Raw genomic sequence first — 972,139 nt, 5'->3', positions numbered from 1 at the left:
TTTGATTATGGTTTCATATCTTTTGTTGGTTTCTCACTGATTTTTGTTTTCAGCCTCTGCCTGAAACTACTATTCTTATGTTTTTCTGAATGGTCTCTTTTTCTCCCACACAATGAAAATGTCATCTGCATGTGTGAACATTTGCTGTATCCTTTATCTGTCAAGGATTTTTGCTATTATGTTTAAAGAAAAGGCTTCCATTTTCCATTTCTGTTTAGAGCCATCTTTTGAAGATGAGCAGAATGTGAAGCCAGCTTGATTTTAAAAGGTCATGCACAAGAGCAGGAAAGCAGATCGGGAGGAGTGTGGAAAGTATGATAATAACTAGAATAAAGAGAACTTGTTTAGAATGTTGGAGTAGGAAGGAAACTAGACAGTCTAACCCCCTCATTCTGGAGATGAGGAAATGAAGTGTTTGCCCTGGGTCAGCCTTTTAGAGGTAGAGGTCAGCCTTTTAGAAAACTGAGAACAAGGGACATAAAATATAAGAAGAGAGATGGAACAAAGTGCTTCCCCTGAAGCACACCCTCCAACAAGAATTTGAAAGCAAACAGTTTATTTGGGAGGAAACTGCAGAGGGCATTAATAGGGGAATCAAAGTGTGGTCCCCAGACGAGCAGCATGGGCACTGCCTGGGAGCTTGTTAGAAATGCAGAATCTCAGGCTTCATCCCAGACCTGCTGAATCAGAATCTGAAATTTATTAAGACTCTCACGTGAGTCATAAGCACATTAAAGTTTGTGAAGAACAGCCTAAGTTACCCCTCCTGGAGAAAGGGGAGCTGGAGGATAAAGACTTCATTGACTAAGGGCTGCCCTGGGGAGCATTAACTCCCCAGCACTTATGCTGACTGCAGGGCAAGGGCGCTCAGAGCATTGCATCAGTAGGCATTAAGACACTGTCAGTGTGTACTGGGCACTGGCATAGTGGGTGCTGAGGGAATTCACGCAAGGCATAGAAAGCCATGATACTTACACTGTGCTGAATATCAGAGGCAGCTGGGAGTCTTTTCATTTTAGGAGACGAATCCCAGGCAGAAAGTTTGGAAACTCAAAGAATTTCATATGGAGATGAACTTTATTAGTTATCAGACTCAATTCTACCTTTGGTATGTTATGCATGGTGTCAGGCCAATGTTTTCAAGTTCAAATTTCAGTTATAAGGATGCAGTTCAAAGTTTAAGTTCCTAAGCAAAAATTCCAGAATGGGCTTTCTTATATTTCAGTTGCCAACTTTTTCCAGGGTCTCTTCCTCTTCTTCACTACTGGACTCTACTCTTGGGATCAGTCTCCCCTTGGGGACATTGGACTGTCCCATTTAGCACCTGGTGCCTCAAGCCAACCTTTCTCCTGTTTGTCCCTGTGCTTCCAGTGGCCCCAGCTCTCAGAGAGACAAGCATTAGGTGTGAAACCTGGGAGTCACCTATGCATGTGGAGTGTAGCACTTTATTTTGTTTGAACACAAGCCGTGTATATACAGACTAATTTTTCACTTCCCCAAAATTGCTGGGCCTCACCTACATCCTAGGCACTGCTTAGTGGAGTCCCCTGGATGCCACCAACACTACTTGTCAATATGGGGGACTGCAGTGATTGTTTTCAAATATTGAACCAGGCTCTCATCCTAGAATAAATCCCTCTTGGTCATGGTGTATAGTTCTTTTTATATACTGCCGAATTCTATTTCCTAACATTTTGTTAAGGGTTTTTGCATCTATATTTTTGATACTGGTCTATAGTTTGTTTACTCTCTCTCGCTTGCTTGCTTGCTACTGTCTTTGTCTGGTTTTGATGTTACATTCATAAAGTGAATCAGGAAGCATTCCCTCTATATTCTGGAAGACATTGTGCAGATTTGGTGTTCTTTATATGTTTTCTAGAATTCTCCAGTGAAACCATCTGAATGCTGGAGATTTTTTTTTGATAGGTTTCTAAACTATAAATTCAAAATTTATAAATAGTTTTAAAGCTACTCGACTTAATGTTATTTGGTATGGGTTGAGTTTTGGTAGTTTGTGGCTTTAGAGGAATTGGCCTGTTTTGTCTCAGAGACAAAGGTAGAGACTGAGCTAACATCTGATGGCAGAGCCCTCCCATCTCTTCTTAGCCCCTGAAGCTGACCTTCCTTTGCCTCTAGGTTCACTCATATCCTTCAATCTCCTGCCCTCAGCATTTCCTTGCTTTCTAAGCTGACTCTCAACTAATTCCCTCCCTGGCAGTTGTTCTCTGGCAAAATTCTCTGGCCCTTCCCAGACATGCTGAATACATACTGAATACAATACTGAATACTGAATTAGAAACTGTGGAGTGGGGCAATAACCTGTGTTTGAACAAAAATTGCATGTGATTCTGTTGCACACTAATGTTTGCTTTTGTCTTTTGTCAAGGAGATAGAACTTTCATCGCAATCTTTTCCCGAGCATGTATTCAGTTTAACAAGAGCCCTTTACAATCACTAAAGGAAGCAGTGATGCAGGAGAAAGAGACACAGTCTTGGTCCAGGGAGATGTGTTTGTGTCTGAGGTGGACTCTCCTCTTACTGGTGTTGACCTTGAATATGTCACTCAGTTGATCTGAGTTAAGAACTCAAGCCCAGATAATTTCATCAATACTCATAACATGCTACACAGCCCTGTGAAGTGTGGGAACTATTATAGTTGCCATTTCATAGATGAGGAAACTGAAGCAACTTGCCCGAGACCATATAAGGTAGTAGTAGATCCCATATTCAAACCCATTAGTCTAGCTGTTGTCTCAGCTACTCCAAAGGTCATGCTTTTTCTAGTCTAAGCTACTTCGTTCATTCATTCATTCATTCATTCACTTATTCATTCATCATTCAACTGGTGCACATTCATGAGTGCCTACTGTGACCCGGAGACTATTCTAGGCATTGGATAAATGAAATGGTATGTGAGACAGATGCAATCTCTGACTTTATAGAATTTATAGTTTATAGAGTTTATAGAGTTTACAGCACATGTGAAAGTGCTATATAAACACAAATCATTCTAATAAAGATGAGACAGAATGATAAATATGGATGGAAGCTGGCTGTGGGCAACTCTTCAGATTGTATCCTTCCACTGACCATTTACTAGACTAAAGATCAATCTTGATTTGTGTCCATGTTTTAAAATTTTTTTAATTTTTATTTATTTTTTACACTTATTTATTTTTTGAGAGACATAGAGAGACAGAGCACAAGTTGGAGAGGGGCAGAGAGAGAAGGAGACACAGAATCCAAATTAGGCTCCAGGCTCTAAGCTGTTAGCACAGAGCCCGACATGGGGCTCGAACTCACAAACCGTGAGATCATGACATGAGATGAAGTCGGACGCTTAACCGACTGAGCCACCCAGGGGCCCCATGCTTCCATGTCTTTTAAATAATCACAAACTTACAGAAAAGTTGAAGTACCCATGCAAATGTTTTCCCTAAAACATATGAGAGTAAGTTGCCAACTTGATGATCTATTACTCCTAAATACTATAGTTTGAATTTCCTATAAGCCAGACATTCTCCTGTTTAACCAGAATACACTGCCAAAGTGAGGAAGTTAACATTTACACTTCATTACCACTGATCCTTGGGCTCCTTTCTGTGTCACCAATGGTCCCAAGGGAGACAGTGCTTTGTGTTACATTCAGTTGTCATTTCTGTTGTCTTCCCTCAGTTCAGGAGTCTTCGATCTTTTTGTGACTTTCATGACCTTGCCACTTTTGAAGGTTCCAGGCCAGAATTTTTGTCAAATGACCCTCAATTTGGGTTTGTCTGATGTCTCCTTGTAACTAGATAGAGTTTATGCATCTTCGGCAGGAATGGCACAAAACGATGCTGCATTCTTTGTGCATTTTATCAGGTAATGCACAATTTCTTTTTTTTTAATGTTTATTATTTATTTTTGAGAGAGAGAGACAGAGTGTGAGCAGGGGAGGGGCAGAGAGAGAGGGAGGCACAGAATCTGAAGCAGCTACAGGCTCCAAGCTGTCAGCACAGAGCCGGACGCGGGGCTCGAACTCACGAACCATGAGATCATGACCCGAGCCGAAGTCGGAAGCTCAGCTGACTGAGCCACCCAGGTGCCCCTGCACAGTTTCAGTCTGTCCCATTTTTGATGATTTTCATTTCTAAAAATTACTTTTTTAAAGTTTATTTATTTATTTTGAGAAAGAGAGAGAAAGGGAGGGGCATCGAGAGGGTGAGAGAGAGAATTCTAAGCAGGTTCGTGCTGTCAGAGCAGAGCCTGACATGGGGCTCGATCCCACAAACTGTGAGATCATGACCTGAGCCGAAATCGAGAGTCGGATGCTCAACTGACTGAGCCAGCCAGGTGCCCCAATGATGTTCATTTTGGTCATTTGATTGAGGTGGTATCTCCAGGCTTTGTAATTTATAAGCGTTTTGTGTGGAGGTACTTTGAAACTATGTAAATATCTCATCCTTCATTAAAATTTCAATTTATACATTATTTATATCTCTGTGGGCTCATGGTTCCTATTTTATTCAGTGGGCTATACTCTCTTATTATCATTATTCATTTTGAAGCTCAAATTGTCCTCAGTTGGGTCAGAGGGAACCCCCCCAAGCTGGCTTCTGTGTTGTTGTTGTTGTTGTTGTTGTTGTTGAAATACCTCTTTCCTCCTTTTGTTATTCTTCATTTCCCAGTACAAACAGATGTTGCAGGCTCATCTTGTATTTTTTGCTTCCCCAGCCCTGAAACTAGGCATTTCTTTAAGGAAGACTGGTTCCTTTTAGTGGGAAACAAAGAGTGTGCAATGACTTCTCACAAAACAGCCTAAAAATGTTCTTTCTGGCAGTTCCACACTTTGTAAAGAGCCCTTATGCTTTCTGCTTAACAATATACTGCCTTAAATTTTAGAATCATTTAATACCGACATGTCTTTTCTCTCCAAATAGATTAATTAATTAAATACATTATTTTATATACCTCATATTGACCACACACTGGGCTAAGCATAAGCCAAGGCCCCTGTTCTCAGGGAGCTGTCAGTCTGGTAGGGAACACAGGTGGATAAGTCAGTAGTGTAATGTGGTAAGGGCATATCAAAGGATAGGATATACAGTGCCATGGGGACACAGAGATGGGAAGCTCTCCTCTGGATGGCCATGTCCAAGAAGTCTTCATTGCTTTGGTAATCAAGCAGCAGGGCCTAAGCATCCTAAGCAAGGAAGATGCTTTTGCTGCTCTCAGAATTGACTAGATTTGGAAAACCAGGCTTGACAGCAGGCAGAAACAAAGGCTGTGCTTCAGGACTGGGAAGCATAGCAAAGTTGCTTATTATACCACAAGATTCTGGTATGGTCTTGCCCGTTTTCCTTCCTGGTAGACCTTGGTCAAGATCTAAAGACCCGAGAGAACATTTGCCTGACCAAGTTTAGGTCATATGCCTATTCATGACCCTAGGGCTTAGGAAGAAAAAAGTATAGGAAGGGGTGAAATCAGTTTCTCTCAGTTTCAGTAGAGATGAGACAAGTAACTAGAATTACCTTTTCACTAAGATTAAACAATTATTTCTTAAAAGGAGATTGAGCTCTGAATGGGAATGGAGAGTGGAAGCAAGACAAATTTTTAAAATTACCAATGAGCCATACAGGGGTATTCAAGCATGTGGAAGACTATAGGGAAAGGCAAGTTCTTGATAATTTTGTTGAACTGCTAGATCAAGTCTCACCTGAAATCACTTTGGAACTTTCCAGTTACATGAACAAATAAATCTTTCCTATGTTCCCTTCTACTCTCTCTCCCCCTCTTAGTCCTTTAAGACCATTTGCCTTTGGTTATCTGTCATGTGTCACCAAAAGATTTCTAGCTGATACACCACCACAATGCTTTTATAATTACTGTTCTTTTATTCCCTATGAAAATATTCATTTCTATTTTTCAATCTCTGAGTGACATCAGGCTGTTCATTGTTAGCTCATATCAGGTGAGTGATCAATCTAGCTTATAATATCATACTTTCATTTTAGGTCAATTGTCTCAGATAGGCGATATACTTGTGTAATGATGTTGGATTGTACCCTATGTAGTATCCTAATAAAACAAAGGAAACATTATATTGGAAATCGTTTTTTCTTACATCAATTTTGAAATCAATTTTTCATCCATCTAGCTAATCGTGCTAGAGATGCAGGAACCTACACAGTCATCTGTGTGTCCTCAAATCAGGCAAATGGTCAGTTTCCACTGGGCTTTACCTCACCAGCTGTACATGGGTGCTACTGGGTATGGAAAGCAGTGTCAAACAGATCCAGATCAGTTCCTGCCCCTATGGGAGACTAAGAAAGTAACCTAAGAAGAATGGGGACTTGATACTTCTCACATTGAAAGATGGGGTCTTTGTCCATTCTCCTTAAATCTGTCAGGACTGTGACAGCTTCCTACAATAGGGTACATACTTTGTGACTACGTGATATTATGTGACTTCCTAGGCTTGGTCATAAAAGACCACGCATTTCTGCCTGGTTCTCTTGGGACTCTTTCTGGAGGCAGCCAGCCTGTAAAATCCAAGTTCCTTTCAATTGCCATGTTGAAGAGGTATGTAATGGCCTCTGGTCAATAGTCCCAGCTTAGCTCCAGGCTGATGGCCAGCTTTAACTGCCAGTCAACTGAGAGCCTTCTTGGATAACCAATCTTGTCAAGCCTTGAGAATGACACTGCTCAGTTGACATCTTCTTACAAATGCATCAGAGACACCAAGCAAAAACTACCCAGCCAAAGAGTTCCTATATTGCTGATACACACAATTATTTTCATAATAAAATGGTTGTTGTAAGCTGCTGAGTTTGGGGGTAATTTGTTAGGCAGTAATAGTAACCAGAACAGGGATCCAGGGCAGAGCATACTCTCTTTATTTGTAGTCCTGTCTCTAAAAATTGTGGGTCTTAGAGCAAAAGTCCAAGTGGAGCCCCATATACCATATGTCTAAATATTTAAGACTATACATCAAGTGAGCGAATTGTTAAATAAAATTTGTGCTGTCATCTCATTTTAAAAATATACATTCATGGGGCGCCTGGGTGGCGCAGTCGGTTAAGCGTCCGACTTCAGCCAGGTCACGATCTCACGGTCCGTGAGTTCGAGCCCCGCGTCAGGCTCTGGGCTGATGGCTCAGAGCCTGGAGCCTGTTTCCGATTCTGTGTCTCCCTCTCTCTCTGTCCCTCCCCCGTTCATGCTCTGTCTCTCTCTGTCCCAAAAATAAATAAACGTTGAAAAAAAAAAATTAAAAATATACATTCATGATGACAAAATAGAAAGTTGGCAAAATGTAAAACACAACTGAATTTAATTAATGATATGCATGTCTGTTCTGTTGATGGGCTGGTGATATTTGGATGAATAACTGTTCCATGTCACAGAAAGTTACACGGCTACTATGTGCCACTGTTATAAGTACTGCCTTAATTCCCAAGGGTCTCCTGAGTCAGGAATTAGAACATGAGGACGGAGGGCAGAGATAGCATTCTTGGGAAATATCTTGGTATGCAACAGAGTCTATTGTATACATAACCATCCCACAGTAAAGTTTTGGCAAGTGAGTTAATTTCTCTTTTCACTTACCTGAGAAATTCTCTCACTCAGATTCTCATACTCTCTAAAGCAGTGTTTATCGCTGACACTGAAAAAAAACAAACCTTTATTAAATTCAAACACAGCCCCCTTTTGATTGAGAACATAAGGCAAACAAGGTGGAGAGGCATTTTCCTAGGGCCTGAAGAGTATTACCATCAGAGTGGATATTTAGGCTTAAGGATAATGCCATGTCCGTGCCGAAGGCCAGATCCCGAGGCAGAGTATCTCATATACTTTAATACTAATTTAGGTGAGTGAACTTATGATATGTGGGGCCCTTTAAAGTGCAGTGGTTCAGTTGGTTAAGTGTCCTACTTGGCTCAGGTCATGATCTCACGGTGCGTGGGTTCGAGCCCCGCACTGGGCTCTCCATTCTCAGCACGGGGCCTGCTTCAGATCCTCTGTCTCCCTCTCTCTCTCTGCCCCTCCGCTGCTCTCTCTCTCAAAAATAAACACTAACACCTTTTTTTTTTTTTTTTTTTTTAAGTGCAGGATTAAGGCAGAGGCCCCTTTTGCTGTAAGGGCATTGTCACTTCATTGTTCTATGACATAGGGACAGGTATCTGGAAAACAATGGTGGGAATCTATGTGGGGTTTTATCCACCTCCAACCCCCAAACCCCAGTAGAGAACAATGATGAGGATGCAAACCTACTGTTTAGTGATTGATAATCAGCCACTGTTTTCATTTATTGAACCCTTACTATGTGCCAGAAGCTTTTCTAGTCACAGTAATGAGCAAGGCAGTCAGAGTTCCTGCTTTCAGAGAGCTCACATGCTAATGAGAAAAGACCAAAGACAAACACACAGATTAACTAATAAGATAATTTAACATCAAAATGAATGCTAAGAAGAAAATAAAGCATGAAATGGGGGTGGGAACAGACAACTTTGGCTGTGTGGTCAGGGAGGAGCTCTCTGGGGGAGGTGACCTTTGGGCTGAGACCCAGAATAAGAACAGAAAGCAATAATGCAAACATTGGGCAGATAAGGTAACTGGATTTCTTGATATTAGAGGGTTAAGAAAAACCACTTTTTAAACTTCAGTACTTGCTGAACTTAAGTACTTTGGCCCACTTTCTTGGTATAGTCTATAGTATCGCAAATATAAAATCTTTTATTCTTATGGATGTTGTGCCACCTTGATTAATGCATAGAATGTAGATGTAGATTATGTTGTGATGAGACCAATCCAGAACATACCCTACAAAATACATAGCTCTAATAGATTTTTTTATATTAGCTTACTTTTCTGCTTCTCTTTCTCAAGCAGCAACTTAATAGCAAATTATGTCTTTGAGACTTCTGTCTATAACTGATTGTCTATAACAACTTAGCTAGGTAAATTTTTAAAAAGCTAAACCTACTTAGAATGTGATTCTTTAGTCCTATACACATGTCATGAGATTTTTAATTAAAGATACTTGAAGTTGTAAGTTCTTAGCCAGTTTATCTTATAGGCTGAAATAAAGCAAAATCTTATTTTTTTTCAAATTAAAAGGAAATTTACCAGTTGATTTTAAGAAAAATATGCATGTATAATTAGTTTTTGATAAATAATAAATATTAATTCATATAATTGAATCAACCTAAGAATTTTCCATGTTCTAATTATAAAGAATCAGTAGACTTTGTTAGTAATCTTAGCAATATTTATAGTTGTGTGTGCCAGACAGTATACAAAGTGATTTATATGCATGATTCCATATAATTGTCATGAGGCCCTGCATGGATTTTTGTAGGTACTGTTAATAATTACTATTTTATATATCGAAAATGAGCACAAATTAATACCTTGTTACATAATGGGAAATGGTAGAGCCAGCAATTGAACTGACTTCAGAGTCAACTTAGTGCTTGAGATTATGACAATAGTTTTCTGGATATTTTGTACTATTTTATTTATTATTCTTTATAATATTGCCATGATTGTATTCTTATTTTAATAATTAATTTGAAACTTATTTCATCCCTAAGAGTTTGGGTTTTTTAAGTTATTATAACTTCAGAAATTCAGCATAATTTATCAATTTTTTTCTGTAAAATGAACTTTATTCTAAAACATATCCAAAATTGCAAGACACAAGTATCACTGAAACAGGTGAATGTATAATAGAGGATGGTTAAACATACAAAATATAACTTTAGCCTTTTAAAGAAGTCTTCATCAATAAAACCCAATTAAAAATTTTTGCTTTAAAACAGTTTAAATTATGTACATTAATTCTTGTGTAATTCCCAAAACATAGTCAAAGTAAAATCCAAAACTATACAAAAACTGTGAATTCAAGTACAAAAAAACCCCGTATATATCTACCTTTAACGAATCTGTGCAGATATAGAGCGCACCAAATTAACTGTAGTCTAATTCAGAACAAATTGCACAACGAAGTAAGGAAAAATGTCCGTAACAAATCATACACAAAAGATCAAAGATTTTATAAAATGACTGTCAACGATTACATGATCTGGTAACTGCCTCCCTCTTCCTCTTTCCCTATGTACAAAATCAAGTTCTGTCAAGTCTGATGTTAACCACTTGCATGCCTTTTAGACACTGGGTTTTTTAAAGACTTTTTCATTAAAATTACTCTCCTGTGACATCTTTTTCTCATCAGTATGTCTTCTTCATATTCTAAACATTTCAGGTATTAAAATCTCATTACTACATCAGTATATTCTTCAGGGAGTTTTCTTCCCTGAAGTGGACATTTAAAGTTCTCTTCACATGAATGAAAAAGAATAGACAATCTCCCCAAGAACAAGATGACATCACAGAAATGTATTTTTATGCTTTAATACCTCAGTTCTTGAAATATTATTAGCAACTTCACCAGGTTAACGTTTTGGAGCTTAGACACAATAAAAGTTCAGAATGTAGTCAAGGGGACAATCCTTGTCCAGACAGAGGCATTTTTTTTTTCATTCTTGTTAAATATGTGACTAGGTTTAATGCAATGGACAGAGGACATATTTAATCATGTCACTTCCGGCTCATCCCTTCTTAAGTGATTCTTTATTTAGAAACCTAGTTATCTGAAAAAACTGGTATTATTAGACTATTTTCTTGGCATTTTCAATGAGAATTGACTGTTATATACAGGAAAATGACCTTAAAAAATTAAGGTGGTAAATTTAAATTTAAAATTAAGTGGTAAATTTTCAATAAACCAGACCCCCAAACTTGCTCTTATTAGCAGATAAAAAAAAAAAGATTAAAACTTTTTTTCTGATTATTTTTCTACATCAATACAATTTTCTAGCTATTTATAAGATCTTATCTTCACATTAATTATGTTTGATACAGCATTATTATAGTATCAAAATGTAATAGCACTAAGAAGTATTTTATCACTTTTAATTCCTTGAGATGGTGCTTAGAGATTTTTCAAACCAGTGTTCTTATTTTAGAGCTGAACAAACTGAGGCTTGGAGGGAACATAAATAACCTGTTCAGAGTATAACCCACATTTTCTCTCTGCTGAGACTGTGGTTTGTCTCTCTGTGACACTACCTACAGTGCTAGAATAGGAGATCTTTCCTTTTTTTTAAATTTTTAGGTAATCAAGATATTCTTAATAAGCAAAAGTAATATAGAAAGTCAGTATCTGAAGGTTTTTTTGTTTTTGTTTTTTTTCCTAGAGGTTACACATATTCCCTCTTCCTGTTTGGGGGGAGTCAAATTTTTATGTTTTGTTTCACCTGAACATAAAACCTGAAATCATAACATTCCTAGAAGGAAACAGAGTAAAAGCTCTTTGACGGTGGTCTTGGCAGTGTTTTTTGGTTAGGACACCAAAAGGACAGGCAGCAAAAGCAAAATAATTAAGAGGGATTATATCAAACTAAAAAACCTCTGCACAGCGAAGGAAACAATCAGCAACATGGCAAAGTAACCTACAGAATGGGAGAAAATAGTTTTAAGCCATATACAGTAAAACCTTGGATTGCAAGTAACTTGTTCTGTGAGTGTTCCACAAGATGAGCAAACATTCCTAACAAATTTTAACTTGATAAACGAGTGATGTCTTGCAATATGAGTAGTACATGAGGCTGAACATCACATTGTCACAACTGAGCCAATGGTTCTTGAAATTCGCTTTGATATACAAGTGCTTTGGATTATAAACACGCTTCTGGAATGAATTATGCTTGCAAACCAAGGTTTTACTGTATCTGATAAGGATTTAATATTCAAAATATAAAATGACTCCTATAATTCAATAGCAAAATAATCTGATAACCTGATTAAAAAATGGGCAGACTTGAAGAAGACATACAAATGGCCAAGAGGTGCTCAACATCACTCATTATCAGGGAAATGCATATCAAAACTACAGTGAAATATCACCTCACACCTGTTAGGATGTAGCTTATTAAAAAAACAACAACAAAAGCTAAAAAGTGTTAACAAGGATGTGGAGAAAAGGGACACTTTGTATACTGTTGGTGAGAACGTAAATTGGTGCAGCCACTGTGGAAAACATTATTTAGGTTTTTCAGAAAATTGAAAATAAAGCTACCATATGATCCAGTTATCCTGTTTCTGTTTATCTGAAGAAATTGACACCAGGATTCCGGAGACATCCATTTGTTCCCATGTTCATTGCAGCATTATGCACAATAGCCAAGATATGAAAACTACCTAAATGCCCATCCATGGATGGCTAGATTTAAAAAATGTTATCTATATATACAATGGAAAATTATTCAGCCTTAACCAAAGAAGGAAATACTGCTATTTGCAACAACACGGATTGATCTGGAGAATTTTATGCTAAGTGAAATAAACAACAACCAATACTGCATGATCTTACTTATGGTGGAAACTAAAATAGTGAAACTGATAGAAACAGAGGATAGAATGGTGATTACCAGGAGTTGGGGTAAGGGGAAAATGGGGAGGTGATGTACAAACGGTAGAAAGCTGTAATTGTACAAGGTAAGTTCTGGAGATCTGATACACAGTATAGTGCCTATAGCTAACAATACTGTATTATAGACTAAAACATTTCTAAGACGGTATATCTTCTGTTAACTGTTGTTACCACCACACACACACACACACACACACACACACACACACACACACACAAATAATAATAATAATCAAGGGGTGGGAGGAGTGTATACTTATCTCCAAATTCACTTAGTTGTATATATTAGATATGTACAGCTTTTTACCTGTCAAGCATACCTCAGTAAAATGGTTTAAAACAAGCAAAACAAAAAGAAAAAAAAACATGTAAGCTTTAAAAGTTTTAAGAACTTTACCGCTTTTTGATGTCAGTCACCCACTGGAAATATACAAATGGTGCTATGTCTCGAGACCTCTGTGCTCTCACATACCTTTTATGTTCAGGGAGAGGAAACTTAACTTTGGCAGTGAGTGTGTGCATACTCATTTGCTGCCCAGCAGCTGTGTCTGCAATACCAGCCAGAGGTGCTGTCTGCGTGCACTCTCTACCTTGCCTACCCCTCACCCTTTAACCTTAGCCTTTGAGTGTACATGTGAGTCATTGGGGACACAATAAGTTAATCCCATTTTAATCAGCATATTCCCTAGTTAATTGTACTTGCCTATCTGTAAAGGAGGAAGTCTTATCTCATGGACATAGGAGTTAGTTATTGTAAACAACCATTAAATAATCAGGTTTCAGGAATATGATTTAATTATTTTCCTTAAGAACATACTATTTTAATTTTTGAAAGCCAAACAATTAATCAGTTGTAACTAGGTATGATTGCTTCACTGCCAACATCTGCCCCTTCCCCTTATGTCAGGTGTTAAAGTAACTGAATGAATGTGTTTGCATGAAAATACTGTAATAGCATGATTTGATGAAATAGATCTACAGAAAAAATGTTCATAGGTGAAATGAGCATGCATCTCAAAAAGATTTAGATTATTTATATGTACAGATTTTTGTGAGTCTTAGAAGCCTAGATACATTTACTGTAAATCATAATTAGGAGCTGTTGATTGAAGAGGCGAGTGTGGCTTTTTATAAAGCAATCAGGTCATACTTCATTCGTGTAAAAGACCAATAATTACAGATGAGTGGGCATGCTCTCTCTCTCCTCTGGTCTCTCCTATTGTTTCAAAACATTGATAAGTGTTACCACACTTTCATAATATTCCATTACAGACAAGATATAAAATATTAATAGGCATTTGTTTCAATGTTGTACTATGCTATTAAAAGGCAGAGAGAACTCTGGACCTTCAGAAAATCATATGCCTCCCTAATATTACATACCTAACATTTATTGTAGAAACCAGAAATCCTGTTTAAGAAAAACAAAATGTAACCAGCTCATTGTTGAGCTCTCATTTTCTACCAATCACAGAACACTTCCCTTGTTTCTTTCCCTAAAAACTACTCAAATCCAGGTGGGCAAATAAAAGTAAAAACAAAACAAAACCCCAAGAAATAAAACCAAGCTTATACAATATAAACTATAAATTCCTAAAAATGTCTTAATAAGGAATTAGAAGTCAAAGGTAAGATTTACAACGGGTTGTGTAGGTTTCTGTGAGAACTAACAGAGGGGCATTGGTGCCAGCGAGGCAGTGATGCTAAGCGAGGCTAAGTAGCTGCTAACTTGTGTCGTATTGACTGAAGGAACAACCTGGTAAATGTTTACTAACATTGTTTCTATATAGGACTCCAGGGACCAATGGGGAGAGACACAAGTAGTAAGAGATTGAGAAAGATTATTGTCAACTGGCTTGGATGTAAACAGTGGGTCTTGTGGTGGAGATGGGGAGTTTGGTTTATGCCAAAGCAAAACATCTTGAAAAATTGCTTAATGGAGAAATGAATTCTTTTATCAAAATGTAATCATAGGAAAAAATGCAGTAATTGTGTGAGAGGCCATTACCACTTACTATGGTAGTTTAAGATCTGATCGACTTGGCTTTTAGTTAACTATGTTTTCCTGCAGTCTTTTTTTTGTCTTATAATATTTAAAAAAAGACTGGACTTTTTTTTCCCCAGTGCCCAAGTTACTTCTTGAGGAATAAAGTAGGTGTTTTCAAGAGCCACATTAATCCATTTAAACTAATAGTTACTTATGAAGGTGCATTAACTTTTCAATAATTCTAAATAATACCTTAACTACAAGGACTAACTGTAGGTACTAGTGATAACTAGAGAGAGAGAAGTAGATACATAGAGAGGATTTAATGCAGTTCTACTCATGAAATTTATGTGAATTTCTTCCTGAGCAAGTTACACTTCAGTTGCAAGATAATGCATGATTGGATAACTTACATTTCTTCATTGACCTGCAAGAGTATTTTCTATGCACTCTACTACTGTGAAAGGAAAATAGATGTCTTTTTTAGTCCTGTTTTAGATGTTTCTATTCCCACTCCCACCCTAATGACACCCTTTGCCTTAGACTTGGCTTGAGAAATAAGTCCTGTGATGCAGGCAGAGGCTGTCCAACTTTTAGCCACAGGAAAAGGAGTGTTGTGCTCAGGCCAGGTAAGCGAATAGAATTCTTTCAAAGGAAGATGGATGGAGGAGCCAACCCTGCAAATAAACGCCTTGGTCCTTTGCAGTTAAGACTCCTCCTCTGGCCTCATTTCTTCTGCAATATCAAGGTCAAAGGAAACTTCACACAGTTGCCTTTACATCTCAGGGTACTGGCTAAATATCTGAGGAGAATAAAGAATTCCTAATGAGAAACTAAACTTATAATTCTTTGTTTGCATTCCAGAATTGTGCAGACTATATTTTCCATTTCAAACAGTTCTACATACAAAGATTCTCAGAAAACAGGTTTTCACATCTCTGATTTGTCTTATATTTGAGTTTGAAAATTTTTTCTATATACTTTTTGTTTTCTTTTTGAGAGAGAGAGAGAGCATGAGCTGGGGAGAGGGGCAGAAGGGGAAGAAGACAGTGGGGGGTGATGGAGAGAGAGAAAGAGAGAGAGAGACAGAGAGAGAGGGAGAATGAGAATCTTAAGCAGGCTCCACGCTCAGCACAGAGCCCAATGTGGGGCTTGATCCCACAAATCTGGGATCATGACCGAGCCAAAACCAAGAGTCAGATGCTCAACCAACTGAACCACCAGGCACCCCTCTATATACTCTTTTAGCATAATCATTGAAAATAAAAATTAGTAGCCAAGTAGCTATGAAAGGAATGTCCTGAACTCTAAGCACATTTTGAATATTTAAGTTCATTTTCATCTTTTAAACAAATGGTAAAATATAAATTCAACTTATAAAGTAAGGAAGCATTTACTCTGAAGAGTTTGAAAGTTGAAATATGTTAATAAGTCACTGCACATATATACTCTCTCCAAAGCCAAAATTACTTAGGTGTTTTTTTTAAAATCTCTTTTGGTCAAGTTCCTAGTTTCTGAATTCTGTATATTTTTTGTGTATAGGTTTTTATGCCAGAAATAGATTTGAAGTGTGTTAATTATTGACATTTATATCTAAAAACAGTTGAAACCATGTAGCTTATTTTTGGCAAGTGGAATCAAGATCACCACAACGGGTTCTATAATATAAAGCCTAGAGTATACACTATCATCTACAGCTGGAAGAAATGCTGCATAATAGGTTAGGAATTGACACTATGCCTTTAACTTCTGAACTGAAGTTTATGTGGCAGTTTATGATTATTCATCTTAGTAAATGCCAATTTTTTACTCATTAGGAGTGTTAACCATAAAAATAAAGCTATCAGTTATTTTACCAGTAAAAATGGTTTATTTGGGAATAGGAGAGAATTGCAGTTTGGGACCTACAAGTCATGGCAAAACCAAAGGCAAGACTGGAGAACAGAGGAGAGGAAAGCTCTTTTTTCTAGAGGAAAGAGGGTGGTTGGGAGGGACTTTATAAACAAAAAATCCATTGGAATAGACTGGGAGTTAGAAGGGTAGTGGCTTTTCACTGGCTGCATTGTGACAGTCTTTCATTGGCTGGGCTGTTGCTAAGTAAGAAGAAAACCTTCCTGCCTTCAGCTGGGGTAGTGAAGTGTAGGCTTCTTTCTGTCAGGAATGCAAGGTATTCTAGACCTAGGAAGGGTCTACAATCGACCACTAGCAGTAAAACACGAGAGCTCCCCCTGTTGGTGTCCCCGCTCCCCCTTCTTAAATGAAGTTTCCTTTCATTAATTTTCACAGGAGTAAGAACATCTATCTGTGAAACGACAGGGAAGACTATCTGACTTAATCATTGTCTGCTACAAAACTCCTCTTCAGTTGGATAAACTCATACATTTCCAGTGCCCCTCTAATGCATAAGTAGGATGAACAGAACCTCCTTTTTGAGGTCCAGGGTAAACTTGATGAGAAGCAGTCCTGCCAAGTAAACCAGAAAGATATTTTAAACAGATTTCAAATGAACATTTATGTTTTCAGAACATATACCTTTCCAATCTGTATTTCATGTTTTCTGAAGTGCCTGTTGCCAGAGCAAAACAACACAATATTTCTGGTTACTTGAAGGAAAAACTGTCGCTATTAGTTATTCATTTTTGCAAATACACAGTTCAGTAACTCTCTCCTACACAGAAACATTATGCAAATCTTTCTAGCATTTGAAAATATGGTAGCAAATACCTTTCCAAACAAGGTTTTAAATCATCTGGGAAGTGAGGCAATCAGACAGCTTGCCAGACCTCTCTTCACCCTGAACCATTTCCCCTCTGAGATGATTTAAGAAGCTCATTTTAGAGATACTCATGGCATACAAGTTCTGTAGACACTTGGGCTTTGCATGCTTTACATTCTAAAGTGAGCTTTACTGGACCATGTAATTTTGCACCCAGAAATCTTTCAGCAAGATTACTATTTTTGAGAAGAGCCCGAGATTATTGTGCTGGCTCTATTTCACATGGTATTTTTGCTAAATGGATTGAATTTTAAACTCTGATGAGTCAATACTGAGAATTTGGTTATGGCCTGATTTTGCGGAGTAATTACCTTAGAAATACCGGCAGTGGATGTACAAATTGGTCTTTGGTGTAAATTAGATTTGGCTTCTATGTTGGTTTTGATTTGGTTATTTATTTGGTCCAACAAATTTCTTATTAGTAACTGTTATACTGAGCATTTCAGGTTTGAATCTGGATATTAGTATGAGAACTTTTATGGTGAGACAGATCTCCTGCAATTGCTAATGCTCCAATTTTCATTTAACACTTTCATATATGCCTTATATTTTTTAAAGTGTTAACTGGATTCTCTTTTTTCAATAGGTATCAATTTAGCTCTCTGGGGGTTTTTCACTGAATGAAAAAGTATGCTTAGGTAAATACTTCTCAAATAAAGATGAAGTAAATGTATAAAATCTTTGACTAGTAACTGCTTGTCATAATAGCATGCTGAGTTTTAATTTCAAAATTAAAATCACTCTCAATGATTAACAATATGTTCTGTTGAACCAATTTTGAGACCATTACGTATGTGTAATATCCCTTTAGTCACAAGTGAATAATAACCAACTTGATGGCAAAACAGCAAGCACCACAAAAGACTATATAGAGAATACATATGATACTTACCATTCTTAAGTCATTTCTTTCTCTGAAACAATATTTACATAAATAAGCAATGTTGAATTCTTTTATGCAACCTATCCTAATTTATATATTATATGTGATAAATGAGATTATATTGTAAGCACATTTAAATGCAAATTTTTTTCATGTGACATGACTAGATGTCAAGAGTTCCCTCTCTCATCTGAGATCAACGTACATTGAGAAGGGCCGCTTAGTGAAGCAGAGCCAATACGCACTGCGAGGGAAGCTTTGCAAACTAAATGAGACAGCTAAACATTTATATGTAGCATGTCTGTTGGTTCTAGGTCTTTCCAAAAAGGGATGCCATGTTTCTTATCAGACAATCTGCGTAGGAAGTAAAACTTCTGGAATTTCCTTATAAATCTTCATGGCTCTGGTCAGAACCGGCAAGGATTGAAATAAGTGAGTTTTAAAGTACAGTGACACAAGATTTAAATAAATAAATAAATAAATAAATAAATAAATAAATAAATAAATAAATCTTTATGCCTCTTTGGACGTATAGGGTTTCTTTACTTTTAAGAATATATTGAGAGTTAGGGGGGAGGGGGAGTTGGGGGAAGGTGGTCAAAAGGTACAAACTTCCAGTTATAAGATCAGTTAAGTACTGGAGATGCGATGTGTAACATGGTGACTGTGTCTAACACTGCTGTATGAAAAGTTATGAACAGAGTAGATCCTAAGTGTTTTCATCACAAGGAAAACATTTTTTCCCCTTTGTTTTCTTTTTATTATATCTATATGTTAGCTGAACCTATTGTGGTAATCATTTCACGATATATGTAAATCAAACTGTCATGCTATATATGCCATAAACTTAGTGATGTATTTTAATTATTTCTCAGCAAAAGTAGGGAAAAACCTGACAGCTGCAACACAGACATTTGGGGACTACTGTAAAAATTTCAACTGGTTGTTAGATAATATTAGGGAATTTTTGTTAACTTTGGTTGTGATAACAGTGTTATTTATATAGAAGTCAGCAACCTATAGTTGACAATTCATTTCATTGTGAATCACATGCCTACCTTTGTAAATAAAGTTTTATTAAAATACATAAAGAACACATTGAGCTATGAGAACAAATATTTGATTACTCATATTATTTGGGGCTGGATATGCAGACATTCTAACCTCTTTTCCTTCATTTTGGACTCTTACACTGTTGTTTCATTCACCAAGAGTTGCTGTGGGGGAACTGAACTAATTCTGCTGGCTTTTATCTCTCTGTGCCAATCTTGCCCCGAATCTACATAATGCAGCTATCACTAAAAACCATTTTTGCACAATTAAAAATAGTAGAAAAGTTCTTAGTTACAGGACTTTTACCTGTCTTAAATTCAGGTACTATTCAGTTGCCTTTCTACCTACCCTCCATCTCCCAGAAATCCAGACACCTTGCTAAAATTGCCTGACAAGTTACTTTAGGTAACCCTTGGCTCAGGAAAGTGTCTGGCCATTAGAATCTATAACATTTTTCTTTCTAATCACTATGTTCAAATGTGCTGCCTTGCTGAACTAGAAAACCTCATTTGGATCAAAACCGTAATACTCAAAACACTTGGTATTTAAATACTCTTAAATACTATGTAACCAGTATTAAAGAATTTATTGAAAACAGATTTCTATATTTAATTTAAATCTAGGATGAATTTTTAATTTCAATTATAGATCTTCCTCCTCCTAAGTTTTAATTTATCTACAGAGGAGTATACAGAACCTACTTCAGCATCTTTATTTGGGCAACGGTGAACTGAGACAACCATCTGTACAATTCATCAGAAAGATAAATGCACTTGAGGAGAAGCATAGTTTTGCATGAATTATCTGCATAATTGCTTCAGATTTCCACATCATGTGTAATACTATTTGGAACAAAATATAAAACTATTATCCATTAACGGATATTTGCTAACAATATTAGTTATTTTTGGTATTTCGTTTAGTTATCTGACCACATAGAACCAGCTACACATAGCCGTTTCTTAAGGCATATAAATTCTTTGATAGTATAGACTCCTGGTTTTTACATGAGGCATAATGTCTGCTTCAGTCATATACACAGATCCACATTAGCTATATTTTGATTTATAGTTCAGAAACACTTAAGGCCAGCTTCATACAAAACAATTTTCTTTACTTTTTCTATGGGTAATAAAGCAGAGTCTAGAAATGAAAGGGTAGAAACTATAAATGAAAAGTTGTGTTTTTAAAATTAAATGTGAAAACAGGTACCAAATCAAGGGCCATTTATGTACATTTTTATGGCAACTTTTCCCATTACATGAATAGCTCAAGTATTTGTACAAAAACGTTAAGTGAGAAGTCCATTTGAGAATAAATGTAATCACAGACACGTGTGCATGCACGCACATGCAAATGCATGTACACCAAATTTACAGAATGGGTCAGGTAGCTGATGACCACGGTTGAATTAAGGATAGTAGATTACTAAGAATCATCCCAGATTCCAATTGTATTTATACATTAATTATGCATTTGTAAAAACCTTACAAATAATTCTATTTTCCCAGGATGACATTATAGGTAACAATTTAATACATGTGGTAAAAAAAAAAAAACATATTAAGTTCTTAAAATCATAATTAGATAAATTAAATACCTCACTAATCTGATAGTTATCATAAATAAAGAATTCTATGAATAAAGTCTTTTCCATTTTCCATGTTGACAACAGCATGTCCTTTATATATCATTCTAATATACAGTTTCTGTGAAGATTTTAGTTGTCCCAATGCATGGAAAGTAAAACGTCTTGAAATATGATCTGACAGAAAGCAATATACACATTTTAATCAGTAGTTTTTATTAAGAAAATTTCTAAGGTATTGCTAAATGTAAAGTTGATTTGTTTTCAAATTATGTAAATTGGACAGATTATTTGAATTGTTTCCTAATAAGTAGATGGTTAATTAAATGTTACTGAGCGATTTTACCAGGACATGATGGAAATTTAGCTGTCAACATATTGTATTGTGTTCTGAGAACATTATGAGGAATCCAAATTTCACTTCCTTGGCAATGTCCTGAGGTCATATGATGCAAAAGACAATGTGGGATAAAGTTTTAATATTAACTAGGAATAAATCCTCGATATCATTTTTTTCTAGGAATATTAATACTTTTCTCATGTTAATTGCACATTTTATTTAAAAAATGAAGTGCTAAATATTTCTAGGAACATAATATTTCAATGACTAGGATAATCAAAACAAGTGCAATTTATCCCGAGGAGAGTAAATTCACAAAGGGGGAAGAGACAAACTGTAATTCTATACATGAAAACACTTAGTCCCACTTCAAAATTTGCAATATCTATGGATAGTACTGCATTTCATTTTTAAGGATGTAGTTAGCAAGACTAGTCACATTAAACTACTTACAGAAATTATTTTTCTTCTTTCAGGAAGACCAATTACATTAACAGGAAACTTAACAGGAAATTCTCCTTAGGAGACTTATTCAACTGAGAATTTCTCTTTAGAATACAGTTTAGAGAAGTAATTAAAGGGTCTAAGGTGTTTTTCATCTGTAGGTCATCTCTTTCAATCTGACTTAGAGTTCAAGGATAAAGTTGATGCTTTTGGTGAAATAAATTAATAATGTTCATTCAATTTCTTATAAACAAATATCTACATAGAAAAACTATAATTATTGTATGATTCCTGGCATTAAGGTAACCAAGGAATAAAAGATCATTTATGCTCTTACCTTTAGATGCAGTGCCTTCCTAAGAAGGTCTGAGGTGGAAAAGCTAACATGGGTATGTTAAAGCTGGGCACGGGAGATTCCATCTGCTTAGGTCTTGTACTACTCTCTTTTCATCCCAAATCACTTTTATCAGCTACTTTACCAATGAAATAAAAAGCAATCAGAGGAAAGAATTATGTTTAATAGTTACCAGTTATGGTATAACATAATGTAAATCATAGTGGGAGTGTTTTGTGAGCAAACTGCATACCAGTCCAATATACACATGTGCGCACACGCGCACACGCACACACCCCCACACCCCCACACAAGTGTTTAGTATGCAAAACAGAAGGGTATCAATGGTAGTTCACCATTTTTTCTTGGACTTTTCCAGTATTTCTCAAGTTATACTTCACAGGCCCAGGGTGCCTCTAACGCACGCTTATGATTGGGCACCACTGTTTTAAGCAAATGCAGACTCCTGCTCCTCATTGTCAACAAGAAACTTATACCACTAGGACAGGGAGTTAAAAAAAAAAAAAAGACTAGTTTACCTTTTGGAATATATGTGGCAATTCTCCCCCCACTCCCATATTCTCACTACCACACTACACACTCATACACTACTTGCATCAATTAGTGTTTTCAAGAAAAGAGTATTATAGTACAAAAAATAAAAATAAATAAAAATGAAGGCAAAACCAGTGTTAAAATACTATAAAGCATTCCAAAATAAAGTAGCTATGATTTGTGGCACTGCTTCTAATTAACAGTGATAATCAAGAAGAGGAAATTGTACTTATTTCCCCTGGAAAAACTATACAATGCACGAAGAAGAAAACTGTAGGGGCTGAAAAGGCAAAAATGTGCAGTCTGTACCTTATTTCTTTTGGAGGATGCAGGGATTGGGAAGGAGGCAATGTAGGAAGACATGGAAGAGGCCAATTAAGACCTCACGGTATTAAGGACTGTGTAACACTCTATGCCAGGGAGCAGTTTTGAATGCTTTGCTGCACATTCCCAGAATACTATAAAGAAAAGGGGTGGGCAGATGTAGAGCTTCCTCATGTCCCAAAGTGAACTCATTTATTTTTATTTATCACCTTTTAAGCTATAGGAAGAAAGTTAACTGAATGATCCTATGAAATGCACCAGAGTTCAGCTGTCCTAGAGAATCATAAGAACGGAAATCAAAGTTTTCTCTATATTCCTAGAAGGAAAAGGGTGTTTTGGGCACTTTTCATGGCACAGGGAGCAGAACTGATTTGTCAATATTGTGGACAGCAGAGAAATATTAACCTCAGATTCCCAGTTGTGCAATTCCTATACATCAGTAATTGAGTCCAAACTAGAACACTTGTAACAGAGTGCTAGGATTCACCCATCAAATGTGTGGGGTGTTACCAGATCAAGGGCACTCCATAGCCTTTGTTCCCACAGGCAATTTTGCTGTAAGACTCTAGATAAAACTTGGCATGTATTTTTAACGTAGTGAGTTTGCCAGAATGCAAGGCAGAGTAATGAAAATTAACGTTTTCACTTATTTATTTTCACATTTCATATGTGTATTTTATGTATTCAGTGTAGGCAAGAATTACTGATGCTATTCCTGTGAGGTGAAATATGTAAAAATAACTGAGGAACAGGTAGTATATATCAAGACCAACAACACATTCATCGATGGAGATGCACCAACGTAAGAGAACAGGGTTAAATGGTATTATTACAAGAGAAAAAGATAAAGTTTAGATAATTCAAAACCTAAACAAAAATTACTGTACAGACTTCCTATCCTCCATTTGGTGCACGAGAAAGTTATTTGATATTAAAATTAAGTATTCTTATTTTATGGTTTTCTTAAATACAATTTTCTCTTCAAAAATAAATTTTCAACTCTTTCAGGAATTAAAAAAAAATTGCAATAGCTATTTGTAATCTGGACTCCAAGAAAGAAAAAGAAATAAATACTTATGATAAATTGCTATATGCTGAAAAATCCAATTTTACTTTTTCTTGACCAAGTGGGCTAGAAGTAATGAAATCCATATTGCCATTTATATTCTAATATTACCCCTGAAATAAGGAGAAGTATAATTGGGTTCATGATTCTTTGTGATAGTAAGAAACAATACCTTCTTAGAAGGCAAATAAAAGAAATTCAAGATCAGTAACAATGGAATGAATAGTCAAAAAAACGTTGAAATGTCTAGCATTGTAAGATTAAGCTTAATAATCACAGGGTTGAAAATGTTCACACAATTATAAAAAGTGAAAGTTAAAATTATTCTTGGTAAATTCACATGTCTATACAAAGTGTCTTCAGACTACCTTGGCTTGAGTTAAAGACTTTCTAATTTGACTTTTTCATGAAAGTTCTCTGCAGCTTGAAAACTTGAAGCTGTTCTCCAGTGTGCAGTCCTAGGCTCCCCACACTGTTGGATTAATGGTGACTCATTTGATTAGAGTTTAAATCTGGGACATAAATTTAATTCAGCATCTTTTTCCCCCTTCAACAGTTCTGCCCAGCATCCCTGTCATGCACAGGCAAAATCTTATTTTCAGAGGGAATAAATCATTATGGATTTGAGAGAAATAAGTCATCTGGGACAAGGAACTAGCAAATATACTGCTAAATTTTCACTTTGGAGACCATAAGCCTAAAGGAAGGAGGATTCTTCTTACCTGCGATTAAACAATACTTTTTCAAATTCTTTGCTCTGGAGTTTGGATATGTAGTTGATGTTTACCAATGGTTATTTGTATCACAATTTTAACAGAAAGGATCGCCAACTTATCTTGTGGAGTCTAAAATTAAAGTCTTCACATTTTTCTATTATGATTTCGGTGTCTGTATGTAAGATTGAACACAAAACCCCCAAAAGATATGCAAAGTGCCACAGAACAATGTGCTTTAGCGTAAGGGAAGTGTTTTGTTTTTTTCTTTAATTTTTAACATTTATGCATTCTTTTCTGAACAGTTACACAATGCAGATTTAGCCTGCTGAAGTCAATGGCCAGATGAATATAGTTACTACAAATGATTTCCCTCTAAACAAAAGTCTTATATCCTGGGAACAGAGCAGGGGCTTTGCTGCTAGTGAGGTATTCACAGATGGGACTGTTACCAGTCAGTTCTGCAGCTAGTAGGCAAGTTACCCAGATAGAAAAGCAGCACTTCAGAGCCCCTTGGGTGCAGTAAAAACTCTTTTCCCCTTCTGCTGAAAGTCTCAGTCATTTGAATGTATATTCTTTGCAGTGTCTATGTGGAAATGTTCACAAGAAGTCTGAGTAAAAATCAGATACCATTTTCCATTAGCATGTTATTAAAAATTTAGCTCTACTATTCCTGGTGAGAAGTGACAATTTCAAGCAAATGGTTTTGTTATCACTTCTGGGCTCCATCATGTTAGAGAGAAAATATATTTCTAAAAATGTGACGACCCCTGTCATTTTATTGCTATGGTCTAAGCAGGTGGGGCTAATTAATGATTTTCTGTATCATCAAAGACAAATCAAGAATTCCATCTAAAGCAATTCTTGCAGAAATATATGGTGTTGGGCCCCAGTTGAAGTATTTTTCCTAAATAAAAACTACAAAATACTTTTCACTAAAGGTAACTGAGAAATTGTTTGATCTGACAGAGGATGAGGACACACCTTCTTCTTCTTCTTTTTTTTTTTTTTGAGACAGTACACTTTGTGATTCACAGGGTAACTTGCATCAGACGCAATTTAATGAAAGCTCTCAAATAAGCAATTTTATTCCTATCCATGATTGCAGACATTTACAAAACCATAACATCTGAGTTCACCTTAAAAAATAACTTATATAAAGCAGTGATATACACAGCACAAAATAGTTCAGGGAGGGGCAGGAGCAACTTTTAATAATTAAAATGTAAACGTGAAAAAAAGGATGGAATAAAAGTCCCTACTTACTTCTACTTAAGATGTCATGTAATAATATTTTACAATGTCCTGTGGGTCAATGTATGTATGTGCATATGTCCGTATAACATACACATATACAATACATTCTCTGACCCACACATATACATACACAGATAATTATTTGCAGTTCAGTTTAGGGCAATTCTAATATGCCGCTCTGTACAGTTGTTTGAATCACGTTTGGACCCGCTTTCTTCAAAAAATAGGGGAGAGAGCAGGAAATAAAAAGGTTGGTTTGGTGTGACTGAGATTCCTTTGTTTAACTGTACACTGTGATGAATAATTTTCTTCCGTAGTAGTTCTGTGAAGGGCTGACTCACTGTGGTTTTCATGAGGAGACTTGGTAATGGATCACACACTCATTGTCATGCTAGGGGAGTACTAGAAAGAAAAAAGAATCCATATTTTAACAACAATTCTTTTACAGACCACTAATGTTCTTCTTGGTAAACAGTAGTAACCATGGATTTTAACATCTTGAAATCTTTTATGCTCAAGCCTTTAACATAAAAATAAGAAGCTATAAAAGAGTAAATTTATATAGAATTGACTAAGTCCTGAAATTTATAATATTTCCTCTGGAAAGCGACCAGTCTCCCTCTCTCTCTGCACTCAGATGGCTGATAATTACCCAGGCCCTCAGTCGTCTCCTTCTAGCCAGATTCATGTTTTGTGGGCATTTGTAACAATCTGGGTAAATCCAATCCATAATGAAATAAGTATGAGGGACAGCCTAACTACCTACTAACTATGTAAACTTAGTAACTATATTACCTGACCTCTTTGTGCTTCAGTTTCTTCATGGGTGAAATGGGTTTAATAATAGCATTTATCTTAAAGGAACTTGGGGAGTATTAAATCTAAAATCTTTAAAACCATGTATTTACTGAATATACAGAAAGTGTTCAGTAAATGTTTAATTAATAGTGTAAGGGAAACAGAATAAAGCAAAACAAAAAACAATTCCCAGCTGGCCCTAGGACGTTCTCATAAAGTGTTTAGAATACTTAAGAGTCTGATTTACATTTAAGGATGTAAGTGTCTTCCTCTAATCTGTGGTTCCAATTTCAGTCCACAATATTTTTAGGGTGGGAGCAGGGGGTACTGTTGTCATACATAACTTTTCAGTTTGATGAGGCTGACAATTGGTAAAAGGTGAGGCTTTCAGAAATTATTGAGAGAGGAACAGATGGCAATTATTGTGAAAATTATGCCTATCCACACTTGTATTCTTGAGGAATGGACTGTGTGTTGACAGAAAAGCTCCAGAGCAATACTGTCTGACAGAACTTTCTTCAACACTTTCTTCTGTGCCGTTCAACACAGAAGACACTAGCCACAGGTGGCCACTGAGCACATGAAATGGGCTAGTTTGGCTGACGAACTGTAATTTTAATATTACTTAATTTATTTAAACTTAAATATTCCCATGTAGCTGGTGGGTCCCATCTTGGACAGCATAGTTCCAGACTGTCTGAGATGTGGGGAGGGCATCCACTCCCAAATGGCAATGATCTCCAGATGAACAGGGTTTCTAGATGAAAATGTAAATGTAAACCCTTAAATATTTTAAATGTTTTGTTAAAAAAATATTTGCTGAGGACCAGGCCAAAGGAGAATTCCTTTCAACATGTTAATAAGGATTGTGCCTCATGGAAAGAGGCAGGTGAAGTTAAGGACATTGGTTCCAGGCAGTAGGGCATTCCAAAGGAAAAGTGATGATCTTGGAAAGGGGAGTGTGAACTTTTAAAAAAGACAGCAGGCCAAACTGAATGAAGTAAATTCTAGATGAGCTGAGGTACTGCAGGAACCAGAAATGAGGTGTAAGGTGTGTACTGAGAGAAGGATGGATTTTACAGGGAAAGCAGGATGCCCTGGGGAATGGCTCAGCTGGTAGAAGTCTGGACAGAAAGTCATTAGGGGTAAATCTAGGCTCAAGCCAAAACCCTCATTGATCCTGAGAAAAGGTGGATGAGTGGGCTTGAAAACGGGTCACTGGATCATAGGGGGATGATTGTTAATCCTTTAAATGCAGGTCAAATCATGGAAAATCTACTTGATAATCACTTAATAGCCTCAAATTTCCTTTTAGGAAAGCTAAATTATATATGTTACTGACTCTAATGTTGGATTGTGAGTAGGGTGATAAAAAGGGGGAGACTTCCAAAGAGAAGGGGATGCAGTTTGACAGAAAAACCTCTTCGTCTTCACCCTTGATAGTGGCAGCAAAAAAGCACATCAGAACAAAGCAATACCTAAATCCCAAAGCAACCAGACAAAACCTGATGAAATGGAGCCCACCTTGCCCCTGTGCCAGAGGGGGATGTGCCTTCATTTCAACAGAAGATACCATGCAAATCTCCCATTATAAATAATGACAGCAAGCTTTAGTGAACTATCCACAGCCTTTCACAAACAGAATTACATTTGTATATATGACCTTTAGGGGGAAGAATTAAAAAAGAAAATACATGGATAGCAAGCTTTTACTAAATAGAAGAAATTAGAGAATATGGCAAAGTGGGCATGGGAAAGTGTAATCTATGCTTTCTATGGCTACTATTACAATAAAAGTGGTGATCCCATCAGTGCTGTTCAAAAGAACTTTCTGTGATGATGGATACATTCTATTCTGTGTTTGTTGTTCAATTTAAGAGTCATTAGCCACATATGGCTACTGAACTCTTAAACTGTAGCTAATGCAATTTAGGAGCTGAAAATTTTAAAATTAAAATTTTATTTTAATTAATTTAAATTTAGAAACCATAGCAAGATCATCAATCACTGTTTTAAGAAAAAGGATTTTATGGGTATATGGTGGCAATCATCTAAAAACAGTAAAAGATACTGAAGCATTTCAGAAAGCACTTCAAAAGAAGTTTCTGAAAAAAAAATTTCTAGATAAGTCATAATTAACTCTAGAAACTATCTCTTTTCATACACATTCTGAATGATCAGGATTAAAAAAAAAATAAGGGCTAGATTCAGTCAGAAAAGATAGAAGCATCTGCTTCACGCAATACAACTCAGAAGTCCCAAGCATTTAATATAATTTTTGAATAGTACCAGTAACTGTAAAGTGATGCTCTAAGTGTATTTGGTTTGGTGGATATGTATAGATGTGTGAGCGTCCATATGGGCAATGTGCTGTTTGCACTGCTGAGGTTGTAAACTGCTCATCTGCTACTGCTTTTATTGAAACTGCTTCATCCAAGTAAAATAAGGGAAATTACAAATTTCTAGGAAGACTCACAGAATGTGCAAGCAAAAAGGAATTCGGGTATTGATTACTATTCTTCAACATGTAAGAGAAGTGGCTTACGGTTTTCCTAAAGTAAAGGAAGAGTAGGTGTTAAATGGCGTCTCGTATCTAGAGACATAAAATATTCATGGTGTACTGTCCTGAGACGACACTACAATGTTTCTATTGTACTGCTGCATCAATATGGGATAATGTATTGTAATGTTTGTGCCAAAATGCTGTGATATGAGGTTGCCCTGCTTCCAAACTATTCTGTGAGTCTGGTTCTCCTTAATCAGATGATATAATGGCTCTTACAAAGTCATTAACTGTTTGGTTTAACAAAAACAAACAAACAAACAAACAAAAAAAACCCTAAAGATATAATTTCAAATGTGTACTAATTGATTTTACTTTTTTATGTAAAATATATTTTGAAATGGCATGCCTTGGTATAAACTAGCGAATTTGTTATTTTCCCCTTACTATACACAGTTCACAAAGCATGGAGCCCACCAAACACCCATTCAGTCTTTGCACAGTGTGCATAAATTCCTGTTTACACACTTCAAGAACACTTCAGATCTTACATCATTTCTATTTTTAAGCATCTAGATATATTTTGTTTTCTTAATGAGAGATAAATAAAGAATAGTGCAGCAACTCTGAACTGAACTAAAGTGAAATAAATTCAGTGTTTATGTGACTGTATAAAAGAAAATTTGGATGTATATGATACCTTTATAACAGAAAATGACTAAGGGGAGTAAGGGTAATAATAGGAGACGACCTATCATCTTGTTTATAATTCCTAGTAGAGACCATGATTTTTAATATCACTTTTACTCAATTGATTACCGTTCATTGCCATGGAGTAAAATACTCTGCTAAATTAATTCAATAAATAAGACTAACTGCTTTCTTTACAGGAGAAGCATGAAAAACTACTTTCTGAAATAAGCCTTTTTGCATTCTAGATTTTCAAAAACAAACATTTTACAGAATTTGAACACTAGGGGGCGTGTTTGTTTCTTGAAATAATGGTCTTGTTTAGGATTCCAAAAAAAGGCTGAGTAGTGAAACATTTGATTCAGATTTTTCTATGAGTTGCATGTTGGCACTGCAAAGTTTCTGACTCTGGGTTGGGTATTTTGTTTCTATAAATATTAATTAAATGAAGTAGCATGTGTGAAGTGACTAGGATAGTGGCTGCTACATAAAAAGCACTCAGTAGATGTTCACTCTTTCCAGGCCTCCTTATGTGGTTTGACTTCAAGATAGGACTGACAAATCCTCAAAAGGCAGACTACTCCAAAGTATGTGCTCTTCAGAGTTATATACATTATAAAAACACTAGAATGTACATGTTCATTCATTCAAAAATGATTTCTTTTTGAATTCTTTATATAGTTCTCTTTTTCCTTGATTATGGGAAAGCTAACTTACTGGATACCTAGCCTATTTTTACTTTAATTTACTTTAATGCCTCAGATTTGTCTTTTGTCTTCCTTTCTCTCTGCTCCTCATTTCTTGAACTTTTAAAAAGGTCTAAACAAAAATGTGTGGTGATGTGATGCAGAAAGCCATGGATAACAACTGCATCATTCATAATACAGCAGAGTCCTCAACGGGCAGACAAAAGAGTGGAGCAGCTAGTGTGGACATGCTTACAAGGCTGCACTGTCTCTAGGTGGTGGTACAGTTCCTCAATCATCATCCAATTGTTTTTCCTTTGGGGACTTTTCAAGTGGGGACAGAACAGAGGGAAGGAAGGGATGGGAGGGAGCTTTTGTTTTCTGCTAACTCTATACAGCAGTCTGGCATTTTACCTTCTTCTTGGCTTCTGGAATAGTGAGGCTGGGCCAGGAGTCAGGGATGGGAGGAGCCCAGCTCCAGATGCTCTCTTTCCTATGCACATACTTAGAAAAAGATTGACTGTTTTGCATGTGCATAGTCCAGTTAAGGTTAAAGGGTGAGGCTCTTATTTATTCCATGCAAAGAAGTTTTTCATGTCCTGTGATATCTGATTCTTTGATCCCCATGGAGAGCTCTCTGATGCCAGCTCTAAAGTGGCACCTCTCTGCTGAATGTATAACAAGGCAGCAGTCACCCAGGACTAATCTAGGAAAGGAGAGGGGAGAGGTCTGTTGTCCCTGTCCCCGAAACAACAGTCATGTGGGACCTTTTAAAAAAGTTTTCTTCTCCAATCCCAAATTAATAATTTCCTTTATACTTAAAAAACAAACTGGCTTATATCTATTATAACACCTATTAATCTGACTTAGGGTTTAATTAGTTTTAACCATGTTCTTCCCATCAAATGGCATTCTTTGAGGTTAGTGACGTGTTATATTTATCTCAGAATACTTTGTCCTTAACCAAGCACGTTACATATTAGAGGCTCAAGAAATGTTGAACTGAACTAAGTATCACATACCTCACTGAATTATACCATTTTATTGCTGAAAGAATTAGCAAGAAAGGAAATAAATGTTTCTAATTAGATAAAGCCAACATTAACTAATTAAAATGGCAGTCCATTTAATTTTTGTCCATAGTCTTGAAGCAAACTAGTGAAAACCAGTATCTAAAAAATGGTTCCTATAATCCTGAGCATTATGACAAGCTAGTCTTCTGATTTTTTATATGAATTTTTATGTGTACATTCTTTGTCCTCACTAATCATGTACAGATAAAGATCAGTATAAGATTTATACAGATAAAGATTAGTATAATTTTATTTCTAGTTTTAGCAGAACTAAAGTCTAAAAACAGGGAAAGTCTTATCCCACGCAGAGGTGTTAGGTCGAAAGGAAGAAGTAAAAGAACCCACAGAACACCCAAGCTTAGGTTCAAAGCAGCCACTCCATGCAAAAGCATATTTGTTACTAGCCACAGTTTCAAATTCTAATAGTATCACCTCTAGTGAAGGTTGTGTTATGGCAAAATGAGGGAAGTTTTCTCCTCTGATTTTAATGATGGAAATCCGTATGTGGGGGCACTGATGCTATGAAGATGAAATTAGTTTGGATTTTGAAATCCTTTATGCTATATTCCAATTCAGAAGTTATTAGCAGAGAATGTGCATTAGCATCACTGACAAAGCTTTTTCATTTTCAAGAATGCCCAGTACCACTCCTAGAAATTCTGATTCACTAGGTCTAGGGAGAGTTCTGGGAAAATGTATTTTTTAAAAATTCTGTAGGTGTTTTTAGTGTGAAATATTAGGTTAAAAAAATCACTGTTTTATGTAATAACTCCTTGAGAAAAGACACCATATTGTCTTTTTGGTCTCTCCAGTGTGTAGCATATTGCTTTGGCCTGTTTTTAAGTGCTCAGTAATTGTTAAATGAGTGAATGAATTTTATTACTTCTCTTTTTGCTCCTGTCTGCTTCTATGGAGATATGGAATACTGCCTTTGCTTAACGCAGTAATCATATTCAAAAAATGACTCTGGTGTCCAGCTCAGGTTACAAGGAAATAACAGGCTAAATGACCACCAATACTGGCCTTCTGTTGAGTGATGTCTAAGTGCATGAAGTAGATATCTTACAGAGGACATTCAGAGTCTAGATCTGAGAACAGACCTGGTTTTGCAGTGACTCAAGCCATTTCAGTAATGTGAAAACTTGTAAAAACTATCTAATATGCAACTTGTTTCCAGCATTGTTCCTTTATAGTGGATGTTCTCTACAAGAAAATTTGTTTTATAGTTTTTGTTTTTGTAACTACGTGCACAGAATAGGACCAAAAAAGAACAAGTTTATTTTTTAATTATTCCAAAGAAATTTCACTTAATTTTCTAACTTTTAAAATATCAACCTGCTGAGCTCTAGATAAATAATCATAATAATGGCTTTATGAATAATTCTAAAAGGAAAGTTTCAGAAATCAATTTTGGACATAATAATGTAGGCAAAGGAATACTTACACTCTCACTCTGAAAAGGATTTAAGAAATTTCCCCCCATTTCGCCATCATCCCTTGGAGTGCCCGGTTGATTACTCAGGCTCATATTATTGGGTGAATTCTGTAAACAAGATTTAGAAAACAAGGCATTGTTAAAGATTTTAATTTCCCTCTTGCATTGTAGTGTTTCAAAAATGAAATCTACAGCAGCATCTCTAAGGACAAAGCAGACTTATAATTCTAATCTTCTACCGTGCATCCTAGTTCATTCTTTACACCTTGACAAGTACTAATGCTTTCCCAAATGGAAATTAAAAAACAAACAAACAAATAACCCACCACAACTTTCTTCTTAGTCTCAGAATCAATGTTTATTCAATTTTCCACCCTCAGCTTATAGAGTTCCTAGAACCATAGAGTTTAAAAAACATTCTCAGCAGGGGCATGATGAAGAGAGCCTACCCACTGATCAGGAACGATGGAACAGTAACTTGCCTTGGTGATTTTACTAATCACACTTCAAAAGGTCACTGTTTGAGAATATTTCCCCTTAATTCTACATGTGGCTTATGTAGTAACACTATTTCAACTATTTTTGTTTATATGAACTGTAGGGAAAAAGGAAGATGGTTGACAAGTATAGTTAGGAACAAGAGAACTACCTGAGGACTTGTGAATCCAATGTGCAGTTGTAGAGGAAAAGAAGGCCCAAAGTAAACTGCTTTAGAATCTTTTCCTATCATTAGTTTGAGTAGATTTACTTTGAAATGCTCTTTTAAGATAAAATGGCTGATAGGAGCAATCTAATCAAACACTAATAAGTTAGCTGCATATTGCTTCATATTCTACTTAAATTTGCTAGTCTTGTTATTACTGTGCAATGTTAGCTGTGGGAGGTCATCTGCTACTTCATACCAACAGGAAATACAGAATGGCACGGCCATATAAAGCATGTTCACACAGCACTGCAACTGTGACTGAGGGACTCTTTCAAGGTCTAATTTATTGACTTGTAGAAATCAACTTCAAGGTTAAAATTTTTTATTTGTTATTTCAAATGGAAGACAGATTTTAGAGTTTCTCTAAGCCATTTCTATTTTATATTCTGTTTTTGAATAAGTTCTACATTTTTAAAAGAAAATTGCTCTGAAGATTTTGACTTAACTAAAACAAAGTTATGTCATAAAAATTAAAATTTCATGAATGAGTTATTCCCAGAAGAATATATGCTGTTTTGGAATATAGTTAAACTGTAAAGCAGAGACAGGTAGATGAACTGGTGGAAATACAGCTTATATCTTGTCCTGCTGTGCACCCTACAGGGAAGATCTGAGAACAAGGATCCTCTGAAGTCCATAGGAGCTCGATTTGCCAATGAACCCCAAGGGCTGGGGAACCACAGTTAATAGCATAAAGAGGATTCTTTTTTTTTTTTTTTTTGGATAAATTTTTCTCTGAATATGTTAGTTCCCCAAGTATACAGAAAAGTAACTACTTTCAAATGAACATAGATAACTTCATTTCCTGAAAAAAAATTTAAGTAAAATTTAAATAAGTGTATTATTATTTCATAGCTCATTAATTATTAAAATTATTAACTGAATAATCAACTGTTCCTTGAAAACAGGAATGTTAATGCTGATTTGGTTCAAAAAGAAAACTAAATTTATACAAATTTTGTAAGGCTTAGCCAAAATCTATTTGGTGAAAGCAGAGGTCTGTTAATTTATATATAATTAAGAAATTGGTAATCCCAGAATAAAAAATAATTCTATATATAAGGGTATTTAAAGGTGCACTTGCAAACTTCTTCATTCCTGTGTAACTAACATGTTCCCTGTGGTACCCGAGGGACCCTGAAATGAGCAGCACATCTCTGATGCAGTTAGGGTGCTCCCTGTTTCTTCCATACTGTCCCATGCATCACTTCTTGATTTACAATTTTGAAAGTTAGCTAACTTCAAGTCTAATTCTTGACTCAAAATGCTGATTTCAAAATATTTAAAATTTGAAAATGACACTGCATTATTATTTAAATATTTACACAACACCTCTCTTATTGTTTCTGTTTTCCATGCAATCTATTCATCGCATGGTGGCTCACCAGTATATGCTTTTTGGGTGTGGGAGGAAGATATATAAGAACATTGAGAGGAAGATTAAAAGGACACATTCAACATACAAAACAGCGAATATCAGATCTCTGAAACTTATTCAGCTCAGTGAGCATATTTGAAAATCTTCAAATGATAGGACAAACCTTTGTTTGTTATTATTATTTTTTTAACCTAAAGTAATCTGCAAAATGTGAAAACAACAAAAATTTCTCAATGCAGAGTCTTATGAAAATTGTACTATCCATGATCAGTGAATAACCTGATAATGATACAGGCTAAAAGACACACTTATTACTGGTGTCTAAGAAACAAGACAGTGGTTCCAAACGCCAGCTCGAAACAGGTTATGAGTGTGGGTCTCCATGAACTGTGTGTGTGTTATATTTAACTATAGCTATGTTTGTTTGCAGTGTTTCCAGTAGATTTCATCAAGGCAAGAACATAATACACACAAAAAGGGCTTAGATCAAAAAGGCACTCTGATAGCTTGAACACATAGGGAGAAGGGAGTACAAGAAAATCCAAGTAAAGATCACTTTTAACTACATTAGGCACTCTGTTTACATTTCTTACTTCAGTTACAATGTACTGTATTTCCTATTTACACTCTAAGAATTTAGCTTATAAAAGTATAATTAGTATTATACTGATCCCATCTTCAAGGGATTTTATTACTTTCTCAATTACCCTTTCTTCAAACTGGAATGTTTTTCTTTTAAGCTATAACTTCATATATGAATGTTATATGAAGGAGGATGCACACACACACACACACACACACACACACACACACACACACATTTCCTCTGGCTAACACATTTAATTCTCTTAGACCCTCTATTCTCTCATTTTATCTTACAAGTATTTTTCCACGTCATCTCTTAATTAGTAAGTTATTGTCCTTTCTTTTACCCGCCCTCAGAAATTGTTCCAGCCTTTTCAAGCTATTAAAAAAAGTGCACATGTACATAAATTTTGACTCTGCCCATAATTGGAATAAAATAATATTGATATTATTTGAAGCCCTCTAGAGGTGGATTTGAATCACTTCCTCAGAGCCTGCCAATAACAAGCTTTATGGAGTGTTGTTTTGACTCTGCCAGCCCCCCAAAGGAACAAAATGTCAGTCATGGTTCTCCCAGGGGATAAAACGGAGCTAGAGCCCAAGCCAAACTGAGAAGATGACAGAGATCTATGGTGTTGAATAGCTCCCCTGTGAAGGGTGTGGGATCTTTAACTGGAAATGAGGTTCTTGACTCAGAAACCTTTAGGTTAAAAAGACCTCTTGGATAATTCATTAAGTGTGATATGATCAGATCTGGCCTTCTCTGATATGTTTTTTTTCAAACTAAATATATAAGTGTTAAGTATGTTAATGTGAACTGCAGAATTTATTTACATTATTTCCTTCTAAGAAAATAAACCATATGCTCGTCTCAATCCCCAACTCTTAAAAGAACTCCAAGGGAAAATATTTTTGTCCTATTGATTAAATGGTTGACTTCTGGACTCCTAAGTTAAAGGTGAATTCTGCATTTTGAGAGAGATGCATGTGAGTTTTACTAGTAATCCTCAACCGAGCAAGAAATAATTTTAAAACTCTCCATTTGGAGTTCTGAGCTCCTTGTGCCACTGAAACAGTGCTATCAAAATGCAGGTGACAGTGTGTCTAGCCTTGCTGACAAAAGACAGCATAACTAGTGAGGAGGAAGATATTTAATATCTGTATATTGCTTTAGAGCCCTAGCATATGTTCACACTTTACTCTGAACAGTTTTATGAAGAAGACAGGGGATGAACTACAAGCTCTATTTTAAAGCTAAGGAAACTAAGCCTAAGAGAAATGAAATAACATGTTGCCCCAATTTTTAGGTAGGAGAACCAAATTTTCTGATTCTCAGAGGTTCAATACTCTTTATTAGCTTACATATAAGAAGGATAATATAGAGTATTTTACAATAAAAAGGTAGAAAAGGGATATAAGTAGTACTAGTAAATAACATTAAAAAAGGAGTAAGAAATTTTTAAAAAATGTAATACTGGCACTTAGCAAAATACAGGTCTAATTGGAGAACAAAAAAGATGTAGCTGGAAACCTAAGAGGGATTTTGAACAAAACTGTTAAGCAGTAATGGCCCAAACTGTCTTATGATTCACAAATAAAAATGGCTAGAAAAAGAATAGGATGAAAAGGAATGAACCCAGGAAACAAGAGAAAAGGGAGGAGAGTTTCTTGAGAGAACTGGTCTTCTGCTGGAAAAGGAAGAAGGTGGGGAAATGAAGTTAGTGCTAATGTGGATAGCATGGAATAAAAATCTGAAATAATTAGGCTGTGAATGGAAAGAGGTAGGGAGAGAAATAATTGGGGGTGATGGAGATATACATGATGCTGCTGATTAAAGAAAAAAGGGTAGTGGACATACAAGAGACACCAGTGGTATCATCATGCAGTTAGAACCCTGAACCCCACGAACCTGGAACAGGGGCAGTGCAGAAATGAGCTGCAGAGGAGCTCATCGGAAGGCAGACACAACTACTCATTTCTAGAATATTGTTAAATGACATGTTTATGACTTGGGGCAAACTCTTATGTTAAGTGAAATGTATTTGAACTTTGCTTTGTGTAAGTTTTTCCTTATTGTCTTTGGTCTGCTCAGTTATACTGAGCTCCTGGAGGGCAGAGATCATACCTTGTTTAACTTCGGGTTTTCAGAGCCTGGCTGACATAATGCCTTGGTACATTAATGTTTACTGAGTGAAGGAACTCCTGCCTAACCACTTGAGGACAGAAATTATGTTTGTATTTGAAGAAGTCTCTTATATCTCCACATAGTGCACAAGGCTACAAAAGTACACACTTGGTAGTCAATTAATGCTTAAAGAATAAGCACTACATCACCAAGCCAGAGAATGTTATCAGCAGTAGGCACAGGATAGTGGAAAAACTTGTCTCCGGAAATAGGAATGGAAAGATTAGCATGGAAGGAATCACAATAGATCTGATGAGGGCAGATTAGAAGATGGTATTTAATTTGTCATTATGAATCTTTAAAATTTCCAAAGTGCTTTATAAATTACAAAGTACTTTTTCAGGAGGTGGACAGGGAGATGGGCTAAATGGGTGATGGATATTAAGGAAGGCACTTGTTGTGATGAGCCCTGGATGTTATATGTAAGTGATGAATCACTAAACTGTACTCCTGAAACTAATATTATACTATGTATTAACTAACTGGAATTTAAATAAAAACTTGAAAAAACAAATTGTATTGGCTGTCTTAGGTATCTAACAATTGGTATTAGCCAAGTGTACCTTCCCATATAGAATTTTGTTTACATCTGTCTGGTGTACAAAAATACTGGTCATTAGTGGGAATTTCAGAAAGATGATGTTAAGCACTCTGGATGATCCATCTTCATGTAATAAAAAAATCATCTTTAGACACTAGAATACACTTCTCAAATACAAAATTAGAAATTTTATTGGTGACCACAAAGCATAATTCAGCTAATACCAATTGTTAGATATCGAAGACAGACAATACAATCATGGTCATGTGACTTGTAAAGGTGTTTCCCAGAGAGATGGTTCTAATGGAATTATACAGTGAATCTTATTTTGAAAACAGGCCTTTTGACAGTTTTACCCATTCATCACATAAGTAAGCTAGTGCTTCTTTATAATGATATTTATGACAACAAATATTTATCTATTTTAAGAAAAGAAAAAGACTTTCCTGATGGTCCCTAAACATAGATATGCAAAGTGCATATACTACTTGTAAGGCCAAGCTGCCAGGCAATGTAGATGTAATGTTGGCATGCCAGTTACACTCTCTTTGTCTCTCTCTTTTTTCTTTTTAGCTTGAAGTCTTCATTTAAAAGGTTTTGTAGCTCAATCAATCTTACTTTATTTTTCTTGGCACCAATTATTATACATGAATATAAATTAGAAGTAGGATTAAAAATGAATTTGCCCTTTAATGAATTTGGTATTTATTGATATAAAGCAGACTTCTAAGAGAATCATTCTAATGGTAGTTAATAATTATTTCTTATCAGCCATTTTAAATATATTTTGACCCAGAGAGAACTATTTTAAATTTATCATGACCTAAAAAGTATTTAGGTATTCTTCATAAAAAAAAGTAAGGCATCTTAGCAAAGGATTAATTTTAAACACTTAAACTATCGGAGGAGGAAAAACACAGACAGAAGCTATTAGAAGGCTCTCTTTCCTACTTGTATTAATATAATTTTCTTCTAATTACTTTCCTATTCTATTCTGGGGAACTAGAATAATAATTGAGGATGTCAGCATTGCCTAATAAAGGTCTGAAAGACAAATGAGATGTATAAATGCAATGCCCTTGTAACATATAACGTATAACAACATCTTTCCAAGTCCCTCTCTCCTTAAGTTGCTCTAGACTTCTTTACATTTTCAAAAGATTATCTACACTATGTCAATTTGCTTTATAAATGAGTGACATAATAAAGGTGGTTAAGTTGGTTATTACTTGGGTATCAATTAATCATGTATACAGTATGTCTTGTAAATGAATCTTACCATGTTAAAAAACTATTTTTACCCTTTCCCGTTATATGCATTGATCATTTTTAACTTCCACTTAATTATATCTGGACCTCTATTTTCAAACAGTTGTTCAGGGGCCAACATGGTGGAGAAGTAGGGGGAATCCATACTTCCAGCATCTCTCAAACAAATAAGTGTAGAAGCCAAAGGACTTTGAACACCAGAGCCTGGGAGGAAAAGAGACCGAATCTACTAGGAAGAAAATGGGAAAGCTGGAAAAAAGGTGCCTAACTGTGAACTGGGGGAGATAAAAAAAAAAAGCCCACGTGGGCACGGAGGGGGGGACCCCCTTCTGCAAAGAGACAAAGGGAAGAGAAAGAGTGGCTAGAGAAGTGCAGGACCATATCTGGACAGGAGAAAGACCTGGGACTGAGACAGAGGGATCCAATCTCTAACTGTGGGGCTTTCTTCGGACTGGGGCTGGCTCCCTCTTCGTGTACCTGGGGAGGAGGGGAGCCAGCCATGGGTGTGGTACTAGGTCAGGGGCTAAGTCTGCAGCTGGAGAAAGTGGTTCCCTCCCTGGAGGGCTGCAATAGTACAGAACCTGCCTGCCTTCACCATCCCCCGGGCGCAGTGGCTGGGCTGAGGGCACAGTCTGCAGGAGGAAAAGGCAGCTGTCTCCCTGGAGTGCTGTGGGAAAAGACAAAGGCTGCCTGCGTCTGCCACCCCTGGGGCTTGAGGCAAGGGCGGCGGCTCAGTCTGCAGTAGGAGAAGGCCATCCTCCCTGAAGTGCTGTGGCACAGACAAAGCCAGGCGGACCACGTATCACCGCACTGAGAGGCGCTTCGCGGCACTGAGAGGCGCTTCCCCAGCACCAGAGGGCAAGGAGCAGAACTTTGAATCCTAGCCAAGTGCAGGGTCAGGGGATTGGTGGAGAGAGAAGGACCGCCCCGTCTGTGCCCGAGGCACAGTGAGGACGACTCAAACTGAGTCCACTGGGTCATCTCCATGGAGAAGAGACTGGGGAACCACCATTTCCATCCACCACCACCACCACCACCACCACCACCAAGGTGGGGCCTCAGGGATCACTCCCCGGGCCCATAGTGGAGGTGGGTCCAGAATATGCCAAACCACGACCCTTTGCACTGGGTAAATGCATATCCACTGGAGCGGCACAGACTCTGCAGACAGCTACTACTACAAGCGATGCAGCATTGCCTAGATTAACTCTAGGTCAATTCTGGATATACAGATATATTCTCCCCCCACACCACCCCTCCATTTCTTCTCCTTATCTCTTCCCTCCAGTAGGCTGGTTACTCTGGTTATTGGTCTGTCTAAACAGACATATTTAATCCATTTTCTCCATACATGTTCTACACCTCCTGCTTTACACTCCTTTCTCTCTCTGTGGAATAATCGAGCCATATAGTTTCTCTGTCTGGGTAACTTTATCTTCATTTCGTTTTCCCCGCCTCCTTCTTTAGTTTCCTCTCTCTCTGGATTAAGCCTTTTAGTCTCTCTGCCTAATCAATGTTTATTTTTTGTCCCCCCCCCCCCACCCCGCTCCTGTCATTTCACTCTTTGTATGTGCTCTTCCATCAGCACTGCCTCCACCCTCTTCTTTATTTGTAGTTGGTGTTTTGGTGTTTTTTGTTTTTACTCTTTAGGTTTTTGTTTTTGTTTATTTGTTTGTTCGTGTTATTTGTTTGTGTGTTTGCTCATTTTTGTCTCCTGTTTGTCTATCTCTTTTCCTTTACAGGGCTACTCCAAGGAACAAATCAAAGCACACCTGGTGGAGGTTCCAAAACATTACTACAAGTAGGATAATAAAGTAACCAAAGTCACAACAATAGAGAGCAAGTAACAACCCCTGAAAAAACACCTCCTGAAGGGCCAAGCCCTGGACAGTGTATGACCCTCCTTGAATATAGCAGTGCTCACAGGTGCAGAGCACACAACAAGCTTTTAAAACGCATAAGGGACAGAAAACTAGCCAAAATGATGAAACAGAAGAATTCTCCTCAAAAGTAATTCCAGAAAGTAGAGACAGCTAACGAATTGATCAAAACCTATTTAAGCAATATAACGGAATAAGAATTTAGAATAATAGTCATAAAATTAATCGCTGGGCTTGAAAAAAGCATAGAAGGCAGCAGAGAATCTATTGCTACAGAGGTCAAGGGACTAAGAAACAGTCATGATGAATTAAAAATGCTATAAATGAGGTACAAAATAAAATGGAGGTGGCCACAGCATGGATTCAAGAGGCAGAGGAGAGAATATGTGAATTAGAAGATAAAATTATGGAAAAAGAGGAAGCTGAGAAAAAGAGATAAAATTCAGGAGTACGAAGGAGGAATTAGAGAATTAAGTGATGCAATCAAATGGAACATTATCTGTATCATAGGAAATCCAGAAGAAGAAGAGAGCGAAAGGGGCTGAAGGTATACTTAAACAAATAATAGCTGAGAACTTCCTTGATCTGGGGAAGGAAACAGGCATTGAAATCCAAAAGGCACAGAGAACTCCCTTCAGATATAACTTGAATTGATCTTCTGCATGACATATCATAGTGAAACTGGCAAAATACAAGGATAAAAAGAGGATTCTGAAAGCAGCTAGGGATAAACTGGCCTTAACATACAAAGGTAGAAACATAAGGGCAGTAGCAGACCTACCTGCTGAAACTTGGCAGGCCAGGATATCTTCAATGTGATGAACAGAAAAATATGCAGCCAAGAATCCTTTAACCAAAAAGTCTGTCATTCAGAATAGAAGGAGAGATAAAGGTCTTCCCAAACAAACAAAAACTGAAGGAATTCATCACCACTAAACCAGCCCTACAAGAGATCCTAAGGGAGATTCTGTGAGTGAAATGTTGCAAGGACCACAAAGTACCAGAGACATCACTACAAGCATGAAACCTACAGACATCACAATGACTCTAAACCCATATCTTTCTATAATAACACTGAATGTAAACGGACTAAATGCTCCAGCCAAAAGACACAGGGTATCAGAATGGATAAAAAACAAGACCCATCTATTTGCTGTCTACAAGAGACTCATTTCAGACCTGAGGACACCTTCAGATTGAAAGTGAGGGGATGGAGAACTATCTATCATGCTACTGGAACTCAAAAGAAAGCTGGAGTAGCCATACTTATATCAGACAAACTAGACTTTAAATTAAAGGCTGTAAGAAGAGATGAAGAAGGGCATTATATAATAATTACAAGGTCTATCCATCAGGAAGAGCTAACAATTGTAAATGTCTACGTACCGAATATAAGAGCCCCCAAATATATAAAACAATTAATCACAAACATAAGCAACCTTATTGATAAGAATGTGGTAATTGCAGGGGACTTTAATACTCCACTTACAACAATGGATAGATCATCTAGACACAGGATCAATAAAGAAACAAGGGCCCTGGGGCGCCTGGGTGGCTCAGTCAGTTAAGCGTCTGACTTCAGCTCAGGTCACGATCTTGCGGTCAGTGAGTTCGAGCCCCACGTCGGGCTCTGGGCTGATGGCTCAGAGCCTGGAGCCTGCTTCCGATTCTGTGTCTCCCTCTCTCTCTGCCCCTCCCCCGTTCATGCTCTGTCTCTCTCTGTCTCAAAAATAAATAAACGTTAAAAAAAAAAAAAAAAAAAAAAGAAACAAGGGCCCTGAATGATACATTGGATCAGATGGACTTGACAGATATATTTAGAACTCTGCATCCCAAAGCAACAGAATATACTTTCTTCTTGAGTGCACATGGAACCTTCTCCAAGATAGATCACATACTGGGTCACAAAACAGCCCTTCATAAAATACAAGAATTGAGATCATACCATGCATACTTTCAGACCACAATGCTATGAAGCTTGAAATCAACCACAGGAAAAAGTCTGAAAAACCTCCAAGAGCATGGAGGTTAAAGAACACCCTACTAAAGAATGAATGGGTCAACCAGGCAATTAGAGAAGAAATTAAAAAACATATGGAAACAAATGAAAATGAACATACAACAATCCAAACGCTTTGTGATGCAGCGAAGGCAGTCCTGAGAGGAAAATACATTGCAATCCAGGCCTATCTCAAGAGACAAGAAAAATCCCGAATACAAAATCTAACAGCACACCTAAAGGAAATAGAAGCAGAACAGCAAAGACACCCCAAACCCAGCAGAAGAAGAGAAATAATAAAGATCAAAGCAGAAATAAACAATATAGAATCTAAAAAAACTGTAGAGCTGATCAATGAAACCAAGAGTTGTTTTTTGAAAAAAATAAACATAATTGATAAACCTCTAGCCAGGTTTTTTTTAACCTTTTCAAAAAGAAAACGGAGATGAGCCAAATAGATAAAATCATGAATGAAAATGGAATTACGACCAATCCATCAGAAATACAATTATCAGGGAATATTATGAAAAATTATATGCCAACAAACTGGACAACCTGGAAGAAATGGACAAATTGCTAAGCACCCAGACATTCTAAAACTCAAACAGGAAGAAAGACAAAATTTGGACAGATCCATAATCAGTGAAGAAATTGAATCAGTTATCAAAAATCTCCCAACAAATAAGAGTCCAGGACCAGATGGCTTCCCTAGGGAATTCTACCAGACATTTAAAGCAGAGATAATACCTATCCTTCTCAAGCTGCTCCAAAAAATAGAAAGGGAAGGAAAACTTCCAGACTCATTCTATGAAGCCAGTATTACTTTGATGCCTAAACCAGACAGAGACCCAGCAAAAAAAGAGAACTACAGGCTAATATCCCTGATGAATATGGATGCAAACATTCTCAACAAGATACTAGCAAATCGAATTCAACAGCATATAAAAAGAATTATACACCATGATCAAGAGGGATTCATTCCTGGGCTGCAGGGCTGGTTCAACATTTGCAAATCAGTCAATGTTGAAACATCACATTAATAAAAGAAAAGATAAGAACCATATGATCCTGTCAATCGATGCAGAAAAAGCATTTGACAAAATTCAGCATCCTTTCTTAATAAATACCCTCGAGAGAGTTGGGATAGAAGGAACATACTTAAACATCATAAAAGCCATTTATGAAAAGCCCACAGCTAATATCATCCTCAATGGGGAAAAACTGAGAGCTTTCCCCCTGAGATCAGGAACATGACAGCGATGTCCACTCTTACCGCTGTTGTTTAACATAGTGTTGGAAGTGTTAGCATCAGCAATCAGACAACAAAAGGAAATCAAAGGCATCAAAATTGGCAAAGATGAAGTCAATCTTTCACTTTTTGAAGATGACATGATATTATACGTGGAAAATCAAATAGACTCCACCAAAAGTCTGCTGGAACTGATACATGAATTCAGCAAAGTCGCAGGATACAAAATCAATGTACAGAAATCAGTTGCATTCTTATACACTAATAATGAAGCAAGTGAAAGACAAATAAAGAAACTGATCCTATTCACAACTGCATCAAGAAGCATAAAATACCTAGGAATAAACCTAACCAAAGATGTAAAAGATCTGTATGCTGAAAACTATAGAAAGCTTATGAAGGAAATTGAAGAAGATATAAAGAAATGGAAAAACATTCTGTGCTCATGGATTGGAAGAATAAATATAGTCAAAATGTCAATACAACCAAAGCAATCTACACATTCGATGCAATGCCAATCAAAATTGCACCAGCATTCTTCTCGAAGCTAGAACAAGCAATCCTAAAATTTGTATGGAACCCCAAAAGACCCCAAATAGCCAAAGTAATTTTGAAGGAGAAAACCAAAGCGGGAGGCATCACAATCCCGGACTTTAGCCTCTACCAAGCTGTAACCATCAAGACAGCATGCTATTGGCACAAAAACAGACACATAGACCAATGGAATAGAATAGAGACTCCAGAATTGGACCCACAATTGTATGGCCAGCTAATCTTTGACAAAGCAGGAAAGAATTTCCAATGGAAAAAAGACAGTCTCTTTAACAAATGGTGCTGGGAGAACTGGACAGCAACATGCAGAAGAATGAAACCAGACAACTTTCTTACACCATTCACAAAAATACACTCAAAATGGATGAAGGACCTGAATGTGAGACAGGAAACCATAAAAACTAGAGGAAAAAGCAAGAAAAAACCTCTGTGACCTCAGCTGTAGCAATTTCTTACTTGACACATCCCCAAAGGCAAGGGAATTAAAAGCAAAAATGAACTACTGGGACCTCATGAAGATAAAAAGCTTCTGCACAGCAAAGGAAACAATCAACAAAACTAAAAGGCAACCAATGGAATGGGAAAAGATATTTGCAAATGACATATCAGACAAAGGGCTAGCATCCAAAATCTATAAACAACTCACCAAACTCCACCCCTGAAAAATAAATAATCCAGTGAAGAAATGGGCAGAAAACATGAATAGACACTTCTCTAAAGAAGACATCCGGATGGCCAACAGGCAAATGAAAAGATGGTCAACGTCGCTCCTCATCAGAGAAATACAAGTCAAAACCACACTGAGATACCATCTCATGCTGGTCAGAGTGGTTAAAATGAATAAATCAGGATACTATAAATGCTGGAGAGGATATGGAGAAATGGGAACCCTCTTGCACTGTTGGTGGGAATGCAAACTGGTGCAGCTGCTCTGGAAAACAGTGTGGAGGTTCCTCAAAAAATTAAAAATAGATGTACCCTATGACCCAGCAATAGCACTGCTAGGAATTTACCCAAGGGATACAGGAGTGCTGATGCATAGGGGCACTTGTACCCCAATGTTTATAGCAGCACTTTCAACAATAGCCAAATTATGGAAAGAGCCTAAATGTCCATCAACGGATGAATGGATAAAGAAGATGTGGTTTATATATACAATGGAATACTACTTGGCAATGAGAACGAATGAATTCTGGCCATTTGTAGCAACATGGATGGAACTGGAGAGTGTTACGCTAAAAGAAATAAGTCAGGCAGAGAAAGGCAGATATCTTATGTTTTCACTCATATGTGGATCCTGAAAAACTCAACAGAAGACCGGGGGGGAGGGGAAGGGGGAAAAAAAATTACAGAGAGGGAAGGAGGCAAACCATAAGAGACTGTTAAATACTGAGAACAAACTGAGGGTTGGGGAGGATGGGAAAGTGGGGTGATGGGCATTGAGGAGGGCACCTATTGGGATGAGCACTTGGTGTTGTATGGAAACCAATTTGACAATAAATTACATATTAAAAAAACACTTTGTTCAAAAACAAAATTTATAAGGTTATTCTAATAATCTTAACAAGAGTTCCATGTGGAATGAAATACAAATAAAAAACAACACAGAGGGTTGCCTGGTTGACTCTTGATTTCGACTCAGGTCATGATCTCATGGTTGTGAGATCAAACCCTGTGTCTGGGCTCTGTGCTCGGTATGGAGTGCCACCCCCCCTTCTTTTTTTTTTTTTTACTTAATTTTATTTTTTAATTTACATCCAAGTTAGTTAGCATATAGTCCAAAAATGATTTCAGGAGTAGATTCCTTAATGCCTCTTACCCATTTAGCCCATCCACCCTCCCGAAACCCCTCTAGTAACCCTCTATTTGTTCTCTCGGTATGGAGCCTTTTTAAGATTCTCTCTCCTTCTCTCTGCCCCTCCCTTGCTCATGTGTGCTTGTTTTCTCTCTCTCAAAAAACAAACATAAACAACCCAAAACACAAAAAACCAAGAGATTATACAATACTCACCTTGGAAATACTGTCCATATCTCCTGACCCTGAAACAAAATATGAAAAGAAAATGTTTATTAGATAATAATTTCATATACAAATTAAGTATTCCTTTAATATAAATAAATGCAGTACACTCTTTGTATTTTCCAGTATGTATCTCCTTAATTTTTTAATCTTAAAAAATTATTTACTCAGAGTGCCTGGGTGACTCAGTTGGTTAAGCATCCTACTCTTGGTTTTGGCTCAGGTCATGATCTTATGGTTTCTGAGTTTGAGCCCTGCATCAGGTTCCATGCTGACAGTGCAGAACTTGCTTAGGATTCTCTCTCTCTCCCTCTCTCTCTGCCCCTCCCCTGCTCATGGTCTCTATCTCAAAATAAATAAATAAACTTAAGAAAATTCGTTTTCTCTTATACTGTCTAGTGAGTAAGTATCATCGATGGCAATGCAAGGATGAGCTGTACCTCTCGCTCTGAACCATCTTTTTTGTTTATTTTTGTAATGGTAGAATTAAGAAAAGTATCATTATCATAAATTCCTGAAAATGAAATGTAAGAGAGATCACTTATAAATCGTATTCAATTCAACTTTTTAAAATGTATGTATGTATGTATATATATATATATATAGACAGCGAGAGATAAATATATTTGAAACGATGCTTCTAAATCTGACAAAATATAAGATGGACATCTGCAATATTTAAAAATATTATGAGCCATATTTTACTATAATAACCAAAGTGAAGAATTTTTAATAACATTAAAAAATTGACAGCAATCAATATTCATGGCAATCCATCAAAAGTAAGAATGTTTTTATAATACTGTAATTTTAAGTAGATTCCTGAGAGAAATGAAAAATCAATACTAATTTCTTACTTAAGAAGTGGAATCATACATTAGGTAACAAGGAACAATAATCAGATCTTTGCCACATGTTAGCTTTATTTTTAACCATTTTAACAATTAATTTTTTGGCATAAACATATTCTACTATTTTAATAGTAAAACATTCAGTTATAGTCACAAATAAAGTTAGTGCTTATAAACATACATAATACATTGATACATATTGAATGCACATATGTAATTATGTAGATATAAATATGTGTAATACTGTTTATTATAAAAAGTAATAAGCCACATGCCAAGCATATGTGAAACTCTTCCTCAAATTCTATTCTAGTGAATAACTGAAAATTTTCTATGACCAAATGTCATATTTTTAAAAATAATTTTACAAATTAAAAGATTGGAAAGTGAGTTATGTTGCAATACATTAAAAAATAAAATTCTAGAACAGTGCTGACAGGTAGAGCTTTGTGTGATGATGGAGATGTTTCTCTACTCTATGTTTCATTATGGTAGCCATTAGCTACACATGGCCATGTACATTTGATAGGAGGCAGTGCAGCTGAGGAAGTAAACTTTACATTTTATTTAATTTTGACTTAAAATTAAATAGTCACACATGGCTAGTCACTACCATAATTGATCAGTGCAAATTAAGGCTTTGATATCTAGGCAACACATGTACGTATATAAAACAAGTATGGACCTTAAAAGCTCAAAAGTCTAGCAACAGGTTGCAAATAGTTTCTTGATTATTGAAGTTACAGAGCTTTTCAAAGTATTAGAGGCTGGTGTTTGGGCCGAGTCGTGGAATCTGTGTACCACCTAAGTTACTCATGGGCATAGTTATTCCAACTTAAGTAAAAGATGGTTCTTTTTCAAAAGAAAAAAAAGATCATAAGCGTCTATCCCCATTGTCAACTTTTAGCTTATATTACTGTTACTTAAAACATATATAAACATAAAATAAGTGTAGTTGTTTTATGGGTTTTGTTTTGGATTTGCATTTGGCCTGCCTATATGTACAGTGCACTGTGTGATCTAATCGGTTTTGTGCCACTCATCTCTATTTCTCACTGTTGTGAAACTCTTTGTTCTCCGTGAAGACACTGGGCTTCATTTGGTAAGAAGGCATCATTTATGAGGTATGTTTTCAACTATTAGTCATAGTACTCGAAATCTGCTTTGCCACAAGTATGTGCCACTGCTCTCTTTTAAGAAAATCATCCAGATAATCCAGAATATGATTAAATTTTATTTTTAAAAGAGACAAACATTAAAATACAGAAACAAAGTTAAGAAATTCTTGCAGAGAACATAAGTTCCTCTGAGACTGCATCTATAGACCTTCGTAGACAAACCAGCTCAGAAGATACTGTAGCTCTCCAGGTGAGGGATATGTAATATGTGCTCAGAGCAGCAATATCTCCTTTTATCATAAAACACTCAGATTTTGATAGGTGAAAGTAAATACCTGTGAATAAGAGCTAGGTTAGAACAATCCTCACATTTCTGATTTTCAAATGATCTGCAGTTATCATAACCAATATTCTGTAAAGTCTCAGTCTGAAGTGAAAGTTGAAGCGTTTTAAAATAAATTCAAAGTAAATAAAGTATACAAAAGCAATTTGCAGACTGTAATATCCACTCTGTAGAATAAAAGTTTTGTTTTGATTTCTAAACATCAAATTGCATATCCTTACCTAAAGAGCCATTCATGTGATGTGACTCCATTCCTCCTAATCCACCCATGGGACCATCTGACCCAGGGCCCATTGGAAACTTTAAAAAATGAAGAGAATTTCTATGATCACACTGAAAACAATTATTTATCTAACGTTACAATATCTATCTTTAACATTGTAAGACACTTCCACAAATTATTTTCATTTCCAAATAATGGAGGTTATTTTCCCAGATTTTTTCAGCCTTACAGATTCTGAAACTGACTGCCCTACTTTCCTCATACCATCTGCTTTATGTTCTGGATCTTCAGGTTAATCCTCATTTACATCCATATTTTCTTCAGATATTCTCAACTACAAAGCACATACATTCCAGTGCAAATTAGAGGATAAACATTCTCTTCTCTGCTATTGACAGATCTTGCTATATAAGCCAGAGATGATTTCTAGGAAGCTGCTAAAAGTATTGACTTATTAATAAGAATAATTCAACATTATTATGCCAACATTAAGATTTTTCTTAGCAGGCAATCTATCTTTGTTCAAATGGACATAATAAATAATTCCATCTTGTAGTTTAAATACATTTAGCTCCTTGGGGACAGCTCAATATAGTTAATTCTTGGCAGTCTCAACTATGTCAGTTCAATGACAATTGGACGTTCTACAGCAGTTATATTTAACATTTTTTAAAGTAGTGGGATTATTTTATTTTAAGTTGGAAGCCCAGTACAAAACAGATGTGAACTGATACACGATGGTGGAGCAGGTGGTGGAGAAGCCATGGCCTGCCCACTCAGTCTTTTCCTATCTCCCTGGAATATTCCTGAGGAAATCTAGAGCCCAGTTTGAAGACAAGTTATCTATAATTATCTTATGTTTACAGTTAAAATAGCCTACTGAAAACCACTTGTTCTTAAAATTTCTGATGCCAAAAGCATTTCTTCCATGTTGTATGGTACAGAATACTGAATGTGGTGTGTGTGTATTTATGTGTGTAGATGGGGTGGTGATGTTTACTAATCAAATAGGCTTTTGGGAGAAAAACAATTGCCCTCAACAGACAACCTGTAACTGTATATAATATATATATGGTTGTTTGGAAATAAGATGGCTTTCTATCACTGGGATCATACAGCCACATGCTTATACATTTTCCCAGGATAATGTCATTTCTGTTGCCTAAAATTTTGTAGCCTTAAAGCATACAGATTGATTTATATATATTCTATTTGGTTTATAAATATTTTATAGATTCTCTCTACATAGATTCTATATATAGATTCTATATATTCTAAGTTGTTTACTTAGAATTAATTTTAGAAATTTAATTTATAAATCAATTAAAGAAATATTAACTTTTTAAGCTATCATTTGAGGTAGCTTAAGAATGATAGCTTAAAGAAATTAACTTTGAACTTACTGTTTTATTCAGCCTTTGTCAAAAGCATAGTATAGATCTGGGCTGAAAAACTAGTGCTGGTAAGGCCAACACCCTCTGAACTTACTTGGTTCGGTCCCTTCATCTGGCCCCCACAGTGTTTTAAAAGACACAAAGACTATTGGTATGTATGCTTGAAGCACAAAAAACTGCAGTCCTAGCCCTCAGCAGGCATTTGCTTTTACTACCTCTGGCTGAGATGAATGGCATTTGAAAAAGTGACACGATCAGCTTCTACTTTTCTTGGATCTCTTATCTTTGTATTGAGTTAGAGAACCAGAATGGAACATACTTGGATGCTATCAGCTTAGCTGCCCACAGAAATGTCTTCAGTGCCATATGCTCTGGGTTTCCTCTCGCACTCCCTCCATTTTAAATATCAAGTTTTAAGATATGAAACTGCACTATGAAGAGCTTTTCTATATTTTTGCTAAATTTCTAAAATGAACATTGTTCATTATCATATTCAATGTTCATTAAGATCACTGTGGAAACACCCTTTAGACATTACTGATAGGAAATTGTTTCTTTTCTCCTGAAAACCAATTTATTTGATTATATAAAGAGGATAGTGATAACTGAAGGCAGTACTGCTTAAGGGAAATAATATACGAGCTACAACACAAACTTACATAAGTAAACTTATATTTACTAGCAGCCATGTTTAAATAGTAAAAAGAAACGGGTCAAGTTAATTTTAATAATATATTTCATTTATCCTACGTACCAAAATTATTTCAGCATATATTCAGTATAAAAATTTTAATAAAATCTTTTACATTATTTTTTTCATATTAACTCCTCAAAGTCTAGTGTGTATTTTATACATCACATTTCAATTTGGACTGGCCATATTTCAAGTATCATATTATACTGGATGGATTTCAAGTTTCCCTTTAAAGTCTTCACTGCTAAGAAGCTCAATTATAATAATTATTTCATTCCTGTTTTTTGGTATACTTATGGAGATTCCTTTATGTCTTCTGATTTTTATTTAAACTAAGCAGCCTTATATTCATATATGTCTGTGTATTAACTATACCTTGTTATAAATATTTTTGTTAATATGTAGGTCTTATAGATAAATAATTTTCTGTAAGCTTTCATGGAAAAATAACAACCAGATGCATTATTAAGAACACCCAAATTCTTTATGTAGAACTGCTGCATTTCCATAATTAAACTCCAGATTTCAAAAATCTAAAGAAAAACAAGCAAATCCAACTTCCTAATTTATTTCAAGTTTATCAGGATAAAAGAAATAAACAATCACAATGAAAAATTTAGTGATGCTAAAAATGAGGCGAATGTCAATGATTACACATTAACTGTCATTTCAAATAGTGTTAATTATTAAGTACTTGAGATTTTAGATGAAACCACACACCAACATTTTATAATTGATTAGGTTCAGTTTTACATTTAAGTTATAATGATGTGCAATCTTTTGTTATACATTTTTGTATTTTATATTTTTTGTCAATCCAGAACATAGAAGGGATTTGATTATTTTTGGATATCTAGTAAGTTTCTGGATAGTAAAAGAGAAAGCTTAAATAGTATCTAGGAATATTCATTACACTTAGAGTTTGAGCCTTGAAATACATTCCAAAATTTAAAAAAAACATTCATATTTACATTGGGCCTGTTAGGTCCAGGAGGTACTGCATTCATTAAAGTATACATGTTGTCTCCAGAGTTGGTTGAATCTGAAACAAAACATTACCTAATTAATATCTTTCTTTATAATTTACACCCAAGTCATCACAAAGTAATAATCAGAGATGATCTGCACACACATACATATTAATAGCTGCAGCACTTAAAATAGTCATTACTAATGTTCAGAAACAAATACTTGTAAGTCATTTTCCAACTCAGAAATTACCATTCTGAGGTTTTAAATGAGAATATTTACCTAATATATAAGGGGTAATCACTTGAATAATTCTGGTCAAAAGGAACATTACTTTAAAAATCTCAAATATTAATACAGTAAAGTTTTTCTTTTCTAAAAAACATGGATACTTTTTGACTTCATTAAGCAATGTGTATAACAAAAATCTCCAAAAATTCAAATTCAGTTTTTCAGTTTTCATTGTTTCCTTAGGCTTCTTATATACTAATTTAAAACAGTTTATTTATCTAATAATTATTAATAGCTGGTGGGATATCCTGGCTTAATTCCAACATAAAGAGAGTATACAATTAGAATGAAAAATTCTCTTGCTTGAAGTAAAAGTCAGCTTCTTCCAGTACAGCTTTTGATGAAATTTTTTTATTCATTTTATTCTTGATTCATTATAGTAAAAATAACTGTAGTGTATATCCATATAAAATAAGTACCATTTTATAATATTAAAAAATTTACATTTCATGTCTATTAGCTAATTCTAATAAAGTCTCTGAGTACATATGTTTTTATAATGTATTATCTAGAGTAAAAGGCCATATATTTTACATTTAGGAAAGATGTTTTTCTATTTTCCCACAATTATACAATTTTCTTAAATATAATGTATCAGGCCTCTCTATTCTGAAAAAAAAAAGTGTTTCAAATCTACATTAATATATCCTACTGCTGAAAAAGCAGAAATGCCCACTTCAGATGGATCTCTATTTGTTTATACTAAGTAAGGTCCCGATCTACTTTTGTGGCCTTAATTATTTATTTTACATCCTTATGTACATTATATTCCTGTCAACTCAGCCTGCTTGTTCTTTCCTGTGTATGATCAACCGTTTAAATCTCCATATTTTTGTTCTTAATTCCTCCAAGTATCTTCTCCCCAGTGTCCATCTACTGAAATTCTGCTCACTACCCCAGGCCCACTGCAAATGTTACCTCTTTCATGAGATTTTGTTTTCTGAAACTTCTGAATTCATGCATGCCCCCCATCATTGAATTCTGCTTTGCATTCTAGTTAACATTTTGTCTTGTTCTTGTCTTTGTTATAGTAAGTTCATTGAGAGAAGGAAAGAGATCATGTCTTATACTATGTGCCACAGACAATAAATATCTGCTGAGATTTAACTAATGGAATACACTTTATCCCATAAAAATGTATCTTTCAGAAAATTAGTCATTACTAATGACTAAACACAGGAGATCTTCAAATGGTTTTTCATCTTTATTAGCCTAATTTTACTTAACTAATTTTAATAATTAACTTGGAAGGAAAATAGGCCGTATATTTTAAATATATAGAAAGAAAAATAAATTTGTTGTTTTTAATACCAATCAAAAAGATACTTTCATCTATAGAAACACCAAGAGAAGTAAGGTTGGTATTTTCTAGACTTCTTTTTATATACAGAAAAACTTTACAATAAAGTAGACCTTATGGAACCTGTTTTTGGTGGGGAGAGCATTGGCTTCAAATTAGGAATGACTATGCAAAAGATGAGCCCACAGGAGTACGCACAAGGCTAGGAAGACATACTGGTGGCAATTTGTTGGCTTGGAAGGATGGAGAGTAATCAGATTACTTATCACCTGAAAAGTTTAGTGGTTTCTCCAAAAAATTTCATTTATATTGTAGTGAAGTGTTTATTAATCACATGCTACCTTCATAAATTAAACATTAACTTCACATATAAGAATGCAAATGTGGGCAAGATGTTCAATTCGCCTAATTCTATCTTGAATGAATTGTTTCACTTCAATGAAGATGCTCTGAGGACAGAGATCCATGAAATATTTATGATATATTCCAAATCAGTAGTGAAGCAAAGCAAAATTTTGTGTTAATTATCAGATTGATGCTTTTTCAAAATTAAGAAGATTCAAAAATTAAAAATTATTTATTGATATGATCAATGATAGTTAAGTTCAAGCTTCCACACATCTTAGATTTCAACAAATCAGCTAAGAACATATGAATTTAATATTGTAACATAATTCAGTATTTTTTTTATTACAAAAATCTCCCATCTCTTTCATTACCCAGAGGTTAACACTGATAAAGCCTTAGAGCCTATTTCTTTGTCTTTCTACATTTTTGTATGAAATATATTTTACAATAAAATTGTAATCATATTATATTGAATCATGAACATTTATTCTCCATGTCATTAACAATTCTTTGATAATAATTTTAATGGCTACATTATATTCCTAAAAATTAATTTATTACTTTTGCTAAAATTGGATTAGGTTTGTGCCTACTATTTCACTATTAACTATAAAAAAATGAGCACCCTCTACATAAATCTCAGGTTGTATCTCTAATTATTCTCATAGCAGGATGATAGAAAAAAGTGAATATGAACTTTTTCATGGCTCTTGATACATGTTGCCAGAGCAGTTTCTAGGAGGGGTGTACCAATGTAAACTTCCACCATTACAGTCCTCAAGAAGCAACACATTTAATAGTCTATATTAAAGTCTTGAAAAGAAAGGATAAAGCTATTTAAAATCATTATATTCAAAGATCACAGAAATACTGAGGCATTTGAGTTTAAAAATATTAAAAGAAAAAAATCTTCCTCCAGTACACAGTGAATTTATTAGCTACTAAGTACATATGGACATGTAAGCATATTGATATCTATTGATATCTTAGTGAGATAATAGATATGGTGGGTCTGATTAAAGCTAATCCATTGGCTTTACACGGATCCATCCATGTATTTCATGTGTTATGCAGAATTTTTCTAAGTTGTGAGATTTGGATTCTTTTTCAGAGTCTCAAGGAATCTTTGTGTCAGATAAATTATTGGGCAATTCATATAGATCAACACCATTTGCAATCTGATTATATCTATTACTCACACGACAGGAATTTTCTACAGACTTAAAGTAACTGGACAACACTTATTTTTAAGAACACTACTTCTTCCTACTTGCTACCTCTAGTCTACTTCCTGTTACCATCAATGAGATAATGAATACTACTGACTCTCTGTCATAACAATTTCTGTATTTTGTGGTTTTATTCTAATAATCAAATGCCCGTGTGGTTGGTGTGATTACAATACCTGCTGGACTAGGCATGATGGGTGTTCCTGGTGGCCCTCCACCTCCTGGAGGACCCTAAATAATTATACAAAATTTCAGTAAAAATAAGGCATTTCATAAACAATGTAAGGAAAAACAGAAGAAAAGTTAGGCTTATCTATAATAATCCAATTTGAAAACAACAGAGGAATTTTCTCCATAATTTATTTTCTTTGAATGCACAATCATTTCACTATTATGCAAGATATGATTTAGCTTAAATATGTTGATTGTTTTAATAAATTTCCAAAAACAATGAGCCTGTAACACTGATGTATTATTCAGGACTTAATCATATCAGGTATAATGAGGTTAAGGAGAAACCATTCATTGGGGCCTTTACAAATCCATAAAACAGAATCATTCATGTGTATCTGTGACTATAATTTTCTTATATTTTGTACCATCATTTTTTATAGGAAACTAAAAACTCAAAGATATTCATATGCTTAAAAAATACATTGATGCTATTTCTTTTTCTATTGGTATCAACTGTAACACTTCTAGAGCATGGAACCTTCTGCTATCATATCAATTAGAAATGAGGGGCAACATTGACTAATGCTGTGGGTTACTAATCAACTGGAAATGGAAATTAGGTGATTCTAAGGTTAGCTCAGTTATTTCAGACAACCAATTCAGGTAAAGGGTTTTAGAATTTTTTAGCTCTAAAGTAATCTGTATAAATTACTAAGTGGATAAATTTGTATTTCATTCTGAAGGTGTAGACATAGCCCACTAATTATTTCAGATTATATATATATATATATATATTTGCTATTTAATAAGCAACTTAAATTTCCTTTCAGATAAAATTCTATAATTTCATAAAACTATGTATTAGGCTTATTCTTAAGTGATTTGAGAAAAAAATAGGTTTTACCCACATCTTACTTTCATTTTTGTTTCATAGAGAATGTGAAAAATGTTAGGCCTCTTAGTTTGTATAGCTTAAGAGAACATTGAGCACTAAGTTCACAGGTCCAAAACAGCATGTGCTTTTTACTATGTTCATAAAACACTATTTCTACGGAGAGTAAAATGCTCATTGATCTTCTTAAGCACTCCTTTTTTCCTACCCCAGTTAGCCACCACCTCTGAAAATTTCTTTAGGAAAGATTTTCCTTTTTACCATTTTATCTTTGCTCTTCTGTTAGGCGTTTACTCCTAAATATTATAACAATTTATCTTCCATGGTGGCCTTGAGATGTAGCAAGGATTATAATGTTATGAGGGTTAAAAGGTCATATGTAAGTTCAAGAGCTCATGTAAAACCTACTAATTTGACTTTAGGTGTAAATGAATTATTGGAAAATTTTAACATGTACTAAGTAATAATAAGAAGAAAAATAAGTGCTTTCAAAATCAAAGTATAAAAAAGCCCCCGGCCCCCAAATGACTAGTCATTATTCTGCGATATGATTCCCTTTGTGATCAGGAAACAGTTTAATGTCTTCCTAAACTTTGTGTGTGGTGAGTGGTATGAGGGAGGGTGTGTACCTCATTCTCCTGGAGAACTGCAAATTCAAGCTTGGCATTGTGTAACTGGGTATGGCTTTCTTCATGATTGGACAGACTGTATTGTATTGGTTTACAGAAACATATGCTAAAGTAAAACACAGTACTCAGGGCAATTTTGGCCAGATTGATAACTGTCTCACTAATGAACATCAACATATGTACTGAGGTTGGCAGACGAAAAACTCAATACATATCAGATGTTCACTTCTTGGCCAATACACAGGGGCTCTTCTTAACATCTGGACAACTATTTCATTGCCCAAATAAAACATAACATCAATTCTTATGAGCAAACAATCCCAAATGTACTTACTACATAATTCCCAGGAGATGCTGAGGAGTATGGTATCTGGAACACGAATAGGACAAAGAAATATATATTTTGATTCATGTGACAATACGGAAACTTACCTACAATGAATCTATATTCTGACTTTTATCAAGTTTTAAAATGTATCACAAAGGATGATAAAGAATAAAGCCGTTTATATCTGTCTGAGTGCTGGAAAATGAATAAATGCAACATTATCTTGAATTTATAAAAAAGAGTGGATTTAGGTCAAGAGAAATTTAGACAGATTTCTAGCTTTAAGTTATACTGGTTTTAGAGCAGTTATACTCACTGCTTGATACTAATGACACTTATTCTGTAATTAGAAAGATATATATTTGTGCAGTGAAAAACCAGAAACCAGAGTTTTTCAAATTAATAGCTTTTACAGATACAACTTCCAATTTATGTGCATTCTGGGATGCATTATTATTATTTTTAAGATGGGTTTCAGGCTACTACATTCATGTGGTACAGGTCAGTACTTGATCTATAGACCTCATGTTTCCCCCCTTTCCTTTCTAATTAGCTACTAGAAACTAATATAACAAATGCAAAAGGTTTTCGTTAATATAAGTCTCCAAAGACTACTAACTTGTGGGGATCAGATATGGATAACAAATTCTCTCCTTCCCTTCAAATCAAGCTCTTAACCAAACTCTTTTCTAGAGATTACATAGTATTAATACAACATTGCTATTATAATTTTAAAAATGAGAAGTAGAAAACAGATATTTAAAAACTAAACACTTGAGTGTTGATATTAATAAAGAAAGCTAAATCCGAATATTTTATTTTTTTCAAAGAAGCTCATTAGCTCACTTGCATGAAGAATCTGCACATCCAGAGGAGATATTTTTGTCTTGTTCTAGAAAAAGCCATAAACTACTATCTTCTTGCAGGTACATAGCCAGATTAGGACCATTACAGTAGTGAAAAGATGATAGTTCCTTTACCCTAAACCCTCCTTCTAGCCCAATGCCTTCCATATAATTAAACATAAAAATAATATGAAACTATACAGTAAGAAGGAAGTATAACAAAGTTATGATTTTCCTCTAAGTTATTTGAAAATTGTCTCCTTGTTGTTTGGTGTCCACGCTTTGCCTTAAGCACAGACCACATGCCTCTGCGGCCACTGCTTGGTCTGCCTATGGCTAATTCATCCCTGCAGAGGGTCCTTACCAGGCTGCCCAGTATCACTAATGATAGGGATTATTTCCACTATGAGCAGTGAGATCTGATGGCCAGTACACACTAAACTCGGTGCTAGAAATCAACTTTGCTCTCTTGGGCCACTGTTAGTGCATGATCTACCATCCATCTTCTGATTCTTATTATTTTAAACATATGCATTTACTCTCTCCAAATCACTACCTTATCTGTTGGCTCCGATTTTCATCTCCTTATAACTTTAGCATCATGCTCATGTTCTTCTGCCTCTCTCTATTGTCTACCATCATTCTTTACCAACTTTAACATATGAGCTAACCACCCTTTAAATCTTTGGAATTTATACTTTATTGCCTTCCTTCATTTCACAATATACTTCCTTCTCCTCCATTTGTGAGTATGACCACATCCTAGAACTCTTTACACAGAGATCTAAACAACTCCTTTGCCTGACATCTTTCTTATTCCTCATGACACTCACAAATATATTCTATATTCCAACAAGAATCTTCTTCCATTACAATTCCTCCATGTTTTCCCTATTATTTCTGTATTTATTTCCTGTAAGTCCATTATTTCCTTATCAGTTTCCTGCTAAATTGTCTCTGCCACTCCCCCATGCCACCGTCGGCATTTTGTTTCTCTTTCCAATATTTTAAATTCATTATCTCAAAGCCTACTTAGTTTCCATCTCTTTGATCATCCCCTAGCCACATTTTCTATTTCACAGTAGAGATTTACCAGAGAGAAACACAAAATAAGGGACAAGGTCCAAAATATAATCATGTTCTCCAATTTCAACTTAGTCTTCACTAATAACTGGAAGCATTTTGGCTCAGCCTTCATGGAAGCCCAGAAGCATTCTGTGGTGTGCCAATAAACCGAATAAATTCAGGGGAGAAAAAGGTCCCAATCTGTAGCATTTATCAATTTATGTGGTATGAATATTCCCACATGAGATATTTCAAGCTACCAATGATTCTTTTTTTAAATTTTTATTTATTAATTTTAAAAATTTATTTATTGTTTAATTTATATCCAAGTTAGTTAGCACATGGTGCAACAATGATTTCAGGAGTAGATTCCTTAATGCCCCTTACCCATTTAGACCAACCCCCCCTCCCACAACCCCTCCAGTAACCCTGTTTGTTCTCTATATTTAAGAGGCTCTTATGTTTTATCCCCCTCCCTGTTTTTATATTATTTTTGCTGCCCTTCTCTTACGTTCATCTGTTTTGTATCTTAAATTCCTCATGTAAGTGAAGTCATATATTTGTCTTTCTCTAATTTTGCTTAGTGTAACTTAGAATAAGTTCCATCCATGTAGTTGCAAATGGCAAGATTTCATTGAATATATATACCACTTCTTCTTTATCCATTCACCCATCGATGGACATTTGGGCTCTTTCCATACTTTGGCTATTGTCGATAGCATTGCTATAAACATTGGGGTGCATGTGCCCCTTCAAAACAGCATACCTGTATCCCTTGGATAAATACCTAGTAGTGCAATTGCTGGGTCATAGAGTAGTTCTATTTTTAATTTTTTGAGGAACCTCTATACTGTTTTCCAGAGTAGCTGCACTGGTTTGCATTCCCACCAGCAGTGCAAAAGAGATCCTCTCTCTGCATCCTCGCCCACATCTCTCGTTGCTTGAGTTGTTAATGACAGCCATTCTGATAGGTGTGAGATGGTTATCTCATTGTGGTTTTGATTTGTATTTCCCTGATAATGAGTGATGTTGAGCATTTTTTCATGTGTCTGTTCGCCATCTGGATGTCTTCTTTGGAGAAGTGTCTATTCATGTCTTTTGCCCATTTCTTCCCTGGATTATTTGTAAGCTACCAATGATTTAACAATTAACTCAAAAAATTCCTGAATACTTAACAAGTGACTTTCATGAGCTCGCTGTCATGGTGATTATAACATGGTGAGTTGGTAGTCTGCCCTTGTGTCATATGTTAAAGCTATCAAATTCTTACTATACCTTCATCTTCAACTCAACACTCCAAACTTATAGATTAAAATTTTCATCCATTCATCCACGTAGAAAAAAAGATAATCTTTCTATTTGCTTCCAAAGCTAGCCCCATCTCATCCTCCTAACACCTTGCTCCTTTTATAGTTTTAAATTTCTCCTTCTTCATGGTTCCTTCAAACACAGTTAAATATAATAAACATTTAAAAATACTTAAAAAAATCGTTACTTCATGTAGTTCAATTTTTTTCCATGTTTGTCCTGACAAAGTCTTTAATTTTGGCTTATAGTCACTATTTCTACTTCATATTTTTTGATGCCCTCATTAAAAGAAAAAGATCATTTGGACTGCTACTCCTGGTAGCACTTTATTGAACATACACTCTTGAAAGTTACTAGTAGCATCTGACAGTCTAGTGTGAGTGACATAAAATATGACAATATAGGTAGAAGAACTATGTGGGTACAGAAGACATATTTGAGCTGGATAGCTGACTTATAGAGAATAGATTATCACCAGAAAGACAAAGAGAAGGATCGAAGGAAGGAAGGAAAGAAGGAAGGAAAGAAAGAAAGAAAGAAAGAAAGAAAGAAAGAAAGAAAGAAAGAAGTAAACACAAAATATAAAAGTACATAGATTATTAGGGAAATGGCATATAATTTTACCCAGCTGCTATAATGTGGTACTTATAGGAAACTGAAATAAATGATAAGCATATATGGTCAGACTGTTGAATTTATACTGTATGAAACAGGAAGTCACAGGTTTTAGAGAGACATATTCCAACTTATATTTTAGTAAGATAACCCTAGAGGTATCACAGAATACAAATACAAGTTAAGAGTCTATTGCAAAAGGTCTAGGCAAGAGATGATAGAGTGTTCTAGGACGCACTGATTAGGATAAGTAGGAGTAAGAAAGTTTGAAAGACTTCACAAATGTACTTGGCAGGGCATAGTGACAAACTAGGTGTGGTGGACAAGGGAAGGCAAAAGTTAAGGTAATACCTAGGTTTCCAACTTGGTGAGTGGGTGAATGATGGTGCCACTAATTCATGTGTAGGGAATTCAGGAAGCGGGGCAAGTTTGGGGAAATATCTGACATGTTGAATTTTAAAGCACTAGTGCACAGTGAAGTAGACCGATCAACAGATTTTTAGAAATACAGATCAAGAATTTACTAGAGATTAGAACTAGAGATAAAGCTTCAATTGAATACATTTCCATTCTGTGCTGGACATAACAGTTGATCTAGGATTCTATTATATTTAGTGATAGATTTAATATTCCAAAAACAAAGCTCACCATCTACCCTCTAAACTTCCTTCTCTTGTATTTCTAGCTGAGTTTGTGTTTTCCCATTCTCCCTGATGCCTGAATTCAAAGACTTGAAATCACCTTCAGCTTTTTCTCTTTATTCCCAAATTCAAGGTCATCAGGTGTTTTTTATTCTATGTGTGAAATGCATCCTCATTATTCCTTTGATCACCACTCTACCTCAGGGTCTGATAACATTTTATAAAGCCCATTACTATTATCTCCTAACTTCATTTCCCTATTTTTCATCCATTTTATAAACTATCTTCCTAAAACATAGCTCCCTCCCATATAGGTGATAAATTTCAGATTTCTCCATTCCAAAGCCCTGTACACACCAGGGCTCCCTTTTTCTCCTTTCAGTTTTGTCACCTTCTATGCCTTCCCAAACAATCTTTCTCCCTGTCAGCTAACAGTCTAATAATTTTTCCTCAAACATTTTTGGTATTTCCTCTTTTAGTTTCCTACAAAATTTTCTCTACCTCTAGTGTCCAAATTCTTCCAATCTAATTAATCACCTCCTTCCCCTCTCTAGACTCAATACAAAATATCCATTAACATGAATTGAAAGATGAAATGCAGATGTAGAAGATAAGATCAGAGAGCTAAAGATCAGAATCACAGAATTAGAAGAATCCTTTAGACAGATAATTCAAGAGATTGATAATTCAAGAGCTGTGACTGATAATTCAGATATTCTGAAATATTCTGACTCCTAATATCCATGACAGTGGTGTGGGAGCAGGGGAAGAGCAAAGTAGCTACAGATTTGGAGTTGTTTGTTTGTTTTTAATTTTGGAGAGAGAGAGAGAGAGAGAGCACAAGCAGGGGAGGGGAACAGGGAGAGAGAGAATCTCACACAGGCTCCACACTGCATGGGGAGCCTGATGCTGGCTCAATCTCACAAGCCATGGGATCATGACTTGTGCTGAAATCAAGAGTTTGATGCTCAATGGACTGAGCCACCCAGGTGTCCCTGAGTTTTTGTTTGTTTGTTTGTTTGTTTTTAATGATTAGCAACATTTTTGTTAAGTAACTTTCTTCAACTGTGAAGTTTAAAACTACCTTAGAAGAACTGGTTTACTAGAAACCAGAGAGGATAACATTAAGACATTATCTGTGCCACTGTAAAGTTGAAAATATTCTATTATTCTTTAGTGCTTTTTAAGAAATTTATTTTAAAGTTTATTTATTTATTTTGAGATGAGAGAGAGAGAGAGAGAGAGAGAGAATGCACATGCATCAAGTGGAGAGGGGCAGAGGGAGAGGGAGAGAGAGAATCCAGAGTGGGCTCCATGCAGTCAGCACAGAGCTCGAGGTAGGTCTCAATCCCAAGAACCATGAGATAATGACCCGAGCTGAAATCAAGAGTCAGACACTTAACCGACTGAGCCACCCAGGTGCCCCTAATTTATTTTAGACAGAGAGAGAGAGAGAGAGAGAGAGAGAGTATGAGCAGGGCAGAGGACCAGAGGGAGAGAGAGAAACTGAAGGCTCCATGCTCAGCACAGAGCCCAATGTGGGTCTTAATCCCATGACCCTGGGATCATGACCTAAGCTGAAATCAAGAGTTGGACACTCAGCCAACTGTGTCACCCAAGAGCCCCTTTAGTGCTTTGAAAAAAAAAAAAAAAAAAGAGCATACATTTGTTTAGAGCAGAGCCTTCTGGAGTAAGATATTTGTATTTCCCTTGGGTTTAATCACTATGATAGATTGTCATTTTTTTCCCTTCAAGGGGTTTCTTCTTTCTTTTTCCTGTCACATTAACACAGTTGATTACTACAATGCTATACTGAACATTTGTTTTGCCTATATCCTCTTTTGCTGACAACTCCTTGAATTTTCTTTGGTGAACCATACCTCTTATTTTTCGATGTGGTTTGGGTGGGGCTCGGGGAGTGGATGTGTCTGACCTTGACCTAGCTGAAAGAGCACTGTACCCTCAGGTTATAATTCATGAATGAGCATATGACCCAAGCTACACAAATCTAGTTTGGCTGGTTATTCCCAATACCTCTATTTACCTGATAAAGAGTTGTGCTTTTTTGTACTCAACTGAGAGCTCTGAGGCTATAAGTCTGGAGCTCCACACAGCCTTCTTGTCACGGCAAGGAAAACAAAGGCAAGTGATAGAGAACAGGTGCTGATGGCATGATCTGGACCCTTGGAATCAAATGTGCCCCAAAATAAATTTATATCTGTACTTTTTAGATACATAATCCAGTGATATGCTCTCAATATGAGCCTACTTTGGTTGTTTTTCTGTACCTTATAACTAAAAGTCTCTCCAGACAAAGATAATTAAGATATTTTCAATAAAAGTGCTTGCTACTTAATGATTAGAATGTGGTACATAGTTAAACTCAAGTGCACAGCTCTTTTGAAAAATATAAAAAAGGAAAATTCATTGGTGGATTTGTAAATAAACTTCCAAATAAGAATCTGAGGCTAATACTGTAATGCTCAGGTCAAAGGAAGTTAAAAGTGAAAATCATACTTCTATTCTGAATTAAAAACATGAATTTTCCTTAAAAATTTTTTTGTACTGTCATGTAAAAGGGTACAAAAAACATTTTTGATTAAAATACTTTTATAACAGAAAACTGTGGATTTATAAAGATTAAGCAAATAAATGAATATACTGTACATAATGGCAGACATATTTCTTACTTTCAAAGAAGTAAAAAAGCAGAAAGTCTACAATATATCCTGTTCTGTTGTATTGAAATTGAAGCAATAGTGTGTACTAATGGTTTTAGTACATATAGATAGATACAGAAAGACATACATGTGTATGGGAATGTGTATGAATATCCATCTGTATCTTAGTTATTTCTGTGGGGAGGCTCTTGAATCTGTATCACTCTGATGGGTTCTAAATACCACTCTCCATTTAAAGGAACCATGGCTTCTTAAAGAAATGGCTGTTTCAGAGCCAACACTGGGAAAATACAAGAGGAGTTTCAAAATGCTCAGATAATGGAAACATGTCAAAAGGATACATGATCCAGCTTGAAGGGGTTCCTATTGGCTAAATCTGGAGTGACTTCAGCATCAAAAACCTACTGAATAAAATGAGTCCACAGACATATTTGATATACAGTGAATGAATAAATGAATGAATGAAGAAAGAAAAACTCTGTAGTAGAGTCAATTAATAAATGAAGAAGGAAAGACAGAAAACAGCCATTTGGCAACCAACATAGCAAAAAAAACACTTGGGGCAAGAATCACCAATGGATGCCGAAAGTAGCAGATGAAAGTATGAGGAAGAAGAGGATATTTATTTACTGTAGTTTCAAAGTATATCTCCACAAATTAATAATTACAAAAGGAAAAACAGTAATTTTATAGTTGAGAAACCTGACAAGCACCACCCTTCACTAAGTGACCAAAGTTAACAGTAAAAGCAATGGGACAAATCTCTATCACATGCTTCCTGAAACGATGCACTGAGAAAATCACAACATTCCTTCTGTGGTATTCCTACCAAATATGTATTACCTGGATCTAATCATGAGGAAACATGAGATAAAACCAAATTATGGCATATTCTACAATATAACTGATTTGCATTAAACACAATTGCAAGGTTAAGAAAAAGATAAGTTGAGGAACTGTCCTAGATTAAAGACAAAAAGTCCTGACAGTTAAATGTAACAAGTGAACTGGGATTTTCTTTTGTTATGAAACACATTATTGGGACAATTGGGGAAATGTGAGTGAGGTTTGCAGATTATAGAACAGCATTACATTAATGTTTACTTTCTAATTTTGATCTTAACTGTAGTTATGAAAGATAATGTATTTGTTTTTAGTAAACATGCACTGACATATTTAGGGATAAAGGGTCATCATGTCAGCAACTCAAATACAGCTCAAATGATTCAGAAAAAAATATGTACATGCAGAGAGAGGAAATCATAGAGCAAAAGTGGTATAACTTGGGAATCTGGATGAAGCCTGTATGGAAGTTCTTTGTATTATTCTTGTAGCTTTTCTATAAATCTAAGGTTACTTTGATATAAACATTTAAAATGGAAAAAAAGCATATAAGATCAAACAAATATAAGACATATTTGAAAACAGCAAAAAACAAAACAATTAACCACTTTAATATGCAACCCTGAAGAGTCAGAGACTTATTGTATTGATAACAAACAAAAAGTATTTGTAATTACACACATGGACAAGAAGTCTAAGGAACTTGAAAATCAAAACAGTATAGGTAAGTTGTCACTAGAATATAATCGATAGCATTTAGGGAGAAAAAATCCCTCTTAAACTGTTTTTGCGTGTTTCATTTAAGCCTTATGTTTTTCCCAGAAAAGTCATCAGTTTTTTACGATTTTTTTTCTTGTTCTCATAATAAATCATTTCTCAGAGGAACACTTTGCCTTTCTGTATTCAGGATGATGACCCCCTTTCCGTTTCTGAAAAGAAAGCTTTGGGCCCTCCCTACTTTTTTTCCCCATTCACTTTTTTAAAAATGTTTACTTATTTTTGAGAGAGAGAGACAGAGAGAGAGAAAGAGAGAGACAGAGCATGAGTGGGGGAGGGGCAGGGAGAGAGTGAGACACAGAATCAGAAGCTGGCTCCAGGTTCTGAGCTCTTAGCACAGAGCCTGACGCAGGGCTCAAACTCATAAACCATGAGATTGTGACCTGAGCTGAAATTGGACACTTAACCGACGGAGCCATCCAAGCGCCCCTCCCTATTCACATTTCTTTCAGTGAGGGGGAGATGTATCCACACGTGATATATATTAACACAAGGGATTATTTTCAACTCTATTTCTCGCATGTATGCTAGTCAAATGCCCATTTCATACTGACTATAGGATGGTAGTTTGATATGCATACCTCCTACCCTAGTGTTTCTCAGGGTCTAAAGTAATGCAGACCTGCTGACCCAATATAGTATGTTCTCCTATCCACAGTGCTTCACTCCATGAAATTCTGAAGAGGTGGAGTGCATCAAAACTAAACATGAGCAGAATGCAGAAGTCTCTCCTCATCTCTGCCTCTATCCAATACTCTTACTTGGATAATATACCTGTTTGGTACAATGCACCATCTTCAATATCAAATCCTGCTCACCTTCCCAAGTAGTTTTTGGAGGACAGAGTCTCCAGATGAGTGTGTAAAAGGAGGTAATACTGGAGGAAGGCTGTGGCGGGTGTGAATTACACGTGGCTGTCTGCAAGGGGCAGTAGAGGGATAACTGATAGAGCTGACAGTGAGGAAGGAGAGAAGAGTCTTCTTGCTTCTAGGTGGGAAGGCTCACATAGTTAAGGTGTGCCATTAATTGTGTTTTTTAATCCAGTTTCGACAGAAATGCAGATTCTGAATAGAAAGTCTTTCCAGATTCTGGCAATAGGAAGAGTCAGTTTTCAGTATTACAAAAAATTGTTTTTTCCCGTACCTTTATGGGTATTTTAATAGGGAGTTGAAAGAACTGTATGTTGAGCTGCTAGCCAGTTGCCATCTTAAAGTGAAATCTTAAATGAATTTGAAAGGCATGTAGCAAGAAGCAAATAGAAATGTAAACTCTCCAAAAGGATATAAGCAAACTAAAAGAATTTTGGAAGAGGAAAGAATTCACATTCACATTATAACATAATCTGGATAAAAAGTATTTTAGAAAGATTTGCTAAACGGCGCCTGGGTGGCTCAGTAGACTGGAAGACCGACTCTTGATTTTGGCCTGGGTCATGATGTCAATCACGGTCATGTGATTGAGTCCCGCGTCACGCTCCGTGTTGAGCATGGAGCCTGCTTGGGATTCTCTCTCTCTTTCTCTCTCGCGCGCTCTCTCTCTCTCTCTCTCCCTCTCTCTGCCTCTCCCCTGCTCACACTCACTTTCTCAAATATTTTTAAAAATTTCAATTAAAAAAAAAAGAAAGATTGGTTAAGATTAAATAGTACACTGAAGATCCAAATGTAAGCAAGATTATCACTCTCTCCACTCCAAATTCTATTTCAATTAGCTATTAAAACTAAGAGACAGGAAGATAACATAAATTATTTTTTTCTCTAAAAATATGATAATTGCTTACTTGAGGAGAAAGTGATTCAGCTTTAGAATAGCTATAAGTTTAGGATAATTATTTCTATACCACTTATACCTCACTTCAAATTTTCTTGAAATTTAAATTAACCTTAAACAGTGGATCAGTTTCATGTTTATTTAGCATTAAGGTCATTGCTAGTCAATGGGCGTACCTCTGTGCATATTAGCAAAAGGCATCCTTGCTGGGTCAGATACTCATAGACTTTACAAGTGGAGCACAATCTGTATTTTAGTACCCTACCAACTTCCTTGAGTCAGGAATCTTTGTGCAGTGCACACACTACACAAAGGTACACTGCAGAACTCTCTCTATACTGAAGAAACTCAAGGGTTCAAAGTCAAGAAGGGAAAACATTACCAGGATCATTAAATTAAATCATATTAATTTTAAGACTGAAAGCTTAATTTTCATATTATGCATATATTCATGTGTTATTATTAAGAGAGAAAAATATTTGTGCAGTTAAACCACTATCACAAAACATGTAAGGAAAATTCACAGCATGTCATATACACAGATAGATGTGTAGGAACACCAATTCAGCCAATAGGGACAGGGCAAATGCGTACTTGCCTCCAGGAATAGTGAGAGAGCAAACCTAGGTGTAACTAGTATAATAAATACAATCATAATAACTCTGATAGAGATTGAGGTTATCTGGCAACTTAGTGATTACCATAATTATTTTAGAAGATCAAATCATTTTATGATAAATATATATTATAATAAATATAGGCTACTGTGGTATACCCAAATCACATTTTCTATTTTAATTTTGAAGTCTGTTTATCCATATAGAATGCATGTTTACATTAGACTGTGAAGTAAAAAACTTCATCATTTCAAAAATTATACATATTTTAAAAATACATATGCAAAATATATTTTTTCAATGATTACTTTTTTAAAAAAAGTTAATATAACCAATTGCAGGTCTTTCAAAGGCAACAGGATTTTTGTTGTTCAATGCTAGAAAGTGCAAAGAAAATTAAAATATATATATACTCACTGAATTGGCATTTGTTGGGTTTGGCCAAGGTCTACCACCACCTGGACCCCTATAAGACAATATGATCAATGAAATTTTAACTTATGTTTTTAATGTTTCACAATAAGCAATAACAAATCATAAAATATAACATTTACAATTTAGTTACCATGCAGTTCTAGGTTGGCACTGAAATTACTCTGTATTTTCACAAATTTTTTATTTCTTAAATCAAAAATTTTGATCATTTCACAATATAGTTTTCTTCCCAAATCAAACTACTTTGTGTCGGTCCAATTTTATTTTAAGTTCAGTTATTGTAATAACCACTAAAAGTGATAATCACTTGTAACAGTAAAAACATGGGTAAAAATTACTAATTATGAAATAAATATAAAGTATAATCCTATGACACAAAGATAACTGCCACCTGTATATCATTAAAAATTAAAGTGAAATTATTTTTAAAATATCAATATCTATAAAATGATTGCTTTTACTAAACTACAAATATATATATGTACATAAAAGATGACTAAATTTGACTTCTTTTAAAACACACATAGACTATCAGATTACTTTATACATGTATTAATCTATCAGTGCCACTGATAATTTACATTTATTTATTTATTTATTTATTTATTTATTTATTTATTTATTTATTTATTTATTTATTTAAAGTAGGCTTCACACTTAGTGCAGAGCCCAATGCAAGGCTTGAACTCATGACCTTGAGATCAAGCCCTGAGCTGAGATCAACAGTCAGACACTTAACTGACTGAGCCACCCAGGTGCCCAGACACTTTTCTTTTTAAAAAAGGGATCACTTTTTTTGTTTTCATAATTGTAGGTCAAGACAGTGGCCTGAGTAAATCTTGAGATAAACAGGAAATAATCTAATCCAATGTACGTCAGTATATTACTTCACTTTAGGGTGGTTGATAAGGTTTTGTATTCTAGAGCTTAAAAGGACATGAATCTTTTAAAACAAAATTAAGTGAAAAAGTCTCTTGTACTCATGCTTCAGTATTAAGTATACCTAAATAAATACTGCTTGATAAAAAGTAGACTACTGTTAGCAGGTCCTCTGTAATTAGGGTCACTCAAGATTCCCTTTTCCTTCTAACTGCAGCAAAAAGGCAGAGGAAATTTTTAATTAAAAAAAAAACAACAACAAAAAAACATGTTCCCTGATTCTTATTGCAGAGACCTTAACCCTGAAATTCTCATATGTTAGAAGCTGTCCAAGTTAGCTATATTACCCATGCTAGCTTGGACTATTTAGAATTGTTTTTCATTTTGTTTGGAATTCCCCAGGGATGTAAACAGCAGGGAAGTACATGAAAATTCTTTCCCTGGGCTCTATTAGGGTACCCAAATACAATTTTCTCCTATTCTGCTTGAGGAGTAAAGGAGAAAATGAGATGCCAGAGAGGAGTTGGTCAAAGTATTGTGCACAGGGAGAAGGTTAGGGGCATGTACTTGTACTGTCTCTGGAACCTGTTGCCTCATTAAGATAGGGTTGATGGTGATGATTTTACACTTAATTATAGGAACACTTTAGAAAGATGATCTTACATACAGGATTCAATGTCCTAATGAACAGAAAGTGAGGTAAAACATATGGTATGTATTTACCAAGTGAAACATTTTATTTGTTTGATGTTAATCCACATAATTTGTGTGATGTTAAATAAAACATAGTAAAGAAATTGGGAAATATTTATCTTAAAACAGCATAAAAAATATGCTATATCCAGGGGTGCCTGGGTGGCTGAGTTGGTTGAGTATCATACTCTTGATTTCGGCTTGGTCATGATCCCAGGGTCATGGAATCGAGCCCCACATCAGGCTCTGTGCTGAGAATGGAGCCTTCTTGGGATTCTCTCTCTCTCTCTCTCTCTCTCTTTTTCTCTCTCTCTCTCTCTCTCTCCCCCTTTCTCCCTCTCCCCCACCTTCATGCTTTCTATCTAAAAAAAATGCTATATACAAATCATGGCAAAAATTTGTATACAATGATGTTAAGTTGATAATGATCTCATAATTTTAAAAATAGGACTGTATAAGATTAAATATCATATTTATTTATCATTTAAAAAATTATTTAATGTTAAATTAACATGCTAAATTAAATGTTAAATAACTAAACATTTTACTTAAATAACAGCATTAAATTAAATGTTAAATATTACATTATCAATAACAATACCTTTTACACATTTCAGTTATTTGACAAATACTAATCTAGTCTCAGCACACTATGTATTTCATATCACATAGGATTTTATTTTTTTTTAAGTGTTTATATATTTATTTTGAGAGACAAAGAGCCCATCTGAGAGAGCATGAGCAGGGGAGAGGCAGATAGAGAGGGAGAGAGAGAATCCCAACCAGGCTCCAAGCTGCCAGAACAGAGCCTGGCATGGGGCTCTATCTCAAGAACCATAAGATCATGACCTAAGCTGAAATCAAGAGTCAGGCACTTAACCGACTGAGTCAGCCAGGTGCCCCCATTGCATTTTAACATGATAGGTTAAGTATTAATAATTCACATGGAGGGGGCCCATGGGTGGTTCTGTTAGTTGAGCAACTGACTTCGGTTCAGGTCATGATCTCACAGTTTGTGAGCTCGAGTCTCACACTGGGGTCTCTGCTGTCAGCACAGAGTCTGCTTCAGATCTTCTGTCCCCCTGTCTTTCTGCCCCTATCCAGCTCATGTTCTCTCTCAGTCTCAAAAATAAATAAACATTAAAAAAAACTAAAAACAAAAATTCACGTGGATAAGCCAAATTTCTCCCAACACTGCCGTTGTGATTGAAAACAAAGTTTCACAAATAGTGCTAAATAAAATGGGGGTTATATTCGCGAGAAGTTCTATTAGAACAACCACATAAGCTCAGTAATACCCACCCCTTTTGAGGACCATCAGTATTATCAAGAAAGTAATTTACACACTATAATACAGGAGTTATTTTGAATGGAGATTTCTATATAGGTATAGTCTGAAGTAGAATCAGGGTAGCCTCATTTAAAAAACAAAGAGAAAAATGTAATTTAAAAGAAGCATGTATTTTTTGGTAAGCGTATACGGAATTGATAAAATAAAAGCAACTATGATTACTGTAGAGAAAAATCCCCTTTTTTGCTGTACAGTCATTTTATTTCAAGACAATAACTATGGAAAATTTATCATTCTATAGGATAACAAGAAGGTCTAGATCCTTTGAAATTCTTTGTCCTCTTAGTTTTACAAAATACCAACGTATACAAAGTTGAATTAGAAATGCTATAATGCTGAATCCTAAACTCCCTGGAAATTTATAAAAATGTGGTTAATTTAGAAATAGTTTCTTCTAAAAAACTTATCCATAATGCACTTGAAAACATTTACATTGTGGCTGTAGTTTGTAAATTCTACTTTAAAGTACTGAAATTGATATTAGGCTTTTATTTGTAAAAATACAATAGTAGTTAGAGAAACATTAAAAGTATACTCTTTAATTTTAGATGATACTATAAATAACTTGAGTTCAGAGCACTGAAATATAAAAATTATGTCAGAATAACTATGTTCTATGGAGACAACCAATAATTGTAAAAATAAAACTACCAAAATTTTGTTCCAAATAGTTTGCCAGTTGGTATACAGTATTTAATTACTTTTGTGAGCACAGTTGGATATTATTTTTCACTGTCATTATATTTTCATGGCAAACAAGAAAAAGTGACAAGCTAAAGAAAACTCATCCAGATATGATTCGCCGGCAGGTCTCACCTGACTCCAACATGCAAATAACTAAGACTGTTAAAAACATAGCTTAAAGTAACACTATTCTAATGCCTTTACCCTTAATTTTTAAATTACCCAACATGTAAAAAAGTGACGTGAAGAAAGCCACAAATGCTAGTTAGAAATACTTATTTGCCAAAACATGAATTTAGTATATGTTTTAAAGATACTAAATTATGAAGTGAATTTCAAAAAAGTTTACTCTATTGAGTATAATGGAGATAATACATTTTATTTTTTTATGTCTCTTTAAATTCACTTTTGCTTTGTTGGGGTCAATATCAACACATGAATTATTCTCTCTGTTTGGATCTTACATACTTCAGAACTTCCTTATTAAAAGGAAATATTTACATTTTCATTGTTCTTTAAGAATATACTAATTTATAGAAAACTGAAAATTATATAAGACCACAAATAAATCAATAGTAAGAAATAATAGAAATCTGAGTCTGTTAAGGCTCAGTTACTTTAAAAAACAGAAATTATACGAATAATACAATATTAGGTAATAAAAATATTTTAAATGATCTGAGTGTATTTAAGTGACGAACCCAAATGCAAATGTCAGCAAAAATAATATTAAAAATTCCAACCATATTTTTAGTGTCCATAGTCTAGGGAATTTAATGTACCCATATGTGTTTATTTAAGTGTATGTGAGAAAAGAACCAGACAGTTTTAAGCAGCTGAGTTTCTTAATGGTCACATAAAAATAACTTTTTTCTTTATATTAACAAAAACAGGTTGATCTAAAGTTGACCACATGGCTAATTATAATGAAGTGTAGTACACAAAATGACATTAGGTACAATCTTACCATTTAATGCTAATTTTTAACTGATCATAATATTCAAAATGTATACTCCTTACATCTATACATAGTATTTAAAATTATATTGCCTAAAAGCTATTGCATTTTAAAGTCAGAATCTCAGGTAGGTAAATTTTATATACATCTAAATCCTATTGGTAAGAGTGGCAGCTTTTGATTTAAGCATAAAATATCACTCCTTTTTGTAACAACCATTAATAAAGGCTAAGCCTTTGAGAGATTTAAGAAAAGTCAGACTTCATGTCTACCCATTTTTACTTTAAAAGTAAAAAGACGTGATAGGAAAATTTGACCTACTTTTTTCCCCTTGTTCTGTTAGTTTTGAGTCTGGCTGGTAGCCACTTATTAACCTATTTTCTATTTTAGGCAAAATTGCTTTCCATGAAAATGGTTTCAGAAACTTAAAAAATCCCTATCTATATCAAAGGAACTTGTCTCATTATATCTTCAATGCCATTAAATGATGGCAGAGCTGTCTAATTTGATATGTAAGTAACCAAAGGACTAATGGGAAAATATATTAGAGGAAACTACCCACAACCCTATATGGAAAGGTTTCATTATTTCTGGTAAGCTTTCTTTAGGCCACATCATAGAATTGACCCTTTAGTGAATTAATGAAAGTCACAAACACCTGGTGTATATGGAACTTTGAGGGCAAGTTAGATATTGAAAAATAAGTTAAAATTCCTTAATAGATGGTGTTATTTGGTGTAACAGAAACAACCATGCTCTTTAGGCTTGAAAGGACTTTTCAGTAAAAAACAAACCAAAATACTGTTAGTTTACTCCTTATCTGCACATCTTAATTTTCAAACAAAAATTCACCCTATCAGGGCTCCTGGGGTAGCTCAGTTGGTTAAGTGTCTGACTCTTGATGTTGGTTCACATCATGGTCTCACGGTTCGTGGGACTGAGCTGTGAGTTGGGCTCTGTGCTGATGGTGCAAAGCCTACTTGGGATTCTCTCTCCTCTCTCTCTGCCCCTTGCCTGCTCTCTCTCTCTCTCTGTATCTCTCTCAAAAATAAATCAACTTAAAAAGAAAATTAAAAAAATGACCCTATAGTATGGAAAGTTTTTTTAATATAGAAGATAATACCAGAAAGAATGTTTCCTGGGTTAAGAGTGATCCCAACAAAGCAAAAGTAAAGACTCATATATAAGAATTAAGATCTTTTGGGAATCATTTAGTATCTGTTAAAATGAAGTTAGTATCAATTGTCTGCTTCTGTGGAGTGAAGTCCTGGTCCTCGTGTCCACATCTCTTTACAGTTTTGTGTAGACTATCTGGAGGCTGTGTTTATACATAAAAGACTCATTTTTAATTAAATAAATGAACCATGAAAACCAGGCTAAAAGTTGGCATTTGGCATTTGAAAATGGAAAAAAAATTAAAGGTTGCAAGGGAAGGAAGAAAAAGGGAGTATGTTGTTGAAAATGAGGCAGACTTTTTACATTTACACCAGTTCCATTTTATACTACACAGAAATTGAGGAGCTGAAAGTGTGTTACAAATTAGTGTGATTTCAGAAGACAGAAAATAGAATACTAAACAGGATAATATGGCATTTTGCTTACATGTTCATTCCGGGCATTCCAGGGCCACCTAAAGCATTCAGTGGGGGTCTCATTGCACCTCCATAGTTCTGTAATGATAACCAAGGGTCAGACTACCACAAAACAAAAAAACAAAACCAAAGAGGAGGGGGGAAAGAAAGGAGAGCAGGTTAATGATTTCCCTACATCACTCCTGATTGGATAAGGCCTGTGCAATTCTTTCTCTGAAGGGTCCACTCTTGTACTATTGCTTCTATTTTAACAATTACTTTGCTCTGTGTCTTTTAAAAACTACATGACTATGTAAGATCATTGGGGCATGTTAAATGATTAAGGTACAACTGCAATTATAACATTCAACATATCTTTATTAAGGTCCTAATATCTGTATAACAGTGAATGTTTACAAATGAAACATTTTATAAATCCAAAACTCTACTTTTGAAGAAAAGACTTAGTTAACATGTTTGAAATTGTCAGACCCAGAACAATTACATAAAATCTGAAGGAAAAAAAACAGACTGGTGAACCCAACAAGAAAGTTGAATGCAAACTATTTCTGCTTACAAAATAATACATCCTATAGAGAAATGCACTAATACAAACATGTACAACAATATATGAAAACTAAAGTATGTATACATGAATCATATCACTCAATAGGCTTCTGTCAATTTCTCTTATGTATATTCAAAGGAGAAAAACATTTTAATGTTTTAACATGCATATCATAGTAGCTTACTTTAGTTTCCATTAGGGCCAAAAGATTTATTTTAACATTCTTACATTAATATATTTTGACACTATCAACTGCTTTCATGCTTGGCTTTCTCACAGCACTTTATCTCCAACCTTTCTCACTACTCTTTTTCAATTTCCTTTTCTGGCTCCTTTTTTTGTGCACTCTTTAAAAGTTGCTTTTCTCCAAGTTCTAGCCGTAGCATTCCTTTAAATAAATACACACTTATAGGTAATTTTATCTGGTACCATTAGTTCAACAATGATTTAGGAATCCCAAATGTGTTAAATTTTGTCATGATATCTCTCCTAAACTCCTGAAAACTCCTATATTGAACTTCATTTGGACTGTTTCTAACTGGATACCACTTCATGTTCAACATATCTAAAAGTAAACTCAATGTTCTCTTCTCACAACTGCATTCTTTCTACTGTTTCTTCAGTCAGTTCTGTGGCATCACCTGCTGTACAACAGTCTAGGCTAAGAACCTCTGGGAGCTCAATTATGTCTCTTCCTTTTATTTCAATTCCCGAATCCAGGCAGTTACCAAAGTGTATTGAATCCACCTGTGAAATAGTTCTTGAAATAGTGCTTTCCTTCATATCACTAATCTTTGTCATTTACTGAGACTAATGTACTGTCTTCATTGGTCTCTCTGACTTAGCCTTTCCCCTCTCCCAATTTATTCTTCATGCTGCCTCCAGAACTATGCTTCTAAGGGTGCCTGGGTGGTTCAGTCAGTTAAGCGGCCAACTTCAGCTCAGGTCATGATCTCGTGGTCTGTGAGTTCAAGCCCCGCGTCAGGCTCTGTACTGACAGCTCAGAGTCTGGAGCCTGCTTCAGATTCTGTGTCTCCCTCTCTCTGCCCAACCCGCCCCCCCCACCTCCCACCTGCTCACATGCATGCGCTCTCTCTTTCTCTCAAAAATAAATAAACATTAAAAAACATTAAAACTCATTCCTATTTATGTCACTTAAGAGCCATGATGACCCACACTGCCTATCAAATGTTTATTCCTTAGCATGGCTCTATCATGGTATTTGCAGATCAGCCCTAGCCTGTATTTCCTGTATTCATTTCCTATTATCTTCACCTTCTTCCCCTACTCCCAACTATACCCTCCAGCCTACTGGATTTCTTGTAGTTCAGAAACACGAAATACACTTTTACACTCATGGTAACTCCTAGCATGGGCTTTTGTGTAGTAGGTACTAAGATGACAAGGAAATACTCAATGAGACTGTTAACTCCAGAGAGTAAACCACAGTGTATAAATGACCTAGTTACATGTTCTTCTCATTGTTTATTACCTTTTAATTTCAAGAAATCTTACTTAAACATCCCAATTGTAAGTGCTATGGGACAGAAAGGTTTCTATCCAGACTTGAGTCATTAGTTAAAATGATAGTCATTTCCCTTAACCTCTGGACCAAGCATGGCAGTGGCACCAGCAATATTAGCAAGAAGTCTGAGAAGAAAGTTAGCCATTGGAAATAAAATCTGGATGGTAAAGTATAATAGAAATGCTTCAAAAGAAAAGTATCCCTTCATTTTTGGTCTTAGAAGATCTATTTCATTTTATCAAGGGAAACATTAGTTTTCTTTATCGCTCTGGATATAGAAAGATACTGGTTTGAATGTCTGTTGCCACTGCCCCATTTCCTCTGCCCCTCTTTCTATATGTGTGATCATGGGCCAATACTTGTCCCAATTGTCCACTCAGCCTTAATTTCCTTATCATGTCTTCTAAAAGCTTGTTGGAAGACAAAACAAAATCATCTAAAACAGCTATCATAGTGCTTGGTACATTAAAAGCATGACACCACATGCTCAAACACTGTAGCTGCTCTTGCTTGTCGCCATTAATAAGGGACCAACTTAAATGAGCCCTCTTCTCATCAGCTTCTCTTGAGCCCTCAACTGTAACAGAATTATATGCTTGTTTGTGTAATGATTCCCTGACAGAGTATGCATATTTCTTTTCTAGATTTTTTTTCTACTATATGATAGTTTTTCTTTATGTATTTGTGTCTCCTAGTAAACAATAAGTACCTTGAAGGTAGAATCTGTTTTATTCATCTTGGTTTATCCAGTGCTCAAGTATCACAGGAAATGAGTAAGAAATTATCCAATACATAATTTGATAGATTTACAAAATATTTTCATTTTATGAATAATCTGAAGCAAAAGAAAACAGAAAGATAAGAAAGAATAACAACTGGCTTTTCAAGTGGTATCAACAAAGGCAGAATGGTAAGAGCTAATTTAGAATCACTGAATTTTAAAGCGGATGGCAGCTATACAATTCCATCTGGTTTAATCTCTTTCCCAATGCAATGTTCCTGACAAAATGGCTGTTCAGATTCTGCTTGGAAAGTTTATAAAGAGTTTCTCCATGATTGGGTAGTTTACTTTCTAGAAAGTTCTTCCCTTTACTGAGCTGAATTCTACCTCCTATCTTAAATTTGAAAATAAAGAAAAAGTTAACTCTCTTTACATGACAACTTACTATGTATTCCCATCGCACTATTTCTCCACTCCAGCCAGGTATTTGATTTGGAAATCATGATATGTTCCTACCTGTATACAACTCATTTATCCTTCAGATTTCTGGAGGAACTAGAACTAACTATATAGTCTTGGCAAATTTTTCTGTTAGTCATATGGAACCTGGTGAGCATAAGAACACAGACAAGCTAAGTATATCTTATTACAAAAGCAAGTAGAAAAATGTCTTCAGATATGGTATTAAGATATTTTTCTTGATTAAATAGATAACTGTATATATTATCCCTGAACTTAAATTTAAAATAGGTAAAGTCAGGGCGGGGGGCGGGGGGGCGCCTGGGTGACTCAGTCGGTTAAGCATCTGACTTCGGCTCAGGTCATGATCTCACGGCTTGTGAGTTCAAGCCCCGCATCGGGCTGTGTGCTGACAGCTCGGAGCCTGGAGCCTGCTTCTGATTCTGTCTCCCTGTCTCTCTGCTCCTCCCCTGTTCATGCTCTGTCTCTCCCTCTATCTCAGAAATAAAAATAAAACACTAAAAAAATAAAAAAAGTAAAAAGTAAAATAGGTAAAGGGGTGGGAAAAATATGTCAAGATTTAGAGCTGATGTTATTTCTTCATTCATGTGATAAACATTAAGCACATGTTTACTATAATGTAGGTGTGATCTGCCTAAATCAGCCTTATCTAAGAATCCTTAGATTATATATATTTCTTTGTTTTAGGAATTCAATTGTTCTAACAGATAACTACTGTCCTTCTCCATTATACTTGTCTTAAGCTCAAAATATTATGGAAATGAGATCTACAATAAAAAAAAAAGAGTTGTATTTTATGTTTGTGTAAAAGACTAGAAACAATATTACAGAGACTATTTTCATAATTCAACTAGAAAAAAGCAGATGCATTCTGTTCTTGGGTAGCATCTGTATGGTTAAATACCTGCTATGAGAATTGTTTTTCTCATTATCTTTCAAGAAACACAGATAACTTTTACAAACCTCATAGTTTATAATGCCTATGTTTCATATGTCAGGTGTTATAGATAAATATCTCAAAAGAATCCTTCATTCCAAATTATGTTACCTCACATTTTACCTATTCTGCCACTCATATTAATAGGATTCCTTTTCATTCAAGTAATGGCATGTATAAATAATTTCCTTTAACCATTGACACTCTGTATACTGTGATTTAAAGACGTTAATGTAGGTAGTTCTTGTTTCTGAAGTAAATTCAAAGCAAAACATTTTATCTACCTCAAACTATGAAGATATAAATAGCAAGGATATTAATCCAAATGGCAGAAATAAACTACTCTGATTTTGAAAATACAAAGAAAGAATTCACACTTACATGATAAACTTGGGTATTAAAACTCATCAATAAGAGATTACATACCAGAAATCTACTCATTTACTTTTTTATTATAATTTACTTATAACACAAAACACATAAACAGCTAGGTATTTATAAAACATAAAGACCAGTATGCTTTCTATTTCTGCATTTCCAAATGAGATCTAAGTGCGCATATAACTTAAGTAACCATTGTTTCATCTTTCAAACACTGCAAAACTGACCCTTAAATCAGACTCTAGTTTTTAAAAGTATTGAAAATATTGGTTTGGGAGGACAAAAGTTTAAAGAGCCGCTAGTTTAAAAATCAGTGAACTGAATGAAGAACGGTAACTAAATTATAGGCACCACATTTTTATGTATATTTAAAATGTATCTAGGGGCGCCTGGGTGGCTCAGTTGGTTTAGTGTCCGACTTCAGCTTAGGTCATGATCTCATGCTTCATGAGTTTGAGCCCCTTGTCAGGTTCTGTGCTGACAGTGCAGAGCCTGGAAACTGCTTCGGATTCTGTGTCTCCTTCTCTCTGTCCCTCCCCTACTTGTTCTCTATCTCTGTCTCTCTCTCAAAAATAAATAGACATTAAAAAAAATGTATCTATTAGGAAATTTTGGGGAGAAAATCCTTCAATTTCTGTATAGTTAAACTGGCTTAGTTCATTAAAAACTAAAATATATATTGAGTCAATGAAATATCCTGTAGATCTTATGAATTCTAATTGATATTAATAGCTTCTGACGGTTGATCACATACATCATCAACCCTAACATGAATAGATATAGGGGAAAATGATTTAAATATCTAAATCAGTTTTATAAGATCTTAAGAAAATACTAGGAAATAAATGAGACTAAATAAATAATTTCTTTCTGAGGGTGTCAAAAATTTACATATTAGGTTTTATTTTTTTAATGAAATATAGTATCTTTGAAAATTTTGGTTATATGGTCTTTGTGTTTCAATACACTTATATATATATACATGTATATATATAACTGTGTGTATATATATATATAATTGTACATATATATGTGTATATATATATACATATGTATTTATACATATATATATAATTGTATGTATATATATACACATATGTGTGTGTGTGTGTATATATATATATATACCTATATAATTATAATGTTGGTTGGAAACTCCTAGGTCTAACTCATATTATCTCAGTGTTAGATTCTTGATTTTCTGACTCCTTTGGGCACACAACAAAATATTAATTTTTAAAAAGTAGATACATAAAACAAGTTCCTAAAACTGTCACTTATAAAGCTATTCTTGGAAAGAATAAAGAAAATAAATTAATTCACTCTTTTAGCCAGTATTATGACATACTAACCTCTGACCCATCAGATAGAAATTTAAAATTCTGGATTTGGGGCTAGCTTCCTTGAAACATAACATTATAACATTAATTTCTACTTCATGCAGTTTTCCCAAGAGAGACAAAAGGATGTTTTACCAAAAATAACTAATATTCTATAACACCATATTTTAAAAAAATATATGTCACCAACAGGTAGGACAGATTCAAACTCATATTGTGTACTTCTGAGAAATTTTGATAGAGAAGAAGGCTAACATCTGATATACACTGATAGGATTATGCTTGTTCACTAACACCCATTTTAATGTTTATTTCTAAATAGCTATTATGTTCATATTCTATGAATATGAATATAATAAATTGCCAATGGCATTCTTTAAGAGACTTCTAGAAATATATTTTATGCTGCTTATTCTATTTAATAGCTTAGCTCAATTGCATTTTATTTAACTTATATGCTTATCTTTTATAATAATTATTACAATATTTTTATATTTCCTCAGCATAGTTAACAAAAATGTAATTAATAGTTATTTTTTATAATAATTACTTTATTGTATTTCTACATATTTTTTCAAATGTACTAAAGGCATATGTGATAGCACTCTTAAAATATGGTTTGTTGTCACATCATTTTGGACATGTCACAGATATTCTGTTCCTCAAGAACCTAATAATTATGTTATATCAAGCCTTTAATGCATATAATAAAAGCCAGCAAATGATATAGTTTGTTTATAGAAGATGAAGGCAAAAAACTCAGCATCTAGCTTTTTGTGCTGATTATTTACCTGTGGTCCTAAGGGCACCATTCCTCTTGGAGGAGTCATTCTCTGCATTGGCCCACCCATATTTGGATGTCCTTTAAAAAAAAAAAAAAAAGGTATGAAGATACTAGCAAAGTAATGAGCATGAGTGCTAAACCAGGAGCCAGTAGCCTCCTCTCTGCTTTACATTAAATCTTACTTAGTAAGGGACTGGGTTATTGACATCATCTCATCTTGGCTTCCATGGCTACTTTTTTGCCTCTTACTGCTGCTTGCCTACACTCCATTCACTGAGATTAAATTCTTCTTCCTAGTCTGTACTGAAATACATCTCTCGTATGATTTGCTGCTTTTACCTTGGAACAGTGTATTAGAGCCATACCTATCTGTGGTACCTAAACATCTCTGTTGGAAGGACCGAATTATTGATTTGTTAAAATAATCAAGCTACTGTTGCTTAGCATTTTCTTTCCTCCTGCTCATCTTTCAGATGGACTAACCTATCTGAAAAAGGCAGAAGATATCATATGTGATGTAATCATTTAAATTTCCATTTGTTAGAAGTTATATAAAAGGTTTTAGAAGTTATTAGTTAAAATATGGATTTTGGATATTTAATTACTATTTCTTTTATTATTACTACCCTCACTATCATGCATAATTGTGAGAGTAAGCTGAAAATACAAGTCATTTGGCCATGTTACCTGCAAAAATGCAACTGGGATAATTATAGAACATATATACAAATAAGACTGTCCTTAAAAAAAAAGGATTTCCTTTGAGATTCTGCATGTCAATTTCACTTTTTTACTTTAAAGTAATCACCTTGTTGTCGAGTTGGGTCCATTCCACTTGGAAGTAATGGCTGACTTCCTGGGACACCACCAAGTGCCTAGCATATTTTGTAAAAGAAAACAAAAAGAAATGTTGTAAATAATTATAAAATACACGCTTTAACAATTCTTTTTTAAAATTCCTATAATTATAGAATCCATTTGAATATTTTGCAAGATTTCTTATATTTCACATTAATTTATAAATTTTATAGCTCTATATCCCTATATAAGTTCTTAGTTCTAAAAAGATTCTACCTTGCCCAATTTTGTGGTAAATAAAGTAAGTACTTCTTGGGAACAAATATCTAGGCAAAAATTGCCCTATTTCTTCCTGAGAAGTATTATGCCTTTCCCCAAAATTAATTTACTAAGGGTACAAAAATAACTGATTTCGCTTCTTGAATGTAATCTCTCTACATTCTACAGATTATTTTACTCATTTGAAATTATAATAGCAGCAGGACTAAAATACCAAGGGGCCAATGAATTTTTGGGGGGGTAAATTTTCCCTAAGAAGCTATTTAGAAAAATAATACTCTATAGTTAAGTTCAAATAATTTGGCCGAATGGAAAAAAGAGAACTAGAACTGAAAAAGGTGGAGAGATTAACAGACAGGGTTTATTTTATGAAAGGTGTGCTACTGGATATATACTGAATCAAAAGTTTCTAACAGTTGTCTGAGCAGCACTTAGAGCTGGGCCAAACTGTACATGATTCAAATTTTCTGATCCTATGAAGTATACGTGTATTCATTCATATGTACACGTAAGCCTGATAATTGGCAAGAATTTCTATAAAGTCCACTAATTTAACCTAGAGCAGAATAAATCTTGTCTAATTAGTTAAAATTTTCAAAAGAAATTCAACATCAAAAAAAATAAATATCTGATCAGAACTGTTTTCTTAATTGTTATCACTTGGGATACAGTAGAGAGCTGCCATTTCTTAAGCCATTTTTGAAATTCTTTCAATTTTATTTTCTTACAAGCGTACCGAATATATATGCTACCATATACCCTGTTCTCTGCTTACCTTACTAGCCTAATTTCTTGCCACTACCACACTTGCTAACTTCCAGCCATAGAAAACTTCCTTCAGTTTTTTTCAATTCATGCATTTAATCAATAATACCTAAATGTCAACCATTAAAAACAAAACAAAAGTAAACTAAAACGAAACAATCTCTCTTCTCAAGAAGCTCAATAAAGGGTGACCCTTGCTGACATATTTCAGATCTCAGTTTAGGGATCACTTCCTAACAAAATTCTTCCATTTAACCCCATTATGGTATAAGTTCTCCATTTGCTTTAAGATAACGTATATGTATTTTTTTAATTTTCAAATTTACAGAAACAGTACAAAGGATTCCCATATATTCTGACACCAACTGCCCAACTGTTAACATTTCCCCACATCTGCCCCATCACCCTTTCTCTTTCTCTCTATACACTTGTTATCCTCACTCTTTTTCAGAACTGTGTTGAGAGTAAGCTACAGACATTATGCCTCATCACCTCTAAGTACTGCTGAATATAGTTCTCTAAACAAGGATATTTCTGTACATAACCATAACACAACTTTCCAAGACAGGAAATCCACATTGATATAACACTACCATCCAAGCCACAGATCTCAATCAAATTTTGCCATTTGTCTCAGCAATGTTCCTTTTTACTTTCTGTGGCCAGGATCTCATGGACCACATGTTGCATTTAACTGTCATATTTCTTCACCCTCTCCCAAGCAAGAATTATTCCTCAGTCTCTGTCATGTTAACAGTTCTAGAGAATGGATCTTAAATTCTATGGGATGATCTTCTGATGCCTCTTCATGCTCCAGACTTTGGTCCTATTTTCTTAAAAGGAATACTGCAGCAATGATGCTGTGCTCTTCTCAGTGAAACTCATCAGAGGCACATCATGCTTACTCATCCCATTACTGGGATGTTAACCTTTCTCATCTAATCTTGTCAGTGTCTCCCAGGTTTGTACACCATAAGGTCATTACTTTTACTCTTTGTAATTGATTAATTTTAGTGTTAGAGCTATTCCAAGATTGTCAGCATCCCATTCATCATCAACAGTTTATCAACCCACCAGCATCCACTGACAACTCCTAAGTACTAGGATAGTTGCCAAATGGAGATATTCCATGTCTATCATTCTTTCTATGCTGTTTAATTGGCATATACTGTAAGGAACAGCTCTTTCTTTTCTTTCTTTCTCTTTCTTTCTTTCTTTCTTTCTTTCTTTCTTTCTTTCTTTCTTTTCTTTTTCTTCCTATTTTACTCAATGGTTGTAATATATTACTATCATCACTTATTTTAATATTCAAGATTTGCCCAGTGTTCAAATATTCAAGATGGCTCTGGTGATCTTTTGACACAACCTCATCATATTTTGAGCATTTTCTTCCTGGCACAAGATGGTTCAAGTTCATCTCATATTTTTTCTAGCATAGCTCTGAAATCAGACCTTACTTCAAAGGGCCCAGGGCCCTGATTCTTTCTAGTGGAGGACAACACGTAAACATCAAGATCTGAGATCTCAGAGTGCTCGTTGTAACTTTGGTACATTGCCTTTTGGCTCTGCCAATAGATGCTGCACTCAAAAATCTATGTGTGTATGTACACACATTTATATGCACACATATATACATCTCTAACTCCATATCTGTGTGTATGTGGTACACACATACCATAAATTCATATTCTCCAACACCAAGTCAACAGCTCCAATTCCAATATAAAACCTCAGGATTATATTTAATCTTCTTCATTTTTATGTTCAAATGTTTTCTCTAACAGTGGGAAACCAGGCTTTCATTGTCTTCAATATCTTTTTTTTTTTTTTTTTTTTTTGCTCAAAGTATTTATTTGCTCAGTATAACAGATCTCCCAACTATAACAACCATTTCTTTTTTTGTCACCTCTGGGCCACTCCTTCCTTCCTCCCTGAATGTCTTAGCATACGGGGGAGGTAAGGGCTTGTTATATGCGTAAAAAAATTTTTTTTTTAATGTTTATTTATTTTTGAGAGAGTGAGAGACAGGGACAGAGACAGGGAGAGAGAGAAAATTCCAAGTAGGCTCCGCTCTGGCAGCTCAAAGCCTGATGTGGGTTTCGAACCCACAAACCATGAGATCATGACCTGAGCTGAAATCAAGAATTGGACATTTAACTGACTGAGCCACCCAGGCGCCCCTTATGTGCCTTTATAGGATTTTATACTTTACTTTCATAGAACTTAAATACAATCATGGCTCATTTTTCTTTCTGTATCTCCAAAAGACTGTAAACTCTGAGGAAGTGTAGAACCTATCTGTGCCTTCTGGTTCAGAGAAGTATTTACTGAAGGACTAAAAGAAATAAAGTTTAGATTGGGCAATTTTAGGAATCATCAGTGATAAAATCCTAAGAATGAAACTGATTTCAAAGAGAAGAAAAAAGATCAACAATATAATTCTTTAAAAATACTAAGGAGAGGGAGGCCTGGATGGCTCAATTGGTTAAGCATCCCACTTCAACTCAGGTCATGATCTCATGGCTGATAAGTTCAAGCCCCGCATTGGGCTCTGTGCTGACAGCTCAGGGCCTGGAACCTGCTTCAGACTCTGTGTCTCCCTCTCTCTCTGCCCCTCCCCCATTCACACTTTGTCTCTCTGTCTCTCCCTCTCAAAAATAAACATTTAAAAAATTAAAAAAAAATACCAAGGAGAGGTAGGAAAGAAAACTGAAACTGAATAGGTATGAAATTAGAAAGTGGACTAAGACCAAAATTCCAGAATGCACAAGGTAAGTTTTAAAAAGGCAGAAGTAGTCAACACTGTCAAAAGTTATGTAAAAAATGAATTTGGAACACTGAAAATATGTGACTAATTAGCATTATCTTCAATTGTGAGTCTGGAATTCTTGCTTTTTTTTAGGTCCCCAAATGGTTATACTCTGGACTTTGATTTCTGAATTTCTAAATCTCATTAAAGGCATCATGTTTTAGCTCTGGAAACCATTTTCTTCAAAATTTTACTTTTTCTTGTTTATCTTAGAATATCAGAATAGTTGACAAGTCTTTTACTTTCTATTCATCACTTAAAAATACAGATAATTTCGAACAATATCAAGTTGTCTTTCAAAATGAGTGTCCTTTTCCTAAATTTAACTCTTTAGTCATCAGTGTTTGTCTTTTGTTAAGTCAGATTTCTAACTTTTAAAAGATTTTTATCAGTCCTGGGATTACCAGATGATGGTTTTGGGTATAAACAAGACCATAATTGTTACATTTCTTAAAACTTTAATATCAGGAAAAATAAATTTATACATTTTGGGGTTGATATTATTTTCATATTTTCTACCATGCTAATTACATTCTATTAGGACTTGTTTAGTCACAAATTTTGGCACACAGTCTTTGTTCTATAAAAGATCTTCACTCTGATAGAGAAAATAACACTAATGATAAGGATGCTTAATAATAACAAACAGTATCAATAATAATATACACTTGTGGTTCTTTATATTTATTATTTAACTCAATGCTTACAACATCTCATGAAGTTATTATTATTAATCCTTCCTGATGAGAAGAAACAGATTTAATACAGGAGTCTTCCCTTATCTATGGTTTCACTTTCTGTAGTTTTAGTTACCATGGTCTACCTTGGTCCTGAAACAGAAGAGCAGCCTAAAAGCTATGCCACAGTGACCACGTCATTCACCTCACATCATCTCATCATGTAGGCATGTGATCATCTCATATCATCATAAAAAAAGTGAGTACAGTACAATAAGATATTTTGAGAGAGTGTACCACATGCATAAAACTTTTACCATTTTTATACTGTTACATTTTATTATTGTTGTTGTTATACAACTCTACTTAATTTATAAATTAAACTTTATCATAGGTATGTTTGCATAGGAAGAAATCATAGTATATAAACAATTAGGTACTATCCATGGTTCTCACGCATCTACTGGGGATCTTGGAAGATATCCTTTATAGATAAGGGAGCACCATTATGCGTAAATAATTTGTTAATTTGTTGATGGTTATACTACTGTTAAGTAGCAGAGCCAAGGCTTCAAATCAGGTCAACATACTCCAAAAGTTCAAAATATAGGCCTTAACTCCTAGGATTTAAAATAAATGAAATAATACGAAATTTCACTTAAATAGAAACAATTAAATGGAAGAATTTCTTGCTTCATAAAAAAATTAGTTTACAAAGGATTCATTACATGATTCCAGTGGTAAACCCCACAAGGAACTTAAGATTCTGGTACATATTTCCTTGAATATCATTACATATACTGTCTACTCATAGAGACTAGATGCTCACTGATGATTTTAAAAACGGTGAATTTATCAAGGCTTTTATAATTTACTTAATAATTTTGAACTACAACATTTTTAATAGGCCCCCTCAATTATATGAAATGAAGTAAAATCATATAATTAAGAAAGTTTAAAAGTAAAAAGGATTTTAAAAATACTTGAGTCTATTCTCATTTTACTGCTAAGAAAATTAAGACCCATAAAGGTTAAATGACTCGCTCAAAGTCATGCGTTTCTGGGCATTGGTGGCATTTGGACCTAAGATGATTGACACAACTGAGGTCCTTTCAACAACACCACGGTCATTTTTTTTTTCCTGGAAAAAGGCACTATCAGTAGAAAAGATATCAAAATACAGAAATGTTACATTCAGTATAGAAAGATATTCGTCTTCAAAGCACAATTCATGGGGCACCTGGGTGCCTCAGTTGGTTAAGCATCTGGCTTCGGCTCAGGTCATGATCTCATGGTTTGTGGCTTTGAGCCCCATCTCACGCTCCACCCTGGCAGTGCAGAGCCTGCTAAGGATTCTGTCTCTCTCTCCCTGGCCCTCCCCTGCTCACTCTGTCTCTCAAAATAAATAAATAAATGAGAAAAAATAGAGTGCATGAAAGTAGGAGAGAGGGGCACAGAGAGAGACAGAGAGAATCTCAAGAGACATAGAGAATCTCCATGCTCAGTGTGGGGCTTGATCCTACAACTTGAGCCAAAATCAGTTGGAGATATGTAGGTGCCCTCTTTTTTCTATGTATTAACCACTGCAAATACACTATCCAATATACAGCCCTTTGCCACATGCAGCCAGTTAAATTAAAATTAATAAAGTTTTAAAAAGTTCCATTGGGCAGCACTGCATTAGGATGCCAACTCCACAATAAGAGGGATTCTCATTAGTTTGTTGATGTTTGCCCACAAGTCAAATGGTGTCTGGCACATACTAAACCTAAACGAGTATCTGTTGAATGACTGAATCTTTTTTAATGTTTATTTCTTTTGAGAGAGAGAGAGAACAGGGGAGGGGCAGAGAGAGAGGGAGAGAGAGAGAAACCCCAGCAGGCTGCAAGCTGTCAGTGCAAAGCCTGACGCCAGGCTCGATCTCACCAATCCTGAGATTGTGACCTGAGCCAAAATCAGGTCAGGCACTTAGGGGCTCCTGGGCAGCTCAGTCAGTTGGGTGTCCAACTTTGGCTCATGTCATGATCTCATGGTTCGTGAGTTCGAGCCCCATGTCGGGCTCTGTGCTGACAGCTCAGAGCCTGGAGCCTGCTTCAGATTCTGTGTCTCCCTCTCTCTGCCCCTCCCCTGTTCATGCTCTCTCTCTCTCTCACCAAACAAATAAACATTAAAAAAAATTAAAAAAAAAAAAAAAGTCGGGTGCTTAAATGACTGAGCCACCCAGGTGCCCCTGAATATTTCTGAGAGATGTCATATAGTCCAAAGAAGTTTCCAATCAAATACATGGCAATGCACTTTTTGTATTGGTTTATGTCTAAAAAGGGAGTATCTGTGATAAAAATGTTATAAGATAATAAGATGTTTTGGCAAAAGAAGTAATTATTATACCAAAAAGCTCTATATACCTGTAACATAAATTGAGTAAGACTGCACAGCATTTGCTATGTAAAGTTTTCTTGGTTTGGGAAGGAGAATGAAGTTTATTTTGTTCCAGACATTTTAAATTTGTTAATTTCCTGTGTCTTACAAAGATAGGAATTGGAAAGGGTATATATCTCAGGATACACTCATAATTCTAAGTTATAAGGAAAATAGGTTTTTAAATGTGTTTCAATGGATTTCAAATAATAATTTAAATACATTAATAGTGTAATTATCATAGCAACAAAGAAATAAGATCTCAATGACAGAAAGGAATATTTTGAACTGGCCAAAAAAAGTATACTTTATTAATCACTGATTTATATTATACAGGTGCAACATTTAATTTTTATAGCTAAAGATTTACTATGGCCATCCTTACAATTGCAGCTAGAAGACTACTATTATTTACTCAAGGTAGAACATACTTTGCCTTATGCAGCTGAGGTCTTTCTTATGTTCTTACACTAATATCATTAAACCAAAGTAGGATTTTGTATATGGAAAATTTTACCAAGACAAAACTATTGGAAAAAGCCATGCTAAATGGCATTTATCCTGAAAATAGAACATAAAGTGCATTTTAAAATATAGGTACCTTGTTATACAGGAAACGTAAAATTTATTTTCAGTATCTGAGAAAACATCCCAACAATTTTTTTCTGTTCAAATGCCTGTTGATAGTTTCTCTATGAAAAGTGATGAAGAAAAGTCTTTTTTTTATAGATTTGCCTATCCTTAGCATATATTATGTTTTTCTTTTCATCATGTAAGAACTATATATTCAATATTAATGGAGAATAATCTTATGTATTGAATAACTAAAAGAATAAAACATCTATACTTTTATCTATGTACAAAATTAACTAGTAATATCTTCTAATCACAAATGAAATACTTTTTCAATGCAAACTTTAAAAATGAAGAAATAGGGGCACCTGGGTGGCTCAATCAGTTAAGCATCTGACTTCAGCTCAGGTCATGATCTTGCAGTCTGTGAGTTCAACTCCCATGTTGGGCTCTGTGTGGACAGCTCAGAGCCTGGAGCCTGCTTTAGTTTCTGTCTGTCTCCCTTTGCCCCTTCCCCGCTCACTCTCTGTCTGTCTCTCTCTCTCTCTCAAAAATAAATAAATATTAAAAAAATTTGTTTAAATAAAAATATGCAGAAATAAACAAAGAAAGCACTCATAATTCTACTATCCAGAAATAAAGGACATATCTTGATAATCTTTGACAAATATGTGTGTGTGTGTGTGTGTGTGTGTGTGTCTGTGTGTGATGAGTGGGGGAAACTGAGTTTGTATAGTGATAAAGAAAAGGTGATATACTACATGACCTTTATGCCTTCTTTACAGTTGGTAATAGATCATTAACATTTTATCATATCAATAAATGTAATTCTATAATATGCTTTTTAATAGCTGCATATTATTTTACCATTTGGATATACCATAATTTAACTATTCATCTGCTAATGGAGAAATATCTTTGAGACTTTCAGTAAAATAAATAGTCAGATGCACTGTGTTTTTAAAATACCAAATCAGCTTTGGAATATAAAATGGTCAACAGCATTAACTATGTCACATACCTGTTTACAGAGTTTCAGGAATGGTCAAAAATAGAGTATAAACTCAAAATTCTATAGGATCAATAAATCAATAGTTTATGCTCGGTATCACTCATAAACAGTCTCTGTATTCTGGCTGCCTTGGTTTCCTCAGCACAGTGTTCAGTAAACATTGTGAATTTTTCTGGTTAAATGTTTTACCTAAGAGAAGGATAAAGACTTGTTCTATTCCAGGTTACAGATGCTTCAACACCAATGATCTCTTCTGATGGTTGAACCAATTCCAATGTAAAACTGTATAGTCAAATATACTTTTGGACTTAATTTCTATGTTTCATATGTTTTAATATGTATTTATTCTTTACAACATTGAATGTGCTTATCATTTTACTTTTCTACCATCATTTTATTATTATTATTTAAAAAATTTTTCTTAAAGTTTATTTGTTTGAGAGAGCCAGAGAGTGAGCAGGGGAGAGGCAGCTAGTGAGGAAAAGAGACAGAACACCAAGCAGGGTCCACACTGCCAGTGCAGAGTCTAATGAGGGGCTCGAACTCATGAACCGCAAGATCATGACATGAGCCAAAACCAAGAGTTAGACACTTAACCAACTGAGCCACCAGGTGCCCCACTTTTCTTCCATCATTTTAGAGACCATTACCCCTTCTTGTATTTTTTTTTCTTTTGGCAGAGTGATGTTATAACAAGTTCCAAATACCCTGTGCTATAAATATATATACAGTATAAACCGTTGTGAAGTTACTTGAGAACCATTAAAACCATCTTAGGAGAATTCAAGTGAAAATCTACAGTCTAGAGGCACCTGGCTGGCTCATTTGGTGGGGTGTGTGACTCTTGATCTTGGGCTTGTGGGTTTGAGGCCCGTGTTAGGTGTAGAGATTGCTTAAAAATAAAATCTTAAAAAAAATCTACAGTCTAATCATTAGAAGTTATAAATTCTGAAGAATCTGTTTATTAAAGGAATATCTTTTACATATTCAAAATGACTAGCCAACACCATTGAAGAGTATTTCACTTTTTATTTTCTTAGATATAATCTATCAATAAAACAAATTTTAATTAGTTTATGATCATTTTAAATGAAGATGAAATAAAAAACATATTTGTGTTGTTTTTATGTGCAACATTCCAATTAATCACCAAATATGGTTTTTCTGATTCTACGTTAATGACTATGTAAAGAAATTGAAGAAACATTCTGTTGCTTGGAAAGGTCATGCTCCTAACTAGGTTCAACATTTTGTAAAACATTATGTTTACACTATTAACACAATTAATTTGCTCAGAAAATTCTTTTTAAAATAGTATAAATGTAAAATTATAAATTTGGAAGATAGATGTTTGAATTAATAAAGTTTAACTATATAAATGTGGGGGGGGGGATGAGTAGACAAAAAAGACCCACTCAGATATGAGTACAATTATTTTAAAAAACACTTAGGTAAAGACTTTAAGATTCTTGAGGAAAAAGAGCCTGTAGGATAATTCTTTATTATCTTTAAATTTTTAAAACATTTTAATAAATCCAAAAGCATTCTATACTTGTTCTTAAAAACAAATTCAGTCTAGGTTTACAATTCCACAACTTATTCCTCTTTCACAAAGTATGTTTTTCATTATATAAGTCTCTGTACATATGGAACCTAGCATTGTATGTTAGACATGGCAGGCATTTCAACAATGTCAAATGGATGCGAAAGCAATAATCCCTTAAGAATTTCATCATTGATACAGAATATATGAAGTCAAAATTTCTGATAACATACTTGGTACAAGAAATTCACGTTTCCCTAATTCACATTTTCAGGAACCTCTTAGATCTATATAACATAAAAAGCTATGGACGGGATGTCTGAAACATTATGAAGACCCCAATGAAAGATACAACTTTCCATCCTTTAGAAGGAAATTTAAAAGATTCGGGCACCTATATAAGGGGATTTGACTGTCAATATACATAGGTTCACCCACAGAGAAAATAAAATCTCCATATGTTAGAACACTTGGCATCTGTGCACTTCCTTTTCCTATTTCATGCCGTGTTTCCCTGGCCCTATGTACTGAATGCAGATTCAGTCTGAAGGAAAAAACTCCTCCAGCTGCTAATGTGAGGCCTCCCAGCACTATAACCATGAGATCATCCAGCACCACTGCCTGCTTCAAGTTCTCCCTCGGGGGTGGATGTGGGTGCTGGCACTCCTTGCTGTGCACTAAAAGCAGAAAAAAAAACAGCAAACTGGGACACTTCAAGGACACAGCATAATTTCAGTAAGAGTTAGTAGAGGAGAAGCAGAACTTTGTTGCTATGAAATATGTTAGTAAGCACAACTTTGTTGTATTTTTGGTCAGAAAGGAAGTGGAGACAGAAAGAGAGTAAGAATGAAAAAGAATTTTCTGGAATAACAGGGTTTACTTTAGATTGTGGAAAATGCTGAGGTATACAATAACAGAATTAAAGTAACAAAACAATTATCTTGACATAACTATTCCATAAAATTAGGCATTTAATTTCTTCTTGTGTTATGTAAATGCACATGTTCTGTATCCTGAAACTAAACTATAAACTCCTTTCAAGTAAAAACTGTGCATTATTCTCTTTAGCAAATAAGTATTTACGGTATTGATAAAAGAACTATGTAAGGATAAAAGCTTATGAAATCGCAGAGCTCTAGTAGGTAAAAAAAGTTGGAAGATCTATTGCTAACAATTTATTTATTAATAGATCTAACCCTTCCAGAAGCAGGTATTTATATACCTGAGATCACTATATTTGGGCAAAACTGATGCATTGCAACCATGATGTTGAGAGCATATTATACAAAAATAAACCAAAGTATGTTCATTCTATAGAAAATTTTATTACCATCTTTAAATAAAGGTATTTAGCATTTACCAAAATTACATACACACAAACACACACACATACATATACAATTAAGTTCAGGGTATAGAGTAGACTCCAAGGTTCAACAAACTTTTTTTCTGTAAAGATCCAGATAGTAAATATCTGACCACTTAAAAATCTGTTACTGCAGTGTAAAGGAAGTCACAGACAATACATGAATGAAAGAGCATGGCTATTTTTCAATAAAACTTTATTTACAAAAACAGTCAGTCAACATATGGACAGTAGTTTGCCAATTTTTGAAATAGATTATATGTTACTAGAAGTAGCATTAAATGGGATAGAGAAAGAATAATTTAATGTTTTTATAGGTAAGAAATATTCACGAAATTTTCAAGATCTTTATTGAATCTTAAAAACAATAACAATAACAACAACAACAAAACTCAGAAACTTAAGTAGCACACGAATCTTACCTGGTTAGGTATCCTCAATGGGGGCCTTGGACCTCCAGGGTACCGAGGTGACATAAAAGGCTATTGAAGTAAAACAAATAAATAAATAAAACAAAACATAAATGACACAATGTAAAATAGAGATCTGAAAATAAACTGTTTTAAAGAATTTGAGAATTATACAAAACATAAGTCAACTTATTTCCCTATGTGGCTGCTTTCAGTAGAATAAACTCTTTTAAGAAAAATTACCGTCCTGTTTTTTTATTTTGTAGAATATCTAGAACATTTCCCAAAGAAAACATAAAAACATCAAAGATGAGGGACGCCTGGGTGGCTCAGTCGGTTGAGCTTCCGACTTCAGCTCAGGTCATGATCTCATGGTCTGTGAGTTCGAGCCCCGCGTCGGGTTCTGTGCTTACAGCTCAGAGCCTGGAGCCTGCTTCAGATTCTGTGTCTCCCTCTCTCTCTGACCCTCCCCCATTCATGCTCTGTCTCTCTCTGTCTCAAAAATAAATAAACTTAAAAAAAAACAAAAACAAAAACAAAAAAACATCAAAGATGAGTAAAGCTGGGGCTCCTGGGTGGCTTGGTCAGTTAGGTGTCCTACTCTTGATTTTGGCTCAGGTCATGACCTCATGATTTATGAGTTCGAGCCCCTATGAGGCCCTCTCTGCTTTCAGCGCAAAGTCTGATTCCAAGCCTCTGTCTCCCTCTCTCTCTGCCTCTGCTCCACTAACACTCTCCCTTTCTCTCAGAAATAAACATTAAAAAAAGATGACTAAAGCAAAAAAAATTTTTTAATGTGAATTTTATTAAGATAATGACATTTAATTGGCAAAAAAAGATTAGGAGATTTAGGCAACTGAATCTTAGCAAAGACTTCAGGAACAGGCTTATTGGCTATATCATTCTGTAAACTGGGTTCTGAACATATAGTTTGGACTGAATTATCCAGTTTGGTTATCAATTTCCTTTAATAATTTTAAAGTTGCCAAATTTTTTACCGTTTTTTTTTTTTTTTGGTGGCTTTTTAAAATGGTAAAGAAATTTCTTTTTCATATGTCCTTTGTGGTTAAAAAGAGCTTTGCCTCTCCTTTCTCAAGTGTTTGTTATAATTCAAAATAGATTATAAATTTTAAAGTTGAAATAATTTATTTGCATATTTTAAGCTTAGCAGATTATGAGCTGTGTATTTAAAAGAAAGAAAAAAATGGTCTTATATTAAAACTCAAGGCAGTTTATCTTGTTAGATAAATCAGATTCTGGTAAGATATGTTGACTCCATCCAGTTCAAAAAATGTCTGAAAAATATCCTAAAAATATCATTCCAACAATGAGTGGATGAATATTTTTGATCACTCAGATATGGGCACCAAATTTTTCAAAGTTTATGTGTATCAAATTTTTCAGTGTATTCCTAAAATTATTCAAAATTTCATTTCTATAGAAAAATTCTATAATTTTGTCTACTTACATCACACTATATAATTTATTTAAATTCAAGATTATTACTTCATGTAACATAAGTAAATTATCCACTCTAAATGGTTGCATATCATGAAGTAATATATTAAGAATGAAGTAATATAAATTAAGGATCAATTTAACAAAAGCTTGGGCAAGCCAAATCTTTAGTATTTTACATAATTAAATTCCACATTTATAATGTATTTTCTATAAACATTTTAGAAACTGAACCTGCAGTTCTTGGCTACATTTTAAAAGCAGGGTTATTTTAAGACCTACCCTATGACCCAGCAATAGCACTGCTAGGAATTTACCCAAGGGATACAGGAGTACTGATGCATAGGGGCACTTGTACCCCAATGTTTATAGCAGCACTCTCAACAATAGCCAAATTATGGAAAGAGCCTAAATGTCCATCAACTGATGAATGGATAAAGAAATTGTGGTTTATATACACAATGGAGTACTACGTGGCAATGAGAAAAAATGAAATATGGCCCTTTGTAGCAACATGGATGGAACTGGAGAGTGTGATGCTAAGTGAAATAAGCTATACAGAGAAAGACAGATACCATATGGTTTCACTCTTATGTGGATCCTGAGAAACTTAACAGAAACCCATGGGGGAGGGGAAGGAAAAAAAAAAAGAGGTTAGAGTGGAAGAGAGCCAAAGCGTAAGAGACTCCTAAAAACTGAGAACAAACTGAGGGTTGATGGGGGGTGGGAGGGAGGAGAGGGTGGGCGATGGGTATTGAGGAGGGCACCTCTTGGGATGAGCACTGGGTGTTGTATGGAAACCAATTTGATAATAAACTTCACATATTGAAAAAAAAATAAAATAAAAGCAGGTTATTTTAAAAAGCAGCATCTGAAAAATAAAATCCTAACAAGTTAATGCTGTATAGACTACTTCTATAATATCTCTTGGAAGATTTTATTTTAGATAATTTTGACAAGAAATAGTAATTGTTGGAAATAATAATTTCCAACAAGAGGAACTTTAGAGTTAAAAAAGCAATTCAGTTTTTTTTTTATTACTGTGTTCTTATATGTTAATCATACAATTATCATATATTCTTACATCTTAATCTTCTATGTTAATCAGGAGATTATTTTAAATGGACAGAAATATTGGTTTATTCAGGTATTATTGTCACCTCTGGTGACAAAGTGGGTATTCCAATTTCAACATTTCAATAATGTTAGTTTTCACATATTTGATCAAAGCTGTTTCTCTTTTTTTTTTTTTAATTTTTTTTTTTTTTTAGCGTTTATTTATTTTTGAGACAGAGAGAGACAAAGCATGAATGGGGGAGGGTCAGAGGGAGACACAGAATCTGAAACAGGCTCCAGGCTCTGAGCTGTTAGCACAGAGACCAACACGGGGCTCGAACTCACGGACCGCGAGATCATGACCTGGGCCGAAGTCGGCCGCTTAACCGACTGAGCCACCCAGGCGCCCCAAGGCTGTTTCTCTTTAATCCTTTCTAAGCTCTACTCTAAATTGAATTAGTTAGTTAACTATACTGCCAACTAGAAGCTTATCCCAATACTCACACACCCTCTACTATATTTCTAATCACCCAATTTCATTTATGGAACTGCCTTTTAAATTCTGGACTAATTTTAAAAACTAGGAAATTAAGTATTGTGTCATTGGTTTTGGAATGTTTGCCTTTCTTTCACAAAGTGATGTTTTATGACATACTCATGAATCCAAAGTTTATCAATTTACTTTTTGAGACATGGAGAAATAAAAATAGGTTACTGATGATTCCTGTCTATTACATTCACTTTGAAATGGAATACGAGGTAGAAATTATGTTAAAAATATTACTAACTATCAAATACTGAGGAAAAAATTGAGATGTACCTTACTTGAAATAGAGCATTTGAGATTTGCATATTGGTCCAAATGTAAAATGATGTTATAGTGTTAATTTAATGGACTATCTGAAAAGAGGAATTTCTCTCATCAATGGTACTATGAAACAGTGTATTTTAATGGGACTGTCAAACACTCCTATCTGACTGTAAGGACCCATCAAGAGACTACTGAGGACAGGGAGTGCATGTGGTACCTAGGAACCTACAAATCTCTACAGAATGAGACTGGGAGAGAAAAAGATTCTCTCTTTAGTTAATTTAGTTCTTATGCATGCCCTCCTCCTCCAAGTTCAAATTTACAGGTGTTTTTGGAAAAAAAGAAAAGAAAACCATTTATAAATTCTAATCAATAACAATCCACTTAAAGCAAAAATGACAAAAAAGCTAGTTGAGATAAAAATCTACTACTTTTACTTAAAATACAAAGACTGCTATGGGTAGAGTACCTTTGATATCAAATTAGTGCTGTTATAACATAAGCTCTTAATATTCAGATTGATCCTTACCTTAAGTTATCTAGTTAAACACACAGGTCCTCACTTGCCTGCTTGTTGAGACAGAGACACAGCAACTGAACCCCAAAGAGTTTGCATATTAGCAACTGAGAATATTGTAATAATATTTGTACTCCAGTATTCAGAAGCCAATTTCCTTGCAAATACAATTCAAGATATGAAAACAAGTTTAAATTATTGATATAAGAGATTGCCTACTGATACTATAGAGTATATCTACTGACAGACATGTTAGTACTCTCTGCATGAATAGTCTGGGAAGAACAGGTTTTTGAAAAGAATTTTTGGCTATGAAATACTCTTTTACTTGGGGGAGAAAGTTGTTTTTTTTTTTTTAATAGTTTGGGCATTAAGATATTTGCTTGAAGATGTCATGATGGTGAATCAATATTTTAAATGGAAAAGGTCTTCACCTTCAAAAGGCTATTTATAAGGTGTGTGAAAAAAAACATTTGGGAGTCAGGGGACTGGGTTCTAGTTTTGTAGTAACACTAATTAGCAGAGGGGCCCTGAGCTAAAAAATCTTCGGCCTTTAATTTTCTCCATCTTAAATGAGAGAGTTGGACTAGATAATCTCTAAAGTCCCATAGAAAATTAAAAAGAAAAACAAAACTCCATTATTCTGTTATTTCCAGCATTACCCTTAAGTATACAGATTTCTATATTGCAAATAGCTACAAATATTTGAAATGTGTAGGGGTGGGATGGGCACAACTCACAAACCATCTTCATCAAGGAGCTGGAGAAACTTATTCCTATGCTTTCCAGAGAAAAGGAAAACATAAAGAAAAAAAATACTCCAAAAGAGAAGGATGCATTTGGTTCCGATCAAAGGCCCATTGGAAGAATAAAAAAAAACTCAACTTATCAATTAAAAAGTATACTAGTGATTCTTTTATTCAACAAATATATATTAAATACCTACAAAGGCAGTAATGGACTAAGTCGTTGGACATATGAGTGAACAAAGCAGATGACGATCACTGCTCTCTGATTAGAATTTTTAAGGTTCTACTATTATAATTAGTAGGAAAACAATTTTCTGGAAAAACTGTTTTCTCTATTAGTCCACTAATTTAAAGAAATAGAATGTTCTCTTCACCAAATGGCAAGTACCAGTGAAAACCCACAAAAAATAGTATTTCAATCTGGTGCCTTCACTCAGAAGTCATATTACATCATCCTTACTTGATAGAACATGTAGTGCTATGAGTGAATCAAAGTCAAGGCTATGTTTTAAAAAGTTTTCCAAATTAGGCAAAACTCACACAGTCAGGTTCTTTATAACACAAGATATAATGAGTACCACTGTTAGTATTCTGACATATGGAAACTACATTTCCATAAAGGCATAAACTCTCCTTTCTACATGTTTCAGCTATCTTCCCAGAAAGAATGCAATAACTCAAAAGGAATAAAAGCATGCATGCACAAATCCAAAAAATCAATAAAATTTGTTGACTAAGAGAAGAGGAAAAAACCAAAACAAAACAAAAACAACCCTCCAATAGAAATACCAACCAAGTCCAGTTCATTTCCCCTAAGTAAAGATCATACCATTGAGAATCAGAATTTATTTCAGAATGAATGTCACTCAATCTTAAAGGATTACTATTATCCATTATATCAAGAATTATTCATGGAATTTTAAACTTCTGCCTCCCTAAAAGAGAGATTTTCCTTTATTCTTTGCCCTTTCTGCTAGTGGAGGGTAGTCTGCCTCTCTTATTTGATCTTTCATAAACCCTAGTGCTCTATCACAATTCCCTAAGAATTAGAAGAAACCAGCTCTTTCTCTTTCCTCGTACTACCTGGAAGTTAGATTGCTCAGTCTGATTCTTTGCTTCTCTGAAGGTGCCAAGTGTCCCCAATGGAATTGTTTTATTTACCTGTCCTGAAATTACAGGTGCTAAGATAAGAACCACTTAAGCCCTAAGTTCTTTTAATATATATACGGTAAGGGGTGTCTGGGTGGCTCAGTTGGTTAAGCGTCCAACTCGTGATTTGGGCTCAGGTCATGATCTCACAGTTTGTGAAACTGAACCTAGCAATAAGCTCTGTGCTGACAGAATGGAGTCTGCCTAGGATTCTCTCTCCCCTATCTTTCTGCCCCTCCTTGCTTGTGCACATGTGCTCTCTTTCTCTCTCTCTCTCAGCACAAACACTTAAAAATATTTGTTTATTTTTTGAGTATAGTTTTAAGCGTATTTGAGCATAGTTGACATACAATGTTACATTAGTTTCAGGTGTACAACATAGTGATTCAACACGTTTATACATTATATTGTGCTCACAAGTGCAACTACCATCTGTTAGTATAATATTTCCTTTAAAAATTTTTTTTAATGTTTATTTTTGAGAGAGACAGAGTGTGAGTGGGGGAGGGGCAGAGAAAGAGAGAGAGACAGAATCTGAGCTGTCAGCACAGAGCCCGACATGGTGCTCGAACTCACAAACTGTGAGATCATGACATGAGCCGAAGTTGGACGTTTAACCGACTGAGCCACCCAGGCACCCCTCACCATAATATTTTCTAATATTTTAATAGTTTTTAGAAAACATACATATGACTTTTCAACACCAGAATATTCTCTCCTTCTTGAAATTACCATGTATTCTTTCTCTGTCAAGTAAATTTCTAGTAATCCCCCAAGGGTCAGTTTAAAAATCAAGACTTTCCTTCTATTTCTTCAGCACTTTGTTCACACCATCATCATAGAGGATTCAGTACACTGTAGTATAATGTGTGCCCTGGTGTGAAGGAAATCCACTTCAGAGGAAAGAACACAAAACCATAGTAGAGCAAGTCATTATCTTAATGCTAGGGAAATTAATCCATAAAATAAAACTGGTATTCACAAGAATCCTTAAAACTGAGGTGTAATTGATACATGAATCACCTTATATCTTATTTTAAATATTTCAGAATGGCTTTAGAAACTCTTTAAATATTAGTCTTTGAGAATAAACTGGTAATAAAGAAAATTTAAAATCATTAAAAATGAGTGTCTTTAAAATCCCACTTAAGCATTCTCTGTGTACCATTTATATACTATATATACTACATACTATTTTCTTTATACAATTTTTCTGTATACTATATTTTATTTTCAAACCATAATTTACAAAAAATCAGTGACAAAGGGAAGATAATACTGATTTCTTTGGAATGGACAAATGTAACATTTAGAACAAGAATTAGAAGAAACCAGCTCTTTCTCTTTCCTCATACTACCTGGAAGTTAGATTGCTCTTCTGAAGATTGTTCTAAAACATACAATTTTACAGGACTTATCTAACATAAAATAACTGAAAATTTTTAGGACAAAATTATTCATGTAAGATTTGCTTATAATTTTGAAAGAAATAGTATCTTTTTAAAATACAAAGAAACAATTACCAAGTTTAAGAAAATATGAACTTAAAAATATTTAAAAAATGAATACTCAAACAGTGACTTCTTCACAAAATTACTCAATGGAAGTTTTATAAGCTTTCTATTGTACAATTATAATAAAATCTGACTTATCAAATTTTATTTGAATGTAACTTTTTGACACATTTTATAGCACAAAGTTGTACTTTTTAGAGTTTACTAGATCAGCCTCCTTACTCTGTAAAGAAAACCAAAGACCTAGTTTTTTACCTGCCATTTTAGTTTTCTTACAGAGAAAACAGTTCCAGTAATACCTTTACAGAATGAAGGCAGGTACACATACAACCGGGTGACCATAAATAAACTGCCTGACTTGGCACTTTCTCCTTGGCCCCCCAGCAACGGTGCTACCATTCACTTAATGCAGAATTCTTTACTCTTGCTAGTTACCACTCAACCAGGAAAAGCTGAAAAGGCAGTGGTATTTCAGGTAAGTAAGTTTATTTGCATACAAAGCACTAATTAGCATGTGCTCTTGATTCACTGAACTAAAAGCAATGCAACAAGTGAAATAAAATAAATTTAGTAACCTCTAGCTCTCTTTTCTTAAATACTTTTGGTAGGGTTTTGATAATATATGTTGTCTTGACTGCACTTATTAATGTTTTTAAGTCACATGCCAAAAGGGAATAGAAGATGAGTGGGGAATGGTGATAAATGGATGTGGAATGATTAGAAGCGTATCACCATTAGAATCAAACTGTTCATTATAATATGATAACTTATAGTGAGGTTCATGAGAAAGGAAAGGAAGCAGTTAGCACATTCTAAGAGAGAACGCACAGAGCTGCATTCAGTAAATATTTGGTTGGTTCCATAGCTGGTTCATTGACTAAAAGAATGAACAACATTGATGGAAGACTAAAAACCAGCACAAAATAAAGTTTCGTTCCCTTGTGTAAAATCTCCCCTGACCAATGTGTATTGTTAAAAATAGATAATATTGGGGCACCTAGGTGGCTCAGTTGGTTAAGCATCCAACTTTGGCTCAGGTCATGATCTCACAGTGCATGAGTTCAAGCCCCACGTTGGTCTCTGTGCTGACAGCTCAGAGCCTGGAGCCTGCTTTGCATTCTGTGTTTCCCTCTCTCTCTGCCCCTCCCCTGCTCTCTCTCTCTCTCTCTTAAAAATAAATAAACGTTAAAAAAATTTTTTTAAATACACAATATCTATTGACAATGTAAACAGTAAGCCACAGTATTAGCACAGTATATCTGCTTTGTCTAGTGAGAACAAAGTTATAAATTAGAGGGGAGAATTCTGCTTGATTAAATAGGATAATTTATATTTTCCAGAGGACAGGTAAGGAGCAAAGTGTTGACCCCAACAAGATACTATATTATAATTACAATATCCCTATCAACATCTAAGAGAATTTATAATTTAGATGACTAATAAGGCCTTTTACTCCCTCCTATCACTTTCAGGTTTCTTTTACTGTTTCTGGGTGTCAGGGTTAAAAATAATGTTTCTTAGTTTTATAGGCTAGCAGTATTTAGTTGCCAGTTTTTGGTATAAAAGGATATCAGGTTAATTTACATATGATTTGGCAAAACAAACAAAACAGAACAAAACTGTGGTGACTTAATTGAACTTTTCCTGAAGCTCAGACCAGCCTTGAGAACTGCTAACAATTCATTTGCAGTTCATTTTTCAGCTGTCTCATACAGTGCTGTGTTTATACAGAGAACCTTACCTCCTCTTTCTAGACTGAAATATATTCAAAGAGTGATAATTCTCAGGTCTCAGAAACAACATGGTTAAGCATACAGATTTTTTTCCCACTAAGGAAAAGCTCAGCATTTGAGTAAGAACATTTAACATTCTACCTTCTTAATATCATATTGTTTTTAGCACATAACCATTAGTCCAAAAATCTGTAAGAAAATGGTTATTTGCCAAGGAGTAATTTGCTTCTATCACTATTTTTAGGCAATAACAAAAGACGCAAAGTTGCATATAGACAGAAAAAATATTATATTAATTACATAAAGACCAAATATGTTGCTCACTTGGTCCTGTGAAGATATGGCTTTAGACAGATTTAATCTTTCTTCTTCTATTTTTAATGCACTGTTTTAAGCAGACAAAGGGAGTAAGACACAATTTTATGACATGAAAATTATTCTAGAATCTTTCAAGGAAAAAACTTCTCGGAAACAAAACTTTTAGAAATGATAAATAAAGTAGGTTATAATTATTTTTTATACTTCTGGAAAGGTAGTAAAAAACATGTTCACTATACTATTTTATCCAAAAAATAAACATTCTTTTAAACACTAAATATTACTTTTTACTCATTCTGTGTCTATTTTTTAATTAATTTAGTTCTCTTTACTGTATACAACTTTCCTACGTAGATTTCTCTACTTTGCTATTCCATATTTTACTTACAAGTAAATCTCTATCTTTTTTTTTAAAGTTTATTTATTTTTGAGAGAGAGAGCGAGAGAGCACGGAAGGGGCAGAAAGAGAAAGAATCCCAAGCAGGATCCTCACCATCTGCACGGGAGCCCAGCGTGGGGCTGGAACTCATGATCTCATGGATCTCAGGAACCATGAGATTATGACCTGAGCCAATATTAAGGGTCTGACACTTAACTGACTCAGAAGTAAATTTTTATCTTAATTCTAACTTTCCTAAAGTCATGAGCTATCAAAAATAAATAATACTGAGATTATTATTTTGAATAACCATTAGGGTTGTGACTTCTGTATTTCACCACAGCCATCTTTCATATAGTAAAAGTGTTCACATATTTCAATTCTTATAATTCCATGAGATGCTTCATGAGTTTTCTGTAGAAAAGTAATGAAGCATAAATTATACATCAAATGAATTTCGTCAAAGTTACTTTACAATTCATATATCTTAATTTGTTTAGTTTCTTTTCTGTTTTCCATAAAAACCTCCATCAGACATTACTGACACCCCAGTGGATAAGATACTCTTGATTAACACATTTTAATTCCAACCAGTATTAAACTAATTTAGCTCACAAAATGACATACTTGTGCTAGCGCATTCTGCTGATAAGCATAAATATGTAGCTTATCTCCCATACATCTTAGATATTCTATCATCATCAACACTTAATTAAAATAACTCATATAAAATAACTGTAAAGTATTACCAGATCCAGTTTTCTAGATGCTATTTTGGCAAGGCTAATCCAATTCAGCACAGAATTATAAGCAGGTTGATTCTTTTAATATGGATTTAGTCTAAGCATAAAAATTGCTCACTTACATTATGGGCCTTTTCAAGAAGATGAGACTATTTTTCAACCCTTCATTACCTATGTTAGAGGTGTGTGGCAATGGACTTCTGGATTCTGAAAGGGGACCATGCTGTCTGCTGGTCTATAAAAGTTTGACAACATTTTTCAAAAAACTTTAATAATTTGTTTTAGATCAGTTTATATTCACAAATACATACAGACACACTTTTATGTGTGTGTGTGTGTGTGTGTCTGTGAGGCAAATAGCTGGAGTCCTACATAAGCTAAATCTGGCTCTGTACTGCCTCCTGCTACAAACTAAAGTCCCTGACAGATCAACCCATATTAGTATATTTAAAAAATGACACTATGGGTATGAAAATACATATTTATATGTATATAAATTTAGGATTTATAATTTAGGATAAAGTATCACACTGACTCCATCAAAAAAAGCTAAAGCAATCATTTTTCAAAACCACTCATAGTTTTTAATTGAAGAATGCCAAAGGATTCCCTTCTTCCTTTCCCCTATTTTATATTCATACTTACAGGTAAATTTGCTTCACATGACAGTATAGGAGAGAGGTACTTTAATATACCTTAATGTACCATTGTGAAAGAAAGAAAGAAAGAAAGAAAGAAAGAAAGAAAGAAAGAAAGAAAGAAAGAAAGAAAAAGAAAGAAAGAGGAAAGAAATTAGCTAGTTCGTTCTTATTCTTCTGATAATATGGTAGGGACATTTCCACTGATCAAGCAGTAGTCTTTTCAAATTCTCAAGTAGCAATAACAGTGTTTGTTAAACAAACTGACCTATAACCTTGGTCTTCTAATACAAGTGGTGAATTATATATATATATATATATATATTTGCTTTCTTTAAAAATGAAATGATACTCTCATATTCACTTGGTTACTTACTTATAAACATAAAATTCATGTCTAAACTATTTAAAATAGTCTTTCTACACAACAGGTTTTTACAGAAATTGTTAATACATCAGAAAGTCTGTTTTGAAACTAGAGCTTACTAATTTGACTAATGCTAAAATCTATAGAAGTAAGCACTATGAGAAAATTCAAACTACACAAAGTTTTTTCTCCATCTCCAATTTAAAATATACATTTTTATGTACAAGCCTTATATAGATATATGTACACAAAACTGATAAGACAAATTCAACTGGAAAATATATTTACTGATGCCAAAGTATCTACAATCTATTATAGAATATTAAAATGACAGATAACAGGTAGCATTCACATTTGCAAGCACTGCAAACAATTAATTCTATTTTACTTTCTCTGAAAAGCATCCTACTGCTCCGATTAGTCTATTCCCTGGCATTCTATCTTCAACTCAAGATTACACCAGCTTGCTGGGGGTAATGGATGATACCTCGCAATAGCCTATATGCTCTTCTCACAGGCACCAGCAGAGCTGTTTTCTTTGTTCCTCGGCAGGGATGAACAGTTTATAATAGCCAACACTTCACTCCCAGCAGCATTTCTTTGGCCTCCCGACTTCTCGCTCTAACTACAGCATCATCTCTTCCTTTCCCTTTAGAGCAAAACTCAATGTTGGGCACACTTGCTGTCTCCCCTTTCTCTCTTCCCACTTTATCCTGAATCTACTTTTATCAGGCTTTCATGCTCATCACTACACTCAAACTGGCCTTATCAAGGCCACAAATTATCTCCTTGTTAAAATTCAATGGTCAATTGTCAGTCTTCAACTAATTTAAACTATCAGTAGCATTTGGCACAGCTGAATATTCCTCCCCTTGAAACATTTTCTCCATGTGGCTTCCAGGATACCACATTACCTGGTTTTCTTATCTCTTGGACTGCTCCTTCTCATTTTTCTTCACTGCTCCCTCCTCATCTCCCCGGCTTCTTGACATTAGAGTGCACTAGTTCCATTGTAGACCTTCTTGTCTCCATCTATACTATCTTGGTGTTCTCTTCCAGGCTCAGAGCTCTAAATATTATCCACATGCTAATAACTCCTAAATGACTCTAGCCCAAGCCTGAACCATAAAACTGCAGACTGATATTCTGTTCCCTACTCAACATCTCCTGAATCTCCTAATAGCCATCTTAGTCTTAACAAGTTCAAAATTAAGTTTCAGTATTCTCCCTCATACCTCCTCTTGAAATTTGATTTACATCAGTAAATGTCAACTCCATTCTTCCATATGAGTAGGTCAAAAGCCTTGTAGTCACCCTTGTAGTCTTTTTCTCTCACAACACATATCCAAACCATCACCAGTATCTGTTGGCTCAAGCTTGAAAATATATCTGGAATCCAACCACTTCTCACCACTCTTACTACCTTAGTCCAGAACATAGCAATCTCCCTGTAGTCTCCCCATTTCCCCCCTTCCCTCCTATAGACTAATCTCAACAGAGCAGCCAGAATAAGACTGTTAAAACCCTCCACTCAGAGTAAAGCCCAAAATTCCTATAATGACCTTATATGTCTGACCACCTTATCCAAAACTTTGGCAATAATGCCCATTTTCCTTTTAGGTTTCATTTTTCTCCCTCATTATCACAATCTAATATATCATATTTAAAAAAAATAATTATTTTGTTACCGTTTCCTTTAATAGACTTTAAGTTCTATGCGGACAGGGATTTCTATTTATCTTTTCTTTTCTTTCTTTCTTTCTTTTTTTTTTTTTTTTTAATTCATAAGGGCGCAGGTGGCCCAAGGCCAGGGCTCTGCAGCTGGCCCTGGTACAGCACTCAGCCTCACAAGCCCCAGTCCTGTCTCTAGGAGCCCACCTCTCACTGAGCTGTGTACCTGCAGCCTCAGTCCCTCATCCTTCACCCCTGCCACCAACTTCCTTGAGTTGTAGTAAATGTTTGCTGCTATATGTCATCAGCCATCTTTGCCAGTAGTTCTCAAATTTTAGTTTGTAAGACTCATCTGTTCAAAACAAACAGCAACAAAACCACAAAAGATTTCCAGCTCCACTTCTCCCCATCCCCAAGGATTCTGACAAACTGGAAGCTGGGGAGGCTCCAGGACTCTCTTGTGAGTACTACAAAGAACACACTTGGAAGAACATTGTTCTTAGTCTTTACCTTTTAGGTTTCTTACAAGCTATCTAGTGGTGACCATTTTCAGATGGAACAGGAGTGGGCAATTTTGGCTTACCCACTAAATGTGGCCCACCACTTGTTTTTGTAGATAAAGTTTCCCTGAACAGTTTCGCTACACAGTGTCCATGGCTGCTTTTTACCTTACAAGGACACTACAACAACAGAGCTAAGTAGTTGTGACTTCGAAGCCTCCAAAGGCTAAAATATTTACTATCTGGCTTTTTACAGAAAAAATCTTTCAACTCCTCATATAGCGATACATTATTTCAGAACACCACCTAGTGAGAAGCTACCTTTTAAAAAGGCTGAAGGCATCCTAATGTATAGTTAAGACAAATCTATCCCACCCATAGAGGGGATTTATATGAATTTTTGAATTATGAATTTTTCATAATTATGAAATTATGAAATTATGAAATTATGAATTTTTCCTAAATATTCATTTTGGTAAATAAACCCAAACAGTAGGGTTTCTAACAGGAAACAGTTTCATTCCTAACTAGAAACCCATGGATTAACTCTGAAGCCCTGATACACTCTTCTTTGCTCTCTGTTCATCTAGTTACTGCTATAGGATCCTTAGTTGTTTCAAACTGTGATTTAAAAAAAAAGTTTACTTGGTTACTCAAGCTGAGCAGTTTTAATTTGTTCTAATAGTTGAGGCCAGAACAAGTTGCCATTACCTGGTCTATTACCACAACTGCAGGAAAGCATTATCAAAGCCAGCAGCTATTAGACACCTTTATTTTTTTGGGCTCCTTTTATCTTTGTATTCGAGAAAGACTTGTTTTAGTTTTGATGTTTAGAATCTCTGTTCTTTAAAGATTCAAAATTGTGTTTTAAAAATAAAATTAAACTTAATTTTTATGTCTTGACTTTTGGTAAGTAAGCAACCTTCCCACTTCCACACTCCAAATCCCAGTGTATTTAGTTATGAAAAATACTATTTTTAATATTTGGATTTTTAAACTATATATACTGGAAATGTTAGGTGTTGCAGTTCAGTAAGTCAAGTCTACCTGAGATTTTCAGTACCCTACTGATTCAAACTAAGAAAAGATATACTAATTTTTTGGCTCATTATCTAAGATTAGAGATGCTATCTGTAACTCGTAGGGAGAGGGAAGGGGAATTTCTCCTGGTTTAGATTATTACCTAAAACTAACTCTGAAACGGCCATGGTCAGGAAGGGTAAGAGGAAAGGAAAATCACTGGGAGTAAAGACAATATGAAGGTTAATGATAAAAGGGAATTGAGAAAGCATGTAGACTATTTAACTTTCTGTATAAATAACAGGGTAAAAAGGGTGCTACTGGTTAGAATAGTTGTATAGAAGTTTGGAACAGCACAGCAGATGAGTGTACTTAGTGTGAAAAAAAGCGTTTTTTAATGTTTATTTATTTTTGAGAGAGAGAGCGCAAGTGCAGGAGGGGCAGAGAGAGAGGGAGACACAAAATCCAAAGCAGGCTCCAGTCTCTGAGCTGTCAGCGCAGCGCCCGACAAGGGGCTTGAACTCACGAGTTGTGAGATCATGACCTGAGCTGAAGTCAGGCGCTCAACCGACTGAGCCACCCAGGTGCCCCAAGAGGTATCTTCAAAATACACGACTTATCTCCAGAAATAAATTAAATATCCACCTCAAGAAACATATAACAAGGGCTTGTAAATGTGTTTTTCTTTTAGTTTCTTTTCTTTTTCTTTTCTTTTCAGTTTCAAGACCATGAGATTGTTAAATAATTATTTTTTTTCTGAGTTTTTTATTCATTTTGAAGCTTTTTCTTTTAAAATATCAAGAATATTGTATTACCCTGAGCTTTGTTTTTGTCTTCATTGCTTTATGAATGTCATTTATATTCAGCTTTTTCAGGTCAATAGCAACACCATGGAGAAAAGGGAAGATTTCTTTCTATTTTTCATTCTTCTCATTGCGTTATTATTATGTCAAAGCATTAGGTCAGCTTGCTACAGTGCAGTCTCGCTAAAAATAGAACCTTTGGAAAATATACCCGGAACCAGAAGAGACATCTGCAAACCACCACTAGATGGCAAAGCAGCTTTCCCATTGCTAACATTATGCAGGCAAACAAAATATGACTTACAAACCTGCTGCAACATGTTTTCTACCATATCAGAGTTGCGATCAATTCAGATTTTAAAATATGGATGACCACCTCAGTCTGCAAATAAATTGCTTGGTATCCTTTATCTTCAACAAATATTTATAATCTTATTGATGTCACAGTCTTAAATTTATAACCCAACATCAATATATTATTCGTTTTCAACTGTTTCAGTTAAGAAAACTAAAGATCTAGTGAGTACAGTACTGCAAATTTATCAAGATAAAATAATCAAAACAAAACATCACACATGGTAAAAATGAACCAAAGGCTACAGAGTTCAAAATTTACAAGCATATCCCACATTAACTGCATACTTAAAGATATCTACATTAGCTCTTATTAAAAGATTATGTTTTTATATAAAAGATAAAGATATGTTTAGTTATAGTGACAAAAAAACAAGATATAGTTTCCTACTTAAAAGTTTTCTTGTGGTAAAGACCAGAAAGGAGGGAAAAATAAAGAATTTTCACCACCCCCCCCCTCAAATTTTCTTGGTTGAAATATAAAATGCCCCTGTCTTCAATGTGGTACACAAGTTATAATAAATTCACAAGAAAGGCTTTCTTGTTACTCAAATCTATAAAATTACAGAACTTCATAAGGTGACAAAGAGTCCAATTTTTTAAACACAAAAGAACAAGAACTTTGTTTTGTTTTATGCATTTTACTAAACCATTTTGATTGTTATATTTAAGCAAGAAGGAAATCTAATTGGTTCAAGGAACAATCCTACCTATTCAATAAATTGCAGGAATCAAACTTTGCCTGTCTTTTCATAAGAATGCTATGAAAATGAATGAATAGCAGATTGATGCTGTCAATACGTAATTAACATTTCTTAGCATACAATGAAAACTTTGAGTAAGATTCTACTACAGGGATAGGAGACTCAAAGTAGAGACTCATTCTGAGTGCCTACTATGTGTACCCATACCATGCCACAATAACACATTTTCTTCCACTAAAACTGCTAAATTCTAGTTAGATCAATGGCCGCTTCTATGGTCTTCCCTCTGACCCAGTAGCAAGACTTGCCAATTTAAGAAAGTTGCTGCAGGGGTGCCTAGGTGGCTCAGTCGGTTAAGCATCTGACTTTGGCTCAGATCATGAGCTCACAGTTTTTGGGTTTGAGCCCTGAGTCAGGCTCTGTGCTGACAGCTCAGAGCCTGGAGCCTGATTTGGATTCTGTGTCTTCCTCTCTGCCCGTCCCCTGCTTGTGCTCTGTCTTCCTCTCTCACAAAAATAAATAAACATGAAAAAAAAATTTTAATAATTAAAAAAAAAATAAAGCTGCTCTAAAGTCACTCACCGGTTCCATGGCAGGTCACTTTGAAAATTTATAGGGGTCTGTATACCAATTACTCCTTAGAGAAAAAACTCTAAATAAATATGTATCTTACTTTAAATGGCTTTATTTTACTAAATTGATACTTCCTTTTGCATGACCTATTATTCCAATTAGATTTTACTTAACTGACCTCCAACAAAATAACAGAAGCTCTCCCATTTCAATAAAAATATCAAAGTTGAAGTATGAACCATGTTAATATCTGTCACAAATAAACACTAATCTAAATTTTACGATATCATCACATAGAGAACAACTCAAAACTACTGATGCAGGTGCTTTATGTGCTAATGACAACCTCTTCTTTCCTTAGTTTCATTTTTTTATTACATTTAATAGGCTCAATCCTTTCCTAACCTAGTCCCATTCCAGGTGACCCCAAATAAGTTTTGCATTTCCTCACTAAGAATGAGGATTCAAAACTATTCTTCTCTTACTCTGGATAATTCTTGGAGTTGAATGTCTCTTCGGAATTGAATTAGAAACTGGTATTTGGGCTTGAATTGTGGTTGTCTGCTGTTATTTCTACTCACATAAGGTAGTACTTTTCATTAACAACAAGCATTATGGCCAGGATCACATTGAAGTACTGACCAGTCACTGTAGGAAACCAAGGCTGATATTTAGGAAACATTTGAGTAGACTAACTCCATCATTATATGTACCAAAAGATGATAACATCCCATTTCTTTTTTAAAAGTTTGATGGTTTGAGTTATTCATTATTTCAAAGAGGTATTCCTAGGGAGACTGGACATTAACCCCATTGAATGGGGTAAAAGAGTATCTGGGATTAGGTAGAATGGTCTCCCTGGATAAAGGGGAATGACATATACCAAACTCAAACGTATCTAGCTTTTTCTACCTTCTGTCTTTCCTAACTCAGATAAAGACATTGAAACTTTCCAGAGGTCCAAAGTAGGAACCTCAGAACGATCCTTGAATCTTCCAACCCTTTTTCCTCTAACCCTAATTTTGTTAATCAACTAAAGCCTATCAAACATAACTATGAATTGCTTCTTCCTTTCCAATCTTATTGCCACTACTCTTTGATGGGTCACAAGATCTCTTCCCTGGGCTACCGTACTAGTCAACCAAGTGATACCTTTGCATCCATTCTTTTTAATGAATTCTGTTGCCTTTGTTTACCTTTTAAGTGTTAGTGTTCTGGGATTTCAGTTGCATACTCTCTTACTCTCTCATTCTATACTTTCTTGCTGGATAATTAATCTACCTCTGTGGACTCAAGTGCCCTTAATATGACTATCTCTAGCCTGGATCACTGCCTTAGGCTTCAAATCTGTATGTTCACTGGTCTAAAAGATATCTCTATCTGGAGGTCCCACAGGAACTTCATCTGTCCCACCTCAAGCCTACTCCTTGTTTTGTGGGCTCTATGTCAGAAAATAAAATCCCCATCTGCCCAGGTTAGAGAAGGAAACCAGGGTATTATTTTTGAATTCTTTTACTCATACCCTTTGCATTTATTTGTCTCTTAAATCTGTTCATCTCTCTCCACACCCATTGCCACTCTCTTAGTCCAGGCCATCATTAAATCCCACCTGGATCACTGTACTAGCCTCCTAAGTAGTCTTCCTACCTTCAGACCTGGCTTCAGAAATCCTGGCCACACTGGAGTGATTTTTCTAAAAGTACAAATATTAACATGCCTCTCTCCTGCTTCAAATCCTCCAACAGTTTATTACTGTCCTTAAAATCAAGTTCAAATTCCTACGTGACCTACAAGCTCCTCTAGGTTCCTCTGGAGCCTCATTACCAGCTACTCTCCCTTTAGCCAATTAAGCTCCATTGTGTTGTTTTTTAATATTTAGTTTCTCTATTTTCCCCTCTGGGCCTTTGGAAACTCTTCTCCCTCTTCCTGGGATATTCCTTCCCTCTCTCCTTGTCTCTTTGCCTAACTCATCCTTAGATGCCACTTTGGATTTCATTTACTAATTTGAGAATACTTCCCTGACAATGACCCTCCCAAGATTGGGTTTGATGGCCTCCTAATTTGCTCTAAGAGTACACTCCACTCATTTATTACAGCCATTTTTTTCTATACTCTAAGTGCCTTGTCTCCCTCTCCTTAACCACAATATATGCTTTTTTGAAGGCCTTTATACTTTTGCTTATATTGTTTCCACTTTCTGGAAAATCATTCCTCTGTTTTTTACCCCTGGAAAATGTTTTCTAAACCACTCCCAGGTTCAATTCAGGCAGACTTAACAGCTCTTCTTCTAGGTTATCACAGAACCTTACACTTGAGTCTGTTACAGCACATACCTTGCTATATTACAGTTATTTATTTTTAATAATGCCTCTGGCTAGACAATGAACTTTGGGAAGGTATATATTACCATACTCATTTTTAGATGCTTACCACAGTGCCTGGCATGTAGTAGTTCTTAAGTATGTATCACACTGGAATAATTAAAACAAAGTTAACTCTGTTTCAACTCCTCTTACCAAGAATCAGGCACAAGACAGGTAAGAGAAGAATGGTTCATTTAACAAAACGTGAAAATTAAAATGTATGGGTTTATACATGTTTGTTTTACCCTAGAAGTATTTGGCTTCCTTCCCAACCCACCCCTCTTTTTAAAAGTGCCATTTACTTGTACCCCAATGTTTATAGCAGCACTCTCAACAATAGCTAAATTATGGAAAGAGCCTAAATGTCCATCAACTGATGAATGGATAAAGAAATTGTGGTTTATATACACAATGGAATACTACGTGGCAATGAGAAAGAATGAAATATGGCCTTTTGTAGCAACGTGGATGGAACTGGAGAGTGTGACGCTAAGTGAAATAAGCCATACAGAGAAAGACAGATACCATATGGTTTCACTCTTACGTGGATCCTGAGAAACTTAACAGAAACCCATGGGGGAGGGGAAGGAAAAAAAAAAAAAAAAGAGGTTAGAGTGGGAGACAGCCAAAGCATAAGAGACTGTTAAAAACTGAGAACAAACTGAGGGTTGATGGGGGGTGGGAGGGAGGGGAGGGTGGGTGATGGGTATTGAGGAGGGCACCTTTTGGGATGAGCACTGAGTGCTGTATGGAAACCAATTTGACAATAAACTTCATATATTGAAAAATAAAATAAAATAAAAGTGCCATTTAGAGAGCTTCTATTAACTCTTATATGTAAATAAACCCTTCTGATTTATTCACTAACTCTAATTCCTCCTTGGCAAAAGAAAGACAGCATGAGGAAAAAAAATTAAATGAGCTAAAAATATTTTATGAATAATGATCAGTTATGAACTTTAAAAGGTAAATTCTGTGGCAGAAGTCCACAAAGCCTTGATTTGAATCTTGACCCTGTCACTTTCTGACTTCGTGCAAGCCACTTATCTACCAAGCCTTGGTTTTTCCATCTGTGCAATAGGAACAGTAATAATACATACTTCATACCTAAGGTTACGGCGAGAATTAAGAGTTTATATATGTAAAACATTTAGAACAAAGCATAACGTATAGTATGTGGTTAATAAGTGTTAGCTAGTATTATCATCTTAAATGGAGATTGTTTAATTACTAATCAAGAGTTATAATATGCTCCTAGATTATAAGAAATGTAATGATGGTATGGATTAAGTAGCAAATGACTATCAAGGACTGTGAAAATATAAAAACACTAAAGTGACAGATTAGTTTGTAAGTACCTAATGTAATTCATTAACAATATAGCACATTACACTAATTCCCATAATGCCTTCCAATTCTGGTTCTTAACTCCTAAGTTCTTGTTAATTTTCTCAAAGGATGTTATAAAATTAACTATGTAGTAAAAAAAATAATAAACTTCAGAATCTATACTTTTTTTGTGTTAGAAAACTGTTAGAATTAAATTGAAATAAAATTTAAACATGGATGTATTATAATTCTAAAATCATTATCATCATTGCTAAAATAAGTGGTCTTGTTGAAATTCTAAAATACTAGCATTTGTATTTTAAAAATCTGATTTTAAAATGTCACATAATAATATTAATAACAATTCTAGCTTAAAAGCCAAAAAGATGATTATCAAAATATCTCGATATAGCCTGTAATTTGATAAATGAAAAGGTTATGATTTAGCCATATTTTGAAATTACAGCCAAATCTTGATTATCTTTGGTCTGTGGAGATCTGGATGGCTGGAGTAATTGAAATCTACATATGATTACAGAACTTTATCTTCAGCCTCTTTTCCCATCACATCTTTACCACAGTTAACTTAAGGGGCCAGTTTGCATTTCCACTCTCTTTCTTTCTTACTTGAACAAGGAAATGTCAAAATAAATAAATGAATAAAAATTTGACAACAAATAAAAACACAGGAAGGAAGGGCTAATCTATACACTAAATAACCGGTCTCTGAATAATCAAGAGTTGGCTGCACACATTACGTTTACCTTAAGAATCAAAATAGCCTCATTCTCCTTCATATCTTTCAATAAAAACAAACAGGAGTTCCTGTGCCTTAACATTCCTCGTCAGAGTTTCTCTGAGTACCTGAAAGAACCCTGGTGGTACAGGACCTACTGGCATGCCATCTCCTGGGGGAATGTTTCCTAGCACTGGGCTGGGAGCTGCTGCAGCACTCTGCAAAGAATAAAGGAGAAACAAACCTATATCATTACAACGAAGGCACAAAACCAGACTAACGATAACAGATTGTAGGAAGGGAAGCTTTCATTCCCAGGAATAAATATTAGTAATTTCCCCCACTCCAGAGGTAAACAAAGATACAACAGTTAGTTTATATATGACTAAGTTATTTGGTTTAAACAAGTGTTTTAAAACTTTCTGAAATCACAGGATTTGAAGAAGATGGTATCTTTCAATGATATATAGAAGGCAAATAATAATATGACAAAAAGATAAAAGTTTAAGTAAATGCTTTATTTAAGGCACAGGCATCTGAAATGACAACATTAATAACAAATATGGAAATATGTCGGTAGTAAGTATGAAAATGGTGGTTACAGAAGTTGGAAAAAAGAACTCTTTTTTAAGATTACGCTTTGCTTTGTCACAGACAAATACAATTAATTTCCTGCTTATAGGTGGTAACATATTATTCAATTTCTGATATGCTATAACTGGCAGCCAAAATAGAATTGTTAGCAAAAACAAAGTGGTGAGGATGAAAAAGTAATTAGGAGACTGAATAAAAGAAAAGAATTCGATTTAGAGAGATTAGTCTCATATAAACAGATTATGAAAAAAAAACGATTGAAAAACTCAGTCTACTTCACTTACAAATTATTTCATGGCACACTAGAGCTTCATGAAATAGGAGAATGAAAAATTTTGAGTTAGACTCTTTGTAATTAAATATAGGTTTTAGATTTAATTCTTACACAGAACAGTAATACATATCACTATTCTATAATCATGGGTTTTCATTCCTCTACCTGGTTAGACAATCCTAAGAACAGTCAAGAGATCAGAAATGTGCTGAAGAAAGATCAGTATGAATCCAACAGTTCTGCTATGAAAGAACTCAAAACAAATAATGGATCTAGTATATCTGTCCCACTGTCCTTGCCTCTACATCAGGGTAGTCATTCATGCATTAATATTCCATTAGAAGATGCAATATCAATATATTTATAGCCTACATTTCCTGGTATATAAATTTGTAAAAATATTAACACGTGTTTATTCTATAATACTAGTAGTTATTAATAATGAAGGCCAATGATTTGAGTGTTTCCTGAGAAAATGTAGATTTAAATGTGGTTATCTAAAACGTTGCTTACCTATGAATGCCAAAATTCTAAGCTTCTGATAAAGCAGATAAGTATAAAAGGAGAAATAATATATCTTAGATATTAAGATGAAACATTTATCTGTTATTCTATTTTAAGCAAAAGCATGCAATTTCACTAATGTACATTAAATACCCACTATTTGACAGATAGTGTTCTATTTTGCTGTATGTATCAACATTCATATTTTTTAAAAATGAAAGGCAAATCTTTTTTTTTTTCATTTAACTAAACTGGTGTAAAATTTTAATATACAATGTTACAGTGACAGTTTAAATATATATGATTACTTGGGGCGCCTGGGTGGCTCAGTTGGTTGAGCGTCCGACTTCGGCTCAGGTCACGATCTCACGGTTCGTGAGTTCGAGCCCCGCGTCGGGCTCTGGGCTGATGGCTCAGAGCCTGGAGCCTGCTTCCAATTCTGTGTCTCCCTCTCTCTCTGCCCCTCCCCCATTCATGCTCTGTCTCTCTCTGTCTCAAAAATAAATAAACATTAAAAAAATTTTTAAAAAAATAAAAAAATAAATAAATATATATGATTACAGCTTGATCTAGGAAGAAAGATTTGATCTAGATCCTTTGACAGTGAATTACTGTCATGGGCAAATTGCTGTCAGTACTAAGAGCTAGAGATAAGATGTCACTATTGTTCTAATTAATTGCAGAAGAGAAATATTTTTGAGACAAGTTTGTAAACTACTCTCACCTATATTTTTATAGAAAAAATATACTACGTTATATAGAAAAAATACTACTGTAGTTGTGTATTACAACTTTGAGCAGGTTTACAAAAAATAAAATAGAATTCAATGGGTTACTGCAACGTCTTAGTGTAATTCAAAGATGCTATTTTCCCCTCAGTTCTAATTGCTTAGAAAGTACATAAAAGAAGCTTTTGCCTCCCCTAAGGAAAAGAAAAAGTTTGCATCTAAATTAAAATTCAACAAGTAAAAATACTGGGTCATTGTTGGCTCCTTTATTTGTTTTCTTTTTGGGGACTATATTGGTTAAGGGCATATAATATGCTAGGTTTTTTTTCCTTCTATGTTCTGCATTATATGTGCTCCCTTTTGTTTTTTTTTTTCAGCTATTATTTAAAAGTGAAACAAAATACATGATTCAGATGAAGATTTAAGCAAATTAAATCTTTAAAATTCCTTTTGAGTTTTCATTTTATGACTTCAAAATTATAGAATAAATTCAGTCAAAATATAAATTGCCAAGAAGTCTTTTAAGTTCTGCAACACAGCAGTTAACGCTATAGGGAAAAAAAATCCTTGCTATTTGGAAGTTAACATTCTAGTGAAAGAAGAAAGATAATGGTGAGTGCTATGTAGAAAAAAAAAGAGCAAGGAATAGGGAATTCCCAATAAAGGGATAGGGATTATAAATTTAAATAGAATAGTTGGGGGGGGGCACCTGGATGATTCCTCAGTTAAGTGTCAGACTTCAGCTCAGGTCATGATCTCACAGTTGGTGGGTTCAAGTGCCTTATCAGGCTCTGCACCGACAGCATGGAGCCTGGAGCCTGGAGCCTTCAAATTCTGTGTCATTTTCTCAATCACTCTCTCTGCATTCCTTCGCTTGTGCTCTCTCACTCTCAAAAATAAATAAGCACTTAAAAAAATAAATAGAATATTTAGGAATGAATGAATAAATCACATAAACGAATGGATCATGTTATGGTGACTTATTTTTTTTTTAATTTTTACTTAAACATTTATTTATTTTTTGAGAGACAGAGACAGACAGAGCTTGGGTGGGAGAGGGGCAGAGAGAGAGGGAGTCACTGATTCCTAAGCATACTCCAGCCTCTGAGTTGTCAGCACAGAGCCCAACACAGGGCTCGCACTCACAAACCACAAGATCATGACCTGAACCAAAGTTGGATGCTTAACCAACTGAGCCACCCAGGTGCCCCATCAACTTATTTAAATATGACTCTTGCTTTGTTGTTGAGGATGCCTTCCCACATTTCAAGATGTGCAAATTCTTCATTTGTACCTATTCCCTTACAGTGGCACAAGAATTTTGTGGAATTTTTTCTTTCTTAATAATCATACTTTGAAAAAAAATAATCATACTTTGGGCATAATAATAGAAGTGTCTTGAAAACAGAAGAGTTTTATAGGTAGATGATTTATAGTATAGAGCATGATTTCATTTTCTGGTGTGATAGTAATTTCTATCCTTGGCTTAAGGATACAAAGTGATGTGAACAGAATCTTAATAATTACCCAGTTTGTTTACCTCATAGAAAGCACTAGTTCAGAGCATTTCAGCCCAAACTTCACTCTGTGGACCACATTTTTGAGCTAAATTATGCATCCAGTCTTCTGGGATTTATTGACAAAGGATAATTCACTGTTTATTGTACTGTGTGGACTCAAGCTTAGAGTACCATTTGGTACACCATGTAAATCATTAACAAATACTAATCTGATAATAAATACTACAGAGGTACACACACTAAGTGGCACTTCAAGCATTGTGAAAGAATATATTTCTCAAATTGCTTAACTTGCTCACTTACAGCAATATAAATAATATATGCTTTTAAACTGTAAGCAAAATGAGAATCAAGTTTTGAGAATTAGTAATTTATGTAGAAGAAAGAAATACAAAATTTCTTCATTTCATTGATGCAATTTCTGAGACTTATTTCAAGTTTACTTCCAACTTGTAAGAAATTTATCTCTCTTGGGGCACCTGGGTGGCTCAGTAGATTAAGCGCCAACTTCTGCTCAGTTTATGATCTCACAGTTCGAGGGTTTGAGCCTCATGTTGGCCCTGTGCTGATAGCTCAGAGCCTGGAGTGTGCTTTGAATTCTGTGTCTCCCTCTCTCTCTCTCTCTGCCCCTCCCCAACTTGCACTCTGTCTTTCAAAAATAAATTTAAAAATTAAAAAAAAAATTATCTCTTGACTTGAGGATCCACAGAAAGTTGTTGGCTCTAACTGATAAAGTATGTATTATTCTTGACAGTTGTGACTAAATCACAGAAAAAGTGCAAGTAGTTTAACTATATTAAGAACTACTAGAAAGTATTAGTTTCACTGGGTTTGTGTGAATTCCCATTAGAATAACATGGAAAATCCTTTATTATATAATATATGCATGATTATTTAGGTTCGACTTTTTATTTTCTCTCTCTCATAAAAAGAAAAACATGAAAATATTATGGTTTTAAAATATTTCTTTTTACTAAACTAAATACATAAGACTTCAGGCAAATGTGAAAAAATCATCATTAAAAGTGTTTTGTCTCTTCACTGGATTATTTATATGCTTTCAGTATATACTTTCAGATATTTTCTAACTGCTCTTAAATCATTTATTTTGTCACAGGACTTAAATTTCAAAGGTTTTTTTGAAAGTGACAACTTTACTTTTCCTTTTATATTTTCCCAAATCACTAATATAATTGTACCTACTTTTTATGTATCCAATGTATTAAATTTGGGGAATTACTTGCTTTCCCAAGGACATACAAAAATGAACTTTAAAGAGTTACCATGAAATCTTTACATGTTGTTATATATTTATCTTTGTTTAAGTCTGTGTGGCCACTTTCCTCTCTTGGACTTCCTATACTTATATCATTCTACCCTTTAAGAAGGCATAAGTCAATTTGTGCCCCTTCCTTCTTCTTTTTGTGGTGTTTATTTTTCCCTTGTATATATGTCCAGCACCATTTCCCATTTTCTGCTTTCTCTTAAATGCTGTTGTATAACTGCACTTAAAAAATATTTTTGTTCTCTCTTTAACTCCCTATTTCTGAATTTAGAGAATAGAGAGATACACTGTTATTTTATATTTTATCTTCTTAAATAAAAATCTGAAATTAAAGCCAAAAGACTTCTTATTTTAATCTTAGTTATTATCATTAGTGGCCTCTGGTAGGAAAAAAAAAAAGTTATATATAGTTTGATATGGAGGTTTCACAACAGGCATATAATGAAATTTTGTTTAAAAATAAAATTAAGATATAATTGATTACTAAATTAGTTAGCATTTATCAAGATTAAATAACTAATAGTTTTATTTAATAAGGATGTTAGAGAATCAGTTGCCTATCAGGGAATCAAAATATGAAGTCTGTATTTGGTACAATAGAAAAAATATTTAAATATATGAAAAATTATTAAGGTAATGACATAAGAACTAAACTAGTGACAAAATTATTAGAAACTGGAAAGATGATTAAAGGAAACAGTGAGTAGTTACGCCCGGGTGGCTCAGTTGGTTAAGCCACCGACTTCAGCTCAGGTCATGATCTCACAGCTGATGGGTTCAAGCCCCACATCAGGCTCTGCGTTGACCACTGAGAGTCTGGAGCCTGCTTCAGATTCTGTATCCCCCTCTCTCTCTGTCCCTCCCCAACTTGTGTTCGTTCTCTCTCTCTCTCTCAAAAATATATAAACTTAAAAAAAAAAAAGAGTCCCTAAAAAGAAAACAATACTTAAAAAAAAAAAAAAGGAGGCGTGAGTAGGAAGAGATTGGTCAGGGAGTTGTTGACTTTTACTATTAAGCTATCCGTACTATTTTTAAGCCATATGCGGGAGTTTTTTTGAGAAACATTTAAAATGGTTATAATTGGTATCTTGTCTTCAGAACTTTAATGCAAAGCATGGTCAAATATTTGACTGTTGATTGAAAACATATTCTTTATTATACTAAGAAATCTTTCTATGCCTAGTATTCTAAAAACAATTTTTAAAGAAGTCAGAAATAAAAAAAAAAGATGCTTTGCCTTTTTATATTTGATATTTTTTTTGTTTTGTTTTTGTGGGAAGCATGATATAAGTAATCATATATTGATAGTTTTCTTAAAGCATCATCATATTTCTGAGATAAGCCATGCATGATCATCATGGGTGATCCTTCTTTTAATAAGGCTAATGAATTATATTTGCCAATATTTTATTCAGGATCTTTATATCTATATTCTAAATGAGACAGGTTGAGAATGTTCCTTGCTGTATTATATTTTTCAAACTTGAACATCCAGATTATTCTACTTTCTCAAAATGAATTGGATGGCAAACTATCTTTTATAATGCTCTGGAGAAGTTTTATAGTATGGTGTTTATCTGCTTTTTGAAAGTTAAAAAAATATTCAGCAGTAAAACTGCCTGAATACAAAGGCAATTTTGGAAATAATTATGGTCATTATTCTTTTTATATTTTCTAAAACTTCTATTTGCTTCAATTCTGTTCATTTACATTTTTCTCAGAACACTTCATTGCATTGAGATTATTAGTTTTATCCACATACACACTACTTTCACATACTTACAAAAAGTCCTCTGTAGCAGCTGTGAGAGAGATTGCTAGCAGACAACAAACATCTGTTTTCTCCGTTTTCCATGGTATTAGAAATGTAGCCAATCATGCAGCAGCCCAACTACATCATACTTCTGTTTCCCTTATTCTCACCAAGAATTAAGGTTCTTACTAATGGAATGTGAGCAGGAGAGGTATGTGCCACATCCAGACCTTGGTCTTAAGTAGTTTGGAACACATTCTACTTCTATTTTTTTAAGATTTTATTTTTAAGTAATCTTTACACCCAATGTGGGATTTGAACTTACAACCCCAGATCGATAGTCACATGCTCTACCAAATGAGTCAGTCAGGCGCCCCATCCTACTTATTTTTAATTAGAGATCTAATTGCTGTCACGCTGACAAAAACAATGCCCTGTACAATGGCAGAGTGCCACTAACCTCAGTGTCTGGATGACTTTGTGGAGTGGATTTCACCTGCCATGGACTGTCTTACTGAACTGTTGGCTCTAAAACAGATGATGAGGATTCATTTTCTCTCTCCTAAACTGAATTAGCATTATCATCATTATTTTTGCCAGAAACTGCTTACTTCTTTTTCTGTTTTATTAATTTGTTAACTTCTTTTGTTCTTTTATTATCTCTATTCTCATGCCTTTTTTTTAGGCTTTATTATTTTCAAACTTCTCAATTAAATTAGTAACTAATTTTTTCTTTTTTTTTTTAAATGCAAAGAATATAAAACTATAAAGTTTGGCTCTGAATTTACCTTTGATTAAATCTGTAAGGTTTGATGTTGATGCTTATGATTTTTTCCCTAAATCATCTAATCAGTATAATTTTGATTTCCTAAACAGTTACTGGATATAACTGGAAATCAAAATTATACTGATTAGATGATTTAGAAAAAAAATGAGAACACCAACATCAAATCTTATAGATGTAAGCAAAGATATATTTTAATTTATAGGCTTTATTTAATTTGAGGCTTTATTTTTGTTTTTAATGTCTAGCTTTCCCAATTATGTCTAGGTAAGATGTACTATACAATTTTTATAATAAATAGGCTTTATTTAATTCGAGGCTTTATTTTTGTTTTTAATGTCTAGCTTTCCCAACTATGTCTAGGTAAGATGTACTATACAATTTTTATATTTAGGATATTGTTGAACAGTTTTTTGTGGTCTAACCAATGATCAATTTTCATAATTTCCCATGGATATTTAATAAAATATCCATAGTCTACATTATTATCCATTTGCGTAATATCCTTATATTGTCTCTATTTTTTGTCCCCTTGCCCGTTCAAATATATATAATACCCTACAATTGTTGTTTGTCCATTTCTCACTTACTTTTCACGTTTAATAATCATTGCCTTGAGTCTACTTTGTCTGAAATTAATGTTGTAAGTTTTTTTTGTATGTGTTTAAATTTCCTATCCATTTATTTTTAAATTTTATGCTATATTTTCTCACTCATGAGCAAGAAAAGCCCTGTAATATGAATCTAATGAGATGTCCTTTAAAATAAAATTTAAAAAAACCCCACAAATTCTCTTTATCCTAAGCTTTCAAGGTATTAAAGTTAAGACAAACAGTATCATTTACCTTTCTCAGTGAAAAATGAAGTTAGCTTATCTTCCTATTCTACATCTCCCTCTTCCACTTTCTAATTCTTGTTATAAACACTTGGAGTCTTAGGCATAAACTTTTTGTTTCCATCACCTCTTTTTTCACTAATAATTTTTGACCTCTACATTCAGTTTTGCAACCATACTTTCAGCATTAAAAATAAAGAACTCCAATTTTATCTATTGTTTTCCCTATCAGTCTCTTAAAAATAACAAAACATTTGCTACTCATGAGTTTTAATTCTTATACATTTCAAGGGTGACTAGAGGATATATAAATATTATTTTCCAAATCCTTATATATGCAAATGTCTTTGCTGACTCTCATCAAAACTACAGATACCACTGTTGTCTGAATAGGGTTGCAAAAGTCTGATACTGTCCAGATTTTTGTTCCTAGGGATGTAATCTATTTTTCTCTTCCAGGTATTTTGAGGATGTTTTCTTGATTTTTATAATTCCCAAATGTTTCAATTCCATATCTAGGTACTCTATTTCTAAGTTACTTGCCTAGAATTATGTGCACTTTTTCAGTGATCATTTACCTGGGTTATTCTTTTCTAATGCTAGAAAGTTGGGAAATCATTTCAGTTAACAGGTGTAAGATCCGACAAACCTCAAAGGGTCATTCTTTGCAAATGTCATTAGTTACTAAGTAAACAGTTAAGGTATTATTAATAACTAAGGAAATGTGTTGAGGAATCTTGCCAGGAAAGGATTTTCACAAGTTATTGGTGGCATGGAAAACTGGTACACTTATAGAAAGCACTTTACGTGTATATATCATGTGCCATAAAAAATTAATAAATTTTGACTAAGTGATCCTTCCTTTCAGATACTATTCAATTTTAAATTCTGAACTATGAGAAAAATAGTATGCATAAAATACATTCATGGTCATATATTTATAGTAAGAAATATTCAAAGTAACCTAAAAATTCAGCAGTAATGTAATGCTTAAATAAATTGTAGTACATCTAAGCGATGAAACATGATTCAATTATTAAAAATAATGGTTACAAGTGGAATGATTTGGGAAACATAGGAATTTGTTTATGATATAATGCTATGTTAAACCTGCCAAATACAGAATTGAGTATAGCATTACTATAATTACGCAAATGATAAAAAATAACCAATGAAATACTGTGGGTGGATGCATAAAGTTAACTGTTAGAATTATATAAGTGATATTTGAATAAAATTCCTACAAACTTTCTGAAATGTCATATTATTTCTATTTATAACATAAAAAATTTTTATATGTTAAATATACACACTGCCAGTTTTGTCAATAGCTATATAATAGGACCAAGTGCTGAGTGCCTGGATGGCTCAGTCAGTTAAGCATCCAACTCTTGATTTCTGCTCAGGTCATGAGCTCATGGTTTGTGAGACTGAGCCCACATGCGGTTCTGTCTCCCCTTAGACAGAGCCTGCTTAGGATTTTCTCCTATGCCCCTCTCCTATCCACACACACACTCTCTCTCTCAAAAGAAAATAAACTTAAAAAAAAAAAAAAAAGGACCAAATGCTAATAACTTTACTTAAAACAAACCTAATCCCTAAAATTTAAGGTTAAATAACAGGTAGATATTTCTAACTTAAACATGAAGTCTTATTTCAGTAAAATAAAATATAAAATATTTTAAATGAGACTACAAAGAAAAAGTTTTTCTGTTTTGTAAAGTTAGATCCTAGCTATAATCTTAAAATCACTTACATTATTACTGGGCATTTGTTTACATTGATTACACAAGTTCATACTTAGCACTATATGTTCTACCCCAGTCTACCTTCCTCAGTCACCCTCGTAGAGTCTGGAGAACCAAGATCACTGACTGTTTTTAAAATATAAAGATATTTTATTTGTTGCTTTTGCAAAACCTTAATTATCCAAAGAATAGTATTATAATTTCTTGGGCTTCCAAAAGAGGGACAGACTCAGAAATAGCATTAAAAGCAAAATCAAGTAACAAAAACCAAACTTCAGTGAGACCCTGACACCTAGAAATATAGAAAGTGATGAAGAGTTGGTGATATAAATATTATAGCTGGTGTTTGCCATACAGAAGAAAAAGAGTGCTCTGACTGCCTGGTAATTTCAACAAAAAGCTAACTTTTTCATATGAAGGCCAAGAAGCATGGATAGGCAACAGAAGAGAATTACCTACTGGTGCTAAAAAATGTTTTTAAGTGCAAGAGAAATGCAGAAGGATCCTGATAAACACAAAAATGATTTTATTCCTAAAGGAAACTTTCAGGAGGCAGCCTTTAATTTAGTTGTTAATTTTCACAAGAGCAACCATGGGTCAGAGATCTTGTTCCTTGAATTCTATATTCAGCTTTATTAGAAAGGGTAGATTATAAGGAAAAAGAGCTCACATAAGAGATCTGTTGTGAGACAATTAAGTTCAAGGTAATATCTTTCCATCTATATATGTAACCCAAATATTAGGTGCTCACTGTGCTTGGAGCTGTTTTAAGACTCACGGATTCTTTGTGACACAAAATTTTTTTTTTTTTTATTTTTTTTTATTTTTTAATATATGAAATTTACTGTCAAATTGGTTTCCATCTATCAACAGCACTTACAGATTTTACAGCTTATTCTTTTTTTTCAATATATGAAATTTATTGTCAAATTGGTTTCCATACAACACCCAGTGCTCATCCCAAAAGGTGCCCTCCTCAATACCCATCACCCACCCTGCCCTCCCTCCCACCCTGCCCTCCCTCCCACCCCCCATCAACCCTCAGTTTGTTCTCAGTTTTTAACAGTCTCTAATGCTTGTGACACAAAATTTTGAACTTGGTGTGACTACTCCTCAAAATGATAACTATGAATTACTAGGAAAACATACAAATAGTATATAAAATTTTTGTTTAAAAATAAAATAAAGGGGCACCTGGGCGTCTCAGTTGGTTAAGCATCTGACTTTGGGTCAGGTCATGATCTCATGGTTTGTGAGTTCACGCCCCACGTCAGGCTCTGTGCTGACAGCTCAGAGCCTGGAGCCCACTTCGGATTCTGTGCCTCCCTCTCTCTCTGCCCCTCTCCCATTCACACTCTGTCTCCCTTTCAAAAATAAGCATTAAACAAATTTTTTTTAAATAAAATGTAATGGGGATATCTATGACAGCATTTTTAGCATTTGTATACATTCAGCCCTCAAGAAGTATTGTCTTCATATGAATGTCAGAAGTTAGGTAACTTATTATTAAAGCAATAAGCCTGCATTATGACTACATGGTCAACCTACAGACCTATCTGAACTTTTTCATTAATACTCCTGCTCCCCACCCACAAACGTTTTAGTCACTTAATAATGTAGCCTTCACCAGTATTTAAAAATACCATACATAGTTTAAAGAAAAACACAAGAAAAAGATGTTAAAAATATTAATGTTGTAACCTCTTTCACAAGTTTTTAACCATTATAGATTCTAGTAGACTGCCCTACTTTTCCTTTTTCACCTTAGAGCCTAGAGACTGCTTCAGAGTCTCTGTTTCCCTCTCTCTCTGCCCCTCCCCCACCCTCTCTCTATCAAAAATAAAAATAAACTTTAAAAAAATACAGATGTAAGCCTTTGTCTTGTTTTTATACTATTGATTCAATATAAAAATCCCTGGGCTTCTACTTGTCTGAGAATCTAGGTATTTTAACTATTCCTATTAGCACCTAGTAAGGGAATTTGAATTATCAGAGTTATCCCTTGGAAAAAAATTCTCTCTGTAGTAGACAGAATGGCCCCACGAAGATATCCATGCTCTAATCCCTAGGGCGTGTAAATGCAGTAGCCTCTATAAGCTGAAAGGAGGCCCTGGGTGACTTCACCAACCTCAAGAAACTGAGTTCTATAAACAGCCTACATAAGCTCGAAAGTGGATGCTTCCCAGAGCCTCCTAAGGAGAGCCCAGCAGGCCCACATCTTGATTTCGGCCTTGTGAGACCTGGAGTAGAGAAACTGGCCCAGTCAACTCCCACCTCTGACCTACAGGACTGTGAGATGATAAACCTATGTTGTTTTAAGATGCTAAATTTGTGGCAATTTGTCACATCAGCAATGGAAAAATAATACAAGTGTCCCCTAAAATGACTACTTCATTTTGAAGAACATTTTTCATGGGGCATCTATAAATTAGGGAACTCTAACAACCCTTAGAGGTTACTATACCTGACATGTTGCATAATATGCACTTGCTAATTCTACCATTTTGATTACATTAACTGTCCTGATGAAAAATAAACAACAGAACAAAACAGGTGGCTGCCAGAGGGAAGGTGTGTGGGAACATGGGAAAAATAGGTTAAGGGGATCATGAGGTACAAACTTCCAGTTATAAAGTAAATAAGTCATAGGGTTGAAAAGTACACACAGGAAATATAGTCAATAATATTGTAATAATTTTTTTGATGACAGATGGTAACTATATTTATCATGGTAAGCACTTAGTAATGCATAGAATTGTCAAATCACTATGCTGTACACCTGAAACTAACAGCACATTGTATATCAACTATACTTCAATAATAAACTTCACACACACACGCACACACACACATACAGCTCCCCTAGGTTAGGTATTGTAGTTTTCCTGGTTCCACAATTTTTTTAGTGGCTTTGAAGCATGACGCATGTGAATCAGTTTTTCCTCTTCCGCAGTGGAGAAGCAAAGAAAGGAGAAGAATGGCAAAGGCAGTATCTCCTCTTCAACTCTAATTGCGTGCCAGTCTCCAACTCTGCCTTTCCTCTTATCCACAAAGAAATGGTTCCTTAAATGTTAACTGCAGGTCCCACTAAAGCCATCTAGACTCTAGCCAAGCTAGCTCTTTGGTGGAGAAAATATAAAAACAACTGAAACCAGAGTTTAGGGCTTGCCATAATGCTGAGTTTGCTAATGGTCCCTGTTCTGACCCTGCACGATGACTCAAAGTAACTAGGATCCAGCCTCAATCCCTGAGGCATAAGGTCCATTTCTTACTTCCATTTGCTGGGCTTCCAGCCTCAGTTGCCAACTAACTAGCAGCTCAATGTCTCAGAGACTAGAGCAAAACATTCTACTGGGTTCTTTCCTTATATTAATTCTGAGGGGGTATGTTCTGTCACTGAACTTCCATTTCCACAGCTGAGTCCTCACCATTTGCAACTGGATTCCTTAGATACCAATAGTTCACCCATCTCGATATCTACTCATTACTTCTTGCCAGGAACCCCTGGTGCCTAGCATTTGCCACCTGAAGAGTATTTCCATTATTCATTGATACCATCCTAATGATAACCACTTGCACATACATCCATCTATTGCCTGCATTAGCCTCCAAGATCTCCAAGGCAGATCTATTAACCTTTCTTGACTTCCTCTCAATGCTCTGTACAAGGACCTTTCTCAGTTGCTAACTCTGTTATCCTAAATGGCCTTGTCTTAGAATCCAAGGCATAATTGTTCTCATCACATAACCAGAGAGCCTCTATTTTTAAGTTATTTTAAAAAATCTTTGTCACAGAACAGATCATAGTCATTGAGGTATAGCTCTTTATTGATAATATGAATCATCTTAATTTTTGGTTGTATGTTTGATTTTTCCAGGAAGAAGGTAATCATTATATACTCATCTTTTAAAAAGTCATAACAATGGGTGCCTGGGTGGCTCAGGCAGTTAAGCATCCAACTCTTGGTTTCAGCTCAAGTCATGGTCTCATGGTTTGTGAGTTCAAGTCCCATGTTGAGCTCTGTACTTAAAGTGCGAAGACTGCTTGGGATTCTGTCTTTCTCTCTCTCAAAATAAATAAGTAAACTTTTTTTTTTTTTTTAAAGTCATATCACTTGTGAGTCAGTTAAAAAGTTTTGCAAAAAGGCATATCTCCTCTGAAATACATTATTTCTTTTGAAATTTACAGCTTTGGTAGGGAGAAGTGCAAAGTCAATAATTCTCAGATTTTTCTTTTAATAGTATTGTTGGCATAGACTTGAAACAATATGCATCTAGTAAAACAAATTTCCAAAAGTTCTTAAGTTTTACCTAGAACAAATAACTAAATATACTTCAGAATTTTAATAGGATCAACAAAATAAATTTCAAGTTATTTCATGACATCACAATATTTTTGAATGATTTCCATACTAAGATTAATTTTTAAAGTTTCAATCTTTAATTGTCTTTAGTTATTTAAAATATCTCATATCCCCCCAAAGTTATTATGAACAAAAAGAACTTGATAGTGATTTGAGCAGAAATTCTATTGTTTGGTTTTAAAACATGTTACTGTTTTCTTAAAAGTGGTATAAAAGACTAATTATAAAAAAGTACAAAATGAAAATAAAAAAGTAAATGAAAATACTTGTTTACAAAGGCTGCAAACTGCAAACAGGGGCTAGCTTGTTTGTTTTTTTTATAACATTTTATTTATTTTTGAGAGACAGAGAGAGACAGAGCATGAGCCGGGGAGAGGCAGAGAGAGGGAGACACAGAATCCAAAGCAGGTGCCAGGCTCTGAGCTGTCAGCACAGAGCCCGATGTGGAGCTTGAACCCATGAACCACAAGATCGTGACCTGAACCGAAGTCGGATGCTTAACCGACTGAGCCGTCCAGGTGCCCCAGAATCTTGTTATTAATATAGAATATAACTATGCTTTATCCTGTTACTGGGTTTGAAATTATTTAATTGCAGCCATAAGGCAAAACAAAACATTACTATATATTGGCGCATACAGATTAAGGAATACCTGCAAAGGATGCTTTTCCATCTGTGTAATGTTTTGGTGGAGAGATCATCTAAAAAATGTCCTAACACAGATCTACAGATAACAACTATAAAAATACAGTTAATTAGACTAAAAAAAATGAGAAATTCAGCAGATAACTCTCTGTTGGAAGAGAGAGGCAAAAGTAAAGACGATCATATTAGAAAGTTACTTTAAAAGAAAAAAATAAATCAATCTTATGAGAGAGTGGTGGAGACCTATTTGACCAAGCTTCACCCATCATTTCTTCTAACCTTCAACTATAATGCTCTATAGTAATCACTGATGTTCATCATTTTGATATCTGTAACATATTCAGTCATCAGAGAAAGATGGTATAGTTTCAACAAAAAGAGTTAGTGTATTTTTTAAAAACAACTATACCAAATCTTATAGTACAAAGGTGTATTGGGTTCTAGAATATGCCAGCAGTTCTCAAAACACCTGGAATTCCTGTTTGCAGCTATGTGGCTGCAGACATTGTACCACCTTCTTTTGGGTGTTCTCAAGATAAGAAGTCTTTATCTTTAAACAGTTAATTTGCTTTGTGGAAGCAGGCAAAATTCATTTGGTTTAGGGTTTTGTAACAGTGAATAGTAAGGAAAGATAAAAAGATTTCAAATTAAAAAATAAAATTAACAGAAGGGCACCTGGGTGGCTCAGTCAGTTAAGCATCTGACTTCTGCTCAGGGGGTGATCTCACAGCTCGTGAGTTTGAGCCCCGCATCAGGCTCTGCACTGATAGTGCGGAGCTTGCTGGGGTTTCTCTCTCTCTCTCTTTGACCCTCCCTCCCCCGCTCTTAAGGGCTATCTCCCTCTCTGAAAATAAATAAACTTTTAAAAAAATTTAACAGGAGAGCCTTTTAATATAAAATGGCTTGAAATTCAAACGTCAAAATCTGAAGTTTAAAAATGACACCATGATTGAAATGTCTTAGATTTTTATATATTTTCATTTTTTTAATTTATTTTATGTTTTTTAAAGATTTCATTTTTATGTAATCTCTGTATCCAATGTGGAGCTCGAATTTACAACTCTGAGACTAAGAGTCATATGCTCCAATGACTGAGTAAGCCAGACACCCCAGGTTTTTATATATTTTTAAATCAGTTTTTTTACTTAATATTTTTCATTCATGAGTACATTTTTTTAAACCAACAAATACTTGTGCCTACTAGATATCTGATACTACACCAAGGAAACCTTATTCTTGTTCTCAAGAGCTTACAATCTTAGAGGAAGAAACATAACTACACACATATTCATTTACCAATGTGACAAATGCTAAGAGAAAAATAAAAAGTGAGAGAAAAATGTACTTTGGAGGGCTACAGAATGTTTCCTAGAAGTAACACTTACACAGAGAAGCTGAAGAAAGAGTTGGTGACAAAGGGGCAAAAAAGAAAAAGTGAGCCATTATAACTTAAATATTATAAACTAAAAGAATTCAAAAGTAAAGACCCTATGGTGAGCAAGAGTGGCAGAATATAAGAAATAATAAGAAAGGTCAATATGGCTAAGTCACAGTGATTTCAAAGTGTGGCATGATTTTAACTTTATCAGAGGATCAATATAAAGTTATCACAGAGTTTTGAGGAAAAAGCACATGATCATCAGATACATTGTTTTAAATGGATAACTATGATAGCTCCCTTGAGAAACTAAAATAAAGGGGGTAAGAAATGATGTCTTCTGAAGTAGCACAATGATAGGCTGAGTTGCTTGGACAGCAATAGAAAATATATGTGGATGGATAAAAAATGTTTCAGGGGCGCTTGGCTGGCTCAGTCAGTAGAGTATGCGACTCTTGATCTCAGGGTTTTGAGTCCAAGTCCTACGAGGGGGTACAGAGATTATATCAAGTGTGGAAGGAGGGAAAAGAGAGAAGCATACGTTCACTTTAGAATGCATGAGACATTAAAAAGGTTTACTAACAAGCCAATCCTTACTATTTTCAGAAAGGAAATTCCACACCCCCTAACTTATTTAACAATCTTATTGAACTTCTGTTTTAAATCCATTTCTTTTCACCTAAGTCCCTTCTATTCTATTTTTCTTATATTACAGAGAAAACAATGACCACACCTTAGGAATGTAATTTTAGCAATATATACCTTCATCAGCAAAAGATGAATAAGAATTTATGGTTTCTGTAATCTTGTACAACTTCTATCGTAGGACCAACCACATTATGTTGAGATTTTCTCTGTTCAGACTGAAAATACTTAGCCTTAAAGGGCCAGGTCTCTTTTCCTCCTTTGTATATACAGCATTTGGCAGTGCCTGGCATGTGGTCAGTAAAAACTGGCTGGACGGAATCACTGCTATTATTACATGTTTTGTTTCTGGCTAAAATAGAATTAGTAAGTATCTTAAATCTATAGTAATCAGTTTTATTTATTTATTTATTTACTTACTTATTTTAATGTTTATTTATTTCTGAGATAGAGCATGAGTGAGGGAGGGGCAGAGAGAGAGGGAGACACAGAATGTGAAGCAGGCTCCAGGTTCTGAGCTGTCAGCACAGAGCCCGACACGGGGCTCGAACTCACAAACCGTGAGATCATGGCCTGAGCCGAAGTCGGTCGCTCAACCGACTGTGCCACCCAGGAGCCCCTCGGTTTTATTTTAGATCAGGTAAGCATATCAATTTCCTGGGTGAAAAACTGACAGAAGTCAAGGTAGCTGATACTTGCTTCACTATTTTTAAATAAGTTTAGATAGTTTTAAAGGACACTAAAATAGAGTAAGTTATACAATCTTCATGTTAGCACTTGCTGTAGGTGAATCAATGGTGCTATTACATAGGAAATGTCAACTTATTTTTAGTATCATTTCATCTGAATAATCATTTGACTACTAAAAGATGACCACATAATTAATTTTCAAGATCAAATTCTAATATATGGTGGCCAATCACATATGCCATTAAGTTAACTTTATTTTAAACACCATTTTTGAAAATGGAGCCATAAAATAACCCTTTCTTTCACTGTGAAATCACTATTACTGATTATTCAACTAGATAAGACTAGATGTTTTGTCTAACAAAGTAAAGTTTAAGGCAAAAAACATTAGGAGATACAAAAATGTTTACTTAATAATAAAAGAGACAATTTACAACAAGCAAGTTATAATGCATCCTTAATGCATTTAACAGTGTAACTTTAAAATATATATACCAAAACTGACAAAATTACAGAGAGAAATGAACAAACCCATAATCACAATGAGAGATCAATAGACTTCTCAAAAACTTGTATATTAAACAGGCTAAAAATTAGATTTGACCACAATTAATAAGCTTGATTTAAAGGCACTTATCATGGTGCCTTATCATTTAAAGGCACATGCTCAAGTTGCGTGGGCATCTGACTTCAGCTCAGGTCATGATCTGGTGGTCTGTGGGTTCAAGCCCCACAACAGGCTCTGTGCTGACAGCTCAGAGCCTGGAGCCTGCTTTGAATTCTGTGCCTCCTTCTTTCTCTCTGCCCCTCCCCTGCTTGCACTCTTTCTCTGTCTCTCTCTTAAAAATAAACATTAAAATATAAAAATTAAAAAAATAAAGGACACTTATAAGACCTAGCATCCATAAATAGAAAATATACATTTTTTAAAAACACTTCTAGAATCTTCATAAAAAATAGATCAAACTAGGCCACAAGAGCACAAAAAATAGCCAAGAATATATATATGGATGATATTCTTTGAGTATAATGCTATAAAATTATGAAACTTAATTAGAAATTAATTAATTTAGAAACTTAATTAGAAGTTAATTAAATTAAAAAAAACTTATTTCAAACCTGTATACTTCTAGAAAGTAAAAATACATTTTTCTAAATATATAAAATCACAATAGACAATTATTTAGATCTCAACTCCAGAAACCCTCTATATCAAAATTTATAATGTATAGCTAAAGTAGTACTTAGAGAAAGTGCATAGCTTAAATGTGTATATTAGGTGATAGAAAGGTTAGAAAATTAGATATTCTACATTTATCCCTGAAGAGTAATAAATATAGGGAGCTTGTTGTTTGTGCTCCATTTCAATTTACAAACATATTTATTATGTTTCTAGCTTGGGTGTGGTACTTTCCAGATACAGTTGAGTGAAGTAGAATGTAAGAATCTATTCTTAAGTTTATTGCAGAACAGAAAAAGAGAGAAATGATTATTACATACTGTAAGGCAATACATATAATCAAGTATAATATAGAATAGTAAAAACACAACTATTGGATAAAGCCAACCATTCTGTGTGTTCTAAGCCCTGAAACTGCATGAGAGGGAATAGTAAAGAGAAATGTTCCAGAAGGAAACAAACACCATTTAGTTTGGGAGAAAATTTATCATAAATTGTAATGCACTGCATTGCTTTGGTAAAAATATTACCTATTTCTTACATGTTTGTGAGTTATTTGGGTATTTTTGCCTAAGCAGAGGCATTGTCACCTATTCTCCAGACACTAACTCCCTGATGCAGTTAATGTAAATTGATCACCAGAGTAGTCTCATTCATCTCTATAATACTCAGGAGACCAGCACCCCACCAAAAGCACAGGTAATTCAGAACACAGCTTATTATAAGTACTATAGGAAATCACATTAACAGGAAACCAACCTAACATTGGGGTTGTCTTCACTTTGATAGTATTGGTTGAACTGAATCTTAAAGAAAAGCTAATAGTATGGAAAGGAACAATAATAATAAAAATAATTTGGATCAGAATAAGAACATGGGAAAACATGCAAAGGAAACAATGAATTGCAAAGAACTACAAAAGATAGGAAACTATTCCCTCCTTGATCAGGGTACAAAAGAACTGCATGTAGAACATAAGAACAGTTGCTGGGAATTCTTAAACACCAAGATATATTTGATTCAACAAGTGATAGAAGTTATTATATGTATCCAAGATATGAAGCAACTTAATAATATGATGATATTGATATTTCTCCCACAGTAAGAAGAAGAAAGAAGCACAAGGAAAAACTGGAAGCAGAGACATCAGCACTTAAAATAATTCGGGCTTTCAGGCTGGAAAAATGGATGGTAGAAATAGCGATACAGAGAAATGAAAGCACATAGAAAAGAACTTAAGAGAGAAATAATTTGGGTTTCAGACAATATAGGACTATGGGTAAAAAACAAAACAAAAAAACCCCAAAAAACAAAAGAAAAGAATATGGATCCCGTGACATTATTCAGTTACTGAAACTCTGTACAATGGTTCCTTCTTCAGAAAATGTATATAATAATACTGCTTACTTTTTAGAGTTGTCAAAGGAATATTGAGTTAACTTTGATAAAGCAATTAGAATAATATCTGGCACAAAGTAAGGAGTCAGTAAATATTAGCTATTATTACTATCATTACTTATTTCTAGTAACATACTAGAAATACTAGTAGATATACTAGTAGAGGTGTCTGAGAGTCCAGCGGGAAAACACACAAATCAAACATGGGTGAAACGACAAAGCTGCACAAATATCTTTGGTATTTTTCCCATTTTCATCCTGTTGCCATTGTCATAATCAAGTCTTTCATCATCTTTTACAAAAGACTTACAACAGGGGCGGCTGGGTGACTCATTCGGTTAAGCATCTGACTTTGGGTCAGGTCATGATCTCAAGGTTTGTGAGTTCGAGCCCCGTGTCGGGCTCTGTGCTGACAGCCTGGACCCTGAAGCCTGCTTCAGATTCTGTATTTCCCTCTCTCTGTCCCTGTCACACTTGTTCTTTGTCTCTCAAAAATGAATACACGTGAAAAAAAAATTAAAAAACAAAACAACAAAACACCCAACAACATTTCCCTCACGTCTCTTTCTATTCAGGTCCACATTTTAGGCAGGCATTAATTAACTTTTTTTTTAAAAGTTTACTTATTTTGAGAAAGATTGAGAGAGTACAGGTAGGGGAAGGGCAGAGAGGGAGTGGGAGAGTGAGAATCCCAAGTAGGCTCCACACTGTCAGCACAGAACCCAATGCAAGCCTTGATCTCATAAACATGAGACCATGGCCTGAGCTGAGATCAACAGTCAGACACTTAACTGAGCCATCCAGGCGTCCCACTAATTAACCTTTTATAAGCACAAATGTGGTCATCACTGCTTCACATGAAAACTTTAAGGAGAAAGCCTAGACTACTCATCATAGTCTAATGCACAGTAAAGCCTTGGATTGCAAGTAACTTGTTCTGTGAGTGTTCCTCAAGACAAGCAAACATTTCCAACAAATTTTAACTTGATAAACGAGTGATGTCTTGCAATATGAGTAGTACGTGACACCAGATGTCACATGATCACAACTGAGCCAATGCCAATGGTTCTTCTCTCTCTCACTGCAGGATTGCCAGTAACATCTTCCATGCTCAGATGCTTGGTCTCAGGCCACAGTGTTTGGCAGAAATCAGTGATTTTTCAGAACATTGGAAGGTGTTCACAATTGGCACTAGTGTATTTTTTGTTACTTCAAAGCACCTACGGACAGTCCCTTGCTTTTCCATGTAAGAGTAAGCTTGGGAATGCTTTGCTTCATTCTAGGTCAGGGTGCCTGCAGATATAGACCCTTTCCTCTGCTGCCTTATTGCCAGTTACATTAAATACAGTATATGACAAGAGCTTATTAATACTGTACTGTAGTCAACATCCATACAAGCATATACAATGGCCCACTGCAGACAAAGGTTGAAAAGAAAGACAGTAAGAAGAAGGAGATGATTATGGTGGAAGTTAAGAAGGAAATCACTGAGAAGTATGAACAAGGTACGCAAGTGGCCGAAATTGCAAGATTTTATAAAGTCTGCATCTGTATCTCGTCTGCAGAGGAGGAGGAGGAGGAAGAGGAGGAGGAAAAGGCGGAGGAACCCCTCACTTCAAATGAGATTAGAGAGATGTGTAAGATGTGGGAAACAGTGCAAAATTTTGTAGAAAAGCACCACCCAAATTATGCTATAGCAGTGTGAGCAATGAATCTAACAATAGTGCAATGTCATATTTCCATGAAATCTTCAAAAGGAGGCAAAAGCAACATCATTGGATAGGTTCCCTGTTAAAGTTGCACGAAAAGAAAAAGATTCAACTGAGCCAATAGATAGCAGTGATTCCACTAGTGATAGTGAAAGTCATCCTACACAATAACCCTCCTCTGTCTTGTCTCCCTCACACCAGCCATGAAGGTTTTCAAAGGTTAGTGTAGGTGAATTTGTTAGTTTTTCTTTATATTTTGTATTTTCTTTATTATTTTGTATTATATTGCAATATTGTAATCATTTTTATATGAATACTTTTGGGTTGTGGAACGTATCATCTGAGTTTCCATTATTTCTTGTGGGAAAATTGGCTTTGATAATACAAGTGCTTTGGATTACAAGGGTGTTTCCCATATGAATTATGCTCACAAACCAAGGTGTTACTGTGTAACTTATTATGATTATTGGAGTGTTTTTCTCTCCTTGAAGTCAACAAAATTCTCAGCTGAAGGAGTTTCCCTTATTAATCACTGAATTTCCTGTGCCTAGGTGCATGAGAGGTACTGAAGTTACATTCACTCAAAGCTACATAAACATATATAATGATAACTTACAGGGCCAAGCAAACATTTGCAAATAGGCTCTCAAAAAAGAATGTTGAGGAAATAAACCAGAAAGGTTTAGAAGCGAGAGAGAAGACAATTTTAAGTAGATCGTTAAAAATCCTGAATGACACACTGATCAAAAAACATTAGGAAAGCAAAAGATACTTTCAATTCAATTAAAAAATTAATTATGAGCTTATATATCAGATACTGCAAATGTGAATGTAAATAAGACATGATTTTAGATCTAAAGGAGTAAACATAATATAAAGTGGGAACTACACACACAGAGTAATAAGAAAAAAAATATTCATAAGGAGTCCATCTTGGCCATTTGGAGAAGGCTTCTTGAATGATTATTCTGCAACTTAGTGTTGAAGTATGCAAGCATTCACCAGGCCAAGAAATATAGTTACAGTGAGGTAGTAGTGTAGAAGCTAGATTACAAGATACGAAGAAGGATGTGAGTTGCTAAGAAATAGAGGGAGTAGCTACAGTTGCTCATTTAGAAGTGTTGGCTAAGAAAGAGCAGAAATCAAAAAGTAGTTAAAAATAACAAGGCAGTCACGTAAAGGTTTTTTTCAGCTGGGGAAGGAGTTCAACATGATGATACATTTTGAGAGTTGGGTCTCTAAGAGACAAAGAAATTAAATTCAGAGCACAATCTAGGAAGGGAAAAAGGCATCACTTCTGAGACTGCAAGTAAAGAAGAGATTATCATCACTTTCTGTTAAAGAAAATAGAAATTAGGGGCACTTGGGTAGCTCAGTCGGTTAAGCATGTGACTTTGGCTCAGGTCATGATCTCAGGGTTTGTGAGTTCGAGCCCCACCTCAGGCTCTGTGCTGACAGCTCAGAGCCTGGCGCCTGCTTCAGACTCTGTGTATCCCTCTCTCTCTCTCTCTGCCCCTCCCATGCTCTCTCTCTGTCTCTCAATAATAAATAAACATTAAAAAAAATTTTTTTTAAAGGAAAAAAAAAAAGAACATAGAAATAGGTTGAGGTGAAAGCAGTCTATCATGCAGCTCATTCCAGATGGCCTCATTCTTCTCTGTCAAAAAGGATATGACCTTATCCACTGTTACTGAGAGGAACTGAAATTGACAGCATTTAGAAATGAGATATTTGAAACAGTTGCTAGGAAAAGTAAAACTATCAACTAATGAGTAAAGAGTAGTATTGCCAAGTGTATACAGAGCCAAGTTTTTTATTGGGAAATTACAACTGAAAAACAAAGTCTCTTTGATAAAAAAGGATATTCCTTAGGGTACCTGGGTGGCTTAGTCAGTTGAGCATCTGACCCTTGATTTTGGCTGAGGTCATGATCCCACAGTTTGGGGGACTGAGCCTACATTGGGCTCCATACTGACAGTACAGAGACTTCTTGGAATTCTCTCTCTCTCTCTCTCTCTCTCTCTCTGCCCCTCCCCTACTTGTGCCCCCCCAAACAAATAAATAAATAAACTTAAATAAAAAAGGATGTTCCTTAATGCAAGGAAACAAGTGGTAATACATATGTGAAAGATTAATAGGGAACTTTATAAAGTAATGCTCATTAATTCATGCTTTAAAACTGCCACCTTCAAACTACAACCTCATTAGTTTAAAATTCTGGTAATTGATTAGTCAATGATGCACACAGACCACATCAGCAATAAAACTTTGAATTTTTTTCCTAAGGAAGAGTATATTGCAGATACTGTAACCTCTATAGCATCAAAAGAAAAGAGAAGAAATGAAACAAAAAAAAAAAGGAAAAAAGAAAAGAAAGGAAAAAAGACAAGAAAAAAGAAAAAAGTACAGCTAATAGTGGAATAGTGGAGATAAAGTGGCATATCAAAATTAAATACTAAAAAAGCAGAAAAAAAAGGTCAAATTAAAAGAAGAAGAGGGACAAAGATTAAATGAGATAAACAGAAAATAAGATATAAGACAACCCCAAAATACAGATTACACTAAATATAAACAGTCTAAACACTGCAATAAAAAGGCATAGATTTCAGATAATAAAAAAAAACAAGATCCAGAACATGCTACTTCAAAAAACATATTTTATATACAAAGATATATATGAGTTAAATTCAAAGGCATAGAAAAGGACATACCTGTAAATATTATCATAAGAAAGCTGGAGTACCTATATAAATATCAGATGAATTAGACTTCAGGACAAGGAATATCAAAGATAAAGAAGGACAGTTTTATAATAATTAAAGGGTTAATGGATCAAAAACACAAAACAATCCTAAATGTATATGCACCTAATGAGCTTCAAAGTACATGAAACAAAGATTGTCAGAACTGAAAAGACAAATAGACAAGTTCACAATTATAGGTAGAGATTTTAACACTTCTCAATTAATTGAAAGAATAAGTATACAGAAAATCAATAGGGATATAAAAGACTATAATAAGTCTATAAATTAACTAGATCTAGTTGAATTTATGAAACACTACACAATAACAGCAAAATATACATTCTTTTCAAAGTGTATTTTTGAAGCATTCACCAAAAGAGACCATGTGCTGTGCTGTAAAATGTCTCAATAAATTTAAAAGATAAAATACAACATATATTACCTGAATAAAATTAAATTAAATTAGTAATTAAAAATATATTTAAAAAATCTCCATGCATATATTTGGAAATTAAGCAATAATCTTCTAAATAATATATGAATAAAAGAAGTGATTGCATGAGAAATTAGGAAGTATAAACTGAATGAAGATAAAAAAAATAATATATCAAAATTTGTGGGATGTAGCTAAAGCAGTGCTATATGGAAAATGTATAGCACTAAATTTTATGTAAGAAAAGATTTAAAATCAACAATCAAATTTTTCCATGTTAAAAAACTAAAAAAAAGAAGAACAAATTAATGGTACAGCAAGGAGACAACAAAACGTAGAAATCAAAATGTAGAAAAAAAGTACAGAAAAAGTATAACCAGAAAACAGGCTCTTTGAAAATTCAACAAAATTGATAAACCAGACTCAAGAAAAGAGAGAGGATATAAATCACCTTTATAAGGTGATGGCAAAAGCTATCCTACTGAAGTGAAAAGGAAGTATCCTGAATAATAGTATGCCAATAACTTTGATAACATAGAAAAAATGAACAAATACTTTGAGAGAAAAAGTAATGACCAGAGCTGGCCTTAAAGGAAATGGAAAATCTAAATACCTCTACACATAATAAATAAATTCAATTGTTAATAAAAATCTTCCCACCAAGAAAATTTTAGGCCTGAATAAAACTCTGTAACTCATTTTATGATGCCAGTATCATTCTAATATCAAAAACAAAGTATCAGAAAACACAAATCAATATCTCCCAAAAATGTACACACTAATATCTCTTATGCAGTGACATATGAAAAGGATATCATGACCAAGTGAGATTTTTCCCATAAATCCAAAGGTGGTTTAATATTTAAAAATTAATATTAAACAGAATAAAGGTATAAAAACACATGATCAATTCAGTGGTATAGAAAAGCATTTGCATTTGACAAAATTCAAGACCTGTTTATGATTAAAAAAAAAAAAACCTCTCAGAAAAAACAAAAACAAAAAACTTAACAGAAAGGAACCTCCTGAATCCAGTAAAGTCCTATATATGAAAACCTATAGGTAAGAGTCATATTTAATGATGATAGACTAAATGCTTTCCCCTTATGGTAAGGAACAAAGCAAAGATGTCCACTGTCACCATTTCTACTCGACATTTTATTGGTGGCCCTAGCCAGTGCAGTGAGGCAAGAAAAAGAAATTAAAGGCATAGAGATTGAAAGGAAGAAATAAAACTGTCTTTATTTACAAACAGCACGATCATGTTTGTAGAAATCTTCAAAAAAGTACCTAGAATAAGTGAATTTAACATGATCAAGGGATACAAGGACAACACACACAAGCTGATTAAATTCAATATGCTGTGAACAAATCATTGCAAAATAAAATTTTAGTAAAATTTCTACTTCCTTCCCCTAGTCATGGAACTCCCTCTTTAATCCTCTGGATGCTGAGTTTGTTTCGCACACCCAGCTGGGGAAGCCAGGCATTCACTCATGGACTCTTCCTTTTCCCTGAAGAAGAAATCAGAGGTTCTCTAGTTTAGCCCTAAACTGTACCATCTTAGGGGAGGGATGATGCCAGCAAGACCGAGCTGCTCCTCTTACCCACTTCACTCTGTCCAAACTTGGTTTTTCCCCCCTCTTCTCTAAAAGAGTGCTGTAACTTCTCTGGAAAATTGTACTTCCACAAAGGCTCTCTCCTCCAAAGGTGACTACCCAAGTCACTGTTCTGCAGGTGCTCCAAGAACACAGCTGAGAGAGCCAGAATCAGTTCACATAAGGTTCTACAGCCAGTGCCTAAGTCCATTTGCCTATTACCTAATAAACTGGTAGTTGAGGCTGCTCTCAGAACCCTTGGCATATAGCACTAGGTTCCACAACAGCCACAAAGACACTTTTATTTGTGGATAGATGTCAAATTTTTGTTGTTGAAGGGGTGAAGGGACAAAAAAAGGGTTGTCTTATGCTGCCATGATGTTAATATCGATGTCCCTGGGCATCCTTCTTCTAACAATCCTACCCGCACTAGATGGTGGAATAAAGAAAGTAAGAAACTTTCTTTGTATTAAGGCACTGAGATTTTAGATTATTTTTCCAACTACTTGCCTACCTTGACTAGTATAAAACATAAAAATATTTTAAGGAATTGTAATAGAAATAATTAGTATCAATAACACTAATTAGTCATATAATTAATTAGATTTGTGAATGAAGTCTGAAAATAACACTACATTGTTTATTGTGGTTAAGCTGCTAAAATAACCAAGTATCCCTAAGTCTCACACAAGTATACAAAATAACCGAGATTCAGGGAATTTATTTATGATACTTGTTGAGTACATATTAGGTGTGATGTACTCAGGGATATATAGTAATAAGACACATTTTTGTGCTTTGAGGAGCATAACAGGGCAGCTTATGCAAGTGTTAAAATAACCCTTGTATAATGCAAAAAGCAATACATGCCACATTAGGAGGGAAAACAGTATTAATGCAAAATCTTTAATTATGACACCATAAAAGGTGTTATCCAAGCGTCAAGAAGAGAAAAATTGATTTGCAAGAAGGCAGAGAGAATATTTTCTTTTTAATTTATCATAAATCTGTGTTCTCAGAATCTAATACCCATTCCATTTTTGGCAAGCTAGCAAATGAAATTCCCTTTCCTTCCTTTTGCCTTTAACGTTTTTAACTTTAAAGGGAAAGTATAAGCCTAGCTGATCTTATTAAAAACAAAACAATGTCTATCATTTTCCGAGCACCTCTACTGGGTGATAGACATCGTAGTACTTTATGTGATCTCATTTAATCATTACAGTAGCCATAAATATCATTATTTATCTTTTCCACTTGTTATGGCACAAATACACTATCTACCTTATCTAGGCCACGTTAGTAGTTGGTAGCAAAACCACAATTTTATTTATTTTTTATTTTTATTTTTTAAATATATGAAATTTATTGTTAAGTTGGTTTCCATACAACATCCAGTGTTCATCCCAAAAGATGCCCTCTTCAATACCCATCACCCACCCACCCCCACCCCCCATCAGCCCTCAGACAAAACCACAATTTTAAATTCAGTTCTGATTTCAAAGCTTGTGTTCTTCATCTCTAAGCTATGCTGCATAATGATCCATTTCAGACCGATTAATCTATTCCTCAACCCAATCAAACCTTTAATTCGTGTTATTTATACAGGTGAAGTTATTATACAGGTACAGAAGTCAATATTTAGGTAAATTTCAAAACTTTTTTTTTTCCATGTAAGAGCATTAACTAGGAAAAGAATGTTGCCACCATAAGATGTATGAATACTTTTTCAGTGTCATAAACCTTAACTTTCAAGACCTTTAGTCCTTTTATGCTTAAATTACATTCATAACAAAAGGCCTTTGAGGTCTAAAGGATAAAATTCTTAACAGAATTCTTCATACAGGTCTAAAGATAAAACTGCTACTCTTTGTTAAAAAGGCCCTGATTTTCTTAGAACAAGTGTCATTTCCTTCTCTCCTTTCCATTAATTTTAGTATATACTACTAATCCATTGTAGCTAACTTCTGGGTAGGCTAGTGGCAAAGAGAAAAATCAGCAGATTTATTGATCAACTATTTTCATAAAAATGACTTTTCAAAAGCAATTTGCCTGCTAACACAATGCCAATTTTATGAACATAAAATATTAAATGTCACAATACATTCAGGAGTCTGAATATACACATTTTCTCAAAAACCACTTACAAATTCTCTTGGAATTTCTTGGGATAACGATTGGCAGGAGATTTCAGCTCACTAACCACCACTCATAGTTTGGGCTTTCAGAGTAAAGGGCAAATCTTGACCAAAAAAGGTACATGGGGTCTGTCACAAAATACATGTTCAGACAACATTACGTGAGGCTTAGAGTTCTGAAGGAGATGTTCTAACTATAGATGTAATGTACAATAATTTGCCCAAATGATACTTCATGACATTTGTATGAATTAAAGGGAAATGAGTAAAAAATAGTCCTTGCAGTTTCTTCCTCCATTAGATTTACTACTGGGGGTCCATGAAATGTTTTTAAAATATATACTATTTGGGGCACCTGGGTGGCTCAGTCGGTTGAGGATCCGGCTTTGCCTCAGGTCATGATCTCATGGTTCATGAGTTCAAACCCCAGGTTGGCACTCTGCTGTCAGTGCAGGGCATGCTTCTTATCCTCTCTCTCTCCCTCTCTCTCTCTGCCCCTGCCCTGCTCACCCTCTCTCTCTCCCTCACTCAAAAATAAACATTGGGGCTCCTGGGTGCTTAGTTGGTTGAGTGTCCAACTCTTGTTTTCAGCTCACTTCGTGGGTTCAAACCCTGCATCAGGCTCTGTGCTGACAGTGAAGAGCCTGCTTGGGATTCTCTCTCTCCCTCTCTCTGTCTGATCCTTCTCTGCTCTCTCTTTCTCAACAAATAAACTTAACAAATTTAAAATAAATAAACATTAAAATATATACTATTAGGCAGTTTAAACTTTTATAAACTGAAATTTCATGCACTTAATTAGCATTATATGAATTTATTTTTATCTACGGAAGAGCAACCTAAATGCTTAATAAGCATTTTTTTTTTTTTTTTTTTTTTTTTTTTAATTATCAAAGTAAGCTTCTAACTCATAAGCTACTACCTGGCTTCAAAGCTTAAAAAAAAATCTAAATTTGCAAATTTTTCACAATCATCTTTCTACTTTTAATCTATAATATTTAAGGCCTAATTCAGCCATTATCATACCTTAACTACATCACTGAAAGAAAATAGCATCTGATCTACCTTGCTGCCTTTATCTGTGTCATCAATCAATGCTTCATTTTGTTCTAACAGTGTCAAGCCACACTGTCAAATATCTCTAATTATGTCATTGATATATTCAAATACCTTCCATGAGTCCCATTTACCTAAACTAATTCTACATTTCTTAACCTTATAATAAAACCTTCCATTCTCTGAAAGTGAACTGGGTTTCCAGGCCTTATTTCCACTACCTTCCTACATGTATCCTACATCCTGTTAGTTTTGTGTACTTAAATGCATTTATTTCATCAACCTAAAACTGTAGGCACCTTGGAAGAAACAACTGTGCCTACCTCAATATTCTCCATATACAATGGGATATGATAGTATCCATTTGAGAGAATGAATGGTTAATACAAAAAATTATTTCAGTTAAAGAGTTATGACAGTAATTTTACTGAATATTGATTGATTCACAGCTAATATGGCAATATAATTATTTAAGTATCATAAGAAGTCATAATCTTAAGGTCAGTTGGGTTTTGGTATATCTACCCTCTCTTTTTGTGCCCTCCTTTCCTAAATACCAATCTTCTCTCCAGAGGATACCATATACCCTTCTTTTTTTATGTGATACTCTCTTTCCCATTCCCCATCTTAAAGACAGATGTCCAGATTCACAGTTCAAACTTTCATATATGTACTCCTGCTTGCTGGTGAGCCGGTTAAACTTCAGTGTAAATGAATTTTAGCCTATGTTGCAGTACTTGTAGTACTTAACCTATATTTTATACTCCAAATCTTCTTTCTGATATTTGGAAAACCCAACTATGCTTTTGATACTATTTTTCTCTCTGATATTACCTAACATTCATTTTTGTGTGTGTGTGTGTATTTAAACTTCCATGTATTTGGGTCTTGACTTTCTATCTAAATTGCAAATTCCGTGGGGCACATGGGTGTCTCAGTAGGTTAAGCTCAGGTCATAATTGAGCTTGATGTCAGCTCAGGTCCTAATTTCACAGTCCATGAGAGCGAGCCCTTCATTGGGATCCACACTGACAGCATGGAGCCTGCTTGGGATTTTCTCATTCCCTCTCTCTCTCTGCCCCTCCCCCACTCCCTATCTCAAAATGAAGAGACTGTAAAAAATTAAATAGCAAATTCCTTGAAGACTACAATAATGTTTTATATTCTCTATCTAATAAAACTCCATTCAGCACCTTACATTTAATAGGTGTTCAGTAAATAGTATTATAAGAACATATTAAATTATCCCAAAATTTTATCAAAATAATTTTATTAATGAATTTAAAGATTTTAAAAAGAGGGGGATGAGGGGTGCCTGGGTGGCTCAGTCAGTTGAGTGTCCCAACACTTTATTTCTGCTCAGGTCATGATCTCCCAGTTGGTGAGAATGAGCCCCTAGTTGGGCTCTGCAGAGAATGGAGAATCCCTACTTGGGATTCTCTCTCTCCCTCTCCTTCTGCCCCTTCCCCCACATGTACACGCTCTGTCTCTGTCTCTCTCTCAGAATAAATAATAAAAGAAAAAAAGAGGGGGATGAAAAAATCACAATGATTCATTATTTAGCCTTCATTTTCAAGTTGCCCAAATGGTCTAAAACTTCACAATAATCTTTAATTGTTTTTAATGGAGCTGAATAAGATAATTTGATTCTCTACATAAATCTAACATGATCTACCAATCTCTACGTGACTTAGCCACATAGACAGAACTTCAGGATTGGCTTCTTGTTTATATGGAATCATAGATAAAAACTTATCAAGCTATGGGGCACCTGGGTGGCTCAGTCGGTTAAGTGGCCGACTTCAGCTCAGGTCATGATCTCGCGGTCCATGAGTTCAAGCCCCGCGTCGGGCTCTGTGCTGACAGCTCATAGCCTGGAGCCTGTTTCGGATTCTGTGTCTCCCTCTCTCTGACCCTCCCCCGTTCATGCTCTGTCTCTCTCTGTCTCAAAAATAAATAAACGTTAAAAAAAAAAAACTTTAAAAAAACAAAAAAAAACAAAAAAAAACTTATCAAGCTAGTTCTGAGCTCCCAAAACACAAGCATCATACTTTACTATAAGAAAAGTATAATAAGGACAGGGGGAAAACCTTAATTATTATTGTAATTAAGAATCTACTTTTTATTGTTAAAACAGCTAACTAATTAACTAGCCTCTACGATTCTTCTTCTTCTGTATTATCTCATTTCATTACAAAATACATTTGGTTTTAGGAATTAGAAAAATGAGATGTTATTTTTCTTAAGTGTACACATTTGCTTCATAACAATAAATTTGACAATTCTGTATTCAGAAGATATTTAACACATGCATAAGCATAGGCTTCCTAATAAATGGTATTTCAAGTGAAGTGAATGGGTACCTGAAGAATCCCATTGTTGCAGTTTTATTATAGTCACAATTTAAAAACTTTTAGAAATACAAATGCTTGCTTGATACAGAGTTAACCTATAAAATTCTGGAAGTCTAGAATCACTCTTTCTCAGTGCGAAAGCTTGAATAACAAATGACCCTCTAAGGGAAATTTTCTACTTATACCTACCTATAAACCTTACACTTACTATATACTTTTACCTATTTGTTTGAAGTATTTTTTACATAAAGGAATGTAATAAATTTCTTTCAGCGAAGCTCTCAACTTGAATCTTACTTAAATTTTGTGATGATTAACAATCAAGGAAATAATCTAATAATTATATTTCACTACTGAAAACAGTATCAAATAGAATTTTCTAGAATTAAAAACTATATATTTTATCAGATTTAGAAACAATTAGAATTTATGCTTATTTTTATGTCATTCTCCTTTTGAAGACAATGTACTTATAAAAATACCTGCAAGATTATTCTTTTAAAATGCTGATACCTATAAAATATTTCTAAAGTAATTATGCTTTTTGTGCTAGTTACACAATTCAGAGAATCTCTAAGAACTTGGAGCAGGCTACTTTACAGAAACAATTAAATATTAAAAGATATAAGTGGTCAACTCACATTTTACTAAGTACATATTAGAAATATTTATGAATACTCTCACATTCCTTTTCCAATTATATTCATTGGGGATTAGGGAAAACTTGGATACAGATTTATTTTGTTTTGTAGCATGAAGCTAATAACATTAGCTGGGTAAGTCCTTGAAGGTGTGAATATTTGTGTTAATTCTGTATTGAGAGATACATAAGCTACTAAGAGTCTATAGAGTATGTTTAGTGCTAGCTGTCACCTCCTTCCTTATGACTCCATTGGTTTCACATAGTTTTGTTTAGGATATCCATATTTAAGAAGCAGGATAAACCACATATTTAATAATAATCAGAGGGGTGCCATGTTGGCTCAGTTGGTTAAATTCGACTCGATTTTAGCCCAGGTCTTGATCTCACAGTGATGAGTTCAAGCCTCATGTTGGGCTCCATGCAAAACAAAACAAAACAAAACAAAGCAAAAAACAAAGGGGGCATCTAGGTGGCTTTGTCAGTTAAGTGTCTGACTCTTTATTTTGGTTCAGGTCATGATCCCAGGGTCATGGGATTGAGCCCGGTGTTGGGCTCCATGGGATCGAGCCCCATGTTTGACTCCACATTGAGTGCTGAGTATGGAGCCTGCTTAAGTTTCTCTCCCTCCACCACCACCACCCCTTTCGCCCCCTGCTCTGGGTCTCATGCTTCCTCTCTCTCAAAATAAACAACTAAACATTTTTTTAAAATAATAATAATAATCAGTAACTATACGAAGAAACCAGAGATTTACACAGTCAAAACAAAGTAAAACAAGACTTAGAGAAAATAATGTAAAGGTGTGCATGTTGAGAGGAGGGGTAGAACACAATACAGTTTGGGGTTTAATTTTTTAGTTAACTTATGACTCAAATGACGATAGACTTTTAGTAATTATAAACAGCATAAAAATGCCAAGTATATTCGGAATTTATAAAATTGACTTCATCCATTTTTCACAACAATGTATAAAACACAGCATGCAATATTGTCTCTTCACTTGAAAAGGCAACTTTAAAAATAGGTCACAGCTTCTGATGGAGGATACAAACTGCCAGGAAAACTAGCACAGTAGGGGTTCAAGAAATGATGATAATAATGAGACTGCATTACTGCTGAGAATCAGAAGAGAAGGCTTAATTCTCACTCCAGCCCCAGTCACCCATTTTCTATGTGGCCTTGGGTGAGTCACTTAAACTCTCAGTGATTTGATTAAAAAATAACATTGAGTTTACTTGCTTTGCAAATTTACTGTAAGTTTACATAAAGCCCTGATGAGATATGAATGTAATACATATTCCTTTACTCATGACCCTAGTCTTTGTAAAGACTTTTTATGTTTTGTTCCCTTTATGACAACTTGTATATTTACATAAGCCACAAAGGCTGAGAGATTAGTTCTAAAATAAAAATAATCTTTCAAGAAAAAGGTTTATTTTAGAAGAAAGAGGAGGAGGAAACCCTCCAAAATACTGGTTTTACTGTTTCTTTACCTCATGTGAAACAAAGCTTGAAAGAGAAAAGGGACTAGCTTGAAAGCTGTGAAAAGGGACTAGACACTGGCTCTTTGACAAACAAACTGAAATGAAAACTCTAAAAATGATTTAGAAAGTGTCCCTTTAATACCTCAGAGTAGGGCTTGTCAGCCTTCTAAAATCTAACTCCTGCAGGACCTTTTCACTCTGTCTTTTGTTTGTCCCTATCAAGATTATTTGTTAAATTTTATCTTCTATAGCTTTTAATATAAAAACAGTCATATCAAACATGTATTTTCAACTGCCTAAACTCTTTCCCCAACCAGATTTTGATACATTCCTCCCTATACTTTTCCACTCAGTCCTATGAACTGTCCTTCAAATCCCAAATTTGGGCAGGATATTTTGCTACTCATAACATTAATAAACATCATTACTGAAATAAACTTAGAGAGCTCTATGTGATGCCTAGCTATTTTCCACTAGTCATATGAAAACTCAGAAAAAAGTATAACCAGAACAACTCTCCTTTATGTTTCAGTTACCTAGAAATTCAGTAACAACATCATCACCAAAAATATACTTGTTGCTTCATTTATTTATGTATGAGTAAAATTATATCGTCAGGGCAGCAGGGAGTAGAGATGAGACAATGACAGGATCTTGCTGTTTTAGCAAAACATTTCACAATTTCTTATTATTTTTATACAAGTGAACTAAGTGTTTATATAGTTAACTTTATTTTCCTTTTTTGTTTTTTCCTTTTTTCCTATTCGTTCCTCCCTTCATCCCTCCCTGTCTCCCATCCTCCTTTCCTTACTCCTTCTATCCATTCAATATTGGTTTTTGGCTGAGCCCACAATCTCAACAATAAAACTGCATTACTCAGGGCAGAAGCTAATAGATTTCTCCTCCCTCAAATGCCACTGGAAACTTCCTGAAGAAATAAGAAACACATTAATTAAAAAAAACAAAAACAAAAAACCAAAGGGTACTTGCATAAGCAATGAAAACAGTTTCTGGTCTACATTATGATTAAATCAATTTGAATAATAAATGTCTGATATGGATAAGATCTATTAGGACATCTTGCATATCTATGGCCAATGACATTTGCTCCCAACAATTGTGTGCATTTTTTTCAGTGCATTGTTAAATAACAAGCAGTGGGACCTCTACCACTTCCCTTTAAGATAATTGCATAACATTATAAATTCTATTAAGAGGAAATTTCTTTTAAATATACTGAATACTGAAATTTTTCATTCAAAATCATTCCATTATTCATTGTCATACTAGTCAGTGTATTGGATGGATATAATTATACACATACACACATATACATACATATGTATACACACACATATGCACATCTGCATATGTGTTTGATTATAAGTATAAACTGAATATATTTAATTTTTTATAATTATTTACATATTTAATTGACACATGGGCTCAAATTTTACATTTTACATTAAAATGCTATATATATTCACATATATTCTTATTCTGAGGTTCATTATCTATTAATTTAATTCTTTTTCTTTTAAACAAGGTTACATAAAAATTATTCTTACAAATTACATTTTATAGGCAATGAAACATCAGCCTATTTAATAAATATTTAAAGGACAAATAGAACAAGGGTTTTAGGCTTATTTTTTGATTTGGTTTTCTGGGTTTTCTACATGGCAATTTATTGGCAAAATAATTTGTACCCTAAGCTTCAATCTTGGGATTTTTAACAACTGATTTGGTCATTATAGAGATAATAAATATCATTCACAGTGACAACTTAAATTTAAAAAAAACATGTCAAGTTGAGAGATGAGATTTGGTAAAAAACTGGTTTCTCTTCTGTTTCAATGACTCCTAATATAATAAAGCCACTGAAATAAACTTAATGCTTGTCAAGATCCATTGACTTTATAGCGAGCATCTGGGTAGTGGCACAATACAGATGTTGGAATAGAATACCACAGTAAAACTACTTCAAGATTCATCTGGTTAATAACACTACTTCATTGAAAACATTACTTTCTGCAATTTCTCACTTATTTTTGCCCAAATAAAGGCTGTTCACCATTTTTTTTTAAGGCACATTTGGGACCTAACAAAACAAAGCTGCAACTTCTATCATATATTAAAGTATTGGCTTTATGGGGCACCTGGGTGGCTCAGTCGGTTAAGCGTCCGACTTCAGCTCATGTCACGATCTCGCGGTCCGTGAGTTCGAGCCCCGCGTCGGGCTCTGGGCTGATGGCTCAGAGCCTGGAGCCTGCTTCCAATTCTGTGTCTCCCTCTCTCTCCGTCCCTCCCCCATTCATGCTCTGTCTCTCTCTGTCTCAAAAATAAATAAACGTTAAAAAAATTAAAAAAAAAATAAAGTATTGGCTTTATAGCTAAATAATGGAATTTAATTTTTTTGGATTAAAAAATAAATGTCCATTATAAAGCACTATCTACAAGTCACAAAAAGTTAAGAAAATCTCCATAAACTTCAAAAATCTGTATATTTGGGAATGAGAAACAAAGTGTACAAGTAAGTTATAACTTCCATAACTCTCTTTTTTGTTTTTCTGTGGCAAACTATGTTTCTAGACAGGGCTCATATTAGATGCTGGTTAAATCGAAGGAACTAAAGGACCTGAAAATGTTCTCACTGGCATCATCAAAAACTTTCTCCAACTTTCTTGGTAACCAGCAAGAAGGATTTTCTTCATTATTCCAAGATGCCTCATCTTTGCCTGACCCTGCCAAATTCTCCATTCTTCATGTTCTAATTTGCTTTGAATTCTATGTTTTCATCCCAGTCTACTACTAGTTGGTTTTATTATTAACCCAGGAACACAGGTGCATTGTAGAAAAAAATCAGGAAACACAGTAAGAACCAACAAGAAAATAAAAATCAAGTGTAATCTCACTATTCAGAAACAACTACTGTTAACATTTTAAGACAAATTTTTAAAATAAAAATGAGATTAAGGTATAATTTCTATGGGTTTGTTAAGTGATATTTTCATTGAGTAATATATCCTGAATATCTTCTACTTGTCTCATTCCCTTCACATTTTTAGTATTTTAATTTTTCTCTATCTCAAAACAATTTTTCCAAGTCTTTACTACTTGATAATTCTAAATGAAAGGTCAGCAAACCTTTTTCCATAATGAGCAAAACAGTAAATATTTTAGGTTTTGCAGGCCATGTGGTCTCTGCTACTATTATTTAATTCCAGTATTGAAGTGTAAAAGGAGCCACAAACATACATCAAGAATCGATGTGGCTATGTCCCAGTAAATTTAAAAATCAAATATTTTTTTTCAAATAAAACTTTAGTTACAAAAACAGGCAGTGGGCTATAGTTTGCTGACCCAATATTCTAGACAATTGTGTATAAAAAATATTGCACATCATGATTACTATCACCTCTGGCTGAGTATTTTACAGATTATCTTTATACTCAACTTTTTCTATTAGTATAGGTTTACCCCAGCACACAATCCCAAAGATATGTTCATTTCCTATGGTAACATGCAAATGTGATTCTTCAAAAGTGGTAGAAAATCCTCCATGCTGGAACGGTACCAGAAAGACTTCCCCAGTCTGTGTCTTAGAAACCTGTATTTCAATAGCAAAGTAGAAGGGTGCTCTTCCCTCTCCCCTTTAGCCAACAGAGGTCCAAGTTAAGTGGGTAGTAACTTGCTGACACAGAGAATTTTCATCCCTGTTTCAAATCTATGAAAGAGAGAGAAATTGATATTGAAGGAGTTGGAATAGCAGGACACCTGTAAGTTTATATGCATCCATATCCATGCTGTCTTCCTTCCCCACTGCGACAACAAAAGAGGTTTTTCTCCTCCTAGGGCTCCAATTTTTTTTTTTTTTTTTGCTATAGAGTCTATTCCTTATTGCCTTTTCACCATGGTTCAGAACCTCTCATTTTAATCCTTCTCTCTCTCATGTCTCTTCAAGCCCCATCCCTCTGTCTTTACTCACTTGCTCTCTCATCACTATTTAAACTTATGTAGGATTTGCCTATCTTAAGAAAGCCCTTCCTAAATTTAAAATAGTACTGTCCCTACTGTTTCTACTCTTCCTTTTCATTCCCAAGTTTCATGAAAGAATTCTACACTTCCCTTTTCTTATTTATTCCTCATTTCACTTCAGTCAGGTTTTGCCCCATTCAACCATTAAAACTGACTAATGTTATCAGTGCAATCTTATTGTTAAATCTACCTTTAAGCTCACCTTTTACCTTGCTGGTCAAGAGTGCAAATTACAGAGTCAAACTGCATGAGTTCAAAGCTTGATTGTGTCACTTACTAGCTATGCATTTTCTTGGGCAAATCACTTAACCTCTCTGTACCCTCACTTTTCTCATCTGCAAAATTGGGATATAGTAATATCTAGATCAAAAGATTACTGTGAAAATTTAATGAGTGCAAAACTGTTTACAACAGTGCTTGGTGCACAGTAAACTCTATATAGATGCTAGTTAGCAGCATTTGATACAATTACCCTCTCTTCCCTTACTGAAAGGATCTCTATTGAAACATTACCTATGTTATTTCATTGCCCTTTGGATTCATTTTTCCTAATCTTCCTTTCATATTACTCTTCCTTTATAAGGCAGTTCTCTTCCAAGCCCACTGTCCTACTCACATTATCCTCTCCTCAGACAATCTCTTCCATTCCCATTGCTTGAGTTTCCACCTGGTGTCTTCTAATCTATTATCTCCTATCAAAATTTCCCTCCTTTTCTAGATACCTGTATAAAGTGGCTCTAGTACATCATTACTTGGCTATCAAAAAGCACTCATGTTACACATATCTAAAACCTACCTCACCTTCTCAGCTCCTACCCCTAACCTTATTCCCTCTCCAGTGTTACCTAGCTCAGTGAATACTACTGCTATCCAACAAGTTCGCCAAGCCTGAAACATGTGAGGTGTCCTAGATTCCTCATCACACACCATCTTCCACATGTAGTAAGGGTCCTATCAATAACATTTTTAAGTGGTTATCAAATCTGTTCACATTTCTCTATCCCTACTGTTACTACCTTAGACTAGGCAACTATTATCTTTCACTCCATTATTTCTATAAACTTCTAACTAAAGTCTTTGCCCAGAGTCTTAAAGTCCTCTTCAACACATGCTCTATAATGCTATCAAAATATACCCTCTAATTACAAGCTGATTAATGCAGAACAAAAGCTTAATGGTTACACACTGTCCTTATAAAACTCTGGCACTCCTAAATGTGGATTTAAAAAGCCCTCATGGCCTGGCCCTTATTTACCTCCAGTCTCGTGTCACATCTCCACCTTCTCCCCACTTCAGGTTTTCTACATAATCATGTCATCTACATTTTTACCTTTTCCTTTCTGTTTGCTTTTACCTTTTTCTTGTCTGAGTGCCCTGGCTAGAAGTGCCAGTATGATAAATAGAAGTAGTAAAAGTTGACACTTTTGCTTTATTGTTTATGGTAGAGGAGAAACATTCAGTATTTTACCATGAAATAATATGTTAGTGGTAGGATTTTATCAAACTGAGGTAGTTCCTTTTATTCCTAGTTTGCTACGAGTTCTAAAGAATGAATGTTAGATTTTATTAAATGTCTTTTCTGTGTTTACTGAAATGACACATTGCATTGATTAATTTTCAAGTGTTAAACTGATCTTTTTTTAATTATTATTAATTTATTGTCAAATTGGTTTCCACACAACACCCAGTGCTCATCCCAACAGGTGCCCTCCTCAATGCCCATCACCCACTTTCCCCTCCCTCCCACCGTCCATCAATGTTAAACTGATCTTAAAATGCCTTGGATAAACCCCACTTGCTCACAGTTTATACATCATCTTTTTCTTTTTCTTTTTTTTTTTTTCTGTTGGATTCTGTTTGTTCAATTTTTGTTAAAAGTTTTTTCCATCTATATTAATGTGAGACACCGGTCCTTAGTTTTTTTTTATTGGAATGCCGTCTCATTTTGGTGGCAGGAAAAAGGGGATAAAGGCCACCCCTTTAATTATCATGAAATAAATTTCTATATCCCAGGTTATTTTTTGGCTCTGAAATCCTTTTCTGACATTAATGTAGCCACTGAAACTTTGTTTTGAATAGTATTCTCCACTCTTTCAAAAATTTTTAAGTTTGTTTATCTATCTATCTATCTATCTATCTATCTATCTATCTAGAAACGTTCACATGTGTGCACGAGGAGAGGGGCAGAGAGAGGAGAGAGAATCCCAAGCAGGCCCCGTGCAGTCAACGCAGAGCCCCATGCGGGTCTGGGGCTCCATCTCAGGAACCAGATCATGAACTGAGCCGAGAAAAAGAGCTGGACGCTTAACCGACTGAGCCACCCAGGTGCCCCCCATTCTTTTTACTTTTAATCTATTTGTTTCTTTATATCTAATGTGGGATTTTGTAGGCAGCATATAGTTGGATCTTGCTTTTTCATCCAATCTGACAAACTCTGCTTTTAAAGTGGGATGTTTAGATTTTTTATATCTAACGTGACCCTTAACGTGATTAGGTTTAATTTTGTCACTTTATGATGTGTCACATCTATTCTTCGCACCTTTTTTCCTCTTTGATGCTCTCTTCTGGATTAACTGAAAGTTTTTAACTGATTCCTTTTTTATCTACTTTGATGAGTTATTAGCTCTAACTCTGTTTCCTTACTTTAGTGGTTGCTCTAGGGTTTATAGTATACATGTTTTACTTTTCACAGCCCATCTTCAAGAATACTTTACCATTTCATGTATGGTATAAAAAAAGATTGTAACAGTCTACTTCCATTTTTCTCCCCCCAGCCTTTGTGCTATACATTTTGTCATACATTGTATATCTGTATATATTATAAACCACAGACAGTACTGTTATCATTTTGTTGAAAGTCATTTATCTTTTAATGATATTTGAATAATAAAAATATCATATATTTATTCACATTGTTACAATTTCTGATTTTCTTCATTTCTTTGTGTAGATCCATACTTCCTTTTGCTTTCATTTTCTTTCTTCCTAAAGTACCTCCTTTAATATTTCTCTTAGATAAGTCTGCTAGTGATGAATTTTTTAGTTTTCATATGTCTCACTGAGTACAGAGTGCTACATTCTCACTTTTAAGATACTTTAAGTGGGAGTAAAGTAGCAAATAGTCTATTCTCTACTACTGTAGCAAGGCTCTTCTGAGTAAGTTACCCCATGGCCTATGAATTATGAGGTTTTACATTCTTTCTGATATGAACTTTTATAGAACCTTGTACTTTTTCTTAAACACCCCTTACATACTTCACTGAAATTACTTATCTGATTGTCCTTTCATTATGTAGCTCTTTCTCTACACTGTAGCTTTTTAAGCTCATACTTAAGCAATGCATATTTTGTGTTCCTAATACATGGCATAATCCTGGCATAGTAGATGTTAGTCAAACATGTAAGAACATTCATATGTGTATATTGACAAAATACAAAATTTTACATGTGTAAACTAAATTTGTACCAGAAATCCATGGTTTAGGGGCACATGGGTGGTTCAGTCAGTTAAGCGCCTCTTGGTTTTGGCTCAGGTCATGATCCCACAGTTTGTGATATCAAGCCCTGGATTGGCTCTGCACTGATAGCATGGAGCCTGCTTGGTATTGTCTCTTCCTCTTTCACTGCTCCTCCCCTGCTCTAGTGCTCACTCTCTCTCTCTCTCAAAATAAACAAATAAACAAAAAAAACAAATCAATGGTTTGTTGATATTGAACTATCCTTTAATATTGAACTATCCTTTCTCTAAGTCATATGACTTTCTAAACATTGTGATATACTTTAATTCCTCAGGAAATCATAACCACCTGCATACTTGAGTGTAAAAGTCTGCCTCAACTTGTATTTTACTTGCTACCTCTTTTACTTCCTGTCTTATCCCTTTGACACAAGGCTTCAGCCCAAAATAATTGTCAAGCAAAAAGATTTATTCTACAAAGTGGTAGTACTATCTACATTTACTGTAGCTTGTCAGAACTGGACTTCTAGTCTCTGAAACAGTGTACTGATGCCTAGAATGATCAGAACAACATCCCAGAAATTCAGTATGCTTAGGAAGATGTTTTTTAAAAATGTATTTATAATGTTCTAAGAAACAATGGAAATGAAGTGCAAACTAGTAATTATTTCTGCCTTAAATAATCAACTTGCCTTCCTATCAAAATTTCACTTAACCACATTTCTAAAATGGATCCTTCATTGTAATACATGTCACTGTAGTAATAATGAAACCTTTTGCATATTTAAGTCTGTACATCTATATTTTTATGTCTTTATGTAAAGCAACTTATCAAAATCTTGAAGTTTCCTCAAATAAAAGATTGTAAAAATACTTGACTTACAAAAAATAATCTATCCTGATAGAGTATTGTGTCAGGTATCCAAAGTGTAGTTTCATTTGTCCACAGATAACCTGAAATTCTTAAATAAGCTTTTAATTTGCTTTTGAAAGAAAGCAAAATTATCTTGATTATACTAATGTTCAACTTCTTTCAATTATTTTGTGATTTCAACACGTAAAATTCCCACAATCAGCAACTGAATAAAAGATGGTTTCCTCTGAAAAATAAAACTTTAATAAAGTTTACTAAATAAAACAATACAATGGAACATCAAGTGCCATGGTTAATTAACACTTCCTGTTTAGTTACAAACAAGAGTCATATTGCTACTAGATTCTTATTTCATTTCCTTTTTTTTTTCAAGGTTGTATTTACATTGCAAGAGCATCAATAATTTTCTTGGGTTATAAAACATCATGCCCCAAGATTAATAGTGAGGAAACCTTTACATTTCACTGCTCTGCTCCCTGTTTAGATAGGGAAAAAGATGAGACCATAAACTCTTCACTGCCAAAAGGTTTGGGGGTGGGGGGAGGGGGACACAGCCAGAGTTTAATCTTTTCCTAACAAAAAAAAAAAAAAAAGGAAAAGCTCTTTGGAAGAACTTCAAAATCCACTTGTAGACAGAGTGGGTGTTATGGTTATGCAGGTAGCCTAAGTATTACTCTTGCTAGATGTGAACGGAAAGCTGCCATGGTACATATTTTTCTACTCCTTAGTCTCATTACACTCCATCTGAAGAGAAGTAGCGTTGGAAAGTCTAAGAATTCTTAGATTTCATGAAGATACATTTTAGCAGACTTGACTATGAAGTTATATTCCATAATTAAGTTATATTTTTATTGGGTATTCCAAAGAGTAACGTGTTCTCTTTGGGTTCTCCAAAGAGAAGAACGTGTTTAAGAAATTTTAAAACTTTTAAGCACCACTACAATTGCTACAGAACACTCTAGAAACAAAAACATAAACAAATCCTCCAGTATCCACTCCTCAGACTTCACACCAGCGTTCTTTGATCAAAATAATTTTTCCTATTCCCAGAAATATTTTTTTACAATTAATGTTTTCAGAAATTAGTTTTCTCTTTTACTTGAATGATAAACACCCAAAAGTGCTAGAGAAAAATATCACACCAAATAATATAAATCCTGTGAAAAATCCTTCCCCAAGAATGTTTCTATTCTGTTTTAGTACAGGACCATCATACAATACCAGACAAAGAAAATAAGATTGAGAACAGAATCAATCAATCAATCAATCAATCAATAAATAAAAGCAGAAATTTTGCTAATAGTCTCTTAAAGCCTAAAAAACAATGAGTATTATCTCTAAAATGTGGCTTCAAAGTATCTTGTCTCTTATTTTGGGAAATAAGAGATAGCAATGTAATTTTCTGAAAAAGACAGTTCATGCTTTTCCATTTATCAATTCTAAAAAAAATAATTCTATTTAATAACTTTTAGTCCAAACCAGTAGGCTTAGGATATATGTCCACAAATAAATAGGCAGGTAAGTGAATGAATGAATGAATGAATGAATGAATGAATAAGCAAGCAAAGTTATTAGATAAAACTCTTCTACTCAATACTAAACATATGGGGCGCCTGGGTGGCTCAGTTGGTTAAGCGGCCGACTCCGGCTCAGGTCATGATCTCGCGGTCCCTGAGTTTGAGCCTCGCGTCGGGCTCTGTGCTGACAGCTCAGAGCCTGGAGCCTGCTTCAGTTCTGTGTCTCCCTCTCTCTCTGACCCTCCCCCATTCATGCTCTGTCTCTCTCTGTCTCAAAAATAAATAAACGTTAAAAAAAATTAAATAAATAAATAAACATAAAAAAATCTTTGGATTGAGGGAGGGAAAAACTAGTTAGAATGAATTGCATTTTGTTTTCAACGACCTTACAGTAGTACTGAGAAGAAATCCTGCGTTGTAGCAATGCAGAAGGAAAGAAATCAATAAAACACTATGGAGCAGAATTTCATCTAGATAGCCACTGTACACTGTAAATATCTCTCGTTCATCATAATCTACCCAAATTAAAGATTCATTTTTAAGGTCTTGAGGACTCACTAAAGCAATTGTCACAACTCTTTTTTAAAATCATGTAAAATATGAAAGTGGTCTTTAACATGATTAAAGTGCTTACACCTTTTTATACTTACAGAACAATAATGACTAAACAGTGCAAAAAGAAGTACCAAGTAGCAAGAAGGTATTTTTCCATTTTTGTTATTTTATCTAAGTTGCCTACAGCAAGTAAGATACACATTCTTTCAAAACCCATTAACAGGAAGACTGTAAGAAACATTCACTTCCCTATGTTACCTTTCATGCAAACACATATGCTAACTATATAAGAATATGGTATTTTATATGAGATAATTGATTAAATTGGTTTCTGATACCAAATTATTGACACTAAAAACATTCAAGCATAAAAAAGCAAAACAAACCATATAAATTACCTAACCATATGGTATATATATCAGAACAAGCTAAGGTTATCATGAATAAAACAAAACAAAATGTACTTTTTTTGGAATCCTAAATAGGTATCATTGCTTATATACAAACTTAAAAAGAAACTACAAAAAAAAGTTACTAAAACTAAAATTTAGTTGCGTAGCAAGCTAGAAAATCACTATTCTGTATATGGCTAATAACAATTAGATATTAGTACTATTTACAATACCACTAAAATTATAAAAATATTTTGCCCTAAATTTAACAAGAATATGTGCACTGGAAACTGATGTGGTGAAAAAAGGGAAAAGAAAAAAATTTTCTTACAACTTACAGCCCATTGATAAGTCCTTGAGACAGGCAGAGTGACCTTCCTCTGAGAACTCAGCTGCCTTGATGTTGACACTTTGCTAAGGGCAGAAGGTAATCTTAGCTTAACATTATCCCAACCTCCAGGATCCTGTACGTCTCCTTTAACATATAAAAATTCCTTTGGAAACTTCCTTTATCTCTCTCCCCCAAGATATATGTTAGCAATCATCCTCCAAGCATATGGCCCACTGATATACATCTGAAGGGTCTCATGACTAAGGTTTATTAGACAGTAATAAATGATCTGAGCTAGCCCCCTCAAGGTCCTGGGAACCTTGCTTCCAAAATTCCTTAGAGACCTACACCATCCCTAACCCCCTCCCAACTTCCAAGTATATAATCAGTCACCAGTCACAACCCCAGGGCACCTCTTTCTGCCCATGGGTCCTGTCCCCATGCTTTAATAAAACTACCTTTTTGCACCAAAGATGTCTCAAGAATTCTTTCTTGATTATTCCCACCAAACTCCAACATTTCCACACCAAAAACTATAAATCAGTAACAAAAGAAATTTAAAAAGACTTAAACAAATGGAAAGATATACAGTGCTCACGAATGGGAAGACTTAATATTGTTACTATTTCAATTCTCTTCAAACTATCTATAAATTCAACACAATTCCAACCAATATCCCAACAGGACTGTTTTACAGAAATCAAAAGCTGACTGTTAAATTTATATAGAAAGTAAAAGAACTAAAATAGGCAAATCAATTTTGAAAATGGAGAGCAAAGATGGGAGTCTACCCTACCTGATTTCAAGACTTAACTATAAAGCACAGCAATGACAACATGGTAATGGAGAAAGGACAGAGGATCCACACATATATGATGATTTTGACAAAGATGCAAATGCAATTCAGTGGAGAAAGGAGAGTTTTTAACAAATGGTGCTGGAATAACTAGATATCAATATAACAAAAAATAAAAATAAGAACCTTAATTCAAACCTTGGAGGCACATATGAAATCAACTCAAAATGGATCATAGAATGAAATGTAAAACCCAGAACTATAAAAACTGCTAGGAGAAAACAGGAAAAAAACATTCCTTACATATATCGCCAAAAGAAAAACCTGATAACTTGGACTTCATCATAAGTAAGAAATTCAGATTTAAAACAATAATAAAAATAAAAATAAATAAAACCACTTAAAAAATTTAAGTCTACTCTTTGGAGGGCACTATTAAGAAAATGAAGAGACAAACCACAGCAGGGAGAAAATATACGAAAATCACATTTCTGATAAAATTCTTATATTCTGACTACATAAAGAACTCTCAAAACGTAAGAAAATGAATAACCCAAATTTAAAAATGAGTAAAAGATCTCAACAGACTCCTTGCCATACATATAGGGATGACAAATAAGCACATGAAAATATGCTCACCATTATTAGTCAATAGGGAAATGCAAACAAAACTGCAATGAAAAAATCACTACATGTCTATTAGAATGGCTAAAAGAAACAAAGAAAAAAACCTGATAATAACAAGTACTGGTGAGGATTCAGAGCAACTAGAACTCTCATACATTTGGGAAGGTAAAATGATACAAACACTTGGGCAAATAGTTTGCTAGTCTCTTGTAAAGTCAAACACAGCACCATTTGAAACAAAAATCCTACTCCTAAGTATTTATCCAAATGAAACAAACACACAAAAACGAAACCCCACCACAACAATCCTATGTTTACATGAAAACTTGTTTGAGGAGGTGCCTGGGTGGCTTAGTCAGTTAAGTGTCCAACTCTTGGTTTCAGTTCAGGTCATGATCTCATGATTTGTGGGTTCAAGCCTCATGTCTGGCTGCCATTGTGGAACTGCTTGGGACTCTCTCTGTCCCTCTCTTGCCACTCCCCTGCTCGCTAGTCCACTCTCTCTCTCAAAAAAAAAAAAAAGAAACTTAAAAAAAAAAGAAAAGAAAACTCTTGAGGATGTTTATATTCATAAACGCTCCAAACTGGAACAACTCAAATGCCTCTCAAAGTAAGGAATGGATAAAGAAATTGTGGCATACTCATACAATGTAATACTGCTCGGCAGTAAAAAGAACAGATTACTAACTGATGCAACACCACGGATTAATCTCAAATACGTTATGCTAAGTGAGTGAAGCTAGACTTAAAAGGCTACATAATGTATGGTCCAATTTATATAATATTCTAGAAAAGCAAAATTATAGGAACAGAAAATGAATCAGTGGTTATCAGTGACTGGAGATGGGGGAGTAGTTAAGTACAAAGGGCTGGGGGAGTGATCACTACAATCACTCATTGTAGGAGTGATTGCGTTACTTCATGTGTTTATCAAAACTCAGAGCAGTACACCAAAAAGGGTGAATTTTACTATATCATGCATTAATATAAAAAGTAGGGGAAAAAACCCCTCTATAATGGGGCAATGAAAAATATTCAATACTAACTTTACACATTGAATGGAGGTTATGAATTATGATTAATAATTATAAGTTAAAAGCATGATCTCAAATATCAACTAGTATTATGTATGTAGGTTTAAATACCTCATCTCACATTTCAACTAGTCTTGGATACTAAGATTTTATTACCATAAGGCATATTATTATTATTATATTACCATAAGGCCATAAGGCAATATTCTATCATTCAGTAGGTAAAATAACATTTAAAATAAAATTAAAAAACTGAGAAACTACTGTATATACAGGTTTTATAAAAGAGTGAATAGAACATGTATGCTCCCTATTCTCAAAACCATCTCATCTCATACGTTAAATACATATCTACTTAAAGTAACAACATAAAGCAAGATATGTCACCAATGTATAGTCAAAGTAATAAGACACTAGAGTGTGTCTGGGGAAAAAATCATGGACTCTGGGGACAGACAGATACACAGGCCTAACTTCAAATCTTATTTATGCTACTCACTTAAATTAGGTAATGTCACTAAATTACCTTAGCTGATTATACAGAAGTAACAAAAAAGCACCTAGATCATCACCTGGCTTCTAAGAATATTCCCTTTCTTCCTTCTTCTCCTTCCTGAAAACCAAAGTTTTTCTAAAAGTACCAGATCTAAGAATATAAGGTAACTGTTTCTCAAAAGAATAGTCTTCTCATTTAGAAAATCTGCATGAATTAGTTTCACCAGCTTCCCCATCTCATTTATATTGCCACAACCCTCAATTGGTGATGCACCATTGATCCATTATTATCAAGGAGTAGTTACTGTCTCAGGGGTAGCCAATCGCTAATCAGTGATCTGTGAAGTAGGCAGGCTTGAAGAGCTCTGCGTAGAAAAAGTGATGGTAATTTGTCTAGCCAGTTAGACTGAATATTCTCAGATATAAACAAGAGAAAACTGGCTAATCAGTGGCAAAAGGAAAAGACAAGTGTAATGTGAATGATGGTAGGCATGCAGGAGAAAGGGGTGAGTGTGTGTGAGGAGAGAACGTATTTGTCATGAGAGTGTCTGCATGAAATGGCTGGGTGATGAGAGAGAGAAAGAGGCTAGCTAGAACCTAGAGCTGCTTGGCACCTAACAGTTTTCTAGTTTCAGTTCTTTATTCAGTTTATGAGTTCTTTAATGCAATTGCTTTTTCTTAAAATGGTGTATTAAACATGTTTCATTGCTTGTTCTAACCTTAACCACTTTCAGAAAAACTCTCTCCTGGGATCATCATCCCTAAAGACTATATGCAGCTGATTGTCTCAGTTTTCTGTATACATATGCCTCTCAATATTCCTTTCCATATGTGATGTTTAATGATACTTTACAGTATTAACAATTTATTAAATTCTTCAGTTTCTTCTAGGAATATATTTCCACATAAAAAAGTTGGAATTTTTTTTTCTGCAAACAGTCCAATTATGGAGCACAATATCTGAAACTGGCCTCTTAATCAGAAGTTAGCATCTGTTGATTATCATCCTCTAATAACTATTTCAAAAGTTTAACAAAGACTGGGGAGTGGGGAGATAACTACTTTTAGTTAAACTCTTAAAAATCACTTATATTGGAGACACGTTTATATCCCAGAAGAAATCCTTCATGTCTCCATGATGTTACACAGAAAAATAAAATACAAAATCAGACTGATGATTTTCTCTAAACATCTGATTGGTCTCCAATACTGAGAGCCCCCGCTGCTGATACTGTCATACCAAATCTACTTTGTTCCACAGAATTAAAGAACTAATATCCTAAAAAAAATTCCACAATTGAAGTCAACCTCTACATATATAAGCAACAACTAGTATAGTAATAATTTAGAAGGCATATCAAACTGCTCTTTTGCTGGCAAGTTTTAAAAAATCCTCTCGAAGGTAGAACAACAGCTGTTAATGAATAGTTCTAGCCACTGGAGACTTTCTTTTAGCACACTTTGACATCATGGCCTAAATTCAAAGTGACACCAAATTAAGGCTTGTTATGGTAATAATCATGACAGTGTAAAGTGGTTTAGAAAAACCCAAAGTCTGAGTTTTCAGATATGATTTCAATTATGTCACTGTCGATTCTGGCTAGTTTCAAATCTTACTTTAAGATAAAACTATAATGACTTAAAAATGTTTAAAATTTTGATTTTTTAAAAAAGAAAGACATTCCATAAACATAATAAATTGACAATAAGTCCTTCCACTAAAATGATACACTACTCATCTCACAACAGAGGAATGGATGGGGTACCTAACTTTATGGTTTTCTGACATTCACAACAATTAAAAAATAATATAAGAGTGACATTAGCAAGATGGAGGAATAGGAAGTTCCAGTCCTCTTCCCCACACAGAAACACTGACTTAGTAACAACCATATACAGACTGGAATACCCTTATGAGAATCCCAGAATCCAGTTAAGAAGATGCAACATCCTACAAGAACAAGTGCACTGAAAATGGGTAAAAAGTGCAGTTTCACTTTACCTGTGTCTTCCCCCAGCCCATGTCAGCATAGGACAATGCCAAAAAAGATCCCTTCAACATGCAATTTCTTCCACTGGGAAAGAGAAAGTCAGGGGTGAATCCAACATCCCCAGCCCTTCAGGCAATGCCCCAGAGAACCGCTCCTATCTAGCCTCATTCAGAGTACTACTGAAAGACCCAGCATAGTTACAGTGCCTCAGGGCAGCTAAGAACAACAAAGAGGGGTAGTTGGCTCGAAATAGACTCTGAGGCCCCCAGGGGATGGCATGGATCACAGCAGGTAGCACAGACCTCAGCAACTGGTGTGGACCACAGCAGCCAGCAGAGATCTCAGCAGCCAGAGGTGGTCTCAGCAGGTGGTAGAAATCCAGAGTAGATCTGACCTGTGAAATTCAGAGGAGGTAGACAATCCTAAGGCTTCTTCAGGGAAAAGGGAGAAGAGAAAGATGTGGAACTTGCACTTAACACCCCAGGATCTCCATGTACTGCCCTAGGAGGAAGGGGCAGGTGGCTCTCTGTACCAATAATGACTCTGTGGGATTGAAAGAAAGTGTACAATACTGAGAATTCCCTCCAGGAGGGAGGAAGAAGACTGGAATATACACATTCATAATAAAGGTTGGAGAAACTCCCAGAATTTCCCAGCCAAAGTCATTCCATAAAGACTGAAAAAGGTGGCTGTTTCTTCAAATGTGCAGATGCCAGTGTAAAGCTTACAAAGAACACAAAGAATAAGGGAAATATAATACTAACAAAGGAACAAAATATATCTCCAATAACAAACTCTATAAAGAAATGGAGATCTAGGAATTGCCTGACCAAAAGATGATCATCTTAAAGAAGCTTAGTGAGCTACAAGAAAACACAGACAATAAAATCAGAAAAAAAAAAAATGATTCATGGAAAAAAATGAGAATATGAGCAAAAACAGAAACCAAAGAAAAGAACCAAACAAATTTTGGAAACGAAGTACAGAATAACTGAACTGAAAAATTCACAAAGAAACCTCTTGCGGACACACAAAAGATACAGAAAAGAATCAAAGCACACTATACCAAAAAATCAAAAAATCACAAAGGAAGACAGCAAGAGAGGAACAAAGGAACAAAAGAATGGCAAAATAGCCAGAAAACGATGAACTAAATGGCAATAGTAAATTTTTATTAATAATTACTTTAAGTGTAAATGGATTAAATTTTCCAAACAAAAACACAGAGTGTGGAATAACAGATAAAACAAGCAGGATCAAACCATTTGCCACCTACAATGGATTTCCTTTGGCTTTAAAAACACAGACAGACAAACAAACAAAACAAACCACACATACAGACTGAAAACAAAGAGATGGTGAAAGATATTTTGCTAAGTGTAGCCAAAATAGAGCAGAGTTGGCAATACCTATATCAGACAAAATAAGCTTTCAGTCAAAATAAGTCACAATAAATAAAGATGGAGCTAAAGTAAACAAATGGGATTACATCAAACTAAAAACTTCTGCACAGAGAAGGAAGCCATCTACAAAACGAAAAGGCAACACACTGAATGAAAGATATTTGCTAATCATGCATCCAAAATATCCAAAGAACTTATACAACTTAACATTAAAAAAAACAAACAAGCCAATTAAAAATGGGAAGAGGACTTGAATAGACATTTTTTACAAAGAAGACATACAGTTGGCCAATGGGCACAGGAAAAGGTGCTCAACATCATTAATCATTAGAGAAATGCAAATCAAAACCACAACAAGCTACCATCTCACACCGATCAGATTGGCTAGAATAAAAAAGACAAGAAATAACAAGTGTTGGCAAGAATGTACAAAAGAGAACTCTCATACACTGTTGGTAGGAATGTAAATTGGTACAGCTACTATGGAAACAGTATGAAGGGTCCTTAAAAAATAAAAAAAAAAAAACTGCTATACAATCCAACAATTCCACTTTTGGGTATTTATCTGAAGAAAATGAAAACACTAATCCAAAAAGATATATGTACCCCTATGTCCATTGCAGCATTATTTACAATAGCCAAGATATGGAAGCAATCTGTATCCATTGATAGATGAATAAATAGAGAAGATGTGCTACACACACATACACACACACACACACACACATACACACACTGAAATATTACTCAGCCATAAGAAAAAAAAAATGAAATCTTACCATTTGTGACAATAGGGGTGGACCTAGAGGGTATTATGTTAAGTGAAATAAGTTAGAAAAAAAAAAGGCAAATACTATATGATTTCACTTATATATGAAATCTAAAAACAAAATAAACAAGCAAACTAAACAAAACAGAAACAGAATCATGGGTACAGGCAACTAACCTGAGAAGGGAGGTATTGGGGAGGATAAATAAAATAAATGAAAAAGATTAAGACATACAAACTTCAGGTACAAAATAAATAAGCAAGGAGGAAGTAATGTACAGCATAGGGAATATAGTCAATAATATTGTAATAACTGGTGACAGATGGTAGCTAGACTTATTGTGGGGATCATTTGTGATATATAAAAATATCGAATCACTATGATGTACAACTAAAACTAACAGGATAGTCTGTGTCAATTATACTTCAATTAAAAAAAAAGAACAAAGAAGGTCACTGTATAATGCAGATGGGTCGATTCATCAATAAAATACAACAATTGCAAATATACATGCACTGAATACTGGAGCAAAAATATATAAAGCAAATATTAATAAAAGTGAAAAGAGAAATAGACAGCAAGACAATAATAGAAAGGAACTCGAATACTCCACTTTCATCAATGGATAGATCATGCAGACAGAGAATCAATATGGAAACAGCAGACATGAATAACACTATAAATCAAACAGACCTAATAAACATATACAGAACAATCTATCCAACAGCATCAGAATACACATTCTTCTCAAATGCACATGGAATATTCTCCAGGAGAGATCATATGCTGGCTAGAAAACAAGTATTAACAAAATTTAAAAGAATGAAATCATAGCAAGTATTATTTCCATCCACAATGGTACGAAACTAGAATCAAAACAGGAGGAAAACTGGAAAATTTACAGATATAAAAAATTCAACAATTCACTCTTAAGCGACCAAAGAATCCAAAGGGAAATCAAGAAATATCTTGGCTGGCTCACTCAGTGGAGTATGCAAATCTTGCTCTTGGGGTTGTCTGTTTGAGCCCCAAATTGGGTGTAGAGATTACTTTAAAATAAAATATTTAAAACTTCAATGGCTGATAAAAAATGCCTTTGAACAAAACACAGATCAGAAGCAATCATAATTGCCTTTCCTGATTTTCTCTCATTACAACCTTACCCAAATTTTTCTAGCATTTGAAATTTTTGCTATTTGCAATACTTTAATTCTGGAGATTGACATGCTCCCACTACAAAAATGGTATACTACCATATGCCACCTTATTTGTTACAGAAGCCTTTGAGTCATATGCCAGAAACTCTGTCAAATATTAGAATATTATTATTCTAGTCAATGCTTACTTTTCTTTTATATGAAGGAATAAAGAGATTAGAAATGTTAAAAAAACAACTAAAATAAATAAATAGAGACAAAAATGAAAATAAAACATATCAAAACTTATGGGATGTGGGACAAGCAGTCCTAAGAGGGAATTCTATAGCAGTAAGTACTTACATTAAGGAAAAAAACAACTCAAACAACTTAACATAACCCTTACAGTAATTAAAAAAGAAGAAAAAACCAAACCAAAAATCAGCAAAAGTAGGAAATAATAATGGTTAGAGGAGAAATAAATGAAATAGTGATTAGAAAGACAATTTAAAAAATCAGCAAAATTAAGACTTGGTTTTTTGAAAAGATAAACAAAATAGACAAACTTATACCTAGACTAAGAAAAAGAGAGAAGATTCATATAAATAAAATTAGAAATGAATGATGAGACATTATAACCAATGTCACAGAAATAAAATGATCGTAAGAGGCTACTATGAACAATTATATGCCAATATATTGGATAATCTAGAAGAAATTCCTGGAAACATACAATCTATCAAAACTGAATCATGAAGAAATAGAAAATCTGAATAGACTAATAGGTCTGTAAGGAGTTTGAATCTAAGTAATTAAAACTCTCTCAACAAAGAAAAACCTAGGACCAGATGGCTTCACTGGTGAATTCTACCAAACATTTAAAGAATTGATGCTAATATCTCATATTTTTCCAAAATATTTAAGAGGAGGGAACACTTCCAAACTCAGTTTACAAAGCCAGCATTAACCTGATACCAATGCCACACAAAGACACCACAAAAAAGAAAACCACAGGCCAATATTCCTGATAAACATAGGTGCAAAAATCCTCAACAAAATAGTAGCAAACCAAATTTAACAGCACACTAAAAAAGTCATACACCATGATCAAGTGGATTATTCCATGGGGTATAAGGATTGTTTCACATATGCAAATCAGTAAGTGTGATATACTATATTGACGTCATGAAGGAGAGAAAATCACATGATCATCTCCATAGATACATAAAAGCAATTAACAAAATTCAGTACTCTTTCATGATAAAAGCAAGCTTAACAAACTAGGTAAAGAAGGAATGGACCTCAACATAATAAATGCCACATATGACAAGCCCACAGCTAACATCATACCCAAAAGTGAAAAAATTGAAGTTTTTTTCTTCAAGGTCAGGAACAAGACAAAGATAGCCCCTCTCACCACTTTTATTCATCATAGTACTGGAAGTCCCAGCTAGAGCAATGAGGCAATAAATAAAAGTCAAACACATAGGGAATGATCAAGTAAAATTATGTTTGTAAATGACATGATCATATATAGCAAACCTTAAAGACTCCACAAAAAAAACTGCTAGAACTAATAAAACAAGTCAGTAAAGTTGCAGGATACAAAACCAACATATAAAATTAAATTGTATTTCTGTATACTAACAATGACTTATTCAGAAAGGAAATTAAGAATTTAATTTATGATGACTTCATAAAGAATAAAAGATATAGAAATAAACTTAACAAGTAGGTGAAAGACTTGTACATTTAAACTACAAATATTGGTGAAAGAAATTAAAGACACAAATAAATTGGAAGATATCCCAAAGAGTTAATGTTACTAAAATGTCCACAAAAGCCCAGTGTTCTACAGATTCAATGCTATTCTCATCAATTTTCAATGGGATTTCTTACACAAATAGAAAAGATAATCTTAAAATGCATATGGAACCACAAAAGACCCCAAATAGACAAAGCAATCTTGAGCAAAAAATAGCAAACCTGAAGGCATCACATACCATGATATCAAAATATATTACAAAACTAGAGTAATTAAAACAGTATAGTACTAACACAAAGACAGATATACAGAGCAATATAACACAACAGAGAGCCCAGAAATAAACTCATCTATATACAGTCAACTGATCTTCAACAAGGGTGCCAAGAATACACCACAGGGAAATACCTGTCTCTTCAACAAACGATGCTGGGAAAACTGGGTATTTATATGCTCAAGAATGAAGTTGGTCCCTATTGACCACCATACACAAAAATCAACTCAAAATGGATTAAAAACATATACAAAAGAAGTCAAACTATAAGACTCCCAGAAGAAAACATAAAGGAAAAGCTTCATGACATTGTTCTTGACAATGATTTCATAGATATGACATCAAAATTTCAGGCAATAAAAGCAAAAATAGACAAATGGGATCACATCAAACTAAAAAGCTTCTTCTCAGCAAAAGAAATAATCAAAAGAGGGGCAAGGCAACCTATGGAACAGGATAAAGTATTTGCAAGCCATAAATCATAAGGGGTTACATTCCAAAATAGGTAACTTCTACAACTCAATAGCCCAAAACCCTGAATAAAACAACGTGTAAAGGACTTGAATAAACATTTCTCCAAAGACATAGTCAGTGGTCAATGGACATATGAAAAGGTGTTCGTAATCAGGGAAATGCAAATCAAAACTAATAAAATATCACCTCACACCTGTCAGGATGGCTATCATCAAAAAACAAAACGAAACAAACAAAACAAAACAAAACATTGCTGACAATGTTGTGGAGAATCAGAAACCATTTTACACTGTTAGTGGGAATGTAAAAGGGTGCAGCTCCTATGGAAAACAATACGGTGGTTTCTAAATATATTAAAACTCATACGACACAGCAATACCACTTCTGGGTACACATCCAAAAGAATTGAAATCAGGATATGAAAAAAATAGGTACTCCCGGGTTCACTGCAGCATTATTCAAAACAGCCAAGATATGGAAATAACCCACATGTCCACGGACAGATGTAAAGATAAAGACAAATGTGGTATATATGTACACTGAAATATCAATCAGCCTTAAAAAAAAAAAAAAGGAAAACCTACTATTTGTGATAAAATTGATAGAGCCAGAGGAAATTATACGAAATGAAATGTCAGTCACAGAATGACATATACTGCACAACTCCACTGTAAGTGGATACTTAATGTAATGAAGTATCTAAACTAGCCAAACTTATAGAAGTACAAAACAGAATGATGGTTGTCAGGTGATGGAGGGAGGAGGAAATGGGGAGATGTTCTATAAAGTTACCATCATGTTGGCCAACAGACACATGAAAAGATGCTCAATGTCGCTCCTCATCAGGGAAATACAAATCAAAACCACACTCAGGTATCACCTCACGCCAGTCAGAGTGGCTAAAATGAACAAAACAGGAGACTATAGATGCTGGAGAGGATGTGGAGAAATGGAAACCCTCTTGCACTGTTGGTGGGAATGCAAACTGGTGCAGCCACTCTGGAAAACAGTGTGGAGGTTCCTCAAAAAATTAAAAATAGACCTACCCTATGACCCAGCAGTAGCACTGCTAGGAATTTACCCAAGGGATACAGGAGTGCTGATGCATAGGGGCACTTGTGCATCAATGTTTATAGCAGCACTCTCAACAACAGCTAAATTATGGAAAAAGCCTAAATGTCCATCAACTGATGAATGGATAAAGAAATTGTGGTTTATATACACAATGGAATACTACGTGGCAATGAGAAAGAATGAAACATGGCCTTTTGTAGCAACATGGATGGAACTGGAGTGTTATGCTAAGTAAAATAAGTCATACAGAGAAAGACAGATTCCATATGTTTTCACTCCTATGTGGATCCTGAGAAAGTTAACAGAAGACCATGGGGGAGGGGAAGAAAAAAAAATGGTTAGAGAGGGAAGGAGACAAAACATAAGAGACTCCTAAAAACTGAGAACAAACTGAGGGTTTATGGGGGGTGGGAGGGAGGGGTGGGTGGGTGACGGGTATTGAGGAGGGCACCTGTTGGGATGAGCACTGGGTGTTGTCTGGAAACCAATTTGACAATAAATTTCATAATGTAAAAAAAAAAGTTACCATCATGCAAGACGAATAAATCTAGAGATCTGCTATATAACATAGCCCCTATAGTTACTGATACAGTATTGTGCATGTAACAATTTGTTGAGAGTAGGCAGATCTCATGTTAAATTTTCTTACTAACAAAGGGACACAAGGAAACTTGTGAAGGTGAGGTATATGTTTATTACCTTAACTGCAGTGATCAAAGGTGTATGCATATGTCCAAATTAATTAAATTTTATATATTAAATATGTTCAGTTTTTTGTATATTCATTTTACCTAAATGAGGTTATAGGCTTATTTATATATTAAATATATATTTTTTTTCATGTACACATACCTGCACTCACATATATGGAAAGGGAAGTCCCTGCAACTACTTCTAATATTAATACTATAATTGGTGTTATAATTATAATCAAACATAGTGGCTCAATTAATATCTTTTTGTTCATTAGTAAAATGAATTAATGCCAGAGTTCTTTAAAATTAAATCTTCCAGTTATCTAAAGTCAGGCCAATTTTGTAACTTTTCATTCAGAGAAAGCAAACCTTTGAGTAATGATACTTAATTATTTTTGTAAATTACTCTAACAATCAGAGACATTAACAAGATCACATTACACCAGCAATCAGTCTACAAAGAAATGACCTAAGTACATTGACCACTCAACAGAGATGCTGTGTATGGATGTACAGGTATGTACATTGTTCCCTGTACAGGGCACCTGGATGAGAAAGCAGAAAAGCCTGGAAACTGTACCCACTTCACTAGTTTTCCCGCAGGGTAACCCACAGAAAATGTGAAGTAAAATATTATTAAAAAATCTTTCAAAAATATTACATTGCCCATCATTAAAGCATCTCAATGTACTACTATTGGAGGAAAGTCTCAGGTAGAATCTTAAAGTCAGAATTAATCTTAGGTCATTGCCTTACCAATTCCCCTTAAAGAAATCTCTCATATTTGGACATATCCATGCCCATAAACAGACCATTAAGTTGTTTCATGTTATAAGCCAAATTATATCACCCTGAAAATTCTGTCCTTTGCAGTTATTGCTCTTACACATGATAATCCTAAAGGACTTGTGAAGACAGCTATTGTATGTTTTTCTCCTCTTCTTCACTGCAAATAAGTTCAGTTCCTTTCATTCATTATTATATGACATATTTCTATGCAGTGGCTACTCCGGAGAGTTCCTACACAGAACAAGCTAGAGGACTTAGGTTTCTTTTGTAGAGCAAACATACCCGTTTCTACTTAGTTTTTATATAACACGATTTTTGTCTTCTTATTAGTTGTCCAATTATACCAAAGATAGATAATGGCATTCACTTGGTTTCTGCCACAAATTAAGCTTTGAGGCATTGGCTTGTGGATTTTAAACAAACTTTGTTGATTTTATTTTTTTCTTTAATTTCTTTTTTTGGTGAGGGATGGCTTTAGTGAGGCTTTGGGGTAGAAGTGCAGGGAGCAAAAATACATTTTGGAGCTGTCTAATAGCATCTGGGCTAGTTTCCTTAAAAGGCCATGTCCAGAAAGAAATCAAAACAAACAAAAACAAATTAGCGTGGAACTAATCCTTCTTACAACACTGACCTACTATGTTGTATTTAACTCACAATGATTGAAAACTCTGTTATATTTTCCCTAACAAGCTGCTGTCTACTTACGTCTCTAGATGTGTGTACCTTTCATTTTTTAACTTAAATATAAACTTGGTTTTATTTATGTAACTAATGTTGAATTACGTATTTTTTAAAAAGTCAAATACAAGTTCAATTAGGTAGATGAAAGACTCAGTTTCTTTTTTAAAGATTCTAAGGGTAAATAAAGTGAACTAAAATATATTTTAAAAAATTTTTAAAGTTTTTATTTTATTTTTGTGAAAGGGAGAGAGAAAGACAGAGCATCAGCGGAGGAGGGGCAGAGAGACAGAGAGGAAAACAGAATCTGAAGCAGGTCCCAGGTTCTGAGCTGTCAGCACAGAGCCCAAGGCCAGGCTCGAACTTGTGAACCATGAGACTATGACCTGACTCAAAGTCCGACACTTAACCGACTGAGTCATTCAGGCGTCCCATAAATTAAAATATTCAATAATAGTATCTGTAAGGAAGTCCTACAAGTAGAATATTCCCTATTTTCCTGGCTGTCTTTTCCTATTGGAGCTCTAACAAACTAAAAGGGACTTAAATTTTAATAACATTACAAATGAAAATTGCCTTCAGAAAAAAAATGTGAACTTAGTTTTTAAATGGTCATGACAATTTTTCTAATTTAAAGTAAACTTTTGCACTTTTCTGTGCTTTCTAACTCCCCCACCTCAATAAAACTGAGTTGCATAATAAAAAATAAATTTTTTCAATTAAAAAAAATAATAGCAAAACATCAATTTGGGAAAATCAACTACAAATCTCTGTACATAATATCACTTGAGACATTTTAAGAAAAATGTATTCAATTTCTCACATCATTTTGATGGCTCAGTACATATGTACTTTCTAAAGGATATTAATTAATGGGTTTTCAGGAAAATACTGAATCACCAATTAACCTGAAAATAAATATGGGTAACTATAGACATGTTTTGAGTTTATAGTAACATTTTAGAGCCTCGAGGACAAGTATTGAGGAGTAAATCTGTTCTGGTTTCTAATGCCAGTGAATTCCTTTGTGGCAACTTTTAAACCACAGGAATTATCCCATTTGGAGACTATAATTCTCTTATAAGATGTGCTTTCCAATTAAAAACCACATCACAGGAAGGCATGTCAGTAAACATTATGGTACCATGGATGAATCTAGGAGGAAGATTTAAATGGTCATTAAGAAGGTAGCTTATTTACATTAGATTTACAAATTTACAAATAAATTCTAGCAGTAAAGGAATAGCCTATTATAGTAAAGAATATAGCAAAAGCTTCAGATGAACTGTAGGCTCAATGTATTTTAGAGCTGAAAAGGAACTTCAGAGTTCATATAAGTGGTACGTAGAAATACCTTCATTTTATAGAAGTAAAGTGACTTGTCCAAGATCATAGCCATAAGTGGAAATTGGACTTCTACACTTTTCCTCTTTTAATTTGCCTCATCTCTAGTAAATATAAAACAACATCCTAACAAGACAATACCACCATCATAGACTGTCACATAGTTGCTTTTCAGTATATGAATGCAACATATACACTATTATCATCCCTGTCACCTCTATGACCTGGTAGCCTGTGTCCCCAAGAATAAGGAACAAGACAAACAGCCATAATGACAGCCTCTTCCTCCCACTCCCCAAGAAATAAAGGTGCCTTCAAAGGTCAATCATTTAATTATTAAAAAAAAATTTTTTAAGTACAGTCTTGTACTTCATGGACATCCACCTGGCATATGTAAAACAGACTGCTCTGAGTAGCCTAAGAAATTCCTTTGCTCATTATTCCCAAACATTATAAACAAATGTATTGGAGGCCATTATTATTCTTTTTTTATTCTTTATTTATTTTTGAGAGAGAGACAGAGTGTGAGCCGGGGAGGAGCAGAGAGAGAGAGGGTGACACAGAATCCGAAGCAGGCTCCAGGCTCCGAGCTGTCAGCACAGAGCCCAATGCAGGGCTTGAATCCATGAACCACGAGATCATGACCTGAGCCGAAGTTGGATGCTCAACCGACTGAGCCACCCAAGTCAACTCTATTGTAGGCCATTAGTAAGATTATCAAAAGATTGTTTCCAAAAGCATTCTTATAAATGTTTTAATATTTTTTTACTGTTTATTTACTTTTGAAAGAGAGAGATACAGAGCACAAATGGGACGGGCAGAGAGAGTGGGAGGGACAGAATCTGAATCAGGCTCCAGGCTCTGAGCTGTCAGCACAGAGCCCAACGTGGGGCTCAAATTCATGAACTGTGAGATCATGACCCAAGCTGAAGACAGACACCTAACTGACTGAGCCAACCAGGAACCCCTTAAATGTTTTAATATGTAATTACCTTTACCAAAAACTAGACTGAATACTTTACTAATACCTGCAATGCTTGGATTCTCATCTAGAAGATAAAGGCATATTCCCTGACTCCAAAATCTGGGGGCTAAGGAGCTTTTTCAGACTTACAACTTCTAAACATAAATGTGTCAATGCCACGTCCCACAAACTTGCAGCATGGAATATCTTACATTTTTGAGGGAAACACAGGAATACTCAATGTATGTTAAATATTATGTGAACTAGTAGCGTAAGCCAGTTCCCATTTCTGACATTAGACTGTATGAAAATCAGTGTGAAACAGGATATGAGGGTGGTGGTATCCAATCCGATGCCAAGATTTGAAAAGTTGTACAGTGCCTAACAGGTGCTCAGATCCTGTAAGTAATTATGATTATTTTAAAAAGAAATTAAAATACCTTTTTTCTTTTAATTTATGTCTATTTTTTAATGGCTATTGAATTATTAGATCATAAACACTTATTTAGTTGTTTGGACCTAACTATATAACAGAACTGTTATGGTTTTGTTTATTTTTGCCAAAGGGCTGCATAAAGAAATAACCAAGATACTTGGATCTGTAAACTGAGCCAGTTTGAGAACCTCTGTGTTAATGTTAAAGGGAGATATATATACACTGAATGGCTTAAAGGTTACATAAAAACTTGGTAATAAAATTTAAAAAGCTAGAATCCCTAATCATATGGGATTAGGGATAATACACAATTACAGATATGCCTGAAATTATAAATCATGGACTCACCATTAGCATGGATTTAGTTAGGTGGCATATGTACTTTGTAATATAAAGCACTGATTCAGACTGTGGTTTCTAGAGTTAAACAGCCTTAGGTTCAAAACCATTTTGCCATATATTAACCGTGCACACTGGCTCTTTAAATCCGTTTCCTCATATGTAATAAGGGGAAGAACAATTAGTTGCTTTATATTAAGTACTATAAAGGTTAAATAAAATAATGCATGAAAACCATACCTGGCACATATGTGCTCAGTAAAGTACTAGCTATCATTATCACACTCATCATCATTATTAAAATATACTCTTTGGAGAGCTGCACTTCCAGATTAACAAACCAGGTACTCTAGACCAATCCTACCAAAAGCATGCCTTAAAAAGTTGGATAGAATATTAAAAAAAAAATCTTTTAAGGCACCAGAGGCTAGTGAGGTAGTAAACAAATCATGATTAGGAAAGGAAGTCAACTCAGAGAGACACTTGAAGGCAATTTTGTGCTCAAGGCTTCTGTCAACATCAAAAACATGGTTGAGAGGCCAAAAAGGAGAGCAGAGTTTTTAATAAATTTATAGTGCTGGGGCATAAAAATTAACATTCAAAGCCTATCAAGGAGAATATAAAACTTGGCATGGGTTAGAAACTCAAAGGATTATGCCCTGCAGTAAGAAGTATAAATCTAGATACAGATCATCACTCACAGGAGATAAACCCATATGAAATCATTTCACTCCATTGGTTGGTTTACAATGATCTGGAATTGGTAGTGACCCTAAACTTGCTGCCTTCCAGAAGGAAAAATAAATCTTCTTTGAAATATCATTCAAGATTCTCAAGTTTTCTATACTATTTTTCATATACAGCATATAGGACACAATAAAAAAAAATAACCAGGTATATAAGAAGACAATAATACTAAGTATCTGGAAGCCAAGAAAAACAAAACAGAAACCAGATCAACTATGGATTCAGAAAATGAGGATTTCAGATGTGAGCTTAAAAACTATTTCGCTCCAGGTGCCTAGGTGGCTCAGTCAGTTAAGCATCTGACTCTGCATTTCAGCTTAGGTCATGATCTCAAGTTTGTGACTTTAAGCCCAGTACTGGGCTCTGTGCTGACACCACAGAGGCTGCTTGGGATTCCCTCTCTTTCCACCCACCCCCCTGCCCCTCCCTGGCTTGCACTGTATCTCAGAATAAATAAACATTAAAAACAACTATTTTGCTTAATGTGACCAATAAATTAAGCAACAATATTGAGGACATCAGCAAAAAGGAGGAATAAAAACATCTAAAAAATACAGGACTAAAAATACAATCACTGGGGCGCCTGGGTGGCTCAGTCGGTTAAGCGTCCAACTTCGGCTCAGGTCATGATCTCACGGTCTGTGGGTTCGAGCCCCGCGTCGGGCTCTGTGCTGACAGCTCAGAGCCTGGAGCCTGTTTCGGATTCTGTGTCTCCCTCTCTCTCTGACCCTCCCCCATTCATGCTTTGTCTCTCTCTGCCTCAAAAATAAATAAAACGTTAAAAAAAATTTTTTTAAATATTAAAAAAAAATAAAAAATAAAAATACAATCACTGAATTTAAGAATTTATGGATGAGGTGCTTGAGTAGCTCAGTCAAGTAAGCATCAGACTTCGGCTCAGGTCATGATCTTGCCGTTTGTGAGTTCAAGCTCTGCATCAGGCTCTGTACTGACAGTGTGGAGCCTGCTTGAAATTCTGTCTCTCCCTCTCCCTCTCTCTCTACCCCTCCTACCCTCAAAATAAATAAATAAACTTTTTTTTTTAAAAGAATTTAGTGGAGGGGCACGCAGGTGGCTCAGTTGGTTGAGCGTCCAACTTTGGCTCAAGTCATGATCTCATGACTCATGAGTTGGAGCCCTGCGTTGAGCTCTGTGGTGCCAGCACAGAGCCTGGAGCCTGCTTTGGATTCTGTGTCTTTTGCCTCTCTCTGCCCCTCCCCCGCTCATCTTCTCTCCCTCTCTCTCTCTCTCTCTCTCAAAAATAAATAAATATTTTTAAAAATTTTTAAAAAATAGTGGATGGGCATAATAGCAAACTATTTTGCTTAATAGTTTGCAACAGCTGAAAAAAATTAGTGAACCATAAACTAGGTGAGAAGAAAATATCCAAACTAAAATATGGAAGAAAGAAAAGAGTAAAAGTGATATTTGGTACAGGGTAAAATATCTAGCATACAGGAATGTGGAGCCCCAGAATGAAAGGATTAAAAAAATAGAGGCAGAAGCAGTATATGGGGATGCAATTGGTGAAAAAGTTCCAAAAGTGATTAAAGACATTAAGCCCCAGATTTAAAAAGCACTACAAACTTCAAACAGGAGAAATACAAAGAAAACAACAGCTAATAATAAACAATAGCTAACAGTAAAAACAGATAAAAACAATTAAACGAATAAAAAACGATGAAAACAAAAGCAAAACACTTTAAAACAGGTGCAAGTATACTGACTGCAGAAATCTAAAGATGAACAATGAAAGCCAGAATATACTACAATGATATCTATAACACACTGAAAGAAAACTGTCAACCTAGAAATCCATACCCAGCAAAAACACTCTTCATAAGAAAAGGTGAAATAGATATTTTTTAATGTTTCATGTATTTTTGAGAGAAAGAGAGACTAAAAGCAAGCAAGGGAGGGACAGAGAGAAAGGGAGACACAGAATCTGAAGCAAGCTCCAGACTCCAAACTGTCAGCATAGAGCCCAAGGTGGCACTCAAAATCATGAACTGCAAAATCATGACCTGAGCCGAAGTCAGACATTTAATCAACTGAGCCAGTCAGGTGTCCCAAAATAGACATTTCTCAAGCAAACAAAAACTAAAAGAATATATCACCAGTATATCCACAGAATGTCTTCTATAAAAACAGTGATAATAGTGATGCCTACTGGAGTCTAAAATATGTATAAAATTAAAATACACAACAACATTTGAATTGGGGGAAGGGATTGTTAAATGTAGTAAAGTGGAAGATTCTTTCACAGCCCAGGAAGTTGTAATAATACTACTTAATATCATACTTTAATAAATCCAAGATAGACAGTGTAGACTTTTGGGTAACCATGAAAAGAAAAAGATAAAGACTTAAATATAACAAGCTAATGATAGGAAAGAGGAGAAGAAATGCCATAAGAAAAACTAATCAAACGGAAATAAAACAAGCAAACAAAGAACAAGTAACAAAATGGCCAGAATGAAAAGAAAATAGTAACATGGTAGATTTAAACTCAAATATTACATTAAATATAAATAAATACTCTGATTAAAATAAAAAATTATAAAAGTAGATCTTTTAATGATCCAACTACAGTTGACCCTTGAATAACACAAGTTTGAACTGCATGGATCCACTTATATGCAGATTTTTACAGTACAGTACTGTAAATGTATTTCTTCTTCCTTATGATTTTTAATATTTTTTCTCTAAGCTTTGTTATAAGAATACAGTAAATAATACATATACAAAATCTGTGTTAATTTATGATTTATGTTATTATAAGGCTACTGGTAAACAGCAGACTATTAGTCCTAACTATTAGTAGTCAAATTTTGGGGGGATCAAAAGTTACATGCAGATTTTCAACTATGGGGGGGAGGGTTACTCAAGGGTCAACTGTAAATGTCAATAGTAAGAAACAAGTCTTAAATATAAGGATACAGAAAATTTGAAAGTAAAAAGAAAAAAGATATATTAAGTAGATGCTAACCAAAAAAAAAAAAAAAAACTGGTGTAATACCAGAGAAAGTAGAGTTTAAGGCAAAATATAAAAGCTGATAGGAGACAAAGCACTGGTAAAAGGAGAATTTGTGCAAGAATTCTACTTCTTTGCATTCTTGTCAATTCAATGCACATACCACATACCTTAACATCAGACCTGAGATGCTAGAGATGCTTCAGTTCAGTTTTCCATATGGAAATAAAAAGAAGACACTGAGATTTTTCTTCAAAAAAGAAAAAAAAAAAGAAAGAAAAAAGAAAAAAAGAGGGAACAGAGGTTTTCTCTTTAAAAACTCTCCAAAGAGATCACAGTATGCCCAGATTCTGGTTACATCACTAATTAGTGGAGAGTTTAGTTCATATTAGCATTCAAACTCCCCAATGCCAAGTTGCATGGTCTTTGTTTCCCTTTCTTCTTTCCTTCCTTCTTTCTTTCTTTCTTTCTTTCTTTCTTTCTTTCTTTCTTTCTTTCTTTCTTTCTTTCTTTCTTTCTTTCTTTCTTTCTTTCTTTTCTTTCTTTCTTTCTTTCTTTCTTTCTTTCTTTCTTTCTTTCTTTCTTCCCTTCCTCCCTTCTTTCTTTCCTTGTCTTCCTTCTCTCTCTTTCTTTCTCAGCCATTTGTTATTAAAGGATAATTATGAGGGGCACCTGGGTGGCTCAGTTGGTTGAGTCTCTGACTTCAGCTCAGGTCATGAATTCTCAGTTTGTGAGTTCAAGCCCCACATCGGGCTCTGCACTGAAAGCTCAGAGCCTGCAGCCTGCTTCAGATTCTGTGTCTCCCTCTCTCTCTGACCCTCCCCCACTCACACTCTGTTTCTGTCTCTTAAAAATAAATAAACATTTTAAAAAAATTAAAAAGGGACGCCTGGGTGGCTTGGTCGGTTAAGCATCTGACTTCGGCTTAGGTCACAATGTCACAGTTTGTGAGTTTGAGCCCCGCGCCGTGCCGGGCTCTGTGCAGACAGCTCAGAGCCTGGAGCCTGCTTCCTATTCTGTGTCTCATTCTCTCTCTGCCCCTCCCCCACTTGTGCTCTGTTTGTCTCTTAAAAATAAAGTTAAAAAAATGTAAAAAATTTAAAAAAGAGATTCTAAAAGAATAATTTTGATTCTCCACTACTCTCAAAAACTTAAAAATTCTCATGCATTTTTTCTGGACTACTTTTATATTCAAGTGAAATATTTAAGATTAATCTGCTAAAATATCAACAAGTACAGCATATAACTCACACATAGCACTTAGGATATGTAAGGCACTATTTTATGTATCTTAAAAATATTAACTCATCAAATGCTCAAAATCAGTATTTTTGATATCCCTATTTTATCAGTGTAGACAATAAAGCACACAGAGGTTAATTAACAAGATCACACAGATAAAGAGAGACTAGGAATGGAACCTAGGCTTCAGAGTCAGTGCTTTTAAGCAACTAGAAGAAGTTCTTGACTGGGATTTAGGTGGGCTTTACCACAAACCAGAATTCTGTCTGACCTTGGCAAGACATTTCCCATTTCTATGTCTACTTCCCAATACACAGAAATGAGGAGTTTTATCAGACCTCTCCATATAGTTAAAAGCAGTTGTTTTAGGCTTCAATATACTTCTAATAGTCATTTCTAGTTTTCTCCCCAAATTCCTTCCCCTCTTATAAAATTATAGAAATTTTCAATTGAACACATGTTCATATAGCTAAAGACTACATTTGCTAGCTTCTCCTGTAGCTAGATATTGCATATGACTAAGTTCTGGCCAAAGAAATCTGAACACTGGTGGTATATACAACATCCAGGTCATTCCTTTCAATGAAAAGGGTATGCCCATTCCTATCCCTTCTTTCTTTCTAGCTGACTGGAATACAAGTAAAACTGGGCCATTAGATAAAGACTGTGTTGATGCTGGCACAGCAACAAGAAAGGAGAAGGCTGGTTCTCTGCATTTGTGGGGCCCTCAAATTACCCCAGACATTTTTATGAGTGAAAAATGAACTTCTATCTTCTTGGGGCAGGTGGGGGCAATAGATCTCTCAAGTTCAGACACTGACCATGAATCCTACCTAACTTAGAACTGGAAAGTAAATTATCATAAAGTGGATTATGTTTTCACACAAAAAGCTATAATTAAAAAACATGTTCCTATCCATTGTCAACTTCAAAGTAAATATAAAAGTACAATGCGATATAAATTAAAAAGCCACAAAATTTAAGAAATACCATTAAGCTCCCTTACAATATAAAGCTATGATACATTTAATATAAAAATACAGGGGCGCCTGGGTGGCTCAGTCAGCTGAGCTTCCAACTTCAGGTCAGGTCATGATCTCACGGTCTGTGAGTTCGAGCCCCGCATCAGGCTCTGTGCTGACAGCTCAGAGCCTGGAGCCTGCTTCAGATTCTGTGTCTCCCTCTCTCTCTGACCCTCCCCCATTCATGCTCTCTCTCTGTCTCAAAAATAAATAAACATTAAAAAATTTTAAAAAATACATATAAATACGTTCTGCACATTGATTATACACGCTTATATGTAAACATAAAAACACATGTATTGCAATTACACATGGCATATCAGAAATGTGACTTAAGATTAACATGTCAGGTTTGATGTGACTAAACATTTAATTAATAAGTTTGCTTGCCCTCTTGGAACTTAATTAATGTGGGTTTTTCTTGTTTCTCTGTTTTTTTAATGTGAGATTCCTTTGTTTTCTTAAAAATCAGTCCAGGGAAGCTTAACCTATAAACCTCTCTCAAATACTTTCCTGAATACAATCATTTTATTGACTAGACAGCTGTACTTTGGAAAGGGATCCCGAACTTCTTCTTTACTACCCTTTAGTATGGCTTTTGATGACAAATTTGATGTGCCATGGGTAATTAATTCAGGATACTAGCCAAAGTTCTAAATGAAATTACATTAAATCTAAGTAGGTGAGTCCACCTGGATTTGTGTGTTTCTAATAAACACCTGAAGAAGGTTTTAAAAAAAATTCTTCTCGAGATTAACTGAGAGGAACCAAAACGATTCTTTAGAATTCCTTGCCAAATCTCCAAGCTGTGATCTAGCAACCAATCACAAAACCTTACACACTAGACTGAAAAAAGGAAAACTTTAAGGCAAAGAGGCAACGTCCTAACCTGGCCTTATATGACTCCCTTTTGAGCCATGCACGGTGGGTTTCACCCTCGTCTAGAAGTCTAGATGGACACTGACTTTAAGAACTCTTCCCCTCAAACTTTTCCGCTTATATGAGTCCACTGTGAAATGTATGAAATTTTTTCTACTTTTAATTCAGTCTGGAAGTTTTCTTATCTTTCATCTATCTCTGACTCTTGGCATTTGTGCAGGAGAAACACCTACCTTTACTGAGCAAGGCAAAACGTCATTCTTCATTTGGAGCTACATTCATCAATAGGGTGTTCAGTTTCCCAGTGTTATACTGTCATGCTAAATTAATCCGAGTTCTTTTCTTGTATTGTTTAACATTGTCACTGACTCACTGGCCTAAGGAGACTCTCTTCTTTCTCTCTTTTTTTCTTTAGTTTTATTTATTTATTTTTGAAAGGGCAGTGGAGGGGTAGAGAGAGAGAGAATCCCAAGCAGACTCCACACCACAAGTGCCGAACCCTATGAGGGGCCTGAACTCATGAAATGTGACATAATGACCTGAGCTGAAATTAAGAGTCAGATGCTTAACAGACTGAGCCACCCAGGAGCCCCTCCCTTCCTTTTTTACCATAAATCTTTTATATTGATAAATATTTATCAAATCAGATGATATATTCATATGCATTTAAGTGAAAAACTTCTCAACATTTAAGGATTATTTAAAAGTTATAGATTATTTATAAAGAAAACACAATATGATTTCTTCAAAATAATATTGTATAGCATAAATGCTATGCTATTTATTTTTACGTGGCTCTCACCCTAACAGTGGCCATCAATGACTAGTTTAGAGTTAAAGTAAGAATTGAGAAGAATAAACTTAAAATATCCAATGTAGTGGCTTGCAAAAAGAAAAGAAAAAAGTATAACAAAATTAGGAGGGCAAAGTCATTTGTCTTGCAGTAAAACTCATTCATATTTTCCCATATAAAAATTACAATTTCCACATAACTTGTTGAGCCAAAAAAAGTTTAACAGCAGCCCCACAGAAATTATTATATCCTTTTCCAACTTTTATGCCTCATGTTGAGAGTAACTTTCAAATGCAATACAAGAACTTAATAGTAGGGTATTAGTTATAATACCAATAGCAGAGGTAGCAGGTAACATTATTAAATGCTTACTACACACCAGATTGTGTTAAAAACGCTATATGAATTATCATATTTTAAAAATATTTACTGAAATATAATTAACATACAGTGTTATTTTAGCTTCAGATGTATAATATAATGATTCAAAAATTCCATACATTACCTCATGCTCATCACAATACGCATAGTCATCATCATATCAATTACCATATTTAATCCTAACACCTCTATTAGATACATATTATTATTAGCCCCATTTAATAGAGAAAAAGCTTTAGAGGAATTAAGAAACATGTCCAAAATGAGACAGCTTGTAAATGATTCAAATGGGATTTAAACCCAGGAAGACAGGCGAAGAGTACACTTATAAACTTTTCAAAAATATAATAAAAGCATGTCGTAATTTTATAATTACTCATTTAAATTAAATTTTCCTTTATTCAGCAATTACATATGTATAGCCTAGATAACAGGTTAAGGATACCACATCAGTAACTACTTCCAAATAACAATCAGATGCTGCCTGAAATACAGAGCCACAGAGACCCACCCACACTGACGCCACCCTGTGAAGTACTCTTGGTATTGTTCTTCCTTGCCACTCCAACATCCTGAAGAATTTCAGTGCTAGGAAAGGATCAGGGTGGCATTATGAAAACCACAATGACCTAGTATGTTACTGAGAAAATAAATTTTACTTATAAAGAGAAGCTGTATGATTGAATTTACATTGTTTCTAGTTTTTTTTTTTTTAATGTGTGCAAATTTAATAAGAACAAAGGAAGGGGCCAAAGATAAAAGTACTAAAAGGTGTGAAAAGTGGGGCACCTGGCTGACTCAGAACAGTGTGGGACTCTTGATCTCAGAATCATGAGTTTGATCCCCACGTTGCGTGCAGAGATTAGTAAAAATAAACAAATAAACAAACTTTTTAAAAAGGTGCAGAAAACAATGTAAAAGAAAGAACATGAAAGGGAACCTGTACAAAAAAGGAAAAGAGAAGAAACTAGATAAAGAGAAAAGTAGAGTATTTAAGAATGAGAAAGATTACAAAAAGTGACAAAAGTAAATTGCAAATGTACAAAAGTAATTTATACAAGTAAAGGTAAATCATAAAACACACTAATAGCAAAAATGAGAAACAAAAAAAAAAGAGAAAAATCTGTGTCTATGACCATTCTTTTTTTGTAAGCATCTACTTACTATAGGTCTTATTACTGTTTTTTTACATTTCTGTTCTTTGGTAGCTATTCAGACAGTGCTCACTATTTTGTAGGTCAGGAAAATACTAATTTGATACCCTATTCATTTACTCACATTACCTTTCTCTGTTAACTTTTTTTTTAACTACACAGACTAAAATTCAAGAGCCTAAATGGTTATGTGAAATATTAAAAGTATTTTATTTTATCCTTAAATGTGTTTTCTTAATATACTATCACTTTATATTACTCTTCCACAATATAACATTAGAAAGCATACCTCCTTTCAAAGTTAAATATATTACTTACAACTGTCAAAGGTAGATGCTCTTTCCAACCTGCCAATGATATCTTTGTTATAATAAAACAACAAAAAAAGAATGATACTGTCTTTATTTTTTTTAATGTTTGTTTCTTTTTGAGGTGGGGGGAGGAGCAGAGAGAGGTGGGCAAAGGATCCAAAGTGGGCTCCGAGCTGACAGCAGAAAGCCGGATGCAGGGCTCAAACTCATGAACTGTGTGTGAGATCATGACCTGAGCTGAGACCCAGAGTCAGATACTTAAGCCCCTGAGCCAACCAGCAGACACCCCAAGAATGATGTTTTCTTATTTGAAAGTTGCTAAGAGTGTAGATATTAAAAGTTTTCATCACAAGGAAAAAAAAATTGTAACTATGTACAAATCATTACACTGCATAACTAAAACTAATATAATGTTACATGTCAATTATACCTCTATTTTAAAAAACGACGTTTTTCTGTGTGGTCTTTTTTGCAGGCTAATATTCCTTTACTTACATAAATATAATTTATATGTAAATATATAAATATAAACATACAAATTTAAATAAATGAATAAATAATTTAAATAAATAAATTTAAATAAAAATAAAAATTTTTTTTAATGTTTATTTATTTTTGAGAGAGAGTGACAGAGTGTGACCAGGGGAGGAGCAGGGAAAGGGACACAGAATCTGAAGCAGGCTCCAGGTTCTGAGCTGTCAACAAAGAGCCCGACGCGGGGCTCAAACCCTTGAACAGTGAGATCATGACCTGAGCTGAAGTCAGACACTTAACCGACTAAGCCACCTAGGCACCCCTAAATAAATAACTTTATATAAATACCTCCATTCACCCTAAAACCTGGAATTTATTACTTATGAACAAAGTTAAGAACAATGCTTTAACCCTAAGTATTTAATACAAACCCAAATTCAACCAAAAGGATACCTTATTTCACAGGATTAAAAGAATGTGTGATACACCACAGCTCACTCAAAAACATCACTGGAATTCCTTCTAACGCAAATGAAAATTTGATTACAAATAAAAACTGCCTTTATTAAACTATTCAAAAACCCACTGATTCACAACTGGGGAAATACATTTATAAATTAACTTCTGAATGGTTGAAAATATATCCAAGGAACCTAAGTGGAAACACATAAAATGCAACTTCTTCTGGAAAAAAAAAATCTTCATTTTATACATGTTCAAGAACAGCCATCCATTCTGTCAAACTAGTTACCAAGAATGCTTGAATACATTCTTGAGTCATCCAGAACTGTTGTAGCACAAAATTAAAATGGTGATAACCTTCCTGTCACTGCAACTGGTTTTAGATATCACTTCAGTTTTTAAAAATTGAGAAGAAATTTTAATATGCCAAAAAAGGTACTGAATAATGAAAATGGAACCTATTTAAATAATCACCTATGTGAGCTGTTGATAAATTGCTGTTAAAAAACAAAACAAAAATAAAAAGAACTCTGGTCATTAAAGGTAGTGATATCTGGGAACACTCTAGGAATAGAGTCTAGAACGTTTCAGGCAAAAATTAATTTCTAATTACTTATTATCATAATACCTTAGAAAAAAACCAACTTATACTTTTCCCATGCATGCTCCACTCAGTCTGGTGAGGAGGAAGAAAATACAAAGAGGCAGTCAAGGAATAACACTGTGACCTGGGATGAATTTCTTACCATCACCTCTTGGCAATGGACAGACTCCAAAGCTATGACTACTTTCTCTGATACTGCCTTCCTCTCCGATCGTACTCTCAGTAGAAAACTGAGATGTATCTCAATAGAAAATGGGCCAATCAATCAACTTCAGTGAAATAAATTTGCTCTCTATCCCAAAATACATAATCTTTTTTTAAAAAAAGCAATTAGAGCAAAGTAACAGGATGAATGAATTAAAAATATTTATACATGTTTACATTGTGTGTGTGTGTGTGTGTGTGCTATACTTTAATAAAAATTCACTTACTTTAAAAATCAGGAAATGAGCCTCAGAAAGTTTCATTAACATAGTGCTTATGTTACATGCTCACATGGCATAGAAAAGGTAGAACCTGGATACAAACTATCTATTCATCTCTCTGACTCCAAAGACACTGGCTGCTTTTGGTGATTATACTATACTGTCTTCCACTCAAATCAAGTGCAACAAAATAATTAATCATTCCATATATATTAAATGCTTATATGAAATGCACTAGGCATTGTGCTGGGTACTAGAAACTTAGAACTATATAGTGGTAACAAATTATGCCAATAATTAAAATTCATTATTGATCTTAGCCATTGCCATATATACATAAATAAAGGTAAGTCCTATACAGAAGTATATCCTTTGAAGGAATCAAGAAAGGCTTTATGAAGAAAATGGTATCTAGGATAGCTCAAAAGATGGATTAAGTTTAACAGGTTTGACCGTTAGAAAACATCAGGGAAACATTTCCAAAGCCATGTGACTGAGAAAGGGCTGGATTTTTTAAAGTACTGGGTTTAAGCATAGTTTTTTTTTAAATTTTTTTTTTTAACGTTTATTTATTTTTGAGACAGAGAGAGACAGAGCATGAACAGGGGAGGGTCAGAGAGAGAGGGAGACACAGAATCCGAAACAGGCTCCAGGCTCTGAGCAGTCAGCACAGAGCCCGACGCGGGGCTTGAACCCACGACAGTGAGATCGTGACCTGAGCCGAAGTCGGACGCTTAACCGACTGAGCCACCCAGGCGCCCCTAAGCATAGCTTTAATGTATATACACAGGAAAACATTCTAGCAAACATGACTGAAGCAGATGGGAGTAGAAACTAATGGAACTAACAGAAGCAGATAATCATGAAACTTAATGCCAGGTAAAGAAATGTGGATTTCTTCCTGAAAGTACTAAGAAATCATTAGACATTTTTGAGCACAGGAATTACATGATTAAAGCAATAATTTTGGAACTATTAGTCTGGTATCAGGGAAGGTAGCAAGAGGCAAAAATCATTTGGAGGATGTTGGCAGAGAGGGGGAGGAGTCAAACATTCATTTCAAATCCTGGGAGGATAGAAGAAAGATTACATCAGAAAAAGAATTGTGAAATCTAGAAGGGACAAACAAGTTTCTTATTGTTTTTTCACATTTTCTTTCTTTAGGTTTGGCTAGGGGTGGGGTGATTTTGCTTTTAAAACCCTGAATTGAAAGTGGCAGACTGATATACAAGTGTAAATGTCCAAGAGACCAAATGGAGAGAGAAGATTAAAGCTTGAGAGGGACTGGAGAGTCATCCTATTGAGGATAACAAAATCAATGATGAGGGCAAAAGAGAAAAATTAGCATGGAAGCAGTTCTGAGTATTAAGGTGCAAGAAGAGGACTGACAAAGGAAAAAGAGATCACATTACATTAATATGCACAGACCTCATTATGGATGATTTAAAGATGAGTAACTTCACTATGTTTTTCATTTTAACCTTAGCTGTTTCTGTCCTCATCTACTGTACAGATAGGAGTGGACATATTCTGGTTACAAAATATATGCGTTCAACCCTATAGTTTCAAGTAACTAACAGCAAAAATAGCACCTGGCCCTTCAGCGCAGGCATGCACACGCACTGACGCACACATGCATGTGCGAGCACACAAACACACACATGCACAATATTAAGTAATTGGATAAAGGCTTTCACAATAAGGAAAGGAAGCTGTCAAAGAGCCCCTAGATACTACCTGGTGAATAGTTTTGCCAGTTCCTGTCATGATTAACTGCCAGCAACAATTTTTTACATTAATTATAATTATATATATATATTATATATATATATAATTATAATTATATATTTTGCACCACGTATTCATAAGAACTTGCCAGTAGGTATGCTTTTTTAATTTAAGAGATGCTTTATTTTAATTTCTGATCTTAATTTGATAGTAATTGAACAATTTAGTTTTCAGTTTATCTACCCTCCAGCCCAGTTAAGGAGTTAATGTTCTAGAAATAACATTTAATGTATTTAAGAAAGCTTACTATTTCAAAGGCCTTGAAGAAATTTTCTGTAAAACAAACAAAAATTACTGCTTCCTGGTTTCCATTTTGAAAATTTGAATTTTGGGGAAGGAGTGGTATGAGGTTGGGCTAAGTGGCTTTTCACAGAATAGAAATGCCTGTATTTCCCTCAAAGTATAGTCTCTATAAATCAAGATACTAAAGCAGAACTAAAGAAATGGTTTACTACTGTTGAATTTTTTTTCAGAAAAATCTAACTGTACAGCAATTAGAAGAAAAAGAAGCTGTGCTGGTAGGAGAAGAAACAGATTCAGAGTGCTATATCCTAAACAGTGGAAAAGTATATTAGGTCATACTCTTGGCTTTGCTCAGGTGGGCAGTAAAACACCATCAGCCATGTTAACTCCAAATTCAACTCAAGCTCATGAATATTTACTGAGCACCTACTGAGCCAGGCGTGTAGGGAAGGATAAATAAGTTGACAATTTGACCAAAAGATATCTAATGCAAAATCAAGACACACACTAGTTTTCTACATTAGTTCTAATTTCAGACTGCAAATTTTAATTTTTGGTTGGGGAAACGGCATCACGGTGTCTAGTGTCCCAATCTGGGATTTTCATATCCCCACAGTTTATTGTTTTTCTGATTTGTATTAAAAATACAAAAACCACAAATTTCTGATTTGTATTAGAAATACTATGTAACCCTGATAAATTGGTTCTGGATGAGAAAGACTGATACCTTATCAGAGATGATGACAGCTACGATAACAACCCAGATATCTTAAGTACATTTTCAGGCAAGCATATTATATCAAGTACAAGTGTGTTCCATGTCAAGGCATTTACGATGCAAAATATTTTAACTGGGATTCTCCTTAAAAAAAGACTTCATGTGTGAGGATAAAAAATGTTTTGTGTCAGAAGGCAAGGACATACGATGACACCATATATTAATATCCAATGGTAATTTTACAGCGCTCAGCTTCTGGGTCTATCAGCTTCTGGGTCTATTTTTTATCCCAGTACCCTATTTTTAAGGCATAAATGATTAAAGGTAATCTTCAATTTAATTATCACTTAATATCTCAGATCTAAAAATGAAGGACAACATATAAACCAAATACAAAATATTCTGCTTTTCTACCTAGAACACCAAGAAATCCAGGTGAAAATTAAATAAAAACACAAATTTTATAGGTCAAATGCACAGTCCACTACTTTGGTTCTCATAGGTACATGAATGGTCTAGTACCTAATGTACTAGTATTAGCACCTAGTACCAACTGATTACAATTCAATCATACCATTTATTGCCAAGGTCTATAACAAACACAGAGAAAATGATTAGTAGATAAAGTGCAAGTAAGATGAAAAGTCCCCTGAGTCCAAATTTGAAGCTGGAAGTAACTACGAGCATATAATCCCTGAGGGCATATATGCAGCAGTACTACAGAGGCCACAGGATTGGTAGAAGGCTACAAGTGACACCTGGGTTAAATGTAAAATGACTGTGTGTTTGACTAAATGATCTGAAAAGTCACCTTCAGCCCCAAACATCAGTTACTTTATACCTTACAATTTTGTGGAGTCTGTACCATGTTAATAGGAACCTTCAGAACCAAGAAGAAAGAATCCACTGAGAGTAAGAGTAACTACTAAGTTGAAAAATTCAATTTTGGCCTTTTAAAAGATAGTAGACAGAAAAATGACTTGGCCCATAGAAGACAGAGAGGAAAATGTTTCTGCTTGGGAAATCTATTACTTATAGCTACTGGTTGCCTAAAATTGAGCATAGTACAATGATTTTTAAGTATATGAGTACAAGGAAATAAAGTGTATTTTATGTTTTGTAGAAAACTATAAAAAGAATAGTCTTATTCTTATAACACAATCTCTTTCTGTGCCTTGTCTCCTCAATATTTCCCATTTGGCTCCTTTCAAGCAAGAATACGTACTGAAAAGCAATCTAAAACATGAGCTTATATAATTGCTTCAAAAACAAATACCTTGATTAATTTAACTTCATTCTAGCTATAAATTCTAACTAATTTTTTTTTATTCAGAAATTTAGATGTAAAGCTCACTAGATCAGAAACAGAAATGTCCTTATCAGTAGCAATCAAGTTCTATCTCAGCTAAGGCTTTGCTTTTTCCCAGTTTTGTGAAGAGCTCTTAAACTGAATCTCAAAGTAAATAGCTTTTCCCTTGAAATATAAGCACAGTTTGTTTAAGTATTAAGTTAAAGCTCTGGTTGTTTTGTCTAAGAAAAGCCATCTTCACAAGACAAAAGTATTTGCCTTAGTTTAGGGGTTAGCTCTATGACGAGTTGCTACTTCTTTCTCTTTACAAACTTTAAAAAATATTAAAAATAAAATAAGCTAATTAACAAAATTAAGTTCTCTTTATTTTAATGAAATTATACTTTAAACAATTTATGGTACAAAAGATGAGACTTCTTCCATTTTAATCATTTAAAAATATTTGGTTCAATAAGTAAATTCACAAAAAGCAAGCATTCTTCTGAAAATAATTTATATTAAACCTAATGTATATGTACTCAAGTTTTGTATTAGACTTCTTTTACACAGTATAATTCTCTAACACATATTTCTCATTTATAGAATATATGCAAGTGACACAAATGTAAAGATAATTTTGTAATGATTATTGAAATCTGATAGTAAACACATGATCAGATGTATTACTATCCTGTTTTAACATATAGATAACATTTCAAAATATAAATAACAAAGGAACTACTCTGAAAACTAGTTAATCAAACACATAAATAGGTGCTATTCTCATGTATGTTTCTACTTCATCCTAAAAAGTAGACACTTGACACATTTTCCATCTGAAATATGGTTTCCTATCATTGCCCAATGAGTTTTAGAATTTATTAGATTAAGGAGAACAGAATTATAAAAACTATTACCAAGTCACAGCTTCTTGGCTTTTAAACAGAATAAATGGGGCGGGGAGGCAGCACCTGGGTGGCTCAGTCGGTTAAGCATCAGACTTCAGCTCAGGTCATGATCTTGCAGTCCGTGAGTTCGAGCCTTACACCTGGCTCTGTGCTGACAGCTCAGAGCCTGAAGCCGGCTTCAGATTCTGTGTCCACCTCTCTGTCTGCCCCTCCCCTGCTCATTAATAGGTATTATTTAATGAACTTTAAGGATATTTCTACATACATCAGAAATCTGGAGAGAAGAGAATAAATCAGCCAATTATTGAGCTATTGTTAACAACCACGTGGGTTTTTTTGGAGTGATCAGTGACATATTCAAATATTTGGCCTAAAATTTTTAATGATTTATCTAGATATTTACCAAGAGTTTTATTGTATTATCAGGCAATGATTATTTAGCTGAATTTCTAATAATTCTTGCAATATATCTTACATTTGAAAGAATTAGATAATATACTCAATTTTTCATAATGAGTCAAATAGTCATACATAATAACAATGTGTGAGACAGCTTTAGGCTAGGCACTAGGCACTCATGAAATATTTTACTTCTCTTATTAGCACAAAGAAAGGACTTTTGTTATATAGCTTTGCTATCCTGGAATTGACAACACTTTTAAATTCTATTTTAACCATAAAAAATATTGCAAGGAAACTAAAGTACCGAATATTGGGTCTTATAAAAGTTGCTCTCCAAATAGTTGAGTGGTGTGCCAGAGGAAAACACAGGAAACAAAGGCCAAATAAGGAAACTATATGATATGAAGAAGCATGAAAACCCAAACCAACACATATATAAATACTAGACACCTATGTGCTACACTATAGAATTAAAGAACTGTAATGTTTAGCAGCAAGAAGACCTTCTGGCATTGATAGGGAAAAAATCTGTTATTAGATGGCCAACAGGACTGATAGGGAAATTCCAGTCTCTGACCAGACTCCCCTTCCGGGTTCTTCTTCCTACCCTACTTGCCCATGCCAAATTACTACTAATGACGAATGCAGAAGTAACAGACTATAAATTGTTCCCTCTGCTTACACACTCAGGGCTCAGACCTCTGGAGAGTGATCTCCTCTGAGCCTGCTGGTGTGAAATAAACTTGCCGCCTCCCAAGATCTCTGAGTGCTGCTTGGTTCTTCTGCTGGATGATCCAGACTAGGTTCTGTAACAGCATGAATATTCAGTCAGGTAGCAGGAGAACAAGTAAGAGCAAGCTGAGGGAGATACGTAAAAGTGCTGTGCCCAGAAATTCCATACATAATAAAATTATATGTGAAGTATATGCCTAATTTAACTCATTAGGATGAGACAGTTAAAATTTTTTTAAATGATGGCCATAAATACTTTCACATATCTTTTTCACACATCTTACTGCATCTTCAAAACAACCCTGTGAGTTAAATAGTTTAAGATTATGAAACATAACAAAAGAAATATATAATATGCTTCATTAAAAAAAATAAGAAAAGTAGATCATCCTATAGTTTTAGAATGAACAAAAACATAAAATACATATATCCTGTGCCTCAGGAGCACAGATGCAAAAAGTAATTGTGAGTTTCTGTTTGCTTCTGAATAGTAATACACGAGTACCTCTCCTCTTCAAGCTACTCATCCTCAATCTTCCCTTAGTCATGCTATTGGGTTTCCCTGGCATATTCTTTGTCCTTTCCCCCCACCCTGCTTCAGTTCAATTTCAATTTCCTTCTTAAAGCCTTCCCCAGTGAATACAATCTACTCAAATTTTTTCCTTCTGTGTAAACTACAATTAAGAAATCCTAAAACTAGGTTTTATTATAAAATTTCATTTGCAAATCAGTTGTTTGAAAATTAGAATTTCTTTTATGTAAGAAAACATGTTATAAAATTTCCAGGCTTTCAATAAAAAAGCCTTTTAAATTTACAATAATAGAAATACTATTTGAGGTGAAAAGTAATAGAAAATTATTTCCTAAGATTATTATAGCTTATAATAAATGCTAGTGTTTATTCAATTAGCAGAACATGAGGAAACATACCAGAGTTCTGTACTGATTCTGAATACAACTTTTGGATGCTTTCTGGACGGACTTTCAAAGTCTAACTGCAGTATACAAAAAAAAAAAAAAAAAAAAAAAAAAAAGAGAGAGAGAGAGAGAAAAGTTAACATCGCAGGCTTTAGGTTGACATCCTTAGAAAGGCCTGGGTGTAAGGACAGCCTTTGGCTGGTTGCTGGGAATTTTGATTTCAGGAGGGTTCACACCATTCACAAAATGGTGGCTCACTATGTCTAAACTGCTTGCACAAACAATATGGTTTATACTAAACATCTGCTTTCCTTCTAGGAGTTTGAATTTTGGTATATACTAGGCAGAGGGTGTCTACATGACTAGCCACCCCCCCCCCCCCCATAAAAACCTTTGACACTGAGCTCAAATGAGCTTCCTGGTAGATGTTTCACATTTGTGACCACAACTAGTTGCTGGAGTAATTCAGTGCAACTTGTGTGACCCTACTAAGAAAGGGCTCTTGGAAGCTTAAATATGAAATCCTCCAGACTTTCTCCTGTGAGCCTTTTGCTTTTTCTTCCATCCTTCCCTTGCCTTTTTTTTTCTTTATAAGTTTTGCTGTAATAATTACATCAGCAAGTGTGGCTATATGCTGAGTTCTGTGAATCTTTCTAGTAACTCACTGTATTTCAGGGGGTTCTTGGGGCCCCCTGCCCCAGGCTATTACTATATTTTGTCTCATTTCCATTAAATGTATGAATATTTCATTCTTAATACAAGTAAAGTAGTAATTGCATTTTGATCCTTCTCATTTGTGATTAAGGTTGTTTGAGGTTCTTCGTAAGAGTATGAGCAAAAGAGAAATATTTTAGTATAATAACTAAACCATATTTAGAAAAGAAGAAAATTTAAATAAGATGTGTGTACATATGAGGGGAAAAATACTGCTTGAAATAGAATAAACTGAAAAGTGAGTTGCAAAAAGGGTTCAAGGTAATGGAAGGAAAGGAAGGAAACCTGAAACAACATTTTCTATGAAGAAGAAAGCAGTGGTAGAGGGAGATGCCGAGTCCAGTGATTCTCTGTGTTTGCCACCATATTGGTGCAGAACATGTTGGTTGTTAAGTCCCTATGAAGGACGATTACTGACATCTGAAGTGCAAGTAGATGAGTACTTAGTAAATACTTGTTAACCAAGGTCAATCTTCTCCTAAAATAGCCATGGAGTCACCAAGTTTTCCAAAAAAATTATGAATAAATGAGATAGTCTTTTCAAAGAAGTTTTTAAAAAACAACTAATGACAAGATGCCTAGAAACTTTACAACAAACTTATTAGAAACAAAAAAGAAATAAGATCACATATCAAAAATTCAGAGCTTCAAAAAAATCAAATGGTAGCAAATGAACTTTTACGTGGACAACTAACAGTTGAAAAAGATCTTTAACGGTAAAAAGTTATAATTTGAGATAAGAAAATTCTGACCACAAAGAAAAACAGGGAAGTCTATGTAATAGAGCATGAGAGGTTCAAATTAGAAGTTAGTTAAAACAAAAAAACAATTCAAGCCCTTACCATGCCTTTAACCAATAATAAAAAGTTCTTTAAATAAATCAAAAACAGGAAGTCAGATAGATTATAGCTGGTCCACTTAATCTTGGTAAAAATAAACGCACTCATGAGTAGAAATTATATAGGAAAAGGCAATAATAAAAATCACAATTTGCATAGACTTTTATATTTCTCAGAGATCATTTACACACCATAGTCATTTGAGTCATAAAACAATCCTGTAAGAGGAGTGAACATTTTAACATCCCCTTCTAAAAGGTAAAAAAAGAGGTTCATCTGGATAAGTGATTGATGTCAGATGAATCAATAAAAGAAGAGCTTATATTAGGGCCCGGATTTCTCTACTTCTTAAAAATGAGATTTTCCTTTCCCCACCAATGTATTTCAAACTGTGTCTCTCAGAAGAGGACTTAGAGATATGTTTGGAATGAGGAGGGAAGTGTTACAAAGAGGAATTATCAGGCTTTTGCCAGAGATTTAAAAGGAATGTATCAGAAGGAAAATCAAAGTGGTAATTAACTGTGGATCTTTCAGGTCATATGTGTAATCCAGTAAGTACTGTAAGTGATGCAGTTTAATAGTGATTATGTATTGAGGGACCTACTCATATGCTTTCCACATAAGATGTAGAAAGCTGGAAACAGTATTGTTTCCAACATCATCACACACAAACAAAAAAGGCAGTTAATCTACAAATTTTCTTGAGCCCCTAAGAGAGCTCATCTAAGTAAGACAGACACCTCCAAGGAGAAACAGGACGTGAGCACTTGGCTACCTGAAGCAGACGACAGATGGCATACAGGCTGATAAGGACTCAGCTAAAATTTCTAACAAACTGCTAAAGGCTGAGTGTGAACCAGCATGAGAATAGAGAATCCCTGGGAGCCAGAAACATCAGGGGAATGAATGCTCATCTACTCAATAAGTCTTCTCACATTCCTCAGAGGGCAAAAAAAGTTGGGGGGGAAGAAGAGATTGGAGAGACCTCCCTCCAATAGAAGGCCTGGAGGACCGGAAAAGCAGCTACTGTGAAAAAAGCACAAAGTTCCACCTAGTCCCTCTCCCCTCAAAAAACAAAAAACCTGAAACTAAGGATGAAAGGTCAAAAACCCCTGTAGCCCTCAGGGCACAGGTGAAGAGTCAAGCTGAAGGAAAAGAACAGAAAAAAAGCCCTCCATCCCTGGAGGGAAAGGAAGAAAAAAACATCTGGAATTTACTACTAGTGGTCCTCCACCACTGGGATAAGACAGGATTGCTCACAATGTGACACCCAAGAGACTCAGGGAAACAACCTTCCAGTAACACTGAGGCTGACTCAGAACAAAGAATGTCACCCCATGTCCTATACTACCAGGCCAGTAATTATCAAGTAACAAATAAAGAGTCTACTTCTAGGGGAGGTTCCAGATAGCAACAAGAGACCCTGTGTAAGACTCAGAAACAAATTAAAGATTTTGGGGTGAAGACAGACCAGATACTGGGTTAAACCCTTGAGCTAACCAGCCTCTATTCTGAACACAAAATAATGCTAGAGAAATCTGAAGCCCACAGTGCACTGATACCAAAGCAACAACAAAACCCGACCCCAGCAAAACCCCTGACTATATTAACTGCTCTCCCCATACATGAAAGGGCTAGGAAAAAAAGAGGCATGTCAATTTTTAAGCAGAATAAAATTTATCTCAGTCTCCACTGTCCTAGACAAGATATTTAGCTTTCAGTCAATAAGTACAAGCCATATGAAAAAAGAAGGAAAAAAAAAAAAAAAAAACAAGCACATAGTCAACCAACAAAGAAATAAATTGATATGAGAAAGTTAGTGGCATTATCAGGCAAGAAATTTAAAGTATCTGTGATTAATATGTTAATATATTCCAGTGTAAAAAGGTTGACCAAAAGCCAGAACAAATGGAAAATTTCAGTAGAGATGGAAACTATAAAAGAAAATCAAATCAAATCAAATCAAATCAAAAGATGGAAATAAAAACACGGTAACAGAGATAAAGGCTGCCTTTGACAAACTCATCAGTAAGCTCAACACAGTGAGGAAATCATCAGTCAACCTGAAAATAAGTAAATAAAAATCACTCACCGTGAAACACAAAGAGTAAACTAAAAAAAAAAAAACAAAAAACAAAAAAAACAACACACAATTAAAAAAAATAAAAAACACAAGTATGAATAAAAAAGAGAGCAGATCATTCAAGTACTATGTGACAATATAAAAGTGTAACACACCTGTAAGGAAAAGAGGTAAAAAAGATTACAGAAAAAAATATTTGAAGATATTTGAATAGCTGACAACTTTTCATAATTAGTAAAATGTAACAAAACACAGATTTGACTTGCTCAGAAAGCATCAAGTAGGATAAGTATCATACATAGATGTATTATATTCAAATCCCATAATAAATATATATATATATATATATATATATATATATATAGATGGCATCTAGAAAAAAAAGGAATTACAACAAACTTCTGATAATAATTTGCCATACAGAAGATAATGGAGTGATATCTTTTATTACAGAGGTATAAAATATCACAGAGTAGAGACGAGCCATCCCCACTACACCCTATCCAAATTCCTCAACCAAGGAATCCAGCAGCATAACAAAAGCTCTACACCATTATGTTCCTGGTATAATTTTGTTACACAGACACAGGAAGTGAAACAACAGTCTGTACATCCCTACCTCTAGTTTTGTTTCCTCCAACCCACCCTGATACCTGAGTGGACTTTTTGTGTGTGTGTTTCAGAATTTAAAAAGAAAAAAAAAAGGTTTTATTTATTTATTTTGAGAAAGAAAGTAAGTGCACATGTGCATGTGCACCCGAGTCACAGGAGAGGCAGAGAGGGTGAGAGAGAATCTAAGCAGGTTTCGTGCAGTCAGCATGGAGTCTGATGGGGGGCTCTATCTCAGGAATCGTGAGAACATGACCTAAGCTGAGATCAAAAGTCAGGTGCTTAGGGCGTCTGGGTGGCTCAGTTGGTTGAGCATCCGACTTCGGCTCAGGTCATGATCTCGCTGTTCGTGAGTTCGAGCCCCATGTCGGGCTCTGTGCTGACAGCTCAGAGCCTGGAGCCTACTTCAGATTCTGTGTGTGTCTCTCTCTCTGCCCCTTCCCCACTCATGCTCTGTCTCTCTCTGTCTCTCAAAAATGAATTTAAAAAATAAAAAAAAAAAAAAGAGTCTGGTCAAACCCTACTTAGATCCTTAATCACAAAAACTGTAACCTCTCCTTCATGAGAAATGCAAAGAAATCTGACTGTCTTTATTCTCTAAACATGTATAGTACCAAGCAGTAACCTGGTATTAACACCGTTGCTCTTACTCTTCTGAGGAGAATAAATCTTAAATCATCTGAAAGATCCAGGACCCCACAGTGGGGTTGCCATTTGGGAATTATGGCAAAGGGAGTGCCTGGTAACCTGACATCTGAAGGTGAGCTTTTGCCAATGGGACCACTGTTAGGAGAAGGGGAAGATGCCTAACCTCTTTTTGCCCAGGCCAAAAATTCCAGGCTAATGATGTTATTAGCCAGTTATATCATTAAAGGTTTTATGATGAGTCCAGTTACATCATTTTTACTTTATTCAAGACTGAAAGGAGTAAGTTTCTATTTCCCCCCTATTCTTCAATAAAAACACTTTTAACAAAAACAAATGAACATAATTTTTAGACCAGAAGGGCCTTTTCACAGGGATGCTGAAAATATTAAATTTTATTGTCTAACTTCTAGGACAAGTCACCAAGACGTCATAGCAATTTGCTTACAAACAATAGACAGTGAATGGTCGAAGCCTGTAGATATCATGGAGGGTGGGGAAGGAAAGAGAAAGGGAAAGGGAAAGAGAGAGAGAGGGAGAGAGAATGAATAGGCCTGCCTCTGGTTCAGGAGAGGATTTTTCCAAGGACAAAAACTTTTCTACAGGCTGGGTCTTTCACTTATTCTCTCAACTCATCCCAAAATGCTCTATCAAAATTCAGGTAGATATCCCTGCTTTTTAATCACCATCAAATATGCACTACATTCTAGGCACTGTAGTAGGCAGTGAGGAGACAGAGGAGAATATGATCTCAATTTTTCTGCACTCATGAAACTTAGCCAGTTCTAATCTCCTCCAAAGCTCCTCCTGAAAGCCTTCTGTCAACTGTGCAGGCTAGGTTTTTAAGCCCATCCCCCAAATGTTTCCATAATATGCTGTTTATTTTTTTTGCCAGAGCACATTTTATTGTCAATCATCTTTTGACTTATGTCCCCTATGAGACAGAAGCTCTTTAAACACTGGGGCTCTGTTTTATTTCCATATCTTCATCACTAAGGATTGTGTCTGGCAAGGTCAATAAATATATTTTTAATTAAAGAAGTAACAAATTTTTTAAAAAGTGTTGAGATGGTCTGCCTTTTTAAAAATAAAAGATATAGATTAGATGCTGGAAATCTAAGATAAACCACATGTAATAATTTTTAGATATTTCTATCATGGATCACAAATAATGCATAACATATACTAAGGAACTACAAAGTTAAAGATCCTACATGTATCTTAGTTAGAAAATAAAATCCACACCAATGTTCTGTAACAATTTAGGCATTGTTATAAATAATTCAGAATCACAGGAAAAGATTGTAAGGAACAGCTGAGTATATGAGACAGGAAAAAGGAAGGGAGAAACCAGATATAATCTAGTAATCACAAATTTAAAAAGGAAAAATACTAAATTCCTTACAAATTATTTTGCCTATTTTTCTTACCATAGCAACAAAATAGTATAGTAGAATAGACATTAGACTAGTACAGAAAGGCAATTCTCTCCTTCAGAAATGCTTTCCTTATAACTTTTCAAACTCTGGCTAAATATGCAAAACAATAGAAAATAAAAAATATCAACATTTAGGGTATACATATTTAAGATATAAAAGCAAAAGGCATTACACTATTATTGAGTCTTTCTACAAACTTGACCGCAACAAATTAAGTATTTATATCAGTGTTTTTTTCTTAAATGGGGTGGGAGGGGCACGAGCAAGGGAGGGGCAGAGAGAGAAGACAGAGAATGAATCCCAAGCAGGCTCTGTGCTGTCAGCATGGAGACCCACGTGGGGCTCAAACTCACAAACTGTGAGATCATGACCTAAGCATAAATCAAGAGCTGGACACTCAACTGAGTCACCCAGGCACCCCAGGCTGGAAGAATTCTTTTAAAAAGCTTTATAGGTTTCTTATGTTTCAAAAAACATATTTTATAAGCCCACTCATTCAGGCAAATGCTATGCCCACAGATGTCACTGAAATAAGTCCTTTTGTACCTTGGGCCCTCTGTGAGGCTGCTGTGGGACAAGGTCCTGAAGATTCTTGGAAGCCCTTTTGTTTACGAGAGAAAAACTGGAAGTTGTGCCATTAAGATTCCTGAAAGGTTTTTTTGTGTGTCTAAGAGAATCTATGAGGGCCGCCTCAAATTTTTCTGAGATCTTAAAAAAGGTTTTATAGTTACACCTTAGTTTCATTTTTACCTTGAGACCACATTTTCCAAACTTTGCTCTGGGTTTGATCTTCATTCTTAGGCCCTTTGAGAACCTTTGCAGGCTGGAAAAACTTTCCTGAGCCCTTTACATTTCCTCCAAATTCTGCTTGAAAACAAGAATTTCTTTTTTAACTCCTCTCTCCCCATCCACATTTCATAAGGTATAGCTAAAAGAAAAAGTTGAAAACACTTTGGACATTCTTTATCATACCCCCCTTTGCCATATGCATCAGTTCACTAAGTACACTTTCTATTTTCCATGTTACCATAGGTGGAGTTTTCCTAAACTTTCTGCCACTAGATAACAAAGATATTCTTATTTCCAGTTTCAAATAATATTGGCATTACTTTCTTTCAAGCCCTCATAGTCTCCATGAAGTTATCTCAAGTTTCATGATTTCTTGTCCACCCACCAGCTGATACTATGTCCTTTTCTTTTTGTTACAGTAGCACCCCACTTTCAGATACTAAGTACTATTCTCATTATCTATTGCTGTATAACAAACCTTCCCAAAGTTAGTAGCAGATAAAATAACAACTTTTTTTATTATGCTCATGGGTCATGTAGTTCAGAACTTTGGACAGTGAACAGTAGAAATGGCCATCTCTACAGACTCTGGGATATCTGTGCCTCAGCTGGGAAAACTCAAACAGCTAAGGACTTCTTCATTAATGGCTTCTTCACTAATGGCTCTTCCTCAGACGACTGGAAGGTGGAGACACTGCTAATCTTGGGACTGCATTTCTTATAGAACGGTGATACAGCTTTAAGAGGGAGCATCCTGAGAAGCAATGGCTGAAAAGCAAGCATTCCAAGATACCAAAGCAAAAGATGCAAGACTTCTTCTGACCGAGCCTCAGAAGTCACATAGCATCACTTCCCTCATATTTTACTGATTACAAGCAAGTCACTAAGGTCAGCTCAGATTCAAGGGAAAGGAAATTGGACTCCACCTCTTGATGGAAGAGTGGCAAGGTCACAAGCAGAAGAATATGGGGGATGGGAGATACTGTCACCATCTTTGAAAAGTGTAAAAAGTCACAATGGATATGAAAAGATTGATCAGGCTCAAGAGGAAAAAAGTTGAGGCTTCAACCAGTAACAGCTCTCCTGAAATGATAACAATATGTATAATAAAAACAAAACTACAATCATTTCTCAAAAAACTTAAAAACTAGAAATTATGACAATTATTTGTTATTGGGTTCACCATTTAACATAAAACTGTGTTTTTATTAGTTAAATTTTATGAAAACACTTCTGTGGCCTCTATACTATCATTTTGAAAAAGTATATACAATGAACATATACAAATAAGGCTCTAAGTGTTCTTCTGAATAGCTTAATGTTATTAAACAATTTACACAAAATTTGAACCTAGTAATGAAAATATGTATATCCCATCATTCAAAATAATTTACCACATTGCACATGAGGAAAAAAACATGTTTGGTTTTTTGTTTGCCTGTTTTTTTTGTTTGTTTTTTTTAAGTAAGCTCTACACCCAATGTGGGGCTTGAACTCACAACCTTGAGATCAAGAGTCACATGCTCTACAGACTGAGCGAGGCAGGCACTCCAAAACATGTACTGTAAAGTATAAAAGATGAGTGGACTATTGAAAAAATATAATTTACTACTATTTTCTCTGTCCAGAAACACTACATATCTACCATAATCACAATTCATCAATAAGGTGGCCATTATCTTAATACTCACAATGATCACAATTATTTTATGTATCATTAGGAAGAGAGAAAAATACTGCCAGATAATTAGATCATGGCATGAAACTCTCTTAGTTGTTCATGAGATGCATATCCATTTCAGAGCTGTTTAAAAACACATGTATTTTTTTTTAAGACATTAATGTTTAAATATGGTGCTCATTGACTTAATAGGAAGGATGCTATTATATAAAATCTTCACAATTCAATTGATCATGAGTATAAATGTTGTGATATCTCTACTTGTTTTTGCATAGTGTGTTGATATAGCAAAAAACAAGATTTTTCTTGGTAAATCACTTGACTTATAACCTGAGAAGAAATTCTTAAATTTTAGATACATTCTTAATACATCATCAAATAAGTTTGATAAAATGTGGTATCGTTTGTACTGATCTTATTAAAGTAATATCAGGAAAATCCACGAGAAAAACAGCTTTAAAATTAAAAGGGGAGAGGAGTTTTCTAAAATTATTGGAAATGACTAGCAGGCAGGAAGTTACAGATTGTCTTTTTCATTCTGAAAATTGTTAGTTGCTCCAAAGACAAAATCTTTTCTATTTTTTTTTTTTTTCTGAGCACAGGGCATAGGTATGGTAAATTAAACTCTATAAACTAAATGTCAAATATAAACATGGTACATTAGTTTGCATAGTCTTGCTTATATTTTTAATAAGCCAAATAAATAAATTTGGCCACAAGGCTACCATAATTTCAAATCTAGGTAAAGTGGTAACAAAGGCCTTAAACACTAAATATTTTAATTCATAATACAAAACAAAATATCTCAACAGCTTTAAAATTTAAATATTTCATACAGATACGCACTGATGATCAGATCTTTTTAATGACATCACTGAATATACAAGATATTATAAAATACATTGTAGGGGTACATGGGTGGCTCAGTCAGTTAAGCATCCAACTCTTGATTTTCAGTTCAGGTCATGATCTCATGGTCCTGAGATCGAGCCTCATGTCAGGCTCCATGCTGGGTGTGGAACCTGCTTGGGATTCTCTCTCCCTCTGCCCCTCCCCTGCTTAAGCATGTGCACACACTCACGCTCTCTCTCTCAAGAATATATGTATATGTATGTATATACATACATATAGTAAATAATATATATATATATATATATATATATATATATTATTTCTCATTGAAAATGAAAATACTAACTGAGAAATCTAACAGTATCTCCTCCAATCTTTCAAAATGATAAAAATGTACTTTTTACTTATCTTTTAATATTCTGGACCAGTTAATTAAAGGGCATTTTTGGGGTACCTGGGTGTTTCAGTCGGTTGAATGTCCAGCTCTTGGTTTCAGCTCAGGTCTGATTTCACGATTCCTGGGCCCCACCTGGGCTCCACACTGCCGGTGAGGAGCCTACTTGGAATAATATCCCTCCTCCTTCTGCCCCTCCCCAACTTGTGCCCATGCTCTCTGTCAAAATAAATAAATAACTAAAAAAATAAATAAATAAAGAGCATTTTTTTCTCCACTTAAAATGAAAAGACACAAAGATCTCATGTGATAAGAATTTTAAGTATTTTAAATGAATCTGATCAATATTTACCTATATATTTGAATTAAAGTGCTGAATTTTTTTTTCTCATTAGAACATTAGTTTAATATATAAATTAACCTTTGACTTTCAGAGCTTTCCTAAATATCAAGGTCTTATCCTTGATTCCTATTCTCTTCCTTTCTCTAAATTTCATTATGTAGAATTAAATCTTCTAAAAAATATTTTATTAAATAGAATTTGTATTTCTTGTTATTTATTTTAAAAGGTGATCCTCCCTCAGAAGATTCTTTAACAACAAAAAAAAAACCCCCAAAAAACACAACTTCCTCTTTTTAAATAAAAAATTACAAAAATAAAAACCTTAAATTGAATTACCTTATGAATTAACTCTGACTCAACTCATTGATTCTCCAAAACAGAAAGACAGCTCTTATATTTTTATTCTTGACAGCACCACTAGAGTAAAGTAAGTATCTATCTACTTATACTTTACTCAAGGGAAAAATATGCACAATTTTTTCTCTACAAATATTTAATAACAAGATCTATTATTCCTTCTTTGGATTTCTAATTAATTTCTATTATTGGGTAAAAATTAATTAACTAACTAATTAAAAGGGCTTTAGCAAAATTGCAGTCTTTAAAAAGTCCTCAATTTTTTTAAAATCCAAATTAAGTAAATCAACTCTATTTCCCTAAACACCTCCCATTATTGCTATTTTAGTCTTTTGATATGAGTAAGGTAAGCAACAGCTGCTTTTGTTCCAGATAGATATTAAAAGCCCATGAGAATGACATACACATTTAAATTACACAAAACTATATATAATTATCACTTCTTAAATTTCGTAAAAGAAGAAAAAAAATCCTACTGGCTCTTTTTTACTTCAAAGAAAATTACTGAGATAAATTTTTTGTTTGTTTTAATTCAGCCTTGCTATGACTTTAACTCTAAAAGTTTTTAAAAAGAATAAGAAAGGGAAAATATTTTAAGCTAATAATCTGATTCAAAAGAAAATCAGAACGCAGACAGCCTATCTCACACTTTAAATATATAATGTGGACAATTTACCTACGTTGGAATAGTTAGGAAAGTCCTCACTGAACAGGCAGAATTTTACTTGTATGATTTGTTATGCAAAGGATTTAAGAGGATAGCCTATCTTTTTCCATGGGTAGAAACTGCTTAAGTTTATCAATGTTTAATAGAATTCAAATTTGGAAAAGAAGCCCAGGAGTTTGATTCAGAGAATGTCTGGGAAACAATCGGAACAGGAAGGTCCCTAAGCAAGAGGAATCATTTTTGTTCTAGAAACAAGCATCTCTCAGATAAGAAAGAGGCCTCAGTATATGATCTAACTGGATGAACCACTTTGACACAGAAAAGTATAGGAGCTGGTCAAGAGCAAGTGAAGATGGTAATAAAAAGCAGAAAGTTTCCCTCAGTAACACTGCCAAGAAACTGAAGAAACTAATACCAAACATTCATTGAAAACACAAAAGCCTAGTTTCTCTCACCAGCAGAATTAGCCTGGAAGTCTCAGCAAGTGAACAAGCTGATGGAAAACTAAATGTTAGGCCCTGAAGGGGCAGGAAAAGAACCTTTGAGGGACGGTCAGCTAGCAAAGTGCCCTCCTTATTCATTGCGCCCTCCAGGAGAGACCATTTAGAAAGTGAGAGGTTTCCAAGCACACCACAAGTTCTAAAGGACCAGGCAGAGGTGCCAGCTCAAACCTACCTTGGTCTGAACTTGAGCTCTCAAGCAATCAAGACAGGAGTTAGGTAAGAATGATTCCCAAATAGGAGACTTAAAATGCCCCACCCACTCCACTCCCCCACCCCACCAGCCCCTCAAGTAAGTAAATGTAAATAAGTAATCTCACTGGGAATGTGGACATGGAGATGAAACCAAGTAACTTCTATTTATATTTCAAACATAAAATCCTGCTGAGATTCCCAATTCTCTGCAAACTTCCCAGTGTTCATATTGTTACTTTATGTATGTCTCTGTAGTGAATAAAATTAAAATCCTAGACATAAAGAAAGGAGTAGGCCCTGTGGAAGGAAAAACTGAGAAAGGAAAATAGTGAATAAAGATCAAAGGTTATGTTTATCGTCTGGAAAAGATAAAAGAGTACATAGGAAGGTGACCTGTGATAGGACAGGTTTACAGATTTAATTTATAGCAAGCTCCCAATGTCCTTTCACAAGAATATCTCAGGTTAGAGAAAAAAGGAAAGAAGATAGTCTAGTGTATGGGGCTATCTATTGATGCGATTTGCACAAGGAAAACATCCCCATAATTTCTAATACACATTAAAGTGTCCTATTGTAAGCAATACAGAAGTCATTTTTGATATCTAAAGATTTTCCATTTCTCTTATGTATTTGGGCTTTTGTCCATAATAAAAATTATAATATGAATTCAGCTCTGAAATATTTTCCTTTATTTTCTCTTTTCATATCTATCTCAGAGCTGACAAACCAAGGATAATGATGATAGGAGGGCTAAGATAAGGTGATACGGAAGATAAGGTAATGATCAAGGAAAAGCAAGAAAAAGGAATACTGAATGGGTCATATATGAGCAGTATAATGTTCCCATGGAAGTAGGGCACTTCGTTTAGAAATACCATGCCTTGGGGCGCCTGGGTGGCTTGGTCGGTTAAGCGTCCTACTTCGGCTCAGGTCATGATCTCGCGGCCCGTGAGTTCAAGCCCCGCGTCGGGCTCTGTGCTGACCGCTCAGAGCCTGGAGCCTGTTTCAGATTCTGTGTCTCCCTCTCTCTCTGCCCCTCCCCTGTTCATGCTCTGTCTCTGTCTCAAAAATAAATAAACGTTAAAAAAAATTATTAAAAAAAAAAAAAATAGAAATACCATGCCTCAAGAATGTAGATTCCTTCATCAAATATTAATTGAGTACCAATTAAGTATAAGACACTAGACTACAAAATTGAACATGATATATTTTTACAGCCTATATGTTTACTTCCCTTAGTTATGAGAACTTTTACATTGCTCTTAATAAGCAATTCAATACATGATCGCTAAAACAAAGTTGTAATGAAGAAAGAGAGCTAACATATAGAGATTTCCCTATTAATCTAAGTTTCAAAAACTTCTGGAAGAAGTCATGGATCATTTAAGTCCATTTAGTTTTCCTCCTAAATCTGAATCTACTTCTCCCCCTATACAATACATGACTGCTTTCTAAAATGAAATTGTGGCCTATAAAGATCATTCAGGCATTGACAATGCTTGAGTCTTAAGTCTTGCTTCAAAAACCATAAACAGCTTTTGAATATCTTAGGAACTCAACATAGTACATTAATACCAAACAAATTTTATTAGTTGCCCTAGAGTTCAAATTAGAAGGACCTGAACTAGTGAACAGATTTGAGAAATTTCCTGGGCTATATAGAACACACCAGGCAAGCTATCTAAGTGAGTCTACCCTTAGTGTGTTAAGTGTTTACCTTTCACTGAGTTGTACTTTCCCCTTGTCTTAATGTTAGCTCCTTCCTTCCTATCACCCCCTAAATGTGAGCTTTTTTTTTTTTAATAAATTTCCATCCCCAGGCCTCAATTCTTTTTCTTTTTTTTAATGTTTATTTATTTTTGAGAGAAAGAGAGAGAACAAGATGGGAAAGGGCAGAGAGAGGGAGGCAGAGGATCCGAAGCAAGAGAGCTCGATGTGGCACTCAAGCTCACAAATTGTGAGCCCAGGCCTCAATTCTTAACTCACCTTTTTTCTCTCATTATTAAACCCATTCTTATAGCTGAATACACTTTCTCTATGTTCTTCCTTCCAAATTTCAGATTTCTGCTAATGGCATCACAAAGTCCATCGGTAGTGTTGACTACAAATTTAAAAAATTTTTATGTCTTCCTTGATTCTTACAACTCTTCTTTATTATCCTTCATTTTCATCTTTCATTTTCAATTTCAATTGCTGCTACCCTCATTCGAAGGCTTTTCAGCTCTTACCAAGACTGTTAGGAAAGCCTCTCCCCAGTTTTCACCTTTAGTCCTTTCCCTTTCTTCAGTTCCTCTCACACAATGCCCTCATATTAATCGTTCTAAAATATAATTTACTATTTTTTGAATATGCTCAAAAAATGATTCTCCATTGCAGGCATAACAAAAGTTTCATCTAGTATAGTTGAAATAGTTATCAGTGAATATTTGGAAAACCTGAGTTTTCCTCACAAAACCTTGCTCAACTTTTAAACAATGGCATATCATTTACTTCTCTGGGTACCAAATTCCCTATCTAGTAAAATAAGTAGGTTGGACCAAATAAGCATTTTGAAACTCTTTTATTTTAAATTGTTGGACTGTTTTGGGTTCTGACACTGGCAATATATAAAAAATAAAGAGACACAGAGATAGAGAGACAGAGATGCTTATTTAAGAGTCTTACCAAGAACCCATAAGGAAGAGTTCTTGAACCCTGCAGGCGGTAAAGGAAGACAGATGCAGAAACAGCTGTGAAAGGCTGTTGTGACATGATAAAGACTTGAACTTAAGCGTCTGCAGTGAGATTAGAGAGGAGAAGACATGCATAAGGAATGTTTAGGCAATAGATTTGACTGGTTTGGATGACTAGTCAAGGACAAAGGAGAACAATCACCGGGATTAAAAAAAGATTCATTTATGGCACGCGTAATGACTTAAATGGAGATTCATTCCATTTAATTAGAAAGAGAAAATTGAAAGAAATGGGAAAGGAGAACTAAACTGCTTCAGTTAAAACAGAAGAGGCCAAGAGCCTCTCCTCTAGGGTGTTCTCTTCCTTCTCACCTCTAGGCCAAGAGTCTGGGAAACTCAACATAAAAGCAATGACAGGATAATTTCATAGTGTTCTCACAGTTTTAAAATTTTACTATCTGTTAGCTAAGCATTAATCCTGTGTTTGATTTTTCTACTCCATAGTCAAACAGCTCTGCTTACTATTCCCTAAATACACCTTATATTTTTCCAATGTCAACCTGTTTCTCTGATATACCCTCACACACATCTCTTCTCATCCAAATCCTAGTTGTCATTCAAAAGTCAGTGCACATTCAGATTATTTAAACTCATACAGTATAACAGGTATTATCTATATTATACTCCTAACAACTAACTCATGATATATAGTTCATATACCTGTCCAAATTATGAATCCCTAGAGAGAGAAATATTTATGTCTCTGCCTCTTACACAGCCTCAAAGTAACTTGTATATAAATGGGTTCTCAAAAAAGAGTAAATAAAGAAATGACAGAATGATTCTAAGTTATATCTACCAAAATCACTCGTCTCAGTGATAATTCTGCATAGAATTACACTGATGAATAGTTGTACACCTTTCTTCTTTAAAAATCTAGATATTTTAATGTATCACTATCTATCTATCTATCTATCTATCTATTTATTTATTATTGAGAGAGAGCGAGCGAGCAGGGGAAAGGGGCAGAGGGAGAGAGACAGAACCCAAAGTATACTTCATGCACAGCACAGAGCCCGATGCAGGGCTCAGTCCCACAACCCTGGGATCATGATCTAAGCTGAAATCAAGAGTCAGATGCTCAACTGACTGAGCCACCCAGGCATTCCAAAATACCACACATTTTAAAGTTAAAGTTTGACTTTCATAAGAAAAATCATAAAAACCACTTAAAAAATATCTGTACCTTCTTTTTGAAGAGATGGTGACAATTTCCTTTTAGAAAGTTCAAAGATTCAGAAGTTAGCACCTAAACTTTGACAACTGACAACATCTATCTACTGTGGCTGGCTGCAAATAACTCCCTGTATTATAATAGTAGTTGTTTGTGGTTTTAAACCCAAGAGACAGAGTAAAGTATCAGGTCATATTTATGTGTGTGTGTGTGTGGGGGGGGGGGGGGTTGGGGAAGCCCTTTATACTCAAAATAAATGGAATCAAATTTATAAATATTTCATGAAGTCTGAAAATAGATAACACATTCTTATTCATACAAAATAGCATGTCACATCATTATAGCCCTGCCCATTAATTCTTGGCTAAGTAACTAATTTTTTTTAATTTCTAGTATATATTCAAAGATACAACACCTAAATTTGTGAGGCACTTATTTTTTTTACAAAAGAGATGTGGACCCCTAACCTCACTACCAATGCCCACAAAATCCAAGAAATACAATAATAATTAAAAACTAGATTGGGGTAAATTACACATGATTTTTTCCAGTATTTTTAATTTTTTGCCCTCTTATCAAAGGGAAAAGGAATAAAAACAAGGTAAGACTTTCATAAAGTTGTATTAAGTTGTCTACAAAATACAGCAATTTTGGGGAGGACTTTTTTTGTTGTTGTGTAAAGATTTAATTTTTAAGTAACTGCTACACCCAACATGAGGCTGGAACTCACAATCCCAAGACCAAGAGTCACACACTCTACCAACTGAGTTGGCCAGATGCCCCCCAAAATATACCAATTTTAAATCAAGTTGTGTAACATATAAACAGAAAACAAAGTGGCTACAGAAATATTACACTACAAATCTAAAGTATTTAGACACATTTTGTTTTTCCTTTTAAAAACCTCTAAAATAACTTATTTCATATGACTTTTAAATTTATGAATTTCATATCTCTAATAGTACATTAGAATTATGTATTATTTTTGAAAGAGTATCCTATTTCTATCAGTTTTGCTTTTATGTTATTACTCTATGGCAACATAATCACAGGTAGTATAATATCAGCATTAAAAATAGTAAAGAAGGGGCACCTGGGTGGCTCAGTCAGTTAAGTGCCTGACTTCAGCTCAGGTCATGATCCCGTGCTTAGTGGATTCAAGCCCCAAATCAGGCTCTGTCCTGACAGCATGAAGCGTACTTGAATTTTCTCTCTCTCTCTCTCTCTCTCTCTCTCTCTCTCTCTCTCTCCCTCTCTGCCCCTTCCCTGCTTATGCTCTCTGTTTCAAAATAAATAAACATCTAAAAAAAAAAAAGATGAAATTCCTTTAAACCATATACTTTGAAAAAATATTTTTCACAATGAAACAAGCTGTCAATAAAGTCATACTTATGTTTATCTCTTTTCCATATTAGTTTCTCCATTTATTTCTTTAAGGATTTTGTAGTATCTATCTAATGCTAGAAATTATGGTGTAAATTTTTTTTAAGTTTATTTATTTATTTTGAGGGGGTGTAGGGGCTGACAGAGAGGGAGAGAGAGAATCCCAAGCAGGTTCCCCATTGTCAGCACTGAGCTCAATGCCAGGCTTGACTCAGGGCTTAATCTCATGAACCATGAGACCATTACCTGAGCCGAAATCAAGAGTCCGACGCTTAACCAACTGAGCCACCCATGTTATAAAATATTTTTAAGTAGAATTCTTCCAAAATGCCTATACTTTTTTTGCTTGTCTCCTATTATTCATGTCTTCTATCAAATGACTGACATAACATATTGCCCTACAGGAAATCCCCAGGATCAAAAGAAATAAGAAACATAGCTGATATAGTTATCTGCAGTACTTTGAAGCCACCCAGAAGCATTCCTAGGCACAGTGACAAGCTGGGATTACAGACACACAGATACCACATGTAAAGTGGTAGACGTGCTTCTTCAAATGGACACAGCTTACACAAAAACACACACAAAAAAATAAACTTACCTTATGCTAGAAAGAATATAAGGTGGTTTATAAAGTTTACACATTGCAAAAGAAATTAAACTAGATCCTATCAGAAATGAAAACAATGGTAGAAACAAGACAGCATATAAGGTGAAAAGTGAACCTGTTGAGGTGAACAAATGCGTATATACTGACTGATAAACATTAATACACACCTACAATAGTTTTTATTATCTTAATGGATTTTAAAGGTAAGTTTATGTGTTCCTATCCTATTGAGAACTCTCGTTTAGGGGTGCCTGGGTGGCTCAGGTGGCTAAGCATCCGACTGTGGCTCAGGTCATGATCTCACATGAGTTTAAGCACCCCATGAGGCTCTGTGCTGACAGCTCAGAGCCTGGAGCCTGCTTCAGGTTCTGTGCCTCCCTCTCTCCCTGCCCCTCCTCCACCCATGTTCTGACACTCTCTCTTTCTCAAAAAAAAAAAAAAAAAAAAAAAGAATAAACATTAAAAAAACAACAACTCTACACTGTGTAGGAGAATTATAGCCTAATGTGATACATTAATTTGAGCAGGTATTAATTACAGCTACTATACACTGAAAACAACCCCCATTCGATGTTATGTGTACTTGCCATCTCTCTCCATAGTCTTAAATATACATTCTGACTGATCTAACAATCTAAGACTATAATATGTTTCTCCATGTAATTTACTACTTGACATTTCAAACTTCTTGAGAAAAGATCTCTTTCACTAGATGGTAGCCCATGAGAATAGGGACTGTATCTATTTTGTTCACAGCTAGATTCCCTAGTGCCGTGCCTCCTGAGATATAAAGGCTTTGCTACCTGCTTTGATTCATTTGTTATGTCTTTACAGATTACTGTCTTATCTAAATTTGTTTTGAAATACAAAATGAATAAAGGTAGTATTAAATGACCTTCCTAAAATTACATATCCAGTTACATTCAACTAAAAAATAACAAAAACTTCTTAGATAATATTTTATTTAATCATTCATTTATATAAACACCACACATTATTTGAACATCTCATGTCAGGCACCATGCCGGGCACAGGGGATGAAAAAGACAAGACAAAGCCTCCTCCCTGAGAAAGCTCACCAATCATTAGAGAAAACATTCCATTATAAAAATCTAATATACAGGAATATCAGGGAGGTACACAGAAGATGTTATCATAGCAAAGGGTGTACTTAACTCTCTGCAATAGTTTTTTTTTCTTTTTAGAAAAATGTATTTTTTAAATTGAAGTATAACTGATATATAATATATTAGTTTCAGGTGTGCAAAATGGTGATTTGACATTTATATACATTACAAAATGGTTACCATAAGTGTAGTTACTATCTATCACCACACAAAGTTATTATAAAATTATTGACTATATTCACTATGTTATACTTTCTACAGAAGTATTTTCCTATATAATATGATTATCTGCAAAAACAATTTTCATAAGGTATTAATAAAAACATTATTCTCCTATTGTTTTATTTACATAATATTACATGTTGTGTATCATTTTTTAAAAGTATCCTATCATGACAAACCTATAACATAATCCTTTCTAGAAGTTATAAACATTCTCTTAGGCAAGAATACAAAAATCAGCATCATGTTATCAACAATCACAACTTAAGCCTACAACTTTATCTGAACATTTGAACAACTTAAAACCTCTCCAGTCTACCAGACTTACAGACTACTATATTCTGTTAACATTTATCGAACTATTATTTGACAGACCCCAGGGAAAAACAAACCGAATACTGTGCTCTCCAAGAGCTCATTGTAATAATGTGATTTCATTACCACCACACTAAAGCAATGATATATTTTGGCTCTATCACTGCTTTAGGACAATTAAGGAATCTTCATTCATACCAGAGAACTAAAATTATAATCACTGTATACATTTCTCATTAAGTTTAATAGCATATATTGATACTTTTCTTAGGAAATGAATGAAATTAGAAACGAATTGTTAAATAAAACAACTCTATGTTAATCTGAAGCACAAAAAAAATCTAGTAAATATTAATTAACTCCACGTAAAAGCATTGCCTGTGATTTCAGAGTAAAACAGAAACATACTAATGGGGAGAAAAGAAAAGCTAGTTCAATAAACATTACAAGTTAGCATGTATTAGTTTTAATCATGTGAGGTGATGGCTTACTTTTAATGATAATATTGTAGCATCTAATAATAATTTTACAGCTCAGATAAACCTAGTTTTCACTCAGGATAAAAATTACAGTTCCAAGTTAGTTATCTCCCAGTCATGTGGCAAAATAATGGCTCCATAGTAAAATCTCTATACCCTCTCATACGATAAATTCCTAATTATTTTTTTTTTCAAAAATTTTTTTAACGTTTTTTAATTTTATTTTTGAGACAGAGAGAGACAGAGCATGAACGGGGGAGGGTCAGAGAGAGGGAGACACAGAATCTGAAACAGGCTCCAGGCTCTGAGCTGTCAGCACAGAACCCGACATGGGGCTCGAACTCATGGACGGCGAGATCATGACCTGAGCCGAAGTCGGATGCTTAACCGACCGAGCCACCCAGGCGCCCCGATAAATTCCTAATTATTAAACTTTCCTCCAGCATTTCTGATCTTATTTTCCACTCCCCTCTAGAAAATCAACAGGTAGACATAACTTCACACTATCTACCATAGCAGAGAAGAAACAGATTTGTTTGGAGATCATCACTGTATTTTCCTGCCATCAGTTCTCAAAGAGGAAGCTTAGCAATACCCGTAAATACATTGGAAAATACTGTGTTTATTCCTTTCTAAAGTTAATTACCTTAACTATATTTTAATATCTTGCTATTTTAACATTTTTCAAAATTACAAATATAGAAAAAATACAAAATAAATGTATGGCATTTTTATGAAATATTATAAAGCAAGCACATGGTTATTATAAATTAATCATCACCATGGTCAGGCAAAATAGAATTTTGCCAAATATCTCAAAAGCCTTTTCCATGAGCCCCATCCCAATTATAACCTCTTCCCATTTCCCATATTCTAACTTGTATAATAATCATTTCCTTGTGTTTTCTCTTTGTCACCCAAAAGTGCATGCCTGCACACTATTTACTGTTGATTTCCAAATGTGTCATTATTTTACAAATAGCACTGCATATAGATGCTAAATATTTAATACGTTTTAAATATAAATCCAAGAAGATCAAGGTTTTACTCATCTTAAATGTTTTATTTTGTTTTCACTTTTTCTCACAGGAAGTATGAACAGGTAATTTTTTGAGGGAAAGGGTATGAACATTGCATCAATGATCACTTGGCAAATAAAATAATAGAGTGACAAAAATCCATATTCTAAAGAGGTCAAAAAACAACCCCCTCCCAAAAAAAAATATTAAAATAAAAGCCAAAAATGTTTCTGGGATAATAATTACCAAAAAAAGAGTTTATTAAAAGTTATACAATGACCTAAAAGTTACATCTATTCAGTTTATAGATCTCTCCCTCAATATGTGCACATACAAAAAGCAAAGTCTTTCATAAATGCTTACAGCATATAAAAACACAGAACCACCTCAAATATGTGATATTTTACTAAATTAGTTATATTCTAATTTCGAAGAGACATTGTAAGGTAGTCACTGAAAGGTAAAAGTTTCTCTGTTTTAAAATAAATTTCCCGAATATAAAATTAACTGTAAGTATTTGGAAAATACAGAAAGTATTTTGCATAATCCCAATATCAAAAGGTAATCATTTTTAACATTTTAGCCTATTTTTTAATTAAAAAGATTATTCATTATTCACCTCATTACGCCTCTATCATTTCTTTTAAAAAAGTAGTCTATTTTTCATTATCCATTATCAATCATATAAACAAAGACTATAAAGTAACAAGACTATTTTTTAAACATATGAGAATTTATGCATGCAAGTACTTTTTTATTCTAAAGATGAAGCTCTTGAACAAAATATTTTCAGAATGGTCCTTTGAGAGCTACCTTGAAAGGCAGTAGGTATACATATTAATTACTATTACAGAAATGGTCCCATCATGAACTCTAATAAAGAAATATAGAATTCTAGAATTTTGCCACAATCTTATTGTTTGTTCCTATTTCCCATTTTCTTCCCTGAGTCTTTCAAATTTCTATATCTGCACATTAAACATGAATTGTGTTGATTATTTTCAGAAACTATCTACTATTAAGAAGTCAGGAAATCCTACTCATGAAAATTACCATAAAATTATGCTACAAAAAAATGTATTTCTAAAATCCAATTATAACATAAAATTATGTAAGTCAACCTCTTCACAAACCTTCATTTAAAAGACCATTTTGGAGACATAGTATCACTGAAACTAAACTGGCTTAAAGGTATAATAAAAATGCTGCCTAAAATAAATCAAATCTCTTACTAATATTTAAGATAAAATTAGAAAACATCTGATAAAGCATGTGCTAACATTCATAATGAATTATAAAATCCAAATACTTAATTTTTTTCTAAACTACATTTTTTAGGACCAAATTACATGCTAAGGGATTATTCTTCCTTGAAAATCTATTCTACTTTCAATTGTACTTCTAGCCAATGCTCATGATCAAAAACTTTGGAATTTTAAGTGGGTTTCTAAAGCTAACAAGTGTGAATATTCTCTGAAATACTGAAAATGCCTCATGAATGCAAAATGAATAGGACAATGATGATGAGGATGATGATGAGGAAGAGGTGGAGGAGGAGGCTATGACGATGATTTATCTAATGCTTCTAAGACATGCTAAATTAGTTCAGTATTCTCTGTAAGATCTCTATGGTAAACAGTAGGGTGCATTTTTCTATACAATGGAATTTTGAAAAATTATTTACATAATTAATTCCTTAAAATGTAGATTCACAAATATTATTGTCCTTTGGAGCACAATACTGGCACTATCGAATGCCATCTAGTTGTCAAAATTATTGGGTATTTCAAAAATGTTTCCCATGAATGGCAGGTCAAAGCTAGACATGTCTTTTTGGTGTAGGAGATAGATGAGATGCAAGTATCCCACTCTAGCCAGATTCCTTATCATCATCATGGTTGGATCTCTGCTCTACTTTCTGCCATAAATACTGTGTCCTAGATTCTGCCTTACCTGGATTTTCTCTACATTTTCTTTCCATGCAAAAGCATCCGTTTCACTCACTCACCCAAGAGCTATTGTTTGGTACGGAGCAAGCTTTATGAATACAATCAATGTCAGATGAGGCAAGCACAAGCAGTCACTTTAATCAGCTTAGTACACAGTTAAAGTATTACACAGTCCCTGCCAGATGCCCAAACTTTCCCTTCTCTTCAGCCTGCACACTGTTCCTAGTGCTACTTTTAGGGCTGTAATTCTCCTGGCTATTTCAACTCTTTAGTCTGAGACTGAAGTATGTCATTTGGAAGAACAAGGTCTTTTTCCCTTTTGAGTCCTGGTTTTGGTTTTTAAGGCTATTCACACAGAATGATGTCCCCCTTCTACCAAGTAAACAAATAACAAATAACCCTCTGGTTAAGTTTTAGGTAGTTACCATCAGATATCTCCTCAGGTTCCAGCCCCATTTCCACCTCCTCCAAGCTAAGGACATTGGGTTTCCTTCCTCCCAAACTCAAGATGTCCTTCCTTTATGGTCAATTCTACAAACAGTATTTTCCCAGACCCGTCACAATACTATCTTATTCTTAAATGCAATTTTTCCCTAAAAAAAAAATTTTGTTTTTTTCCCCTCCTATTTTCTACAATTCTACTTCCTAATACCATCAATTCTCTAAAATCACATTTGCAGTTATTCTAACAAAATTCTCAATATACGTCACTTAGCCAGGGACAATCTACTGTCCTCCACTCAGAATTAAAAAATGAAAAAAAGTTTTAAAAATCACATTTTCATTTTTGCATAGCATCTTTTGCTGTTTCCTTTAATTCACAATAAGTTTTAGTTGTAGAAATTAATTCAGTATAGAGGATAGTTTTGATATGTAACCGAAAGGTATAAAAAAGAAGAAAATAGTATCTTTATGTATTTTTTAAATCTTATGTGCAAAAGAGAAACTTATCATTTGTAGTATTCTCATGACTCCTTTTGTAGAATAAAGAATTACTACTTCATTTTTATAAATCTGAAATTTCACAAATCAGGCATGCTTAAAGGTAAAAAAAATGCGTTTAACAACTTGGAATTAAGACTAACCTTGTATCTTAAGCTTTTCAACAAGACAAACACTCATTTGTATTTCGCTTTAAAGTTATAACTCTAATTTTTAAGAAAAAAATAACACCCAGTTTCTTAAAACCAAAGAAAAAGAATAGATGGTCCAATGAATTTTTCAAGAGTAGTGGTTAAAAAGAAAACTAACAATATAATTTAGTTCAATTAAACATTAACTCACATAATCATGGAAGGCTTTTGCTTCACTTGAATGCTCACATGTTTCCCGTCTTTCTGGAGCTGCACAGTAGAGATCCCAAAATACACTAAAAAAGTAATTATGGTAACATTAAGAAAAGCAGATAACACCAAATGAGAGATCAAAATTCCAAAAATAGAAGACATGTATTACTCTTTATACAAAATGTGTTTTCTTCTTCAGGACAAATGTTTCTATGAAAGATTTAAATCAAGCAGGGTTCTTCCTGCAATAACATCTTTCAGAAATAGCTATGTTTCAGAAATGCTAAGATTTTTTTCTAAAAAAAATTAAAACATCTTTTAAACTGTCATTTTAAATTATCTGTTTATATAGCTTAAACACATGATTGAAATAATTACAATGCCTTTCACAGCTTCCCCATAAAAACAACAGTAAATAATATCCTAATTTAATCATTAAAGAATAAAGTGACACATTATTTTTTTTCAAGGTAATTTTGTTTTCCAATTACCAGGCCAATATCCTGACCATTTAATCACACTGTTCAAACAAATACATTTTCCTAAAATATTCTCTTTTTTGTCCTTGCAATTACCAAAATAGGTTAGTAATTTTGAAAATTCAAAAAATCCATGGTCTCTTTTTTCCCCTCCTATTCAGAAACAATGGGAATAAGTAAGGTGGAACCGGTTGGGAAAAATAATTATACTGCTTACAAAATTATGTCTCTGATCATCCTTCCATCAATGAAATTAACAATGAGCATGAGCAAAGGATTCAAATTCAGGAAAGCAAATATCTAGAAACACTGGCAACAAAGGCAATTATACTGATCAACAGAAATCTTTTTTTATTATACATTTCCCACTCTACAGAAATGGAAAATAGACTAATCAATTGGTTAAGAGCACAGGTTTTGGAACAGGACACTTCTCAGAAGCCAGGTCTGTAAATTAATTACTAGCTCAAATTGCTTAAACAGATCAGAAACACAATTTCCTCCTTTCTATTAAGGGAATTGTTTCTATAAAATGGGATTGTTGAGAAAATTAAATTATATAACATAAATACAGCATCTAACAGAGTAAGCATATTATCAATAATATAATCAACACTATGATTAGCTTGCATTAAAGTTTAAAATGCATACATATTGTTAGGACTATCAACAATAGCCAAAGTATAGAAAGAGCCCAAATGTCCATCGATGGATGAATGGATAAAGAAGATATGGTGTGTGTGTGTGTGTGTGTATGTATATATATATATATAATATATATATATATATATATATATACATACACACAATGGAGTATGACTCGGCAATCAAAAAGAATGAAATCTTGCTATTCGCAACTATGTGGATGGAACTAGAGGGTATTATGTTAAGTGAAATTAGTCAGTCAGAGAAAGACAAATATCATATGACTTCACTCATAAGAGGACTTTAAGATACAAAACAGATGAACATAAGGGAAGGGAAGCAAAAATAATATAAAAACAGGGAGGGGGACAAAAACACAAGAGACTCTTAAATATGGAAAACAAACAGAGGGTTACTGGAGGGGTTGTGGGATGGATTAAATGAGTAAGGGGCATTCAGGAATCTACTCCCTGAAATCATTGTTGCTGCTACATGCTAACTTAGATATAATTTTTAAAAAATAATTAAATAAAAATTAAAAAAAAAAAGAACATAGATGGTTAAGTATTGGCATAAAAAAAAGAAAGATAAATTAAACCTGGCCTCTTTGGTTTGACCCTTGGAGACAGCCTGAATCTCTCTCTCCACGGCTAGGAGAAAACATTCTGTAGGCCTTATAACACAACTAGTTCAGTAAAATAAGATTATCTTCAACAGTAAAAAATATGAATGATTGAGTACTGCCATTTAATTTCCTTTGAAGTTTCCACAATAAGCAAGGAAAATAAGGAAAACAATAACGCAATTAAAAGTTGCACTTGGTCTTCTTAGGTCCCTTTTGGGACAAAAAGTATACAAATTATAGGTATACAAAGATACAGGTAAAAGTTTTCTGCCTATATCAAGTGTGTTATGAGTTATAGTATATTGTAATTATTATTTCTTATGTTCATGTTATTAAGGAACTTCAAAGCTCTTAAAAAACAAAATTATAATGGTCTTTAAATTGTATTTAAACAGAAAATAATATGTCCAATATTATGACAAACATCTTAATATCTCTTCTTATTCACTAATTTCCTAGCAAATGCTGTAAGAACCCTCTTGGAAATTATTACATTTTTACTTTTAAAATGTTGTCTTACAAAATGGACTGGAAAAAAACTAATAATTTCTTATCAGACTATGTCCTAAAAGTTATTAAATAACTATCAATAAATAATTATTTATACACATATTATTAAATTAAATATTTACCTTGGAACAGTAACACTGCTCTATTTCTATTTTTAAGTTTCCCTTTATGGATTTAATGTAAGGTTAAAAGTTTACAAGATCAAGATGAGGGATAATAAAACAACTTACTAAAATGAGATAACTTTTTATATGGTATTTTTCTGACAATAATACATTACCCATACATGATCTCCTTGAATAAAGTTAAAGAAATACACCCTTTGAAGACATTTACCAAAGGGAGAAATACACAGTTATACAATAATAATTACAGATATTAATACTCCACTCTCAATACTGGACAAAACAACCAGACAAAAGATAAACAAGGAAACAGAAATTAAACAACACAGTAAAGTAACTAGATTTAACAGACATATGCAGAACACTCCACCCAGCAACAACAGCATACACCTTCCTCTCAAGTGCACATGGGACATTTTCCAGAATAGGCCATATGTTAAAGCACACATTAAGTCTCAGTAGATTTGAAAAGATAGATATCATACAAAGGATCTTCTCTGACCACAATGGGATGAAGTTAGAGATCAGTAACAGGAGGAAAGGGGTGACTGGGTGGCTCAGTTGGTTAAGCATCCAACTCTTGATTTCGGCTCAGGTTATGATCACATGCTTTCTAAGTTCAAGCCCCATGTCAGGCTCTGTGCTGTCAGTGCAAAGCCTGATTGGGAGTCTCCCTCTCCCTTTCTCTCTGCCCCTGCCCTAATCACACACACACATTTTCTCTCACAACAAATAAACTTTAAAAAAAGGGAGAGAGACATAGAAGAGACAGAAGACTCAAATTACTAAAGACACCATCAACAAAATATCTGCTAAAACTAAATAAATGGATTCAGTAAAGTTGCTGGATATAAAATCAATACATAAAAATCAGCTGTGTTTCTATAAAGTAACAATGAACTATCAGGCAGCAAAATCAAGACAACAATTCCATTCACAATTGTATCAAAAAAAGTAACATACCCAGGAATAAATTCAACCATATGATCTAGCAATTCTACTTCTCGGTTTATACCCACAAGAACTGAAAGCACAGGGTGCTGGGTGGCTCAGCAGGTTAAGCATTGGAATCTCAGGTCTTGATCTCATGGGATTGTGGGATCGAGCCTTCTGCCCTGCTCCCCGTCAGGGTCTGCGCTAATAGCACAGAGCCAGCTTGGGATTCTTGCTCTTCCTCTTCATTTTTTTTTTTTTTTAAGTTTATTTATTTACTTAGAACAATCTGGGGAGGGGCAGAGAGAGAGAGAGAGAGAGAGAGAGAGAGAGAGAGAATACCAAGCAGGATGCACACTGCCAGCATGGAGTGTAATGTGGAGCTCAAACTCACAAACCAGGAGATAAATGACCTGAGCCAAAATCTAGAGTCAGAGGCTTAACTGACTGAGCCACCCTGGTGCCTCTTCTCTCTCTCCCTCTTTCTGCCTCTCCCCTTCTCTCTCTCAAAATAAATAAATAAAAATAAAAACTTAGAAAAAAATTGAAAGCAGGGGTGCCTGAGTGGCTCTGTTGGTTAAGTGGCTGACTTTGGCTCAAGTCATGATCTCACAGTTTGTGGTGGAGCTCAGAGCCTGGAGCCTACTTCGGATTCTGTGTCTTCCTCTCTGTCTCTGCCCCTCCCCAACTTGCGCTCTGTCATTCTCTCTCAAAAATAAATAAAATGTTAAAAAAAATTTTTTTTAATTGAAAGCAGAGTCTCAAAGAGATATTTATACATGTAGGTTCATAGCAGCATTACTCACAATAGCTAAAATATGGAAGCAACCCAGGTGCCCATTGATGGTTAAGTAGACATACTATATAAATACAATGGAAAATTACTCAGCCTTTAAAAGGAAGGAAATTCTAACATATGCTACAATACAGATGAACCACAAGGACACTGTGCTAAGTGAAGCTACTCTCTAAAAGACAAATACTACATGATTTTACTTATATGAGGTACTTACAGTAGCCAAAAATCATAAAGAAAGAAAGCAGAATGGTGGTTGACAGGGGATGGAAGAGTGGGGAATGAATGGAGAGTTATTGTTTAATGGATATAGAGTTTCAATTTCACAAAATAAACGAGTTATGGAGATAGATGGTGGTGAAGACTACACAACATTATGAATATATTTAATACCACTGAACTGTACACTTAAAAATGGTTACGATGATGAATTTTATGTTTTGTGTATTTTGCCACAATTTGAAAAAAATGAGGAAAAAAAAAGTATCCTGGCCAGCCCTGTTTTAGGTACCATTTTACAGTGATTAAAACAAATATTAATTCTTTCTGTGTATTCGCAATCTCTATTCCATCACTTCAAAGACCATACAGCTAAGGAGACCACCAGAAACCTATGAGATACTAATAATAAAGAATACTCATCATAAAAATAAGGTAAATTTTAAATTTATAAACCCTATTCATTAGGAGTTTCATAATTAAAGTAAAATATGTTACAAAATTCTAAGTATAAAATGAATTTAAAAATTAAATACAAATTTATTTTTAGTGTTATGATATTCATGTTAAACACATTTCATCTATTTTATAAGTATGTATATGTTCTTACCTAAGAAGTCATCACAAATGGGAAAGATATTTCAAAAGTTTACCTTTTCTAGAAAATCCAACCCATGTTTTGCACTAGTTTATCTGATTCATAGAGTATATTGTGACTGCTACAATATCATTGCAATATTTGAGAAGAATTAGTTATAATCATAACAACAACAACAAAGCTGCATGATGATCAAAATGTGAGTTCACATTCTGCAATTATTCCATGCTTGGTTTTGTGGGACAGTAGATAAATCACTTACCTAATTTAGAAAATAACAAGCTTAAAATGAGAAGACCTCTATAAACCCTTCATAAATTAACATTTTAAACTACGATTTTCTCCTATTAATATTTCAAGTGTATATTAACTCATAATCTATGCAATATGCTATGTCATATGCTTCACAGAGGAAAAAAGAAGATATAAAATTCATGGCATATATGTGACCGTGGATCCAAAACTAGTGATGAGTTGAATTGAAAATTGAGACTCAATTTCCTAAAGCACCCAAATACAACCCAATGTGGAAGTTACTTCTCATATATTATTAAAATTTTACAATACTCTGGGCAAAGACTTTTGGCTGATATTATAATATGACATTTACCATATGAAAATGTGGACGTATGTCCTAGAGGAAAAATTAGGCTTTTTAAGTAGGTAAGAGTCATAGCAATACTTGATTTGTTCTTAGCTGGAGGAATTTCATTAATTACTTTAGTAAGCTTTTCTGATGACCCACAGAACTGGTTCCTTGTTTCCCATGAGGGCCAAGGGTAGAAAATTCTGGACTTCTATAGACACAGACTTCCCTTAACAACCATAAATGCTAGCGGCTAAGGAGCTTTTCAAATCTTTACAGATCATCTATTAAGCTGGACATGAAAATATTATCCTTGAAATGCGGTGGATTCATCATCATGAGTAATGGTTGAGATTTACACAGTCTCTTTGTTCCTATGCAGAAACAAGTGAAAAATAAGTATTTTACAAATGAAAAGGTTAGAGACCAACTACAGGAATCAAACCCTGCAAAGTATTAAAATCTTTGTTCTTGTACCATTTGTAATTATTAAAATTTTCCCCACATAAATCAAAGGAAAACATAAGATTTCCAAATTGAGGATTCTTCAACACTAATACATTAACTGTTTTTCTTCTATTCTGAGGATGTGAGTGGAGATGACTTCACTAGCTGTCAATATCTCTAAGGAATAAGGAACGCAAAATGGTTGTCAGAAAAGTCTACAAGGGTGAATAATCATGTCAGAAGTGTCCAGAAGATGGGATGCTAACATAATTATATAACCTTAATCCACTGGCCACATTCGGGACTACCTGAAAATAAAAATTAAAAGAAGAAAAGAACACAGGGGAAATTTTTTTTTTCTAAGGAGCATGCCATGTTACTTTAATTTCAAATTGTTAATAGCTAAGGAAGTTATTTCTCTTTGACCCAAAAATGTATTTTAAATGACTCTTAGATCCTCATAATCTATACTGAAGAAAACTATTCATAACACTAAAGAGGGTTTTATGTAAAATATACATGTACCTGCTAATCATCTTCGATGAAGAGCATGAAGACATACATGCAATGTCTTATTCCAAAGCATTATTTAATAGTTTACAAAACGCAAGAATTACATTTTGTCCCACTGCCATCATTCTCACAATACTCTTGGGTTAATTATAAATTAATAGTTTAAAGTATCATTAAAATAGCTTATGTGCTAAATTCAAGCATCATATATTAAGCATCATACATTCAGCATTTAATCCTCCCATTATTATGCCTGTTTTATCAACGAGGGAGCCAAAGCTTAAAAAGGTTAAATAATTTGCCTAGGGGTCACACAGTTGGTTAGTGGCAGAGCTGGGCTTGAACTTTTTCATTCTTACATTATTTTACCTCTAATGTGAGTATGGTATGAAGAGTTTTCATTTCAAGATGGCTCATGCTGATTATGGGCAAGTTTATGCAGCTCTGGCAGGCCAAGCAGCATCAGCTGTTACAAGTGTAGTAGATACCTGTCCTAGATAAGACAGCAAACACTTTGTTATCCTACCTTTGACTCTCATACTCCAACTCATTTCCTGAGTATCCTATGGCAACCACCCCCTCACCCTACATGCAGCTGCCAGTGATGTATAGATGCCTCAATATAGACCAGACTCAGAAGAGACAACTTTTCTGAGTCCCATTATGTACTGTCTAGAATTAGCCACTCAGGATGTTCAAAAGGGAACTGTAATTAATGTCTTATTAATAGTGGGCCACTAAATTCTGCTCTGTGTTTAAGAAATATCATCTGTTACTGAGATGAGCACTGGTTACAATTCAGGAAATTTCAGCTCTAATTCTAAATCTGACCTTGAGAAAAGAGTTTCCTTCCATTAGCTTCTTTATGGAAAAAGAGAGAAAACAGTATCTGTTAATGTATTTTATAGGCTTTTGTACAGATACAAGAGATGGTATATGCAAAAGTACTTTTAAAAGAAGAATAAAGGTACTAAAAAATACATATTCTAGAAAAGTCTCAAAACTAGTATGGCAAGAGAAGAAGTTTTCCTATTAACAGAGTAAAATTTGCCTCAGTTTCCTTTCTAATCCTTTGTTTTTAGCGGAAAATTCCATCATTTATTTATAGTATCTTCTCGCCACCAAATTTTCCTATTTTTTTACATTTTTTTTGCTCCCAGGAACATTTTGCTATTTCTTTTTAGCCTAATCACCTCTGTTTTATTTCTCTCTTGCAATACTTTTTACTCCCTTCTCACAAGATTATACTCCTATTTTAGTTGTCACCTGCACTATCTTATATTGCTGTTTAACTTTTTTTCTTTTTTTAGTTTTTATTTAAATTCCAGCTAGTTACCATACAATGTAATACTAATTTCAGGTGTACAATATAGTGATTCAACACTTCCATACAACACCCAGTGCTCATCACAAGTGCCCTCCTTTATCCCCATCATCTATTTCACCCATTCCCCACCCTATGTTAACTCAATTCAAAAAGTTATGCCATGCCTATTACAGGAGAGACATGTGACATGAGTAAGAATTAGTCTGCCAATGATAATTATTATACCATTCAGGTGACCAGTTGACTAATTCAAGCTACTGTTTTTACATGGGTACTTGGTTATTCTTAGCTATACCTGATATTCATCCATTAGACTCTAAAATCATTAGAGTGTTACCATACTGTTAAGATTTGACTTCTCACTCCCAGGTGAAAGAAACTGAGTTCTCATGATAATCTTAGCTATTCGTTTATTTTCTCTGTGATATCATATATAGTTATTTCAGTATATAAATACATGGAAACAAAGTTATTTCAAAAGGTGTTTTATATATAAAATTAAATAAGAATAAGGCATACTTCCTGCCATTAAAACATTAAATAAAGAAGACTTAAATTTAAATTACACAAACTGAGGAGTTCCTGGGTGGCTCAGTTGGCTGAGCTGGCTGAGCATCCCATTCCTGATTTGGGCTCAGGTCACTGATTCCAGGGCTGTGGGTTGAAGCCCAGAGTCAGGCTCCAAGCTCAGCTCAGGGGAGATATTCATTCATTCATTCTCTCTCTCTCTCTCTCTCTCTCTCTCTCTCTCTCTCTCTCTCTCTCTCTCTCCCCCCTCCCCCTGCCAGCATTCACACTCTCTCTCTAAAATAAAATAAAAAGTCAGTATTTTAAAAAGTAAATAAATAAATTATACACATTGACAAGGCTATTGGGGCACCTGGGTGACTCAGTCAGTTAAGAGACCGACTCTTGGTATCAGCTCAGGTCATGATCTCACGGTTCACAGGTTAGATGCCCACATCTATCTCCACACTGACAGCGTAGAGCCTGCTTGGGATTCTCTCTCTCCCTCTCTCTCTCTGCCCCTCCCCTGCTTGCTCTCCCTGTCTCTCTCTCAAAATAAATAAATAAACTTAAAATAAAAAAATAAATTTAGGTGCACCTGGGTGGCTCAGTTGGTTAAGCGTCCAACTCTTGGTTTCAGCTCAGGTCATGATCTCATGGTTCATGGGTTCAAGCCCCATGTCAGGCTCTGTGCTGACAGCATGGAGCCTGCCTGGGATTCTGTCTCCCTCTCTCTCTGCCCCTCCCCTGCTGTCTCTCTCTCTCTCTCAAAAATAAATAAACATTAAAAAAAAATTTTTTTTTTAAATTTAAAAACTAAAATGTTAGGTCGTGTTCTCTTGTTAATCTGAAAACTACATATGCCACCACACACTTCGGCTACTCTCAGTAACCCTCGAGGTAGAAAAACAAATTACAGAAGCTTTCTGAATTTCTTTCACCACTTTACCAAAACTATTTTCCTCAAGACCACCAAAATTCACCTTACTTCTCAATTCAGGAAAATCTTTATGTCCTCTTACTTACAATTGTTATAAACTTTAATCTCTGCCTTAAATGCCTTTCCTGGTTCCCATGCATTATTCTCTCCTGATTACCCTTCTCCCTTTCCAATTATTTTCCTTTGAGGCTGCTCTTCATCCACCCAGGCTTAAATGTTGACTTTCCTCAGGGTTGTAACCCCAGGTGCTGTCTCACTGGTTACACTGGGCAGTTGAATCTGTAAGCACTTTTCACCTTCAGTATGGTCTGTGCTCATTATTTCCAAACCATTATGGACTTGTCTCTGAGCTATACACCCAGACCTCTGACTTTGTGTTAGGGCATCACTATCTGAGTGTCACAGAGGCATCTCAAAATTTAACCTGTACAACATAAATTATGGCATTTTTTCCCCAAAGCCTGCTGCTCTTTCTATATTTCCTCTTTCAGTCAATGACATCACTATTCATCCCACCATCCAAATCTAAAACCTAGGAAACATCCTTCACATGCCAACTATTCTACTCATTGTTTCCTATCTGGGATCAATCACCTATCACCTTTCAACTGGACAATTAAACTTGCCTTGTAACTAGACTCCATCTCTGTTCTCAACCCTCTTCAATCCATCTCTGTTGATGCCAAGTGAATGTCTAAAAGGACAAATCTAATCATGTCATATAACATGTTTAAAATCTTTGAGTTTTAATCCAAAATCCTTGATGTACTCTAGGACTTTATAATTTGGCCACTGCCTTTGTCTTCATCCATTTATTCTATTGCTTCATAGTACTGCACTTGCAATTCAACTGATCCAAGCTACCAGTCATGTCGTAGATTCACAATCATTCCTTTTGAGGCTTCATTCTAACTATTCCTTGCCCAAAATATCGTTCCTTCACTCAACTTCTAGCTCAGCTCAGATTTTCTTCTATAAAGCCTTTCCTAAATCTCGCAACTAAAGTAAGCATTCCCCCTGAATTGCTATTGTAACTAATATATACCTCAGTTATAATACTATTAATTGTTTATCTCTCCTATACTTATTTCCTTGAGGGCAGCATAGTTTTACACTTTGTAAATATTTGATCAAGAGGCTTAAACAACAGGACAACTCCATTTTCAAATATTCTATAAAAATACAGAAGTGAGAAGAAGTCATAAAATTGCAACTGGTCCATCCAACAGGGACCTTGCATTTGACCAAATTAGCAAGCAGTAAGTTTTAGAAGAATACCTATTATCTTAATCATCTCGAATTCAACAGCAGTAACTGCTTTCCTGGTTTAAAAATATATATATATATATATATATATATTAGTACAGCCCTGAATCCCTAACCTAGAGCACATATAATAAAGCACAGCTCTAAAGAGTTAAGGATAGGGCTCCTGGGTGGCTCAGTCAATTGAGCAGCCAACTTTGGCTCAGGTCGTGATCTCACGGTTCATGAGTTTGGGCCACATGTCGGGCTCTGTGCTGACAGCTCAGAGCTCAGAGCTCAGAGCCTGGAGCCTTCTTCAGATTCTGTGTCCCCCTCTCTCTCTGCCCCTCCCCTGCTTGAACTGTGTCTCTCCCTCTTTCTCAAAAGTAAATAAACATTAAAAAACTTAAAAAAAAAAAACAAAACTAAAAATATTCTTACTGTAAGACCTAGCAATCATGGTTCTTGGTATTTACCCAAAGAAATTTAAAATTTATGTCCACATAAAAACCTATACATGGATGTTCATAACTGCTTTATTCATAATTGCAAAAACTTGGAAGCAACCAAAATGTCCTTCAGTAGGTAAACAAACCATGGTACCACCAGACAATGGAATATAATTCAGTACTAAAAAGAAATGAGCTGTCAAGCCATGAAGAGACACAGAAAAACTTTAAATGCATTTTGCTAAGTGAAAGAAGCCAATATGAAAAGGCTACATACTGTATGACTCCAACTAAAAGAATCCAGAAAATGCAAAACTATGGAGACAGTAAAAGGATCAGTGGTGGTCAGGGGGGCCAGAGTTGGAGAGATGAAAAGGCAAAGCACAGAGGATTTTTAGGGCAGTGAAAATACTCTGTATGATGCTATAATGATGGACCATGTCATTATACATTGTGTTCAAACCCACAGAAAAGGGGTGCCTGGGTGGCTCAGTCGGTTGAGCATCCGACCTCAGCTCAGGTCATGATCTCGCAGTTTGTGAGTTCAAGCCCCGCATTGGGTTCTGTGCTGACAGCTCAGAGCCTGAAGCCTGCTTCGGGTTCTGTGTCTCGCCCTCTCTCTGCCCTTTCCTGCTCATGCTCTGTCTCTGTCTCTCAGTAATAAATAATGTTAAAAAAAATTTTTTTTTTAAACACAGAATGTACAACACCAAGAACTATAATGTAAACTGTGGACTTTGGGTAGTTATAAATGTATCAATGTAGGTTCATCAACTATAACAAATGTACCACTTTGATGGGGGATGTTAATATGGGGGAGGTTATACCTATGTCGGGGTAGAAGGTATATGGGAAATATCTGTACCTTCCTGTCAACTATGTTGTGAACTACTAAAAACTGCTCTTAAAAAAAAAAAAAAAAAAAAGTCCTATCAAAAAAAAAAGGGGGGGGAGGAAAATCAAAAAGACCTCTGAAACAGTTAACAACAACAAAAAAAGATCAAGCATCTGCTGGATTTAAGGCCCACAGTCATGGCTGGTTACACACAAAGATCAAGAAAGCTTAGGATCTGGGCAGCTTTCTGAAGGAGAGGATCCACAGCTTTGTATCAGTTCTCAGAGGATCCCATAATCTCAAAATCATTTAGAACCACTTATTTACGAAGATGAAATAGGGACCTCAAAGGGTACATTAGTAGTTTAAGGGAGGACATTTTTAAAAACTGAAAACACTGTACCTATATATTTTGCATGTGCTAGATTTAAACCAAACAAATATACTCTAAAAAAATGTGTCCATTTATCATTTCTTTGATCTCTCCAACTATGCATAAATTAAAATTAGTTAAATACCAAAACCACAGAAGAAGAGCTTCCCTGAATCTAAAAGCCCAAGAAAAAGGAAGAGCAATGGCAGATTTAAGAGCTGTATCTTCTGACAGTTAAGACCAAAAAAGCTAAAGGTACTATCAACTGTCAACTGTATGAAAACAGGTTACATTCATAAGAAATGGAGCAAATGAGAAACAGGTGCAAGAAATAAAATTAATTCTTTAATGGAAATTTTTCAAAATCCTCACTCAGCCTACTAATCCAATAGACACAGACTCCTAAAATGGTTTCTTAGGCTACCTTGTAGACCTAATTGGAAACATAAAAAATAGAAGGTGTCAACAGGTGAGGGGACTCAATTACATTCAGCAAACAGCTAAATATTTACAATCTAGATCTAGCTATCATAAATGCATACTATGTAAAACGAAAAGTTGACTTTTGTAATATTATACATTATAAGAGCTCAGTCTTAATCTCCAGGAAAACAGCACAATGATAGCACTTAACTGCAACAAACCGTTGTTCCAAATACAGGAACAACTCTGAGCCAAAGGACCGCACCTGTTTCTGCTATACATATGTGAGACAAACAAGGGAAACCCAAAACCACAACTGATCAAGTGCATTTCCATTCACCACAAAACTTCTAGTAAGGCATGCTTTCAGGAGCAACGTTTAAAAGGTGTACCAAGGATACCATGTGCATGACACTAGAAGACAGCTTTTGTTTTTTCTTTTAAATAACTGAACCACTGAACAGGAAATGCTTCTTTTTTTTTTTTTTTTTAAGTTTATTTGTTTATTTTGAGAGAGAGAGCACAAGCAGGCGAGGGGCAGAGAGGAGAGACAGAATCCCAAGCAGGCTCCAAGTGCACCATCAGCACAGAGCCCCATGTGGGGCTCGATCCCACAAACTGAGAGATCATGACCTAAGCCGAAATCAAGAGTTGGAAGCTTAACCAACTGAGTCATCCAGGTGCCCCTCAAGAGGAAATACTTCTAATTGAAGAAGTGCAAACAAACAAACAACCTAACTTGTCCATGCAGACACCTGAACTATCAATGCTGCTGCAGAAAAATCACATATCTGGACATACTGGTAGTACAATGAAATTGATAAGCTCTGGTATCAACTGGGTCTTCAGGGAAGTCTGACAGTCTTTTTTGTGTTCCTACACAGTTCTATCCCTGAGTCTATATTGAACTAATTCAGTTTTTTTTGGACTTTTCCTCACTGTCCTAAAAATTCACCACCACTTCCACCTTCAGTATCCCCAGCTTAGATGTGCTTATGTGGGTGGGACCCTGATGATGACCTTGTGCCCTTATAAGAAGAGACACCAGAGAGCTCTCTCTCTCTTTGCCATGGGAAGACACAGTAAAAAGGCCAGCATCCAAAAGGCAGGAAGAGAGACCTCGCCAGAAAGAAATCATTCTAACAGCTTCATCTTGGATGTCCAACCTCTAGAAATGTGAGAAAATAAATTTCTGTTGTTTAAGCCAAGTAGTCCATGGTAATTTATTATGGCAGCCCAAGCTGACTAATACCAAATCATACTTACAGTTGGAGATTCCATACCAAACCCAACTCCAGTTTGACTTAATAATAGTGTCTTTAAGTTAAAGAACACTAATCTGGTTTTGACTTTGACTTTTTTTTAAGGGCTATCTTTCAGAAAATAATTATAGAAAATGAAAAAAATTAAAAATAAACATGAAATAATAAACAGGTATAGTGCAGGCCTACAAGAATACATCATCAATCTAATAAAAATGGAATAAAAGATACTTACCACCACCAAGAATGTAAGAATCCTGGTGGTTCCCCCAATGTGATGTTTTTTTCCCATCTTATCTAAAATGAATAAAAGAGATATTAAATACTTTCTTAATAATACCTTTTCCCACACATATTACAAAGCAATATTTCCCCATTAAAAATACTAAGTTAATATATGAGATTTTAATCATTTTGATAGTATTCTTTACTCAAGTTTTACAAGAGCTCATTTTACATAGTTATTTGTTGATTTGGTGGTTTATGAGAGAAGATGCCAGCATTATTTTCCTGAATTTGCTTCCCACTGTGCCCGATTTTTAAGAGAGACTTCTGGAATTTGAGGTATCTCAGGATCTTAAGGCACATCAAAACTGCATTTTAATTAATCACCACTAATCCAGAAATTTGCAAATGTCTGGGCTTAATATGTGCAGACTCCAAATGATGCCTTGAGGATTGATATTTTAAACAAATTCCTGATTTGAGGGGATGAGAGTAAGAAGGCATATGTCTTCCATAAAATAACAGTTTAAAAAAAGATGATATTAACTTTCCCAATGTTTATATTTCAGATGGCTTGGCATTCACTACCAAAAATTTAAAACAAGGTCAGTATCCCTTAAAAATTAAAATTTCTCGCTAAATACTGTTTACAAATTAAATTTAGAGATTTGAAAACTGGGTAGGATTTATACAGTGCCTTTTCTAAGCACTGATAGGAGTAAACAAAAGATAAAAATCTTTGCATTCAGGGAGATTATACTTTATAGAGAAGACAGACCATAAACAAAGCAAAAAGAAAAAAAAGATTGTATTTATATTAGAAGTAGCAGGCAACAAATGCTAAGGAGGAAAACAAAGCAGAGAAGGACAAAAAAAAAAAAAAAGAAAAAGGTAAGAAGTGAGCTATAATTTTAACTAAGGTGATCCAGAAAGGTCTCATAAACAATCTTTATGTAGGAGTGCCTGGCTGATTCATTCAGAGAAGGGGCTCTTGATTTCAGGGGTCATGAGTCACAAACCCATGGTTCTATCTTTATGTATAAGTATGATTTAGTTTTTTAGTTTAAATAATTAAAAATTATTTAACAATATCCCAATTAGGAAAATATGCCCATAGGACCTTAATATAAAGAGGAAGTAAAAAACTACATAATTATAGATTTTTAAAAAAACAAGGAATTCTTTCTATCACCTACTATGGAAGAACTTAGAAATTTTTGTTCTAAAGGATTTAAAAAAAAAAAGTTTTAAGATAGGAACTCAGAAAGTGGCCTGAAATTAAAAAAAGAAAAAAGTAACTGCTTAAAGATGAAAAAACATAATTAAAATCACTGAAATCATCATTTTTTTAGAGTTCTTAAATATACAAAATGTAAACCAATGTAAGCTTTGAAGTAATTTGCTCTCAAAAAACAAAGAAATTATCTATATATGAACAATGAACCAGAATATGTTATACAAATAAAAGCCAAATCCGAACTTGAATTCTCACACACACATACACACAGGGGTGGGGCAGGGAGAGAGGGAGAGAGAATCTTAAGTACGTTCCACACCCAGCATGGAGCCTGATATGGGGCTCGATCCCATGACTGTGAGATCATAACCTGAGCCAAAATCAAGAGTCAAACACTTAACTGACTGAGCCACCCAGGCACCCCAACACAAATAATTTTTAAATCAATACTACTTTTTATCTGAATTCCAATTAATCATTTATTGTATCTTCTTAGTTCATGAAAAAAGAAATGGTAGTACATAATGAGTTTTAGGATAACAAAACTCTGATGTCCTGCTAAAGTTATAATTTAGTCAAAAACCTGTGTCTCATATATCTCTCAATCTTTTCTCTTTTTGTTCACTTTTTGATGTCTTCTTGAGAGGGCATAATAATGACCCTCACAGATGTGCCCAGACACACAAATATTCCTAATTCCTGGAATCATCCTAATGAGATGAACAGCGAGCTTTTTAAAGAAGCATCCTTACATTTCATCTCAGGTCATCCTGACTTACAGATATGACTATGAAAAAAAAGCAGACAGCACTATTCTCAACTAAAGGAGAGGGTGTGATGACTTACATTAAAGTGGCATGATTAGGTTCCAATGTCAGACTGTGCTGGCAGCAGGATTAGTCTCACAGTCTAACACGAGTCCCACTGCTCCATATCTGGTGCTCAGCAGTTTCCTTCCTGGACTTCCACAACCAACCATCAGCAATTTCACGAGATAAAGTAGTTGGGGAAAATACCTACATGGTTTACACTCAATAGGCACTTTTGTGAAAGGAATCTAAACTAATGCATTTATATTTTAAACAGTTATTACATCTTACTGTTCCTCAGAGAGCTCAAAATGTTTCACATACATCATCTTTTTTCATCCTTATAAAATTCTTTACTACGTAAAGTTCATCTTTCTCACTTTAAATTTCAAGTATGTGACAGAAGCAGGTGAAACTTTGGTCCATCGTATTGAAATTAACACAAAAGCCATCCTTTGATAACTACTGAATAAACAATCAATGTTTTAGGTATTTCTAAAGAAGAAAGGGTTCTACATAGGAATAGGTTTCCATAGTGAATGCTATTTTTTGCCTCCAAACTAATTACTACTCCAGGTATTATTTGCTTATAGGAAGCATGAGATGATGCTGATCTACAGATCTGAATCTGCTGGGATTCTCTTTCTCCCTCCCTCTCTGCCCCTCCCCCACTCACATACACATGTGTGCTCTCTCTCTCAAAAAAAATAAACATTAAAAAAATGAAACAACCTGAAAACATTCACCAATAGTGAATATAAAAATATATTTTGATACTTGCATACTATAGAAGAGTGTGCAATCATTAAAAAGAATACAACATACCTACATGAAAGAGAGCCATGCTATATTGGTTTTTCAAGTGGGAGATGTGGAAGATTAGAGAATAATATATATAATATAAACCTTTTCTTTTAAAAAAATGTATGCATATGTATATGTGCATTTCGGTGTATACATTTAAAGAAATCATACCAAACTTACAACTATTACCTCTGGAAAAGGGTAAAGGGTGACTTTTATTTTAGTATCATATTCATCTCTGAAATTTAATTTTTTTAGCAAACATGTATTAATGATGGATATGGTTGAGGAATGGCCAGAAAATACTTCTAAATGTCAATAGTCATTTTAGAAACAATTCTGCTTTTTATGAAAAGGCATTTTCTGTTGTATTGAGTTTCACAGGCTTCAGGCTTTTTTTGGCATTTGAATGACATCTATGCAAATAATTTTTCTCTCTTAATTCTATTTTTCCTTCTTCCATTATCCTAGCTCCAATATGTATTCTTTGTCCTAGGGCTTTTGTTGTTGAATCATCCACCTTCCTTCCTTCCATCATTTGCCCAGCTGAAAGCTCTATTCTCTGGTAACTTATGCATAAATCATGATGCCCATTCCCACTGCCATTTTCTACATTTAAAGGCCCTGTCTGTGGTTATGCTGTGTCTCTACTATATGACCTGGAATTTTCAGCATTTCTATATAGGTGAAGCAGCAAATATTGAATGAACAAAAAGTAAATTGGTAGGGGTAAGACATGCCATATGGTTTATAAATGAGAATTATAATTTAAAAGTGCCCATACTATCTGAAAGAGCAATTCTTCTTCTAGGAATGTATCCTATGATCGTGTGTGCAAAATCATAAATATAATAATTTTCAGTGAAGCATTGTTTGTAATTGCAAAACAACCTAAATGTGATGGTAAAATATATCACAGCACATTTCATAGAAAGAAATACCCTAGCATCATAAAAAGAAAGAAGAAGTGGGACGCCTGGGTGGCTCAGTCAGTTAAATGCCCAACTCTTCATTTCAGTTCAAGTCATGACCCCAGGGTTGCGTGATCAAGCCCTGCACTGGGCTCTGTGCTGATAGTGCAAAGCATGCTTGGGATTCTTTCTTTCCCTCTGCCCCTCCCTGCCTCTCTCTCTCTCTCTCTCTCTCTTTCTCAAAATAAATAAACTTAAAAAAAAATTATGAAGTTTCATGAACCAAAGTGAAGTCAAACAAACGAAACAAAAATCAAAGCATGTAACAGTATGTATAATAAATTAGTACTTGTATAAATAAAAACTGACACACACACACACACACACACACACACACACACACACACGCTTAACTTTTCATCATTATTTGCTTCTGGCAAGGGATATTGGTAATTCACCTATTATCTCTAGGCCCCACACTTACCCTTCTATACTCCATTCTACACTAGGTGCTGGGACTCTGAAAATTACAGTTCTTAGGCTCCCTGCCAGCTAGTTTCCTGTTCAGTTCTGCCAGCAGAAGAACAGTAGCTGGAGACCAAAGAGCAGGGGGAAGAAGAGAAGCTTCCTGCCCCTGGCTCCAGAAGTAAAGTAGTTGCTGTTGTAGCAGCAGCAGCAGCAGCAGCAGCAGGGGACAATTCTGGATGTCAGCAGCACCTTTTCAGAGGTTCTAGCCTTGTCAATGTGGGACCTTTTTGAATCATCCAGACCCACTTCGACAGCATCTCCAATAGTACAGCAGTAGTTTTGAAGCTTATGAGTTCCAAACTTCACAGAGTATTCCTAAATCCTTTCATACTTCTTGAGAACCAATATTCAAAATTATTAATACCATAAACAGATAGAGCTAATTTCTATGTTAAGAAAAGAACCTGTAGTGCTTTTTAAATCTTCTTTGAGAAAAAAAATTCAGTTATAAAAGAATGTGTTAGCCATTTTTAACATGTCATATACTTTTCCTAATTCCTTGCCTTTAAAGTCTGAGATAATAGTCACAGGATTTCTCATTAAAAGTAAAAACTACTTGTGGGACACCTGTGTGGCTTAGTCAGCTAAGCATTAAGCATTCAACTTTTGGCCAGAACTCATGTCATGATCTGTGGGTTTCATGAGTTCAAGTCCCACATCAAGCTCTGTGCTGACAGGCATAGAGTGCTTGGGATCCTCTCTCTCCCTCTCTCTGCCCCTCCCCCACTCATGCTGTCTGTGTCTCTCAAAATAAACAAACAAAACAGAAAGGTACAAAAAAAAAAGAAAAAGAAAAAGAAAAAGAAAACCTGTAGGAGTGCCTGGGTGGCTCTGTCAGTTAAGCATCTGACTCTTGATTTTGGCTCAGGTCACGATCTCACGGTTCATGAGTTTTAAGCCCCACGTCAGGTTCTGCACTTAAGAGTGTGGAGCCTGCTTCGGATTCTCTCTCTCCCTGTCTCTCTGACCCTCTCCCACTCACATGCAGGCTCTCTCTCTCTCTCTCAAAATAAATAAACTTTAATAAAAAGAACCTGTACATGTATGTATATGTTTGTTCCTAGACAAAATTCCTGAGTATTTTAATTTTGATATAACCTAGTTTTCACACTAATTTTCTAAAATCTTCCATGTATAGATGCATCGATATACTAAATGTAAAAAAAAAGGAAAAAAAATGACATTTTAATTTTAAAAATTAACCAAATAGACATAAGACAGAAAGAAAAACCTGCCCATATATATATATTTTTTTAATATTTATTTAGTTTTGGGAAAGCACAAGCAGGGAAGGGGCAGAGAGAGGAGGACAGAGGATCCGAAGCAGGCTCTGCACTGACAGGCTGACAGCAGCAAGCCTGATGCGGGGCTCGAATTCACAGACAGCGAGATCATGACCTAAGCCAAAGTCGGATGATCAACCAACTGAGCCACCCAGGCACCCCAAAATCTGTTCATATTTTAAAGCACATAATCCAAAACCATGCTATTCAACATGGTATCCCCTAGCCATATGTGGTTCTTTAAATTGAAAATTATGTTAACTGAATGTTCCTCAATTGTTCTAGCCACTTTTCAAGTGCTCAATAGTTACATGATACTAGTGGAGAAATTATTAGAAGCACAGATTAGAGATCATCTCCTAATCACATAAAGTTTTATCGAATAGTGGTGCTCCATTCTAGAAGGTAGAAGTCGTCTTAAAGGCTACACCCAGGTGAGAGACTGGGCTGCTGAGATACACATCCCATTTTCGAAGATGATGCCTTTTATTGGGAAAACTCCCTGATGGATTTCTTCTAACTTTTGTTTTTATTTTTTGGCCTAGAAAGATAGAGGCCCCTGGGAATGGTTTGAAAGTAGAGAACGAAGACCTAATATACTACATGATAAAGTAACAAGAGTTTAAGAGGCTGCTGACAGTTTCTCAGGAAGAAGATGTCTGAGGAGTCTGGGAGGATTCAGAAAAGGAGAAAACGGGAGAGGTTGTGAGGAATCAACAAGACGTAAGGCAAATGGAGTCCACAGGAAAACAGCGAGTAAGACATTCCCTGTGGCAAGGAGACCAAAAAGCTTAAGAATAGTTGTGTCTGATATTCAAGTCGATGTTGTTGCCTGTACAGTACAAGGCTGAATACCCTTCAGTTTTCCCCTAACTTCAATAAGAATCTTTTATACACAAGAGCAACAAATCAGTGGAGCTCTGAGGCTATGAGAGAAACAGGAAACTTGAGGCAAACAAAAGGTAGCAGTCACAGAAGGAGAAGCAGTGGGGCTGTAATGGTGGGGGCAAGAAATTATAGCAAAGAGAACCTCAAGCCCCCTCTCCCCCTAGGAAGGCCTGGAGATGTCAGAGAAGACTTGTGGGAACCTATAAATTAGGGATGAGAGCTGGAGCTATTTTGATAGGAAAGGTAACCACACAAGGCAGGAGGATTGCAGGCCACTCAAGTGGAGATACCTGGAGCACACAGGTGTACAGAGCCATATGTTTACACTTGTACTGTAGTAGAGAAACTACACAAGATAAAAAAGAATTGGTCAAGAATTTTAAAAGTAACACTTTTGAGTGTGTACTACATGCTAGACCCTTCTAAGTACATATATATATATATATATATATATATATATATATATATATATATATATATATATACTAATTCATTTAAACCTCAGCACAACTCTAAAGTATTATTGCAATTACCTTCTTCTTATAATTAAGAAAATTGAATCAGTAGGGGCACTGGGGGGCTTAGTCAGGTGAGCGTCTGACTCTTAATTTCCACTCAAGTCATGATCCCAGGGTTGTAGGGTCCAGTCCTGCAACAGGAATTGTGCTGAATGTGGAACCTGCTTAAGATTTTCTCTCTCTCTCTCTCTCTCCCTCCCTCCCTCCCTCCCTCTGCCCCTCTCCCCTGCTTACACTTTCTCTCAAGAAGGAAGGAAGGAAGGAGGAAAGAAAAAGAAAAGAAAACCGAGTAAGTAAATAAAATGTAGAACATAATTCAAACTCAGCAGTCTGGCCACCAAGAAATTGCTCTCACCCACAATACTATGTTGCCTCCAAGTTATAGTTCAAGGAACTGTTTAGGAAATTGTTGCTATTTTCTCTTCTCAGTGAAAGGTAAACAGAAAGAAAAGTATTTTAGAATCTATTATGTTCAATAACTGAGAATTCCTAATAAAATCTGAAGAAGCAATCTGTTGGATGTTTTCAAGCTTCTCTTTCTGGCTAACTTACAGGCTAATTTATGGCAAATAAGGGCTAGAAATCTAAACAATGTAAAATTCTTAAGAAGGGGGAAAAATCTTGATCTCTGCAACATTCTAATTCTTAACTTTATTTGGTGAGGTCACCAAGCCTTATGCGGAGGCATGATAAATACCATGCAAAATTTCAGGTATGAGTTGGAATTGTCTTTGCATAATGAAATGAGATAACCAAGAAAGGATAGTTTCCAATGAACTCAAAGTAACAAAAAATTGATACAGAATTGTAAAGATTTCTTTTCTTTCCACTCCCCAAATTGTAAAGATTTCTTAACATTCTGTATGTAATTTTTGAATACTGAAGGATAATAAAAGATAAAGGTGAAGAAGAGCTCTACATTGAAAACATTTCTAAAGAATTTTCAATTTTGTCCTGTTGAAGGTAAAAATAAGGTCGTAGAAACGTTAAGGTCGTAGAAAACAACATTCAGGTAATGATTTAGAATCTATCATGAATCAGATCTAACAATGAACTAGTTAACATAACCTGGGTAGAGAGATGTTTTGATTTCTATCATTAGTTCAATGCTACCTCTTTTAACTAGTAAAAAAAAAAAAAAAAAAAAAAAAATGCTGGGTTAATAGTGCCCTGTTCTTCTGGCTGATAATAAAAACTATCAAGAGCAGTTCAGTTTCTGACAGACCAGGCAAAGGGCATTATCAGAAAGGCCAAATCCCGTGACAGCCTGGGCTGCTGAGATACACAGTTTACTTGTTCAGATGATACAGAGAGTTCAAATTTGACTTTCTCACAACTTCATGCATAAGTGAACCCATACTAAGGAAAGAGATGGCCCAGCACAGCAAATCCTGGTGCCAAAGGGCTCATTAACATCATAGTCATCCATACCCTCATGATTCTAACTTCTTCAATATAGGAACATTGAACATCTGAGTAATTGGTGCTATTTCAATCATTTCCTTTTTATCACAATACCCAAACCAAATAAACAGGTCTCCCTAGTTTTTCTTTAAGTTCCTTGTGTAACTCTTGTGAATTATGTAAAAATACTTGGGGATAGACTCACCAGAATTTAGATAAGATGGTCCTTTATTTCTCAAATTACTTAAGAACTGGTTCTACAACAAGCCGACTTAAATTTTCCATATGATCCAAGTAAAAATAAGAGAGAAAGCAATGCTAACTAGGGTACAAAGCTCTAAAAGATTACATTCTCCTTTCTTTACAAACCATAGTTGGGAGGGGAGGGAAGGGGTACCACCATTCACAAAGATACCAGAGTACAAACCAAACTATGTTTTTCTTTTACTTAAAAACCTTCCAAAGCCTGGGGCACCTGGCTCGCTCAGTCGGTTAAGCGTCCAACTTCAGCTCAGGTCATAATCTCACAGTCCGTGAGCTTGAGCCCCACGTGGGGCTCTGTGCTGACAGCTCGGAGCCTGGAGCCTGCTTCAGATTCTGTGTCTCCCTCTCTCTCTGCCCCTCTCCCACTCACACTCTGTCTCTCACACTCTCAAAAATGAATACATGTTTAAAAAAAATTAAAAACAACAACAACAACATTTCAAAAGCTCCCTTTTCCAAGAAGATCAAGTCCAAGCTTCCTGAAACAGTATCAGAAGTCTTCAGTAGGAGTGCACTATCCACTTAAAGAAGTGAAGCCTAAGAAAGCATTCCTAGGAAAAGCTACTTCTAAGCTAGTCAGGTGAGGAGGGTGAGGATTAGGTAAAGCCCAGAGATAGAAATCTATAGTATGTATAGGCAAATACAAGCAGCTAGGTATTGTGAAAACTTAGTATGGGAGAGATTAGTACCGAAATTAGTACTTAGTATGAGATGGAAAAGTACCGAAATTTAACCAAATGAAATTATTTAGAACTTTAGGGTACACTCAAATGGCCTATCACAAATCAACCTCCAGGCTTCCATTTTAAAATTCAGATAATTTTGTATTTTCTATTATTTTTACTTGTAAATAACTGTACAAACTATATGTGTGTGTGTGTGTGTGTGTGTGTGTGTGTGTGTGTGTGTATGGCATATGTGGCATATATGTATATGCAAGTAAGGATAAAATTCCCCTCTAATCACTTTAAAATTCCTACTTTCAGAAACTAGTCTGGCATGTATATTCTTTCAGACCTCTCAATATACTTCACACTCATAAATATGTACACACAAAAATACACAGTATTGCATCATGTTCCTTGATGCTCAAAGGTTTCCATGTAAATGGCATACTTCAGCTTGCTTCTTTTATTTGAAAATGTTTTGGAAGTCTATCCATATTAAGTCCAAATAGATCTAACTTATTCTTTTACATTTTGGCAAACTTACACCTCAATTAATCTAGCCATTCCCTACAATATGGCAAACACTATATTGGATATTTAGGTAATGAGAATGTATTTTCACAGTGCCACTCAGAGTTTGGCAAGCTAGAAAGTAAAGAACGGTTCTCGGAATCACACACACTCATCTCCAAAATCCAGAAATAATGTATCTTCTTGGTGACAATAGTTTGTTTTCAGCTTAATTGATTCCTCTTGTGAAACTGAACCAGACTGATAATTCAGAGAAACTTCAGTTTTGTATTCCAAATGCAGCCAGAGAAAATAAAATCTTGATAAATACTTGTCAGAAAAGTGTGAATGTCTTCTGAAATTGTAATTTTATTTTTACCAAATAGCCCTAGAAAATTTATATATCCATTTTCCATTGAGCTCAAGGTGTATCAGTACATTATCTAGTTATCTCAACCTAGTTATGCTCAATCCACATGATCCATTTGAGTGAAAACAACTGAACTTCCTTAAATAAATTAACAACATTTTTCTTTTTTGATGAAGTTTAATAATCACTGCATCTGACATATTGTAAAGTTGGTAAGAAAATATAGTCATGGGAACCCCTGAGGATTCAGCAAGATGAGTCAATTCCAAATGTTCCCTGACCTAAGGAAAGAGATCGGTAAATCTCTTCATTAAAGTTTCATCATGTTTTCAACTGCATTAAAATTAAAATTTTATTTAAAAAAATTTTTCTGGGGGCTGCCTGGGTGTCAGGCTCTGTGTTGACAGCCCAGAGCCTACAGCCTGCTTCAGATTCTGTGTCTCCCTTTCTCTTTGCCCCTCTCTCACTCTTTCTTTGTCTCTCTCAAAAATAAACATTAAAAAATTATTTTTTAATAAATAATTTTTTAATGTTTATTTTTGAGGGAAAGAGCACACACATGTGAGTGGGGGAGGGAGAGAAAAAGAGAGGAAGAGAGAGGATCCCAAGCAGGCTCTGTGCTGATAGCAGAGAGCATGAGGCAGGGCTCGAACTCACAAACCTTGAGATCATGACCTGAGCCAAAGTTGGACACTTAACCTACTGAGCCACTCAGGAGCCCCTAAAATAATAATTTTAAATCTGCATGGCTGTCTTTAGTTTCTTTTAAACATACTGGAAGTTGGCAGAGATTAAGCATACAAATATTAGGAGCATCCTTTTTACAATCTCAGTCACTGCCTCTGAAAAAACCAGCAGTCAATGTGGCAAGAAAGGTCATACACAAAGTCTTCTAATTAACGATTTAAGAAGATATAAATACACTAAACTTCTGTTTTGATTTGAATAAACTTTAAAATCCAATTTTATTACACTCTATATATTCATTCTACGTTAAAATAATTGACTTCTTATATGTTCTGGACATACCTCTCAAATTCCTTATTTGCAAATAGGCCCTAATAGTTCACATATACTGATTAATTAGATAAAAGATTGGAGGTTATATGTGTTTACTTGTGTATTTGTTTTAGGAATAAGTGATTCTCAAGAAGGTTGTACTCTAGCAAGGCACTTTGGTCAAGGAATAGCCTGTCGTGTCCCTGATCTGGTGGAGGTCAAACTAACGAGATCACTAGAAATATTATTTTGACTAGGACTTGTCCCATAAAAATACAAACATAGGCCACAGATAAGTGCTGCATATGTACCTTTAAATTCTCTAGTGACCACATTAAAAAAGAAGAAAATGGTAAAATTAATTTTAGTAATTTATTTTACCCAATATATCTACAATACTATCATTTCAATGTGCGATCAAAAACTTTAAATGACTGATATTTTATATTCTTCTGTTCACACTAAATCTTCAAAATCCAGTGTGTACTGGATTAGTTGTATTTCAAGCGTTGAAAAAGCCACATAAAGCTAATGAATAGCAAACTGGACAGAACCAATATGGGGGGAACACCAGAAGCTTTGGAATAAATGAAGATCTAAGTTTGAATTCCAATTCTGCAATTCACTCAGCTACATGACTATGAGCCAGTTATATAAATTCTCTGAGCCCTGCTGTTCTTATCAGTAAACAGGAATAATACCATCTGCCTAACAAATTTCTTAAAAGAATTCAAGATAATATATGTAAAGTACCTTGGCATATTATGTGCCTGACATGGAACAGAAGTCAGTAAAATCCTCCTCATCCTCATCATTATATAAATTGAAGAAGAAAAAGTACCATTGTAAGAAAGCTGAAATTTAAACTGAAAAATGTGAAGAGAAAAATACACAAAGAAACAAAAACCTGAAATAAGATTATCAAAATGTTTTCTAACTAAATTTAGTCATAAATCCACTATTATCCATACAAAATAAAAACAAACAAAACTCATATTTTCCAAAATTATGAATAATGCCAAAATAAGACACTGCTAAAACTAGAGATATGGTGACATTTGTCTTTTTTTTTTTTAAAGCAAATTTGCTTTCTTGATTACTGTTGCCAAGGCTAATATTAGTTTCTATTTCTACAGGGGGATAAATGGCTAAAAAGTTGAGTAGAAGCTTATTGGCATGAAAATGCAATACTAAAAATGCTTACAAATAATCTACAAAGAGTATGAGGCATACTGATAACTGAGCATTCTCTGTATAGTAGGTAATGACAGTTTTTTCCAAATAATTGTTACAGTATATTTGCATCCACTTCTATAAGATATTAAAATAAAATATAAAAAATAAAGAAAACATACCTCTGATAAAAATGTTTGGGCCGATTTCTGAGCTCCTACATGGAGCAGATATTCATATACGTAGAGTGCTAACCTGGAAAATAAATAAAATATGTATTGAGAAGATGTATACTTAAAATTCACTCTTTAATGCACATACCTTTTCATTACAAAAATATCTTACACACTAACAGTGACAAAAAATCAACTCTTCCCATTGCTATTTAATGGGAGTTTATACATGTCTGCTCAGAAAGAACTTAAACTAATTAAAATAGCACACAAAGAAAAAAAGCAAATATAGCTTTTCTTGACAAGAAACATCTAAAAGGGGATTTTGTCTTTGATCATGTCACTTATCATAACCTCGTTCCCTTTGTCATGCCTAATATAATTGATAATTTATAACTCAATATTAATAATCTCCATAACCTATTGTTATAATTATTATCTTCCATTATTAAAATAAATGAATTAAGTAATTGGACCTTTCCAACAACTTTATATCCTTCAATCTTCTTGGTGAATATTAACATAAACTCCAGCTATTTGCACATCTCTATGCTAATATGGGTACTCAAAGTCCATTTTAATATTTGTTCAGGCAACCTGTCCTTAGTCTTTAGGTATGATTTTTTCTTTTTAACATTTTATTTATTTTTGAGACAGAGAGAGACAGAGCATGAACAGGGGAGGGTCAGCGAGAGGGAGACACAGAATCTGAAACAGGCTCCAGGCTCTGAGCTGTCAGCACATAGCCCGACGCGGGGCTCGAACTCACGGACCGCGAGATCATGACCTGAGCCGAAGTCAGCCGCCCAACCGACTGAGCCACCCAGGCGCCCCTAGGTATGATTATTAAACCAATAACATAGTATATTAGTTTGTAAGAATTCAAATTATCAGCAAACCACAGCATTAAGCAAACTTTAAAAACAGCAAATCATATTAAGCATTTGGATGCTTATAGTTTACAGGTTAACACAAAATTACATATAAATTTATCATTTAAATATAGAATATTAAGTATGCACTATACACTTGTACTATTCTCATTATCTTGTGGATTCAGAATTTTAAGCTACACCATGTGGCTCAATTTCAGTTGAGCTGTTAACAAAATATTATTCATAAACTCAAATTAGTCTGAGGCAGTATTTTTAATGATATCTTGGACTGATGCCCAGATAGCTCACAACAGTTCAGTTTCTGCTACACTATATTTACCAATATTAAGCCAGGTTTACAGTAAACAAAACAATGTAATAATAACCACAATTCTGTAGAGCTACACCATTTCTCTTGCCAAGTGAATTTCTGATTGTTAAAGATTGATAGCATTTGCAAAAATGAATATTTTCTTCATTTTCATGAAAAATATCATGCGTGTCATGAAAAGAGAAAGCTAGTAGAAATTCAATTGCTCTGTCCATTCAATTCTTTCCCCATTCCAGAATTGCCAAACACTCAAAATGAGAATTACTCCGTGGTTACCAAGTACCACAAGAGAGTAGACATCTGTTAAAATTACACTTAGATAAAAAGTATGTTATTAGAAACATCTCCTAAACTCTTCAAGTTGAATGACACTTCTTAGATCGTGTTTCTCAACACTTTTTCTACCCTAACACACATGAGGAACATGATATCTTCCTTTTGATTGCCTTATCTCCTGTGGAAACATGGCTCATCCCCAAAGTACATAATGAATATGGGAATAATAATATTCCTATAGTTGCAAACAATCCCTACTAGTGATTCTTTTTTTTTTTAATGTTTATTTATTATTGAGAGACATAGATGGAGCGTGAATAGGGGAGGGGCAGAGACAGAGGGAGACACAGAATCTGAAACAGGCTTCAGGCTCTGAACTGTCAGCACAGAGCCCGACACAGGGCTCGAACCCACAAACCGCGAGATCGTGACCTGAGCCGAAGTCGGACGCTTAACCGACTGAGCCACCCACGCGCCCACCTACTAGTGATTCTTACTACATGTTCTTTAAATACACATATCCCACACAACCTGTCCTTCCACTAACTACTCCCAAACCTGTCACATGATTCTCTGACCACAGTGGCAAATCTCACCTCAAAAAAAGAATTGTGAATTTTTCCTGGAGAGACTATGAAGCCTCAAAATTGCTTGCTAGTGACAGTGTCACCCTACTGCCTGAGAAGAAACCTGGCCCCAAAGCAATTTCTTACAGTTGGTCAAATCTTGGGCCTGGCACCAAACCAGTGTTACCCACTAAACAAGAAAAGGCTGAACAATAAGGATGTTCCACCAAGCTTGGAAAAGTAGGAAGCAAGAGGCAGAGCATGAAGCGGAGACAGCAGGTGGGCCTTGGAGGAAGGGGAATGGACCCCAGAACAGCACAAGAGTTGCTGCGTCCTTGCAATGAACACCATTCATTCCAAATTAAGCAAATCACTTCCTCGTAATCTCTTCTTTGTAATATTAAAGGGGCTAATATATTTCTACTATGTTTTTCTCAATTATGTAATAAAATGGATATCTCTTTACAAGTGGAATTAAAAGCAACAATCTCTACTCTTTCTCTATGGATCTAAGACAGTGATTATAAAAAATGTATTGGCTGGAGAGCCTGGGTAGCTCAGTCGGTTAAGCATCTGATCCTTGATTTCTTGAGATCAAGCTTCTTTTCATGTGGTTCTGCACTGAGCATGGAGCCTGCTTGGGATTCTCTCTCTCTCTCTCTCTCTCTCTCTCCCTCTCTCTCTCTCTCTCTCTCTCTCTCTCTCTCTCTCTGCCCCTCCCACTCCCCCCTCCTCTCTCACTTTCAAAAACAAACAAACAAGCAAAAAAACCAACTATTGGAAGAGTCACAGAATCAATGGAGAAAAGGTGTCTCAAACTACATAACTAAAAATTCCGAAGCATCTTCTAAGTGGTATGCTTGTCCTCCTACCTTTGGAATGTGTGCAGTACAAGCACATCACCACCAACAGAGTGATACAGTGGGATAGGGCAGAAAAAAAACCTATCCATAATGTTAGCTCATATGTCCAAGTTCTATAACCTCCCTTGAACAAAATTAATGCTGCCAGGCAGTCAAGATCTATGCTCCAGAAAGAGTGGTTCTGCTACCATGACCACTCCATAATACATCACCAGCAAATCTCCAATATTTTAACTATCACCTCAGGGCAAAAGACTTCCCAAACCTATCTCTTTAGCCCTATCCTCTCTACTACACTCCAAACCTGCTGCTCTAAATTACTGTTTGAAGTTCCTAACAAGATACTTCTCTTTAAATTGATCACATCCAAAGTTAAATTCATCTTCTCCATCTGTTTATAGTACCCGTGCTGACCTTGAGTGAAATAGAATGTGAGTCTTCAATTCCTCATTTGTAAAATGGGAAGAATATTTTCCCATGACTGTTAAAATTTCACATAATTCTCTCACATCCAGTAATATATTACCAAGTCATGTAATGGACCTTAATGTCACAATCTCTCCCACATTTGCCAGTTCTTTCTATCCCCCTGCCTACCCCTGAGGAACCACTAGGAGCCACAGCAAGAGCAGAATCATTTGCTCTAGCTTCAGATACAGGTACTGTGTATTTCCAATTAGCTCTCATAGTAGAGGCATCAGGGCCACTAGAAACTTCAGAAAGTTCTGGGGGAAAGCCCTGCAGTTAAAGATAACATTTGAACACAGATGATTCCAAGAATGGAGAGTAACACTTACCCATCCATGCAGGTAAATCATGGCACGGTCCCTTGCCTGGTGGCATGAGATTACCAAACATAAGACAACATTTTGATTCAATTTCTACTGAACAGTAAAAATTTAAAAGTAAATATTGAATATGCAAATATTTAAACCATGTATACTCTCAAATTAACTTCATTTTCCTTTTTGGGAATCCTTGAAAAATTTATTATTTTTGATGATTTAGAGTGGTTATTTAACCTAGTGGATTATAGTGTGATCCAAATACATAAAAAAATTAAGAATCATCCAATAATAGTTTATACACACATATACATACATATATGTATACATACTGTGTATAGAAAAAGAATAGAAGGAAACGTGAGTTACAGCTACTGGTAGAAACATTAATAACAATAAGAAGTAACAAATTAAGTCTTATTAGTACAGATGGGGAGAGAAAACCTAAAGAAAGCATTAAGACCTAAGGCCTACTTAGAGTGGGAACAAACACGCCCATACGTCCTTCAGAAGGCCTGAGGGCAACTTTTCTTATAGCATGGTCCTCTAATTAAGAATCATAATGGTAGTTTTAGGTCTCCAACAAAAGTTTAAACTTGGTGCCACTCACACTACACAAAAATCTAAGATATTTGGCTACATAAAAATATTAAACCTCTGATAATACTTTCTGCAAACCATAAGAACCATAAGAATTTTTTTTCTTTTTTTTTTCGGGGCCTAACTGAATGAATTTTAAAATTACAAATGGAAGTCTATTAATATGAAGGCTTTATGTGAATCTTTTTTTCTTTTTTCCTTGCTAAATGTAAGAAGATGGGAAAATGTGAACAGTTTTCATCACTGAAGTTTGGAATGGATGGATGTTTTCTTATATTAAATGGCAGCTTTCAGAGCCTGGAGCCTCTTCAAATTCTGTGTCTTTCTCTCTCTCTCTGTCCCTCCCCACTCATACTCTGTCTCTCTCTGTCTCTCAAAAATAAATAAACATTGGGGCGCCTGGGTGGCACAGTAGGTTAAGCGTCTGACTTCAGTTCAGGTCACGATCTCGCGGTCCGTGAGTTCGAGCCCCGCGTCGGGCTCTGGGCTGATGGCTCAGAGCCTGGAGCCTGCTTCCGATTCTGTGTCTCCTTCTCTCTCTGCCCCTCCCCCCTTCATGCTCTGTCTCTCTCTGTCTCAAAAATAAATAAAAACGTTAAAAAAAATAAATAAAAAATAAATAAATAAACATTAAAAATAAATAAATAATAAAATACTACAGTTTGACAACATAACATTGCCAAAACAATTCCTTCACACTGATTTAATCCCTATATGCAAAAAAAAAAAAAAAAAGAAAAAGAAAGAAAAAGACTTTTTTACAGAAATAAGTTAGTCCATTTAGTTATGGGTGGTAAATTTTTTTTTTTTTTTTAATAAAATTAATCCCCAATGACAAAAACCTCCTTCTCTCTGCTTTACTTCCTTTTAAAAGAAAAGAAGTCAAGGTTAGGAAATAAAAAAACAAAAAGATGGCAGAGGACTACAAGAGGGGTATTTTGTAAAGAATGGTCTAGCTATGGCCATTTAACACCAGTGAATTATAGGTATCCAAAATGCTGCATCCAAAATTTAGTCCCCATCTTTTGTCCTTAAATCCCAATGTCAGTAAGCATAAGACTTAGATATAGAGAACTGAAAGCAGACCAAAAGCAAATTAAGTTCTGTCTTTTCCAGTCATGTTGGATCTACAAAAGAGATCTCTCTTATTCCTGAGCCACTGTATAATTCCAGTATTGACCAAAGACATGTATCAGTGTCCAAATGTGACTCCTAGGTGATAAAATGCCAGTAGTTAGCTGGATCACAGCTACCTAACAAGTAGCAAGGAGCATTTGACAGCTACTGAAAGGCTGCTCATGAGACTGTAAGTAGTTTAGCAGTGACACTAGATCAGCCTGATCAAATTTTCAACAGAGTTTACAACCTAGTGCTAAGGAGGTGTGAAAAATTAGAAATCTCTTTCTAACATTGTCTTTTAAAAGTTCTTCATCATTAACAGCGAAGCTAAAAAACTGATTTAGAGTGTCAAAACTGTCTATGCAATGAGACTTCATTTGACTAACACCCAGTCTTTGTTTTAGCACACTAAAATTCCTATTATTTTTAATATTCTCAATATCAGTCATAAAGAAATAGATACATGATATATATACAGATACTGAAGATACTAAATGTTCTAGGGCAGGGATAAATGAATCAGTTAAGATAGGGACAGGAAGGAAAGATTAAACAATTACATGAATAGCTGGGTACAAAAAATATTTAACTCTGCTGATGTCTCATTGATGAGGCAAGTAATATTTGGGCATATGATTTGAAATTAAGTGATATGGTGTACTTAGAAAAAAAACACACTTGTCTTATATAGACAGGCAAGTTCAGGATTAAAGTGACTACAATCAATTTGGGGGAACTAAAAAGCCTAAGATGTAAAAATGAGAATTAATAAAAAAATAATTAATCAAGTTTGTAGAAGTACAATTACTCATTGAAAATTCACAGTAAAATTTTCCATCCAATCTTCTATCTAATCTATAAACACCGGAAATACAGTACTGACTGTACTTGATAACAGTACTTAATTCCACTGCAATTCAGCTGGAAAATCTTATACTTTATACCCAGGCTCCCACTTGCGTACGGAATCCTGATATATACAATTTAAGTCTTTACTATCTGTTGGTGTTATCCTTACAGAGTAGATTTTCCTTTACATTCACCCAGAATACTAGTAGCTTCTTAATGCTTGCTGATTAACCGTGGAGATCTTCTCGTACTCTATTTCAATGTTTTAACATCAAAATTAACACAGACACCAGACCTCAACTTATGCCATGGAGGAGTAAGTAGAACTGAACTTGTTCTCTTTCTTTAAACAACTAGAAAACTGGATATACTATCTGATCAAATCTGAGAGGGATTTAGGCAGCTGGAATTTATGGGCAGAGTATTAGACAGGAGGGAGCTACACAGGAAAAAGCTCCAACCATCTTGTTGCCCATGCGTGAGGTGAAACTTTACCAGGCCAAGGAAAGAACACTGCTCAAGAACATTCATTAGAGAACCATGGGTCACACATCAGAGGTAGGACTAAACTAGTGTTAGAGTAAAAGGAGACTGAAGCCTCACAATGGTGAGTAATTTTAACCACCTAAACCAAGGTTTTAACAGTATACAAGTCTAGCAAGATTGATATGGCCAGAAAGAAAGTAGCTTTAAGTAAAGATAAGTACGAAAAACAAAAAAAGTGATACTGGTTATCAACTCAGAGATATTAAGATAGCTTTAAGGTTGGTAAATGACTTGGCCAGTGGGTGCAAGGAGTATATGGGAAATCTTTGTACTTCATTCAATTTTGCTGTGAACCTAAAATTGCTCTTTAAAACAAAAAGGTGGATGTGATGGATAATGCAGTTTCTTACTTCATTCTCCTGTACCTTACTCCTCCTGTACTGTTCGGTATTTTGCAAATTTTCTATAATCAAGAAAAAATTATTTTAAAACTTAGTCATGAGCTCATAGCTCCTTCCCCAAGCTTATTATCTACATGTAACACTTCCTCAAGTAAAGATTAACAGTAATAGCTTAATAATGTTATTTCAATATATTATAACAAAGAAAATCTTCCTTCTAAATAATGTAAATTATATATCCAAGAAATTAAGATATCTAGAAAATATTTAAAAGATGTCTAATGTTTTCCTGCTGGTTACTAAGCACCAAAAATAACTTATTCAGAATTTTTTTCTGGGTTTACCACTCTTATTTTTCTTAATTCTTCCTATTAATTCTCTTTTGTTATATTTGCACATGCCATTTTGGCATTGAGACCTATTCTACTTTATATCTGTTTTCTTTTCCCATTCACTTTACATTCCCCACTACTTTTTGCACCTTCTTTTTTAATGTTTCCCCATATTCCAACTACTTTATCCTCAGCCAAACCCTATGATCATCTAGCTATAACACACTTGGTAATGTCTTTACTTGGACCTACTCATTATTGTCATATTTAAAGCATACACATTAATATGCACCCTTAAGTGAGGCTAGTGCTTATGATCCATTTTCCACTTTCCCTAGAATAATTCTGGAAGAGTTTTTCTCATAACAAATTCCAGCAATGTCTCTGATCTGCACTCCTTAAGTTATAGGCAGAACAGGAAAGAAAGGCTTCAGAAGAATACAGCCACAGACATAAGGACCCAGAACTCTTAACACTACAGAAGGAAGTGGGCAGGCGTTCAAAGGAAAAACTCCAACTCAGGAAAGACACAGGATAATTCTTTCCCTATGATTTTCAGTGGATGTAAATGCACGGTAATTATTTTAATTTTTTTGAGTTAATGTTTTTTAAAGATCCATGTAAGATAATCAGAACTTTATGTTTCCCCCTCACCCCCAGGTCTTAATCTATTTCCTAGCATTGGTTTGAAATATTTAGACACTTACAGCATTTGGTCTTTCAGACTGTTTATTAATCTCTTTCTTAGGCAACTCTTACGCACCTATTTTGTGTAAAGTACTGAGAAGCAATGAAATATCATTAAGATCTATTAATGTAGAATCTGTAGCAATAGAGTCAGAGAATGCATCTTTACATCAAGAAAGAGTTTAACTAGTAGCAAAAATAATTCTAAATATCTGATGTTAGAAACAAAAACAATTTTCAAACATCCTGAGAAACTTTACAAATGAACACTTATGCTAATCACCATCAACAGTTAATAAGCTCCTACTATTGTTCTAGGTGTTAGAAAAAAAAAAGAGAGAGAGGGAGAGAGATACAAATTTTGCTCTCAGGTAATTTTCAGACTTGTTAATGGGATGAAACATATAATTAAAAATAAGATTGGTAATATAAAGGAGCATATGATGGGTATGCAAGCAACAAAACATAAAGAAACCAGAATAGGAAGAGACCATTATAAAAGACTCTTGACAAAAGGGCTTCAACTGACAGAGGAAATAGTTAATCTAGGTATTAAGGGAAATGGGATAAGCAGGAAGAAAAGGAGATTTTAAAGAAAAGGGTAATAGTGTGAAAGAATTATCTGTATTATACTCAACACTGGTAGTCAAAATAAAATTCTCTATGTACCTGAAAGTAATAAAATGGTTTTGTAAGATACTCTATTACTGAGACAGATTTCTACATTTCAATATACAATAGAAAGATTTTACTCCAGTATTATGGAATATAATATAGTAACAATACCAACTTATATTTATAGTATTTTATAGCTTATAAAATGCTTTCACATATGAAAGTCATTTATTATTAGCCATTTATAGTAATTTTATTTTATTAAGAATTTTTTTTACATAATTCTCTTTTAATTATTTTTTCAGCTTATATTAAAATGAGCCTTATTATGACATTTGTAATTGAAAAAATGTTTATCTAGAAGAATGTTTACCTATGGAATCTCCCAAATGAAATGTAGGTTATCATGAAAAGCTTTAGAATACAGAAATTTACTTTCTATTCAAAAACATGAGCAAAAACCCACTTTTTATTTTTTTAATATCAGAAAGTAGAATCTATATTTTTCAAATTTAGATAATGTTATTTTTATGCTTCAGCTATATTTGTATCTAAGACAAATATTTAAAAGTATCTCTACATAAGAAGCCAAAAAAGAAAAGCAGGCAGGAGGGAAAAAAAACAAGATAAAACACAATATGAAGCTCTATTAAATTCATCTCCAGATAGCCAATTTCTAATCAATTGCACTAAGAAAACATTTAGCATTCATGAGTGCCTAAATCAAAGAAAAGAGAGTGAGCTAAGAAATCCTGACTTCCTTAAGTCCAGATAGAAATAAGCAAACTAACTCCTTAATTTTAGATAAACAATCATAGCATAATTAGCAAATTTGAAAATAAAATTTAGGAGATAACTAAAATATTTAGATTCCTGAATTCACATCCCTAAAGAAGAGACACTATGAAACACTGCACTAAATCTGATTAAGATTAGTTTAACAAGGAGCACCTGGATGGCTCAGTCAGTTGAGAATCCAACTTCAGCTCAGGTAATAATCTCATAGTTCTTGAGTTCGAGCCCCAATGTGGGCTCTATACTGACAGTTCAGAGCCTGGAGCCTGCTTCGGATTCCATGTCTCCCTCTCTCTCTGCTCCTCCCCTGCTCGCACTCTGTCTCTCTCTCTCTCTCAAAAATAAACATTATAAAAAAAAATTTTTTTAAGATTAGTTCAACAAAAATAAATGTAAAATCCTGTGCTTGAATCAAAAAACTTGTACAGGATTGACAAGTATAACTTAATAATAGCTCATGTAAAAAGACAGATTTTAGTTGACTGTAAGTTTATGAATTAATAGCATATTTAACTGCCCTGCCAAAAGAGCTAATTTTATCTCTAAAGGTTTTAATAAAGTATAGAACTAGACAGGAGAGGTAATATTCCTAGACAGATGAAGAAGAAAAAAAAGAAAGATAATAATAAACAATGACTGAAAGTGTCAGTGATGCCTAGCCTGCAAAAAGAAAAGGCCCAAATACTTAACTTAATATGTTATTAACTATTAGAGAGATTGGTCTAATTTCATATGGCTACAAAGGGTGGAACTAAAACCAATGATTCAAGTGAGAGGAAGGCAAATTCTAACTCAATGTAACAAAGTAAACATTAGAGCTATCCAAAACTGTTATGGTTTAGGAAAGAACCATTTTGGGAATGGGAAATGTAAGTGTCCAATAAGTAAAGGAACAGGTAGAATATTGGGATACTGAAGAGGGTTTATTCACTGAACAGAAGTTTGGACTCAATGACCTTTCAAGTTACTTCCCAAGTGCAAGATTATATAATCCTATTGTTACTAAAATATGGCCCAGAGCAACTGAACAACTTCCAGAACAACAGAACCATTTAGAAGAGTTGAGATTAAGATGTGTCACTCTTAAAGCTTAGACTACTATATCTAGGAAAAATACTGTGTAATATGATTCAACATCATCCTCAAAGAAATTTTATTATCCAGGAAATATCATTCTGTGACCAAGTAAAGGACAAAGTGGCAAGCTCACCTGTCAAAGTTGAACCTAAGGTAACTTCCAGGACAACCACTACTCCCACCACCCGGCTCCTACGTGCAAACATTAAGAAGATAAACTCTGTTTTTCCATAATATACTACTGTGTGGTTCCTACAGATCAGCGTGGACCAATACTCCTGTTTCCAAACCAAAAACGTAAGATAAAAGATATGCCTATGAGAAAAATCTACCCCTACCAATCAAAAATTACTCAACTGACTCCATGTGCATTGGTTCAGTGGGTAAAATCAGAGCAAGCAGAGTTCCAATCAATAAATAGAAAGAGGTGTATCACCAGACAACTCTAAGAGAGTATGTAATTTCTAAACCTATTTACTCTTTCCAAATTCCCCCAGATGTTAGCTTAGAGAATTGTTACAGCCTATATTAGTTTAATCCTTTTAACCTAATCCACCCTATAATGAGAAACCATATTTTTTATTCCAAAACAGTTGAAGGGGATAAATTACACTAATATTGACAATTACAAAGCCTGCTAAATAGAAAATGTGTTATAATAGGTTCATGGTGATAAATCAGATTACTATGCCACTGCAATGTTTTCTTGGCATATCAAAATATAATTTATAAATTGTAAGTAAAATATTTTAGCAAAGGTCTGCCTTCCATAATTGGTTTCCCTAAATGTCTGCAAAACTAAATGTGTTTGAGAGCAGAATGGTCTGCAGATACAAACACTGTCAAATGCATAATCTCTCCTTGTCTTTAAACAGTTCCCTTCTGATTATCAGAGCGTACAAGAGAAATACCATGAAAGTGCCAAAACAGCAAATTAACCAAATTTACAGAGCTTTCAGAAGTTTCTAGTCTCCTTCCCCAAACACACACACATAATTTTAACCTCTTCTATAGCAGAGATTAGTTGCTTCAAGCTCTCTCATCAGAGTAAGAAACCACATTTTTAGTTGGACGTTTTTTCTCCCCTATTTCCCTTGAAGCTGGGTATGTTCACTTGCCTGAAGATTGGCCAAAGAGATATGGACTGAAGTTGGAGGACTTATACAAGGAAGTCCATTCTTCTAGTTCCTTTATCCTGCTCGCAGCTGGTAAGGAGGATACAAGGGTTCTTAGCCTCCATCTTGGATCATGGAAAGGAGACTACTTTAGGAATACCAGATGCAATGCACTAAATGTTTGTGTACCCCACCCCCAAAACACATGTGTTGAAACCCTAATTCCAATGTGATAGTATCTGGAGGTAGGACCTTGGTGAGTTAGTACAGGAGGGTGGAGTCTTCATAAATGGCATTAGTGCTCTGACAGAAGAGACCAGAAAGCTAGCTACTTTCTTTTCATTGTGTGAGGACACAGAGAAGTTGGCAATCTACAGGCATCAAGAGGGTCCTCATCAGAACTAGACCATGCTGGCACTCTGATCTTGGATTTCTAGCCTCCAAAAGTGTATGAAATAAACTTCTGTTCTTCATAAGCTACTCAGTCTATGGTATTTGTCATAGCAGCCTGAGCTGACTAAAACACCAGTCAAGAGGTAGAAGGGGCATAGATCCCTTGACATCTTCATGGAACTGCCATTGCAGCCTTCAATTCTCAATCTTCAGACTTCTTTTCTTTGAGAGGAAATAAATTTTATCTTATTATTATTTAGAGTTTTCAATCATGTACAACCTAACCAATTCCTAAGGAGTAAATGTGCTGACAAGTCAGGCCTCCTGTCTAGCCTTCCCACCATACTGACTTCCTCACAACTCAACCCAAACCACAGGGTCACAAGTGGTCACTGCACAATCTTTATCTTAGTGTACTTCTTTAATGTATGTGATTCTGGTGATAACTCCTCCTTTAGACCTAAACCATCAAATCACTTTCTACTCATTCTCCTCCATATCTTAAATCCTTGATTTGCTTTTTTCCTACAAGCTTTTCTTCCTCCACCTACCCTTCAACTGCTGACATTCCCTAAGTTTACTTCATAGTCCTCTTCTCATTCTACAGGTTTTCCTCAGACTGACTAGGCCAGTCAATAGAAAAGAGTCAATGCTTTACACTACCCAACTTATATCTCCAATTCACAATTTGGGAAAAGCTCCAGATGGATTTATTCAACTGTTTACTGGTAAAACCCACCTGATTCTCCCCCTGGCAACTTAAATGCCATATTCCTCTCTCTTCCACCTCTTCAGTGACACATATACATTGTGTCCAAACCAAAAACATGATGGTCATTCCTCAGTTCCTTACTCTTGCCTGATATGCAGTCACTAAATATTCTAGATGCTATAGGCTGTGACTCATATCTGTCTCCCTCAGCAATCCCCTCACAGCCACTTTCCCACATTACTGTAACTGGTCTTCTTTTCCACCCATCCTCACTCTTCTCCATAGTGAAATGAAAAGATCATTACAAAGTTTTGAACTATTAAAGTTGCTTCCCTGGTCATGAGTGCATTCTCAGGGAATAAGCGCTAGCCAGATACCTGAATATGGCAAAAGTGGCCTGTTCAGATTTGTTAATACCCTCTTCTACAATCTCATCTATGTCAACCCACTTAGCACACCTATATAGAAACCAAATGGAAGAGTTTCCAAATGGGTGGTATTGCTTCACAACTACTTGCCTTTGTACAATTCTACTGTGTGGAATTCTCCCCTCCTATTAAACTAAGAAAATGGCTCCTCCTCCTTGAAAAGTTTAATTCAATATTTCCTAACTGTGAAACCTTTCCTGACCACCATCTTCTCTCTTAATTTTCCTTCCCTCTGTGACACCACTGTATCTTTGTTATAGAAATTATGCAAATAAATAATTAGCACAGAATATTGAATCTAGTTTCTCTTTTAGAATTTGAGACTGGAAAAAAATATTAATCATCTTTGCATTCCTAGTATATCTCTGACACCTGGTAGGTATTAGTAGAAGGAAGAAAGGGAGGAAAGAAGGCAGGGAGGGAGGGATGTGAAAGGAAGAGAAAAAAAGAGAAGGGAAAGAAAGAAAAAGGGGAAAAGTCCATCTGGTTAATCCTCCTAACGACTCAAAAGAGGAAAATTAAGGCCCAGGAAGATTTCAAGATTTATTCATGATAACCCAATAATTAAAATGTAGGATAGCCTGGGTGGGTCAGTCAGTTGAGGGTCTGACTCTTGGTTTCAGCTCAGGTCATGATCTCACAGTTTCGTGAATCTGAGCCATATGCTGGGCTCTGTGCTGACAGTGCAGAGCCTGCTTGGGATTCTCTGTCTCCCTCTGTCTTTGCTCTTCCCCTACTCACACCGTCTCTGTCTCTCTGGGGATAAATAAGTAAACTTTAAAATAAAAATAAAAATTAAAAAATAAAATGTTGGATAAAAAGTATGACATTCCATCTGTCTCTCAAGTATAGTTCAGTCTCAGTACAATACTCTTCCTTTCAAGTCTACTCTTTTTCCCCAATATTTCAATACTTTCCACTTTCTGTAAAAGTGGCAGGGAATTTATTCATAAATTTAATGTGCCCTAAAAGCATAAAAAGTTGCCTATCAAACGTCTGGCTTCTGTTCGGCAAGTAAGAAACTTAGAGGTGTTCTAAGATCAAGATCAAGAGTCACATGCTCCATCTTAACAACAAGTTGAACAAAGAGAAAAATCAACAACTGTGCTGAGATCTCTAAGAGAGAAGAGGTCACAGAGCAAACTACTGCCCCCAAACTGTAGAGATAGACAGGCAGATATACAAAAATACAACTAATCAGAGCAGAAACCCCTGAGTAGGAATCTTTTCAGGAACCAATGTGTGGGTAGGAAACCTGAATTATAACTGACAAATTGCTAGAGGCTCAGCATGGGCAAGTCTGAGAGACAAACACTCCAGAGAATCCAATCACAGGGAGTGTCCATACGATGGTGAGTTTTATTTCCATGAGCCCAACCTGGTCTCAAAGTAAGTATCAGAAAAAAATCCCCTCAAGCTTCAAGCATGAGAAGGGGAAAAGCAATCATTTTGAAATACTCTAGAGCATTCTATTTTTCCTTTACTTTTTTTCTTCTCAGATTTTATTTTTAAGTAATCTCTTCAATACTCAACGTGGGGCTTGAACTCACAACCCCAAGATCAAGAGTCACATGCTTTCCCAACTCAGCCCAGTCAGGTGCCCCTATTTTTCTTTAAAGGCTGCTCTCAGGAGAAACTATTTTGCTACAGCCTAAACTGCTCGAGTTTCATCAGAGCATAACCAACTCGAAGTGACATATCCAGCAACCATCTCTAGCCTTCTAAGTGGGGGAAGGGAAACACAGAACTCCAGTCTCCTCTAGGCATCCTGCACCACCTAAGAGGGGATAATCCTGAGAACCACTTAGGACATTCAGAGTCCAGAGGCACAGGATCACCAAAAGACCAAGACCTAATCCTAGGACTACAGAATGAATATCTCCACCTCCCTGCCCCCTTCATACATCTTTCCACTGTGCTACCAAATGCCTATTTAATATAGTTCCTTACACCCAGCACATCATGTCCACCTTTCAACAGAAAGTTACAGGGTATACCAAAGGCAAAAAAACACAATTTGAAGAAACTGAACAGCATCAGAACCAAAGTCTGATATGGCAAGAATATTGGAATTATCAGGCCATAATTTTTTTAAAAATAGGATTACTATTGCTGAGGGCTTTAATGGAATGGAGACAACATGCAGAAATGGATAATTAATGTAAATTAACCAGATTATTATTGCTAGAAACTTCTCTCTTTGATTAAAAGAGGCTTATTTGGTGTATTTTCTTATTTAATAGTACTTTCTTCTTTTAATGGAATTTATTTTACACTGTTTTTAGTTTATGCTATACAATATAATACTTATCTTTGAAAAGATTCCAAAGGTTATGTAATTTAAAGGAAAATTTAATAAAGAATTTCAAGTGTGTGAAAGTAACATTTTAAAAACAAACCCATGTGTTCTATGGACATTTAAATATTTCCTAATGATATTATAGAAAAAAAAAAGTGTCTATAAAAGGAAATGGTGTAGGGGCACCTGAATGGCTCAACCAGCCAGTCCAATGGCATGGGACTCTCGGTTTGGGCTCAGGTCATGATCTCATGGTTCAAGAGTTTGAGCCCAGCATCAAGCTCTGCCCTGACAGTGCCTGCTGGGGATTATCTGTCACCCTCTCCCTCTACCCCTCCCCCACTCATCCTGTCTCTGCCTCTCACAAGATAAATAAATAAACTAAAAAAAAAAAAAAAAAAAAAAAAAGAAGAAGAAAGAAAGAAACGGTCAGGCAGAACCTGACTTGCAAAGGTTGATCTGGCAAATCTACCACATCTGAGAAATGCAAGCCCCTGGCTAGGCTAACTGCCAAAATTCAAGGTCCTTTTTGTGCAGCTATTGTTAAACATTACCCTGCAGTTCCCTGTTCAACCATCTAGTCTCCAACTTATTCTACCCTGCTCTTGTAAGGCCAATTTGACCCCATCCCAATAATATTCCACCTTCCTTAACTGCCATCCTTCCTTTTCTAGGTGCCAAGATTCTCCACCTCTAGAATGATCTTTCATATATCTGTCTCCAGGTACAATTACTTCACCCATTTCCCTAACTTGCATAAGCCCCTGTCTCCTTCCTGTCACAGCTGCAGAGGTCACTCATTCTCTCATTGCCACTACCAAAGAGTGACAAAATATCCTCTCACTGCCAATGGGGCTTGGAGAAGAAATGGAAACATTCCCTGTTGTATTTAGGGGTATGGAAGTCAGGAAAAAGGCAGGGGTGGGGGGCATTCTTCTGGTTATTAGAAGTGCTTGTATACCTAAATAGACTCTCTAAATTTTAGATTTACAGTTGGAACTCATATCCCCAAGACAATGGGAAACCATAATATTGCTAGTTCTGTAATTCAGCCATATTATGGGAACAACTGGGAATGTAATTACAATTTTCTCTTTAGGGATATTTCTCTGTACCAAACAAGACAATTTACAGACCACATTTTGAAAGACAACCTACTTAAAACACTGGGAGCAGCATGTTGAGTTATTTATTCATATTTTCCTATACTACTAAATAAAAACTATGGAGAGATAAAACTGTAAGCGGCTGAAGAGCAGGAGCTTCGCATATCCTGTTTCAGATTTTTTTTTTAACGTGTATTTATTTTTGAGACAGAGAGAGACAGAGCATGAACGGGGGAGGGTCAGAGAGAGGGAGACACAGAATCTGAAACAGGCTCCAGGCTCTGAGCTGTCAGCACAGAGCCCAATGCGGGGCTCAAACTCGCAGACCGCGAAATCGTGACCTGAGCCGAAGTCAGCCGCTTAACCGACTGAGCCACCCAGGTGCCCCTTGTTTCAGATTTTATACTGCACTCAGCATTGGCCACACTTTAAGCACTCAACAAATATCTGGAGAAAAAAGGTGGGGGTAGGTTGGGGATGAAGAAAAGCCCAACATCCCCAAGAGAACCCATCCATGATGAACTTGTGCCTATGATTAGGTAAGGGAGAATGCAGGATATTTCAGAGATCTAGAAGAAAGGAACCTTCTTCATCCTTCAGGTTACATGACATAAGTAAGGACTCCTTTTTGAATAATCCTAACTTATCCATGGGTTAAAATCCTATCCTCCCAGGACAGACTGTCAAAAATTACATCTGTCCAGTTGAAACTTGAGATGTTAAGTCATCTTTCACTGGGAGCACTACAAAATAATGTGATAAATGCTTTCAATTTTAACCACTCAGAAAAATAAAGTGGAAGGTTGATGACATTTTTCTATATAAAATTTAGGAGCAAGGGAGAAAGAAGACTAGCTACAGTAGAAAACTTTTTCAGATTAAATTATTCAGATTGATTGTTTTTTGGTTCCACTTGTTACTTTATTCACTCAAATAGTTATATTCTTAGGTGTGTTTTTATTATAAGAGACTATGACAGCTTTATTGGAATTTACAACCTAGTGTTTATTTACATAGAATGTTTCATTAACATTGCTTGCCTGATCTTCTATTTTAATTAGATTAACATCATTTGAAATAAAACCAGTTTCAAGAAATAAAGCAAAAAAGGTAAATATGATAGTTAACAATCATGATTACTGGCCCAAATATTTTTAATCTTATTGTTTCTCAATGGACCTAGGAAAAGATTTTGAAGAAGAAAGCGAAGCAAGATCTAAGGTCCCAGGGCTGCTATCTATTTTTTCTGGAGACCATTAAAAACTTTTTATTTTTTAAATTTATTTTGAGAGAGAGTGAGAGCACATGTGAACAGGGGAGGGGCAGAGAGAGAGGTAGAGAGAATCCCAAGCAGGCTCCCACTGTCAGCACACAGCCCAATGCAGGGCTTGAACCCACAAACTGGGAGATCACTACCCAAGCCAAAATCAAGAGTCAGATACTGAACTGACTGAGCCACGCAGGTTCTCTGACCACTAAAAACTTTTTAAGAAGAAATAAAGTTCTCAAAATAGGCAAGATAAAAACTGAGTTATAATATTATATTGTTATAAGTATAAATCCCTTATATCCAGTAATAATTACTCAAATATCCAAATGATATAGTAAGAGGCTAGAATGTATCAAATGAACAAATATTAACATTACAAAAATATAACCATAATTATTTGCCCCACAAGTAAAATTATTTATCTAAAAATATTATCTACACGGGGTGCCTGGGTGGCTCAGTCGGTTGAATGTCCAACTTCAGCTCAGGTCAGGATCTCACAGTTTGTGAGTTCGAGCCCTGTGTCGGGCTCTGTGCTGACAGCTCAGAGCCTGGAGCCTGTTTCGGATTCTGTCTCCCTCTCTCTGCCCCTTCCCCGCTCATGCTCTGTCTCTCTCTGTCTCTCAAAACTAAATAAAGTTAAAAAAAAAATTTTTTAATAACATCTATATATTCTTCTGAAAGAGAAGTTCTTCACACTGTGTTTTATATCCCAACAGATATTTACTTTAAATTTCTTTTTCCAGACACCATTCTCTCCTCAAAAGTTTAAGATGATACCAGGAAATTGATATGTCTATTTAAAATGACTATGACTAGCAATGTATTATGAATGAACTACAAAGATAAATACACATGAAGTAAAAGGTTTTAAATATAAAATACCAACCATGGGATACCTGGGTGGCTCAGTCAGTTAAGCACCCAACTTCAGCTCAGGTCACAATCTCCATCCACATTTCATGAGTTCCAGCCCCTCCAGCAGCCAGGAGCCTACTTCAGATTCTGTGTCTCCCTCTCTCTCTGCCCCCTCCCCTGGTCGTGCTCTGTTTCCTTCTCTTCCTCCCTCTCTCTCTCAAAAATAAATAAACATTAAAAAAAAATTTTTAACTGCGCAGGTTTTTGCCAAGTTCCAGTAAATTAATAAATGCCAAACTCCATAGTGCAACTTGTAAAAAAATGAAATAGCCAATGGTTGACAGGAGGATCTAACAAACCTTTACAACTTTAGTCTGCCAGGAATAAGTTCAATGAATAATATAGCAAAAAGAGCATCAGCACATAATTTAAGCTTCTAGGATTTGGCAAAAGAATTCTGCTTAAATAGGTTTAGGTACTTTGATTGACATTGGCATCCCTTAGTTTAACTAACTAAGCTAACATAACACTTCGTTAGTTACAGAGTCCTTATTCATGACACATTATTAAATTGAGACTAAGATTCAAGATCAAAACAGGAAAAATACCGCAACAGTGCAAATAAATAATGGTTAGTATAATGATGTAAGATGTAATGTTGGTCTTCTTACTTCATGTTCAATGAAACTGCTCTGGACAGTCATTCTTCGACTCCCACATCGTAAAAAAAAAAAAAAAAAAAAAAAAAAATCCAGTGAAAAAAACCACTAAGAACTCCCAGGCAGCTCTCTGGTGCCACTAGTTTTGCCTAAAATGATTATCCTACCATCACAGATTTACACTCCCTCAATAACTTTGGTCTTTGAAACAACCCCCCACAGCCCGTCTATGCCTAACTCCCTCTCCATGAAAGAAGTGACAAGGGAAAAACAGGCCTCAGCAAGCATCTTTCTGTTCCACTGGGTTACCTCTACGCAAGATATGTGCAAAACACGAAGCCAAAAACTGATTAATCCAATGGGTCAGTAAGAAAATGAGAATACGTAAATGAGTAAAAATAAGAGTGAGTTTAAAAAGAAAAGTAGTAAGTAGGTTTTTTTCCCTACTGTTACTTTCCAATCCACTGGATCCTCACTGAAGACTTAAAAACAAGTTTAGAAAAATGAATTACAGACAAATTTATGGAAAGAACTGCAACAAAAACAATATAAATTTCTCAGAGATCGTATCTTGTGTACAAAATTGAACTATCTAGTAACTATCACTTGGGGTCGCTGTGACAATTGCAGATCATCTACATAAAGTGCAAAGCACAGTGCCTGGCACATTATGGTTAAAATATTAACGATTATTATTGTGGGTAAGTACTTTGGATATACTGATAGACAGATAAACGTGACCACATTATGAAAATATAGTTCATTCACCTTCAAGGAAGCCTTAAGGCAGAAATATAACCCACCAAATGTAAAAGCCTTGAAGATTTCTCAAGTTTAGGAATATTATGGGGGTAAATTCAATTGGCCTGCCTACTTCAATCCAGTAGCACCTTCAGCTGTGGAACTATAAGGGCACAAACAAAATACCTCATGCATGAGAAGAAAGGAAAATTCTTCCATAGATGAAGCTCTACTATAGTCCCAGGCAAAGCTGGGTTCAGGATTTCAGAATTCCTCAGCTCCTGGGTCTCCGCGCTGCTAAGTCTCCTACCCTCAGCCTCACAACCTTATACATGAAACCAGACAAAGCCAGAGGGATAGTTTAGAAAAAAAATAATTCCTGGATTAATCAAGAAAGGAGGTATTCTAGAGAAATACTGAACACAGGGCACCTGGGTGGCTCAGTGTGCTAAGCATCCAACTCTTGATTTCAGTTCAGGTCCTCATCACAGGGTCATGGGATCAAGGCTCATGTTAGACTCTGCACTAGGTATGGAACTTGCTTAAGATTCTCCTTCTGCCCCTCTCCCTCACTCGTGCTCTCTCTTTCTCTAAAAACAAAACAAAACAAAACTGAACACTACAAGAACCCAATCTAATTCTAAACTCTTTGTATTTCACTGTCTATCCCAGATCAATCTTGACAAAAATTATTTTCTTTATTAAGCATCTACTACGTGCCGAGCACTATGCTAAATGATTCTACTAGAGATGCCCCAACTGAAAAAGAACTTTTTGACTAGGCTAATCTCATAATCTCTTATATTTTAGTCATATCAAAACAAGCCCTCCAAAATACAATAGTACTAAAGCATTAGACATCTTTGTTACTTAATTCTAAAGATATATAAGACTAACAAGGTATACATTGAAAGAAATCAACATAAATTTTTAATAATAAAAGGTTTCATAAATAATAATAAAAAAATGAAAGATTTTATAATATTTAGAAGAGGAAAAACTATAGATAGATTCTTCCTGCAATGTTACTCATATACAGGGCTTTCATGCAAAGCAATAGAAGCAAAGCAATGAAAGTTCCAAAATAGGAATCTGAAAATACAAAGTATATGAAACACAATGCCAATAAGTTCTGAACAAATGCAGGAAGGCTATTTTTTTTTTAACTGAGCTTATTACTTTATTCTTCTTTTTTTTTTTTTTTTTTATTATTACTTTATTCTTTCATCCAGTCTTTTAAGCATGAGCTCTCAGGTGTTCAGTCCCAGTAGTAACTACCCCTTATGTCACCTGACCCAAATGCCTATTCAAGGTGGGTCACTACATTTTTCTGTCATTTTATTATAGGAGGATAGATCATTATTTTTTGTCTCTTTCAATTACGTCCCCTTAAAGAACTACAACATATCTTCATAGGCTTTAGCCAACTAAGAGCTACCTGTGACCCACTCCAAGCTGTCATTTACATCTCATATTGAACTACTAAGAATGTTGATTTCTTGTGCTATGGCTAAACCTTAATGTACTCAGGCTCCAATAACTGGGAATGAGATATTTATATACAGTCCCTACTATTTACTATAACAGACAAGCTGATCATTTTTTTAAAAGTAATTTTTAAACTTTTTTAAATTTATTTTGAGAGAGAGAGAGCAAACAGGCGAGGGACAGAGGGGGAGACAGAATCCCAAGCAGGCTCAGTGCTGTCAGCACAGAGCCGGATACAGCCCTGGTATCATGACCTGAGCTGAAATCAAGAGTTGGATGCTTAACCAACTGAGCCACCCAGGCACCCCAAGATGGTCATTTTAATAAGAGATTTGGGGGGCTTTCTTCCCCCTTTTATTCCCCAAATTTCTTATTCAGTATTCTTTGTGCGGTGGCTACTTTATTAAAGTGGTTCAATATTTGATTAAGGATTAAATGGTAAAGCAGTATGCCCATTAAATTATAAAAACCTTCACTGTTTACATAGACTTTTAAAATTAATTAAGTAACATAATGCAAGTTTAAAAACTAGATTTCAAAGTTAGCTTTGAGAACATACAAGTTATTCTGATGATATTAAGCCATGACAAAATATATGCACTGGTAATGATAGAATATACGTATAGTGCCAGTAACCAAGGGAGATTCCCAAAGCTCAGGCATCCTGAGCCATAATCTTCAGTGTCCACCAGATGAACACACAAAACTTGGCATTGATATAGTGATTCCCTGTGACAGGAAAGCACATCAGGTTATCTAAGGTCCAGAGGGAATATTTCACCATACATATTTCCAGGAAAAGAAGTCAAGATGATTTATTTTTATTTTTATTATTTTTTAAGTTTTTATTTATTTATTTTGAGAGAGAGAGAGAGAGAGAGAGAGAGAGAGAGAGAGAGAGAGATCAAGGAGGGGCAGAGAGAAAGGGAGAGAGAGAATCCCAAACAGGCTCTACACTGCCAGCATGGAGCCAGACACAGGGCTGGATCCCACAGATGGTGAGATCATGACCTGAGTCAAAATCAAGAGTCGGATGCTTAACTGCCTGAGCCACCCTGGTGCCCCAAGATGATTATTTTTAAATTAAATTGTTTCAATTCAATTCCTCTTTCACTTAATCGTCAAATACTGAGTCTGAACCTTGTGTTTATTTTCCCAGTAATGGAAAACTGGATTTCTCTTAAAGGAAACAACCTAAAAAGGACCCTAATAACGTCATCTCATTTCAGATTATCTTTCAGTTTATTTTATTTTTTTTTTATTTTTTTAAAAAAAAAATTTTTTTTCAACGTTTTTTATTGATTTTTGGGACAGAGAGAGACAGAGCATGAACGGGGGAGGGGCAGAGAGAGAGGGAGACACAGAATCGGAAACAGGCTCCAGGCTCCGAGCCATCAGCCCAGAGCCTGACGCGGGGCTCGAACTCACGGACCGCGAGATCGTGACCTGGCTGAAGTCGGACGCTTAACCGACTGCGCCACCCAGGCGCCCCATCTTTCAGTTTATTTTAAATACGTTTTTATTTAATCCACAGATCCAGAATTTGGTTCAAATTTTTCCAGTACCCATTGACAAATTCTACATTGTGTTTCTTTATTATATTTTATTATATATTACTGTGTAATAAATGTACCGTGGTAGAGCTGAAAATATTTGCTACCTAAAATGAATAAATGCCAGTAGTACTGGCTATGGAGCTTTCCTGTTGCTTTAGTTCCTTCAACATTCACACAGAAAACTGAGAGCTGAGGCAGGAAGTGAACATTCAAGCCAAGCCAAAAGCCAGGCAATCTGAGCCATGTGGAATGGTCACATGACCACTACTGTCACAAAGTAGCGCTGGTATTTGTGTTACCTAAGCAATGAGGTAGAGGGCTGGGGATTCTCCTCCATAGTAATCTGGTGCTCTTAGTTTTCCTTTCTGAATCCTTCCACTGTGGTTTACAATTAATGACGGCATGATTACAATGTGTGAAAAGTATGTTAGGCTTTCACTATCTCTATTTCACTGACTCCTGGGAAAACTGTAATCTTACATATGCTTTCCTAGTTACCTATAGGTCTTATGAAATGCCATCACCAGCTTACCACCATCTATTCAGCTTTACTACTTCCATTACATTAAAAACCCACTGTTCTTCAGATTTTGTAAGTATACACACATATACACACACAATTTAGCATTTTAAATATACTCCATTTTGTTTTAGAAATTTTGGGCTAAATTTGGATGAGTTTCTTTACTGTTGGACCACTCAAAACCTTTAACATGCTCATCTATATTAAAAATTTCTTGACATAAATATAATATGCCACATTTCTAAATCTGTTCAGCTAGAGACCTTTTTAATGGAACACTATCACAGTGTTATCTTATCCACTCTTATCCAAACTATTCAAAACATTGTAATTCTAACTTATAAAACAAATATGCATATCTATATAATATGTATATAAATATGGATAAAAACAAGTCTGATTAATTTATTCACTCACCCATTTATGTGCCCATCCCACCAGCCACCCAAAAGAAATCAGCTATATAGAGTGATTATATTTGTGAACAGTTCTGTATTTGGTGCTAGAGGAGATAAAAAATCTGGAAATATGTTTAAAACATTTCCTATTATTTTCTTACTATTCTCCTTATAAAATACTTGAGTTAAAAACGCCACTAAATTAAAATTCTTAAAGAATCTGTTAGTAGAAAACATATCTGGTCCCCCTTAAGAAATTATAAGTGGTAAACCAAAGAAACATTTATTCTACAAAAGCACTTTAATACTAAATTTCACCAATATATTCAAATTATTTTTATTATATACAATTTTCCAAAAGCAACCGAATTAAAAAATCACAACTGATCCTTTTCAGTCTAAAAATTAAATGGCACTTAAATATATACTTTAGGATTTAAAAAACCATAAACACATTAAGACAATTAAATGTACCCTAATTAGATTCAACTAATCAACAACTCTGCAAAACCAATTATGTAAAACCACTGCCTGTACTTCAGAATTTTTTAAGTCAAGTTCTTCTTTCATTTCCTTCATCTTATTCCTGACTTCTATACTGCAAAACTATAGGGGAAATCTTTAAATTATTTGACCATAAATGCTCCTAGTAAGTAAAACCTTAAAGTAGTAAGACATTCTAAATTGGACATGTTGGGAACCAAACATACCCGTGTTGAGTCTGTGCTGGAATTTAGATACACACTGTCTTGTTTCAAGTCAGTATTATTTACAGTTAGGGCCTCTACACCTTTGACGTAATCCCTTATCTTCTTCCCTTCATGTATGCATGGTCAACACAGCCTCCTGAAATCAGTTCAATCCCCAGTTCTGTGCAATTATTTTCAGATGACTGTACCCTACAGATATATACTCACCCACCTCAGAATGCATAGCTTACAGTCCACATCACTCACAGCATGTATTAATATTATACCTCATATTATTACTTTATACTACTGTTTAACTTTTTACATATCACAGCTTTCCATCTGTCTATACTGTAATCTTTCTGACGGCAAGGAATAATTCTTTCCTTCTTTGAAAGCTGCACTAACTTTCAATAGAGTAAGCACTCAAATTATTTCACAGAATAATCAAGTTTCACAGCTGAATCTGCAAATCTCTCATTGCAAATAAAAGAAAGCCTACAAAGGTGAAAACACTTGCACAAGGTTATTCAGTTGGGAACTGAATCAGGGCAAGAATCCAAGTGCAGGAATCTACCTAGTATTCTTTGTTTTAGCCCATGTTAAAAGAAAGAAATTGTGCTAAAATATATTTGATCACTCTCCAGTTTGGGTAAGTACAAAAAGCTAACCTGTGTGTATAACCAAGAACCTTGCATTGCCTAAAAATTAACATTTACTTCAATATTAATCCTTGACCCATCCTGAAAATGTCAGTAATGATGATTACACATATTATATTACACATAATATATAAGTGATTTGGTTAAATGTCTACTGACCCAAAACAGCCTTTATTTTGTGTAACTTACTTCTTCCTTTTAAAAGCATGATGGGAGGGGGGGCGGGAGGGGTGGTACTCAAACTAAACAGCCAGTTACCCAAGTTCTAGTTAATAAGAATTTATCTAAATAACTGTAAAGAGTTCCTTGACTCCCTCTGAATCTTACTGTTCAAGAAGTCTTCTCACCATTTGTTTATGGAATAATCTTAGGGGTAAAAAAAGGCTAGCTACTTGATAGTTTGATTAACCTAAACTTTCCTTCAGAGACTCTTCTATCACCTGCCTAAGTTCTCCAGGGAAGTGTGGCCATTTATAAGCACAGGAGAACAGCTGTAGCATGAGGTGACAGATAGATTAACTTTAAGAGATTAGTCCCAAGAGAAGTGCTTAGCTCTCAGTTAACTTTGTGTATTCCAACATAAGAAAATTCCAGGGAAATAAAATCATCAATATGGGTATTTCCACAAACCAATCATTAGATAATTCTATGGCTCTAAGAAGCACAACAGGGATGATTCTGTCAAAAATGCCTTCCTGGGTATTAAATTAATTTAATCTGAGAGGTAACAGAACAGTGAGGATCAAATGAGAGTTTCTATTCAGTTACTGGAAACAAAGTCCATATTTCCAGTCATAGTTCTTTTACTAAAAGGTAAATGTTTGGGTTAAATAGTACCCCCCCCCCCAATAAAGATATGTTGAAATCCTAGCCCCAGTATCTCAGAATGTGACTTTATTTGAAAACAAGTTTGTTGCAGATATAATTTGTTACAATGAGGGCCCCCAATCCAATATGACTGGTGTCCTTACAAAAAGAGGAAATCTAGACAGGCACATGTAGAAGGAAGATGATGTGAAGAAATACAGGTAGAAGTCGAAAAGAGAGGCCTGAACAGATCCTTCCCTCACAGCCCTCAGAAGGAACCTACCCTACCAACACTACGGGTTCCAACTCTAGCCTCCAGAATTATGAAAACAAAAAGTTTCTTATAGCCACCCACTTTGTGGTACTTTGTTACAGCAGCCCAAGCAAACTAATACAATAAGCAACAAGAAATAATTTTAGGGGTGCCTGGGTGGCTCATTCAGTTAAGCCTCTGACTTCAACTCAGGTCATGATCTCATGGTTCGTGACTTCAAGCCTCACATTGGGCTCTGTGCTGTCAGGGCAGAGCCCCCTTCAGATCCTCTGTCCCCCTCTCTCCCTGGCCCTCTCCTGCTCATGCACGCAAGAACTCTCTCTCAAAAATAAATAAACTTTTTTTTATTTTAAAAAAAATAAATAATTTTAAAAGTGTCTATAAAGTGGGGCGCCTGGGTGGCTCAGTTGGTTAAGCGTCCGACTCTTGATTTCGGCTCAGGTCATGATCTCATGGTTTGTGACTCTGGGCCCCGCGTCGGGTTCTGCACTGACATCAAGGCACCCGCTTGGGATTCTCTCTCTCCCCCTCTCTTTCTGCCCTTCCCCCACTTGTGCTCTCTCTCTCTCTCAAAATAAATAAACTTTAAAAAAAGCATCTATAGTGTAATTGCAAAATAACACTGAACTAGAAATCCAAAAGTCTCAGATCCTAGGTTTTAAATTTGTAAAATTTGGCATAAATCTCTGCCTCTATTTTCTCATTTCTACCTCTTTCAGGTTGCTGCGAGGATAAGACTTAATAATGTGTGTGAATGTCCTTGGAAAAGTACAAAGTATTAAACAAATAGAGGATGTTATCATCCAACATTTAAAATTTACTTAACACACTAAGCTTTTAGGTGAGAAAAGCAGCAAAATTACAAAGTATGTATGTGATCCCCACATTTTTTCCCTCAGAAATGAGAAAATAATGACTTCAGATGTTTAATCAAAAACTATGTCAAATGCACAGTACAAGTTAAAGCGCATCCTGGTCAACATTTCTTTATTTGTTAATTTTCAAACCTGCAACCCCCCCCCCCCAAAAAAAAAACAGAAACAAACAACACCCAGAAACATTCGCAGCTCACAAAACGATTCGTTCATCTAACACTTGTTTAGTATCTACTATATTCCTGAAACTGGATTAAATCTTCAAGATACAGAACTCAAAGAAACGGGTTCTAATTTCAAGGAGTTCCCTCTATAACAAAGGAAATAGGAAGTGATTACATAAAGATCCATATGAGCTATGACAGGTACATAGTACAACAGAACAGAAACATATTTTAGTGCCTACATTTGAATAGGATGTTTAATTTTCTGAATTTGACAATGCTTTAGACAACATATATAACAACACCTTAATGAATTGAAGTTGTTCAATTTTCCTCCTTAGCTCTTTGCTGATCGTTGCTTCCTGTTAGAGACAGAGAACATCATCTCTCAGATTTTTTTAAAGCAGCCTTATAGGCACCTGGGTGGCTCAGTTGATTAAGCTCGGACTCTTGATATCAGCTCAGGTCATGATCACACACTGAGCATGGAGCCTGCCTGGGATTCTCTTTCTCCCTCTGCCCCTCCCTCACTCACTGGCTCTCACAGTCTCTCTCTCAAAATAAATAAACTTAAAAAATAAATAAATAAAGCAGGCTTAAACAAAAACTGTTTTTCTTTAAATGTGCCTCATTTGTGTTATTATTCTCTTGTGTTGAGGAAGACAATTATAGTTAGACCTCACTAACCGGATATTTATTTTCTTAAGAGAAAACCAAAAAATTAATGTTTCAACTCTTACTGAAAATCCTTCTAAAATCCTTCTCTAGTTCGCATATATGGATAGTGTATCCCAATTAAAGCTGTCTTAGATGGCAAAAGATTTTTCAAGTCTATAGGAGTCAACTGAATATCAGTGATCTGGGCATGGTTCCGCAACACTAAATACGAAAGACCAGTATATTGGGCTGATCTTTAGCCCCAGGTGAAGGATAGCTAGGAAAGGTTAGGGCTAAAAGTCAACTTAAAGTCAATTAAATCTACTAAGAAAAAAAAAAAAAAAACTTTTCTTGTAAATAGTTTTTTTTTTTTTTTTTTTTTTTAAGGAAAAATATGTGAGATAACTGATCCATTGTGAATCTCAGTTAAAGAATGACAATGAATAGTTTGGTCTAAGAGCCAAGCTATACCAGAGTGTAAACAAGCCCAAGCATGAAATAGTGAAAGGACTCAAAAAGTCTTTATCACCCTCTTTGTTTACTTATGTCAGTAAGAACTTCAAAGTTATATTTGCAAAGGCTAAAATACAAAGCAGATAATCTCTCCATGGATAATTGAGTTGACACTATTAGGATCTAGAAGTTGCAAAGGAAACAGAAGTAATGGCCCCTATTTTCTGGAAGTTTAAAATTCAATGAGAAAAGAACAAGTAAAATAGGTAAATTGAAACAGAAGCAATTACATAATCAACTATTGCTATGTGGGTAATTCTCTTCCCATTTTTTCTCTTGATCTCTTTACCTTTCTTTTCCATACACCCCGTTCCCCTTTCCTGCTTTCTCTTTTATAGTGTAGTTAAGGAAATACCTTTTAAACATAGTCTCCTTCATTTTCTTCACCACTGCATGCAGTTACTATCAATTCTTTAATAATATCTTAATCAGAACTCATATCAAATTTTAATCTAGCTCATATGTCATACAAAATACAGACATATGAAAATGTAATAAAGAAGGAAAAGAGAAACCCTAGAAATCTGCCATATTATGCCTAATTTGATCTCCAAAAAATTAAGCAATTCAATGATAAATGTAGAAAGGAAAAAATACATATATACAAAATCACCTGTGATCTCCACGAATTTAACGTAGGTATTTTTTCCTGAAAATTTAAAACCATGGCCATTTTCTCATATTAAACAGTTTCTTTATAAACCTTTCTTTCCAAAAGTAAAAAAAAAAAAAAAATGCAAAAAATAATCAAATGAAAAGAAATATATGAAAGCCATCATAACCAGATGTAAAACACTTAGAGACTTATTCTTTTGTATATGTTAGGAGTCAGTTTGGGTAGTTTTCACTCAATTCAGAATTTTAATTTAAAAAATTAAAAATTCATCAAGACAGGAAAATATGCAGACATAAATTCTTACCAAGACTTTTTGGTTATGCCTTTAATTTTACACTATTAATTCAAATATTCAACTAATAGCTGGTTCTTGCAGTATCCTCAAATTCAGCAAACCTACTCTATTAAATTAGAAGGAGAAAAAATTCAAGAGAATTTAAAAAATCTATTAAAAGAATTCCAACTGAGAATACCCTGTTGATTTAAAAACAATACAAAACAAAACAGGCACCCCAGCTGGCTCAGTCAGAAGAATGGAAGAGCGAAGATCATGCATCTCTTGATCTGTGAGGGAGGGTAGTGAGTTTGAGCCCCACTGAGTTCGAGCCCCACATTACGTGTAGAGATTACTTAAATAAATAAAACTTTAAAAAACAAGACAGACAAAACCCCCTTGATCCTACCTGCCATGAATTGGTAAGATTCTAAGATACAAAGGTAATTATGGCCCAACTATAATGGAATGTAAAAGGTAAATTAAGTAATGGAGGTGGGTAAATGAGGATTGTCTACTAGATAACCTGAGGGGAAAATGTGGCTTTCTCACAAAGGGAGTACTTTTATTTTGTTTTTTGTTTTTGTTTTTGTTTTTGTTTTGTGGTTATTTATTTTTGAGAGAGATAGAGAGACAGAGCGTGAGTAGGGAAGGACAGAGAAAGAGACAGTGACATAGAATCCGAAGCAGGCTCCAGACTCTGAGCTGTGAGCACATAGCCCACTAGGGGGCTCAAACCCACAAACTGTGAAAAGGAAGATCAGGACCTGAGCAGAAGTTGGAGCTTAACCTATTGGGCCACTCAGGTGCCCCAAGGCAGTGCTTTTTTATTTGATATGCCTTTACTACCGTATTCTACTCTAATTTGATATGACTTTTCATCTTTCATCAGTTTTGTCCTAAGTCAATCTCAAACAAGGACCTGTGTAATCAAGACTAGCATTGGCTAATGTTGCTCTTGGTTAGAACCAGACAATGATGATGACACATGATAAAGACCTGTACAATTATGAGATTTAGTCATATTTTTCCAAAATTTCTACATCAACATTTATTGATCATCTTCTAGAAGCCAAACTATAATATGAGGGACTATTGAATGGAAAAAAGAACTGAAAGACCTCAATTAGAAAACAGCCTCTCATTCTTAATTAAAGAATACAAACCTATCAACAGGAAACTAAAAAGCACACTTCCATAAAAACAAAACACTGCCTCAAATATAGTATGAATACATAAACAATGAGGGGATCCCAAGCATCACTCTTACAAGAGGGAATAGGAATGAGTAAAAATTTCTAAGAAGAAATGAGACAGGTATATTTTAATATAGGAAACACGCAAAAATGGGCAAGGAGGAAAGACCATTATAGTCATGAGAACAAGAATAAAAATCTGTAAATCAAGTAAAAAAATTAAATTTGATTCTAGCATTTGTTTTATGTAAATAAATAATTAATTTTAATGTCTTTAACACACCCCAATAAATAAATCCTAAAGAAGGCAAAAGAATATATATTTTTATACGTACATTTGAATATGACTACATCTAATGCTGTCAAAATTCACTGATGTCAAAATTCATTGAATAACAATAAAAATTAATTAACTTGATTCTTCTTTCTTTCAGGCATAAATCAAAATAGTTAAGAGGGTGTGAAAACCTAAACTAGAGCAAGTTTAACTCTATAAAGTGTTCACATCTTGATACAGGAAAAGAATTAAATAATTAGGTGCTTGTCTTTAAGAGCACCTTTCTTATATCTCCTACTAAAACAAAGGAAACAAACAGCCTGATTATGTTTTTAAAGGACTAAACTCAGCTAAATAATTGATTCTGCTCTGTAAGTTCTCAAGAAAATATCTGTTCTAAATACACCAAAATATGAATAATTCCTTCAAGATAATTAATATTTATAATTTAAAAAGGAAACATTTTTCTATAGCTTATCACTTTGCCAGAAATTTACCATATGCTTGGATAACAGTATAATGAAGCAGAAGGTAGTCTTGGAAAAGTTATTATCAATGAAAGTTCAATAAAAAGGATTATCAAAAATATATCCATTGCATAAGGGAGAAAAAGTCAAGCCTTTTAAGACATGCCAGAAAAATCCAAGGTAACAAGTAATTTATCTTCAGATAAATCACCAAAAGGAAAATAGTTTTACGTCTGTAGACTATTTGTGATATATAAAGAAATATATGAACTGTAGGAGACAAATAAACTTGATCATTCTGCCTGATAGGAGAAAATTGAAATCTTATTCTCAAACAAAAGAGATAACTCCAGCAGCATAAAGAAGTAGTACAGCACACTGGTTAAGAGTGTGGGTTCTGGAGCACGACACTACCTAGATTCATATTCTTACTCCTCCGCTTCTTAGTTTAGCTGTGTTGTCTATATAAAAGTTCTATAATCTTTCTATACCTTAATTACCTCATCTATACAAGGGGTGGTAATAATAGGACCAACTGCTAAATTGGCATGAGGCTTAAATGTGTTAATACATAAATGGAGAACTTAGTGCCCGGCATTTGGAATGCAACTGTAAGCTATTTAAACTATTTTTATTATCACTGTTGTTATTATTATAGACTAAATAGCTATCCTGAAGCTTCAGACATTTCTTTGGAGATTGCCTACCGTAGCTATTATTAACCACTAGCTCCTCATGCAAAATACCAAAAGTTATGATCTGATCTTATATTTATAGGTACATTCTCCCACCATATGACAGTAAAAGGATATTTAAGGTGTAAATCCACAAGGACAAAGATGAGACAACACTAACAAAATCATGGTAAATGACTTCTCAGATCCCAGAAATCTGAATACTAGCCAGGCAAAGATTAAGTAAAAGCAACTCAATTTATATGATGGAATCTCCGAAAGACTAAACTGGTAGTACCACGTACTTCCAGAAGTGAGAAAGATGAACAGAAGGACCGATTAAAAATCTGTTTGAAAAGCTGTTAGATTCCCAACTCTACCTCTCTCTCCCTCACTCAAGACGAACGCCCCTCCTCACCCCTGCAGAACACCAGGGGTTTATTCTCATTTTTAAATTTTTTTTAATGTTTATTTTTGAGGGAGAGAGAGAGAGAGAGCGAGGAGGGGAGGGGCAGAGAGTGTCAGAGAGAGAGAGAGAGAGAGAGAGACAGAGACAGAGACAGAGACAGAATCCAAAGCAGGCTCCAGGCTGTGAGCAAAGAGCCCAACATGGGACCTAAACTCACCAACCAAGAGATCATAACCTGAGCTGAGGTCAGACGCTTAACCACTGAGCCCCCCAGGTGCCCGTATTCTCATTTTTCAAATAGTCTTACTATTACTGGATGACATAAGGCAAGTTTAGAGCAGACAACGCACACTAAAAAAAGAGAGGGATAAAAAGAAAGTCTATGTGCTTCTTCCCATATTTGGTTTGCAAAACACTGAAGACAGGCTTACACCCTCCAGGCAGGTAACAAAGATTCTTCTCAGGGGAATCTAAGCACTAAAATAAAACACCTAAAAATATGGATATCAGAAAGTCTTCATTCGGACAGTCCAGTCAGATTATTCAGAAAGTTAGATTAATGAGACTGAAATTTACTTCATAAATCTACAAGCCTCATCCACAAAGAACTAATTTGCAGCTTTGTAACTCTTTTTAGAATGCTTAAGTGAACAGATTAGCCAGAAACCGTCACACATTTAAAGAGAACCTGAAATAGGAAAGATAAAGACCAAATCAAGCAAACAAAAAGAGTAACTTAGAAGAAAGAGACACATAAAGAGAAGAAAATGTTCCAAAACTATCATTAATAACCTTCACAGTGATAAAAGAATATAAGAATGCATGAAACAAAAACAGAATGTCATTAAATAAAAGTAGAAGTCTATTAACAGGAGAATTATTTTGAATCTACAGAAGATTGAAAAATAAAACAGAAAAAAATCTTCCAATAAAGTAAAACAAAACAAAATGTGGAAAATAATGGAAGAAAAAAGATAAGATAATTAGAGGACCAGCCCACAAAGTTCCTACAACATCCAAAGAAAATAGGAATTCTAAAAACAGTGAGTGAGTGAGTGAATGAGTGAGTGGAGACAGAGAATTAAAGGAAAGAAATAAAAGAACTAACTCAAAAAAATGCCCAGAACTGCACATGATTTCCTATGTCAGAAGAAGCTACTTGAGAACGTGCTTCACTGAAATGAGGGCCCAACAAAGAGGAAATCAGGTAATAGGGCATCCAACACAAAAAAAGAAGCAAAATGAATCCCTAGGATGACAGGGATGGTGGCAAAAGTAGTCTAAAATACCTATGCCAAAGACCACAAGAATATCCAGTGTAGATTAGAACAGGTCAGAAGAGTCTGAGAGCTAGATCTTTAAAAAAATGAGATTAATAAAATAATTAAGAAGATATTTAGACAACCAGAGAGAGTTTGGGGGTAAATTCATGACAAGTACATAGAAAATTAAGCTGCCTTTTAACAAATAAATGTATTCGGGGGAAAATAAAACCACACAAGAAAGAAAAAGCAGTCACAGAATACCACTACAGGCAGAGCTATGAAGAGCATTTACAGAGTTATAATAATGTAAACATTAAGTAAATACTACTGTAACCAAAATTAGAATAACAAAATTTTTATCTTCCACTGTGGGAAGTCAATAGACAGTATCTAAAAAAATCAAGTAGCAGCAATATAAGTTTGTTATTTGCAGATATGAAAATAAATAGCAAAAGAATCAACTAAAAGAGTTAACCATAGTTGATCCTAAGAAACAGGAAATGGGGTAAGGGTGAGAGCAGACAATGTAGTTTCTCATTACAAGCCTCACAGAACTATTTGGCACTCTTTCAACAATATATTTGTACACTCTAAGATATTAATAGAATACATATAATGATAAAGTTAATCACGATAAAATATAATTTCCTAATTACAATATTAATAGATGTTCATATAATTTGAAAAATGCACAGGAATTAATAACAAAAGAATTCTGCCATCCAGATAAAACTATTAATATATTGCTGTATTGCCTTTGAATATTTTTACTGCATAAACACACACTCATGTAATTTTTTTAAAAAACAAAGCTTCAGATTCTTGCTGAATATGCAAATTTACATGCTCCTTTTTTAATTAACATTATATCATTAACATTTCTGATGTCCTTAAATATTTTCTAAAAACACATTCCTCCTCATCTTCAGGCATCACGTATTTAACCATTTTCCTACTAACTCCTTAGCATATAGTTAATAAGGTTTTCCTTTCTCAAACTCCCATCCCTTGACTTGTGGTGTCTTCCCAGATTCTCTTTAGCCACTTCTGTTTCTCCTTTGTGGAATCCTTCTCCTCGGCCTACCCCTTAAATGTTGGTGTCCCACACAATTTCATCCTCCATTTTCTCTCTTCACCCTGGATGACTCCAATAACAACACTATATCCTGATAAATGATAATCACCAAGTTTTGTTAATTCTCCCTTTTAAATAACTTGAACCTACCAGCTTCTATCAGTCATTTCCATCTAGTTCAAACCGTCATTATCACCAACCTACATTCCTAACTCATCTCTGGACTCCACTTCTGCCCCCTTCCAAAGCAGTCTCCACATCAGCAATCAGAATGATCTTTTAAAAACAGAAACCTAATCTCATAGCACCCTGCTTAAAACCCTTCAGTAGCTTACTGTTGTTTTAGAACAAATTCCAAAATGTTTTCCTACCTATAAGGTCCTATATAATCTGGCCTGTGCCAACTTCTCCAGCTTTATTCCACACCACTCTCCCTCTGGTTCTCCATGCTCCAGCCACACTAGTCTTTTTGTTCTTCAAACATCTCAAGATTTCTCTTGCCTGGAGGCCTTGGCACATACTGCTCACTTCGCCTGAAACAATTCCCTCTCCACCTCTTGGCAAACTCCTATTCACCCTGAACAAGACCCTCAAGTTGCTCGTTTTATACTATGGAAACACTGCCTCTGGAGCCGGGCAACATTGAAATCTAAGATAGGGAGTACATTAATAAAAGAATTTGCAATATTTCTGTTTAATGTCTGCGTCCCATGAGAATATAAACTGGACAAGAACAAGTCTTGTTCAGTGTTGGCCCCCCTGCACCAAGCAAAGTACCTTTTGGGCAGTAGATTCATTTGTTGAATGGTTCAATGACTCCCAAACCTCTATCTTGGTGTTCAAAACTCTTCTAAATTCTAAATCCATATAATCAACTACCATCTCCACCTGTATCTCCTACAGTTTTCTCAGACTCAACATATCCAGGCCTTAACTAGTTTGTCAAATATTACCTCCTCTATATCTAGTTCCCCTGCTGTCTTCTCATTAGTGGCACCCTGTCAATTCTATTCCTCAAATCTGCTTAGATTAGTCCCCTCTTTTCCACCTATTTTGTCACAGCTGTAAGTTCAGTCCCTTACCAATTCTTATCTGAATTAGTACATAGCTTAATACGGAGTCTCCACACATCCAGCATCAAACTCATCTGTCTTCTAACCTTAGGACCAACATAATGATTTTTTTTTTTTTTAACTAAAACAAATTTGTTTTATCATTCCCACACTTAGAATTCTTCAATGATCTCTTCCCTACATGTGAACTACTGCTGCTGCAATACTACTATACTATGGGCAGGTTGCTGAATACGATAAACTACGTTATGGCTTGTGCCTTTGTCTTTTCTAGTGCCTCTGTCAATATGCCCATCCTCTCTTACTCATTTTGCTAACTTTTTAAGACTCAACTTAAAGGTATGTTGACCTTTTTCCTGACCACATCACCCCAGGCTGACTTGGGTGCCCTTCCTCTGTGTTTCCACAGTATCCTGGGTATCACAGCATTTATTACACAATGACATAACTTACCTGCCTCTCCATTTGATCCTAATTACACAGAAGTTCTACATGTTGTTTTATCTTTGTATTGCCAAAATCTATTAAATAGTAAGCCCCCAAAATAATTTGCAGCATGACTGTCAATGTAATGACATCATTGGTGACATGTTTGGTATAAATTTTGTAATTTTTATACAATTAAGGCAATATATACCTTGAACCTCACTAGAAGACTTTTCCATTTTAAGATCTCCTTTAATTGTTCTTTAAATACTATATTCAAAGTTCCAAAATTGAAGAAAAACAGAAGAATATTTTCTGACTCTTCATAGCACCAGTAGGTAGACCATCTGCTATGGGTCTTTCACACTCCTCTCCATCTTCCTGGGTATGCGACAAATTCAAGATCTTGAGCATGCTCTAGCAGGGCCACTTCTCTGGGTTGTGTGTGCAGTAAGCAACCTTGAGGGATGAAGTAAAGAAAAGTCTTGCTCCTCCGCTGCAATCCACTATATGTACATTTATCTGACCATACTGTATCACTCCCATGGGACATGGAAGCAAGGAGAACTAAAACAAATATGCTAATGATTATGCTGCTTGCTGTGCCAGGAGTAAATAGAGTCCTTTGTCTCTGACCTAGGAGTCTCATGTCTTCTACCAGCACCTATGAAACATTAATAGGCTACTAATAAGTAGAGTGAAAACAAATCCAAAACGTACCAATTTGCCTCTTGGCAATTTACAGACCCCTACAATCAAATATACATTTAAACCTGAATGATACTACCATTTCTTCTTCATGTTACACAAAATAATATATGAAAATCCAGGTTCCCCACAAAATTCAACTTACTGTACATTGCAAGATTTTCTACCAGCTTATTTTTACTGTTTCAATTATTTTTCCCCAAATAAACTTCATAATTCTACTTGTGTTTTCATTTTCCTCTTTTATTCTATATGTTCCCTAAAGCAGAAGAGTTTTCCAGTCTATTGTCTCTCTGAACATAAGTTATAAAACCCACAACCAAACAATTCACAAAGCCTGCTGAAAAGTTACCAGAACCAATTAATGGAACATACATGGTTGTCATCTTTCCACATAAAAGGTTGTCAGTAGATAGCTGAAGCATGTTGGTATCTCTTCTAATTTGAGTTCTAATCTTATAAGCCCCTGAGAATTCTTTGCATCACCCTCCGGATGGAAAGAGGCTTTTTTTCATCATTTATTTATAAGTATTCCTTTTTGATAATAGACCTTCCCACCTTCCCAGACATTAAGCAATTAACTATGAAATTATATTTCTGAAAAAGACAAGGAAAGGCGACAAGGGAAACTCATAGTGACATATTATCAACAAGGAAATTTTTTTTTTAGGAATTTACATAAGAAAGGTTGGATGGAGGAAGAAACTATCAAGGCTTTTCATTGTGGCTATAATATAAATTATGTCCCACACACAGAGATAGAATTCAGAGGACTAACTGGAATGAGTAGATTCAAAGTGGCTGACTAGCAGAGAAAAACCCATACAAAGCTGAGAAATATAAAAGGTAACAGTGATAAGGAAAAAACAACAAACCCAGAGACATTAATTAGCTTTGAAAACAGGCAAAGTAGGCTAGCTAGCTCACAACAGAGGTCATCCAGCAACTACCAATAAGCCTTCTACTGGAAGCAGAGCTCATACTGGTGGCAAACTTAAGTGAAAAAATTCCCCACATGCAAAGGAAGCAACTGAGACTTGAGATCAGGAAACTGGTGGAGGCTGAGGGTTTCACCAGCTTCACCCAGCAAGCTCTCACTGACGTTCACAGTAGTTTTATATGTTAACACAACTATCTCAAGAATATAAATTTTACATTTCAGATATTCCCAGGAGTGCCACACATGAAAAAAGAATATGTCAACTTGTCAATATTCAATCTTCCCTAAATCCTTAGGGGAATCTCTATAGAAGACCTTCACAAGGGTCTTCCTTAATAGGCAGCTACAAGTAATGCCATAGCAAATAGGACTGTAGCTTCCTTAACACATAAAAGCACTTGAGGCCACAGAAACTCTCATGTAAACTTCTAAGGCCATTTCTAATCTAGACATTGCTATAAACCCCTTACTTAAATCTTTCACTTAAAATACAATTGATATATAAAGAACACTAGATCTATGATTTTTCTCCGTTTTCCCTCAACTTTTTTAAAAAACATGAATATATCTTTGACTCAATTATATAATATCATCCTTTATTGAGTAAATGTTTTTCTACTGAAGCATCCTTGTTTATACATTAGGATCCAAATGAGGTCACCACAGGTTTCAAAACAAAGTATGAAAGTAACCTCCTGCCACAGAAATCCATAGGCTGTTTCCAGGTCATAAGCAGCAGCAATATGGGAAGTCTGCTCTGTGTCACCTTTAGCAGTAAGCAGTTGCAGGTCACTCAGCATCCTTTCTCCAGGACTACAGCCACCACTGCTCCTCCTTGCCCCCATAGTAACTCCCTACCTCATCCTCCAAGAGTTAAAACCAATCCCAAGAGAGAAGGGGGCAGATTACTATCTTCATCCAACAAACTCTGTTACTTTTTCTCAAAAGAAATGCCTTTCATAGACTCCTCAGCATCCACAAGGAGGGGAGGTGAAGGAAAAAGGTGTAGAACATGGCTTACCACAAAAACAATGGAACCACCATAGGAGCCCAACTTATTTCTACCCATCTTGATTAGAAGCTAGAATTGAGAGACAGTTAAGGAGACTCCAGAAGAGAGCTGGGCCCATGTTTTAAAACGTACCCAGGATTTGTTTTCATTAGGTATAGTGAGAGAGACTTGGAAAGAAGAGTTTATTATTATTATTATTATTATTATTCATAATTGATAATTCCCAGGAGGAGAGGACAAGCCACTTCATACAAGGCCACATGGGAAAGCACCAGTTTGGTCTGCACACAAGGAATGAGGGGGAAACATGGGCACAGCCTTTAATGTCATTTTCTCAGGAAAGGCAAGGAAGGATAGGGTAACTAGTTCTGGATTGGCTAGTTTGAATAATCTCAGCAGGCTCTGGGGTGTAGGGACTGCCCCTTAGTTGACTGCTAGTTGCCCTGAGGTGGTGCTAGGGCAGGTGGCTCAGCCTGGGAGAAAGCAACAAAGCTGGCGTGTAGTGGCCCAGGACTCCTCGGTTTGCATATGAAAGGCACACACCCGGGGGAGTGCTATCTATAGGAATCCCAACTACCTTTAGCAGTTAGCAAGCCCTGGGAGGGGCAACCCATCGCCAGCCTGCAAGATCCCAAGTTGCTAAAGCATCATAAAATACAGAAAATAAAATATCTATAGATATACATATAGATATGGTTAACAGCCCAGAATGTACTTCTGAGGTCAGAGTTCATCTAGATTGCATTTTTTAAATAAATGCCTGTTCTAAGCTCCAGAATTTCCTTGAACTAATGCACTTCTTCCTCGAAGCACCCCCAACCCATCTCTCCCTTATGTCACCACTAGCATGCACTAATGGAAAATATATCAAAGTAGTTACTCCAAATAGTCTTCCCTTGGTTTCAAACTGATTGTTTACATCACAATCTGAAATGTGTATTACAGTCCATCAAAATGATGGCATGGTCTTTGCTACAACTTCTGAAGAAGTCCTACTATTGCCGTTAGAATCATTCAGAACACTAAAGTTTCATGTACTAAAAAAGCATACATACTAAGCTTTTTGATCTAGACCTTTAGCTACTGTTGAGATGTTTGCATAAAATTTCAACAAAAGGAACACAAAAATAATACCTCAGGATTTCAAAGACACCACTAATGTTTATCATCTTCTAGAAAAAAAGGCAAGAAAGTTGACTAGATAAATATCAAGACATCTCCCTCTCTGCTGCTAAGCTTCTGAACAAGATTTTTGTCTTACTTTAAAAAGCCATCAGTCATGCACTGTAAGAATTCATAATTTGGCTTTAACCATTGTTCAGTACAGATGTTTAACCATAGGAAAACTTCAATCTTTATACTGATTTAACTGGTTAGATGCATTTTGCTATTGAACTGTGATTTCACTGTTGAACACACTGCCTGATTATTCAACATAAAAGTAAAACTAGATCTGCTTACAACACATACACAAGTAACATTAATTACCAGGGATTTGCTTTTTGCTATGTTTTTTTTTCACAATCACAGACATGCTTGCTAGGTAATATAATCGTCATGAAAAAAAAAATATTAGGTAGAATACTAGTTTAGAAATAAAAGTAAGTGGGGAAAAAAAGCAACTAATCCAGTTTGGATGGGTACCATAAGAAAATAATGTGACTCCTACTTGATGGGATGGTTAGTCACAGCAACCAGCAACAGAACACGACAATCCAATCCCTACACTTCATCATAAGTCAGCTATTTAATCCTTCTAACGGCCTTGAGAATCACAGTATCTAAAAAACATTTCCAAATATCTTTCTTAAGTTCTGGAGAACTCAGACAACTCAGACAAGCAAACAATGGAACTCTCTAATAGAGTGCAAGATCACAAATACGACATTTTGGTTTCCTAAACCAGTTCATCAATATCATCATAAGGAATCAAATACCTTAGTAAAACTTAAAATGAAAAATTGCCAAGATTCACTGATGAAAACTGGACAGTTGTTCCAACAAAATTGGACTCCATGCCCACAGATATCACTTCCTTTTTTAGGGTTTTTATATATTCCCTGCTGCTCTACCCCTACATTGATCCATCAGGGCATACTGATCCTTATTTACATTTATGGTCTGGGGCACCTGGGTAGGCCAATCGATTAAGCCTCTGACTCTTGATTTCAGCTTAGGTCATGATCTCACAGTTTGTGAGATCAAGCCCTGCTTTGGATTCTCTCTCCCTCTCTGCTCCTCCCCGCTCCTTCTCTCTTGCTCTCTCAAAATAAATAAATAAACTTTTAATTAATTAATTAACTATGGTCTCAACACACTCACATACACACACACAAATACCTCCCTTTCTTCAGTTATCAGCATAGCTGACACATTCAAGTATTCATCCAACAAATATTTACTGCACAAATACTAAATGCCAAGTACTATATTATTCATTGGAATTTTCAAAAAGACTTTACCAGGTATCAATAGAAAATAAAAGGGAAATAAACAACAAAAAATATATAAAATATCCTTGCTTACATTCTAATTAAGCATTAGGATCTTACTAGAGCTAGCAAATATCCATGACATGAAGGTCTTGTCAGAAATATTGCTAAGATAAATATATTACAGCACACCAAATCTGTAATTTAACTATACAGGTATATTGTGAGAGTTCCATGCTTTCCAGCTGAAGGTCATTTTCTTCCTCTTCTCTGTACAGTTTCATTCTCTTCACATCAAAGCCAAGAGCATAATTCTAATCCTTCCACTTAATTCTCATTTCCAAACTAGAAGACCTACCTTTCTCCTATTTAGTAACTATAACACTCTTTCACAAGAATGCAACACACTGCTGAAGAGAGGCAGTGGAGAAATGAGGAAAAGGGAGGCTGGAGGGTGGAAACAATGGGCTTTTATCAGCCAGTGGTGAACCTTTTAAAACACTAAAACTTGGAACAGCCTTAACAATAACTGCAGTAATGAGGCAGAGTCTGTGTATTATTCTTCAAGTAGTAATCATTTTAACTATACCAGAAACACAGAGATAATAGCTAGCAAATGATATCCTAAGATTTCTGTAACATAGAAACGACTCTAGGCACTAGTTACATGACCTTGAGCAGGTATTTTATTTCTTTAAACCTTTGTTTACTTATCATATGTTACTAAGATGTACCTCACATGGCTGTTCTAAGTGTAAAGTATACCAGTGTAAGTGAAGGACCTGGTATGATGTGTGCTATGTGGTAGAAATACACAGTAGGTCTCTTCCCTTTAAGAAAGCATAAAAGTGCCAAATGGAAGAATGGACAAAAACTGTCACTCACCTACCTTCTCAAGTGCATATACAATTACAGTATCAAAAGTTTATTTACTTTTAAATGTTCAGCTCAAATGAATCCTTCCCCAGCATATCCAGCAAGTGTTTTCTTCCACCTTTGAAATCTCGTAACGCTTTGCTAGTCCCTCTCTAATAGCATTGTGATTATATGGTTTTTTTAATCAAAAATTTTTTTACTGTTCACTTGTTTCTGAGAGACAGACAGAGACAGAACACAAGTGGAGGAGGGACAGAGAGAGAGGGAGACAGAATTTGAAGCAGGCTTCAAGCTCTGAGCTGTGAGCACACAGCCGGACACAGGGCTTGAACTCATGAACCATGAGATCATAACCTGAGCTGAAGTCAGTGCTTAATCGACTGAGCCAACCAGGCACCCCAACATTGTGATTATTTGTACACAAATTTTATGTCCTCTATGTGAAAAATCAACTTAAAAATCAGAAACGCTTTATTACTTTTGCTAAATGAGGAAGTTTTTTAAAAATAAACTAAAACAAATCTCTTTTAACGCTCACTCATTTAGAAAAAAAAGAACTATCCTGAATAACGGAAAGAAGGTTCATATGAGTTACAAATGAATAGTTAGCACCTTGTCTGAGATTACATTACTCCTACCCAAACTGTTACACACTGTTAGTAAGAGTTATATGTAACTCTGTGTGTGTGTGTGTGTGTGTGTGTGTGTGTGTGTGTGTGTACATAAATTTGTCCTTTAAGAAGGTTCTCAGTTTCCTGGAAGAGGAAAGATTCATAATGACCAGTTAATAGAAGGCTATCAATATGGTTGATTATTGTTGGTAATAGAATATAAAGGTTCATTTCCTTCAACCCCATTCTTCTTCAACTTATCGTCTCCATAAAAATATAGAGTGCTTTTATTCTATGTTCAGGCTGTGAGTATATCCAATTGTATGTATACAAAACACAGGTAAGTCAAAGTAAAAGTCTGACTCTGAAAACTGAAGGAATGAATAGCTTTAGATGCCCTTGTTTTCCAAATGGAAACCTGTACCCAAGTACAGGTATTATTTTTACTTTAACTAGTTTTTATTGAAACTAACATCTATTTCCCTGACATGCTAAATAACAACATCAAGAGGGGCGCCTGGATGGCTCACTCAGTATAGCATGTGACTCTTGATCTCGGGGTTGTAAGTTTAGGCCTCACGTTGGCTGTAGATATTACTTAAAAAGAAAATAAAATATTAAAAAAATTATATATATATGTGTGTGTATGTATATTTACATATATATATGTGTATACATATAAATACACTCCCCCCACACACACACACACACGATCACCATGATTTATGAGCATCTATTATAAAGCTACATCTCACAGAAACCTGCTACAGACGCTATACCCCAGAGAGTTAAGTATTCCATACAGACTGTTGAACTGGATGCGGTATATGAGTCATTAGCATGGCATAGATAAGGCACAATATTGAGGAGCATTACAGGCGGCTGTTTGTCCTCTGGTCTTACCACATTCATTTTCCCAGAGCCAAGGAAGGGTTATGTATTTCTCCAACTCACTTTTCTTTCTCTATCTTTTCTGTTTCTCTGCTAAGAGTGCTACTTGCTGCCACTACCACAATTTCTATCACTGCTAATCCAAACACTTATCTCTGCTGCTTTCTTCCCTCCTATGCTGTCTACAATCAACTGCCCATCTGTAAGAATGCAAAAACTAGTCACTAAAAAACATAGTATACAAAGTACTATGAAAGTATACATTTATCTCAAAAAGCAACACTTACTTATAAAACATTCCAAGTAAATTTTAGAATAAATATGCTGAGGTCTTCAAATATATTACTGAAACTTTTATTACAGTTGCATTTGAGTTTATAGATTAATCTGGGGGAAATGACATCTTTGTTACATTAAGTCATCCCATGGTATTTCTCTCCTACTAGTTATGTCTTCTTTTACATCCTTTAATAGAGCTTTAAAATTCGTCTATAATAGTCTCATGCAATTTTTTTCAGTTTAGTTATTTGATTGTATTGGTTGCTATTGTTGTATACATTGCTAGGTCAATTGCTCCACTAGACTTTAGGACATAGTGCAAAGAGCCACTGTCATAAAAACATTGTGATACTAGACAGAAACGGACAAATGATCAATGAAATGTGAGAAAGAACTCATATATGGTAAGGGTGTACTACAAGTAAATAGGAAAAGTACAAAGTGCTTGTATTCTACAGGAAGAAAAATAAAATCAAACACGACACTTTACATGTTTACTTTTACACAAAAGTAAACTCCTTAGGGATTAGAGACTCAAATGTAAAATACAACAAATATAAAATACAAATAATATAAAATATAACTGTAAAGCAAATAGAAGAAAACATAGGGGAATGTGTGATATCAGGATAGAAAAGGATTTCTTCAGACCACAACAACACGAATCACAATGTATTGATTTTCGTGTTGTGATAAGACAATTTAACCACTTGAAAGTTAAGGATTCCTGGGGTGCCTGGGTAGCTCAGTCAGTTAAGTGTCCAACTTTGGCTCAGGTCACGATCTCACACTTCATGGGTTTGAGCCCTGCATTGGGTTCAGCCCTGATAGAATGGACCCTGCTTGGGATTCTCTCTCTGCCCTTCCCCCACTTGCATTTTCTCTCTCTCAAAAATAAATAAATAAACTTCAAAAAAAAAAAAAAAAGAGAGAAAATTAAGGATTCCTTACCAAAGGAGGACACCACAAACAAAATTAACAGACTATATTACAGTGTCTAAAATCAACAAGATTAGTGTCTAGAATATTCAAGGAAATCCTGCTGAGTAGGGAAAATGGTAAAGGATATGAACAGTGAATTCACATTTATTCACCCAGCAAATATTTATTGAGCATCTACATTTTAAGGGCAAGAGTTACAGGTATATAAAACATAGATAAGATCCCATCCTTCAAAGGAAGGCACTTGAGCACTGGAAATACCTATAGAAATATACATAATAAGATTAATATATGATGTTTTTTATGATAAACAGTATAAAGAAAGATAAAGCAAAACAAAGATAGATGATGAAGAGTACTCCTTTAAATAAGATTGTCAAGGATATAGTATTTAAGCAGAAATCCAAATAAAGTAGGTGAACAAAGTGAATAAGAAAAAAGAGTTTGGGGGTACCTGGGTGGCTCAGTCTTATTATGGGTCTGACTCTTGATTTTGGCTCAAATCATGATCTCAGAGTCGTGAGATTGAGCCCCACATCAGCACAACTCGGCTCCTGCTGAGCATGGGGCCTTCTTAAGATTCTCTCTCTCACTTTCCCTCTATCCTTGCCCCGCCTCTTGCTCGCTCTTTCTCTCAAAAAAACAAAAACAAAACAAAAAACAAAAAAAAACAAAAAACAAAAAACCAAAACCCCAAAGAAATGAAAAAGTAAGTAATGACATACCACTTTATAAATATCAGACCAGCAAAAATACAATGTGAGATAATATCAAGTATCAGTGGAAGTAGAGGGAAAGGGGAACTCTCATGAATTGTTAGTGAAAGTGTAAAGTGCTACAGCCATTCTGGAAAGCAAGCTGACAGCACTTAGTGAAATGAAGTATGTTCCACCCTGTGATCCAGAGATCTTTCTCTAGAAAATCAGAGTTCTCCCAGAAGTTCTTGTATGAAAGAAGACTTGTATGAAAATGGAAATCATAGAGTTGTTTGTGGTATCAGGAAATTAAAGGCAATCTAGGTTATCATCACCAGAGGAAGATATATATGGTAGATATATACTCTGAAATAGCTACAGCAGGCACAAGTTATGAAATACATACGGACTTAAACAGATTTTTCTAAAGTATTGAACACTGAAATACGGGAAAAAAAATCTCTGATTTTCTTTGAAATAATATAGTATGTAGAGGTGAAGTTGTGGGGGTTGGGGAGGCAAAGGGAGGAGTAATTTGAAATATTTATTAAGTCAGATTAGCTATGAACTGCTAATTGCTAATGATGGATGATGGATCATGGGAGTTATAGTACTTTCTGCACACTTGTATGAAGTTTTCCATCAAAAAGGCATTTTTAGAGGATTAAGTGAAAATTGAAACAGATCTATACCAGAATATCACTAATATAAATTAAAAACACTTATGTGCACAAAACACCACATTTTTTTTAAAGACACAGACATACCCAAAAACATTAGTATGGATGTCTACGGAGACAAAGAATGAGAATAGAAATTGTGGATATATGAGAATTTTTTTTTCCTAAGGGGAGTGGGGGTAGGGGTATTACATTTTTTAATTTATTTTTTATTTTTTAGATGTTTTATTTTCAAGTAATCTCTGTACCCAACACGGGGCTCGAACTCACAACCCTGAGATCAAGAGTTGCACACTCCACCAATCAAGCCAGCCAGGCAACCCAAAAGCAAACTACTTTAAATAAAATAAAACAAAAGAAAGCCCTGTACTTGCCAAAGCTAATACTGTGCCATTATCTGAGAAATCTGATGAACTGAATTTGTTTCACCTGAGGTTTAAAAAGAAAACACCAGGGGCACCTCAGTGGGTTGGACAACCGACTTTGGCTCTGGTCAGGATCTCATGGTTTGTGAGTTTGAGCTCCTCGATGGGTTCTATGCTGACAGCTCAGAGCCTGGAGCCTGCTTTAATTCTGTCTCAGGCCCTCTTTTGCCCCTCCCCCCTTCGTGCTAGCGCATGTGCCCAATCTCGCTCTCTCTCTCTCTCTCTCAAAAATAAACATTGAAAAAAAAAAGAAAAGAAAACACTAAACAAATACAAATCTGAACTGAGAGAAGGGAGTAATTCTTCCCCATACCTAGGACCCAAAAGGCAAAAGCAAAAGGCAAAAGGTTCAATTCCCATTTCACAGAGGACAAACGGAAGGACAGTGAGTGAAATAACATTGTAAGCTCATAAAATAGCAAGTAGGAAAGGTGCAATTCAAGCCCAGGACCAGAAGTGACACACTTCAGTCACTGTGCATCCAATGCTGCACTATTCTAATTTAAAACCTGCACACTACTAACAGATTGACCCTCCTAAAATATAACGTTATGCCACAACGCCACTGTTACTGGCATCTCCCCCCAAGTTAAATTCTGTATAGATTATACACTATCCCCAATGATCCTCACCCACTTTTTCAATATCCTACTTTTCTCCAATATAAGTCCTCTCTTCTAGCCACACTAGTCCTCCTTACTTCTTTCAAAATACCCACAACACCTCCAAGCCCCTAAGTACTTTCTCCAAACTGAATACCTCTACTCTCCTCTATACGTATTTATATCCCATATATCCTAAAAGCTCTGGCACTGAGAACACTTTCACAACACTAATTGAGTGACTAAAGTCCCACAATTACTCCAAGAAGCTTCCCTGATGACTTCGGCAAACACCTTTCCCTTCTTTAATATCTTTTGCACTTACTCTCTGCGCCATTCAATTAACACCTATTACAGTAACACCTCATTTATCCAGCATCATTGGGAAAAGAAAATGTTCATCAGAAGCAAATTTTCCAGACAACTTAATCATTAATTTAGGAAGAAGCAAAGTTGAGTAGTGTTGACTTTAGTTATAGATAGATGTAGGTTCAAATCTCAATTCTGCCACTTACTAGCTAAGTGGCTTTGGGTAAGTGTCAACACTGTTTCATCACCTGTAAACAGGGGATATACTAACTTCACAAAATTGTTGTGGATTATTAAAGGAATCACATGAAAAAATCTGGTACAACCTTCTTTAAATAATGGCTACAAATTAACTCCAACTGCTATTGTGCACTAAAACAAAATAAATTCATCAAATATGTATACTTTGAGATTTTTATTAGAGGACAGTGAATGTAAATAAACCACCACTTAGAAACTCATTCATTTAACATTCATTCATCCAATATTTATCAATTCAGTAGAGGTACAGGATACAAAATCAATGTATAAAAATAATTTCTATACACTAACGATGAACTGTTAGAGAAACTTTTAAAAGTAATCCCACTTAGGGGTGACTGGCTGGCTCAGGTAGCAGAGAGTGTGACTTTTGATACCAGGGCTGTAAGTTCCAGCCCCACACTGGGTGTAGAAATTACTTAAAATCTTAAAAATAAATAAAAGTAATAATAATAGAATACCATCAAAAAGAATAAAATACATATGACTAAATTTAACCAAGAAAGTGAAAGATCTCTACAATGAAAACTATCACACATCACTCAAAAAACTGGTCACAAATAAATGCAAAGATATTCCATGTCCATGGATTGGATGAATCAATATTGCTAAACTGTCCAAACTACCCAAAGTGATCTAAGATTTTATGCAATCCAGGGGTGCCTGGGTGGCTCAGTCGGTTAAGCATCCAACTTCAGCTGAGGTCATGATCTCACAGTTTGTGAGTTCTAGCCCCAAGTTGGGCTCTGTACTGACAGCTCAGAGCCTGGAGCCTGCTTCGGATTCTGTGTCTCCCTTTCTCTCTGCCCCTACCCTGCTCATGCTCTGTCTCTATCAAAAATGAATCAATGTTAAAAAAATTTAAGATTTTATGCAATCCCTATCAAAATTCAAATGATATTTTTCACAGAAATAGAAAAAAGTAATCCTAAAATTTGTATGGAACCACAAAATACCCTGAATAACCAAGGAATCCTAGGAGAGGAAGCATCATGCTTGCTGATTTCAAATTATATTATAAAACTATAGTAATCAAAACAGTATGGTATGGGAATAAAAACATATATATCAATGGAAGAGACTAGAGACACCAGAAATAAAGTCATGTACATATGGTCAATTAATTTACAACCAAGAAACCAAGATATAGAAGGGAAAAGGATAGTCTCTTCAATAAATGTTGCTGGGAAATCTAGATAGCCACATGTAAAGGAATGAAACTGGACCCTTATCTTACACCATACACAAAAAAATCAACTCAAAATGCATTAAAGACTTGAATTTAAGACCTGAAATCATAAAACTCCTAAAAGAAAACACAGTGGGTAAGCTCCTTGACAGCGATCTTGGAAGTAACTTTTTTGGATATGACACTAAAAGCAAAGGCAACAAAAGCAAAAACAAGCAAGTGGGACTACATCAAGCTAAAAAAAACTTCTGCAGAGTAAAGGAAACAATCAACAGAGTGAAAAGGCAACCTACAAAATGGTAGAAAATATTTGCAAGTCATATCCCTGATAAGGGATTAACTACTAAAATATGTAAGAAAATCCTAAAATTCAATAGCAAAAAAAAAAAAAACCCCAAGTAAACCAATTTAAAAATGGGGAAAGGACTGAAACAGACATTTCTCCCAAGAAGATATACAAATGATCAAGGGATATATGAAAAGGAATCCTAATCCTCAAAGAAATACAAATCAAAACTACAACGAGATATCACCACATACTTGTTAAAATAGTTATCAAAAAGACAAGAGATAAAATGTGTTGGTGAGGATGTACTATTGGTGGAAATATAAATTCACACAGCTACTAAAAAAACAAAAAACAAAAAACCCCAAAAAAACAGAATGGAGGTTTTCAAAAAAATTTAAAAACAGATTGAATTTTGACCCTTTTAATAAATGTATACCCTAAAAAAATTAAAAATAGAACTATCATATGATCCAGCAATCCCACTTCTGAACATATACCCGAAGAAAATAAAAAGAGGATCTTTATTTTTTATTTTTTTAAATCTTTTTAAAAATGTGTGTTTATTTTTGAGAGAGGGAGAAAGCACACATTAGCACGGGGGGGGGGGGGGTGCAGAGATTGAGGGAGACAGAGGATCCTCAGCGGGCTCTGCACTGACTGACAGCAGTGAGCCTGATGCAGGCTCAAATTCATGAATGGCAAGATCTTGACCTGAGCCAAAGTCAGATGCTTAATTGACAGAACCACCCAGGCACCCCCCCCTTTTTTAAGATTTTACTATTAAATATTCTCTACACCCAACATGGAGCTCAAATTTATAATCCCAAAATCAAGAATCACATGCTCTATCAACTGAGCCAGTGAGGTGCCCCCAAAAGGATCTTTAAGAGATCACCTGCACTCCCATATTCATGCAGCACTAACCACAATCGCCAAGATACTGAAACAACATAAGTGTCTGTCAATAGATAAATGGATAAAGATCTATATACAATGGAATATTATTCAGCCATGAGAAAGGACATTCCACAGTTTACAACAACATGAACAGACACTGTAGACATCATGCTAAGTGAAGGAGGACAGAGAAAAACAAATGTTGTGTGATCTCACATGTAGAATCAAAACAAAAATAAAAACAAAAACAAACTCATAGGCACAGATAACAGATTGGCAGTTGCCAAACGTGGAGGTTGGACTAAATGGGTGAAGGTGCTCGAAAGTTACAAATTTCCAATTATAAGATGAAAACGTTAGGAGGGGTTAAAATGGCAGAGAAGTGGGGGACGTGGGGGACTGGGCTTTCCTCATCCCTCAAACACAGCTATATTGAGGTCAGATCACTTGGAATACCCAGGAAATCGATCTGTGGAATGGAGAAAGGATCTCCACTGTTGGAGGGAGACAGCATGGCAGGTGTACAGTGTGTGGATGTGAGTTGGGGGAAAGAAAAACGGTGGTGCCACAGACAGGAGGGAACTCTTTTCATGGAGAAACAAAAGGGAGAGAAAGACAGAGGTTGAGAAAGTGTGGCATCCAGTTCACACAAGAGGAAATCTCTAGTGACCATGGAATTGGGAACAGGAGGTACTGAGTGCCACAGGGGTCTTTGTGTTGCAAAGAGCATTTGGAGCACAAACTCTGAGGTTTTAGAAGTGAGCAACTTTCTCTGGAAGGGAGCTGTGGTGCCTGGTCCCTGGGGTACAATCAGAGAGAGGCTTCCCCTTCCTGGAGTACTTTTAGAAAAGGGTATATTGCCTCCCTAATAAAAGACCCTGCAGGCACCAAAGGCCTTTCATCAATAGGGGACAGAGGCACACCCAGAAGGAATTTAACTTTGCTGCCTTTGGCGGTGCTACACTATTGATTCTGCAAACTATACAGGCATGGGACTGTTTTTCAGGTTCAGGGAGCTTCAGACAGCGTGGAGAGATTCTACTACAGTGGAGGGGGGCAGATCTATGCAGGGGCAGGTCCTTTAAGACATCAGGTTTTGAATCCCAGCCGCGTGCCAAAGAAAAAAGCAGGAGAGTTGTGGCACTGGGCAAGCTGACTGTCTTTGCCATTCTGTGATGGCTGCTAGAACAGTGAGAGCTGCGAGATCACGTGTCCAGGGATGAGAGATTGGGGTGGCACCATTTTCCCCCAAGACAAATACAGTATAACTTCAGAGAGCAACACAATGGCCCCCAATGGAGGTGGGACCTGCATACACCAAACCACACACCCCCCACCTCCCCCATCACCCCACCCTCCCCCACCATGTGCCTGGCAACTGCTTATTTACTGGGACAAGACTTACTCTGAGCCAACACAGCAGATGTCTCCTCTAGAGGACTAGCACAGCCAGCACCCCCCATGCACCAAGTGTACTGAAAATCGAGTGCTTCAAAATGATACCTGTAGTTCTGGTGAAAATAGGACAAGGGTTAATTCTTTTTTTTTTTTTCCTATTTTTTCTTTCTTCTTACTTTTTTCTTTTGGAATCAGGCTCATAGTTTCTTATTTGTTTTTTTCATTTCCTTTTCTCTCTCTCTCTCTCTCTCTCTCTTTGGACCAGGCCTTTTTATTCTTTTCTTTCTCTTTCTTTTTTCCCCTTTTCTTTGGAAAAACCGTAAGTTCTTGATTCTCTGTTTGGTTTTTCTTATTGTTGTTCCCTTTCCTGTTCTCTTTTTTTGGGTTCTTTCCCCCCTTTTTCCAGGCTTACTTCAAAAAAACGAATCAAAGCACACCTAGTTAAAGGTCCAAACAGTCCCCCCTGCAATCAAGGATGAACTCTGCAGTAGACTGACTGGTGGGAAAGAGCAGTGAAAACACAACAGCAGAGTGCACACAGCATATACCAGAAACACTTCCTGAAGGGCCAGGCCCCGGACAGTGTATGACTCTCAGAAGTACACTCAGGTGCAGGGAACATAACGAGCTTTTAAAACATGTAAAAGACAGAAACTTAACCAAAAGGACCAGACAGAGGAATTCAATCCAAAAGAAAGGTCAAGAAGAAATCACAGCCAGGGACCTGCTCAACACAGATATAAGCAAAATATTTGAACAAGAATTTAGAACAACAGTAATATGACTAATAGCTGGGCTTGAAAAAAGCACAGAAGACATCAGACAACCCTTGCTACAGAGACCAAAGACCTAAAAACTAGTCAGGCTGAAATAAAAAAATGCTATAACTGAGAGGCAATACTGACTGGATATAGTCACAACAAGGGTTGAAGAAGCAGAGGAAAGAAAAGTGATACAGAAGATAACATTATGGAAAATAATGAAGCTGAAAAGAAGAGGGGGACGAAATTATTAGATCACAAGGGGGAGACTTAGAGAACTTAGTGATTCCATAAACAAAACAATATCCATATCATAGAAGTCCCAGAAGAGTGGGAAAAAGGGACAGAAAGTTTATTTGAACAAATTATAGCTGACAACTTCCCTAATCTGGGGAAGGAAACAGACATCCAAGTCCCAGAGGCACAGAGAACTCCCCTCAAAATCAACAAAAACAAGTCAGCACCATGACATATCATAACGAAACCTGCAAAATACAAAGAAAGAATTCAGAAAACAGCCAGGGACAAAAGGCCCTTAACCTACAAGAATAGACACATAAGGTTAGCAGTAGACCCATCCACTGAAACTTGGCAGGCCAGAAGGAAGTGGTAGAAAATATTCAATGTGCTGAATGGGAAAAAATATGCAGTCAAGAATTCTTTATCCAACAAGCCTATCATTCAGAATAGATGGAGTTTCCCAGACAAACAAAAGCTAAAGGAGTCCATGACCATTAATCCAGCCCTGCAAGAAATTTTAAGGGGGACTCTGTGAGTGGAGAAAAATAAAAAGAAGAGCAAAGCAACAAAAACTACAAAGAATTAGAGAACATTACCAGAAACAACAGCTCTACAGGTAAGAATGGTAAATTCATCTTTCAACAATATTTCTTTTTTTTTTTAAGCCAAGTATTTTTATTTAATACATTCTAATCAAATAGTAACAGCAGTAAATAAACACTTTGAAACACAGGCAGGTATCCCCCTATCTCTGGAAGAAAATTAAGTCGAAGTATTCTACATGGTCACACAATTCAAGGACAACTTGGAAATTTCTAAAGCCATTTCCCAAAAGTCAATGGCAACAGGTTGGGATACAGCTACTTCAAAGGATAAAATGCCTGTATCTACATGGTTTTATTAACAGGGATTGAGTTGCATCTGTAGAGCACAACCTTCTTGTCTTTAGCCTTAAAGGAAAAAACAAAGTCTTTTCCATTTGCACCAGTTTGAAATATTTCTGAAATAAGGCTCCCTTAAAATGGATTACTATGGTACTCATTCACATGAGAGAGTTCATATATGTAGTAAAAAGTCAAATTCAGGATTTCGTGGTCACTTTTTTGACTGATTTGGTTAATTGCATAAAAAGAAGGATACTCACAAGCAGTATCTGTTTAATGAAACACCTAGGTACATCCAGAACGCAAAAACAGAAAATGTCCTCAAGTAGACTCTGATCACCAGGCATGTGAAATTAAAGCTAAGCCTGCATCAGTTTGTTGCTTCTACTTCTTCAGTGGTCCTGCGTGGAGTTCTCTCTCTACTACCAGGGCCTGGGCCTTCCACCTAACAAACAGAAACCTGGGGAAGGCAAGGCATTCTGATAAAATGTTCCTTCAGCCTCCACTCACGGCATTTTGCTTTCAACTTAAAAGGATCTGCTGGTCTTGGTCAGCCTTAGGAAGGGAAGCATCACTCAGGTGAAAACATTTGGGAAAACTTTAAATACCTAGCTACCTCCTCACACATTTAAATTAGATGGACTTCAGCTGTTTTTAGAATTCCCCATAGTTGTCCAGAGTAGTGACTCAAGTTTTGGTTCTTTTATTTTTTATTTTATTTATTTTTTTAACATAGCTGCATTCGGAGATACTTTATAGGAGGCATGTTTAGAAAAAGAGAAACACTTATACCTGGAATTTATATTCTTCCAAGTAATCTTTTAGTCTTGTTGGTAAAGGCAGTCCCCAGATGATACTGGTGCATCTCCATAACGGAGAGTCTACAGAGATGCTGCAGAGGCAGGGCTGATGTGTAGAGTGGTTTGGTCAGATAACAGTGAACGTGTCGTTCGAGGGCGCTTCTGGGCCTGTCCGCTTATCCTTGCACATCTGAACATAGTAGTCGATCAGATTAACCACAGTGTCAAACTATTTAAACTTGGACTTGAGACATATGATATACAGTCCAACCTGAATTTCCCATCTTGGTATTCAATTCGCAGATTAGTTGGTCCAGCTGATCTTTTAACAGATATTTTTAGTGGGTGGTCTGAATGAGAGCTATCTCTAATCAAGAAAGTTCTTTCTGGTGCCTTTTTAAATTTCTCCTTGGCTTCATTAACAGTCATACTTCCCCAGTACCAACCTGTTTGACTGAGTTCCTATAGAGCCTTCGCCAGACGTGCCGCCTCCGGGGACGGCTCTTCCGTGGACCCTGAGGTCCCACACTGGCTCTGCGTCCCTTCCACTCCATTCCCGGAGGACTCGAGGCACCGTAGGGTCATGGGAAAGGGGTCAGCGCAGCAAAAACAAGTAGCTGCCCATGCCGGGACCAGAGAGGGGCACGCGTCCTTCTTGGAAGTCAGTGAGAACCCCAAAACGAGTCTCTGGAGGGTATCCGAATTGGTGGAGGGGGAGGGGATGCGGAGCTTCTGGTTTTTCCTCCCCAGATCAAAGGTGGACGGATGGCAAAGTCCCCCGAAGGCGCGGTCACGCACAGTTTGCCTGCTCTGACTGCTGAAGTGGTGCCCTTACCTATGTACTCGGGTGGTGCTGGACAGCCAACCTCGGTGCCTGCAGTCCCAAGAGCTCTCCTCTTGGCGATTTCCCCCGCAGGGCTAGCACCACAGGGAGGGAAAAACAGATCCCAAATTTCGATAACCATTTTTCTTTGAAATACTATTCTATTGCATCACTTCTCAAAAGCTTGAAAGGTCAATGGCCACTTTCAGTTGAAGCAGGGGCTCATCTTTCAACAATATTTCTGAATGTAAATGGACCAAATGCTCTAATCAAAAGACACAGGGTATCAGAATGGATTAAAAAACAAAATTCATCATGGATAAAGATGTGGTGTGTACACACACACACACACACACACACAATGGAGTATTACTCGGCAATCAAAAGGAATGACATCTTGCCATTTGCAACTACATGGATGGAACTGGAGGGTATTACGCTATGTGAAATTAGAGAAAGACAAATATCATATGACTTCACTCATATGAGGACTTTAAGACACAGAACAGATGATCATAAGGGAAGGGGAGCAAAAATAACATAAAAACGGAAGGGGACAAAACATAAGAGATTCTTAAATATGGAGAACAAACAGAGGGTTACTGGAGGGGGTATGGGAGGGGGTATGGGCTAAATGGGTAAGGGGCATTAAGAAATCTACTCCTGAAATCATTGTTGCACTATATGCTAATTTGGATGTAAACTAAAAAAATAAAATTTAAAAAGAAAAAAAAACAAAACCCACAAAATTCATCTATATGCTGCCTACAAGAGCCTCATTTTATATCTAAAGACACCTGCAGACTGAAAATGAGGGGAGGGAGAACGATCTATCATGCTAATGGATGTCAAAAGAAAGCTGAAATAGCCATACTCATATCATACAGACTAGATTTTAAAACAGACTCTAATAAGAGAGGAAGAAGGGCATACCTCATAATTAAGGGGTCTATCCATCAAGAAGAGCTAACAATTGTAAATATTTATGCCTCCAAATTGGAAACACCCAAATATGTAAAAGAATTAAAAACAAACATAAAGAAACTCACTGAGGCGCAGCTGGGTAGCTCAGTTGGTTAAGTGTGCAACTTCAGGTTAGGTCATGATCTCATGGTTTGTGAGCTTGAGCCCCATGTTGGGCTCTGTGCAGACAGCTCAGAGCCTGCAGCCTACTTGAGATTCTCTGTCTCCCTATCCCTGCCCTCCCCTGCTCACCCTCTGTCTCTCTCTGTCTCTGTCTCTCTCTCTCTCAAAAATAAACATTAAGAAAGAAAGAAAGAAAGAAAGAAAGAAAGAAAGAAAGAAAGAAAAAGAAAGAAAGAAAGAAAAAGAAACTAACTCACTGATAGTAATGCCATAACAGTAGGGGACATTAATACCCCACTTACAACAACAGATCATCTAAGCAGAATTTCCACAAGGAAACAATGGCTTTGAAAGACACACTGAATCAAGTGGACTTAAAAGATACATTCAGAACATTTCATCCTAAAGCAGAATATACATTCTTTTCAAGTGCACATGGAACAGTCTCCAGAACAGATCACATACTGGGTGACAAATTAGCCTTCAACAAGTACAAAAAGACAGATCCTACCATGCATATTTTCAGATCACAATGCTATGAAACTTAAAATCAATCACAAGAAAAAATTTGGAAAGCCCTCAAATACATGGAGGTTAAAGAACATCCTACTAAAGAATGAATGGGTTAACCAAGAAATTAAAGAAGAAATTAAAACAAAACAAAACAAAACATGGAAGCAAATGAAAATGAAAACACAACAGTCCAAACCCTTTGGGATACAGCAAAGGCAGTCCTAAGAGGAAAATGCATTGCAACTGAGGCCCATCTCAAGAAGCAAGAAAGGTCCCAAATACAAAACCTAACCTTACACCTAAAGGAACTAGAAAAAGAACAGCAAGTAAAGCTAACACCAGCAGAAGAGAATAAAACAAAGATTAGAGCAGAAATAAATGACATGGAAACAACAACAAAAACAGTAGAACAGATCAATGAAACTAAATGCTGGTTCTTCAAAAGAATAATCAAAATTGATAACCCCCTAGCCAGACTTCTCAAAAAGAAAAGAGAAAGGACCCAAATAGATAGTCATGAATGAAGAAGAGAGATAGCACAACCAACACCACAGAAATACAATCATAAAACAATACTATGAAAAATTATATGCCAACAAACTGGGCAATCTGGAATAAATGGACAAATTCCTAGAAACTCACACACTACCAAAACTGAAACAGGAAGAAATAGAAATTTTGAACAGACCTATAACCAGCAAAGAAATTGAATCAGTTATCAAAAGTCTCCAAACAGATAAGAGTCCTGGACCAGATGGCTTCCCAGAGGCATTCTACCATTGATTTAAAGAAGAGTTAATACCTATTCTTCTCAAACTGTTGCAAAATTAGAAATGGAAGGAAAGCTTCTAAGCTCATTCTATGAAGTCTGCATCACCTTGATTCCAAAACCAAAGACCCCACTAAAAAGGAGAATTACAGGCCAATATCACTGATGAAACTGGATGCAAAATTTCTCAACAAGATACTAGCAAATTGAATCCCATAGTACGTTAAAAGAATTATTCACCAGGACCAAGTGGGATTTATTCCTGGGCTGCAGAGTTGGTTCAATATCCAAAAACCAATCAACGTGATACATCACATTAATAAAAGAAAGGATAAGAACCATATAATCCTCTCAACAGATGCAGAAAAAGCATTTGACAAAGTACGGCATCCTTTCTTGATAAAAACCCTCAAGATAGTGGGAACAGAAGGAACATATATCAACATCATAAAGTCCAGGTAGGAAAGACCCATAGCTTATATCATCCTCAATGGGGAAAAATGAGAGCTTTGGCCCTAAGGTCAGGAACACGACAGGGATGTCTACTCTAAACACTGTTGTTCAAAATAGTACTGGAAGTCCTAGCCTCAGCAATCAGATAACAAAAAGAAATAAAAGACATATAATTTGGCAAGGAAGAAGTCAAACTTTCACTCTTTGCAGATGACACAATACTCGATGACGCATAAGTCCCAAAAGACTCCACCAAAAATCTGCTAAAACTAATACATGAATTTAGTAAATTCATAGGATATAAAATCAACATACAGAAATTGGTTGCATTTCTATATACCAATAATTAAGCAGCAGAAAGAGAAATCAAGGAACTGATCCCATTTACAACTGCACCAAAAACCCTAAGATAACTAGTAATAAACCTAACCAAAGAGGTAAAAGATCTGAAAACTGAAAACTATAGAAAGCTTATAAAAGAAATTGAAGAGGGGCACCTGGATGGCTCAATCGGTTAAGCATCTGACTTCGGCTCAAGTCATGATCTCATGGTTCGTGAGTTTGAGCCCCATCTTGGGCTCTGTACTGACAGCTCAGAGCCTGGAGCCTGCTTCAGATTCTGTGTCTCCCTCTCTCTCTCTGCCCCTCCCCACTCGCACTGTCTGTCTGTCTGTCTGTCTGTCTCTCTCTCTCTCAAAAATAAATAAACATTAAAAAAAATTTTAAGAAACTACAGAAAACACAAAGAAAATGGAGAAACATTCCACGCTCATGAACTAGAAAATTAAATATTGTTAAAATGTCTATACTACCCGAAGTAATCTGTACATTCAATGCAATCCCAATCAAAATAGCACCAGCATTCTTCACAGAGCCAGAATAAACCATCTATAACTTATATGGAACCACAAAAGACCTCAAAGTATCCAAAGTAATGTTGAAAAGAAAACCAAGCTGGAGGCATCACAATTCTGGACTTCAAGTTGTATTACAAAGCTATAATCATCAAAACAGCATGGTACTGGTACAAAAACAGACACATAGATCAATGGAACAGAATACAGAACCCAGATATGGACCCAGAACCTATATACCAAACTAATCTTCCACAAAGCAGGAAAGAATATCCAATAGAAAAAAGACGGTCTCTTCAGCAAATGATGCTGGGAGAACTGGACAGCAACATGCAGAAGAATGAAACTGAACACTTTCTTACCACCATACACAGAAATAAATTCAAAACGGATTAAAGACCTAAATGTCAGACAAGAAATCATCTAAATCCCACAGGAGAAAACAGGCAGCAATCTCTTTGACCTCAGCCACAGCAACTTCTTACTAGACATATCTCCAGAGGCAAGGGAAACAAAAGCAAAAATGAACTACTGGGACCTCATCAAAATAAAAAGCTTCTGCACAGTGAAGGAAACAATCAGTAAAACTAAAAGGCAACTGATGGAATGGGAGAAGATATTTGCAAATGGCATATCAGAAAAAGGGTTGGGATCCAAAATCTATGAAGAACTTCTCAAACTCAACACCCAAAATATAAATAATCCAGTGAAGAAATGGGCAGAAGACATGAATAGACACTTTTCCAAAGAAGACATCCAAATGGCTAAGAGACACATGAAAAGATGCTCAACACTCATCATCAGAGAAATACAAATCAAAATCACAATGAGATACCACCTTATACCTGTTAAAAGGGCTAAAATGAACAACTCAGGACACAAGAGATGTTGGTAAGAATGCAGAGAATGGAGAACACTTTTGCACTGTTGGTGGGAATGAAGACTGGTACAGCCACTTTGGAAAACAGTATGCCGGTCCCTCAAAAAATTAAAAATAGAACTACTCCACGATCCAGAAATTGCACTACTAGGTATTTATCCAAAGGATACAAAAATGCTGATTTAAAGCGGCACATGTTATAGCAGTGCTATCAACAATAGCCAAATTATGGAAAGAGCCCAAATGTCCATGAACAGATCAATGGTTAAAGAAAATGTGGTGCGTATATATATATATACATATATATATATATACATATATATATATATATATTCCGTTGTATATATATGTATTATATATGTACATATGTATATATGTACATACGTATATATGTACATACGTGTATATGCATACGTATATATATATATTGCATTGTGTGTGTGTATAGACATATATACATATATGGAATGTTACTTGGCAATGGAATATTACTTGGCAATCAAAAAGAATGAAATCTTGCTATTTGCAACAACATGGATGGAAGTAGAGTGTATTATACTAAGTGAAGTCAAAGAAAGATAAATACATGATTTCACTCATAGGTGGAATTTAAGAAACACAACAGATGAACATAAGTGAAGCGAAGGGAAAAAAAGATAAAAACAAGAGAGGGAGGCAAACCATAAAAGACTATTAAACACAGAATAAACTAAGGGTTGCTGGGAGGGAGGTGGGTGGGGGTATGGGCTAAATGGGTGATGGGCATTAAGGAGTGCACTTGTTGAGATGAGCACTGGGTGTTATATGGAAGTTATGAATCACTGGGTTCTACTGATACCAATACTATACTGTATGTTAACTAACTTCATTTAAATTTAAAAAAATAAGTTATAGAAACTTGATGTACAACACAGTAATTATAGTTAATAATACTGTATTACACACTTGAAAGTTACTAGAGAGATCTTAAATGTTCTCACAAAATGGTAATTATATGAAGTGATACAGGTGTTAGCTAACACTATGGTGGTAATCATTTTGCAATATATGAGTATATAAAATCAGCATGTTGTACACTTTAAACTTTCACAATATTATATGTCAATTATATCTCCATAAAGCTGAGGAGAAAAACTATACTAATTATGCTGGGATAACAAGACATGTAAAAATAAACAGAGGGGCATCTAGGTGGCTCAGTCAGTTAAGCATCCGACTCCTGATTTCTGCTCAGGTCATGGTCCCAAGGTTTCATGAGTTCTAGTCCTATGTCAAGCTCTGTGTGCCAAGTGTGAAGAGCCTGCTTGGGATTCTCTGTCTCCCTCTCTCTCTGGCCCTTCCCCACTCATGCTCTCTCTCAAAATAAATAAACTTTAAAAATAATAAATAAATACATACATACATACTTACCAAGGACCAACTATGTGCAAAGTGACTAAGGACTCAAGGGTAAATGAGATAAACATAGTCTCTGCATTCTTGGAGTTTGAAGTCTACTAATTATTAATTAATTTCACTCTGTCTTATAGGAGAGAGACTTAGGCAAGGATCAGATCATTCATGGTCCTACAGGCCACAATAAAAAGTTTGAGTTTAATCTAAATGTAATGAGGAATGTGACACGACAAGATAGATGATTTAAATGCACCAAGTATATCAGGAATCACAGACTTTTTTTTATTATTTTGTAGAGTTAACATTGATTAATTAGACTTAGAGCTTCCATCCCAAAACAAAAGCAGCAGCAACAATGATACACAGCAATGATTTTCAAAGTTTTGTCAAAAGGAATAGCACTTTTCTTTTTTAATAAAACATTTCTTGGGACACCTGGGTGGCTCAGTCAAACGTCCGACTCTTCATTTCAGGAGTTCATGATCTCACAGTTCATGAGCTTGAGCCCCATGTCAGGCTCTGTGCTGACAGCAGGGACCTGCTTGGGATTCTCTCTCTCCCTTTCTCTGCCCTTCCCCATTTGCACATGTGCCCTCTCTCTCCCTCTCATTCTCTCTCTCAAAATAAATAAACACTAAAAAACCATTTCTTATGCCACATTAAATAGAAACATTAGTAATGGAGCCACTTTAAGATGGCCTGATTTCATACTATGTCACCTCCTTCAGTTCTTTCAGGAAAAGTGTATGGAAACACAGCTACAGAATTAAGAACATTGGCCTAGAAATCAGAAGATTTCAGTCCTAGTCCTGACAATGACTTCACAGCAAAGTAACTTTGTGCATGTCATTTGAAGTCTTCAGTCTCAACTTCTCCTGTATTAAAATAGAGATAAATCTGACATGCTTACCACACACAATAGTAGTGTGGATCAAAAGTGATAGTGTTGGGGGCATCTAGGTGGCTCAGTCAGTTGAGTGTCAGATTTCAGCTCAGGTCATGATCTCATCTCAGGTCATGATCTCACAGTTCGTAAGTTCAAGTCCTAAATTGGGCTTGTTGCTGTCAATGCAGAGCCTGCTTCAGATCCTCTGTTCCCCTCTCTTTCTGCCCCTCCCCTGCTCACATGTACCTGCTCTCTCTCTCCCTCTCTCTTAAAAATAAATAAAAGATTAGAAAAAAAGAAAAAAAGTGATAATGTTGAAAGGGGAGGGTTGTCACCAACCAGACTATCAACTGGAAACTACATATTTTATTGCTTATGAAATAAATTCTTTTTGCTTGATTGATGTCCAAATCATATTGAACAATTAAGGCCCCCAAGCATGAATTAAGTTTTGCAAAAGGTCAAGGCAATTTATAAACTGGTAGATGTGGGGGTACCTGGCTGGCTCAGTTGGCAGAATATGCAACTCTTGATCTTGAGGTTGTGAGTTTGAACCCCACATTGGGTATAGAGATCACTTAATAAAATCTGAAAGGAAGGAAGGAAGGAAGGAAGGAAGGAAGGAAGGAAGGAAGAAAGAAAAGAAAGGAAATTGGTAGGTGTGGCATTAAACAGAAACCATACATTTACTGAATCCTATGAGGTCCCATGCAATGTTATAACCAATTGCAAAGAATAACCAAATTTGGTTTTTAATGGAAAATGTTATTTATCTTTTAATTACTTAGTGAGTTACAAAAAGTCAGTGAGTTAATAAAAGAGTAAATAATATACTCTTAGATTTCTCAATGCTTTCAACACATTAAACTTATTTACTTCCTATAAATCACTGAGTTAGGTTGTATTTTTTTTTTTTTTGGTTGTATTTGTCCTTAAATATTTCATCTGAACTATCCTAGCTTCAGATACATTAGATTCTCTCTTTTTAAGAGGAGAAAGTAGGTGATGGGCATTGAGGAGGGCACCTGTTGGGATGAGCACTGGGTGTTGTATGGAAACCAATCTGACAATAAATAATTCTTTAAAAAAAAAAGGAAAAAAGAAATACCTCAAAGATAGACATTCTCAAGCAGTTAGACAATGCAAAATAACAAATCTCCAATGCAGTAGTTATAGAGACTGTGTGTGTGTGTGTGTGTGTGTGTACATGCATATAAACGTGTGTGTGTGTGTGTGTATATGTATGTATATATATATATATATATGGCAAGTTGGATAGACCTATGGGGCTGGAGTTGTAGAAATGGGGCATGAAAGTAGATAAGAACAAATGAATGAGTGAATGAATGTGAATTAAATAGCAGAAAGGCCTGAGATGGATCAAAGATGATACTGTGCCACGAACTGAGGAATATTATTAACTTGGACCTCTATAATTATGACAAAAATAAATAAATGCACAGTTACAGAGATAAATGCACCAAATGTTATAATTTAAAATATCAAATTCTAAATGAATGATTGGCTCAATATTATCAATCTTTCTTTTTAAAAGATTTTTTTAAAAGGGTAATAGTTTTAGAAAATATAGGTACATAAAATAAATGTTGATAGTCACGAGAGAGACACCAAAAAAAAAAAAGAAAAAAGAAAAAAAGACTGGCTTTTTCTATGGGTTGGTTGTTTTTTAGTTGAGTGAGATGTTGTATTTCTGTTCTGTCACATGAAAAGGCATCAAAATTAACTTGGCATCACCAAACTATACAACTCCTATCAAGTACACACTTTTCAGTGTATTTGAAAACAAATGCCTTACTCTCACTATTGAAAACCAGCCACAGAATAATTGTATATTTTTGAAAGAGAGGGAGAGAGAGCACACCAGTGCATGGGGGAGAAGCAGAGGGGGAGGGAGAGAGAAAATCTCAAACAGGCTCCACACTCAGTGCAGAGCCCAACTCAGGCTGGATCTCACAAAAGTAAGATCATGACCTGAGCTTAAATCAAGAGTTGGTTACTTAAATGACTGAGCCACCCAGGCACCCCCAAATAATTGTATTTTAAGACATTTTACAGAGGTTTCTGGGTGGCTTAGTGGGTTAAGCAACCAACTCTTGGTTTTGGCTCGGGTCTTGATCTCAGGGGTTTGTGGGATCAAGCCTTCCCACCCTGCACTGACAGCTAGGAGCCTTCTGAAGATTCTCTCTCTCCCTCTCTGCCCCTCTCCCATATATGCGTGCATTCTCTCTCTCTCAAAATAAATAAACTTAAAAAGAAAAAAAGACATTTCACATAGTCAAAAACATGTAATTCTAAAAGTGCGCAAGCTTATTTGAATTTTATCTCTATTGAAAAGTGTACTTCTCATTCAGAGTGACAAACTGAAATACACTTATTCCGTGCTACCATAATTCTCATTTATATCTTATCTTTTAACTTTCTATCATTGACTAGATTTTTTAAAGAAAAACAATCTTCTGATAGTAAAGAAAAAAAAAACTAGATTTTTTATAGCTCAGGCCAAAACTAGTAGAAACTCAGGCTACTGTTAAGCAATAATTTCAGTAGTTTCACTTTGGATGACAAACTAAAATAGTGAACATTTTACATCATGTTATTCTTCACTGAAAATGTATTTAATAAACAAAAATGAAATCGCTTCTAAATAGTATTTTTGCATGTGGTAAAAAAAATACATAACATAAAATTTACCATCTTAACCATCTTTAAGTGTACAGTAAGTAGTATTGAGTATATTCACATGGTTGTGAAACATCTCCAGAATTTTTTCATCTAGTAACACTGAAATTCTATATCCATTAAAAAACAAATGTTTGATGGAAAAAGTGTTCACATATATTCTATAAATACTGAAATGTATGACCTTAAGTTTCTAACTACTTAATCCTCAGATTCTTTGTGGATAAAACAGTGTAACATCTACCTTATTCGGACTGCAAGATGATGATGAAGTCGTTACTTTAATATCTTATTTTCCTTAGGTCATTCAAGTATGTTAATAGTTTATCAAGAAATTATACATTAACCCTTTATCTTTTTTAGATGACCAGATTTAAAAAGTAATGATTGATATTTTCATAGAGTAGAATTATTGCCTTAAAGAAGTAATCACAACAGTCCAGGTGATTGCAAAGCCAAATGAATCTTTGGCAATATCCTATGGAAAAGTATCTTTACTTATGCCAAGCAAGGGTGAAAGATTTCCTGGCTGCCTTAATAAGCTTCAGGCAGTAATGCTTATCCATTTCAAGTGTTCCAGTAACCATCCCAGTAAAGAACTTTAAAAAATAGAAAGTCATCTACCTTATCCAAACACAGTTCAGTTAATGTGATTTTTTTCCATTTCCAGGTTTCAACACATCTATAGAAGAAACCATCATCCAAGTTAGAACATATCCTTTCCCCTTCCTTTAGAAACAATGAACCAGTTATTTGTAGATTACTTGGGAGGGATAATATCCACGACTTTGTTTCTCTCCTCCCTGTTGGTTCTATGTAACTTGGGAAGATGATAAGATAAAACCCAAAACAGAATTTTCTTATATTACAACATTAATTTAAATAGAAAAATGAGAAGTTCTATCTTCAAGGATTTAAAACTGGTTCCAAAAGATCATCTTTGAGGGGTGCTGGGTGAGCATCGGATTCTTGATTTCAAGGTCATGATCTCATGCTTCCTGGGTTCGAGCCCTGAGTCAGGCTTGGGCTCTGCACTGATAGTACCAAGCCTGCTTGGGATTCTCTCTCTCTCCCTCTCTCACTGTCTCTCACTGGCTCACATTCAGCCCCCCCAGCTTTCTACCCTCCTCCCCACAAGTAAATAAACTTTAAAAAATGGTCTTTGATTTGATCTTATGTCAAATCAAGATTATCTCTGATATCATTCACTTATGTGAATTAGAAAGTCTTAATAGTAATCCTTACAAAGCTACATCAAAAGTAGAAAAACATAATCAGAACCATAATATAAAACGATTTTAAACAAGAACATCCAAAAATCAATGATATATGATGTTAAACCATTTGGCTCTTCAATTTTTTCTTAATTCTTTTTTCTCAGTTTGTAAATATGAAAACATAATTCTCTTTTTTCAAAATAAAGTGGTAATCCATGACCCATAGTATGGATAAATACTATATAAACATGTATTAAAAATTACTGGCCTTTATGGAACAAAGTTATAATTTATATTCTGGAATTCAACACATGCAATAAATACTGATGCCAATGTACTCTGTAAGTTTACTCTTAGTATCTTGCAAATAATGTGCTTAATTTTTAATTTAATTTTTAAATAAAATACTTTTACATGTTCAACTTCCTATCAAAACTCTACCAAGATTAAATGGAATCTCTCAAACTTAATTTTTTGAACTAATCTCTACATCACAATCTACCAGAAGAAATGACAACTTGCTTGTTTTTCCTGTTTTGTTGCTTTTTATGAGAACTTCCCTTTTTACAGGTACAATAAATTACATATGCAAATAAATAAAGGCAAAACAAGCAATCTGAACACTGTCAAACCACAAAGCTGCTTTTGGCATAAAGCTCTGCAGCCTGGTTACTTTGAAAGATTCATATATAAGAAACCCTGACTACAGGTAAAATTGAGTTTTATGCAGATACACCTATCACTAAAATAGAATATCTTATGCCCTTTGTAGTTTAAAAAAAAAAAAAAAAAAAAAAAAAAAAAAAAGCACTCCCTCCAGTCAGCTATTTTAGCAGCCTAGTACATTGCTATAAGTTATCTCTTGTCATTTTAGACAATTAGGAAACAGCACATTCAAAAAGCATTCAACTTCTGCCTTTAAAAAAGTTAAATGAATAATTCTCTCATCACTGGAAGAAAAGAAGTCTTAGAAAGTAATTCTAAATTACAAGACCCTCCAATTTGGATCAAAATATTTAAATTTCTAAAATATTCTAATAAACTTGTTAAAACTGTAGCCTTCTTTGTCAAGCAAAATAAATACATCTAGAATCTCCCAATAATAGACAAAGGTCTTCCTGAGTTCATTTTAATGTCAAACAACAAGATAAAAATACTATCAATCAGCAAGATAAAATACTATCAGTCACCAACACTACATATATATATATATATATATATATATACACACACACACACACACACATATATATACACACATATATATGTGTATATATGTGTGTGTGTGTGTGTGTGTGTGTATATATATATATATATAAACACCCCAACAATCTCAGTATTCCATTGAATGAAAAATGTAACTTGGAAATTAGCCAGAGGAGAACTAGTCATATAGTAGTAGACACAGAGGGAATAAAGAGGGCTCCCATGACTTTCAGACATCAGAAAAATGAGTCTCCTTTGCTCATAATAAATTATGATTATAGGGATCCCCATCAACACATCAACAGCTGGAAGAGAAGGTCAGAAACCCCCAATTCAGCCACACAAGTAGTAATTCATTAGACTTAAAATTGAAATATTCTCACTGATAAGCTATATATTTCACATAATATCAGTTTATTAGAATTTACCTAAAGTAGACTATTTTATTTAAAATCAAACAAGTTCAAGAATTGTCCTTTATAGTGTCTTCCAACTTTGCTAATGGATCTTATTTGTTAAGAAATCTAAGTAATTATTAACCCTAGATTTTTAATGATTCCTTTCCTCTCTCTATATAACTCATTCTGATCTGCCCAAATGTCACAATTTTAGGCAGCATTTGCCAGAAGCAATATAGCTTAGGAAACTGAAAGATCTCCCAAAGCATGTGACAGTGGCTACATTTTGTCAGAATAGGGCCTGAGCCGAAATCAAGTCAGATGCTCAACTGACTGAGCCACCCAGGGCCCCAAGAATGATATTTTCTGATTAGAATTGATAATTTAGACTATTTTATTTGGGCTAAAGCTACTTAAATGAGTTGGTAGATAACACGGAGAAGCAAAATCCTGTTACTTTGTACCTGTACCTGTTACTTTGCCTTTATAATTTCTTCAACACATAGGTAAAAAGATCATTGTTTAATTTATGTATTACTTCCACAATAACCGTAAGCAAGAAAAAAATGTAATAAAATAGACAACATAGCAAAGTATCTCAAAGCCATCTTTAATAATTTAAAGGCCTGGTAAACCTAAAATAAGATATTTTTCACCTTGGTTTTTGTTTAGTTCAATGCAAGCATCTCCCTCCCTCAACTGTAATTTAAATGACAGCAGGCTACTACTACACAACATAAGTAACTTACATATTTCAAAGTTCCTAGCCTTGGCAAGAGGAGAAGCAAAACAGATAATGAGAAGTATATCCATAGTATAAATTCTTACTATGCACCATATAAGCAACCAACCAGCAAAGGTAAATGGACTTACTACATACAGAGCCTCATGAATTTAAGTAGATTTTTCTGTATTTAATAAGCACTTATAAAGAAAACATTCAAAGATGGTAGGCTATACAATCTTTAAGCCAGGACCATCATTGCCTCTCCAATCAACAATTGGTTACTTTCTAATTCATATCAAGACCACTGCCCTTACTGGAAGATCTTTCAAATAAATGCCACTTTATTCAAGTTCCCACAAGAAAAATCAAATTGACCTGCATATGCTCTTCATTGTTGATTTTACCTGAATGCAAGCATTGCTATATTAATGACCAAGGGAAAGTACTTTGGGATTTTGCTTAGAACAGCAATGGTTGTAAACTTTAATTCATCTCATGCTGGATGTTGTGAATTATATAAAATACATATTGACAAAACTTAATATATCTTTTAACTATATAACAAAAAAATAAATAACAACCCTAATCCTATCAGTTACATTTCAAACCTCTAATAAAACAGTAATGAGATTTATGTAAAAGGCAATTATGCTATTAATGATATGTTACACAGGACTTATTCTAACTTATACTTTAAAAATTAACTGAAGGTGTGCCTGGGTGGCTCCGTCGCTTGAGTGTCTGACTTCAGTTCAGGTCATGATCTCACAGTTTGTGAGTTCAGGCCCCACATGGGGCTCTGACTGGAGCCTGTCAGATTGTGTGTGTGTGTCTCTCTCTCTGCCCCTCCCCTGCTCGCGCTCTGTCTCCCTCTGTATCAAAAATTGAAAAATAAAACAAAATAAAAATAATAAATAAAAATTAACTGAAATATACTTTTAAATAAGTAATAATATGGAATTAGTGTTTTACAAATATTTCACAACATATTTTGTAAACCTGCCTGTTGACAGTGCAAACGTGTTACAAATTTTATTGTGAAATGTTACATAAAAATGGAAGATCAATAATAAACCATACTTCATATCATTTCAATATGTCCATTGCTTTCCTCTGAGCTTACGTTTGTCCTGTTAAAACTAACAAAACATATTTATCAACTCATCTGTGCGTTATTACATCTGGGTAAAATGGAATTGGCATTTTTTAACATCTGGGACGACTTTCCTGTTTTCACAAGGGTAGAGAGTAAACTCTGTTCAAGTTACTTCCCTGCTTAAAAACCTTAGAGTGAGGGGCACCTGAGTGGCTCTGTCTGTTAAGCAGCTGACCTCAGCTCAGGTCATGACTTCACCTCAGGTTATGATCTCACCGTTAGTGAGCTCCAGCCTTGCATTGCTGTCAGGACAGAGCCTGCTTCAGATCCTTTCCCTCTCTCTGCCCCTCTCCCACTCATTTACACTCACGCATGTTGTTCTCTCTCTCTCTCTCTCTCTCTCTCTCTCTCTCTCTCTCTCTCTCTCTCTCCAAAATAAAGTAAGAAACCTTATAGTGGATCCCAAATAGCCTCAAGATGAACACAGAATTGTTAGCCTAGCTTTCAGAAGCTTGCCTTAGCTGATCAATGTAGCTTCCCCCACCTCTCCAAAATCACCCCTCCCCACCCACACAACTAAAGTACTAATGAAACTTTGTTTCTAGAAAACTTCTTTACAAGATGACAGAATCAAATAGCGTCCCCCTACTAACACCTGCACATACAAAATTAGCCAAGTAAAAAATCTCAATCTTTCTGTACTTAGTCTTTTCTCTGCTTCCTTTCTCAAGTGAGGCTGTCCACATTTGATGTCTCCACCTTCCTTCTTTATATTCAATTCCTTAAAACACTGCATGTTAGCTTAGGTCCACTCCAGTGAAACTATTCTCCCTAAATTCGCAGATAATCTCTTATTCTAAAAATTGGACCCTTGTTTAACCTCCTCATTCATTCTACTATATAACTGGCATAACTCAGTAACTCAGGCATCCATTCACCAAAGTCCCCTTCCTTGACCTCTGGGACACCAGTCCTTAGGAGTTTCCCTCTCATCTCCTTGGTATTCCTTTTCAGTCTGCCTCAAATTCCTCTTCCACTTGTCCCTTAAATATTCCCTAAAGTTCCATCTGTGGTCTCTTCACACTTTCTCCCTGGACATTCCCATGAAGGATGATTTCATTCCCATCTCACAGCTTTAACTGATTATACTAGTGAAGAAAATTAGGCCATGTATAAGGAAGAAAACCAATTTCTGCTGCTAAATGTTGAGGGGCTGAGGGTGCACAGTATGTGTGCAGCTTCTGGGGTGCTGGTGAAGTTTTTTCTTGATGTGGGTATTTGGTCATGCTGCTGTGTTCAGTTAGTGAAAATTCATCAACCTATACACATATGATATGGGCACTTTTCTTGCATGAATGTCATACTTCAATAAAGTTTTTTTTTTCGGGGGGGGGGCACAAGTGAATGAGGGACAGAGAGAGAAGAAGAGGAAGAAAGACAGAACTGGGGCTCACCCAAAGCAGAGCTCATGCTTACCCCAAGGGGGGCTTGAACTCATGAACCATGAGATCATGACCTGAGCCAAAGTCAGATGCTTAACCCACTAAGCCACCCAAGCACCCCTAAAGTTTTTTGTTTTTTTTTTTAAGAGACAAAGAATGAGCTATACCTGAGTTCAGATTCCTGGTTTGACATGTGTGACTTGGCTAACTTACTTATCTTATTAAAGCTTTAGTTTCCTCATCAAAATGGAGAGAATACTACCAATTTCACAGCACTGGTTAAAGAATGACATAAAATATAAACAAAGGTGTCTGGCACAATGCTTGAAACACAGGTACCTTATGCTTACAAGTGTTACTTCTCTTTCCCCATCCTTTCTTGATTTTGTACCTCCAGCGTAGAAACCTCCCTACACTCCCAGCCCAGCTCAAGAACGACACATCTGATTTCCTCTGAACATGCTCCATCTCTAGGTATGAATGGCACCTCAAACTGAACTCATCATCTTCTTCCTTACACCTCCTATCTGTTGTTCTTTCTGTAGTCCCTCCAAGGCTATGAATCAAACTTCTATCCATAATTACAGCCATCTTAAAAATTCTAATGTTTTCACATTTAAGTCACCAAGTCCTCTGTATTCTCTATCCTCAGACATCTGCTGGACTGCCACTAGGGTAGAAACATGATATATTATTACCACAGCTTACTTATTACAATAGCTTTCTAACATTTCTGTCTCATCCTTTACCCCACCTTCCATATTACTTCCAGAATGATTCTTCTAAAATGTACATCAGATGATGTCACTTTTCTGCTTAAAATTGCTTCTCTCTCAGGTCAAGCTGTCATTCAAAGTCATTCTTGAAATAGCTCCTGTTTAACTAGCCAGACATATCTGGCAGCCTATCTTACACCTATTCTACAGCATATCCAGTCATACCAAACTTTCTTATAGTTCACCGAATATAGCATACTCCTTAATACTTTCCTGCTTCTGTACATGTTTCTCTCACTTCCTAGAATACTCTTTACTCTGTGCCCCCATCGAACTCAAATGTGGCTAATGCTTATTTCTTGTTTAATAAACATCCTCTTAGGAATATCTCCTGAGAATAGCATAGCCCTATGCTGGATTCATGCCTCTTTTCAGAATTCCCATGCACCTTCTACATATGCATAGTGCTTGTTTCCTAGCAAGGTAACATGAGTTCCCTCATGTGATTGCTTCAGCTGCACATAAACTTAAAAAAAAAAACAACAAAAAAACGGGACCAATAGTTGAGTCCCATCTGGAAAGTAAAGTCCTGGTGGGCAGAGACTGCATTGTTATTCAGATCTGATTCAGGAGGATCAAGGTAAGCTGACAAAGAGAGACAGTTAACATTTCTTTCATTTTTTTTTAAGTTTATTTATTTATTTTGAGAAAGAAGGAGAGCAAGAGCATGTGAGCTTGAGGGGGTTAGGGGCAGAAAGGGAGAGAAAGAATCCCAAGCAGGTTCCACACTGTCAGTGCAGAGCCTAATGCGGGGCTGGATCTTATGAACCATGAGATCAAGACCTGAGATGAAACCAAGAGTCAGACGCTTAACCCACTGAGCCACTCAAGCACCCCAAACAGATCTACTCTCTACCCTTTCTGTCCTGCTGTGACCTAAGAGGCTGATCTCTAAAGAGTATATTATCGGGGCACCTGGGTGGCTCAGTTGGTTAAGCGTCCGACTTTGGCTCAGGTCATGATCTCACAGTCCGTGAGTTCGAGCCCCGTGTCAGGCTCCGTGCTGACAGCTCGGAGCCTGGAGCCTGCTTCAGATTCTGTGTCTCCCTCTCTCTCTGACCCTCCCCCGTTCATGCTCTGTCTCTCTCTGTCTCAAAAATAAATAAACATTTAAAAAAATAAAAAATAAAAAATAAAGAGTATATTATCTCATTTCCCTTGACATCTGGACTCCAGTTGGGTTCTACAGAAAGGAGGCATCAGCTTATCAGATGGCAGGAATAGAGAGAAGATCTCTTCCCTGCTGGGCCTTCAGCCTCTATTTACAGGGGGTTTGACAGTGGCTGTGGCCCTCTTCATAAAATCTCAGGTCCAGGAGGGTGGTCTTTCTGCAATGACCATAGCACTCACCAGATTGTGGTAGATTGCCCCCTTTCCCCTTCAGAACTAAGAGGGGTAGGGGCGCCTGGGTGGCTCAGTCGGTTAAGTGTCCGACTTCAGCTCAGGTCACGATCTCACGGCCCATGAGTTCGAGCCCCGCGTCGGGCTCTGGGCTGATGGCTCAAAGCCTGGAGCCTGCTTCCGGTTCTGTGTCTCCCTCTCTCCCTGCCCCTCCCCCATTCATGCTCTGTCTCTCTCTCTCTCTCAAAAATAAATAAACGTTAAAAAAAATTATTTTTTTTTTAAAAAGAAATAAGAGGGGTAAAGCTTCCCTTGTTGCTAACTCCTGGGTGTCCCTCCATCCCTGGTGGGTTTTAATCTTAAACATACTTGCATTAAACTCTGTCCGGTTTTCCTTTTGAAGGAGCAATCCTGCTGGGGATCAAGCTAATACAAACACAGAAATATTTGGCAACTAACAACATTTTTGCCAATGCTTGCTATGAGTTCTCTGGCTAATGATATACTCATCCTATGGAAAAGCATCAGCACCCTTTAATGTTTAATACAGACTTGCCTACACTCAAATCTTTTTGATCCTGAATTTATAAATCCAACTCACTTACATAATTGACCCAGCACCAATTTGAATTCAAAATGAATTATTAAGTCATTTCCCAAGATGAACTCCTACCTAAAAACTATTCCCACTATATACACATACACACACACATATATTGTGTGCATGTATTCGATGGTAAGAAACTTCACTTAACTTTTTCCATTACAGTATTTCTAAATGAAAGAATAACCATATCAGTCTCTCAGTTTAAATCAAGATTTTAAAAATGCTAATTGAAATACTTTTAATAGCTTCATAATAACTACTACTGCTTAAATGCACTAAATAAAGCATAATCATCACATAATTTTAATCCAGTTATAAATGACAAGCAGCTCATGATGCTGTAAAAATTGAACAAAGGAAATGTTTCTATTTTTCTAATATTTAGTACTATAGAAATGTACTATAGTACTATAGTACTAGACTCAGTATGGTTGTACTGTTGTTCCTAGAGCACATGGAACTTTCCAGATGCCCTAGCCAAAAAAACAAACAAAAAACCAACAAGTCATATGCTGGTTGGAAGACTCATAATTAGAGAAGAAAGTTTTTTTTGAGACATTACATATTCCTCATCTGTTTATTTCTGACTCTAAAATTTACTAAGGACAGCAATTTATGCCAGATTACTTCACCTCTACATACAACAAGAATGGAGAAAATGCTTTACCTGAAATTACAACCTGAGCACCTAATTGGCATCTTCCTCTGACAAGCATTACATTCAAGTTGTTAAATCTCAGATACCACATAAAGAATTTGGATCTATCTGTGGAGTACTTTTGGTAGCTATATAATTCTGCCAACCTTTTTGGCAGATGTAAAACGCTTTCCTTAACGTCTCTTTTCTATTGCATCCCACCCCAACTAAAAATGATGGATATATGAGAAGAGAACTAACCAAACTCCCTCCCACTCCCCACCCTCACAACTCCCATTATTTTTCCCATTATTAAGCAATGAAACACTCAGGCAAAATGGTTAAAATTGGCACTGAAGGAAGAAATCTGAATTTGAATCCAGACGATACAACTTACTAAGGCCTTGGACAAAGTATATAACTTCACTGAGACTCTGTTCATATGTAAAATGAAAATTATACCTACTTTATGAAGGTGCTAAGGATTTAAACAAAAAAAAAAAAAAAAAAAAAAAAAAAAGGCCAGACACAAAAAGACAAATATTGCATGGTTCCACTCATACACGTACCTACAGTAGTCAAATTCATGTGACAAAAAATAGAATGGTGGTTGCCAGAGGCTGGTGGAAGGGGAAGTGGGTAGTTATTTAATAGGTACAGAGTTTCAGTTTGGGGCGATGAAAAAGTTCTAGAGGTGGATGGTGGTGATGGTTGCATAACAATGTGAACGTGCCATTAAAACGTACACCTAAAACTTGTTAAAACGGTAAATTTTATGTTGTACTATTTTATCACGATAAAAAAAAACAAGAGAATAGTCTATCATTAATCCATATCAAGACTTTCCCTTCCTTATTACAGAGGTTCCCTCTCCCTATTGCTATTCCAGCTCTCCAAATCAAAGCTAACTGGTAAAGGAATAGAGAAGAGTTCCTTCATCAAAGAGCCTAAATGTTCATAAATTAGAAATCCAACCTACCCCAAATTCCAAACCAACTTCTGTAACAAAAGCATAAGGATTCAAACCAAAATCAGGTTTTATTTATAATGTAGCATTCTTGGAGTTAAATAATTGTGTAAGATTGTGTTTAACTCATACTATAACAATATTTTTCATTTAACCAAACTACTGATATATACTTTTAACTATTATTTAATCCATGATTCTAGGTTTAATCAAACCCATACATAAGCCTTCTTAAAATACACATTAATCTCTCATTTTAAAAGAGGTAGCCATAGTATAATAAAAGAAACACTGACCCTGGAACCAAAAGAAAATCTAAATATGCCTCACTTCTCCCACATCTCTATTACCCTACCTGAGTAAGAATTTCTACCTATAAATATCAAGAGTCAATGAGAATTATCATCTATTTCACAGAACTATTATGAGACTTCAATAAAACAATGTATATTAAAATACCTTGAAACTATAAAGTATAATTCTGTTTATATTATTAAATTTGTTGAAATAACAAGAAAAGGAGATTATTCTCCTTATTAATTGAAAATTCATATTAAAAATTCATATTAAAAATACACACATTTCTCTGAGTAATAGGTAGTCTCCTATAGTCCTGAAATTCACAAAATAACCACTAAATTCCCACATTATAGAAAACTCTTCTTTAGAAATTACCTCACAACACTGGTACCAAATATTAGAATATTGAAAAGAAAATAAACCAGATATAGTGACATCCTGTTATGATATTTTTATAATTGGTTACATCCTGAATCCATTTATTCCACAAATACCTAATCAGAATTCCAAGCACTATGCTAAGCAGTAGGAATACACCTGAGAAGATGACACTGTGGCTCTTGGCCTCAGAGAGGTTCCAATCTAACCTGGAGAGGAGACATTAAACAAAACATCATACAAATAATTCATTAATTTATGATGGATGTGAAAAGGAAAAGGAGAGGTTGCATAAATAAGAGGGTCTAATCCAACCTGGGAAATTTATGAGAAATAATTACACCAGTTGTACCATCCTTTGCCAAAACAATAGGTTTTAAGTGTTTAATAAATCTTTGCTATTTCTATCAACATTATTATAAAAGCCATATGCTCCACTGTTCTTATTAGAACAAGTACATCCCTGCGTTCAGGAAATGAAAGACAGTCAATCAAAAACTAGACCCACCATCCAATTCCTCAGTAAAAAACAAAGCCAGGCTCTAGGAAGCAGCGGTTCTTTTTCCAAATTTGACTAATATTTTATAAATCTTTGATTAATTATGCTGATGCTAAAAGATTTCCTCAATTAGACCTATCTGAAATGCTCTAACCCTTAAACTTCTGATGACTGATACTTTAAATATTACTCAGGACCCTACTTCAATGTCTCCTTCTCTAAGAACCTTCCCCTGACTACCAAGTCTACCATCACCTCCCACTCACGGTCTATATTACTTTATTACTTTATTACTTTTTTTTTTTTTTTTTAGCTCCTTTGACTATCTGAAGTTGCCTACCACATTTATTTACTTGTTTATTATTATATGTTTTTCCTTCAACCTTGAAAGTAAGACCCATGAAAGGAGGGACCCATTGTATTTTCTCCATATCCTCAAGATACATCTTCCTGGCCAAAGATCTCCAGTTTTGTTTAGGCAGTTCAGGCAAAATGGAGACAAGGTTTCCGATTCAGAGGATGAAGATGACCTATTTAAACCAATTATAATAATCCCATTACCTTTGCCAGTAATTGGTTTAAAGTAGGGGTAGGAAATGTTGCAATTCTCTTCCACATGGCCTAAGAAGATATCTGCTAAGTAACTTCAAGGTTTTCTTCCTTAATTAATTAGACACAAGGAAAAACCTTACCCTTCTTCCTGCCTTTGACTTGGCTGCACGAGGAAGTGATACTGGGAATGGGGTGCAGGGATGTTGTGTTGATTGGAGGGAAATGATGAGGAATGATAAAGAAAATGATCCCTGATATTCTTGAGGCACTGAATCAACTCTGAAACTACCTCTTCCAGACATCCTGTTATGTGAGATTTATTTTTAAACCCTGATCAATTAAACCATTTTCTATCTCCTGTCTTAATACCTGCCGCCAAAAGCATGACAAACTCTTAAGCCTCTGTTTCTTATGTAACATTAACAGAAAATAGCACCTACAATCTAGTGGATTCTTGGAGGGATTAAATGAGACAATGCAAGTAAAGGGCCAAAACAAACAAAATACGCAAATGATAGCACTGCTGTCATTGTTAATATTAAAAAAATAACTTTCTATGGCAAAACTCCACAAGCTCTTCATGAAGTATTTAGGATTTTATTTTACAGAAAACATTTATTTTAATCCTGTTTAAATAAAATCAAGTTTAATAGAATAATGAATTTACCTAGCTTTCTTCTATCAGTGAAGTAGCTTTGGTTCTTTATCAAGCCTGAAGTAGGTAAATAAAAGAAGATTCAAGCCAAATATCAGATCACTAAAGAAAAATAACCATATCAATTTCAGGCAAGAGCCTGTTTTGAGCACCAACTCCTCTCTGAGCTTACATGGACAAAGCCACATATAACTTTTCATCTACTATTCTTACCTTCACAAATATTTCATCAGTATTTTAATATGGTTTAGATTATACTAATTAATAATTAAACGATATTAGTTATTGGGATGTCTAGGTGGGTCAGTAGGTTAAGCATCTGCTAGATTTCAGCTCAGGTCATTATCTCACAATTCATGAGATGGAGCCCCACATCGGGGTCTGTGCCAACAATGTGGAGCTTGCTTGGGATTCTCTCTCTCCCCCTCTCTCTCTGTCCCTCCCCCACTCATTCTCTCTCCCCCCCTAAGTCCCTCTCTGTCTCTCTCAATAAACAAATTTTATTTTAAAACTATAATAGGTATTAAAACTGTCTTATACTTACAATTACAAAAAAATCCTTAAAAATAGGGAAAAAAGGATAAAATATTATACATCAGTCTCTACAATTTTTTCTGTGCCGAACTATTTATATGATATTCCATGAAGCAAAATTAATGCAGATCAAAAACAGGAGATTGCCAGGTCATTGGTTCAAGCTCACTCCAGCTGAATTGTGATGTGAAATGCTATGATGGCTCATTACTGCTGGAAAGCTGTTTAGGTCCTAAATGAAATAGAATCATCAAAATTCTTAAAGTAAAATGTGAGAGTAGTTTCATGACTACTAAAAGTGACACCAACTGAAGTTTCTCTTTTAAAGATGAACAAGAAATGAATATTAATTCTTTCATTGTGTCGGAACTGTCCAGGTGCTTCTGAGTCCAGATAAATTTTTAGTTGTGTCAATATTACAATAACATTATTAGCTCCACTTTTCAAAAATCTTTATTAACTTACTCTGACAAAAATTACCAGTTACCCATTATGACCAACCATAAATTTGGACAGCCTGCAAAGCTATTAAAAGTCACCTGGAAAAACCCTATTATTCCCTGGCTGGACCATTTTTCCACCTGTTTTTCAATGTCCTCACACAGTGAATAAGATAAACAGTTTGGGGGAGGTAAGAATAGCTTCTACTATTACTCTACCATTACTGAAAACAAGACATAAATTTTGATGGACCACTCTTCAGATCATTTTGGTAGTACACATAGGATTTTGGTATAACAGTCAAATAACTTTCACAGTCCTAGTCATATGAAGTTATACACAGATGTTAACAAAACCTTACATGAATAGATGTTAAATATGTAAAATATATACAAAATTGGATAAGCAAATTTTAAAATCTAAATCCAAGCACTTATTTTTTATTCCAAACTCTCTTCAGGTATTAACAAATATATCTTATTCTATGGCTCCAATGCTATTTTAAGTCCTTCCCTAGGGAAACAATAAGTTATTAATAAAATTAACATTTTAGCATGTTTACAGAGGTTCACGTATTACAATTACAAACTAACATCACCAGCATGCAAATGTTTCATCATTCCCATACCAATGTCAAAGCAATAATGTACATTACCCTAGTAGAGAATATCACTACATATTTCAAAAATAAAATTATAATTATCTTCACTACATATTTTTAAGCTATATATTCTGAGAAGTACGATCATGTCTTCTAAATCCAGTACATTAACCCTCAATCCTAAGCCCCAACATTAATGTAACAGTTGTGATCTCTATGGAAAAAAAAGATTCTAAATTCAAAATTATCTTTTCCCAAAGTTTACTTTTAACTCTAACCTATTGGGTTGAAATGTTAATAAACCGCAACCTAGGTATTTCAACCCCTACCCACAGAATGTGTTTTAATTTTAAAACAACATAATTCTCTTTTCTAGTAATAATTGAGAATGTGAGACACATTTGGTCCACTACTGCAGAGCAACTAAAATTTAACGATGTTTTCATCCTGATTTGGTTTCATATGGCGAACTGGTTCTAAAGACTGAGAATAAACTTTTCACGTTGCAGTGAAAACATACATTACAATATTAATACTATTTCTAAGAGCCAAAATAAATTTCTGGATAAACAATATTAAATTTTAACTCTCAACATCTTACATATTTTTTTTCTTTAGGTTTGTTCCTTCAAAAATTGGTTTTTAGATTTTCCTACAATAATGGAAAAGAGATCAATCAAAAGAAAAACTCTCATAGGTATCTGGAAGAAACATCCTGAGGATTGGGAAGGGGGAGTCAATAAAATACAGAAAATTTCATTCCCCAAAAGGCTTGATTGAACTATGTTAACTGCCCATCAATCAAGTTTCTGAAGAGATTTGTATAACTTCACTTGTCTTAACTTTATTTCTGTCAGAAAGGAAGAAAGAAAAAAAAAGTTTATAATTTTTTTAGGGGAGTACCAAAAAAAAAAAAAAAAGAGGGGAATAAAATGATGCTGACAGAGACTAACTCCTATAAACACTTCACTATATGGAGCAGTATTTAAATGTTCATTAGACTTTAACCACTTAAAAATGAGCATATGGTATTTGTTTCTTGGTATATTCAACTAAAAAAAGATTCATAATTGAAAAACCAAAGTTACTTTTCAGACAGAGACTCAGGTTAGATGCATAGTTTGATTTCTGTAGTTTCTCACAAGTTTACTTAATATGATGTCATTGTTTGGTATGTGCATCTTATGTTCAACTTTGCTTTATAGAAGATTCATCTCTCTGTTCTATTATATAATTTTATAAGATAAAATTAGTTTACGAAGAGAGTAGTATCACTACTCATCTATTTACAGGTGCCAGTTATTCTTTTAGTGGCAATGTGGCATACAGTGGGGCTTAAAGCTCAGTAACATTTCATACACCAATTGTTCACAGCTACAATGTCTTATCTCAAAACTTGAATGGTAAAACAAAATTCCTAGATGAAAAAAAAATGAACAAGCATCTTTCATTATTTTAGGCTTCCGACTTTTTACTCTTAAAATTTCTATGCCTTGCCCACAGTCTGTCAAAATGGAAGTTATAAGCATCAAGGTGCACCTAAGGTTGAGAATTCATATGTGATTAAATTTCTAAAGTGTGTTATATATGATTATGTAATACTGTTCTCTAAACCTGTAGCATTCTACCCTAGATCAGGAAGGCAATCTGGTACACTGAAAAATGTATCTTTCAGCTTTAACCACAGGTTCTAAAGTTAGAGAAATCGTTGTTGGAAACCCAACTAGCAATGTGTCCCTGGGTCTTCTTATTTAATTAAAAACAAAACAAAACAAAAAACACTACTATGTTGCAGAATTGTTGGGAGAATTAGAGAAAATATACAAAAAGCGCCAAGCACAGCGACAGGCACATAGAATAAGAAATAAATAATAATTACTGTTTTGTTGCCACTGGCTATGTTTGAAATACAACTAACCTAGAGAATGTGGAACTCAAACTTTCAAAGTCCCTATTTTGGAGGTCACTGAAATAATTTTTTTTTCCACACTGAAAGAAATTCCTTTGAGTCTAACGTCTTCATTTATTCAACAGTATTTATTTGGTGCTTCAGACATATGAAAGCATTATTCTTAATGTCAAGGATACCTTAGAGAAGAAATTAGAAGCATCATCCCTTGCCCTCAAAAAACTTACATTTTAGAGGAAGCCAGACATTAGGCAAGCAATTACATAGTTACTTAATTACAATTGTGATCAGTGTTACAAAGAAAGCCTGCTAAAGTGGGAAATGACCTAACAGGATCAGAATTTAAATTTCTATACAAACATCCCACCTCCCACCAAGGGTTTTCAATCACTCCATCTACAATTAAACCTAAGCAAAATCTTTGTACAGACATGATCTGTCCCATCTTTAAAACAACAAAATAATTAACCTGACTCTGGCCATTTTTATGTTCAGAACTATATACTGAAACTACACCTGCTATATAAAACCTACAAATTAATTTCAAGTATTCCATATAGTGGGTTCTTAATGAAAGAGAAAGCAAAGATATAATAAGCAGTTGTCAGCTATCAGGCCATGAACTCATTAGAAAATACATTTCCTGACACATTACAAACCCAGTATTTTCATATACATCCCATTATTCATTTTAACTCATTTTTTAGAATGTTTTTATTAAAATACTTACATATTTATTACTGAAAAACAAATTATGTCTGTGATTTTTAAGATCAGAACAATTCTAATTTCCTTACTAAAAGAGAACTCTTCTTTGCTCAGCTACCTTTTAAATATGCCACCTTATGTTTTATTTTTAATCTGGTAATATCCACTTTAAAGACAACTTCAAGATTCTTATCTTCAGAAGTTAGCACACTGTTGTAGAACAGTGCCATTAAAGTCCCAAGTGAATAATAATAAAGGGGAAAACTGAGAGATCAAATCAATGCTCTCATCAAAATGAAACTAAGTTTATTGTATGAAATAGAATCTACCTCAATGTTTGTCTTAGATTTAAACAGCGTTCACCCAGAAATTAATGCAATAACAATTAACTCAGAGCAGTCATTGTCAGTTCCCCAAAAGTGGCCTCTTCATCTATATATAGTTCATAAGGCAAGCTAGTCCAGGATTCCTGCTGCCAATTATAATGAATGGAAGAAACATATTTAAATCAAATAGCACCATCTAGCAGAACCCTCACCACTTTGCTTACAAGAGTAGATGTTACTTGGTGTTCAGTTTGGTAGATTGGACAGCATAAGTGGCAATTATTTTTCATGGCAGAATCACAGAATTAGGCTAGAAAGGACCACAGATACGTCACATTCTCATTTTTATCTCAGATAATTTTTTTTTACAAAGTTATCAGGATACAGATTAGATTCAACTATTCCTGGAAATCTAACTAAAATCCAACATTACTTTGACTCTAAAATTCAACCACCCCGAAAGGTCTCAATACAGTTCAATTCCTTCACTCTCAGTAATATGAGATCCCAATACTCTGTAATCATTAAAACATCTTGTTTTTATCTTTTCAGGTCTATTATAACCAAATGATTAATGCACATAAATTGGGCTGTTATTTCAAAACTTAAGTTCTAGTAACTGCTATTTCTTAACAAGGCTATAATACTGTCTTTTGTATTTTTCATGGCACATCAACTAAATTCTAAATCTATCTCCTCAGAAAATACCTCTGGAAAACAAAACAAAACCAGCATCGCTCCGTTAATTTTGTTTGTTTTGCTACATCAAGGCCTGCCACCCCTAAATCCTACGGGAATTGTGTGTGTTGCTGCCAACACGAAGATTAGGAAACGTTCCCATCCCTAGGGCAAAAGAAACTTTCAGAAGCCTACTAACTCCCCAAAGCAAGGAGAGAAACTCGGTCGTCTCAGTTTTGGGTTTTTATTCAGGCAGCTACTTCCGAGCGCAAGGTAATCAAAGTAGCTCTTGAAAGATGCTCTCAGACTTTTCCCCCAGTCTGAACCCCCTCGGAAAGGCAGAGCGCGTTCAATGACAAGGATAAGCCTCAAACCTCAGAGTGGAGGTGGTTACTGGGAGTCACTGATCTGCTGCACAGAAAAGAGGGGTTCTTCCTCAGTGGTCACAGTTACTATTCGCTCTCATTTTTAGTAACAACCAAATCACCGTTACAAGTACGTAAGAATAGCAGCAAACAGCCCTGCTTCGCAGTGTGCCGTGACGGTGGCATCCCAGGACGGGAGGGGCTCTCTTCTCGCAGGCCTCCTCTGGGCTCCCACCGGAGTTAACACCTGTGTCTCCCCACTCAACGCTTCTCCCCTTCCGGCAAATCCCTTTTCGGACCACTGCTCCTAGCGCACCCCCAGACAAACCTCCTCCCGCCGGCCGCTGCAGCTCACACAACTCCCACTCCACGCGCCCCACGACCACCGCCCCTCGGGGGCTGCCCCGCCTGGTGCCGAGGCAGCCGCGGCCCCCAGACGTTTGGGAGGGAGGCGGCAAGTCTCCAAAAAAAGTTCTCCAGCCGCCGCCACGGACTTGGGTCTGCTGCGACAGGCAGAAACACCAGCCTGCTCCAGCAGATCCCGCTCCTCGCCAGCACACTTTTCCTCCCCCAAGAACTCGGTCCTTCTTAGTCTCCCAAACTTCAGCGGCGCCCGACCACCCGGGTTCCGCTAGGCACGGGGCACCACGAACGCCCAGTCCCTCCGCGGGCTGGAAAAAGCCCGGACGCCCACCCAGCCCACGCCCGCACACGCCCTCCGAGCCCAGCGCGCGTCTCCGCGCCCCGCGGGGCCCCGCTCGGTCGCTCCGCGCCCGGCTTCCGCCCGCCGCGCGCCCGGCACCGCCGCCCTCGACTCCTCCGGCGATCCCGGCCCCAAATCCCGGCGCCGGAGCCCCGGCCGCAGCGCCCCTCGCGCTGCCTGCCCCGACCCCAGCCCGCCGCTCCAAACACCCACATTCCCACCGCGAGCCCTCCTCCACGCAGCTGCCCCCTCCCGCCCCCTCCGCGACCCTCGGCAGCGCTCTGGGTCCCCGCAGCCCCGGACCCCAGCTCTAAAGTTACTTTGTGAGGAGGTGAACCCGTAGGTTATTTCCCCCAATCACCCAAACAAGTTTCCGTCCTCGGCACCAGCACCGCCACCGCCCCCCAGCACACTCGTTCCCTCCCGCCGGCAGCCCCCCAAGGCCGCCCGCCCCGCGCGAGCACCTCCTGGGAAACAGCCGCTCCCCGCACCGCACGCCCCCACCTCGCGTACCCCTCCCCCTGCCAGCCCACCCCCGGCTCTCCCCGGGCGGAGAGTGTCTGGGTCTGTGTGTCTCCAAGAGAGTGTGCGAGTGCGTGCGTGTGTGTGCGCGCGTGTGAAGGCGGAGGTGGGTGAGAAGCGGAGACACTTACTTCTCCCGGGCCTGGCTGTCGGACGGGACGGCGCTGCTGTTACTCTTGCCTTTGCCGTACATGCTTGTGCCGAGAGCAGCTCCCACTGTCACGCACCTGTCAACCCATCACAGCCTCCCCGGGAACAGCCCCGTCCCCATGGCGACCCACGCAGCCACCCCCACTATTGGCCGCCCCACGCTAAAGCTCCGCCCCCTTCGCCCAGGCAACGCGCGAGACTGACAGGCCTCCTCCTCCCTCCGGCCTGCCGAAGCGCGCGGTGGCGGCTACAGCCTAAGCGGCAGTCTCCTCCCTCCTTCCCTCCCTCCCGGGTTCCCTCCCTCCTTCCCTCTCCGCTCTCCTCCCTCCTCCCGCTCTCTTTCCCCCCTCCCCCCTCCGAACCCCGGCGCAAGGGGGGAATTAGAAACTGCTCTAGAAGGATTTTAAACAACTGGCTGTTCTCTCTGCCGCCGCCCCTCCCCCCGCGCCGCCCGCGCTCGGCTCCTCACTGGAGAGAAGGCGCCGGGAGGAGGGGAAAGTGCGGCCTGGAATCGCTGGTAGGAGCCGGCGGAGCTGGAGCTGTGGCGGCCCCAGACTTTGGGGCGCCCGCCGAGTACACAGACAGACATACGGCCCCAGCTTTCGTGGGAGCCCCCACCAGCCCCCTCTCCTGCTCCTCTCCTGTCTGTGACCCCGCGCCAGTACCCTGGATTGATCTCTACAGCCCTCAGCCGTTCTCCCTGGGGTGTCGACCCCCCTCCCCCGTCCCCCCACCACGCCCTGCTCCCAGAGGGCCGCAGGCAGGGGACACACGTGCAGTTCCCTGGACCTTCTGTTTGAGCGACCCAGAGCTTCTCGCCTTCCCTCCTGGATAGAGATTGTCCCTCCCGCCCTCGGCGGGCGCCGCTGGGGTGGCGTCGCCTCGCCCCCGGGGCCGCACCCTGCTTCCCTGGGGAACACCCTGCCTCAGGCCTGCCTCCCCTCTTTAGAGGTGAGCCTCCCTCTCCCAAAATGGCCCAGTGATTCCTGGGGACTCACTGGCCCCCTACCCTGGCCCCTGCACGGGACCCTCGAAGCTCTGTGGCACGCCGTGCAACAGCTCCCTTGCCAGAAATGCTGCAGAAAAGGGCCCCAGGCACTCCCACCTGGCCTGGTTTTCCAGCCTTGGTCGGTGATGCCTACTCATCCTAACCTTTGAAGTGGAAAGGGCCCCAGAAGGCCTTTAAAGACAGCTCAGCTGTTGTCCATCAGAGTAGGCCCCAACCCTCCTTCAAGGTGTACAAAATTGTGCCAGAGCTGAAAGGCTGCCTGAGAATATTTCTGGATCAAAGCCCCTAATCCCATTTCAGTAAATGTGCAGAAAGTTTCTGTAGCACAATCTGGTTCCCGATAGAACTCCATCCTTTATCTTGTGGAGATCCTTGGATGCAAAATCAGAGTGCAAATGGGGTTAGAAAGAAGACATGGGCATCAAATAGGGAGTGACAGTGGAAGAGGGGTGCAGGTGGGGGTCAGACTGGGGGAAACATCAGGAAAGGGTGAATAGACATGGAACGGCTATGGGAGGGGAGAGGAAATAGGATTTAAATGGGGAAAGCTACCTTTCTGTTTCTCACATAGAGCTTTAAGCTTTAGTAGTAGGACCCTAAAAATGCTTATGGAGATACAAAGATAAATGGAATGGAAAGAAATGGGCTTTATGACCAACATCAGCAAGTGATAGGAATGAAACATCAACAGAAGGTTAAGGAAGGGCAGTTAGTAATAAAGAAAGAGACCCAGAAAACAGATTGGCAACCAAACAAATCAAAAACTGGGAAAAATGAAGAAGGACCCGCTATTCTAGTGTTAGAGAAGTTTTTTTGTTTTGTTTCTTTAATTGGAAAAGGTAAAGTGTAAAAAGGTAGGAAAGAAGAATAAAAGAAATAGGATTAAATGAAACCATAGAATATGATAGCAAAAGATGGCAAAAACAATAAAGGACCTAAGTTACTATTGAAGGATGCAAGAAAAAAGTGCTGTTATTAAAAGGACAAAAATTCATCCCATAGAAGAATGAAAAAAGTGAGAAATCACATAGGCTTACATTGATTAATTTCCAAGAGAAGTAATTTGCCATTTCTAATTCAAAATCCCCCTTTCTGTTTACAATGAACTATAGTGATTTGGTGGTGGAGACATGACATTGATGGACTCAGAAGAACAGGAAGGAGTGATGCTGAGTAAGTCTCTCTTTTAATGAACTTTTGCTCAAAGTGCTCACATGTGTGTAAGGCTGCCACTCTTTACAGAGTCTACCTTCAGAGTTAGCATATATAATTTGTTGTTCAGTTATCAACTTTCATTGGCTTTAACCCAGAAAATTAGCATCTCAAAGCTCCATGACCCATAGAACACTCTGTATAAGGGACTGCTTTGAGAATGCTGTCAAGGAGGGAGCTATGGCAGCTGCTAATCCATGCCCACACCTGGACTAAGGTAAGGTTTCCATTAAAGATCAAGAGTGGGCTTTGTACTGTTATCTAAAAACAAATTCGTTATTATCCTTGCACTAGAGTTGGAATTCTCTATGGTTCTCAGTCATGGCACATTAGAATTGCCCTAAGAGGATTTATTTTTTGTTGGGTTTTGTTGGTTTGGTTTTAAATACAAGTTTCTGGGACATCCCCCGCCCTGCCCTCAACTAACTCACTCAGAAACTTTGTGGATGGACCATGGCCTCTGTATTTTTTTGTAAGCTCCAAGTGATTCTTATATGTAATTAGGACTGCTTAACTCTGCTCTTCAATGTCCATTTAAAGACAGCCAATAAACACAATCAGATCTCAAAGCAAGATTTTTAGGTTGTGGCTATACACAGCAGATGACCCTCCCTACATAAGGCATTAAGACATCTTTACAATGGACTTTACTTTCTACCCACTGAGCCAACAGATTTGTTAATAGGATGAAAATGTATGACCACATGTGATCTTATAGCACAAGACCACAAATAGCTATGGTTTAATTTACTATTTCCTAAAGAGAAAAGAAAACAAGAGAAGCTGTTTCCTGTCTACTGCTGCAATGTATTCATTTGATTGGTTTTCACCCACATTTATTACATGGAAAAGTCCTTTGAGTAATGGCATATTTTCTGATATTTAAGAAATAAATAAATTGTAAACTGCACAGTAGGGCGTGGAATTCAGAATAATATGGTTGGTCTTAGTATCCAAAAAGAATAAAATGCGAAAAGGTCTTAGTTCAGAACTTGCCAAGTTAATGTCAGAGTTAACTTTACAAGAACGTTATTATCCAACAAACACACTAAGTGAAAACATGACTATCCCTATACGCGGTAACCTTAAAGCTTCAGTAGTAATCAAATCAATTGTCATTAAAACATCTCAGCAGCTATCTGAACCATCTCTATTTTATTTTCTTGTTAATGTTTACACATGTAAATAAAATGCTTCTTTGCCCTTGTTCAAATTATTTTGAGTACAAAGAGTGTTCTTTGCATCAGCAACTGTATCTCGTGGGGCCAATATTGTAATTAATGAGATTTGAAACACATATTCACAGCCAAATTTGAGATCCCAGACACAGAATTGAAGATCCATTGTCTGTTTGTTTTCATTTTTAAGAAAGGGGAAGACAGGAGATTTAAGTCTTCCTGTAAATAACCACAATATATTTTTTAGAAGTTAATCGTTTTTTTTAACCTCACACATAAGGCTGATTAATCTGGGGGGGCTGGAAGAGAGAAAGAGTGCTGACTAGCTGAGCCACCAGAATGAAACACATGTATTTGAGGGGTTTTTTTTTCTTTATTCTTTCAGATATAGAACACCACAATTACTCAATCATTAGGTCTTTCTCCCCTGCCCTGGTTTTGTTTGTGTACAAATGCACAATTTTCTCTTTTTGGAAATTGCATCTTATTCTTGGAAGTCTTTATCATTTTAAAATAGGCAGTTTGTATACCACCCTGCTCTAGATTAACTATGCATTTCTTTGATCCTCATTTTTTCTATAAAACATTAAGGTTAATAATGTCCATATTCTTATAGTGCATGGAACTTTAGAAAAGATTTCCCTTTGCTATATAGAACAAAGAGGCTACCTCTTTAAGTTTAAATAGAAACTAATGGTGAATTTAATTATTTGCATCACAGAGTATACTTAGCATGTTAACTTAAAAAAAAACATTTAGAGTAGAAAATGTTTAGAAAAATTAAAATAAACATTGAAATGTATTAAAATTAATTTTCTTGTTCTGGGGTAATTTTTTCAAAGGCTGAAAATTTTCTATTAATTTGTTTCATAAACTAGTTTATGAAAAATATCTTACATTCATATCACTTTTCATTTCAAATCATTTAACAGATATCTGTTCGTGAATAGTCATTATACCTGTTAATTAGATTTTCCTAACCAGCTTTTTTAACTGGGTAAACTGAGTCCTAGAAAGATTTATTAGCATGATCTGATCCATAAAGAGAACAGAACTCGTTCCAGGATGAGAACTCTGTGTTCCTGGCTGACAGTACTGTTCTCAGACCACGGAGCCGCACCTCTTTCTCTCAGAAGTGACTATTCCACAGAGGAATGTGAGCAAGCTCTGAGATGTTTGTCACTCAAACTACTGTATGAAACTTCACTCCCAGGCAGAACAGACTAGCATGCTTAGATTCACAAACTGCTTACATGCCATGTACCAAAGTAATTGAATGAATAGAGTCATTACAACTGTAATACTATGCAACGTGGTCTCTTATACCAGAATAATAAATGAAATGGGGCCTCAAATTAACATTATTTGACACACTGTTATTGGTTTAACATCAGTTAATCTGAGGCAATGACTGTTTTCTTAACCTATTGCCCTAGATTTTTAAAATCCCAATTTAGCTATACATAAACATTTACCAATGGGTTAGGAGAGACTGTACAGATCTACTGGTTCTAAACTGTTCCATCTCTAGAGTGCCTAGTCTTTTTTAGCACCATCAAGATTTCAAATTTAATAACTTAGAAAAAAATAATCCTGATATGAAAAATTGCACATAAGCTGAAGATGATGAAAAATGAAAAAAGTGGGGCTACCACATATTGCAATTTCACACACTTTAGCACATTTTGCAAAACAAATCCCGAGTGTTGCAGTATTCACTGGCTGGCTTTTTGTCATTAAATGTTGAAAGTTATGTAATAGAAAGTATGCCAAAGAGTGTTCTTTATTCAAAAGTATTACTATTTTTTCAGTGCATTCCTAAATCTTCACAATGGTTTTTCACCTACTAAGATTATGCCAATATGATGTCTTTGCACTCTTGGATTTGACAAAGGCCCCAGTCTCATGAAGGAGGCTGTGAACATTCCAGGCAGTGTCATTTCCTCCTGTTAGAAATGGAAACATAGGGGGAAAAATAACTACTCATTTGTTTTTCATTATTTTCCAACATTATTGGGTCCTCTCAACGAAGTATGTCAAAAAAAGAAGGCAATAAATTATTCCACTATTATATTTTATTTATCTTGAAATAGTTTGACTATAAGGGGTTAAGATACATATTTTAACCTCTTTAGCTGTGTTAAAAATATGTTTAAGATAAGGACTGAATTGGGGTACCTGGTCACTTAAGTGTCTCTTGATTTCAGCTCAGGTAAAGGTCTCACGGTTTGTGAGATTGAGCCCTGTGTTGGGCTGTGTTGGCAGCGAGGAGCCTGCTTAGGATTCTCTCCCTCTCTCTGCTCCTCCCCCACTTGCACACACTCAGGCTCTTTCTTTCTCTCTCTCAAAAATAAACAAACATTAAAAAAAAAAAAGGCGCTGAATATAGCCATTGCCAATAATAAGCAGGGTCATGTATACTTGTCAAAGATACAGAAGGTACTTACATTTTATTTATTTTGGTGTGCTCAAAAAGTCTTTGAAACCAGTTGGGCTCCTTCTATATATTCCAGTATTTGGAGATTTGTAAGTATTCTGTGGTGGCAATTGCTACCTGTTAGCATCATCATCATTAGATTATACATGTATAAACCAGATTCCTCGTCAGACACATAATTCTATAATCTTGTTATCATCAGTTTTTCAAACTCTCCAGGTGTTTTTCCTTGGACCTAAATTCTTGAAGCAGAGGATAGACAGATTCCCTGCCACATGGTGCTGAGCTATTGACTACTGCATGGCAAATCTCCATTAGCCTCACTCAGCTTCTAAGATCCAAGTTGTCTGCGGTATTGGGGGCCAGTGTTAAGAAAGTTAAGAAAGAATACATTTTTGTGATATGGTCTGCTACTACTCTGTGCTTACCTTCTACCCTGTCTTCCCTCTAACACTCATGGGAGTTTTACTTCTTTGAGGATAACCTTGATCACTGTCTATAGTCCTATGAACACTACTTAGGGCTAAAGTTGTTGCTTTGCTAAGTTCGTTGCTCTGAGTTAAGGAGAATTGTGGCCAAGGACGCTGACCCATGGAATATTCTTCTTTGGCACGGTGTTTGAGGCTGAGGTGCCCAGAAATTAGAGGCTTTAGCAATACTGTATATGTTTACTCTGGCTTTTCTGTCTGGTTCTTCTAGGAAGGAGGTAGACAAACAGCTCACTCTGTTAATGAAAGTAGGTAGTCTTCAGGGAAGGGTGGCCAAGGAAGAATCCAGTTCTGGATACCTTCACCCATCCCTCTGGAAGAGTTATCCCCATATCCCAACTTTCTTGCACTGCTTCCATTGTTCTTGCCTTGGCTCTTGTGTCCTTTTAGGAGGTACCAGCTCTGTTGGCTAGTTTGGTTGTTTTCTTCATTTTAAAGGAGCATTTGTCATTTGTGGCACAAGGAGGCATATGTCACATACATGTCTCAGGAACCTTCTAAAGACCTTCACTAAAGGGCTGTGAGAGGAGGCGGAGGAAAGGGGGAAGAGATGGGCAACAGAACTACATCTCTGCAGCTTCTAGCCTGTGTCGGTTGCTCCAAAGGGTTTTACCACATAACCTCCCATCTTTCCATTCCTTCTTTTACCTGTTCTGTCTTCCCTCTTCCCATTCTTTTCCCCCCAATCCCTGACAAAAGGACAAAGGTGAGAGAAATAGGGAAGTTTCACGGAAACATATTAGATTGAAAATATATGAAACTGCTATTTTTGTAAGTCAAAAATGTTTGACTGCTTAACAGTGTTACATGGTTCAACTTCAACTATGCAAGAATTTCAGTTCTTGCAAGCCACATCACAGACTTCTTAGGTATTAACAACACTAATATTTATCAAGCTTTATGATATGCCAGGCGCCAAGTGCTTTACACAGAGTATCTCGCTCAGTGATCTTTGTAATCCTTAGAGGTAGGTTTTATTATTCACATATTTTGCTGGTTCACACAACTAGTGAATGATGGGATTGTAATTCACATCCATGCAGCCTATCTGTTCAGGCCTTCTCAGAATCCAATACAGAGATCCTTCCAACCACTCTTGCCCCTTAATATTTACTCTTTCATGTACTCAATTCTAGAAATGCAAGCTTCTTTGTGAATTCAGGTTGGATTAAATACAGGCAAGACCACTCAAGCAGGGTTTATGGGATCTTACTTCAGCATGGTAAGCAGCAGTGAATTCTGTTCTTACACCTAAACGTCCTGATTAGGCAAAATCAGAAACACCAAGCCACACCCTGCTTTATTTCAGCCTTGGACTTTATCAAGTACATCATTTCCTCCCATTTTGACTATTGTAAAGTAAATACCTTGGCTTATTGTAGGATATTAAAAGAAGAAGTGATTTGGTATGAATCTATTTCTCTTTTGATATTTAAAAGAGATACATTCTCTGTATTCCTACTAGATTGCTCAATTCATGTCTTCTTTCCAACCTTCACCTTGTTCATTTCTCTTTCAGTGAATCACATTTCCCAGATCTAGGTGGCTCTGAGATCTGTAGTGGATAAAACCCGAAAACCAAGATCTGTTTTAATTCACATTCTGCTTAGGTTAAGGGAGACCTGGATCACTGGGTCACATCACCATCCAGTCACTGGATCACTATAAATATGTGCCCTACCTCTGGAAATGATCACAAACTGTTTCCCTGCATCTAAATAAGTAGATTGCGATTCCTTTGGGGGTTGTTTTTTGTTGTTGTTTTGGGATTTTTCCCCCCCCAGTGTGGGTTGTTTCCTGGTAGATTATTGTATTTCATGTTACCTTTCCTTCGCTTCTTTGTTTTGTTTTGTTTTGTTTTGTTTTTTTGGCTTCACTTCCTCCTTCTATTGTTGTAGATGTCTTTTTCCTCTCATCACTTTTCCTGTTGCCTTTCCAATTGGGTGGGGCCCCCATCCAATTCACTCACTGTCTGGCTCTAGAGTATCTTTAGTCCCAGGGGAAAACAATCTTGTGCCAAATAGTTAGAATCCCTGGGGCATCAGAAGAAAGATCCCAGAGACTAAGTATCCCTAAAATTTTCCTTTATTGATTTTATGTTAGAATGAAATCCAAGGATGCCTAATTAGGGGGAAAAAAATTCATCCTTTTGGCCTCCTAATCCCAGACCATTCTGAACTCTGACAGCACCAACATCCATCAAATCAAACAATGAAATCAACTTTGGTTACTTAGCATAATAGAAATAAACTTGTAATATTCTATTAGTGAAGGATCAATGTCTCCTGTCTTGAAAATAAACATCAGAGCTTGGCCTCAACATTTATGTAGCAGCAGGAGACCATTATTTTGTGGCAACATTCGATTACATTGACATCAAGACAGATTTATTAAATTAATAAATAGTACATGATTTTCAGCCTTTCATTTCCAACCGTCACCACCACCCCACTCCTCAAGGTGATCTTCTGAAATCCTTCATCCTTATTATCTATGACCTCTATTTCCTTTTTGTTGTTTGTCATTTTACACTCAAATTAATATTTTTAGTATCTATTTTTTCAGATGGAAATTTTTAATTGGTTATTAAGAAGAAAGCTAATAATGAGAATCATCAAATTATTAATTGTTAAAATATTTTAGTGGTGTAATATTTGAAAAGGAAGTATTTCAGATATGCTTTTCAGAGTTCTGAATGTGGCTAATAACAAAAGGCCACAACTTCTGCTATCTCTTCCTCTAACTTTCAACCTCAGGGCCTTTGCCCTGGCTGTTTCCTCTGCCTGGAACGTTCTTCCTTCTGTTCTTTGCATGGCTGGGTTTTTTTTCTCATACTTAAGTCTGCTGGAATGTCATTTCCACAGAAAGGTTTTCTATAAGAGTCCTTTTTAAAGTGCTTATTCCCCCATCCTCAGTCACTGTTCCTCCTGCTGCTCTGTTTTATTTTCTTTTTAATCACATGTCATATTTGAAGACGTCTATGATTTGAATTACTCTGTTGGCTTGCATAGTCCATGTGGGCAGTGGTCTTATCCTTCTTCTCATACTAGATCTCTATGTCTTAAGACCTGGAACAGTACCAGATACCCAGCAGCGCTCACTAAACAAATGTTCATGGACTGACTGGATGGATGAATGAATGAATGAATGAATGAATCTAATAAAACAGTCATACATGAGTAACCTCAGATCCTAGCTCACTTAGATATTTGCAACATGCAATCTTTCCAGCCCTCTGCCCTACCGCTCCAATGCAGGGGATCCTTATATTTTTAGAAACAATAGTGATTGGACAGAGAGTACCAGCACACCTTCAGATTTTAGGCTTCTGCTCTTACTCCAATTTATTGTTCCAGCATCTAAATCAATTTAGCAGAATCTTGGTGAGCAGGACATGAGAGAGAGAAGTATTTTCTCCTCTTTTGTATCTCCACAGATGTAACTTACTTAGAGTTCCAAGTGGCTTAATGTTGCTGACAATAAGGAAACAAGTAGCACATAGTCAGCAGATTAGTTTTCAGTAATAAGCTTTCATTATGTTACTCTCCTACTCAAAAACCTCAATGCCTCCTCACTGCCTATAGGATAACTTTCTCTCCCCTCAGATTTTAATCTAATCTGATCCATCAGTACCTACAGCCTTCACTATGTTGTAGTTATTTATGCATGTCTGTCTTCCCTACCAGAGTATATATTCCTTGAAAATAGCCTCTTCATTCACAGACGCTTATAGAATACCTACATGTTGAGCCTTATATGAGCCTTATATGAATATATGAATATATTGTTGAAGAAGATGTTTCCCTGCTTTCAAGCCCTACAATTCCTACCCCAGTTTCTACTTTGCCTTTGGGAAATGATTACTAATGTTTCTGGAATTAAATTTTAGTTCCAGTAGCTGCAGTCTAAAAACCTGGATTTGGATTCCCTGCTCCATTATTAGCTGTGTGATCTTAGCCAAGTCGCTTAACTTCTCAGTGTCTCAGTTTTATCAGTTGCAAACTGAGATGTTACTACTGTATGTTAGGGTTATAATGAGGAGTGAATGAGAAAATGCACATACTGGATCTAGCAAAGAGTTTGGCATATCATATGTGCTTAGCGAATGTTTTCTTCCTCAGAGTTGGGGCATGCCCTATGTGGTCTGTTACTTTTCAAATATACCTGGCACATCTGTCAACACTGTATTATTTCATATCATATCATGAGTACTATGATTTCCTCTTGCCTTGCATGACTTTCCCTAGTCCTATCCAATTCTTAACTCCTTTGAAAGACATTCTCTGCTCTTATAATTATATCACACATAATAAGTGGCCTTTTACTAGAACTTAACAGTTTCTGGGTCTCATCTCTGAAATGAGTATAACTGTAAGGATAATAATTGTGATTCTTTAGCAGAGCCCAAGATGGTCCTATATTGATAGCATGCGTCTGCTATCTCTTATCTGAATTTAGTAACTAGAAAACATGATGCCAAATTCAACAGCTTCTGTCTTGGTTGCAGTTGGTCACTGTGATGACGTCATTCCAAATTTCATGGATTCAAGGGTGAAAACAAGAATTTTGATGTCATTTAGTCAAATCTGCAAAGAAGGATGTTCCACAGTGTTCCTTAATCCCAGTGAAGAAACTCTTATCTTTAACTGTTAATACAATGTTAAGTTCTTTTCCTCATTGAATCGGCAATGCAATGGGAAAAAAATTAAGTCATCCTCCTCCTCATAATAAGCCTGCATATACTTCAAGACCGTCATCAAGTAATCCTCTTCTCCCAAATGAACAATCAAAATATTTATTTGCATAGCTAATATCACAGACGGTCTAGGCAAATAGACAAAGTCTCTCTCCTGTGAATACTATTAGCTTGTAGTTCATGGTTTAGACAACTGCTCTAGAGTGAAATAAAATCTTCAGAGACTTCTACTGGTCAATCAACACTTAAAATGTTTTTCTAAGCTACTCCTGGTAATTGGAATCTTTTAAGCATTTGTTAAAGGTAGAATGGTAATACTTAAAACAGTAGCAGTATAGTCATCCACTCAACAAGCATTCATTGAACACCTACCATATGTAGTATAGAGCAACATAGTATTTTGCTAAGCAATAGGTGGGGATGATGGAAGAATCTGTTAGAAGCAGTAGCACCGTAAAGAACTTAAAAGGAAGACACAAAGCTTTGCTAAATACTTACCATGAGCCAGGCACTGCGCTAAGTGCTGAGGATGCACATATAAAGTTTCTTTGAGGAGCTCATAATCTAGAGAGGAGTATACCAGCCTTATATTTCAATATGGCATTTTAAGTGTTATGAAGGATGTTAGTGGCACTGGGTATTCTGGGTCATGGAGGACTACTTCTACCTGGAGTTTGCTTGACAGGTGAGAGGAGCCTGGACTAAGGAATAAAGCTTAGCTAAATTAAAATAATAATAATAATAATAATAATAATAATAATAATAACAACAACCTAAAAAATAACACAGGGAAGGGCATTTCAACAATGGGAGCTACATATACTAAGGCAGAAAGGGAAGAGAGATCATGCACATTCCAGAAGCTACAAGGAATTTGCCTGTAGTGGGAAGACTGGAGATAGTTGTGGAGATAAAGCTGGCGAGTCAGCAAAGACTGATTCATGAAGAGTTTTGTATGAGCACTATGAAAAAGACTGGGCTTTAAATCCTTGAGTAGCCTTGGGAAGCCACTAGAGGATTTTAGGCAGAGGAATTACCTGATCAGATTTGTAATTTAGAAAAATCACTCTGACCTTTGTGTGAAGGAGAGATGGGAGAGTCAATGGAGGCAGGGAAGTGGAGGGGTTGTTACAAGGATCCAGGTGGTAACTGATGCAGAAAGGACCCAAGCTAGGTGCAGTAAGGGATGGAGAAGAGAGAATCACATATGACATAGAGTTGGAGAAAAAGGAGAACTGGGACTACTGTGTATACATTTCATAAGATCGGGCAAAGATTATCTATTTGACCATCTTCACATATCTTTCACATAGACAAGGACAGTTTACTCCATATACTGCATGTACAAGTCCTTTAACTTACTTAAATGTGTCCTATAAAATACTTAATGTGATAAAACCAACTTTATTTTTCAGTGAGAATACATCTTTTCAATAACAATGGAAGTTGTCGGGGAAATCAGCATTTTTATTTCTTTTCTTCAGGTTTTTTTTTTTTAAGTTTATTTATTTTGAGAGAGAGAGAGAGAGAGCATGTGCATGACTCAGGTGCCCCTCTCTTCAGGTTTCTAATGTATAAAGAGCTTCCTAGAATTCCTCCCAACAGACTCCCAAACAGACAAAAATAAACCAAAAATTAGAACCACAACCAAACCAAAGAAAAATTTTTATTTATTTATTTATTTATTCATTTATTTATTTATTTATTTATTTTGAGACAGAGAGAGACAAAGCATGAGCAGGGGAGGGGCAGAGAGAAGAGAGACAGAATCTGAAGCAGGATCCAGGCTCTGAGCTGTCAGCACAGGCCTGATGTGGGGCTCGAACTCACGGACTGTGAGATCATGACCTGAGCCAAAGTTGGATGCCCAACGAACTGAGCCACCCAGGGGCCCCAAAAGAAAAATTATTTTTAAAAAAAGATACACAGGGGGCACCTGGTTAGCTCAGTTGGTTAAGTGTCTGACTCTTGATTTTGCTCAAGTCATGATCTCATAGTCCTTGAGATCAAACCTTACATCAGGCTCTGTGCTGATGGGCGCCTAGCCTGCTTGGGATTCTCTCTCCTTCTCTCTCTGCCCCTCCCCTGCTGGTGCTCTATCTCTCAAAATAAACTAACATTTTTTTTAAAAGTTACATAGATACATTGATAGATTCAGGATAAGGAACATTTCAAAATTCTGGCTTAGATCATTTAGACCTTGACTGGAAAAGCTTCCAGATCCTATAGAACTTGCCTGCTGTTGAAGGTTAGGTTCTCTAAAAACAGAGTCTAAGATGAGTATGAAATACACCATGTTTACTAGGCACCAACTCTATGAAAGGAGAGGGGAAGAAGTAGGATTGTGTAAAGGAAGAAGCCAGCCCCAGTGCAGGCCTTACAAAGCCTCAGCCAATATACTGCAGATCTCTAGAGAGATCTCCTGTGGCCCTGCCAAAATGGCCTGGCTTTTATGCCCTAGTCTCACTCATCTGAGGAGAGCTGCCTTAGGAAGGACATGATCTCTGGAGAGGTGGTTCTTAGCAGCTGAGGAAACCCCTGAAGATGCTGGCACTCCCCCTTGATATCAGGTCCTTCTTTGAAAGGAGACCTCTGTGGATGCCACACCTGCACACCAACGTTTGGATAGAGCTTGAAGACAGACCAGGCCATCTTCCTGGCCTTGGTAGAACTAAGTCTGCATACCTACATCACCTCAACCATGTCTCTAGATCTCCTACCCTTATAAGTGCTATTTTCAGAATTATAGAAAAATGAGAAAATGAGAAAAGAATTGAAAGCTGAGTTTAAAATTATTTATTAATAATAAAATACCAGTGGGAATTAAAAGAAAAAAAATGATGTGAGGATATTGCTATCTTACCTTTCTACATGTACAGTGGAAAATCACAGATTTAATAAAATATACTAAGCAATTACATCACTTCATGAAATCTAGCACATTAGAAACTGGCGTAGAGCTCTCCTGAACTATGCAAGTCAACTGTGGTTTCCTTTCTCCATCCAGTCAGTTACAGCCTACCTGAGGGACCTTTATGAAGGCATTTAAATTCTCTTTGCTTGAGTCACTAATAATTGAACAGTACTCATAACAGGAATACTATCATGTTGAAATTATGCCACAAGGTACAAGATGGAAGGGGAGATAATTTTAAAAGCCAATAGGATGACTAAAGAAAAAAATGGCTCATCAGAGTTTAGAATATCAGTCTTTTTCAACATTATGGCAGAGTGAGGGGCAGAAAATAGGATCTTTCATTGTAATTCCTAAAATTTAGGACTATGCACTGAGTTCATAAATTCCTCATCCCTCAGAATTTATCTCTATGGTTAAAACTTACTGATTTAGATTCCATAAATTTGTCATGTTGCAGTAGTAATACAGTTGTAGTGTGTCATTCTGGCTGAGAAAATATTTTATAATGATTTTTTTTTTCCCTGAAAAGAAGGAGCCTACTAATATTGTCCAAGCATGTCTTCAAACTTTGGGTCTGCCTATTATTTCCATAATGTCAGCTGTGGTCATGACCCATTACCATGGGCCAATAATGACTTACATTTTTAAACCTAATTGACCTATTCTTAACAAATACCACTTTTTCTTACATTATGCAAACTATTTAGAAAATAAATAATAAATAGCCTTTACTTCAAAATATATATATTTCTATTGATTTGGATGGGTTTTTCTGTTCCTCTTCTTTTTTTATTTTTCTAAATTTTTTTAATGTTTCTTTATTTTTGAGAGAGACAGAGCATGAGTTTGGGAGGGGCAGAGAGAGAGGGAGACACAGAATCTGAAGCAAGCTTCAGGCTCCAAGCTGTCAGCAGAGAGCCTGCTGCAAGGCTCGAACCCACGAACTGAGATCATGAACTGAGCCGAAGTCGACGCTCAACTGACTGGGCCACCCAGGCACCCCTTTGTCTTCCTCTTTCATTGTAACCCCTCTATCTACCCCAACTAGTGGGGTTCTGCATTCCTTCTTATATACCAGAGAATGTCTGTCCATCCAACCCTAGATTAGAGCAATAATATAGATGTGAGAAGAAGATAAATAAAACCAGATTAGAGCAATAATATAGATGTGAGAAGAAGGTGGAAGAAGAGGGAGAAGGGAGCTCTGAAATGGGTAAATGACAATATGCAAACTAAATGAATATGCTCCCAAAACATGTGAAGAGTAACTACCCCTCACTAGTTTCTCACAAACACCTTGGTCTTGGAATTTATTCCTCACGAACTATATTACTTGCCTATGGAAAATAATGCACTTCAAAGTTGTCATTCCTAAAAGTTGTCATAGCTTTAAAAAAATCCACTAATCAAATTAACTGCTTTGATTTTCAGAATGTATGTGTCTAATCAGCAATTACATTAGATGTCTTTGAAAATTCTTGGGGCGCCTGGGTGGCTTGGTCGGTTAGGCGTCCAACTTCGGCTCAGGTCATGATCTCACAGTCTGTGAGTTCAAGTCCCACGTTGGGCTCTGTGCTGACAGCTCAGAGCCTGGAGCCTGTTTCAGATTCTGTGTCTCCCTCTCTGTCTGCTCCTCCCCTGTTCATGCTCTGTCTCTCTCTGTCTCAAAAATAAATAAACGTTAAAAAAAATTTTTTTTAATTCTTTTTAATTATTGCAGAGAAGATCTTAACACTGCATCCATCACAATTGCCATAGAAGACCCTTGTGGCCCTACCTCCATCATCTCAGTGTTCACTGTTAGCTCTGGACATTGAATGCCAGAACCTCCATTGCTGTCCTCCCTCCAAAGCCAGAAGCCTCCATTGCCACTTTTGCCAGAAAGTGTATTCTGTAAGACACCTACTTCCTCTCATTGTTCTCTTTCAAAACAATTTCTCCTACACGCAAGGTGGATTGCCTGAGCCTAGGTCATAACTTGTGCGCCGTTGCTATAAAAGAAGCTGGGAAAACGCATTTGGGCCTTATGCGGTAGGAAGGCAGGACTCATGCTATGGGGAATTCCTCAAACATAGAAAAAGTATCCGAAAGGTGATAAGCAGCCAGAAAAACCAGAACATGGAAGGCAACCAAATACAGAGCTCAAAATGTGTGCATCAAATTACTGGTAGTGATGGTTAAATTTCCCCAATCATGGAACTGAGGGAAATACTGCTCATCCCCAGGGAGCTGGAGAGGAGTCATTTGAGCACTTCTTGCTGACATCTTTCGTTGTGCTCCAGACTGTTCCAGATGGCAGGAAGTCCCTGCTCAGGCCTCTGGCTGGGACTTTCTCCAAAAGCTGACCCTCAACACTGCACGGGGGCAAGCTGCCAGAGCAGCAGGGAAAGACGACTCACCTACACAGGCACAACCCGTTCTCCAAACACCCTGGAAATATAACTGACACACAGTGGGGAAAAGAACAGGTTTTCAAGCCTTGTTACTATGCATATGCTAATTATTAGGCAGAGGGGAACATGATAATTGAGTTATGAAACAACTAAATAAAAATAGACTACCTGACAGAGAGCTTCTTTACATGACGTTTTTACACAAGAATAAACAATGTGTTCTTTGTAGAGCTTAAAAAAAAAAAAAAAGAAACAGGGTTAGTTTTATTCTGTAAACTACAGTCTCTTGTTGTAACTAGACTAGTGCTTGTATTTGTTGACATTTTGATTTATAAAAAACCTGAACAAGTTCAATTTCAATAATTCTTTTTGTTCAAGCAATACCAGAGAAATGGGGGAAATAATGATGTCCCCTCCCAGCCCCCCACAAATGGCATATGCAAGAGCTTTCAAATTCTCTTTGTTCAACTCTGGGTCAGATTTCATGAAGAAATAATTGAAATTCCTTTTGCTCCCCATTCTTCCATACATAGAGGTTTGTGTTCCTGATGAGCACCAAGAATCTTCCTTCCACAGAACTTTGTCTTTGAAAGATGAAATAACCTATTTCCCTCACCTCTTCTCAATCTTATTTCTGTGTTTCAATTGCTCTCCATCCTTAACCACAACAAGGAATGTATGCTATTTAATTCACTCTTGAAAAATTCAACCTAATGCCTAGAACTAGTGGCATATGCTAAGAAGTGGCCAAAGTAGGAAGCACCTGGGTGGCTTGATAGGTTAAGTGTCTGACTCTTAGTTTTGGCTCGGGTTGTGATCTCACGGTTCATGGGTTCGAGTCTGCATCAGGCTCTGTGCAGACAGTGGGGAGGCTGCTTGGGATTCTTTCTTTCCCTCTGTCTCTACCCCTTTCCCATTCATGCTCACACATGCATTCTCTCTCAAAATAAATAAATGAACTTAAAAAAAAAGGTGGGGGGCACCTGAGTGGCTCAGTTGGTTAAGCATCCAACTCTTTGTTTCAAGTTTTGTGATTCAAACCACACATTGGGCTCTGTGCTGACAGTGCAGAGCCTGCTTGGGATTCTCTCTTTTTTCTCTCTCCCTCTTCCCCTTCCCTGTTCATGCTGTCTCTGTCTCTCTACAGATTGACAAATAAACTTAAAAAATACAAAATTTTAGCCTGGGTGGCTCAGTTGGTTGAGCATCAGACTTTGGCTCAGGTCATGATCTCATGGCTGGTGAGTTCAAGCCCCACGTTGAGCTGTCAGCACAGAGCCCAGAGCCTGCTTCAGATTCTATGTCTCCTCTCTCTCTGCCCCTTCCCTGCTCACACTTTGTCTTTCTCTCTCAAAAATAAACATTAAAAAAAATTTTTTAAATAAGAAATAGAAATTTTTTTAAATTATTAAAGAAAAGCAGGGGGAGCATAGGTGGCTCAGTCCATCAAGTGTCTGACCTCACCTCAAGTCATAGATCTCATGATTCATGAGTTCAAGTCCAGCATTGGGCTCTGTGCTGACAACTCAGAGTCTGGAGTCGGCTTTGGATTCTGTGTCTCCTTCTCTGTCTGCTCCTTCCCCCCCACTCACATTCTGTCTCCCTTTCTCTCTCTCTCAGAAATAATAAAAACAAAAAAATTAATGTTTAAAAAATTTTTTTAAAAATAAAGAAGTGGCCAAAGTAGAACCTAAAGCAGAGAAGTAAAGGGTACTTAGGTTCTAGTTAGCATTTTTTAACACTGAGTCACTGTGGATAAAACCAAGAGTAAATTATACCTATGAAATGGCAAACAAATAGTTCCCCATTTATTCATATTAATGATGAATTTGCATAATATTCTTGGAGATCCTTTGTTTAAGAAGAAAGACAACAAGTAAAGATAGTAATATATAATAAAACAATTTAGGAGTCCCAGGTAAGCCATGCTTGCTCATAAAATGTTACTTTCTTCACATCAAATGATAAAAGTGAAAAAAAATAAAAGGGAGTATTCAAAGTACAGTTTCTGATAAGAGGAAGCAGCCAGATAATTTAATGAAAATGCCTCTAAATTGGATGCTAATTTGTGTTATCTACAGAGAAATTCCCTTTCCCCAAGTAACCACTAAACATAAATGCATTTGTGACTATGGTAGGAAGCACCCTTCCTTGGATGCATGTTTGCCTTTATAATTCGCCTGCCTAGAATCATCTATGAGTTCTACCATTAGGGTAATAAACAATGGAGATTACTTTAAAAGACATACTTGTCAGCATAGCACATTCACTTTTGCAACCGGTTCCATTTCAAACACATAGAGCAAGGAATTAAACTTAATTGCTAACTCAGGCTTAACATACCAGAATCTTCCAGATAAATTATATTTTAAAAGGTTACTCAGAGCTCCCCTCCTCTAAGTTTCTGAAGCAGGAAGGTTGAATATTGCTCAAGAATACCCAGAATGCAGTGTGATAATTTAATAGATCACTCTATGTCCTAAAGCTGAGAAGACCAAGAAACAGACCCATGTTGTTGTTGCCTGTGACCCAGTGACATATGTTTTGCCCCACCACTAGAGAGAGATAGTGAACAAGTGTGATAACTAATATTTCCTGCTTTTTTGTGAAATGATACGTTCATGGTATATCACAGGTGATATTTTAGGCTTTGTCAGTTGAGGCATGCTGTTTTTGTCAGTGGGAATGTTAAGTGACAACTAATAACTTTGGATCCAAAGTTGCCTGAAAATCTGAGGATGGACTTTGCCCCACTTGCATTGTTTCCAAATCAGTCAGGTCTCACTTGAAGCCCAAATGTGACAATGATCTATCTTATACTGGTTATGTAGTTTATTAAATGGAGGACTTCTACTTCCCTTCCTTGATTTTATTTTTGTCTTGACCACTACACTTCCCTTCACCAGAGAGAAGATCTAGAAAGAAGAAAAAAAATGAAATTCAAATTTATGAATTACTTGTTATTACCAGGGTTGAGGAGAATAATTTGAAGTGTTTGGGGGAAAAAAAGGTTTGAAAGTTATCTATGGGTTTGTATACTTGTTCCTATTGCAAAACCAAGCTACTTAAGCACTAATAAGGTGTTTTAATATGTACTTACTAGGAAAAGTCTACTGTTTTCAGAATGCTTTTATGCTACCATCTCACTAGATCCTCCTAAAATTCCTGTGAGATGTTAAACAGGTATTATTTATCTTAACACCATCATTAATCACTCCATTTTATAGGTGAAAAAACTGAGGGCACAATGTTAAATGTTGCTCAGGAATACCCAGCCAATAGTGGTAAAGTTGAAACTAGATACTGGCTCTTCTAACCTATGATCCCAGATCCCTTCTACTTGGTCATCTGCCTCTGCTTTTGGAACAGTCACAAAAGTTCATAGCTGAAAGGCTCTTACATGCTGTTGTCCACTTCATAACCTGCTGTATTCCAAAAATGCAGTTGTAGAACTTAGAATGCATTGTCCCACTAGAACAGTAATGTCTATTTTCCATAGACCCCTATGTCATTTCATAAGAACCTATGCCTAACCCACAAGAGTTAAATATGTTCCTTTAAGACAAAGTATGTTTCACAGACCAATATTCCCTTAAGAAAGTTTCAAGGAAAAAAAGTTCTAAGGCCAAATAAGTTTGGGAAACACAGCATATCATATATCCCACTCAGAGATTCATAATGTACATTTGCATATTAAAGGCTTTAAGAAGTTCTGCAGGAAAGAAAACTGCTTAAAATTGTTCCATTGAGAATTCATCAACCTTCTTTGACTTTGAAACCCTTTCACTGAGTAACAGATATTAACACCCAAAACTAGAGTTCCCCAAAACACATTTTGGACATTACTGCTGTAGGAAAATATGTTGTCACAATTTAAGATGTTAGGAGCATCTCTGCTGCTCTGAAATTGGGGGTTACCTTGAATATAAGATAGGTTCTGTAGATCATTCCCGTAATATCAGTCTGGAGCTAAAATCAGCCATGGATGTTGAGACATAAAGCAGGGTCAGACACTGAAGGATAAGGAACAGAACAATAAAGGATAGGAATGGTGCCTGGGAACACTGAGATAAAACCAAGATGATGGGGCTGGGGACACATGAATGATGAGAGTGACAAGGGAGCAGCTAACTTGGAAATTTATCCTACCTTCCTCTTTCTTCTTTCTCAAATCCTGCTGCTATAGACACTTTCCTAGACCAAACCAAGGGTAGGAAGCAGGGATGAGGCTGAGAGGAGGGGTGGACCCAAACATTAATGGTTGCCATGGAAGGAAAAAACAGAGAATAGAGACATGCCAAAGAGGTGGAGCAAAGAGGGTACCTAGTAGAAGCAACTACTTTCCAGTTACCATGTTAAGAAAAGGAAGAAAGCCAGAGACTCCGTTTATAGCCTATGTCCTCCAAGAGTCAGATGAGCATCCAATGTATCATCCATACTGGGACACTTTTGGAGTGAAAGTGGCACTGTTAATAACCATGCGAGAACAACATATGTAAACTGGGGCATCCCAGGCACACAAAATTAGTGCCTGCGATAAGTTATATGCTGTTCCTTTCTGAACTATGAACCATGGCATTTAGGAAAAAAGAGAAAAAAAGATATAAAAGATATGTATGTTTGTGGTAATAGTGTGAACTATAATGGGTTCTACTTTAAATAAGTTGTTTAGACCAAAATATTCTCATGACCCCATTCAGCAAACATGTATTGAGCATCTGTGGTGTGGAAAGCCCTGTGCTCAACACTGTGGAGGTTGTAGATAAGCAATACACATCAATGCCCTCAAGGAGCCTCCAGTCAAAACAATGAATTAAGAGATTCAAATGACCAAAGCTGCAAGTAAATTATCACAGATGGTCATCTAGAGAGCTAAGAACATATGCTGGGGAAGTTCTGAAGAGGGCTGACCTGAGAGGCTCTGGAAATTTGGCAATGTGGGAAGGACAAAAAGATTATTATCAGGGAGTGCCCGGGTGGCTCAGTAGGTGGTTGAGTGTCTGACTCGGGTTTGGCTCAGGGCATGATTTTACAGTTCATGAAATCAAGCCCCACATTGGGCTCCATGTTCTTAGTGCATATTCTCTCTCTACTTAGGGTTTCTCTCTCCCTCTCTCTCTGCCCCTGCCCCCTTCTCTCTTTCAAAATAAATAAACATTAAAAAAAGAAGATTAATTATCAGGCCTGGAGTGCAGGAAGAAGAAGATAGAGCTTTCTGGGTGATAAGACAGCACCAAGCAAAAGTAGAGAGAAGCCTGTTTGTGGTAGCATGAGGAGCATGGTCCCATTTGGCAGGAATTTAGGATTTGTGAAGAGAAATTGTGGCAGATAAGTGGGAAAAGCAAGTTGCGGCAAGCCTGTATAGGGACTTGAATGCCAATGTAAATCAAGTGGAAATAATTCAGGAAATAATCAAGAGCTTTGATTGTATAGTAGCAGCCTAAGACAACCACAAGTACAACCACAACCACTTGCCACTTTGGAAATCTTTGGAAAAGTTGGGGCCAGTTTTGCACTATCATAAGGTTGAACCCAGAACGCTAAAGGACTTGGAAACATTTGGGTTAAATATAAGTATGTATTAAGATTCTTATCAAATCCAAAGTAGGCAATTATAATGAGTTTTGCATTGCTGCTATAAAACATTACTACAAATATAGTGGCCTAAAAAAAAATAGAAATTTACTATCTGACAGTTCTGTAGGTTGGAGGTCCAACATAAGTCTCAATGGGCTAAAATCAAGGTGGCAGCAGGGCTACATTCTTCTCTAGAGGGTTGAGGGGAAGGCCCATTTCCTTGTCTTCTCCAGCTTCTAGAGGCTATTCACATTCCTTGGCTCATAGCCCCGTTGCTCTGTCCACAAAAGTAACAATGGTAGATGGAGTCCTTCTAACACTGCATCACTTTACCTCCTCTGCCTCTTTCTTACACTTTTAAAGATACTAGTAATTATATTTGGCTCATCTGAATAATCCAGGAGGATCTCCCTATCTGTTAATTAGCAACTACTTTTTTTTTTCTGAGAGAGAGAGAGAGAGAGAGAGAGACTATCCTAAGCAGGCTCCATGCTCATCCCAGAGCCCAATCCCACCACCCTGGGATCATGACCTGAGCCGAAATCAAGAGTCAGATGCTCAATGAACTGAGCCACCCAGATAGACTAGTTAGCAAGCAGTTTAATTCTCCTTTGCCATGTAAGTAACATACTCACAGGTTCCTGGGATTAGGACATGGACATGTTTGGGGAGTTATTATTGTGCTTAGCACAGTAATGTAACAGGACCTTCCATGATGTTTTTATTCTCCCCAGTCCCCTTTGCCCAGGCATAGGCGAATGGCGTCATCCTTTATTTCTCAAAGCAGCTCTAATACTCATTGTGTACATAACAGACTTTTACTGAAGATCTGTGGATCGCAACAGGTGATCACAGTACAGTATAGAAAAGCACTTAAATTTGAATATAAAATTTCTTTGCTTCTCATGTTTTTGACCATAGAGAGTTTCTTTTTAGCTGTTTTCTCCTTTGGTCTGCCCACTCTCCTCATCTCCAGGGACCCTCTCCCCCCTTATTCTCTCTTCTATGAGTCTCAGGCCTGCCAAAATACCTCCCTCTGAATCCTCACTGGAAATGGAAAATTCCTGTTACTTTTATTATTTAAAGCAATTTGGCTTGTTTGGCTCAGCCTTTCCCCTCCAGGATATGTCCTCGGCCTTCCCTTTCATTACCAAAAAGATCCATCAGCATCTTTTTTGAGACAGATTCTGTGTCTGCAGTCCATTTTAGTTATTTTTAATAGTAATTATTATCTTCCCCTTCATGCTATTAGAGAAAGCTTTAATACCAATTTTAGAAAGAATGTACCCTTTCCATTATTGGTGGGTTACCTTCTGCAGTACAAGGAGTCATTGGACCAGTGGTTTACAAAGAAATGAAACAAAGTGGCGAGCTGTCACCTGGGATGCCACAATCAACCTGACTCTAGGAATCAGGAGACCTGGATGCTCGTTCTAGGTTCTCAAATGACCTGGTGACTTTGAGCAAGTTACAACCTCTCTGAGTCACCATTTTGTTAGTATAAAACAGGAAGGTTGAGTTAGATGTTCTCTCCAAAATTCTGTAAATACCTCATTGAATTAGTGGAGTTTATGTTTGTGGCCTAGGAGCTTATTTGACATAATAAACAGTTAAAAGCAAACCAGTGTCACAGGAGATTTTGGGACTCCCAGAAATTTTACTCCTGTGGTATCTGGGTTAAACATCCGGGATTACATTCAGTTTAGAGACCTTAAGCTTTGTGTTTTTTTTTTTTGTTTTTTGGGTTTTTTTGAAAGGGCTGGTGGGGTGTAGACAACCCATGCCAGCTACAATGATGGACCGAAAAGAAAAACATGACAGGAATCAGTGTGTTTTGAGAAAGATTAATATAGCAGTTAGGTATGGGATGGAATGATATAGCAGGCGATGGGCAGCAGGAAAACCAATTAAGAGATTGTTGTAAAAGTTCAGGCATAATAAAAATGTAACAGGATGCTAGATGGGACTTTTCCTGTTGTCTCAGGGTTTCCGCCAAAGCTCCACAGCTGAGGACAATAGGCAATAAGAGTTCACACGTGCTAAAGAAAGTTGCTAAACACATCCATGCATGATTTGCTGATTCTTTGACTGCCCATTCTATCATGGCCCCATCGTATATAAGAGAGGTTACTGAATCATTAAAGAGAAGAGTCTGCGAAATAAGGGGATTTGCAAAAGTTGGAAGTACATTGGTTTTTCACTCTTCTCAAATACATGTTCTCTAGAGTTTGGGAAACAGAGAGGCTGATAACTGACCCTTACCTGATGGTGGGTAAGGACAGAGAGAATAGCAATGGAGAGTCTGACCTTCTGGAATTTGACCAGAAAAGGGGAATGAATTTCCCCCCAAGCCAAATATATAGCATGGGAGGGAGCTGGGTTCCAGGGTTGCAATCTGGGCCAGAATATCACTTTTTTTTGGAGAGCAGAACAGTGTTTGGCATTCTTGACAGCAGGGAGGTGGAGGGGTGACTGTTGCTAAAGAACACACAAAAATACTCCATGAAAGAAAGGGCCAGTATTGGAGAGCTGCTAGGACTGAGACCATTTGAGAGAGTATACCATGAGAGAACCAGGAAGGAAGTACAAGAAGCGGTAGGTACCATCTCCTCTAGTCCCCTCTATCCCTATCCAGTAGAAGCAGGTGATGGGGAAAGTAGAGTAAGGAGGGCCAAGGAACAGACTCTGTTTTACTCCCACCAGTGATCTGGGGACTCCCTGGCCAGGCCTAAGCTGGAGTGAGGGGAGAAGCTTTAAACTGGATTGGAAATGGAAGTTTTGATTTAGATTGGACTAGGCTTTTTAAATTCTGAAAATGAGACTGTTGTCTAATATGCTAAGTAACAAAAAAGTACACAGTATCTGCTTGAGATATCATCCAGGGGCAGAAAAGGAAGATAAGACAAACATGTTTGAAGGCAATGAAATTTAAAAATAATGCTTTTTCCTGTTTGCAACTCATAGAGCCCAGCTCCTATAATAAATTAGTATGACAGCAATAATAAATAATAATGATGATAATGACAATAATAATAACAACCATTTGTTAATTATTGGCATAGTGTGCCAGACTTATGTTAGATGCTGAAGATACATTATTTCATTTAATCTTTACAACAATCTCATGAGGTAGAAACTCTGAAATTTAACCCCATTTAACAGAGGTTTACTTTCAGATGTTAAATAATTTGCCACAAAATACAGGTAATAAGTAGCTCATTTCAGACCCCACAATCCATTTAGGACTAGAATAAAGTAACAGTTATAAAAGAGGAAAGAAGCAAGGAATTAATGAATGAGATATCTGTGTTTATCATTTTAATCCAAGAGTGGATGAAGTAATTGATAAAAAACAATGACACAATTTATTTACATTGATAGAACTTCAATTATCATGCAACCCACAAATAGCATTTGTTGCTAACTTTAAAACTAGTAAATGCATTTATTAAATAATTTGCTTTCCTTGGGTTGTTTTGGGTTTTTGTTTATTTGTTTTTTAAGAAGTGTTGTCTGGTCACTTTACAATTAGTTCCCTGGAATATAACTAATATGCTAATTTGTGATTTCTACTATATAAATGTTTTATTATGCCTAAAATATTAGATGGAAATAACTGGGTTCACAGGGTACACAGGTTCATTACTTGAGTGGTGAAGTAGATCCTTAACAGACACCTAAATTCAAGAATAACTTCTTCACTGTGAACACCTTGAAGCAGGGATCTTATCTTACTTAAAATTGGGGTCTAACCCCCAAGGTCATGAGACAAGTATTTGACATATTGTAGATGCTTACTAATTTAGAAGTTTTTATTGAGCACCATCTGGGTTCCAGACACTGAATTAAGTGTTATATGTATATGACAAGAGTGAATTTCCTTATAGTGTGTGCTCACAGCCCTTGCCACACCCCTTCTACCTTCTAAATAGAATTCTGGATTTTGTTCTATATAGCTTCTATTATCTGCCCTCTGAGGAGAATCAGACTTTGTTGCCAGATTCCTGGACATGTATGATAAAGAATTGAGAGACTGGGAGTCAGAGAAACAGAACTAATGAGATAGGGGGAAGAGAGAGAGAAAGAAAGGATAGCCCTATGAAGGAAGGACTTTGGGGAGGATAATGGGGGAGAGGTTAATTTAGGGAATACCGTGGTCGATTACAAATGAGACCGCCTTTGTTGTGCTCTGAGAAACCCAAGTAAAGGATATGATTTATTTCTTACTGCTTCTAACCTCTTTTTGGTCCCCAAGATAGGAACATGCGGTCCCAGATTACATATATATTATTTCTAATCCTTGGACCACCCTGCCAATGGAAGCATTACTGTCTTTAATTTCCAGGTAAAGTAAGAGCCATGAAGCAGATAACTAATTCTCTCAGGGCTCCACAACTAAAGCTAGGATTTGAATCCAGTTCTGGTGGGCACCCAGCCTGCTGTCTTTCCATGATGTTGGAACTGAACCATCATGTTGAACTGAACCATAACCATAACCATCTGTTGAACTGAACTCATTCAAAAGGCTTTCCTTGTGAGGGACCTCTATTTATTTTGGTATCATACATAAATGGGAAAGGCTTATTTCTGATATTTGATTCAGAAGAGAAAAGCTTAACTTCTAGCCTGGAAAGCAGGCCTGCTTGCTGTACTAAGCTTGCCTGTGGGCTTGATGGTTCATTTTGAAATCCAATCACTCTGCACCTAGGAAATGGCATTGTTTACTGCAAAAGTTCAGCTAAAACTGTTGCTAAAATTGGTCTGTGGCCATTCATGTTTCTGGAAATCAATTTTCTGACCAGGTAGCTACCTGGTACAAAAAAGTGTGGAATAAAAGGTTTCTTCAACCTGCCAACAAAGTTACCTTAGACCTTTCAATGGCCAGGTAGTAAACTAAATTGTATGCACTTGTTTGGGTGAATTATCATTTTAAATGGTTTGAGGTAAAGTTCTCATCTTCTGTCACCATAGAAACTGTTATAAAATTTCATATGAATACCTCAGAAACAGGGCTACCTACTCCCATGGACATAGATAGTGGGTATAATGGACCCCCAAGGAAATAAATGGCTGCTTGTCAGAAAATAATACAACCCATTAAAAGAAGTCTCTTTATGATCCAAGTCCTTCCAATTGGACAAACTAGGTATATGGACAGGTAGGGAGAAAAAGGGGTCTGAAGTAGTATGAGGTGCTTTTGGAGTAGTTTGCAAATGCCACTTTCCAAAGTTAAATAAACTTCCTCTCTTGTTGAGGGAGCATTCCGTTGAGGTGTTAACACTGGAGTGATTTCATCTATATTCAGGGAGTACATGCTACAGAGCCATTATGGACCAGACGGGGATGTATAAAAATGATTTGACAAAAAGAAATAGCCAGTCTGCTATGCCAAAATCCAGAGTGCTCTTCTTCAAGGTGAATCGTATTCCATTCCAAAATGTCAAGTAGATTTAGTCATTTTAATCTTTTTATTAGATTAAAACTTGATACCTTTATAAAAGCTAAAGGAAATGGCTGGAATATAGGATCCACCACTGATAAATTGTGTGATCTTGGGAAAGTTGCTTGGCCTCTCTCAGCCTTAGTCTCTCCATTTCTAAACTGAAGGTGGTGTTTATTTTTATGTCAAGATAAAATAACCCATGCAAAGCACTTAACTTCAGTACTGAAGTGATTGTAGAAATTATTACTTATCAAAAGGAATAATAAATGTAATAACTAATAATAAGTGTGTTCAAGTCATCAACATATATTGTTATTTTTTTACATTTTTCTCTTTCCCTTGAACCCATAACAATATCTGATCTTAAGTAATTAAAAAGAGTGTGCTGAGGATTAAAGAAAACACAGAGTCGCTGCAATTTCTGACTGTTCTGGTATTGGTGAATCTGGAAGTTTTCAAGTGCCATGGGCATCTTTTTATTTCTTCCTGGTGCTTGAAAAGAAAGTCTGTTTTCATAAGACCTTGGGTCTGATTTCCAGTGGGAAAAAGGCTGAAGAAATTTGGCTTCATTTCCAAGTATCTTTGCACTTTTCCCAATTGCATAGAACCTCCAAGCTTCCCCAGATTACCTCGTTTCAATGACATCGAATCTTTCAAAGGGAATGTAATAATTCCGCAGAGAACTTAGCATTTCTGACAGCCTACCTCCCACTGTCCTCAGTGCTTCATAAATTATGCTGCCTCTGAATGTGAGCTGGGCAGCACCATTTTCCTGGCCCCTCGTGATTCATGGTTTCTCTTAACTATGTCAGTGCCTCGTCAGCAAAGCTGTTCCTTTTGGACAGAGTGTGATGTGATCTGCTTCTTGGAGGGCAGCTTGCTAATTATGTACTGATTTTATATACTGATTTAATTTTTTATATTTCAAGGTAACTAATAACTATTAACTTTAGGAATTACTTCAAAATTCAGAAAACATTACCATTTAATTAAAAATCTGCTCTCTGCAATACACTGTGACCTGAGAAACCACTCTAATGGTAATATGCTGTTATCATTAAAATTAACTAACAAACCAGAAGAATAGTGCTGTTCAGGTCAGATATAGAGAGACCATAATTAAAAGAAAGTGAAACTAAAAACAAGTATCAGACCAAAGATCAACACAGTGTGGATGGCCACTGTGCCAGCTTCCCTGTTTTGCATTGCCAAAGCAGCTCCCTCCTGACCTGTGTCTGCATGACTCCTCAGGAATTCGAAACGGAGGCCCTCCTTGAGAACAAGCCTGAGCCAATGTGTTGGGTGGTTAAACAATAGAGGCTCAAAGGGAATAGGATAAAAAGTTTCTGAAAATGACTTGCTTCTAGAGTACCTTCTTATGTGTCTGTTATCTTTACATGTAAGAATAAAAACCCATCCTTATGAATGTCTTATCTTTTCCCAGCCTCCAGGACTTTCCAGATATCTTCCCAGTGACATGGGCTCTTCCTGACTTAGAAAACTTCTGTTCAGAGAGATGCAATAGAGGATGTAATGTGGAGTCCTTTCCAGCATTTTCCTTAACCCTGTCTATTCAGAAAGTATTCTGCCATTACCAGGATGCTTCTTTGGGCTTAGGGAATACAGACCTGGGAGAAAGAGGATTGGAGAAGAAAAAAGTCTTCTGGGATGTGGCTAGGAAAAAGTTTTACGTAACTGGGAGAAGAGAATTCTGGAAAACCTACAGGATGATGCCAATAGGAATGCAAAAGATTTAAACAAAAATAGTTCTGTAGGCTATGTATTGATAGCACGGTGTTTGAGAGAGGCAGTATTTAAATTATTTTGAGATTACCTTTGTCACTGGGTCAGGTTTCTTGGACAAGATGACACCCTGAGAGTGGACCCCCTGAGTTTCAGCCTCAGTACAATTACTTTGGGGATGATGAATACAGATAAATTTGTCTTACTACACAGTTCTCCTGCTGCCAGAGCCCAACTGACTTCTGAAGCTTATATCCAGGAGCCCCAGAGTCATTGTTGATACAGGACTCCTTGTATGACTCTGATCTCCTGCTCTTGGTAAAACGTCTTCACCCTTGTCTACCAGCTCCATCCTGCATCTCTTTCCTTATAGGGTTTTAGGAGATTCATAAAGCCCTTTTAGGGCTTTTTTAAAGCCCTTTTAGGAGGCTAAAAGCCATTATGGAGTAAGTAGGAGTTTGTTTGCTTTTTTTTTCTTTTTGGCCTGAATTGTTAATCTGTCATTTACACATTGTTTCTATGGGAAAAATGTGTTCTCATTTCCAAACAATGAATGTATATAAAGATTTTTAAAAGACAACCCAATTTAGGTCTATGGCTGCCTTTTAATGCCTCTTGGGTTATACTGGTGTTGGTTTGACTTCATTTTTATTTCTAAAGAACAGACTTACTATTTATAGTTTTTTAAATATGCGTATGTAGATATGCATATAAATAAGACTATTGAATATGCACAAAGATGCTAATAATAATTATCTTTGGGTGGTCATATTATAACTGGTAGTTTCTTCTCTATATCTTTATTTTTTTTCCCTAATGAGAAAACAGTGAGGATTTTTTTCATTTTTTAAGCAAATAGGGTTGGAAAATAAAATTTATAACAGCATCCAAAAACATTGTAAACATTTGGAGATAATTTTTTTTTTTCAACGTTTTTTATTTATTTTTGGGACAGAGAAAGACAGAGCATGAACGGGGGAGGGGCAGAGAGAGAGGGAGACACAGATTCGGAAACAGGCTCCAGGCTCCGAGCCATCAGCCCAGAGCCCGACGCGGGGCTCGAACTCACGGACCGCGAGATCGTGACCTGGCCGAAGTCGGACGCTTAACCGACTGCGCCACCCAGGCGCCCCAACATTTGGAGATAATTTAATAAAAGAAGTACAAAATTTCTGTGCTGAAAAAATATACAATACTGCTGAAAAAATTGAAAAAAAAAGAAAAAAGACCTAACTAGAGATTAACATGTTTAGGGATTACATTCAATATTGTCAAGATGTCAGTTCTCACCAAAGTGATCCATAGACTCAGTGCAACCCCAATCAAAATTCCATGGGGCTTTTTTGTAGAAATTGGCATGCTAATTCTAAAATATATATAGAAAACCAAAGGACCTAGAATAGACAAAGCAATTTTGGGCAGGAAAAATAACAAAGTTGGAAGACTTAATCTACTGGATTTTTATTTCAAAACTTACTTTAAAGTTATAATAATCAAAATGGAGTAGTAATGACAAAAGGTAAAACAGATAAATCTTCAGAAGACAATAGAGAAGTTCAGAAATAGACTCACAATTATAGGGTCAAATGATTTTCAACAAGCGTGCCAAAGAAATACAGTGGTATGGTTAAAAGGATGGTTTTGTTCAGCGAATAATTCTGAGACAATTGGATACCTGTATATGCAAAAAAACAAAAAAACAAAAAAACCTGTACCCCTATCTCACATCATACACAAAAAACTAATTCAAGATGCATCATAGACCGAAACATATAAGGGAAAATCTTTGCAATGATGGGTGGGCAAAGATAGGCCAGGGAAAGCACTAATTGTTAAAGGGAAATATCGATAAGTTTGACTTTATCAAAGTCAAAAACAAACCCCTCTGCTCATCAGAAAACACTGTTAGGAAAACAAATAGTCTACAGAATAAAAGAAAATATTCACAACACATGTATTTGGCTGAAGGCTTACATGCATAATACATAAAGCATATCTACAACTTAATAATAAAAAGACAACACACTTAAAGAATAGGCAAAAGACTTGGACATGTCACAAAGATGACTTATAAATGGCCAATAAGTACATGAAAATATGGTCAACATCATTAATAAAATGCCAAGTAAAATCCACTGATATACTGGTATGGATCCACTAAAATATCTTAAGATTTAAAAGATTGACAACATTCAGTTTCAGCCATGATAGGGAGTAGCAGGAATTGCCATGAGTGCTGGTAAGAGTATAGAGTGGTACAACTACTCTGAAAAATTGTATGGTATCTCTTATGAAGTTAAATATATATCGTCTCTGTGATACAGCAGTTCTACTCCTGAGTGTGTTTATCCAAGAGAATTTTTTTTTAAATATGTTCACAAAAGACTTGTGCTATATTCATAGCAGCTTTATTCATTAAAGCCAAAAAAAGTGGAAACAACTCAAAGGGGAAGCTCTTCCTGATGAGATCTCTCTGTTGTCATGTCATCTTGCATGAATCGCCTTGCCCTTACCATCCTTCAATTTATACTCTCAGAACACACTAGTCTCTGTCACGTTATGCTTCTGAAAGTGCAATTCCATCTGCCCAGAATTCCCCCTCCCTCTACTCTGGTTTTCCTAGTCTATTCCCTCAGGATCAGCTGAGTTGTCTTCTGTCCCTCCTCTTTGCAGTCTTTTTTTTTTTTTTTTAATTTTTTTTAACGTTTATTCATTTTTGAGAGACAGAGACAGAGCGTGAGTGGGGGAGGGGCAGAGAGAGAGAGAGAGAGAGAGAGAGAGAGAGAGAGAGAGAGAGAGAGAGAGAATCTGAAGAAGGCTCCAGGCTCTGAGCTGTCAGCACGACAGCTCAAACCCACAAACTGTGAGATCATGACTTGAGCTAAAGTCAGACACTTAACTGACTGAGCCACCCAGGTGCCCCCTCTTTGCAGTCTTAAGCTTGCTTTCTGTTAGGATCATGGAATGATCATGTTGCATTATAATCTGTTATGTGCATATTCATCTTCTCTACTAGTTCATAAACTTCTATCTTCATATATCCCTAGCACCTAGCATTACATCTAGCACACAATAGTTGTTACAAGAAAATTTGTTACATATATGTCAGAATCTAACTTATTCTGTCTCTAATGCTGAAATATATACTTCTCATCTACCTTTATTGCCAAATGCTGGTAAGTTTCATAATAATGTTGCCAATTGAATACTTTCCTTGGCATGACCTCCTATCCCCTAAGTAGTGCCTGTGGGAAAGTTGAATAAATACTACTGTGATGATATTAGTCAAAATGCTGTGCCAATTATCACAAGTTCTCACTGCATTTTACCAGTTGTTCTTAGTCCTTTCAATTCTTTAATGATTTACATGCTAGTGGAAGATTCTTCTCTGAAAAGTGTGCTTTTTGCTTTTTAGAGTGGCTTTGGCATGTGGGTTCTCAGTTGTTTATATCCTATACATGTCCAAAGGAAGTATCAGCTTTTAAGAGCAGAAACTTTTCAAAAATAGGTGATTTCCTTGTTGTGGGGGCTGTCCTTTGCATTGTATGATGTTCAGCAGGATCCCTAGCTTCTATCCATTAGAAGCTAGAAATACTCTCAAATTGTGACTACCAAAAATGTCTTCAGGCATTGCCAGATATACTGAGACATATACTCACCATCGGGTAAGAACTACTGCCCTGTAGGTTAAAAGAGTGTCCCTCATCTTGGTTCCCATTCATGCTCTATCACTCAGGGATCCAGGTTAGGCTATTGCCTCTCTGTGGTCAGTTACTTAATCTGTAAAATGTGAGTTGAAGGGAAAATTGTCAAAGAATTTTGGTAGGCCCAAAGATTACTGAATGTTTTCAGTTGAAAAAAAGGCATATATGTCTAGCATATTCTTCTACATTATTTGATTTATAATCTCTCACTTTTCATTGTCTTTGAGCTACTTTATAATTCTATAACTTGTAGAAAACTGATAAAAATATAATTCTTGGTGACAAAAGTTCAACTTGTATCTGGTAGAATGAAATCAATTATTTGCTTGTGAACCTTAGTACAGTTTTCTTCTTTTTGCATCTATTTTAAACTTCATTTCACCATACCTTATGTGGCCACATATAAGTGGTATTATGAATTTCCTTTGAATCCATTGTAACATCTTAGCGGTTGCCTTATTTTTAAAAAATTTTTAAATGTTTTTTTATTTTATATTTGAGAGAGAGAATGAAAGCGTGAGCAGGGGAGGGGCAGAGAGACAGAGGCAGAATCTGAGCCAGGCTCCAGGCTCTGAGCTGTCAGCACAGAGCTCATCACAGGGCTCGAACTCACGAGCAGTGAGATCATGACCTGAGCCGAAGTCAGACACTCAACCAACTAAGCCACCCAGGTGCCCTGTGGTTCCCTTATTAATTAACAAATTAAATGAAATCTTTGACATGTGTTAAAAAAAAAAAAGTGGTTGCCTCTACAGTGATCCATTTGTTCTTTTAGGGTTAAAAACATGATACTTGCCTAAAGACCTCCAGAGCAAAAGTTTTTAATATGCAAGCTACTTCAGCCAAACCACTCTTCTGATATCTTACAACTCTTACAGTTTTTGTATGCATTAATAAAATAAATTAGGGGAATAAAGTGACGGTTTTGGAAGCAATGGTACTGTCTATACTGCTGCTCGGATTCTCTGGATTCCTTGTTTCACTTTAGAAATTTACAGGTGCAAATGTCAGTCTGTGCTAATCCAGTTGGTGACAAGAACTAGAAAAGGATCCCTGACACAATTACCTCATCATTTGCAAAACCAAAATGCAGGTCATATCTTAATTGATAGGGGTCATATTTCCTATAGAGGTCATTATTTATAAAAACGAGTTTTATTGTTAACTATCCCAGAGTGTTTCATTTCAGTCTACTTATTGAAATGAAGTGTTCCAACATGAGCCCATAGCTAAAAGGGCTTCAGAAGTGTGGGAGGTTTACTGGAACTCCAAAAGCACTGTCCTAAGCTTTAGGAGAAATTGATTTTGGTTCTTTCTAGCTCACTGCCCCTGATTTGTATGTGACCTTGAGGAAGCTCTTGAATCCTCCTGAATCTCCCTTTCCCTGTCTAGAAAGGCATTTGATCTAGAAAGCCTTAGCTTACTGTCAGGTTCAAGATTCTATGACATTGTGATTCTTTATGAGTGTTCTTGAGAATCGAGTGTAGTCAATAATTTTCAGAGGAGCACAAGTACAGAAAACCTGTGTTGGCATTCTTTCACTTTCCACTGTCCCCAGTTTATGACTCCTACTGCTTTCGACTGGGCCCTACCTTCCCTCTTTGGTTTAGTGACAGGGCTGCCACTTGGGAACTGATAACCAGGAACACCCTTAGCAAGTCACCTTACCCTTTGCTTCTCACTCCACATGGGTGAGAACATCTTAAGGAATTATTTCCTCATCACTATGGACAAAGGGATTTTGCTGTTGGGGTTCCCATTTATTTTCAAGTCCAGAGATTCTTCCTTTATAATTTCCATTTCCTCTGATCCCTTGTCCACCATCTGCTTCTCTTTCATGGCTGCTTGTTTCTTCACTTAGTGTTGAGGGCTAGGTCAGCAGCTGCAGGAGAACTTGATTAGTGCCTTGCCTCTGTGCAGACACATTTCCCTGACAGCATCGATCCTGGGCGGTTTCGCTTTGCAGGCAGCTCCACAGAGGAGGAGCTTATGCTGCAAAGGAGGTGGACTGTTGTCTGGTCAAGGTGAGTTTGGGGCAGGCTCCTAATTCACTCCTCTTTGTTCAGCTGTTAATTTTGCTTAAATAGGAACTGCTTGCAGATTTTTATTTAAAAATCCACTGCCTGACTGAGACCTTGTGATGTCAAGATTCAAAGACAATTTTTTATTGCTAAGTTATTAGTCCTTTGAAAGAAGGAAAATTTGGTGTTTAATATTTAAACAGTTTCTATTTTGCTGAATTCTTTGATATTTGAATGTTAACTGTGTAACCATTTAAGGTCCATTTCTAGAGACTTTTCTAGACATTTAAAGCACTACAGGCATTTATTTGTAATACTCTCGCATGAAAAATTACCATCCATTTCTTGCCATCCTGGTTCATTGCCAGCAGATATGTCTATTAGCAATGAAATAAAGAAATGTTTTATATTTTGATGCATTTCAATATGTCTGTTACACTAGATTTTTTTTTTTTTTTGAGAACAGGAATAAATTCCTTTCATCTTTAAAATGTTATCCCTTCTTCAAATTTTGGAAAAATTAATTGAATTTAGCATAGGGAAATTGCATTATCTCTGTGGCCAAGAGGATAACTCCAAGCATTTTCTTTCATTTTTTTTTTTTTTTCCTGGATTTCTGGTTTGAGCTTCAGGAGTCATTGATAAAAACTACTGCAAGTGTGTCTGGGTGTAGATCTGACTAAGGATTCATTTATCTATGCTCTTTAAAGGCATCCCCACCTTTATGGAGCCTGCACCTCCATAAAATGTTCCAGCTCCACAAAACTGTCACATGACATTTCAAAGACATCTTCTATTACCCGTAAAATATTGAACTACAATTACTCTACAGCCCCAAACTATCTATTCACCTTATTCTTTTCATGGTCTCCATAATTCCTGCAAGTTCATCTATGCCAATATAAGAATATGCATTTATAAGCTTTTGATAGAGTACAGTACCAATCTTAGGTACAACAAAAAATGTAGTACTACAAAGGGAAGCTCAAACCCATTGTAGTTTCAGATTAGCAGATTCATTTATGAATGTTAATTATGAATTAAACAGTAGATTTAAAACCACACCACACCTTTCTTCTGAAAACTGTGTTCATTTTCATGGACAAAGAGGCAGCCGAATTTGGTGGAAAGACACAGGCTTTGGTCTCTAGCCTGGGTACCCCCATTTACTTTGCTAAACGACCTTCAACAGATCAAAAACCATAGTTTTGGTAAGGATCAAATGAGGATAAATAATTTCAGATCAAAGGAGACTATATGAAAACACTCCAAAAACTGTAAAGTCGTAGTGACACTTTTTGTTTACAGGTAGAGATGTATTTGGAGTGCCAGCTTCACTCAGAGTCCCCTTCTCTAGGAAATGCCCATACTTGTAACCCTTACTAAAGAGCAAACATGTTTGCCTTTCCTTCCCTGGTGACACTGTTGGACACCTGACAAAGGACACCCAATGGCAATGACAAATCAGATCTTCTCTTAAAATTAAAGAGACTTAAATGTGTCCTTTAATGGCACATTAATACCAGATGGCAGTCTGGTGATCATGAGAATTTGGGATCTATGGTGGCCATTTTCAACCACAAGCATGCTGAAGTAGGCAGAGAACGCTAGAGAATGGAGTGGATGTACAGAGATAAGCAAAAAGGAAATTATGAGGTAACAGGGGAGGCAGAGGAAAGTACCTTGGATCTAGGTCTATTTCTTAGTCTATCCATGGACTGTGCATTGATTTTATTTTCTAGGATGGCCACCTCACAATAAACTCCCCTGGAGTGGCTTTCTCTTCCTGGCAATGAATAGAACTTTGGCTAAAACATTAATACCACAATTGAAAAGGTCATTACCAAGAACACTGTAGATTTTATTGTATGAAAACCAAAAGTTTCCAACTGTCCTTTGTAGCTACCAACATGAAACTCTTTCCAGATTATGCTTTTCCAATTGTAAAAGGCAAACTGGACCGCAGAAGATTCAATAACAGGCCTAACTTGCAGCATCGACTTACCCACTGGGTTTGAAAATACATTTCACATATTCTGAGAAGTTACCCTCCAAATGAAGTCTCTCCTACTGGTCTTCCTTAAATGAAGTTTCAGAATCCAAAGAAGGCAGCACAGTATAGTGGAAATAACATAAACTTTAGAGTTAGATCCAGATGGCAGTTGTGGCTCCTTTAGAGCTGCATGAGTTTGATCAAATTATTTAATGTCTCGTAGCCTCAGTTTCTTCATCTATACATTGAGAATAATAATATTTTTCTTTCAGTTTGTTGTAAGGAATAAATGAAATAAATTATGGAAAGAGCTTGACATATTTCAGATCCTCAGCAAATGTTCATCTCCTTCCCTTCATTCACAATGTGAGTCTTTTTTTTTTTTTTCACAACCAACCACATAATACTACTGCAAATTAATAAGCAGTGTATGGAAACTAGAAAGGAAAAAAAAAACCTATTTTTGACTTCTTTACTTAGCCAGCAAGTTTCTTACATTTGTGTAAAAAAGGAAATACGTAGGGCTTAAAATCAGATTTTAGGCAGAGTGACTGGAACTGAAGAGAGAACCACAGAGACCTCCTTGAATTCAGAAGTGCGTATTTGGTCAACAAATTACTTTCTCACTGCAATACATCTGATGCTAATACATGTCCAAGCTGGCGTGAGCTTGTGTCTACATGTACTAAGAGGGCACAGCCGACAAAGTGGTTTTTTTTCATCACATAAATTCAAGATTGACTTGTTAAGCATACCTGCTCATTTGCATGAAGAAAGCTAGAATGCTTCACATACTGGGCATACTACTTCATTGTTCAGTAATAAAATCTATTCAGCTCCATAAGTTATTATTTAGCTTAAAACAGGAATGTTCTTTGACAAGGAAGCCCTATGAGAAATGTACTACATGATATCACAGGAAATGATTTCTGGAGGATGGTGATGAGTCTAACCGAATCAGTTCAGACATCTCCAGCCCTGTCAGTCCATGAAACACTATAGAAAAACATGTGTGATCATTAAAATGTCTGATTTCCTATGCGATAGCTATAGCGAATAATCTCCTAGAAGCGAGACTTCAGAAGCTATGACCAATTTGCTGCCTAAGATTCACATTGCATGTTTTCAATGGAAGGACACAAAAAGAAAAGAGGGCAAAAAGATCATGCACTATTAGCTATATACATTAATAATTATTCCTCAAACAACCTGATAGAAAACATGCAAAAATGATGAAATACTTTTCTAAGGGTACCCTCCAGACTCTCTCCATTCATGTGTAGTCCTGATGTCAGGCTCAAATAATCTTAAAGTGGGTGTAAAATATAGAGGGGCACCTGGGTGGCTCAGTCCAGTAAGTGTCCAACTCTTGATTTCGGCTCAGGTCATGATCTCACACTTCATGAGTTCAAGCCCCACATTGGGCTCTGCGCTGACAGCATGGAACCTGCTTGGGAATTTTTTTGTCTCTTTTTCTCTTTCTGTCTCTCATAAAAATAAGTAAACTTAAAGAGTAAAATAAAATATAGACATTTATATCCTAAAAGAAGAACTTTATTAAAAATGAGTCAAAATACTCTAATATATTCTTATGTTAATGTTCTTTTGTGCTTATGGAAAACCATAACTCCATAAATAATAAGAACAATGCCCTTTTATTTATATTATTTTTCCTACACTGTGTACATTACATGCTAATCCAGCATTGTAAGGAAAGGTATCAACAATGACAAATCAAGTTTAAGCAGGTTATTTAAATTGGGAAATTTGATAGCATACCCAAATTAATAAACCATAATCCCCTGGCCCATAGTTTTATACCAGCCTCTGTCTATTTAAGGTCAATTTAGAAAAGTTTTCAAGCAACTACCCTAAACCTAACCCCCCCCCCCCCTTCCATTTTGCTATTTGATCAGTGTTTAACTAAATAAGTTCATGATATAAGCATTATGACTCTCTAAAAAAGCATTCCTTCTCCATCCCCCCCCACCCAAACCCTCACTAATTTAGGTTAAAAACAAAGTAATGGCAGCAAAAGTGTCTTTAAGTTTTGCAATAATCCTTCCAGTACTTTTGCATCCCAAAAGGCTCCAGATGTGACCAGCCACTGCAAAATGGTAAGTTGTTTATCAGCATTCTACACTGGGAACTGGCACCTGTAATTTTACTCTTATTTTGCATCAGCATTATTAAAACATCTAAAAAATGACCAAGTGAAGGTTTTGTGTAATCACACATACACCTTCGGGGTGAAATGCCCTGTTGGCTGTCTGTCGTCCTGAAGGTGCCGGCTGCAGCCAGCAGCTTCCTTCTCTGTTGTCTGTGTAGCTGCTGTGAGCTTCCTTCTATACAGAGTTTATGCTGGTCGCTGGAGCTGGAAAATAATGGTAAAATGTTGTGCTGACAGTCTTTAAAGAATCGCTTGTTGATCACTTTTGATAATGCAAATAATCGCAATCCTTTTCTTCTTTTCATTCATTGTTTTCTTTCTTTCCCCCTTGTTTTTTGTTAATAGTCGTCTGTAGCTAAAAAGTTCTCTTACCCACTTCAGTCTGGGGTGAAAGTTTAAGAAATAAACATACCTGAATCATATAATGACAGTTAACCACTTTGTTAAACCATACATCGCATTTCATCTTTACCTCCTCTTTTTAACCCTGGGGCTCTGTTACATCCTGCCTAGTTTTCCTAGCTGCTTGCTTCAGCCTGCTCCCATCTTGCTGGCTGTTTAGAAACATGACAAGCTACCTTTGCTTGCTGGCACTTTAACAATGCAGATTCTTGGAACTTCACTTTTGCTTGACCACTGATTTCTAACCCCGTATGGCAACAGACTGTAATTTAGTTCTGATGTAAAATCAACCCGGCTGGAAGTTGCTTTAAAAAAAAAAAAAAAGAAAGAAAGAAAAGTTTCTTTTCTTTGTTCCTGTAAAATGATTTCCCACTCACATGCTTGAAAACAGGTCATTTTTAAAATGTCTTCTTCTGCAAGGTCTTTGCATACATGTTAAAGGTTGATGAGTGGGGAGACTGAGGAGCAGAGGGTTTAAGTGATTCACCTGAGATCATCACCAAGCTGAAGCTGGGACTCTGCTCCTGACAGTTGATGGTCAGCACAATACATTTGATTATATTTCCTTTAGAGTTAGAACTCCACAAAATTCTCCTTTCTGGTTTAACTTGGGCTTTGACTAGTTCTGTTTCAACTTCTTATTGATGGTGATTAAACCTGTATGGATACATTAAAACAATCCCAAGACCAAGGGCAGTTTAAGTAAGGTCATACAGGAACTTCTAATTGCTGCTCCTTGTGCATAAGCATTCTGAAGCTTTGAATGCTGAGTACCCAGCAAAACCTAGTGTTACCTTTATTTCCCTGAGTTAGGTGTTAAATTATCTTTCATGACAATGATGGTCAAAACATTTACAGCCACCCAAATAACTTACTTTTTTAAACAATTTTTTTAATGTTTATTTACATTTGAAACAGAGAGTGTGTGTCAGAGGGTAAGCAGGGGAGGGGCAGAAAGAGAGGGAGACACAGAATCTGAAGCAGGTTCCAGGCTCTGAGCTGTCAGCACAGGGCCCGAGGCAGGGCTCGAGGCAGGGCTCGAACTCTTGAACTGTGAGATCATGACATGAGATGAAGTCAGACACTTAACCCACTGAGCCACCCAGGCACCCCATGAATAACTTACTATTAAACAGATTTTATACTCAGCAGTTCAGCCATAGGTCAATGTTAGGAGAGTCTCTTTATCAAAATGCAAGGTTGTGAAATGTGTTAGGTGTATGGGAAGACAAAAAGATGTGGAGTGATTATATCTCTACTCTAAGTAATATGCATGAGAGTGACCATGGTGCCCGAGTGAGGGCCATGTCAGGATCTATTTATGTTTCATAACTTTAGGGTCCATCATGAAGCATGCCTTCCTCAACAGAGTTGGGGGATTTAAACCCAGTCTTCTGCATGTAGCTTCATTTCAAAAGGCTATTATTATTCAACATTGGAGGAAACTTCTGTAACCAGAGGTCTCAAAGATAAGTTTTTAAATGGTTAATAGAATATTTTCTAGTAATATTATTTTAAAGAAATAAGGTGAGACTCTTAAAAGCTCAAGCCAAAGATCCTTCTGATTTGGGTGCAAATGCAAAGATCTTTACATTCTTCATCATAAGCACTCAGTGTAGTAGGGTCCCTTGGGAGCAAAGAGAAGTCTAGAGAGAACCAGGATCTCCCCTGAATCAATCAGAAGCCCTTTGAGGAGTCCTAGAACCACCTGTCTCTAATTAATCTTTTCTACTGTATTCCCTCAGCACTTACACACTCATAATTATATTTATGATTGTAATTGTATTATATTACAGTTCAGATCCCCTTACAATAAATATCATCATAATGAAAACCTCACTATTATAAAAAGATTTCCCAGCCTTAGCCAGTAACTTATTTCAAGCATACACAATACGATACAATTCTAGTGAAATAAATAATTTGGAGGTTCCTTCAATTCTGTAGTAATGGAATTTGACCTTATAACTATAACTGTTGTGTAAAGGTGTATGGACTCTTCCACTGGATGTCAGATCCTTAACAAAATAGTCTACAACACAAAGCTTTATACATAGTAGATGTTTAATAAACACTAGAACAAGTGAATAATTTGCAATAGAATTAGATGTGAAATATAATCTAATTGTCCTAGTATATAGCAATGGCACCATTAGAATTGTTGAACTGCAATTAACATGGCCTTTATCCTTCATCACCATTTTTTATCATCATTTGAAGGAATCAAGTGTGAAACTGAAGCCTATCTTGTGAAATCTTCTAGCCTCTTTTGTTCATCCCTGATGCTTTCTTCAAAAAGCAACCAGCTTAGGGATGCCTAGGTGGCTTAGTCAGTAAAGTGTCCTACTCTTGATTTCGGCTCAGGTCATGATCTCATGGTACATGAAGTTGGAGCACACATTGGACTCCATGCTGAGTGTATGGAGCCTACTTGGGATTCTCTCTCCTCTCTCTGCCCTTCCCCCACTTGAGCTCTCTCTCTCTCTCTCTCTCTCTCTCTCTCTCTCTCAAAATAAGTAAATAAATAAAACTTTTTAAAAAAACAACCAACTTAATATCAACCAATAACGGAAAGGTTATTTGTGCCAACATGATGCTAACTGCAATGGCATAACTGGCTGATACTCTTCTGGCCTGGGATATTTATGTTTCCCTATAAAAGTATCATTGATGTAAATCCATTACAAGTGGAAAACAATTCTACATGGATACCAACGGTCCATAGTATCATTTTTATATGTAAAACATAGCATATATTTGTCTACTCTTTCAAAAATTCACATTTTAGGGGCGCCTGGGTAGCTCAGTCGGTTAAGCATATGACTTTGGCTCAGGTCATGATCTCACGGTTCATGAGTTCGAGCCCTGCCTCGGGCTCTGTGCTGACAGCTCAGAGCCTGGAGCCTGCTTCAGATTCTGTGTCTCCCTCTCTCTCTGCCCCTCCCCAACTTGTGCTCTCTCTCTCTCTCTCTCTCTCTCAAAAATAAACATTAAAAAAATTTTTTTTTTAAATCCACATTTTAGGGGCACTGGGCTGGCTTAGTCAGTAGAGATTAGAACTCTTGATCTTGAGGTTTTAAGTTCGAGCCCAACATTAGGTATAGAGATTACTTTAAAAAATTCTTTAAAAAAATCCACATCTTAAAAAAAGATAGTGTCATTTAATTTTGAAAAAATAAGAGAAGCAAAAAGAAATTATTTTTTTTCTTTTTTTGTTTGTTTTTTACCATATATGAGTGGGATCACTGAAATAAGGAAGCAATATGAGTCTTAATGTGTCTACCTCTACTTGATAAGAAAAGACAATATTAGCAGGTAATGGAAATGGGAGACTAGAGTGTTATCCTATGGAAGGATGTTTTTCTGGGTGTATGTTATACATACTCAGGAAGAAAAGTAATTCAATGTATGAAAAGAGAAGAAATGTGTAGACTCTATACTTCAAAATCATGTCTTTCATCGTTGGAAGTGGAGAAGACATCTAAATAAAAAGGAATATGCCCGTAATTTGTATCAATGAACTTAACTTTAATATACAAACTAAAGTGACCTGAGAGCAAATCCCTGTAGTCAGAAATCTGTATTTTTGGGGGGTTTTTGCACCAGCAACTTATGTAAAGGTACATAGATAGTAAGCAAAAATGTTGTTTTTCCATCAGATCTAGTGGTAATAGTTGCACAACCTTGAGGATATACTAATAACCACTAAATTATATTTTTTAAAATAATTAGTTTTATGGCATGTGAGTTATATGTAAAAGAAGAAGGGAATCACTGAGTCTTTTACACATAGGCCCAACACTGTGCATGGGCAGGAATAGTCACCCGTTCCAGACTGCCACTGAGGGAGCCTGGCTGGTTTTGAGAGAAGCCGTGTGTTCTCAAAATCAATCAGTGGATAAACCAGCAAACAAGGGGATAAACTTGTCATTTGTCTGAGTTCAAGTGTGTATTACACTCGGAGCTTTTGGCACTGTGCCTAAAAACCAACCCATTTCCTGAGCTATAAAGGCAAATATAACCTTTGAGTCTATGGCACAGGTTCAAGCCCACAGTGAGACCTGTGAACAGAAGAGTGAATGGACGGAGTCGAGGGTTCTAGCAAATGATATATTACTAAAAAATCACCTAGTTTTGAGCATGAAACAGAGCTAAGTGGACATTTGATTCTTATAGACACATTTTATAGATGACAGCTTGAGACAGTGAACCTAACCCCTTAATCACCACCACAAGAATCACTGCAACAAACAATAAAAGGTAACCTCTGGAGACAGACTTCATCAAAATCCCAGCTCTTCTAGTTAGTAACTGCATAACTTTAGGCAAGTTATATATCCTTTCTGAGCCAATGTTCCTTGTTAGTAAAACAGGGATGCTGGTACTACTGGTATGTAGCTCATGGGACTGTTCTGAAGATTAAGTGACAAAATACAAACATCATACTTGGCACCAAGTAATGTTCAACATTATTATTCCTTTTAAAAGCTCTTTGTTGACAAATTAAAATTTGACATCCATTTTTTCAAAATTATTTTTTTAGATGCCCAAATCTCTCTTAATAGATTCAATTTTTTATTATATTTCTCTCATTAGAGGGGAGAAGCTACTTTCTCTTTTAAAGAGATAAATTAATGATCATGCAAACTTCATTCTTCAGTGTTTTTGTAGGATTTGGGGATTTTGTAGATCATTCAGGAAATAACACCAAAATTAGATTAAGGCTCCTAACGTTGTTTCTACAGTTGATAATTTTCCTCAGAGTTGAAATTTTTATAATAATTTATTCAAGGAAGTTATCATCTGGGTTCTAAAATTCCTTCAGATTCATACCCCTGACAAGAAAGAAAGCCATCAGGAGCTTCAGATAAATAATAAATGGGACTGTGACTTTAGGAGATGCTTGAGTAATACTGTCTTCAAAGTTCTCAAGAAGAAAGGATGTGCTTTGGAATAAAACCAATACATTTTGGAGGCAGGGCATTTACACTGCTGACATCCCCCCTCACTACCAGACCACCTGCTCCAGAAGGCCTTCCTGAGCCCCCCTCCCCCTGCCCCAGCCACAGGATTTACCTAGCCCCTCACAGCTTTTTCATGGCACATTGTACACAATTCAGAGGTAGCAGCTATCACACGTATACCTTGGTTTGGTTTGGCTTGGCTTCATTTGGCTTGTATTTCATCCACTGAGATTGTTTTCTAAGGGATTGAAATCTAAATATGCTTCCTTGTCTGCTCAGAACCTCTCCCACTAACTTCAGGCAACGAAAAAAGAAAAAGAAAAGCACAAACTCTTTGATGTGGCATCCCAGGCCATTTATGATCAGCCATACTTCCTTTTGCACACTTATCTTTTTGCACTCTTCCTCTGCTAGCCCTTTGAGCTGCAGCCACAGCCTGGGGCAGACTGTGTTCCCTCTCCTCCTGGGTTTTGGGCCTGTTGTTTGATTAATGGAATGCGGCCTTCACCCTCTTCCTTTGCTAAACACTGTTCATTTGGCTGGTTGGTGCTAATGTCACTTTTTCTGGAAAGCCTTCCTAGACTTTCTCCCTCAAAATGGGGTGGTAGGACTCTTGAAAGTGTTCTCTTTTTGTTTGTTTGTTTTTAATGTTTATTTATTTTGAGAGAGAGAGAGAGAGAGGCAGAGGGAGAGGGAGAGAATCCCAAACAGGCCCCACACCAACCAGTGTAAAGCCCAACTGAGCAACCCAGGTGCCCTTTGAAAGTGTTCTCATAACAACCAATATATCCCCCAATATCACACTTACCACTCTGAGTTGAAATATGTATTTTCTTTTCCTTCTTCCATAATAGACAATAATCTCATTGAGGGCAGGTACTGTGACTTGCTCATTGCTAAAGCCCCAGCTTCTAGCCCATTGCTTGGTAGGTAAGAGACCCTTATTAATTGTCTGTTGAAAAGATGAATCTGAATCTACATGCTTAATTTCAATAAACATGATACTACCTTTCAAATAATATAGGATGTGAAACACGGAGAAAACACTATCTTCTTGCCAGCTGGTAAGAGTTCCTTTGTACAAAGAGGTTTGCTTTGCTATACACACTCTTTCAAGCCTGATAAGGGGTAGGTGCAAGGTCCCTGCTGGAGAGTATGCAGGGCTTCCTGAGGAAGGGGTCAAAGAAAAAATTTCAGCTGATGGTCCACTCATAAAGGGACTTTGGGAGAAAATGCATAATGGGGGCTTTATTAAGTTGTTTCGTAGGTGGTGCTTTTGTGTAAAGAGTTTTGTGACTTAGGAAGTTCAAAGAGAACAAAAGGGAAATCAACATATGGTTATTATACATTTTTTTAAAGTATACATCTTCCCGAGTCTCTCTATTGACTTCCAAGCAAGTTAGGCTCCTAAGAGCCTGTAATTTGAAGGTACTAGTAACCCAAAGTTGTCTTTAGATCATGTAGATCTATCCTCCCTGAGGAGACAGGATTCAGCAAGGATCAGCTGGCTCACTTGATTACATCTTGAGAGATAAACCCACCCAGCCTATCATACAACCATACATAGCTCAGCGTTTTTTTGAAGACTTATGTTGTGCTAAGTACTGCATGTGGCTAGGCAAGATTGGAGAAAGTGGAAAAATTTGGTGAAATGGCTATTTCTAAAGCAATTATGAGACTGGGAAAGGAAGGGTGGAGTTTGGAAGCCTGAGCATTATATTACATTGGGACAGTAGGTCAGAAAAGAAAAGGAGGTCTGCTATGGTGTGGGTCTAGTGCATCATGGGTCATGCCACCCAGATGCAGGCAGAGAGGCCCTCTGGGAAAAAGGGTTTATGACAGTGTATAATGTGCAAGGTACAGTGTAAAACCTTCCTTGATCTCCCTTCCAAACTAATAAATTCTATATGACTGATTAATATATTTGTTTTGAGTGGATTTTATCTCACACCATCAATGTTTATAAATGACTTGAAAGTAACTGTAAGGACTATGCAGAAGGCTTTATGCGGGGGCAATTGTAGCAGTATTTATTCCTCAATTCCTTTTGTTCTCAGACTGCATAAAATTACTGTTCAGAATCACACACTTCCGACTTTTTTTGTTGTTGTTTTGCAGGATTTCTGATCTTCAGTACCCCAGACTTTGCACTGGGGCAGTTTTATACTCAGTATTGTTCTTCTTCCCACATCTAGTATAGCACAGTTGGGTGACAGCTAGCAGATATGTATGTTGGGATTCTTCCGCTCTCTGAGGGAAAATGAAGCTAAATACCTTTTGCCTGATGTGGGGTCTATTGGCCATGTTCCTGCCACATATTCCCTAGCTTTCTTATACTCCAAATCCTCTCAAAAGAAGGAACAAAAGAAAACACTAATATGTGTTAAGCATTTTCAAGCCATCTATCATGCTAAATACTTAATATTAGTTAACCTCAGACACATGCATTTCCATAGTTATCTAGCAAAGAGACAATGGACCAAGGAACCTTACCTGGTTATGGGCCATTCAGACTTTTGCTTAAATCTATAGCATCCCAGCCATAAAGATTTACAGGGAGATTATTTGAGGCATGAAATCAATTTTGTTTAGACTGAGTTTGAACTACCATCTTGATTTAGAGATATCCTAGAGAACCTAGTTCAAGTTTGTACCAATCCCAGAGATTCAGAGAAAGGGGGCTATTACTTATTAAGACCTTACTAATTGACGGTTGTAGACTAAATACCTTAAATATCATTATAAAATACACTCCCAGGATTTTAATCAATTTAGCATGGTACCTGGTAAACAGGAGGAGTTTCGTAGAGGAGAGCTCGTACCTTTCCCTGAGTTCTTTGGAACTTCTCATTTTAAGATGGGGGAGGGATAATCTAGAACCCTTTTTTTTTTTTTTTTTTTTTTTTTGGCCCAATGATCTTCTCGAGTCAAAAGAAATCAGTGGTGGTTCCCATCTGCAATGAATTGCCTGGATCCAAAGCCAAATGGGTTTAAATTCAAGGTATCCCAAAGCCATAAAGTTAGTAAATAGGCCACAGGAGGTCAGGACATACTCTGACCCACTGTGTAGGTAATTTTTTTTGGCACTTAGAAATGGACAAATTGATACTCCAGGTTATATAATATATGTATGGCTTCAGCAACTAACAGTATTTGGAAAGTAACAGATTTAGATTCAAGGAGTGTTGAAAAATCTTCTACTTTTCAAGAGAAAAAAAGCCTCTACACGGGTTAAAAGGCTTATAATTGGGGAAATAGCATTAAAACAAGTCAGCGTTAAAACCAGGTGAATATTTACTTATGACAAAATTAAAAGCATGAATAGGTTTGTAGTTCATTACCATTTTGGCTAATAGTATTCAAAATAATTTTAATTAAGAACAAGGAACATCGTAAGTCCAGTATAAAAATAAAATATAATTTACTATAATAGTGACTTAATGAAAGGTTATTTGTTTTTATTTTAAAATCTTAAAGAACATAGTAGCATTACCTTGAATAAACTTGCTGTTAACCTTCAGCTGTAAAATGATTTTCAATAATGAGGCATAATATCAAAGAAAATTTTCAAATACAAATAAGAGTGTTTAGAGAGACTAAATAAAAAGTAAGACTTCTTCATTGAAAGTGACCAAAGGAAGATCCAAATTAAGAATTTACCCAAAATAGAGTAGGAACCCATTTTATTAGAAGTAAAGCAGAATGAAGGCTTCAGCCACCCAAAGTCTCACACCAGTGATTTAATTGGAAAGGTCTTTCCTTATAAACAGGATTAATTCCAATTAGTGGAAAATTCAAATTATGTTTATAAACACTAACAAAATGCTATCATTCCATAGCATATTACTTGCACAGCACCTATCCTATAAGACATTTTATGAAAGACAAAGGTTCATTAATTTTGCTAATTCTCCATTTTATAGATGAAGAAACTGAAGCATAAAGTATTTAAAAGACAAGCCATAGCAAGTTTCCAGAAAAGCTGAAGAATTTCCTTCCTTCTTAGTCCTTTGTTCATGATATTCCCACAAGAAAAATAAATAAAAGCAAGTCCCAAGTAGCACAAAATGAAAAGGGGAAAGTGTTATAATGGTCTATAGTGGCAATCCAGAAGAGACATGGGATGAAAAGTAAGAAATAAATGTTAACTTGCAGAAACTTAAATTCCCCTTTTCTCTGGCCCTTCTAATAAGGCATGAATTAAAGGTGCTGATTTTTTCCAGAGGAAAAGCTTCTTTGTAACAAAGCTCTTAGGTTTGTAACTCCTGGAATTCTCTTCTTTAGCACTTGGTAGACATTTAGTATCCTTGGAGCAAGTGAAGTTCATGCCAGTTTTGACACCACCAGCCACAGAGTGACCTGGCAAAGTGGAATTCCTTTACGGAGATCTGCCCTAGAGTTATAGGGCCAACTCAACCCCTGACCTGCTGCTCTGGGACCGAGATCTCAATTAGAAAAATCTCACAGCCTGGCAGGTAGGAGCAAAAGGCTGTCTGACCCAACAAGCAGAGAAATATACCTGCTGAGATTCTCCATGAGCTACCTAGAACCCATTGTTGTAGGTGATTGTCCCAGGCCTTGTGTGCATGGAGGGGTGAGGGGATGGGTGGCTAGAGAAAGAGCAAGAGAGAAGTAGAAAAAGCAAGCCCAGGGGATCTTTGTTGTTGCTACCTGTTTTCCTTCCAGAGGAGCTCCTGTAGTTAGTTTACCACGAGCCTAGGGCAGGAGACAACACCAAAAGATGTATTTGGGGAGGAGAGAGAGGTCAGGTCACAGAAGACCTGAACTGCTGGATCAGATTTCATCCAGAAGGCGTGTGGAAGCTGATGAAGATTTTTAGCAGAGAAATGCACTTGAAAATGAGCATTGTGGCTAGTGTAGCGTGGAGAAATGAGCAAGAACCGCCGTGTCCATCACTGTCGCAGTGTCTGCAGTAAAGTAAGTAGGAGCTCAGTAAATATCTGTTGACTGGATGAGTGAATGAATGAGTGAATGGATGCGTTTAGTTGGGGAGAAAGAAGAGCCTGGCAAAGAGCTCACTTTGTTGAAGGTTGCCAACACTATCTTCACTGCAAGACAAATGAGATTTCCTAATGTATGTGTGTGGGAGTGGGGCAGGAGGGGATGGGGTCTACTTCATAGAATTGGTTATGTCTTTGGACACTTTTATTATAGTGGAGGAGGAAGACACAAAGACAATTAAGTAAACTATTAACAAATTATGATTGGTATCATGAAACCAAGGGCCAGGATAGGGAAGAACAAAGGAGACCTATTTTATTTTATTTTTTTTCTTTATTTTTTTTAAATCACTTTTTTTTTTAATACATGAAATTTATTGTCAGATTGGTTTCCATACAACACCCAGTGCTCATCCCAAAAGATGCCCTCTTCAATACCCATCACCCACCCTCCCTGCCCTCCCACCCCCCATCAACCCTCAGTTTGTTCTCAGTTTTTAAGAGTCTCTTATGCTTTGGCTCTCTCCCACTCTAACCTCTTTTTTTTTTTTTTTTTTTCCTTTCCCTCCCCCCATGGGTTTCTGTTAAGTTTCTCAGGGTCCACATAAGAGTGAAAACATATGGTATCTGTCTTTCTCTGTATGGCTTATTTCACTTAGCATCACACTCTCCAGTTCCATCCACGTTGCTACAAAGGGCCATATTTCGTTCTTTCTCATTGCCACGTAGTACTCCATTGTGTATATAAACCACAATTTCTTTATCCATTCATCAGTTGATGGACATTTAGGTTCTTTCCACAATTTGGCTATTGTTGAGAGTGTTGCTATAAACATTGGGGTACAAGTGCCCCTATGCATCATTACTCCTGTATCCCTTGGATAAATTCCTAGCAGTGCTATTGCTGGGTCATAGGGTAGGTCTATTTTTAATTTTCTGAGGAACCTCCACACTGTTTTCCAGAGTGGCTGCACCAGTTTGCATTCCCACCAACAGTGCAAGAGGGTTCCCGTTTCTCCACATCCTCTCCAGCATCTATAGTCTCCTGATTTGTTCATTTTAGCCACTCTGACTGGCGTGAGGTGATATCTGAGTGTGGTTTTGATTTGTATTTCCCTGATGAGAAGCGATGTTGAGCATCTTTTCATGTGCCTGTTGGCCATCTGGATGTCTTCTTTAGAGAAGTGAGGAGACCTATTTTAGAGGAGATGATAGAGGAAACTCTGAGAATGTGATATTTAAGCTGAGCCCCAAAGGAGGATAAGGAGCTATCTATGTGAAGAACCAGTGTATGGGCTTTACAAGAAGTGGAACTTACACAAAGCCTCTGAGGCAGAAAAGGGCTCATTTTGTTCCAAACACTACTGGAAGACCAGAGTGACTAGCTCAAAGCCTGAGCAAGAAAGCAACAGGCAGGGCCAGATCACTCAGGGCTTGGCATATTAGGAGCTGACAGCTTTGTCCAGCCAGCCCCAGCCCCTATTCCAGCAGGAGGAATGAAAGGAATCTAAGAGAGGTAGCAGAACAGATGAGAACTGAAAGTATGAGGAGGATTTCAGATCAGGCTTATTCTAGATCTTCCCCAAAAGAATCACCATAGCCTAGAAATACTCTACAGGAAAAAGAATGTATACATTGAGAATAAAGACTTCAACTTGGGCAAAGGAGATGCTTGGGAAGTCACATTCCTGGGCAACCAGGCTTTCTCCCTAAGAAGTATCATTCACCTGCCTCATGGAAAGAGAGGGTTTTTGGTTTTCATTTTTTCCTTCAACATTATAGACTACCCCAAAGTAAAATTTACAAGTTCAAAAATGTGAAAGAAATAAAGAAAGAGGGGGAAAAAGCTGCCAAGAAGGTACAGAGCTTAGAAGGGAAGATTGCCCCTTTTTTGTCAGTGCTTCCCATCATCCATCATCCTTATCCTAATGGAGACTGGACTGGCTGGGTGTGGAATTTGGTGGCTCAGAGGGAAGAGTTTACCTCCTATCCTCCTTCAACTTGGTTAATGTTATATTTTACTCCTCAACAAAGGCACAACTACATGGGAAGTTCCCTTTGCAATGGGGAAAATGTCCTTTTATTTTATTCTGTTTGATAATTCCTGATTAAAGTTCTTCATATTTTGCTTGCAGCTCTGTAGTTCCCTAATTTGTCTAGGAAGAAACATTTTGTAGCTAAAAGCAGATGGGATCCTAGTAGTGAGAGGATAAAGTGTATAACCCCTACGAACTGGGAAAGTCTGTGAGATGAGGAACTGGTTGTGTCTTGGATATCTCTGAATGCCAGGTGGGACTTCTCCCTGAGGCTCATTCACACTCAGCATAATAAACGTGGAGAATATCCCAGATCTACCATTTACACTACATGGCCTTGAGCAAATTGCTTAAGTTGGTCAAAAAATAACTTTTCTATAACTGTGTTTTTCTAAGATTGGTGATCATTAATGGGTCATGAAATCAATTTATAGGCTTGACAATCATTTTTTAAAAAAAGAATTGAATAGAAAATAACAGTTTTTTTGTTTTGTTTTGCATATGGTAAGGGTTAAGTGTTGTTGCATGAGACTTGTTTCAGATAGGTTTACTGTCACAATGTCAAATATATTGCTTATTGTGGGTAGTGTAGTAATCAAAGAAGTTTGAAAAATACTGATGACTTAGTTTCTAGCTCCCATTCCCACTCAAAAGTAGGGAAAAAGTTAAAATAGTACATTAAACCCTACTCAGCATTTTCAGTTTCAAAGTGTCTATTTGGGGGGGTTTATGTCCCCTCTTCCCTCCTCTTTTACCTGCTTCTCCCTTTCTTGTGCTCCTCCTGCCTTCCTTAGGCTGGACATCCTCAGTCTCATCTCTCATCTCTCGATGGCATTAGAGCTTCCAGAAGACAGACCAAGCAACAGTAAACCCCTAACTTACCAAGAAATAGAGACAGCAGGAAATGCTTTTTATTCTTGTATTTATTTTAAACGTTTATTTATTTATTTTGAGAGAGAGAGAGAGAACTGCGGAGGGGCAGAGAGACAGGAGAGAGAGAGAACCCCAGCAGGCTCCAGGCTGTCAGCACAGAGGCCAGCACGGGGCTCTATCTCACAGTGAAACCATACCTCAGCAGAAATCAGGAGTTGGATGTTCAACCAAGTGAGCCACCCACACGCCCCAGGAAATGCTTTTTAAAATAACATTCTACATTAAACATGTAATCTGTCAGAGCCTCAGTTTCCATATCTATTAAACATGCTGAATATGCTTAATATTTAAATTGTCTGCCACATTTTAGGTACTGGATAAATATGAAGTCTTTCCCATTTTGGGTTCTTAATATTGCGCAAAGAATTGCTCTAAGCTAGCCCTTTGTCTCTGGGAACGTAGGCTGGGTTATGGATGTATATGGTACATAGAGACAGCAAAATGAAAACAAATCAATACATCAATGGGGTGGAAGGTATTTATATCATACTCAGGTCAAGTGTGTTTTATGGCTCATGACCAAGAGTCTAAGATATCTCAACTGATGAATCCTCCAGGAAACTAGCTCCAGCATATTCAGATGAAAAACAAAACAAAACACAAGTATACCATACCAAATTAATCTGCATGGGCGCAGGCAGGGCTAACCAACTGTAAGCATGATTGAAAAGGGTAAAAAAAAAAATGTCTGTTCCTAAGCCCCCTGCCTCCCTGCTCTGCTCCCTTGTCAGAACCTGGTAACAGTCCTCTCTTTGAGCATGTGGTTGTCCTTATGTTCCTTTCTCAACCCAACCCCCCAACCCCCCTGACAAGATTCTGATAGCATGTAAAATAAGTGACACCGCACATAAAACCCATTCTCACAGAAGTGTTCCTGTGGGGGATATATATAATATATATATCATATTATATACATTATATATAATATATAAAATTATATATATTATGCAATATATAAAATATATTATACATAATTTAATTTAGTTTATTATATATATTTAATGTATAATATTTTTTAGTGTAATTTTTTTCTTTAAGAAATTTCCAACAGGATCAAGGGACTTCAAGGAACCTTAATTTAATCCCTTAATGTGGCATAGCAATTGGTGGGGGAGTGGTAGGGGTAAAGGACCCTTAGTCTGGCTTGCCTACAGGGCACACCTGACCCTGAAGCAACTGAGATAAAGATGCCTCTATCCTCTCAGCACCGAAGCTTGCCTGCCTAACAGGAACTGACAGGCCTCAACCCACTAGGTCATTATGCTTCAATCTGTCCCCCACTTTACTGTTGTATTGGTCAGAGTTATTAAAAAAAGAAAAATTCAACTGAGTAAATTTTAAGATCTCACTGCCTTTATTAAATGATTTATGAATCTGGCGGCACCCCATCTAGCAAGTAGAAGGGAGCTCTGAGCAGTTGTATAAAATGGAAGGTTTTTATAGAAGGAGGGTGGGCCAAGAAGGATTGTTCCAGGCCAGGTCCCATTCCCTTAGAGGAAAGAGGGGAATCTTATCATGCAGATTTCCTTTGGGGGGTTGACTACACCCTGCTGATCAGAAAATTCTTGACTGACCAGTTAAGAGTACATTTCTAGGGGAGGTTGAAACTGCAATTAGGTTAGGTATGAAGCCCCAGTTTGGGGCCTTGGCCCAAATGAAGCCATTTGCAGCCTGAGGTTTTCTTTTTATCAGGTTCTCCAGAGAAATAGAACTGATAGGAGAGAGAGAGGAAAGAGAGAGAAGAGAAGAGAAGAGAGGAGAAGAGAAGAGAAGAGAAGAGAAGAGAAGAGAAGAGAAGAGAAGAGAGATTGAGATTGAGATTTTAAGGAATTTGTTTACATGATTATGGAGGCGGGCATGTCCAAAATCTGTAAGGTGGACCACTGGGCTGGAGACCTGGGGAACAGCCAATGTTATAGTTGAAGGCTGTGTGCTGGCAGAATTCCTTCTTGCTCTTGGGAGATCAGTCTTTCATTCTGTTCAGGCTTTCAACTGATTGTTGGGTTGTGCGATGCAGATGAGGTCTACCCATATTATGGAGGGCAATTGCTTTACTCAAAGTCCGGCAATCTAAACGTAATTTTCATCCAAAAACACCCTCACAGAATCGTCTTGAATAACGTTTGAGTAAATATCTGGGTACGCTATGGCCCAGCCATGGTTAATTCATCATATCTTCTATACAGCCAGAGGTGGCCTTCCCCAACATACCAACCTTAATCCAACTGTTTCCCAATTCTGGCATTCTTCCAGAATTCCCAGATTCAAAATGTTATATTCTAACACATTTCAAGTTATTCAAGTGTTTAAAGATTGATCATGGTTGTAATTCCCTCCCCTTATTAGACACACAGAAACATTGTAATGTTTTGGGGGGAGAGGGTAGTTTCATATGGTTGTTCTCAATTTGTTTGCATTCAGGACCCGTTTACACTCTTAAAAATTAAGAATGTAAAAAAGCTTGTTTGCAGGGCCATATCTCTTGGTGCTATACCTTACAGAAATATGTGTATCATATTAGAAGTGAAAATGAGATATTAAAAATATATTTTTGAATTTATTTCAAAATAATAATGCTAACAAATGTGTTAGCCATAGATAACATATTATGAAAAACAACTGTTTTCCAAAACAAAAATAATTGGTGAGAAGAGTGGCACTCCTTTACATTTTTGCAAGTCGCTTTAATGCTTGAGTTAATAGAAGATGGTAGGATTATCATATCTGCTTCTGCATTTGACCTGCTGTGCTATGTTTTGATTAAAGTATATAAAGAAAACCTAACCTCACACTAATATGTAGCTGGAAAAGGGAAGACTTGCACAGGACTCTTTGGACCACATTTTGAGAACTACTGGTTTTATAGAAGTACTTCTACCTGTGAGTCAGAGGCCCTAGACCCTCATCTCTGCTTTGTCAGTAACCAGCTGTGCCTCACCTAAACGGTAAAGAAATTAACATATTGTTGAACACCTCCTGTGTGTCAGGCACGGTGTATATAGCATTTAATAGAATCTTCCTAACAACTTATAACGTAAGCAGTTGCACAATGGCAAATGCTTAACAACCAGAGAGGAATTCGTCCAGGCAAGTCACATGGATGTGACTTATATTGTAGAACAGGACATCAAGCCCCAGGATAACTACACCACTTTAATCTACTGCCTGTGCGAACCAGTGTACACCCTAATTACTTCTTTTCTATGAAGAATGGTGATTTGATGATCCAGGTACCTGCTTTTCTCATAAACACCTCTATTGGATTAATAGAGGGTTTTGCTTAATTCACGTTGTAAAATATATTCAATCAAGTGTGGTTGGCATTACATTACAGGTTTCTGTTTCCATTTCTCTTCTTTTCCTACCCCAGGGCATTTGGGAAGGTGAGGGAAAAAAGCAGGTATCTGAGGAGATCAGGGCAGGTGGGGGAGGGGAAGAGATGTAGTGGAAGGGGAAGAACCAAATTTGAATTTGAATAGTAATGTAGTGTTCATCAGAAGTGGAGAGGGAGGGATTAGCGTTAGCCATGCTCAAGAACGTCAGGAGGTTAAGGTTGGCATGTTGGCCTAGGGGAACCCTAATTTGTAGTATTTGCCGATATCCATGGTGTAAATGCTTCAGCCAAGGTCAACTTCAGGCTTCCAACCTGACATGTGAACAAGGAGTTGGGAATAGATGTACACAATTAGCTTTCAAGAGCCGTTGCCAATGTGAGCCTGTCCTTTTTACAGCAGACAGAAGGAAGAAACTGAGGCTTAAGAGATTAAAAGACTTGACTGAGAACATACAAGCATGAATACACTGATACACTAAACAAAGTAAATTTCAGATTATATTTAGTATAAATTCAGTCACATAAAAAGAAATACATCTGTGTATAAATTAACTGCACATAAATGATAGAAAAATGTCCAGACAGACTATATACCAAACTATGCATACTGATTTATTTGGGGGAAAGCAATGAAATAGGAATGAAGATGACAAATAATTTTTATTTTTAATTCTCTATATTTCTGTATTTTAGGTTGTTTTTTTTTTAACAGAGCCTGTATTTATGTATTCCTTGTGTAATTTAAAGTAAAAGTTTTCAAAGAGATATAGGATATGATCAGATTCTAATTATATAGCCTTAACATATATGATTTCAAAAATTTCAAAGGGCTTCAGAGGGGTCTGGCAAGTGTCACAGAAAGGGAGAGAGAGACATGGGAAAAAAAGACCATCTATTGATGCGGTACCTCTTCTGCCAGGTCGCTCAGCAGTTCTCTTTTCAAATAATTTCTCTCTAGTGGCTAAAATTGTAGTATTGAACATAAAATGTCTTATAGTCTCTGGTTAATTGGAAATGCCAGTAGCTTTTTGAGTTAGACTAATATTAAAATGAACCTTGAATTCCATGTATAAGCCAGGGCTCAGATCTTAGTTTGTCAATACATACGGAACTACTTAACTCAATTGGCTAAATCTTGGGTCAACACAAAACAAGCTTCAAATTGTTAACCTCTTGTTCTCCAGGTGTGTGTGTGTGTGTGTGTGTGTGTGTGTGTGTGTGCACACACGCGCGCACGCTGCGCGCGAGCTTGAGCATATGCAAATGTTGGGTGGAGGTGCTTTTGGTGACTTGCGCTGTGTAAAGTAGGACAGAAAGGCACTACACCAAGATAATTTTCTCACATGTTCCACAAATTAATGATTAACTTACCTGACAAATTCTTCTAAGGGTAAGAGTCATCAATACCTTAGCATAAATTAATTTGGATGGGCAGTTGTCTTACTTTCTTCCTTACAATAAAAACTATAAAGAATAGGAAAACTAGGGAGGAGGAAAAAGGTTTTTGTGGTTTGGGGCACCAAATTTGGTTGGAGAGGAGGGGTCTCTAAGTGTTTTGGTAGAAAAGGCAGCCTGGATATGAATCTATTCTTTGCCTTTCTTTTTTTCCCTTCCTAGTGCAAATTTCTTAGCCTCTCAGATACCAAATTTCCTGTACCATAAAATAGGGATTGAATAAATGACAGGATTGTTGTAAAGACATATATGTAAAACATCTGGCATAGAGCCTCTTACATAGTTACTATGCAATAAATAGCAGTTATCATTCGGACAGCAAGAAAAGATAGCTAAAAAGACTTGGGGGAAATTCTGAATTGCAATACATTTAAATAAGCTTCAACTCTGCAAATAACTTTTAAGCACCTACAGTTTAGATTATCAGAGGACAAAAGTTGGAGCCAGCCACCTTCTGAAAAATGGGGTATTTAGTATAGGCATTCCAGGAGCTGAGAGGTACGGAAAGGGGTGTGAAAAGAAGCCGAAGGGAAACTATCCCACAGTGACAGAGGGAACCTACACTCCTGTTTCTTAAATGTGTGCTTATGGGCAAGAGGAGATAGAGCGAGGGTGATGGCTCATCGCCATTTCTCTTTAACTGAGAAAACAACCCCAGTGGGCAGCCAGGGAATCTGGTCCTCAATACCATCTTTCTAGAGCAAAAACATGACATGTTGACGAGTACCGTGCCTCACCCATAAGTAGCAATGATACTACTGATAATGAATTAGATGAGGGAGGCCAGTCCTCCTCTGGAATTCTCAATGCAAATAGCATTTGTGCTGAGAAGAATGGGATGTGTGAAAGGCAAAGCCAACAGACAGAGAGATTAGTTTCTGCCATCAGTCATCGCTGACAGTGGGCATTTTTGAGATTGTTGTGATGGTCAAGGAAAAAGCCTTATAATGGGGAAAATGAATCTTTTGGAAAGATGTGAGGTTGCTTAATCTGGAAGACAGAGGAGGGCTTTGAAAGAGGAGATAAGACTGGAGTGAGGGGAGAGAAAGATTACTCACAGAGGATTTTGAACTGACTGAAGCAAAGAGAGGAAGGAAAATGAGTTGGCAATAGGGAAGGTGCAACTTGACACTGGTGATGATGACAGTGATTTCCAAGATTATAAAGAGTATAACGTTAAACTACCCTCATAACTTATAAATTACTTTCATTTTCGTCCTTTCACTTTTTTTCCCTGTAATACTCTGGGGGTACATAGGGATGGTAAACAAATCATTAGAACTCAACAACCCAATTCATTCAAAAAGCTGTCAGTATTAGAACCAAGGGAGAAGAGAGGATGTCAAATACCAATTTTCCAAACTCTTTCAGATTATCACAACTTTAAATGTACTTAAATATCTGAGGAACAAAGATTTTGCTATTAAAAAGTACAGTTAACTGTATTTTTTTTAAATTTTTTTTCAACGTTTTTTATTTATTTTTGGGACAGATGGCTCTGAGCCATCAGCCCAGAGCCTGACGCGGGGCTTGAACTCACGGACCGCGAGATCGTGACCTGGCTGAAGTCGGACGCTTAACCGACTGCACCACCCAGGCGCCCCAACCGTATTATTTTTGTAAGACTATGAATTATCCATCACAGAAAGTGTCTCTTAATATTAGTCACCTAGAAGCTCCACATTCCAGGTAGCAGTGGTGACAATGCAACCCACTCAACAATGTTCAACCAATGTAGGTAACTGGATTGTCCCTGTACACTGGCTGTTTCCCCCTCTCTACTTAACATTACTGTAAAATACTTGAAAATCTAAATTAAAATAGTTGCTGTAAAAGCACATAAAGGATTAAAATGAAAATGGCAAGGACAACTGCTAGAAAAAGCATTGTAGAGTCGGCAAATATTACATTTAACTTCACATTAATTCTCTGAAGGAATTTAACACAATTTCTCCCATTCTAACTCAAAAATTAATTTCTGTATATTGTCCTTGAGGTTTGGATTGGGAATGAAAAGGAGAAAACTGTTGAAAGTGTGAAGATTTTATATGAATTAATCAACCAAGAGTTCAGACACTGGGGACTGAAGATTAAACTTTATAGTTTAGAAACCCAAGGACAGTACTTTTTCTTATGAGTGTACCTCACATCAAAAAAATCTCTGCTGATATATACGTCTCATTTACCACATTCAAGTAAAGAGGTAATCTTTATGACATTGCAATGAGAAGGTGCAAAGAGGTTAAACAATTCATAAAAAAGTCAAGGAGGAGTCAAAATTAGAAAAAGATGGCCTCAGCCCTGGCATTATCTGTATTCTGGATGCAAAGATAATTTTGTTTCTCTATCCATTCATGTTAAAGCCTATGGTGGATGAGATATTTCAGTCTTAAAGACTCAGAGAAACTAAGTTTAAATTGTCCATGGAGTATTGGTATTAAGAAAGAAACTTTGAAGGCCGTAATCACTGCTGTGTTCCAATAGTAATCGTGATTCCAGAGACCTACGACCATCTCTGTCCACTTCAGACAGCCTGTTGAAGCTGTTAGTCACTGCTTGAAAGAATTCAGTCTTCTAGATAATATACAAGTGCAAAGTTTTCATATAGGTGCATCTGCCCTGGTCTTTCTCAGGGCTAGTCAGAAGTATTCTATGGAACTAACATCTGGATTAGCCTACACATATATCTCACTGTGTGGTAAAGAGCTAACTTTGTAAGGATTGCCTATTCCAGATTTCACAGAGTATCTGAGCCTTTTCCAGAGCAAAAACTAAAAAAGAAATGGGTGAGCAAATGAAACTATAAGATCTACCAGACTTGATCATTTTCAAGCACCAGTCAACTTATAAACAGTCCAGAATAGCACATGGTATGATAGGGGTTGGGTTCCATGTCCTGTACAGTGACCAAACTTTTCATTTCTGTCATACAAAATTAAGTTGGTGGATCTGACATAAAAGATATGCCAGGGGTAATTCATTCTGTGCTAGACTGTAAGGTCCTTGAGTACATGGTGATTTTTTTTTCCTGTACACTTCTCTAAGACTCCCATATTGCTAGTTCTGTGGTAGATACTCTTATTATGTATTCAATCAACAATTATTAGACACCTCCTATGTGGTTAACCAGGTTGAAAAAAAGAAATAGAAGATGTATTCTTTGCCAAAGACTTAACAGTGAAATCAGGCTTACAAGAAATAGCTAAAAATATGTGCAAACATAATGTTATACAAGGAAACTATGCATGAAGTATTAAGAGAGGGTCAGCATGACTATAGAACTGGAAAGCTTAAAAAGAAGTAGCTTTCTCTGCTTTTTGGAGCTTTCCAAATGTTTTATTCCTTCATTCTTTCTATACATGGAAAACCCCAAATAAAATAGAGCTTGTTCACACTCAGAGATACTGAGAATTTAGGGTGCCTTGCTGGCTCAACTGGTTAAGCGTCTGACTCTTGCTTTTGGCTCAGGTCATAATCTCATGACTGTGAGATCAAGCCCTGCGTTGGGCTCTGCACTGGGCATAGAACCTGGTTAAGATTCTCTCTCTCTTTGTCTGCCCCACCCTGCTAGCTCTCTCTTTGTTTCTCTCTCTCTCTCTCTCTAAAAAAAAAAAAAAAAAGATTTAAAAATAAAATCTATTTTTAAAAAAGATACTGAGAATTTTCCACTGCTGGGAAGCTGGAGTAGATGTAGTTTTCCCTATTCCTCCAACTAAATACAGTTGAAAACACCGGATATTATATATAAAAATAAGAAGACTCTAAAAGACAGAGAGAATGTAGACTTGATAGGGACCTCAGGATCTGAGGAACAATGTGGTGAGTGCCTTGGGTTTCTTATGCACATGTATCCTAGGCTTGTAACTGAAGAAGCCAGCAACCCCCAAACACTAATGAGCACAGATGAAGAGAACTCCACAAAAAGCCTACTGTCTGTTGCCAAAGGACAAGGAAAGGGGCAGCCAGGAAAGCAAAACTTTTACACAATAACTGTTCTACTCTAGCCAAACATGGAAGAAAAACTGTAGCCTACCTATACCCACACCAACAACAGCCAAAGCAGTGTTAAAGAAGGCAAAATACAGAGTCAGGATATTCATTAGTGCTGGACTTTACTGTGAAAATAGAATAAGATGTTCCCCTATATGCTGTGTAAGAGATACACAAAATCTCTCTGTATTATTTTGTACTGCTGCATATGAAGCTACAATTATCTCAAAATAAAAAGTTTAAAAAATTAAAGGAGTTGAGGCATTTTTGACACTTGAGTTGTCTATACTGGGAGAAAGAATTTCATTCCTTGGACAATCCAAAATAGTAATTTAAACGTTGGGGGGAGGCACCTGGCTGGCTCAGTCAGCTGAGTGTCTAGCTCTTGATTTTGGCTCAGGTCATGATCCCAGAATCCTAGGATTGAGCCCCATGTCAGGCTCCATGCTCAGCATGGAGCCTCCTTAAGATTCTCTCTCTCTCTCTCTCTCTCTCTCTCTCTCACGCTCCTTCCCCCTTTTGCATGCTCTCTCTTAAAAAAGTAAATTAAATTAAATTAAAATAAAAGTTAAGAGTATGTATTGGTTTTCTGTGGTCACTCTAACAAGTTACCACAAATAGGCTAACTCAAAGCAGCATCGATACATGCTCTCACAATGCTGGAGGCCAGAAAGCCAAAATCAGTATCACTGGGTGGAAATCAGGGTGTCAGCAGTTTCTGGTGGCTGCTGGCATTCCTTGGCTTGTGGCCACACCACTCCAATCTTCAGATCTCTGCTTTGCCTTCATGTTACCTTCTTCTCTGTGTGTATGTTTATTCCCCCTCTGTCTCTCTCCTGTAAAGCCACTATGTGTGATAGCATGTAGGCCCCACTGAGTAATCCTGAATAATCTCTCCTTCTCAAATTCCTTAAGGTTATCACACATTCAAGATCCTCTCCAAATGAGGTTACATTAACAGTCTAGAAATTAGGGCCAGATATCTTATTATCAGGTATCTTATTATCAGAATACAACGTTATTCTGCCTACCACAGTGTGCTAAGCAACCCATTGTGTAAACATTAGTGTAATATACTTAATCTACAATTTACAGAACACTCTCAGGGTGTTCTGTTTTTCTTTAGTATAAATGTTAACAAATATTTTTCAAGCATCTGGTATGTGTGTGTCAACTTCTCTTCTAGGCACTAGGGATAAAGCACTGAACAAAACAGGCAAAAATATTTCCCTCAGGGAGATTATATTCTAGTGGGTAAGGAGGGACATGGGCAATGAATGAATGAGTAAAATGTATAGAATGTTAGTTTATAAGTGCCACGGAGAAAAATAAAGCCAGGAAGGAGGATAGAAAGTACTGAGGAGACACGTGTTGCGATTTTAAATAGGATGTCCGTGTCCAGGGCAGATCGGTGACATCTGAGTAAAGACCTGACTGGGACGGGAGGTCAAGCAAGCCCTATTTATTTATCTAGAATTGCAGTGTGGTCAGAGCAACAGCAGTGCAAAGGCCTGAAGAACAGTGAGCAGTCAGGGTGGCTAGCATGGAGTGAGAGGGAGGATGATAGGGGTTGAGATACAGTTCTTGAAACTCTTCTCTACTTAATGGTAGGTGGGGTTAAAACAAGGATTATCAATTTGTGAATGTTACCATTCTTTACCTCTTTCCTTCCATATCTCCTGGTCCTTTGCCATGGAAGAAGACACATTCTTGGTCTTCTCGGTCCAGAGGAAGAGAGGAGAGTTACTTGGGGTGGAGGCAGGAGGAGTACTTTAGGGCAGAGTATTTGAGGAGTGCAGCTTCAAAGCACAGGGATAGTGATTGGGGAAGAGGACGAAAAGGGATCTACTATATAATTCTGTGAGCCCATCCTTTCCATGGTGTTTGACGCCAATAAGTAAACAACAAGTGTGAGTTATTTTGAAATTACTTTGAACTATGAATTTACTTTGAGTTTATGAACTATATATTAAAAACTTTTTTTAATGTTTATTTTTGAGAGAGAGACAGAAAGAAAGAGAGAGGGACAGAACAAGAGCAGGGGAGGGGCAGAGAGAGAGGGAGACAGAATTCAAAGACTCCAGGCTCTGAGTTGTCAGCAAAGAGCCTGATGCAGGGCTCAAACTCACGAACCTCAAGATCATGACCTGAGCCAAAGTCAGAGGCTTAACCGACTGAGGCACCCAGGCACACCTGAACTATATATTTTAATACACCTGAGATTTAGGACCTGAGATTCATGGGTCAAAGCCCTTTTTTCAGAATAGATTCCTACAAGCAAAATTGCTGGGCCAAAAGGAACCCTTTAAATTTTGATACCTGAGCAGGGGTGGTGGTGAGGGGGTGCTGGGTGGCTCAGTCATTTGGGCTTAGGTTATGATCTCATATTTGTGAGTTCAAGCCCTCAATTGGGTCTTCTGTCTCCCTCTCTCTCTGTCCCTCCGATGTGCACTCTCTCTCTCTGTCAAAAATAAATAAATATTGCATAAGAGACTGTTAAAAACTGAGAACAAACTGAGGGTTGATGGGGGGTGGGAGGGAGGGTAGGGTGGGTGATGGGTATTGAGGAGGGCACCTTTTGGGATGAGCACTGGGTGTTGTATGGAAACCAATTTGACAGTAAATTTCATATATTAAATAAATATTATAAAAATAATAAAATAAATTTTGATACACAATATCAGATGTCTCCCCTCCCCACAGAACAGTTATGTCAGTATATACCCCAAACCACTTGTTACCCACAAGCTCACCATGCTGAGTATTGGCACTCTTAATCTTTGCCAATATGATATGGGAAGAATGATTTCTCAACAGTATTTGGAAAATATTCATCTTGGAAATGGGAGGGTAAATGTCTTTTCCTATGTTTTTTGGCCACTCGTATTTCCTTTCTGGTGAATTCTCTTTGCCCTGTTTTCTATTGGAATACTCATCTTTCCTTAGTGGCTTGATAGAACCATGTGTATTTTCAGGATATTTTGCTCTTGCCCTTCAAACACTACAGGTAGGTTTCCCACTGTATTGTCAGGGGTTCTGGAGGGTGTGCAACAGAAGGTAACTAGCTTATTCTGGCAGAAAATGAATGTTTTGAGAGGATATTTGGTAGATCACAGAATCACTGGAAAACCTAGGAAAGTGGATTCTGAAAATAGAGCAGCACCAAGGGAGGCAGGGTGAACTGTGGCCCAAACCACACTTACGAATTGCCTGGTAAGGACCCTGCTGACACTGACACTAGACACTGAAAGCCACTCTGAGCACTTCTGCCCTCACTGGCCCTGGAGACTTGTAGCTACTACCACCAAAATGGATTGTCCTGTGTCTCTGATTCAGAGTCCTGGGCCAGTGTCTGGTTGCCAAACTTTTGTCACAGCCAGCATCCTAGTTGCCTAGGAGTTGAAAAGTTGACTATAGGGACTTTTTGTCTCCTGCAGTGGTAAGGAGGTCCTGGTTTAATCTAGAGTCATACAGTGGACAGTTCTGCTAACATAGGAAGGGGAAGTCAGAGGCCAGGCAGAGAGAGGGGGCAGGGTAGAGAGGCCCTTATAACTAGCTTGTTGTTTAACTTTTTTTTTTCTCTGTAGTGCTCTTAGCTTTACAGAGAATTTAATTTTTTGGTGAGTATAATTTTCTAAAAATATCTTCTTTTATGATTTCCAATCTTAACAACTCTGCCATGACCTTTACCTTCTCTACCTTCCTGCAACCTCCCTGCTGAATGAACTAGGCCTGCATTTTTTCTTTTTAAGGACTTTCCGTGCCTTTACCAAGGGTTTTACAGACTATCCTTTGAGTTTTTAGGCGGCTTCTGATGTCCCAGATCTTCCTCTCATGTCAGAGATGTGCTTGACCCTGAGACATGTGTGGTTCTGCTCTGGAGGCTAATTATCTTAGGTGGTGACCCTTTCACCTTCTAGGTTGGGAATCTATTACCTCTCAAAATGTTTAACATTCTGCCTTTTAGACAGGAGAATTTTTTGACCTGTTCATCAAATATGTGCTTTCATGACTCAGGAGTCCCCTAACTCTCCTACTGCTTTCGGTATATTTTATTGCTCAGTTAGTTTCAATTGGCCTAGCAAAACGTTGTGGGATACTTGACATTTTGATATCTTAGGTATTAAATTGAAAAGCATCTAGTGGATCATTTTCATATGGTAATCCTAAATTCCCCTTTCCTACTCAGAGGAATATGGTACAGTCTTCAGGTCATCTTGAATTTTTTTTTTTATTGATCTTTGAGGGGCTTAGTCATCTTTGCTCTTCTTGTCTACAAAGTTAGAAACCTGTCCACACCTGTTGGACAGACCAATAACCTTAACATGTGCTAGTACAGAGAAGCTTTTAGGGGATTCTCACCTCATTCCATATATCTTAAGAAAGCTCAAATGCTGGCTCTTTATAAGGCCCTCTCCAGACTCAGCTGTGGAAGGAGGGAGAAGAATTAGCAGGTGTGCAAATGATGTGGCCACTTTCTTTCACAGCACTCCTTGCAAAAACTACCCTAGTGTGGCACATCAGGCACAGAGCTTGGCCCTTTAGATCTATGCCTGGAGGAGCTTCCGCCCCAGATGTGAGACATCCAATGTAGATAAGCAGAGGCTTAGAGACCAAAGTCCCAGTGGATGATGGAGAGAGCCCTCCCAGAAAGGTGGCATCTCAGATGTTTGGAGATAGACTTGAGGTAGAATCCCAAGCAGGGATCTAGGGCAGAGAGGCCTAAAATTGGGTAGAAGGAGCAAAGTTACTGGCTTAGGGCTCAGGGGCAGGGCTTTAGCCCCCAGCGGTTTGTGGTGAGGACCTAAGACCCCAGGTGGCTCATCACCACAGCCCTTAGGCAGATAGAACAAACTGGAGACTTGATCTTTGTAATGGAATAAAAAGGAAGCTTGTTAAGGAGGAAGTGATTGAGTGGTGGGGCTGTACAGCCAGCCTGCCTGGGTTCAAAGTTCCATTCTGTCCCTTACTACCTGTATGACCTTGGTCAAGTTACTTATGCCTACCTCATAGGGTTTTTGTGCGAAGCAAATGAACTGATATATGTGAAGTGCTGAGAACAGGGCTAGCACAGACTAAGTTAAGTGTTAAAAAAAGTTAATTATTGTTATTATTAGAAGTGGCACAAATAAACAAATCAATCACAAATCAACAGGGTGGTCCTGATGTCAAATCATCAAAGTTATCCTTATTCTTCACTTCCCTCTGAGTAAGGACAAGATTGGTCACAGATCTGGGGTAAGGCTAAGGTTCCGGATGGGGGTCTTGGTGTGGAAAAGAGCAGTAGAGGGAAGGAACTAGGCAAATTCTTGCAAGTACAGTTGGGAGAATGACTTTTTTTGGAGGATGGGGTGCGGGGGTGGGGGTGGGGCAAATTCTGACACATGGTCATTGTGTCCTGTAACCAGTCTAGAATCTCTGGGCTCCCTGGGACCCATACTAGAAATGTGAATAGTGAGAGATGAGTCTGAAAGGCTCTCTGGTATAGGCTGATTCCTCTAAACCTCCAGGTTGTACAGTGGCTACAAGAGAGGTCATGCACCTCTGGCCTTTATGCTGGCTCTATTCTGGAACTTAGAACATTAAAATACAGACCCTGTTTCACAAGTCATGTCTTCATGGTTCTGTTCCTCACACATGCAGACAAAACAGGACTTTAAAAAGAGTTTATGGGGTGCCTGGGTGGCTCAGTTGGTTAAGCTGCTGAATTTGGCTCAGGTCGTGATCTCGCAGTTCGTGGATTTGAGCCCTGTGTCATGCTCTGTGCTGACAGCTCAAAGCCTGGAGCCTGCTTCAGATTCTGTGTCTCCCTCTCTCTCTGCCCCTCTTCCCTGCTCATTCTCTCTCTCTCTCTCTCTCTCTCTCTCTCGCTCCCTCTCTCTCTCTTTCTCTCTCCGTCTCTCAAAAATAAACGTTAGAAAAAATTTTAAAGAATTTATTTACAATAATAATAATGACTACCATTGTTGGAGACTTTAATCATGTGCCAAGGCTCTCTGTATATACCTGTGTGCCACATAGTGAGTGCCTCATTCAGTCCTCATAACAACTCTGTGGAGGCACATCTTATTATCGTTTGTATTTTACAGATGAGGAAATAGGCTCCAGAGCATCCAGTAACTTTCTAAGATCAAATAGCCAGCAAATGGTAGAGCCAGAATTCCAGTTCAAGTAGCTCTGTGTTAGAGCCTGAGATTTTAATGTGAAGAGACAAAGAATGCTTTGGAGTTTCTATCTGGAAGGAAATACAGCATTTTTGACAGAAGTGAAATATGTGCTGTTTGCTCCCTTCCTTGGTGAGCTGACACCAACCTGAAACATTTGCTCCCCTCCCTGGGCGGCATCTATTTTGTTTCTCCAAGGACACAGATTCACTCTGTGGAGACTGTGCCAGAGGCCAAAGTTCCTTATAGCTTCTGAGACCACAAAACCCTTTTCAACAAGATCCCTCAGGCCCAGGCCCTAAAAACCGTGTAATAAATTTACCATCAAAATAATCTCACTTGGCCCCTCTGAGACCATTATGCTACAAACAAAGGTAACGTGATATTCCAATAAATATTTCTCCTGTGAAGTCATTAGGGTTTTTATCCCCCCCTACACAAAACTGTATTTTTCAAATTTAATATAATTTCATAGTTCCCCTAAATCATTCATGGGTATATATACAACATTCAACAGTTCCACATCCTGTCATTTGAATAAGAATGATTATTAAAGTTTAGTCTGAGACTAAAATGCAAAAGCATTTTACTGTTTTTATTATTAAAAATGCAATAATGAAATATTTTAAAATGTTATAGCAATTATCTTTTCATTGCACAAACCTGCGTTGTCAACTATGTCACATTAAAATGTTAAATCACTATTTTAATATCAAATTACAAAAAGATAGAAAATGCTAAAATTTGTCTTCTGTGCAGTGTATTTCACTCAGCATTTTAGTACATGTGATCTGTCATGGTTGAGAGGTGCTGCATTATACAGGAAACACCACAGATTTTGAAGGTCCCAGAGTTGAAATAATGACAAGTTCTAGGAAATATGTACGTCTTCATCACTTTAAAAAGTTGGGATAATTAGCTATTTTTCTGGGTTCCTAAACCCACGCCTGCAGGACATCACTGGAAAGTGAGCAAATCCTGAACATCTGGGCTTACAAAAATGAAATGAATCACAGAAGCCATTCTGTACATTGTATGTTGTGGGCGTCAATGTTGTGGTCTCCCCTAGACCTGCTGGGCCACCTGCATTGGGTTCTCACTGGCATAGGTAACAGTAGAACAGTAGGGCAGCTCTTGTTGCCCTGGAATGAGTGTTAATGAGGAAGAAGCATGGGGATGAGGGGTACTGTATTCAGACACTTGCCTTTCAATGAATCCAACTTGGTTCTCACAATATTATCTATAAAACTGAACTACATGTCTTCATCACACTGGATGTAATCATTACACGGAGGACTTCGACCTTGGACTTTGTCCCATTATATTGTTAAAAAACAAAAAATATATATATATTTTAATAGATTTCATGAGGAGCTAATTGTGCATAGCTTTGATTGCTTATGGGGAACTATCAGATGAGGTCCACACTGGGTCAGCAATTTATATTTATGCTCTTTGAATCACAAGGTCTTATAATCTATGCAGTTTTTTTTTTTAATGAGCTTACTTGCTTTCAACAAACAATAGCCAAATTATGGAAAGAGTCCAAATGTCCATTAACTGATGAATAGATAAAGAAGATGTGGTTTATATATACAATGGAATACTACTTGGCAATGAGGAAGAATGAAATCCTGCCATTTGTAGCAATGTGGATGGAACTGGAGGGTATTTTGCTAAGTGAAATAAGTCAGTCAGAGAAAGACAGATATCATATGTTTTCACTCATATGTGGAACTTGAGAAACTTAGCAGAAGACCATGGGGGAAGGGAAAGGGGAAAAAATAAACAGAGTGGGAGGGAGGTAAACCATAAGAGACTCTTAAATATAGAGAACAAACTGAGGGTTGATAGGGGTGGGGGTCAGAGAGAAGGGAAAATGGGTGATGGTGGGCATTGAGGAGGGCACTTGTTGGGATGAGCACTGGATGTTGTATGTAAGCGATGAATCATGGGAATGTACCCCCAAAACCAAGAGCACACTGTATATACTGTTAGCCAACTTGATAATAAATTATATTAAAAAATAATAATAAAATAAAAAATAAAATGAGCTTATAATCAAAACTGAAAAATCATCTGAATAGTACCAATTATATTATATTGTATTATAGGCAAATTACACTGCTATATTACAGTGTTAATGGAGATTGCCAGTCAGAAACTACTTATCTTATGGGTGGTTAGTAAACACTTGACTGATTTACACTGGTGTTATTCACATTAATACATCAAATCAGTCCTAAGGGATGCTACAAATTGAAAGCTTATAACTTAAAAGAACTTTACTTTATTAAAATTGAAGGAGTAACTCCTTATACTTGCCCCCTCCTCCTATATTAACATCTTTGTTTAGTTCTTGGGTATCATAGATTTGATTCCTCTGGAGATACAAATGAAAATAAGTGTGCGAGAATTTTTATCAGTATGTGCTTTGGAAAACAACACTTATAAGTGGGTGAGGGAAGCAGGATGGAGCAGAAGGCAAAGTTGAACTGTGATTCTGTTGCAACAAGCCTGCAGCCAATCCCTGAAGTCTGAATGTGGACTGCCCCTGAGAGAGATCCCCAGATTGAGGCAAGGGAGCCTGGACTTGCTGCCTGTCATTGACCAGTCATGGGATGTGGGCTACCTCTGCAGAAAGAAACATAACATTGGGCAAGACAGTTCTTTTTGGCTGAGGGCCATTTCTAGAGAGGGACTCAGCTCTGAGTCATCAACAGGTAACATCCTAATAGCTGGGAGAATAAGTGCCTAGGTCCTGAAGGTGGAATTTAGGTGGCACACCATAGAGCCCACTACCCTGAATTATACCACAAATTCACCACGTGGGAGTTAAACTCAGTCTCTTCTTAACAAGTTAAATTTTTCTTCTGACTTTCCTCTCTTTGTAATCAGCATCACCATTTTTCCTTACCCAAGGTAGTAGAGTAGAAATCTGAAGATTTCTAAAAATTGCCTTGGGCGATTTTTAACAGTCTGTCACATTTAATTTCCAGCATATTTATCCTTTTAAACAATTTTAAATAATTCACTACAAAATGAAATCTGGCATAAATCCTATCTGTCTTTTACTCCCTGAATTAACTGAAGAAGCCAAGACAACAGATTTCTAGGCAGTTTGGAAACTGGTGATATAACTAAGGAATGAGGAGGTGCTGGGTTGTTTTTTTTTTTTCTCTTTTAGAGAAGAAAGGTTGAGTCAGTGGTCGTCAGGCAAATAAATTCTCAACTATTTTCTGGAAGTCTAACTCTGTTTATAAGAATGAAAATGAATGACCTTGAAAAATAATGTTGTTATTTTATGTTAAAAAAATTAGTTAACATGAGCTAGATGTTTTCAGAGATTGAGATTAAAAAAAAACAAACCTAGCTAGGAATTGTGGGTACAATCTCACCTTCGACTCGTAACTATGCTGTCAGAGACCTAGCTGCCACTCCAAACACTGTCCTCAAAGTACTCACAGGGAAACACGGGGGATATTAAATTATCATGTAATTAAATTAAATTATCACTTTGCAGTCCCACCAATAAGGCTGAAATGGCACTTCGGTTATGAATCCTTGCTTGCAAATCCTTTTACTCTGGGATGAGAACTCCTTCCTGGCAGAAGCAGTTTTGGCTTAAAGGTGAAATTGTGGATTAGGTGTTTGTACAAGAATTCTTGCACCCTAAGGACAAAAATTAAAACTCATTTGTTTTTTGTACTTACGATCGTCGGGTTTTTGAATAATTTTACTGGCTCAAAACATGGGTCTATATTGTACATATTGATAACGTCATGTTCTAAATATAAAACTGTTTTAAATCTTAGCAATATTTTCTAGTTAAGTAGTAAGTAGGGACATTTTAATGTTAGGAACTTTAAAATGTGCAAATAGCTATTTCCAAATGAAGAGGCCAGAAACCAGCAGAATTGGTTTGAAGCAAGAGCAGTGGGGGCCACCAGAGTTTATCTCCTTCACACTCATTGTATGCATAGCACTTACAAGATACTATAATGATGTTCACAGTGCAGAAAAAACATTCTCTCAGGTTTCTAATAATATGAAAAGGAAAATAGGGCAGGAAGACTGTTGGTGTTCAGTTTTCTTCTTTAAGCCTGTGAGGTTTCTTAAGCAAGTCCTATTAGATGCATGAGATGATGATGACGTTTCTCCAAGAAACCACCCTTAAAGTCTCGGGGCCCATAATGAGCCTGTGTAGCTGACACAAAGTAGTGCCCCCAAGTATACTTTAGATGTATGTGTTTGTATCCACACAGGAAAGTGCACATCCTCACTGCAAGTGTACCTTTCCACGAATGAGCCATATGAGAGAACCCTATAGAATGTTATTATATGCCCTCCCTGTATCCTTCAAATTCTCTTTGGGATCTATGTGGATGACCCAGGTGGCAATGAATGGATGAATAGTAGTAGCTTAGTGCCTAGTGGCACCACACAGTGGACACACAGAGATCTGCTGAAATACATGTGGTGATGGATGATAGGCCAACATTTTTGGACCCAACAGTCTTCACTCAGGAATGCTTTGGATAAACCGTCTGAACAAGGGGCTGTTGAAAGGATAGCTTAAAGCAGAAATCCTCAACCTTCAGCCTGTTTCAGGATCACTTAAGGGCTTATTAAAACACAGATTCCTGGACCCCATCCCCAGAGTTTCTGATTTGGCATGCCTGGGGTGAAGTCTGAAAATCTGCATTTCTAACAAATTCCCAGGTACTACTGCTAGTCCAGGGATCACACGCTAAGAGCCTAAAGGAAAGAGACCCTTCACTGTTCTCTTCTGAGGTCCTCAAATTCATTCAAGTTGCTGGGCCCAGTGGTGAGTTTGACTGCAAGGTGGAGATGAGTGAATGCCTTCAAGTAATGAAGATGAGCCAGCGATCTGAGATGGGGCAGGGAGTGTGGAATAGGTCTGCACGAAGACCTTGGGAAATTAGACAAAGAGAGCAGTGTACTCTCCTCCTTCTTTGTAAATGGTACAGTAAAGTTGTATAGCTACCCCTCTTTTCTTTTCATACATCCTGTTTGTTTTGTCCGCACAAGCAGCATTCCTGCTGCCTTGCAGATCCATTCTTCCTCCACTCCAGTCACTCATTTCTGGTGGGCTTAGAATCAGAGCATTAGGCTCTTGGGCCATAAATGTGGGTGCATAACCTTCTTCCCTTAGTAAATATTCCTGTGGGACATGACCAAAGCCTAGCCAATCAGAGTTCTTCCTCAGGAATTTGTACATTTTACTAGTCAGGAAAGTTCTAACTCGATTTCTGCACAGAACTCTGCAAATATGTTCAAATGTGTTAGCCATATGGCCCACCATGGAGAATATTCAAGAGAATGAAAAAGACAAAAGTCAAAAAGAAAGAAGAGAAGTGAACCATGTCAGCATTAAATCTCTGCACCTAGTCAGTCACTAAGGGCTCAGAGCTATTTGGGTTCTGCAACAATTTCTTCATCAGTGTCTCTCTAACTCTCATCTCCTTACTGTCACCCTGGTTTATTGTCTGTTTCTTTCTGAGAGTGATTTTAATTGGTTTTCTGTCACTTGCAAAGGGGAGAATCCTGACTATTATCCCTCTTAATTAAACTCTGAAGGACAGAGGTGTAAGAGGCACAGAAGGGTGTTAGTGATAGGATGCTCACACAGACTGCCAGGCTCTTGCAGCTACAAGGAGCAGAGCCTCACCAAGGTCTCCTTAAGAGAAAGTCCACTGACACATATGCAGAGACTGAAAGAGGAATGCCACCAAAAAGCTGAGACAGGTTTAGGGCCAGCTACTCTCTAGGTCTCTTTCTTCTAGCCTTTCCTGCATGTCATTGCTGCTTCTCAGAGTGTCTGTTCCATTCTCCATTTACTCCTCTTGAGCCGTACTCTGCCAGTTTTCCAGTCCAAATCCCAGGAGGTCGGCTAATGACACTGCTATTCATATTGCGCAGGGCCCCTTGTTCCTGACCACTTGTGGGTGGCCAGCCAACCTCTCTGGGTGAGGCACAGCCTCTAGTCCCATCAGAACCTTCCTCTGAACAATAATAAAAAAGCTGGGGAATTTAGGAGGAGGCAGACACTCCATTTTGTCCATTGTAGGAGATGTGTGTTCCAGAACAGGAGGAATGAAGAATCATGGCATGCAACATCAAGCAAATATTAAATAAACACATTTGCAACAGAACATTGAAAGTGCACCAGAGAGGTGGGTATGGGGAAGATACAGGTCAAGGACTTGCTAAAGTGATCTGGGTCAGAGCCAAAGGCTTCAGGTCCTAGAAAAAGCAAGACCAGGGTGGACACTTCTAAGCGCAGAAGGCTGAGACTGCTCACAGCCACAGCAAAGTCTCTGGCCTCTACTTGGCTTGACTTCTACTCTCTGACTGGTGGAAAATGGGGATAGCCTCCACATGTTCTTCCCTTTCCCCCATCTCTCCAAAAGACTGGCGTTGTGGCGGGGAGGGCGGGGGGAGTCATACCGATCTAGAGTGGGGTTCTAGGAATTGACCGTGGGCAAGTTTCTCAGATTCTGAAACCTTAGTTTCCTCATCTAAAGATGACATTATTGGCTTTCAAAGGGTTTTTATGAAGAACAAATAAGACAATGCCTGTGAAACACTTAGCCTAGTTGCAGGCACAAAGTGTTCATTGGATGCTAGTTATCATTGCTATATCATCATCATCATCATTATCATTTTCATTACAATATTTTCAAGGTGAATGAGTGTAATATGACTCCAGGGATACATTTGTGAACAAAGCTTATCTCTCTACCTGTTTACTGATACTAGTCATTTTCTAACAAACATCTCCCACTTAGAAGTAAAATTAAAATCCTAATATATTTAAACTATACAGTTATATGTGCCAAGTGAATACTACTTTACACAATTTAGAAGATTTTTATTTTAAAAAAGAAAGAGAGGAAGGAGGAAAGGAAGGAAAGCAAAAAGGGGTATGGAGGGAGGGAGGAAGGGAAGAAGGAAGGACTTGTAAAAGTCTTTTCCTTTTAAGATTTTATACTTCGTTATAAAAGAGATTGATTCCTATTGTTAATTGATGTATCAGTGCAATAACAACAACAAAAAGCCAGAAAAAGATACCTAAAAATCTTTTCATTTTGTAATGCAGAATATCTGGGTATATTTATGTAAGATATATACTTTATGCAAGATAGTATAAAATCATACCTTGCAGAGACCTTATGTAAGATAATGTAAAATCATTCATTTGGTCCAGCATGCCTCTAGCATTATCAAAAGTTCACTTGAAAAATATATGAAAAGGTTGGGAGGATGTGGCTTAAATATAATCTTCAAGTTTAAAATTTAATTTTACATACTGCCATGCTGTTTCATTAAATATGCAGGAGAGGGAAGAGTAGTATTTTTCAGACTTGAAAAAATTAATCCATGTTTCTTGGCATGGACAACCAATGTTATATTTAAAATATACATATATAATGTGAGACCCATTATCTAATAAAAGTCATGAAATCTATCTTACTCACTTTGTAACTTACACTGACTGGAAGTTGATCAAAGAAAACTATTTCCCTTTTTACTTTTTATTACATTGTTACTATTTTTATGGACAAAATTTAAAATGTATGATAAAAATCCAATATACAGTAATTGAAACATACAGTCTGACCTCACATTGTTCTGATAAATCTGTTCATTTCTGGCCATTTTCAGTGTTGCTATAGTGAACAGTGTTGACAAGTGGATGAAAAAAGCTTATAAATGGAATTCTGATCATAGATAAGACTGAACATAAACTGTCTCCCCACATTTCTGCATGTTAGGAGGCCCGGCTTGTGCCCCAGATGGCCATCTCCCAATAATACATAAAACATTTCTTGCTAGAGCTCGGCACACGTTGAATGCACAGGTCATTTGAACAGAACAATAATTCAATTCAGTTAATAATGACCTCACTGGGAACAAACACAGACACAGGATGATGCTGTTAGAAGAACAAAATCGTATTAGAGTTTTAAAAATGAAATTCTTAAAAAGCCGCCATGCTCTCTTGTCAAAATAGCACTTAAATGTATTCAGTGTTTAGCGACCAGGCAGGCTCACTGAGTTTATTTTAGTCTCTTGAATTTTACTGCTGTGTTTCTGTGCCATGTTTCTTCAGTTTTCATGCTGGTAGCTTTCCTGGGAAGGTCAGTGTTGCCTACTGAACTCTCTATTGGCTTACTGGCTGAGCTCTTTGATGAAGAAGCCTTGAGTTTTTCACTTTTTCTTTTCTTCTGGCTGAGATGGCAGTCAATGAGGAATGACTGCAGAAAGTTTCAGAAGGATGCATGGGAATCATTTAATCAGACCAATAAAATAAGCTATTTATGTATATAACAGTTATAGTAACCTCAACCACCAAGGCCATATTTCTCTACAATAATTTTTAGGTTTAAGGATAATTTTATTTCTAGCTTATAAGGCTTAAAATTCAGGATTCCCTTCTTTGGCAGAAATGAATGAACTCAGCCAGGAGAAATCAGAATCTAGAATGACCCCTTTCTGGCATCTACATACTTGCTAACAAGATAGCTTCATGTTTTGACACCACTGATGTACATGAGATCAGGCCCCACCTACATGGAATTTTTAGCCATGATGTTCATTTCTGTATTTTAAAACTAAGCTCAAGTGCTATTGAAATTAGGCCCTTTATTGTCATAATTTTAACTGTTAAAACCATGTTATCTAACTTAATAAACAGCAGGAGCTTTTAATATGCTTTAAAAAAAACTTTTTAATGTTTATTATTTTTGACAGAGAGAGAGACAGAGCATGAGCAGCGGAGGGGCAGAGAGAGAGGGAGACCCAGAATCCGAAGCAGGCTCCAGGCTCTGAGCTGTCAGCACAGAGCCTGACACAGGGCTTGAACTCACAAACCGTGACATCATGACCCAAGCCAAAGTCGGATGCTTAAGCAGCTGAGCCCCAAATATGTTTTTTCTTAATACATTTTATTAAAAAGATCTTTAACTTTTGGGATGCAAATTATAAACTTGCAGAAAATATGGGTAAAAAGAAAAAAGATAGAGTCTGTTCAGATCATTGTGACTTTTTTGAAGTTTGCGTGGTTCTCTCTCTCTGTCTCTGTCTCGTCTCTAGTGGGGAAGAAGCAGAGAGAGAGGGGGAGAGAGAGAGAGAGAGAGAGAGAGAGAGAGAGAGAGAGAGAGAATCCCAAGTAGGCTCTGAGCTGTCAGCACAGGGCTTGATCTCATGAACCCTGAGATCATAACCTGAGCTGAAATCAAGAGTCAGCTTCTTACGTGACTGAGCCACCTGGGTGCCCCACATCATTATTATTTTAATGTTGGAAAACAGGGAGAAAACTTTGTAGAAATTTTGTCAGCAATTGTTTTATAGTTTAATTATTTTATTTATTGTATGCCCCCTCCCCATCCCGTCTATCCTAGTAAGCTTAAAAAAGCTAAATCTACAGAGTTGTGCATTTATGCTTGGGAAACACATTTCTTTTTTGTTTTGTTTTGGTTTTTTGTTGTTTTTTTTTACTGAGGTTTTCTTTTTTATTCAAGTATAATTAACACATAGTGTTATATTAGTTCCAAGTGTATAACATCATGATTCAACAATTTTATACATTTCTCAGTGCTTATCAAGATAAGTGTACTCTTAATCTTTATTTCACCCATCCCCTCACCCATCTCCCCTCTGGCAGCCACCAGTTTGTTCTCCGTATTTAAAAGTCTGGGGGGTGGCAGGAAACACATTTCTTTATAGGAACTAACTCATTAACTTATTTCTGTACCTGCATCACCAATATCAACTGGAATACCCTGTAATAGTGGCAGTTTATTAACCTCTGCTGTAAAAGCAGAAGTAACACTCATGCTCTTCTGTCATGAAAATGGTGGTTAGGGTTAGGGGTGTTTTAGGGAGAAAGTAATCTGGGGGAGAGGGGGAGGCAGTTAAAGAAGCAGAGTCATTTTCTACTACACATATATACATTTTTAAGGATTAAAGTGGTATCTATAATCCAAACAAGATATCCCTTATTCCTTCATTTTCCTCTCCTTGCTTTTACTGATACTTCTCCCAGAAGATACAGTCCTTGCCTCTAAAAGAACTTACTATCTGAAGGAGAGGAAACATAGAGGGTAAATAAATAAATATACAAGGCAGCAGGTAATTTAGGGACCATGTTCATAGTATAGGAGTTCGGAGAAATAGATAAGGAAAGGCTTCTTGAAGGAATTGCAACGCGGATGTGCAGATTCTGCTCCTTTGATATATACGAGGTTGTCTCTCATTTCTCTCTGAGGCTGAAGGGGGATTTCCCTTCCTGTCACTACCCCCAGGTGCTATTCTGTCTCACCACCTCTAAAGATGCAGAAGATCCTTCTGCAGCTATACCCATTGTGTCAGTGGCAACAGCTCAGCTTCTCAGTTTATCTGCCTTAAGGCTGGCAAGGCTTGTGGAGACTGAGAAGAGTGTTGAAGAGTACCCTTCTCAAGGGAAAAGGGAGGGAGGTGGAGCACAGGAAGCCACACTCCTATCCTGGCTTAGGCACTTGGAAAGGGGCAGCAGGAGGGAGGAAAAGTCCAGCAGTGCCGCTCATCATCACAACAGTAACATTTAGGCAGCACTTACTGTGCAGAGAACTGTTCAAAGCAGTTTACATGGGCTATTAACTCAGGTGACTCTCCCAACAACCCTATAAGGAAGTACTATTAATACCCCCATTTTACAGATGAAGCACAGAAAAGCTAATTAAGTTGCCTAAGATCACACAGCTACTTAATTGACATAGTTGGGACTTGAGCCCAGGCACGGCTGGACTCCAGCACCTCTGCTCTTATATGGTTCACAACTCAGGCTGCACATTAGAATCATTTGGAGAGCTGTTAAGCAATATTGATACCTGGGCCTCAATCCCAGAAATACTGATTTAATTGATCTGTAGTGGGGCCTGGGGGCAGGAGTACTTTTTAAATTTCCCCAGGTGATTCTAATGTGCAGCCAGGATTGCCAACCCAGCTCTTCTACCTCTCACTATCCTGTTAACTCATTATCTCTGCACCTCTCCCCTCCGCCCTGTTACTGAGACTATTTTGCTCTGATCTTAGACTCTGCCATGCTCATTTTTCTTCCCACACAAAATGGCTCTAGTAGTGGTGTTAAAATATGTCCACAAATCCTGTGACACTCCTCTCTTCAAAAGGTGAAGCCTAACTGCCCCCACCCTTGGGATGTGGGCCAGATGTAGTGACTTGCTCCTATTAAATAGAATTTGGTGGAAGAGATGGTCTGGGACTTCCAAGACTAGGTCCTAAAAGAGGTTGCAGCTTCCTCCCTGTCCTGTCTTGTGAATCATGGACTTGCCTGCTCTGGGGGAAACTAGCTGCTATGCCATAAGAACACTCCAACAGCCCTATGGGGAAGATCTCATGGCAAGGAAATGTGGTTTCCTGCCAACAGCCAGTGAAGAACTAAGGCCTTCCAGCAAGTAATGACCGAGTGAGCCAAACTGGGAGTGAATCTTCCAGCCCCAGTGAATCCTCAAAATGACTACAGTCCCAGCTGATGTCTTGAATGCCACTTCATGAGAGATCCTGACCTCAAGCCATCCTCCTAAGCTGCTCCCAGATTCCTGACCCTCAGAAACCATGTGAGCTAATAAATGTTCATTGTTTTACACCGATAAATTGTGGGGTAGTTTGTCATGTAGCAACAGATAACTAATAAAGCTGCCTTCATCCCCACCCTCCCACATTGGCTTGGAGCTGGGGAAGTTGCCGGGGCTGCAACAGAAAACTGTTCTGACATCCCAAGGTGGAATTTTGAATGTATTTACCATAGAAACATAGTTCCATGCATATTTATGTATGTACATATATGTATGTAAATGCATAGGAAAAGTCTGGAAGGAACAAGCCATACTGTTGATAGTGGTAGAACCAGAAATAGGAGAGGGAGTGGGATTAGGAGTGGGGGAGGAAGCCTAGGGGAATTTTCCTTCCTGCCCTGTAGACTACTGTGTTGTTAGGATATTTCACACTGAGAACGTATCTATGTATCACCTGGGTAATTAAACGTATTTTCCCACGTAAAAGCAAGAGGGGTAAAAAAGAAGCATAATTGTACCTGAGTGTGGGTTCTTTTGAAGCAGAGTATTAGGAATATAGTTCTACAAGTACATTATGGATACAACAGTATTTCATAGTCTGTCCTGACAGCCTTAACATCAGGCCCAGCACTGCATTGAGGGCGCTGTACTGATGAATGAACAAAAACAGGCCTTGGAGCTTGACCCGCACGTGTGTGTGATTTCCATCTCTGACAGTCACTAGCTTGGCAAGTCGTGCACCTGTTCCCAGCCTGTTTTCCTCATCTGTACAGTCAAGATAATGATAGAGAATTAAACAGGGCTTTACACAGTGCATGATCCAGAGGTGGCACTCATTAACTGTCATTGTATGGAAAAATATGTTCCTAGTTCCAAACATATATATTTTGGGATCATTACAATGTAAATAAATTGAGGGCTCCATGAATTCTATGTTTTTGTTGTTTTACCTTTTCTTTGCAAAAGGTCCACGACCCAAAACAGACTTTTAAAACACACTTAGTGCATGAATATTGCAAACATTGCAGTGATCAAATATTTGTTTTTTGTTTAAAGTGATAAAGACCTGAACATATTTCATACTTACAGGGGAGAAACTGGGGACAGTGGAGATGCGCATGTAATCCCAAAGAGTTGAAACAATGCTAAATCTGAATTGTACTGGACGTTAACATCAAAGAAAGCTGGACCATTGCATCCTGCACACAGACATTAGAGGTCACACATAGGGATCCTATAGACCCCAGAATATCAACAAAGGTATTTCCTTTAACCCATACAGTGTTTTTGAAAAACATTTGAATTTGTTGCCCATATTTAAACTTGGAAGATTTTATATAAAAATACAGGTCTCAGACTGCTCTTAGAAAACTGACATATCTGGCTATCTTGTGTCACTTGGCTTGGACAGTGTTATGGACTCCTTTTTCTGTCAGGATAAGGGTTTTCCAAGAGGCCACAATTCCTACTTGGACTTGCTTGTGTTACTCACTAGGGCTACTTCCTTGCCCCTGGGTGCATTCAGTTTGCACCTCTGAAACTCTGGATGTTTATTCCAGTGCAATAAGAGTGTTATTGGTATAGGATGATCATGTGCTTTGACAATTATAAAAAACTGCCTAAGCATGCCTACAATGTAGAGATCCCAGAAATGAAGGCCATCTCTCTCTGTTTACCTTTTAATGAACTGAAGGAAAAAATGTAAAGCTCTCTGAAATGTTTCTATGAGGACATGAAGAGCTGCTATTTATAGTCTACTTCTGCAATGAGGTGATATTTATTAGGAGGATCTCCCGTCTCTCCAGTGCTCTAAAGTTATATGTCATCATAGCCGGTCTATTTGTGTCATTTTTTCATTGGATTGAGTAGGCTGGGACTCTTCCCCTCTACACATGCTCCAATCCTACCAATGGAAGAAAAGGCTGAACCATGACACTGGCCTTTGATATATATAGAGAGATACTTATCAACTTTGGTGATACTGAGTTCATTTTTAATATCATGGAGTCACTTGTAAATTAATACCTATTCGATACTTGTGAAATCAATGTTCTTATCTGGTCATTATTAAAAACAAACAAAAAATCAGTCCTATTTCCTTAACTCTGCTTGAAAATCTCTTCACAGCACAATTATTCCCCATAATTAACAAAAGCTAAAAGATGAATTTGTGGTAAAAAGAGTCTCTCATTTGCTAGTAATATTTTTAGCCTGGGTCATTTCCCCCCAACATTTTATTAAGTAAATTTTCTTTTCTTTTCTTATCTTTTCTTTTTTAAAGATTTTACTTTTAAGTAATCTCTACACCCAACATGGGGAGATCAAGAGTCACATGCTGTACTGACCAAGCCAGCCAGGTGCCCAAGAAAACATACAGAAAAGTTGAAAGAATGACACAATGAATACCCGTACCTTTACCATCCAGATTATATGATTTACATTTGCTATATTTACTTAACACATACACATTTATTCCTCTATCAACCTATCACTTCACATTCATTTTTTGATACATTTCAAAAGAAGCTGCAGACATCAGTGCATCTGACCCCCCAAACACTTCAGCATGCATATCATTAGAGTTCAATATTTGCTTATGGGTTTAAAAATGTTTTTAGTGTGGTACAATATGTGTAACATAAAAAAATTACATTCAAATCATTTGTAAATATGCGGTTCTGTGGCATTAAGTACATTCACATTGTTGTACAACCATCACCACTGTCCATCTCCAGAACTTGCCATTTTCCTTCACTGAAACTCTGTATCTATTAAACAAGAACCCCCCACTCCCCTCTCACCTCAGCCCCTGGCAACCACCATTCTCCTTTCTGTCCCTGTGAATCTGACCACTCAAGGTACCCATATAAATGAGATCATACAATACTTATTCTTTTGTGACTGGCTAATTTCATTTAGCATAATGTCTTCAAGGTTCATCCACGTTGTAGCGTATGTCAAAATTGCCTTCCTTTTTCAGGCCAAATAGTATTCCCTTGTATGTGCAAAGTATATGTTGTTTATCCATTCATCCACTGATGGACACTTGAGTTGCTTCCACCTTTTACCTATTGTGAATAATGCTCTTATGAACATGGGTGTACACATGTCTTTTCAAGTCCCTGCTTTCACTTCTTTTGGGTATATTCCCAGAAGTGGAATTGCTAGATCATATGGTAATTCTATATATAATTTTTTGAGGACTCTATGGTTTCTTTTTTATGTAAAATTTACACACAGTGAAATACACACATCTTAATCTACAGTTTGATGGGTTGTGGCAAATGCATACTCTAGTGGATATTTTTTTGTTTCTTTTTTAGGTCCTTAATATATGTAAGAATTTTTCAGTTAGAATGCTGACATTTTCTGTGACCAGAATCCTGATGGAAAGAGTGTGGTGTTATATGACACCAGGCATTCATTTTCAGGATCTACTGACCTTACTAATTCTCATATTTTGAAATCTGTAAAAGATCTCACAGTCCTGAAATTAGGAATTTGCAAAAACAATGATCTCCATCTTCCACTACCAACTATAAACACTTAAGCTTGTGTAAGCAATGACTATAGTTGTTTCAAAGAGGGATTTTTAAGCAGAAGAATGCATGTTGAGCTAAGTTGCATTCTTACCCTACCCATTACAGGGGATGAGATGATCTCCCCCTGTATCTATCATGCAGATTTTCCAGAGTCTGTAATGAGGCTCTTCCTAAAGATTCTAAGCAGGCAGTGAACAATATTTATCTTGTGTATCAAGAATTTATGTTATTGAAAATGAAAACAACAATGTATACAGCAATCAGATTGGTAAGGTAGTAGTCTCATTGTGAAGGATGTGGGAAAATAGGCATTCTCAGATACTGTAGGTGGCATGATAGGAGGGTTTTACTTACTGCTTGTTAACATTTTTAATATACCTTTTTCCAACCTCAGGAGTTTCACTTCTAGGGATTTTTTTTACAGAGTTGCTTGTACAAGTGCACCAAGATATATATTTGTACACTGTTGTGCACTGCTACATGGCTTATAGTAGCAAAAAACTGGAAACAACCCAAATAACAGTCAGTAGGTAACTGGTAAAAATAATTCCTGATATACCCACGTTTAACTGGTGTAATTTGCTTTAACAGCTTGGACACAAATAAGGTTACATCGTTTCTCTTTTTTTCAAATTTTATTAGGCCTGAACATCTATGTGCCCGATTAGTGCCAGAGGAAGTCCACTGCCTGTCTCCTTTCTTAAGGCCTCTTCCCTCCCCTTAATTATACAGCCACCCTGAGGCTTTACTCTTTGCAAAGTGGCCAGTCCTGCTTCTAAATGCCTCATGGAGAGAGAACTAGGGAATCTGATTAGTTTATTACAAGCCTTATTTTCAGCTTCTGTTGCTTCTGTTTGCCATAATATGACTGTTGAAAGCTGCAAAAGTAATAAATAGGGTCTAGCATTGTAAAATAAAGATTAAAAAAAAAGGTTTGATTGAAACTTGTTTTAAAAAAGTAAAAGTAAAGATTATCTTATCTTTAAATGTGATTTATCTTTGAAGACATACAGATAACAACTCTAATTGCAACAATGCTCTAATTTTTAGAATAAACAAAAAAATGAATCAAGTATTGATTTGGTTAGGGGGATAATTTTTCCAGCAAAATTGTATGATAGCAAATTTTGACACTCTTCACTTCATGCTGACTTTTAGAGCAGAATCATACAAAGGTCATTTTGAAAAAAGATGTGAAGTCTTCATCAGTTTTCCTGAGAGCTTCTCTTAATCCTTTGATATTCAAATAATTCTCCTTTTGAAGAATTTATCCTCTTATCATCCTTGTTGTTTTTCTCATCTTTAATTGTTAACTGGTCTAACACTGCCAGATACTCATTTGCTTATGGAACAGTTCTCCAAAATCACTTTCAATGACTTCATAAAATTCTGCATCTTTTGCAAGATTAGCAATCTTACATGGCCACTGAAATGCATTTTATTTACATTGTATTGTTAGATGTTTATAACATCTACCATCAGTAAAATGACTGACTGGGTGGGGATAGATGCTGGTATTAAGTCAGGAGGACTATTTAAGTAGAGACTAATTTAGTAAGTGGTCAGTTTATTAATGGAAATTTTCTGTTATGACCAATTTTTGCTTTCCTACACAACTTAGCAACTAGTGATTCAGATAATGATAATGAATAGCCGGATAACAAGAAATTACTATGCAGCACTAAAAAGGAATGAGTTGTGTGTTGACATGGAAAAATGTTTCACAATGCATGGTTAAAATTTTTTTTTTTTCAACGTTTTTTATTTATTTTTGGGACAGAGAGAGACAGAGCATGAACGGGGGAGGGGCAGAGAGAGAGGGAGACACAGAATCAGAAACAGGCTCCAGGCTCCGAGCCATCAGCCCAGAGCCTGACGCGGGGCTCGAACTCACAGACCGCGAGATCGTGACCTGGCTGAAGTCGGACGCTTAACCGACTGCGCCACCCAGGCGCCCCTCACAATGCATGGTTAAATGAAAAGAGCAAGTTCCAAGGATACGAATAGCATAACAATGTTTCCATGAAATAGTAATAGTAAAGGTTAGCGTATGCATCAAAAATATAAATAAATAAAACAACTTAGAAAAGTATACTGTATTAGCAGTCATTTCCAAGAGGTGTGGGGCAGGGAGGAAAGCTCATCTTGGTGGCCTTATTTTTAATGAGTAATTTATTACACTTTTAAATCTGTTAAAAGCCAATTAAAAATATTTTTAACTAATACAGCTTAGAAATGTCCAGAGGTTAAAAAAGAAAAAACGAAAAAGAAAAGAAAGATGGGCTGCCACTACATTAATGTCCAAAGAGTATAGTCTTAGAAAGAGCTTTTACGGACCCATTTTGAAGGGGCATAATGGGATCTTCAATATAAACCTGTTTTGTTATAAACACCCCAGAACTCATTCTCACAATAGTCAAGCCACAAACATTTACTGAGAATCTGTTATTTTCATGATACTGCGTTGCACTTAACCGCTCAGAGGAATACAAAGATCTATAAGATTACCAGAGCCTGTCCTCAAAAAGCTAACAGCTTTTTGGTAAGAGGCTCCTGACTGAACAAAGTAGGCAACAGCACCTGATCACCAGGACCCAAGGTCTCAGCAAGATGGTACACCTGTGCCAAGGTGGAGACAGTGATTAGTTGAGTTTTCAGAGCCTTTGCTGCTGCCTAAAATTCTGGGCGCCCAAGCATTGGGTGAGTGTCAGAACTGAGCATAGATATTCATCTTCAGAGAAGAATGCAGTTTCTTCATTCTCCATGGGAAGAGAAATTCATAGATTTGTTAAAGACCAGTTAGAGCTCCATTCAGATCTTGTGAAGGCTTCAGGGGGCTTTTGATGGGGATACTGAAATGAGGTGGTAAACAGGGGCAGGGGATTTATTTTTTTACTCTTCTGCCCTATTTTATGAATGAGAAACCTGAGGCTGACTCAAGGTTACACTGCTGCTAAGGACAGAATCAGGATTTGAGCCTAGCACTTGTGACTCTAGAGCCTGCTGTCTTAATTTTTATAATCCATTCCTTTCTCATTGCAGGTTATAGTCTAACTGTCACCTGCTACTTGTGGAAGGAAGAGATGTTTGGCATGGCACTGATCAATGTGTATATTTACTGGGAAGTTTACCCCAGGAGAAAAGAGAAAACCAGCTGTGTGAATGGAATTTGGAGAAAGGTAAAACCTCCTTGTAAACAACAACAAGATCCATGAAATCTCTATAGTCTTCCTGGATCAGAAGTTGGCAAGATTTCTGTAGACTTGGTCTTCCTTTTCACTCCTGGAAATAATCCATTTAGGGCAGAGTTGAAGCACATAAACAGAGCAATACTTTCTCTTCTGCCTCTCTTCTGCTTAAGCAGTAGACAATCCGCAGTTCTTTGGATTCTCAACTTAGTTGCAACAAAATTCACTTTGAAAAATATGCTGTTGAGACACTTCAATTACAGACTCACTTTGTATGGCATATTCAATATATAGGATAAAAGTGCTTTATATGTGCTATATAACATATAGCGATAATGTAGTGTGCTGTAGTATTTACCACTTAATTGTACCAACTTGTTCTTTACAGCTCTTCAAAATACAGGGAAAGTATGACCTTATTAGAGTGAGAGTTAAAAACTTTAAAAAACCATATATTTTAAAAAAAAATCCTTTGTGGGACGCCTGGGTGTCTCTGTCAGTTAAGTGTCTGACTCTTGATTTCAACTCAGGTCATGATCTCATGGTTTGTGAGATGGACCCCAGCATCAGGCACTCTGATGACAGAGTGGGGACTGCTTTGGATTGTCTCCCTCACTCTCTCTCTGCCTCTCTCTCTCTCTCTCTCTCTCAAAAATAAATAAGTAAATAAATAAATAAACTTTAAAAAAATTTTAAAAATCATTTGATCTTTTAGGAAAAGTTTATTATATGTATTACCTTGCAAAATAGTATCATAGAAGAATTGGATATAGAAAAAAAAGGTTTTAGTTCACTACTGTGATCATTATAAAATAGAAGACAAATTATATAGGTCGCTTCCCTTGTTGCAGAGTGAAAACAAACTAGTATGTGAAATGCAAAAATACCCCCTTCTAATGGAAAATGTCTGGGAGTCACTGCCTTGAAAAATTTCTAAAAAGTACTCAACATCCTAAACAATAGGAAAATAACTTGTGTATAATGAGCTACACATTCTCTTCTTCTTTGCCCTCTTTATCTCTGAGAATGTGAGGAGTTGGCATTGAACATAGCAATGACTTATGGACAACCTCAAAGGTCTATGAAAAAAAAAAAACAATCTGCAGTTTTGCTGAGGCAAGCATCAGAATCCCAAACATTATTGTCTGAGAACAAATCACTTGATTAGTGAGTGGGCTCAGCCATCCACCTGGTATTCACATCTTAAGCAAGATCTTATGGTTCTCTATAATCGCCACATCTGCAATAAATCCTGAGAAGAGATAATAACTTTGTTTCTTTGTAAAAATGTCCCTGAAAAGAAAGTCAACTGCCAGTGCAGTGCTAAAAAATGATGGCATTTATTAATTTTCATTATCATATTTTTTATATTTAAAAATATATTTATATTTAGATTATATTTATATTGTAATTAGATGCATGACATTGGAGGCCTCTTGATATACTTATAAATTTGAAGTCTCCCTGCGTATACAGGCATTTCTCTGCAGACTGGCACATGACTTCTGTAAATAGAGATGGGAAGACACCTTCTGGTTTCACCTGTTGGTTAGAAAAAAAAAGAAAATATTGTATTACTGTGATCTTTTGGGGGATAAGCTCCTTGAGAACCTAAATGTACTATGTAACTGCCAGGGTCTGAGATTGCTGTTTGTCAACAAAAGCTCTCTTAGGTCCATGAAGTAGTTGCTTTCCTCTAAATTTTGCTTTTAAAAAACCCTCTGTAATTGACCTTGTTCACCATTCTGCAGCTGAGAAAGGGCTCATTGTTTTTAACTGAGAGTTCCACATAGCAATCACAATAATCCTAGAATTTTATAAACCACAGAAATTAAGATGGCTCTCCAAGCAGATATCACCAGGCTGTTGATAGGTGAAGAGCTTATATTTTATGCCATCCTTGATATATATACCTAGGCCCCTCTTCCCCAGAATGTTATTAGGTATGTTAGGTTCTAACTGGAGACTGAAGTTGAATCACTTATTATTCTGCACATGCCCCTTACTGGTAGTCGGTGAAACTCAGATGAGAATACCCTGTCCAGGATTTGATTATGATGATACATGGCAAGATGTCAAGCATCTTCAGAGGTCTTAGATTTCTGGCCTAATGCCATTTGAGAGATGACCTCTGATTTTCATTTGGCCTTCATGAGGATGTTGCAAAACATTATTCTCATAACTGGTTTTAGCTGTAATTCCTTTTTTTTTTTTTAAGTTTTTATTTAACTGTAATTCCTAATGGTTGTTGTGGAAAGGTGGTAGCATCATATAGTTGGACTTGTAGATTCTGAAGAATCTTTGTTGTCTCGGAAGAACTCAAGGAAATGTAATTTCCAAACCTGGAAAAGATTCATATCTTTGAATCACTTGTTTAGTCTTATTGCCTTGAGTTAGATAAAGTGAGTTACTCTTTATGAAGCCTGAACAATGCCAGAAACACATCATTAAAATGTTAATTTAATTTGGCATGTTGAGGTAAGAATCCAGACAGTTTGGTTCACCTAAAAGTGAGTGGGATTAATGATACTGTTTTTGATCTAGAATAATTCTGGTCACATGAATGAGAGTTCCAAGGCAAGGAGATGGAGGTTAGTTATGAAGATGCACTCACCACCTTTGCAGTAGGTTCAGGACTAAAGTATAAAGTTTGCTTTCTTCAGAGTTGTTGATTGCATACTTTTGGAAAACATTAAATTCACTTTTAAGAGGAAGGCAAACGTTAAAATTTATTTGGCTAATAAGTTTAATTTTGTGATCATGGGTTTTTCTTTTGTTCTTCACTTCCCTGCCAATTCCTTTGAACTAAAATGGAAGATCCCTTTTTCATATGCTACCACCTTGTTTTGCAAATCACCAGCAGGCCCATAGTAGAAGTTAAAACTTTGCAGGCCCAGATATCACAAGAGTATTCTTTTTCTATTTGCCAAGATAAAATCCCAACTTATGGCTTAGGACCATACTGTAAAATGTAAATAGCATTTTAATGAGCCCTATAGAGGAAGACTGGGCTGGGCCAGTTGCCCGCCACTGAAAGGCTGGATTTAAGGGTACCTTGGGTCATAATGAAACTAGTTTGGTGGTCTTAGCCTCCCTAGTAGACATTTTCCCACATTAGAAACCCAGCACAGGAGATCATGCAATTCCTTACAAAGGACAATTGTAGTTCTGCCCAAAACCAGAACTGGAGTGTGGATGGGATAACTAGAGGAGAAGCTAGATCAGTTAAGCTTTTAATTCTAAATTAAAATACTGCCTAAATTTAGGAGGAAAATGGAAAGGGGAAAATAACTGCATTGTGTATTTTTATTTCTGTCCACATTCTGTAATCTCAGACACTATCTAAGGACATCTCTTTTTTTCCATTTCCTTCACTATCCATGTTTTTGACTCTGTGAGAATATATTTTTCAAAAACATTGACTAAAACCATTGTGTTAAACTCTCAATCCTAATAACTCCAGCTCCTGGGGCTACAGGACTGAACATCTCAACTAGATTCCATATGAACTATACTGGTATTTTTCCAACCTCTCCCTGATTCCAAATTCATCTTCTCTAACTAGCTATATCTTACCTGTCCCTTAATCCAAGCACTGTCCCAGTTCCTACAGGGAACCCTCTGTAATGACAAGTGCACACCTTCATCTCACCTTTTTAGTACTTGTCTATATGGAATAGTTAATGCCTAATCATATGCATTTGATAATCAAGTTGACTGAAAACATAAGTGAACATTTAAAAGGTAGATTTAAAAAAAAAAAAACTCCAAAAATAAGATGCTACATTCCTGACTTTACTTCAACAAAGAGGATTCTTTACTCCTTTTACCTCTTTGGAAAAAGACTGGGGCTCTAAATCCCTTAATAATTCTACTTGATTTAAATCTGACTTTAATCCTGCATGATAAATTAAGATTCTGTATCTTTTCACCCTTGCTTTTTGGAGTAATTTGTCTAACCCAGCACCTGCATAAATAGATCAGATTCTCTAAGCAATCCAAAGGCATTCCATTTAGGCAAGGTAGAGCAAATGGTGCTATCTGCCACCCCACCAGAGGACATCCTGACCTGGATAGTGTGTGGGTCCTTGAGGAGTGGTTGTATTTAGAGACCCACTGACTGAAGGAAAGACATCTGACTTCTCTGATTGCATGTAGAGTTCCCTGGACAGCCACTACAGGTCTCCACTTACAGTACTTCCAATCCCCACCCCCCAGCCCCAACTTAAAAAAAAAAAAAAAAAAAATTGTCCCTGAGAGGCTGCCGGTAGCCATCCAGAAGGAGAAATCTGGCATTTTCCCAGCACAGTGCTGCCCTGTAGCAGGATAATGTGCCTTTCCTGGAGTTGGGCAGACTTTGCCCTAAGGTTACATTTCCACACAAAGAAGTCTTTAAGGGTGCTGTTGCAGGCCTCTACACTGGAGGTTTACGTCTGTCAATCTCAGAAAAAAGGAGGCCGTAATAAAACTGCAGGAGCCAGCAGTGGGGAATTACAACTCCAGGATCAGCGGAGGTCTGCCTCACAGCCTTGCTCTATGCTGAGAGTTGGCCTCTCTGAGGACAGAGAACAATAAAGCAGAAGGAATTTAAGTCAATTGGCTGCTGGATTGCATTAGCAGGACTAGAGAAGGGGGCACTTGCTGAGGGTGGTGCACTGACTCTTGGCTGCTGCCATTGTGCCAACCCAGCTGGGGTATCCAGAGTCTGAGAAAATGAGAAAAGTTCACCCAAGTCAAACAAGCCACAAGAAGGATTGCAGACCCCCAAGTTGGAGGCTGTGTGTGTGTAGCAGCCAGTGCCACTCCATGTGTAATTCAGTTGATCTATAGTAAGAACAGATACAAATTAAGATCTCAGTGAATGACCATGATAGACAGAAAAACAGGAAATGCATCAGAAAGTGGACCTGAATACTTTGTAAAGAGAGAGAGAAGGAAAACAAAGGTGGCGGCATTTGGGACTTAGGCAAAGAGAGGGGTGAGGAAGCCACCAAGTGGATCTGATTGGTTTGGAGGATGGAGGAGCAAGTGGGTAATGGAGCTTAGAATAGAGAGGGCATCACTGCCACCTGTCCGACAGCTCCACAGCCCTGATTTTGGCAGTGTGGCCCTGATGCCTGCATGGAAGGCTTGTTAGACTTAGCTTGAGAGCTTCCTAAAATATCCACGGGCCTGATGCAATATTACTTTGTGATGGCATTGCATTGCGATGTGGTGACAGGATAACCTGATGGTGAGGAAGGAGGGTCTTTTATGTCTTCATAGGATTGTGTCTGAGAGAGGCCAGGTGATCGGAGCATTCCCAAAGGAAGATGGGTCAGCTGGAACAGTGGTTAAGCTTTCTGATGTGGAAGAACAGAGTTCCCATCCACCCACTCCCACTGCAGAGCCTGGATACCTGGGGAGGGCTCAGTCAGGGGCTGAAGTCTCGGGAGGACAGCCCCAAGGGGCCCCTCAGCAGTCCACAGGGCATTCTAAAAAGCAGAGCAAGCAGGGAAAGGGCTGTGCTAACCAATCTTCATGAAGCAAGCAGCAGAAAGAAGGTAGCTTTCCCCAGAGTAAGTCCTCTGGGCAAAGGCACAGCATTTGGGTTGGAGAAGGGGAGAGGAGGCAGGCCAAATCTGGAGAAAGACACCAAGCTAGTAGCACCAGCCAGGTTTGGCCTAGGTCCCCAAATAAAAACAATTTGCCTAGCTCTAGGCAAGCCCTTGTTCTGCATAATGACTTGAATTCTGAAATGTGAATTAAACCCTGCAAAGGAATGCAACTCTTTCTCCCTCCCGCAGGCCATTCTACTATTCTTAGGGGGTGCGAGGTGGGTTTCAGGAAGGTTTAAAATTTTTACCCCTTTATCAAAACATGGCAAGTGTCAGCCCCATCTCCCGCCATCCCTGCCCCCACTGCTCAAAGTGTTCAAAACTACAAGCTGCAACATCTTTTCAGCAAGTAATCAGCACAAGTTGAAAGGCACATGCTGTCGCATTTCTGATCAGATTGTATGTTAAGCAGGAAAATATACCCCCTCAACAACTTCCCCCCACCCTTTTTTGGCTAAATGCATGTCTGTTTAAAGAGCCACCAGGCAGTGCCTCTCACTTTGTCTTGGCAGGGCACAACCATCAGACGAAGTGGGAGGAAGAAACATTAACTTCAACAGCTGTTTCTTGACCCCGGCTGTCAGTCTTCCCAAGAATAAATTTTGGAGAGTCCTATTTGAAACAAAGAGGGAGTTTTTGAGGAGAGAAAAGTTGGTTGGTTCCAGGGAGGCCGCCCAAAGAAGCAGGGAACAAGATGTTTGCAGTTACTACGCAGCCTGCAAGCCTCTGCCGGGTGCAGGGATGGAGCAAAGTAACTTGAAAGCTCCCCTCTCGGCGCCCTGTGCCTGCAGCTTCCCCCCCTAACGCGCGCCCAGATCCAGCGCCGGTGGTAAGAGCCGTAGCTCGACTACAGTAATTCCCCAGCTCGGGCGGCTTGAAACTGCTCGGGCTGAATAGCATTTGCTGTTCCGTCCTGCGGCCGCCTCCCGCCGCCGCTGCCGTGCTCCCTGCAAAGCAGCTCTCATTATCCCGGAAGTTGTGCTGACACAGTCTCGCTGCCACCAGAAGTTTGTCAACATCAAACTTCTCCTGTGTGGGGTACGTTCACCTTCCACGAGTATTTAATCGAGCCAACAGGCAAACAAACAAACCCAAATAAACCTGCCCGTGATGTCATGGTCTTTTTTTTTTTTCCCCCTTCCTGGAAGGCTGGGGCTGTTAGAAATTTGCTGGTGGGTGCTAAGAGCGCTTGCGGATTTCTGGGGGAGATAAGGGGCGGCCCCCAGGGTGGGGAGTGGGGAAGGGGCTGCGGAGGGGCTTGCGGGACGGTTGGAGCTGAGCGCTGTGTAGGTCGGTGGAGGGCTGGGGCTGGGGCTGGGGCTGGGGCTGGAGAACTGGTCCTGCAGTCTCTCGACTGCCGTTGTTTTGGAGATTACTCCGACTGGGGCCAAGGTTGTTGCATTGCGTCCCCAGACCCGGCAACAAAGGTTACCTGGAATCTCTGGACAAGTAAAGACGCTGGGGGAGGGGAGCTTTCTACACTCTCACTGCTCTTTCTACACTCCTGTAGGACATTTTTGTAGACACCTCTTGGGATCTTTCAGAATAAAGGGCATTAGGGTCATAAAATGTATTTTGAGGCTTCAACTGCTACATAAAAGAAATCCTTGAGATTTGAGGGCAGGGGTGTACTACCTTTTCTGTCTTTAATAGGTCTCTTCTGATATCTTGATTAAACCATTCGGTCTAAACTAACTCCTTTCCCTAAGCCAGGTCTCCAGGTTTAGTTCAAGTTGCTGCTACCCAGTTTGGGTGTTTGTGGTTTCCAGTTGCTCCCCGCTGAGGTGTTCCTGGCGCGTGTGTCCCCCACCCCTCCAGCCCAGCTTTGGGGAGGAGGGGAAGAAGGGGATGCTGATTAACCCTTTCCATTCCATACTTTTATCTGGACTGATCAATCCTTCACAGACTGCTGGAGAGGACAAGGCCTGACTTGCAGAGTTGTGACCCTACGCATTCACGAAGCAGTGCCACTTGAGGACCACAGGTTTTCGAGGAGGAGCTGGAACCTCAGGCAGTGATAGTAACTTTGTATCTGGTTTGAAAGATCACATAAGGGGCATTCAGTGCTGAGAGATCAGAAAGAGAATTGCTGTATTCCCGACCTAACCTAAAGTCTGCAATGGGTGGCTGAGAGGGTTCGGTATACCCAAAGTAGGCAACCCCAACCTTCCTCCCTTGAATTGGAAATCTGTCCATTTATGGGTGCAGGACAATTCTTTTCTACTCTTCAAAAATAAGTCAAAGTGAATGCCTCTGAAGAGATTATTACCCATTATCCCACTAGGATATTGTGGGGGAGTGGGGAGGCAAGTTAGATCCATTTAGGAAGCTAAACACTTGATTTACTCTTCTTGTTCGTTGGCTGTTATTAACCATGTTTTTAGAAAAATTATATCTACAGTCATGTATCTATGATAATAAGAAGGAAGGCAGTTTTTCTTTTTTTTCAAAATGTCCTTAACAGGGGGAAAAAAAAAAAAAAAAAAGTGTACCCTTCCCAAGGGACCAGCTTACCTTAAACACAAAACAAAAACAGAAGGCCAAAAACAAAATCTAAAGAAAATGCAATTCAGGTGTTTCTCAGGGACTGGAAGATACTTTTGACAAACACAAATCAAACTGATTCAAATACACTTATGAAGCAGGCAGTTCTTAAAAATAAAATAAAATAAAATGTAATAAAAACCCACACAAAGAAATGTGTTTTCTTGAAAGTTCATTCCCTACAGTGAATTTTCCTGTTGGCCATGCCTCAAAATTTCCCCTGCATTATTTAGACTTCTTTTCTTCCAGTGGCATTTTAATTTTAATTTATTCATTTTTTTGTAATCCACAAAGTGCTCCTCAACATTGTTATACCTCTGTGTGGACATGAATCAACAAGGACACGTGGAGGATTCCATTTCCAACTCCACATGCATGAATTATTTGCCCTGGTTGTTAATCTGTCATAGTGTAAAAAACCTGATTTACAAAGGCTAGAGGACTTTTGCAGAACAAGGTAGTATATGGTTTCTATGGTTGGACTTCTTTACAAATAAAAACTATTTTCCATTTCTGTTCATAATTTCCTGGTTGCACAAAGATAATTTTCAGAGTTTTCAGATTCTAGTTCCCCAATGGGAGCCGTAAGCATGAGGAAACAATTTCTTTTTACAGTGATGTGAGCGCTATGCTCATCTGGATTTAGTTACTTCATAAGGTAAATATCACTAAATGTGCACTGGGATCTTTGGGGATCTAAGGTGCTGGACGGGTGAAAATACTCTACTGTGAAATGCTAAAGAATGTCAAACAACTGATTTTGAATTGGTTTGCAGAGCTAATTGGGTCAACTATGGTATTCTTTAAAGAGGGAATTAATTTGAATAATTTTAAAAAGTATTTCCAGTTTACTTTTGGTTACATTTAGGTTATTTTGTTCACTATGATTTTTAGAATTTACCCCAGGAATTCATTTAAAACATATCCTTCTGAAAAGTATATTCCCTTAAATATATAATATATGCCAATGAAAACATACGTTTCAAATTTCATGCTAATTACATTTTTAAATAATGATGTTCTTGAAATTATTTTTATTTAAAGGCAAACTATCTGCATAGATAATGGCCAAAGCTAACCAAATTGCTTTAAAAATTAATGAATATTAATGAAGTTCATGAATAGCACAATACTGCCCCTGCCTGCCTTAGGAAAAACAAATGTATTGACTCCATTTTCCTAAAATAACAGCCCTTAGTTTCTGATGGTTAAAATAGTTTTGTTGCTAAAAAGCTTGTACATAATGCAATTTTTGCAATTAATAAGACTTGGCCTTGTTTACTAGACTTAGATCTCTTCCCCAAAACTAAACATATTTTATCTTTTTACATGTCTGAATGCTATTTCTTTTTATTAATTTGCCATCTCATGATATTTTGTTATCATTTTTCTAAGTTCCCCTCCTCTGTCATTTTAGTAGTTCACATGAATGACTCAGGATATTCAGGCCTTCATATATATTTGGTATATAGAAAATGGCATCATTAGTCAGCACTTCCATTCATCTAAATTTGTCCAAGCATATTGAAAGCTGCTCACAGCATTTTGCAATGAAAGTGACAAATGGGTGTCAGTCCAGTGGCCCTACCCATTTCAACCTTATTTTGTATGATGTGTAAATGTTTGCGTACATTTCTTCCATAAGATAGGCTATTTTTTGATCTGGACATGTGCCTACTAAGGCAAGTGCCCAGGCAGATTACTGATTGGCATTAGACTAAAATTACAAAATTTAACAAATGAATGACAAAAAGAAAAGAAATAGTATATAAAAATTAAATAATGATGGCATCCATTCAGTAAGATAAATAATTTTTGATGCTCTAAATTTCTAAGATTCAACAGTTTTACTTCAAATGAATTTGTAATGCAAAAGGTAGAATCATTTCAAGCAAGCCAGCAAATTTGGGTCAAAATGAAAGCAGTTCTGAGAGAGAGAGAGAGAGAGAGAGAGAGAGAGAGAGAGAGAGAGATGTTCCTGCTTCCCCATAGGGCTGGTTGGAATTTTCTACTAAAAAAAAAAAAAAAAAAAAAAAATATATATATATATATATATATGCATATATGTGTGTGTATGTATATATATATATATATATACACACACATATATATGTACACACATACATATATATACACATACATATATATACACACACATATATATGAACACACATATACATGTATAAATATACATATATGCATGTTTACATGCACACACACACACTATACTCAAGTGTCCTACTTCTCTTTTCCTTCGTTGTTTTTAATAGCCAGTCCAATCTCTAGTGTTATATGGTAAGTGAATGTGCTTATAAGAACTTAATGCCAGTTTTAATCTAAGATTACTTTGAGTACACTTGAAATCTTTTGCTGTTTTATAACCTGTAACATGTTTTTACATGTTTAGGAGTGTTGTTGTTACTGTTGTAAAAATTCTGTGTTGATATTATGAAGTTATGTGTTTAGCCAAAAAGTTATGCTAAATTAGACAGTAAAGACTCTAAAATTCTAATGGTTTAGTAAACCCCTGATAATAATTGTAGTTTTATGGATAAAAATATTTTTAATATTTTAATACTGCATGTAAGTATAATTTTTTTCTAAAGTTATTATGGAATTTCTTTGTCCATAAGGAATATTAAAGAAAAATTTATCATTTGAAGTTATTTTACCTGGAAATGCTTTGGAGTGAAGCTAATCTTTACACCTAAGACTACAGATTGCAATTTCACTTGCCATTATCCATGGCAGGATGTTTAGTTTTACTCCTGTGAGCCAAAGAATTTTTAGTGACTTTTTAAAAGTGGAATGTAGAAAGTAGGTCCAGCTATTGTGAATGTGGGAATTTGATAAATAGTGCTTGAAATGACCATTTACTCTATGACTTGTTATATAATGGGTAGATATGAAAAAGAAGCGATCAACTAAACTGTGAGCTTAAAGTTTAGAATATCTTTCGATTGTGGGTATAGTCAGGGTCATCATGACAATCACATTTAGCATTCAATATGAATTTTGGTCCACCGGTGCTTTTCTTTCCAAATTTTCTCTATATAAAGGTACAAATGAGATTTTTCCAACTGCCTTTTCTGCAAACTCAACTTGCTTTCTAAAAATCAAGATAGTCATCTTTTTCTGTTTACACGTGGAAACAAAGAATCTTGAATTAGAAAAAAAAAATTGGCTCTCTTCCTTACGATTCTGGAAACCAAGGGTTATTTTTTTTATATATAGATTTATATCAAAGGGCTGCCTTTTGTAGGAGGAAAGAAGAAGCCTTGGTTTTGTTAATAAACAAGACTAACTCAGCTAAACTACTATTGGGAATTAGATATGGAAAGGTTCAAGCTGTTCTGACTTAAATTTTCAGATATGTAACATATGTGATGACCACCCACCTAGTGGTTAAATAATATGTTTACTTTCCTACAATTTCCTGAACCCATTTGACTTTGGAGATTTAAATATGGCATAAATCTCTGTGCTCAGGAACCTGGTGTGGAAACTCTGAAGGCACAAGAGCCTCCAGCCTTGACTCCAGTTCATGTCAGTCTTTGTTCCAAGTCCATGTTTTGTTCTCCATCCCACACACTTGACTCTTCTCTCCCTCTAGGCCATCCCCTCCCAGTGTGCACCCACTGGGCCTGTCTGGGGCACCCAGAAGGCAGCTGTTGAATGGCTGTATAACATCCTAGGGGTATAGCTTGACAGGTTTAACCTCACATACAAGGCTAAAATTAGCCAGGGTCCACTCCCCCTCCCTTCTTCTAAAAGGCTATGTTTAGCCCAAGGATCTGAAGGATGAAGAAGTTCTACAAGAGACCTGTAAGCTGAGGCTGCGTTCAGGTTCTGGTTCCTGAAGAATCCACAGTCCAGGGCCCAAAGGCCCTTTAAAATGTTTTGTGATCCCTGGGGTCTGTGGAGGAATCCCCAAATGCCTTTAAAAATCCAGCACCCTCCCTTCTCATTTAGCCAGTGCTTGCAACCACACTGGGCCCATTCCCTTAACAAGGGCATGAAGTAGCTTTTGGGTAGGCTTGGAAAAATGACAAGAATGGATGTTTCTCATCCCACTGTTCCAAGGAGAAGATTGGAGGACAGGCGACTGAAGGGACAGATAACCGGTGCAGACACTTGACAACTCCTGGGCAGAGGGCCAAGCGCTGGGCCAAGCACTGGGCGAGGCTCCAGAGGCCGGGCCCATGCCCAGGGCACTCAGTGGTTTAAAGCTGGCACAAAAAGAACACTCCTGCCGGCAGGAAACTGAGTTGAACAGATTGGGAAAGAGCAAAAACAGGCTGCCCAGGAGGCTGTCTCCCAGGCCTACAGTTTCTAGTTGTCAGTGGCAACCCAGGATAGAGCAGATTCTGGCTTTCCTCCTGCCTGGGGGGCTGGTGGAGGTGGGACTGAGTCCAGGGAGTATGCAGTGCACAAGGACCCAGCTCAGGAAGGCACAGAGGCGAGGTCTGGCATATCCCCGCTGGAGAGAAACCCTTCATCAACTTAAATTCCCAGGCCAGCTTTGTCTTGGCTGTGAGAGTGAGTCCTAACACTTTATAATTTCTGTAAAATATTAGAACTTCCTTGCCCCGGGATTTATTTCAAGAAGTTTCTTTGAAAGGGTAAGGTGAAGAGCAAAATTTTCTTAGCCTCTTATTTCATTCCTTCTATTTAGTGCTTACCGTGTTTATAAGAAAAATAAACATTGAGGACTGTGATCAATTCCCATCCTGTTACGATAGTAGACTCATATTTTGATGTGTTAAACCACGACAGCTATTTCTTAAGGGCTGAAAGTTGGTAAATTAGTGCCACTTCCATACTCCTAGAGGAAAGCAAAATAGTTCTGAGCTTTATTAAAGAATTCTGGACGCTGGGGAGTCCAGGCATTGTGTTGGGGCCAAAAGAACAAGAAAGAGAATGAAGCCTTGGATTTGCAGAAATCCAAATGGGCTTCAGGTTAATAACAGGGGATTTCAGCTAGTGGCTTATATAATTAACAGAAAGAAAAACACAAAAATACAAAAGCATATTTTTTTTCTCTCCTTAAGTAAGACATGACAGTGAAATGCACTAGTCACTTCAGACCTCCTGAACCAGCATCTTTAGGTGGGGAGGGGAGAGTGTGTTTGGGAATCTGAAGCTTCAGCAAGTTTCACTAGTGATTTTTATACATGCTGAATTTTGAGAGCTACAGTCATATAGCTTAAGAATAATGTCATCCTTCCATTATCCTCAGTCATGAAGGTAAATGAAGACGTTAACTTTTCTAAGTGCTTAGGTAAGTATCCCCATTTTACAGATGAGGAAACTTGGCCATAGAGAGGTCAAGCAACTTTCCCAAGGTCAAGATGAGTGGCAGGGCCAGGTTTAAAACACAAACTTGTGGCATTAGAGTCCCTCCTCCTAATCATTCTGCTCTGAGCAAGCTATATAATCTTTATAAATTTTAGTTTTCTTGTGTCTATCATGGGGACAAAACCTACCTCAAGAAGGTATGTGTGTTACATATTAACATAAATAAAGCTCCTGACACATTAATAGTCACTCAATAAATTATCGCTTTTACTATTACCAAGTAATGGAGTAAATCTAATAATGGATAATCCACACAGAGATAACCAGTAATTGACTGGACTTTCTGAATCAGCTTCATGATTACATTTAATTTCACCTGCATACCTACTGCATCCTTATTTTGTACAAGAAAGTGATTTCCTAGTCTGTCCAGTGCTCTGATTTGGGACTACAGTAAATGGGAGGTGAACAAACCACAGAGAGGCTAGAAATCTATTGCTGGCTTTTCTAATGCCAATCTGGATAGAATCTAAAAATATTTTCTAAACACCCAGGATAACTGGCTGAATTTTTCTTGACTAATGTATACAACATCTAAGGAAAATTTCTTAAAGCAGCTATGATGCCACATGGCATTTCCAGAGCTTTGAAGTCCATTTTAAGAAATTGATTTGGTTACATCATTGCTTTATTAAGGCCATAAAGTCTGTCTACCTCGCCTGGTTCATCTCCCTAGACAGACTTTCCAACACATCCAGTACGCCTTCCCACATGTTCTTTGTGATGGAATATACCTTCTCTCTCTTCCTGGAATGCTCCAATGCATTTTTCAAGGCCACATCTCAAATGTTGCTGTCTGCATGAAGTCCCCCCATCCCACTTCCCCAGAGATAATCATTCTCCTGGGTGCTTACACAACACAGAGTTAAACCTCCATTATAGCACCATCGTAAGATATTATATTGAAATGATTTGTCTTGTGACCACTTCCAGGCCAAGGACCACGATTTATGCATCTTTGTGTATGTCAGAAACTGGCACATTTGGTGGCACATTTTAGGTGCTGTATAAATGCTTGTTAAATGAATGGAAAGTTGTAAGTGGAGCAGGTTGGGGTTTTTTTGGTGTGTTTTGTTTTGTGTTTTGTTTTTTGTTTTGTTAAAGGGAATTTGCTTGTACAAAGTCATCTGACTGGTTTTCAGTGTGCTAACCTAGGAGTTCTTGGTTATTCACTGTGATGGAAGAAATAAACTCAAAGAAATGAACCTTCCTTCACGAATGTACATACTGTCTCTTCTCATCTATAGTGGTGGAAGTCAGACTTTGGAGAGGTTGAAGAGAACAAACACCTGCAGAAACAATGGCCGCAATTGCATTGCTAGGAGCCTGACTTTGGAGAGGTTGAAGAGAACAAACACCAGCAGAAACAATGGCCGCAATTGCATTGCTAGGAGTAGGAACCCAGAGTAGATGGCCTTGAATTACCATCCTAGCTGAGTTTGAAGTCAAAGATGGCCTTGGAACACTTTAAGACTAATAATGTCTATCCAGTTTTCAGTTGTCCTCTATTCTAAGCTATATCATGTTACCCCCTCCTTTACTTCCAAACTTTGTATAAAAATTCTACTCTTCAGAGGAGTCTTGGGCTAGTGGTGAATGGAAAATTAAGGGAAAGAGTATAGTGAAGTAAGACATTTTCTTCATTTTTAAATGGCGTCCTATAATTCCATGTGGTCACCAGTGGGAGAATGAATGGAAATACCACTTTTCCTTTCCAGCATTATCTAACACAACATATCCTCTGTTTCTCTCTGCTCCAATCACACAGGGCTTATTCTTCATCTCCTCCTTATTACAGAAATTACGCTGTTTTCTTTGTGTAAAGGAGCTCTTCCATTCCCTTTCATCAAATTCTTTCTCATCTTCAACTCGAGTTTCATTTACATTGGGAAACTTTCCCCAACCTCCCTGACTAGGTCAATCTCCTAGGCTATCGATAGCCTCCCCTTAAGAGCACATATCATAGTTATAATTTTACATTTATATGTAAGATTATCTCAGTAATGTCTGCCTCCCCTGTGGTCAGAAACTTTATGAGAGCTGTTTTGCAGCATCATATTCCTAGTGCCAGATGCAAAGTGGGTTTCAACAAATAATTGTTCAATAAAATCAGGCAGAAAGCAAGTTTTGGTGTGGACTGAATCAGAAGCAGATATGAGAATAAACTATTTTTCTTCAAAGGCATTAGAGGTAGGTGATCCTTGAAATGGAAGGCAGCAGATAACTTGGGTTCCATATCCATTCATTGAGTCCATCCTGTGTGCCAGACACTGTGCTAAGTCTTAAGAATACATGATGAATAAGACACTGACTGTTGCTCTTATGAATTCTTTAAAGCTTCTCTTAACTATGTATAAGCTGATGACAATGATGATAATGTAAAAGGGATAGTAAATGTTCACAGTAGATTTAGCATCTATGGCAAATCAGATACAATAAAATGTAGGTATATTTATCAGTTCACTTGACTTTCACACAACTTATGAGGTAAGAATTTTATCACCTCTGGTTTATGGTTGAAAAATGGGAGTTTCAGAAAATTTAAATTTCTTTTCTTTTTCTTCTCTCTCTTTGTTTTTTTTTTTTTTTTTTTTTTTTTTGAGTCCTCTGTTTCTTTCTTGAATCTGGCTAAAGGTTTATCCATTTTGTTGATCTTTTCAAAGAACCAGCTCCTGGTTTCATTGATCTTTTCTAGTGTGAGTGTGTGTGTGTGTGTGTGTGTGTGTGTGTGTGTGTGTGTGTGTGTGTTTGGTCTCTATTTCACATTTATTTTGACTCTAATCTTTATTATTTCCTTCTTTCTACTAGCTTTGGGATTTTTTTCCCCTTCTTTTTCTAGCTCCTTTAGGTGTAAGGTTAGGTTGTTATATTTGAGATTTGTTTTGTTTCTTGAGCTAGGCCTGTATTGCTATAAACTTGACTCTTAGAACTGCTTTTGCCGCAACCTAAAGATTTTGGACCATTGTGTTTTTGTTTTCATTTGTCCTCATATATTTTTTTGGTTTCCTCCTTGATTTCTTGGTTTACTCACTCATTTTTTAGTAGCATATTGTTTACCCTTTATGTATTTGTGTTCTTTGCAGAATTTTTCTTGTAGTTGATTTTCAGTTTCATACTATTGTCAGAAAAGATACCTGATATGATTTCAGTCTTCTTGAATGTTTTGAGACTTTTTTGTGGCCTAACATGTGAACTTTACTGGAGAATATTCCATCTGTACTTGAAAAGAATGTGGATTCCTCTGTTTAGGGATGGAATTTCTGTATATATCAGTTAGATCTTTCTGGTCTGTTGTATCATTCAAAGCCACTGTTTCCTTATTGATTTTCTGTCTGGGTATTCTATCCATTAATGTAAGTGGGGTGTTTAAGTCCCCTACTCTTATTATATTACTGTAAATTTCTCCCTTTATGTCTGTTAATAATTGCTTTATGCAGTTACATGCTCCTGTGTTATGTGCATAGATGTTTACAATTGTTATATCCTCTTGTTGGATTGTTCCTTTATCATTATGTGATGCTCTTTTTTATCTCTTGCAACACTCTTATTTAAAGTCTATTTTGTCTGATATAAGTATTGCTACCTTGGCTTTTTTTCCACTTCTATTTGCATGGTGTATGTTTTTCCATCTCTTCACTTTCAGTCTACATGTACCGTTGGGTCTGAAGTGAGTCTGTTGTTGGCAGCATACAGATGGATCTTGTTTTTTTATCCATTCATTCATCCTATACCTTAATTGGAGCATTTGGTCCTTTTACATTTAAAGTAATTATTGATAGATATGTATTTATTGCCACTTTATTTCTTGTTTTCAGTTGTTTTTGTAGTTCTTCTTTGTTCCTTTCTTCTTCTATTTCTCTCTTTTTATTTGGTGGCTTTCTTTAGTATTATGTTTGTATTCCTTTCTCTTTACTTTTTGTGTAGAAAAGTTAAATTTCTTGTTCAAGCTTACTCATTTAAAGCCAGGACTCAATCAGACATAGGTATAGATGATTTTTAAGCCTCTCCTTTTGTAGATTAGAGATATAAATGAAAGGCAGAAATGAATCTGAAATCCCCCTAAAATCTCAAACTCTAATGTCTGCTCTCTGACCACAATTTCTTGTTCTTCCAAGTCTGTCTTTCTCTCACTCCCAATCCCAATCAGCCTCACAGAGACTGTCAACTTCTTACTCTCTTTATCCACTGGCCTCCTTCCAGCCCCACTTCTGTCCTTAGCTTTCACAAAGGATTGATTCCCTCAGAGCCTTCTACTTTCACTGCATCCATCAGTGAAATCTCAGTGTTATGATCAGCCTCCTCTACTCACATACAACCTGATTCCTACATCACTCTCAGAGAGTTGTTATAAAGATTTAATAAGTCAGTACATGCACTTTCTGAGAAATGCCTCACACATACATAGTATTATTGTTTTTGTTTATCCCTGAGAGCTAAGCACTATTGGAGAAAATCTTGTCTGTACTGACTTAATCAACTTCAGGTGGATCCTCAATGTTTCTTGCCTGTCAGTCTTATTACTTGGCAAAGTTAAGCCCACATCTATTTTTTTAGGACTATTCCAAATCTCTATTCTTTAGAAGTGTTCTGCTCAACTCCTAATACCCTTATCATTGGCAAATGACCTTGATAGTGGACATCTTTTGTTGCTTGCTCACTGTCCAAGCCCCTTTTACTCTGCTAATTACCACTCCCCATCCCCCCCATTCACCATTCTCATGTCTGGTTTATGTGGATGGCCATATCCTCTTAGCCATGGTGATTGTTTCAAGGGTAGGCATTTTACCCAATATAAGCCAATTAAAATTTTCCTAAGACCTCAGAAGCATGAATGTAAAAGAGACATTTTCTTTTCTTGATGTTATTGCTGCTAAGTAGTGCTAAGTAGACATAGCCTGCCTGGAAATGAAATATAATCAACAGAGGACAAGGGAGCCAAGAAAAAGACAGATCTTGATTCTACTACTTGAGTATCTAGTTCTAACTACACGTGATGATCGTATACTCCTTTTAAGTTATGTGAACTAATGTATGTCCTTCTTTTCTTAAATTCTTTGAGATTGGTTTGTATCATTTGCAGTTGAAAAGGTCCTGACTACGATACTTCCTAATCACTGATAAAATGAAGGACAGTGAACTTCTTTCCTTGATATTTTCTTCATCAGTACATTTCTCAATATTATGTCATTTCTTCTTGGCCCAGAAAATGAATGCCACCCCCTGGTTCAAGGCTCACTCCCTACCCTTTTGCCCCCCTCCTGTATCCCCAACTGCTCTCTTCCTTCTGTTCTTTACTCTTAGCCTAAAATGCACTAATTTCCAACTCTTCTCTAACATGTTCCATCTTTATGTTTCCTTTTTCACCAAAACTTTTCAAAGGGTTAGTTTACATCACTTTCTCTACTTCCACTTCCATTCCCTTCTCTGCATACTGTTTTCATATTCCAGTCACTTTAGGTCACTAGTGGTTTCATATTGGCAAGTCCATTAACATCTTTGGACCTCTCTTTTACATTTGACAATGTCTCTCACTTTACTTCTCAAAGCCGTCTCTCTGGCCTAGGTTCTGAGATGAGACACTGCTCTCTCCTAGTCCCCCTAAAACCTTCCTAGCCACTCCTTTTCTATTCTCTTATAAGTTATTCTTCGGTCCACTGCTTTTTTCATGCTACATACTCTCTTGGGTAATCTAACTGCTTCATGATTTTCATTTTTACCATATACTGATGACACTGAAATGAATTTCAAATATTTGCTATATATTTATATCTTGATGTTCTAAGGGCATCTCAAATTCAACTTAACAAAAACAGAACCCATTATCTTACTCCTAAGTCTGCTTTCCCTGCTATATTCTCTATCTCAGTTCATAGTGCCATGATTTTCCAGAGATGCAAGCCTAAAGTCTTGAGTACCATTTTTGTCTTCTGACCTTCACCTCCCAACACTTTGTTGGTCTTCCAAAATATTTACCGAATTGATTTGCTCCTTGTAGTAGACACTGATGGCCACCTGTCCAACAAATGTTCTCCCCGTCTTCTTCCTTAGTAACAGAATTCCAATTTTGCTCAGGTATCCACATGATTCTGTAAAGATATATGCTTGAAGGAAAGCTGGCATCCATCTTTGTTCCAGTTCCAAAGGATGAGTCTTGATTTGTCTGTTCTACGCTAACCATTATAATTCTTGTCAAAGAATAACTCAAAAATATTTGGGTACTAGATGATGCTTTCTATAGTTATTTGTACAGTTTAGGGGGAGAAATACTTGTTACATGCTAAATGTAGACCTATTTGGGTATGGTGGGATTTTTTTAAAAGGGAAGAAAAGGCCATATTCATTGCCTCTGATTAGTTGTGACTGAGGAATGTTGGTGATCTGCAATTCCAGAAGTTGGATTTTCTTATCTACATCATTTCTGAAATGCATGGTTACTAAATTTGAACTCCTATAACTGGAGAGAGACTCTCTTAAGGAAATATACACAACTAGATCTGTCATTTATTTAGCATGTTATCAAGTATTATAAAGTGCTTCATCATAGCCTTGTTAATAGATGCTTGCCCAGGGCAAGTAATAATTTACTGGACAAGGTATAAAGGTTCTAATTTTATTCATTTCCTACTATATATTTTGTATAAAGGAAAACAGCTTACAGAGCCTTCAATTCCCCCCCCCAACTTTTTTATTTTGAAAATTTTCAAGTACAGTGAAAACTCACCATACCCTTCACCTAAGATCACCAATCATTAACATTCTGCCACATATACTCTCTATCTTTCCCCAACATGAACACACGCACACACACAGACACACACACTTTTTTATAGCTGAACAGTTTGAAAGTAAGTTGCAGACATCATCCCTTCATCCCTTCATCCTTCCACATGTATCTCCTAAGAATAGAGACATTCTCCTACACAGCCACAATATCATTGTCATATTCAAGGAATTTAGCATTGATACAATAAAAGTATCTAATATAAAGTCTATATTCAAATTTCCCTAATTGTCCTAAGTCTAATTTAGCTTTTTTTTTTTTCTCACTGGGATCTTATCAAGAATCGTGCATTGTACTTAGTTATGTCTCTCTAGTCTTCTTTTCTCTAAAACAGTCCCTTTGCTTTTTAAAAACTTTCATGACATTGGTATTTCTGAAGAATCCAGACCCATCATTTTGTAAAATGTCCCACAGTATATATCTGATAGTTGCCTTATGGTTGGATTCAGGTTAAACATTTTTGGCAAGAATACTACATGAGATATTTTCCTAGTACAGAACATGAAAAACTTGTTCCATTAATGGTGATGCTAAATTTGATCAATTCTCTCCCTCTTCCTCTCTCTCTTTCTGTCTCTATCTACCTCCCTTTTAGTGCACTTCTCAAATGAATCATTTATTATGGGAATTTCAGAGAGATGAGACCAATATCTCCATTCATTGAGCATTTAGTAAAGTGAAATGGACAATAGGGTATTTATTTTTAAAAATACTTTTAAAATAAAATGGTCAGGTTTCAATTATCTGGATATTTTCATTAAAACATTTATAACATCTTGGGAAACAAAATTATCTGCATAGTTGTCTCAGATCTTCAATTCTCTTTGTTCAAAGAGATCTGGCCAGCTAATGGCATCTATTATCTTCAATTCACAAATCAGCACAAAATTTAAATGGCTTAAAAGCAACATGATATAGTGGGAAAAAAGAGATTAATCCAGAGTCTAGAGTCATCAAACCTGTCTAATGACCTTAAGCAAATCATGTGTTCTTCCTGGACCTCAGTATTCTCTTCTGTGTAATGGAGAAACAGGACTTTAGGATCTCTCAGCTTCTATCAATTTAAAGGTTTATTTATATCTCTAGTTAACTGCCATATATGCTGAATAATTTGACTCATAAATGCTTATCTTTGAGCAAGATCAGTTTAACTTATTATTTTATTTATTTATTTATTTATTTATTTATTTATTTATTTATTTATTTATTTTGCTGGTGGAAATAATGGAATATTAGGGCTAAGAAAGAGCTATGGGAATTATCCTTTCAACCTCCCACATGATGTGAAAAACACATCCTATTGGTGGCCATCTGGACGTGCTTGAACACTTTGGGTGATGTGGTAGTAACTATTGAGGCAATGTTTCCATGTATGGACTCTGAGGTTATGCCTCAACCATTTTAGATCCTTCCTGATGATCTATGACACCCCCAGACTCACTATCTTAGTCTGTTGAGGCTGCTACATCAAAATACCATAGGCTGGGTGGCTTATAAACAATAGACATTTATTCCTCACACTTTGGGAGGCTGGGAAGTCCAAGATCAGGCACCAAGATCAGGGTGGTTGTGGCCTGATATGAGCTCTCTTTCCTGTTTATAGCTTGAGCCGGCACTGTATCCTTACATGGGGGAAGGAAGGGTCTCTTTTATGAGGGCATTAATCGCATTCAATACATAAAGCTCCACCATCATGACCTAATCACCCCAAAAGCCCACCTCTTAATACCACCACATTGGGCATTCGGATTTCAACATATGCATTTGGAGGGAGAGGAGGGATACAAATATTCAGTCTCTAGCATTCACCTTCTCTTGACCTCAGATGTCTCTTCCTTCTCTCCCTTTCAACAATGCACCTGTGAATCTATACCTGGAACTCATAGCTCAGCTCTTCTCTGCCTTTGAGAACCAGACATTTGGTTTTCTCTCCTTTGACCATTCCTTCTACCCTCCTCCTTGCTCTTGAATAACACTAGGATGTAAAATCCCTTGATACTTTCCTTCCTCTCTATCTAGCCTACCAATTCCTTATGACTATATTTATCTTCTACCCAGCCTGGGCAATCACTTCAGCATTGCCCTTACAACTTCCTCGACACCCACAGCATTTCTAATTTTACCAGGTGTACTTGAACATTTATTTATATGTGAAATACTGCACAACATAGTTGCATAATATAGAACAGCTGTGCAGAGAAACAAAAAATCAACTTGTGAAGAAAGCTATAAGGTGAGTGTAGACTTTTTGAATAAAAATATGTGATTACCTTGGTGACCAATCAAGCAAATACCACTGACCAAATTATATGCTGTTCATATAGAATAATAATGGCAACTTTTCCAAGTGAAAATGAGATACTTGCCAACTTGCTAATGTGAAATTGAAAATATTACATGTGTAATCTTAAAGGCCGTAAGACATTAAGGGCTGTAGACATGTGAGGTAACAAATATTTTCTCTGATGTGTAGTGATGTGCTATGGTTTAAGCTGGAGATGGAACATAATGATTGTAGATCAAGAAATGTGACCCTAAGGGTTTGGATGACTTTTTGTTGTATTTTTCAAGAGTAAATAAGTACACCATATTTCAGAACAACATGCTTTTAATGCTAATGTAAATCATGGGTGCCTTTCTTCCTGTATTACTTCCAATAGATTTCTTTGCAAGTTTTTAATGTGAATAGTTATATTTAGTAATCAGAAAAAAATACTGGCTCTGGAAGGACTCTTAGAGATCATTCATTCTGTGAGAGAATTGAGGCCCAAAGGAGCAAAAAAAATTTTTCAAACTCCTATAGCTCTGGTGATTGAGCCAGATATAGGGTCTGGCTTTAAAGTCTAGCTACTTTCCCAGTGATTTTCCAACTGTCTATCTGGGAGCTTTAGGGGTCTCTGGAGGTGTGTTAAAACTACTGGGGGGAGAGAGTTGATTGTTCCTTATCTTCTTCAATTAGAACGATACTACTTTTGAACATCTTAAATATTGCAGTTCTACTTAAAAATTTAAACTAAGGAAAAGGATCCCAGTGTTAAAACATACATACTTAAAAAATTGATAACCATGACTTATCCATCCAATGGTGGTTGAATTGTTTTTCTCTGTAGCACTACTCAATACTAGTATGAAGTTATAAATTATGTGCATTTCATATATTTTTATTTAAATTAGTTCTTTAAGGAAACACATCATACATGTTGCTCCAGATAAAGATGGAGATATAGATAAACTGAATCAAATCCTTTTTTTTTTTTTCTGTCTTCACCATCAGCAGCCTTCTCATTGACTTTGCCACCATGCTACATAGCTATTTCAAAATGAAGAGAAATAAAATATGGTGGATGTCTTGAGATGAAATAAAAAACAAGCAAGTTTAGGTTTCTAATAACTGACACCCTACTCACCTTGTGGGAACCTGATGTATTGGTACATAAGTGGCTAGAAACCTGTGAGATTCATACTGTTATGTAGCAGGAACATTTATTTTCACAGTTTATTTCTTCTCAAGAATTTCTTCTCTAGGAATGCAAATGTTGATTGATAGCTAATTAATGACAGCACACATTTTCCTCAGTTTCCTTGCATATTGCTATTAATAGTAAGAGTCACCGTTCTAATATTATGGTGACTATAGCTACCCATGTCTTCCTGGGGTCATGGAATGGTATATATTTTAGTCCCTATAGGCTTTCTGACTTTCTAGTCAACTGATATTTTCAAAGTTAATTTAGACTATTTGGTGTGTGAAAATTTTCATTGAAAAATTCATTTCATTTAATCTGTCCTTAATTCGAAAAAGACTTTGATTGCCAAGATAAATTTGAGTAGACTATTAAAAAAACAAAATCCTGGGGCACCTGGGTGGCTCAGTCAGTTAGGCGTCCAACTTCGGCTCAGGTCATGATCTCACGGTCCGTGAGTTCCAGCCCCATGTTGGGCTCTGTGCTGACAGCTCAGAGCCTGGAGCCCATTTCAGATTCTGTGTCTCCCTCTCTCTCTGCCCCTCCCCTGTTCATGCTCTGTCTCTCTCTGTCTCAAAAATAAATAAACATTAAAAAAATTAAAAAACAAAAAACAAAAAACAAAATCCAAGTGTGAATATTTCTTGGAGTGGTTGTTCTCCCCATTGGGACAAACTCAGTTTGCACAGTGATAATTCACATTTTGAATTCCAGTTATGAACTTCCCTTTATTAGAGCAATTAAGTTCTATGAAAACAGAAGCGCATTTCAAAAATACCATTCATTTCCCTTAAAACTTAAAAAAAGAAAATTTAAGTGTTTTTATTTATTTTTGAGAGAAAGAGACTGAGCACAGGCAGGGAAGGGGCAGAGGGAGGTGACACAGAATCCGAAGCAGGCTCCAGGTTCTGAGCTGTCAGCACAGAGTCTGATGTGGGGCTCGAATTCGTGAACCACAAGATCATGACCTGTGCCAAAGTCAGACGCTCAACAGACTGAGCAACTCAGGTGCCCCATTCCTTAAAATTTTTTTAACTTTCACAGAGAATTGAGATTTTCTGGAGCTATAAATGCGCTCCATTGACACTTTAAGAGATGTATAACTTTCCTCAATCCAGCTGTTTTACTTCACTACCTGTGGTGATGTGGTTGCAATATTAAAAACCAAAGGCGTGGACTAAACTCTGGCAATGACGTTTCTAAACTAATCCACCATGAGAAGAAAGTGATTAGAAAGAAGACAGGTCCCAATGGAAGATGGATAAGCTATTTCTAGAAACTACCATTACTACTGGAAAAAACTAATTGCTTTCCTCTTGTTTTTGGATATTTGCACCAGTTCAAGAAGGACAAAGTGTGAAGAAACTTCACCTTGCTTCTATTTATAATGGTTTCTTTCCTGAAACTGCTGAGAGCTTTGTATTTCCAAAGTAAATTTTTGAGACAATACACTAACATGCTTAAGAAAGAAAAGATGAAAGTATTTCACTGTCTATGCATAATTAGATTAGTAATTCATTGTTGATTAAATAAATATTATGGAGGGGGTGCGTGTGTGGCTCAGTCAGTTACACGTCCAACTTCAGCTCAGGTCATGATCTCACGGTTTGTGGGTTCCAGCCTCGCATTGGGCTCTGCCTGACAATGTGAAGCCTGCTTTAGATCCTCTATTTCCCTGTTTCTGTGCTCCTCCCCTATGTGTATGCAATTTCTCTCTCTCAATAAACATTAAAAAAAATAAATAAACATTAAAAAATAAATATTATGGAGTTCTTATTATGTGGCAGGCACTATGCTAGACAAAAACAACCAGTCGAGAGTCTTTGCCCTGGATGGGCTTACATATTAATTGTAATTTGACCTAAGATTATAGTAGCAAGAAAAATTACTATGAAAGTGTCAGGAGAAGGAATGCTTGTAAATACAGATGGTCCCTGACTTACAATGGTTCAGCTTATAATTTTTCAACTCTAGGATGGGTTACTCAGTATCTGTAGAAACCGTACTTTGAATTTTGAATTTTAATCTTTTCCTGGGCTGGCAATAGGTGACACAATACTTGCTCTCTCACGATGCTGGGCAGTGGCAGGGAGCCACAGCTTACCATCAGCCATGCAATCAGGAGAGTAAACAACCAATACACTTACAACCATCTGTACCCATACAGTCATTCTGGTTTTCGCTTTCAGTACAGTATTCAATAAATTACATGAGCTATTCAACACTTTATAATAAAATGGGCTTTGTGTTATATGACTTTGCCCAACTGTAGGCTAATGTAAGTGTTCTGAGCATGTTTAAGGTACATTAGTCTAAGCTATGATGTTTAGTAGTTGGGCATATTAAATGCATTTTCACTTATGATGTTTTCAACTTAAAATGGGTTTATTGGATGTAACCCCATTGTGAACCGAAGAAGATATCACCCTGGTACCCTCTTGGGACTTTGCAAAATTTGTTTTAAGCCAACTTTGGTAAGTTCTACCAAAACTTACATTAGACTAGCAATTATATGGGTATGGCAGATATATATCTATTCTTAAGTTCTATAAAGTTCAATATAAATACTAATAACACATCATGAGATCTGGGAATATTTGGGCTGATGGCTGAGAGCCCCAGAACTGTCCAAGTGACTGTTCCCCATGGCATGGTATTGTGGAAAACATAGTCTTTGCTCTAAATCCAAGTTCTTCCAGGTATTAGTTGAGTTAGCAGGAACAGTTCTCTTAGTTTTTCTGTCTTGGTGTCCTTATGTGTAAAACTAAGCTAAAAATAATGCCTGCCTTGGGAGGTTTTTGTGAAAATCAATTGAGCTAATATGTGAAATATGAACTAGTCTGTAAACTTTGAAATCTAACCAAAAATTACTTTTTGAAATGCCTGAGTGGCTCTGTCATTTTAGTGTCCAACTCTTGATTTTGTCTCAGGTCGTGATCCCAGGCTCATGGGATTGAGCCCTGCATTGGGCTCTGTGTTGAGCATGGAGTCTGCTTGAGATTCTCTTTCTCTCCCTCTGCTCCTCTCCCCAGCTCATGTGCACTCTCTCTCAAATGAAAAATAAAGTTAAAAAATTGCTTCTTTATGGCAAATACACAACAATGTCCATTCAACATGGAAACAGTACTATTGTAGTCATAGTACTAACCTTTCAGATGAATGCTTGTCAAATTTGTCAGAATTCTCAACAGAAAATGATTGCAATTCTGTGTATTAATGGTTAATATTACCATATAGCTAGTTAATATTTTTAAGTAATAATTATTTGATTTCAGGGAAAGAACGATTCTCTTTCTTTTCTTGAGGTTACTGGTTATATGAAATTTGGATTAATAAACCAAAAAGGGAAACTAATGAAGAATCATCTCCATAACTATATGACAAAGTAATAAAACCTCATGACCTGAAAGAAGAAGAACTGTGTTGGTTGGGATGTTTTTGATTGCAAATATCAGAAGACCCAATACACATGGGTTTATCAAAGGGATATTTATTGTTTATTTAATAAGAGCCTAATTTTAGGCAATTCCAGAGTTTATTCAGTGGCTCAACAATATTAAAGTTCAAAAAACAACAACAACAGTAACAATAAAGCAGTGTTAGGGCTTGGTTCAGTATCTTTGACATTATCTTCATCTTCTGTCATGCTCTTGCCTCGTGGGCAGTCAGTAATTAGATGTATGTTTCAGTGCCAAGCATCAGGCCTTTACATCCATATCGCAGACAGGAAGAATAGCAACATTCCAAGAAAATCTCCTTAAATATCCATCCCTTTTGTCAGAAAGCAAAATATTACCCGGAAGGCCCCTGGAGATTCCCTCTTACATCTGATTGACAAGAGTTGGATCACATGGTCACCACCTACTGCTGAGAAAATAAATAGCCAGCAAAAGAGGTCCTTGCTGTACCATAAGAATCTTAGACCAATCATGGTTCATTTCATGTGGCCAAACAAAATCAGCATTTTAAAAATTAGAATAAAGGAGGATGGGAAGACTGTTGGAAAATTCCCTGATGGTATCGCTCTGAGATATTCGAATGTATATATACAAATGTTAATGAGAGGCGCTTGTGTGGCTCAGTCTGTCTGACTTTGGCTTGGGTCATGATCTCATGGTTCATAGGTTCAAGCCCCATATCAGGCTCATTGCTGTCAGCACAGAGCCGCTTTGGATCTTCTATTTCCCTCTCTGTCTGCCCCTACCCCACATGTGTTCTCTCAAAAATAATTAAAACATTAAAAAAATAGTTCACGAGCTAGACTTTATACAAAAGAAATATTATCCTTGATTTTTAAAAGAGAGATTCTAAAAACTATAGTCTGAATTGTAAGGTTATGGTAAAACAAACAAACCAAAAAACCCAGTAGGTCAGCAAATAAACTATTATATAGTATAGCAAAAAAAAATGTCACATTAAAAGCCAATTGCCTCTATCCCCTCTGAAGAATGTCCAATCTATGACTCAGTGGTTGTTTTCTCTTTTGTGAAGTACTGATCCTCTGAAATGATTATTTTAATGTTTTAGTCAACAAGTTCTTATCCACCCAAGTATAAATTCTGTGATTAATTGCAAGGTATACAGCTCTTGTCAAGTTATCAGCCTTTTCTCTTAAGCCACTTAAAAATTAGTTTCCTAACCTAAGCTGGGCTTTGATGATACAAACAGAGACAGTTAAGAACCAACTCCTACTTTCTAACTCAAATGAAGGCTATTGCAAATTGCCTTCTTTCCATGTTATATCTCATTGATAGCTGACTTTATGTCATTCTCTGTTTCATTAAAACTAGGTCTAAGTTGTGACAAATTGCTTTTTTATAAATGACATCTTTTGAGCCCCCACTAGATCTAGGCAGAGACACACTATTTCATGTTCCCACTGAATATCCTCTTAGAAGGAACATTAGTTTCAAAAGGAACATTAGCCAAGGACAGTCTAGAAAGGTGATGACAATGTGTATTAGTTCAGACTTTGGATCTCCACTAAATTTTAAAAAGTGATCAAGTCCTACGGGCTATTTCCTTGGCACTTAAAATAAAAAATCTTGCCTTTCCCTCCTTCATAGTTTAAGTAAATTACAATGGTATTTTTGCCATACCAAATATCAGATTAAATGAGCCCCATTGGCAAAAGAAAGAAAGAAAGAGAAAGAAAGAAAGAAAGAAAGAAAGAAAGAAAGAAAGAAAGAAAGATCCAAAAGAATAATTCATACAATTATGACTTCTCCCCCACCCTCTCTTCCCATTCAGCTTATACCATCTTTCAGTCTGGTTTCAGATATTAGTAAGTAATGGAATAATACACAGGAAATGAATAACCCCTTCCCTGCCCTGTAAATCAGAAAAGTCATTTACAGGAGCTGAGTGAATGGAGGGAGAGGTGTGTGGCAAGGGAATTGAACCTTAATGGCCCCTCAAGAGCTATAACTGTCTGTCTCTCTGCCACTATCTCTGTCTTTTCTCTCCCTCCCACCCCATCTTTCTCAGTCTCTCTCCCCTCACCACATTCCCCTTCTCTTCTCTCTCTCTCTCTCTCTCTCTCTCTGTCTGTCTTTCTGATTACAAATCTCTCAGGCCTGGTGACTGTTGGGTCTGTGTATTTTGTAAATTTAGTTTTTATTTTTAATTTTTATTAAGTTTTTTATTTTAATTTCAGTATAGTTAACATACAGTGCTGTGTTTATATAATTTCAGGTGTACAATATAGTAAGTGGTCTGTGTATTTTAAACATTGAATGAAAAATTCTCCCAAGTACCTAAGTCATTCCTTGGGCTAAACTTTTCTTTTTTTATACAGTGGGGTGTTTGCTGATTGGTGCTCCCCTGTGGCCCCTGTTTTCTCTCTGTGAACTTTTCTGCAAGATGTTAATTTGGGGTTCAATTCTATATTACTAATGAAAGAAAAAAATGGAAAAAAATCAAGGTTAGTAAATAAAAGAGTTATCAAAACACTGCTTTGGAATGTATTTCCTTTTTTTATTGAACTGAATGATTTTTTTTAACATATAATTTTTTGTCAAATTTGTTTCCGTACAACACCCAGTGCTCATCCCAACAGGTGCCTTCCTCAATGTCCATCACCCACTTTCCCCTCTCCCCCATCCCGCCAACCCCCAGTTTGTTCTCAGTTTTTAAGAGTCTCTTATGGTTTGCCTCCTTCCCTCTCTGTAACTTTTTTTTCTCCCTTTCCCTCCCTCCTGGTCTTCTGTTAAGTTTCTCAAGCTCCACATATGAGTGAAAACATATGGTATCTGTCTTTCTCTGCCTGACTTATTTCACTTAGCATGATACTCTCCAGTTCCATCCACGTTGCTACAAATGGCCAGATTTCATTCTTTCTCATTGCCAAGTAGTATTACATTGTATATATAAACCACATCTTCTTTATCCATTCGTCAGTTGATGGACATTTAGGCTCTTTCCATAATTTGGCTATTGTTGAAAGTGTTGCTATAAACATGGGGGCACAAGTCCCCCTATGAATCAGCACTCCTGTATCCCTTGGGTAAATTCCTAGCAGTGCTATTGCTGGGTCATAGAGTAGATCTATTTTTAATTGGATTGTATTTCCTACTTAGTTCCCATTGTGGTAAACTGAGAGTTTTCAAAACTTCCAGCAAGATAATGGGTAGCTCTATCAAGTTTTTCAGCAAAAGATATAAGGAGGGGTGCCTGAGTGGGTCAGTTGGTTAAGTATCAGACTCTTGATTTCACCTCAGGTCATGATCTCACAGTTTGTGCAATTGAGCCCCACATAGGACTCTGCACTGACAGCACAGATCTTGCTTGGGATTCTCCCCACCCACTCTCTCTCTTAAAATAAATAAATAAACATTTAAAAAAATAAGATGAATCCTCATTCTATATACTTTCTACTACCTTCTTTACTTTTTCCAACTTCAAAGATACCAGCTTCCAACTTCTCAAGATACCAGTAGATCATCTAAAGTATCTAAACCTTGGTTGTACATTAGAATCACCTGGATAACATCAAAAATACTGATGCTTGAGTCTTTCCCAGAAATTCTGATGTCATTGATCTAGAAGTAAGCCCTGGGTATCAAGATTTTTGAAAAATGTCCCAGGTAATTACAATATGCAGCCAACATTGAGAACTACCAATGGTTATGGAAAACTTTGTAAAACAAGGGTGGAAAAATGTGTTTGGTGGACAGGTCAGTTTGTGAAGGATTGTACTAGTTGGGCTATAAGTTGACTGCTATGACAGAGGTCCCAAATACCAATGGCTTAAACACAGTAAAAGTTATTTCTATTTTATATTATACACTGAGCTTATGGCATCTTTGCTCTGAAAAGTTGTCAGAATCCCAAGGTCCTTTTATCCTGTTGCTTTGCTCTCATTCACATGCTTCAGAATAACTCACCATTATGTCCATATTCTAGTTAGCAAGATGGCACGCTCTCTTCCTTTTAAGGATCAACTTAGAGATTGCCCCTGTCACTTCTGTTACCATTCTCTTGACCAGCACTTAGTCACAAGGCTACATCTAATTGCATGGAAAGCAAGAAAAGGTAGCCTTTATTGTGAACAATTGTGTGCCCTGATAAAATTTGGGGCTTCTATTATTTTGAGGGTAGAGGAGGGAGTATTGGAGGAAAACTGGCATTCTTATTGTCTTTCCAAAGTGAGGTTCAAGAGGTCCTGAAGAGGATGGGTTCAGTAGGAGGGAAGGCATGATAGAAGAAAAGAGATAGAACTCTGTGGTTAGAGAGAGTGATTTTGATGTTCAAGGTATTATTGTAGGATTTGGGCAGGAATTGGCTTGGTGAGTCGAGTAATGATAGATGAGATTCCCAGAATAAAAGAGACATAGAAAACACAGGGCTATAAGTCCTATATGTAGAAACCACTGGTACAGAAGGCTGTTGTCACCTGATCCTGCACTGTAGATGCTATTGCTTTTCCCATCCCATGTATTTTATAACTAAAATAAAATGAAGCTGCTTATCAGGTCATATTCTGATCCCTGGATGGGTTTAGAAAGAGTGTTTTTTACAGTTTAGGATTGCAAAACTTAGTGCTGGGTGAGGGATTTACACTTTTCTTTCAAATACAGGCCACTGCTGGTGGGCATAGAACACTGGGTGTGTTGATTGCTAACGTGATTTATGGCCGTATTCAGCTACATTCTATGACCTTTCTTCCACAGTGTCCTCTGCCTTGATAAAATCGCTCTATTCTATGTCAAGTCCTTTTAATCCTTTTTTGGAATCAAGTATAAAACAATTTCCAATGCACTCAACTCTAACTTTCTTTGCTCATTGTTTATTCCCCAAAGACTGAATAATACATTTAGAAGTTGAAAAATTGCAAGCTGCTGTTTTGTACACAGTACCTTTAACTTTTTTGTCCAGGTTTTCAGCCTGGCCTCAGATGAACCTTTTTTTTTTTTTTTTTTTTTTTAACATATATTTTAGGTCTCCAAAGTGAATTATTTGAGATTGCAATTAATCATTTATATCCCTGCAATATGTGGAATCATCTGATTGGGCACATATGAAAAGAATGGTAATGAAGTGGTTATGAAGAAAAGTAGTATTGCAAAAAACAAAAACAAAAACTATAAGGTCATAGAAAGGACCTGAAACTTTGGCCTCTGGAGGCCCATTTGTTTATCCATCAATCCATCATCAATTTATCCATCCTTCCTTCCATCCATCTTTCCATCCATCCATATTCCATTCAAAAATCTTGTAAAATGCCAGTTTCTGTAGAACTCACTAGGGTTCAAAGATTATTATACAATGTTTACAGTTCTTGAAGACTCTATATGTCATGTTAAGCAGACTCAGTTTTGAGGCATGGTTGGGAAGAAAGAAATGAAGAGAGATTAAACACCAACTGCATTTTAACTAGTCTGCAAAGCTTTACATATATAATCTTATTAATGACTGAGACTAAGAAAGACAAAAGCTAATATCACACTTTAATAGAAGAACACAGATGTATAAATAATTGTAACCTCATGTCATTGGTGCTATAATAAATGTAGGAAACCAGGTAAGAGACAAGCTGATTCTGCCTGGAATAGATGAGGGAAGCTTCCTAGAGGAGCCCCAATTTCAACTGGATCCTGATGAATGATTAAGAGTTGTCCAAATAGGAAAGTGGGAAAGGCATTGTAGATGAAAAGAACAGTGTGTACAAAAGCTTGGAGATATAAGGGTCAAGGCAGGTTTGGGGAATCTTGAGTGGTTAAGTGCTAAGAGGAAAAATTGGAGAGTTGGGTTGGAATTCTTTATGCCAAGGAAAGGCATTGGAATTGTATTCTGTAGGTAATGAGGAACTATTGAAAGTTTATAAGAATGGGAGTAACATGATTGGATTTATGTTCTGGCAAGGTGATATTAAAATAATGAAAGGGAGAAAAGACTAAATTTACTCACTGTTACTTTGCAAATATTTATTGCGTACTTATTATATGCCAGGCTTTTTCTTGGGACTGGGGATACGACACTGCAGTAGTCAAAGATTCTTGCCCTTCCAATGGTGGAGGGAGACAGACAGCCTATAAACAAAATTGTGTATAATCATTCAGGTGGTGGTAAGTGCTATATGGAGAAAGTACAACAGGGAAGGAAGAGAGGTATAATCTTTGCAACATATAACATAAGCTCCCACTGAGAAGGAATAGAACATTTGAGCACAGACGTGAAGGAGATGAGAGAACAAGACATGTGCATGTTTGCAGGAAGAGACTTTTAGGCAAAAGGAACAGCAAATACAAAGCCTCTGTCTTATATGAAAGCTCTGGAAACCCTGAGATGACAAAAGAGAGGGGTTTAAGACTTAAACTCCCATATTTATATGAAAAGGGGCACTTAGCCAAAAAATGACTGATCATCTCTTATACATCATTCAGAACCTCTAGTCGTTTATCTGTAAGTATTGAGTTTGACCAAAACATGATCTCCTTTTATAGATCATTGTGGGGCCAGAATTTTGGACAGAGGTTACTAAACTATTTTCTGCTATCACTCAGAGACTGGCAGTTTTGCATTTATGCAATGAAGCCTAGTCATCATGCTAAAGCCAAGAGAATATAATTCTTTTTCTCTTTTGTAGTTTTAATCCATTTATTTCATTTTCAGATGCTCCAAATCTGTACTTGGTGACCACATTTAAGGGAACTTGCCCCCAAATCTAAGAAATACAGTGGTGTGGATGGCACATGTGGAAACCCTTTAGCAAATAAGCAAGATGAGTGGAATTGGGACTGTGTCTGGCTGATCATGATCTAGCTGAGTGCATTGCACACAGAGAGATAAAAATGAAGCCAGAATCTGGAATGAAATCATTAGTGTATACCATCCTGGTACTGTATAAGACCACACACATATTTAATGCACTGAACCCACCTTGAAATGCCCCACAGCCCCAAGAGAACAAAGTACTAGAAAAAAATAAAGGGGAGGAGAGGATGCTGAGTGATCCATAATGCTGTCAATGTCACAATCCATCCTGAACAGCAGAATAAAGTTAATAGGGAAAGTTCTTTAGTGCTTGTTCAGCTGCCTGCCACCCAACTCTGTGGCAGAAAAGCAGGGAGGAAACAGATATGTCATTATAGAATATATCAATAATAAATTATAAAGATGACATATATATATAAGAAGCAGTTCCCTGTATTTATTTGAAGTATCAGTCTTTAGGATTGTATATTTGACCACTCAATGCCAAAAAAAAGTAGACAGTCTTAAATCATTTTTTAAGGCTATTGATATTTTGATAATTAATAATCAAACTTGTAAAAAATATTGAAGACAAGAACTTAGAAGTGTCAAGAAAATAGAAGTAATATTTTTCCTAGTGTTCAATAAATAAAAATTGCCTTAGAATAAACACAATCTATTTATAGCATAGGTAAAGGAACATCTCTGGAAGTCAAATATTCTATCTGAATTCTAAGTATTATTTTTCACCTCAGAGGATTTCATGGTTTGAGTAGACTATTTTCATTCCAAATCTATGTGCCTTTTACCTCCTAAAAATATGTCCTAAACTTTTGCAGCACCACACTGCTTGGTTATAGAGTCAAGAACTTATACAATTCAACTAACAGCTATCAAACATTTATTTAGAGGTTAAACAACTCTATGTGCAAGACTCCGATTGGGCAACGTCCTGCAGGAAATGTAAGCTTGTAAAACCTAGTGTCTTCTCCCAAGGAGCATAGCAGGTAAAGTAAAAAAAATGATCACAATATGATGCAAAATATGCTCAGTGGCCTAAAGGTTCACAGATAACCATGAGTAGAGAAATCAAGGAAGGCTTCAAGGAAAAGTGACTTGCGACCAGGGATCTTGATGGATGGGTGGAATTTCAATAGGCAGAAATGGGTTGGTTTGAATAGGGTGGGGAAAGCAATTCAAGTAAAGACAGGGCTCATTTGAGAAGAGAGTTTCCTGTTTTGCTGGAACATGGTGTATGTACACCATGGGAGTTGAGGGACTAAAGTTGGGAAGGTGGGATGTCAGCCTGAGGAGTCTGGACTAGACTCAGTCAGCAGTGGGGCTCTATCCAAATCAATGTGACATGATGTGACATGACACTGCTCTGTTTATGCTCTAATGCCCATGCTTTTGTATTCATCTCATTCTGTTTCTGAAAGGGTGAGGCTGGTTCTCCAGCCCTTGTGGGAGAGATTGGTTCTGTACTACAGATTTATTTAGAGGGCAGAGCACAGTAAGGGTCATTTGGGTGTCTTCCTCCTTCCCCCCAGGGATAGTGTAGCTGCTGAGTGTGGCCTTTGTGTCCTGGCTATTTAGGCATCATTTGAGCTCCTGGATATTTTCAGATGTGAAAGACAGAAACACTATCTTTCATAAATATTTGTTAAGGGCCTCCTACATGACCAGCAGTAGTTTTGCCCTGCTCTAGATTGGTAATAAATTAGCAATCAAAGCCAGAAGTCAAATAAAATCTTGAACTCACATCAAAATAGGAAAGGGCTAATTTTAATGATGGTCCACCCAGTAGATAGACCATTTCCAGTACTGCCTTTGAATGTTGTACTATTATATAATATCTTCTCTGTAGAGGCTGCTTTTAGGCAAATAGGCTTGAACAATGGAACATAGAAAGGGCCACAGCAACCACCTGGCTGAATATAAACAGGCCCATCAGGTGACCCACCTCAAAATATCCATAGGCCTTAACAAACCAATGGGCTACTGACAACTAGGCATGGTTACCAAAAAAGGGAACACTGCCATACCTCCTCATGTTCCCCCTTTAAAAACAGCCCTCTCCCACTACCTCATGGCACACAGCCTCTTCTCTGCTATCCTGCCTGCCACTCCCTTGCAGTGTATTCTATAAACTTCTCTCCTCTGTTCTGCATCAGATGAATTCTTTCACCTCCCATGCCTTTGAGTTCCATGCAATTGTTGCCCCACATTTGGAGGCTCCCATCTGATCAAGAGACACCCCCTTTAGACATTATATTCTCAGCTAATTTTTCTGAAGATCTGATTTAGGAAAAGGAGGAACAGCCTTAGGTGTTTAGGGAGATTCAAAAGAAGTGATAGCCATTCCTGAAAGACAGATGTTCAGTAGAAACTTTAACCTATAAAAAATATACAACATATAATGTGGTATTTAGATAGTATATAAAGACTCCATAGGTTTTCTGCTTGGTTATGTTCAGTAGACATAAATGTTGTTTAGACGCCACCTTACTGGGGGATCCATTCTGAGCATCAGAGGCTAGGCTGCAGTGGTCATTTGGGTCCCTGTAGTCCTAATAGATTTCTTTCTCTCTCTCTTTCTTTCTTTCTTTCTTTCTTTCTTTCTTTCTTTCTTTCTTTCCTTTCCTCTTCTCTTCTCTTCTCTTCTCTTCTCTTCTCTTCTCTTCTCTTCTCTTCTCTTCTTTCCTTTTCAACTTAAGTAATCGCTATACCTGACATGGAGCTTAAACTCACAATCCTTAGATCAAGAGTTGCATACTCTTCCGACGGAGTCAGCCAGGCACCCTGACCAAATACTGATTTTTAACAGAACCTAAAATGGTTCTTTAACTTGAGACTTTTTAAGGACATAGAAATCTTAAATAAAAATGACTGAAACCCTTGTAGAATGTAGAAACTCTTATTTGGTAAGACCAAAAGCAGTAATGAGTCAATTAATCAAAAAATTCCGTTAAAGCCTGAAATCCTAAAAAATGCAATAATAAAGCATGATTCCTCATTTGACAATATTTTGATGTAGAGTCCAGATCTTCCCCCCTCCCCCCCCCCCCAGTGTAGATCTGTATTTTGGAGACTTTCTTGCATAAATCATATTTATACTGCATCTATTTCTAGTTTCAATTTATTTAAGCTAAAGCAGACATTTCTGAGGCAACCTAAATCTGGAACCTGATAGGCCTTTCATGATTCCTACTGTAGTCTTTGAAACTTTTCTCTCTTTTTTTTTTAATGTTTATTTACTTTTGAGACAATGCGAGAGACAGAGTGCAAGGGGCAGACAGAGGGAGACACAGAATCTGAAGCGGGCTCCAGGCTCCGAGCTGTCAGCGTTGAGTCCGATGCTGGGCTCGAACTCACAAACTGTGAGATCATGACCTGAGCCAAAGTCAGACGCTTACCCGACTGAGCCACTCAGGCGCCCAAAACTTTTCTTGCTCATACCCATGGTGCTAGTAATTTGTTTTAAAAGTGACTTGGAATCATTGAGTCCCAAGCACTCAGCTTCATTTTCAGAATAACAAGTACTCTCTTCTTTGCTCTCCTTGTTTGTCAATTTTCATAATATTTAATTAAAATATGCTTAATTTAATTAAAATATTACAATCACAAGTCTAATGAACCCAAGCAGGCTTGGGAACAAATACAACTAACTCTGGGGTAGTAAACTACAGCAGAGTGGGAACAGAAATCCTTGGTATAGGGGTGCCTGGGTGGTTCAGTCAGTGAAGTGTCAGACTCTTGGATCAGGTGATGATCTCACAGTTGTGGGATCGAGACCCATGCTGGGCTTTGCACTGACAGCTTGGAGTCTGCTTGGGATTCTTTCTCTTCCTTTCTCTTTGCCCTACTCCAATGCATGCACATGTGTGTTCTCTCTCTTTCAAAATAAATAAACTTAAAAAAGGAAAGAAGTCCTTGTATATTGAAGAGTAGTTACTGCCCTCAAGTGCTCAACATGTTGTGTGTAGCAGAAAATTCAGTTTGCAGGGAATGGAAGAGCATCTGTGGATCTGGCAAGTTAGTTAAGTGTAAGTAGTTAAGAGCTTGTACTGTATAAAGTTAGCTAAGGAGTTAGATTATGTGTTTTTAACTACCCAGAATATGCTATGTGATTCTGAATTAATATCACTGGAGAACTGGTTAAACACACACAAACACATACCTAAAAGCAAAAATATTTCCATCAGTTGTGGATAAAGGCATTGTTCTGGCTCTGTTGAGAGTTTCCATTTGTTTACCTGTTTATATCCTTGAGTTTTATCCTGAATGTCCATCTGTGCTGTAATATCTATGTATCAGGACTTTTATGTTAATTACAGAACTTTAAAATATCTCAGTAAATTATAGATAGTACTTACTTCATAGGCTTTTGTAAGAATTAGTGAAACAATATGTGTAGAGTGTTTACCATAGAGCTGATTAGTTTTAGTCCCCTCTATCCCTTGTGCTCCTGAGTATAATTGTCCAAAATTCAGACTTTGAGTACAGTCTTCATAAAAAACATATTGACCAACTTGAAGGGGTTCCCTCTGGCCAAATTTGGAATGACCCATGCATCAGAATGAACAATGACAGGAATTGAGTGAACATTGAATTTTTAAAATATCTATGAATTCATACAGGTTAGGAAATAAATTTAAGAAGAGGAGAAGGGAAAGCTCTTCTTTGGGAAAGATGCCAATTAATATATGTATAACGTATAATATACATAGGAAATTATCATTTTACAGCCACCATAGTAATTATAATTATTTAGTCAATAATTATCGACGGATACTAAAACCATTGGATGAAAGAACATTGGGGAATATGATATTCAAATAATTTAATCCCATGCATTTATATTTACCACAAAAGGTAAATACACTTTTGGGGCACCTGGGTGGCTCAGTCGGTTAAGTGGCCGACTTTGGCTCAGTTCATGATCTCACGGTTTGTGGCTTCGAGCCCCATGTCTGGATCTGTGCTGACAGTTCAGAGACTGGAGCCTGCTTCGGATTCTGTATCTCCCTCTCTCTGCCCCTCCCCTGCTTGCACTCTATCTCTCAAAAAATATTGAATACATGTTAAAAAAATTTAAAAATAAGGAAAATACACTTTTAACAATACAGAAATCTCATGAATATCACCTTAACCAAGAGACCACACTTAGCACCACCAGTGAGATACCAAACTGACATCATGAGGTTTTTATTTGATGTACACCAGGTCATGTGTGTAGTATTTCTGTCCCACCTCCCCAAATCCCAGTTTAACCTGAATCTAATTATAAGAAAGCAATCAAAGCAATCCAAATTGAAAAACATTCTATAAAACAAAACATCATCATCAACAACAAAATATGCCTATCAATATTGCAAAAGAGAAAGAAGGGCTGGGAACTAATTTAGGTTAAAACACACTACAGAGATATTTGGGGAATTTGGCCTGTGTAACACATAATGGTATTTTATCAATATTAAATGTTTTCAGTCTTATGGTTATGTAAGAGTATATCTTTATTAGTAGGGGTATGATGTCCGCAAAATAGTAATGGTAAAAATAATATATTTATGTGTGTATATATATATAAACACATATATATTTATTTAACTCACATATATAAACAAATACACACATATCCTGACAGACAAAGCAAATGTGGTAAAATATTAATAATCAGGGAACCTAGATAAATGTTATATGTGTGTTCATTGTACTCTTCTTAGAAACTCTCTGCAGGTTTGTAATTTTTTTAGATAAAACCTGAGGGAAGTAAAGGTATATCCAGAGCTCTAGGTATTGCTCTTCCCAATTTGCTGTTACACAGATCTATGCAATATAGGACCATTCAGTGCGGACTGCACAATTGTCCTCTGTCATCTAGAAATAAGTTTGCTTTGTGATTTTCATTCTCTCACAAAGCCACTACCTATAGCAAAACACTAAGATTTTTTGTGTATTACATAATGGTATCTAAGGATTTTCTCTTGCAAAATAAAGCAGAAGCAGCCACAATATCTTTAAGTAAATTAGATTGTAATGAAACTTGGTCATGGCGGGAGGACATGGAGAAGAGCAGAATTTTGACAGGGCCTGAAGGGTGCTTGCTAGAATCCCCACTAACCATTAAGGTACAGTCCAAACCACAAGCCAGAACATTCACAAAGGAGAGAAGGTATAACAGAGAGGCTAAGGCTGATTTTCTGTTTACAAGGTTGATTGAGACACATCCAGCTCTTAAGCCGAATAACTGAGAATGACTGTTTTAGAGATTGGCTAGGTTTGTGTGTAGTAAGTCTCTTCTTCAAACACATAGCTTTCTTTGCTGTTAGTCAAAGAGAAAATGCAGAAACAAATTATATTCGAGACAATAATCCCCCCATGTTGGTTTATCCTGTAGTCACAGGATCAAAGTAATAAGAACTGTATATGATGGCAACAGAGCCACCTACCTGTGGTGTGAAAGAATGGTCATATTTGCTTAAACCTAGAAGGGGAAGACATTTTGAATATGCAGAAAAAGTCAGTGTTAGGAGAAGTATAAAAACCAAAGAGCCAAAGTAGACAGGCCATGGAAATTCATGAGCATATGAGCTGTTGCTCCACCTACATTAGTATATATTGGTTTTGTGACCCTAGGATTAGGGCCTATAAGAATCACAAACATTCTAAAGGATATAAAACATCAAAAAAAATACAGAAATGCTTTAAATATGGTAATACACGTAGGTTAATAATATCTAAACTGTTCAAGTATTGTTGTGTTCTAAGTATTCTATCTCATTTACTTCAATTCTGTGAGTTAGGTGTGCTATTATTCCCTTATCATTAATGGCAAAACAAAGGCATAGAACCGTTGAATGGTGTACCCAAGGTAGAACCAGAGTTTGAAGCCAGGCAGGTTGGCCCACGTGCTCTTGACTACTCCATGCTGGAATGTTATTAAACCATTACAATAATCTTTTTGGAGACTATTTAATGGCACAGCAAAGAGTTAAAAAAAATTAAGAAGAGTGGCAGATCTGTATGTGCAGCATGTCCCCAATTTTAAAAGCTTGAAGAATAAAAGATTGAGAAAGAGAGACTGAGCAAGACTGAGAGAGAGAAAGCAAGCATGAGCAAGCCCGAGAGAGGAAAGACAGGAAGGCAGTTTCAAGATGTAAGTGGTAATCTCTCAATGGCAGTAATTGTTACTTTCTTCTGCCTATTTTTGTGAAGTTTTCAAACTTACTGTAGTGAAAATGTAGCTTTTATAATAAAAAAAAAAGTACATGCTATATATCAAAGAAATATCCTGGAAGTTTAAAAAATAACCATGTTGAGGGTTCAGAGAAGCAGTCCTAATCCTTGACACAGTGTTTCTCTGGCTTCATCATGTGCCACTTCCACATTTCTTGCCACATGAGTTCTACTCATTATTTACTAATAATCCTTTAAATTAACTCATTGTTTTTACTTAGCCTCCTAGGTAGTGACTATGAAATCATGTTTTTACTATTCTATGGATTTTTAAAAATGTAAATTAAACACATAACTATTAAAATGTCTTGGGCCACCACAGTATGAATGGCCCACTTTGGGAAAGAATATGTTCCTCCTATACTGGCTTCACAATCACTTAGGTGTAGTAGAGGAAGAGGCAGCTTCCTGGATCTACTCGAGCAGAATTGCAGAGGGGCCTGGACACCTGCCTTTTAAACACACTCTCCAGGAAATTCTTGTGCAGCCTAACGTTTTAGAACAATCGCACTGTGGCTTCTTAGGATGTATAATGGTCAAGGATTCAGTTGAATCTGAGGTAATTAAAGAATCTAACCAGATAACCAGGATGAAATCTAGAACTATACCAGACCACCCCAGAAGATAGCTTAAGGAGAACATTAGAGATAACCTGGATGATGGTGGAGTGGAAAAGCTAATTATTGCAAAATAAATGAAACAGTTTCTTTTGTTACCAAGAATGACACCCCTGGAGAATTGCTTTGCTGTCCTGTTTGAGTGATAGTTCTTAATGCTGATAACTCCTGTAGCAGAATGTGTTAAAGTAGCAGTATGTGGTAGGTTGGGTTGAGGTCACGGTAGGCCTATAAAGACAGCTGCCAAAAATCAGAAGTCTGAAAAGAAGATGGGTTGCTGCAGCAGAGGGAGCAACAGAACCTCATTTCAGGCATCCATCAAGAGTTGTGGGCAAAGCAGAAGTTGGGCAACCAGTGAGAATCAGAGGTATGAAGTTTTCAATTTTGTTTCTCCCATAGTAGCTGCCAGGAGAGGATTGCCTTGTAGAAAGAGACCAGCCTTTGTTGAGAAGATGTTTTAAGACCACAGTAGGGTAGAAAGCAGCCTCAAGGCCTGGTTGTAAGCTGGGGAAAATAGCTCCTGGTTGCAAGCTGGAGAAAATAACTAGAGGATAGAGCTAGTAAAGGCCTGGCGTAGAGGCAGTGTATGAGGAGGGAACTCTATGCTGGCTTCCAGACTCCTGGAAGCTACTGGGGGAAGGGTTGACCATTGCATCAGTGTAATCTGTGCTAAATTATCCCATGCACAGAAAGGGACAGTTGCTATATGGATTATGCAATTAGTGGGGAATTTGTAGGTATGTAAGACTGGGATAGAGAATGGAAATTACTTTGTTCAAACATGTCACAGAGGTATGCTGGCAATGCAGGTTTAGGAGAGTCCTCAAAAGACACCAGATGAGGCCCAAGGAGTCTAGTCCAGCTCAAGGTAGGCTAGAAGGGAAATATTGTGTGAAGGAACATTTTTGGAGGGATTTCACTCAGGGACAAAGGTAAAACCTTTAGGAACATTAGGGCTAGGGAGGTTGTAGCTTGTTAGTATCAAAACGATCCAGAGGAAGAAATGGTTGCCCTTAGAAGGACAAGTACCTGAACATTTGGGGGGAGTATTCTCTGGGAACATAAGAGATGTGTATGAGTACAAATCCAATGTAGTGTTACCTTTTTGGGGACAATATAGAAATCATGCTGTAATTTGAAAAGGGTTTGATAAAGTTGACAAAGGGAAAACATAGAAAGAGGACCTGAAGCCTTGAAAGAAGCATCACCCTAACCTATAACCTGAAAGCGGTTCTCTTTATGTCACCATGGAGGATGGGGCCCTCAGGATCCATTGACTTGGTTATCTGCCTAGTAACCCTTCCTTTTTTTGTTTAATTATTTCATAGACATTTTCCAAATGTTACTTTCTCAAAGTCTGTTATTTCTTCTCTGAAATTCTGAAATGGATAACTCCTATGTATGTGTAACCTCTTTTCTACTATACATACATCACTTTGAATTTTGATTCCATTTTTAGTATTAGTGATTCTCAAGAATTTTCTGGCCCAACACATCCTTTGATTTCCCATTTCCCTTAGTGTTCACATTAAACCTTTAAAAAACTGTATTCCCATCTTTTACCCTGCCACCTCCACCCCTAAAAAAAATCTAGGATAGCTGACCAGCAAGATGATTAGGAAAGGAAGGAAAAAGAAATTAGTATTCTGTGGAATTGGTTATCCCAGGGTTTCAGGGTGGTTGAGGCCATACACTCTGTCACATAACACTATGCAAATTGACTTCACCCTTCCAAATTTAAATGATACAGTTGTCAACGAAGATAAGAGATGATATCAGGTTTGTCATGATTCAATGAATGTGCATCTATTTTCCCTAGTTCCACCACAGAAGATGTATTAGGGTGCTGATGAGGGTCAGCTCTACAGGTTGTGAAGTCTGCTAGGCAGGGGGAGCATCAAAAGAAGGCTTTCATTGCATTTTGTACCCTCTACCATGTCCTCTTGAGACTCCAACCAAATTACTTTATATGGTGGCTAAACCTGCTCTGGGCTTGTGGGACCATTCAGATTTCAGAAACAGTTTCTTCTGTTACAGAGCTATGTGGCCAAACCATCCACAGATAATATATTAACATCTGGGTATGTACGTGAACTGTCATACCACAACACCATGATGATGACCAGCAAATGGACACATGCTGTCATATACTCCGTAGGCCTTGATCTTGAGGAGGCACTGAGCATGGCAGGTCTGGCCATCTCTAAGGCATTTGAGGAGGTCCCTGAGCTTGCAGATGAACTTTAAGTAGTGAGGAAGAGGGAGGTAGTGGGGCAGGGCAGAGGTGGTGGTGTAGAGCAGCTCCACTTGTCCCTGAGACATATTACTGAGTGTTCCCCATGTTGCAGGGAAACATACCAACTGATAGCTGCCACAGCCAGAAGGCCATTCTCTAGAACCCCCATGCCCTTCAGCTACCATTTGTCAAGTTCTGTACCTACCCAGACCCAAGTTATTTGTTCCTCAGCCTGCCTTGTGCCAGTTAAACTTGTCATTATTATTAATAGTCTAAATTAAATGTTACATAAACATACAACATGTGAGTGCAAAAAGGAGTTTTTTCTATGAATTTGGTTGAATATTTTGAAAAGATTCAATGAAAATAAGTTGCTGAGCAATGGTTAAAGTAGAAAAGCAATTATAAAAATCTAGAAGGACTCTGCACTCAGTTTGCCTAACAAAATGTTTTTGCTTCCTTTTAAAGAAATTATCATTGGAAATAGTAAAGGATGTATAATGGGCATGGTTCATGACAGAAAGATTAGGCCAAACTCCAATCAACTGACCAACTTTCAAAGAAAAAGCCTGGGTTTTATATCAAAAACTCGGCAAAAGAATGCAGTTACTTTAATTTAAAATAAAAATTTCAATGTATGTGTCTACAATTTTTTTTATGATTCATTTCTTTAACCAATGTCTCCCATTAGCCAACCAATTCCCTGTCCTTATTGCATTTGATAAAAGGGTCTCTGTGGAACTTCCTCTTTCATCATTATTCTGTTGAGATCCAAGAGTTTAGAATTCCCATGATTAGTCTCTTGTTTGAGGTATCAGGCAGTAGCATTTCAGGAAGGAAGAACTTCTAAAGATCTTGTATAATCCAATGCTCCTTTAATTCTAGCCTAATTATGACAAAAAGGGACAGGTATTCCTACTTATCAGCTCAAGGTAGCACCACTATAGTGATAGCCTAAACCCAGTTTATAAATCTCATACATACTAGCTTTGCAAATGAGATTCTTAAAAAAAAAAAAAAAAAAGAAAAGAAAAGAAAAGAAAGAAAAAGAAAAATTGAGGTTCTTGATAAATGTACAAGCAGTTTCAGAATTTGTATTCTCTCCATTTGGGGCATGAAAGTTTGCTTATTTTATATCACATAATTTCAAATTGCCTTAATTCTAATTTGCAAAAAATCAAGATTGCCCTATATCAGAAGTAAGTCTCTACTGCTGGGGCAGTAGAAGCAAGCATCCAGAAGAAGACCTTTAAACATCTCTCTTCTTTTTTTTTTTTTTTTTTTTTAGTTTCAATCTATTTATTTATTTATGTATTTATTTATTTTAATATGAAATTTATTGTCAAATTGGTTTCCATACAACACCCAGTGCTCATCCCAACAGGTGCCCTCCTCAATACCCATCACCCACCCTCCTCTCCCTCCCACCCCCCCCGCCATCAACCCCCAGTTTATTCTCAGTTTTTAAGAGTCTCTTATGGTTTGGCTCTCTCCCTCTCTAACTTTTTTTTTTTTCTTCCCCTCCTCCCTTCTTGATGACACAAGTCTCTCTCCTTGACCTTGGTTTGGTGTAGAAGATTTTTCTTATTACAAGCTTTTCTGAGCTTTTTTATGGAATGAAAAAAGAGCTTTTCTGTTTCCTCACTTGCTATGAGTCTCTAGCAATATCACTGGGCTTCAGTTCATTCAAGTTTCTCTGTAAAGCTTGTGAATGACTGCAAGTTGTTTTATTTTTAAAGTGTAGAACCAAGATACTTATCTACAAAAGCATTTAACACCTCTAGGCAACTAGATTTCTTCAACGTGTCTTTCTGTATCACTAGGCTTCTAACAAGAGTGTCAAAGCACTCCAGACCCTTTCTAATACTTTCAGATGACCCGTTACAGTCCTTCGGATTAAATATGAGGCACCGATACGCATTATCTTGGCTTTACCAAAGAGCTTTGACTAGTGCTTCTCAAATTGAATTTAAGACTTGGAAAGGTCATTAGAGAAATCAGAGGAGCAGAGACAAGGACTCCAGCATAAGGAACTGTTCTCCTCTTCCCTTGCCCCTTCTGTCTGAATTTCCTGCTTTTATTCTGAAAGAATTTGTTTATCTGGAGCCCCCTTACGTGGTTACATCAATCAATTGGCTTATTTGTTGTACTCAGAAGTTGAGCAATAAAAAGGCTTCTAAACTCCCAAATTTATCAAAATGTTTAGGCCCTTGACTCTTCTTTATAGCAGCTTTACTGAAATATAATTCACATATCATAAAATCTGATCTTTCAAGTGTACAATGCAGTGAATTTTAGTTTATATACATTGTTGTGCACCCATCAGCACTATGTAATTCCAGAGCATTTTCATCACCCCAAAAATAAATCCCAAAGTCATTAGCTGTTACTCTCCTTACTCCCCTCCCTTCATCTCTAGGCAGCTACTAATCTACTTTCTGTCTCTATGAATTTGCCTATTGTGGATATTTCATATAAATGGAATCAAACAATATGTGACCTTTTGTGTCAGGTTTGTTTCACTTAGCATAATGTTTTCAAGGTTTCCCCATGTTGTACCTTGCATCAGTACATCATTTTTTAAAATAGATAAATAATCTTCCATTGTCTGAGTATATTGCATTTTGTTTATCTGATCATCTGTTGATGGACAGTTGGGTCATTTCCACCTATTGGCTATTGTGAATAGAGCTGCTCTGAACATTTGTGTACAAGTTTTTATTTGAACATCTGTTTTCACTTCTTGTAGGTATATGCCTAGAAGTGAAATTGCTGGATCATATGGTCTTTCTATATATAGCTAGCTTGTTGAGAAATTGCCAAACTGTTTTCCAAAGTGGTGGCATGATTTAACATTCCCATCACCATTGTATGAGGTTTCCAATTTATTCACATCGTCTACAGTACTTGCTATTTTCCTTAAACAACAACAACAACAACAAAACAAGTATGGCTGTCCTAGTGGTTGTGACTTGGTACCTCATTGTAGTTTTGATTTGCATTCCCTGATGGCTAACAATATTAAGCATCTTTTTTACATGGTAAACATTCTTTGGAGAAATGTCTATTGCCAAGTCATCTGTCATTTTTTAAATTGGGTTGTCTTTTTGTTATTGAATTGTGGATCGTGAATTATATATGCCAACATGGACAGGCTATGGTGCCCAATTGTTCACTCAAACACTTGTCTACATATTGCTGTAAAGAAACTTTGTAGACATAATTACCATTTATAGTTGACTTTTTTTAAGTTTATGTATTTATTTTGAGAGAGAGAGAGAGAGAGAGAGAATATGTGCATGAATAGGTGAGGGGCAGAGAGAGAGAATCCTAAGCAGACCTCACATTATGAACATGGAGTCTGACGTGGTGCTTAATCCCACAAACTGAACCATGATATCATGACCTGAGCTGAAATCAAGAATCAGATGCTTAGCCTACTGAGCCACCCAGGAGCCCCCCATTTACAGGTGACTTTAAGTAGGAGACTACCCTTGATAATAGTAGTGGTGGACTTCAATCCCATCAGTTGAAGGTCCTAAGAGCAAAAGCTGAGGTTTCCTGAAGAAGAAAGAATTCTGCCTCAAGGCTAGAAGTACTGCTTGAGTTTCTAGCCTGTAGGCCAGACCCATAATCATGTGAGCCAGTTCCTTAAAATAAATCTCTTTATATGTATGTGTGTGTTTGTATATATGTATATACATGTATTATATATACGTATTATATATATAACACATGTGTATATATGTAAGTACGTTTGTATATTACATACAAGCACATATGTATATACATTATACACATACACTGTGTATGTGTGTGTGTATATATATATGTATATGTATATATGTACACACATATATGTATATATATATATACACACATATATATTCTATTGATTTTGTTTCTCTGGAGAACCATGACTTATATAAATTGTTAAAGTTCTTTGTATATTTATATATTCTGGATACTAGATCCTTATTAAATATATGAAAATAGAACTAATTTTGTTAAGCCGCTCCAGTTGTGTTCATTACATGCAGCCATAAAATCCTAAATGAATCTCAAGGTTTTCTGGGGATCAGATAGAAAAAGAAATGTAAAACACTTAGCATGATGCTTGACACATACCTCAATTAATGTTATTACTATTTTATCACATTTGGATTCATTTAGAGCAATGAGCCCTATACCACTCAGTAGACCCTAAAGGTATTATTCATTATTCAGTAGATGCTTATGAATCCCTATTATGTATAAGATACTATGTGGGGTATGATGCAGGACCAGCTTCGTGGTGTGCATCCTGTGCAGTCGTACAGGGCCCTGTATTTAATGTTCTGTTGCCGTCGTTTTCAAATACTTATTAAGTCTTAAACAAGAGGCTCTGCATTTGTATTTTGCACTGGGCTCTGCACATTATGTAGCCAATTCTGTTCTGATGACTAGAAAATTCTTTTTGTTCAGAATAATAACTGATATTTCTAAAAATTACTATGTGTTATTCAGAAAACATTAAATCTTGCTAAATATTCTCTAAGAAGACTGAGAAATATACAGTACCTTTAGAAACATCTTGCCAAACCTGATGTAAATAAATGAGATTTTGATATTTAAAAGGTAAGCTTTAGTTATCTGACAAATTCACTTGTTTAGAACAGTCAAGAGCCTTGTAAGTGAAATATCAATATATTTTGCAATAGCAATAAAGAGTGAAACTGCAGGCTTTGTTGTGGTAGTAGTTGTTAGGAGTTGGAGAGTTTACACTGCTAAGGTTTGGGGGGGGCTAGGAAGTAAAACTTTTGAAATAGCTGTATCTTCTCCCCAGTTATTATGGGTATAACACACAGGAACTCACTGTGGGCCATTAGACAAGTTGCTTAACCTCTCTTAATCTTAGTTTTCCTTTCTATAAAATGAGAATCCTCTATGCAAAGGATCAGATTTTTAGCACTGTATCATAGGAGGTACAGTAAATATCCTTTTCTCTGAATCTTCCCTTTCAGAGATGTATTGAGGACCTACAATGTGCTGTGCTTCATTCTAAGCACTATGGACACATTGTTGAGTAAGGGTCCTTATTCTCAAGAAGATTATACTCTTGTAAAGAAAGAGAGATGATAAACCCGCTAGGGTAAATATGATCACTTCAGGCTGCAATAGATGCAAATGAAGAGGATCAAATGGGTAGAGTTGTCAGGGGGAAGCTTTCTGAGTAGCTGACTTGTAAGTTGATATCTGAATGATGAACATGAGGAAGTTAGGTGAGGATCCAGAGAAAACTATTCTTTCTTTTTTTAATGTTTATTTACTTATTTTGAGAGAGTGAGAGAGAGAGAGAGAGATCACAAGCAGGGGAGGCGGAGAGAGAGGGAGAGAGAGAATCCCAAGCAGGCTTCACTCTGCCAATGCAGAGCCTGATGTGGGGCTTGAACTCAGGAACTGAGATCATGACCTGAGCCCAAATCAAGAGCTGGATGCTTAACCAACTAAGCCCCCAGGCTCCTCCCAGAGAAACGTATTGCTTTTAAAAATGTTTATTTATTTATTTTGAGAGAGAGTGCCCAGGTTGGGGGGCAGGAAGAGGGAGAGGGAGAGGGAGAGAGGGAGAGAGAGACAAAGAGAGAATCCAAAGCAGGCTCTGCATCAGTAGTATGGAGCCTGATGTGGGGCTCAAACTCACAAACCATGAGATCATGACCTGAGCTGAAACCAAGAATTAGGCTCATAACCGACTAAGCCACACAGGGCGCCCCCCAAAAACATATTCTTAGTAAAAAGGCACTGCAGGAACAAAGGCTTCAAGAGTGGAATGGGCTTGGTTTGTATGAAGACAGGGAGAATCCCTTGTGACTATAGTACAGGAGCAAGGGAGCAGGGTGAGCTGTGAGAACAGAAAGACAGACTGGTGCCAGATCGGTAAGGCTTTGTGGACCCAGTTTGGATTTTATTCTGGTTCAGGGAGAGGTCTTTGGAGGGGTGTAAGCAGGAGAAAAGTAGTCTGATTTATGCTTCAGGAATACTCCTCTAGCTGGCTGCTCTGTGGAGGAATCAGATGGACTGAAGGTTGACAAAGTGGTGGCAGTGACCACATCAGGGGGATGCTCCATCAATTGAGGAGAAAGAAGATGGGGTTTGACTAGGGTTGTGCTCTTGTGAGCTAGTAAGCAGTAGTTAGAGTCAGGATACACTTTGGAGGTAGAGCTGACAGGACTTACTGTTGGATTGAATATCAGAATGAGGAAAGGAGAGAGTTTTTTAGTTTGCCCTAATGAAAACTTTAATACATGTTCACTATAGAAAGCTTGGGAAATTCAGGGAAATGTTCAACAGGCTACCTGCTTTATTTTGTAATATGATTTACATTTAATATGTTAACCTAGCTTTTTCTTGCACAAGGAGAACTTTACCATTATTGAGTATTGTTGCTACCCTTTTGAAAATTTCAGTGCATCTTTACTTATTAGAAGCTTAGAAGATTATTGAAATTAGAAACAAACAAAAAACAGGAGAGGAAAAACCTGCTGCACCCTATTTAACAGTTTCCTAACCTTAGTTGTAGTTGACCTTTTCCTCTTTTTTTTTAAATGTATGTTTACTTTTGAGAGAAAGCGAGTGAGCAGGGGAGGGGCAGAGACAGAGGGGGACAGAGGATCTGAAGCAGGCTCCAGGGTCTGTCTTGACAGCAGAGACCCTGATGCAAGGCTCAAACTCATGAACGATGAGATCATGACCTGAGCCAAAGTCAGATGCTCAATTGACTGAGCCACCCAGGCACCCCTGAGCTTCTTCCTTTTTGATGGTTCTTTTGTATAATATCTATTACCATCTCTATCACTTATCCCCAGAAAACATGATCTAATACTATATTAGATCTTTCCCTCTCATTCCTATTTCCCTTACATAAAAATTAGATTTTCAGGTTCTAAGCCCAGATCATTTACTGAGTGCACCAACACAGTTCTTCATGAGGACTTCATGAGGACTTAACCTAACACTGTCTTTTATCCCTTCTGTTATCATTCTAGGAGGCAAATATTGCCTAGATTACATTGTTCTATAGTGTTTTTAATGGTTTTCCTAATCCAGAGCTGTTCTATCTACCAGTTATTCTTATAAAAAAAAGGTGGGGAACTTGTGTAAAATTATGTTTAAAATTATGTCTCCCAAATACCTTATCTTTCTCTCAACATTGAGGGTGACAACCAGTGGAATATGAATTACGTTGATAACATACAACTAGTAGAGATGAGGGAAACCGAGTTTTGAAAAAAATTTTTTTAACATTTATTTATTTTTGAGAGAGTGAGACAGAGGACGAGTGGGGGAGGGGACAAAGTGAGAGGGAGACACAGAATCCAAAGCAGGCTCCAGGCTCTGAGCTGTCAGCACAGAGACCCACGTGGGGCTCGAACTCACGGACTACGAGATCATGACCTGAGCCAAAGTCGGATGGTTAACCGACTGAGCCACCCAGGTGCCCCGAGGGAAATTGAGTTTTAAACCTGAGAATGCATATGTAGGTGTTTGTAAGTATATACAGTCAAAACTCCTTAATTTAAGTCTCTAATTTGTATTTTGGGAGTAACAACAGTGGGCATTTAGTGATATCCCAGGGGGATAGAGCAAAAATATATTTTCTTTGTCTCTGTATGACTTGCAATTGTCTAAAATGTCAAGAAGAAAAAAAATATCTCATTTAAAAAATATTTTGGGTAGGTATTGCTAATAATAATAATAATAATAATAATAATAATATTGAATACTTATGCCCCAGCAGCAGTTGATGCCTTATACTTAGTTTAATTTTAAGATTTTAATAAATGAAAATATCTATAGGAAGTACGGTATATTACCACACTTAAAGCAGCCAATTAAATTAGTCTCTTGATATAGGCTACTTTATAAACTCATTTATCATGCAAGTTAGCTTAGTCTGACCTTTCCACTCCTTCTTGGATAAGGATGGTAGCAATTTCTCAGTAGCAAAATTATTGATTTTTTTTTTTTTTTGTACAGAGCTTCTTTTCTAGTTTGGTTTTCTGTTGTTTTATGCACTTCTATTCTTGAGTCACCTTCTCAGAGAATGGAGTCCCATTTACATGTTGGCAAGAAAATCCTGTTTGGAAGAGTATGGGAAGCTGTATCTTAATGTCCCAAGCTAATTAGCCACACCTAAACAATTTATGAAGGCATTTTGCTCAATATGGAGTATTTATCTTCTTCAATAAGCAGAAGAACATGTTGATTATCTATTGAAGCTTGGCATGCTTGCCACGCAAATTCAATTCTTCTTTTGTTACACTATTTAACCTTGTGTGCTCTAATACCTTTTTCCTGAATTTTCGTTCTGATTCCTACATGCTAAATGATGATCCATTTGTCACATGTGATATTGGCATAGGTAATTTACTCAGCTAATTGAGAATGTTTCCCTTTACCAATAACTTTTCATGGTTTGGCAAGGTATCTGCTTCCAAGGAATAATTAAAAAGTAACCATAGCCTTTACCACATTTGGGAGATTTAAAGAAAATAACTTTCTTAATGCAAAAATTACATCTGAACTCAGTCTTTGTAAATTTGTAAAAAGGTAAAGATTTTCCCAGAAAAATAAGGAGGGCAAGTTCTTAGATAGAAGAGAACTTATATTTGCTGGTACCAATTATAAGCCAGAAACTGTGCTGGGAGTTTAATGTACATTATTTCCTTTAACACCACGAGATATTTCTCCTATCTGCATTCTGTGGTGAAACTGAGGCTGAGAGAGGTCAAATAACTCATGCAATCAACTAATGGAAGTTTGGCCTGAGATCTAATGCCAAGTCTGTTGGACTAAATTTTATCCCTTTCACTCTACTGTGTGTTGCTGCTTCAGTTGACATGATCAGTACATCTGACCCTAACTTGTTCAGATTCACAGAGTTCTCTTGACTCGTTTCTCAGTAATGTTGATGGAAGGGCAAGAGACCCTTATCCCATGTAATTCTGATCTTTTACTCATGGTCCAAAGCAGGCAGTCTCTAGTGTGAGGGGTACTGAAAACTTCTGTGTGCCCTTACGTGGAGGAATGAGACTATCATTGCTTCCTAACAATGGTGGTCTGTGTTTTCTCTTGGTAGCTTGGATTTTGTTCTAAGGAAGGACACTATTATATATTTTCCTCTGTGCTACTCACACAATTGCTGGTAAACACTGCATAAATTACTGATAGGTCCAGTAACCTTGTATTCTAGACTGTTATTCTTAGTATTCATAAAACTGTTGGGGTGTCTGTTTAACGGAAATCAACAAAGAATCATAAGAGTGGCATTTCTGGGCTTATACACACTTTTGTGAACATCATTGCTAAAAAGAAATTCCTTTTGGCTTCTGATTATATTAAACTTCCCTAAACACAGTCCATTTTTCTTAGGCCACCCTCCAGAGGATTGTTGAATTCTAAAACAAATAAGCCAAACAATGTGTAGATCAAAACTGAGAAATAAGAACTGGTCTCAGGAATTTTTCTTAATAAAATATATTGGCATTTCTCTTACCCCAGTACCTATGATTTGCCGCAGTCAATGTGGAAGTCATCAGGTACCTTATTCTTTTTTATTTAAAAAAAATTTTTTATAGTTTATTCATTTTTTTTAATGTTTATTTATTTTTGAGACAGAGAGAGACAGAGCATGAACGGGGGAGGGTCAGAGAGAGGGAGACACAGAATCTGAAACAGGCTCCAGGCTCTGAGCGGTCAGCACAGAGCCTGACGCGGGGCTCGAACTCACGGACTGCGAGATCACGACCTGAGCCGAAGTCGGACGCTTAACCAACTGAGCCACCCAGGCGCCCCTAGTTTATTCATTTTTGAGAGACAGAGACAGAGTGTGAGTGGGGGAGGGGTAGAGAGAGAGAGAGAGAGAGAGAGACCGAGAGAGGGAGACACAGAATCAGAAGCAGGCTCCAGGCTACGAGCTGCCAGAACAGAGCCTGACACGGGGCTCGAACTCACAAACCACGAGATCATGACCTGAGCCAAAGTCAAATGCCCAACCAACTGAGCCACCCAGGTGCCCTGGGTGCCCTGACAGAAGCAAAATGGATTCCATCTGAGTAATCAAGTTAAGTGCTTTCTACCAATTAAAGACATAAGAGATCGAAAGCAATCTCAAATTTTAAAATTTACTTATTTTCTTACTACTAAGGTAATACCATTTTACTAATATTTTTAGAAAATATACATGAAAGAAGAAAATTAAAATGATCAGTGATTGCGTACACCTAAAGATAACCATTATTAACATTTGGTGTACATCTTTTTGTTGTTGTTGTATTTTAAATAACATTGGTATACTAATCAGAATTCTTAGCCTGCAAGCAACAGAAAGAGTGGTCACTCCTTTAAGTAGAAAGGAATTTATTGAAAAGATATTTGGTAGCTCAGAAATTCACAAGAAAGCCTGGAGGACCAGTCCTGGAAAAGAGTAGGAGGAGAAGTGACCAAGGGAGGTTGATAACCAGAAAATACCATAGAATTATTCTGGGGAGGCTCTCATGCTGCCATGATAAAGATCTTTTCCTGAAGCCAATATTTCTGTTACTGCCAGTCGAGACACTGATGGGGGTCCTGCTGTCCCTCCTGCCCCAGAAAGTGTTTTGTCTCACTGATGGAATGGAGTTTTTGCCATCCTTGCTCCTGGGGTCACTGGCCCCCAATTCCAAGTCTGGGTCAGTCTGGGTGCTTGATCAAGTTCAGGTTATATGCCTACTCCAGCTATCAGGGAATAATGACATGTAGGTTCTTAATCCTTTGCTTCTGTAAAGGTAAGAGGCCTTCACTGAAGGCATCTTCTTCTTCACAAGAAGAATCACATGGTGGGAAATTCCCCAAACTTGGGATGGGAGTTTAGATGCTGAGCAGCCAAAATCACACATGATGTCTGCCACAATGAGCTCATACAGCTTTATATAGCTCTGTATCCTGCTTTTCTCTCAAACATTAAATCATGACTATTTTCCTAAAACATGAAGTATTTTCCAAAATTAAGACTTTCCAGTGACTCTATAATAACAGTCTTGATTTGATCAGTAAATAGCATATGTGATATTAGCTATCCTAAATAAGGCTTGAAAAGCATGGCAGTTACAAAGGTAGAAGCATCAATCTTAGTACAGAGCTACCTGAATTATTTTTCTACCTTTAGTTAGCACTCTGCAGGGAGAAGTCAGCCTCTTGAGCTGACTTCATATCTTGGGGCACTGCCTAAAATGACCTAGTTAACCTGAATGAGGCAGGACTGATTGGAAGGGACAGGTTCAGAGGCTGCCTCTGCCTTGCTAGGCTGGGGCAGGCAGTGGGGGCACAGGCCCAACAGCAGGAGCTGGATGGGAGTTCAGTCCAAAAGGAAGAGAACTCTATATCTGACCTGGTGGTAGTTCAGTCAGGAGACTGCCAGCTTTGGAGCATGTTGGGAAGGAAGAATCCATCTGGAAGCTGTTGATAGTCTTGGATTGAGAATTCTAGCCTTTGGCCTGAGATTCAGGAGCAGCCTGGGGCTGCAAGCAAGATGGGTTTTAGTTCTAGAAAAACTCATAATAGATAAGTGACCAAAAGGGGGACAAGAAACATAGCAGGGCCCAGTTACAAGACCGGTGAATAGGGTAGGACCAGGTCTTACAAGCCTGGGTATCAGAAGTAAAGCAGACATCCTGTGCTAGCTGGCCAGCAGCATGATATCGAATTCTGGGCTCAGTTACCTTAAGTCACAGACAGAGCCCGGGGATTCCCAGTAAGAACAGCTTCAGGGGCTCAGAACAAGGCCATGGAAGACAAGCCCTGTTAGTTGAGGTTGTGCATCTGTGTGTCAGGAAGTCAGACTGGAAAGAAAGCACACAGGTATTCCATATGGAGGCTCTGAGAAAAACTTGCCTTCTCTCTGTCATTGTTGGCTCTTCAGAGGCTGTGGAAGCTTACCTCTTTTGTTCTCCCTGTGACCACATTAAAAAGTCAGATTCTCTTCCTGTTCAATTTGTATATTTGTATACAGTGTCTTTTTTTTTTTTTTTTTTTTTTTTTAGAGAGAGGGAGCATGAGTGGGGGAGAGACAAAGGGAGAGGGAGAGAGAATCCCAAGCAGGCTCCACGCTGTCAGCGCAGAACCTTACACAGGGCTGGAGCCCACAACCCATGAGATCATGACCTAATCTGAAATCAAGAGTCGGACACTCAACTGACTGAGCCATCCAGGCACCCCTATATAAGGTGTCTTGATCCCCATGGGTTTTTTGAAAATTCTAATACAGTTTTTACATGCCCAAGTAATAATTTACAGATACCATGTCTCATTGACTTTGCTGCAGATTCTTATCCTTTAGATGGTGTGCAACTTGTTGAATGTTTGAAGGATCCAGCACAGCAACACAGAACAAAAGTACATGTGGAGTTAGAGCCCCCAGGTACTAGAGTGGAGTTCATTGGAGTAGCATTTGTCATTCTACTTCATGTAGCTTTGTTTTCACTTCATGGAATTTTATCCACAAGAACGTTGCTCAGAGTGTGTTTGTGGCATGTTTTGCACTGACTACCAAGAGAGAACACTGCATTGACCACGACGTAATTAGACTTCCTTCTGCATGACTTCATTCACGACTGACACGTGGAATCTTCCCAGGACTGGTTGTGAACCCTGTAAAACCACAGTACGATAAATTATCGTCATCATTCCTCAGAAGACTGTGTCACATTTGCCCACAACCATTGGATGAACCTACCTTTTAAAAATAGATGTGTTTTTGCACTCTTGAAACTACTTATTTTCTTACTCTTTGTCACAGCCAGCCTAGTTTAAGCTGACGGTAAAAAGAGGTTTTGGAGGTTTTCCACCACAAGGTTATTTAAAGTTCTTTGAGCTGCCGCCAGACCTTCATTTAGCATTTTAATAAACTTCCTGGGCCAAGGAGTAATTTTCCTGTATCCTCTTTGTCCTCAGCATGAAGTAATAGTACAAAAGAGGGTCATCATTTTTAGGCCAGTCATCTGCATTAATTATAAAATTATCCTTATGAATAACCAGATATAAGGTCTGGGATAGAGAAAAGGGGGAGCAGGCTTCTTTCTGTGGTTAACATTTAAAAGGGGAGTCATAGACACATCAAGGATTTAAGAAAGTGCCAACAGAAATATTTTTTTCACACAGAGTTAGAAAGGACATTAAAAGAAACTGCACATACAGTCAAGTTATCACAAGATAACTAGAATTAAATTGCCTAAACATTTGCTTACTTGTGGTATCCTTATCTGGAGACTCTCTAAAGGCAGAAGTACCAATAGACTCCCATGTTTACATGGTGATATGGAAATAGGCCTCCAAAACAGTTAGTTGTGAGGATCCCCAGAGAATTGTTTGGAACCTACATCTCTGGGTACAGTGTGATGTCACTTTTCAGTGTTTCTAGGCTTTGGGCCAAAACTCAGTTTCAGGAAAATAATTGCAAAAATGTTTAAATAATTTGCATGAGGTTTGTGAAAGCAAAGGAAAAGCTGCCTGTTCCATTCCCAAAGGAGATTTCAAGACACAATCAATGTTAGGCCGCAAAACACTGTTTAGACAGAATAATTATCAGCCCTTTCCCTTCTCTTTCATTATTAAACTGAGGCCTATTCCCTCTGAGGGTTTCACCTGGCATATGGAAATACTGTTGTTGCTAAGTCCTCTTTATGGATGTTCAAATAGGCTAAGTAAATTCAGAGTTTACTAAATTGGCTCATTCATGGATATTATTTGATATGAAGTTGCTTCTATGTCATGATTAGCTTTTTTATTTCCATTCATGTTATAATCAAGTATGATGGAATTATATAGGAAGGTTTCAAACTATGTGGAGAATTCTTAAAAATGTATCCCAATGCTGAATTCATTTCATTCATTGTTGACTCCTTAAGACTTAGCTCAAAGAGCCTTAAGTGACAGGATCATCAAAACAACACACAGAAGGATGCAGTGGGTGGAATCGTATTAAGACAAAAAAGTAAAGCCGTGTTTAAATCGTGTTACAGCTATCAATGCCCAAATTACAGTACAGTTATTTCTTTAGGGAACTACTTAAAGTATTGTTTGAATGGAAACAAGGTTTTGTTTGTTTGTTTGTTTGTTTGTTTGTTTGTTTGTTTTTACAGAGATTCTTAAAATGACATTATCTGATTTAAAGAGACATGGCTACTTTTCATATTGTACTCTATTGATTCTGAAAGTTCAGGAATGAATACATTGAATGAGTGGCACTGTTAGAGTGCACACAAATACAATTTTACTTCTCCTCCCTCCTCCCACACTGCCTATTCAAATCCACTCTGTGAAAGTAGTTTTCCCCTTGCCTTTGGAGAGGGACCATAAGGGATGGGTTATATACACATATAATATATATATATATATATATATATATATATATATATATATATATATGTATACACACACACACACACACATAAATACATACATACATACACATTTAGCTAACAAAATGTCTTTTGGACACTTTTAAAGAATTTTTTTTTTTTTTTTTTACATTTATTTATTTTTGACAGAGACAGAGCACAAGTCGGGGAGGGGTAGAGTGAGAAGGAGGCACAGAATCCAAAGCAGGCTCCAGGCTCTGTCAGCACAGAGCCTGACGCGGGGCTAGAACTCCCAACTTCGAGATCATGACCTGAGGTGAAGTCGGACGCCCAACCGACTGAGCCACCCAGGTGCCCCTGGACACTTTTAACCTAAAGTAAGCCTTACGTTAATAATTAATTCTAATCCCATGTAATAGTTAAAACATTGACTTGAAGTTAAGTATCTTTTCCTACTTTGAGCCACCAGTGGGAAATGGGGACAAGTTGACTTCTCTCTTTATTCTGCCTTTTCTTTTCTGCCACACACTATGACTTCTGACCCCTCCAGGGTTGGGATGTGAGTGAGGGAGAAAATAAGAGGTAAGGAAACAGGCAAAGGTTTACTTGACTGGTACCCTCCTGAGCTAGTGTTGGCCCTCTTCAGAATTGGTGAATGTTTAAGCCCAACTTTTTCTCTCATGGGCACATCTACTGGTTGATTGATTGATTGATTGATTTCTCCCAAATCATTGGGGATCTCTTACTTGGAAGGGACTTTTTAACAATAGAAACATGTCTTCTCCAGTTGGTCTTTTATGGTGCATCCATTAGCTCTGGAGTATCTAGAAAAAACCTTTACCCCTTTATGCTTGTCCTCACCTTTCCAGGTGGTCCTTCTGGGAAGATCCTTAGACAGCTCTGGCCTGACTCGTTCATTCGTGGCTTAATCTGGTCTACAAAATGCTGATCTGATGTCAGTTATACTACTATAGTGATTCCCCTCTACTCTGTAGCTAACAGAATCTTGGGCCAGTACATATTTTTCCAGTCTGTGTCAGACATGCAGTTCCCATACTATTAAGAATACATGGGATACTTTCTGGGTGGTCCCAGAAGGGGCCCTCTCACATTTGAAGTGAGGAGGTATCTCCCACCCCACCTAACCTTTAAGGGAGTTAGAGTCTCAGCACCACTGTCTCCAAAGATACCTTGTCTGTTGGCCTCTCTAACCTCTTTTTTGAGGGTGGAGTTAGCAGTTTTGACGAACTCTTCTGTAAGTCCTGCTTAGATGGTCTTGAAACTCACTTTGGAAAGTTGCTGTAGATAAAATTCAAGACAACTGCAAGTGATTATGCAGTTTGTATCCTACACAAAGGTATTAAGTTAAGAGGATGAGTAAATGCCGAATTTCAGCTCTTGCTCCTCTAGCAACACAGGATACCAGAAGGAGCACTTTATTATAATTCACCTACCACTGGGATTGCTTTTTTGCTGATTTGCACAGGCACCTATTGTCTTGTAGCCCTGGTTGAAACTGAGATAGAGTCCCATTTAAAATCCCCTTTTTAGTTAGATGAGTTGTAGGATTGGCAGTCTCTCTAGATGAAAACCATCTACAGATATTGATGACACCTGTGACAAGTGTTCAACTGAATGTCACAAGTCACCAAGAGGCCAAAGAACACCCATTTGTTATCCTACTACTTTTTATTAAAACAAAATATCATATTTTTTAAAGTGGAGATTTTTAACAAGAGTGCCAAGGCACTTCAATGGGAAAAGAAGTCTTTTCAGCAAAAGGTGTTTAGGCAACTAGGTATCCACATGCAAAATAAATAAATAAAATATGACTCCTAATTCACATCATGTGCAAAAATTAACTTAAAATGGGTTATAGATCTAAATATAAGAGTAAGAGCAAAATGTCTTAGAAGAAAACATAGGAACAAATCTTTGTGACCTTAGATTAGGTAATGGTTTCTTAGATATGACACCAAAAGCACAAGCTACCAAAGAAAAATTGATCAGTTAGATTTAATCAAAATTTTAAAAAATTGGCTCATCAAAGGATATCAAGAAAGTGAAAAGTGACACCTGAAACTAATATAACACTGTATGTTAATTATACTTGAATTTTTAAAAAATGGTAAAAAAAAAAAATAACTATCACATCAGATAAATAAAGTTCTTTATCAGAAGACCAAAAAAAAAAAAAAAAAAAAAAGGAAGTGAAAAGACAACCCACAGAAGGGGAGAAAATGTTAGTAGATTATATAGGTGATAAAATAGAGAACTGACAACGACAAAAAAGACAACCTAAAAGTGAACAAAGTTTCTAAATAAGTGTTTCTTCAAAGAAGATATTCAAATGGCCAATAAGCAGGTGAAAAGGGGATCAACATCATGAGCCATTAGGAAATACAATTAAAACCACAGTGAGATCCATGTCACACCCACTAAGATGGGTTTAATAAAAAAGATAATAGCAAGTTTTGGTTACCTCACTGGAAACCTCACACACTGCTGCTAGAAATGTAAAATGGTGTAGCCACTTTGGAAAACAATTTGGCAGTTCTTCACAAAGTTAAGCATAAAGTTACCATATCACTCAGAAAGTCCACTTCCAGGTATAAACACAAAAGAGTTGAAAATGTGTGTCTACCCAAAAACTTGTATAGGGATTTTCATAACAGTATCACTCATAGTAGCCAAAAAGTGGAAAAAACCCAAAGTCTATCAGCTCATGAACTATTAAACAAAATGTGCTATATCCATACAATATAATATTATTCAGGAATAAAAAGAATTGAAGAACTGATTCATGCTACAAAACTGGAAAAACTTGAAAACATTATCCCAAGTCAAAGAAATCAGTCACAAAGCACCATATACAGTATAATTCCATTTATATGAAATGTCCAGAATAGGTAAATCCTTAGAGACAGTAAGTAGATTTGTGGTTGCCTAGGCCAATTTTATTTGGGGCAGTTCATTGTCAGTGTATAGACATAAAATTGATTTTTATATTGATCTTATATCCTGAAAATTTGCTGAACATTTTTTGTTTATTGGTCTTTTAGTGGATTTCTTAGGATTTTCTGTAGATCAGATGTTTCAGCTATAACAGAGCTAATTTTACTTCTTTTCAATCTGGATGACTTTGATTGATTGATTAATTTTTTTTGCCTGATTTCACTGGCTAGAACCTCCCATACTACGCTGAACAGAAGAAGTGAATGCAGTCATCTTTGTCTTATTCCTCATTATAGGGAAAAGTGTTCAGTCTTTTATCATAAAGAATGATTTTGCTGTAGATTTTTTGTAGAGGCCCTTTGTCAGGTTGCAGAAATTTTCTTCTATTCCAAGATGGTTAATAGATTTTGTATTTTCTAAAATCATGAATATGTATAGAATTTTGTCAAATGTCTAATTAGTTGAATGCATGTTTATTGTTTTTTATCCTCTTAATATTGCATGTTATACTGAATGATTTTCATATGTTAAACCAATCTTGTATTCCTAGGGTATATTCCATTTGGTCATGGTATATAATCTTTTTTATATATTGCTAGATTTGGTTTGTTAGTATTTTGAGGATTATTGCATCTACATCTTAATGCCTCTTATATTTTGGTTTCTCTCAGCCTTTTTTGTCTGTTTAACTTTGCCAATTATGTCTTTAGCAGTGCAAAGTTTTCTAGCTTTTATGCAACTGAACTGGTCAGTACTTCCTTATGGATTCATAGTATTTTTTTTCTTGTTGGGAAAGATCATTCCTACTCCAAGAACATAAAACTCTTTGCCTATAGTTTTCTTTAATATAATAATAATTTTTTTTATGCATAGAGAGTTAATCAATTGGGAATTTATCTTTATACAAGCTATAAGGTAAAGACCCAATGGTCTGTTTTTTAAAAGTCATTTAGTAATTCAACAATTTATTAAAATTCATTCAACCAAATTACTAAACATCTGCAAAATGCTAAACACCATTCCAAGCATTATAAATGTAACTTTTAAAAAACAGACAAGGTCCCTGTTCTAACTTATGTGAAAGAAAAAGTTAACAAAAAATTAAATAATACAATAAATAAGGTAATTTCAGATAGCTAGAAGTGCAATGAAGGAAATAAAGCAGGCTGATAAAATGGAGAATAATAGAGATTTGTTAGATGCTATGGTAAGGGAAGGCTCCTCTAAGATAGTACATTTGTGTTGAAGATCCAGCCATTGGAAGATCCAAGAAAAGTGTTCTAGGTAGAGGAGCAAGCAAGCACAGACAAGGGTTCTGAGGCTGGAGTAAGCGTAGTGTATTCAGGCAACAGAATGAAACTCCCCTATGGATGGAATGAAGTGAGTGAGATATAGAATTTCACCAAATGAGGCAGAGAGTTAGATTAGGGCTAGTTCATGCAGGGACTTTCAGGCCACATTAAAGAAAGCAGTGAAAGTTATTAAGTAATAGAACATCTGGTCCAATGTATATTTGAAAATATGTAAGCTGTGACTATATGACTATGATGTGGAGAACAGATTATAGTAGGGCAGTAGATAAAGGATAATAGTGGCTTGAACTCAGGAGGTACACATGAATATGGAGAGAATTGTACAGATTTAAGGTATATTTTGGAGACAATAATAATAATGGACATTTATTGAACACATACAATGCATTAGCTACTGTGCTAATCTCCTAAGAATTTATTATCCCAACCATTACCCAATGACTTAGGTAATGGTGTTATCCTTGTTTTACAGATGATAACTTGATCAAGTGTAGGTACGTTGCCCAAGGTTATAGAATTGGTCAATGATAGAGCCAGGATCTGAACCCAGATAGCTTGGTTCCAGGGCCCATGTGCTTAAGCAATATTTTTATTCTCTCTCAAGCAGAAACCATTGGATGTGGTGGTAGAATGAATGTTGGAGGTTGAAAGAAAAGCAGAAATCAGAGATGGTTCAGGCTTTTGCACTGATGACCTTGGTAGATAGTGGTTTCTTTATTAAGATAGGAAATATTAGGGGAACTATAACCTATACTATAATCTGTGTTTATATGTTTGGTAATGGTGGTGGGGAAGGGGGTAGTTTAGAAATATTAAATTTTAGATATCTTAAGTGGAATGTCAAATAGGCAGTTTAGGAGTTAGGTAAGGGCTAGAGAGACTAATTTATGACTCATAGGTACAGAGTTGGTATTTAAACTCAGATTTTCAGGTAAGGTAGATCTAAAAAAGAAAATAATGAGGTCCGTGTTCAAGCTCTGGTGTACAAAGTTGGAGAAGGAGAAGCCAGGAAATGAGACAGAAAGGACCAGCCAATTATGTACAGGGAAAGCTTCGAGAGTGTGGTGTCTTGGAAGTCATGAGGCACCAATTCCAAAATACAGTTTATTGAATAACCCATCCCTTTCCCCACTGATCTGAAATTCCACTTTTATCATATTAAAAAAAGAAATGTTTAGCCAGGTTTATCTCCAGAGTCTTCTACTCTACCTGCCTATTCTGCCCTAAGCACAAACAAGGTGCTGTATTAACCATTGCCTTATATTAGGTTGTAATTTTCAAAAAGTTTCTGGATACTCTCACATATTAGTTTTTTAAGATCTACACTAACTTGTCATATTCCAAATAATCCCATTGGAATGGCATTGAATTTACACAACCTTTTGGGGGAATATTGATGTCTTCATAACAATCAGTTCTCACCAGGAAGAGAATTTGCTCCTCTTCCATTCAGATTTTTTCCTATGTCCTCAGCAAAGATTTATGGTTTTCTTCCTGGAGGTCTAACATGCTTGCTCGTAAATTTATTCCTGGATATTTTATGGTTCTGGTTGCTAACATATATCAGCTTCTTTTTATTGCAGTCCTTAATTGATTATTGCTGGGTTTATTAGAGTTCTTTGTTGTAACCCACAGACACCAACTCTGACCAACTTGAGCCAAAAGGGAACTGAATAGAAGTAAATGGGGGAATTCATTTGATTAAAGGGAGATTGATGAACCAGGCTCAGAATACAACTTTTTATAATAAGAATAAAAGGTATTTTAATTAATAAATTTTATAAAACTAATGATTAAAGTTAAAATCTAGTAGTTAAGATGTTTAAAATGGAAACCTATTAATATCTTTATTATACAAATAACTCCTAAAATTTTAAAACACTATGAACCTAAAAGATAAATGTAAAAAGGACAAAAATAAACACTTCACAAAGTAGGAGAAAAAACCACAGATATGAAAAATTAATCAGCTTCACTATTAGTAAAGAAATGTCATATAATAAGTACTACTTTTTCATCTATCAAATTAACAGAGTGTTTTGTTTTTGTTTTTGTTTTTGTTTTGTAAATGGTTAATTCTGGCAAGGGATTAGGAAAATTGAGTATTCTTACCCAATGTTGGCAAAATGTAAAATGGTATAAGAAGTGTCAGATGCCTTAAAGATGTTTGCATTTATATGAATGTCATTGATTTAGTAGCTATACTTTTAGGGTTCTATCTTTTGTAAATGATTTTAAACATAGAATACATTTTATGTGCAAAGGTGTTCAGTGCAGCTTTATTTATAAAATAATAACATATTGGAAGCAGCTAACATGGGGGAAATGATTAAGGATTTTATAGTACATCCACTTGGTAAAATATTAAATGACCTTTAAATGTGAGCTTTATGAAAGCTAAATAATAACTAGAATTGCTAATGTTAATATGTGGAGGAGAAAAAAGCACCCAGTTGTCTGGAAATATACTCTAGTGATATCTTTGTTTCCCAGGACTTAGGTGATGTTTCTTTCTATTTTTTCTGCAATTTTCATAAATTTTCTACAGTGAGTACATTTTACTTCTATAATAATAAAATATGAAAAAAAATCCAGCAGAGCCTATGTCTACTTTTAGCTGATTGTTCTTTTAATCCTTATTTCCTTAAGGCAAGGACATCAGATTTGAAATTTCCCATCTTTCCCATTCCCTGCCTCTAAATGCTGGTCTCTCTATGCCATCTTGGATGTTCTCTCCCTTTTCAAGGCTAACTTGTCTTCTCTAGACTGCTGCTCTGTCATTCTTCTTCAGTCTCCAGCATTTTCAATCTCTTCCTCTTCATTAGTTCCTTTCCCTCAAGCAACACTGTACACAGGTCTCATCTTTCTTGAAACAATTGTTACTTGACCCTGTTGCTTTTAATGCTCGAAATCCTTTTTCTCTCCTTTTTATCACCACACATCCTTTATTTCATTATCATTGTGCTTTTTTTTCTCTCTCTCTCTCACCTCTGTTCAGAACACATCCTGGAAGGTCACTAGGAACCTTCTAGTTTGTATATATTAGATAGAAGATCCTCCTCCACCTGGCCAAGCCATCTTATTTTTCCGATTATGGCACTGCCATTTTCTGGCTGTGTCACTTTAGGCTTTATTTCAGTGCTCTCTGTGCATCAGGTTTTTTACTTGCAAAATGGGGGTAATATCAGAAACCTACGACAAGGTGTTGTGGGGAATAAATGCGTTAATATGGACACTGCTTATAGCAGTGCCTGGCACATAGAAACATTCAATTGAAGATTGTTGGGTTTTTAAAATGTTTATTTATTTATTTTGGGAGATTCTCTCCTCTCTCTGCCCTGCCCCTATTATTATTTTTATAACAAAAAAAATTTAAGTAGTTTTTTTAATGTTTACTTATTTATTTTGCGAGACAGAGAGACAGAGAGAGAGAGAGACAGAGACAGAGAGAGAGAGATAGAGAATCCCAGGCAGGCTCCGCATTGTCAGCACAGACACCAATGTGGGGCTCAAACTCACTCAATGGTGAGATCATGACCGGAGCCAAAATCAAGAGCCCCATGCTTAACCTACTGAGCCACCCAGGAGCCCCAGAATATTATTATTTTATCCATAACAACCCACCGACAAGAAAAGTTCTCACTGATGTGAGGATCCCTACCTAAGGCACGACGTGCCAAGACTGGAAGCCTGATTCCTCACTTCCAGGTCAGTCCTCTTCACCACATTGCAGTCTTCCCCACCTGCCTGCAGTTTCACCTTCCACAGGGTAGTTACTTATGGCGAACACCTGTGTGGAAGCAGATGCTCCTCCTTGTGACTAGTTGGAAGGTAAATAGCAGCCTACCGCTATGTTACAGTGCCTTTGTCATTCACCTCGTGTCATTTTATCAGGCAGGCATTTTATCATCTCACTCATCACAAGGAGGTGATTACAGTACAATATGACAAGATATTTTGTGTGTGAGAGAGAGACCACATTGACGTCACTTACCTTATAGTATCTTGTTATAATTGTTCTATTGCTAGTTATTTTTGTTTGTTTATTTACTATTTTTGAGAGAGAGAGAGAGAGAGCATGTGAGCAGGGAAGCATCAGACAGAGCAGGGATAGAGGATCCAAAGCAGGCTCTGTGATGACAGCAGAGGGCTCAAACTAATGAACCATGAGATCATGACCTGGGTAGAAGCCAGAAACTTAACCACTGAGCCATCCAGGCACCCCATGTTGTTCATCTCTTTGCCTAATTTGTAAGTTCAACTTTGTCATAGGTATACATGTATAGGAAAAACATTGTCTATATAGAGTTCAGTACTATTGGCCATTTCTGGCATTCACTGAGGATCTTGGACATATCCTGGCAGATGGGGACTACTGTATACTTTTTCTTAAATTCTTTTCTATGTTTTCTTTTCTGCAACATTCCTGTGGCGTTTGCAATTATTATTTCCTCCTTGGAATCCTCCTAACTCATGATACTACTTCATTTTTCTATATCCTTTTACATAGTTTCTCTTTTGCCTCCTACATTTTTCCCAAAATGCAATCCTTGTGTTGTGCTTTTCTCTTGGTTTGCTCTCTCCCTTTAGTGTTATTATGTCCTGGCTTCATCAATTTCATCCATGTGGTAATTCCTTGCCATGACCAAGATCGTGGCTTTGTACAACTCTAGGGGGTGCCATGTACATCCTAGTCTTTGTGAATGCCACTCCTTGGAGTAGGCAATGCGGAGCCTGAGTGTATGCTATGACTCCAGTCCTGACTTCTCTCCTTAGTGACTACCCAGTAAGTCAGACTGCTTGTCATACATTTCCATTTGAATGTCCCATTATCACCTCTAATTTGTGTGTGAAAAATGATTGCCTCACTTTATCTCCAGGACAAGGGGCTTTTCCTTCCCTTTCTACTTCTATATAAAGAAATTCCATTCAACCAATCCTCCGCCTCAGATCCTAAATTCCAGGATTATAGCCTCCCTACTAATGTCTTATCACTCATGCCCGACCAGTTTGTCAGACAACTGAGTTCTGGTTTTGAAGTCAGCACAGACCCAGAGAGAATGCTTGTCACAGTAACCTGAGCTGAGGCTGTTCAGCAGTAGCCTCGCTGTTCTGGAGAAGATGCTCAGCTGAGTAAGGCATGGGGACCAATGTGAACTGATGGAGAGAGTCAGAGATCAGGATCAGAGCAAAATGTGAGAAAGAGGTATACAAAGACAATGAGGCAAGGAGTTGTTGCTGAAGACATCAGGAATAAGTGAGAACACAGTGTGCAAGGCTGATTGAAAACTCAGACTGTAAGAAAGTTGAGGTCTAACCCTGAAAGGTACTGCTTTTGTAGCATGGGACTCATCCCTAGGGTCTCTTTTTAAAATGTGCCTACAATTCCCACTGCCCTTATCTTAATTCACTGCCTTGGTGCTTTTATCTACTGTTGAATCTCCTTACTTCTGATTCTACCTCTCCCCCAACATTAGGTTAATTTTCTGAATCCTCTGCCTTGAGCATCCATCTTAGTCTGTGGTAGCTTAAAAATAACATTTATTTCTTATAGTTTTGGGGGCTGTGAAGTCCAAGATCAAGGTGCCGGCAGATTTGGTGTCTGGTAAGAGCAAGCTTCCTGGTTCATAGATAGCATATAAATGTTATATCCAGGAGCAAATAAACCCAGAAGAAATGAAGCCCGCTGAGTGGATGAAGGTAGTATGTTTTTCCTCTTGAAGCTATGTTTGAGAATTGGGTATCACCAGCTGAGGCAAACAGTGGGGGCCTGGGTGGGTATTCATGTAAGAAGGTCTCCTAAGTCATCCCAGATGGGGGTCTGAAAGGGGAAACCAAATAAAGAACCAGAGGGTTTATTTAAAGAGAAGCCAGTCTGAAGAACTGATATCCAAGATCAGAACAGTGGGTGATCAAAAGTGGGACAGAAAGATCTGGTACCCCAGTGACGGATTTCAGGATGCCACTGCTGCTGTCTTAGCTGGCTTGCACGATCACTGCAAAACACGCAGTGACCTTCAACATGAATGGCACATAAGTCTGTGCCTCGCTGTAAAGCAAGGCACAAAAATGCTCAGCTTTGAGCTTTTTGTGCTGTTCTTTAGGCCATTTCTCCCCCCAAAGCACGACTTATCAATACCTGCATGCCACAGGATGAATGCTCGTGGAGGTCAGGATCTGAAATCTTTTAAGTAATCATGAGGCATATGAAAGAAGCAGTATCATCACTGTCCAGGTAATGCTTTGTTGGATGTTTCCCTTTCACCATGTCCCTGCAGCACAGTTTCCTGCCTTGGACGTTCCCGGCCCAACTGTGGTCTTGGGCGGAAGCCAAGCAGCTGAGGGTGAGTCTAGGTAAGATGGAAGGTGATGTTGCTCATGGGAAAACAGGTGGCTAATGTTGTTCAGTTCATCCTGGCTCTTCTACCTGGGTAATTTTCCATTTTTATCAAATTTCAATGTCTGATATTTCAATATCTGGGATGGCTTTTTTAGATCTCAAACAGTAGCTCAAAAGGTCAGAAAGTGATGTCATGATGAGGAATTATATTAGAAGCAACACGTGCATGATTTATGCTTATGAAAATGTTGGTGTATATATAGATACACAGACAACTGTGTATACTTCAGGTCACCAAAGCTTAAAAAAGACAGTACGGATAAAACAAAAGAATATCCTTGTAAGGATAATGAAAATGACCAAAAGGCAACGGTGGTTTTTATTACAAGAATAGACTGAAAAGATTACGGCTCTTCTTTCTGCAAGGGGCTCACTGCAGCCTGTAAATCAAGAAGCAATGGGAAGGCTAGGGCAAGTACTATTTTGTCCCTCGTGTCCCGTGGCATAGCCACTAAGAGTGCTACTTAGAGCTTGACAAAGCTCCTCTCAGCACACAGAAAAGTAGGTGAAAATGTACACATTAAGTAATAAACAATACCTGTATTGTTTCATGGGTTGTATAGACTTAGAACATAAATATGTTTGATGAGAGTTTATAAACATTGATCAATGATCCATAATGGACAAATTAGGGATACTCTTGATATTGACTTTTAGGATCATAGAGGGAGATAAATCTGACATTTTGGGTTGAACAGATCAGACATATGACCTAGTATGGCATTTCCTACATCATTTTGAGGCACCTCTTCTTATCTCTGACTTGAAGTTGTGACCTTTCTTCTGTATTTTCATTCTCACATTTTGATTCTAAAACAGAAAAGCAGTTAGGAACTGGTGTGCTGGCTCTTTTCTTTTATAGTAAAATGGTTTAAAATATATATAGTTCTTTATGTCATTATGATTTGTTGAAGGAAGATGAGGCCACTGAAATGTAAGTGAAAAGCTGTGTTTAAATGTGAGGATTGCTTGATGGGAGTTTGTTTAAAATGCTGATTCCAAGGCCCTTCTCAGTAGTCTGAAGTGAGATCCAGAAATCTTTATTTTTAAGTCAGTTCCTGAAGGATTCTAATGCAGTTAGTCCTAAGATCATGGTTTGAGAAACATTGACAAAAGAGGATTTCTTTAGCATTGTTTCTCGCCTATAGTGCCTTAGTGAGAATTGGATAAAGGCAGCCCTCCCTCAAACATTTGATTTCCATCTGCTGGAAATTAAATATACAAATCTTCAGAGGTGAACAGAGCTCCAGAGCTGTGCAGTGCACAGCCTGCACACATGTATGTGGCCTTGTTTTCTTTCAAGCTTTCAGTTTAAAGCTTAAGCATCCTTTGTGCACAGGAAGCAACAGAGAGCGAGTGCATCTGTTCCTGGCAGGAGGCCCTGGCAAGATGCTTCTTACTCCCTTTTCACCCTTGTTATCATAATTGACTTCCAACCAAAGCGTGGGCATGAGGAGAGGTACCTCGACAAGGCAAGGGATAGAGGAACAGAGAGGTAGTTTTAGGTTTTTAATGAAAAAAAATTAATCTATAAATAGTAATCATTTATATTAATAATTTAAAAACAGTAGCAAGATTGCAGGTATAGTATTTATTTTTAAAGTAATAACAATAAGAAACCTCAAGTCTGAGTCTCAAAAGAAGTTGCCACCTTTGCTTGACATTTTGGAATATTTGTCATTTTATGCTTCAGTTTTCCATCTGTGAAGTGGCAACTTTCAGTAAAGTTTCAGATACCTTACATTAAAGGTTGTGTACAAACAGCTAGCAGTTTACATCTCTAGACCCAAATATCTTTTCTGCAACACAAGTTTCATCACTATCTGGTCCACTTTCTTTTGATCAGGCTTATTTCTTTCTCCCACTTTTTTGTGTTTTCTTCGTTTCTCACTAGTGACATATTACAAATCATGTGGCAGTTTCCAAGCACTGTCACTCATTTCATCCACTTTTCTTTATCACTTCTGTTGTTACCTTAGCCATCTGCCATAATCCTATGCTTAGATTACTGGGATCAGCAGTTCTTGGGTCTCTGCCTCCAGTTTCTTCTTCTAATCTATTCTGGACATCACAGACAAAACAATTTCCTAAAATAACTTTTTCAGACTGTCTTTTCCTTGTTCAAGAAGTAAGTGACCCAATCAATTGACCTCTACCTTACCTGTCCAGCTTCCCTCTCGCTGCCTCCTGTTGATTTCAGCAACATCTGCCACGTAAGTGATTTTATCACTAGCTCAGTTCCTTTGCTCAAATGCTCTTCCTGTGAAGACACCTTAGGGCAAAGAGTTTTTCATATATGTATTTAAATACCCACTTTAATGGTGGTTGCCTAAATTGGCTATGCATCACAATCATTGAGAGAGATTTTCAATAGCACAATACTGTTCACCAGCCCTGGGGGTTCCAACTGGGTGGGTCTGAATGTGGTCTGGGCCCACAGACGGTTTAAAACTTCACAGGCGACTCTGGTTGGCAGTTTCACTCAGTGCTGGATATGTAGCAGGTGTTCAGTAATTACTGGAGAAGTGAACACGTTATTCCTTTCCTTTAAATCTACTGATGGCTCCTCATATCTCTTAGGATAAATATCAGCCCTTAGTTTAGCACACAAGACTCTTCATGATCTGTCTCTTGCCCATCACTCTCTTGCTTCATCTTTCACCATTTCTCAACATCAGCTTTTGTTGCAATCATACTGAATATGCCTTCCCCTAAATTCCCATAGTGTTTCATTTGTACTTCTTATGTGATAGTACTTATCTTCCGTGTCAGTACCTGTGCCCACGCCTGAGCTCTCCTACTAGACTGTAAGCCCGTTGAGGACAGATCTCTCTCCGATGCATCTTTGCCTCTCCCCCAGTGCTAGCACAAAGCACACATGTATTTGTGGCCTAAATGGATACATATTACTGATATTGTCACCAATATATACTTGTATGAATAAATATATTTCTTTTCCTTTCATTGTTCATTTTAGATCAAAACTTTATTGTGGAATGCAAATATTCTTTACACCTTTTTAAAAATGCCCCTTCAGATGGGAGTGTTGACATGATTTTTAGCTCATAGTTTGTGTGTGAAACAGTAAGTGAAACTAATGCACAAAATCCTTTCATTAAAATTGCCATTGTTGAGGATATAACTGAGAGTGAAACAATGAGGACCCATATGCATTTCAAAGTATAATTATACTCATGGCAAGCATGCAGAAAACATTATGTGTATTTCCATTTAAATTTAGGGTAAGTTGTTCAAATTTGCTTGACACCTAGAATGGTGTTTCTCAAAGTGTCCTCTAGGGACTACCTAAGTCAGTATCACCTGGGGTGTATTTTAAATGTAAACGTAAATGTCTGGCCACACCCTCAAAACCTCCCTGGTGAAAATCTCCAGAGAATGGAAACCCAGAATCTGTATTTTTAACAAACTTCACACATGATTCTTAAGGCCCGAAAAGTTTGATACGCACCTGTCTAGAATTAAAATAAATGTTCCATTGCATTAATTTAGTATAGATAATGGCCTGATTTTAGAGCATATTCTTATTAATGAGAACTACTTAGGTGAAGATGTCTTAAATTAAGGGCTAGTTTGAATACAAGATAAAAGAACAAGATAAAAATCTCTTTGGTATTCATTAGCATGACATCTACAGCAAGGATTTTATGCTTCTCTTGAAATTTCTGAGGTACTTTCTCAGCAAGAAAATTTTTAGAAAGGTCCCATGGAACATAAAGATATTTCAGCCGTCTTTCTGCAGAATTTAAAATTTTCAAAATATACTCTCAGGGATGGGAAAGTTACCACTCTTGAACCTTTGACCGTGTTGCTGACTTCTTCAGTAATGATGTGTCACTGTTAAGGCATCAGGACCCAATCTACATTATGTGGCGTCACACCAGCAACAAAAGAAGGCAGTAAAAGGCCCACTAAAGTGGTTTTATAAACTTTTTCTCCAGAATTCCCATTAAGGGTTGTGTTAGTCTGCTCTGACTGCCATAATGAAATACCACAGACTGTGGTATTTCACAGTCTGGTTTAAACAACAGACATTTATTTTCTCCCTGTTCCGAAAGCTTGTCCATAATCAAGGTGTTGGCAAATTCAGTTTCTGGTGAGGACTCTCTTCCTGGCCTGTGGATTGACACTTTCTCACTGTGTCTTCACATGGCCTTTCTTCTGTACTCCCTTGAGGATCATGGTGGGAAGAGAGAGGTCTGGTCTAGTGTCCCATCTGCTTCTTTTGAGGACACCAGTCCTATCTGATTAGGGCCCATCCTTATGACCTCATTTAACCTTAATTACCCCACAAAGGCCTTATCTTCAAATACAGTCACGCCAAGGGTAAGGGTTTCAATATTTGAATGGAGCCGGACATAATTCAGTCTATACAAGGGTGCTTTCAGTGCCATTGACTTTTCAGTTCCCCAGCTTTGGGAAGCACAAATAAATTCTATTAATTTCCGCAGAAGTTTTCTTTCAAATTGGGCCAAATAATATGAGTTCTTAGTGGCCATAAGGTCTTATTGGGATCATCTCTAGTTTTATCTAATTTTTTTTATGCTAGCTCATGTAGCTGAAGCCATGATATGAAAAGGTCCTGTTTTGTAGGCTTCTTCATGGTGAGCCTTCTTTTGAATTCAGTGAGATAACGTTGATCTTATCTAAGGCACAAGTTACTGTTCATCTGTCTCAGAGAATACTGAGCAGTGACATTTGCTTATGAGAATAACCCCGTCGGAAGTGGTATTAGTGGACATTTTATCTAAACACCAAAGGGCCAGCTCTAAGTTATTATCTCCATACAGTAAATACAGCTATGTCAAAAGCAGTGTTATCCAATGGAATTATAATGCCAGCTATAATGTAATTTACAGTTTTCTAGTGATCACACTTAAAAATGAAAAAGAAACAAGTTAAATTATTAAAAATTTTTTTAACATTTATTCATTTTTTTGAGAGACAGAGAGAGACAATGTGAGAGAGGGAAGGACAGAGAGAGAGGGAGACACAGAATCCGAAGCAGGCTCCATGCTCTGAGCTGTCAAAACAGAGCCTGATGTGGGGCTTGAACTCACAAACTCTGAGATCATGATCTGAACCAAAGTTGGATCCCCTACCGACTGAGCCAACCAGGCGTCCCTAAATTACTTTAATATACTTTACTTAAATTAAAATATTTATTTCAACATGTGATAAATATTTTAAAATATTGATGACATATTTTACATTGTTTATTTTTAATAGGTCTTTGAAATATGGCATATATTTTACACTTACAGCACATCTCAAATCAGACTTGCCACCTTTCCAATGCTCAAAAGCTACATGTGGCTGGTGGCTAGTGTATTAGATAGCACAGGTCTAAAATATTCATATCTGGCTATAAGTCCCAGTTTCAGAGGGAAGAGAAATCTGGGATGTAGATTTTTTTTTTATCATATTAAATACATCCATACATTTTTCACGTAGCAGGAAACTACTTCTGTTATATTTTTTCTCCCTGTGGTAGTAAGCATCTCTCAGATGTCATCATTATGACTTAAGTTCCTCCTGACAATTAGTTAGTTAGATGTCTTTTTTGATAGGAATCATTTGTTTTTCCACAGTGATGCAGAACTGCTGCCATCTGCCATTACAGGACAAGGTGATAAGGCATATGCTAATTAGAGGAGCCATGTTTTTCAACCCTAGCCCTTCACTGTCCAAAGAATTAGTACAGCTTCCAAAAATATCTAATGACTTGGTGGGAGCTTCGATACCAGGAGATAATGGCTCTTTATAATCAGGTATGTATTTGATTTAAATTGCTTTGAAGTTTTATTCATTTTCTGAATAATAAAATTCACCATCTTTCATTACTCTTTGGGAGCAATGTAGGCTTTTCTTTATTTGACTTCAACTCCCATTGTCCTAAGTCAGATTTTTAAATGTCAAATTTCAAAATGTAGCATGGTTGATATTAGGATTGGTGAGATTCTTTAAGAGGAGACATTACAACTGGACTACTTGGCCATCTGTTTTAGATGGAAACATGTCAGTCTCATGCCCAAGTAGCTGCCTCTACTTCCTCTTTGTGTCTACCACAGCTTCTAGCATAGCACCCTGAACATAATAGGTACTCCATAGATGTTTTATGAATGAATAGGAAAATGTTTTGTAGCTAGATGTCCCAGTTGAGCCTAAACTGGAGTGTGTACATCAATTTATTAAGTGATTGGAGTGGAGAGTAGAGAAGTTTTTTGTGTGTTCGGGGCCAGGGGCCAAAGCAACAATGAGATGGAGGGTATAAGATGGCATCTGATCATCCAGACCTGCCCAGAGGCCAGGACTAATCCCTGTGGAATTCTCATTCTCCCCATTTCCACATCTAAAGGGCATGTAAGGAGCTTGGCTCCAATATAGGGAGGATTGAAGGTGTTACTGTGACACCTTGAAGGCTTTGCTGAAGGAGATGGGGAGATGGCACTCTAGGCAGGTCACCTTCTTTCCCAAGGAGCAAAAGAAGCATCCCAGTGCAGGTTGTGGGACCCACAGGGGTTTGCAGACATGGTGATTGTACAGAGAAGATTGGATGTAAAAGTAGGAGAGCACAGGCTCTTGAATATATTGGAAACACCACCACCACCCCCCCACCACCCCAGGGGCTATCAGAAGGACTTCAGGCAGAGGGAGGTATTGGCAAGATGTTGAGGTCCCACAGTTATAAAAGGCACATAGATGAGGCCTGGGACATTTGGTTTACATTTCCAAAAAATTTCAGGAGCTAAGCTAATGCTTAATACTCAAAACAACCACCTCTCAAAACAACCACCTCTCTCTACTTGCATTCATATCCTGAATTCCTCTTCCCTTCTCTTTTTCTAATCACATAGACATTAAATAATTCATCACATAATTCATACTATGCCAGGTATTAAAAGGGGGATCAGATTATAATTTTTTTAAGAACACTAACAGTCATGACAACTTTTATTAGAGGCTAGTAGTTGTTGAGGAAACACTAAAAAGAAGGCTATTATTTTGAATAAAAGAAGCCTTTTAGAAGGATTGGCTATATATGGCTTGGTAAGTATATAATTAAAGATCCAGGGAATTGTATAATTTTATTAAAGTCTAACTATAGATCAAACGACTTAAACATTTAGAATGTCAAACATTGATTATCACAAATGAGGGAGTTCATTGAACATCATATAATGCCTTTATAAAATGTGGAGCAAGAGATTTCAGGAATGTATACCTGAACAAATAGGCTGGCAACTATTGAATTCTAAAAGGAGTTCAATTTTAGCACTAATGATATATTGAGCTGCTTGAATAACAAAGTTCCATAATACACATCAGAAGAGCTATTAACTTACATCAATAAAACACACACACGCACACACACACACACACACACACACACAGTCACATTTATATTTTTTGTGGTGGAACTGAATATGGCAAAACCCAAATTGAAGGTACATTTTTTCTAGTGAGGAATTGCCTTTGCTTCTGCCGGATGCCTTGGGGCATTACTGAGCCAGAAGCATTTGGAACAAACTTTCCTAGACCACACAAATTAATGTGCATACCAAACCCAGTATGGGCAGGTTTGTGCTTATGAATTCACCAGGTAAATCCCCCCACCTCACTGCATGATGAGGACTGTGCAAGACAGTTTTCCTTTAATGGTTCTTCTTCCCAACAAGAGATTTTTTTTTCTCTCATCCTCTCACTGTAGCCTTTCCAAGATCTTGGCTAATGTTTGTAAAGGCCTCAATCCTGACTCTCCACCCCGTAGTTCGAGGTATCCTCTCCCGTCTCCTACACTACTATTCACTGTGAAGGTTTAGGTTCCTTTTCTTGACAGATCTCTCAGATTAGCCAATGGTGATTTCCTTATCATTCTGGTTTCAGCTTTCTTTGCACTTTTGGTTACTTTGGATTTCCCTATTTTGTACAGTTGCTTCCTGGCCTTTTGGCTAAGATCAAGTGTGAATTTCTCTATGTCGTACAAAGAGTCTCAAGGTGAACACCAACAGTACTTGGCAAAGGCTTTCAGCGGTATATAGGTCCCCAGTCTCTTACTATCTGGTGAAGAGCCAAGGTTAGTCTGGGGTGTAGAAGGATACACTGTGGGGCTAGACCTCCCTTTATTTATTTATTTATTTATTTATTCTTTTTTTTTTTTTTTTTTTTTTTTTTTTTTTTTTTTGGTAAACTCTTTGCCCATTGTGGGGCTTTAACTCACAACTCTGAGATCAAGAGTCACATGCTTTACTGATTGAGCCATTGAGGCACTCCTAACCCTCCCTTTATGATAGTTGAGTGTGAGACTAGACTTTCATGGGGTGGGAATGCAGGTATTGTCTTATTTTTTAGCTGGGTACTGACTCCTTGATGGCAAGGTATTTCATCTCAGGCTTTTAAAACTATTATCATATGGACTTCTATATAATATTCTTATTTTGTCCTGTCAGTCTACATTTTATCCCATTGTAGGTAATCTGTTTTTCTCTGTGGTAACTCTGAATAGTTGCTCTTTGTCTTTTATGTTCTGAGATTTAACTATGATTCATCTGGTTATATTTCTTTTTCTTTCTTTTTTTTTAAATTTTTTTAAATTTTTTTTTTTTTTTTTTTGAGACAGAGAGAGACAGAGCATGAACGAGGGAGGGTCAGAGACAGAGGGAGACACAGAATCTGAAGCAGGCTCCAGGCTCTGAGCTGTCAGCACAGAGCCGGACGCGGGGCTCGAACTCACGGACTGAGAGATCATGACCTGAGTCGAAGTCGGCCGCTCAACCGACTGAGCCACCCAGGTGCTCCCCCCCCTTTTTTTTTTTTAAATCTTTCTTGGTATCTGTGATCCCTGGATCTTAGATTCTTATTCCTCTATTCTTAAAACTCATATTCATAAATTATGGAAAACTCACATTCACCTCCTCTTTATGTACTTCCTCTTTCCCACTCTTAATGTTCTTTTTTTTTTTTTTTTTTTAGTTTATTTATTTATTTTAAGAGAGATGGAGGAGGAGAGAGAGGGAGAGAGAGAGAATCCCAGGCAGATTCCACACTGTCAGCAGAGAGCCTGACACAGGGTCAAACCCACGAATGGTGAGATCATGACCTGAACCGAAACCAAGAGTTGGATGCTTAACAGAACTGAGCCACCCAGGTGACCCTTAGTATCTTGGAATATCTTTCGTCTTGGAATTCCTGTGTTTGGTCCTTCTCATTTATTTCTTTATATCTGATAACTAGAGTGGCCAGGCACCCAGTTTGCTCACAACTGAGTGGTTTCTGAGGATGTGGAATTTTCAGTACTGAAACCAGGAAAGTCCCGGGGCACAACAGGATGGTTTGTCACCCTACTCATAACTTCTCATACTTTCTGTCTCTATAGTAGCTGCATTCTCTGTAATTGTTTGGTATCTTTCTTCTGGTTTACTAATTCTCTCTTTAGCCATCATTGTTAAAAACCGTAGTGAGTATTTCTCACTTCTTAAAATACTATTTTTCAAATCAACCTCTTCTTTTCTATAATTTCTCATTCCTGAAAATATGATTTGGATTTTTGATATCTTTAGTATGATCATATTTTTGCAGATTCTTGGCCTTATTTTGTCTTTACTGAATCAGAAACTCTGGGGATGGAGCCCAGTAATCTCTGTTTTAATAATCTGGGTAATTCTGATGCACCCTAACTGAGAACCATTGGTATCAACTATTTAGGATTCAATTTACTGCAAACACCAATGTTTTTTACGGAGTGGGGTGTTGTTTTCCATGTGACCATAGTAAGTTTTCATGCGTCGTAAAGCATTAACCCTCAAGCTTAAATTTATTGCGTGTCCAGCTAGGACAGGAATATTAGATTCCCTTTCAACTTCAACTTCCTATTATGCTGCAGTATGTAGTATTACTTCCCTTTAAAGATCTGGGTTGTTTTTTGTTTGTTTTTTAAAGAACCCCTGTCATTTAATTTAATGGCAAAGGAAAGAGTTTGGAAGTTAACCCTTCTTTTTTATGTAAAAAAAGATGAACACCATTACTCTTAATCTCTTTTGCATTTTTATTTAGTGAGCAGTAGTTGAATCTTTGGATCTTTTACAGCAGATCAAAGATATAACCCTGGATTTATGACTTTGCTTTCATAAGTACTGACTAAAAGTAAGCTATATTCAAGTTGCATCTAAAGTTTAATAGTATCTTAACTAATTGTCAAGAGTGTTTCTTCAGGAATTATCTCTCTATGTAAAATGTTTTGATGTTGTTCTTTCCTTTGGCAAACATATATTTATCTCCCTGGGCCAGGCACTGTGCTGGAAGCCCAAAATGCAGCTATGCCCAGGACCAGCATGGTCCCTGTCACCACAGCACTTAAAGGTTGGTGGAGAGACAGACAAGAGCACAGGTGGTTACAATACAGCATGATAAGTATTATGATAGGTGAAATAAAGGGCACTATTGGAAGTGCTCTCAATAAAAATGCACCATAACTGCTGTCTGAGTGATTTATTGCTCCTGATTATAAAATACGCTCACAAGATAGAAGCTAACTCCTACTCATTCTTCAGGAGATAGCTCAAGTTGTCATGTCCTCACATCCTCCAGGGAGTCTTCCCTGCCACCCTTACCACCCTGTTCCCCACATTTGAGATTAGGGTCATTCCTACATTCTTCCATCAAATTCTGCACATATTTCTATTATAGTACTTTTCACATTACATTCCAAAGGTCTTTTCAAATGTCTGTCACTCTGCTCTACTCTAAGCTTTTGGAGGACAGGGGGTCTCTTGTTTGTTTTTGCAATTCTAACACAATACTAGTACCAGTATCCTTTGATACTCTTTTTATTGTATGATTTTGGGTTTGCCTGTCCACTATGGATCAACACCTTGAAAAAATGCACTTTTTATTTTTATATTTTTATTAAAAAAATAATGTTTATTTTTGAGAGAGAGAAACAATGCGAGTGGGAGAAGGGCAGAGAGAGAGGGGGACACAGAATCCAAAGCAGGCTCCAGGCTCTGAGCTGTCAGCCCAGAGCCTGACGTGGGGCTGGAACCCACAAACCTTGAGATCATGACCTGAGCTGAAGTCAGACACTTAACCGATTTGGCCACCCAGGAGCTCCAAAAAACGCATTAAAAAAAATTTTTTTAAACATTTATTTATTTTTGAAACAGAGAGAGACAGCATGAACGGGGGAGGGTCAGAGAGAGAGAGAGACATAGGATCTGAAACAGGCTCCAGGCTCTGAGCTGTCAGCACAGAGCCCAATGCGGGGCTCGAACTCACGGACCATGAGATCCTGACCTGAGCCGACGTCGGACACTCAACTGACTGAGCCACCCAGGTGCCCCAAAAATGCATTTTTTTAAATTGATCATTTTACTACTAGGAACATGAACTCATTATAATCCCCTCCCCCTCAATAGTGATGCTTCTATAGAAAATGTACTTTAATATTACCTCAAAATCAGGCTCAGTAGTTGTCTCTATGGAGAACAAATTAATTTCTGAGGGTCAGGGGAGGCAATAATGAGATATTGTCTGGTAGATCATCCCTACTTCCCTTGAAAAATATGGCATACTGACAATTTGTAGCAGTGATGCCCACAGCATCTTTTTGGGGAAGTACGGAGGCAAAAGTATATGTTGAATGGTCAAAGTTGTGGATTGAAGTGAGTATTTACAACTCCTTTGGGCATGGAGCATCTAGACTCTCTTCCTATTTGAGGGAAATTCCCCTCTGTGGGTCTTGATGAGCATTAGGGCCCTGACTCGCTCTCTAACAGCCCAATTAGTGAGATCTCCCTTCTTCCCAACCCCAGCAGAGAGGGCATGATCATGAAACCTGGGTTTGGCCAAGCAGATTTGGGAATTTGAATCTCAAGTGAATCATTTAAATGGATAAGGATGGTTAAAGTATGTTCCCAGTGGCCAATGGTTCTGGCATGGTATCTAGTAGTGTCTACCTATGGTGGGGTTAGCAGAAATATCCTAACCAAAGTTGCATGTGACCTTGTGGTTCTTACTATCTGATTGCCCTTGTTAGTTCCTGCTTGTTTTTTCCCCCCAGCCTGGTTCTTCAGTCCTCCTGTTGATTCTATGAGCTGTTTGATATTCTGCCCATAAGTTCCTGCTAAAATTAGCCAGTCAGTTTCTATTGCTTGTGATCAAGAGCTTCTTTTTACGCTTTGTTCAGAGTGTTTTGTGCTTACTGAATCAGTAGTTGAATGACCAGGTGACTCTCATGTTTTACACCTTGCCCAAGCATGTTTTCTGTTTGACCATATCCTGATTTTATTTAACATATGGCAGAAGAACAGTTATTTTATTAAATATCAAGGAACATTTTCTGGAATGTATGTGTTCTATGAGACAAGTGATACCAGTGAAAGATTTGTAGTGTGGCAGAAAGGTAGGGGGCCTCTGGCGCGATCACGTGGAGGTTGGGAAAGCAAACACAGGATTGAAATCCCTAAACCCATCCTAAGCCAAATCCCTCCTCCTAAGGGAAGGTCAGCTTGTGTTTCAGTCTGGTATTTGTTCACTGAGCCTTATCCACAGTGAAACCTGAGATGGCAAGCCTCCCAAAGGCTTTACTCAGCCCCAAAAGCTTATGCTCAAGCCTCAGGTTGTGAGAGTGTGCTGAGAAGGCTAAAGAGTGCTATTGGCTTCAGGATTTGAGGCTTGAACATTTTTGTACTCTAGGAATACGGGTGTATTGTGAAAAGTTTTTGTTGCTTTATGTTCGTTCTTCTTCCTTTGTATTCTCTCCCCTTTTCCACAGCACAAGTCATCTGTTTTTAAATGTTCTGATGATTTTTTTTGTTTTTAATTTTATATCTTATCCTTTTACTACATTTATTTAAAGGAAAGTTTTGTCTCTGATAGCTTGACATTGTTAGTTTACTTTTTATCTTCAAGACACTACTGGTTTTTTTTTAAGTTTATTTATTTATTTTGAGAGAGAGAGAGAAAGCACGAGCCACGCAGGGGAGGGGCAAAAACAGAGGGAGAGAGAAGACCCAACTAGGCTTCATGCTGCCAGTGAGGAGCCTGATATAGGGCCCAAGCTCACAAACTGTGAGATCATGACCTGAGCTGAAATCAAGAGTCAGACGCTTAACCGACTGATCCATCCTCATGCCCCATTATTGGTTTTATTTTAATCAAAAATTATTCATATATTGATTATATTTGTAAATTTGGTGATATAAGAAAATTTATTCAAAGTGGATCTAAAATGGTTGAGTATTTCTGAAATTTGCTGATTGTAATTGAAGTATTATTATTGGGTAAAGCTTGCCAATGTCAAAGGAATAATGATTTTACATGTAATATACATATAAGCCACATATTATCTACCTATAATTCATATGTAGTTCTTTTCACAGCTCTTATCATTTGGTACTCAGAATAGCAATCTATCAGCATGCTTTTAGATGTTTCTAAAAGCATCTAAGAAATGTTCCATCTTGCATGCATAAAACATTTAAATTTAGCTTTCATGTGATTCTTAGGTATTATGTTTTCGAATAAGATTATACAGTTCTGTGGTTGTTTTGCTATTAAAACATTCTTGACTGATTTCCATATCAATTGATTCTATGCCTTGCTGTAATGTAAATAACCCCTAAAGATACAGCAAACTAGTGTTTGCTCTTTAGTAAACAGCTCTATCAGTAACTTTTTCAAAGATGTGGGCAGGCTTATCAATATTATCGATGTCAGTGCCTGACAGATTGTGAGCATATCTTTTTTCTCAGGAATCCTTTGGTTGATTTAGCTTTTAACATTCCTCCACCAGATCTACAGAGCTTCATAACATGGTCAGGCTGAGAAGTTTTTCTGCTTATTTGACTGAGATCTTACGAATTAAAAACTCTAAACTCCTTTAAGGCAGGGGCACTGCTTGTCTTGTTCTTGTATTTCTATAGCACCTAGCACAGTGCCTGGCATACACTAGATTCTCTATAAGTTTGTGAAAAGAATGGATGAATGTTAATAGGCTTAACAGTTTCTATTTTCCACAGAGAGAGAGCCAGTATGAATGTAGACCTACAGGGATGATTAATTTTATATGTCATCTTGACTGATCTAAGAGATGCCCAGATAACTGATAAAAATTATTTCTGGGTGGTTCTGTAAGGGTATTTCCAGAAAAGATTAGCATTTGAATCCATAGACTGCGTAAAAAATGTCACCCTCATCTATGTGGGTGGGCTTCATACAATCGAGGGCCTGAATAGAACAAAACAGTCAAAGAAGGGTGATGTGCCCTCTCTGCTTGAGCTGGGGCATTCATCTTTATCTTGGTCATCAGCCCTCAGTTCTTGGGCCTTTGGACTCAGACAGGTACTAACATCATTGGTTCTCCTGGTTCTCAGGCTTTGGGTTTGAACTTCAACTACTTCCTGAGCCTCTCGGTGACAGGCGGTAGATCATTGAACATCTCAGCCTTCATAATCCTGTAAGTCAATCCTTCATAATGATTCTCCTTCTGCATATCTATATGTATCCTATGGGTTCTGCTTCTCTAGAGAACCCTGACTAATACATTCACCCATTTGAAACACGTATCTCTTTGAGCCCTCGACTTTTCTTTAGCCTGGCTCCTTTACCCATAGCCTGCAAGTAATGTAGTATTATCCTAGCTCCAAAGTGCCAAATCCAGATCATTTTACTTTCCTATAAAGCAAAATTTTTCTTGAGTTGGTTCTATACCCACCCATCTGTACCATTTCTTATGCTCCTCATCACCATCTTTTTCTTAATGGTCCACATTTATTTAGATTTTTGGTACCAGGCTCACTATCTTTCTCTCCAACACAACTCCTGCAGAAATTTCCAGGCCTTCATGAATGACCCATTGACTACTATGGTCTATTCAATGCTTAAGGCTTCACTTCCATTCTACTTCAGCAGCCTACCTTTGATTGACCTCAGGGGACTTGTCCTTACCTGGGACTCACTGATACATACACCTGAAACCTTGCACATCCATCTCTTCTTCTCCACACATGCCCTCCTATTCTGCTGGTCATCTTCTGTCTCCACAAGCCTACTCTCTTAATGACACCATGATAATCTTTAGTCCCTTGATTTCTTTCCTTATTCCAACTCTGTTGATGTCCCCTTATCATCATTTATTTCCTTATCATCCTGATCAGACCTCATGGTTCTCACTTCTGCTACTCTTGTACCAGCAGCCTTAATTGATTCTACCCTAATAGATCTCTTCAGCACCCTGCAAGCCTGCAATTCATTCACTCTTCACTCGGCTACTTTTTATACTTCTTCACACAAGCAGGATGAATGGTACTGAAGGAACACAAAAAACAAAAAACAATCACACAAAGTGTAGAAAGTAGTACCTCCACAAATGTAGAATCCAGTCTCAGCTAGACCCTCAAATCATATATATTCTTTCTCACCTTCTCATATTTATTTTAAAGACAATTACAAAATTTTACTTGTGTTTTTAAGCCCCTCTCCTCACTTTCAGAAATGGCTCTGCTAATTTCCCATTTCACAGAGAATGCAGAAGCTATCAGAAATGAACTTTCCTCAAGTCCTACTCCACTGCACTTCTTCTCTCTTAAATAAAAAAGATGTATGTTTTTACTCCTACCATTACATTGTCTCCTTTGTCCTCCTTCCAGATAATACAGATTAGTACTTGGGATTCAACTTCTTTTTTCCTTAGGCACTGTGGTACCTCAATTGTCTCCTCTTTCCTTTTGGTTCTTGTTGCTTGGCCTACAGACTGGATCAAGTCACACACACTTAAAAGTGAAATACTAAGGTACCCTCCCTTGCCTCTGAGTCTCTGCTACCGGCCACTCTATCTTTTTTCTTTTCTTCATAGAAAAGCTGGAGTCCTTACTTCCTTGATTCCCTTATTTATTTTTTTAAAGACCCATCCACTTTGTAATCCATCAGAAAGAGACCACTACCATAACATGAAAGCTGCTTTTGCTAAGTTATCAGTGTCTTCTTCCACTGAGCTTAATTTCCAAATCCAGTAGTCACTTTTCAGTATTTATATTCCTTAATTTCTTTGCTTTTTATTTGATACTGTTAAGCACTCCTTGGAAACTCTCTTCTTGGTGTTTTATTATCTATTCTTTCTTGTCTTCCTCCTAATTCTCTTAGAATCCTCATGGACTCTCCTACCTGTTTCTAAAATATTCATGTTCTCTAGGATTCCACCCTCAGAACTTTCTTTTCACGGTATCTAGTCTCCCTTGAATAGTGTGTCTTCTGTGACCATAGCTGTAACTATCAGTGACACCCAAATACCGCTTTGGAGGTGATTTTTTCTAAAGGGGTTAGGATCTAAAATCAGTGTGAAAGGCAGAAATAGAGTTAAAATTACATTAAAAAAAACTCTAGAACACTGTATACATGATTTTGAGTGTGTATACTATCAGTCAAGAAATCGTACACAGCCAGTTTTCCTCTGTTATTGGAACAGAAGGTTGTTTCTTGAGTTGAACACCAGTTGAAGTTGTTGGCTTGCATTTAGGGTCCATGTTATAAGAAAAGTGTGGGGTTTTTTTTTGTTTTTTGTTTTTTGTTTTTGTTTTTTTTTTTTGCCGAACACATATAGCAGAGTTAATATAAGTTAAGTAGATGTAGGCGATAACTCCATTATATATATTTTCAGCCCGACCTCTCTATCAAATATCCCCTTTTGGATATACCACCAATCCAGATTGTTTTAGTTAGATTTCCGAGAGCTGAAGATATATGACATACTCATATGCTGCTTAGTAAAGGCACCTATTAGAAGGATATAGTGATGTGGCAGGGCTATAGCTCACAGGCAGAGTGTTTTCATCCTCTGGGTTGATGTTCTTATTCCAGGCAGATGTCTTCTAGCATTATACAGCCTCGCTAGAGCCCTAGGCAGCTGCCAATTGGTGGAATCTCCAAGCCAAGTATCACACAAGCCAGTAACCTCCAGCTAAACAGCTTTATTGAAACTAGTAGAATTCATAAGCATCTAGGAAGGCATTGCAATTCTTTACTGGCCTTTTAAAGTGCTGTAATTCACCCGGTGGCTGTTACATCACCCTACAGACCATCCTCATGAGGCTATCATGACCAATCAGCCAAGTGAAATTTCCTCATTGACCATAATGAACATTTGACTATTATAAGTAGGGTGTGTGCTGTGTGTATTAAGAACCAATATCAGAGACAAATCTGTATGGCAGTAAGCTTTACCTCCTCTTTATCACACATACCAAACAGCATAAATAATTAAAAGCATCATAATACAAAGCAGTCAAACATTACATCAAAGATGTGGCAACACTACTCAACTGTGGCCTATTTCATTTGACATTTAACATTTTTCCTCTTTCTTTTTGTCATTATTCATGTTTTGTAATATGCCTCTTGACATGTCTTGAGTACATATAGAATAAGGATGCCTTTTTATATCCTTCTACTATCTCTGCCTATGTACTTATTCCATCAGCTCCTTGATTTGAGGAAGACTGAACGATGAAGGGACATTCTCTGTGGCCAACTCTGGGTTGCAGAAGGTAAGAAATTATACATTTGGAATGTCCCGTTATCATCTTTTGCTGGTCACCACCTTTTGACTTTTTGTCCCTTTAAATTTGACCTTTTTGCCTCTAGTGTTATTTCTTTTACAGAACAACAGGATATAATTTATATCAATAACATTCTTTTTTTTTGTGTCATATATATATTCAGTAAAGTTAATATCATTTGCTCTCATCTAAAAATCACAGACATCAATTTTAATTTTTTCATTGGAGGTAGGATTCTTTATTTTTATTATAAAAAGTAACACATTGATGATACATTATTTTTTCTAAATCTGAAATACCAAAAATGTATGATGAAGAAAAATCATTCATAATTCCCTTACGTAGGAATGGCCATTGTTAATTTTTGGTTGTAACCTTTTATCATTTTTCTATAGGACTATAAATGAAGTTATACTTTAACATATTGTTTTGTACCTGGCCTTCTTTCTATGTTAGAAAACATGATTATATTAATTATTGTATTATTCTATTACTCTTATGTATCAATCTCATAAGTTTGAAAATGTATATCTTTTTGTTCTTCACACCCCTGCAAAGGTGGGATTATTGCTAATTCCATTTTGTAGATACATAGATCCTAAGGTTCAGAGAGGATAAGTGACTGCTCGAAATCTACATACCAAGTGAGTGCAGAAATAAAGCTTGCTCTATGACTTCTTGATGCCACATTGGTACCCTTTTCACAGTGTGCCTGTCATCTCTCTAATAAGATAATGCAGATGAAGGGGCCGAGGAAACACACATTACTGTTATTTATTTTAAGAGGCAGTCTAAAGAGAATTATTGCCTTGGGAGCAACTTCTGATTTGGTCTGAATCTAGGGCAGCTTCGTGAATTAAAACTGCACAAAGGCTTCCAGGGCTGCAGGCTGAACTTGTCTTAATGCAAAACATCATTATAACACACCAATATATCAATATGCAATTGAATACTACAATCAGAATAAATTCCTGATCTGTAAACATAGCCATAGAACATTAAAAGAAACAGGTCATTATTGAACCAGGACATTCAAGTCCTTGTGAGCAAAAAGGCAGACCCTATGTATGTACATTGATCTTGTCTCATTACCCTCCTGGTATGTTCTTTGCTGGGTGATGTGTGGAAAGTCTAGCAAGGGAGAATATCTTGCTGTGTAGTTCAAAGGAATCTAACCTATGTCCTAGAAGGTAGAAGGAATTTGAACCAAAAATTCTGAAGAATTTGAGATTTTGTAGTTGCTTCTTTATTCTCTACCCATTGCTTTACAAATCAATGCATTCTGGATACCGAGTGCTGCAAATACTGTGTTTGAATCTTTTTTCCCCACGTAGTCTAAAGGTGTGGCACATTCATGGTTTGCTACTTATCTACTTTCTCATTTCTTTCTTCTTCTTCTTTGTAAGTTTATTTATTTATTTTGAAAGAGAGAGAGAGAGAGAGAGTACCAGAGAGTCCGAAGGAGAGGGAAAGAGAGAATCCCAAGCAGGTTCTGCACTGTCAGCATGGAGCTCCAAGGCAGGACTCAATCCTATCTCAAACCTTGAGATCATGATCTGAGCCAAAATCAAGAGCAGGATGCTTAACTGACTGAGCCACCCAGGCGCCCCTCATTTATTTATTCTTGGGCCTCATATTATCTTGGTCAAGGTTTTGGTTTGCTTGGGCAGCTGCCCTGTTATGGACTCTGGACTACTTTTCCCTTCAAAGTTACTGAGCATTTCAGTAAGACTTGGGACTGAAAGTGTACAGTAAGAATTTATTCCTATGGGGTTTGTAGGTACAAATTGCTAGGCCTCTATTAAAATATAACATTTAGAGAAAGATAAAATCATACCTTTCATGCAGATATAAAAACGAATATATGTTAAAGAATTCATTTTACTCATATGATATCAGGGAACCAGGCAAAATGGGATAGAACTGATTTTTCCATGAGTAACATGGGGAAGCAATTAAAATCACTACCAGGCAGGACAGAAGTTATATATCTATCTATATCTATATAACCTACAATTTACAAAGAACAGCAAAATTGCTTACAGACAATGAACAAGGCTAGAATCTGATAACCCAGAAGGATATGCTAGAGATATGCAGAGTTTTTTCTGACCCCCTCCCCAAATAAAAGAACAAAAGGCGTTGTCAACCAATTTCAGTGGGAAAAAACCAGCAACCTGAGTAATACCAGATCACTGCCAGAGTGATGCTTTTAGAACTCTGAATTCCTCTGACAAATTTGAAACAAATGTATAGTTCTGAAATGTCCTCAAGTGTTTTGAAAGATAGAAATGTCCAAATAAAAATATTATAAAACAAAGACAGACAAATAACAAAATGCACTACAGTATTCCAACCTTTGTTCAGACAGTTCAAATTGGCTTATTTCCTGAAATGTGTTATATATACCTTTCATAATACAAACTAGACCCTCAAAGATAAGATCCTCAAAATATGAGCACAGCTATCCAATCCTACTGTTATCCATTGTTAGCTGTAGTACCTTGTTGCTGTGATTCTGTGTTAACTTTATGCTTTGCTATCGTCAAGACTTTTACAATTAATTTTCAGTAACCTTCAGAAATTTTCTAACAAAGTTTTCTCAGGAAACACAGATATAATTACAGATTGTCATTAAAAAAATGACAATTTTCCATTGCTATTTCCATACAAATGATTGAATCCATGAGTGTCATGCCACAGTCCCCAACTTTAGGTACTCTGAGTACATATGCCTACTACTAAAAATCAAATGAAACATACAGTAACTTAAGTTCAGCAACAAAACTTTCTCTAAATCAGAATATGAAATAAGGCAAGCCCTAAGCTAAGGAATGTCATCAATACAGAATTGTAGTCAAAGAACACAATTTGTATTTCTATACTGAGCCCAAAATATATGTCTACCAGGTATTTACCCAAGAGAAATGAAAATATATGTCCACAAAAATACTTGTACATGATTATTTATAGCAGCTTTATTTATAATAGCCAGAAGCTGAAAACAACCTAAATGTCCTTCCCAGATGACTAGATATACAAACTGTGGTATAGTCATGCAGTGGAATACTGATTAGTAATAAAAAAGAACTGATTACTGATAAATGCATCAATGAATCTCAGATAGATGCCAAGTAAGAGAAGCCAGACACATAGGTACTGTATGTACTGTATGATGCCATTTGCTAGAATTGGCGAAACTAGAGTGACTAATCTAGAGGAAATGAGTGGTTACTAAGGCTTCGAGAGTCAAGGAAGTGATTAACTGCAAAGGAGTAGTAGTTCACTCTTTGGGATGATGAAAGTGTTCTATATTTTGATTGTAGTAATGGTTACATAGATGTATCTGTTTGTCAAAATGTACTAACCTGTAGAGTTAAAATGGGAGTATTTTATTTTATATAAATTACATTCAAAAAGGTTGATAATAAAAATAAAACACAGACCCCCCCCCCCAAATATGTATGTGCTGTGGGTATACAAAAGGTAACAAATAAGAAGTGGCATGATGGACAGTTGGAATCACCCTGCTGTAATTATTATCAATTCTCTGAAACCCCATTCTTTAATATTGACTATTGTGTTTTTTTTTCAGTATCATTAAAAAAAATTAATAGACTTTATTTCTTAGAAAATATTGTTTACAGAAAACTGAGCAGATAATAGAGAATTCTTATGTATGCCACTCACAGTTTCCCCTTTTATTAACATCTTGCATTAGTGTGGTACATATGTTATAACTGATGAACCAATATTGATAGATTGTTGTTAACTAAAGTCCATAGTTTATATTAGAATTCTTTGTGTTGTATAGATTTATAGGTTTTGACAAGAGCATAATGTCATATAGCCACCATTAGTGTCAAAATGATAATTTTGTTGTCCTAAAAATGCTGTATGCTCCACATATTCATCCCTTCTCTTTTTGCCCTCTTCCCCCAAACTCTGGCAAACACTGATCTTTTTACTGTCTCTATAGTTTTGCCAACTACAGTTTTTTTTCTCTCACTCTTTTGGGTAAGTGCTATGTACACACAGGTTTATGTTTCTTATCTCTGCCATCCAATCAGATTACCTCTCCTAACTCTTTCTTTTATATAATTTATCTTTTCCTGAGGACCTCCTGGAGGGTGGTGGAAGAGATCTGCCTACTACAAGCAGTGGCAGAGAGAGCTATTCTCCCCAGTATCCATTCTGCCCTTCTTTTTTCTAATAATAAAACAATCTCACTCTGTCGAGCTTTGACTGAGCCCTTGGCTACCTAGTGAGAGACTGCATTTTCTACCTTCCTTGTATCTTGGTGTGGCCTGTGGGATATGAACCGAAAGACTATGTACAAGTGATATGATTGTACTTTCTTATAAGATTGAGAAAATAAGACATTTCCCATGCAATTTTATACTTGTGTCTCATTCTTGGGCCATACTACCTTAAGGATATTGTGAATTAATATTACAAGATAATTCCCGTAATGTGAAAGGCACAATTATACTGCATTGTAATTTTTGGTAATAAAAATATTCATTGGTTAAAGGAAAACGCTAAATGCAAAGCTTCGATAAACTTATTTTGAATTTTTTTTTTTTACTTTACAGTGTCTCAATAAAACAAAACAAATAAAAAGCCAGAAGGCTTAACTTCTATGAGGCCCTGTGGGAAACATGGGTTTAAAATGTAGTGGACAACCAGAAGCCTGTGAAGGTAAGTAAGGGAAAGTCAAGGGAGCCGGAGGAGATTCAGGGGATTGTAGTTTTATGGAAGCTAAGGGAAACAAGACTTTCTAGATGTGATCAACATGTCCAAATGAAGTGGAGAAATCCAATGAAATAAGGAATGAAAGGGATTTGATCATTAGTCTCAGTTTTCATGTCTATAAAATGGGTATCTTCGTGTAGTTATCATACAGTTAACTATGTTTCTGGTTTATGGAGGGTTCTCAATGAATTTTAGTTTCCTTCTCTTTGTGATTAATTCATTGTTTTATTCAGCAAATACTTATTACTAGTGAGGAACTCTGTTAGAGGCTGGCTATGCAATGACACACTCCACCCTAAAGCACTCTGTAGTGTTGTAGGGTAAACACAAACAGTTTACCAAGAGTGACAAGAGTCACTTTGCCAAGAGTGACAAGATGAAAGGAAGTATATCAAAGTTAGCTGATTTACTTTGCTTTGTGTTTTTGTTTTTGGCAGATGAACTATGAAACTTAAAAACATGTCAAATGCAGGGGCATATGGGTGGCTCAGTTGGTTATGTGTCCATCTTGTGATTTTGGCTCAGGTTGTGATCTCACGGGCAGGGGATCGAGCACCAAGTGGGGCTCCCATCTGAGCATGGAACTTGATTAAGATTCTCTCTTTCTTTCTCCCTCTGCCTTTCCCCGCTCTTGTGCACCCACTCTCTCTCTCAAAATAAATAAATAAACACTTAAAAGTAGTCTAAAAAATCTCAAATGCATAATTTTTTAACATGGTATTGTTGATGCATGAAAGTGTTTCTAGATTATTGAATACAGTGCCAAGCAATGCATTCTTATTTTTGTATGTGAAAGTTTTATGTTTTTCAAATAACTGCTTAAAGCTGAAGGAGACACCCATCCACTAAAGTTCTCACTCAGAACTCATTGCCCTATACTTAAAAAAAAAAAAAAAAAAAGCCAGTGAATACTTTTAATTGGCAGCTATCTTATTCATTTATATCCACAGTTGCTCAAGTATGTTAGGAAATTCATTTACGAGCAGTATCTTTTTTTTTTTTTTTTTTTTTGGCAGTATCTTTTTTTACATTGAGTTTTATTTTGCATATAGTAAAATCTATCCCATTTATGCGTCTTGGCAAACAAAACGACAGGTGTAATCACTAACACAATTAAGGTATAGAACAGTTCCATTACCCCCCAAAATTTCCTCAAGCTCCTTTTAAGTCAACTCCTTTTCCTGATCGCTATTGATGGGTGTTCTGTCCCTTTTTAAGAACTTTTTATTTTGAAATGATTATAGAGTAACAAGAAACTGCAAAAATAGTACAGAATCTCATGTACCTATCACCTAGCTTTCTCCAATGGTGATATCTTACATAACTGTAGTACAAGATCATAACCATTCCCTGTACGTTTGAAGGCAGGTTTTCCTTTCACTTCTTTGCCTGTATTTACTCTCTTCTTTTCACACAAATTTAATTCTGTTGTGTTAAAAGGAGCAGATGCTAGTTTTCCCTCAGATGTCTTCTGTTGCATTTTCAGTATTTCAGTTCGATCACCCCTGTTACTCCTACATCTTTCTGTGGTCTTTTCTTTATCCCACCGTCCCCAACCCCCAATTTAATTCTGCTGCTAGATTTTTTTTTTTTTTCCCTGAGATATGTATCACAGATGGTACTATTGTCAATTTTCGAATTGCTAACTTCTACTCTGGTCTTCCGTTTTAAAGGAGGTAGTCCTGCCTGTGCTTAATTGTGGCGCTTACAGTAGTTTTACAGTGTGTGTATGTATATTAGGGTGTTAGCCGGTTTGATTCCCCAACCTCCGTGAAGGTTCTTGCTCGACCCTTTCTCCGTTACCCTTTTATTTTCCAGATATTTGACTATTTGTTGGGAGAAGGGGTGGAACGACCCTTAAAACATGTGGCACCCGTCTCTCAGGTTTGGGTTTGCCTGCCGCACCTCCCCAGTGGGCAGCCTCTGTGGACGCGGAGCGCAAAGCAGCCGTTCGGTTCCCCCGGCCGGTGAGATGAGGGGCGGGGCCTCGGTTCCAGTGGCAGTGGGCTACCGGGAGGTCACGCCCCCTGGCCCGGGCCCTGCGCGCGCGGCTGGCGACGTCAGGCACGGGCGCGAGCTTGGCCCCATGGTGCGCGGGAGGTGCTGGTGCGCATGCTCTGACTCGGTCGCCTCGGTAGCGGTGGCCGAGGGAGGGTTGGGCCTTTCTTTTGGTGTTCCTCTGTGCGCGTGGGCTCTGCTCGTCTGCTACGGTCTCCATAGCTCTCGGGAGCCCATTATTCTCTTCCTTGAGGCCGCCGGTTGGGCGGCAGCGGGCAGAGCGATGGGCACCTCACCCCGGCTCCCCTCCCCCATGCCCGTTGCCCCGCCCGCCCTGGGCTGGGCGACGGGGTCAGGGGCCGAGCGGAGCTGGGTGAGTATTCCCACAGCATTTGGCTGGCCGCCTCTTCCCGGCTCTGCTTACCGTAGGGTCCTCATCGTACTCTGGGATGGGGTGGAAGGGCGGGTGCGGGTGGGCGGCTAACAGCCCAGCCCTGAACAAAAGACTGGGAAGCGGGGCGCTTGCTAGTGAAATGCAGGCCGCGTCCCAGCGGTGGTGGGACGAGCTTCTGTTTGGGCGTGGGGAGTCGCAGTGGGAAGGAGGGGGCGCACCCAGTGTGACCTGCTCTCTTTGGCCACTACAGAGCCTTCACGGACAACGTGGGTGGTTACTACCATGTGTTTAAGCCTGCGCGGGGATAGCAAGTCTTTGTCCGTGTGACCTTGAAACAAAGGGTCTTAAATTACCAGTGATTTCAATGTCCAAGTTCCACTTAACTTGAAGGGGTTTCATATTCATTGAGGATCAGGAGGAATAAGTTAATATTTATAGCCAACAATTTTTCTTTTCCCAAATTATCTGCTTATAATATCAAATCATGAACGGGGTAGTTAACTGGTTTATAGATACACGTTTATGATGGCAAAAATAATAAACATCTAGCAAAAGCAAAAGGATAGCTCAGAATGAAACCTTGTCTAAGAAGCCCACCTGAGGATGAATTAATTATCTAGCGGACTATACCGTTGTTTGACCGTTATTGATTAGGGCCCAGGCTCAGCAGTTATTTTTTTTTTATTTTTTATTTTATTTTTTTGTCTAGTGGAGATGCAAATTATTTTTGACTGGTAGAAAAAGTACTCCTGAAGGTTGTGATTTTATTGCCCTATTTCCAAGATTTTTATAATTTTTCCCATTCAGCTTGCTCCATCAGGAGTTCAATAAATCTTTGCCACAGGCTCACTTTGTGTGAATCATGTTTATAACTTTAAAAAGTTACAATTTAATAGTGGCCTCACGAGTTTTTAAATTTAAATTTTATTTTTTAATGTTTTTATTTTTGTGAGAGACAGTGTGAGTGAGGGAGAGGCAGAGAGGGAGAGCAAGAGCTAAGGAGACACAGAATCAGAAGCAGGCTCCAGACTCTGAGCGGTCAGCACCCAGCCTGTGATGGGGCCCTAATGTGAACCTTGAGATGACCTGAGCCAAAGGTGGAGGCTTAACCAACTGAGCCACCCAGGCGCCTCAACAGTGGCCTCACTCTTTAGTGACAAAAGCTTAAGTTTATACTTTCAGAATTGAAAAACATAGTCCCTCAACAACATTATTGGACCCCAAGTAGAATCCTTACTTCTTGCTTCTGAAGAGTTGAATATGGATGAGAGGAAACATTTACAAAATGAAAATTTGATCTAAAAAGAAATGTTGAATATTGAGAAATGCAAATTAAGGGATTGCAATTATAAAAATTAAACATTGTTATTGATATTTTAATTGAGGAAGTTAATGGAAACAGTTTCTGGTTCTACCCTGGTTTCATTTGGATATAGGTAGACTTACAAGATTGTTTCTCCTTACATTCTTCTCCCTTTGCCAGTTCCTTTCCCCGTTTATTTAGGATTAAATGAGACACTGCTACATGATGAGGCAATCAAGATGGCCATAACATTTTATGACAAATTCTAAATTGATAGCAGGTCTTAATGCTTATACATTTCTGAGAAAGATAAGCAACTCTTTAAGGAAAAATATGTCTGCTTTATATAAGTAGATTGTTCGAGTATGAGTTTGATTTGATTCTTAATATCTTTGAAGCCTAGAGATGTTTGGGACCCTAGAGGCAGTGTTTGAGTCATAAACACAGTCAGGAACTATAACAACAACAAAGTGCCATAGAGATTATTTAGTGATTATGTGTTGAAAACAAATGTCTTCAGGGGCCAAGCAGACTGGGTATAAAAGGATTGGAAAGTAGGGGAATGAGAATAAATCCTACCTAAAAGCATCCAGAATAGGGAAAGGTTGCTGAAAACTGTAAAACCAGAGGTACCTCTAAAGAGCTTGGTACTTCAGTCCTTGAAGTGCTGATCTTATAGGCTTGCAGAACCCAGGAACATACTTACTAATACAAGTTTATCTTTAAGATTAGGGTTGTCTCATATCACTGTCATGTAATAGCCTTCAGAGAAAACTTTAAAAATAATCTCTATGCTAGCTCAAGAACTTACAGTGGTTTCTTATTGCTCACTGTTTTAAATGGAATTTCTTCATAGAATTTTGGAGTTATCTGTAAACTGCTTTCCTTCCCTTCCTCCCTCCCCCCCACTCCCCTACTGCCTGACCTTCCTATAGACTAAGTTCTCAGCTTCATGGTGGTCAAAGGAAAGAAAGAAGCATACCACTTCTCAGGAAAAACACAGCTTTTTTAGAGGTAAATATTTATTGACAGAAATGCAGGTTGTGATCTCAGATTTCAAAAATATGCTAAGAAACACTATGGTTAGTTTTCTAGACTTCGTTAATTTTTTTTTTCAAGTTTATTTATGTATTTTTTTTTAATTTTTTTTTTTAACATTTTATTTATTTTTGAGACAGGGAGAGACAGAGCATGAACAGGGGAGGGTCAGAGAGAGGGAGACACAGAATCCGAAACAGGCTCCAGGCTCTGAGCTGTCAGCACAGAGCTATTTATGTATTTTGAGAGGTAGGGGAGGGGAAAGAGGTGAAAGGAGAGAGAGAGAGAGAGAGAGAGAGAGAGAGAATCCCAAGCAGACTCTGCACTGTCAGTGAAGAGCCCACTGCAGGGCTCAAACTCACCAGCTATGAGATCATGACCTGAGCTGAAGTTTGATGCTTAACTGACTGAACCACCCAGGCACCTCAAGGCTTTGTTTACCTTTTAACCCACTTCCTAGTGTTTCTTAATGGGGCCTCATCTGGCATTTTTATGGAGCTGCCTCATACCTTGTAGATGCTCTTTGTATCTGTTCCCTGAGCATTAAATTGCAATAGCAAACTACACACCCTCCTATTTGTGACAACTATGTTCTCACTCATTTCCAAACAACTTCTTTGAGAATGGTCCCTCCCAATGTTGGGAACCATTGGACCATATCAGCCTATGCTTTACCCAATCTATGCACATGTATTGGCACTTTATTTTTAAAACTTAGCAAACTTTTCAGGCCCTTTGTTGAAGAGCTCTTCCATTTCTTTGACATGACTTTGTCTCTACTTGGTAAGCCCTCATTCATGTGTCAAAATTCAATTCTTCAAGAACTGGATTCAAGTCTTCTAGACTCCTTCTTTTAGAGTCTTTGATTTTCCCAGGAAACATTTGACATTCCTTTCTATGAGGACACACACAGCAAAGTGCTGGGATATTGCAGGTGCCAGGTGAATGAGTGAAAGCTTGTGGAAGTAAGAAGGTATGCTAATCTAGTTTTTTGTTTTAAGTTTATTTTGGGAGAGAGAGAGCCCATGCAAGTGGGGGAGAGGCAGAGAGAGGGAGTAAGAATCTCAAGCAGGCTCTGCAGTGTTAACACAGAGCCTCACATGGGGTCAAACTTATGAACCTTCCGTGAGATCATGACCCAAGACAAAATTGATAGATGCTTAACCAACTGAGCCACATAGTGCCCCTCTAGTTTTTTGTTTTTTTTTTAATATTTATTTTGAGAGAAAGAGCGTTTGAATGAGCATGCATGAGCGGGGGCGGGGCAGACACAGAGAGGTAGAGAGAGAATCCCAAGCAAGCTCCACACTGTCTAGTAGCCCATGCAGGGCTCCATCTCACTAAGTGTGAGATCATGATCTGAGCCGAAATCAAGAGTTGGACATTTAATTGACTGAGCCACCCAGCTACCCCATCTAGTTTTTAATGAAGACTTTGTGAAGAAAAAGGGAATGTTTCTTTCATTAAAAAATGTTGAACACTAATTCTTTTCTTTTTAAGAGAGAGAGAATCCCAAATAGACTCATTGCTCACTGTGGAGCCCCACATGGAGCTCCATCCCGTGACACTGGGATCATGACCTGAATGGAAAGAAATCAAGAGTCAGATGCTCAACCAATTGAGCCACACAGGTGCCCCACCAATTATTTTTTTAATGGCACTTGGTAGTATATTTTAAAAATATATGGCTTTATCATCTATTTTCAGAATAGCAGAGTCTGTAGTTTCTGATACCGACTTTTTCTGTATCTTCTTATTTGTGGAATAACTTTGGTCAAACTCATATACCATTAGTTCCTGGTTCTGGCCTAATTAGCATACATGCAGACAAGTTAGTCTCTACAAGTCCCACTCAGTATTCAAAAGCACAAAGAGCTCAAATCATCACCAATGGTGGATCAATTTCTCTTGTGTGCTTACAGAAAAGTCTTGTTTTATATAAAAATATGATAATCTTCTTATAAAAATAATGACACTGGTATCAGAAAGATTAGATGTCATATAAATCTGTTGTTTGAATGGGAAAAGACCAATTGGTGAATAAACTTGAAAGTAGAAGAAGGGTACAATAGGTAGAGATATATAAAATAAATTCATTTAAATTTTTAATTTTCTTATCTTCATTGCAACTTTTATTTGTTTACAGTGTGCCTGACTGTGTTATAGGTGCTAAGATGCAACTTGTAAGTCAGAAATTTTCAGATGTTTAGACATTGCTCTATCGACTTTTGGTGTTCCCTGCTGTGGAGGAGATGGCTGAGGCTACTTTAATTTTTGTTCCCATGTAGATAAACTCTTTTTTCCGCATCTTTGTTTTTTCCTTTATTTATTTATTTATTTATTTATTTATTTATTTATTTATTTATTTTAATGTTTATTTATTTTTGAGAGACAGAGACAGAATGCGAGTGGGTTAGGGGCAGAGAGAGAGGGAGACACAGAATCCAAAGCAGGCTCCAGGCTCTGAGCTGTCAGCACAGAACCCGACGCGGGGCTCGAACCCACGAGTTGTGAGATCATGACCTGAGCCAAAGTCGGACGCTCAACCGACTGAGGCCCCCAGGTGCCCCTCCTTTTTATTTTTTTAAAATAAGATATTCCACTCTGCTACCTCTAGGCATAGATATTTTCCCCCAACAGTTTTCTCAGAAACACAGTGAATCCTCTCAATTTATAAAAGTAAATATGTTTGATTTTTTTTTTTTTTCTAGCTCAGGAGTAATTTTTCAGTGGTATGTTTGCCTATGATTTCAGTTCAGAAATGCCAGTTATTTGTAGGTTGGATTTGTGGTCTTTGTCCTCTAATCTATCAATATGCTTTGTTTACATCTTGGTCCTTTTCCTTCTGTGTTAGGAGATCAACTCACATGTATATGTTAAAATACTAATTAGATTTTTTCCAGCTTCTGTACTTCTCTGTATTGCCTCTCATATAGATTTTAAATCTCTACTATTATTATATATTTGAACTCCCAGTTTTTTTCTTATCCACTTTCTTTTACACTCTCAGCTATGGTTCCCCTCCCTCATCTGTTGCTTTTGGAGGCTGTATTTTTCTTTTCCCTTTTTCTTTTTCAATTGGGAATGTAAAGTAGATAATTTCCAAGTTTTCTTCTGATTCCCAGTGTAAGCCCAACACAGAAGCAAGCTTTCTCTCTTCCTCTTTTTTTTTTAACAATCATCTTGATTATTTAAAATGTTTTTATTTTATTTTTGAGACACAGAGAGACAGAGTATGAGTGGGGCAGGGGCGGAGACAGAGAGACACAGACTGAAGCAGGCTCCAGGCTCTGAGCTGTCAGCACAGAGCTTGATGTGGGGCTCGAACCCACAAATTGTGAGATCATGACCTGAGCTGAAGTCAGATGCTTAACTGACTGAACCACTCAGGTGCCCTTCTCTCTTTCTCTTTATGGCAGTGTTCTTTTTTCTTACGGTGCAAGAGCGTCACCTTGGTCCCATACTGTTATTGATTTTTTTGATTTTCTTACCTTGACAGAAGAGGGACTTGTGTAGGGACTGTCTGACTGTGGTCAGAGTGAGCAAGCTCTCTGCACCACTCTTCCTACATCTAGGTAAGGCAGCACTCTTCCTCTACGTGTGAGGTAGGAGAGTGTTCAAAGATACAGTCAAATTAATGAATGACAGATCTTTGTGTACTCAGAAGAGGCCTTCCTTTCCTACTCTTTCATTTTTCTGTCCTGTGTGTATAACAAGGGGAGTGATTTTGTGTGATCTGAAATGGTTTACTGTTTTTTGAGTTTTTGCAGAGGAAGTGGTAGTGGTAAGGTCGCACTCTTCTGAGTGCTCCTCCTGTCCCCACAGCTACCTAGGGCTGACTTTACACCGTAGCATGCAGTGCTCCACTTGGCTTTACCTTCCAGCTCTGGTCATGAGCATTATATTGTTGAGAGAAAACTGCCTTGAGAGAGAATCACCAATGGGCTTGGAAGCCAGTAGTGGAGGAAGCACCTCACGCTCTCTCTTTTTTTTTTTTTTTTTTTTTTTTTTTAGGAAATACAGAATGAGGTAGAGTGAGATGCTTTTTTATATTCTTCCTAACTGGACTTCCTGCTGCTAGAGGCCACAGCCAGCATCAGATACCGATTAACATCCTTCAGTTACATTCCAGGTATAATGTTGTATCCCGTTTGAACTTCATTTGGGATACATATTTTAGTGGGATGGCAGGAAGGGAGTGCTGGGCTCACTGGTCAGTGGCTGTCAAGACTGAACCAAACTTTCTCCCTTTTGCTGCTTCCCCATGCTATTTATTGGATTACCAGGGCTATCCCTGCTGTGCTCCAGCCAGGCTGTCAAATGCCTTGAAATCCAGGTCATTCGCTAGCCATATCAAAACAATCCATCTTTTGTCTCAATTTCCTAATATACTTCTTCCTGGAAACTATCTCTGGTGCTAACTACAAATGTGTGTTTGGAGGCCTTCAGAATCAGGTAATCTCCCTGATCTGGGCCTTAGATTCCACATTTAAATTTGTACCCTGACTGCTTCTTTGCTCTCTGAAATTTGAGGACCACTGCCCAAGAGCCTTGCTAGGTAAGTGATTAGCTAAATGAATTCAAACCAAATTCTTATAATGGTATTGGGTTCAGTTTAACACCCCTATCTAGTAATTACATGTATTTTTTGTTTGGTTTGTTTGTTTTGTTTTTGGAAAGAGTCTAAATATAAATTTATAATAATGTGGTATTGCTGCAGGGAGGGACAAATACAGAGGAAGTTTCCTAGTATTAGTTAAAAATTACCTTTAATGTTTAAAGGTATTCATGGTATATTCTGTTATAATCACGTTTTTTGTAAATGATCTTGAGTTCTGGGGAAACTTAGTTATATTTCTTTAAGTGTTTTAGTCTCACTTTGATTCTAATGTACACTGATTTATAGGTTCATCAAAAGAAATGTCTTTGACATAAACTAAAACTAAAATAAAATAAATTAAAACCAATCAGTTCCCCGCACATTAGATTAAAAAGCACATGAAAAAAGTGGAAAATGGTAGTGAAAAAAATTGTTTCTAACTAAAAAGGATCATTTGAGCAATGATTATACACAGTATTAGAATTCACAGGGGCTGTTTTTCTGAAAAGATATTTAATAGCAGCAGAATAAGCTTCTTCACACTGTCTAGTCTTAGGGCTAACCTCTAGTTTAGAAAGACTGCTTTCACTTGATGGGGAGAAAAATTATTCTGCCTTCCCAATCTTTAGCCTCTGCTGAAGCAGTTAAAAAAAAAGGTTTTGATTATTTGAGCTTAAAAAAAAAAAAAATCAAATAGCTTTCCAGCAGGAGTAAGACTCCAGCAAAATAGATGTATTAACAACCTACATTTTATGGCACGAAAGAGCTCTGACTCCCTTCTAACTTTTATTTATAGTAAGAAATGAGAGGTTCATTGTTTAGGATGAGATGAGAATTGGAATTAGTCTTTTTACTGAGAGAGAGTTCACTTGTGTTCTGTTGTCACCTCTAGTCTGAATTTATTTATTTATTTATCTTTTTAATTTTTTTAAACATTTATTCTTGAGAGACAGAGAGAGACAGAGTGTGAGTGGGGGAGGGACAGAGAGAGAGGGAGACACAGAATCTGAAGCAGGATCCAGGCTCTGAGCTGTCAGCACAGAGCCTGATGCATGGCCTGAACCCACAAACTGTGAGATCATGACCTGAGCCGAACTCGGATGCTTAACCGTCTGAGCCACCCAAGCGCCCCAAGTCTGAATTTATTTTTAAGCTTACGTCTGGAAACCGAGGAAGTTCACATGTCTAAGGTTTTATATTTGCAAAATAAATTCTTGCCATTTTTGCTTATTAAGCTGCAGTTGTGGTTATTTCCATTTTTGGCCATAATTTGAGGCATCTCATAGTAGGAAGTTCTAATATTCCCATTTCTGCCTCTACTAGTCTATAAACTTGGTAGAGACCAGTGTATTACAGCTTGAAAAGTGTATATAAAAATGTTGATTGTAGGGGTGCCTGGGTGGCTCAGTCGGTTGAGCGTCCGACTTCGGCTCAGGTCATGATCTCATGGTCCGTGAGTTCCAGCCCCGCGTCGGGCTCTGTGCTGACAGCTCAGAGCCTGGACCCTGTTTTAGATTCTGTGTCTCTCTCTCTCTCTGCCCCTCCCCCGTTCATGCTCTGTCTCTGTCTCAAAAATAAATAAATGTTAAAAAAAAAATTAAAAAAAAAAGTTGATTGTATTATGTTTTCATTTTTAGAAAGTTGAAATATTCTTACTTGAGCAAAGAGACAATAATTATTCAGTGATATTTCATTATGATATAATGATTCAAATTGAGATGGATATCATTTTAATATAATATAGTTCTTAATTTTGTAATCAAGCCATAAGTGTATGTATTATTATATGTAACATCCTTCAGCAAAGCCCAGTCCTTAGATAATTTTAAAAGTATTCAACCAAATATTAATTGGTGCTTTGATGTGCTGTCATCTTGCTACTGGCACAGAGCTGTTAATTAGATAAACTATGGCTATTGAGTGAAATTTTATGTTTCAACTAACATTTTGAATAGTTAGGTAAACCTCAAGTAACTGGGGGGGGGGCTTAGGGAATGGAGTGTTTTTACTTTAGTTCAATTTTGTTGTTAAATAAGGGCTTGTTTGGAATTTATAAAATATGCCAAAATATATTAGTATTTTTTTAAATGAATTACATTCAATTTTTGTTTGATTTAGTATCTCAATATATGTCAGGGTCATTATATAGTTAAAAAAACCCCTAATTTTCTGACTGCTCCTTTTTGGTCTCCCTATTCTAGTTCTGTATCCTCTCTCTGAGTCATCATATGTGTTCTCTTGTTTACGTAATGTTGATTTACAATCAATATTTCTGGCCCAGCTCTCTCTTTCCTTCTGAATTCCAGATTCATCTCCAAATGCCTGCTAGATTCCCTTCACGTGGTTATTCCACAGGCTTTTTAAACTCAAGCTCAGTGTGGTTAAATTAAGCCCATCTCAGTCCCCAAACCTGCTCTTGCTCAGTGCACCACTACCTAGGGTGAAGAGCTGGGAATCTCTCTTAAATCTTTTCTCTCATCTATCCCTCACATATCAAGATCACCAGTTGTAATGAGTATACCAGCAAAATGTCTTTTGAATCCCTCCCTCTTCTACCGTACCTCCAGTGTTTGGCTCTGTTTAGCATCATTTTGTCTTTCCTGGATTATTGCTAGAGACTATCAACTGGTCTTCATTTAGTCAGGCAAAGCCTGTAGTCCCTCCTGGAAGCCAGAATGCAAATATGATCAGATTCCCCCCACTTTCAACACCCTTTTGAGCCCTCAGGGTACCAGGCTCTTCTGTCTTCATCAGCAGTAGTTCTCTCAGTACCTCTCTTCTACCTCTGTATTTCAGTTAAGCAAGAGTTCTTCGATTACCAGACTTTCCCTTACGTTCAGATTTTTGTGCATCCTGTTCCTTTGCCTCCCTCCTTTGCTAAGTTGGCTTCCGTTCTTCCTTTTAGTGTCTTCTTTCTTAGGTATCACTTTCTCAACTTGTGTATGCACTGAAGCTGCTTAACCGGGATTTGGTATGTAACCCGGAGATCTCTCATCCATACCTGAAACATTTGATGACTGCCTCAGTAGAAGTACTGAGTACTGGTACTTTATTGTCTCTTATGTACTTCCATTCCTGTACTTGCTGCTTTCTTTTCCCAAACCTATTCTCCCACTGTTTTCTTACCCTCTCAGATTTTCCATTGTGATTTCAGGAGCACACATCTGCAATAAACAAACATATAAATCCTAAACCCATTATTGTCTTTACTACATTCTGTGAAGTAAATTAAGTATTCCCAGAAAAAGAATTTTATGGTTAAAAGCGTCAGGAAACCCCAAGTTAGTAGTTTCCCCACCACAGTGTGTATTGTGAATTTCTAGGGTGGGGGTGCCGAGTGGATGTAGTGTGGATCAGTTTTCACACTTACATATCACATGACGTTAACATCTTCACAGGTCATTGCTTCCACTAACTAGTTTTAAAGGAAACTTGGCTTTGAAACAAAGAACAACAAACAAAAACTGAAGTTCTTTGAGTGGAAGCTGCTGCTTCCTCCACCCTATAAATTTCAGGGTATGGAGACTGCTGGTAACCTCCACTACCTACCCCAGAGCCAATTTTAGGTCACCGCTTCTCTAGCCTCTTGTCAATATCGTTGCTCCTTTGAGGCTCCTTGGAAGCTCTTTTTGAGGACTTTCGTATCCTATGAAATTCAGCTCCACCAGACATAGCAAGCTAGGTTTTTTGTTTGTTTGTTTTTGTTTTTTTCCTTACATACTGTCCCTACTGGCTACTTTTACCACCATCTTGAGGAGGAATCCAAGGCTGTGTTCTAACTCATCAGGATCACATGTATGTTTATTAGTGCTTATTCTTGATGAACTCAGGATTATACACCATGTATCACTTATCATCTCTGTGCTCTTCCATTTCCTACTATTTGTCCCTTGTCATTTATAAATTTTTCATTTGATCTTCCACCTTATTTAAAGAGCTCTCCACCCCCACCAGCTCTCCAAATAATTCTAAGTAACTTCAGTATCCATGTGGAAAACAGCAAACATAAGCCTCATAGTTTTCTTTTTTTAAATGTTTATTAATTTATTTTGAGAGAGTGAGAGAAAGAGAGAGAGAGAGTGAGCATGCAGGGGAGGGACAGAGAGAGAGAAGGAGAGAGAGAATCCCAAGCAGGCTCCATGCTGTCAGCATAGAGCCCGACCTCACAGAGTCATGACCTGAGCCAAAATCAAGAGTCGGATGCATAACCAACTGAGCCACCCAGGCACTTCAAGTCTCATAATTATCTAAACTTACTGAGTTCCAGTGACCTTCTTCTCTAAGTTACTTTATAAACTTGGTAAGCTCTCCTGAAGTTCTAAAGTCTCATAGTCTTCCTAGGCTTCCTTTTCCTTCCTTTCACTATGGTTGTTGTTAGCCCTTTTTGTATTTAATACTCTTTGATACTACCATATTTTCATAGCCCCTTCAGTCTTCTTTTGGTATGTTTCCTACCTAAACTCTGAACTATTCTCACTAGCATATTCTATTCCTTCTTCTATATGTATCCATACACTGAATCCACCCAGCAAAACCTTAGCTTTGCATGTGTGCCCAATGCAGCTCCCTGCTGGTTCCCATATGTGGTGAACTGATTATTGCTGAAGGTAATCACAACCACCTTGTAGTCCAAACTCTTGCATGGCACACAAACCTCCCTTCAAGAAGTTTAGAACTCTTCCATCTTGTATCTCTGAGGCCTTCACTCTGTCTTTCAGCTCCAGTAGAGGGCAGCCAAGTTTAATTTGCATATGACTAGACTATCTCTATCTCCCTATACCTTCTATACTTCCTGCATCATGTTTCTGAGATCAGTCTTAGTGTTCTCTACACCCTAACTTGCCTTTGTTCATACCATTTTTCCTGCTTAGACTACTGTTCTAACCCTTGTGCTTCACCCACTGACAATCTGCTCTACAAAAACTCTTATATACCTTAAAGATTCATCTTCATGCCCACCCACACACCCTCCCACACTATCCCCTCTTTATAAGGGACTCCATCATTTGTGTGTACTTTAAATAGAAGTCCTGTTTTCCAGTGCTGTGAGAATTAAGAGTTGAGCAATTAATTGAAGACGTTGATTAAAGCTAGAGTTAAAATACTTAAGAAAAGTACTTAGAACAGAAATACATTCATTTGCCAGTTGTCTCATGTATGACTAAGGGATTTTCTTTGAGTATGGGTAATTGGTTGGAATTCATTCTTCCTTCATTAATTTGGAACCCAGAATGCATCCTCTATATTTCCATTTTATTTTTTTCTTTTCAGCACAAGCAGGGGAGAGGGAGAGAGAGAGAGAGGGAAAATGTTAAGCAGGCTCCAAGCTCAGTGCAGAGCCCAGTGCAGGGCTCAATCCTGCAACCCTGGGATCATGACCTGAGCTGAAATCAAGAGTTGGATGCTCAACCGACTGAGCCACCCAGGAGCCCCTCCAATTTTGGTTTAAAAGAAAGAATTCAAGCCATTCATGTAGCAATCTGAGCATGGAATCCTAGATTTGTATGGTTTTCCCCCCACCATTTTTTTTGGTTTTTCCCCCGCCGATTTTTTCGGTTACATTGTCCATACCTACTTCAATGATAGTTTCTTTTTCTTATGGAGACTTACTGTTTAAAGTCTTTCTGAGGCATTAAATCATAGAAATAAGAGTTATTATTTTTTTTACTTATATTTTATTGGTTTGGTTTGTGGAGTATTTAATTAAAGTAGTATTTATAATATACACATGTGGTTTGTTAACATAAACTCAACTGATGGGAAGGAGGTGCTTCATGATCAGAATGTTGTAGACACCAGTCAGTGTTTTACTGAAGGGATGGATACTATTTTGATTAACCTGGAAAGTTGGTTGAATGGAAGTTGGTTAAGGGAGTTTCTACTATAACGATTTTTATTGCTTATCTCCCTTTATTACAGTGTGAGCTCATACAAGGCAGGGGCTGTATATATACATATTTTTCATTTTGTATATCTAACCTTCACCACACACAGTACCTACCATAGATATTAAGTATATATTTGTTGTATGAGTGAACAAATGCTTGTATAGGTCATACTAAATTTGAATAATCAGAAAGAATACTGCACTGAGAATCAGCTAGTATAGACAGATCATTGGCCCTGGAGCCCTCCTGGGGTTTGAATCCTTTCTCATTTGCATTTCTTGAGCAGGTTACTTTCTCCTTTTCATTTGGGGAATGAGGATAACAATAGTCTTTGGGTTGTGTGAGGGTTAAATGGGAATCTAAAGTATTTAGCATTGTGCTTGACAAAGTAAGCAGTCAACAAGTGCTAATTTTCTTGATGGTGCTTTTCACCAAAGAGGAGACCATGGGAATTCACTTGGTCTAATTTTTCTCATTAAGGGACTTGAATTACATAATGTATCAGTTTCTTTCTAGCTTTAAAATTTTCTTTTTATAAATACTTTATGTTTCGGACATACTTATGTAACAAATATATGGCTATTCCTTGATTTGTCACATTTGTAGATTCTATAAAGTAGGTAATTACTAAGGTGATCCTGACTTTACACCTTGAAGAACTAATACTTTCAGGCTTTAGAACATCATTTGTTAGAGAGGTGAACTCTAATAAGTGTGAAGACCAGCTAGCTCTACTAAGCAGTGCCGTGCTATCTACATAAGGGCTAAGTAAGGTAGGAAGTAGAGAAGGAAGCTCTGAAGAGATTGTTTGGAAACATTAGCTTAGAAGAAGTGAGATAAAATTAAGCTCTGGAAACTAAATTTATGGACAGATTAACTTTTTGAACCCTAGATACACATTTGTTATAAATTTAGGTTAAAAAAAATTTTTTTTTAAATGTTTATTTTTGAAATAGAGCACAAGTGGGGGAGTGGCAGAGAGAGGGAGACACAGAATCCAAAGCAGGCTCCAGGCTCTGGGTGTCAACACAAAGCCTGATACCGGGCTGGAACTCATGAACCTGAGAGATCATGACCTGAGCTGAAGTTGGACGCTTTTGGATGCATAACCAACTGAGCCACCCAGGTGCCCCATAAATCTAGGTTTTCAGTTTTCATGTTGATCACATTTTCTTCCTGATTAAAAAATGGGGATAGACTGAGAAAGATGGAAATGTGACACTTTTTTGGAATGGCTCTGAGAATATTTTCCGTTCAGTGTCCCAAATTTTGGTTTGAAGAAATAAGTGATTTAGCAGAATTACTTTTAGCATTCATTCCACAGCTGATGCTTATACTTAGTTTTTATATTGCAGTTATCATTTAGTATGGAAGAAGATGAGTTCTTTGGAGAAAAAACATTCCAGCATTGTTGTGCAGAGTTCATTAGACATTCACAGCAGATAGGTGATGGCTGGGAATGGAGAACTTTGAAGGTAAGAACAGAAATTTTTATATTCTATATAAATGAAGGTTTGTTTTTTTTTGACCATGTAAACCTCAGTAATTGAAACTAATATGTGAAAGCTAGTTTGATTTAGTAAAAGGCTTGAATTGAAGATGTTTTAAAACAGATGTCCATTTTATTGCTTCAACTATATATACTCATTATAATTAAGCTAATGAAGTATTATCTAGAAAAGTCCTTAGGTGACCTGCTTTAATTTAATAGATAAGAATGCTTAGCATATTAACTATCTGAATGTAAACAGATGCTTCTGTGGTGCTTCAAACCATTTATTTACACTATTAATTTTCTTAGGAAAGTACTTTTGTCCAGAGAGTGGAAAGATAATCCTGAAACCAAATCATAGTCAAACAATCACAAATTCTGAAATACTGAGAACTGAATTAATTGGGAATTTCTTAATATCGTAAACACATTCCAAAACATTCTTTCTTTTGATTCTATTTGGTAATAACAGTGTGAAAGGTCTATGTACTTATCTATTTCCACACAGACATTTAGTTAAGATTCTCTGCCACAAGCTTTTAAAGAGTTCATTGAGATAATTTTCAGAGAGGATGTTTCCTTTGCTTGATGTCTTAATCTCGTTCCTAAAAAAGTGGTGATTCCTGTTTTTTTGCTTATTGGCTGTTTTCTGTATGAATTCTGAGAAATGTGAATAGTTTTGAACTGATTCCTATGATTCAGAACTAGGCCAGGGAAATCCAGGTCTTGATTCAGTCTAGAGTGCCACTGGAGAGAGAAACCATGATTTCCTTCGGGTCATATGCCAGCTAAGCTTTCATGGGGGTTGGGGTGGGGAGTGTCAGGGGAGACTCCAGCCCTATTGGACAGTTCTTAAGCCTCTGTGGCATCTCCTGCTCCAGGATAACATGACCTTATTATTAGCACCTATTATTAATCTTTTTCCTGAGTATTTTATAATTTTGTTTGCTATTCTTTTTGAGTTTATTCATCTTATTTCTTCTGTGATTATTGACATATAAAAGAGTTGCTGTTTTGTATGTCAACTTTGTGACCATACCATCACCTGAGTTCTCCTTTTAGTCTCAGAGATTTCTCTTGTGACTTCTAAGGTAGAGTGAGGTCATCTGCAAATGAGGAATTTTTGTTGCCTTCTTTGTAATATTTCTCTTATTTTATGAATTGAGTAGAAAAATAAGTGATAGTAATAACATATCTCCTTCATTAACTTTAATATCATTGTTTCTGATATATAATGATTTTAGAAAGTGCTGGTTGTTTATTCATTGAATGAGTATAGCTTTCTGACCTCTTTTGACCTGTAATAATTTGATGGTTATTTCTTTGAAAGTTTTTCTTTTTACCAGATTTTTAAAAAAAGTTTATTTATTTTGAGAGAGAGAGAATGAGCGGAAGAGGGGCAGAAAGAGAGAGGGAGAGAGAGCATCCCAAGCAGGCTCCACACTGTCAGCTCAGAGCCTAACGTGGGGCCTGAAGTCACCAACAGCAAGATCATGATCAGAGCCCAAATCAAGAGGTCAATGCTTAACCCACTGAGGCACCCAGGTGTCCCTCACCAGATTTTTTAAAAAAGAAATTTTCTTTTGTCTTAAGCTGGAGGTAGAATAATAGATACTCCAGTTACCATTTCAAGGACCTGAATGGGTTAGGGAGGGAGCTGGGACTGTGTTTATGTGTGTGTGTGTGTGTTTGCTTGCATGCATGCACATGTTGGGGGGTGCTGGGGTAGGTCTCTAGGAGGGAGATTCGTAAAATAATCCTTAAATACCTGTTCGAAATTTCCTCATTGAATTTGTTGAAACTAGTGCATCAAAAACTAGTTTCCAGGATTTGTTTTTATTCTTGTCTCGCCTCTGCTTCAGGGATAGATAGGGATGACTCTGTTTGGCTCCTTGTTTGTTGCCACTGCCTGCTGAGTTAGGAAAGTTCCCTAACCTTGGAATGAGAATTGCACCTCTAATTAAGGGCAGTTTTCTTTAATGTGGGGGTGAGCCCATAGGTAGTACCAAAAGAAAACAAAACACTGTTTAGAGAAGATCTTTATAGCCTTAGGGCAAGAACTGCAAACTCAAAAGCCTTGGAATCTGGGCATGGTAACATAAAAGGGTCAAGCTGCTAGGTACAAGACAATATGGACACTGAATCCTATGGCCTGTAGCTGACCAGAGTGCTTGTCTTATTGCCAGGTTGGGAACATGGACCCAGGGGTTACCAGATTTTCCAAGAAAAGTGAAAAAGATCTAGGGGGGAGAAATCTCTAAATTTTCAAATATTGGTAACTAATTAAAAAAGATTTTTCAAAGTCAGGACCAAATCCAACATGCCGGTGATGTATAGTATGTAGGATATGTGTGGCCAGTTGATGACTTCTGGGATTGGGTGTGTGTGTGGTAGGACTGTGGTTTCTTACCTCGCCCTGCCTCAGTGCATGGTGTTGATCTTAGTAAAGGGGGCTCTAGGCAAAGCACATACCTTTCTTCTGAATTTTGGGATGTTAGTATTTTTGCCACTTAATTTCTGCAGTTTTGTGTTAGTTTTATGAAGTAGATTATGAATCAGTCACTTGGTTATTTCTTTCAAACCTTACATATGTATTATATCTCATTTTTTTTGTGGGACTGTTGAGGAGAATACTTGTACTGTTGTTTTACTTTATAGGCTCCAGAAGTTTATTTTTATTTTGTTAAAACATAGTTGTCTTTAAGTATAGGTGGGAAACAACAAGCTGAGCATATTTAAAGTACACAGTTTGATGTTTTGATGTGTATATAAACCTATGAGCCCTCAATACATTGAAGAGAGTGAACATATACATCACCTTGTATATCCTTGTATACCTTCGTAATGCTTCCCTCCACCCCTAAAAACCATTATTTTTTTTCCTGCAAGTTATATTTAAGAAGAATCTTGGTGGGGTGCCTGAGTGGCTCAGTTGGTTAAGTGTCCTACTTCGTTCAGTTCAGGTCATGATCTTGAGGTTCGTGAGTTCGAGCCCTGTGTCGGGCCCTGTGCTGAAAGCTGAGAGTATGGAGCCTGCTTCATTCTGTCTCTCCTTCTCTCTGCCCCTCCCCTGCTCATGCTCTCTCTCTCTCCTTCTCAAAAAAAAAAATATTAAAAAAAAATTTTTTTTAAGAAGAATCCTGTTTATCCCTATATAGAGTGCCTCCTTTAAGGAGTACCCATATTGTTACTCATACCTTCAGGACTGTTTATAAATAGATTTGGCACCATCCATTTTATTTCTTAAATTTAAAAGAATCATGACAATATTTAGAGAATTGGTTAAATTCAACTTTACAGATAAGGCAAAACATTACTTCCCCTGAAAAGTTAATGAGAAGGGCAGTGTGAATTAATGAAACATATAAATAATTTAAAAATTTAAAAATAAAACAGTTTCTTAAAGTCATCAAAATAGTTTCAATTTTTATATTTTAAAGGTATGTGGAATATGGAGAATAGTTCTAAGTCATTATTTTTCAGTGGACTGCATGCTCTTGGCATCTGGACAGGACTGTTCTTGTTTCCGTACCCCCAACATTTACAAACCTGTCAGGGAGGTGGTACACTCTTGTTGAGAGCCATTGTTTAACAGAATGGTTTGTCAGATATTAAAGATACAATTTAAGAGCATTAGCTTTAGACTTAAACATGGCTATAAATCCTTCCTTTACCCTTTACTAGCTGGATTTTGGCCAAGTTAGTTAACGTCTCCAAACTTCTTTTCTTTAAAAAAAAAATTTTTTTTAATGTTTATTCATTTTTCAGAGACAAAGAGTGTGAGTGGGGGAGGAACAGAGAGAGAGGGAGACACAGAATCTGAGGTAGGCTCCAGGCTCTGAGCTGTCAGCACAGAGCCCGATGCAGGGCTCAAACCCACAAACTGAGAGATCATGACCTGAGCTGAAGTCAGACGCTTAACCAACTGAGCCACCTACGTACCCTTTATTTTCTTTTTTTGTAAGATAGGAATAAAAATAATACCCACCATACAACCTCGTAGTTGTGTAGATTAAATAAGATTTACATTCAAAGAGTTTAGCACTGTTTCTGGCACATGGAAAGCCAAATTATGGTTATAATTTTTAGCTAGTTGTTTGAAATTTTCAGTGTCTTTTATTACAGAAATAATGCTATAAATGAAATTGCAGTTAACTTTTCACAAAGTTCTGTTTAGGTGTATTTAGCACCAACTGTACTGGTCTTGGTATATTATTCTGAGTCTTGTAGGATAAGGAAGAGCAAAAGATGGCAAATAACAATGAATGCAACCGCTTGAAAGACAAGTATTTTCAAAATCCAAGAGTTCATAAAAGAGAAAGAGAGACAGAGAGAGAAAATGATAGAATGAACAGACACAGGAGAGAATAGAGTAGAAGAGTCTCCATTGAACATTATTGGGAGAATCTAGGACATCAAGATTTTTGTTAGAAAATTATTAGTCAAAAGGAAAGAGATAAACATTTATCTTACTTTTTCTGTATGATCTATATTTCATGGTAACTAAATAGACTAATGTGATAAGGGAACTTTTATTTTTTCAAAATTCCATCTAATAAACATAGAAATGATGGTAGAATTAGAAAATCATTACTTTTCAATGTCTAATGAAATGAATTAAGTGATAGTTATCACTGGATGAAACTATTAGGTGAAAAGTTGATGGGGAATTTAGAAAGGAGGGATTGAGCTATCATCACGTGAACCTAGTGATTAATTATGACATTACTAAAAATAGTGCGTCCAGATATGATATACTTGCTGAAGTTATTTTTTTTTAATGTTTATTTATTTTTGAGAGAGAGAGAGAGCAAGCAGGGGAGGGACAAAGAGAGGGGGAGACCAGAATTGGAAGCACACTTCAGGCTCTCAGCTGTCAGCACAGAGCGTGACACAGGGCTCGAACTCACGAGGCTTCGAGCTGTGAGATCATGACCTGAGCTGAAGTTGGCTGCCCAACCAACTGAGCCACCCAGGCGCCCCATACTTGCTGAAGTTTTATAACTTGAATCACAGAGTAAAGTCCATGAAATATTCTTGCTCAAAATGTTGAGCCTGAATAGAAATCAATTAAAGAAGTCAGTTGATCGAGAACCAAGTTAATTGATATCACAGGAAACAAATAGGGAAACACAGAAATCTAAAGGACAGCTGATCCAATTTCCTTAAAAATTTAATGGTTGGATAAAGAAGTGAAGAGAGGATTGCATCTCTATCTAGCAAGTTTGTTATTAAAATATCCTTTCTGGGCAGTGACCAGTAAGTGGTCCCCATGTGTAAGACTAGTATGTAGCTTAGGTCATATGTGAGTCACTATGGGACAGTGATGACCACCAGCCTGGTTCAGGGTCACAGGTCCAATGACCATGCACTTGGATGTTTTGACAGTGTCAACTTGCTATGAAAGTTTCTAAGTCTTTACTTTTCTTTTCTGAATTTATCGTTTTGACCTATGGGAAAGAGTGTGAGGATTTTGATAATAGTTTTTGGACTAACAACAATCAGTACGTGAACAGACACCAGTTCAGATCACACTTGGAGAAGCACTACTCTAGAATTCAAAAATTCAAGACACATAACCTAATGTAATTTGTGATCCTGACTCAAACAAATCAACTGTAAAAGGGCCTTTTCAAAGATAGTTAGGGATATTTGATTATGGAATAAAGTATAAAATGATACCAGTTTAGCTTAGCAAAATAAAAAACAAACCAGGGATAGATGAAACAAATGAGGCAAAATCTTAATATGTATTGAGTATGGGTAATGTATATATAGCTTTGAATTTGGTACTATTTTGTCTACTTTTATGTACGTTCCATATATGCTTCCTTTTCTTCTATCTTGTCATAATTTACTCTTTACCCTAAACTTTGTTAGTAATTACTGATGTTCTTAGCCTTATCTTAGATTTAGACCCCCTTTGGGGATTTGTGCAGAGTTTAAAACTTCAAAGCAACTTACCTTCTAAATTTTTTGTTTTTCTGTTTTTACCTGCTAGAGAGGAATACATTAGTTTAGGACCTCAGTTCTGTGATTTGACCTTTCACAGGTTATTGATAAAATAATTTCCTGTGGGTTTCCAACTTTCTTCTCTCACTTTTGTATAACAAAAATAGCAAGAGAGATATTCAGATACTGCAGACAAAATACCATTCTACCTAATCTTGAGATTGGATTTTATACAGTTAATACTATTTTATATGTTATTGTTCAAGAAGAACTAAAGGGCCTCCCCACCAACATTAATTCCCATCTCTCGTTAAACCTGCTTGATTATATTTTGAAATTTACATAGCAACACACTAGAAATATTTTAATTACTTTCTTTACAGCTCAGGAATAGTTGATTGAAAGGGCTTATTTCCTAATTTAGATAGAGTAAAAGTTTGCAATTTCATTTTCTTCTTAGAAATTTAAACTGATTTTTGGGACACCTGGTTGGCTCAGTTGGTGAAGTGTCGAACTTCAGCTCAGGTCATGATCTTGCAGTTCTGTGGGTTTGAGCCCCTCATGAGGCTCTGTGCTAACAGCTCAGAGCCTGGAGCCTGCTTTGGATTCTGTGTCTCCCTCTCTCTCTGCCCCTCCCCCACTCATGCTCTGTCTATCTCTCAAAAATAAATAAATAAACATTAAAAAATTTTTAAAAATTTTAAACTGATTTTTAAAATAAAGTTTATTTACTTATTTTGAGAGAGAGAGAGAGAGAAAGAGAGAGAGAGAGTGGGGGGGGGGGGCAGAGAGAGGGGGAGAAAGAGAATCCCAAGCAGGCTCTGTGCTGTCAGCCCAGAGCTGATGAGGTGCTCGATCCTTTGAGCCAAGGGATCACGAACTGAGCTGAAATAAAAAGTCAGACATTTAACAGACTGAACCACCTAGGCTCCCCTAAACTGATTTTTTAATTCTTTCTCTTTACTCGTCTTTCTGGTTAATTCACATTGCTTTTCTTAAAAATCCTTTACCATTATGCTAATTATACAAAATTCATATTTTAAAAAATTGATTGTAAAGTATTTCTACATTTTACTTGATTCCATACTTTAACACCATCTTGGTAGAAAATCTACCTTGCTCTTCCCATCAATCCTGTTGCCCTCCTGAATTTTACACGTTTCTTATTTGCACAGCTGTTTTTATTTTTAATGTCTTATCATAACAAAATTTCAAGGTGTAAAAGTAAAGAGAATAGTGTAATGAATTGGCATGTACCTATCACCTAGCTCCCACAATTAACAAGTCACAGCCAGGTACAGACTGTTTTAAAGCACCTCTAGCATATATAAAATAATGTAACATATCTCAATTTAATTAACTTGGCTTTCCATTTATGAAAAGCTAATACCATCCTCAATGGGGAAAAACTGAGAGCTTTCCCCCTGAGATCAGGAACACGACAGGGATGTCCACTCTCACCGCTGTTGTTTAACATAGTGTTGGAAGTGCTAGCATCAGCAATCAGACAACAAAAGGAAATCAAAGGCATCCAAATTGGCAAAGATGAAGTCAAGCTTTCACTTTTTACAGATGACATGATACTATACATGTATAACCCGATAGACTCCACCAAAAGTCTGCAAGAACTGATACATGAATTCAGCAAAGTCGTAGGATACAAAATCAATGTACAGAAATCAGTTGCATTCTTATGCACTAATAATGAAGCAACCAAAAGACAAATAAAGAAACTGATCCCATTCACAGTTGCACCAAGAATCATAAAATACTTAGGAATAAAACTAGCCAAAGATGTAAAAGATCTGTATGCTTAAAACTATAGAAAGCTTATGAAGGAAATTGAAGAAGATACAAAGAAATGGAAAAACATTCTGTGCTCACGGACTAGAAGAATAAATATTGTTAAAATGTCAATACTACCCAAAGCAATCTACACATTCGATGCAATCCCAATCAAAATTGCACTAGCATTCTTCTCGAAGCTAGAACAAGCAGTCCTAAAATTTGTATGGAACCCCAAAAGACCCCAAATAGCTAAAGTAATATTGAAGGAGAAAACCAAAGCGGGAGGCATCACAATCCCAGACTTTAGCCTCTACCAAGCTGTAACCATCAAGACAGCATGCTATTGGCACAAAAACAGACACAGACCAATGGAATAGAGTAGAGACTCTAGAATTGGACCCACAAAAGTATGGCAAGCTAATCTTTGACAAAGGAGGAAAGAATATCCAATGGGAAACAGACAGTGTCTTTAACAAATGGTGCTGGGAGAACTGGACAGCAACATGCAGAAGGATGAAACTAGACCACTTTCTTACATAATTCACAAAAATAAACTCAAAATGGATAAAGGACAGGAAACCATGAAAACCCTAGAGGAGAAAGCAGGAAAACACCTCTCTGACCTTAGCCACAGCAATTTCTTACTTGACACATCCCCAAAGGCAAGGGAATTAAAAGCAAAAATGAACTATTGGGACCTCATGAAGATAAAAAGCTTCTGCACTACAAAGGAAACAATCAACAAAACTAAAAGGCAACCGATGGAATGGGAGAAGATACTTGCAAATGACATATTGGATAAAGGGCTAGTATCCAAAATCTATAAACAACTCACCAAACTCCACCCCTGAAAAACAAATAATCCAGTGAAGAAATGGGCAGAAGACATGAATAGACACTTTTCTAAAGAAGACATCCAGATGGCCAACAGGCACATGAAAAGATGCTCAATGTCACTCCTCATCAGGGAAATACAAATCAAAACCACACTGAGATACCACGCTGGTCAGAGTGGCTAAAATGAACAAATCAGGAGACTATAAATGCTGGCGAGGATGTAGAGAAACGGGAACCCTGTTGCACTGTTGGTAGGAATGCAAACTGGTGCAGCCGCTCTGGAAAACAGGGTGGAGGTTCCTCAAAAAATTAAAAATAGATGTACCCTATGACCCAGCAATAGCACTGCTAGGAATTTACCCAAGGGATACAGGAGTGCTGATTCATAGGGGCACTTGTACCCCAATGTTTATAGCAGCACTTTCAACAATAGCCAAATTATGGAAAGAGCCTAAATGTCCATCGACTGATGAATGGATAAAGAAGATGCGGTTTATATATACAATGGAATACTATTTGGCAATGAAAAAGAATGAAATCTGGCCATTTGTAGCAACGTGGATGGAACTGGAGGGTGTTATGGTAAGTAATATAAGTCAGGCAGAGAAAGACGGATACCATATGTTTTCACTCGTATGTGGATCCTGAGAAACTCAACAGAAGACCAGGGGGGGAGGGGAAGGGGGGGGGAAAGTTACAGAGAGGGAAGGAGGCAAACCATAAGAGACTCTTAAATACTGAGAACAAACTGAGGGTTGATGAGGGGTGGGGGGGAGGGGAAAGTGGGTGATGGGCATTGAGGAGGGCACCTGTTGGGATGAGCACTGGGTGTTGTATGGAAACCAATTTGACAATAAATTTCATAAAAAGAAAAGAAACATAACCTATGCTCACTAAATGAGAATCAAATATAACAGTAGGTTTAAAAAAAAAAAAGTAAAAAAAAAAATGATTAACTTGGCTTTCTTTTTTCCCCATCTGTCTTCAAATTATCAGTACTTCAAGTCCACTCTAAATTTATTTATCATTATATATTAAAAATTAATGAATGAACTCAGGAAAAGATTCTAGAGACATAAAATATTATTTCTATAATATTTTAAAAGTTAATTTTATTTATTTTGAGAGAGAGAGAGACAGCAAGCAAGCAGGGGAGGGGCAGAGAGAGAGGGGGAGAAAGCGAATCCCAAGCAGGCTCCACACTGTCAGCACAGAAGAGCCTGGTGTGAGGGGGTTTGGGTTCTGATCCCAACCTGAGAAAAATTAAGAGTTGGATGCTTAAACAACTCATCCACCCAGGCGCTCCTATTTCTACAATTTTTAAATTTATTTTTAAAATTATGAAGTATATAATATATATAATATATACCATCTTAACCATTTTGAAGGCTACAACTCAGTAAAGTACATTCATATTGTTTTGCAACTAAGTTCCAGAACTCTTCATATTGCAAAATTGAAACTTTGTACCCATTAAATACTAATTTCCTATTGCCCCCTTCCCTCAGCCTCTGGAATACTTTCTCTTCTACTTTATATCTCTGTGAATTTGGCTACTGTGAATTTGGAATCACACAGTATTTGTCTTTTAGTGTCTGGCTTTTCTCACTTAGCATAATGTCTTCCAAGTTTATCCATTATTTCTACAAATTTTGATTTATAGTTTTATGAAGTGGAGAACTAAACAGACAACTGGGAGTGAATTTCTATTAGATGATGACATCTTGAATTGCAGAGCCTCGTTCTGTTAAAGAGATTTCACTTCTATTATTTCTGAGGTGCATCATTATTAAAGAGGATTAGGGGCACCTGGGTGGCTCAGTCGGTTAAGAATCTGGCTTCAGCTCAGGTCATGCTCTCATGGTTTGTAAATTCAAGCCCTGGATTGGGCTCTGTGTTGACAGTGCAGAACCTGCTTGGGATTCTCCCTCCTCTCTCTCTCTGTCCCTACCCAACTTGTGCTCTCTCTCTCTCAAAATAAATAAATAAACTTAAAAAAAAAAAAGAGGTTAAAAATGCTTTCCATGTGTATTTGACAAGACTAGTTCTTCACTATGTCTCAAATTTGCTGATAATATATAAGCTTAACTAGATATTTCTATCAGAAACATAATCAAATTAGAGAGTAAATAATGGAATTAGTATCTTAATTACTGTTACTTTGCTTACCCATTCACTTTTGTGATATTTATACATTGAGTTGTTGGAAGTAATTATTTTTATTTCAAAAGGGAAATATTAAATACCTACTTTTTTGATCTCTGTGTACAGAATATGCTTCGATCGATTCTTTGCTAAAGTTAAATGACAATTTTAATGTTTACTAAAAGACATTTTTCACTGGTTTCTTAGATATGTTGCTCTATGTCAGTAAAAAATACATTTGTTGGTTTGAAATACTTAATTTTTGCTTAACTTTTCTTCTTTTTCTCCAGCTTATTTAAAAATACATACATATATCCCTGTATTAATACTTGTTTTTTAGGGAAGTTATGAGCATATTACTTCTATTAAATTGGTGTAATGCTATATTTACTTAAGCCATCCAGTGTACATTAATGAAATATTATTTATGGGCCTGAATGTCACTAGATAAAGATTAAATACATTGTATTGGTGTAGTCTCTTGATTAGACTAAAGTAGATTTTTATTTTTTTTTTAAGTTTATCTTTGACAATTAGGAGAAAAATGCACTTGGAGCAGCATGCTGTGTTTTTATAATAAACGTTGAATCATAGTCAGTTACACTAGATTTTTCATTCATAATTTATTGTGTGTTATGATATGATTTCTCACTTAAGCATATGCAAATCTTAAGCAATCATTTCAAGAAGAACAGGTTGTATCACTTATGAATTAAATATTTTCGAACATCATTTTTAAAGATTATCAAGAGTGTCAGAGAAAGGAAAACTATAATACTTTACAAATTTATAAATTAAAATTTAAGTTGTGAGAGTAATTATGCACACTTAACAATTTAAAGTACATTCTCAGCTAACAGTGATGTTTGGGTTCACTGGGCAGGGTGTCAGGCTGTATTTCAAAAATCCTTGCGGAGAGTTATCTTTACAGTATTCAGTTTATAAAGCCCGAATCTTACCCTGAGGTTCAAAAACATATATAGATTAGAGTCTAATTTATTAATTTATAATAAATAGAATTATCAAGTGAACTAGACTGCTCCTGTCATCATGACGATTCATTTTTGTTTTGTGGGTGGGCCAATCACAATTGTATGAGCACAGAATGAGTACAAATTCTCATGTGTAGTTGTATAAGTGAGATATTTAATGGCATAATCTAAGAGTGGCACACATGTTCCTCTGCAAGAGCATTGAGGACAAGTTGTAATTTCAGGTTTGTAGAGTAAGAATCTTTCTCTTGAACAGTGTAATGACACTGCTGACGTTTCCTTCACTGATTTCATTTTTTTTTTTTTTTAAGTTGTAATGATTGACTACTCTCTTTTGGTTGTCATAGGATTATAGTCAAATCTTGCTGGCTGAGGAGACATTCTGTCTTTTTAGATATCTGTACTCTGACCTATTATGAGTTAATTTCATGTTTGAATTTGAAAAATGCTTATTTCCAAAGCCTTGGAAAAGGCCTTCAACTACAGACAATATTATTATGATCAATGGATGTTTATAAAAATATAGTGAAAGAAATAATAAAAAATCATACTACTCTAGTACAGTTGTGATTGTTTTGGTGAATTTCCCTCATATGTATATTTCCCATTTGAGACTTTAAGGAGTGTTCTTTTAAGTTTATAAATTTGGAGTGAACTTACATATCTGTAACATTGTCTTACCTTTTAGGAAAATAGTAAGTTTTCACTTTATTTTTTTTTATTTTTTATTTTTTTAAATTTTTTTTTTTTTTTAATGTTTATTTATTTTTGAGACAGAGCATGAACGGGGGAGGGTCAGAGAGAGGGAGACACAGAATCTGAAACAGGATCCAGGCTCTGAGCTGTCAGCACAGAGCCCGACGCGGGGCTCGAACCCACGGACCGTGAGATCATGACCTGAGCCGAAGTCGGCCGCTTAACCAACTGAGCCACCCAGGCGCCCCAAGTTTTCACTTTAAAGATTGATATTGCTAGGTATCTTCTGGAATTGGTTACCTAAATGAACTGTCTTCTACTTCTAGTACTTTTATTTTTTAAAAAATGTTTGTTTATTTTTGAGAGAGAGAGAGAGTGCGTGAGCACATGGGAGGGGCAGGGAGAGAGGGGGATATAGAAGAGGAAGTGGGCTCTACACTGATAGCAGTGAGCCTGATGCAGGGCTCGAACTCATGACTGTGAGATTATGACCTGAGCCGAATTCAGACACTCAACCGACTGAGCCATCCAGGTGCCCCCTACTTCTAGTACTTTTAAAAATAATTACATGGTGCTTTCAGGTCATCTGACATAGTGAAAATATCGTTTCTTTTCCAATATTTATTATGGCTTTATTTTGGTCATATTATTAGTTACAATTTCCAGAACAAATTGTGTGTTATAGCAGCAATCAAATGTATTCTTGTTTTGCAGCATTCTTTTTATGCTCTTGGCACTCTTGTAAGTATATGGGGCAGTCTTATTTTCTTCATTTTGTATCAAACTTGAATAAATGATAGACTTCAGAACCAAGAAAGCAATTGATATGCCCAAGTTTGAGCTAGAACTGGAGCAAGACCCTGAGGTGTTAGACCACTACAGTTCCATACTTCCATATAGTAGCTATCTTTTCCTAAGCAATAGATTTTAAACAAAGTTTAATTACATAAGCAGTCTCACATATGAGAGTTCTGTGAACCTTGAGCTCTGTGTAATCAAAACTGAGCTCATCATCTTTCAGCCCCTCATCATTCGAATGCTTTGTTTCAGTAGGTAGTTCACCATCCTTCCTCTGTCTCCTCAATACCTAGACCTAATGTATCATTATACCAGTTTAGTCCTCCTTTAAAAATCATTCATACTGGCTTACCTGTGCGTCGTTTGCTCTCCTTTCCTTTGCCATTGTCTTGATTCAAGTTGTTATTTTTGCTCTCTGTGTCTAATCTTGCCCTCTGCCAAACTGCCTTCTACCCTGCCAAAGTGATCTTATAAAATGCAATTCCAGTTCATCACTCCCTGGTTAAATCATTTAGTGATTCTTCATTATTTCAGGGTACAGTTCAGGCTCCTTAGCTAAGCATACATGGCTCATGCCTAAAAAAGATGTACTCTTTTGAGTCTTGCTTCTTTCTCTCAACATTACATTATGCATAGTTTCATGGTCTATAATTGATCAGAGTTATGCTCAAACACCCAGACCACAAAGGGTGGAGTAAGATTTCCACCTGTCTGAAGGATCTATATGTGAGTTAAGGAACTCTTTCATAGTTCAGGCAGGTTCCTAATCTGACCTGCCTTCTTGTTTCTCCTGTGTCCTCTGTGCATGTGTGCAGCCTCACCATCAGCTCAGGACACGAAGACAGCTTGGTTTCCTTAAGGCATGTGGGTGGAAGGCAGAAGGTTGTTTGCAGAGTTCAGGTCCCTCTGTGGGTCTCTTATTACCAGGATCATTCTGTTACCTTTCTGATTATGTTGCTGGTTGGTTGCTTGTCCTAAATGGGATGGCTACCTCAGTCTTACTGGTCAGAGGGCTTTTTCAGTGGAGACACCGCTGAATGGCATATTTTCTTTCACCTTCGGCTCTGGATCAGTTGAGCCTCTCTGTCCTTAAAGCTATCCTAGCTGTGGTCCAGGGAGAACACTCACCCTGACCACTACTAGGAAGGGATGGCAGTAGCCACAAGCAGGAGTGCCACAGATTTCTACCGTTCGTGAACGAATTTTAACAGTGTTTCATGAATAAGTGCCTCTTAATATGTTATTTAAGTTTGGTTAATTGCCAGATTCCTGAAATGGTTGTTTTTAGCAATTTTGAACAGTTTCAAAGTCATTTTTTTGGGGAAGAGTATTTGAATTCCTTCCTCTGGAGGCCACGTGGTAACTTTAATTTGCATTTTCCTAAAAGCTAGTTTATTTGAACATATTTTCATATGTTTATTAGTTGATACCTTTTTTGTGACTTTTGTACATAGTTGCTACATATTTTTTTGCGATTAAATTTAAGCATCACCTTCTTCAGATAGGCACCTGTCACCCCTAAGTTTGACTTAGATTCCCACTTCTCTGTATTTCCGTATAATTGATGCACAATTCTGTGTGGTGATTATCTGTGTACTTACTTGCCTGATTCCCCAAAAGTAGTCTGAAAGCTTGACTGCCAGGAGTTTGTTTTTATATCCTCGCTTCTCTATCCTTGGTGATTAGCATAGTAAACACTCCATATGCATTTGTTTAATTGAGTTAAAATGTTATAAATTGCAAGGAGTTTGGCCAGATATATATATATATATATATATATATATATATATATATATATATGTCATTGTGTTTCATTTCATTGTAAAATGAATTATTTGAAATAAGTGGGTCATTGAGTAGTGTTTAAAAACCTATTTGTTTGAGAAGAATTTTCATTAAATAGCAAAACTCCTTTTTAGTGGAGTGAACCATTGGATACAATGTTATTATGTAATGACATCAGTGAACTCTGAGTTCATTACTTCCAAGCTCATTGGTAAATTATTTAATTTTTTAGTAGCTTTTAACAGGATTTATCATTGTGTTCTTGATATACTTTCTTCATTTGGTGTTCTCACTTTTTTGCTTTACCTCCTATATTACTCTTCACTCTTTTTCAGTCTCCTTTTTTACAGCCTCATAATATTAGTGACTGTGCTGTCTATGAACCTGGATGTCATCATTTTAGATTGCATCAAATGCTAGTTACTCCCCGATGTATATTCCCTGCCCACACTTCCCTCTTGAATTCTCGATTCATAAGGCCAACTTCTTTTTTTTAACTTTTTAAATGTTTATTTATTTTTGAGAGAGAGAGATGGGGGGCAGGGGCAGAAAGACAGGGAGACCCAGAATCTGAAGCAGGCTCCAGGCTCTGAGCTGTCAGCACAGACCCCGACCCGGGGCTTGAACTCATGGACTGCGAGATCATGACCTGAGCCAAAGTCAGATGCTCAGCCTCCTGAGCCACCCAGACGCCCCATAAGGGCAACTTCTTATTTGACATTTCTGCTTGAATGTCTCCTCTCAGATCCTGAAGTCAACATGTCCAGAATTAAACTCTGAGTCTTCTTCCTCCCAAACTTACCTAGTACCACCCAAACTGACCTTCTCTCAATTGATGGCAACCCCATTTTTTCCAGTTGTTCAAGCTACTGGAGTTTACATTAATTTCTCTATTTCTCTCATACCCTGTGTCCAATCCGTTAGGTCATTCTGTTGCCTCCACCTTCATAATATCTAGGATCAGACCATTTCTCATCATCTCCTCTGCTACCACTCTGCTATAAACAATCATTTACTCTTGCTAGGGTTACCTTCCTAACTATCTGCCTGCTTCCACCATTGCCTTTCTGTGGTGTAACCCTTTTAAAATGCGAGTCATATTGTGTCACTTCTCAACTCTAAGTAAAAGCCAAAACATTTATAATAGACTGTAAACTGTGTGATATGCTCCTTCCTCACTTCTTACTCTTCTAGCTTCCCCTCCTAATTCCCTTCCTTTCATTCACAACTATCCAGGCACACTGACTTCCTTGCTGTTCCTCAGACACACTAGAGAAACACTAGACAGGCACTCCTGCCTGGGGCCTCTAAATTGGCTGGCCCCTCTGTCTAGACCATTCCTCTTCCAGATATGGCTGACCACCCTCCTCTTGCCATCCCTCCCATCCTTCATGTGTTCGCTCACTTTTCATCTTCTTAATAAAGCCTTTCTGACCACATTTTCAACATGTTGAGACACTTGGGCCCCTACCTGCCACCCTCACTCTTGACTTCCCTTATTCTGCTGTTTTCTTTTTCTCACACTATTTACCTTCTAACATGCTCTGTAATTTACTTTTTTATTATGTTTATTGTTTAAAGTCTCTCTTTCCCAGCTTAGTCTATGAGGACAGAGATCTTTGTTTTGTTTGCTAATATGCCCAATGCCACTAGGATATCACCAAATATAAAGTAGGTACACAAACAAATAATGTTAAATTAATGATTGAATATCTGGTTTTCTTTAAAAAATAAAAATTCACAATTTCTCTGAAGAACTTAATTAGATGAAAAGTTATTTGAAAAATTATGAGAAATTTTTAAAAATGCCGATGTTCTTTTATCCCTTAATTGGTGAATTAGGATCCATGAAAACACCATAAAATTTACATAAAAAGTTAATAAGTATCATTCAAATAACCTCTTCAGGGCAGTCTTTTTAATAAAACTGGCATTTCTGTAAAAATGGAATTTTTCTATAATGATATGCAGTATAGTGGAATTTAATGCATACTTTAGATTTAAAAATAACCGTGTAACAGTGTGTTGAGTGGGACCTTTTTATCTTGTTCCAGAATTGCAGCTAAGGCCCTAAGCTGAAGACAAAATACCCTGAGTAACTGATTTTCTGTATTTGGATTGTTATGAATAATCTACTAGCCACTGGGACCAGAATGCTGCCTGTAGAGACTGTTCTCAGAGACCATTCCTGAAGAACCCCATCCCAGTATGAGAATAAGATTTAGCAGAGGAGAAATGCAGAGTCTGTAATGAGAAACAATCCCCTCCCCTCGTTTCCTTGTCCAAGGAACTGCTTATAAAGAGTACGGGATGCCTTCAAGTCAAGAGGAAGGTCATTTCATTGTCTCATTGAGCATTTGCTTAGCTATGGACTGGCTAGTCTTCCGTTTTCTGTTAGAACAGTGCTAAATAGAGTTGAGGATGATACTACAAAGGTGGAGGACACTATTTAATCTATTTAATATAGTCACTTCAGAGAGTAGCTAGGTTTGGCCTGTTTTCCTATTGTCCTCCTCAAGCCAGGAAGTAAAAGGACCTTTGCAGTGGTAGAGGGTACAAGGTCATTGCCCGTATTAGGTAAGTGTCCAGGAGGTGGTTTCTCTGCAGGGTCTTCTGAAGAGCCCATACAGTCACCCTCTGAGGGAGCTAGCAGCTGCTTGCCTGTCATATACAAGGTCAGTATCAGCTAGAGAAGCAAGAGCAAATAACAAAGAGGGTACTGTGACTCCATCTACTTAAGCCAGGGGATGACAGTCCTTCCTACTTCCAGTTCTTAAGCCATGGGCTCCTGGAAGAAGTAGTGAGGGACAACAGGTTCCTCTAAGCAAGACTCTGCTTCACTTTTACATTGCAAGCTGCAGAGAGTGTGAATCGAACTAGAGAGAAAAGAGCTTCAAATAGATTTTGAGTCTGAAGTCTTCAAAATCATAAAAATAATAATGTTTGAGTTCTGATTATCTGAAAGATACAGTTCTAATAACTGAAAGCACCTAAGAAGTTATGGTGTGGCACCAAGTTGTTGTTTAAGGATCCTTGATATGTCCGTTAGGTATTTGATGCATAATAAATCATTACAAAACTTAGTGGTTTAAAACAACCATTTATTATCCCTGAGAAGCTTATAATTACCTAGACCATTCTGCGATTCTGTGACAGGCTTAGTTGATGTCTGCAGGGCTTGTGTATGTATCTACACTCAGCTGAGGGTTGGCTGGGAGCTGGCTTGTCTAAGATGGCCTCAGTTGGGATGATTCAACTTGGTTCTATGTTCTAGCAGGCTAGTAGCCTGTTCTTGTTCTCATGGTGGTGGTAAGGGTCCAAACACAGAAAAAAGAAACACTCAAGCTCTCTTTAAGACCTCTAATTAAACTTCCCTTGGGGAGCCAAGCTCAGAGTCATTGTGGGAAGGCACTACCAAAGGGTTAGAATATAGGGAGCCTTGAAAAATTGGGGTCATTAATGCAGTCAGTCTGCTACACTTACCAGATGCGAGAGGAGATTCCACACAAGAGAGTTATGAGCAGTTATGGGGGAAAATTTTTCATCTGTACTCTGAGGAGTAGAGACCTTTTAATCACAGGATACAATTGATTTGGACTACATAGGCTCCTAAGATACAGACTGTTTCTTCTATATGTTCTTTCCAATGTATAAATTAACAGAAATCTTTTTTTAATGATTATGGTTTTTTAGTCTGAGGGTTACCCTGGATTTGAATATATATAGTCTACACAATAAGTCAACAGATAATATCTAAATTTGATTTATCAGCAGAAAGCTGTATACATAAAATGTATGGAATTTGGATGCCAGAAGATATAACAAGGAAAGTTGCGGTTGCCTCTGGGTCGACTGACCACAGTGTGTGTGTGTGTGTGTGGGGGGGGGGGGGGCGGCTAAGAAAGACACTGCTGATTTTTGTGTTATGGATGCATTTTAGTGCTGTTTGACTTTTAAAACAGTGTGTTATATTACTTTGATTAAAATGAGTAATAATTTTTTTAAAAAGAAAAGTCCTTTTTCATAGCATCGTCACTGTCCTGTTATTTACATATACTTGATTTCATTTAATCCCCACAATATCCCTATGAGTTAGCTATTATTGTTTCCACTTCAGATGAGATGTGTAGGCTTAGAGAATTTAAGTGACTTGTCCAGCCAGTGTTAACATAGTCTTTTATGTAAGAGGCAGGGTCACGATTGGAACCAAGGTGTGTCTGCTTCCAAAGATTATGATCTTAACTCCTAACCTGTAGTTTAATATTTAATTCATTCACTTAGTTTGAAGCTGAAGTTTAATCTTCTCCATACCAGAGGCTCACACTATTATATAACCCCCACAATGGAACTAGGATATATGTATTTTTTTCCTACTAACAAACTTTAGTTGCTTCTTAACATTTAGTCTTGAGAAGGAAAAATAGCGATTGAGTAAATTCTTCCAGTGGGAATATGATGAATATCCACCATGTTTACTCTGAGGAATAAATTACCACCAAATTTACTCTGGGGAAAAAACATTTACTTTTACTTAATACATTGATACATTAGATGCTTAGATTCCAGATACTGGATTATAATAGCACATAAATTTAGATGTTTCTTAAAAAGTATACTTGTAGCATCTTGTCGTATAAGGAAAGTATTTATAATTAGGAGTTTGATTAAGAAGAACTGATCTGTTTTCATTACTTTTCCAAGTTATCAATATCCAGCTGTATTATCTTACTTTTAGGTGTTAAATTTGAAACAAACTTCATATACTAATTGCTTTTAACAGCTGCTGTAGATATTTATTGCAAATGTCATTGAAAAGACAGATTTAATATATTAGTTTAGTACACATGGTGATTTACAGATTAGAGTATGTTAAATAAACTGTGTCAGAAATTATAAATAAACTAAAATGAGTAAAATTATCCTAAAATTGCTAGACAAGTCTTCACATTTAATGTTACATTAATGAGTTTTGTACAGAGACTGTTTAGAATAAAATCCTTTTTCATCAGATGTTGCACATATGCCTTCACTGTTTGTTTTTCTTCAAAGTAAAACTTAATGAAACAGCTAATAAAACCCAGTTTTACTCCTGATCCTTGAAAGAAACAAGCCCTTGAAGTGCACCCACTGTTTATTCTTTTGCACTGGTTTTTGCTACTTTTCAGCATGTAAATTTTCCAGTAATGGAAAACAGTCAAAGCTATAAACCTTTTCTTCCAAGTCTTATAAACCCAGTATTTATTTCTTATTTGTAAAGTGATTGCACAATGGAAACATGCTTTGCACACATACAGAGAAGTTTGGTCTCAGATCTTCATGTCCACCTCCTGCTGGCTTCAGGAGGGTGTAGTGCGTGTGCATTTAAATAGATCTTTATTATGTAAATACTCAAGAACCAGAATAGGGGTTTAATTACCCTAAAAAAATGAGAGGTTTCCAAGTGAAAGGCATGTATGAGACTCCTGTACACTGTTATTCTCATAAACCTGAACATGCATTAGATTGGTACATAGCTTATGAAAAAGGATCAGCTTCCATGAATTGGAAATATATAGATGGCAGATGGGTATGTACCCCAGTGGCTTTTTCACTAACCATAGCATATGCCATTCTGTGTCTTCCCGGTTCTTTTATGGAGAGGGTTGTTTTTGACTCTGGTGATAGGGTAGAGGTAGATATTTGGGTTGGGATGTGAGAGGCCATGCTACTCCAAAGTGTGGTCCTAGATTGGTACCAGTGCAGGCAGGTAAGTGCAGAAATTGAAAATGAGTGCTTAGAAACTTGTAAATAATGTGAATGAGTAATATTATATCTGTGAAATATAATTTTTGAAATTTGAAACTGGTAGTGGGGGGGCGCTATGCATGTGTGGGGGCAGGGAGCATATGGGAGAAACTCTGTACCTTTCTTTCAGATTTGCTGTGGACTTAAAACTGCTCTAAAAGAATAAAATAATTCCCCTTCTTCTCCTTCCCCCACCCTCCTCCTCCTCTTCCTCCTCCTCCTCTTCCTCCTCCTCCTCCTTCTTCTAAATTGGGACTTCTATTTTATATGTTTTGGATTTTTTTATTTCATTTTTTTTCCTAGTAATTCGTTTTAGTGTTTTTCTCAAAAGCATGTCTATGACAGATTGGAAATAAAATTCCTGATCTTTTACCACAGATGGTTTGAAAAGCATTTGGTCTAGGATGAGATTTTCAAATGTTGATTTATGTTCCTTTGCCCCGTTACATACCATTACATATTAAAATTTGAGTAAAAATCAAAGGCTATCATTTATAATTTCAGTACCCTAACCAAACCGCCTGATGACATTGAATGGTCAATGAGCTAAGGGTTGGACGTAGAACCTGAAGTGGAGATATTCTGTGTTCCCCATTAAGGACAGGTTCATATGCTCTAGTGACCACTGAGTGGGAATTGGTGTTGACATTCTCTTAAGAAAATCAGAAAGCCTGACCAGGATTTGTGTCCAAATGGAGGTGGGCTAATGCCAAATTGAGATTTTAAAAAATTAGGGCAAAGTTTTAGGTGGAGGATAGGGAAGAACAGAGAAAGCTGAGTTATGTACTTTGTGGTACTTTTGAAGGGTTAAGAACTTTGAACCACCATGGGATAATATGTGGGCCTTGACAACAGAATGGTGGTAGAAACGGGAAAGCATCCATAGCAAGTTTCATTTACTTTTCAGTTTTACCCAGTTGATTTTAATGCTACTGAAAATCATGATAAGGGATGCTTCTTTGGTGTGCATTTTATCCATTGCTGATACCTGGACAAGCAATCAAAATATAAAGCTGAGATTTATGTATTATATAACCTTGAGTCATAAAAATGTTCATAAGTCATAGAAATAGAAGTTTAGAGTAGAAGGTCGTATAATTCACCTTGTTCCAGATACTGCTTCTCGTAAGGCAGCTTTTTTGTAGCCACTCGAGGTATGAGTTCATGCCCATGATGCTGGGAGGGAGATATCCTGAGATAGCATTCAGGAATTAGAGATCCCAAGCCCTATTTGAGCTAAAATGAGACTTACCCATTGGATTATCCAATAATATGTTGAGCTTGGGAGAGAGACTAAAGGCTGATCAGGGAGAAAGTTGGAAGTTGAATACTTGAACAGCTACAAGCGGGCTTAAGATACTGATGGTCATAATTCATTAACAATGTCTTTTATAACCATTCAGAAATTTATAGTAGTTGAAATTATATTTGAGTGCTATTTAAATGACTCCATATGTAAACTCCCTAAATTAAGCAGTTATTTTGGACCAAAAAACTTCAGGTGTGGCACCTGTGGCCAGCAAGTTCTCTGTAGTAGCCTTGTCATATAGCATATACCCATGACATTGGACCTTGAATCATCCCAGTATGTCTGATTACATATTTATGATATACTTGTCATCAGTATTTTTTTTAGTTTTTAAAATTATGCTAAATATGTATGTATGTATAACATAAAATGTACCATTTTAACCACTTAAATTAATTTTTTAAAAATTATGGTAAAAAACGCATGACAAAATTTACCATCTTAATTCCTCTTTAAGTGGTTCAATTCAGTAAAACATTTTAATAGTACTAAGTACCTTCACATTGTTATACAGCCATTACCACCATCATTCTCTAGGACTTTTTATCTTAGTAAACTGAAACTCTGTACCCATGAAACAACTCTTCATTCCCCCTTCCACCCATCTTTAGACAACCACCCCTTTCCTTTGTTCTGTGACTTTGATATCTCTAGGTACCTTACATAAATGGAATTACATAGTATTTGTCCTTTTGTAACTGGTTTATTTTACTTAGCATAACATCTTCAGGGTCCATCCATATTATAGTACATTTCAAAATCTTTTTTTCTTTTTAAGGCTGAATAATAATTCATTGTATGTGTGTGTATATATGTATATATGATGATATGATGTTTTATTTATCCATTCATCTGTTGATGGATATTTGGATTGCTTTTATCGTTAAAAATTTTGTCTTTTACTCTATGTAAAATATTTGTATTTTAATTTCAGTTTAGTTTATCACCATTGGCATTATTTTATAGTTTTGCTGACTTTGAATTTATATATGATTATTTTTATTACTTTTATTACCATTTTCTCATAGTGAGTGTTGCTAAATAAAACATTGATTTTATTACTTCTTGATTTATTAATTTACTTACTTAGTTTTTGCTTTTGGTGTTAATAGTTAGCCAAAGTCACACTCTTGATAGAATTTAGTAATTATTATTTGTTTTTAGAAATTAAAAAATATTTTTTTAAAAAAATCAAGTAATGATTGAATGTAATTTAATTAAGTTTATTCATTAAAAAGCTTTCTAGCTTTCAAAAATAAAATACCTTGTGAAAATATTTTTAATCCCACATCAGTTTACATATTATATATGTTATGTGAATATGTCAAAGTTTTAATTTTTGGAATAAACAAAAATCAATGATGAATTGTTTGAACTTTTATTAAATTTGTTTTAAAAAAAATTTAATGAACACAGAAAATTCCCGATTCCTGTAAATAGATTTCATGTAGTCGTAAAAGTCTACATAGGCCACGTTAGTTTTTCATATTTGAAAAATATTTAAATTTCACAGATACTGTCAATATCTATATCTATAAATATATATTTATTGATATAAACATATCAGTTTAATGGATAACTTTTCATTAAAGCAAAAAAGCCTTCAGTTTCACATAAAAAATAAATTGAAGTTACTAGTTAGGTAATGAAATGAAAATTATCTCAAACTTGGATATGTGTGCTTAGTAACTTTCCCCCCTCAGCCTAAATGCCTTACTGGCAGGAAAATGATTGCAAAGACAAGGTACACAGCAAACTGCACTGGCACCTCACCCCAGAAAATCCCGGGCAGGAAGAGACTGGACCATCTTTAAGTGTTGCACAAGTAATACAAAAAACCAAAACTTTTTGAGATTGGTTTGAACAGTAAGCTTTTACAGTTTATTAGGATAAAGCTAAATAAACCAGTTACAAGATCACACCATTCGAAGCTAAAGCCAACTGCCTCAACGTAGGATGGATAGAAGCCCTCATTTTACCCATCAGTCTAGAAATTGAGACCAGGAAAGCAAAAGAGATGGAAACAGTGGTACTCTCAAGTAACACTTGTAAATATGTTGATGATATGTCAGATGGTACAAAGAAATTATTAATGCAGATTATTATTAAAATAAACACCTGTTAAGAAACTGCCAAATTCTGGAACAGTTAGAATTCCTGAAGAGAAATGCTGGGAAGAATATCAGTTCTCTATAAAGAAATACCAAAAGAAATTACTGGGGGTGAAATATTGAAGGTTGTGAATTCATACTTTGAAACAAATAAGGTATTATGGAAACATGCTTGGGTTTGTATACTGATGGAGTGAGTGCAGGGACAGGAAGATGTAATGGCTGCACACCAAAAGTTGGGAAAATACTGAGCTTCAAATAATACGATATTTTCTTTTCATAGAAGCTCTGTTGTAAAAGTCTGCCTCCATATGAATTTCACATAGTCTGGTGTATTCTAAATGGAGAATACAATATACCTGAAACTGCTTTATTCACATCTGTTTTTAGCTGCATGAGGAGAAATGGGATTGGAATAAGCTTTCCACTGTTTCATACTCTGGGTGGTATATGTCCAAAGAAGAGTTCTATCAAAAGTTTATGAGCTAGAAGGAGAATTCAGACTTGCTCTATAAACAGTTCTCGTTTGAAGATTTGTTAAAAAGTAGTTATTGGCTTGAGAAAATAGCTTCATTAGCTGAGTGAATAAACCTAATAGAATATTGCCAGAATCTCATGATAATGTCTCCACGTATGCTGATAAAATTTATGGAGTTAGTGCAAAAATTTGGCCTCAGAAATGTGGGGTTAAAAACGATTCATTTGTGGCGTTTAGTTTGTTGCATGGTTTCAATAGTAAAGAACGATCATTAAGACGAGTAGAGCAACATCTTGCATACTTAAGGAAAAGCTGCATCATGGATTTAAGTGTATGATTTCAGTTGTATTCACAATTTATTTATGCTATCCTAAGAAATTTTCACATTACACTTGTTGATGAAAGTAAAGGAAGAGTTGTTTGATTTACTGAATGATGACAATTTTGAAGTACAATTTAGCTTTGAATTATCCAAATTCTAGTTAGTGATGAGAAAGGAGTTTCTATCATTTGTCTGTGTAGAGGTGGAAAGTAGCTTGGGCTGCTGGTAGGGGTGGAGATTGACTAATAATTTTGTAATATAAAGAAAATGTATTTAAGATTTTTTTCACTGAGTTCCTTATAGATACCACCAAATCCCATCAAGTTTACTCCATTATACTGTTCAAATATGAATTTTTATGTGTGTCATGATTTGAAAGGGTTAGGAAGCACTGGACTGAAACCTGTAACAGTCTGGAAAGCTGAGGCAAGAATGTTAACTGTGACAGGTCTCAAATTCAGTCATTAAATGATTTCAGAGAATAGAGTACAAAGCAAAGACTGGGAGAGGGTAAGATTTCAGGAAATACATTTACTAACTGGGCAAGTGTGATGGGGGAGAGCCTGCTGTCTCCTATGTCTTACTGAGGTGGGGAATAAGGACCAGCAGTAGTGGGATGAGTAGGTGGCAAGAAGATGATGAACCAGACTCATCTGGACTAAAGCCAAATAGCTGTTCTGGTGGTCTCTGAATTATGTGGAAGAATAAAGGCTTGGGTAGAGAAATAGGTTTCTTAGCCTTCTATAACTCACTCATGGGGATTGATCAAAACAAGTCAACTTTTGAAGGAGAAACCTACTTTTTGGAAAAAAATACTAGTAATTACTTTGTGTCAGGTTCTATTTTTAGTGTTTTCTATGTATTAATTCAGTTTAATTTTACACTGGCTGGTAATAGTACCATTATGATTCTCATTTTAGAGGTGAGGAAACTAAGGTCACTCCTGTTCATGGTAGAGCTGGTACATGAACTTAGGCAGTCTGGCTGTAGAATCTCTGTACCTGTCTCTATGCTACACTGCCTCTCAAATCTGTAGTATATCTAACTACCTTTCTCCTCCTAAATTTCCCCCTTTGATCTCAACACAGACTGTTCTCATGTCCTGGACCTTCTCCTGTGGAGGAAGTGGCCTACAACGGATGCTTTACTAGGACTTCCTCTTAACGTTATGACTCAGTTGCTTGTTTGGGGGAAAGTTGATGAATATAGTCCAAAATTAAGATGTCATCAGAACATTTACTTTGCAGTACCCCATCATTTTATTAAGTAGCTATGCTTTAGAATATGGTGGCCACTAGCTACGTGTGGCAATTCAAATTGAAATTTTAATTAATAAGTAAATCAACTCAGATCAAAAACTTCGTTCCCTTAAAGTTGCACAAGCCACACTTTAAGTGGCTACTGCCTACCATTTTGCACAGCACAAGAAAGTTTTCTGTCATCACAGCTGGTTTCATTGGACAGTAGCATTCCTCTTTTCCAGGTCAGCTACATAGAGCTCATTTCCTATTGGCTTCTTACTCCTCAGTCTGCCTTACTTCAGTGATTGGCTCCACTGTCTTTCCTCATATTGTAAAAGACAGCGATACCAGAAAATAAAAGATTTTTATGGTCATTAGTTGCTGGTTCATACAAGATATGCTTTCTTAAAACAGTGCTACAATACTGTTGTCCTTGCTGTCCTTACCTTACTTTGCAAGTATAACAATTACAAACTGTGTTCCAAGAAATCTGTACATGACAGCCTGTCACACTTTGGCTTCTGTTGAACTTGAAGGCATTTTAGCTCTTGTGGCTTAAAAGTGTGCATTACTGTTAATAAGCAAGAGCTCTTATGGGTGTGTAGTTGGATTTTTGAACCCAATTTTAGGATTTGATTATTATTCATACTGAGTATAATCTCATTTTTGCCTGTTGTAATGGAGGTTTTGCTTTGTTTTTAAATTAAATGTGGATTTGATCAGCTGAGAAACCATCATTATTATTATTATACCCAGCTTTGATAAGCATACCTTTGTAGGTTGGCTGAAAAAAGTCATGTCAAACTAATCTCTTGTTTTCTTTTGAGACGGTTACCAGATGGGCAGGATGCTATGGAAGCAGTGAGTTTGATCTCAACCAAATCATTTAGAATGTTTTCAGAGGCTGGCAGTTTGGTGAATAAAGACTGCAAAAATCATATCAAATTTGAAAAACCTATTTAATCTGAGAAAAATAGACTGTTCAAGAAATTCAAAGGACTGTGTTGAGTGAGCAGTGTTGATTAGAATGATAATTTATTGTTATCAGAGGAGGCTATCAAGGTTACTTACGATAAATATAAAGTGTTGTTAGTATGTTCAGGGGAACACATGAAGTTCCCCAGACCTTGGGGCAGCTCTACATAAGCAGGGGTAACTACAGGATATTTTCATTCTTGCAACCACAAAAGTGAAGTGAGCCAAAAAACACAGTGGGAATTAAATGAAGTAGGGTTAAGTTTTCATTAAAGGCTGTGCAGTGCATTCACCACTCCTGGTTGCCCTGGCAACCAGGCTCCCTCGCATGCTAATGACATTATAATGAGAAAAAAAACACATGCAAATGCAGTAAATAGTAATTAGAGGCAGAGCCATACATGGAGTGGTGAGCTCCACCTTGGGAAGGTCTGGGGAAGAACTGGTGAAGGGTTTGTATTGAAGACAAAGAAAGAGGTAATGAAATAAAGACTTTGAGCTATGTATAAAAGGGTTGAGTCTGCACAGAGCATACTCTAACATTTGCCTCCTGCAAATACCTGTCTTTTCTCCAAGCAGAACTTAGTCAAAATCAGAAGTCATGCAGTTGTACGTCCACATTGTCTTAACAGTTCTATCTGTTGGTATCAATGAATGGAAAGAATCTTTGTTGTATTTGCCTTAGATTTGGAGCAACTGTAGCAACCTGCTGTTTGGAATGCCCTCTCTGCTCACATTGGACAGGACTGGTCCCATCCAAAGTAGTGGAGCCAGAATATGTAGCCAAAAGTCGGTCTTGGTGAAGAGAGAGTCTTAATTCTGTGTTGTTTCAGGTGGGATAAGTAGGACCAACAGAAGACTACATTTGGTTAATATAGAGTATAACTGACTAATAATACATGCCACTGGAAATGTGTCAGAGATGCTGCGTGACTGCCTCTCTCAAATGTGATAGATAGGGTTTTTGATTTGCCTGAATGGTTAGACTCAGAGTCTATGAATTTGTGCTCAATTTCATTCTCTTCCCTTTATTTCATTTTATTCAGGCTCTTTTTCTCTGTCTTTTCTATTTTTATTGCCACTGTTGTTTATCTTTTATTTGTGTATATTTCTTGGAAATGACTAGAAAATGTTAAGGTGCCTGCTTCACATTATCCTAATTCTTTGATTTATCTTATTAGTGTCAGCTGAACCATAAATTATTGAATGAAAATCACCAAAAATAGCCATTAAGATTCATAAATTGCTACTATTTTTTTCCTCTTTAAGTAAAAAAAAGTTAAAAATTTTCACAAGGAGTGCATATCTACTTTTGTAAAAATTTGCATTTGTCTATTATTAACAGTTCAAGTAATATAACATATATATGATAAAGTGTTTTTGGCCACTTCTCACCTTCTCTGCCAACTCCCAGTCCCAAACTTCAGAGAAAACCAGTGTGGAGAGTAAACTTTAAAATCTCTTTCTGGGGCGCCTGGGTGGCTCAGTCGGTTGAGCGTCCGACTTCGGCTCAGGTCACGATCTCGCGGTTCGTGAGTTCGAGCCCCGCGTTGGGCTCTGGGCTGATGGCTCAGAGCCTGGAGCCTGCTTCTGATTCTGTGTCTCCCTCTCTCTCTGCCCCTCCCCCGTTCATGCTCTGTCTCTCTCTGTCCCAAAAATAAATAAACATTAAAAAAAAATTAAAAAAAAATTAAATCTCTTTCTATGAATTTATATGTGTGGTTATTATATGTAATAATGTACATTATTAAGATATTATTAATATCTAACACTTATTGACTGAATGCCATGTATCAGACACTGATCCTTTTTGTATATTAATTCATTTAATCTTTAGATAACCTCCCCTTGAGGGATTTTATAGAAAGAGGAAGGAAGGCCAAGAAAAGTTAAGAAACTTGTCCAAGGTGACAAGCCAAATTTATATCCCAGGAAGTGTGATTTGGAACTCATGTTTTCTCTCATCACATTATTCTTCCTATTCTGCAGGTAACACACACATGTATGTTTTCTTTTCCCTGTGTCTAGAATCAATTACTCCATATGATTATTCTTCAGGTAGTTTTTTAACTTAATATTCAGAGGTCATTCCATCTCAGTAACTTACTTCTTCCATTTTTTCAAATTATTGCATTTCATTCTCCTGTTCAATGCAAGATAATTTAAGCAGTCCCCTATTGCACCATTAGGTCCAATACACCATAATTTAAACAGTCCCCTATTGATGAGCATTTAATTTGCTATAACAAATGATACTTTAATAAATACCCATGCAGAACAACTTTTATATATACTTATATATCTGTAGAATTAATAGTTCAAAATGGAATTGCTGAATGAGAGAGTGTGCTCACTTTGCATTTTGACGATACTGCAAAGTTAGCACAATTATCACTTTCTTCTTGAAATACTCTTTGCTTAGCATCTGGGACATAAACCTGTCAGTTAACTTCTACCTTGAGACTGTTTCTTCTTGGCTTCTTCTGCTGGTTCCTTCTCATCTATCAACAACTGAACAATGGAGTGCCCCAGGGCTCATTCTTTGGACTTCTTTTCTTCTCCATTTAGACTCCCTCTCTAGGATATCTTACCCAGCTCGTTGGCTGTAAATACTATACATTCACTGATATCTCTTAAAAATTGTATTTTTAGTGCCTATCATGTCCCTGAATTTCTGGCTTTTATTTACAGCAACCTAATTGACATTCCATTTGAATGTGTACAAGGTATTTAATTCATTTTTATTAAAGCTTCTCCCTCTCCACCCCAACCTTCTTCTTCTACATACTCCCCTATCTCAATAAATATTAGCTTCCAAATGTTCAGGAGAAGAGCCTGAAGTTACCTTTGACTCCTCTCTTTCTCCTACATCCATGTTTAGTCCTTTAGTAAATCCTAACTCCATCTTCAAAATATATCCATAATCTACCACGTCTCACCACCTTGACTGCACCACGTTAGCCCAGGCTGCATCATTTCTCACCTGGCTTGTTGCAGTGGCTTCCTAATTAATGCCCATTTAGAATCTAGTCTTTAAACACCAGCTAGAGTGGTCTTGTAAGAATGTGAGTCTGGTCGTATAAGTCTGTGGCTCACAACCCTCCAATGACTTTCAGTTTTAGAATAAAATCCAAAGCTTTGTTCATGACTTCCAAGGTCTAATCAGTTCTTACACCCTTTACTCTCTAGTCTCAAGTTCTGTCATTCCCCCACTCTTTCATTCTGCTCCAGCCATACTAATATCCCTGCCATTTACACCATGGGGCCTTGGCACTTCCCATTCCTACTGTCTGTTGTGTTCTTCTCTTAGATAGCTTTATGACTTATTCCCTTATTTTGTTAGATCAGTGCTCACCATATCAGTGAGGAGCTACTACTTGCCTACCTAATGTAAAATAGCATCTTCCTAATCCTAGTACTCAATCCCCCTTACCCCTTTTTAAAATTTATTTATTTACTTAATTATTTTTATTTTTTAACAGAAAAAAATTTTTTAGTGTATTTATTTATTTATTTAGAGAGAGCACTGGAGCAGGGGAGAGGCAGAGAGAGAGGGAGAGAGAGAATCCCAAGCAGATTCCATGAATCAGAGCAGAGTCCAACGTGGGGTTCAAACTCACAAATTGTGACATCATGACCTGAGCCGAAATCAAGAGTCAGACACTTAACTGCCTGAGCCACCCAGGCACCCCCTTACTACTTATTTTTAGAGAGAGAAAGCAAGGAAGGGAGAAGGGCAGAGAGAGAGAGAGAGAGAGAGAGAGAGAGAGAGAGAGAATCTCAAGCAGGGGCCTGATCCCACATAGGACTCCTCGGGGGGCTCCATCCCAACCGTCAGATCATGACCTGAGCCGAAATCAAGAGATGGTCAGTGGTCCAACTGAGACACCCAGGCATCCCTACTCTAATTTACTTTTATTGCACTTAATCCCACCTACTTTACATATTTAGTTATTTGTTATCTCCTCTATCCTGCTCCCTGTTTTCCAGAATGCAAGCTTCATGAGGAAAAGAACCTGTTCACTTTCTGTTCACTACTGTAACCCTGAGGCTTAGTACAATATATTGCATGAAGTAGGTGCTAATAGTATTTGTTGAATGAACGAAAACATGGACAAAATTTCTCTCCAAATATACTGTAACAATTAATTTTCCTATCAAAAAGTATATCAGTATCCCCATTATCTCATACTCTATAAAATTAGATATTACTGATCTTTTTAAGTTTTTCATTCTAAAAAGTAAAAAATGATATATTGTTTTAATTTGCATTTTCCTTATTACACTGATGTTGAGCATATTTTTATATGCTTATTGGTCACTGGTATTTCTTCCAGGAATTTTTTGTTTATGTCCTTTGTCTGTTTTACTGTAGGGTTGTTTATCTTTGTAATATCGGTTTGTAGGAGTAACTTATATATTATGACTATCAATCCTTCATTTCTTATATGTATTGCAAATATTTTTTCCTAGACTGCCACTTCTCTTTTAACTTTGTTAATAGTGTCATTTGTCATATAGGAGTTTTAAATTTTTAACAAATCTGCCTTCTTTTGCTTTATGGCTTCTGGGTTGGTGTTTTGCTCAGGAAATCCTTCCTAACTTCAAATTATGAAAATATTCTCTTATATTTTCCTCTAGACCTTTATTATTATTATTTTTTTTATATTTAGAGCTTTAATCCATCTGGAATTTATTTTGGAGATTGTGTGAGATAGTAATGTGGTTTACTTTATTTAATGGTGAACCAGATGACTTCATGTTTATTATTGACTCATCCATTCTTCCATCTATGATCCAATTTTTTTCTTATATATTAAATTCCAACATATGAGTCTACTTCTGCACTCCATATTCTAATCCTTGATCTATTTTACTTGTCTGTCACAATAACATAGATTTTAATTATTACTAGTGCCCTTTAGTTGATTTTGATAACTGATAAATATACCATTCATTGTTCTTTTAAAAAAAAAATCAACTACCCTGTGCATTTTTTAAACATAAATTTTATTTTTTTTTTAAAATTTTTTTAACGTTTTTATTTATTTTTGAGACAGAGAGAGACAGAGCATGAAGGGGGGAGGGGCAGAGAGAGAAGGAGACACAGAATCGGAAGCAGGCTCCAGGCTCTGAGCCATCAGCCCAGAGCCCGACGCGGGGCTCGAACTCACGGACCGCGATATCGTGACCTGAGCTGAAGTCGGACGCTTAACCGACTGCGCCACCCAGGCGCCCCCTAAACATAAATTTTAATTTTTTTTTTTTTAACGTTTTGTTTATTTTTGAGACAGAGACAGAGCATGAACGGGGGAGGGGCAGAGAGAGAGGGAGACACAGAATCAGAAGCAGGCTCCAGGCTCTGAGCCATCAGCCCAGAGCCTGACGTGGGGCTCGAACTCACAGACCGCGAGATCGTGACCTGAGCTGACCTGAGCTGAAGTCGGCCGCTTAACTGACTGAGCCACCCAGGCGCCCCCCTAAACATAAATTTTAGAATCATTTTACAAGTTTCATAAAAAACTTGTCGGGATTTTTTTCATGGTCTACAGTAAAGTTGTAGAGTTTTCCTGACATGATACATATATTCCTGGATATTTGACATATTTTTGTTCATATTGGGAATGGTGTATTTTATCTTCATGATTTTAATTGATTACTACTATATTTGTAAAATTATTGGTTTTTAAAATTTTCTTTTAAGTTTAGTTATTTTGAGAGGGAGGGAGGGGGAGAGAGACAGAGAGTGAGAGAGGGAGAGAATAAGTGAGGAGGGGCAGAGAGAGAAAGAGAAAGAGAGAATCCCAAGCAGGCTCCTTGTTGTCAGTGCAAGATCATGACCTAAGCAGGACGCTTAACCAACTGAGCCACCCAGGTGCCCCTAAAATTATTGTTTTTATATGTTGATCTTCTTCCTGGACACTCTCTGAAACTCTCTTATTTATTTTTATTACTTTTTCTGTTGATTCTTTAGATTATTTAAGCACACCATGGAACCATCTGCCATTTTATCTTTTCTTTTATAAGAACTTTCTCCAGACAATGAGATGGGACACTTGTAGACCTCACCTTGTATATTTCCAATCTCTTAGAGATTACTGTCCTGCACTGCCTGTGTCCCCATATCTCAAAATTCTGGTTTCATGTTTTTTTGTTTAGCTTTCTAGTTGCTTAAGATGGGAGGGTAAATCTAGTCTCCATTCTATAGAACTACTAAAGAAACACTTAGAAGAATGCAAAACTTCTTGAAGGATACTAGTGTGTATTGCCATTATATGAAACATTTAAATTTAATAAATATAGATTTTAACCTAAGATATTATCAGATACATATGATCATCAGTTCCACTGTTCTGTTTCCAAACCAAGATTGGCAGCAGAGCAGTGGGAGAACATGATTAACTCATGGAAATGAAGAAGAGGTATTAAAGGATGTCTCCCTAAGATTTGTAGCATTGTGGGCTATTGTGTTGGCCCAGCTTTCACATAGCTCTTGCCTTGATACAGAGGCAACAGACTTCCTTCTTCTTCTGAGATTTGCTCATGTCATGCTCTGGGAAGCAGGAGTTCTGATAGAAGATACAGAAGGAGAGGGCATTCAGTAGAAAAGCTTTAAACATGCACAGGCTTGGAATGGAGATGACTATGAGGGCAGAGATTGTGACTCATTCTGGGAAATATGTCAGGAAACTTTTGTTACATTAATAAAAAAGACTGAGAGGATAACATCTTCCCTCTTTTTCATCCTCTTCCCTCTTTTCTGTCAGTATGAGTTTGCCACATTCCTGATATTGATCCAATTAGTGGATATTGAATGCTCTTTTTGGCAAGTAGAATGATTTTAGTAAAGTCTTCAATCTCACAGTATTCAGGCCTCATGGATAAAAAGCAGTGATTGTACTAGTACTGTGCAGCCTTCTCTAAAAGCTGTCAGTATCTTCTTCCCTATGATTGGTCAAAACCCTTTTGGTTTTCAGCAGTAGCCGTGAGAATCTGGCTTCTTGTGCTCAGGCTGGAACAGCTTCTGAAGTACTAACCATTGACTCTGTCCTACCTTGGCTGTTCTTCTGGGCAAGCTGCCTCTGTGTTCTGTGCAGCAGCTGTGTGACTGCCTTTCACTCACCTCTTTCTGCTTTGCTATCTATACTGAGTTGAATAGTGTCCCCCCAAATTCATGTCCACCCAGAACCTGTGCATGTGACTTTATTTGGAAATAGGGTCTTTGCAGTTGTAATCAAGTTAAGATGAGGCTATACTGGATTAGAGTGCTAAGTACATTATGACTGGTGTCCTTATAAGAACAGGGAAATTTGGACATACAGATACAGACACACCAGGGAGAAGACCTCATGAAAACAGAAGCAGAGGTTGGGGTGATGCATCTGCAGGTTGGCAACAATCAAAACCTAGGAAAAGGCAAGGGAGGATTCTCCCCCTAGAGCCTAAAGAGAGAGCATGGCTGTGCCAACACCTTGATTTTGGACGTCAAGCCCCCAGTTTCAGAATGGTGAGAGAATAATACATATCTCTAGTTTTAAGCTACCCATTTTGTGGTACTTTGTATGGCACCTATACAAAAGGAAGACCTTTCTCACTTTCCCTTTCTCTTCCTCCCACCCTCACAGCAGGAGCCTTCTCTGAGTTAAACTGCTTAAGGTCAGGCACATTTTATTTTGTGAGAAACTAGTAAAGTTAACAAATTGTTTGTACTGCTTTGCAAGAATAATGCTTTGAAATCAAAGTGACAACTTGCTACCCTGATAATTTTCTACTGTCAGACTATCACATTTCTTTCAGTTTACTTTTCAGTATAAAATAACTTCAGTACTCTTAATTCTCTTGAATAGTTTGCTTAGAAGAGATAATGTTATAAAACAGAAATTATTTATGAAAGAAATCAGATTTGGAGTAAATTTTAAATCTAGAAATCAAGACAGGGAAAGTCAGAACCTGTGTCATTTATATGTTTGTTTTTTATTCTATGATATTAGAAAAGCAATGACAAAACTTTAAGAAGATTTCAACTAGAGCGAACAAAATATGGTAAATCTCTATAAGTTAAATTGGAAGTAGAAGCAAAGGGAAAAAAAATACTTTTCTGCACCAGGTTTCCCACATCCCCTCTAATCACTTATAGTAGCTGTTGGCCATTCCTTGGGCACAGATAAGCTGGAATGCTCTAGGAGGCAAAACCAAATTGTTTAATATAAAAAAAGTATGAGGCACAGATGGAGGTCCCATATCTATGAACTGAAAATTGAAAACTCCAAATGGCTAAGTTGGAAAACCTGCAAACATTATTAAGAAAACAAAAGAAGAAAAAGAGACTGAAATCCCACAAAATGCTTTATAGTGAAACAACATTGTACAGATACCTGTTGAAAGTGTTAATAAGGAAAATGGAACTGATGTAATTTAAAGTTACTTTTTGGTGCTTTGGCTCCAAGAAAGAGAAGGGATTTAGCATCCCTTAAACTGTAATCATTGTCTAAAAACGTGTGTGAAATAAGCAGGCTGTGTAGGTCTGTGTAAACACAGAAATGCATGCTTCCGTCAGATAAGGTCACTAAATTGGTTCAGTAACCTTTTCTGGTCTGACAAGTAGCTGGTTTTCTTTTGCCTTTTTTTTCTTGGGGCCAGTGTGCTTTTCTGTGTTTGACCTGCATTTGGGGAAGGGGAGGGTAGTGTGTTCTCCTGCTCATCTACAAAGTCAGGAATGGGCTGGAGGTGAAAAGAGGGGGGACTTGGCAGGTCTGAGAGTCCTGCCAGGAAAAGGGAGCAGAGCTGTTGTTAGAAAACCAACTTCTTAGGCAAATGAGCACAGTGACAGGCCTCTCGGTATGTCTTCAATGAATGAAACAAAGAATTGAAGACCCTTAAAATTGGAATTTTAAGTAGCCAAAAAGATGTTTGCCAAAGATATGCTAGAATTCTGGGAAAGAAGTGTTGACCTTGTTTTGGTTTACCAACTAGAGGGTTAGTTTAAAAAGGAGAGAAAAACAAAAATTAGTATATGTAAAAACATTTGTGGTTTTTAGAATAATTTTGATTTCAGAGTGGAAGGAAAGCTTAAAACTTTCCTTATTTAGTCTTCCTAGAATAGTGTTTTCTTACATGGGTTGGATCTTTATTTTACTTTGTTTTAATTTTTACAAGGAAAAACAGTACATGGTCATTGTAAAAACTTTTATAATACATAGATATATAAAATACAGAAGAAAATATTTTCTTTCCTCTGTTTCAGATATGTAATTTGTTTTCTATGTAAATATAAATATATGAATGCACACTTATAATATATTTATGTAAGTGGGATCATTGTTCTGTAACTTACTTTTTCCACCTAATATTATATCATGGCATCTTTTGTTGTGAGTTATTGAACATCTGTGTTATTTTCATAGTTATCCCTTTAACCTTAAATAATGTACGTCTGCTTCCTGATTTCTCATCTTTGGACAATAAAAATTGATTCCTGTTGTGATAGATGAGGAATTAAATGTGCTTATACTATCTCCCACATTCCTTCCTGTTCTACTTCTGTTTTTTAAATTATATTATTATTTTTACATCATCAAGATTTATAATATTTAGATTTTGTTTATTATATTTAATAATAATGTAATTATTTCTCTTTGTCTTGTTTATAGATGGATTAGAATTTAAATCTAATAAAAGTATATAGTGAGTGTGCTAATGTAGGCAAGATTCACTGCTGAACTAGGTATTGTGATAGAAGGCAGTATAACCCACTGATATGCTGCTGCCTTGGAGAGAATATTTCAGTCAAACTCCTACAGATTATCTTTTCTTTTCATACCTTGGCCTTGCTTAAGAAAGCTCTTTTAATTGGGAAGAATCAGAGAGTCTCCAGTCAAGGGCCTGTGGTCACATGTGTTTTGTTGTTTGATTTCCAGCGAATGAACAAATATGTTCAGTAGGCATTCACACGTTAGGTCAAACAGAAAAAAGCAATAATTATGGGTTGTGTTGTGAAAATGGTGAAGCAAGGGGGTATCAGCCTATATTGGATGGGACCCAGCCAGAATTTTTTTTCCCCCACAAGGACAGCCCCAGCTTCCTTAGCTGGAGCTGAGGTACATCTCCAATCCTCTGCCCTAGAAAGTTTTGAGGTAAGGGTAGATTATTTAATAAATTACTGTGTTATGTTGAATAAACTCCAAAATACTAAAAGACCAGGGAAAATTAGAGATGTACAAAGCTTTTTTTCAAAGCTGAAATATGTTATATCCTCATTTTTACTTTTGGGTTTTGGTTTCTTGAGTTTTTGGTCTTTTGAAATTTTTGGAAATGCATTCCAAATGCATTTGGAAGGTATGATGATATCAGAAATTGGAACCAAAGTTAGTCAGATTGGGTGGGTGTGAGGGGTGGGCACGAGGTGGGGACACATTAACATTTTTAGAATTGTGTTCTGGAGGATCTCTAAATCCTTAACTACTTTCCTACACCAACTTTGGCTTTTTAAAAAATGGACAGGTACTAGTTTAACATCTGATCTACCCAGTATAATCTTTGCTTTCCAGAGGCAGTTTTTACTTTCTTTTCTCACCCCTTAGATTAACCAGCTATGGGCAGCTACTGGTAGTATTGATTTGATCTCTTACAGAAGGAAAGAATAACCACCTGAGATTTGTGGCCTAGGTTTGGCCTGTTACTCAGGGTTCCACTGACCCTGAAGGGACTGTTTGATCAGTGTTGGCAGTGACCTAGAAACTTCTGCATCCCTTAATTCCTCCCCAGCAACCTTGCCATTCTGGGCTGTTAACTTGAGTTTGAGTCCTATGTGCAAGACTACTACAAAGCAGAGCTGAAGTCCTTAGGTAACCACCTTTTTTTTTTCTTTTTCTTTCTTTTTTTTTTTTAGATAGCAGTGTTTTTCTAGAGACCATTAAAACCTTATTAAAATTCAACAACAGAAGCCCTATAATTATTTGGATAGCTGGATTCCAAAAGGCATAACAGCTCTCTGGGTGGCATAGCCCATGGCAACTTGTGAGAAAGCAGACACAAACATGTTCTGTTAAGAAATCTTTAGATCCCCTTCCAATACACAATCAGAACCACACTAGAAAACTTGTCTCTATAGCTTTCTATACAGCTTCCAAGACATTTTCTCCCTAGAAGTTCAAGATTGGAATTTATTACAGCAGTGTGATAGCCTGGAGACATATGTTCAAAGGACAGTCAATGAAGGATTTGTTTAACAATCAATGAAGTATTTGTTACTTATAGGCACAGAAGGCTTTGTACACTAAAAAAGTAAGTTTCCTTCCTAACCCTACTACCCTCTTCACCCACACTTTCAGAGGTCACCACTGATACCAGTGTCTTGGGTATCCTTCCAGATATATTCAGTACACACAAAAGCGTATGCATTTGTATTTAAACAAATGATGACATAATATACACACATGCATACTGTTCTGCACATTTTTCCCCTTAATGATCTATTTTAGTTATTACTCCATATCACTACTTGTAGAACTTACTCAATTTTTATGGCTACATAACATTCCATTATTTAGATATACCATAATGTTATTTAACTTCACTGATAGGCATTTAGGTTATATCCAATTTTATGCTGTTGAAGCAATACTTTATACATATCATTCCATGAATTCTGTTTCCTAAATGTGCAACTGTATTTGTAAGATGCATTTCTGGGTGGAAGACCCGTGCATTATTAATGTGTATAGGTATTGCCAACTTGTTCCTGAGGAGATTATACTAATTTATCCTGCCCTGGCAACATAGGACAGTGTCTACCATTTTATTTATATCTTTATCTACCCGCTATTTTTTCATGCTTTTTTTTATCTTTGCCAATCTGATAGGTAAAAAAATGGTATCACACAGTTTTAATTTGCATTTATCTTATGGGAAACATTAAACCTATTTTTATATGGTTAATATCCCTATGTACTTCCTCTGCAGTGAACTGTTTATATCCTTTACTCATTTTCCTATTGAGTTGCTGGTCTTTTTCTTATTGGTTTATTGGAACTGTCAATACATTGTAGAAATTAAAGCTATTTATATATTGACATAATTAGTCCTTTTCTATGATATGGCTGCAAATCTATTTTTCATATTTTGATGTTTGTCTTTTGACTTTATGGTGTTAAGGTTTTTTTTTTTCCTGTGGAGTGGAAATTATCAATATTTTATTATGACTGTGAAGTTTTTATCTATTTTTAAAATATCTTTATATATACATATATACATATATATATATAAACATACAAATATAAAATCATTTACATACATTTTCTAGTGTTTTCATCTAGCACATTTATGGCATTGTTTTTTCTCATTTAAGTCTTTATTCCTTATTTTGGTATAAAGTGAAGGGCATTCTGTGGAGATAACTTGAGTTTTGACTGTGTGGAGGAAGTGTTCTCTTTTTAATTGGTGTTTGGCTTACAGCACCTGGACACATTCTATTAGTTTCTCTTCTGCAGTGATGGAATGAAGCAACCTGCTTTGTGGCAGATGGGCAGCACGGAGTTCTGATGGCTGAAGTGTAGTTAGATACAGGACAGTGACAGTTTTAAGTTATGAGATTAATGGCAGTTACAGAGGCCTAGGTTAAGGCTGGGCAAATTACCAGAAAGTAAGGTTTGAGGTAGTAGTAAAGACCACTTAAAAAGCAGTCTCAGCACTGTCACAGCTCAAGATGAGTGTTCACAAAGGCCAGTTTAGTATATGGAGAGCTCCAAGTGAGCATACTATTCCTAAAGGTTGGGAGTTGTTTGTGGCCATTTCCCCTGAGACAGCTACAGATTACTTGGTTGACTCTGTTCTTAGAGTTCCAAATGGGAACTTGAATGAATTAAGTGAAGTAATTCTCAATCCTGGATGCTGCATTACAGACTACAGGAAAGTTGTGACTGGGAACCCCAGCTAAGGTTGAGAACCATTGTTTAATGTAATCAGTCTGCAATCCCTTTGAATCAGGGATTGCAGTACATGTTGCCTCAGTGCCTCCAAAAGTGCACACAAATTATCTGGGATCCTGTTACATACAGATTCTGAATCAGAGGTTCCCGAGCAAAGCTTGAGATTCTGTGTGTCTAACAAGCTCCCAGATGACAAGGAGGCTCCTGGTTTCCAGATCACCCTTGAATGCTTCAGCTTGTTGCTCAGTGTGCAAAGTTTGGGCTTTCACCACTCCACAACAGTCAGTAAGCATGTTTCTACCATGATGCTGATCTCTGGCAGAATTGCTTAGTGTGGTATGGAGAGCACTGGGGTCATATGGCCTGTTTTCCAGTTCCAGTGGCTCCCCCAATTAGTTGTAAGACAGATCTCTTAAAAGTACTTAAGTCCTTCACCCTCTAATCTCTAACACGATAGGGTTGAGTTGGATAAACTGCAAGGTTTCCTTTGTTCCTGCCTTCTCCTGTTCTGGTCCAGAGTGTTTTCAGACTCCGTGGAGACAAGGAACCAGTGTTTTATGTGCAAGCAGACTCTGTAGTTAGGACCCTTTCTTCCCCAGGGGCTGGGGCCTAGTCTTAACTTTGGATTGCTTGGGGAAAATAAAACTAACACATGTTAAAAAATTAAAGAAAACTTGACATTGAATTGTAAGCTATCATAACTACAGAACGAATGCAGGGAAGCTAGAGTTGAGTGTCTACCAGGAAAGTCAGTTGAGATTTGAGTTAATTTTCATTTATTGGGCCAGACAGACTGTAGTACTAGCTCAGGGGGCAGTTCCTCATGCTTTTATGTTTGCTTGTCTCTACAAAAGCAACCTTCAACAGTGAAGAGGAGAACATATTTTTCTGCCTTAAAACAGCATAGGAGAAGGCCTACTTCTGTGAAAGTAAATGTTTGAAAGGAAGCTAATATTCTATAAACTCTTTTTTTTCTATATTTAATTTTTCAAGGCTAATGTTGACTGTTAAGAGATTGATACTGAAAAGAAATTTACCATATATATAGGCTGTGTCAAAAATCCCATGTATCTCCTTACAGACACCAATAAGTAGTATCAGAAAGTACCCACAATAGAAACAACATCCCTTAAATTACAAGTAATATTAAAAATGACACATCTCTCTATCTTAATTCATTGGATAAGAGATCAGATAATACATTTAGATTTTATAACACAGGTGTATAGGAATTTTTGACTTAACCTCTTGGTGTCAAAGGAGATGTATTTTGCCTTGTATTAGAATTTGCCGTAAGAAGAGGTTGTATGATCAGCCCTCATGAAACAGAATAGTTACCTTCATTTGATGAATCAGATTCAGTACACACAGTTCAGTTCTAACTCTTCTCTGAATGTCTAAACGGGTTTTTTTTTGTTCCCTCTATAGCTAGATTATTTTCAAATTGCAGACTGCCAGTACTTTCTGTCTCACAAACACGTATCATTATGGTTTTACTGTATTTGGTAAATCTTTTATATAATCAACTATTGATTATCTAGTATAATGAGGGTGATCATACAATGTAGTAGAAAACCATCTAGTTTAGTCATTCAAGTCAAACTATTTCATGATTTAGGAGCCTCTTTCTGTGGTTATAGGAGGCCCATTCTCAACAGCAGGAAAACTCATCTAGTTTTAACATAATAAACACAATATAGGTCATTTTATAGAAAGATTATTTTAGTTGCAAGTGACAGAAAGCCCAATCCAAGTTGGGTGAAGCCAAGAAGGGGCTTTTTGAAGCCGGGTAATCGCAAAATTTGAGGGTAGAACTAACTTTAAGTATGGGTGGTGTAAATAGTGTAATCAGGATCTGGTCTTTCTGCATCTCATGGCTTTGCTTTCCTCTGCATTGGCTTCGTTCTCAGGCTCCATTTAATTACTTGATGGCTGCCAACACTGCCAAGGCTGCCCGTCTTCCTGGTTGAAATCCAGTCGAAAAGAGAATACCGTTCCCCGTCCCCTAACTGAAGTCCTGAACTGTTTTCATTGGCCCTGAGTAGACTGCCCGTCTGAGTTTCTGAGGTCAGCAGGACTGATGTCCTTATTGGCCAGATCAGAGTTCTTTGATCATTCTCATAGTGGGGAGGCCATGTCCACACTGACAGGGAAGTAGGGAATGCTTCCATAGAAGATAATTGACTACTCTTCCAGAAGATGGGGCAATAAATAACCTGATGTAAAAAGCAGCAACAAGAACTACACTCACTACATATATCTTTCTCCACTTAAACCAATATTAAATGTCATTTATGTTGTCTAAATATAGAGATTTCAGTGGTAAAAGGACATCGGGGATGTACTTTGTGTTTAGATGATACAGAACTAGAATTAAAAAAAATGATTAATTCTACAAAATGTATAACTTGAATGAAATAATAAAAGGTGATTATATTGGATACCTAATAGCTTACTTTACAGGGAAGAATGATACTCAAAATGTTTAACAACCTGTGGCAGTGGTATCAACCAATCATAATAAGTTGGATCCAGCCAATTAGAACTGGTGCTGATCAGGACCAAACAGCAGCATTCTTTTGTGAGTGCTGGTAAAGTGTCAGCCCAGGCAACCAGGAGGCATTGTAAAGGTGCTGCCAGATTTCTCAGAAAATATAGTTCCTGTATTAGTTTCCTAGGGCTACCATAAGAAAGTACTATGAACAGAATGGTTTAAAACAAGTACATTCTCTTATAGTTCTGGAGGTTGGGAGTTGAAAAGCAATATGTCGGCAGGGCAGCACTCCCTCTAAAAGTTCTAGAGAAAAATCTTTCCTTGCCTCTTCTTGCTTCTGATGATTGGTGGCAACTGTTGGCATTCTTTGATTTGTAGATGTACCACTTCAGTTTGTGCCTCTGTTTTTCTGTGGCCTTCTCCACTGTGTATCTGTGTCTCTGTAACCAAATTTCCCTCTTCTTGTAAGGATGCCATTTGCATTGGATTCAGGGTCTACCCTATTCCAGTATGACCTCCTCTTAACTTTATTACATTTGCATAGACCCTGTTTCCCAAATAAAGTCACATTTACAGGTTCCAGGTGGACATGAATTTAGAAGGGACATTATTCAAACTAGCTCAGGTACCTAAAATCCAATGCTCTTACATTGTTGGCATGACACAAAATTAAAAAAAAAAGAAGCAATGTTAAAATGTACTATAAAATTTTTCTTTTCTTATTTTATAGATAAAAACTGGATTTTTGAATCTTATTAATAGTATTTAAGTGAATTATGAATTGTTTTAGTTGGAATGCTATTCTGTATTTTAACTGCTGCGTCAGAGTCAGTAATCTCATCTTCATTAATTATAACTATTTCTGTTAAAATGTGAATGTTAGTGGGGCGCCTGGGTGGCGCAGTCGGTTGAGCGTCCGACTTCGGCCAGGTCATGATCTCGCGGTCCGTGAGTTCGAGCCCCGCGTCGGGCTCTGGGCTGATGGCTCGGAGCCTGGAGCCTGTTTCTGATTCTGTGTCTCCCTCTCTCTCTGCCCCTCCCCCGTTCATGCTCTGTCTCTCTCTGTCCCAAAAATAAATAAAAACGTTGAGAAAAAAAAAAATTAAAAAAATAAAATAAAATAAAAATAAAATGTGAATGTTAGTATGATAGTTTGGTGGAGAATTAATAATATTCATTGATACGTAGGTATGTTTGTACATGAGGTATTACATTTTTATACAGGACCTTTTTTTTTTTAAATTTTTTTAAATGTTTATTTATTTTTGAGACAGAGAGAGACAGAGCATTAGCAGGGGAGGGGCAGAGAGAGAGGGAGACACAGAATCCGAAGCAGGCTCCAGGCTCTGAGCTGTCAGCACAGAGCCCGAGGCGGGGCTTGAACTCACAGACCACGAGATCATGACCTGAGCCGAAGTCGGATGCTCAACCGACTGAGCCACCCAGGCGCCCCATATACAGGACCTTATTGAATTCAACCAAATTTTGCTTAAAAAAATGAAACTGACCACAATTAGATAAACATTATCCATTACTGTATTTAAGAGCAAATATAAGAAAGAGGCTAGCAGTACAAATTGGTAAAGGGCTTGGAAATCCCATGTTCCCCATGGAACATTTGAAAATGGTGGTATTGTCATCAAGGTTTTAAAGAATGAATGGCTTTGTAGAAAAGAGTTTAGACTCTGGAGAGCAGAATTGAAACCATTGAGTTAAGGTTAAAGATAAACATTTCAATGCAGTATAATACTTTCTCAATGAACAATGTACTATGTATGAAAATGGAGGCGGTAGTCATGTAAGGGAGTAAAGCGTGGGTTCCTGGAAGTGCTCAGGCAAGTGCTGCATAATTATTTCCCTGTGACGTTTAATGGAGATCTTGCCTTAAACAAGAAGTCAAAATGGAAGGTCCCTTCTAACTTCAAGATCTGTTGCAAGTTCTCCTTAAATTTCTCTTTTTATATAGGCCATGAAATCAATATTAATATGTGATGAAATATTTCTTTAAGTTTAAATGCTTTTTAACAGCTGCCAACGAGAAGTTTTGCTCTATGACTTATGTGCTATGGACTGCTTAGGAAGGAGCAGGGAGATCTAAGAGAAGGGGGAAACATCATTAATAAGTGAGAATGGTAGAGGATTAAAACTTCTATTCAATGAGTAGCTACTATGTCCAGGGTTTATTGGATGAATTTCTTTATCCATATTATCTCATTTCTTTGAATGTATTTAGTTTTTTATTGCTCAGTTTGAAACTTATGGAAAACTATAGTACTTAAAATGATGAATTCTTAAAATAATTGGCATTTTCTTGTGTATTCTTTGGTGATGCAACACAGGACTGTTCTGAAGGCTACATGTGCAAAACACACTTTCAAATTAAACCCGAGACTCTGATGTCACATTCGGGAACATCTGCCTGTGTACAGACATGTCTTCCCATTGAGGTAAGTGGTTTAATATGTCTTATTCTCCTTTTCAGTCTTTTTGAAGTATAAAGGAAACAATTTAAATCTTAAACATATATTTGAAAACATTAACTGGCATTGGATCCTGGGCCTGCTGTAAGGCAAAAATTGAATATCATTGGTCAGGAAGTATTTTCTTCTATAATATCGAAAGCAGGAATTGTGGTAGTGTAAAGATCTACTGAGTCCTTACAGACTCTGAGCCTTCACCCTTTTGGTTTCTCTTGGATCTGAAGACCACAGATGACTTCCATTGCCTATTGATTTTTCTCCAGTGAAATCCTCCCAGGACAACACAGACATGTCCCTTAGCTGATTAATACATAGCTGGAGACTTCTTTGCCTAGTCTGCCTTTAACTCTTTTCCCTTTAAAACGCTATGCCTTTTAAACTATGCTGGATCTGGGTCTCATTCCTTAGGGGACTTTAACCTTGACTTAAAAATCTTCCTAAATTAAATTTTAATAAGGTGCTGATGGCTTAGTGGTTTTCTGGGATACTTTCAATTTTATTTTTATCAAAATGCAAATAGCTTTCTTATATTGTTATTGTTAATAAAGAACTTTTTATATATCTATGGCAAAAGTAAACAAGAAATATGTAAAGAGTACAAAAACTGCCATATGTCCTTTAACTGGATGTAGCCACTATTATAATAAATATCTTTCCACAAATTTTCTGTCGTACAGACATGTACATACTTTTTTTTTTAATGCACAAGTAATATATCATAGGCTTCTTTACATGTCAGTAATTGTAGAATTCCATAGTTCTTTAAATGGCTTCATTGCATTTCATCCTTTGGATACACCATAATTTTGTAGAGCCCATTCTGAAGTAAAGTACTTGAATTCTAAAATAGAATTGATGGGGATCTAATTGCCTCAACACAAAGGAAGAAAATACTAATGCTTGGAATTCTGAGCATTCTGGTAAAATGCGAGATTACGAATTTCTTGTGAAGGAAGAAAGAACCATTTCCTAGGACCTGTTAAGTCAGACCCATTTGGCAATCTGGCATTAGACTCCCACCTCTCTTTCCCCACTGCCTGTGTATGACACTGGCCTAGAAGTAACTCTTGCCAATATAATTCAGTTTGCAAGTTATTCTTGGGGGTATTGTGCTTGGTAATAAGCTAAGTGCCCCTGGGTAGGCGCTCAAATCCTGATTACTGCTTCGTAGTTCAAATAACCAACATCACATTAGGAAGCTTTTCAATTCATTATATATTAACTTAAAAAATGCACACAGAAATGGTGATTTAAAAGATGAATTACCAGTTTATGCCTAACAAGTTGGCAGAGATTTGAAAAGAACTAAAAAGCAGTGTTGACAGTGTGAGGGAACTGACACTTTCTGGTTGATGTTTTAACTTCACAGAGTTTAAAGACGGGCACATACTACGAAAAATCTATTCCAATTCTAGGAATTAACCTCATAAAATAGAAATCTTTTCAACATTTTCTAACAAATTTCAAACATGAAAAGGTTGCAAGAATTTAGCAGTCAACATCCATATACTCCTCACCTAGAGTCTTTCATTGACATTTGCTGTGCTTGCTTTATTACATGTCTGTCCCTCTATTCATCTATCAGTACATTTTATTTTTTAATTTAATACTTTTACCTCAAAGTAAATTGAAGACAAATATTCATAGAATTATTGGAAATGTACACAGAGATTTAACTGCAAGTACATTCATTTCACCATTATTTATACTAGCAAAAAATGGAAACTGCGGAAATACAGAACAATAATGGATTGGTTAATTATGGCACATCTCTGTGATGGCAGTTGTGATTCAGTAGGCCTGGAATGGGCCTGAGAGTTTGCAGTTCTAAAAAGTTCCTGAATGCTGCTACTGCTGCTGGGCCAGCAATCACATTTTGAGAACCACTGCACTGCTCTATAATAGAATGCCTAGCATATTTGAGATGCTGCGCAGCTGAGATGGTTAGTTGAACTGATGTATGACAGCATCGATATTGCAGTAATCTTGGTGAGATGAGAGATATCTTAGGTTGGGTTCACCAGAAGCAGAGCTTGAGATGGAGGTGCTTATTCACTAATTTGTTAGGGATAACTTTTAGAAGGGAGTGAGTGACAGAAGCAGGATAGGACAAGGGATAAAAGCTAAGGAAGAATGTGCTCTCAGGTAGAAACTAGCTTGGGTCTGACCCCATGGGAAGCTCTGGAGCACAAACTACGCCTAGATTTACTTCTGCTTTGTGTCATTGGGATGGGTCTTTTTGTACTCTGTGACAATTATTGGCTTGTCGGTCATTCATTGGATGAAATAGAGGTAGACATAGCTTCCCAAGCAGGGTGTCTCCGGTGTTACTAGGTATTCTGCTTTGTGTTATCAGCCAACAATCAAAACAGCTAAGTGGGGATGGGTACACTGGCCTTAAGGGGAGGTGGGTGGGACCTCAGCAGTGTCCACTGCCAAAGAGTAACCTGAAACCAACAAAATGGGATCTACAGCGCAATATTTATATAAGTTCTGTATTTAGATGAAAGCAGGGAGATGATATTATTTTGGAAAATGTGTTTATTTTTCATAGAAATATGCCATTATGTTAACATGTATTTGAAATGAACTAATACATATAATATTTTTTGATAATGTTAGTGTTAGTTGCTAATACAGTGAATGCCAATAGATACAACTTACTTTAAAGCTCATTGGGATCTCCAATTAATTTTAAACATGAAAAGGGATCCTGAGACCAAAAAGCTTGAGAACCACTCATCTAGATCAAGGAACTATTACGTTATTACATGTGAAGAACACTGATAACTAAAATGTATAATAAATGAATACACAAGTAAGAGTTAAAACAAATGAATCATAAATAGAATTCATCCATGCAGAGAAGCATCTCAGGGGCCACAGGTGAGCTTGCAAAGATTACTATGAGGAGTATCTGGGGCTTTGGAGACATTAAACTGCAAATGAAGGCCTAGGCAAGTTAGTTGTCTTCAGATACCTAGAAGCCTCTTCTGTGGAAGAAAGAGTAAATTTACTCTGCTTCTGAGGATAGAACTATTTGTGTTTGTAAAGTATTCTAGATAATTCTCTCTAATGTTTAGTGTTGCCTACAGTGAAATCAGTCAACTTGCAGAGTTGTATACTCCCTCTACTTTTGTGGAGATATTCAGCAACAGAGTGGATAACCCTCTGTCTGGAATAGTGAGTGGTCATTGACTGAAATGTTGAGATGCTTAAAGCACCAGGCAGATGATGAATGAGTGAAGTGGGTGTATCAAAAGTGGCAGGACTGTGGAGAAGTGGACATGGCATGACTCATCCAATAGGGGCAGCAGACATACAGCTCCAGGTGGATTTTCAAGACAAGGCAAAGATCTGGATTTTTGTGTGTTGGCTTAATTAAAACAAAAGAAAACAAAACAAAACAAAATTGTGCAGGTCACACAGACTATACCTATGGGCTGCACATGGTCCTCAGGCCACCAGCATGTAACCTAGCCTCTATTATAGAAATAAGTCCTTTACCGTATAGAAGACTAAGCTAGGGGACTGCTAAGTTCTCTTTAGATTTTAAAGCCCAAAAGTTCCAAATCTGTACATTTCTGATTTAAAAGTTTTTAAAGGAATGACTTTGCTAATAGTTGCTTCAGTTTTGTTTTGTTTTGTTTTGTTTTTATTTTGGCCATGTATGATGTGGGAAATCTACTCACTTCCTTGTCCTAACCAGAACCAGCATTCTTGATTGTAGAAAGATAGCTGGATTCATGATTTTTATGACTACAAAATTATCTCCAATGGTATGTATATAATCATAGGATTTTAAAAATCAAAGTGAAATATAATGGAATGTATAAGTGAAGTAATTTGAGAAAATCACAATCTATATCCTTTTTGAAATTTTTAAAATGTAATTCAAAATGGTAGTTAAGAGAATGAGAGGGTATACACAATTCTCTGAAATATAATGGCGTGCTGTTTAGTGTTGGCTTTGAGGAATAGGAATTCTTATAGGTTAGTCATATTAGATAAGACAGTTATTGTTGTGGGTGCCTGGGTGGCTCATTTGGTTGAGCGTCCAACTCTTGATTTCAGCTCAGGTCATGATCTCAGGGTTGTGGGATCGAGCCCTGCTTTGGCTCCACTCTGAGTGTGGAGACTGCTTAAGATTTCTCTCCTTCCTCTGCACATCCCTTGTGCTCTCTCTCTCTTTTTTTTAAAAAAAGGACATTTGTTGTTGAGAGTAGTTAATATGATTTGCTTGTGACATTTCTGAGTTTGTGAAATAACAACAAAGACTTTGGAAATTTTTAAGCAAAGTATTTTCCTTAGCAGTCACCAAAAGAAATCTATTGCCTCAACTTAAAATCGTTGATATAAATGAATTTTTCCTCTTGAAATGGTGTCAGAGATAGGTGTGGAGCATATTTTATTTATTCATTTACTATCTTCATTACTTTAGAGCCTCAGGTTGTACCTTCAGATTACATTTTTTAAAACTATGAAAATGATAGAGTCATAAAGATAGCAATAGCATGCTACTGGAGAAAGGATTTTTGTCCTAGGGCCTTGTAGTTCACTAACTGGGACTTTCCTTAGTCCAGGGCAGGTAGAATATTATAGAAAGCCCTCAACAAAAACAACCTATCATAAATTCCCTGAAGCATAAAGCCGAGAATCAGTAACTGGAGATGATCTCAATTGCCAAAAGAACATATTCAAGAGAATGATGATCTTCTGAGGTAACCAGGTCTTCAAATATACTCATTTGCCCTAAGGGTTTTATTAAGTGGCTTCTAGGATGAGTTCCATTTTGTATGTCCAAAATAGACTCCTATGTCATAATGTTGTGTGTATGTGTGTTTAATAATGGAACAAGTGACAAGCAACGGCTCTCAGTGTTAACAATTTCTTTGTAAAGCAACTGCTATTTTTAGACTGAAGTATAGACCTGTTGGTAAATGTAACTAATGAGTAATAAGCATGATTACCCCTAGTATTTGAAGATGTAATTATTAAAGCAATGTTAGAATACCAGAAAGCCTTTTATATTTAATGTGCATTGATACAAATGGACACATGTGTAGTAGTCAGTCAGTTTTTATTTATTGATATGATGAATTTAACACTGATAGATAAATGGGTTGTTAAAGAAAATAACTATTAATACAGCAGATCCAATTGCACTCTTGTGTTTTTCTTGAGGTATTTTGATAAAATTAAAAGACAAAGCAAATTTTTATTTTATTTAGAGTGCAAATATGCCATAGAGTGATGTGGTATTTGAAAGTGGGGAGTATAGGATATGCTCAAAACCAACCAGGTCCGATTAGGATTTGCAGCTGTAATTAAACTGTGAATTATTACACTAAATATAGTATTTATTATAAAATTATATTTCTGTACTCTATGACAGAAGTGTTTGTTAAGTTATTCTTAATACTCGCCAGAAAGTGCATATAAAGATGTGGCACTAGAACTGCCTGATCTAATGAAATCTTAGGGGTGTTAAAGCAACTTAGCGTTCTCTTGTGAAGCCAGGGAGTCGTACAGGGAAATGTTTCACTTTCCTGAATCTTCCTTCTTCTCCAGGCCCTACGTACCTGAATGAATATTACTTTGCAAAATTCAGAGTGTGTTAGGTTAATTGAGAACCTATAGCCTTAATGTCTTTTTAAAAAAATGATTTATTTTTGAGAGAGAGAGAGAAAGAGAGAGAGACTGAGGGAGGGGGAGAGAGACAGGGAGACAGAGGATCTGAAGCAGGCTCTGCACTGACAGCAGTGAGCCCCATGTGGGGCTTGAACCCATGAACCATGAGATGATGACCTGTGCTGAAGTTAGATGGTCATCCAACTGATCCACCCAGCCGCTCCCCTAAATGGCTTCCTAAGGTTAGTTCTACGCTGGAAATTCTCTGTACTCTTTTTTCCTTGGCAAAGAGAGAATCTATTTTTTGAGAGAAATCAAGATGAGTCAATTCAGGTAGATAACTAATTTTTTTTCTATTTATCAAGTCAGTAGAAAAGCTTTTGTAAAGATACCTGGCATGGCCATTGTATTTTATCTCAGCAGCAAGTTATATTGGAAAGTTTCCTTTATGTATAGCTCTAATATTGAGGCTTTTTAAAAATCAAAAGTAAGGTTATTTCTAGCCATAGATGTGTACTTGAGAGAATACTGGACTGATACATATTTTTTTAATTTTTTAATGTTTGTTTTTAAGAGAGAGAGATAGAGTGCAAGCAGGGGTGGGGGTTGTGGGTTGGGCAGAGAGAGAGAGAGAGAGAGAGAGAGAGAGAATCCGAAGCAGGCCCCAAGCTCTCAGCTGACAGCAGCAAGCCCCACGTGGGGCTCAGTCTCACAAACCATGAGATTATGACCTAAGCCAAAGTCAGACACTTAACTGACTGAGCCACCCAGGCACCCCTGAACTGGTATTTCTGTATCAAAATCTGACAAGCTTTCAATGTGGAATATTTATGTCCAGTTATAAAGGTCTAACAGGAACCAATTGTTTCTGAGAAGGACACTTAATGTATTACTTTAGTTGTTCTAATTGTATGTTCCTACTGTTTCTTATAATGAGTTTGAGATGCTTTCCACGAAATACTTTAAGAAATATACTTAATGGATTGATTGAGGGTTTCAAACTTTATTTGGGTACTTTCTCATGGAGAATTTCTGAGCAGGATATCTTGATTTTACAATCAAATCTAAAATAAATGAAAGTGAAACCATTATTTTGCACTTCTTTCTCCCCCTTTGATTTTTAAAAATTTTTACTTAATTTCATTTTTTAAACAAGAGAAAGAGTGCACATGAGTGCAAGCAGGGGAGGGGGAGAGGGAGAGGGAGAGAGAATCTTCAGCAGGCTCCATGCCTAGCCTGGAGCCTCTTTAGGGGCTTGATCCCATGACCTTGAGATCATGACCTGAGCTGAAATCAAGAGTCAGCCACTCAGGACACCTGGACTTTGGCTCAGGTCATGATCTCACAATTTGTGAGTTTGAGCCCTGCTGCATCAGTCTCTGCTGATGGCTCGGAGCCTGGAGCCTGCTTTGAATTCTGTGTCTCCCTCTGTCTCTGCCCCTTCCACATTCAGACTCTGTCTCTCTCTCTCTTTCTCAAAAATAAATAAACATTAAAAATTAAAAAAAAAAATGTTGGATGCTCAATTGACTGAGCCACTCAGGGACCCCAGAATTTTTTTTTTTTTAAGCCAGTGGAAACTCAGTGTATGGTTGGGGATAGGATACATTGCTTGGAATATAGTACAATGAGATTTGATCTTAACAAAAGATTAAATAGAATCTAAAATATTTGAGTTTTCAGAATTATTAATTATATTTAAAATCCTTTTTTTCCCTTAGTTAAATTGAAAAAGTTAATTAAAAGATTATTTTCTGGAGGAAAAGAAATATCCATTAGCATAATTTTCTATGCAGGGCTCAAAAACAATGTTGTCCTATACTCTAAAGAAATTGAATGTTACAATGGAAATGTGTGATCTCATGGTGAACTGTAATCTTCTAGATGTTTAGAGGGTTGTTTTCTTGGTAGCTTGAGAGAAATTAGTTACTTGTTGGGATTTTTTTTTAACTGTCAGATAAAGATTAACTGTTGTACAGAATATTATTTTACTGTGGAACCATCGCTCAGAACTAGGGACAGTTATGCATATAGATGGCTACTTACATAGTAGGACTCTATAGCTCCCCATATTTCTCCCACTAGTACCTGAAGTGCCCACTATTAAAGAGCTTTATTAAAAACACAGATAGATTTTTTTTTTTTTTTTGCAGGGAGAGAGCAAAACATTTTCAAATTGGGTTAGTGGTTCCAAACCCTACTGCTGAAGTCTGAGCACTGATCTGGTTAGATTACTCTGATCACCACTGTGTCCTTACAATCTAGCCCAGTGTCTGGCATATAAATGCTGGAAACTAATATAGCCTGTATTTTAATTTTTGTAGATTGAACTATCTAGAATTTCCCATCTAATATACTGCTAACTTAACTAAAAGTCCGCACTGTTAGAATAAATATTTTATCATTATTAACTTACAAAGTTTTGGGGAATATTTATTAAAGTTTATTTCTGGATTTATGTGCCTAAGGTAGTAGACTGTGGAAAAAATGAAGTATTGGACTTTGTTACAGTTTTTCAAAGTGAAAAGCTAAGAGGAAAAACTAAGAATAAGGCATCAAAGTGTTTTTAACAATATTGCTTCTGATTGCATAAATGGGACATGGGAACTTCAATAATGTTTTTCCATATGGTGCTTGCAAATTTGCTATTTTAGAGGTATTCTTTGCTCTTAGCACATTGTTAGTCTTTTGTATTTGTGATAAGCATTGAGAAGTTATATCTAGTTCTAGCTGACCTCAAAGGAGTCTTAGTTGCAGAGTACAGGTTTGTCTCAGCTGTAGTTTAGAATGGATTGGAAAGAGTAGGAAGGCTATCAAGCTGGCAGTACTACATAAAGAATGTCTAGATGGATGCCTAAAAGAATGCCTTCTTTGGCTGGTGGGTCAGAGGGTACAGCAGCCTGGGTAATTAAATGTGGTCTCTCTTCTCTTGTTGCTCATCCCCAGCATATTTTGAAGGAAGAGAAGTTGTAATCTGAAAGTTGTAAGACTCTTGGATGAGAGAGTTAAAATGACCATTGACTAATCTTGAAGTTCTATTATTAATGCTTTCTTTCCAGTAACTATTTTTGAAATAAGTAGTTCACCCTCAGCATCACTTTGGGTTTGTTAGATGTGAAACAAAAGAGAAAAAATATAATGATGATCTCAAACTATGTAATTCTCCTGTTTATAGACTTATTTTTAACTATATTTATACTTTTCTCCCTCTGAATGTGCTCTGTACAGTGTTTTTGTCTCAAGACCCTCCATGATATCAGTCCCTTTTTTATTTCTCTTGCTTTCTTACTTAGTCTTGACCTTGCCGTCTCAGTAATGCCCACAACACCTAAGTTCCATGGTCCCACATTTTTATGCCACACTTATGTTTCCACTTCTTTGTTCTATAATCCTGTCTCACCTCTTTCCTTCACTACCTGATTTCTTGAATAAGCAATCTGTAATACCTTCACTCTTGTCACTCATTTCAACTTCAAGTCTTTTTCTATTGACTTCTATCAAAATCAAGCTATGGAGATTGATTTCTTCTAAGTTACTAGTTACCTTGTAATCATCACATCTAGTGTTCTTTTCCTCCTTGACCACACTGCAACGTTTGACGCTATCGACTAAGACCTTTCTTCATAAATTCTCTCTCCTTTTTGACTTTGTGACACTGGGGACAAAGTATTCTTTTTATTCTCTCTTTCTAACAGTTTATTATCACTATTATTCTGTGGCTAATATCTTCCCGAAGTCAGAATCCTTGGGGAGTGCTGAAGGTCAACTCATACAAACAAAGATGAATCCAGAGGGCAGGGTGGAGGTGAAAATGAGAAGCCAAGTCAAGAGTCATGACTACAGAACTAATCAGAGGATCTTGGGCAACTACCTCGAATAAAGCTGAAGTGTCCATAGCTTTTCAGTTTGACAGCTGGCATTTTGACAAATCAGACTGACTTAAAAACACATGGGTGGAATCTGGCAACAAGAAACTTGAGGGCTGGGATTCCATCTGTTCCTCTGTCCCTTTGGCTGCCTTATGAACCCATTGACCAATCTTTGTTTCTACACTGACTTTCAATATTTAGGGAAGAGGCTGTAGCACATGCTGGACATTCTTGAAGTGTGATTCTAACTTCCAAAATGTTTTTCCAAATCATACTTATTTGGTGACACAAGGTGTTGGAATTGACCTGGCAGGAAGTCTAGTATCTTGGGGATTTTTTTGTTTTTGTTTTTGATTGTTTTGTCTTTCTTTCTTTCTTTCTTTCTTTCTTTCTTAACCACTTATTACATCTCAGGCTCTGGGGAATGGCTGTCGGAGATCTACATGGTGGTGAGTGTAGAAGGGAATGTTGGTAAGCAAGAGTGGCTCTGCATTAAAAGTAATTTGGGGCTGCACATGTGAGTGTTGAGACTTTAGACTGATTTGAGAAGTAGTTAGAGTTTTTAATATGGTTTGACTAAATCTCCCCTTCTGAGGAGCAATAGGCTGTCTGTGTTAGGGCCTTGACCAGATTGTTGGTACGTTGTTAGGTTCCTGAATCTGGGATCTCCATGCAAGTTAATGAGGAGGACTGAGAAACAGAGAGACAGACCAAGTCAGAATCTATTAATGAAAGCTGAGATTCAAACACCAAGAAGAGTAGTACAAACATTTCCCCCCAAATTAGAGGGAATGATGGTGTCACAGGTTTGAAGTTAGGCAGAGATGAAACTGCAGTAAGGTTAGGTAGGGAATAAGGAGGACATGAGTGATTGCCCCAGCCATTCTGGAGTGTGCTGGATCTTCTTTGCATTTCACGAATGAATAGTATTGGAGTGTGTCAGACAAGTTTAAAGAGTTAGAAGGAGTCAACAGGCAGTGTGAATATGTGGGTAGGAGAATCAGATGAGTTCTATAATTTGAATGTGCTTTCTCCTAGCTCTGGTCCTTGTCTGTGTTCCCTGTTTTAGTCTATTGTTTGTTTGAGGGTATCTGGTGAGTCTTTCTGGATGTTCTACAGCTGTTGCCGATATTGGTTGGTAGCTGGGGGTTATTTATATCTTTGCTTAGAGGTGATAGGAAGCAACTTAGTGGAAGCTGTAGTCTCTAGTGTTATCCCCCTACTCAACTGCTCAAATCCTTGAGCATAGGATTCATAGCTTAAACTTACCTTGTAGCATTTTCTCAGAGAATCATTTTGAATGAGGCGTCTACCAGAAAAAATATTATAAATAACTACCAATAGAAAGTTTTATTCTATAGAAAGGCTTTTCTTGTGAAAATATCCAATGTGGCATTATTGCTCTATGATAGGTATTTTGTGAAATAAAAAGGTAAAAAAAAGTGAGAATATACTTGTCTGAAATCTGTTGTTTATAGAAGCTCCAAAGTATATTAACATGAAATTTCGATTTTTCCAAAAAGACCAAAAATATCATATTCGATAGAAGATCTTTTTTGAAAAAAGTTTATACAGCTTCCATACTTGTACGTATGATTGGTAGTTTAGTGCTCTTTTTAAAAATAATAAACAAATGAATGTTTCAGGAAACCTGTGCTAGACTGAATCAGGTGGAACTGATTTAATGTTATGGATAATTGCATAATTAGTGCTATAAAAAATAAACCATACTATCTACTTGATGGACTGGAGCTGCTGTGAAGGAGGTGTGTAATTATACAATCAGCATCCTCCTCCTATGCTGATTCTAGGTAATCCTTTTTCTGCCTTGTCTGAGAAGGGGCTTCCTGTCTTGTGTTTCCTGATGTTATTTAAGTGAACAGAACTGAGCATTGAATAGTTTCCAGTCCCTTGGTAAGTCTTTCCCTGTCCTGTGTCTATGTGAGTGCATCCTTTGAGACCAGTGGCTTTCATACTTTTTGATATAAACCCACAATAAGAAATGCATTTTATAGTAGGACCCAGTATATTGCATATGCACATACCTGAAACCAAGGCTTATGAAACAATTTTTTAAAAAATATAGCCTGTTTTACTAGTTATTCTTCTGTATTTAATTTTTTTAAAAATGCTCGTTGAGGCCCACCACTTGATTTCAGAACCTGCTAATGGCTTATGACTCTTATTTGGAAAATACTGCCTAGACTTTTGGTGATTGCTAATGTTAGTTGAAAGGATTCTGAGAGTAGTGTAATGGGGCCGCCGTGGGCTTTGGGTAGCAGGTGGCATGGCATGGTTGAAAGAGCAAGGGCTTTGGAGTTGGGCAAATTTGGTTTTAAATCCCGACCTTCCCTCATTTTAGCTGTGTACTTTGAACATGTTACTGAACCTTTTTGAGCCTCAAATCCCTCATCTGTAAACCTGGGCCCCAAATACTTAAGGGAGTCAGGAGGTGGGGAATTGGGGGCTGAGCATAAGTGGGGTTGATGTGTGCATTAAATGATATGGAAGAAACAACTGGCCAGCGCTGTGAAAATAAAACACAGTGCTTCATAAAGTTTATATTCCTTTCTCCGCTCTTTCTCAACATCAAACATATCAACAGTCGAAGGGTACTGTAACAGTCCCTTCCTCAAGGGGTGGTTTATGAGGATCAAATAGGATAATGGGTGCAAGGATTAACAAATGTTAATTTTTATTAATGCAACTTAAGGCAGTTTTACTGTTTCAGAGTAAATGTGTGCAAGTGGATAGACTTCTACAAGGTTAATTGACAACACTGGGAAACAAAACTGGTGCTGAATTTCTGTGTTGTGTTGTGACTGTTAGCAGCAAGGATTATTTTGAAATACAGCGGTATCGTGTGTTGATACTGGAGAGCTGCTACCAAAGCTGCCAAAGGATGATTTATAACAGAGCCCATTATAAATTGCTGTATACAAGTTGTTCCATATTACATCATATGTGGAATTTAAAGAAACTTTAAAATTAGTCAACAAAAGATTTTACTTCATCAAGACCTGGAAAATGAATATCAGAAGACAACTAATTACCTCTTGTATAATATTTGTGAAATTTTCTTTACCTTAACCGGAATACAGTATATTACTGTAATTGTGAGGGTAAAAAAAAAATTTAACCTTCATCTCACTGCATGAAATCTTGGAGAGGGGAGAATTTTCATTGTACAATTGTACATGGTTCTAAAACCACCTCCTTTTGTTTAAATGTGTTATAGTTTTTACTACTTCTGAAATAGTTCATGACTTCGAAGTGCTGTTTCCTCGCTAGTTACAATTTTTAACTTTCTCACCTGAAATGAAATTTCTTGGTCTCTATACTGTCTGTACTCCTCTCTTCCATGCATTTTTTTCTCTGAAGTTGTACTGATATTGTGATTATTTAGTGGTAACCTGGGCTTTGTTGGTCATGGAAAGGGATATAAATCAGCCAAGGCAAGTATGAAGCAATGGCAGCTACAAAGCATCTTTATGTCTTATTTTCCATGGTGTCCAGTCTCTACTTGCTCTGAAATGTCTCAGTCTCACGTTAGGCATATGTTGGTTGATTGTACTTAATTTCTCTGACATTTCTGTTTTCAGACGCTTCCATCACATTAAGAAATACCCTAATGCTTGTGTTAAGTTCAAATCACCCTTACAGGCATTCAGAAGAAAAGGCCCGGCTCCTTTAAGACAGAAACACCTTTTTCTCAGCCAGAAAGCTCATTTTAAAACTGAAGGGCTTACCCAAAAAGGGCTTTAATGTAAATTGAATATTGATAGAGAAAGGAGGTTAATTAGCCTTAGTAACTTGGTTGCTAAGGAAGCATTTTCCTGATTGGGAGGGAACTCTCCTGGGTGTTCTGCATCTTGTTGTGGACCTAAGAAGCTTTGTTTTATCTCTTGCTTTCTGTTTCTGAGTTGGAAGAGGAAAGAGCAGAAAGCTATCATAGGGATGAAAAGCTGTGGGAAGCAGATGGTTGTTCTCTCTTAACTACAGAAAGAGAGAGCTAAATACTGACTAGCAACAAGCCAACGCCAGCAAGGACTCTTTGTTTAAGGCAGACAGTTGGAAATACCATGAGGGCAAGATATAAAGAACTTGCATGGGAGAACATAGAGAGGTTGGACTAGGGTTTTTTCAGTCCCTGAAAACATTGCAGGTGAGAGAAATTAAAGGACGTTGTGAATGGATATCCAACAACCATGTCAAATAATAGGATTACATGTTTTCAACATGGTTGAGGTTATTAAGAGAAGTTATTTAGCTTGTATTTACTTTACATTTGGAAGGTTTTATTCTCTATTATATATGAAATTTGGTAGATTTAGAATTTGTTAATCTATATTTTAATAAAGAATGTTTAGTTACAGATATTGCTTTATGTTAGATGGTTTATTGTTTAGTGTAATAGAAGTGACTTTGAAGTTAATAAATTAAAATTTTTCCAGTGAAATGCTTTTTTTTCAAAACAAAAATGTCTTTGAATATCGACTAATCCATGTATGCTAAGTTCTCTGGTTATCTTTAAGTAATTTGTGAAAGATTATTTCCACGTACTAAATGGTACTTGACTAACCTCAGGGAGTTAGTGCCTATAGTTTACTTAATTTCATTTTTTTTTCATTCACTGCTTTGTTCAACAAATATTTTTTTGAATATCTGTTGAGCACCAGGCATTGTGTTAAAGGGTACCAAAAGAAATAAAGCACTCCTAGGAGGTAGTGATGCACTTCTTAGGAGAATTTGGAAAGTGAAAATAGTTTTGCTGGCATTTTATGGTCTGTGTTAGATTTTCTAGGTTTTCTTCATTGTTAGCATTGAATATTATTATTTGTTGTACTGATTACTGTATTATTTGTTGTCTTTAGTTTTTATGGCACTTTTAAATTATAAAATTCTTTTCAGCACTGTTATTTGGATTGTTTTTAATAGACATAGACTTAAAAATACACCTAGAATTTTGTGGCTCCTCTTATGACCCTGGATAGGGTCCTCATTGATAACCTGTCTGGAATTTACCTGGTTTTCCTGGCCATTCAGTTCTTATATGCTGAGTGTGATAGGAGGATCTCAGCGGAGAAGCAAAATTTGGTGATCCTTTTGAAGGCCTCTGATTATAATAATATTCTCAGAGAAGCTAGTTTACCATGGAATTACTTAAGTATAACCAGAGGACTTAGTAAATATATGGGTGGTAATCAGTGATGACTCTAACACTACAAGGCCAGATGGCATTATCAAGTAAAACACATTAATAGAATAATAGACTAAATTGGACACCTTCAATAAGATAGGGATAGAATAATATATTAAATGTATGGAGAGTACTCACTGGTCTCCTTCCTTTTTTTTTTTTTTAGGTTTATTTTTTTGAGACAGAGTACACATTTGCACATGTGTGAGTGGTAGAGGAACAGAGAGAGAGAGAGAGGGAGAGAGAGAATCCCAGGCAGGCTCTACACTGTCAGTGTAGAGTGGGACTCAGGGCTTGAGTGCCACAACTGTGAGGTCAAGAATAAGTTAAGCTGAAATCAAGAATTGGTTGCTTAATGGACTAAGTCACCCAGTCGCTCCTCCTTCCTTTTTAATGTGGAGGTACGAGTACATTCTGATAGTTAAAAAAATTTGCATGCTAGGTCCACACACTTTCAGATTTATCTGCTCCCTAATTCTAATCTTACTTCACAATCTATTGGTTTAGACATTTTATATCCTTTGCAACTTGGATTATCTTTTAAAGATTTGAAGTTTAGTAAATGAACAGTGTCTTCAGGAGAAAGGAGAGCAACAATTATGAAGTTTGATGTTAAAAGGTAAATATTTTGTAGATTTTGAGCACAGTGATGAATAATGAGAGAGCACAATGAGAGAAACGGAGGTTAGTAATGACAATATTTAGTGACCCTTTGGATGTCACATTTATTTTACTCTGCATTATTTTATAATAAGAGCATTGTTTATTTTTTTTGTAGCTGTTAGAGAGACTGCACTGAGCTGAGATTAAAAAAAAATTTTTTTAGAACTCAACTGCTTCTATTAAGATGAAGCCCAGCTAGTAAACTCATTAAGTAAGGACCCTAGGCACTCCTCTGGTGCGGAGACTGAAAGCACAGTATTGCAGACATCTTTGCATCACGGTCATGAATGACCTTGAAGGAAACCAGCACTTCATAAAGCAAAATCCTCTCTGTGGCACTTCGTTCTGATTTGATTGATGCTTTAGAAAAAGCTGTAAGATTTTCTTTTCTTTATAGTGTGGGGGCTATACTCCTTACACTTCATAGATTTTTGCACTTGTCTGGAGTATTTTGTTGGCAGGTTCTTATAGGTTCTGATCTTTCACTGACTACAGTGCAAGTAAGCAGTGAAATCACTCTCCTTTGATCAATTATTATTAGGGAGTGAGGTCTTGGTGCATTGGGATCATAGTTTTTACGAATGGAAGAATACTGACTTTCTAACTTGAGTGTAATACAATAATTTTTCTTCCATCATAATCTTTCCATGCATCTCAGTTGGCTGAAGGGTCTTTAATACTGAGGTTTTATGATTTATATTATTCAAAGGATATATATTTCTGTCTAGCCACTATCCACTGTACTTTCTTAGATTGATAGCTTCCCTCCTTTTAGTTTTTACCTTAATGTCCAGTGTAGGTTTTTAGTATACGTTTTTATATCCAAAGAAGAGAACACTAGAAATCTTAGATGATAAAATGATTATTTTACCTCTTCAGAGTTACTTGGTCATCTCCTACATAAGCAGTTATAAGTAAGGATCATGCAAAGGTGTAATCATTCATTTGTCTGCTGTGACCACTGCTGTAGGAACGCCAGGAGAAAATTCTTTAACATTTGGCTGTGGAAAGTGTGTAAAGGCTATATTGGGACCCTTGGGGCTAGGTGTTTAGGAATTAACATATGCATTACGGATAGGTAGAGGTGTAACTCATATCAAATACAATCTGGTGTATTGAAGAGATCATTTGGAACCTTCTCTCTACCAGGGAGCCTGGTTTAGCCCAGGGCTCCAAACCTCAGTGCCTCACTTTCCCATTTTGGGGTCTCAATTTGCTATTCCTGACCTACTTCTCCTAACCTGACACTGAATTTTGCATCTCGATTGGCCCACCATTCTGCTTTTCCTTACACTTGGTCCTGTATGAATTCCATTTATTTTTGACCTTGCCCTTGTAGTTTGATTCAAATTCCTGGTGTTTCTTCCTTTGTTTTGCAGTTTGATATGATGCTGTATGGTTCTATCCGAACTAAGCCAATCAGTCAGGTTTTTTGATGGACTTCCAGTCCTAATCATTAAACTTCTGTCTTATGAAGATAAGAAAGGGTGAAACAGACTTTCCCGCCCCCCAGGCCCCTTGGCCGTAGCAATCCATATCTCCAGGAATTCTGTAAAGCGACTGTGTGAGAAATTTTAAAGACAGTAGTAAAAATATGAGAGGTGTAATTTAGGAATACCTAAATACTTATCTCTTAGATCTTCCCAATTTGTTGAACCCAGAAATAGCTCAGTAAATAGGTACTTAGCCAGCCTGTTTTTTTTTTTTTTTTTAATTTTCCTTCAATTACTTGATTAACATCATGTCTCATGGGCAGCTTCATTTTGAAGACCCTCTTGAGAATCTTTGCACATGTTTAATTTATTCTCAGTCCCTTATATAATATATTTTCCGGCTGATGGACATCTAGATTTTTCTCTTTTAAAAGTACACTGTGAATGCATTGAGATAAATAAGTTCTCAGCCTTTTATACAACTGTTAGTGATTTTTCTTTCTTTTCTTAACTAAACTACTGAAATGGTTAGAAATCTATTTACTTTCATGAACTAGAAAGCAAATCAGTAAGTATGGAAGACTGAGGTTTTAGTAAATAGAGATATATTTGTAATTTTTCCAGATAGTCACAATCAAGGTTTTCTTAGAGACTGATTTTGTAAAGTAGGTATATAAACAGTTATAGCAGAAAATTCAAACTTATTAATGGTACATATAGAAAAGAGAATTGCAATAGGTACTCACTTAATTTCTAAGAAACTATTGCTCTATTAAGTTTGTAAAATAACAATGGACATTTGCAAAACTTTGGTAAAAAGTTTAAGAAAGGCTTTTAGAAAAGTTTTTCTAGCTTTGTTCAAAAGCTATGTTAAAAGACTATTGTGTTTATTTCTAATTATTTCATATTAGGCCCTCAAGTGCATTTAAAATGTCAAAATATTTTATTTTTACTTGTGAATTGATTGTTGGTTAATTACAATATGCATTTTGGAGTAATAATGAATTAGAATGGGTACTATTGAATTAGAATAAAAACTTAAGAATTTTAAACAGATGTGACTATGGATGTCACATAAAAAGTCTTTAAAAAAAATTAACAGGGTAAGTGGTGGATTCATTACAAGGCATTTGAAAGAATTTTTCACCAAAGGATCCATTCCCATTACTCATCAATTCAGTTCTCAACTTTTATTGGATAACTACTTTGTACTACTTAGTATAAAGAAAAATCAAGACGTTATTCCTACTTTCAAAAATTATTTAAAAGCTACATATTTTAATAAACATTTGAGTGGATTCTACAAAGAGAAAATATTTTCTGTTACTATGTTACTGTTATTAATAAGCCAATTATAATTCATAATATTAAATAATGGAATAAAACTAAAAGTGGCAATAGAATTAACAAATAAAACCATGAAAAACAACAATAGACAAAATAGTAATAGCTTTAGGGATATAACTGAAATACAAAATATATGTATATTATAATACTGTTTTGCATGTGCCTGAGTGATTATGTTTTAAGTATGTATTTTGATTATATGTTCTGCCTAAAAATACCTACAAAATATAGACTTTATTTACTTATTTTATTTATTTATTTAAAGTTTCTTTATTTTGAAAGAGAGTGCACACACATGAGTGTGAGCAGGGGAGGGGCAGAGAGAGAGGGAGTGAGAGAATCCCAAGCAGGCCCCATGCTGTCAGTGAGAAGCCCTATGTGGAACTCAGTATCGTGAACTGTGAGATCATGACCTGAGCCGAAACCAAGAGGGGGACACTTACTTGAACCACCCATGTGCCCTGCAAAATGTAATGATTTTAAGTAACAATCTGAGACTAGTGTCACTTGAAGTCTCAAGTGGACTACACACCCAAGATGCCTTTTTCAATCACATGTATGACAACTTAATTCAAATGGCTGGAATAGTTGAGGCTGACAAGACATCTCTTTCTCTCTACATGGCTAGCTTGGGCTTCCTCTAGCATGGATGTTTTAGAGTAGGTAGACTTTTTAGCTGGTGGCCTTCTCTCCTAGGACACAGAGTCCAAGAAACCCACATGGCACCTCAAGGACTTCTTACAACCTTAACCTTATATATCATGCAACATCACTTTTTTCACATTGTCTTAGTCAGAAATGAGTCTCAGATCTCCCAGTTTCAAAGGCAGGAAACCACTCAGGAGCCTGTATGTACTCAGAAGACATGGCTTATTGTGAGGTGGAGGAGGAGAAAGAGGAAGGAGGAGCTACTACAATGTGTAGTATTCATTCATAAGTGCTTTATAATCATCATATGTTTGATAAAATTTATATCAGCATACTTCCAAAATTAAAATTCATGCTAATTTTATAAAGAACAATATTTTATGGCTGAATTATATATTCATCTGTAGGTTAGTAAGGGTTTTAATTGCATTGAGAAAAATAAATCTTATACCAAAATATTTGCCAAATGTTTTCATTTTAATATATATTGAATATATTCTGGGGGCAGAGTATTACCCAATTCATTAGGGGAAAAATACAGGGAATTATAAGATCCTACTTTACAAGACCCAGAACTCAAACAAATGTTAGCTTTTGAGGCAAGGGCAACACATCAAGAGTAAAATAGTAACCCACAGCAGTGACATAAGTTTTCAAGGAAGAGAGAGATAAATATGGTCTGAAATTATTTACAAAGGCTTCATAACAGAATTGAAACTAAGCTAAAGACTGAAGACTGGGTGAAATTTTGGGTAAATGAACAGTCCAAGGATGATGTAAACTCAAGTATGTAGAATCACTCAATATCTTGAAAAGTGCTATGTAATAATAGTAATTGTTATTAATGGGACTTAGGAGATCCATTCCCAAATGAATGGAAGACATCCACGTAAGGTATGGCTAGATTGCAGAGAGCTTTTATATTGATATCTGTTGTTTTCCCCTGTTCACCACTCATTTTTCACTTCTCTGATTAGGTACTTTTATTTTCTCCCAACTGATTCATTTGGCGAATATTTACTGAGCTCATACTGTATTTCAGACACTGTTCTATATGCTAGAGATATAGTGGTGAATCTCACTGTCAAAACCTAGCCCTTAGGTATCTTCCCCTACGTTCCCCAACTGGGAATTGTTTTGTTAAGACAGTTAATCAAAGTGTCCTGTCCTCCCCCGGCCTAGGGTGAGCATATGACTAACCTAATAGAGGCCCAAGGATGGAAAATGGATGGAGTAGACTCATTCTGAATGTGATGCCCTGAGGAGTCTATTAGATCTTTTTATCTACATCCCCAGAGCTAACATGGTTCCTGTCTTTCCCCAGGCAGAGATAAATTTTTCCTTAAATTCTAGGAACTAGCACCTATCCTTTCAATAAATTGCTTTTTGTTTAGTTTAGCTCCAGAATCAGTTTCTATTGCTTGCAGCCAGTGAACTTTAAGACAGTATTGTATACCTATGTCGGTTCCTAAAGGATTTGAACTATATTGTGTAATCAGTAAGGCACTCTTGGCAATTTTTGAACAGAGAGCTTTATTTTTAAGAAGATTTGGAGATGTCTTATTAGATTAGAACAAGGAGAGATTGAATTAGATTCACCATTAGAAGGCTGTTAAAATGTCCAAGCACAGGGGTGAATAAAGGCGCAAATTAGACTGATTGCAGGAGTAGAAAGAAGTGATGGAGAAGAGCAGGGTTGGTACTAGGGTGAGGCAAGAGAGGCATACTCACCTAGGATGAGTACCTCCTTAAATTTTGTGCTCTAGGCGCCTGTCTTATCTCATCCTAGATTTCACTCTAAGGGAAAATTGAAGGGCTTAGTGACTGATTAGATACAGGAAATAATCATAATCGTAATTACACCTGTCACTGTGCAGATATTGTTCTAAGCTCTTTACCTTTAACTGAAAAATACTGTGTAGGGTAAATTTTACTGTCTTCATTTTACTGTTGAGTAATGTGTCTAGGTTACCTAGGTCATAAGGGAAAGAGCTGAAGTGTAAGAAAAAGGGATTTAAATATGAGAATTCTACCAAACATATGAAGAAGAATTAGTGCCAGTTGTTTACAAGCTCTTTTAGAAAATGTAAGAAGAGGGACACTTCTCAGTTCATTTTATGAAGTTAACATTATTATACTGATACTAAAATCAAAGATAGTACAAAAAATAAAACTATAGATCTGTATCCCTTCTGAATACAGATGGAAAAATCTTTAACCAATATTAACAAATAGAATTCAGCAATATAAAAATTATACAGCATGACCACATGTGGTTCATCTTAGAGATGCAAGACTAGTTTATATATTTGAAAAATAAATTAATACAACCCACTATGTTAACTGGTTAAAGAAGAAAAATGATATCAAATTAATCAACACTGAAAAAGCATTTGACAAATTTCAGCACCTGTTCTTGATACGAACTGAAAAATAGAAACAGAAGGAAACTTCCTTTATTTGATAAAATGTATAGTTAGTATTCTATTTAATGGTGAAAGGCTGAATACTATTGTCTTCAGTCTGGGAACAAGTCAAGATTATCTCTTCTCACCATTCTTATTCAAATAGTGATAGAAGTCCAGCCTGTGCAATAAGGCAAGAAGAGGAAATAAGAGATACAGATTGGAAAGGAAGAAATAAAACTGTGTCAATTTGCAGATGACATGACATGATTTTTTATGTAGCAAATTCTAAGAAATCTATTAAAAATGTTTTAATGTTTATATTTGAGATGGGGTGGTGAGGAGGGACAAAGAGAGAGAGAGGGAAACCCAGAATCCAAAGCAGGCTCCTCTAGGCTCTGAGATTTCAGTGCAGAGCCTGACATGGGGCTCAAACTCACGAGCCATGAGATCATGACCTGAGCTGCAGCTGGATGCTCAATTGACTGAGCCATCCAGGTGCCCCCTAAGAAGTTTATTTTTAAAAATGCAGCAAACCTAGAATTAATAAGTTAGTTTATCAAGCTCACTGGATACAAGAAAACATACAGAAGTCAATTGTATTTCTGTATAATAGCAATGAACGTGTGGAAATGACTTTAAAAATATCCCTTATAATTGCTCTAAAGAATTGGAAAATACTTAGGTATAAATCTAATAAAATGTTAATAGGACTTATATGCTGAGAACCATAAAATGCTGATAAAAGAAATAACAGAAAATTACATAAAATGGAGAGATAGAAAGTATTCATAAATTGGAAGATTGGAGACAGAGATGATAACAATTCTCCATAACTAGACATATAGATTGACACAATTCCTATCAAAATTCCAGTAAGATTTATTGTAGATATAGACAATATTGTCCTATAGTTTTTTTTGAAAAATCAAATGAACTAGAATGGGAAGAATCAGCCTACCCGATTTTAAGACTTAATGTAGCCACAATAGTAAAGATTTTGTGGTATTAGTGGAGGGATAGACACATTGTTCTCAGTGAAATAGAATAGAGACTCCAGAAATAGACCCTTATAAATATGTTCACCTGATTTTTGGCAAAAATACAAAAACAATTCAGTTGAAGAAAGATAGCTATTGCAACAAATGTAGCTGGAGCAGTTGGACTCCCAGAGGTAAGAAACCAACCCTGACCTACATCTTACACCTCATACAGAAATTAACCCAAAATAAATCATGGACTTAAAACTACAATATAAAACTGTAAAGCTTTTAGGAAGAAAATAGAGATTTTTGGGGGGATCTAGGACCAGGCAAAAAATTCTTTGACTTGAGACCAAAAGCATTCTCCATAAAAAGAAAAATTGGTAACTTGGGCTTTCTCAAACTTAAAAGCTCTTGCTGTGCAGATGACCCAGTTAAGAGAATAAAAAGAGGGGCGCCTGGGTGGCTCAGTCGGTTAAGCATCTGAGTTCGGCTCAGGCCATAATCTCATGGTTCATGGATTCGAGCCCCGCATTGGGCTCTGTGCTGACAGCTCAGAGCCTGGACTTGCTTCGGATTCTGCCTCTCTCTCTTGCTCTCTCTCTGTGCCCCTCCTGTGCTTGCACTCTGTCTCTGTCTCTCAAAAATGAATAATGTTAAAAAAATTTTTTTTAAAAGAGGATGAAAAGAAAAGTCACAGAGTCTGGGAAATTATTTACAAACCACATATCCAGCAAAGGACCTTTATTGAGAATATATAAAGAGTTCTCAAAACTTAAACAGTCCAATAGAAAACAGGCAAAAGACATGAAGGGACATTGGAGAGGATATAATGATGCAAATTAAAACCATGATGAGATATCAGTACACACCTATCAAAATGGCTAAAACAAAATTTTAAATAGACAGAAAAACAGTTTCAACGTCAAAGCTGACAAGAATACAGAGAAAGAGAATCACTGATACAACTGCTGGTTGAAATGTAAAATGATATGTGGTTTCTTAAAAAACTAAGCATTCAACTGTCATTTAATGCAGCAGTTACCTCCTAGGCATTTATCCTAGAGAAATGAAAACATATGTTCATCCAAAAACCTGCACACACATTTTTATAGCAGTTTTATTGGTAATAATGGAAAACTGGAAACAACCCTTTGATGGGTATATAGTTAGAAAACAACAACAACAACAACCGTGGCACAGCCACACTATGGAACACTATACAGCCATGAAAAGGAACAAAGTACTGATATGCACAACATAGATGAATCACCAGAGAAATATGCCAAGTAGATAAAAACAGTCCCCCAAGGTTATGTAATGTATGATTCCATTTATATACCATTCTTAAAATGATAAAATTATAGATTGGAATACGGATTGCCAGTTAAGGCAAGAGAGAAGGCAAGGAGAGAAGTGTGGCTATGGAAGTACAACACAAGGGATCTTTGTGATGATGGAAATGCTCTGTATCCTCCCTGTATCAGTGTTCATATCCTTGTTTTAATTTTGCATTATTTTTGCAAGATGTAACAGTTGATGGCAATTGAGTAAAGGATAGACTTTTTGTATTATTTTTTTATAATCCATGTATATCTGATGTGTTTTTATAATCATTTTAAGATTAAAAGTTTAGTTAAAAAATGATTTTAGTTTCAAAGTTAATAAAAAGGAGAATGAAGGTGCTTTTTAATATAACTGGGAAAATCCCATTCCTTTAATGTGGGTGGTTTCCAGAACTTATTTGAAAAATCCAATGAAAATAAATTAACACAAATATGATGATGTTTAATAGGCACTTTAACATCTTAGAATTTTTTTATATTGTAGTAAGAGAAAACTTGTTGACTGAAATGGATCTCTAATTGATGTGATTTCAGGCAACATGACCAGGTCAAGTGGAGCAATCTTAGTAATGTAGGACATTTTTTGGGGAGGGAGTAATATATAGGCAGGTGTTCTTTCTAGGGACCTCATTTAGAAATCAGCTTTTCTGCTATGACTGCCTTTTTTTTTTTAATTAACTTGTTTTATTTTTTATTTTTTTAAATTTACATCCAAATTAGTTAACATATCGTGCAAGAATGATTTCAGGAGTAGACTCCTTAGTGCCCCTTACCCATTTAGCCCATCCCGCCTCCCACAACCCCTCCTGTAACCCTCAGTTTGTTCTCCATATTTATGAGTCTCTTCTGTTTTGTCCCCCTCCCTGTTTTTATATTATTTTTGTTTCCCTTCCCTTATGTTCATCTGTTTTGTCTCTTAAAGTCCTCAAATGAGTAGAGTCATGATTTTTGTCTTTCTCTGACTAATTTCACTTAGCATAATACCCTCCAGTTCCATCCACGTAGTTGCAAATGCCAAGATTTCATTCTTTTTGATTGCCGAGTAATACTCCATTGTATATAGATACCACATCTTCTTTTTATTTATTTATTTATTTATTTATTTATTTTTTTCTGAAAGGAGTATTTACTTATTATGTTCTCACATACATATTCACTGAAACATCAAATGCACCCCCTACTCCCTAATGTGATGATGCTTTTTCGTAGTATCATTATAGTCCTTCTTTTAAATACTATGTTATTTGTAACTAAAATTCTTTTTTTTTTTTTTATTTTTTAATATATGAAATTTACTGTCAAATTGGTTTCCATACAACACCCAGTGCTCATCCCAAAAGGTGCCCTCCTCAATACCCATCACCCACCTTGCCCTCCCTCCCACCCTGCCCTCCCTCCCACCCCCCATCAACCCTCAGTTTGTTCTCAGTTTTTAACAGTCTCTTATGCTTTGGCTCTCTCCCACTCTAACCTCTTTTTTTTTTTTTTTTTTTTTTTCCTTCCCCTCCCCCATGGGTTTCTGTTATGTTTCTCAGGATCCACATAAGAGTGAAACCATATGGTAGATACCACATCTTCTTTATCCATTCATCCATTGATGGACATTTGGGCTCTTTCCATACTTTGGCTATTGCTGATAGTGCTGCTATAAACATGGGGGTGCATGTGTCCCTTTGAAACAGCACACCCGTATCCCTTGGATAAATGCCTAGTAGTGCAATTGCTGGGTCATAGGGTAGTTCTAGTTTTTAGTTTTTTGAGGAACCTCCATACTGTTTTCGCAGACTGCCTTTTTAAGGCTTAAAGAAAAAAAGCTTATTTATCCATTTTGAGAGAGAGAGAGAGAGAGAGAGAGAGAGACAGAGAGAGAGAGAGAGAGAGAGAACAAGCAGTGGAGAGGCAGAGAGAGAGGGAGAGAGAATTCCAAGCAGGCTCCTTGCTCTCAGTGCTGAGCCCAGCATGGGGCTCGATTCTTTGAACCATGAGATTATGACCTGAGCTGAAACCAAGGGTCAGACACTGAACCGACTGAGCCACCCAGGGGCTCCATGCCTTTTTAAGCTTTTTTTTTTCCTTCCTTCAATTCTCTGCTTTCCATGACATTCAAGGAAGAATTTGACAGTGGAGTAGCACTAGAAGGATGCAACTCAGGAGTGATCATTTGAATGTATACTTTTTCACTTGAAGTTAGGAATTGGATTTCTCCTTTAATATTATTAGCATGCTTTATTGGCAGGGAGATAGGATTTAATCTTGCTATTACAATAATTTCCATAAAATGTCTTCTTACAGATTTCACACCTTAGTGTGAACTAAGAAATTCCCAGGATACCTGCATGTTGACAAACTTCTACCTAAAATTTAACAAGATCTATTTTTCCCATATTTTTGTAATGTGGACAAAATTGACTTGAATTATATCTCTTATTTATAGATTGCAGTGAAGGCTTTTCAAGAAGTGTTTTCAGTTGTATTAATACTGACTTAAGGTCATTTGGTTAATACATAGTCAGGGAGCTGTAGAAACCACATTATAAGGCCAGGGTTAATTAGTACCAGTGAAATCATATTATAGAGAATGTAATACTAAAAAGCTTTCTGAATAATAAGACTATTTCCATAACAAAATGTTTGAAACACATGTGTCTGATTTTCTTCTTGGAATGTGAAAATAATTGTATTTATAATAGATGCATCTACATACTTAAAATGGAAATATGGAATTTTTATAGAAATGCTACAAATTTGGTTAAATAGCTTTTATATTTGAATATCAGTTTGAACATTTTTATTTTGGGTTGTCCCATTAAGTTATCTTCTAAATTTAGTATATGGTAAAAGTAATTATCAAACCAATGGAGGGAAAGAATGGTTATGTATTAAATGTTATTAGAATAGCCAGATAACTACTTGGAAAAACAAGGTTGTGTTCCATCTTCATATCATATGCCAAAACATCATATGCTAAATGTACAAATTCAAATATAAAAGTGCTAAAGGGAAACTATAGGTTTATATTTTTATAATATGAAGTGGCAGGGGCTTTCTAAACATGACACTGATAACAAAAAAAAAATATGTTACTGATCTCTATTGGTATGTAACAAACCATGCTGAAACTTAGTGACTGAAAACAATGGTGTGATTGTATCTCTCTTAAGATCTGTAGATTGCTTAGGTTGTTCCTCCAGGGTCTCACCTGGACTCATTTATGAGGCTGCTTTTATCTGGTGGATTGGCTGGAGCTGAAGGGTCTAAGAGGCTGCAATATCTCCCTCTTTGTTGTGTCTTATTCAGTTGTCTGGCCCAAGCTTCTTTACATGGTGGCTGGGTCCTGAGGAAGTAAATCAGAAGGTACGGGGCAGAACCCATCCTAGGTGGCCTAGGATGCCTAAGCTCCAGAAGTCACACTTCTGCCACATTGTATTGGTCACAAGTTGCAAGGTCAACCAGATATAAGGGGGTAAGTAAATAGATTCCATTTCCTGAGTAGCAGTATCTCATTACAAAATAACATGGCCATAATGAGGCATAATTTTTTGGCATCCATTACTATAATGATCTCCCCCAGTGTATCTCTTGCTATCTAGACACTGCCTGAAAACAGGAACCAAGTAGATTTGGGTAAAATTTTAGATATATCCCTTACCCTCTGAACATTTACTGCTTACTTTCTACAATTTAAGGTCTAAATAGGTTTGGATTATTTGGTAGCCTTATTCTTTGAACTTGCCAACCATATCTGTACTACCCTTATTCATAATTGAAATAACTTTTTCAGTGACTTTAAGCAGTTTGATTATGATGTGCCTTGGTATAGTTTTCTTCATGTTTCTTGTGATTGGGATTCATTGGGCTTCTTATACATGTGGGTTTATAGCTTTATAAGTATTTACTTATCTCCCCCGACCCCATTCTTTTCCTTTGGGGACTTCATTTACACACATATTGGATTACTTGAAGTTGCCCCAGCTCATTGGTGCACTGTTCATTTCTTTATTTGGTCTTTTTTTTTCTGTTTTATTTTGGGTAGTTTCATTGCTTTGTCTTCATGTTTACCGATCTTTTCTTCTGCACTGATCTTTCTCAGATGTGTTTTTCATCTCGATAAATTTGGTTTGGGTCTTCCTGCTCCCTTCCCTCATCCCCAGTTTTATTGAGATATAATTGACATATATCAGTGTATAAGTTTAAAGTGTATAGCATGATGGTTTGGTTTACATATATTGTGAAATGATTACCATGATAGGTTCAGCTAGCATCCATCTTCTCATATAGATAAAATAAAAAGAAAAGAAAGAAAAAACAAAAAAGAAATTGTTCTTCTGATGTGAACTCTTAGAATTTACTTTCTTAACAGCTTTCTTGTATATCATATAGCAGTGTTAGTTCTGGTAAGCATGTTGTACATTACACCCACAGTACTTATTTACCTTATAACTAGAGTTTTACCTCTTGGCCACCTTCCTCTAATTCCTCCTTCTCCCACCCTCCACCTCTGGTAATCACAAGTCTGATCTTTTTCTATGAGTTTTAAAAAATGACACATTTAAGTGAGATCATATAGTATTTGTCTTGGGCTTATTTCACTTAACATAATGCCATCAAAGTCTGTGTTGTTGCAAGTGGTAGGATTTCCTCATTTTGTTTTAACATTTATTTATTTTTAAGAGAGAGAGACAGAGTGTGAGCAGGGCAGGGGCAGAGAGAGAGGGAGACACAGAATCCGAAACAGGCTCCAGGCTCTGAGTTGTCAGCACAGAGCCCGACGCAGGGCTCGAACCCACACTTTGTGAGATCATAAGCTGAGCCGAAGTCGGACGCTTAACTGACTGAGCCACCCAGGCACCCCAGGATTTAATTTTTAATGGCTAAATAATATTCCATTATATATACTACAACTTTTATTCATTGATCCACTGATGGACACTTAAGTTGTTTCCATGTCTTGGCTATTGTAAATAATGCTGCTGTGAACATGCGGGTGCAGAAAGTTTTTGTTTCAATGTTTTTGTTTCCTGTAGACATATTCCCAGAATTGGAATTGCTGGGTCATATGATAGTTATATTTTTAATTTTTTGAGTATCCTCTATGTTTTTTTCCACAGTACCAATTTACAGTTCCACCAACAGTGCACAAGAGTTCTCTTTCCTTACATCAATACCAGCATTTGTTATCATTTGTATTTTTGATGATGGCTATTCTAACAGGTGTGAGGTGATATGTCATTATGGTTTTAATTTGCATTGCCCTAATGAATATATTCTGAGCATCTTTTCTTGTATCATCTCATGTTTTGTGTATCTTCTTTGGAAAAATGTCTCTTTAGGTCTTTTGCCGATTTTTAAATTGGGTTGTTATTATTATTAATATTTTGCTGTTGAATTGTATCACTTCTTTATATATTTTGGATATTAACCCCTTACTGGATATATGGTTTGCAAATACTGTTTTCCTATTCTGTAGGTTGTCTTTCCACTTTGTTGTTGGTTTCTTGTGTTGTGCAGAAGCTTTTTAGTTTGATGGAGTCCTATCTGTTGTTTCTTTTTTTTTTTTTTTTTAATTTTGTTGCCTGTGCTTAGATGTCATATCCAAAAAATAATTACCAAAACCCATGTCAAGGAGCTTTATTCCTATGCTTTCTTCTATGAGTTTCATGTTCCAAAGGTCTTTTTTTGAAAATCTACTAAACATGTTTAATGTTTCCTCTGGTTTAGGGGATGACAATTGATATCCATACACTAAATCTGGCCCACAAGATTTGTTTTGTAAATAAAGTTTTATTGAAGCACAGCCATGTCCATTCATTAACATATTGTTTGTGGCTGCTTTTTGCATTACAGTGGCTGAGTTGAGTAGTTGTTACAGAGACTGTATGGCCTGCAAAACCTAAATTATGTACTATCCTGCCCTTTACAAAGAAAAAAAAAATCTGACCCCTGGGCTTCTTGAACATAATGGTGGAATACATATAATAACTGTTTTGCTATGTTTACTAATTCTATCAGTGATATCATTTCTGGGTTACTTTCAATTGATTTTTTTTTTTTTTTTTTTTTTTTGCTTCATTTGACTTGTAGTTTTCTGCTTTTTTACATGCTTTTTTTTTTTTTTTTTTAATTAGATGGCAGACTTGGTGGATTTTACTTAGTATGTGCTGGGTATTTTTGTTTTCTTTCTTTTTTTTTACATTTATTTATTTGATAGAGACAGAGACAACACAAGCTGAGAAGGGGCAGAGAGAGAGGGTGAGAGAATCCCAAACAGGCTCCACACTGCCAGCACAGAGCCTGACATGGGGCTCGAACTCACAAAACTGTGAGATTATGACTTGAACCGAAACCAAGAGTTGGAAACTTAACTGACTGAGCCACCCAGGCACCCCTATTTTTGTTTTATTCTAAATATTTTTTAACCTTGTTCTGGGATACAGTTAGGTTATCTGGAAACAGTTTGGTCCTTTTCAAATCTGAAAGTTAAGCTTTGTTAGATGGGACCAGAGCAGCCTTTTGTGTGGGGTTGATTTTGCTCATTAATGAGATAAATCTCTTCAGAGGACTTTATCCAGTGCCCCATGAATTATGGCTAGGAGGACCCCAAATTACTCTCAGCCCTATGCAGGTATCAGTTTTCTCTAATTCTTTTGGATGGCTCTTTTCTTGACCTGAGTTTTTTCCTCAAACATATGAGCTAATCCATACTCAGCTGAAGATGTGAGGGATTTCTTTTTTCTGTACTGCTCTCTCCTCTCTGATTGTTTGCCCTGAAAGCTCTTAACAGTCATGGCCTCCCTGGCTTCTCAGTTCCATCTCCTACAGTCAGGAAGCCTGGTTGGCTCGGCCTGAGTTATGCCTCCCTGCACTGTGGCCTGAAAACTCTCTCTAGGCAATAAGCTGGAACAATCTTAGGACTTACTTTCTTGTTTTCCCACATCTCAGGGATCCCATGTCTTTGCTGCCTGATGTCCAATGTCTTGAAAAATCATTCTTTCATATATTTTGTTAAGTGTTTTAGTTGTTTCAGGTGGCAAGATAAATCTCTTCTCTGTTACTTCCTCTTGCCTAGTGATATTTGTGTTTCACTACATTAAAAGTAAATAACAATGCTATAGAACATGCTGTAAACAAAGTTGAAAGACAAATGACAAACTGGGAAAAGCATTTGCAATTATCGTACCCTGCTAAGGATTAATAGCTCTAATATATAAGCAGGCCTTGTCAATCAATAAGAAAAAGATGGAAAATCCCAATAGAAAAATGAAAAAGATATTTTTATTTGTTTATTTGCTTTTATTAGTGGGCAGTTGGCAAAAGAACAAATTAAAATGACCAGTAAATATGTGAAAAGATTTTCTGTTCTAATAATATCAAAGAGATACTAACAGAAATGACACAGAAATGCCACTTTCATCTATCATATTGCCAAGGAAGAAAACAAATGGTGATATGCATTGGTGACAAAACAGGTACAGCCTTTCTGGAATGCAATCTGGTAATATGTATGAAAATTAAAATAGTTACTTTTCTTAGCAATTCTAATTCTCGAAATTTGTCCTAATGAATAATCCCATAAATTTATAAGCAAAAAATTTTATTGTAGAATTACTGATAAAAACTGGAAATAACTTGAGTATTAGTTATTAGTCAAGTGATTAATCTTTATATATGCAATTATTTATTTTAAATCCTACAGTAATTATTTTTATAATTTTTTAGAGTTATTTTCCTCAGTTGTTAAATATAGGTATGTATATACATTCAGATTATGACTAGTCTATTGAAAACAATGAGGTAGATAGATATTTATTAACACAAAAAAATGTCTTCAACATATTAAGTGAGGAAGACAAGTTATAAACTATTATGTATAGATGATACCATGGGAAATATACATACATACAAATACACACATATACATACACATACAGTAGTTCTCTGGAAGATAGAATTACAGGTGATTTTTCTTTTTAAAACATTTTTTTAATGTTTATTCATTTTTGAGAGACAGAGAGAGACAGAGTGTGACTGGGGGAGGAGCAGAGAGCAAGGGGGGCAGAAATTGAAGTAGGCTGCAGGCTCCAGACTTTAAGCTGTCAGCACAGAGTCCTATGTGGGTCTTGAACCCACAAACTGTGAGGTCATGACCTGTGCCAAAGTCAGATGTGAATGAGCCACCCAGGTGCCCCTGATTTTTATTTTCTAGTTTCTCTTCTCATATTTAAAAAATTTTAAAAATAATGAGCATGTATAACTTCTACAGTCAGAGACAGACAAATAAACCAGAAAGGAAACCCTCACAAAGAAGCCTTATAAAGTTCTGAGACACTAGGTTTTATAAAATGAAAATGAGGGCTCCTGAGAGGCTCAGTTGGTTAAGCATCCAACTCTTGATTTCAGCTCAGGTCATGATCTCATGGTTTATGAAATCAAGCTCTGCATCAGGCTCCATGATGACAGTGTAGAGCTTGCTTGGGATTCTTTCTCTCCCTCTCTCTGTCTTTGCCCCTTCCTTGCTTGCGTGCTCTCTCTCTGTCTCTCTCTCTCAAAATAAATAAGTGAACTTAAAAAAAAATAAAATGTTTATTTATTTATTTTGAGAGGTGGAGAGGAGCAGAGAGAGGGAGAGAGAATCTCAAGCAGGCTTCAGGCTGTCACTGCAGAGCTTGATGTTGTTGGTGGACTGGCAGGGTGGGGATGGGGGGCTCAATCTCACAGATGGTGAGATCATGACCTGCGCTGGAATCCAGAATTGGCTCCTTAACTGACTGAGCCACCCAGGTGCCCAAACATCTTTGACTTTAATAATTTTTAAAGTCATTATTTTTAACATATCACCTAACAATATTTATGTCACAGGTAATAAACATCAACAAAGAGTAGTTTGATTTTTAAAATTATTTTTTAAAAGTAAAATAAGAGACTAAGAATAGTTTTTACCAGACATCAAATTTACTTGGACAATGGGATGAGTTTATTATTATTATTATGATAAAATTAGGAGATACTAATTATCTCTGTATGAGAGCTGTCTTTGATTTCGTTTTAACTCCATTTTTGTCTATAATGTGATCTTTGATTAAAAGAATTGCAGGGGTGCCTGGGTTGGCTCAGTTGGTTGAGCGTCCGACTTCAGCTCAGGTGATGATCTTGCGGTTCGTGAGTTTGAGCCCCGCATCAGGCTGTGTGCTGACAGCTCAGAGCCTGGAGCCTGTTTCAGATTCTGTGTCTCCCTCTCTTTCTGACCTTCCCCCGTTCGTGCTCTGTCTCTCTCTGTCTCAAAAATAAATAAAAACGTTAAGAAAAAATAAAAAAGAAAAAATAAAGAATTGCAGATTATTTTGTTTTATTTTAACCAGGAGTGGTATATATACTTGCAGCCAGTATTTTCTTTTTCCCCCAGCACGTCACAGCCCACCGTGGCTCCTGCTTGGCTCCTCTTGGCTGGGGAGGGATGGCATTAGACAGGAAGTGCCAAGGTTTATATCACTGCTGAAGAAGTTGGGCCAGTGTTTTGGTGCCTTTCCCCATGAGAGTCTCTCAGCTGTCTCTCAGTTTCTAAACCACTTCTTTACTCCTAGATATAACCTGTCTTCTAAAGAAAAAATCTTGTGTTTCTTACAATAAGGTGTATTACTTTAGCGGGAAAATTAACAGACATTAATGAACTTGAACTCTTACATTTCTTTATCTCTGTGCACCCTTATGACAGACCAACTCTTGAAACTTTGCAGAGACAAGCATTCTGTCAGCTTCTTTCCTTTGCCTTACATGTAGTTGGCTTGCCACTAATATTGTACAATAGGAACCGGGGTTTATTATCAAAGATATTACTGACCTTTCAAATGAAAACACTGGCACATTAGCGTTCACATGGATATCATTTCTATAGTCCAATAAAGACTCCTAAAGCTTCACTTCTACAGTCTATCTGGGTTTGGAATATTTTTATGCTCTGCTGTGAGAAAAGCAGGTGCACTTGCACATTTATTTCTAAGATTTGTCTATTTTGTCATATGATTTGGGTTTAAATTTCTGCAGATGTCAATCTCAGCCATTTTTGCTATTAGTAGAGGAGCTTAAAAGGTAGCTCTTATAAGTCTAACTTCATATTTATTTTAGAACAGCTTAAACCTTGTAGCCTATTTTCTCTCTGGTATGTTTTTTGTGGAATAACTTAAATCCAAAATTAGCTCAAAATGGAACCCTTCCCCTGTTGGAATATTGCTGTTTTAATACCTCACAGTCTTTTCCAGTTCGTGGTATCGACACTGCTTTGCAATTTGTTTTGCTGCCCTCTAGCCCTTTGGCTCTCCTTTCCATTATTGTATTTCCTTGGTGGGTGCCTGTGCCAGGTTCTGAGGCATCGAAGGGAGGGGTCTATAGGTTGTGGGCTCACTAGGCCAACTTTATTACTGAAGTCTTGAGAGCTCATAATGAGACTCATCTATCTAAAATATGACAAAGTTTGTTAGCTGATGTTAGCATCCTAGTGAGAATTGTGAGCTGGCCTGGTAATTTAGCATTTCATTCTAAAGTGAAGGTTTCTATGAACACATTACATAGACTAATGGACTTCCTTAGCAAAAGAAATAACCAATTAGTAATTCCATATCCTTTTATAACTGTGCTCTGCCACACCCCACTGCCCCAATTTTTGTTGTAAAATAATCAGATCAAATAATATCTTCTGTCTTCTAACTACTGTCTGTCTTTAATATTCATACTATTATATATATATATATATATATATATATATATATATATATGCCTTCAACTATACTTAGAAAATACATACAAAGAGACCTATGAATTACATACAAAGAAATCTTATGCGTTACCTCAAGATTAAGGTAAATTCTCTCCATTTGCTTGGTAGTTGTGTACAGTTTTTGAAGCAATAATATATTTTATTTTTGCATATAGCAAAATTAGATCCCCTGCAAACTTACAGCCAGTTATATTTAAAATATCTTAAAGTTGTTATAAATTTGTAAAACAGAATTTCCAGTCAACATTGTTTTTTTGGTTTTTTAAAAAATTTTTTTTTTCAACGTTTTTTATTTATTTTTGGGACAGAGAGAGAACATGAACGGGGGAGGGGCAGAGAGAGAGGGAGACACAGAATCGGAAACAGGCTCCAGGCTCCGAGCCATCAGCCCAGAGCCTGACGCGGGGCTCGAACTCACGGACCGCGAGATCGTGACCTGGCTGAAGTTGGACGCTTAACCGACTGCGCCACCCAGGCGCCCCAACATTGTTTTTTTTTTGAAGAAGGAATTTTCTTTTCTTTCTTGAGGAAAAAATATCATGTAAATAGAAAACATTTTTATTGTTGTTATGGGTGCTAATGACCTTTATCCCTCCAAATATTAGTATTAAAATTTAAAAACACCTTTTGCCAAACCCATACATTCCTCAAAAAAGATCAAAGGTCACAGAGCTGTGATGATTCAGTAGTAAAATATCAAAGTATTTAGAAAGTCTTTTTTACAGTTGCTTAAATTAGGTGAAAAGATTTATCGAAAGATCTAGGACCATCTCCAATTACAACAAAATATTTGCCCAAAGAAGTCTCAAGAGAACTTACAACAGATTCATTCTGCAAGAATTTTAACCTCAGCAACAAGGTAGCCATCTTTAAAACCTAAACCCAAACTAGAAACTTGAATCATTTTCTTCATTTAATTTAAAAATACATTTCAAATAATTTCCCATGATAGTGGCTCCATTTTAATAGTTGAAGATGCCAGACTTATATGATGTAAAATAATAGGCATATTTCTACTCTAGTAGATTTATTTTTCCTTAACTATCATTCATGTTGCTCACAAAACCAAACAAACCAATCTTGTAAAATTGGGATGGTGTTTATTATACCCTGTTCACAGTAGTGTGGGCCTAGGAGAAAATTGGTGTATGGATCTGGAGAACTAGAAGGAAGAGAATTGACATTTTAACACTGGTTTAACAAAACAAAACAAAAACCCATAAGGTTACCATATGGAAATGAATCAATTGTTCCTCTAAAGAAATCTTGTTTCCCACTGTGACATTCAGTGTAGATTCTGCAGTAGTTTTATTGTCTCATTCAAGATGTTCAGGAAAGTTGTCTTTCAGCCCAGGCTCTCAGAAGCTAAGTCCAGGTATGATGAAGGAGCGTGAGGCAGGCTGAGGGGCAAAATACAGGCTGGCACAGCCACTGCCACCAGCACCCCCTCAGGTGGAATATGTGTGATATTCCTCAAACACTCCTGGCTACCCAAGAATAAAGGAAAGGGGTTTAAGTGCTTGCCATGGTAATGTAGAAACAAAGACAAATGAAAAATTAAATTCCCTTACTGCCTACAGCCCACTGATAAGTCCTTGAAACCCAGCAGAGTGACCTCCCTCTAGGAGATCAGCTGCCTCAATGATGACAGTTTGCTAGGGGCAAAAGAGAACCTTAGCTCAACATTATCCCAACCTTGAGGATCCTGTAAGTCTACTTCCTTTATCTCAGCTGCCCCAGGATATATGCTAGCAATCATACTCTAAGCTTATGCCCCCCCCCCCCTATACATCTAAAGGGTTTCACGACTGAGGTTTTATCAAATGGTAAAAAATGGTGTTTCCCTAGCAACAGTTAGCCCCTCAAGGTCCTGGAAACCTTGCTTCCAAAATTCCTTAGAGACTTAACTCTATCCCTGACCCCCTCCCAACCTGAGGTTTGTAATGAGTTACCCATCATGACCCCACTGCAGCTCTTCCTGCCCACAGGTCCTGTCCCCCTGCTTTAATAAAATCACTTTTTTGCACCAAAGACATCTTCAAGAATTCTTTCTTGGCCATCAGCTCTTTACCCCATGAACCCCATCACTCCAGAACTTCATCAGGTAAAGGCATTAAATACTTTTAGTTTAGGTTAATTAATTAGTTTTGAGACAGAAGAATGAAACATTTAGTCTCTCCTTAGGTTTAGTATTTTAATATCTAAAGAAATAGAATATATGGTAATAGTGAACTTAATTTATTTTTATTGAGCTCAGCCTTTTCTTTTTAATTATTTGTTAATGTTAGTTTTAACATTGTGCAGATCAAGAGATCATTGTTTCTAGACTTCCATACTTGATTACCTAAAGACAAAGCTGTTAGCTAATGGGATCAATGAAAAGTTTTCAGGTCCTTTAAGAATTGAATAAGATTTATTGAAACAGTCCTAGTCAGCTGCAAGAACAATATGAGTTAACAAGAACTGAATAGATAGTTCTCTTTTAAATGGTCCCCAATAAGCCACCCTGACCAAATTGCATGGAACTTTGTTCAGCCTACCCACAACACATAGACTTGTTGACAGCATTGAAATAAAACAGAAAAATGAATCTATAAGAGCAATAAAGCAGCATTACATTTTGAATTTAATTTAATTTAGATTTAAGTAGGGACTTAAAACTGACCTGAACCATGACCAAAAACTAGACAAAACAATACTAATTTGTAGATCTTCTTTCCCTCACCAAAAGGAAAATAAAAAGCTATCTGAGTAGTGCTTCAAACTGCAACCTACCTAGATTTATATTTTCTTAGGTTACTCATTGGAAAAACACCATAAAAACAAGAAAAATCTAAATGATTTGTCAGCCAACCTCAATATGTTATTTAATTGGAAAAAAAAGTATAACTTCCCAGAGAAAAGAGTGGATGCAGTTTGTCCTCTATTTCATGGTAGTGTAATAAGTTTAAAAAGTATTTTAATTGCTACCAATATTTAATAATTACTTTAAAAACAGTAAGTGCTTACATATATTGAGTAATTTCAGTTAAGATGAAATGTATTTAAGGGATAGTGGTGTAATTATTAATTGATAAAGTATTATAATTCACTATGTATGTTTCTCTTTTAATCAGAAATAATAAGTGTATATTTAAATATCATTTATGTATATTCTTTTTCTATAAGTGGAATGACATTTATAGATATAGGAACCTTTAATTTACAATGACTGAGACTACATCAAATTAATGATTAGTGACAGTAGAGTAAATATGTAATGTTTTACATTGTGTGTGTTGGACTATACCTCTTATTCAGAAAATAGTGGTGTATCTCTTTTAAAGTCAATAACGGTAATCATAAACAAGATAATTCCATCAGCACAAGTCAGTCTTACTCTGCATATATTAATTTAGCACAGTATTGCACTTAATAAATTATCATTAATCATAAATACATTTTCACATGTGCATATTTAAGTTTTTAAATGTTTGCTTCTTGGTTTTTCTGTAGGGCTAAGGTATAAGACACTCATTTCAAATCTAAGAAGCCGCATAATCAGTCTTTTGAAGCCCACTGCAATCAATATCTATGCAAATGGGGTAGTTATGGAATTTACACTGCTTTGTCAATCAATCACTAGTCAAGTCCCCCCCTACACTCAATATACTCATAGATATTTTTCTTTTTTAAGGAGAAAACTTTTTTTCTTTTTAAAGAAAGAGACTTCCTTTTATTTGTTATATAAACAAGTGCTACAGCTTTTCCTGCCTCTACCTCTTCATACTTACCTGCCAGCACAGTGAGTCAGCCCATGCTGCCAGTCTCTTTCTATGTGGTGGTGGTCAGGCTCCAGGCTTCCTGAGCGCCACCTGTGGCCTCCTATGGCCCTGTCTTTGAGTCTGAGTTCTTGAAAGAAGGAATGGACCTTTGGGACTCAGCTGGTTGGACCAGCCTCCCTAGAGTATTGATCATTTGCTGCTTGTCCACTGGCAGAGAAGTCTTCAGTGGATCACTGCAGGGCTCTTTCTTTCACCTTGATTATGTCAAGTTCTTCCCAAGGACTTGGTGGGGACATAGAAACCTTGCTAACTAAATAAGCAGAAGATGGAAACTGAGAAGGATAGTTAATTGGGTGGAATTTCAAAATTGGGGTTCAAGGTTTATTTGCATTGCATGGAGTAATGGACTGTAAGAAGAAATGTAATAAGGAGAAATCTGAAGTTTTACACTTAGATTAAAGAGAAAAAACAAATTACTAAACATATACAAAGTAGGGAAAGTCTGGTTAATAGTACTTGCAGTGAAAAACAAAACAAAGCAAAAACTAGATCTTTTTTTGGCTACCTATAACCACGGTATGAATCTTTAGTCTTGAGGACTGCTGAAGAAGCTAATGAATCTTATGTCTTATAAAGACAACAAAGGAAGTTAATAATCCATCTGTTTTCTGTTGGTCAGCTCACATCTGGTGGATGCATTGAGTTCTGTTCTGAAACTTTTAAGAATAAGTCTGAAAAACTTGAACCTTTATAGAAGAGGGTAACTTAGATGATGAGGAAGCTGAAAGTGTTAAAAGTTTAAAGTAGGGAGAATGTAGGTAGAATGTGATGTTACTCTTCAAATACTGAAAACATATCTGCAGACTCAGTATGTGAGTAGGAATTAAGTTCCTAACTAAGTTCTGGGTTATGAGTATACACACACAGGGTTATTCCCTTGTGTAAGTGAAGTCTGGGGATGGATAGTCCAGGGCTAGAGCAACCCTTCCACAAAGTCATTGAGGACTATGACTCTGATATCTTCACCGAATGATTATTTCCATCTTCAGGATCACCTCATGGTAAACCACGGGAACTCCTGCAGTCACATCCCTATTCCAGACAGCAAGAAGATGATGAGTATGGTGTGGGGGAAAGCCACACCTTCTTTCTTTTAAGAAACCCTCTCAGAATTTGCACTGACATTTTTTTGGCAACTTAGTCTTATGGCCACACCTGGCTGCCATGGAGGCAGAATAAAAGCAGTAGGTAGCAGTAGGAGGCTTAAAAAGGACAAATTTTACTAAATATAGAGAAGAATTTCCTAATAGTTTTGTGTGCCCCAAATTGAATGGGCTTTTTTAGAGATACCAATGTAACTGTTGTTGAACATTCAAAAACAAACTAGAAAATTGCCTATCAGGGATGTTTTAGGGAGACACATGATAGGTACAGTTCCTTCTGATACGATGTGCCAGGATTATTTCAATATATGTGTGCACAGGCCATACTGACTTTTAGTTTAACTTTTCTTATGAGAGATTTTGATAAAATTAGATTTTTACTTACTACATCTCAATAATGACAAATATTCCTTAAAGTAAATACTACACAAGTCTTGTTTTCATGTTTTTCAGAAGCCAGCATTTTCTTTTAATGGAAAGCACTAGTGAAATAGTATTCTGTGGACACATAATGACCCCACACACTTAGCAATCTTTCTGATGCTTGAAGTTTTATGCCTTATGAATTTTCTTACTGATTTGTTTGCTATAGGAAGTATTGATCAATTGATTAAAGCAGACTTCATTCAATATAGCTATAGGACAGATACATTTGTATCACAAGATACAAGATATAAGATTTGTAACACATGAAATGTATAGTATCTTTCATTTTGTGGTGGATTTTTATTTTCCTTTGGTATTTGAATTGTGTGAATTTCTTTAGAAAATATTAAGATATTAATTTGGTAGGTGTTTTGGATTTGTATTCACAATTGTATAATTAAGAGATCTAACATATTAAAGTTATGAGTTTTGTAATTTTAAACGATACTACCCTGTCTGCACCATAAGTCTGTGGGAGGTAGACTGAAAACACTCTACTAGTATGTCTAGGCCCATGCTCATTCTCGCTGACACAGATAATATTGAGAAGTTAGACACAATAGTTACTGGATGCCTACTCCATTAGAAACAGAAGGAGAAAATCTATTGCTTGCCAGATTAGAAAAATGTCATATAAAAAAGAAACTCTGGCTCTAGTATCCTCTTGTGTCCCCATATGTGTGTATCTAATCTCAGCTGGTCCACCTGAGAATCCCCCCTGCACCCCGAGTGCAAACATCCCCTGCACGCGGTCCCATTTCTGTTCCAACAAGATGAAAGAAGCTGTCATGAAGTAGAAGAAACTCACTGAACTGCAAGCACAAGCGCGCATTGGTGGGAAGGGAACTGCTCACGCAAAGAAGAAGGTGTCTCCTAGAACAGCTACAGCAGATGATAAAAAAAAAAATTCAGTTCTCCTTAAAGAAGTTGGGGGTAAACAATATCTTTGGTATTGAAGAAGTGAATATGTTCACAGACCAAGGAACAGGGAGGGGTCCGCTTTAAGAACCCTAAAGTTCAGGCATCCCTGGCAGCGAAAACTTTCACCATTACAGGTCACGCTGAGAAAAAGCAGCTGACAGAAATGCTACCCAGTTTCTTGAACCAACTTGGTGCAGACGGTCTGACTAGTTTAAGACTGGCTGAAGCTCTGCCCACACAGTGTGTGGATGGAAAGGTACCGCTTGCTACCGGAGAGGAGGGCGATGATGACGTTCCAGATCTTGTGGAAAACTTGGATGAAGCTTCCAAGAATGAAGCAAATGAATAGAGGCACTTTCTGAAGTGACTTGAAGAAGTTACGGGAAGCTGCTGTTTTATAGTTTGACTGCTTTTTAAAACTTTTGTTCATGGATCTGATAAAATCTAGATCTCTAATATTTTTAAGCCCAAGTCTCTTGGACACTGCAGCTCTTTTCAGTTTTTGCTTATACACAAATCATTCTTTGCAGTAAACTGAAGAAACCTGAGAATAAAGTTTGAAACAAGGTTAGTAAAGTTCTCTGCCTAGCAAAAAAAAAAAAAAGAAAGAAAGAAAGAAAGAAAGAAAGAAAGAAAAGAAAAGAAAAAAAGAAAGAAACTTTGTTTCCAAGATTCCAAACAGGTTAATCAAATGTTATTAACAGTACTCTGGTAGACATTGTTAGACTGTGGTCTTTTAGAGACTTAAATGGATTTTCCAGAATATAAACACACTGCCCACACTTGGCCTATCTACACATATTTTCAAGGCATAGTTTTGATTATTTATATCTGTGTCTGTATCTGTACCTATTCATTTTAGTTATAGTGAATAATTTTGGAAAGCATTTTGCTTCAACCTAGCGTTCATATGGTTCAAGGCATAGGACAGGGTTGCGGGGAGCTCTTAGGGAGACGGTCCTCCACAGTGCCTAACTGATGCCCTTTCATGATATGTGTTAGATGGTGTACAGCTCAGCTCTGCTTCAGGAAAGCAACTATTGGATCCCAGCTGTTTGGTCCTCCTATTTCTTGGCTTCTAGGCCTTATCTCATGCTCAATTTGAAAACTTTTCATTTGAGGGATCCTAATTTGATCCTCAGATGAAATCCTTAACTCATATGATAGGCACTGTGTTGAACTGACTTGCGCCATGCCTTCTAAAGATCATGACTTGTTGGGGCGCCTGGGTGGCTCGGTCGGTTAAGCATCCGACTTCGGCTCAGGTCATGATCTCACGGTCCGTGAGTTCGAGCCCCACGTCAGGCTCTGTGCTGACAGCTCAGAGCCTGGAGCCTGTTTCAGATTCTGTGTCTCCCTCTCTCTCTGCCCCTCCCCTGTTCATGCTCTGTCTCTCTCTGTCTCAAAAATAAATAAACGTTAAAATTAAAAAAAAAAAAAAAAAGATCATGACTTGTGTTGCAGGGAGAAAGATTAAATTAAAATGGAGGGATTGATTACTTTTGCCACTTTCCTTGTTTCTTCCCAACTCCTCCCAAAGAAAAAAGGACGGAGCTTTTCCACCACTTGTTTTTTCTAAAAGCTTGCACAAATAACTAACTCATCAGGCCTCAAGTTCTTTATCTGCAGACAAGGATAATAATATCTGTTATGTAAGGATTATGGCAATTAAATTTAGTAAACATCTTCTGAGCTCTTTCTGTATCCTTGGTCTAGTAAATGTTAACATAATTTCTTTGTAAACCTTTTAGCACAGTATCTGGTACATGGAGATCAACAAGTATGATTCCCTTTGCATTCTAAAATGAGGTCCTAATATAACAGGGACCCCATTGAGTCCATAGTCCCAGCCCTTATCCCATGAACCTCTCAGTTTATCTATCACATGCTGTGTTTAGGGCATTGGGATTGAGTCTTACATAAATGTGCCTGCCCCTTTCTTTTTCTTTTTCTACCACATATCTGTGGCTGGTTAATAGGTCCATTCCTCAGCTTGTCTCTCTTGTCCTGCTTCCTCCTAAAAGATTCATCTTTCTTTTAGAAATCCATACTAAACTACAGTGCATGTATGTATGCCTGGGGTGGGCTTCAATGACTCCCCAGTTGCTTCTGCCTACAGGTTTTGGTTTGTTTTGTTTAAAGCTCAATGAGTGTTCATCACAAAGTGATCATACCTATGTATCCAATACCCAGATAAAGAAACAGAACACAGGACCCCCCCCCTCTCTTGACACTTTCAGTCACTGCTTGCTGTCTAATCGTTACACTAATCTGACTTCTACACTAGACTCATTTTGCCTCTTTTGTTTGTTTGTTTGTTTGTTTGTTCTTCTAAGGATTTTATTTTTACATAGTCTCTACACCCAACATGGGACCTAAACTTACAACTCTGAGGTCATGAGTCTCATGCTCCACTTACTGAGACAGCCAGGTGCCCTTGTCTCTTTTTTCTTACCATTATATAAATATATCACATAGTGCATATTGTATCTGTCTTATTTTGTTCAACAACATGTTTTTAGATAATACTAAAATATTTTCTATTGGTTTTGGATCTAACTTTGTACATTTACAAAATATCAATATAAAAAATTAAATAAAAGTAACCTGTTTTGCTGTATAATATTCAGGAAACTGATTTAACATTTGATTTTGCAGTCAAACTAAATAGTGATGTAAATTGACCAGTTATATACTAGTTTTGGCTGCCATATTGAGATTAGCTAAAGGCAATAGAATAGAGTTACAATTTAAAACTAATAGTTTTTGGGATGCCTGGGTGGCTCAGTTGGTAGAGCATCCAACTCTTTGATCCCAGGGTTGTGAGTTCAAGCCCCACATTGGGCTTGGAGCCTACTTAAAAAAAAACAACTGATGTTTTTTTTCTTAAACACCATTATTTTCTTAAATTCACTTTTAAGCAAGAGTCTAAGGAAGTATACTTTTAGAGGCCTGCTGGTCTTAAACGGGAGATAGAACTTAAGTTTTATCACTGAAGTTCTATGTGAAATTATAGTGAATCATCATTAATAAAATCTTTTGTTATTATTTTCCATAGGAAAAACATTTAGGATATAAAGTTATATTTGTTTATGTGTATTTTTATTTCAAAATATGTAGTATTTATTGATGTAGGTGTTATGAAATAAATGTGACATAACATGAGTTGATTGTTATCAGTTTATACTGCGTCCATGGAGTCTAGAAGGGACTGAATTATTATGATGAACACCTTATAATATCAGTGTTTGATGTCACACACTTGCACATAATGACATCAACACAGCTGGAGCCTGATAAATGGCCTTCCTTGACATTTTCTCTGCAGAAAATGTCAGTAATTTCATTCAGGAATGAAATTTTCTCTACAGAAATGTTCACAAGTTGTTCAGTAGTTTACTGCACTGCTATTGGCTAATAGGGTAAATGGATTACCATAAGGAATGAAAGAAGCGTAACGTTTATTGGATATTACTGTTTCTACTTTACAACAAACCACATCATGTTTCCTCTGTTCATTCAACATTGAATATATATTATGTTAAATGAAAATGAATCACATATTCTGAATATTTTTCTTCTACACTTCAGAATGCTTTTTAAGATATTGTCTAACTGCCAGCTAATTTACAGCTCTGAAACCTTGTTGTATCATTTCTGAATAGAGCATTCAATAATTTAAAGTGAAATAAATCACCGTATGATGAATTGCTGATAAATCTTTTGGGTTGTAAGGGTTTCTTTGCTATAGCCTTATATGTAATTGTACATTTTAGCAGGGATGCCCTCTGAACATTAGAGGACATATTCATGAGCTGAATTTCCAAAAACAAATCTAATGATTTGACAGCCCTGCTCAAAAGACAGCAGCTCAGCATTTTAGAACTTGCCATGCATTGGATGACAGAGTCACAGTGAGCCTGGGAATATCCTCTGTGCTCTGACCTTCTGCTTCTTCCTCTAGGCCTGGCTGCTGTTGTCCTGAGGCACTAACAGGATGGTACCCACTCACCAACCAGTCTCTTATCTCTGCAATCCCAGTGAGGGTGGGGGTAAATGTTGTGTATCCCAGTACAAGAATGCTGTCAGTAGTACACTGTCATGGCTAAAACCCTTGTTCTTGTTCACATGGAGATTTCTTAAGGAAAAATAATTTCCAAGCTCTGTAAAATAGCTTAAAAATACTATTTTGACATTCTCATAGCTGATTTCAACAAAATTCTTACTGCCTAAATGTTATGAATGGAATAAATATTTTCATAAATTCATTGAAAGTAAGTATAAGCAGATTGAAATATATTGACTATTTTTTTCTATTGGGCTTCTTCTGACTAGACTTTTAATATTGCTGCTTTTAATATTAACTTCATTTCACTTTTATGGATAATCAAGAATGTGCATGAAACCTTAATTTCCAACACAGAAGGATAATTGCTCAGTGATCATTTACTTTCTTTAAAACATAACTGAATATAAACTAGGATAGAAACTAAGAAAAAGAGCTATTTTTAAACATGGATGGCATTGAAATGGTGTGTGAGATCAAATGGCATATGAAAAATGCACTCACCTTTTTTTTTTTTTTTTCTGCCTTATACCTGTAACTTAAAGTGGACCTAGGATCTAGTTCATTTGTTTAGTCACAGAATCACAAGTAGTATCTTTCTGGTCACTAGTAGTCTAACCCTTACTTGAAAGGTTGGGAAATGGAGCCTACCATGTTAAGTGGCTTGCTTTGTAACAGAGGTAGCTCCAGCATTGATGCGACTCAATTACATAAATCCACTGCTGTGTCCCTCACCTATGGTTTACTATTATCCTTTGTTCAACAACAAGGGTGAGGTCTCATTTAACACGTTTTAGATTAAAGAGATTTTATAGTAACCTTAAGCACAGGAAACACGAATTTATTAGAAAAGACACTAGCCTTTAGCAGAGATGTCTCTGCTAGTTTCAGGTTAATCTTTCTGGGACACCAGTTCTAAATCATTTTTTAAAACAGTTGACCGCCATAAGCCGTATCACAGCTCTTATGCCACGTATATGCCAAAACAACTGAACTGTGGTATGTGAATAAACATGCCTTGACCCCAACCTGATTTTCTTACCACTCTTTCTATGAGCAAGCAGAAGACCATTTAAAGTAAGAAAAGTGGAGGAAAATAGAGAAGTAACAAAGGGCAATTTGAGCAGTATGTGCACTACAGTATCCGTGGGACCCTTCTCCAACTTCATGTGATAGCGTGCAGTATAGAAAAGGTTCTTTCAGCAAGTGTTTAGAAAAGTATGTTCCAAAAGATCTGCATAACATTAGTGTAACCAAGTGTTCCTCTATGTGGCTTCCTGTTTTGGAATTAAATGCCTTCAGGGTACTCAGAATAACTCTGTTTAGAAACACAGGGAGAATTTAACCTTTTATGCTCCTCATCGGTTCTTAAAAACTATATATTAATTACTTTGTTTCTCAATAGTTTCAGCTAAATTTGGAAATTGTTTATACATAAAGTAGGTTGTTTAGTTAAAAAACAAAGGTATGAACAGGAATTCTGGCAGTAATTATTACCACTCAAATCGTAAAATCGGTTTGGTCTCTTTTTAAACAATTTTCTTAGACCAACTTTTTGGCAGATAGGGTTATTTCCAAATGAACTCAATTAAAAATTTCAACTGTGGTTATTTGTAGGAGGTATATACTGGGAGCAGATGAGCTGAATCTGTGTTTACTTCTTTGTAGTGTTATTGTTCAACATTCTTAGCTTGCTGCAAAGCCAGCAGAGGGAGCACCAAACAATCTTTTTGTTTAGCTTGAAGCTTTAATGATGTATTTTTAAATTTTTTTCGCCATTTTCATTAAAAAAGATATGTACACCTAATCATTTACTGATTACACATTTTCACTATATAATATAGTTTTAACTTTCTACACGCTTCTAATTCTTTGAATTTAAAAGACTTTTAAAGGAGCCTTATTTGTGCATTTCCATTCTACACACGTTCATTAAATGCATAATAAACTGTATTAGACTCGACAAGCAACGGAGTCAAAGGCGAATATGCCATAGTCTCGGTCCTTCAGGAATTTATAACCTAGTTGAAGAGAGAATTATAAAGATCTTTCTATTTACAAGGTTAAAAATATGGGCCACTTATCTTGATGAAGATCAGTGGAGATATTATTGAGAAGGTGATATCTGAATTGGACCTTGAAGGAGAGGTTTCCTAAAATGGAAATTCTAGACTGGAGGGAACAGTATAAACGCAGGGTGTATTTGGGGAAAGGAAGTTATAGTGTTGTGTCTTGATAGAACATGGGTGAAGAGGGGGTGTACTGGGAGATAAGGTCAGAAAGCTAAGGTGGGGTCAGATAAAGGAGCACTATGAAATCTATATAGAGTTTTGGGTTTATTCTTTTGGCAAAGGAGAACAAATTACAGACCATTAAAAGGAAGCAAATGATGTTTTAATAAAATAATCCTTCATTCAGGGTAAAAGGTTGCCTGGAGAACTGAGAGATTAAAATTGAACATTTTTGTGCAAGATCAGATGAGATATTATACCAGCTTAGATAATAATAATGCTTTTCATGTGTTTGTATAGATATCATACATGTTTGTGTGTGTGCACATGTGTTTCTATAGCCATCTATGTATATATGTGTGTGTGTATTCACACACATATAGTATATACAATAGCACTGTTCCTAAGGTTGGAGATAACTTGATATTTCAGAGTTATCCTGTGATTTAAAGATTTGTACTAAAAATATGTTAGTCAGTGTATGCAAGGTCTCAAAGCAAATTCAGGGCAAAGCTTGTACTCAAACGCTTTGTCTTTTGAGTCCAGACCTGGTAGTGTTTTCATCATAGGGTGCTGCTTTTGTTAGATGATGTCAGTGTGGGCAGGAAGGATGGAATGTGTGTGAGAGACATTATGGAGGTATAAAAGGAGTGGACACAGGACAAGGATGGGTTGAAGACAGCCACCAGGTTCTCATTCTCTGTGACCAGGAAGCTGAATGTGTTGCCACTGCCTCCATTTGAGACTTAAGGGGAGACGCTGGTTGGCAATGGGATGAGAGATAGACAGGGGGAGGGGCGGGTAGGTGAAAGGTAATTCAACCTCAGCGTGTCAAATTCAGGATGCTGGACAGCATCTTTGTCGAGATGTCTAGCACAAACTTCCCATTTTAGTTTTGGAGCTCAGAAGAGGAGCCAGACCTAGAGTTTGAGAGTGGATGCAATAATTCAGGGAAACTAGACTGAGAAGAGGAGTGAAGTGAGAGCCACCCTTGGGGGACACCTCTGTGTAGGCGGGCAAGGAGAGAAAGAAGTGTGGGCAGAAGCCTGCAGAGACACTGACAGAGATCAGAGCAGTCAGGAGAATGCCCCATTCGTCACTTAACAATGTTTGTGTGGCTGCTGTGTGCAAGGCACTGTCCAGAATGTAAAGGAGGGTGTCTTTGCAGAGTCCACTGTTGCAGAGGATGGTTGAAGATGGGACTGAGCAGAGGTCACTGGGTTTGTTTACTCAAGCGATCAAACTTCCTAAATATGCACAGAGCTTTAGCAGTGTCCTAAAAAACAAAGGATTAAAAAAACTTTTTTTTTTTTTTTTAATTTGAGGCTAGGGAGGGGCCTAGAGAGAGAGAGAGAGAGAGAGAGAGAGAGAGAGAGAGAGAAAATCCCAAGCAGGCTCCATGTTCAGTGCTGAGCCCCATGCAGGGCTTGATCCCATGACCCTGGGATCATGACCTGAGCCCAAATCAAGAGTCCGAGGCTTAACTGACTGAGCCACCTAGGCACCCCATAAAGTGGACTTCTACCTCACAACTCTGTATATAAGAAGTTAAAAAATCTGAGAGGTTCTTGGCTCAAATGTATGAACTATAATCTTGATATCCAGGTTTGTTGTTTGTGTATCAAACACAATTTTGTAGCTTCCAGAAGATTGTAATACCCTTGTAACCTTGATTACTTATCTTTATTTTATGTCTACTTTTAATTTGATTTTTTATAACAGAGAAAAAAATCACTGTTATCCTTGTATAATGATGTAAGTTCATTATAAAAAATTAAAATACAAAGAAGAAATTCAAAAATCACTCCTCAGATACCCACCATAATACATTAGATAGCGAGAAATACAGTTTCCTCCCTCTCTGCTTCCTCGTCCTTCCCTCTTTCTTTCCTTTCCGTTGATCTGTTGAATTCAAGTTTCATGTTGGGTATAGGCATTATTTAAAACTAAAATCTTAAAAAAAAAAGGGTAACCCATTGATCTGTTGATCATACTATGTCTGTTACTGTAAATAAAAAGGATTCAATGTATTTTCACTTTAATTTATAAAAACGAAAGGATACTAAAAGTACTTAACAATTGTTGAACTTCCAAATATGTACTTCACTGTAAGAGGTAGTATATATTTTGGAATATCTGTAAAGAGATTATGGATACATGAGGTTAGAGCCATGATTTTAAGATGCAAATTTCTGTTTAGACTTTATATGTGATCTGTTTTGAAAGATGTGCATATATATTCTACCTTCCTGTCTTCTCCCTATTTTTGGTTGTTATACATTATTTTTACTTATTTGAGCTTTATAACATTTACATTCTGTTTTGTAATTAAGGTTTATAGTTGTTTAATTCTAGTTCTGTATTTAACTGGAATATAATTAACTAGAATTCAGTACTCACTATGATTTTTTTTCCTTGACGTTTTAACCCTTGAATTTTACATTTGATTTATATTTTAGTTTCTGTTAATAGAATTATTAAAAAAAATTTTAATAAAAAACATTTTTTAGTCCAGACTTTAGCCTCTACTACCAAGCTGTAATCATCAAGACAGTATGGTATTGGCATAAAACCAGACACATAGACCAATGGAATAGAATAGAGAACCCAGAATCAGACACACAAATGTATGATCTACTAATCTTTGAGAAAGCAGGAAAGAGTATCCAATGGAATAAAGACAGTCTCTAGCAAATGATGCTGGGAGAACTGGACAGCAACATGCAGAAGAATGAAACTAGACCACTTTCTTACACCATACACAAAACTAAACTCAAAATGGATGAAAGACCTAAATGTGAGACAGGAAACCATTAAAACCCTAGAGGCGAAAACAGGCCACAACCACTTTAACCTTAGCCACAGCAACTTCTTACTTGACACGTCTCTGAAGGCAAGGGAAATAAAAGCAAAAAATGAACTATTGGGACCTCATCAAGATAAAAAGCTTCTGCACTGCAAAGGAAACAATCAACAAAACTAAAAGGCAACTGATGGAACGGGAGAAGATATTTGCAAATGACATATCAGATAAAGGGTTAGTATCCAAAATCTATAAAGAATTTACCAAACTCAACACCCAAAAAGAAAATAATCTAGTGAAGAAATGGGCAGAAGACATGAATCGACACTTTTCCAAAGAAGACATCCAGGTGGCCAACAGATACATGAAAAGATACTCATGACTCATCATCAGGGGAATATAAATCAAAACCACAGTGAGATACCACACCACACAGGTCAGAATGGCTAAAATTTACAACTCAGGCAACAACAGATGTGGTAAGGATGTGGAGAAATGGACACCCACTTGCACTGTTGGTGGGAATGCAAACTGGTGCAGCCACTCTGGAAAACAGTGTGGAGGTTCCTCAGAAAATTAAAAATAAAAGTACCCTATGACCCAGCAATAGCATTACTAGAAATTTACCCAAGGTTATATAGGAGTGAGTGCTGATTCATAGGAACACATGTACCGTGATGTTTATAGCAGTGCTATGAACAATAGGCAAATTATGGAAAGAGCCCAAATGTCCACCAACTCATGAATGGATAAAGAGGATGTGGTTTATATATACAATGGAATACTACTTGGCAATGAGAAAGAATAAAATCTTGCCATTTGCAACAACTTGGATGGAAATGGAGGGTATTATGCTAAGAGAAATAAGTCAGAGAAAGATATCATGTTTTCACTCATATGTGGAAGTTGAGAAACTTAACAGAAGACGATGTGGGAAAGGAAGGGGGAAAAGTAGTTTCAAACAGAGAGGGAGGCAAACCATTTAGAGACTCTTAAATACAGAGAACAAACTGAGTGTTGATGGGGAGGCTGGGAGAGGGGAAAATGGGTGATAGGTATTGAGGAGGGCACTTTTTGGGATGAGCACTGGGTGTTGTATGTAAGTGAGGAATCATGGGAATCTACTCCTGAAGCCAAGAGCACACTGTATACATTGTATGTTAGCTAACTTGACAATAAATTATATTAAAATTGTTTAAATATTTTATTTATTTTTGAAAGAGAGAGAGTGGGGCAGGGGCAGAGAGAGAGGGAGACAGAGAATCTCAAGCAGGCTCCATGCTGTCAGGGCATATCCTGACATGGGGCTCAAACCCATGAACTGTGAGATCATGACCTGAGCCAAAATCAAGACTTGGACGTTCAACCAACTGAGCCACCCCTTTAAGCAGAATTCTTTATGAAGGTCTCAGTGGTGGCTGTTTCATGTTGAGAATGTCTTTTGTTGTATTTATTCTGTGTAGTCATCTTGGTTAGGCAGACTGCTCTTGGGACATAATTTCTTTTCTTCAGAACTCTGCGAACACTGGTCACTTGTCCTCTGTTGTTGAAAGTTGCTGTGGAGAAATCTGATGCTAGCTTAATTGTTCTTGTTTTTGGACATGATTCTCATTGTTTCTTTTCTTCTCTTTTCTCTTTCCCTTAAAAAACATTTTTGTTATCTTCTATTCAGTGTTAATGTTATAAGCATGTGGAAAATAATTAAATTGAACCCTTTATATCACAGTATGCCTGAGAATAAAGCCCCAGATGGACTGAATAGTTACACAGTTTTTAAATGAACCCATATATATAACTAGTAGATGAAAACACTGGTGACACTGTAATTTTTCTAAGAATGGCCTCAAGATAGAAACCGTGAAGAAATGATCTGTAGATTTTCCTGCATCAAAAAGAGAAAACAAAACAAAACAAAAAACAATAGCAAAATATGGATAATGTTAAAGGAAAAATTGTAGCAGGTAAAATATTCACAACAAGTAATGGATGATAAATATTTGCCGTATGTATATGTGTGTTTTGTTCAAGATAAAATCAACATAATAAAAGGTAAGCATGTAAAAGGGTATGTAGAATATTTTATAAGTGGAATAATTGATTCAAGAGAAGAGAAGGCTTCTGATTATTTTACGTAGGCATAAAGTGAACTTTTAACAAATCAGAAAGAAATTTTCCTGTTTGGAACACAAGATTTTTCATGAGTAGTTACATATATTGGGTTAAATAAACTTGAACATCTCTCTTAAGCTGTGAATTCCATGGGTCTAGGATATTTATGTCGTATCCTTACTGTTAGATTGTTTTCTCCTTGGCAAGTCTCAGAAAGATGTCTTACACATCTCTCTGCTCTTCATGGTCCATAGCTCAGAACTTTGCATGTATAGGTCCTGAAGTGAATATTTACTGAATGATAATTGTAATGAGTTTTCTAAAATTGATGATAACCATTATTTTATGAAATATATTTGAGAGGTTTTAGAATCTTTTGTATAGACACTTTAATGATCATAGATTATTATATATATTTTTAAAGTAATTTTTGATAGTCTTATTTGCAGAATTTTGATTAATGCATTTTATTACTTTAATTGAAAGATTCATTCTTTTGCAGTATAAGTATATACCTAAGTCTCATTTTGCAAAATTCAGTCTTTGTTCATTTTACCAGATGATCATTTACAGAATTGTATTTTTAGACCCTGCCTGATTCCTTATGAATTGCAAAGAATTTTGTTTACCATGTACATGGTTTATTGGACACTAATGCTTTAATTATTGAAAAACCTTTAAAATGATTTTCATGTGAAATGAAACTGGCATGACAAAACTGGCATGAAAATGCACATTTGCGTATATGGTTAAAGGTTAGTGATGTTCATTTTTGTTATGTTCTTTTATTGATGTAAATTGGGAAACTGAAGGTTTTCTTAAATGAAAGGGCATATTCATAGTGATAGAATGATTTTATAGACTATTTAACAGCAAACTTTCTTTGGAGAACCATATGTATAAGTGGTTAGTGATATTAAAATTGGTACCAGCCTTGGGATATCAAATGTATTTATTTTTAACTTTTATGCAGATCTAGTTATTGAAATGTACATTTCAAGTACATTTCAAGTGTCTTTCAAAGTAATTTTGAATGATTTCCATTTGAGAAGTAAGGAGTTAGGTTTGTTAGTTATTAACCCAAATATAGTAATATAGTTTATTTTATCGATCTATGATTTTTAAAATTAGGAGTGAGAAAAGTCACAGACGGGGTTTGTTGACATATTGCAATCCATATGTGTGCTTTTCTGATAAGGAAGGTATAGCATATACCATCCCTCCAGAACATTTAGCACCAGATTTATGATTTTTCTAATTTGGTTTGTAGCTTGCCAAAGAGCATGTGAGTGCATATTTGATCAGAAGCATATTTTGCCTTGAATCAGATGAAGAATACTTAATGAGTCAGTGCCAAGAAGCATTGCAGAGAAGATGCCGACTAGCAGACTAAAAGGGCTTTCAAGTGCCTTAATGTGAAATATAATAGAGATAAAGTAATATTACATAAAAAGTAAAGTTTTTAAGTTTTTCATGCCCCTTCCCTTAATAAAATTCTCCACCGTAACTATTGAGAATGATGCTTTACATTTATGTGATGGATTTTGCATTTTTACTGGGGTGAAGACTTACTTCCAAGTGTATTATACTCTCTTAGGGGCTGAGAAAGACACTAGTTGTACCTTAGAGGTGCCAGTAGTTCTGCTCTCTCTAGCAGCTCTCTCTCTTCTAGTGAGTGCTAGAGATTACCAACTAAAATCAAGTTTTTCTTTTTGTGTGTTCAATAGGAAAAAGAAGTATCTCTTTGTTTTTCATTGTATTTCTTGGTTTATCAGTGAAGTTAGAAAATTTTTCTGTTTTTTTAGCCATTTGTATTTTTTGCTTTATAAATTGCTTATTCTTGTTCTTCATCCATTTTGCTATGAAGGTACTCACTTGTGGCTGGTTTGAGATTCTTTATTTGCTAAGGATGTTAGTTAGCACTTTGTTGTGTACGTTACAAATATTTTGCCTGGGTTTTGTATTTTAACTTGGTTTGCAATGTTTTTTTGGCATAGATAATTTAAAATTTATTTTGATGTTTACTTTATTTTTGAGAGAGACAGAGAGACAGAGCGTGAGTGGGGAGGGGCAGAGAAAGAGAGGAAGACACAGAATCCGAAGCAGGCTCCAGGCTCTGAGCTGTCAGCACAGAGCCCGACATGGGGCTCGAACTCATGAACCATGAGATCTTGACCTGGGCTGAAGTCAGACGCTTAACGGACTCAGCCATCCAGGCACCCCTGGCATAGATAATTGAAAAAGTATAGTCAAATCTAGTAATCTTTTTAGTCTAAGATTTCTATCTTTTTTAAGATTTGAAAGACCTATACTAACCCTACATAATAAGAAATTTTCTTTTGAGACTGTGATGTAGGAGGGAATAATCAGGCAAAGCCTTTATATTCCTTAGTTTAAATAAATTATAAGGGATTACCTTTGTTAGAAATTGTGATTTTTATTTATAATGCCTAATTTACATATACCCCATGTATATGACAAGCCATTTTACCTCAGCCTGGGGAGGGCTTTTCCCAAATAAAACGTCTTCCAACATTCTGCTTTCCTTGTTTCTACTTTTTCACTGTGGAGAAGGGGAGAAAGGAAAGGGATACATGTTTCCAATGACACTGTCTTTTCTCCCCCTTGCAGGGCACTTTTACAAACTGAAATTACATTATACACAATTATTAGTTTTCCAGGCTAGTCCACAATAGCAATCAATAGTAGTTTTTTTCCTCCTGTTCATTGTATAAAATTTAAGCCATTAAAAATAAAAATTTAACATTTATTTTTGAGAGACAGAGAGTGACAGAGCATGAGTGGGGGAAGGACAGAGAGAGAGAGAGAGGGACACACAGAATCCGAAGCAGGCTCCAGGCTCTGAGCTATCAGCACAGAGCCTGACGTGAGGCTTGAACCCACGGACTGTGAGATCATGACCTCAGCTGAAGGCGGATGCCCAACCCACTGAGCCACCTAGGTGCCCCTCAACCATTTTTTAAAGTTAATTTTTTTTATTTTAAGACAAAGAGAGTGCAGAAGCAAGCAGGGGAGGAGGAGGAGGAAGAGGAGGAGGAGGAGGAGGAGGAGGAGGAGGAGGAGGAGAGAGAGAGAGAGAGAGAGAGAGAATTCCAAGCAGGCTTTGTGCTGTCAGTGCATAGCCCCACGTGGGGCTCAATCCCACGAACTGCAACATCACGACCTGACTAGTAATCAAGAATCAGACACTTAACTGACTGCACCACCCAGGTGTCCCAACCATGTTTTGAGTTAATTGAGATTTTAACAGTAGCTTGGAACCTGAACAAAATAATTTAAAGTTCAAAAGAAGTTACAAGTAAACTTTGGAGGCATAGCCCAATTGTAGGTTATTTTGTGGTGGTCAGTCTTTTTGAGAAGTCACATCTAAGTACCCTGGACCAGAAATGGTCTAGTTGGTCTTAAATGACTCCAATGAGCCCTCAATAATTCTGCACATTAGGTTTATATTGAGACTTGTTTTCTAAGTTCTGTGAAGTGAAAGTATGATTGGTGCATAGGTATGTCTTCTCTTTAGATACTAGTGCAGCATAACCCAATTGAATTTCCTGCAGTGATGTAAAATGGATATCATATGACTATTCACTTACTAATGGGGGGAATATTCTGTAGCTTGGTCATTCAGTATGGTAGCTACTAGCTACATGTGGCTATTGAGCATTTGAAATGTGGCTAGTATGACTGAGAAACTGAATTTTTGATATTACATGATTTTAGTTGATTTAAGTAACCACGGGTAGCTAGTGCTATTATTTTGAACAGCATAGATCTAGAGATTTTTGATGAGGGAAGTCCTCAATTTCATGACAAATCACAGATTTAACAAGTCAAGTTAATGCCTATTAGAGGCTTTCTCCCTTACTGTCTAATAGAAAATGTTATAGAATGTGTAGCTCTTAGTTGGATCCTATTTAGGAAAAACAAACTATAAAAAATTTAAAAGAAAAGTTTCAGACAATCCATGATTTCATTTTTAAATTGACTATGGTTGATACACAATATTGCATTAGTTTTAGGTGTACAACATAGCAATTTGACAAGTTCATACATTGTGCTGTGCCTACCTCAGTAGTAGCTACCATCTATCACCATATAAGCCTATTACAGTGTTATTGATGTATACCCTATGCTGTACCTTTTATTCCTGTTACTTATTCATTTGGAAAGTGGAAATCTGTATCTCCGTCTCCCCTGCATCCATTTTGCCCACTAACCCCCTCCTCTCTGGTAACCATCAATCTAATTCTGCTTTTTGTTTGTTCATTTGTTTTATTAGATTTCACATATGGATGAAATTATACAGTATTTGTCTTCTTCAGGCTGACTTATTTCACTTAGCATAATACCCTTTAGGTTCTTCCTTGTTATTGTACCTAGCACGATCTCATCCTTTTGTATGGCTGTCTAATATGCCAGTGTGTGTGTGTGTGTGCGCGTGCACGTGTGTGCACGCACGTGTGCCTAACATCTTTCTTATCCATTTGTCTATTGATGGACACTTGGGTTATTTCCTTGTCTTGGCTATCATAAATAATGCTGCAATAAACATGGGAGTGCATTTATCTTTTCAAATGTGTGTTTTCATTTTTGGGGGGATAAATACCCAGCAGTGTAATTATTATATCATGTGGTATTTCTATTTTTTAATTTTTTGAGGAACCTACATACTATTTTCACAGAGGCAGTACCAGTTTACATTCCCACCAATAGTGTACAAGGGCTCCTTTTTCTCCACATCTCACCAACACTTGTTATTTCTTGTCTTTTTTATTTTAGCCATTCTGACAGGTGTAAAGTGGTATCTCATTGTGGTTTTGATTTGCATTTCCCTGATGATTAATGATGTTGAATACCTTTTCATGTGTCTGTTGGCCATCTTTGGAAAAATGTCTGTTCAGGCCCTCTGACCATTTTTTAATTGAATTGTTTGAATTTTTGGTGTTCAATCTAGGAATTTTTTTAAAAATTTTTATGTAAGTTCTAGTTAGTTAACAAACAGTGCAATATTGGTTTCAGGAGTAGAATTCAGTGATTCATCACTTACAAACAACACCCATTGCTCATCATAACAAGTGCTTTCCTAATACCCATCACTTATCTAGCCCATCCCCTACCCGCCTCCTTCCATCAATGCTGTTTGTCTTCTGTCTTTAAGAGTCTCTAGGGATTCCTGGGTGGCTCAGTTGGTTTGGCGTCCGACTTTGGCTCAGGTCATGATCTCATGGCTCATGGGTTCGAGCCCTGCGTCAGGCTCTGTGCTGACAGTTCAAGCCTGAAGTCTGCTCCGGATTCTGTCTCCATTTCTCTCTGCCCCTCCCACGTTTGTGCTTTGTCTCTCTCTCTCTCTCTCTCTCTCCCAAAAATAAATAAACATTAAAAAATATTTAAAAAGTCTTTTATGGTTTGTTTCCCTCTCTCTTTTTTTCTTCCCCCCTCCCAAATGTTTATCTGTTTTGTTTCTTAAATTCTACATATTAGTGAAATCATATGGTATTCATCTTTCTCTGACTGACTTATTTCACTTAGCATAACACACTCTAGCTCCATCCACATCATTGCAATGGCAAGATTTCATTCTTTTGGATCGCTGAGTAATACTCCATTATATATATATAACACATCTTCTTTATTCATTTATCAGTCAGTGGACACTTCGGCTGTTTCCATAGTTTGGCTATTGTTGATAATGCCGCTATAAACATTGGGGTGCATGTATCCCTTTGAATGTATATTTTTTATCCTTTGGGTAAATACCGAGTAGTGCAATTGCTGGGTTGTAGGGTAGTTTTATTTTTAGTTTCTTGAGGAAGCTCCACACTGTTTTCCAGAGTGGCTGCACCAGTTTGCATTCTCACCAACAGTACAAGAGGATTCCCCTTTCTCCACATCCTTGCCAACACCTCTTTTTTCTTGTGTTGTTAATTTTTAGCCATTCTGACAGGTGTGAGCTGGTATCTCATCATAGTTTTGATTTGCATTTCTCTGATGATAAGTGATGTTGAACATCTTTTCATGTGTCTATTAGCCATCTGAATGTCTTCTTTGCAAAAATGTCTATTCATGTCTTCTGCTTATTTCTTCACTAGATTATTTGTTTTTTGGAGGGTGTTGAGTTTGGTAAGTTCTTTATAGATTTTGGATACTAACCCTTTATCTGATATGTCATTTACAAATATCTTCTCCCATTCCATAGGCTGCCTTTTAGTTTTGTTGTCAATTTAGGAAATTTAAACGTAGCTTGGCATTAGGTGATTTTATGGAATTAGTGTTAACTTTGTTAGATGTGATAGTAACAATTGATTTGTGTTATTAATATACAAAAATGAAATTTTCAGATAAACAATGAGACGTAGAGTTTGCTTTAGGGGAAAAAAGTATTGTTGGGGGAGTAGATGAGACAAGATTGGCCAGTGTTCATAGTTCTACAGGTGGCTCAAGGACATTTTGCTGGTTTTATACTTTTGTATATGATAAAAAGTTTTCATAGTAAGTTGTATTGAATAGGGAGAACTCTTTGTATGTCATATAGTTCAACATTTTGTCCAGGTTCATGTCCTCAGCCATTAAAGGCAGAGTAAGGATTCAAATCTGTCCTTCAGCTCTGAGTTCTATTGATTTTTCTATTACATCACACTGCATCATATTTTAGATACATGGTTCTCCATCCCACCTACTCTGTGACCCTTGACAAGTTATATTGCACATTTCCCTCTTGGGTAGGTAAGGCCAAATTTAGTCATAGAGCTGGTCACATAGATCAGGAGAGGGTAGAGTCTTTCATGGCAAATTGGATCAGGTTGGGATGTTACTGGATCCAGATCTGAAGGCCAAGTACAGACACTAGTTTGGGAGGGAAATCAGAGGAGCAGTAGCAGTTGCAGATCCAGGAGAGGAATAAGCAAGGTCAGACTCCCTAAGAGACTTGGAATGGGTACAAGATGGGACCAGGCAAAAGACTGAGAGCATAACATGTACAAAAAGTAAGGGTGCTGACTGATAATTCTTGCTGGTACACGGCTGTGTAGTTTAAAGGCAGGTTTGCTAACTTGGCATACAGCCAGATTGATATTCTTCATTGTAAAATGCCTGTTCCACTCTACCTGATAGTCTCTATTTATTTAATATAAAATAATTGTAATAGTATGGAATCCATCAGCGGTGCCTGGGTGGCTCAGTCGGTTAAGTGTCCGACTTTGGCTTAACCGACTTTGGCTCAGGTCATGATCTCACGGTTCGTGGTTTTGAGCCCCACGTCGGGCTCTGTGCTGACAGCTCAGAGCCTGCAGCCTGCTTCAGATTCTGTCTCTGGCTCTCTCTTCCCTCCCCGGCTTGTGCTCTCTCTGTCTCTAAAATAAATAAACATTAAAAAATTTAAAAAAAATAATATGGAATCTATCTAGAAGGTACTGTTGAGGTCATCTAATCCAACCCATTTATTTCAAATTCATATTGCATTTCTAAAGGGTAGTTGGCATTGAATTATGTGCCATAAGGATTATAAAATTTCAGTTGTGTATGTTTGCAAGAAGATTTTGAGATAAGTAAATAGTAGTTATGATTATTCAAGTGATGCGGATATTTGGTTAAAATTGGTTATTGGTTAAAGTAGAGAAGAATAATTTTATTTATTTATAAAATAAAATTTGTTTTATGAAATGTAATTTATGAATTGTATTTACACTTATGCTTCTAGTCTCAGGGCTAATGGTAAGCAAGGATTTCTCTTATCAGTAAATGAATAGCCACATAGTATACATTTTATATGTATATTGCAAGTGTTTGTGTTTTATATTTCATGCCAGGAATGTTGAGGGGGAGGGTGGCTTCAGCAACTAAGCCATTAATGCTTAGGAATAAACCAGTGAGTGGAATGTGTGTTATATCATTGCCTCACTAGGATATAACTATTTAAAAGCAAAGCAAAACAAGGCATTATTGAACGGCAGCGTATTGACATTGTGATAATTTTCTAACTGTATTTACTTGCACCTTTCTTGCGCTTCATATTGACATTGTGATAATTTTCTAACTGTATTTACTTGCACCTTTCTTGAGTTATGTGAACATTTCTTTTTGAGTCTCACTTCTGAATTCTTTAGTTAAAGCCAAGAAAAAGTATTTTTTCTCTTCTCTATCCACACTATTCTATAATGAAGAGCAACAAGCTTCTAAAGTCAATTTCTAAGTTTAATAGATATTTGTACTTATTAGGTACCATTAAATTAGGACTACTGTACTCATTTATTTGTTCACTAATAACTTCATTATATTTATTCATTAATTTAACAAACTTACTGTGTTTTCCCATTGAGGATGAAAGGATGAATAAAACATAGCCCCTTCCCTCATGTTGCTAATATTTTACCTGAGTTAACAGACCTGTAAGCAAGTAATTGTGATCGAGTGTGCTGATTGTCATAATGGCAGCAAATACAAAGGAATCTGGGAGCCTTGTGGAGAAAAGGATTAGCTAGGGAACAGAATGTGGTTGGGTGGCAGATGGTTTTCATGGAGAGGAATCTTGAAGAACAAATTGCCAATAGTGTGGTGACTGGGGGGTCCAGTCGGTTAAGTGTCCCACTCTTGATTTCGGCTCAGGTCATGATCTTGTGTTTGGTGAGGTCGAGCCCCACAGTCTCGCAGTTGGTGACTGCAGAGCCTATTCTCTCTGTCCCTGTCTCTCTGCCTACCCCCACCCCCCGCCCTGCTCACATGTGTGTGTGCTCTCTTCTCAAAATAAATAAACATTAAAAAAATAAATTGCCAATCCTAATATTGGCAACTGTGTGAATTACATTTTACAAAATCCATTGATGTCATCTACCTTTGGCTTTGAACTTACTACTTTTGGTTTCATTTTCCCATTGTCTGCCTTAGATACTTTTTCTTCTACAATGTTTGATGTCTGTCCAGTCTGGTTTTATTGTTCATATCCTGGTTGACATCATATTCATTTTAGATAACTGACCTGACTTTGAGCTTTGAGTCTTTTTTTTTAAGGCTATTTATTTATTTATTTTGAGAGAGACTGAGTCAGCATGAGTGGGGGAGGGGTAAAGAGTGAGGGAGAGAGAGAATCCCAAGCAGGCTCCGCCCTGTCAGCGCAGAGCCCGGTGCAGGGCTCAAAATCATGAAACCATGAGATCATGACCTGAGCTGATGTCAAGAGTCAGGTGCTCAACTGACTGAGCCACCCAGGTGCCCCATTGAGCTGTCTACTCTTAATCTGGCCTGGTACTCTCAAAGTACATGACTTTTGGTAACTATCTCCCTCCTTGACCTCTTGCATCAAGAAAAGGGAATTTTACTCACATGATTTTGCCAGGATTCTAAAGGCAGGAATCCGGTGTCTTCCAGCTGATTTCATTTTTCACAGATCGAGTATTTGAAAAAGAAGTTCTGAGAGAATGCAGGTGTGATATGGCTAGAGACCAGGGTATGAGGGATTGAGAAAGATGTAATAAGTTTGGAAAGGCAGGTGAAGGCTGGACATTGAGAATCACGAAAACCACGGATCTGGGGCTTTAATCTTCATGCTAAATAGGACCCATAAATGGTTTTCAGGAGGACTGTGACACCATCATAGTTATAATGTGTAAAGATAACAGTGTCATTACTAGAACAGAAAGGGGAGAGGTTGCAGTCAGGGAGACCAGTTAAAGGAAAGAGATGATGAAGCCTTGAATTGAGCAAGATAGTAATGATGGAGAGGAAGGTATAAATCAGATGGATTTCAGGGAGGGAAGTAATAAGATCTGGGTACTAATTAGAAATTGAGTTTGAAGGAAAGAAAACTATTGAAGAAATTTTTGAGTTTTCTGCTTTGGGTGATTGGGCAGGTTATTTTTTTCCTTGTAATTACAAGTATAATTAATGGAAAAAATTAATTATACTTATAATTATTTAATGGCTGTTTTCTCCATTAGACTAATCTCCATGAGGGCAGGGACTTTGTCTTTCATGCTTATATCTATATTCCCCAGCACCTGGCATAGTGTCTGGTTATAGTAATAGACTCAATTAATAGTTGTTGACCAGCTGACCAGTTTCATGAATTCAGTAAATTTTTATTTTCAAATTTAAATTCTTCTGAATGCCAGACATGCTTGTAGATGAATTTTAACACCTTTAACTAAGACATGAAAGATATGAGGATGAGCAGTTTCAGTGAAAAGATAATGGGTTATATTTTGGACACACTGAAATGAGATGCCATGGGACATCCAGTTGGAGATGCGCATTTATCTAAACTTCAAAAGAGTGATCTTGGTAGGAGATTCATATCTGGATATAAAAAAACCTGAAGTCATGGAATGTTTGAGATTAATAGAAAGAGTAAGTAAAGTGAAGCATACTAATGTCTGGAGACAGAAATCTGGGGGAAAGAAATATTTAAAATATAAGTAGAGAAAAAAAGAGTTAACTAAAGCAAGTGAGAAGGATGTCCATAGTTTTAGGAGAAAAGCCAGGGGGTAGGGTTGTCATTAAAGGGAAGAGAGGGGAGAGTTTCAAGGAGGCATATGTCTTGGGATGCAGTATTAGTGAAATTTGAATCCCTGGAAGAGTTCTAGGAAGGCCATGGATTCCTAAAGTATTCTTTTGTTTCGCCTTAGAATTCAGGTCTGAACTCTTTAATTGATAATCATATTACTGACTCTAAACTGTGGAGACTTTGAGCTACCTTATGCATATGAAATTCAAATAAAATTCCTTCAATACTGGTATTGTTCAGTTAATAAAGCCTTAAGATTGTCACCTGACTATAAACTGCAAGAAGAGAAGACCAAAATTTGGAAGGAGCTTTCTATTTTAGATGAAATATATGTCCTAAACTAATTTTCTCTTCAGATTTTCATGGACCAGTGCTCCTTTCACTTGAATAAATTTTACTTTTCAATTGTGTAATACTTTTAAAACAATTAAAAGAAAAATGAATTTTTAGCCATTATAAATTATTGTTAATGCATAAGAATATTATTATAATGTTTGTGCATATACTACAGTGTGTGGTAGAATGGGGTTGCTGTGATTCTTTGATTTGTAAGGCTTTCTGAGTTACTGTGACTTTTTTTAAACAATAAAGATCACTATTTTATTTCCATGATTTTCTTTGGAAAAACAATTATTTTACAATAGAATAGTTCCTTAACATTCAAGTAGTCAGAGAGAACTAACAGACCAAAAAAGAAAAAGAAAAAAAAATTCCTTGGAAACAGAAACACTTGAATTATTTGGCTTCAGGAATTTACTGCTTATTGTGTGTGTGTGTGTGTGTGTGTGTGTGTGTGTGTGTGTCCTCATGAAGAGCTGTTTGATAGCTCTGAATTCATAGATTGGAGGGGCTGCTACTCCTGTAGTATGACAGATTTCCTTGTAAATAGACTCCACCAGGATTGTAGTGTGCACCCACTAGATGATCAGTAAGTTTAGGTGGAAAGATTGATTGTTGACAAGACTTAGAAATTACCTAATGTTTCAGAAATGTTTGACTCATTGCAGTTTACACAAAATCTAGAGCCTAGTGATTCTCCATTCGTTGTTTTATATAGTAGAAGCTAACCTGGATAATTGGTAGTCAGGTTGGATCCAATGATGTTTTTTGGCCAGGTTGTGGGAACGTGTTCAATGCCGCAGTCTTCCCAGGGAGCATTAGCCCAGCAGGAACTTTTGGAGCCTGTGGAAAAAGCTGAGGCATGAGGAAAAAGTCACAAAATAGTCACAAAATCACTAAATACATATCTAGGACTTAGGTTTGGGAAAAGTGTAGAAAGAGTATTTGTGTTTTCAATTTAGGCAAATCTTGAATATGATGGAAATGACTCAATTAAGGGGAATTCATCTAATCACCTTTACCAGGGTCTCTTGATGGAGGTTGATTTTGGTGGTGGATAAAAGAGATGGAAGGGACTCTTTGCTTTCACATTTTCTCTTTGTTTTGTTTTTATTAGTCCCACCTCTTTCTTCTAACAAATTTCACTCTTTGTTGATAGTATACTCTTTTCTAGGCAACATTTTTATCTCCCATGGCTGAACAGAAAACTAAGTACTTGGCTGAGAGAAATGACTGAAACTCAGTCAAGATTTAGGACAAGAGTCAGTAAGATTGTGTGGAGGTCAAGTGGCCTGAACCAGGCTTGAGAGTGTAAGTGTTATCTGCCCATTTAGGTTTAAAAGGTTATGATATTTCTGGTAGGAAGATCCATATTTATTACCCTGAATTTGTTTGAAAATCTTATGAACTATGCTCACAAGTCTTCAAAATATTTGTTAAATGAGTGAAATGATAAAATTGCATTCAGCAAAATAGAGTTCAATAACCCTAACGTGGACCTAAGAGTAAGGGTTATACCTTTTCCTGAGGACTTTTCCTGAAGAGGTCGTGCCCCCAGTTCTTTAATAGATAATTCTTCAGCTTGGTAAAAGGAATTGTAACTTGGCAGGGGAGAGATCTTGGAAATTCCTAATGTGGTTGTAGATTACTTCAGTACTGTGTTCCTGCCAACAGGAGCCACTGAGAGAGTGACATAGAACACAAATGCCCTCTTCACACATTTTCTAATTTGTCTGCACACAGTTAAACCTGAAGCATAGAGTGGGCCTTTTGCAAAGCTGTGAATTACACCAAGTTTCCTTTGGATATCTTTGCTTGATTCATGGAGACTGCTTTTTATACTTAGGAGTTGGAGGTGGAGCTTGTAGAACCTAATCCAACCCAAATCACTTGTTAAAATGAAAGGAAATGGTTGGGTTAAAAATAAACTATCTAATTCTTGTTTTATTCCCTTTATACCCATGGATGCTTTTTAGTATATCCAGCAGATAAATTTTTTGGCATGTTTGTAGAAAGTATTATCAATAAGAATGTTACTATTTGAATTTTGGGATTTATTTTGGTGAGAACAAAAGTTGAAGCCATCTAATGAGGATTGAAATTAGAGTAGGGTATAGGAATTAATAACCTGTAATTAAAATTTTTTTGTTATTGAAGCCTATTATGCTGTACAGGGTTTCTTGAACTGATACACTTGATTTCAGCACAATCATTACTAATTAAGCTAATTAAGAAAATTGCTTTTGAGGGTTCAACTTTGATGTGTCCTTTACATAAAATATATGTGGACTGTGCAGAAAATGGTTCTTTCTTAATGCCCTCTTTTAATCTCAGTCATAATTCTAGTTTGTAAGGGGGCATAAAAATGAAGAAGTAATGCTAAATTTTCATTTAAAAGTATTAGTCACAATATACGCAGAAAAATATTGAACAGATGAGGAAAAAAAAAGCTAAAATGGGCAAAATGCCCAGAGATTCCAGCAAATGTAGCTTACTTGAGGCTAAAGAAAAAAAAAAAAAAGGAAAATAATAATGACTATATAAAATTTATGCCTAAGAGTCAGGAATTTCCTTCCTTATCTCAGGCTAGTCTCTTCTCTCTTAAGGATCATTCTCATATATATTTTTATAATCCAAAATTATTATTATGGGGTAATTACACAGTCAATATACATATTTAAGAAAATATAAAGAGTTCTTTTGTGAGATTTTATTTTATTTTTAATTTTTTTAACATTTATTTATTATTGAGGGACAGAGAGACAGAGCGTGAGCAGGGGAGGAGCAGAGAGAGGAGACACAGAATCCGAAGAAGGCTCCAGGCTCCAAGCTGTCAGCACAGAGCCTGAGGCGGGGCTCAAACTCACAAACCGCGAGATCATGACCTGAGCTGAAGTCGGATGCTTAACCGACTGACCCACCCAGGCACCTCTCCTTTGTGAGATTTTAAATGATGGCCAGTTTGTATAAAGATGTAGAGCTCTTTAGATAAAGTATTATTTTTTAAGTGAACTTTGGTAACAGCTCTTTCATGGATATTATCCATTTTATCTGATTATAAAATTTTTGATATACAGTTGTTAATAACATTTTCTTATTATCCTTTTAATGTCTTTAGGATCTTTAGTGATAACTGCTTTTTAATTTGTGGTTTTGATTGTTTTTATTGTGTTTCTCTGGATCAGTCTCTCTAGAAGTATATCAATTTTATCAGTCTTTTCAAAGAATTAATTTTTGGCTTATTTTTTCTCCGGTTTCTCTGTTTGCTATTTTGCTGATTTTGCTCTGATCTTTATTATTTCCTTCCTTTTATTTGCTTGGGATTTACTTTGCTCTTCTAAATGTTGAAACTTAGGTCACTGATTTTAGACCTTTCTTCTTTTTTAAGCTACAAAAGCTACGGTTTTTCCTCTAAGCACTGATTTAGCTGCATTCCACAGATATTATTTTGTCATATTTTTATCTTTAAGTATGAAATATTTTATAATAACCTTTCTGATGTTTTAATTTGACCCATGGATTATTTAGAAATGTGTTGTTTAATTTGAAAATATTTGGGGTTTTCCTAAATCTCTCATCGTCAATGATTTCTAATTTAATCTCATTGTGGTCAGAGTTACTCTATGATTTCAGTCCTTTTAGATTTATTGAGATTTCTTCCATGGCCAAGCATATGGCCTATTATGGTTAATGTACTGTGTGTACTTAAAAATAATTGATGTTTTGCTCTTATGGGGGTATATGATTCTATAAATGTAAGTTAAATAAACTTTTATATCTTGACTAAATTTTTGTTTAGTTTTTCTATCAGTTGCTGAGAAAGAAGAGCTAAGGTTTCTAACTATGATTGTTTCTCTATTTCTCCTTTTAATCCTGTCAAAGGATTGTTATTAGGTACATATACATTTATGACTGATGTCTGTCTGAAAAATAGATTCATCAATATAAAGTATCCCTCTTTGTCATCAGTGATACTCTTTAACTTAGCGTATCTTTTATCTGAATTAATATACGTACTATATATCTACAGCAGACTTCATGTTTATTGTTCATATGATCTTTTTCAACCTACTTAGTTTTCTCTTGTTGGCAAAGGCTACCTTTTTTTAAAAAATCCATTCAGATAATCTCTGCTTTTAAATTGAAGTGTTTAGTGCATTAATATTTAACATGATAATATGATTGATTAAATCTCACTTTTTTCTGTTACCCCCTCCTTTTTTGTTGTCGTTGTTGATCATCTGTTTCTTCTTCCTTGCCTTCTTTTAGATGAATGTTTAGAATCCCATTTTATCTATTGACTTTTTTGATATCTCTTTGCATTATTTTATGAAAGATTAGGTTACAGTATACATCCTTAACTTTTTGCAAACTATTTAAAGTTAATGTTATACCACTTCACATAAAATGTAGAAACTTTGCGGATATAGACGTCTATTTACCACATCCCTCACCAACTTTTTATTTTTATTTAATTTATTTTTTAATTTACATCCAAGTTAGTTAGCATATAGTACAACAATGATTTCAGGAGTAGATTCCTTAATGCCCCTTACCCATTTAGCCCATCCCCCCTTCCACAACCCCTCCAGTAACCCTCTGTTCTCCATATTTTGTCTCTTATGTTTTTGTTCCCCTACCTGTTTTTATTTTATTTTTGCTTCCCTTCCCTTATGCTCCTCTGTTTTGTCTCTTAAAGTCCTCATATGAGTGAAGTCATATGATATTTGTCTTTGTCTGATTGACTAATTTTGCTTAGCATAATACCCTCTAGTTCTATACACATAGTTGCAAATGGCAAGAATTCATTTTTTTTTTTTTTTGATTGCCGGTATTACCCCATTGTATATATATACCACATCTTCTTTATCCATTCATCTGTCAGTGGACATTTGGACATTTCCATAGTTTGGCTATTGCTGATGGTGTTGCTATAAACATTGGGGTGCATGTGCCCCTTCGAAACAGCATACCTGTATCCCTTGGATAAATACCTAGTACTGCAATTGCTGGCTTGTAGGGGAGTTCTATTTTTAATTTTTTGAAGAACCTCCATACTGTTTGCAGAGTGGCTGCACCAGTTTGCATTCCCACCAACAGTGCAAAAGAGATCCTCTTTCTCTGCATCCTTGCCAACATCTGTTGTTGCCTGAGTTGTTAATGTTCTGATGGGCGTGAGGTGGTATCTCATTGTGGTTTTGATTTGTATTTCCCTGATGATGAGTGATGTTGAGCATATTTTCATGTGTCGGTTGGCCATCTGGATGTCTTCTTTGGAGAAGTGTCTATTTATGTCTTTTGCCCATTTCTTCAGTGGATTATTTGTTTTTTGGGTGTTGAGTTTGATAAGTTCTTTATAGATTTTGGATACTAACCCTTTATCTGATATGTCATTTGCAAATATCTTCTCCCATTCCCTCAGTTGCCTTTTAGTTTTGCTGATTATTTCCGTTGCTGTGCAGAAGCTTTTTATTTTGATGAGGTCCCAGTAGTTCATGTTTGCTTTTGTTTCCCTTGCCTTCAGAGATGTGTTGAATAAGAAGTTGCTGTGACCAAGGTCAAAGAGGTTTTTGTCTGCTTTCTCCTCAAGGATTTTGATGACTTCCTATCTTACATTTAGGTCTTTCATACATTTTGAGTTTCTTTTTGTGTATGGTGTAAGAAAGAGGTCCAGGTTCATTTTTTCTGCATGTCGCTGTCCAGTTTTCCCAGCACCACTTGCTGAAGTGACTGTCTTTATTCCGCTGGATATTCTTTCCTGCTTTGTCAAAGATCAGTTGGCCAGACATTTGTGAGTCCATTTCTGGGTTCTCTATTCTGTTCCATTGAGCCAAGTGTCTGTTCTTGTGCCAGTACCATATTATCTTGATGATTACCGCTTTGTAATACAGCTTGAAGTCTGGGATTGTGATGCCTCCTGCTTTGGTTTTCTTTTTCAGGATTGCTTTGGCTATTTGGGGTCTTTTCTGGTTCCATACAAATTTTAGGATTGTGTGTTTTAGCTCTGTGAAGATTGCTGGTGCTATTTTGGTAGGTATTGCATTGAATATGTAGATTGCTTTGGGTAGTATTGACATTTCAACACTATTTGTTCTTCCCATCCAGGAGCATGGAATATTTTTTCCATTTTTTTGTGTCTTCTTCAATTTCATTCATAAGCTTTCTGTAGTTTTCAGTGTATAGATTTTTCACCTCTTTGGTTAGATTCATTCCTAGGTATTTTATGGTTTTTGGTGCAATTGTCAATGGGATTGATTCCTTGACTTCTCTTTCTGTTGCTTCATTGTTGGTATATAGGAATGCAACCGATTTCTGTGCGTTGATTGTATATCCTGCCACTTTGCTAAATACAGGGATCAGTTCTTGCTGGGTTTTTTTGGTGGAATCTTTTGGGTTTTCCATATAGAGTATCATGTCATCTGTGAAGAGTGAAAGTTTGACTTCTTCCTGGACGATTTGGTTGCCTTTTATTTCTGTGTGTTGTCTGATTGCTGAGGCTAAGACTTCCAATACTATGTTGAATACTAGTGGCGAGAGTGGACATCCCTGTCTTGTTCCTGACCTTAGGGGGAAAGCTCACAGTTTTTCCTCATTGAGGATGATATTAGCATTGGGTCTTTCCTATATGGCTTTTATGATCTTGAGGTATGATCCTTCTATCCCTACTTTCTTAAGGGTTTTTATCAAGAAAGGATGCTGTATTTTGTCAAATGCTTTCTCTTCATCTATTGAGAGGATCATGTGGTTCTTGTCCTTTCTTTTATTGATGTGATGAATCACATTGATTGTTTTGTGGATATTGAACTAGCCCTACATCCCAGGTATAAATCCCACTTGGTCGTGGTGAATAATTTTTTTTAATGTATTGTTGGATCCAGTTGGCTAATATCTTGTTGAGGATTTTTGTGTCCATGTTCATCAGGGAAATTGGTCTATGGTTCTCCTTTTTAGTGGGGTCTCTCTCTGTTTTTGTAATCAAGGTAATGCTGGCTTCATAGAAAGAGTTTGGAATTTTTCCTTCCATTTCAATTTTTTGGAACAGCTTCAAGAGAATAGGTGTTAACTCTTCCTTAAATGTTTGGTAGACTTCCCCTGGAAAGCCATCTGGCCCTGGTCTCTTGTTTTTTGGGAGATTTTTGATTACTAATTCGATTTCCTTACCGGTTATGGGTCTGTTCAAATTTTCTATTTCTTCCTGTTTCAGTTTTGGTAGTATATATGTTTCTAGGAAATTGTCCATTTCTTCCAGATTGCCCATTTTATTGGCATATAATTGCTCATAATATTCTCTTATTATTGTTTTTATTTCTGCTGTGTTGGTTATGATCGCTCTTCTTTCATTCCTGATTTTATTTATTTGGTTCCTTTCCCTTTTCTTTTTGATCAAACTGGCTAGTAGTTTATCAATTTTCTTAATTCTTTCAAAGAACCAGCTTCTGGTTTCATTGATCTGTTCTACTCTTTTTTTGGTTTTGATAGCATTGATTTCTGCTCTAATCTTCATTATTTCCTGTCTTCTGCTGGTTTTCGGTTTTATTTGCTGTTCTTTTTCCAGCTCTTTAAGGTGTAAGGTTAGGTTATGTATCTGAGATCTTTCTTCCTTCTTTAGGAAGGCCTGGATTGCTATATACTTCCCTCTTAGGACCGCCTTTGCTGCATCCCAGAGGTTTGGGGCTGTGGTGTTATCATTTTCATTGGCTTCCATGAACTTTTTAATTTCCTCTTTAACTTCTTGGTTAGCCCATTCATTCTCTAGTAGGATGTTCTTTAGTCTCCAAGTATTTGTTATCTTTGCAAATTTTTTCTTGTGGTTGATTGTGAGTTTCATAGTGTTGTGGTCTGAAAATATGCACAGTATGATCTCGATCTTTTTGTACTTGTTGAGAGCTGGTTTGTGCCCTAGTTTGTGATCTATTCTGGAGAACGTTCCATGTGTACTAGAGAAGAATATATATTCCACTGCTTTGGGATGAAATGTTTTGAATATATCTGTTAAGTCCATCTGGTCCAGTGTGTCATTCGAAGACATTGTTTCCTTGTTGATTTTCTGTTTGGATGATGTGTCCACTGTTGTAAGTGGGATGTGGAAGTCCCTTACTATTATGGTATTTTATCAATGAGTTTCTTTATGATTGTGATTTATTGATTTATATATTTGGGTGCTGTCACATTTGGAGCATAAATGCTTACAATTGTTAGGTCTTCTTGGTGGATAGACCCCTGAATTATGATCTAATGTTCTTCTTCATCTCTTGTTACAGTCTTTATTTTGAAGTCTAGATTATCTGACATAATTATGGCTACTCGGGCCTTTTTTTTGTCACCCATTAGCTTGGTTTTCCATCCCCTTACTTTCTTTTTTTCTTTTTCTTTTTTTCCTTTCTTTTCTTTCTTTTTTTCCACCCTTCTTTCAATCTGAAGGTGTCTTTAGGTCTAGTTGGTCTCTTGTAAACAGCATATAGATGGATCTTATTTTCTTATCCATTCTGTTACCCTATGTCTTTTGATTGCAGCATTTAGTCCATGGACATTTACAGTGACTACTGAAAGATATGAGTTTATTGCCATTATGTTTCTTGGAGAGTTGGAGTTTCTGGTCCTTTCTAGTTTTTGTTGCTTTTGGTCTTTTTTTTTTTTTTTTTTTTTTTGCCTTTTCTCCCCTCAGAGAGTCCCTCTTAGAATTTCTTGAGGGCTGGTTTAGTGGTCACAAACTTCTTTAATTTTTTTCTATGTCTGGGAAACTTTATTCTTCCTTTCAATTTTGAATGACAGCCTTTCTGGATAAAGAATTCTTGGTTGCATATGTTTCTGATTTAGTACATTGAATATATCCTGCCACTCCTTCCTGGCCTGCCAAGTTTCTGTGGATAGGTCTGCTGCAAACCTGATCTGTCTTCCCTTGTAGGATAAGGACTGTTTTTCCCTTGCTGCTTTCATGATTCTTTCCTTGCCTGAGTATTTTGTGAATTTGACTATGGTATGCCTTGTTGATGGTTGGGTTTTGTGGAATCTTATGGGAGTCCTCTGTGCTTCCTGGATTTTGATGTCTGTGTTTTTCCCCAGGTTAGGAAAGTTTTCCTCTATGATTTGCTCACATAACCCTTCTACCTCCTTTTCTCTCTCTTCATCTTCTGGGACGCCTGTGATTCTGATGTTGTTCCTTTTTAATGAGTCACTGATTTCTCTAATCCTGAAATCATGCTTTTTTGCCTTAGTCTCCCTCTTTTTTTTCTGCCTTGTTATTCTCCATAAGTTTGTCATCTATATTGCTGATTCGCTGCTCTGCCTCATACATCCTTGCCATCGTGGCATCTATTTGAGATTGCAGCTCAGCTATAGCATTTTTTATTTCATCCTGACTAGCTTTTACTTCTTTTATCTCTGCAGAGAGGGATTCTAATCTATTTTTGATCCCAGGTAGTATTCTTATTATCGTGATTCTAAATTCGGATTCAGACATCTTGCTTGTATCTGTGTTGAATAAGCCCCTGGCTGTCATTTCTTCCTGCTCTTTCCTGTGGGGTGAATTGCTTCGTTTCATCATTTTGAAAGAAGAAAAGGAATTAGGGTAAAAATATTAAAATTAAAAAATTAAAAACAATGCACACACACAGAAATAAAATAAATGATGCTAGATCCTAGGTGTGTTTTGGTCTGGTTATTGAAAGGAGTTTGACAGATTATAGAAAAAAAGGGGTGGGGGGAAGAAAAACAAGAAAAAAGGAAAATGTTTGAAAATTTGAGAAAATGAATACAATGAAATAGAATAAAATGAAATGATGGAAGTAAAATAGAATTTGAAAATTTTACCAAAAAATAAATATATAATAGAAAAAAATAAAAATATTTTTAATAAAAACTGAAAATGAAAATGTTTTCTCTTTCTGTATTGAGGAAAAAGAAAAGAAACAAAAAAGATTAAAAAAAAAGAAAATTGAATAGATGGACCTGTGAACAGACTGAAATACAATTGAAATTACATCATTTTCCCCTAGAAGTGATACTGTGAAGCACTTTATAGTCCGCACACTAGGCAGTCGGAAAGATTTGTGGTGTTCCTGAAGAATGAGGTTGGCCCAGTTGGGTGGGGCTTAGTGTAACAGCTCTGTTCTCCACTAGATGGTGCTGCCTTGCTTACTGGGGTGGATTGTTGTGGCACTTGTAGGTGTGTATGCATATGCGCAGGAGGAGTATAAATGGAGTCTCCCATCTACCCATTCTCTAGTATAAGAACTGTGCTCTTTCCAACCAGCAATTGCGCACCCATTCTTTGTCTGTGCTTTCTGTCCACTCCCTGCTTTTACAGTGTCTGTGACCAAGCCATCATGTTGCCAGGTGGCACCTCCCTCCTGAGTTTTATCTCAGATGCGGCTGTGTTTCCAGACCCCTCACTTCTGAGGTACTTTGGCTTTGACCTGCTTAGATCCTCTGGGGGAGGGTCTCACTGAGCAAAGGCTGGGTGACAAGTGCACCCAACAACGTTCATGGGACTGTGCTGCTGCCAATGCCCAGAGACTGTGTCTGGTGCCAGCCCACCCCAGAAAAAGTTCACGCGATCCTGTAGCAGCAGCATTTCATGGATTATGGAAAATCACAACACACATCTGGCACTAGGCTTTACCCTTAACTTCCTTGTTCCAGCACCAGTGAATGTGGTTATTCTCTGGTGTCTGATGGGACCAGGTGGCCGCACAGCCTCTACAAATATCCTTCCAGCAGTGGAACTGCTTCCTCCCGTGGGGCCTGAGGACCTCTTGGTCCGCTCCTGGGGATTTGTCCTTCCCACCTTAGCACCTCCGGGTACTGAGGTGCAGAACTTCAGGCTCTGCACTCCCCCTATTTATAGAGTCTTAGTGGGAATTTAAACCCTTTCCTTTCTCTTTTCTTCCTTTTTAGTTCAGTCTCTGCAGCTGTTTGCACTTTCCACTTTCTCTCCAGCTGCTTTTGGGGGCGGTGCTTTTCCCGTAGTCCCCCCCCCCGTCTCTGTCCTCTATCTGTAAGCAAAAACAGCTCTCTGCCCTACTTGGCTTCTCTCTCCTCCATTTCACCTCTCCATGCCTTGTACCTGCTGAGCTCTGTGGTTCAGGTTGTGCAGATTGTTGTGTTAATCCTTAAATCAGTTTTCTAGGTGTGCAGGATGGTTTAATGTTGATTTGGCTGTATTTCATGAATGTGAGATGCAAAAAAAACTTCCATGCTGTTCCACCATCTTGGCTGCTCCCTCTCACCAATATTTATTTTATGGTTGTCATATATATTATATCTACTTTATAAACCTCATGTGACACTGTTATAGTTTTTGCTTTAAACTGTCACATGTATTATTATTATTTTTTAAGATTTTTTTAAAAGTAATCTCTACACCTAATGTGGTGAGCTCATAACCTCGAGATCAAGAGTTGCAGGTTCCACCAACTGAGCCTGCTAGGCACTCCAATATGTGTATTATTTTATAATTTAAGATAAAATTATGGTGTTTAATATGTACCCAAATATTTACCTTTTCCAGTGCTTTCAGTCATTCCTCAAAATCTGAATTTCCCTATGGTATCATTTCTCTTCATCTTGAAGAACTTCTTTGTCATTTCTGTAGTGTGGTTCTGGTGATAATAAATTGCCTTAGTGTTTCTTTATCAGAAAATATCTTTATTTCATCCATATTCTTGAAGGGTATTTTCACCAGACTAGGTTTCTTTAAAAATATTGTCTTATTGCCTTTTGGCTTACATTGTTTCTGATGAGAAATATGTAGTATTGTATTGTCATCATGATTTCACTGTATGTAATGTGTTGTTTTTCTTTAGCTCCTTTTAATATTTTCTCTTTATTTTTGATTTTCATCAGTTTAGTTATAATGTGCCTATGTGTGTGGGTTTATTTGCATGTGTTAGATTGTGGTTTTCTAAACTTGAGTCAGTAAGTTTATTTCTCTCACCAAATTTGAGACATTTTCTGCCACTATTTCTTTATATATTATTTTTCTTCTCCATTCTCTCTCTCAACTGACTTCTGGTACTCTTCCAAAGAGTGTTGATGTTTTCCTTTCATCATTTAGTTAACTTGGTCAGATCTGAAATGCCAACTGTCGTGTGTAGTGGGCAGTGGCTTATATCTCAGTTCAGTTCTTTAAGTTTTAACTGTAAGCTGCTTTCAGTCTGTTTCACACATGCCTGATTCTGGAGTCAGCCAGAGACTTAACCTAAGTTTAAACATAGAATTTGGGGTTTCTCCTTCTCTAGCTCCCTTTTTTCTGGGGCATCTCTTTATTCTCTACCAGCAGTGGATCTCTTCAGTCAGAAAGGTGGCAGAACTTTAGCTAACTGCCCTCCTTCATCTCTTCTGCCACCACCACTGCCAATGAAGTTGCCTCCAGGAAAAACACTGCAAAAACCAAGTTGCTTGCTCCAGATATTGACTCCTGTCCGAAATCTACTTTTGTTAACTCTCCAGAGTCTCCTATAGGTTTTTCCACCTAGAATGTATGCATGTTATTTGTAGGATGATCACTCTGTTAGGCACTTACTCCTTACTTATTGCTGAGGCATCTTCTGGTTCTGTCACTAAGTTTTCAGCTCTCTTAGCATCCTAACTTTCTTCTTCTCCAATGACTTATTCCATTTAGCCTACAGATAAGCCCAGATAGGCATATATATTTTTTAAAGCTCTTACTTTGACATTGATATCCCCTCAAGCTACCTATATGTTATCTTTCTATTTTTTATGTATTTTCTTATAAGGGTTATGTATTATCAATACTTATAGTTCCTCATCACAGGTTCGTGCCATTCTTTCCAGTTTTGCATTTTTTCCCAGTATGTTTTTGAAATTACTCTCTTAAAAGACTGCGGTGACAACTGTAACATCAGTTCAAATTGCCTATTCAGACTATCCTTTATTTTTCTGTAACATCCAAGATTATTGGCCATGATCTGCTGGAAGCTTTTCCTTCTATAATCTCCATGTAATTTTTATCTTTTTCTTTTTTGTAAAGTTATTCGCATTGCTAGCATCCCTGCTCTTCCTCTTTCTGACAGATGGCATTCCTCAAGATCTTTCCTTGGCCTTATTTTTTTTGTTGTTGTTGTTTTCATTAGAAATTTCATCTACTACAATTGTTCCAGCTATTGTTTTTACACTGATGACTCAAATTCAAAATATAACCAAGCTTTAAATTGTATACATAGGCAGAATTCTAGTTCTACCTCTTAATAATTGATCATATTATATAGCTAAGATTTTTAAATTGGATTTGTTAATTTGTATAAAATAAAAATGCCTTATTTCATAATGTTGCTTAGCACATTGGCATCCATATAGTATACATATAATTATACATATAACTATGCTTATAGTATGCATATAGTATGCATATAACATATACATATAACGTAGTTAATGATCAAGTAGTGATAACTATTATGAAAGCCATTTCTGCAGTCCCCATCTCTCTTTCGACTTTTGCCTACAAACTCAGTGGCCCATAGGACCTAGATATCTTAAATAGGCATTTCCAAAATAGTATTTTCTGCTAATGTCTCTTTTACTGTTAATGACACCATCATCTTCCCAGTTATCCAGGCTCAAAACCTTGGTATTAAATGAATGGGCTTGTTTTGTGCCCTTTACATTCAACTGTAAGTTGCTTACACAAATAAATACTACTCTCTTGGAACATCTTTCTCATTTGTTCTCTCTTTCCCAATATGGTTCCCAACTATTTTTTTAAATTTTAATTTATTTTTGAGAGAGAGAACACATGCAAGAGGGGGATGGACAGAGAGAGAGAGGAGGACAGAGGATCTGAAGAGGCTCTGTGCTGACAGTAGAGAGCCCCATGCGGGGCTTGAACTTACGAATTGTGAGATCATGACCTGAGCTGAAGTTGGACACTTAACGGACTCAGCCATCTAGGTGCCCCCCCCCAACTTTTTTTTTTAAGTTTCATATGACCTCTATTGAGGATCATTCTATTTGAATAGAATTTGAATAGAATTTAAATTTAGTTCTAACATATCTTACCATGTTTTCTCTAAGTTTCTATCCATGTTTTAGTTCATTTCCAGATTATTCTTTTTAAAGCCAAGCTTCATATTACTGCACCACCCAACTAATAATGATAACAATAATCTAACATTATTTTCTTACTTGCTAAGGAATGTCCTAAATGTTTTACATGGAGTTTTTCATTTAGATCACCTTTTTAAAAATACTGAGATCTTTATTGATATTCATATTTTGAAATCTTTACCTTTGTGTTGGGTTTTTATTTTCCTGGGATAGGTTTTGAAGGTGTAAAACTTTAATATTTGAAATGAGAAGTTTAAGACTATTCAACACAGTGGACCGTGGTAAAGAGAAAGTTACAAGAATCCTGCTGAATAAAAATACTCATATAGCTGAAAAGCTTTGCTAGGAAACATAACTGCCATTCCATAATAAGTCCAGGTCACAGAGACTTGCACATACAAATATAATAATTGCAAAATTTCACTGTTAAGGAGATTTTGTCAGCGTTAGACTGATAGAGTTAATCAATGAAGACGTTCTAGGACAGAGGAACTTTAAGACAAAATTTCATAAGGAGGAAGCTTGTGTTCTCATGGTGAAGAGAGACCATTCTTGCAGACCTGGGTTAGGCAAAGTTTCAGCTGATGAATGCAGTGGTGGTTATGGAACAGAGAGTTGAGTTACTTCTACTGGATGTGTGGGTTGTGATTTTCTTTTGAATATTGATAGCTGTCTATAATCAAATTCCTCAAGCAGTTCTTCTGTATTTCATCCATGTATATATTCTCTGTTGTCTATTTCTCCTTTATCTTTTTATATCACAGTTTTGGAGACTATATTTTGGCAATAACATAAGTGGAGAATAACAGCATGAAACTTGCTTGTGTTGTTGTTATGTTCAGTCTTAGTATAGCTCTCACTTTTTATTGCTGCCTTTAGCTTTTTATCATAGCATGCTTCTCTATTTCTTTTCCTCTATCCTCCTTCCTCTTCCTATGCTTTTCCCCTTCATTTCCTTTTCTCTTTTTTTTTTATTTTTCAGATTTCTTTTTTTAAAGTTTACTTATTTATTTTGAGAGAGACAGAGGTAGCATGAGTTGGGGAGGGGTGGAGAGGCAGAAAGAGAGGATCCTAAGAAGGCTCCGTGCTATCACTGCAGAGTCTGACGTGGAGCTCGAACTTAATGAAACTGCGAGATCACGACCCAAGCTGAAACCAAGAGTTGGACGCTCAACCATCTGAGCCACCCAGGTGCCCCTGTTTTTCAGATTTCTTAATGTGGTAATTGACTAGGAATTTATTCAATGACTTTTAAGGAGGTCAACATGCTTCTGTCTGTACTGTTTTGTTAATCTTCTAGACAAATCTAACAGTAAGGTGGAAGGCAACCAAAAAGCTATATTCCCACAATCCTTAAGCTCCAAAGTGTTTTGGAATTCAGATTTTGGGAATTTTAGAAAAGTAATATAATTTGATAAAAGTAAGTTCTGTATTATGTTACATTCCCATTGGTGTCTGAGCAGCACACCATGTGCAGTGGTATTAGTATTCCTTTAGTGAAACAATATTCATACAAAGTGCAATGAATAAACAATATAAGAATATCACTCAGGTAAGAATTTGCCACCGAATGAGTTTGGGTGCCAAATTTATGAAAAAAATGTATTTTAAAATCTTTTGGAACTTTTTCAATTTCAGAATTGTGGATAAGAGATTGGGCACTTGTTGTTGGGCTTTTGCCCAGATCTACAGTGGTGGCCACCAGCCCTGTCCATATCCCCATGCCACTTACTGTTGCTGTGTGCTCACTGTCTATTGAATGCACCTGTAACTCTGCCTGAGGGCATTCTGTGGCAGCAGGAGCATGTTCAGCTCCAATGTGAGGTAGCCCTGCATCTCCAGCAGTTAGCACCCTAAAGCAGTCCTCAATCAGTAACAGGTAGGCATTGGTGAATACACATCCCAACTTCTGAACCCTCTTTGGTGGGACAAGTGTGCAGTGTGTTCCATACAGCCCCCCAGATGTTTCCATTTCGAATGAGCCCCAGTGCCCACATTTGTATTGCTTTCTTTCCCATCCTGCCTCATTTCCTTACTCCCTTACTGGTGCTCCCCAAATCATTCATCAAATAGATTACTTGCACTCAAATTTTCCTCTCAAGGTCTACTCTGGGAATAATCCACTCTAAGACATGGACTCCAAATAGAGCCTGGAGCTTGGATTGAAGAAGAATATTCTTACAGACTTTGATGTAGTTGTTAACCACTGTTTCTCATGTTTTTAAATTTCATAACTTAGAGGATCTTATCGGAGTAGAGGAACAGGTTACCCATTTATAACTGCCATGGCTGAAGTTTATACACAGCCCTGGCCTTCCTGATACTGTAGTTTTCTGCTTCTACAGGCCATGCTGTGAGCCAACTGCCAGTTTGAAAGTTTTGGCTAAGATTAAAAAATTAGCTCATAATGATTTTAAGTGTTACATGTTCTTCTGGCTTGAAGAAACATATTCTCCTGACTTGAAGACATTTAAAACACAAAGAAGTTGATACCCAGTGGCTAATTATCTGGCTGATCCCCAGGGAGGTCATAGGGTGATTTGGTCTAGAGAAGCCTTTCTTATAACCTCAGATTTCATCACATTGGGTATCAGGCCGAGTCTGACCATTCGTTATTTATTGTTGTAAATGATTTTGTGTTCACTTTCTTGCAAGTGAATTGCTTGAGTAAAAAGTTGAGGTTCTTGACACAACTTTAAATCCATTTTTTTTTTAAAAAGTGAAATGCATTTATAGAGGAACCGAAATCATTAATTACGTTGTAGCTCCTTATCTTTTTTATGATACACGTATTGCTGTGAGTAGAGTGCTCTAAAACATCTGCTCAATAGTCCGTTATAGCCGCACAAGAATGCTTTTACATGAATGCAGTAAAGTAGCAGATGCTTTTTAACGACAACTTCCCAATTCATTTAGGAAACAAGTCAGTTCTGGATTTGGTTTTTCTTCCAAGTGTGGCAACTGTGCAGGCAAATGATTCCAAAGAGGTTAGAATTGACAAATCAAGTCACCCTGTATAATTTTTTAGGGTTCTGCAAGTTAGTCTGAAAGCCTTATCGAATAGCACTTTAATAAAATTAGCATTTTTCTTACTATGCAAATAATGCTTTACCATTGTAAGTAATCAGGAAAATACATTAATTCAGTATTACCAGCTTAAGCTTCTTTTATTTTCTTCTTTGGAAACTTCTGTTGAATGTTGATTTATTATTACCATTGCAAATGGAAAAAGTGGTTGAATGCCCAGGCTTGATAACAGGGAGAAATGGGGATCCAGCAATTAGAAGTCAAATGTATATAGTTCCTTCCCAGAGCAGTTTCTGTTGCCTGAGAGACAGATCACTCACTAGTGATGCCCACATGCCCCTTTGCACGGTCCTTGGCAGGGCTGGTGTTCTCAGTCAGTAGGCAGTCATTCACAGGCTGTGTTCTGAAAGGTGCCAGGGAAGCCATCATTGCCCACCACCCCGTGTCATGTTCTCTGTTACCGAAACTGCATGGTGAATGGTGATTCATTAAGATTCCCCTGTTGAGGCAAACTTCTCTTCAAAGGCAAAGCCTCTTGGTTGGATTAACAAGTCTTGCTTGAAACATTTACTGGTAAATTTAGTAGGTTCTTTTGCTCTGAAGATCCAATCAGAAGGGCTGAATTTGGGAGCTTTGTGCTGAAAGAGGAAAACAAAGCCATAGATGTAGAGGATGCCAAGGACAAAATTTGTCTTCTTTATATTTTCTTTAACTTTGGGTTAGGTCACCAGCATAGAGTTTTTTAAGTGGAGGCATGCACCCCAGAGAGTGTGCAAAAACAGTTCATTGAGATGTAGGAAATAACGTTTGAACTGCTATTTATATTTACTTTTACTTACTTATTTTTTTAATGAAGCTTTATAATACTTGAGCATGGCCTCATGCTGAGTCTTCATACAATTTATGTGTCAGAAGACTTGATGTTGTATGTTTCTCAAGACACTAAAAGGCATAGTGGGAGCCAGACGATAGGAAAGAGCTGATAGTGGTTGCCTTCACTCCTTCAGGTGTCTGTTATACATTTCAGTTTTCTGTGCCCTGGATTTACCAGGATGATGCTGTCCAGTTTCAGTTAACACATCTCCTACTTGTTAGACTAGGGGCTCTACAGATTCCTGCAAAGAAACTGTAATGAACAAACAAACAAACATACAAAAAAAACCCGGCAGTATGTAAAAAAATATATGATCAGATCTTATATCAGATCCAAATTAGCTGTCCAAATTTGAAATTAAGATTACTTGAGATAGGGTTTACATTTACTGTTGTTAAAGATGACCCTCAACCCATCTGTATGCTGTGCTTGCCAATAGTATGAAGCTATTTGTGTTGATTAGCAACTCACGGAAAAACATCTACAACATGAAGACAAACCTTTTAAAGCTAGAGGAGATTGAAATGTCAGTGTCATGGATGAAGTACATCTAGTCATTAAGGATAAGCTGCACTTATCTGGTGTTTGCTTTGTCTGGTTTCCTTCAACCACAGTCCAGAAGCAGATGATCCTCTTGACAGATCCTCAGAAGGTCAATAGTAGCCTAATGTTATGTCACAGTTCCTATGTCATTCACCTCGCTTCATCTCCTGTCATCACAAGAAGGGTGATAACAGTACAACATGATGTTTTAAGAGAGAGAGACCACATTAACATAACTTTTATTACAGTAGACTGTTATAATTATTCTACTTATTATTAGTTATTATTGTTAATCTCTGTGCCTAATTTATAAAACAAACTTTACCATAGTTATGTATTTATAGGAGAAAACTCTGTAGTATGCATATGGTTTAAGTACTATCTAGGTTTCAGACATCCACTAGGGGTCTTGGAACATATCCCCTGTGGATGAGGGGGGACTACTGAACTTCTTACACATGGATTTGTACATCTTCCTCAGCTATTGCAGTTATTAAAATCACCTATCAAAAAAAAAAATGGAAAAAGAACTGAAGCCAGAACTTTAGAATGCCATATCACAATTAAGATTTAAAACAAAACAAAATAAAACAACTGCAACAAATTCAATCAAATTGGTTTTATCAAAATATTACTGGCAAAAAAGTGTTTTTTAATAAATTAATAAATTAATTTATTATTTTAATTAATTAATATAATTAATAATAAATAATAATTTATTTATTAATAATAATTAATTATTATTAATTATTAATACACCATTAATAAATAAAATAACTATGTTTTTCTAGAACAGTTTATTTATTGTATTGATTATACTTTTGGAACCCAGGGCTCTTTGTTTATGTGCAGACTAGAATGGGATTCTTTATGAAGAGAAAGGTCCTTCAGAGTCAGTTTTGAGTTGAGGCAGTGCCCCCAGTGCTGGAGAGAGAGGCAGGATTGCTGGGCAGGTGAGATCTGGCCATTTGGTGTCCAGCTGTCTGATTGTCCAGGACTGTCAGGATTGGTTCCTGGCTTTTTGACAGCACTGGTTCTGGAGCCGGCAGCCCAATGAAAGGCAAGGAACAGTGTGCTCATTTGCCTGCTGTTTATGTGTGACCATTATGAGGTGCTAACTTTTGCAACTGGTACCTTAAAATCAACATTTCTGCAATTTCATTCAGCCTCAGCCACTGGCCCAGAAAGCTGAGTGCCAAATGGTCAAGCAGTCCAAAGAGGAGGTGAGAGCAGGGTGCCAGTGAAAGTTCTCTGATGCTCAGAGTGAAGCACAGAGTGGGAAGGCTGCTTCTGCCAGTGCCCAGATCACCCCCTAAGTAAAATAATTATTAGAAAAATAGTTCTCCTTCATATTTGTCTTCTGAGGTTTTCAATTTTAACGTGTTTTATAATATATGTAATATACAGAAACAAATGTTCATAATTGATCACAAGGTAAATATGCACATCTTAAAGATGAGTGCTTACATTTTTTGAGTGCTGGAGTCACATTCAAAAAAAGTGTAGAGCCCTCTGATTTATAGGATGGAAATGACAACAGAACATTTTTACTCATTTCATTCATTTGTTTCACTTAACAGATATTTATTGGAAGTCTCTTATTTGCCAGGTGTTGTTCAGGATGCCTGGGATACCGAAGTGAACAAGATAGGCATAAGCCCTGCCTTCGATGAAGCACTCACATTCCAAAGGATGTGTGCGTGCCATGGCAGGAGAAACCTTTCCCTGACCCTAGACCAGATAAGGCCCCAAGATGGTTTCTTACATTCTTACAATATTTGCAAGACTTTAATGAAATAATTATAATTCCTGTAGTTATAAACTCTTTTGAGAGCAAAGACCTTGTCTGTTTTGTTCACCAACATCTTTCCAGTGGCAGCACCATGCCTAACACATAGTAGTTGCTTAGTAATCACTAGTGAGTGAATGTGTATGTGCTCTGTTCGCACACATTGTGCACGTGTGCACATATTTGTGAGTATATGTAAAGCTGAGAAAAAAAATGTGCAGGACATTGTCAAAACTATTGCTGAGGGCAGGAGAAAGTGCAGAATGAAGTGTGAAAGGAGATTTTTTTTTTTTGAGAAAGAGAGAGAGCATTTGTGTGTGTGTGAGCAGGGCAGAGATAGAGGGGGAGAGAGAGAATCCCAAGCAGGCTCCACATTATCAGTGCAGAGCCTGATTCGGGGCTCAATCCCATGACCCTGAGTACATGACCTGTGTCCACATCAAGAGGTGGATGCTCAACCGACTGAGCAAAGGAGATTTTTTAGTAGGCTCTAAGAAGAATTTGTCAGGAAGAAGATTGGATGGTTAGGGGTGACACATTCTAGGTGATAAGGCAATCTGGTGAATGTGGGGACAAAAATCTACTCTCTAGGGGTGCCTGGATGGCTCAGTCAGTTGAGCATCCAACTTTGGCTCGGGTCATGATCTCGCAGTTTGTGGGTTTGAGCCCCACATCGGGCTGTGCTAATAGCTCAGAGCCTGGAGCCTGCTTCAGATTCTGTGTCTCTATCTCTCTCTCTGTCCCTCCCCTGATCTCACTCTGTCTCTCTCTCAAAGATAAATAATAAACATTTAAAAAAGGTTAAAAAATCTATCTAGGTGGATGGTATGGTCATTGAACTAAAAGTAAACCTTGGGAAATAGTGATTAGGAATTTTAAAAAGTCTGTGCTACATAAATTGGTTTATACTTTAAAGAGCTGAAACAAAAAAAGGTTAAAATCTTACACACTGAATTTATAGATGTAAAATTATATGCACTCTGGGGACTATGAGCATTTTCTCTAGTAGCATTTATTATGACGATAATTTTATTATTATTTGTGTGACTGTTTAACATGTTTCTTCCCTTCAGGGCACAGTATCTGTTGTTCTTCTCTCTCTTCCTGGATCCTAGGACAGTATGGGAACAAGGGTTGGCAAACTATGGCCTGCTGCCTATTTTTGTACAGCTCACAAGCTAAGAATGGTTTCTACATTTTTATATGGTTGAAAAAGAAAAAAGAATAGTGTTTCATGACACATTAAAATTATATGAAATTTAAATTTTAGTGGCCATAAATAACGTTTTATTGGAACAAAGCCACGCTTAATTTACATATTGTCTAGGCTGCTTTCGTGCTACAATGCGAAATTGAGTGATTTTGACAGAGACATGTGGCGCACGAAGCTTAAAATATTTACCAACTGGCCCTTTAAGAAAATATTTCCTGACTTTTGATCTAGAACACAGAAGATACTCTCTAACATTTGGTGATGAATGAATGAATAAGTTAATCCCTACACCTACTATGTGTCAGATTTTTACATTCTGTCTTGTTTAATGTACTTCAAACAAGGGACAAGTGGGAGGAAAGTGCCTTCATTTATCAAGTAAGGAACCTGGGGCTCAGAGGGATTAAGGGACCTGTCTATCCCTTGAGTGTCAGGGCCAGGAGCTGAATCCAGATCTAATTTTAAATTCCGTACCCTTTTCCACATTTGACTATACTATGTTTCCATAATATCTAGTGTTTTTATCTTTGATTTTGAATGTATTCTTACACCCCAGTAGAAAGATGAGAACTTTCATTGTGCTCTCATTGCTACTGAAATAATATTATTTACAAGGGACCCCACGACTTGTCCTGGCACAGTCACAGGACTTGGCACATGGTGCAGATACCTGTAGAACTTTTTAAGGATTGTCCTGGTTAAACAAAAACAAAAACAAAAACAAAAAATAACAAGCAAACAAATAGAGCCGTATTCACATCCACATAACCCAGACACGGTCTTGAAGAAGTGGAATGAGCTGTTGGCTTACTGGGAGGTCCTGCAGACTAGATCTTTGCTTGTTCCTACATGTGCTGTTGCTTGTGCACATGGTGAGAGAGCCTGCACAGCCCTCTGAAATTACTATAATGCTTGGCTTTGGGACTCTTTATCAAGACCTTATCATTTTCACCCTTTGGCAGTGAAATTTACCCATTTCTGGATTTGAGTATAGAAGTTCATTCTTATGCTGAAGGAATTTGCAGTTTATTCATCAAGACATTTAAAAATCTCACTTCTTTAAATTAGAGTAGTGCTATCTCTGCTTTAGAAAATGGCTTCAGCCAAACTTCAGCCTATTGGATTCAATTATCATCATTCTTTTAAGGCTCAGAATTTATCCCCACAGGACATCTAATGTAACATCCTAAGATAGGAAAAGAAGGTAGAAAAGGGGGGAGGAAGTTCACCAAATGGAGATATACCTCCTTTAATAAGGTTCTGCTTACTACTTATAAAAGTATAATAAAATGAAGTTAAAGAAGGCCTTAAGATGGGACTCATAGGGGTAGGCAAACTAAGGTCTATGGGCCATACCTTGTTTTTGTAAATAAAGTTTTCACTGCAGTCCTTTTGTTTACATGCTGCTAATGGCTGCTTTTACGCTACAATGGCAGAGACCTATGGCCCACAAAACCTAAAATATTTGCTCTGTGACTCTTTAAGAAAGCTTTTGCAGACCTCTGGAATCAGGGATATAAAAAAAAAAGGAAAAGAACTAGGATTGTTTAATATGGGAAAGAGAATTCTGAAGACAATACATTGGTTCATAATTTTGAGAGTATATTATATAAAAGATGATTCTTATTTCTTAATTCTCTGCAAGGGTAAATCTAGTTGAAACTGATTTACCCTGTAGCACAGGGAAGAATTTTCTGACTCTGGATTTAAAACATAGAGTGGCTTTTAAGGCACATCTTACACATTGGTGGTTACATGCATGGTGCAAAACTTACTTCCTTTTGGCACCCCAAATTCCACTAGTAAAGATTCCTTGTGATTAAGGCTATCAGCCACAGATCTGCAACTGAATGTAATAATTAATAAAGGAGTACCATACTAAGCCATTAATGGCCATTGATATTTTTAGCAAGAATTAATTCAAAGAAAAAGGAAAAACTGAAGGATTTTTTTTTGGATAGGAGGAGATAAAGGAAAAGGCCAGAGACTCTGTACCTTGAGTGGGGGTGATGAACTGATGTCTTAGTTTAACAGAGGTGCATAGGATCCCACTGAAAGGAGACCAATGAGCTAGTGATATTCCCTAAGACATAGATGAGCAGCCAGTGAAGCCAAGCTGGTTTATTGCAGTTTTGAGTCTTGGTGATTGGGCTTTCTTGGCACTGTAATCCCATAGACTCTAAAAGTAAAGAATCCCAAAGTAGGCATTTCATGTATATGTGAGGCAACCACTGGGGTGGTTTGCTGACCACTTGCTTTAGCATCACCTGGAATGTTGTAAACAAGGTAGATTATTAAGTACCATCCCAGAAGTGCTGAGTTCAAAGGCACAGTGTGGGGATGGTGCCTGAGAACACAAATGTTTAATAACATTCCCTACGCCCCAGATCTGATGGTCCTTCAAGAGTGAAGCAGAAAAACTGATGCTGGTCATGTTTATTTACTTTTGAGAGAGAGAAAAAGAGAGAGAGAACGGGCGAGGGACAGAGAGAAAGGGAGACACAGAATCCGAAGCAGGCTCCAGGCTCTGAGCGGTCAGCACAGAGACCGATGCAGGGCTCCAACTCAAAAACCGTGAGATATGACCTGAGCTGAAGTCGGACGCTTAACCAACTGTCTGAGCCACCCAGGTGCCTCTTATCCTGGTCTTTCTTATGTAACATGCAAAGGGGAAACTCTGAACATGTTAGACTGATCCAAAGCTTAGAATACTGGTGAAAGTCTTTCCCTTTCTCCGTTTAGTCATGATTGCCATTAGGGATTTCTGATTTTAAAATCCCTTATCCTGCTAACTCTTCTTGCTTGTAGCTGCTCAGCAATCCTAAAACGTAGATGAGGAGAACCATCCTTTTCTTTAAAGAAGTCCTTGTAAGCCCTTCTGATTTTTTTTCTTCAGAAAACAATGTTATTTATATATTGTTCTGATGTAAGGGCTAATTGTCATTGGCATATGATAGGTGCTATTAAACATTATTACTCTTCCCTCCCCCCAGGGGAGCTCTGTTCTCTGGCATGGAGTCTAAGAGACAGCCTTGAACTCATCCAATTTGCTAGCTGTCCAGCTTCAGGCTCAAGCTGCCTTGCTATCTCCTGCACAGTCCTAAAGGAAGTAGGGCCTAAGAAGCACTATGGAGACAACTGTAAGCATGCAGAAAGCTGCCAGATGTGCTTTGGTGGGTTTCTGGGTCCCCTCCCTCCTGCCTTGCCCTTTAGCTTGCCAGGCTGCAGAGGAGGATTTCATCCCACACAGGAGACAGATTCTTTATCTCAGTAGGAACCCACATTGGCCATGCTGATGCTAATTCTCTCCCCTATGTGGAAGCTGGAAGAGCAAAGAGTCATGTATTTTTTTTTCCTTTAAAAAAAAATCAGGAGTAGTAGTGATAATATACCTAGAAACAGGGGGAGCATCACTGAGATGCTCTTCTTGGGATCATCTTGGTGACCACCCTTTGTTGTTCACCCTGGGTACTATAAGATAGATGTCTGCCTTGTGTTTAACCCTCTCTTGCACACCACTTACTACATTTACAATTGTTGAAAAAATGCCATCACTTGGAAGGGTTGTTGTGAGTCACTCAAAAGCCACAGAGATCATGAAAAAAGTCATTCTAGGAGTGAAGATAGTGAAAAGATCACCCCAATCTAAAACAAGTGAAATGGAAAAAAGGCCTGCTTTTACTTAGAGTTCCACCTAGATTATTTTTATAATTCACTTTAAATGTTTTAATAGTTGAAATTCTTTCTTTTTTAAGGAATTGACTTTTCAGTGGTTTGTTAAAAAGCTTTCATCAGCTTTTATCACTTCTGACGACATTAAAAGCTGTTGGCTCAAGAAAATCAAATGAGGGGTGCCTGGGTTGTTCAGTCAGTTATGAGTCCGACTATTGATTTTGGCTCAGGTCATGATCTTGTGGTTGTGAGATGGAGCCCTGCCTCACGGCTCCATGTGGAACCTGCTTAAGATGCTCTCTCTCCCTCTCCCTCTGCCCCTTTCCCCTGCTAGCTTGCATGTGTGCTTTCTCCGAAAGGAAGGAAGGTAGGAAGGAAGGAAGGAAAGAAGGAGGGAGCGAGGGAGGGAGGGAGGGAAGGAGGGAAGGAAGGAAGAAGGAAGGAAACTAAATGAAGTTTGTTACATAGCCATTGTAGATGGCTTATGTGTCCACTGATGGATACAGCTACAGACTGCCTCTGAACCAGCACTGCCCCCTTGTCACTCTTTGGCTTCTTGGCTATGATTCTGGCTTGTTAATGTTAGGTTTGAATAAAAAACTTGACTGGTAGAAGATAAACAAATAGACTCTCTTTTCCTCAAGGGGACATTATGAATAAAGCTCGTTACTTAGGTTTGCTCAGTAATAGTAATAGATATTTTTAGTGATAGAAGAAAGTTTTTCTTCGTTCAATTACTTTTTCCTGTAGGCTAAATAGAGATATGGATCTCATTTCTTAAGCGCAACACACTATTTGGGTTTGCTTTCAATAAAATATCTATGAAGTGTCTTCACCATGATCCCTCTTTAATGGGATTTAGTTGTAAAGCTTAATTCATATCAGATTTTCTAAATGAGAGATCACTGTAAACTTACTGTTAATTGAATTCAGTAAAATCAAGGTTTCTATAATTAACGTGAACCACTTAATCTTTTTGCTCCTTGAATGAATGTAATTTTCTAAACACAGGTATCTTCTAATATAATGACATAGCAACATTTTGAAGAAAATAAAAGTGCATGTGACTTCTTTTTCTAGTAACTCTTAAATCAAATTAAATATACCCAAATCGGGGCACCTGGGTGGCTCAGTCGGTTGGGTGTCCGACTTCAGCTCAGGTCACGATCTCACGGTCCGGTCCGTGGGTTCGAGCCCCGCATCGGGCTCTGGGCTGATGGCTCAGAGCCTGGAGCCTGCTTCCGATTCTGTGTCTCCCTCCCTCTCTGCCCCTCCCCCGTTCATGCTCTGTCTTTGTCTCAAAAATAAATAAACGTTAAAAAATTTAAAAAAATAAAAATAAATATACCCAAATCCCTTTTTAAAAACATAATAAAAGAAAATAATAAAATTTTAACAAATTTACTCAAATGTTAATATTAATCTGATGTTCCCCAGAACATCAGTCCAATTTAAGTATGCTAATAGTTAAGAAATGGCGTACTACAGTACAAAGAACAGTGGTTTCAGTGTTTCCACATAGGTTATAACTAACTGTGCCTCTAACTGGGGGTGACATTGGGTAAACTACCAACCTTTCTGGGATTTGTTGTTTCCATCTGCAAGATGAGTGTTAGGCTATATGAAATGATTCTTGTTTCTTTACTGTTAGAGTTCTGTGATTCATTATATTGCGACATGGTATCAAAAACCTTTGTTACTTTGTTTTTTATTTTGGAGAATTTAAAATATTAACAAAAGTAGACAGAATGATATACTAATAAATACCAATGAACTCAATAAGCAACCTCAGTGGTTACCACCTTATGGCCAGTGATACCCTTTTCATACCTTTGTCCACTGACCCCTTTCCTGTGTTATTGTAAAGCAAATCCCAGACATTAGCCTGTTTTTATTAACCTGATCCCTCTGCCATCTGTACTGTTAGAACCTGAGGTCTTAGAAATTTGGGGTTATTTTTAGCAAGACTCAAATTGCCTCACTATCTTTTCATTTCTTAATAGAAACATTTTAGTTAATTATAGATACACATGCAGAAATAATCAGAATGATCCCGTGTACATTATACCCACTTTCCTGTGGGTAATCATGTGATATCTTGTGAATCTATTATATAATATCTCAACCAGGATATTGGCATTGATACAATCCATTAATCTTATTTGAAATTCCCAGTTTTAGTTGTTTTTTTTGTGTTTGTGTGTGTATATTTTTGGTCCTATACATTTTATCATATGTAGGTTCATGTATCCACTACCAGAGTCAAGAACGCTTCCATCACCATAAGGATTCCTCATGTTGCCCTTTTGTAACAATAGCTCACCTCCCTCTGCCCACCCCCCAACACTAATCTGTTCTCTGTTCATTTCTAAAATTTTACCATTTCAAAAATGTTCTATAAATGGAATTAAATAGTCTGTAACCTTTCTGGATTGGCTTTATCACTTGCATGATTCCAGGGAGAGTCACCCAGGTAGTTGTGTGTATCAATAGTTTGCTCTTTTGAAGAAGTAACCACCAATACCACAGAAATACAAACAATTGTAAAAGAATATTATGAAAAATTTTATGCCAACAAATTGGACAGCCTAGAAGAAATAGATAAATTCTAACAAACATATAGCCTACCAAAGCAGAAGCAGGAAGAAATAGAAAATTTGAACAGACCAATTACCAGCAATGAAATTGAGTCAGTAATCAAAAAACTCCCAACAAACAAAAGTCCAGAGCCAGATGGCTTCACAAGTGAATCCTACCAAACATTTAAAGAAGATTTAATACCTATTATTCCAAACTGTTATAAAAAACAGAAGAGGAATTTTATGAGGCCAGCATTACCTTGATACCAAAGTTGGATAAAGACACCACAAAAAAAAAAAAAAAAAAAAAAAAAAAAAAAAGAACTACAGGCCAATATCTCTGATGAACACAGATGGAAAAATCCTCAACAAAATACTAACAAAGCAGATCCAACAGTATATAGAAAAATCATTCACCATGATCAAGTGGGTGGGATTTATCCCCAGGATGCAAGAATGGTTCAGTATTTGCACATCAATCAACATGATACATCACATCAATAAGAGAAAGGATATGGGGCGCCTGGGTGGCTCAGTCAGTTGGGTGTCCGACTTCGGCTCAGGTCACGATCTCGCGGTCCGTGAGTTTGAGCCCCGTGTCGGGCTCTGGGCTGATGGCTCAGAGCCTGGAGCCTGCTTCCGATTCTGTGTCTCCCTCTCTCTCTGCCCCTTCCCCGTTCATGCTCTGTCTCTCTCTGTCTCAAAAATAAATTTAAAAACGTTAAAAAAAATTTAAAAAAAATAAGAGAAAGGATAAAAACTATATGATTATTTCAATAGATGCAGAAAAAGCACTTGACAAAGTACAACATCCATTCGTGATAGAAACCCTTAAGAAAATACGTCTAGAGGGAACATACCTCAATATAATAAAGGCCTTATATGGAAAACCCATAGCTAACATCATGCTCAGTGGGGAACACCTGAGAGCTTTTCCCCTAAGGTCAGGAACAAGGCAAGGATGTCTACTCTCTCCACTTTTATTCAACATAGTATTGGAAATATTAGCCACAGCAATTACATAACAAAGAGAAATAAAAGGGATCCAAATTGGTAAGGAAGAAGTAAAACTTTCACTATTTCTATACGATGTGATATATATGTAGAAAACCCTAAAGATTCCACCAAAAAACTATTAGAACTGATAAATGAATTCAATAAAGTCATAGGATATAAGATCAATGTACAGAAATCTGTTGCATTTCTATACATTAATAGCAAAGTTGAAGAAAGAAATTAAGAAAATGATTCCATTTACAAATGCACCAAAAATAAAGTTTCTAGGAATAAATTTTACCAAAAAGGTGAAAGACCTGTACTCTGAAAATTATAAAACATTGTTGAAAGAAATTGAAGAGGACACAAAGAAATGGAAAAACATTCCAGCTCATGGGTTGGAAGAGTAAATATTGTTAAAATGTTTGCACTACCCATTGTGTACTACACACACATTGCAACTTCCTTTATCCATTCATCAGTCAATGGACACTTGGTCTGCTTCCATAATTTGACTATTGTAAATAAGGCTGCTATAAACATCCGGGTGCATGGATCCCTTTGAATTCGTGTTTTTGTATTCTTTGGGTAAATACCCAGTAATGTGATTACTGGCTTGTAGGGTAGTTCTATTTTTAACTATTTGAGGAAACTCCATACTGTTTTCCAGAATGGCTACACCAGTCTGCATTCCCACCAATAGTACAAGAGGATGCTCCTTTCTCCACCTCCTCCCTAACACCTGCTGTTTCTTGTGTTGTTGATTTTAGCCATTCTGACAAGTATGAGGTGATATCTCATTGTAATTTTGATTTGTGTTTCCATGACGGTGAGTAATGTTGAGCATCTTTTCATGTGTCTGCCATCTGTATGTCTTCTTTGAAAAAAACATCTACTCATGTCTTTTGCCCATTTATTAATTAGATTGTTTTTGGGTGTTGAATTTTATAAGTATTTTATGTATTTTGGATACTAACCCTTTACGAGATACAACATTTGCAAATATCTTCTCCCATTCAGTAGGTTGCCTTTTGCTTTTGCTGATTGTTTCCATCACTTTGCAGAAGCTTTTTATTTTGATGCAGTTCCATTAGTTTATTTTTACTTTTGTTACCCTTACCTCAGGAGACATACCTAGAAAGAAGTTGCTATGGCTGATGTCAAAAAGGTTACTACCTCTATTTTCTTCTAGGATTTTTATGGTTTCATGTCTCACATTTAGGTCTTTAATCCATTTTGAGTTTATTTTTGTGTGTGATGTCAGAAAGTGGTCCAATTTCATTATTTTGCATGTGACTGTCCTGGTTTCCCAGCACCATTTGTTGAAGAGACTGTCTTTTTTTCATTAGATATTATTTCCTGCTTTGTTGAAGATTAACTGGTCATGTAGTTGTGTATTCATTTCTGGGTTTTTGTTCTATTGATCTGTGTTACTATTTTTGTCTGGTGCCATACTGTTTTGAACCTACAGCTTTGTAATATAACTTGAAGTCCAGAATTGTGATGCCTCCATCTTTACTTTTCTTTTTCAATGTTGCCTTGGCTTTCTGGGATCTTTTGTAATAGCATAAAATTTTTAGGATTGTTTGTTCTAGCTCTGTGAAGAATGCTGTTGGTAGTTTGATAGGGATTGCATAAGAATGAAATCTTGCCATTTGCAACAACATGGATAGAGCTAGAGAGTTCTATGCTAAGTGAAATAAGGCTGTTTGAGAAAGACAAATACCATATGGTTTCATTCATATATGGAATTTAAGAAACAAAACAAATGAGCAAAGTGGGGGGAAAAAAGAAAGAGAGGCAAACCAAGAAATAGACTTTTAACTGTAGAGAACAAACTGATGGTTACCAGGAGGGAGGTAGGGGAAATAGGTGATGGGATTAAAGAATACACTTATTATGTAGAGCAGTGAGTAATGTATAGAATTGTTGAATCACTATTTTGTACACACGAAACTGATATAATACTGTATGTTAACTATACTGGAATTAACATTTAAAAACTTAAAAAAAGTGAAAGCAAAAACAAAATAGTTTGCTCTTTTAATTGCTGAGTAGTGTGATGTATCACAGTTTGTTTAACCATGACCTATTGAAAGACCTTTGAAATATTTCAATTTTTGGGCGGTTGTGAGTAAAACTGCTATGAACATTCGTGTACAGGTTTTTTATTGCTCTGAGATAAATGCTCATGAGTAAGTTGGTGGGTCGTATGGTAGTTATATGTTTAGTTTTATAAGAAATTGCCATATGATTTTATGCTCTAAGCAGCAGTGTATGAAAGATCTAGTTTCTCTGCATCTCCACCATCATTAGACGGTATCACTATTTGTTATTTTAGGCATTCTGGTAGATACACAGTGATATCTCATTGTAGTTTTAATTTGCATTTCCCTGATGGCTAATGATGTTAAACATCTTTATTTGCCATTTGTTTATTATTTTTTTGGTGATCTTTTGCATTTTTACTCCTCCATTTACTTCTTTTCAGACTTTGTTGTGGGGATAGTGTTGCTGGTGAATTATCTATGAAGTGTGTTGTAGAATACTTAGATGGGAAGAAACAGATCTGCTACTGAATTAGAAAGTACTGTTTACTGTGGTTCTCAACTCAGTGTTAGAGTCTCTGGGAATACAAAGATGAATAAGGCAAGAACCGTAGTCTACAACCATTTGGTACTTTTGGAAGGGAAAGCAGAAAAGATGTAGAAGTCTGAGATTTCCACATTGCATGACACTTGCATGGGCTTCATAACAGTGACTGTGAACGATGTAAGGATCCTAGCAGACACAGGTCAAGGATTGAAATTCATTTAATATGAGTTAAGGATGCAAAAATGTCTTTGCCCATAGCTAGCTGCCCAGAGCAGCTAGAGCAGCACTGGGAGACATAGCAGCACTCCCAATGAGGAGAGTGCTCAAGCTTTCAATCCCCACAGAGGTATCCTGCTGATGAGAACAGTGGTTACAGTGAGAATTCTCATGGCTCTTCAGAAAGTGTGTTCTGTCCCCTGTCTCTTATTCCTTGGGTCTCCTAACTGTTCCAGAGAAACTGGATTTATGCCCAATTGATTACTACTGGCATGTATCTGGCATCAGCCCCAACGCATACCTGAGTGTTGAATTTGAATTTAGGTGAAGGAAACTTCTTTCTAGGAATTTCATCCTCCCTAGCAGGACTGAGTCTCAGACAGTCTGTATCTGAAGTTTTATGTAGAAATTAGTAACCCAATTCAGTATTTGTTTAAGAATTGGACAATGATGGTCTAAGATGAGAAATAGTTCAATACAGAAGAATAGGGAATAAACACACACACACACACACACACACACACACACACACACACACACACTTTAATTTATAGTAAAGGTGGCATTAAAAAACAATGGGGGAAAGAATGCACTATTAGAAATCATCTGGAAAAAATCCTTACCTCACACCATACACGAAAATACAATTCAGATGGATTAATGATCTAAATGAAATTTAAAAACATGTATTTGTATGCAGAATAAAATTTAACATTTTTATAATTTTTGGGAGTGAGGTGGGGGTGAAGTAGGAGGCCTTTCTTTTTTAATTGTCAAGTTAGTTAACAGTGTAGCCTTGGTTTTAGGAGTAGAACCCAGTGATTCATCTCTTACATATGATACCCAGTGCTCATCCTAAAGAGTGCCCTCCTTAATGCCCATCACCTGTTTAACCCACCTCCCTCCCCACCCTTATCAACCCTCAATTTGTTCTCTGTATTTAAGAGGCTCTTATGGTTTGCCTAAGTAGGAGGCCTTTTAATGAAGACAGATAACTCAGAAGCTGCAAAGAGAAAATGTACAGATCCTACTACATAAAAGTAAAAAAAAAAATCTTCAGGATAAAATATATAAGAAACAAGGTTAAAAAGAAAGCTGAATGAAAATGTTGCATGTACATATTTATATACGTACATATACATATCACACGTATCCTTGCACACCTTTGTTTTTTCTATGATGCAGAGAGATCTATCTATATCCAGTAATGTTATTTCTAATATACAAAGAGTATATATAATTTTATAAGACAGATGCAAACCAGATATTAGAAAAATAGGCAAAAGGATAAGAGCAGGGCAATCAAAGAAGAATGCAAATTGCCAATAACCATATGAATAGATGTTCACTTTCACTAGTAATCAAGAAACTAGAATTTACAACCAAAAAATGATGTTTCAAAATTTATCAGGGGCCCCTGGGTAGCTAAGTCACTGGAGTGTCTGACTCTTGATTTCGGCTCAGGTCATGATCTCATGGTTTGTGAGATCGAGCCCCACGTCAGGCTCTGCACTGAGTGTGGAGAGCCTGCTTAAGATTCTCTCTGCTTGCTTTCACACGTTCTCTCTCTCTCACAAAATAAAAAAAATAAAAATTCATTATTTTTATTAAAATAATGAAAAAAAATTAAAATAATGAAAAAATAAAAAAATTCATTAATTTTGCACATAGGCAAAATTAATAACAAATAATGTTCAAGTACTTACGGGATATGGAAAAGACATTCTCCTACATTCTTGCTGGGAATATAAATTGATACAGCCTTTTTTCTGGGGATAGATTGGCAGTATGTATTGAAACTTAAAATGCACATACCCTTTCTTAAAATAATGCCCCCTTTCGGAATCTGTACCACAGAAAAAAGAGGTCTAAAAGGATATATGTGCTAAGATATGTATTGAATTATTAGTTGTAGTAGCAGAAAGTTATAATCAGCCTAAAATATCTAGCAATATGGACATACTAAAACAAATGACTGAACAAACTATGGCACAGTCATGTATTGGAATACAGTGAAGCCATCAAAAGAAAGAGCAAAATCTATAGTACTGACATGGCAGACATGCTAGGATGCCCATGATTTAATCAACGAATATGTGTATGTGTTGTGATTAAATCAGGGGTGGGTGAGTGGGTGTATGTGTGTGAATGTGTTTGTAGGCGAAAAAATTCTAAAAGTATACACTAATCTGTTAAAAATTATTACATACCTGGGGTATAGAAGTGCTAGGGTGACGGAGATTTCCCATTTTTTTTTTATGTACTTGTGCAGTGTTTGCAATTATTTTTTTTGTCACAAAGACATGATGCTTTATAATGTTAAAAAAGAAAAGAAATTATAAATAAATGCTAACCAACCTAATCTTTGACCAAAAAGAAAGAATTTGGTTTGAAGAACTGCTTTAAAAGGAGGTACAGGTAACATTGCCTAATGACAGTTCAAATAAACAAACAGAAAAACCTCTTTCTTGCTACTGGATTAACTCTGTATCTGGAATATATATTTCAGTGATTTGTCTCTGGTTATTTAATTCATTGTGTTTAATTGATAGTGTTTACTGGAGTATAGTGAAAACTATTTTGTACGTATCTTAGGTTGTGATTTATCCAGTGTAATATCTCCCCCAATGCATTGACTGTGAGTGGGGAATTAGTAAAGCAGATACGGATCTGGAGAGCAGTCTGCGGCTTTACTTATCTCCACAGGAAACCTTATTTCTTATTGATAAAGTTTGAAATCTTTCCTGTAACTCTTTCCAATTGTTCATTGTTGTTACTGTTTTAATGAGAGGTAGAAATGAGCCAAACCAACCTGCTTCTTTCCTTTTACTAATTTAATTTGAAAGGAAATTCTTCAGTCCAAATAAATAAGTGAGTGTGGATGGAACCAGATTCTGACTCAACATGTCCAATTAATTGCTTCCAAACATTAAGATAAATTCCTCAGAAACACTCACAAATAATAAAAAATCCACCAGTAAGGAATGATTAGTGAGAAGTGAGCTGGCTAGAGCCATCTATGCTTACAAAAACTGTATTTAAGTTGACATTAATATTTGCCATCTATTCTGTTATAAATATCAAGATTTGTTGTAGAAATATACCACCGATAGCACAATAATAAAGAAAACAGACTCATCTCAGGTTTTGAAATGTACCTAACAAACTCAACCTCTTGCAAAATAACTTTCTTATTCAAAATGGAACTGGGAATTGTTCAGCACACAATGAATCATTTTTTGGCAAGTACAATAGAATCTTTAGGGACATTTCACAGCCTCTTGTTCAATTGTTAGGATGTTTTTAGCTTTCACAGGTAGGGAAGAAGGTAGCTTGTATAGCCATCATCTTGTTGCTAAAATTGTACAGTAAAGATTTTTCAGAGTTGCTGTTGCAATAGATCTTTTTGCCTTTTTCCCCCCCTTCCTGTTTCTTTACCCAGAGCTGCTTTGTCTCTCAAAAACAATCTGGAATTACTTAATGCTAATGTTTTCTGGTTTTACTATTTACCCACGACTCAAATGTTAAACATTAATGTTGGAAACTCCCTTTTCCTTACCTCATAGTCCTATATTTTTTTAACTGTTATTTTGCCAGAAGAAAACCTCCTCTTTTCCCTTTCTATGTCAATGTACTTTTTTTTTCTTTAAATGACAAACACATTTTGTTTCTCTCTCTCTCTCTCTCTCTCTCTCTTTTTTTCAGGAGGCTTTAGAACTACCCCTGGATGATTCTGAAGTGACTGAGACCACAACGGGAAGCCAAGTGATTAAATATGAATATCATGTTTTATACTCCTGTAGCTACCAAGTGCCTGTGCTTTACTTTAGGGCAAGCTTTTTAGGTAAGACCATGTCGGAAGCTAAATGTAAATTCATAACATTTACATGTAAGGCAGAAAGCAGATTTAGAAAATTATTCCTGAGAGGAAAAAAAAATAGAGTTAAAAATAAGAAAAGTGTGGGTGAGGTAAGGTTTTACCAGTAAATTTTCTCATGCTTTAGAAGGAGTATCAAGACTTCAGAGTGAATGATATCATCCCAGCCTTAAGTCTGATCTTCAGATTCTTGGCCTCTTGCCCAACGTTGACTAAGCCCCCCTGGCCCTTTTTCTTTTCTTTAAACAAGTAGGAACAACTTAAAGCTACAATGTTTATATACTTCTAACTTTACAGTAAAAATTTCTTTCAATGTAAGAGATTCCATTAACTCAAAAGCCCCCACGCCTCCTTTCCCAATTGCTAATAATTATTTCAGGAACTGTTTATCAGTTAGTTCAAGCTATGTTTGAAAATAGCACTAACATTTCCTTCGACCATCTATACATCTCCAGTGCCTAAGCTTTCTGAGATGCTGTTACTCAACTTGTTCTCCTTGCCAAAGAAGGTGAAACACCCTGTCTCCTCTGAGGACTTGGCTGATAAAGCCATAGTGCCATGAGGACTCCCCCCTTCTTGTCCTCTGCCTAAACCGGATCTGCATTGCAAGGCTCTGCCTCCCCAGCCTACCCTTTCCCCTATTTCTCCTTTTCTATATGGCCTATCTGCAGCATTTTGCATTTTGAACAGCCTTCTAACTTTTTCTGGATAGCTAAGACATCTGAATTTAGCCAGTGATATTTTATTTTTAATTAAAAAGTAGCTTAAGCTGCTTTGAATGTGTATTTGGTAGATTTAATCACTTGCTGCCTTATATTGTTTAATGGTCTCTAATTTTGCAGTGTTGGCGGTTTAACAAGCACTTAGGATTTAAAACACAAGAACAAATTCTCATAGACTCCCTGGTGAGAAGATTTTAATCTGAGGTGCACTTCCTAAGAAGTGACAATTTGGGGTAAATTTTCAACATGGGACATGGGGAATTGAGGACACTGATAGTTACTAATTTGTGAACTCTTGCTGCAGGTTTATCCATATGATTATTAAAGGCCTTGAAAACACCCACTTTATTATGTTGTAATTCTATTTGGTTTGGAGTCCAAACATTAAAGTAGGGTTCTTGCCAGTGAACTCTGTTATACTAAAAAGTAGAAGGGGATACATTTATTTACCACGGGGGAGGGAAATATTTTTCTTGTTTTTGGTTTGCAATGTGTCTACCCAGTACCTTTCTAGATTCAAAGACATATCAAGGCTGCAGGTAGAGGAAATAGGACACCACTTCTTCAATACTGTACTTTCATATAATTAGTATTCACCATAAGCAGTTAATCACCAGAGAAGAGCTCCCAGAGACAAAACAAGTTGTTTAGCTTGTCAGCATTAGGGAATCGGAGGTGTTGAAACATGACTGCTTCTAGCTGGAAGTGGGTCTTGCCGAGGCCGGTGGATGAGCTCATATGTGCACTTTGCTCTTATGTGCCAACAGCTCCCCTTACAGTACAGCATAGTAATTGTTCCTGCAAGTCCGATTATATTTTAATGAAATTTGTGTACTTCCCAAGATCTTTTCTTTATGATGGTTTGCTTTTTCTTCAAAAACAAGCAAACAGACAAACAAAAACCCCACTAACTCTCTTGGATCCTACCTATCTACTTTTAAGACACCCTTTATTTATGCTTAATGAAAGAAAGCCAAAACAAGTCATTTGTTTTATACAGCAGGATTCCTTGTTCCTTCCTCCCCATTCTGTGTTGTGTGGAATGAGCCCTAGGAATTTTTAAATTCCAGAATTTATTTAGTGTTTATTCAGGTACATTAAAATATCAAATTTAATTTTTCAAAGCATACTGGATTTTTTCCTGTAGAGAAACATGAAAAATGGTTCTTTCCTTTATCATATTCTAGGAATTTCTTTTCTCTTTTCTGCTAACGTAACCTAATGGACATTCTAAAAATGTTTCGCCCTTTATTCTAGAGTCATAATTTTTCATGTATTCCCCTTATTCCATTCCCATTTCCTGTTATATCTGATTACTCTGGCCCTCCATCTGTTTGTTAAACAAATGTCTGTTAGTGTGGTGAATGGATTCCTAACGTATTCCTCATATTCCAGGTCCAGATTTTTCTTTGTCTCATTCTGAGAGAGTTCCGACCTAGAAAGAGGATGATTATAAAATTTCTTGCTCAGGGGTCTTTTTGTTGCTTCAGAAATAGTTCACTTAGCCTTGTTTTTCACAGATATTTAGAATTTCTTTTCCATTTGATTGTTAGTAAGAATTGGTTTCTCTGCTCTGATCTGAATTTTCTTCTGATATTTCTTTTTGTTTTTTGTTTTGTTTTGTTTTGTTTTTTAGGTAAAGCAGTTTGTAGTAATAGTTCCCATTTAAATTGATAGGACCTTTTCTTTTATGGTTTAGATTCCAGAAGAAATATTTATTGTGTTTCTTGAAATGCAGACACATTGAATTGTGAATGGGAATACTTCTTATTCCTCTGTACTGGCCAATGACCACCATGCCAACTATTGCCTAGGACTCAGCTAACATGGCACTTGCTCTTGTCACTTATTGTCATATCATTTCACATCATATCATATATAATATCACAGGTTTCACTGTAACAGAACTATTTATTTGCTTGTCCCCTATGAAATAATAAGTTAGAAGGTGGAGCTGTAAGGTAAAAAGAGGGAGGAAGGAAATTGATAGTGAGTATCTACAACCTACAAAGTGATAAGCTTTATTCATAGCAGTGTGGTGTGTGTGTGTGTGTGTGTGTGTGCGTGTGTGTAATACATATATGACATTTGTTATTTCTCTTACTCATTTTGATACCCACAGTATCAACTGTGATACAGTATCAGTAAGTATTATTGAATGAACCAATGATGAAGAATTTCTAACCATTTCTGCATACAACCCAAAGATGGAAACCTTGTGATGGGGTCTTATTTGAACTGCTTTGGAGGGTTATAAGGAAGAGAGTGATGCTGTTGCCTCCAGGAACTTCAGGACCCAAAACAACTACGTATCATTACTCTTTAGTCTGATGCTTCTCAGAGACTGCATGAGTGGTTGACTAAGGAAAAAAGAGTCCTGAGAACTCAAGGGGTGGGCATCCAAGCTCGCTGGGCAGCTGCCCTGCTTCTTTAAACACATATTTTTTATTTGCTCCTTGAAGGCAGACAGCCAAATTATGACACATTCTGCTGCTGAGTGAGCACCTCTCATTCCTACTACTTGGGCATTTAGGATCCCAGTTCCCTAGGGGGTAACATGGGTTTAAGAGAAGAACTAAGTCCTTCCCAGTATTCTTCTTTTTCTAACTCCTTTTCCAATTTTAAGTTTGGAGGGGGCAGTGGAACACACTTAATACATTTGTTACCCAGCAGTGGGTGAGAGGTAACTGCCCTTCTGTGTAATAATAATAAATACTCTACATTCAAATAGTTCTTGGCAGTTTATGAAATCCATTCTTAGAAAAACACTGACATTTTCAAGTGCTCACTAACGACCCCCCCAACCACTATTTTTTTTAATGTTTATTTATTTTTTGAGAGACATAGAGAGACAGAGCACAAGTTGGGGAGGGGCAGAGAGAGAAGGAGACACAGAATCTGAAGCAGGCTCCAGGCTCCGAGCTGTCAGCACAGAGCCCGACGTGGGGCTCAAACTCACAAACCATGAGATCATGACCTGAGCCATGATGTCAGATGCTTAACCAACTGAGCCACCCAGGCGCTCCCCTCCCCCCTCCACCACTATTTTTGAAGCACGTTGTGGTAGAGAAGTATTTGTATCATGCAGAAGGCTTTGTCTATTGCCCATCATTTCAGGACCTTTTTGTGTCCCATTTTTCCTTTTGGAGGGCTTGGTTTTGGTCAAAAGCTTATGGCAAGTGTTAGAAATGTAGTGTAAACCTTAGGCATGTACTTAATGTCTTAGGGCTTCACCAGAGTCCTAAGCTTACATAGTTTTCCTTTTCATTACAACTAGAGATTTCTATATTTATTTCAGCTTGAATTCTGATTTATTCCTGCTCTTTCTTCTTTTCCTTTGTTCTCAATCTCTATTGAAAAATAGACCAAGTGGTTCTTCTCATTTTCAAAATATTTAATTCTTTGGCTGACATATGGGTTCTTCTTGGGAACTGTTTTGACATATTTCTTTAATTAGTCAGTAGGGCTGCTTTTGAATAGGGAAGGAAACATTTCTTCCATTCAGCAACTGAATGTCTGTTCTTTCTGGAGATCCATTCTATTATTGGCCCAGGGAGTAAGTGTATAGAATTAAAAATGTAACCCAGATATTTCATGTGGAAGATTTGTCTACTTGTTACACGCCTAAAGGATGCTTATTGAGAAACAGGGAGAAAGGAATAGCCAAAGAATGATTCACTCTAAAAGGCAGTATGAACCAAACCATGATAAAGGCCAGAATAAAGGGAGAATAATGGAAAGTTTGGACTTAGAGCAGTGTGTAAATCATCAAAGAAGAAGAGTAAGAGGCTTGTTCATGGTCTGGAACAAGAAGTCATCTTTGGAATGCATTCCACAGAAGAGAATAGCCTTCTATGCATCCCATAGAAGAGAATAGCAGGAAAACAGAAAGATGGAGTTGGAGGACGTTGGGGAATAAAAGTAAAATATCCACAGCTCCATCCAACAGCTTGGAAGGGAAGGTAACAGGTTGGTTTTTCTGAAGAGGCTGGGAAAAACATTGGAGAAGATGAGGAGGGTGAGTGCCAAGCTATAGAGCTGGAGAGAGGATGGCATATTTGGGGAACAGTGAGAGGCCAGTTTGAAGTACAGGTTTCCTTAGGATGAGCTGTGGAAGAAATGTTTTTAAAGATATGTTGAGGTCAAATTATGACAGAGATAATGGGTTGGAAGGGGTTGCCAGCACAGTGAGAGTTAAGGCAGCTTGTTGAACAGTAAAGAAAAGTTGGATTAGAGAGATATTTAAAGATCGAGGCAAAAATGATTCTAGTTAATTATTTACAATAAGCAGAAACTAGAAAATGATTTGACAGATAATTTAGAGTCTTATTTGATTGCAGAGAATCTTTAAGGAAGTTCATGTATTTATATAAGTTAGTAAATCTAGCCACAGCCATGATAATGGAATGGAACATGAATTTTAGTAAGTTGAAAAGAGATTCTAGGGATTGAAATGAAATTTAAAGAGCAAACAGTGAAAGTTATTAAGAAATAATGAAAAACTATTTAACTCATACAAAGATATTCAAATTGAAAAATCCAAACAATAGAGGATGTTTAACAAGAATTATTTGTTGAACCATGTAAATGCTTGAAACAATATGGGGAGTTAAGATGCTGGCTTAGGACATATGATGGGAATAGAATCCCATTGAAAAATCAAGCCCTGGTTTAAGAATGTATTAAAGAAAAAAATGTGAGAGAAATGTGAAACAAAACTACAGGGAGAGCTAATTAGCCAAAAGGTTCATTCTAACTTGTGTTAGTACAAAACACCACATTTGCAAAAAGCAACAGATTTTAAGTGGATCCAGAGACGAAGAAGAAGACGTGAAAAGGTAAGTTTATTTTCTTACCTGTGAGAGACTATGTTTTAGCTTTCCTAGACAGGTGGATGCTTGTGTTGTGCTCCATAAAGAAGAAACATTTCTTTGCTTACTCTTGGCAAATGGGTCCTATGTGAAACAGCCTTTAAAAACATACATGAGTGCATACTGTATGCACAGCACAAAAACTCATTTGCCTATTTTCTAAATCTGGTGAAAAAATACCACTGTTCAATTTGAAGCTAGGTTATTGCTTTCCTCCTTCTTTAAAGTCATCAAAGCAGAGTTCTTTAAATCCATATATTAGGTGCTATGCTAAGAAGGTGGAGACTGCCTTTTCTGTAGGGAGAGGATCAAGTTAGATGGATACTCAAGGTACTTCTATATGGCATAGTAGGTCCAAGTGCTGGAGGTACCGAGGTTTGAAGAGAGCCAGGAGTCCAAAATGCTGAGTACTGGGATGCTGGACCATGAGGTTGGAATCAAAGCCTCAGAACACTTTGGGTAGAGTGCCTTCTGTTTCAGAACTAGTAGACCTAACCTCGTAGATATTCATCTGGTGATTTGGTCCTTGGAGTGCTGATGAATAGGTAGGTATCAATTCAAAATCGGTATCTTGGGTATGTTGTGGACCCAACGTTGCTTCCCTTGGGACATTTTCTGATTAAGAGATTCCTCAAGAAGGTTTTGTATGTACTTCCACTAGGTAAGTATTTAACTTAATTTAAATGAGAGATTATAGCATCACTTGCATTATTACTAGTTTTTAACACAATATGTGGACTGTTTATGGTGACTCAAAATCAGTACTTTTGGGGGCTTCTGAGTGGCTCAATAGTGTCCTACCTCAATAAGTGTCCTACTTCAGGTCAGGGCACCATTTAACAGTTAATGAGTTCGAGCCCTGTGTCAAGCTCTGTGATGACAGCTTAGAGCCTGGAGCCTGTTTCGGATTCTATGTCTCCCTCTCTCTCTCTCCCTCTCCCTCTTTCTCTCTGTCTCTCAAAAATAAATAAACATTAGGGGTGCCTCAGTGGCTCCTTTGGTTGAGCATCCAACTTCAGCTCAGGTCATGATCTTGTGGTTCGTGGGTTCGAGCACAGTGTCAGGCTCTGAGCTGACAGCTCGAAGCCTGGAGTCTGCTTCAGATTCTGTGTCTCCCTCTCTCTCTGCCCCTCCCTTGCTCGCCCTGTGTGTGTGTGTCTCTCTCTCTCTCAAAAGTAAACATTAAAAAAACTACATAAAAATAAATAAATAAATAAATAAATAAATAAATAAACAAACATTAAAAAATTACTCCTTTTTGTCCTGTTGGCCATATTTCTCATAAAAATAGATTGAAACATACATACACTTTCTCATGTAATTGAAAGATATCTTATATTTGTTTTCTACTCAAATTACTAGACAAATATATAACATTTAAAAAATTTGCACTGGTAATTTTAAAAATACATAATGATTAAGCAGGTCTTTTAAACCATTTGTCTGGGCTATATTTGTTAGGTATACTTGGTTGAAAATAATTGGAGCTGACCATGATAAACAAAAAAGGATTTATTGGAAAGGTAGAACTTAGAGTCATCTGAATGCATTAGAATGACAGGAATGTCTGCCTTCCTTTGGCTTTAGTGGTGAGAAGTGGGGCTCTGCCTTCTACTTATTTTGGCATTTCTCTCCCAAGTTGGAAGTATGTTTGAATACTGAAAAATAAAATATCCACTCTATCTGCATCTACTTAATACTATAGATTTATAGAATCATGTTTTTTAAATTTATTTATTTGTTTGTTTATTTATTTATTTATTTATTTATTTATTTATTTGAGAGAGAAAGAGAGAGGCACATGGGGGAGGGGCAGAGAGAGAAAGAGAGAATCCCAAACAGGCCCCATACTCAGTGCAGAGCCCCTTGCAAGGCTCAATTTCATGACCGTGAGATCATGACCTGAGTGGAAATCATGAGTTGGACGCTGAACTGACTGAGCCGGCCAGGTGCCCCCAAGCATGTTTTTTTTTAATATAAATTGTGATTTTTAATCATGATTGTTCAGTCTTTATTCTTAGTAGTAATTGTGCTACTTGCTGTAGAAATAATGTTGAATGTTCATCTATCCAACCATTCAAAAATATTTGTGCACAAGGCATGAAGGTGTCTGTGGAATACAGAGATGAATAAAGGAAATCAGAGATGGATGATGCCCTCAAGGAGCATATGGTCTAGTGAGGGAAACAAGACAGGTCTGAAATTTACTAACAAGGACAATATGTTAATAGCCATAATAGAGGTAAAAGTTGCCACCACGAAGAGTAGATCGGTGGTTGCCAGGGGCCGGGCAGTAGGGGAAATGAGGAAATGTTGGCTCAAGGGTACAGATTTTCATTTATAAGATAAGTAGTTCTGGGGATCTAATATACAGCATGGTGTCTATCATTAACAATATTTTATTGTACACCTGAAAGTTAACCAAGAGAGTACATTCTAAATGTTCTAACCACACACATACAAATGGTTAACTTTGCGAGGTGATGGATGTGATAACTAACCTTTTGTGGTAAACATTTCCTAATATATACATATATTATGTCATGTTGTATACCTTAAAGTTACACAATTTTATATGTCCATTATATCTCAGTAAAGCTGGGGGGAAAACTGCTACCAGGGATCAGAGAGCAGAGATTATCTTGAGCTGGAGTGATTAAGAGAGATCTTGGCTGGACTTGGGATTTGTCCATGCAGTGATGAGTGAAAGAGCAGGACAGCCTAGTAAGAAACCCAGGAAAGGCAAAATTCTAGATACTCCTAGGTTAGGCAGTGTTAGTGGAGACCACTAGTGACAACTACAACAGCATAACCAATATGTGTGCATTGCTTTATGGTTTGCACAGAGCTCCTGGGTAGCGACAGAGCATAGTGGTAAAAGTGCAGGGTCTGGAGCCAGAAAGCATTGGTTCTGATTCCTAGCTCTGCTACTAATGAACTGCAGTTATCTAACTTTTTTTTTTTTCTGTCATCCAAAAAAAATTTTTTTGAGATAACAATAATCATAGTAGTAATACCTACTTCATAGAGTTTTGAGGTTTGTAAGCTGATATATGAAATGGGGCTTGGCATGTAGTACCTTTCAATAACGCTAGCTGTGTTGGGGCACCTGGGTGGCTTAGTTGGTTAAGCTTCTGACTCTTGATTTCCGCTCAGGTCATGATCTCGTGGTGGTTAGTGAGATTGAGCCCTGCATTGTGCTATAAATAAATAAATAAATAAATAAATAAATAAAAATAAACATTAAAAAAAATGCTAGGTGTGTTGTGTATCTTGATCCTCACAATAACATTGTAAAATAGGAGCTGGTATTATCCTTGTGCACATTCATAAAAACTGAGTGCTCGGAGGGGTTAAATGATTTATTCAAAGGTACGTAGAAAATTATGGGGTTGAGACTCAAACTCTTTAGCTCATTTTTTACTGTATGATGCAGTAACCAAAATTTAGGAAACATGTAGGTTAACTGATGTCGTATGTAAGTAAAGAGAAGTTTCCATAATCTGTATTTTTGGAATATTTTTTCAGATTTCCTGAGATTAGTAAAGACACAAAATGATAGAAATGTACATAGGAATAAATAAAAATTACAGAATTAGGCAGCATAGTTTCTGGTATGAATGTACATGAACAATTAACACTCATTTCATATCACAATATAATTTTCTCACTGAAGCAAAAATGAATTTTCCCCTTTGGTGGAGCATCATCTCTGCCTTACTGTGGAGTATGACATGAATTTTATATCCTTCAAACCTCTCTTGAAGACAGTATATTGAATAATGACAGATTTCATTGTGAATAATACACCCTTTCCTTTTTATTTCTAGTGACCACGTTCAGAACATTATTATTCAACTTACTGTAAATAATGTATACTCTCTGTAATCTTCATTTTAGGAGTTATGAAATTTTAGTGAAACCATGCACAATAGGATAAAGGTGACTTCTGCGTGCTTGTGCTAGAGTTAGGTGGTGCCGGTGAAATATCTCATGCTGTTATTTGATTCATGAAAACTAATAGCCCTGAGAAATTTAATTTAGAGAGCCGCACATTTTGAGTAATATATAGATTACTTGACATGTAGGTTATTATTCAATTGAGAGATTTTATATGAAAATTGTTAAATTAAATGCTACTGGCAGTTGCTAAAGATTGTACTTTTTAATTATTCTATTTTTCATCCAATGTCTCTTCTTCTTTTGTCATTGACATTCTAGGTTGCTGACAGAATATTCCTTTAGCTCAGATGTGTATTGTCATTCCAGGAGATAGAGGCACACAGTAGGCACTCTATAAACACTTGTTAAATAAATGACCTTAATTTACCATGCTTACTTTGTAGGTTGCCGCTGAAATTATTTCAGCTTCTACTTCAATTTTTCAAGTATGCAAGGGATTTTACTGAGCTTCTCAGCCTCAGTGTGATTAATGAGATTTCTAAGCATGTTAAAATTGGTGCTATCGAATATCTTAGGTCTAAAACTAGGGAGTTGTTGATTGAGTATGCTTATGTCATATCTGACTGAGGCCAGACAGAAAAAATAGACCCTCTTAGCATGATTTAAAGTTTCTGATTGAAGATACCTTCAACTGAACATGAAGGCACATTATAATGTGTTTCATGAGCTTAACTAAATATTTACTTATGCCCACGATTTTATGTTAAGTTAAAGTTTCAGGTCTTTGGTTTTCTTTTTTTTTTTTTTTTTTAAATTTTTTTTTTTAACGTTTATTTATTTTTGAGACAGAGAGAGACAGAGCATGAACGGGGGAGGGGCAGAGAGAGAGGGAGACACAGAACCGGAAGCAGGCTCTAGGCTCTGAGCCATCAGCCCAGAGCCTGACGCGGGGCTCGAACTCATGGACCTCGAGATCATGACCTGAGCTGAAGTCCGACGCTTAACCGACTGAGCCACCCAGGCGCCCCAGGTCTTTGGTTTTCATAAATAGATTCAAAATCACAAAGTCCAGGGGTACCTGGGTGGCTCAGTCATTTGAATGTCCTACCCTTGATTTCAGCTCAGGTCATGATCTCAAGGTCATGGGATCGAGCCCCACGTTGGGCTCTGCACTGAGCATGGAGCTTGCTTGGGATTCTCTCTCTCTCTCTCTCTCTCTCTCTCTCTCTCTCTCTCTCCCTCCCCCTCTCCCCAGCTTGTGCATGCTCTGTCTAAAATTAAAAAAAAAAATCACAAAGTTCTTTAACTGTAACATTTAAGCTCTACTTCTATGACATGATTTTTGAAATCTATTCGATGATCTCAGTTTAATGGTTTCACTGGAATTTCTGAAGTTTCCATTTGGTTTTGAAATAATTAGAGTCACAATAATATTTTGAATATATTTTATGATTATGTCAAAAATTTTTGTTTTTGCATAAAAGATCATAAAACTAACTTTTGTATGTCTTTGATCATGAGGGTAAGAGCTGTGACTGGGCACATTGATGATAAAGGGTTAGGGAAAAGAACCCACATCATAATTCATTAAGTTATTATTGTCTTATGTGTATGTGGGAGGCAAAGCTATATTTCCCAAATCATCTGCAGTGGAAATGGTCAGCAGAAGCTGGAGAGATTGGCACTCTTGTCAGAGTAGCTAGTATAAGCACTCATTTAAGCATCATTAATCCTTTTTTTTTTTTTTAATATTTATTTATTTTGAGAGAGAGAGAGTCAGAGCGTGATCAAGGGAGTGGCAGAGAGAGAGGGAGACACAAAATCTGAAGCAGGCTCCAGGCTCTGAGCTGTCAGCACAGAGCCCGACATGGGCCTTGAACTCACGAGCCATGAGATCATGACCTGAGCCAAAGTCCTATGCTCAACCGACTGAGCCACCCAGGCACCCAATCCATGTTTTTTTTTAAAGCATATTATTAATATATTTTTTATTTTAGAGAGAGATGCCATGAGTCATGGAGAGAGAGAGGGAGAAAGAGAGAGAGATACACACAGAGAGAATCTCAAGCAGGCTGCATGCTCAGCGTGCAGCCCGACACGGAGCTTGATCCCACAAGCCTCCCACATACACATAAGACAATAATGAGTTAATGAAATATGATGTGGGTTCTTTTCTCTAAGCCTTTACCATGTGCCCAGTCACAGCTCATACCCTCACGATCACGAGCTGAGCTGAAATCAAGAGTCGGATGCTCAAATGACTGAGCCAGCCAGGCGTCTTAATACGTGTGTTTTTAAACAGTCTGTAAATGCGTTAGAGAATTTAATCACATCTATTCACTTAAAAAACACTGTTTTCTTTCTAGCCGGTAGGTAGCACTGTTATAAACATGCATGTAGGACTATCATGCATCCTTTTATGCTTTGAACTTATTATTTTTAACTCTGTAATTATCTGTTATTCTAAGTTGAGCAGATCATTTTTTTAATTCCTCTGTTGTAATATGTTAGCTTTTTTCCCTGTAAATTTGGTGTTGTCTGAAAATTTACGTCACATACCCTCAATTCTAGCATCAAATCTGATGAAAATATTTTATACCATTTGTTCTGGGTCTTTCCACATTGCTGCTAGCTGCTGGTTATTGCATTTTGTATGAATGGTTACAGCAGAATATGTGGGTTTTTGTCTGGTAATATCTGAACCACTTACCCCATCCTTAGGTTGTTGGGTGGAATATTTTAAGGAGTAAAATTAAAATCATTATTGATATTAAACCCAGCATTCTTCTCTAGGTCTGCAAAGCCTTTCTCTGTCTTAGAGGAAATAAGATTAAGTAGGGTGTCCTTTCATTTATCATTTATTCAGTAAATATTTATAAAGCATTTGCAATGTGTGAGTGATGGGGCTTGGAACTGCACTGTGGGACTGTAGTGGGGAAAGGATAAACATGGTCTCCGCCCTCAGAGGCTGAGGGAGCAGCAGGAAGGGCACTGAGACACCTCACAGGCCGAGGGAACAGCAGGAAGGGCACTTCCAGCAGGAAGGGCAATTCCACCTCCAGTGCAGTCATGAACTGGCTGCATAATTTTGGCTGATGTATGGTTCCCAAGACCTTGGTTGCCTTATTGATAAATTGAGTAATTATACCAGCTCTAACATTTTATTCTCCTACGACTTGATTTCTTCTAACTTTGACATCTGAAAATTATTTTAAAAGCATGTCATCTGTTTATAATTTTATTATTTGGTTTACTTTTTAACATTGAAGTACTTAAGATCCTATTCCCCTCTTTGAACATCAGTGCGCGCACACACACACACACACACACACACACACACACACACACGTGTGCACATACATATTTTGAAGATGTGTAGTGCTTATCTTAAGGGCAAAGTTTGGCCCTGCTCTGTAAATGTGTTCAGAAAACAATATAACACAGATACTGAAGGCAGCTTGTTTTTAACTTGTAGCTAAACATGACATTCAAATGTTAATTGGATGAATAAATCTTGTTCATTTTACAGACATGGAAATGTCAATGGAATAAAACTATTTATCACAAGATAATGGTCTCCTGCCGCCAGATAAATGCCAAGATGAAGATACTTATTGAAAATGTATCAAAATATTCTATTGCTATTTATTGAAAATAAAGGTTGAGGAAAAGTTCAACTTTTCAGGTCAAACATGAGAAATGCCCTGCCTATGGTATTAATGTATTATATCATCAAACACAATGTGCATGGTGTAGGAACATGAGAAAATTCTAAGAAATAATGGCCCTTAAGTGAATCCCTTAGCTTTGTAGTGTGAAAGTTACCGGACCCGTTCAGTGGGAGCTAGGAGGAGATACCTACTATGTATTAAGCTCTGACTGTGTGCCTGACCCAGTCCCAGGTGTGTTCACTGATGCACACCTGTTCACATGAACAGAATTTGAAAAGGATAATTATCCTCATTTACAGGTAAGGTTGAAAGCCAGATAGCTTGCAGTCCATAGAGAGTGCTGAATTCAAACAGCAGAATTCAAACTCAGAATTCAACAACAGAATTCAACAGCAGAATTCAAACTCAGCCTGGACTCCCAAGTCCAGAGATCTTCTCTTACACTTTGCCATCTCTACTTAAACTCCATAAGTCTGAATGAAATACCTTTTGCTTTTGGGGGTGTGGTTTGAGTAGATTATTTCTCTGAGTTTTATTGTAACCTGATGACCAAATACTTCTTCGGGTCTAATGATTTGACGTACTGATGAGCTTTCTTTAAGTGTTATTTTCCGCTTGCCTAAAGAAGGGAGCACACTCATAAGTTCTGAGGACTTGATAGCTCTGAGTGGGACAGTAGCATTAAATTCTAGTAGTAAGACCACCTTCTGCTGGCAGTTTGTGCTTTCAAGGTCTTTAGGTAATTTTCTCTTACTACTTTATTTTGCCAATTTAGACACCTATTTCTCTACTAACCTTATGCCATGGTGGCCTTCATAAAATAAATTATTTGGATTGTTACGAATATAGGTGAATTGTCAAAGCTGTTTAAAGAAAGGAAGAGAGAACTCTTGTTCACTAGACATTGTCTTAATCTCTTCATACTGATTCCTTCTCATGTCCCTCCAGCCTTAACTATTCCTTCTCCACCTGTCACAAACACTGGGTGTTAATGGCTCCCTCCTCTGAACTGTCTGAGAATTGCAGTTTTCATCTTGGCAGTGACCGCTTTCTACCTAGTGTTTTAGTATCAATATACTCTCGATAAACTTGTCATAGTTTCACTAGCAAATGGTACGCTTCTTACTGGGAGAAACTGTGTGCTTTCCTTTTCTCTATTCCCCATGGTACTCAGCAGTGTGATTTGAACATTACAGATATTTAGTCAATGAGAGAGTGAATGAAGCATGTGTACGGTCTTTGATTTAAGAACTAGAGGGAGTATTAAGATTTCAGAGGTATTTGTAGTGCACCCTTGTGAATATGGAAGTCTGTCTACCTGGTCTTTTTCCTATGCTTGTATCTATTAGTCATCTCTAAAATACATTTGGATTTTATTTATTTTTCAGAATTCCTATAGGCAATGAATGAGCAGATAATTTAACTGCTAGATGCTTACAAAGGAGAGAAGCTTGACTGTTTAAATTTCCCTCAGGAAGAAAATAGTAATTCCTATAGCACTCTTTTGATACATAAGTAATATGTGTACTAGCAAAGATTTTTTTTTTAAATATAATATTCTTCTAGTAGTTTTAGGTAGACACCAAGCACCATTGTGTCAAATGGATTACTGACAGTCTTTACCATGCACTTTTGCAGATGGAAGACCTTTAGCTCTGAAGGACATATGGGAAGGAATCCACGAGTGCTATAAGACAAGGCTGCTGCAGGAGCCATGGGACACTATTACCCAACAGGTTAGAGAATATTTTTATTTTATTATATGTCATTCTTTCACTCTGCTCGTATTTTCTTCTCGTATTCTCTCCCCTACTCTTTTTGCCCATTTCATTTCCCTATATCCTTACAAATTTCAGTTCAGAAACAGTTTCCTTTAAAACACCTTCTCAGATCCAGAGTTGGTTTAGCCTTCCTGTTATAAATTCTCAAAGCACCCTGTAATTTTCCGTTATAGTGCTTATCACAATTTTAAATTATATATTTGGATAGTTTTTAAAAAACATATTAACGTCTTTCTTTGTCATTATACTGTGTGCTCCCATGTGGGCAGACCCTGTTTTCTTTCTCTTTATGGTACACCTAGCACTGATTCGGTACTTATCATATAGTGAGCGGTCAATAAAAATGTATGAAGGAAATGAGAATAGAAACTAAGTTGGTATATTCACTAAGAAGTACATGATTTAGCCTGTGTCATCTACAGTGCTTCAGAGTTTTACTCATAGGTACGTTTGCCAAAAAATTAACTTTTGATTAATAATAGGTTTGCAATAAGTGATCTGAAAAAAGTAGAGAAAATGCATCTGCAAAAGTAGATATAAAAAGTAGATTTGTAAAAGTAGAGAAAAATAGATCTGTCAATCATATAAGTCATTATTACTGCCTTGCTAAAATCAGCAGTTAATTATTTTAGAAATTTAAAAATACTCATCACCTTGCAACCAATCATGGTCTCCTTAAAAATAATTTTTACTTATATCAAAAATCTTATTTTTTCCCAGCCTCTGTTAAGCTTAATCAAAGCCTCCTTTAAAAATGACCGTATCAGCCATTAAAATTTTTATGCTCTCTTATGTGTTTGATCATAATAATGACAGTTTACCTCCCAATCAGCATAAGAATCCTTAGTATCTTATAAGTAGTTCTTTGACAGTGACTCCAAAGGACCATTTTGTAGATTTTAATTAGGGACAAAACTAGGTTTAAGTACACAGTCCCTGAAATTAATCCTTTCCTTTCCCTTCCCATCATTGCACTCACACATAGATCTAGTCCTGTGGCCTCACCTGGAACAATTAGTAAGCCCTTGCACCTCAGGTCTGCTCCTTCACTCCCTGCTCGTACCATTAGTCACATCCTCCTAACCATGGTGCACTTATCTTGCCTATGTGTAAACCTGTAGTAGCTTCCAAAAGCCTATGCCATGTGGTCTAAACGCCTGACTGGGGCTCTATGGCTGCCATCCCCTGGCTCCAACCTGCCCTTTTGAGCTGATCTTATACTCCTACTCCACTCTATATAGTCTCAGCTCCTTCTGAACAAGGCTTTCCATTTTCCAGAAGCTATTCTGTGCACTTTGTTCTTAGAATTCTTTCCAGACTTAAAGACTTCCCTATTGCCTTTGTTCTATCTTTATATTTCCTTTTTGTTCTCTCATGTTTCTTTCTTGAAACCACTTCAGCTCACAAAAGTGACCCCCTCTGAAATTCCAGTAGTGTAGAGCAGGCATGGGTGGTTGCTATGAAGAAGGATAAAGAGTTATATAAGCAAATCCAATCATAAAGATTTTTGGCAAGAGTGTTTTATTTTATGCAAAGCATTTTATTTATTTAATTTTTTTTCTTTTACCATTTATTTATTGTTGAGAGATAGAGACAGACAGAGCATGAGCAAGGGAGGGGCAGAGAAAGAGGGGGACACAGAATCCAAAGCAGGCTCCAGGCTCTGAGCTGTCAACACAGAGCCTGATGCCAGGCTCGAACCCACGAACTGTGAGATCATGTCCTGAGCTGAAGTCAGAATGCTTAACCGACTGAACCACCCAGGTGCCCTGATTTTTTTTTTTATTTTTTAAAAGTTATTTTGAGGGAGAGAGAGTATGTGGACAAGTGGGGGAGGGGCAGAGAGAGAGAGGGAGAGAGAGAGAGAGAGAGAATCCCCTAAGCAGGCTCCACACTGCCAGCCTGGAGCCAGACATGGGGCTTGATCTCACGAACCATGAGATCATGACCTGAGCCAAAACCAAGAGTCAGACACTTAACTGACTGAGCCACAAAATGCCCCTATGCAAAGCGTTTTAGATTAGCCTTTAAGTATTGAGTGCTACGAGTTTCGACTTCCATTGTTCTGCTAGTGACCACAGACTGTCTCCAAATGTATACTGTAGTGTCAGAATCCACAGGACCCAGAAAATGTTTGGTTACAAGAGTCCAGGAAGATGGCAAAAAGTAGAGGCAAAAGATAGATAACAAAGATCCCAAAACACACATGTATTTCACTTTAGTGCCTTTTTTGTCTGTTCCTCTTAATTTCCATTTTGCATTTTGTTCCTGAGCCCAATTCTTATCCTTTTCCTTTTTCTGCCACTAGCAGCCCTGTTACTAATCTCAGTGCAAGACCATAGCACAATTCCTGGTGACCTGTGTCATTTTGGGTTTTAATTCTATGTGTCTCTGTTCTGACTTGTGACCTATGAACAAGACTTTGGACTCAACTGTATTTTCTTAGTTTCCTAATACCATGTTACCAACAGATTTCTTTCTATTGATAGAATCCTAAGTTGCTAAACCAGCCAAATGAACCAATCTGTGCATGGATTGTTTTTAAAGAAATTGACTAATATCTTTTCATTTGTGGATACTTAAGTGGCAGATAGCTTAGTAACAGACCATCTTTTTCCTACCTGTCGTAGTATAGTAGTAATGATGAAATCACAATAAGCGCTGATTGTTAGCACCCAAGCGTGGGGCTCACTTAATGGGAGAGATGGTTGGTATCACCAAAGTACGGCACAACTGTAATATTTAGTTGTTCCTTTGGAACTTGTCTTATGGGGATTGATCTGTGGACAGGTATCCCACTTTTGACAACAAACTTTGTTTAAGCTTTAGAATTGCTTGTCACGGTGCATGTCCAGTGTTTAAAGACCTTGCCAGGGAAACTCTTGTTGTTGCCTTTGCATTCCTGACATGTGAAAGTCATCATGAATATCTCCTTTGGAGGTCTTGACTTTTAATCCTAGATTCATTAATGAGTTGGTATTTGCATGCTCTTTTTTGCTTGAGATCTTTGAGAGAGTGGGTCTTCATTTTTGTAAAGCCCATCTGGAGAAAAAGGAGGGTGTCTTCAGTGGGGTAATGGGGATGGTGTGATGCAGCACTAGGGGAGAATGAGCTGATAGAATATTGGCGACACTGAACAGTAGATAGCGTTTTGCAGAATTATACTAAAGAGCCATTAGCTTGCAGACTGAACGTGATAATAATATCCTGTCCTCCAGAGTGGCTTAAAGACAAAAGCAGCCCTCACATAATATAAAATGCATTTCACTTCATTTTAAGGCTTGATTGTGCTCATATAGTTTGTTGCTCTTCATCTTTAGTAATCACATTTCTGTTCTCTCAGCATTTGTCTTGATGATAAGGACCTGTTCATGTCAGACATGAATGCTCTCTTTTGACGACAAGCCACTAATGAATCTCATACATTTGATTATGGTGATTACTTACCTGCTTTTGTCCAATATTACGAATTACCTATTATCTCAATCCTGTAGCCTAATAAAGAACTTCTGAAAGTAAGTTAACAGATGCCTAGGTTGGATCTGCCCAAATTAGTACAATGAATGTTACAATAATGATCACTCATAGGTGTGGGCTGTTTTAGGTAAAGAACTCCTGTGATCTTGGCACGGACTGAAAGTCATAATATAAGAAAGTATACCTTCAATTTTACTTGAAGATGTGTGTGTTTATGTATGTGTGTGTGTGTATGTGGTCAGATAAGTAATTGGTTTGTACTATTTTCTTGTTTGTCAACTTTATATTATGGAAAATTATAAACATATACAAAAGTAGAGGTAATAGTATAATACATTTAAAAACTAATGGTCAATCTTATTTATTTTAGTGTCTTACCCAATCTGGAATTTTTTAAAGCAAATCCTAGATATGATATCTCATCCAAAAAAATTTAAGTATGTATCTGTAAAATATAAGGGCTTTTCACCAGTGTTTATAGAAGCTATATCCATAGTAGCCCAAATGGAAACAACTCTGATGTCCTTCAGAGCATGGAGATTAAACAACGTGGTACATCCTTACTAGGGAATACTACTAGGTAATACAAAGGAACCAACTACTGATATGCTGACCAACCTGGATGAGTGTCCAGAGAATTATTCTGAGTACAAAAAGCCAACCTCAAAAGGTTGCATAGTATATGATTCCATTTAATCTAACATTTTTTAAGTGACAAAATTATAGATTAGAGAATGAATCTGTGGTTGTTGGGTGTTAGAGAAGAAGGTGTTCCTGGGAAGGAAGAGGGTATGGCTATAAAAGGCAACACGAGGGAGCCTTGTATCAATGGAAATATCCTGTCACTGAGTGCATCAATGTTAGTATCTTGGTTGTGATATTGTACTATAGTTTTGCAAGATGTTACCACTGGGGAACTGGGTGAAGGGTATGAATGATCTTTTTTTTTTTTAATGTTTATTTATTTTTGAGAGAGAGAGGGAGAACAAGTTAGAGAGGTGCAGAGAGAGAAGAAGACAGAATCTGAAGCAGGCTCCAGACTCTGAACTGTCAGTGCAGAGTCCAACGTGGGGCTTGAACCCATGAACTGTGAGATCATGACCTCAGCTGAAGTCAGACACTTAACCAACTGAGCCGCCCAGGTGCCCCATGAATGATCTTTTTGTATCATTTCTTATGACTACATGTGATTCTACAGTTATCTCAAAATAAAAAGTTTAAAAAAAGATAAGAACTCTTAAAAATAATATAACCACATTTCTATTATCACAAATAAATTAATAATTTCTTAATATTAAGTAAGCAATTGATGCTTAAATTTTCATATTTGTTTTTTTATAGTTTCTTTGAATCAGGATTCAAATAAGGCTTATACATTAAAATGGTTAACAACCCTTAAGACTTTTGAAACTAAGATTTTCATTCCCCTCTCTCTCTTTTTTTCCTCACAAATTTTTGTTGGAGAAACAAGGTTTTTGGTCCTATAGTATTTGTAGTCTGTTGTTTTGTTGTTATTGTTTTGTTTTGTTTTGTTTTGTTTCTGATTGTATCTCTGTGATGTTGTTTGGTGTGTTCCTTCCTGCGTTTTCCTTAAACTTGTATTTAGACCTGGAGGCTTGATCAGATTCAGGTTTGTTTTTGGGGGCATGAATACTTAATAGATGATTCTGGATACTTCTATCAAGAGGCACATAATGTTTGGTTATCTTTCTTTTTTGCGTTGTTAGAAGCCATTCATGATTATTGCCTAGATCCATTAACTCATTAGGGGTTGCAAAATAGTGATGTTCTAATTCTATCATCCATTATTTATGAGCTGGACTGCTTTATAACAGCAGTTTCCTTCACCAGCTTAGTTACTTGAGGTATGTTTCATATAGAAAATGCAGGGTAAATGTTCTAGCATTTAAGATAATGAGCTGGTTCTCTAGCATCCTAAGGTGACCAAGAAACTTTTCTTATGTATCTTTGTGGACTTGTGGATGTAAATGTTTTATGCATTTCAATTCATTATAGTAATCATCTTTATGGTTGCTTGATTTGCCTCATGTTTGGCCACTGAAAGTCTCTTTAAGTTGGCCCCTGAGTTATTTTGATATAACCCAAGTAGCTTTTTGGTTTGAAAAGTTGTTGCTGGTTGCCCATTCATGTCGTGCAGTTCATGCCCAGACTTACCCCTCCATCTGCAAAGGAGGCTTGCTTTCTTTTAGAGCCTTTATCAAGGTGCTGGAGCCAGACAGGGTGAACACCACCGCTTACTAGCTGTACGAATTTGGGCAAATTACAGAAACTCTCTGTGTCTTATTTTTCCATTAAAGATAATGACAGCATCTACCAAGAGTTGTTGGGAAGACTAAGAAAGAGGGTTGCATACAAAACTCATCCTGTGCCATATCTCCTTGCACATATTTTCTAACATCTGAACTGTGTACTTTAAGTTTGGAAACCAAAACTTTTGAGGTATTTTGTTTTTTGATCCCACATGTCTGGGGAAAGCTGAGTACAAATAAATGAATGGGATTGGGTAGATAAAGTTGGAAAGAAACTCGTTATGTTTCCTTGTGTGATCCCTTATAAGTATATGAGAACTGGATTAAATATTGGCAGGAAATAGAGTTAAGAGGAACCTGTGCAATGCACATTTTACATATCCCAAATACCATTAATTTCATTTTGAAGACTTCATCGTGTCTAAAACATGCAAAAATATGGTAATTAATTTCAGTGAGTTTTCATCGTATTTCCATGATAATCTCTCAGGGTAAAAAAAAAAAAAAAAAGAAAACACAACAAAAAACAAAACTCCTTAGACACCTTTTGGTGAAGAGATTGCTTTTGACTCTCGGTGATGCAGGAAGTCACTGGTTAAGGAGTCTTAAATAATGAAGCTTGATGTGTTGCCTCGTGATTTATAATGATGGCTGATAAACTGATGATTTAATTGTGCTTCCTCTAGTAATAATCTTAAGTGCTCAAGTGAAGTTCCAGTGATTGGCTTTCTTCTGAACTCAGTCTCCCTGGAGTCTTTAGGCATCTCTTTTACACAACATCCGATAACTGACTTTTAACTGTTCCTATTTTAAATAATACAAATCAATTAAAACACACAGCTGTTTAACAAAACTTCTCGATGTTGGTACAGGTCTCTGTGGGTATTTCCTGATGGCTCATAATGACATCAATTTAGTGCACCTGGTAGGATCTGTGTGCACTGGAAGTGGCTTAATTCTTAAATGACAAGAAAATTAAGAAGTCTTTTATGGATTGTTGCTGCTGCTTCAAAATCGCTGCCAGCACCATTGCAGACTCTTTCATGGTGCAGTTTTATGTAAATGGCACTGCAGATACCATGTGATTGTTTTCTCTGTAATTTGCTGCTAATTTGTTGATTCTGGGTTTCTAGGTATTCATTCTGGACATTCATAAGTAACTTTAGCGGGTAGGTTTTATAGTGCCGTAGTAAATGCATCTAGCTTGCAGACTTTTTGTAGAAACTTTCCAGTGTTTTCACAGTACTCAATGATTCTACCACACTGTACTGTCTTACGAGAGTAGAATATGCTTTCATCACTGTATCTCATTTTCTTTGGTATCTTAAGATAATGATGACAGTGCTATTTTTCTCTGTCTCTATTAGTAATTATTTCTAGATTGTCAGTCTGCACATGCATTGTGACTTTTAATATTTATTGAATGCTGATGCTGTACTTCACTTTCCATATTCATTTTTTTAATCAATTCAGAAATATCCATTGTCACTTACACTCCACTGTGCTTTTCTTCTTGTGGGGTAAAAACACATTTTCGTAAGTTTTGCTTGTTCCTTAGATTAAGAAGTATATGAAACCTTGTTCTCTTTATCTTTTACTAAATAATTAATTTCTCTCACAATTTTCTTTGATTTTACACCCTGAAATGTTTTTAGAAAGCCTTAACTTTATCCTAGATGCTATTTAGGCACTGGTATAATATTATTTTCTCATCCAACTTTTACTTTTTAAAGTTTTCTGGCCATTAACCACTAATTAAGTGTTCAGAATAGTCTAAGTAGAATTGGGGGGAGGTGTGATTTATTATGTAAGACCCTTGTCTTACTAAATTAATTTCTAAGATGTTTTGTTTTATTCCATTTAAATGAGAGTTCACATAAATAAGCAAGGAAAGCTTTTTTTTTATATAAATAACCAGCTTATATTGGTATATTTGGGTTTTATTTCTTTAAATTGAAATTTATTTTGCTAGGCAATGAAAACAAGAGACTGGTTAACGTACTTTGTCATATGTATATCTGATTAAGCAGAATATTGCTTGGCTTTTTACCATCACAGTTGCACTTTTGACTCAGCACATGCCTTGACTTTATATAAGACTTTGTTTAAGGAATTTGCCAGCATTTCACTGATCCTTGAAATTTCTCTTTCTAAAAAAGGAGCCGCTCATAAATGTAAAAACAAAATGCCATTTAAAATATTTATAATTAATTTTAATACTAATCTTAGCACATTTCATTTTGATAATTACCATCAATTTTTAATTTTTAATAAACATCTTAGTTCTAAAACTTTATGTTTGAGGAACATTTGTATTCTCATTTCCAGTTTTTGAGAAAGAGGTTAATGGTGGGTAGGCAGGAAGAAGCAGCTAGAGGTAGGTAGAGAAGCCTGGGGGAGCAGAAAGGCAGGCACAAGACCTGGAGGGGGGATGGAAGGTAGACTGTGCAGACACACATATTCACAGGTAGGTTTTGAGTCCCCTGTAAGGGTATAAGCTTCCTAAGAAACATGCTATTTGTTTCATCTTTAAAAAAAAATTTTTTTTTTACATTTATTTATTTTTGAGAGACAGAGCACAAGTGGGGAGGGGCAGAGAGAGGAGACAGAATCCAAAGCAGGCTCCAGGCTCTGAGCTGTCAGCAGAGAGCCCGACGCGAGGCTTGAACTCACAAACCGTTAGATCATGACTTGAGCCGAAGTTGGACACTCAGCCAACTGAGCCACTCAGGCGCCCCATGTTTTATCTTATTTTTGACACCATGGTGCCTGCACACACATATTCTACCATGTAATAATTGCACATTTTTTATTCCACTTCCTACCCTTGACAGATTCTTTTTTCACCTGTTGTTTTCCTGATTCTTTTCCATGTGAGCTGTTATATTCTCCATATTTTATTTGCAGTGTATATTTTATAGTTTAAAATTTGGCCAATAAATAGGGATAATACCAAAGTATATAAAGCAGGTGTACAAATCATTACAATTATTATATTGTATGCCAATATTATCTTTTCAGTATATTAATTCATTTCTACTTCCTTCTATCCAATCTGAATTTCAGAAGTATTTCAAGTGGTATATACACATATAGTCTAATATAATAATGCATATACTATAGCCATCAAAGCAAGTGAATAAGAACTCAGTGATGGAGGGGGAAAGATGCTTGGAACAGAAACATCTAAGCCAAGGGTTATTTCTGAGTTTTCTAGAACAACAAGTAACAAAAAGGGAAAGCCAATTAAATCTATTGCTTTTATTCTGTTATGGAAGGATGCAGACAAGTTTATCAGGAGAAACAAAATTCTCTTGTGTTAAATTTTAGTAAGATAATTTTACAAATATGAAAAACTAGTCTCCTTTATAGATACCACATAAACCAACTTCAGGAGATGGGGAGAGAATGAAGTCCAGTTGAGGTATTCTGAGAGTTACAGTAATATATATTGCACATTTGGATATATATGGCAAGGCCCTTATTAGCAGCTTACTGTTCAGAGTCAGCCTGCAGATGTTTTTTTGAGTGCTTTGAAATTTCTTTGAATTTGAATGCCTTTGGACTGGATATGTGCTCTGTAGTTAACCATGGTCACTTCCCCTCCCTATTGCTTCATACCTTGTCTATGCTTATTTACTTTGCCTACCTGTTTTCTAAAGGCATTTGTGTTTGCCTATTCCTACATTGATACAAGATGCAAAGAAAGATCTTAGAGATTCTGTATGATTCTGAATTTGTGAATCATGGTAGGTATTTTGGATTGTCCTCAGATAAAAGTGCTATCACCTGGGCTTGCATTTTTAATAATTGCTGTTTTTGTCTGATTAACAAAAGTGATACATACTGATAATGTTTAACAAAATACAAAATAGCAAGAAGAAATGAAAAATTACTTATAATCTCAAACATTCAGTGGTACCATTGTTAACCTTTCAGTTCATAGCTTTCTAATATATATATATATATGGGGGCACCTGGGTGCTCAGTTGGTTAAGTGACTGACTTCACCTCAGGTCATGATCTCGCAGTTCTTGACTTCGAGCCCTGCGTCAGGCTCTGTGCTGACAGCTCAGAGCCTGGAGCCTACTTCGGATTCTGTGTCTCCATCTCTCTCTGCCCCTCTGCTGCTTGCGCTCTGTTTCTCTCTCTCTCAAAAATAAATAATCATTAAAAAAATTTTAAATATATACATATGTAATACATATATTCACATATATGTATATATTATATGTAAATATACACAAATACAAATGAGATTATACTATGCACCTGGTGTTTGAAATTTACATCACAGACATCTTTTTATGTCAATACTTAAATACATCTAAGTTTTCCCTTTTTTTAAGTTGATTTTGTTTATTTTGAGATAGAGCATGCATGTGTGAGCAGGGGAGGGGAAGATAGAGAGAACCCCAAGCAGGCTCTGCCCTGTCAGCACAGAGCCCGAAATGGGGCTCAATCTCACAAACTGTGAGATCATGACCGGAGCCAATATCAAGAGTCAGACTCATGGGGCGCCTGGGTGGCTCAGTCGGTTGAGCGGCTGACTTCAACTCAGGTCATGATCTCGCGGTCAGTGAGTTCGAGCCCCGCGTCGGGCTCTGTGCTGACAGCTCAGAGCCTGGAGCCTGTTTCAGATTCTGTGTCTCCCTCTCTCTGACCCTCCCCCGTTCATGCTCTGTCTCTCTCTGTCTCAAAAATAAATAAACGTTAAAAAAAAAATTAAAAAAAAAAAGAGTCAGACTCATAACCAACTGAGCAACCCAGGTACCCCTAAATTTTCCTTTTAATAACTATGTAGAATTCCATTCTAAGGCCATGCCATAATCATTTTAACCTATTTTATATTGTGAACTGAGTTATTTTCCAATTGTCTTATAAACAATTCCTAAGTGAACATCCTTGTATTTATAATCTATGTGGTTGTCAGATTATTTCTTTGGAATAAATCCTTAGAAGTCAAATTGGTGAGTCAGTAAGTATTCACATTTAAAGATTTTGTTAAATATTCCCATGTGTACTCATTCTTACTACCCGTAGTATATTAGAGAACTAATTGTCCTAAGTACTCACTGACACTGGCCACAATTGTTCTTCTTAAAGTGGTACAATCTGATGTCAACCAGGCTTCTGACAGGAGTCTTGTACTTGAATCCTGAGTTACTGATGAATAGCTGAAATGTGAATTTTTCTTGCAATTCACTGGCACGTACATTTTAGACACTAGGTAAGTTGACATAAGGTCATAACTAAAGGGTCTGACTTCCATTCTTGCCAACACTGATCACTGTTTCTGCTGTCCAGAGGCAGCTCACAGGAGTACCTGCCAGCAAGGCTGAGGCTTCTATTTTTATGTAAGCCTTATTAGATTTGCACAAATGATTGAACAGAATTCATGGAAACTTGTAAGTCTTGCTCCTTTAAGTATGGAAGGTAAGATCTTAGAGAGCAAGATTTTTGCCAGCAAGAATTATCAGTTACCCACTGTACCCATTTAACAAGATTGTATGTAATTGAGTAAAACTATATCTGAAGGGGCCTGCCAAGTGATGTAACTATCAATACACTGCCCTGCAAACAATTAAAAGTTAGCATTTTGAATACTTTGAAAGTAGTATCCATTTAGGTTCCAAAGAACATCTTCCAAACTGAAAATTTTGATTTTGGCACAGTTGTGCTTAAACTGTTCCTCCTGGCAATAATTAGCTGCTAGATTAATGTATTCTTTAAATAGAACAAGGTCATCACCACATAGACGGGTGCTTGTCTCTCTGTTTCCTGCCACAGGAAATCAAGTATTCAATTCTTCTAAAAGCCATATGAAAGTGGAAATAAATTTATGTGTGGGGCATGAATGGAACTCTATTATACAACCTTTTAAGATTAGAATTTATCTTGCCTAAAGATTACTCTAGTAATAATAGCTAACATTTAGGGAGAGTTTCTCAAGTTCCAGGCATTCTTCTGAATACACATATTATTTTACTTAATCTTCTGAACTCTCCTAACAGGCTGAATCTATTCTCCAAATTTTAGAGAAGGAAAAACTGAGGCACAAAGTCATAAGATAACCTGCTAAAGGTCAAACATCTACTGAATGACAGAATCAGAATTTGAGCTAATGACCTAGAGAGGTCATGTGTTAATCACTATTTTGTTTCTCCCACAATGCTAATCTTGTTCTCAAGATGTTATCATATTGAAGATATGTTAAAGTAGATCTGAACCCTTTCTGGGTCATGGGCCTCTGTGAGAATCTGATGAAAACTCTGGAGGCTTTTCCTAGGCATATAGTATTTTGCAACCCTAATCAGCAAACCCCTCAACAAGACATCCAAATCCTTGGAACTTGTAGTGGCCATTGTGGATTAGAATTCAACATTCACCCTATCCTGCTTCTCTTCTCCCCTTCCTGTACTGCAGACATTGGAAAGCTGAAACATGATTCTCCATCTCCATTTTGGAGAGGTGTCTGAATTTGATTTAGGTTCATCATATTAGATGCATTTGTGCAGGATTTGGAAGGTAGAGGTGTTGGAGGCTGCACTTTGTTGGAAACACTGCAGGTTGCAGAGGTTTTCTGTATGGCTCCAGCGTTGGTCACTAACTTTGGGTGTGTCAAGAGGGAGAGGATGGGCAAACAGGTGTGGTGTGGCCCTGGCAATGGCCACAGTAGAGGCAAGTTTCTGATCATGGGAGTGGAGGTGTGATTCTAGAATGATGGATTCCTGATCTGAAAAGAAGCAGTAGGTCCCGTGGTGTCCAATTCTCCAGTATGGATTTGGAAATTATTCTTGGAAAGTCATTTAGAATTTGTTTTTTCAACCCTCCCAATGAGGGTTTCAGCTAGTCAGATGTTTGTTGCAACTGAACCTTGATTGCTACAGTAATGTATAGCTGGACCCGAGGATAGTTTTTTTCAACAGGTTGGAAGTTTGGCTCTGAAGTCAGAAATACTTGGGTTCTTATTTAAGTTCTACTTATTAACATTGTGACCAAGAACAAATTATTAGACTTTTCCCCTTCCTCATTTTCAGAATGGGAGATTATTTATATATGGGGACCATTATAAGGACTACCTTGTTGGGTTGTTGTGAGAATTATGTGAATTCATGCATGTGATCTGTTTAGCATAATGTTTGGCATATAGTTGATACTAAGGGTGTGAGTTCTTATTACCATTAATCCATTAATACTGTGAAAAAGAAAAGTAGTGGACATAATTTCTGATTTGTGTAAAATATAGCACTGCAATAGTCAGTAGGATAATTGTTGTCAAGTTTCCCACAGCAGTATATTCACAGGCACAAACTGATAGTTTATTGAGGAAGGAGCTGCATAGAGTACTTAGGAGTTGTATTTACTTAGTCAACTAAATAAAGAGTTTTGTAGTTCTCATTCAAAACAGCATTCAAAGAGTTCTCCTTCCTCAGGAGAGAACTTCAGCTATTTCAGTGTGCTGTATTTTATGTGATGGGATTGATACATCATGGGAGCAGTGTCCCACGGCTGTGAGAGCAGAAGTAGCCCATCTGGGCCTGTGAGAACTCATCTCCACAGCGCTTCTCCCTGAGTCATGACGTGAGCAGCTTCATTCTAAAATCTGTAGTTGTTATTGGACCTGTGGCTAAGCCTACAGCTTCCTATTGAGACATAGATATATCTTAGCATACCCTGCAATACATCTAAAATTGAATACTATAGATATTGTCGTCAATTTTTTAAACCACTTGCTGGTAAAAGGAGGTGAATTGAATACATGTCTAAGTAGCTTCCTCTAATCAATATGACCCTTTCTGTCAGGCTTTCTCCCTACCCACTTGCTCATCCCCAGCCTTATTCAATTAGTCGTTAATAACCAAGAATGTAGTGGCCTGTCCCTCAAATCCTCAAACGGCAGTAAGGCAGGTTTTTCAAATTTAGATTTGTTAATACGCAGCCTGTGGGGAAGTCCATGAAAGGGCAGTCAGAACAGTATACACCTTAGATCACAGAAGTGTGCTTATATAACCCATTTAAAAGGTTCCTGAAGCCTTCCTCCCCCCAACTTGATTTGCAGGTTGTCCCACAATCAAATTAATTTCAAACAGCTGATAAAGGAGAAAATATATTTAAGAGTCCTGTAAAATGATCACTTTTGATCCTTCAAAGTCCATCTCCTACATAGAAAAGATCAACGAAATGCACTTCTTTTCCACATTTTATTTAAATTCTTCACAGGCATGTTTGACATCTGTGTTGCCACCAGGAAAGGCTAAATGATCATTAGTGCTGGTCTCTTGAATATGTGGGTGATGTTTCCTCATGGACTTCGATTTAGAAGAATTAAGCTATAACTTGACGCAAATTTGACCATTGATCAAAGCAGCTGTCCCTACAGGTGTGAACCTTATAGAACAATCTCAAAACAAATCTTTCTCCTACTGATGAAGCTTTAATCAAATCATGATCATTTTGTGTACTCTGATCTCCAGAAATTATTGTGTCAGCTAATTTGTGTTTCATACTGGCTTCTGGAAATTCCCTTGTGTGAGTGGGGTTATCTCAGGGCTATTCTCTGTGTATATTACAGTATTTGTGAGAATGCATGGGGGAAGAGAGGCCATATGTGGAAGAGGCCAAGTAAACAAGATAGATCTTTGGAACCTGCCACCTGACTTCAGTCAAAGTATGCCACCTTCTGGGTTTTTTTGGGTCATTGTAAGGTTTTATTTCCAAAAAGTGTTCTGGTGCTTTAAAATTTTCAAAAACGTCTGAGCTAGAGGATATTTTGCATAGATATAATTCAAACAATTGTCAAGTTAAAGCTAGGCAACTAACCTTGCCCTGTTCCTTGACAAGGGGAATTTTAGTTTTGAGACATGCCAGGTCTATCTTTTGAGAGAGTCAAGTCAGGAATATGTAAGCCTATATTGTTTCTAGCAGGTTGCTCAGAAAATAAAAGCCTTTTCGTCTTAACTGAAATCAGTGTGGCCAGGCCTACCTTTGCATCTGCTAAAGTTATTTTGTGGAGTGATTGAATAAAAATCATTCTTAGATTCCATAGCCTTGGATGTTACAGAGTTCATTCTATCAAACAAATGACTTCTAGCATCTAATGATATGACTCAGAAGGAAGATGATCAGGGTGTTTGAATTAATTGTCCATCCTGCCACTTCACAATGCACAGACTTTTGGCCCCTTGGGTATGTGTGGAGCTCCCTTAGAATAATGGGGAAAAAAATGTATCCAGTTAACTTTGGAAATGGAGGATCTTCAGTTTCTATAGCTGCCAGTAGTGTCTCCTTTTTTCTTTCAGCTAACTCAGCTCACGTGTACTTTAGATACGATGGCCAATCTGCAGACCAACATAGCTCAGGAAAATCACCCAGGATGCCCTTTCTTCTTGTCTTGTGCAAAGTCTGCTTTTACTTTTGTCTCATTCCTGCCTGTTTTCAAGTATTTTGTTGTGTAACTGTAATGATGACACCCTCTGGTCCCACGACTTTGGTATTTGAGACTGATATTCCTGGTGTACAAACCGTAGCTCTCTCTTGCCATCATTGGCTTTGGTCTTGGCTCCCTATGCTACTTAAGAAAATTTCTCTCTTCTTCTGGCCCACAAACAACAAATGTGTCAGGATCTTCCTAACCATCCCAAACTCTTTTCAACCACGATTGGATGAAGACTAAAGAAATCTGAAGTGCAGCATAACCAACCAGTCATTCTGAGATGGGAGGTTTGTCTAAAATCACTGATAACTTTCCAGGTGATGGTTTGATAGTTTGGAAATTTTAAGGGCCCTTTATTTTATTTATTTATGGATTTATTTTTATCTTTTTAAAAAGAAAAAGACGAGGGGGTAGAGAGCAGAGTGGGGGAGGGGAGAGGGAGACAGAGAGGGAGGGAGGGAGAGAGAGAGAGAGAGAGAGAGAATGTTAAGCAGGCTCCACACGAGAGAGAGAGAGAGAGAGAGAGAAAGAGAGAGAGAAAGAGAGAGAGAAAGAGAGAGAGAGAATGTTAAGCAGGCTCCACACCCAGATGTGGGGTTGGATCTCACGACCCTGGGATCATGACTTGAGCTGAAATCAACAGTTGGACACTCAACCAGCTGAGCCACCCAGGCACCCCAAAGTCCCCTTATTTTATGTCTATCTGTCTGTCTCTATAAATAAAATTATTTTTGCACCCATACCAAGTTCACATTCAGGGGCTCAGGTGATTGACCTCAGCTGAGTCTGAGTGCCCTGTGAACTCTTGCAAAGGGGTGGTGTTTAGCAGGAAATAAGGTCTGTTTCCTGATCTATGAGTGTTTTGTCCAGGTCCTGATAACTGTGTGATGTTACATGCCCTGCCCATGGAAAAGAGAAGACTTCACTTTTTAGAATGAAAACATGAGGGAAATTGGGAGACAGGGAAAGAATGGGCCTAGGAAAGGTTGATTAAGGGGATTCAGCTGATAATACAGTGTATTTCCCTTGGGGTTTTCATTTAATTCACCTGCCCAATTCTAGATTTTATTCAGAGACATTCTAAGTATAATTAGACCACTTATAGGTGATCAAAATAAACCAGGTTTGCATTTAATAACCAAAATAGAAGGCTAGGATTAGGATGCACATTTTCTACATGTTTTCCATAGTTTTGACCTCAACTTTAAATTCGCTTTCAAAAGCAGAGATTCCACAACCTGATTCTGTGGTCTGAGAGGTTATTGGTCTCACTTTGCAATATTCTAAGGATGGGCAGCTATTGTATTTTAATTGAAAAAAAAAAATCCCAGAAGAGAACAATACTAGAATAGGTTCCTGGGATCTGGGGACTTGCTTGAAACTTTATTTAATTGCTGTTTTGCATGACTTTTCATATTGAATGTTCCAAACACTGAGCATCCTAATTTTGTTAGTGGAAGTGTTTACTTAATATGGCAATTTACCTTAGTTTCTGGTAAGGAGCATGATGTGCCCCAAACATTATCAGGTACATATGCCCATTCAGCTCTCACATGGGTATATTACATAGCTAATTTCCCTTAGTTTTTCTTGCATATGTTTCAATTAAAAGCAGGCAGGTTCGTTTGATCATTTATCTCAGCCACAGGGATTTTTCAATTCTAAATGCTAATATTGATTTATTTTTTAGAAGTCAATTTCAGAGGGCTGCCTGGGTGGCTCAGTCAGCTATGCATCTGACTCTTGATTTCAGCTCAGATCATGATTTCACGGTTTGGGTGTTTAAGCCTACATTGGGCTCTCTACTAATGGTACAGAGACTGCTTGGCATTCTCTCTCAATCTCTCTCTCTCTCTCTCTCTTTCAAAATAAATATAATATAAATAAACTTTTAAAAAAGTCAACTTCAGAAAAAAAAATTTTAATAAAGAACTTGGTAAAATTTTTGAAATTTTGGGTGGGAGAGATAGATAGTTTCTATTATCATTAAAAGAAAACAAAGTGAAAATTTTCCACGTCAAACAAAAACAGTATCACCAATATTAGTTAAATAAATATTTTTCTGGAAAAATATTTACTGATTCTTCTCAAAATATGAAAACTGCATTTATTTGATGGTGAAATTTTTGTGCTTGTGAAGGATTATCTCCAACTTTCTTTTTAATGAATAAACTTCCTAAGTCTTAATAACTGAGTCTTAATAACTCAAGAATCTGAGACATTAAGATAAACTGAAAGAGCATAGGCTTTATAGCAAGAAAGAGTTGGACTGAAGACTGGATCTGCCCCTTACAAGCTGTATGTCTTCAGGCAAAAGTCACCCAAAAATTATTTTGCCTGGCATTAATATCCCTACACCAACTTTCTTTTGGGCAGTATTTGTCTGATAAATCTTTTGCTACCTTTTTAAAAAAAATTTTTTTTTTACATTTTTATTTATTTTTGAGAGACAGTGAGACAGAGCACAAGTGGGGGAGGGGCAGAGAGAGAATGAGACACAGAATCGGAAGCAGGCTCCAGGCTCTGAGCTGTCAGCACAGAGCCAGACGCGGGGCTCGAACTCACAGACCGTGAGATCGTGACCGGAGCCGAAATCGGACGCTTACCGATTGAGTCACCCAGGCGCCCCTCTTTTTCTACCTTTTTAATTATTCATCTTTCTCTGGTTTATTTTTTTCTAATGGAAAATTATTTTAAAATTTTATGTATAGTAAAATGGACTTTTTTTGGTGTACAGTTTTGTGAGTTTTGACAAATGCGTGGAGATGTTTATCTCTTGCTGCAATCAGAATACTCGACAGTTCCTTCTCCTGCCCCAGACTTCCAGGCACCTCTCTGTGTAGTCAACCCTTTTACCCTCCCAACCCTTGTTCTCTGTGCCTATGTTTTGCCTTTCCCAGAATGTCATTTATAGATTTATACAATATACAGTAGTCCCTCTTTGTCCATAGTCTTGCTTTCTGAGGTTTCAGTTATCTCTGGTCAACTTTGTCTGGAAGCAGATGATCTTCCTTCTGACAGGTCCTCAGAAGGTCATAGTAACCTGACAGTACATCACAGTGCCCATGTCTTTCACCTCAGTTCATCTCATCGCATAAGCATTGTATCATCAGAAATGTGATATTTCTATTGTTAATTTTCTGAGGAACCTCCCTAATGTTTTCATAATGGCTGTACTAATTTGCATTCCTACCACCAGTGTGCGAGGATTCCTTTTTCTCCACATCTTTGCCAACACTTATTTCTTGTCTTTTTGATTTTAGCCATTCTGACAGGTGTGAGGTGATATCTCATTGTAGTTTCAGTTTGCATTTCCCTGATGATTAGTGTGTTGAGCATCTTTTCATGTGTCTGTTGACCATCTGTATGTCTTTGGAAAAAAAATCTATTCAGATCCTCTTCTCACTTTTAATCATATTATTATTTTCTTAATTTTTTTAAATTTTTTATTTTGTTGGTATTGAGTTGTACAAGTTATTTGTATATTTTAGATATTAACCCCTTATAGGATACATCATTTGCAAACATCTTTGATTCAATAGGTCACCTTTTTGTTTTGCTAATAGTTTACTTTGCTGTGCAAAAGCTTTTTATTTTGATGTAGTCCCAATAGTTAGATTTTGCTTTTGTTTCCCTTGCCTGAGGAGACCTATCTAGAAAGAAGTTGCTATGGCTGTGTTCCCTTCTAGAATTTTTAGTTTCAGGTCTAACATTTAGGTCTTTAATCCATTTTGAATTTGTTTTTGTGTATGGTAGTTAGAAAGTGGTCCACTTTCATTCTTTTACATGTAGCTGTCCAGTTTTCCCAGCACCATATGATATCACTCATATGTGGAATCTAAAAAAAAAAAAAAAATTGAATAAACAAACAAAAAGCAGACAGATATGTAAATAGAAAGAACAAATTGCTGGTTTCCAGAAGGGAGAAGGAGAGAGCTGATGGGCAAAATGAGTGAAGGTAAGAGGGAGATACAGGTTTCCACTTACAGAACGAAAAGATCACGAGAATAAAAGGCACAGCATAGGATATATAGTCAATGACACTGTAATAGGCTTGTATGTTGATAGATGGTAGCATAGCATACTAGTGGTTAGCATGGCATACAGCATAAACCTGGCAAATGACTATGTTGTGCACCTGAAACTAATGTAATGTTGTGTGTCAACTATACTAAAAAAAAAAAAAAAAAGGTAAGTACAGTACAAAATTCTGCTTTGAGAGAGATCACAATCATACTTTTTAATATTATTATAATTATTCCATTTTATTACAATTATTGTTGCTAATCTCTTACCGTGCCTAATTTATAAATTAAACTTTATAATTGATATATATGTACAGGAAAAAATATGACATATACAGTTTGACACTATCTGTAGTTTCAGGCATCCCCTGGGGGTCTTGGAGTGTATCCCCCACAGATAAGGGAGGGGGAATACTGTACAGGGTTTTGAGTCTGGTTTCTTTCACTTAGCACAACTTTGACATTCGTTCATGTTGATGTATATATTGATCGTTTTAACTTTTTATTGCTGAATAGTATTCCATTGTATGAAAGTACAACATTTTATTTATTAATTTACCAGCTGAAGGATCGTGGGTTGTTTTACTTTTTATCATTTAAGAATAACACTACTGTATGTCAACTATACTCCAATAATAAATTTTCTAAAAAGAATAACCCTGCTGTAAACATTCATTAACATGGTTTGTTTGTTGACATAAGTTTTCATTTCTTTTGAATAAAACTTAGGAGTAGGATTACTAGTGTATATGGTGAGTGTTTACAAAAAGAAACAAAACACTAGGCTGTTTTCTGAAGTATCAGATCGATTTTGCATTTCACTAGCAATCTGAATGTTCCACTTGTTCCACATCTTCACTTGCATTTGGCATTGTCGGTTTTAAAATTGATTTTAGCTATATCAGTTAGTGTAGAATAATATCACAGTGTGGTTTTATTTTGCATGTACTTAATGACTAATGGTATTGAGTATCTTTTTGTTTTGTTTTTAATTAAAAAAAAAATTTAAAGCTTATTTTGAGGGAGAAAGAGAACATGAGTGGGAAAAGAGCAGAGAGAAAAGGAGAGAGAGAATCCCAAGCAGGCTCCATGCTGTCAGTGCAGAGCCTGGAGCTTGATGTGGGGCTCGATAACCATAAGATCATGACCTGAGCCAAAATTCAGAGTCAGATGCTTAACCAGCTGAGCCACCCAGGTGCCCCTTGAATATCTTTTTGATGTGCTTGTTTGCCATTCCTGTATTTTCTTTGGGGAAATATCTTTTCAAACCTTTGCCCGTTTTTTAAGTGGATGCTTTGTATTCTCATTATTGGTTTTTGAAAGTTCTTTATATATTCTAGATACAAGTCCTTTACCAGATATGTGATGTACAGACACTTTTCCTCAGTATGGGACTTCTCCTTTTATTCTTTTAATAGTGTTTCGCAAAGAGCAAAAGTTTTTAAATAATAAGAAATCCAGTTTATCAAAAAATATTTTTGTACTGTACTTTTAGTATTGTATCAAAGAACTCTGCCTAGCCCAAGATCACAAAGATTCTTCCTAGATATTTTAAAGCTTTAATTTTGACACATTTATCTGTGATACATTTTCAGTTAATTTTTGTGTAAGGTATGAGTATGGGTTCAGGTTTATTTTATTTTATTTTATTTTATTTTATTTTATTTTATTTTTTGCATGTGGATGTCCAGTTCATCCAGCAAAATTTGTTAAGAGGTTATTCTTTTTTGATGGAGTTACCTTGTACCTTTGTAAAAAATCAATTGGCCATATATGAGTGGATCTATTTTTGGGCTTTCTTTTCTTTTCCATTGATCTATTTTTCTGTCCTTTCACCAATACCACACTGTCGTGCTTATTGTAGCTTTATATTAAGTCTTAAAATCAGAGTGTAAGTCTCTCAACATTGTTCTTTTTCAAAACTGTGTCAGCCATTTCTCTGCCTTTCCATATAAATTTTAGAACCAGCTTGTCAATACCCACAAAAGTTGGAATTTTAATTGGCATTCTTTTGGATCTATATAGTTCAGTTTGGGGAGAAGTAGCATCTTAATGAATCTTCCAATATGTGAAAAGGTGTAACTCTCTACTTTTGTATGTCTTGTTTGCTTTCTTTCATCAGTGTTTTTTATACTTTTAAGCATACAGATCTTCTATATAGTTATTAAATTTGTACCTAAATGTTTCTGGTTTTGATGCTATTATAATTAGTATTTTTAAAAATTTCATGGCTATTATAGAGAAATAGAAATACAGTTGATTTTTATACATTGGCCATATATCCTGAGACCTTGCTAAATTCACTTATTAGTTCTAAGAACTTTGTTGTAATTTTGAGGCTTTTCTGTGTTGACAATAGTGTCATCTGTGAAAAAAGACGGTTTTATTTTTTCCTTTCTAACCTGTATGCTTTTTTCTTCTTTCTCTTGCCATATTACACTGGCTAAGACTTCCAGAATAACGTTGAATAGGCATGATGAGAGTTGTGGTGGCTAATTTTGTATGTGAAATTGACTAGGTCATGGTACCAGGGTATTTGTCAAACATTATTCTAGATATTTCTGTGATGATACTTTTTAGATGAGTTTCACATACAAATCAGTAGACTTTGAGTAAAGCAGGTTACTGGCCATAATGTGCATGTGCCACATTCAATCAGTTGAAGGACTTAATAGGATAAGACTGACTTTCCCAAGCAAGATGAAGTTCTGCCAACAGACTGCTTGTGAATTCTAAATGCAACTCTTCCATGGGTCTCTAAGCTGATAGTGTGCTCTGCATATTTTGGACTTGCCAAACCTGCTACAATCATGTAAGCCAATTCCTTAAAATAAATTTTTCTCTATCTACCTATCTATCTATCTATCTGTCTTTCTATCTCAATGCACACACACACACATCCTGTTGGTTTTGTTTCTCTGGAGAACCTTAATTAGTACAGCAGACAACACCCTTGCCTTTTCCCTGATCTTAGAAGAAAATCATTCAATATTTTTCTATTAAATGTAACTAATTGTATTTTCTATTCAATAAAAGGTTAGCTGTGCATGCCCTTTACTAGATGCTTCTTAAGGAAATTCCCTCCTTTGTTAGCTTGATGAGAATTTTTTAAAAATCATGAATGGATGTTTAATTTTGTCAAATGCTTTCTATGCATCTATGGAAATAGTCATAGGATTGTTCTTCTTTACTCCATTAATATGGTGAATTACATTGATTAATTTTCATTTTTATTTATTTTTTTCAATATATGAAATTTATTGTCAAATTGGTTTCCATACAACACCCAGTGCTCATCCCAAAAGGTGCCCTCCTCAATACCCATCACCCACCCTACCCTCCCTCCCACCCCCCATCAACCCTCAGTTTGTTCTCAGTTTTTAAGAGTCTCTTATGCTTTGGCTCTCTCCCACTCTAACCTCTTTTTTTTTTTTTTTCCTTTCCCTCCCCCATGGGTTTCTGTTAAGTTTCTCAGGATCCACATAAGAGTGAAACCATATGGTATCTGTCTTCCTCTGTATGGCTTATTTCACTTAGCATCACACTCTCCAGTTCCATCCACGTTGCTACAAGGGCCATATTTCGTTCTTTCTCATTGCCATGTAGTACTCCATTGTGTATATAAACCACAATTTCTTTATCCATTCATCAGTTGATGGACATTTAGGCTCTTTCCACAATTTGGCTATTGTTGAGAGTGCTGCTATAAACATTGGGGTACAAGTGCCCCTATGCATCAGTACTCCTGTATCCCTTGGGTAAATTCCTAGCAGTGCTATTGCTGGGTCACAGGGTAGGTCTATTTTTAATTTTCTGAGGAACCTCCACACTGTTTTCCAGAGTGGCTGCACCAGTTTGCATTCCCACCAACAGTGCAAGAGGGTTCCCGTTTCTCGACATCCTCTCCAGCATCTATAGTCTCCTGATTTGTTCATTTTGGCCACTCTGACTGGCATGAGGTGATATCTGAGTGTGGTTTTGATTTGTATTTTCCTGATGAGGAGCGACGTTGAACATCTTTTCATGTGCCTGTTGGCCATCCGGATGTCTTCTTTAGAGAAGTGTCTATTCATGTTTTCTGCCCATTTCTTCACTGGGTTATTTGTTTTTCGGGTGTGGAGTTTGGTGAGCTCTTTATAGATTTTGGATACTAGCCCTTTGTCCGATATGTCATTTGCAAATATCTTTTCCCATTCCATTGGTTGCCTTTTAGTTTTGTTGGTTGTTTCCTTTGCTGTGCAGAAGCTTTTTACCTTCATAAGGTCCCAGTAATTCATTTTTGCTTTTAATTCCCTTGCCTTTGGGGATGTGTCGAGTAAGAGATTGCTACGGCTGAGGTCAGAGAGGTCTTTTCCTGCTTTCTCCTCTAGGGTTTTGATGGTTTCCTGTCTCACATTCAGGTCCTTTATCCATTTTGAGTTTATTTTTGTGAATGGTGTGAGAAAGTGGTCTAGTTTCAACCTTCTGCATGTTGCTGTCCAGTTCTCCTAGCACCATTTGTTAAAGAGACTGTCTTTTTCCCATTGGATGCTCTTTCCTGCTTTGTCAAAGATGAGTTGGCCATACGTTTGTGGGTCTAGTTCTGGGGTTTCTATTCTATTCCATTGGTCTATGTGTCTGTTTCTGTGCCAATACCATGCTGCCTTGATGATGACAGCTTTGTAGTAGAGGCTAAAGTCTGGGATTGTGATGCCTCCTGCTTTGGTCTTCTTCTTCAAAATTACTTTGGCTATTCGGGGCCTTCTGTGTTTCCATATGAATTTTAGAATTGCTTGTTCTAGCTTCGAGAAGAATGCTGGTGCAATTTTGATTGGGATTGCATTGAATGTGTAGATAGCTTTGGGTAGTATTGATATTTTGACAATATGTATTCTTCCAATCCATGAGCAGGGAATGTCTTTCCATTTCTTTATATCTTCTTCAATTACCTTCATAAGCTTTCTATAGTTTTCAGCATACAGATCTTTTACATCTTTGGTTAGATTTATTCCTAGGTATTTTATGCTTCTTGGTGCAATTGTGAACGGGATCAGTTTCTTTATTTGTCTTTCTGTTGCTTCGTTGTTAGTGTATAAGAATGCAACTGATTTCTGTACATTGATTTTGTATCCTGCAACTTTGCTGAATTCATGTATCAGTTCTAGCAGACTTTTGGTGGAGTCTATCGGATTTTCCATGTATAATATCATGTCATCTGCAAAAAGCGAAAGCTTGACTTCATCTTTGCCAATTTGGATGCCTTTGATTTCCTTTTGTTGTCTGATTGCTGATGCTAGAACTTCCAACACTATGTTAAACAACAGCGGTGAGAGTGGGCATCCCTGTCGTATTCCTGATCTCAGGGAAAAAGCTCTCAGTTTTTCCCCGTTGAGGATGATGTTAGCTGTGGGCTTTTCATAAATGGCTTTTATGATGTTTAAGTATGTTCCTTCTATCCCGACTTTCTCAAGGGTTTTTATTAAGAAAGGGTGCTGGATTTTGTCAAAGGCCTTTTCTGCATCGATTGACAGGATCATATGGTCCTTATCTTTTCTTTTATTAATGTGATGTATCACGTTGATTGATTTGCAAATGTTGAACCAGCCCTGTATCCCAGGAATGAATCCCACTTGATCATGGTGAATAATTCTTTTTATATGCTGTTGAATTCGATTTGCTAGTATCTTATTGAGAATTTTTGCATCCATATTCATCAGGGATATTGGCCTGTAGTTCTCTTTTTTTTACTGGGTCTCTGTCTGGTTTAGGAATTAAAGTAATACTAGAATGAGTCTGGAAGTTTTCCTTGCCTTTCTATTTCTTGGAATAGCTTGAGAAGGATAGGTATTATCTCTGCTTTAAACGTCTGGTAGAACTCCCCTGGGAAGCCATCTGGTCCTGGACTCTTATTTGTTGGGAGATTTTTGATAACCGATTCAATTTCTTCCCTGGTTATGGGTCTGTTCAAGCTTTCTATTTCCTCCTGATTGAGTTTTGGAAGAGTGTGGGTGTTTACGAATTTGTCCATTTCTTCCAGGTTGTCCAGTTTGTTGGCATATAATTTTTCATAGTATTCCCTGATAATTGTTTGTATCTCTGAGGGATTGGTTGTAATAATTCCATTTTCATTCATGATTTTATCTATTTGGGTCATCTCCCTTTTCTTTTTGAGAAGCCTGGCTAGAGGTTTGTCAATTTTGTTTACTTTTTCATAAAACCAACTCTTGGTTTCGTTGATCTGCTCTACCGTTTTTTTAGATTCTATATTGTTCATTTCTGCTCTGATCTTTATTATTTCTCTTCTTCTGCTGGGTTTGGGGTCTTTGCTGCTCTGCTTCTATTTCCTTTAGGTGTGCTGTTAGATTTTGTATTTGATATTTTTCTTGTTTCTTGAGATAGGCCTGGATTGCAATGTATTTTCCTCTCAGGACTGCCTTCGCTGCGTCCCAAAGCGTTTGGATTGTTGAATTTTCATTTTCGTTTGTTTCCATATATTTTTTAATTTCTTCTCTAATTGCCTGGTTGACCCACTCATTCTTTAGTAGGGTGTTCTTTAACCTCCATGCTTTTGGAGGTTTTCCAGACTTTTTCCTGTGGTTGATTTCAAGCTTCATGGCATTGTGGTCTGAAAGTATGCATGGTATAATTTCAATTCTTGTATACTTATGAAGGGCTGTTTTGTGACCCAGTATATGATCTATCTTGGAGAATGTTCCATGTGCACTCGAGAAGAAAGTATATTCTGTTGCTTTGGGATGCAGAGTTCTAAATATATCTGTCAAGTCCATCTGATCCAATGTGTCATTCAGGGCCCTTGTTTCTTTATTGACTGTGTGTCTAGATGATCTATCCATTTCTGTAAGTGGAGTGTTAAAGTCCCCTGCAATGACCACATTCTTATCAATAAGGTTGCTTATGTTTGTGAGTAATTGTTTTATATATCTGGGGGCTCCGGTATTCGGCGCATAGACATTTATAACTGTTAGCTCTTCCTGATGGATAGACCCTGTAATTATTATATAATGCCCTTCTTCATCTCTTGTTACAGCCTTTAATTGAAAGTCTAGTTTGTCTGATATAAGTATGGCTACTCCAGCTTTCTTTTGGCTTCCAGTAGCATGATAAATAGTTCTCCATCCCCTCACTCTCAATCTAAAGGTGTCCTCAGATCTAAAATGAGTCTCTTGTAGACAGCAAATAGATGGGTCTTGTTTTTTTATCCATTCTGATACCCTATGTCTTTTGGTTGGCGCATTTAATCCATTTACATTCAGTGTTATTATAGAAAGATACGGGTTTAGAGTCATTGTGATGTCTGTATGTTTTATGCTTGTAGCGATGTCTCTGGTACTTTGTCTCACAGGATCCCCCTTAGGATCTCTTGTAGGGCTGGTTTAGTGGTGATGAATTCCTCCAGTTTTTGTTTGTTTGGGAAGACCTTTATCTCTCCTTCTATTCTAAATGACAGACTTGCTGGATAAAGGATTCTCGGCTGCATAATTTTTCCATTCAATACATTGAAGATCTCGTGCCAATCCTTTCTGGCCTGCCAAGTTTCAAAAGAGAGATCGGTCACGAGGTCTCCCTTTATAAGTTAGGGCACGTTTATCCCTTGCTGCTTTCAGAATTTTCTCTTTATCCTTGTATTTTGCCAGTTTGACTATGATATGTCGTGCAGAAGATCGATTCAAGTTACGTCTGAAGGGAGTTCTCTGTGCCTCTTGGATTTCAATGCCTTTTTCCTTCCCCAGTTGAGGGAAGTTCTCAGCTATTATTTCTTCAAGTACACCTTCAGCACCTTTCCCTCTCTCTTCTTCCTCTGGGATACCAATTATGCGTATATTATTTCTTTTTAGTGTGTCACTTAGTTCTCTAATTTTCCCCTCATGCTCCTGGATTTTTTTATCTCTCTTTTTCTCAGCTTCCTCTTTTTCCATAACTTTATATTCTAGTTCACCTATTCTCTCCTCTGCCTCTTCAATCCAAGCCGCCGTTGTTTCCATTTTGTTTTGCATTTCGTTTAAAGCATTTTTCAGCTCCTCCTGACTGTTCCTTAGTCCCTTGATCTCTGTAGCAAGAGATTCTCTGCTGTCCTCTGTACTGTTTTCAAGCCCAGGGATTAATTTTATGACTATTATTCTAAATTCACTTTCTGTTATATTATTTAAATCCTTTTTGATCAGTTCATTAGCTGTTGTTATTTCCTGGAGATTCTTCTGAGGGGAATTCTTCCGTTTGGTCATTTTGGATAGTCCCTGGAGTAGTGAGGACCTGCAGGGCACTTCCCCTGTGCTATGGTGTATAACTGGAGCTGGTGGGCGGAGTCGCAGTCAGACCTGTTGTCTTCCCCCGGCCCACCGCTGGGGCCACAGTCAGACTGGTGTGTGCCTTCTCTTCCCCTCTCCTAGGGGCGGGATTCACTGTGGGGTGGCGTGGCCCGTCTGGGCTACTTGCACACTGCCAGGCTTGTGGAGCTGGGGATCTGGCATATTAGCTGGGGTGGGTAGGCAAGGTGCCCGGGGGCAGGAGGGGCAGGCTTAGCTTGCTTCTCCTTAGGTGATCCACTTCAGGAGGGGCCCTGTGGCAGCGGGAGGGAGTCAGACCCGCTGCCGGAGGGGTGGCTCCGCAGAAGCACAGCATTGGGTATTTGCGCGGAGCGAGCAAGTTCCCTGGAAGGAACTGGTTCCCTTTGGGATTTTGGCTGGGGGATGGGCGAGGGAGGTGGCGCTGGCGAGTGCCTTTGTTCCCCACCAAACTGAGCTCTGTGGTCCCGGGGCTCAGCAACTCTCCCTCCCTTTGTCCTCCAGGCTTCCCGCTTTCCGAGCAGAGCTGTTAACTTATGACCTCCCAGATGCTAAGCAAGTCCCGCTTGCTGTCGGAACACACTCCATCCGGCCCCTCTGCTTTTGCGAGCCAGACTCAGGGTCTCTGCCTGGCTGGTGGGCCGCCCCTCCACCCCGGCTCCCTCCCACCAGTCCGTGGAGCACACACTGCCTCTGCGCCCTTCCTACCCTCTTCCGTGGGCCTCTCGTCTGCGCTTGGCTCTGGAGACTCCGTTCTGCTAGTTTCTGGTGGTTTTCTGGGTTAGTTAGGCAGGTGTAGGTGGAATCTAAGTGATCAGCAGGATGCGCGGTGAGCCCAGCGTCCTCCTAAGCCGCCATCTTCTCTTCCCCAATGATTAATTTTCAAGTATTGGACCAAGTCTGCAATCCAGGGATAAATTGCACTTGTTCATGATATATTATCGTTTTAATATATTTTTGCTTTAATTTTATATTCATTTTCATGAAGGGTATTAATCTAGTTTTTTTCCTTGATATTTTTCTGGGAACATGAATAGTCTTGGACCTTTTTATATAGATCTTCAATTTTTTTATATCTTTTTTCCCTCCCTTCTTCAGATTGGGTAATTTTTTATTGGTCTATATTCAGGTTTTCTTTATTGAAATTTATTTAGTTTTTTGTTTACTTCTTGAGAGAGAGAGAGCAGGGGAGAAGCAGAGAGAAAGGGAGAGAGAGAATCCCAAGCAGGCTCCACACTGTCAGGTAAAGCCTTATTCAGGGCTGATTTGACCTGATTTGAAATCAAGAGTCAGATGCTTAACTGACTGAGCCATCCAGGGGCCCCTATATTCAGGTTTTCTAATGTGTTCCTTTGTCTTATTCATTCTTTCAGAGAGCCCATCCAATGAATTTCTCATTTCAAATAATTGTATTTTTTAGAGTTTCTACTTGGTTCTTTTTTTTTTTTTATGTGTATCTGTAGAGAACTTCTATTTTTTCATTAATTTCAAGAGTACTTAACTTTACCTCCTATAGCATGTTTATAATAACTGCTTTAATATCTTTGTCTAATAATCCAATATTTGGGACATTCTGAGATTGGCATCTGTCTTTTCCCTTGAAAATTGGTCAAATTTTCCTGGCTCTTGGTTTGCCAAATGATTTTAAATTATATCCTGGTCATTTGACTATTAAGTCATGAAATTCTGGGTCCTGTTAAAATTCTGAAGACAACGTTGATTTTGTTGTTTGTGTATCTTAGCAGGCTGTCAACTCACGAGGTTCAGACTGCACATTCTGTCTCATCTTCTGTATGTGGTGTTTCCAATGTCAGTTTAATTTTCTAAGCATTTGCTTTGTTGCTTTGCATCTCTCCTTTGCTTGTACTTCTCAGGGGTTACTCTGAGATTTGGGCAATATTTTAAATTGCAGTTCTCAGAGTTTTTGCTAGGCTGGTTTGGATCTGTCTGGACATTCACAGCTTAGGGGTTAGCCTGGACTTGTATCTGTTTGTATACAGAAGGAAGGGATCCATTTTTCCAACTCTCTATGATCCAGGAGTTCTCGCATGCTCTCTGGATCTCAGAGGCTCCTTTTCTTGGTCTTCTTCCTAGAAAGACAGGGCTTCTCTTGGAGTTTTAACCTCTTGCTGTGCACATAGTTCCATGTGACTGGGACTACCCTTGAGACAAAGCAGTGGAAGAAAAGCGAGAAGAAAAACAGACAGACAAACAAACAAATGAACGTATATTCCTCCACAGGCTTCAAATCACAGTGTGTCCTTTTTCCAGTTGCGCTGACCAGAAACGTGTGTTTTGGATTTTATTGTTTGTTTTCCTCAAAGTTTTAGGCTGCCACTGCAGTGCAGGTCCATGACTGGGACCATCCTTGGGGCAGGACTATGAAGAAAAAAAAGAAGGAAAGAGAAAAAAAAAAAACAGAGGATCTTTCCCCATCTTCTTTAACTCACAGAGACCCCTTTTCCTGGTTGTCTGACTAAACAGGGTCTGATCCCAGTGTTTTTTGTTGTCTGTGCTTCTTACTCAATTCCACAGTGGGACAACCCTTGGGACAAAACTAGGAGATAGAAGAAGAGAAACTAGGAAACTTACTCCCACAGAAGTTTTTCTTCAAGTTTGCTACTCTTTCTAATATGCTACTATTTGTTAAGTTTTCAGAATCCTAGGATAGTTGCTTTTTAAATTTTGTTTTTTTTAGTTTTAATTGATGAGAGACATAACCTTAGTGGGCTTACTTCATGTTGGCTGGCACCAAAACTAGAGCGTTCGTGTGTTTAAGTACCTTATGTGTGTTTTCCAATATTACTGTACTTTAAAAGTCTAGTCCATAATTTTTGTCTTTCAACCAGAGAGTTTAATCTGTTTACTTTTATTTTGATGACTGATACATTTCCATTTTTTCCTACATTGTTTTTGTGCCTGTTTATCTTACCTTTTTGTTTCTTCCTGTAGTATTCTTGTACATCTTAAGGAATGATATAACATCTATGAGACTCTTCTTTAAATCTCTAAAATGGAGATAAAGGAATCTAACTAGAGTGTTACTATAAAGATTAATAAGATAAGATATTTAACATAATTAGCACATTCCCAGATACAGTTAATTTAATACTATTCATTGAGTACCTAGTATGTGTTCCATAACAGAACAGATGTAAATTACTGCTCTAATGGAGTTTACATTGTACTGGGCAAGATACTAATAAGCTAAATAAATAAGTAAACTACATAGTCTGCTATGGGAAAAATAAAGCAGGGAATGGGCTAGGTAGAACAGTCGTAGGGTAGAGGTAGCAGTTGTAAACTGGAGAGTTTTTTTCTGCATGAGAACTACTACGGCTTTATCCTTTGTATGTTTCATTTGTTTAGCACTTTATATATCATTTTGAAAAGCAAGTTAATTTCTCATATTTTTTTTCTTATTCATTGATTCAACAAATGTGGGCCAGACTTGCCTTAGACTCTGGGGTATAGTGGAGAATAAAAACAGGTGTGGCATCCCTATGAAGTCTTTAGGGCTATTTCTACCTTATTTCCATATTATTGAAGTCCATGATACCAATTTGTTTATCTCTTTCACAAATATTTCTTGACTTTTACACTGCATCACACACTACAGTAATTGATAGGTTAGCAAGATAGACATGGTCTCTCTTCTTATGAATCTTGCAATTTAATGAGAAGACAAATGTTTAAACAAGCAGTTACCTACTCTGGCTCTTATAAGGAGGTGATTGTAAGGAACAGGACTGGAGGAACGAGGCCAATTAGGAGCAAGAAGAAGTAACCTGAGCAAAATGTGACGATGGCCTAGATTGGGGTAGAGGCATGTGGAAATAAAGGATGATACGAGAGAGAGAGAGAAACTATATTTTAGGAGGTAGATTTACAGTGCTGGGGAACATGGGTGATGGATGACACCACTCACAAAGGAGGGATGGGTTGAGTTCAGTTTTCAAGATCCTAAGTTTAGAGAGCAGAGAATGCAAGACATCCAAGTGTCATGTCTCTGAACCTCATGAGACATGCCAGAAATAGAAACATGGATTTGGAAGTTATCAGCAGTAAATAGTAACTGAAGCCATGGGAGTAGATGAGGTCATCCAAGCATATATAAAAAGAAAAGAGAAAATGGCCTAAAAGAGGATTTTGAAGCATTCCATCATTTAAGAGGGGAGAAGAACACTGTCTATTGAAAGCACTAAGAAAGGGGATCCAGAAGTATAGGAGGAAACTCAGGAAACTCTGAGGCCCTGGAGCCTAGGGAGGGGTGGGTTTCAGCACTGTGAACATACAAATTGATCGGAGAAGCCATGTAAGAAGCACCGAAGTGTGCCCATTGGGTCAGCAACAGCCAGGCCATTTGTGTAGCTATGGTGAGTAAACAGAGTGTTGTGTGATGCCTGAAAGGGGGTTGAGGGAGTACACACAAAATTAATAATCTTGTCATTAATTGGGAAAGGAAGATAGGATGATTCTTAGAGAGAGAAATGGAAGGGAAGGAGGATTTTATTTTTCACTGTAATTGATTTCTTTTTAAGATGGAAAGGACTTGGATATTTTAGAAACTTATAGGGAAGAGCCAAAGGAAAGAGAAGATACAGGAAGAAGAGAATCGAAGGAACAAAGTCCCAGAAAAGCTGGGGGCGATGGAGGGATAAGAGACGGCTCTTCCTTTTTAACAGAAGTTATAAAGAACAAGATATGGTTATGGATTCAGATGTATTTTTAGTTTGGCAAGAAAAGGATATTTTATGGTTTCTATATTTTCTGTGAAGTTGGAAGCAAACTCCTCTGCTGACAGAGAGGGATTTCATAGCTTTAGAAAGAATGGAGAAGATTTGACTTCCTTCCATGGGGGATGGAAGAGTAGACTAGAGAAACATGTCAGGACAAGGAGAAGGCATGGAGGGTCCACTTGAGGCAAGCCAAGTTACATGATCTTCTCTAGCAGTGCTCGGCAACCTGGGTGCAAGTGCAAAAGAATCAGGCCAAAGTGGGATTTTGCCAGGTGTTAAAATGGAGAGACAGTAGGCAAAGAAATTGAGACTATTGGTAAGAAAGTGATTGAAATGACTAAGAATAGAATCTAAGTTTAAGTAGGAAGAGAGGAGGCGAGTTCATGGAAAATGTGGACCAGAGGTTCCCATTAAGTTAAAGAACTGAAGTCTTGGGGATCTTCTAAGAGATCTGAAAAGATAGGATTTTGTTGGTCTGGCAATGGTTTTAGAGGAGGAGTGACTCTTGGTGTGGATACATTCCTCGGTGAGGCTGTTGGAGTACTTAGCTGAAGTGGAATTCAAGAAAGAGGCCAGAGTGTTACTTGGGGCATCCATATGGATGTGGAGTCACCTAAGATGAGAGTGGGACTTGAGGCAGAAGGAAAGACTGAATAAAATCCTAAAATTTTAGAGCCCAGATTAATACATAAGAACAATGAAGAGGAGGTGGAAGGTATTGGAATCTGATGGCATATACATCAAAGGAACTGATTTTTTTTTAACATTTTCTTATTGAAGTACCACATACATTAACAAAAGTATACAAATCTGATATATACAGATATTAATTGTCACATAGTGATTCTACTTATGTAGCCACGATTCAGTCAAGAAATATATTTCTGAAATCTTAGAAACCCCCTTCTCATACCTGTTCCCAATCGTTTTCTTTCCCTTTTCTATAAATAAAACCATTATCTGATTTCTAAAATCTTATATTAGTTTTGCCTGTTTTTTGAAATACAAATGGAATCATATACCGTGTATTGTATTCTTTTAATTCTGGTTACCTAGGCACAATGTTATGTTCATGAGATTCATCCATGTTGTTGCATATAGCAGGAATTTATTGACTTTTATTGCCAGGTAGTACAGTGTTTCATTATATGACTGCACCACAATTTATTTGTCTTTGTGCTGTCAATAGACATATGACTCCCCCACCACCAAGTTTTATCTATGATCATTCTATGATCATGTCTTTTGATGCATATATACTTCTCTGAGTTATATACCAAGAATAGAATTGCTGGGTCATAGAGTATGAATATGTACAACTTTAGGAGGTAATACCAGTTTTCGAAACTATTGTATCAATAAACACTCCTGTAAGCGGCAAAGGAGTTTTGGTTGCACCATCTTCTGATCTCTGTTTGATATTATCATTCTTTTAAAATTTAACCATTCTGGTGGATGTTGTTTCAGTATTTCATTGTGGTTTAAATTTTATTTCCCTGATAATGAGGACGATACATTCTTTTATGAAGTGTCTATTCAGATCTTTTGCCATTTTATTTTTCTTTTGGGCACCTGTCTTTCTCTTCCTGACTTGTAGGAATTTTTCGTGTATTTTGGGTATGAGTTCATTGGTGGATGTATGTGTAGCACATAGCTTATCCTATGTGGTAGCCTGATTTCTGATTTCCTTGCTGGTGTCTTTTGATAATCAGAGGTTTTTGTTTTAATGTAGTCTAACCTATGACTCTTCATGGTTTGTGATTTTTTTAGACTGTTTGAGATAATTGTGTACCCTAAGGTCATGAAGGTAGTCTGTGTCCAGTGCTGTTCAATAGAAATGTAATCCAAAATGCAGATGCTTATATCTGTACTGTCCAATGCAATCGTCATTAGACATATGTGGCTCTTGAGCCCTAGAAATGTGGTTAGTATGACTGAAGAACTGGATTTTAAATTTTATTTAACTTTAATAAATTTAAATAGTCACATGTACCTGTTCATTGTGCTGTTGGGCAGCTGTATTACCTAGATGCTTTATTAATTTACCTTTCAGATTATTTTCTGTGGGCCACTGGGAACTGGTGTTTGTTTATGGTATGATGTATAGGTCAAATTTCATTTTTTTCCATATGAATAGCCAATTGGCAGCACAGCATCATTTATCAAGAAGATTGCCCTTTATACACTGTTCTGTCACCTTTGTTGCATGTTAAATTTCCACATGTGAGTAGGTCTGTTTCAGGATTCTCTGTTTATTCAGTTTGTCTGTCCTTGTGTCATCACCATACTGTCTTTATTACTATAGGTTTATAGTAAGTCTTGATATCCATTAGAAAAAACTGAACAATTTCATTCTTCTTTTTCTTAGCTAGTCTTGTCTCATAATTTTCATTTAAATTTTATAAGCAGCTTATCAATTTCCACTAAATCATTCTGGGATTTGGGTATTAAGTTGGATCTAGAGATCAACTTGGAGTTAGTGGAAATGTTTACAATATTGACTCTTCCAATCTGAATATGGTATATCCCTCCATTAATTTAGTTAAGTTTTTCCTTTATTATCATTTTAGAGTATTCTACTTATAGATCACACATATCTTTTGTTGAATTTTCTTAGCTTCGTGCTTTGTCTACGGCTTCTAGTACGCTATTGAATAGAAGTGGTGATGTGGGCATCTCATTCCCAGTTTAAGGGAAATCTTTCAATACTTTAGGTATGAGGTTTATGTTAGGTTTTATTGTAGATATCCTTTATCTCATTAAGGAAATTTCCTCCTATTCCTAGTTTACTTGGTATTTTTGAGATGTTGATTTTTTAAATTAAATGCTTTATCTGCATCTTTGAAGATAATCAATGATTTTTCTCTTTTGCTCTCTTAATATGGTAAATTACATTGATTTTCAAATGTTAAATTAACCTTACATTCTTGGGGAAAAAATCCAACTTGATTTAAATATACCACTCCTTCACTATATTTCTGGATTTTGTTTGCTGATATTTTTCGTAGGACATTTTCATTCATATTTATAAGAGAAATTGGCCTGTAATTTTTCTTTCTTTTCTTTCTTGTAAGTTTTAGGTATCAAGGCTACGTTACCTTTATAAAATGGGTTGAGAATGGATCTTTTTTTTTCCATTCTCTGAAGGAGCTTATGTTATGTTTGTGTTATTTCTTCTTTATTAAAAAAAATACTTTTTTTAGTCTTTATTTACCTTTCAGAGAGAGACAGAGAGAGAGAGTGAAAGTGGGGGAGGAACAGAGAGAGAAAGGGAGGCACTGAATCCAAAGCAGGCTCCAGGCTCTGAGGTGTCATCACAGAGCCCAACTTGGGGCTCGAACCCATGAACCGTGAGATCAATACCTGAGCCAAAGTCAGACACCCAACTGACTGAGCCACCCAGGTGCCCCATATTATTTCTTCTTTAAATATCTGGGAGAATTAATGAAGCCAAGTGGATCTGGAATTTTCTTCATGGGAAGGTTTTTAACAAAAGATAGGATTTCTTCTCTAGATATAGTACTATCTAGCTATCAGTCTAATTATGGCTTCTTTGAATATAATCCTTCATTTTTCTTTGGCTGTCTTCAGGATTAACTTCCTGCTTTTTAGCCATTTTATGTATGTTTTCTAGTCTTTATGTTGCAGGATTTCTTTTCTTTTTTTTTTTTTTTTTTTTTTTAACCTCAGTACCCAGGATTTGTTGTTTTGCCGCTTCAAAGAATGAAGAGGTGGACACAAAATAAAATAAGCAGCAGGCAAAAGTTTATTTAGAGTATAAGATTAGAAAGTAAGAATTGTGTGAAAGCTCTCTTTCCATAGAGGGGGCATTTGAAAGTAAATGTCTATGACAAAAGCAAGGGACTTTGTTTTATAAGGTTTTGGTTGGCGCTCCCCTCCCCTTCCCCCTGTTTCTTCTCGGGTTCTATCGTTATTGGCTCGATAACTCTAGGTGCTGGGTTGTCCATTCCTGATTGCCTCGATTCCATTGTGTGAGGAATCAGACTATGGTCATACTGTCCCTTATATAACATAAGTTTTATGGGTTACTTATTTTGGTTAGGGATTTTGATTGTCAAATTCCTGAGGGGAACCTGAGGGGTAGTGGGTGTGTCTGTTACATTTTAAGAGGAACCTTAAGCCTGAGGGAATTTGCTGTGGTCAGACACTCCTAGCATTGTTCCAAAATATGTGTTTTTCCCCACCCAGGGACCTCAGGTCTTAACCTTTCCCTCTCTGCCTATTTTATCCTCTTTTTCTCTATCATATTTATATCTATCCTTCTTGAAATTCTGGTTCCTTTTGAATATTTGGCTTGTTGTTTTCCACTGGTTTTTGAAAATTGTTGCCATTTTCTCTTTAAATATTTTGTTTCTGCTCCAGGCTCTCTATGCTCTCTTTGGTGACTCCAATTACAGGTATTTAGACCTCTTTACCATACATCATATATCTTTCATGCTCTTTTCCTTTCCATTTTTGTTTCTCTATGCTTCATTCTAGTTTTTTTTTTTTTTTTTTTTTTTCCTGACCTATCTTCCAGTTTCATCTGTGTAAATATGCTATGAAAGCCTTTCATTGAGATCTAAATTTGAGTTATAGTATTTTCGGGTCTAGCGTTTTAATTTAGCTCATTAAAAAAAAAGTCCAGTTTCCTACCAAAATGCTCAAGCTTGTCCTGAATATATTAATAGAAGTTTGAAGTCCATGTCTGCAAAATTCTTATCTAGATCATAGGGTTGTTTCTATTGTCTGTTTTTTCTCTTGGGTTTTGGTCAAGTCTTTTCATATATCTATATATTTAATTGTTTCTTTTTATTAGGATCCAGATGTTGTATGTATAAAACTTACAGAGATAATGTAAGGCTCTTTAAAATATTATTTATCTCCAGAGAGGACTTATTTCTGCTTCAAGCAGGCAGCTAGTTTAGGGGCACTAGCAATTTCTGATCACATTGATACAGTTAAAGATTGAGATGTATCGAAGCTGGGTTTCAGTTGCTGTAAAGACTGATCTGTTTCCAGAACCCTTACTTTTGAAGTGTAGTCCTTCTAAATCCCATCCAAAATCTGTATGTTTTTACCAGGAGCCCTCTTCATTGGTAGACTCTGAACTTTCAGAATCAAGAGTCACAAAGGCAAAAGGCAGTTCCAAATTCCAACTTCACTTTGCTGGGCTTCCTTCTTCTCCTGATTCTTTGTCCTATAATCCCATGTTTTTGTAATTTTTAAATGCTTTCAAACAGGTGTTAAATTTTTTCCAATTTGTCTAGTTCCTAGTGGGAACCATGCTGGACAGGGAACTTGTTTGAACTGTTTTTGAAGAAGGTTAGGTGGGGGCTGTTTGGAACTGGCATCAGGAAAGAGCCCCCCACTCCCGCCCCGGCCCTGGCACTGAGTTTCTATTTGAGAGGCGCTGCAAGGCAAACAGAGTCTTAAGGGGCTGTCAGATTTTAGTGAGGACAAAAGTTAAAGGATATAGGCTGAGAAGAGGCTGAGAAAGTTGGAAAGTTTGGAGGAGGGGAGGGTCAATATAAATGTTTTTTCTTTAGGATGAGTTGGTTGAACTTGATGACATCTAAGTTTCCATATAATTTGAAATTCTAGGACTCTATTAAATGAGCTGGGCTTCCATTTAGGTTAATTTATAAGTTTAATTAGAATTTAAAATTTCTCCTGTAGAGATAAGGATATCATCATAAAGAAAACTTCCAGGTTTTAATTTCAGCACAATAGCTTCCAGTTGTAAAACATTGAACCGGCTTCTTTCCATAGTGCACAATGGGATTCTAAAATCTTAAGTCCAAAGGGAACCAGTTGAAATATTATCTGTTGTGGATCATTACATAGAGTACATTTATGGAACCTGGCTCATTTCTTCATATCTTATCAATGTGTTATGATTTTATTATTTCTTATATGTAACATACAGATTCTGGATTATTCTCACCCATGATGTAAGTGCCTCCACTCATCTAACTTCTCCTGGATCCTCAGACTCATTCGCTTCTGTCCCTTCTGTGCCCCGACTCTGTTTCCCACTTCTTTCTCCATGCCATACTTTCCACCGTGCTGTCAGAATTCCTCTTCCATGGGGAAGAAAGTTTCATTTATTCCAAGCCTTTCCACTGTTGTCTTTAACTGAATCTGGCTCTCTCTTTCCCTGTAGGCTTCTCTTTCCCGAACATCTCAAATGGCCACGTGAGGCTCATGACCCCTTAAGCCTTTTGTAAAATCTACAGCACCTTGTGGCCACGACTGGCTCACTGCCCACTATCCTGATTGCTTTCATGTACTGCCTCTCACGTACTCCTGTATTCGCACTCCAGCAGACCCTGGCTGCACTGAGTGCTTCAGTCCTTTTACCCCTTTACTTTTTATACTCACCACCCTTACCTCAATGTTCTTACACCTCTCCGTACCTGGTGTACAGCCTATGACCCAAGTCATTAATCATCTGTTCCAAACCCTTTAATATCCTGTATCTCTCTCATGTTATGCCCATCTCCAAGTAATCTGAACATCTCTGGAGAAAAAGTCACACAGCCATGTTGTTGAAGCCCACTTCAAACTGATGACCACAGCATGCAAGGTGACCACATCATATGATGCCCTTCCTCTACTAAATTCACCTTCCTACTCCCCTATTTCACATCTTCTTCTCTCATGGCTCAAGCTCCTCTTCCCTACACCACCCCCTTACCTTGTAGTGAAAATAAACTTAACAGGAGAGAGCCACCTCATTTTCTCAGCACCTGTGCTCCAGCCTACTGACATCTGTACCCACACACTCTGCTTTTACTACTGTTACTGTGGGGAAAGTGGACCTGCCCCTTTCTAACCACCAGCCCCTTCTTGTGCCCTGGATCCTCTTCCTTCTCAGGGATGTGGCTCCCACAGTAATGCCTTTCCTTTCTTACATCATCCTGTCTTCCTGCCACGGGGATTATGAACAGAAAGTTCATAGACAGGTGTAAACAAGCATCTTAAATATTTGAAAAGATATTCAAGCCTACTTATGTAAAGAATAATGAAAATTAAAACTATACTGAAATGCCATTTTTAACCTACTATATTAGCAAAGATAGACAAGTTTGAAAACACATGGTTTTGAGAAGAATACAGGGAAAAAAGGGTATTTTCTTTTTTTTAGGTTGATAGTGGTAGCTTTTTTTTTATTATTATATGAAATTTATTGTCAAATTAGTTTCCACACAACACCAGTGCTCATCCCAAAAGATGCCCTCTTCAATGCCCATCACCTACCTTCCCCTCCCTCCCATCCCCCATCAACCCTCAGTTTGTTCTCAGTTTTTAAGAGTCTCTTATGCTTTGGCTCTCTCCCACTCTAACCTCTCTCTCTTTTTTTTTCCTTCCCCTCCCCCATGGGTTCCTGTTAAGTTTCTCAGGATCCACATAAGAGTGAAAACATATGGTATCTGTCTTCCTCTGTATGGCTTATTTCACTTAGCATCACACTCTCCAGTTCCATCCACGTTGCTACAAAAGGCCATATTTCATTCTTTCGCATTGCCACGTAGTACTCCATTGTGTATATAAACCACAATTTCTTTATCCATTCATCAGTTGATGGACATTTAGGCTCTTTCCACAATTTGGCTATTGTTGAGAGTGCTGCTGTAAACATTGGGGTACAAGTGCCCCTGTGCATCAGTACTCCTGTATCCCTTGGGTAAATTCCTAGCAGTGCTCCTGCTGGGTCATAGGGTAGGTCTATTTTTAATTTTTTGAGGAACCTCCACACTGTTTTCCAGAGTGGCTGCACCAGTTTGCATTCCCACCAACAGTGCAAGAGGGTTCCCGTTTCTCCACATCCTCTCCAGCATCTATAGTCTCCCGATTTGTTCATTTTGGCCACTCTGACTGGCATGAGGTGATATCTGAGTGTGGTTTTGATTTGTATTTCCCTGATGAGGAGCGACATTGAGCATCTTTTCATGTGCCTGTTGGCCATCCAGATGTCTTCTTTAGAGAAGTGTCTATTCATGTTTTCTGCCCATTTCTTCACTGGATTATTTGTTTTTTGGGCATGGAGTTTGGTGAGCACTTTATAGATTTTGGATACTAGCCCTTTGTCCAATATGTTATTTGCAAATATGAAAAAAGGGTATTTTCATACTGTGCTATTGAGAGCAAATAAGTACAACTGCACTAGGGGTCAATTTGATGACATCTAGAAAAATTACTAAATTTATATACCCTTTGACCCATCATTCCCTCTTGTGGGGTTAATCCTGTATTAGACCTACAAGTGCTAGAGTGCCCCCTAGGGCTTAGGAGACATTCTGTGTCTGCATTCTCTTCCTAAGTGAGTTTTATCCAGTTCTGTGTCTTTAAGTATCTTTTATGTGACAGAGGTTCAAGTTAAGTCTAGCCCAGAGATTCCTGTTCATTCCAGACTAACTTATTTAAACAGTCTATGTGATAGTTTGATGACATCTCAAACTTGAAGCGGCCCAAATAGGATTGATGTTCCTTCCTCCTCCCCAGTCCACTCCTCACCTCACCAAACATTTTTCATTTCAGTAAATGATTCCACTATTCTCTCAGTTTCTCAGGCAAACAAACAAACAAACAAAGAAATAACTAGTAACATATTTTGTTACATTTAGATCTGAACTTTTTGCCTTTATTTATTCTTTGGCTTTTTTTTCTATTTGTAGCTTATCTTAACTCAAAGACATTGAATTTGCTTCTCACTCTCTAATTTCTATTTCAGCCTTTTCCTTTGGACTTGAAACAAGTTATCATCTTACAGGCTAGGAGTTTGGTTCTTCCTGATCATGGTCTTGGCTTGTCATCTCTCCCCACCTTGGCTGCTTCTAAGTGGTTCTCCCAGTCCTACTTGGTGACCTTTTTACCTCTGGCCACCACCTTCCTTAAGTTCTTTGGGAAAAACTCAGAGAATGCTAATCATTTAAGTGTCTGATAGGGAAAGCTTAGGATGTCAATGTAATAAGTTAGAACTGTGGTAGATGAATGAGAAAGCTCATCTTAGCTGATCAGCATTGAGGAAGATTCTTGGAAGCCATCTTTTAATGAGTGTATTACCTAGTGAGCCTAGAAGCACAGCAAGCAGAGTTTGATGATTTTAAAGGCCACATCTACCTGGTGTGGCCAACTCCACCATGCACATTCCCGCTGGTTATGTTATGGAACCAGGCTGGAACGCTGGCGGAAAAACCAAGCAGCACTTGGAGATCTTGGTGGATCAGAGATTTATTTAACACCAGCAGGCTCAGAGGAGACTGTTTCTCCAAAGATCTGAGCCCCAGATGCAAGTGGGAAGGGTAATTTATAGTTGTCAGCTTCCATATCCATGGCGGGTTTTTACGTGAGGCAAACAGGGCAAGAAGAACTCGGAAGAGGGGTCTCTAAGCCAGAGACCAGAGTTTGTTTTAGTCCCGTTGGCCAACTTTGGCACAGTCCTTTATTCATTTCTCCAACATTCCCCCCCTTTGATGCCCTTAAAAAAAAACTTTTAGTAGGCATCACTTTTTAGTTTTACAAGTTGGTACCCTCAGAAGGCTAAGATACGTGCTGTAGTTTGGCAAGCAATAGTGTTTTCAATAAAACATACTACGGCATTCAGTATACAGGGTCCAATGGATACCAGTAAAATTATGGAGAGGAGGGGCCCCGCCAGGGCAGGAATCTAGGATGCCCAATCTGTGAGATCCCATCCATTCCATTGATTGATACTTTCCTGTTGTCTACCTACAGTTCTTTCCTTGAGTTCCTTAACCTTAGTTGTAACTATTCCTGACTGTTTACAAAATAGCAACATTCCTCCCCCAGAAAGATACAAGTCCCTCCTTTTTCTGAAGTGAGGAGGTTGAGGGCTTGCCTATTTTGAAGGGTCACTGCTGCCAGAGAGTTTATTTGGCTTTTGTAAGGTTATCAGAGAATCTGCCACCTGTTCCATGTCTTCATTTAGCTCTTGAGATAGTCCATGGTATAGTCCTACAGATGAACCTATGCCCCCTATTCCAGTTCCTATTCCTGTTGCAATTCCTACTCCTATCGGAACAGGTAGCAGGATTGCCCATTTAGCCAGGGACTTGGGGCTAAAGGCTGTTAGGAACTGATCTTCAGTGTATATGGATATCTCTGGGGTTAGGAAGACAGAATAACATATTTGAATCCAGCTGGCCTCTAAGCATTGGTAGGCCAAACTAGAACACAGGTGGAACACCCCACGGGTTGAACATAGGGTTTGTACTCCTTTTTAAGGTTATATTTCTTCCGCATAGAGAGGTACCATTCATACCTTCAGGGACTGTACAGATTAGATTGTCAGCATTTGTGAGACAGACCCCAGTGGCCAGGGGTCCAATTAAGACAGAAGTTTTGGTTTTGAGATTTTCAGGAGCTTCCCAGGTCAAAGGGATGGGAGTGGCTAAGTAAGGCCTCTGGCTGAGGGGAAAGCACATCCAGCAGGTTTGGGTGTGATTATCTATTTTATGGAGGACTTGTAGAGTAGTGTTGGCCCAATGCTGGAGTGGGGAATTGGTAAGCATCTGATTGAGGGCTGAAAGGTTCAAACCCTGTTAGGCTGCCAGGGGAGTAGTCGCCTTTATGGCTTGTATTACCCTATCATGGGTATCCTTTATAACTTTTTGAAGGGCTCTGTCTTGCATCCATCCCCCATCAGAGATCCCCCATTGAGGAAGGTAAGTATAGCAAGCCCACTTCCCTTTCTGGAGGCCCTTGTTGTGACATAGGTTCCTAATATTTTGGGTTATCTCTACAGTCTAATACTTAGTCCTTGGGGCACCAGGTGACTGACAGAGAGTGGGTGTTTTTCCCTTGTAGCAATCTTTGTGGAGGGAGGAGAAGGTGCTGAATGCCCTTGAGCCCCTTATTGTCATATAACAATCCTGGGGGCAAAGTGGATAAGTGGCAGTTGTGAAGGTGAGAGAGGTTATCATAATATACAAGCAATACTTAATAATCTTCCCATCCAGAGGAGGTATGTGAGACCCAGCATGTATCTTTTATCCCATGTCCAGCTTGTTGGTACAGTCTCTATCAGCCCAACAGTAAGAAGTAAGATCAGGGCTATGATACCAGTAAAGGGCAAGGGCTGGCAGAGTTGCATCCGAACCCTTGGGCTTGGTCCATGCATTGGTTCCTCAAGCTTCTGCCCTGCGCAGGCCAGCTAGCTTCCGGGGTGTGGCTGGAGCAGGGCTGGAGGTCTCAGGCGCCAGTGTCCCTTTTGAGGGTCAGTTTAAGCGGGTTGACTGGATCTGGATCACTTTGCCAGGTTGCGGGTTCTTCTGAGTTGGTCTTCTTAACTCTGGAGTGATGGACCCATGGGGTGATACCTGAAACTTTAAGGGTTGTAGGAGTTTTTAGAATAACAGTATGAGGCCCAGTCCACCATGGTCTAAGAGGTTCCCTCTTCCAGTCTTTGACCCACACAGAGTCTCCTGGCTGAAAGGGGTGAATGGGGGTCCCTAGGGAAATTGGAGCCCTCTCTATGGTGTATCCCTGTAATTTGTTTAGGACTGCCCCCAAGGTCTGGAGCTGTTCTCTTATTCCCTTGTCTCCAATCTGGTGTAGGTCTCCTGGGAGTTTTCCTAAACATGGGGGGTGGGGAGGGGGAGGGTTGCCCATATAATACCTCAAAAGGGGAGAATCCTAGTGCCCCAGGCATGCATCGGGCATGCACGAGGGCCAGTGGTAGTAAATCTGGCCATGGGAGATTAGTCTCTTGGTGAAACTGAGCCAGGGTTTCCTTGAGGGTACGATTCATCTGCTCTACTTTCCCTGAGCTCTGGGGTCAATAAGCAGTGTGCAGTTTCCAGGTAATGTTGAGGGACTTTGTTAGGGTTTACATAATGTCTGCCACAAATACAGGTCCATTGTCACTATGTATGGTTAAGGGTTGACCAAACTGAGGCACAATTTCCTGTAGAAGAGCTTTGGCCACCTCGCGATTTCATTCCGTTCTGGTCGGGAATGCTTTGACCCATCCTGAATATGTGCAGATAATTACAAGAAGGTACCTGAATCCTTTATTTGGTTGTATGTCGGTAAAGTCCACCTCTGTCTTCGAAAGGGGTGGCCCCCATCCTTTGTGTGCCAGGCGGGGGCCACGGGGCAGACCAAGCATTGTTTTTGTCACACGTTACACATTGTTCACTGATAGCTCAGTGTAATGCCAGCATCTGGCTGATATAGTAGTTCTTTTTGAGGAGGGCCCCTAGTGCAGTTTTCCCTAGGTGTGTGAGTTGGTGAGTGATATTCCTTCACTGGGTGCTTTCCCATAGACGACGGGACAAAGATGTGCCCATTTGGCATGACCCACCATCCCTCTTTGCTTAGTGTGCCTCCTTCTGTTGAGGCCCAGCTTCTTCCCTTGTTTGTGTACAGGGGTGGGGAGGGTTCCCTCTGGGGCACAAGAGTCATAGTGTAGGTAGGAGCTTCACCTGGGTCACCACAGGTGGCCACTCTGGCAGTTTTGTTGGCCAGGCGATTTCCTTGGGTTATGGGGTTGTCTCCTTTCTGATGTCCCTTACAGTGTAGGATAGCTATCTTGTCTGGCAGCCATACGGCCTCATGAAGCTTTAGTATTTCTTCCTTGTTTTTGGTAGTTTTCCCTGCAGCAGCAAGGAGGCCTCTTTCTTTATAGATGGCCCCATGTACATGCACAGTAGCGAAGGCATACCAAGATTCAGTAGAGATGTTAACTTGTTTACCTTTGCTAAGGATGAGGGCTCGGGTTAAGGCGTACAGTTCAGCCCGTTGTGCCGACCATCCTTCTGGCAATGCCTTGGCTTCCAGAACTTTGTTGGTTGTGGTTACCGCATATCCTGCTCTTCAGCTACCCTCTTGTAAATACCTGCTCCCATCGCTGCACAGGGTGATCTCCGGGCTTGTTATAGCCTGATCTTGGATGTCCGGGCAGCTGGCATAGATTTCATCCACCACTTCGGAACAGTCATGGTCGGGTTCTCCCTCCTCCATGGGAAGGAAGGTGGCCAGGTTTAGTGTCCTTACTGTTTCAAGAGTGACCCTTGGGTTTTCGTAGAGAAGGCATTGGTATTGTGTCAACCAAGAAATGGAGAGAAAATGATATCCTTGGGTGCTCATGAAGGACATGACCACGTGTGGGACCTTAACATTAAGTGTTTGTCCCAGTGTGAGTTTGTCTGCCTCCTTGATGAGCAGCACTGTGGCTGCCAGTGCTCTGAGGCAAGGTGGCCATCCTGCAGCCACAGGATCAAGTTTTTTTGACAGGTAGGCTACTGGCTGTTGCCAAGGCTCCATGCTCTGAGTGAGCACTCCAAGGGCTAGTTTGTCCTTTTCATGTACAAAGAGGCTAAAGGGCCTATCTATGTTAGGCAAACCCAGGGCTGGGGCTTGTCCCAGAGCCAACTTTATTTCTGTGAAAGCAGCCCTTGCCTCCTTAGTCCATGTGAGGCGCTCCCGGTCTGGCCCTCCCAACAGGTCATAGAGCAGCCTCACTATGGCTGAGAATCCGAGAATCCAAATACAACAGAACCCTATGGCCCCTAAAAATTCATGCAAGCCTCGTTTTGTTTGGGGCTGTGGCAGTGCAGTGATAACCTTCTTCCTTTCCGGTCCTAGTTCTCTTTTTCCTTTTGTAAGGAAAACCTAAGTATTGGACCTGCTGCTGACAAATCTGTGCCTTTTTCCAAGAGGCCTGGTACCCTGAGTAGGACAGGAGCTGCAGGAGGGCCTTGGTACCTTTCATGCAGTCTTCTTCAGTGTCGCTGGCAAGGAGGAGGTCGTCTATGTATTGGAGGAGGACACACCCTGTGGTTTCCCTCGGAAAGTTGGCAAGGTCTGCAACTAGTGCTTCCCCAAAAAGAGTGTGCAAGTTCTTGAAGCCTTGGGGAAGTCATGTCCAGGTCAGATGCATCTGGCGCCCTGTAATGGGCTCAGTCCGTTCAAAGGCAAACAGTGGTTGACTTTGAGGAACCAGGCAAAGGCAGAAGAAAGCATCCTTTAGGTCAATGCATGTGAACCATCTGGCTGACCCTAGAATTTGGCTGAGGAGGGTATACGGGTTCAGAATCACAGGGTGTAAAGAAACAGTCACTTTGTTAATGCCCTTCAAATCCTGTATGGTCGGTATCCTCCTCCTGGCTTCTTGATTGGCAAGAGCGAGGTATTCCAAGCCGATTGGCACTCAATTAGAATACCTGCTTCTCTGAGCTTGGTCAGGTGCTCTTGTATACCCATTCTAGCCTCGAGTGGAAAGGGGAGTACCCCTTTGTCTCTGAGGCTGGGCTGCAGGGACCAGGTCAACAATGATGGGGGCCCGACTCCAAGATAGTCCAGGTGGGTTATCTTCAGCCTAAAAGGAGGGGAATGTAAGCCTGAATTCTGAGGGGCTACAGGGTAAGGCCTGGGTGCAGAATAGTTCCCATTCTTCTTCCCTTGGCAGGGTAGTCACCAAGACCAGGGTTTCGTTCTGCCTTGGGTTTAATTGGAGGCTAGTGTGTCCAGTGGGTTCAAAAGTTATCTGGGCCCCAAGTTTGGAGAGCAGATCTCATCCCAGGAGAGGAATTGGGCAGTCAGGTAAGTAGAGCAACTCATACCAGACCTTGTGACCCCCAAGTTAACATTGTCAAGCTTGACAGAAGGGCTGTTGCATCACCTGTGTCCCAATAGCCCCAAGTAGGGTTGCCATCTTTTGGCTGAAAGGGGCCACTGGAGCAGTAACAACCGAGTGTTCAGCCCCAGTGTCAACCATGAAAGCTATTGTTTGGCCCCCTACTTTCATTGCGACCGTGGGCTCATGGGGGCCAAGAGAGAAAGAGCCTGGTCCCCCTCAGTCCGATTCTATCCCGGCTAGACCAACAAGTTTCTTGCCTCGAGGTTCCTCCCAATATCGGCTGGGTTTTGAGGCCTCCTTCCGATTGGGACATTCATTCTTCCAGTGTCCCTTCTCTTTGCAGTATGCACATTGGTCCTTTGCTAAGGGAGCTCTGGGCTTCCCCCCTTTTGGTAGTTGGGGTCTTCCCATCTTTGCAGTGTCTGTTTCTTTTAGTGCTGCTGCGAGAAGGGTGGCTTTCTTTTTTAGTCTTCTCTCCACTTCTCTTTTGGCTGCGACTTCTCTGTTCATGAAAACTTTATTGACGACCTCTATCAGCTGAGTGATATTCATCCTGGCAAAGCCCTCCAATTTCTGGAGTTTTCCTCTGATACCTGGGGCAGCCTGTGCCACAAAGGAGGTATTTACCATTTGTTGACTTTCTGGTGCCTCGGGGTCAAACGGGGTGTATACACGGTATTCTTCACATAGTCTTTCATAGTCTCCGGGAGACTCCCCAGGCTGCTGTGTGACTGACGATAGTTTAGTCATGTTCATGGGCCTTTTAGCTCCAGCTCGGATTCCCTGAGAGAGGGCTTCCTGATATCGTCGGATATGGGCTTGTCCTTCTTCTGTGGTGAAATCCTATGTTGGGCGTTCTTCAGGCACGGCATCTTGAGCCCTGACAGCAGCGTCATTGATCCCTGGAGGTGCGTGATCTTCTAGATACTGTCGTGTTTCTCTCATTCTTCTTTCTTCTGTATTAAACAGAGTACGGAGTAACTGTTGACAATCTTCCCAAGTCGGTTGGTGGGTCTGGAAGACGGACTCCATCAAGTCGACCATTGCTTTTGGCTTTTCAGAGTATGATGGAATGTTGTGTGTCCAATTGAGGAGGTTGATTGTAGAGAAAGGTTGATAATACATCATGGAATGTCTGGGCTGGACTGTTCCATACTCATTCTGTCTTTCAGGTTCTCTCATCTCCCTTACAGGCATTTGGAAAGCATTAGGTCTGAGTCTGGGGTGCAGTCTGGCTGCTGGCCCTTGTCGGGGAGGGTTCTCCGGGTCCGGGAGGGGAGGACATCCGGGGCTGGAGGAGAGACAGATGGGGAGGAGTTTCAAGCTCAGGGGCAGGGGGTAAGGAGCCCGGTGAGTCATAAGGTGACGGAAAGATAGGATCTTCCTCCGGGTCTCCTGTAAACACTAGGGGAGCAGTGAGTTGCTTCTTTGGTTCCCTGTGTGAGGCTCTGAATAAGGCGGCTAAAACCTTTGCCTGACTCTGCTTGCTATGGATGAATCGCACCCAAGGTGAAGGATTTTGGGCAATTTCAAGCCAGGAGTTGATGTATGGAAATTGATCAGGGTGACCTGGGTTCCCAGTAACTATCAGCCAAACCTGCTGTGCCACTTGAGCATCTAATGTCCCTTCTGGAGGCCATCCTACATTGAATATGGGCCATCTGGTTCGCAAAAGGTCCTTAACTTCCTGGGTATCATTTCACCCCATAATCACCTGAAAATCCCTTTTTAAAATTTTTGAGCATGACCTCTAAAATCATAGACTTACTCTGTTTTGATCCCATTATTAATTCCTTTCTCATGTTCAGTGTGGCGGAGACAGACAAAGGGAGGGTATCCCCTCGGATGAGAGGATCAATCAGATGCTCCTCTGGTTGCGTTCTGGAGGGGAACTTTAGGTGAGGTTTGGCAGTAGTGGCCTCAGCTTTGTGACTTGCAGTCGGAGTCTAATCTGATGCTGCTCTGGACCATATGCCTGTCACCATGACGCAGGTGAGCCCACTCAGACTCCATAGACTTTTGGGGACCTTAAGGGTGCCTGTCTATGGAGCCACAAACTCAAACTCGACTAGCAAGCCTGGCCAAGCTGCACATTCACACACACACACACACACACACATACACACACACACACACACACAAACACACACATACCAGAGTCTATTACATTCCCTCCTGCAAAATTTTCTACCTGTGAGACCATTAAAGTCTCTGGGGAGTGATCAGGTCCCCCTTCCACCCTCTTGGGTGGGCCTGACAACTTTGGGTCCCCGGCCTTACCAGTTCCAACATCAAGTCCAGGTCCTCACCTACCAGGTCTCTTGGAGTCCAGCGGGAATGATGGAGCGGGGCTGGCCCGAGGCAACCGAGCGGGAGACTGCCAAAATTCAGGCAGGGCGTGCCTTTTCCTTTACAATCCCTCGTTCCATCACCGCCTTGCCGTTTTCCCAAACTGGTGGCAACAATGGGCCAGTGCAGTTGGATTTCCTGGTCAGGGAACCAAATATGTTACGGAACCACGCTGGAACACTGGCAGAAAAACCAAGTGGCACTCGGAGATCTTGGTGGATTGGAGATTTATTTAACACCAGCAGGCTCAGAGGAGACTGTTTCTCCAAAGATCTGAGCCCCAAATGCAAGTGGGAAGGGTAATTTATAGTTGTCAGCTTCCATATTTGTGGGTGTATTCATGGGCATGGCAAACAGGGCAAGAAGAACCCAGAAGAGAGGTCTCTAAGCCAGAGACCAGAGCTTGTTTTAGTCCCGTTGGCCATCTTTGGCGCAGTACTTTATTCATTTCTCCAGCAGTTAGAATAGTCACTTAGTCATCTGCCCTTCTAAAATGTAGAGTTTGTGATAGCAGAGTCCAGATCTTTTGTGCTCCCCATTAGGGCTAGTGCCTAGCTCATGGATTAATCCTCCCAGAATTTTCTGTCCTGGACAGTACTATATGAACACTGCCAAAGTCTGCTCTCTGACTCCCCTCTTCTCTGATCTCTGCTAATTCTCTCTTTTATGTTGACATGTTCTTATGAATTATTCGCACTAGAGTGCGTTCTCTCCACTTTGGGCCTTAGATATTGTCTTTTAAGGTAACTTTTGAAAACGTTTGATCCCAAACATTTGGGGCTGATTTCACAGTTTGATTATGAGGCTCTGCCTCACTGTCACTTCCACGTACTTCCTAACCTACTCATTGTCCTAAGTGTACTTCCCAAAGCTAGAAGAGTAAGATGTCTGCTCATACCTATGGACTTCCACATGGTAATCTTTGAACACTACTTCATAATCCACACATACTTAAATATGAATGACTTCAGATGTTTCTAAAAATGTAATTGATCTTCAGGAATACAGATTTACCACCAAAAAACTGTGCCACAAAATCTGAAAGCAATGTGAATATAGTTGGCTTTTTTGATAGGTAAAACTAGAACAACAACAAAATAGACATGATAATGAGCTAAGTGTATGAAATTCCATAAGCCTGATAGGAATAATTTAGTAGAAGCAGATGAAGACTATTCATTTACAAAAGATTTGAAGTCGCATTGTTGTTGCAACAATTATAATTGGGTTCTCTTTATAATTACTATTATGATTAGACTAATGGGTTAAGTTTTTTTTGTTTGTTTTTTGTTTTTTTTTTAGTGTGAGAAAAATTTATTCAAGGCTTGTTCTTACCTTTCATGTGTAAAAGAATCTGAGTAAGAAAGTGTCACTACGTGCCTATTAAGGGCTCTTGTTGTACCTGAGAAGAGGACTGCCAGCCCCTCGGTGCAGGGGGTGGTTGTTCAGACCAGGCAGCCTTTTGCGGGAGAGTGCATCTCTGAGGCAGGGGGCCTCTCTCATCACATGCGGTGAACACTCATCAGAGTACCTATGGAGAGCCAAATGCAAACTGACAGTCAGGAAAGGCTAATGGGGCAGTCTTCTCCCAGGCACAGAGGACAAGGACCACATGTATTTCATTCTCCACAGCATTCCTAGAACCTAGCCAAGTGCCTGGCACATGAGGGGCTCTTATAAATATATAAGTATAAATGTATAAATAGTATGAGTGATGTCATTATGTATTTTAGAGATTTTATTTGTTATTTATTGCTGTATACCAAATTACCCCCAAAATTAGTGTCTTAAAATATTTATTGCTTCCATTTTCTGTGGGTAAGGAAAACAGGCATGGCTTAGCTGGGTCCTCTAGCCCTGGGTCTCTCACTGCGCCGCAGTCATGTCAAAGCTTAACTGGGAAGGATCCACTTTCTGGCTCACTCACGTGGTTGTTGGCTATTGGACTGAGGCCTCCCTTGGTTCCTTGCCACGTGAGTCTCCACAGAGCACCTCACAACATGGCAGTTTGCTCCATCAGAGTAAGGAAGTGAGAGGACAAGAGTTAGTGTTATCAAGAGAGAGAGTGCTAGTGCTGCAGAAGCCACAGCTTTTTGCAGCCTAATCGTGGAAGTGACATCCCATCACTTTGGCCATATTCTGCTCATTAGAAGCAAGTAATGGGGTCCAGCCCACATGTGGGGAGAGGGGATTGCACAAGAGAATGAATACCAGGAGATAAGGATTATTGAGCCATTTTAGAAAGCTGCCTACCAGACCTTGAGATTTTTTTTAAATGATATTCCCAGTAAAAGAATTTTAATTTTTATATATCCTTTTTTAAAAACATTTGAGTTAAATGTGCCATATTTGTTAAGAAACAGCAGTTCATTTTTTCCTAAAACAACAACAACAAAAAACAAAGGTTATCACTGATAAATACAGCACCTGCAGTAAGCATACTTTAAAAATAATTCCAGATTGTTACATTGTAATAAATAATGACTTTCAGAGTATTTGAAGACCCAAATACAAGGGAGTGTATTGCAGCAAGCTTAATCAATGTTTAGTGATGATGGAATGTAAAATCGAAAAGCCAAGGATAGAAATCAAATTGCCTTTCTGCAGAAAGATCCTCAACAATTGAAAAACTGCTCCATAAAACTAAAGAACAGCTTGATGATTTAGAAAATAGAAACTACAGAAATATTCTGTAGTTCCTAGATATGTCCTCAATGCTTATTAGCTTGTCTGTTTGAGAGCAGAGAGGAAGGGCAACAAAAAGAGATTCAAATTAGTGAATTTTGCTCTGGCCCTGAGCCACACTGGTTTAGGACTATTAACTCTTCAGTATATCCTGGGCTAAAAATAAACCTTCTGCCCTTTTATTTTCAAATACTTTTCACTCTCTATATTCAAACTAGAACATAGACAGATATTATTAACTTATATCCAGACTTATTTGATGGACTCCTGAGTGAATGGATTTTGATAAAATTATTCGTTATATCCACAGTACTATTATTGTTTTGAAATAACGCAATCAAATTAGTCACCTCAGCAGCTCGTATGACTTCAAGAATGCTAATTGGATATGTATAGAATGGGGGGATCAATGACAGCCTGGCAATACTTCAGCCCAAGCCACTTCTAGATACTTAACCTATGACCAGGAAATGTCTTAGCCTAGCAATAGATTATTCTAATATGCCTAGCCAATAAAACTCATGCTTTTAAGAGTTTTTACTAGATTTATTTGAGTTTACAACTATAAGAATAAAGATCATAGCAGCAACTTATGGTCTGTTTTTATTTGCAACCCATTTCATAGAAGCAAAATATTTAGACCTGTGGTGAAGATGGAAAGATCACGGGCTTTGCAATTAGGCAGACATCAGTCTCTTCCTAGTTCCTTGATAATTGTGTGACCTTGAGTAAGTTACTTAACTTCCTTGCAAACTCAGTGTCCTCCTATATAAAATGGGACAAATGATGGTGTTGGTGGTGGTAATGATGATGATGATGATGATCACAGCTAACATTTGTTAAACACTTGTTATATACTGCACTATGTTATTTTTCTGTGCATTACTTTGTTTACTCCACATAATAATCCCAGGAGGTATAAATGCAATTCATATCCTATATATGTCATATCATACACACTCACATACACATACTCACAGTGAAATTCTTTCAATATGCCCATTACATGGTGATTATACCATTTTCAACCTTACCTACCTCTACCTCAGAACCATAATCACAGAATTTGGTTAGACTCTTTCTTCTAGTGAAAGACACAAATTCCTTGTGAAAGCTTGTAGTCTCACAGATTATTAGGGGACATTTTTGTTTTCTGTACCATGTGGTTCTTTTCTGCTACTGGTTCTAAATGCTTTTTTTCTCCATTCCTAATACTTTTCATTATAGTGACTTCTTTGGGGTGAATAACCTTGAATTTATGTGTCTTATTTTTATCTGTGTGTGTGTGTGTGTGTGTGTGTGTGTGTGTGTGCAGAATGATCATTGCTATTATAGCTTGCTTTTATTAAACAAATTCAGTTGTTTTTGGTACAACAGCCAGGAGGGAATGGTGAAGATAGACCCATCAGTCATTGGAATGTGTCAGTTTCCTTCATCTCCTATTTACTACCCAGATCTGGGGCTATTTTTACATGAATCTAGACTGTGTGCTTTTTCTAATATGTAGTTAACAATCTGAATGACACATTCTTTATAGTACCACAATAATTCCGTCCATTACATCACTTAATTTATGGGAGTGCTAACACCAAAATCGATAAACATTATTTCTGAAATGTCAAGGGTGTTAATGGTGTGATTAAAAAAGAAAAAGATTCTAAAATCTCTCTGCACAGAACCCTTTGATATACTGTTGTTGAGGCACACCTATCCAAAGCTGTGATATGGAAGACTTAAATCATTAAAACTCCGTCAACTTTAAAAATGTGTGTCGGCAGTTATTTTTAGCCACACGAATCTTTTGTGCCATATTGTAGAATTCTGTTAGCAGAGAGAGGGAGAGACTATATGTCTCAGAGAAGATTGTCTCAGGTTGTTTTGAGACATATCAACAGTTGCTAAGAAACCGTCGCTAATGCTTCTGGGAAATCCTGTAATATTTCACTTAGAAATTGGGAGAAATTTTTATAGAGCAAAGCTTCTTAGACAAGGAAAGCATATAAAGGGTGATATTAGAGAACAGTTTCAAACTGGAAAAAGTATTTTAAAGTTTCCTAGAAGATTGAGTTTAAATGGAGTTTCTTAGCACCATATAATCGCCTCTTACAGAATCCTGGAAGCTTTAATTTACATCTGATTTTAGAACAAGTAGCATTTTAAAATCTGGTCACATTTCAGTTTATTTTCCATGATTGATGTTTTAAAATGGAGATTAGCATTTCTTTTCACACAGAGAATTAATTAGCATGGTAGAACCGTGATTCCACTGATTCTCTTACTTTTTAGTGAAAGGACTGTATACTAGTAGTCAACATTTAATAGGCACTGACTGTTTACTAGATTCTACAGTTGTTGATGTGTAATGGTTTTATAATCCAAATAGTTCTCTCTGATCAACTGTGTCATTGTAGATAGTGAAGAGATTTTCACCAGTCACCTTCACTGAGCCTTATGTTCCTCGGGGGTCAGGCTACCAGTCTAATATCAAGTCAGTGCACTATCCCATGTGGACTGTTGAGCTAATCACTTAAAACAGTCCAACATCCTATTAGCTGGAGTCTACCTGGCCACATAGAGAAGGCTTAATTCACATGGGAACATTACTTCTAGACAGCTGATTTAAATTACATGATTTGATCTACATGCTTTATTACTTCTGGGCTTAATATTAGAATCTGAGGAGAGAGTAGCAGTAATTCATTTTTTCTCTTTCTTTCATTCACTCACAGATACTAAATGAGCACCTATTATGAGCAAGGAGCTATGGTTAGTGCTGAGGTTAGGACACAGTTAACACATAGTCTTTGCCCTCGAAGAACTTCTATTCTGGTGGAGAGATGACTCTGCAAACTCTGCAGTTGCAAAACAGTAGGTTAAGAGTCGTCATGATAGTGTGTAAAGAGACGGGGAAGGAACAAGTGCAGTTTTCCTGTCTGTGAGGATGAGCGAAGGCCTCCTAGATGGAGCTGAATAGGAGTTCATTAGTCACACACATGGGGAAGGGGGGCAGGGTAAAAGGAAGTAAGCAGTGTGTGCAGAATCCCAAAGCCATGACCAGGAACAGGCTTTAATCATTCCTTAATGTGTGCAGGACAGGGGAGAAAGTCAGAGATGGGGCAGGACAAGTGAACAGACGCTCTATCATGGAAGGCTTGTTCTTTCAACATGTATGCAGTGATTCTCCAGCTTCATTTTGAAATGCTAGCATTCCTGTGTTTTTGATTAGAAAGTTACTCAAGGGGACTAATAATCATAGGGATGGAGAAGTAATAATATTAGGAGGGAAATAATGTTAGAGGGAAATATTAGGAGGGAAAGTTTGTAAGAATCGGTGAAGGGGCTGAGGCTGAGAGTGCTGGTTGAGGAGGTACATGATCCAGCTTTTCCCCACACACGTGACTTCTTTCTCTCATGTTCTCCATCTTTCTGTGGCCTGCTCTACACCAGGCTGTTTTTGCAACTCCGGGCCTTTGTTCCCCTCTAGTTGGAGCACTTTCCCACCTGGCCTAGTGATCCTTTCTGAGTTTTCATGCCTAGCCCTCTGATGCTGCTGCATTTCTGTTTACAATACCAACTGGAGACTGTTCAAAGATATACGCTCCCTACTTAAGTGCAACTGCTTCCACAGCAGTGGCTATATTTTACTTTATTTTGTAGCATGCATAAGCAGCGTATAACTTTTGTATAACTGAGGGCTAATAAATGTTCGTTAACATGAAATGATGTGATAGAGGTTTTTTTTTTTTAATTATGTACGTACATTTTTTTACCTTCAGATTGTAGATCAGATGCCAAGTGCACTAATAATTTAGAAACCACCCAGATGTCTGATTATCACAGGGATGGGACAACACCGGCAACTTGTCTTAGTGTCTGTTCACTTTGAGGCTCTTCCAACAAAGAAGCCAGAGCCAAGGCAACATTGATTGGGCCATTTGACTGAACTGAATCCACATTGTGGAGAAGGTTCATGGACCTGATGCTGACAATATAAGATGCAGGCATGCAAAAATATAGATGCAAGTGAGTAAAATTAATAATAGCAGCAAGTAAATACTAAGTGTCAAATAAATGATTCAGACTAATATATGCTAGAGGAATATAGAGGCAGTACAGAAGGCCAATAGTCCTTGAGTATGTAGTCAGCAAATTCAGCATTATTTCCTATCCTGAAACCCTGATTTTGCACTCCAATCAGAATATTCACCAGATAAATGTTTAGCTACTCTTCTAGTAAATGTGTTAACAAAGAAGCTTGTATCAGAGTTGCATGAAAAGTCATGCTTGAAGTAGACCAGAATGTGGTATTGATTAGTGTATCTCTTCCTGTGCTAGAGAAGCAGAGGCTATCAGGGAAAACGTCTGTGATGGTTTGACTAGTACCCTCTCCCCAGTGTTACAGAAGGAACAGAAACATTCATGGTGATTTTGTGCTTCTTTTAGCTGGAACCATCTAGTCAGACAAAGTATTGTTCATCATAAAGTCAATAATAAAAACACTTGCATGGAACATGTTTTGTTGTCAAGGTAAAGGTTTCTTGGAGGAAAAATCAGAATTATTAATACTAGACACCCATCTATAGACCAGCCCATTGAACACAATATGTTTGGAATCATGATAAATATCTAGCACCATTTTTCCTTTGACATGGCAAAAACAGGTAGAGTTAGTGTTACCTCTGCTTCCCAATTTGGAACCAATTGTGTAACCAAGGAAATGAGAGGCCAGATGTCAAGTGCACTAACATAGTATAACAAACATAATGGCTAAGAACATTGATTTAGTGCCAAACTGCTTGTATTCAAATGCTGGCTTTTCCAAACTAGTCGTGAAGCAAGGGACAGATCCTCTGTAGGCCTCAGTTTCCTCATCTGGAAAATAGTGACAATACTTCATGGAGTTGTTGCATGGATTAAATAAAATAATAAATATAAAATATTTAGAATAGGTCCCAGTGGGTGCCTGGGTGACTCAGTCAGTTAAGTGTCCGACCCTTGATTTAGGCTCAGGACATGATCTCATGGTTGTGAGATTGAGCCTCACATCGGGCTCTGCACTAAACGTGGAGCCTGTTTGGGATTCTCTTTCTCCCTCTCCCTTTTGCCCTCTACCCCACTCACTTGTGTGCTTTCTCTCTCTCAAAACACATAAATAAACATTAAAAAAAAAAAGAGTAGGTCCTTGCACACAGTATGCAACCACACAATAAATATTAGTTGTTAGTGTTGTTAATTATCCTATCTCAAGTTGATGATAAACATAGTCTCCATTAACAATTTTAGCAAATTCAAAATTAATACTACTATGTGGTTAGTATAGGACATAAGATCAAATCACAAATAACATTATACTTATAGAGAGATACACTCATATTTTTTTGCCATCATTTGGTGGAGCATTTGGTGATTGTAGCTTTGTGGATATCTGCCACTGGGGTAAATAGCACCCCACATGGAGATAGCCCTGGGCTCTGGAAGGTAGAAGATACTCTTTAGGATTTCAGAGGCACATCAGCCATGCAGTTGCATGGGCATGAGTAGAACTGTACATCCCAGGATAACAATCAAGACATATTGTTCTCTCAGGTTTCAAAGAAAACAAGTATCATGCTTAAGAAATTTAGTCACACCATCTCTGATACAGTCCTAAGAATAGCATTGTAATTTGTATGCCATATACTTGGTTTTAACAAGGCATTTGATTCTGTTAAGCACATTGGTAGGCTAAAAATCCTACAAAGACAGGCTGTACGGTGAAGTTTATAAGCAACATTTGTTTACTCTGCGAGGAAATGATGGTGAGAGTTATAGATGCAGACAGAGATAGCAAATGCATTTACAGTGACTAATAGCACCAAACAAGGCTGCATTCAGTACACCATTATCATCTGCTATCTGGTTTTTTGTTTGTTTGTTTGTTTGAAGATGCCCTTTTGTTGCCTTCAAAGATTGTGATTAAGGTATTAACATGAAGGTTAGGTCAGATAAGAATGCATCCAATCTCTGCCATATGTAGATGGCAAAAGCAAATTATTATTTAGAATATAAACAACCTTATTACATATTGTCTGCATGCTGATGACTGCACATAGGTGGCTCACAGTCAGAATGATGAATAACAGTGGTTGGGTTGGTTTGCTAAGTTGTGCATCACTCTGGTTATATTATCCATCCCCAAGCAGATAAAGGTTCTCTGAGATTTCTCTGGATCACCCCTGAAAGTTAGAAGTTTTATCATCTCAGAGGTGTCTTCTCTTGCCATCAATCAGCAATAACCAACAAATAGAGAGTTCGTGGTGGTGTGTGCGAGAAGCACTGTGATAGACAGCAGTGGCCAGGAAATAGAAATCTATAGCATGGTCTCCCTTTCCAAAGATGGGGTGATAATTCACAGATTACACAGAAGAATTAATCAATAATAAGTTCTATAATAAGACAGCTCTAAAGAGGTGCTATAGGCAGTGTATGAAAAAGTACAAGATTACTGATAGAGATTATTAGAAGAGAGATTTATTGTGAGCTGAAATGGTTCTAGAAAAACTTCCTAAAAAGAGAGAGAGAGAAGGGCCTGAAATTGTCAGTGATTATTTGGTAGATGGGGAGGAAGATGAAGGATTATTCTAGGGGCATCAGCACAGAGATGAGGAAACACAAGGTATACTGAGAGTTGAGAACAAACCTGATTGAAAGGAGTATAAGATACACGAAGAGCCAGGTTTTAAAACTAGAAATTCTGTACCTTTGAGGATATGCAGTAGTAGCAAGGTGTGACAAGACACATCAGGATAACTGGGTTTCTAGAGTATGAGCAACAGAAGAACTTTTGTTGTTTCATTTGCTAGATGTCTTTGGGGCTTAAGAGGAGTTCCTGGCATGTGGTGGGGGCTCAGTGCAGACCTCACTCTACTTGTCTGTGATTAGGGGTTCTCTGATAAAATAGAAGGCTTTAAAGATAGTTTGATGCCAGCTTGCAGGGAAACCGAATAGAAGGCCACATAGTTCAAGCTTCATAGTTTTGGATTTCTTATCTAAGGATCACAACCCCCCCAGGCTTCCAGTGTATGAGAATCCCTTCAATTGTAGACAAAAAGCTGTGTGCATTATGCATTATTCTAAGGTCCACAGCCCTTTTAGGATATTGAAAGGGATTCATGCCCCCAAAAGGATTAACTTTGCTTAATAGGCAGTGAGTAATGAGGAATAATTTTGAGCAAGAGAGTGATGTAAAATTGGTAATTGGAGTGATGAATCAAGTGTCTGTGCAAGGTGAGAGAGTGGAGAGACTGGAGCAAAGGAAACCAGATAGGAGGCTGTGGCAGGCTAGAGGGAGACAGGTGGTATGTGGGACTGGATTGTCTTCAAGGAGTTAGAGGAAATGGCAGGGAGAGGGGTTGGTTTAAGGAAAGCTATGCTCTGGGGTATACTAACAAAACGTTTGTGGAGAAGATTGGGAAATGGGAGGTGGTGAAGTTAGAATCAGTTTCCAAAGAAATCAATCAATCAGTATTTATTTATTCAAGCCTCTTGAGTCTTCACCACATTGATGTAAGGCTTTTGTGTAAGGATCTATTCTTTTCTCAGTGAGAGTTTAGCTCTTCCTTGCAAGGCCTGATTGGAAAGATTGGGATGCCCCCCCATGTGTTAAAAATAAGGACATCAGTGAATTGAAAGCTGCAAACTCGCATGAATGCCAACATTCAAAGTTTGTGGGGTTTTGTTTGTTTGTTTGTTTTTGTTTTTGGGTTTTTTTTTTTTGGTTCAAAGTTATCTGATTTCAAATTTCTGGTTAGATTCATGGAAGTTGAAATACCTTCAAATATTTAGGTTACTTCTGTTTTTGCAAGTGTTTAGTTGACCAGTTGGATAATTAAGCCCTTTTATGTCTGTGTCACACACTCCTGCCTCAAGAGATTTTAATTTTTTTTGAAAAAAAAATGTTTAGAAACAGTGTCTCATTGTTTCAGTGCAAATTAGTTTGGGTTGATCATATTTAATCAGAAAGTATTAGAATCCTAAAAAATAACATATCCCAGCTGACCATACAGTAAAAAATAAAATCATGTACCTTCCTCTCAGGTGATACAAAGATATGGGAAGCATCACACTATGGGAATGTTCACATTTTGCTTCATCACCTGAGTCAGTAGGGAAAATTAACTTTCTGGGGCCTTGAGTCAACCTCACCCAACTGTTTGCAGTTTATCACATCTGTAAGGCAGAGGTCAAGGGGGAACTATGGAAAGGAGACACTGTTCAAAAGTTTAAGTACTTTGCTGTCCAAGCAGACTCCAGGTCAATCTGTCTGCCAAAATTGATCTCAAAACCAAAATGGCTTTGGCCCCATTATCTGAATATGACTGTCAGAGCCACCTTCAGTCCTCTGCTGCTGTAGCCTATACTGAGGCCCTTTTCAGATGGCCTGGTGTCTTCCTTGCTGGTATCCACACAGCAGGTATATAAAGGAGCATCTCCCTGCCTACTGAGTGATTGGATGGCTCTCTGGTGGTCTCTGGTGGTGAATATTATATATGCTTCTAGAGGGAACCGCCGAATACTTGACTCCATTACAGCAAACACAAAAACAAACATTTGTACAAATAAACTAAAATTCTCTGGTATGAACCTAAGTCTGATGGTAACTTCTAGTTGTAACTCTGAAGGATCATAGTATCATTTATGTATGATATAGAGCAGCATTTTAGAGTGAATTATCCACATAATATTTAATCTCTCTCTCTTCTTCCCTCCCTCCCTCCCTCTCCCTTTCCACCTTCCGTCTTCCACCAACAAAAACTCAAATTCTCCAATAGTTCTTTTAACAGGCAGTTCTCAAGATATGCCTGTTTGGGTGTCTGTGGGTGTATATAATTTATTATTAACTTTTTGATAAGCAGCTCTCTGTAGATCTGAACATTAAACCTCTTAAGTATCACAGTTACAAATGTCCATTTTAGCAATTTGCTTTTGTACCAGGAGGTGAATTAGACATACTGAGTTGTTATATCAAAGAGAGCTGGTATGTATACCTCAACACATACATTTCTGTGCTGCATGTTACTAAAGTACATGAGGGTTCTTTTTAATTCTTGGTATAGTGTGTGTAATCAGTGACGTAAACATCATCCATTAGTCAGTTCAGCCTTCCCTGAAGTATTAGTATGCTAAACAATCCTATTACCACAGCATTATTTTGATACTTTATTAAAAGTCCTATAGCTCTAGCATTGGTATACTCAAACACAGCTTTATGCAATTAGGATTATAATGGAAGCTTTATTACAGTGATATACAACTTGTATCATTCTAATAAAAGTTCCTGTACCTAGCAATGCTTTAATAATGTTGTTTCTGTAACAGTGATTCCTCAGTAATGGAGCTTCTCTCATGGCAACTTCATTATTAGGAAATGATTTCAGTAATAGAAATGCAAATAAAGATTTTGAGAGGAGGGTTTTATGCATGGCTCTATTACTGACCTGCTATCTTTTCATGCATTACATCTAATCATTATAAAACTACCATGTAGATTATAGTTATGCTTATTACTATCCTGTTACATTTTAACATTTGTGTCCTTCCAAATTATTAAAATTAACTGCCATTTTAAAATAAAATGCAAGGGTTAAAATAATTTAAATTTTAATTAAATTTTGTTTCTAAAGCATTAAAAATGTTTCACAAAACACCACCTCTAATTTATTTTTATTGTATCAGAGACTGAGTAGACCAGTTGCATTCACACTGGAGCGTATGTACCCCTGGGTGTATACGAAGACTTCCCAAAGGGTGTGTGTGTGTGTGTGTGTGTGTGTGTGTGTGTGTGTAGTGGGGGAGGGTTATGGAGAGTTTTAAAGGAATTAATTTCCAGATCTTCTACTTCCATATGCACCCTCTCATAAAATCCATCTGTCTGAAAAGGCACTTGTGGCCAAGATTTTCCTTTCCCACTTTCCCTTTTTGCCTTTCTGCCACTGTACAAAACAAAGGCATGCCTCATACCCATCGCATCCCTTACCATGGCATATGGCTCAGCCGGGGCACTAAAAGGAGCAACTGGACCATGCCTTTATTTTAGCCCCCCTCTTCTGCCCTCAATCTCTATTTTTATGAGCCAAGAAGTATAGGACAGTGTATAAGAGACTGGACTATGGAGCCAGAAAGTCTGTGTGTGGATCCAGGCTCTGCGACCTGGAAGAGTCATCTAAGCTATCTCAACCTTAGTTTTGGCATCTATAAAATGGAGATAACAATAGTAGAGTGTTGTGAGGATTAAGTGGGTTCATACATGTATGAAAAAGTGTGACCTGTAGTTCATACTAAGTGGTGCTATTATGATTTCCAAAAATATTTCACTTTTTATTTTTTGCCAAATTTTAAATGTTTAGTTTTGATTAACTAAATAATATTAATAATTACAATTAAAACTCAGACATCTTAGTTAATTTAGCACTTAGAGGAGAATGGTCATGGGAACTTTTGGAAAATGAACTCTTTTCTGTCTATATGCTTTTGTTTACAAGAATAGGATCAATAAAAACCTTTTAAGCATAAAATATACATTAGGGTAAAGTTCTTTGACAGAAGCAGAATGGAGATAAATTCAAGGAGAAAAATGTAAAACATCCAATTGTTCATATATTTTTTTAAATGAATGATAGTGAGTATTATAATGCTGTGGCATTTATGTTTGATTACATTTAAGAGAGTGACATGATAATCCTTACAATTGTGTATATGTATAATAGCATATATTTAAAATGGTGAATATTACAATATACTGGAAATTATACCATTTGCAACTTTTTAATGAAAAATTTTGGAAGTCAATTTATTTTACATTGAGAGAGAGTGAGAGAGATTGAGAGCACGAGCAAGGAAGGGGCAGAGAGAGAGGGAAAGAGAGAATCCTAAGCAGGCTCTGTGCTATCAGCGTGGAGCCTGATGCCTGGCTCAGTCTCACAAACTGCAAGATCATGACCTGAGCCCAAATCAAGAGTTGGACACTTAACCAACTGAGCCACCCAGGCACCCCTATAAGATATATATTTTTTAAGAGTAGGTGTGTATAAGCAAAAGTGTTCACAGACATTGGGATAAGACACTGACTTGTAGGAGTAAAGATGTAAGTGAAAGTAGTGTTATAAAATTACCTTTTTAATTTCTGTTTTATGAACACTAGGTATTAAGAACATAGGTATTAAGAATAATATCTTTGAGCCCCATGACAGGCTCTGTGCTGATAGGTCAGAGCCTGAAGCCTGCTCTGGATTCTGTGTCTCCTTCTGTCTCTGCCCCTCCCTTGTTCATGCTCTCTCTCAAAAATAAATACTAAAACATCAAAAAAAAAAAAAAAAAAAAGAATACCATCTCCTTTATCAAGTTAGAAAACTAAGTAAAATTCTAGAATTCTGAGGCTTTCCTGGCAGAAAGTCAAATTGACTCTATGTGGACTAACGCTGCTGAGTATCTCCAGTGCTTCACAGAGTAGGTCAGTGTATGGACAACACATGCACTCCCAAGTTGATTAGTATGTGACGCATGGGAGAGGGCTCTTCCTTTGAAGGGGGAGCTGGATTTGTCCTTTGATCTGTTTGTAGTTGTAGAATGGGCCCTTTCAGAGTGGATCTTGTCCTGAGGCCAAAATGGGGAGACTCTTCTGCTGGATGAATGCTTTGAGACTTTTACATCATGCTGGAAAAGCAGCTGTTACTACTACTGGAAGACCACCAGCTAAGACCAAAAAAAAAAAAAAAAAAAAAAGAATGGGCCTCATGAGGAACATGCTAAAAATAGAGTGTTTTCAATGTAAAAAAAAAAAAAAAAGGTGTTGAAGAAAATTCACATTCCCTCAGGTGTGTTTATTGACGATTATATTTACATCAGTTTGACATTCTTATTTTGTGCCATGCCTCAAGATGGAAGTTTGGATGCCAATTTCTTAGTGTGCAAGTTTTGTGTCTGCATATCCATGGTTGTAATCATAATGAATATACAATGCTGTGTGCTGGGTTTTTACACTTAACATTATTTTCCAGACCCTTGCCAAGGAAAGCCCAGAGCTTTTAGAGGAGTGATCTGATAATACTGTAGTCATATTTATACCAACTGCCACCAAATCCGAGGAGAGCACGAACTTTACTTAATGTAATTTGTTATGGCCTATTTTAATGGCCATTTGAGACCCAGGTATCAATTGTTGGAGACTCAGGTCAGATAATGCAAGCCTCCTCTGAGACATCGAAGCTTTGACATGCCGCTTGTGAAAAGTTGCTGACCCTGCCCCAGCCAATCTGGAAAAGCAGCATCCAGGAACATGATGTGTTTACAGGCATTTGAGAGAGTCACCAAACCCCACCCTGAGCCCTAACCCTTCTCCATATATTTACTGTCCTTCACCAAGTCACTAATTCCCAAGGGCTGCATCCTATGGCCAAGTCCAAAATGGCATAAATCCTAAGCTAGTTGCCTAGAGTTTTTGTAAAGTCTGTGTGATGTTTTTGTGAAATATTCCCAAGGAGGATTTAATTCTAACATTAAGACATTGCTGTTTAAAACATTGAGGGATTAGTCAAGTAGTTTGTATTGGTGGCAGTTATATTAGTTTTATAATTTTGGAGGGAAATGTGATAATATAGATCAACAGCTATATTGATATCCCCACTGTTTTTACTCATTCCTAAAATTTTATTATAAGGAAATAATCTGTAGTCCATAATACACATGCATGCATGCACAATGTATAATAGTATAAAACTGGAAAACGGTCTAAATATTTAACAGTGGAATAATTGTAAAGTCTATTATATCAACCAGATGGAATATTATATACCTAAAAAGAAAGTTAAAAGGAGTATGCAAAATATGGGAAAGTATATATGAAATAATGTTACAAGGTAAGAAGAAAAAATGAATCACAAAATTATATATACACGGTGTACATAACTATGAAAGATAGGTAGAAGGATAGATATCAATAAATTTGGGAAGCAATCAGCCTTTAAGAAAAAGGAAGAACAAAAACTTAAGGATGACTGAGTCTGAGGCAATCATGGGATTCATTGACTGCTGGTGTGAGAGGACATGTGGGAAAATAACAGTGACTTCTGAGCTCTGCCTTAAGTCCTTGTGGAAAGCCTGTGAATTTCCCAGTACCAGTTTTCTTTTTCAGTTTTAGACTCTCTTTTTTGTGTCCTGTACTTTCTTGTCTAGAAAATACTGAACTATATCCAAGCTATAAAAATCAGTTCTTAAAATTCCAACAGAAGTTACTATGGAGAAATGTAAAAAAAATGGATTTGGTTGGGAAATTGGATTAAAATATACATTTTTTTTATCCTGACATTGCTTACATTTTTAATAAAATATCTTTAAAAATAAGAAACTGCCATTCTTGCCCATATGTACCAGTTTATTTCTCTCTCTAATATATGTTTGCAAATACCAGGATGCAATTATTGTCTGAAGAAAATCTGTGATTACAGTTTTATATAGAGGAGTATAATTTCTTAATACTATAGCCTGTTAGTAGCATTGTTTTTGTTACCTAGTTTCAAATTATTAGGAGTCTAAAAAGTGGGAAAAATATCTCATAGTAGCTAATTTTTTTTTATAATTTTTAAAAAGATTTATTTATTATTTTTGAGAATGTGCATGCAAGCAGGGAAGGGGTGGAGAGAGGGAGGGATGGAAGATCCAGATCAGGCTTTGTGCTGACGGCAGCAAGCCCCACATGGGTCTCCAACTCACAGACTGCAAGATCATGACCTAAGCTGAAGTCAGACACTCAACTGACTGAGCCATTCAGGTGCCCCAGTAGTAGCTAAATTTTTGTAGGTCGTATCTTCCCCTAACATGTTTCATTATTAGATAAGTAATAAGAGATTTATAATGGGTTTATCACCTCCTTAGGAATTTTCTTCAGGTAGTCTCTTTTGAGAGATCTTCTAAAAAGAAAAGCTAATTTTAACTTAAATCACTGGGAAATCTGCTTCTGGGAGTAAAGGGAATCTTTTTATTACCAAAGTTGTATAAGAAGCAGGAAGGAAATACATAAATGTTAGCTGTAAACTAGGGTGCTTTCATTAGGAATTTATATTGATTATATTTATCTGAAGAGAGCATTGTGATATTAAGAAATCATCTTAAAGATTCATCTGTATGCCTTTTCATTGCTTTAAAATTCTATTTGGCACCATTCTAAAAAGTGATTGTACTAACAGACTGCTAGTTTCTTTTGTATTGCTCATAAAACATCTTCCTGGATGGTAGTTGCCATACATTAATATCTGATTATCAATGAATTAGGTTGTTTTTAAGTTTGTTCTTGAAAATCCTTGAATTTTGTGATTGCTGATTCACCTCTCTATTATGCCCCAACATACCTAGCTCTAAAATATGGTCACTGTTTTAGTGAGTATCTCAGAAATAGACTCGGTAAGCCAAAAATGGTCACCATTATGTAATGTAGTGGAAGTGGGAAAAAAAGAATTAATGCTTGGAAAGAACAAGCTCCCAATTGTTTTCCTTTAAGACAAAAATAGAATAAATGTAATGCCTGCAAGTTGTTTCATGCTGAAGTGCTACATTTAGTCCTTAGCAGGCTTGGCAATGGCAGGGAGAGACTACGTTCTATTCTGGAATCTGGACATGAGTCTCAGCTCCATCATTTCTGAGTGTCATGACCTTGGATAAGCCACCCCTCTGAGTAATTTTCTACAAAAATGGGTGGAGGCCAAATAAACATTCTTCCAACACTTAGGGGTTTGACTAGAGAGAGACACACTGACAGTGTCCTCTACTGACACCATCACCGATCAGGTATTTTTAAAAAATGGATGTTTCTACCGGAACAGGACATTTTAATAAAAACGTTGATAGGGAACACAACAAGGCTTTTAAACAGAGACTTAGAGTCCTTTTTGTCTTCATTCAAATCTGCTTTATTTTTCTTTCTGTGACGCTATATAAAAATCTCATCAATATACAAAATCATTCTGAGCCTCAGATTTTCTCATTTTCTCTGGATGAGAGCTTTGATTAGCTTTTTACAAGTTCTTCATTAGTAATTGGCTTGCTTTTTTGTTTTTGTTTTTGGCTGTTGTCTCTAATAAGTTTCTGTTCTATCAAAGAATTCTTTGAGGATGGTCTGAAATACTCTACTCTGTGTTATGATACAGAATATTACAATTTAATATTCTTTATGAAATGCAACCAACAAGTGCTTTCCAGATTAAATGTTCATTTCTTCTTTTTGATGCTGGTGGCTGGGATGGGTTGTTCAGTCTTATCATCATGCCTGACCTAGTTGTGCAGCCGTTCCTATTTAATTAATAGACATTTACATAAGCTCTTTTTCCCCCAGCAAGCTTCATAATGGTCTTGTTGGTTATCTCCTTTCACCCTGTGAAGTACCAGCAGTGCTATTTCTATTTTGCATATCAAAATACTGAGAGATTAAATAATGTACAACAAATTGATAACTGAATAAGTTTGGGAGCTCAGAATTCTGGCATATTAACAGTGTTGCTTAAAGCAACAACCCGTATAGAGTCTATAAATATATTCAAACTCTGCTTTCTAATCCAGGAGTTGGAGTTGGGACTGTCAGCAGCTTAGGGAGGGAGCCCTTTGTAGATGTAGGCAGGAGTGGGAGAATTAGTTTCTGGACTCCCTCTGGAGCCATGAAAGGAAAGTTTTTTGTTAGCGGAGGAGGTGGTGTCTAAGAACTATTGCTGTGATGTTTGTAATTTTTAATAAAAATTCTGGGAAGCCTGGTGGCTTCTGTGCAGCATATGAATTTGAAGAACCCTCCTATTTTTTTTTAAATCTGACTTTCCAAACATCATTAGAATTTTATTCCTAATTAACTGGCCAACAAATATCAACAGGTGCAACTTGAACAAAGCATAGCTTCTCTGGGCTCCCTCTGCCTCTCCAAGAACTGAGGAGACTTTTAGGGTACTTGGGCAAGACTTTCATTTCTTTCCCACATATATCTATTTTTAAATATTCTCTCACTGTCTTTGTATCTTTATCCTCACACACTCAGGGGGGAGAAGTCTGTCCTGGGATATTTCCCACCTCTTCCCCCCTGCCCTGCCACCTTTTTTTATGTCTTTTCAAAACTATAAGAGGGGATTGTTTGTACTTCAAACCTTGCTTCTTTGCCTTGTCTAGGTGTTGATTACTTCCAGAGCATTCTTTGGATCTTATAGGGATCACTTCACTTATTTAACAATGTCACCAACACAACAAACAAAAATAAATATTTTTTTCTTCTCTAACTAACCACACTTCTCGGTCTTTCTTAAAAGATGGAAGTCTGTGTGTCCCTTACTTAACTTCCTTTCCGCTAAACCTGGGGTGATCTCTTTCTGTCTTAGAGCCTACCGCCACAGGCTTCTCCAAGTCCTGCTCACTGTTTAAGGCCTGGAACAGATAAGTGCCATATCTCCAGGAAATCTTCGCTGCCCCTCCTCCACCAGTCTGAACTGAACTCTCCTTTGTCTGAGTTCCCGTATTCCTGGGTTTGTACCTTTTGAGTGGTACATAATCTGTTGTGTATGAGAGTGATTTCTGTAACCCTTGAATTGCGGATACCCTAATGAGCATGGGGAGAGATGAGGAGTGAAGAGAAGATGTCCTATTCAGTTTGACTCAAGGCCCCTCTTAGCTCATGAAAATACATACCCCATGTACAGTCTGGTGTTTCCAACTGCATGGCACCCAACACAGTGTCATGGAAACCCCTCACAATACAGCAAGCATTAGATCTGCAGAATGACAAGAGGAGTTGAGGAGGCATCGGGATCTCACCATGAGTATCACTCCAGGCAACAAACAGTCTTTCCATCCATGGGTTCTCGCACCTGGGCTGCCTCTGCAGCGTGGTTTCATTCTCATTTATTGGCGACCTCCTCTCTGGCCTCCAGCACTTGCAGGCCTTCCTCAGGATACCCTCAATTTCACAGTGGGGAACATCTCATTTTCTGCTAGTGTCATTGAGAACCCCACACAATCTTCTCTGGGGTGGGAAGCCTCCTGATGCCTCTTCTCCAAATGATGAAAATAAATAAATAAAATAAAATGAAATGAAACAAAACCCATCCCACAGAGCACATCTCTCTCTGCCAGCTTTTCTGGTTTCTGCTCACAAGTCCTACGATTCACCCCCCACCGTCAGGCCAAATGACATTTCTGTTCTCCCTAGGGATCTGCTTTTCCATTCTCTTTAGAAATCCTAAGTAGAGGGGAGTGAGTGGTGAAAAACTTACCTTTGGAATTCTCTCCCCTAGAGATGCAACTCAGGACTTTAGTGCTAGGGGTGCAGCTGGACTGTAAACCCCAGGAGTTGAGATAATGCGATGCTGTTTGATATCTTTGTAGTACCTAAAGCTAGACTATTAACCCCATGAGAGTAGATTGTGCTTCTGTCTTGAGTCTGCTGATATCTCTAGTGCCTAGAACAGTGCTTGGCGTATGGAATGATGCTCCTCAAATATTGGTTGAATAAATGAATGGTGAATAGATGGATAGATGGATGAATACTTAGCAAAAGTTTTACCCACAGGAGGTATTCAGTGATGTTTATTGAATGCATTAGTAAAGCAAAAAAGAAAAGAAAAGAAAAACACATGAACTAATATGGGATTGAGTTAAGTAGAAAGTGATGAGTTTATTATACATTTTAGTAGTGTTTCTTAGTTTCTTAAGGTGTCTGGATAACACACCTTAGGGGGATACTGTGGTATGGCAGGGCATAGGCCAATTCGGAGAATTAAAATATGCATCTTGGTGCATCAGTTCTTTTCAGTAGTAATATAGGATATTATCTTTTGTGTGGAAGCCAATAGATAGATTTTAGAATATAGTGCATAGTTTACATAAGTTTCTATGGAGAGTTATTCCTGACTATGCCTTCAGACCCTCTCCTTTGTTCTTAGATGTACTTTGGAAGAAATATTTGGGAACACAGATAGTGAAGATTTTATCTTATCTGGAGACTCCTATAAATGTACAGAAGATTCTGCTCCTGGTTTTGTGACAAAGAGAAAGAATGTTTCTTTTCCTTTAACATCCCTACAGTGGCATTGGAGGCCACTGGTGCATTCCACACAAACATTCCCCTTTACAGAATAGGTTGCATATGCCAATAATTTATCTTGGTACAGTAGCATGTATTTGTCTATGCAGTCATTCCATTAATATTTATTGAGTGTCTACTAGGTGAAAGGCACTGCTATGGATGCTGAGATTGAAATAGTAATGAGAATACTTTGTCCTCAAGAAATTACAGTATAGTAACAGAAGGCTCCTGTAAATGGTCGATTACCTGTGCAGAATGGTGTGGAATTGAGCAGTAGGCTTAAGCATGGGGTGCAGTGGGGACACAGAGGGAGGGCAACTGATGCACGATTGGGGTAAAAGAAAGCTGAGATCTACAGTTCATCAGTTTGAGCCCCCAATCAGGCTCTGCACTGATAGCATGGAGTCTACTTGGGATTCTCTCTTACTTCTCTCTCTGCCACTCCCTTGCTCATGCTCTCTCTCTCTCTCGCTCAAAATAAAGAAATAAAAAAAAAATTTTTTAAAGAAAGCTGAGATCTGTAGGAGAAAAATGGACATTAGTAGGTAGGAAAGGGTGGGAGGGTATTCCTAACAGAGAGAACCTCATGTACAAAGGTTTGGAGGTAAGAAAAATAGTGTTTGGGGAACAGCAAGTAATTTAATGGTAAACTGTACATAAATATAAGTAAATATCTAGTTTTCTAATTCTGAATAGGATTTTTAAATACAAAAATGATAAAAGAAATGAAAGAAAAATTATATGTTAAATTATCTAATGTTATATTCCCCATATAAATCATCATGAATAAAATTTAAAGATAATGAGAAATCTGGAAATTTAAATTATTTTTAGTAATTCGGCATCTTTTATGGGAGCAGGTATTACCTGTTTATGGAACACTATATTTCTAACATTTGAACCATTGCATGACTCACGGTGATGGTTGAGTGAATGAAAAGGATCAGTGTCCTCAAAAGGTACAAAAGAGCTAAAACATATTAATAATAAACCCCTGCAAAACCTCACTAGACAAATAGTCAAGAAAACATGAATAGACACTTCAAGTTGGGAGTCATCCTTGTTCTTTCCTATTTCTTACACAGCGTATTGAATCCTTTAGCAAATCTTGTTGGCTCTCTATTCAAAGTAAATCCCAAACCTGACCATTCTCCCCCATCCACACTACCATCACCTAGTATAGGCCACCACCATATCTGAGTTACTACAACCCCTCCTAGCTGGTCTTCTGCTTCTCCTTCTTCTACAATATCCAGACTGATATTTTAAACTGTAAATCAGAATATGTCACTTCTTTTTCCAAAATCCCCCAATGTCTCCCCATCACACTCAGAATAAAAGTCCAAATCTTTTATATGCTTTGCAAGGCCCTACGTGATCTTACCTTTTGGTTACCTTTCCAGTCTTACTTCTGCCAATATTACCCTACATTTCATCTGGCCACACTGGTCTTCATGCTGTTTCTGGAACACTCCGAGCACTCTCCCTCACTAGAATCTTAGTGTCTTTGCATTTGTTCTTCCCAAGCCAAAAATACTCATTTCCCAAAGAATTACATGGCTTGCTCTTTACTTGGTCAGCTCTCTGCTGAAACGTTACCTGTGCAAAGAAGCCTTCCCTCACCAACTTACATAAAATAGCATGCCTCCCCATTATTCTCTATATATTGGGGTTTTTTTCCTCTTAACCATTTGACCCTTTCTGCTTTACTCTGTATAGAACATATAAAAAGAGTGAAAGATGTAGACCCAGAAAATTCCTAAACATGTGAGTGTGGAATTAGGATCCCTTTTATTCCCTTTCCATCCCTAGGCACCAGAGAGAAGCATATGTAAACTTCTCTGGAAGGATGCGTTTTTAATCCTAGGCATCAAAGAAATACTAGATTTATAGTTCTACTACCAGGTCACAATTTATTTTTTTTATTTAAAAAAATGTTTTATTGGAGAGAGAGAGGGAGTGTACATGCCTGAGCAGGGGAGAGGGGGCAGATGGAGAGGGAGAAAGAGAGAGAGAGAGAGAGAGAGAGAGAGAGAGAGAGAGAGAGAGAGAGAGAATCTCAAGCAGGCTGTATGCTCAACATGGAGCCCAATGTGGGGCTCGATCCCATGACCCTGGGATCATGACTTAAGCCGATATCAAGAGTCAGATGCTTAACCAACTGAGCCACCCAGGCACCCCAGTCACAGTTTAAAAAGTACAGAATTCATAAGAAGCCATTAAAAGTGAGAGGTAGCAAAAACCACAAACTATAGTATCAGATGCTCAAATTCATATGTTAAAATTTTTGGCGCAAAATATAAAATAAATATGTTGAATATGATTCTTTAAAAGGAAGGAAATACTGACAGTATAATGTAGGAAGAAGAGACTATCAAAAATAATCAGGTAAATGTAATAAACAATCAAATAGAAACTTCAGAAAGGAAAGCATCTAATTAGAAGGCCTAACTAGAAAGCAGATAAATATAGTTAAAGAAAGCATTAATGTGTTAGAAGACTCTGAAGAAATTATACACATTGTTGCAAAAACTAAAAGGAAGATGGTAAATATAACAGGTTAAGAGATACTAGGGAGAGAGGAGGAGAAACACATGTCTGATAGTAGTTCCAGAAAGAGGGCCTAGAGAGAATGAAGAGTGAATATTCACAAAGCTGTTGGTGAGAATTTTCCAGGACTGTTGCAAGGACTCTGATATTCAGATTCAGAAGGTTCAGTGAATCTGAGCAGGATCAATGAAAAGGAATCGACACATAGACACATTATGGTAAAACACTAAAGGGAAAGAGAATATCTTAAAAGAAGTGACAATTAGAATTGATAGTTCACTTCCAAACAGAAAAGAAAAAAGAAAATGGAAGCCACAAGGAAATGGGATTATATATTCAAAGTGTTGAGAGCATATAATTGTAACCTAAAATTTTATACCCACAAACACTCATTTTTTCAAAAATGGAGACAAGATAAAGCATTCACAATGTGGCACATTTACTACCTACAGATCTTCACTAAGAGGTGCTCTGAAGGATGTAGTTCAATGATAGTGAAAATGATCCCAGAATGAATATCTGAAGATCTAGGAAAAAAATAGGAAGCAAAAAGAATAGTCAAATGTGAGTAAATTTCAACAAACACTGAGTTCAAAAATTAATAATATAAAATTTATGGGATTAAAAAAGCCAAAGATACAACTGAAATACAACAGTAGTACAGGAATCAGAAAGGAGTGATCAGAGTTAAACATTCCAAGTTACTTGAATTATCTGGGGAAAAGGCAAATAGATTGAGTAATTGTATTTTATTAAGTAAAACATTTACTTAAAGATTGTGGGATAACTATTAGAAGTTTAGAAATACAGCCTGTACTTTCAAGTTAATAAAAAGAGAAAAAAAAAAAAAAAACAATGAGAAAAAACATTTGAACCTATACTGAATCTAAAGGAAAGCAACAGAGGAATAAAAATGAAAAGGAAAAGAAACATTAAAAATAGAATAAGTAAAAAAAGTCTAAAATAGAAAAAATTAAATTATATCAGTAATCACAAAGCCTGCAAGTGAACTAAACACTCCATGTAAGAGATAGATTATTAAGGTGGATTTCTTAAAGAATCTATGTTATTTTTATAGGAAATACATCCAACATAAGGACACAGATTGAAAAGCAAATAATTTTTAAAATGCATTAGGTAAGTAGAAAGTTGGTGTGGCTATATTTATAGCAGATAAAAGTTCTTTTGGGGGAAGAAAGCATAATCAGAGATAAGTATGATCACTGTATTAAAGCCTCATTCTCTGGATATATGCCTTCAAATAACATAGCTTCAGGACATAGAAAATGAAAATTGACAGACTTCAAGCAGAAATGGACAAATCAACTATTTTAATGAGAGATTTAAACTTCTTTTAGAAATTCGTAGATCAAACAGATAAGAATCTAGAAAACATGGACAGCACAATTACCTGGCTAGATCTAGTGGCACATGGGGAGCGGTCTAGCCAACAACTCAAGATTACATATTCTTTATGCATATTTTTAAGTACCCATGCAAAATTAAAAAATTAAGAACAACAAAATAAATCCGAACAAAATATATACAGGGAAAAAATAAAAATAAGTATAGAAATCTGCAAAACAAAAGACAAAGAAACTTCAAGAACACCAACAAAAAACACATATGGCAGGACTGGCATATAGTGGGTACTTGGTACATATCTTTCTGTTCATTGAATAAAAAGCAATAGAAGACTATAAACGTGTGTACATGAAAAGGTTTGAAATTCACCAAATAGTGATTAAATCTGAGTTGGTCAGTCTTAGGTTATCCTGCTTTTTTTTCTTTGTTCTTTTCTGTATTTTCTGAGCTCTCTGTATGTATTTCCCTTACAATTTTATGAAAACACATTATTTTGAAATAAAAGTAAGTAGATTTTTGCAGAGATGGACTAGAGAGAGGATTAAATGTCCCTGACAACACCTCTGGTCAGTGGGGTGTGGAAAGGTGCAATGTAAGACCACACTTCAGAGGTGCTTCACTCCCTACTACATGGATGACTTTAAGTGTAATCCCTTTGAACCCGTTCTCCAAGTGGCAACAATAAAGCCTTCCTCAAAGAATTACTCAGATAGGTGACCCCGTGCAAAGCACTTAGTACAGTGTCTCATACTGCAGACGTTCAATAGCCGTTTTCCTTTCCCTGCTTGAGGAAGCAGGCTTAGGGAAATATCCCTCTCCATTTCTAAGGAATGTACCCTGAGTGGAAGGCAAATTCGATCAGTCTGGAATATGCAACTGGATGAAAGCTTCATATGTGAAATTATATTTGTGCCCTCCTGGAGAGCCAAGAAAATTAAGAAATGAACCAAGAAATTCATCTCCTTTATTAGATGTAAGAATGAAGGTGCAGTATTATCATTTCCTTGTGATAGTCATATCTAATAGTTCTGAAACCAATTCACGGTATTCATGTCAGACTTATTTTATGAGACATTTAACCATTGCTAAATTAAATTTCATAGGAGAATGTGCCTATATAACTCCTCTGGAGTTACAGAGATAGAAATCTGACCCATCATTTCTATTTTCATGGAAAACCATTTAGCAGAACTTTGTTCCAGTAGAAGTGTTTATTGAGTTGTAAGCCTAACACAGTTCACTGGCTGCATGTATTTCCACACTGACATTTTTCTCAGTGCAGATTTGCATCAGTTCATTAGTACTGACAGCAGATGGTAGTACTTTCACACAAATTTACCTTCTGAATTGATCTAAGAAATGTCACTAAAAAGATCCTGACAGTTTTGATGTTCTTCCATTTCTGAAAATGGTATGTTAAACAAATAAGGTGTAGGGTTTTAGATTTTTTTGACTCTAGCTCATAATTCCTAAACTAAAAATGAAAGACGGCTTTCATCTCTGATTCTGGCTGTCTGAAAGAGAAAGTAGAAAATGCAGATAATGTTTCCTGATGGCATGAACCTTAAAAAATCTCCAGTGCAGAAAAATGGCTTTTGGAGAATATTATCCAGATTGATTGTCTACACTGATAAGACACCTCAAATTATTTGTAAATTCTCTACCGTAACTTTGAATATAAATTGTTTGGCTTGCAGGATTAGCTGATTGAATGTTACTGAAAAAATAGTATCAGCTCAGGTCATAAGGCTCACTTTGAATTCTGTCACTTCTGCAGCATTAACATATCCCTAAGATTAGCCACATTTTAAAACTATAGATTTGCCATTAGTTAGGGTTAAATCATTATAAAATTGTCAGACAAGAAGACTTAATATTTGCTAAGTGAACGATGAGGGAAGATATGAATTCTAATCACATCGGGGAAACTTTTTATTTTTCTATATTGTATAATCATTATTATACTCATAATGACTTAAGGCCTATATTCAGTAGTCTTATATATTTAGAAACCAGGATTTTTGAGTATTTTAAAAATTAATTTTCCATCTGTATCTGAAAAGTAATTAATGGTTTGGTTAGTTTGCCACAACTAAGAGAAGCTGACACACTTGAGAAAGCATTGGGTGTTGGCCATATACAGTTTAACCATGGAAGTGATTATGGATGCTTTTGACACACTGCTAGAAGAGTGGCCATGATTAGCAACATATTTAAGGGATTTATTTAACAACAAAAAGGAGCTTTTCGGTTCTAAATGCTCTCAAAATCAAGGGACCCTGTTTTATTTTATTCATAACGCTTATTATTTTCTGGATTATTTTGTCTATTTATTTGTTCTATAAATTTATTGGCTGTCTCCTGCACTGGCATGAAAGTTCCCTGGGATCAGGGACTTTGTTTATCTTTGCAATACAGTGATCTCTATTACTATATCCAGAACTGTTCCTGGCAGACACATAAGACATGATCAGTAGATATGTGTTGAATTAATAAATACTAGTTTAAGGCATATAAGGAGAGCCAGAATCAAGCTGGACGGGAAGACTTGCTATAGGCATAACACATTGGGGCTCTGACCCTAGGCTCTGCTTAGATTCGAATGGGAAGGAGGGGTGGGAAGAGAGCAGGAAAGAGGGAGCCCAGGCTCTGCTGTAAGAGTCAGGCCACTAGGCAGACTCTGGAGGTGGCGCTCAGGAGACATACACTGCCCCATACCCAGCGGATACCCCAGCCCTCAGCACACACATACATCCCCAAATATCCATACCCAGCATCTCCAATACACAGTGGAATGGTGCCTCTGTTTCCTGTGAGCAGGTGTGTGCACATGCACACCAACATGAGTGTTTTGGGGTTGGAGGGTAGAGTTAGCAGCAACAACCACACGTAATTCTTTCCACGGATGCTCTGAGTTCAGCTTCTCCTTGGACTGGCTGACAAGAGGAGAAGAAGCCAGGAGAAGAAGCTAGGCCCCTAGTCCAAATCCAGCCAACAGGCTTGTTTTATTTGGCCCACTCTATGTTTAAAAAAAAAAAAAAAAAAAGTGCCAAAATTTAAATTTAGGAGATTTTACATAAAAATCTGGATTGCTAGGTTATTTTGACAAATGGGAAGACCTGGCACACTGAACCTACATTCCCACATGGCACAATTGGCTGGAGCAGAGTAGCAAGCCTAGCCTTGGCTGGGCACACTCTCCATTTCCCCACAGTCCCTGTCACCTGCTTGTGTATTTAACTGACCTCGCTCCTTCATGCTACCTGTGTGATCTTTGTAGGTATCTGTCCCAGTTTGCTTGGCCAGCTATAACAAAATACCACAGATTGGGTAGTTTACACACACGGAAATTTATTTTTTACAATTCTGAAGTCTGAGATCAGTATACCAGCCTGTTCTCATAAGGACGCTCTTTCGGGTCACACACTTCTTGTGTCCTCACATGGCAGAAGGGGGTGAACTAGCAATCAGGGGGCAGGATCTCTTTTATAAGGTCCAAATTCGCATTCCTGAGGGCTCTACCCTCATGACCTAATCACTTCCTAAAGGCCCAACCTCCTGTAATACCTTCACACCGGGCTTTAGGATTTCAACATATGAATATGGGGAGATGCAAACATTCAGACCATAGCAATATTTGAGTTTGCAGTCTTTGGCGTAGTTGTGAATCTACAATGTAAACGATCAATAAATTTATTGTTAATAATTGTTTTTGCATTGGCACAATTTGTGCGTGGATCACTCACTACACAGAAATCTCCTAGGGCTCCCCATTGTTGGCCAAATTATGTCCACATCGCTATACTGGCAGCGGTCTGACCCGTATCTTGGATCCAGTCATTCTCCTATGAAGGCAGTGGCGTTGCATCAAGTGAGTTTTGATTTACAGAAACGGCCCAATAAGCTTGGGAGAGACAGAAGGATAGAAACAGATAAACAGAGGAAACTCAGAAAGAGACAGACAGAAGTACAACAATTTAAATAATGCAAACCATTCTCCTGCTTCCTCTCCCCTCCCCTACCATTCTACCCACTGAACATGTGCCTGTTGGCACCGCAGTGATGCTTGAAACAATCAACACATTGGCAAAGTTTATGTAAAAAAAAAAAAAAAAAGTGTGAAAGATTTTGGTTCCCTTACAATGAGGCGAATGAAATACATTGTTCACGTGGTCAGGCTACTGGGCTTCACAGACAGCCTTGAGGAAAAACCAGAGAATAATTACAGGCCATAGAGTAACATTAGTTGACAAAGAGAGGAAACTGATAAAATTTGTCTACAGTTGGTATTGTGTAAACAAAACTGTGTACCCTTCTATACTTTATCAATTCATAACTTTTTCTCATGTGTGGATTATGAATTATATTTCAAAAACTGAAATTGATCTGTATCTTAATTTAGTAACTTGGAATTTAAAGGAAACTTTTATTTTAACAAACCAGATTGTGCGTTTTAACTTTTTCAAAGTAACTCACACTGGCAATCCTGGACCAACTCTGATTCCTACAGGAGCATCCAATACTTGGGCAGCCTTTTTTTGTACTTCATCCCTGCAAGACGGATGAATTCATGACTCCTGTGTTAAAGAATTCTCAAAAAATCAATAGGTAAGAAACACCATCAAGATACATTGGCTTTTACTCTTATTTTAAAAGTGTAAATCTTTTTATGTGACTCTAAAAGCCAAGCTAAAAAAGAAATATTTTTGTAATAATAATAATGGCTAATGTTTATTGATTTTTACTGTGTGCTAGGCACTGTTCTAAGTATTTTAGATATATTAAGACATTGGATTTTTATAACACCCCATGAGCTAATTTCCATTATTTTACCCAGTTTACAGAAGAGGAAGCTAAAGCACAGAGGAATTAAATGACTTGGCCAAGTTCACACTGCTAGTTAGATGGTAGAATTGGGATTTGAACCCATGCATTTGTGCCTCAGAGCCATGCTCTTAACCACTGCACTATGCAACCTTAGCAAATGCTGTAAATTTTAAGTGTAAAATTGGAATCATCAAGGGGAGTCAGGAGTCCCAGTGCCTTGACTCCCCTTTTAACTACCTTACTGGGGATCCTCAGTCCCTTTGGACCTCAAGTTCCTGTCAAGTAATGGAGCTGATATTTGGAAATGCTAGAATTCCACATGGTGGGCACATATCTTTGAAGACAGCTCATCTCTTCTGTTGGTAACTGATTTTCTACCTCTCACCCAACTACAATGGAAACATGAGAGTTTCCTGTTTTTTCACTTGTTTCCTAGGAGTGTCAACTACATCACATCTTGGCTGAGCGTTGTAGGGCCAGTTGTTGGGCTAAATCTACCTCTGAGTTATGCCAGAGCAGCTTCTGAGGATGAATGAAATGTCCATCAACAAGGTAAAAAGGAAAGCCCGCATTGAGTGGTTTGCTATGACAAAGACGCTGTTATCTCTGTTACACTTAGGGTCTTCACTGGCCCCATCAAATGTTAAGTCTTCTTTCATCTTTAATAGGCTGAACATGGACTGTTTGTTTAGGTTTTTAGTCAGGCAGGGCCCCATCGTTTAGGAAGCATTGGACTTTGCTACAATAACACTCACCCAAACACAGGAGTGGATGGCTTTATTTCAGAATTGTAATAATTCTTTGTTGCTCAGTTAACTTTCTTTTATTCTCTTGAATTTTGTTTTGTTTTTGTTCTTAACTTTCTTCTGTTGGGCCAAAGAACTTAGGAAATTGTAGCATGAGGGACACCAAAAGTATACTTGGCCAGCCCCGGTTTTAATAGGACAAATACCATGCAACATTTCGACTCACCAAGACTTTGACATGGATTATTTTTTCTATTGGAAGCAAATGTCTGTAGTAACTGATATACTGTATACCTAATCTGGAAGAATTTTTGGTTTGGATTTGCTTGTTTTGTTTTTCATTTTAACTTGCCCAGGGGTTGAAACTAAGACAAAATGTAATTGTCTCTTTAGACAGCCTAGATCGGTGTCTATCAATGAGGAATGTACTTTAGAATCACCTGTGGATCTTTTATGACTATGAATGCTTGGGGCTATCTTCTGAAACAGCCTCACTGGGGTGGTTCTGACCCACCTGCTTCTGGAGAACCTCTGATCTGGACGTACCTTTAGTGTGGAATTTATTTGTATTGTTTTGGTCTCCCAATAGGCCTTTTCCAGTTCTGTATGAGCTCCAGCAAGCCTGACTTACTTCCTACCATTTGTCTGGACTTTGCTCCAGGCCTCCTGGTTGTTAAGAACGTCTAGGAGACATTTGTTCATGAGACAGCCCACTTGGAGGAAGCCATGGGGTGAGGGGGTTATCTACTGGCCGATCACAGTAGACTGTGCCTGCACTTTTAGTCTGTAGGTTCGAGGCTGAGCTCTCACACCGGGAGTGGAAGTAGAGAATGGGTTAATTCAAACTGCTAGAAAAGCTAAAAGTAAATTTTAAAATGCTGAGCTGCACATATTCATGCTGGGATGAGAGCCTGCTTACATGCTTGCTGGGCATTTTGGTATTTACCACTTAACATCTTTTCAACTTCTGCAGGGATTTTCATCACCCGCCACCCCCCCCCCCCCATCCACTCTCCCTAATGTAAACACAGATTTCTCGGCAAGTCATTTCTCAGACCATGTCATTTCTGGGGTAAAAAAACTAAATAAATTATAATAATGTGTCATCTGGATGATGTACTCGTTTGGAAATATTAGTTATCCTTTGCTATCAGATTCTGAGGGATAGTATCAATCACATAGGGACAATGTTTTTGTTGGTGTCAGTGTTGTTTTCAAGTTAATTTTTTTTGGTCTGCTTGATGAAGACCTTAAAATTCATCAGTGGCAGAAAATAATTCTGAAAAGCTCTTGTAGGTTGTAGAGACCACTCCCCCCAGATAGATATCTCTGCTCAGGCAGCTCCATTTCTTTTCAGAATAGTTTTTGCTTTAAAAAAACTTAATTTTTGATTGATAAAAATTTCCATTTTTAAGAATGCAGCTACATAACAGACTGTTATCCCAACAGTTATAAAACATTAGAAAATATTTTGTTTTGTCAAAGTAACAGCTCTTTCTCTGCAATATGAGGATTTTTCCTCCGGGTTTCTTCTCCAGTTAATATAATGCAAAACCCCTTCAATCAGAAATAGTGCTGGTTAAAGCTACCAAACAGTATCCTAAACTGCTTTTGTGTAGCCTTGGAACAGTTACTTCACCTCCTTGGTCCTCAGCTATGTGATTTGTGAGACCGACTGTAATTCTTGGTCTGTGAAATAGAAGTGTTGAATTCTAGACTGTGAGGTTGGTGAGCTGCCAGCTGTGTGACTTGGGCTAAATTTCCTAATCTCCTTTAGGGTTTTGCCATTTCTATTTCTAAAAAACCCATTAACATCCATCCTACTCACCTACCAAGAGCAGGAAGGAGATCAAAATGCTAAGTCAACCTGAATGTGCTTCATAACCAACACAAGAGTAAGGGTGCCACAAGAGTAAGGGTGATCTGGGATAATTAGCCCCAGCTCCTATCCAGTGTCAGCATACATTCTCCCTCCCTCCCTGCCACCTTGTTTCCCAACACAGATGGGCCCCACCCCCCCATCAAGCAAGTCGTCTCCACCCACATCCTTATCTGAGTGTTGTTCTCGCTGGTTCCCACCTGGAAATGCTTCCTTCTCCATCTCTCTACTCAATTCTCAACCTAGTCTATATAATTCACTCTTACAAAGCCATCTCTGACCACCGTAGCTCCCACTGGTCAACCTCTCACTTCATTACTCACTGCACTTAGTCATAGTAGCATTTAATTTTCTCCCTTTCACTCTGATCGCCTCCTTAATGATGGATAATAAAATAACTTACCCACTTTCTTTGGTATGTTATAAGGTAGCATGCACATGAGAGTTGTTGTCTGCCCTTTGTAAGTGATCCAGGGAAGGCTCTCAGTCTGGGGATTGGGCCAGCAGCTGTGTTGATCATTTGATACTATGGCCTACAGACTGGGGGATAAAAAACCCAAACTAACCATCTTCCTAACACAGATGTATTAAAATAAAGATGTATTAAAGTAAAGGAAGTTAAAACTGGGTTTTTGCATCCATTTTTCCTGAGATACGTATAGTTTTTATTCATACTCTCAAGATATTAGAAAATGGAGATCTGCATTGTCAGAACCAGCTCTTACATAATTCAAACAGCTGATATTCCAGTGAGTTGGGTTTTTTAAGGATTAAAATGTGAGAATAAGAATATGCAACTATTCAGTCCAGCAGATACCAACTGAGTTTCTCTTGTGTACTTAGCCCGGTGTTAGTGGCCAGGGATGACAAACAGAAAGACATAACCCTGGCTCATAACAATGCCACAGTCCAGTGAAAAACACAGACAAGAAAAAGACTCAGGGACAGTAGGACGTGTGCTGTGGCAAAGGTGTGGAAAGCCAGCGCCCGGGAAGGTTTGCAGAAGAGGAATGTGAGTGGAGCTGCGAAAAATCTAAGATTTAGCCAGGTCAAGAATGGAGGAAAGACCTTGAAGATGCATGGGGAACTGGCAAAGAGTGAGGCTGGCTCAAAGGACTGGGGCCAGGTCTGGAGGAGATTTATTGCCACACTGAGAATTTGTATCTGGCCTAAAAAACAGAAAGAACCACTGAGGGAATGCAAGTAGAAGAGTTGAAATGATCACTCTTGCATTTTGCAAAGATTCTGTATTTTTTAAATGATGATTGTGCATAACTAGTCACACATCTACTTTGTCAGTTTTTATCACAAGCAGGTACTGGCCCACAGTCTCTAGAAGGTAGGAGTGCATAAAGGGCTGGGGGTATGCCAAGGATATTTTTCAGTTTTTACCCAGGACCTTCCAAAACCAAACCTGCCAGTGCCTGGAATGCCTGTTTCCTGGCTGTGTTACCTGGGGCAAGTCACTGCACCTCTCTGAGCCTCTCTTTCCTAATGTATTAAATGGAAGGACGTGTATTAGATCACTAGTTATTAGTTTATGACTAGTATATATGTATATTTTTTATGAAATAGAATATGTCTGGGAAACATTCCCTGTGTTATCTTCTTTACTCTCATGCTACTACACTCACCACACTTCTGATTCTAGATGTGTAAGTTTTTCACACATCAAATGATCCTGCAGTAGCAACTGGTGTCCTGCAATTCAGTTCAGTTCTGATACCATCTGCCTGGAATTAGCACCACAAGACCTCCCCATGTAAGACCCCAGGTTGTCACAAGTCCCAGGTTGTCACCTGTATTTCTGACTGACCAACTATAAACCAAGGTTGCCATGACCTCCTCCTTGGGTTCAGTAATTTGTTAGAATGGCTCATAACATTTAGGGAAACACTTACGTGTACCGGTTGATTATGTAACAAAGGATATGATACAGAATACAGATGAACAGCCAGATGAAGAGCTACGTAGGGCAAGGCCTGGAGAGTCCCAGGTGCAGGAGCTTCTGTCCACCTGGAAGCTCTCTCAAACTCGTACTTTTGGGATTTGATGGAAATGTCATCATGAAGGCATGAATGATCACTAACTCTACTTCTAGCCCTTCCCCTCTTCCCAGAGGATGGAGAACAGGTCTGAAAGCCCCAAGCTTCGAATCAGACCTTGGTCTTTCTGGTGACCAGCCCCCACCCTGAAGCTGTTCAAGAGCCCACCAAGAGTCAGCTCCTTATATCAAAAGATACTCCTATCACCCAGGAAATTCCAAGGGATTTAGGAAGTCAGTGTCGGGAGCCAGAATCAAAGACCAAGTATTAGAAGAAATGCTCCTCATGTTCTCATCGCTTAAGAAATCACAAGGGTTTAGGAGCTCTGTGCCAGAACTGGGGGCAGATATATAAGTAAATATATATATTTAAATATTTATATATTCTATTATTTTACAAATATATGGAAAAAATAGGTTGCACATGGTAAGGATATTACTGTTTGGTGAAACTTTGGCTTCAGCTATATATACATATAATCTGTTTATATGGGTGTGTATTTCTGCGCCTGCATGGAAATATATTTCTAACTCCAGGAAACAGAGATTTGAAAACTAATGGACAAATAAGCTCCCTTCCAATTCTAAGACCCTCTGATTCCCCCCTTATACTGCTGACCAGTAAGTTGCTGAAGGTTGTTCCAGAAGGATATAGGCAGTACTTAACTACTATTGTGCCCATGGAACTGAGCTATTTAAATATGCACATACGTCCTTTTATAGGGCTTGTCTGTAAAAGTGCTTTCACATTTTTATTCTTAAATTTTGTAGTGTTCTTTCAAGCAGTACTGCAGTGTATAAAGCCCTTGCTTTTAACTTTTGTGTTGTCAATAGCGGCACCTAGTGGTAAAAGAGCCCTATTGCAAGTATCCTGTATTCTAAGCTGTTAAAACTGAAAGTGATTTTACAGATCACCAAGTCCCATTTTATAAATTATAAAAAACAAACTGGAAACTCACATTTTTTTCCTACCCTGAAATATACTTTACATAAGAATAAATAAATCCTATGACTGACTTATGATTTCTTGCGTTACTTTGATGCTTTAAAAAAAAAATTTTTTTTTATGTTTATTTATTTTTGAGAGAGATAGAGACAGAATGCAAGTGGGTTGGGGCAGAGAGAGAGGGAGACACAGAATCTGAAGCAGGCTCCAGGCTCTGAGCTGTCAGCACAGAGGCTGACGCGGGGCTGGAACTCATGAACTGTGAGATCATGACCTGAGCCAAAGTTGGATGCTCAACCGACTGAGCCACCCAGGTGCCCCAATGCTGTTTTTTTTTTTTTTTAAGTTTATTTATTTATTTTGAGAGAGTCAGAGACAGCACAAGTGGGGGAGGGGCAGAGAGAGAGAGACTCCTAAGCAGGCTCTACACTGCCAGTACAGACCCTGATGCAGGGCTCGGACTCAGGAAACCACAAGATCATGACCTCAGCTGAAACCAAGAGTCATACGGTTAACCAACTGAGCCACCCAGGTGCCCCTGAAGCTTTTCAGTACCCAGAAGTCAGTTACAACTAAGGCAGAAATCTAAGCATACTCTGATAGGTTAATGGGAATTCATAGTTCAGTATATCCACAGCCTTTGGTGCATTATTATTTACACATGCATGCCAGATTGGGGTTTAGCATGGTGCCTGACACATGATAATTACTCAATAAATCTTTGTGGAATATTTGTATATGTGGCCGAATACTGAGGGGGGAAGGCTCCCATGGTCTTTCTGCAGGCACGAGGACCTGGACCTGCTTTCCTCTTTTGGGAACTGCATCCCACTCTTTGCCTTGAGAAGACTTCTTCCCCTGACACCAGCAGCAGAGTAGGATGTGGTCTCCTCCATCCCTTTCTTCAGCAGATTCAAAGAGAGAGAATATCCAGGCCCTTACCTACTTACTAATAGGGAAATGGCTAAATCGAATGTGATGCTGGATAGCAGTTAAGGGGAATGAATTGAATCTCCATCCAATCTCAAAATAGGCAGTTCTCATAAATAGATTGTTGAGTTAAAACAGAAAGCAAAAACTAGATGATAAATATGCAAGCAACTTAACACAACTTATAAAAAATATATACCAATACCACATATTCTTTATAGTACATATACAGTATATGTATGTAAAACCATTAAAAATGATCTAGGACACACACCAAACTTGTAAGAATGGTTACCTCAAACTGGAGAGTGGGAACTTGGATTGGAAGAAATCAAAGACTGGCTCTTTTTGTAATGCTATACTTATCTAGCCTTAGCCTATAAAACTAAAATCCATTTTTATTTATTTATTTTTAATTTTTTTAATGTTTATTTATTTTTCAGAGAGAGAGAGACAGAGATAGAGACAGAATGCAAGTGGGGGAGGAGCAGAAAGAAAGGGAGACACAGAATCTGAAGCAGGCTCCAGGCTCTGAGCTGTCAGCACAGAGCCCAACATGGGGCTTGAACTCACAGACCACAGGATCATGACCTGAGCCAAAGTCAGGCACTTAACCGACTGAACCACCCAGGCACCCCTAAAATTCATTTTTGGAAAAGATTTTTGTCCTAATAAATAACTTGGAAGCCACAGAAACATTTGAAGGCGAACATTTCAAATGTGCTTAAGTGGGAATCACCCATGGATAACTGCAATTAAAATTTTGCTGCATTTCCTCATACTAGTTTGGACATATTTAATTAGGATCATTCCATATATAATTTTACATTCTTATTTTTCCCATATAACATTATATTGACAGCATTATCCCATGTCATTTGATATTCTTTGAAAAATCAACTTACAATGACTAGTATATCTTCTGTATCAAAATGTACCAAATAATTCTATTGGACGTTTAGGTTGTTTCTAATTCTTCTCTGTTTATTTAACATACATCCATTAAGCACATACTTCCTGCGTGGACCTGTGCTAGGGATATAGTGGTCAGTAAGGTAGACAAAGCCCCTCCCTCGGAGATCTAATGCAGTAAGAAATGTGTGCAGAAGCAGTTGCTTTAGGTTATACTGTTACTAAGGGAATGACCAGATCAAAGGATATGAAATGTCTTAAGACTTTTGATTCACGTCCCTAAATTGTTCACTACTAAGGCTATATGATTTACATTCCCAGCAGTAGTCTGTGCTTTACTTTCCCTAAAATCTTTGAAAATAATTTTATTTTACTTTGCTTTTATTACTGAGCTGACCCTTTTTTTCTTTATGTCTTGCTAAATTTTGCATAGATTCTCAGCTTACTTCTTCCTAGTAGGCTATGCATTTCTCAGTGTTGCTAGAGTTAGTTTTCCAGCTTTTTTATTGTCCATTTAATTGCCCCAAATCTCTGTTTTGCTTCCATCAGAGCTGACTGTCCATATACTGGTTCTAATAAAACCAGAAAGCTGGAGTTAAACAATTAGGATATATATATATATATATATATATATATATATATATATATATATTATATGAAATTTATTGTCAAATTGGTTTCCATATAACACCCAGTGCTCATCCCAAAAGATGCCCTCTTCAATACCCATCACCCACCCTCCCCTCCCTCCCACCCCCCATCAACCCTCAGTTTGTTCTCAGTTTTTAAGAGTCTCTTATGCTTTGACTCTCTCCCACTCTAACCTCTTTTTTTTTTTTCCTTCTCTGCCCCCATGGGTTTCTGTTAAGTTTCTCAGGATCCACATAAGAGTGAAAACATATGGCATCTGTCTTTCTCTGTATGGCTTATTTCACTTAGCATCACACTCTCCAGTTCCATCCATGTTGCTACAAAGGGCCATATTTCGTTCTTTCTCATTGCCATGTAGTACTCCATTGTGTATATAAACCACAATTTCTTTATCCATTCATCAGTTGATGGACATTTAGGCTTTTTCCATAATTTGGCTATTGTTGAGAGTGCTGCTATAAACATTGGGGTACAAGTGCCCCTATGCATCAGCATTCCTGTATCCCTTGGGTAAATTCCAAGCAGTGCTACTGCTGGGTCATAGGGCAGGTCTATGTTTAATTTTTTGAGGAACCTCCACACTGTTTTCCAGAGTGGCTGCACCAGTTTGCATTCCCACCAACAGTGCAAGAGGGTTCCCGTTTCTCCACATCCTCACCAGCATTTATAGTCTCCTGATTTGTTCATTTTAGCCACTCTGACTGGCGTGAGGTGATATCTGAGTGTGTTTTTGATTTGTATTTCCCTGATGAGGAGCGACATTGAGCATCTTTTCATGTGCCTGTTGGCCATCCGGATGTCTTCTTTAGAGAAGTGTCTATTCATGTTTTCTGCCCATTTCTTCATTGGATTATTTGTTTTTCAGGTGTGGAGTTTGGTGAGCTCTTTATAGATTTTGGATACTAGCCCTTCATCTGATATGTCATTTGCAAATATCTTTTCCCATTCCGTTGGTTGCCTTTTAGTTTTGTTGATTGTTTCCTTTGCTGTGCAGAAGCTGCAAAAAATATATATATAATAAACCCTCACATACTTATAGAGCAGAATCAGTAATTACCAAGATTTTTGCCATATTTGCTTCATTTAACCTTTTTTAAACTTTATATTTGCTCAAATAGTTTAAATAAAATTATAGATATTATGTCATTTGTTTTTACAGGTGCATACTGAACATTTTTTATTTGATCTATTCTATCAAGTTTTACTGCAGTCTTACATGTTATAACACCTTTGGGTTCTTATCCTCTGCTTTTACTCCTGAGGTGAGGCTTTGCACCCTTTTTCTGATTATGCCTTTGCCAGTGATATTGGAGAACTTTTCTCTAAAATGGCCCATTGTTCCATGAGGTCAGCTGGTACCATCAAGGCAGAAGGTGAAATGTACATTTTGTAATTTCTGCAGACTGGACAATCCATCCACAGATCCTCACCACATTGGAGACATTTCATCAATGATACCAAACCATAGACAACTTCTTGTGACTGTTCTCAACTGTGATTAAAATGGACAATTTGGTAATATGTGACAAAATCTATTCATTATTATACAGATTTAATAGCTGGTTTCTTGTGAAGGAACCCCTTTAAAAGTCTGAAGAATGTGCAGAACCCATTTTCAGAAAAATGTGTGTGTGTGTGTGTGTGTTTGCATATACACACCCACATAAATCACACCCACCCCTAATATATATCAGAAAATTCTGCACACAGTTGCAGGAGATTCCTAGACTCTCTAAAATCTATGAGACAAATCCTAGATCAAGACACTTGATCAATAAATTGCATTCACAATGGCTTCCGTATTATGTCCTGATCAAGAAAAAGAGGAGTATAGTGACAGAAAAAAAAAAACAAAAAACTACTTAATTATAAATAAGAAAATGTATAAAATACAGAAGGAACAAGATCAACTATTGTATATGGAATTAAGAGTTTTGGGTAAAAAAATGGAACTTACGGAGAACCTAAAGAAGGGGAAAGGGTCTTACTACCTGCAAATACACACAAAACAGAGCATCAAACTATATAGAAAAAATATAAAGACATAATTAAGATTGGATAAATTCACAAAACTGATGGGGAAAAAAGTGATATGACAAAACCACCTATTTCCTATCACTGTTTCCAAAGCAAGTGTTAATAGACAAAACATGTTTCAGCAAGTAGTGTTTCTCTCAACTGTTCTCAGCTGTGATTAAAATGCAATATTACTTAACATGTGGCTTACTTTGCCCACTATTGTACAGATTTAAACATTAGCTGACTGATTAAAAGTGGTAAGGAAGCATAATATATTCATAGCATCTAAACTTACTTGAAAATTTGGGTATGTTCAATATGTCCTACACTTTTAATCCAGACACGTAACTTGACCCCTTGTTTTGTTTCTAATTAACCACAGCAAAAGAGATTTTAGAAAACCAGACTTTAAAAAACAAAACAAAACAACAACAACAAAAAACCTCGTCACCATCAGTAGAGAACAGAATTCATGTCAATATTATCACAAAGAACCAAGCAGATCCTTGGTAGACATGTGGAAAGTACTTTTCTGACTGGAAGATCTGAAAGAGTGATATGGGGCCATCATTTCCTCCTCCCTTCTGAGGGAGCAGCACTCCTTAGCACTAGAATTACTGTTCAAAGCTTCAGGTTGTCTGGGAAGCCGAATGTGTTAAAAGGAAGGGATTCTGATGGTGCTCATCATGTGTGGCTGAAGTTTCAAGGTTCTGTGTGCGAGGGGTCCCCTCATTTTTGAAGTTACACACCACACATGAAAGGCTTGAATGACAACCTGAATGAGGTGGCCACTGGGTGTGTGCATATTTGGAAATGTTGGTTATCTGTGGTCATGTGTCCCTTCAAATGTGTCACTCTAAAAATGACTTTCTCCTAATGAGACATAAAATCATGCGGCTTTAATGTTTTAATGCTTTGGTCTAGAACTCCTGTGGTCATATTATCATGACAATAAGCTTTAGAAATCCACTCATCTTTCTTACATACTAACAAACATAACATCACTTAACCAAATAATATGGACAGTGCTAGAAAGTAAGAATGCTTAGTACAACCTGCTAAGACAATCCCTCAACTGTAATATCATAAGAAATGTGAGTTGAAACTTGAATGATCCATTGAAACAGATTTTATCGGTTAAAATAAAGATTATACAAGCTGCCGTTAGTGAAAATTTTATCATAATATGTAATTTATGATGTCAGTCTCTTTTCTTGACTGTGCAAAGCTAATAAAGAAACGTTAGCTACTGGGACAACCTTGAAACAGACTGCAGGAGCGTTATCTACAGCATGACTGTTATGACCAAATCCTGCCACCAGACATGTTCCTAGAATGAAACAAAGGGAATTCATACATTTTGTAATAGGACTGCTTGTTTCATCACTTTTGAGATTAGAAAGTTCTTTATATACTTTAGATACAAGTCTTTTGTTGGGTATATGATTTGCAAATATTTTTGGCTTGTCTCTGATATGTATTTTCATCCTTTTTTTTTCTTCTCTTTTTTTGGAGAGGGAGGGAGAGGGGGAGTGGGGGAGGGACAGACAATGGAGAAGGAGAGAGAGAATCTAAGGTAGGCTCCATGCCCAATGCAGAGTCCAACACAGGGCTCGATCTCATGACCGCAAGATCATGACCTAAGCCAAAATCAAGAGTTGGACATTTAACTAAGCCACCAAGGCGCCCCTGTGTTTCCATATTTCCACCCTCTTAACAAGATCTTTCGCAGAATAAAATTTTTAATTTTGAAAAAGGCCAGTGTATTATTTTTTTTTGGTGGAATGTACTTTTGATGTATTGTCTAAGAGCTCTTCACCTAACTGTAAGTCATTAAGGCTTTTCTTCTACAAGTTTTAGTTTTATATTTTACATTCATATTTTGCACTCATATATATGACCCATTTTGAATTAATTTCTGTATAAGGTGTGCAATTTAAGTTGAGGTCTGTTCTTTTTTGCAAATTAAAGTCTATATTGTATACTGTAAAAACTAGCCTTCCTCCATTGAATTGCTTTTGTATCTGTGTCAAAAATCAGTTTGTCTTACTTGTGTCTTTCAATGGATTCTATTTTAGTGATCTGTGTCTACCTCTTCTGTAATACCACACCCTCTTCATTACTGCAGCTATAAACTAAATCTTAAAACTAAGTTTTGTGATTCCTCCACCCTTTATTTCAGTATTTCAGTATTGTTTTAGCTATTCTAGTTCCTTTACCTTTCCATATAAATTTTAGAATTAGCTTTTCTATTTCTACAGGAAAAAAATCTGCTGGGATTTTGCTTAAGTTTTGCACCCAAGGTGAGTGCTTTGTTTCTCTCACCCTACAGCTTACACATGCGGCACAGACCAGGCACACACTTCATGCTGGATTGAAGAAGGGGCAGTGTGGGTCACAAGGTGGTGAGGGATGGGTGAGAGAAATACACAGGAGGCAGAAGGAGCCGTTAAGAAGGAAGCAGATCAAACACTTGTGGTTTGAGGTATATGAGGTGGATTTGTATCTGTCAGTCATTTAGCTATTGAACAGGCATCCCTGGTGCACCCAGCAGACAAGAGTGAGCCACTGTCACAGAATGTCTTAACTCCCAGGTGTCTTCTCTATAGACTTGGCCGAGGTCTCAACATGGCAGAAAAAAGGACACACTGCAGAGGAGTGGGTAGGTGTCAGTGCCACCCGCCTTCTCACCTTCCCCAAGCCTCCTCCCTCCTGCACTGCCAGGCAGCACCTCCCAGCTCCCTACACTGCACCTGACCACAGGGATGAGATCTTGTGGCCCTTGGTGGCTTCTTGTGGTTCAGGCCGGGTTGACAAGACCCAGAGATCTCCCTGGTTGGGCCAGTATGTCAACTGGAAAGCATCTGGTCAGCCTTTGAGAATAACTTAGTGGATACCTATGCAACTACACACATTAGTAAACCCTGAAATAGAAATCAAGGATAGCCCATCTTGTCTTATTACCACATATAAATGTATCAAATTAATAAGTGTACTTATTAAATTTACACAATTTAAATGTCAGACTTTGTGTTTCAGTAAAAAAAAAAAAAAAAAAGCCACTCCCCATTCTTGTGGAAAGACAAATCACACAATCATTTGTGACAAGCATAAACACAAGTGTGATGTGTGATGTATTTGGGAATCAATGAGGTCTGAGGTGGGAGAAGCAGCAGGTGGAATGTGAGGGGTCTCCTGAAACTGCCTGGGAAATTCAAGTTTGAGCAAGGCAGAGTTCATTGCTGCTGGAGGAGGAAAGGACCAGACAAAACACCGATCTGCTATACTGTGGAAAGGACCATGGTTTTGGTCTTATGGGAAATTGAAAGCCAAAGAATTTTCATTTTCCAAGATCCTAAACATAACCTAACATTAGGCTATATTCAAAGAGCAAATTAATTCACATTTACTAATGCTGCCAACAGCAGTTCCTCCGATAAAATTTGACAAAGCTAATAAGCTTCATTTTAGACAGGAGATTTTATTTTTCTCCTATGAAAATTTTGAAACAAGAGTTAAGGACACTACCAAGAAACAAACTTTTGAGAGAAAAGAGCGAGCGCACGAGAAGGGACAGAGAGGGAGATACAGAATCCGAATCAGGCTCCAGGCTGAGCTGTCAGCAGAGTCTGACCTGGGGCTCAAACCATAAACTGTGAGATCCATGACCTGAGCTGAAGTTGGCTGCTTAACAGACTGCGCCATGCTGCAAGAAAAAAACTCAAAAAACTCTTAACTACTGAAAACAAACTAATGGTTACCACAGGCAGTAGGGGGTAGAATAGGTGAAGTGATAGGGATTAAGGAGTCCATTTGTGAGGAGCACCAGGTAATGTATGGAAGTGTTGAATCATTAGACTGTACGCCTGAAATTAAGAGAACACTGTATGTTAACTATACCGGAATAAAAATCCGAAAGAATGGACAAAAAAATCCCATGTACCCAATACCCAATCTCAATTATCAAGCTACATTCCTTCTAGATCATTTCTAACTGATCACTTCTACTTTGTACCATGAAATAAACCTCAAGGTCAAACTATCAGTTACTGACAGTCAGTACAAAGAACATTTAGGTTAATCATTCTATAGTTCAACATTCTTGCTTTTAAGTATTTTTCTTTTGATTTTTACAATCATTTTTAGAGAGAGAAAATCTTAAGCAGGCTCCATGCTCAGTGTGGAGGTTGATGCAATGTGGGGCTCGATCCCATGACCTGAGCTGAAATCAACAGTCAGATGCTCAACTGAGCCACCCAGGAGCCCCAAACAAGTTTTTCTTCTATGTCTCAATTTGCCAGGCATACACTTCCACTCAATAATCTAGTGACTTTCTTGCTGTCATAAACAGAATTACAACATGGATTGCGAACCTTTAGATACTCAAAACACCAGAGCAAGGAGCAACTTGAGGGCGTTTATCATACTGGGTCCCCAGGGAGATGGATCTCAGAAAGTACACTGCTAGGGTTTCCCGACATGATTCCTGCTTTAAGTGCAGTTAGTTTTTGAAGCCCTCTCTCTATACAGGAACTGAACATTTATTCCACAGAGAGTAGAAAAAACTATGAATCCCATTTACTGTAGAGAATCCTGAATTAATGGTATTCCCATTCTCCTTAAATGGAAAGGTATACACTGCATCTCTATACTAAGGAAAATAAGACACAAAACATTTTTGGTATATGAAAATTTATTGTCACGTTTTCATCATCAAAACTTAAGATCTTGGTCTTTCCTTCTTGCCTTTGTATAAGGCCAAAAGAGAGACATTGGCTACTTTGACGACCTTAAAGCGAACTCCAGGAATGTCACCAACAGCATGACCTTTGCGACCAAATCCAGCAACCAGAACCTCATCGTTTTCCTAGAATAAAATCAACAGTTTACTTCCAGTGTGAGTGGCAATCACTAAAAATACCCATTCTTCATATAAAAAACCGCGCAAAACCATCTCAAAAACAGAAGCAACAGCAGACTAACACACTTACCTCAATAAAATTCAAACAACCATCATTGGGTACAAAGGCGGTGATTTTCTTGCCATTCTTGATCAGCTGGACCCTGACACACTTCCTGATGGCAGAATTTGGCTGTTTGGCTTCAACCCCTCTAAAACATAAAGAGCAAAACAGTGAGGTGCCTTTCTGAGAAGGCATACATTTTAGTTTGTTAGGCAGAGAATTCATTAGACATTATGCTCTTTCCACCTAGTCGGTCTAATCCTAAATTGGTTAACTCCTGTGATTTCAACCAAGCTTTTCCTCAGGGAAAATCTCTGGGCCCTTACCAGTTGTAAAAAATATGAATCAAAAATAAGAGGTACAAAGACTACTGACTGGCAGTGCATTGATTAGTGCCTTAAAAATTATCATTTTGTAAAGTCAACCTTCATGCAACTCAACCTCAGATTTGCAACCTCAGGCAAGAAACTTCTCTTTACCCTAATTGTCCCAACTAGAAAGATGTGATTGCTAAGAATAAAATGGTTGAGTGGCAATTACTTAAGACAGCTCATCCCTTCATTGTTACTACCCACCCCCCTCCAATGCTATCCCTAAGCGATTCAAAACCCTTAGTTACCTAACCCCTAAGCCCTCACGTTACCAACTTCCAGACAAATATTCTACCCAAACACTTTAGAATTTGTATCTAAAATTAACAACTTCAGATGTATTTGTTTCGCGTTACCATAGTAAAAGAAACCTTGAAGGAAAAGTGTGGACTTTCACTTACACTTTTTCCAGCACAATTCCTTTCGCATGGGAAGCGCCTCCAAAAGGGTTGGCCTTCAGGGCTGTGCCCAAATGGGCTTTCTTGTACTGTTTATCATGCCACTTCTGATCTCGTCGGTGGCTACGGAGCTTCCTGGCAGTACGAAGACCACGACACTTGCCTAAAATTCAAAATCCTATGAGTTCTTCCGCAAGCACTCCAGTCATTTTACATCTTCTAAAACCCTAGCCTCACCTGGACTACAAGCCAACAGGCTCTTTCATTACAATGTAGCACATGGTCTAAACCTCAACCTCAAAGGATCCCTCGGACCAACAAAGGGGCGAACACAAGTACTCCGATTGGTGCGTTTTCCCAAAGGAATGAGCCCCTTGTCAAGTTCCAGAGCGGCACCGGCTACCCAACGCGGGTCGGTAAGGCGAGCTCCGCGGCCTCCACGCCGCATGGGCTCCTTCCGCACCCGGCCATGTGCCTGCCACAGCAGCGCTTCCCCGGCCTTCCCCAGCGGGCCTTCCGGTAGCGTCCTCACCGTTCTGTCTCTATTCTCCCGCCCGTCCCCGAGCCCCCGAGTTCAGCTTGCAGGCCCCTCAGCCCAAACCCGGACAGCTCACCCATCCTGCCAGCACCACGGGCCCGAGCAAAAGAGGGAAGGCGCACAGGAAGGAGCCACAAGCCACTGCGAACAAGCTCCGCCCAGCCAAGGACCCAAGCAACTGTCTGCGCAGTGCCTGATCCGAAGCTGGCACCCGTTGAAAATGACAAGTTTGCACCACTTTCCAGAATCTGAGTTTTATTCAGTTTGTGTGAAATTCTGAACCACCTAACTTGCATTGCTGTTTATTTCGTTTTATGTCAAGGCTGGAGACAGAAGGAAAGTGGACTACCAATCCCAGAACTCTTTGCATTGAGACTCCCTGGAGGCGCCGGTGCTCTTGGCAAACCCAGGAAGGGGCGGGATTTAGTGGAGTTGAGTCGGACTAAAGGGAGGTACCTGGTTTGTGGCTGTTTGTGGTAGAGTGGAGGCCTTAACGCTTGTAGTTTGGAAAGTTAGACCTCTGAGCCTTAAACCCTACTCTAGCAGCATCGTAAATTGGAAAAAAAAAAAAAAAAAAAAATCAGTGAAGCCATGTATTGTAAAACCGACATTTGGAAGTAGACCAAGCCTTAAAACAAAACCTGTCACTTAACTGATGCCATTTTAGGTGATTCATTTAACTTTTTAAACTTAAGGTTCTCCTGTAGAATGAAATAGATTTGAGAGATCTCTGGGATGTTGGTTCATTACACAATTATTCTTAAAGTTGTTTTCTTCGTGCTAGGCATTAGTACAGGAGAGTTATCTGTTCTTAAAAAAAATTATTTTCCAGGTGCAAGAAAGCAGAAATAATATATAAGTGTATTTAAAGATAAATGGGAAAGTTTTTTTTGCAGTTTATTATTTTTTTGAGAGAGTTTTTGAGAGAGAGAGGGAGAGATGCGGGAGAGGAGCAGAGGGAGAGAGAGTGAATCCCAACCAGGCTCCGTGCTGTGAGCCGGAAGCCCCCACCACCATCATGATATTAGGAATCCTTAGATCATTGCCTGAGCCCAAATAGGTGCTTAAACGACTGAGCCACCCAGGCACTCCTAAGTGGGAAAGTTTTAAATACCGATAAGTGTTCTAGAGGATATAAAGTTCGTCAGGTGGTGGTGACTTGGGGATGGGGGTGGCTACTCTGGAATGGGTTTAAGAAGCCATCTCTGTGGATATTACATGTGAACTGAGATCCTAAAGAAAAGGAACCAGTTAGACAAAGTATATGGGGTGGAGCATTCAGGAAAAGGGGCTCTCAATGAGGAGAATGAGAGGGGGCACTTTTTCAGAACTGAAGAATCAAGGAGGGGGAACTCAGTGAGTGAGGACTAGTGTGGCACTGGATGAGGTCTAAGGTGCACAGGAAATTGTGAAGCCTGTAGGTCCTGGTAAAGGCTTTGTTTACTCTTTGTGTGACTGAATGCCATTGAAAAGTTTTGAGCAGGGGAGTAATGATAGGATATTACAGGTTTGATCCTATAAAAATATAGGGTCACTTATAAAAAAAACTGTAATAGATGAATCTGGGAGACCATTTGGGAGGGTGTTATAATAGTCCAGTTGAGACATGTAATGATAGCTTGGACTGTCAGTGAAGGTGGTAAAAAGTGTTGGATTAGATACACTGATGGTTGAGCCGGCGAGATTTGCTGAAGACTGTAGGATATCAGAGAGGAATTATGATTTTCAACCTGAGCAACTGGGTGATTTGTGGTGTTCTTTATTAAGTGGGATATTTTGGGAGAGGAACAGATTTAGAAGGGGAAATTACGAGTTCAGTTATCAATGTGTCAGTTTGAGATGCCTTTTGGACCTCTAGGTAGGTATGGGAGGTAGGTAGTTGGATATATGTGGGGGAGTTCAAGGGAATTATCAGTGAGTGAATAGACAATATTGAAAGCCATAGCCGTAAGTAATATCACTTAGGGAATGACTGTAGTTAGAACAGAGAAAGGTTGGAGACCTGAGCCTTGGGCACACTAAAACTTAGGATACAAAAGGGAGGTGAAGCAAAATAGCCTGAAGAGTGGCCGATTCTGTACTCTCATCAAAGCCAAGTTAAGTAGAAGTGAGCAAGTGTGAAAGGAAAGTAAGATGAGGACTGAGAATTATCATGCATTTGGCAATGTGGAGGATTTTAGTGATTTTGTTAAGTGGGGTTCCCATGGAGTTGCAAAGATGTAAGCCTGATCTGGATTGGAGCCAAGACAATACGGGAAATAAAATAGTGTAGACAGAAGTTATTGACATATTTTTGGAGAGCATATTTCTATAATGTGCAGAGAAAAGGGGTTCTGTCTGGAGGAGGATGTGGAGTGAGGATGAGTTTGTTTAAGATGGCAGACTGTATGACATTTTTGTAGGGGATTGTTCCAATAGAGAAGAAAAATGGATAGTTCATTAGAAACAGGGGATAATTGCGTGAACAAGTCCTTGGGGAAACTAGAAGGGTCCCCAAGTGGAGGAATTGACCTTAGGAATAATAACAATTTATCTATAGAAATAGAGAAGGCAGACTATAGGGGTACCACTACAAGTAAATTGGAAGATTTGTTGGTGGGAAAATGTGGAACTTCTCTTTTGATCACTGTTTCCTTACTGAAACCAGTAAGGTCATCAGTACAGAGGAAGAGCAGGGAAAAGACATTAGAGGAGAGAGGATAGAGTATGAAATCATCATCTAGAATAACACTACTAGTGTTAAATAATACTATGTGCCACATACTGTTTTAGGTGACTTATATTTATCAACTTACTTAATTCTAATAACACTAAAATGTAAACACTTTTATTATACCTGTTATACTGAGGGATAGTGCCTTAGTCGTTTCAGGCTACTATAATGAAATACTATAGGCTGAGTGACTTATAAAATAACAGAAATTTATTTCTTACAGTTCTGGAGATTGGGAAGTTCAAGATAAAGGTGCTGGCAGATTTGGTATCTAAAGAAATACTATAGACTGGGTGACTTATAAATGACAGAAATTTATTTCTTACAGTTTTGGAGAGTGGGAAACCCAAGATCAAGGTGCTGGCAGATTTGGTATCTAGTGAGAGCTCATTTCTTTATCCATCCCTTTTTAATATAACCTCAAATAGCAGAAGGGCGAATGTAGCTCTCGGGGCGGGGAGGTCTGTTTTATTTATTTGCATATTTTTTCCAGTTTTATTGAGATATAATTGACATATTGGGGTCCTTTTATAAGGGCCTTAATCTCATTCATGAAGACTCCACCCTTATGACCTAATCAGCTCCCAAACAACCCATCTACTAATAACATCACACTGGTGATTAGGTTTTGTGTTTTCTTCACACTCAATATGGTGACTCAGTAGGTTGAGAGCTGGGTAATAGGACTGGGAGTGTGGTCTAGTCAGGTGAATGTGACAGAGGAAGGGCAAAGGAGTTCAGAGTGGTTGCAAGGCAAGGATCATAGTGAACCATGAGATTGAAGCTGGAAGAGTTAAGAGCTAGGAATAGTGAGAACACTTCTGAAGACCTGGCCCTACCAGATACGAGAAATTTCTATGAAGTTACATAAGATAGTGCAGTTTTAGTACAAAAGTAGATAAATTGACCAATGAACAGAATAGAGAGGCCAGCAAGAGACTCCTATATATAGAATATTATTAAATAACAGAACTAGATGTCAGATCAACGTATAAAGGAAGGACTGGTGGAGTTGCACAAAAACTGATTACTTACATTAAATTAGATCACCATGTCAGGCTGAAAACAAAAATCATCCCCAGACAGATTGAGGGCCTACATGTCAACAACAAATTTTTTAATTTCTTAATAGGTAGCAAAGGTGAATATCTTCTTGAACTACACAGGATAAGAAGAAATGAATGGCTAATTTGACCATATTAAGAAACTGTGCTCCACAAAAACACCTGAAAGAAAGCAAAAAGAAGTTACAAATTGAATTGATATTTACAGGAAGTGTTCATCTAAAGTTGGGATGCTCTGTACCTGAAGGTTTAGTAAAACATGCTGCAAAGCCATCTGGATGTGGTGTTTCCTTTGTGGGAAGACATTAAATGCAGACTAAATTGCTTTAATAATTAATGAACCATTCATAGAACTGCAATTTCTTCTTGATTCATATCTGGTAAGTCAGTTTTCTAAGAGTTTGTCTATTTCATCTCAGTTTTAATAATTACTACGTAAAGCTGTTCAGACTTTCTATTACGCATTAACATAACGTTATAAAAATATGTGTTGTTGGGAGGTTTTCATTAGGAAATATAATACTATACAGGTTATTTATTTCTTTTTGAGTGAGTTTTGGTTGTGTACCTTTCAAGGAAAGTGCTCATTTTGTCTTAGTTGTCTAATGTATGGCCATAAAGTTGTTAGTAATATTCCTTTATAATTCTTTTAATATCTGTAGATGCGTAGTGATGTCTCATCTTCCATTCCTGACACTGGTAGCTGTGTCTTCCAGCTCCATTTTTGGTCAGCTAAAAGTTTTTTAATCTTGTTAATCTGTTCAAAGAACCAGCTTTTGCTTTAACTGATTTTCTGTTTCTCTGTTTTTAATTTCATTGATTTCTGGTCTTGTCTGTATTGTTTACTTTCTTCTGCTTGCTTTGGATTTAAATTTGCTCTTATTTTTCCAGTTTTTTCAAAGTGAAAGCTTAGGTCATTGATTTGAGACTTTTGTTCTTTTCTATATATTTAATGGTATAAATATCTAAGCACTGCTTGATGCATGCCTTGAGTTTTGATAGGTTACGTTCTAGTTTTAATTCAATTCAAAACACTTACTAATTTTGAACAATGGATTATTTAGAATTATGTTTCTTAATTTCTAGATATGTGGAGATTTTCCAAATATCTGTATTGCTCATTTCCAGTTTAATTCCATTATGGTCTAAGAACTTTAACAAAATTTTTGTTGTAGTTTGCTTTATAGCCCAGAATATAATCACTCTTGGTGAATTTTTCATAAACCCTTGAAAAAAAAGTATTTTCTGCTGATGTTGGGAAAAATGTTTTATAAATGTTCATTGGCCCAAAGTGGTTGATAGTGCTGTTCAGGTCTTCTGTGTTCTGTATTCAGGGTGATAATAGTGATGAGAGGTGAGGGCGGATGTGGGAAGGTCATAGTTGGATGTTGGGTTATGGTTTATTTTAGGTATTGTGTTTAATTATTATATTATTATTATGAAAAGCAAATAACAAGGCATGAACCAATGGTCAGAGTGTGTAATGAATGAAAGCTTTTGATTACTATAGCTAAGAGAAGAAAAAAATGATTTAATTTTTGTTTTTGGAGCTTTGAGTTTTTCATTTTCTGATAAAGAAAGAACTTATTACTTAATTTGAACCCTGGAAAAGGAAAGAATTTTCCTCAACCTTGGGCCTAAATTTCTTAAAAAGGCCCCCTGAATAAGAATCAGCTTGAGGAATTAGAGCGAAAGAAAGAAGGCTACCATGGCTGAAGCATAGACAGTCAGCAGGATAACAGAGGAAGATGAGGCTAGAGAGTTGGACAGGGGCAGCTCAAGTCCAACTTGTAGGCCCTGATAAGGAGTTTGGACTTTATTCTGGGTACAATGAGAAGCCATTGGAGGGCTTCAAGTAAGAGAGTTACAAGATCTGATCTACATTTTTAAAAAATCACTGTGCTTGCTATGGAAGGGCACTATGAAGGGGCAAGAGAGGAGTCGGTTTATCCAAGGAGGGGGCTGATGAAATAGCACAGATAAGAGATTGTAGGAAATAGCATTGGAGATGAGAAGATTTCATAAAATTCTGAATATAATTTGGACTTAAACCGTGATGGAAGAGTGAAATCATGACATCACCACCACCACCATCTCTAATAGGTATTGAGCACTATTTAGGTGCCAGGCATAGGACTTCACATGCCTAATTTGTTTTAATCTTCAAAACAACACCTGTGTGGTAAGTGTTATTATTAACACCATTTTACAAAGAGGAAATTAAGACTTAAGTTAACTATAGCATGTTTGTTGGTTTTCAGATTAGTTATAAAGTAAAATTTTGACTTTTAAGTAGTTCAGAAAAAATTTTAATGCATGTTAAGTAAATAAGACACACAATGGTGAAAAACAATTTTCTAGCCAGCAAAATATCAGGAAAAATAAGAGGTGCAATTCTTAAGATTACAGTATTCTTATAAATTGCAACCTGCTATCTGTAGGTTACCAGAGGTATGTGCAAACTGATAGGCACTTTGTTGTGAAAGAATGGTGTTTAGTAGTTCTTGAAATGTTGGGGGAGTAGGGCAAGAAAAAGAGTAAGTATTTCCCTTTTCTAGTATTCCCTTCCAAGTAGAAGGAGTTAAGTTAATGTAACTCCTTATTTCTCTGCCAGTTTACTCATTCCATGCCAGCTAAAGATGACATCTGTGGTTAATTAGGAAAAATAGTCTGGGTATGTTCAGCCCTTTTTTCCTTTTTGAGACCCAGCCTCCCCTTGGAATAGACCTTTCCCATTTCTTCTGCACCAGCCCTCTCTTCCCTGTTGAGAACCCACTGCTGACGTGACAGGCAGTCATATCTGGCTTCTGTGGGGAGGGGTTCAGTTTCAGATAATTTTGCTCCTGCACTAAATTTTGGCATCTTGGCCTTTCACAGTAATGAAGGTGGCATTTTGGACTCCATTTGTCTTACCCCTTGTTTTATTTCTCAGCTGGTATAGCAGTCAGGTGGGGCAGAAAGATATCATTATTTGACTTATCTCAGAGTCCCTTCACCCTCCCAACTAAGAAAAAAGATTGGTCTTCAAAAATTAGATCAGTTGATGAGGTTTATTTAGGTCAAGGGTGATGCTGATTCTTTGTACCATATGAGAGAGAAGTTGGCTTTTTAGGAAGAGAAGCCAAGGGTTTTAACAATATATTGGAGCATTTAGAATAGTTAGAAATGATTCCAAGTGTTTTAACTATAAAAATTGAGGTATTAGTTGCTATGGAAATGTGACAAGTTGAAAAAACAGCTTTAAGTGAGAAAGAAGAAGCAGTAAGAATAAGACCAATGATTACTTGCTCTGTGTAACTACTAGTGATGAATGTTGAGTGCTTCATTTTTCCTGATTAAATTATTAAATGCAATTTTTCTCTTATCCAAAATGAATGAGATTTCTTATCCTCTCATTCTAACTACTTTTGAATATTTCTGTGAATAGTGAATAGTGAATATTTCTTCTTCTATCTATTTTTAAGGTGGAACTAAAGAAAGATGTGTGTGTTATCATATAATCTTAACAGTAATCAGGCCTAGTCTTTAAAATCTTGTTACTATAATTAAACCTCTGGGTAAGATCTAGGGGGAATTGACAACACTGCTCTTTGATGTCCTTTGTGAAGTTCCTGGAAGGGAGTTATTTTACTATGCATATTGGAAGTTATTCCCCAGGTATTCTCTAACTTGGCTGAGAACAAAACAAAATAAAATAGACTTTTATTTCAGCAGAGACCTTTGAGTTGTAAGAAACGTTAAAGGATCATTTCTCTCACTAGGAAAAGAAAGATAATTTCTTTCACTCATTAGAATATTAAGTTTTAGAATCTCATTCCCTGGAGAGGTTTAAAGAGTCTGGCAGGTGGGCCAGATCTGTGTTCTCTGTGAATTCAGTAAAGACCAGTTGATCTTTGGTGATGGGGAGTCATTAGAGATTACTCTTCAGCTTCTCATTCCCCAGTAAAATGAAATTTCATTAGGACTATTTCTAGATTACTTAAGTGTAATATATAAGTTATTATAATATAAATATAAAAACTCCTATAAAAGTAAATGTGCATTTTATATCACTAAGACTTTACTGCTTAAAGGACTTTAAATAAGATAAAACAGGATTCCCCCCCCACCACCCCTTTAACTGAAAGAACAAATAACAAGAGAGAAAAAGGAGTGAGGAGCTAGAGGAAGGGAGGAAGAAAAGAAATGAGGGAAGAAAAGAAAAGGACAAGAGTAATTTTTCCACTGATACTACTTTTTGTTGGTTCTAGCAGTCCGTACTGATTGTTAAGAGCTTCTTTGTTCATTTGTATGTATGTATGTATGTATGTATGTATGTATTATTTGTGGGGGATAAGCTTAGGAATCCCCAGGGCTTACACCAATGGGTTAACAAGGCATAAAGAAATACAAAGCCATAAAATGCTCACACCAAAATCAGGTTGGCACCCCAAGAATAGGGGGGTGTAAAGACACCCCAAGAATAGGGAGGCATAAAGGTTCTAGGAATAGGGAGGTGCAAAGGCACCCCAAAATAGAGAGGGGGTGCAGAGCCCCCAAAATAAAGAGGGAGAGGCAAAGGCCTGAAATAGAAACCATGCAAAGGTGCCCAATACATAGGTATATGAAATAAACAAGATTAGATATTCAGGGTGGAAGCACTCCCAATTTAGTACTATAGCAGAAAAGCTGCTTTCACAGGACAGTAGGGCCAGGTTAGGTAAATTGGTGAATTGGACTATGGACCACTATGCTGCAGGGAAAGCAGCCCAGAGTGGAGATGGTTAACAAAAGAAAAGGTGCCTTGTCAACCCTGAGGTTACTCCCCTATCTGTCTCATCCTCTAGGCTAGCTAAGATAAACAGAGCTGCTGCCTCATGTCTGCTGTAAACAACCTTCCTCCTGACTGCCCAGCTCCCGGAGTTTGTTTGGTATTAACCCAAACCCCTAACCACAAATATCCTCAAGACTCCCTTTCCCTCATGTCCACAAATTAATGATCACAGATTCATTGTCCCTTTGTGCACGTCCATCGCCATGTTTGTAAGCCTTCTGATCCTAATAAAAACGGGCAAAGGACCCTTATTCGGTGCTCTTGTCTTTTCCTGGACATTAGCCATCTCTCATTTTCAATCCTGCGTCCCACTCTTTTGCTAGACAAAAAAGAACTTTAGACTAAGAGTCTACGACAATTATTTATTTATTTATTTTGAGAGAGAGAGAGAGAGAGAGAGAGCGCACAAGCAGGGGAGAGGCAGAGAGATAGGGAGAGAGAATCTCAAGCAGACAGTAAGGAGCCCACCTCGAAGCTCCATCTCACAAACCATGAGATCATGACCTGAGCCGAAATCAAGAGTCAGATGCTTAACTGACTGAGCCACCCGGGTGCCACAGCCATTACTGATTATTAAGATAACCCAAATGAATGAATCTGAAACCAGTTCATAGATATGGTCTTTTTCATTTTTAAAGGATTTTTTATTAAATTTATTGAAACTAAAAAACCCAAACAACACAGTTTACCCATTTTCCCCATCCTCCACTACCCATTGCCCCTTGCAATCACTAATCTGTTCTCTGTATCTATGAACTTGGTTGTTTTGTGTTTTAGATTCCATATACATTTGTCTTTCTATGACTTATTTCACTTAGCTTAATGCCCTTGAGGTCTATCCCTGTTTCTGCAAATGTAAAGATTTCACTATTTTTTATGGCTATATAATATTCCATATAAATATACCATATTTTCTTTATCCATTTATCTATCATAGTTAAAAACCTTCCATCAACAAATATATATAAACATAGAGAGATGTGTGTATTAAAGCAGATGCCTGCCCCTCACGTCAAGGTTTTAATATAAGCAGGTGAGCCTCCTTCATTTTAAGTTCGGAGATGATCAGCTGCCTCTGAGCTGGGGGCCCTGAAGTGAGTCAGTCCAAGTGAGAGGGCCATTTAAGAGACATTTCTTAGATCGCTGCTGTCTTGTGGGTCTCAAACAGGAACCCCATTGGTTTTCAAAATTAGATGTTTTGGGGGCTCATCTCTCAGGTACATATCTTAAAAGTTGAGGTGTCTGATGTGGACTTTGAACTCTTTACCACTCAGGAGGAAGCTCTGGGTTTGAGTTCCCTCCTGATTGTGGGTTGCCACACCTGTGGTAGGGTTTATGGTGAAATTGTGTCCCAGCTTTTCCTACCCACTTTGATTTGGTTTTCTTTTCATTTGCCTGATGTGTAACCATGACTCAGCCAGGCTTTAGGTTTTTTAATAGGAAATTGTTTCATATGTAGTGGTACACTCAGCATGTCTGTGGGAGGAAAGAAGTTCAAGATCTTAGAATATCACCATCTTAAACGAGAACGCCACCATGGGTATCATTTTTCATAGTATGGAATAATGCGCTTATGTGCCAGTGAATATCTAAAATTTACTCAGGTTTTCAGTTAAAATTTCCAAATTTATATTAACTAATTTAGCAGACAACATTTTGGATTTGTACCAGGTGGTTGTATACTATACTCTCTTAGAAACTAAGTGTGCTGGTTAATTTTTGTCCAAAGAATCTATTTTGTGCCTATTATAAATGATGGCCTGAATTAGTGAATTAAAACCCTATCTCTGTCAAGGTGGATCCTGCATCTTCCTGGTGAGAGCATTTTTCAAGTGGTGGAAGCCTTCTCCTCCTTAGAACCCAGGTCTGTTAGGTCCTTCTTAACACTTAGACCTCCCTTCCTAGTCCATGCCTCTAATTATCACAGTAAATTTGGTACTTAGCAAACCCTTCCAATAAAGTTTCCTTTGCACTATAAGTAACGGAAACCCATTTCAAGCTGTGTTAAGACCAAAAGCCAAGTTATTGGGAGGACACTGGGGTAACTCACACACTTCAGCACCAGGAGATACACACTGAACTCATAAGAAAGTAGAGTCAAGAACTGGAAAGCTGCTTCAGCTTTTCAATAGAGTTATGTCTCATCTCTTGTCTCTAGTCTATTAAATAACTGCCTTCCTCCAGTCCTTATCAGCCATTGCCTGGAGTGGAGTTGTGGCCAATATCAGTGGAGGTCATTGGTTTGCTACGTGAAGCATCCCTAAGGTGTTTACTCCAGCAATTATTTGTTTACATTTCTGCACATCACTGAGCTAATAGTCTCATGGGGATCAGGACAGTGTCCTGTTCATCTTGTATTCCTGGCAGGTAGCATGTGGCAATCAATATTTGTCTAATGGACAAATTTATGAAAGAGCAGGACTATTGTTTCAGTGAATCTTGAGATCCAAGAACAGAAATATATGCCACTAATTTGGTATATCACTTATGTTCCAAGAAGTCAATGGGGAATCAAAAGTAAGACAAATTAACATTTTAAATCAAAAGCACTTATAAGTATTTCATTTACTAATCTGATTCTAATCAACTCAGAAGTTGATTTGATGAAAACTAGTAGAAATCATGGCAACAGTTGGACTCTGAATTTAATAAAGAGTATGCATTAGTCTGGATTTTCCAGAAAAATTATATATATATATATATATATATACACACACACACACACACACAAATATATATGAATATCATATATATATATACATATATATGTATGTGAATAGAATGTATATATATGTATGTACATGTATGAAATTCATATATATGTGTATGTTTGTGTATATATATATGTGTGTGTGTGTATATATATGAAATTAATATATATATAATATATATTTCATATATATTTTTATTATTTTTATTATTTTTATTATTATATATTTCATATATATAATATATATATGAAATTAATATATATTAATATATATTATATATATATATATATATATATATATATATATATATGAAATTAATCCTATACGTGATTTGTTATAGGAATTGGTTCGTGCAGTTATGGAGGCTGAGACATCCCAATATCTGTGGTCAGCAAGCTGGAGACCCGGGAGAGCCAATGGTATAGCTCCAGTCCTAGGAAATGTGAAGGCAGGAGAACACTGAATTCTCTGCTCCAAGACGAGTAGAGAAAGTAAAAACTCCCTTACTCCACGTTTTTATTTTACTCAGACCTTCAGTGGATTGGATGAGGCCCACTCACATTAGGGAAGGCAGTTCACTCAGTCTACTGATACAAATATTAATCTCATTTAGAAACACTGTCAGAGACAAGGCCAGATAATGTTTAGCACAATATTTGGGCACGTTGTATCCCAGTCAAGTTGACATGTATTAACCATTAGAGAGTCACACTCCCCTATACAGAGCAAGAAGTACTACTCTGGTAGTTTGCTAATGAACTGATGTAACTTGGGTTTTGTATATTTGCATTTCAAGCTACTGAATTTGATGAAATACTTGAATTAGTTGATTTTCTAGTTATGGTTGCCTAGATAGTCAGGCTCTGGGAGTCACAAACATGTGCACAAAGTGAGAATTAATTATGTGACATTTTTGCTGGGCTTACTCATTACTCTATACATCTTATTGAGCATCATCTTGGACCAGCAGCACCGTAGACTCTAGGTGTATCAGTTAATTAGATGCAGTCCCTGCTGCCATGGAGCAGGCCTTCTGGTGAAGAAACACACCATAAATAGGTAACAAGAAAGTAAATATCTCAGTACAAATGTGATATATGTTATGATGAGGGTGAACAGAATGCAGGGAGGGTTAGGAGGGGATGAGGTAATCTCCACAGAAGGAACAATATGTACAGTCACTGAGGTGTAAAAATGTTGGCATGTGGAGGGTGTTGAGAAAAGCTGAATCTAAGCCAGTGTCCTGGAGCATGGTCGGGAGAAAGGTTAGCATGAAATGAAGCAAGAGAGACCAGCAAGGGCCAGGCCATGCAAGACTGTAGGAGGTGGATGGATTTAGATTTTGTATCAGTTTGCAAACTTAGCAAAGACTACTATAATTGATTTGAACATTTGACTAAAGTGATTTTTGGTTTAAGAGCATTTGGATGAATAGAAACTGTGGTCTGGCAAATGCTCGATGTTCCTTCAGGCAAATATTAGAATTAAGGTAGAGCCATTTTTTTTTTCTTCTGGGAATACAATTCTGTATGGTTATTAGGGTATTCAATTTTTCACGTAACATTTGGTAATATATAGTAAATCAGAAAATGTAGCAAAGACAAGGTATTTTCAGTTGAGAAGAAGGCAGCATGGGTGTACAATTTCCTGTTCTTTCATGAAAACTGTTGGGATATTTTCCATGCACCTATGCATTTTTTGCATATCTTGTGCGTGAGTCACTAACTGCGTTTTGTTTTGGATTATCTTTAGGATGTATGTATAGTGAACAGCCTTGAAAGGTAGAAATAGTGTCTTCCTCTTACAAAGGGCAGGTTTACTTACAGCCTTGGAAACTCAGGATTTGTCTCATGAAATGAAACCCATTGTGTGTACAAACGTCCATGTGGGCCTAGATGTATTGCTCTATGGACAAGGGGTATTGTCACAATATACTGATACTTATGCTCCTTGCTATGAGGTGAGTAATAAACTTCTTTGTCTCTGGCCCTGGAGTCTTGTGTCTTCTGCCAGAATCCATGAAACTAACAAGCTGACTTGTTAGCTTATCAGTTGGGTAAAATGTCAGACCCTTCACAGTTCTGGACAAGGACCCTTCAGCCATATCAGCGGGGAGGTACAATGCCAAGCAGGTGATATCTTAGTGCCTTGCAGCCTGCAAATTATCACATTAACATTTTTATCATTGCTTTTCTAAAGTTACAGATGAGCTATTCTCTGACAATCACATCTTAAGTGTGACTTCTATTTTAAAATACATGTGTGAAACCTACTAGCTACTAATTATTCTACCTTAAATAGTCTTCACCAAGTGGAGGAAAATTTCAACAACAGAAGGAATGCTGTGTTAAAAATTTAGGAATCAAGACATAAAATATATTGAAATGAAACTTGATTTAAAAATAAAAATTGTGTATACATTTGTGCACCTGAAAATATAACTGGAAATATAACTTACATGGTAAGCACCAAGGAGGTAACACTATGGTCTCTGAGTGTTAACTGAACCATTATTATCACAGTACAGGGGTCTTCATGGGCTTGGCCTCTTACCTTCCCCTGACCAGGGATTTGAGGAGCACTGGGATCAGACCCTACTGCTGCTGCCATGGGAGACTATGAGCTATTGCTCTGGCAGCTGGAGGCGATGTACTACATTTGCACTGGCCAGTACGATCACCGTTAGCCACATGTGGTTACTAACCACTGGTAATTTTGGTTAGTTCGAATTGAGATGTGTATAAATGTAAATTGTATACCAGGTTTCCGACTTAGAGCAGAAAAGGAAGGTAAAATATCTTATTAATTTTTATGTTTGAAATAGTATTATAGATATATTAGGGTAAAGAAAATATATTATTAAAATGAATCTCACCTGTTTGTGCTTCTTTCAGTGTGGCTACTAGAAAATTTTAAATTATATACATAGCTCTCATTATATTTCTGTTGAACAGTGCTATTCTAGGTCCTTGCTCCTCACAGACAAGCAGCATCAGCATCATGTGGAAACTTGTTAGAAACAAAGAAGCTCATGCCCCACCCCAGACTGGATCAGAATTTGCATTTTAACAAAATCTCATGTGATTTGTATGCATGTTCAGAGTTGAGTAGCAGAGCCCTAAGACTAGATTGCCTGATTTAGCAAATAAAAATACAAGATGTCCAGTTAAATTTAATTTCATATAAACAACAAATGATTTTTTAATACAGCATATCCAAATATTGCATGGAACATACTTATTAAAATTATTTATTGTTTATTTGAAATTCACCTGTTACCGGGTGTCCTATGTATTATTTGGCCAGCCTGCCTACGACTAAACTCCTCCTGTCCAGGCCCATCTTACTACCAGAAATTCCACAAAATCAGGAAAAAGACAGGAAGGTGAAAGGAGAGGTAGGGAGTGGAAGTTGGGCAGAGTGGAAGAACAGAGAAGAAAAGGAAATATGGGAAGTAGAAATAAGATGAGCATGGAAAGGACACATTGATGGTGATGACCTCTTCTGTTTTATAGTATTTCTTAGCATCTTCCTTATTTCTCCATCCCCCTCCCCCATCCCTAGTTGTGTGTTCATCTCCTCTTCACTTCTCTATAGGGCTTCCTAGAGCCATGTTAGAGTATGGTGTGTGTACAAAGTACATGTCCTCAGGGTCAAGTCCCCAGCCTTCCTATAATCCATCATCCCTGAAGTGTCACTTAAAATATGATGCCTTTCAGCTACCAGTACTTTGCCATTAAAGTGATCACGGTTCTTAAGTGCCGAAAATGCTGACATGTTCATTTTGGAAGATTTTCTTTATTGTGGCATTTTAATTGTATTTTTTAAAATGTAAAACGACTCTTAGGGATTTTGTTCTTTGGTTTGTGTTTTTGCATGTTTTTTAGGTGGCAAGGGAGTGGAAGTGGAGGCTGGCAAGGAAAGAATAACTATAGATATTCTTTTTTTTTAATTTTAGAGAAAGAGAGAGAGAGGGAGAGAGTGGGCAAGTTGGGAAGAGGGACAGAGAGAGAGAGAGAGAGAGAGAGAGAGAGGGAGAGAGAATCTCAAGCTCCTAGGCGGGGCTCAATCCCATGAATCTGGGATCATGACCTGAGCTGAAATCAAGAGTTAGGTGCTCAACTGACTGAGCCACCCAGGCACCTCTAGATATTCTCTATTTAGCCAGGCATTGAAGTAAGGAAAGGCTTTCATCTATTGTATTATTTATTTAAAATTTTATTTTATTGTAGTAAGAACATTTAACATGAGATCCACCCTCTTAACAAATTTTTAAAGTGTATAATACAGTATTGTTAACTATAGGTATAATCTTATACAGCAGATCTCTAGAATTTATTAATCTTGCTTAACTGAAACTTTATGCCTGTTGATTAGCAACTACCTATTTCCTCCTCCTCAACCTCCAGCCCCTGGTAACCACCATTCAGTCTTTGCTTTCTATGAATTTGCCTGTTCTAGAACCCTCATGAAAATGGAATCATGTAGTATTTGTGACTGGCTTCTTTCACTTATAATAATGTCCTCAAAGTTCATCCATGTTGTCACATATTACAGAGTTCCCTTTTTTTGAAGGCTGCATAATATTCTGTTGTTTGTATATACTCCATATTCTTTATCCATTCAGCCATCAGCAGATACTTTGGTTGTTTCCACATCCTGACAGGCATTAAGTCATATCTCTTTGTGGTTTTGATTTGCATTTCCCTGATGATTAGTGACATTGAGCACCTTTTTATATAATGTTGGCCATCTGTATGTCATCTTTGGAGAACTGTCTATTCAAGCCCATTTTTAGGTTGGGTTATTTGTGTTGTTTCCTCTATTGAGTTGTAAGAGTACCTCAAATATTTTGGAAAGTAATGATTTATCAGATATATGTTTTGCAAATATCTTCTCCCATTCTGTGGGTTGCCTTTCACTCTGTTTATGGTTTCCTTTGCTGTACAGAAGATTTTTATTCTGATGTAGTTCTGCTTGTCTATTTTTGCTTTTATTGTCTGTGCTTTGGTATCATATCCATGAAATCATTGCCAAGACCAGTGTCATGAAGATTTGCCCCGTGGTTTCATCTAGGTTTTAAGTCTTTAATCTGTTTTGAGTTGATTTTTCTGTCTGGTGTGAAATCAGGCTCTGATTTCATTTTTTGCATGTGGATATCCAGTTTTCCCAGCACCATTTGTCCTTTTCCCATTGTGTGTTCTTGGCACCCTTGCTGAAGAGCAGTTAACTGTATGTGTGAATCTGTTTCTAGGTGCTGTATTCTGTTCTGTTGGTCTTTATGTCAGTTTCTAATGGCAGTACTGTACCATTTTAATTACTGTAGCTTTGCAATGTATTTTTAAATAGGAAGTGTGATACATCCAGCTTTGTTCTTTCCCAAGATAGATTTGGCTATTTAGGACCTCAATATATCTTCACAACAATTCTTTGAGTTAAGTACTTTGGTCCCCACTCAGCAGATGAGGAAACTGGAGCTGGGAATGCACTTGAGGGCTGTATGACTCCAAAGTCAGTGCTCTTTACCATTACCTTCCATATCTCTCAACACATGGAGAATCATGAATTTAACACTACACTGTGAACTAGGACACGTGTAAAATTAGATAAGTTTCAGAGATTTTTACTCACTTATACACCTGAAAAATACATGTAATAATGTAGATCTTATAGATTTTTGAGGGCAATTTAATAGCTACCTGAAAAGCAGTATGAGATTCTTATTAAGAGTTAGAGTATCAACAATGCCAGTTTCTGAAAAGAGGTTAATTGAAAATCTGCTCCCCAATAATTTTTCATGAAAAAGCAAACATCTTAAATAGACCCACTGATTTCACTCTATACTCTAAATTAAGCAGTATCAGGACCCTCCCTCCACCCTCTCCCCCACATAATACATCCTGGGAACATGGTTTTTTTATTGGTTGAATATGTTGTCAGTCACAAGGCAGGGAAAGTACTGCCTCTGCCCTGTTTGCATTTATGAATTAGGAGATGTGCTTGGTTAGAAGAAACTGATTAATTTCTTGATGGGAAGAAAAATCTTGTTTAGTTTTTCACTCATTTTTTTTTGTATGGGATTTTCTCTAACTTTTGACCAGATACTTGCCAGGAAGAATGTAAGGTGAGTAATTGCACATTTTTAAATTCAGTGCATCTGTTAACTTCATTGCAAGGGTGGAACTAGATGGTTCTGTAATTTCTTTTTATTGTTGCATAGCTATATTTGTTTATAATTCAAATTGGATATATTAGATTAGATCATTCAGTAGCTAATAAAATCATTGAACCAGAGTTTATAAATAAGAGATGAAAATATAATCTTTATTATAAGAGGCAAGAGTTATTCAAAATGCACAAGAAATATTTGTATTGTGTATCAAAGTATGTATCTATGAGAAAATGACTCAAATCAGTGTTCAGGTTTCTTTTACACTTACAAGTAAATGTTGATTTTGTGGTTTTCTCCTGCCATTATTATGAGAGAATGGAACAAGGAAGAATTTAAAAACCTCAGAAATATATAACCTGTCCTTCAAAGAAAAGGTGTTGAATCATTTTAGCTGGTAGGAGATGGTAATTGTTTAGATTACATACCGTTTAAAATTAACAAGCAAAATTTCTATTTCTGTTTCCTTTGTCCCTTTGGCTCTTTCCATACCATATAAGGGAAACTATAGAGATTTATATATAAGGGAGAATATTCAGAATCTGAATAGCAGTTAACTTATGTCATATCTCCTAATTACTTATTATGTGCCATCCCAACAAATACATCAGGGAATTTAGTGTGAACTGCCACGCAGGGTGGTCTGCCAGAACTTGTGTTAAAGAATCTTTGTCACCAGCTAATAAAAACTAGAAGTACAGGCATTTTCTGTTTGTTTTCCCCATTGTTTGTAAATCAGTGCTTTAAGTTCATTTTCAAATAATAGGTGACCTGTACTCCTTAGATTGTTAAAGCTTAGTAATGTTTCCTTACCTTGTTTATACAGAAATGACTGATTTCTATATTACACTGGTAAAATGTACAGCAAGTACTATAAAGTCCCAATTCTGTTTCTGAAGCAAATTTATTAGGTTTAAATAATCTTAGCTTCAGAAGGGATCCTAGAAATCACATTAATCAATGATCATTTGAATCTAAAAATATAGCATATTAATTCATTATGAAAGAAACAACACTTGCTGTTTTATGAATGTCTTTCAAATCATGGATCTGAAATTTAAAATACCTTTCAGTCCTATGGGTCAATTCAAGGTTCTTACATCTCTAGGAAGGTTGATTGTATTTTAAGCTTAGTACTTGTTTCCTGGGCTTAAGAGAGACTAGGAGTCACCACTCTTCCCTTACATATCGCTTCCTCAAATTGGGTTTAAGCAATTCCTTGAACAAAAAGGAAATATTTTTCTTTTCACACAGCTTCCTGTGTGATCTCCTATTTTCCCCTTCCCTGTCAGACTTTGTTCATTCATCAATCTGTTAGTTTATTCATATATGTAACACATATACTTTTAACACTTGGTGCTTTTAAATAGCTAGGCACTGTGCCAGGTTCTGGGTCTACCGTGGTGGTTAAAACAGATAGAGCCCCTGCCTTCATGGAGCTTTAAGTCTAGTGGGGGAGCTTCTCTCACTAATCAAATGTGAGTCATGTTGTGAAAGAAAAGTATGGGAGGCTATGAGCACATATAAATAGGGGGATCTGAACTGCTCTGAGATGGTAAGAATAGTGTTCTTAAGGAAGTGACATTTAAGCTGTGATCTGCAGTATTTGGAGGATACTACCAGGAGGTAGGGGGAAGGGGAGGATAGAGAACATTTCAGGTAGAGGGAATAACAAGGCTAAAACTTTTATGAGAGAAGAAAGGAAGATGAAGCATTCAAGGAACTCAACAAAAGAAAGCTAGTCTGGCTAGAACAGTCAGGGGAATAGGCCAAATGAGGGGAGCACAGTTAGCAGGTCTTTCAGGGCCTTAGAGGTCATGGTGGGAATGTGGTCTTCATCCTGAATAGAACCATGATGGGGCTGCTTCACCTTCACTTTCGTGAAGGCATTCTTGGCAGCCTCATGATGGACTACCTGCTGTATCAAAAATATGGCACAAGCCACTCACCACAAACTTAGGGCTCTTGATTACTTTTCAAAGGTATTGCAGAGATCTCTTTTACTGGACAAGGATCTGAATATTTTAGAGACAGTGTAGGTTTTTTATTTTTTTTATTTTTTAAATTTCTTTTTAACCAGCTTTTCTCAATTTATTCACATAGGTAACTTTAACCAGTAGTTCTTTAGCTCTTATTTTAGTTAAGAGATTATGTAGTGATGTGAAAATGCATATAGATTTTATCTTTAGTTGAGATTATGGTATCCCATAAATCCTGATTAATTTAGCCTTATGGGTATGGGAAAGGCATATCTAAATTACAGTCATTTTAAAAAAGAAGCATAGCAGTGTTATTGTATATTCACGACCATAGATTCATTGAAATGAAAATAAGCCTGTGTTGTCTTCTAAAAGTTTTTCATTTGCGAACACATGGAAATTCTTAATGAGTAGAGCAAAGTGTCAAGCCAAGCATATTATCAGTATGGTAGCTTATCCATTCATCTATCCATCCATCCATGCATTCCTTCCTTCATTCATTCATATACTTTTATTCAGGAATATTAAACTGTTTTGCAAACCAGATACTATATTTACAAATTGTTAGGCAGTTAGTTAGGCATGAGCTAGGAGAGGTAAAGCAGATGCTGGCCACACCTTCCGAGCCACCCCTGAGGGTTAACACCAAATTCAGAGCCAAGTCTAAGGGCTAAACACAACAGCAAAGGCCTAGCCACAGTGCTGGCTCAAAAGCCATAAGGGGACTTTGAAGCGCTGAGAATGAGCACAAAAGGTGTAACTTGACCCTTAGAACCTTTAAGGTCAGAACAAAAACTCGTTACACACTCGTAAATATACAATACATAAATAAGTACAATTATCACAGAATGCATCATGGGTAGGTGCATGCGCAGAAGCCAAAATACGTTATAACCACCAGCTGTCAATCAAAAATGTCAATCAGGGGTACCTGAGTGGCTCAGTTTGTTGAGCCTTGGACTTCGGCTCAGGTCCTGATCTCATGGTTTGTGAGTTCGAAGCCCATGTCAGCTCACTGATGTCAGCATGGAGTCTGCTTGGGATCTTCTGTCCCCCTGCTCTCTGCCCGTCCCCTGCTCTCTCCCATTCTTTATCTCAAAAATAAACATTTTTTTAAAGTGTCAATCAAAGCCAAACTTACATGTGCAGAAAGCAGGCTTAAAAGGATGCAGCTAGAGCTTCTTGGTGCCATTGCCAGCCTTGCTCCGGCTCTGATCTGCTTTCACTCTTGAAAGTGTACTATACGGATCTACTCAGTAAACTCTATCTCCCCAGTCTGGTCTTGGGTCTCCAGTTCTTTGATGCATCTGGGACGAGAACCAAGTGACCTGGTAACAATGACTTAATACATTTTTATCTCATTTAGGTAAACTATATCTCAGAATTTTCAGTTTTTGTTCATTAAGACATTTTAAGATTGAGTACTTAACCCTGTATCATGATATATGATTTTTTGATCAACGAGATTCAAGTTAAATTTTAAAGTCTGTTTGTGTATGATGATGTTATTGGAAAGCTTGAAGCTCTTTAAGCAGTATTGCCTGGGTATTAGTGTTTCTTTCACATATTCAGTTACTTTGTAACTTTCACTACAGAGTTTGGAGTTTAGGTAAGATAGAGATCTTTTAGCTAAAGCACATCTCTATTGTGGTTACATGATTACTGATTGGAAAATTAAAGTAAATTTACAGGAAATTAAATTTCTTAATGGTCCTAGGTGTAATTGGGCTCAGAGGACTGATTCATGCTAACCCTACTCAAATGACAGTTACTATAAATCAGAATACAAGTTTATAAATTTTTAAAGGAAGGCATCTTTTTAAAAAGATTAAATTAGACAAATTTAGTCAGTTTATCTTTAGTAACAAACAACTCCAGCTTTTCAGAATCTCATGATCTCAAACATTTATTTCTCACTCATATTACATGTTGATAGCTACAGGTGGGCTGTCATAGCCCTGCTCTAGCTGTTTCCCATGTCTTGTCATTCCAAGACCTAGATTGAAAGAGCACCCCTATTTGGGCATGCCATTGTCTTGGCAGAGGGAAAAGGGCAAGAGGTGGCAGACACATGCAATACCTCTGAAAATTTCTAGAGAACTGGCACACTATTGCTTCCATTCATATGCCACTGTCTCAACCAAGATGCATAGCCAAGACTTAACTCTGGGGCAGGGAATCTTCTCCACCTACAGGGAGGTGCTGCAAGGTATATGGCCAAGGGCAGGGATATATCCATCTCTGGGATTGTTTCCAGGGAGTTGGGAACAATCATACACTCCACGATACTACCACAGTATTAAAATATGCATAGCGGATTTCTCAAATAATACATTTTAGACATTATCTAACAACTTCCAATTACTATTGACAAAGTTTTAGTCTCCAACACTTCCCTCACCTTTCTTTCTTTATCCCCTCCAGCCCTCCAATATATTACTATTTACATTATTACTTTCATTTAAATCTGTCCATTGGTGGATGTTCAGACAAACAAAATGTGGTATATCCATACAATGAAATATTTCTCAGTAATAAAAGGGAATGAAATATTGACATATGTAACATCAATGAATCCCTATCATTGTGTTAAGATCGAAAAAGCCAAACACTAAAGAATATGTAGTATTCTATTTATAATTCTAGAAAATGCAAACTAATCTAAAGTGACACCAAGTCTTTAGTTTTCCTGTGGCTAAGAATGGAGGGAACATCTCTCTCCTGCAAAAGTGCATAGGGAAACTTTTGTGTGATGTAAATATTCTGTACCTTTATTATGGTGGTATGCATATGCTCAAACTTATCGGATTGTACACACTGAGTGAATGTAGTTTATTGTACTTAAATTATACCTCAGTAAACTCGATAAAGTGAGAAAAAGTTGTATATATGCATGAATTTATTAATAGCAATGAGTACATATCATGGTCAGTTATTTGTCCTCTTTAGAAATTCTCATTAGTTAATAGAAACTGTATTACCAAGAGAATGGTACATTCAGTTTGTAATTGGTTCCGTGTAATTCATTTTAAAGCACTTTACTGTGATACAGATTTAGTAACTCTTTAGCTAAAATTATGTTTTACATATGGATAATGATATGTAATATATCCCTAATTGTAAATATATTAAGTTTATGTAATATCATATATACATACAGGTCTTAGCAGTCTCTTAAGTATAGAGTTTAATCTGCACTCTCCTATACTATAGGTTCAAGTTGTGAAAAATTTAAAATAAACAATAAACTAAAATTTTTTATAACATTTATGACACAATTAGAGATCTAAGCAATTGACATATTTAATGTTAAAGAATTATTGATATTTTCTAGATATAACTGGCCTATTATTTTTAAAAGTCCTTATCTTTTAGACATCCATACTTAAGTCAAATAATTTCTGGTATTTTCTTCAAAATAATACCTCAGAGGAGAAGTAGGTGAACTCATAAGTGAAAAAAGATTGCTTATGACTTGATAATTACTAAAGCTGGATGTTGGGTACAAGTACATGCAGGTGGGAAGAGGACTTCTGTTTTTCTGTTTGTATGTGTGTGCTCTCAATATTCCATGATTATATTTATGTGTGTTTATAATATTCCATGTTAGAAAGATGTGTAGATTTTCTAAGTTAGCAATTTCACTTCTAGGAATTTATCTTAAGGAACTTCTTGGGGATATGAACAAACAATCTACAATAATGCTTAGTGTAGTACTGTTTATTAATTGGAAACAATCTAAATACTTAAAGGAATTCGGTCAAATAAATGGATACATTTGTATGATATAAATACTAACATGGAATTCAAAATTATATCAGAAAATCATGATGAGCACTGGGTGATATAGAATTATTCAATCACTATATAGTACATCTGAAACTAATATGACCCTATATGTTAGCTAATGGGAAGTAAAATAAAAACTTAAAAATTACATAAGAAAAATATATAATTACATGAGAAAATATTTGTGATATACGTTTAAGTGGAAAAAAATTTGCACTATTTTTAAGTATTATAAAAAGTAACTTATATGTGTTGTGTGTGTGCATCTCTGTGTTTGTGTGTGTGTACAGTGAAACAACAGAAGGATATATATTATAATTTATATCCTAGGGGTGCCTGGGTGGCTCGGTCAGTTAAGCATTCTACTCTTGATTTCGACTCAAGTCATGATCTCATGGTTGGTGGGATCCAGCCCACATCTGGATCTTCTGTGCTGATAGCATGGAGCCTGCTTGGGATTCCTTCTCTCCCTCTCTGTCTGCCCCTCTCTTGCATGCGCACGCTCTCTCTCTGTCTCTCAAAATAAATAAAATAAACTTAAAAAAATTTACATCCTCATAATTTTCAGAAATAGCTTTTTGGCAATTGGGTCTTTTTTAAATTTTTATTTATTTAAAGTGCTTATTTCATTTGAGAGAGCTAGTGAGTGCGCAAGTGGGGAAGAGGGAGAGAGGGAGAGGGAGAGAGAACCTCAAATGGGCTCCACACTCAGTGTGGATCCTGACATGGAGGTCAATTTCACGAATGGTGAGATCATAATGTGAGCCAAAATCAGGAGTCTGACGCCCAAACCCCACTCAGGCATTCCCAGTGCATCTTTTTTTTTTTTTTTTTAATAAAAATGATTGAATATTTTTGCTTTCATATACTGAGTACAGGGAGTATAAAATTTCATGGTAAAATATTTTATTATGTTTTATTGTTTGACTATTTGGTTTATTATTTGGTTATTTTTGGTTAAACCTCAGTGTTTAGCACACTGCTTGGCACATAGTAGGCCTTCAATAATAATATTCACTGGATAAGGATTAGGGTTGATATTTATAAATTTAAAAAAATCTGAATTTTTCATGTTTTCTTTGAAGAACATGTATTACTTTTTAAAATCAGAAATTTGCTATGGAAAAGTAAACAGTTTTGACAGGTACTTTGCCTTCTACTTTGATGTATCATAAACTGAGATATCCTCCTTCAAACTTCTTATAAAATCCGAAATTTAGCTATTCAGCATCTTTTTGTTTTTTTCTAGTTTCATCTCTCAGACATCTTCAAATAAAGAAGTGGTTGTAAACGGTAAGATCTGTATTTGTCCTTATGATTCCTTGAAGGGTTGAGGAGAAGGTTATTGTCTGTCATGGGCTTCCCTGAACACTGGTGATTGGAACAGCAGTCTCTTATGTAAAATCTCTTGAACTAGTATATTCTAAATTATCAGTCAGAAGAGGCTCAAGCCTGGTATATTTCACATTGCTTAGCATTTTATTGTCATTCGGTTATATTAATAAATAAGTTACATTTAGCCTTTGTATTCGTATCATTTATTTGACAGATCTGCAGAGTAATGGAGATATGAAACAAACCCAGAATTGTACAACAGTACCAATCACACAGGTATGGATATGTTAGGAAACTAGATTGTATCTTAAAAAAAAAAATTAAACATGTTTCAATCAGGTCGGAGCCACTGTGAAAACATAAATAATAATTCTGTTAATAACTAACATTCTTGTTTAAGCTTTGGGTGGGGGAATACATTACAATAGTCTTATGGTAAAGAAAAAAACTAAAGTTTTACTTGCTCTTGTATATTTTCATTACAATATTCAGCTTTACTTTTGTTACTTTCTAGGCAGGATCACTATAGTAACGGTTTATCTTTGGTTACTAGTAAGCTTGGATTGCTGCTGCTTCTTTAATTTCTCTTTTATCTGTACTTATCCTGGAGTAATTGGTATGAAATGGTTGATGTAGATAAGTAGATCTTCTTTCAGATATAGACCTGCCTTTGTGACTTCCAGGGTCAAGTACCAAAGTGCATTGTCTTGAGCTTCCTAGAAATCAGCAAGGGTTTCATAAAATGAAGAATGATATTAGAATACCCTGTTAGTTTATGTATATTAAATGATCTGGAGCTGCACTGTCCTAAGCAGTAGCCAGTAGCCATATGTGGCTATTTAAATTTAAACTCAAATGAAATAATGTTAAGTAAAATTAAGAATTAATGTCCTCAGTTGCACTGGCCACATTTGGTGCCATAAGAGCTACATATAGCTAGAGCCTGCTGCGCTGGACACTGCAGATATTAAACATATCCAGTATTGCAGAATGTTCTATTGGGCACTAATGGTCTGGAGAATTATGCTTGGTATCTAGAAGCCTCTAGTTTGTTGGTTTGTTTTTTTGTTTAACATCTTAATTTCTTTATTTTAAAGTCCTGTTTTATTTAGGTTCTGATTTTCATGGCATGTTGAATTTTTGTTTTTAATTACTAGACTTTTTTTTTTGAGCAGCTTTAGGTTTACAGAAAAAAACTGAACAAAATATAAGTTTCCTATATGCTTTCTCAATCACTCCCCACTCCAGTTTCCCCTTTATTTAACATTTTGTGTTAGTTTGGTATGTTTGTTAAAGTTGATGAACCAATATTGATAGATTATTATTAACTAAAGTCCATAGTTTACACTAGGATTCACTCTCTGTGTTGTACATTTTATGAGTTTTGACAAATGTATAATGTTATCTATTACTGTTAATAGTGTTTTACAGAATAATTATTTCATGGCTCTAAAAATCTATGCTCTACCTATTCATCCCCACTTTCTCTCCCAGGCTGGTGACTTTTTAAAGTCTATAATGCTAATATTATCATTTGCAAAATTGGATCTTTTTTTTTTTTTAACAATTTGGTCCTTTCCAATTTGGGTGCTTTGTGGAACTAGTTTCATATACTTTTCAGACATACCTGTCATTTTAGCTTGTTATGATTAAGATGGGTCTACTTGTCTCCTTTGTCCCACAGTAGTATGGACTCTGGAGCTGGAGAGATCAGAGACTCAATAGGTTGTGAATTAATCCTTTTACTTCTGAGAAGCCTTTTGTACCATGGAAACAAATCCATCTCTTAAATTTTGTTTATTTGGTTAACTAGACTCTCAACTACACTCTGAGCAGACAAGCTTGGAATGCATTCAGCCATCATAGCCCAGTTAATGTCTCTATGGATGGAATTCCTTGCATTCTTTTCTGGGCCAAAAGAATAACAATAAAATTTAAGAATCAGACCTGGCTGGATTTTACAGATGAAGCTTTTGGACAGAAGGCAGCAGTGGATACTAGCAACTCAAATTGCAGTGAAGAAAGTGCCACGTAAGTTGCCATTAGGGTATTGTGATCTGTTAACTGGGCGTTCGAGTTTTCTGACATTTCAGAAGATGGAAGTAGGTTTGTTTGTAGTTAACTTGAAACACATCTCTGAGGAAATGTTTAACATCTACAATGAAAGAAAAATCAGAAATTAATTTAAAAACTATTTTTCCTAGCTATTTTCTTGTTATAATACCTCAAGGAAAATCAGAGTTGTGAAAGAGGAGGTTTTCCAAACTCATTCTGAAAACTGAAGAGGACCCCAGGCTTGGTATCAACTCCAAATGTGAGGTGTCCACCTACTTTTGTGCCAGCAGGGAGGAAATCGTGTATCAGCAAGCCGAGTCCTACGTCTTCTACTGGGGGAAACCATGAAGGCTGACTCTAGCCAAGGAAGAGTCCCAATTCTAGAGAGTGTTCTGAAGTTGTGGAATGTTGCCAGTTTGCAGGGGTATCTTTGAATGGCCAAATTTCAGAGAATTCTTTAGAACAGTTCTTCAAAATGATTATAATAATTGCTTTTGATTTGAGATAAGCAGATTAAACAAATATCCCTTTTAAGGAGGAAATCAATGTCCAGTACCTTTCTCTGCTTTTAGTCATCTGAGCAAAAATTTTTTCTTGTATTTGTTTTGGTCAAGAAGGAGTAAGTCTGGCATGTCCCACTTGCTTTCGGTAAATCTCCTTGCTTTCAACATTTGCTGGTATAATGAAGGCTTTTGGAAGATTGTCTGCATTTGTTCTGGCCTGGTTGAGATGGGCAGAATGCTAATGTATACTGTGTATTTGTGTGTGTGTGTGTGTGTGTGTGTGTGTGTGTGTGTGTGTGTGTGTGTGTGTGGCATTTTTACTCCAGAACTTGACATTTCATTTAAAAATTATTGATGATGGGTGAAAATGGATTGTATTAGTATTACAAGTTATATTACAAGTTTTAGTAAGCATCTTGCTATTCAGAATGATTGTCTCTTATTAGAGAATTAGAGGATTCTAAGTATAAGCATCCAGAGTCCTCCCAGATTTGTTTATTCTGTTACAGCACAGACTACCAAAGAGACTCCAGCACTGCTGAGAGCTCAGGACTTGTTCCTTGGGCTCTAATTAATTCCCTACAGGGCTCTTTATTTGTGGTCAGCTGCCTGGAGAGAGGCTGATTGCCTAGGGATCATCTTGCCTGTCTGTGGCTGACTGGCCCTTCTTGATTCCATTTATTCTGACCACAGGATATTTGTGGGGGAGATCAGAGCACCACAGTTTTTTTGCTGGGCTTTAGAAATCTTAATGATCACTGGGAACCCAGAAACAGAAAAAATGACAACTTGGCTTCTAGGCCCAGTTCTGCCAGTGAGCTTTGTGACTTTACAAATAGGAGCTGCCATAGGATCATATCTGTGAATGGAGGTGATGGCATCTATTAATTGTAACAGACCTGGAGCATTTGCCATGGATCAGGCACAGAGCAAGGACTTCACGGGCACAATATTTATTATTCCTTACAATACTATTGTGAAAAAGTCCCTGAGTCACAGACCATTACCATCTGAAATCAAACTTCGTAGAGGTTAGGAAATTTGATAAGACCATACAGCTTGTTTGCTAGTAGAGCTGAGGTCTACCATGTTTTTAATAGTGGCATTTTACCTCCTCTCTCTTGGCGCTATCTCATAGCATCATGATAATCAAATGGGGAGGGGCACCTGGGTGACTCAGTTACCGGCTCATTCAGCTAAATGTCCAACTTCAGCTCAGGTCACGATCTCAGTTTGTGAGTTCGAGCCCCGCTTTTAGCTCTGAGCTGTCAGTGCAGAGCCTGCTTCAGATCCTCTCTCTCTCTCTCTCTGTCCCTCTCCCTCTCCTCCTCCTCCTACCCTGATTGCATGTGAGTTCTCTTTCTTTCTCTCTCTCAAAAAAAAATAACCATTAAAATCAAATGGGGAATTGTATGCATGAGAACTTGTCAGGGGCTACTCAAAGTGGTAGTATTACCTTCCTAACATGCTAATGATAAACTAGAGTAAAATAGTGCCTAGTTTGCTGGTGGAAGGACCTAGGGAAGCTTTGGTTTTCATAATGCACAAAGGAATAATTGGGTGGAACCTGACTTTTCTTCTTGGCCACCAATGTAATAATTCTACTGGGACAAGTTCTGAGTGAATAGCCCCCACCTCCTGGAGTACTGCTCAGGCAAGTGTGCCCACATCCAGGACAGCCGACCCAAGGGCATGAGTGGGAGGCTTCCCAGTACACTAAGCATGCAGGGACCAGATATTGAGTCCGTCCCTCATTCCTGTGAATTGTGGACATTAGTGGGCATTTGCTGTGCTGGCAAGGAAATCTTCTATTTTCAAGAACCAGAAAGGGAGTGATGGAAAGAACAAACCCAAATAAAGACATAACCATGTAGGGTCAAAAGCACAGATTAAAAAAATATGACCTTGTTTTAGTGCCTGGAAACAAAATGTTCAGGGAAAGGCGAATTGTTGGCAGACAGATTTGCTACGGAAGTCTTTTTAAATAGTGAAAGCCCTACAAATAGAGCATAATCTGAGCATCTGTGTGTATTTTGAGTTTAGGCAATTATAGTCTGAAGAATTCAGAGTCTGTTTGAAACGTGGGAGGTTAGGGCGCTTGGAAGAGTAAAAGCAGCTCTTTTTTGAGTGACTTACTAGATTGTATTTCTCCTTCGTGTTCTCAGGTAATGGTGCCGTGGCTGGCAGTTAAGAGCCTCACTGAATGATTGTCGAATTTGCTTTCTTGAAATCAAGTATGTTCTTTACTCTGCAGCAGAGCATGTTAACAGCTTTCACCAAAACCAGGACTGCTGGAGAGAACTCTTGCAGGGTCAGAAGCATAGAGGCCATTGAGCTGCTCCATCAGAAGGGGGGAGCCGTTAGGGTGGGCTCAGTGTGGCCTTGCTTTGAATTTTAGTTCATCAGCTACAGAGCCAGTTTATAGATAACTAAGCTATTCTGATTCCTTGGAAGAAGTAGAGAAATGTGTGTTAGAGTAAGTAACCAATCAAATTCATAAAATACTATTCAAGGAGTACAATTTATTTCTTAGAAGTTTTAAGTAATTTGTTAACTATTAGAATATTATTAGAGAAAGGCCTTTTGGAGACTTGCTTAACTGAGTAAATTACCTTATAAAGTATTTATAAATGAGTGCTTTTAAGGTGCCTGAGCTTATTATGTTAGGAAATAAAGATAATTCTCTTAGTGACTTTATTTACCAGGTTTATTTTATAAATATCCCTTACCCCATAGATAGTATGAAGATAAACTTTAGCTCAATCACTGACATTTCTATTTCTTGATAAGTAGGACCAAATTAATGAGATTATATTTGTGGGGTTTTTTTTCAAGTTTGTAATTTTACATTTTATGGCTACCCACTTTTGCTTTTTTGGTTTTATGGCATATGTTGAGGTGTTATAACTTCTAGACATTATAATGTCTATTATATAGATAATATATAATACATAATATATTATAATATTTATATATATTTATATAACATATATTTATAATATATAATATATAAAAGGATGCAGCACCATCCTTTCTGTATTTACATTTTTCACATTTTCTCATTTCAGTTATTTAGCTTTTTCTCATTTTTATTTTTCAACCTTATTGAAATATAATAAAATACACTAAACTACACATGTTTAAAGTACACACTTTGATCAATTTTGATGTGTTTGTACACGCATGAAACCATTACTATAATCAAAACAGCAAACATTTTCATCACCCTGAAAAGTTTCTTCGTGCCCTTTTGTGATCTTTCTCTCCTGCCACTCCCACCCTTCCAGGTAACCACTGATCTGCTCTCTATCATTATAGATGAGTTTGAATTTTCTAGAATTTTATATAAATATACTCATACAGTGTATATTCTTTTTTAGTCTGGCTTCTTTCACTTAGCATAATTATTTTGATATTCTTCTGCTTTGTTGCATGTGTCAAAGTTATGTTCCTTTTTACTGCTGAGTAGTAAGTACTCCATAGTATGGATATACCACTACTTATTTGTCCATCCACCTCTTGATGGAAATTTGGTTTTTGCCCCAGTTTTTAGATAGCTTTCCAAATAAAGTCGTGTTAAACGTTCATGTGTAAGTCTGTATACGAACATATATTTTCATTTCTCTTAAATAAGTATCTAGGAGGGGAATGGTCAGATCATATGGTATACGTATGTTTGGCTTTTTAAGAAACCACCAAATTGTTTTTTGTACCATTTACCTTCCCACCAGCTTTGTGTGAGGAGGTTCTGGTTGCTTTACATCCTCACCAACACTTGGAATGGTCAATGTAAGACTGTAAAGAAAATATTTTTATTGTTTCTGCATGGTTAGCAATTTCTGGACAAATTTTACTGGGACTTGGGTTAAAAAATAAGCCTTGGAGTTAGTTAGTAATTTAGTTAGATTCATCTCCTTAGAAGAAACTGTTTACCTGTCAGGAGTACTGAACCTCAGGACCATGGACATATTGCAGGGTTTGGAAACGCAGAGAGACTTCTTGTCTTCCTCTTAGAAATAATTATTTACATTCATGGGTATTAGACATGCAGCCGTTTGTCTCCTTTAAGATGAGCTATTTCTCCCATTCAAAGGCTAATAAAACTCATCTGCTTACATTGTGAGGTAGGTAACTAGTACCCTTCTCTTTTCATGTTTCCAGGACAGTTTTTGACACTATGGAAGCAAATGTTTTCTTCCTCTCTCAGGAGGTGAAGGGGTACCACAGTCTCCCTCTTATATAAACTCCCAGATTCATAATTTTGGTGTTCCTCATCTGTATTAAAAATCTCAGTATGTACAGGATGATATCTGGCTCTCATCATGTTTCTAAGGCAGAAGAATTCAGTTAAAAGGGGAATCAGGGCACCTGGGTGGCTCAGTGTCCGACTTTGGCTCAGGTCATGATCTCACAGCTCTAGAGTTCAAGCCCCGCATCAGGCTCTGTGCTGATAGCTCAGAGCCTGGAGACTGTTTCTGATTCTGTGTCTCCCTCTCTCTGCTCCTCCCCTCTCAAAAATAAGTAAATATTTTTTAAAAACTCTTTAAGAAAAAAGGGGAACCAATATGGTTATTGCTATGAGTTAGTAATAATCTGTCTCTGCTCCCAGAAATCTCCTGTTAACTTTTACAAAAGTGTGAATAAATATGGATTTTAAAAGCTTAAGAGTAGGTTCTTAAAAAAAAATTCAGCCATTTCAATTACTGTATCATGGTGCTTTTATCTTATTGTGGTCTTATTTTATATTTTGCTGATAGCTAATGAAGTGCTGAGCATCTTTTCATGTGCTTATTAGCTATTTGTGTATTTTCCTTTGTGAAGTGCCTGTCTTTTCCCCATTTTTAAGTTAGGTTGGTTGCCTTCTTATTATTGAATTGTTAGTGTTATTTATTATATTCTGGATACTAGTTCTTTGTGTATATGTATTGTGAATATTTTCTCTTGTTCTGTGGCTTGCCTTTTTTTGTTTCTTAACACTGTTAAGAGTATTTCTGAAGAGTAAAATTTTGAATTTAATAAAGTACATTTATCAATTTTTCTTTATATTTCATACTTCTATTTTTTTTTCAAGAAACCATTGGCTACCCCAAGATTCCAAAACTGCTATATGTTTATTCTATAAGTTTTATAGCTTTAGTTGTTCCATTTTGAGGTAAGTTTGTAGTAGAGTGTTATGTAAAGGTTATTTGTATTTTGATGGATTATGTTCTTTCTGTTTTCTTAGTTTATCTATGAAGTTTGGTGATGCTGAAAGTCCCAAAGGTCTTGATATAAGGTAAGTATGGATACTACTTTAAAAGGTAATAAATTCAGCACTCCAGTTTAGTTCCATATAATTTACTCATTCAACATGTAGTAAGTATCAAGGACTTCCTATGTGCCAAGCACTGTGACACGTGAAATGCCACACTTAACTAACTGTACAAAGTCAGTGATTTTATGGTAGGATCCTATCATAATGCTTTCTTCAGTTTCTACCAAAGCATCTGTGTAGTTTTTCCCTCCTCAGTTAAGACCTAGAAATCACATGAACCTGAGAATGTAATAGTCTTTTTCTTCTGAGCAAAGACTAAAATATATGTAAAGCTCCGAAGCTGTGACTCTGGTTTGAAGTTATTTTCTATATAATACCTTACAGTGAATCACACGTCACCTAATAATAGCAAAAAGGTCTCTGTTAGCTGAATTTCCCAGCAGACAACACAGGCCTACATTTTGCTCTGCTTATGTATGGAAGAATATATCTGCCAAGCAGTTAGGAACTGCTCCAGGAGTGGGGCACAATTTGAAGGCATTATATACTTTTTCTTATAATAATGAAATGTTTCCATTTCTATAGGAACAACCTTTTCATGGAGACAAATAGCCGTGTCTTTAACATTACTTGAAACACCAGCAGGATGTGGTAGGGTAGTCTTTCCTAAGCTGTGTTCCATGGAACACTTCTGCTCTGTAAAAATATTTACAAGATTCCTAGGAAAGGGGTTCTGTGGCCAGATGTGTTTGAGAAAGACTGCACTCCATGTCCTCCTCTTGGAGATTGACACTATAAATTTGTATTAAACTTAAATTTATTAAATTTAATGTATAAAATTAAAGTTACTATGAAGACATGCTCTTAAGGAAGATTCCTGCACTTGGTAACTTTGATTAACCTCATGTTTCCTGTGTTTATCTCGGAAAGCTCTTTCCTCAGAATATTTGTCTACATGTCATGGAACACTAGTGTTTCACTGATCATAATTTAAAAAATACATATCATCATATTTCAGAGAAACTTTATGAGGAAAATAGAATCCCACAAGGTGAGTAAACATATATACAAACCCAAATACACATATCTGTTTCATATAGGAATGAGGAATAGTTTTTATTCGAATAGCACCTTTTTTCCCCAAGAGGAAATTAGCTTTACGATTCTTATTTTTTCTGATGATAAGGGTATGTGGCAGACACTGTCAGTACCCTAGCTGTGTCACTTTGGGCATTTCCATTTGAGAGTACTGTAGTCCACCAGCTCAACTTTGAATTGTCAGCCCTTCCTTACCTAAAAGCTTTCTTTAGTCAGAGAGGTCCACTGCCTCTTATCCCTACCTCAGCAGCTCTCAGTCAGTGACCGAAAGAAGTGTATAAACACCCCAGCTCCCTCACCCTCAGATCAGATAACAGGCATGTGAACTACCCTGTCTCCCAGGGTACCCCATGGGCATCAAACCCCACCTGCCCATTGTGGAAACTTGCTTAACAATGTGTCCTTTTGGGGTGCCTTCTACTCTGTCATTTCTCTTTTTCCCGTTTGACATATTTTGAGTGACTAAATTGCCAAATAAGTTTGGGACCACCTCCCCAAATACTTCTATTCACATCATTGTCTCAGGGTCTGCTTCTGTAGGGGCCCAATGCATGTCCAGAAAACAGAAAAATCAGAAAATGTTAATCTATGAAAAGAACGTGAAAATTATTCATAATTTAACCTCCATTTGTAATCATTAATATTTTGATCTCTGTCCTTCCAGAATTTTTTCTATGCAGTCATACATTTTTTTAATGAAGAAATGATCATGACATATTATAACTTTTTTATTGCTAGAGAGTATTTCATTCCAAAATGGTTAAGAGTAAGGGCTCTGGTCTCAAATTGGATTCAAAGCTCTGCTCCCATACCTAATCTCTGAGTAAATTTGCACAGGTTCTTTCCTTAACTCCACTGTGCCTTGATTCATCACCTATGACATGAGGGTAATAATATTGTGTATCTCATGTTAAATAATAGAAGGGTGCTTGACACAGTAAAAGCTTTTATTATTAGTTTTGACCCTTATTTATTTAACTAATTCTGTGTTATTGTCCATTTAGTTTTCCTCAACCTTTTGCAAAGTAAAATCAAGTTTTGATTACAAAAGAAAATAAAACAAGTTTCTTTGTGTTTTTCTTTTTGAAGGAGTTTGTACCATTCACTTTTATTCCTACCTATCAGGAAACTCTTCTCTAGAACTAGAAGTAAACTCTCACTGAGCCAGTTCTGCTACCTGACAAAAGAGGGTGCAATTGCTCTGTTAATAGATGATTTCCTGTGTAGCAAAAATCAAGTGCTTTAGGAGTGATACTGTTGTAATCTTTTTCAGATTCACCCTTACCAATTACAAAAAGTCATACATCCAGAGCTGGTTTAGTTTGCACAGAGTTGAGATTATTTTCAATAATTCGATCCAAGCAACTTTTAATGCCACTGGCATATATGCTCTATCGAGTTATTCCTACCACTGCCAGCATGTCAGCAGCCTGCAGCGTTATGATGCCCTCTTGTTGCCCAGCTACGTGGATGATACTTCAAGCCTGTGGGAGGTCACTTTTGTTGATTTCCAGGTAATAAACTAAAACAGGTGCTCAGTGCACCTGTATATTTGGTGCCAAAAAACCTCAGTGTTTGAAAACACCTGTAATATACATGTTTAGGGAAAAAAGAGGAATGGATACCTTTAAAATAATGTTGGTATTTTTTTTCTTTATCTTCTAAGTTTTGAAATGGAATCGGATAGAATGTTTCCTGTCCCTGTGCACTACCCACCGCGTACGCCTCCTCCCCACTTGCCTTTACATTCACATTTATGCAGTCACTAATAACTACCAATGAGGAATGCCAGCAGTTGAAAGTGGAGTGAAGCTGTGGTGTGAAGTCCCGTGACTGACACTTCCTGGAGGGAGAGGCCCTTCTGGGGAGAGGAGCTGCTGGACAATGATTTTATTTCCTTCTGGGGGTGGAACAGTGATCCTATCCAGACAGATAAGAAGTACATTTGTAGCCTGAGTGACAGCTTTGGTAGTTAGCATAGGAATGGAAATGTCAGCCAGGGAGTCACAACTATCCCAGAAGATCCTCTTGAAAGTACTTGGGGAAAGGCATGGGGAAAGGCTTAGAGACATCTGTCAACTTCCTCTGTCCTGTTTACCTGTTTAAAAAAACTTCCCTTGTTCTTCCAACTCACTGAAATAGGCAGGGTTTTGCTTGCCCTTTTGTGTACACTTTCCAATCTTTTCCAAAAGTAAATAGATTTACTTCCTCTCCTCCCAGCTTGGAGAGGGTGGTGTTGAGAGGCAGTTTGGGATAGGGAAGGACCTTGCATTTTAACGTTTGAAAGAAAGTCTTGGTTTCAAATTGCTTGTCACCTACCTGGGTCAGCTACTTCACCCTCTTAATTTCTGACCTCTCTTTTACGGATGTAAAGAAATCATGGCCTAAGATATGTGACAACACCCAGGACTGTGTCAGGCCTGGATTAACAGTAACTACTACTTTTGAGTCCTCTGTGTCTGCCAGCACTGTTGTGGTTATTTTACATACTTTGTTTTCAAACCTCATCATAATGTCACAAGATTGTTGTCATTATCCCTGTTTTACAAATGAGATGCCTGAAGCTATGATGGTTGCATAATTTCTCAAAGTGATATAACTGGTAAGCGTTAGAGGCAGAGTTTGAATTCTGGACTATTTGACTTCAAGGGCACATTATAGCATACATAATGCAGATGTATTTATCAATGTTTATAAAGTATATATTTTATAGATTTCTCTCACTTGCCCTTTAGAAAGAGAAGCAGGCACAAAGGGCAGGAAGTAATAATGAACACATGGAATAATTCACACATTATGCTGCCTGATTGGAACAGAGGAATTGCCTGATTTATACCTCTACCTTGTTTCAGAAGTGACTTTTAAGGTGACTTACAGAAACACTGTACGGAAATTAACTTTGAAAAATGTACAAACCACTTCATACCTATTAGGATGCTTATTATTTAAAAACAAACAAACAAACAAGCAAACAAAAACAAGCAAACCCCAAACAGAAAATAACACATGTTGGCAAGGATATGGAGAAATTAGAAACTTGTACATTGCTAGTAAGAATTGAAAATGGTGTAGCCTCTCTGGAAAATGGTATGGTATTCCCTCAGAAAATAAACAGAATTACCGTGTAACTCAGCAATTCTACTTCTGGGTATTTACTAAAAGAATTGGAAGCGGGAGCTTGAACAGGTATTTGTGTATTCACAGTAGCATCATTGACAAAAGCCAAAAGATGGGTGGAAACAACCCAAATGTCCATCAATGGATGAATGAAAAACAAAGCCTAGTGTATATGTGCGATGGAATATTAACCTTACAAAGGGAGGAAATTCAGATACGGGCAACAGCATGAATGAACCTTGATGAACCTTGACATTACGCTATGTGAAATAAAGCAGACACAAAAGGACAAATATTTGTATGCTTTCACTTCAATGAAGTATCTACAGTAGTCATATTTGGAAACAAAAAAATAAAATGGTGTTTGCAGGGGCCTGAGGGAAGAGGGGAATGGGGAATTAGTGTTTAATGGCTGAGTTTTGCAAGATGAAAAAGTGTTCTGGAGATGGGTGGTGGTGATAGTTGCACAATAATCTGAATGGACTTAATACCACTGAACTGTACACCTACAAATGGTTAAGATGGTAGATTTTATGTTTTTTATATTTTACAAACAAAAAAGGGGTTAAAGACATGGGGCTTAAGAAAAAGGAAGAAAAGATTAGTTACAGCCACCAGTGAGGCCATTACGCAAATCCGCGAGGCCGTCTGTCTGACCTGGCTAGAAGCAGCACAGTGACTTGGCTCTAAAGCTTTGGAGCATCTAGTATATGAAAGAATCGCTCAGTTACATGTTCTTGAAGTCTGTAAGACTACTGAAAACGTGCTTGCGAGGAGCACTTTCATCCCTGGTCTGGGGCCGCATGTGCCAGTGTCTTCAGCAGCCTGTGATGAACACAGCAGTGGATGTCAGAGGTGGGCCTTTCTAGGCCATCCTGAATGTAAGCAGATGGCGGAATGCGAGCTCAGTGTAGGCGAGAGGTGGCGGTGTCCATAGTGGTTAAAGTACATACACAAAAGGCTGCATTCCACAGACATGGCTTTGCCCGTCTGACTTATTCTAAGAAGTACAGAGTGATGTCACGTGCATGGCAAACTGAAGGACTGCTAAAGCGTAGCTGGCATCACAAGGAGTGTATTTATTCAACACGGGCTAATTTTTGCTTCTTTGGAATGCAGGCTCAGTGTTGCCATCTTTTGTCATTTTGTCAAGAGCTTGACTCTTCAGGCACTAGCCCTTTGAGGACCCTTTGCCTCTTTCTTTTCTTTCCTTTTTTTTTAAGTTAATTAATTAATTTATTTATTTTTGAGAGAGAGAGAAGAGAGAGGGAACACACACCTGGGGCGAGAGAGAGACAGAGGATCCAGAGTGGGCTCCATGCTGACAGCAGACAGCCAGATATGGGGCTTAAACCCATAAACTGTGAGGCCATGACCTGAGCCAAAGTCAGACCCTAAACCTACTGAGCCACCCAGGTGCCCCTCACTTTGCCTCGTCATAGAAAGGCGGGCCAGGGATCCCAGAAACCAGGCCAAAAGTCTCCTTCAGGAGCTGTTTTAGATTCAGTCCAGTGCACAGATAACTGGGCAAGCAAGGCCTCTAAAGTCTACGGCTACAGTCATTTCAGCATGAAAATATGCAAGAGCACCTACTTAAGTCATAAAAATGAGTTGTCACTTAAAGCCTTCATGGATAATTCAGTTTTTTGATGTATCCCTTTAAAACCAACTAGGTGACCGAGGTGATGCTATGTAGGATTCTTTTTCAAAAGCCAGCTAAGTGTGGGAGCTGCCTTCCACAAAAGATCATTCTTATTTAGAGTAGTCTGTGGCCCAGTTTGTTTCACTGCGACAGTATTTAGATACAGAGCCAGTTGTCGATTTGAACCTCTTGTAGTTCCAACTATTTGAGCCACTTCATCTGCACATATGAGAAAGCTCTTCTTTCCATGCTCTGGGCAAGATGTAAAACAAGGGCTGGTATACAGCGCTTCCAAAAACAATACCAAGTCTGTATGGTACAACTGATAAAGAGGGGGAGGTAGCGTCTGGAGGAAGAAGAGACAGAACATACCAGGAGCTGTGGAATTGTAAACTGAGAAGTGACTCTGAAGTCAAACTTCCTGGGTTCGAATTATAACTTCATTGCACTTAAAAGAATCAATACATAAATAAAATAAATAAAAAATAACTTCACTCCACTTAATGCCGAGTGACTCTGGGCAAGTTCCTTAACTTTTCCCTGCCTTAGTTTCTTCGTCCATGAAACAGTAACTTATTCATAGGCTTTTGTGGTTTTTAAATGAGTTAGGGCAATATCTAATACATAAAAAATCTTCAGTAACTGTTAGCCTTTACTATTAGCTATATTTTGCCTCATTGGGAATCACAATATCTACTCTTAAGAGATTCTTCCTGTCCACATCCTGTCAACAGAATCAAAGGCAGAGGAACTGAGACGTATTATTCTTTGTGAAATTATAACTAATGTTTATAAAATTTTGAGTGCACTTTAAATTTTAGTGACACCACTAAGTTATGTTTTTAGATGAACTAGAGTATTTATGAGGATCAGATGACAAGAGGTTTTATTTCAGAGCCTTGAACTTCTTGAGCCTCTTAATTATGGTAAACATACATCGCAGAGTATCTGGATCAGTTTTGATTAAAAATTGTTTCACTGTGCCCATAAGCACACTCACATTTGTTGGATCATGTGCTCAAAGCATTCAGTGAAGTATGGCTCCAGTGCCTTAAATTTGATTAATTAGGAGCCCAGAAGCCTCAGCCCAACTGACAAGTAGATCTTAGGAGAGAAAGAGTATGTCACTTCAGCTTTTTCTCCTTGACAGATCCAAGGCTTTACCATCAAGGGGAAGCAGTTTGCCAAGGCCCGAGATTGTGCCTCTTCCTTCTCACCAGCAATTCTGATTGGCCTGGCCATGTCCCTGATCCTGCTGCTGGTGCTAGCCTACGCTCTGCACATGCTCATCTACCTGCGATATCTGGAGCGGCACTATGATTTTATCACCTCTCCGGCCCACTTCCCCCACTTGAAACCTCGAGATGCCGCAGAAGAGAAGGAGCTGCTGAGGAGTCAGGGAGTCGAGTGCTATGAACTGAGAAGCCAGCAGATCTGCAAAATTTATGTGTAACAGCACAGACCCCTCTTCCTCACGAAGTCCACAATGGCCAATGAAAGGAGTGATTTCTGTTGTGTCCTCTTTGACTTATGATATAAAATTTTTACCTTATGGCTTGATTTTAAAAAAAAGGAAATACATGCAAAAAATACATTTTGGAGCGTCCACTGGCCTACTACTTGAGGCAATGAAAAAGTTATCCCAGGAACCCCACAGAAATAAATATGATTGTTGCCCCAAACGTACTTTGAAAGCAAAGGGGTATTTCAAATTAAGACAAAAAAAATTGCCAAAACCCAAACAACAACAACAACAACAACAGCAACAGCAACAAAACCCAAAACCAATGATGCCATTTAGAGCAGGGAAAACAAATTTGGTCCTCCTTGTCTGTGCCAGTTTGGATGTGCTAAGTACAGAAATAATAAAAACAAAGGTTATCTGGAAGTTCTGAATTTTAAGTATTTTGTAACAGTTTGTATTTTTAATTTTTTTACTGTTTATTTATTTTTGAGACAGAATGCGAGTGGGTTAGGGACAGAGAGAGAGGGAGACACAGAATCCGAAGCAGGCACCAGGCTCCCAGCTGTCAGCACAGAGTCCCACCGGAGCTCAAACCCACGAGCTGTGAGATCACGACCTGAGCCGAAGTCGGATGTTCAACTGACTGAGTCACCCAGGTGCCCCATCACAGTTTGTATTTTTAGAAATTATATCGCAATTTTGTTTTAAAAATTAGTCTCTTTTACAGAGACGTTTAGGGAAGAGTATTGTCAATATGGTAGAACGCTTTATTCAAAGGCTGTCTTGTCATTTTACTTTGCTGTTCAGAGGCAGTCCGGTTCAATTTGTGAAGGAGGGGTAATAGTCTTGGAGTTTCTTACGTTTTCCTTCTGGCTGTGGTGGCCAGGCTTGTCTCGTTTGTCTGGTGCAGACCTGCATTAACCCTCCTAGGTACCACCTGAAATAAACAACTGAGCTAAGAACAGGGTGCTTGCTATGCAAACAGCTTCAAGGCAAACCCCATAAACTCCCTTCCAATGAAATAGTGTTCCTCCAACTCTTCTTTAATAGAAATTCTGCAGTTACCACTACTCTTCTTACAACCACCTTTTTCCGTATGGATTTCTCTATAGTCTTTTCCAGTTCTTGATAGATACTAAAGATCGACTTGCTCTGGATTTTCACCAAAGCTTCTCTAACATGCCTTGTATATTAAAGAGATATCATCTGTAAAGAGTAAATTGCATTTCCCTAAATAGGGTTCCATACGTGATCTGCGCAAAACTTAGAAAGCTGATGGGAAATATGTGGGATAGAGGTCATGCACAGAGAAATTGAATCTTTTGGGCAGCTGTGGTAATGAGTTTACAGTCAATTCTGTGGTCTATAACTAAGAATCTTGATTTATGTACTTATTTATACCAAAGTTGATCATAGGGAACACACCCTCAAGAACATAGGAATCTAGGATTAATTATTTTATCTGTTTAGTCTAAAACCATTGGGGACTCTGTTAGCATTAGAGAGTGGGAAAAGGAAAGATCATGTCATTCTGTAATGAAATTTTCATTGTGGTCGCTTTGAGTGTCCATTGGTAGTAGAAATGATTGCTGTGGTAGGCCAAAAGTACTTGAAGGGTAAACATAACTTATGGTTCAACTGAGACACTTTTAAAAGTGAAAATGTCATTGGCAATTCCAGTGTAACAGATATAAGCAGGATGGTGCTAGAGAAACTGGGATAAATAGTCACCCTAGATATAATAATACCATACAGGGCGATACCCTGTAAGGTAAGGTGGCTCTTTCTTTTATTTTTTTTTTCTTTTTAAAATTTTTTTAATGTTTATTTAATTTTTAGAGAGAGAGAGAGAGAGAGAGAGAGAGCGTGAGCAGGGGAAGGGCAGAGAAAGGAGACACAGAATCGGAAGCAGGCTCCAGGCTCTGAACCGTCAGCACAGAGTCCCATGTGGGGCTTGAACTCACAAACTGCAAGATCATGACCTGAGTTGAAGTCAGATGCTTAACCTACTGAGTCACCCAGGCACCCAAGCTGTCTCTTTCTAACTGTACTGGAGGGCTTACAGAAAGAAAATAATAGCTTAAGATTTAAAATTCACGGCTCAGGGCACTTGGGTGGCTCAGTTGATTCAGTGTCTGTCTTTTGATCTCTCCTCAGGTCTTGATCTTAGGGTTGTGAGTGCAAGCCCTGTGTTGGGCTCCATGCTGTGTGTGGAGCCTACTAATAAACAAACAAACAAAACATTCACAGCTCAAGGCATAGTTAAAAAAAAAAAGCCAGAGAGTTTCTGTGACTGATCTACAAGGATCTCTTACCTCTTACCAAAGAACTGACATATTGCAGATCAGACACACAGGTCTGATTCTGCACATTGGTAAACTGCCTTGTGGGTGGAATTCACAGCCACCTTGCTGGGTCTCTTAATGAATATGAGCACATCGATTACAAAATAGAAGAAAATTGGAATAAGAATGCTAACTTTGGGAGAACTTAAACATCTTTAAGGATATTGAATTCCAAATTCCACTAAGTTTTTCTTGCTAGCAGAAACAATCATGTGAAATGAAGCTATTCTGACCTCACCAAAGGTAGTTACCTTGCCAGGGGATGTCAGTTTTCCTCAGTGTCTGTAGGCAATAGGAGTCACACTCTAGCATATCCCAGGGAACCAATCGCAAAGTCAAATATGGGAGAATAAAAATCACAAGGTTTTTCTAATTTATTCAACGAAAGAGTTGGAGGAATACATGAGGGGAATGGATTCTGCAGGTGCTAGCTCAGAGAGGGAAGTGTATAATTTTAGTTTGGGCTGAACTTTTTAAATAGGTTCTCTTACCGAATTTTGGGTTAAATATTCTGGTTTGAGCAGCTGGGAGTATTTCTGACATTTCACTCATCTGGTTGATTAAAATCTGGACTCAACAGTGACATGCACTACGTGAAATAGACCAGAAATTCATCAGTATAATATAGAGGAAGAAAATAAATTTAGCAATTTAGAGAATTGGGATGTGGGAATGGATTTATCATGCATGTCCTTCTCTCCATCCCCAAAACTATTTTCTGTGAAGGCCCAGAGGACACTTCTGTTGTCATAGCAGTGAACTGAAAAATACATTGGGAACATAGCACTAGCATTTTTGAAAAGTGCTCTAGTGGCTGTCCTCTGCAGGCTGTGGATGAAGGTAAGAGATACTTACTATTTGTGATTCCTTAGTCTCAGTGGGGATGCTAAGATCCTGGAGTGGCAGAGGTCAGATAGCAACATAGCAACCTTAAGGGACTGTAGGGCAGGAATGTTACTCAGGTTAGATCATGTTTGTTAATAGTAAAGTGATCTATGATACCTGTAGCAGGGCAGCCCATACAGTACTCATTCAACTGTATAATCATAATAAAATCAATCCTCATATAAAAATGCCTTATTTCACCCATCATGGTGGATTCCCAAAGTTGAGTCTGGTAATGACTCAATTAGACAGCTCTTAACTGAAAAGACCTCCTTAAAAAGGGTTTTTGGTTTCATATCTAATGTTGAGCATTATCATGAATAATTTTATGCTTGTCCATTAGGTGCCTTTTTTTTTGTATCACTTCAGGTAAAGAACTTATGCTATTTCCATAGATATTTTTATTATTAACCCATCAGGTATGTGATTATTGCCATGTAATTGTTAGTGCTGCAGGAGTAAGCCTAAGAGATGTTGGTTTTTCTGGGAAGTCTGGAACAATATGGCAATGTTTGACCTGAGTAGGAGTTGACTGGGAAGGTAATGTGGGAAGGACAGATGTGGCAGAAGGAAACATATATGCAAAGACTGGACTTTATCATGTGTGGAGAACTATGACTAAATTTCTGTGGGCAGGCACATAGAATGTATTTAAAGGAGTGAAAGAGAGATGGAGCTGGAAATGAAGAGGGGGAACAGGTCATTGTGCTCAACTAAAGCCTTATAATCTTGAGGCGATGGAGAGGCCCTTGAGGGGATTTCGGAAGATATGAAGCAAGAGGGTTGTGTGGCATATAAATGTGGGTAGAATAGAGACACATACACCATTTAGGAGATAATTGGAATCATTCAGATGAAAAATAATAGAACCTAAACTAAGACAATGGGGTGAGAGGAAAGAACAAGAAGAGGTATTTAGGAAGTTAGTTCAATAAATCTTGGGAACCAATTGGAAAGTCATAAATGACGTTAGGTATCTTATTTGGGTGCTGAGTGGATGGTAATACCAATTTCTGCAATCAGGGAGAAAGAGCAGAGGGTAGGAGCTTGAGATGGGAGATGCTTGTAGGCAAGGTCCTACAATAGAGGTCCAAGCAGGCAGTTTGGTATATGAATCTGGGGCAAAATAAAGAGGTCTGGACTAGAAATTTGGAAATGTAGCAGTTGCTTTCAGTGTCCTACCCATATTCCTGTATTGCATCCTGACCCATCTCCATTGTTAGTTACCGCCCTCTGAGGCTACTCTCCCTGTGTTCATGGCAGGCTGGAAGTGCTGAAGAATTAATTTCTCCCTGGGGCAGCCCTTATGGACTGACTCTCAGGAATTGTGAATAAACACCCCAGCTCATTTGTCCCTTGACTAGAATAATTCTAGGGTGTGTTTTACACCATTTCCTAGAGCGCCACAGCAGGACTTAGCTCTTTTGCCCATTGTGATATCGTGCTTGATAATGTTCACTTGATAAACTCCCTTCTCTTCCTTGCCTTACTTCCTTGCTCCCATAGTGATATTTCCTAATGATGTTGGCATTACCTCCAGAATAAGCTACTTGTGTTTAAATCTTTGTCTCAGGATCCGCTTCTCAGAAAATCCAAACTAAGACAAGCAGTAACAGGCAAACAGGGAAAGTTGACTGCATTTGAAAAATAGCTTATTTTTACAGCTTTAAAAAAAAAGCATAGTTATTAGAATGTAATGCCAAGAACCCTTCCAGGGCCATGGAAGAGACCTATATAAATGAGTGTGTGTGTGTGTGTGTGTGTGTGTGTGTGTGTGTGTGTGTATTTTTACAGAGATTTGACCTCATACACAATGGTGGACCCTGGCTAACCAGTCTGTGTGAGCTTGTTGTCACCAACTTGGGTGCTAAAACTTGCAGAGCAGACACTTGGAAAGGGAAAATGGATATAAAGTGGTGGAGAGCAGGGACAAGCTAGAATCCATGAAGAGGAGCTAGAACTGTAGGAATGAACTGGAACCTGTGTCCATTTTCACTGCCTCCAACGTTGATAGTGTCCTTTGTCAAAACAAATGGCCCAGAGCTGAATGAATGGCCCAGGGATTGAAGATGTTGAAGAAAGATCCACGAGAAGCTGGAGCACCTGCCAGCCTGGGTGTTGCCGTGTGCCATCAAGGTGGGCCAGCAGGTAAATGATAATTTGCTTGAGCTACAAACGTACCTTGACTCCACCATTTGAAGGTTAAAAACAATATGGCTGCTGCTTCACTTCAGCCTTCTAAATCATGCAAATAGGTCTTCCTAATGTGGCCCACCTTAACCAGAAACATACAGGGAAATTAATTCTGGGAAACATAGTTTAGCTTAGCTATATTTTCCTTCCAGGCAAAATGAGCAGCCAGGTACCTTGCTAAAAGTCTTGTCCAGAGGGAGCATTTCCTTTTACCCTGTCCATCAAGGCTAACCTGGCATGGGTTATTAGTGTTATAGCCTCCCACTTTCAGGTTTTGCCTGCATATATTAAGTATAACCATCTGTAACCCAAGCTTGAGTTTTTTTCTTCCTTAGCAGCTTCTCAGAGAGGAATGCCCATTAGACCATAGGTATGAGTTGACAGAGAGAGACAACAGTTAGTAAGAGTGGGGGCATGGGCATCTAGGCTACTTCCTCATGCAGCTGACTTGTGCCTCAAAGACTTGGTTGAGCCTGCCTTCCATATACAACTTTCATTTGATGATGGATTGCTGCTGTTGTGAATGTCTAGCTGTGTGGGCTTGGTGAGTCAGATGACATTTATTTCATGATAGGCACCTCAGGCCACTTAGTAACTTGGTGGCCCATGGTCAGATGTTCAATCTGTACTAAGGTCGAGTAGAAAGTAAAAAAGCCAAAAGCTGTTTCTGAAAAGGAGAGTAGTTATCTTCATAGGATGGCATGGCTCTGCTGCAAAATTCTAAGGGTCCTCATTGTGATTCACTAATAGGGGCCTGTCACAGGCTCCATACAACATGCCTCTCCACCACTGACACTTTGAGCAGATTCTTTATGCACAACATCACAAAACTGCCACTTTTGCTCCTTGTTACTGTTAATTATATTTAGTTCTAGGGGAAGAGTACATAATCCCTAAACACTCGGTGTGTGTATGTTTGATGTAGACCCTGTGGTAAGAAGAATAATGCCTCTCCCTCATGGCTGTCCAAATTCTAACTCCTAGAACCTGTGAGTATGTTAGCTTTCATGGCAAAAGGGGCTTTGCAGATGTAATTAAGGGATTTAAGATGGGGGATTATCCCAGGTGGACCCAATGTAACCATAAAAGTTCTTTTAAGAGGAAAAGGGAGACAGGAAAGAGAGGGGAAGAGATGGATGTGACAACAGAAGTAGAAGTTAGAGTGATACAAGAAAGGCACTATAAACCAAGAATGTAGATGGACTCTAGAAGTAGGAAAATGCAAAGGAACAAATTCTCCCCTAGAGCCTCCAGAAGAAATGCATTTGATTCTAGCACTTCTGACCTCCAGAACCATCAGATAATAACTTTGTATTGCTTATAGCCACTGAGTTTGTGGCACTATGTCACAGTGTCAGTAGGAAACTCTGATGTGAAACTGGACCCAAAAGAAAATGAAGTGCCTAAGCAGAGTCCTCTCTCTCTCTCTCTCTCTCTCTTTCTCAATCTCTCTCAATCTCTCACCGTGAATGCTTCCTTCCCTCCCCAGTCTCCATCATTCTCCGTAAGATTGGCTCTAGGAAAACTAATGAAGGATGGCGAGTGGGTCCTCATTGCAAGTCTTTTCCTTCTACCCCTTCTTCTGTGCCCTGTGTCCTTACATAAGCCCCTGGCTACTTGAGGTCCCTACTAAGTGGTCCCTTTGTCCCATCAACTTCTTTCATCAAGCTTCCTTTTTAATTTTTTTTTTATTGCTTAGGATTTGAACTCTAATGGAAAAATGATTGTTAATTAGTGAAGCAGTGACTTACATTTTAAAATATATTTAAAACATATTTATGTTTTTGTAGTGTTTGTCTTTTGCATATTGTCTTAGCCTTATAAAGAATTACTCTAATGGGAGAAATGTCAGTGTTGTGGCAGGCCAATCTTAGGAATTTTGAAGCTATCAAATTACATCAGGTAGATGCTAATCTTTGTGCAGGACATTATCTGACCTTTATTGCTTATCCCTGATGCCCACCAATGTTTCCTGTTGTTGGGTCTGGCAGATTACAAAACCTTCAAAGGTTTGTGTCATTCAAGTACAAACTTGTGTTAGGGATATGATTTAGGATCCACCACCCATTGAATTGACTAAGTTTTCTTGTGTAGTTTGTTTGACTCTGAAGATATGGAGGCATGACAGTGAGACATTTTCAGCTGCTCTATGTCTATATCTCTCAAACAGTGTTGCTGGTCTCAAGACTGGATATCCTGGATAAGTAGAGTTTGTGATCATGTCTCTAGAAGGACTGTGAGTTTATGCAGGAATGGGAGAGGTACTTAAAGAAGATGAACTTCCATCTTTATAGCCAAGGGATTTTAAGAGAAATAGTACACAAAAGAGATACTTTTTTTTGTACTTACTCTCTTTTTTATTTCAGTTTTATTGAAATATAATTGACATATAGCATTTTGTGAGTTTAAAGTATACAGTGTGTTGATTTGGTACTCTTTCATACTATGGAATGATTATCACCATAGTGTTAGCTAACACCTCCATCACGTCACATAATTACCATTTGTTTTTTGTGGTGAGAACAAATAGAATAAAAACACTTAGCAACTTTCAAGTATGTAATATAGTATTATTAGCTATAATAAACATGTACATTAGGTCCCCACGCTCTTTGAGTGAAGTCTTCTCTTAGACTATTAAAACCAGCTGTGTCTATTTTTCCAGCTTTTAGCCTCCAGTCTCACAACCTCCCAGTACACAGGTCAGCCTTGTGAGTCTATGCCCTGATTTTGGTCCTCTGTGTCCTGTGACTCATTATGTGACAGCAGGAAGCCAGTAGGGAAATGGAAAATAGATCTTATCCTTAGGTCTTAGAGCAGAGATGTACTAAGCTGCTGTTCCCCATCTCTTTTGTTAATAGACTCTACCCTGGGCTGGGGAGGCTATCTGTAGTAGATTGTTTGCAAAATTGCCTCTATTATTCCCCTCTTTTCATCTCTATCCCTTGTGATATCTCTTCCCTTAAAAAGTGGAATATGTTTATTTCCCCATCATTTGAATCTGGCCTGGCCTGATGATTTACCTAGGCCAATAGAAAGCAGCAGAAGTGATGCAGGCTGATTCTGAGCCTAAGCACCCACTTGTTCTGCTGGAATCCTGTTCAGTGTCCATGTAAACAATTATGTGGCAGAGCCTGCTAGAGAATGAGAGACCACCTGGAAGAGAGGTGAGCCATCTGAGCTGAGGCCATGCTAGACTAACCAGCCTCCAGCTGACCCAGCAGCTGACCATAGATGTCTAAGTGAGACTAACTGAGACTTGAAGAAGTGCCAAGCTGAATGAAGTCTGCCTAATTGCCCACCTGGGGAATTGTGAGCTGGAAAATGGTTGTTTTAGTCACTATGTCTTGGAGTGGTTTGTTATGCAGCCAAAACTTCCTAATTTGTCATCAAGGCTAGAAGTGCTCTCAAATTAGGAGTTAAATCCATGTCTGAATGATCATACCTACCACATAAAAGGAAAGAAAGAACAGAGGATGAAGCATATATGGAGGAGAAGAGAGATAAAAGAAAGAACATATAGTCATGCTGCTATTACTCTCAGCCCGTTCTGGTTATAATTCAGTTTCTTCTTCCACTAAATCCTTACAATGCAGGAGAAATCTTTTGTTTACAAGACTCAGAAACTCCCACCCTGCCTTAAGTACCTTAGTTTCAGGGGTATCTCATGGATCTCAAGGGTCTGGATCCCAAGACCTAGCCAGGCTGTCTTGAATGACTAAACCTGGGACTGGCATATAGTCTGGAATCAAGGAAGCTGCTTCCTCTGCTTTGCAGTGTTTCCATCTCTTTCTCTTTGGTAGAAGATATTGCATCACTTCTGCCCATTTGTTTCACTTTTTCTCTTTTCAGTTCTCTGCTTGCACGTAGCTTTGACATGCCTATTCTGAAATAGCAGCCTCAGCCTCAAGTCTTCATGACCTTTTAGCTCACTTTCCATAAATTCAAATTCCCAATCAGAGAGAATCCAGTTGGTTCTCTGTGGTCCAGTTAGATATGCTTAAACAGTAACTGGCAGGGCCAATAAAAATACCCTTCTTTGGACACTGGGCAGGCAAGCATCTTTTGTTAGAACCAGAGGATTGGAATGTCTACAGCTGGCAGGAGTCACCACCCTGAGTTTCTGGAACTCCTTTTCTGCAAGTCACCAATAGATTTTTACCTTTGTCTTTGAGTAGAAGATCAACTTCTGTATCCTTCCTTTGTGGAATATGAATGCTAATGATCCACAATTTCCTTTCTTAATCAGGCTGGGGCAGGGATTAGAACACTTTTCTTAGCCCAGCACCCTGCCTCTTATGCATTTATTGGTGCTCCCAAGATTCAGCATTTATAGCCTCTCCTTCGTATAAAACTAGCTTCTAGTGCCTATAATGTTCTATTCAGCACCTGCGTCTTTTTTTTTTATTCTATTCTATTCTATTTGTGTTTTGTTTTGTTTTATAACAGTCAAAATCTAAAAGGCTGCTGATTGACACACTCTCTAGTGGCAGTTTATAGTTACATAGATTTTATGGACTAGAAATTTTTCAAAAATAAATCTGGGTGTTGACATATGGTTACCAGGTCTATATTTTGCCACATAAGGTCATTACAAGCTCCCATATTCACTCATCATCATTTAATGTTGGATTGAAACATAGGAAATTGCTATTTTTGTAGGTCAAAAATGGTTGAATATTGGCAGTTTCCTGTGGTTCAGTGTGATATAGGAAATCATATTTTAACTTGAAAACTATTCAAAGGATATAATCTTAGAAAAAAGGATTAGCCTTTACAATGAATTTATTTAGCTTTATGAAGAATGTACTATACTTTCCTTAATTTTCTTGTTTCATGATGGACCATGAAAACTTCTTCATATATGGTGCTAGTTTTTGATGTGTCTTTAAACAATTTTTATTTCATTTCATTTCATTTCATTTCATTTCATTTCATTTCATTATAAGTTTTTATTTAAAGTCCAGTTAGTTAACACCATGTCTGTTTTTAAAACCCTGGTCTAGTCAAATATGTCTGTGTGATCCCCTAGCATCACTTTCATTCCTCAGAATGCTTTTTTCCTAGACTCTGAGGTAGGGTTCTGACCTACCCGTGCTTCAGAGTCATGCTCAAAGAAGCAGTCATGTTCTCTGAGATCTTCTCAAGCTGTTGGGTGAATCCTTCACTTGGGATCCCAACCTTGGGAATTTGGGAGACATGTTTGCAACACTGAGTTCATTGCCACATTCCCCCTCTTAGAGTAAATGGTCACATTTACAAAAGGAGTTTCCGTAACCTCCCATGGCTCCTCAATGAAATATGCAAACCTATTATTCTATCAACTCTGTGGTAAAGATTCTTCCCTTTGGATTATTGTTTTTTTTTTTTTTTTGCACAACTTTTCTGTCATCTCTGACAACTCCCTCATCACCCTCTATTTCCTACCCAAGGGATCTTCATGTCTCTTATAAGCAAGGTCCAGACAGATTGTATAACAAACTAGCTTTGGCTATTAAAAACATCTTTTTAGCTCTTGGCACAACAAGCAAAACCACTCCTGATGAAAAGAAAGTCTCTCTCCCATATGGTTCTGTAAAGAAGTATGAGTTTCTGAATTTACTGTACATGTGAAAACAATAAACAATTTGCATTTCTTTCTTTTTCTAGTAATTCAAACTCTAACCTGAGGGTTTTTAAAGAATAGATTTAGTAATTTCTACATTGCACCATTTTCTGAAATATTAGTGATTCTCTCTGAAGTAACTAAGCCTCAGCCAAATGTTTCAGTTTATCTTTCTTTTTTTGTGAATCTGCAAATGCGTCAGAAAAACGTTTACTGTAATGTTAGAATGTGCATGTGTTGGCATTAAAAGTGTGGTTTTGTCCCTACGGGGACTCACATAGAAGCAAAATTATAGTTAATTCCTGGTATCTGTGGTAATGGGGAACAGACTGAGTTTGTACCAAATAATGTTTGAAAAAGTTATTTTAGAAGTTAAGTTGAACCTTGTTCTTCACTAAACCTGCCAGAGATCCACAAGTAGTCCAGTTGTTCTTCTCTCCCCTGCTTGCTCAGCCAGAGTCTGGGGTGGAGAAACGGCCAGCAGAAAAGAAGGGTAGAATCAAAAGACTTATTCACAAATCTAAAGGTCATTCGATTTTCTCAACATGTTGACTACAGCTCATATGTGGGAGCTTTCTACTCCTTTGGTAAGGCGTCTTGTCCTACCTTATGATTTAATAGATGAATATCCACCGAAATTCATGTTAACTCCTTTCCAAATTCAGTTTTCAGTTAATAACTGAAAAAAGAAGTAGACAGTTTTCAGATAATTCTGAAGCCTTTTAAAGCTATTCTCTAAAGAATGGAAGATTTGAAATATAGCTGAATGGGAAGAATGCCACCACAGAACCATCTACTTCTAGCTAGTAGCCTGCAAGAAGAAGGTTTTTATTTTACCTGGTTCAGTCCCTGACCCTTTGGGAGAGGAGATGATAAACATGCTCTTTATGGAGTGACTCTTGGCTTCCGCACAGGTTTTCAGTAGACGGGGGGAGAGGGGGGCAGGGCCTCACTTAATCTGGATCTGCAGTATTTCCTGAATGTAAAGAACTCACATGCTTGCCAGGATAAGAGTGCATTGCACTCGTGGTGTCCAGATGTGATGCTCCAATGATGTAACCCATTCATTTGTTCTGGAACTATTATTGTTATCTGTTAAACAAGACTTAGAAAATGACTTACAGTTTTAAAAAATCACGGAGAATTTTGCAACTCTCTGCTACTCATAGCGGGAATCTTGACACAGGTCTACAAATGCTTTGGAGATATAGATAGATAGAGATAATATATATGTGATTATGAAATATATATGATTATGAAATATATGTATATGATTATGGTAGGGATAGGGGAAACCTTAACCTACTACATTAGAGGAATTCAAAATCAAAATGAAATGATGGTTTTAAATAAGGTTGGATGTCATAATTAGTCCCAGATGATTCCTTTGTAGTCAGGAAAGTTCTCCCAGACAGCCCCATTTCTTTGTTTGAATGTCAAAACTGAAACTGAATTAGGTTTCTGCCCTGTGTTCTCATACTCACAGTTTCTTTGGGACCTTACAGTGTAGGCCTTGTGAGATGGCCATTGAGACAAAAAGATCGTGTCCTCCATTATATGCTCTTTACAAGGCAGATATTATTGCAACAAACCTCTACAACCACAGAACTAAGGGTTTCTCCTTTCTTCTGGTTTTCTGTATTTGCTTTCGGGAATAGAAGACCTTGTTTCTATGGTTCCTATACTCAAGTGCCCATTGCCCTGGAGGAACAGGCCTAGTAGGTCTCAGGATGTCATTCAAATTTGCTGTGGGAAACCAGACCCATCACCAAATAAGGAGCTCTGATTCCCATGGAGATTACGAGGCAGATTAGGGAGAGGTGTCTTTAAGCAAATTTTGTTTGCCATGGAAAAACCAGGGAAAATCAAACAAAAGGTGACACAATTGATTGCCAAAGAGGGCGTGTGTCTTTAGTCTTTTCCAAGAGACATCAGTTATTTCCTGATATTTCTAATAGAAAACTTGTCAGAATAAGTAAATTTGTTTCCAGTTTTGTCCTACTAACAAGTTTTGCCAATTAAATCATTTAAGTGGTTGTCATCAGTACAGAAAATGTAGACACACCCAGTCTTTTCCTATAAATGATTCCCCCAAATTTGCATTTATTTGTTTTTGGGATCCAAGCCTTGTTTTAAAAAATTTCAGAATATTTCCCTTTTAAATAGATGGATTAACACACACAATCTGTTTCTTCCTTACTCAGAGAAAACTAAGTTAATGATGCATTGCTTTTCCATCAGCTAGTACTTGATTCAGAGCAGGATGAAGCAGACCTTATCTCCATCGTGTGGATGGTGGATTTCTTAAAGTCCACATGACAATTAACAAAGACTAGAATAAGGCAGATTCATTTGTATTTAGAGTCAAGGAAATGATACTTATGTAATATTTGGGTAAATAAGCAGTGCTATTTCCTTCCTGTCTCTAGATCAACATATTCATTATATGTGCTTCTTAATTTCTAATTAGTAATATAATAAAATACAACCCATTTGTAATAAATGCAACGCATAGGAGACCAGTGAATCACGCTAAAACTAAGTTTTCCCGTGGCATAAAGATTGCCCATGACACCTAACTACTGGCTTTTTGGGAGAAAACTGGGGCTATTTCTGAGATCATGTGAAACGAAACGGGCCCTCAGTTAAAATGAGATATTTAGTAGACTAAGCAAAACACAGTTCCTCCTTTGAAATACCTGGATAATTGGTGAAATTCTCTACTTTTTTCTTTAGTGGATATAGAACCTAACCCTGCAATTTTGAAATAGATATAACTGTTTCACTTTCTGATATAAAAATATCTTATTTCTGTTTTTTTAGTCTCCCCATAATTTGTATTTTTCCCATAGGACATCTTGCTTTTATAGCTAATTTGAAAGAAATTATCAATATTGAACAACTAGCAAAATTTTCATCAGCAAACATTGATCAACCATCAAAATTGTCATCAGCTTGGCATTCTCTTATTAATGTCAAGGTGATATTGATTATGCAGTCAGGGATTATCAAATGCCTGAGTAGGAAAATAGCATCTAAATTATAGTTCATATCATAAATTATACTCATATTTTATTAATATTCATATATTTTATTAACATCACACACATTTTTGATTTCAGTATCTGTGCTTATAAGCTCATATAGATTCACATGGCCCTTTTATTATATTTAATAATTTGTTGCTGGACCTGATTTCCCAGATACAACATTTTTTTGAGCTTAAGAGCACTAAAAAGTTGGTGTTAGAAGTATGAGAAACTGAGAAAGTCATTTAAATTAGTTTTATATTATTTAAGACTGCAAATGCTATAAGACAAAGTAAATATGAAATGTCTCTTATTAATGCGACATAGCATTTGTCATCCTTAAACTACTTATTTGTAATAAGTGATCTCTCATTTACTCATTCATTCATTTACTCATTTATTTGTTCATTTATTCAACAAATAGATATTAAGCACTTATTATACATCAAATACTCTGGTAGATGCTGAGACACATTAATGAGAAAATGTAGGTACAGGCCTTGCCTAGAGTCTGGTGGAATAGTAAGTAACATTTATTAAGCATCTAATCTCCAGTTACCTTGAGAATTTTGCTAATCCATGAATCTAACAGCTATTCAGTTATAATGTGGAATCTGTAATACTGGTGGTAGTCAGAGTGATGAAAGTCTTCCTATTTCTTGCCCACACCCTTTCACCTGGAGAGCAGAGGGCTGTGAAAGGGAACATGATGACAATGTTAGTGGAAGAGTAGGTAGCTGCTGGTGGTAGGAATGGGTTTATTTTTGTTGAAGGGTGAAGGTAGCTATATATGTGTGACGGGTACTATGAAGGTGCTGGTCATATTTAGATTAATGAAAAGCAAAGCTCAAATATCCTTGTCTTTCAGTGACTGAAGGAAAGTCAGCACCAGCTTGGAAAATAACAACTCCAGAAAAACACTTCTGAGGTCTTTTTGTTTTGAGGTCTTTGCATTTCTTTCCTTGCCTAAAAAATGTGTTTCCTCTGAGATCTCTTTATTGCATGGAATGAGGAGTAAAGGAGATTCCTTGAGGGCAATGAAATAAAGGAAGTCAGTTTTCTGAAGGGAATTCATGTGGTAACCCCTCTCTCATCTCTGGAATTCCTTGGGCTTGCCACTAAAGGAATGAGTAACAGTCTTGCACATAGTTGTGTTTCTAAGTGAGCAACTTATTTGGACATGCTGAGAACCGTCCTTGGTACAGAAGATAGGTTACAGGACTAAAGAGAGTAATGATAGATTATTTGATTAGATTTTAGTGCAGCATTCTTTTTGGGATTTGATGAACTATCACCTATGAAGTGAGTTACAGATATGTTAAGTCGTATGGACTTTCTGATCCATGGGTGGAAACAGACCATGAGAATTGAGTTCTGAGACTACATAGATGTCCACTCCATTGTAGAGAGATGTCTCAGTCATTAAAGAGGTTCTGACGTGCAGGCTTATTGAACATCTTTGGAAATATTTGGTGAAAGAAGTCAATAACACATAACTGATACTGGGTAAAGAGTCACATTAGGAAAGCCTTTTAGTGTCAGTGAGCACAGGGAGACAACAAAGTCTGAAGCTTGGGAAATAATTTTTGGAAAATGTAGTTCATCTGAAGAAGAGGGAAGGCAGGATAAGATTTGATGAATTAATTGGACAACAAAGCTGTTCCTTATGTGGACACTGATGAATTGCAAACTATATGTACTGGGAAAATGACTCTTTTAACCTGAACCTTGATTCTCAAGAAGAGCAAATGGACAGAGAGAAGTTTCAGAAGGAAGCAATTCAAATGGGGAAAGTGAGAAGTGTTTCAAAGAAACAAGTAAATGGAAGAATTAAAGGTGAAAATAGGAGCATAAAGAACTCATTATCTGCCTCAATCTAGTACATTTAAATATATATATATTATTATATAATATATATAATATATATTTATATATAAATAAATATGTATAATATATATTAATTTATTATATTATAAATATATTAATATATATTAATTATATATTATAATAATATATTATATATATTTATTTATATATAAATATATATACATATATACACACACACACACACACACACATATTCAGGGAGATACCTTGGATGTGTTTTGAGAAGGGGTCTGCTGACTCTCCTTGCATCTAGTTTCTGTCTTTATCAATGGAAGATATGAATGTAACCAATTACCATGATGGTTAAGGTGATAATACTGACTAGAAGTACCCCTCACCTTTCATGAGAAAATTCAGAGCCATGGGTGAATTATGTTGAGGAATTGGGCTGCAAGAACTTCTGTTTACCCACAAGATGGTTTAAAATATTCTAATTGAAATTACAATCCCCATGCTCCATTCCTTACCAGAATAGACATTCTTCTAGTGGAGACGCCAACCTGATCCCATCCAAATTCAGTGTCATTCCTAGAATAGCTAACAACCACTGCTAAATATTTCCCAAGTAAGCCCTGCTAAGAATAGTGTCTTACTTGTAGAGCTCTGACATGAGGAACTTAACACCCTATTGGAGTCAGATAAGCTGACATTTTTTTTGAGAGCTTTGTCCAAGTGACACTGAGAAGGTTGGAGTCTGAGAAAGACTCAGGTTGACTGGGAGTCTGTGACATGGCATTGAGCGATGCTATATGAGACCAGAAGTGACTGTGGGCATGCCTAAATGCTGAATTCACTACCTGTCAGTGCCTTGGGCATGAAAGCAACTTTAATGAACTGTCCAAAAATCAAATTAAAGTTTCATTTTTACTATCTTGCATTTCTTTTTTGTCTTTTTTCTTTCTTTTTCTTTTTTTTTTACTTATTTTTTTTTATTTGAGAGAGAGAGGGAGATAAAGAGAGCACACATGAGTGGGGGAGAGGGGCAGAGGAAGGGAGAGAGAGAGAGAGAGAGAGAGAGAGAGAGAGAGAGAGAGAGAGAATATGAATCTTAAGCAGGCTCCATGCTTAGTGTGGAGGGACTTGATCCCACAACCCTGGAATCATGACCTGAGCCAAAATCAAGAGTTAGATGCTCAACTGATGGAGCCATCACATGCCCTTATCTTGCATTTCTTAAACATTAGTTGGTCCTCTATGATACCTCTCCTACTTGTTCTGCTACAGTTTGTTGAAAAGTTAAAGCTCCATCTTGCTTCTTTAAGCCAGAAAAACATGTTTTCTTCTTAGGAATTTCAGTTTACAAGGCCTTATGATTAGTCCCCAAATTTATTATAACCTTGCACCTGATATAGCGTTTGATCTTCCCAAGGACTTTGAAAGAGAAAGAATTATCATCCCATTTCTATTAATGAGAAATGGAGGCTCAGATAAGATACCTATTCATGCTTCGTATTTAGTAAATAGCAGATTTTGAACTAGACCCCAGGTCTTTGGAATTCCTTGTGTGATATTCCCATTATTTAATCCAATTTTTTCCCACATACCTAAGTGTCCAAGGGCTGGTCCCCCTCCTCCTCCTGCTCATGTGTCTATCCATTTTAGTTTGGCAAGAGAAAAGGGCCTTGGGGCTAGGAATGGGTCTCTAACCACAGCACAATATTTGAGGCAAATGTTCTAATTTTTCCTAGTACCAAAAAGGATCATTTCTATAATATTTCTTATATGATTCAATGTAACCCATGAGAGTATCACTATATATATATATTTTTTTCTTTTGTCTGAAGTACAAACTATTGTTTCAGGATGGCTGCATTTGTTTAACATAGATGGTTTGTGTTTAGACTGCCTGTGCTTCTTCTCTGGCCTAAATTATTCCTTCCAAGTTGGAATGTTTTTTCTTCTTTGGCATCCATTAAAAATCATCAGCAACATGGCCACCCTCCAGAAACACTTCTGTAATGCCAACCGCAGGACTTGACGTCTAAAAATAAGAATTGAAAATGAGATTTAAGTTAATGCCCAGAAAGAAATCTTTCCATGTGTCTTTACTAAAATTTGGTAAAACCTATTCTAGGGAAAAGTGTGAAATACATGAAACCTTTCTTGCTACTTTCTATAAAAACTTTGGCTGAGTAATTACTGAGAGCTCATCCTTTTCGATCTGTCTCCTATTAGCCACTTCTCATCTTCTGACTTAAGGTTATGTAAGTTCAGAAGAGATTCTCATTCTATCCAAGCCCACAGCTGATCAGGCTTACTGGGAAGAAGCAGGGCTCCTCAATGATGATTCCCAAGCTCTTGAAGTTTATATTTTCATTTCACCATCATTTCTGCTTCCTTTATGGAACTGATTAAATTCACCAAATGATGAAACATGAATAAAATAGTTTGGGAATAGTGTGGGCAGTTTAAAATTTCTTTGACATTTAGTGGTGAAACTGTAAAAATTTTTTTAAAATATCAAAATCAATTAGCTGGGATTTCTTCACCCTTTCTTCCATCTAACCCCGCCTTCCTTCCAGTTCATTCCATAAGAATGATTAAATCCTAAAATAAACCATTCTTAGTTGCCTTTTATGTCTTTACTCAGCTTTCCTCTACGTTTTTCATCTTCTGATTTTCAAGTACACAGTCTAATGATAAAGCCCTGTATAGCCAGTCCAATCATTTGTAATTCTTCAAATGCTCCAAATCTGGTGTGATACTCGCCCTCCCTCCCTCCCTCCTATCTTCCCTCCCTCCCTCCTTCCCTGTCTTTCATCCTTCGTTTTTGTGCACAAACTAACATAGAAATTCTTAGGGCAGGCTGTTTGGGATTAGTGATAGTTACTGTTACCTTTTCTAGAAGATGTAGAAATAGAAGTCAGGCTGAATCCAAAGATGATACACTAAACCCATTTAATATATAATGATTGCTGACTTTTTTTCTTAATTCATTTTCTTGTTTTCACAGCTTTTATATGTGGTTTGAAGAGTGTTATGGACCTCAATCTGGAGAACAGGCGGGCAGTTCTGCAGCTGTTCTCGCTCTTCAATAGTCTGTAGACCTCATGATACCACATTTCCTGCCCTGACTCAGATTTAGATTTAGATTAATGGATTTAGTCACTCAGCCAGGTTCGGAATGTGTCAGCCTTATTGCTACTTTAAAAGAGACCTTGGTTTCTTTATTTTAAAGTTGACTCTCTTAGTCTACTGTGAATTATTGTGGATTTTTACAAACTTAAAATTTAATGGGGCACCTGGGTGGCTCACTTGGTTAAGTGTCCCACTTCGGCTGAGGTCATGATCCCATGGCCTATGAGTTCCAGCCCCATGTTGGGCTCTGTGCTGACAGCTCAGAGCCTGGAGCTGCTTTGGATTCTGTGTCTCTCTCTGTCTCTGCCCCTCCATTGCTTGCTCTCTCTCTCTTTCTCAAAAATAAATAAAACATTTTTTAAAAGCCCCAAAATTTAATTATTTTTTACCCAGAATAATTTTGTTCTCTCTTGGTCTTTGAGACTCTTATTTCTGGCATACTTTCTCTTATGTGCACAAATTATGTCACAAAATTATGGATTTTTAATATGGCAGCCCTTGGGCTGTTTCTGTATTTTTTTCAATAAGGCAGTCTTAGCTTCCATTCCAGGCTGAACCTAGACTGATCAGTTTTCAAAATGTTGAGTGTTCCCTTGCCAAGGAGACCATGGTAGGACCCACTGAACCAGGGAAGATTCACAAGTTTGTGGTTCATAGCTAATATTTTTGGGGAGTTTTTTTGGTGGGGTTTTTGGTCTATTTCCTTTTCTTTCCTTTCCTTACTTTTTATTTCATGTTTTGCCCTATTGGACCCCTATTGTTTTCAACTTTATTCAGGTATCATTGACAAATAAAAAGTATATATTTAAAGTAGAATGTGTTAATTTTATATACTGTGAAATGATTACCACAAAGTGTGTGTGGCAAGATACTTAAGATTTATTCTTTTAGCAAATTTCAAGTATACATTATATTACCATTAACTACAGCCATCATGCTGTACAGTAGGTCTCCACATGTACTCATAACTGAGCCTTTGTACCCTTTAACCAACATTTCCCCGTTTCTCCACACCCCAGCCTAGAATAATTACCATTCTCTCTGCTTCTGTAAAAAGTTCTGTTCAACTTATAAGTGGTACTAGGCAGTATTTGTCCTTCTCTCTCTGGTTTATTTCACTTAGCATAATGTCCTCAGTTCAACCATGTTGTTGCAAATGACAGCATTTCTTTCTTTTTTAAGGTTTAATAATATTCCACTGTGTGTGTGTGTGTGTGTGTGTGTGTGTGTGTGTGTGTGTGTGTGTGTTACATTTTATTTATTCATTCATCTGTTGACAGACACTTAGGTTGTTTTCATATCTTATCTATTGTAAACAATTCCTGTGTCCTGGGAGTGCAGATAGCCCTTTGAAGTAGTGATTTTATTTCCTTTGGATTTATACCCAGAAATGGAATTGCTAGATTATATGGTAGTTCTATTTTTAATTTTTTGAGGAACCTCCTTACTGCTTTCCATGAAGGCTATGCCAAAATACATTCCTACTAAAGTGTGAAAGTGTTCCCTTTTCACCACCACATCTTTGCCAAAACTTGTTATATTTTGACTTTTTGATAATAATCATCCTACTAAGTGTGAGGAGATATTTCATTATGGTTTTGATTTGCATTTACCTGATGATTAGTGATGTTGAGCACTTTATCATATACCTCTTGGCCATTTGTATATCTTATTTGGAAAAATATCTATTTAGGTTTTTTGCCCACTTTTTACTCTGGCTATTTGTTGTTGCTATTGTTTTTTGTTTATGTTTGCTGTTGAGTTATATGAGTTCTTTATATATTTTGTATACTAATCTCTTGATGGGTATATGGTTTGTAAATACTTTCTTCCATTGCATAGGTTGCCTTTTCATTTTATTGATTGTTTCTTTTGCTATGCAGAAGCTTTTTAGTTTGATGTAATTCCAATTGTTTATTTTTGCTTTTGTTGCTTGTGCTTTTCATCTGAAATCCAGAAAATCATCACCAAAACTGATGTTGATCAGCTTTTTCCCTATGCTTTTTTCTAAGAGTTTTATGGTTTTATGTCTTATGTTTAAATTTTTAACCCATTTTTAAAATTTTAATTCCATTGTCATTAACATACAGCATTATATTTGTTTCGGGTGTACTATATAGTCATTCAAAAGTTCCTTATATTGCTCAGTTTTCTTCAAGATAAGTGTATTTGTAATCCCCTCCACCTGTTTCCCCTATCCACTACTCCCACCTCCCCTTTGGCAACCATCAGTCTGTTCTCTATAGTTAAGAATCTATTTTTTTGGTTTATCTCTTTTTTCCTTTGTTCATTTGTTCATTTGTTTCCATTGTTCATTTGTTCATAAATTCCACATATGAGTGAAATCATATGATATTTGTTTTTCTCTGACTGGCTTATTTCTTTCAGCATTATACTCTTGGATCCATACATGTTGTTGCAAATGTCAAGATTCCATTCTTTTTTATGGCTGAATAATATCCCAGTGTGTGTGAATATGTGTGTGTGTGAATATGTGTGTGTGTGTGTGTGTGTGTGTGTATCACATCTTCTTTATCTATTTATCTATCAATGGACACTAGGTTGCTTCCATAATTTAGCTATTGTAAACAATGTTGTGATAAGCATAAGGGTGCATATATCCTTTTGAAGTAGTGTTTTTGTATTCTTTGGGTAAATACCAACTAATGTGATTACTGGTTCATAGGGTAGTTCTATTTTTAATTTTTTGAGGAACCTCCATACTGTCTTCCACAGTGGCTGTACCAGTTTGCATTCCCACCAGCAGTGCACAAGAATTCCTATTTCTCCATGTCCCCACAAACACTTGTTGTTTCTTGTGTTTTTTTATTTCAGTCATCCTGATAGGTATGAGATGGTATCTCATTGTGGTTTTGGTTTGCATTTCCCCGATGATGAGTGATGTTGAGCATCTTTTCATGTGTCTGTTGGCCATGTGTATGTCTTTTTTGGAGAAATGTCAGTTCATGTATTTTGCTCATTTTTTAAATTGGGTTATTTGTTTTTTGGTCTTGAGTCATATCACTTTTTTTAAATATATTTTGGATTCTAAACCTTTATTGGATATATCATTTACAAATCTATTCTCCCATTCAGTAGGTTGTCTTTTGGTTTTGTTGCTTATTTCCTTTGCTGTGCAGAGATTTTTATTTTGATGCAGTCCCAGTAGTTTATTTTTGCTTTTGGTTCCCTTTCCTCAGGAGACATATCTAGAAAGATGTTATGGCCGATGTCAGAGAAATTACTGCCTGTGATCTCTTACAAAACTTTTATGGTTTCAGGTCTCATATTTAGATCCTTAATTCATTTTGAGTTTGTTTTTGTGTTTGGTGTAAGATAGTGATCCAGTTTCATTTTTTGCATGTAGCTGTCCAATTTTCTCAGCACCGTTTATTGAAGAGACCTGCCTCTTTCCCATTGCATATTCTTGTCTCCTTTGTTGAAGATTAATTGACCATATAATTGTGGGTTTATTTCTGGGCCTTCTATTCTGTTCCATTGATCTATATGGCTATTTTTGTGCAAGTTTCCATGCTGTCTTGATTACTATAGCCTTGTAATATAACTTGAATTAATCTGGAATTGTGATGCCTCCAGTTTTGTTTTTTTTCTTTTTCAAGATTGCTTTGGCTATTCAGAGTCTTTTGTGGTTCCATACAAATTTTAGAATTTTTATTCTAGTTTTGTGAAAAATGCTATTGGTATTTTGTTGCATTGAATATGTAGATTGCTTTGGCTAGTGTAGACATTTTAATAATATTTGTTCTTCCAATCCATGAACATGGAATATCTTTCCATTTCTTTGTGACATCCTTAATTTCTTTCATCAGTGTTTTATAGTGTTTAGAGTACAAAGTCTTTCACCTCCGGTTAAGTTTATTAGTAGGTATTTTATTATTTTTGGTGCAGTTGTAAATGGGATTGTTTTCTTAATTTCTCTTTCCATTGCTTCATTAGTAGTATATAGAATTGCAACAGATTTCTGAATATTGATTTTTGTATCCTGCTGCCTTACTGAATTCATTTATCAATCCTAGTAGTTTTTTGGTGGAGTCTTTAGGGCTTTCTCTATATAGCATTTAGTATTTAGTTTTAGGTCTTATGTTTGAATTTCTAATCCATTTGACTCGATTTTTGTGTATTTGTGTATGGTGTGAGGTAAAGGTCCAGGTTTCATTCTTTTCCATATAGATATCCATTTTTCCCACCACCATTTATTGGGTAAGGGCCTGAGATGCATCCACCTATGGGCAGCTCATATCCTGTAGGATGGTACACCATTGGTCTTCACAGATGATCTATCACATAGTTTGGACTCATTTGGAACATTTGGCTTGTCAGAAACATTTTTCCTCAGTGTTTTAGCATGTGCCTTGTATGGGAAATTTAATCCAGATGTGTTTAAGATTCATTTACACTTAAATCATTAAAGCATTGTTCACAGTTTTTGATGTCTCACAAGTCTTTTGATTTTTTCCAAATCATCCTAAATGCTTTGCCAAGGGCAAATCTAATGCCCAGCACCAGAAAATTCAGGTTTTTTTCTTGAGTCTAAAACGCTTGCTTACATCTCAGGGAATTTTTTTTTTTTTTTTTTTTTTTAGCAGTCAGCATCTACCTGCTCCTGTTTCTAAGTGTCTCAGGGGAGTGGAGCTCTGGAAGGGTAAAATATGATTTGGCATGATTTATACATCTGGCCCCAATCTGGGCCTGTTTTCTAAGTTGGCAGGAGATACAGGATGTGTTTTACTTTCATCTACCTCTGCTTCATTGGAGACATTGTGTGATGCAAACCCCGGACGACTGTGAGTTCATCTGGTCAAGGAAATGGAAAGGAAGAAGTCTCTCTTCATTGTAAGGATTTGGGATAAACATATTAAAGAGCATGAATGTTCAGAGAAGTTTTATGCTTCTGTTGTTTCCAAGACAAGGGCTAACCTGCCACTCATTGGGGGTTTCCTCATTGGGGGTTAGTGCTGGCCCTAGGGTAATGTAGTGATGCAGGGAAGGCTGCCACCAAAAGGAACATCTTTTAGTATCTTTCTCCTTCTTGTTGCCCTTTGGCATTTACCTTTAACTCTTTCCCTCTGCTCAGAAACTGGCCCATGTCTAGGCCAGGTCTAGGAAAACTTGAGATAAATTAAATCCTATGAAGTTCCTACTGAGAACATGCCACTTCCCTAGGCCAGATGAGGTGACAGATAACAAATGTCTCTTTTATTGTTTTTGAGTGGAAGTCTTTCAACTACCCTCCAGTCACCCAGGGAGTATGGGAAATGTAGGAAATGTCCTACACTTGGGACAGAATGAGGCTGACCTTTCTTTGCTGATTGGCTTGCCTTTGTGCTGAAGCAGTGTGTATGGCCCCACTTGTTTCTTGTGTGATTCTGGTCTTTTATCCGTAGGTTGAAGTTCTCACCTCTGTAATGGGAAATTTAGACTAGTTCAGTCATTATATCTACACCTTTCATTTTATGTCACTTTTTCTGAGGATAGTCAGGCCTCAGAAATTATTCAGCTTCAGGTTATTTGGGAGAGGGATACAGTCTTTTTCTGGCTATCCCTACTTGTGTGTCTACTATATTTTTGGGAATTCATGTAAGTCAGGTTAGCCAATGACAATGTCAGACTTTTTTGGTGATTACTGGTCACTTCCAACAGTTATAGGTAATTGGGAACTGGATAGCTCTTTCCCTCACCCTAGTTACCAGGTGTTAGGAATAGTGAAAGCAAGTCTCAGGCAGAATTCTACCATAATTTAACATTTATTAGCAAGCAGTTATGTAATTGGCTTGAGGCGGTCTTTGTCTTTCTAGGCACTCATGCCAAACACTTTGGATAAATATTCATTTCAAGGCAGATGAAACAGTATTCTTGAAAGGGAAAAAAAGCCGCCTAGTTTGAACAGACAAAAATGTCCTTCCTCAAGTGGTGGAACACTGGACCAGATCTAGGGTCTCACATTGAGGGGGAATGTGACAAATTTTCATACTTTGTTCATGCAAAGTTTAAGGTGCCTGCATACAATTTCCATCTGACCATTATCTAGAACACCTATTATTTCACCAATGAAAATATTATTTAACATGTTTACATGGGTTATATCTTCTAGTGCAGATTTGGAAAGCCACATTGAAAGCTGCTTACAGTAGGCTTCTCAGAGAATGCCTGATTAAATGAACACCCTTTGAGGAGTTCACGTTAAAGTTCTCCTACAAATCTATTGCCCTGTTTTTGTGCAAGGGGTTTAGAATAAATTAGACATTATAACATAGCATTGCAAACTGATAATTTTTAAGATCCTATCAATAAAGATGTGATTAGGCTCCTTCTATACATATGTAAAAGACTAAAATGATAAATTACAACAGTTTTGAACCCTGGCTAGAAGATTTTTCATAGTTCCTTAACTTAACATCCAATAATATCTGGGGCACCTTGGTGGCTCAGTCAGTTAAGTGTCCAACTTTGGCTCAGATCATGATCTCACAGTCGTGGGTTCGAGCCCCACATCGGGCTCTGTGCTGACAGCTCAGAGCCTGGAACCTGCTTTGGATTCCATATTTCCCTCTCTCTCTGCTCCTCTCCTGCTCACACTCTGTCTCTCTCTCTCTCTCAAAAATAAAATAAGCATTAAAAAAAATCCAACAATATCACACTGATCTCAGGCATGTGCTGTTTGTTATGTGTTTATTTTATTTTATTTTGATTTAATTTTTGAAGTTTATTCATTTATTTTGTAAGAGAGGGAAAGTACGCGCAAGCAGGAGAGGGGCAGAGAGAGAGGGAGAGAGAGAATCCCAAGCAGGCTCCACATTCCACATGCAGGGTTTGATCCCACAAACCATGAAATCATGACCTGAGCAGAAATCAAGAGTTGGATGCTTAACCAACCGAGCCACGTAGGCACCCTAGATACTTTCAAAGTCTTAAAATAAAATATTTTTGAAAAGTTATTTTGATGGTTTTTAAAATGATATAAAATGCCATCTTTGTGAAACCATGTATTTGTATAAGGCAATGTGTTTTAGTCACAGCAGGGAAATTTCACCTAATTCATTCAAGCATGACTGTTACATTTGTTAAGAGTATGGTAATTCTATTTTCATAGTAGAAGATTCTTTTATTCTGTCATTATGTGATTTTTAGATACAAAACTAATTTCTGTCATATCTTGCCAAAAAAAATTGGCCACATTTCTAAGCAATCGCATTATTATTCATACTCTGAGCATTTTTTTTCTATTATAAAAAGGTCTCCCCTTTGTCAGCCATGCACAAATCCTGACCTCAGATTAGATAGATGTATAATGTGATGGTTAAATGTGGAGGCAGGATGACCTGCCTCATTCCTCTGTAATTCCTCCTGAGTGCCGACTATGTACCCGTTTTCTATGCCGAGCACAGGATTGGATGTATGAATGTAGCAATAAGCCAACAGATGTGCCCTTAGTCTCCTGGGGCTACAGCCAAGTACCAAAGGAGAGATGTACATTGGTTTAATGGGCCAGATGACACTGGCCCACTCTGAGTTCCATTGTGAGGTCAGAGGTTATCTTGCTAATTTTGTTTTCAACAAGTGTTATGTGTGGGAGCGGGGGGAAATATGACAGCAATTAATTCTGTGTGTAAAATACTGTGTACATATAATCACATATACAAAGACAGAATGAAACAATCTTCTATGTGCCAGGCACACGTAGAAGTCTCCCTGGGGGATTGCACACACACTTTTAAAGCTTTAAATGCTACCCTTATGCTGATGGTTCCAAAATATTAGTCTATAGTTCTCTTTTTTCAGACTTGTGCATGAAAATGCCTTCTGGGCCCTCCATGTAGGTATGGCTCAAGAACCTCAAATTTAAGGTGAACCAAGGTGTTGCCCATCTAGATGTGTGTGCCTCAGTTAATGGTAGACCCAGTCCTGAGGCAGAAACTTGGGAGCCATTCCAGTCTTTTTCCAGTCTTTTCAGGTCCATGTCCAATCCAGTATTAAATTCTACTGATTCTGGTTCCTAACTTGTGATCATTACCTCTTCTTTATCCCTATTATTTCTGTTTTAGTGCCATGCCTTTATTGTAGACCACCTTGAGAAATAAAAGAACCACCTGTCTGATCTGCATCCTTCCATTTATCATTCTCAAAGTCAAACTCCACATAGCCCAGAGGAGATTTATAACAAACACAAATACAACCAGGCTAATTTTTTGTGATGTCTCTTCATTGGCTCTACCCCAATTATGGCAGCAATGTTCATACCATGGGTGGGAACCCATCAGTGGGTTATGAAATCTATTTAGTCATTTGTGATCAGAGCTTTAAAGAAAGTTAAATAGGATACATTAGGATAGAATAGACTAGAAAACAATGATTCTCCCATAGAGAGGGTAAGTGATGCTTGCAAATCTTTTGTTGGAAATGTGTGTGTGTATTACTGGATGACTTTGAAAAATGCACTTCATTTTTTTCTTTTTAACTGGAAATCCTGATGTAATAAAAATGAAAGTTGTGGAGGCTCCTTTGTGGACAAGCAGAAAGGGAAAAGAGAGACTCTCACAAGGGGATATGGGGAGGGGGCTGGTAAATATGGGCAGGCCCTGGACCAGCAGAAACACCTCAGAGGAGGCTGCATGGTGTGTTGTTTATCACAAGGTCTCCAACCACGGCAAAGTCTGATGATCCCCAAGAGAGGCCAGGAGGTGGCAGAGCTTCTGGCCTGATGGAATCATTTGGGCTGAGAAATGAAACATCTGAGCAGAATCCAGAGTGCCAAAACAGGGCAAGTGTGGATGAAGAAGGTCTCCCAGTGTCCTGAAGCTATGTAAGGCTCAGCCCTGAGTGGTAGGGAGTCCAAAAGCAACTGTGTTACATTTACTGGGAGCTTGAGCTGTACTTAAATTGATTGATAGAAAATGGGAGAGGGGTGCCTGGGTGGCTCAGTCGGTTAAGCATCTGACTTCAGCTCAGGTCGTGATCTCACAGTCCATGAGTTCAAGCCCCGGGTCAGGCTCTGTGCTGACAGCTCAGAGCCTGGACCCTGCTTTGGATTCTGTGTCTTCCTCTCTCTCTGCCCCTCCCCTGCTCATGCTCTGTCTCTCTCTGTCTCAAAAATAAATAAAAACATTTAAAAAAATTTTAAAAATAATAGAATAAAAGAAAATGGGAGAAGTGTCCCCTCTTACCCACCTACGTTTGTAGACTGTTCCATGACTGTCATATTATCTTTTTGTTGTTGTTTTATATTTGATATTTTTTTCTTATCTCATGAATAGCTGACATTTATATAAGTTAGTGCCCTTGTGTACATAAGGTTGACCCCCCAATGCCATTTTTATTTTACAAATGAGAAAATGGCAACCTAAAAAACCTGCCCTAAATTCTGGCTGAGGTGCTGGAATCTGGATTTAAACCCAAGCCAACTAGATTTGGAGCCCATGCACTCACCCCTACACCATCTTGCCTTACCTGTGCTGGGTCGCTTGTGGATGCCATCCCTTAGAGGACCATGCCTTGTGGTCCTGTCTTCTTTCCAGGGCTGACCTCAGTGAGGGCCATCAGAGGTGATCAACAAATATGAGTTGGCACTAATGGATGGCACTTACCTTCCCATGGAAGGAGACCAGCTTCTCAGTCTTAGCCTCCACCTGACATTGTTTGGCCAGAGGAAAAAGGTGGTTCAAGATGAACTCTTTTCTATCTCAAGCCTCCCACTCTCCTGCCCTTTCTGCTGCCTGCACAGCCATGGGGAGAATGATAGCCAGGTTATCTGCAAGCTTGCTGTGTGTCCTTGTTATGGTTTTGGTCTTTGAGGTTCTGTGAGAGGGTGCCTCATGAAGAGCCAAGGGCATTCCAAAACTGAATCCTGCTCTTACTCTCCTTTCCCTGACACACTCTAGCATTATTCCCAGGAGTGTCCTTAGTGCTTGGGGACAGGAACTCAGCAGATCCCCAGATGAAGAGCAAGGAGGTTTGGGGGTATGATGGTCAAAGAAGGAATCCCTGAGAAAGGTTTTGCTTATGATCTCTCATACTTAGAAGTCTCTCCCAGTACAGAGAGATAAGGCCCCCCTAGAAAGCCAGATAACCTCTCAAACTCACACTCTTGTTTCCTGGGGAAGAGGATGCATTCAGCTTTTATGACTTGATTTGAAACCATTGAAACTGAGTGTGCCATCAGGGTGGGAGCACTCTAGGCGGAAGCTGTCTGCATAGGAAGGGCCTTACTGCACACCATACCAGGGCCTAGCCAGGGGTGACAGAGGGGTGATTCAGGCCCATCCAGGGCCACTACTCTTCGCCAATCCAGGAGGAAGATGTGTGACTGAGGGCATTTGTAGCTCCAGGGCCAGAAGATGAAATACGAACCACTTCTGTTTTCTTGCCTTGTTCTTGCCAAAGCCAAGAAGTGGATTGAGCTGAAGTCTGGGAGATAGTAGAGCAAGCTGTTTCTGGAAGGTCCCCACAGGGCCATGGGACTTTTTCTGCTGACCACTGTCAGGCTCACTCCAATCTGTTCATTGTCAGAAATGTCAACCTCTTTTCCAAATTAGAGCAACTCATCAAACATGACCACAGGCTGAATCAGCCTCTTCCTGAGGATTCAACCTTAGTTGTTTGGGATATTGAATTGGGTGGTTTCTGAAAAGTGCTCATACAGCTGCAGATGATGCCAGGGGTATCTATCATAGCTATGTGCTGAGCACTTGATTCTACAGCCGATGTGCTGGCCATACCCTCAAGCAGGTTAAGGAGTATTATTAATATTAGGTTGTTTCTCTCCAAGGGTTGCTGGAGAGAGCTAGTCATGAGCCAGTCTTTTGGCCTTTGTTTTAAATTCCATATTTGTTTAGTTATGCAAATCTACCCCCTACCTATATCTGGTAAGAGGGCCCAAGAGAGTCTTTGTTTCTTTATGATAGCACTGCTTTTTTTTTTTAAACTTGAGAATAGAGTTGCAAGCCCTCATTCATGTAGCCCCACTCTGTATTTGGAAGCCAGCCTTAAGATAAATTCCTACCTCTCAGGTGGCCTGTAGCAGGAAGATCCCAGGTTTGATGATGTGTCCATTGGTCATTCCACTGCCCCCTACCTGGATGGATACAGGCTGACAGCCCCCTCCTTGGCTTGGTGCTGGGAAAGCCTTTGGGACCTGTGGATGGAGTGCTGGAGGAGACACACACTTACCTCTGCCCTCTTCTCCAGCATCAGACTCGACTGTGGCTGCTGTAGAGCATGCATTTCTGCAGATGTGTCTTTGGCTCTCAAGATGCAGAGTGTTGGCTGGTCCAGTGCTGGGGGCTGCCAACAGGGGTGTCATGTGTTCTGTGTATTGTGTGTGTGTGTGTGTGTGTGTGTGTGTGTGTGTGTGTGTGTGTGTGTGTGATTTTAATGTTCCCAGCTGGAGTTTTCATGCTGATTGCAATAAGGACTCTCTTCAGTATATGTTTAGCTTTTTTCTGTCTTGATGAAGGAAATAATTGGTTATAAGAGAACTGAATAAGGAAAGAAAGAAGAGCAGATGCTCTCTCACCTCCTTCCCCCACCAACCAACATGCCTTCTGCTGTGTTTTTCCTGGCAGGAACCAGCTCTGTTCTGAGCAGTCCAAGCCTGGGAAATGGCTGGCCACATCCGGGCTCTGTTTTGGAGCTCAGCTCTGGATACATGGGCAGAGAATCCCCCATAGGAGCATTGTGGTCTCCCATTGAGAACAGAGTAGGGGATAGTCTCTCTGAAGGGCAGAGAATGCCTTCACCAAAAATGATTTTGAACCCTGCCTCCTTCAGGGCATCTGCAGCTGAATTCCTAAATGATGCAATGGGAGAATGATGGGGGAAAAAAGGAGACATATATGAGCTTCTGTAGTATGTCTTCTTCATTCCCCAGACGATGCGCTTGAGACGAGAGGTGGAGCTGAGCATCTAGCCCTCACTGCATACCACACCATTTTTATCCTCCTTTGGCGTGTATACATATCCACTTTGCAATCATGCCCTGGGCCACACTTGTAATCTCAAAGTTTTGTGAATTCTAACCACTGATCTGTGCCCTACTTCTGAATGTGATCTTCTTACCGAGGTTGATAGTAGCCACTCTCTTGTATGGATATTTCTTCTTATAGGTAAATCCTAGTTAATCATTTCCTCTTAACTTTTTGCTTAAAGGAGACCTGTAGGTATGATCTTTTGTCAGAGGTGATCTCTCCAGGCCTAAGTCTAAACCATTGACCGTCTCTCAGAGAATGAGGACTGGTTCTTCAGTTTCAGACACTTCGGAGGAGAATAGGAGAATGGAAGGAGTAAACATCAAAGTGCTGTACTGAATGCGTTGGTGGTCTGACTTGCTGAAGCCTGAGATGATTTCCTTCTCCTAGTACTAGGATGATTGGTCCAACTTGCCAAAAACCAATTTGCCAATTGTTGAACACCCAATTTGCTCAGTTTACCAAATTTACTAATTTATCAAATTGTGTTTATGTATTCTAAAGACTTGAACAATTGGCACAGGCTGGGTCTGCTGGGCCTGAAAAAGCTCTGGGGAGTCCAGGGCAATGGTCCCTGGAAACAGGCCTGCAGGTAGCACACAGGAGCGTCTAGGGGGCGCCCCTGGCAAGACTATGATGTGCATTAGATAAATGGGTGGGGAATTACTCAAGCATTCACTGCTGAAATGCAGAGCAGTTCTGACTATTCAGCTCTTGTTTTTAAGCCACTTCTTACGTTTTCCCATTCTTGTGTTTAAAGGCTCACCAAGGTGTATTCTACACTGGCTACCTTGACCTAACACAGTTCCTGTCCTCCTACCATGTCATTTGTTTGGTTCTTCATCTCTTTTCCCCTCTCATTTTGGAGAAACACCAGATCTCTCTCATTTTCTCCTGCGGAGCACTAGCAGAATAGTCTCTTTAGCTGTCTCTTTTATTGCTTTTGTTTCTGATGATCCTTGTACTTTCAGTCTACCTTCTACCACAAAAGACTATCCAAAGGAAAAATTGTTTCTTCCCTAACAGCAATTATGGTACCAGTTCTTCAGGTAATAATAATTATAAATTTTCTACACATAAGCACACTCTTACAATTTGGGGAAAAAATTTTTCTTTCAAATTTTTGCAAATCCAATGTGATAGCCTTCATATATGAAGCACTCAAATATTTTAGTAATTAACAAGGGGTTGTGTTTTGTAATGAAATAATGTGATAGTTCTCTACCCTCTTCCTTCTAAAGTCATAGCAGACTGCTTAACCTTGGCTTTACCCTAGCTCTTAGGGGAGGAGGAGAAAACTGAGCTCAGCAGATTGGGAGATAAGATTAGGGGACTGACACAGAAGCTCTTGTTAGGAAATAAGGATTTTTGTCTGGGCTTCCCTGACTTCTCAAAATCCTCAAGTGTGGCAATTGGGACTGGGGCGGCACCAGGCTATAAGTTCTTTGGACAGAAGATGAGAATATTAGATATCAGGGCTTATCTTGCAGATTTAAAATTATCTTGTGATATGTATAATTTATATATATTATTTATATATAAATATAAATAATAGGATTTGAAGGATTCACTTAGGTTTTGAGAGCAAAGACAAAATACCTAATAGTGAGAAAATGCCTACATGGAGAGGGATCTAGATCAGTGTCTCTGGTCAGTGTCAATCAGGTCTTGGTGGGATTAACTTCTAGACTGGTGGTATGTGCATTGTGTATGCAATTGGCTATCTAGTCTGCTTGGACTACCATGACAAAATGCCATAGAATGGCTGTCTTAAAAAACAGAAATTAACTTTATCACAGTTCTGGAAGTCTGAGATAGGGTGCCAATACGGCCAGTTTTTGGTGAAAACCATCTTTCTGATGATCACCTCCTTGCTGTGCCCTTACATGGAGGGGAGAGAGTGCAAACTGTCTGGTGTCTTTTCTTATATGGGCACTAATCCCTTTATGAGGATTCCATGCTCATGACCTCATCTAAGCTTTGTTATCTCCTAAGGGCTCCATCTTTAAATACCATCATCTTGGAGGGCAGAACTTCAATGCATGAAGTGGAGGAATAAAATACAGTCCATAACAATGGCTGAAAAACTAGCTTGCTTTTACACTAAGATTATCGTCTTGGATTTGAACTACACAATAAAGATATTACTAAGTATTATTCAGTTCTCTCTGCTATTTCCAAGTTGGACTGATCTGAGGAAGCAAACCAAAGCAAAAGGCAATATGCTTTTTTACCCCCTCTCCTTGAGCCTTTGATTAAAAAGCTCTCTGATACCATACATATCTAGGACACAACTATCCATTAACTAGCCATTTGTAACTATGTATGTATTTATTTTATGGACCAGCCATTAATTTGATAGGTCTTCTGAGACGTCATATACTTCTATGATTAAGAGCAGATTGCCCAAATGGTGGTCCAAATTAAATAGTTCCTTCTGGACCTGCTGCTTCTATCACTGGCCTCTCAGTTTCACATCTAGGTCACTCAGAATTAAAAGGAAAGGGCTTCATCTGAAGTGGAGATTTTTAAAGATGAATTAAAGAAACCTGTTTGTGATCCTGGACTAGAACTTCAAGGTGAAGTGGGAGCTTAGATAAGATTTATACATGATGTGCTTGCAGCCCTCACCTATTCCTATTGATGTGATTCACCTCTTTCTGTGACTGAAGTGTGATTAGTTCAAAGCCGGGAGGAATTATAATATAATGCCAAAGAAATGTCCTAGTACAGTTTGGTGAGCATATATACTTAATATGTGATATATATCTAAGTAATTTTAGTAGTTGCATAAGAAAATTTGCAAGAGGAAAACAATTGCCAACTAAAATGTAGAAATAATAAAGGTACATGTTAAAACAGGTACTGTACTTATATTGCTTTTACTATAAATATGCGGAAATGATTTTTTAATTATTATTTTTGGGACATTGAGAGACAGAGTATGAGCAGGGGATGGGCAGAGAGAGAGAGAGGGAGACACAGAATCTGAAGCAGGCCCCAGGCTCCAAGCTGTCAGCACAGAACCCGATGTGGGGCTCAAACTCACGAACTGTGAGATCATGACCCAAGCTGAAGTCAGATGCTTAACCAACTCAGCCACCCAGGCACCCCTGTGGAAATGATTTTTTATTTGTTGGGAAGGGTCATCTCTAAATTTCCTGTGAATTTTGGCATTGTTTATTCTACTCTTTTAGAATCTTCCATATATATATGACTGTATTTCCTGAGCTCCACAATGAACAAACAAACTAGAGTAATTTGAATCCAGCCCTTAAAACTTAATCTCCTGGGATAGTCCATTTCAGAATAAGGGTGGAAATCTCAAGCAGCAGTAGCATATTCTTGTACTTACCTGAAAGTGTATGCTGGTATGAGAATCAGCTAACAAAAAACCAGGTGACTATCAGAATGAAACAAGATGTAGGAGACCTTGTAATGCATGGCAGAAATTCAGGTTTGATTGGGTCCCTTGAAGGGCAAGGTGATTTTTGTTGTGTGGACCACCCAGGTAAAGTGAGGAAAATGGACGAGGGCCCAACAAGGACTAGTGCCCTCTAAAGCATTTAGGCCAAATGGGATTATAGCATAGAAAAAGAAGAAAAAGGAGAAAGAAACAAAAGTATGAAAGTAAATGACTCAAATTTACCAATATTGAAAGTTTCAAATGTTTCTCTAATAAAGATAATCAAGTTATAGGTCTTAATTTTGTCCTGCCATCTTTCCGTTCATTACAAAGATGAGTACCTGTTCTGACCACTTGGGGTCTCTAGAGAATCACTGATCAGTGTCTGAAGCCTGATAACCTTTTGGTTATCAGTTCCTGGAAGAGGTAGAGGTGTTTTGTTTTTCCAACAGGATTAGCCACAGGAGATCCAATGCATGAATTGTATATTCCTGAAGTTAAAAAACTGTATGTAGCTATTTCAGTGGGTAGCTACTTACTGAATTCCAAGCTGGCACTGTCATCCCTCAAATATATTGATGATCAAGTATATTTGCTGTATTGAGGGTAGAAATTGTACGATTTCACTATTATTTCTTGGAGTAACAATACTGCTTCCTATCACAAAGGCAAATACCATGGAGCACTAATTTATACTATCATTATAAGTTATTTATAACTTAGTACGACTTATTCTTTCATTGGAATTTCCCAGGGTGCTTATTAAGGACAGATCAGAGTCAGCTGGGGACAGTTAAGAGGTGAAGACAAATTTCATTCACTTCACACCATTGCAGAAGCCTGGCCCACTCAGGGTCCTCTTCCAACTTCCTGCCCGTAGGAAAATACTAACCCTGGGGTCAAGAGAGCAAATTGCCCTCAGTTTCCTTAAGCCCTCCTGTTTGAGAGGATGATTTCCAGACTTTCCAGGGACATTGACAACATCACCTCCAGAGCCCTTAGTATGACTCTTCCTGGTCACACAGACTGTAGCTATTTTGGACATGACCAGCATTTTTGATAGTGTTGGTGATGACAGGTATGCATTTTAACATTCTTTTAAATACTCCTATAATTATTTGGAATGAATCAGTGCCGAAATCTAGGGAATAATGGAGTCCTTTCTCATCATCTTTGGATTATATGCTGTGGGAAATTTTATTTTGATGCCGTCTCATTTTTATCTCAAAATTTTGGATGTTTCCTGATGTATGTCCTCTGGTGCACACTAATTTCTCATACATTTTTCCAACTATTAAACATTTATTGAGAGTCTTTTACTTTCTACCTACCCTGAAAGCTCTATGGATATAAAGATGAATAAGCATGGGACAGGGCTCTTATGAAGTCTATCAACCAGTAGGAGAGACAGATGCGGAAAGGCAGTTAGAAAATGCATGATGAATAGAGAAGTACAAAGTGCTTTGGGACCAAGAAAAAAGAACTTTTAAAAAAGTAAAGTTCTTTTTCTCAGCTTGTTTGAAAGCAACCATCTGTTATTGTTGTTGTTACTATTATTTTTTTTTATCAGAGAACACTAATCTAATGATAAACTTGATGCCTTTGATACATTTTTAAATTGCTCCAAGCTGCTTTAAAAGGCAGTGATCACAGCATGATAGGGGAGAGCGTATGAGAAGCAATCTAGCCAAGTCCTGCTGGTGTAACTCATTGAGCAGCAGTGACCTCTCATCTATTTTGAGGGGGACCAGCGACCAGTGGGGCTGCCCAGGCTTTCACAATAGATATCCTGCAAATCCTGGGTCAGTATTGCTGGAACACAGACAATTCCTTACTGAAGGGAATGTTATAAAGTGCCTATGTTCTGCAATTTTTCAAGGAATGTGGCCATCTCTCAGTAGCCTATCCTTTTGGAGACTTGCTTACAAAACAGACAATTAGGTGAGTGTCTGAGATTTGGAAGTGTGAATCTACAGAAGGGGAGAGAATAAACCCTGTCCTTTGAGCAGAGAGATGGGGTGGATGCTTATCACCACTCTGGGACCAGTCTTCTCAGTAGGCCGTCTCTGCTGCTAAAATCGTTTACTGAGATGTGGTGTGGACTTGTTTTATTTCTGAACTAAATAGCATTGTGTTCAGCTCTCTTCATGTGAGAGCAAATTTCATGTCTTCTTTTTGATTTTTGTAAAAACACGTAGATTACAATGAAGTAGTCCTTTTGACTTTTTACTTTTAGGTGGGCATGGACTTTTATTAATCCCAGACTGCCCTTTTTCCTTGGAGAATCACTTTTGTTCCTTTTAAAATTAAATAGATCCATCATTCTCTAGTTTCTTTCCTGCGATTCTTTTCCTGGAAAAAATATATTTCCAAACCTCCAAACCACAAAGTGAAACAACAGGAAACAGCGTTCTTACAACTGGGAAGATTGTGTGTGTGTGTGTGTGTGTGTGTGTGTGTGTGTGTGTGTGCATGCGCGTACGAGCGTGCGCCATGGGTGAGGGGAGAGGTGAGCAGTGGATAAATATAACCCTCATGTTCTGATGACATGTAGACCAGCCTATTAAACAACTGAATGCATATGGAGACCTGAGTGGGTAACTCACCAACCAAGAATTAAAAAGGATTTCTGAATCTAAGCTTGAACTCATTTTCAACTGTAGGTCAGCTAACATTTACCACATGTACTATGCACCAGGCATTTTGAGACCATATTATGGAGAATGTGGGAATCTGAGATTAATAGTTGCCGAGTTATTGTTTTTATGTGCTGAACAGAGGAAGGGATGAGTTTGTCATGAGACCATTCACAGAAGGCCCGTGCATCATCTTCCCTATCTCGCTTTCATTATTAGCACAAGTTAGAAATTCCAGAGGCCTTTTCTTTGTCTTTCTGCTTCTGTGCTTCAGGGTACCTTGTGTCAGGTAATCATCACATTGATGTCCAGTAAAGCTCTGAGTATGTAATTATATCTGCATCCTATGGACATACATTTACATAAGCTGCTGTGATCATTTTAGTTTTTCCTACCCCAGTGCAACTTGAGAGACACTGGTTCTAAGACCACTCGTCATCATCTTGGAGGAACTAATTCCCCTCTTTGATGTTTTTAGATGCTGGGGCCTTAGAACAAATCTGTTGTGTATGGAAATTAGAAAATCTAGAGGGAGGTGGGAGAAGAGAATGAGGCCACTGGGAGCTTGGTAACCAAAGAGCAGAGAAAGTTCTTTCAGGATAGGTTTTTCTTATATTGAATGTCATGTCAGTCCAAGTTTTAGAAAGACGGGCTCAGGGGCCAAATAAGGTCTGCACAGCCCTTGATTCAAGGTCTCTTATCCTGCCTGTCAGTTTCCCATACCTATGATGTATCCAGGACCCAGAGTAATGGAGTTGAGTGCAGATCAATGTTTAAAGGACAGCCCTCACCCTATTCTTTGCTCAGATTTGCTCAGCTTTGTCACAGGGTTGGGAAGAGGGGATCATTGGGCTTTAGCCTCACATTAATGATGGGCCTCAAAATGTGACTTCTGAAGCTCTAAAAGAAGGTGTACATATGGTTATTAAAATTAATCTTGGGTCAAAAACATTTACTTGCTAAATGTAAGTATATGAAACATATCCTAATTTTTGTTAACAGTGTTTTGGCATTTATTCATTTTTAAAAATATGTTAAGTTTCCAATTTTGGAATTGGCTGAGATTCTGAATTTACCAGAGGTTCTGAGTTTACCACCAAACAGCAACCAACATTTGAGGTTCCCTGGACTTTTGTTCTGGGCCAAATGACCCAGCTTGTCCCTCTGTTAATAGATCCAAAGAGCAGATTAAATTCACTACACATCTTGATCTTTCTTTCTTTTTTAAAAATTGTTTATTTATTTATTTTTGAGAGAAAGAGAACCCAAGTAGGGGAAGGGCAGAGAGAGAGGGGGACAGAGAATCCTAAGCACTGACAGTGCAGAACCTAATGTGGGGCTTGAACTCATGAACCAACCATGAGATCATGACCTGAGCTGAAATCAAGAGCTGGGTGCTTAATCCACAGAGCCATCCAGGCTCCCCTTGATCTTTCTTATATGAGCATTTCAAAATGTTTTATTTTACATCAGCTTTTAAACTTTGCTCTGCATGCTTATAGGACACTAGCACCTTTTTCACTTATGAGAATTAATATTTTACCCATTGAAACAGTGACTCAGTTGGGGACATTTCTAACTATTGAAAGTGGCAGGAGGAAGGGGGGGATGAAATTCCCAGAGTGCACAAAAGTGAAATAGCGTCTGCCAATATCCATCTAGTACTCCATATGAACAAAGCAATGAAAATGAAACAGTGTTTGGTCTGTGTGTGAGAAGGAGTATGTGTGTGTATGTGCATCTGTCTGTGTGCTGGTCTGTGTATCTTTGTACAACAGTTGTGTGGCTGAGGCTTTATTGATCCTCAGATGGAACTAGCTCAAGTGGTAGCCTCCAATTACAACAAATTTTTTGTTTTGTCTTTCTCTGGGCTGAAAGTACTGCCGGTATTATCTGAGCAATGTCTGAGGCCCATTTCCATTTCGATTTGGAGATTGAGGTTTCTAAAAATTTCCAGAAGAAATTGGGCCAGTAGGGGAAGTCTGATGCAATCATCTTATTCTTATTTATTCTTTAATTGCTGTTTCCTGTAGATACCTGTGTTTATATACTGTAAGACATATTTTGCTTCATTTCACTATATATGCATTTTTGTTTTAATTTTTCTGGTTATAAAATAATAATACATGCTTTTTGTAGAAAACTTGGAAAGTATAGAAATGTATAAAGAAGCTAAAAAATCATGCACAATCTCAGCACTGTTATTTTAAGCTGACTTAATTCTGAAATAAGTTTTATTAATTTTCACAGTGCAATCATTTCAGTGAAAATGCTAACACACATTTTTATGAGTTTTATGGTTGACCATCTAAACCTATTTTTTGTGACCCTAAAATACTAAAGGGACCTGTTGAGATACCATCTAAAGTCCATGGGGCACCTGGATGGCTCAGTTGATTAAGCGTCAGACTCTTGAATTCGGCTCAGGTCATGACCGAGCTCCACCATGGGCTCTGCCTGACAGTATGCAGCCTGCATTGAATTGAATTCTCTTTCTCCCTCTCTCTCTGCCCCTCCCCCTGCTTGCACTCTCTCATTTTCTCTGTCCTCTCTCTCTCAAAATAAGTAAAGAAACAAACTTGAAAAAATAAAGTCCAAAGGTTATGTGATATGTCCTGAATCTTCCCCTTTTCTTTAAAATTGAAAAGTGATACTTAATACTTATTCCTTACTCTGTACCAGCCACTGTACTAAATTCTTTACGTGGATTAAGTACCTTAATACTTACGACAACCTTATAATGAAAGTACTATTGGTAGATTTCTATTTTACAGGTGGAAAAGTAGACTTGAGAGATACAGCAGTCCCCTCATCGGCAGTTTCGCTTTCCGCAGTTTCGGTGCCGGCCTTGCGTCAACCGTAGTCTGGAAGCGGGTGATTCTTGTGACGAATCTTTGGAAGGTCAATAGTATCCTAACTCTACCTTATGTTGCCTAAGTCATTTACCCCGCCTCGTCTCACCGCGTAGGTTTTATCATCTCACATCCTCACAAGGAGAAAGACAGTATAAGATACTTTGAGAAAGAGAGATACCTCGTTCACGTCACTCTTATTACATGAATTGTTACAGTTGTTCTATTTTATTTTGTTTTAAGTTTATTTGAGAGAGAACGAGCTAGCACACGTGGGGGAGGGGAGAGACCGGGAGAGAGAATCTCAAGCAGGCTGCGTGCTGTCAGTGAAGCCCGACACAGGGCTCGAACTGAGGAACCCTGAGATCATGACCTGAGCCGAAATGAAGAACTGGATGCTTAACCTACTGAGCCACCCAGGTGCCCCAATTTTTCTATTTATTTTATTATTTATTTTTGTTAATCTCTTACTGTGCCTAGTTTATAAAATAAACTTTGTCATAGATATGTATAGGAAAAAAAACACAGTATATACAGGGTTCAGTACTATCTGCCGTTTCAGGCATCCCCCGGAGGTCTCGGACCATCCCCTGAAGGTAAAGGGGGGCGGTCGCTATTGTATTAAGTAATTTGACCAAGGTTACACACTAGTAAGTGGTAGGTGGGATTCTGAGCAGCACCTGTGTTCTGAAACCCTCAGCAACCTTCTCCTAAACTTGACAGTGCTTAGTTTCTTAAAGAGATAAGGTCCTAGCCATATCAGTAGGGCATTTTGAACACATGAAAGAGCAGCAAATCACATCCCTTCCTTTTGATTTCCACAGAAACATGTCCCCTGTATCAAGTGGTGACAAGCCACATGTGAGCTTTGCTCAGGCGACAGGCTGGAAATGCATGTGTGTGGCAGGCAGGCTTGTGAGATCACATCCGAAGGCTGGCTGGACTCCTTTCAGTCCTTTGGTGTGTTGATTTAGATGAGAGGGAGAGGACACAAAGCCCTCTTCTTTGGCTTAGAAGATTATGGAGCTGCAACTTCAAAAGCTGTTTGCAATTTTATATTTGCATCTCACTGCCAAGGTGCTTTTCTTATCTTAAGTCAGTTGGCTGAGGCTGCTCTGAGTAAGCTGGGCGGTTTCCTTTCTGCATTTGGAAGGGAGTTTCGGGGGCAGGAGGGGCAGGCTGTGGAGAGGTATTTGTGGCTGAGAGCATGTCAGAGTGGAAGAGAGGGAAATAGACTGAGAGGATGGCAGGAGGAACAGGAATGAGGGAGTTTGGGGGAGGGGAGGGGAGAGAAGAGGAGAGGCCTTCTCTAGTATGTGCTGGTGTGAGATCCCTACACTATAAGCAGAAAAAGCACAGAATTTAGAGTAAGACCTGGTTAGAGTTCTGCCTCTCCAGCTTTGTGACCTTGGCCAATTGATTAAATCTCTTGGGCCTTATGTATCTTTTTCTTCACCATTCACCCTATTGTCTGTTTCTTGCTAGGCTCAGGTAGTAATATTGCCCTTAACACCCCATGCCCAGCTTGATCTAGAAGGAAGAATGCTGGCTTGGGAGGCAAGAGATCAGGATTGATTTTTTTTTTTTTTTTTTTTTTTTTGGTCTTTATTCTTCATCAGCTCTGATCCTGGGTAAGAGAAAGCTTTGTGACATCCAGTTTCATCACCTCTCAAATCTGTAATAGTACATGCCCATCTCACCTCATATGGTTTTTGGGAGGTTCAAAGGAAATCAGGTATTTGCAAAAGATTTTGTAAACCTAAAAGAATTTTCCGATGAGCTGTTCTAGATGCTGGGCTAAAAGGTACAACTGAGCACAAAATGTGGGTGGGCTGCTTGACTCTCACTGGGGGATGGCAGACAGATTTCAGTTTGTGAGCCAACTTTCACTGACTGGTGGTGGCTACCTGGAGCTCCACGCGGAGAATGATTCTGTGTCTTTGGCTAGGCCCAGTGGGAAGGAGCACTGGTATTGATTATTAATGTCTGCCTTGGATAGAGGAGTAAGAGAATTGACTTCTGTGCCATATGTTTGCCTAGTGATTCGTAAGTCTGGTTGTTCTTCAGATTCATAGGGATAACTTGGTAAAATTTTCTCATGCTACAGATTTCTGACTTAGTAGGCCAAGGGTGAGACCTGGGAATCTTCATTTTTTAAAAAAGTTTTTCTTTCTGTGTTATTCTGATAGTTGCGTCAGTTTGGGCACCATCACTTATATCTCAAGTAGACAAGGGGCAGAGATTGACCTCTGAGACTTAAAAGAACACAGCACAGCATGCCTTTTCTAGGCATGGTCATAAGTTTTAAAAATGTAGATTAGGTCTGTGGTTTTTTGTAGGTTGCCTAACTTCTCCCCCATTATACAAATTGGTTGTATTGTCTTTTATGACAATTCTACCACTGGCTTCAGGCCAGATCCTTTTTCTTTTTCTTTTTTTTTTTTTTTTTAATTTTTTTAATGTTTATTTATTTTTGAGACAGAGAGAGACAGAGCATGAATGGGGGAGGGGCAGAGAGAGAGGGAGATACAGAATCGGAAGCAGGCTCCAGGCTCTGAGCCATCAGCCCAGAGCCTGACGCGGGGCTCGAACTCCCGAACCGTGAGATCGTGACCTGAGCTGAAGTCGGACGCTCAACCGACTGAGCCACGCAGGCGCCCCCAGATCCTTTTTCTTTGTGGTTCAGGCACCAGCTCCCAAAGGGCCAAATCCTGAGACCCATTACCCCCACACCTACCCCCTGCTTTGAATCTACATCAGTTTGAGACAAGTTGTTTTCATAAATAAGGGGGGAAAAAGATGAAATTAGCTTCTATGTTAACTAGATGTGCTTTGAAATTTCTGCTTTATCTTTAAATATTTTGATTTTAACTTTTATTGTGAAACAGACGTTGCGCTTATACCCCCAAATGTGCTGAGGAAGCAGCTGATATTTCACCATATCAAAACAGTTTGTGGGTGCCTGGATGGCTCAGTTGGTTGAGTGTCCGACCTTGGCTCAGGTCATGATCTCCTGGTTCATGTGTTCAAGCCCCATGTCAGGCTCTGTGCTGACAGCTCAGAGCCTGGAGCCTGCTTCGGATCTGTGTCTCCCTCTCTCTCTGCCCCTCCCCACTTGTACTCTCTCTTTCTCTCTCTCTCAAAAATAAATAAACATTAAAAAAATTTTTAAAAAAAGGCGGTTTGTGTCTACAAGTGGCAGAGGTGCAGGAGGGGGGCAGTAAGTAAAAGGGTATCTGTGTTCCATCCCTGTTAACCTGTCAACTGAGCCACTAGACAACCAGCATGTGAACTGAGAAAACCTTGGAGAAAGAAGAAAGTGTTAAACTTTAATTACAAACAAACAAAAAAACAACCAAATTGCTTCTCATTCAAGAATCAAAAGAGAGAAGTTGTAACTTTGGAAGTTCTAGTGCTAGTATTAGCCATTTTGTCAGTAGACACAAATCAGACCTCCGAAGAGCCCGCCGTGGGGAGGCCCTTGTCTTAATCTGAGCCCTGCAGAGGAGCTCTGGGAAATGGTCATTGCCTTTGCTAAGAAGGAGTGACTATACCCCTGGCTGCTTAAGGATTAAGTAGGGAGAGCTGTGGTTCTGGCCGCTGGCATTGCTTCACTGCTCATAGAGTAGAGATGGGGGCAGAGTTTAAAGTTTTTGCTGCTGTGGGAATCCTGATTAATATTAAGGAATATAGGTGTAGGAGCTTGGGGTTTTTTGTTGTTGTTGTTGTTTGTTTTGTTTTTGTTTTTAGCAGAAACTGAGGTTTCTGAATCGTGCCTGCATGAGCAAAATATAAACTGAGAGTCTATTATTTTTTCTGTTCTTTCTCCTTTACTCTAACTTTGTCTGAAAAAAAATATCTACACGTGTCCATAGGGGAGAAAAGAGGAGTTTTAGTACTAGATGTGTGTGATGTGTGTGTGTATGTGTGTGTGTGTGTGTGTGTGTGTGTGTGTGTGTGTATACCAAGCCAGGGGTTGCAAACTGATGGTCAGTGATTTGGTCCCTCAGGGGCACTTTGTTTGGTTAATGCATTGTAACTTTGGTCAGTACAGTGTTTCAGAATTTTTTGGAGAAAAACTGAGTGGGGACGCACACTCTGGTTTCCCATAGATCCTTATTTTCCTATAATCTATAATTCTGATCATTGAAGATGTTCAGTTTGGGGATCTGTGAATTAAACCTTTGCTTCTCTTGTACTTTCTGAGATCTTGTATGAGAATGAAAAACACCCCAAGCATTCTGATGTGGACCTTAGAGTGTTCATCTCTGAGTCAGTATAACATTTTAAACTTTGGATTTTCCTAGTAAGGGGTACATTTACTTGTAGCAAATGAATCTTCAAATTCCAGATATTCTGGGATGTGTACTGACTCAAACTTTGAGGGATTTTAGTTTTTTGGCTTTATTTTGTTTTGTTTTAAGGGTAGGACTGAGAGGAAATTCAGGGGCGCACAAGAAGGCAAAAGGGCAGGAATGATTGATGGTCATAGAAAGTCCTGACAAATTTGTAGTCAATATTGTTTGTCTAGAGCAGCTTGTATGACAAAAGAAGTGTCAGCAGCCGCCTGAAGTCTCATTCTTCAGGACCAGGCCTCTGAGTTAGAATAGGGGGCTTGAGTGAAATGCCTGTCATGGTTAATTGGAAAAATCACTTCAGATGAGTGAGGAAGGCTGACAGTTATGCATTACAGGGAAAATTTAGTGTGTCTTACAAGGTTGATACAGGCACCAAAAGTGACTGGATTTAGTTTTTTCCTAATTAGGAAGGCTACTGGAAGGATAAAACCAAAGAAAAGGAGCAATGTGTTATTTCAGATTTGTACATACATGTAAAAGACTTCCAGCCCTATTAGTTTCATTGCCACCCCTAATCTTTACCCCAGTTCCTTTCTTAGGCTTCTTTTCCTGTTCTTGCTTTCTCATGACTCCATGAAATAGGGACCAGGAACAATTCCAGTGAGCATATGATGAAGGAGGGGACATGATAGACTGTTGTTCTCCCCATTCCCTAGCTGGCTCTGAGTGTGTTTGCCTGGCGGTGTGGGGCTGGTCGGAGGCATCTCCAGACGTTGCTGTGGAGCACAACAGGCTTGGTGCACTTGGTCATTTAGTACTTGGTTTATCTGTTGGCAGTTCTTGCCCTCAGACAGTGTGTCTTCTGAAAGAGCCATGGTTTCTCATCCATGTGAAGTATGAGAGCTTATGATTTTATGGACGTTGGATATTTTGGTGGATCACTGGTCCTCTGAGTTCCCGGAGACCTGTCATCTCAGGGCCGTCACCACTGACATTTGGACACGTAGGTGCAAATCAGTAATGAGGCTCTTCAGCTTAATTTTCCTTGTACATTATGGGTTCCAGCATTCTTCTCTGTAGCCCCATAGATTTTTGAGAAGTGGAGGGCAGCTTTGTGGCTTGAGGCTTCTGAGTCTGTTTCGCCTCCAAGACTGCAACCATCAAGCTGTAAAGTAGTGCTTCATTTGTGTTGCCCCTTGGTAATGGGTAGAGGCCCGTGGCCTTTAATGAAAAGGATATGGCCCTGAAAACTTCACCTAATTCAAAACCTGCAATATTTAGGCAATAGCCTCAATTCAGTTTTATAATTCATTTGGCCTGCTGGCTTTGAAATGATGTTATCGTGAAAAGAACTTACATTTGGGGGATTTACCTTACTTCAGATTTTGACCATGAAGAGATTTTATTAATTTTTTTTTTTTAGTATTACACCATTTCAAATTTGTGTAAAATGTAACCACACTGAGGTATTCTATTGGGGTTTATGTCTGGCACCCCTTTTAATTTTTTAATGTGTAATCTAATTTGTGAGGCCAAATATCCTAACTCCTCCTTACAGGAATACAAGTCTAAATATTTTGTAAGCAAGAGGGCAAGCTAATAGGACTTGGGAAGTATTTTGAGATTGATGTTGGGCTGTTATTACTACCTTTACGTATGGCAGCTTGAAAATGTCTCAAAAAGAAATCAGTTGAATTCAGTAAAGGTTTATTTAGTACGTACCAAGGACCAGGCAGTGTAGCAGACATTGGGATCACGAGTTGAAATAAAGTCAATGAATTGAAACTAAATGATACAAGAATTTAAAACTAAAACTAGCCATGAGTTGCTTAATTTTTTTATTCTCTACCTTTTAATCCTATTATTTTATGAAGATGAGTATAACCTTGCCACTTGATTTAAAGAGAAATATAAAAGTGATTAGGACATTTTTGGCAATGCTCAGAGAGGTAATGAAATGTCTGTGATTTTTTGTTTGTTTGAGTTTGGCAGCCTATGGGTGCTCCTGGCTACTTCCTAGCTGTGTGTCATTGGTCAAGTCACTTAACCTCTCTGTGCCTTTGTTTTCCCTTCTGTTGAAATGAAGAAAATAGAAGTAACCATCATAAAGGGTTGTTGGTGTTATGGGGATTAAATGAGTTAACATTTGTCAAGCTCTCAGAACATGCCTAATATATTCCAAGTGCTATATTATTTTAATAAGTAATATACTTTTTAAACCGTCTTCATCCAGTTTTTTGGTTTAAGGTATGTATGGCATGCTTACACAATGGAATCTTTGTCTATGATACAGAAATTTTTCAGTGCCAGGTCAACTTTCACTGTGTCCAGAATGACAGTTCTAAAAGTACTAAATGTACTTTTAGTACTAAGTGTGCTAAATGCAGATTTCAACCCAAGTAGCAAATTGCTTTGGTGAGATTTCTCTCTCTGGTGGAGGTATGATGCAGAAAATGCTCTAACCCTGTTAAGGCAGTTGTAGTCAAAGTGTGAGTGTGGTTTGGAAATGTAGTATTTAAGTGGTGTTTTCACTCTCACCAGTGCCAAGTTCCATGATGATATTGATGGTCCTGAAAATACATTTTTATCAAGTGCTTTTTTTAAAAATGAAATGAAAAATGTAGTTAAAATACTGTTTCTTTATAATCTGTTTAAAATTCAGTTTCTTGGAGGAACTTCATATTTTCTGAAATAAATATCCCACTTGAGCCTATTGGTACATATAAATATGGATTCACTAAATGTGGATTTGCTTAAAAACAAGATATGCCCAACTAACCTCATTTCCTTTTTTGATAGAGAGGAGAGACTGGTGGGGAGGGGAAATGCCACAGACAAAATGTGTCTGGATTTCAGGAAGACATTTGACAGAGTCTCTGTGACGTCCTTGTGGGAAAGATGAAGATATGTGAGCTGAGTGATAGTTAAGCTAGTAGGATTCATGGCTAGTTGATGGTGATATGGAAAGGGCACTCAGGAAGGAGTCTTCAGGCTCCATTTTTTTACCCTGCCTTTTCCACATCTTGATGTGAGGTTTGGATGATCTCAATAGAGAGGAAAATTTGGAAATGAGAACAAATAAGAATATGAAGTTTAAAATCCTCATTTCAGTGAAACATGCAGCATGCATTTATAGTCTGGGGGAGGGGCGCCTGGGTGGCGCAGTCGGTTAAGCGTCCGACTTCAGCCAGGTCACGATCTCGCGGTCCGTGAGTTCGAGCCCCGCGTCGGGCTCTGGGCTGATGGCTCGGAGCCTGGAGCCTGTTTCCGATTCTGTGTCTCCCTCTCTCTCTGCCCCTCCCCGTTCATGCTCTGTCTCTCTCTGTCCCAAAAATAAATAAAAAAACGTTGAAAAAAAAAAAAAATATAGTCTGGGGGAGATCTCACTTTGTGTGAAGATTCTTGTTGACTCTGAGCTCTGTCTGATTGTCAATGTGACATAGCTGCTGTGTGAATTAAAGTGATCTTTGGCTGCCTTTAATTAGAAGTGTGGTTTGAAAGCAAGTAAATAATAGTCTCACTCTGCTCTGCTATAGTAAGACCACTGAGAGTGTGGTTCAGCACTAGACAGTGTGTTTTCATTTTGTCGGGAGAGATGATGACAAGCTAGAGCAAACCCTGATAGTGAAAAGTCTGGGAAACTAGAAACAGTTGGAGGATCTGGGGCTGTTTGGAGAAAAGAGGGCTGGGAGATGGGGCTAGTGACCTGACACCTGGTTTCAAGTATTTAAAGGAATATCAAGCAGAACAGGAATTGGCCTTCTGCATAGTTCCAGTAGAAAAGTGGAATAGGACCAAACGGTGCAAGACATGGGACAAGAGGACTTCTTTAAGCAATGAGAGCTGTTAGAGAATAGAACGATTTGCTCATTATTGGAGAAATTCAAGAAGAAGGGACAGGATGGCTGCCTAGGAAGGTTGTACAGGCCGTATGTCAGGATGGCTAAAAATATGGGCTTGGGGGTTGACAAACTGGTTGATATGTGGTTCTGGTTTTGCTAGTGGCTGTGTGAAACTTGGGCAATTTCTTTAATATCTCCATGTCTCAGATTTCTCATCTGTATAATAGTAGTTCCTTTCTCCTATGTTTACTTGTTAAATAATCCATGTAAAGTTCTGTACACTCTAGGTTACTGAGTACCTAGCAAATACTCAACAAGTGACAGTTACTGCTCTTACTAGTCCTGGTGTGAGGGACTGTTGAAAGAGATGCTCTGCTTTCCAAACCCAGCATTTTATAGTTCTGATCTGTATGCGGCTTAAAAGGGACAAACGTATCTGGACCCTAGTCCTAGAAAACCTTTAATTGCATTTGAGTCTCTCTTCTTCCCATTTCTCCTACTCAGTGCTCCTTTCAGTTTCTTTAAGGGGTATATCCTGGAGCCCAAGTGTTGGTTTTCTTTTTCTCAAATATGTGTCACCAAAAAGTGGCAGTGGCCTTGAGAAGATGGGCTTCCTTTCTGAGGACCTATGGGTGGGCTTTTGCCCATTTGCTTGGGAAATGGTGATCATATTATACAGTAAACCAGGAAAGGATATGCCTAAATTAAAATTGTGTTAGAGATTTTTATGCCTACCAATTTGTTTGTTTCTATGCCTTGTATTAATACAATAGGAGTTGAGTAAGTATTGAAATGATTGTGCAATTAAAGAGAATTATAGTCACTGTTACAGAACAAAAGACAAATGCAACAGAGGCGTAGCCCTATATTTCGTTTTCACCCGACTTCCACCACAGTTTGCTGACAGAACACCCACACCACATTTGTTGCAAGAGAAAACCATTTCCAGGAGTCCAGCTTCTCTTCCTCCTCTCCCACAACCACCTCCTGTCTCTAAATTGCCTGAACAGGCAGCAGACAGTCACTAGAGGGCATACTCTGACCATTTATTATCAAGGGACTACAGCTGGGAAGAACCAGACACTTCTCATTTAGGTCTCCTTTTGGATGAAGAGGCAGTTTCTAACTCACTTGGAAACACTTGGAGTCTGAAGACTGCCTTGCTAAATAAACCACTACCCAACCTTGGGGAATCAGCAGAGACATTTTACTGAGTGGCCATGTCTTCAGATCTTTCTGTTCCTGTACTGATACCAATGTTGTTCTCAAAAGCTGGGCAGGCAGAAAGACCCCTGGCCTGGAAACCCAGAGACAAGTGGAATTTGGCTCCAGCTTTAACTGATTTCTGGAGTTTCAGCAAACTAAACTTCATGTCCTCAATCTTAGTTTTTGTCATCTGTAAAACAGAAGACTAGACAGATTAAGTTTTACCAGTAAGTGATTGAATTCCTTCCTTTGACCTATCTCCATCTCTCCTTTCCTTTTTTGATTAAACTAAAGGAGAAATGAGGATTTTACCAATACTGTGTTTGGGGTAGGTCTGTTAAGAGCTTGTAGTGCTGAAGAGACAGTGTGCAAAGCACACTACACATTGTAGAGTGGGAAGCTGAGTGCCTGTGGTTTGAGCATAGACCTCCCCTACTTCTTTGTATAGGATTTCCAGACTGGGCCATGCCTACTCCCAGAGATGGAACAGCCATGGGACCAGTATAGCCCACTGTTTTGGAGCATTGATTCTACTTAAGAATTTAGGGGGAAACAAAGACATTTTTATGTTAAACACAGATATTATGGTACATAATTTAAATTTTCGCATGCATTTTTTTATTGTGAAATAATATTTCAAAAATGTGGGGTTTATAGTTGGATGCTCTAAGTTATACTTCTAGATTTTCTGGGATTCACAGTATTTCTTCATTGCACTAGACACCTAATGGAAGACTCCTTTGGAAGGAAAGTTTGGGGAAATTTAACCCTTGAGGTATGTTTTGAATGTGTATTAGGTTAAATTCCCTAGAAGCAGAACTGGAGACAATCATTCAGCTGCATGCAATTTACTGAGGGCATGCTCTTTAAGGAAAACAAAAATGTCGCTAATAAGTGAGGGGAACTGGGTAGGAAAGGGAATGATGTGGTCTCAAGAAATAAGATGAATAAATGACATTATGTAGTTGACCCTCCTCCTTGGGGTAAGGTGGCTGGGAGTTTGTACCTCTATATCAGTTAGTCATCGTCTGTAGGCTCTTCCTGCACAAAGTCTGGGAGGTGACTCTCTTTAGTGGGAGTGGGAAGGAAAGAGGGGGACAGTTCTCCAGAGGAAAAAACAGTTGTGAATTGTGTGCATCAAGTGATGTGCTGGAGTCACAGCTCCTACAGTTCACAAGAGCGGACTGTGTGCATTGTGTCCCAACTCCCCACTAAGTGACTTCACCCTGATAGCTTTGATGAGAGCATTTGCACCTGGAAAATCAACAAAAGCCACAAATTGGGGGCTCTTATACCCCCACCAAGAGCCAGTTGTTAAACACTGACCAGCATCCCTCTGGGATAACGCTTGTGGCAACTAAGGGGTGATGCCCTGGCTGGTGAAGGAGATCTGGGCAGGGCACCAATGGCATCTACTACTTTGGGGCTATAGAAGACCTACCCACAGATGATCTCCCAAACTAACTTGTCACTTGGCAAGTAGGGTTTGCTTTTCCTAGCCTCTTTTATTTATTTTATTTTTTTCAACGTTTTTTTTTTTTTTTTTTTTTTTTTTTGGGACAGAGAGAGACAGAGCATGAACGGGGGAGGGGCAGAGAGAGAGGGAGACACAGAATCGGAAACAGGCTCCAGGCTCCGAGCCATCAGCCCAGAGCCTGACGCGGGGCTCGAACTCACAGACCGCGAGATCGTGACCTGGCTGAAGTCGGACGCTTAACCGACTGCGCCACCCAGGCGCCCCTCCTAGCCTCTTTTAAAATGCACAATATTGGGAGGCAGAGAACTAATAATTCACAACCCAACAGTCAAAACAGCTGGTTATGTTTTTTAAGTGCAAAAGAAGGTTAGAGCAGAGGTGAGGAAAGAGCATGTAAACGGAACTACCTGCAGTAAGGGACAAGGAAGGACTCTGCTGTATTGTTTAGAAAAACTATGATTCTATAATGTTTTCTGGGAGATACTTTTTAGAACTTATTTAAAATATAGCACTTCACTAAGATGATGGAGGGTTAAACTTTTATTATGGAAAACTTATTAGGTAAAATTTCAAATATATATGTATATGTATATATACATATATATAAGTTGAGAGAGTAGTATAATAAACTCTTGTACTCATCACTCAGAGTCAACAATTATTAAATTATGGCCAACCTTGTTTCATTTGCATCCCCATTCCCTTCCCCCTAGAGGTAGGGGAAGTTTTAAAGACTTAGCTAATTGGGTAAATGTTGAATGTGGCCTAGGAAACAAACAAACAAACAAATTCACCAGGGACTGGGGAAAAGGTTTCTGACATACGAAAGGCACAGCAGCTGTGACCACTTTCCCTAACATGTTAGGAAATAGTAGGAGTCATTTGAAGACACATGAAATGCATTACATGGGATCTATATTCTAATTAATCCCAAGATCTTTTTATCTCCAACTACTAAAATGAAGAGCTGGTGATGGAACAAGAAGATGAGAAGTGTTACAGGTTTCCTATCAAAGGAGCTTAATATTCTTTGCTGCCTAAATACTTCTTATCCCCTGGGCTTTTTCTTTCTGTTCAGAGGTACAGGAATGATTGTGGGTACAGATTCTAAATTATCTTCCAGACTAAGAGAAAGGCTTGTCACTACTCCATTAAAATCAGTCTTGACTCTTATTTGATGGGCAAAGAAACTTCCTTAAATAAGCTTAGGCCTTCTTATGATAGTTTTACTGTGTTTACAGTGATGGATTAATGGCCTATGTACTTTTTTTCTTTCTCCTTTTTTTTTCCCTTTTACTGTCTTTAGGTATTTGGGATAAGTGATGGCCTCTGACCTTTTTCTGAGAATAGCAGGTTTCCTTCTCTCTACTTTCTAGCCATTGTGTGTTCCTTCTTACTGTTGTAATTCCAAAGATAATACAGATGTGAGGTCTTGACCACCTGGAGCTGAAAGAATAAGTAATGCAGCCCCAGGAAGACCATGTTTGGAAAATTAATAATTCAGGATGAATGAATAAGCCAGGAAAGACTCAGTTCAGTCATTATATATTTATCACTAGAAACTTCTACCAGGGTTAGTTGGAAGTAGACAAATAACTTGAAAAATTAGACCATTGGGAGCTTCAGAAAGTCAGTGCTGAGGGAGGCGTAGATATAATAACAGAAGAGAAACAACTCTGTCTGGGTTATTGTCTAGCTGTTTTATAATAAATTGGTTGCAGCTACTTTATTGGAACTGCCCATGATAAAGCCTGGTCCTTTATGCCTGTGGAGAGCCTGAGAAAGGAGCTGCTCTGAGGCTGTAGACAAGGGTTGTGAGCTGTTTATCAACAGAGGGTTTTCACTTGCTGGTTGCATGGAAGAGGTTGTTGACAGGTAGTAAGCCTGGGTCCATGTGGATCAAAGGCAGAAAATAAAAGAAAGTGTTCTTTGCTAAAGGATGGTTATAGCCGAAGATCGAAAAAGGCTGTGCAAGTATCAATTCCTACAACTCATCTCTTCAAGCCAGTAAATCTTGAAGATGTATTTGTTAAATTTAAAATTGACCATATGCTGGCTGAATTTGTTTAGGTTTCCCCACTGTTACTGGGAATCAGACTTAATTCTTTCAGTGGATTTCTTGGCTTTTTTTTTTTTTTTGTATTGGAGCAGAATTTTCATTGTTTTTTCATTGAAATGTTATGATGTCAATGTAAAAACAGTCTGCAATCAATGTGCGTGAGTATTTCTGACATGTTATTAAAAAACACAAGTTTTCTAGAACATGTTCCTATGTGTATATATATTAAGAGAAGTTCGATTTAATTTTTAAATGGAGTTTACTTTTTAGAGCAGTTTTAGATGCACAGAAATATTGATTGGAAGGTACAAAGATTTCTCATATAGCCCTTACCCCCCTATATGAACAGACTCCCCTACTGTCAACATCCTGCATCAGAGTGGTACATTTGTTACAATCAGTGAACCTACACTGATACATCATTATCACCCGAAGTCTATAATTTACATTAGGGTTCATTTTTGGCATTGTATATTCCGTGGGTTTTGACAAATGTGTAATGACATGTATTTACAATTATAGTATCATACAGGATAGTTGCAGGATTTCATTTTTAAAAACCTAAATTCTTGCATCAGTTTTATTCTCTTAGGCTACCCCGATTTGTCTTCAAACCAAGCAGTGTTCGTGGTGATTGCATGTTACAATATGTACAGAAGTGCGTTTTATAAAAAGTGCAGTTAGACTAAAAATTTTTGTTAGAGCATATGCTTAGTGAATAAGGAGGAAAAGAAGTTTGAAATGTAAAGCTGTTTTCCCAAACAATAAAATCCACTGACAGAATGAGGATATTGGTGTGTGTTCAGTCAAAGTAGAGGGCTCCTTAAATTCAAGACCATTATTGGTTATTGATCTGAATAGAGGCCACCAGGCAACAGCTTCAGAAATGCTTTTACAAGAATTTCTTAAGAGCTCCTTTTGAACTTTTGTCGCCCAGGCTCTTTCAAAACATACTCACGTTGGAATGAGTTCTAGTCAATCTGATTCATCTTAGTTTATGGTGGAACAAGCACCAGTACCTTTAATTTCTCCAAGTGGTGCTAGGATAATCTTAGGCAGCCTAATTGACCAAATGCTAAAAGTCTACTTGACAGTGGATACATGTTAGTCATCTTAGTTACCCTAAGATTCCAGCTGTGTAATGAATTGATGACCTAAAGGCCAGATTTGGGAAATCTAGACCCCTTATGTATTTAATTTGTTGTGACAGAGATAAAGGGGAAATAGAGGATTCAGATTAAATGAAGGATAGAAAAATAATGATTAGGAAAGTGGTAGGACAATAAATGCCACAAGTGAAGGGGAGGAAAAATAATTTTATCTCTACTCTTCATTGTTCTTGCTTGAGACTATTCTGCCCCTTGTAAAAATAGATTAGCAGGAGGAAAAAAAGTTAATTACATACATAAAGGAACCCCAAAAGATATGATATTTGAAAGACGGCCAGAAGATTGAGGCTCGTATACCATCTTGAGCCAAGGAAAAGGATAGGAGTCTGAGCTTCAGAGTGGGGAAGGCAATTCCTGGCAAGGCAAGGAAAATCGTGGTGAGAAGAAGAAATGTTTGGTAAACAAAGGTTTCCCTGAATAGATTTTAAAAGTTCTTATCAGAAGAAAAAAAAATTGTAACTATGTAAGGTGATGGGTGTTAACTACATAAATCGCTGTGACCATTTCACAATATAGACAAATATTGAATTATTATGTGGTACATGTGCAACTAGTGTCATATTATAAATCAATTATATCTCAGTATAAATAAACAAAAAACAAAAACAAATGTTGCCTTGCCGTGCAGATAAATCTCTCAGGTGAAAAAGTGATTTCTGGTAATAGCTCTCTTTCTGGTACATGTCCTCTTTCTAAGGTAAACTTCCCTTATAAAGTGGTAAATTTTATTCTGTTTTAGAGCTTCTGTCTGTAACTCACAATAATCCTTATGCCAAAGACGCATATTTCGGGGTGGCATATTCTGCTACCCTTCAAAAACATATGCTTAAAGAGAAAATGTAAGCTGCTACTGAATGTATATATCAGTTCTTCATCCTTGACATGAGTATTAGTACTGACCACCAAAGGGCAGATGAAGGAAGAGCACTGGTTCTCAGGTACACAAAACTAGGTAGGTGCAGACTCACCCATCTCCTGGGGTTGCTGAGAGGATTAAAGGGATATTATCAGGTGAGAAAAGTACTTTGAAAGCTACAGAACTCTAGTTAGCGTAACATAACAATTGGCACTTGTTCCAGAAGATCTAATGACAAAACTAACATGAATGAAGCAAAATGGCATGTAATTGAATTCTAAATTGGGTTATGTAGATGTCATTCATGTAAGGGCCCAGGGATGAGAAAAATCCAGGTGAAATGAAGTGTTAAGTGACTGCTCTGTGAAAGAGAACAGTTTTGAGCTTGTTATTTAAAGTCAGGTAAAATAAACCATGAGAATGGTGGGTTTGGGGGCAAGTATTCCAGTAAGGGAGGACTTTAAGATAAAATAGGTAGGAATAGGGAAGCGTATGCTGGGACCTGTGAAGACATCTAGAACAAACAGTATCCATTCATTTGTTTAATTATCATATATGGAACTCCAGCTCAGTGCCAAGTACTGGAGATAACTAAGACAAAAAACTGAGGGTTCTGGCCTCAAGGATTCAAGTCTGGAGCATCTGTGTTGAAAAGTGTTGGACAATACAGTACAGGTGGGGTTAGAGATATGCAGGAAAACTTCAGTGATGAACAGTGGACTTGAACTGAGTGATTATGATTAAGGAGCATGTGAGAAAAATTCGGAGATAGAAATAATATCAAGGTAAGAATTCACATTAGTTTCTTGACTGAGTCCAACTTTCGACTATTAGCAGGTCTTTGGATTTGTTGCGTAACTTCTCCGCTGCCCAGTTTCTTTAAATATAGGTGAGGATGATAGTACGGGAAGTCTGTGTATCTTCACTTGATGTGAGGATTTGGGGTTCCTAGTGTCAAAGGGAAAGTGATTGGAAGGGGGTGGGTAAAGAATCAAGAGTATAAAGAAAGAAGTGTAGAAAACTGAGAAAAAGAGCAAAAACAGAGGCACGAAGCAAGCCACAAAACGATGATCTCAAAACGCATCGGAAGCACATTCAAATGAAAAGTAATAGAAGACAAAGCAAGGGGAGAAAATGGGTCTCCAAATAGTGGGTGGCAACTGCAGTGGAATGGAAAGAACTGGATTTGGAGCTTGAATGCCTGCTCTCCTACTTGAAAATTTAATGACTTAAAGCAAGGCACAATCCTATCTTGTTGTTGGAAAGATTCATGGAGATAATGCAGCAAGAAACACCTGACACAGAGTAGGCACTCAGCAAATATTTAAATACATTTAATCTGGGAAGATATATTTTTGCTGTAAAGATATGCTTTTACTATAAAAAGTACTTAATGAGAATAAGACTCGATAGTATACAAGTTGGACATAAGGGACTGTAAATAAGGCTGAGCAAATAGGAGACCGGGTGATGTAGCTGTGAGGCTAACAGTCGAGAATTTCAACATACCTTGGCTAAGTGTTATTCTTCTTTCTCCAAGGTAGTGATATTTACTGATGAGGTAAACCTAATGAGCATCTACTAGATTTTTCTGCCAGGAGCGCACTGACATTGCCCACCTGCTGTTTCTCCTCTGAGGTCACCTCATTAAGGCGTATTTTTTATATGACACCTCATTAGGCTCTTGATACCTCTGGGATGCCATATGCAGAAAGCCATTCAGCAGGAACCCTGGTACATCCCAAACCCTCTAGGGCTGCCTGGAATAAATGCTTCTGACCAAATAAGACCCTGCATTTAGCACCCCTTTGAAGGTGAGGTCTGTGTGGCCACAGGCCTGGTCCTTGGTCCAAGTAGCTGATCCTGTGGTTGTGCTTTGGGCTGAGGCATGAGAATCATGAAGAGATGTGGGTTTGAGGGGCAGTAGATCATAAAGCACTGTGGCCACAGCAGTGATTTGGTAATGTGTGTCTGTGATGGAGCCAAAGGGGTGACAAAAGGAAGGGATAGCCTAGCACTTGATATCAGAGGGAACTGGAGGTCCATGCACCCTGTGGACTCTGAGAAGCAGGGCATTTTTATTTGTTGGTTTATTTGAATCTGAATTTTAATTAGATCATTTCAGCTGAAACTGGAAGTCAGAAATTGAATAAATATCTCCTAACTTATTTTAAGTAATATGAGAACCTATTCAACAGAGCTGTCTAGAAGACTTGGTCTCAAATTTTTTATTTTATTAACAACTTTATTCTCTGCTATTTGCCAAGCTTTGGTTCAGGCATTTTGCTGAGTTGAAAACTGTGGAAATTTGTTGTAATTGGAGGGGAAAGAATCACATGTGGTTTCTTCCAAACCTTTTTCCAATTTTTTTTTTTTCTGTTCTGAATTCCATGGGAAAATTACCCAGAAGGGTTATTTTCTCCTTTAATGATGCAACAATGCTTGGTTTGCTTTGCCTGTTTTTATTTTCTAGCTGCATTATAATTACATTTTCCCACACAACTTATTTTTTTTCCTTCCAAATTAGTAGATATAAAATTCTGATGGCTCTTTAGGGAGCTAATCTTCAGATATTCTCTCCTTGGGCTGTCCTTTGTGTGGGAATAGATGTTGCTGGACAGCCAGGCCCAGTCTGCAGGCTTTGTGGCAATCCATCACCCCAGGCCCTTTAATTAGCACTTGCAGGTGAATCACTAATTGGCCCCACATTTGCATACATAAGCCACAGACTTGCAGGTTTACAGTTATAAATCTTAATCAATCCAGAGAGGGTATAAATGTTAGAATTCATCCCTCATTCCTTACAATTGCCTCATCAGCTGCTTGCAAAGAGTTGTCCTATATTGGTACTTTTCAATTGGTGAAAATGACTTGCTATATTAATTTGTTAGAAAGGCGTGGTATTTTGAATAGGAAAGGACTAAGAAAAAACAAAGCAAAAGCATTTACACAGGCCTCCTTGAGACAGCAGCAGGGGGACATGGTGCTTGGAACAATGGCACATGGTTTAATTTTTTATTGCTTTGAGTTCTGTGGTGGCATTAACATGGTGAACACTAGCAAAGAAAAGCCTCAAAAGGATTTTATACTTTCCTAAGACAGGTCAGCGTAAGCAACAACAGTGAAAGTTCTTTACCCCGGGCCCATATTGATTCTGACCTTTCTGAACCTGAAAGAAATTCCGGCTTATCAACATTGGGTCTGATCAAAGGGACAGTCTGTTCTCAGAACTCACCGTGACTCCTGATCAGTGAGGATGCTGTGGACCTTTAGGTGGCTACTTTGCTCGTCAAGGTTTATGATCCTCCGTCTGTGTGGAGGCAGAGATGCTCCCAGCTTCCAGTCATTTCTAAGAACATTCTAATTGGTAATTCAGTTAAATAATAATCACCAACATCCCATACTAGTTACGAAAGGATCTCACGTGTTGAGAACTAGACTACTTATGGGACAAAACCTATACTAGTCCTTGGCCACACAGCAGAATGGAAGCACAAAGGCAATTGATGTGACAAATGCATTGGCCTAGTTAATAGACAACAATTTCTTAATTATGTATTTAGCTGCATATGAGTTTCATGTGAGAGATAACATCAGCGTTTCATTTTAAGGCCATGACTGTGGGCCACACAGGGTTCTCAGGCTAACACAGACTACAATCAGGTAGGTATGGACAGTAGTCAGAGACACCTCTTGTTTATGTTCCTGCCATGTAATTCCTCATACCAGGCCCTAAATGCCCCTTCTTCCTGAAAAGAAAGTAAGCTAAGGTGGCTTATATTTTTACTTGAGATGATTATGGTACTCCATCTAGACATTAGATGATATTGGCTGTGCCAAGTTTTTGTTGACTGCAGGTCTCACTGGTGACCATATTTGTTGTATCTCTCAGTCTTAGAGAGTGCCCTTTTAGATGTTGTGTGATGTCATTTTCCAGCCTTTACCTAGGTAATACTTTTTCCTTATCCCAAACTAACCTTGTATTGCCCATTCCAATTTCTCTCTCCTATTTCCTCCTGAAAAAACAAAACAAAACAAAACAAAACACAGGGTGCTTGCTTACTGGGCATGGAGAAGAAGCAAGGAAAGTAGAAAAGCCACATTATGTATTAGCTTTTGCTGTAATATGTTGTATAACAAACAATACCAAACCTCAGGGTTCTACAAAATCAAACATTAATTTCTCACACACAGGTTTGTGGTCAGCTCTGATGGCTGTGTTCTAGCTTTCGGGTCAAATTCCTGTCTGTTCCATGTGTCTCTCATTTTGAGGCTACTTGGGGCTTTCTCTTCTCATGGCAGAAGGAAAACAGAAGTAAGCACAAGAGACCAAGTCAAACCATATAAGTACATTTAAATTTTTTTTTAATGTTTATTTTTGAGAGAGGGACAGAACGCCAGCAGGGGAAGGACAGAGAGAGGAGACACAGAATCCGAAACAGGCTCCAGGCTCTCAGCTGTCAGCACAGAGCCTGACATGGGGCTCAAACTCACGAACCCGAGAGCATGACCTGAGCTGAAGGGAGAAGCCTAACGGACTGAGCTGCACAGTCACCCCCCTTACAAGTACATTCAAAGCTGCTGCTTGGTTGTGGCATGTAGGATACATTGTATCTGCTCTCATTCCATTAGTCAAAGGAAATCATAGGGCCAAGGCCCAATGTGAGTGGGATGGGGAAGTATACTCTTCCTACAGAGTAAGAGTCAGAAAGGAGAAAGTGGATGAAGAATGCAACCTAGCATTCATGGCTGTGTTTCAGTAGAGAGTTTTCAAAAATTTAGTGATGCCTACTCTGGGAGTAGTACTGGGCCCTAGAGAATTGGAAAAGAGGAGAAATAAAATGTAAAATTTGTTGGTGCCGTGTGCCTGGATGGCTCAGTCAGTTGAGAGTCCAACTCTTGATTTTGGCTCAGGTCATGATCTCACGGTTTGGGGGATTGAGCCCTGCCTAGGGCTGTACACTCGCAGTGCGGAGCCTGCTTGGGATTCTCTCTCTTCCTCTTTCTCTCTACCCCTGCCCTGCTCATGCTCTCTATCTCTCTCAAAAATAAATAAATAACCTTTAAAATAAAATAAAATGTATCATTGCATAGTATGAATGGAAATGCAAATAAATTATTTGAGTTACTTTTAAAATTACTTTTGGTATTTGAGTTTTATTTCCTTGAATACAATGTTACTCTAAGCTAGGACCACATAGGATTTCTGGATTTTTATGGATTACATATATATTCGTTGAAATTTGGTGGCAGACCTGTGAAGGGTTTGAAGTGAATTAGTAGTAGTGTGATTAACCTGTTTGTCAGTCTTGTGATCTTGTCTGTCTGTTACAGTCTACTCTTCTGATATTGTGTATTCTTGGTAAATTACTTCATCTTGTCAGTTTCCCCTTCTGCAAAATGTTGGTAATAGTAGTAACTCTCTGACAAGGTTATTGTTTGTATTAAGTGAGGTTATAATCACAAATTAGTACAATGCCTTGCTTATAGTACATGCTCAATAAATGTTAGCTGCTAATGTTATTAGTAATAGTGTTATTGGTGCCATGGATATGTGAACCTGATAGACTGACATTTGAATCACTTAGACGGGAGCTTTTGGTGGGGTTTTAAATCTTCCTTTTTCTTTGAATAAAAAAAAAGGTTGTTTTTGAAAAGCTTACACTTGATTTATATAATGTATAATATAAGTGATGAAAGAGAAATGACAGTTATAACCTATTGAACATCATGCAATATTTGTTTTTTTCTTTTGGTTGTACAAAATTTTAACAAGTACATTTTCTTTCTTTGTTGAAGTTATTGGGAAACCCAATCTGGGACTTATTAAGCATATAGAAATTGCAAATTTATGTCCTTTCCTTCTTCTATTCTTATCCCTACCATTTAGACCAGCAGTTTTCAACTCTGGATGCACTTTAGTATCACCTGGGAGAAAATATTTGCAAATCATATGTATGATAAGGGGTTAATATCCAAACTATATGAGGAATTCATACAACTCAGTAGCAAAAGAAATCTGATTAAAAATGGAAGAGCTGAGTAGACATTTTTCCAAAAAAGACATACAGATGGCCAATAGGTACATGAAAACATTCTCATCATTACTAATCATTGGGGAAATGCAACTCAAAACCACAATGAGATATCATTTCACACCTTTTAGAATGGTTGTTATCAAAAAGACAATAAATAACAAGTATTGGTGAAGATGTAGAGAAAAGGGAACCCTTGTGCACTATTGGTAAGAATGTAAATTGGTGCAGCCACTATAGAAAACAGTATGGAGGATCCTCAAAAAATTAAAAATAGAACCATGATATAATCCAGCAATTTCAGTTTTGGGTATATATCTGAAGAAAACAAAAGCACTAACTTGAAAAGATATATGCACCCACATGTTCATAGCAACATTATGTACAACAGCCAAGATATGGAAAAAGCCTAAATGTCCATCAATGGATGCATGAATGAAGAAGATGTGGTATATATATATAGTGGAATATTATTCATCCATAAAAAGGATAAAATTTATCATTTGTGACAGCACAGATGGACCTTGAAGGCATTATGCTAAGTGAAATAAGTCAGAGAAAGACAAATATATGATCATACTTCTATGTGGAATACGAAAAACAGGAGACAAACAACTCCCACAACCATAACAAAACATGCTTATAGATAACAGAGAACAGATTTGTGGTTGCCAGAAGTGAGGGGGAGTGGGGTGAAATGGGTAAAGGGAGTCAAAAGATACAAACTTCCAATTATAAAATAAATAAGTCATGGGGATATCATGTACAGCATGGTGACTAAAGTTAATATTATAGTATTGCATATTTGAATATTGCTAAGAGAGTAAATCTTAAAAGTTCTTATTACAAGAAAAAAACTCTGTAACTTTGTATGGTGACAGATGTTAACCAGACTTGCAGCAATCATTTCCCAATATATATAGATATTGAATCATTAAGGTGTATACCTGAAACTAATGTAATGTTATACATCAACTGTACTTCAATTTAAACATAAAATAATAAAGGGGTGCCTGGGTGGCTCAGTTGGTTGTGCGTCCGACTTCGGCTCAGATCATGATCTCACCGTTCATGAGTTTGAGCCCCGTGTTGGACTCTATGCTGACAGGTCAGAGCCTGGAACCTGCTTCAGATTCTGTGTCTCCCCTCTCCGCCCCTCCCCCACTCACACTGTCTCTCTCTCTCTCTCTCAAAAAATAAACATTAAAAAAATAGAAGTAAAATAATAAACATTCTAAAATAATAAAATCTGTGATACCTGAGCCCTACCCCCTGGATATTCATATTTATTTGATTTGTTGAGAATCTCTGGACTAAATCTCAATTCTAGAAACCTCAACCCCTTTGTTCTCTCTTGTTTCTACTCCATAACCAATTAATCAATTCTTACCTGTCCTACCAAACTATCCCTGATTTCTCAGTTAGGAGAGCTGGAGTTCTTTTTTTTTTTTTTTTTTTTTTTAATTTTTTTTTTTTTTTTCAACGTTTTTAATTTATTTTTGGGACAGAGAGAGACAGAGCATGAACGGGGGAGGGGCAGAGAGAGAGGGAGACACAGAATCGGAAACAGGCTCCAGGCTCCGAGCCATCAGCCCAGAGCCTGACGCGGGGCTCGAACTCACAGACCGCGAGATCGTGACCTGGCTGAAGTCGGACGCTTAACCGACTGCGCCACCCAGGCGCCCCAGGAGAGCTGGAGTTCTACAGCTCCCAAGTCTCAGTGGCTGAAAAGAACAAAGGTTTATTTCTTTTGGCACTGTGTGTCATCCCACAGTATGCAGGGGACCCGCTCTCTGGCTTCTTCACTCCAGGATCTAGGTTGGCAGCTGTTCATCTCTCTGGAATATGGCTGGTCATGGTGTCGGAGGAAGAGGGCACAAGGACAGCAAACACTGGCAATGACGTGCTGTAGCCCAGAAGTAACATAAGTCACATTTGCTTAAGACATTTTGCTTAAAACTGGCCACCTGGCTACACCTAACTTCAGGAAGAGGGAATATGCAAGCCTCTCTTCTGCCAGAAGGAAAAACAAAATATATGTGGGCAACCCCAACATCTACCACATTTGGCAACACTTTGCCATACTTTTCTTCCCTTTCCTGAATTCCCATTGCACCCATCAATACCGAATAGAGATTTATCATTTGACTGCATGTTATTTTGAATTTGATATCTGGAAGAGACCTTAGAAATAATGTGGTTTAGCTTCCTTACAGATTTTGGTTCTTAAAACTAAGGGATTCTAATTTGTTTATTTTTAAACAAAATGATCAAAACAGCAAATGTTTTCAATTTTTCTTTTCAACGAAGGACAAAATAACCTATGGTTGGAATGGAGAGCTACTGGGAGGAAATGCATTTCTGCATCTAGCTGCTATTGAGTGCATTCCTCATTTAGAGGGGGCCCTGTGTTGTAGAATGGTTACTTCTTGTTTCCTATTGGCCTTGTGCCTACTTGAATTTTAGTGATATTAACAGTTACTAAGGAAATAAGACTTTTGGAGAAAGCTACATAATCTTGGTCATTCCAAAGTTTTATTAAATACATTTTTACCATGAAGTAGCCTCAAGAGATAGGCAGACTAATAAACTAGACACGGTAATCATATCACATGTAGAGCAGAAATTATGCTTATTCCCCAGTGAAATAAGACTTCTCAGTCCTCAGTGGAGACAGATGAATTTATCATTCCGTAGCAGGAGGGTGGGTCATAGCCTGGGTGGCAAATTATGTAAATACTAAGGGAGATTCCAAACTCTTCTGTGTGTGCACTAATTTTGATGCCGTGTTAGCAGCTGAAGGTCAAGGCAAAAAAAAAAAAAAAAAAAAAAAAGAAAATGGTGCGGGTGGGACTTGGATATCTTCTACTGTAAGGAATATCCCTCTATTTTTTTAAATTCTTTTTTTCTCTTTAGCATCTGTGGCCATCTTAAAACCTCTACATGATCCTAGAGCACACTTTATTCTGGAAATCCACTGATACTTTTGCCGTAAGGTTATTTGACCTCTTTCTTTCTAATTTCACGTGTCAGTCTTGAGCTGAATAATTTCAAACAGATTTCCCTCCCAAGAACCCTTTTCTTTGTGGAGCAAACCATGAAGAAATACTTGACTAGTGGGTGAAGTGACGAATACCCTCGACCTCACAAACTATTAGGAATCAATTTCTCAGCATCATATCTTATTATCCTCCCTCTCCCCATTTCAATCCAGGAATCTCAAGGTTAAGGAAAAGCAGCTGAAAAAACAGTATTCTTGGTTGATGTTCATGTAATGCCCATTTTTTGTTTTCTGTAACTTTAGGATAGGAAAGGGAGAGAACTTCCAAAATCTGACCCTATAAATGCCCAAAAACGTCATGGAAAAAAAACACACACACACAAAAACCTGTCCTATTTTGTAGAGATGATACTGTTTTTAGGAATATTAGAAGTTTTAGTGTCTAATGGTTCTCAAAATGTGGTCCTTATTGTGACACCAGGTATTCTGAGTTGGGAGGAACCTATGAAGGAATGGATGGAGGGCCAGCTATGTGGATGCCCAGCTGGGCCAGGAGGGAAGAGGGGTTTGACTAGGTTGCTTTGAAAAAGTTGAACGTGGGTGCGCCTGGGTGGCTCAGTCGGTTAAGCGTCCGACTTCGGCTCAGGTCATGATCTCACGGTTCGTGGGTTCGAGCCCCGTGTCGGGCTCTGTGCTGACAGCTCAGACCTGGAGCCTGCTTCGGATTCTGTGTCTCCCTCTCTCTCTGCCCCTCCCCTGCTCACGCTGTCTCTCTCTGTCTCTCAAAAATAAATACATACATGTAAAAAAAAAAAAAAAAAAAAAGCTAAACGTGGTATGATTATCATGTATATTTGTGGTTGACACTAGAATGTGTTTTATGTGTGAAGGTGTAGAAGTAGCAGGATGACAATAAGTGAAAGGCATTTGGGATGAGAAAGTAGGAAGAGGAATTTTCATTGCTGAAGGGGATAGGTGGCCTTTGTATCATTACAGCAGTTCCAAAATTTGTAGAACAAGTGGGTTGAAAATCACTCATCTCTTGTAGGTGACACAGGTAACATTCTGTGTCTGGGTGTTAGGTTATATAAGACAGTTGTTCCAGATAATTTAAGATCAGGATGGGTTCCACATACATACTTTATAGCAAGTTTAGTGTTTGAGCTTCCTTAGAGTCAAAATTTATACATAAAATAGTAGTCATATTCATCAGTGTAACTCTTGCTGAAGTCCAAAACCACTTCTGTTGTTAGGTGCTCTGGAGATAGAGAACAATTGATAACATAACTAAGATTTGTTTTTGTTCCAAATGACAGAAGGCCAACTCCAACTAGCTTACCAAGAAGAGAATTTACTGGCAAATATAATCCAAGTATGGGAAGGGCAGGAGTATGGCTGATCCCTTTAGTTTCATGTAAACAACATCCAAGGAGAGGACTACCATTGGCCCGGTTTGGGTCTGGAAGGAATGGATATTATGAGTGGCAGCTCCAGTAGAACCTTATGTTAGAGCCAGGCAGAAGTTCCTGCCTTCAAAATAAGAATGTATTTTGTTACTGTCCATCCAACTAATGAAAATCTTCCTTTTCAATGCAAAGTGATCTGTTACACTTCAGTTTTCTAGAATAGTAATTTTAAGAATTAAATTGGAATAGTTTGATTAGAAACTCCTTGAAGGTAGGGATTACATTTTATAAGACTTCTGTATCCTCTGTTCTTGCAAGGAGAGTTTTAAAAATGTGCTATTGACTTGGTTTGATAAGTTGTGATGATGGATTCATAAGATAATAATCAAGGATAATGTTGGGGTTACTTACAGGAAACCTTATGGGTTTGGTCTTCTCTAGCAGATTTAGTTTCATAATGTGCTCTGTATAAGAAAATGTTAAACAAGCATGGGGTAAGGTTGTGAGTGGGCTTTGTGGTTAGGGGAAAGTTAGTTTGCAGTTTTATTTATATGTTAGGAGTTATTTAACGGTTTGTCTGTTTTGTTTTTGTTTATTTGAGGTGGTGCTTTGAAAAAATTCTCTTAAGGAAATAAGAATCTTAGATTTGGAATAACATATTTTCCTACATGATATACCTCACTTGAGCTTTTCCAAGTAATTTTCAAAGTAATTCTTTATAATTTTTCATATCACATTGTAAGAATGGCCAGTGTCATTTTCAACACGATTAGCCATGCTTGAGACCTCCTCACAACCATAAATTGAGGTTGAATGTTGGTTGAAGCAAAGCTAGACGGAATCCACCTGTCACAAGCACTGATTTATAGTCTTGATACTCAGATTTCTTAACACACTGCTGCTTTCCCTCTTGTTGGCTCATACAACTTTGAGGTACACAGGGAACACTCTGACATGGTAGTTCCTATACCTAACTGATTCTGTCTACAGTATCTCCACTAGAAGTAATTGAGAACAGTATTTATTTTGCCAATATGATTTATGTAAACATTTGTCCCATTCACAAGTAGCATATTTTAATGCCTAATTCTAGGAGGCGGGGAAGAGGAAAAACCTTCTCTGCCTGTCTAGACAGAGTCTTGTTAGTGTATGTCTGATCATACGTGTACTCATAGCAGTAATATTAATCAGTGGGAAGTGAGCCAAGGAAAGACAACCCTATCTACCAATTAAATTTACTGAGCTTACAGGATGGTTTATAAAGTCAACATGCTGGGCAAGGTTTACATCTGACCAGGGAAATTGTTGTTTTCTGATCCCCAGTTGGCCGTCATCCACCCCAAACACAAGACAGATGTTGGCTTTACTAGGGTCAGGGTTATCACAGGGTGGGATGAACAGTCATTGGCTCTGGAGTTTGCTACTTTTCCTTTGCTGGTGAATGAGAGCAAATAAAATAATTTCTGAATGCCTTGGGGGATGGGGGGGGTTAGTTTTGCAAAGCTGGATAGGGCCACCGAAAACCAACATCAGAGAGATGAATCTTCAGTGTCTCAGATGTTTCTTAGTTCAGTTTGTTTGATCTGAGGATGACTGATTCTGCTATCTCAAAGGGCAAAGGTTAATGTCTTCTCATAAAGATAACAATGATAAACACAACAAGGTATTCACCCTGATATATTGGTTTCTTATCCGAGGATCAAGGCAAAAATGTGGGAGAACCGAAAAAATAGAATTTGAAATAGCATCAAAGTAATTTGTTGGTTTTTGAAGTAGGACATTTTTTATTAATATGTTTCCTGCAAATAGAATTGAGGTATGTAATAGCATGAAACTCAACAAAAATTATGAAACTGGGAGATATTTTCTATGTTTGATATGGTATCAAGTGTGTAAATCCTGCACATGTGAGTCCTACCCATTTGTATTTGTCTTTTGGGATGGTTTAGTTGCCATTAGGTCATGCCAAGAAAGCTGGTCATGCAACTTTGGCTTCCCAGGAAGAGTGCCAGACTGGAAAGAATCCTATCTGTGGAAGGCACACTTGCAGTGGGGGGGCAGAGTGATGAGCCCCTATGCTGGAGCTTTGGGATTCATTTTGGGGACTGCCCATCTAACACTGGACAGCAAGGGGGAAGCAGGAGGCTGAAAGTTAGTAAAAAATTTGGTGTACTTCTGGAGGGACAAATACATATAGCCTTTCCTAAGGCTGCAAAAATATAGCTAGGTCAACATAATTTATTCTGGGAATTGCATGTCGAATTGTATTCCAGATACCAGGTTATATTTGGTGGTTGACTAGAAACTAGTATACTGTTTGTCTATTTAAGGCTAAAAATCTCCAACATTTCCTTTTAAGCCTACAATTTCCCATGAAAATAAATAGATTATTTCCCTACTTATTCAAACTGCTTTTCTCATCTGCTCATTCTGGAATGCTCTTATAAAAGTTATCTGCTTCTCTGACCACATTTATCTTTCAAATTCTTTTCTCATTCAATGGTATCTCTCTCTTTACCTCATCCACGTGATATTCCAGACTTTGACTCACTTTGGCTTCATACAAGACTTCTGTGCCAGGTCTTATTACCTCCTCCTGGCTCTGAGTGTGTGGTCACCCCCAAGCCAGCCTCCTTCCCTGAACTCCTTCTCGGTCTCCCTGAGAGTTTCTTCAAAGCTCCTGTGGTCTACCACGCTGAGTACCGACCCCCTTCTCTTAGAAGATCACTTTGCTCCCACACACCCCGTGTTACCAAATCGAGAGCTCTTAACCTCTGACATTTTCCAGCTGGAGCCTTTCAACCTAACTGATGCCATCTAATGTACTTGCATGCCTATTGGGTGTTTTCTTATTATCTCCTCCTTTTATCAGTCATGTTTTGGGATCATTTTGGCTGTTTTTCTTGCTTTTTCTCAGCTTGCATTATGACTTCAGCATTAACATATTTACGAGATGCTGCCTGCACCAGATCTGAGGACCCAACATAGTAGCCTTCTGTAGATCATCCTTCTCATCCCAGGGCAGTGTGGACAAGCTCATCTGTTTGCATTGAAAATATTGGTTATGTTCTGGTGAAGCTATTTGGGAAATCATGATTTCAGGCAAGGCTCTGCCCTTCATGTGCTCCTTCAACAAAGTGCTTAAAACACTATATCTGACAGTAAAATGATGAGTCATCAGGTTCATAGAGATGGTAGGCAGAAAAGATGGAGTTATGGAACCCCAAGGCACAACTTTTTCTTGTTACTTTTTGCTTGTTCATTTTTTGATTCTGTGTTATCACTGCTATCTTATGGAAAAATTTCTTTCAGGAAGTTGTTCAGCTGTGAGTCAGTTTCTTTGCCTGAGAACATTGTCTGGGACAGTAACACAGCTATCATTTTTTCTTTTGCCTCCTTTATTTATTTTTTTATTCCCAAAGGAAAAATATGGCCAAACTATCTGACCTATGGATTAGATTTTGGGTTTATAGTTGGCTGAAGCTCTCCTGCCTGGGCATGGAAAGAATAGGAGGAAAGGAGAAGGGGTGGATTGTGGTTGGGGAGCAGAGCCCCCCTATTGACCAGAGGGGCTATGGGTAGCTGTTCACCTCTCAGTGTCGCTGGGTTGGTGGTCAGCTTCATATACATGGGCTCTGATCATTCTCTGTCTTGTTTCTTGGTGCTTGATGTAATAGTGAATATAGACTGTGAAGGGGCTGTTACCTGTTAAGAAAACCTCTATTTCTGTAGCATAATTAGACAACATGTGTTTGTAAAAAAAATAGTGCATTTTAATTTTAGCTCATAATTTTTTTTTATTTTAGAGAGAGCATGTAAGTTGGGGAGAGGGGACAGAGGGAGAAGAGAGAGAGAGGGAGAGAGAAAGAGAGAGTGAGTCCTAAGCAGGCTCCAAGCTGAGCATGGAGTGATGTGGGGCTCATCTCAAGCTCATGACCATGAGATCATGCATGGCCTGGGTGGAAATCAGGAGTCCCACGCTCAACCGACTGAGCCACCCATACATCCCTAGCTCTTAGTTTTTTTCTAATAGGAATCCCAAATTCAGAGACATCAAGCATCTTGTCTTCAGGGAATGGTCTCTCACATTCTCCCTGTGGAGATAAGTCAAAGAGTTATATACACTCCAGAGTAAAAAAGAAGTGAAAGTAAGATATCATAAATCTCATAAAGTCCAGAGATTTCCCATACTGTGCACTTCTGCCCGCCATTCATTTGCACTTGACTTGTTTGAAATGACCTTGTTGTTAACCTTCAAAACCAAATTCTTTTTGGGACTTTTTTTCTTACATGATGCCATCTTTCTCTTAGGACTCACTCTGTGAAAAACTAATACTTCTGTGAAAAACTTGTATCATGTGATGAAAACTACATGACCCACAATTTTCCTTTCTGGCCATTGAGAGCTTCCTCTGGGGTCTAATAGTAACATCCTTACTGTAGGTTCTCTAGTACATTTATTTTCTACAAAGCTGTCTCCCTACTGTGTGACTTTTTTTTGTCTTTGTATTAATAATCCATTTGTATATTTATATTTTATTATAAGATAGTTCAAGTAATTTTAAAAAGGATTTCTGACTTACACAATATGATAGGATGATATAAAAGAAAGATAATTAAGATAGGGTAGAAATACATTTGTAAAATAGAAGTAAAATTCTGGAAAATAAATAAGCAAGAATAAGTAGCTTGTTTTTGATGAGGTGACAAGATTCTTGAGTATACTGAAAAGTATATAGCAACGTATCTTGATTTTGTTGTGAGTTTTGTTCCTATGTATGAAATCTTTCTGTTAGAGTGAATTCAAATCAGCTATAAAATTATTTCCAGAAAAAATTATAGAAATATATTGAGAAGAGATTTCTCTATGATTTATTTTACAAACAACCTTTAATTATATGATGGACTAGTGACTGGAGGCTGATAATAACTTACATGGATCTAGAATTAATTATGGCATATATGCAAAACACATACATAGTATCAAAATGATGACATATAATTTAACCTATTTAAAAGACTTATTTAAATACATTAAAATAATCAGCATATATACTAGTATATTGTTCTTCATTAATATAGCTTATGCTAATATAGCTGAAAATACTAAATCATCCTTTAAAATTATGTAATTAACATTGTTGGATATATTAGAATGCTAGTATTACTGATTATTTTGAATGAATTATAAGTTTTCAATAAATCAAATATTTCTTAAGCTTTGTCATGTGCAAATAAAAAGGGGAGGTATTTAATAATTATTAAATTTAAGTCACAAGAAAAAAATTACAGTTGATGGGAACATTGCCAAAATCAGCAGATGGAAAGAGCATTGTAGGTTGAATGGTGTCAATTGGGTTTATAGGGAAACACTTGAACTGATTCATAAAGATCAGTGTGGTAGAGGGGAGGGTCACAGCATGCTTACCAGCTTGGCAGTCTGTGAATAGAATCTTTTGGCTTGAGGGGTGCCTGGGAGGCTCAGTCGGTAAGCATCCGACTTTGACTCAGGTCATGATCTCGCAGTTCGTGAGTTCGAGCCCTGCTTTGGGCGCTGTGCTGACAGCTCGGAGCCTGGAGCCTGCTTCGGATTCTGTATCTCCTTCTCTTTATGCTCCTCCCCCACTCACACTCTGTCTCTCTCTCAAAAATAAATAAACATTAAAAAATAAAATGAAATAAAAGAATCTTTTGGCTTGAATCAAGATTCCTGTAGGAGGAGAGCAGGAAGCTAAGTTGGAGATACACTGTGGAGAACTTTGAATATTAGAGTAATGAACTTGAACAGTGAAAATTTATCAAGGGTAACAATGGCCATTTCTCATCAGAAGGTTTATTATAAAGTGCATTTATTGAGCATCAGCTATTTGTAAGAGGTGCTGTGCTAAGTGTTTTTAAGAAAGTAAGAAATGAACAATTATGAATTCTGCCCTCAAGCAGTTTATAGTCTATTATAGAGGAGAAAATACATGTACACAAATGGCCATTGACTAAGTCAGAATATGACAGAAGTTACAAGTAAGAGAAGTGTATACCGAGTATAAAGATAAAACAGGGGAAGAGAAATTATTTCCAGCTGGGAGGATTAAGGAATATTTCAGGAGAGAGACCAATATTTCAATTGGTCCTTGAAAGATAGAGGAAATTTTGACAACACCTTCCCTCCATGAGGGGAAAATGCTTTTTAAATAGGAAAACCAAGGGCATAGGAGTAGGAAATTGCAGAACAAATTAAAGCCTAAAAAGTAGTTTAACTTGGCTAGAATCCAAAGAGCATAAGGAGGAGGAGTGAGAGGTAAGGGCAGAAATGTGGAGTGAGGCCTGGACATGGAAGGGCTTTAATGCAAAGTTAACAAGCTTGCTCTTTATTCTTTCCAGGGATTCCCTATGTTGCTTGGTTTGTTGTGTTTTTTTTTCATACTTCCATACCATTTACATATGCAGCAACTTCATTAATAGCCTCTTCTCCACCAGGAATGGTTGGGGAGAGGGTGGAGCTTAAAAAAGACCTCACCCCCCAGTTAAGTTTTCAGAAGCACCTCCAGGGGTTCATGTCCTGGTAGTTGATACATATGGTGAATGATAAGAACTAAACCTTGGGGGTAGGGGGGCATGCCTGGGTGGCTCAGTTACTTAAGCATCTGACTCTTGATTTCTGCTCAGGTCATGATCTCACGGTTCCTGGGATCGAGCCCCGCCTTGGGCTCTGTGCTGACTGTGCAGAGCCTGCTTGGGATTCTCTCTCTCTGTCTGTCTCTGTTTCTGTCTATCTATCTCTTTCAAAAATAAATGAGTAAACTTTTAAATGAGGAAGAGAGAAAAAGAACTGTACCCTGGGGAATTACTAGGGCAGGAGAAGATTGGGTGGGTGAATTAGAAAGAGGAAGTTACAGAAGAGAAGAACACTTAGGAGCTGTCATGGTAGTGTAAGGGGGCGGTCTATGAGGGTCAGAACTAGTAAGTTCTTTTCTCCCCTCAGCTTTATTGAGATATAATTGAAGATAGCATTGTGTAAGTTTAAGATGATTTGATATATGTACATATTGCAAAATGATTGTTACAATAAGATTAGTTACCACATCCTTACCTTGCATAGTTCCTACTAAGTTCTTAATTAGCCTCTTATCAGTCTACAATTCTTGCATGGGCAATGGGAATGTTTAATAGGAGATAGGTTTTAGACTTCTCACCAAGTGTAAGGATAGTCAGTTCAAGAACTGACCAGATATGGGGATCAAAGTTCAGGAGGAAGTAAGGATAATTTCATGATATAAGTCTTTGTTAACTAAAGGATAAGATCTTTCTTAAAACAAAGCAAAACATGGAGAAAGCAAAATAGGAAGAGTTATTCTGATTGCTTGAAGTCTAGTATATTTGGGTCTGAGATTTCAAGAGAGCAAACCACACATGTTTACTTACCTGCCCCCTATCTCTAATTCCACCGAGATCACAGCAAAGCATTTGGGCTAGGAATTCATAACAACCAGGAGAAAGGGATGCAGAGGTCATAAAAAGATAAGAGTTTAACAAATTTCTGGAAGATAGAACACAGAGAAGTGGGAAGAAGGAGATGGAATGGAGGAAATAGCTGACTGGTAGCCATGTGAGACATGAACAGGAAGAAGTCTGGGCTCAGGCTGGCCTTAATGGACTGCAGAAAACTGAAGTGATGGTTCGAACGTTGGTCAATGCAATGCCAAAGGTCCAACCTCCCCTACCTCCACATGTAAAGCAGCTAGGAGGCCCAAGGGGTACAGAGCAGCTAGACAGGCTGGTTCTCTCCAGCTGAGAGCAGTCCAAATACCCCAATAAAATTTTTTCCTCATATATTTGATGATGTGAGAGTTTAGCAAGTAGTGCTCTGCAGAACTGAAACTGTCTGGAGATAACTAAGGCTTCTACCACTGTCCTCACTCTGGTTCCCTTCCTGTCTACTCAACATTCAAAAACCTCACAGCCCCTGAACACACAGTTTGTGATCATTCTTCCCACTCAGGGGAAGAGCCATATGTGGAAATGGTGCAGAGGCAACCTCAGTCACTTATCTAGAATAATATACCCAGGTCTTCATTCTTAAATATGAATGGACATCCAAGATACCAGGCAGTAGAGGAAAAGGAGTGGTTTTGAAAAAAAAATCAAGATAGCAAATATTTATAAAAATACATGTTAAATATATATAAAATATATAACAATATATATTGGCCCTGGAGGAAATAAAGGTCATTTAGGGAACAGAAGAAAGCTTTTTTTAAAAAAATTGAAGTCTATTTAACATACAATATTATATGAGTTTCAGGTGTGCAACATAGTGATTCAACATTTATGTAAATTACAAAGTGATCATCATAATCTAGTTAGTATCTGTCACCATACATGATTGTTACAACATTAACTACATTCCCTATGCTGTACTTTGCATTCCTGTCTTATTTATTTTATAAATGGAAGTGTACACCTTTTTTTAATGTTTATTTATTTATTTTGAGGGAGGGGCAGAGAGAGAGGGAGAAAGAGAATCCTACGCAGGCTCCCTGCTCAGCGCAGAGCCCAATGCGGGCCTTGATCTTATGACAATAGAAAACAACTTAAAAATTAAAACTTAAAAATTAGAACTTAAAAGCTTTAATATTAGATATTACATATTATGTATGTATATTACATATATCTAATTAGATATTACATTATATTATATTATATTATATTATATTATATTATATTATATTTTATATTATGGATGTAATGTAGATATTACATCCATAAAACAAGCAGAATTCCATGAAAAAAAGAATAAGCAAAATGAGAAATGAGTCTTACAAATTACAAATGATTGCTGAAAAGTAAAACTCCAAGAACATCAGAAAAAATCAGACAGAGCCACCAAAGTATGAAAGAAAAGATATGATGAATCTGAAAGATCCAAAATCAGGTTAGTAGGAATACCAGAAATGGAAGGCAGAGGAAAGACAGAGGAAGAAATTAAGAGGAGTCAAAGAAAAATTCCCAGAGCTGAATATCAGATTAAGAGAATTCATCAAGTGCTTCAAAAGATGACTAAAAATATCCACATAGGTACATTCTTATGAAATTTCAGAACATTTGGGATTCAGACAAGATCCTAAGAAGTTTTAAAAAAGAAAAAAAAGCTCCCCTAAAAAGAATGGCAAATCACACTGGTATCCGACATCTCTGCTCAGTCACACGGGGTGTTTGAATATAATAGAGTGATGCTTTCAAAATTCTGAGGAAAAGTTATTGGCTATGACACCAAAGTTTCATAGCCAATCTATGAATCAAGTATTAAGGTAGAATAAAGACATTTTTAGACATGTAAGGATTCAGAAAATTTGCCTACCAGGTATATCCTTTTTGAAGGCATTTTTCTCAGTGAAAGCAAAATGAGGGAGAGAACCAAGAAAGAGGAGATGTTCTCAGCCACACGTTTAGTAAAGGAGAGCGAAGGGTGAGAGGCCTCCAAGTCATCAGGTCTATAGAAGTGTCTCTTGGGAAAAGCAGATTTTGTTATACGGTTGAGAGTAAATTTCAGGATATGGTAGAGACATATATATCTTCTATTTACAAGGTGAAAATAAGACAATTAAAAATCTCCTCCTCTCTGTCCTCCAAACCAAATCAAATGCAAAAAAAGTACAAGAGAGTCATGTTCCAAATATGAAGCAAACAGAAATGTGACAGGATTTGGGGCAGTCAAGGCCACATGATAAAGGAGTCCATTTGACAGTGATGCTGTCTTTGGAGTCACCCAACATAAGTGACAGAGGACTTGTTGAGAACTAAAGACAAGCTAGCATGTTTCTTGGCTTTGCAGTAAATAATATTTAGATAGTTACAATGAAATAAATACGGATTTTAATTTTTAGCATCTATACCCAAAACATTAAAGACAAGGATGGTCATACGGAATATAAATGACAAAATTAAAGGTTTAGATAACAGGATTTAGAAGAGAGCAGGAGGAGGGAAAAGTGAAGTAAATAGTAGGGGGCTAATATTTTCACCACTTGCTACAGTGAGAAGTTACTAGACCATGTCAGAAGTTGGCAGAATAAGAAACAGATTTAAAACTCTTTAACATTTCAAATGTGACCAGTAGAGTAATTAATAAATGGTAATAACAGCAACAACATGTAGGGAGGATGAGGGAACGGATGAAAGAAGTGAGCTCAATGCTCATTTTTCATAAGCTTATCTTTGATGAGTTAAAAAATGAGGTAAACAACAGAGGGAATCAGACTGGTCAGAAGTGCTTACCTCTGGGGAAGAGATGATGTGGGACAGTTTAGTTAAAATATGTATAGTTTAATAAAACTAAACACCTAAAAATCAAAAGAGAAAATACCAGGAATATCCCCTGGTAGCTAAGTCTGAAAAATTTCTTATGAAAAAAAAATTGGTACATTTATTTTATAAGACTGAAATCTGCCTGGTTAGTAGGCAAGGAGTGAAGAAAAACATAGTGCACAAAAATTTCTAGTAAATAAAATCCAGAGGTAAATTTCAAGAATCAGAAAATCGAGTTAGAATGTATATAAAAACTAAACTTCAAGGGAAGGACATTTTCAGGTAGTTTCCTGATTTGGGAAGTATTAAATTCTGTGGTAGTTTCTTAAGAATGTTGTAGGTCCCCGTTTAAAGACTTTAATTCTCTTTTCTTTTTCTGATTATAAAAGTAATAGATGTTCTTGTAGAAAATTAGAAAATTATAGAAAAGTATAAAGAAACTCCAACCTAATTAGTATGTGGCACCTTACCACCCCCACTAATTTTACTTCCTTCCTTAAGGTACCAAATAAAATAAACTCCCATCTTCACTACCACCACCAGGTAAAAGTCACTTACTAGCAGCTGGATAAAGATTGGTAGTCAAGAGGGGTAAAGCAGATTAACTTAGCTTGCTGATGGTGTTCCTGAGCCGCCATCCAAACTTCCTGGATGTGGAATATACCTCCTCCATCCCACCGTTGCTACTCTGGCTTTGGCAGGCGGCTGTCACCAGAGTTAACTGACTGGTGTAGACTCAGGTGTTATTTTTCCAGTGGTGGCAGAGAGCAGGCAGGGGGTGAGAGTGAACCACTTCTCAAAATTTAGAATACAAGTATCATCAGAGGTGTTCAAAAAGTACTGATTTCCATAGCCTCCATTGTTCACAGTGGAGCCTAGAGATCTGAATTTTTAAACAAGGACTCTAAGAACTTGCTACTCCAGTGTAGCCCATGGACCAGCAACATAGACACCACCTGAGAGCTTACTAGAAATGAAGACTCTCGGGCCCACCTCAGACCTCCTGAGTCTCAATACACATAGAGATGAGATCTCCAGGTGATTCAAGAATCACTGGGTTAGGTGATCTTATAATTGTTTCTGGGACCATTTTTTTTTGGTAAAACACCATGTAGCTGCTCTTAATTACAACAATCCACTCAGAGCCAGTGGCGGTAGCTTCCACTACCATCTCTTGTCCTTTCTTCTCTTCCTCCTTGGGGCTTTAATATTTTCACTGACATTCAGGAGGGTGTTCACCACTTTTTCAAGTTTAACTTGAGTTAGAATCAAAGGAAGGAGAGGGGTGCCTGGGTGGCTCAGTTGGTTAAACTTCTGACTTTGGCTCAGGTCATGATCTCGCAGTCTGTGAGTTTGAGTCCAGCATCAGGCTCTGTGCTGACAGCTGAGTCTGGAGCCGACTTTGGATTCTGTCTGTCTGTCTGTCTGTCTCTCTCTCTCTGCTCTTCCCTCACTCGTGCTCTGTATCCCTCCATCTCTCAAAAATAAATGAATGTTAAAAAATTAAAAAAAAATAGAATCAAAGGAAGGACGTCTTGCAGGATGATGGGTAAGCTGGGAGGAGTGAAAATGGATATTCACGGGGAGAGCAGCTGGCAGGGACCTGAGGGATCCTTTCTAGCTGGGTCCTCCCTAGTTCATTGCTGAGGAATACATTAGATACTGGTCATAGTCAGATTTGTGAGTGTTTAGCAAGATCTGTGGCATTTTGTGGTGTTTCTATGCGTTGCATACAGCAAGCAAACCAATTAGGTAAATTAGCACTTATTTTTAAGTTTCAGTCCCATGAGAAAACAACCTGGAAACAAACACCATTCAAATTCACAGCTGAGGGATTTTTGGTAGCTGATATACCCTGAGACATCAGAGGCTTGACCTCTAGGACATTGATTATTATGGAATAGGTTCATTCAGGCCAGAAAATGTTTAAGTGGGAGTAACATTTTTAAAACTATACAATAGAAACCCTTTGATCTAGTTATTTTGGGGAGGGGTGTGAAAATTTAAAATTGTGTTTTCTTTACATATTTTACTTCCTTTGAAATTTTATTGAAAACAGTCTGGGGTGTGTGTGTCAAAGCTGTATTCATTGTTGTCTTGTCTCTTGCCTCTGGGCAAGCGTATATGGGGTTCATCTACCCAACAGTATGAGATTTCTTCTTATTCTTGAAGGATTCTTCCTCAGAATGTAGACGTTATTGTAACATGCAATGATTCAGTTGCTTAGGACACAGTTCATTCCCTGACTGCTCTCGATATGGGTGCATTGTGCTTGCTTTGGGTCTCAGCCAAGTCTGAGCCACGTCTGTCTGCATGGGCTGGCCGGCTGTGCTCCGACTCTGGTCAGCACTATCTGTTATTCTCCTAGTCATCTTTTTATCTTCCTGGGTAATCTTGGGCTTAATTTGGTTCCTGCCTTTAATACTCCCATCTGGCTTCTTTCTTTCTCTCTGTCTTTTTAAAACATCTGTCTGAAACTTATATAGTCATCCTCATGACCAGTTGGTTTTTTAGAGTAAGGTTTCTCTTCTTGTGTGGAACTGGAGTCTGTGATAACTACTTATATGGAACTACTTATATAGAACTACTTATATAGAACTACTTATATACAAGTTTCTGTGACTTGTAGATGCTGCGAGGATGTTCAGGTCATTTTCTTCTTTGGTCTCTCTGGTTGGTACCGGTTCAAAGAAGAAGTTACTCAGGGAACAGAGTTTGTCATTAGAACACTCCCCCACCTCAAAAAATCTCTGTCTCCAAAGAGAATATCACTGTGTAGGCATTCTGATCAAACTGATACGGATAAAATTAAGATGTATTATATAAGTGAACTGTTCTATTACTTCTCTGGAGAAAGTTTATCGTTTTGAATCTGTGATTTTGTTGTTAAGCATCACCTCTTGATTTTTTTATCATTCATCTTGGGTACATTTACTGAAAGATTAATTTAAGAGATCACAATTCCAGGTAATAGCGTTTGCCTTTAGCTTACTTGGTTTTAATACCAGTGGCTAAATTGATCAGTCTTAATGCTATCAACCTCAATACTTGCTTTAAAACATAATGGTAAATAAAAGGGACTTGTGGAACTTTGTGACGTGGGGAATGTGTACTTTATTTTTTTTATTTTCTGGTGTTTTTTTCTTTAATTTTTAATTTTTTAAAATTTACATCCAAATTAGTTAGCATGTAGTGCAACAATGATTTCAGGAGTAGATTCCTTAGTGCCCCTTACCCATTTAGCCCATCCCCCCTTCCACAACCCCTCCCGTAACCCTCAGTTTGTTCTCCATATTTATGAGTCTCTTCTCTTTTGTCTCTCTCCCTGTTTTTATATTATTTTTATTTCCCTTCTGTTCATCTGTTTTGTCTCTTAAAGTCCTCCTATGAGTGAAGTCATATGTTTTTTGTCTTTCTCTGACTGACTAATTTCACTTAGCATAATACCCTCCAGTTCCATCCACATAGTTGCAAATGACAAGATTTCATTCTTTTTGATTGTCAAGTAATACTCCATTGTATAAATCGATACCACATCTCCTTTATCCATTCCTCAGTCGATGGATATTTGGGCTCTTTCCATACTTCGGCCATTGTTGATAGTGCTGCTATAAACATGGATGTGCATGCGTCCCTTCGAAACAGCACACCTGTATCCCGTGGATAAATGACTAGTAGTGCAATTGCTGGGTCGTAGGGTAGTTCTCTTTTTAGTTTTTTGAGGAACCTCCATACTGTTTTCCAGAGTGGCTGCACCAGCTTTCATTGCCACCAACAATGCAAAAGAGATCCTCTTTCTCCGCATCCTCGCCAACATCTGTTGTTGCCTGAGTTGTTAACGTTAGTCATTCTGAGAGGTGTAGGGTGGTATCTCATGGTAGTTTTGATTTGTATTTCCCTGATGATGAGTGATGTTGAGCCTTTTTTCATGTGTTGGTTGGCCATCTGGATGTCTTCTTTGGAGAAGTGTCTCTATTCATGACTTTTGCTCATTTCTTCACTGGATTATTTGTTTTTTGGGTGTGGAGTTTGATAAGTTCTGTATAGATTTTGGATACTAACCCTTTATCTGACATGTCATTTGCAAATATCTTCTCCCATTCTGTCAGTTGCCTTTTAGTTTTGCTGATTGTTTCCTTTGCTGTGCAGAGGCTTTTTATTTTGGTGAGGTCCCAGTAGTTCATTTTTGTTTTGTTTCCCTTGCCTCTGGAGACATGTTGAATAAGAAGTATCTGCGACCAAGATCAAAGAGGGTTTTGCCTGCTTTCTCCTCGAGGATTTTGATGGTTTCCTATCTTACATTGAGGTCTTTCATCCATTTTGAGTTTCTTATTGTGTATGGTGTAAGAAAGTGGTCCAGGTTCATTCTTCTGCATGTAGCTGTCCAGTTTTCCCAGCACCACTTGCTGAAGAGACTGTCTTTATTCCATTGGATATTCTTTCCTGCTTTGTGAAAGATTAGTTGGCCATACGTTTGTGGGTCCATTTCTGGGTTCTCTATTCTGTTCCATTGATCTGAGTGTCTGTTCTTGTGGCAGTACCATACTGTCTTGATGGTTACAACTTTGTACTATAGCTTGAAGTCTGGGATTGTGATGCCTCCTGCTTTGGTTTTCTTTTTCAAGATTGCTTTGGCTATTCGGGGTCTTTTCTGGTTCCATACAAATTTTAGGATTATTTGTTCTAGCTCTGTGAAGAATGCTGGTGCTATTTTGATAGGGATTGCATTGACTGTGTAGATTGCTTTGGGTAGTATTGACATTTTAACAATAATTGTTCTTCCTATCTAGGAGCATGGAATCTTTTTCCATTTTTTTGTGTCTTCTTCAATTTCTTTCATAAGCTTTCTATAGTTTTCAGCATATAGATTTTTTACCTCTTTGGTTAGATTTATTCTAGGTATTTTATGTTTTTTTGTGCAACTGTAAATGGGATTTATTCCTTGATTTCTGTTTCTGTTGCTTCATTGTTGGTTTATGGGGGGGAATGTGTACTTTATATTGATTGTGTTGTTGGTTACTCTACTATATGCATTCATCAAAACTCATCACATTGTACACCTAAAATCTGGTGAAACTTGTTGTATATAAATACCTCAATAAAAGTTATTAAAGAGAAGTGCAGTGTAAGTAAACATTATTCAAATCTGAGATTTTTCTACAGCATATTAACATTGTTTTCCTTTAGGTCACCCCAAATTGTCTTCTTCCTTTTGTTCCTTAGATATTGTCTTAGTTTAGGCTGCCAAAACAGAGTATCACAGACTAAGAGGCTTATAAAAAAGACAAAAATTGGTACCAAGAACTTGGGGCACTGCTGTAACAAATATCTAAAGATGTGGGAGCAGCTTTGGAGCTGGATACTGGGTGGAGTTTGAGGCACATGCTGAAAAGGGCTAACATGGACACAGACTGACCTTTAAAAATGATTCTGCTGAGGGTTCAAAAAGAAAGGGGAGAGCTGTAGAGAAAGGCCTCAGTCTTCCTAGACAATCCCTAAGCAATCCTGACTGTCATGGTGGCAGGAATGTGGACGGTAAAGATCTTCTGCTGAGGTGTTAGGTGGAAGTGAGGAACAGGGTATTAGACAGTTGAGGAAAGGCCATCTTTATTATTGCGTGGCAAAGAATTTGGCTGAATTGTGTTAATCTTCTGGTGTTTTGTGTAAGGTAGAATTTGCAAGTGGTGAAAGTGGATAATTTCTAAGCAAAGTGTTGAAGGGAGGCTTGACTCCTGACTTCTTCTAATAAAATTCTAGAAGAGAGAAATGACTTAAAGATGAAAAAATTAAGCAAGAAGAAAACAGAACTTAAAAGATTTGAAAATTACCAGCTTATCCATATTGCAAAAAATGAGAACACTAAGGGTGTGACCAAGTGACCATTTGATAAGGAAGTTTTTTTTTTTTTTTAACGTTTATTTTTGAGACAGAGAGAGACAGAGCATGAGCAGGGGGAGGGTCAGAGAGAGAGGGAGACACAGAATCTGAAACAGGCTCCAGGCTCTGAGCTGTCAGCACAGAGCCCGATGTGGGGCTCGAACTCACAGACCGAGAGATCACGACCTGAGGTGAAGTCGGACACTTAACTGACTGAGCCACCCAGGTGCCCCTGATAAGGAAGTTAGTATGGATCAGCCATCTCAGCAGAAGCCAAGAGCTGTTCTCCAAGTCAGTGGAAAAATGACCCTGAAGTCATTGGGAGATAATCAGACTGCCACTCCCATCACAGGCCCAGAGTGCAAAGACAAGGGATTGGGGCTGGGGAGGGGAGCAGGGCTGGGCAGCATAATTTTAAAGGAGGGGCCCCTGGCACGTGCAAGAACTCATTGTGTGCTGAGATTTACATGGAGGCAGTCTGATCTGTGCCAAGGCTCTGCCCCACCACACATACTGCATCCAGGGTCAGGTCTGCATCTGGCTGACAGGACAGTGAGCATGACCTTCATGAATGGACACTTAGGGAGGGGTGGCTGGTGTCCAATTCTGCACACTGACTGTTACTTATTAGTATTGTTGAAGTCGTATAAGATTATTTAAAATTTTGAAAAGTATAACATAATTAGAAATACTTATTATTTTATTCCACATTTTGCAGGAAACCTCAACTTCTGTGCATCAATTCAAGCATCAGAAAATTCGATTTAAAGGTAAAACTAACATCATGATAGATGATATTTGTGTATTCTTAGTTCTTTATTGAGTTTGACTAATCCGTAGACATTTCATTGAAAACCTGCTCATGCTGGTGGTTGGAATCCAATTTGCAGTAAGTTGTTTGTTTATTGCCAAGGTTAACAGTTTCTAAGCTACTGAGAGATAAGGAAAGAATATGTAGCCAATAAATTACTATTCTCCCCATTTTGAATACCATATTCTGGCTTTCTACATTTCATTTATTAGCTCTGTGGGTGCTGTTGCCTGCTATCCTATAACTAGATTACTGTTCACTGTGGCCAACACCAAATATACTTACCATAGCATAGCATAGAAGTTTTTAGGGTTTTCTTTTTAATACTGAAATTTGGAGTGTTGAGCATTCATCTACTGCCCAGAGATAAGGAAAAGTAGAAACCATAGTGGTCAAGTGCATTTTTGGTATCAGATCATATTTCAGTTTCTGGTTGTGTAACCCAGGCCACATTATTTAACATATATGAGCTCAATTTGTTAATCTTTAAAGTGGTGGTAATAATACTTTCTATCTCATAGAATTGTGGTAATAATTCAATAAGATAGGAGATAAAGGTGTTTAATAGAGCATCTAGTACATGGTAAGCACTCATAAAAAGCTAGCTCCTGTTTTTGTCATTGATGGCGATATTTGTTGCATTTTAGCCATCAGCATCCATTCTTTCTCTTTTGGTAGCACTACCCCAATTTCCATTTGATGAAAGACCTGTCTGCTATTGTGGGCAATCTTGCTGGGATTGTAATTTAAGGTAATTTAACCTTCCCTAGCTAAGAGGTTAGTGTGTGTCCTAAAATAGTTTACTCTCTCTCTTTTGAAACCTTGATGCCTGAAGATCAGGAACAGAGATTAAACTAACCAATGCCTGTAACAGATTCATTCTGTGGCAGCTTTGATGAGGTGGGAAAACTCAGGCTCTGTTCTCTACCAGTCTTGAGCCTGGTTCTTTAGGCCTTTGGTTCTCTGAGGCACAACACATTTTTGCATTGAATTATCATTTGTTAAAATTACTCAGAATAGGGTTTTTTTTTTTTACAATCAAATAATGCAAAATAATATGAATATATATATGAATATATATTCATAATATAAATATGATTAGGACCAATTTTTCAAGGCTAGAAAACTGTGGTGGGGTGTGGTATGCATTATTTTTTTGGACCTGCTATCCTACCTACTATCAGGATCAGTGAGCAGCAACTATTTAGAGAACTTCCATTGTGGTAAGATCCTCAGTCTTCTTCACTACTGTAACGTAGTAGAAGACCCCAGGCTCTATAAACATTTGCCAAATTAATGGCAGAGTATTCTCAGCCTGCCTTCTCTGTTTACATCATTTTGGAGTTACAATGGTGTTTTAATTCTTTTATGGGAAGTAGACCTTTATCATATACAGCTTCTTCAGAGTATAGAGTTAAGTGTTATGCTAGTACTTTAAGAGTATTGTTCAACTAATCCTTACATTGATTTTCATTTGCATTTTAGATTAGTAAACTGTCAGAGAATTTAGGAAAACTGCCTAAGGTCACACACTTAGTAAGAGACAGAGCCAGTATTTGAACCCAGCTCTACCTGATTTTCAAAGGATGTATTTTTCAGTAGACTTTGGAAACCTCTAAAATATCGCCTGTATTTCATACCCTTTTTGATAGGAAAGGATAGAATAAAATAGAGAAGACATATTTTGGAACGATGCTGGGAGTGTCTGACCACACCAACCCCCCCCCCCCCCCCCCCCCAGGTGTAAGATTCCTCTTAAAAATGTAACAGACACCACCTACTCCCCCTCAGGTATCCCCGAGGAATCTGACAAAAGGCCTAACTAAAAATAAGTAGTAGACCATAAAACCTATGACCCACAAGGAACAGTTTGGCCATAGGCCACCCCTCATACAGTGGAAACGAGCCAATCAGGAATGGACAATCCAGCACCTAAAGTTGTCCAGCCATTAAGAGTAGAACCTGAGAAGGAACAAGGAGGAAGGGAAGAGGGGGGATGATCAGAATCTTATAAAACAAGGACCCCTTGTCTGTAGTCCTCTGGCATTTACTTTCAAGTGTCCCCCCTCTGTAAAAAGAGACTTCCTACTATTCTTTCTAATCTTATACTCTTAACAAACTTTTGCCTGCTGCTTATTTAGTGTCCACCTCTTCATTCTTTGAAGTGGTGAGACAACGAATCTTGGGTATTGTGGTAAAAAATCCTGCAACACTTTTGTTTCTTGTTCTTTTCATTCACAAAATAGTCAGGCATCCTATTTTTGTGCATTTCCCCTAGAGTGATACAAAGAATGATGTTATGGTTATTAAGTAATGAAACTGACATCTAAACAAGCATGTTCAAGCTTGCACGTCTACACTAGTGTTGTCCCTTTCAAAGTGTTGATCTTGTAAAGATGTGCTTTCTATTACTCAGCATATTGTCTACAGGGCTGAGTCCCATTCTCTTGAATGCCTGTAATGCAGAAACTTTTTTGTTTTTTGAGAAAGTATTTGACTTTAAAGCAGCCAAAGGCATTTGTAGGCCAATTCAGTTAAGAAGATGGATAATCATGTTACGAAGGGCCATTGTCAATGAAAAATGAGATATGAGTGTAAGTGTTGAGACTGGTACTGAAGTCTGCTGTTCTGAAGACTGCTCTGAAGCAGTCTGCTCTGTTAACTGTTCTGAAGACTGCTCTCCAGGTGGCATCCCTAGACACTTTTGTTTCATCCAACAAATGTTAGGGCATGTGTCAATCACTGAATGTATGGTGACCAAAAAGACAGGCATGAGTCTGGTTCTTATGGAACTCTCAACCTTGCAGTGAACACAGATAGAACAAACTGGGTTTTTATTACATTTGTGAGACATGCAGTAGTGTGTAGGAGGCATCCAGGCTGGGATAAGTGCTGTGTCTTAGAGGAATCAGAAGTCTTTCCTGAGTAAATTGCCAAGTGGTAGGTGAAGAGAGCATGAAGGTAGAGCAGGATTTCTCAGCCTCTGCACTACTGACATTTGAACCGGGTAATTCTTTGGTTTGGAGCTGTCCTGTGCATTAGAGGATATTTAGTACCATCTGAGATTTCTACCAGCTAAGTGCCAGTGGTACCTTCTTTAGCTGTGACAACTATCATTGTCTTCAGACATTGCTAAATGTTCCCTGGGGGGCAAAATCACCTGAGTTAGAGCCACTGGTGAAGGTGAAAAAGGAATGGTATGTGCAAGCCTCAAGATGGGAAGGAGGGAGGGAAGCATTCTGAAAGAATTGATAGAATGCTAGTGAATTACTGGGGAGACAGGCATAATGTTAGAATAGTTTGTAGTCTCCCATAATGAAGTCAGTCATCCCTGGCCTAGTTTAAAAATAGTTTTGTTTCCTACTAGTTGTATCTATACTTAGTCTCTGCCCTCATCTTCCTTCTCTTCTTTCTTTCCTACTCCCGTATTCCTTCTGCGCACTGCCCTCCCCGCCCCCCCACCAGGTTTTGTAGAAGCTACTAGGCTTTTTGTCACCTAAGCCAGGTCAGTCACCTAATGCTTGGTCATTCTGAACTCATACACTGAATATCCAGGTAAATTTCTCTGTAGTAGCCTCCTCCTCAACTGGTTGGTGATCTTCTCATATTAAACTGAGCATGATTTGGATTAATTACAATTTAAACAAGAGCATAGTAATAACCTGCCAAAAATTCCTTTAGTGAGGGGAAGGGATATAAACCAGAGGTCATAACAAGAAGCAAGGACTGTCCTATGCCTTGCAAGATGTTTATTTTAGCAGCATCCTTGGTCTCTACCATCTAGATGCCAATGGGACTAGGGTATATGCAAATTTAACACAAACGAAACAACTTGTTGTTGTTGTTGAGTGCGGAAAATGGCCACTTTTGCAAGACTTTCTGGTTACAGTGAGGGAAACAGAAGGAAGCAGGCAACCAGGGTGTGGTGGGAAGCATGTAAATTATAGGTTGGAGCTGCTCCTCAGGGCACATAGGAGGGGCTGGGTAGTCAGAGCCTTCAGGCATTGCTTTTATTGGCAGTTTTGTCAGCTGACCTAAGTGAGTGGTATATAAATATGGTCATTATCACTATGTCCATGTGGTGAAAAAAGTTAGAAAACAGTGCTAGATAACCATACTTCCTAGAATACTGTATAAAACAGTATCAATCTATCATGAGTAAGTGGTCTGTTTGTAAAAGGTTTGTGATACAGGGCCATAATTTAGCAGCTCTTCTCAAATACAGTTATTCATATTTGAAGTACTGTCCATATTGGTGACAATTTCGTTGGTTGCTGTCGTGGCCATAGCAGTGCTTTTGGCAAACTGCCTTTGATGTGGTCCATTGGTCTTTGTTGTTGGAAACCACTTTAGCACTCTCAGCTGCATGGCATCATTCCTTTCCATGGAAAAATCATCTACTGTAGCTTTCTTTCTTCCTACAGGGGCTGAATATAAGCCTCTGTCACTTCATTTTTGTTCTGTGAGCCCCACAGGCTGTGAATGTCCCTGTTTGAAGCCTGTTGTTCTCACCAGACTGTAAGGTGGGAACACTACACCTGTTTTGTTCACATAACATCCCCCACTGCCCAAGAGGCATCTACTAGGCTCTTTGTAAGTATTTGTTATGATAGTAATTGATTTGGGAAAGAGGAGGAACCTAAGGGGAAAAGACTCCATAAAGGGTAAGCAGGGGGATGAGAGGAATTTGTTTGTTTGTTTGTTTGTTTATTTTTGCTGGTCATAGGATAGATTTGGGGTCCTTTTTACTTACCCCTTAAAAGTTTGGCTGACTTCAGCTCATATCTGGCTTAAAATTTTCTTCTTAATTAATTCGTTAATTACTGAAGAAGTACTCTACCACATTGTGAGAACATGAAATTCATGACCTGATATTTCACATCAATATATTCATACCTGGCTCGCTTTAAGAAAGGCTGGGTCACCTCAGAAAAGGTAAGGAACTTTCTTTGCTTCAGTCAGCCTGAGCTGTTAAGGAGCTGAACTTCTTAGGGTGAAAGTTGTCCCCCACCCTGCATGAGGTGGGACTGGGGGTAGGGGGCTGGCAGGTTCTTTTTCCTCTGCCCAAGTCACCTTAATCCCTTAACTGGTTTTCTTCTCATCATCTCTCACTGTCTTTCCACTCTCCACTTCAAAACATGCCCGAGTCAACAGAAAATCTTGGGGTGGTATTCTGAAAACAATACTAAAAAATTAGGCCAGGCCAATACTGAAAAACAAGTTACCTTTAGCAGTAGCAACTTTGCATTTTGTGGACGTGAAAGGTTAACTTAGAAGTCATGGCTGTGAACTCAGAAGCTTTCCCACTGGAATGAATGTAGGTTGTATTGAGGAGAATGTTTTTCTAAATCATAAAAGCACATGCCACTGGTTGTTAGTGAATCATTCCCAGTTAAGATGCATGAACAAAACCCTCTACGTTGAGTGTAGCAGGATTTCAATTTAATTCAACAACCACTTGTTGAGTAAGAACTGCATTTCTGTTTGCCCTGTCCTATATGTAGGAATTGCTCTTTATTATGTGTTGAGGTAGTGTGAGGAGTAAAGAAACTGTTTTTGACAAACATCACTGTTTGGAAATTGAACCTACTTGACCTAAGTATGTTTGGCTATTTTCTGAGAGTTCAGTGAGGTTAGAATATGAAACAGAAATATAACTCAAAATATTTTGCCAACTCTTGCATCCATGTATATTTTCTGTACCTTTTTAATTTCCCCTAAATAAGATTTTAAACCATTTGTAGGGAGGAGACTGGGTTTAACAAGTGTTCCCAAGCACATATTATAGTCTAAGTACCTTAAAGACTCAGTAAATATTGACTGACTGAGGGGATGTGTATACTCCGGGGGCTGCATCCTCAGTGGTTGAGATTTTCCATAGAAACAAAACCAGTGTTGAAGCATAGTTCCTTTAGGTTGGGATGGTTTACTGAAAAGTTACAGCCAAATGACACTGATTAGCCGCCAGACTAATTGCTCTCTACCACCAACCTTGTTTCATTGGCAAACTGTGCCCCAGGGTAAAATAACAGGCATGCTGAGGCAAAGTTTCCAACATGTGCTCCTAAACCTTCCCCCCTTGAATTGGGAAAGTGACCTTTTGGCAAACAAATGTTCTTTCACCTTCACTGTTTAGAAGTTGTTAACACTGGGCGGGCTGCATGATTGATGCAGGAACTTTCCTCTCTTCTGCAAGTGGGCTCTACTTTTTACCCCTCAGAGCTGTGAGGTTTTTATATTGTTTTCCCTTGATAAGGTGGCTGGGCTACCCATAAATTTGTATTTTTTAATGACCTGGTGGCTGCTGAAAGAGTGTTATTCTGCTTTGTAGGCTTTTTGGCTTTTCTTCTACAGCTTACATTGCTGAAAAAGTTCACCTTTTGTGAATGTGTCCTTTTATTTGTAATCTGCTTGAAATAATTTTTTTTAAAAGCTGCATTTCTTGCTTCTGCTTTAGTTTGATTATCTCAGGCAAATGAGAATATCTTTTTTGAGTCTTTTAAGGAGAACAGATCTTTTAAAGTCACTACTTTCAATAACCTTCAGTTTTCCAAGTGGAGGATGGAAAAGATGGAAAGCTGAGTACCGATTTTCTTTAGTATTTTTTGATTTGGGGGCATGACAGTGGAGTGAGGATGGATACTTCCTCAAAGCCCATATTGCACATACTGACAAAGGGAGAGGTTGAGGGTATTCTAGGAGAGTGATGAAGAGTAAAGATTCCAGGATGAAGTATATGACCTTGGGCAAATTACCTACCCCATCTGTGCCTCAGTTTCCCTGCCATTAAAATGGAAATAATACTAACACTTACTTTGTAACGTTGTTGTGAAGACTAAATGGGTTGATACACACAAAGTGCTTAGGCTGGAGTGCATGGTACTTTGTTGGTGCTACCTGAATGTTAGCTGTTAGAGGGTTCCCAACAATTATACAGTCCTAACAGCTTTTTAAAATTTTTTATTTTTAAACAAATTTATTTGATGTCAGAACTGAACCTAAGCTGGGGCGCCTGGGTGGCTCAGTCAGTTAAGCATCCGACTTCGACTCAGGTCATGATCTCATGATTCGTGAGTTCTAGCCTCGCGGTGGGCTCTGAGCTGACAGCTCAGAGCCTAGAGCCTGCTTTGGATTCTGCGTCTCTGTCTTTCTCTGTCCCTCCCCTACTCATACTCTGATTCTCTCTCTCTGTCTCTCTCTCTCTCTCTCGAAAATAAACATTAAAAAAAAAAAAAAACAACACTGAACCTAAACTGATATGAGACTCGTTTTATCTTCATTTATGCCATTTAATGTGAATATTTGTAAGTTTTGCTGTGGAAGTATTAACATGTTTGATGTGGAGTGCTGCCCAGTCTATAGGATAGGTTACGTACATATGGTGTAGGCACCATTACATTTACAAAATCAGAAAATTTTGAATTCTGAAACACATCTCATCCCAAGGATTTCAGATAAAGTACTGGATGTATGCTGAGATAAGACAGTATATTGGCAAAAATACTGCTGTTTGATCTGTCCTCCTGCTTCTTGGTTTTATCTCTTGGCATTTTCTTGTAGGAATTAAAATAGAAATTTCTCAGGCTACTCACTCATTTATTAAATATTTATTGAATACCTACTATGTGTCACACAGTCATGGTTCCTTCCTTTCAGGAGCTGATTGGCTAGTGGCAGTTGTGCCTTATCAATGGCCTACTATGTGCAAAGTCCCAATCTAGGCATGTTACTAACATGGTGTTTGATTTTGCAGAATAGTCAGTTCTTATAAATGAAGGAATGGAGATTCAGAGATGCTAACTAACCTGCTCAAATCTGCAGAATGCTTGAGCTGGGACTTAAACCCTGATCTGAATGGCTCCAGGGCCTCTGTTCTCATTGTGGGGCCTAATGGCTCTTAAAGAGGGTCTTTAGATTTTAATCTGTTTGTCACAGGCCCTGTGTTGTATTGGCCTTGCAAACAGGAAAGGCCCTGCCCTGGAGTGGGCTCACTGGTGCCGTTCCCTTTTACCTCCCTAGAAGGGTTGGTTGTATCACTGTGTGCAGCAGACATATGAGCAGCCATTGGGCAAGTCCTATAAGTTGCAAATGAAATTAGTGCAATGGGGTGTACATGAAATGTTGGAAAAGTGCAAAGTGACTTTTGTTTAAAAAATCTTTTTTAACATTTTTTTAATGCTTATTTATTTTTGAGAGAGCAGGGGAGCATGACCTGGGAAGGGGCAGAGAGAGAGGGAGAGATAGAATCCCAAGCAGGCTTTGTGCTATCAGCATAGAGCCTGATGTTGGGCTTGAATCCAAGAACCTTGAGATCATGACCTGAGCCGAAATGGACAGTCAGATGCCTAACCTACTGGGCAACCCAGGGGCCCTTAAAAGCTCTTTGTAATATTTAAATAGAAATAAAATTTGTATACAATAAAAATCAAAGATCTTAAATGCCTGATTCAATGAATTTTGACAAGAATTATGCACTACGTACTTACCACCCTTACCACCTTCCTGTCAAACCTCATCCCCTAGGCACCATTTTTCTCAGTTCTCTCTCCATAGTTTATTTAGTTTTGCTGGTTCTTGAGTGTCATAAAAATGGAATCAAACAGGATGCACTGTTCTTTGTCTGGCTTTTTTTGTACAGTGCACTGTTTTTGAGATGTATTCTCGCTGTTACGTTTATTAGTAATTCATTCTTTATTATTCTGTGTAGTATTATATTATCAGAATGCACCACAATTTATTATTCCATTCCTTTATTGTTGGACTTTGGGGATGCTTCCAGTTTGGAGTTATTGAATAGAGCTGCTCTAAACATTATTGCACAAGTCTTTTGTGGAGAAAATTTTTCATGTCTCTCAAGTAAATACCTAGGATTGGAATTGCTAAGTCATGAGCTATGTTTAGTTTAAAAAGAAACTGCCAAATAGTTTTTTAAAATTGTATATATTTCACATCGTGAATATCTGAGAGTTCTAGTTGTTCCACATCCTTGCCATCAGCTGTTGGTTTTAGCTATTCCAGTGGGTGTGAATTGGTAGATCGCTGTGGTTTTAATTTGTACGTATTTGATAATTACTGGTGTTAGGTATATTAGTATGGGCTTATTGGCCTTAGTATATTTTCTTTTGTAAACTGACTGTTGAAAGCTTTGTTAATTTTTTTAAATTGGGTTGTCTATTATTGATTGTAGAAGTTCTTCATATGTGAATCTTGCTCAACTTACAAGGAGGTTACGTACCAATAAACCATTGAAAATGCATTTAATACACCTGACTTACTGAACATCATAGTTTAGCCCAGCCTGCTTTAAATGTGCTCAGAACACGAACTTAGCCTACAGTTGGGCAAAATCATCTAACACAAGCCTATTTTATAATAGAGTATTGGCTATCTTATGTGATTTATTGAATATTGTACTGAAAGTAAAAAACAGAATGGTTGTATGGGTACAGAATGGTTGTAAGCAGATGAGTTGTTTACCCTCGTGATGGAATGGCTGACCAGAGTTGTGGCTTGTTTCTGCTGTCCAGCATCATGAAAGAGTATCGTATCACATATTGCTAGCCTGGGAAAAGATCAAAATTCAAAATTAGGAGTATGGTTTCTACTGAATGGATATTGCTTTTGCACCATGGTAAGGTCAGAAAAATCTTTAAGTCAAACCATCATAAATTGGGAACTATCTGTGTTGAGACACAAGTATCTTCTTTCTCAGATGTATAGCATGTATAGCAAATATTTTTTTCCCCACTGTGTGGAAAACTACAAAGTCAGTTCATTAAAAGTAAAATTTCTTCAGAAGAGGAGTTCTGGTATCTGCCTCGTGCTAATTATAGTATTTGTTGTAATGTCTTCCTCTTTCAAAAATGGCTATGTTTGCAATTGACAAGAGGAGGGACATTTACAGAATGAAGTTTACATTGCTTGTGGCCCCCAAATTATTCCTCTTATAGACACTCCTCTGAAGTTATAATTGGAACATGTGATTCACTCACCAAAAATTTATTTTACCCGGTTTAGGATCATACTTATTTAATTAGGGGAAGTAAAAATTACTGAGCAAATTAAAACAACAAAAACTGAAGACTATTTTTTTCCCCAGAAAGGAACTTTTAGAATGATGTAATTGTTTAAAAGTTTTCTTTTTAATTTTAAAAGTAAAACACATTTCATGAAAAGTAAGTTGGCAAATATTATAAAGAGCACTGAAAGTTAAAATGGATAGTTAATTTAAAAAGCAAATAAAAAAACCCACAGATTTCTGACTTTTAGGATTAATGCCTATTTTACTTTAGTTAGACAAGCCATGCTGTATTTGTTTCTGAAGAGAAATGTGTTAACAATGCCAGAGATATCACTAGAATTGGCTCCTACCTATATAGCCAAACAATATCCTTTAAAAGCCTGAGAAGTAGAACTGGGCTTGTTAATATCCACCATCAGCATGGCTGGATGGAACTTCCTGTCTGAATTCTCAGCTAATTCAAGAGGATCAAATAACTTAAGGCCACAATTAGGGGAGGGAAACAGGAGTTTCAGCCAGTTTTATCCTCTCAAGTATAAACTACCTGTAACCATAAAGTATTTTTTTTCCCATTCAGAAAGTAGTAAAGTTGGACAGCTATTCTGAGCTTTCTCTTCCATCCTTTGGGTTTAGTCTCTTCAGGGACAGGGCACATAATGGTGGGTTTCTGCCCAGGTTGGTCTCACAGCTTCTTAGCCATATTCCTGTATGTATTTGAGTGGCTTCTTCTTAATTCATGCATCATTGCTTCTTGTCTGGACTGAGCTATATCACCTCAGAATTCATTTGTTGAACCCTAACCGCTTGCACCTCAGAATGTGACTGTCCTTGGAAATAGGGTTTTTCAAGAAGTAATTAAGTTAAAATGAGATTATTAAGGTGGGCCCTCATAACTGGAGTTCTTACTAGAAGAGGAGTTTTGAACACAGATAGGTGCAGAGAGAGAGAGAGAACTATGTGAAGACACAAGGAGAAGATGTCACATATACGCCAAAGAGAGAGGCCTAAGATGAGACCAACTCTGCTAACACCTTGATCTCAAACTTGTAGCTACCAGGACTGTGAGGAAATACATTTCTGTTGTTTAAGCCATTCCATCTGTGGTTCTTTGTTATGGCAGCCCTAACCAACAAAATCAAGCCTTTAATGGATTATCACTCCAGCACTGTAAATATTAAGTTTATTAGGTTGTGGCAGAGACTGGGCTAAATGGTAGCACATATATTACTCAAAGGCTCAGAACAGTTATAACAGTCACTTCTCTTTTTTACCTTATTTAGTATTTTTTGAATAAAATAATTGTAGTTTATTTGATAGCTTTAAAATATGACATAAATTTGAACTAATATATATCTCCTGAATTCTACCTGATTTTTTGATTTTTAATGTTTATTTATTTTTGAGAGTGAGGGAGGGAGGGAGGGGCAGAAAGAGAGGGGGACAGAGGATCCAAGGGAGGCTCTGTGCTGACAGCAGACGGCTCACTATGGGGTTCAAACCCATAAACTGTGAGATTAGGACTAAGCTGAGGTCAGATGCTTAACCAAGTGAGCCACCCAGGTGCTCCTTCCTGATTTTCTCCAAAATAGGCCATCATATAAAATGTATCAAATATATATATTGTTGAACTTTTAGAATGAAAGGAAAAATGTCTTCCTTTAGATATTTAGCAGAGAGAGGGAGACACAGAATCTGAAGCAGGCTCCAGGCTCTGAGCTGTCAGCCCAGAACCTGACATGGGGCTCAAACTCACGGACTGTGAGATCATGACCTGAGCCGAAGTCGGACGTTCAACCGACTGAGCCACCCAGGTGCCCCATTACTTACAATAATCTTTACACATGACTTTTATTTGATAAAATTTTTTGAGAAAATTATTGATTTTCTAAACATTTAGCAACTCACAAAAAATGTACACAAATACCCCCCCCCCCCCCACACACACACTCACACATGCATACTTTTTTCTTATATATTAGTGTCAGTACCAGGGCAAAAGGAAATCTTTCAAGATATGAGTACCTACTCTCAGAAGTGGTGGTATATTTTTCATTCCTTGTTAGCATTCTGAATGGCTTGCTTTCAAGAGAGAGCTTCTGATCCTTCAAAAAGATACAGGCCTTTCCACTGCTCTCCATCTGGACTCCATCACTGCAGGGAGAGGCAGGGACCACTCCTGGGGACTGACACTTGGTCCCTTTTTTTTTTTCTTTCTTGCCCCTTGTTTCCTGAAGTCTCCAGTTTATTAATGTGAAATTGAAGGAGGTCATTTTCCAAAGGGCAATAAAAGCTTGCTGGTCCCGGTTCTTCAAACATACATGGAAGCTTCCTCTACTCAGAAAATTAGTCCTCCTTCAGGAAATCCATTAGAGTTAGTAAGCTGTAAGGGAAAAATACCTCTTACCCACTGACACCTCTAAGCTTATTGGTAATCACATTTCTCCTCCTGATACTAAGCAGGAGGTATGTGGTGTGTGAACTCAGGTACTTGAGGTAGGAAGGGCAGGCCTGAGCAGCAGGAAGATGCTAGAGACTACAGAAGGCTGTGGGGAAAGAGAAAGAGCCCTGAGAACTGGAAGGGAGTATTAAAAAAGGAACAGCAGGCTAGACTTATGCTGCATCAAGTATCATTCTGGGCTCTTGTTGTTGCCGAAATGGGGACAGAGTTTCTCCATTCCCTGCCTCAGCCCTCCTTTCAACACACACAATACTTAGTTATGCGTGCAGAGCTAGCCTGAGTTACAGCACTAAGATAGATGAACGTTGCCCTCCTCAAGCCTCATATTTTATCCTTCACCCCTATTTCTTGCCCAGGCCTATAATCTCCTCAGTCCAGAATCTATTGCTTATTCTTTAACTGGCCAAGGTCAGGGCTTCCACTGATACCCCACATCAGGCATATGTTCCCTCTTCTAGAAATGCTTAGCACATCTTCACCCCTTCATCTATTTCTCCTTCAGCATCAACACAAATGTCTCTCACAAGGGAGGCCTGTCTCAGCCCTTGAATGTGGTTAGGCTTATGTATTCATATCTCCTGGCAGTATAAACCTATACTTCCCAGCGCTTACCTCAGTTGGCAGTGGTCCATTTATTTGAAAGAATGTTGACTGACGTCTGCATCCTATGCTGCACTGCAAACTGCTCGAGGGAATTTGCATCTGTCTTTCTCACCATTGTGTCCTCAGGCCAAGTACGATGTCTAGCATGAAGTAAACTCTTGATAAATATGAAGAGTTAACTAATGAATAAATGAGGGCCACTTGAAGCCTACCTGTGCTTCCTCTGCTTGATATCCAAAGAATAAAGCCATCTTTTCACCTTCTCATGAGACCAGGAGGTGAACATGAACTGGAGTAATTCAGAGGATGAGTCTAGGCAGTGTCAGAGCTCTGGCCCGGGTGGCTCCTATGCCTGTCCATCTTGGGAACATTTGATATGGACAGGTGTAGCATGGGTGGTGGGGTGCACTGGGGCTGGTTCTCTATAGGAGGTGCTTGCTGGTGGTTATGGAGAACAGAGTCATGATCTATGGGTTTATAAGATCCTTCTAGGGGAACAGAATTCATTAGAGGCAATTTGGTTCTTTCCCTTATAATTTCAACTGTTGCTTTCTCTCACAGGGGAAGACTATAATAACAAAAGCCTTATTAGGGCTGGGTTTTGCAATTGTTGACAAATAGTACAAATTTGCATTTTCTCTGGATTTTGCACAGTGCTGGTGTATTCATTGTATGGATGTAGCTCAAAGCCTTTAATAGAATGACTTAGTTCTCATTTTGGTGGTTAGTAAAAATAGAAAAACAAAGTCTCACTTAGTTTTGTAGTCTATTGTGGAATTTTGATGATTTGTTTGAAATAAAGCTCATTTTTTTTCACAACCATAAAACATTTGCCAAACCTCACTATGATGTATCAGATACATGAATTACAATGATGAGAACTGCTTACATCTCTGTTACCTACAAAACTTCTGTCTGTGAGCATTAAAAGGTACCAGTGAGTTTTAGAAACACTTGCAATTATTTGGAATGTCCTTTCCATTTTCTGAGATTGGAAGCTAGACTGTTGAGTGTTGAGTGACAGTTTGTAAAGATGTGAACTGAATGGTGCACAGTCTGCTTATCTAATGTGCAGGGAGCAAAAATATAATTACATAACTGAGAACTAGAGACCTTATCTCCTGTTTGAATTGGATCTCATTCCACCAAAGATGTGAGCTTCATAGTCAATCTTACTGCTTCATATTTAGAAGAGGCCCTCTAGGTCAATGGAAATGCACTGGGAAAGGCATTAGAAGACCAGTTCCAGGGGCACCTGGGTGGCTCAGTCACTTGAGTATCTGACTTCGGCTCAGTTCATAATCCTATGGTTCCTGAGTTCGGACCCCGCATCAGGCTTGCTGTTGTCAGCCTGTCAGCACAGAGCCTGCTTCAGATCCTCTGCCCTGCTCTCACTATCCCCTCCCCCACTTGCACTCTCTCCAAAATAAATAAATATTAAAAAAAAAAAAAAAGGACCATTTGCTACTCTGCCACTTCCTAATTATGTGACACTGGCCAAGACATTTAATCCCTGATGTCTCACTTCCATCTGTAAAATGGAAATTGTAATAGCTGTCCTAACCTACCTCATAGGGCTTATGGTGATGACCAAATAAGATAATGTAGGTCAATTGCAACGGATTGTGCAAATGTAAGATATAATTTCATGACATCATGTTGTTTTCTGTTTTCATTTTTACAAATATGTAGTCCTATTTCCCCAACCTATTCTAAGGTTTAAAAAATTTGCCATACTAGGGGCATCTGAGTGGCTCAGTTGGTTAAGTGACCGACTTCAGCTCAGGCATGATCTCACAGTTCGTGGGTTTGAGCCCCATGTTGGGCTCTGTGCTGACAGTTCAGAGCCTGGAGCCTGCCTCAGATTCTATGTCTCCCTCTCTCTCTGCTCCTCTCCCACTAGCACTCTGTCTCTCTCCCCCTCTCTCTGTCAAAAATAAATAAACATGAATTTTTTTTTTTTTTAATTTGCTGTACTTACTAGTCACAGTTCAGTTAGACAAGCAGGACCACTAGGAGATATAATATGTGAGACTTGTCATTACAGGCATTTAACTTTTTACAGTTATAGTAGCTGGTTAAGCAGTAGTCTTTGTGTTGGATGCTGGAGCCCAAAGTCTCCAAGGTGGGCAGTCTAGGAGGGAAGATGGATATAGAGTGGAGAAAAGCAAGGACAAACAGGAAGCTTTAAGCGTATACTGGGGCTCATGTCAGTTCTTCATGTCTCCAGCTATGATGTGTATGTCATGTAGGAAAAGTGGCGTCTCTCATCATGGAGTCCAGAAAGTGGATACGATGAACGATAATTTACGGGGAGGTGGAGCAGTTGGAAGCCCACCTGCTGCCACATGCTAATGCATTGATGCCAGCTGGTCGAAGATAATGTACAAGAGCTACAAAAGCATCTGCTTCTATCTTTCAAAAGTGAAAATCATTGTGGCTGCTGCTTCTGTTCCATGCTCTGAATCTTGTGCCGCTATGTCTCTCATGGGGGTGGGGGACGATATGTCTCTCATGGTACATCCTTTTTATCATGTACGTGAAATATACAGGCAGGGTCAGCTATAACATTTGTGGGGCAGTACAAACTGAAAATGTGCAGCCCCCTGTTCAAAAGAGCAAGAAAACTGATTTTTCCTTTCTTTGAAAGTCTTTTTTTGGTTATGTCATGGTGTTCATTATTTGCAATTTAACTGCATTCCCTAACTTATGGGATGCTCACTGGGTGTATACAGACTTCACAGGCACCCTGGGCCCTGTCCCATGACTTGGCCTTCAGAGAGTGTATGCCTGCTTCCAAGCCTCCTTGTCCCATGCCCTGGACCCCACCAGGGGTAGCAATAGTCTATATGGGAAGGTATTCCCAGGGAGGCAGGGAGGCAGTAAGAGGTGATAACACGTGTGAACCAAGGCTCCAAGGCTCTAGAATATGTTTCACTATCCCAGTGGATTTCACTTATAAAACACAAATTCAAAGATAAAACTAGTAAGAATTTCAACATGAAGCCTTAAACCCCAACATCGATTCTCCTTCTAAACACATGTCTCTGTGTATTTGCACTGTTTGCATGTTCATCAAGCTTGTCCTGCTTACAGGAAAGGCAGTTCTGGGGAGTGTAGTTTAGCCTAGCCAAGGAGATATATTACAAGTCCACTGCACCATTTACTCTGCCTACTTCCTGTACTTTTTTCCCAAAGAGCTATCATTATGTATTGAAACAAGATAGAAGGCTATAAACCTAGCCTTGTTATTTTTCTGACAGTCTGCCAGACACATGCACATACCTCACTATGGCACTGCCACCAGTATTTCTCAACTCCTATTTCCCCAATGACCACAACTTTTGATGTAACATTTTTGAAGACATACGACTGCTCACCTATGGCAGTCCTTTATGATTGAGAGATCTAAATTTTATAGTTGGGTTCCATAGGCTAATGAGGATATTTATATAATTCAATTTTCTAGCTCAACAATGTAGTCTTTGAGATTTTTCAGATGAGATGTTGGAAGGTGCATGCTCACCACCTTGTTGGGAGTCCTATATGAGCCCCTCCACTCTGAACCTACTTCAAGCCCCTGAGTGCTTTCTACCTGGGCTATTTCTCAAGGTTATATTTGCAGAGAGCAACTTGAAGAGAAGAGGCAATGTCTCCCTCTGGGGCGAATAGTAGGCATGCTGTAAGCAGTAGATTCCTCCTTAGTGTTTGTCTTCATTTTCTAGGGCTGCCACAACAAGGTACCACAGCCTGGATGGGTTAAACAGAAATTTATTTTATCACAGTCCTGGAAGCTAGAAGTTCAAGATCCAGCTTTCAGAAGGGTTGTTCTCCTTAGAAGCCTCTCTTTTTGGCTTGTAGATGGCCATCTTTTCCTGGTATCTTCACATCTTGTTCCCTGTGTCCAAAAGCATGCATATCTGTGTCCTAATCTCCTTTTCTTCTCTAAAGGCTCTAGTCAGATTAGCTCACCAACAACCCATGGGCCTCAGTTTAATTTACTTATCTCTTTAAAGATCTTATCTTCAAATACAGTCACAGTAACGATCTGAAATGACAAGCAAACTTAGAATTCATAACCTAGTCCAGGTGCCCTGTTCTGAGTATTAGATGAATGCAGTATTTGTCATCAGTCAGTCCTCTGTGGGCCCTTCATGTCAAAGGAAGGTTGGCTCTTGCAGTGACAGAGGCTGCCTAAGCAGACTGTTGGCAACATTTTCTTACAAGGTCCTATGTCAGCATCACTAAGGTGACTATGTATCTCCAAGGGCATGCATGGCTACTCCTGGAGGACATCTGGGTTGTGAGCTAGATGGAACTACTTTGCTGAGAGGCCTCTGCTCTTCATAGTTAGGGGGTGGTGTAAAACCTTTTGCCAGGAAGGCTTGTAGAGAAGGCATTCTGAGCTCACAATTTAATCCTGTCCCTCACCACCTCTTAAGGGCTGAATTGCATCCCCACTTAGTGTTGTGTGTTGAATTCCTAACTCCCAGTACCTCAGAATGTAACTGAATTTAGAGACAGGGTCTTCAAAGAGGTCATTATGTTAAAATAAAGTCACTGGGGTAAGCTCTAATTCCATATGATTTGTGTTCTTTTAAGAAGAAGAAATATGAACACAGACAGGTACAGAGGGAAGACCACACGAAGACACAGGGAAAAGATAGCATGTACAAGCCAAAGAGAGAGGCCTCAGAAGAACACCGTTAGGGGTGCTTGAGTGGCTGAGTCGGTTAAACATCCGACTTTGTCTCAGGTCAGAATCTCACAATTTGTGGGTTTGAGCCCCGTATTGGGCTCTGCTGACAGCTTGGAGCCCGGAGCCTGCTTCAGATTCTGTGTTTCCCTCACTCTGTGCCCCTCCCCAGTCACGCTGTTTCTCTCTCAACAATAAACAAACATTACAAAAAAATTAAAAAAAAATAAAATTGTAACCCCCACATACCCTTCTCAGCATCTTCTCACCCCTTCATTTCTACCTTTTAATAAATAAATAAATAAATAAATAAATAAATAAATTTTTTAAAAAAGAGGAAGAGTGTCCTGCTAACACCTTGATCTTGAATTTCTAGCCCCTAATATTGTGAGAAAATAAATTTTTGTTGTTGAAGCCATTCATTCTGTGGTACTTTGTTATAGCAGCACTAGCTGACTAATACATCCCCATTCACATACATATATCCAAACACATAAAATGATAAATAAAAAAAGAACAGGGATAAACTGAAAATATTTAGCCATGCCTTAAAATTAGCCATCTCTTTAACATCCCAGTGGATGAGATTTGCAAAATAGTCTGAGGGACTAAAGCCACGTGTCTGCTGAATGTCAAGTTGGGTAGCAGGGAAGCCATGAGTATATTTAAAGTGGTAACAGAATAAAAGTGCCTCTTACAACTTGCCCAGGCAGGACCAGAGCCACCTCAGTGCTTGAAACCAGGGTGAAAGTCATTCACCCACTCGTGAATGGAGACTGCTAATGGAAGCTGTTCCCAGGTATTGATTTGTGCTAATTACTGCATGTGCAATGAGTGGGCGATGTAAGGATGTGGACACCACCTTGTGATTAGCAATTAAGCCAAAATGTTCTGATTAAATCTGTGAGATCTCTAATGTCTTTGAGGGACAAGAACTTCATTCAAAGCCTTGAGTCCTCAAGTTTCCTAGTTGTAGACTAGGAGGTCTGAGGAGCTGGGTGGAGGCCAATGCAAAACTGCTCTAGAGGAGGAAGAGAGGGGGGAGAGAGAGAGAGACAGACAGAGAGAGAGTTTTTATTTTTTAAAACATTTTATTTATTTTTGAGAGACAGAGACAGCGTGAGTGGGGAAGGAGTAGAGAGAGACACACACAGAGTCTGAAGCAGGCTCCAGGCTCTGAGCTGTCAGCATGGAGCCCAATGCAGCAGTCGAACCCATGAACCGCGAGATCATGACCTGAGCCCAAGTTAGACTTCGGCTTAACCGAAGCCACCCAGGAGCTCCAAGAGAGAGTTTTTACCTTTCACTGAAGGTGAGTCTACAAACCAAAATTCCAAAGCATATAAAGAAAGCTAATCCTAAGCTAACAGCCTCCACATTCAAGAACTGAAAGAAAGATTCACTTAGGTCCTTTGCTGCCTCACAGTGGGTTTTTTTGCACGCTAGTCTACCACTCACAGTATCAACCTTGTATTCTGATAGCAAGGTGAGACCTGAAGGGGACTGCTTAAAGAGTGTCTCCCATTAGCCATCAGCTACTTACTGTTCTTGCAGGGAAAAGCATCTTATAAGACCTTATTTACAACTTATCTGTAGCATGCCTTTCAGGATGTTACTGTAGATACACAAAGAATCATTTCCTTGAAGGTACATTTGATGAGAGAAATCTTCTGACTCTGATTCTGTGGTTTTACTGCCTGAACATTAACCAGATGTATAAGATAACAGAAATAGACTGCACTAATTAGTAGAAGTGCTATACTGGTGTTAACAGCTTTGTCTGGACCAACTGATATAGGGAAACAACTTCCTATAGCTGACCAACTACTGCGTAGCTTAACTAAGGAGGCAGTGGTAAGAGTGTTATCCATGCTATTGGATTGAAAGGAATGATGTGACTTCTCAGTTGTTGTGATTGGCCACAAGACTGACTTAAAGTGGGAAGCAGTCCTGACCACCTCAATAAAGATCTGGTTGTTGAATGTGTGCTTACCACCATTCCCTGCTTTAATGCTACCCACCTGTTAACTGAGTCTCTGAAGGAAGATATTTGACCAAGATTCTAAATCACCATTCCATCACCAGTCATTGTTTCTTTTTCCTAGGAGGCATGTACACAAAATGCTTTCCAGGTGCAATTTCTATACAGTGAGTTTTGTTCCAAGAGAGCTTTGTTCCCAGAAAATTCTAGGACCTGTTACACTGGGGTTCTAGGCAGGACCACATGTGGGTTGAGAGGATTCTTTTTGCCTCTGTTTAAAAAAAAATTTTTATTAGTTTTCTTTTATTTTTGAGAGGCAGAGAGAGACAGAGCATGAGTGGGGGAGGGGCAGAGAGAGAGAGGGAGACACAGATTCCGAAGCAGGCTCCAGGCTCTGAGCTGTCAGCACAGAGCCCGATGTGGGGCCTGAACTCAGGAACTCAGGAACAGTGAGATCATGACCTGAGCTGAAGTCAGACGCTCAACCTACTGAGCCACCCAGGTGTCCCTCTTTTTGCCTCTCTTGACTAAGGTCTCTCCTTGGCCCATCTCATCTAGGTTCACTACTTATCTTAGCCCTGTGGACCTTACCTTTTTCAGGAAGAGGAAGTGTAGAAAAGTGAGTTCACATAGAAAATTTCCCCATAAGGCCTAAAATAGAGGTGGATTAAGTGCTCTACTATATGATAATGAAGGGTTTTTTTTTTTTGTTAAGTTTTTAATTTTAATTCCAGTATTGTTAGCATACAGTGTTATATAGTTTCAGGAGTACAGTACAGTGATTCAGCAATTCCATACATTACCTGGTGCTCATCATGAGGTAAGTGCCCTCCTTAATCTCCATCACCTATTTTACCCATTGGTCCACCCACCTCCCCTCTGATAACCATCAGTTTGTTCTTGATAGGTAAGAGTCTGTTTCTTGATTTGTCTTTCTCTTTTTATAATAAAAATTTTAATGAAAAATTGACATCAAAATTTTTACCCTCTCAAGATAGAAAAATATCATCTAAAAATTTATGAACATGTATGTCTCTTCAAGTACAGACTATAATTTATTTTCAAAGCAACCTGACCTTTTGGTTTGGGCAAAGCAACTTGAGTTAGCCCTTTTATTCAGGCAAATACCTTTTTTCCTAATTTTTGGTGCAAAACCCAAATGCCTTCCTATAACCGAAAACAGATACTTCAGCCCTTATATGCTATGTTTATCATTTGGAAGAATTTCACTTCTGTAAAATTAGATATTTTTCCTCCTATATTTGGATTAAGACTACCCTATATTTGAAATTATAATTTATATTGTGTGTGTGTGTGTGAGTTTGTATTACATTGTATATATACATTATTCAGCCACTTGCTTAAAAGAAATTGGAAGTAGGAAACTGATTATTACAAAGGTTACATAGAAACTTGATTTTCTTACCTCCTATTAAAGGTAAGATCAAGAGATTCACTAAGTGGTATGAGATGTACTGCACTAGATTGTCCCACATGGTCTTATCTTAGTTTGATTAAGCCATACTTTAAAAAATATGTTCTCCAACTTAAAGATTCTTGTTGAGTTTCTGGCCTAGTTTTTGGTGTCAGACCAAACACTTGGATTGATATACAACCCCAAGGGAATGTCTACTCCCAAAGCCAAACACTCTAGGAAAACGTTACTTCTGGAATAAAAATGAGACAGCCTTAGATTGAGTGGGAAAGGATGCTGTTTTCTTTGTAAGGCCAGTGGCAGGTTGGGCCCTAACTCTGAGGCATGGAGACTGATGTGTGTGGAGACAGGGCAGGAGCCAGATAGGGAACTGGCTTAGTAAGAGCGTCTGAGGTCCATACTCCTGGAGAAGCTAGTTTGAGCAAGAATTGTGAATCATCCTCTGTTATTCTTCTGTTATCTCCTAACCTTCAGTAAAGTATTATTAAAAGTTACAAGCTAATTTCTGGGACTGAGGATTCCTGATCCATTTTTCAAAAGGACTAACAAAAGGGAGAGCACTGTTTCCTCCACAAGGCCAGAATGGGACTTCTGGCTAAGGACACCGGCAAAGAACAGCTGAATCCAGTAGAGGAGCCTCTGAGGGTGATTAGGAAAGGCAGCAACTTTGCAAGCTGACAAGGAGTCTTCCAGTGCAGGAAGGTGAGGACTTTTGCTAGGTCAGAAATTAGTGAGCATTCTTGGACACTGTTAAGTAGATCTAGGCCTAGGTTCCAGGAACTGGAATCATGGGAACTTATAGCATAGTGATTTGGGAATAAAAAGGCAGTGCAATCTCATTTCCTAGTCATGGGCTGGTAACCAATTATTAGGTTGCATCTATCTCTCGATTTGGAGTTTCCTCCTGGATTTCTTAGGTCTTCCAAGGGATGAGGGGCTCTCTTTTGTGGAAGGAGGCCTGGCCTAACCCTTCTTTTGGCTCTACCTGCATAGACAGGAGGAAAAATAACAGATTTCAAAAGGGAGGGAATGCACAGAGGAGAAAGCACGTTAATATCTTATTTGCCTTCCACTGAAGTCTCTGTCTTCTAGCTCTGTGGAGCTATGATCACTGAGGATTCCACTGATTCTTAGACCCACTCCAGAACTCTTTCTCCATGGGTGTCATAATTTGGCTACTGTCAGACTTCATGGCTGCCACCAGCCACGTCTCCACTGCAGCTGCTCCCTGCCCCTCCAGCCCATCACCCACTTCTGCCTCATGGCCTATCTCATGCCACCTCCTTCCAGCCAGGGCTGTGAACCCATTGGGCACCTTGGGCACAGTATCAAGGACCTGGAGATTTTCACAGGCTTACAAGGAAATTAAGTCCTGAAAAAATTTTATTGTTTATAAAATATAACATATAAATAAATACCTTCAAAATTAAAATTAATAAATCTTGAATTGAATAATACATTCTTAAATAAATCTTGAATAAGACCTCCTTTAATAGTTACATACAATGTGAAACATTAATGTGAAACATGGCTGAATTCTAAAACATTTGTTGTTATGTAGGTTGGGTGTGGTTTCCAGAGTTGAAAGTTCCTGGGGCCCATGAGGGTCATAAAGTAGAAGCTAGCTTTCACTGTCTACTCTCGACTATCCCCTGCCTCAAATCTTTCTCATATTATCCTGTCACCTACCCAGATTTCTTTAGTTATAGTTAATACCTGGGATATCATCCAGCAGGAAAAAAATATATAATAAAAGCCCAGTGAAGAAAGAAATGCATTTCCTTCCCAAGGCCAAGGTCCCTGGTGTTTAGACCACTCTACTACAGGATGCTGACTTGGAGAACTTGCCATCTGGCTTGAAGTGACACAGGTGTTCTGTTGAAAAGGAAATAACTCAGGCTAGAGAAAGAAGTGAGATGCTACATGGCTGATTTCTTCTCAGCCAGTCCCCAGTGAACAGGCTCCTTTTTCAGCCTGCATATGCACCTTCCATCCACCCAGAGCTGGGGTTGTCTGGGATTTGGAGCAACTGGTTGCCATTTTGTTTGCACCTTAGGGGCTGGATCTTGCCTGATGCCAAGAAAATTTTCCTTTTTCCTGATCATGGAGGGGCTAATGCTAAATATGCCACTGGAGAAGGAGTTTTCTAGTTAGAAATAATGAACTTTATCATTCTTTAAAGTTATGGTCACTATTTTAGATGTGTATGATACATGAAACAGATCCTGGAAATCTGTACTTCCTAATTAATGTGTCACTCTGCCCAGCTCCCAGGTTCGAGAAGTAGAATCTCAAAGCCCCTTCTTCCGATCACCATAGCTTTGAAATACTATGAGCTCTTGAATCTACAGAAGAGGAGACAAGGTGGTGTGAAATATGAACCATGGGCCAGGCCTGGCAGGGTGGCAGTTTCCAGCAGTGGAGCTTGCAGGCCAATAAGCTTAATCTGAAGCACGAGAACCATTGGGAATTGAAAAATGCATCCAGCACTGTATTAATACCATTGCTCCAAGTCAAATGTGTTGATGCCAAAGATGGTATCGTGGTCTCTCTGGATTAACTGGCTCCAGCCAGGGCTCAATTTTATTGCCCATTCTATCAGGGGGGAGGGGTAATAATTTGATGGCTGTTGTCAGAATGCCCAAAGAACATTGGATTGGCACCTCAGGAGACTTGGATCATGGCCATTAATTAGTTGGAGGATTTCAGGAAAATCCCTTAATCCTTCTGTGCATAAATTTCCCATCTATAAAAAGTAAGCATAATAATAGTGCATGTCTTACAGAGTTGTGTGAGAATGAAAGGGGGTAAAATGTGTGAGGAGCATTGGAAGTAAATTTAGCAACTTCCTGGGTGAGGGAGCTGAGATCAAGTAGAGAAATAATGACTGACGAGCTCAAAAACTGGGGTTGTAGTCTATGCTTTGCCACTTACTAACTGTTCGATCTTGGGCCTTTAGTCTAGCTGGGGATCTGATGCCTCAGGGGTGCATAATGACCGTTAAAGCCTCAGAAGTGTTGAACGGTTTAGGTGAGATACTGTATGAGGTTATCCACTATACGGTGCTATACAAATGTTAATTAAAATAGTGATTCATCTGGTGCCTTGCTATTCTCAAGCTGATTAACTGGCTTAGTTTTTGTTAATTAAAAAGTGTGGTTGTTATCGTCCTGATAAATCTCATATTTATAGGACATTAGACTCTCAAGACTCACCTCTAGCATTTTTCATCCACAGTGGGCAGAGGAGAAAGCAGGTGGGACACCTCTGCAAGTCCCGTCTGCTCTTCGGCTCTCTGTATCAGAGCTGGGTAGGCCAGCATATTCCAGAACTGCCCCATTTCAGCAACTTGTACAACCAGAGGTTTGGAGTTGGGTTCTGAGAGGGTTGCCCAGCTGACAGTTAGAAACAATGTGATATTTGGCATCAACTGCTTGGGTTGAAGCTCTTCTGCCAGAGTAATTGGCCAAAGCCCTTTGGACCTTGCCTGATATCTGGATGGACACAAAATAGAGAATCAGATTAAAAATGTCTGGAGAAACCTCAGAAAGTTGCATACGTGTGGGCTTCCATGTTTTTCCATCACCCCTGTGGAACACTTAACTTGGGAGTTCTGTGTGTGCCCTGAGAAGACACTGAGGCCTGCATGAGCAGTGAAGCACTGAGCAGGACCTTCTTGTTCCTCTGGTCCATGCCTCTTCTTCCCAGAATCACCCGAGGCTTCACTATTGATATCGTCAGTGAGCTGGGCAGAAAGCTCAAGATTGCTGCTCTTGCTGATTTTCCCTTTCACCTGTCTTGGCTGTTTTGGGATTTGAAGTATGCCCAATAGCAGTTCTAGCTTGTTAGGGCTGCAAATGGATAACCTTGCTTTCAGATATGAGAGGCAAAGTGCTGCAAGAAAACTGCCTGTTCCATCTTTCCATCTGTTTAGCCCCATAGAATTCCCAGAGGGCGCAGCTCCAGCCAGTTAAAAAACCAAACCATTATTTGTCTACATGTTAAAATCTGAGAAGCTGCAGCAGTTTCAGGGGAGATATTCCCATTGCAGGGCCTCAAGACAACTGTTCATAAGCCAGTCATCATATTAATTGATTCATGGGCCATGCCCAAGTAAAAGAAAGTCAGAAATGCAGAAGCAGAAATGGACATTTCCCAAAGATAGATGGGAATAGAATACATTTATATGATTTCAAATAGGAAAAAAATGAAAGTAGGTTCTCTTGTTCTCATATCATAGTGAAGGCTGGGATAAAAAATATCAGAATGATTGAGACTGAATTGGCTTTTGTGCTTACAGACTGTGCTATGAATTGTGCAGCCAGAATGAATAGTGTTTACAGGAAGCCGATCAATTGCCTGCAGTTGGTTATGTCTCTGGTATGATTTGCTTTCTAGTCAACTAAGTAAATACCTTGAATAATAAATGAAGAAAACAAACAAACAACAAAAAGTAATGGGAAGAAAGGCAGGAAGCAGGAGCTAAAAAATTTCAGGTTTATTGCAAATCCACAAAGGAACTTGAGGTAGTCACACCAAGATAGATTCTTCTTCCTCCTACGGAATGAATGTTTTTTCTTGATACATTTAGAAATGATTCTGTTGAAGAAATTTATTTGATCTTCTCTTTTAGCAGGAGACTTGGTCTTTGTTCTTCCCCTTGGCCTCCCTGCACTAGAGACTCTTCAGAGGGAATTTAAGTTTGAGGGTACTCAAGGCATGGGGAAGCTTGACTTATTGCCTCTGTCAACAGACTGCATATGTCACGGGGAGCTGTAATCACAGGCCCTGGGGTACTGTAGAGGAAAACTGATTTCCACCATCCCTACTAGAGGGCTATTCTTGGAGCACAGAAAGGGAGTGGCAAGGGATTTAGATACTGAGAAGTATCTGCAGACTTTATGGCATGTCCCTATCTTCTTGTATTGACTGTGTTTCCTTCACAGAAGGCTGTGAATCAGAATAAGAGTTGGTGTCCATGCATTTGTGACTCAAAGAGCCAACTTTTCTCTGCTGACAAGAGATAGACACAGGAAAAGCTGACCAGAACCAGGAGCATTTCCCAAGGACAGCTCGTTCTTCCTAGATCTTCCTGCAAAAGAGAGATAAATGGAAGATCATTTTTTTCTTCTTATAGAATGACCTAAATATAGGGATAAAAGCAGAGAAGTTTCAGGCACTGCTATTGGCAAAGGGACAGCATAGTACTCAGGACTGCTTGGTTTCTGTAGGGCAGAAGCTGTTAGCTGGCAAAGGGGCACAGTGGCAACTTCTGCTATCATAATATGACCTTCCTTCTCTTCAGTCAGGGGCAGAAGGCAGTGCCAAGTGCTGAACGGAGAAAGCATGAGAACGGGAGAACGAGTGGATTTGGTATAAAACACTCACACTAGTGTATGTAAAGGAGGATGGTGTCGTTAGAAAGTATATTCCCAGCTTGTGTAAGACTACAGAATTCCATCTGGATCTGAATAATTGGAAAGGAGTATGTTAGTGAGACTGAGACTACTTGTCAAATTATCATCATTAGCATTGTCATCATCATTACAATCAATCTTTGCAAAAATAGCTCTCTATGATTGTTCTGTGACAAATACTGTCCTAAGTATTTTATAAGTATTACTTTACTTTTGAAAAATGTAGAAACTGAGGCATGGAAAATTTCAGTACAAAGTTATAGTTATATAGCTCATTTGTTGCAGTTAGAATTTGAACCCATGACCACTTGATGGCCAGGCCTGGGCTTTTAGCCACCATGATATTCTACCTCAAAAGCCAGATTGTATAATCTTAACTGAAGGAAGGAACCAAGAAGCTTCCTTTGGAATGGATCTTGGCCTTTTTCAAATCATTTGATTATATTTTATCTTAAGAAGTACTGAAGTGTTTTTTAGTTCTATCGTTTGGATACTAACCCTTTATTGGATATTTCATTTGCAAATATCTTCTCCTATTCTGTAGGTTGGTTTTTAGTTTTAGTTTTGTTGGTTGTTTCCTTCACTGTGCAGAAGCTTTTGCTTTTGATGTAGTCCTAATTGTTTATTCTTGCTTTTGTTTTCCTTGCCTCGGGGGGACCTATCTAGAAAAAATTTGCTATGGCCGATGTTAGAGAAGTTACTGACTCTGTTCTCTCCTAGGATTTTTATGGTTTCAAGTCTCACATTTAGGTTTTTAATCCATTTTGAATTTATTTTTGTGTATGGTGTAAGGAAGTGGTACAGTTTCATTCTTTTGCATGTAGCTTTCCAGTTTTTCCCAACGTCATTTGTTGAAGAGACTGTCTTTTGCCCATTGGATATTCTTTCCTACTTTGTCGAAGAGTAATTGACCATGTAATTGTGGGTTTATTTCTGGGTTTTCTATTCTGTTCCATTGATCTATGTGTCTACTTCTGGGCCTATACCATACTGTTTTGATCACTACAGCTTTGTAACATAACTTGAAGTTTGGAATTGTGATGCCTCCAACTTTGCTTTTCATTTTCAAAATTGCTTTGGCTATGTGAGGTCTTTTGTGGTTCCATACAAAGTTTAGGATTGTTTATTCTGGTTCTTTGGAAAATGATGTTGAAATTTTGATAAGGATTGCACTGAATGTGTAGATTGCTTTGGGTAGCATAGACATTTTAACAATAATTGTTCTTCCAATCCATGAGCATGGAATGTCTTTCAGTTTCTGCGATGATTTTCTTTCATCGCAGAGGGGAAAAGAGAGAGAGAGACAAACTAAGAAACAGACTCTTAACTATAGAGAACAAATTTGTGGTTACCAGAAGGGAGGTGGGTGGGCTGATGGGTAAAATAGGTGATGGGGATTAAGGAGGGCACTTGTCACGATGAGCACCAGGTAATGTATGGAATTGTGGAATCCACTATATTGCATACCACATATATTGCATACTATATGTTAACTAACTGGAATTAAAACAAAAACTTAAGGGATACCTGAGTGGCTCAGTCAGTTAAGCATCTGACTCTTGATTTTGGGTCAGGTCATGATCCCAGGGTCATGAGATTGAGTCCCATGTCAAACTCTGCACTGAGCGTGGAGCCTACTTAAGATTCTCTCTCTGTCTCAGAGGTAAGAGTGGGAGAGAGCCAAAGCACAAGAGACTCTTAAAAACTGAGAACAAACTGAGGGTTGATGGGGGGTGGGAGGGAGGGTAGGGTAGGTGATGGGTATTGAGGAGGGCACCTTTTGGGTTGAGCACTGGGTGTTGTATGAAAACCAATTTGACAATAAATTTCATATATTGAAAAAAAAAGATTCTCTCTCTGTCTCTTTGTCTCTGTCTCTCTCTCTCTGCGCCCCTCCCCCATCATGCACACTTTCTCTTTCTAAAGTAGATAGATAGATAGATAGATAGATAGATAGATAGATAGATAAAAGTTAAAACTAAAAAAAAGAAAGAAAGAAGTACTGAAGCAGAGTCCCCCTGAGTGGAGACTACATCCCATAAATGAATCAGGTGCCTCATGGGACTATCTTGAGCTGCTGAAGGAATGTAATACCTACATTTGTGTCTGATTTATTGCCAGGGAGGAAGTGTGAGACTGGGGAGATGGGAGACCTTTGTGTTCCAAGTTTCTTACTCCTGCCTCAGAACGCTAATAAAAAGGAAGGTTTGCTTTTTCACAGAGCCAGTGGAAGCTTGTCTTCGTGTGGTTCTTGGGTCGATACAGATGGATCTACATGATTCCCATGTTAAACTGTTTGGTTCTACACATTTGTATTCAGTCTTCTTGTGGTTAGACTAGCCACTTTCCCTCAAGAATCTCAATGTTAGAATGTTTCAAACTCTATTATTAGCTGTGTGGCTATGACATCTGTATGAGTCTCACTGCTTTCTATAGTCTGAGAGTATGTCACTGTGCTGTATGCTTAGAATTGTTATATCTGTTTGGTGTATGTTTCTTTTGTCATAATGTAAGAACCATCTTTACCGTGAACAGTAATTTTTTTTTAACTCAAACTCTGATTAATTCAATATTACTATAGCTATATCAGTTTTCTTTTGATTTGTATTTGCCCAGTACATTTTTCTTTAGCCTTTAATTTCAACATTTCTTTCTTCTAATGTTTTACATGTGTCTATTCTAAAGAGTATAAGGAACAATTTCACTCTTTTTCATTTTTAAATCTAGCCTAGAAATCCTTTTTAATTGGCAAGTTTAGTCCACTTATTACAGATATATTTATGTATTTATTTTTGTCATTTTTGTTTTTGCTTTTTCCTGTATTTTCTGTGTTTTTTCTTCCTGTCATCCTTTATACTGATCAACTTATTATTTCTCTTAGCTTAGAAGTTACACATTATAGTCCTATTCTTTTTAATGGTTGAAAAAAATCTAACCTGCATTCATGCAATAAAATCAAAAGTTGTTCAGTGTATCTACATTTCTGATGAATGTTACGCCACTGTATAACAATTTACCCCCAGTCTGGCCCTTCCTTATTGTAAGTTATTATTTTTTAGTGGTGTACTATAGTTTTCATATTACTTGCTATAGTATTAGTTAGGGTTCTCCAGAGATAATAGAGCCGACTGTGTGTGTGTGTGTGTGTGTGTGTATGTACGTACGTATATAAATGAATATATACATGAATATACATATGGAATCTGCAGGTGGACTATTGGCAGAATTCCCTCTTCTGTAGAGTGGGGGTCACTTTCTTCCTGTAAGGCCTTTAACTGATTGGATAAGTCCCATTCACATTATGGAGGGCAGTTTGCTTTACTCACAGTGTACTGATTTAAGTATTAATCACATCCAAAAAATACCTTAATCTCACCCAAAAAATACCATGTCTTCTGAGTGTATACAGGCTTCTGTGTGGTTTCCTGCCTTTGAAGCTAGGTGGACTGAGACTCATTTCTGACTAAGACAATGTGGAAAAAGTGATACTGTATGATTTCCAAGGTTAAGGTTGTAAGAAGCCCCTCACGTGCCATTTCGGTTTCTTGGACTATGTGTTCTGGGAAAGAAGGCCACCAGTGAAAAAGTCTAACTGTCCTAAAACATCCATGCTACAGGAAGCTCAAGCTATCCATGTAGAGAGAAAGAGATGTTCTCCCAGTCTCACCTGTTCCAGCCATTTGAATTAAGTTGTCATACATGTGATTGAAAACATCATCTTGGATGTGTAGTCCAGTTGAGACTTCAGGTGATTCTAGTCTCAGATTGTTACTTAAAATCACTACATTTGTGGGGCGCCAGTTAAGCGTCCAACTCTTGGTTTTGGTTCATGTCGTGATCTCATGGTTCATGAGTTCAGGCCCCATGTAGGGCTCTGTGCTGACAGTTTGGAGCCTGCTTGGGATTCTTTCTCTCCCTCTGTCTCTGCCCCTCTCCCTCTTGCTCTCTCTCTCAAAATAAATAAACTTAAAAAAATTTTAAAAAAATATGTGTTTTGGTGTTCTACAGTTTCATTATAATAAATCTACATAGGGACATTTCATTTATCAGTGTTTTAAACGTGTTATACTTGCTATATCCAAGGATTATATTTTTTTTATCAATTCTCAAAAATTCTGAAAACTTTCAGATGTTATTTCAATTGCTGTCTTTCCGCTGATTCTCTTCTGATGTGATTATTGGTTATGTTGAAACTTCTCTCTCTTCCCTTCATGATTCTTAGCCTCTCTTTCATGTTTTTTATCTGTCTATCCTTCTGTGCTGCAATTGGGATTAAGTCCTCACATCTTATTTTAGTTCACAAATTCTTTTTCTGGATACAGTTTGAACCAACAATTGGGCTTTTAATTTCAATGCCTTTACTTTTAAATTCTGTACATTTTAATTTTTTTTTCAAACCTACCCATTCCTTTTAGATATTGTTTTATATGTTTTTCTTGATTTTAATTTTTCTTTTATATCTCTATTTTTATATATCCTTTCAAAGGCATACTGATTCTGGGGTCATCTGGGTGGCTCAGTTGGTTGATTGTCTGATTTCAGCTCAGGTCACGATCTCACAGTTTGTGAGTTCAACCCCACATTGGGCTCTCTGTGGTTAGCACAGAGCCCTCTTTGGATCCTTTGTCCCCCTCTCTCTCTGACCATCCTCTGCTTGTGCGTGCTGATGTGCTCTCTCTCTCTCTTTCAAAAAAAAATAAAATACATTAAAAAAATATTTAAAAACACACTGATTCTGTAGTTTCTTTCTAATAGTTCTGTGATCTGGAGTTTTTCATGTTTAGTAGTGATATTTCTTGTATCTGCTTCTCTAGTTCATTCTGAATAGTTTCTTGAGTGTGTCGTAATTTTGGATTGTAGTAAATCTTAAGCGGGGCTTCACTTAAAGACTTTTGTCTTCTCTGTGTTGGAAGTATGTTCCTCAGGAATGGTTCTGTGTCTGTTTCTAGCCAATTACCTCAGGGGTATCATTAACCTTGGGTCTAGGTTGTTTCTGACTTAGGGGATTCTGAACCCAACAGAAAGTATAAATCTGAACCCCAAATCCATGTGTGGCATGCCTATGGTTATGCATTTCAGGGAAGACTGTTTCAACCACCCAGATCCTAGGCCCAAACAGACAAGCTTGCTTGTCATTTCCCTAGCTAGTAGAAGGGTTTTTTTTTTTCTCTTGCAATGCAGGTGTAGATCTTTAAAGATTCTAACTTTATGTGAAGGTCTTAATTCTGTCTCCCTCCTGTTCCTGCATAGCTGTCAAGAACATAAGCCCTTTGGGTTCCTGAGGCCAGCAAATCATTCCAAGGATTACCACTCTGATTTTTTACTTTCTCCTTCACTTTTGGCCCCTAGAGATCTCTGTTACATGTCTGTGAAATCAGATACACATTTAAAAGGGGAATGTGTGTGTGTGTGTGTGTGTTCTAAAGCAGGAAGTTTCTGTGGGTATTTAGTTCATGATATTGCTAGAAACAAAATTATAAATTATTTTGTAAAGCTACTACCAAGAATTTTTATTGGGGAGCACCTGGGTGGGTCAGCCGTTTAAGCATCCAACTTCGGCTCAGGTCATGATCTCACAGTCCGTGGGTTCGAGCCCCGTGCCTGGCTCAGTGCTGACAGCTCAGAGCCTGGAGCCTGCTTTGGATTCTGTGTCTCCCTCTCTGTCTCTTAAAACTGTGTCAGCCCTGTCTCTCTCTTTCTCTCTCTCCCTCTCTGTCTCTTAAAAATAAATAAACATTAAATTTTTTTTTTTCTAAAAAAAGACTTTTTATTGGCCAACAGAGCAAGATTATGCCCATGCTCTGGAGGTTTACCTTTTCTTGTATCTAAGCTTCCCACAAAGATGCCTATCTGCGTGTCTTTTTCTTTCTGCTTTTCTCTCTCTTTCTTGCTGTTTTCAATAAGTCATTGTATTCTCCAGTAAGTGGCTGACTTTCTTTCTCATCTTGTCCAGGCCATTTATTTTTTTTAACTTATTTTTTATGTATTTTTTCCACCTCAAAAAGTTAATACAGGGATTTCAACCAGGATATCAGAGTCTCCTAGTAGATCTTAAAGTTGATTTCTGCCATAGCAGCCTTTCTCCTGTTCTTAGTCTTTTCTGTGATTCCTAAAGGTAAGTCAAGTATAGTCCCTAGTAATGATCTGCCTCTAATTCCTAGAGGATAGTGACTGCGCCCAATTTGGAGCCAGGTCAGTAAACAGCACATAGGGTACAAAGGAAATGCTTTCTGACATGGTTGTGATATTCAACAGTAAGAGAAAAAAAATGCGTATGTACTTTAGAAATCAAAGTTTAGGGTAGTTATTGCAAAATGTATTTTTCTGTGAAACTCAAGGTTTATTTTTAGGTAGTAAGTTGTTTCTTTTAGGATCATGCTGGTCAGAAACTGAGCAAGTACAGAAGCCATTGGGGAAATTAGTGAATTCCCTAAGTTTTGGCAGCATATGTAGTCTCGTTACGATCTTTACTTTTACTAAGTTAAACCTCAGGAAACTACTTTGTATATGCTGAGCTCTTCTTCTGTCTGCCAACAGAAAAGTTTCACAAGCAGGGTAGATGCATATCTACTAAATTATAGCCCAGAGGTTAAAAAGTTCAGAGACTGTTATGTCTAAAGCTCATGTTTTACATTTGAGAGATAAGTTATCAGTTCCTATAAAATAGGAGTGTATTCAACATAGTCAAGTTCTGATTCTATTTTCTTCCTCCATTTCTCCATGAATTCTACAGTCACTTCTTCCTGTAATAGGTGATGGGAAACTTTGCTCAAAATATTTCTGGAATTAAGTGTTTGTAAACTTCTGTATTTGCTCCCTTAGTTTTTCTCACTATTTAAGTTACTCACTAGATATCCTCCAGCATATATTTTTTCTTCCTCCCCTCCTCCCTACTCTTTCTCCCCTTATTCTTGCTCTTCTTCTTCTTCTTTATCTTCATCCTTTTTAATCTTCATCTTCTTCTTTTGGAATGAGAACCCCTGAGTTTACCTTGGCCTGTGGCCATAGAACTGGAGACTCCATTTCTCCCCTCTGCAGCTAGGTGTGGCTAATGGGATGTGAGCAACGGTGATGCAGGTACCTTCTGGTTCAGGATCTTGGGGTGGGAATAGGGGCTAGACAGCCACCTTGGTCTCTGTTTCATAAATCTGATCAGCCAAAGGTTACCCAAAGGTCTTGCAAGAAACCACAGGGAAAAAGAAGAAAGACTCATGGGCTATTGGAGAAAGAAAAGGGCTTTACAGTCTTCTGTTTTATACTTTTAAATATTTTTATATGCTTTAGATCGGATTTTCTTTTATATAATTCTATGTGAAAGAAGTTCTGTATAATTTTCATTTTCCATAAGTAGATGATTATAGTGATAAGTGATATAGTGATAAGGTCTATAATACAAGTATGAACAAGATTGTCCCCTATTCCTCCAAGGATAGGTCAATTATCTTACTTTGGTTTGAAAATAAATGAAGTCACGGTCTGCACATAGTGTGATAATTTGCTGAATATGTTTTCTTTAAACAAGAAAGACTTTGAGGGTGTGAAAGGTGGACACTTTTTAGAATATTAGTTGGTGTTTCATGAGCAGTGATATTACTCTTATTTATTGAATGTCAGAATTTTATAAGGGAGCCGAGAACTCTGTTAGACAGATATAACCTGGGCCTGTTGCCAAATTGCTCTCTACAGTTAATATGAAAATCAATGAACAGGAATGTAGGATGTGCAGCATTAAGCAACAGAAATGCGTCCAGTGGTCATGCAAGTCTGCAAGTCTGGTCACTGGTCATGCAAGTCTGTTGAGAGTATATTCAGGTAAAACTCTTTTTGTGATATGTCTGTGGTAGGAGTACAAGGTGAATCAACAACATTTTTGGTGCATATTAGCTGTCATTAGTAAGGGAACACAATTCGATTTTTTTTTTTCAGAAAAGGAAGTCCCTAGACTCAATTTTTAGCATGGCTTTGGTTGTTTTCTGAACATCTGCACTCAGGAGAAAGTTGAGTTGAATGATCACGCCTCTGTTTTTCACATAGCAAGTCACAGACTGTTTTTATACACATGGACAACCTAAGAATGCTTACGCCCACCCCAGTATTATTCTGTAGTCAGCAGATGAGGAGGGACCTTATAACTTAGGGATTTAGGTATGGCAAACTTAGGGCATTCAACAGGGGTGTGTAAGCTAGGCCTAGAGCCACAAATTGGCAATTTTAAAGGCCATTAGAAAGGGGAAAGTGGGGGCATCTGGGTGGCTCAGTCAGTTAAGCGCCTGACTTCATGATCTCACAGTTTGTGAGTTGAAGCCCCATGTCGGGCTCTGTGCTGGCAGCGTGGAGCCTGGAACCTGCTTCAGATTCTGTGTCTCCCTCTCTCTATTCCCCTCCCCCACTTGCACTCTGTCTCTCACTCTCTCAAAAATAAATAAACATTAAAAAATTTTTTAAAAAAAAGGGAAAAGTGAGGGTACCTGGGTGGCTCAGTCAGTTAAGCATCTCACTCTTGATTTTGGCTCAGGTCATTATTTCAGAGTCATTGGATTGAGCCCTGCATTAGGCTCTGCACTGAACATGGAGCCTGCTTAAGATTCTGTCTCCCTCTGCCTCCCTCCCTCTCCCTCTCTCTCTCCCTCTGCTCCTCTCCCCTTCTAGTGTCCCCCATCTCAAATAAAAAAAAAAAAGAAGGGGGAAAGTGATAACATATATTTGCAAAATGTCATAGTATTTATTGAGTAAAATAAAAGGATCCTATTTGTGCTCCATCAAACAGAAGAGGTGAATGCAGAATTGAAGACTGCAGAAGGGTCACAATATTTGTTCAAGAGAGTAAAATATTAGGGGTCCTTTTTTTTTAGTTGAGGTTTTAACTGAATACATGCTATGTAGTTCCATTGATTACAACTTGTGACAACTGTTTTTCTCTTTTGGGGGGCTTCCAAGTCATCAAATATTCCTGGAAGAGCTCCATGCTAATTTCTGGGGAAGTGCAACCCCAGATGCTTCATTTAGCACTGTGGCAACCCTCTTTAACCTGCTGGGTTCCAATAGATGTGGCTCCCAGATGTCTTAGGTATAACTTTTAGCTGTGAGTCCTTCCTATCAGTAATTTTCCTGGTAAATGGTGTAGAGTTGGGAGAGCAGGAGGGGGTAGAGAAAGAAAACAGCTTTTCTTCAGGTTTATGTTCTTTTTAATACTTCTGTATGACCATCTTGAAAGCGAATGTTGATTTGCTCATTTGTTTCAGGAGAACATTAGCTGTGTCCTCATTCAGGGCACAGAGGAAAGGAAATTTTCCTCCTACCACCTAGAGCTCATGGCTAATGTCCCTCCTCCAAGCAATGATTTTGGGTAAAACTAGATTTGTGAAATTTTTATTTTTGGAAGGGATTATTGATCAAATGGTACTTGGTGGCCACCCCATCACCACCACTCTCCTTGTCCCCATCATGATAATGATGGTCTTGCCATCATGAGGGCTTTGTCGTAGAGTTTTGTAGTGGTAACTGATTGGAGAGAGGATAGAGATAGACAGACATACAATATGCAAATATGTATGAATATATATCATTGAATAATGAAAACATATAAATGTGCCAGTGGTTGAACTGGTGGATGGATGTACGCTGGAAAGTGAGTGACTTATGACAAGTTGGAAATTTGGAACAAGGTTGGGGCTAGTCAAGCCCGGTGCCTCAGTGGCCCTAGACTTTGCATGGACTTTCTCCAGCTTTTCTGAGTGCCTCTCTGGTGCTTGGAACAGCTAGAAATGTCAGTGCACCAAGGATGGGATCATCCCAAGAGGATCACTCTATTGCCTCTTTCCTTTTCCAGATTGTGTGTAACTGGGCCACCAGATTGGTGCTGACAGCATGACTTTGGGTGACTCAAATTGTTTATAGAGACAGAGATTGGCAAAAAACATTTGCCCAGGTCCCAAATGCCCTAGGGGTGGCCCTTGCTAGAGACACAAATTTGGAAATAGTTTGTTATTAAAAGTCATGAAACTAGATGAGGTCATCTAGGAGTGAGTGTAGATAGAAAAGGAGCTCACACCAAAAGTCCTTGGGGGTTATAGAGTTGGCATGTTGACATTCTTGATTCTCTGTGTTGCATGCTTTCCAATAGAGATTTTCTCCAGCCATGATGGCAGACCCCCCCACCCCTTGTCTGATAGGGGTTTCCTTACCCAGATGGGCTGCAGTACAAAAACAAGGTCTTCATAGCAAATACAGGCAGGCACAGAATGTCACCTTCATGTAGTTCCCTAGCCAGATGGCTTTGAAGTTTAATTATTTTTCCTCTTCATTTAGCGTGGGTAGATAAAACCAATGTAAAAATGACATATAGAAATAATTATTTAGGTAATCGCACTAAGATATTACTGTTGGGGTAAAGGAGAGAGGTTTTCTAGGGGAAAGAATAGACTGATGACTGCATGTACTTGGGAGGTAGGGTGTGGGTAGGGTGAGGCTGATTTTTTCAGCTTTTCCATTCACTTCTACTTATTTTGGTCCATTCTACTTGTATGGTTTCCTGGAGCCTGGATTTATTATCTGCATGAGCCAAAACAATTGAATAACTAACACTTTAGTTTTGGCTTTGTAGATATAGAACTGGCGTTTTTATCTGAATATTTTTTTTAACATTAAGCAGTTCCTCACTCTTCCTCCAATTGTCTGGAAGTTTTAGTTTTGGATCAGAATTATCAACACTTGTCTGAATTCTTTCCTTGACTATTTACGTTAAATAAACACCTTCCCATCTTCCTGCAAGTCTAGAGACTTGCACCAAGGGAGTCCTCAGGATTTACTGATGTTCCTTGAGACCATGGTTTGGTATAGATTAAATACATATTAGGAATTGAAGAATGGCAATTTTCTCGAATTTATATATATATACAAGCCAAAATCATTAAAATAATCACACACCCCCCCCTTCCATGAAGGCAGAGCCCCTTGAATTAAATAGGTAAAAAATATCTTCCTTGTAGTCAGTAGTTTTGTACAAGACACAGTTAATTGGAACAGTTTTGGCTTTAAACCCAGTGAATTTGGTGCTCTGGAACAATGCTTGAGGAGTTTCCATGTCAAATAAGCATTGGCTTCTCATGAACTTACCCTTGGCTTTCTGTGTCTGCTATATTCTAAGCTTTCCAAGATGACAACTTAGCACTTCGGTCAGGGAGATTTGCCGTATGTGAATGAGTCCATGCAGAGTGTTGGGAAACATTAATCACTCCAGGACTTCCCTCACTGTCCATTGGTTGGCTCACACACACAAAGGATCTCATGGGCCACTCTGAGAAGAAAGATAGGCAGTAGAAGAGGAGCATAACGCAGGGCCCTCTTCTGAGACAGGAGAGCAACGGCTACTATTGATAGTATTTGGGGCATGATCACAGGCCACGGGGAGAGTTTGCTGCTCATTTATCTCCAAAGTCCAGAGAATCATGTTCCTGGACAAAAGGAACATGCTTGAAGATAGGAGGGTACAGGAGGGAGTAAACTTGGAGGAAGAAAAGGTCGCTGGGAGGATGGGATGATGGGGGACTGGGTCACAGTTACTGTCAGATTCCTTATATATTTTGGCTATAGATTTGCAGCTTCTTTGATAGGTAAGCTGAACTCACCACTGTAGATGGCTAGAGGCTGAGATAGTTATTGGCTTCCTGTGAGATGTGGTCTTTGCAGGGCTGATCTTTGCAGGGTGTAAATGGGTAACTCAGTGATCAGGAGTCCATCAGCTAGGCAGTGTATATCATATGATCTCATATAATTAAAAGTACATTCCCCACTCATCTGGTGCTGCTTTGTTGATGTGTGTGTGTGCACATGTGCACGCTTATAGGGGTATCTGGGTTACCAGTCTATGAAGAGCCTGTAGGAGTTGCAAGCAGCATGAAGATACCCAGTATCTGAGGATAATAGAAGGAGGCTGTGGGTATTGGAAATGGGAGGTAGGGAAGGGAAGGGTACGATATAAGGGCAGAAAGAGTTTTTCTAATTTATAGTTTTGTCTGGGCTAGCTCTGACCATTGGGGGTCAGAGCTTCCTGAATGAGAAAGTAAAGTCCCAAGGCAAATAAGCCTGTATTTTTAAAGACATTTTTTCCCAAGTGGGCCTTTATTCATTTCTGGATTTTACTCTTGTCATTCTCCAACTAAATTCTTCTGAGTTGAGATATAAGGAAAGATGAGGTAGGAAATATCCAAGAGTGAGCTTGGGGAACAGTAGTTTTGCAACATATTAAAAAGGGGACTTCTGGGAATGTTGTTCTGTTGAAATAAATCCAACCATGTTTGCCTTTATGGAAAACAGAATCTTTTCTTCAACAGATTTTTCTCCCCAGCTGCTTAGAAGCCCTTAACTTCCCTTTCTTAGCCCTTTTAAGAGGGGGGAGTTTGTCAATTTGTCTTTGATTCCTGATTAGTCCTGGGAATCCTGATAGACATTCCACATGGAAAAAGTGTAATTTTTGAGCAGGGATTTGGGAACGTAGACACCTTTTTTCAGCCAAAGGATCACATCAAACCTGGCTCTGAAAAGCCCGAGACATAAAAACCTGAGAATGATCCCATTTCCTTTATGAGATCGCTAGTTCTGGAAAGGACACTTCTTCCCCGGCAGGTGATGTGGAGGAAAGCAAGTTTGTGGGCTGTGGATTACCATAGGCCTCATCTGAATCGTGGTCTGAGGAGCCCACTTGAGTGCCTCTCAGCCTCAGCTTGCTCATCTGTAAAATAAAGGTTATGATACCCTCTTAGCCATGTCATTGTGAGGATTAAATAAGATAATGAGAGCAAGAGAGAGACTGGATAGAAAAGGGTTGGGGACAGGGACTGTGTCCTGACCTTATTACCTGCAAGCTGGGGAACCTCGGCCAAATCACCTATTCCTTTCCTGCCTCCCCTTTGCATCTGTAAAGTGCTGACAATAGTTCCTACTGCACAGACTTGTTAGGAATAAATGAGATATTAGAAGCAGAGTACTTAGAAAACTGACTCATCGTAAGATGGGATTGTTATTAAAATGATTTTCACATAGGAGTGTTCAATACAGGATAGCTACTAGAATTATTTGTAGGCAGATATGTTGGGTAACTCTTTTTTCTCATTCGGGTCACAATGGACATTTCACAAAGGCTTCCTTTTGCTCAGAATTTCCACCAGTTCAGTCATGGATTTTCCCCGTTCTTTGCTCCAGATCACTGCATCTTGTGTTTGAATGACCTCATTCCCTCCTGCAGATGATTGGCAGTGGTCTCTGCCTTCCTTTCCAGGATCATAGAGCAAGTGTCCTTTCAGTGTCCCACCTCTAAGCTTATAGGCAATAAACTCCATTCACCTATGAAGCCACACATTGTTGACTTGTATTCCTCCCCATCCTGTCCTTCCCCCTCCTCTCCCTTTTTGTCCTCTTACCATTTTTACAATGCCCCAGCCTAATAAATGAGTTCAGAAGGCAGCCCTGCCAGTATTTCCAGAGCTCTATTTTGTAGGTAAAAGACAAAGATTATTTCCTATAGCACAATTAGAGTTAGGCTGGCAGATAAAATCCTCCACTCACTGATTGTGACTGATTAGTGGTCCTTAAGTGCCAACCATGTATTTTGCACTTTTAACTGTTACTTCTTTTTTTTTTTTTTTAATTTTTTTTTCCAACGTTTTTTATTTATTTTTGGGACAGAGAGAGACAGAGCATGAACGGGGGAGGGGCAGAGAGAGAGGGAGACACAGAATTGGAAACAGGCTCCAGGCTCGGAGCCATCAGCCCAGAGCCTGACGCGGGGCTCGAACTCACGGACCGCGAGATCGTGACCTGGCTGAAGTCGGACGCTTAACCGACTGCGCCACCCAGGCGCCCCTAACTGTTACTTCTTAAAACACTCTATTCCTTTGGGCGTATTGACTTTAGTGTATTAAGAATTACTTAGGCAGTTAGTGAGAGACAACGGAGCCTTTCTTCCTGGAGTCAAAACCACCCAGAAGTATAATGGACCATTTTACCAAGGAAGGGTGATAGTCTGTGCCTCCCTCTCTTCCAGACAGATTCTAGAAATTCTAGTTCTTCAGAAGGAAAACCTGGGCTGCAAAGGAGTTAATGTAGTAGATAACACTGGGTAAAGTGCATTTTTGAAAATGTGAGGTAGGGGATCTTTCCATTTCCTCACTTTGCTTTGGAAAACAATGAGAATGTCCAGAAAGGAAAATGTTCACATGTGAAAAATGAAAACACCTTACGTTTGTGAAGCATAGGTTACTCAGTGGGGGCTTAGGCAAATTACTCAATTCCTTTGAACTTTATTTTCCATTTGATAAAATGAGAATAATAATATCTACCCAGCTTATGTTTTGAGAATCAATATATACATATTACTTTATAGATATATAGACATTACATATCTATCTCTCCATCTACTTTAGATACTGTAAAGTCCCATTTAAGGAATTACATTTCTCAAAGTGTTCTCCCATACCTGACATGTTTTATTTTCTCTCATCTATTTATTCAACAAATATCTACTGGGAGATGGTCATGTACCAGGGACTGTGCATGGTATTTGGGACACTGACATGACCCTCTAAGAGCTCATGGCTTGGAGTTTTTAGGTGTGCATGTGTGAGGGGAGGGATACAGATGTGTAAAAGAACACTGAAATACTAGGGAAATACAGAGTATTGGGTTTTTCTCAATTATCCCAATCTATAGGTTGAGAAAACTTGAGGCATTGGAGTTAAATTTGAGCAGATTCCATGGCTATTAGTATGTTTTATTATATTAGCTCGTGTTTCCTCATGAGTTTGAGACGACTCAGAAGGACAGTGGCTGGCTGCTATAGGTCTGTATTGGGTGAGGGTTGGGGGATGGAGTGTTTCTTCCATAAATATATTCAGGAGAGTTCTCCAGTGAGTCCCACAAAGAAAACAGCTGGGAAGTACTGAGCAACTTGATCTCCAGAGGGCACTTCCAGCCTGACCAGTATATGAAAACACCGTAAAATCACTCCTTGTCTCCAGGTATAGTGACTCTTGGGATTCTGAAGGTTGTTCTGAAGGGCCTAGGGGAAATGCCTCTCCAAGTGTCTTGAAGCAGATCTTCTGGGGATGCAGAGTTGGACTTTAAGCTATTTTTGTTATAATTGTGTGTGTGTGTGTGTGTGTGTGTGTGTGTTACAGCTTTTTTCACCTGTAAAATTGGCTCAGTAATTATTTGCCTCAAATTCTCATTATCTCATCCCAAAAACTGATTTTAAAACTAAGCCATTTGTTTATATATCTATAATTGCATCATGATAGCATTCTTAAAACATTTATCACCATAGTAGACATTAGAAATATTGAGGCCAATCTAAACTACTCCCTTCCATTTATTGTTTAATAAACAAAACAAAGCATGTAATAAACTCACAGTTTAATTCCTGCAGTAAATTTCTTTGGCTTGACATCCATAGTGGCTTCCATTTTTCTGACTGTACTTTGAACTAAAACAGATCTTCAGACCCACAATAATGAAGTTTATACTCCTCTCCACCACCACCCCCCCGCCCCGCCCAGCACCTTTTGCTTTCACTTATTGGAATTTCCCACCCAAGTCTTTTCAAGTCATTTGCTTGTCTATCCTTGGACCCTGTCCTCTGAACCTTGCTGTTAGTGGTAACATTTTGCTGCTTATGGGACCCTAGCTTGGAGAGACGTTTGTTACATAGTTCGGCTAAGAATTCCCCTATGTTGTTTTTTCTTTTCTTTTTTTAAATTTTATTTTAGAGAGAGACAGAAAGAGAGAGAGAGTCGGGTGGGGGCAGAGAGAGAGAATTCCAAGCAGCCTCCACGCTCAGCATGGAGCCTGACATGGGACTTGATCCCATGACCCTGGGATCCTGACCTGAGCAGAAATAGAGTCAGATGCTCAACTGACTGAGCCACCCAAGTGCCCCTCTTTTCTCTTTTATTTTTCTCTCTTTTTTCCTCCCTCCTTTCCTTGCTTCCTTCCTTCCTCTTCTTCATAGATTCCTAATACTTGTGTCATTGTTATGTCTCATATGCTTGCATGCTTTACTTAGAATAAAGAATTTTCAGGCATTTTACCTGATTCCATGTGTCAGCTTGGACTAGAGGACTAAGTATACCTTAGTCTGCCCTTCCTAATCACTGATAGGGTAGGTAGAGAATAGCAGATTAAGTTCCCAAGTGGGACAGAAAACACAAATAATTTTAGGGAAAAAAATCACCAGAAAATTAAAAAATAAAGTTTATCACACTTCCATTATGAAAGTGTGTGTATGTATATATATATATATATATATGTATATATCCTGTATCCTATTAATATATATATATATATACACATATACATATATATATGTGTATATATATATATATAAATAGAAGACAGGAAATGTAGAGGAATTTTTAAAAATCACTTAAAGACAGCAAATATTTCACATTTCTCATTATTTTTTATGGTTTTGTATACATGTGTATTTTATATAATTATGATAATAAACTTTGTATATTGCTGTTTTCACTTAACATGACAACAGAATTGTTTATGTTTTTATGTACTAAGCATAATTTTATTTTTTTATTGTTATTAAAGTTTTTTTTAAGTTTATTTTGAGAGAGAGAGAGACAGTGCAAGTGGGGCAGAGGCAGAGAGAGAAGGAGAGAGAGAATCCCAAGCAGGCTCCGTGCTGGCAGTGCACAGCCTGATGTGGGGCTCAAATCCATGAAACCCCAAGATCTTGATCCAAGTTGAAACCGAGAGTCAGACACTTAACTGACTGAGCCACCCAGGCGTCCCTAAACATAATTTTACATGAATATATAACTGGCCATTGAGATTTTGTGAGTGGCACTTTTTTTTAATTACCCCTTTTTATTAAACATTTAGTTTTTATAAAGTATCCACCATTATTATTAATATTATAATGAACATCTTAGGCTATAAAGAAGTTTTTATGTTTTGGATTATGTCTTTAGTGTGGCTTCCGAGATGTGAATTACTGGCTTAAAGCATAGAACATTATGATCCAAGAAATGAAACTTGGAAAACAGAATGTGGTTCATTCCTTTACATTTGCCCAACATGAGCCTATGTTAAAACATGTTGAATAGTGCTGAAGCCAGGCTGCCTGTGTCCTCTTCCTGGCTCCATCCCTCTCTGTGTAACTTTGAGTAAGTTACTAACCTCCATGTCCCTCCGTTTCCTTATCTGTGAAATGCTTGTAAAATTATTATGACGTTTAAATGAGCTAATTTCTGTAATGTGCTTAGAATGTCGTCTGACACATAGTAAACACTATATAAATATTAGCCATTACTGTTATTAATAACATCAAATGGGAACTGTAAACAAGTTGTGAATTTCTCAGAGTGCCTGGTTCTGATAGATAAATCCAGGAAAGGACTACTAGAGCCATGGGAAGTGCAGAGGGAAACCTCTCAAATAACAAGATATGGGGATAGACTGATGGAGACAGAATCATAATATTTTGTATTTGTGAAGGGCTTCACAGTTTACAAAGTCCTTTGATATTGGTACTCAACCCCTTCCCACTGCCACACATTATGTCTGTGAGGCATAGGTCATGTTAGTTCTATCTGGCAGATAAGAAAACTGAGGCTTAGAGTTAGGAAGTGGCTGAACAAGAATCCATACTCACTAAGTGGAAGAGCTAGGTCTTGACTTAAGTCTTCTTTTTTTATTATAACAGTTGATTACAAGGGTGCCTGGGTGGCTCAGTCGATTAAGTATCTGACTTCGGCTCAGGTCATGATCTCACAGTTCATGAGTTTGAGCCCCGCATCGGGCTCTGTGCTGACAGCTCAGAGCCTGGAACCTGCATCAGATTCTGTGTCTCCCCCTCTCTCTGCCCCTTCCCTGCTCACGCTCAGTCACTCTCTCTCTCTCTCTCAAAAATAAATAAACATTAAAAAAATTTATAACAGTTGATTACAATACAGAATCAGAGTCTAGGTAAGCTGAATATGAGTGGATTTATACAAATTCTGGAATAATTGAATAAAAGGGAGAGGTAATTTTAGGATAAATAATAGGGAGTTTTACTATTTGCTTACCTATAAAAGTGGAAGGTGCTGAATTTATAAATAATTTCCTCAAAGGATAAATTCTGGAGTAAATACCACAAATGATATCAAAAACTTTGAAAGCAAAATTAATTCACTTAAAATCTTTTGTTTGACAGCCATATCATGAGGTTAGATCCATAATAATTTCTTACCGCAAAAGTTGTTTCTCCTAAACCTTACACAAGTGTGAAGGATCATGAAGTGTCTTTTGTTAAATTAGATACAGACCAAAGAGCTCATATTAATTACTAAAACTTTGAAACTAAGCTTCTTTACATCTTTTTGGGAGGTTCAGCAAGAACGAAAAGCGTAATAGTAGTTTAATTCATTAGTTTGCTTCATCAACACTCAGCACTTTCTTGAGGGTGAGACACAGAGTGTCTAATGAAAGAACTAAAGGTGCTTAGTGATGAAATTTTCTGGGCAGTTAACCAGTTGCATCCTTCCAGATTATGAATAAGGAGCCTGTGGTAAGTAACACTATAGCAACTCTATACTTCCCTGTGCCTTTATGGAAGAACTTAAAAAACTGAGTTTTGGAGGTGGACACAAAGTTTTCATTTGGTTTCATTTTACTGAAACCAACATAATTCTAATGTGACCTTTCCAGTGCTGAAATGCTGCTCCCCTGCATGGCCTCAGAGTGGCACATTGTCCATCTGTGTTGTATTAGAAGGAAAGACCAACATTTTTTGGCTTCACATTCATGGTGGCTTAATTTTCAACAGAAAGGGAAGATTTAAACAAAAGATTTCTTGTAAGGAGAGCCTTTTTCTCCTTTATTGTTAAATATTGTAAAAATATAAGCTTTTCCTCAAGTTGGTATCATTGTACTACCACCCTTAATAAAAAGAAAACAGAATAGAAAATCTAAATAGCCCTATGTCTATTAAAGAAATTGAATTTGTAATGAAAAACCTTCCCATAAAGAAAAGGAAACAGGACGCGACTTGATGAATTAACATTTTGCTTTCAGAAACTGGTTTGTGTATTTTGGCAGTTAAATCAAATTCTCCTCAACTCTGGAACAAAATGAAGGTCCATTTAATGGCAGCTATGGCAGCTAAATGGAGGTGTGGACACATAACTGATGAGAGACACTGACTGTGGCACCTTCGTAGAGGGTTCTCTTTCAGCCTTAGCTTTCAGATGGCTAGATGGTCACCTAAAGGTGTTTTCCTCTTTTTTGTCTTTTAAAAAAAATTACTGAATTGAATGGTCACTTTAGTGTATGAAAATGCAGTTCACATATCCTCAAAAAAAAAATGCGTAACACAAAGACAAACAGTGAATGCAAAATTGACATTTTGAACTGTGTGTGACTAAGCCTGTGAATTCTGACCGTCAATGCACATGACAGTCATGAAGAGCTGAGTTCGCATGCACTGTCTTAGGGAAAGCCATTTTCAACACTCTTCACCCCAATTTCAACCTTTGTCACTGTCCTGAAGACATCCAGATTTATAGTTACAGCCATTTTTTAGTCTTTTTTATAGTTATAGTCATCTTTTAGTTTTTTTCTCAAGATTCATCTTCCTAGTGCATGTCTTTTATCTAGGTGTCACAACAGACTTTAAAATCAAGATGTCTATATCAGATAAAGGGCTAGTACACAAAATCTATAAAGTAGTCACCAAACTCCACACCCAAAAAACAAATAATCCAGTGAAGAAATGGGCAGAAAACATGAATAGACACTTCTCTAAAGAAGACATCCGGATGGCCAACAGGCACATGAAAAGATGTTCAACGTCGCTCCTCATCAGGGAAATACAAATCAAAACCACACTGAGATACGATCTCACACCGGTCAGAGTGGCTAAAATGAACAAATCAGGAGACTATAGATGCTGGAGAGGATGTGGAGAAATGCACTGTTGGTGGGAATGCAAACTGGGGCAGCTGCTCTGGAAAACAGTGTGGAGGTTCCTCAAAAAATTAAAAATAGATCTATCCTATGACCCAGCAATAGCACTGCTAGGAATTTACCCAAGGGATACAAGAGTGCTGATGCATAGGGGCACTTATACCCTGGTATTTATAGCAGCACTTTCAACAATAGCCAAATTATGGAAAGAGCCTAAATGTCCATCAACTGACGAATGGATAAAGATGTGGTTTATATATATATATATAACGGAGTAGTACTGGGCAATGAGAAAGAATGAAATCTGGCCATTTGTAGCAATGTGGATGGAACTAGAGGGTACTATGCTAAGTGAAATAAGTCAGGCAGAGAAAGACAGATGTTGTCACTAATGTGGATGCTGAGAAACTTAACAGAAGACCATGGGGGAGGGGAAGTGGGGGAAGTTACAGAGAGGGAAGGAGGCAAACCATAAGAGACTCTTAAATACTGAGAACAAACTGAGGGTTGGTGGGGGGGGGGGTGGGGGAGAGGGGAAAGTGGGTGATGGGCATTGAGGAGGGCACCTGTTGGGATGAGCACTGGGTGTCGTATGGAAACCAACTTGACAATAAATTCTATTTAATATAAAAAATAAAAAAATAAAGTTTTGTAACTTCATATCGTTAAAAAAAAAGGTCAAGATGTCTAAAACCGAAATTTCAATTTCCACCTACAAGTTTACGTCTTATTGGTAATAGCATCTTAATTATTCCAATAGCTCAGTTTGGAAATCTAGGCATTCACCCAGCCATCTCCTTTTTGTCCAACTTCCAGCCAGTTGTTAGGAGAGTATGATGTACTGCATCTGCAGATAATTGACCTGTTTGGGATAGATTCCTTAGACTTCCATAACCTGTAAGTTTTCAAATACTCTTCAACTACAAATATTATTGTCCCATAAAATATAGACAAATTTAACTTTATGCTACTAAAGATGAGAAAATAAAAAGCTGCATCAGAGGGGAAAACATGGGCAGTCAGCTGGTCTCACTCACTGGCTAAACTACTCCTTCCAACAAAATGTGCATGTGTTAAGTTACCAACTTAGCAAGATGGTACATTACAGGGAACCCTTACAGATTTAACTTTCTGGGCTTGGCTAAGTACTATGGCCCTGAAGGTCCATGAAATTTATTAATTTTGCTAGGCCAGCAAGACAAAAACATTTCATGAAATGACTCCAGCCAGTACTCCAGCCAGCATACGAACTGGTCAACAAGGGAAGGATTAAACTTCAGTGAAAGTGGAAAAGACAGTTAACTTGTGGTGCAAGGATATGCATAGGAAACATAAATGGAAATGGGATGTGGAAAAATCCAGGAGTGCGTACAGATATTTCTTTGAAGGGCTAATGGAGTTAGCTCCAGTTTTTTCATTTGTATCATAGTGCTTTTAGGGGAGAAATTCTATGCAAGAGGTGCATTGGTAAATATGGGATTCTTGAATGTCCAGGGATATATTCCTTGTGAATGGTAAGGGTCTATAGAACCCTGTCATGAATTTTTAAGGTTGCTTACAAATATTAAGATCTATGATATTTTGAAATATGCATGTATATATCCATGCATACATTATATATGTATATACTTAACGTATATATGTATATATACAAACACACATGGATATACATATATACACATAAATAAATGCATGTGAATTTCCTTGATTTTTTTTTTTTGTACTCTTGTGTATTGTTGATGAAAAATCTCAGTCCTGCAATTTCTGTTATGTACCAATTCTGACATGAAACAACTAAATTAATCCCTGGCCCCTGTCTAAGGCTCCCAACAATTGTAGTTGTTTATTTTTCCTGTTAGAAATTGAATTTAGCCCACCAGTATATTTCATAAAGATCTGCAGATTGTAATTGCTTTCTGGGTGAGTTGGGTTGGGTTTGAACCAATGACTTATGTGGTAAAAAGCTCTTTTTTCAGTCTCTTGATCTATCCATTTGCCTGGTTACAATCTCAAAGTTGAAAAAATGCCTTAAAAATAATTCTGTGGGTTGTCTTGATCATCACATTGGTATGTCCAAATACAAAATTAATTTATAAAACAATTCTGCTTGAAAGTGTCTTTTTACCCTTCATGTTTTAGAACATTTTTTAAAAGCAAGTTTTAGGGTAGGAGTCAAGAAATTGGCAAGTATAACTTTCCAAATGTTATGTAAAGTGCCTTTTATTTGGTAGGAGGGATAGATTCTTTTGGTCTAGTTTTTTATCCAAGTGCTGTTCTCCATAAACAATCACAAGTTTATTTTGCAGGGAACTAAGGTTCCCAAATGCAGCATGGAGTAGCTCTAAACAATAAAATTTACTGAGAATTTCAGGCCACTGTGAAATCTCAATGTCCTTTAAAAATTGAAATAAGGGAAAAATAGTATGATGGTGGTCTTTAAGCATTTACCCTTTGGTCTGAGCATTTCCCATAGGAATAAAGAAAAAACAAACACAGGAAGACTTATTTTCTATGGCTTGTCAATATGGATATCTGAAGCTTGATTGATTTTTGTGGGGATCAATGAGGTCATGCGTAAAAAGCTGATGGATTCCTAGACCTTGTTGCTTTAAGCATTATGTAAACTAGACCATATTCTTCCCCAGGAGCTGTAGTCTGGTTACAATTCAAGGTCTCTGTAATTAATTCATGACCCAACAGTCTTTCTGGTGGAAAATTGAGCTCTTCCTTTTTTTAGTGAGAAAGCATTCAGGAATTATTAACTTGGGTAGATACACTGAACAATAACTCTCCCCAATCTGGTCTGTCCTTCATGTGCTGCTACCAATGCTTGCTCACAGCTTCAATTGTGGCAGGGTTTCCTTTATGGCAGCGTTCCATCCAATTAGATTCATCCTTGAGTCTATTTTCTCTACTTCTCCCACTCTCAAGGACTCATCTCCCTCCAGTGGCCCTGCTATCCGATCCATCTGAAGTTCTATAGACTCTATCTCCAGTATGGATCCTGACTGGTTAATTATCTCTGTTTCCATTATCATCAGCCTTGTTCAGGCCACGATTTTCCCTCCCCTGAATCATTGCTAAGCTTCCTCACTGGAATTTCTGATTCCATTCTTATCCTTTGCAATCTTTTCTTCATTTGGCGGTAGTCAACTTTTTAAAGAGTGTACATCAAATTATGGCTCTCTTTTTTTTTCCCATCCCACTAAGCTTAAAATTCAAATTTCTTAATCCTGCATGATTTACATCTTATATCAACCTGTGCCCCTTTCCTCCTAGACCACTGTGCTGTAGGCACTCTGGTTTTTTGTTTTTGTTTTTGTTTTTGACTCCTCAAAAGCACTAAACTTAAGTCTAGACCTGTGTACTCGGCTTTCTCTGTGCCAAGGAATATCCCTTTACTTCCACCCCACTCCCCACCAGATATTGCATAGCTAGCCCCTTCTTGCCATTCAGATCTGTGTCAAATGATACATCCTCAAATGTCTTTCTCTCTGACCATCCAATCTAAAGTAACCATCAGGTCACTCTCAGACAAATCATTCTATACTAATCTTTTGAGTAGCAGTTAATACCATTTTATTCTCTCTCTCTAATCTATCAGGAATCTACTTTTTGTCTTTCTTCCTCCACTGGAATGGATTGTAAGCTCCATGACATCATGAATCTGTCTTTAAGTTTTAGTGTCTAGTACTATGAGCTTGGCACACAGTATGTGCTCAAGAAATGTTTGTTGAATAAATGAATAAACTTATAGCATCTAGGCTAGTTATTAGTCATCAAGGCTAGAAAAGATGAGTTTCCTCATTTTTCTGCCAGAGCCACACAACCCTGTTATTGCTTAAAACAAAACAAGACAAAATAAAACTCCATTATCATCCTTTATTTTCTGTTCTCACTCTGTACTCTGATCCACCCCCTTGCCCCTTCCAGTCTAAGGCATGTCACCAGCCTCCTGCTTGGACTATATGACATTAAACTCTTAATCCTTCAATCAACCTTGCTTTCATTATATGTATTCCCTATGTAAAAAACTTTTAACATTCCCCAAGTCTTTAAGAAAAGGGAATTTATTAAAATACTATTAAAAATGTTAAAAAAACATTTTAAAAGAACTAAGAAAAGAAATCACACTTAACCAGGATCCTAATAGGGATTGTTTTTCCTTTCTCAACATTCATGTTCCAATCTAGTCACACATGGAATATTCTTACATGGCCATAATAAGTGTGTACACTTCTCTGTGTTATGCATTTTTATTTCATATTTCATAAACAGTTTCATGTTATTCCATAGTTTTCCTATTTTGTTTCTAATGGTCACATAATGTTCCATTGATTATGTGTTGTAATTAACTGTCTAATAACAGAAGAGTGGCTGGACTAGTTCCAGTTTTTTGTTAATGTAACAGCCACTAATATTATTGCAAAAATGACTTTTTTCAGTTATTTCTTTTGGAGAAATTTCAAATAATAGAATTAATGGGCCAAAGGTTATGATCAGTGTGTGTGTGTGTGTGTGTGTGTGTGTGTGCGTGTGTGCGTGTGTGTGTGTGTGTGTGTCTATGTGTGTTACTAAGCCCTAAATTCTCCTCTAAAAAGCTTATACAAATTTTCAATGCCATAAGCCATGTGTAAATATTATTTTTTCTGAAATTTGCATGGATTAGGTTTCTTCCTTTGTAAATTTTTCATTAATTTAACCGTTTTCTTATTGTTTTCATTTGAAGTTTTATATCTTATTGCAAGTTATAAGGTTTAATGTGTTTCCATATATTTGCTTCTTATTTGTATTTTCCCTTGTGTGAATTCAGTGTTCACACCTTTTGGCTATTTGTTAATAAAGGTCTTGGTGTTTATATTTATATTAACCCCTTCTTGAACTCAGTTTTTGCCATATTTGTCTGCTTCTGTCTTTCCCCCATTGTGCCCCCAAACCACTCATCAGCTCAGCTTTGTTGACTCACTTTTATCAGGTGATGTGATGGACAGGTTGATGTTTATTCATACTGCTGTGACTTTTGCAATCTTGTTTCTTTTTTTAAAAAAATTTAATGTTTGTTTGTTTAGAGAGAGTGAGAGTGAGAGAGAGAGAGAGAAACAGAGCATGAATGGAGGAAGGGAAGAGAGAGATGGAGACACAGAGTCTAAAGCAGGCTTCACGCTCTGAGCTGTCAGCACAGAGCCTGACAAAGGGATGGAACTCACAAGACGTGAGATCATGACCTGTGCCTAAGTTGAATGCTTAACTGACTAAGCCACCCAGGCACCCCTGCAGTCTTATTTCAGTTAATTTTTTTAAAGTTTATTTATTTTTGACAAAGAGAGAGAAAAAGAGAGCACGAATGGGGGGTAGGAGCAGACAGAGAAAGAGGGAGAGAGACAAGCCCAAGCAGGTTCCACACTGTCATCACAGAGTCCAAAGAGGGGCTCAGTCCCACCAACTGTGAGATCATGACCTGAGCCCAAATCAAGAGTCAGACAACTGACTAAGCCATCCAGGCACTCCTTGTTTCACTTGATTTAAGTGAAGTAAATTCCTTCCTTTCTTTTCCAATTCCTTTTATATCCATAAAGTCCTAGATAATGATGACTACCCTGATTTCACTCTCCTGACTTCTCTCTTCTCTTGCAATCACCTGGAGCAAGATAGCACTTCCAGTGATAAAATGTTAGATTTGGGACTTAGAGAGGATCTCTAAAAAAGAGATGAATATTCTTAATTGATAACATTCCCACTTTCCACTTTAACACTCTAATGTTGGCTCACTCATAACTTCTCTCCCAGAGCCTTGGGTTAACTAAAATGGGTAAGAGTGTGTGGAGGGGGTGACAGGTCAAATGTGATCTATGCACTAGTGTGTTTAGGTTTTGTTGTTTTAAATTGTTATCTTTATGGCAAGTGTTATACACCCACTATGAGAGAACAAATAGGTTTGTCATCTGTGTTTCACAATTTACATAGCGTATTTAATGTAGTAACTATATTTCTAATAGACAAAAGAAAATTTTCTTCTCTGGAAAATGAATATATTTCACTAAAGGATCTTATGGGAGCCAATGTTGACATGTTGGTCTCATGTGTTACTTGTATCTCACACATTGGATTACAGGCACTTTGATGATATTAAAACAGTGATGATGTTTCTCACATCCTCCTTCCTATTGTCCACAGGGTTGAGCACATATAAGGTGCTTAGTAAATACATCCTGATCACTTGCTAATTCCTTTGAAGCTGGTGGGAGATCTTTAAGAAACTGCTCTGAAAGGAGTGACCTAAGATGGCATGTTGCTCCCCCCATGTATGTGGTAACCTGAAAAAGCATGGTCCTTGTTTTCCCAAGAGTAGAACAAGAAAGGAAGGAGAGTTAGAATAGAATTGAGGAGAAAGTCAAGTGAACGAAAATGAAACATTTTAAACATAGCCTTTGACTTTTGAATTTCAATTTTTCAATTTTTATTTTTGAGAGAGACAGAGACAGAATGCAAGTGGGCTAGGGGCAGAGAGAGAGGGAGGGAGACACAGGATCCGAAGCAGGCTCCAGGCCCTAAGCTGTCAGCACAGAGCCCGACATGGGCCTCGAACTCATGAGCTGTGAGATCATGACCTGAGCCGAAGCCGGACACTCAACCGACTGAGCCACCCAGGTGCCCCTGACTTTTGAATTTCAAAAACCAATTTATAAAAAATGACTAGGTGCATCTTAAAAAATAAAAATTGCCTGAAAGTGACCGACATCAACTTTATTCATGTAAAAGCCTCCTTTCTCCCAGTACATCCTATCATTTATAGCATAGCATGCCATTTATAGTTCTCTTACAAAGAGCACAGAGGAGAAAACATACAAAGATCTTTCCTGGAGCATTTTAGCAAAGGGAAAAAGTCAAATTATGAGACTCAAGTGGAAGATTTTTAGGTTAGTAAAACCTGAGGTCCTCTGGTCTAGCCCTGTCATTTAACAGTTGAGGAGTCTGACACCCAGAGAAGTGCCTTGACATAGATCATAGAATTAGTGAGAAGAGCAGAAATAACATGGAATAAAAGGGTACTGACTTCCATGTAAGTGTTTTTATTTTTAACACTACATTTTACTGTTTTTAATTTTTTAAACAAATTCTTATTTTACAAGAAGGAATGTATAGTTAATGGAAAACAATTTGAGATCCATTAATATCTCTTTGTTAATAATGTTCCAGCTATGAGTGCCAGGAAGACCTCAAGGCCATTTATCAGACCAAATTATTACTGTGTGTTGAGGGTCCCTAGGGTCACTTGACCTTCATCATTGTACCTCATGGGGCAGATAAAGCTGATACTAATGGTTTGTAAATACAGCGGCCATGCACGATTGCTTAATAATTTATTACCTTAATTATAAAGTGAATCTTCAATAAACTTTAATTGTAAATAGTGAATTGCTAGCTTTTTACAAGCTGGAGAGCACTCAGGTACAACTGGGTGAACCTTTAGAGAATAGTCATTTTATTCCATAGGGGTGTAGAAGTTGAAGCGAATGATTGTCATTTAGCCTGAGTTACTGGGTTTTCTTTTTCAGAACTTGATGACAGGCCTTTTCATCTTTCTATGGAATTGGCTTCCTCTTAGCTTTGAAAATACATTTCAGAATATAGATTAATCAGGAAAATTCTGGATGAACCCAGTAGAAGAAACCAAAAAAATATGACAGTGTTTGGCTCTTTGAGAGACTTTTCAGTCAGATGTAGTCGCTGTATATATATTATTTTCTCTATTTAGTTTCCAATGCCAATGCTGGGGATTTTCATTTTTTTCTATTGAAATTGAATTCATGAAGAACAAAAGAACTTCTTTTTAATAGATTTATTAATGGCTTTCAGCCTCTCTTTCTGGGTATCAGTTAGTGATTGAGGTGGTCTGACATTACTAGGAAGGGAGTAGTAGACTGGGCACAGTTTCTCATTCTGCTTACTGCCCAACCTTGTACTAGTTTCTCATCAATTAAATAGGGCAACAATACCGACATTCCAGGGTTCTCTGACTCATTGAAAGACCCAGCTCATTCCAGGAAGGCATGTAGGCAGGGTCTAGACCCCAAACATCTGGATGCTGTGATTCTGAGTCCTGGAGCATAGTAACCTGTGAATAGCTGGCATCCACATTTCCTGGGCCTTCCTGGGAAGGAGGATATTCTGATCCCATTGGTTCTTTGGAGAATGGCTTTCTCTGATATCTCAATTTCTTAGTCCTTAAGATTCCAAATAGTGGAAGTTGTCATTGTCTTTTTACCCTTATATCCCAGAAAAGTAAATACATTTTCTTTTTTAGTTTAATCGTTGAGTTACATGATAGAGGTAGAAATATAAGTTGAACATGTTTTCCTATTCCCCAGGGTTATGATTAGGATTCTACATTATCCTCAAAAGTAAATTTTAAAGCTAAATTTAAGGGAAGAACAAGTTATTTTTTAACTGTGCATTTGTATTTTTCTCTCATTGTTTTTCCCACAGCTAATGTCTTTTGTTGTTTTGGCTTCTTCCTTTCTCCAGGTGTAGTTTAGCAGACAGACAAACTTGGTGTCATAGCCCCCTGGTTTATACATTTCGTATTGTTAGAACTTAAATAACTATCACTGATAGTTGGAGAAAGAAGAGTGTTTTCAGGCATATTGTTAGCACTTAATTAGAACAGGTTTTGGTTTTAGTCTAAGAAAGGCACTGGAAAGGTATTCTATAATTTTGATTTGAAGTTATGTATGTAGAAACTGCAACATTGCTCTAAAGCAGATGTTATTGGAAGAAGACAGCTTTGCACAGCTTTTGAGTACATTCTGTCATTTCAGTTTCACTTCTAGGATGGCGTTAAAAAGAATTCCATTTAAGCTATTTGTGCCTCCCTTTCCGAAGCTGGCATCTATTTCCTAGCAGTAGCAGTCCAAATAAAGTCAGATATGCCTTGGGCAAGAGAGATATGGGGAGATGATGGGGTAAATGTTAGAGTCCCAGGCCCAGAATGGATGGGTATGGCTTAAACAAGAGACATTGATTTTCTCGAAGTTCTGCAGACTGGAAGTCCAAGATCATGGTCCTGGCATAGTGGTTTCTGGTGAGGCCTTTATTCCTGGCTTGCAGACAGATGCCTACTTGCTGTGTCCTCAGGTGGCCTTTTCTCTGTATATACAGATTCCTGGTATGTCTCTCTCTTCATATATGGACATTAATCCTATTGGATTGGAGCCCCACCTTTATGACGTCATTTAACTTTAATTACCTCCTTATAGGGTCTGTCTCCAAATAGAGTCATTCTGTGGATTAGGGTTTCCATCATATGGATTTGGGGGTCGGGCATAGTTCAGTCCCTAATGGAGATCTACACAGGCAACCTTTCTTCACAGTTGTCATGACTTTGTCAATCAATTGTAACCTGATTCAGGAGTAACAACTAGACTTTCTTATTGTGTTGAAAAACCAAGCCTTGGAATATAATCTTACTTATCTGGGGGACTGAGGTCAGTCAGCCCCTGGAAGGTTCAAGGAAATCTTTAGGGCTGAAGAAATCCTGTTTGAATTAGAAATCCTTACTCATTTCCTGATACCTATAAGTCAGAAGGAAGACAGGGAACCTTACCAAGTAGCCATCTTGGTGGAGGTGAGCATTCCACAGTGTGATAAACCATTCCTCCAGTTCATCATGGCTTCTCTCCTATTTGTCCTCAGCCGGGACATATGTTAATATCAAATGAAGTCTTTCATTGACATCAAGTTTTGTGGGTGACTGATCACCTCATTGAGGATGAATTTAGGATTCAGTAGTTCATTTTAAAATAGGTGGTGGGAAATTAATGTCGTCTTTACAATTTGTGGCAGCTAATTTATTTGAATCATTATAGCCCACTGAGCATATACGTCAAGGTCTCCTACAGTCAAGATGTTAGATGGTGCTAATCCTTCTTTTGACATTTGAGAGATGAAGGCAGTCAATTTATATTTGATGATGATTACTTCAGGTTTAAGGCAGGGCTTTTGTGTTTTCATTTAGATTTTTAAAATATTCCTGAAATTAGGCTGTAAAATTGCCTCCTTTTGAAATAATAAAGCCCTGTGTATATGATATATACAGCATATTCCTTCAATGGCCTTTTGAAGCAAACCTAATTCTGGAGGTTCAACTTTTTTTTTTTTTTTTTTAGGAAAAACACTATTTGAAATAAAATTTTGGTTAAGAATTCATTCTTTGATTTAACAAATATTTATTGAGTGCTTGCTCTTTGTCAGGCACTGTGCTTTTGAGAATTAGATAAATTGCTTACACTTGGAGCTTACATTCTCATGTAGGAATAAACATTGAACAAACAAATAGACAAAAGAAAGGTCCAATAACAGTGCTATGCAGATAATCAAAATAGGGCAATGTGAAAGATGGCAAAGGGATGTCTATTCAATGAGGAAATGCTTAAGGTGCCAGCCAGGCACCCACCAGAGCAAAGCCATGGCAAACAAAGAGGCCAGCAAGTCAGAAGTTTCCACAGCTGAACAACAAGCTTAGTGTGCTGTAAGAACTGAAAGAAGGCCTTTATTGCTAGAGCACAGAGGGTGGAAGAGAGAGTGGTCTAAAATGAGAAGTTAAGTGGTATAGCTGGAATAAGATTTTTTAGGACTTTGGAGAAGTGAAGAGTTCAGCTCTGATGTAAGTGCTGTGGGAAATCTCTCGAAGATTTTGAAATACCATTTTGTTTGCTCTATGGAGAATGGTTTGCAGGGAGCAAAAGCAGAAGCTAGAGGACATGTAGAAGGTTATTGTAATAGTCTAGTGGGGAGATGAGAATGAATTAGACTAGGGTAGTGCCAGTGAAGTCTGAAAGGTCATGGATTTGGGTTACACTGGGTTATGTTTGGGTGGCCGGTAGTGTCTTTAAGCTGCAGAAGTCAAAGTGGGTAGGTTGAGGGAAAGAGGAGGAAGGAAGTGGAAATATGGGTTTATGTTTTTTGTTTGTTTTTACAGAAGATATTCTCCATATCCTGCCTTAAAGTTGAACATTTTTAAACATCGTGAACTTTCATTTTTAGAATTGTTCCTTATCAATTATTTTAAAAATAATTTAAGGGACACCTGGGTAGCTCACTCGGTTAAGCATCTGACTCTTGGGTTTGGCTTAGGTCATGATCTCGTGGTTCATGAGTTGAAGTCCTGCACCTAGCCCTGCACTGTCAGCATTGAGCCTGCTTGGGATTCTCTCTTTCTCCCTCTCTCTGTCCCTCCCCAGTCATGCTGTCTCTGTCTCTCTCAAAAATAAGTAAATAAACTTAAAAAAATATTTTAAATTTATTGACTATTGTCAGATGTTTTATTCTTCCTATAAACTTTAAGATCATTTTATCCAACTACCTCTTGCTCCCTGCCCAACAACATGAAATGGCAACCTCCATTGAAAATTCAATTAGAGTGGCAGTGAAGTTATTTTATTAATTGTGGAAAATTTAATCTTTTTAATATGTTGTCTTCTAATTCATGAATATGGTGTAACTTTCCATACGTTCATAAAATTTTATAATTTCATATAGGTCTTGAGCTTTTCTTGTTAAATTTATTGTTAAGTACTTTTATTATTTGATGCTATTTTAAGTGTCTTTCTGAATACCATTTCCTTTCTTTAGGTGACTTATAGCTAAAGTAGAGAAAAACTAGTGCTTTATTCATATTTATATTGTATTCTACACCCTACCAAATTCTCTTATTAATGCTATTATATTTTTCCAAGAGCATCTTAGATTTTCTACTCATTCAATTATTTCAACAAGAGACATTTTTATTTCTTCTCTTCTAATGCTTATATATTTATTTACTTTTCTTTTATTAATAGAGGTTATGAAATAATTTTAAATAATAATTTGGTTACTTTAATGAAGGTTATTTTAGTGGCTTACCATTATGGATAATATTCTTGATTTTCAATAAATATCTTGATTTTCATTAATTTTATTTTACTGAGTATTTTTTATCAAGAATGGTTGTTGAATTTTATCAAATATAGTTTCAAATTTATTGATATGACATTTTTTGTTTTGTTGGTATAATAGATTATGTTGATAACATTTCTGATTATGTTGATAATATAGATTATGTTGATAAAACATCTTGCTTTCCTAAAATCAGAATTTCTTAGTTGCAGTTTATTAATCTTTCAATATATTGCTGAATGCTACTTGCTAATACTGTATTAAGCATTTATATATAGTAGGACAAGGCAAATGGGACAAATATACATAAAGGCATATATGGAAATTAAAAATTAATAAGTACGTAAAGAACTTTTATATTTAAAAATTTTGAATATACCCTATAAGCTGTATATAGAAAGAAACTTACAACCCTCAAACATAATACAAATTTTCATAAATACAACATTTGAACATTTATAAAAACTGAAAATCTGGCTACAAATTCCAAAAGTCTACACTTTATAGGCAACTGTTTTACTTCATTAGATAATGAAATTAAAATAAATAATTAAGCATGATAAAAAGTTATCTATTTGGAAGATAAGAGTCACACTCCCAGACAACCCTTGATTGAATTGTCAAATCAAAACTTTCTGTGAAGCAAAGAAAAGGAGCGGTGCCTGGGTTGAGTGTCCGACCCTTGATTTCAGCTCAGGTCATGATCCTTAGGTGGTGATCCATGCCAGGCTCTGTGCTGAGCGTAGAGCCTGCTTAAGATTCATTCTCTCTCTCATTCTCAAGCTGCCCCTCTCCCCAGCTCACACGTTCTCTCTTTCTCTATAAAAAAAAAAAAAGGAAAGAAAAGGAAAATACTTTACACAAAAAAATCTGTGGGACACAGTGATAAATGGACTTGAGAAACATTTTAAGCTTTTATATGCTTTCATTTTTAAAGAGATAAAAAATTTAAAAAACCCATAATGTACACCATAAGAAATTAGAAAAAGAGTACAGATTTCCAGGAGTTATGCTTTGTGTCCTCTTATTCTTTCCAGTTTCATCTTTTTGTATTTTTGTGCCATGCTTTAAAATCTGTCTTCCATATGCTCTTCCAGATCACTAATATGGGTCTCAAAAGTGACTAACTTCTCTTTCAATTCATCCGCTGAGTAATTTTCATGATAATTTTCTTTATTTCCAGAAAATGTTTGTGCTGTATGTAAGCTTGTTTAAGTCCCCATAAGGAGCTCTCTCAATTGCTGTTTTCCTTTGCTGTACTTTAGCCACTTCCACGAATGGGAGTTCCATCCATTCTGACTGGCTCTTGTTGCTTGTGGAGCCACCAAACAATCCTCTGACTCAGAAGAGATAGATCACACTGGGCAGTGGGAATAAATGAGTCGTGTTTAGGATGCCATTTTTTGAGAATTCTCTGATCTGATTTGACTTAAATTCATATCATGTTAAGCATTCCAGCTTGTGATAACTATGGTAGTAGTTACCAGCTAATTTTTACCTGTGGTGGAGGCCACAATGTTAAGGACGTATTAGAAAATAATTACGAATGGTGAAGAATGAAGATTGTGGTATACACAAAAAGCATTTGGAAAAGTTGGAAGACTAGTGCGTGTTGGATAGCAGGTGAAGCATCAGGGAAAATATGGAACTCAAGAGGGCAGGTTATGAATAAGGAAAGGAATAAAGTTGATAGAGACAAATAGTATTATGCACAGTCTTTAGTTCTAGGACGAAGATGTTTTCTTGATCCTTTTCTTGATCCTGAATGCCAGAAAAAAAATTTTTTTTTAAGTTTTGATTACTCATTTGGTTAGACGTGAAATTGATAATTAACAGTATTGGTACTACGGACTGAAGTGAAGTGAGACTAAGATCAGCCCTTCTTTGGAGATGTGGAGAAGAACTAACTCCAAGCTGACTCTGAGGATTGAAAGCCTGATATTTCATGGATCATGCTATTTGTATCTTTTTTTTTCCTATTGATAAATACCACATTTAATTTAATTAAATATTTTATATTATTAAAAATAGTTTTAGAACCCAAGATGGCACAGAGGAGGACTCATAGCAAGCCACTGCTAACTGTTAACAGTGGTGGCCAGAACTGGGAGCCAGCAAATGGGCCTGGATCTTACTTGGTGTGGGTAAGAAAACAGGTGTTTCTGAAGAGGGATTAAAAGGAGCCAAAGGGAGGGAATTCAAGAGCAGCCATTACAAATTCTAGAGATTTGAATTATTATTTTGCCAGCCTTAGGCTTGGTGTTGAGTTGATTCCTTGGCTGCAAACTCCTTTCTGAGTTCAGAAGATTTTTGTGAAAGGAGATGCTCTCTTTTGGAAAGAAATGCCCTTTCACATGTTCACTTCACAGAAAGAAGAGTAAAGTTTCCAAGTCATAAGACATCCAAGAATCATCTTACTGTTTTTCTTGCTCTATATATTCCTTCATTTGAGAGGAAACAATGATAGTCTCCTAATATACCTATCACAAAACATGATGAATTATTTGCTTGAAACATTTTAAGATAGGTAAAAAATTGGGTTGGATATTTTATTTTAAGTAGGTAATTTTGCAGACTTGGATACTGATTCGGACAAATTTATAACACATTTTTTTCCTAAATCATTTGTGCTTTTTGGTGTTCAGAAATCATTTTCTACTCCAAAATCAAAGAGATATTCTTACACACATTTTTACAGTACTGTTTTTCACATTTAGATTTTCAAAACACTTGAATTTTTTTTTATTTTACATGTAGTATCACGTAGAAGTTTAATTTCACTTTTCTCCTGACACCATTTATTATAGGGTCCATCATTTTCCCCAGTGATTCAGATATGTCAACCATATACTACATTCTTCTGAATGCATGGACCCATTTTCTGAGCTCTGTATTCTGTTCCACTGACTCATTTCCCATCACTCTGTCAATTCTACTTCATCCAAATTATTATAGTTTTATACTATCTTGTTATTTGGCAGGATAAGACCCTCATTTTGTTCTTTGTCTTCAAAATTGTGTTGTCTGTTTCATTTATAAATTATATCTTCTAGTTTTTTCATGTAAATTAAAGGTTAATCATCCTGTCGTTATTGAAGCAAACTGACTAAAATTGTTTGAAACTACTACTCATCACTTTTTTTTAACCTCTTTATTCTTTCTTTCTCTCTCTCTCTCTCTTTTTACTGACCTCTTTAAAATTTCCTATCTGTAAATGGGAAAAGTAAAAGTACCATCCCATATGATGGATACCAATGCAGTTAAAGTTTCTTGGAGCCCCTGGGTGGCTCACTCTGTTGAGCCTCTGACTCTTTGATTTCCGCTTGGGTTGTGATCCCATGACCCATCCCAGAGTCATGGGATCAAGCCCCATGTAGGGCTCTGCACTAAGCATGGATCCTGTTTGAGATTCTCTTTCTCCCTCTCTCTCTCTCTGCCTCTCACCTGAGTGCATGCACCCTCTCTCACTCTCTCAAATAAAAATAAATAAAGGGCTGAATTTAAAAATAAGTTCAAGTTTCTCAACCTTTTGAAACTTTTTCCTCATCTATAATGATACATTATTTATCAAGATTAAAGGAGCTAATATATCAGCTTAATACAGTACTAGCACATAAATAAAGGTTAGTTTTTTCTTTCAAGTCATGAACCAAAGCATGAAAATTGGAAAACAAAAAGCACTTGTGACATAATATGGCAAAGAGTGTTGGTGCAGACAAATGGAAAGAGATAAATTAAGAAGATAGGGTCACATAGCAAAGCCAGTCTGCAGCCAGTCAATTTAGAGAAGCGTTTGGTATTTGCTCAGGGCTTTGCATCCTGTATTTACTGATTCCTTTTCCCACCCTGGTGAGGTAATCATGATCATACCCATTTTACACATGACATCAAGCAACTTACTCAAGTCATTCACATACGTATCCAAACAGATGTATGAACCTGGGTCTGATTCTAAAACCAATGCTTTCCCCCTCTACGTAAGGCTGAGGAGTTGGGAGTTTGGCTTAAACATTTTTAGGGAGAAGAAAAGGTAATGAAAAAAAATATTTCAGGAAGATTGGTTTGGCAGTATATGCAGATTGCCACATGCGGTGTAGCTGGAAGGTGACAGCGGGAGCTGGGAGGAAGAAGGATCAGACTATGTCAGTCCTGCAGAGGTAAAGGGGTAAAGGGTTAGACAGGCAGTGGCAGTGGGGATGGCCAGTGGGGATGGCCTGTCAGACACCTGTCCTTTTGTGCCTGATATTACTTAGCACTGGACTAATGTCATGTTGTCTACTTAGCAAATGCCTCTTCATTGATTAAGCGTTTTGTTTCAAACAAGATTTCTTTCAAACTGGACTTTATCTAAAGTGTCTTTAAAAAATCTTCTTTTAACATACTAGAATCTAGTTGATACTACAAAAAGGAAAGCTAATTAACGAAACGGTACTAAATATTAAAATATTACTAAAAATTGACTGTACTAAATTCTACACTTGATCTTAGCCAAAAGGCCGAGAAGCGATTGACAGTACTAAATTCTAAAAAAAATTTATTTCATGGAGTATGAGTCATTAAAAAATGAAAATTTGATTACTGAAATATCTTTTTTTTTCTGAAATATCTTTAAAGTATTTTTAGATCCTTAGAGTGTTTAGGGCCTTTTATTGGTTCAGATATTCTAATATTTACTATTTGAATGAAAGAAAAATACATTAAAAAAATTTTTTTAGCGTTTACTTATTATTGAGAGACAGAGACAGAGCATGAGTATGGGAGGGACAGAGAGAGAGAGGGCGACCTAGAATCCGAAGCAGGCTCCAGGCTCCGAGCTATCAGCGCAGAGCCCAACGCAGGGCTCGAACTCACAAACTGCGAGATCATGACCTAGCTGAAGTCAGGCGCTTAACCAACTGAGCCACCCTGGCACTCCAAAAGAAAAATACATTTTAATGGAGAAATGAATACTTCTGTGGTTTGTACCTCATTTTGCTGCGTATGGATTTGCAGAAACTTTGCACATGAAAAAAGGAAAGAAAAAATAAGTTGTTGTGACTAGTGTTACATTCCTTATTGCCATAGACTAAAGCAAGGCAAATCTTACCAAACTAATTTTGGTTTTAAATAATAAACCTCATGGCTAATTGCAGATAATCAAAACTAAACCAAAATCAAAACCCAACACCTAAACTACATTAAATTTAAACAAAGATGCTAATAAAAGCATTTAAACTCTCAAACACTAGTTTAGTAGATTTTACACCACTTTTATTATTAGCCAATGAGTTGAATCAGTTTCTGAAGTATTTATAATGTTGAAACTTCTTAATGATTTTCATAGAGGCTAAAAGAAACCCTCAGCTTCAAAGGAGACTGGGAAAGCGTATAGGAACGAGAAGGCAAAGTAAGAATAAGAACTGCATTTCACTTCCTTTTAAAGAATATTATTGTCAAAGAAAAAAATGAAGAGTAGAGACCAGAGTTGGAGCTCTAAATAGGATATTCTTCTGCCAAATGGGGAGCCTGATGCAGCCCAGTTAGAGGCTGGCTCCTGGGAGGAGGCTGGGGAGCCTGATACAGCCCAAGTACAGGCTGACCCCTGGGATAAGGCTGACGTAGGGAAATGGCAACAGGCCCTTCAAAGCCAAAAGACCACCCTTTCTCTCCCACAGTAGGACAGCAAGGCCTGAGAGTTTTGGTGACTGGTTGGAGCTACCTGGGCTTAGAGCCTGGCCAGCTTGAGTCAGCTGGAGGTGGTCTGCTGTGGAAGTGAGGAATGCATCAGCATTAAGGATTCCAGCTGCCTCTGCCAAGTATGTTAGGTGCTCAAGTCAGGATAATGGCACCCAGTCTGGTCTGCTAGGTTGTCAGCAGGCTAGGCTGGTGGAAATTTGTCATTATCTTGATGTCTCATTCTAGACTTGTTTGTGGAGGAATAGTGAACTTTGGATAGTTTTCATTTTTTCTAATTTTTTAAAGTTTATTTATATCTGAGAGAGATAAAGACAGAGTGCAAGCTGGGGAGGGACAGGAAGGGGGAGACACAGAATCTGAAGCAGGCTCCAGGCTCCACAGAGCTGGATGCGGGGCTTGAACTCACAAACTGCGAGATCATGACCTGAGCCGAAGTCTGACGCTCGACTGACTGAGCCACCAGGCGCCCCTGCAAAGTTTTCAAATTTCAGTTTGTATCTGAGTACTACATATTCTCTCTGCCTTCATTTTTTTTTTAATCAGGTAAATGATATCTTCATTAGCAATGTAAAAATCTATTGCTTCTACTATCTGTGGAATTCCCAAAACAATTTCACTTTCCTCAGATCATTTCAACCCAGATTCTTTCCCCTGCCCTTCCCCTCTCTGCCCCCCCCAGTCCCTTCTCAGGGTATTTTATTGAGGCTGTCCTGGTTAACACTCTACCTTTCTATGTCACCATTTCCTGTACCTTCTTCTTTTGTTTTTCCAAACTCGACATCTCTTAAAATCTTTTCTCTGCCTTGTTCATTCAACCAAAAATATTTCCTCTGAGGATCAAAATCTAAGGACTAGATATATATAATGGGGAGCAAACTTTTTTCCACTTTCACTGAGATTCTGGGCTAACACACAACAAACAGGTAAACAGAGAGACAAATTCATAATTATAAATTGTGGTAACTATTACAAAGGGAAAGAACTGGGGGCATGGATCCTAAAGAAGGACAGTCTGAACAGAGAATCTGATGCAGGAAAATTTTGTGTCCTTGAGGAACTGAAAGAGAGTTTGGAGCAAGTAACTGAGACACAAAGTGCTATAAGGCAAGGCTAGAGGTTGATCACTCAAGGCCTTGCAGGTCAGATGATGAAGCCTGGAGATATGTGTGTATGTATATATGTGTGTGTGTGTGTGTGTGTGTGTGTGTGTGTGTGTGTGTACATATATATATTATTAATTTTGAGAGAGAGAGAGAGAGAGGGAGAAAATCCCAAGCAGGCTCTGTGCTTTCAGTGCAGAGCCCGATGTGGGGGGCGAACACATAAAACATGAGATCATGACCTGAGCCAAAACCAAGACTTGGATGCTGAACTGACTGAGCCACTCAGAAGCCCCATGGATATGTCCACCCTGGGCTCTGTGCTTGACAGCTCAGAGCCTGGGGCCTGCTTTGGATTTTGTGTCTCCCCTTCTCTCTGCCCCTCCTCTGCTTGTGCTCTCTCTCTGTCTCTCAAAAATATGAATAAATGTTAAAAAAAAAAAAAAGAGATGGCTGCCATATACCTAAGTGGCACTTCAAAAGGAAGACAGAGAAAACTACTAAGAGAAAATACGCAGAGATGCACCTGGTAATCTTTTTAAAATTGGTGAAAGATGTGAGCCTACTAATTCAAGAAATGTAAAATGTGATATTCATCTAGACATTATTTAGTAAAGCTGAATAATAGACAAAGATCTCAAAAAATATGAAAGACAAATGACCTACATTGAGTATATAAAACAGTAATTTTAAGATTTAATTTGTGTAATTAAAAAATACTAGAAGCTGGAGGGAGGGACAGGCAAATGTCCCTCAAAATGAGAAGGTAATTTGAGACCAGAGAATGAAGCAGACCACTCCATAAAGTTTCCACGAAGGTTTATTCGGGGTAACTTACTGATAGAGGAATCAGGCAATAATGATACAGCTGCACAATTATTCTCTTTAAAGTCTCAACCTTGTTCCAGATTTTACTGAGTGACGGGATGTGTAGGAGGGCCCTGTACTAAGGTCGAAGGGTTCCATGCAGCTAATTGGCAGCTAACCTTGAATTAGGTCTTGTGGTATGACCTGTACATCAGGAAAGGGTAAGGCTAGGTTATCTTTAACAGATAACATGGGAGGCCAAAACAAGTCTCCTGCATCCCAGCCTTGGTAGGCATTTCTAAGGTAAATATATTAATCTCCAAGGGGCCCAGAAGACATAGATCCAAGAGACGTCATAGAAATAAAATGAATAAAGTGGAGTGCCAGAGATACAGTCAGTATTGTCAACACCCCTACAACAAATGAGAGATAAAATAGTAAAGAAAATAAATCATGTAAACTAGGAGGAGGGAGTAGGTTTAAAACATACTAAATTTCTTGTATTATTTGGGAGAAAGGAAAAGTAATTTACTGCATTTAGATTGTATTAAGTATGTATATTAAAATTTGCATGAATGTCAACTAAATGAATATAAATGATATATATTTTCTAAACAATAGGAAGAAAATATTTTTTTTAAAAGGCAAGAAACCAAGACAGAAAGCCAAGAGAGGAGAGAAAAATGAATGTAGAAACATCACAAGAATGGAACAAAAAACAACTAAATTGGTAGAAATAACTCTGAATATATCAACAACAACAACAACAACAATAATAGTGAATTACTCATCTCTCCAGTAAAAAGTATATGTCATTAAGCCGGGATTAAAAAAATCCAACCATGTGCTGTTTACAAGATCACATCTAAAATATAAGGACCAGAAATGTTTTAAGTAAAACAATAGAGATGATATACCAACCAAATATAAACCAAAAGAAAGTTGGTATTTTTATAGTACATAAAATAGACTTAAATTTAAGGGAAAAACATTACTAGAGTTATAGGGTCATTACATAATGATGGAAGTTTTAAATCACTGGGAGGAAGATTGTGATGTGCTACATAGAGTCCTTTTCAGGATTTAAGGATTTATCACTTCATCTGCTGAGAATGTCATCTGCATGTAACTCTCAGCCATCAGTCCATAAGGAAGATTGGAACCTCCTTAACCAAGTTCACACTCTTTTCCCCCAGCACCTCAAAACAAATGATAGACCAACAGGGGACACCCTGAAAGGTCAGTCCATCTTTGGAACTCCTCACATGGTCAGCTTAGACATTCCATTGAAACCACATCACATTTTGACTCCTCTCTCTGGCCAGTCCTGTTTCCTTCCCTTCCACAGGTGTTGAATGCAAAAGCACTTCCTAATGAATCTCCTACATACTCATTTCTGTCTCAGCATTGGTTCCTGGAAAACCGAGACTGCAACAAATGGTACCAGAAAGACCCAAGAAAAGCAAGTTTGGGGGTGAGATTTGGGAGCAGTCTCAACCACCCTCAGTTTGTCCTGGAGATTCCAAACCTGATGGTAGGTGAAACAAAGATAGTCCTTGGCATGCGATAGCAAGCAGTGCAATTGCTAGAACTTTCCCTGGAGGTGAATTGGAATGGCATACCACTGGAAGGAAATGTATTAGTCTGTGTGCTATTTCCAGCATTTGAAAACTATGGAAAAAATAGTAAGTGTGAGAACAATGGAATTGGATGGCCATTGTTAACCTCAAGTGATGCTCTGGAAAAACATGAGAAGCTATAAACATTTAACTGACAATTAAAAGCTAAATGTGAAAGCCAGAGGATGTCCTTGGTAGCCTATGAAACAAAGCTCACCTCTTATAATGGAGGATCAGGGAAAGCACAACACAGCCACAAAAGTGGTAGCACGCCAAAGTGGGTTAAGTGCACTGCTGAAGCTGATTTCCTATGACAGGACCTCAAAACAACAGAGGCAGTGTGATAGTATATATTTTTGTGGGCTCATATTGTAATGAGTGGCACAGTTAGAGAGGCAGCTACAGGAGACCCATAAAAGACCTACAGAGAGTCCTTTAGACTCTCATGGTTAATAGAACATAGTGTCCCTAAAGGCTAAATCAAAGGGCAACCAAAAGGACATTACTGAATCTGTACCATCAAAGGAAACTAAGGATGGACAGTCAGGAGTCTGATGTCAGTCACCCAAAAAAAAAAATCATGATCCGTTGCCCAGCTTCTGGACATGAGCCAATTTTTGCACTCAAAACCCATTGGAAATTAATTTTGAAAAAGGCAAGAAAAGGTTTCTCCATGTTTGGTAGACTATAAAACTACTAGTTGAGGAACATGGCTTTCACTCTGATCAGAGCAGAAAAACCGTGTTCTTCATTTTTCTTCAATAGAGCAGTCAGCACATTCGGCATCATTTTTTTGCCCTTTGGGCAGCCCTAAAAGAATGTTTCTTTAGAAAACTGTTTCTGAGGCACAGTCTGTAGGTTTATTTTAGATGTGACCACCTGTGTGAGGTGTGAGGGTTATTTTAAAAGGAGCTCTTTCATTTGTCTTTGTGGGAGAGAGGTTGCCCCAATCAAAATGACATCACATTTGTGGGGCACCTGTAAAACTATGCAGAAGTTGGCTCAAGTACAAAAGACTTTGTTTTCTTTCTTCTTTCCTATGGTAGTTAACTTGATTTCTTCTCTCCATAAATTCTCTAATTGGTTTACTAAAATACACAACAATCTGGGTGCCCTTTTCTATTAGTTACATTGTGAACACTTATGTGGTGAAGTTTAACTAACCAAAGCAGAACAGCTAGAAAATAATTAAAAGAAGAGAAAAATTTTAAAGCAGTAGGGCTTTCTTTGATAGTAATTCTCACAATCCCATTAGTTGCTCTTAAATAGAATCTGCCCGGGCATTGTGTTGGCAATAAAGAAGGCATAATCCCTCGCTGTTTTTATTTCTGCAGCATGTGGAGTTTTACTAGTGGGGGTGTTAAGCTAATTTTTTAAAAGAGAAACAGGAGAAAAGATTTAGTATTAACTAATCACTCTGCCTTAAGGCTAATCAGACAGATGGGGATTGTCTCAAATTTATATAAAGTTGTAGCATTTTCCAGGAAAGGCTTAATTTTTTTTTTTTTTTTGTTTGAGAGAGGATTTCATGTGATGATAGAAGTAAGTCAGGAGTTCAGAATTTCAGATCGCCTGCATGGTCAGATTTGTCACTGAAATAAGTTTCAATTATTGTTCCTAGGTAAAATTTATCCCTTTCCTCTTTCCCTCCCTCTCTTCCATCCTTCCCTTCTTTCTCTCTCCTTTCCTCCCCATTCCTCCTCTCTCTCAATCTATCTCTCCCCTTCCATTCCTCCCTCCCTTCTTTCACTTCCATCTGCACCTTTTCACTTTTTCAGAGTGTGATTTTTCGTATTTGATGCAAACTTTAAGACATTTCTATCTCTCAAAACCATTTCCTGAGCTAAGTCTCTTGGTCTCTAACTGTA

General features: G+C 37.2%; 4 protein-coding genes, 1 long non-coding RNA gene and 3 pseudogenes across 22 annotated transcripts; 3 read left to right on the top strand and 5 right to left on the bottom strand.

Annotated features, from left to right (window-relative positions):
- Positions 1-25,593: 25,593 nt before the first annotated feature.
- Positions 25,594-333,920, bottom strand: SSBP2 (single stranded DNA binding protein 2). Of its 9 annotated transcripts, XM_053907236.1 has the most exons (19): positions 333,716-333,920; positions 248,933-249,005; positions 236,395-236,456; positions 222,321-222,405; positions 167,616-167,707; positions 167,325-167,397; positions 116,854-116,943; positions 95,253-95,312; positions 83,399-83,465; positions 82,598-82,668; positions 75,886-75,977; positions 69,701-69,749; positions 58,131-58,166; positions 56,278-56,332; positions 52,936-53,006; positions 49,875-49,953; positions 47,333-47,361; positions 32,987-33,085; positions 25,594-26,194 (listed from the first exon to the last, which is right to left on the bottom strand). In XM_053907236.1, the coding sequence occupies exons 1-19, from the start codon at positions 333,775-333,777 to the stop codon at positions 26,165-26,167; spliced, it is 1,275 nt and encodes a 424-aa protein (XP_053763211.1). In that variant the 5' UTR covers positions 333,778-333,920; the 3' UTR covers positions 25,594-26,164. The 9 variants fall into 9 exon arrangements, with proteins under 9 accessions (XP_053763211.1, XP_019318395.1, XP_019318396.1 ...); XM_019462850.2 differs by lacking the exons at positions 167,325-167,397; positions 167,616-167,707 and having other exon boundaries at positions 333,716-333,905; XM_019462851.2 differs by lacking the exons at positions 167,325-167,397; positions 167,616-167,707 and having other exon boundaries at positions 75,886-75,953; positions 333,716-333,895.
- Positions 303,539-305,672, bottom strand: LOC109274911 (suppressor of cytokine signaling 2-like; annotated as a pseudogene).
- LOC128778289 (uncharacterized) lies at positions 320,031-321,455 on the bottom strand. The gene is made up of 2 exons (XR_008423812.1): positions 320,522-321,455; positions 320,031-320,491 (listed from the first exon to the last, which is right to left on the bottom strand). It is a non-coding gene; the product is annotated as an uncharacterized LOC128778289 (long non-coding RNA).
- Positions 333,921-334,506: 586 nt separating the features above from the next.
- ATG10 (autophagy related 10) lies at positions 334,507-784,678 on the top strand. Of its 10 annotated transcripts, XM_019462861.2 has the most exons (11): positions 334,507-334,685; positions 335,856-335,920; positions 419,139-419,275; positions 505,849-505,915; positions 510,523-510,628; positions 527,259-527,378; positions 572,368-572,475; positions 670,413-670,551; positions 685,390-685,487; positions 763,914-764,011; positions 764,667-767,483. In XM_019462861.2, the coding sequence occupies exons 6-11, from the start codon at positions 527,271-527,273 to the stop codon at positions 764,764-764,766; spliced, it is 651 nt and encodes a 216-aa protein (XP_019318406.1). In that variant the 5' UTR covers positions 334,507-334,685; positions 335,856-335,920; positions 419,139-419,275; positions 505,849-505,915; positions 510,523-510,628; positions 527,259-527,270; the 3' UTR covers positions 764,767-767,483. The 10 variants fall into 10 exon arrangements, 9 of the variants coding, with proteins under 9 accessions (XP_019318406.1, XP_019318404.1, XP_053763213.1 ...); XR_008423811.1 differs by lacking the exons at positions 334,507-334,685; positions 335,856-335,920; positions 419,139-419,275; positions 505,849-505,915; positions 510,523-510,628 and adding exons at positions 512,845-513,053; positions 776,619-776,664; positions 784,478-784,678 and having other exon boundaries at positions 764,667-764,782; XM_053907237.1 differs by lacking the exons at positions 334,507-334,685; positions 335,856-335,920; positions 419,139-419,275; positions 505,849-505,915; positions 510,523-510,628 and adding exons at positions 512,845-513,053; positions 784,474-784,678 and having other exon boundaries at positions 764,667-764,782.
- Positions 610,024-613,431, top strand: LOC109274910 (transcription factor BTF3-like; annotated as a pseudogene).
- On the bottom strand, positions 779,033-780,939 carry RPS23 (ribosomal protein S23). The gene is made up of 4 exons (XM_019462863.2): positions 780,705-780,939; positions 780,094-780,253; positions 779,349-779,469; positions 779,033-779,224 (listed from the first exon to the last, which is right to left on the bottom strand). The coding sequence occupies exons 1-4, from the start codon at positions 780,922-780,924 to the stop codon at positions 779,078-779,080; spliced, it is 648 nt and encodes a 215-aa protein (XP_019318408.2). The 5' UTR covers positions 780,925-780,939; the 3' UTR covers positions 779,033-779,077.
- Positions 784,679-797,902: 13,224 nt separating the features above from the next.
- Positions 797,903-820,758, top strand: LOC109274906 (V-type proton ATPase subunit S1-like protein). The gene is made up of 7 exons (XM_019462854.2): positions 797,903-798,053; positions 805,116-805,159; positions 805,416-805,477; positions 807,015-807,232; positions 812,984-813,034; positions 815,385-815,625; positions 820,021-820,758. Exons 1-7 carry the CDS (start codon positions 797,959-797,961, stop codon positions 820,321-820,323), a joined length of 1,014 nt encoding a protein of 337 aa, XP_019318399.2. The 5' UTR covers positions 797,903-797,958; the 3' UTR covers positions 820,324-820,758.
- A 144,734-nt stretch (positions 820,759-965,492) lies between these two features.
- Positions 965,493-965,577, bottom strand: LOC128778497 (U2 spliceosomal RNA; annotated as a pseudogene).
- Positions 965,578-972,139: the final 6,562 nt, after the last annotated feature.

This window comes from Panthera pardus, unplaced genomic scaffold, assembly GCF_024362965.1.
Source record: "Panthera pardus isolate Hobbes unplaced genomic scaffold, ASM2436296v1 HiC_scaffold_2, whole genome shotgun sequence".
NCBI lineage: Eukaryota > Metazoa > Chordata > Mammalia > Carnivora > Felidae > Panthera > Panthera pardus.
Note: the sequence above shows the minus strand (reverse complement) of the source record. Positions and strands in the feature narration are given on the sequence as shown.

What these genes read in the sequence shown, in the direction of transcription:
- SSBP2 (XM_053907236.1), bottom strand. Translation starts at nt 333,777, where the DNA reads ATGTACGGCAAAGGCAAGAGTAACAGCAGCGCCGTCCCGTCCGACAGC. An exon ending in GGAATGCCCGGAATGAACAT is followed by an intron (nt 69,750 to 75,885) that starts GTAAGCAAAATG and finishes ATTGTCTTATAG; the next exon opens with GGGTCCAGGTGGTGGTAGAC. An exon ending in CATCATGCCTAGTCCAGCAG is followed by an intron (nt 53,007 to 56,277) that starts GTATTGTAATCA and finishes GTTTTGTTTCAG; the next exon opens with ATTCAACCAACTCTGGAGAC.
- ATG10 (XM_053907237.1), top strand. Translation starts at nt 512,964, where the DNA reads ATGGGCACCTCACCCCGGCTCCCCTCCCCCATGCCCGTTGCCCCGCCC. An exon ending in CAGGGGCCGAGCGGAGCTGG is followed by an intron (nt 513,054 to 527,258) that starts GTGAGTATTCCC and finishes TTTATATTGCAG; the next exon opens with TTATCATTTAGTATGGAAGA. An exon ending in AGACATGTCTTCCCATTGAG is followed by an intron (nt 572,476 to 670,412) that starts GTAAGTGGTTTA and finishes TCTTTTTTTCAG; the next exon opens with GAGGCTTTAGAACTACCCCT.
- RPS23 (XM_019462863.2), bottom strand. Translation starts at nt 780,924, where the DNA reads ATGCAAGTTAGGTGGTTCAGAATTTCACACAAACTGAATAAAACTCAG. An exon ending in CCGTGGTGCTGGCAGGATGG is followed by an intron (nt 780,254 to 780,704) that starts GTGAGCTGTCCG and finishes TTTGAATTTTAG; the next exon opens with GCAAGTGTCGTGGTCTTCGT. An exon ending in GTTGTTTGAATTTTATTGAG is followed by an intron (nt 779,225 to 779,348) that starts GTAAGTGTGTTA and finishes ATTTTATTCTAG; the next exon opens with GAAAACGATGAGGTTCTGGT.
- LOC109274906 (XM_019462854.2), top strand. Translation starts at nt 797,959, where the DNA reads ATGGGAAGAAAAATCTTGTTTAGTTTTTCACTCATTTTTTTTTGTATG. An exon ending in TAAAGAAGTGGTTGTAAACG is followed by an intron (nt 805,160 to 805,415) that starts GTAAGATCTGTA and finishes TTTATTTGACAG; the next exon opens with ATCTGCAGAGTAATGGAGAT. An exon ending in CCCAAAGGTCTTGATATAAG is followed by an intron (nt 813,035 to 815,384) that starts GTAAGTATGGAT and finishes AATCTTTTTCAG; the next exon opens with ATTCACCCTTACCAATTACA.